General features: G+C 39.0%; 29 protein-coding genes and 25 long non-coding RNA genes across 96 annotated transcripts; 39 read left to right on the top strand and 15 right to left on the bottom strand.

Moving 5' to 3' along the window:
- Positions 1–49,001: 49,001 nt before the first annotated feature.
- On the bottom strand, positions 49,002–49,781 carry LOC145437069 (uncharacterized). Its single transcript, XM_080314246.1, has one exon. It carries the CDS (start codon positions 49,714–49,716, stop codon positions 49,147–49,149), a length of 570 nt encoding a protein of 189 aa, XP_080170372.1. The 5' UTR covers positions 49,717–49,781; the 3' UTR covers positions 49,002–49,146.
- Positions 49,782–60,756: 10,975 nt separating this feature from the next.
- Positions 60,757–62,870, bottom strand: LOC145437058 (uncharacterized). The gene has a single exon (XM_080314235.1). The coding sequence runs from the start codon at positions 62,843–62,845 to the stop codon at positions 61,580–61,582; it is 1,266 nt and encodes a 421-aa protein (XP_080170361.1). The 5' UTR covers positions 62,846–62,870; the 3' UTR covers positions 60,757–61,579.
- A 55,031-nt stretch (positions 62,871–117,901) lies between these two features.
- LOC145459367 (G-protein coupled receptor GRL101-like) lies at positions 117,902–140,880 on the bottom strand. Its single transcript, XM_080338263.1, has 16 exons — positions 140,337–140,880; positions 140,222–140,268; positions 140,024–140,071; positions 135,166–135,268; positions 131,721–131,804; positions 131,134–131,194; positions 130,647–130,748; positions 129,411–129,540; positions 128,618–128,766; positions 128,375–128,556; positions 125,696–125,821; positions 123,787–123,897; positions 123,495–123,716; positions 122,764–122,918; positions 118,183–118,350; positions 117,902–118,119 (listed from the first exon to the last, which is right to left on the bottom strand). Exons 1-16 carry the CDS (start codon positions 140,348–140,350, stop codon positions 118,052–118,054), a joined length of 1,770 nt encoding a protein of 589 aa, XP_080194389.1. The 5' UTR covers positions 140,351–140,880; the 3' UTR covers positions 117,902–118,051.
- Positions 140,881–163,408: 22,528 nt separating this feature from the next.
- On the top strand, positions 163,409–166,421 carry LOC145450876 (uncharacterized). The gene is made up of 2 exons (XR_013918635.1): positions 163,409–163,857; positions 165,985–166,421. It is a non-coding gene; the product is annotated as an uncharacterized LOC145450876 (long non-coding RNA).
- Positions 166,422–166,751: 330 nt separating this feature from the next.
- Positions 166,752–168,813, top strand: LOC145445198 (uncharacterized). Its single transcript, XM_080323395.1, has 2 exons — positions 166,752–168,126; positions 168,322–168,813. Exons 1-2 carry the CDS (start codon positions 168,051–168,053, stop codon positions 168,564–168,566), a joined length of 321 nt encoding a protein of 106 aa, XP_080179521.1. The 5' UTR covers positions 166,752–168,050; the 3' UTR covers positions 168,567–168,813.
- A 7,512-nt stretch (positions 168,814–176,325) lies between these two features.
- On the top strand, positions 176,326–182,227 carry LOC145440113 (protein NLRC5-like). Its single transcript, XM_080317706.1, has 3 exons — positions 176,326–176,809; positions 177,875–179,305; positions 181,027–182,227. The coding sequence occupies exons 1-3, from the start codon at positions 176,671–176,673 to the stop codon at positions 181,299–181,301; spliced, it is 1,845 nt and encodes a 614-aa protein (XP_080173832.1). The 5' UTR covers positions 176,326–176,670; the 3' UTR covers positions 181,302–182,227.
- A 42,737-nt stretch (positions 182,228–224,964) lies between these two features.
- Positions 224,965–226,834, top strand: LOC145440105 (uncharacterized). Its single transcript, XR_013915425.1, has 2 exons — positions 224,965–225,643; positions 226,646–226,834. It is a non-coding gene; the product is annotated as an uncharacterized LOC145440105 (long non-coding RNA).
- A 3,251-nt stretch (positions 226,835–230,085) lies between these two features.
- On the top strand, positions 230,086–235,042 carry LOC145440095 (uncharacterized). Its single transcript, XR_013915422.1, has 3 exons — positions 230,086–231,110; positions 232,384–232,528; positions 233,889–235,042. It is a non-coding gene; the product is annotated as an uncharacterized LOC145440095 (long non-coding RNA).
- Positions 235,043–259,984: 24,942 nt separating this feature from the next.
- Positions 259,985–280,119, top strand: LOC145438330 (NACHT, LRR and PYD domains-containing protein 13-like). The gene is made up of 6 exons (XM_080315732.1): positions 259,985–260,604; positions 260,822–260,971; positions 270,893–272,341; positions 274,344–274,642; positions 278,030–278,134; positions 280,018–280,119. The coding sequence occupies exons 1-6, from the start codon at positions 260,532–260,534 to the stop codon at positions 280,117–280,119; spliced, it is 2,178 nt and encodes a 725-aa protein (XP_080171858.1). The 5' UTR covers positions 259,985–260,531.
- Positions 280,120–281,165: 1,046 nt separating this feature from the next.
- On the top strand, positions 281,166–285,271 carry LOC145445045 (uncharacterized). Its single transcript, XM_080323171.1, has 3 exons — positions 281,166–281,725; positions 283,920–284,000; positions 284,133–285,271. The coding sequence occupies exons 1-3, from the start codon at positions 281,672–281,674 to the stop codon at positions 284,322–284,324; spliced, it is 327 nt and encodes a 108-aa protein (XP_080179297.1). The 5' UTR covers positions 281,166–281,671; the 3' UTR covers positions 284,325–285,271.
- A 24,649-nt stretch (positions 285,272–309,920) lies between these two features.
- Positions 309,921–321,309, top strand: LOC145440069 (uncharacterized). 4 transcript variants are annotated; one of them, XR_013915419.1, is made up of 5 exons: positions 309,921–310,149; positions 310,825–310,937; positions 312,855–312,998; positions 314,043–315,350; positions 316,347–317,326. It is a non-coding gene; the product is annotated as an uncharacterized LOC145440069 (long non-coding RNA). The 4 variants fall into 4 exon arrangements; XR_013915418.1 differs by lacking the exons at positions 309,921–310,149; positions 316,347–317,326 and adding an exon at positions 317,533–321,309 and having other exon boundaries at positions 310,163–310,937; XR_013915420.1 differs by lacking the exon at positions 309,921–310,149 and having other exon boundaries at positions 310,163–310,937; positions 315,129–315,350; positions 316,347–317,329.
- Positions 321,310–324,310: 3,001 nt separating this feature from the next.
- LOC145440058 (uncharacterized) lies at positions 324,311–327,342 on the top strand. Its single transcript, XR_013915416.1, has 3 exons — positions 324,311–324,705; positions 325,039–325,285; positions 326,771–327,342. It is a non-coding gene; the product is annotated as an uncharacterized LOC145440058 (long non-coding RNA).
- Positions 327,343–333,808: 6,466 nt separating this feature from the next.
- LOC145440023 (uncharacterized) lies at positions 333,809–338,989 on the top strand. Of its 4 annotated transcripts, none has more exons than XR_013915404.1 (4): positions 333,809–335,304; positions 336,899–337,122; positions 337,170–337,387; positions 337,714–338,989. XR_013915404.1 is itself a non-coding variant. In XM_080317691.1 (4 exons), the coding sequence occupies exons 1-3, from the start codon at positions 335,136–335,138 to the stop codon at positions 337,242–337,244; spliced, it is 459 nt and encodes a 152-aa protein (XP_080173817.1). In that variant the 5' UTR covers positions 333,809–335,135; the 3' UTR covers position 337,245; positions 337,714–338,989. The 4 variants fall into 4 exon arrangements, 3 of the variants coding, with proteins under 3 accessions (XP_080173817.1, XP_080173813.1, XP_080173819.1); XM_080317691.1 differs by having other exon boundaries at positions 336,899–337,071; positions 337,128–337,245; XM_080317687.1 differs by having other exon boundaries at positions 337,170–337,245.
- Positions 338,990–352,543: 13,554 nt separating this feature from the next.
- On the bottom strand, positions 352,544–429,852 carry LOC145450090 (uncharacterized). 2 transcript variants are annotated; one of them, XR_013918433.1, is made up of 5 exons: positions 429,019–429,852; positions 420,513–420,638; positions 419,026–419,211; positions 417,692–418,148; positions 352,544–352,763 (listed from the first exon to the last, which is right to left on the bottom strand). It is a non-coding gene; the product is annotated as an uncharacterized LOC145450090 (long non-coding RNA). The 2 variants fall into 2 exon arrangements; XR_013918427.1 differs by lacking the exon at positions 429,019–429,852 and adding an exon at positions 428,476–428,983 and having other exon boundaries at positions 352,545–352,763.
- Positions 357,512–360,415, top strand: LOC145440013 (induced myeloid leukemia cell differentiation protein Mcl-1 homolog). The gene is made up of 2 exons (XM_080317677.1): positions 357,512–359,075; positions 359,273–360,415. The coding sequence occupies exons 1-2, from the start codon at positions 358,602–358,604 to the stop codon at positions 359,384–359,386; spliced, it is 588 nt and encodes a 195-aa protein (XP_080173803.1). The 5' UTR covers positions 357,512–358,601; the 3' UTR covers positions 359,387–360,415.
- On the bottom strand, positions 361,155–363,292 carry LOC145440005 (induced myeloid leukemia cell differentiation protein Mcl-1 homolog). The gene is made up of 2 exons (XM_080317671.1): positions 361,732–363,292; positions 361,155–361,534 (listed from the first exon to the last, which is right to left on the bottom strand). The coding sequence occupies exons 1-2, from the start codon at positions 362,203–362,205 to the stop codon at positions 361,421–361,423; spliced, it is 588 nt and encodes a 195-aa protein (XP_080173797.1). The 5' UTR covers positions 362,206–363,292; the 3' UTR covers positions 361,155–361,420.
- Positions 367,417–771,131, top strand: LOC145438686 (uncharacterized). Of its 5 annotated transcripts, XM_080316393.1 has the most exons (9): positions 511,260–511,490; positions 512,719–512,868; positions 513,739–513,918; positions 526,373–527,812; positions 528,460–528,773; positions 536,510–536,614; positions 620,563–620,658; positions 768,547–768,696; positions 770,492–771,131. In XM_080316393.1, exons 1-9 carry the CDS (start codon positions 511,418–511,420, stop codon positions 770,582–770,584), a joined length of 2,601 nt encoding a protein of 866 aa, XP_080172519.1. In that variant the 5' UTR covers positions 511,260–511,417; the 3' UTR covers positions 770,585–771,131. The 5 variants fall into 5 exon arrangements, with proteins under 5 accessions (XP_080173844.1, XP_080172519.1, XP_080173186.1 ...); XM_080317718.1 differs by lacking the exons at positions 511,260–511,490; positions 512,719–512,868; positions 513,739–513,918; ... (1 more) ...; positions 528,460–528,773; positions 536,510–536,614 and adding exons at positions 367,417–367,553; positions 368,809–368,958; positions 390,927–392,369; positions 394,434–394,741; positions 617,966–618,070; XM_080317060.1 differs by lacking the exons at positions 511,260–511,490; positions 512,719–512,868; positions 513,739–513,918; ... (1 more) ...; positions 528,460–528,773; positions 536,510–536,614 and adding exons at positions 600,471–600,614; positions 603,809–603,955; positions 610,655–612,163; positions 612,823–613,136; positions 617,966–618,070.
- On the bottom strand, positions 376,895–378,813 carry LOC145450015 (uncharacterized). Of its 2 annotated transcripts, none has more exons than XR_013918417.1 (3): positions 378,565–378,813; positions 378,359–378,466; positions 376,895–378,020 (listed from the first exon to the last, which is right to left on the bottom strand). It is a non-coding gene; the product is annotated as an uncharacterized LOC145450015 (long non-coding RNA). The 2 variants fall into 2 exon arrangements; XR_013918404.1 differs by lacking the exon at positions 378,565–378,813 and having other exon boundaries at positions 376,895–377,813; positions 377,931–378,020; positions 378,359–378,449.
- Positions 379,069–380,769, top strand: LOC145449932 (uncharacterized). 2 transcript variants are annotated; one of them, XR_013918396.1, is made up of 3 exons: positions 379,069–379,083; positions 379,150–379,295; positions 379,350–380,769. It is a non-coding gene; the product is annotated as an uncharacterized LOC145449932 (long non-coding RNA). The 2 variants fall into 2 exon arrangements; XR_013918385.1 differs by lacking the exon at positions 379,069–379,083 and having other exon boundaries at positions 379,143–379,295.
- LOC145442822 (uncharacterized) lies at positions 397,513–404,845 on the top strand. Its single transcript, XM_080320875.1, has 3 exons — positions 397,513–397,974; positions 398,482–398,637; positions 404,725–404,845. Exons 1-3 carry the CDS (start codon positions 397,819–397,821, stop codon positions 404,818–404,820), a joined length of 408 nt encoding a protein of 135 aa, XP_080177001.1. The 5' UTR covers positions 397,513–397,818; the 3' UTR covers positions 404,821–404,845.
- Positions 410,046–411,776, bottom strand: LOC145439999 (uncharacterized). Its single transcript, XR_013915398.1, has 2 exons — positions 410,770–411,776; positions 410,046–410,262 (listed from the first exon to the last, which is right to left on the bottom strand). It is a non-coding gene; the product is annotated as an uncharacterized LOC145439999 (long non-coding RNA).
- Positions 424,427–425,815, bottom strand: LOC145437051 (uncharacterized). The gene is made up of 4 exons (XM_080314225.1): positions 425,407–425,815; positions 425,176–425,339; positions 424,985–425,109; positions 424,427–424,920 (listed from the first exon to the last, which is right to left on the bottom strand). Exons 1-4 carry the CDS (start codon positions 425,755–425,757, stop codon positions 424,673–424,675), a joined length of 888 nt encoding a protein of 295 aa, XP_080170351.1. The 5' UTR covers positions 425,758–425,815; the 3' UTR covers positions 424,427–424,672.
- LOC145439990 (uncharacterized) lies at positions 431,301–438,586 on the bottom strand. 2 transcript variants are annotated; one of them, XR_013915396.1, is made up of 7 exons: positions 437,893–438,586; positions 436,654–436,798; positions 436,444–436,582; positions 436,297–436,374; positions 435,952–436,241; positions 432,813–432,907; positions 431,301–432,161 (listed from the first exon to the last, which is right to left on the bottom strand). It is a non-coding gene; the product is annotated as an uncharacterized LOC145439990 (long non-coding RNA). The 2 variants fall into 2 exon arrangements; XR_013915397.1 differs by lacking the exon at positions 436,654–436,798 and having other exon boundaries at positions 437,893–438,583.
- LOC145438624 (uncharacterized) lies at positions 450,601–462,025 on the top strand. Of its 7 annotated transcripts, none has more exons than XR_013915040.1 (6): positions 450,601–450,939; positions 454,280–454,442; positions 454,627–454,698; positions 455,819–455,964; positions 458,161–458,317; positions 459,823–460,421. XR_013915040.1 is itself a non-coding variant. In XM_080316132.1 (6 exons), the coding sequence occupies exons 2-6, from the start codon at positions 454,435–454,437 to the stop codon at positions 461,736–461,738; spliced, it is 471 nt and encodes a 156-aa protein (XP_080172258.1). In that variant the 5' UTR covers positions 450,601–450,939; positions 454,280–454,434; the 3' UTR covers positions 461,739–462,025. The 7 variants fall into 7 exon arrangements, 3 of the variants coding, with proteins under 3 accessions (XP_080172258.1, XP_080172133.1, XP_080172193.1); XM_080316132.1 differs by lacking the exons at positions 455,819–455,964; positions 458,161–458,317 and adding exons at positions 460,431–460,603; positions 461,635–462,025 and having other exon boundaries at positions 454,280–454,438; positions 454,645–454,698; positions 459,823–459,958; XM_080316007.1 differs by lacking the exons at positions 455,819–455,964; positions 458,161–458,317 and adding exons at positions 460,431–460,603; positions 461,635–462,024 and having other exon boundaries at positions 459,823–459,958.
- On the top strand, positions 495,220–497,677 carry LOC145439987 (uncharacterized). Its single transcript, XR_013915395.1, has 2 exons — positions 495,220–496,618; positions 496,864–497,677. It is a non-coding gene; the product is annotated as an uncharacterized LOC145439987 (long non-coding RNA).
- LOC145452474 (uncharacterized) lies at positions 549,593–553,030 on the top strand. The gene is made up of 2 exons (XR_013919401.1): positions 549,593–549,634; positions 551,625–553,030. It is a non-coding gene; the product is annotated as an uncharacterized LOC145452474 (long non-coding RNA).
- On the top strand, positions 557,197–560,499 carry LOC145437048 (uncharacterized). Its single transcript, XR_013914557.1, has 3 exons — positions 557,197–557,714; positions 559,341–559,430; positions 560,393–560,499. It is a non-coding gene; the product is annotated as an uncharacterized LOC145437048 (long non-coding RNA).
- Positions 569,617–579,285, top strand: LOC145438348 (uncharacterized). Of its 2 annotated transcripts, XM_080315780.1 has the most exons (5): positions 569,617–570,541; positions 570,713–570,786; positions 574,455–574,615; positions 576,150–576,939; positions 577,939–579,285. In XM_080315780.1, the coding sequence occupies exons 2-4, from the start codon at positions 570,726–570,728 to the stop codon at positions 576,459–576,461; spliced, it is 534 nt and encodes a 177-aa protein (XP_080171906.1). In that variant the 5' UTR covers positions 569,617–570,541; positions 570,713–570,725; the 3' UTR covers positions 576,462–576,939; positions 577,939–579,285. The 2 variants fall into 2 exon arrangements, with proteins under 2 accessions (XP_080171906.1, XP_080171927.1); XM_080315801.1 differs by lacking the exon at positions 574,455–574,615.
- On the bottom strand, positions 622,739–623,735 carry LOC145450813 (uncharacterized). The gene is made up of 2 exons (XR_013918603.1): positions 623,198–623,735; positions 622,739–623,156 (listed from the first exon to the last, which is right to left on the bottom strand). It is a non-coding gene; the product is annotated as an uncharacterized LOC145450813 (long non-coding RNA).
- On the top strand, positions 624,876–627,112 carry LOC145432987 (uncharacterized). Of its 2 annotated transcripts, XM_080309970.1 has the most exons (4): positions 624,876–625,245; positions 625,353–625,522; positions 625,589–625,752; positions 625,924–627,112. In XM_080309970.1, exons 1-4 carry the CDS (start codon positions 625,218–625,220, stop codon positions 627,107–627,109), a joined length of 1,548 nt encoding a protein of 515 aa, XP_080166096.1. In that variant the 5' UTR covers positions 624,876–625,217; the 3' UTR covers positions 627,110–627,112. The 2 variants fall into 2 exon arrangements, with proteins under 2 accessions (XP_080166096.1, XP_080166014.1); XM_080309888.1 differs by having other exon boundaries at positions 625,353–625,752.
- LOC145437364 (uncharacterized) lies at positions 627,183–891,532 on the bottom strand. Its single transcript, XM_080314614.1, has 4 exons — positions 891,520–891,532; positions 629,080–629,198; positions 628,702–628,830; positions 627,183–628,572 (listed from the first exon to the last, which is right to left on the bottom strand). Exons 2-4 carry the CDS (start codon positions 629,108–629,110, stop codon positions 627,929–627,931), a joined length of 804 nt encoding a protein of 267 aa, XP_080170740.1. The 5' UTR covers positions 629,111–629,198; positions 891,520–891,532; the 3' UTR covers positions 627,183–627,928.
- On the top strand, positions 637,907–643,614 carry LOC145451067 (uncharacterized). Its single transcript, XR_013918689.1, has 3 exons — positions 637,907–638,098; positions 641,234–641,285; positions 643,184–643,614. It is a non-coding gene; the product is annotated as an uncharacterized LOC145451067 (long non-coding RNA).
- On the top strand, positions 646,971–924,573 carry LOC145447787 (uncharacterized). 3 transcript variants are annotated; one of them, XR_013917711.1, is made up of 9 exons: positions 646,971–647,748; positions 647,868–649,077; positions 797,387–797,537; positions 800,651–800,805; positions 807,414–807,558; positions 809,148–809,249; positions 811,783–811,945; positions 922,576–922,705; positions 924,209–924,573. It is a non-coding gene; the product is annotated as an uncharacterized LOC145447787 (long non-coding RNA). The 3 variants fall into 3 exon arrangements; XR_013917746.1 differs by lacking the exons at positions 797,387–797,537; positions 800,651–800,805; positions 807,414–807,558; ... (2 more) ...; positions 922,576–922,705; positions 924,209–924,573 and adding exons at positions 654,388–654,538; positions 655,459–656,227 and having other exon boundaries at positions 646,980–649,077; XR_013917738.1 differs by lacking the exons at positions 797,387–797,537; positions 800,651–800,805; positions 807,414–807,558; ... (2 more) ...; positions 922,576–922,705; positions 924,209–924,573 and adding exons at positions 654,388–654,538; positions 655,431–656,227 and having other exon boundaries at positions 646,980–649,077.
- LOC145439227 (uncharacterized) lies at positions 659,184–1,121,526 on the top strand. 11 transcript variants are annotated; one of them, XM_080316875.1, is made up of 8 exons: positions 659,184–659,324; positions 659,998–660,099; positions 662,026–662,043; positions 917,195–917,321; positions 956,390–956,483; positions 1,079,525–1,079,601; positions 1,119,637–1,119,798; positions 1,120,898–1,121,526. In XM_080316875.1, exons 4-8 carry the CDS (start codon positions 917,303–917,305, stop codon positions 1,121,035–1,121,037), a joined length of 492 nt encoding a protein of 163 aa, XP_080173001.1. In that variant the 5' UTR covers positions 659,184–659,324; positions 659,998–660,099; positions 662,026–662,043; positions 917,195–917,302; the 3' UTR covers positions 1,121,038–1,121,526. The 11 variants fall into 11 exon arrangements, 6 of the variants coding, with proteins under 6 accessions (XP_080173001.1, XP_080172886.1, XP_080172953.1 ...); XM_080316760.1 differs by having other exon boundaries at positions 659,998–660,110; XM_080316934.1 differs by lacking the exons at positions 659,184–659,324; positions 659,998–660,099; positions 662,026–662,043; positions 917,195–917,321; positions 956,390–956,483 and adding exons at positions 1,076,185–1,076,307; positions 1,077,250–1,077,343; positions 1,078,471–1,078,625.
- Positions 681,954–686,583, bottom strand: LOC145439981 (uncharacterized). Its single transcript, XR_013915394.1, has 2 exons — positions 686,034–686,583; positions 681,954–683,415 (listed from the first exon to the last, which is right to left on the bottom strand). It is a non-coding gene; the product is annotated as an uncharacterized LOC145439981 (long non-coding RNA).
- On the bottom strand, positions 689,520–696,349 carry LOC145449184 (uncharacterized). Its single transcript, XR_013918178.1, has 5 exons — positions 695,568–696,349; positions 693,705–693,821; positions 693,525–693,637; positions 691,904–692,065; positions 689,520–689,704 (listed from the first exon to the last, which is right to left on the bottom strand). It is a non-coding gene; the product is annotated as an uncharacterized LOC145449184 (long non-coding RNA).
- On the top strand, positions 791,213–793,041 carry LOC145439973 (uncharacterized). Its single transcript, XM_080317644.1, has 4 exons — positions 791,213–791,492; positions 791,818–791,960; positions 792,025–792,150; positions 792,566–793,041. Exons 1-3 carry the CDS (start codon positions 791,357–791,359, stop codon positions 792,055–792,057), a joined length of 312 nt encoding a protein of 103 aa, XP_080173770.1. The 5' UTR covers positions 791,213–791,356; the 3' UTR covers positions 792,058–792,150; positions 792,566–793,041.
- LOC145449299 (uncharacterized) lies at positions 813,311–820,436 on the top strand. Of its 3 annotated transcripts, XR_013918261.1 has the most exons (6): positions 813,311–813,995; positions 814,371–814,486; positions 814,670–814,746; positions 816,679–816,787; positions 817,352–817,436; positions 819,609–820,436. It is a non-coding gene; the product is annotated as an uncharacterized LOC145449299 (long non-coding RNA). The 3 variants fall into 3 exon arrangements; XR_013918238.1 differs by lacking the exon at positions 813,311–813,995 and having other exon boundaries at positions 814,019–814,486; XR_013918243.1 differs by lacking the exons at positions 813,311–813,995; positions 819,609–820,436 and having other exon boundaries at positions 814,019–814,486; positions 817,352–817,953.
- On the top strand, positions 856,452–863,487 carry LOC145439963 (uncharacterized). Its single transcript, XM_080317635.1, has 4 exons — positions 856,452–856,572; positions 856,798–856,944; positions 860,855–862,387; positions 863,031–863,487. The coding sequence occupies exons 1-4, from the start codon at positions 856,497–856,499 to the stop codon at positions 863,414–863,416; spliced, it is 2,142 nt and encodes a 713-aa protein (XP_080173761.1). The 5' UTR covers positions 856,452–856,496; the 3' UTR covers positions 863,417–863,487.
- LOC145439941 (uncharacterized) lies at positions 868,025–872,439 on the bottom strand. Of its 3 annotated transcripts, none has more exons than XM_080317618.1 (5): positions 872,185–872,439; positions 870,042–870,233; positions 869,721–869,804; positions 869,510–869,647; positions 868,025–868,859 (listed from the first exon to the last, which is right to left on the bottom strand). In XM_080317618.1, exons 3-5 carry the CDS (start codon positions 869,760–869,762, stop codon positions 868,548–868,550), a joined length of 492 nt encoding a protein of 163 aa, XP_080173744.1. In that variant the 5' UTR covers positions 869,763–869,804; positions 870,042–870,233; positions 872,185–872,439; the 3' UTR covers positions 868,025–868,547. The 3 variants fall into 3 exon arrangements, with proteins under 3 accessions (XP_080173744.1, XP_080173736.1, XP_080173752.1); XM_080317610.1 differs by lacking the exon at positions 872,185–872,439 and adding an exon at positions 870,657–870,686; XM_080317626.1 differs by lacking the exon at positions 872,185–872,439 and having other exon boundaries at positions 870,042–870,566.
- Positions 877,909–881,605, top strand: LOC145439931 (uncharacterized). The gene is made up of 5 exons (XM_080317600.1): positions 877,909–879,769; positions 879,837–880,004; positions 880,069–880,119; positions 880,180–880,278; positions 881,133–881,605. The coding sequence occupies exons 1-5, from the start codon at positions 879,421–879,423 to the stop codon at positions 881,336–881,338; spliced, it is 873 nt and encodes a 290-aa protein (XP_080173726.1). The 5' UTR covers positions 877,909–879,420; the 3' UTR covers positions 881,339–881,605.
- Positions 894,029–899,448, top strand: LOC145446683 (uncharacterized). The gene is made up of 3 exons (XR_013917331.1): positions 894,029–894,363; positions 896,235–896,298; positions 898,642–899,448. It is a non-coding gene; the product is annotated as an uncharacterized LOC145446683 (long non-coding RNA).
- Positions 901,790–902,554, top strand: LOC145438320 (uncharacterized). The gene has a single exon (XM_080315721.1). The coding sequence runs from the start codon at positions 901,790–901,792 to the stop codon at positions 902,552–902,554; it is 765 nt and encodes a 254-aa protein (XP_080171847.1).
- LOC145451196 (uncharacterized) lies at positions 949,844–953,496 on the top strand. The gene is made up of 3 exons (XR_013918753.1): positions 949,844–951,493; positions 952,386–952,530; positions 953,207–953,496. It is a non-coding gene; the product is annotated as an uncharacterized LOC145451196 (long non-coding RNA).
- LOC145451836 (uncharacterized) lies at positions 963,020–965,804 on the top strand. The gene is made up of 2 exons (XR_013919087.1): positions 963,020–963,217; positions 965,208–965,804. It is a non-coding gene; the product is annotated as an uncharacterized LOC145451836 (long non-coding RNA).
- On the top strand, positions 972,040–973,537 carry LOC145439899 (uncharacterized). 3 transcript variants are annotated; one of them, XM_080317574.1, is made up of 4 exons: positions 972,042–972,236; positions 972,401–972,463; positions 972,530–972,693; positions 972,865–973,537. In XM_080317574.1, the coding sequence occupies exons 2-4, from the start codon at positions 972,461–972,463 to the stop codon at positions 973,280–973,282; spliced, it is 585 nt and encodes a 194-aa protein (XP_080173700.1). In that variant the 5' UTR covers positions 972,042–972,236; positions 972,401–972,460; the 3' UTR covers positions 973,283–973,537. The 3 variants fall into 3 exon arrangements, with proteins under 3 accessions (XP_080173708.1, XP_080173700.1, XP_080173692.1); XM_080317566.1 differs by having other exon boundaries at positions 972,344–972,463; XM_080317582.1 differs by having other exon boundaries at positions 972,040–972,236; positions 972,344–972,463; positions 972,530–973,537.
- Positions 974,124–976,405, bottom strand: LOC145439918 (uncharacterized). Its single transcript, XM_080317593.1, has 3 exons — positions 976,002–976,405; positions 975,624–975,752; positions 974,124–975,494 (listed from the first exon to the last, which is right to left on the bottom strand). The coding sequence occupies exons 1-3, from the start codon at positions 976,030–976,032 to the stop codon at positions 975,085–975,087; spliced, it is 570 nt and encodes a 189-aa protein (XP_080173719.1). The 5' UTR covers positions 976,033–976,405; the 3' UTR covers positions 974,124–975,084.
- Positions 997,126–1,001,627, top strand: LOC145439894 (uncharacterized). The gene is made up of 5 exons (XR_013915386.1): positions 997,126–997,191; positions 997,533–997,687; positions 999,469–999,612; positions 1,000,086–1,000,268; positions 1,001,426–1,001,627. It is a non-coding gene; the product is annotated as an uncharacterized LOC145439894 (long non-coding RNA).
- Positions 1,016,830–1,020,547, top strand: LOC145439889 (protein NLRC5-like). Its single transcript, XM_080317546.1, has 2 exons — positions 1,016,830–1,018,976; positions 1,020,125–1,020,547. The coding sequence occupies exons 1-2, from the start codon at positions 1,017,656–1,017,658 to the stop codon at positions 1,020,457–1,020,459; spliced, it is 1,656 nt and encodes a 551-aa protein (XP_080173672.1). The 5' UTR covers positions 1,016,830–1,017,655; the 3' UTR covers positions 1,020,460–1,020,547.
- Positions 1,033,751–1,040,610, top strand: LOC145437318 (uncharacterized). Its single transcript, XM_080314522.1, has 4 exons — positions 1,033,751–1,034,037; positions 1,036,031–1,036,226; positions 1,039,022–1,039,073; positions 1,040,589–1,040,610. Exons 1-4 carry the CDS (start codon positions 1,033,975–1,033,977, stop codon positions 1,040,608–1,040,610), a joined length of 333 nt encoding a protein of 110 aa, XP_080170648.1. The 5' UTR covers positions 1,033,751–1,033,974.
- On the top strand, positions 1,048,246–1,059,713 carry LOC145449564 (uncharacterized). The gene is made up of 2 exons (XR_013918303.1): positions 1,048,246–1,048,376; positions 1,059,572–1,059,713. It is a non-coding gene; the product is annotated as an uncharacterized LOC145449564 (long non-coding RNA).
- Positions 1,048,424–1,055,773, top strand: LOC145450648 (uncharacterized). 2 transcript variants are annotated; one of them, XM_080331964.1, is made up of 21 exons: positions 1,048,424–1,048,916; positions 1,049,506–1,050,373; positions 1,050,436–1,050,647; positions 1,050,802–1,050,941; positions 1,051,000–1,051,192; positions 1,051,256–1,051,354; positions 1,052,059–1,052,261; positions 1,052,316–1,052,463; positions 1,052,540–1,052,685; positions 1,052,752–1,053,044; positions 1,053,106–1,053,272; positions 1,053,365–1,053,727; positions 1,053,789–1,053,910; positions 1,053,973–1,054,008; positions 1,054,071–1,054,157; positions 1,054,215–1,054,304; positions 1,054,443–1,054,528; positions 1,054,583–1,054,691; positions 1,054,757–1,054,880; positions 1,054,940–1,055,010; positions 1,055,066–1,055,773. In XM_080331964.1, the coding sequence occupies exons 1-21, from the start codon at positions 1,048,739–1,048,741 to the stop codon at positions 1,055,171–1,055,173; spliced, it is 3,843 nt and encodes a 1,280-aa protein (XP_080188090.1). In that variant the 5' UTR covers positions 1,048,424–1,048,738; the 3' UTR covers positions 1,055,174–1,055,773. The 2 variants fall into 2 exon arrangements, with proteins under 2 accessions (XP_080188090.1, XP_080165603.1); XM_080309477.1 differs by lacking the exons at positions 1,054,071–1,054,157; positions 1,054,215–1,054,304.
- Positions 1,088,362–1,125,346, top strand: LOC145441656 (uncharacterized). Of its 2 annotated transcripts, none has more exons than XM_080319684.1 (4): positions 1,088,362–1,089,297; positions 1,090,172–1,090,344; positions 1,091,351–1,091,480; positions 1,125,216–1,125,346. In XM_080319684.1, exons 1-3 carry the CDS (start codon positions 1,089,122–1,089,124, stop codon positions 1,091,452–1,091,454), a joined length of 453 nt encoding a protein of 150 aa, XP_080175810.1. In that variant the 5' UTR covers positions 1,088,362–1,089,121; the 3' UTR covers positions 1,091,455–1,091,480; positions 1,125,216–1,125,346. The 2 variants fall into 2 exon arrangements, with proteins under 2 accessions (XP_080175810.1, XP_080175736.1); XM_080319610.1 differs by lacking the exon at positions 1,125,216–1,125,346 and adding an exon at positions 1,093,865–1,094,367.
- LOC145439879 (uncharacterized) lies at positions 1,099,230–1,101,769 on the top strand. The gene is made up of 2 exons (XR_013915382.1): positions 1,099,230–1,099,500; positions 1,101,529–1,101,769. It is a non-coding gene; the product is annotated as an uncharacterized LOC145439879 (long non-coding RNA).
- Positions 1,125,347–1,149,987: the final 24,641 nt, after the last annotated feature.

Genomic DNA, 1,149,987 nt, shown 5'->3' with positions numbered 1-1,149,987 from the left:
AATTTTCACTCTCTTGACTTATGAAAACAACAGACGAACCTTTATTCAATACTTTGTTTTTGTCAACTAGTTACTTTTTCATCAGACCCCCACTACTCTTACAAAAGTACGAAAGATATTTACATCACACAAAGTAATCAACTTTACTCGATATTCTCACATTACGAAACTAAAGAATGGTTGGTTTGACTCTACAAACTGTTTCGTTACCTCAAGACCTTTATTGTCTGAATGGTTGTTCATGTGTCTTAAGAACCGAATAGTTCAACACAGCACTAGTACCAACAGAAACATCAGAGTTGTTTACACAAAAGTTTGTATGTGTACAGTATGCGAATACCATGTGTAAGTCCGGCACAAGTGTGGTATCCATCCGAGTTTAGTTAACACAAATTTATTACAACGGAGCCACGTAAACTTTCGTGAAAGAAAAGCCTACTCACTTCCAGAGGGTTATGTCAATGCCATAGCAATACTCCAACAACAAAGTACATATGTTTTCTAGTCACGGTCCTTACATCTTACACACAAATCAATCTACTTTGCTAACGAAAAGTGCTGAGTCATCACATGATTATCCTCACAACAACCAGTAGATGGAGCTGTATTAAAATGTTCCTAACCCTCTGCACACCGGTGACAAATTGTTTTGTGAATCGAGTTGTTGTTCCGCGTCAAGTCTCCGTGTTGAAGCGTACATTAAACAGCACAATCCAATTAAAACCATGAATCTATTTTCATTTCCTCACAAACTGTCACATACAGAAAGATAAATTTTATTCCGCCAAAAACATACTTGTAACCAATCGCTTTCATTAAACACACAACACCATAGAAGTATTTACTTTCTGCAGCATAGACATTCCGATGTAATCAAGATATATTTTTATTAATCAAAATCATCGACTTCTGTTTACGGTGTTGGTGTGTGCATGGCATACATGTGGGTCCGTATTAAAATGGACACGACTGAATGTTAGGAGATAGAAGTCTATCGCATAGATTTACATGTGGTCTTCGCTACGGTTTCAAAAACGAATCATCTATTTTGCATTGATCGAGACCGAACAAGTTAGTTACATGTATTCGCGGTCATGATTGTGTTTGTCATATGCGAAAGATAGGGTTACTGGCAAATCTACATACAACAACCTTCTGACTCTCATAATAGTGTTTTCATTCTCTCCCTTCTTAATTGTAGACTCACGACAAGTATATTGTACAACTGGACAACTACGTTTAACAAGACCAACGACACTGAGCACACACCTCTTACCCTAGTAACAATATCGTTTTCGTTTGGAAATATATTTTTTCCTAGAGTAGCAAACTTTTTTCGTTTAGAAATATATTTTTTCCTTGAGTAACAAACCCTTTTTCACTTGGAAATATATTTTTTCTCTGGGTAAGAAACCTTTTTCACTTGGAAATATATTTTTTCCCTGAGCAACAAACCATTTTCACTTGACGATCCACCGTTTACCCGAGTAAAAATATTATTTTCCTTTGGAGATCTGGCGTTTACCCATACCAACAAACCATTTTCACTTGGAAAAATACTTTTACCTAGAGTAACTAATCATTTTCTTTTGGAAATATATTTTCTCCCCGGATAACAAATCCTTTTCGCTTGGAAAACTGTCATTTAACTGAGTACCAATACCGTTTTCACTTGGAAATCCATCTTTTCCCTAGGTAATAATACCATTTTCGTTTTGAAAACTGACAACCACAGCGGACAATTTGATATTTTTGTATATTGTTACAACAGACGGTGACAAAATATACACCAACAACGACTCCATACATTTGTGTAATCAAATATTCAGTTGCTCTGATGCATCCATCAAAATCATTGGTTACTCGCATGCAATAACAATGTGCTGTTGTACATCGATATGTATGTTTCCGGAATTGGTGAATAAACGGTTTCCGATATGTACGTGATGTTCGGGTTCGTGCTTTGGATTTTCCAGAGTCAAAAATGTCTGAATAAAACACCTCCTCGACTTTGGTACACGGATAATGGCGTTCGGAAAGCGGATGAATTTATGTTCTCCATCACCCTAACAACTCCGGGTTATTTGCGAGTTTCCTCGGGTCTGTTTACTATATTGTGTCTTTACTGGTCAATACATGTCGCTCCGGTCAGCTGAAACCGGATCACTAATCTGAGAGAGTGTGTTAACCGGATCCGGATATTCACTCATGAACCAACGACCAATATTCAAGTAAACATGTTACAGCTCGTGTTTTGTCTCCATGGAAAATACCAATGCATACACCATCACACCAAGTACACCAAGTACAACAGCACATTGTTATTGCATGCGAGTAACCAATGATTTTGATGGATGCATCAGAGCAACTGAATATTTGATTACACAAATGTATGGAGTCGTTGTTAGTGTATATTTTGTCACCGTCTGTTGTAACAATATACAAAAATATCAAATTGTCCGCTGTGGTTGTCAGTTTTCAGTTTACTCGGGTAAACGGTGGATCGTCAAGTGAAAATGGTTTGTTGCTCAGGGAAAAAATATATTTCCAAGTGAAAAAGGTTTCTTACCCAGAGAAAAAATATATTTCCAAGTGAAAAAGGGTTTGTTACTCAAGGAAAAAATATATTTCTAAACGAAAATAGTTTGCTACTCTAGGAAAAAATATATTTCCAAACGAAAACGATATTGTTACTAGGGTAAGAGGTGTGTGCTCAGTGTCGTTGGTCTTGTTAAACGTAGTTGTCCAGTTGTACAATATACTTGTCGTGAGTCTACAATTAAGAAGGGAGAGAATGAAAACACTATTATGAGAGTCAGAAGGTTGTTGTATGTAGATTTGCCAGTAACCCTATCATTCGCATATGACAAACACAATCATGACCGCGAATACATGTAACTAACTTGTTCGGTCTCGATCAATGCAAAATAGATGATTCGTTTTTGAAACCGTAGCGAAGACCACATGTAAATCTATGCGATAGACTTCTATCTCCTAACATTCAGTCGTGTCCATTTTAATACGGACCCACATGTATGCCATGCACACACCAACACCGTAAACAGAAGTCGATGATTTTGATTAATAAAAATATATCTTGATTACATCGGAATGTCTATGCTGCAGAAAGTAAATACTTCTATGGTGTTGTGTGTTTAATGAAAGCGATTGGTTACAAGTATGTTTTTGGCGGAATAAAATTTATTTTTCTGTATGTGACAGTTTGTGAGGAAATGAAAATAGATTCATGGTTTTAATTGGATTGTGCTGTTTAATGTACGCTTCAACACGGAGACTTGACGCGGAACAACAACTCGATTCACAAAACAATTTGTCACCGGTGTGCAGAGGGTTAGGAACATTTTAATACAGCTCCATCTACTGGTTGTTGTGAGGATAATCATGTGATGACTCAGCACTTTTCGTTAGCAAAGTAGATTGATTTGTGTGTAAGATGTAAGGACCGTGACTAGAAAACATATGTACTTTGTTGTTGGAGTATTGCTATGGCATTGACATAACCCTCTGGAAGTGAGTAGGCTTTTCTTTCACGAAAGTTTACGTGGCTCCGTTGTAATAAATTTGTGTTAACTAAACTCGGATGGATACCACACTTGTGCCGGACTTACACATGGTATTCGCATACTGTACACATACAAACTTTTGTGTAAACAACTCTGATGTTTCTGTTGGTACTAGTGCTGTGTTGAACTATTCGGTTCTTAAGACACATGAACAACCATTCAGACAATAAAGGTCTTGAGGTAACGAAACAGTTTGTAGAGTCAAACCAACCATTCTTTAGTTTCGTAATGTGAGAATATCGAGTAAAGTTGATTACTTTGTGTGATGTAAATATCTTTCGTACTTTTGTAAGAGTAGTGGGGGTCTGATGAAAAAGTAACTAGTTGACAAAAACAAAGTATTGAATAAAGGTTCGTCTGTTGTTTTCATAAGTCAAGAGAGTGAAAATTGTGGTTGTGGTTTTTGTTACACCAAATCGAAATAGTGTGAAAGCGTCACCAATCATTGCGTATGTTCGTAGCATGAGCGAATATATTCGTGTACCATGAATATCTTTCATATACACTTAGTATGAAATGAGATGCGTGGAATAATAATTAGTGTCCTACAAAAGTAAAACTTGTTGTGTTTGCTTGTGTACTTTTTTATCATTGTTTGTTGTTGAAAGACGGGTGAGTTTACATTTAAATATAGTGAGCGGGACAACTCAAGTAATAAATTTTGCTCGGATGAAAATCGACTCGTTTGAAAATACCGGTCAATGGAGTAACAGTATCAATATGAGTGGTATATTATTTTTCGCGAGATGCACCAATCTTCTAAGCATAACTTTTCCAAAAATTCGCCATGTCATAAAGAAGTAGTCGGTTGTTATGAATTCGAAACAAATGTACTTCGATTATCACGAAGGTGGAAATTACGATCAACACAGTATTTCGTAAGTGAATGTGCATCGTTTGGTATGTTCAGCAGTCACTAAATGAAAAAAAATAGCAAACTGATGCAACCCGGTAGTTAAGCGATACAGTTACAAGTTGGATGTAATCTTGATTTACAGATGACAGCTTGATGATGTAAAGCTCAGTCACTCAAATGTGTTCATTGCATAGTATTTGACCAAAAATAAAATATCAAATGGAGACTTCGGTTTCATTACCAAGCGAGTGAAAATTGTTTTCTGCTGGGTGGATATGATTTGCATTTAGAAAAACGATATAGACCGATTAAGCGATGCTGTTTCATATCCGTCGAGTGAGTAAAATTTCTTTGGAGTTCGGTTTAGCTAGTTAATTATCGGTGCTTCAATCCCGTACAAGTAAGGTCTTTTAGTGACTGAGTATTGTGATGACATTTACTTTGACGAATGACATTAGGAAGATTTTCAATTTCTCTGCTTGTGTGTGTGATTTACAAATAATTCTAACTATAGGACACATTTAATAAACGTCATGCAAATTGTTTTTGTGATGGCAACGACTTTCAGTAGTTTGGTTAGATGACGACAATTATTTCAGGTGATTCAAAATAATTTAATAATCAAGTCGTGGTCGAGCATTACAAAATCTCATATGTCAAATCAATGTGTCGAACCTTATGTTTCCATCATTATAATTTTCAATATAACGCCCGCGTTCGATTGTAAGAAATGAGTTCTCAACTACGTTGGTCAAACTTTCAAACCTCGTATACTCAAACATATTATGTTAACCTCAAGTTGTGCGCACCGAGTAGTAGGCTAATTACTTTAGGTTACAGAATAGTAACGACTTTTACAGTTGAATAAAAAAAAAATACGAGTTGGCGGACTATGAATACAACTGAACTTGCTATGGATTTCGGATTGTGGTGATTACTCGTGTAGTCTTGTCTACTTTTCATAAGGATACTGTTGAGTTGGTTGGGTAAGGTACAAACGGATTTACTTGGTAATGTTTTCGTGGTTGACTCTTTGAATATGGTAAGACGGTAAGATGTCGAGATGTAATACTATTTCCCTACACTCAATTACAACAAAACATAACCAGCATTCGAATAAGCCGTAAGCTACAAGTGGATTTAAAACTTGATGCTGTTTTGTGGTTAACTCAAGTCAGTGGTCATGTTTGTGTCGATTTCAGGAATGATCATGACGAGTTGATCGGGTTGACCGTACAGAGTTGCTGACATTCCAACATCTTTTACGCTGTAATGTACGGATTTTATTGTGATAAATTATTTCTCGGTTATTATTCAGACATTCAAATCTCGTATACTCAAAATATAATATGTCCAAGTCAAATCGTATATGCGCCGATTAGTAAATACTTTGTCTTCAGAATAGTAACGACCTTTACAATTGAATAAAAAAGACCGATCATACGAATACAACCAGAATGAACTAATTCAAATTTGTGAGTTGCAGTGATATAATCAAGTAAGTGAAAACTAGATTTTTAACACTTGGTGATGTTGTGAATAATTCTTTTGAGTATGGTGAGATGTTAAAATGTCGCTTTGACAAACGAAAAGCCGGATCGCGAATAGAGTTGTAAGGTATCATTACTTGTTTCAAATCAATGTGTGTATAATATTGAAATGGGACTGCGGGAAAGTTGGTAGTCATGTTTGTCAATCTATTTCAATTTAGACTATGTCAAAGTCGAGATATTTCATTTTGGATTACCTCAATTTACCTATAGAACATCTCGCGAATGGATTCCGACGCCACACTATATCATTTTTGATAATAAGGACTCAAGGGTTTTCAATCAACAATACCTAGATTTTTTGGTAATGCTAGAGTTGGCCAAATGATAAGTTGCGTGTTTTTGTTAGGCGTTTGATTTCTCAGTAATAAATACAATTATTGTATGTGTATACTTGCGATTTCTTGATTCTTGTTTAGTTAGTTGGTATTGATTCTATAGGCGTGAAACAGCGGAATGGAATGTGTGAATAATTCGATGCGACTAAAGTTGGAGTCAGCAATATTCAGGTTACGTTCGAATCAACTGATCGCGGTAAATGGATTTCTCAAAGGCTTAGCGTTGTACCGGATCAACACATTCAAATACGAATCAACTTGGTTTGTGTAGTGAGTTTCATTTCAAGTTGACAAATTGACACATTGATTGAATATTCTCATGATTCGCACCACGCAACCAAAGTCAACGTGAAACATATAGCGATCGCGGAAAGTATCAAATCTTGGATATTCAAGTCAGCGTCTGCGACGGTTCTGTTATTCGGTGGGTATTACTTAATAGGTAATATTCTTATTATATCAGACTCGCGAAATCCAGTTCTGCGCCAAACTACCAACATATTACATTGTAGCGATTGGGATGTATGTAACCACAAGTCACGAGAGATGGTTATGTCTTATAGGTGTTATCTTGTGAGCGATCGTAGGATTTTAGAATTATTTCGCACCTTTTTGAATAAGCGTACACTTCACAAAGGATTGGGGTTAGAGTAGAAATAAGTGACAATTTGTCGCTATTCAAGTTACCGACACTGGCGATCTGTTGTTCGTGACTTATTAAATCTTACGAGAGAAATCAAGTTCTGTGACAAACTGCTTACGAAAATTTCACCGCGTGAGCGATCGATATGCCTGTAACACGAAGCCGCGAAAAGATGGTTATGTCTTAGGTATTATCTTGTCAGCGATCGCGGGATTTTACCAATATTTCACACCTATTTGAAGTGATAGTATGTGAACGCGGCTATTGTTGGTATAACCGTCTACGCCGGCTCTGTGGCAAACTAATTATCAAAATATTACTTGTGCGTAATTCCTACCTTTGTAACATCAAACCACGAGAGATGGCAATTCTGATGTGTTATCTTGCGAGCGCTTGTAGAGAATATTTCACACCTTTTTGGAGTGTTAGTTTGTGAACGCGGCTATTGTTGCTATTCGATCACCGTCTACGCCGGCTCCGTGGTAAACTAATTACCAAGCGACTGATTCCTAGATTTTGCAAACTATTTTCACACCTTTTTTGTTGAAAGTACGACATTCCACCCGCAGCCTATACCCAAAAGTACGAATCACGACCCCGAGTTTTCAATACGAGTCACCGCCGCAGCCTATACCCGAAAGTACGAATCACGACCACGAGTTTTCAATACGAGTCACCGCCGCGGTCTATACCCACAACGTTAGCATGCGACCAATCCCTATACTGAAAAGGGTTACCGTGCGACCACAAGACACAATAGCCGCTTGCCACCCCCGCCATAAGAATAACGATATATCATTGTCGAACTCACCGTAAACGTTGGGATTAACTCGAATCGGTCATATTTATTAATTTGTAATACATACATTAACTAAGAATCAATCACGTGACTATTTACTATTCCTGATACTTCTTCAACATCGGTCGAGAGATGCCTATACCCGAAAGTGCGATATGCCGACGCACCCATACGAACACAATAGCCGCTCGCCACCCCCGTCATAAGACGCAATAACCGCATGCGACCGCACCCATAAGAACACATGGCGAGTCACCAGAGACCGCATAAGAATACATGACAGACACATCATCGTCGTTAGCATGTCGCCGCACGTATACCAAAAAACATTAGCATGCCACCACGAGTTTTCACGTTAGCATGCCGCCGCCGCCTATACCCGAAAACGTTAGCATGCGACCGATCCCTATCTCTGTAACGCTATCATGCGACCGAGAGGGGGGGGGGGGGTCAAAAAGGTTAGCATGCCACCACGAGTTTCGCGTTATCATGCGACCGCACCCATAAGAACCAACGCCAATGTGCCAGCGATCATATACACTACTGACTTGTTCATTTCACTGAAAAACCTGAAAAATCATCATCCAAAAAAATCTTATTTTTGGATGTTTTCAAATCTTATTTTTGGAGAATCTCCAAAAATAAAACCCAATATCCAAAAATAAACAAGACTGTCAATCACCCACAGTTTTATGCTCGGACACTTCAATACAATTAGAAACAGCGGGAGCAGAGCACGGATGTAAGCTAGTCAAGTGTAACTTTCCGCATTTCACACAAACTACGCGTTTTGGACAATCTCTACCATGGTGCATTCTAGTAAATCTTTCCCCACATCCATAACATAAAAACTTGTCACGCATAAACGATATTCGTTCAGAAAACGGTATATTCTCAAAATTCACACAATCCGGGATATGGTGGTCATTTCTTCCACAAAACATGCAATTATACTCGCTTGACATAACATTAGTTCCAAGTGAAACACATGGCCTATCACGGGCAAACATTTGAGCAGATTGCGTGATATTTTGGTTTTCGTTCAACATTCTGAATACCGGCATGTTTTGAAGCTCTTACAAATGACACGAAATACTCGATGATACGAAAGGGTGGGTAGCAATTTTCATCATTGGTCTCCACTTTGTATTGAAACACTTTAACGCGCCACTTCTCCACTAGTGACGGAGGTAGCTTCTTTACCACATACATATGACTTGACGAGTAATCAAGAATGCCCAACTCTGATACATAATGCTTGTTCACGAAAACTTGCTCCAATAAATCAGAGAATTCTTGCAGCCCATATCTACCATGTTCCTTTATATGACGCAAATCTTTCAATTTATTTAGAAAGGCCTGCCCAACAACAATAGGGCTTCCATACCTACGTCGCAAGTCACTGATTGCTTTTCGATAGGATTCCTCAGAACCACGCAGAAAATAACATTTCACAACTTTCAGCGGGCCCGGGCCAAGATGTTGTTTCAACAAATTCATCTTTTCATGAACACAATACACTCTATCTTCAACTAATGCTTTAAACGAATTTTCCAATTCCATATATAATTAGTTTCATCGCCATCAAAAACCCAAACTTTTATATCAGGTATTCGCGTCAACGGTTTCATGTTGTATTGACGATCAATTGGCATATCGATAGATTGATTAACGGGCATCTTTACAAACGTGTTTCGGCCGGTTTCTTCCGGTTCAACACGTCGGACATTGTTCATTTGCACAGGAGTTTTATCGATACCTGGGCCGTAGGATACGGGTTCACTAGATTTGACATTACATTGCCTAACTTCAGGACACACATGTGGGTTACTAATAACCAGGGTTGCCATACCGTCCTTATTTCTAAGATTTGTCCTTATTTTGAAGGGCCACGTCTTAGAAAACTCGACTGTCCTTATTTCTAAGAAATGTCCTTATTTTCGACTTGCGTCCTTATTTTGTCTTATTTTCAACCGCTACAAAACTTCGATCGTTTTCCCCTTGTATCTATGTTGAATGTTGCATAATATTCTAAAATTAAGCTTATTCGTCGAGATTTTATGACATCATAAATGAAAGAAACTCTCGTGACGTACACACCACATGATTTGACTTCTAAATGGTGAGATAGCTAGGGTTGTGAGTGGGTGTACAACAGTTTCGGCTGTACCAAGCTACCGCAGCGGACGTCATTTTAGCAGTAAACAGCAATGCCAGGTTACTGCTGTTTGGTCCACAGCAGAATAAGCTCAAGCTGTGGGGAAAGCCGCATTTATTGCGTAGTGAAAAAAGGCGCAGTGCAGTCGACACATTGGTTAAAAAGTAGTAAAGCTATAAATTATTGATAAATTTCTCCAAATTATATTGCACTTGCTCATATAGTTTTAGCTACAAAGAAGACTAAATCTGATTAGTGAAATAAACAGGCGTGAAAACGTTTTTCGTGTCAATTATGAGAGAGAATTCAACGGTATCTAACGAAGATTGAAGGGCGAGTGTTTCGCACATAGCAATATCTGCAATTGTGACATTAACCTGCGTGGAGGCCATAGGGGAGACCGCTACTTCAACTTACATTGATACCCCAAAACACAAGAAGTGTGTCATGATGACTAATTTGAGCCAGTCAATGAATAATTTTTCCACAAGTCGATCAGCACCAACGACCTCAGACTACAAGACAGCAGCTGCAGAGGGTACCTAGGCATTCTATACTGTCAAACACCAGCTAATCATTCCTCACCAACGATTACACATCACAATTGTTGAAAGCAATATTCTCCGATTCCAACATTGCAAATAAGTTTTATTCGGCCAGGACCAAGACGACAAGCATTGTTACTGAGTTGTTGCTCCATACGCTCAAAAATGACTTGTCTAAACTTGGTGTGCGGCCTTTTTCCATCTTGGTTGACGCCTCGTCTTAACGAGGTGACGAAATTTGGTTTATCACCCCAGGGGCCAACACCAACGGTATTTTATTTATTTATTTTTTTAAGGGGGGGGCTGACGAAGTGCTGTTTCGGCCCTAAATAAAGGTAAACCTAGAACAGAGCTGCCGCGAGATCCATGAAGCACTTTCTAACAACAGGGAGTTGCTGCAGCAGATTGTTTCTGGTGAAAAGTATGGAATGTGATATGCCACGGCTCGTATAAATACAGTACATTTACAAAATGCTTTTTCATGCTAATTTAATTTTTCAACTGTCCTTATTTTTTGGCCCATGTCGATGGCAACCCTGCTAATAACGAAGTTTTGTACCTTTTCTTCCGAATTCAATACGGGAGCCTTGCATCGTATATCTGTATAACTTGGCTCTTCACGTACGACATCTTCATCGTCATCAAAACCAAAGATGTTTTCGTTTTCCTCCCTTTCAATTTGCTCACAAGCCTTGATCTCGGCTCGTTTTTTTATGAATACTTGTCAATTGTCGATAACATCATAGTTGCACTAGAACGCACTTTACTCCATGCCATTGCTGTGTACAGCAGAAAATTCTGACGCGGCGTTTTAACACTGACACTGCACTCGTTAAAATTAAGCCATACAGCTCAATTCAATCTTTAAATGTGCGATTAGTATTATTCAACTGTAACTGAAGTAAGAGCAATATGGGCGGATATCACGACCTCATCAATAGAAATTCGATTTCTACCAAATTGTTCAATAGCCAATGGTTTGACGTTCGGTATTCGTGCACTCGTTACCAGTCCATCCGGTGTCGATCAAGTTTATCGGAATATACTATTTTCTCGCTTAAACGAATCGAATTCAAAACTGCGCCATGTCCATAACGAATTAAACTATGCAGTATGCACATTGCAAAATGCACATTTACAAGTCACAGTGCGCGATAATCCAGAATGAATTTACAAAACAGATGATTACAAATTGGAAATCGCGTATCAAATCAGTAATTAGTCTCCAACATAAAATACCATGGGGTCCTGACATCGCATTGAGTAGCTCGCACCGCGACAATTGTTTGCTGAGTGTAACGGCGTTTTGGGCTACTCTTCTACTATCTCCTATTTACGCTCGAAAATCCTCACAGAAGTGAATGACGATCATGCGCAGTAATGAATTCCAATTTGCATGCATAATTGCATACACAATTACACTGTCCAATTTCGCGGCCTGATTAAAGAACGACCACGAAAGAACGAGTATGTGCTGATCCGATTCATAGCAACGATGAGATGGAATTTCTTTTAAGTCAATTCAGCCAGGTTCTAAAACTGGCTCTGAAGTCAGGCCTTCTGAAGTAGGCAAAACCTACTTGAGGATATCGCAAAAAGCATCACGTTTTTGAAGTAATAATAGTCATTATACCTTTGTTACGGAGATTCATCTTGTGATTCGAATGCTCCTATATACAACTGAATAAATAGAAATATTTTTGGTTGATACTTATCTATTATCAGGAGTAGAGAGTCTTTATTTCATCCAACCAAAATACGTAACAAACGGCAGTGATGGTGGTACAGAAAATATGCTTGCAAGTAATCGTCAGCAGTTTGTAGATACAGTATACAATTGACTAACGGATGTATACAATGTACAGTCAAACTCATTTCTTCATACTACTCGAGTACTTTTCGGACTGTTCGTTTTCTGCTTCAACAAGTCGATTTCAATATCCAATTGACTAACAAACGTCTTCAAAATCTGGTCTTAACCTACTTTTTCGAACTACTTCATGAGTACAATTTCCCATGATATGATGGTATATCTTACAAGTGTATGTGTGCGCAAGAGCGACCCACAATAGGAAGAAAGTTCCTGCCACTGTCCATTTAAGGTTTGATAGACTTGTGGACAGCCAATGATACATAAATGATTGTTCACAGCATAAACTTTGTATATTCATTTAATTGTAATATTGTCCATGTCCGGTTTGTCAACTCTTACAATAATAGTTGACTTGCAAGATGGTGACTTCGAAGAATGGGACGGAATAGAGACTGTCCAACAATCCGCTTCACTCAACAAATTTCCGAACTTACACATCACCATTTATTCCCTCTACGGTCGAGGTGATCATGGAAGAAGTTGACCGAATCCAAGCGTCGTAACAATGTGTCATCGGATGGGTATTACAGAAGCAGGATTTTGAACAGCTTAAATACCTCACGTCTTCATGGACTCCTAAATGCTCTGATACTAGTCGTGACTAAATTTCTATGAGGATACCAACACCATAATATCATTGAGAATTTTATACAGGGTATAGATATTTCATTTACTATAACACTTGAAAACTGCATAAACAACTTTTGTTATTATGTCAGACTTGTTGTCATCTAAATTCAGTATAAAAAGAACCAAAATCCTAGTCAACGGAAAGCATTTAAGTGAAGTCAATATGTAGCAAAAAGGGATTTTCATGTTTATGCAAATTACAATATCAGATATACCTATGTTTAAGCCATTCGATAAATGTACTGTGTGCATCTATTTTTGTTGTAATTTATGAAACTGTGCTGTGCTATTATGAACAATCGAATAACTGTGCCTAATAGTTGATAACGTCAATGTTTCTTGTCACGTAACAAAAATATATATTCTCAAATGTTATTTTTTCGAGCTTCGTTATTCTCTCGTAAAGACAATAACAGTACTCCAGTTGGATGGTACAGCAGCGATTTTACATGACGTTGAGAATCGGAGGGCATTGAAGCATCAAGTACCATGGCATTTGAACACTAGGATGTTTCAAGCCTCTTTGGAAATCAATTATTCTTTGAAAACTACCATATCGCAGTTGCGGCCAGATTTCCTGATCAGGCTAAAAATGATTCCAATAACAGATCAAGACTCAATCTCTTGGTGATAATGAGGTAGTCTGCTCGATGGATTGCCAAAATGTCCGTATCAAATTTATCATTGTTGTTGTTTTCTTGTGTCTTTGATAAGCTTCCCTGCTCACGAATTTCGTTGCTATTTCTGGGGCATAAGAATATCTCCAGTTTTGCAGTAGCGGCATATATTTTTCCAGCTAGTACAAGTGAAGCAATATTATCTGTAATGCAATATGACTTTAAATGGCAGTTGTAGCTGAACTTGGTTGTCATATTCACACGGCACACAAAATAATCCACAGATTGCATTGTAGTATCCATCTCCTCGCCTCTCGCACTCGAATAATAGCAAGACTATTTTTCTCTGCATCAATCGATCCAATGAGTATCAATCCAATCCGGCACCAATTGTCAAAGTATTATTCATTTTGACTACAATCTTCGGAAATATCTCAATATCTGAAGCAGAGTGGAACATGACATGGTTGCTTCTCACGGACTGCCCGGCGTGTCAGAATCCCATAAGATAATGAGATCTATAAATTCTTTTCAATTTCCTCGCGGTTGTGGATTACTTTGCGGCTGTTTCAATACACGAACAATCTTTTCTTGAAAGTTAGAATGGACTATAATTTATAATAAATGTTAATAACGGTTCTGTAAAAATTTTATGCATTAGACATTTACAGAATGGGAATTTGTTATGTCACAGTTTTTCCAGTCAACTACAATTGAAATCAAGGTAAATATTCAAACCGCATTACCGCATATGCAATATATATATGATGAGCAATGAGCATATTCCAAAGAGCGATTTGGCATTGGAGGATTGTGGAGTTACATTGCTGAAGAAATAACCTGGGTATTTCAGGCAGCAGTACATACAAATGCAAGTTGATGCTCATGCTCAGGTCATAAAGCGTGATGCAAATAGCGAAAAGTTATGAAGGTTTTACATAAAATACCATAGACGTACACACTATACCAGGGATTCTCAACCTGGGGGGGCGCGCCCCCCTTGGGGGGCGTGAGAGGCTCTCAGGGGGGCGCCAGAAATTGACGAAGTCATTATAGGGGGGGCGCGAGAAATTGACAAAGTCAGTATAAATTGTACGTGTCTGAACATGTGTTTCACATCCATTATGAGACGACGATTAATGAAGATGAAATTTATTCCATATTCAAGAAAGCTTGCAAAATACAAATTCTAGCAACCGCGCTCAACGGAGTATAGTCTGATTTCAACTTCATTTGAGCAAATTTTTGAAATTCTTTGGAGATATAGAGAGCAATTCCCACGTGTAAGTCATTCATTGCTTCATAGCTTTGACAGTAGCCTAAAGCTTGTCGCGCTGGGCAGCTCTTGTTAGTAGCTTGCGAACTGCAGTGCCTAAGACACACTTAGATGCAACATAGGTTGCCCGGTTTCGCCCTCAATTAGGCTATAAATCAACACAATTTAATTAATTTCCAAAACTGATCAAATTTAGCCTGGAAGGACAGGACGACGCCTTGCTCTCTGTACTCACTTCCAGCATCAGGATTAGTCTCAGGGTGACCAATACCTTGAAATTAATTAATGGATGTCTTGTTCAATGTTTTTTTTTGTTATTTTCAAACAAGTTTGGAGAAATTTGTCAGCAATGTAAAAGACTCAACAACTGGAATGCAGATTCAAAATTGGTGTAAAATATACCTTATGTATACTATTAGATCAGGGGTGGGCATGGGCAGCCTGCGGCCGTAGAAGGGAATTTGAGCGGCCGTCGACGCCCAATTCAATTAGTATGTGTTGGCGGCCGTAGACATGCAAATTGCAATTACGAATTCACTCCCGCATTTTCGAGAGATTTTAATTAATCTTGAAATTTTCTTCGCCCTCCGCGCAATTCAACAGGACTTCATTTTTCGATTTTAATGCAGTAGCGCCCTTCTTAATCTGAGCCGGAATGGGAATTGGCAAGAAATAACAATTCGTTCGCGGCCCTGAAGGAGCGCGACAATATGCACCCCCCGGCAACTATTCATAACATTGCCACTCGCGATTTCGGTGCGTACAATAGGCCATTGTGAAAAGTAGAATAGCCCGGAGTCCACCGGGAATGGATATGGACAGTTTACCATAGGAATTTTGCGTCCAGATCGTTCATTGCGGCTATGCCCTGGAATGCGGCCTTACGCTACATAAGCAATCGAAATGCGGCCATGATTATCAAAAACGTTGCCAACCTCTGTATTAGATGATGTGCTCTTTTTGACATGACGATAAATGCAAGGGGGGCCAGGGGGGCGCGATTGTTTTGACCATCTCCAATGGGGGCGCGTGTCAAAAAAGGTTGAGAACCACTGCACTATACAATGATAAAGGTTACAAAATCATTTCCTAACCTTTCAATGAATAAGACGCCATAGAATGTTGCTCGCAAATGCATAAATCATCTGTTTTGCACAATCCTTCCAGCTATGAATCTTAACGAGTACTCCTTGTTAATTTTTAAGGTTTACAGGCCATTCATGGGGAACACTTCAAGTGTAGTTTATATCGAAGAAGTGCCAAAATGTTTACCAGGTATATTTTGCATAAATGGGCATTGGTAGACGTTTTCGGACACCCCGGTGTGAAAGATTCAACTATTGAGAGGAGTACCACAGATCACGCCAGGTCGATGTGAACAATACCAGCTATGGAGTGATTATCAGTGCATTGTTTTACCGATTGAATATTGTTTGGTACAATGCCGATTCTCATCATTGATGTAGATTTAACGGCCTGACCCGGTAAAAAGTTATATATGTTAGCAGTTTAGCAATCAGTACAATGATAGTTCTCGGTTAGTTCCGATTTTATATTGTTAAGGTATAATCAATATATTGATACTATGGTTGCCAAGGAACTCGGCCCTTGGTGAATTCGGCCCCACAATATTACAATATATACTATTTAAAACAACTTAGTTGCTCACACAAATATCGTAATCAACCCTTCTCTTTTAAAAAATCAGGTGACATAAATGCTGCCAGAAAATTTTCAAATCCTCTTTAAACAATCCTTCTAGGTTCTGCACATCTATATTGACGCTCACCCACACTATCTATTAATTTTTTAGGCTGTGTTGTACATACATGGTTGCAACCGATGCTAAAATGCCTCGCATGTCCATTCCCATTACACGAGATCCTCTTCTAAAGGAAACATCTACTTACCCCCACCCAATAGCAACCTAACTAAGAGATCTATCGACTACTCGGGACCTATCATCTGGAATGCATTACCACCACATATCCGTGAATTGCATTATAATAGATTCAAAAAAGCCCTACTTGATCACCTCTTATCGTTACACTAACACTGTTACCCTACCTCGCCCACACATTGCTTCATTGATCATTTGCTACCATTGTTTTTTTTCTTCTATTTTCCTTTCTTAACTAAACATTTTTTTACAGCTAGACTGTTCAGAGTCAAGTGTACCTGTTTGATGCTGGTGTGATCAGACTAGATGACCTTCACGGTCTTATCGATCATTCCTATCTAATACCGAATACTGTGCGCTAGGGTTGTTCAGAATTGACCGAATTTCAGTCCGATTCCCATGCCTTATACCTTAAAAACATATTCTGGCTACTTTTTTTTGTAATTCATCCCGTGCATCCGTGTGCACATTGCCGTTTTCTCATGCACCTAAAAATTTATTCGGAATTAGGGGATTCCCCGTTGTCAGTGACTCGACAGGAATGGCGTGTGTTCTCATTGACGTGACGCGTATGTTCTAGCGCTGATGAAGCGCTGAGCACGGCTGTGAAACGGGGATCATTGATTAGTCAGGTGCCTTGCTGCTTTGTTGTTGATGGACTGTGTTTACGATTGAGGTGCAGGACTTTCAGAGATGCCACTCCTGGGTTTTCCCACCCAGATCTGGGTTTTTCGAGCATGATCTGGGTTTCTGGGTTTTTGTGCTTGAAATCTGGGTTTTTTCAACATCATGTTTGTCAGGTCAATTTTACGGCGCAAAATTGATTAATAAATTAGTAAGATCTTCTAATGTCGACGGATTCCACTGTGATTGAAACGGCAGAGTCCAAAGAGACCCATTTACTATTAAAATGAGGGGTCTTGGCGATATGCGATAGAGCATTCATTGAATACTGACTACTAGGTCGCAGAAAGTCATGTTCACAGTGCAACTTTGATTTAGGACTTGAATGCTACCGGTAGCGCTACAACAAATTTGTTGTGTGGCAGTAAATAGTATGTAACTGCTGTAACGTATGCAATTTATGCACATGGAAAGACCAATTGTTGATCTAACTAATTTACCACGCTGACATCAGAGTATATTCACTTTCAACAGGGACACTCGAAGAGAGACATTTAGGGCAACCTGGCTAGTTATTCAGAGTGTAGTGGGAGGGGTGTGTTAAATGCAAATGTATTCTTAATCTCATGATTTGGCAGTTTCTTTTTCGACTAACCATCCCAGATAAAAGTGCTTGTCCCCGGGTTGATGAATCAAAAGCTATTTTCAATCTATCTGGTCAGCTCGCAGTCACTATAGAATTACCCTACAATCATCCTCACGATACATGGGGATTAGCATTGTTACTAACATTACGAACATATAATAAACTATATACGTATTGACCTCCCATACCGAATGCCTGGTGGCAATGTGTCAAGAGGAAAACACCATATTTCGATGGATTTGCTCATTTAACTGAGCAACATGCATATTATAGTATGGAAATAAACCGTTGGGATTTCAATATCAAGGGCTAAAACTTCTTCTATGTCCGTATAACTGTCATTGATGACTCTCAGTCACTGTTTTACAGCTATATCATATTATTTTGAGTGAAATAGAGAATCTGGGTTTTTCTGGTTTTTTTCAAGGTCCAAATCTGGGTTTTTCCGAAATATCTCAGTGGCATCTCTGGGACTTATCAGGCGGCGTTCTGACTCATGCTATTAGCGAGTTTAGCGCGTGATTAGTGAACATAGTATTATAGCAGTATACAACTATTTGATATAATAGACCTGATACTCTTTTCCTTTCTACTGGGATAAAAACAAAGCTTGCAAATGTCTATTCCAGTGACTGGGGAAAACCGCCAGTCGGTTGCTCTAAATTTTTTGTTATATTCCAAGATATCAATATACTGGTATGAGTTTTTCCAATTTAGGAATAACTATCTTCGATAATCTATAACTGGATCTAATCTGGCTACTCCTGTGTAAGTTATGCAGTATGTCTTCGACCTAAAACTCTAAAATAACTGAAATGTTTTCCACTATTCTTTGTTGCTTGACTGAGTTTATGTATATCTGTTTTTCTAGGATTAGCTGTAGTGCAAAATGTCTGAAAAAAAAAGAAAATCGTCATCTAGTGCAGCAGTACCGAAGAAAACTAGAAGAACACGATCGCAGACACAGCATTTCTTAGTTAAGCCATCTGAGGAAGCCATTACGGGATCGAAGTTGCCCACTCTGAGGCAAGTTATGCAATATGTGCTACACCTGAGAGAGCATTCATTTAAAAAAAAATGAACCAGTCAAGTAACACATCCAGATCGCAGTAGATGAAGTGATCGGTTTTTGATTACTTGCTGGCATAAAGACTATCACAAAAGTCAATGCCACTAAAAGATTGGAAACAGTATGGAACAATGGCTGTCACTAAAGAAAACTGCAGGCCGGCTATATGTATAAAAAAAACAAAGCGACTTTGAAGCCAAACTGAGTAGGCTGTGGGATATAGGAGCCCCTGACGCGATAGAGACAATTGAAGCAAGTACACTTCTTTCTGACGATAAAAAACGTGAAGACATAGCATTTTATCAGGATCAAAGGGGTCCGAGATTAGCAACGATCGGTGGCAAAGATAAAGTGTTAAAAGCGAAAATCATGCAACAAAAGAGACGGACCATGAGTGCAAGAGAGTCTGCACCAGCATCAATTAGCGAAGGTGAATTTACAGAGAGCTCATCTATATTTTCACAGGTAGCTGACACTTCTCACAGCACTGATTTTGAACTTGCACAGTTGACATTTGGTCATTCCGCTAAACTCTAAAAGCTCCTGTAAACCTATTCAGCGACGAAGACCTATGCCAGGTTTTTGATCGCTTGGAAGTCAGTGATAATGCGGCAATCATGATAACTGCAGCACTGATTAAAGCTTGCGATGGCAACCCTAATGACTTCCATCTTTCAAGATCTGGGGCCTATCGACAGCGCAATGCAAATCGTTTGAAAATTTCCGAATCTATCTTTGAAAAAATATCCACCAATCCACCAGAGCACATTGCATTGCACTGGGATGGAAAGCTCACTAAGAGTCGTCTAGGATATCAATTTGAGGCCTTAGCGTATTCCGGCGCATTTAAGAAAGGGAGACTTCTTGGCATTCAAACTCTGGAAAGTGCTACAGAAAAAGCACAGGCTGACGCATCATTTGAACTGCTGAAACTTTGAAAAATCTGTTAAAGCTCTTGTGTTTGACACAACATCCTCAAACACTGGTAAAAACACAGAGGTGCGGTTCCGTTACTTGAAGAATTGATTAACAGGAAAGTTTTCTACAATGCCTGTCGCCATCATATTTATGAACTGGTCATTCGAGAGGTTTGGAAGTGTTTGTTTGGATCGACAACCACAGGCCCTGAAAACACAGATTTTAATACCTTCAAGAAGAAGTGGAAACATATTGATAAATCAAGAAGCTATAAAACGCTGAAGTTTATTGAAGGCAGCGGGTTGGCGATGAAAACTGATGAAGCAAAGCAAGCAATAATTCCACTGATGAAACCCAATGATGGAAAGCAGAAAGAAGTCTTGATAAGAGATGACTACAGAGAATGTGCAATAGGCACCTTGGCGATTTTGGATGACAAATATGTTGATCATCGTTTTCGCAAGCCTGGTGCTACTCATAGCGCTAGATGGATGAGTCAAGTCCTGTACTGTCAAAAAATGTTCATGTGGAATGAGCAAATGGACTATTCTGAAGAGTTCATTGAAAAGTTGGAAGGAATCAATACATTCATTGCTTTGTTTTATGTTCCAGCTTGGTTGAAAACTGGTATTGCATGTGACGCACCTTGGAATGATCTCCAATTCCTTCATGACATGAAAAACTTTTCATTATGCGATCTCACTGTTGCTGATGTGGCATACAAGAAATTGCGACAACATCATTGGTATCTAACTGAGGAAATGGTGGTATTTACCATGTTCTCGGCTAATCCAAAGATTCCTGATAAACTGAAGAAAGCGATAGCTGCTAAATTGCTGAAAATGCCAATCCCTGAAAAATTTCGCAGAGGTATGCCTCTCAGTCTGATCTCTGACTCTGTCTCTGAGTAAATGAGTATGGTCGATTTGATTGGGCCAGAATCGTGGTTTCTATTTGATGCTATACATGTGGAACATGATTGGTTGAGTCTTCCAGTTTCGGAATGGCATACTGATCCGGATTTCGTGACTGCTCAAGAATTTGTGAATACTGTTGAAGTAGTTAATGATGCAGCAGAGCGTATGGTAAAATTTAATACCGACTATGCTGCGTTCATAACGGAGGACGATAAACAGCGAGCGAGCCTCCCACAAGCTGTGGAAGATCACCGGAACAGATATGCAGATTTCTCGAAAGCAACCATTTCATCCACCTGATTTATGTAATATTTTGCCAAGTTGATCTCTTTCTTTGCCTTATTTTTTCGTTTCCTGTGATGTTAATTATGTGGCTGTGAGTGGATGTTACATTTACAGTTGTATTCTTGCACATGGGGATCCAGGAAATTGATGAACAGTGCCGGGTAGGTTTGAGGGGTGTAGGATATGTGATCCAACAAAATGACTATCAGTTTTAGGTAGTTTTGAGCAGTTCTAAGGCAGTGTGGGACATGGAAATGATATCCTGAACTAGGAATGCCTTATATAGTGGGGTTTTGTAGCACTCCAAATCGCAACAGCTGCATAAATCCATGTTATATGTCACTTTAACTAGGCTAGGTAAAATCGTGACACTCAGATTTTAAGGGAATCCCCTATTTTCAGCTGCTATTCTTCCAGCTCAATGTGCACACTGCACACGGATGCAAGGGACCAGTTAAAAAAAAAGTAGCCAGAATATGTCTTTAAGGTATAAGGCATGGGAATCGGACTGAAAATCTGGACTTTTTGAAAGTCGGTCAATTCTGAACAACCCTACTGTGCACGCATATTTTCTGTACCACCACCATCACTGCCGTTTGTTATGTATTTTGGTTCGATGAAAATAAAGACTCTCTCTCTCTCGCAGCTAGTCGGTACTTTGATAAATGTGCATTGTTAAAAGTTATATTACATGATAGTATGCAGCACTGCCTCACCATGCACAAGAAACCAACAAAAACTAAACCGATGCGGGAAAATCAGTGAATTAGTACGCCAGCAAGGTCGATTGCAGCACTTCACCACAGTCGACATACGCAGTCCCGTACCTCTGCTCAAGCATATCCCGCGACGGACTGAATTCGCCGCGAAACTATCTTGTAGCGTTAAGGGGCGTGGTAGTTTCCAATCATTGTATATATATCATTGATTTAACATACCGAGGTTCGGCACTCATGTATGAAAATTGAACATTGAGCATGTGACTGCTCTGCCGTTAAATCCCTAGGGACATGGTTAGTCGGAAAAGGTAGCGCCAAAGAGGAAAATATTCTTAATTTCGCGAAGGCCTGCTGTTGAATTATCTGAACTCAGCAGATATGGTTTTTGCATATATAAAATGTTATAGCATCTTATGAAATACGTCGGAGCCGGAGCTGCCCCTCAAATAACTGGATCCAGCTCCAGCTCCGGCTCCGGCTGAATTTTATGTCGAGCTCCGGCTCCCGCTCCAGTTCCGGCAAAATGAAAGGCTCCGGGGCTCCGGCTCCGGCTCCAGCTCCAAAGCCCTGATTGCTAGGCTGTAAAATGCTTTGCTGAGTGAAATTTCCTTTCTGCGTATGCGATTGTAAATTGTTCTATGTGTTATGATTTGCAACGAATCAATTTGGCGACCGACCTAACCATACGTGAAAGTGCAGCAAAGTGTAGCTAACTTTCAGAAATCATGGTGGTTTCCCCATAATACGCGTATAGTAATTTCTTTTTTATTGTATTGAACTTGATAGTAGGCTACGTATCATACTTAACCTAATATTGTCACTGAACCCATTGTTGACTGTATCAGGTACCAGTGTTGGGATCAAAGTCACTACCTTCGAGTAACAAGTGATCTCGAGTCATTGCAGATTTTGACTCGAGTCAATACAAGTCACTTGATTTGCGGAGGCGATCGAGTGAAGACGAGTGAAGTCAAGTCAAGAAACGATCGAGTCAAGTCATAATTCTAGTCAATTTTGTTTTATAGATGAGGGATGATTAAAAGTCATTACAATTGCTAGCTGTTTGAAAGACAGATTAAGTCGCAATTCATGTCGAATCAATTACCTAATAAAAAGTCATATGTATATGAAAATGACGTTGTATCGCCATCTCAAACGTATAACTGCTGATAAAATACATATGCAACTGCATAGCTACAGTCTATAATTATAAGCCAAAATAGAGGATCGAATACGAAACCTCGAGAAGCTGAAACAAATTGATATTTTTTGTTTGTTTTGTTTTATTGACATAATTGACGCCTGTAAACACTCGGGTCATTTGCGCCCGCACAGTAAATTTCGTAAGGTATTTTTTTCGCTTTTTTCTCTTGTGTCCTTTTTCGGGTCTCTTGCTGCCTTCTTTCAAGAGTTCGGCTCTCTCTTCCTCAGGGCTTTTCATGGCGCTGTGTATAGCGGGATCGGCGATGAGGAGCCCCGATAAACCTCCTACACATAGAAACATGGCAGAGCCGAGACTCGAACCCCCAACCATTGGTGTCGAACAAATTGATATGATGCAATACACTACTCGCATCCGACAGTGATAACCTAGGCCTGCTTCTGTTGACGTGTATTATAAAAGCATTGATTTTATTCGTTCGATTTTAATCATACGGGATGCTTGGTAAATGTGAGTGCTAGGTAATGTGAGCACTGAGCAGTCTAAAGCGATGGTTCTCAACCTTTTTCACCTCGCGAACCCGTAAAATGTCAAAAAATATTTGGAGGACCTGTGGACTATTAAAAATTGAAATTAACCCCAAATGTAAAGTATACCACCACGTTTCTTGTAAGTATATGGTGCTAGTGAGTGACATTCTGAGTGTTTTCATCGTAATATATTATGTTCAAGATGGAATCCATGTGATTTTACGGTAGTGAGTCTGCTTAGTGGAGGTAAAATTGTCTGGCCCAGAGCACCGATGAGAGTCGTCTAAAGTCTTTCGTGCCGAAGACCGCGGATTTAACCGACCACAATAACTCGAATAATATTCTTCTCTCCGACTATATTTAGACAGAGGTGGTCAAAGTAGTCAAGAAAGCTACTCAAGTAGAAGTAGAAGTAGCGACGAAAAAATCTACTCAAGTACGAGTAGAAGTACTTTTTCAAAAAGCAACTCAAAACTACTTGAAGTAGAAGTAGAATTGACTGACTTTAAATCTACTCAAGTAAGTAAGTAGTTTTGAAAACAATCGGAATTAACTCGCATGGATTGCTGTCAAAAGGTGCAAATTGAGCTATTCTAAAAGTGCCGAGCTTGATTCAAATTGATGCGTACCAGGAGGTATTCAATTTTCGTCAGCATAAGCATTTTCCCGCATCATGGATGAAAATGATAGTATTGATATGGAAATGCGATACTAATCCTGTTTAATCGAAAAGCACGTTTTAGAAAATATCATGGTATGGCGCACTCCCCCATAATATAAGACCCGTACTTTAGTCGAAGAGCAATACGGAGAAGTTGTATAGGATATGGTGTATGCACTTCGCGCGATTAGTAAACATGAATAAAAAACATGGTGGATCGTAAAAATGTCATATTGTGTAGCTTTGATTCCGGAAATTAAAGGCATTACTACAATTGCTTCTATACTTCAACATGTATGTTATCCAGACAACATAATTGGTATTATTTAGAACTCAAAGTATATGAAACCTGGAATTGAAACTGAAACATAAATACTACTTCTAAAAGCGGAAAAGGTATTTCATGTCTTTAGTCCAGAAAGTTTGAAAGGTGGCGTGCTAAAACAGCTCTAAAACTAAGGAAAAGTCATAATCCACTTTTCCAGATTGGGACACGACATGGACTGCTAGATTACGAAATGATAAGTAAATGCTAGATTGCGAAACATCAGTTTCAAACGTTATGATGAGCCATATAAACTGTGATGAAATATTTCATATGGGCGAAGGGCGGCAATGCGGAGTGAACGGAACCACGCCAACCCGATACCTAAATTATATTCACCGATGCTTTCGTGAAATCATACTGTGGTTACTCCCTAACCACTGAGCGCGAGGCGCGACGGAAATTCTGGGCTTTACTCGACTTTATTGGAAATTAAATGCTGATACTCCGTGAAAACCGCCCCGAAATTCCTCAGGCTATCTTTCTGATTGGAGGATTAAACTACTTCTGCTTGACAAACTGAAAATAGCGAAAAGTAAGTAAGTAGATCACAGAATGTTACGAAGTAGAAGTAGAAGTAGCGGAAATCAGATCTACTTGAGTACGTACCAGAAATAGAGGAAATCTACTGGAGTACTTCGAAAAAGTAGAAGTACTTCGTTACTGACCACCTCTGTATTTAGAGAAGACGCGTGTTGGAGTCAGATCTGTGGAGTCGGTAAATTTCAGCACCGACTCCAACTCCGACTACGACTCCTCACATTTTCAATGGACCGGCTCCAACTCTGACTCCGACTCCTGAGTCTTTAAAAATACCGACTCCTACTCCGACTCCAACCCCGACTCCAACCCCGACTCCAACAGTATTACCAATGTACTTCGAAAATTATGTGCCACCGTGACGGTTAAATGACTATCATATAACCATTAAACGTATAGAAACATATGATTAACGATGGCATGCAGAATTGTTTCATTGTGGCACCGCTCGAATTATTCACTATATATGAAAAATTGACTGACTTTCTCAATTTCCTTCATTTTTTCATATTTTATCAGTTTTCGTAACATGGACTCTCTAATAACCTAATATGTAAAAATCATTTCGAACACGTCATACATTCCATACTGTGTAAATAAAATGCAGGTAAAACAATCGAAGTGTTGCTCTTGTGTATGAGTCAACAACTAATACAGATATGCATCTTATTAATTTTCTCATTACACACTGCACTGATTACATGCACACACATTCTCACTACTATGATACATTGGTCATAAACGAAATTTAGGAAGTAATCAAATATCATATGTCTAGTCTACATTCACTTAGTCAAGCATTCAAGGACTAGGACTTGCAGTCTTTTTTAATCATTTGTTTGACCAAAGCAGCTAAGTTACACAGAAATAGTTTTAATTATTTCAAGTGGGAAGGAGCGTTTGGTTATATTTACATCAATTTTACAACCAGCCGATATATTCGCTCTGTCACAAAATCATGGTATAATTCCAAAAAATGCATCAATTTGTGACTGCATCGTGAATATGCATAGCGCGTCTTTCATCCTCTGTGCAACTGAATTGCATTTTGCAAATAATGTTCAATTCTATCTATGTCTGGGGTGGCCAATTCTCGGCCAAAGGGTCGCAAGAGATATACGAACCCTTGCGCGGGCAACTTGAATGTGGATAACCTTTTTATTAGTCACCCGACAGTAACGAACCGAATTCGGTAACATTGAAAACAATACTTACATGGCTACGTTTTAAAATTGGTAACAATTATGTCATGAAAACTCAGTGTGCAACTGTACAGTAGGGCTGTTCAAAAATAACCTTTTTTCCTGAATCTTGCGGGTTACTTGATTAAATCGTTAGGTTGCCTTAAAAAATGACGCACACCAAATTTGAATTCATTACAACCAATATTCGCGGATTTCGTAGAGTTTGAAAATTTTGAATTTGCCTAAAAATGCAAAAAAAAAATTTTTTTCCAATTTTCCTTCCAACCTTATGAAATTGTTGCACTGTCTTCAAAAACGATGCAAAACAAATTTGACTCAATTCCAAGCTGCAGAAGCCGAGTTATTCAAGTTTTTTGATGATAATTTTGGGATGATCCACCAATCAAGGATAATCCCAGAATTATGAAAGAAAAACTGAAATAACTCCACTTCTACGGCTTCGAATTGAGTCAAATTTGTTTTGCATCGTTTTTGAAGACAGCGCAACAATTTCATAAGGTTGGCAGAAAAATTTGAAAATTTTTTTTTTTCGCATTTTCAGGCAAATTCAAAATTTTCAAACTCTACGAAATCCGCGAATATTGGTTGTAATGAATTCAAATTTGGTGTGCGTCATTTTTTAAGGCAACCTAACGATTTAATCAAGTAACCCGCAAGATTCAGAAAAAAAGGTTATTTTTGAACAACCCTACTGTACAGTGTGCAGTCATGCCCTGGTCGCGCTAAGCACGAAATATTTTCAAAGGTAATGATTGAATTCGATCAATGAATAGATTACTTGCACACATTGGGGGTCGCCTGTGTATAGCAATGGGTTCATTTGGCTAGGACAGAATTATATGGCGTTTTAGACAGGGCAATATCAACGGTTTCGGTGAACATGTTGCTGTCATTTGGCGCAAATGTTTCATCGCCAACGATCTCGCTTCGAGTGCACAAGCGAAGTCCCGTGTTGGAGGACACGTCATTTCCTAATCGCGAGTATAGTTGGACTCAATTATGTATATTACGAGTATTTATAATTTCTAGGAGGGTTGCCAATCCTAAATGCGAGGAATGTGACAATAAATCATGCGAAGTGCTAAAAAAAATTTCAAGTCAAATAAATCTGCTACGGAATATTCTACTTTATGGTCATATACAAAAATCCGCGCTGAATGTGGCTGGCCCCTGGTTACGCCAATGCGTCGAAACCAGAGGGGGTCAGTAATGAAGTACTTCTACTTTTTGGAAGTACTCAAGTAGTTTTCCTCTACTTCTGGTACTTACTCAAGTAGATCTCATTTTCTCTACTTCTACTTCTACTTCATAATATTTTGTGATCTACTTACTTACTTTTCGCTATTTTCAGTTTGTCAAGTAGAAGTAATTTAATCTCCCAATACGAAAGATAGCCTGAGGAATGTCGGGGCTGTTTTCACGGAGTATTAACATTTATTATACGTAAAAGTCAAGTAAAGCCCAAAGATCTTGTTGCGCTTCGCGCACAGTAGATATGGAGTGACATATATGTTTTCACGAAAGTATCAGTCAATATAATTCAGGTACCGGATTGCTTATGGTTCCGCTCACACCGCATTGTCGCCCATATCAAATATTTCATCACAGTAAATATGGCCCACCATAACGTTTGAAACTGCCGTTTCGTGATCTAGTAATTTCCTATCCTATCGTTATCTAGCAGCCCATGACGTGTCCTGCTAATCTGGAAAATTCGGCTTTTTGGAACGTTATACCTGTTTAAGCAGATTACCTTTGAAGCTTTTTGGATAAAAGACATGAAATATATTTTGCGCTTTTTAGAATTAGTAATTGTATTTCACTTTCAATTCCGAGTATGATACTCGGAGTATCATACTTTGAGTTATAATTACTTTCAATTCTTTTGTCTGCAGAACATAGATGTTGAAGCATAAAAGAAAGTGTAGTAATGCCTCTATTTCAATATAAATTTAACGATCCACAATATTTGTTATCAACATATACTAATCGCGCAAAGTGTTGAAACCGTATCCGATAAAACTTCTCCGTATTGCTCTTAGCCAAAACTTGTGGCCTTATGATATGGGGTAGGGTGCCAGGCCATGATATTCCCTAAAACGGGGTCTTCTAGTAAACAAAGGGATAGTATCACATTTTCATATCAATACTATAATTTGCATCCCATGATGCGAAAGAATGCTTATTCTGTCGAAAATTGATACCTCCTGGGATACATCAATACGAATCATGCTCTCTGCACCTCCCGCATAGCTCAATTTGCAGCTTTTGACAGTCCATGCGAACGAATTAACATTGTTTTCAAAACTACTTACATACTTGAGTAGATTTAAAGTCAGGTAATTCTACTTCTAAAACAAGTAGTTTCAGGTGGCCTATGAAAGAAGTACTTCTACTCGTACTTGAGTAGATTTTTTCGTCGCTACTTCTACTTCTACCTGAGTAGCTTTATTGACTACTTTGACCACCTCTGGTCGAAACTGATGTTTTACTCATCATCAAATTTCTCGGTCAGGGTAATGAAATTTTGGTTGGCCTTGCAATTTTACCTGATGTTATATCTAATTTCGAAAATAATCTCGCAGGCTCCATAAAGCCTTCTCGCAGGCAACATTCGGCCTGCGGGGCTCGGTCTGGCCGCCCATAATCTGTATCGTTCCTAATAACAGTGATTGATAGTACATAAAAATCCAATTATAGTTATTATTAGTAATTTAAAAGATATCTTTGAAAAGAAATTCTTTACATGATAAAGAAGTTGGAGTCGGAGTCGGAGTCGAAGTCGAAGTCGGGGTCATTTTCACTAACTCCGACTCCGACTCCAGCCACCACAGTTTTCCCGACTCCGACTCTGACTCCATCATGCGAAAATTTGCCAAACTCCGACTCCGATTCCACGGACTCCGACTCCGACTCCACGGCCTCCGACGCCACAGCCCTGGTTGGAGTCTAACCAATAGAGCTGGGCATGGACCAAAGCCCCGATTGGATATCCCGGCCAAATTTTCTGATTCGGGCCGGAGTTGGATCAGTACTTTTTCTGATATGGCCGGAGTCGGATCTGAGCCGGAGCAGTACTTTTCACTAAGAAGAGGACAGCGTAATCCTCTTCCACCGTGGAATCAAGAAGTAAAGTGAAATATTCATGGAAATAAACCACATGCTAACTCCAGATAAGCATAATTACTGCAGATAAGGGTTGGGCTTCATCTTTGAATTTTCAATATCCTGATTGTATTGCTTCAATTATTATTCAATACTATATTATGAGTAGATAATAATTATTATCAGAGTTTGTCAGGACGGATAACTGTCATTTCTAGAATCCGGCCTTGGAGTCGGGCCGGAGTCGGACCAGAGCTTTAAAAATAGGATCGGAGTAGGAACGGAGAATTTGTCGATCTGCCCACCACTAATACTCAAGCACTACCCGTTCTACCATACTCATTGCCTACTACCACCAGACGTAGGCTACTCTGACAGCAGCTATACATGGCCAACCACAAACTCAGAGCCGAAAATGCACTTCGTCAGCCCTCCCGCAACACATGTTGGTCTTGGGCCCCCACAGGATGTTAAACCAAATTTGGAAAAAGTTGAATAAAGGTTCAAAAGGGGCCAATGGATTTTGGGTTCAAGTCCGACCGAGGTCGAATCCAGAATTCCTACCCAGGTGTTTGAGGTTTATCTAGGCTCCTCTTCGCCACATGATCCGCACCATTAATGTCTTATAAAAGCCTAAAAGTGGGCCGAGCTACAAGTTGGTAAATACGAAATAAATAAAAAAATATCGGCCGGGTGTGAAATGCCCAATGTTGTCGAAACACCATGAATATCAAACAAAAGGAAAGGTTCAAAACATAATCTATAATTTATGTTAATTCACAAAATAATTTAGGGCCCCTTCAAGCTCGGCCCCGCTCCACTCGGGGGATTGGGGTGCGGTAGTTACGGTTCTGCACAAGATGTATGAATCGCAATTGAGTGGTCGTGCAAACTACGCGGTTTAATGAGTCAGCTATTACCTGTCGCTCGCAGGTGTCGAGATAGCGCAGTGGTATAATCCGCAGCTGCAACACCAATGGGTGCGGGTTCGAGTCCGACCGAGTTCGACTTCCGAATTCCGATACCGAAGTGTAGGAGGTTTACCTAGGTTCCTCCTCGCCACCTCATCCGCGTCAGCGGTGTCATACAAAAGTCTAGAGGTGGGCCGTGCTATAAGTCGGCAGTTACGGAAAATAAGAGGAATATCGGCCTGGTGTACATGACTATAGTAGTCGACAAACACCATGAGTACCCCAAAACAAACAAACAAACAGACTTGTCGCTCGCATGTCATCAAACTTCAAGTCAAATCGAATATGTTACCTCACAAAGTTATGAATCAGTTTAAAATTGGATTTTTTACTTATTTTATCAAGGAACAAGCCTTCAACATACTGCATCTTTAAATTAAGGTGTAAAATTGTAATATACCTGGTGGACCGGCAGGAAAGTCGGCGCGGACCGGCGGTTGAGAACCGCTGGTCTAAAGAATACAACAGAGAGAGAGAGGGTCTTTATTTTCTTGCAACCAAAATACATAACAGACGGCAGTGGTGGTGGTACAGAAAATATGCATGCAGAGTATTCGATATTAGATAGAAATGATCGATAAGACCGTGAAGGTCATCTAGTCTGATCACACCAGCATCAAACAGGTACACTTGACTCTAAACAGTCTGATTGTAAAAAATATTACGGTAGTTAAAAAATAAAATAGAAGAAAAATTAAACGATGGCAGCAAATGATCAATGAAGCAATGTCTGGGCGAGGTAGGGCAACAGTGTTAGTGTAACGACAAGAGGTGATCAAGTAGGGCTTTTTTGAATCTATTATAAGGCAATTCACGGATATGTGGTGGTAATGCATTCCAGATGATAGGTCCCGAGTAGTCGATCGATCTCTTAATTAGGTTGCTATTGGGTGGGGGTAAGTAGATATTTCCTTTAGACGAGGATCTCGTGTAGTGGGAGTGGACGTTTTTAGCAGGCATGAAAAAGTCATCAAACACAGGAGGCAAACTATTGGAAAAATATTTTTGAATGACTTTTGATACTTCGAAGCGATATAGTTTGTCGACTTCCAAAATCCGGTGCTTACGGTAGTAAGGCGATAGTTTGGTACGTTAAGGTACAGATGAGATCAGCCGTATCGCACGGATTTGCAGGGTTCGAATTCTGCACAAAAATGTCGTGCATGCACTTCCCCATGCTACGTTTCCATATTGCAGGTGAGAGTGGAAAAGAGAGAAAAAAAAGGTTTTGTAGTATTTCTCTGGAAACCAAAGATTGCAGACGGGTCACTATTCCCACACACCGAGCTAGTTTTGATATTGTGCCTTCAATATGCTGCTTCCAAGACATCTTGGCATCAATGGTGACGCCGAGATATTTTTCTGAGTCGCATATGGAGATTTGTTTATGATTGATGTACACAATGAAACTATGATTAGCATTATTTAAAATGAGCATCTCGGTCTTATCTGCATTCAAACTTAGTTTGTTTGCATGCTGGCATCTCGACACTTTTGTGAGTTCCCTATTCACATATGCATGCAAATCATCGGCAGTGTTGGAGGTTTTGAAGAGGTGAGGATCATCAGCAAATAGGGTTGTGCGGAATAAGGATGCATTAACAATGTCGTTAATATAAACGAGGAAAAAAGTCGGTCCAAGGACTGAGCCTTGTGGCACTCCACAAGTTATATTTCTGGTAGTCGTTCTTAATGTCCCCAGTTTAACAAATTGTTTGCGGTTTGCCAGGTAGCATTCAAGAAGAGTTGCTGCAATACCCGGATTCCATAGTGTTCTAGCTTGTATCTTAAGATTCTGTGGTTAACTGTGTCGAAAGCTTTGCGGAGGTCGATAAAAATGCTGCAGCCACTTTTTTTTTGCTTGATGGTTTTGTAATAGTCCGTTACAATTGATAGTATTGCATGGTTGGTGTTGTGGTTTGATCTGAATCCATGCTGAGTCGGAGACAGTCCTGCATTCAATTCAAAAAAATTCTTGAGTTGGCGGTCAATCAGTTTCACAAAAACCGTGGCAAGATTTGGCAAAACAGATATTGGTCGGTAGGTCGAAATTAGCTTTTTACAGCCTTTCATAAACACTGGCATTACTCTGGCAGTTTTCAGTGCATCTGGGAAAATGCCTAGACGCATCGACTCATTAGGGAAAATGCATATAACATCACAATAATATTAAAGACTAGCTTCAGAAAGTGAGTTGGGATGAGATCGGGTCCTACTGCGTTGTTACGTCGATGTTAAATTAAATTATACTATATAAAAACTGGTATCGCGACTGCCGCACTGCTAGACACTAAGCACTTCGGGTTACCGTGGACAACAAAAATATTGCTGTGACTATATAACCGTACAATAAGGTTCCTCCATTATCAAATCACCTCTACGGTACGGATGAAAATAAACTGATATCCGCCTTAAACAATCTAGTTATATATCGCTTGCATGGACAGTGGTTTCGTTGTATGGAATAACTTTTCGAAAGGGGTTTCGTTGTGATAAAATTACTGACTTGATAATGTTGGGTTGACAAAAGTTACCTGAATATAGCATTGAAGTAATTAGGCAATCTTCATTTTTCATAGGTTCAACGACACCCAGATCTTCAAATCAAGAATAAATCAAACGGAAAAGACGCATCTGATAAAATGGCTTCGTTTGATGAACAATAGAACAGCTCAAGATGATGTTGACACGTAATCACATATATCAGTTAGCAATCACATTCGCAAAATCTCTGAAATCGTTACTAATGCGCGTAGAAGCACGGAATGGAGTAACTTGAGAGGACTCATCTCCCTGATCAATCCAAGTAATCCTATACGACCGACCTACGAATTCGGATTCTATTCCACCCATACCGTCTGCCTCCCCACGCTGTTTCCTGACCGAGTAGACGTATCATGGATGTACTCATTTGTTCTGCTGTTGATGAACTTCGTAGCATTTTTCTTCATGCTCGCGTGCTACATCGTGCTGTACAGGTACCATTAAAATAAGTAGTTTATATACCCACAATATTATCTCTTTTTGTTGACGTTGTCTTGTCCGAAAAAGGATTATTATTAGTAAGTATCCAAACTCTTGGGTCTCGTCATGACATTGCGAACGCACTCTTGAAGCATATACTACTGACTTAGTCTCATTTAGTTGCATATAGATATGGGCGCCTTCCAAATTTTTGTCCAGGCATGTAAAGCCATTATTATTCATTGCCTCACAATATATATCTGTGACATCATGGCATTGTAAAAAAACGACATACCGCAGTTTTCATTTGCTCTCCCAAATTCCATCATTGCATACCCTGTTTTACTACTCTATATGACGACGGCGTTTATGGTTTGATATATTGCCACAGGTTATTCTCAAAGTGCACTTGTAATGATATATATCCTAAAGCTCACAAAAACATATCATTTTGATTTGTATAAGTACAAGAACAGCTCTAGCTGAAAGCAATAATTTTGGTAAAGCAATATCTAGACATGATCGTTTTTCACGATTGAATAGCAATATTTGACTATTTTTCCAGAGTTGTCAAATATAACTGAAATATTTCCTACGATATTGCACGATGCCACGTCCAACATTTACCGTGTGCGGTGACCAAATTCGGTATATCCGTACGAAACTCCTTTTATGGGTCAATAAATATATAGTAAATAGAGTCATTTCGTCGTGCTCGTGGCATTCAACGGTAACATAGCATAGAAGTGTACCAGCTGCATATATCATCGCTGTATATTGCCATATTATCACCATGTAACATAAAATTAGTTGAGTGGATTTTTCGATATTTCCCATACCACATTCCTTAGTAAAATATGTTTCTGGCATTTTTTTGCCACAAGTATTGATTAAAAATATCATTTTAAACTTTTAAACCTTCCGCACCCTGATTTTCAATCTCCTTTGTTAAATGCCCTTTTAGCTGTGGCGGCACAATGGACCACCATGCAATTCATAATAGTTGGTTGTTAGTAACAACGATCTTCTCAGTCTCAGTAAGTCGGAATTGGCTACAGCAAGCAATCTCGAATTTTTTTTTCGCTTTGTTCTGTAAATGAAAATATCCTGATCGTGGATCTAGTGAGTTTAATCTCATCTTTATTGTCAACGTCATATTTGTAATCTGCCTGCTGGTTGTTTTTGCTATGTCAGTGGTTTACTTATCAGTTTGAAACAAGTAAAATACAAAATATGGATAAAAGTAAGGATTTGTTATGATTTTACTCTGGCATGAAAATTGGAGACCAAGATAAAATCTAGGGATTTCACACGTCGATGAATTCGTATGGTTGGCTTAGCGTTAGGAACGACCGCCGTTCAATGTCATTTGCTATTGAAGAATCTTGGGGAAATTTCATGTTCTTCTATGCCAGGGGCGGGCAACTTCTCCAGTCGGCGGGCCGGATGTAGGAAAATTAAGTACTTGGCGGGCCGGATAGCTGAATCGATACATTATTCGCTCATTTATCCACATAAACAAGGAACAAATCGCATGTAATGAATGTATTTTAACGACAGAAATGTCATTTCAAAGCCATTTCTCGCCGATAATGACGAAGACAATGTGGATTTGAGAACACAATTGTCATACAGGCTCCGCCATGTCTGCTTCTCTCTGATCAGTTAACACACAGCGCAATCCTTAATTAAGATTTCAAGGCGTTCGATAAGCCCGGTACTAGGGGTGTTAAAAATGACTTTTTTCTAAAATTGATAAAATACTTGATAAAATTGTTAGGTTACCTAATTTAAGCCTACACAACAAATTAGGTTCAATTCCAGCCAGTAGCCAGTAGCCCCACCAGTTCCTGGCAAACTAGGGCCGCGGGCGTAATGGTTTTCTCGGTATTGGTATATTGGTACGTCGAATAAGGAATTATGCCGATTATTAATGGGAAATTTGAGGTAAAACGGGAAATAAAAATAGTGACATTTCTCAAAGACTTGGGATACTTCATAATTTTTTTTATATTTCAGTGATTAATTTTGAATAACAAAACACAATACATGAAAATTTTTATTCAAAAACTTTTGAAAAATTTTGTTACATGGGTGGTATTTATGCAGTGTGTAAGATGTACAATCGTATTTAACAGAAAGACAAACAATATAAAGGTCCCATGTGCGGGTGGTAATAGAAACAAACGGAATGCTGCAGTGCAACGCAAACTCACCAGGATTCTCGTATCTGATTTCCTTTGCTGGATGCCAGTCTGTATTATGGGTTTCATTCAGTTATCAGGTATGATAATATGATGCCAAACGTGTTATTTACCTTGCTATTACTACAGGTATTTGGCAGGAATTTATCTTAACGTTAACGTTGTGTGGAGTTGCATTTTAGAAATGCGAAGCTTTTTTACCAACTTGTCGCAGATAGCGCAGCGGTTCTTAACCACCGGTCCTCGGACCGGTGCTGTTCCGTGGCGACATTCCTGCCGGTGCGCCGAATACATGGCAGTAGAATAGAAACTATATAGAGAAAAAATTGCGCATCTGTCAAAGGAGACCGAACAATCACAATAGAGTTATTGATCTTTAACAGGAATTCTCGAACCCGGCCACGCAGAAACTTCGATAGAACCTCGTAACAACTAATGTCATAAAAGGCAGTATTATATGAAATTCCCAATGTTACATTTGAGTTGCATACATTTGTCGTAATTAAAATTAGGGCCATTTTGACTTTTGAAGGTGCGCCGGTCCGCAACATTTGTTTTGACGTTTTATCGGTCCGAGAGGTCAAAAAGATTGAGAACCACTGCTGTAGAGTACGTAGGGCACTGGATTACTTTGTTTCGATAGGTTAATTTTCTCTGTCACAATGCTGGCAGTTTGGAATATGGTTTTATTCAGATTCGGTAAAAACTTTCCATCCTTCTTATATTCAACAAGTAGATAAAGTTCTCTTCAGACCATTAGAGTCAGTCGGTATGCCAATATTAACACATTTTCTTACATTTCAGGTATCGATATCCCACCCGACGCTTATTTACCAACTGGCTTGCTCATACTCCCGATAAACAGCGCTCTGAATCCCTTTCTCTATTCTGACCTTCCTGACCACCTCTCGGCTCAGAGACAGAAGTTATTTTCGTGGATGTTGGAGTCGTTCCGCAGATGGAGAAGTATAGGTCAGTGACCATAACCTCACAATTTGCATACCATATCGATACTATCAATATATTTACAAAGCGACGATCTTTCTACAGCGTCGTCTGCGGAATCACCTCCTGCGCCCCACGGAGATGAAACTGAGATGACTGTGTTTCAGGTGAACGATGGAGAAACTAATTGAAATGATTGAAAATTGAAAATGCCCCACAAAATTGACGAAGAGAAAACAGTTTAAGCTTGTACGTACATTGTTAACAATGCCACATGAGTTGGATTGATAACTACGTTTGACTTTGATTTGACATTACTAAATAAGGGCAGTTTTGGTCGTATTGTCCCATGGACAATGCATTTATTGTATTTGAGATTTTCTTGCCGTATCTAGCATTGTTGTCATTTTCAAACTCCTTACCTCTGGATAGTAGTATTAATATGAGTAGCAATGTTATTCCTAATTTTGCAGGACCTCAAAACTGAGGCTTGTCTATCTGAACTAAGTCGTGTTATATCAGAACAGGCTCAATAACATGCTATAAAATCTATCGTTTACTTTGAATCTAATTTTCATGTAGTTGAATTAATGTTTATATTTCATAGATTTATGGAGAGACGATGTATCTGAATAATTTGGAGTTTTCCCCGTTTACTGGCACTGTTGTCATTTCTGAGTTCCTTCAGTCCCTATAATCATTAGTTTTATCGATAGTAATAGCGATATGGTTCCTAACTTTTAAGAATTCAGTAACTGAAACTATTCATTTTGAAGGAAGGCTAATTATGTCACAACAACCATAATAAGACGGGGTGAAGGGAATTCATTTTACTTTGAATTGAACCAACATGTAATCGAATAGCTGTTCATTTTTTTTTTAGTATTAAGTAGTTTAGGCTGTAACTACGGATAATTCCCGAGACGATGTATCTCAATGCGTTCGAGCTTTCGATACCGTCTGCGATCGTTGCCATTTTGCTGTATATTCTAAACGACGTCACATTATTTTTAAAAAAGATAAAAAAAAAGACTTCAATCAGTAACTACTAATACTTTAAGTGGACATTACCTGTAATCGGATCTCTGCGGGTCTCTGCTTCTATATTATAATTTACGGCATCGTGATCGTGATTGGGACAACGTATCTATTGCATTGGATGGAGATTTCCATATCGTCTAGTATTGTTGTCTTAACTCTCGGTAATGTGGTAAATATGACTAGCGGTGTTGTTCCAAGCGAAGATTTCCATGCCTTTTAGCATTGTTGTGATTTTATTGTACATTGTTTGTTAACGTGGGCGCATAATTTGCTGCTGTGAAGCTCACCGGTGTTGTTGTTGTTGTTGTTGTTGTTGTTGTTAGTATTGTACTACGGTTGGTGTCTACTATGGCCTTTAACACCAGGTCTAATAGTTTCGAAATTAGTTGAGGTTACACTACTTACCGCATGGCATTGTTGTCATTTCTACATTCCTTATCGCTCTGCAGTCTGATCGTTCAGCGATATTATCGCTAATTTTGTAAGAACCAACAACTGAGGCATGTTTGTGAACGAAAACGTATTATGTCACAAAATCATATCAACACGACGTGAAAACTATTGTTGACTTTGAATTTACGTGTAATCGGATTTCTATCTTAAAATTTTTATTTGCTTAGGTCATAATCAGGTTAAAAATACAAAAAAATGACAGGAATTATTAGGTACTTGTGACTTTGAGTTGACATTGGATATAATCGGATTTCTGTTTATTTTTTCAATGATTCATTGAAGTTTTAGTCGAATGCGTATTATGTCGCAACAACCACAATAACATGACGTGAAAACTATTGTTGACTTTGAAATTGCATGTAATCGGATTTTTGTCTATTTTTTTGAAATCTTTATTAGCTCATGTCGTAAACATGTTAAAAATACAAAAAAGGATTAGAATTAATAACTACTTTTGACTTTGAGTTGACATTAAATATAGTCGAATACCTGTTTATTTTTGAAATCTTTATTAGCTTCGGTCAGTGGTTCTCAACCTTTTTCGACTCATCGCCCCCTTTTCAAGCTCCACACCGGTCATCGCCCCCAAAATATTGGAAACCGATACTGGGCATACAAACTGTAGAGTTGACTAAAAAAAGGCAACTTTTCGGCTTGACCTCGATATAACGCTTTTACAGCTAAATTTTTGTGAGTTGACTAAAAATAGGTCATTTCACCGACTTGTCTCCAATATAGCCGTTTTACCGCGCCATCGTACCCTTCGTTATTTTCGCCGCCTATCGTCCCGCCCCCTCGTCCGTTTTCGCCCCCTATCGCCCCTTTCCTTATTTTCGCACCCCCAGACCGCCGATTTGCCCACTGGGGGCGATATTGCCCACGTTGAGAACCACTGGCTTGGGTCATAGTCATGTTAAAAATACAAAAAAAAATGACTTGAATTAATGACTACTTTTGACTTTTAGTTGACATTATGTATAATCCGACTCTGTTTTTTTAAAAGATTTATTGATTATTGGTCGTAATTAAGAATATTCCATGAGATGATGTGTGTCAATGCATTGGAGATGCCCTTACCGCTGATCATTGACGCCATATTTCTATCGTCTGATGGTTTAGCCATGTTATCCCCAACTGTTCTCTCTAACTCAAACAGAGGTTTGTTTATCTATTAGAAAGAAGGCGTGTTACGTCACAGCAAATATAAAAAGATGACTATCGTTGACTTTGAATCGAATTTACATACAATCGGATTACTATTAATGTTTTCAAAGATTTAGAACATATTTGATGGTAATTCTGAACATCATCTCTGATTAGGTATCTCAAGCATTGTAAGTTTCCTTTCCGTCCGGCATTGTTGTCATTTCTAAATTCGTTGTCAACCTATCCTATAGCCTGATGCAAATATGTTTAGCCATGCTATTGCTATCACATGCATGGCACAACAACTGAGGCGTGTCTATTTGAACAAAGGCGTAGGCTATTATGTCACAGCAACCAGAATATGATCTCGAGAAAACTATCGTTAACTTTTAATTCAATTTACATGTAATCGGATTAATGTTTTTGATTTGAGATATGGAGTGGTGTTGGTCGTAATTACGAATAATCTTCGACGCAGTGGATATCAATGCCCTGGAGGTTTCATTACTGCCTGGCATTGTTATCATTTCCATGTGCCTTAACTGCCCATAGTCTGGTAGTTTAGCGATGTTAATCCTATTTTTGTATGAATTCAACAAATTAGGATTGTATATTACAACAAAGGCGTTTTATGCCATAACAGTCACTGTTCACCGCGTTTGCCATGCTATAGTGCCCCACGCTTTAATATGCTTCGGCAAGAACCGTTGCACGTATGTGATTCATTAGATACCATGCTTTGTGTGCAAGGCAGCGATTTGTTGTGTATTGGTTAGAATCATATTGCTTTATTTTGAAATTAGGATCACATGTGACTTTGACTGTATTAAATTTGTCATATTTGATTTTATTGGTGTAAGTAATTTTGTCAGTTGTTCTGTTTCTTGGAAGTTGTATAATCAAAAAACTATACCTTACTCAAGAAGACGCGTGTTCGACTTACATCAAAGTATAGACAGCTGTCAGTACCCTGTCCTGTACCCAAATGCCGTCAAAATACCAAATAAACAATACGATGACGTGAAAACTGTTAGTTGACTTTAATTTGTAATGCGCAATGTCATCCCTGAGAAATATTAGTAATGACCACGAAATACGGTTTCGAGATAAAAGTGGTCGTTCATCTACTGACTTGGTAGGCCTACTGAGTGATGCGATTCTGAATCACGTAATATGCTTCGAGTCGAGTCGAGTAATCAACTATCACTCATTATGACGTCATAACGGAATGAATTACGTCAAAGTTCAAACCTGTACCGTGCATGCCACAACAAAGAATATGATGGCTGTTATCCATCTCATGAATGATACTTTGGTATTTTTTGTACGTACTGATTTCATTCTACTTGGTGACAATGTTGTGGGATCATCATGAATTCGGAAATGTGTTACGCCCAGTAGCCTTCGGAGCTTTGTACTATATATTCCGTGTGCTAAAATACCGCCAATCAAGGTTTCAAGGCGTCAACCGTGAAAATTATTATCGAACTATAATTCTCGTTGATAAATTAACTATCAGTGGTGAGAAGCGTCTAATTTCAGTATTCGAAAAAATCGTCTTTTACTACTCGAATCGAATCATTAGAATTATTACTCGAATCATTGTGTCCAGTTCTTGCTGTGAACCACAACCTCAGATGAACGGTATTCAAGATCAAAAATTCATCACTCGTTCATCATTCGTTCATTTTTTTATTAAATCAATACACCACAAGATTTCGATATAATAAAAAAATGGAAGGGTGCCGAAACGACTAGGAGTAGTCTTTTAATCAGACACCCATCTTGGCAAATATCATGTAAATGTAAATAAGAGGCATGCACATTACATACTGGATTTAAGGGTTGCCTATCTATCTGTCAACCAGCGAGTGATCGTATAACATACCACATGTCACCTTTTTTGTCACCTGTCTTTTTATATTATCTTCTTTTACTTTTCATCAGTGTGCATTCCTCCTATTCTACAACGCCTAGGCCAGGTGGGTGTCTGATTTTAGAGACAATCCCAAGTCCTTTCGACACCTTCCTATCTTTAATTGTATCGCAGTCTTGTGGTGTATTGAAATAATGAAATTTTTAGAAATAAATTGAATTGAATTGAAATCCCAGCAACAATTAAATGTAAACCTAGACCTGAGCTGTCGTGAGATCCATGAAGCACTTTCTAATAACTAGAAGTTGCTGGAGCAGATTAATATTTCTGGCTCAAAGTATGGAATGTGATATGACAAGGCTCGTATAAATACAAAATATGTACAAAAACGCATTTTCAAGTCCCGTGATGTAGTGATTCGTACCACGAAGGCATGCATTAACCCCTTGTTAAGAACCCCTGGAATGGAATGAATCCATTGGGATTACATCGTGGGAGCGTACTACTTACTCGCCACCGGCGATAATAACATGGAGAGGGAGACAAAATATCACTAAGGATGTAACTAACTATGCATCATGAGGGCAACAAAATACCAATGGTTTCCATACAGAAATGATTAGATAGCTATATACCCTACGCAACGCAAGCTATACGACCTTCCGATATCTTACTGTTCCCCAGATTGACAGTTTGTTGCGTCCGTAGTCGTACAAGGTCACGACGTGGGGAGTCACAAGTCCTTCTCTGATTTCAGCAATCAACTCGACTCAACTCGAGTCATCATAATTTATCATCCGCAGTCAGTACGAATTCAAGGTAATTTGACGAACGGACGCGCCCAAATCCAAATCACAATTTTCAGTCAGAAATCATCAACGCGTAATGTTTTATCATCCGCAGTCAGTCCGAATTCAAGGTAATTTTACGAACGAACGCGCCCAAATCCAAATCACAATTTTCAGTCAGAAATCATCAACGCGTAATGTTTTATCATCATGAACATGAAATGTGACATAATAGCTGATCTTACACCACATGGTAGCTATTGAAAGCAGGCTTTGACAACTAGAAAATTATCATCTTTTCCAAATTTGATTAAAATTAGAAGTAGAGCTACGCAGCGTTTTCCAAATTAGATTAGAATTAAAATTAGAGCTACACAGATTTTCCAAATTAGATTATAATTAGAATTGGAAGGACAAAGATTTTTTCAAATTAGATTAGAATTAGAAGTAAAGCTCCACAGTGTTTTCCAAATTATATAAGACTTCGAATTACTGAATTCGACAAAACTTGGAAATGGAATGAAATTGTAAATTAGAAACAAATACAGCAACAGTCAAGTTCCAGTTCATCGCAAATCACGGTGCATTCCCATAAGCATGATAATGGTTACCATTTTTAGACCAAGCTTGGCTCGTTTTGCTGAATAGGCCTACGAGGGGTCACCAACACGCGGTCCATATGGGGCCGGCGATCTGATTTGTGATTTCCGATGAATGCGAAGTAAAGCATTTCAAACGCAGAAATTGATTTCAGTTTCAAATTAATGTTTACTTTTATTCTTTCAAAATAAGCTATTCGCCTGTGACCAATATTCCTCACTAGCTGAAGCGGTTTTGGCGATGCCTACAAGCTACTATACCATTCGGCAGCATGGTTAATATTCGTCACAATAACTACTATGACTATGTGGTGTAAGTAATTCGATGACGGCTTGACACTGGATTTCCCTGCGCGAGACGAATATTCCTGTAAACTCGGTGCAAAATGTCGCGGACAAGGAGGCATTTTCAGGGGGAAAAATGATATTAGAACTAAAATTAGAGGTAGAAGCATTTAACAAATTAGATTATAACTCGGATTACACCATAAGAACATTTCACAAATTAGATTATAACTCGGATTACACCATAAGAACATTTCACAAATTAGATTAGAATTAGAATTAGAGCATCGAAACATTTCACAAATTAGATTAGAATTAGATTACTTGCATTTCGCTCTAATTTAGTGAAATTAGACAACTAGAATTATCTAGTTGTCCAAGTCTGATTGAAACTGTTTGTGATAGTGAAATTTCATGAGATTTCAGGTTTTGAAGTAGTTTCAGAGCGAACTTTAAGTTCTCAAATATAAACTAACAAGATGTGGAAGTTATAAACATAATGTCGAATACTTGAAAATCAAAAATGCCGCCACGGGCTGCACAAAATGTTCTTGCGGGCTGCATTCGGGCCGGGGGTCGCGTGTTTGAGACCCCTGGCCTAGGCCAAGGTGGCTGTCTCATCCCAAAGACTACTCCAAGTCGATTCGACACCTTACTATCTTTTCATTGAATCGCAATCTTCGTGGTGTATAAAAATTGATAATGATCCGAAGAAGAGAAAAAAGTTCCACCTAAAATAATTGCTGGTGATCGTCGTGTTTGCATAAACAGATAAACTGATATGGGGAATTGATGATGGCGTAGATCAGGAATAAAAAGCGATAACGGAAAACTACATTGTCTTGCAGGCGTGTATTTTTTGTTGATTATTATTTGATTGGCGATTATAACGCAAGTGGTTTTGTTCGCCATATCCAAAAAGTCATTCATCATCTAGGGGTTGGTATTGCATTACAAAATATAAACTCAAATATATGGCTTCGTTGCGAGAACGAATTCCACAACGTATGGAAAAATATGCGTGTCAGTCAAAAAGTTTGTTACGGTGGGAGCGATATTCTTCCTCCGACACGTATCCTCGAGAACTCTTCTCTGGTGTCTATAATTTCGACACGTCAATAAATAATGGGCGAAACTCTCTTCTTGGCGGCACGTTGGGCAATTGGCTGAATCTGCTATTCCCAATTTGAGTAGATGTGCTTTTAGTCCACAATGTCCGGTTTGTAGTCGGAACATAATCGCTTGATACCTTTTCGGTAGTCCATTCAGGTCTGCTCTGTGGTATACGGTTGGAAAACATTCCTTATATTGTTGTGACTTATCCGATTGTGAATAGCGGTTATTCCATAGCTCGATGCACGCCTTCCGACGCGAAGCAGCGATGTCTCGTACGGAAGGTTTGAATTCAGTCGTTTGCACACTGGCTTGACTCGCTCGTCTGGCCAATTCATCTGCCTTTTCATTCCCGAGAATTCGATAATGAGCAGGTATCCAAACAATAGCGATCTCGTATCCTGCCTCCGATATCCGATGGATCGTCTGTAAAATTGGTGCGACGAGGTGATGGGATCGCCCATACACATTGTCAATCGCTTGAATTGCGCTCAAGCAGTCCACGAGTATCAGTATATTCGTATTGCTGTTTTCCACAGCCCATTGTAGAGCTAAGCTTATTCCCACCAATTCTGCAGTGAAGGAACTCGATTCCTTTATGATAGTGGTTGCACCGTTGATACATAAAACGCCGCCGCAGCGCCCGTCGTAGTTTTTGATCCGTCATTGAAAATCTGCAAGTATCCCGGGAATCGTCTACAGATATGTTCATTGATTAGCGGTAACAAAGAGGAACATTCTTTAAACTGCAGACTCGTCAATGTTAAATCAATACGTGCTCGACGCAACGTCCACGGTGGATGGGTTATTTTACTCAACTACAACAGACCATCTCCATTTTCGTCGCAATTCGGTCGATATGTAATTTGATTGAAGCAAACGAATTGCTTTCTTTTCGGCCATTGTTCCTCCCACGATAACTGGAGAAGCTGATCTCGCCACGGGTGCTGCAAATCAGCATTCACCTTGGATCTGAATTTCATACATAAATACCTGTGTCGTAGGTCCAGTGGCATTTCCCCACACGCAGACAGTATAGAAATAATTGGGGTGCTCCTCATCCCTCCGCAACAAAGCCGCAGTGCGTTGTTTTGTAGACGCTCGACTTTATCTAGATATCGTCGGTGACCAAAATGAAATGCCTCAATTCCATATGTACGGTATTGTATTTGAACAGTCAATGTTTCGTACAATCCACAATATCGAGGCTCGCGATCTCGGGTGCTTCGAATTCAAAAGTGATATCGGTCGTTGGCGCGACAGCAGGATTTTGAAAAGGGCGTCCGTATTCTTAACCTTGCTTAGGCTACTTTATTGACCTCTCAAGTACATGTTTATGCTGCCAGGAGAACAATTGTTTTGTCGTTGTGAAAATTTACTAAAAATAAAATTAAAAATTTGTCAAAGAACCATATCTTATTCCTAAAACAGCCAAATATGTCTCGCGAGCCTGGGCTGTCGAGTCGGTGTATTTTACACCAACTCCAACTCAGACACTAGACATTTTCCAAATACCGACTGCAACTCGGACTCCGACTCCCAAGTCTTCAAATGCACCGAATCCGAATCCGGCTCCGACTATTTTCCTCACATAACTCCGACTCTGACTCCAACAGTATTAAAAATTTACTACGAAAACTATATGCCACATTGGCGGTTGGGTGACTTTTAATAATCATTAACTATATGCAAATATATACATTCACGATGGCATGCAAAATTGTTTCATTGTGATAGAGCTCGAAATATTCAATTTGTATTTAACATTGAAGTATTCATTTCGAAATTTTAACGAAATATATTGGTATAACGTCATTTTAATAATATTCATTAGGGAGTTGGTAAACCTTCCGTAATTCCCTGAACTGAGACCGGATAAGACCTTTGTGAGTCGTATATTTTGTCGTGTGAACGTAGATAACAAAATATGAAATGGTACGATGTTTTTGTGCATGTGCTCTCTCGTGCCTATGAGAGATATGCGTATGCGTATGTAATACCACGTAGAGATAATTAGTCATTTTCATTCATTCATTATTTGCTGATTCGGAAGTTCGTTGCATTGCCGTACGTGATTCAATAAAGTTACAAGTCATGGAGACAGAAACAAAATATATTCGTCAGTGTGATCCATCGAATACGTGTGCAATAGACAGGCTTCGCGGTACATCAGCCAACAAGGCAGTACGGCGTGGTTACACCGGTCCGTCGAGCGCAAGGGAACACGCAGCGAATTGTAAACGTAGCCTTTTGGAGTCAGATTACACGAGTATAACAGCTACAAACATTCGCTCTGCGTTATAGAAATATCCTCCCTTTTTTATATGCTGTAGGGTATTATAACATAGACAAGCTATGGATACTCGAATGTGCCTAAATCATTCAAACATGATATATACCCCACCCGTTATAATTACAATGTAGATAAAACCAATACTATTGTAGCCATTGTGTATGAGTCAGCAACTAATATTGATATGTACAAATTTTCTCACGAGCACTATACTGATGACAAGCACACTTTCTATAACTACTAATAAACGGTAGTCAGAAACGAAATCCGGGGAGTATATCAAATAGCATATGTCTACTCAGTGCATGGACTATGACTATACTTGCAGTCTTTCTTTACACACTTGTCCGACCCTAGCGGGGAACTCATTCATTTGCAAGGCTATTCAATTAGAACAGGGGTCGCCAACTCAAAATAGGTCGCGGGCCACTTTTCAAAATTCCTGGAGGCCGCGGGCCGCATGACATCAATATCGATATAAAAGTAGGCAACGCAGTTCAACAACCACGTCTGATAACTCCACGTTATTACAACGCTGTGCTTTCTAACATAGGCGACGGTTATAGTCACCACAAAAGAACTAATATTTTATTGAACAAACACAAATACAACAAAAAGTATCATGATCATCAATGTCATTATATTTTGGACTATGAGCTGTACACGATACCTGACAATGACAACACTCTTTAGCCGCTAAAACAGGGGTGGCCAACATTTTTGTAATTCACGGCCGCATTTCGCGTACTCATGTAGCCTGCGGCCGCATACAGGTGGTTAGTAGGGCTGGGCACAATGATTCGAGTACTCGAATCTGAATCGAGTAATAATTTTAATGATTCGAGTCGAGTAGTAAAATACGATTTTTTCGAGTACTGAAATTATACGCTTCTCGCAACTGAAAGTTAATTTATCAACGAGAATTATAGTTTCGATACTAATTTTCACTGAAACCTCGATTGGCGGTATCGTAGCATACGAAACATATAGTACAAAGCTATGAAGGTTACTGGACGTATCAAATTTCCGAAGTCATGATTATCCCATAGCATTGTCACTAAGTGGAATAAAATCGGTATGGCCCAAAAAATACCAAAGTATCATTTATGAGATGGATAACAGGCATTATATTCTTTGTGGTGGCATAAACGGCACTTATTTGAACTTTGACGTATTACATTCTGGTATGACGTCATAATGAGTGATACTCGATTACTCGACTCGACTCGAAGCATATTACGTGATTCAGAATCGAATCACTCAGGTACTCGATTTTGCCCAGCCCTAGTGGTTAGTCGTGATAAACTAGCTGGGGCCAAATACCCACGTTATCATGTCCATGTCCATTGCTGGTACACTCCGAACTAATCTATATGCACATATCGGCTTACTATGCGCACCAAATCGTTAGTAGTTATGTTGTAAAGAGCCACAGAGAACCAATCTGTAGTCGCGCGAAGCGCGAAAAATTTTTCATGTTCATGAGTGAATTTCGTCAATAAATATTAGTATAGTTTCACATATTACTATAAAATATTTATCCTTTCTCGGCCAATGTGATCAGATTCCCAGATACAGCTGATGCAGGGGGTATCTGCGAAAACTTAGGGTTGTTATTACAAGTGTCGACAGCCGCATAATTTTCCTCCTACTGCTGCAGATTGGCCACCCATGGATTGAAGAATCAATATTGGGGTTAGCTATACACGGTAGGCCTACTTGCTAGACAACTATCTACTCGTAAAGCATGGTCTTTTGGAGCGCCCGAAGTCGTTTTGCACGCGTCTCGGTCTTGGCAGTGGTGGGCCATTGCACGTCAAGGCAATATGCCCATTCGTACCAGCAAATTCTTCATCCATGGAATGATATTACCATGCCGAAGTCGCATCAACTAGTGAGTAATAGTGATAGTGGGCACATAGAATGGCTCACTTTGAAAAACAACAACATTATGTTTCAACTGAAATCAATTTTAGCGTTTCAACATGATTTACTAAGCGTTTTTCTGAATTTTTTTCAAATCAGGTCGCGGGCCGCAAAATAGGACCTCGCGGGCCGCATGCGGCCCGCGGGCCGCGTGTTGGAGACCCCTGAATTAGAACGTGTTCTGAAGTTCGAGCAGAAGATCCCGTGTATTAATTCTTTCATGCATTTACACTGGAATGAACCAGCGCATGATGCTTCAAACTCGATTTATGGTGAAACTCCCTCCCGCATGCACCAAATTTATATTCTTTGGTATCCAAATGAATTTTCATGTGCAACGTTAAACCGTCTTTGCGGCGAAATTCCCTGTTGCATATGGCACACTTCTGGTCTTTTACATTAAAGTGAATTAACATGTGCGAATTCAAATCGGCTTTATCACGAAATTCCTTGCCGCATACATCACATTTTAACATTTCACTGCCGTAATGAATTCGATAGTGCTTCTCCAAATTAAATTTACAGTGAAACTGTTTGTTGCAAACATGACAAGAATGCCGCTTTCGGTCGATGTGAATCAGTGAATGGCGTCTTAAATCGACACTGATGGAAAACGCCATTCCGCAGATTCCACATATACACTCCTTAATCTTGGTATGCGTTCTTTTAAAATGCTGTCTCAGGCAAACTCGCATGCTATATACTTTCCCGCATATCTCGCAGCCATGCTCATTTTCCTTCAGACCCAAATGAACTGCGACGTGCGCAGCCAATACCTTCTTTTGTCGAAACTCCATGCCGCAAACATCGCACTTGTATTGTTTTGCGTCAAAATGATTCAAGACATGATAATTGTGAGCTTCTTTAGAACGAAATCGTCTGTCACAGATATCGCATCGATATCTTTGATCGTTTGTGTGAATTACCGAATGCGATTTTAAGCCACACTTTTTTGTAAAATCCATGCCACATATTTCGCACTTGAACTGTTTAACGCTAGTGTGAATCTTCACGTGTTGTCTGAGATGTCTCCTCTGAGCGAAAGCTTTTCCGCATATTTGGCACTCTCAATCTTTACGTCCGATGTGAGTTTTCGCGTGTTTTCTATAATCCGACGCGGAAATGAATCCTCTCCCGCATATCTCACACACAAAAGTTATAACTCCGGTGTGAATTCCCACGTGTTTCGTCATTTTGCCTCTGCTAGCGAATGCTTTCCCGCATATTTCGCACACGAAATCCTCGAGTCGGAGGTGAACTCGCATGTCTGTTTTAGTCGCAGTAATAGAAATGAATGCTTTTCCGCATACATCGCATTCAAACTTTTTACCCGCACTGTGAATTTTCATGTGTTGTCCCAGGTTTCTTTTTTCCGGGAATACTTTCCCACATATCTCACACATGCACTCTTTACGTCCGGTGTGATATTTCATATGCTGTTTCACGTCACTCTCGAAAACGAATGATTTCCCGCATATGTCGCACTCATGGTCTTTTACTCCGATGTGAATCCTCACGTGCTTCTGCAAGTTATCCTTGCTACGGAGTTCCATGCCACATATCTCGCAGACATTTTTATCGGCGTCGGTTTGACGTGGAAAATATGTAGCATAATCCCGAGCTGGACGAGAAGCCATTGCGACGTCAGCTTTTGAAGTGACAGAATTGAAGATTAGACAGCTAGGTCGAATTCTATCTCAATCTTAGCTGCAGACAATAAATTGGTCATCCATCACACATTGGGCTCGAAGACATAAAATCACAGTTAAGTCGGGTATGAATCATCGGGTAACATGTACTAATTGTTCCCGGTGTTTTCGTCTGCCAGTGTCACATAAATTACTGTTTTTCATTGACATTTTTCCAAAAAACGAAATACATAGTTTTTTGTGACCATATTACAATCAGGATTGATATTTTCATATCCTCACTTCACTTTTAACGTGGCAACGTATTCTCGCATATCCCGCATTTCTCGTGTATTAATTGACTGACATTGTATCACTAATAAGACAGTGCTGTAGCTTCATTTTTCATAGCAGGGATGTAACCAAGTCACAAGGCTCCGAGTCACCAAGTCAATCTCACCTTTTTTTTAGTTTTGACTCGAGTCAAGTCGTGTCATTTTCCACGCACCACCGCGTCAAGTCCTAGTCCAAGTCAGCGAACAGAGGGTCGAGTCCAAGTCGTTCTACTGTGACTCAAGTACGACTTCAAGTCACCGTGTTGACTGCTCAATTTCCAGTTAAAGTCTTGTAAAAATATTTTTTATAACTCTGTTTGGTGATATCGAATGATTCGCATTCATAATATACTGATTGTTCTCATTTTTAGCAGTTTCTGGTCGCATTTTCAAGTACCAGTACCAATGGGCGAAATCCCAATACTGTGGTTACTCTACTAATCTTCAAAATTACAATGAAATGTCGGTGTTCGCCGTCTGAGTCTCGAGTCATATGACTTGGTTCGAGTCATGCACAATGACTCGAGTCCTAGTCGAGTCATCAGAAAATCGTGAAATGAGTCTGACTCGAGTCATTACAACCATGGTTCCTAGTACCGAAGTATTGAAAACATCATTTCACTGCAGTAACTACTTATGATGCTCTTGACAAGGAATTTTTTAAGAACTCAGAAATGATAAATGAGCGGGGGAGCTGAGGTAACGGTGTCATTGCACAGGGATAAAATTCTGGCCATCTTATTTACAGGGTCTTAAATCGCAGCCCCTAGGAAAGTCTTTCATCTGGGAAATATTGGTCGATGTCTCACACCTTGACTTGATAACTGAATCAGTAATCCCGATCATTGATCAACGCGATATAACTTTTGGAACGTAATTCTGTTTAATGTATTTCCAGCACAGAGTAACGGCTTAAATTAATGCTCCTACTTATTTGCAACTGTCAACTTTGAGCAGCATGGACTAGCCTTTATCAATAAAAGCCTGAATATTACGATATTACAGAGAAATCGCGTGACTATAGTAACACTTTTCACTCGTTCAAGGTATTGACAACATATTCCAAGCCACACCTGTCTCCTAGAGCAACCTATGTCTTAAGATGACCTTTAAACTATGTGAATATCAGCGACAATTGTGTCGCATTTAGCAAGTTTTAACATCATAACTTCCCATTATTTGCCGTTTTCATAGTCTGTCTCTATAAGTACATTCATACGCCGTCTTAATTTATCCTATCAAAAATAAGGGTAGTCATCCCATAAATAAATACCGACTTCATAATCTCGCTTATAAAGTTGACTATATGATCGTAGAACATATATAAAAATATATATAGACATAACTCGTACTCTGACCAACTGCTCGCGTATAACGAGAGAGCTTTCGCACGTTCCACTGCTCATAGTTGATGACGTAGGCTATATAACCCTACAGCAGTGGTTCCCAACCTTTTTCCACCCGCGTACCATTTCGAGGTTTTATGCAGTGCTCGCGTACCACCTACATAGGTTACGAGCGCCGAAGGCGGTCAAAATGTCTCCACCGTGTTGAGCTGCCGAAAGCAGCGAAACAGAAAATAAACGGCCCATTTTAAGGTGCAGTATATGATTTCTGTATGTATACATTTGGAATTATTGTGGTCAAATATATTAACGTAATATGGTTAGGTGAGAATCCCAATGCTTTACGACTAGATCTCTTCCTTGTAGGCCAGGGGTGGCCAACCTTTTTGCCATTCACGGCCGCATTTCAACTACTCATTTAGGCGACGGCCGCATTCCAGGGCATATAGTCGTAATTACCTTTATATGGACGCCAAATGCCCACGTTAGAGTGTCTACGTCCATTTCTGGTGAAATCCGAAATAATCGATTTAATCATATAGGCTTGGTATACGCAACGAAATCGCGAGTGATCACTGGTGATGTCATGGGACTGCAGGCATTGCCGCGCGAAGCGCGATTTTTTTAAAAAGATTTTCCAATGAATTTCGTGAATACTATTACAAGTTTTACATATTACTATCAAACATTTATCCTTTCCCAGCCCATGGATGTGGTCATATATTCACCGGTAGAATTGATAGAGTGGTGTTTTCGGAAATTGAGGGCAAGTTATAAATGATGATGCATCTTCGGGTGGGCCAATTGTTATTAGTCACTTTGATGCATGCTGCTATTTCTCGACCTCCAATCAGGATTGTCTGTATAGTTATAGGTATACACGATTTCGAGTTGGTATTTCTATATAAGGCGCATCATCTTCCTTAATTAAAATCTATCAAGAAATCGGGAGTCAATTCGTAAATGCAAATTGCATATCGACGGCCGCCAACACATACTAATTGAATTACCTTCTACGGCAGCATGAGGACGCAGGTTGGCCACCCCTGCCGTAGGTCGTCATTGATGGTGGGAGTCTCTCTATCCACGACGACGACGGCTTCAAAAAAACTTGAAGTCAACCCCACCCGAACTAATACCTCCCTTCGGTCGAAAAACACAGAATCCACTCGCGTACCACCTGGAAGACCTTCGCGTACCACTAGTGGTACGCGTACCACAGGTTGGGAACCACTGCCCTACAGTGAAACTGCATATCACTGAAGTATGACTGCACAGTGCACAATGTACAATGCATATTGCACATTCTGCTTTGATAACAGCGAAAGAGAACACCAATATGGAGGCAAAGCTGCACCCTTTCCTTCCTGAGATTATATTACGTCGCAATTCCACGAAATAAGCATTATTAACTAGGCAATCAGATTAGGTACTATAGTCACGTCAAATGGCGATTTAGAAACCGTTTCCGGTATCATTGCAAGTTGCAACCATTGTAGTGTTGATTTCATATCATTGTTAGTATCGTAAGTCTATAACAGTATTGACTTCCATGACAAGGTCTTCCTTACCTTACAGTCACTCAAACAAAATGGATATAACTAGCCCTGGGTATTTCGGCTTACTTCTGGCTTCCATGACAAGGTCTTCCGTACCATATGGTCACTCGGATTTAACTCACCTTGTTTAATTCAGCTCACTTCTGGCTGAGTTAATCGGACAAACAGCGTCGAATTTAAGCGGATAATCGATGGTCCGTTACATAGTAATTCAGAGAACGCATTAAAATGCTATACTGCTGTGTAATAAATGAATTGCAACTGCGCTATAATAGGCGCTGATCGTAGTAGTTTAAACTTCAGATCTTCCAAATATGCCAAATCGTCGACATCTAAGGTCATTTTACACCAGGCCAATATTGCTTATAAGTATTCCTGAGATACCAACTTACAGTCGCCTACGGTCCACCTTTCCCCCCAGACTTTTCGTAAGACACCGCATATTCGGGCCGGGTTGCAATGTGGAGCCTCGGTAAACCTCCCACACTGAGGAAGGGGTTATGGGGTCGACTTCGACCCATTTTTGTTTCGTCGGTGCGACGTACCACTACTCTACTGGCTACTCCATGAATCCGGAGTGCTGTACAGTGCCGCCGCGAACTATAACATCCTATAAGCTGGTACCGCGAGGTCGAAAATGCCGAGTAACACTGGTAATATACGAATGATTAAGCCACAACTAACACCGCGGAGCTCATTATATTAAATCCGCGAAATATATTTGTTCGCATGGCAGGTATAGTCGGATTGAAACAATAACAATGGAGGATTAGCATTTTGACCATCGCATAACAATGGAAGCAAAATGTAATGCATTTGCTATAAACCTGAGTAAGGGCATTTCGTGCAACCTGATTCACCAATATCTAGGTAAAATACGCAGCCATATAGGTGTCTCGAGATTAATGACTATTTAGTTAGACGCAATTCAACGACATAACCATTGCATTGAAACACAGGGGATGTTGTAATTACTCGTTACTAATGCACTCTATTATCCTTCGTTTCAATAATTTTCATGGAATATCAGCGTATACTATTGTAGCGTACTACTAGCCCACACATAATTAGATTACTTGATGATTGATTGCCATCGCTCATTAGGATGCTACTTCTTGTTCTTTTGCAAGCCGTTGTTGCTCACGCTCATTTAGTAAGCTGGCACTTTCTCTTGTGAAACAAGCAACGAAAGCAAATAGGAAAATGTTCCACAGTGGCCGTATCATTGTAATTCACACCTGCTAACAGTCTTGAAACGAACCCTGAATATTGCGCAGCCAGGCATCGTGGTACCAGTGACCTTTATGATGATGCGTTTCTAGAATTAATCTCGGTATGTTTAAAGGGGCACTGCGGTCTAAAAATGATGTGGTCTCAAATTGAAGGTAAAAACGAACAAAATTTTTTGGCCGCGGCCATTTCGTTCAGAACGCCACGGTAATGGAGCTGCAATTTGTTGAAATTTCTACAAGACCAGCTGCCGCGGCTGCTTAACCCGTTACATGGCACGATATCTTCACCGTCGCACTTGCTCGACGCGATTAGGCAGTCACGCAGAGAACGAATTTTAGATAGTTGTCAGCCGATGTTATGAAGGAAATGTGTCTAAGTTTCGTTCTCTGCGTGACTGCCTTATCGCGTCGAGCAACTGCGACGATGAAGACATCGTGCTATGTAACGGGTTAAGCAGCCGCTGCAGCTGGTCTTGTAGAAATTTCAATAAATTGCAGCTCCATTACGGTGGCGTTCTGAAGGAAATGGCCGCGGCCAAAAATTTCTGTTCGTTTTTACCTTCAATATGAGACCACATCATTTTTAGAGCGCAGTGCCCCTTTAATATATCAAATGCGCTATTACTGACACTCTTGTATTTCCTTGGCACTTTCAAATCACAACGCTAAGATGATAACTAGCGTTTAAACTCGGCACGTATACTCTGACCTAACGCACATTAGGATTACAGACTACTCCCGATTTCTGATGGGAATTGGAGCGTATTTCCGTTATGATTGGTTCACGGATTTTACGAATTTTAGGTCTGATGATGAGATGAATCGCTATTACTATCAAACAGTTTTAGAATCATTGGTATAGTATCTTCGCTTCACATTGTGGCTATATATGTTTCCCGATGTCTGAATGGGAATTATTACACTGTAAATGACCTTTCCGGTATGACACACAGGCCAGCGAATTATAAAAGCATGATTATAATGGCTATGGTTTGGTCAGCTCTAGAGGCCGACCTGTGTCGGATTTTTGAGCCAATACCGATATATCCGATAACTAGCACCTTCACCGATAACGACGATAGATTCAGTACATATTGATTATAAATGGGATCCAGGTCATTGGTTCCCAACGTGGGTGATATTGCCCCAAATGACCGATTTTGAGAAACACGGGGACGAAAATACCAAATGGGGTGATCGTGGGCGAAAATGTGAGAACGTCCAGTGGGCTATATTTAATTGGGACGACCAAAAATGCAAGTGATGAAAGCTTATTCTGCATATGGTGCGAAAGTTGACTGAAGAAGAACTTCGCTCAACGGTAAGTTTACGCGGAAACCCGTCTTCGAAGCACCTATTTGAAAAAACGGCTTTTCCTAATTTTTTATTCCATCATCAGCGATCAGAGTTAGGCGAATAAATTTCCCGTTTGTATGTCCTTTTATATCGGGGAGAAAATCTGTGTCGAGCTTTTTGAGGGCGCGATGAGTTGGAAAACGTTGGTAACCACGGATTTAGATCAACGCATGTTTCCAAAACGCCAGAGCATAAGTTTGAACATGAACTGAACACCTTTCTATCCATTGCTATTATTGGACATCAAAGACACTAGATAGGCTGCACTTGCAAACCTGTCAGCATTAAGAAATATGGAAATATTTCAAGTCGAGCAGTCGTAGATTACATGTCTCTTCCTACCTACTGCCACGAAAATTGATGAGAGATGGAGAGAGAGAGAGAGAGAGAGAGAGAGGGAGAGAGGGAAAGGACGTAGTTCAGTTTTGTCCTTGATATTTTTGCGGCATATACACCGACTCATGATAGACATACACGCGATCTGCGCATATGCATACCATGAGTGCATGATGTGCATATGCCGCTGGACAAGGAAGGTGCAGATATAGCCTTGTATGGCTTTCTAAGTCTTGCACCACACCTCCATGCTATCCCAGTAATTCATGAGCGCCAAACAGGGAAGTCATTGATACCAGTGTTACTAATCAGGTCTTTCGTCTGACCTGGCAGGGGATCGAACCCACGACCTACCTATCAAGAAGCCGGACGCTTAACCTTTACGCTATCTTGTCGGGAGAGAGAGGTAAAGGAGGGAGATTCCGTATTATCTCAAATAGCCGGTCTTTCAAAGTTTGATATCGACCCGATTTTATCGGAGAATCGATAATCGGGTGGTATCCACTTAGCACCGCGTATAGCCACTATTGATTCTGCTCTGACGGGTGCGCCAAGCTTTCTAAAAAATAAAATCACTTCGTTTATTCTGCGGACTCTTAGGTACTCTACCAATAATGGTTAGTCTTTTCGACTGTCTCTGTGATTATTGCTTCAAAGGCTGTGTTTGTCGCGCGAATATATCACGTTTTTTAGGATCTCGACTTGAAAAGTAATCGATTAACTGACACGCGAACTGTCTTTGATAAAATCATCCTGTAAGTAAAGAGGTATTACATTTCACATAATTAAAATTAAGTCTCGATGCTGGACTCGTATCTAGGAAACTTAAATCGATTGCAACGCAGCATCCAACATGATTCACAAAGAAACGCTGGTTAGTGCAGTGCTCTTCAGCATTATTCGAAACTCGTACACCACTGACCACGTAACACGCTGATTTCGTAGTAAGTCCAACCGAGGGCCTGATATTGTAATGTTGTTACGTCCTGCTTCTTGATCGGTAGGTCGTGGGCTCGATTCCCGGCCGGATCAGACCAGAGACTCGAAAACTGATATCCGCAGCTGTCGTGCTAGGCGTTCAGCATCCACGGATGGCATGGATGAGAAAAAACGGGGTTGCAGACTACGCAACCTCACGATCGTATCGCATCTCCGTTGTCAACGCATATCGATGGTGCAGGCGAAAAATAATATCATATCTCTCTATCTCTCTCTATCTCTCAGGGGTGTTCAACCTTTTCGCTATTCACAGCATTTTTCGAATAGATATATAGCACACAACTTCCATGGCATCTCGACGTCATATACTCACGTTAAATTAGCTGCTGGAAACTTGGCACCGCGAATAGCCCCATAAAGGTTTTTAACTGTTGCGGAGGCTTACTATATATGTGCACCAAAATCGGGAGTTTAAATCCTAGGGAATGTTATCTGAATTCTTTGTTTACCTGGAAAATAATTTCGTCGATGCTGTTGGTTGTTTCATATGTTTCAGAAAAACCTTTATTCGTGAAACGCATACGAATCAGACTTGGTATTTCTTTATGGGGTGCATCATTTTTCTCTGCGGTTCGCTTATGTGCGGTATGTGGGGCAGATTACACTATTATATTAAAACGGAAAATCACCCTGAATCGCACCAAGCGCGAATAAGATTTTCAAGTTTAATTAAAATCACTCAAACATTCAGTAATCAATACGATAATTCAAATCGTATATTGTCGGCCGTCAACACACGCTAATTTGATTATGCGTTGAAGGCCAAATAATTATTGTTCAACGGCTGAATGCGACCGTACCCATGCCGATTACCACCTCTGGCCTGTTGAAATATGGATGAACAAGGCTGCAACGTATTGGGAATGCTAAATACTAATCAGTGCTCCGGACCACCGCCCAACACAGTGTTTCTCCAACTCGACCCATTACCAAAGAATGATGAACCAATGATGAGGATCAGTATTTGCTTATGATATCACAAGAGGATTGTAATTTACAAGCTGCGTACAGCTGATATGAACATTATATTACATTGCATAACCCGTACACATGTTCTCAGGCATAAACTTGCCTATTTATTGTGATATCTAGTCATTGGTCCATTTCAATGCGGGTCTGGTGCACCCTATAGTACACCCCATATGAGCGATACACCTTTTTCTAGGGTGTACGAAACACCCGGTTGCAGAGTCATTGGTTAGACCAGTGGTTCCCAACGTAGGCGATGTCGCCCCCCAGTGGGCGATTTGGCGGTTTAGGGGGGTGAAAATAGCGAAGGGGCGATGGGGGGGCGTAAACGGACGAAGGGGGCGATAGTGGGCGAAAACAAAGAAGGGGGCGAAAGGGGGGCGATTACGCGTTAAAACGGCTATATTGGAGTAAGGACCACAACTGCCGCACCCCAAACCCCCATTTGGGGGTGGAGGGAGTAAACTCGAAGAGGGACAGAAATTATTTCGTGAATTAACATAACTTATAGAGTAATTTTTTAGAAATTCAGGCAATCTTTTCAAAAATTGTTCGCGCTGGGCGTGATTTAATGTTGTCATACATCTCGATTTGGGGGTATCCGTCACCCAACAAAAGTACACATGATTTATGGAAATGGGAGACTTCAGCGTCGGCCATTACTGCGCCACGACGCACCAAGACATATGAGGTTATAGGCCATGTAACATGCGATTCCGACAAATGTGCCAGAACGATCAGCAGGGAGAAGACCTTGGCCGAAAAGGAATTTCCTTGTGCTGACAGAAAACTATGATATATAAACATATATGTTTAATTGTCCATAGGCGCCTCAATGGCTGGCGTCGAATGTTCCTGTCCTGGCGATCTGAACGCCACAGGACAAATGCCCGCCCGCAGGGAAAAATTATTTGCCAGTAAAGAAATACCAATTTGAAATCATGTGCGTCTTTTAGTTTGGTACATTTTGGCAATTTCCATATCTTCTGACATAGCAAATACAGAAGGTCACGAAATAGCATCATGTAACGAAGTCAATATAACGACGAGCACGCCCGAAGATGTTTAATTATTATTTAGGGTTCCTACCTTTTCCAACACACCACACTCAGCTCTACCGGTAAATTGTAGAATTGTAGCAATATATATGCAATTCCCGACCATATTGACCGATGTAAACATGAATTATACAAATTTGTCGCGCTTTGCGCGATTAGGCGAAATACGGTGACTCACCAAACAGTACATGAGATAGGGTATAGCTGATATGTAGCGACGAAAAGCCTACTGGCTGAGGGGAGGTCTGGAGTTTGGTTTATCACCCTATGTGGGTCCGAGACCAATATTTTGGGGCCCTGACGAAGTGCTGTTACGGTCCTGATTGGAGTTAAGTCGGAGAAATGACCTTTTTTAGTCAACTCACGAAAATGTAGCTGTCAAAGTGTGGTTTCGAGATCAAGCCGTGAATGGGACCTTTTTTTTATTAGTCAACTCGCTGGTGATCCCAGTTTGTATGCCCATTTTCGGTACGCCAATATTTGGGGGGCGATGATCTGTGTGGAGCTTCAAAAGGGGGCGATGAGTCGAAAAAGGTTGGGAACCACTGGGTTAGACGAAACAATAGTTTCGTAAAGTAATACGGCCTGCGATAACGTAAGTAGAGTTCAATCCACAACATTCGCACAAAGCGCAATTAAATATGTGTGGTCGAAAAAAAATATCTAAATATCTTTAGCGTACTGTTTAACTGGGATTGCTTTCATTGTGGTCACTAAAAATTACTTATTTGAAATTATTACAGATCCACACTGTTACAACATCACAGGTGGCGAGAAAACGCAGTGGTATAATCAAGGATATATATATCCCGTGTATAATCCACGGCTGCAACACCAATGAGTTGAGGGTTCGCGTCCGACTTCAGAATTCCTATACCTAAGTGTTGAGGGTTTATCTAGGCTCCTAGTCGCCACTTCATCCGCGTAATCGGTGTCTTACAAAAAGCCTAGAAGTGAACCGTGCTATAAGTCGGCAGTTACGGAATTAAAATGAAGAATATCGGCCTGGTGTAAATGGCCATTGACCCTAGTATAGTCGACAAACACCATGAATGCCACAAAAATAAAACATCATAATGAGTGATATTCGAACAGCATTCTCAACTTCAAGCTCGAGTGAAAAGCGAATTGCACAGCTGTACTGGATTTGTAGGTACCATGCAGTCCTATACTCGTATCATGACAATCAGGACTCGTATTTCAGTCAGCCTGTTCATGCACCGCGAAATTGCTACCACATATCTGCTCGCTTGAGGTCACACTTTTGTACATCTTGATCTAATTATTATTAAATAGATAAAAGAAGACATGCACAAGTAAATGTCACAAGCTAAAATTGATGAGGTGACGTCATACAATCTAGCGTTGAACAGAAGACGATACGAGACGACGAGCAGTTCGGAATATCCCGTCCGCGAATAATCATGTATTACAGAAAATTTTCGCGCTTGGCGCGTCTAGGCGATAAAAGCTGACTCGCGAAATTGCCCCGAACGCAGCATAATTGGTAGTCCTATAGCTCATGACCGAAGCGACCGAATAATTCGATAGGTCCGGTCATCATCGAAAGCTAGTGTCGCACTGTTTAAAAAAATGCGAATTGAAATCTCGCCAGGGCAATAAGACTACTCCGAAATAGCCACCAAAGGTCGATTGGTCTGAACAATGGGGGCGCAGCAGCACAATGACCATAACAATGGCCAATGGCGTCGAGCGATTGATCGGAACACTGCCAATTTTCATATTTTGATGACCGTTTTGCGTCCGTTTCATTGCCCTGGTATTCGTGCGACCCCGACCGTACTCTGAAATTCTAAATTTGATCCTGACACCGAAAATGTTTGGGAACCACTGGTGTAAAGCGTTCAACAAACGCGCCAGATATCAATAGCAATGAAAACTCCGGGCTGCACATAGACTTTGTAGTAATTGCAATGTCAGAGATATCACGAAGCACTAGTGGCGATAGCGACGAGATTGATCAACGAATTTTTCCATCTGACCGTTTGTAAATCGAGATAGTAGAAATCAAAACGCTTTTCCAGGTTATTTGACAAACTCTGTACAAAATATTCACGATCACACGTATCACAGTACGAGGAATTAGTCACTAAAATCGCAAGGCGCCCATCATTGGAAATTAACTTACAAATTGCACTCACACAAGAGTGGTAATACTACGATGTGATATGAAAATATAATCCACGTAGTTTATCAATCGTATGAAAAGTCACAGATATGATAATTACAATTTCTGTGTAACGGCTTTTTAAATATCAATTTTAGTAAAAGAACGTTTATCCATCACAAGCAAGTTAACTGTTGCCGCAGCCTTCATAATGTCAATTTTCCAACGGCGGAAATTGTCAATGACGCTTTCACTCCCAATAAACTTTTGAATATCGGGCAAGAGACTTCCTGATTTGTTCAGTCGCAGCTATATTATGTTACAAAGTGATTAAGGGCGGCTACAGACCGAGACGCACTACACCCTTACGAGCGGTGAGCGCGACTAACTACTGCTTTGTAGAAGACTACTACTAATAATAATCTTTGCTATGTTCAACTCAGAATGAATTAATGCGCGAGGCTCTAAACTTGATTTACAGTGAAACCTAACGTCGGGTTCATCACATCTTATTCTTTGGTACCGAAATGAATTAGCATGTGCGTGATTAGAGTTCATTTATGACGAAACTCTCTGCTGCATATCTCACACTTATGGTCTTTTACATCAAAATGAATTAACATGTGCGACCTCAAATGTGCTTTATCACGAAATTCCTTCGCGCATACTTTACATTGGAACCTTTTGATGTCGTGATGAATTCGATAGTGCGACTTTAAACTATATTTTTTGTGAAACCCCTTGTTGCAAATGTGACAGGAATGCTGTTTTGAGTCGATGAGAATCGGTGAATGTTGCGTTAGATCAGATTTGACACAGAACGCCTTTCCGCATATTTCGCATAGATATTGCTCAAACTGGGTATGAGTCCTTGAAATATGCTGTTTCAGGATATAGCGCGCTGCATATACTTTTCCGCAGATCCCACAGCCATACTTCATCAGATCCAAATGATCTGAAGCGTGCGTATATAAATCTTGTCTCTGACGAAACTCCTTTCCGCAGACTTCGCATTTGCGTTCACTTGCTTCTGCATGAATCAAAGCGCGGTATTTGAGACCCGATTCACAACGAAATTGGTATTTAGAGATGTCACGTTGATGTTTTTCATCGCTGTTGGAGACTAGAGAATGTTTTTTTAGGTCATGCCGTTCAGTAAATGCGAAACCGCACGTAAAACACTCGGAATTTCCCGGTCTGCTGTGAATTTTCATGTGTCGTATACTGATCTTCCGCTGAGAGAATGCTTGCCCGCATATTTCACACTTCAATTCCTTGCGTGCAAAGTGAGTTTTCCGGTGTTTTCTCAAAGTCCACTCGTAAACGAATGCTTTCCCGCATATATCGCACTCAAACTTTTTCACTCCGGAGTGAATTTTCACGTGTTGCGGCATGTTTCTCTTGCGAATGAATGCTTTCCCGCATATTTCGCACACGAATTCCTCAGGTCTAATGTGAACTTTCAAGTGTTTTCTCATTCCATTCACGGAAATGAAACCTCTTCCGCATATTTCGCACTCATTCGTTTTAGCTCCAGTGTGGGTTTTGATATGCGCTCCCAGGTTTCTCCTGTCTGAGAATAGTCTCCCGCATATCTCGCACATGCACTCCTTACGTCCAGTATGTATTTTCCTGTGTTGTTTTGCTTGACCCTTAGAACGGAACGTTCGCCCGCATATATCGCACACATGGTCTTTCACTCCGATGTGAATCTTCAAGTGCGTTTGCAAGCAGTACACGGTAGTGAGTTCCTTGCCACAAATCTCGCAGACGTGACGTCGCCATTTCGCTTCATAACATCGCTTCCTATGAATATCCATTACTGCGATAGATGTTGAAGTGACGGAATTAGATAAAATAGGCTAGGTAAAAGACTATCTCAATTTTTGCAAAAAATGGTGTTGCATAGACATCAAACCTTTGGTTTCAAGACATTATATCGGAGAAAGCCAAGTCCGAATCACCATGGCATAGAACACTGCATAGACATATTTTTCCTGAGGACCCATATGCGAAGTAGAAAGTAGGCTAACGTAGGCTGGTCGAGTCAAAAGTTTGAGCTGTATTCTGTAATATCGAAATCTGCACCTGCCAACCAGGTCTATCTGAATTTTACGACGACCATTGAAATGGCGGTCACCGAAGTCTTGCTAGGGCAGGTTTGACATTATAACCTTCCATGATGTTTCGTCTTCATTTGTCGTCTTCTATTTATACAAGTACGTTTGTACGACTTCTACGTTTGTCATATTAGCAATGACGAGTGGCCATCGTTAAAATAAATACAGTCTGAATAATCTCACTGATTACGTGGACTATACTACCAAATATATGCAGTAAATATATCGGATTGGAAGATATTGGATTTGGAATTTTGTATTAGGAATAAAACATAGCGTTGCTATAATGTAAAAGCGAGTGTGATACAGCACAGCCATAATATTTGACATGACACTTTGGATAGGACAGAACACTTCGGCAGGACACTTGGACATCTAACTATACGATGTCTATATACCTGAAGTTTATCGTTTCTTCAATATTATTTTAACCCACCAATCACCATTTCTGTAACTTGGAATTAGACAGTTGTAACGGATTTCACGCCAAAGGCAGTAGCTCGCCCTTGCGACGCTTACACCCAACGGCACTGATACCGCGACCATATCATTCTCGAGTCCCCGTCGCGTATATGCGGCGATGCATAGTCTGCCGAAACTATGCGTTCGAAAATATAATATTCAAACAGAGCTTTCGCGTGTAAAGCCATGTCAATCGGCCTTAAATACACCGAAGGGACCGCGGTCGCACTTTATTCTATAGCAGTGGTTCTCAACCTGTTTGTCTTTGCGGATCCCTTTTGGACAGTCACGGACCCCCGCAGACCACCAAAGTTTCAGTTCAAATTGATCTCGATTATCTAGCAATCGACCAGAGGTGGTCAAAGTAGTCAAGAAAGCTACTCAAGTAGAAGTAGCGACGAAAAAAATCTACTCAAGTACGAGTAGAAGTACTTCTTCCATAAGCCACCTAAAACTACTTGAAGTAGAAGTAGAATTGACCGACTTTAAATCTACTCAAGTAAGTAAGTAGTTGTGAAAACAGTCTTAATTCGTTCACATGGACTGTCAGAAGCTGCAAATTGAGCTATGCGGAAAGTGCAGAGAGCTTGATTCATTTTGATGTATCCCATGAGATATAAATTTTCGACAGAATAAGCATTCTTTCGCATCATGGGATGCAAATTATAGTATTGATATGAAAATGCGATACTAACCCTTTGTTTACTAGAATACCAAGTTTCAGGAAACATCATATTATAAGGTCTCGAGTTTTGGCGAAGAGCAATAGTGAGAAGTTGTATCAGATACGGTTTCAACACTTTGCGCGATTAGTATACGTTAATAAAAAATATTGTGGATCGTAAAATTTATATTCAGTGTGGCTTTATTTGAGAAAAATAGAGGCATTACTACAGTTGCGTTTATGCTTCAATATATGTTCTGCAGGCAAATGAACTGAACGTAATTAGACCTCAAAGTATGATACTCGGAATTGAAAGTGAAATACAAATACCACTTCTAAAAAGCGGAAAATATATTTCATGTCTTTTGTCTATAAATCTTCAAAGGGGATCTGCTAAAACAGGTGTAATGTAAAAAAAGCCGGATTTCCCAGATTAGCAGGACACGTCATGGGCTGCTAGATTACGATAAGATAGGTAATTGCTAGATTGCGAAACGGTAGTTTCAAACGTTATGATGGGCCTTATTTACTGCGATGAAATATTTGATATGGGTGACAACGCGGTGTGAGCGGAACCAAGCAATCCGGTACCTAAATTATATTCACTGATACTTTCGTGAGAACATATTTGTTACTTCATAACTACTCTGCGCGAAGCGCAACAAAATTTCTGGGCTTTTTTGACTTTTATGAATATTAAATGTTGGTATTCCGTGTAAACAGCCCACGAAATTCCCCAGGCTATCTTTCGTATTGGGGGATTTAACTACTTCTACTTCACAAACTGAAAATAGCGAAAAGTAAGTAAGTAGATCACAAAATATTACGAAGTAGAAGTAGAAGTAGATAACATCAGATCTACTTGAGTAAGTACTAGATGTAGAGGAAAACTACTTGAGTACTTCCAAAAAGTAGAAGTACTTCGTTACTGACCCCCTCTGCAATCGACATCTGTCTTGTGCAAATCACTGTAGGCCAGTGATAAACAGCAGCAGAATGACGTTTCTTGACAACAACACCATACTATTTATGTAGGAATAGAGTTAACTTTGAGTATTTAAAAGCGAATTCTGCAACTGCATTCCTTGAAAGGCATTGTCGTGTCTTGAAAAATCCGCGCCTTCGCTTTAATACGAACGAGCGAGGAAGACCAATTTCCACGAAGATAGGTGGTGACGAACGTAACAATATCGCGTAACGCTTCTGAGGACACATTGGGTGTGATCACAACAAATATGGCACCAGAATTCTCAAAATGAAAAAATAACGTCAAACCTGATTATTTATATCTAGCAGCTCATCTTGAAATTATAATAGAAAATAGCTATGTATATCGCAGTAGAAAATGGATTTTTGCAAACATATCGAAGTCACCGTGATTGACCTTACTATAGTCCAACCTTTTTTATTTGTTCCCCAATCCCAAACAAAACATCTCTAAACAGCAAAATATTTGTATCAGTAAACTATTGCTAATTTAGCAATCAAAATTAGTCTGCACAGTAGGATATTTTATCTCAGATTGCCATTGTGTTGATTTCAGTTCTGGATTTTCACTGGTAATGCAGCGAAACTGCCTCGTGATGTTCCTAAATAAAAAAATATCCAAATTAGGTTATCAACTATTATTTAAATTTATAGGCTTTGCGGACCTCCTGAGAATGCCTCGCGGCCCCCGGTTGCGAACCACTGTTCTATAGTATCAGTCGGTATTTTAAAGCTCTCAAGTCTCTCAGCAATAAAAATTACAAGGTTTCGCTTCACAACCATTACTTCCTTCCATGCCATAATTATACCAAGCTATTTTGTGGCTCTTTTTTTGAACAACTTCTCTCTACGACGCAAATAGCTTTTGTTATGGAAAAGTTTTATGATTACTGGTGCTGCACATTGTGCGCTTGCTTGGTGGCCCAATGTCCGAAACAGGAATGTTACAGTGCAAAAGAGCTTTCCGATGGGACAAACAAATAGAATACGTGTAACATTATGGCAATAACACCTCTAGCGTAGACATTTATTTCGATTGCACCACAACATCCAAAAGGTATAGCAACTCTCAATAGCGGAAAGGATATTTTTGTCTAGTAGGCGTAAAAATATCGAATTATCTTAGTTTGTTTTATATGGGGTATTCATGGTGTTTGTCGACTATTATGGTAATTTACACCAGGCCGATATTCTTCTTATTTTTCGTAACTGCCGACTTATAGCACGACCCACCTCTAGGCTTTTTGTAAGACACCGCTGACGCGGACTAGGTGAAGAGGAGGAGCCTACGTAAACCTCAAACACTCAGGTATCGGAATTCGGAAGTCGACCTCGGTCGGACTCGAACCCGCACCCATTAGAGTTACAGCCGCGGATTATACCACTGCGCCATCTCGCCACATAGAAATCTCTTAGATGTGGTGTGTAGCGTAGATTCGTTTATCTGTGGTCGATGAAATACGTATGTTTGAACTACTAAGCATTCACGCTGTCACGACGTCAAAAGGAGCGATATTCAAATATTCCACCCAAATCGAAGTCTAATATTCGATTCGAAATCACTCAATTTGGCCACCCCCAATTAGTATCATTGCAGTGGAAACATGTCTTGAATTGCAGCATTTCAATCGGTACGTCTGGGTCTGGACAATGGACATGGACATAGGCTACATGAGACGATGTAATATCAGTTACATGTTTCTTCCAGCATCTTGTTATACAACCTGAGATATTTCATATGAAATAACAACTCAGGACTCGCACAGTAAATATCGACCGCCGCCCCACATCGCTCAGTTTGATATTCCCATGCTCTGCCACTGGTCCTCAAGTGATGTGAACCTTATTATTTAAAGATAGTACGTTGTGGATTGGTGAATTCTCTATTGCGACTCCTAGCCGAATTTTTCAAATGACCAAGATCCGATCGGAAAAACTCCAGTAAATTAGCTACGAGTAACTGTTCCCACTCTACTACTAAAAATATGGATCGTACGGTACTGGTTCAGGTTATATATTGAATATTGAAACAACAGAAACATGGCATTAAAAACTCACAGGTATGCATTGAGCACAGGTTTGTATTCGCGGCTACTGGCGTGCTGTGCATGATTGGTATTTACAACAGCCATGCTCATGGCTCATCATCATCATAACCTTAATAGCGACTCAGGTGGTATCAAAAAAAGTACGAATCCCGCCCGATCTGGCTTTGGTCGTATCGGAAAAACTATGAATCTGGATCTTTTCCAGCTGAGGCCAAAAGATGTGGAAATCTGGACATATATCAAGTCCGGCTCGTGTCCATGCCGTATAAAGCTCACATAAAACATCACAACATACATATACTTTGTAAATTAGTTGGGATGCATACCTTGTTATCCAGAACTGAAAACAAAGGCGACGAGGCTTATCAATGGATGGCGATATCTGATTACCGACCCTAATAGGTAACAGCTACGGAAATCTCTTCAGTCGTAATAGAAACGTAAATCCTGGTAACTCAATAAATGTTGTGCAAAATATTCATGCACAAGGGTATCTGACTAAAGGAAATTGGCAACTTATTTCCAGAGATGGGCATCATTCAAAATTGATTTAACAACTTGCACACATGTTATAGACTCTTTATTATCCAACGTGATAAAAAATAAAGTCATGAATTCGCTGCGCTGGATGCCGAGATATAGTAATCTCGATTCTTGTTGATCTGATTTTTGAAAGACGATTGTAATCAAATTAGTTGTTCCCGATGTCAAAACCAAGTTAACTGTCTGTGAAGTATTGGCGTAAGTGTGTTATGCGCATCAATCACTCGACACTATCAATCAATCAATCAGGTTTATTAATATTTTCATCGTTTCAAAACATCACGCGACTGCGATAAACTGAAAAGATAGGAAGGTGTCGAAACAACTTGGAGTAGGCATTAAGATCAGACACCCACCTTAGCCTAGGCGAAGTAAATAAGAGGCATGTACAGTGTACACTGAATGAAAAGTATTGCAGAGAATAAAAGACGCAAGCGACAAAATGGGGTGGCATGTGGCGGAGGGCGAGGTCAATGTTAGATCGTGGTCCGGTAATCCTGAAGACTGGCTAGTATTGATTTAGAAGAAATTACTTGTATTTCGACTTGTATTTCGACTATATGTACCTGCAGGGTAAACATTTATTGTTGGTGGCCTTATAGCCTAAAAAAGCACCGAGTAAAAGTGTTACACCAAATGCCGTTACACTGTAACATAACGCAGAAACAAACAAACAATCAATCAATAATTTACATATTATATAAAGGTTTAGAACAGCGGTTCTCAACCGGGGGTCCGCGAAGCAATTTCAGGGGGTCCGCGAGACCTCTAAATTTTTAAAATGATTGATAACCTGATTTTTATTTTATTTTTTAATTTGAGAAAGCATGAGGCAGTTTCGCACCACAACTGCTAAAACCTCATGACTCATATCATCATAATAATCGTCTGATATGAGCTATCGTTGTGTGGAAATTCATTTTCATTGTACATTTTCCAATAACCAGCTGATACAGACATATTGCTGTTTAGAGACGTTTTGTTGGGGTTTGGGGTTAAAATTTAAATATGGAGATAGTAACGTCAATCAGGGTGACGTCGTAATGTCTGCAAAACCTTCTCGATTTGCAGTTGTCATCAAATTAGTGAACAGTCGTCTGAAATAAAAATTTCCGAAGTATTTCCCTAATTTGTCTCAATGCAGGGATTGAAACCTCGCCACGAAATTCATTCATCCTGTGATATACATAACCACTATTTGAACAGCTTCTTGGAGGTACAGAACTTCAATATACAATTGAATAGTATATTCATATTGAAATGAGCCCGAATATTTACGGCTGACACTCGTCATAAATCAGACAATGATATACCTACTCTTAAAGCACAGCTATCAGATTGGGCGTATTCTTATTGCGGATACCCTATCGACAAGACTGGTTTTTTGATTAACAAGGACTGTTTCGGTGCTGTCAAAGCATTACGCTCCAACCCTGAAATTCATATCACAAGTTATATTGGTATGCAGCCTTGTCGTGTTAATGTTCAATTGTTCATGGTCGAAAATGTTTGTTCGTAAATATATATGTAGACCCGAACAGAACAAGTCGTTTCATGATAGTCTTTATCAGGTTGGAAAACTTGGATACATTTTTTGGCGCATAAAATTTGTCTATACATTTAGATTAGGATTTCACTTTGACGGTAGAAACTCTCTGCGGGCCGAATCAGGCCCGCGGTGAGCATGTTGCCCGTCCCTGCGCTTGATGCTGGACTTGATATGTTTCTTCATTTTGGTGCCATAAATGTTGCGATTACACTGAAAGTATCGTCGGAAGCGTTATGCGTTAATATTGCATTAGCCTCCCTCTATCTTTGCGGAAATGGTTTTCGGCACTCCCCGTTCATATCAAAACGACGACCCGGATTTTCAAGACACGACCACGTACTTCAAGAAATACAGCAGGAAAATTAGCTTTGAAGTAATGAAAGTTTACCAATTTATACATAAATAGTATAATAATATTTTCAAGAAAAAGCATTATTTTGCTGTTTATCACAAGCCTACAGCTCATATTTGCACAAATCAGATGACGGTTGCACCATAATAGAGCTAAAATCGAACTAAAACTTGAGGGGGTCCGCGAGGGTCCGTGGCGGTCAAAAGGGGTCCGCGAAGTCAAAAAGGTTGAGAACCACTGGTTTAGAACATTGGTTCTCAAACTTTTTTAGACACACGCCCCTTCATGATAGTGAAGCATTTGCGCTCGTCCCTCTTATCGTCATATCACAGAATGTAACCAGAATGATACCAATCCCAACGAATAATTTTATGGCATGGAAGGTTATGACTGTCGATGAGAAAATTCTCAGATATGAAATTCGGACTATACACAGAGCAATAATAATGAAATGGAGATGAATTGCACAGAGCGCAAAGGGAATATTTCAGTTGACTGGCTGCAGCTTTGCGCCCCCCAGTTTGAGAACCACTGGTCTAGAATATAGATACAACCAATTCAAGCGTAAAAAATTACTACACATCGTATTAAGAACATGACGTCGAAGGAAATATATATCATAGTAGTGAGCACGGGGAGCCATACCTAAACATGACACCCATATTTATGTTTTAACGGGGGTTACTGTTGGCCGTCGCCTTGTCATATATAAATCGACAATATCGACTAAGCATCATATCTTTCACTAACCATAAATCCCATATGCGTCAAATGTTTCAAATTTCGAGCACACGACTTCGTGCATCAATTCTTCAATGCGCCCAATCCAGAATATACGTCCTCTTTTAAGAGGATTTGTTCTCTTTTTTGACTTTTTTGAAAGTGCTCTCCGACGACGCCCAAATGTCCTCTTTCTTGTGATTTAGTCATATTTTCTGAGAATTTTGGTTAAATATAGGGCAAAATCGACTGAGATACAGTAAATCAGCATCGAAGTAACGCTCCGGCGGTTGTTTTGGGATCTGAGCCGGAAAGTTGACATTTTTTTTAGTCAACCAACTGATAATGTGAAAGAGAAAGTGTGTTGCTGGAGCTGAGTCAGAAAGTTGACTTTGTCAACCGACCGCGAAGCGCAAAATATTTACCATTTTCCCGGAATTTTCCTCCGGTATTGCAGGTCTCAAAATTTTGAAAATGTGTCCTCTTTTCCGATTTCCAAAATATAGTAACCCTATTATATTAGTCTTTGGTAACATGAATTATCATGTGTGACGTTAAACCGTGCTTATGACGAAAATCCCTGTTGCAAATTTCGCATTTATGGTCTTTTACATTGAAATGAATTAACACTTCGTGCATCAATTCTTCAATGCGCCCAATCCAGAATATACGTCCTCTTTTAAGAGGATTTGTTCTCTTTTTTGACTTTTTTGAAAGTGCTCTCCGACGACGCCCAAATGTCCTCTTTCTTGTGATTTAGTCATATTTTCTGAGAATTTTGGTTAAATATAGGGCAAAATCGACTGAGATACAGTAAATCAGCATCGAAGTAACGCTCCGGCGGTTGTTTTGGGATCTGAGCCGGAAAGTTGACATTTTTTTTAGTCAACCAACTGATAATGTGAAAGAGAAAGTGTGTTGCTGGAGCTGAGTCAGAAAGTTGACTTTGTCAACCGACCGCGAATTGCAAAATATTTAACATTTTCCCGGAATTTTCCTCCGGTATTGCAGGTCTCAAAATTTTGAAAATGTGTCCTCTTTTCCGATTTCCAAAATATAGTAACCCTATTATATTAGTCTTTGGTAACATGAATTATCATGTGTGACGTTAAACCGTGCTTATGACGAAAATCCCTGTTGCAAATTTCGCATTTATGGTCTTTTACATTGAAATGAATTAACATATGCGTCTTCAACTTGTTTTTTTCACGAACTTTCTTCCCGCATGCATCACATTTAAACATTTTAATGTCGTAATGAATTCGATAGTGCTTCTTCAAGTTATATTTACAGCGAAACTTCTTGTTGCAAATATGACAGGAATGCTGCTTCAGCTCGATGTGAATCAGTGAATGTTGTTTTAAATCGGTTTTGACGCGAAACGCCATTCCGCATATTTCACATATATATTCCTCAGTCTTGGTATGAGTTCTTTTAAAATGCATTCTCAGGCAATTTCGCGCACTGCATACTTTCCCGCAGATCTCACAGCCATGCTTCTTTTCTTTCAGAACGAAATGAATTGCGACGTGCGAAACCAATTGCCCCTTTCGAAGAAACTCACTGCCGCAAATATCGCATTTGTAGTTTTTTGCGTCAAAATGATTCAAGATATGGCGATTGTAACCATTTTAAGAACGAAATGGTCTGTCACAAATATTGCATCGATATCTTTGATCATTTGCGTGAATTACCGAATGCAATGTTAAGCCATTCTTTTTTGTAAAATCCATGCCGCATATTTCGCACTTATACCGTTTAACGCTAGTGTGAATCTTTATGTGTTGTCTGAGATGTCTCTTCTGAGCGAAAGCTTTGCCGCATATTTGGCACTTCCATTCTTCAAGTCCGACGTGAATTCTAACATGTTTCATATAATCACCCGCGAAAATAAATCCTTTCCCGCATATCTCACACACAAAAGTTTTACCTCCGGTGTGACTTCTCACGTGTACCGTCATTTTGCCTCTGCTAGCGAATGCTTTCCCGCATATTTCGCACACGAAAGCCTTGAGTCGGAGGTGAACTGGCATGTGTGCTTTAGTCGCAGTAACAGAAATGAATGCTTTTCCGCATACGTCGCATTCAAACTTTTTACCCGCACTGTGAATTTTCATGTGTTGTTCTAGGTTTCTTTTTTCCGGGAATATTTTCCCACATATCTCACACATGCACTCTTTACGTCCGGTGTGATATTTCATATGCTGTTTTACCTCACTCGCGGATATGAATGCCTTCCCACATACATCGCACTCGTGGTCTTTCACTCCAATGTGAATCTTCACGTGCGTTTGCAAGTTACACTTATTACTAGATTCCATGCCACAGATCTCGCAGACATTTTTCTTGGCGTCATCACGTCGCTGCAAATCCTCTGCACAAGCCTCGGTTTGTCTAAAAGCCATTACACCGCCTGTTCTTTAGGTGAAACTGTTAAAAGTAAACAGTCAGGTAAAATGCTAGAACATAATTAGAAACCATAGGTTGCATTATGATCACTCGTCGAAGTCTATAAACTAGGACATATATTATGGAAATATGTGTAATATATCTGAATCGCAATTATTGTAAAAAAATGCCGAGATAGCGACTAGGGATGGTGTGACCGTAAGGTTCACGTTCGAGTTCAGTGTGTGAACCTCAGGAATTTGGAGGTTCGCGTACACAAAAGAGCCTCGGTAGGTTCTCCACTGAGAACCTTCATCATTTATATATTGTATCATAAAATCCAAATACGCCTGATTGTCTTGTTTGCTACTGTACAAATTGTTTCGAGGCAATTCTGCAGCCAGTATAGAAACCGGATATTACTCTGATCAATGCTAAAGTAGCAATAGTCTGACGACATGGGAGTGCATTGTCCGGTCTTGGCTAGACCGTTACGACGAAAGCATGCTTCGTTGCATGCTATTATTTCTTGACCTCCCATCAGTATCGTTGGTAGCCTATAGCGGAAATATATTATATATATATATTGGAATCGTCAAAACCTGTGGTTCCCAACCTTTTAGGATGTCGGGACCGCATATCAAACTTTGGAGTACGAATGGAGTCGTATGAAAACACTCGAGTATATAGGCTACTTACGACGAAAATTTAAAGGTAGCTAGCCTGCCTCTGCTCCAACCATCCAACTAATTCAAAAGAATACACATATTGCACATGGACTTCTATAGATTCTATATTGGTTATTATAGCATTGATACAAGCAAACTGGCGAGTACTATTATGCCGTGATGTGATAGGTCTTCATACATTCCTTCACTTAATGCACAAATTTGCGGGGAATTATATGCTAAGCCAGTGCTCTTCAACCCTTTTCGACGCGGTACACCCTTTTAACGTTTGGTCAGAACTCTTACACCCCTGTTCATTAGGGGTCTTCAAATATAATTTTTTCCTCAAATCGTACTGGCTACTTGATAACATTGTTAGGTTACGTAACTTAAGCCTACACACAAAATTTGGTTCAATTCCAACCACTAGCCACATTGCTACAGGAAGAAGAAAGTTTCTATTCTATAATATAAAAATAAGTTCACCCATGAAAGTATTAGGTTTTCTATAAAAATGATGTTCTTCAAATTTGGTTCAATTCCAACTAGTAGAAGCGGAGTTATTATTGCCGTCAAAAATTTGGATTTGAATAAAATAGTATTTGGCCACAGAGTCTATTCGCAGCCAGTTAGGCCGTCCGCCACGCAAATTGGAATTTATTTCGTGTCAGCCCCAAAATAGCATGACGTGACGAACGATAATCAACCTAAATGTGAAAGTATTGGGGAGAGAGTAGGCAAAGCTACTGCTGCAGAAGCGGTAATTCAGATCAGCGATGATAGCAGGCGCACCAGCCTACTGCGTATCCGGCCTGTCCCACACCACACACAGTCGATAGTAGCACATGGGCTGCAAGAGATGTCAGTAACCTCAGACAATAACCTTGGACATAAAATCAGCATTTTAAAACAAAAGGGTTTCGATTCCAACATGGAAGCTGCTTCGACCCTGGCTGGCTACGTCACTTCATTTATGTGCATTGCGGTATTTATTAACGTCGGGTAGGAAGTTCCGATTCAAGAAGTCTGAGCTATCGCGGCGGTTTCATCGAATATCACTAAAAGACAAATGACTAGCTGAACACATGTTTGCTAACTGCATACTTTACAACACCAAACGGAACCATTGGTCAATTGCCGACGGCTAAATGAATAGGAGAAATATTTGCTTATGACATCACAAGCAAGCGGTGAACAGTATTACTATAGAACAGGGGTGGGCAAACTTTTGAGCTCGCGGGCCGCATTCAACATCAGAATCCATTCGCGGGCCACACTATATAAAATTGGGATTATAAACCAAAACAGAATAACGGTATTTCATTATATAGTGAGGACATGGAGATAATATATATGCTTTTTTAAAACAAACCAAACGTTGCTTTGACGATATCGTACACGCGACAGAAACAGTGGCAGGACTGGTCGACCTCAATAATCAATTTGCCAGAACTATAGAGATGAATGTCGATTGTCCCGATTCTGTTCATAGATTTACTAGTTCCAATTTTGGTTCAGGTCCAGAACACACAATGCCGACAGCATCATAACCATGTTAGCTTCAAACACGATTCTACTATGTGTAGATCAAATATAATTGCCCTAAAACTACTCATACAGAGAACGAATCTACCTAAGGCACGCGCGAATCGTTTTTATAAGCACATCACTGAAATAATTAAAACTGGTTGGGCCAACACTCGTGTTCCTAATTATGTCAATTTCGTTCAGGATTTCTGTGATGTTTAGCGCAATTGAAACCTCTCCAGCTGCATGGGCCTTGAGATCGGGCTGTCGCGACAGAAAGTAAAACATAAAAAAATAATATAAGAAGTATTTACCTTAGAACAGTGGTTCTCAAACTTTTTAAGACACGCCCCCCCCCCCCCTATGATGGTGAAAGATTTTGCGCCCCCTATCGTCCTATCACAAAACGCAATCAGAATGCTAGCAAACGTGAGTAGTATGATGGGCTGGCTTTGTGCCCCGCCAATCCCAGAAGGCCACGTCATCCTAATTGCCACGCCCATTTTCATCCCCTAAGGCAGTGGTTCCCAACCGGGGAGGAATTCCCCCCTTGGGGGGAATTTTGTAATTTTTAGGGAGGAATTCCACTTTAGAGTTGTAACGGATTTCCCAAATTGTTCATGTCCGAACTGATGCCATGTAGTCAACCAGTTATATCAGAACGTATGCTCTTTATAGCTGTTTTTTTCTGAAGTATGTTCAAATGCTATTTGAAATCTCTTTCTCACATACAAGCTCCCCCTTGGTTTTTTAAAACTAGTTCACATGTGCTGCAGTTCGCAAGACAATTTTGTATGCCAGCGACGACCTCTCAATCAAATATATTCTAAGCGAGCAAATGTCGTGCCGAAGCTATCACAACAAGGCACCTAACGAAAGTACTTATCTTATATTTTGAAGTCCACATTTTCATAAAGTGACAAGATATTCCAACGTCATCGATTCAAGTCAAAAAGATCGCTAGCCTTGCTCTATTTTTAGTGGACAGCTACTCGATCGAAAAAATGCATGTTAAAGTTGTTGCAATGTTGCCGAAACAGAATGAGTGTCCTAAATTTCAATGAGCTCAAACAGGAAATCTGATCACGGGCATGTTATATATCAGGGCTGTAACCAAGTCACGAGGCTCCGAGTCGCAAGTCAATCTCACTTTATAGTTTGACTCGAGTCAAGTCCGACGGTCCAAGTCACCGAGCATAGGGTCGAGCCCGAGTCATGGTCTTATGACTCCAGTCCGAATCCAATTCATTGTGTTGACTGCTCAGTTTCCAGTTGAAGTCTTGTTAAACTCAAATTTTATAACTCTGTTTGGTGATATCGAATGATTTTGATTTATAATATACTAATTTTCCTCACTTCGAGCAGTTTATTGTCGCAGTTTCAAGTACCTGGACCAATAGACGAAATTCCAACAGGAAGGCTATTTTACTGTTCTTCGAAATTACAATGAAATGTCGGCCTTGACTGTCTTATAGTCATATGTTTTGGTTCGAGTCATGTACAATGACTCCAAGTCGAGTAAATACACAGATTGTCTCGAGTCGAGTCGTCTCCCTATTTTGAGAAAATGACTCGAGTCAAGTAGAGTCATCAGACTCGAGTCCGACTCGAGTGTGGTCAATCCTGCTATAAATGAAAGTACCAATATTATTGACCAAATGCATACGCAAACTTGAGAAAAGATCGCGAGACCAATAAATTTATGCATACTGATTTTTAACAGCAGTTATATTAGCGATTGGTGCATGATCAGCCGAAAACACAAATGGAATTTTGGGGGTCTGTTGAGTCAAGCCTTCCAGAATTTGTTTGATTGGGACCAAGACCATGGTTTTTGGAGGTCTACAAAGCGTTGTTAAAGCCCTGCTAGAAACAAACACTCTGTACCGCCCGTCCTATTCTTCGGTCAACGGGAGATTGGGTGGTAAAATCTGACCTTTTTTAATCATCGGGCAGATTTCTCATAAGGGGGAATTTTGGCTCAAATTTCGGCCAAGGGAGGCACGAGATGAAAAAGGTTGGGAACCACTGCCCTAAGGGAACATTCATCTGCTACGTCATCTGTGCCACATCATCAAGCGTCACGCCTATAGTGCCACATCATCCATCCATTGCTATATCATCGCTGCATTGATTGCCGCATCTTGATACTTTTCTCAGATATTGTATTATGTGTATTTAGGACTAATATCATCCGTCCATATTTTTTAAACTTGATTTTATGTGTACAAGTTACGGTTTCTGCAGTTTCCACATTTTACGACTTATGATTGCTGCGTCAAAACTTACCTTGGCTAGAATCGACAGATTTTCTATTATGTGTATTTAGGACTATGTATTTAAATTCCTATTCAGATTATACATAAATGCGAAAACTATGATGTCTATGTAAGGTTATATTCTCCGGATAATATTATTAATATCAAAATTCTACACATCATCACTAACTACTTAATATAAAATGCGATTTTGAGCGCTGCGACTTGATAATATGAACCCCTACGCTTCTGATGCATGATTTTTTGTGATAAGGACCTAGGTAACATTCAGTGTCTGCAACGATTGTTTGGATATACATTATAGCAATACCCCACTAAACTATAGGCGGTTATATTACTCTATTGGTCAGAGATAACTCATCCGTCCATATTTTTAAACTTGATTTTATGTATACAAGTTACTGTCTCTGCAGCCTCCACATTTTACGACTTATTTTCATTAGACGCAGGCAAGCGATTCTCCAGTTCGGAGCTACGGAAACAAATCACTCGCATGTGCGTGTTCCGAATAGTCTTGTAGAATTTTCTAAAGTCGTAACAGCTTAGTAGCATATACGCGAATCCCAAGGTGAAAATAATCGAACGAACTATAGCCGTAGGCGTGCGATTCGCAGGGCTTTATTTATACAAACTCTATCGATGCCTGTACGCGAACCCCAGCGTTAAAACGATTAGGTCTAATTAACACGTTCTGAAGCCGAAAATTTAGTCAACATCATTGAGATAGCCATGATTTGAAGATGGTGATCGAGTGTGACAATAGCACTCGCCAAGGTTAGACAAACATAACCTTAAACTACTCTCTACTTCACAAAATATAAAGTTATAAAAGTAAGCAGATTTCTATGAAAACCCGTGAAATAGAAGTAAAAGTAGCCGAGAAACATAACTACTTAATGAAAAATCGTGATTCTTGAAGTGACCACATTTCATACGATTCAGTCCTTTTCATGTCACTAGAATAAGGTGATTAAACTGACAGTGAAACGCCGCCGGCGTCTTATAACGTAATAATGTAAGCTGCGTCGGGTGCTGCTATAATGTTAGGAGCGAATATAGTAGAAAGTTCACGTCTGGACACCTGTAAGCAGGTGCGCATACTACCGTAGTAAAACGCATAACGGAATTCACGCAAAAGTCGATGTTGCTTTGTGATGCTTTTGATGTTGTTCCATACCGATTGGGAAGATAGGACTCCTAATTTCCTAACTAACTACATAATCCCTAGTAACGTAGTCAGACGCATAACAGAATTTACGCAAAATCGGTATTGCTCTGCGATAATTTTGACCACTATGTTTTGATAATAACTTGCTTCCGAGAAATAAATAACATTCATTATACGTTAGATGATACTTTTCTTTGATATTCTATTATGTGTATTTAGGGCTAATGCGACATCACTATATTGGCGACAGGCCTGATTTGAACACACTAATTTTGCGAATTAAACTTATCGCCCAACACGGACACTCAAGGAAGAGCACCCCGGAGACCCGCATAAATGCTCCACAATTCTCGACATATAATATACTGAGCATATAATAAGCTAACAAAACCTATACTTGAGTACTCCGAAATGTACAAGTACTTTAACTTTACACGACGTTTTTGTAAAATGAATACTAATTTTAATGGAAAATAAAAATTATGTACTCAAGTAGGTTTTTGTCTACACGCACCAACTACTCAAGTGTTTATGACACAGGAATGATTCATTAAGTATACCGCAAGAAGGCCAAACCTATACTTGAGTACTCTAAAATGTACAAGTACTTCGTTATGTACTCCCTCCACGTAAAAAGTATCTAGGTTTTAGACTACTTTATCGATTTTCGATGTTGCGCAAATACCACAAACTTTGCCTTCTTTCAGAGCTGGCAACTAAATGCAAGACAGACTTTACGCAAAAGTCTCTATTCTGAAAATTTTATCAAGTTAATACATTAAAAACTTATACTTGAGCACTACGAAATGTACAAGTACTTTATCTTTACACTACGTTTTTTGTAAAATGAATACTAATTTTATTGAAAAAATAAAAAATAAAAAAGAGAGAAAAATTACATTTTATCCCGGAACGCAAAAAGAAAAATCGTATGAATTTGTAAACTACTTATTCATGACATAGTAATAATTCTACTTGTACACTTTTTCACATTTTATAACACTTTAAGTAGTACTTAACAGTTTCAGTTTTAAATAAAATGCGGAATATAAACTAATCGAAAAATTCGGTAACCAATTGCGCGTAGGCTATGCATACAAATGAGGAACGTTACATCAACGCGCGTTAACTAGTTGTATCGAGTTATCGAATGATTTTTTCCTTACATCAAAACAACTAGAACGTGAAACTACATTAAAAACGTATCTAAATGAGCTCCAGGGCATTGTGATTATGCAGCATACCAAATTTCATCAACCATTTCATGATGGAACAACTTTAAAACTAACGCAGTTCTATAGCAACTTTTGCCTAAATCTGTTTTCGGTAGCGTATACATATACATAGTCAGCTTTAATAACAGAATTACCAAGCTAATATGTGACTCCTCACCTTGCAACTTGGTACGTAGTTGTAGGACATTGTGATTATGTAGCATACCAAATTTCCTCACGCATTTCATAATGGAACAACTTTAAAACTAACGCGGCTCTACATCGACTTTTTGCGTACATCTGTTTTGCGGGAGCGTATAGAACGTACCTATACATAGTCAACTTTAATAACGGAATTACCATGCTTAACATTGAATACCAACTCTAAACTTGATACGTAGTTGTAGGACATTATGGCAATGCACCATGCTAAATTTCATCACACATCTAATGATGGAACACCTTTGAAACTATCGCAGTCGAATATCGACTTTTACGCATATCTGTTTTTCGTGAACATAGCATATACCGATACATAGTCAATTTTAGTAACAGAATTAGCATGTTAAACATTAAATTCTCACCTTGAACGTTGGTACGCAGTTGTAGGACATATAACAATGCACCATACCAAATTTCGTCAGGCATTCCATGATGTAACACCTTTAAAACCAACGCAGTTCTATACAGACTTTTAGCTAAATCTGTTTTTCCGTAGCGTAGCACGTACCTATACATAGTCAACTTTAATAACGGAATTACCGTATTAATAATCGACTCCCCACCTTGAAACTCGGTACGCAGTTGTAAGACATTATGACAATGCACCATGTCTAATTTTGTTACGCATTTCATGATTGAACAACTTTTAAACTAACGCAGTTCCATACCGACCTTTGCGGGAGCGTAGCACGTACCTATGCATACTCAACTTTAATAACGGAATTACCGAGCTAAACATTGAATGCGCAACTTGAAGATTGGTTCACAGGTGTAGGACATTATGACAATGGAACATATCAAATACCGTGTTTCCATGAAAATAACAAGACATTACACATCCAGTATACTTCCAATCGACATCGCGCTGGTTGATGCGGCGCTGTGCACCATATAGATGCGGCAATCAATGCGGTGATGATGTGGCAATGGATGATGTGGCACTATAGGCGTGGCACTTGATGATGTGGCGCAGATGATGTGGCAATGGGTGTGCTATAGGTGCGGCAATGGGTGGATGATGTGGCAAGGGGGCGTCCTATAGGTGCGACAGAAAAACACACATATTTGACCGTAACATGGTCTTAGTATGAACCGACATGCATTCGACTTGTGGAAAAATGTGTCGCACACTATTTCACCGAGATTACAACCCTTTCACGGATATTCGTTGGTGCTATCGATACGGTGAACAGCACGTTATGTATAGCGATATCTCCACAGTCAAATACGCGAACCATGCACAACCATATACCCCGACTTTCGTTGAATATTCACGACACCAACAAATCTGTACATCTCCTTTCCCTCGACATCAATGATAGAATCCTCATCCCAATGCGCAGTACGAATGGTGGGTTTATCGGGTGTAAAATCCAAATCAAATGACACCAAGGTCTGCTTTCTCATTTTCAATATTTCCACCACCGCATCTTGTCTGTGTCTTAGCACTACCGTGGGAGGATGGCGAAATCTGTGGGTGGTAACACGGATTGACATGATATTCTTCGATATGATCAACTGAAACCACGGATGTGGTGGGTTAGAGTCTTGTCGTGATGGTCCGTTTCGAAATGCAAGCGGATGAACTAGACCAAAAGTTTCGAAGATGCGTTTTATAATTGCTCTAGGTGTGAAATAGACATCGCACTCTTGCGGGGAAACAACACGAATTCAGTCTTCACACCGCAGAAACACAGCCGCTTGGTTAACATCACAAAACCGCAATTGAACTCAAGATTGCCATACACGGAATCGCTGTTAACGATGTCTGACTGCGGCGTTTCGACGAGTAACGAATTCTCGTATTTAGTATTTATTGTGACACATAGTCAAAACAGCGACAGTTTTCACAACCCGGTACATACATTGAACCAACTGATGTAAGGTGAAACACTACGTTCACACCAAAAAAAGTTTGCAGGGTATGACCACCACCAACATATAGAGTAGTGAGTGAGTAATTAAACTACATACCCCGATTTTACTATATTCCGAGATCCGGATCACGATTCAAGTCTACCTGAGAATCCGAACTACCCTGTGAAGTTGATATATCAAGTTGTGAACCGTGAAAGGGTTGTAATCTCGGTGAAATAGTGTGCGACACATTTTTCCACAAGTCGAATGCATGTCGGTTCATACTAAGACCATGTTACGGTCAAATATGTGTGTTTTTCTGTCTCCAAGTCAGCTACCCCCACATTGAATGTACAGAGTCGGTGCATGTATGAGACTTCAGAACATGAATTTGTAATCCATGATGCTTGTAGTGCCGGCCATGATGTTATCCATGATGTATGTAATGTCACACACCTCCTTTACGCGAATACTTGCTATCTATGAACAATCGTGAAGTATACTGGATGTGTAATGTCTTGTTATTTTCATGGAAACACGGGGGTGTAACATGTTTGAATATTGTTCATTGGTTTGTCGATTCAGAGTTGATATCCGGATCCGGTTAATACTTTCTCGGGTTTCCGATTTCAAACTGAACGGTGGGATATGTATTGACCAATAAAGAGTGACACAATATAGTAAACATGTGTGAGAAAACTTACAAGTAACCCGGATTTGTTAGCGCGACGGGGACATAAATTCAACCATTATCCGTGTACCAAGCAGTTACCAAAGTCATGGAGGTTGCTAATTTCAACATATTGACTCTGTGGGAGGCTAAAGCACGAACCGGGACACACACAGACACACACACCAGGACACACAATATCCGTCGATTTCCAAAGCATACATTTCGATATACAAGAGCATATTGTTATTTTATGTGGTTAACCGTTGATATAGATGCGATGCGATCGACGCGGGTATACTCTGAAACCGGTTGTCCGTTTATATGAGAAAAGATGCTGTGAAGGACTTTAAAAAGCGGCAGTTGAGCAAGACGTAGTTTGCTTACTGCAGTAATTCATTTCACTTGCAGAACTTCTATGACCAAGCTCCACGTGTGTGTTTCAGAGTAGTTCCAAATGAATGAATTTCATTTTCACGTGCTTGAATTCGTTTTACCATACTGTAAAATACTTTTACATGCCCAAGTTGGGGATCCTCGTTACATTGTCTTCTTGTGTGTTGGTGATTAAATACATTGCGACGCTGTCACTTGGCTCTTAATTGGGTTGTTTCATCTGAAAGAACTAATTTTGTCTGTTATAATACTTTATTAGACTTGTATGGCGAGGCGTCTGGTATCGAGAAGTGAGATCGCAAGCAATCATTGAGTCAGTCGTGATGTTTGATTGGGAGTGTCGGCCTCTTATATCCAGCAAGTGTAGTGTGCCATATTAGGCGATAAGTATCGTAGGCCCCGCGTGAAGTGTACAAATTTCGATGTTGCGCAAATACCACAAACTTTTCTTGCTTTCAGAGCCGGCAACTAAATGCAAGACAGAATTTACGCAAAAGTTGCTATTCTGAAAATTTTGTCAAGGTAATGGTTTGAAAACTTATACTTGAGCACTCGTACTTCTTGAGAATACCCAAGTAGGTTTTTTGCCTAGATGCACCACATAGTCTCAAGTCCTTATGATATTGGAGTACATCAACTTCATGATAGCTAGAGTATTAAACAGTAATATACCTAGAGTACTAACGTTTTACTTACTCGGAAATGACTACTTCTACCTTATTTTAAAGGATACCTCGTTCGAAGCGAAATTGTATGTGGTTTTGGATAACATCCAAGATGTAGGCTCACTTTGAAGGTTACTTCGTAAAACTCAAATATTGCGCAGTGAGAGTTCGCAAATTAGTATATTCTTGTATACACAATAGTGAAGAGAATCTTTAAAATGTAGTAAGCAGGCCGATGGGTATTCGTTTAGTTGTATAGGCATAAAAAACATTCCCGCGCGCTCTTAAACAAAACACTTCCTAACCCTACCACCTAATACTAAGGCGCGCGGGAATGTTTTTTATGCCTATACAACTAAACGAATACCCATCGGCCTGCTTACTACATTTTAAAGATTCTCTTCACTATTGTGTATACAAGAATATACTTCTCTTAGTAAGCAATTTCTCGTGAATTCCGAAGCACATTGACGCGTGTTAACTTCTATATTAGGTGATAGTATCATTTTCATGTCTGATAATGTTACTTGTCAAGGTGATACAAACGTAAGCTCAAACTACTTTAAAATTTAAAGTCTTACCAAATTTTATCTAAAACTGAAACTGTCGAGTACCGATAAAGTAGTCTAAAACCTAGTCACTTTTTACGTGGAGGGAGAACATAGCGAAGTACTTGTACATTTTGCAATACTCAAGTATAGGTTTGGCCTGCTTGCGCTATACTTAATGAAGTGATTACCTATTTACACTGCATCTACTTCGATTTCAGAGTTTTTCGCTTTTTCCAGCAAACTATACCTTCAATACTTACTTTTCAACTAACTGGGAAAACATGACTTCTTGTACTTTAGTAGGATTTTACTGCTACAATGTACTTTTTTCAGTGGACCAGCGGTCTTGGTGAGTGTTGTCAGTTTTATCTATATCCTACGAAAAGCTACTTGAGCACTTCACGGGTTCGTATCATCGCAAATAATATATTCTAAACATGTTTAGATAGCGAGGAGTTGTAATTATAGGTGAAAGGGACAAATTTTATCTAAAACTGAAACTGTAAAGTACCGATAAAGTGGTCTAGAGTATTTTTTATGTTTATTCAACTCAACGAATATCTTCATTTGGCCTGCTTACTACATTTTAAAGATTTTCTACGCTAGAAAAATCGCTGTAACATGATAAGTATATTATAATTAATCTTATCAGCGCGGCATAGTACATTCGAGTAAAATCATTAAATTAGCTTATGTTTATGAAATTATTTGGTTTCTGAATTCTATCTAAAACTGAAACCGACGAGTATCGGTAAAAGCACTTATTACGTGCAGGGAGGCGATAGCGAAGTACTCGTGCATTTTGTACTACTCAAGTATAGGTTTTATCTGCTTGCGCTAAACTTAATCAAGTGATTAACTATTTACACTGCATCTACTTCTATTTCAGAGTATTCGGTTTTCAGGTAAACTATACCTGCCATACTTTTTAACTCACTCGGAAATCATCACGTCTTGTACTTTACTAGAAATTTACTGCTACTAAATGTTGAAACGTACTGTTTTCAGCGGTCTGGATGAGTGGTGCTAGTTTCATCTATATCCTACGACGCATTTTCGCGCTGCAGAATGACTTATCGCAATAAAAATAACAAAAATACTTCGGGAATTTGCGAACTCTCACTGCGCAATATTTGAGTTTTACGAAGTAACCTTCAAAGTGAGCCTACATCTTGGATGTTATCCAAAACCACATACAATTTCGCTTCGAACGAGGTATCCTTTAAAATAAGGTAGAAGTAGTCATTTCCGAGTAAGTAAAACGTTAGTACTCTAGGTATATTACTGTTTAATACTCTAGCTATCATGAAGTTGATGTACTCCAATATCATAAGGACTTGAGACTATGTGGTGCATCTAGGCAAAAAAACCTACTTGGGTATTCTCAAGAAGTACGAGTGCTCAAGTATAAGTTTTCAAACCATTACCTTGACAAAAATTTTCAGAATAGCAACTTTTGCGTAAAGTCTGTCTTGCATTTAGTTGCCGGCTCTGAAAGCAAGCAAAGTTTGTGGTATTTGCGCAACATCGAAATTTGTACACTTCACGCGGGGCCTACGATACTTATGGCCTAATATGGCACATTACACTTGCTGGATATAAGAGGCCGACACTCCCAATCAGACATCACGACTGACTCAATGATTGCTTGCGATCTCGCTTCTCGATACCAGACGCCTCGCCATACAAGTCTAATAAAGTATTATAACAGACAAAATTAGTTCTTTCAGATGAAACAACCCAATTAAGAGCCAAGTGACAGCGTCGCAATGTATTTAATCACCAACACACAAGAAGACAATGTAACGAGGATCCCCAACTTGGGCATGTAAAAGTATTTTACAGTATGGTAAAACGAATTCAAGCACGAGAAAATGAAAGTCATTCATTTGGAACTACTCTGAAACACACACGTGGAGCTTGGTCATAGAAGTTCTGCAAGTGAAATGAATTACTGCAGTAAGCAAACTACGTCTTGCTCAACTGCCGCTTTTTAAAGTCCTTCACAGCATCTTTTCTCATATAAACGGACAACCGGTTTCAGAGTATACCCGCGTCGATCGCATCGCATCTATATCAACGGTTAACCACATGAAATAACAATACGCTCTTGTATATCGAAATGTATGCTTTGGAAATCGACGGATATTGTGTGTCCTGGTGTGTGTGTCTGTGTGTGTCCCGGTTCGTGCTTTAGCCTCCCACAGAGTCAATATGTTGAAATTAGCATCCTCCATGACTTTGGTAACTGCTTGGTACACGGATAATGGTTGAATTTATGTCCCCGTCGCGCTAACAAATCCGGGTTACTTGTGAGTTTTCTCACACATGTTTACTATATTGTGTCACTCTTTATTGGTCAATACATATCCCACCGTTCAGTTTGAAATCGGAAACCCGAGAAAGTATTAACCGGATCCGGATATCAACTCTGAATCGACAAACCAATGAACAATATTCAAACATGTTACACCCCCGTGTTTCCATGAAAATAACAAGACATTACACATCCAGTATACTTCACGATTGTTCATAGATACCAAGTATTCGCGTAAAGGAGGTGTGTGACATTACATACATCATGGATAACATCATGGCCGGCACTACAAGCATCATGGATTACAAATTCATGTTCTGAAGTCTCATACATGCACCGACTCTGTACATTCAATGTGGGGGTAGCTGACTTGGAGACAGAAAAACACACATATTTGACCGTAACATGGTCTTAGTATGAACCGACATGCATTCGACTTGTGGAAAAATGTGTCGCACATTATTTCACCGAGATTACAACCCTTTCACGGTTCACAACTTGATATATCAACTTCACAGGGTAGTTCGGATTCTCAGGTAGACTTGAATCGTGATCCGGATCTCGGAATATAGTAAAATCGGGGTATGTAGTTTAATTACTCACTCACTACTCTATATGTTCACATTCAATCGCTAGACGTCGTCGAGTACGGTCGTCTCTTGATTAGCTCTTGTCAGCTCTATCAAAGCACCGAGTCGTTCAGACAGAGGCGCTTTGTCATTTCATTATCTAACCGTATCAGTTAATCACCAATAGATACACTAGTCAAAGTAGTCTAGTCAGTAGTTCTCCAATTCCTCTTGTAGGAAATGGAGAACATGGACGCAGAAACGTCTAGTCGTATGAAGCGCAAGAAGTGTAGCGTTAAGGAAGCTGAGAGTGACTCCGATGAAAATGGAAATGGCGCTAAGGTTATAGCTAGAGACTATGCAACTACGCCTAACAATCCAGATCCTTGTCCTAAAGTAACATCTCCTTCGCAAGTATCTTCTGCCGTACCGTCTTCCATCCCTGTCTCGGGAAATCTCAAGGTTTTGCTCAGTGGAGAGGGTAGACTAATGAAATCGTATCATCCAGACTTGGTTAATAAGGCACTTTATGCGTCAATAGGCAGCTATGCTGATATCAAGGTTCTTCGCTCGGGTGACATCCTTATCACTTGTAACAACGAAAAGCAAGCAAAGCAGCTCCTTGATTGCACCATTTTGAAGTCCGCATCGACAACCATTAAAATTAAGACATCAATCTTTCAACCCAGACCATACGCAAGTCGCGCAGTTATTCCTGGAGTACCTGTCGAAATATCGGAACAGGAGCTCTTAGAGAGTTTTCGCAGCATGAATGTAATTCATGTTAAAAGGCTCACCAAAAAAACGAAAGATGGCACTGTTAGTACAACTGCAGTTCTGCTGTCTTTCAGCACGGTCACGATTCCACCGCACGTGATGTTCCACTATCTTCGTTTTAAAACGAGACAATATAATCCACCGCCAACGAGATGCTTCCAATGCAATCGCTTTGGGCATGTCGCCAAGCACTGCCGCGGAAAACGTTGCTGCTCCAAATGCGGTGGCCGTGATCACACGTATGACGACTGTCCAAACAACAAAAAATGTGTAAATTGCAACGAGGAACGCAGCGCTGCATATGGTGGTTGCATCATATACAAGGAAGAAGCCAAATTTAATGCTCTTAGAGAGGGATATCATATGTCCCTCACACAACCACAACCACAACCCAAGGAAACTCCCGAGACCGTGTCCGAGTACCATGAGTCGGTAATCGTAGATGATCCTGCCCCCAACAGACTTGACGTACACAGGATCTCAAAGCCATACCCGCAGCGGCTTAGTTATAAGAATGTACTAACCCGTGGTCGGAGTTACAGGCCTACCACCCCACAGCCCAACGACGGTGACCTGCGCCACTGGCGACAACCACCACCTGCTCGAACTGCTGCCAACCCCACAGTCGAAACCGCATCAAGCGGGCTTGCTTCTATTGACCCCGTAGTCCTCCTTGCGCTCATTGCTGAAATCGTTAAGATAACTGTAAATGCTTGCAAATCTAGCGACAGTGGTACCGTTCTACATACTATTGTAGCCAAAGCTGCCAGCAAATATTTGGGATTTTCTGTTGACCCAGTCTCTCTGAAAAATGTCACAAAAAGCTTTGGTGAGACCGAAGACACTCCCTCCCAGACGTCAAATGGCACTTTAAATGGATAATCACAACTCTTTAGTCATTTTACAGTGGAACTGCAGGGGCATCTATCGCAAGCTACACGAATTTAAGCACTACTTGTCAACCTTAACCATTCAACCAGACGTTATTCTTATTCAAGAATCCCATCTTGTCCAAAAGTACACACCAAAACTAGGGGGTACCAACTATTCCGCCGTGATAAGACGGTGCACTCTGGCGGTATTGCCACTTTTGTTCGAGCATCGCTCAATGCGTCTCTTTCGAACAATGTCTCGTCAGCCGTTTTTGAGGTACTATGTGTGCGAGTAGGGAACTTGAACATATGCAACGTTTACATACCCCCGGACTGTGAAACTACAGCTAGTGATTTTAGGATATTCGGCTCTTTGTCATCACGCTCCATTATATGCGGCGACTTCAATGCGCACCATTCTTCATGGAGCCACTCGACAAATGCACGTGGCAACCAACTCTGCGAAATAATGGATAGAAACGACCTTGTCCTGTTGAATTCATCGTCACCCACTCGTATGAATATTGCGTGTGATGCCGTCCATCGCTGGTCACTTCTTGATCTGTCGATGTCGTCTCGGGACATTGCGGCGAGATGTGCCACAACAGTAACGGACCAGCTCATCGGTAGTGATCACGTTGTAGTCCAGACCACATACAATAATAGGGCGTCGTGCAATTCATCAAAACGTACATGGGATTACAGTAAGGCGAACTGGTCAGCCTTCTCGGCTGCTGCGGATTTCCACCTCCAATCCAACTTCGTTCCTATGGGGGAAACTGAAGACCTTCACCGCCATTTCACAAATAGCCTACTTTTAGCGGCGGGAGAGTCGATCCCACGACCGAAAATATCAACGAAAATAGCCGTACCTTGGTGGAACGTGGGATGTACCCGTGCTGTGCGCGGGAAAAGGGCTGCTTACTTGAAAATGAAACGTACGTTTCACATTCGAGACGTGATCGCCTTCAAACGCATGAGAGCCGAATGTCGAAAAACCATCCTTTCTGCTAAACGCAAATGTTGGGAGGATTTTTGTGGTACATTGGACTCCCGTACGCAGATGGCGAAAGTCTGGCACGTTATGAAATCTATGTCGGGAGTGCATACGTTCAATTCCATACCAACGCTGAAGTCGAACGGGTCTATTTCTCAAAATAACAGAACCAAAGCTAATACACTGGCTTCACACTTCGCAAAAACGAGCAGCTCCGACAACTACCCAGCAGGATTTCGTATAACGAAGGCTAACTTTGAAAACACGGTTCATCTTACCGCTGACAACGAACCAGATCGGCACAGGAATTCGATCATAAACATCGAATTCACTCTTGCCGAACTGAATCAAGCTTTGCGTAGCCGAAAATCAACTTCACCCGGGGAGGACTCCATAGGGTATTCGATGTTAAAAAATCTATCATCCTCCGGTCGCACCGATCTTTTGAAACTATACAATGCATCCTGGGAGACGGGGAAATTGCCAGTCTCGTGGAAACATGCCATAGTCTGCCCAATTGCCAAAAAGGGCAAAGATCCTACCTCTGTGGAATCGTACCGTCCTATATCTCTCACGAGTCACATTTGTAAAGTCATGGAAGTAATGGTCACCAATCGATTAAGATGGGATTTGGAGTCAAAAAATCTGATACATCCCTCACAGTCCGGCTTCCGGCGTGGTCGAAGCACCCTGGACCACATACTGCGTCTCCACGACGCGATTTACAAGAATATCCATCACCAGCGATCGGTGGTAGCGGTCTTCTTAGACATAAGTCGAGCCTACGATATGGTGTGGCGCCACGCACTTCTGTACAAACTATACCAGCTCGGTATACGCGGACACATGCACCGATGGATTACAAATTTCCTTTCTGACAGAACTTTCCAGGTGACCGTAGGAAACACTCTTTCCGACAGTTATGTACTGCAGAACGGTATACCACAGGGAAGCGTTCTCAGCCCCTTGCTGTTTGCGGTAATGATCAATGATTTACCGAGCTCGTTAGGTCATCGGTCTGAACATGCGGTGTTCGCAGATGACTGCGCTGTTTGGGATAGCGGTCTTCTTATCCAGCCCCTCTTGTCTTCCATTCAATCATCACTCGATGTAATAAGCGACTGGTGTTCCAGATGGGGGTTTACCATCAGCAAGGCAAAGACCGTAGGCATGCTGTTCACGAAGAAAAGGAAAATTCCTCCACTTATCTTGAAAACTGGTGACCATGAACTTGAATTTGTCGACACCTACAAATATTTGGGTATCACGTTTGACAAATTGCTTAACTATAAGCAACATATCGATACGATTTCCAAAAAGTGCTCCAACAGACTGAATCTAATCAGAGTCGTGACTGGTACCACATGGGGAGCGAGTAAAAGACCATTGCTGCAACTTTTCAGGGCGCTGATACGATCACTGATTGACTATGGGTTACCAGCATATTACTTCGCCCCAAAAAAGTATCTGGACAAGTTACGCACCATACGAAATCAAGCTCTCCGCCTCTGCTGTGGAGCAATGCGCAGCACCCCCATTTGTGCACTTGAAGCATCATGTGACGAGCTTCCTCTCCATCTGCGCCACAAACAGCTTAGCCTTAACTATCGCTGTCACCTTAGAGGTTACCAGGCTCACGAACATCCAACATTAGGAGTGCTTGAAGACTCTTGGCAGGAGATATATAGCCTCATGAACCCAAAATTCATTACCTTCAACATCGCCACCAATGTCGAGTCTCTGAATAACCTTGCCTTGGAAAGAAAAAGTCTTCCAAATTTGCCTCCATGGCTGATTCAATCACCTAATATTGATTTAGACCTTGCAAAAATCATTAAAAAAGATATCGCACCTCTGTCGCATAAACCCATAGTCCTGGACTTCATATTCGAACGATATAGGGATGCCACTGAAATATACACTGACGGCTCCAAATCAGCAGAGGGAGCCGGTTTTGCATTTACCATCCCGTCGCTGATGATAAACTTTTCCCAGTCATGTTCCACTCTTAAGTCAATCTTCTCCATAGAAGCACAAGCCATTCTCCACGCTCTAAAATGGATCTGCCAGAATGGCTCATACCAACAAACATATCTGATTCTATCGGACAGTCTGAGCGTGCTATCCGCTATGACCAACCTGCAGGCACCGCAAACGCAGAATGTTATATTTGAATGTGGTCGCTTGCTGAATCAAGTGGTTCAGAAAGGCGCCATTGTTGTCCTGGCCTGGGTACCGGGGCATGCTGATATCGGTGGTAATGAATTAGCTGATAAATTGGCTTGGCAAGCTGCCAGGACCAATATCGAAAATACCCCTTCTCAGACGCTTCCAGAAAAAATTAGCCACGCTGAGGCGAAAGCCGAAGTACGTCAATACTGTAGAGCGACCTGGAACGCCGAATATCAACGAAATGAGCGTGGAGGTCACTATCGAAATTTCCATAGATCATTGACTGATGGCCACTTTCCATCGATGCATCGACATAGGCTTTACGAACGAATAATATTTCGGCTTCGTTCAGGCCATTGCCGCCTGAAAGCGCATTTATATAAAATTGGATGTAGCGACACCGACCTATGCGACCATTGTACAGTACCTGATACAGTCGAGCATTTTTTGCTGCACTGCAATCGATATGATTTTCATCGGAATTTTTAATCGACAGGGCACGCGAGCTCAAAATTACTGCAACACTCGAAAATCTACTGATCATCCCCGAAATGTTATCCCATGTTGCAGAATTTGTTATATCTTGTGGTACTTACTTGTAAATCGGTTATTGACCATATTTTGGTAAATCGCTCATTCTAGTCCGTGACGCACCTGGCCTTACAGGCGAAAAGCGTCACTCATCTTTTCATCAATAATAATAATACTCTATATGTTGGTGGTGGTCATACCCTGCAAACTTTTTTTGGTGTGAACGTAGTGTTTCACCTTACATCAGTTGGTTCAATGTATGTACCGGGTTGTGAAAACTGTCGCTGTTTTGACTATGTGTCACAATAAATACTAAATACGAGAATTCGTTACTCGTCGAAACGCCGCAGTCAGACATCGTTAACAGCGATTCCGTGTATGGCAATCTTGAGTTCAATTGCGGTTTTGTGATGTTAACCAAGCGGCTGTGTTTCTGCGGTGTGAAGACTGAATTCGTGTTGTTTCCCCGCAAGAGTGCGATGTCTATTTCACACCTAGAGCAATTATAAAACGCATCTTCGAAACTTTTGGTCTAGTTCATCCGCTTGCATTTCGAAACGGACCATCACGACAAGACTCTAACCCACCACATCCGTGGTTTCAGTTGATCATATCGAAGAATATCATGTCAATCCGTGTTACCACCCACAGATTTCGCCATCCTCCCACGGTAGTGCTAAGACACAGACAAGATGCGGTGGTGGAAATATTGAAAATGAGAAAGCAGACCTTGGTGTCATTTGATTTGGATTTTACACCCGATAAACCCACCATTCGTACTGCGCATTGGGATGAGGATTCTATCATTGATGTCGAGGGAAAGGAGATGTACAGATTTGTTGGTGTCGTGAATATTCAACGAAAGTCGGGGTATATGGTTGTGCATGGTTCGCGTATTTGACTGTGGAGATATCGCTATACATAACGTGCTGTTCACCGTATCGATAGCACCAACGAATATCCGTGAAAGGGTTGTAATCTCGGTGAAATAGTGTGCGACACATTTTTCCACAAGTCGAATGCATGTCGGTTCATACTAAGACCATGTTACGGTCAAATATGTGTGTTTTTCTGTCGCACCTATAGGACGCCCCCTTGCCACATCATCCACCCATTGCCGCACCTATAGCACACCCATTGCCACATCATCTGCGCCACATCATCAAGTGCCACGCCTATAGTGCCACATCATCCATTGCCACATCATCACCGCATTGATTGCCGCATCTATATGGTGCACAGCGCCGCATCAACCAGCGCGATGTCGATTGGAAGTATACTGGATGTGTAATGTCTTGTTATTTTCATGGAAACACGGTATTTGATATGTTCCATTGTCATAATGTCCTACACCTGTGAACCAATCTTCAAGTTGCGCATTCAATGTTTAGCTCGGTAATTCCGTTATTAAAGTTGAGTATGCATAGGTACGTGCTACGCTCCCGCAAAGGTCGGTATGGAACTGCGTTAGTTTAAAAGTTGTTCAATCATGAAATGCGTAACAAAATTAGACATGGTGCATTGTCATAATGTCTTACAACTGCGTACCGAGTTTCAAGGTGGGGAGTCGATTATTAATACGGTAATTCCGTTATTAAAGTTGACTATGTATAGGTACGTGCTACGCTACGGAAAAACAGATTTAGCTAAAAGTCTGTATAGAACTGCGTTGGTTTTAAAGGTGTTACATCATGGAATGCCTGACGAAATTTGGTATGGTGCATTGTTATATGTCCTACAACTGCGTACCAACGTTCAAGGTGAGAATTTAATGTTTAACATGCTAATTCTGTTACTAAAATTGACTATGTATCTGTATATGCTATGTTCACGAAAAACAGATATGCGTAAAAGTCGATATTCGACTGCGATAGTTTCAAAGGTGTTCCATCATTAGATGTGTGATGAAATTTAGCATGGTGCATTGCCATAATGTCCTACAACTACGTATCAAGTTTAGAGTTGGTATTCAATGTTAAGCATGGTAATTCCGTTATTAAAGTTGACTATGTATAGGTACGTTCTATACGCTCCCGCAAAACAGATGTACGCAAAAAGTCGATGTAGAGCCGCGTTAGTTTTAAAGTTGTTCCATTATGAAATGCGTGAGGAAATTTGGTATGCTACATAATCACAATGTCCTACAACTACGTACCAAGTTGCAAGGTGAGGAGTCACATATTAGCTTGGTAATTCTGTTATTAAAGCTGACTATGTATATGTATACGCTACCGAAAACAGATTTAGGCAAAAGTTGCTATAGAACTGCGTTAGTTTTAAAGTTGTTCCATCATGAAATGGTTGATGAAATTTGGTATGCTGCATAATCACAATGCCCTGGAGCTCATTTAGATACGTTTTTAATGTAGTTTCACGTTCTAGTTGTTTTGATGTAAGGAAAAAATCATTCGATAACTCGATACAACTAGTTAACGCGCGTTGATGTAACGTTCCTCATTTGTATGCATAGCCTACGCGCAATTGGTTACCGAATTTTTCGATTAGTTTATATTCCGCATTTTATTTAAAACTGAAACTGTTAAGTACTACTTAAAGTGTTATAAAATGTGAAAAAGTGTACAAGTAGAATTATTACTATGTCATGAATAAGTAGTTTACAAATTCATACGATTTTTCTTTTTGCGTTCCGGGATAAAATGTAATTTTTCTCTCTTTTTTATTTTTTATTTTTTCAATAAAATTAGTATTCATTTTACAAAAAACGTCGTGTAAAGATAAAGTACTTGTACATTTCGTAGTGCTCAAGTATAAGTTTTTAATGTATTAACTTGATAAAATTTTCAGAATAGAGACTTTTGCGTAAAGTCTGTCTTGCATTTAGTTGCCAGCTCTGAAAGAAGGCAAAGTTTGTGGTATTTGCGCAACATCGAAAATCGATAAAGTAGTCTAAAACCTAGATACTTTTTACGTGGAGGGAGTACATAGCGAAGTACTTGTACATTTTAGAGTACTCAAGTATAGGTTTGGCCTTCTTGCGGTATACTTAATGAATCATTCCTGTGTCATAAACACTTGAGTAGTTGGTGCGTGTAGACAAAAACCTACTTGAGTACATAATTTTTATTTTCCATTAAAATTAGTATTCATTTTACAAAAACGTCGTGTAAAGTTAAAGTACTTGTACATTTCGGAGTACTCAAGTATAGGTTTTGTTAGCTTATTATATGCTCAGTATATTATATGTCGAGAATTGTGGAGCATTTATGCGGGTCTCCGGGGTGCTCTTCATTGAGTGTCCGTGATGGGCGATAAGTTTAATTCGCAAAATTAGTGTGTTCAAATCAGGCCTGTCGCCAATATAGTGATGTCGCATTAGCACTAAATACACATAATAGAATATCAAGGAAAAGTATCATCTAACGTATAATGAATGTTATTTATTTCTCGGAAGCAAGTTATTATCAAAACATAGTGGTCAAAATTATCGCAGAGCAATACCGATTTTGCGTAAATTCTGTTATGCGTCTGACTACGTTACTAGGGATTATGTAGTTAGTTAGGAAATTAGGAGTCCTATCTTCCCAATCGGTATGGAACAACATCAAAAGCATCACAAAGCAACATCGACTTTTGCGTGAATTCTGTTATGCGTTTTACTACGGTAGTATGCGCACCTGCTTACAGGTGTCCAGACGTGAACTTTCTACTATATTCGCTCCTAACATTATAGCAGCACCCGACGCAGCTTACATTATTACGTGATAAGACGCCGGCGGCGTTTCACTGTCCGTTTAATCACCTTATTCTAGTGACATGAAAAGGACTGAATCGTATGAAATGTGGTCACTTCAAGAATCACGATTTTTCATTAAGTAGTTATGTTTCTCGGCTACTTTTACTTCTATTTCACGGGTTTTCATAGAAATCTGCTTACTTTTATAACTTTATATTTTGTGAAGTAGAGAGTAGTTTAAGGTTATGTTTGTCCAACCTTGGCGAGTGCTATTGTCACACTCGATCACCATCTTCAAATCATGGCTATCTCAATGATGTTGACTAAATTTTCGGCTTCAGAACGTGTTAATTAGACCTAATCGTTTTAACGCTGGGGTTCGCGTACAGGCATCGATAGAGTTTGTATAAATAAAGCCCTGCGAATCGCACGCCTACGGCTATAGTTCGTTCGATTATTTTCACCTTGGGATTCGCGTATATGCTACTAAGCTGTTACGACTTTAGAAAATTCTACAAGACTATTCGGAACACGCACATGCGAGTGATTTGTTTCCGTAGCTCCGAACTGGAGAATCGCTTGCCTGCGTCTAATGAAAATAAGTCGTAAAATGTGGAGGCTGCAGAGACAGTAACTTGTATACATAAAATCAAGTTTAAAAATATGGACGGATGAGTTATCTTTGACCAATAGAGTAATATAACCGCCTATAGTTTAGTGGGGTATTGCTATAATGTATATCCAAACAATCGTTGCAGACTCTGAATGTTACCTAGGTCCTTATCACAAAAAATCATGCATCAGAAGCGTAGGGGTTCATATTATCAAGTCGCAGCGCTCAAAATCGCATTTTATATTAAGTAATTAGTGATGATGTGTAGAATTTTGATATTAATAATATTATCCGGAGAATATAACCTTACATAGACATCATAGTTTTCGCATTTATGTATAATCTGAATAGGAATTTAAATACATAGTCCTAACTAAATACACATAATAGAAAATCTGTCGATTCTAGCCAAGGTAAGTTTTGACGCAGCAATCATAAGTTGTAAAATGTGGAAACTGCAGAAACCGTAACTTGTACACATAAAATCAAGTTTAAAAAATATGGACGGATGATATTAGTCCTAAATACACATAATACAATATCTGAGAAAAGTATCAAGATGCGGCAATCAATGCAGCGATGATATAGCAATGGATGGATGATGTGGCACTATAGGCGTGACGCTTGATGATGTGGCACAGATGACGTAGCAGATGAATGTTCCCTTAGGGCAGGTCCGGCCAACCTTTTCAGCCAAAGGGCCACATTCGATTGACGAAATATTGCGCGGGCCACTTACCGCGCGAAGCGCGAAATTTTTTTCAAGTTCATAGGTCAATAATATTGTCACTTGACTATATTGCGAGCCTGCCGTATATCGCTGGGCTAAGTTTGCGAGGAATGGGCTATTGGGCGCATGGAAATATCGATATCGAAAGCTGCGACCAACATGCGTCAATCTTTCCGTGCCTAGGTTTCATAGTCAACGATCTTACTGCGAGCGGAAACGCAAGGTCGCATATGTTGAACGACACTTTGTCCCGTATTCGCGAATATAGTTAGACTCAATCTGATACATCAGGCGTTCTTCCATTTTCACAAAAACGGCAACAATATTAAAAACAAGGAATCGAGTGACAACATGTTGCACTAAACTTGCAGAAAATTTTTACTTCTGATAAATCTATCGCAAATTATTCTGCTTTATTGTAGTGTACGAAGATATACCAATATGTGACTGGCTGATGGATCTGTCAATGCGTCGGAACTGATATTTTAGTCATCACATCTCAAGTGTTGCGGTCAAACTAATCAAATTTTTGGTTGACCTTGCAAGTTCACAATCTGTGCAATCCATTTTTGATATTAGAAATTTCGGAAATTACCTCGCGGGCCACTCAAAACTTTATCGCGGGCCACATGTGGCCCGCGGGCCACGGGTTGGCCGACCCTGCCTTAGGGGATGAAAATGGGCGTGGCAATTAGGATGACGTGGCCTTCTGGGATTGGCGGGGCACAAAGCCAGCCCATCATACTACTAACGTAACGGATAGTTTGATGGCATGGAAAAAAATCAGTTGAGCTCAGCTCCGCGCCACCCTTCAGATGCTTTTACGCTCCCAAGGGGGCGCGATCCCAGTTTGAGAACCACTGCCTTAGATTTATCATGGTGACATATACGAAGAAAATCAAGTACCTGCATTATAATTCGACTTTTTAAAGTACGAATTTTATCAATATTTTTTAAAATTTATTTTAGACTCTCGCGGGCCGCACAGAACGGTGTTGCGGGCCGCATTCGGCCCGCGGGCCGTGGTTTGCCCACCCCTGCTATAGAATGCATTACACTTGAGATAAATCGTACCATATTGCTCATTAACCTGTGCGTCAACCTGTACTGACCCAACAACATGTCTTTGTGATAGCTAGCCATCGGCTCATTGTAATTCGGATCTGGTACACCCCTGTACCCCCCATCCGAGTGGTACACCCTTTGCAAATTCTGGTACACCCTAGGCCGCTAGGGTGTACGACAACCCCGGTTGAAGAGCACTGCGCTAAGCAATGTTGAACTCATTGCAATTTATACTTGACTATGAGCCGTTATCTTGATGTTAGTAAGGTTGTGTGGAAATTTACTCGTCGCATAAACCAGGGGCGGGCAACATACAGCCCATGGGCCGGATCCGCCCCGCGGACAGTTTTCCGTCTTACATGATAATGTGGCGCGCGGCCCCAGTCTGCCGAGACTTTCCACTACTTGCTTACTAGTGACTGTATGTTATTATATACGTGTATGCGCAGCGTGCGAGAGTGGAGTATAGGCTACGTGTAAGTTCGTCGAAGCGAGAAGACTTTCACTATCGGCATCTACGCTGTATACTCAACCCTAATGTCGTATGTGGTGTTTGTCGACTACAATGGTCATTTACACCAGGCCGATATTTCTTATTTTTCATTCCGTAACCGGCGACTTGTATAGCACGGCACACTTCTAGGCTTTTGTAATACACCGCTTATACCAGGGTCGCCCACTCAAAACGGTTCGCGGGCCACTTTTCAAATTTCGTAGAGGACGCGGGTCACATGAATTCAATATCGGGATTAATCAGGCCACATAGTTGAACAACGACGCTATCTCGTCAACTACTCAAACGTCAACCCTAGTGAATTTATATCTTGGTAAATTTGGGTTACCGAACTTATCGAACGCCTTGAAATTTTAATTAAGGATTTCACCGTGTGTTGATTGATCAGATATAGAACCAGACATGGCGTGGCCTGTATAGCAATGCTATTCTGAAATCCACATTGTCTTCGTCATTATCGGCGAGAAAGGGCTTTTAAGTGACATTACTGTCGGTAAAATCATTCAATAAATACGATTTATTCCTTGTATATGTGGATAAATGGGCGAATAATGTATCGATTTAGCAATCCGGCCCGCCAAGTACTTAATTTTCCTATATCCGTCCCGCCGACTGGAGAAGTTGCCCGCCCCTGACATAAACGATATATAAAGGTCTATGACCAGCAGAACTCAAGATACATCCTTGTCTGACAGGTATTCATCCATGCGTTTGACGCTGGTCTGCAAGAATTCTCTTCCCTGTTTTCAGAAACGGCCTTGGATGGCTTCAGACATAACTAATATCCCTCATTATAGCATTCGTATACAGAAACTGTCTATGAACTACTATGAAGTACAGCATTGAATCGCGCCAAGCGCGAAGAAAATTTCAAGAATTATTAAAATTCAATTTGCCTGTCGACTGCCGCCAACATAGACTAATTAAATTACGTGTCGCGGCCGCACAAATTCCCTTGTACTGCCGCAGGTTGCCCACCCTTGATATAAGTGATTCAAACGCGGCTGTGATTAGAAACAAGGGTTTAACACCCCAGGTAAAACTTGTAGCATAACCCAACGCTAAAAAATTTCCGATTACGCAATCAACCGGCACGATCATATTGAAATTTTGTGTAGACTTATCACGATTAACCCAATCGGGCCGCAGTATCACACGGTTATACACTTCCCACTTGGTGCCGATATAAACGAAGAAGATTGCGCAGTACGTTCATCTCAATGTACACTCAATCGAGTAGGGTGACAAGTCGTTGTTCACGTGAATGTCGGAGACAGGGCCATAACTGCCGCACCACAAACCCCCCAATTGGGGGGGGCTCGAAGGGGGCCAAAAATTATTTCGTGAATTAGCATAAATTATATAGTATTTTTAAAGATTCATGCAACTTTTTCAAAACATTTTCGCGCTTCGCTAGATTTCAAGCCCACAAATGTCTTGATTATTAGTCACTCTTCCCCCAAGAGACAATACGCAAGATTTATAGAAATAGACATGTCGGCGTTGGCCATTACCGCGGAACGACGCACCAAGACATAAAGTTTTAGGCCACGCAACATGCGACTCCAGGAAGTGTGCCAGAACGATCGGCAGCGAGGAAACCTTGGCCGTAAAGGACTTCTCTTATGCTGACCGGAAACTTCGTTATATATACAAAATATAAATAGGTTCAATTGTCCATATAGGCGCCTAAATGACTGCGCCGAATGTTCCTGTCTTGACAATCTGAACCTCACAAGACAGATACCTTCCAACAGGAAAAAATTATATGCAAGTTAAGAAATACCAATCTGAAATCCTGTGATCTTTCAGTCTAGTACATTTGGGCGATTCTATATTTTTTGATATATCAGACATAGGTCACGAAATAACATCATGTAACGATGTCATACCAACGGGTCCGCCCGCCCGAAGATGTTCATTTTTGTTCAATGATTATTTACGGGCTGTACAGTTTCAAAGACACCTCACTCAGCTCTACCGGTAAATCAGATTACGTGAGCAGAGTGAGGATAAAAATTGATAGCAATATATATGCAACGCCCCATCATATCGACCGATTCAGTCATGAATTATCGAAATTTCTCTTAGACGAAGAAAGCCGATCACCAAACGTACAATTCACCTGACAAGTAGTGGTAGACAGCGTATAGCCTGACGGGGGTATGGGGGGCGAGGCCCCCAGACGTTCGGTTTAACACCATATGGGGGGGGGGGCCAGGACCAACGTTTTTTTTTTTTTGGGGGGGGGGTGATGAAGTTCTGTTACGGCCCTGGTCGGAGTCTAATAATACTCTTATGATTGATTTGTCTCCTTTGTCGCCTGTCGTTATATTCATCTCCATATTTACGGAATGATTTCAGCGCTAATGAGAGTCTTTCGGTCACATTCATGATATCTCCAATCTTTAATCCAAGTATATAAACTATAAAGAATTATTATTAGACAGGAAATGTGGGCTTTCGTGGATCGTCAAGCGCAAAACCAATCTTTAATTATTCAAATGTATACTACCGACGAGCCCGTGCATGTAAACGCAGAGAACATAATGCGTTCGTCATAGCAAACTCGAAGTAAAATGTCCAAATGTACTCGCTGACGCTAGCCTAAATCAAATGCCCAACACAGATAACCGTTTTCTGTGAGTGTAAGTAACGTATAGCATTGTCATAATGCTAGCTTAAATACAGCTGATCAATCGCATTGCACACGGTAACATTCAAGTTTCAACATCCATGCACTGCTATAAGCAGTAAGCACCATAGGATTTGTAATATTTACATCAAAATAGAACTAATACTGCATAAATCAAACATTATCGACAATTACGGTACTACACTCTGCGCTATATTCATCCGACAGTTTTCTATACTGTACAATCGTGCACATATACACACAGACGATAACCATGACGGATAGTTTGCGCTCTATTGTCTACTAATGCCAGTAGCAGTATAGCCGCAGGCGCTTAGGGAAACGTAACAAATTGTCATTCTTGACATCAGCATTTGTCAGCCATGATATTTATAAGCCGATTGCGAGTTTTATTTTGTAGACCAGTGCAACTTAACTTTTTTCGTCCGGCGCGCCTATGAAGATATCTTCATGATCCCCTGCTCCTCATATTTCATGGATTGTATCAACGACGGTGGAGTAGCGGTGTTCTGTCAATCTATTGGGATTTAGATTTCACTATCGGAGATATCTTGCGCTAGAATCGTACCCAATGACCATTCAAATATTTGACAATCTATAATTGTATATATATTACTTCTGCGTTCAAATCATGATTGTTATGATAACCGTTGGGTACGATCTCATACCTTGAATCTCTCAAATACCAGCTAACATTTTGGCCAGAAATCCAGATTTCCAGATTTCAACACGTCATGTACTGCAACATAGGATATTTTGTTCGAAGCAGTTTGTTGAGGAAACTTCTATCTGGTGTGATAAAACAGTGCGTACAGGAAGGCTTCGCGATCCACGACTACGCATATAAAGGAAGTAAACAGCAGCCTACATGCCACATACAGACATAGTCATATACAGGCATCGCATTTGTCGATACATAATTTCTGATATCAGCTGATATTTTTTATGAAGCGCGACGGAAAATTTGGAGATTTTACCAATTTTGTGGAAACCGTAGATTGCTAAATTTTCTTAGACGCGCCCATAGCGCTGAACCGACCACCACCCCTTCAAAATCAAAATCGCCCGTATGGCGGGCGCTGGCGCCAAGGTTAACTACGACTGCTGTAGACACATGCATTTATGACAGATCATCGCCAATCAGTAACAATAAACCGTGACAGAGCCGTGAAATCCTCAGTGTCAGCCTTCATTAGGCTACGCACTGGGCAGATTTGAATAATTTTTCTTTTTCGCAGATTGTCGTGTAGTGGCCCGGAGGAAATAACCCAGTAAAAATTTATGATGAGGCCACTCTTTTCATGCGGAATTGACAATGGAGACGGCACTCAGAACCAATGTTCTAATGGTCAAGGTAATGAACAAGTTTATTCAGCTCAGAATGAGATCACCTCTTGACCTAGGGTGGAGCCCAATTCTTCTCCTCAACTAAGTACTGCTTAGATGCGAATCTCCACTCAACTAAAAATCGATTGGTACTCAGCGTTGAGTGCGCGCCAATTCTCTCTACTCAGTTAAGTATCGATTTCCAGACGTCGTTTTCCGAGATAGCGTTGCCAGATTTTTTTTCGTTTTCGACCGGACACTAGTGAACGATTTTGTCATGACAACACGACGCTATCGTCCCTATTTCGTCACTGACCTACAAAGTAGACGCAGTTCTCACTGATTTATCTAAATGCAATGAATACCCTCAGCTGATCCACACTCTTTGAAGATGACCCAATAGAAATATATAAATCCTTGAAGATACCCGAAACGTTCCTATGTCCCACAGAAGTATATTTGCAAGACGCTACAAACCCATTCGAAATTTATGAAGATAAGTTTCACAGCAGGCGAACACGTAAGTGCAGGCCTGAAAGAACAAATAAACGCATCTATATCGTGAAAACAAATTGAAAAATTTACAGATTTTCAGGATTTCTTTCCAATTCTCTTTGACCCTCTACCATTCAAATTCCCGAAGTACCCAGACCCACCCGACATTTTCTCCCTTAATTATTCAGTATTTCTTGTTTCCAATAGCTTATTGCTGCTATCGTCTAAATTGGCTTGAAGTCATAGCGACTCCATCCCAACACTGATATTACCATGCAGGAACTCTATCAGCTGATCGAGGTTCATGCTAGGGGTCTGTTCAAGATGCTTCGTCTGTTTAATTATGGGAAGAGCATGCGTAATATTAATAATAATCGTTAAGTTATATTTTTCATTTGAACAAGTCACACACAATGTAGAATGCGATAAGACACAATGCGATGTAATGAACAGATATGAGGATATCGAACGACACGCAGTTGCGATCTTATTCTTTTTATACTGACATCCACCCGGCGGCTCGGCCTAGAGTGCCCGATGTCACAGTTCTTTTCGATGTTGATCTTTCTGAAGCCACGGCCCTTTCTAGTTCTTTCCATTCCTTGTGAGTGCTTTCTTTCGTCGGGTCTTTTTCTGGGCCTTTTTTTGTCGCCGTAAGAACGGCGACGGCGGGGGATGCTAGCCCATTGAGACTGCAGTGCAGAAGTTACCATTCCGGTATACCGAGATGCCGTACGACAAGAAGTCGAAAGGGTACAGAAGATAATTACAAATGCAATCATAAACACAACATCCGTCCAAGCGCCACTGATGTCATTCGCTCAGCAGAACCTCACATCTAGAAATAGTGTGTACCACTGTACCTATATATACGACAATACCGGTACTCCGGTATTTGGCGGGTGTTGCCTGCAGTTGGCTGCTCGACCATGAAAATTGACACTTAAGTCTGGTGGTGCGCTGACTTAGATTTGAGTGCCGATCTGGACGCATTTGAGTGTGAGTATACTTTTTGGCGTGAGTTGAGTAACGAAATCGTTGCTGAGTAGAGAATCGCCACTCAGCAGAGAAATTGGGCTCCACCCCTAATATGTCTTTACAGCAGGGGAGTTCAGCAATATTTCTATCGCGTATGGAGGACAGCCGTAAATGACATCCTGAAACTCAAATATCTATGTTAAAATGAGAACCGGACAGTCCTTTTGTTTCTTGTCTGCCACTTCTTGCTTCTGAAATGACTTGCATACGATATATCTAATTAATTTATGATTTCTTTTCTCATTTGCTTGTAGATAAACAGGTGTATTTTCATCACGATTCCCTCCGATGTAATAATTTTGAGTAAATAAGGAACGAAAACTTTATCACGTTTACTTGAGTCCAGTTGGTCGGCTGTCATAAATAATATCCGGCCACCACTACCGGCCAATACTAATCAACCACTACGTTGGTAGTAGACATGGATTATTCAGTCGTAGAACACACTAAACAAACAGCGGATGTTATAACTGCGAACAGTCACAGCGATACGCTCGAGTTCCTATTAGTAATCACTGGGCGATTGTGCCGCTTGTACCTCTTTAATCCAAACTTCGTTTAGATAAGAGTGAACAGATTGGGAAGAAGATTGTATATCAACAATCGTATCACCGAATATGACGTCACCGTTTGTGCCAACAGAAGAAATTAGTGTAGCATCTAAAATAGTACATTAAGCTAAAGCGATTATTTGAAGTTTCATGCTCGTGACGTCATGTTTGGTGATACGATTGTTGAACAACATTGTTCCTTCCAATCTCTACTATAGTTGCAGACGATAATCGAAAATATTCGGATTTATTCAATATTAAGTTATATTATTCAAAAATAATTATACATGTTACTGATATAAACTATTGTATACAGAGCACGAAACATGATCCTTTGTATTTGTTTTCATACCATAAGAATATTTAGATCATTGATAGCAAACCATAATCCCGATTGAAATAAAGCGGGACTCATCGAATTAACCGATCTCAGCGTTGCCGAATATATGTGGATGTTTGTTTTGATGTTTTAATTCGTCCGTTACGATTGCGACATAGCGCTCGCTGTAATATTTACTGAAGAACACACTCACTGTGGTGAGTTTAACTGATGTTCCACAGTACAAACGAAATTCAGACTAGGAGACTTCGAATTTTATCAGAAATAGATTGATCGGAGAGCTTATTATAGCCTTGATACATCCTATTACGGTTAGGACTAAGACAAAGTTGCATTGAGAAAATGCATGTATTCCTAAATGCATGCGAAGCATAGGATAGGGGTGAAGTCACACTTTCAATTGTGGGACGACGTAGTATAAGTCGGCAAATGCACAGTGAGGTAATGGGAAAATTGCGGAAATATCGTTTATTTCTTCTGTCCTGTAAGAAATCGGGAGACAGTGGTCGACACCTTGATAACAATTATTATGTTTGTAGTGTAAATAAATTTGAGCGAAATCGTATATCAGAGTCTCAATCTCAAATAAACCATGGGTATGCGGACTATAGTCTCAACACGCCACTGAAAGGCCAGTTTCGATCGTAAATAATAACCTTGTTAACTATCTCTCGGACATGCGAAAATCTCCTGATCAATCAATCCAATAACTGGGAAGCAGATGGTACTCACCACATAATGTAAAATTTTTGACAGCAATCAGCAGTTTTAGAAATCTGAAAATGATATCTCAAATCTAAGGATTGATCATATTGAATATAGGTGGTTCCTGTTGTCACCAACATGATTCCGACATACAGTCTCTTTCTGAAACGCTTTCTTGTTGGCTGAATCTTTGTGTCGTGAGTTGTTTAGAATTGAAGCAATTAAATGGTTAAATTGCTGTGTTTTTGTTTGTGGCATCCGTGATGCGTTTCGACTACAATGGTCATTTACACCTTGGGTTGCATTTAAAACAAACATGTTTGAAGCAAGGCTCTTGTTTTAAACATGTTCTTTGTTGCTTTTTTAAAGCCATGGATTCACGAATATTCAATTGTGACGTCGTAGTGAATTGACATTGCCAATACAACTGGCTCCTATTCAACCGACATTTTGAGGGTCCCACCCATTCCATATCGTATACGTTGGCTATATCGGCTGGTAATCGTCCGTAGGCTCTTACAACATGTTTTTTGTAAAGTATGTACACAATTATGGCATATTTACACAACTTAACAAAACAACATTTAAAAAAGGCCTTTGTTTAGAACAGTGTTTGAAACATGTTTTAAACAAAGTGTTTCAAACAACCATTTGTTTTAAATGCAAACCTATTTTAACCACAGCGATAATATTCTATTATGATCCCGTACTCACCGACTCTCAGCCCGGCCAGTGAAGGCTCGGAGCCGAAAGTGTCAACAACCCGTTGGAATGGTTGCGATCAGTAGTACTGTGAAGTATGTATTTCGGTAATCAGGTAGTAGTGCATTTAGATAAAAGAAGTGCTTTATTTACTATTAGATCTTCTTTGCGGCATATGTCATAGGTCACTTATTGCTTCGAAATTCCACATTTTTTAATAACCGCGGTCGGAATACCCGTTACCAGTTGCAATCGAGCACGCTACAAAGAACGATGCACTGTCAGGGCAATGCAGACGAGGCCTTCTATAAAATCTATTGAAAATAATTAGATAACAATATGGAATTCAGACGGTATCAGAGAATCCATGTAACATATGCAGTAAACAATATGCATGCTGCTGTGTATTGAATGAGATATTCGCAAATCACAGCAGCGTTTTACAACACCGATGTACCGTATGCAATCAGCTATATCCCGATGTCACTGTGCTTCGAAAGTATGCACGCCAAATCATTTTGGCACCATCTTGTCTCGTCACAAAGTTAATTTGAAATCACATCTCACAAACTCGCATTTGTTAGCACGTCCTGAATACAAACACTATGGTCTGTGAAACCTGTGAAAACAGCACTCACGAGCCCCGCTGGCTTGCGCGATCACACTTGTAAATTCATACCGAAGGGAACATTGGTAGGGTATTGTTGATCAACAAACGAAGAGTTTATTGGAGGTACAGAGCTTCAATATACAATTGAATAGTATATACATATTGAAATGAACCCGAATATTTTCGGCTGACACTTGTCATGGGTAATCGTCAGCAACTAGTAGAGATTGGAAATAACATTGTATACCAACAATCGTATCACAAAATAGGACGTCACCAGTATGAAATTTCGAAAGAGGAATCGTTCAATGTACTATTTTTCAAGGTGGTACACAAACTCCTTTTGTTGACATAATTTTGGTTGGTGTATATTTGGATAAAGTCGACTACAAGGCACACAAATGGAAGCGTGAATGGCCCCATCCCGACGTAGTGAAATCTGTGGTCTCGATAATTATTCGCACAAATCGGGTTATTTTACAGATTTTGCCGATGGCAGAATTAACGGCCTTTAATCGCTCAGCATCAAGCTTGAGCGGATGAGTTGAAGGTGAGCTTTTCACCGAGCGTAATGCACGTGCTCTGATAGATCTGGTGACATGCTGGTTTATGCGTTCCTGCAAACGCTTTGTCGTTCTTCTTACGAAGCCACAACCACAATGGCACTTATATTCGTACACTAGATTACTTTGTTAAAGTGCAGGGAGCACGTTTTTTCGCTTTGAAGGGAGAAGTTGTGCAGTCGTAACAATAAAAATCGCATTGGTTGTGACTGTGTAGTAACACTTATTGTCCGCAGTAATCAATTGACAGGCCTCTCCCAAAGACGTGAAATCTGTCGTCTCCATCATTTTCGCACAAACAGGATTATTCAACAAATGTTTGCCAATGGCAGAATTCATAGCTTTTTCCGGTTCTGAATCAAGCGTCATGGGATGAGTCAAGAGATTTTCTCTGATCGTGATGCGCGTGCTTTAGTAAATCTATGGTAGGCTTACCATACGTCCTTTTTTAAGAGGATTTGTCCTCTTTTTTGACTTTTTTGAAAGTGTCCTCGGAGGACGCCCTTTTGTCCTCTTTTTTGAGATTTTGTCCTCTTTTTTGAAAATTTAGGCAAATTTAGAGCAGATTGCGAGTGATATGCCGCATCTTAGCACAGAAGTGAAGCTCCGACGGGTATTTCGGAGTGAAAAACGGTGATTTTAGCTCTGAGCGGAAAAGATGACCTTTTTTTTTAGTCATCCACCTGGCAAAGTTGAGTGAAAAACGTTATTTTGAGCTCTGAGCGGAAAAGATGACCCTTTTTTTTTAGTCAACCGATCACAAAGTAGGAAAAATTAACCGGTTTTTGAGAATTTCACTCCGGTTTTGCAAGTTGCAAATTTCTGAAAAAGTTTCCTCTTTTTTGATTTCCAAAATATGGTAAGCCTAAATGGACGTGCTGTTTTATGCGTTTTTATGAGCAATTTGCAAATAGGCGACTGGTATATCACGCTGTGGCGTTTCGACCGAACAATGTGATATCATTGATAGCACTTTCCAAGGTGAAACCTCGCAGTACTGTGGCGGTCTCTGGAAGGCAGCAGTAAACGTCACGATGATATGCAATAAACATTCACTACATTGTTTTCGTTTTTGTGTGAAAATTTAACTATAATATACATTTGTTCTACAATGTCAAGGGGGATACTGCTGATGAGGAATAGTATACACAGGCGAGCAGATTTGATTACCAACAAATCCTTTTGATCTTGATGAGTCTACTCATAAAAGCATTGGTTTGAAATCAGATGTATCTTTTTGAAGATTGATTCATCTGCTGCGAAATCCGTTGATGGAAGACTGTGCTGCGCGACTTTGCATACAGTGCCGGGCATTGCCTTATACATTGGATCAAAGTTCGTACGCAATCGACGAAGTTTGCTCAAGTGCACAGTACTAGATTAGTGACCTGACGGGGAGCCGGGAATGTGTATTTGTGCAGGAATAATCGCAGGTCACACCTGGCCGCGAATGATTTACGCCGGCAGTGCGTGTGTACTAAGCTTTGCATAGCTTTCACTCATTGTATACCGGCCATAAGTGTTCACCAGGTTAAGAAACGGTTCGGAACCAGTGCTATAGGAGGTCTAATCGGTAACTCGGGTGCAGGCATGTAAGTCTACCGTAAATGATAATATTTAATAGTAATCAGGCAGAAGTGACCATAGATTGTTCAGACGAAGACCAGAATAAACATAACCTTGATAACTGGTTGTCACATTGCCTAGCGGCGATACGCGCTTATTCACATAGTTATTTCGTTCTCGGTCACGATTGATTCGTAAGTCAGAGAATCATTCCTATGCTTAACCAATAGACTCAGAAGAGGCTTCGGGTGTTTAGTGTTAAGATGGGAAGCAGCTATGGAAGTCACGAGAGGCATTGGTCTAGCATTGTATGCTCATGTGGAGATTTATTTGATTGAATAGTATATTCATATTGAAATGAACCCGAATATTTCCGGCTGACACTCGTCAGGGGTAATCGTCAGCAACTAGTAGAGAATTGGAAAGAACATTGTATATCAACAATCGTATCATAAAATATGACGTCACCACTCACCAGTATGAAAGAGGGAGAGCGCTCAATGTACCACTTTAGGTGGAACACGAACTCCTTTTGTTGACAGAGTTTTGGTTGGTGTATTTTGATAAATGTCGACTCCAAGGCATACAAATGGAATTGTTAACCGCCCCGCGCAACGATTCGAAATCGGGCGTCTCAATAATTATTCGCACAAATCGGATTATCTAATAGATGTTTGCGGATGACAGAATTATTGGCCTTTGATCGACCAGCATCAATCTTAAGCGGATGAGTTAAGGGTGAGCTTTTCACTGAGCATGATGCGCTTGTTCTGATAAGTCTGGGGACATGTTGGTTTATGTGCTCCTGCAGACGTTTTGACGTCCTTCCCACGTAGCCACAATCACAGTGGCACTTGTATTCGTACACTACATTACTTTGTTGAAGCGCAGGGAGAACGTCTTTGCTTGATGAAGGGAGCAGTTGTGTTGTGGTGAAAATCACATTGGTTTTGACTGTGTCGTAACACTTACTGACCGCAGAAATCAATTATTTTTCAAAGCGGTTGGAAATGGGGCCAATCCAAGGTATGGATATAAACATCTTTTATTGTTCGTTCGGTGGGCTCTGTTTGTTTTTCTGCCATAATTTCCTCTCTATGCCATGGCTGATGACGTGTTGAGTATAATATCATCAGAAAAGACCCTGATACCATGATGAAATCGCCTCCGTGACGTATGATATGATCTGTTAATTATAATCAGTCCAATAGTTAGTCATTATTTTATGGTTGATATCAAGTGTGAATTATGTTATTATTGTAGCTATTGGTTGTTGGTTCCGGTGAAGTTGAAAGCAAAATTTGATGATGTACTGCCGCTGTGTTACATGGCATACACTGCTGTTGCGTGTAGATGATAAAGAAAGATAATAGCTTGCATTAGTTAGCAGGAATTACAACATAGACGTCATTTCGAAGCTGACAATCTTCTCGCTGGAAAAGATATTTCGCAGCGTGGCCAAAACTTGACCATTGCGATACAAATTGTTTTGAGTCAACTTTGTTCCGATTCTAAACGGGTAGTGCCGATTGCGTATTAGTCAACGTTGATCGCAGTATGGGGATAATTTGAGGCGGATGTATCACAAAACATTGATATGGCATAATTTTTAGTGATCAATTTCATTCCCAACCTTTTTCAGTTCGTGATCCTACTTTTACCCAAGTTGCGTTGCGCGAACTACAATGAGATATGATATGACCAATCGAATTACTTCCGAATTCCGATACCTAAGTGTTGGAGGTTAACCTAGGCTCCTCCTCTCCATCTCATCCGCGTCGTCGGTGTCTTGCAAAAGCCTAGAGGTGGACCGTGCTATAAGTCGGCAGCTAAGGAAAAGTAAGAAGAATATTGACCTGGTGTAAATGACCATAGTAGTCGACAAACACCATGTATACCCCAAAACAAACAAACCAATCGAATTCCAACGTAATTTACCGAGCAGCGTCTCGTGTCAGTAACGAATTAAACGAGATGCCGACCCTTGTGTGACGATTTGGGAATAAGAGTGTACCAAGCAGACAGAAATATACGCATTACAAACGAGAACGGGCGTATCCAATCGGTATTTCGTCATTCACGTCAGACGAAAGTTGTTTGGGTAGCTCCCGCCGCCGCGAATGTTCAATGATTATGTCAACAAATGGCGATGGATTGCCGAATTTCCCGATCAGCGTTTGCAACGCCTTGGCAGGAAGGAGTGAATTCCAGTACCCTCACGAATTGTGAGCGCGGGAATATGGCTGGCAGGTCGGGCAATTTGAATGGGCGACCCACCTGAAATAGCTTCACTGGTGAGTCACTCACTAAGCAGCACTGATTTAGTAGATGTTACTAGTCAGTAAGTATTATATAACTTGACACATGATATAGCGGTTGAACATGAATGTTTCTACCTATAGGAAGTCGATGCGTAGATTCGAGATAATGTATTCCGACTAAAGGACAGGACAATTTCAGAGTGAAATACAATTTGATAAGGGAGTTATGTGAAAAGGAGGTACACCAGACACAAATACATCGGCGCTTTGGTTATTTCGCTTTGAGGCACCTATATAATATAGATGTTTACGCTATATTTTGGGGGTGCTGTTCTTCTTGGTCGTGGGCTTGGAATTTTCCGTCATATTATTAGCTATATAATCGATTGGCGTTATTCATTTTGCGGACAGAGCGTCAGTTTCAAAATTCCGATGTAAGTTACGCAGTATATAGCCATACACGTGATGACGCCGAGGGTGGTGCTCACTGCTCATACACTCAGATTATTCGGGAGAGTGTTAGTCTTCTGATTCAAACAATTAATCGTCGGAAACTACTTCACTGAAGTAAAAGTATTACCAGACGACTCGTGATAATCCTCGCACGAAATCCAATCAAACTTTCAGCGCCACGATTAATAGTTTTAACCAGACGTTTACCATTCTACAGGAAAAGCTAATCTTAAGATATCCGTCCTAGACAAGTTTTGAGGGATCATCCGAAAAAAAATGGAACTCTTCCAGCTCGTCGTTGCAGTCGCTAAAACTGAGCCGCGGAAGTGACGGAATTATCCGTGGGTTCGAGAAACCAGAATTTAGAGTAATAAATATGTAGAAATGCGTTTCTGCGGATTTTGATTTGAGATTTTAATCCATGCGATATTCAGACCGAATCCAGAATTTCTTATCGCATCGTGTCCTTATCCAACTATAAATCCGCTAATGGATAAAATTAGCTGAGATATCTCATGGAAATCGGTGACTCAAAACTTTCATGTGCTTATTCAAACCAAGCTTCAAAAAAATACCAGCACGAATGGAAATATGGCATGAACACTGTGTTTAATAGGAATTTTAGGCTGCTGGCCCACTTGTTGAAATTGATATACACGAAGTATAGGATAAATTGACCTAATCCAAAGCGTCTGGCTTAAGTTTAAGAATCCATATATTTATACCATGATTTAGTGCATATTATTTCTCTACTGTAGTCTTCGATGTTAAATGTCTACACAGACAATAGTTTTAAGTGAGTTTGAGATATCATTTAATGTGGTTGTCTTGTTCTGTTCCCTGTACATCGTGATCTGGTTTCGAAATGCGTTTCCTTGAAGTTGGGGATTTTGCAGCGCATTTGCAATGTCACGCCCAGGACCACCAAAATGTCTGCGAGATCTGTGGCAAGGAATTCGGAAGCAAGTATAAGCTGAAAATTCATATAAAGTTCCACATCGGAGTGAAAGACCACGAGTGCGATGTTTGCGGAAGGGCATTCACTACGAAGGCAAACATGAAACAGCACACAGAAATTCACGCTGGAGTTAAAGACCATGAGTGCAATGTATGCGGAAAAGCATTCGTTTCAAAAACCAGGATAAAAAAGCATCTGAAAATTCACGTCCGGCGTTAAGAGTGCGAGTGTGAAATATGCGGGAAAACATATGTTAACAAAATCAACTTGAGGCTTCACATGAAAATTCACACGAGTAACAAAACGTTCGAGTGTGATATATGTGGGAAGGTTTTTATAGGAAAGTATCGCTTACAACAACATTCGTTGATTCACACCAATGATAAAAAATATCAGTGCGCTATCTGCAACAAACGATTTCGATCTAAAGCAAATTACAGAAGCCATGTTTCCATGCATTCGGACGTCAAGGCATTTAAATGCGATATCTGCAACAAGAGATTCCGAAGGAAAGCGAACTACAAAGACCATGTCTTGAATCACGCAAATGCAAAAGGATATAAATGCGATGTTTGTGGAAAAGAGTTTCGTCCATTGCAGTATTTGGAGACGCACGCTGCTGTTCACTGGGATCTGGCGACGTACAGTTGTGAGATCTGCGGAAAAGTATATGCAGCTCGCCGTAGCTTGAAACTGCATTTAAGAATTCATACTAAGAACAAAGAATACGTATGTGGAATATGCGGAAAGGCGTTTCTTCGAAAACACGATCTAACTACACATTCACTGATTCACATCGACGCAAGACAGCATCGCTGTGATATTTGCAACAAGACGTTCACTTCTATATCAAACTTACGGACACACTTTCGAATTCATTTCGGCATCAAAATGTTTGAATGCGATGTATGCGGGCTGGAGTTACGCAGTAAATTTAGCCTAGAGTCGCACATGCTTATTCATTTCAATGTAAATATTCATAGATGCGAAATATGCAACTGGGCATTTCGTCTGAAATCTGATTTAAAGTCGCACATGAATATTCATTTCGGGTTCAGAGAATTTAGATGTGACGAATGCGGCATGGAGTTTTATCGTAAGTCAAGATTAAAGTCCCACGCATTGTCGCACTGCAGCTTCGGTGCGTTATAGAATTGATTCGCGCGGTATTCTTTCCGAAATACGAAACACTTGCGTTATGGCACTAAATTTATATAAAGAAGATGTTATATCAGCATTTTCGGAACTGTAATTACTTATTCTGCGGCTCGCCACCAGGTTTACAAAAAGGGAACATATTTATTTACATCGCACATGAAGACAGAGCATTCTATAATAGTCAATTGTCAATCGCCGCCAGTAGAGGTACATTTTTCAACTCGAGTAGAAAAATACATGTGTTAATGGTGTATATCTTGCGAAATGAGTTTCCAATTTCTCTTAGTTCGATAATCTTTAGCTACGATAAGGGTCAAATCACTGAGAAATGCATACGTTACTTTGGCGCTTGAATATTCTTGACATAATTCACCGAATATTCTGAAAACAATGTTCTGGATTAACGCGATTTCCTTTAATATGTTTACGATTGCAATCTGTACTATGATATCCATCATTGATGACGATCTCTTTATGATGTGGATACTTAACGACGACTACAAATTCTATACGCGGCCCTATAGGCTGTCAGTGTTATTCATATCAGGCCCCCTTGTATAAAGTCTGCATATGGGTGCTCCATATAATACTTTGTCTTAATGACTGGAGACTTCTCTTAAGTAATCCTTCTGTAAAGTGAAGTGGAGCAGCGACATGTCCCTCGACGCGACAAGATATTGCGAAGCGTTTTTGTTTGGCGACGTATTATCCATTATTTACCGATGTAATATGACTGTGATGTCCTAATTTTATGTTGTAGTCCCTTTCGTGTAGCATTCAGCATATGGTATTAACTTGTGAAAGGTTATTTACTTTGATAAGAAGTATGTGACGTGTTATCTATTAAACTTTTGTTGAGAGTTCAAGACGGCTGCTTGACATGCTGATGCTGATTGATGTAACATGAGTCCGGCTTTGGGAAGTCATTTTTGTACACCGAAATCTCACATCTCGTTGCAAAAAGGGCAATTTCATCGACAAGAATACGCAGTTTATTGACTTACTTACACACGTAATTACTAACTTCCTCTACGCGTGAGAGTCTTTTAAAACGGTACATTCGCGCGTCACACCCAACTTTTGAAGCAGAAGGATAGACGAAATGACAAATTTTTGTTGTTGTTGTCAAGTCTTAACACTCAGTCGGACGAACAACGCGAGAACAACTGCAAATAGTGGACTAATAGGAGCGGGCAAGATTTTATCGAATGGAATGATCATGATCATAAAAAATGAAATGATGCATCCATGAGAGAACAATCAGAAGTGACGAGTCGTTGTTCTGACATTTCAAATACAAATATTGTCGTGCCTTTACCCTTCGCTGGCTTGTGTGTGATCGGATAGATTAGGGAGTGATAACTTCTTCAGTCGCCAGGCCGGATAAGGGTAAATGAAGTATACTCGGCAGACCGGATTCCTGAATGGATACATTAGCCGCGTATTTATCCACCAATGCAAAAAACAAATCATATTTTATATAAACTTGAAGCTTAAAGCATAGAGACCAAAACAGTAATCAATATTTTAATAACATAATGTAGCACTTTTGTAGCTGTTAAAGTCAATGACATCTGCAGTTGATCAAAATGGTCAGCAAGTTCTTTGAATTCTGGCTGCATGTCGGACGTAGATATACCCATAGTAAAGACTGCACGAGAACATTAGTTTGATTGGAACGCAGCTTTGTTATGTAAATGTTTCCTAAAAAATTAATGTAGACCCGAACAGAACAGGTAGTGTCATGACCAGCTCAGGTTGACAAACTTGGATTGATTCGGTGACACATTGAATTAGGCAGACTGTGGCCGCGGGACGCATTATCATCGGACCGTAAACTGTCTGCGGGCTGCTCAAAATTCCGTCGTGGGCCGTATCTTGCCCAGCCTCTGGGATAGATCATTTACAGTGTAACATTTTAATAATCAACTGTCTGCACAATTCGGAACATGGTTACATAATTTGTCATTCCAAACTGAGTCATAATATATAGATCCCCTGATAAGATTTTCGCTAGTATCTTGTCCGGAAATTTTAAGGAAGATGAGTAACTATCGATTCGTAAGAATATTGGATTTCAGATTGGCGGATCATTTCTAACAATCTACGAAATAAGTGAACCCAATTTTTGGATTAATATACTATCCACAAGCCTGTCGTTTCGTAACTACCCTTTTTCATGACCCATCCTAGGTTTTTTGATTACTATTCCAAAGAAACTAGGCTATATGACATTCATATAAATTGATAATGTGCTTACTTTCGACTTATAAGTAGATCAACTTCCTTATTAGACTGAACTGATAGTCATATTTATCGATATTGTCGTATAATTCGATGTCGTCTTCGTACGTTGTGACTATCTTGCAATGTTGCAATGCGAGCAACCGTTAAAATTGGCTATAGGCTTTGCAATGTGCATACCACTGCATAGTATTATTCGCGTGTCGTATTGACGTGTGATTGCAAGGCTTCATTTTTTACTGTGACTTCACAACTGTCGAGATATCGCCATCTGCGGCGATAGAGGGTCGGTATAAGGAATTACTGCATTACACTGGGAATTTTTACCCACATGCATTTATTTGCTCAAGTGCCTATCGTTACGGACTACGTCCACTTCCATGTATACAGTCCTTCAAGTCAACACCACATACTTTATGCACTCTGGATTATGTAAAAAAGAGTGTAGCTTTATGAAATGTTTGTAATACTTGTCAATACAACATTCGGTGAAAGAGCCTCTGTATCGCGGTAACTAAACATATTAAGATACTTACTCCTTTATGTTACGTGATTGGTGATTTTGCAGGAATAGTGTGGATGTACCCTTGAATTTTGAACGTAGCCTACCTCCGCTGAACTGCTACAATTGTGAGACCGGTCGACCAACTTTTCTTTCTGATCTACCTGCTTTAGTATTTCCATTTCCCGGACCTTCATTCCAATCTTCCATATTGTAAAGTACATGTAGTTTTGACGAGTCATGGAAACCGTTACGAAGTTGCCCGACATATATGAGCATGCGACACAATGGAAAACGACAGTTGAGCATGAGACACTTTAGCATGCGTCACTTCAGCATGTGACTTTATAACCCCAAAACTAACCCTAGCCCGAAACATAACCCTGAAATTAACCGCTATATATATCCTAACCCAAAGCCTTACCCTAACCCACCCTTAACCCGTAATTTAACCCTCATGCTCAAGTGTCACATGTGCAATTGTCGCATGCCGAAGTGTCGCATGCCATAATGTCGCATGCTTATATGTCCACGGACCCCGTTACGAGTAGAAATATGCGAGGTTACATTATAAGATTTACCGCGTTCGTCTGTACACTCTTTAAGGTTATTACCAGTCTGTTCCTGAAACTCAGCGGAAAGAAAAATACCATAAGTAACTAAAAAATGGACCTGAACGGAAATTTCCGCAACAAATGTTAAATATCTATACACTGCAAAAAATGTTCGCGGAAACGACTTGAATAGATGTTTGCAATAATATACACGCGCGGAAATTCTTTAACCTCAATAGAAAAACTAGTTCTACATCTCTTCCATCCTTGTTTTCACCATAAATGTTAGATTGATTAAATTTTAAGGATTGGATAGGTTTTTTCCCTCCTGTATATTCACGATATTATAAGGAACTATATCTGATATAGCTGCACCAGGGACGGAATAGGCGATGTAGTTCAAGGTTCAAAATTCCGTTTGAAGTCAATTCCATTTTATCTCCTCATTTGACATCAATAACCTTGAATTCTAGCGTCTGGTCGTCGGTTTGAGTTGATGCCGAAACGGACCCTGTGAATGAAACAAGCTTGCTTTTTATAACATATTTGAAAGTCGCGACTTTTGTATGCTTACCTCTGTCTTTGATTCCACGTAATGAATACGCGGTCAGTGTCATACATGTCTTTGCGCGATTTAGTATGAGATCGGTATAGTTAGAGTAGAGGAATGGATTTAGAGCGCTGTTTATCGGGAGAATTAGTAGGCCGGTCGGCAGGTAGGCGTCCTTCGGTATATCAACTCCTGTGGAATTAGTTGTTGAAGTATACTGATTTGTTTGTTCTTAATCGTCAATTAAGCTGTTTTGGCAGTTCATGCGGACGGGCATTGTTGCGGTCGTTGAAGTGTCCTATAAGGTCCTAGATATAGAGCTGTCATCCCATCAGCTGCTAGCGCCGCAAAGTCCCATTAGTTTCCCGATATAAATATACTAGGGTTACCGTGTTTTGGAAATCTGAAAAGAGGACACTTGCGATACCGGAGGAAAATCCTGAAAAATGAGAAATTTTTCCCTACTCGTGTTCGTTTGACTAAAAAAAGTTCAACTTTCCGGCCCAACTCCTGAAATCACCGTCGCAACGTTATTGTGTACAGATTTCCTATATCTCACTCGAATTTTACCCTATATTGAACCAAAATTCTCAAAAAAGTGGACATTTGGGCGTTCTCCGAGTACACTTTCAAAGAACTAAAAAAGAGGACAAATCATCTTAAAAGAGGACGTATGGTACCCCTAAAATATACGCGATCTCGAAGTGGTTTAAGAATATTGCTTGAAAGTACCGATTTATTGTTTCCCTTATATCCAAATTATAACACGATACAGCAGTGATCGAACAAGATAGTTGAAGACCCAACAAGATCGGCCAATACAGTCGGAAACGGCCGGTTGGCCGATTACAATTGATACACAGAGTACCATATGACAGCTATGTCCACTTGTTCAGAAAAGAATGTTCTCTTCACATTACCAAGAAATGTAATCGTCAAGTATGCGTCCTCTAGCGCAGTGCTTTTCAACCTTTTTGAGCGTCATTCGCACTATATTTGTAAAATAAATTTCGTTCGCACAAACTAACAGAATAATGTTATACAAAAGGAAGATGAAAATATAATATTTATTTGCTCAGATGTGCAACAAATTGGCTACTATGTATCTTAAGCTATTAGGTGTCTCATTAAAAAGGCTGCTATTTTCACTTGTTTCGATTTCAACTATTTCACCAAAACCCTTCTACTAGTGCTTGAGTGACCAGGTCTTGAAGTCTGTTCTGCACTCCTATCCAACATACAGCGTATTTTTCAAGAGCTAAAAATGCTTGCTGGATAAAATCGATTTTGAGAGCTGACAAAAGGGTCTAGGTGGCTCCAGTATGTCGAAAGCGTGTTTGTGTTGAGGCTTTTGCTTTATGTCTTGGAAAATAAGGTCCAAATGATCAAGCAGAGTAGGCACATTAAAGCGCGCTACCTTATGATTACGTTGCTCCAACTTTTTTATTGATTTCCCATTTTCTGTCTCGCGAGTATGTTGTAAGAGCAAATAAACTCACGATACTCTGAGTTCTGCTCTTTAGCTCAATCTAACTTGAGAATTCATGACAGTTTAATAACGTTAAACAAATTTTTGACCACCTCCAAAATCTGAGTTTTTGTGGCATCTCGCGACCCGTGACCCTCACCCATGAAAAGGAATTCATCTTTGATATTACAGTAGTATACTATGATTTTACGGACATGCATGACATACAGAACGCGCACACCTCAATTCTATCCAACACAGCTCTAGAAAACATGTCTGACGCACGCGATTTCAAATTAGGTTGTACTATTGTCTACTCCAGTGGTGTCAAACATCCAGCCCGTGGGCCGCATCCGGCTCGCTAGGTAATTTCATCCGGCCCCCGCGAAGCAGTTCTGAGTAGATTGAAAAATGCTTGTCATATACAGAACATTTTTAAAAGAAGCTGAGATTTTTAGTAAGAAATATATCCATTAAATAGTCCTTCCAGATAGCCCATGTCGAGCATGTTTATAGGCAACATTATAACCACCAGACTACGGTGTTGTCGTTTCTAGCCACCATTAGTACCAGGTCGCTGACATTGACAGCCAATTCCGAGAAGGCAAGAAAATGCGAACTCATTTCACTGACCAAAGACTCTAGTTATTGACAGGTGGGAAAACGCCAAGAACCCTGATATGCAGGTTACATGGAAAATATATTAGCGGTCTCCAGCCTCTAGAGATACTCGATTCGCAATATAATACTATGAAGCAAATTCCAACGTCCGTGTTGCCATTCGTCACAACGCATTCGCAGGGTCGATGCCAATATATCACTAAAACGAAGGGAGCATAGAAATATGAAAACTTGAACCATCGTTAGAGCCACTGCTTTATAGGCTTATAACTTTAGTCATCTGCCGAATCATCATATTATTGCCAATTCCACTGTTTGCGAATAAAAGGTGCAGCTAGAATAGAACCCCTATGATCCGTAATATAATCTAACACACTATTGTGGATATACACCGGTTAATGGAGTATTCAAATGAAAAATAAGGCATGGATTTTGAGGTATTTTGAAAATGGGGAATTTTGGTGCGGCCCGCGAGCGATTTGAAGTGTTGAATCCGGCGGCTCGCGACGTCGGTTGAGTTTGACACGCCTGACCTACTCAGACTGCAAGAACGGGACTATTCCGTGGCGACATTGGAGCATATCCATATCGAATGATTTGGCCATCCAGTATCGGTCATTTTTGGCCAAGGCTTTGTCGACGCTTATTTTCTGGTATCGCATTTTATCAGCCGTTTGTTGACCAAAACTTCCCGTCTTTATGTGACCCGACGCAGAAGGGGTTGGCCTCGAAATGAATGAGTCTCATAGACCTGAACGTTGCACATCCCTAGTCCCTACAGTAGTTCATTCCAACCGTCCTCGACCATGTTTTCCTGAAAAACCAGTCGGGCAAATCGTATCATGATTTCTCATGATGAAGCAATATTCTCTGCGTGTCTCGCTTATTCGCTCCAGTACCCAACACCGTGACCTTAGATTTGTAAAAACTATCGCAGGATTTTTGCAATAAATTCAACATATATTACATACATATTAACAGATAGTTCCTGGCACCGTGTCGACCCAAAATTATATATTTTGCAGTCCATACTATAATAACCCTTGAAGGGGTAAAGTGTGCGTTACCGTAACCTGCAAATGAGAGTCTGTGGTGATGGTATTTACTACTATCCTCTTGCCTCGCACTAATCGAAGAGGTATTACGGAAGTATGATGATTGTTTAGCGAAAGTAAGCAGAAAGTCAATTTAACGTCATTTTCCCAGCCTATCGCAGGCTCAGACGGGCTGGATGTCTGCCACTTCCCCAGCTTCCAAACCAGGCTTTTGGTTGCGTTATAGTTATGGTGCTAAAATATTAATTCACTACGGGTTGTGAGAGCTACGACTAGTGGTGGTGCGTCGTAAGTAAAACAAGTTTTTACAATTGCGTCGCAAATACAAAAGTTACACTGCCCTTGAATTTCCTATAAGGTTCATTTGAATTATTCCAGAGGTCAGAAAAATAAACAATTACTATTCACGATTTTCATTCGCACTCATCCGGGATTTTCATTCGCACCGTTCGCACCATCTTCGTCATTCGCCCTCCTACGGGATTTTCATTCGCACCGTTCGCACGACGCTCGTCATTCGCACTGCAATTTTTTTCATTCGCACAAGTGCGAACCGTCACACCGGTTGAAAAGCACTGCTCTAGCGTATAGGAAATATGCTTCCTTAATCCCCTGGAATAAGCATGAAACGCCCACAGTAACAGGCATGTAGTCATTGAACGTGGCATCTGGCTTGCATAAGGTTAGAACTGATAGTCTACATGTGACATCTTACGCAATGGCATAACTTCCCAATGATGTCCAGCAGGTGCAATGGAAGTTACACTCGATATCAAGAAAGTGCTATCTTTATTTTATGGAACGGTTTGCATTTCAAGTTTAGGGAGTTAGGCTTGACATAATATAACTGCACACTGTGGTCTGTGCTTACTAAGCCAAAAAAAATAATAAGTCTTGCGTTTGCCATTAGCTATTTCGCTTCGTTCGTGAATCGCATGATACCGTATGCGAATCGGATGTCGAAAGGGTAGTGAGGAAATTACTTGCGGGACATTTATAAGAGGTTCTGAAGGATTCGTCTACCAGATCTTACGTTGATCGCCCTATGAGGGCCAAGACTGCCATTTTCGAAGGTTGAATGTCAATTTGAATCTGTTGAATATTATTCACGATATTAAAGTTGCGTTCTTGGAAGCGCAACCAGAACCCTACATAGTCGAGCCGGTCGAAAGAATCGGCTACATCTGTCACATTGATCCAACGTCATGTTTAGGCTGATTTTGTAAGAGGCCATGAGTCATTTAAAATTGCGGAGGGGCCTCTTCATAAATATTTTTTTGAAGTTCGCGAACCAATGTTCTGAACCGATCACCTCTGGTCGATGTCGTGCATATACTTGAATTTGGAATGTTTCTATATTAATTCAGTACCTTGATACGGACTTGTATTCCAATTCCAAACTCATATGAGTAAAAGAATGATTACGATTTATAATTTATAAAAACCGCATATGCTTGGTACCTGCTAGTTGCAGGAAACCCATGATACAGACGGGCATCCAGCACAAAAAATCGGACGCGAGAATTCTGGTAAGTTTGCGTTGCATTGCGACACTTTGTTTGTCCCGTTTCTCGCGGGCCGTCGATGATTCCAGAATCCTCATGTCGTTAGCTATTCTGTGGAATGCAGTCGGTGTAATTAACGACTCGGGGTAGGGAGGTGTCAAATTATGTCAAGGAAATTCATAGGCGAGTCAAAATGCTGAGAGCTTCAAAAGCGAAAACGTTATAAAGTACGCTATATATAGTCCTATAGTGAAGTTATAGAGACACCCGACACGTGTACCAATGACATCAGATATATCCTATCATGGCCTATATACACTAGGATTAGCACCAGTGGTATATGGTTATCGTTAGCTTGGCTGTATCATTTTCCTAATCAGTCGAGATCAGTTGTCTGCACAATACGGAACGTGGTTATGTAATTTGCCACGCCAAACTGAGACATATACAATATAGATCCCTTGTTAACATTATTTTAAAGTATATGAATCTTGATTCGTAAGCATACTGCAACTCACACTGGCGGATAATTTCTATTCAATCTAGGAAATAAGTGATTAATACAAGGTCCATAAGCCTATCTTTCCCAACAACCCGTTTTCATGATTCATTCTGGATTCGTTGATTTAACATTTGGTCTAATTTCTAATTAGTATTGTAATTTCAAAGCTACGTGATATCTCATACCTGTACAGTGCGATGTAGCACACCAGCATGAACACGAATGCCAGGAAATTGAAAAACAGAAGAACCAGAGAGTACACCCACGATCCGTCATTCTTTCGGTCGGGAAAGAACGTCGGCAAGCAAACTGTATGACTTGAATAATACCCGAATTCGTGAATGGCCACAATCGGGCTGCATTCATTGATTTCAGAAATCAGTCTTCTCAATGTGCCCCATTCCGTGCTATGGTGGCAATCAATTGGTATGTTAGTAGCTTCCTCTTTTGCAATGCATAGGATATAGTTTTATATACCTGTCGACTGGCTCTTGAATACTGCCGTTGTTTAGGAAGCCCAACCATTTTATTAAGAGCTCCTTGTCGTTGCGATTTACTTTTGTTTTAAAGATCGCAGTGTCGTTGAATCTATAGAGAGAACCATCGCTGTTCACTGCAATGCTAATCTATTTATTAATTTGGGAGAAGAAAGGTAGCCGTGCTTTTCATCGTTAGGTTCTGTGCGCCACGACATTAATCAAGTATGATGTGATAACAATTCAAATAAATCGATCGCAACTCAGCACATATTCTACCACATAGTTCAATATGCTTGAATCAGTCAGTAGGTTCACGAGGCGAAATAGAATGTTCATACAAACACAAGCACGGCTCAGGAACGTTGTAGGAAATTATTGCGAGGTACAGTTCATGATAAAATGTTCGAGAGTTTTATGTTTATGACAGGCGCTACAATAACGATAATGTATTTGAACACCGCCACCATCCTCATTCCCATGCATTGTCACCAACATTATTACGACTCTATAGCAGTGATGAGCGGAGAGACTCCAAATCCCTCCGACAACTTTAGTGTCTGAGGAAAACTCCCTCCGAATCCGGAGAGCTCAATCCCAGACTCCGAGATACTCCGATGAATCTCGTCAAGTATCCGGAATATAATTAACTACAGACCATGCTCAACGAAAATGCCTTGCTAGATCACTAGGTTAAGATATAGCTCGTGGCCAATCATACCATTTTAACCATATCATTAGAGTGGCAAGCATGGTACGCTTGGTAATGTGTTTTACTAAATAAATGTCATAATATGGTTGGCCTTATTGTATTGTATAGGGCAGTGCAGATGGCTGATTTTTATGCACTTGACAATCATTTTTGCATGTTGCGCGTCATTTTACAACTTTACAAGGTGTCAACTGTCTGTGTTTTGGTTTGTAATCATAATCAAGAGTGTATTCTGGTCAGACCTATCCAAAGATATCGGATACAATAGTTACAGTACTCCGAAATTCTCCGAAAAAATATCTGTAGTAAACTCCGCCTCCGCTCCGACTGTCACAAAATCGGCAAAACTCCGTTCCGAATGCACTCCGACTCCGCTCCGATGCTCATCACTGATGATCACTCCAGAAGACACTGCCGTGATATCATAAGCTTCTACGCTTCGTTGCGACAACTGTTCTTCGACAAATATGACACATCGGTTTTCCATTTATATCTGAGAAAGCAAATTCATTGTTCCACGCACCGACTTACAAACCAAGTTTACGCCGTTTAATTTCCCGCTCCTTGTTCTTGTTTCTTATCAAACCATTCGCGGTGAGTGAAACACTCTTTAAATGTGTAAGGGCCTACTACGCAGCGGGATTCTCTTGAACCAGAGTCCAGCCAATTATCGATTCAAAACAATAACAATCTAAACTCGTGCATACATAACGAAACCAGAACAAATCAAAGAATAAGTAATTAAACGAAACGGAGAGGGTGTGATAAGAGAGCTAAGTACCTAAATTAATACGTAACAATAGCCCTCTAAATACCACGACCTGACATATCGATCTCGCCTTCCGACACATGTCACCTTTTCGATCACCTGTCATTTTATACATTCGGTGTGCATGCCGTCTTTTTTACATCGTCTAGGCCAGGTGGGTGTCTGATATCGAAGACTACTCCAAGTCATTTCGACACCTTCCTCTCTTTCATTGTATCGCAGTCTTGTGGTGTATTGAAATGATGAAATCATGAGCAATAAAGTTAATTGCATTGAATACCGTGCCAGTAGAAATTGCTTTCATAATGAAAGATGTCGCGGGCCGCTGGTTGCGAACCCCTGTTCTACATAGTGGTTTCATTCGAGGCTAGAGGCGACTAAATACTCAATACATATGTCTTCGAAACGTCATAAAAGGATATCACTCACGTGACATCTGACAGAAAGTAATCCTCAAAGGAAGGAATCAACGGTATCAATCCAATCACGATCGAAATCATCCAGGAAATCACAATTGCTAAAATAGCACGCTTGAATGTGGGTCTTGAAAGTGGTCTGAAAAAACATCAAATATTCGATTGCATAGGATGAATGGAAGAAGTGAACGCAGGACACAAATTTATGTTTCTCTCTCAATTACTCTAATATAATTGAATTAATTTGTCTTTAAAGTGGCATCATGTCAAGTTTCCATATGGTCTGTTATTTTGAAGCCAATTTCTGCACGCAATATGCACTCCGGGCTAAAGTGCAATCAAATGTTCCTACGTACCAAGTAAAGTTTAAAAAAAATCGGTATTACGTCGTTCTCTGATTAAGGGGAAAGGCTGGATGACTACCGTACATATTAGTGTTTTGTGAATTATTTCATTATTTATGACACCTATATCCCATGGAAAGTATGTAGTACACAAACTAGACCTGTTGAATATCGAAAGAAAAAGATTGTATCTGAATATACAGCTGCTGAAAACACTCCGAAGAATTATTAATAATACAGCTATCTGGTATCCCATCTCGTCGCTGTCTTAATTATTTGGTCTGCAGTGCGAGGAATGCGTCATAAACTCATGGTATATACAGTACATTAACAGCGTAGAGTTCGTTTGGTATTCATGATATGACCATTTTACACCGGAATGATATTTATGCTTCCCGAGCAGAAAACCTATAGCAGTGGTTCTCAACCTTTTTTTAGACACGCCCCATTTTGATAGTGAAAAATTTCGCGCCCCCCTTATCGTCATATCACAAAATCCAACTGGGATGCTAGCAACCCAACACATTGTTTGGTGGTACGGTCGGTTATAAATGTTGATGAGAGAATAAAAATATATGAAATTGGGTCTATATAGAGAGAAACACGAGTGCCTTTGAGGTAAATCGCGCAGAGCGCGAAAATTTTTTTCATGTGACCGCTTCTTCGCGCCCCCTTCAGATGTTTCACGCCCCACCAAGGGGGCGCGCCCCCCAGGTTGAGAACCCCTGACCTATAGCATGGCCATTCAAAAACAGATCAAATGGGGATGAGAAGGTTTTCATCTACAATTTATATAGATGAAAGCCAACACTTGGTTGTATGGGGATTCTGGAGCAGACTTCAGTCGTACTCTAGCCCGTAATGTATTGGCGTTGCAACATGGTTACATACTACTAATGCCACTACTACTATATTTCTACTACTACTACTACTACTACTACTACTACTACTACTACTACTACTACTACTACTACTACTACTACTACTACTACTACTACTACTACTACTACTACTACTACTACTACTACTACTACTACTACTACTACTACTACTACTACAACTACTCGCAACTACGGATAATTGATAGGCAATTCGATGAATAGTATGAGTGATTTTTAAGTTTTTTTCCATGTATATGCCTTTAGTTTTCAATCAATAAACGTTTCGATACGCTTTATACCAGGGCCGGCCAACCCGTGGCCCGCGGGCCACATGTGGCCCGCGAGAAGGTTTTGAGTGGCCCGCGAGGTAATTTCCGAAATTAGTAATATTGTCAAAAATGGATCGCATAGATTGTGAACTTGCAAGGCCAACTAAAATTTTAATTAGTCTGAACGCAACACTTGAGATGTGATGACTAAAATATCAGTTCCGACGCATTGGCAGATCCATGAGCCAGTCACATTTTGGTAGATCTTCGTACACTAAAATAAAGCAGAATAATTTGCGATAGATTTATCAAAAGTAAAAATTTTCTACACGCTTCGCGCAACATGTCACTCGATTTCTTGCTTTTAATATTATTGTTACCCCTTTGTAAAAATGAAAGAACGCCTAATGCATCAGATTGAGTCTAACTATTTTCGCGATTACGATACAAAGTGTCGTTTAACATATGCGACCCTGCGTTGGCGCTCGCAGAAAAACCGTCGACTATGAAACCTAGGCACAAAATGATTGATGCATGAAGCTTTAGATATCGATAGGTCCAGGCGCCGAATAGTCCATTCCTTGCAAACGGGGTCCAGCGATCAGAGATGAGCGGATTTGAAATTTCTATGTCCTAATCCAATCTAAATCCGAACCTTCAAATCCAAATCCAAATCCTAATCCATGACTTTTTCATATTCAAGTCCATGTCCAATCCTAATCCGATTCCAACTGGAAATTCAGAAAAAAAAACTAATTTCTGCAATGGAGGGATTCGAAAATTTTCTTTCACAACCAACGATTCACTTGATTCAAGATAACCTAGTAACCATAAGTACATTAATAACTGATCTGAATAAAGTTTGTCGCCATTCGCCACACGACATTTCAATCTCCCGGAAAATACATAAATCCAATCCAAATCCTAATCCGTTCTGAAAAAAATTTCTAATCCAAATCCAATCCAAATCCGACAAAATTTCACAAATCCTGTTTTTTCAAAACCTAATCCTAATCCATGCTCATCTCTGCCAGCGATATACAGCAGGCCCGCAAAGTCAAGTGACAATATTATTGACCTATGAACTTCGAAAATTTTTCGCGATTCGCGCGGCTAGTGGCCCGCGCAATAGTTCGTCAATCAAATGTGGCCCTTTGGCTTAAAAGGTTGGCCACCCCTGCTTTATACCAATCCTTACCTCATAACAGCATGCAAACGATATATTGTTATCAAAACCATCGTTAGAACAGATTGCTCTGATCCGATGACCAACAAGGCGCCCAAAACGGAGCAAGTGGTGCTGCTTCTCCATTCAATATCAACGAAGCAATAGCTGCCTTCCACTTGAATCGCCTTGATGCACACGGAAATGGTGTATATCTGTAATTAGTCGCCAATATATCACACAGTCAATGGAGAGAACCCGCTTCAGGCTTGATACCCCGACAAGTAGATCGGAAATGGATAGGCTCAGGATGAGTGATTTGCTGATGTTTGAATGCGATGAGTTACCAGCTCGTTTGACAGATTTCACGACATCATGAAATGTCGATGCAACCACTGAAGCGCATCCGATAATCGCAATGATACCTGAAAATTACAGATCCCCTGTTAAATTGCTTTGTCGCTGCATTGTATAAATGTGACAATATTTGGTGGTCCATCTTCATACATATAATTAACAGTCGATGAAACCTTTTGACTTTTGATTTTTTAGTTTTCAGAACCTCAAGTCTTCTAAAATTCAACCTTGGAAAGATATCAGAGCGCAAAATCTGATGTGTGCAATGTTCACCCTGCATGGTCAGGACTCAAATCCAGGCACCTTCACAAACTACTCCCATTAGAGTCCAATTACCTATTTCAATAATACTCAAATTGGAGTCTAGTTATCGAATCGTTATGCCGACCCGTAGTAATGAGCGCCATTGATCTGTGGTGTATTTTGTTGCACTGCATATTATTTTCTCGGTATCTATGGTCAGTGATGAAACCCTGGACCAAACAGAACCAAATCCAATTTCGAGTCGGCCCAAATCGATTTCTCGACTAGGATCTTACTGCTGGAATCACGGTGTCCCGTCCGAATAATAACCCATCCCTAATCCATGACTTATTGTAATAGGCAAATATATTCTTTGCTCTGTATCGACAGGCTTAATTTTGTAGTATTCGACGATGCGCCTGTTCATTGGTGAATGATAAGACCATGAATTTGACAGCTGGGCACTCACTGATCATCCACACAACTGTCAGGACAGCTTTGTTTGTTATCAACGACTTCTCGTCGGAAAATGCACTATCGATGCAACCTGGCTGGCATTCGTCAATTCCGGATACGCAATCCTTGTGGCCGTCGCATACCTACAAAATCAAAACAATGAATTGGGCAGAAAAACTAAAAACTTACACCTCGACTGATGCGCTTGCTCTGTATATAATAATGAGATCGGCTATTCGAATGTACTGCCACCTTGACTTCCATGGCACATGGATTGTTAGTTTAAATTTGGGAAGTATACAGTGGTCTTTCTGTACATCTCATTAGTTGGGCTGAGTGAAAATAATTCCTTGACTGATTCGACTATTATCAAACCAGAGTATTAGTACACAACCGCGGAATAGATAGATGGAAAGACGCGAAAAGCAGGGATGTGACGAATTCATGGGTTTGCCGGTCCCAACTCATTATGTAATTTCCGCTCTTGACTATAGCGTCAAGCCGAGTCATATTCAAGTGATTTCGAGTCAAGTCATAGTTCACGTCAAATTCATCTGTCACTTATCATATGACGGTCGATTGTATGATCTAACTTTTGCAATAAATATAGTATCACAGGAATCACGAGGCTCATTTATTTGGCACTGCGTTATAAAAAAGGATAGGATTAGTCTTTTGATCTCGACATTTACATGCATCGGCGGTAGTTTCTCATCAGTTTACGGATTAAATAGGCGTATATTTGCGGAATGCAAAATCGTGGCCAGACAGGTTGCGTTCAGTTATCAGCTGCAGGTTGAGCCGATGCGTGTTTACTGCCAAAGGTATTTAGTGTAACCTTGGTGAAGCAAAACACCGATCGTAGAGAGCCTGGGTGCCATATTAGTGGTCACACATCTTTTGGTCTCCCAAGGTCGCTCAACGTGTCAATATTAAATAGAATGGCCAGTACTAAGCCGAAACTACCTGTAATTGTGATTCGAAGCTGACTTGAGTCGAATCATGACTCGAGCCTTTGCCCTAGTAACAAGTTAAAACATATATTTCATTTTCGAGCACAAACAATTCTCGCTGTATGTATACTGTAAACATAGTGTTTTCTGAGAGTCCCGTTTACACAAAGTGAAATTCTTATCTCCGTTAAACAATGTCTGGCGCAATGCATGAATAAGAGATGCCGCATATTAGCGTCAGCAGTTCCATTATTACATCACATCATCACTTATTCCAAAGAAACAAGTATTCTTACCGATTGCTCATTTATATATTTTCCACCCTGGTCACCTCCACAATAGAAATAGTTGCAAGTGCACTTGACCTTACAATTGCGTGAACGTGGGCATTCGATATCCTATATTTTCAAATAATAAGCAGGTCAAAAAATGCTTCTTAGAGGTACAGAAATTCAATATACAATTAAATAGTATATTCATATTGTAATGAACCCGAATAAAAGCACACTAACATGTATTCAATGGTGACGAATATAGCTTAGTATTACAGTGAATATTAAGGAATTATTGTCATCAGTCTTCCGATGCATGCACTCCTTCATTGAATTTCTTATCAAAAGTCCACGTTGTACAAAATCGAGGCGTCGTAGTACGTATTTGATATGCTCAAACCAACAAATACATATGTATATATAGTCACTGCATATTAGAGTGTTCGCAATTAAATTTTCCGTGATTCTCGGTTTCGACACTACTGCATACAACTGTACATCCACATTTTACCTGAATTTTACAATCTTTATTCGCCAATACCTCTTGATGCGATGCATTGGTGCATTGGTATCTGTAAAAGTGTTCTGTAAATATGTTGGATGTTACGCAGCAAAGTAGAGTAACAATGTCACCGTTGCAACGTTTGAATTGATCGCCCTCAATGATGTTGCAAGAATATAGCAATTTTTGTAAGGTGTTCGAAGTAAATATCTTAAAAGTTCTCAAGTCAAAGAATAGAAGACGGTTATTATGAGGGATCACAAACTTTCGTTATCAATCCGCGGGGATAGTCGATTGCTCGTGTACTTAGAATAGGCTGAGGTTTTCGCGGTTACATCAAACATACAAATTCAACCGGTTTCTGCCGCTAGATTACATGTAAATATCCCATGCTCCCAATCAAATATAAATTGGTACGAGTTCACGATATGACACGGTGCACTAAATGATTTTAACTGGCTGTCACCGGCTGCTTATTAATGAAAAATTTCAGTTCACTTTTTTATAGAATCCCAGAGTGGCAATTGTTTACTTTGAAATTATGACACCAAAGATTTCGCTCATTCTAGTAACTGGGACGATTCCAAAATACCTACCGGATTTGGCAAAAACCTTGGTTTTCAAAATCGGCAGTGCAAGTTATCCAACGACTTGAGGAATTGTAGTATATTTCCAGGAACCTATCGAAAATTGCAGATTGCTCAAAATCAGCGATTGTCAGAACGTTTCATTTCCAGATATGTCTATTTTTATATGGTCTATAACAGTGGAACCCTAATCCACTAAGGTGGGCTACCATTACACGAATGGCGAGGTGGGGTCAAATTGACCCTTAGAGGTAATAAGCTTTTTTTCTTACCAATTTCGCTATACAGCTGTCTAATAACCTCCAGCAGGACGTTATAACGACGAATCTTCCTTTTTAACCCTACTGTCTACCTGTTTCAAAGTTCCCCCCTAAGGCGTAACACCATTACGCGAATGGCGAGGTGGGGTCAAACATAACCCATCAATTATATAGCTCAGTGATCGTACCCCATCATACCTCGTCATGCCTCGTTGACTTCAAGTGACAGAAACAATGCGAAAGAGCCATAAACAGTAGAAATCGATCCTATCACAATGAGGAGAAAAATATTTCGTCTGCCCAACCTTCAAAATCTGACCCGTGCTCAATCAATAGCTCATAGCGGCGAGGCATTATAATCAGCTAATGTTTTATTCCGATTGATAGTGTATAACACCATTTAGGCAAGAACAATCCCACCACACATGAAAATATCGCTCACATATTTGTTCACCTGGGGTAAATTTAACCCCCACCTTAGTGGTCTAGGGTTACCCAGAGTATATGATGCGAGGGGTAGAAAATTCGAGTTCTGACTGCACCAGAGATATCGTTTAATGCAGGGGGGTTCAACCTCTTTGCTTTTCACGGCCGCATTTCGATTACTGTGGCACACGGCCGCTTTCGTAATGTAGGCTACCACCTGAGCGGATAATATCCTTGTTTAATTGGCTATAGGGAACTTCTCATCGCGGACAGCCATTGTTGTGTTCTGAGCAGGGCTTTGGAGCCGGAGCAAGAAGCTGGAGCCCCGGAGCCGTGTATTTTCAACGGAGCCGGAGCTGGAGATAGAGCTCTAAATAAAATTCAGATGGAGTCGTAGCCGGATCTGGAGCTGGCTGTTTGAAAAGTAGCTTCGACTGCGAAGCATTTTTGGCTGAATTCGCAAAATGATATGGTATTCGTTCAAAAAATTAGGAATTGTTGCCCCGTTGGCGCCACCTTTTTTAAACTAAGCATGTTTAAATTTTCATACATAACGCACTAAATCTGGATATGCGAGATATACCGCGCAATATTCAGGGACGTGGTTATTCGTCATACCCGCTATTTCGTCATCAGCACAATACTGATGGCCAATAGAGCCGTTCAAAAATATTAATTGCTATGTTTTCTACACAAGGGGACTGGTGCTTATGTGAGCTAAGCAAATTCACAATTAGCTAATCAGTAATTAGCCAGTTGTTCTCAAAGTGTGGTACGCGAGAGCTTTTTAGTTAGTATACGCGAAGAGTGCTGTGAGTAATGTTTTACCTCAGATTGGCGAGCTTCTGCATAAGAAATAGTTGCAATTATCTCATTAAATTGGGATTTCTTGGAATAACCAAAAAACACCGGTACATTCAAAGAAAAATAAGTAGGCCTAATTCAGGTGTCACGACCTGCAGTGACAAACAAGTTAGTGGTATGCCGTGTGGTAAAAAAAAGGAACTAGTGGTACGCGGTGGGAAAAAGTTTGAGAAACACGGAATTAAATGAAGCGACGCCAGATAATAAACGTGACCTTGTTGCACTTGCACATATCGATTTGGAGGCTCGCACGCAGAGATACCGCACGACATCAACTCTCTGAATTACACGAGCAATTCCCCGTTCTTTGGTGATAGCTTTTTAATCATACGGCGAAATTGAACAATTTGTTGCGGTTGACGCAATCGCTAAAGGGCGAGACCTTGAACCCACAAATACAGCGAAGTTCCTGATAGGACGCCGCATGTCGTATTGGGGGTGATACAGCGAATGCAATGACGCTTCCACACTTCCAACATCAATGAGACCACGTCCTATTTAGAGCGTAATATTCCAAGACTGCTAACGCCACCGTGCTCGCGAAGAAAAATATTTTGGAGTCCATGCAGACACAATACCAATATCACGCTGAGATCTGTGCATGACAAATTTTGGTCCAGTTTTCCATAAAACTCTGAACCCAATGTGCACTATTTCGCCTTCTCGTAATTGGGTGCAAATGTCGCCAAGTTTTTTTTAAATTTGATTCGTGGTGTTTCGAGTACATTGGTCATTCTACACCAGTCCGATGTACTTTATTTTTGATTGCACATTTACCGACTTGTAGCACGGCCCCCTTCTAGGCTTTTTATAAGACAGCGCTTATGCAGATTACGTTGCGAGGAGGAGCCTATATATACTTCCAACACTGAGATATAAATTCTGGAGTCGACTTCGGTAGTTCATAATGGCGATGGAGTGAAACCACACACCACAACAACGTTCTCGGATGGTTATAAGGTGGCATATGAACAATTGAACATTCTCAACCTTTGCCGTCTTGAGGAAATATTTATTGGGAGTATTTCTTACTAAAAATTTGAACATTTGTTAGAAATGTGCTGGATAATACAAGCCTTTTCTCATTTACTCCAAATTGCTCCGGGGGAGGATGAAATCGCCTGGTGGGCAGTATTGACGCCTCTATTCTAAACTAAACTACCTCGATGATATCAATGAGTATGCCTTCTAATTTATATAAGGGCAGGTTATTGAGACCATCGAAGAAGTATCGTAAAGAAGCCAATCACTACAGTCAGATTCTTTTTCGGAATTGGTTTCACTTGTTTATGATCATCGATTCCCATTATCTGAAATGGCCAAGCGATGCTGAGTTTCTTCTTGCATGCATGTCACGTTGTCCCGGACCACCTCAATTGCATGCCGGGTGCGAACCCACGGTTCTGGTTCTTGTGGACGCGAACCTTTTTGAAATGTTCTGTGTGAACGCGAACGGCGACCTATGTCATCACATGGCGTTATATTGCTAATGGAAACCCTACAAACCCGTGACGTAATATATCAATGTGGATTATAACCAGATGTGGTCAGTAACGAAGTACTTCTAATTTTTGAAGTACTTGAAGTAGATTTTACCTACTCCTACTACTTATTAAGTAGTTATGATTTTAGAATACTTCTACTTCTACTTGATCGTTTTCAGTTTTATAGGCAAAAATAGGTGTAGAATGCATACTTACTTACTTACTTGTGAACCAGCACTACTACTTCTACCTGAGTAGAAATTCCGGCGTCACTCCAGCTATGATTTCTCCCGACTCTTGGGTAAATTACTACCCTCACTTCATTTCATTTTATTTCAAAATCGCAGGACCGGGATAGTATTCTAGCTGCTATAAATTCCCGGGATACCGAAGAATCATTAACTTATAGCTTATACTCACTTATGGTTGTCCAGAAAAACTTTGCAATGTAACTTGTCACGGAGGCATGTGGAATATGATACTGAGTGTGTATAATACAAACACTGATAAGTATTTTCCAAACCTAAACGAAAAATAGTATAGTAAATATACAATTCGAAGTGTATTCGGCAAGCAATTGATTGATGCTTCGAATCAGGGGTTCCTAATCTTTTCTGTTGTTATATTTGCCCCTCGGTTAACTAGCCGCAATTTTCCTACCCTGACCTTGATTAGATAATAATAAGTAGTATACGAAAAGTTAGGGCACCAATTGTACCATCCTAGACGCCACGAATCTGAATAACTTAGACCAGGGGTTCTCAACACGCGGCCCGCAGACGGTCATTCTGTGGCCGCGGCATATTTCATCACAAAAGAAATTGCTACAGACATAGTATTGTAACATAATAATTTAGATACTCAGCTCTTTCATCGCGCCATCTCTGTTCTGTTTATTTGTAACTCAGTCCTTTCAGCGTTACAATGTCGACTCAACATGACTGGCTTGAACAGAGAGCAAGAAGGAAAAGGAAATTAACGACGACAACTGGGTTTTCAACTCTGCGTGGAACAATGAATTTGCTTTCACAGGGATTCAAAGTTTCAAACGACACCACTGGCAGTTTAATATGGAGTTTCAACAATAAATATCCACTTGGTTAACCTGATGTTGGGAAAAAACGTTGCTAGTGTCAAGCCCAGCAATCCATATTTCGAATCAATAATGTTACGGAGACATTGTTCAAAATGGCTTGGAAATCGCTAAAGCCAAGACGTCAGTTAGAGAAGGTGGAATTTTAAGGAAGGTTGAGTTGAATTCGCTGTTTCCGGAGTTTAGCAACAAAGAGAACATCACCTGGCAAATGTCGAAGCTACAGTTGTCTGATTCAAACGTGACCAGAAGAGTAACAGTAATGTCAGTCTATCTTCATTGCAGTTTCTGAAACACGTTGCCGCGCAAGCTACTCTGGCCTAGCATTCGACATGTCTACCTACTCGCACACAGATATTGAATAGCTCATTATCTGACTGAATTTTCTCAGAGTGGACACATATACAGAGGAAATTCAGGGCGAACGCGGGGAGAGACGATTGTTCGGCAATCAGTAGCTTTTATCGAGGACCATCCAAAAACATCAACTTGACAAAGCGGACTTGCGCCACTCGAAGATGACTAGCTCACACAGAAAACGGTAACTGCAAACCAGGGATATATAGAACTCCGGGATGGCTGACTGCGTCAATTGCGTCATCGCGGTATTACCTAAGTGGGTCCAGATTCGCGCATTCAGTTTTGATGCACGTTCCGGTCACCCGCTTAATCTGTGTGTAATTTCAAGTTTTTGAGAGCGGTAGAGGCATATAATATCCATGTTTATGTTATTATATAAAGTTAGAGGTTAACTATAGGTTATGAGATGTTCAGGTAGTCGGAAACTTTGCGGTATTAGCCCTATTCCTTCAGCAGCAATTTACCGGTATACCGGTACGGTCATTTACTCGCCGTCGGAATATCTCTGCTTCTGTAGTATCTTATGTAACATGTTTTGCTGTGCTGATAATCGTGAGAAGATAACAAAATGTAGAATAATTTCCAACGTTAACATTGATATCCGCAGTATGATTTTGATTACGCCTTGCGGTTGCGGTATGTTTTTCATTTACCGGTATGTTATGCGAATGTATGTCACCATCCAAGGCTGTACAAGTGTACATTGTACAAGTACAAGTGTACATTTACACTGTGCCGTGTCAACTATGAAGGCGACCGTTAGGAGGGACTTCGTCAGTTAAGATCTTGTACTATAGATTAATATGTGAATATGCAGGTAGTGCTGGTATTGCAGGCTTACCGGTATTCCAGATCATTGCTGGATTATTCCTAGTAAGAATTGGAGCCACTGAGTACACCACCGGTGTGCAAGATTCAAGAGGCATTTCAATTAAGGATAACCAAACATTTGAATCTAATACAAACACAACACGTCAAGGTCGTTGCAGTTGTAAGTGTCCATAACAACTGTTGAATCCAATCTCTTGTTACAGATACTATTCATCAGTTACATGTCTGGTAAAACAAGGCAGGCATATCTTTGTTAATGAACGGCACCTCAATCCTACAGTACTGGAATTATACTTCAACAGAAGTGCACTGTTGTGAACTGCCAATGGCTGACTCCCAGTATATGGCCACAGCGTTTGTTGACCATTTGCTCTTACTGAAGCCATGAAGAATTGAAGATGCCCACTCCCTTGAATGGATAAGCCAACACAATCGTCAGGACACGATACGATCCTGAGATACGGCCTGTCTTTACCATATAAACACTTATAGCCTATAGGCGATAGGCCTGTACGATGGAGGAAGCGAAAACTCTGAAGATTGCTTTCAATTTGCAAGGTTTAGTCAAATCGTCGCAATAACGCATGGACCTCTACTCAGTCGGCCCAAGGTAAGTTTGGCTGATTCTAGTCATACGCTATTAAATGAGCGATTTACATTAATCCTGATGTGGTTAAAGTAGTCTTCATTGCTACTCGAATAACAGTCGTATTGCCGGGCGTACTGGTATTTAAACTTCCTCAAGTAGCTGTAGAAAGTGAAATGCCTGCAAGGTACTCAAGTTTGGAGATGGCTGCTTCAAAATTACAAGATGTATCTTTGAAAATAGGCAACATCTACTTGAGTACTGCAATGAAGTAGAAGTTCTTCATTACTGACCAACTCTGCATACATCTATATATATTCTTAATGTTAATTTGTGTCTCTAAATACATCATTTGTTCATTTTTGTTGCAGATTCCGGAAAAACAAACGCCATGTTCCAGCATTTGCATCACGTCAACAGTGGATATCCTGATATATTATACTGGGCACATTCCATTGAAATCTTGGCAAAGATGGCCATGATCTGAATATTTGGATCTCGTGCCTCGACGAGATGATTTTTTGACATGGAATCATCTATCGCTCTATCGGAAAATCTGCAAGACAATGATACTGAATATTTCATAACTGATAAATGGCATGAAATGCTTCAGGAGGCCCATTCGTGATGTACCGTTAAGCCATGGTGGTAATTTCTTCACTGCGGTCATGAAACTATTTCTCGGTGAACAAAATATCAGCTTAATTCAACAACTGGGTCTACCGAATGCTTCTTAAATTGATAATGATATGTACCAAACTGCTACCCTGGCTACATTTGAACCTGAAGAGAAGTATCAATGGTGTGTTGATTTCTTGATCAACTTTCATTGAGTGACATAGAAGCTGACAATGCTGCTATCATAATTTCGAGTCCTTACAGGCCGTGCTATCTTTTCGTTATTGGAAATGCTCCATGGTAGCGGTGCATTTAAAACAAACGGTGTTTAAAACATGCTTTAAACAGTGTTTTAAACAAAGGCCTTTTGAAAAAAATTCTTTTTAAGTTGTAAAATTATGCCATAATTGTGTAAATACTTTCCAAAATACGTGTTGTATGAGCCTACGGACGACTACCACCCGATAAAGTCGACTAATATCGATATGGGATGGCTGGAACCCTCAAAATAGTCGGTTCAACAGCAATAGCACAGATATTTCGTCAAAGGAGCTATATTTACACTATATTTTCAATTGTCAATGTCAATCCAATATGACGTCACTATTGAATATTCTTGACGTCATGGCTTGAAAAAAAGTATGTTTTATACAAGGGCCTGATTTTAAACACGTTTGTTTTAAATGCAACCCTATACTCCATGGTAATTGTCGATTAACGCGAATTGAAACGGTTAATTTAATCAATCCTATTACCCCCCCCCCCCCCCCCTTCCCAGCTGCAAGGTTTCCGACAATGGCTTGTAAATAGGTAGAAGACGCTGATATTATTCGTTATTCACCCGGTTATTTATGGCCTGATGCAGATTATATGATGTGTAGAAATTAAACACATTCATGATTTATTGAAATTCAGAGTTGTCATAGTTTACTTGGTTGGCTATACAGCAGTGTCATACTTTACTAGGTTTGCTATACAGCAGTAAGGTTGTGATAAGGGAAGAATGTCTAGCTTACTCACTAACTATTCCGCAAAAGGTTGAGGATCGTTATTCTAGAAACAGCTGTATCGCTAGCTTGCAGAAAAGTGGATATTTCGAGGCAGATTGCAGGTAACTTTCTGGACCTACTTAGGTAAAGGCCAAAATGAAGTCAGCCATCCCGGAGGTCTATATATCCCTGCTGCAAACTTACAAACGCTGTTCACTAATGCTTATGGATGCACAAAAATGTATTAAACGTCCGTATACGACTGGTAAATACGGTGTATTTAATATAGGCTACAAATACATGGTACTAATGCTCTGCGACCCGCAGCCCATTTTGCTGTAAAAATGCGGCATGTTATACATGAGAAGTTGAGAATCCCTGACCTAGACGATACTTAATCACAATCCTATCTTACAGCCATCAGTTATAATTATTTTCACCAGTATATAAGTAACTTGCGAGTTTAGTTGACTTGTGCGTCATAACCCTAGATTTAATTGAATCGCGCTTGTGATAATTAGCTTACAACCACAGCAGCGTTATTCTCCCGATTAAGAAGCAATGATTTGGACTTCTGGGCGCGGGATCAATGCTGAGTTGAATATTGCTTGGGTTAAGTCGATAGTATATTGTCGACGTACGCGACGAACGACACCATAAATTGTTATCTGGAATGTTGGTGGCGTTATTACCAATTTATAGTTTTATATTATACCAGTATACAATTTCAAATTTGCGAAATTGGCACAGATATTGGTTAATCTTAATCTCGACGGTATGTCTATGCTACCATTCACTTACGTTTTGCGCCTAGATAGCAACTTTTGGGTCCTAGTGCACTCTTATAATCTAAACGGAAATAAAATGCATAAATGACAGAATTACGGAGTAGGACTGCGAGTAACAATTATGTATTCTATAGGACCGGTTACATGCAACAGGTTTTTACACAGAAGTATCATTTCCGTAATTGAAGTGAAATAAAATTAGTTTGATCACCGGCCCTCATGCAATGCTTTTTATTGTCAACGACCTTGCAGTCCGACCTGTAAATGAAATAAAATTTAACATCATTACACTGCAGCCTATGGTACTGAGCAACATTGGAGCATACGTAACGTAATTCATGTCGCAAATCTGCCTTGCGTTGACATCGATCCGTTTCGAAATGTTTGATTCGCCGCATTGTAGATACGGCTCTTGCCCCTCTGTGATTATAATAAATATTTGTATATTCCATCCTGCTGAAGAGTTGTCGAACCTTTATTCAATACCCCATCCTAGTCGTTCACAAGTCGCATGATGCTCAGGTGATCGACAAAGGCATTCGTCAGTCAGGTCGGGACAATCGAACCTTCCATCGCACACCTTGGCAACGGGGATAAATGTGCTGGATTCTAAGCAGCGGAAGCAAATGTTGTCAAGATGATCTGAAAGAGAATTTCATATAGCAGCGATGAGAAGGTAAAGTACCGAGCGATGATATTATGTTCAATTCATGCCAAATATACATTTCGACTTCACTATAGCCTAACAGTAAAAGAATACCAATTTGAAGATGTTCCTAAGTTTACTGTTTAAGATACTTTAGTTCGAATTTAAACAATGGTCTCCTATTTGATACGGACGTTCTGATACATAATAAACTAATGATCAGTATGCAGTTCGCTGCGTAAATTTACACAGGCCTACTCCGCACTTCAGATAAACAGATACATTAATCTCAAAAGAACTTGTGTATATCAGAAGTAGTACCTTTAGTTTTCTCCCCACACAAGCATTCATCCGTTAGTAGTTATATAGATCGCTCTGGGGGTGCCTGGGGCTCTTATGGGCGGGGTGGCGAGCGGCTGGAAAACCGGGGGTGGCGAGCGGCTCTTATTTCTTATGGCGGGGGTGGCGAGCGGCTATTGCGTCTTATGGCGGGGGTGGCGAGCGGCTCTTATTTCTTATAGGCGGGGTGGCGAGCGGCTGGAAAACCGGGGGTGGCAAGCGGCTTTTATGTCTTATGGTGGGGGTGGCGAGCGGCTATTGTGTCTTGTGGTCGCACGGTAACCCTTTTCAGCATAGACAGCGGTCGCACGCGGCTTCGTTGTTGGTATGTCGTACTTTCGGGTATAGACATCTCTCGTGTGGTGGCTTATGGTTGCGGTGAAAAGTCGTACTTTCAGGCAGAGATGGAAGTCGGGCCGGGCTTTTCGGGTTCGGGCCGGGTTTGGGCCGGGTTCGGGCCGGGTTCGGGCCCAAAGTTATAAAAATTATCGGGATTGAATCGGGCCGAATAGTCACTACGAAAAGCATTGACCTCATATACAAATTTGATTTGCAATTTTGTTCGAAAGTGGCACAACTACATATAAGATACACCAATACCCAGTGGTGGCTTTTGGGGTGGGCGAGGTGGGCGGTCGCCTGGGCCCCCCTCGGTCGAAGGGGCCCCCCTATTTGGATTTGGCGCTTTTTTCAAGGAGAATGACAAATAAACATGGAAATCCGCGTACCAAGCAAGAATATGATTCCGTACAAATGTGTCAATCATCATCAAATCACTGCATTTGTTAGAAAAGTCCCGTATCCCGATAATCATCACGTCTCTGCATGAGGTAGAATTACTTAGTTTTGATGTAGTCTATATCCTTGCACACATGCAAAACAGACATGGCCGAATCCAGGACTTGGGCAAACCTTCTGCGGTGGTGAAAGATAGATAATAATAACCGATGCGTGAGGGGGGTCTGGGGATAGATACCAGAAGTTACGGATAGATACTTATAGGGGGCCCCCCGGTAAGTCTCGCCCAGGCCCCCCCGTTCGTAGGGCCATCACTGCCAATACCGTATCACGTAAGTATGGCAATAGAGAGAGAGAGAGAGAGATATGATATTCTTTTTCGCCTGCACCATCGAGATGCTTTGACGACGGAGTTGCGATACGGCCCCATGAGGTCATCTAGTCTGCGCCCCCGTTTTTTTTCTCCTCCATGCTATCCGTGATTGCTGAGCGCCTAGCGGGATAGCTGCGGATACCAATTTTCAAGTCTTTGGTATGACCCGGCCGGGGATCGAACCCACGACCTACCGCTCGAGAAGCCGGACGCATAACCATTACAATATCTGTGAATAAACTTTATACGAAGTACGAACCCAGATAAACTTCATTACAAGCAGTGTTGGGATGACTCGAGTCATGACTTGACTCGAGTCAGACTCGAGTCACCTTTTTCGTATGACTTGACTTGACTCGAGTCACTTTGCTAAAATGACTTGACTTGACTTGACTCGGCGCATCAAAAATGTGGATTGACTCGTGACTCGGAGCAAAATTCACGAGTCAATTTCAAGTCATCAAGTAATCGGTCTCGATAAAAATCACTGTATCTCACGTATGTCGAATTGTTCACGAAACGCTGCTGTAACCCGCGAGAGCGACCAATCATTCAATGATCGTGCGCTTTACTGAGCCTCCATTGTTTTCTCACTCTCACAAATATATTGACCGCAAACGAAGTCGAAGCTTACAGCTTACTTTGCTGTAAACTAGCATAGTAAAGTAATTTGATAGAAAAATGTGTATTTCACTTCTCTGTTCTTACCTTAACCAACCTCTTGTTTTATTGAAATTGAATTCGAATATAGTTTACATATAGTCCCCACCAATTGGCGCAGGCTCGAATTGTATCATATCAATTTGTAAATAGGTAATTTATTGCATCCTATCAATTCGTTTCTCTATTCTCTATTTTGGAAGGTGACTATAAACTGAGGGTATGCAATTACTTACGTAGTTTAGTAGTTCTACGTAGCCTATATGTGAGCGATACAACGCCTTTAACTCTATATTAGTTCATCATCGGTAGAAAATCAATGTCCACTCAACCTGTATTTCAGACAGCTAGCAAAATGCAATGACGTAATCATGCTTATATACTTGGAAAAGGCAACTTGACTTGAATTGTGACTTGACTCGTGACTTGACTTGACTTGACTCGACTTGACTCGAGTCACCTCCAAAAATCGAGTGACTTGACTTGACTCGAGTCACCTTCGAAAATCGATTGACTTGACTTGACTCGAGTCAAAATGCGCAATGACTCGAAATGACTCGTGACTCGAAGGTAGTGACTTGATCCCAACACTGATTATAAGACGGCCCGAAGACTATGATTGAATAATGAAACAATGTCAGCTAAATAGTAAACAAGTGTCCCTAATACGCCAGACATTGATCATTGTTCAGGCCACATTGTGACGAAAACATGAATAACGGATGGATGGATTACCATGCTGGAGCCTGGATTACTACCAATTTAGTTTTAATTTCGATGAGGCATGCTGAACTGAACAGCTAGAAGCAGGTGATGAGACGACGGCTTCCGTTGTGGCACAGCAGGATTGATCGATAGATGTGTTACGGCGGTGTTAATATTTATTAAAGAAAGCTTTTAGATGCGCCATAGTGATTTTGTCGTCCATGGTGAATTGCTTTAGGACTTTAGGTCTATATACGAAACTTCTGGAGAAACCATGAACGGGACTTTCCAACGCTCTTCAGGGTGGCTAGAAAGATGTTTGCAGCCCAGTGCTCAAGTGCGCGATCCGAAAGAGATTTTTCATCGTGCGGTCTGACCTTGTCGCATAGACGAACCCGACTGTCTCCAGTAACTGTTGAGGCTATTGAAATAATCAATTCTTCGTATAACGTGTGAATGCAACGCCCTTTGTATGGATGACAGTTGACTTGTATTTTGAACACACTATTTTTTCTCATCTTGGCCAATTTCATTCCTTTATTTCTTTAATTTAGTTTGGTATTGAACCATTTAATACAGTTCACATTTTGCAAAAGGTTTGGTGGAACTAAGTTAACAGTGGAGCTGTTTTCAGCGTATTCTTATTCAAATATATTAAGCTCTCTTGCCATTTGCAAGATTGCTATCGAAAGAAAACAAAGTGAGAGCATTGAAAGCGTTGAAAAGCACGAAATTTGAATCGTATATCAGCTTATTTGCTCGCAACAGTTGAAAATTGCTATTTGAACTTGGTTTCGGGCCGAAACGGGCTCAAAACCCAACCGTCGGGTTCGGGCCGGGTTCGGGCTGAACTTGTCGGGTTTGGGCCGGGTTCGGGTCTGGCTCACCCGGCCCGCTTCCATCTCTGCTTTCAGGTATTTAGTTTGTCACAGAGCCGGCGTAGACGGCGATTCGAATATCAACAATAGTCGCGTTCGCAAACTAACACTTCAAAAAGATGTGAAATATTTGTAAAATCCTACGATCACTCACAAGATACCACTTCCGGCATATCGATCTATCACTCAATACACAACCAAAGTTGAATTGTAATTGAATGCGTAAATTTATCACCTCGACATCAAAATTCGAAAACAACAACTTGATGCTTTATGTTCTCACTCTAATTTCATGATAAGTGTAATAAGTGTCGAATAACAGATACACCACCGGCGAGACTTGAATACCAACAAATTGTCACTTATTTCTATTCTAGCCGTAATCCTTTGTGAAGTTAACGCTTATTCAAAAAGGTGTGAAATATTTGCAAAACCCCGCGATCACTGACAAGATAATGTCCCGGACATAACCATCTTTCACGACTTGGTGTCATAACCATACCGATCGCTCACGCGGTGAAATTTTAGTAATCAGTTTGTCACAGAACTTGATTTCGCTGGTAAGATTTAACAAGTAACGAATAACAGACCGCCAGTGTCGGTAACTTGAATTGCGACAAATTGTCACTTATTTCCGCTCTAACCCTAATCCTCTGTGAAGTGAACGCTTATTCAAAAGGGTGTGATATAATTTTAAAATCCAACGACCACTCACCGGATAATGCTTCAGACATAGCAATCCCTCATGTCCGCTCACAAGGTAATATTTCGGTAATTAGTTTGTCCCAGAACCGTCGCAGACGGTGATTCGAAAACCAACAATTTGACACTTTCTGGTGGTCGCTATATGTTTTGACAGTTCGGAACGTGGCTGACTTTAGTTGCGCGATAAGAATTATGAGAATATTCAAGTAATGTGTCAATTTGCCAACTCGAAATGAAACTTACTACACAGCTCAAGTTGATTCGTATCCGAATGTGTTGATTCGGTACAATTCTAATTATTTTGAGAAATCTTTTCGTGATCTTTTGATTCGACCATTACTGACGCCGACTTTCAGCCACATTGAATTATTCGCACATTCCGCGCCGCTGTTTTCACACCTATAGAATCAATACCAACTATAACTCTACAAGAATCAAGAATCACAAGTACGTGCATCATACAGTTATTGTCTTTACCAACTTGAAATCAAACTCTTACCAAAAACACGCATCTTATCACTTGTCAACTCTATCATGAAAATCCTTGAATCCTTATTATCAAAAAATGTTATAGTACGGCGTCGGAATCCATTCGCGGGATGTACTAAAGGTAAATCCAGATAATCCAGAATGAAATATTTGGACTTGACATAGTGTGAATTGAAATAGATTGACAAACATTACTACCAACTTTCAACCCAACCATAGTTAGAGATTACACTTTGAAACAATCCTTGAAACCTTACAACGCTATTCACAGTTTTCCGTTTGTCAAATAGAGTTTCAGTAATTACTATCGCTATATTTTAATGTGTTACTACACACAATCAAGTCAATCAATGAAATAGCACCTGTTGTAAATATTTCTTACTTGACAACCACTTGTGCATACCACGATCGAGTTGCGATGCGATGAGTTGAATCGGAATATTTCAAGCTACTTTGTCATATCACGATTTGAAGTAGGATTACCAGACAGACTGGATAAACTTTCACTCCAATGCGTTTCAGATTAATTTATTCACACGATCACCATCTCGCTGTCCTCACACTTACACAATCGCGTACTGTTCCCACTCACAACTTCGGTACGACATTTCAACTTGTCACAATAACTGATTATTCACATGTTGATTTGAAACAAAAGAAGCCTTGAGCAACTTATCTGGGTATTTTTTTTTGTCACAATTGAGTTAATGGAAATAGTATTACACCTCGAAATTTTAACATCTTACCATACTCAAAAGAGTAAATCATGAAAACCTTGTCAAGTAAATCCGTTTGTAACTCGGCCAACCAACCATACAGAAAGAAGAAGACAAGATTACGCGAGTACATACAATCGCTACAATCTAAAATCCATAACAAGTTCGGTTGTAGTCATATACCACCAAATCATCTTTGTTCAACTGTAAAAGTCGTTAATATGCTGTAAGATAAAGTAATTACTACTCGGTAAATTTTATAAACCAAAGTAAATACTACTCGGTGTGTGGTTTGAGATTAACATATTACATTTGAGTATACGAAATTTGAATGTCCGAACACGTAGTTGAGAATTCTTACGATCAAACGCGGGTGTTATATTGAAAATTTTCACGAATTGACACATTGATTTTGACATATGAGATTTTGTAATAGTCGATCATGACTTGGTTATTAAATTATGACATTATTAGATCAGGGTTGTGTAGAAGGTTATCACGACACCAACAAACTTTTCAGAAACATTGTTATTAACATATCGATTTGTGAAACTAGATTAACATATCTGAAATGTTTTGATTGGGAAGATTAAGCCGTGTTCGTAAAAACCACACAGCGTATTGTGGATATCAGGAAATATTTTACAAATGTAATTGTCTCCAGTAACCAAGACTAAAGATGAAACAACAATTTCCTTTGTTGAACAATAACCGGTACAATGCTTGATCATCGTAATCTGCGGTGAGAAATGAAACACTTTCGTGCATTACTCGGTGTCAAGATATCGCACTAGGTGAATTGTCATACCGCCGCCTGATTAATGCTTAATCCGTTCGAACCATTTCACGCACTTTGATCATTACAAAAGTAAATTGTGACATGTTTGTTAGATGCATCGAATTCAACTAGAAGTGTCTAGTGCCCAACACTCGTAATATCGAAAAAGTACTTGCTGCACTGTTATTTGCTAAACGTGTTTTGCATTGTTGTTCATTTCTAGTATTGATTGAAATCGTTCTTGAACCCTCAAATAATAATTCCCGACATGAAACCAAGCCGCTGAAAGTCGTTACCATCACGAAGAAACAATGTGTACGATGTTTGTCAAATGTATCCTACCTGGTCAACATAAAACAATTTTCACTCACTCGAAATGAAACCAATGTGATGGTCTCCACTCGATATTTTGTTTGTGTCAAATACTTCGCAATGAACACATTTGCGTGGTTGAGCTTTACATCATCAAGCTGTTATTTGTAAATCAAGATTTCGGTAAACTTGTAAATGTGTCGTTTAACTAACCGACATTTAGTGATTGGGGAACATACCACTTCGAAATACTGCGTTGATCGTAATTTCCATCATCGTGATAATCGAAGTACATTTCTTTCGAATTCATAACAATCGGCAACGACATGATAAATTTTGGACAAGTTATGCTTAGAAGATTGGTTGCATATCGCGAAAAATAATATACCACTCATATTGATACTGTTACTCCATTGATCGATATTTTCAAACGAGTAAAATTTATTACTTGAGTTTCTCCGCCTAATGTAAATGCAAACTCAGCCGTCTTTTAACATCACAAAGGCATTGATAAAAAGTAGACAATCAAACGCTACAAGTTTAACTTTTGTAGGTTATGTATGATTACCCCACGCAACTCATTTCTTACCAAAAGTAGATGAAATATATTCATGGTAGACGAAAATACTCGACATTCCCATGCTACGAACCTGTACAATGATTGGTGACGCTTTCAAAACTGTTTCGATACCTCAAGACCTTTATTGTCTGAATGGATGTTCATGTATCTTAATAATCAAATAGTTCAACACAGAACCAGTACGAACAGAAACACCAGAGTTGTTTACACAAAAGTTTATATGTGGACAGGATGCGAATACCATGTGCAAGTCCAGCACAATTGCGGTATCCATCCGAGTTTAGTTAACACAAATTTATTACAACGGAACCACGTAAACTTTCGTGAAAGAAAAGCATACTCACTTCCAGAGGGTTATGTCAATACCATAGCAGTAAATCAGCTACGCCAACAAGAAAGTACATATGTTTTCTAGTCTCGGTCCTTCCATCTTTCACATAGATCAATCTACTTTGCTAACGAAAAGTGCTGAGTCGTCACATGATTGCCCTCACAACAAAACAGCTAGAAGATATTATCATACAAAAATATTCCTAACCCTTTGAGCACCTGTGACAAATCATACAACGAATATGTTTTGTGTGTCGAATTGTTGTTCAGTGTCAAGTCTACCTGTTGAAACGTACATTAAAACAACACAGTCACAATTCAATTAAAACCACGAATCTATTTTCATTTCCTCACAAACTGTCACATACAGAAAAATAAATTTTATTCCGCCAAAACATACTTGTAACCAATCGCTTTCATTAAACACACAACACCATAAAAGTATTTACTTTCTACATATAGACATTCCGATGTAGTCAAGAAATATTTTTATTAATCAAAATCATCGACTTCTGTTTACGGCGTTAGTGTGTGCATGTCATATATGTGGGATCCGTATTAAAATGGACACGACGCGACTGAATGTAAGGAGATAGAAGTCTATCGCATAGATTTACATGTGGTCTTCGCTACGGTTTCAAAAAACTAATCATCTCTTTTGCATTGATCGAGACCGAGCAAGTTAGTTAATGGCCATGATTGTGTTTGTCATATGCGAATGATAGGGTTACTGTCAAATCTACATACAACAACCTTCTGGCACTCATAATAGCAATTTCATTCTCTCCTTTCGTAATTGTAGACTCACGACAAGTATATTGTACAACTCGACAGCTACGTTTAACAACACCAACGACACTAAACATACGATACCTACCCAAGTAAAATTACCATTTTCACTTGGCGGGTCGTCGTTTACCTGAGTAAAAATATCATTTTCCTTTGGAGATTTATCGTTTACCTAGTGTAACAAACCCCTTTTTCACTTGGAAATATATTTTTACCCAGTGTAACAAAACCCTTTTCTTTTGGAAATCTATTTTTGCCCTGGATAACAAACCTTTTTCACTTGGAAATCTATTTTTGCCCCGGATAACAAACCTTTTTTACTTGGAAATATATTTTTCCCTGGGTAACAAACCTTTTTCACTTGGAAATATATTTTTTCTCTGGGTAACAAACCTTTTTCACTTGGAAATATATTTTTTCCCTGAGCAACAAACCATTTTCCCTGTGCAACAAACCATTTTCACTTGGCGGGTCGTCGTTTACCTGTGTAAAAATATCATTTTCCTTTGGAGATCCGGCGTTTACCCAGTGTAACAATACATTTTCTCTTGGTCATCTAGCTTTTCCTAGAGTAACAAAACCATTTTCATTTTGAAATCTGACAAACACACCTGACAATTTGGTATTTGTTGTATTGACGATAATTTGAAATAGATTACAACGGATAGCGACAAAATATACACCAACAACAACTCCGATACATTTGTTTAATCAAATATTCACTTGTTCTGATTCATCCCAACAAAATCATTGGGTACTCGCATGCAATAACAATGTGCTGTTGTACATCGACATGTATGTTTTCGGAATTGGCGAATAAAGCGGTTTCCGATATGTCTGTATTGTCCGGGTTCGTGCTTTGGATTTTCCAGAGTCAAAATGTCTGAATAAAACACCTCATCGACTTTGGTAACTGGTTGATACATGGATAATGGCGTTTGGAAAACGGATGAATTTATGTTCCCCATCGCGCTAACAACACCTGGTTACTTGTGAGTTTCCTCGGGTCTGTTTACTATATTGTGTCTTTACTGGTCAATACATGTCGCTCCAGTCAGCTGAAACCGGATCACTAATATGAGAAAGTGTGTGGACCGGATCCGGATATTCACACATGAACCAACGACCAATATTCAAGTAAACATGTTACAGACCGTGTTTTGTCACCATGAAAAATACCAATGCATACACCATCACATCAAGTACGTCACGATTGTTCACAAGTATTCGCGTAAACCAGGTGTACATACAATGTGTCGGTGTACAAACATCATGGGACACAAATTCATGTTCTCAAGTCTCATCATGCGACGACTCTGTACATTCAATGTGGGTATAGAGGACTTGGAGACAGGCAAGCAGCCATATTTGGACGTAACATGGTCTTAGTATGAACCAACCTCCACCCAACTTGTGAAAAATCAATCTTACACGAGTACAGCCCTTTCACGGGTTCACACCTTGATTTTGCAAGATTGTTCGGATTCTCAGGTAGACTTGTATCGTGATCCAGACTTCGACATAATCGGGTTGGGTAACTCGCTCAATCCCGCCACGTATTGTTCGTCCTAACCTGCGAACTTTTTTTGCTGAGGCCGCAGTGTTTCACCTGGCATAATGTATTTGGCGATCACCATCGTTATCAATCTTTCACGCGATGAATATGTCAGATGTCGCTACTCCCACATACCGAGTACAGATAAACATCGTGAGCAGTGACTCCGGATTGAAATCGTAAACAGGGACTCTGTGTGTGTGTGAATCTCGAGTTCGATTACGATTAGATAATGTAATCCAAGGTGTGTCTCTGCGAGTTGGAGGCTTATTTCGTCTTAAAGGTTGATTTCGTGTTAATCACACTGCAAGAGGGTGCTGTCTCGTAATTCTACATGTCGTTATAAAACGCGGATGGAAACTTTTGGTCTAGTTCAGTGCTTTTCAACCTTTTTGAGCACCGTTCGCACTTTTTTTGTAAAATAAATTTCATTCGCACCAACTAATCGAAAATTGTTATACAAAAAGATGATGATGATAGGCCTACTTAACAATATTTTGTTCATATGTGCAACAAATTGGCTACTATCTACCTTAAGCTTTCAAGTGTCTCAATGTAAAGGCGACTTTTTTCGCTCGTTTTGCTTTCATTTCTCGGCCAAACAATGTTGTTGAGAATTTGTACAAGAACTTCTACTAGTGCTTGGATGGCCAGGTCTTAAAATCTGTTCTGCAATCCTATCCAAAATACAGCGTATTTTTCGCGAGTGAAAAATACTTGCTGGCAGAAATCGTTTTGAGAGCTGACACAAAGGTTCTACGAGGCTCTAGTTTGTCGAAAGGATGGAAAACCCACATGTTTGTGTTGAGGCTTTTGCCTTATGTCTTTGGAACATAAGGTGCAAAACGATCAATGAGAGTAGGCACATTAGAGCTCGCTACCTGATGATACGTTGCTCCAACTTCTGTCTCGCAAGTTTATGAGAAGAGCAAAATAGCTCACGATACTGTGTGTTTTACTCTTTAGCTCAATCTAACTTGAGAATTACAGAACTAAAGAATGACAGTTTAATAACGGTAAAGCAGCTTTTATACTACCACAAAAATCTGAGTTTTTGTGGCATCTCGCGACCCGAGCCTCACCCATGAAAAGCAATTTATTTTTAATATTACAGTTGTATGGTACGATTTTACGGGCATGTATGACATACATAACCCGCACACCACAATTCTACCCAACGCAGCTCCACAAAACATGTCTGACGCACGCGATTTCAAATTAGGGCGGATTAAATTCCTCTGCGTATCGCAGTTGTACTGCTGTCTACTCAGATTGCAATAACCAGACTATTTATTCCGTGCTGACGACGGAGCATATCCAATCCATCTCGAAAGGTTTGGCCATCCAGCATCGGTAATTTTTAGACCATAGTTTTTTCGCCGCTTATGTTTTGGCACCGCATTTTATCAGCGGTTTGTTCGCCAAAACATTATGTCTTCATGTGCCCCGACGCAGAAGGGGTTGGCCTCGAAATGAATGAGTCTCATAGACCTGAACTCGCTCGCTGCACACTTCTACACTAGCTCATCCCAACGTTCATCTTCGAGCTTCGGCCATGTCTTCCAGAAAAAACAGTGTCGGACAAATCTTATCATAAATTCTTATGATGGAGCCATATTTAATGCGTGTCTCGCTTGTTGGCTACAGTACCCAACACAGTGATCTTGGATATGTCTGCGATATGGATATGTCTGCGATACGTCTCTGTATATCTGCGTTACAGTAACTTACAAATGTGAGTCTGTAATGATGGTATTTACTACTATCCTCGTGCCTCGCGCTATCGAACACTTATTACGAAAATATAATGATTGTTTAGCGAAAGAAAGCAGAAAGTCAATTTGATGTCAATTTTCCAGCCTGTCGCAGGCTCAGATGCGCTGATATACTGTATGTCTGCCACTACAGAGATTGCAGAGATCTCTATACTGCCACTAAACCAGCTTCCAAACCAGGCTTTTGGTTACGTAATATTTATATTGCGGGAATTGTGAGAGCTACGATTAGTGGTGCGTCGTATTCAGTTTTTACAATTGCTTCGCAACTGAGTTACTGATCTTAAATTTCCTATTAGGTTTATTTGAATTATTCCACCTCAGAAAAGTAAACAATTATTCATGATTTTCATTCGCCCATGATCCGGATTTTCATTCGCACTATTCGCACCACCTTCGTCATTCGCACTGCCATTTTTTTCATTCGCACCAGTGCGAACCGTCACACAGGTTGAAAAGCACTGGTCTAGTTGATCCAGCTACGTACTGAAACGGGTCACCCACGCAGACCACTGAGAAAACGTTGTCGTTACCTGACTATATGCACGAGTAAATATGGGACTACGCGTAACTGTCCATCGGTTTCTTTGGCCTCACACCGTGGTTTTACGACACAGACAAGATGCAGCGGTGGAAATATTGAAAATGAAAAACGATACCTTGGTGACATTTGATTTGGATTTTACACCTGATGAACCATACACTCGATTGGTACATTGGGATGACAACTCTATCGTCGAGGTCGAGGGAAAAGAAATGTACAGATTTCTTGGTGTTGTGGATATTCAGCGAAAATCAGGGTATATGGTTGTTAATGGTTCGCATATTTGACTGAGAATATATCGGTACGCATAATGCACTGTCCATTGTATCATGTCCCCAAGTCCTCTATACCCACATTGAATGTACAGAGTCGTCGCATGATGAGACTTGAGAACATGAATTTGTGTCCCATGATGTTTGTACACCGACACATTGTATGTACACCTGGTTTACGCGAATACTTGTGAACAATCGTGACGTACTTGATGTGATGGTGTATGCATTGGTATTTTTCATGGTGACAAAACACGGTCTGTAACATGTTTACTTGAATATTGGTCGTTGGTTCATGTGTGAATATCCGGATCCGGTCCACACACTTTCTCATATTAGTGATCCGGTTTCAGCTGACTGGAGCGACATGTATTGACCAGTAAAGACACAATATAGTAAACAGACCCGAGGAAACTCACAAGTAACCAGGTGTTGTTAGCGCGATGGGGAACATAAATTCATCCGTTTTCCAAACGCCATTATCCATGTATCAACCAGTTACCAAAGTCGATGAGGTGTTTTATTCAGACATTTTGACTCTGGAAAATCCAAAGCACGAACCCGGACAATACAGACATATCGGAAACCGCTTTATTCGCCAATTCCGAAAACATACATGTCGATGTACAACAGCACATTGTTATTGCATGCGAGTACCCAATGATTTTGTTGGGATGAATCAGAACAAGTGAATATTTGATTAAACAAATGTATCGGAGTTGTTGTTGGTGTATATTTTGTCGCTATCCGTTGTAATCTATTTCAAATTATCGTCAATACAACAAATACCAAATTGTCAGGTGTGTTTGTCAGATTTCAAAATGAAAATGGTTTTGTTACTCTAGGAAAAGCTAGATGACCAAGAGAAAATGTATTGTTACACTGGGTAAACGCCGGATCTCCAAAGGAAAATGATATTTTTACACAGGTAAACGACGACCCGCCAAGTGAAAATGGTTTGTTGCACAGGGAAAATGGTTTGTTGCTCAGGGAAAAAATATATTTCCAAGTGAAAAAGGTTTGTTACCCAGAGAAAAAATATATTTCCAAGTGAAAAAGGTTTGTTACCCAGGGAAAAATATATTTCCAAGTAAAAAAGGTTTGTTATCCGGGGCAAAAATAGATTTCCAAGTGAAAAAGGTTTGTTATCCAGGGCAAAAATAGATTTCCAAAAGAAAAGGGTTTTGTTACACTGGGTAAAAATATATTTCCAAGTGAAAAAGGGGTTTGTTACACTAGGTAAACGATAAATCTCCAAAGGAAAATGATATTTTTACTCAGGTAAACGACGACCCGCCAAGTGAAAATGGTAATTTTACTTGGGTAGGTATCGTATGTTTAGTGTCGTTGGTGTTGTTAAACGTAGCTGTCGAGTTGTACAATATACTTGTCGTGAGTCTACAATTACGAAAGGAGAGAATGAAATTGCTATTATGAGTGCCAGAAGGTTGTTGTATGTAGATTTGACAGTAACCCTATCATTCGCATATGACAAACACAATCATGGCCATTAACTAACTTGCTCGGTCTCGATCAATGCAAAAGAGATGATTAGTTTTTTGAAACCGTAGCGAAGACCACATGTAAATCTATGCGATAGACTTCTATCTCCTTACATTCAGTCGCGTCGTGTCCATTTTAATACGGATCCCACATATATGAAATGCACACACTAACGCCGTAAACAGAAGTCGATGATTTTAATTAATAAAAATATTTCTTGACTACATCGGAATGTCTATGTTGTAGAAAGTAAATACTTTTATGGTGTTGTGTGTTTAATGAAAGCGATTGGTTACAAGTATGTTTTGGCGGAATAAAATTTATTTTTCTGTATGTGACAGTTTGTGAGGAAATGAAAATAGATTCGTGGTTTTAATTGAATTGTGACTGTGTTGTTTTAATGTACGTTTCAACAGGTAGACTTGACACTGAACAACAATTCGACACACAAAACATATTCGTTGTATGATTTGTCACAGGTGCTCAAAGGGTTAGGAATATTTTTGTATGATAATATCTTCTAGCTGTTTTGTTGTGAGGGCAATCATGTGACGACTCAGCACTTTTCGTTAGCAAAGTAGATTGATCTATGTGAAAGATGGAAGGACCGTGACTAGAAAACATATGTACTTTCTTGTTGGCGTAGCTGATTTACTGCTATGGTATTGACATAACCCTCTGGAAGTGAGTATGCTTTTCTTTCACGAAAGTTTACGTGGTTCCGTTGTAATAAATTTGTGTTAACTAAACTCGGATGGATACCGCAATTGTGCTGGACTTGCACATGGTATTCGCATACTGTACACATACAAACTTTTGTGTAAACAACTCTGGTGTTTCTGTTCGTACTGGTTCTGTGTTGAACTATTTGATTATTAAGATACATGAACATCCATTCAGACAATAAAGGTCTTGAGGTATCGAAACAGTTTTGAAAGCGTCACCAATCATTGTACAGGTTCGTAGCATGGGAATGTCGAGTATTTTCGTGTACCATGAATATATTTCATCTACTTTTGGTAAGAAATGAGTTGCGTGGGGTAATCATACACAACCTACAAAAGTTAAACTTGTAGCGTTTGATTGTCTACTTTTTATCAATGCCTTTGTGATGTTAAAAGACGGCTGAGTTTGCATTTACATTAAGCGGAGAAACTCAAGTAATAAATTTTACTCGTTTGAAAATATCGATCAATGGAGTAACAGTATCAATATGAGTGGTATATTATTTTTCGCGATATGCAACCAATCTTCTAAGCATAACTTGTCAAAAATTTATCATGTCGTTGCCGATTGTTATGAATTCGAAAGAAATGTACTTCGATTATCACGATGATGGAAATTACGATCAACGCAGTATTTCGAAGTGGTATGTTCCCCAATCACTAAATGTCGGTTAGTTAAACGACACATTTACAAGTTTACCGGAATCTTGATTTACAAATAACAGCTTGATGATGTAAAGCTCAACCACGCAAATGTGTTCATTGCAAAGTATTTGACACAAACAAAATATCGAGTGGAGACCATCACATTGGTTTCATTTCGAGTGAGTGAAAATTGTTTTCTGTTGACCAGGTAGGACACATTTGACAAACATCGTACACATTGTTTCTTCGTGATGGTAACGACTTTCAGCGGCTTGGTTTCATGTCGGGAATTATTATTTGAGGGTTCAAGAACGATTTCAATCAATACTAGAAATGAACAACAATGCAAAACACGTTTAGCAAATAACAGTGCAGCAAGTACTTTTTCGATATTACGAGTGTTGGGCACTAGACACTTCTAGTTGAATTCGATGCATCTAACAAACATGTCACAATTTACTTTTGTAATGATCAAAGTGCGTGAAATGGTTCGAACGGATTAAGCATTAATCAGGCGGCGGTATGACAATTCACCTAGTGCGATATCTTGACACCGAGTAATGCACGAAAGTGTTTCATTTCTCACCGCAGATTACGATGATCAAGTATTGTACCGGTTATTGTTCAACAAAGGAAATTGTTGTTTCATCTTTTGTCCTGGTTACTGGAGACAATTACATTTGTAAAATATTTCCTGATATCCACAATACGCTGTGTGGTTTTTACGAACACGGCTTAATCTTCCCAATCAAAACATTTCAGATATGTTAATCTAGTTTCACAAATCGATATGTTAACAATGCAACCAGCTTCCATCCAGAATTTGGTTGTATTCTAAACAGTAACTTGGAAATAGTGACTCGAATTATTGTCTTGATATAATTCACCGCATGTTTCCAATGTATGATTGATGCAATGATTCGTGATCACATAAAATAATTAGTAGGGACTTGAAAATTGATAGATCAATTGGTTCGGCCATCTAATAAATTCGAGCAACTATAAAGGCAAAGTTAGTACATCCAAGGTAAATATATAATACGCCTTATGTAATATTGTCGGCCTGTGCGCTTCCCTGTTATCTACGAGAATAAACAAACGGTATAGTTGAATGACTTGCGTTAAAGTATATTTTGTTTACTGAGCTGTTTGCGTGGTCCAAAATTCGTAGTGTCGTTGTTTCAGTATTTATTGCTATTCACTATAATGTTAATCCATAAAATCTTGTTAAATGCTACACTAACTTGCATGCATACACCTTATCTGTTTCATATGAAATGTGAGACACAAAGTTGTCACATGATGTTTATTAATGAATGCCTATGTTGGACGAAGGGAGCCCCCGGTTTCGACAGGTTGTAATGTTGAGCTTCTCGTAATAAAGCTACAAGCCTCTGCAAAAGAAGTTTCAGTAGTGAACTAAGCACGTGTTATTTATGCTCACGCAAAAAATCATTTTTTTTCCAAATATACATTGTTACATTTGTATGCCGTTACCTGCAAGCTCAATGTGAAGCATAAGGTGTCCAGCTCACCCACGCAGTAGACTACTGATCTTGCGTTAGACTATCAAGTAACAGGCGCCGAGGTTCGGCTCAAGTCCCACGCGACCAATACTGGTGCAGGATTACATTTGATGCATGAACAAATAGACGTGTTTCTGCAGTTTTTACTTCTATATATGGTTAAGCAACGAATTGATGTCGAGCGTTGTACTTGTGCCAAAGATAGCATATATCCAGACATTTTAGAGAATGTTAAATCTGGTAGATTTAAAAAGTAGCCTAAACATGTATATCAATTGATCGGCAACTCCTTTATGTGGTAAGTTATGATGTTTTGAGTGGCATACTCGAGGCACCTCTTTTATTAGATTATTTGACGGAAATGAAATTGTTTTGTCGGGCAGATTGTAGAGGTGAATCACAAAATCTGACCACAGATGTAATGACTCAAATTGCCATTTTTAGTGGTCTGGCCTGACTCGAGTCAGTTTTTTTTCAATTCCAGTTATATAGGCTCAAGTCATTGCGCATGACTATGGCCTATATAAGGTGCGGGCAACATACGGCCCGCGGGCCGGATCCGGTCCACGAAGGGATTTTGTATGGCCCACGGAGAGATTGACGTCTTACATGATAATTTGACCCGCGACCCCAGTCTGCCGAGATCTCCCACTAATTGCTTACTCCGTCAAATTTTAGTGACTGTATGTTATGATATAGCCTACGTGTATGTGAAGTGTCCGAGAGTGGAGCTTACGCGTAAGTTCGTCGAAGCGAGAAGACTTGCATTATCGACATTCACGATGTAATCAACCACCCTAATGTCGTTTGCGGAAATCATTTTGTTTGTCGACAACAATGGTCGTTTACACCAGGCTGATATTCTTATTTGTCAATCCCTAACCGCCGACTATAGTAGCACGACACACTTCTAGGCTTTTGTAAGAGGTAGTGTTACCATATTTTGAAAATCTAAAAAGAGGACACTTCTTCAAAATTTTCAGACTTGCAAAACCGGAGGAAAATTCTGAAAAAATGGTAAATTTTTCCCACTTCGCGATCGGTTAACTAAAATGAAAGAAAGGTCAACTTTCTCACTCAGCACCTAAAATACAGTTTTTCCTTTCACATTATCAGTTGGTTGACTAACAAAATAGTCAAAGTTCCGGCTGATCTCCCGAAATAGCCGCTGGAGCGTTACTTCAGTGTTAATTTACAGTATCTCAGTCGATTTAACCATACATTTAACCAAAATTCTCAAAAAAAGGACAAAATCTAAAAAAAGAGGACATTTGGGCGTCCTCCGGGAACACTTTCAAAAAAGCAAAAAAAGAGGACAAATCCTCTTAAAAGAGGACGTATGGTAACCTTAGTAAGACACCGCTTATATATCAAGGGTCGCCAACTCAAAACGGTTCGCGGGCCACTTTGAAAATTTCGTAGAGGACGCGGACCGCATGAATTCAATATCGAGATTATTCAGGCCACACAGTTGAACAACGAGGCTATTTCGTCACCTACTCAACCCTGATGAATTGATATCTTGGTAAATTAGGGGTCCCGAGGTTATCGATCGCCTTGAAATCCTAATTAAGGATTGCACCGTGTGTTGATTGATCAGATAAAAGCAGACATGGCGGTGCCTGTATGACAATGGTATTCTCAAATCCGCATTGCCTTCGTCAATATCGACGAGAAATGGCTTTGACGTGACATTGCTGCCGTTGAAATACATTCATTAAATACGATTTATTCCTTGTAGGCCTATATGGGGATGAATGGGCGAATAATGTATCGATTCAGCAATCCGGCCCGCTAAGTACTTAATTTTCTTATATCCGGCCCGCCGACTGGAGAAGTTATGTGACTCGAGACTTGGACTGCTAATACAGCATGTCATTGTACCTGCGAAAAAGAGTAAAGTTACCCCATTATTCGTTTTTCGTCGACCAGTAATGCTGTTACTGGATACATTGGGACCAGAAAATGCTTTTTGTGGGGAAAAACCATGTCGAAGTTGTATAAAAAGTGCCATGAATATGACTCGAACTTGAAACTTAAAAGCGCAACAATGACATGTCCTGGCACTTGACTCAGTGCTGAATTGAGAATTACTATAAGAGTAGGATTTCCCTGTGACTCGTAACCTTGTGACTTGGTTACAACTAGGGCTGGGCAAAATCGAGTACCCGGGTGATTCGATTCTGAATCACGTATACTGCTTCGAGTCGAGTCGAGTAATCGAGTATCACTTATTATGACGTCATAACCGAATACAGTATTTCAAAGTACAAATTTGTACCTTTTATGCCGCCACAAGGAATGTAATGTCCATTATCCATCATATTAAAGATAGCTAGGTATTTTTGGACCACACTGATTTCATTTCACTGGGTGGCAATGTTGTGGAATGATCATGACTTCAGAAATGCGTTATTCGTCCCAGTAACTTTTGTAGCTTTGTACTATGTATTGTATGCTACGGTACGACCAGTCAAGGTTTCAAGGCTTCCTCACTGAAAATTAGTATCGACACTATAGTTCTTGTTGATAAATCAACTTTCAGCGGCGAGGAGCGTATAATTTCAGTACTCGAAAAAATCGTATTTTACTACTCGACTCGAATCATCAAAATTACTACTCGATTCAGATTCGAGTACTCGAATCATTATGCCCAGCCCTAGTTACAACCAATGTTCCCACTAATTTTGACGGGTCTGTGCACACTCGCCCAGTCACTGCGCAGTACGCCGTACGCCGTACGTGCGGTTTCCTTTTTAAAGCAATAATTAGAGGCAAATAGACTCGGTCCTTATCAGCCTAAAAATTTTCCATTGCTCTTTTAATTATTATTTATTATTAAAAGCATGTTATGGTGCTTATAACAGCGTGGTCTTTTGCACCACGTGACAACAAATTCCATCACTAACACAAGATAACTTGCAAATTCAGTACGCTCAGTCAGAAGTCAAATGTAAATATTTATATACGGCGTCCCGATGATGTTACAAAGTCGATTACGTGTTGTAAAATATTGGTGTCTGTCAATAAGTTTTCCGAGTCGAATGGTATTCTCTTTCTATGCACACTGTTTCTTAGTATCTGTCTGCGTTGCTCTAGTATCGGACAATCCATCAAAAATGACGCACGTCTTCGATGACTCCATGATGGAGATGTCCACTCCACTGTGGAGATGTCCATTCAATCCGCAGTGTCCCGTTCGTAACCGAAATAACGTGGATTCATTTTTTCTCGATGCTTGTCCTGGAATTGCCGTGTCGATGTTAGGCTGGTATTGTCGATACGTTGCTCCCTGGTCAGTACTTTGGTATTGTCCATTCCAGATCGACTTGCAATGACGGAACACTACCCAGCAAACACCCGATCTCCCACAGACTTACGGGTACGTCCACAATTGTGCCCAATCGTCCCACGTCCCACTTTTAGTGACTGAGGACTTGCTCAGTAAGTCACAAATTGACGTCCAATTATGTAACTCCAAGTGACCCCCAGAGGAAGTAACTTTTAGAGTGCTCCTATGCCACTTACCAATGACCATCCCAGTGGATGCCATAATAGTGTGATGCCTGGATGCCACCTACACAGTAGTTGATTTGGATGTCCTTACTGGAAAATCGTTTCAATGAACTCAAATGTGCATTATTCTGCAGTCAATGCTAAATAAGTTGTGTTGAATACACTCATGATACAAGTGAAATCTAGTGGAGTGAAGCCGTGAATGTTGATATGGTGATGACTTTCCCATCGCCTGCAATTTCACAAGCCCGGCTATCGATCATTGTGGTCGCACAGTGCTAAAGAGGCTCGATTTAATGTGCGATACAGAGACACAGTTGCTTATTTTATTGTGACATTACTGAGTGGAAAATGCCCACATCAGGGGCAAATACTCGAAATGCATGTGAAATCTTCCGACATCAGAACTTGATAATCGTCATGATGGGATTGTCGGTTGCCCGACACATGAGCATGCGACACAATGGAAAACGACAGTTCAGCATGGAACACATCAGCATGCGTCACTTTAGCATGTGACTGTATAACCCAAAAACTTACCCTAACCCGAAACATAGCCTAACCTAACCTAACCTAGCCTAACCTAAACTAAAGCCTAACCCTAACCCAACCATAAATCCAGCCCTAACCTACCCCTAACCCGTAATTTAACCCACATGATCATGCGTCGCATGTCAAATTGTCGCATGCCGAAGTCTCGCATGCTGTAATGTCGCATGCTCATATGTCCACGGACCGGGATTGTCATGACTATTCCAATCACGGAACAACGCAGTAAGCAATCCTCTCGGCTATTTCGATAATGGAGTCGAACACGCATGTTGCTACAAATTCATCCAACCATAAAACCAGAAGCCTGCCTTCTTCTATTTGGCGAGCATCGCGCATGCGCGTGTAATTCAATTTGATCAGCGTATGTAATAGCAATGGCGGAGGGACGAATTATCACAGTAATGGTTTAGTTCTTTATTGGAAACGGCGTGGATTGTGAGATGTCTCTATCATGAGTACCGGAAGGGCAGGAAGCTTGGTATTTGAGTGCTATATTTAATAAACAGCAACAGTCTCGACTCTCGATCATCATGAACTGCTGATGCGATAGTGAATTCGACTATATGATTATAGTGACACGGCTGTAATATCAGCTATACAGACGAAATTGATCGACCCGCTGCTAATCGGTAACTCATGCAAGCCGATGGTAGTACATTTGATACTATATGATAATGTATTGATCATAGAAGTCTGATTTGTTGTGCTCTGTTGCATATAATGTCTCACAAGCAATAACTTGACATTTCATGTGCATCCTGTGACAAGTTTTACAAGGATTTCTTAGGACTGCAGGACCCAATCAACAAACTAGATGCCGCATAAAGTAATGTACCGGTATTTTATAACATATCGGTATATACTGAATTTTGAAATGTTATGTAGGCTAATAGAAATGTGGAATGTTCCTTTATGGAATGTGAGATTGCTGAATTTGTGGATGCATGAAGATTGTAGCATCACATTAACATCCATTTTTGTGTCCACAACAGTATATAACCATCTATAATAGCGTTAATAAATATAATTGCGGCTTTCAGTGAACATGAACATGTAAGAATTTATGGCAATATTGGTTTGTATTTAGGGTATTTTAGGAGCAACATTATAATAGTTTGTTAGCCCATCTTTAACCTCGCTCTAATCAAAGGATACTCCAACACTAAACCAATTATAAACTCTATAAACTTAACATGTTCATGGTCTGGTGCAGACGGGTTGTTGGCAATGTTACCGCAATATTGGCACGGCCTCCGTGCATACTTTTATAGCTTGATTATAACTTTCGATATTAGTATATATACATGAAAACATTGCCTGCATTGCAGCAGTATTAAAAAAGTAGGCTATGGATGGGCCCTAAGGAAGGCTGATTGCTTGATGGTCATCTTGCCGTCGATAAGAAAACACAACCTTGTTATCAATGGTTTCTTACTATATATGGATGGGACATATCTGTGTTTGTGTATACAAAGTTACTTCATTTCTACCAGGAGACTAGATATTGAACAGGCAATGTTATGTAGTTCTAAACTTCAGAGGAAGGCGCCGCAGTGGTGCATTGTTCATGGATCAAGATGTTGAATTATGTAAGTTGAAGTTACGAACTATTTATGATGATTTATGATTGTTCAATAATGAGCAATTTATTACCCTGAAAAAAGTGCCATCGATGATGCGGGAATATACTATTTACGGTGGTTCGCAATCAGGCTTCTAAAACGTGCTGGATGGAACTATAATTTTATTATCAACTGCATTCTTATAGTGGCATAGAGCGTGTAATTTCAGTAGGCTGTCTTGAAAATAGTCACATACTTGGCTCGAATCATAAGAATTGATACTCATTCGAGATTTGAGTAACCATACCAATGTGCTCAGCCCTACTGATTAGTCATTATAGTGAGTAGAATATGGGAATGGTCCAGCTTGAACTTCATTGTCTTTGTTATTTTTTACAGGATATTCTAGATTCCTGGCTTGGCTTCTTGACAAATGGCTTCACTACAAACATTATAATAATTTTGATTATTTGGATCGGCAATGTCTTCAATTGATGGTGTTCAACAACGCCAAGAACACTGTACAAAGAATGTCTTGATGACTGGAACCAAAAACGTTCGGAAGTACTACTGCCACATGGAACAAGCGTTGCTGTAAATCGGTGCTGTGTCATCCTCAGGAAAAAGTCGAAAGGTATAAAACATTGATTACACTTCATGGAAACCAGAGGCTATGTGAAAGTAATCATCTTTTGAACTGAAGTAGATGTAATGTTATGGATTTATACACACCTAGAGGTAGCAACTTTAAAGTTGCGTTAGATCTACCCGAAATGGAAGTAGATAATGCAGTTCTGGAAAGTATACAAATAATAAGTTTTAAAAAGTAGATTTGGTTGAGGTGTTGCGTAGGCCTTCTTAGCGTTTAATCATAGCTGGTGGTCAAAGTAATTATTGTTTGCACTGGAGTTGAAATAGTTGCAATTGCAACGCCTTGAATTTCTACTGCTGTACAATTAGCCATTTACCAAGCTTGTAAAATTCACTTCAAAATGAATTAAAAAGTTCTAAAAGAAAATTTTGTGCTCTATTCTATCCCAAGGGTTCTTAACCAGGGCCCGTAGACCCTCTCGTGGTACGAAGCACCACATCCGAGGGTACGGTATTCATCGTGGAATTAGACCTATATGCTGTGGTTCTCGTGCTATGCGCAATTTTATGTGAATTGACTATCTGATTTTAATATAGGTACCATTAGAAATTGTGTTGAAAATAAATTGTGGGCTGCTAGAAATCTTTTAAGTAGCATGAAGGGTGCGATCGCTAAGGCTAAGAAACAATGTTATTACTATGGCTAAAGTTGTTATTGATATGTTCCAATAATAATCGAAGGCAACATCTAATTCTGAATTAATTTGACTTCGGTAATGACAGTAGCAACAGCCTACTTATCACGACTATATCAAAACCCGGATTAGGCTACATCGCTCAAATGCTCAAATACCAGATCAAATTTCAGTAGATTTTAAAATACCCTACAAAAAACTGTGACACGTCAAAGGTCCACCAACTGCAATATTATAACCCAGAGTTTGACGATGTCATGATGCATCATATTGCATTATCTCTATAACTCATTATTTTAACAAATTATGCCCAGCACAAAAATAATTTTATTGAAATATTCAAAACTTTTTTTTCGTGTCAAACGTGAATGATACAATAGTAAATTACATTCTCGAGATGTTTGTGGAATGCTTGTCTGCAAGCTCCCGTCAAATAAGGCCTACATGGAAATTATACATTGAATATCCTTATCTTGCTGCGTCGTCAAAATTCTGGAAAATGACCTGCGAGCTGCGACCACATTTGAATTTGAAGCCTCTGCTCTATATGATGTGACAACATTAAGAACAAGGAAAAGTTGAAATATCTATCTCCTATGCGACTTCAAAGAAAATGAATACCGGCTCTACATTACATCGAAGAAAGTTTTTCAGATTTAAGATAATTCCTATTTCATTGTACTTTGAGACAATACATTTGTCATTGACACGATCGTGCGTAGCTACGTCCTACATGTTCCGTGTTCTGCGATATGACCAATCGATGTTTTTAGGCCTCGCAGTGGTACATAGAATCGGAATTCTAATTCTTGTTGAGTACAATTTATGTACCCTAAAAGATCATCTGTTTCGACTTATCGTTACTCTATTCAGATCCGTGGCAAGCCCTAGTTGTAGTAGGTGGTAAGTTCGAAATGAAGGTGGTCAAAGTGTTCATCGTTAGTACCGTACTAAATAGTATAAATAGCGATTTACAAGACATCAAACTACTTCCAAGTGTTGACACGGTCAAAATATGGAGACCTGAGGAATTTCGTAGTTGTATGCTTTTAAACAGAGATAAGGAAAGTAACCATTTTCAGCACTCAATTAGAAATATTTGTAGCGTCAGTAGTCTAGTACAAGTAAGAGTAACGCAATGTATTTCTACTCGGGTTCAAGCACTCAAGCAGCGATATACACGGCTTATCAAAACTATTTTAGGTAAAGTAGAAGTTCTGGAAAGTACTGAAGTATGTACTTGAAGTGTTTCCACAATTTAATTTGATTGACGGGTTGCATACTCCGTATCACTACGTCAGAAGCTTCCCGCACTCGAGTAGACATGGTAGTATCGTCATAAATTATCACTCAGCACAAGTAGAAGTAGCGGTAGCGGATAACAAGACATATCACAATTAATGCACGAGGAAATAGAAATTGAAGCCCTGACACAAATTCCAAATGATCTGCTGACATTGTTGTATATGTTTCAGGCAAAACAAAGACCAAGAAGAAAACTGTTTTTGCAACCAAGTTTATTGCGAATACGCGCTCGCGCTCTTAACATGATGCAGTGCAAATGATGCATCGTTTTATCATATGCAATGTAAATTATTACTTATGATTGCTTCATGCTTTTCCCTGTTTTAGTTGTATTAGCAGTTGTACTTTTTCAAAGTCATGTGACACGTTTATTTCTAATTTCATGATGCACTTCAATTGAAATGTTTGTAATGGTAATATAAAATTGACTTAGAACTTGCTGTTATATACAAAATCCCACTGACACATTTATTCGTAGTGATTTCCTGATCGATTTTTCACGTAAGCCTGAACTTTGTTAACAAGTAATAGTTCATTAGTTAATGTTGTACTTGTATTTTGCAATTGTCGTTTTCCAGTAACCCAATATAAACAGTTCGTTAGTTTATATGATGTTGAATTCCATGTAATTGCACCAGGTGTGGAGGGGAGTCCTGATATGGTAATCCCGAGGAATAGAACAGGTGGTAAATGACATATCCATAGGGAGTCACGTCACGTCCACAGTAGGTCTGACGCATCCATAGGGAGTCAAGTCACGTTCACAGCAGATCCAAAGAGTCCATATGGAGTAGCTTCACGTCCATAGTAGACCAACTCAGGAAGTGTTTAGGACGCTTCTAGTAGTCGACAAATCCACTCCAGGGAAGTAACACTGGGCGCCCTGCGGCTATTCCGCAGGAAGTCAACTGGAAATCGAGTGTTTGCTGGGTAACGTTGTCGCGTCTGTTAGCGGTAAATCGTAGGTCGTGGTTTCATTTGCGATGTTTGCGGCTTCTCTTGCAAATCGATCTGCAATATCGTGAATATAGTCATTGAGTTAGTGCAGTAAGAATCTAAAAATTCCCTAACTTCGATGGCTATCATATCATTGATGCCATTGATATAATCGTACGCAGGAGGAAAGGGGACTATTATCTTATTTCGATAAAAATGAATGACTGACGTATGAGCGAGGATAATGACGCCTTATTATACACGTTTACAGTGCTGGTACCAGAGGCAGTGCCTCTAGTTGAAACGAAATAAGATATCGTGATCTGAAGCATGTAGTCTGCTGCAAACAGTGTCTCGATCAATATTACCCGATGGTCGGCATTGCTCGGCTCGAGTTTATATTCCAATACATTTTTCCGAAGCAGTACCCAGGACTAACCACTAGTGAACTTTCAAAATTCCTATAGTCAAAAAATCGCTTCCTATCAACTTTGCAGCAGCAACTATCTTTTTCATTACCATATTGTCCACCCCGATTTTATCTGCACAATCCGAGCGTGATTTTAGCACATTAACGCGCACCGGGGCCTTCCTTAGAATCGGGATGTGAAAAGATATCTTCTCAGCGGTGTCATTCTAGTTATTCGAGATTAATTCATCACGGAACATTTTGCAACTATGAAATCACGCCGCGCGCATTAGGCTACTGATACAAACGTTAAAATATGCAGGCAATAACTACTGTAATTCATGTTTTCTTCCCAATAATTTGAAATACGTAAGGCTAGTTAACCATGCCTAATGTCTATACTCTATACCCCATACAAAATGTGTGCGACCACCATGAAGTCACATTTTCACACCGGAATAAGCCAGTGTGACGTCATTTGGACAACAAAAATCGCATATACACCCCTTGCCCCACCACCCGATATTGTCACGAGCCGCCACTGCCATGCACATTATTACAACATAACGGATTCCGTATTCCTAAATCCTAGATCATTTGCAAATTTGACGTTCCATTTCTCTAGACAAGGGACCATCCTCGTGCGTTTTCAATTGATATGTGATATTGTAATATATTTGACCGACCGGCGATAAACTTGAAACCGACCGACACCGGTTCAATTTTGGCGGCTGAGAATTGCTGATATATAACATATTTATCAGATGCATCATATCAGTTGGAACTGATAGTCACGACATGATGTACATAATCCTTTACGAAATGTAATTGATATATATATTTCCAGTATTGTCATATACGCTAGCTGATTAGTACCACGCTATTAATACCATGGCAGAAGGGGGTCAAGATCATGATTCTGGTGTCGCTGAAGAAATGCCTGCGTCATTATCACCGCAAGCAAGGGGTAAGTAATTTCTGTTGTTTTTTAGCGCAGACCACTTATTAAACAGTTGTATAGTTATTCAAATTCAGCACATTTCGCTCGCTGTGTAAAGAATATACAGAAAAATACCGAAGAATATAATATAATCCCAATTTATTTAATGACAATAACATGTATGTAACCAGGCACGCAGTACAATACTCACTTGTGTTTTAGGATCTGCAACCTTGGCTCAAGGTGAAAATGTTAATCTGATGTTCACCAAGAGCCCGGTTAACCTTGTGGCCGGAAATCAGACGAACGTAAAAAATGTGTTCAACTTTACCAGTTCTGAAGGAGAAGCTACTCCATCGAGTCATGGTAAGTTGAATGATTTTTCATCCGATATGGGGTCTCAATTGGGGAGAATGGTCCACCTCGAGGCACTTTTTCAAGGACTAGCAAAATGTGTGAAAAAGTAGTCATGATAATTTTGTTAGTGTTATGGGGCATCATCATGTTGGTACTTCGATTAAACGCAATGAAGGCCATTAGTGATGAACTTTGAGACGATGTACCTGGATTTCATTCAAGCACCGCGATTGCTCGATCATGTGGCCAAATATTTAAAGCAGGGGTCGGGAACCTCTTTTTTTGCGCAGAGCCATATTGACCCTATTTTCTCGTTCAAACTCCCAAAGAGTAATACATGTCAATAATCTGTTACGTCATAATTAAAAGTCGTGACGTCATGCTAGAACTAATTCGAACCCAATATACATGGGATTCGTCGTGTGCGCCACATTAGGTCCGTAAAAACCTGTAGCCTACTAATCATGCTGCTTGCCTTATTTGAGCATGCAAAACTTCAATTAGATATATCATTTGCAAGTTACGGCTTTTCAATGGTATTTCGGTGAGATCCATATGCTATTATTAGTAACTTAAGATATTTATCATAGCAGTTTTTGAGCAAAAATGTTATTCGATTTTTGCGAAAAATTGTGACTTGATGAGAGAATCAGATGCCGAATAGATTGTCGGGATTGCTGTCGGCACGTACTTTAGCATTGTGGCATAATCTGGCCTGAGTCGTAACTGGGTATCGTGAATATTGAAGTGTAGGGAGTGGGGTTGTAATCAGCAATATGGCGTCACGTGACGTCAAAGGATAACGTACTTGTTCACACATACCTTATCGCAAAGGTTCGAGGTAATCCACTGTAATATGGATTGTGATGGCGAGTCCATTGTAATCTGGATCTGGAACTCCCCAGTATACCAATAAAACCTGAGCCTAGTACTACACCCTTAAAAAATTATGGTACACGAGTGACGTGCGGTGAGGTTCATAGTTGGTGAGGCACTGGCGTCCAACAAAGCCCCATCCTTACTTTATTGGATTGGAGGTTTCATTGTCTTAAGCTCTACCCTCCAAATAATCACGATCCTTGGTGTTTCCAAGAAATTTAGATGCAACTTCCATTAAAGATAGTCATGTAGCTTTTCCAAATACGCTTTCCTAACAGGAAATAGGGGGTTTTGGTGAGTGTTCTGATCGAGGTACAACAAATATACATAGTCTATTGTATTAACTCGACTGAGGAAACTTTTCGTGGATGCATTAATAACGTGAAATCTCTTTGAAAAGAGCATTTAGAAAACTTTTTCATGAGATGGTTTGATATAGGCTATCATTGGGGAAATACAACGTTAGATCTGTCGACCAGAGCAGGCTCTGAAACGTTGTAGAGCCTGGTGCAAGATACTCCCTCATCGGCCACTTACGTTTAATTGAATGATTTCTACTGTCCCATTCGCAAATAAAACAAGGATACCTCGTAGTTCTAGACAGTTGAACCAGTAGCATATTTATGAGTTCAAAATCTACGGAAACTTCACATGTTTGAGTAAGAGATAGAGACAGAGATTTATTTCTTCGTCAACCGGAATAAACAGAATGAGTATGCAAAAAAAAAATATACACAACAAAACAAAATAACACACAGTAATAATAACAACACATACGCAGTAATTATAGCGTGTAACTGGCTCTATAACGGTATAGACAGGTGCCGGCGATATGATCCTTACGATCATTCATGTCAAACCGGAATGTAGGAGCTTAGAAACAAGTATATAGAATAGATACATACACTACTGCTTACTAGTTATGGTGGTTTGTACAAAAAACGAAAATAGAAAAACCACAACGAAGTACACAGTCGATGCCTTGATGCAATAGTACATGGGGAATACGTACATGGGAAATGAGTAGTTTGAACAATATTTTCCAAATTTGAAATCAAATGTTTAATAATTTCGTAAGACCCCTTGCATAGTTGTACCAGATACGGAGATAGACGAACAATGATTTGTATTGTGCGATAAAACAGCTTTGAGGCTTGATGCCTACATAAGGAGGCGCAATTCACAGTTCCGAATGTCTCTATAAGACCTTGAACAACGACACAATAGACAAAAGAAGGTTCGGAGGTGAAGAAGTGGTATTGGTGCCGAGAACACGCCTTGCTTTTTATATGAAATCTACAATAAGTGCAGATTCCTTTGGTAAATTCAAATTTATGACAAATTTATTTAGCTCAGCCAGATTTAACTCTATATAGCTGCTGATCACCATCACACTAATGCTTAGAACATACGCCAGAAAATGGCTCCCACCGAGAGAATCTTCTTCAACTATTGGTAAATTTTTTGAAAGGCAATGGAATTGTGACATCTGGCCCATGAGGAGTCGGTCGTATTGCGCACGTCAAATTGGATATACAATTTCATGCTCATTTTTGAAATTGAATCCCCCCAAAAACATGATCAAATGTAACAATCTTTCCATGTCATCATCATCATAATTGGTTTATTGGCAATTTTATCAGTTCAATACACCACAAAAAAATGCGATACAATGAATGGACATGAAGATGTCGAAGCCGCAGCCGTTCTGTTCAGAACGCCACCGTAATGGAGCTGTAATGTATTGAAATTTCCAGAGTTGCAGCACGTTCCAGCAGTCACGCAGAGATCGAACTTTATATAGTAGTCAGCCGATGTTATGAAGGAAATATGTCGTACACGCCAAGGTGGGTTGGATACCGCGTTCAACGGAAGCCGTCCCGTCTGGAGATTTATTATAACATCAGGCCTAGTGTATTCATTATGTGCAAGCTTTGGGATATCTATGGTATAATCAATGAGGCGTTACAGCAGATCAAAACAAGTTCATGTCGTCAGAACTTTAGAAATTTTTGAAGGTACATAACTTCAATATGCAGTTGGATAGTATATGATCAGTGGCGGCTCGTCCTATAGGGCAACTGGGGCATTGCCCCACCTAAAATTCTGTTCAATAACAATTTAACCATTTATAGACGCACAGCAATCAGTATATACCGAGATCACGGCGAAACCCGCATTATTCTTGTGCTTTCGCTAACAAATGCCCATTCATAGCGAAGTCTCTGCGAAAATCGAATTCTCTTCTGTGTTTTCGCTTTGTGAATGCCTAGTCGGGGCTTGCCCCGGTAGCGCTCATAACAAGCTTTCACTATCTATTCTCTCAAAGCCGCGCACAATAAAGAAACGGTGATTTACTCTCTCCTATTCGTAAAATGGCCGAGCAAGTGGGGCAACTATGCCTGTCGCCCTTAAGGTGTGATGTAACAATCGTATCTATATCTGAACTCGGTTACCGTGATATGCGTTGACTCGACCTTTGCTGGTATATGTCGATTTTGACGGTGTTTCGCACCATGATAATTCTTGAAACTTGGTACGATATGTCGTGAAGGTAGTATTTAGCACTGCTCCAAGTTTCAGGCTTGCTACTCAAAGATAAGGGTGGTAATTTCGTTTCCGAAATTCAGTGTGTGCTGATCTATCATGTACATTGTACAGCAAACAGATTTTACTCAAAAGCCGGTATTGGTCTCCATTGATTTTGACGATGTTCCATACCGAGATCGGTCATGATATTTGGCACAGTAAGTCTTAATGTTGGTATCGACCGCTGTAATAAGTTTTAAGTTTGTCACTGAACTATGTGGGTGGTAATTTCGTTTCCAAAGTCGAGTGAGAGCTGACTCTTCATTTATCGCTAACAGATTTACGCAAAAGCCGTTATTGGTCTCTATTGATTTTAACGATGTTCCATACCTAGATCTGTCATGAGCTTTTGCACGGTATGTCTTGATTTTAGTATCGAACGCGGTGCCAAGTCTTAAAGTTGACGCTCAATGATTGATGCAGTTATTTCGTTTTCGAGGTCGAGTATGGTAGAGATGCGCGCTGATCTGATACTTAGCCTACCTACATCATTGCGGATCTCACGGAAAAGCCGGTGTCTGTCTGTGCTAATCTAGTCTGCGTTCCATAACGAGATCGGTGATGATATTTCCAATGGTATATCTCGATGATCGCATGACACAGCTAACTAAGATTCTCGGTTTGCATTCAAATATTCACATAATTTTATGTTCGCCAATGTGCATTTCACTGTGAAATTGTGGCCTTCAAACCATTTGCTTACAATCCCCTGTCAAATGCGATAGCTATTTCATTTTCGATGTCGGCTAACAGCTGATCATTCGATCAGCCTATTCCTCGATCTATTTTACTCAAAGTTCGGTGTTCGTCTGTTTGTATTGATTTTGACAGTGTACCATGCCGGAATGGGTTATGAGATTGCGAATGCTACTTCTCGATGATTTCATGTAACAGTATGCTAAGTTTACGGCTTTCATTCATGTATTTATTGATTAATATATTTTCCAACGCCGATTTGGCAGCAGACAGTAAGCCGTATGTGTTGCGTCACAATCTCCAGTTTCAAGGCCAAAATGTACTATGTTGTTCCGAGACCGAAGTTCCGAGGCTGCTGTCCTTAGTTCTTCAAAGACCATTCAAATTGATGTTCTGGATTCAATATGACATGCCCAATCTATGAGATAACAATTGCGTATGTGTCCGAAGTCGTTGACCTTTGCAGTTAGGCTTACGCAATCTCTCGAGTTCTAGTCATTGGAATTAGTCTGGTCAAGTCAAGTGCGAACATGAATCGTATTGAATCTTTGCTCCGTACGTAGGCTAGTTTACGCAGTTGCCTTTAGAGCGAAAATTAAAGGTCTAGAAGACTACTCCTTGTCGCTTCGACATATTCCTGTCTTTTCATTGTATCGCATTTTTGTGGTGTATTGAACTGATAAAATTGCTAATAAACCAATGATGATGATGATAGAAATTGTCCAGTCCATTGATCCAATCGTACGCCGGGTACCTCCGCTTTGGTTGCCTATCACCTGGTCGTAACTCGTAACCACCAGCTCAGTGGTCGTAACACACCAGGATCGGGTACGAAACACTCTCGGACGGCCTATCGATTTGCGTAATCTCTAACTCTACCATGAAATCATAACGCATGCTACTAAGGATGACCTGATAATTGATTCGTGGCATAGGGACGATTCTTAGTTCACGTACATTATGTAAAATAATCCTTTGATTAAAAAAAATGAATAAAACATTTGTTACCACACTTCAAGTCACGGCTCACCGGCAAACCTCTCGCGGCACCTACGTTAAAATCACTGTTGTCGGGAAATTCATGTGACCATCATATTAAAGTTACTTTTTTAGGTTGGAAAACGCCATTGTGACGTCATGTTGATAAAAGTCGCTCGCAGCCCTTGCCCCACCACCCGATATTGTCACGAGCCGCCACTGTATATGATCCATATTGAAATGAACCCGATTATTTTCGGATGAAACTCCTCAAGAGTAATCCTCAGCAACTAGCAACCAATTCTCTACTAGTTTAGTTGGCTGGCGAGTGTCAGTGTCAGCCAAAATAATCAGGTTCATTTCAATATCAATATATACGATATTTAATTGTGTCTTAGCGCTTTGTAATTGGTGGCTCGCACATAGGTTCTTGGCATTTGGTTTGGTTGGTGACTATTTGTTGCCGATCAAAGATGGTATTAATGACTGTTAGCGGCCGGATTACAGTAGCACATCCATCAGTGTCATTCGATGTGTCATGGCATCTGACAAGACATGTAACTATATGACGGCATCAGAATTTGTTTGATGCTCTGACGACGAGTCGACGAGTAATATGAACATAAGTGCATGTAAACTATATCTGATCGAATCAAATCATACAAAAGTTGCTGAAAGTGAGCACTGGTGGGGAAATGTGAGGAGTGTACAGATCAGAGGCATATTGCTATTGGATTTTTTGTAGTATACGTCAACATAAGCGGTAAGCTCTAAATATTTCGTTTGTGTTTAATTTATGTGTGATATAGCCGTGAATTTTGTTCTGTGTCACGAGTAAATTCACAGTTTTGAAACGCCGAGTCATCTGAAAAAGCTGTCTCTATTGTTTAGGTGCTAGTAATAATACACTCTCATGAATACGCATGTGAGGTCAGCAATGAAGTACTTTTTGAAGAACTCGAAAGTATAATTTTACGCTAAAGTGGCATCTTTTTGGGGATTGTTCTGGGAGGTTTAACGTCTAGAACCACTGTTCTAACGCCACGCTAAGATATGATTTGTATCACATTGGAAATGTCTACCTCTTGCATGAGATGTAGAAACACGAAACCAACATTCTACACCAGAGGTCTCAAACTCAAATGTGCTCGCGGGCCAGTTTTCCAGTTTTGACGAAGCCGCGGGCCGCAGCATTTTTAGGAGTATTCTATGTCTTTCCAATTAGGCCTTATTTGGCGGGAATGAATTGTCCTATTGAAAGTGAGCCGATCCAGCAGACTGTCAGTAAACACACATAGTCAAAATCGGATTCACTCTTGTATCAATTTAGGTCTGGGACGAAAAGAATCATCACATCTATCAATATTGGAATTGAATTGTTTTTGTACTTGATATATATAAAATAAAAGATATAGACACCATATGGGCGGACTAATGTATGATGCCATCATAAAAGCTATAGGGTTATAATTTTGTAGCTACTATGAATATTTTGAATTTAACAAATTGATAATAGAGACTGATCTGATATCAAAACACTTTTAGGTTGAGCATTGTAATTCCAATCCAGGATTTGGGTATACTTCTGATAAGTAGGCTAATAATAATCTCATGGCCAAATATCTTCAAATATGGGAGCAGAAAAAATATAAATGTATCAAATAAATATATTATTGAATGTGTCATGGTGATTGAAATGTCGGAATGCCGAACGGCCCATTGTTGCTACATCGTTGTAGCGTACCACTACGGTACTCGGTAGCTTTAAGTGGCCCTAATAACATGGTTTAGTGACCACATATGTTACCAACAGACTGCCAATGGTTGCCATAACTGCTTGCTTAGTTAGTTAGTTAGCGAAATACCGAGCTGCAACCTTCTGATCTATTACTACTGCCCTGATACGCGATTAGTTTGCTGCGTCCATGGTTCTAACAAATTCACGGCATTCCGAGTCCACTCGAGTCATTTTCATTTAGCCATCGAGTTAGCCCGAGTCTGAGTAATTCTAAGAAAGGTCGCGTTCAATCCAACTCACAAATTTCAGTCACGAATCGTCTAAAGGTCAGGTTTTGTCATCATTAATTGGAAATGTTACGGAACAGTGACTTATTCACTGCATATGGTAGCGGTTGCAATTGATGTGATAGTGAAGTTTGATGAATAGTTTCAGGCTTTTGGAGCAATTTAAGAGGGAATTTTATGTTTATAACCTGACTAGATACATGTGACACTTATATATTGTCAAATTAATAAAAATCTAAAATGTCGGCGCGGGCCGCACAAAATGCTCTGGGGGGCCGCATGCGGCCCGCGGGCCGCGTGTTTGAGGCCTCTGTTCTACACGGTCCACATATTTGAATTGCGACATTTTAATTGTACATGGGAGGGTATTGGTGATAACGTTCTAAACCGCTTACTTACATGAGCGGATTTCAGAAACAGCAAATTCTACATCTACTCAAAGGAGTTTTATGCTGCTTCAAAAAGAAATTCTTTTACACCTGGGGTAACATTCAGTGTGAATACTTCTACTAATTCATGAGAAACCTTGTTGACTACTATGAAAACCTCTATAAATACCTATCCTCCGATTCTTAAATTTTTAGATACGCTGCCTTTAATGATAATGAACGATTTCACCGATCAAGGAATATTAATGACGGGTGCGATAATTTTTTGTATTTTGCAATCCCAGTGCATTGCTTGATGGACCATCAATGATGGTACCGGGCATGGATTTTTTTACTAGGGTGATATATTTTTACGTGTCAAATCAAGTCAAAATTTCGTCAAAATTGTAGTGTTCGGTTTAAAAATTGTCAGGATTTTTTATGGAACCCACATTTCGTTTGTGTCGTAGATTTTTGTGTTGTTAACTTATTATTTGACATTTTACAGCTTGTAGCCTACTTCATATGCCTACCGCTGTAGACGACCCCTCGTCTGCTCAATGTAAATCATAAACGTTGAAATGAAATAAATAATGGTGTTATACTCAACGTACCGCAATATCCTAACTGAAGCGAGACTGCATGGGCATTAGATCTTATATATATCAAGAAGAGCACGATGAAAAATTGGGATGTATACAACATTGCCAGAATGAAGCAACATGGTGTGTCTCTAGCAGTGTATGCACAACTTCAGTGTTGTCAGCTAACAACTGCTGCTGATGAACCTTCTTTCTTCACTCTATGCCAGCTACTTAGTAAGTTAGCTACTTAGACACTTTCTACCCGAAAATATAGAGAAGTACTTTTCGTTGTACTGCAACAAATTGTAATTTCACTATAATGTGTGATACAACTACTGGAATTCTTCATAGGTCCAGAATTTGTTGAAATATTTTTTTTGTCATGTATAAATTTGTCAGTTTTGAAGTCGGAATTTTTTTTCCGCTCAACTACTTCGTAAAGAGAGACGGTTCTGACCAGAAATGAAGATAACTTGTAAGATTCTAACATGATATGCAACAACACCCAATTTGCATATATGAGATCAAAATGTTGTGAAAATTAAGTTTTCTGAGATAAACGATGTCGATATTTTAATTTGGTAGGTTAAAAATTTTTCGTTTTAGGTCAACAAGGGCTTGTTGTAACTGTTTTGGGACCCATCTCAAATGTGACATTGGGGGTATGCCCAGAGCGATTTTTCGCTACTGGTCGCACTTTTACGGCGAAATGATAACATGAGGCTGTAATTTGAAGCTGCCATAAAATGTGCTTATTCAAAGTGGTAGGCTATTCTACAAAATGTGTTCGAGTGTCAGTGCAAGGTGTGGCATTGGTGTATAGATAGTATGTAGCAGTGATCACTATTGAATCGTAATCTACCGTAATTGGGATTATTGCCATTGTTTAAATTTGCAAGTGTCAACACAAATTAAATTCACCCTGAGTTCAAGAAACATTACTTCTCCGAGGTGGTTTCGCGCCGTCACTTCGCTGTCTTTGATGCTTTCCAAAGAGAACTGGCTCCTAGTTTAAGAGCCATTGTTATGGATATACAACAAAGGAAGATTTTAAAAATATCTGAAACTGTCTTATAATTCCACATTCCATGCCGTTCCGAACGCTTTGGTGTTGCGCATCCCCAAGTGGTACACATAACTCTGGTTAAGATTAACAACTGCTTCGTACTGAATGTTGTGAATATAGAAGTCTTTGCATGAGATAGCATGAAGAAACGTAATCAACACTGGAACACCAGCATATCCCATAGTAAAATATAACTATAGAACACCAAAATTATCTTCCAGACTCGTGTTTAGATTTGATCCAATCAATCAACGAAAACTCGTCAAGAACGACGGCTGATAAAATTCTTGAAGACTTCGCTGATGAGGATCTCAGCCAACCAGATTTCCAAGTTCATCCCCAGATGAGGCTGTTGATGAGGTCAGAATATTTCAAAGGCAATTATGAAGAGGTGCACGGAATGGAAGTTGCGATGAAAAGAAAATTATTCTTCTGGAAAAAGACAGAGGTTGTGAAAAATCAATTCAGAAAGGAGTTCGGATTCCTTCGACAAAAAGTTGATGACGACAAATTCATCGAGCTAGATGAAGTTTTGCAACAGCTTATCTACGGGGAAAGTTCTATCACCGCCATAGTTGCGTCGGCAGGATCTGGAAAAACCACTCTTCTGCGCAGAATCGCAAGAAGAACTTTAGGGCATTCACTTACGAATACAGACGCCATTGCAAGCTCCTCTCAGCTCAAGTACGAATTAATACGGTATATAGAAATAAAAGGCATGCAAGATAAAGGATTCATCAAACCATCTAAATTTCTCTTCGGTGGCCTCTTTCCGGATGAAATCAACGAGGAACGTGCATATCAGTGGTTGCTACAAAATCAATCAAAAGCAGTTTTAATTTTCGACGGCTTGGATCAAGCCATTTGGAAAATCAATAAGAAGGGAGACGAGAAAATAAATCCTTTTACTTCGGCCACCGCAGCAACGATCATGTACAACATCCTCTCACGTAATCTGCTCGCTGATACAAAGATCGTCATCACTTCCCGAGAATTCCAAGTCTCGGATTTACCTGTGGAAGCACGACCTGCCAACATCATCACACTTTCTGGTCTGACCCTAGATGACGCAAAGAAGCTCTTTGTGTTTCTGATACGTCAGCATGGGGATGAAGCATGGGAGAAGATAGAAAAAATGTCACCAAGGCTGGTCAATTTAGTCTCCATTCCCGTGTTTCTGGTCTTAACCGCAGTGATCATGGCCAAGAATCCGAACGAACCTCCTCCAAAGACCGTCACAGGACTCTACAAAAAAATTATATCCACTTTAAGCAGCGTGAAAAACATTACAAATGCAAAGGTTATCGCTGGAGTTGTTAATAAATTGAAAGCGATGGCATATCGTGGCATGGAAGAAGGGAGAGTGACATTCTCTGAAAATGACTTGAAGAAGTTTGGACTTTCAACAGAAGAAGTTCAAGATCTCATGATGAAGGTTCCAGGAAATAACCTCCTTAGTTGCAATCTATTGGATGGCAGTTTCATTTTCTTCTTCTGTCATCAAAGTCTTCAGGAATTCCTCGCAGCGGGCTGCGTGGCTGAGATGTCGCTTCCAGCTTTCATGCTTTTCAACTATGGCGACCTGCACAAAGAGCGATGGTCGGTCGTCCGCAGATTCGTGTGCGGCATCATTTACGACGAAACACAGGATAACCTTCATGAAGGTGAGGCCATTGGAGAGTATAGTTTTCGGTGATGTTGGCTAATTTTCTCGAAAAGTTATCGTATTCCCGCTACTCTCAAGACTGAAAATATGAATCTGTGAGAAAGCACACATTTTTCCCTAGGTGCGAGTGTGGTCTGATCATATATCAAGTATCGGAGTGATTCAATTCTGAACTGAGTGTCAGGCTTTGAGTCCAATTTTTGATTACTAATCGCGATACCTCGTTGTTCAAAACGGTCGCGCGACGCATTTGACCATTGTTGTTGTCATTGTGCTGTGGCGGTCCGATTGTTGGAACAATGCCGATTTCATGACCCTTCAGTGCTATTTAGGGGTGGTTTCATTACTCTGATCAAACTTTAATTGATATTTTCAAAATCTGCTTTCGATTAAATTCAGTTTTATTGAATTTAACACTCTGGTCCCCACTAGTATTAATTATGCTATTATTGACATGCTCAGCATTGTGGATTCCAGCGTAACGACTGGAGTTTCGAATCTATTAGTTAGAGGTCGACCGATTATAAACCTGACCGATTATCGAAGCCGATATTTGAAACCTTCCCGATTATGGATATCAGTCCATGAAATGCTGGCATCGAGGCCAATATTTTATTTATAAAACAAATTCAAAAATATTGAAAATTCAATGCTCCGTGTTTTCAATCTCATTAAATCGGCAACGCCAAGAGCGATGCGTGACAGATTAAACGTCGCAGGACGAGTTTAACTGGGTGAGCATGCAGTAAAAGTATGCTTCCCTACATTACAAGCTACCTCTGCTCGACTGATCAGCAATTCTGTATCATGTTTTGCTTGTCGGGTTGACCCAAATTTCAATGAATGTGCACAATCGAGCAATATTTCATTCTAATTTCATTTTTCTCGTTTGTTGTCCAGCTTTCTGTGGCATGTACATTGTACAAGTGCCATCATGCTTGATATATATATATGATTTTTATCAAAATGGTTCTCTGCTCCTGCCAAATTAATATCCGCCAATGATATCGGTTATCGGCCTTGTGAGTGTGTCGATCATCGGTATCGGCCGGCAAAAATCAATATCGGCCGACCTCTACTGTCATTAGATTCGTTATAAGACCAGTTGAGCATACGAGCATTACCCATGACACCACCACTGGCTGTATAATACGCAAAGTCACAAAAATAGTACTGTGTCCATAACATGCCCATTATATAATATTTTTGCTCATACCAACCATATTGGATTTAGTGACGATGCTGTAGTTTTATCAAGACCTCACAGAAATGTCATTTCTGATAGCGTGCGCACCTTCGTACCACTGTTTTGAATCTTGTGAGAAAAATCGATCTTGAACGCATGACTGTATGGTGGGCACGGATCCAATGAGTTTATTGAATCCATGCTTTGTCGCACTATGGTCCCAAGACAATGCAGTAAAAGATCAATCCAGTCAGAACTGTTTCATATTCAGTCAGTCTGCGTACATCAAGTCGCGTAAGCAGCGGAATAATATGTGGCGGGTAATTGGAAATTTTAACGATGCGAATTTAGGTTCTGATACAATGACATACGTCAAGGATTCATTGTGTCGTTGTGAAAACATGCGTATGAGTCAAACATTTGTGGGCGAATATGGCTTCAACTCTACCGCTTGGCTGTGTCTCTGTGAAAACTGTTGTTCCTCTTTACTCGATTGTAATATCGTATAGTGAGGTGCATTATTTGTCTGACAGTCTCAACTCGGTCGCTGAAAAAGCGATTTCTCGCCCGATCGATCCGTTCGCATCTCAAGGAGGACAACAAGCACGTTCGCATGGAACTGTATACAGCAATCTATGAATCAGGAGACGACGATCTTATGAAACAAATTTCCGATATCAATGCATATGACATTTCATTGAGTCGCGATGAGGCTCATATTATAGAAATTAAACATGGAACGGCAACGACCGATTTTGCAGCTTCGTTCCGCTTCGCAGAGGCTGGAGAGGAGAGTGGTTTTGCGTAAGCGACTGTAGGATTTCTGGCAATCCAAAAGCTATCTTCCCGAGCCCAGAAATTATTGAATCTGGTTTTGATCGAAAGCTACTGTTGCACTGATTCCGAAAATATAAATTAAAATAATGATCAGGCACTGATCCACCTAGAATCCGTCCTCAAAGTCGAAATATCGGCATTGTTCGAACAATCGGAGAGTCGCAACGGGTCATTGTTACGGTCATTGTGTTGCGGTTACCCGATTGTTCTGAACAATGCCGATATTTCAGACTTGGAGGACAGATTCTAGGTGGATCAGTGCCTGATCATTATTTAAATTTATATTTTCGGAATCGGTGCAACAGTAGCTTTCGATCAAGACCAGATTCAATAATTTCTGGGCTCGGGAAGATAGCTTTTGGATTGCCAGAAATCCTACAGTCGCTTACGCAAAACCACTCTCCTCTCCAGCCTCTGCGAAGCGGAACGAAGCTGCAAAATCGGTCGTTGCCGTTCCATGTTTAATTTCTATACTCATATCGTTGGATCACTTGCAGCAAGGAGTGAAAGTCTGAGGAGCTTGGGTTTGTGTAACTGCAACATCAACGATGAGCTTTTGTCGATCATTACGGGGTGTCTGGAAAAAAGAATACATGTGAGTTTAGGCACAAAACACCGCTGAATTCATATGTCACTCGGAAGGTATATTGTATGTCCCATGTCCGGCCCGGGTGAGTGCCATGTCCACGGACCGTGTAATCAACGTGTGAGTTCAAGGTCGTCTATTATAACTAGCGTGACTTCCAGCAGTATACTAATAGTGACTTGAAAAAAAGCAGTAGCCCATCCGTCAACTAAAATCGCATCGTGCATGGAATACTAGTTTTTCCATCTTCAGACATATTTCCCATTTAATGCTGGCGCCTGAATAAAATTATCTCGATATGAGGGTAGGATATAGATCAGAAGCGTCAAACTCAACTTGGGTAGCTGGCCGGATTCAAACCTTGAAATCGCTTGAAAAGTACAATTTGTGACTTGAATAGATATAGCCTATAAACCGCTGAAGCAGTCGCCCTAATGACGGTATAACTTGGTATGCTTCTACGCTATCTCATTGTTTTATTTCTGATCTGGCGTTAGCCCTGACTATACGTTGTGAGGAATAAGATAGATTTACCTATAAACGGTGACGCTGTAATTTGGTTCATGAATATTGAATCCTGTTTCAGGTTTCTGTGGGGGCGAGGGACCGTGTGACCCAAAACTGACATAGTGCTGCGAAAACAGATATTAACACCATATTTTATCACTTTTTTAATATTCGGGTGACCAGTATATAACGATATTGCATTGGGTTTTCGCTTCAATGAAGAACTACTTCGCGATACAATTTTACACAAACCTGTGAACTCGGTGCGTAAATTTTGTCACTAGAGTGAGTATAATTTGGCCTCTGAATATTACACAACATTCTTTTCCTCCGCCACCACTGATTTAGATCATCGCAGTGCTGTGTGGGTGTTATCCGAACGCATCGCTGCATCACATTAACATTGCTCTTGTTGAAAAATGCGCACACGAATGATGGTCCGAAATTCTCAATTTATTAGGATTGCCATCCGTCTGGATTTTCCGGGACATGTTCGGAATTTCACTGTTCACGTTGTGTTGGGAAGGAAATTTTTATATATGCATCAAAATACATAATTTTGAAGGCTTGAATTACGCTCAAAATCTTTTCCAAATAAACATAAACAATAATAGCAGATTTATGCTACTGAATTTTTTTCTTGGCGCTACGTGGGATTCAGTACACTTTGTATTAATTTAAATATAGGGCCACCTCCAGAGTTGCACCAATTACATGAATTCAATTCAATTTCAATTACAATTACTGTATTGCATGTTATAATTTCATTATGACTACAATTAGGCTACTGTATGCTAAAAATATAAAATTATAACTACAATCAGGGATGTAACCTGGTCACAAAGAATCCGAGTTACAAGTTGATTACATTTTTATAGTTTTGACTCGAGTCAAGTCGAGTCATTTTCAGGTCACGACCAAGTCCAAGTCAGCGATCAGAGGGCGGAGTCCGTGTCATGGTATTATGACTCGAGTCCAAATCATTGTGTTAACCGCTCAGCTTCCAGTTAAAGTCTTGGTAACCCACTTGTTATAACCCAGTTTGTTGATATCCAATAGTTCACATTCATGATATATTAATTTTCCTCACTTGTAGCAGTTTCTGGTCGCATTTTCAAGTACCAATACCCATAGACGAAATCTCAATAGTGTGGTCACTCTACTATTCTTTGAAATTGCAATAAAATGCCGATATTGGCCGTCTGAGTCTCGAGTCATATGACTTGGTTCGAGTCATGCGTAATGAATTGACTCCAAGTCGAGTCAGTACACAGATTGACTCGAGTTAAGTCGATTAATTTCGGAATTTTGCGAAAATGACTCGAGTCAAGTCGAGTCATCAGATAATCGTGACTCGAGTCTTTGGAACCCTGACTACAATTACAATTACTGTTAAACATGTAAGTAAGTACAATTATAATTACAATTACTGGTAAAAGTCTGATTGATTCGCTAGATAAGTGCTCTTTGACAACTGTAGCGACGTATTTAGCAACAATCTCAAGCTATTCATGTTTCATTCATGACTCGTACTACAGTACGTAGTTTACCCTTTAATTAGAAAAAACAAATTTTAACGTATTCGAACTATTCCTAATCATAAGCTCTGAAAAATACTAAAAAATAAAATTTTTATAAGCAACTACTAACAATCAAAAGTTCGAGCGACTGGCAACGACTAATAACGAATAGGATACAAGACATTCAATTAAATGTACTCAAATGAATACTCAGAGCTGAGTAAGGTGAATGAAATGTAATTGGTAAGGCAATAAGGATGATACCGATGAGGTGTGTAAAATTAAAGTAAATGAAAAAGTAAAGAAGCTCCTGATAACTACCAATTACAAAATTTTGGTTCGCAGTTACATTTTCACTTGCTCAAAACTGTTCGACCGCATTTGATGAACATCAGGGTGCGGAAAGGTTCTGGCCCCAGTAAATTAATCTAAGATAGGAGGTAAGACTGGGATAACTAACATCTCTACAAATGAATGATCTAACGTGATGAAGTCTTGGTTGAAAATTTGAATTTCTTTTTGCAATTCCTGCAGCAAGCCTCAGTACTGGAAAGAGATTATAATAAAACACCGACCGTAGTGTAGGAAATGGTTCAGCACAGGTTACAGAAGAGTTTATTTGCTTTTCGTCCATTTATGAAATAGTAAGATTTTGTTCGATAGCCTATATTGTAATTCACCAAGTTTTCTGTTGGAGCTGAAGTTGGCCTATGGAAAACAGTTTAGTATGCCTGAAATAGTTAACGAGGTACGCATAGAACAATCATGTTAATGTACTAATTATTTTATGTTGTGATTGTCAGGTTTCAATAACAATGCATTTGAAATTGCATTTAGTAAAATTTTTATCAAATTTGTATCAATTACACAGAATAGAAATGCTTCAATGACAATTAAAATATTATGAAAAATATAATTAATTACATGCAGCCTAATTACAAATTACAGTTGATCCTACTGTGGCCGCCTCGCTCGCAAAAATGAAATCGAAAGTGAATAAAATTAGCCATCATTCACTGAAATCAAATCGTAATCTCAATTATAGAGTGCGGTGTATTCCTAGAATTGATTGAAGTTATTTGAATGGATTAGTAAAAGACCGTGGCTCTAAACACAGTGTCGTTTGACTTTATTATGGGGATCGCAATGATGTTGAACATACTCAGCTTCCAAAATATGCCCTGAATAAGTCTGTGCAAACCTGTGTTAATTTGACATGATATTGGCCGACATTGAATTCATATTTCATTCATCATTCCAGGTGAAGAAAGTGGATTTGCGTGGCAATAAGTTGTCAGCAACAGCACTGCGTTCACTTCTCCGACATCGTCGGATTGAATCGCTATCTGGAAAATTGGATTGGGAAGTGAGATCGATTCTATGATTTAGTTGTGTACTTACAAGCCACTATAATTTTATGTGGGTATGCGGAGACTTGTGACGTGACAATCACACGTGTTTGGTGACGCCATATTCGTGATAGAAAGCATTATACATACATTCTCTGCATCAGGGCTGTTCAAAGAACCTTCAGATTTCTTCGGCTATGCTTATAAAATTGTTACGATGGCGAAAACAACGTGGCATGCCAACTTTGGGTCAATTGCAACCAGTAGAAGCGATTTTCTTGCAGTAGAAAATTTTTGATTTATCATTCAAAATTAAAATTTTAAAATTTTTCTGTCAACAACGTAAAATTGATGGGCTGTCAGTAGAGCCGATGCACACCAAATGTGGCTCAATTCCAACCACTAGAAGCGAAGTTATTGTGGTAGAAAAAATCTGAACTCGAATAAAATAATTTTACGGTAACTAACTCTTTAATTATTTATTCAAATAGCTGATTCGCGGTACAGATCTTGAATATAGCTTTCAATACAAAATCCATTGTAGTAGAATATTTATTAAACTCGAATACTTTTTTGTGGCCTCTTTCAAGAGTTAACGGTAGACTGAAGGGAGTTAAACAGATTTGGTTTTGCTTCTAAATCCATTTGAATCCCTTTAGTGTGCCGAAAGTATTTGAGTTTAAATATTGTACTACAGTGGATGTTGTACTGAAAGCTATAATTATTTCCCAAACAATCATGGAATTGGAAATTTTACGGCGGCAATAACTTCGCTCCTAGCGGTTGGAATTGAGCCAAATTTGGTAAGCATCATCACATGCCTAACAATTTTATGGGGTTGAAGGAAAAACTTTGATTTTTTTAAATTATAAATTCAAAACTTTTTACAGCAAGAATCTTGCTTCTACTGGTTGGACATGAAGGCAAATTTGGTTTACAGCGTTGTTTCAACCAACCTAACAATTTTATCACATAGCCAGTGAATTTTGAAGAATTTTTTTAACGGTCCTACTCTGCTTTCATCCCGAAGCCGTAGACTATTTACCCACTGATATGATGTTTTAATATCCGCACTGTGTCATCAGTATCGAGCTATATAATCGAATTTGGTGAAATGGGGGATTATGTAAAGTAGTGGCAGCAATAAGAGCGCTGAGCTAATGTCACGACCTCATCAACAAAAATCATCTTCTACTACATTGACAATGAATGAAATGAATGTAATGTAATAAAATTTGATATTGGTGTGATCGATACCAGCCAGTCTGGCGATGATCGAATTGTTCATCAATATTTTGGAAAATTTTGTCACATTCACGAAAGCAAACGGCGCGCGCACTTACAAAATGCACTGCGTAAATAAAAAGTAACATTGTCAGCATCGTCAAAATTCAAAAGTGTGCATGTCGACATGCATTAGTGCGCAACAGAATATTACTACTGCTAATCAACAAAGTGCGCATCTGATTTTCAGGCCAACTCAATGATTTCGACATTGCATAGCAAAATTGTTCACTGATTAACTAGGGCTGGAAAAAATCGAGTATATGAGTGATTCAATTCTAAATCTCATATAAAGCTTAGAGTCGAGTCGACTATTCGAGACTCGTTATGTTATGACGTCATAACGGAATATAATATACCAAAGTTCAAATATGTACCTTTTATGTAACCTTAAATATTATAATGACTGTTGTTATGCATCACAAAAAAGATACTTCGGTATTTTTTCGAACATACCAATTTCATTGCAGTTAGTGGCAATTTTGGGCGATTGTAATGACTTTGAAAATATGTTATTCCAGTAACGTCCGTAGCTTTGTACGATATGTTTGATTTGCAGCCATGCGACCAATCGTGATTTCAAGGCTTCAAAAGTGCAAAATACTGTCAAAACTACAATTTTTGTCAATTTTTACATAATTTCGTTACTTGAGAAAATCGACTTTTACTACTCGACCTGAATCATTAAAAATTGATATTCGTTTCAGATTTGAGCACTCCAATCACTGTGTCCAGCCCTAATAATAAAAGCGTTTTTGACTGTAGTGTTTTATTTTCCTTGTAATATAAGACTCACTATGATGTCCATGGAGTAATTCTGATTTACATGCCCACAATAGCAAACTGTCCATTTTCGCGCTACGATTAAAAAGACGAAATTAGCTCATGAATTCGTGTCAATGCAGGAATACGGTTGTGGGTGCTTACAATTTGATTAAAGGTCAACTATATTACCCAAAATATATTTGTCTCAATACTTCTACTTTTTCTACGGATTCCGCCATGATACTTTTTACCGCATATAAACCACGAGCCACTAAAGTAGAAAAATGCCACCAACGGCAGCACGTCAGTAAAATCAGTGGCCCGTGTCAAAGAAGTATAGCACATGATGATCTGTGATGCTGCGGTCGTCACAGTATGAAATTAATGACGTCACGAGAGATGATGGATGATCGATACAATGCACAATCTCAAATTTCACATCTCGATAATATTCAGGTTGTCAAGCTGACTGTAGAAGAAATATGGCTTGCTGAATTGAAGAACGAAGAAGATGTCATCATGATAAGTCGAGGGGTTTTAGGGCACTTCACCATCAAGGTTGGTTATCAAGATGATTCAACTTTGATAAAGAGTCCATACTAATGATTGGAATGAAGTTTTGCTCATTTCACTGACTTTACTGTACGAAGCTGTCAACTACACTAGGCACGTACAACGATGACCTTGCGGTGTAGTATAGCCAGGATGTAGTTTATGACATAATCTTGAGCGTCATGGAGATGAGATGCTTTTGTTGAGAATAGTAAGCTAACAACTTGAGCTAATTTTATAAGTAAAGAGTTTTTACATGATGAATTTATAGAAAAAATTGTCGGCACTGTACTTTGATTATCAAGTCCATTCGAAATGTTAGGTTACATCTTTCAAAAGTATAAGGATTGTGTTTCTTTCACATCGTATTTTCCAACGGACAAGCATCATAGCCATCGCTTCACCCGGACTAGTTTTCAGTAGTAACAATAATCTGCTCATGTATGATCGTGCCTCTGAGTGTTTCTTATTGGTGCAGATTGTGACGTAACTGACATTTTGATTTTGCAGGATTCCAATCTGACTTTGAACCGGGTTTATGCCGCAGCAGACGTTGCATTTCTTGGAATACTTTTTGATGCTGAATTTATCAAATTTAAAGAACAAATACAACTGTTGGCCAATCAGGATGATTTGCAGAAGTTATCTGAGTGTAAATTAAACAAGGTATTAGATACATTTCCTATAATATTATTGTAAAATATTTCCTGTTATCGTTCAATTTCCATGATACTTTTGGAAAAATTTCAGCCGTTATCGGATTTGGACTTGGAGTTAAAGAAAATTAATACTGGATTTGGAAAGGATTTGTATTTTGAAGTTTCAAATCCGCTCATCACTGTTCGACAAAAACTTCCAATCTCAATTTCTACTCTACTTGCATTTCTAGTATTGCGAGTCGAGTCTCGATTGTACGTAGATGTGGTGAAAGTAGTCAGCCTTGCTAATCGTGAAGAAGTAGAAGAAACGTTTTAATTTTATATGCAATTATAGAGTAGAAATAGATGTGTCCACGATGTGTTAAAACTACTTCAAGTTGAGGTAGAAAGTGACAAGTTTGAAAAGTACCTTTGTAAGTACTTGAGTTTCGAAAAGTAGTTTTGGTCGATCGTTCGTAAGTGTTTGGTGATTTATCGCTAGCGGGTACTTTGGTAATTACAAGATGAGTCTTTGAGAGTAACTAAAAATTATTATTATTGGTAATTCGTATTATCTTGGATATTAGATGCAACAGTTACCATGATGTTTATTGCGATTTTTTGAGACGGTTTCACGCATCACAGTGATACAAACGTAACACAAAACTACTTTCTATTTCTCAAAAGCCAATCCGTGAAAAGTAAGTAATTTTGTGTGAAAATAATCTAAAATCATGTCCTGTCCTTATGCATCAAACAGTGTTTATATATAAAACATTGTTAGACATGATCTATTTCTGTCGCGAAGAAATAGAATACACTAAGCCTGATTTTGACATAAATCTCCAGATTGAGCATCTTCCGTTGAACGCGATATCTAAACCACCTTGACGTGTAAGACATATTTCCATCATAACATTGGCTGACAACTATATAAAGTTCGATCTCTGCATGACTGCTGGAGCGTGAAGGTCCTGCGGAAAGTTCAATAAATTGCAGCTTCATTGCGGCGGCGTTCTGAAGAAAATGGCTGGGGCCAAATTTTTATTGTCGTTTTGCCCTTCAATTGGAGACCACATCATTTTTAGAGTGCAGTGCCCCTTCCAGGTAAAATTGTGCTTCAATTTCATAAGTGAAATCGTTATATCAACCACATACTTTTAAGAAGTAGAAGCAGATTGTTACTGATCATCTCGTAATGTGCGCTCAAGCAATGGCGTAGTCTGAGGTGAAAGGCAACAATGCCTGCTCCAAATATACGTTTCGAAAGCAGGTAAATGAAATTAAAAATAGGGTATGCTTCTCTCCGTGACAGTTTTTACGCAGCTTGCAATGCGTTTTACTGTTCGGGTAAAATTCAAGCTTCGCGTAAACATAAGCGACATCGTTACATAGGGTATCCAGCGTTCCTTTCCACATATATGTAGAGGTGGTCAGTAACAAAGTACTTCTACTTGATGTAGTACTTCAGGTAGATTTATCCTACTTCTCCTACGTACTCAAGTGGTTAAGATTTCATACTACTTCTATTTGGCAGTTTGCATTTCGACGCAAAACTAGGCCTACGATATTTATATTTTACCTAATTGTATATCGCTACTTTCACTTCTACTTGAGTATCGACGGTGACTAGTTTTACCACCCCTTCTATATCATATGTTTGTACAATGGATAGACTATTCATAGGTTTATTTTAAAAAGAAATTTTACTCTGGAATGAGACTAAAACCGATGTAGTATATGCATTATGGAGAATCGAAGAATTCTAACTAATCAGTATTGAACTTTACCAATATCAATAATTATTCAAATGGGAAAACATCGATGCAATTGCGTCATATTACCTATTGAAAGCACTGTTGCCCTACCTCGTCCAGACATTGCTTCATTGATCATTTGCCACCATTGTTTGATTTTTTTTTTCTATTTTCCTTTAACTAAACATTCCTTTACAGCCAGACTGTTCAGAGTCAAGTGTACCTGTGTGATGCTGGTGTGATCAGACTAGATGACCTTCCCGGTCTTATCGATCATTCCTATCTAATACCGAATACTGTGCACGCATATACTGTGCACGCAGCCAGACTGTTCAGAGTCAAGTGTACCTGTTTGATGCTGGTGTGATCAGACTAGATGACCTTCCCGGTCTTATCGATCATTCCTATCTAATACCGAATACTGTGCACGCATATTTTCGGTACCACCATCACTGCCGTTTGTTATGTATTTTGGTTCGATGAAAATAAAGACTCTCTCTCTCTCTCTCAGATAAGCAAGATCTTGCTCGATTGCACAAAAAAAGAAGAAAACATCGATTGGTCGTTGATTGAGACTTGCTGGAAAAAGTATCAAGTACGATTCCTAATTCTATTGCCAAAGTATTTTTAAACGCCTTTATATTTACCTATCATTTTATATGATTTCGAACCCAATCATCTCTTCGGTGGCTATGTTAAAGTCTGGGAATAACTGTTTTTCGCATTTTAGTTGGATCTCCTGGATATTGCCGTGAATGGCCTGATACCTGTCCAGGATTACAGCCGAATTTTGGAGCGCGGTACAGCAATTTCCGTTCCTGTCCATGTCCATGCCATGTTTTACGTTCCGAAAGCAGATGAATTCAGGAAGGCGTCAGAAGCTTGTCGGCAAAATAAGGTAGTACTTATCATCCAGCATTAGTTGCATTGGATATATGGGACGTTCTTCTCCCACCATTGCACGTTTTATCATTAAATTCGGCCGCACAGTACGAGTCCCTTCACATGAATTACCGGTAACTTATATTCCATGCCCGAGATATACACCGCAGTTATGGAGTTCGTGATTCCTGGTAATTTGCTTATCTAAAGCAGGGGTGTCAAACTGAACTGGTGTCGCGGATCGGATTCAAACCTTCAGAGCACTCGCGAGCTGGACCAGTAAAATGATTCCAAAGATTGCTTCAAAATCAATGCCCCCTTTTTACACGAAAAATAAATTGCTAAACAGCGGCTTTACCGACGATATCCGTTGGCATATTGCTATGACTGCTTTTTTTAGTCGTAATCTCGGAATCGAGTGTTAATTAGGGTTACGATATTTTGGGAATCTGAGAAGGACACCTTTTAAAAAAATTTAATACTTACAATACCGGAGTAAAATCCGGAAAAATTGGTAAATTTAATCCATGTTTGTAGTTGGTTGAATAAAAAAGGTCACCTTTCTGGCTCAACTCACTAAAGACCTGCCACACCGTTACATCAGTACTTATCTCCAATTTCCCAGTTGAATTTTCACATATATTTTGCCAAAATTTTCAAAAAAGAGGTCATTTGACCGTGCTCCTTAGGCGTGTTATTTTTTTTTCAAATTTCATCCGCTTGATTGTCAAATCGTCAGGTTACCTAAAAAAACATTGCACACCAAATTTGACTCAATTCAAACCAGTAAAAGCCGAAGTAACTGAAATTGAAATTTCGGTCATTTTTGAAATAGTAGTATTTACGGTGACCAATTTCGTCACATCGAGATGACCAAAAATCGAGTACCAGGTATGCCCGAAGTGGCAGGAATGTCTTTCCCACTTATTTTGATCTTGACAAGGTCCTAGGGTAGGGTTTGAATGAAGACATCGCCAGTGAACGAAAAAAAGATATGACACGGATTACCTGGAAACTGGTCCACCTCATTGAAATAGACATGTTAAAACGATGGTGAGATAATTTTCAAATATAGTACTTAACACACTAAAATTAACGACCACGAAAATAAAATGAACTGACAAGCAGGTAAAATACAGGTAAATATATTTCTCAAGTGATAGTCATATCTAAAAGTATTTTTTGTCGGACAAATTTAGATTTCACGAAATCTATCCCAGTTATACAGGCCATACTCTCTGCCTTGATTCAAAGTTTTTACTGATTGCAAAGTCACCATTCCCAAAACTTCATTCATAGAGACATCTGTTGCATTCCTCAGCGGCTCCGTGTTCGAATATTTCTTTGCTGTTTGACATTGACTGATCCAGGGCATTGAAAATAGTACTGATTGTAATTCAGAATAGGCTATGCCACTGAATAGTATTTATGACTTGAAAAAACATTTCTGATACTTCACATAAGCGATATTCGGGGAAACCAAATGGTAAACCGATGAGCTTATAAAGCACATTGGTAATTTTCTAGTCTTTCAATATCACCAGGACCCCCTTGTCATAGAGTTATAAAAGGCATTGGTGTTTTACCACGATATATGGATGCAATTAGATTATAGTAACCTAATATGGGGGAGGAGGATGACATGAATAGAGGACGATAACTTTTGATAGGAAGAAGATCTGTCATGATGCCCATGAGTCTTATAATTTTCCTGTGATAGTACTGTAGGAGTGGTGCAGAGCAAATAATAGAATATCATATAATGTCAAATTGTATCGTGAAAAAATTTACATTGGGCCGACAAAGATATAGATCACTTGAGAAATATATTTACCTGGATTTTACCTCCTTGTCAATTCATTTTGTTTTCGTGGTCGTTAATTTCAGTGTGTAAAGTAGGCCTACTCTATTTGAAAATTATCTCACCATCGTTTTGACATGTCTATTTCAATGACGTGAACCAATTTCCAGGTAGTCCGTGTCATATATTTTTTCGTTTACTGGCGATTTCTTCATCCAAACCCCACCATAGGCCCGTATCATGATCAAAACAAGTGAAAAAGATATCCCTGCCACTTCGAGCGTACCTGGAACACGATTTTTGGTCTTGCCGGTGTGACGTAATTGGTCACCGTAAATACTATTATTCCAAAAATGGCCGATATTTCAATTTGACTGACTTCAACTTGAACTGGTTGGAATTACGTCAAATTTGTTGTGTAACGTTTTTTAGGTACCCTGATGATTTGACAACTAAACCGATGAAATTTGAAAATAAAAGCTTTTTTTGAACACCCCTAGTGCTAGGGTTACCATACGTCCTCTTTTCAGAGGATTTGTCCTCTATTTTGACTTTTTTGAAAGTGTCCTCGGAGGACGCCCTTTTGTCTTCTTTTTTTAGATTTTGTCCTCTTTTTTGAAAATTTAGGTCACATTTAGAGCAAAATGCGACTGATATGCCATAAATTAGCACAGAAGTGACGCTCCGGCGGGTATTTCGGAGTGAAAAACGGCGATTTGAGCTCTAAGCAAAAAGATGGCTATTTTTTTAGTCAACCAATCACAAAGTTGGAAACATTCACCGATTTTTGGGAATTTCTCTCCGGTTTTGCAAGTCTCAAATCCTCTTTTTAGATTTCCAAAATATGGCAAGCCTATATATTACGGCCAGTTTTAAGAATCGACTAGCGGGCCAGAATAAACCGTCCAAACTGGTGACCCAAAGTATATTGCAATACATGATGGTCCCTGGTGAAATGGTGAACAATAGTGGTAAGAATCATTTCAATACACAATATTGATAGTCCTAATTTCTCACTGCAGATCGAATATACCCGATGCATATTGCCGTATCCTGCTTCACTCGATGACATTTCGTCTCTCGTCAACAACTCCAATTTAAAGAAAGTAACCATGGTATACTGGAATAAATATCATATGTTGAAAGGAGACGAATTGCAGAAAGTCCAGAAGATTGCAAATGATCTCGATACTGAGTTGGAAGTTTTAAAAGGTGAGTCGTTGTTAGGTTCCATTGTATCTTAGATGCTTATTATTTGGTTTATTAAATAAGCGCGATCACATTGAATAAACTGGTCAATTCACGTAACAGGTCCAATTCGTTACTAACGCGAGAAATCATGAGGCTTTAGTTTCATGCATGACATAGTGTCGTTATCGGGGTTATGTGATAACGCACGGTATTCATGAATTTTAGTTTCATTCGATATCTCATACTTAATAAGAATAATTGTACGAAATTCAGGCATAATCTCTCACACATTGCGGATTGTGGGCTCGCATATCAATTTCGAAGCAAGACATCGTTGAAGTACGTCAAAATCTACTTTTACTTGACAATGTCAAGTATGCAAAAATTAGTATCCACAATAAATAATTGTTGACGTAGAGGAAGTATACGAACAAAGCTACTTGAGTAAGCGAAACAAGTATATAATAATAAGTACTACTACAGAAAAGCACGACTACTTCGCTACTGATAGTACTTCTACCATCATGAGGCGTGATAAAGATATATAGAACTTGATGAGGGGACGATAAGTCAAAGAAACTTGTAAACCACTTTCATATACTTGTATAACTTTGGAACACATTTAATACTTCATGTAGCTTATTTGCGACATCTGGTGACCAAGTGGACTCCGATTGGTTCTGAGAGTTGCTAACACGGGTTCATGAATGATTAGTGTTTCTGCGCGGCACACGAAATGAGCGTGGGGCGACTAAGGCGCAGAAGCCTGTCTAATCTCAACGGTAGAATGTCAGGCCGGTGTAAATCAAACAACCCTTTAATGCAAATTAACGCTTAGTAGAACGTAAACAGCGCAAATGATGGCAGCACGCAGTACGCAGAAATATAAGGTAATGTAGGCAATGTAGGATTTACAACGATGCTTTATTCCAAGAATATCCCAACCGTCTGTTCAGCAAAGTAACCAACGAAAACGAGTCTAGCAATTGAATATATAGGGAGAGAAAACCAGACTGATAATGATGATCAAAAGACAAGACAATTAAATTAAATGCACCACGATCTCACGAGACAATGCAAAGCCGTACGCGCGCTAACAATCAGAGGTAGTCAAAGTAGTCAGAGTTAAGACTCGTGTATAACAATAAATAGCGCCGTAAGCTGCTGCTGATATACAAGTAGAAGTAGCAATTTCCAAGAAATCACAAATCGAGTTGAGGTGGAAGTAGAAAATGTATTAGTCTGAAATGTAGTGAAATAAGTAGTTCTAAAAAGTAGATTTGGTCGAAGGGCCGCATACTTTTAGCAGTTTATAGGAGATATCTACTTTCGAAATTGCAAGATATATCGTCGCGGCTAATGCAAAATGACTAATGACAGTGCAAGTGGGTGGAATCTTTGAAAATATGTTCATGCAGTCACCGTGATACATGGGTTATTTAAGGCTGCTCCTATTAGAATTTCTCTGAAAACGATGACGCATACGCAGCTAGGAACAACTTGATACTTTTCAAAATCAATATTGTGTAAAGTAAGTAGTTTTGACCAACAACTGTGACAAGAGCTAGAAACAGAAGTAGTCTAAAATGACAACCCCCTGATTAAGCGATGCAAGTAGACAGCACTTGAGTAGACTGATAAAATAGAGTTACTTCGTTATTGACCACCTCCCTGCAGGATTCGTGGTTTCATGTCATTCAGCATCCCACTTTTTATTCATGTGCATTGTGCATTCTTTTAGGTAGAACTGAATTATAATCAACAACATTGCATTAATTCCGAAATCGTTTTGTCCAACCTAATCAAGTACTATAATTCCTAAAATAGCATTCGGGATTACTTTGTTCGATTTACCTTTGATACGAAAACGAATATGCGAGTTCATATTCGTTCTGTGAAAGTATCTCACAGAACGTGGAGCCTGTGCGAATATATATCCAATATAAATTTAGTGATTTGAATCGATTGGCAATACGTAAATAATTAGCTGCATTTTGCAGTGAATGTTTTACAAATGGATTAGAGTTACTTTCACTCATTCCCATATCTAATTGGATTAGATATACGTCATATACATTCTACTGCCGAGGCATAATATTGTGTGTGATTTCTCATTTCACTGCCCACTGACATAACTACGGTATAACACATTAAAACGACACTGCGCTCTAAATATGATGTTGTCTGAAATGAAAGTGGAGAGTGTGAAAAACATTTTGGCCGCAGCAATGTTCTCTTTGATAGCCACCGCTTTTGAGCGGAAACTAGAACAAATAATTTCACGATTTTACGACTCCCCTCTATGCATCTCTATGGTATTGAGGTCACGCGTCATCTTTTTTGCCTGGCTATAGATCAGTGGTTCTCAACCTTTTCGACTTATCGCCCCCTTTTCAAGCACCACACCGATCATCGCCCCCCAAATTTTGTGAACCGAAATATATGCATACAAACTGTAATCAACGGCGGGTTGAATAAAAAAAAAGTCAACCTTACGGTTCGATATCGAAGTTTTACACTTTCTGGGGTAAATTTCCGTGAGTTGACTAAAAAAAAGGTCATTTCCCCGACTTGACTCCAATATAGCCGTTTTAACGCGCCATCGCCCCCTATCGCTTCCTTCGTTATTTTCGCCCATCTAGACCGCCAAATCGCCCCTGGGGCTGCTTTAGATAATGGTCTATGATTCATTAGAAGATGGATTTTCATCCGTACTTTGACTTAGAATATCACGTAACTTTCATTTTAAAGCGACTTTTTAATCAAGTTTCAGCCATTACCGGATTGGTCGTGGATATGGACGCGAGTCAAAATAAAATATGGATTTGTACTTGAATTTGAATGTATCAGCTGGAATAGGATTCAGATTTAAAATAGTAGATAAGCGCAAGTCCGTACGCCTACTTATCATAACTAAACCACCGTGTATCGTAGGACACCATTCATTAATATATTTTTTTGATTTCAACTCTCTTTGAGCCTGATGACTGTTTCAGATATTATGCAATATGCTCAGCAGCAGAGCACAATTCCTAGGATGCATATATCTTTTGCCAACAAGAATTTTAAGCTATATAACTTGTTTCTTATTTCAGTGGACCGAGAACCGGATGCCTGGAAGCGACTCGACATGGATTTTCATCGGAGGTGAGTAGATGTTACAAAGTCTGACCGTTCTAAAATGATAGTTGAGATTTATCCTTCCATTACATCGTCGATCCATTCTCATGCACATCCGGTCTCAAACAACAGCTTAGAAATATTGTGACGCAAACTGTGTATTATATAAATTAATATACAATATTACCTTATGTGATGTCGGATAGTGACCACCTACGCTAAGGTGCAATAGTAAAGTTGATCTTCGGCAGTAATGCGTCACTTCAATGCATGATTACCTCCTGCGTTCGGACCAAGCAGATCTCATATTCTTGGGAGAAATATTTGTTATATTACAAAACTGAGATTTGATGAGATACTCGCAAAATTTATATGTTAATACGGCGTCGGTCGAAAATTAATCGGTCTGGATTGTTCAGCTGCTGGAGGTGAAATAAATAGAGTTAATGGTCGTAAGATGTTGTCCATAATTTAGCTATAAACAGTCCAATTAGTCATTGAATCAACTCGAACAGAAGTTGGAGTGATCCAGTCAATTTTTTACTCGGGTGGCAAGTAGTAATAGATTAAATGAAGGGTTGAAAGACACCAGAGTACATGAATTTTAATATTATTACTGGGACTGGTTGCTGAATCCTTTTATCAGGTAATCTTAAGTGATAGCTTACAATTTTTCCGTACCCAAATGTGCTCGAGAGTTTTACCGCAAATCGACAAGGAAAACCCGAGATAGGGTTTGAATCAGAATGAAAACATTTAAAAATTTTCCAAATTAGATTAGAATTAGAGCAGAGAATCATTTCACAAAATAGATTCAAATTAGATTACCGGCATTTTGCTCAAACTAGTCTAATTATCTAAGGATGATAGTAGTGCGCTTATCTTCACCTATTTTAGGCTACCTTGAATAAGAAACGTAAGTCCCTAGTTTTGACGAATTTTTCACTCTTACAGATGATCATTGTGGCAATAAAAATATAATTTTCCATCAAAAAACCTGTAGAGCTACTTTTTAAGTGTCATTGATACTTGACATTAATAACTGCACCGATATTTCCCTAATCGAGATGTAAACTGTCAAAAATGTCCTCTAAATAGCAAGTACACCATCCCAGTCAATGCTGCTCCCTGGGATACGATGTGTTGCCTGCAGGTTCATTTTCATGAAATGGGAGTACTTTATAAGAATATGTTACCGTATATTGGAGTGTGTGCCCATGATACCTGAGAATCGTATTGCGAAAATATGAGTACACAATCCACCTGTAGATTAAATCCCTCAAATCTATCCGACTATGAGCCCATGCAGGTAGTCTACAAAAAGTCGAATTCAATTTGTGCAGTGTAATGACGTACGCGCGTGAATAGTCCATCTCCGGCTCATAGTCCGAATAGTTTGTAAAAATGATTGATGAACTAGGATATTGATATATTCAGAGGTACTTGTTTTCCAGTCAGCGGTCCGGAATGTAACAGCAGCAACATCGTTGATCGTTTATAAGAGCCAACGATTCCTCATCAACAAAATTGCAATATGGAGAGTAGAATTACCTCGTTTCATTTAGGAATTTAAACTAGCTATTTCATGTTTAATTTGAGCAATTTCGCGATGGTATTTATATTGTACATATTGCATTTCACAATTAGGTAACCAAAACAGTTGCAAAAAAATTTCACAACTCGACGAAAACAATGGTAATACCATAAACGGCGCAAATCCTAAATATTTCCTTAAATAAATGTTCACATTGATTCGAATGTGCAAATGCTTTTACTGCAGTAAAGTTCAAGCCGTCATCATGTTGATTTTTCGCTCTCATAATGATTGAGTCGCAAGGTAGAATCGAATAGCGGGATAAAATAAATGCATTCCATCGTCCTTGCAAATGATTGATTATAATACAAGTTACATAAAAAGCATAAATATGGAAAAATGAAGAATAAAATTATAATCCTACGTGTGCAGTGTGTACTGTGTAATGTCTTTACGTTTTGTGTGATGGATTGTGATAGAAATTAAATACCAAAAAATATATAACTTAGTTGGAAATAAATGTAGTGTAGTGTTTGAAATCCATTGTAATGTCAATTACGTAGGATTCTCCATGTTCCATCATGATCTTGTGATCTTTCTCTATATCTTTAGTACAGTTGACTTCAGGAGAGTGTTGAAAGGGGTAAACTTTACTGAGTTTAAAACTTCCGTTAGAAAGAAATTTAATTACCTTGATGTTATTCTGTAGAATGACTGTCGCTGTACTTCAAGCCTACGATTTGTCTTGCTTCTATGACCAATGACTATTTTTCTGCTACCTTGGTGTTTCTAAATGCTTCATGCATAATATAATTGGCTTATCCCTCTTGATGTGCTCGTTTAATATTGATATGTGATTGATTGATTCTCGATGACTTAATGCACGATAGTTGACTGAGAAAGAGGAAAATTGTCCATACATAACAATCGAAATTTCAGATAATCTCATGAATGTGATTCAATATTCCCTTTTTACTGAGATATCATGATTTGCTGCTTGACATTCCATAAATTACTCGTACTGTCCATTGTGACTAATTTTCAATTATTATGACTTTATTCACAACTCATAACTCAAGAGTATTGAGAATGACTCCTAGTATCTTCATATTAGACTTAGAGAGTAGTGGCTGGAATTTCCGCGATTTTATGTTGTATTGGGCTGCGTTTTCATGCTATGAAATGTATAGAATTGATTTGAAATAAATATTAATTAGTTATTTGAACCTTGCATTTTCTTTTGGTTTTCGGGATACAGAGAGGCAATGTATTTTTCGCGAATGCGTACAATGTGACAAAAGGTTGTGTAGCAGTCAGGATAAATGCCAGACAATTGTTTCATGTGTCTGAACTTAATTCGAATCAGAGGTAGGTAGACTTGGTGAAGATGTGACGATAAATATCGTCATTTGTCGTTAAATGTTGAAATATTGTAGGGTGGAGCGAAAATGAGTTTAATTTGAAATCGATAAAAGGGGATTCTTAAGTCCCGGAAAATGACTTGAAACTTCAATAAAAATTGATTTTAGGGGATTGCCTCCATTTTCCAGCCTGCAACCCCAAAATTTCTGCGCGAGAGGGGGTGAAATTGCCCATCTCGACGATCACTGGTCGTAGGGTCATGAAAGCTTTCAAAACATTATGTTTCTATCTGTCTTAGGAAGCAAGTTTTCTCTATTGTGAACACAAAACGAGTTACAGCCGAAAAACACTGGATTTTTGAAGCCGGTAAATGGCGGGAGTAACTAAGCTACATGTTAGTGTGATTTACATAAGAACAGCTGAATAAATCAAACTCGTTACGTAAAAAAATATGACTTTTTTTGACCCGTCAAAAAAATCGCCCTAGTAATGACTTTGAATCATGTCTAGTAGCCTACTTTGAAATGTCAACTTGACTTGACTAGTTACTTGACTCGTGACTTGACTTGACTTGACTCGACGTGACTCGGGTCACCTCCAAAAATCGAGTGACTTGATTTGACTCGAGTTAAAATGTGCAATGATTCGAGATGACTTGTGATTCGAAGGCAGTGACTTAATCCCAACACTGCCACGGACATTAACGAGGAGGGCTGCGTTCCAATATAACTTTATGTTCGCGTGCAGTCTTCACTAGGGTGATTGAATATGACATGCAATCAGAGTTCAAAAAACTAGTTGATAGTATTGAGCGACCATAGATGTCTGATTGACTCCAATAGCTGTTGCAAATAAATTCCTTAAATACTGTTTTTTATCTCTATGCTTTAACTTGAAGTTTACATTTAACATAATTGATTCCTTGTAAAGGTGGATAAATAGGCGATTCGGGTATAATGTATATATTCTGTAATCTGACCCGCCAAGTGCTTAATTTTCCCATATCTGGCTCACCGACCGGAGAAGTTGCCGGCCCCTGGCATAGGGCAAGTGCAAAACGATATATACAGCGGGTACTAGGCAAGCGGTCTCCTCGGTTTCCAAGGACGTCATGCATCGATGGCTCCTCACCTTTCTGGCAGTACAGTTCTTTTAAATGGTCCGTGGACATATGAGCATGCGACCATAGTGTCCTATATGGTGTCGACACAAGCAAATCTCACGGTTCAATGAAATTGCATCACGTCACAATTTCCATTTGGCTACGGGCAATTTAACGGTCATTTTTGACCGGCTTGCCGAGCATTATATTTGATGAGTCGGGTATCAATCGAAAGCTGACTCTGCACTGATTACGAAAATATAAATTTTATTCCACTCATGGCCCTGGAACCCCCACAATCAGCCCCAAATTATTCATTGTTAAGTAGGTTGGCAGTGTGACGCAACAATGCTATCTGGCGAAACGAGAGACTAGCTCAAGAGCAAGGATGCGGCCGAGCGGCGAGAGTGGGATCAGCTGACGTCGCGGCAATAGCAATGAGCAATCGCGTCGCAGAGAAACGCTGCGCTGTTGATACTTTTCTATGCGCTTTCTATGCAAACTCTGTTGGGCCGAATGGACAATGGACATTCAGTTATTCACAGATGCGAAAAAAATAATGCAAATCCGTTTTACGTAAGTTACATTAGGAATATATATAAAGGCTACAGAATGAATATAATTCAAATATCTGTGATACCACTGTATTACTTTTGACGCAAAAGGTCCCCGGCATTCAAAAAAACTGTTTGGTGATTGAAAAATGATAAACCAAATTCCAACGTCAACGTTTATAGTGATATCAGATATATTCCAGTGAAAAACAAAGGTATGGATATGGTGGTAACATTTTGGAGTCATTTGGCAGGTCTGGCCCGCAAGCTTTCCAATAACGGATTGAATCCGGACAGCGATCCCAGTTTAGTTCGACACTCCTGCTGTTAAACTTTATTCAACAATCCACATTTTACCTGCTGCATTCGCGGACCAAGTCCTACCCTTACGGATCAAATAAAAGCTTGTAATGTATGCCCATGCTCAATGCTCATTGCTCACACTTAACCATAAAAGCGACTATAGAAAGTATCGACACCCGCCATCAACAGCGCCACGCATCTCTGGAGCCCTATGCAACAAGCGGCTAAGGTAATCGATATCATAATAATCTGACATATTCAATGTAGACTACTTAAACGTAGCCTACATATCTCTATCAGCTGAAGGATATTGCGCGAAAATTGGTAGGGACCAAAAACATTCTGTGGACCCAGTTCTACCCTTACAAGTCAAGGAAAGGCTGGTGTGTGCTCGCTTTTAGCGAAACGCCTATATAGAAAGTATCAACAGCGCCACGCGTATCTGGAGCCCTACGCAACTAGCGGGCTAATTAAGGCAATCGATATCATAATAATGTGACATATCCGATGTAGACTATTTAGACGTAGCCTAAATATCTCTATCAGTTGAAGGATAATGCGCGAAAATTAGTAGGGCCCTAATACATTCTGTGGACCCAGTTCTACCCTTAAAAGTCAAGGAAAGGCTGGTGTGTGCTCGCTTTTAGCGAAGCGCCTATAGAAAGTATCAACAGCGCCACGCGTCTCTGGAGCCCTACGCAACTAGCGGGCTAAGGCAATCGATATCATAATAATGTGACATATCCAATGTAGACTATTTAGACGTAGCCTACATATCTGTATCAGCTGAAGGATATTGCGCAAAAATTGGTAGGGACCAAAAACATTCTGTGGACCCAGTTCTACCCTTACAAGTCAAGGAAAGGCTGATAAGGCGTGCTCGCTTGTACCGAAGCGCATAGAAAAGTATCAACAGCGCAGCGTTTCTCTGCGACGCGATTGCTCATTGCTATTGCCGCGACGTCAGCTGATCCCACTCTCGCCGCTCGGCCGCATCCTTGCTCTTGAGCTAGTCTCTCGTTTCGCCAGATAGCATTGTTGCGTCACACTGCCAACCTACTTAACAATGAATAATTTGGGGCTGATTGTGGGGGTTCCAGGGCCATGAGTGGAATAAAATTTATATTTTCGTAATCAGTGCAGAGTCAGCTTTCGATTGATACCCGACTCATCAAATATAATGCTCGGCAAGCCGGTCAAAAATGACCGTTAAATTGCCCGTAGCCAAATGGAAATTGTGACGTGATACAATTTCATTGAACCGTGAGATTTGCTTGTGTCGACACCATATAGGACACTATGATGCGACATTACAGCATGCGAGACTTCGGCATGCGACAATTTGGCATGTGACACATGAGCATGTGGGTTAAATTACGGGTTAGGGGTAGGTTAGGGTTGGATTTATGGTTGGGTTAGGGTTGGGGTTTAGGTTAGGTTAGACTAGGTTAGGTTAGGTTAAGCTATGTTTCGGGTTAGGGTAAGTTTTTGGGTTATACAGTCACATGCTGAAGTGACGCATGCTGATGTGTTCCATGCTGAACTGTCGTTTTCCATTGTGTCGCATGCTCATATGTCGGGCAACCCTTTTAAATGCTTATAATACGTACCGTATCGAGTGTGGGCTTTATCGACCCATCCGATAACAACGATATGTACAGGAGAATAAAATTAGGAGAGATGACAAAACCAAATAGATTATGAAGGAAATGTAACATCATAGTGTCCTATATGGTGTCGACACAAGCAAATCTCACGGCTCAGTGAAATTCTATCACGTCACAATTTCCATTTGGCTACAGGCAAGTTGACGGTCATTTTTGACCAGCTTGCCGAGCATTAAATTTGGTAAAACTGGTATCAGTCGCAAGCTGACTCTGCACTGATTACGAAAATATAAATTTTATTCCGCTCGCGGCCCTGGAACCCCCACAACCAGCATCGAATTTTTCATTGTTATGGAGATTGGCATTGAGACGCAACAATGCCAATCTCTCGTTTCGCCAGACAGCATTGTTGCATCTCAATGCCAATCTCCATAACAATGAAAAATTCGAGGCTGGTTGTGGGGGTTCCAGGGCCGCGAGCGGAATAAAATTTATATTTTCGTAATCAGTGCAGAGTCAGCTTTCGACTGATACCAGTTTTACCAAATTTAATGCTCGGCAAGCCGGTCAAAAATGACCGTCAAATTGCCTGTAGCTAAATGGAAATTGTGACGTGATACAATTTCACTGAGGCGTGAGATTTGCTTGTGTCGACACCATATAGGGCACTATGATAACATCGAACTGAATGATGTTATCGATTTGACGCCTTTCGTTCTTCCGCGTGATGGAGCTAATGTCTCACGTGCATGAATGGCTCTGAGTCAAAACATGGGATGAAATCAGCTGATCGAGTGTTCTAATATCAGTTTTAATTCGATCGCGCGGACGTTGGAGATATAGCTAATATGTTTCAGAGCACAGGCTGACTCACGTATATTACTGGATGAAGCGAAAAAGCATGACATGGTAAGCAGTAGGTTAGCGTACCTGAGACACGACTGACCTATCGATCTCGCTTCCCATGACATGCCGCCCTATTTCTTGTCGCATTCTTTTTCTATACTATCTTCTTTACTTTCATTCAGTGTGCATGCCTCCTCTTTACATCGCCTAGGCCAAGGTGGGTGTCAGATTCCATAGACTATTCCTTGTCGCTTCGACATCTTCCTGTCTTTTCATTGTATCGCATTTTTTGTGTTGTATTGAACTGATAAAATTGCTAATAAACCAATGATGATGATGATGATGTTTTACACCTGAATTTAGGATGAATAGATGGATCTGCGCGATGCCGAATGGGCGAATGCGCAAACCTAACCTATAGCTACTTGATGTTGATTGATCGTAGACCAGTGCTTTATTGGCATATACCGTTTCGCGCTTCTACGGTGCTCACATACAATAGTACAGTCTTATTATATCGATAGGAATAGAGGTTACCAACTCGACATTGTGATGGTTTCTAGCTGGATCATTGTGTTACGAAAGGTTTGATCTGTGAAATCTTTTGAAATATTGACATGGCTTGATAGTCGATACCGGTAACCCCGGATTCTAGAAATCGCCCTCGGTATTCATTCAATATGCTCGGAAAGTGAATCCTACTGCATCTAGTTTGATATGTTTGGTGTGCCAAGACGGTTATCAGCAAGAAACCGATTCCATATTGGCTTACAGCTTCTATCAAACATGATTTTCGAGTTTCCATGGAGTATCGATCGTTCGTTACTACCTCGCTCGAAAATGAAATTACTAGGGATGGTGTGAACGTGAGGTTCACGTTCGCGTTCCGTGTGTGAACCTCATAAATTTAGAGGTTCACGTTCGCAAACGAACCTTGGTAGGTTCTGCACTGTGAACCTTTTACATACCAGTATATTACAATTTCCCCTTCATTATAACATCTTTGGTGGAAATTTATTGCATTTCAACTGCGGGCCACTTTGTGCATAGCGCCATAAAAAAAAATCAACACTAAACGAGCATGCATCTCAATTGACAATCTCAAAATTTTACTTGCTTTGTTGCAAAAGTTTGCTCGAAATATCTAGCTTTCCTTTCGTGAATATTTAGTGACTCTCAGCTGTGAGCTTGACCCGCAATCACACAACATCAAGAGCGAAATACACTACGTGTAGGTGGTGCTGGTAGTCACCTAATGATGCTTATTCAGCCAATCAATGAAATTGATATCGTTGTCTGATGTAACAAATCGAACTAGAACTAGCGTATCGGTTCAATCTTGATTTGATATGTTTATTGTATCATAAAAAACAAATTCATGCGATTGGGGTGTTGGCTACTGCTGTATAACCTGATAATGGGGTAATATCGGTAGCAAGTATAGAAACCCGTTTTACACTCTGCTCAATATCAACGTAGCAATACTCAGACGCCGAATACATTGTCCGGTCAGGCCAAGGCGTAATTTTATATTCCCTTGCAAGTCCTCGTCGAAATTGTTCGCAAAGTGAAGGATGTTGGAAATATGTGACCCGAGTCTTCGCCAGGTATCAAGTACTGAATACTGATGTACATTAGGCTATCACTACACTGAAATGCAGGGTTGAAATTAGTAATATGACGTCACGAGGTTCACGTTCGCGTTCACACAGAACCTTTCAAAAAGGTTCGTGTTCACACGAACCTGAACCTTTCAGAGGTTCACACCATCCCTAGAAATTACTGAATGTAAAATGATGCTGCAAGTCTAATTAAGTTCAACCTTGAGCCATGATCAAGCCAGCTTACTGGATTGTTTGTGAGTGCTGTATATAGTTAATCACATGTCAAATGAACCAAAGAGAAATTAGGTCTACATCAAGTTGCAGAAATTTGACTCATCACCTTGGGAAAGGCTATATAGCTCAGTAGATAGCTACCATTATCCATTTTGAATGAAGTTTTCAAGTTATCGCATGATGGAAACAAGCTTTCTGCTCATTTAACCGTGAAATCCAAATGCTGTTTTTATGCAGATCTGAACTTGTGTCTGTATAAATAAGCTACTTATACCTGAGAATGTTGTCATGTTGTATAAATTGATAAATTCAGCAAGCCAGTGAGAAAATATTCATCTTTGGTGCCCTGCCAAGAATGTAGCTGAAGGTGAAGCCCATGGAAATTGTTGTGTGTAAAAATATTTTATAACTCTCCCTAACATTTCGGTTTCTGCTTGAATTATTTGGTAAATAGTCGTATAATACCTGCCGTAGCATAGAATCTTTATGAAATGAGATTTTATGTAATATTTACTAACGAGCTTGTGACTACAGGGAATATTTCAGATTATAAAAATGTGGTGATTTACATGAAAATCATGCTCCATATTCTAATTACAGAATTTTGGCATCTAACCTATTACTTAAGTATATATTCCATGTCGCAACAGAATTCATATGACACCCTTCACAAAAGTTTTGAAGTAGGCCTACGGTATAGACAGAAATGAGAGGGAGACATTAGGGGCTGTGTACCTCAAATTATAACCTCAACTCTTGCATGCTAAAATGAATCAACTTATGTAAAATAACAATGAGAACAACTATTTATTGCCAAAGTATCTCATTTACAGACAATTTCAAATCAGCTTGAAAAAATTCCATTTCAAAGTTAAATGAGCAAAAAAAGCTTTTTTTATATGTGATACCCTGATAACCGCTTATGTTGGCCTACCGGTAATTCCGTTAAAATAAATTGCTCTTTAATCATATCAACTCAGAAATACTTCATAATGACTTGATCCAAGTATTTGCAAAATCTGAAACTTTATTGATACCCAATCTATTTTTTGTGGCACTTCTTCGATGGCAGTCAGAGATCGAAAAGTGTTCACCATGATCACCAACCAATGTTTTCCATGAACACGAACAAAAATTTATAAACGTCAAAATAAACTGTTTTTTGTGCCTTTGGAGTGACGGATATTAGGGTGGGGGTGGGGGTATTAGGGTGGGGGGAAAGGGAGATTGGAAGAGGGTTAGGGTCAAAGTTGGGGTTAGGTATCTCAAGATTAGGGAAGGGGGATATTAGGGTTGCGGGAGGCGGATATTAGGGTTGTGGGACGGGGATATTAGGGTTGCGGGAGGGGGATATTAGGGTTGCGGGAGAGGGATATTAGGGTTATGGGAGGGGGATATAATGGTAGCGGGAGGGGGATATTAGGGTTGTGGGAGGGGGATATTAGGGTTGTGGGAGGGGGATATTAGGGTTGCGGGAGGGGGATATTACGGTTGCGGGAGGGGGGATATTAGGGTTGGGGGGAAAGGAGATTGGAGGTGGGTTAAACCCCGGTTGGGGTAATCTAACCCCAACTTTGAACCTAAGCCACCTCCAACCCCCCAACCCTAATCTTTGGATACCAACCCACCTCCAATCTCCCTCTCCCCTAATCCTAATATCCCCTACCCTAAACCTTATATCCTCCCTCCTGCAACCCTAATATCCCCTTCCCGCAACCCTAATATCCCCCTCACCCCAGCCCTAATAGCGCAACCCTAATATCCCCCCAACCCTAATCTTGGGATACCCTAAACCCAACTTTGACCATAACCCTCTCCAAACGCGAAAAGAAAACAATATATTTTGACGTTTATAAATTTTTGTTCGTGTTAATAGGAAACATTGATTGGTGATCATGGTGAACACTTTTCGATCTCTGACTGCCATCGAAGAAGTGCCTTTTTTGTTAGATCTGAAATTGAATTACAGCTTGAATTCAGAAGTATCTATGTATGAAGTTGAATTAGACTAGGCCTATTAGCCTACCAATTAAATATTATAGAGCAAAGCATGTGAGTCATATTTCTCCCCCCAACCAGCTCTTTCATATACCAAGTAACTTTTTAATTTTTGTGTAGACAGAATTCCCTAAAAATGTTCCAAGTTTATGTCACACATGATCGATTTTGAAAGGGCTAGGCTACTAAGACTGATATTGACCCTTGACCCCATTTAATTGATGAATATTTTTCCTTCAGTATCAGGAGTTTTCTGTATTTTGTTATTAGAGCACATCATCCGCTCTTATCTACTTCATTACGCTATTTTATGACCGTACTGTAACAGAGAATGGGAAACTAATTGAACTACATCGTTGAGTGAGCACAAATTGGATTCAGTGTCTGAATGTTGAAAAAATAATGTTTTCCACACTCAGTGCTAGATACCAGATGCACTCCTAAAATGACATGAAAATCTAAGACCTAGTGGGTTACTGTGTTGTTGACTTGAAATGGAATTACCGATGGACGATGATGCTGGAGACGAAATCATGCAGGAAAAAGGTTTGCTGGTATGTACTGGGCTTACATCTGGGCAAAATCGAATACCGGTACCTGAGTGATTCTATTCTGAATCAAGTATATGTAGGATGTAGCCTACTTTTCATGTAACTACGTAACATAAGGCCGGCTCTTCACCACATAATGATGATTTGGTATTTTTCGAAAATACTTTATTTGTCTTTGTGACAATGTTGTAAGTCGATCACAGTTACACAGAAATGTCATTTCCGCTAACGTTCATAGCTGTGTACAACATATTTCGTATGTTGCGATACGACCAGTCGAAGTTTCAGAAAATTTATGCAATTATAACTTTTTGATGGAACCGGACGTAAAGCTTCATTAGTCCAAAAAATCATATTTCACTGCTAACTCGAATCAGTAGAGTTGATGATACTTGATTCAGATTTGAGTACTGGTATGCAAATCATTGTGTCACAATCTTATAGATAATATGTAGCCTACCTTTATATTAAACAATGCTGCGAGTCTGATCAAGTTTAACCTTGAGTTGTGATCAATCCAGCGTAACGGATTGCTTGTGCCATGATAATAGATTTGGACTCCATATAGTTTCATATTTTTCAGAAATTTGGCTCATAACCTAGTGGAATATATCTTAGCAAATATCAATTTATTTTGAATGAATTAGCCTGCATACCATGAGTATAGTTTCCAAGTTATAGCATGATGAAAAATAAGCTTTTCATGATCATTGATCATTTAACTGTGAAATTGAAAGGCTTTTTCAAGGCAGATCTGAAATTGTGTCTGTAATTGAACTATTTAGACGTTGCAATCCTGTTCACTCTGTTATGGTATGAATATTGGTCTATTCTGTCATGTAAGTAAGAGGTTAGCCCTAATTATTTTTGATACTCGGCCCTGAATGTAGCTCGTGTTATGGGTCATTGTCTATAGAAATCAGTCAAGCGTGACAATATTATAGGATTCTCCCTCTCCTTTCTGTCCACTTTGAAATTTTTGCCGAAAATTGAAAAATTCGACAACTACAGTGATTAGCATCAATGTTATGAACCATCTCTAGACTCTCCCAGCTAGTACTTTATTACGGTACTGTTCTTGAGTAGCAACAATGTTTGCTACCACCATGACTCCACCTGAAAATATTTAATTATTCTAATTGAGTGGCATTAATGTCGGCATCTATCTCAACCTGGGTGTCTATTGTATATATCCCTTACAATTATTATACGGTACCCTTTCTTACAGATAGCATGGAACTGCCCCGAGAATTTATGCAATTCAGCGCAGTGTTGGGATGACTTGAGTCATGACTTGACTCGAATCAGACTGGAGTCATTTTGCTGAAATGACTTGACTTGACTTGGCGTGTCAGAAATGCGGATTGACTCGGGACTTGGAGCAAAATTCACGAGTCAATTTCAAGTCATCAAGCAATAGACGTCGATAAAAATCACAGTATTTTGTATATGGTCGGATTGTTCACGAAACGTTAAATCGTGAGAACGGCCAATCATCCAATGATCGTGCGTCTTACTGAGCCTCCATTGTTCTCTCATAAATATATTGACCACAACCGAAGTGAAGCTTGCGCTGTCATAACCGCACCTCTTGTTTTTTTTTAAATTGAATACGAATATAGTTCGTATAGTCCCGAACTATTCGCGCAGGCATGAGTTTGTATCATAGCATATCAATTTGTAAATGGGTAATGTATTGCATCTTATCAATTCGTTTCTCAATGATCTATTTTGACAGGTAACTATAAACTGAGGCTATGCAATTGCTTACGTAGTTTAGGATTTCTACGTAGGCTATATGTGAATGAAACAACGCCTTCTTTCATGTATATTCAGTCTATAATCGTTCATCTGTTCGGAATCAATGACCATTTAATCTGTATTTCAGACAGCTAGCAGAGTGCAAAGACATAAGCATGCCTCATACTCCGAAAAGGCATTTGGACTTGAATTGTGACTTGACTTGCGACTTGACTTGACTTGACTCGACTTGATTCGAGTCAACTCTAAAAATCGATTGACTTGACTTGACTCGAGTCAAAATGTGTAATGACTCGTGACTCGAAGGTAGCACTTGACTTGATCCCAACACTGGTTCAACGTTATATGAAGACCCAAACAAAAATTATCGTCGTGTCTCTCACGTTGATAAAGCTGCCGATTATTGCTACTCTAGTTGTAGCCTATAGCGACATTGGAAAAATAGATACATTCCTAAAAGGCCAGTAAAACGATGTTTCCGGCGCATACTGTGTGTGCATGGTCTTAATACTTGATTGCTGGTCCTAATATGACCTGGCCGAGCCGTGCGCATTGACTCAAGTACGTGTCGAGTCATTTTCTATATTCAAGGTAATGATTCGAGTCTGACTCAAGTCGAGTCAATACAACTCTTGCTCTAGCCTACACTATCTTGCGGTTGAAGTAGAAGTAATTATGTTGTTTGTGTTTGTGGTGTTCATGGTGTTTGTTGACTACCATGATCATCAAAACCAGGCCAAATTTCTTCATTTCTATCCTTGAGCTGCCGACTTGTAGCACGGCCCGCGTGTGGGCTTTTATGAGACACCGCTTACACAGATGATATGACAAGGGGGAGCCTAGATAAATCTTCAACACTTGGTAGGAAGTCTGGAATCGACCCCTTAATTTCTCATCAATTATGAGCGATTTGAGCCTTGTTACAACTACTTGAAGTAATATTCAAAAGTAGAAGTTCTGATGAGTACTTGAGTATAAGTTGTTTTACTAAATAGATTGTCTGAATGAGACGCAGGCTTTTGGTAATAATTTCTCAGTACTAGCTTTTAAAATGGCAAGAATCATCTTTTTGAGTAACTGATAATGAGCAACAGAAACGCGGATAGACAAGATTTTCGTAACAATATCCTTTTATGACAATACGTTGGCTACATTCAGGCTTGTAATAAATCGAGTCATGACTTGACTCGTCTTGACTCGAGTCGCAGAGTCAAGTATTGATCCTGATACACGAGACTTCAATCAAGTTGTATAGAATGTTTGAGTCATATGACTTCACTGAGACTTGCGCAATGACTGTAGTAGGCCTACAAGTTGACACCACACATAAAGTGTTTTAAGTTGACTCGAGTCATTTTCCATTTCCATTTTTCAAGATAATTGCTCGACTTAAGTCAAGTTGACGAAAAATTCCAATTATGTGAATCAAAATCGTCATCCAAAAATTAAAATGAAATCAATGTGTGTAAACGGCAAGTGCGTGGAAGTCGAAAGCAAATATAAAAAGTCGAATTTAATGAGAAACTTGATGCTACCTTTTTGATATTAAATGCATTGTACGTATGGTGATCAGATGCATGTTCATTGTTTTCTAGCACGTTTTCGTATATTTTAATATGTTGCTGTCACTTTGACATCTGGTGTTCAGGTCTCCATCAATTCCACCATTGGCATGTGCAAGGGATGTACTCTCGTCCAATTCAAGACTTCACTTTTGAAGAAGTGACAAATTGTATCGACTCGCTGAATGGTTAGAAAAACGTGTGTAGATACGCCCATGCTTACTTTTAAACCACTATTCCGGCGCCGTAACCAGACTTGTACAGACTACTGGATTTGCACTCACTTTACAAAACTTGCAACTTTAATCAGATCTAGAAATAACAACGTTTGAAAAAACGATGCCGTACCAACTAAAACACAACTAACTAATAAACTGATGATAATACAAACTACTGAATCACAAATTAACTAAGAAGTACTGGAGATAGAATCGGTTTCGAGCTTGAAATAGAAGGAGTTCTGACGCTCAAAAGGCATCCTCAGGCTGTCAGTAGTCATAATTCTGAGCTAGCATTGGCTGCAAGATAGGGGTGTTCTAAAAATTTTTTTTTTTACACAAATTTAATCGACTTGGTTGTCAAATCGTCAGGTCATTTAATTTCAGTGCACAAAGTAGGCCTACTCTATTTGAAAATTATCTCACCATCGTTTAAACGTGTCTATTTCAATGAAGTTGGACTAACTTCCAGCTAATCCGTGTCATATCTTTTATTCGTTTACTGGCGATGTCTTCATCCACACTCCACCATAGGCCCTTGTCAAGATCAAAACAAGTGAAAAAGACATGCCTGCCTCTTCAGACATACCTGGAACACGATTTTTGGTCATGTCGGTGTGACGAAATTCGTGTCCGTGACTACTATTATGAAAAGATGAGCATAATTTCAATTTGAATGACCTCGGCATCTGGTGGTTGGAATTGAGTCAAATTTGGTGTGCAACGTTTTTTTAAATATAACCTGACGATTTGACAATTAAGCCGACGAAATTTGAAAAATATTCGTTTTTTTAACACCCCCATTGTACAAGTATGTCTGTAAATGTATTTGTGACTTTGTGGCTACCATTGCAGGGTAACAACTTGGACGGGAATGAGATTCGAGTTGATTAAGCTGTGGACAGACGTGAAAGGATGATAAATCAACAGAAGAAGTAAAACAAGGAGGAAGATGGCAAGAGGAATTTTACCTCGGCAGGGAAGATCTCTTACGACCAGATATGTGCGGTCCAATATCATTGGTTTATTAGCAGTTTTTCCGCAAAAAAATCGTCAGTATTGTGGGGCTGGCCTACTCTAGACCATCAGTCGGCAGCTTCTTAATAGGCGACCCCAATTAAAACGAAAATAAAATCAGCATTTACATGCGACCTCATTTTGTTTTCCAATACGCAAAAAATGTTTTTCAAGTATTGCTGAAGCAACAGTTATTGAGAAATGTTGTCGTACAAAAATATTCCAAAAATTCTTTCCAAGGGTAATGCGCTCTAAAATGATGTTGTATCAAATTAAACATAAAATTGTGATAAAATTTTAGGTTGAAGCCATTTTCTTCAGAAAACTACCATAATGGGACTGCAAATAAAGGATTATTCAATACCGCCATGTTCCACTCTAGTTGCCTCTATGCTGCGAGAAGCTATCCATCTGTGTCTTGCACTACTCTATTGTAGTATAATGTAGTTGCTGAGCCATTGGTGAATGATGCAAAATATGTCATGTCTCACTCTTCTGATGGCAGTGTTGGGATCAAGTCACTACTTTCAAGTCAATAGTCATCTGGATTCATTGCACATTTTGACTCGAGTCAAGTCAGGTCACTCCATTTTTCGAGGTAAATCGAGTCAAATCAAGTCACAATTAGAGTCAAATTGTTTTTTCTGAGTACAAGGCATCACATTGCATTTCGCTAGCTGTTCGAAATTCAGATTCATTTATTTTAAATAGAAGGATAAATATAGAGATAAATACACATTCAAAAATGCATTGCGTAGCTCCCGAATGCATAGTACTATTAAACTATGTAACCGTTGTTTAAATGCTGTCTTCAATTTATCAACCAAAATAGAAAATACAACACAAAATCTAAGGTAGCGGAAACGAATTGATATGATACTTGACATAATACATAGCCATGAAATACAAAGTTAGCCTACGCCAATGCTTGACTATTGATATAAACTTGTGAACTATATTCGAATTCAATTCTGAATATTAGATCATACAAGAGATTTGGTTAAGGTGATTACCTAGCACCAATGAACAGTCTATAGAACAGAGATAGATACCTTGTTATTATATTACTTTACTACTGCGACCCGACAACGTACGCTGTAAGGCGGTAAGCGGTCAATGTATTTGTAATAGAATAATGGACGTTCAATAAGACGCAAAATCATTGAATGAAGCGTAGCGAGAACAACCAGAAACATTTTTTAGTACACAGTGATTTTTAGCGACATCGATTTCTCGATGACTTGAAATTGACCCGTCCATTTTGCTTCGAGTCACGAGTCAATCCGCATTTCTGAAACGCCGAGTCAAGTCAAGTCATTTTTGCAAAGTGAGTCAAGTCATACGAAAAAGGTGACTCGAGTCTGACTCGACTCAAGTCATGACTAGAGTCATCTCAACATTGTCCGACATGCCACTACAACAGGCTGTGCTTTCACAAACACGCTTGTATATCACAGCTTAAGACTTGCCGCTATGGATAGATTTGCCTCAATATTCAACGGTTGGCATCTCAGAATCGGTCCGACCAACTGACAAATATGATAAAGTGAAGGCCATTTTAAGATTGCTTCAGACAGAAATCCACCTGGCTGAACATCATCCGTTGAGAGCTAGTACCGCACGCCTACTTGCTGTAACTAAACTAAGTATAGAATAAGAACATTAAACTATTAGCCGATTTTCATCATTGAATTGATACAGTGATAGACATGTTGAGTCATGGCGACGCCAGAGAAATTTACGACGACCCTGCTTGGGATTATGGCCCAACAGGTTGCGACCACTGCTCTATAACAGTCATCCAAACATCAAACTGAACTCAAAATTTGTTTGTTGCAAGTGTGGGGAAGTCGACAGCAAATATCAAAAAGTTGAATTTAATGAGAAAATCGATGCTTCTTTCTTGATATCAAGTGTGTGGTACGTACGGTCATCAGATCTCAGATACATCGACAATTGTACATGATTTTCCGACACATATTCATATATTTCAATACGTTGCTATCACATTTTCGACATCTTCTATTCAGATCGCCATCGATTCCACCATCGGCATTGGACATGCCCTCGTCCAATCCAAGACCTCACCTTCGACAAAGTAGCCAATTATATCGACTCACTGAATGGTAAGGAAAACGTTGGTAGACTCGTTCATATCTAACGTAATTTCAAATCACTATTCCGGCGCCGTAACCAGACTTTAACAAACTACTGGATTTCCAAAATCTGTACTCGTTTCGCAAAATTTGCAACTTCAATTAGATCTAGAACGGCTGTTCTTAAAGTTTTTTGACACGCCCCCCTTTTGAGAGTGAAAAATTTTACTACCCCCCCCCCCCCTTATCGTCATATCACTAGTGCAATCAGAATGCTGGCAATCCCAACGGAGAGTTTGATGACATGGATGGTTTTGACTAGGTTGATTTTTTGTACCTAAAAAAATGAAAGATTTTGACCTAAAAAATCTAATTCTAATCAAATTCGACGTAACATATGCAAATTAGGTGTTTTTCCACATAACGTTAGAACTATGGGCTACTACTTATCTTCACTTCTGGTTGGAACTGTCTGTCCTGACCGAGTAGTTTAGCCTGACAATACTTTTCCGCCTCAATAACTCACAAATTTTTACTTGAAAAAAATCATTTGACCGAAATCTGGCCCTATCAAGAATTGCAGTAGTTACATTACGTATTATGTTAGAAATAATTAAAATGTGTAGAAGTACAACCCTTCTTGACATGACTTGATATAAGAACAATGCAATGCCCATGCAGTGTTGCTTCAGCTGGGGTATTGCGGTGCGTTGAGCATGACATCATGTCGGCCTATTTGTTTCAATTGAATGTTTATTATTCACAATGACTAGACAATGGGCCGTCTACAACGGTAGACCTGTTTACTGACAGTGCGAAATCTACAATATGAACGAAATGCTGGTTGCAAAAAGTTAAAACTTTGTAAACAAATTGTGAAATTTTTGACCTAACGCGACAATTTTGACCTAATTTTGAGTTTTTTGACATGTCAAAAAATGTTGGCCCTAATCATGACTGTTGATGTGAGAATCCTCTACTATGAAATTCGGACCTATACACAGAGCAATAATTATGAATTGGAGGTAAACCGCGCAGAGTGCGACCATTTTTTTTCATTTGACTGCAGCTTCGCGCCCCCTTCAGATGCTTTCACGTCCCCCTCGTTTCAGAATCACTGATTTGGAACTAACGACTTGTGAAAATCAGATACCTCACTAACTCAAACACAATGAACTAACAACTGATAATACTGTGTTACGAACTACTGAATTGCAAATGAGGAGATAGGAGATAGAATCGGCATTTCGAAAAGACGGGCTATCGAGCTTTAAATGCAAGGTGTTGCAACTTCCAAAACTCATTCCCAGGGCTATCTTTATATGTCCAATTTCGGCCTACCTACATGTTCCGGGTCAAAGTGGGTTGTTTGATTGAATGGTCGATTCAATTCGTATCGGCTCCTTCCTACCGAGTCATTTTATCGCAGTCTTGTGATGTGGTGAAATTTATAGTGAAGAAGTACGATAAAAACGCACATGTCAGCCTTGTTCGACTAAGACACGGTTGGATTAGGTGTGGTCATGGAAACACGGCTGACATGTACAATGCATGCGTCATGACCTTTTGGTCGTCCATCAGCGCTGCGCGGAGACACAGTAGTTGTGTTCACTGTTCAGTTTTGTGGTGAATGTGGTGACTTTACTATTCTTCGAGGTTACAATGAAATTTCTGTCTTGGCCGTCCCAGTCTTGATTCATGTGACTTGGTTGAAGTCATTCGAGTCTTACAAAAATTGACTCAAGTCGAGTCATTTGAAAATATGACTTGAGTCATGTCGAGTCACCAGAAAATGGAGTCATAACAACCCTGCGTGAAGTGATTTTGAAAGTCGCCGCCTATGGTTAACACTTGTAGAGAATTGCGATGCTGACCGCTTGACACGCTGTGATTTTGTGTAGAAACGCAAGCCACTGAACGACTCAACGCAATAGAATGGAAGAAACGTGCGACGATTGATAATGTGAAACGGGTCAAACCAATAAATGCACACGTACAACTCGCCTTTGAAATGACAATCTTCCTAGAAGTGTAAAAAAAGTTGAAGGTATGTCCGAATCACAGCTATTAGCATGCTTTCTAATTAGGCTATCTTGAAACAGTGGTTCCCAACCGGGGTTCACACGGTCAGTCCAGGGGTTCTCTCAGCCAGATTTGGACAATTAGATCATTTTCAACTTATCCAAATTAGATTGGAATTAGAATGATAGCCGAAAGCTACATATTGCTTTACAAATTACGCTTGATTTAGAATTATAACTAGATTTTTTTTTAAATTAAGATTGGAGTTAAAGCTACACAATTCAAGGATAATCTGAGATTTATCAACGAAAAACTCAAATACCTCCGCTTCTGCAAGTCGGAATTGAGTCAAATTTGTTTTGCATCGTCTTAGACGACAGCACAACAATTTTATGGGGTCGACAGAAAAATTTGATTTTTTTTTTCAATTTTTCCAAATAAATTAAAAATTTTAATTGGATCGGCGGATGCTTAATTGCATATACTTGTTAGATTTATACCAAATTTGGTGTGCAGCGTTTTATCAGAGTTACATGAAAATTTAGTCAGTGAATGGCTGGAATCCGGAAAAAAAGTTATTTCTTAACAGCCCTACTGTATAGCTGCTCTTTGCTATTGGCTAACATGTGAACTCTATGAGTGTTTCGATAAACTGATGCCGTGTTTTCAGGAGTTTCTCTTGTTCCAATACAAAGATCGACGTGGTCTAGTTATGACGGAATCTCGACTGATGCGAGATCTGAAGAATTTTCACATACATGGAGTTAGAAGATAGCTCTGATGCGCATTCATTAACTTCTAGCACAGAGAGTCGAACACGCTTCAAAAGCTTTGAGAAGTTTCAATATCAATCCCGACATTTTGGGATCAATCACAGGCCAATAGTTGAATTGTCACTGGAAAACAGGTAAAACTTCAAGTGATGTTGATATTTGTGATGTTATATTTTACATGAACTTTCAACAGTATCTGTTCAATTTTCTGCCGCCATTCCTCTTCCTTGACAACAATTGATCATCATTCAGCCAATGAGGCAGAAACTATAACCACTTATGATCAAACTTGTGTAACTACATGATTTTTGAGATGCCAAACTTGCAGTAGAAGTAGGACCTTTAAAGATGTGCAATTAACTAACTATTGAAAAGTATATTCATATTGAAATGAACCCGAATATTTTCGACTGCCACTCAACAGGGGTAATCGTCAGCAACTAGTAAAGAATTGAAAAGAACATCGTATATCAACAATCGTAGCACAAAATATAACGTCACCAGAACGAAATGCCGAATACGAGAGCGTTCAATGTCCTAACTAAATTGCATGTCGCTGTGTACTTTGGCTTGTCGCTAATTGGCAGACATGATAACGAAAATTACTGAATCGAAAATGAGTCAAGAAATATTTTTAGTAATTGGTACCATTTTTGAAAATATATATTTAAAGACCTTGATACAGACGCTGTACTTGAACATTATGTAAATTTATACCTAAAATGCTTGGAATCTATCACAAAACGACTTTCTAGTTTACAAAATCAAAAGTCGAAAAAGGAAGTGGGGCGGTCTAAATATGGTTAAACATAATTGGAAGTAAGCAAAATCTACTTGAGTACTCTGGAAAAGTAAAGGTACTTTGATATTGATCGTCTTTTGTCTGCACTTTCTCTATTTCCTACATGCTCGTAAAGCGTCGCGTAGGCTTACTTGTGTCAGAAATGCATTTCTACAATGTGCGACGTTCAGGTCGCGAGATGTAAAATAACACATAAGCGCTCTAAAAGCTGTGAGAACCACTGCTCTAAACTATTGACGTCTTTAATAGCCTAGGTCAGTGGTTCTCAACCGGTGTGCCGCGGCACACTAGTGTGCCAATTGGACTGATCAGGTGTGCCGCGAGCAAATGTGGCAAAATATGTCGAAGTTTAACAAAAATCCCAATTTTGAGTGTGTCATTGTTGGTTTTTCTATTGAATTTACCCGATCAAGACACGCGATGCACAATCCGATGCAGTAAACAGATATAAGGATGCCGAGGCGACCGTAGTCACGGTATCTCAATCTAGTAATTCAATCTGGCATCCCCATTAGGTCATCGATTGGGTCTTTCTCTGGGCTGTTTATTGTAAAGACGCTCTGAGCACAGCAACGTATAGGGGCGGATAATCTAATAAATCTGCACGCTTTGTAATTGCTACTGCACTGCATGCCATGAATCAAATTGGGGCCTCCGCCGTCAATGGGTGTGATATGCTAGTTTGCCCGCTAAGTAGCATCAGTAGCATTAAGGACGGTGATAACTAAACTCGGGTAATTGGATAATATAGATTACTAACCTAAGACGACCTACGACGTAGGTTAGTAATCTATAGTGATATTGAGGTGTGGCCGAAGTGACTCCCGTCAGAACCGTGACGCAGGTTGATGACCGTTTTATGTTTCTATTTGTAGTCGTATTCTTGCCATGTCTTCGTCATCGATTATCATTTTACACCATGCCGATATTACATATTTTGATTTCTGAGATGCCAACCTTATAGCACGGCTCACTTTTTGTAAGACACTTTGCAGATCGGAGGACGAGTAGGAGCCTACATAAACCTCCAACACCTAGGAAGGCGTTCTCACCATCGAGAAAGTAACTCATTTGAAAGTGATGTTCACGTTTAAAAATTAGAATTGCCAACATAGCCATTCACATTACGATTGTTAGGTAGCGTGTCAGCACTGCAGGTAAAATGTAGGCTCAGTGCGCAATGTTATGTTACAGGCGACAAATTCGAGAATCGATAAGTAAAGTTGATCAAATTATATCAGTTACAAATTTCCCCGCTGCTAAGGTTTATTTTTCCGATTTGTTGGAACTACAGGTGAACTGCGGGTGGCTGCCAGTAAGATTATTGAGGTATACTATCCTCACATGTGCTCTTACACGATCTGCGTGGAAATGCGTTTGGCATCCATGTATATTGTATAAACACCTTTGTATTTGTTAGTGGCGATCGTGATGGACTCTTCGATGCGATGGTTAATTACATCGACAATGCGGTAGTGGGCAGACTTTATTGTCAAGTCAATCTTATGAAATTAAGCTGAACCTGAAGTTTAATCGAGATCTCAGCAGGCCAGTTATGTGGTAACAGAGGTAATAGCTGATAATTCAAAACCTCACACGTAAACGGAGAAAGCTCTTCTTCCGGCCCGCAATAAAATTGTAAAAAAATGTTTGGGAAGAATTGAAAACGATTCCCATGTCAAATGATACCATTCGTAGATGCATTTGTGCAGCGGTTCTCAACCTTTTTTGACACGCGCCCCCCTTGGCGATGGTCAAAAATATCGCACCCCCTTGACCCCCCTTGCATTCATCGTCATGTCAAAAAGAGCACATCATTTAATACAGAGATGGGCAACATTTCTGCTAATCATGGTCGCATTTCTATTACTTATGTAGCCTAAGGCCGCATTCCAGGGCATAGCCGCAATGAACTATCGGGACGCAAAATACCTATTGTAAACTGTCCATATCCATTCCCGGTGAACTCCGGACTATTCTACTTTTCACAACGGCCAATTGTACGCATCGAAATCGCGAGTGGCAATGTTCTGAATAGATACTGGGAGTGCATATTTTTCAGAGCCGCGAATGTATTGTTACTTCTTGACGATTCCCATTCCGGCTCAAATTAAGAAGAGGGCTACTGCATTAAAATAGAAAAATTAAGTCTTGTTGAATCGCGCGGAGCGCGAAGAAAATTTTAGGATTCATTAAAATCTCTTGAAAATTCGGGAGTGAATTCGTAATTGAAATTCGCATGTCTACGCCCGCCAACACGTACTAATTGAATTAGGCATCGACGTCCGCACAAATTCCTTCTTCAGTTTGAGTTTGGCAAGCTTTCTAGAATACGAAATAAGTTTATTCTTCAACAATCGTCTTTTCAGAATGGTTGTGAAACACATGTCTAGTCACAATTTACACAGACTTTGTCAATTTCTCGCGCCTCCCTGAGAGCCTCCCGCGCCCCCCAGGTTGAGAACCCCTGCATTTGTGAGATGTCCGCAGAGATAGAAGAAAACTCACGCAGAGAAACGCCTACTTGAGTGCTCCGAAAAGGTAGCAGTACTTCGTCAATCGTCAGTGAACACCTCTGTAAAACGGTGGTTGCTGCTATACGCATTCTGGTAGTTTGCCTGTGCCATAAGCCAAAAGAGTTCGGAACCACTGTGCTAGTGTGCCGCGAACTATTTTTAATTTTCGAAGTGTGCCGCGAGGTCAAAAAGGTTGAGAACCACTGGCCTAGGTGCTATGGTCATATCAACTGATTCCTTTTTTTGTAGGATGATGAAATCAAACAACAGTTTGCAGCGAAATGTCTCACAGAACGGAAGCAAGAATTCGAAAGTGACTTCTCAAATGATTCGGATACTAAACGGATCACGACAGACTTCGTTTCAAGAGAATATCTTGTGAAGATTCGGTCACTCAAGAAAAAAGATGGCAAACCAAATACTGTGAGTGTGGCCAATTAAAGCCACCAGAGCGATGCTTGACAGGTTTGTTTGATTTCAGTTATCTCAGAAGACCTAACAAGGTGATAAGAAATGTGCCATCCAGTGATTTTACGTTAAACCTTCTGTGAACTGTACCCGATACAAAAATGTTTTACCTACGCCACATCCTGCAATTGGAAATAGTATTTGTCATGTTGGTTGTGTTAGCAAAGTGGTATGAGCGAATCCCATCCACAAAAACGTGAAGAGAGGTTATCACTGGTTTGTAAAGAGATCAATTTGCTTTCCAAACACTTGTAGTTGGTTTTCTCTATCAACACCATTCAGTATGTCACTTCTCAGCGGTAGTGAGTGAAATGCCAGTAATCGAATTTTAATATAATCCGAAAGACTATCTCATCCTAAAGATTGATCTTGTTGTGACGCCATAGGCCGCTTTTTATGCGTATCTGTCTATGCAGTGTCTGAGCCATTGCATGTCAAGGCAATATGCTTATTGATATAAGCAGATATCCCTCGATAGAATGCTGTTGCCATCGCGGAAGCCGTTTCAGCTAGTGTCGAATAGTGTTGTTGGGCACAGGTGGATAGCTTATCTTGAAGCAACAACAAAAATTTGAAACTGAAATCAATTTTAGCATTTCGAAATGCTCTATTTAGCGTACTTTCGAAATCTCAAATAAGATCGACGGCGGCGATTGCGGTGACCCCTGGTATAGTAAAATACGAACCAAGCTTGGTGTAGGGCTAGCGACGATAACTATTATCATAGTTATGGGAATGCATTGTGATTTGATATGGACTGATATTTGCAGTATTCATTTCCTAATCACAATTTCATTCAATTTCCAAGTTTTTGCGAACTCAGTTATTCTAATTCTAATCTAATTTGGAGAACCTTGTGTAGCTCTAATTCTAATTCTGATCGAATTCGGAAAAGCTGAAAATTTTCTTTTTGTCCAAGTCTGCTTCTAGACATGTGGAGTTGAGAAGTAATTGCCATCATTCTTGAATCGTGGCAATCTGTTTTCTGATAATGAAAAAAAGTAATAAGAAATGTTGAAGCTGGAATTACAAGGAAATGTGCATTCATATTTCTAGTGGCAAATTTTAAAATTGAGTAATTTTAGTTACTAGTTTTGAAAATTAAGTAGTTCTAGTTCCAGTTCTAGTTACAGATTTTGAAAAGAACGTAGTTCCAGTCTAACTCAAATAGCTAATTTTTTAAAAATTGAGCAATTATATTTCTATTTCTAGTGGCGGATTTAAAAAAATGAGTAATTCCAGTTACTAGTTTTGAAAATTAAGTAGTTCTAGTTTCTAGTTTTTAAAAATAAGTAGTTCTAGTTGCTAGTTTGGAAAATGAGTAGGGTGTACAATAGGGCTGTTCAAAAATAACTTTTTTTCCTGAATCTTGCTGGTTACTTGATTAAATCGTTAGGTTGCCTTAAAAAACGACGCATACCAAATTTGAATTCATTCCGACAAATATTCGCGGGTTACGTAGAGTTTGAAAATTTTGGATTTGCCCAAAAACGCAAAAAAAAAAAATTCTCAAATTTTTTTGCCAACCCCATGAAATTGTTGGGCTGTCTTCAAAAACTATGCAAAACAAATTTGACTCAATTCCAAGCCGTAGAAGCGGAGTTATTCCAGTTTTTCGGTGATAATTCATGGATTATCCACCAATCAAGGATAATCCCAGAATTTTCGAATAAAAACTGAAATAACTCCGGTTCTACAGCTAGGAATTGAGTCAAATTTGTTTTGCATAGGTTTTGAAGACAGCCCAACAATTTCATGGGGTTGGCAAAAAAATTTGAGAAAATTTTTTTTTTGCGTTTTTGGGCAAATCCAAAATTTTCAAACTCTACGTAACCCGCGAATATTTGTCGGAATGAATTCAAATTTGGTATGCGTCGTTTTTTAAGGCAACCTAACGATTTAATCAAGTAACCAGCAAGATTCAGGAAAAAAAGTTATTTTTGAACAGCCCTAGTGTACAAGTCTGCTCCCTGCCATTGTGTGTTGAAATAGAGCCTGACCATTACCGGATATTTCATCAGCTACCGATCAAACTACACATTCGCTGATAATGCCAATGCTGCATCCGACATTCAAAATATATTTCATCTCGTTTCAAGCACACACAACCACTGCTAAGCTTGGACGTGAAATAAACTAGAAAACGGAATCTGGTCCTATGCATGCAGTGGTGGTCAGTGATGAAGTCATTTTAATTTTTGACGGTAATAAAATCCTAAATAGCTTTTGGTCTCCTTAAACTACATGAACAGCTCTCAGTTTCTGAGCAAAACTGGCATTTACCTTCTAACTAACATACTCTAATTTGAATTGTGCATTAGTAGAAATGTATGACGTTACTTCTACCTGAGTAACACCGAGGACATCTTGACCATTTGTGCCTGTAAACTATAGGAAATATATCAATATAGTCGGGTACTGTGCTTTCTATGTATTGATAGATTTACTGGTTCTACTTTATACAACCACTTCTGATTATATTGCAGTTGATTACAATCACAAGATCATCATACTTAACACCTCATTTGAAAGGCTGTTCCTCTGGTGCATCAGAATTTCTGTCGTAAAAGACGTTTGCACGACAATCTAAACGGATCGGTCGTAATCTGACAAACATCAATGTCCGAATGAAATATGAGGTGAAAAAATAAGTAAATTATGAATCATATTTATTGACACACCAATGATTTCATAGCAAAATATTTGCGTTTTCCCACCACTACCAGTAACAACCACGATAATAGTCATTCTTCTCACCCCTAACAGTTTACCAAGGCTTCCTCGGATTTTCTATGCCAAGGCAGAGCTTATTTTGTTACGTATCTCATTGTATTGCTAATCAGTAGTCCACCAGTCATGATTGAACCACTAGATTTTTAGAACACGAAACTAGAACTAGAACTGCTAAGTCTTCAAAACTTGCAGCTAGAGCTAGAACTGCCGGTACTCAAAAAAGCCAGTAGTTAGTTTACTGTCGACTACCTAGATTGATAGTTTGTCTGCAGTCCGCGGTTCTTGTGCGGTGTAGACTGATGTCTGTTTTCATCACTAACATTGTGAGTAATATATGTGCGACGCAGTAAAATTTTGACTGAAACTGGAAAAGTGGACAGTATGGTTAAAGTAGTCGGTAAGGCTTCTCAAATACAAAGCATGAATTCACAATTATAAGTCCTCATGTAGGATAATTTGTCCTTCATTTTCAAAAACTGTCCTCCCTTCGCCCAATTTCCAACTTTTTGGCAATTTGTTCTGTTTTTTAGTCTAAAAAAACCAAAAGACCGCGACTTTCCCGAGATTTGGACAGGATCCACAAGAGATGGGTATTTCGGGACTTCAATTGCGAAAGTGGCCAAGGGATGCGCTCTCGTTCAAATCAAGACCTCGGAGAAGTGACAAAATGTGTCGACGTGCTGAAATGACACCCAAATGTAAGTAGATGTGTCCGTGTTTACTTATAATTGACTATTGCGGCTATTGCAAAACTCGCAACTACAAGTACATCTAGAACTAACAGCCTTAGGAAACCCCATACTAACTAAATAAAACACAACTAACTCTGATGATAATACAAACTTTCATTGCAAATGAGACCGGGTTTCGAGCGTCGAATGGCAGGGGTTTCGACCCTCAAACCCAGGCTATGCCCATGTCAGTAGTGATGACCGTAAGAACCTATCACGACAGAACCACGGTATCTTGATTTACTTCATAAGAAAACGCGTGTTTTCTAGTTGTTTATTTTATAATTGTGGAACTAGAACTCAGGATTGTGACCAAGTCACAAGAATCCGAGTCAAAAGTCAATTCACTTTTATAGTTTTGACTCGAGTCAATTCGAGTCATTTTCAATACAACATCGAGTCAATTCCGAGTCCATGTCATTGTGTTCACTGTTAAGTTTTGATCTCAATCCGATTCAACCCACTTTTTCAACTGTGCTCTAGTGATATAGAATTGCCCGCATTCATAATATCTTAATTTTCCTCAATTCTAACAGTTCCTGACCCCATTTTACAAGTATCAGGACCGATGACCGAAATACCAATAATATGATTACATAACTATTTTTTGAAGTCACAATGAAATGTCTGTCTAGGTCGTCCTAGTCTTGAGTCATGTATAATGACTCAGGTACAAGTTGAGTCAATGCACAAAATAACTCGAGTCGATTGGAGTCATTTTATGCATTTGTAGAAAATACTGAAGTCCAGTCGGTTCACCAAAAATCGTGACTCGAGATGAGTCATTAAAACCCTGCTATCACTACTAACCTTATGAAATCCGTAACATGAGCTAGAACTAGAACTAATCGCTTTTCAAAATCCGCAACTAGATCTAAGTGAATAATCGGTAGTCAGTTGATCACCAACTAACTAGATTGGTAGTTTGTACAAGTCTGTCTGTAAATAAATCTATGGCTGCCATTCCAGGCAAGATCCTGAACGTGAAAGAGATTCAAGCGTATCAAGCAGTGAGCAGTACTGATATGAAAAGGATTCCCACTCAACAGAAGAACCGAAATCATGAAAATTAGAACAAGAGGAATTCGTATCGCGGCAGGTAATGTCTCGTTCGACCTGGTACATGAGGGCCAATATCCAACACAAGCTTTTCAGTATTGTGGTGCCGCCATACTCTATACACCAGTCATCAAAAGTCAAAATCAACCTAAATCGTATATAAAGCAAGTGTGCAACTTGAAAGCAAATATCAGAGGCTCATTTTAATTAGACGGTTGCTAGTGCCTTTTTGATATCACACTCGTTGTATGTGGCTCTATTAAAAAGCACTAACTTGATTTAGATTCTTGGATTTCTTTTCAAAAGGCAACAACTTTGGTGTGGGCTAGACTCCAGACTACATTATATACTCACAGATCTCTCCAAAAGATAGAGTCAATATGTAAGGATTTGGTTTACAAGTCTTCTTCGGTTACACAATCACATATAAATATTCTTCAAGTAGTTGAAAGGTAGGTTACTTTCAAAAAGCTTGGTCCAGCAATTACATTATTGTGAATTGTGATGTATGCCAAGACCAAAGTAGAGCATGAACTCTGTCATGACAAGACGCAGATAAATACATTACGAATTTATAAATCGATGCAGATGAATGCGGATGAAAATAGTGAATAATTGTCACCGTACTTGTTCTGGCGTGGAATAATTTAAATAAACCTGATAGGAAATTCGAGTGCAGTGTCTCCATAACCTTGGTCATTGAAACGTAAATGCAAAAACGTGTTTGACCTATTCGTCTCTTTTACAATAACTTTGTCTCACGCCAGCCATAGTGAATTACTATTTGTGCGCTGCATTTATTACCTACTAAAAAGTGTGGTACAAAACCGAGTGTAGTGGCATGTATAGGCTGCAGTACACAGCTAACTCTGAGCTTGCGACACGCGGGATTAATGACTTAAAAATGAATTTCTGCTTTAATTCTCTGGAAAATCATCATATTTTCGTACAAATGGTTCGATTAGCACGAGGCACGAAGATAGTAATACATACCATCCTCACAGACTCACACTTGCAAGTTTCTGTAAAGCAAATTCTGTCTGTTGATATACAATGTTCTTTCCAATTCTCTACTAGTTGCTGACGATTACCCCTGACGAGTGTCAGCCGAAAATATTCGGGTTCATTTCAATATGAATATACTATTTAAATTCTGTCCCCGTCACGGCTCCTCAAAGTATGGGTTGCAAATGGTATAATTTTGAGTCTGCACGCCACCTAAGTGTGCTGATAATATGCAGGTAAAATTTGTGGAATTTCTTGCACATTGTTTTTATATATCCAAGGTCACTGTTTATCAGCGTATCACAAGGTGTCCAGCTCATATGTGCTTATTCTTCATGTTAGTTTTGGAGCTTACTTTCCAAGTCCTATGAGAGAAGCATTGAAGCAGACATGCGGGTTTTGCAGCCATTCGACGAACTGGACGTTGTGAGACCTTTGTCGGAAACCTTTTTTTGCACATGGAAAAGACGCTGTATTCTGGATAGGAGTGCGGGATGGTTCTTATAAACACCTGGATATCCAAGGACTAGAAATTCTTGTACAAAACTGAACACTTATTTCGCCGAAAAGGGTTTAGTGCACTATAGTTGAAATCGAAACTACGGAATAGGGTGGTATTTTTAATGAGACATTTAATAGCCTGAACCAGTCGACTAATTCTTGCACATATAAACAAAATCTTGTTAAGTATCTACATTTTCTTTTTGTATACCAATTTTCGGTTGGTTTGTTGCCATGAAATTCATCTTGCAGAAAAAAGTGCTGATGGTGTTCAAAAAGGTTGAAAAGCAATGCACTAGCGTATTGATATATATAAAATTGTATTACATCTGACAGACCTGCAGTCTATGGCATGGTATCATGTAACACATTTTTATCAAAGACCCATTCTCGTACATTTTTATCATAATTAATCATCATAGTATCCGGGTGGTACAGTTCCCGTTTGAGTTCATATCACCCAGTGATTCTCAACTATTTTAGCTAATTTTGCAACTATTACATACCAACTTTGAAAGCTCATTTTCACTCAACATGAAGTTTTTGTTTGCTGTGAAGATTACTGCTTCCGCTTGGATGGCATTGGACTCCATTTTGATTCCTAAAACTTTTTAGTATGTTTTGCTTAGTATACCGGTAACTAATTAAATTGGTTATGTTATGACTACTTCCATTTATACTTCACAACCAAACTACGGTACTTACTATTGCATTTTGATTTTGAAAACTGCAGAGTAGTTTTGAGATTAGTGACAACACTTATTTTACTGAGTTACAGCCCCCTGTGTCGTTGTAGTTGAAAATGGTTTCCAATATTCTTCCAGTGTATTGTGTGAATCATTTTGCTCTAATCGAGAACCTACTTCGAAAGTAGCCACATCCGATTAACACTTGTAGTAAATTGCAGTGCTGACTACAATGACCGGCTGTGTTTTTTTTGTGTAGGAATGCGTGCCGCGTAAGGTCTCAATGCAGTAGAATGGATGAAACGTGAAAAGATCAACAATGCCAAACGGTCCAAACAGAAAAAATACCAATGTCTCTCTGCAACTTTTGACTTTATTTTGACAATCTTCCTAAAAGTGTGAACGGTAAAAAGTTGAAGGTATGTCAGAATCACAACTGTTAGCATGCTTTGTATTTTACCTTGGAGCAGTGCCTACTAACCGGGGCTCATACGATTACCCCAGGGGTTTTATGTGCCAGGCTTGGACAAGTTCATGATTTTCAGGTTTTCGAAATTAGATTAGAATTAGAGTTATAGCTGCACATTTTTTTTCTTCTCCAAATTAGACTAGAATTCGAATAATAACTGGACCGTTTTTCTTTTCAAATTAGACCAGACTTCAAGTTGCATAGTTACACAGTTTTACCAAATTAGATTGTAATTAGAATTACTCAATTTGCAAAAGCTTGACATGGAATAAAGTCGAGTTCATATCATATCAGGCCTTATTCTCATAAGCATGAAGCTGACAAATGTCAGCACACTATGCTCGACTCGTTTTGCACGGTACAGTTCTCCTGTAGCAATTCTGGATGAACCAGGAAATACATTAGAATTAAGAAATCGGATTAGAATTACAGCAAAGAATTATAGAATTATAGAATTATATTACCGACATTTTTCTATAATTCGTGAAATCAAACAACCAGAATTATTTAGTTGCCCAAGTCATTCTGAACCAGACTCATACAGCAGAAGTCTCAATCATTTACTGTAATATATGCTGTGTGATCATGTTACATGTTTTTTTTCCTTCAACAGTGATTGTAATGCAATGTTGATTCAGTGGACCAGTATTCTATAGTACGGTAGTGTATTAGAAGTTTTACCTGGTAGCTTATTAGTGACTTGCCGAAAATACGGGGTTCTCCAAATGCTTTCAGATTAATGTAACGGTTCACCGGGTTAGTAAAGGTTAAGAACCACTGTCCTCACATAAGAACCTCGAACAAGTAGCATCGGTTGAGAATATTCGATCCGTCAAGTTAACAATTTCCATTCATAACTATGACACAAGTCTATCGTTAAACTGATTATCACTGGACACAACTTCTTTGCTGAAATATGTGTGTGTTCTATGAAGTGCTGTCATCAAGGTAGTATACTAAATGACTAGAGCAGTGGTTTTTAACCTTATGCTAACCTTGAAGTCTTCAGCGAACAATGCTTCACGTGCTGTACCATGTTTGAAAGTAGCCTACAACTCGTTAAAGACCAGTCATGAGTCATAAATACTTTCCGAAATTTGAGGACATTCTAAAATACCAAATTAGCGATATTTGACAGTATTATATATCCGGCAAACATTTGGTCGCGTTTCTTCCAAAATACACCAAATGGTCAAAAGTGAGTTCTTGGTTTTATCCCGTCTCTCAGAGGCTTCAATGTCACCTGATATAACAGGTGTGATATCAAACGGACAGTAGCAAATTTCTCATTTGATTAATGTTAAGATTCTTGGTTTCAAATTGCCTGCTGTTGTCGTCATTACATTCTGTGTTGACCTTGATTTTTGGAAATTTTACCGTTACACAAGCTGATAAAGTAGAGAAGCGCTGTTCTATACTTTTCTGTAGCCGTTTTGTGTGACTAACTCGTTTACTCTGAGAAGTACTTCGATAAAGTGATTCCATTATGTTTTCAGGAGCTTCTCCTGGCCCAATTCAAAGATCGACATGGTGCAGTTATCATGGATTCTCGAGAAGACTTTCAACAAAGACGGAGTCGGAAGACCGCTCTGATACGCATTCATTAACATCACCAAGAACGAGCACGCTTTGAAAGCTACGAAAAGTTTTGATGACAATCCTGGCATCTTCGTACCGATCAAGAGGCCCATAGTTGAATTGCATTGAAAAACAGGTAAAACTGCAAGTAAAGCAGACGTTTTGTGACTTTGACATTACCTTTTCACGTTTTCTGTTTCATTTTATGGTATCATTTTTCCTTTACAACACTTGATCATAATCATTCGGCCAATGAGGATAAAACTCTACCCACTTCCTAAAATAATATATACCAACAGACTTCTACAAACTGCTGGGTGTTCGAGATGCGTAACTGGAACCACGACCATTAAAGCTCTGCAACTAACTAACCAGATCGCATACCATTGTGCACTGTCAATCGTCGATAATTGGCAGCACTGATAATACAAATTACTGAATCGCTAACGAGATAGGAAATACTGGATACAGAATCGACACTTCTAAAAGTAAGGGTTTCTAGTTAAAATGGGAAGGCTTTCAACCCCTAACACCCCTACGGCAGTCTCTTTAGCGATGACCCTGAGCTAGAAATGGCTGCAAGAACATCACAGAACACAAAGACGGTATCACGATTCACGCAAAACGATGACGTGAGTTTTCCAGTTATTGGCAACTAGTTCTTTAATGCGCTACTGTAACTAAAACTACTCACTTTTCAAAATCCACAACACTAACTATTCAAACAACCAGTTTTTAGTTGACCTTCAACTATCCAGATTGGTAGCTTACACAAGTCTGCATACCAGTAAATAATATTATAATCGACGGGGCCTGAAAAAGTATGTGAAAAAATACACTACCAAGGGGTTTGTAACTTGTTGGCCACCCGAATAGATTTAGAGATGCTGCCACTCGTTATTGAATAATGATGTTTTGTGAGAGTTAATGGCCACTGACAATCTCCTTGTACTACTCATGAGTAGGGTTGTCAAAATCAAGTACCTGAGCGACTCGACCATGAATTGATTTTTAACGTGTCTATTTGAGTGACGTGGACTAATTTCCAGCTAATCCATGTCATATCTTTTTTCGTTCACTGGCAATGTCTTCATCCGAACTCCTCCACAGGCCCTTGTCAAGATCAAAACCAGTGGAAAAGATATTCCTCCCTCTTCAGGCATACCTGGAATAGGATTTTGGGTCATGTCAGTATGACGAAATTGGTCACCGTAAATACCACTATTAAAAAATGACCAATTTGACTGACCTCGGCATCTACTTGTTGGAATGGAGTCAAATTTGTTGTGAAAGGTTTTTAAGGTAACCTGACGATTTGACAATAAAGCCGATGAAATTTGAAAAAAAGTCCCCCCTATTGTACAAGTCTGTCTGTAAACATATTTGCGACTATCTGACTACCATTGCAGGGCAACAACCTGGACGGGAATGAGATTTGAGTTGATTAAGCTGTGAACAGACGTGAAAGGATGTTAAATCAACAGAAGAAGCAAAAGAAGGAGAAGGACGGCAAAAGGAATTTGTATCTCGGCAGGGACGGACTCGTACGACCAGGTAGGCCTATGTGCGGTCCAATATTCAGCAAAAACAATTGTCAGTATTGTGGGGCTGACCTACTCTAGAACACCGGTCGGCAACTTTATAATGGGTGACCCCAATTAAAACGAAAATAAAACCAGCATTTACGTGCGACCTCATTTTGTTATTCGATAGGGAAAAATGTTTAACGGTTATTGAGAAATGTTGTGGTACAAATATATTCCAGAATGATTGTTTTCAATGGTCACTGCGCTCTAAAGATGATGTGCTATCAAATTAAACAAAAAATTGTGGGAAAAAATTTGTTTGTAGCCATTTTCTTCAGAAACATACCATAATGGATCTGCAAATAAATTATTTTTAAATACCGTCATGTTCCACTCTAGTTGCCTACATGCTGCACGAAGCTTTTCATCTGTGTGTAGCACAACTCTATTGTAGTATCATGTATAGTCGCTGAGACATGGGTAGATGATGCAAAATATCCCATGTCTCTCTCTTCAGCCAGCAGTGCTTGGATCAAGTCACTACCTTCGAGTCACAAGTCATCTTGATTCATTGCGCATTTTGGTTCGAGTCAAGTCAAGTCACAATTGAAGTCAAGTTGTCTTTTCGAAGTACAAGGCATCACATTGCATTTTACTAGCTGTTCGAAATTCAGATTGAGCCGTCATTTATTTTAAACCGAGGGATGAAGATAGAGATGAATATACATGGAAAAATGCGTTGTATAGCACCCAAATGCATAGTACTGTCAAACGAAGTAACTGTTGTATACCCGCAGTCATTAATTTATCCACCAAAATAGTGAACACAAAACCTTAGATAGCGGAAACGAATTGATATGAAGCATTACCTAACTACTTATCCATGACATATAAATTAGGCTTACGCCAATGCTTGACTAGTAATATAAACTTGTAAAGTATATTCGAATACAATTCTGAATGCTAGATCAAATAAGAGATTTGGTTAGGGTTATCACCTACAACAATGACCATTGACCAATCTTTGACCAATCATTGACCTTGTTGTTATTATATTACTTTACTACTGCGACAACGCACACTGTAAGCGGTCAATATATTTGTTATAGAATAATGAAAGTTCAGTAAACGCAAAATGATTGAATGAATGATTTGTCGCTCTCACCAGTCACAACAGCGTATCGAGAACAATCCGAACGATTGTAACGTATACAGCGATTTTTAGCAACACCGATTTATTGCATATCAGAGGTGGAAACTTGCTGCTATGGATAGCTTTGCCTCCGTATTTAATGGTCGTCAGATCTCAGATGCAAGTACATTTTTTCCCTGCACATATTCATATATTTCAATATGTTGCTGTCACATTTTTGACATCTTCTATTCAGATCGCCATCAATTCCACCATTGGCATGTCAAAGGGATGTGGTCTCGTCCAATTCAAGACCTCACTTCCGACAAAGTGGAAAATTGTATCGAGTCTCTGAATGGTAAGGAAAACGTTGGTAGAATCGTTCATGCTTACCGTACTTTTAAACCACTATTCAGGTGCTATACCCAGACTTGAACAAACCACAGGATTTCCAAAATCCGTACTGTCTTTGCAAAACCAGCAACTTCAATTAGATCTAGAACAGCGGTTCTCAAATTTGTTTTGACACGGCCCCATTTTTGATGGTGGAAAATTTGGCGCCCCCATTATCGTCATGTCACAAATGCAATCAGACTGCTGGCAGTCCCAACGGAGAGTTTGATGACATGGATGGTTTTGAATAGGGTGATTCTTTTACCTAAAAAAACAAAGATTGTGACCTAAAAAATCAAAACTTTAACATTTTTTGACCTAAAAAATCCTAATTTTGAACAAATTTGACCTATCATATGCAAACTAGGTGTTTTCCCACATAACGTTAGAATTGCACTACTTATCTTCACTTCTGTTTGGAACTGTCTGTCCTTACGAAGTAGTTTGTCCTAGCTGAAATGGGGAGGCTGTAAACTCCTAACAGCCTGGCCACGCCAGTCTCTGCAGTGATGATTCTGAGGTAGAAATGTCTGCAAGAACATCACACGATAAAACGCCGGGATCGCGATTCACGTCAAACGATGACGCAAGTTTTCTAGTTGTTGGCAACTAGTCATATGTCAGTTGACCGTCAACTAACTAGATTGGTAGCTTGTAAAAGTCTGCATACCAGCCAATTATATTGAACTCCGTGAAGCCTGAAATAATATGTGAAAGAATGCTCTCTTAATAATGTGATATAGAGCTTGTTGGCCACCCGAGTAAATTTTCAGATACTGCCACTCATGATGGAAACATGATGTTTTGTGAGAGTTGATCACCACTGACAATCTCCTTGTAGTATATTCATTGGTAGTGTGATAATCGAGTGCCTGAGTGATTTGACTATGAATTGAATAGTAGCCGTCGAGTCAAGTACCACTACTTCTGACATCATAGGGGTATGGGAAATGTAGATAGTGCAAATATGTACTTTTCATGCAACTATAAAGAATATAATGCCGTATCTACGTCATATTAAAAATGATATGTTTTTTGTCAACCATGCCTAATAGGCATTGCCTATTTCATTGCAAATGCTGCGGGTTTACAGATATTTCCTTTCCGTTAACGTAGTTATATACAAAAGCTTTCGTATGCTGTCATATGAATACAGTTCCAAGGCTTCCACAGTGGAAATACGATCCAAACGATAAATTTAGTTAATGAATTACCACATAGTGTTTAGTAGGGCTGGGCACAATGATACGAATACTTGAATCTGCTTCGATTAATATCTTTAATGATTCGAGTCTAGTAGTGAAATTTTTGGAGTGCTGAATATTTACGCTCTTTGCCAACGAAATGTAATTGAATAACGAGAATTATAGTTTCGACGGTATTTTCTACTGTGGGAGCATTGAAACCTAGACTGGCCGTATCGGAGCCTATGGAAAATGTAGTACAAAGTTATGAATGTTATTGGGATTGACATATTTCTGAAGTCATGATAGACCCACAGTATTGTCACAAAGTGCAATGAGATAGGTATTGTGGATAAAATATCAAAGTACAGACAATGTATTCTTTGTAGTAGCGTGTAAGGTATCAATATGACGTTTGATATCCTACATCAGAGGTCTCAAACACGCGGCCCGCCAGAGCATTTTGTGCGGCCCGCGACAACATTTTACATTTTCAATAATTTTACAATAAATAAGTGCCACATATATCTTTTCAAGTTATAAAGTAAAAATTCCCTCTCAAATTGCTCCGAAAGCTTGAAACTTTTCATCAAACTTCACTAACCACGACCACGTGGTTGAATATTCACTCTTTCGCCACGTTTCCAATTCATTATGGTAAACCCTAACCCAGTGGTTCTCAACCGGTGTGCCGCGGCACACTAGTGTGCCAATTGGACTGCTCAGGTGTGCCGCGAGCAAATGTGGTAAACTATGTCTAAGTTTAACAAAAACCCCAATTTTGAGTGTGTCATTGTTGGTGGTTTTTCTATTGAATTTACCCGATCAAGACACGCGATGCACAATCCGATGCAGTGAACAGATATAAGGATGCCGAGGCGACCGTAGTCACGGTATCTCAATCTAGTATTTCAATCTGGCATCCCCATTATGTCATGGATTGGGTCTTTCTCTGGGCTTTTTATTGTAAAGACGCTCTGAGCACAGCAACGTATAGGGGCGGATAATCTAATAAATCTGCAACGCTTTGTAACTTGCTACTGCACTGCCATGAATCAAATTGGGGCCTCCACCGTCAATGGGTGTGATATGCTAGTTTGCCCACAGTAGCATCAGTAGCATTTAGGACGGTGATAACTAAACTCGGGTAATTGGATATTATAGATTATTAACCTACGACGTAGGTTAGTAATCTATAGTGATATTGAGGTGTGGCCGAAGTGACTCCCATCAGAGCCGTAGGTAGAACAGGGACGTGACGCAGGTTGATGGCCTTTTTATGTTTCTATTTGTAGTCGTATTCTTGCCATGTCTTCGTCATCGATTATCATTTTACACCATGCCGATATTACATATTTTGATTCCTGAGATGCCAACTTATAGCACGGCTCACTTTTTGTAAGACACTTTGCAGACCGGAGGACGAGTAGGAGCCTACATAAACCTCCAACACCTAGGAAGGCATTCTCACCATCGAGAAAGTAACTCATTTGAAAGTGATGTTCACGTTCACGTTTAAAAATTAGAATTGCCAACATAGGCATTCACATTACGATTGTTAGGTAGCTTGTCAGCACTGCAGAGTGCAGGTAAATGTAGGCTTTAGGCTCAGTGCGCAATGTTATGTTACCGGCGACAAATTCGAGAATTGATAAGTAAAGTTGATCAAATTATATCAGTTACAAATTTCCCCGCCGCTGAGGTTTATTATTCCGATTTGTTGGAACTATAGGTGAACTGCGGGTGGCTGCCAGTAAGATTATTGAGGTACACTATCCTCACATGTGCTATTACACGATGCGTTTGGCATCCATGTATATTGTATAAACACCTCTGTATTTGTTAGTGGCGATGGACTCTTCGATGCGATGGTTAATTACATCGACAATGCGGTAGTGGGCAGACTTTATTATCAAGTCAATCTTATGAAATTAAGCTGAACCTGAAGTTTAAACGAGATCTCAGCAGGCCAGTTATGTGGTAACAGAGGTAATAGCTGATAATTCAAAACCTCACACGTAAACGGAGAGAGCTCCTCTTCCGGCCCGCAATAAAATTGTAGAAAAATGTTTGGGAAGAATTGAAAACGATTGCCATGTCAAATGATACCATTCGTAGATGCATTTGTAGGATGTCCGCAGAGATAAAAGTAAACTCACGCAGAGAAACGCCTACTTGAGTGCTCCGAAAAGGTAGCAGTACTTCGTCAATCGTCAGTGACCACCTCTGTAAAACGATGGTTGCTGCTATACGCATTCTGGTAGTTTGCATGTGCCATAAGCCAAAAGAGTTCGGAACCACTGTGCTAGTGTGCCGCGAACTATTTTTAATTTTCGAAGTGTGCCGCGAGGTCAAAAAGGTTGAGAACCACTGCCCTAACCCATATAGACGATAGCCGTTTGCAACATTATTCTTAGACGATTCGTGGGACTATATGCTTAGACGATTCTTGAATGAAATTTGTGAGTTAGACTTGGACGCGATCTTCGTTAGAATTACTCGGACTCGGGCTGACTCGATGGTAGGGCTGGGCAAAATCGAGTACCTGAGTGATTCGATTGTGAATCACGTAAAATGTTTCGAGTCGAGTAATCGAGTATCACACTTTGTGACGCCACATCATAATATAATATGCCAAGGTTCACATATGTACCTTTAATGCGACCACAAAGAATATATTTCCTGTTATCCATCACATTAAAGATACTTTGGTATATTTTCGACCCTACCGATTCCATTGCACTTGATGACAATGTTGTGGGATGATCATGACTTCGGAAATGTGTCATTTCCAGTCACGTTCGTAACTTTGCACTATATGTTTCGTATGCTGCCATACGGCCAATCAAGGTTTCAAGTTTTAATAGTGAAATTTAGTATCGAAACTATAATTCTCGTTAATAAATTAACTTTCTGTGGCGAGGAGCGTATAATTTCAGTACTCGAAAAAATCTTCTTTTACTACTCGACTCGAATCATTAAAGTTTATACTCGATTCAGATTCGAGTACTCGAATCATTGTGCCCAGCCCTACTCGATGGTCAAAAAAAATGACCCGAGTTGACTCGAAGTGACTCGGAAGGCCGTGAATTGGTTAAAACCATGGACGCAACAAACTATTCGCGTATCATGGGAATAGTATAATATATCAGAAAGTCACAGTTTGGTATTTCTCTAACTATAAGCGAGTTATTATGGCAACCATTGACAATCTGTTATTTACATCTTGTGTCGCTAAACCATGTTATTAGGCCACTTAAAGGTACCGAGTACCGTAGTGGTTCGCTCCAACGATGTCACAAAAATGGGTTATTCGGCTTACCGACATTTCTATCACTATGACACCTTCATTATAATATTTATATTGTTATTTTTATGCTCCAATATTCGGAGGTATTTGACCGTGAGCTTGTACAACAAGACTTGTATTCAAATAGTAATAATTGTGATGATTTTTTTCATGCCGGGCCTAAATTGATACCAAATTGAATCATACTTTTATGATGTGTGTTGAATGTCAGTCCGGCTCATATTAAATAAGACAATTTCATCCCGTCGAATAAGGCCTACTTCGAAAGACATGGAATATATACCCCTTTTAATGCTGCGGCCCGCGGCGTCGCCAAAACTGGAAAATTGGCCCGCGAGCACATTTGAGTTTGAGACCTCTGTCCTACATAATGGTATTTTTTCATAATGAGTGATACTCGAACACTCCACTAGGCTCAAAGCCTAATGTGTGATTCAGTATCAAATCACTCACGTACCCTATTGGTAAGGAGACGATTAATTACTTTAGTTGGTTCAAATTGGTAGAGTGTATACTGATTTCAGATGCGAGTCCTTTGGTCATTGTGGCTAGCCCAATTATTAGTGCTGTTTTCGTAAATATATCAAGTTACTGTGATACGAAGGCTATTTTTCTCGCTCAAATCAATCGATTCCAACCTTTTAGGGAAGCTCCCGAAATCAAAAACACCATAAAGCGAAATTCCTAACAAAGCAGAAGCTAAGAGAAGGAAATTGACTCGTCGAATGAAACCAATGTTGAATCAAACCCAAACCGCCAAGTTTCAAGAGAAAGTGATCGGAATATTCAGTCGCTCGCATGAAAAGACAGAGAACGTTATAAAACTCTAGGTTGCAGAATGGAAAAAACGAACATTCGATCCACGTATTCCTCAGATGCGACTATACTTCCGTTTCAAGGCAAAGTCAGTACGGCGCCCAGCGTTGACGAATCATACGAAACGGGAAAGAGCAAGAATGTGGCACAAGTGCAACGTAGCAGAAAACTCGACAGCGATTCCAAGCAGCGGAAAGTCACGAAAAACAATTGAGTGTAAAAGGCAAGCAAGAATAGACAGCCTTCGTGGGAGACGCCAGGAAATCAAGGAAGACGCTACTGGCAGATACAGATTGTTTTGTGATCTCGTTTTGAAATACGCTCGCGCCTCTTCCAGTAAGTTGTACTTGAAAAACGTACCAAGTGCGACTGAGTTTGTAGTTGGTATTTTCTGCCAACGCTATACACAACCAACCTGATACATGTACAGCACGTGGCAGCACTGTTTGCTACACGGTCGCGATTTTTTGGTGATTCGACTTGATCTGAGTCAATTTCGTTAATGCTGAAAATGACTTTCGAGTCGTTTCGTATTACTCGACCTTGTCACATGACTCAAAACTTTAGCACAAATGTGTTCTCCTAATTAGTAATACCTGGCCTCACGAATATAGTGAATAAACCAACTCCGTGCTACTGGAAAATATTTCGCAATGGAATATAGATGCTCCTGGTGAACAACGCTGCCATCTCTTGCTAACCACATTTGGTTGTTTATATAACTAATTGCAGAGGGGGTCAGTAACGAAGTACTTCTACTTTTTAGAAGTACTCAAGTAGTTTTCCACTACTTCTGGTACTTACTCAAGTAGATAGAATCTTCGCTAACGATATCATATGAACCAAGAAACATATTCGAGTTTGGAAAGTCGGTGATGGTTTTCATCTCGTGCGCGAATGTAAACGAATCAGCGACGCAATGCGAATCATACATGGAACGCACTGGTTCCAAAATACCGAAGCCACTTCGCGAGCTTGTGCTGCGCCGATCTAACCCTAACCCTAACCCTAACCCATCGTTTCATGTAGACTCGCCATCATTTCCTGCTGCTTCTCTAGAAGCTTCATTATACCTGAATCCATGCTGTATCTCAGTCGCAGAAATAAATATGAATCCGACTTCTGACACCAATTGTTACTGGCATTCGATGGCTTACCGTTAACTCGCAATGAAATTCGCGACGCGACGCTGAAGGACAAAACCATGAAACTAGTAAAATTATCTGTCACTCATGGTAATTGGAATCCAAAGACGCACATTGATGATTTTTCTTGGTTTTCGACTCGCAAACATTCGCTTTCTCTGCACGAAGACATAGTCATGCTCAATATTGATGGTTTTCAGCGCGTAGTAATTCCGCAGTCACTTCGCTCGCGAGTCTTATCATTGTTGCACGAAGGACATTGGGGTATCGCGAAAATGAAGCAGATGGCTCGACGTTACATCGCATGGCCTTCCATTAATCGCGACATTGAAAATCTCGTTAAGAGTTGCGACGCTTGCCGTAAGGTAATGAAAGCGCCTGATCGTCAGTATCGCGAATGGCCCAAAACTTCCGAAAGCTTTGATCGAATTCACTTGGATTTCGCAGGTCCAATAAACAACAAAATGTTTCTTGTCATCGTCGATGCGCATTCGAAATATCCTTTCGTTAAAGTAATGAATGTCGGATCTACCACAACCTTGTGTGTTGTCAACGCTTTGCGAGAAGTCTTTTCTATTGAAGGCTTGCCCGTAACAATTGTCGCGGATGGCGGGCCGCAATTCACATCGAATGAATTCGATACGTTTTGCTCTAATTTGGCAATCAGCCATATCGTATCACCGTCTTTTCACCCTGCATCAAACGGGGAAGCGGAGCGTTTCGTCCAGACTTTGAAAGCTGGATTGATAAAAAATTGCGACGGGGGAAAAGATATTAACTTCGCGCTCCAAACACTTCTCGCTACTTACCGATGTGCACCGCACCCGGGCATAGACTGGAAAACGCCTGCCGAGATTTTACATGGTCGACAGCCGCGCAATTTGTTAAGTTTGTGCTCGCCCTTCGATAAATCGAAACCCGTTACGCCTAGACAATCAGTCACTCATTTCGAGATTGGTTCCTCGGTTTACGCTCGCAGTTACCGAAGCGGACCAAAGTGGGTTGCTGGCGTGGTGACGGAAATACTGGGGCGTGTTGTGTACATTGTTAAAACGGATCATGGGTATTGGAGAAGGCACAAAAACCAACTCCAACCACGCTTGATTTCAGCTGGCAATAATATAGCCACACAGGAAGTTGCTCAGCCTCGGCAGTCGCAAGCTGAGCAACCATTGGTTAGGAATAGGGCACAACGTCCTGCAGCTAGTCCTGCTCGATCGTCGGGCAGACGTTATCCTCTTAGAAATAGGAAACCCACCGATTTCTATAGACCGTAAATGTGGGCAACCCTCTAACTTACAGGGGAGGACTGTTATGTTCGTGCATTTACGTTCGGTGTCGTACAACTCTTTCTTTCTATAGGATTAGTAATTACCGCCAATCATTATTTTCTCGTGTGTCGTGCTTGTATTTATATCCTGTGTTTGTTGTCTCGTGGTCTTTTCGTTTACCTGTACTCTGGATCGTGTCGCTGCCTTAAAGTTATTCTGCTGATAATATACTGATTTCATATTGCAACCTCGTCGTATTGAGTTATTGTTCAAACAAGATCAAGAACATAACAGAGGCGTAGACCTCAGGTGTTATGGAGCCGTTTTTCCTGAGGTTGAATAGTCGGCGCTGTATCCGTCTTTCGATCTTGGCGATGTTATCGAATTCCGCATCGGGACCAAGTGTCTTGAATTTTGATTCGTCAGCAGAAGGAATTTTTAGTGAATCTAAAAATTGGCCACTAGCTGCGCTCGCGGTTTGCCTGTATTTCATGTTGTTTGTTTCTATGACGTCATAATTGGTTGTTTGCAATGTAGCTAGATGCATGTTTTTGAAATCCTCCATTTGCTGACGATTGCCCTTGAAAAGTGTCAGCTCGAAAAGCTTCGGGTTTTAACCCTTTTGAAGTCTGTGGACATGGATCTCGGCCCCAATCGTCGGTAGACTTTATTTGCAAATTTCTCCGTATGTATACGTGGTAGTTGGCCAAGGTTAGTATTTATTGAAAGTCAGCAGTCTTCTGATTTATTTATCATAATATTTGTAGGTATAAGTCAGATAACTTCTGTTCACAAACATTTATAAGTGCGGTGGTCGTTCGTGAGTATCGCATTAGTATATTTCGGCAGATTGTCTGAATAGATATGCCGACTGATCTCGCTATATCACAGTTTGTGTAGGTGTAACACGTGTACCCTGGTATTATTTGAAAAGACTGTGATTCCCTGATTTATTTAAAACCAAAATCATATGCACACGCCACGCACTTCATGAATACTAACGATTTTACGACACGCAATCAAGGAAGCAATGCTTAGAGGCCGACCACTTTATGTTGTTTTCAGTGTAACTATAAACAATGGCCGCAAGTAGCTTATAGATAGAGAGTGCCATTAGAGTGGATGTTGTTTTGTCTCAAAAATTTCACCATGGTAAATAGTATGACAATTATAGTATGCGGCCGGATGAAGAGCTACGATTCGACACTTCGTTATCACATCTACCTTCCGTCGAAGAATCGCGCAAATGCTGCGTTTATTGCTTGGAGCAGAAAGCGTTGGCAAAAGAGGACACAAAAACATTCGGCAACTACTGATCTAACGTCATGTGTATAATTTGTGGGGTTCATCTTGGCTTGAATAAGGAACGTAAATGCTTTATGTTCTATCACCAAAAAGTCTAATTTTATTCTTGACTTGAACACGAATCCTGTTATGTTATGAATATTTCATTTTGTGAGCATCATGTATGTACATAGTTTTTTGGCAATTCATTCAAGTTTTGTTCATATCTGTTTTATGATTTGTGTCCAATCACTCCAATGACTGTATCGTTGAACGCAAGCTAGCTACAGCTACCAGCCGTCGACATTGCGTAGGCATCGCGTAATCACTATTTCAAGAAGTGTTCACTCGGCCGTGCTGATTACTCGGCATCGCATCGAGATACCAGGCCTACCGAAATTCTATAAACCGAGGTCATAAATTCACACACTATTTCGAGACAAATAACGGTAAAGAAAGCATTGATGTTTCGCTGAGAAGAGAAGATAATTATCTTTTCAAATAGCAACATGTTTGATGCCGCAGAACAGTTTATCAGGGTTCATCAGCAGTTATAAAAACAAAATTGTTGAGGAAAACTTAATATTTTCGCTTTCAACAGCCAATAGCCCTATAATACACCTTGCGGATAGCTTTTTCGATGGCGTAATACTCTAGAGCAGTGGTCCCCAACGTTTTTCGACCCATCGCCCCCTTTTCAAGGTCAACGCCGATCATCGCCCCCCAAATTTTTGTGCACCGATAATTGGCCATACAGACTGTAATCACCGGCGGGTTGACTAAAAAAAAAGGTCATCTTTCTCCGCTCAGAGCTGAAAATAACGTTTTTCTCTCAGCATTGCTAGGTGGATGACTAAAAAAAAAAGGTCAGCCGTTTTGACGTGTCATCGCCCCCTTCGCTATTTTCGCCTCCGTCGCCCCCTTCGTCATTTTCGCCCCCCTAGATCGCCAAATCGCCCACGTTGGGAACCACTGCTCTAGAGGGCGATCTCCTTGTTTCTATGATACCAAAGACGCCACGATCGAGCATGCAGATGCGACTAAATCTCAATTATAGTGAACCGACTAAAATTCAGGGTAAAGTTGGAGATTTCAAAAGGGTTAATATATTTTACTATGAATATATTATTAAAATGTATATTAAAGTTCTGTACCCCAAAGAGTTTCTTCAATCAGGAAGTAATCGATTACGATTACATTGGAAAAGTAATGACGAATACTCGAGATTACATTTATTTTGCTTCTTAGAACCAATCTTAGAAGATATTTTGAAGGCAATATGAGGATTGCGACAGAAGGCCTAAAATGTGATAACAACTTTGTTTGTAGACGATACGTCATTTGCTTGTTACGACATAATGGGTACATCGTCCAAGTTAGGGGATGATTTCTCGCACCCACCGATATGCATTCTCGTCGCGTCCGTAACTTTACATATCAGTGAAGCGGTGTATAAATGTACCTACATAGGGTTGGATTTAAAACAAAAATCAATTTAAAACAAACATGATTAAAACAATAAGGGCCTACTTTAAAACATGTTTCTTATTGTTTTTATGTTTTTATTAAAGGCACGACGTCACGAATATTCAATAGTGACGTCACAGTGGATAGACATTGACATTTAAAAATATAGTTTTAAAATAGCTTCTTTGACGAAATATACGTACTATTGCTGTTGAACCGACTATTTTTAGGGTTCCAACCATCCCATATCGATATACGTCGGCTAAATCGGGTGGTAATTGTCCGTAGGCTCACACGACATATGTTTTTGTAAAGTATTTACACAATTATGGCAAAATTTTACAACTGAAAAGAACACAATTTTGTTTTTTTAAACAGGCCTTTTCCTAAACACTGTTCAAAACTAGGCTTACCATAGTTTGGAAATCTAAAAAGAGGACACTTTTTCAGAAATTTGAGACTTGCAAAACCGGAGAAGAATTTTCAAAAGCCGGTGAATTTTTCCCACTTTGATATCGGTTGATTAAAAAAAAAGTCATCTTTCCGCTTAGAGCTCTAAATACAGTTTTTTTTCTCCACAATTCTAGGTTGATGACTATAAAAAAGGACACCTTTTCGCTCAGAGCTGAAATCGCCGTTTTTTCACTCCGAAATACCCGCCGGAGCGTCACTTCTGTGCTAATTTACGGCATATCACTCGCAATTTGCTCTAAATCTGACCTGAATTTGCAAAGAAGAGGACAAAATCTAAAAAAAGAGGACAAAAGGGCGTCCTCCGAAGACACTTTCAAAAAAGTAAAAAAAGAGGACAAATCCTCTTAAAAGAGGACGTATGGTAACCCTATTTAAAACGTGTTTTAAACAAAGTGTTTTAAAACACTGTTTGTTCCAAATGCAACGTGCCTACGTACACGATACCTAGCGACGACTCAAGCCACATTATGCCACCATACTGAAGTACATGCTGACTTTTTAAAATTCACGAAATGTATCAAAAGAGCGGCCTGGAGGTACAGAACTTCAATATACAATTGAATAGTATATTCATATTGAAATGAACCCGAATATTTTCGGCAGACACTCGTCAGGGGTAATCGTCAGCAACTAGTAGAGAATTGGAAAGAACATTTTATATCAACAATCGAATCACAAAATATGACATCACCAGCATGAAATTTCGTGAATGAGAGAGCGTTCAATGTACTAGTTTTAGGTGGTACACGAACTCCTTTTGTTGACATAGTTTTCGTTGGTGTATTCTGATAAAATTCGACTGCAAGGCACACAAATGTAATTGTGAACGGCCTCGCCCAACGATTCGGTAGGTGAATTCCATTTGTCTTCATTGGAGTCGAATTATAAAACGAAAGTTTTTCTACACAGTTAATAATGAGACGGATGAAGCTGCTGTAATCATCATCCTCGTCATAGAGAGAGAGAGAGAGAGAGAGAGAGAGAGAGAGAGAGAGAGAGAGAGAGAGAGAGAGAGAGAGAGAGAGAGAGAGAGAGAGAGAGAGAGAGAGAGAGAGAGAGAGAGAGAGAGAGAGAGAGAGGAAGAGAGATGATATTCATTCTCGCCTAGCACCATCGAGATACTTTGACGGAGTTGCGATACGGCCGTGAGGTCATCTATAGTCTGCGCCCCCGTTTCTTTTCTCCTCCATGCTATCCGTGGTTGCTGAGCGCCTAGCAATAGCTGCGGATACAAATTTTCGAGTCTTTGGTATGACTCGGCCGGGGATCGAACCCACGACCTACCCCTCGAGAAGCCCCAGTGTCAACTTGATGTAGGCCTACCAGTGTTGGGATGACTCGAGTCATGACTTTGACTCGAGTCAGACTCGAGTGACATTTTTCGCATGACTTGACTTGACTCGAGTCACTTTGCTAAAATGACTTGACTTGACTTGACTCCACGTATCAGAAATGTGGATTGACTCGTGACTCGGACCAAAATGCACGAGTCAATTTCAAGTCATCAAGTAATCGGTGTCGATAAAAATCACTGTATCTTGCATATGTTCGGATTGTTCGCGAAACGCTGGTGTAAACCGTGAGAGCGACCAATCATTCAATGACCGTGCGTTTCACTGAACCTCGTTTGTTCTCTCACGAATAAATTGACCGCAAACGAAGTGATCGAAGCTTACAGCTTACGTTGGCGTAATTCTAGTAGTAAAGTAATAAAATAGCAAAATGTATATTTCCGTTCTCTGTTCTTACCTTAACTAAACCTATTATTTTATTGGAATAGAATTCGAATATCGTTTAGTCCTCAACCCTTGGCGCAGGCTCGAATTGTATCATATCGATTTGTAAATGAGTAATGTATTGCAGCTTATCAACTCGTTTCTCCATTCTCTATTCCGCCTGGTAACTATGAACTGTGGCTATGAAATTACGTAGTTTAACAGTTCTACGTATATGTGAGTGGCACAGCGTCTTCTTGCGTGCATATTTAGCTCTATATTCAGTCATCGGTTTGGAATCAATGACCACTCAAACTGTATTTCAGACAGCTAGCAAATTGCAATGACGTAATCATGCCTCATACATACTTCGAAAAGACAACTTGACTTGAAATGTGACTTGACTTGTGACTTGACTTGACTCGAGTCACCTTTGAAAATCTATTGACTTGACCTGACTCGAGTCAAAATGTGCAATGACTCGAAATGACTCATGACTCGAAGGTAGTGACTTGATCCCAACACTGAGGCCTACTGTCGAGTCGCGTTTGCTGCTGTGAGTCAGATACTTTGTCACGGCACTGAAAACACGAGCGGGAAAAGGCAACGGCGAAATAATCAACCCGATTCCAGTGAGAGTATTTCTATTTGACTGAATTGTGTATCCAGACCTCAAAATATCCAATAACCAATCCGGCTCCGGTCCATGCTCCGCACTAGCGACTTCACGAAGTGTGTTACCTAAGAAAGACCTACGCCGAAACTTTTAGGATGTGTCCATTGTGAATATAGCCACGCTGGATGGGCGTGACTGCCACACAATACAAATGTCACCCGGGACCCCCACAGAGGAATCAAGACATTACAATTTGTGTGCGTGTCTCGCGAAATTTTCAGTCTGATATACGTTTGGATGAATACACAATATCTTTTGATTATATAACAGACGGGAGGTAACGAAATACATGCAATAAAGTAATTATAACAACATATAAGATGTTATAATTGTGAATTACGTGCTCCCAGCTCTAACGGTAAATGTGACCATCGGGGGCTGAGAGAGGATTATCAATTATTGGTAATATAATGCGATCATCAACATTACTGAAGACATTCGGTCATTGACCTGCAAATTGACGACCCTGTCGGGCCCAAGACCAACGTTTGTGGTCGTGGATGAATTGCTGTTATGGTCCTGATTTTAACTCAACCTACGCTAACTAGTTGAATAAGCAGATGGTTATGGCGGCAGGTCCAAATGTTGAGTAAAGGATTGCTAAATAGCGATTGGCGCCCGTTTCAAGTACAGCCGCATGAGTAAAAGATAAAGTGGACATAAAATTCTGCCATCCACTTGTCACAGACACAGCAAGCTGACCTTAAATGAAACAGAAAAGAATTGCTCGGTCCTGATACATATCAGAAGCCGTTGGTTTTGACGAGTAAAAAATTTCAAATCTTTGTCCGATGTACTTACGCACGTACATACAGGGCTTCGGAGACGGAGCCGGAGCCCGGAGCCGGAGCCCCGGAGCCGTGCATTTTCACCGGAGCTGGAGCCGGAGCTGGAGCTCTACATAAAATTCAGCCGGAGCCGGAGCCGGAGCTGGAGCTCGTTGTTTGAGGAGTAGCTCCGGCTCCGACCTATTTCATAAGATGCTATTATATATGCAACGACCACATCTGCTGATTTATCATAATTGAACAGCAGGCCTAAATTTTAATGCTGTGCACAGCAATGGCATATAGTAAAGTGCGTTTTACTGCAACTATGATGTGTCGACAATTGACAAGTATTCAGTATGAAGTCACAAGCCGGCACGGCGGCACCTATATATATGTCTTCGTTGCTACATCGGACGTTACTGATGGCTGAGAGACTCTAGATTACTATAGATAACTAACCTATGCCCTGGATCTGCCAATGCGTCGGAACTGATATGTTAGTCATCAACATCCCAAGTGTCGCAGCCAGAATTGTAATTTTTGGTTGGCATTGCAAGTTCTCAATCTGAGCCATTCATTTTCGATAATATAATAGGAAATTACCTCGTGGGCCACGCAAAACCCTCTCGTGGGTCACATTTGGCCCGCGGGTTGACCACCCCTGATATAGACAGGACCATTCGATAATTTCAGAGCCGGAGCCGGAGCTGGAGCCGGAGCAGTGGTAATAATGCGGCTCCGGAGCTGGAGCCGGAGCTAATGTTTGATGGAAGAGAGCTCCGGAGCCGGAGCTGGAGCTGTTTAAATTTACGGCTGCTCCAAAGTCCTGCGTACATAGGCCTACTGCTAGCCAAGCAACATCGGTCCAACATCAATACATGAGTAATTGAGTATATTTGAAACTAGGCGGAGTGATGATTATTTTCTTGCTGCGAGCTAGTGGCCTCTAAAGTGTATCGATAACCTGATATACAGCATGGCGAGTGTTCTTACAATCACACTACAATGTACAATGTACATCGAGTACCTATTTACTAGGTGTTGAGTTGATACAGTTTACGAAATGACGAGCAAAGCTAATACTTCTGACGTAATAATGAGCAGTGGCGTTTGAAAATCGGACGTTGACGCTATCAATAAACATGGTATAATATCTCCTCATCGTTCACGAATGTTCAATTTATGTCATAGTCCTAGTACAAATAAAAGGTAATCATTATATTTTTCAAAGAAATCGAATAATTATGTGAAGTATTCAATTACGATTACGATTACTTCGTATTTCTTTCGAATATAAGCGATTGCGATTGCGATTACTTCAAAACGCTGTAATCGTCGTAATCGATTACGATTACTTATCGAGATTAATTGTCCCATGTCGGGTGAGCATAACCATTATTGAAATATAAAATGAATTATGACACTACTGATGCCTGCAAATTTCCAAAGTATATTCAGCTATCATTATCCATATTTCGCTTTGCATTTCGAAAAATCAAGAGTGTTTGCATGAAGTATAATGGCTGTTATTGCGTAAACTGGGAATTAAGGACACGAGGACGCAAATGAGTCGTTCGCAGTGACTCACCGTCAAAAAGCCTGTGAACTTATAGCAGATCTTGGCTAACGTCATAATCATTCGGAGAATGCAACGTCGTATACAAGTTCGAAATTGTGCAGTAAAAATACCACTATATGCTACAGTCCACTCTCAAATAGTAAAATATGATGGATTACTGTTATTTTAGGCATCTAAGGAAGACGGTGTCATGGTCATTGATCATGCTGATATGATGAAATTTGCCAACCTGAATACCTTTTTTTAAAAAACGACTTCAAAATAGCTCGTAACCGCATATGTTGTGCTGCGTTGTTCCGGCAATCTAATGAGGAAGTTGGAAAAAAGTATTATTGATGGGGCCTCATAAAACAATAAGTTCTTTCAGCAAATATATATATATATCGACTTTTCAATTAGATTTAATGAAAAGGGCAAAAGAAAATAGGAAACAAAAGAATATCGAGATAAACAGTTTTGGGCTCGTGTAAATGAATAAATAGATGAATTATATCTTGACAATCATTGATTGCCTCTCGTTGCTAAGTAACGCAGAACCATGGCTTTGACGAAATATGCTAGAAATCCTAGAAATCCACGAATTCTTTTTGTGGTGAGTGGGGAATACGACGTAAATAATCAACCACCTGACAATGTGAAGGCAAAAGCTGTATATTGGTCGGTGAGCGAGAAAGTTGACCCTTTTGTTTTATTCAATCGACCACGAAGTGTGAAAAAATTACCATTATTTCAAGATTCCCCTCCGGTATTGCAAGTCCAAAAATTCTGGAAAAGTGTCCTCTTTTCAGATTTCCGAAATATGGTAACCCTAAGTAATACGGTAATACCAATGCGCGTAACGACTTACCAGCGTCTTGATTCTCGAAGTACCCGTGCAATATCTCGTACTCAGACATACCAAGCAAATTCATCAGTGATTATATACTCTCAATATAAGCGAAGCGCTTGCACGCTAGACTGCATTTCTGGATTGTGACAGATATCGTGTTTCAATATTTCACAGCGATCGTAGCAGCGTAACCGATGGAAATGCATGGGGCGTAGAATTCTTGTCCAAGAACGCTATTACTTGGTCGGCGCAATGTAACTATGGACAATACAGTGATAGGGACGCCGTTGAAGCAGGTTATTTGTGGTAATGTGGGATTTACAAACTTGGAATTCGCAGCAATTAAATGTCAGCCCGAATGGGAATATAATTAGTATCATGAAGTACTTATTTCGCAATTATTCTCCAGATCAGTAGGAGAAATTTGTGATGATTTGAGATATTTATTTTCGGGCGCTGTTAACAGCATGCAGTGGGTAACATTAGCAGAGATAGCCATTTATTACATATATTCCGTTTATATGAAATTCTAATTTTTGATGCGTTAGTTTTGAGGTGAGGTAGGCCTATATATGTGCCCGATATTATTGGCATAATGTGCCGTAATATAATGTTTTTGAAGCTGCGACAAGTCGTTGTACAAAAGCTGTCGCAACTTTTACTCTATGTTGAAAGTAATGAATCACAGTGTTAATACATGTTTCTCAGTGGATATATTGAGGATACACAATGAGAAAGTAACGGTTAATTTACAAAGGAATATTTATTCATCGCCGTAACTCGAAACAATAGTAAACATAATGCCTTTTAAACTCTTTTAAATCGACAAACCCTTTTATTATATCAAGACATTAGAATTAGTAAGGGCATTTTATGGAATATACACAATTCTGTGAACTATATTGTTACCAAACAATTTCTTCATCAATACGTCTGTCAAGGTCTCTTATACCATGTGTTGAAGTTCAATTCTTGTGGGAAACCCAGAAACATGGGGCTTTGTGAGAGTTGGTAACCACTGACAATCCCCTTGTAGTATTCATGAGTAGGGCTATCACAACAGTATGGAAATGTGGGAAGTGCTAATATTTGTATTCCATGCGACCAGAAACAATATGATGCCGGTTCTACATCATATTGAATACCCTGTTGACGCATCAGTCAGACTGATGATTACGGTCAAGCGCTCTGCGGTGTTTTGATAGTATTGATTGCATAAGTTGAGCGAAGGCATTCACTCGTGTCTTGTTCGAACAGCATGTACCTTTTAGCACTGCGTATACGTAGTGGACTCTATAAGGAAGTAACCGAAACGTGTGCATTTTCACAACAAGGTTTTCTTGTCTTCTCGATTATATACACACGCGGTTGAACTGATCTCCTCTCGCTTCTTGGCATAGTTGATTAGGTGTTAACATATTGAGTCCAACGATGTATCCCATTGAGTTCGTGTTTTTCAGTTTTGAAAAGTGAAGTAAAATTTTTCGGAAAAACCCGCCAGTGCCAATTGGTTAATCAATTCTATACTACACTCATGCTACAAACCTGTGCAATGATTGGTGGTGCTTTCAAACTGTTTCGATACCTCAAGAACTTTATTGTCTGAATGGTTGTTCATGTATCGTAATAATCAAGTAGTTCAACACAGAACTAGTATTAACAGAAACACCAGAGTTGTTTACACAAAAGTTTGTATGTGTACAGTATACGAATACCATGTGTAAGTCCAGCACAATTGTGGTATCCATACGAGTTTAGTTAACACAATTTACGACACCGAGGTCGCGTCATCTTTCGTAAGACAACAAACCAAGGCTTCAGGATATGTCCATGTCATAGCAATGAATCGGCTACTCCAACAACAGAGTGCATATGTTTTCTAGTTACGGTGCTTACATCTTACACACAAATCAATCTACTTTGCTAACGAAAAGTGGTGAGTCATCATATGGTTATCCTCACTAGTAAAACATACTATCATACAAAATGGTCGTTATAGTTTGCACACCAACGGTACATCGTACAAGTAACAAGTCTCGAGAATCCAGTTATTCAAAAAACGTGAAAGTATTTCTACACCAAGTCGTTATGTTGACGAAAGCGTATATTGTAATATCATGATCGATTTGCATTCGTTGGTCACAAACTGTCACTACTCTAAATAATTCTTTTTCACTCAAACACAAACGCATACTTGTCACCATTCGTTTTCATCAAGTACGAGTTCAAGAAACTTACTACGACATGAATTTTTATTTTTATGTTGTGTAAATAGGTAATAATTAATTCAAGTAACACTATATCAACATCATCGACTTGTGCTAATAGATTTACATGTGGTCTTGTGGTTTTCATCGGGACATACAGCACGAACTAACTGTAGACTCCTCTCTGTTGTACAGCTACTCGGTAATCGAAATGCATTAACATGTAAACAACGATCTTGTTTCGTCACACCAAAAATATGTTCACTGTCGCGATACTCCGCACAAGACATGCATAGCCTTTTCACACTCGTAATAGTATACCAACGTCAAGCGATAACGTTTAACAAGACCAACGACACTGAACCCACGACGTTTACCTATGTAAAATTACCACTTTCACTTGCCAGTCCATCGTTTACCTAACTAAACATATTATTTTCCTTTGGAGATCTGACGTTTACCCAGAGTAGGAAACCATTTTCACTTGTAAATATTTTTTTCCTCGGCTAACAAACCTTTTTTCACTTGGAAATATATTTTTTCTCTGGGTAACAAACCTTTTTCACTTGGAAATATATTTTTTCTCTGGTTAACAAACCTTTTCCCCGGGTAACAAACCTTTTTCCCTGAGCAACAAGCCATTTTCACTTGGTGGTCCGTCGTTTACCTGAGTAAAAATATCATTTTCCTTTGGGGATCTGGCGTTTACCCAGTGTAACAATACATTTTCGCTTGGAAAAATACTTTTACCTAGAGTAACAACCCTTTTTCCCTGAGCAACAAACCATTTTCACTTGGTGGTCCGTCGTTTACCCGAATAAAAATATCATTTTCCTTTGGAGATCCGGCGTTTACCCAGTGTAACAATACATTTTCACTTGAAAAAATACTTTTACCTAGAGTAACTAATCATTTTCTCCTGGGTAACAAACCCTTTTCGTCTGGAAACTATCATTTAACTGAGTACCAATACCGTTTTCACTTGGAAATACATTTTTTCCCTGGGTAACAATACCATTTTCGTTTTGAAAACTGACAACCACACCGGCCAATTTGATATTTTTGTATATTGTTACAACGGACAGTGACAAAATATACACCAACAACGACTCCGATACATTTGTGTAATCGCATACTCACTTGCTCTGGCGCATCCCATCAAAATCGACGGTTAGCCACACACACACACACAAACACAATAACAATGCGCTATTTCGATATGACTGCGATGTCCGGGTTCGTGCTTTAGATTTTCCAGAACCAATCCGTCTAAAGTTGTAATCCCCCACCTTTGTTAACTGGTTGATACACGGATAACAATCTTCGGAAAATGTAGGAACGCATACTACCCATCGTGCTAACGATTCCGGGTTACTTGTGATTAATTTCCTTGCTCACCCTATACAGATTATACGTACAGCGATATGTAGCGGTAATCGGTTTGGTCAATACATATCGCCCCATTCAGTATGGAATTACAAACCCAATACAGGTCAGTTCATAACCGGATCCGGATATTCAATGCAAAGCGATAAAGCAGAACCAATGACCAAATGTAATTAAACATGTAGATTCACAACCCTTGATTTTTTTCGTGAAAAATGACAATACATATCGAATATATATTTTACGATGGTTCAACCCTACCAAGTATTCACGTGAATGTGATTTATGACATTACATACAATGTATCAGTGTATCAATGTTGGGTGTTTATGCACACATCGGTATGACCCATAGACAACATCATCATACCCTCCAGGACTTCGTTATTGCATCGTGAGGTCAATAAAATCAATCGGTGGCATAGACGACAGAAGGCTTGGAGATCCAATGTAAAATTCAGACAAACAAACGGGTATATTTGTCCATCTTGGTTATTCACTCAACTACCATTGGTGCTCTCGATACAGCGAACGGTACAGTATGCAACGCCTATCATTAGAGTGATATATCCACAGGTAAATATGGGGCCTGGTCACAATAATTGTACGACGCCGACAAATCGATGCACGCAAGGTGTGGTTAATAATAATTGTTTCATGCGTCAAAGCGACAGCACTCTCTCGTAAAGGTTAGCATATCCCACAGAAACACACCTTGGATTACATTATCAAATCGATTTCAAACTTAAACCGAATCACTGGTGTTGAGAGTAGTGACATCCGATTTTTCGAATATTCATATCGACTTAGTGAACGATCGGTAACGACACTTATCATAAACATTATGAATATTAGTAATTCCAGTCGTATCTATCTTGTGTTGTTACAAGTTGCTAAAACCATCGAGTGAATCAGTGAACGGATAGTAATCTGCGTTAAATCTCGATACAATTATCTATTAGCACAAGTCGATGATGTTGATATAGTGTTACTTGAATTAATTATTACCTATTTACACAACATAAAAATAAAAATTCATGTCGTAGTAAGTTTCTTGAACTCGTACTTGATGAAAACGAATGGTGACAAGTATGCGTTTGTGTTTGAGTGAAAAAGAATTATTTAGAGTAGTGACAGTTAGTGACCAACGAATGCAAATCGATCATGATATTACAATATACGCTTTCGTCAACATAACGACTTGGTGTAGAAATACTTTCACGTTTTTTGAATAACTGGATTCTCGAGACTTGTTACTTGTACGATGTACCGTTGGTGTGCAAACTATAACGACCATTTTGTATGATAGTATGTTTTACTAGTGAGGATAACCATATGATGACTCACCACTTTTCGTTAGCAAAGTAGATTGATTTGTGTGTAAGATGTAAGCACCGTAACTAGAAAACATATGCACTCTGTTGTTGGAGTAGCCGATTCATTGCTATGACATGGACATATCCTGAAGCCTTGGTTTGTTGTCTTACGAAAGATGACGCGACCTCGGTGTCGTAAATTGTGTTAACTAAACTCGTATGGATACCACAATTGTGCTGGACTTACACATGGTATTCGTATACTGTACACATACAAACTTTTGTGTAAACAACTCTGGTGTTTCTGTTAATACTAGTTCTGTGTTGAACTACTTGATTATTACGATACATGAACAACCATTCAGACAATAAAGTTCTTGAGGTATCGAAACAGTTTGAAAGCACCACCAATCATTGCACAGGTTTGTAGCATGAGTGAATATTTTCGTGTAACATGAATATATTTCATATGGCTTTGGTAAGAAATGAGTTATGCAGGATAACCATACACAACCTACAAAAGTAAAACTTGTTGCGTTTGATTGTATAATGTATACTTTGTATCGATGTCTTTGCGATGTTGAAAGACGGTTGTGTTTACATTTGCATTAAGCGGAGTAACTCAAGTAATAAATTTTACTCGTTTGAAAATACCGAACAATGGATAGCAGTATCAATATGAGCGGTAATTATTTTTCGTGATATACAACCAATCTTCCAAGCATAACTTGTCAAAAATTTATCATGTCATAGTCGGCTGTTACGAATTCGACACAAATGTACTTCGATTATTACGATGATGGAAATTACGTTCAAGGGAGTATTTCGAAGTAGTATATTCAGCAATTACCAAATAACAAAAAATATCAAACTGTGCATACAACTCGGTTAGGTAAACGATACAGTTACAAGTCGGATGTAAGCTTGATTTACAGATTACAGTCTGCTGATGTAAAGCTCGACCACTCCACTGTGTTTATTGCAAAGTATTTGACACAAACAAAATATTGAACGAAAGGTCCACCACTTGGTTTCATTACAAGGTGAGTGGAAATTGTTTTCTGTTGGCCAGGTATGATTTGCATTTAGAAAAACGATCTACACCGATTAAGCGACGCTGTTTCATATCTGATGAGTGAGTGAAATTTCCTTATGGTTTGATTTAGCGAGTTAATTATCGGTGATTCAATCAGATACAAGTAAGATCTTTAGTGACAGAGTATTGTGATGACATTTACTTTAGCGAATGACAACGGAAAAATTTTCGATTACATTGTAGGTGTATGTGTTACACAAATAATTCTAGTACACCTAACCATAGGGTACATTTGGCAAACATCGTACAAAGTGTTTCTTTGTGTTGGTAACGACTTTCAGCGGTTTGGTTTCATGTCGGGAATTATTATTTGAGGGTTCAAAAAACAATTTCAATCAATGCTACAAATGAACAACAATGCAAAACACGTTTAGTGAATTACAGTGTAGCAAGTACTTCCTTAATATTACGATTGTTGTGCACTAGACATTTCTAGTTGAAATGAATGCGTCGAGCAAACATATTCAATTTACTTTTGTAATGATCAAAGTCTTAGAGTGCAACCTCGTGATATTTTACATTTAGCACGTTCTATAGAAAGTGTGAACGGAGTTGAGTATTAATCGTGTACTTGGGATAGTGCTTTGATATCAAAGATATATTTTCACCCTGTGTAATGTTTCGATTCTCTGTTGTGAATACCTCCAGTTACGACATTGATGTTAAATCCTCACTCTTGGTCATTGTAAGCGAATCCTAAACATCGCAACAGTCGGTATGGAAATCGAACGCATGCATACTTTTAGATAGGCGACACTAACAAGTTTATTACATCCGTGAAATACTCTGAAACGTCGATTCGTGATTGTGTTAGCTATATTCATCTTCTATATCTGTGGACACAAAGAATTCTCAACTTTGGTTACAGCTCATTCGTAACGAATTGTTGCGTGCAATCTAGAAAAGCACAAGTCGAAGACGAATGATTTGATTTCAATAAACTAAAAAAAAAAATCCTTTTGTTTTGATGTTGGATTTAATACAATTTGTATGACTATACCGAATCCGAAAGTGCAATGTTACTTTAGTAGAAAAATTGGATGACTCGCATTTTGATATTGATAGATGTGTAGAGTAATATGACTATAGTTTATAAAATCTCGGTAATGTTTTTTGTCATGTCTGTGATCAACAAATATGTGATCAAGTCTTACCATTCGATATTAACTTTCGCAGTCGGTGTAATTTGTTGAAGTAACAATACCGACGAGTTCAATAATATTCTCCATCGATGCATTCGAATAATCCGTCAGCTGCAAGCGGATTTAAAACTTGATGCTGTTTCGCGGTTAACTCAAGTCAGTGGTCGTGTTTGTGTTGATTTCAGGAATGATCATGACGAGTTGCCTGGGTAGATTAGTTAATGTGGTTGTAACTACGACCGTACAGAGTTGCTGACACCCCAATATCTTTTACGCTGTAATATACGGATTTAATTGTGATAAATTAATTCTCAGTTATTGTTTGGACATTCAAATCTCGTATACTCAAAATATAATATGTCCAAGTCAAATCGTATATGTACCGATTAGTAAATACTTTGTCTTCAGAATAGTAACGACCTTTACAATCGAATAAAAAAGACCGATCATACGAATACAGCCAGGATGAATTAATTCGAGTTTGTGAGTTGTAGTGATATAATCAAGTAAGTGAAAACTAGATTTTTAACAATTGTTAATGTTGTGAAGAATTCTTTTGAGTATGGTAAGATGTTAAAATATCTCTTTGACAAACGGAAAGCGGGATCGCGAATAGAGTTGCAATGTTTCATTACTTGTTTCAAATCAATGTGCATATAATATCGAAATGGGACTGCGGGAAAGTTGGTAGTCATGTTTGTCAATCTATTTCAATTCAGACTATGTCAAAGTCCAAATATTTCATTTTGGATTATTTGGATTTACCTTTAGTACATCCGCGAATGGATTTAAAGTTGGTAAATTACCAAAATGATTGAATATTATCGGGTTAGAGATAGTTGGTATTGATTCTATAACTGTTAAAACAGCGGCGTGGAATGTGTGAATAATTCAATGTGACTGAAAGTCGGCGTCAGTAATATTCAGGTTACGGTCGAATCAAAAGATCGCGTTAAAAAGATTTCTCAAATTAATTAGAATTGTACCGGATCAACACATTCAAATACGAATCAACTTGAGCTGTGTAGTAAGTTTCATTTCATTCAATTGATACATTGTTTGAATATTCGCATGATTCTTATCATACAACTAAAGTCAAACACGGACAAAGTGTCAAAAACATATAGCGACCATACCAGAAAGTGTCAAATTGTTGGTTTACGAATCACCGTCTGCGACGACTCTGTGACAAACTAATTACGAAATATTACCTTGTGAGCGATCGGTATGTCTGTAACACCAAATCATGCGCGATCGCTATGTCTGAAGTATTACCCTGTGAGTGGTCGTAGGATTTTAAAATTATTTCACACCTTTTTGAATAAGCGTTCACTTCACAAAGAATTAGGGTTAGAGCGGAAATAAGTGACAATTTGTCGCTATTCAAGTTACCACCGACACTGACGGTCTGTTATTCGTTACTTATTAAATCTTACGAGTGAAATCAAGTTCTCTGACAAACTGCTTACGAAAATTTCACCGCGTGAGCGATCGATATGCCTGTAACACCAAGTCGCGAAAGATGGTTATGTCCGAGGTGTTATCTTGTGGGCGATCGCGGGGTTTTGCAAACTATTTCACACCTTTTTGAAGTGTTAATTTGTGAACGCGGCTATTGTTGGTATTCGAATCGCCGTCTACGTCGGCTCTGTGGCAAACTAATTACCAAAATATTACCAAGCAAGTGATTCCTAAGAGGTGATACATATTCAACACAGTGCGAGAGATGCCTATACCCGAAAGGGCGATTCACGACCGCACCCATAAGAACATATGGCGAGTCACCACAGATCCCGTAAGAATACATGACAGGCGAATCACCGCCACCGCCTATAGCAAAAAAGGCGAGTCACGACCACGAGTTTTCACGGCGAATCACGACCGCGGCCTATACCTGAAAAGGCGAATCACGACCGCACCCATAAGAACACATGGCGAGTCACCACCACTGCCTATACGAGAAATACGACATGCGAAAGTACGACGTGCGACAGATGCCTATACCTAAAAGTACGATGTGCCAACACGAGTTTTCAATACGATGTGCGACAGATGCCTATACCTGAAAGTACGATGTGCGAGCGCACCCATAAGAACGCATTACGATGTGCGACCGAGAGGGGGGGGTCAAAAAGTACGATGTGCCACCACGAGTTTCGCGGCACCTCACCAGCGGGGCCTATACTACCCCATGCAAAAAACACCAAGTCACGACCGACCACATATACTACTTTTGCAATCGCAGACGGCGGGCGTTTAATCGTATTGTATGGGGTGGCCGCCACCCTCCTCATTCCGCCACCCTCCTCATGAAAATTTTTGTTCCATGCTACTGGTCACCACGTGGATTTTGTCTCGATAGTTTTTTCTAACGATTCATCCTTTGAATGGTACAAGTTTTGCATTTTTTGTGATGTGAAGTTGAAAAAGTGGGTCTAAACTGGGTTCCGTTGGTTTGTCTCGTCAGACGTCATGTGATGCAGTATTCGGCACGCTAGGCGGCTGAGCATTCCTGGGAAATGATAAACTGTGAATTTATGTTTGTGGGATAAATTTCTTTTATTTACTGTATCACGTCTTGAAACGGCCAGAAATTAAGCTGAGCGCCGCGAGCATAATTCTTGTATTTTGTTACACCAATCCTATTTGTTCACATGGTTATTGTGTGTTCCAAATTTTGGATGTTAACAGCTCCTGAATCAGAGTACTCGAATTGAGTCCTTTATTCTCGACGCGCTATTCAAATAAATTTCTCAAATATTTTAGGCTGTTAATTGACTGTCCTTGCAATTTTAGTATTGTCTGATACAGCAACTATTTAACATTGCGTGATTGTTATCATGGCGGAAGGGGGTGAATATCGAAATTCTGGTGACCCAGTTTTGCCTTCATCATTATCAGCCGGGGAAAGCAGTAAGTGATTATACTTGTCTATTTGAGTTCCTATTTATTTCCTCAATATTATCCATATAAAATCATGTTAAAGTCATTGAAATATAATGTTATTAGCGCGCTGCATAATCTAGTACTAGTAAGACATTCTGGGAAGTTTCCATGATCGCAATTTGATATGCAAATGCTTACAAATGAGTATGCATCGGAACTATTACAATATTCTCGCGCGTCTCAGAATCAGCAAGTTTGGCAGTAGGCGAAAACGTCAATCAACGGATCATAAACAGCTCGGTTAACGTTGTGGCGGGAGATCAGATTACCGTGAACAAGATCACCAACAACTACACCATGCATTCTGAAATTGAAGCAATTCCAACAGACCAACGTAAGTGTTTTACCAGGAACTTTGTAGTGCAGCCTGTCAGACATGGCGTGATTACGTCATGAATGTAATCGATTGCGATTACGATTGCTTCTTAATCACGCCACCCAAACGTAGTAACCTACAGGAAAAGTAAAATAAATAATTTTTGAGAAGCACGCACAAATTGTCATTTTTTCACGGGGCGCATCATTTTCCTCTGTGGACGGCTCATGTGTCATTTACATAGTGGGAAGCTTATTAGTAGGACGATTTTTTTTACCTAAAAATATAAATTTTGACATTTGTTTACCTATATAAACCAAATTTCGACGTAATTTATGCTAATTAGGTGTTTAGAATTGTACTACTTATCATCATTTCTAGTTCGAACTGTCTGTCCTTACGAAGTAGTTTGCCCTCAAAAACCTTTTTGACTCAATATGTGACAAAATTTTTACATTACATTTATTTTATTTGAATGAAATCTGGCCCTATTAAGAATTCCAGTGGTTACATTACGTAATATGGTAGAAATAATCCGAATTTGTTGGAGTACAACGAAGATACTTTCCTACATTCTCGGGTAGAAAGTAGGGATGGTGTGAACGTGAGGTTCACGTTCGTGTTCTGTGTGTGAACCTCGGAAAATTTGAGGTTCGCGTTCACAACAGAACCTTGGTAGGTTCTGCACTGTGAACCTTTTTCAGATATTGCAATTTTCACTTCATTATAACATCCTTGGTCCAAATTTATTGACTTTCAACTGCGGGCCACTCTATGCAAGGGGATGGCAGCATAAACATTCAACTCTAAACGAGCATGCCCTTGACAATCTCAAAAATTTACTCGTATTGTTGCAAGAGTTTGCTCGAAATATCCAGCCTTCCGTTTGTGCACAATTAGTGTCTCTGTGCTGTGAGCTTGACCCGCAATCACATGACATCAAGAGCGAAATACACTGTATTTTGTCAGCAAATGATCCTTATTCAACCAATCAATGAGATTGATATCGTCTTCTGATGTAAAAATTCAGCAGGCGTACGGGGTCAATCTTGACTACATATGTATACTGTATCATAAAAACCAAATTCGTGCGACTGGGGTGTTGGCTATACTGCTGTATAACTTGTTGATCGGTAGCAAGTATAGAAACCCATTTTACACTCTGCTCAATATCCATGTGGCAATACTCGGACGCCGAATACATTGTCCGATCAGGTCAAAATTGTTAGCAAAGCGACGCAAGATACTGATTTTATGGGATTATTATATCATTTGATTGCCCCAGTTGATTCATTTGGCGACGTTTCAAACGTGAATATGTACTTAAGTACTGAGCTATTATGTGGCCGCGAGTCGTCGCTCAGTATCGTGTACAGTAGATTAATATAGGCAATCACCTAATTGAAATTTGGGGTTTAAATTAGCAATATGACGTCACGTGACGTCATGAGGTTCACGTTCGTGTTCACACAGAACCTTTCAAAAAGGTTCACGTTCACACGAACCTGAACCTTTCAGAGGTTCACACCATCCCTAGTAGAAAGTGTCTATCCTTAATAAGTAGCTTGCCAAGAATGGAGAGAAAATGTTTAACTGTAGCAGCTGTTGGCTGACAACACCGATGTTGTGCGTACACTGCGGGTAGAACACCGTGTTGCTTCATTCTGACAATCGTGGACATCACAACTTTTCACAATACGCTTCTTGATATAAAAACCATGCAATGCCTATGGAGTCTTGCTTCACTTAGGATATTGCGGTACATTAAGCATAACAGCACGTCAACCACGTTTAATTTGAATGTTCATAATTCACAATGAGCAGACAACGGGCCGTCTACAACGGTAGGCCTATGAAGTGGGCTACAAGCTGTAAAATGTAAAATGATAAGTTCATAGACAGTGCAAAATCTACGACACAAACGAAATGCAGGTTGCAAATATTTTTTTTTGACAACAATTTTGACATTTTTTGACCAAACGCTACAATTTTGACCTAATTTTGACTTTTTTGACATGTCAAAAAATCGCCCTTACTGATTAGTAGCAAGACAAGATTCTTCACGCCCATCCAGCGCGGGTATGGACAATGGATACATGCACAAAGCCTCAGCCAATGGCTTTTTTCTAGCACACTTCGTGAAGTCACATGTTGACCGAAACTGCATATATCTTGGATGTGTCGTGTCACGAGATAAACTTGACCCAACATTGATAAATTAACGGTGGTGGTCAATTTCATCAAAATTAATGGTCATTGAATTTCTTTCAACCAATCATAGATGGCATGTTAGTCATAGATTCAAAACTCGGCTGTAGATACCTCAGTCTTAATCCACGGCAAAAATCTCAGTGGGCTCAATCTTCGATCAGTATAAGAAAATATGATGTCCAAAGTTACCCTATCATATTTTATCAGAATGGGCTAACTTTAGACAGTGGAAAAGGTGATAGTTATTTAATTATTAATTATAATGGCGCCCACCGTAAATACTACTTTATTACAATCCAAATTTTTCGATGGCAATAACTCCGCTTCCACTGGTTGGAATTGAACCCAATTTGGTGAACATTGTTTCTACAGACAACCTAACACTTTCATGGGGTGAACAGAAAATTCTCAAATTTTTTGTTATTTATTTTTAGCCTATATAATAAATAGAAACTTTGTTCTCCTGTAGCAATGCGGCTACTGCTTGGAATTGAACCAAATTTTACGTGTAGGCTTAAATAAGGTAACCTAACAGTTTTATCAAGTAGCCAGTGCGATTTGAGAAAAAATTCATTTTTGAAGAGCCCTACGGTACAGCAGTGGATCTCACCAGTGCTGGTCCACCAAATATATTAAATTTTTTATCTGAATTTAAAAATGAAAGAAGCTTGGGGTTTACGACGTATTTTGCACTGGGTTGTAATAACAAATTAGCTGTATTTTTCGGGTGTTCATGCGAGTGTGGTATGGGGCTATTCAAAAGTAGCTTACAACGCGTTTCGGACAGATTATATGTGAAAGCTACTTTTAAACAGACTTTTAAACAGAAGTGACACATGGTAGAGGCTATAGTAGCCTACAGTGGTTCTCAACTTTTTATCCTGCAGCGCCCTTTCGAAAATTGCCTGTGTCTGGCGTCCCCGTATTTCTAGGACGGCAGTAAAAACGAAGGGTAAGAGTTCGAAGTTGGGTCATTATTTTTGGGTTATGTGACTTCACTATTGGAAATAGCTGTCTTGCCCGACGACCACTCGACCAATTAACGCTATGATAATTGTATGTGCTATATTCGGGATCAAATCTAGGTTGTCGTAACAACCATAGGGTACGGGCTCATACCATCTGGCCCATCAACTTCAACATGATGGTATTCCGATCAAAGCAACCCATTTCATAAAAACATCATGTTAGGTTGCGCAACACTAAAGAGTATCATCCTTGATGATACGATGAAGAAATATTCTGAAGATTTAATTTTGTAACTATCATATACAAATATATTTATTTAATCATTTTGACCAAAGAGATTTGAAGCATCTTCAATGTACAAATGGCTCTCACTCTCACTTTCAAAAGTGGGGCAGTGCCTCTTTCTTCAATGTCAACACGTTATTCGCTGCGGTATAAAATACTTATTTCAAAGCATTTTGTAGAAATTAACCCGAGGTAAAGTGATGGTAGTATGATGATGGTAGTATTTTAACGGGAATTAGCGATCTTAGGGCGAAGATAAGAAAGTTTGTTGATCCAGAAAATGGCAATCATGTGAATCAATACTGCTAATCGCAACGCGGAAAGTTGGAAAAGGTCACGCCCTATGGTTACTGCTAGTTAGTCGAGGCTTTGATTAAGGTGTCCTGAGTTTTCAATCAAGTGGCGTTGTGTGTGGCATCATAATGCGAAAACGTGTTATAGGCTGTCAGTTGTCAATTTGTTGAATGATACAGCTGCCTGCCGATAAAGATGCTACCACGGTAATAGGTAGGATTATCATCATCTTGCAATGAAAATCATGTCTAATTAGTACGGTACAGCTAAGAAACGGCTTATAGAAAATTGATATCGCTTTGCAATGGTGGGTACATAATTCGTTGATTGCTTAGCAGAGGAGACAGTAGGCACGGTCAATATCGGAAATATATCGTCGCCGTGGAATCAAAGTGACTTATGTCAAGTTCTCAAATTGTGAAGGTCCATTTCTAATACTTGAAATCTCGGAATCTATGTACTATAATGTTTTAAGCTGTTTGAAAGGATTTTATAGTGCAACTTTCTGCAACTTTTTTCTATATTTCATGCTAATTTTTACCGTAACTTTGATCAACTATTGCGTAAAAATGTAAAGGAGTGATTTAAAAACATGCTATAAACAACTTCTAGTATGGCTCTATTCTCATTGATTTGCATAACAAAGAGCTATCTGACTGGTTAGCTGCGTCTCACTGTTATCTATGCCACAATGGCATGCTAGCATGTTCATTGTTCAACTACCCCTGCCTAGCACGACCGTGACCGAACGATATGGAAATAGATTACTGTATTAATTCTCTCGTCAAAATTTACAATAATTTCCCATTTCACGAACGCCAAGGCGAGACCGCTGAAAATTACATTTACCCTGGGTCACCTTTTTCAGGCTAGAGCCTATTGATTTTGATGAAGTCGCCAGGAGTGAGTTTTTTTAGTAATGGCTTGGGTCAAGCTTGCAGACCGAAAGGTTTTGGGGTGTGTTATTTGACTTGTTATAGGGGGAGGGGGTAATCGCTATGCTGTTGGCTTTTGGGGGGAAATTATTCCCGGATTGCTTGATTTTCTTAATTGCTGTTTGCCGTGAAAAATGTAATTTTCGGCGGTTTCGTCAGACAGTTAGATGACGAAGTAACAAATTTGTCAGCTCTGGAGGAACTAAGTTATACAACGGTCCCTTTTGACTATCTCATACCCTAATACTTGAACAAAAATTATAAATGCACCTTTTTACTGTAACCTTTGATAAAATTAGGCTGCTTTCGGCGATTTTAGTGCAACAAAACTTGCCCTAATGATTATAGATCACTGCATACATGGAAACATGTTGCAAACAAGGCCAGCATGTATGTCGCGCGCAGTGCGAGGAAAAATTTCGAGATGTTACAGATTTTGTCGAATGCTAATTTACAATGAGAACTTGGGGATATATGGAAATGTTGTTCTACTATGTCGCTACTGCACTCTCTTCAGGGCCCCCCTTACGCTTTCCTGAGCCCAGCAACCCCCATCTTGTCCCCCTCAGCGTTTCCTCCCCCTTCAAAATCCAAAACGCCCGTTGGGCGTGCTGGCGACAAGGTTAATAAACACTGGAATAGCATATAGCAATATCTTTCGGAGAAAAGCCAACAATCACAACCAAGTGGTTTTTAACAGGACTTCGCTAGCTTAACCGAGCAGAAACTCGAAAATGTTCATGTATAAATATCCAATATCAAAACAACAATATTGAATGTAGTTTTCAATAGCACATGTAAGTTGGCAGAGCTGTATACAATTGTCGTACCAGTACCCTGATTGAATTTAGAGTTAATTTCGATTTTTGAAGTATGACCGTCCTCAACATTTTTTGAAGTTTTACCAGTCCGTGAGGTCAAGAAGATTGAGAGCAACTACTGTACAGTGCATGCATAGCAAATGAGTATATGCTCGTTATAAAAGCTTCCTGTTTTGACGAACTTACATGTATGACAAGTTACCAGCGATGGTTGTGTTTTAGTATTACCGGAAATAGATTACGCACATTATAGTATGCTCGCGGCGATATGATGTCATTCTATTTTGTGACGTCACTGCTGCACCATCATGGCGAAACCATCGCTAATCATTGGCTCTGGACTTAAACGGCATTATCTCCAAACGATTGTATAAAGCAGATAAAGCCTGCGAGGCCCGAGATGCGATAGTTTTCAGACTAACAACGATGTTTAGTGCGTGACCGGGCTGTTGCAGATGTGACTGTTTAGGCCAGCTATGATATTTTGTACACCTGGACTGCTGTAGATGCAATTCTTCCGGCCTGTTGTTCACGTGATAAATCAGGCCTGCGAGGATCGCGCATGTACAGCAATCAATGACCTGATTTTGTTCGCGTAAAAATTGCAAACCCACTCAGCAAGAGATCGCTTGCCGTTGTGCAGCGAAAACGAATCTCGCTAAATAGCACAACACTTCCCGCTGATAGGCACCCGCCTATGCCTAATGTACCCATACACTATGGCCTCATACAAGGGCATGGTCGTTATGAACTGGACATGATATAGGCCTATCTATAGCCTACTGGAATGTTAAAATGGTTCGGTATCTATTTCCGGTGACCTCAGGACAAAAACATTCACACATATCTGCTTACTATAAACACCGAAATCGTGAGTGGTGACTGGTCAGTGGTCATGTAAGGCTGGGATAGTCATCGTCACACAGAAATTTTAAGATTTAGTTATGAATTTTCTCATTATTATTAGAAATTTGTCATATTCCTATTCACATTCATTTTTTCTCAGCCCGTGTGCTCATATTAACCGGTAGAGTTGATGGAGGAGGTGTTTTCAAAAATTTAGGGCAAGTTATAAGTGATGATGGATCTTCGCATGGGCCAATTTTTATCAGTCACTTAGTTGCATGCTGTTATTTCTTTACATTCCATTACGATTGTCGCTGGAGTGGAAATATATTGGAATCGCCAAAACGTACCAGAAACAAATTTCATTCGTTATAAACCAGTGGTTCTCAACCTTTTTTGACACGCGCCCCCCTTGGAGATGGTCAGAAAAATCGCGCCCCCCTGACCCCCGTTGCATTTATCGTCATGTCAAAAAGAGCACATCATCTAATACAGAGGTGGGCAACGTTTCCGATAATAATGGCCGCATTTCGATTGATTATGTAGCGTGAGACCGCATTCCTGGGCATAGCCGCAATGAACGATATGGACGCAAAATTCCTACGGTAAACTGTCCATATCCATTCCCGGTGAACTCCGGACTATTCTACTTTTCACATCGGCCTATTGTACGCACCGAAATCGCGAGTGAAAATGTTATGAATAGTTGCCGGGAGGTGCATTTGTTGCGCGGAGCGCGAAAATTTTTCAGGGCCGTGAACCAATTGTTATTTCTTGCCAATTCCCATTCTGGCTCAGATTAAGAAGGGCGCTACTGCATTAAAATTGAAAAATGAAGTCTTGTTGAATTGCGCGGAGGGCGAAGGAAATCTCAAGATTAATTAAAATCTCTCGAAAATGCGGGAGTGACTTCGTAATTGCAATTTGCATGTATACGGCCGCCAACACATACTAATTGAATTAGGCGTCGACGGCCGCTCAAATTCCCTTATACGGCCACAGGCTGCCCACCACTGATCTAGTAGTATTATACATAAGGTATATCTTACGCCAGTTTTGAATCTGCCTTTCACTTGTTGAGTCTTTTACATTGCTGACAAATTTCTCCAAACTTGTTTGAAAATAACAAAAATGGAACAAGACATTCATTAATTAATTTCAAGGTAGGTCACCCTGAGACTAATCCTGATGCTGGTAGTGAGTACAGCGAGCAAGGCGTCGTTCTGTCCTGCCAGGCTAAATTTGATCAGTTTTGGAAATTAATTAAATTGTGTTGATTTATAGCCTAATTGGGCGAAACCGGGCAACCTATGTTGCATCTAAGTCTGTCTTAGGCAGTGCAGTTCGCAAGCTACTAACAAGAGCTGCCCAGCGCGACAAGCTTTAGGCTACTGAAGCAATGAATGACTTACACGTGGGAATTGCTGTCTATATCTCCAAAGAATTTCAAAAATTTGCTCAAATGAAGTTGAAATCAGACTATACTCCGTTGAGCGCGGTTGCTAGAGTTTGTATTTTGCAAGCTTTCTTGAATATGGAATAAATTTCATCTTCATTAATCGTCTTCTCATAATGGATGTGAAACACATGTTCAGACACGTACAATTTATACTGACTTTGTCAATTTCTCGCGCCCCCCAGGTTGAGAACCCCTGTTATAAACAGATGATTCCAATTTGGTTTCTCTATATGGGGTGCATCATTTTCCGATTTTGTTCCGATCTGTACTGTGGGGCTTAGCTGAAAAATGGCGCTACTACCACATTTTCCGAATATAATGGCGTGTAAATTCTGGTAAAAAGCCTGTACCCATGTATAGTACGCATCCCGCATTCGCAGTATATGAATAGTTATGTTTTTGTATTCGATTTCATTCTGTTTTGCGATGTCACTGTACTGTTGAACAACCATAGCTAATCATAATACACTTAACGGCATTGTCTCAAAACGATAGTAGATAACAGCCAAAGCCTGCGAGGCCCGAGACGCGATAGTTCAGGCCAGCGACGATATCTTGTGCATGAGGCCTATTATAGATGTGATTGCTCAAGCAAACGATAGCGTTGTGCGCACCAGGCAGTGTTGGAATGACTCGAGTCATGACTTGACTCGAGTCACCTTTTTCGCATGACTTGACTTGACTCGAGTCACTTTGCTAATATGACTTGACTTGACTCGGCGTATCAGAAATGAGGATTGACTCGTGACTCAGAGCAAAATTCATGAGTCAATTTCAAGTCATCAATTAATCGGTGTCGATAAAAATCACAATATCTTGTTTATGTTCGGATTGTTCGCGAGACGCTGGTGTAACCCGTGAGAGCGACCAATCATTCAATGATCGTGCGTTTTACTGAGCCTCCATTGTTATCTCACAAATAAATTGACCACAAACGAAGTGATCGAAGCTCACAGCTTACGTTGTGGTAAACTAGTAGTAAAGTAATATAATAGAAAATTATCTACCGTAACCAAACCTCTTGTATTTTTATTATTTTGAATTCGAATATAGTTTATATACTCCTCAGCCATTGGAGCAGGCTCGAATTGTTTCATATCAATATGTAAATGGGTAAAGGGTAATGTATTGCATCTTAATAATTCCTTTCTCTATTCTGTATGTTGGTTGGTAACTATAAACTGAGGCTACGTATATGCGAGCGTCTGAGCAATACAGAGCCTTCTTTGGTGTATATTCAACTCTATATTCGTTCATCGGTTCAAAATCAATGACTACTCAATCTGCATTTCAGACAGCTAGCCTAATGTAATTACGTAATATTGCCTCATACTACGAAAAGGCAACTTGACTTGAATTTTGACTGGACTCGTGACTTGACTCGACTTGACTCGAGTCACTTCCAAAAATCGAGTGACTTGACTTGACTCGAATCACCTTCGAAAACCGATTGACTTGACTTGACTCGAGTCAAAATGTGCAATGACTCGAAATGACTCGTGACTCGAAGGTAGTGACTTGATCCCAACACTGGCACCAGGTCTGTTGGAAATGCGACTATAGTGTTTAGGCCAGCGATTATATCTTGCGCACATGGCGTGCTATTTATGCGATTGTTCAGGCCTGTCGTTGACGCGATAAATGAATTGAAAATGAATGATTGAAATCTTTCAAAAATTAGCCAGTCTATTCAATTTGCATGTCGACGGCCGCCAACACATACTAATTGAGTTGCTTGTAAACCGCACAAAATTTGTTTAACGCCGGCAGGTGGATCAATCTTGGTATAGAGGTATAAATTTAAATATGATTAGTAAGAGATAAATGCACATATTTTAGACAAATAGGCATATCCGCGGCGGCGATTACCGCGCACTGAACAGGACCAGGACTCTAGGATAAGCCACATGAAGTTTTAAAACCGGAATATTGGCTGAACAAAGGTTGAGAACGCCGGTGCCCCTCTAAATTCTGCAATATTCACAGTATAAATCTCCACATCTTTCTTGAATACCTAGGTCCTAGGTCATATAAAATATCACCAAAAAGCGGTAACAGCTTTTGTCCGATCATTTCTATTCATAAAATATAATGAAGAAAGGATATTGTTATCTTCCAGAAAAAGCTTCAACCCTGATAAAATGCATAAACGATAATGCGTCTAAAAAGACGGCGGACAGAATCCTCGAAGACATCGGCGCCGACGATCTCAGCAAACCTGATTTCCAAGTACATCCCCAGATGAGAAGAGTCACTAAGTCGGAATATTTCAAAGGCAATTATGAAGAGGTGCACGGAATGGAAGTCGAAGTGAAAAGAAAATTATTCTTCTGGAAAGAGAAAGAGGTTGTCAAAAATCAATTCAGAAAGGAATTCGGATTTCTCCGACAAGAAGTTGACGACAACAAATTCATCAAGCTAAATGAAGTTTTGCAACAACTTATTACCGGGGAAAGTTCTATCACCGCTATAGTTGCGTCTGCGGGATCTGGGAAAACCACTCTCATGCGCAGAATCGCTAGAGAAAATTTAGCCCATTCACTTACAAATACGGAAGGCATAGTCAGCCCCTCTCTGCTCAAGTACAAATTGATATGTTATATAGAAATAAAAGACATGCGAGATGAAGGATTGATCAAACCATCCAAATTTCTCTTCGGTGGCCTCTTTCAGAATGAGATCGACGAGGATCATGCGTATCAGTGGCTGTTCGAACATCAATCAGAAGCAGTACTATTTTTCGACGGCTTGGATCAGGCTACGTGGAAAATCAACAGAGATGGCGACAAGAACATAAATCCATATACTCAAGCTGAAGCAGCAACGATCATGTACAATATTCTCTCACGTAATCTACTCGGTGATACAAAAATCGTCATCTCTTCCCGGGAATTCCAAGTCTCGGATTTACCCGCGGAAGCGCGACCTGCCGACATTATCACACTATCTGGTCTGACCCTGGATGACGCAAAGAAGCTTTTTGTGTTTCTGATACGTCAAAACGGTGATGAAGCATGGGAAAAGATAGAAAAGATGTCACCAAGACTGATCAATTTAGTTTCCATTCCCGTTTTTCTGGTTTTAACCGCAGTGATCATGGCCAAGAATCCGAACGAGCCTCCTCCTAAGACGGTCACAGTACTCTACAAGAAAATTATATCCACTTTAAGCAGCGTGAAAAATATTAGAACGTCTGATGCTATCGCCGGAGTTATCAATAAATTGAAAGCGATGGCATATCGTGGCATGAAAGAAGGAAGAGTGACATTCTCTGAAAATGATTTGAAGAAGTTTGGACTTTCAAAAGAAGAAGTTCGAGATCTCATGATGAAGGTTCCCGGATCCGGAAATAACTTCCTCAATTGCAATCTGATGGATGGCAGTTTCATTTTCTTCTTCTGTCATCAAAGTCTCCAGGAATTTCTTGCAGCGGGCTTTGTAGTGGAAATGACGCTTCCAAAGTTCATAAGGTTCAACTCTAAACACTTGCACAAAGAGCGATGGTCGGTCGTCCGCAGATTCGTGTGCGGCATCATTTACGACGAAACACAGGATAACCTTCATGAAGGTGAGTCTCATCGGAGAGTATAGTTTTCCGTGATGTTGGCTACTTTTCTCGAAAAGTTATCGTATTCCCGCTACTCTCAAGACTGAAAATATGAATCTGTGAGAAAGCACACATTTGTCCCTAGATGCGAGTGTGGTCTGATCATATATCAAGTATCGGAGTGATTCAATTCTGAACTGAGTGTCAGGCTTTGAGTCCAATTTTTGATTACTAATCGTGATCCCTCGTTGTTCAAAACGGTCGCGCGACGCATTTGACCATTGTTGTCGTCATTGTGCTGTGGCGGTCCGATTGTTCGAACAATGCCGATTTCATGACCTTTCAGTGCTATTTAGGGGTGGTTTCATTACTCTGATCAAACTTTAATTGATATTTTCAAAATCTGTTTTCGATTAAATTCAGTTTTAATGATTTTAACACTCTGGTCGCCACTAGTAATAATTATGCTATTATTGACATGCTCAGCATTGTGGATTCCAGCGTAACGACTGGAGTTTCGAATCTATTAGTTAGAGGTCGACCGATTATAAACCTGACCGGATATCGAGGCCGATATTTGGAACCTTCCTGATTATCGATATCAGCCCATGAAATGCTGGGATCGGGTACCATATTTTATATATATATATTTTATTTACTTTTGTTTATTTCGTTACTCTTTGCGGTGCTACTTGACTGAGAGAAGAAATTGATCCATATTATAATTAATACTGCAAATATGCTTGGGTGACTCCGGCCTAGAAGACTTCGGTCATATCGGGTCTCCCAGTCTATACCGTGTAAATTATAGTTAGGAAAATTTAAAAAAATGTATACTATTGGACGTGAATGTTTGCCTTTACTATATTTCATGGTTGACGAATAAAAGAACTCTCTCTCTCTCTCTCTCTCTCTCATATTCAAAAATATTGAAAATTCAATGCTCCGTGTTTCCAATCTCGAGAAATCGGCACCATCAAAGGCGATACGTGACAGATTTAACCTTGCAGCACGAGTTTAACTGGGTGAGCACTGAGCAGTGAGTATGCAGGCAAAGTATGCTTCCCCAAATTACAAGCTACCTCTACTTGGCTGATCAGCAATTCTGTATCATGTTTTGCTGGCCAGGTTACCCCAAATATCAATGAATGGGCACCATCGAGCAATATTTCATTCTAATTTCATTTTTCTCGTTTGTTGTTCAGCTTTCTGTGGCATGGACAAATGCCATCATGCTTGATATATAATATTTTTAACGAAATGGTTCCCTGCTCCTTCCATATTAATATCGGCCTATGATATCGGTTGTCGGCCTTTCGAGTGTGTCGATAATCGGTACCGGCCTGCATAAATCAATATCGGCCGACCTCTACTGTCATTAGATTTGTTATAAGACCAGTGGAGTATGCGAGCATGACCCATGACACCACCACTGACCGTATGATACGCAAAGCCACAAAAACAGTACTGTGTCCATAACATGGCCATTATTTAATATTTTTGGTCATACCAACCACATTGGATTTGGTGACAATGCTGTAGTTTTATCAAGACCTCACAGAAATGTCATTTCTGATAGCGTGCGTACCTTCGTATACTACTTCGTACCACTGTTTTGAATATTGTGGGAATAATCAATCGTAAACGCATGACCGTATGGTGGGCACGGATCCAATGAGCTTATTGAATCTGTGCTTTGTCGCGCTATTATCCCAAGACAATGCTGTAATAGATCAATCCAGTCATAACTGTTTCATATTCAGTCAGTAAGCGTAAATTAGTCGCGTAAGCAGCCGAAAAATCTGCAACGGGTGATTGGAAATTTTAACAATGCAACTCTAGGTTCTATAGTCTACTACAATGACATAACGTCTTGGATTCACTGCGTCGTTGTGAAAACGGGCGTACGAGTCAAACATTTGTGGGCAAATATGCCTTCAACTCTACCGCTTGGCTGTGCCTCTGTGGTTCCTCTTTACTCCATTGTAATATCGTATAGTGAGGTGTAATATTTGTCTAACAGTGTCAAATCGGTCGCTGAAAAAGCGATTTCTCGTCGGATCGATTCGTTCACATCTCAAGGAGGACAAGCACGCTCGCATGGAACTCTATACAGCAATCTATGAATCAGGAGACAGCGATCTTATGAAACAAATTTCCGAAATCAATGCATCTGAGATCTCATTGAGTCGCGATGAGGCTCATATCGTTGGATCGCTTGCAGCAAGAAGTGAAAGCCTGAAGTGCTTGAAGTTATTCATCTGCAAGATAAATGATGAGCTATTGACGATCATTACGGGGTGTCTGAAAAAAAGAATACATGTGAGTTTAGGCACAAAACACCACTGAATTTATATGCCACTCGGAAGGTATATTGTAAGTCGCATGTCTGGCCCGAATGAGTACCATGTCCACGGACCGTGTAATCAACATGTGAGTTCACGGTCGTCTATTATAACTAGCGTGACTTCCAGCAGTATACTAATAGTGAAAAAAAGCAGTAGCCTATCCTTCAACTTAAATCGCATCGTGTATCGAATACTAGTTTTTCCATCTTTAGACATATTTCCCATTTAATGCCGGCGTCCAAATAAAATCATCTCGATAAGAGGGTAGGATATTGAACAGGGGTGTCAAACTCAACCTTGGTAGTTGGCCGGATTCAAACGTTAGAATAGCTCGTGGACTTGTCCAGTCAAATTATTCCAAAATGTTAATTCAAATTCTAATGCCCTTTTTGTCACTGTACTACTTAATCACGAAGCCGGTGTTCATAATAATATGGTACATTATTTGTCAGATCATGTGAGTTCTAATCTAGTAACACTTTTATTCCCAAGCAATCAATTTGGCAAAAGTACAATTTGCGAGTTTAATAGATATAGCCTATAAACAGCTGCAGCAGTCACCCCAATGATGGTATAAGTTGGTATGCTTCTACGCTATCTCATTGTTTTAGGTCTGATCTGGTGTTAGCCCTGACTATACGTTGTGCGGAATAAGATAGATTTAACTATAAACAGTGACGTTGAAATTTGGTTCATCAAAATTGTATCCCGTTTCAGGTTTCTGTTGGGGCCAGGGACCGTTTGACCCAAAAATGACGTAGCGCTGCGAAAACAGATATTAAAACCATATTTTGTCACTTTTTTAATCTCCGGGTGACCAGTATATAACGATTTTGCATTGCGTTTTCGCTTCAATGAAGAACTACTTTGCGATGCATTTTTACACAAACCTGTGGACTTGGTGCGCACATTTTGCCACTAGAGTGGGTATAATTTGGCCTATGAATATTTCTCAACATTCGTTTTCTTCGCCATCACTGATTTAGATCATCGCAGGGCGGTGTGGGTATTATCCGAACGCATCGTTACATCAGAAAAACATTGCTCCTGTTGATTGTCCGAAATTCTCAAGTTATTAGGATTGCCTTACGACTGGATTTTCCGGGACATGTTCGAAATTTAACTGTTCACGTTGTATCTGGATAAAAATATTAATATATACCTCAAAGTCCATAATTTTTAAGGCTTGAAGTACGCTCAAACTCTTTTCCAAATAATAGCAGATTTATGCCACTGAAATTTTTTATTGGCGGTATTTAGTACACTTTGTATTAATTTAAATATAGGGCGACCTCCATAGTTGGATCAATTGCATTAAATCAATTCGATTTCAATTACAATTACTTTATTACATGTTTTAATTACATATGATTACAATTACTCTATGCTAAAAATATCAAATTACAACTACAATCAGGGTTGTAACCTAGTCACGAAGGCTCCGAGTAACAAGTTAATCTCATTTTCATAGTTTTGATTCAAGTCAAATCGAGTCATTTTCAATTCACGACCGAGTCCATGCCAGCAATCAAAGGGTGGAGTCCGAGTCATGGTATTATGACTCGAGTCCAAGTCATTGTGTCGACGGCTCAGCTTCCAGTTAAAGTCTTGGTAACCCAGTTGTTGATATCGAATGGTTGGCATGTTAATATAGTAATTTTCCTCATTCGTAGCAGTTTCTGGTCGCATTTTAAGTACTAGTACCAATAGACGAAATGCCAATAGTGTGGTCACTTTACTATTATTTGAAATTACAATGAGATGTCGATCTTGGCCGTCTCAGTCTCGAGTCATATGACTTGGTTCGAGTCATGCGTAATGACTCGAGTTCAAGTCGAGTCAATACACAGATTGACTAGAGTTGTGATGAGTCATTTCCGAATTTTGCGAAAATGACTCGTGTCAAGTCGAGTCATCAGAAAATCGTAACTCGAGTCTTTTTAAAACCCTGACTACAATTACAATTACTGTTAAACATGTAAGTACAATTATCATTACAATTACTGGTAAAAGTCTGACTGATTCAGTAGAGACTAGAGAGGTGTTCTTTGACAACTGTAGCGACGTATTTAGCAACAATCTCAAGCTATTCATGTTTCATTCATGATTTGTACTACGTAGATTATCCTTTTATTAGAAAAAAATAAACTTGGACGTATTCGAAATTTCCTAATCATGAGCACTGAAAAATACAAAACACAGAATATTTTTATAAGCGACTACTAACAATCAAAAGTTCGAGCAACTGGCAACGACAAATAGCGAATAGGATACAAGACTTCAATGAAATGTACTCAAACGAATACTCAGAGCTGAGTAAGGTGAATGAAATGTAATTGGTAAGGCAATAAGGATGATACCGATAAGGTGTGTAAAATTAAAATAAATACACGAGTAAAGAAGCTCCTGATAACTACCAAATACAAAATTTTGGTTCGCACTTACATTTTCACTTGCTCAAAACTGTTCGACTGCATTTGATGAACATTAGGATGCGGAAAGGTTCTGGCCCCAGTAAATTAAGCTAAGATAGGAGGTAAGATTGGGATAACATATCTGCAAATGTGTGATCTAGCGTGATGAAGTCTTGGTTGAAAACTTGAATTTCTTTTTGCAATTGCTACAGCAAGCCTCAGCACTGCAAAGAGATTAAAAAAAAACGCTGACCGTGGTGTAGGAAATGGTTCAGCACAGGTTACAGAAGAGTTCATTTGCTTTTCGTCCATTTATGAAATAGTAGGATTTTTTTGGTTCAATAGCCTATATTGTAATTCACCAAGTTTTCTGTTGGAGCTGAAGTTGGCTTATATGGGAAACAGTTTAGTAGGCTATGGCTGAATTAGTTGACGAGATACGCATAGAACCCCCATGTTAATGGGCTAATTATTTTATGCTGTGATTGTCAGGTTTCAATAACAATGCAATTGAAATTGTAATTAGAAAATTTTTATCAAATTACAATTACAATTACACAGAATAGAAATGCTTCGATGACAATTAAAATAACATGAAAAAATATAATTAATTACATGCAGCTCAATTACAAATTACAGTTGATCCTACTGTGGCCAACTCGCTCGTAAAAATGAAATCGAAAGTGAATAAAATTAGCCATCATTCACTGTAATCAAATCGTAATTTCAATTATAGAGTACGGTGTATTCCTAGAATTTATTGAAGCCGTTTGAATGGATTAGTAAAAGACCTCTAAACCTAGGGTCGTTTGCCTTAATTATAAGGATCACAATGATGTTGAACATACGCAGCTTCCAAAATATGCCCTGGATAAGTCTGTGTAAAGCTTTTTTAGTTTGACATGACATTGGCAGACATTGTATTCATATTTCATTCATCATTCCAGGTGAAGGAAGTGGATTTGCGTGAAAATAAGTTGTCAGCAACAGCACTGCGTTCACTTATCGGACATCGTCGGATTGAATCGCTACCTGGAAAATTGGATTGGGAAGTGAGATCGGTTCTATGATTTAGTTGAATACTAACAAGCCACTATAATTTTATGTGGGTATGCGGAGACTTGTGACGTGACAATCGCATGTGATTGGTTTATTCGGCTATGTTATAAAATTGTCAGGTTGGCGAAAACAACACTGCAGGCCAACTTTGGGTCAATTGCAACCAGTAGATGCGATTTTCTTGCAGTAGAAAATTTTGGATTTGTAATTAAAAGTTACAATTTTAAAATTTTTCTTTCAACAATGTAAAATTGTTGGGCTGCCAGTAGAGACGATGCACACCAAATGTGGCTCAATTCCAACCACTAGAAGCGACGTTATTGCGGTAGAAAAAATTTGGACTCGAATAAAATATTTTTACGGTTGCTAACTCTTTAATTATTTATTCAGATAGCTGACTCGTGGTACAGAACTTGAATATAGCTTTCAATACAAAATCCATTGTAGTAGAATATTTATTAAACTCGAAGACTTTTTTGTTGCCTCTTTCAAGAGTTAACGGCACACTGAAGGGAGTTAAACAGATTTGTTTTTGCTTCTAAATCCATTTAAATCCCTTTAGAGTGCCGGAAAGTATTTGAGTTTAAATATTGTACTACAATGGATGTTGTATTGAAAGCTATAATTATTTCCTATAAACTCATGGAATTGGAAATTTTACTACGGCAATAACTTCGCTCCTAGCTGTTGGAATTGATCCAAATTTGGTATGCATCATCACTGCTGATTGCCTAACAATTTTATGGGGTTGAAAGAAAAACTTTGAATTTTTTTTAAATTATAAATTCAAAACTTTTTACAGCAAGAATCTTGTTTCTACTAGTTTGTCTTGTAGCAAAATTTGGTTTACAGCGTTGTTTCAACCAACCTAACAATTTTATCACATAGCCAGTGAATTCTGAAGAATATTTTCTAACAGTCCCACTCTGCTTTCATCCCTAAGCCGTACAGTATTTACCCACTGATATGATGTTTTAATATACGCACTGTGCCATTAATATCGAGCTATGTAATCGAATTTGGTGAAACGCGGGATCATGTAGCGTAGTGGCAACAATAGGAGCGCTGACCTCGTGAACAACGCTTTTTACTGAATTGAGAATGAATGAAATGAATGCAATGTATGGAATTTGGTATTGGTGTGATCGATACCCGTCAGTCTAGCGGTGATCAAGTTGTGCATCAATATTTTGACAAATTATGTCCCTTTTACGGAATCAAACGCCATGTGCCGCTAAAAAATGCACTGCGTGAGTAACAAGTAACATTGCTAGCATCGTCACAATTCTGGAGTGCGCATGTGGACATTACCGGCACGCAACATATAAATATACCGGTCCTTATCAACAAAGGGTGCATCGAAAAAGATCTTTATGAACATAACAGCGTTTTGGAATGCAACATTTTGTTTCTCATGTAATATAGGAGTAAATATGATGTCCATGGAGTAATTCTGATTTACATGCTCACACTAGGAAACTGTCCAATTTCGCGCTCGGATCAAAAGACGAAATTCCATCGTGAATTCGTGTTAATACAGGAATACGGTTTTGGGTGCTAACGATTTGCTTTAAAGATCAACTAGATTGACCAAAATGTCTTTGCCTCGATTCGTGGAGTTTTTTTCTCCTGATGTCGCCAATATAATTCATGCCTCATATAAACGAGTGTTTGCGGAGATATCGAGTAGCAAATGTCCCAAAATGGCGCCACTGACAAAAACGCCGGTGAAATCAGTGACCTGTGTCGATGACGTGTAACGCATGATGATCTGTGATGCTTCGGTAGTCACTGCATCTGCGATATGACGTCACCATATATGGTGGATGATCAATAAAATGCACGATCTCGAGTTTCACATCCGAACAATATTCAGGTTGTCGAGCTGTCTGTAGATGGATGGGTTGAATTGAAGAACGAAGAAGATGTCATCAAGATAAGTGGTTACCAGATTGAAGGTCACATCAAGGTTGGATAGCAAGTTGATTCAAGTTTGATAACGAGTCCATACTTTTGATTGGATTGAACGTTCGCTCATTTCACTGACTTCACGCAACGCTAGGCACGTGTAGCGATCACCCCGCAGTGTAGTATCGCCAAGCTGTAGCTCATGACGTAATTATGAGCGTTTTGAAGATGCGATAATTTTGTAGGGAATAGTAAGCTTACAGCTTGTGATAATTTTATAAGTCATTTTTTCGCTGCTAAAATTGAAGATTTTTTGTTGTCACTGTACTTTAATTTTCAATTTCCTTCGGGATTTTAGATCATTTTAAATCGAGGAATGGGGTTTTTGCCATTTGTTGTTTTGAGCAAGCAAGACAACTTTTTAAAATATTTTGAAGTCTGGTACTGAATAAGTGAAGAGCTTCATCCTGAATCATTGTGTGTGGGAGTAGGGGGGGGGGCTTTCAACATATATTCTGGACAAAGTTCTGTTTCGATATATTAAAACAACGTTGTACGGGATGCGATTTGGAATCGAATTGCTTGGTTTATTCAAATCAAATAGCCTTGAATCTAACGTGAGTCAACTTTGGTCAATTCATATAACCGATACAATGACACGGTGATTAAGAGTTGAAGCCAATTTAAATATTCTGTTAATTCAAACCCAGACTTTGTCAATGACCAAGTACTTCTACTTTTCCGAAGTACTCAAGTACTCCCGTACTTGTAGCACTTAAACAAGTAAATCCTATTTCCGACACACTACTTGTAATTGTATTCTGTCATATTTTGAGATTTACCAACTTACTTTTCGATATTTACAAATTATCAAGTACAAGTTTTATGTACTCCACAAAGAGAGGAAGAGAGAGAGAGACCAAGACGAAGAAATTCAGGTGCAGAGTCCAAAATTTCTTCAAGCTTGGCGCAAAATAGATGTTGACGGACTAATATATTTCCTAAAAAGTTTCGATCAATATAATGAATGTAGCGGTTACGTGGTTCATGTGCGCTATCTCAGGTGACTCGTTTAAAAAGATATGTTCTCAGAACGCGACGATTCAGCCTAGCCCGCAGTAGTAGTCACTATGGTAAAGCGAACCTTGAGTGATCGTACGATACGCAAGCCGAAAGCGATCTGACTCGCTTAGTTGCTTGATTTCTTTTTCATTCAGTTAATTTCCTAGTGTGCATTATCTACTTTGTACATTCTGTTGCGCTTTCTCATTGAGTTTGTGTTTGAGTGCTCTGTACGACGGTTATTTTTCTTGGGCGGCGCGCCAAATTAACAATTTTCGAAAACATCGTATTTTATCACTTACGGTGTGAGTTGTTGGAGTAATTTCCCGTCTTGACTTTGATTTATCTGTTTGCAAGTCATTGATATTTCTTTTGAATTTTGTTAATAAAATTCTTCAGTCACATACATATCTTAGGGATGCTTGTTGGTGGATTGTGACCTCACTCGTAACACTTTATTTTCGCAGGATTCCACTCTATCATTCAAAACGGTTAGTTCCGCAGCAGTGGAATATTTTATCAATCTCTTCGATGCAGAATTCGTCAAATTGATTGAAGAAATGTATGTCAAGCAGGCTGGTTTACGGGAGTTATCAGAGTATAAAGTAAAAAAGGTCTGCTACAGATATATTTTTCCTATGCTATTTATTTAGTTTCATGTTTGGTGTGGATTTGAACTATGAATCACGGTTGACCGATTCGACTATTCTATTTGCTTCTACTTTCAAATGTACTTCATCTTTCAGTAGGTAATCCAGTAATCAATACCTGAATATCTAACAAAAATAAGTAACCAAATGATTTCTTGTGTGCGCTTGAAATAATAATAATTATGGTTGGGTAGTTTGCAGGTGACCAATTCGTTTTGGGGTTCAAGGCATCATTTCATGTCTCGCTATTACAATTTCAGCACATTGGATATGGTCTTATTTTAATAAGAGCATATAATGCATTAATCTTATAAGATATCGAATTCCATATTTTTAGTAACAAGAGAATGCGCAGTACAGTAAGATGCAAGTTTCAATTTATAACTTGTGCTGTCAATTTCTACTTGACTTGCGTTCATAATATTGCGAGTCGGTCTGGAGTATAGGCAGAAGTGGTTAATGTTGTCAGCGTCGCTAATCAAGTCCAAGCAGAAGTAATGGTTTGAATTTATACACAATTCCAAGTAACGTTAGCTCTTAAAACACCTGTTCAAAGTAGAAAATGTAAGGCCTGGAAAGTACTCAAGTAAAAAGTTTTCAAAAGTATTTTTAGTCGATCTTTTGCAAATATTTTGCAGTTTATCAGTGGTGGCTACTTTTGAATTTCTGCTTTTAGAAATCTAATGCGTGAAAAGTGCGTGCATTTGTGAATGAGCTGTTCGAGTAGAAATGAAAGTAGCTTAAAATCGAAACCAATTGGGCTAGTAATGTAAGTAGGAATAACCTGTTTTGTACTCTGAAAAGTGGTCTTTTGATGGATGGGGTCAATACAGTTTTCATATTTCAAGTACTTACGCAAGTTAAAATTATGAGTGAAATTGTCATGTACTCTGGGAATATGTAAGAGACTCGTTAATAGATGTGGTTAGCAAACTAGTACTTGTACTCCAGAATACCCAAATAAATTTTGCCTACTTCCGCTACTTACTCAAGCGGCAATGTTTTTGACTACTTCCAATTCTACTTGAGCAGTTCTTTTACATAGGGTTACCACACGTCCTCTTTTATGAGGACTTATCCTCCTTTTTTGGGGTATTGGAAATGTCCTCTGAGGACGCCTAAATGTCCTCCTTTTTGAGATTTTGTCCTCTTTTTTCAGAATTTTGCTGAAACACAGGGCAAAATTCGACCGAGATACCATAAAATAACACTGAACCAACTGTCAGGCGGGTATTTCGTGAGATGTGCGAAAGCTCACCTTTTTCATAGTCAACCGACTACGAAGTGGAAGAAGTTTACCATTTTTACCCGATTCCAGAATATGAAAACCCTATTTTACAAGACTAATTGCTTGTTGTATTTTGTATTCTGATACGGAGACAGTAGTTTGTGTTAAGTTTTCATAAATTTTGATTCTGAAAAGTATAAAGTACTTCACGGATAAGTTTTAGTCCATTTTATAAGTGATATTGTATGCTCATGCACTGGCGTTGTCAGAGATGAAAATCAACAATGCATGCTACAAATAATGGTTTTGGAAAGCTGGCAGTTAACAATTCAAATAAGTTATCCTTCTCCGTGCCAAGTATATAGGTAAGTTCGGGTAAACATGTGTGACCACGTTACATAGCAAGAGTTCCTTACAACCTATATCCAGAGGTGATCAGTAACAAATTACTTATACTTGTCGTAGTAATTCAAGTAAATTATTCCTAATTAATCACTTACTCAAGTGATTATGATTTTAGAATACTTTCAATTCTTTTTGCGGTTTTCATTTTTCAGACAAAAGGCGGTTTTCATTTTTCAGACAAAAGTAGGCCCTGAGTAGTCACTTTTTTACTACCTGCATATTGATTCTTCTACCTCTACTTGAGTAGAAATGGAAGGCGTTACTTCTGCTTGACCACCGACGATGACTACTTTGACCACCAAATTCTATATCATCCGTCTGTACAATGCATATCATATTCATAAGTAGATTTAAAGAAAAGCATGTTCTTGGATGTGACTAAAACCGATGTAGTATATGCATTATGGAGAATCGAAGAATTCATACTAATCACTATTCTACTGAAACTATATAAATAATTATTCAGATGGGAATACATCGTAACAATCAAGTAATCTTACCCAATGAAACCAATATTGTGTTCAGATAAGTAAGATCGTGCTCGATTGCACAGAAGAAGAAAACATCGACTGGTCGATGATTGAGACTTGCTGGGAAAAGTATCAAGTATGATTCCTGATTCTATTCATAAAGTATTTCCAAACGCATTTATATTTACCCCTGATTTTATGCGACTTCGGACCCAATTATCTCTTCCGTGGCTATCTTCAACTCTAAATTTTTTTTTTCACATTTTAGTTGGATCTCCTGGATATTGTCGTGAATGGCCTGATACCTGTCCAGGATTGCAGCCGAATTTTGGAGCGCAGGACAGCAATTTCCGTTTTTGGCAATATCCATGCCGTGTTTTACATTGATAAAGCAGATGAATTCAGGAAGATGTTAGAAGCTTGTCAGCAAAAGAAGGTAGTGCTTATCATCCAGTATTAGTTGCATTGGATATATTGAACGTTCTTCCCCCACCATCCAACGTTAATCATTAAATGCTGCCGTGCTCCTTAGGTGTGTTAAATTTTTTTTTCAAATCTCATCGGCTTATTTGTCAAATCGTCAGGTTACCTAAAAAAAACGCTGCACACGAAATTTGACTCAATTCCAACCAGTAGAAATTTCTGTCATTTCTGAAATAATAGTATTTACGGTGACCAATTTCATCACACCGACATGACCAAAAATCGTGTTCCAGGTATGCCCAAAGTAGCAGGGAGGTCTTTTCCACTTGTTTTGATCTTGACATGGTCTCAGGGTAGGGTTTGAATGACGACATCGCCAGTGAACGAAAAAAATATATGACACGGATTACCTGGAAATTGGTTCACTTCATTGAATTAGACATGAAACGATGGTGAGATAATTTTCAAATAGAGTACTGAACACATTAAAATTAACGACCACGAAAATAAAATGAACTGACAAGCATGTAAAATACAGGTAAATATATTTCTCAAGTGCTAGTCATATCTAGAAGTATTTTTTGTCGGACAGATTTAGATTTGACGAAATCTATCCCAGTTATGCAGGGCATACTCTCTGCCTTGATTCAAAGTTATTACCAATTGCAAAGTCGCCATTCCCAAAACCTCATCCACAGAGACATCAGTTGCATTCCTCAGCAGCTCAGTGTTCGAATATTTCTCTGCTGTTTGACATTGACTGATCCAGAGCGTTGAAATTGGTGCTGATTGCAATTTAGAATGGGCTATGCCACTGAATAGTATTTATGAGTTGGAAAACATTTCTGATACTTCACATATGCGAGATTCGGGGAAACCAAATGGTGACCCAGTGAGCTTATAAAGCACATTAGTCATTTTTTTGGTTTTTCAATATCACCAGAACCTGTTGTCATAGAGTTATAAAAGGTATTGGAGTTTTACCGCGATATATGAATACAATTTGATTATAGTAACCAAATATGGAGGAGGAGGATGACAAGAATAGAGGACAATAACTTTTGATGGAAAGAAGATCAGTCACGATGCCCATAACTCTTTTAATTCTCCTGTGATAGTACTGTAGGAGTGGTGCAGAGCAAATAAAAAAATATCATACAATATCAAATTGTAACGTGAAGAAATTTATATTGCACCGACCAGGAAGTTAGATCACTTGAGAAATATATTTACTTGGATTTTACCTGCTTGTCAGTTCATTTTCTTTTCGTGGTCGCTAATTTTAGTGTGTTAAGTAATTTATTTGAAAATTATCTCACCATCGTTTTAACATGTCTATTTTAATAAAGTTGAACGATATCCAGGTAGACTGTGTCATATATTTTTTTCGTTTACTGGCGATGTCTTCATCCAAACCTCACCCTAGGCCCATATCAAGATCAAAACTTGTAAATAAGACATCCCAGCCACTTCGGGCATACCTAGAACACGATTTTTGGTCACGTCGGTGTGACGAAATTGGTCACTGTAAATATTATTATTTTAAAAATGACCGAAATTTCAATTTGAGTGACCTATGGCTTCTACTAGTTGGAATTGAGCCAAATTTGGTGTGCAACGTTTTTTTTAGGTAACCTGATGATTTGATAACTAAGCCCATGAAATTTTTTTTTAAAAAAGTTTTTTTTGAACACCCCTAGTACTCCTAGAACACTTAAAAAAAAGTCAGAGAAGAGGATGTATGGTAACACTAGTGTCAATGGCAGTGACTTGTTGCTGATGGTGACTACAGTGTAACCTCAACACCACGGTCGGATGGTTAAAATGTGGCCTATGAACATGCTCGACATTTTCTGACTTGAGAGAATGTAAGTGTTTCCGACTAGAAATCTCAACATGCATCAGAAATGTGCCGGATAATACGGCCATTTTTTCAGAATCGCCTAGCGGGCCAGACTAAACCGTCCAAACTGGTGATCCAAAGTATACTGTAATACATGATGGCCCCTGGTGAAATGGTCAACAATAGTGGTACGGTAAGCATTATTGTAATACACAATATGATTAGTCATAATTTGTCACTGCAGATCGAATATATCCGATGCATATTACGGTATCCGGCTTCACTCGATGACATTTCGTCTCTCGTCAACAACTCTAACTTGAAGAAAGCAACATTGATATATCGGGATAAAAATGATATGTTGAAAGGAGCCGAATTGCAGAAAGTCCAGAAGATTGCAAATGATCTCGATTCTGAGTTGGAAGTTTTATACAGTGAGTCATTGTTTGGTTGCATCGTATCTTAGATCCGTTTTATTAGGTATATTAAATGAGCGCGATCACTTTGAATGAAATGGTCAATTCAGGTCCAATTCGTTACTAACGCTAGAAATCATGAGGCTTTAGTTTCATGCATGACATAATGTCGTTATCAGGGTTATGTGATAACGTACGGAATTCATGAATTTTAGTTTCATTCGATATCCCATACTTAATACGATTAATTGTAGTAGGGAATTCAGGCATAATCTCTCACACGTTGTTGATTGTGAGCTTGCATATCAATTTCGAAGCAAGGCATCGTTAAAGTGCGTCAAAATCTACTTTTACTTGACAATGTCAACTATGCAAAAATTAGTATTCACCATATAAAAATTGTTGACGTAGAGGTAGTATACGAACAAAACTACTTGAGTAAAATAAACAAGTATATAATAATAAGTACTACGGAAAAGCACAACTACTTTGCTGCTGATAGTACTTCTACTATTATGGGTTGTGATAAAGATATGTCGAGCTTGATAAGTGGACGATGAGTCAAAGAAGCTTGTATACCTCTTTCATATACTCATAACTATGGAACAAAATTTAATACTTAATGCAGCTATTTACGACATCTGGTGACCAAGCGTACTCCGATCGGTTCTGAGAGTTGCTAACACGAGTTCATGAAAGATTAGAGGTAGTCAAAGTAGTCTGAGTTAAGACTCATGTAGAACGATAAATAGCGTCGTAAGTTGCTGCTGATATGCAAGTAAAAGTAGCAATTTCCAAGAAATCACAAATTGACTTGAGTTAGAAGTAGAAAATGTATTAGTCTGAAATGTAGCGAAATAAGTAGTTTAAAAAGTAGATTTGGTCGAAGGGCCGTATATTTTTAGCAGTTTATAGGAGATATCTACTTTCGAAATTGCAAGATATGTCTTCTCGGATAATGCAAAGTGACTAATGACACTGCAAGTGAGTGGAATCTTTGAAAATATGTTCATGCAGTCACCGTGATACATGGGCTATTTAAGGCGGCTCCTATAAGAATTTCACTGAAAACGATGACGAGTACGCAGCTAGGAACAACTTGATACTTTTCAAAATCAATATTGTATAAAGTAAGTAGTTTTGACTAACAACTGTGACAAGAAGCAGAAACTGAAGTAGTCTAAAATGACAACCCCTTGATTAGGCGATGCAAGTAGACAGCACTACTTGAGTAGTCTGATAAAGTAGAGTTACTCCGTTACTGACCACCTATCTGCAGGATTCGTGGTTTTATGCCATACAGCATCCCACTTTTTATATTGGCGTTGATACGAATCATTTCTTGTGCATTGTGCTTTTTTTAGGTAGAACTGAATTATAATCGACAACATTTCATTAATTCCGAAATCGTTTCGTCCAACCTAATCAAGTTGCCTACTCTGAATCTAGAAATAGCATTCGGGATTACTTTGTTCGATTTACCTTTGATACGAAAACGAATTTGCGAGTTCATAATTGTTTTGTTAAAGTATCTCACAGAACGTGGAACCGGCGCGAATATGAATTCTGTGATTTTAATCGATTGACAGTACGTAAATAATTAGCTTCATATTGCAGGGAATGTTTACAAATGGATTAGAGTTACTTTCACTCATTCCCATATCTAATTGGATTAGATATACGTAATATACATTGTACTGCTGGGCATCATATTGTGTGTAATTTCTCATTTCACTGCCCACTGACATAACTATAACACATTAAAACGTCACTGCGCTCTAAATATAATGATGTCTGAAATGAAAGTGGGTGAAAAACATTTTGGCCGCTGCAATGTTCCCTTTGAAAGCCACCGCTTTTGAACGGAAACTATAACAACTAATTTCACGATTTTACGAATCCACTCTATGCATCTCTATGGTATTGAGGTCATGTGTCATCGCTTTTGCCTGGCTTTAGATCAGAGGTTCCCAACCTTTTTCGACTAAACGCCCCTTTTTCAAGCACCACACCGATCATTGCCCCCCAAATTTCGTGAACCGAAAAATGGGCATACAAACTGTAACCACCGGCGGGTTAAATAAAAAAAAAGGTCAAATTTTCGGCTCGACATCGAAGTTTTACACTTTTACAACTAAATTTTCATGGGTTGACGAAAAAAAGAAGATCATTTCTGCGACTTGACTCCAATATATCCGTTGAACGCGCCATCGCTCCCCTATCGTCCCCTTCGTTATTTTTGCCCCCTTTGTCCATTTTCGCCCCCCTAGACTGCCAAATCGCTCACGTTGGGAACCACTGCATTATATAATGGTTTATAATTCATTCGAAGATGGATTTTCATCCGTACTCTAACATAGAATTTCACGTAACTTTCATTTTCATGTGACTTTTTGAACAAGTTTCAGCCATTACCGGATTGGACGTGGATATGGACGCGAGACAAAATAAAATATGGATTTGTACTTGGATTTGAATGTATCATCAGGAATAGGATTCGGATTTAAAATAGTAGATAAGCGCAAGTTCCGCACGCCTACCTACCATAACTAAATCACCGTGTATCGTAGGACACAATTCATTTATATTTTTGATGATTTCAACTCTCTTCGAGCCTGATGACTGTTTCAGATATTACGCAATAGGCTCAGCAACAGAGCACAATTCATAGAATGCATACATCTTTTGCTAACAAGCATTTTCAGATATATAACTTATTTCTTATTTCAGTGGGCCAAGATACGGGTGCCTGGAACCGACTTGACTACGAGTTTTTTCTGAGGTGAGTAGATGTTGCGAAGTCTGACCGTTCTAAAATGAGAGTTGAGATTTATCCTTCCATTATATCGTCGATCCATTCTCATACACATTCGGTTTCAAACAACAGCTTAGAAATATTGTGACGCAAACTGTGTATAATATAAATTATTATACAATATTAACTGATGTGATGTCGGATAGTGACATCATAACGTTGACACGCGATGCATCACACATAGCTTTGTGGAAAAAAGACTTTGTTTATTCTGCAAGAATATAATAGCTCTGTCATGCATCATATCAGATCGAGTCGCAACATACTTTTGACATCACTCACGCATCACATTGCTAAAAGAAATTAAAGTTGTCGAATAGAAGTAGAAGTAGTCTGAACTATTAACTACTTAAGTAAGTAGTGTAAGTGGGCAAAACGTACTTTTATACTTTGAAAACGTGGAGTTCGTTTGTTACTGACCACTTCTGTCAACATATACTAAAGTTGATCTTCGGCAGTAATGCGTCACTTCAATTCATGATTACTTGCTGCATTCAGACCACACAGATTTCATTTTATTGGGAGAAATATTTGTTGTATTATGAAACTGAGATTCGATGAGATACTCGAAGAATTTATATGTCAATACGGCGTAGGTCGAGAATTAAGGCGTCCGGACTGCTTAGCTGCTGGGGGTGAAATGAATATAGTTATTGGTCGTAATATGTTGTCACATAATTTTTAATGAGACTATCGAAATAGTCACTGATTAAACTCGAACAGAAGTTGGAGTGATCCCGTTCCATTTTTTGCTCGGGTGCATGTAGCAATCGTGTAAATGAAAGTTTGAAAAGTACTGGAGTATGTGCATTTCAAATATTATTACTGGGACTGGTTGTCGAATACTTTTCTTAGGTAATCGCAAGTGACAACTTACAAATTTTTCGTAAACTTCGTATTGAATGTGCTCAATAGTTGTGCTGCAAATCGACAAGATTTCAGATAAGTTCCAGTCAGACTCGGTCATCTAGAAGATTTCCTGCTTTTACAAAATTGATTAGTATTATAATTACAGTTAACTTTTCTTTCAACATACAGTAGAATAAGAATTGACGCTACACAGTTATTTCCAATTTATGGTAAAATTATAATTACCGCGATACTTTTTTCATAATAGATTAAAACTGTAGTTATAGCTATACATTTTTCCAAATTAGATTGGGATTAGAATTTCTGAGTCCGCAAAAAACTAGGTCATTGAATCCAGTTCCGTTACTATCGAATCAGCATGATAATAGCAAATGTCTATCCAACAAGCTTGGCTCGTTTCGCACTACATGATTCTCTCAGTAGCACTTACAGGAAAACCAGAGTTAGGGTTTGAATTAAAATGAGAAAATATAAATTATTTACCAATTAGATTAGAATTAGTGCAGAGAATCATTTCACGAAATAGATTCAAGTTACATTACCGGCATTTGCTCTAATTAGTCTAATTAGACAACTAGAATTATCTAATTATCCAATTCTGACAGAAGTACGCCTATCGTCACCAATATTTTAGGCTTTCCATAAAACAAGCCGATAGCTACTTTTCGAGTGTCAATGATACTCGATATCGTTAAAAACACCACAATTTCTCTAATCGAAATGTTAACTGGTAACAAAGTCCTCTAGCAAGTACTGCGTCCCAGCCAATACCGCTCCCGCAATACCATGTGTTGTCTGCAGGCTTATGTTCATGAAATTCGTGTTCTGACTAAATATGTTACCGTATATTGGATTGTGTGCTACGTGAGAATCGTCTCGCGAAAATTTATATGCCGAATCGTCCTGTAGATTCAATCCCTACGATTCATCCGACTCTGATCCACGGTACTCTACAGCAAGTCGAATTCTATTCAGTGCATTGTTATGACATACCCGCGGGAACAGTTAATGTTCTGCTCACAGTCCGAATAGTTTGCTGACGTAATTGATTAACTAGGATAGTGATTTATTCAGAGGTAATTGTTTTTCAGGGAGATGGCGAAAAGACTGTAGATGCAACATTGCTACTCGTGTACAAAAGCCAATGGTCATCAACAAAATAGAGACGTGGAGAGCAAATTACTGCTATTCGTTTTAGAATTCAAACTGACTATTTCATTTTCAATCGATGTAATTTCACAAAACTATTTCTAATATGCATTTTACAATTAAGTAACCAAAACAGTTGCATAAAGCTTCACAAATCGACGAAAACAATGGTAATGCCATAAACGTCACGTTGAACCTACATATTCCCGAAGAGGAATGTTTTACGGCACAAATGACTGGTTGAATGGATTTGAATGCGAAGTTAGTTTGACTACCGTAGAGTTCAAGCCGTCATCCTGTTGAATTGTTTGCTATTATAAGGATGTACTCGCAAGTTGGGATCGACTCGCGGGATAAAATAAATACATACCATCGTCCTACACCTATAAAATAATTGATTATAATAAAAATTACATAAAAATCATAAATATGGAAAAATGAAAAAAAAAATGTTATATTCTTAGATGTACAGTGTGTACTGTGTACTGTCTTTACGTTTTGTGTGATGGATTATGATAGAAATTAAATACCTGAAAAAAACAAAAAAATATAAAATTAAAAATTATGTTGAAAATGAATGTAGTGTAGTAGATGAAATCCATTGTAATGTCAATTATGTAGGATTCTCCATTTTCCATCATGATCTTGTGATCTTTCTCTATATCTTTAGTACAGTTGACTTCAGGAGAGTGTTGAAAGGTATACTTACCGAGTTTAAAACTTTCATTACCAAGATATTTCATGACCTTGATATTATTCTGTAGAATGACGGTCGCTGTACTTCGTGCCAACGATTTTTCTTGCTTCTATGACCAATGACCAAATTTTCTGCTACCTTAGTGTTTCTAATGCTTTGAGCATAATATAATTGGCTCATTTCTCTTGATGACCTCGTTTATCATTGATATGTGATTAATTCCTTCTAAATGACTTTATACACCATAGTTAACAGAAAAAGAGGCAAACTGTTAATCCATAACAATCGAAATTTCAGATAATCTTATGGATGTGATTCAATGTACCCTTTTTACTGAGATATTATGATTTGCTACTTGACATTCTATAAATTACGCTTACCGTCCATTGTGACTAATTTGCAATTTTACTGACATTATCCGCAACTCATTATTACTCAAGAGTATTGTTAATGACTGCTAATCAGTATCTGCATCTTAGACGTAGAGAGTAGTGGCGGAAATTTCCGTGATTTTATTTTGTATTGGGCTGCGTTTTCATGTTATGAAATGTATAGAATCGATTTGAAATAAATATTGGTCAGGTATTTGAGCCTTGCATTTTCTTTGGTTTATTTAACGCGAACAATTTGACAAAAGATTGTATAGCAATCTGGATATATGCCAGACAATTGTTTCATTTGTCAGAACTTGATTCGGATTAGAGGCAGGTAGACTTGGTGAAGATGTGAGGATATGTATCGTCATTTGTCGTTAAATGTTGGAATGTTAATAGGCATGCGTTGTTGGGTGGAGTGAAAATGACTTTTTTTCAAATCCTAAAAAGGGGGTTTTCAAGTCCCGAAAAATGACTTGAAACTTCAATAAAAATTGGTTTTAGGGGACTGCCTCCTTTTTCCAGCCGGTATTACCCAATGTCTGTGCGAGAGGGGGTGAAATTGACTATCTCGACAACCACTAGTCATGGGGTCATGAAAGCTGCCAAAACATCATGTTTCTATCAGTCTTAAGAAGAAAGTTTTCCCTATTGTGAACACAAAACGAGTTATAGCCGAAAAACGCTAGATTTTTGAAGCCGGTAAATGGCGGGAGTAACTAAGTTACATGCTAGTGTGATTTACACAAGAACAGCTAATCAGGGGTCGCCAACTCAAAAAGGGTCGCGAGCCACTTTTCAAAATTTGTCGAGGCCGCGGGCCGCATGACTTTAATATCGAGATATAATTAGGCAAGGCAGTATCACAGCTATAGGTTTTTATAACTCTACGCCAATACAACACTGTTCTTTCTAACATGGGTGACGGGCATGTTAGCTACGGCAGCATTCCAGTGCATAGTCGTTACGGGCTGACTGGGGGCCAGATACCCACATTAAACTGTCCAGTGTCCATGTCTATTCCCGGCGAACTCCAGACTAATCGATTTCCTCACATCGGCTTACTATGCGCACCGAAATGCTATGAACAACCACAGGACTTCGTATCCTAGTCGCGCGAAGCGCGAAAATTTTTTCATATTTTCATATTTCATGAATTTCGTCATTAATATTAGTATAGAATCAAATATTACTATCAAATATTTATCCTCTCTTAGCCCACGTGATCAAATTTACCGGAAGATGCAGGAAGTTTCTTAAGAAATTTGGGGAAGTTATTAATGCTGTACTCCATCTTTGGGTGGGCCAATTGTTATTAGTCCCCTTTGACTAGAACACGATTGCAAATTGATATTTCTTTATGGGGCGCAACATTTTCCTCTGCTGTTCGTATTTTCACTGTGGGGCTCAGATTACAAAGGACACTAATATGTTAAAAGCTATAATCATCTCGCATTGAACCGCGCGTAGCAAGAATAATTTCAACCTCTTATTAATTAGGGAGTCTGCATTTCAAAATGCTTTGGTAATCGTTCTTCCGAAATTTCAAATCAGGTCGCGGGCCGCAAAATATGACCTTGCGGGCTGCATGCGGCCCGCGGGCCGCGTGTCGGTGACCCCTGAGCTAAATAAATCAAACTCGTTATGTAAAATAAAATTTGACTTCTTTTGAAGTGTCAAAAAAAAATCGCCCTAGTAATGAATTTGAATCATATCTAGTACTTTGAAATTTCAACTTGAGTTGACTCGTGACTTGACTTGACTTGGGTCACCTCCAAAAATCGAGTGACTTGACTTGACTCGAGTCAAAATGTGCAATGATTCGAGATGACTTGTGATTCGAAGGCAGTGACTAAATCCTAACACTGCCACGAACATTAGCAGTCTTCACTAATTAAGGGTTTTTGCATATGACATGCAATCAGAGTTCAAAAAACTAGTATTGAGTAACCATAGATGTCTAATTGACTTCAATAGCTGTTGTAAATAAATTCATGATATTACTCTTTTTGATCTCTATGCTTTAAACTTGAAGTTTACATCAATCAATCAGGTTTATTAATATTTTCATCGTTTCAAAACATCACAAGACTGCGATACAATGCGAAGATAGGAAGGTGTCGAAACAACTTTGAAGCAGCAATTAAGATCAGACGCCAACCTTAGCCTAGGCGAAGTAAATAAGAGGAATGGACACTGACTGAAAAGTAATGCAGAGAATATAAGGGAGATATGATATTCTTTCTCGCCTGCACCATCGAGATCGATGCTTTGGCGACGGAGTTGCGATACGGCCGATACGGCCCCATAAGGTCATCTAGTCTGCGCCCCCCGTTTTTCTCCTCCATGCTATCCGTGATTGCTGAGCGCCTAGCAGGATAGCTGCGGATACCATTTTTCGAGTCTTTGGTATGACCCGGCCGGGGATCGAACCCACGACCTACCAATCGAGAAGCCGGACGCATAACCATTACACTATCTCGCTCGTATAAGACGCAAGCGACAAAATGAGGTGGCATGTGGCGAAGGAGGAGGTCGATGTTAGGTCGTGGTCCGGTAATCCCGAAGACTGGCTAGTATTGATTTAGGAGAAATTGCTTGTATTTCGACTTGAATGCGGACATGCTCGACGACTGTCGGATAGCTGGTATTAAACACCATTGATTCCTTGTAGCGGTGGATAAATACGCGATTAAAGTATAATATATAATTGTATATATTCTGTAATCTGGCCCGCCAAGTGCCTAATTTTCCCATATGCGGCTCACTGACCGGACAAGTTGCCCGCCCCTGGCATAGGGCAAGTGCAAAACGATATATACAGTGGTTACTAGGCAAGCGGTCTCCTCGGCTTCCAAGGACGTCATGCATCGATGGCTCCCAACTTTTCTAGCAGTATAGTTCTTTTAAATGCTTATAATACGTACCCTATTCGAGTGTGCGCTTTATCGACTAATCCGATGATAACGACATGTACAGGAGAATAAAATTAGGAGAGATGACAAAAGCAAATAGGTTATGAAGGAAATGTAATATCGAACTGCATGATGTTATCGATTTAACGCCTTTCATTCTTCCGCGTGGTGGAGCTAATGTCTCACGTGCATGAATGGCTCTGAGTCAAAACATGGAGTGAAATCAGCTGGTTGAGTGTACTAATATCAGTTTTAATTAGATCGGACGTTTGAGATATAGCTAATATGTTTCAGAGTACAGGCTGATTCACTTATATTACTCGGTAAAGCGTTTATTGATTGTAGACCAGTGCTTTATTGGCATACCGTTTCGCGCTTCTACTATGCTCACATACAATAGTACAGTCTTGGTATATCGATAGGAATAGAGGTTACCAATTCGAAATTGTGATGGCATCTGGCTGCATCTGTTTGTTACGAAAGGTTTGGTGTGATGTGAAATCTTTTGAAATGGTAACATGGCTTGATAGTCAATACCGGTAACCCCGGACTCTGAAAATCGCTCTCGCCAAGGAAGAAGTGTTTATGCCCGAAAATGGAATCCTGATACGTTTAGAGTAATATGTTTGGTGTGCCAAGACGGTTCTCAGCGTCTTGCTTCACACCTGTGTGTATTCAGTAGACTCTTTAGTCCGTACGAGACACCGATAAAATATTGGCTTACAGCTTCTATCAAACACGATTTGCGAGTTTCCATGGAGTATCGATCGTTTGTTCCTGCCTCACTTGAGAATGCAATTACTGAATGTAAAATGATGCTGCAAGTCTGATTAAGTTCAACCTTAAGCCATGATCAAGCCGGCTTACTGGATTGTTTGTGATTGCTGTATATAGGTAATTCTATGTGAAATGAACCAAAGAGAAATTCGGTCTCCATCAAGTTGCAGATTTTGCTGAAATTTGACTCATCACCTTGTAAAATGCTATAGCTGAGCTACCGGTATCCATTTTGAATGAAGTTTTCAAGTTATCGCGTGATGAAAACAAGCTTTCTGCTCATTTAACCGTGAAATCCAAGTACTCTTTTTATGCAGATCTGAACTTGTGTCTCTATAAATGAGCTACTTATACCTGAGAATGTTGTCATGTTGTATAAATTGATAAATTCAGCAAGCCAGCGAGAAAATATTCATCTTTGGTGCCCAGCCAAGAACGTAGCTGAAGGTGAAGCCCATGGAAATCGCTTCGTGTAAAAATATTTCATAACTCTCCCTATCATTTCTGTTTGCCTGAATATTTTGGTGAATAGTGTCGTATAATACCTGCCGCATAGAATCTTTAGGAAAGGAGTTTTTATGTAATATTTACTTACGAACTTGGACTACAGGGAATATTTCAGATTATAAAAATGTGGTGATTTAGCTGAAAATTATGCTCCATATTCTAGTTACAGAATTTTGGCATCTAACTCATTACTTAAGTACATACTCCATGTTGCAACAGAATTCATGTGACAACCTTCACAAAACTTTTGAAGTAGGCCTACGATATAGACAGAAATGAGAGGGAGACATTAGGGGCTGTGTACCTGAAATTATAACCTCAACTCTTGCATGATAAAATCAATCAACTTATGTAACATAACAACAAGAACAACTATTTATTGCCAAAGTATCTCATTTACAGACGATTTCAAATCAGCTTGAAAAACTTTCATTTCAAGGTTAAATAAGCAGAAAAAGCTTTTTTTTTATGGGATAACCTGATAACGCTCATGTTGGCCTACCGGTATTCCGTTAAAATAAATTGCTTTTCAATCATATCAACTCATACTTCATAATGTCTTGATCCAAATATTTGCAAAATCTGAAACTTTATTGATACCCAATCTAATCTTTGTTTGATCTGAAATTGAATTACAGATTGGAGTCGGAAGTATCTATGTATGAAGTTGATTTAGACTTGGTCTATTAGCCTACCAATTACATATCATTAGGCAAAACCTGTACGGTAAGTCACATTTCTCTCCCAAACCAGCTTTCATATAACAAGTTGCTTCCAATTTTTATGAAGACAGAATAGCGCTTAAAATGTTCCAAGTTTGTGTCACGCATGATTGATATTGAAAGGGGTAGGCTATTAAGACTGATATTGACCCCTGACTCCATTTGTTTGTTGAAAATTTTCCCTTCAATATCAAGAGTTTTTTGTATTCTGTTATTAAAAGCCATCATCCGCTCTTAACTACTTTAATACCGGTACACTGTTTTATGACCGCACTGTAACAGGGATTATGAAACTACGGTACCGGTAATTAAACTTCATCGTTCAGTGAGCACAAAATGGTTTCAGTGTATGAATATTGAAAAAATCATGTTTTCTACCCTCAGTGCTAGATACCAGATTCCTTCCTAAAATGACATGAAAATCTGAGACCTATTGGGTCGCTGTGTTTTTGACTTGAAATGGAATTACCGATGGACGATGATGCTGGAGGCAAAATCATGCAGGAAAAAGGTTTGCTCGTAATTACTAGACTTTCATGAGTGAATACATAGTGCATGAGTGTTTTTTTTCTGAATTAGGCTTCACGTCGAGTATTTGATATATGATATATGTGAATATAATCACTCATGATGATGATATAAGTATATGGGAGACCCAAAGCATGAGTATGTAGCCTACTTTTCATGTAACTACGTAACATAATGCCAGCTCGTCACCACATAATGATGATTTGGTATTTTTTGAAAATACTTCATCTGGCTTTGCGATCACAGCTACACAGAAATGTCATTGACGCTAACGTGCATAGCTTTGTACAATATGTTTCATATGTTGGGATACAACTAATCGAGGTTTCAGAAAGTTGATGCAATTATAACTTTTCGATGGAAATGGGCATAAAGTTTCATTAGTACAAAAAATCGCCTTTCACTGATCGACTCGAATCATTCAGTTACGGTACTTGATTCAGATTTGAGTACGGGTGCGCATATCATTGTACCACAAATTATTTTCTTAAATGCGCAACTGAAACTCTCCACTTTCCGAAATCCGCAACTAGAACCAGAACTACTAAATTATCAGTGGTTAGTTGATCACCCACTAACTGGATGATAGTTTGTCCAAGTCTGTCTGTAAACATATGTGTGACTTCATGACTACCGCTGTACGGCAACAACCTGGAAGGGAATGAGATTCGGGTTGATCAAGCTTTGAGCAGACAAGGAAATGAAGGAATGAGAAAGATGGCAAGAGGGATTTGTATCTCGGCAGGAAAGGTCTCTTATGACCAGGTATGTGCGGTCTAATATTCAGCAAAAAAATCGTCAGTATTGTACGGCCAACCTACTCTAGACCACCGGTCGCCCAAACTTGAAAAACTAGAAAATCTTGGACTTTTTAAAATTAGATTAGAATTAGATGACTGGCATTTCGATCTAATTTAGTGAAATTAGACAACTAGAATTATAGAGTTGTCAAAGTCTGCGGTCGGCAACCTCTTTAGAGGTGATCCCAATTAAAACGAAAATAAAACCAGCATTTACATGCATTTTGTTTTCCAATATGCAAAACATGTTTAAGTATTGCTGAAGCATCAGTTGTTGAAAAATGTTGTCGTACAAAAATATTCAAAAATTATTGTTTTCAAGGGTCACTTCGCTCCAAAAATGAAGTGTTATCAAATTAAAGATATTATCATGATTTTTTTTTTGGTTGTAGCTATTTTCTTCAGAAAACTGCTGTATTGGAACTGCAAAGTCTTGATTTTTTAGTAACGTCATGTTCCACTCTAGTTGCCTCTATGCTGTGCTAAGCTATTCATTTGCGTCTGGAACAACTATAGTGCAGTATCATGTAGTTGCTGAATCATGGGTGAATGGTGCAAAATAGGCCATGTCCATCTCTTCCGCCAGACCACTACGACAGGCTGTGCAGTAGGGCTGTTCAAAAAAACTTTTTTTCCTGAACCTTGTTAGCTACGTGATTAAATCATTAGGTTGCCCTACAAAATATATGCACACGAAATTTGAATTCATTCCAACCGGTAAGGGCGTAATTCGTACAGTGTGAAAATTTAGAATTTACCTAAAAATGCCATAAAAAATAATTTTCAAATTTTTCTGTCAACCTCGGGAAATTGTTGCGCTGTCTTCAGAAACTATCCAAAACAAATTTGACTCGATTCCAACTAGTAGAAGCAGAGTTATTCGAGTTTTTCGTTGATAATTCTTGGATTATACACCGATCAAAGATAATCCCAGAATTATCAAAGAAAAACTCAAATGTCCCCGCTTTTACTGGTTGGAATTGAGTCAAATTTGTTTTGGATCGTTTTTGAAGACAGCGCAACAATTTCTTGGGGTTGACCAAAAATTTGAATTTTTTTTTTGCATTTTTGGGTGTATTCAAAATTTTCAAACTGTACAAAGTCCGCGCTTACCGGTTGGAATGAATTCCAATTTCGTGTGCATCGTTTTTTAAGGCAAACTAATGATTTAATGATGCAGCCAACAAGATTCAGAAAAAAAAGATTTTTTCGAACAGCCCTACTGTTCTATTCCGTTCCGTTCGATTAGGTAGTTGTCTCTTGTACATGCCACAGAAAGCTGATCAATAAACTAGAAAACAAATATTACTCAATTGTGCACATTCATTGAAATGTGGGATATCCCAAAGAGCAAAAGATGATGCAGAATCACAGATCAGTCCAGTAGAGGTAGGCTGTGATGCAGGAAGCATAGATTCACTGCATGCTCACCCAGTTCAACTTGTCCTGCAAGGGCAATCTGTCACGCAGCCCCCTTTGTGTCGTCGATTTCCTGAGACTGAGAACTCGGAGCGATGTTCCAAACATTGGCCTCGATCATCGGCTAGGTCGATATCGGTCGACCTCTACTACTTGCTGTAACTAAAGTGAACGTAGAACAAGACCATAAAACTATTAGGCGATTTTCACTATTGAATTGAAACAGTGATGGATATGTTGGGTCATGGCGATGCCAAATACCAAAAATATCAAATAAATAAATAAATATCCGAAATTTGAATTTAATGAGAAACTTGATGGTTTCTTTTTGATATCAAGTGTGTTGTATGTATGATCATAAGATCTCAGATGCATGAACATTATTTTCCTGCTTGTATTCATATGTTTCAAATTCAATACGTTGCTGTCACATCTATGACATCTTCTATTCAGATCGCCATTGGCATGTCCAAGCGATGTGCTCTGGTCCTATTCAAGACCTCACCTTCGACAAAGTTTCAAATCGTATCGACTCACTGAATGGTCAAGAAAATGCAAATACAATCAGAATGCTGGCAATCCCAACGGAGAATTTGATGATGTGTATGGTTTTGACTAGGCTTATTTTTAATTAAAAAATGAACGATTTTGACTTAAAAATCAATATTTTGACATTTTTGACCGATTTAAAAAAAATAATGTATACAAATGAGGTGTTTTCCCACATAACGTTAGAATTGTCTTCATTTCCGGTTGGAACTGTCTTTCCTTACGAAGTAGTATGGCCTGAAAAAAACTTTTTTGCATCGATAACTGAAAATTTTTCTAACTTTATTTTAAGAAAATCTGGCCCTATGAAGAATTGCAGAAGTTACACCACGAATTATGGTAGAAATAATTAAAATGTTTAGTAGCACAACACTTGTTGATATAAGAACCTTGCAATGTCCACGCAGTGTAGCATCAGTTGGGATATTGCGGTACGTTGAGCACCATGTTGACCTATTTGTTTCATTTGAATGTTTACGATTCACAATAAGCAGACCATGGGCCGTCTACAACTGCAGGCCTATAAAGTAGGCTACAAGCGGTGAAATGTCAAATGACAAGTTCACAGACACTGCGAAATATACAAAATGAACGAAACGCAGGTTGCAAAAAAGTTATTACCGTAACACGGGGTGACTTTGAACCACTTTTCACATTAAATGTTAAATTATTTTATGGTACGTTATGATTTTCTGTCTTCTTGAACATTGTTATGGGCGGAAGGGTTAGATCTATGGATTAAACTTGAAAAAAAAAATTATTGTCATGTTTTCGATCATTTTTTTTCAATTTTTCTGTGGTGGCCAAAGTCAACCGGCAATGGGGTGTCTTTAGCCGAGCATCATATTTTCTACTTCCAGGACATCTAGCAGTCATATATGCCAATGACACAAGCTGAGAAGTTGACTTTGGCCATCTACAGTCTTTTAAAAAAAAAGTATCCGACCAATGGTGACTTTTCAGACTTTAATGCAACGCAAAACCACAAAAATCTTCGAAGAACTTACAACGAAATTAAACAAATCAATGATAAAAAGTAGTTCAATGCCAATGTCCTTCAAGTTCATTCACTTAGTAGATTCCATGACATGAGCATTCAGTAAGTCTGGGTCGGAGATTCTGTTTAATATGTTTCCAGTAATAGAATATCTGATCTTTTTGAATTGGTTATTTCCAATTGCTTCCCGATTTTTGCATAACACCGACTTCTGCACCATGCTGTTCTGTACTCTCCACAACACCTGGAAATAATTCTCCCTCATACTCAATTATTACATACTGGCCAGCTTTTGGTTTTGCTTTCAACTCCTCCCCTAATGCTCCCACTTCAACTGTATCATCACACAAATCTTCCTGGAAATTTTCTGCTTCTGAAGAATCGTCATAACTTTCATGTTGAGTGCTCGTGACTAATTCAACTCATTTTTGTTGGGACGTTGATGGTTGGTCACCATTTTTCCTCCGTTTTGAAGCCTTCTTCTCCTCTTGTATAGCAATTATCCTCGCAACCCACTCTCCCGAGATACTTTTCCTAAAGCAAAATTCGTCTACAGCAAATCCAAAATCTGCCTGCGCCATACAATGGTCTGCTATTTTCTTTTCCAAATCTGGCGATAAAACAGGCTGGCCTCCTGGTGATTTCGGATGCTTTCCTATCCTTTTATTCTGTAAAGTCCCTCTCTCTGAATACCAGTTATTTCACTCACAGATCTTTCGGACATTCCTTCCTCAATCATTCTTAGTGCCGCTTGGATCTCATCTGCGGTGTAGTCTTTATAACTCCTGGCACCAAGCTTTTTTCTATACTTCCTTGGCATTTAATTATTTAGAAGATACGGATACCGAGATTAATCTTGATGCAAAAAATACCCATTTAGCTGACTCTAAATTGCTGGCCAAAGTCACCCCATAAATTGCAAAAAAATAAAAAAAATTGATCAGCCACAGGATTTTGACAATCTTGAAATAATGAACTGTATTTTCGCCCAGAAAACCCGATAAATGTTGTCAGGTACATAGCCTTTGTCTGCAAATGAAAGGAAATTGCCTCAAACACCTACTTTGCATGTAAACCAAACAAAAGTTTGAGTACATAAAAAGTGTGGTGAAATTTCTTATCATACCTGTCAATATAAAAATGGCTGCGAACATGTAAAAGTGTTGTATCAAACATGAAATGTGCAATAATAGCACTCTATTGATGCAGATTGTTCCTAAACAATATCTCAAAGTACTCATACATCGATATATTGTTCGATGTGTGCGATAGAAACGAATATTGGTTTTCGGCCAAAGTCACCCGGCAGTGCTAAAGTCACCACGTGTTACGGTACTTTGTAAACAATTTAGACAATTTTTGGCCTAACGCTACAATTTTGACATAATTTTGACTTCTCCAAGTTTAAATATTTTTAAAAAGTGTCCCCCTTTCCCGATACCAGAATATGGTAATCCTAAAGTCAAGTCTATTGAAGAAATTGCTCGAGGCAAGTTGATTCAACGCATCAATTTATTCGAGTAGAGTTATTTGAAAAAATTACTCGAGTCAAGTTGAGTCACCGGTAAATCGAGTCATAGCAACCCAGCGTGAAGCTAGGTAGCCACCTTCGATTAACACTTGTAGAAAAGTGCGATGCAGACTACATGACCACCTGTGAGTTTTCCGTGTAGAAACGCAAGCCCCTGAAGGCCTCAACGAAACAGAATGGAAGAAACATGTGAAGATTGAAAAAGCAAACCGGGCCAAACTGAAAAATGCAGACGTACAACTCGATTATGTGCTGACAATCTTACTAGAAGTGTCAAAAGCTGAAGGTATCTCATAACCACAATTATTAGCATACTCTCTCATTAAGCTAACTTGCAGCAGAGGTTTCTAACCGGGGTTCACACGATAACCGGGTTTTCTCAGCCAGATTGGGGCAACTAGATCATTTTCAAATTCAAATCAGATTAGAATTAGAATGCTAGCTAAAAGCTAGAGTTTTTTTGTACAAATTGTACTACATTTAGAATTATAATTAGACTGTTTTTTTCAAATTAGATCAGAATCGCAGTTAAAGCTACACAATTTTTCAAAATTTGATTCAAATATTTAATTTATTAGGTCAACTTGAAAAAAAAATTCAATTTTTTACTGTCAACCCCATGATATTGTTGAGCTGTCTTCAAAGACGATGCAAAACAAATTTCAGTCAATTCAAACTAGTAAAAGAGGAGTTATTCGAGTGTTTCGTTGATAATTCTCTGATTATTATTATCCTTGATTGTTTTTTTTTTATATCTTCACTAGCAAATTGAAAATTTTAGTTGGATCTGCGGAGTCTTATACTTGTCAGAATTGAACCAAATTTGGTGTGCAGCGTTTTTTAGGGTAACCTGACTATTTATTCACCGAATGGCTGGAATCCAGAAAAAAGCTTATCCTTGAACAGCCCTAATACAGTAATGCACAGCCATGGAGGGGCAATTAAATTTCCGGTTAACTTGAACAAAGCAGTGTCTCGACTTAATTTGGCCAAAAGGGAGCAGAACAACACTGTCCAAAATAGCGGAGTCGAATATATTGCTCTTCTTTGGAATAGCCTATGAGTTCTTTGATAAAATGATGCCATCCTATTTCAGCAACTTCTCCTGTTCCAATAGAAAGATCGACGCGGTGTAGTTATCACTGAATCTCGAGTGATACGAGATCTGATAAATCCCTGCGTAAATATTAGAAGTTAGAAGATAGCTCTGATTCGCATCCATCAATTTCAACCATGAAAAGTCGAACACGCTTTTGAAGCTTTGAGAAGTTTCGACATCAATCCATACATTTTGCTCAATTCCAACCAGTGGAAGCGGAGTTATTGCAGTCGGGAATTTGGATATGAATAATTGGTCTCGTATTCACGGTGGGCAGGTTATTAATTTTTTCATATCCTAATTTTTCGACTGCAATAACTCCGCTTCCATTGGTTGGAATTGACCAAATTTGTTTGGCAGCGTTTCTGTCAAAAAACTATAAATTTAATGGGGTGATCAGCAGAGTTGTAATGACTCGAGTCATGACTCGACTCGAGTCCGACTCGACTCACGATTTTCTGATGACTCGACTTGACTCGAGTCATTTATTCAAAATACGGAAATGACTCGACTCGTCTCTAGTCATTCTGTGTACTGACTCGACTTGGACTCGAGTCATTGCGCATGACTCGAACCAAGTCATTGACTCGAGACTCAGACGGCCAAGACCGATATTTCATTGTAATTCTGAAGCCAACACACTATCGGGATTTCGTCTGTTGGTACTGGTACTTGAAAATGCGACCATAAACTGCTGAAAGTGACGAAAATTGGCATATTATAAATGCGAACTATTCGATATCACCAAACAGAGCTATAAAAAGTGGGTTTACCAAGACTTCAACTGGACACTGAGCAGTCAACACAATGACTTGGACTAGGACTCGAGTCATAATTCCAAGACTCAGACTCGGCACTCTGCTCGCTGACTTGGACTCGGACTTGACTCGTGGTGAATTGAAATGACTCGACTTGACTCGAGTCAAAACTATAAAAGCGAGATTGACTTGTGACTCGGAGCCTTGGGACTTGGTTACAACCCTGGTGATCAGAAAGTATTGAAAAAAAATTATTTAATTTTTATATATTAGGCTATATCCAAATCTTTCAGCTCTTGTAGCAACGCGGCTACTGATTGGTATTAAACCAAGTTTGGTGTAGTGAGTTTTTATAGCCAAACTAACAACTTTTTCATGTAGTCAGTTGAATTTGAAAAAAAAAAATTTATGACTCCTTATACACTGTATAACTCGTGTTTTTCTGCATGTATTTGTGTATTTGAATACGTCGCTGTCACATTTTCAATATATATTGTTTAGTTTGTCAGCAATTCTGCCATAGCCCATCAGCCACTACAAGAGATGTGCTTACGTCCAATCCAAGACCCCGGAAGAAACGACAAATTGTATCGGCGAGCTGAATGGCGATTAAACGTATGTATATTAGTGAGGAGCGGATCGACAAATTCTCTGGTCCGGCTTCGATCCGGTTTGTCAATTCTCTGGTCCGGCTCCGGCCGTATCAGGAAAAAGTACTGATCCGGCTCCGGTCAAAAATTGCTGGAAATCCGACCTAACACGGTACGGTGGTTCCATGAATTTAAAAGTATAGCTCGTTTCTTTTCGCACTGGCTTGGCGGTTACTTGGGTGTTGTTGGTTGGTAGTTATTTATTACAAACGTCATGCTAATCCATAGAGATTCTGGCCATATCAAAGAAGTACTGATCCGGCTCCGATACGGTCCAACCAAAATTTAAAAAAATCCGGCCGGATATCCAACCCGGCTCCGGTCCATGCTTCGCACTAGTGTATATGCGTCCGTGCTAAGTGGTACTTTCAATCCACTGTTACGGCGCTGCAACAAGACCTTTACTAACTATTGAATTTGCAAAATCTGTACGGTAGGGTCAATACATTTCAGGTGCTCCATGCCAAATTCCCACCTTTTTGAAACGTCATGAAAATTGGCATGCTTACAGAGCTTTGTTTTTTGATTTCAGAAATCCAAATTTCATCAAAAAAGGTCGGCTAGAACCGAAGGTATGACTGTCCAAAAATTGCCATTTTTGTGATCGCTCAAGCGGAAAAAATGGCAGAAATATATACATGTAACTTAACTTTGCCATAATTCGATCAAATTAAGGCTGTTGAGGGCAAAACTTTCACACTTGGTCATTTACAGCACACTTAATGCATTTTCACTGTCAAACTAGGCAGCCGCAGGTGTCGAAGAAGGGGACAAAGTATCAAGTAGGATGTAAATGAACAAGTGTGAAAGTGTCACCCTCAACGACCCTAATTTGACCAAAATATAGCAAATTTAAATTGCATGTGTAAATTTCTGACGTTTTTTCCGTTTGAGCGAGCACAAAAACAGCAATTTTTGAACGTCCACATCTTCGGCTGTACTTGACCGATTTTTATAAAATTTGTTTTTCTGATATCAGAAAGAAAAGTTTTCCAGGCTTACCAATTTTCATGAAAATCTGAGATTGTGGGGGCACATTTGAATTTTTTCTGGAGCACCTGACATGATCTTACCCGGTACTCTTTCCAAAATTCGCAACCACAACTAGACTATATTTTATAGAACTAACTATCTTTGATAACTTGAAACCAACTAACTAAAACAGAGCTGACTAATAATGGATAATGCGAATTATTGAATCACAAACAACCTAAGAAATATTGGAGATAGATTCGGCATTACAAAAGGCCAGGATATCGAGCTTGCGATGAAAGGGGTTCCGTGAATCAAAACCCACCACCGGGCTTAACCACTGTTAGTAGTGATGACTCTTGGCTAGCAATGCAAGAACAACGCACAATAGAACACCGATATCGCGATTCACAGAACGGTGACACGTGTTTTATAGTTTCGCAACTAACTTATTCCGTAATGCAACTGGAACTACTCGCATTAAAAAAATTGTAACTAGAACTAGAACTACGGGATAACCAGTAGTTAATGACCGTCGACTGACTAGATTCGTAGTATGTATAAATCTGGCTGTAACTGTGTGTTTGGGTATTGATTCAGGGGAAGATCATGAACGGTAGTGAGATTCAAAGCTATCAATGTGCTTCAACAGAAGAAACTAAAGAATCAAAAATAGGACAAGAGTAATTTGTGTCTCGACCTCCTATGACCAGGAACGTGAGACCCAATATTCAATATTCAGCACAAACTTGTCGGTATTGTGGTGCTGACGTGCTCTGTTTATGTATTGTACAGGCTTTGGGATTGTGTGCAGGTATGTGTGTGAGTGTTATATTCACAATTTACAAGGTTGAGTAAGTAGATGTAGTCATTGAAGCTGTAGTCTGATCTTGCGGTCATTCCAAAACAGAACGTATTATTTTCAAATCTTGTGACGTTGAAGTTCTTAATCATTTAGTGACGACCATACAGGCTCCGAGTCGCAAGTCAATCTTACTTTTATAGTTTCAACTCGAGTCAAGTCGAGTCATTTTTAATTCACCATCGAGTCATTCCGAGTCCAAGTCAGCGAGCAGAGGGTCAAGTCCAAGTCATGATATTATGACTCGATTCCGAGTCGAAGTCATTGCGTTGACTACTCAGTTTCGATTTAGTCTTGTTAAAACTACTTTTTATAACGATATCTGGCGATATTGAATGGTTAACATTTAAAACTTATAAACTGATTTTCGCATTTTGAACAGAACAGTTTTAGATTGCATTTTCAAGTAGCAGTAGCAATTGATGAAATACCAACACTGTGGTTACTTCACTATTCTTCGAAATTGCAATGGTATGTTGGTCTTGGCCGTTTCAGACTCGAGTCATATCTCTTGGTCAGAGTCCTGCGCAATGACTCGCGTTCAAACTGAGTCATTATACAGATTGACTATAAAAAAGTCTAGTCAATTTCAAAATCTAGAGGGTGCACGAGCCCAAAATTATTATAGATTTTTTTTTTAATTTGTCACCACATATCAAGTGTCCGTTTTAAAATTCAAATTTTTCCATTTTTCTCTCCACCCTAGTAGCCAGTTCTAGTTCTAGTTACGGATTTTGAAAAGATCGTAGTTCCGGTTTTAACTCAAGTTGCTAATTTTCAGAAATTGAGTGATTATAACTCTATTTCTAGTTACTTGTTTTGAAAACTTGAGTAGTTCCAGTTCTAATTGCTAGTTTTGAAAAATAAGTAGTTCTAGTTCTAGTGACGGATTTTAAAAATAGCGTAGTTCCAACTCAAGTTGCTAATTGTTAAAAATTGAGTAATTAAATTTCTATTTCTAGTAGCGAATTTTGAAAAAAATGAGTAATTCTAGTTGCTAGTTTTGAAAATAAGTAGTTATAGTTGCTTGTTTTAAAAATTAAGTAGTTCCCGGTCCAATGGTTGGTTGAGTATGGTGTACTAGTCTGCCCCCTGCCATTGTGTGTTGAACTAGAGCCTGACTATTACCGGACATCTCATGAACTACCCATCAAACCGATAACTAAACCTTTGCTGATCATTCCGATGTAGCCGCCGATGCTCAAAATATATTTCATCTCGCTTCAAGCGCACACATCCATTGCTGAGCTTGGACGGGAAATAAACTAGAAAACCAAATCAGGTCCTCTGCAAGCAGTGGTGATCCGTAATGAAGTCATTTAATTTTTTTTTTAAAGTACTTAAATCTCAAATAAGTTTTGCATACTAGTACTAATTACCGTACTCGAGTTGTTATGATTTAGGACTACTTACACTTCTACCTGAACAGTTGTTTGTGGCACTTTGACGTTTTGTATTCAGATCTCCATCAATCCCGCCATTGGCATGTGCGAGGGATGTGCTCTCGTCCAATTCGAGACCTCACTTCCAAAGAAGTGACAAATTGTGTCGACTCGCTGAATGGTATGGAAAATGTCGGTAGATGCGTCCATGTTTACCTTTAAACCACTATTCCGGCGCCGTAACCAGACTTGTACAAACTACTGGATTTCCAAAATCTGCACTCACTTTGCAAAACTTGCAACTTCAATCAGATCTAGAACTAATGACCATCGAAAATCCGATGCCGTACCAACTAAAACACAACTAACTACTAACTGATAATAATACATACTACTGAAATACAAATGAACTGAGAAGTATTGGAGCTAGAATCGGCTTTTCAAAAATACGCAGTTTCGAGCTTGAAACAGGAGTTCTGACGCTTAAAACCCATCCTCAGCCTGTCAGTAGTCATGATTCTGAGCTAGCAATGGCTGTAAGATAGGGGTGTTCAGAAAAGGAAAAAAAGTTTTTTCAAATCTCATCGACTTGGTTGTCAAATCGTCAGGTTACCTCATTTCAGCGCATAAAGTAGGTCTACTCTATTTGAAACTTATCTCAACATCGTTTAAACGTGTCTATGTCGATGAAGTGGAATAATTTCCAGCTAATCCATGTCATATCTTTTTTTTCGTTCACTGGCGATGTCTTCACCAAACTCCACCATAGGGCCTTGTCAAGATCAAAACAAGTGGAAAAGACATCCCTGAATCTTCAGGCATACCTGGAACACGATTTTTGGTCATGTCGGAGATACGAAATTGGTCACCGTAAATACTACTATTTATAAAATAACAAAAATTTCAATTTGACTGACCTCGGCATCTGCTGGTTGGAATTGAGTCAAATTTGTTGTGCAAAGTTTTTTCAAGATAACCTGACGATTTGACAGGTGATGAAAATATGAAAAAAAGTTTTGTTTTTTAACACCTATTGTACAAGTCTGTCTGTAAACATATTTGCGACTTTGTGACTACCATTGCAGGGCAACAACCTTAAAGGGAATGAGATTCGAGTTAATCAAGCTGTGAGCAGACGTAAAAGGATGATAAATCAACAGAAGACGTAATAGAATGAGAAGGATGGTAAGAGGAATTTGTATCTTGGCGAAAAAGTTTTCGTTCGACCAGGTATGAGCGGGCTAATATTCAGCACAAACTCGTCAGTATTATGGTGCTGACCTACTCTAGTTCAGTAAAACGCAAGATCATTGAATGAATGAGATTCGTCGCTCTCACAAGTAACACCGGCGTATCGAGAACAATCCGAACATTTTGTAAAGTATACAACGATATATAGAGACACCGATTTTTTGATGACTTGACTTGATTTTGCTTCGAGTCACGAGTCAATCCGCATTTCTGAAACACCGAGTCAAGTCATTTTTGCAAAGTGACTCGGTTCATCTCAAGACTGTCCGCCAGACCACTTCAACAGACTGTGCTTTCACAAACACGCGGGCGTATCTCAGCTTGAAACTTGCCGCTAACAATACCTTTGCCTCGATATAGAACCGTCGGTGTCTGTCTCACCGACTGACAAATATGATAAAGTGAAGGCAATTTTGAGCTAGCTTCAGACACAAATACACCTGCTGGAACTGAAAATTTGTTTGTGGCAAGTGTGTGTAAGTCGACGGCAAATATCAAAAAGTTGGAATTAAATGAGAAACTTTATGCTTCATTTTTGATATCAAGTGCGTTGTAGGTATGGTCATCAGATCTCAGATGCTGGTACATTATTTTCCCGCATATATTCATATAACTCGATACGTTGCTGTCACATTCTTGACATCTTCTATTCAGATTGCCATCAATTCCGCCATCGGCATGTCCAAGGGATGTGCTCCCGTTCGATTCATGACTTCACCTCTGACTAAGTGGCAAATTGTATCAACTCGCTGAAATGTAAGGAAAACGTGACTAGACTTGTAGGCTACCGTACTGTACAGTACTGTAACCAGACTTGAATAAACTACTGGATTTCCAAAATCTGTACTCGCTACGCGAAACTTGCAATTTAAATTAGATCTTTAATATGTCCCCCTTTTTGATATTGTAAAATTTTGCACCCCCTTATCGTCATATCACAAACGCAATCAGAACGCAGCCAATCCCAGCGGACAGTTTGATGGCATGGATGGTATTGATCAGGGATTTTTTACCTAAAAATCGAAAGATTTTGACCTAAAAATCAAAATTTTGACATTTTCCACCTAAAAAAAACTGACCAAATTTGATCTAGCGTATACAAATTAGTTGTTTTCCCACATAACGCTAGAAATGTACTACTTATCTTCACCTCTGATCGGAACTGTTTGTTCTTACGAAGTAGTTCATCCTGAAAATTTTATTTTGCCGCTATAACTGAAAAAATTTTACATGAAAAAATTTGTTTTAACGAAATCTGGCCATATGAAGCATTGCAGTAGTAACATTACGTGTTATGGTAGAAATAATTGAAATGTTTAGAAGTACAACGCTTATTTATATAAGTACCATGCATTGCCCACGCAGTGTTGCTTCAGCAAGGTTATTGCGGTACGTTGTGCATATCACCATGCCAACCTATTTGTTTCATTTGAATGCTTATGATTCACAATGAGCAGACAATGAGCCGTCTACAACAGTAGGCCTATAAAGTAGGCTGCAAGCGGTAAATGTCAGACGATAAGTGCACTGACACTGCGAAATCTACAATATAAACGAAATGCAGATTGCAAAAAAGTTGTATATAACTTTGTAAACAATTGTGACATTTTTTGACATGTAACAAAAATCGCCCTAGTTATGACTGTTGATGTGAGAATCCTCTAATATGGAATTGGAGGTAAACTGCGCAAAGCGCGAATTTTTTTTTAATTGATCACAGCTTCGCACCTCTCTTCAGATGGTTTCACGCCCCCAGTTTTAGAACCTCTGATCTAAACCTAACGACCTTCGAAAATCTGATGCCGTACTAATTCAAACACAACGAACTAACAACTGTTAACACTGTAATACAAACTACTGAATTGCAAATGAGCTAAGTAATATTGGAGATAGAATCAGCATTTCAAAAAGACGGACTTTCGAGCTTGAAATGCAAGGCGTTGCAACCCCAAACATTCATTCCCGGACCATTTTTCTATGTTTAATTTCAGCCTACCTACATGTTCCAGGTCGAAGTGGGTAGTTTGATTGAATGGCCGATTCTAGTCGTATCGGCTCCTTCCTGTCGAGTCATTTCATCACAATCTTGTGATGTGGTAAAATTCATAGCGAATAAGTAAGATAAAAACGAACATATGTCAGTCTTGTTCGGCCAAGACAGGTTGGATTAGGCCTGGTCATGGAAACACCGCCGACATGTACAATGCATGCGTCATGGCCTTTTGGTCGTTCGTCGGCACTGCATGGAAACACAGTAGTTGTGTTCACTGTTCAGTTTTGAGTTCAATCCGATTCAACCCACTTTTTTCACTTCTACTCGAGTGTTATAGAATGTCGTACTTTTCTTCAGTCCTAACAGCTCGTGGCCGTATTTTCCAAGTATCAGGACTAATGGAAGACATACCAATGATGCGGTGGCTTCACTATATTTCGAAGTTACAATGAAATGTCCGTCTTGGCCGTCCCCGTCTTGAGCTATGTGTCTTGGTTAGAGTCATACGCAATGACTCGAGTTCAAGTCGAGTCAATACAAAAATTGACTCGAGTCGAGTCATTTCAAGAAATTACTCAAGTAGAATCAACAACCCTGCGTGAAGCTACTTAGAAAGTACCAGCCATCTATGGTTACCACTAGTAGAAAAGTGCGATGCTGACTTCATGACCACCTGTGATTTTTTGTGTAGGAACGCAAGCCGCTGAAGGTCTCAACGCAATAGAATGGAAGAATGTTGCAAAGATTGAAAATGCAAAGCGGGTCAAACTGAAAAATGCAACGCAAAATTCGACTTTGTGCTCACAATCTTCCTAGATGTGTCAAAAACTTGTAGGTATGTCATAATCACAACTATTAACGTACTTTCCAATTAGGCTATCTAGAAGCAATGATTCCTAACCGGGGTTTCACACGATAGCTTCAGGGGCTCTATGAGCAACATTTGAACAACTAGATCTTTTTCAACTTTTCAAAATCAGATTGGAAATAGAATGATGGCTAAAAGCCACAGTTTTTTTACAAACTATACTAGATTTAGAATTATAATTATTACTAGACTTTTTTCAAATTAAGATTAGAATCAGAGTTAGATCTACACAATTTTCCAAAATTAGATTGGAATTAGAATCACTTAATTCGCGAAAACTTGGACATGAAATGAAGCTCAGTTCATATTAAATCAGACCTCAGCCTCATAAGCATGAGAACGACAACGGTCTGTACAGCGAGCTTGACTCGATTCGCACGATACAGTTCCCTGTAGCATTTTTGGGAAAACCAGAAATTTGATCAGAATTTAAACGCGAGGTTAGAAACATTCCACGAACTGAATTAGAATTGAAATTACAGCAAAGGAACACTTCACAAAGTATATTATAATTAGATTGCTGTAATTTCCTCTAATTGGTGTGATTGGATACCTATAATTATTTAGTTTTCCAAGTTTGCTCTGAGCCAGTCTCGAGTTTCATGGGACAGAAGTCACACTGATTTACAGTCTTGTATTTTGTGAGATGATCATGTTTTAACAGTTTTGTTTTTCTTACCACCGAAGCTTGATGCATAAGTCATTCCGCACTCATTAGAGTTCTATAGTAACGCATTAGATGTGTATTCTGATAGGTTTTTTGGTGACTTGACAAAAATATGGGGTTCACGAAAGGCTTTCAGATTAGTGTAAGGGTTCACCGGGTTGCCATAAGAGGGCAATTGATTTTCCGGTTAATTTGGACAAAGCAGTGTCTCCGCTTATTTTTGCCAAAAGGAGGCAAAACGAAATTTTCTAAATAGCATACTCGACTGTATAGCTTTTCCTTGCTATTGACTAACACGTTTACCTTATGAGTGCTTCGATAAACTGACGCGATCATGTTTTCAGGGACTTCTGTTCCAATGCTAAGATCGGCGCGGTGTAGTTATCACGGAATGTCGAGTGATACGAGATCGGAAGAATTCCAGCGTACATGTTAGAAGTTAGAAGATAGCTCTGATTCGCATTCACCAAATTCACACACAGACAATCGAACACGCTTTGAAATCTTTGAGAAGTTTCAACATCAATCGCGACATTTTTGGACCAGTCACAGGTCAAGTCTTGAAGTTTCATTGGAAACCAGGTAAAATTCCTATTGATGCTGATATTTGCAATATTATATCCGACATTAAATTTGATCGTTATCTGCTTTATTTTCTGCCGTCATTCCTGCTTGACAACACTTGATCATCTTTTAGCCAATGAGAATCACTGGTATAGGCCTACACACTTCTTAAAATAATGTAAATCAGCAAACTAGTTCAAACCACTGGATTTTTCAGATGTGCAACTAGAACTCGAACCACGACATTTGAAGATATGCAACTAACTAAATAAATCGCATGCCGTGTGTTGTCGATTGTGGTTAATTTGCAGCACTGATAATGCAAAATACCGAATTGAAAATGAGCCAAGAAATATTTTCAATAATTGGTGTCATTTTTGAAAATAAATTGAATGACCATGATACAGACGCTACGTGAACCGTTATGGAAATTTATTGGTAAAAGTGCTCGGAACCTATCCCAAAACCAACTTCTAGTTTGCATAATCCAAAGTCGAAAAAGTAAGTGGTTCGGCCTAAATATTGTTAGCAGATCTAATCAAATCTACTTGAGTACTCCGGAAAAGTATAGGTAGCGTACTTCGATATCGATCGTCTTTTTGTCTGCACCTTGTCGGATTCATACATGCTCGTAAAATAGTTGCATGGGCTTACTTGCGTCAGAAATGCATTTCTACTGTGTGCGAATCTTGGGTTGCGAAATGTAAAGTAACACAAAATTTGGTCGCGCTCTAAAAACTGCGAGAACCACTGCTCCAAACTATTGACATCTCTAATAGCATTGGTGCTATTTCTGAAAATATATTAAGATATCATGATACGAGGCCTGTATTTCTCGATCATATTAACCGATTCCTACATTCTAGGATAGCTCCTGAAATCAAAGAACAGCGTACAGCGGAATTTCTCACAGAAAGGAAGCTAAAAAACGAAATGACTTCTCAAATGATTCCTATACTCAATAAAATCCCAACCGACGTCGTTTCAAGATAATATTCGTCGGAAGATTCGGTCACTCAAGAAAAAAGACGGAAAAGCAAATACCGGCTAGTGTGCCCAAATCAGGCGACCAGAACGATACCTGACAGGTTTGTTGGAGTTCAGTTATCTCAGACCTTACAAGGTAATAAGATATGTGTCATGCAGTTTAGATGGAAATTTTACGTGAAGCATTCCCTGAACTTTACGCGATACAAATATCTCTTACTTCCACAACATCCTGCAAATGTGGTGTGACATATAAAATGAAGCACTGGTAACGGGATTTGTCATTTTGATTGTGTGTTAGCAAAGTGGCATGAGAGAGAAACCTGTCCCAAAAAATCGTAAAGAGAGGTGATCACTGGTTTTTAAAGAGTGACTTTGCTTTCCAAACACTTGAAGTGGGTTTTCTCTATCAACACCTTTCATTATGTCACTTCAAGGCAGAAGTGAGGGAACTGCCAGATGCCAGTAATCTAATTTTAATCTAATCCGAAAGACTATCTCATCCTAAACATTGATCTTGTGGGGACGTCCTGGGGCGCTTTGTCATGGCAGTCTCTGGGCCATTGCACGTCAAGACAGTATGCTTATTGATATAAGCAGACTCTCCCTCTAGGGAATGCTGTTGCCATCGCAGAAGCTGTTTCAGCTAGTGTGGAATAGTGTTGTTGGGCACATGTGAATAGCTTATTTTGAAACAACAGCAATCATAATTTGAAAACTGAAATCAATTTTAGCATCTCAAAATGCTTTATTTCGCGGTACTTCCAAAATCTCAAATCATATCGACGGCAATTGCGGTGACCCCTGGTATAGTAAAAAACGATCCAGGCTTGGTGTAGGCCCATAGACAATTTTTGCAAAATCAGTAATTATAATTATAATCTAATTTGGAAAAGCTGTGTAGCTCTAATTCTAATCTAATTTGGAGAAACTTGTGTAGCTCTAATTCTAATCTAATTCAGAAAAGCTTAAAATTTTCTTTTTGTCCAAGTCGTGACGCAACTTAGTAAGTAGCCAACCCACCTCCGATTGACCTATCGAAAGTTCTACAAAATTACAATGCTGACGTCATTGACCATATGTAGTTTTCTGTGTAGGAACGCAAGCCGCTAAAGGTCTCGGCTCAATAGAATGGAAGAAAGTGGAAAAGAACGAAAATGCAAAAGATTGATTTGGGCCAAACGATGACATGTATTTTCCCTTTTTTATTTTTATTTTCATTTTAAATGCGCTATTCGAACTAAAACGACTCACTTTTTAAAATACGCGACTGGAAGTTGAAACTACTCAAAAACCGGTTGTTAGTTTCCGGCAACTACCTAAATTGTAGCCTAAGCTTGTACAATTCTGTGTACTATTCAATAACAAAATACCTTCCGAGGCATAGTTGTAACCAAGTCATAAGGCTATGAGTCACAAGTCAATCTTACTTTTATAGTTTTGATTTGGTATCGAGTCGAGTCGTTTTCAATTCACCACTGAGTCGTGTCCGAGTCCAAGTCAGCGAGCAGAGGGTCGAGTCCGAGTCATGATATTATGACTCAAGTCCAAGTCATTGCGTTGACTGCTCAGTTTCCAGTTCAAGTCAGATTAAATCAACATTTTATAACTCTGTCTGGTAATATCGAATGGTTCGCATTTATAATATACTCATTTTCCTCACTTTTAGCAGCTTCTAGTCACATTTTCAAGTACCAGAACCAATAGAAGAAATCTCAATAGTGTGGTTACTTTACTATTCTTCGAAATTACAATGAAATGTCGGTCTTGACCTTCTGAGTCTCGAGTCATGAGCAATGACTCGAGTCCAAGTCGAGTCAATACACAGTCGAGTTATTTCCACAATTTGATAAAATGACTTGAGTCATCAGAAAATCGTGACTCGAGAAATACAATATTATAAAAATAATAATTTTTGTTGATAAATTAACTCATACTAGTCCTGGACTAGTTACCAGCAGGAGGTCATCAACAAAAATTACGGTGTAATAATATTTTTTTACACTGCGGAAGCATTGAATCTCGATTGCTCGTTAAGAGCATACCGAAATAGTCCTTCAAAAGTATGTTAGTGGAAATAATATATGATGAAACGACTACCGTGCATAATTTTACTAGTCGACTCTCATCACAATTAATACTTGATTCACATTCGAGTACTCTGATCTGACTAACTCTCTATATACCACATCTGCTTGTAGGAATACCTGGGTCGAAGAACCTGTTCTAGATTGACAGGTTCATTGATTCTACCTCACACCAACACTCTTGATTTTGTTACAGTGGATTGCAAGCAGAAGATGATCGCACATATTATATCATGTAAAGGCCTGCTCCTCCAATGTATCATAAGCTCATCATAAAAGCCAATTGTGTTTCAATCTCAACCGATCAGCTGCAGCCTGACTAACATCATAAATGGCTGACAGACATACTGAGTAGGTTAAAAGTGAGTAAAGTATGAATTTGAATTTTTGAAAAGAAATCAATGATTCCAGATCTGATATTTGTTATTTTCTCTCCACCACCAGTAACAGCGGTGATATACCCATGTTGGTCATTCGTAAATTGCTTATTAAACTAGATAAAACACAGTTCTGGGCCTGTTTTTCAAGTATTAGTAGGTGAGACTTGGATCAAGTCGAGAAGAATGTCTTGAGTCACATGAGTTGGCCGAGCCATGGTCGATGACTCGAGCATATGTCGATTCAAAACACAAACTGACTCGAGTAGAGACATTTTCCATTTTCAAGATAATGACTCGAGTCCGACTCGACAACTAACAACAGGGTTGTAATGACTCGAGTCACGATTTTCTGATGACTTGACTCGAGTCATTTTCTCAGAATACGGAAATTTATCTTCTCGACTTAAGTCAATCTGTAAATTGAGTTGACTTGGACTTGAGTCATTGGGCATGACTCGAACCAAGTCGTATGACACGTGACTCAAACGGCCAAGACCGACATTTCATTGTAATTTCAAAGAATAGTAAAGTGACCACACTATTCGTACTTGAAAATGCAACCAGAAACTGCTGAAAGCGAGGAAAATTAGTAGCCGACATTAAAATGCAAGACATTCGATAGTAATCGATATGACCGAACAGCAATGCAAGTAGGTTTAGCAAATGCGTCTCACAACACGTGTTACATGCACTTGTAAAGACTCGGAATAATTGTAACAGGAAGTCATATTCCTATCGCAATGTTGTCTATTACATTATACTCCCGCACTACGTATAAACTGAGTATAATTCAGTAGCTAATTCGGTCTGTTAACTACAATGCAGGGTCTTTGTGTATTTGCCTGCCATTGAAGGGAATCATTTCATTACAGTATCCGTAGAGTGATGATGAAGTATCTACAAGAACGCAGGCTGGTTAGTTTCGAAGAAATCATCAAACAGCATATTGGTGAGAGATTGTTCGATTCTAAGACTGGCTGAAAAAATTGATATTTCTTTTACTTCTCTCGTAGACAAAATGGTTCATTTGGACATAGTATTGTGATAGCTGCAGGCCGCAGCCCGTAGGTAAACAAGTAGAAGTAACGTCGTAAATTTATACTCAAGTACAAGTGGGCTACAGTGATTTCCCAGTAAACAAGTAATTATTCCGATCATACTTTGCATTACACTGAAAACTCTTAATTAGAATTTGAATTAGTCTAAAATCGTAACCACTTATGTTGGTAGCCTAGTGCAAATTTTTGACAAAGTAGTTATAATTCTAGTCATGGATTTATAAAGAGAATAGTTCTACTTTTAGTTCAAGTTGCTCATTTTGAGGAAAAAAATTCAGTAGGGATAGTGCTAGTAGACAATCCTTGTTCTAGTTACGGATTTTGAAAAGAGTGTAGTTCCAATTTTAGCTCGAGTTGCTAATTTTTAGAAATAGAGTAATTGTAAGTCTATTTCTTGTGGCGAATGTTTGAAAACGAGTAATTCTAGTTACTAGTTTTAAAAATTAAGTAGTTCTACTTCTAGTTGCTAGATTTGAAAACTGGGTAGTTCTAGGTCTAGTTACTGATTTTGAAAAGAGCGTAGTTCCAGTTTTAGCTTGAGTTTCTAATTTTTAAAAATTGAGTAATTATAGTTCTATTTCTAGTGGCGAATTTTGAAAAATGAGTAAGTCCAGATACTAGTTTTGGAAATTAAGTAGTTCCAGTTTTGAAAAAATAAGTAGGTATGGTTGCTAGTTTTGAAAATTAAGTAGGTATATATGCTAGTTTTGAAAATGTGTAGGGTGTACAAGTCAGTCCTCTGCCATTGTGTATTGAACTAGAGCCTGACCATTACCGGATATTTCATCAGCTACCGATCAAACCAATAACTACACCTTTGCCGATCATGCCGATGTAGCAGCCGATATTCAAAATACATTGCATATCGCTTCAAGCACACACAACCAATGCTAAGCTTGGACGGGAAATAAACTAGAAAACGGAATCTGGTCCTCTGCGAGCAGCGGTGGCCAGTAATGAAGTCATTTTAATTTATTGCAGTACTAAAATCCAAAATGATTTTTAAATACTAGTACTAATTACTCGAGTGGTTATTAATTTGAACTACTTACTCTTCTACATGAACAGTTATCAGTTTTGTTGGCAAAACTGGCATTCATCTTTTAAGTTACTTGTAAATCGCTACCCCTAATTGTACTTGAGTAGAAATGTATGACGTCACTTCTACCTGAGTAACACCGAGGAAAACTTGACCATTTCAGCCCGTACGCTATATAAAATAGATGAATGTGGTCGGGTGTTCTGCTTTCTATAGATAGATAAATTTACTGAATTTACTTTATACAACCACTCTCGATTTTATTACAGTGGACTGTCAGATGATCATCATACACAACATCTCATCTGAGAGGCTGTTACTCTGGTGCATCAAGATTTCTCCCTTAAAAGACGTTTGCACGACAATCTCAACCGATCAGTCGGAATCTGACAAACATCAATGCCGGACTGATACATGAGGAGGCTCAAACTGAGTAAATCATAAATTGCATTTTTTTGACAAATCAATGATTTCAGATCCGAATAGTGGCGTATTGTCGGCAGTGTTGGGATCAAGTCACTACATTCGAGTCACAAGTCATCTCGAGTTATTGCACATTTTGACTCGAGTTAAGTTAAGTCAATCGATTTCCGAATGTGACTCGAGTCAAGTCGAGTCATAATTCAAGTCAAGTTGAATTTTCTAAGTACAAAGAGTAATTGTGTCATTGCATTTTGATAGCTGTTTGAAAGTTGCCATTTATTTGTAACCGGGGGACGAATAGATAGTTTAATGTACGTTCAAAAATGCTTGGTATCGCCCGTCGCATACATATAACTGTTGAACTCCTGAAATAACCGTATAGCCTCAGTCTATAATTATCAGCTGAAATAGAGAATGGAAAACCTCAGAAATTTGAAACAAATTGATAAGATGGAATGCACTAGCCACAAACACATCCGTGAGATACAATTTAGGCCTGTACCAATGGCTGACGAGTAATATAAACTTGAAAACTTCATTAAAATACAAGAGGTTTGGTGATGATGGCTACCGACCACATTTAGCAATATATAGTAAAAAGATATATGCTTTGCCATTACATTACTTTATTGCTAGGTTACGAGCTCCGATCACTTTTTGCGTTCAATTTATATGTGATCGAACAAGAGAGGCTCGGTAAAATGCAAAATCATTGAGTGATTGCTCACCCTGACAGGTCACACCAGCGTATCGAGAACAATTTGAATATATGCAAGATCAGTGATTTTTTTTGACACCGTTACTCGATGACTTGATATTGACTCGTAAATTTTGCTTCGAGTCACCAGTCAAACCACATTTCTGACACGTCAAGTCAAGTCATTTATGCAAAGTGACTCGACTCAAGTCAAGTCATACGAAAAAAGTGACTCGAGTCATCCCAACACTGGTTGTCGGCACCACCAGTAAAAACCATGATATACTCATTCTTTTACCTCTTAACATATGTATGACTACAGGTAAACACAGTTTTCAGGCCTATGTTATAAGTATCGCTACTAATACACAAGACTTGAATCGAGTCTTATAGAACAGTGGTTCTCAACCTTTTTCACCTCGCGGACCGGTAAAATTTCTAAAAATGTCTTGCGGACCGGTGAACCTTTAAAACTGAAATGAAGCCAAAATCTAAATATGCAACCGTTTTTTGTAATTATATGATGCTAGAGAGTGACTTTTAGAAGGTTTTGATCCTAATCAACTATTATCTTCATGAGTCTGCTGTGTCGAGGTATAAATGCCTTATTGTCCAAATAAACGTGCTACCGCCGAGAGTCGTTAACAGTTTTTCGTGGCGAAGGTCGTTCAACCGACCACGCCAACTCGAATAATATTCTTCTGTGGGACAATATCAACAGAAGACGCGTTTCGGAGTCGAACCAAGCACCTTGCCGTGCTACCTTGCTCATGCTCACTATCACCAGACGCAGGCTACTCTGGCAACTACAAATAAAATGCGCTGCACTAAGACACCTTACAGCAGCTATACCGACCATCCGCAAATCCAGGCCGAAAAAGCACTTCGTCCGCCCACCCCAAAAAACGTCGGTCTTGGGCCGCCACAGGGTGATGAGCCAAACTTGCGGAGGCTTCGCCCCCAGACCCCACAGTTGGGTGCCTGTTTTACCTGTACTTGTGAGCACATTCCTTCTACTCAGTGTAAGCAGAGAGTCTATGTCAGTGGTGGCCATGCAACTTTATTGCTATTCACGGCCGCATTGCGACTGCTCAAGTGCTCATGTAGCCTACGGCCGCATTCCAGGGCGTAGTCATAATAAACTAGCTGGACGCCATATACCCATGTTAAACTGTATATGTGTATTTCCCGTACACTCAGTACTAATCTCTTTAATGACATATGCTTACTCTACGCACCGAAATGCCGAGTGGTCACTGGTCATGCCACGGGATTGTCGACAGTCGCGCGAAGCGTGAAAAATTTTCCAATTCGCTGATGAATTTCGTCATCAATATTAGTAGTTTCACAATTACTGATCAATCATTTATCCTTTCTCAACACACGTGATCTGATTCACCGGTAGAGTTGTTGGAGGGGGTATTTTCGAAAATTTAGGGCAAGTTATAAATGATGATGTAACTTCGGCTGGGCCAATTGTTATTAGTCACTTTGTTACATGCTGTTATTTTTGTCCTCCCATCAGGACTGTCAGTATAGGGCGGAGCACACGATTCCGAGTTGGTATTTCTATACGAGGCGCATCATTTTCCTCTGCTGTTCGCCTCTGTGCTGCAGGGATCTGATTGCAAAGGACGCTACTATATTTAAGAAGAAAATGATGTCACGTTGAATCTCTCGAGAAACCAGGAGTTAATTCGTAAATTCAAATTGCATGTCGATGGCCGTCAACACATACTAACTGAATTACGTGTCCACGGCCGCAGGCTGGCCACCCCTGGTCTACGTAGCTTAATCAAGTCAATAGCGAAAATTTTCGCTCATTCATAACTGAATCGGTTTTCTCGCTGGCGAGTTTTCGGCACACATTTCTGAGTCCCGTGTTAGCTAAAACTTCATTATGTGTTATTACGCCGTGGCGCGGTAATGGCTGACTCCGAAATGCATATTTCTATAAATCACGGAGAAGTCGCCTAAAAGCAAGCCATTTAGTGACGCCAAATCGCGCAAAGTGCGCAAAGAAATTGAAAAATGTTGGAAAAAGTTTTTTAAAACTACGATATGATATATGTTATGATATATGCTATGAGTCCCGTGATAGCTAAAACTTCATTATGTGTTATTACGCCGTGGCGCGGTAATGGCTGACTCCGAAATGCCTATTTCTATAAATCACGGAGAAGGTCACTTAATAAGCAAGACATTTAGTTTTTTTAAATACGCTATGTAATATGTTCACTTGCAAAATAATTTTGGGCCCTTTTTAAGTTCGGCCCTCTCCAATTGGGCGGTTTGTGATGGTCCTGCACGAAACGAATGAATCGAAAACGAATGATCGCACAAACCGCGCTGTTTAGCGATGAGTCAGCTCGTATCTGTTTTGTCCTTGTCGCTCGCATGTCGTTAAAAGACATGTCTTGAACTTCAAGTCAAATCGAACATGTTTCTAGCCCTAATCTTACCTCACAAAGTTCTAAATAAGTTTAGAATTTGATGTTTCATTTATTTCACCAATAGACAAGCCTTCAACATTGCATCTTGAAATTAAGGTATAAAATTGCAATATGTCTGGCGGACCGGCGGGAATGTCGTCGCGGACCGGCACCGGTCCGCGGACCAGCGGTTGAGAACCACTGTTATAGAATGTCTCTGGTCATAATATGACCTGGTCGAGTCGTGCGCATTGACTCGAGTACGTGTCGAGTCATTCTCCACATACAAGATAATGGTTCGATTCTGACTCAAGTCGAGTCAATACAACCCTTACACCCTATCTTCAGATTGAAGTAGAAGTAATTATGTTGTTGTTTGTGGTGTTCATGGTGTTTGTCGACTACCATGGTCATTTAAACCTGGCAAATTTTCTCCATTTCTATCCTTAGCTGCCGACTTGTAGCACGGCCCACGTTCGGGCTTTTATGAGACAAGTTTACACAGATGATATGAGGAGGAGGAGGCCAGGTTAACCTCAGACACTTAGGTAGGAAGTCTGGAGTCGACCCCGTAATTTCTAATGAATTATGAGCGATTTGAGACTTGTTACAACTACTCGAAGTAATATTCAACAGCAGAAGTTCTTATAAGTACCCGAGTATGTTGTTTTACTGGATAGATTGACTGAATGTGTCGCAGATTTTTAATAATAATTTGCCAGTAATAGCTGTGAAAATGACTAGAATCATCTTCTCGATTAATTGATAATGAACAACAGCAACGCAAATAGGCAAGATTTTCGATGCACTATCCTTTTATAATCATGCATTGGCTTTATTCAGGCTTGTAGTGACTCGAGTCATGACTTGACTTGACTCGAGTCTCTGACAATTTAATGCCTATTTTTCAAGTATTGATCCTGATAAAAGATTTGAATCAAGTAATATGGAATGTCTGAGTCATTTAAATTCATAGAGAGGCATGCGTAATGACTGCAGTAGGCCTACAAATTGAGTCCACACACAAAGTGTCTCAAGTGAACTGGAGTCATTTGCAATTTCCATTGTCCAAAGAAATGACTCGAGGCGAGTCAAGTTGACAAAAAATCGAAATATGTGAATTATTTCTTTTCTCTACTATAAATCAGATTTAGTAATGCAGTGCATAGCGTTCTGGAAACAATCAGTGAATCTATTGATCAGAACACATTTATATAAGAGCCATTCATCTTTAATGCACTTAATATTCTCAGATGTCTCTCTCCAACTGTCAAGAAGGACGTCCGCTTGAAATGAAACTTGAAAAAAGGATGAAGTGCATCTCATGGTTGCCAACGAGTGTAAGTAGTCTCACAAATAGAAGAATCGGTGTCTTCCATGATGAAACAGTCACATGCTACGTTAGTTTGATCTTACAGTGAATACTTTTAAGTAACATTCTCTATATGAAACTACTGTTATTAGATTGTGAGTTGTGTGTATGCTGTTCATGGTGTGTTGAGTCTTCGAATACAATGTGCTAATGTATGCTATCATTGTCAGTAAAAAGTGATATTTAACGCCTCTCACCTCTCCATATCTAATTATGCCATACTTTCTGCATAGTAGCCCACATTATGTGTGTGGAAATGGCATGACCTTGTAAAATTTTCATGTCCTCATTCTTCTAATAGAGACCTTGCTCATGGAAGATCATCACATGACATTCATTTTAAGTCCTATTCCTACGATGCTTCATCAGTTGGATCAAAAAAGACATTACAAAAAGTCTCAACACATTGGCTGACTGTAAAGTTTGAATTTGAATGGCTTATTAACCAACGTGTCTTTTCTTTGCCATTACAGACGAGGTCTTTCTATGGATCAGATCCAAGCAATTTTTAAACTTTCAAGTAACGGCATTTTCCATTGTAATACCAGGTTAGTTTAATCCCGTGACATACTTTTCAAGAGACAATTGGGATTGGCATCGACATTGCAGCTGCATTACAATTATGATCTTGTAACCCAGTGGTTGTCAAACTTTTCAATAAATTCACTGAACGGTAGGTTTGGAATTTTTTAAATGACTCACAGTCATTATCTTAAAATTAAAAAAAATGACTCGCTTCGAGTCAACAGATAAAGTGACTCGAATCGAGTCGATATCCAATATTAAGATATTGACTCGAGTCCGACTCGGTTGGAGTCATTGCAAACCTGGCTCTAGCCTTACACCATCTGGGGATTGAAGTAGCAGTAATGCTGTTCATTTTTAGGCAATTACAAGCGAGTTACAAGACTTGTCATCAACTACTTGAAGTAATATTTAAATTCAGTATTTCTGAACAGTACCGGTGTCAGTAGTATTATTAAGCATATTGAGACAATGTGCCGCAGGTTTTTGCTTAGCCTTTTGGTATTAATTTGCCAGTAATTTTTCAAAATTGTAAGAATCACCTTCTCTGTTAGCTGATAATGAAATTTGAACAGAAGCAAATTCAGACTTGTAATAACTCGATTCATGACTAGACACGAGTCTCAAACAGTTCCACAACCTGTTATGCGACACTTGATTCAGGTCATATAGAATTTTTCGAGTCATAGGAGTTTGTCGAGTACAAGTCGAGTCAATACACAAAGTTTCTCCAGTCGAGTTGAGTCATTTACCATTTCCATTTTCCAAGTAAATGACTTGGGTCAAGACAACGAAAAACTTCAATTATTCGAAGGATTTCCTCTCTCCTTGTTCGAATCAGAAAATATGATACAGTGCATAGCTGCGTGAAAGCAATCTGTGATTCTCTAGCTCATGACACATTCCCAAGACCTCTTCATATATATATATATATGGCTCTTGTATTTAAAAACTACACATTTTCAGGTGTCTCTCTCGATACCACAAAATCTAGTTTCAAAGTGACAGTGGAGACCCGTTAAAAGGCGGATGTAGCTATGTCCTCAATGATGACAATACCACTGATTGACAATGTCGTCAACTATACTTGAGTAGCATCAATTTCGGTAACAATCTCGACTCTGCCAATAACCATTTCACCAATCTACTTGAATAGCATCAACGGTACCCACTATCTCAACTCTACTAAAGACTATTACCTCGTCTCTAACTTCCGATATCACATTATTCTAAGTTAGTAGCGTGAGTGTCTGCATCAATATCCATCCGATTGTCTGCTCTATATATCCCTCACGAATATTTTACCCATTCTTCCAGATATCATGAAACCGCTTCAAGATTTTATGCAATTCAACGTTATATGAATATACAAACGTAAATTAGCGCCTTGCCTCGTACATCGGTATAGTTGCCGAGATTATTGCTACTCGCGACATATCCTGTAGTTGCCGTATGGCATTTCAAGCGTATGCTGTTGGTGCATGGACTTGGTGCTTGGTTGCTTTTAGTTTTCAAGTTGAAGGAGAAACACGATATCAAGACGCGAAACGATGTTCACAAAGGATGGACGGTGTTAGTTCGAAATCTGTAAAGTTTCGGAAGACCAAGGCCAAGGCTTTCTCGGAGTATGGACAGATTTACGATGCCAAGGCAGAGATTATTTTGTAACATGTGTGTCATTGCATCGGTGGTCGTCAGTCCGCCAGACTTGTATCTACTACCTGGTTTTTAAATCACAAAACTGCAACCAGGACTTCTCATTTTTCAAAACTTGTGACTAGAACTAGAACTAGGCCTGCTGTAAAAAGCCAGTAGTTAGTATACTGTCAACTATCTAGATTTGAAATATAAATCTGCTGAACGATGTCCTTATGTGGTGCGGACTGACTCCTCATCTTATCACTAACATGGTGAGTCGTATGTGCAATGCAGTCCTTGACCTTGACGCCAAATAGAAGAGCCCTCAATTTGTTTTGGCCACAATATTTTACGGATTCTAATTATTTTTGTTGATGGGTCATCTTGTAAATGTGTTTCGAAGCGTTGGAGTAGACTATCTCTGTACAAAGAAATAGGTTAGGCTACATAAAATTGAAATGTTTTCAATCATTTTCAGTCTTCTGCCTCGTATCAGCTATGGTCTCCGAGCTAGATAGCGCAATGGTGATGCGTCCGGCTTCTTGATCGGCGGGTTGTGGATTCGATCATCGGCCATGTCGGACCGGAGACTCAAAAACTGGTATACGTGGCTATCCTGCTAGGCGCTCAGCATCCGCGGATAGCATGGAGGAGAAGAAGGGTGGGTGCAGGCTATATGTCCTTGCTTGCAGGTCGAATCGCATCTCCAGCGTTAAAGCATCTCGATGGTGCTGGCGAAAATAAATCTGGTATCTCCTAAAGCCAACTATTTCACTTCTTGATAATCTGTTACATTATATTGGATTAGTCCCAGAGTCTAGTGCGGTGTGTTTTAACCTTTCATCTAGTGTGTGGGCCCCTAAATCTTGTTCGGTCATTGCGTCGACCCCTAACGACAAAAGTTGGTATCATGATGAATAAAAATAAAAGTTATTGCTGGCGAGAAATCGTAATGGAGATCGCGTCGAGCAAGTGCAAGTGAAGATATCGTGCCAGCAAGCTCGCAACTGGTTAAGCAACAGAGACTCGCAGCCGCGCCACAATTATAAACAATACTAATTCAACTGGCGAGTAATGCGGGTAGTTGGAATTTTCGTTTAGCCGCTGCTTCTTTACGGAAGCTTTCTGAGGAGAATAGTTGCGGCCAAGAATTTTTTACCGATTTTATCTTCAATTCGAGACCGCATCATATTGAGAGTGCACTGTCCCTTCAACAATATAATCATATAGGAGATTTTGGTGCAATCGTAATCGGAATTAAATACGTTGACGAAGTAATCACCGCATGTGTGAGGGAAACTATAAGCTTACAAAGGAGAAAAACAAATGAGAACCATGCGAATGGCGAGTACGTGAAGTTGGCCCATTGTTCACACTGCTCAGTGTGTATAGCCTACACATGTTCACGTATGATCAGTTATTTTGGTAGCGACCCAAAATTTCGATTTCAAAATGTTCCGCGATCAAACCTCTCAATTTGGCGTGCTGATAATTGAAAATGGTCAGCACCTTCGACCAAACCTACTCGCGAGTCGCGACTTGTGTTTTAGAGCTGGCAAATATGTGCGCAGCAATACCAAGCTTGCAATTATGAACTCGTTCACCTCCATACTTGAGCTTAAGAAACTCAATCAATACTATAGCAACGTATTTATGACTATCAGAACGTTTTCTATTTATATTAAATCGAATTAATCAAGTATTTTATGTGATAATTCGCGTCACGCGAAATACAGATAACGATATACGACTGACCTAGCTGACTGCGCCGTTCGCACATGTCCTGTGTATGTATCATACTTTCACCACATGGCACACCCGATCACATATCACGTAGGTCGTTTTTTCTTCCATTTAAAAAATGAACTAAAATATTCAGAAATGAGTTGCCCATAGCATCCCCTTAATTCTTATAGTAGCCATCGGTATTTAATTTTTGTTTACCCAACACCAAAGAATAGAAAAGCCAACTCATTTAAGTCGCGACCCTAGTTTTGGAACCCCTGGTATTAATTCATCTAATCAATCTTATCGTGGCAATTTATTTGTGACGTTTCAGAGAGAGATATATGGTATTCTTTTTCGCCCGCACCATCAAGGAGCTTTGACGACGGAGATGCAGCCGCCTTTATAGTAAGTTCGTCTAGTCTACAGCTCCGTTTTTCTCCTCCATGCTATCCGTATTTGCTGAGCGCCTAGCAAGATAGCCGCGGATACCAGTTTTCGAGTCTTTGGCCTGACATGGTCGGGGATCGAGCCCACGACCTACCGATCAAGAAGCCGGACGCATCATCATTACACTATCTCGCTCGCAGACGTGCAATATGCTTCTCATTTGCAATATGATGCGCATGATTGACAGCAACTAATTTTACATTGCATTCCACATTACCTATCGTGCTAATACAACATCATCACAAGATCAATGTCTTGTTATCGTTTTTGCACACAGATGTTGGTTGAAAGTTTCTTTTTGTCTGTATTCTCGTGGAAGCAAGATAAGTGTATGGTGCGTATTGCAAACCAGAATTACTCTGGTGAGTCAACTTTGAAATTTGTAAGGGACTGCGAGCTTGTGGGGTAAATAAACAGATTCAGGAATAGCATTCCGCAACCAAGGAATATTAAATGAAGATAATCGATGCGTTGACAGTGCGTACAATGCACAACGTTAGGACTAATGCACCCCAAGGTACCTTGCACAGTCAACTGAAACAAACAAACCATATATCAGTTGACGCCAAACATTTATTATGTGTACGGAGCTCATTTTACGATTCAAAAGTTGCAGCCGCCTCATTTGTTCAATAATCGCTTAACTCATCATCAACTGAACGAATCAGATTGATTTACAGATGAACTTCGATGAATGTTCGTATCATATAATCAAATATATTATTCATATTATTACGCAGTTAGATATGTTCGAATGACAAAATTCTAGTTATATAGCATTGCGTATGGATGTCGTATTCGGAACATAAGATGGAATACACATGCCATTACGTAGGCTACCGTGCACATATAAGTGTAATTTCACATTAAGAGAGATTTAAACTGCTGTGTGTATAATTGTGGACTCAACCCTCGGCTCGATGACTTGAACTCGAACTTGACTCGGTAGAGAATTGAAAATGACTCGATTTGACTCGAGTCAAGACCAGTGTTGAGATGACTCAAGTCATGACTTGACTGGAGTCAGACTCGAGTCAACTTTTTCGTATATAGTTTGTGACCTCCCGTCTGTTATATGATCAAAAGATATTTTATTCACCCAAACGTAGTAGACTGAAAAAAAATATTTGGCGAGACGCGCACACAAATTTTCATGTGTTCCTTTCTCTGTGGTGCCCCGGATGTCATTTGTATTGTGGAACTCAGATTAGAAGGACAGCACTATTCGTCACACCCACCCATCGCGGCTCTTGAAAATGGACACATATCCAAAGTTGCAGTCAAGGTGTTTCTTCGGTAACAAACTTCGTGGAGTCGCATATATTTTTCTTGAGGGGGTGAGAGGTATCTATTTCAAAATCATGCTATCTTCAGACATTAAATCACGAAGCTTGAAAAGGTGTTTTTCAAGGTAATTAAATCTCTTCAAAATACCCCATAATTTACATTGATTTGCGAAATACTGAGTTCTCTTCTAACCCAATCCCCGCCCTAATGGTGAGTTTGGGGTGCGGAAGTTACTGACCTGGCAAGAATTCAATTCGCTGGATGCGATAAATCTTGCCCTATAAAGTCATGGGTAGTGGTACATTATGAACTAGCAAGCAAATGAAGTCTCATATTTGAATAAATTAGTTAGCTCATTAGCCCTTTTCATCGCAATTCTTATATTGTCTTCCAATATATCTTCTAAGATTAGTTCTGAGAAGCAAAGTAAATGTAATCGCGATTACTTTTATCAGGGTTGTAAACAGTCACAAGGCTCCGAGTCACAAGTCAATCTCACTTTTATATTTTTGACTCGAGTCAAGTCGAGTCATTTTCAATTCCCACCGAGTCAAGTCCGAGTCCAAGTCAGCGAACAGAGGATCGAGTCCGAGTCATGGTATTATGACTCGAGTCCGAGTCTAAGTCATTGTGTTGACTGCTCAGTTTCCAGTTAAAGTCTTCCTAAACCCACTTTTTTAACTCTGTTTGGTGATATTGAATGGTTCGCATTTATAATATATCAATTTTCCTTACTTTTAGCAGTTTCTGGTCGCATTTTCAAGCACCAGTACCAACAAACGAAATCCCAATAGTGTGTTGGCTTCGAAATTACAATGAAATGTCGGTCTTCACAACTAGAACTGCTCACTTTATAAAACTGCAACTAGAACTAGAACTACTCACTTTTCGAAATCCTCATCTAGAACTACTGAATACCATAACTAGATTGGTGACTTGTACAAGTCTGGCTTTAACCATGCGGTTGACTGCCATCTCAGGGCATGTCGAACGAAATGATCGGTCAACAGAAGAAGCAAAGGAATGAAATGGAGGACAAGAGGATTTTTTATCTCGGCAAGGAAGGTATAGTACGACCTGATGCTTGAGAACCAAAATTCAGTTCAATGTTGTCAGTATTGTGGTGCTGACGTTCTCTAGACCAGTGATCAAAAATAGAAATAATACCAACATTTGTATTTACGCAGATTGTGCGCTACTTGAATGCGGATATCTGGAAGCTCAATATAATCAGAAAGTTGCTACGGCCATATTGATATTACGTGTGTTATATATATGTGATTCTATTGAAGTTACCGTGAGGCATTAGGTCCCGTTAAAATCACTTAATTCTTTGAATTATTTTCGAGGTATTGCAGCCTTGTTGTGAACTGGAATTAATCATACTCTCAGATGTCTCAAAATAGTACAGTAAAAAAATTACAATTTTTAAGCAAGTCTTCTTAGGTTTATGCAGGGTTGTATTGACTCGAGTCACAATTTTTCGTTTACCTCAATTTGACTCAAGTTACCTTCTTAAAAACGCAAATGACTTATTTCGACTCGAGTCAATTTGTTTATTTACTCGACTTGTACTAGATTCTCTGGGCATGACTCGACCAATTCCTATGACTCTACATATTCTCTATGACGTATTCAAGTCTCGTATGTCATTAGCACACTGATAACTGGAAAATAGGCCACGAAACTGTATTTTGTCTGTTTGAATAAGCATATCTAGAGTGAGAAAAATGTGTATATGGTTAATCCAAGACCTTGATATCACCCAACAGTTTCACAGAGGTGAGTTGAACCTGACTTAACTCGATACTGAACAATAAACACTATGACTGGAGACTGGGACTCGGACTCAAGTCTCAACACAATGACTCAGACTCGGCGCATTGCTCCCTGACGTGGAGTCGGTGGTGAATTGAAAATGATTTGACTTGACTCGTAGTTATAGTCTAACATTTTATTGGACTTTTGACTCGGAACCTTGTTTACTTGGTCACAGCTTCAGGTTTCTCATGTAAATATCCTTGAACCAGTTGTAGGGGTGGCTAAGTAGCTAAGTGGCTAAGTACTGTACACAGTATGGTACAGCAATTGCAGTATTCTGAATCGTGATGGATGTCAAATCCAAAGTAGGTCATCAACTATGTCATGACAAGATGCAGAAAATTCATTCCAAATTTCTAAATCAATTCAGTAACTAAGGAGCTGGCGTACAACTTGTTGGATTACTGAAATTGAGATTCAAAACTGTAGTATCGGTATATTTAGCAAACCTTCAATGTGGTCTATGGCATGGTACAGTATAATACACGTCTGATGGTTCTCAGCCTTTTAGGCTCATTTTACAGCTATTATCTACTAACTTTGAAAGTTCACGTTTGCTGTTTCAACTCGAAGTTTTGGTCTGCTGTGAAAATGACTACTCGGTTGGCGTATGACTCCATTTTGTTTCCTGAAAACTTTCAGTAGATTTTGTCTACTTGCACTAGCAGTTCAGGTGGTTATGTTTTTAGATTATTTCCACTTCTACTTTCAGACCAGACTACTTACCTTTGCAATTTAAATTTTAAAAGTAGAAAGTAATTTTGGGGTAAGTAGCATTACTTATCGCAGTGAATTACAGCCCCCTGTGTCAAAGTAATTTAAAATATTACGAAGATTCTACCTGTGTACTTTGTGTTAGTGTCACGAATCATTTTGCTTTTGTCGTGAAGCTACTTCGAAAGTAGCCACCTCCGGTTAACCAATTACCACTTGTAAAAAATTGCAATATTGACTACATTCACCACTTGTGGTTTTCTGTGTAGGAACGTGAGCCGCTGAAAGTCTCAACGCAACAGAATGGAAGAAACGTGAGAAGATCGAAAATGCAAAACGGGTCATACAGGGATATTCAAGTCTTTTTCTCCACAAGTCGACTCTGAGTTCACAAACCTAGGATTGTAAACGGTAAAAAATGGAAGGTATGTCAGAATCACAACTACCATCATACATAGTAATTATAATTACCTTAGAGCAGTGGTCACTTACCGGGTCTCGCACGATAACCCCAGGGATTTGCTGAGCCTGATTTGCACAACTAGATCATTTTTAGCTTTCCAAATTTGATTGGAATTAAAATGATGGATACAAATCAGACTAGAATTATACCTAGACAATCTTTTCCAAATTAGATTAGAATTAGAGTCATAGTTACACATATTTTTCAAATAAGATTGAACTTAGAAATACTCAATTCACGAAAACTTGGACATGGGATGATGTTCGGTTCATATCAGATCAGACCTCATTCTGATAAGCATGAGGATGACAAATGTCTGGACACCAACCTTGACTCGTTACGCACATTCGGGAAAACCAGAAATTAGATTAGAATTGAAATTGCGGCTTTGAAACATTTCACATATTATTTTACAATTAGATTACCGGCATTTTCTCCTAACTAGTATACTTTGACGGTCCGTGGACATATGAGCATGCGACATTACAGCATGCGACGCTTCGGCATGCGACAATTTGGCATGCGACACATGAGCATGTGGGTTAAATTACGGGTTAGGGGTAGGTTAGGTTAGGTTTATGGTTGGGTTAGGGTTAGGGTTTAGGTTAGGTTAGGCTAGGTTAGGTTAGGTTAGGCTATGTTTCGGGTTAGGGTAAGTTTTTGGGTTATACAGTCACATGCTGAAGTGACGCATGCTGATGTGTTCCATGCTGAACTGTCGTTTTCCATTGTGTCGCATGCTCATATGTCGGGAAACCACTTTGACAACTAAAATTATCTTGTCCAAGTGCGTGATATAAAAACGATAGAGGTGAATTTCTCACTAAATTAATGTTCAGATTCTTTGTTGTGAATCTCATACTTTTGTTATCACATTCCGTGCTGACGTTTTTGGAAATTTTACCGGCACGGCTGCTCAAGTTGAGAAATGCTGTTCTGTATTTTTGCTTGCAGCAGTTTCGCCTACAGGCCCAGTGCACGTGTAAACATCTCTCTAATGAGGACACCTGGTAACCCCGGTAATCGCATTATTTGGCCCTTAAATGACATGCAATAACACAGGGTTGCAACTTCTGTGTGGCACAAAAAACAGTTCTTCGCTCGTTTTATAACAAATCAAGTGATTATAGTGAAACAATGACAGTCCATGCACTACTGCAGTGACATTGAACAATGAACTCATGCAAGGTTGTGTCAGTTTCATAGCCACAGTTAATTTCGTAAAAAAGTGGGTACGAAGAAGTCCAACATAAAAAGTGAAATTGTACTGAGTACAGTATGCTTGATAGTTCGACAGTTGGTTGGATGTCAAAAAGTCCAATTTGACACCTATATGCCTGCGTTACACAGTAATACGGGATTCAAGGAATGGTTTGGTATCCAAATACATTGTGCTACAACACAACTAACCCCAAGGTATAACTGATGTGTGTTTCATGCGATACGTGCCAATCACTGCAGTATAGCTAAGCTGTAATTAATTTATTCCACAACATTACTGTAATTTGAATGTGATATACTCCTTTATTCTCAACCATGAAGCGAACGATTGATTTTCCGCCTAATTTGGGCAAAAGTGAGAGGAACCAAGGTGTCTGAAATGAGCAGATTCCACTGTATAGCTTTTCTTTGCAATTGACTAACATGTTTACTCTATGAGCACTTCGAATAACTGATGCCATTATGTTTTCAGGAACTTCTTCTGTCTCAATGAAAAGTTTGACGTGGCTTAGTTATCTCAAAATCTGGAGTGATACGAGATCTGAAGCATTTTAATGAAGATGGAGTTGGAATACCGCTCGGAAATGTGTTCATTACCTTGGACAAGCATGAGCAGTGCTGAGCACGCTTTGAAGATTTTCAAAAGTTTCAATAACAATCCAGACAATCTCGGGCTGATCAAGCGGACCATAGCCGAATACGGATATTTGGATTGGAAAACAGGTAGAACTTCCAAATGATGCTGATATTTTTTGACGTTAGGTTACACATTGGCCTTTTTTCATTTTCTGGTCTATTTTCTGCTTTCATTCCTCCTTGACAACACTTGGTCATATTTCAGCCAACGAGGCGGAATCTTTAATCACTACTTCAAATAAAATATACCAGCTGACTTCTACAAATACTAGATGTTCGAGAGGCACAACTAGAACTCGATCTGCTTACTTAACTACAAAACTCAGAAATAAAATTTGAACAACTGCCTTTAAAGATTTGCAACTAGCTAACTAGATCTGTTGCTGTGCACTGACGATAGTCGATAATTGGCAGCAATGATAATGCAATTTACTGAATTGCTAACGAGATAAAAAATATTGGATAGATAATCGGCACTTCTAAAAGACAGCGCTTCTAGTTGAAATGGGGAAGCTGTAAACTCCTGACACCGGGCCGCGCCAGTCTCTGCAGTGATGACTCTGGGGTAGAAAAGTCTGCAAGAACATCACGCAATTAAGCGATGGGATCACGATTCACGTCGAACGATGACGCGTTTTTCCGAGCTGTTGGCAACTAGTTAGTTTAATACGCTATTGTGACTAAATCACTTCTAAAAATCCACGACAATAACTAATCAAAACATAGTTTTTAGTTGACCGTCAACTAATTAGATTGGTAGCTTGTACAAGTCTGCATACCAGCCAATCACATTATACCCAGTGAAGCCTAAAATAGTATGTGAAAGAATACGCTCCTAATGTGATTTAGAACTTGTTGGCCACCGGAATAGATTTTGAGATACTGCCACTCAGTATTGAAACATGGTGTTCTGTGAGAGTTGATGACCACTGACAATCTCCAGGTAGTATTCATTGGTAGGCTTGTGAAAATCGAGTGCCTGAATGATTGGACCATGAGTCGAATATTAGGCGTCGCGTCAAGTATCGCTACTTATTATATCATAGGGGTATGGGAAATGTGGAAAGTGCAAATGTGTACCTTTCATGCAACCACAAAGAATTTAAGGTCTGCTCTACGTCATGATAAAAATAATATGTTTTTTGTTGACCATGGCTATTTCATTGCAAATTCTGCGGGTTTGCAAATATTTCCTTTCCGCTAACGTAGTTTTGTACAACAGCTTTCGTATACTGTTATATGACCAAAGCAGTTCCAAGGCTTCCTCAGTGGAAATACAATCGAAACAATAATTCTAGTTAATAAATTAACACATAGTGGTTAGTTGAGTTAAGTCGAGTGGTGAAATTTTCGAATATATATAAACTTTGACATCTCAAATACGGTTATTTTGCGATAATGAGTGATGCTCAAATACTCCAACGCGCTCGAAACCTAATGTGTGATTCAGTATCTAATCACTCACGTACTCGATTCTGCACAGGCCTATTGGCCAGGAGACGAATCATTTCTCTAGTTGACTCAAATCGGTAGGGTTAATACTGTACTGATTTCAGATGCGTGTCCTTTGGACATTGTGCCTAGCTCAATAAGTGGTGCAATTTCAGAAAGCATAACAAGTTACTGTTATACGAGGGGCGTGCTATTTTGCCGAGAAATTAAACCGATTCATACCTTTTAGGGAAACTTTCGAATTCAAAGAAGAGCGTTGAGCGAAATTTCTCACGAAGCAGAAGCTACAAACAAAAACTTGACTCGTTGAATGATGCCGACACAAAATCGAACCCAAACCGACAAAGTTTCAAGAGAAAGTCATCGGGAGATTCAGTCGCTCACAGGAAAAGAGAGAGAACGGTACAAAACTCGGATTACAGAACGGGAAACAAAAATTCGATCTACATATTGGTCAGATGCGACTAGACTTGCGTTTCAAGGCAACGTTGGTACGAAAGCCTGCGGTAAAAACTACTTCCGTTGCCGAATTATGTGAAACCGAATATCCGTTCGGGAGACAAGGTCAAAATTGAGGTACGAGTGCGACATAGCCGAAAACTCAACTGCGAGTCCGATCAACGGAAAGTCACACAAAACTATTGAGAGTAAAAAGCAAGCAAGAATAGACAGCCTTCGGCGAGAGGCCAGAAAACCAAAGGAAGACGCTACTGGCAGGGTCAGAGTCTTTGACGGTCTCGTTTCGAAATATGCCCGCTCCTTGCCAGTAGCAAGTTTGACTTTGAAAAACGTAACCGGGGAAAATGGTTTTGAGTGCGATTGGTTTTCTAGTTGGTATTTTTTGAGTCAAAACTCTAGCAGTCAAGACGGCATTTCATCTCAACTCCGAAAAATAGTGAAGTTCCATATTAAAGAATTTCGTCTAACAGTACTCACACCTAAAATTAGTGCCAAAACTTGTTATAACTGATGAAAATCAGCATATTATGAATACCACGCATCCGATTTCACCCCAGCATAACTGTAAAAAATTGGTTTCAACAGGCTACCTGAACTCGAAACTGAACTATGAACACAATGAACACAACCCCCGCAACACGACTGGGAGTTGGACTTGACACGGTGAATAAGTGAAGATGACTCGACTTGTAAGATCGACTTGAGACCGGAAACCTCGTGACTTGGTGCGAACAATTTGAACGCCGCGCGATAGGACATTGTTTGGTAATTTTGTTGCTGCTAAACCAAGTCGATTTTCACAAATGTTGGGGTTTGTTTGTTTGTATTGTTGTGTTCATGGTGTTTGTCGAATACTATGGTCATTTACATCAGACCGATATTCTTTATTTTTATTCGGTAACTGCCGACTTATACCACGGCCCACTTCTAGGCATTTTGTAAGACACCGCTTACGCGAATGAGGTGGCGAGGAGGAGTCTAGATCAACCTCCAACACCTAGGTATGGGAATTCTGAAGTCGGACTCGAACCCACAACCCATTGGTTTTGCAGCCGCGGATTATACCACTGCGCTATCTCGCCACCAAATGTTAGGGTTATTTTGAGGGAATTGCAGTGCCCAGACCAAATTATAATTTTAATTTTCGAAATCAGCGAGGCGGTAGTTTTTGTTAGAGGCCTATTTAATAATTTTGTCACTCGAGTCTCAAGCTAAAAGATGACCATATCCTAGGCTTCTAAAACCACGTCACAAGGTACCGAGTCATAAGTCAACTCTACTTCATTAGATTTTGACTCTGGTCAAGTTTAGACATTTTCAATTCAGCACCGACTCAAGTTCGAGACATAGTCAGGGTTCAAATGTTTCGGTCTATAGTCACAGTGTTGAGACTCGGGTCTGAGTCCAAGTCATTGTGTTACCTGTTCATTTTCGAGCTCAATTCTGATCAAGGTCAATACACAAATGGTCTCATATCGACTTTAGTAATTTTGCATACCGGTATTTTAGAATATGACATTAGTCAAGTCTAGTCACTAAAAATCTTGACTCGAATCGTTTCATTACCACGCTGTCGTATCTGGCTAATCACATTTGGTTTCATATCAAACTGGTTGTGCTGTCACAAGATTTGGATCTATATCTAGTTAAGTTGTGTTATATTACAGGGTTGCCATACCGTCCTTATTTCTAAGATTTCTCCTTATTTTGAAGGGCCACGTCTTAGAAAACTCAACTGTCTTTATTTCTAAGAAATGTCCTTATTTTCGACCTGCTTCCTTATTTTGTCTTATTTTCAACCACTACAGAACTACGATGGTTTTCCTCTGGTATCTGGGTTGCATAAAATTATAAAATTATGCTTTTGCGTTGAGATTTTACGACATCATAAATGATAGGAACTTTTGTGACTTACACACCACAAGATTTCACTTCTTGGTGGTGAGATAGCTGGGGCAGTGAGTGGTGGTATAGCAGTTTCGTCTGTACCCAGCTACCGCAGTGGACGACATTTTAGCAGTAAACATCAGCAGGCTACCAGGTTTCTGCTGTTCGGTCTACAGCAGAATAAGCTCAAGCTGTGAAGAAGGCCGCTTTTATTGCGTAGTGAAAAAAGGCGCATGCTGTGCAGTCGACACATTGGTTGGACAGTAGTAAAGCTATATAAAACATTGATAGATTTATCTAAATTATATGTTGCACTTGCGCATATAGTTTTAGCCACTAATAAGGCTAAATATGATTAGTTAATGAGCAGGCGTAAAAAAGTTTTTCGTGACGATTATGAGAAATAATTCAAAGGTATCTAACGAAGCTTGAAGGGTGAGTGTTTCGCTCATTGCAATATCTGCAATTGTGACATTAACCCGGAGACCATAGGAAAGACCGCTATTTCAACTCACATTCATAACACAAATAGTGTGTCTTAATGATTAATTTGAGCCAGTCAATGAATAATTTTTCCACAAGTCGATCAGCACGAACGACCACAGACTATAAGGCAGGTGCTGTAGAGCAGTGGTTCACAACCTTTTTTCAGACAGGCCCCCTTTTTGATAGTGAAAAAATTATCGCCCCCTTATCGTCATATCACAAAATCCAATCGGGACGATAGCAACCCCAACAGATTGTTTGATGGCATGTAAGGTTATGACTGTTTATGAGAGAATTAAAAAATGTGAAAATAGGTCAATATTATATAGAGAAACATGCGTGAATTGTAGGTAAATCGAGCAGACCGTGATTTTTTTCTGTTGACCGCTTCTTAGCTCCCCCTTCAGAAGCTTTCACGCCCTCAGGGGGGCGCGCCCCCAGGTTGAGAACCACCATTCCATACTGTCAGACACCAGCATTCCCAGCAACCATTACTCGCCTACGATTGCACCTCGCAATTGCTCAAAGCATTATTTCCCGATTCCAACATCGCAAATAACTTTTTTCGGCCAGGACCAAGAGTATAAGCGACGGTTTTTTTTTTGGGGGGGGGGTTACGATGTTCTGTTTCGGCCTAAGTAAATGTAAACCTAGACCTGCGCTGTAGTGAGAATCATGAAGCACTTTCTAATGACAAGGAGTTGCTGAAGTGGATTATTTCTGGCCAAAAGTATGGAATGTGATATGCACCGGCTCGTATGAATACAAATTATGTATACAAACGCTTTTTCATGCCATCTAATTTGTCGACTGTCCTTATTTTTAGGTTCATGTCGATGGCAACCCTATAGCTACACAGCCTCCTGTCTCCATATGTTTGAATAAACACAGTTTGCAGTTTACCGATGTATTTTAGTGTGTTGTAGGAAAGGTAACTGACAGTAGAACAGCTTCAATCGATATCAAAGTAGCCTCGGTAGATAACCTCTTTCAAAACAAGAAAAGTGGGCAGAGAAAGGAATGCACATGGATACGCATTACGCATGGTGTTGTATGCCTTTGTGGACACAAATGTGTTGTGCTAGTTTGGTACTAATTGGAATCGCAAGTATAGTGAATAAACTAACTCCCCGACTACTGGAAATATTTCACAATAGAATATCGCTGCTCCGGGTGAACAGTCAAGGCGTAGTTGGACGGCTGAGCAGAATGATTCTAGTCGAGGAGGCAGAAAAAATCCTGAAAAATTTGCTTCTTCAGCAACATCTATGGACATTGGACAGTGACCATACAACCATTATTAAAATAAAAAAAAATGCTTATGACACTACGGATGGCTGCAAATTTTCAAAGTATATTCAGTTACCGTGATAGGCCTACATATTTCGAAAAATCGAGAGTGTTTGTATAAGGTAGGATGAATGATCATGTGTAAACTGGGGATTAAGGGCGCGAGGACGGAAATCAATCGTTCACAGTGACTCACCTCCACAACGCCTGTGAACTTATAGCAGATCTTGGCTAACGTCATCTGATAATCATTCGGAGAATGGAACATCGTAAACAAGATCGAAATTGCGCAGAAACAATAACACTATATATATATGCTACAGTCTACTCCGTAATCCTAAAAAGTAAAGTAATTGCCAATCCAAATAGCCTACCTCTTTTTTTCAAAACGACTTCGATTTCGCTCGAATTGATATTAAACCGCATATGGTGTGCTGCGTTGTTCAGGCAATCTATTATAGTGGCATTTGAAAAAAGTATTTTTGAAATGCCTTATAAACAGTAACCTATTAGACTATTACTAGACTATTATTTCTTGACACTCGTTCATTGCCTTCTTACGTTGCTAAGCAACGACGAAACAACGCGAATGCACGGCAGAGCCCGCATCATGACTACGAACCCCTGGCTTTGACAGAATAGCTGAAAATGATAGGAATTCACGAATTCCTTATGTAGTGAGTGGGAAATAAGATGTAAATGGATCAACAACTTCTAATTCTTGTCCATTTCATAGTATACTATAGCGCACGCTCAATTCAGATTGAGACGTGATCAAGATTGCGTTATACTATGGCTCTCATAAATTCAGAGAGATAGAAAATTTTAACAGTGTGACTAAAATTTCGCGTCGGGTTATAATTTAACTAGTTTGGCGACACGCTAATACCAATGGGTGTAACGACTTACCAGTTACCAGCGGCTTGATTCTCGAAGAACCCGTGCAATATATCTTACAGGGATATACCAAGTAAATATAACGGTGGTTATTCTCAATATAAGCGAATGGTTTGCACGCTAGACTACTTTTCTGGATTGTGACAGCTACCGCGTTCCAATATTTTACAGAGATCGTAGCAACGTAACCGATATTTATTCAAACGCATGAGGCGTAAAATTATTGTCCAAGAACGCTATTACTTGGTCGGTGCAATGTAAATACGATCAATACAGTGGTGAAGACGCCGTTGAAGCAGGTTGCTTGTAGTTAGGTTGAATTTACGGACTTCGCAATTCGCGGCAATTAAATGTCAGCCCGAATGGGAACATAATAAATGTCACGAATGACTTATTTCGCAATTATTCAGAAATTTGTGATAATTTGCGATATTTATTTTCGGGCGCTGTGACGAGTAGTGGAGAATATAAGGAGAGATAGCCATTTATCACATATATTCCGATTATATGAAATTCGAATTTTTGATGCATCATCAATTTGCGGTAGTTTTGAGGTAAGGTAGCCTATTTATGAGCCCAGCGTTATTGGCGTAATGTGTCGTAATATAATGTTTTTGAAGCTGCCAGTGGTTGTATAAAGCTGACGCACCATACGCAAAATTAATCAGCCATTTGTGAAAGACAAACATTTGCAGTGCCAATTAAAATCGTAAATAATTGGTAATTTTACTCACGTTGAATAATTCTAATGAATCTAATAGGAAATTCAAATGCAGTGTCTCACTAAATTTTGCAGTTGTGACGCAATTGTAGAAACTTACGCCGCACCACTAATAGTGGCTTCGACAAAAAATTTGTCGCTCACAAACGTAATGAATTATTATTTGTGAACTATAAGTATTATGTAACAAAATGTCTGGTTCGAAAGCTGGTACAGTGGCAGAAATATAGTGTATCAGCCCGTCTGAGCCGGCGACAGGCTGGACAATGACGTCAAATTAACTTTCTGATTTCTTTCGCCGATCAATTATCACATTTTCGTAATTAACAGTTCGAGCGCGGGGCACGGGGATAATAGTAAATACCATCATTACAAAATCACATTCGCAAGTTACTCTAACGAAAAGTTTCACTTCTTCAAGGATTATTAAAGTATGGGTCGCAATCGCAAAGGGTATATTTTTGGGTCGACACGGTGTCAAAACGATCTGGTAATATGCAGGTAATATTTGTTGAATTTATTGCAAAAAATCCTGCGATAAGTTTATATATCCAAGGTCACTGTGTTGAGTACTATGGATTAGTAAATATGGCTTGATCATGAGAGTGTGCCGACCTTTGGCTTGAATTTATGGTAACATTTGTCCGAGTGTTTTTTTTTCTGAAAAACATAGTCTATGAACTATGGGTTGATCTAGTGTAGGGTGTAGAGCAAGCAGATTCGGGCCTATGACACTCTTTCATTTCGAGCCAACCCCTTCTGCGCCCGGGCACAGGAAGACGTAAAGTTTTGGCCAACATACCGCGGATAAAAGGCGATGTAAAAGCATCAGCGGCCGCAAAACCCTGGCCCAAAATTGCCGTTGCTGGATGGCCGAAACTTTCGATATAAATCTATACTCAGTTGTCAAAATCATCGGCACATAATAGTCCTGTTCTTGCAATCTGGTAGACAGTAGAGAAAATGCGATGCGCAGCAACGCGCAGAGGAATTTAATTCACCATAATGTGGAATCACGTCATTGGAAATATGCCTCGTACGCTCTCCTGATCACGTATCACAACAAAGTCACTAGTGCGGAGCATGCTTCTGCGGGGGTGGGCAATGATTTTCCCCACGGGCAAGATTAGAAGCAGAAAATACGTTCACGGGCCGGCTCAAGAGTTTTAACTATAGGGGCTACTGTATGCGGGTGCGGCGTATTGTAGTTGACTCCGTCACCGTGAATTTGACTTAAGAGTATTATTAGGACTATTATATGTGGCCAATATAGATTGTATCGTATATCTGTAACTAGTCAAAGTCAAAGCCAGAATCGTTTTTGTGTATGGCGCAAGTTCTATAAAGTTGCGGATAAATTGCCGCAATAAATCCTACTGCATCGCCTATAACAGTCATACAATGTGATCGCCATTCTAGTGTATTCAATTTCTCAAGCGATCCATTGTATAAAATGTACTCATTTCGTCAGCAGAAAGTATACTGAGTGATAATTACCGATTACAATTCAGCGAGAAACCAATGAGTGATGACAAATTGGAATTACATCATTCACAGCAACAGCGCCATAGTTCCAAATTACAACCGTAAACGCGTAATGAATATCTTTATTTAGGCGAAGACATAGAATACTAAAACAAGACAATGCACATCTATCGTAAGAAAGACATATTTCTCAAAGTAGAGTGAGTGTTATATGTCATCAGGCTGAATTAAAGGCAAAGTTATTAACGAAGTGCGTTCTACGCTAATGCTTTGAAGATATTTCTAGAGGTCGGACGTTATCGAAATCATCTCTTAGTTCATAGATTTTACAGATTCGAGATTATTGATTTTAAACCGGGGTTGTTGCCGCAATATGATGGGGTATATGTGTCACTTTTCAGGGGCCGAGCCCCGAAGCCGTCGGTCTCAAACACGCGTCCCGCGGACCGCATGTGTCGAGTCGAGTCATTTTTCATTTTTTTCTAAATGACTCGAGTCATTACAACCGTGATGAACATAAATCATAGCGTAATTTTCTGAAACTTTTTCAAACATTTTACATTTATTTTCGTGCTTTGCGCGATTTAGTGTCATTAAATGAATTTCTTATTAGGTGCCATTCCCGAAGAAATACGCATGATTTATAGAAATAGGCATTAGGGCGTCAGCCATTACCGCGCAATGACGTACCAACACATAATAATGAACATTATAGGCTAAAATGGGACTACAAAAGGCGTGCAAAAAATCCGGCAGCGAAGAAACCGATTGAGTCATGAATTATGGAAAATTTTCGCTATTGGCGCGATTAAGCTACTCAAACTCCTTGCATACACTGAGTACAATGAATTTGCTCACAAGTACAGGTGAAAAATCCCCCCAGCTGTACGGTCTGGGGGCGAATCCCCCAGAAGTTTTGCTTATTGCCATGTGTAACCCGAGACCAGCGCTTTTGGGGCTGGGCTGACGAAGTGCTTTTTCGGCAGATATGGCCGGTATAGTTGCTGTAAGGTGTTTTCTTGCGCCACGCATTGTATTCGTAGTTGCCAGAGTAGCATATGCGCCTGGTGGCAGTGGGCAAGGAGCAAGGTAGCACGACAAGGTGCTTAGCTCGACTCCGAAACGCATCTTGTCTCGATATTCTCAAAGAGAAGAATATAATTCGAGTTGGCGTGGTCGGGTAAAACCACAGCCTTCGGCGCGAAAGACTGCAAACTACTCTTGACGGTAGCACGTTCATCTGGACAAGGAAATTTTACATCGACTCAGCAGACCAACTACCATAAAATCACATGGATGGCATCATGAAGATAATTAATTACAATCAAAACGTTCTAAATGTTACTCTCTAGCACCATATAATTTCAAAAAACGGTTGCATGCTTTTCTTGTTGGCTTCATTTCAATTCTGGAAGTTCACCGGTCCGCCAGACATTTTTTTTTTAAATTTCACCGAACCGCGAGGTGGAAAAGGTTGAGAACCACTGGTCTACAAGAAAATTAAATTGCGAGTTTCAAGGTTCAAATTGACGCTAATAACCCATATTTCTGTAGGTTGTCTAGTTTGATACTTGAGCAATAGTCAGCCAACATACGAAAGCTCCAATCTATACTCTAGTCTCTTACCCGCATCATCGTCAGATTCTGGGTGGCATTTTCTCTTTGCCCATCTCTGACTATGTCAAGGTTTTCAGGGAAATTGTTAAAATATTTTATTGTTTTGAATGTCTGCTGTCCGACGTAAACATAATGCAGTGGCACATGTGTATCAGGGTTACACATACATCCTTATTGTCTGATCAAGCTATAAGAAAGCACAATATTTCAAATGTGAACTATATATAATCTAATCCTGCTGGGTGATATTGCAACAATTCAAGGTTTCTGTATTGAGCTAGGGCACAAGTGCGGGCTAACACAGCATTACTAATGGCACAGATAAAGCATTGAGATATAGGATTGATCATTACTATATTTAATCGGCTGATGAATGCAATTTTACCAATTCCATTTTGCTTGGAAGCAGGTGGCTAAAATAGATCCCTAATAACAAATGATGTATACAAAATGTATGGTATGCATCCACTGGAGAATACTACTTATACAACAAAAAGCAGTTATTGATTTTGAGATAACATGTCTGCATAATCGAGTAGACCGGGATGTAAGCGATCGAATAGTCAGAATTGGGCGACTTCCCTGCTATGTAGCATGTACGCTCGTACTTGAGTAGGCCTACGCCAGGCATCACCTTGTTGAACGAGTGCGTTATTGCCATACTGTTCTGTATTTTAAAGGAGTAGGCATCATCATTGGTTTATTAGCAATTTTATCAGTTCAATAGATCACAAAAATTCGATACAATGAAAAGACAGGAAGATGTCGAAGCGACTTGGAGTAGTCTATGGAAACGGACACCCACCTTGGCCTAGCTAGGCGATGTAAAGAGGAGACATGCACACTGAATAAAAGTAAAGAAGATAGTATAGGAAATAAAGCGACAATAAATAGGGCGGCAATTCATGGAAAGCGAGATCGATTCGATAGGCCAGTCGTGGTCCGGTAATCTCGAGGGTGGACTGTATTTATTTAGTAGTAACTGCAGTAAACTATTCGTCGGAATTTGAGATTGCACGAGACAGATGACGATTGCACGATAATTGAGCTAAATTTGAACTAAAGTTCCAAAGTTCTAAAGTTCCAAAGTTGGGGATTTTTTTCACAGCTTCGGAATGAATGGACTCGAATCGAATCCTTTAGTCTTAGCGCGGTACCCAAATTAAATTTCTCAAATAGTGTAGGATATTAGTAGTGAGGGTATCTGGGTTATAGACCCGCCAATCCCAGAAGGCCACGTCTCCTTAATTGCCACGCCTACATTGCCACATCATGCGCCCATTGCCGCACCTATAGCACACCCATTGCCACATCATCAGCATCCATTGCCACATAGCCCGCCAATCAGAGAACGCCACGTCATCCTAATTGCCACGCCTATATGACGCCCATTGTCACGCCTACAGGATACCCATTGCCACGTCACCTGCCACTGCCACATCGTGTGTATTTATGAGCAAATTTCATTGTTTTGTGAATTTCAATACCGGTTTTCCATGTATATTTAACAATATGTATTGAATAACTTGAAATGTATCATCACTAATTAATTAATATAAAATGTGATTTTAAGCGCTGCGACTTGAAAATATTAATATAATAACTTACTTTTTTGGATATAAATAACATTCAGATTACACATAAATTTCGAAAGCTATGATGTTAATAGAATACTATATTTGCCAGATATTCAAAGATAACACTCATCAACGTTGAACTAGGCGTGGGGTTCTATGATGATGTATTAAAATTCTACACATCATCACTAATTAATTAATTCATATAAAATGCGATTTTGAGCGCAGACAGATCGTGGTTTCGATTGCCGAGGTCTCCGCATTTCATGACCTAATATGAACGCACACTACAACTGAATTCATTCCAATACCTGCAAATTTACTTTGCATGTCGAGTATAAGGATAATTTAATCAGCGCTAAAACGCCAACGGACTAGCCGTAGGCGCACAATTCTCGGCGTTACAATTAAACAAACTTTTCGCGGCAGGTACGCGATTCCTAATGGTTTCTACAGTTTCCACATTTCACGACTTATTTTCTTTGGACGCATACAAGCGATTCCCAAGGCCGGGGCTATGGAAACAAATCAAGCATGAGTACGTAAATCTTGAGCCACTCTGAAGCAAGGGCCACTCTAGCCGGGAAATTAGAGTCGCTGCTTCGCATCATTTTTACAGGCAGTCTCAGACACTTTGCTGCATCTGAGCTTCATACTAATACATGCATCATTTTTGCATGACGAGAATACGGTCAATAAACGCCGGAGGCGAGTCATTTAAACCTTGTTGCTAGATACTACCGCTTTCGGCTACAACAAAGTTGACCTGCAACAAAAAATAGAAGCCCTAATGATCATGCAGAGGAAAGTTCAATTATACATCGAATTATTTGAATAGACTATCTACATTGTGTAGGTATGAAGTGAAATAGAACGGAGTTTACGCAAAAGTTGCTATTGATCATAGACCAAGCTTGCTTTCAGAGCTGGAAACTAAATGCATATGAAAATTTAGCTAGGTTTTCCCCACACGCATCAAATGGAGGCCTACTCAAGTGTTTATGAGGTGGCGAATAGTTCGTAGGTTGTTGGCATGGAAGGACGTCACATAGAATTGTGGAGTTTTCTGTAAACTATAATCCAGTGATCTATTTTCAATCTTTATATTTTTCATTAATCTAAACTAAGTACTGTTAGTAGGCAAACCCTAAGAAAGTATCCTCTGATAAAAGCAGGAGTAATTTGTTATCCGTGAAATAAATAGATGGTGCGCAATATGAGCGGTGCTGCGATGACTGACAAATACTTTGAATTAATGTATAGAAGTAGCGATTTCGAACTACGTAAAAAGTTAGTCCAGCTCACGCATTTTCCATTTTAAATTTATGTTCTCAAGTAGGTTTTTGTCTACACGCACCAACAACTCAAGTATTTATGACACAGGAATGATTCATTAAGTATAGCGCAAGCAGGCCAAACCTATATTTGAGTGCTCCAAAATGTACAAGTACTTCGCTATGTACTCCCTCCACGTAAAAAGTGACAGATTTAGGGAAAAGTTGCTATAGAACTGCGTTAGTTTTAAAGTTGTTCCATCATGCAATGTGTGATGAAATTTGGTATGCTGCATAATCACAATGCCCTGGAGCTCATTTAGATACGTTTTTTAATGTAGTTACACATTTTAGTTGTTTTGATGTAAGGAAAAAATCATTCGATAACTCGATAGTTAACACGCGTTGATGTAACTTTCCTCATTTGTATGCATAGCATACGCGAAATTATTATTATGTCATGAATAAGTAGTTTACAAATTCATACGATTTTTCTTGTTGCGCTCCGGGATAAAATGTAATTTTTCGCTCTTTTTTATATTTTCAATAAAATTAGTATTCATTTTACAAAAAAGCCGTGTAAAGATAAAGTACTTGTACATTTCGTAGTGCTCAAGTATAAGTTTTCAAACCATTACCTTGACAAAATTTTCAGAATAGCAAATTTTGCGTAAAGTCTGTCTTGCATTTAGTTACCGGCTCTGAAAGCAAGCAAAGTTTGTGGTATTTGCGCAACATCGAAATTTGTACACTTCACGCGGGGCCTACGGTACTTACGGCCTAATATGGCACATTACACTTGCTGGATATAAGAGGCCGACACTCCCAACCAGACATCACGACTGACTCAATGATTGCTTACGATCTCACTTCTCGATACCAGACGCCTCGCCATACAAGTCTAATAAAGTATTATAACAGACAAAATTAGTTCTTTCAGATGAAACAACCCAATTAAGAGCCAAGTGACAGCGTCGCAATGTATTTAATCACCAACACACAAGAAGACAATGTAACGAGAATCCCCAACTTGGGCATGTAAAAGTATTTTACAGTATGGTAAAACGAATTCAAGCACGTGAAAATGAAATTCATTCATTTGGAACTACTCTGAAACACACACGTGGAGCTTGGCCATAGAAGTTCTGCAAGTGAAATGAATTACTGCAGTAAGCAAACTACGTCTTGCTCAACTGCCGCTTTTTTTAGAGTCCTTCACAGCATCTTTTCTCATATAAACGGACAACCGGTTTCAGAGTATACCCGCGTCGATCGCATCGCATCTATATCAACGGTTAACCACATGAAATAACAATATGCTCTTGTATATCGAAATATACATGTTTTATAGAATATATTAGATCCAATACCTATACTAAAGCCGCAAAACGCATTGGAGCATAAATGGATAATGCACGCAGATCGAATTACACCGAGATTTCCCGAATAAAAGTAGCCTAGAAACATAACTACTTACTGAAAAATCGTTGCGTAGAAGTGGGGTTAGTCTACGAACATAACCACTTACTTACTTTGAAATCTCAACGTGTACTTGTATTCGTACTTTACCTTTACACGGCGTTTTTGTATAATGGATACTAATTTTATTAAAAATAAACAAAAAGCGCGAAAAATTACATTTTATCCTGGAACGCAGCAAGAAAAAATCGTATAAATTTTGTAAAGTAGATAGAAGACTACACTATTCCGATGCACTAAAGACTCTTACACTCTGGATTTTGTTCGGAATTTACGCAAAACCGGTATTGCTCTGCGATAATTTTGATCACTATGTTTTGATAATGACTTGCCTCCGAGAAAGAAATAACATTCATTATACGTTAGATGATACTTTTCCTTGATATTCTATCATGTATACCCAGTAAACACAGTACAGACCAAAGATGTAGAAAGCCGAGCCTGATATAGTAGATATTAGATCTCGGCAGGTCGTAGAAAGGGGGATTTTGTGTCGACTCAATTCAATGTCTTTTCCATGTCCTTCAATAATGTAAATATTATGCAGAAGCTACAGCCTTTAAACATGGTGAGTAGAATGTAGATCCTACATTAAAAGAATATCCTGATATAATAACCTGTTTTCTACCACTGGGGATAACCTGATCACGGCTGCGGCTGATCAACAGCCACTAACACAAAAAGAATTCTTGACTAAAATTTCTTCACATTCTGTCAAAAATGATCAATTCAACAATCCAAATGAATCAGTTATTTGGCAGCTAGTTGGAGAGATATATACTCAAGTCTAGAAAGTGGAATGATACTCTGCCTGGAAAGCTGAAGACCTGACAATATTGTGTACAGAGAACAAAACATTTGAGTGGCGGCACTGGTATAGACATTAACAAATTATTAGAATTGACAGCAAGATAACCAGCAAGACATTAAAATGAGAATTAGTGCAGTTTCTTAGGCTGTAGTGATACTCAGCCAGTAATTGACTTAGCAGAGAGCAAAACGTTGTAAAAAAGCGAGCGAAACCTCCGACAAATGGTACGATAAAACATTAGAATCGACAGTCTTACTAGAAGCAGAATAACAATCATGAGGGGTTAGAGAACAGAAGCCCGGGAAGTGACCATCAGAAATTACTGCATACTGGCCGAACAAATCCATGACCACTAACAAATGGTCTTTTAATAGTCAATATTGATACCAAATGACACCACCCCTATTTCATCGCAACATTCAGCAAATACAGCGCTGGAGTCAACCTTATAAAGCGCTAACCAAACGCCCATAAGTTTTCCCACCTACTACTTCGCGCTTCGCGGATGGAAATAGGCATTAAAGCGAATGGACGCGACTTGTCACACTCTTGCTATTTCTGCTCCCTTTTTCTCTTCCTTCCTCTTGTGGAGAGAAACAGTCGGCCGCGTTTACGGATAGTGAATTCATGGCTTAAGGGTGATTCTTCCTCCAATGATCAGCACCTTGAAAATTGAGAACAATGTTGTTGCAAAATGCATGACAATTTGAAAGTTACACCATTCTAATTATTCCAGTTATGGCCGTGAATCGTTACAAGTGCGGTAACCATAAGAATTATTACTATACTTCAACTACAAATACAATATATTGTATAAAATAATTACTAATTCTTTTACGTTGATCGAGTCCCGAATGGATGAAATATGTCAAAGAATTTGCTAAATTTTTTTGTATAATTTGACAGATTACGAAATCTTCTCAAAGTGCACCTTTCAGAAATTTGATATCAAGACTCCCAACATTTTACAATTCGAAGTTGGATGGCTTAACCAATACAAGCGAACAGTTTGTATCGCAATTGACAATTATGTAGAGAACGCTGCGAGACATGTGAGTAGGCCTACCCTAAAACGTTTCTCTGACATGGACATTAGGGCTCTTAAAAAATGACTTTTTTTTCTCAAATCGTTCTTGCTGCTTGATAAAATTGTTAGGTTACCTAATTCAAGCCTACACACCAAATTTGGTTCAATTCCAACCAGTAGCCGCATTGCTACAGGAAAAGAAAGTTTCTATTTATTATATAAAAATAAATAGAAAAAATTTGAAATTTTTCTGTTCACCCCATGAAAGTGTTAGGTTATGTATAGAAACGATGTTCATCAAATTTGGTTCGATTCAAACAAGTGGAAGCGGAGTTATTGCTATCGAAAAATTCGGATTTTAATAAAATAGTATTTACGTTGGGCACCACTATAATAAATAATTAAAGAATTGTGTCACGCTTTCATACTGTTTTACGCAACCGTTGTTATGCACTGCATTGTTGCTGTGTTCTGGCTCCATTGATGTTATTTCTAAATTCGACATTAATGCTTCATAATTCTCCATCTGGTTTTGAATTCAACTCTGTTTTGCTTCCTTTATGGTGCCGGTAGCTCTTTAACAGGCACGCGAAAAGTTCTTCGGGTTTCAATAACGTTTATCATGAAGGTACTTTTGAAAGCGGTATTACGATTTTGTACCACCAACCAGTTATTTAATTACTACTTATCTTCAAATTAAATGCTCATTGCATGAAGCAGGGTTGTAAGACTCGAGTCAGGTTTTTCTGTTGACTCGACTTGACTCAGGTCATCTTCTCAAAGTACTGAAATGACTCGTCTCATTGCGCATGACTTGAGACTCAGACGGCCAAGACCGACATTTTATTGTTATTTCAAAGAATAGTACAGCAAATCGCTATTGGGATTTCGTCTATTGATACTGGTATTTGAAAATGCGGCCAGAAACTGCTAAAAGTAAGGAAAATTCGTATATTATAAATGCGACCCACTCGATATCACAAAAAATATATAAAAAGTTGGTTTAACAAGATTTAAATTGGAAACTGAGCAGCTAACACAATGACTCTGGCTCGAGTCATAATACCATAACTCGGACTCGGCCCTCTGCTCGCTGACTTGGAGTCGGACTTGACTCGGTGGTGAATTGAAAATGACTCGAGTCAAAACTATAAAAGTGAGATTGACTTGCGACTCGGAGCCTTGTGACTTGGTTACAACCCTGGCATGAGGCCTCAATAGTTACATGAGTGGGGTGACTAGACAAAGAACACAGTGACATTTGCAGCATATCATGAATGTCTCTTACTATATGTGATCTTGTTCAAATGGAGGTTGATGAAAGCGTATTTCCCATTCTTTCCGACTCTGCTATAATTTCACCAGACTGGCAACCTTCTTCATGATGCTTTTTGCTGACTGACCAATATTGTCGCCGCCAACGGTACGAGTGCAAATGTCTGATATGTCAATATAGGAACAGAATTAGTTGACTGTTCATGACCGTCCACGTTCAGAGTTGCATCTCAAAGATGCTAAAATAAGCCTAAATATAATCCAAGCAATACGATCGTCCACTTTGACTGACTGAATTTCTAAAAATAATAAACATAACACCTTGATAGCTTCCACATCTTACGTTTATATATACCGTCTGCTATTGGCAAGCATTTGAAAATAACAAAACAGATTCAACATACCACATCTCTTGCAAAGGCTTTTGCTTTCATTCAATATGTCATCAAACTTCTTTAAATCCTCCTTTGTGGTGAGTGGCTTCGGAATTCTTCTAGGATCAATTACGATATCGTTTTATCATATACAATCTATGACGGAATAAAAGTTTCGGATAAGTTCTGAAACGAACACAATTTTCCACACAAAAGTCAATTGCCACACGAAATTTCAAATGCTACGGTGCCATTTTACGGTCCATTATAGCTAAACACCAATGAATTGCGGGTTCGAGCCTGACACGTCGCCTCCATAATTCCTACCGAAGTGTTGGCCGTTTATCTAGGCTCCTCCTCGCCATCTGATCCGCATAGCCATGTCTTAAAAAGCCTAGGAGTGGGCCGTGCTATAAGTGGGCAGATGGTTGCCGATGAACTCGGCACTTGGTGAATTCGGCCCTCGGGAAATTTTGTAATGAAGAGTATTAACAGCTATTAATATGAATTATTAAACTAATAATAGTATTATCAAGTGATTCGTCAATCTTGTAAGGAGGTCAGGGCATCCGTAGATCACGCAGTGACGGCGTGATTAGATCACGGATTGCGTAGCCGCGGGAAATAACGAAGCGCTCATATACCGACCACGCGCGGTCTGCTTGGAATCGATGGCGTGAGTGACGGGCCTGTGTCGTGTAAGTTTTGAGAAGATGGATCTTGGCGTTGTATGTGAGATCGAAAATGTGGAAGATCAAGCGGCGCTTCTTCGTTTATCGATCACGACAAGCCAGTGTTCCTCATCAACAAATGTTTCGCATGATCACATCAAAATAAATTATTTTTTGCCTTTGGAGAGACGATTCCACTCTCGGGTTAGGGTGTCTCGATAACAGGGTTGAAGGATCCCAAGATTACGAGATCTACCGCGAGTCACGACACGTTTAAATTTCCTTTTTGATACTGTTCATTCATATTAAATGCATTTCTAATGCGAAGGTGTTCTAGTGCCAATTCCTCCAAGGGCCGAGTTCACCAAGTGAAGAGCGTCGCGTTATTTCCCGCGATTACGCAATCTGTGATCTAATCATGCCGTGACTGTGTGATCTACGCATGCCCTGACCCCCGTACGACATTGACAACCACTCAAAGTGCCAAGTTCACCGGCAAACATTCCAGTAACCAATCATGGCGACCAGTACCGCTACCAGATCTACCACGGCCGAATTCACCAAGTGCCAAGTTTGTGCAGCCGAATTCACTAAGTGCCGAGTTCACTGGTAATCGGGCAGATACGGAATGATAATAATAAGAACCGGCCTGGTGTAAAATGACCAGTGTAGTCGAACCACCACCATGAACACCACAAACAAACAAACATCTAACATGGAAAAGAAATTACCTTTACAACCTTTGACAAACAGTTACCATAGAAATCAGCAATTTAGGTCTTATTCGAAAGCAGAATAACAACTGTTTTAGCGGACATATCAAATCAAATGTTGGAAAGTTCATGTAAATTAGCCCAAAATATTATCTTACTGTGACCATATTCTATCAATATGGTCTGGCTAGCTAAATTCTCTGGGCCAACATAAAGAAGCTGCGTTTGGTTTCAACGATTAATAATCTTGTCACTGGATTCGAGGTATAATTGCACTCAAATATCAAATTTTGCTCCATTAATCAACATCAAGTTGAAAATGTCCATTCTTGCACCAACTTTTATAAAATCACGAATAAGTGTTCTACAGGTATGTATCTATATGACTTATATACCTAGAAAATTCAAGCATAAATATTATGACGTACCGTAGGTATAGGTACCGGTAATTCAGATGTTTGAAGCGACTTGGACAACTAGATAATTATAGTGGTCTAATTTCACTAAATTAGAGCGAAATGCCAGTAATATAATTGTAATCTAATTCGGAAAAAACGGTTTAGCTCTAATTCTAGCCTGGAAAAGCTGAAATTTTTCTATAGTTGTCTACACCTGTTTTGCAGAACGTCAAACAGCTCAAGGCGTCATATACTACAGGCAATTCGAAATACCCCATAAGCTATATGCTATTACGTATATACCTTTAACCCGCTACCTCAGTCAGTCACAATTCCTATATATTTACGGCATTTACCATACAGAAAGAGCGAACTATGCCTGGCTGCGACCTTTTGCGCGTCAAATCTTTGTCCCGCGCGATGACGTAAAATTTGAATCGCCGAAATATTCTAGAAGTCACGCATCGATAATCATATTCCTAAACGTACAACATCTCACTTATTTAGTTATTCTCTGAATAAAACTATTAGCCATACTCGTTGAACATGCGAGATTACCGAAAGAGCGAATATATACATAATGAAGATCATATATATCAGAAAAAAAAAACTGTTCGACCTTAGAGCAACAACACGAATATACAACATCGGCGACATCCTCACGCAATAAAAGGAAGGGAGAACATTGTTTTCTAATGGATAGAACGAAGCTACTGCATGAGATCGAACAAAACCGGATGGGAATTCATCCTGATTGAATGTACCGACAAAGTCATCCTTTCTACGTATTTTAGTCATACCAGCGAGAGATAGAAAATTTGCATTATTAGGTTAACTACCAGATATAACGAAGCCCAATGCATGAGATGGAACAACACCGAGTATGAATTTATTGTGATTGAATATAACCACAAGACCATCCTACTACGTATTTTAGACATTCCCTCGACACTTAGAAAATCAGAACCTAATCGAGATGATCCCGGATGATCCTTTTACGGTTTTGTGTTTGCTGGGTATTTAGGACTAATGCGACATCACTATGTGTACGACAGGTCTGATTTGAACACACTAATTTTGCGTATCACACCACAAACTGCGCAAGCCTTCAAAGTTGATAAGTAAACAAGTATTTGCACTCCATCAGAATACTAAAGTAGATTTTCGCGTATATGTACCTAATACTAAAGTGTTTATGATTTCAGATTGCTTCAACTTCATGACATTTTCAGTATTAACAGAAATATAGACCTAGAATACTAACTTTTATTCGTAAATAACTACTTCTACCTTAATTTAATGGATTTATCTGAGATCATTGCTTTACTTAATCCCTCCAAAATGTGCATTATACAAGTACGTCACCATCGAAACCCTCTGGCTATAACTATCTGGCAGTATAATTGCAGCAAATACTCGAGTACTAATTTTAAAGTAACTTAGGTATCTAAATACTCGGGTACTAATTTTAGAGTAACTTAGGAAATCTCAACTTGTACTTGTATTCGTACTTTACCTTTACACGGCGTTTTTGTATAATGGATACTAATTTTATTAAAAATAAACAAAAAGCGCGAAAAATTACATTTTATCCTGGAACGCAGCAAGAAAAATCGTATAAATTTTGTAAAGTAGATAGAAGAGTACACTATTCCGATGCACTAAAGACTCTTACACTCTGGATTTTGTTCGGAATTCACGCAAAACCGCTATTGCTCTGCGATAATTTTGATCATTATGTTTTGATAATGACTTGCTTCCGAGAAAGAAATAACATTCATTAAACGTTAGATGATACTTTTCCTTGATATTCTATCATGTATATTTATGACTAATGCGACATCACTATGTGTACGACAGGTCTGATTTGAACACACTAATTTTGCGTATCACACCACAAACTGCGCAAGCCTTCAAAGTTGATAAGTAAACAAGTATTTGCACTCCATCAGAATACTAAAGTAGCTTTTCGCGTATATGTACCTAATACTAAAGTGTTTATGATTTCAGATTGCTTCAACTTCATGACATTTTCAGTATTAACAGAAATATAGACCTAGAATACTAACTTTTATTCGTAAATAGATACGTCTACCTTAATTTAATGGATTTATCTGAGATCATTGATTTACTTAATCCCTCCAAAATGTGCATTATACAAGTACGTCACCATCGAAACCCTCTGGCTATAACTATCTGGCAGTATAATTGCAGCAAAAACTCGAGTACTAATTTTAAAGTAACTTAGGTAACTAAATACTCGGGTACTAATTTTAAAGTAACTTAGGTATCTAAATGAGCTCTGAGTCGCTGTTATCTCGCATCTGACCATGGAGTTAACACCGGTATTACCTTCGCTCACTGATGAAAAAGATGAAAGTTGTTAAAGAAAGCAGATTAGTATGAAAACTCGTTAAATAGAAGTAAAAGTAGCCTAGAAACATAACTACTTACTGAAAAATCGTTACGTAGAAATGGGGTTAGTCTACGAACATAACCACTTACTTACTTTGAAATCTCAACTTGTACTTGTAGTCGTACTTTACCTTTACACGACGTTTTTGTATAATGGATACTAATTTTATTAAAAATAAACAAAAAGCGCGAGAAATTACATTTTATCCCGGAACGCATCAAGAAAAATCATATAAATTTTGTAAAGTAGATAGAAAACTACACTATTCCGATGCCCGGAAGACTCTTACACTCTGGATTTTGTGCAGTATATACTAATTTTACATTGCGGAGTATTCCATTAACGTTAATCCAGTGATCCTCCATCTATTTTCAATCACGATCCTCTTATTTGTCTAGGCTTCGAACCCCACATCCAGTACGTTTTCTGGGGATTAATATTTTCAGAGTCAAGTATAGCGTATCGAGACTTCATGAAACTTACTTGGAAATAGTTACTTCTACCCTAATTTAAAAGGTTTCTCAGATATCGTTACAATGGAAATGGGTTGAGCGAGCGGTTAAGGCGTTGGACTTAAGTTTCAATGAACAGGTGTTCACGTGGGTTCGAACCCAACACCCAGTACGTTTTAAGGGGATTAATACTTTTAGATTCAAATATAGCGTATCGAGTACTTTTTCTCAACTGTAATAACAACTTTTAGACTCCGGATTTTGTGTAGTATATACTAATTTACAATACCGCATTTGTAATTCGTGCAAGTACAGGAATATCATAGTTCTTGTAACAAAGTTGTCTGCGCACAATATATGTTAATCATAAGTCCTACACATTCATGATTTCGTCCTAGTTTGAGTTTTAGAAAATATTATACCGACATCGCGACATCTTTCAAAAACAAAACCATGATCAATGCTTGAGAGATCATTTTTGCTATTTATCATTGACATAAGTCATTCTGGAGTGCGAAAACGCATTGTACGATATAGATGAAACTTGAGCAAATCCAAGGATCCTCATTTTCAAAGTAGCTTAGATCTCGAAATAAGCTCTGACTCGCTATTCTCCTCAAACCATGGAATTATCACGAGTATCAGCACCTTCGATCACTGAAGAGAAGGATGAAATTATATCCGAAGCATATTCCTTGACCAGGAATTTTATCATGTACGAACTCGATGGCTCATGCGTTAAGGTAAATACGAAAGCAGAGAGAACCTTACGTCGAGTTGGGTATGAAATGTTCGAGCGACATCGAACAGTCCTGAACGCAGTCTCCAAACGTCTCCGCTATAGTGATGTTGAAGTCAATGAAAAATATAAAGAATATTTACCCGATGAGCGAATGTTCCTGATGATAGCTGAGGAAATTTTCAAAGATACCAAAGAAAATTGGGGGAGGATTGTCTCCATTTTTGTGCTCGGTAGCATTCTTGCTCGCAAGAACGAGAATGAACATCACGGGGAGCATATAGAAGCTATCATACAGACAGTTGGGAATTACATTGCTAGCAAAAGACGAAAGTGGATAGTGCGAAATGGAGGATGGGTGGGTGATTTACATGCCTTGCTTAGGATTTACAAATTATCTTTAGCATGAGATATATAGTGTATCTGCTCTCCAGAGCCCATATCACCTCTCGATGATGAAATTCAGCTTTAGCTTCTAATTCGGTTCCCAATTTATATTCTACGACACGATAACTTTCCTCCGTATGATCATTAAGGCTTCTATTTTTATTGCAGGACGGCTTTGTAGAATTCTTTGATAATACCGCTTTCGACTACAATAAAGTTTGGAAGGGACTCGTGTTTGTCGGAATCGGACTGACATCTATTGCAATAACATTATCAAGATAATGGATGTTCGCATGCTTTATCTCATGTAATATTTTACCAATATAATTCTCCATCGTTTAATCGTGGTAGTTTTTCTGTAGGATGTATACAGTTTTTCTGAGAATACTCGAAACATTTGCCCCATAAGAAAACCTTCTTTATACTTTTAATTTTTCAAATTTCTACAGCTACGTAAGGGAATTGTTAGGGTTACCCAGAATACGCTGCAGGTCAAATTTGATTCGAATACGAGCAGTATTGTGACAGAGATTTGCGATAATGTAAAATAACCTACCTTATACGACATCAAATTTCGTCTTCTCTCCAAGTGGAAATATCATGTTCAATAATATTGTTTATACCGAACAAATATAAAATTGCCTATGCTGTTGCTTTGCAAGAATACTTCGCTCAGTAACCAATTTCTGGTGGATTCCAAATCGATATAGATAGAAATACGGCATACTTTACGCTCCAATTCGCTTCCCACACATTCCATATAATTACTAACAGAACAGTACCAGCCTTGAAATTTTGCGTAGTACTAGATGGCATGTATACAATTTCATGACATCCGACAGTACGACGGAGACTATCAAAATATCGGAAGGAGCTAGAGTACTAACGTTTTACTTACTCGAAAATGACTACTTCTACCTTATTTTAAAGGATTCTTCGCTCGGAGCGAAATTTTATGTGGTTTTGGATACTATCCAAGATGTAGGCTCACTTTGATGGGTACTTCGTAAAACTCAAATATTGCGCAGTGAGAGTTCTCAAATTCTCGAAGTATTTTTGTTATTTTTATTGCGAAAAGTCATTCTGCAGCGCGAAAATGCGTCGTAGGATATAGATGACACTAGCACCACTCATCAAGACCACTGAAAACAGTACATTTCAACATTTAGTAGCAGTAAATTACTAGTAAAGTAAAAGAAGGTATGATTTCTGAGTGAGTTAAAAAGTATGATGGGTATTCGTTGCGTTGTATAAGCATAAAAAACATTCCCGCGCGCGCGTCTTAGTAGTAGGTGGTAGGGTAGGAAGTGTTAGGTTTACGAGCGCGCGGGAATGTTTTTATGCTTATACAACGCAACGAATACCCATCATACTTTTTAACTCACTCAGAAATCATACCTTCTTTTACTTTACTAGTAATTTACTGCTACTAAATGTTGAAATGTACTGTTTTCAGTGGTCTTGATGAGTGGTGCTAGTGTCATCTATATCCTACGACGCATTTTCGCGCTGCAGAATGACTTTTCGCAATAAAAATAACAAAAATACTTCGAGAATTTGAGAACTCTCACTGCGCAATATTTGAGTTTTACGAAGTACCCATCAAAGTGAGCCTACATCTTGGATAGTATCCAAAACCACATAAAATTTCGCTCCGAGCGAAGAATCCTTTAAAATAAGGTAGAAGTAGTCATTTTCGAGTAAGTAAAACGTTAGTACTCTAGCTCCTTCCGATATTTTGATAGTCTCCGTCGTACTGTCGGATGTCATGAAATTGTATACATGCCATCTAGTACTACGCAAAATTTCAAGGCTGGTACTGTTCTGTTAGTAATTATATGGAATGTGTGGGAAGCGAATTGGAGCGTAAAGTATGCCGTATTTCTATCTATATCGATTTGGAATCCACCAGAAATTGGTTACTGAGCGAAGTATTCTTGCAAAGCAACAGCATAGGCAATTTTATATTTGTTCGGTATAAACAATATTATTGAACATGATATTTCCACTTGGAGAGAAGACGAAATTTGATGTCGTATAAGGTAGGTTATTTTACATTATCGCAAATCTCTGTCACAATACTGCTCGTATTCGAATCAAATTTGACCTGCAGCGTATTCTGGGTAACCCTAACAATTCCCTTACGTAGCTGTAGAAATTTGAAAAATTAAAAGTATAAAGAAGGTTTTCTTATGGGGCAAATGTTTCGAGTATTCTCAGAAAAACTGTATACATCCTACAGAAAAACTACCACGATTAAACGATGGAGAATTATATTGGTAAAATATTACATGAGATAAAGCATGCGAACATCCATTATCTTGATAATGTTATTGCAATAGATGTCAGTCCGATTCCGACAAACACGAGTCCCTTCCAAACTTTATTGTAGTCGAAAGCGGTATTATCAAAGAATTCTACAAAGCCGTCCTGCAATAAAAATAGAAGCCTTAATGATCATACGGAGGAAAGTTATCGTGTCGTAGAATATAAATTGGGAACCGAATTAGAAGCTAAAGCTGAATTTCATCATCGAGAGGTGATATGGGCTCTGGAGAGCAGATACACTATATATCTCATGCTAAAGATAATTTGTAAATCCTAAGCAAGGCATGTAAATCACCCACCCATCCTCCATTTCGCACTATCCACTTTCGTCTTTTGCTAGCAATGTAATTCCCAACTGTCTGTATGATAGCTTCTATATGCTCCCCGTGATGTTCATTCTCGTTCTTGCGAGCAAGAATGCTACCGAGCACAAAAATGGAGACAATCCTCCCCCAATTTTCTTTGGTATCTTTGAAAATTTCCTCAGCTATCATCAGGAACATTCGCTCATCGGGTAAATATTCTTTATATTTTTCATTGACTTCAACATCACTATAGCGGAGACGTTTGGAGACTGCGTTCAGGACTGTTCGATGTCGCTCGAACATTTCATACCCAACTCGACGTAAGGTTCTCTCTGCTTTCGTATTTACCTTAACGCATGAGCCATCGAGTTCGTACATGATAAAATTCCTGGTCAAGGAATATGCTTCGGATATAATTTCATCCTTCTCTTCAGTGATCGAAGGTGCTGATACTCGTGATAATTCCATGGTTTGAGGAGAATAGCGAGTCAGAGCTTATTTCGAGATCTAAGCTACTTTGAAAATGAGGATCCTTGGATTTGCTCAAGTTTCATCTATATCGTACAATGCGTTTTCGCACTCCAGAATGACTTATGTCAATGATAAATAGCAAAAATGATCTCTCAAGCATTGATCATGGTTTTGTTTTTGAAAGATGTCGCGATGTCGGTATAATATTTTCTAAAACTCAAACTAGGACGAAATCATGAATGTGTAGGACTTATGATTAACATATATTGTGCGCAGACAACTTTGTTACAAGAACTATGATATTCCTGTACTTGCACGAATTACAAATGCGGTATTGTAAATTAGTATATACTACACAAAATCCGGAGTCTAAAAGTTGTTATTACAGTTGAGAAAAAGTACTCGATACGCTATATTTGAATCTAAAAGTATTAATCCCCTTAAAACGTACTGGGTGTTGGGTTCGAACCCACGTGAACACCTGTTCATTGAAACTTAAGTCCAACGCCTTAACCGCTCGCTCAACCCATTTCCATTGTAACGATATCTGAGAAACCTTTTAAATTAGGGTAGAAGTAACTATTTCCAAGTAAGTTTCATGAAGTCTCGATACGCTATACTTGACTCTGAAAATATTAATCCCCAGAAAACGTACTGGATGTGGGGTTCGAAGCCTAGACAAATAAGAGGATCGTGATTGAAAATAGATGGAGGATCACTGGATTAACGTTAATGGAATACTCCGCAATGTAAAATTAGTATATACTGCACAAAATCCAGAGTGTAAGAGTCTTCCGGGCATCGGAATAGTGTAGTTTTCTATCTACTTTACAAAATTTATATGATTTTTCTTGATGCGTTCCGGGATAAAATGTAATTTCTCGCGCTTTTTGTTTATTTTTAATAAAATTAGTATCCATTATACAAAAACGTCGTGTAAAGGTAAAGTACGACTACAAGTACAAGTTGAGATTTCAAAGTAAGTAAGTGGTTATGTTCGTAGACTAACCCCATTTCTACGTAACGATTTTTCAGTAAGTAGTTATGTTTCTAGGCTACTTTTACTTCTATTTAACGAGTTTTCATACTAATCTGCTTTCTTTAACAACTTTCATCTTTTTCATCAGTGAGCGAAGGTAATACCGGTGTTAACTCCATGGTCAGATGCGAGATAACAGCGACTCAGAGCTCATTTAGATACCTAAGTTACTTTAAAATTAGTACCCGAGTATTTAGTTACCTAAGTTACTTTAAAATTAGTACTCGAGTTTTTGCTGCAATTATACTGCCAGATAGTTATAGCCAGAGGGTTTCGATGGTGACGTACTTGTATAATGCACATTTTGGAGGGATTAAGTAAATCAATGATCTCAGATAAATCCATTAAATTAAGGTAGAAGTATCTATTTACGAATAAAAGTTAGTATTCTAGGTCTATATTTCTGTTTACAGAAAATGTCATGAAGTTGAAGCAATCTGAAATCATAAACACTTTAGTATTAGGTACATATACGCGAAAAGCTACTTTAGTATTCTGATGGAGTGCAAATACTTGTTTACTTATCAACTTTGAAGGCTTGCGCAGTTTGTGGTGTGATACGCAAAATTAGTGTGTTCAAATCAGACCTGTCGTACACATAGTGATGTCGCATTAGTCATAAATATACATGATAGAATATCAAGGAAAAGTATCATCTAACGTTTAATGAATGTTATTTCTTTCTCGGAAGCAAGTCATTATCAAAACATAGTGATCAAAATTATCGCAGAGCAACAGCGGTTTTGCGTAAATTCCGAACAAAATCCAGAGTGTAAGAGTCTTTAGTGCATCGGAATAGTGTAGTCTTCTATCTACTTTACAAAATTTATACGATTTTTTCATGCTGCGTTCCAGGATAAAATGTAATTTTTCGCGCTTTTTGTTTATTTTTAATAAAATTAGTATCCATTATACAAAAACGCCGTGTAAAGGTAAAGTACGAATACAAGTACACGTTGAGATTTCAAAGTAAGTAAGTGGTTATGTTCGTAGACTAACCCCACTTCTACGCAACGATTTTTTAGTAAGTAGTTATGTTTCTAGGCTACTTTTATTCGGGAAATCTCGGTGTAATTCGATCTGCGTGCATTATCCATTTATGCTCCAATGCGTTTTGCGGCTTTAGTATAGGTATTGGATCTAATATATTCTATAAAACATGTATATTTCGATATACAAGAGCATATTGTTATTTCATGTGGTTAACCGTTGATATAGATGCGATGCGATCGACGCGGGTATACTCTGAAACCGGTTGTCCGTTTATATGAGAAAAGATGCTGTGAAGGACTCTAAAAAAAGCGGCAGTTGAGCAAGACGTAGTTTGCTTACTGCAGTAATTCATTTCACTTGCAGAACTTCTATGGCCAAGCTCCACGTGTGTGTTTCAGAGTAGTTCCAAATGAATGAATTTCATTTTCCCGTGCTTGAATTCGTTTTACCATACTGTAAAATACTTTTACATGCCCAAGTTGGGGATTCTCGTTACATTGTCTTCTTGTGTGTTGGTGATTAAATACATTGCGACGCTGTCACTTGGCTCTTAATTGGGTTGTTTCATCTGAAAGAACTAATTTTGTCTGTTATAATACTTTATTAGACTTGTATGGCGAGGCGTCTGGTATCGAGAAGTGAGATCGTAAGCAATCATTGAGTCAGTCGTGATGTCTGGTTGGGAGTGTCGGCCTCTTATATCCAGCAAGTGTAATGTGCCATATTAGGCCGTAAGTATCGTAGGCCCCGCGTGAAGTGTACAAATTTCGATGTTGCGCAAATACCACAAACTTTGCTTGCTTTCAGAGCCGGCAACTAAATGCAAGACAGACTTTACGCAAAAGTTGCTATTCTGAAAATTTTGTCAAGGTAATGGTTTGAAAACTTATACTTGAGCACTACGAAATGTACAAGTACTTTATCTTTACACGGCGTTTTTTGTAAAATGAATACTAATTTTATTGAAAAAATAAAAAAGAGCGAAAAATTACATTTTATCCCGGAGCGCAACAAGAAAAATCGTATGAATTTGTAAACTACTTATTCATGACATAATAATAATTTCGCGTATGCTATGCATACAAATGAGGAAAGTTACATCAACGCGTGTTAACTATCGAGTTATCGAATGATTTTTTCCTTACATCAAAACAACTAGAATGTGTAACTACATTAAAAAACGTATCTAAATGAGCTCCAGGGCATTGTGATTATGCAGCATACCAAATTTCATCACACATTGCATGATGGAACAACTTTAAAACTAACGCAGTTCTATAGCAACTTTTCCCTAAATCTGTCACTTTTTACGTGGAGGGAGTACATAGCGAAGTACTTGTACATTTTGGAGCACTCAAATATAGGTTTGGCCTGCTTGCGCTATACTTAATGAATCATTCCTGTGTCATAAATACTTGAGTTGTTGGTGCGTGTAGACAAAAACCTACTTGAGAACATAAATTCAAAATGGAAAATGCGTGAGCTGGACTAACTTTTTACGTAGTTCGAAATCGCTACTTCTATACATTAATTCAAAGTATTTGTCAGTCATCGCAGCACCGCTCATATTGCGCACCATCTATTTATTTCACGGATAACAAATTACTCCTGCTTTTATCAGAGGATACTTTCTTAGGGTTTGCCTACTAACAGTACTTAGTTTAGATTAATGAAAAATATAGAGATTGAAAATAGATCACTGGATTATAGTTTACAGAAAACTCCACAATTCTATGTGACGTCCTTCCATGCCAACAACCTCCGAACTATCCGCCACCTCATAAACACTTGAGTAGGCCTCCATTTGATGCGTGTGGGGAAAACCTAGCTAAATTTTCATATGCATTTAGTTTCCAGCTCTGAAAGCAAGCTTGGTCTATGATCAATAGCAACTTTTGCGTAAACTCCGTTCTATTTCACTTCATACCTACACAATGTAGATAGTCTATTCAAATAATTCGATGTATAATTGAACTTTCCTCTGCATGATCATTAGGGCTTCTATTTTTTGTTGCAGGTCAACTTTGTTGTAGCCGAAAGCGGTAGTATCTAGCAACAAGGTTTAAATGACTCGCCTCCGGCGTTTATTGACCGTATTCTCGTCATGCAAAAATGATGCATGTATTAGTATGAAGCTCAGATGCAGCAAAGTGTCTGAGACTGCCTGTAAAAATGATGCGAAGCAGCGACTCTAATTTCCCGGCTAGAGTGGCCCTTGCTTCAGAGTGGCTCAAGATTTACGTACTCATGCTTGATTTGTTTCCATAGCCCCGGCCTTGGGAATCGCTTGTATGCGTCCAAAGAAAATAAGTCGTGAAATGTGGAAACTGTAGAAACCATTAGGAATCGCGTACCTGCCGCGAAAAGTTTGTTTAATTGTAACGCCGAGAATTGTGCGCCTACGGCTAGTCCGTTGGCGTTTTAGCGCTGATTAAATTATCCTTATACTCGACATGCAAAGTAAATTTGCAGGTATTGGAATGAATTCAGTTGTAGTGTGCGTTCATATTAGGTCATGAAATGCGGAGACCTCGGCAATCGAAACCACGATCTGTCTGCGCTCAAAATCGCATTTTATATGAATTAATTAATTAGTGATGATGTGTAGAATTTTAATACATCATCATAGAACCCCACGCCTAGTTCAACGTTGATGAGTGTTATCTTTGAATATCTGGCAAATATAGTATTCTATTAACATCATAGCTTTCGAAATTTATGTGTAATCTGAATGTTATTTATATCCAAAAAAGTAAGTTATTATATTAATATTTTCAAGTCGCAGCGCTTAAAATCACATTTTATATTAATTAATTAGTGATGATACATTTCAAGTTATTCAATACATATTGTTAAATATACATGGAAAACCGGTATTGAAATTCACAAAACAATGAAATTTGCTCATAAATACACACGATGTGGCAGTGGCAGGTGACGTGGCAATGGGTATCCTGTAGGCGTGACAATGGGCGTCATATAGGCGTGGCAATTAGGATGACGTGGCGTTCTCTGATTGGCGGGCTATGTGGCAATGGATGCTGATGATGTGGCAATGGGTGTGCTATAGGTGCGGCAGTGGGCGCATGATGTGGCAATGTAGGCGTGGCAATTAAGGAGACGTGGCCTTCTGGGATTGGCGGGTCTATATCCCAGATACCCTCACTACTGATATTCCCTGTCTTTGCATTCTTAGTATTGTGTGTTATAGCATTTATTTATCATTACGTGATCGTGATCATGGCGGAAGGGGGAGAAGAGCGAATTTCTGGTGTCGATGATGTGACTCCACCATTATTACCTGAAGGAAGCAGTAAGTAATTGCTACAATATTTGAGTTCATATCTATATCCTATGAAATCATATTAAAGTTAGCACGGATTGTTCGAGCGTATAAAGCAGCATAATCCAGAATCGATTCGCTATAAAACATTCGCAAATAGACCACGTAGAGCTCGCACGCCAATGCAAATTAGCTGCCCAAACATATTCTTATGAGGATTATTCCAAGCATATGCTTCGTCGATTGCTAAACATTCAAGTGAAAATCTAGCCTGCACACAACACTATAATTGATGACAATGTATTCACTGTCATTACGCTAGGCAGATCTTTGTTTCATTCACAGTGTTGAACTATACCCTTATTCAATTGACAAACCTATTTATGCTGACAAAAATATTCTGTCTACAACTCACTAAATTCTCCTTAGTTTATTTTGTTTCGTGTTTGCAACTGTATATTTATAAATTATGCTGTAGCTATATGACCTCGGGGCGTGGGTTACTAGTGGCCCTCGGAAATTCGGCCCTCGGTAAATTTGGCCCTCGGTGAATTTTGCATAAAAATGAATTTTCTATTAAAATGTATTCGGGCCCGTAAATATTCGCGTTATCGCCCGTGACTGCGTGATCTACGCATACCGCGACCTCCAAATCACTTGGTAATAAGATAATTGTGTAATTCATGTTAATAGTTGGGAATACATTTAATATAAAATTCTCCGAGGGCCGAATTTACCATGTTAATTCGGCCTCGTAAATATCCGCGGTATTTCTCGCGAGCTACGCATACCCTGAACTGCGAATCACTTCATAGTAGTATAATTATGTAATTATCTCATATTAATGGTTGGTTACACATTTTAATACAAAATTCCCCAGGGTCGAATTTTTTAGCAACCATACCTTACTGCACTTCGAAGTTTAATATAGTTATCATAGTTACAATGCGAATCTCATGGTCTGTCATACTTAGCCTTTTTGGTTTACTTTTGAATCTGTTAAAATCTTTTTGGTGTGCCGTTAACTCTCGAAAAGAGGCACCCTAGAATTCTTCAAGTTCAATAAATATTCTACTACTATGAATACATTGAAAGCTATATTCAATTTCCGTACCACAAAGCATATAATTAAATTATTGAAATATAATATTAATATTCGAGCGCTGCATAACCTAATATTAAGGAGAAATTATGGGAAGTTTCCATGATCGATACTTGATTTAAAAATGCTTTCAAATGAGTATATGAACCGGAATATCAGACGTAATATTCTCGCGTGTCTCAGGATCTGCAAGTTTGGCAGAAGGCGAAAACATCAATCAACGGATCATAAACAGCTCGGTCAACGTTGTGGCAGGAGATCAAATTCACGGAAACAAGACCACCATCAACTACATTATAAATTCAGGAATTGACGCTATTCCACAAGACCAACGTAAGTGTTTTATCCGGTACTATGTAGTACATCCTGTTTCATAAAATCAATGGTCATTGTCGCCAAATGTCCCATGATGCAGCTGCACCACATCGTTGACATAGGTCGTGTATATGTGGGGCAATGTTATAATGACTCGAGTCACGAATTTCTGATGACTAGACCTGACCCGATTCATTTTCCTAAAATATGGAAATGACTCGACTACACTCGAGTCAATCTGTGTACTGAGTCGACTTGGACTCGAGTTATTGCGCATGACTAGAACCAAGTCATATGAGTCGAGACTCAGACGACCAAGACCGACATTCCATTGTAATTTCGTCTATTGGTACTGGTACTTGAAAATGCAACCAGAAACCAAACTTGCACGAACTCTTGGGTTGTAAAAAAGCCCAACTAGAAATAGAACTACTCATTTTTTAAAACTCGCAACGATGTGAAAATAACTAGATTTACCAAAACAACTAGAACTGCAACTAGTCAGTTTTTACAATCCGCAGCTACAACGAGAACTAAAACTACTCAACTTTTAAAATCGTCAACTAGAACTAAAACTACTAAAAAAACTATTAGTTAGTTGACTATCAACTAAATAAATGGGTAGTTCGTACAAGTGAGCCTAACTATTAGGGATGGTGTGAACGTGAGGTTCACGTTCGCGTTCTGTGTGTGAACCTCTGATATTTAGAGGTTCACGTTCACAAACGAACCTCGGTAGGTTCTGCACTGTGAACCTTTTTCATATCACATCATCTTTGGTTGAAATTTATTGTATTTCAACTACGGGCCATCCAATACATGGCGTTGGCAGCATAAAAATCAACACTAAAATGGCATGCACCTTGACCATCTCAAAAATTTTACTTGGTTTGTTACAAACGTTTGCTCGAAATATCCAGCTTTTCGTTTGTGAATATTTAGTGACTCTCTGCTGTGAGCTTGACCCGCAATCTCACAATCAGGGCATGGTATGGTATGGTATGGTATGGAAGTAGGGTATGGAATGGAACGAAATTTTGGTATGGAATATGGAAGAGTGCAAGTATGGTATGGTATGGAGATTTCTCAAGTATGGTATGGAAGGTGTTTTCCATACTTCCATACTTTTTCCATACTTTTACATTTTTGCCAGTACCATGACAATAATCCTACTTTCGATTTGTCAAATTGATTGCATACCGCAGAAAATCGCTCATTGTCTATGTTCATTGTTCATATCTCAAATTGTGATTCACGACTCACCCTTCCCGGTCGACATTTATTTGAAGACAGCTAAGTTTCGCGATGCACATATGAATGAAAATAATATTAATGATAATTATTCCGATTTAAATATCATAAAAATGAATGATATTCGACGGCGAGCACGTTACAAGTGCATTTCACTTATCGTAACTCCCACTACGTAAATGACCAATGTATAGTTTTAAAATCGTAGACTCTGAGAATGTAGAAGTTACATGAATATTTTCATCAATTTGTTGAACTTGGAAATAATTTTCTGCGCTTGGCGCGGATGATCATCACGCAATATCTATTTGACATAACCATCATTGTGATTCAAAAATATGTAGCTCGTCTTGGAGCGACGTTACCATATGCCGGCCTACAACACGCATTGTAACTTCATGAAATCTGGTTATTTCTGATATAATGGTCAGAGGACACCTTGATATGGCTAATAAAGCTAACGAGTGTGATCGACCCACAGATTGGCGGAGAAAATATACATTTAATTAGCTGTCGCATAATGATTGTAGTGATGAAAAATTATATTTAAAGAAATATTCTCCAACCGGTGGAGAATATACCCCAATTGTGGGGAATTTAAGGCCCTCTGGTTGGGAAAAGACTCACTTTGGAAAACATATTCTTTACAGTTTACATTATTAACTTCGTTTATTAAACGTTTGTATGAAATGCCGATCGTATATATCTATAATAATTCTTCGCTCATTTGCAATTCAGCAATTCGTATTATCACTGCCTCCAATGAGCGAGAATCGAGTGGACAGCGGCACGCGATCTCCCTCATATAGTTTGTTATTCATTCGTATACGAAATGGTGTGATTGAAATCACCTGATTCGTTAAAATAAAAGTTTATATGTAGAGATCGTGTATGGAGATCGTGGAATCGCTAATTGATAGCATAGCCGGACTCGTTACTGAGGAAATGACATATTTCTTACTACTCGAGTAATAGTAGCGTGCGACAGTGTAGGTTATGGTGGCTTATATCTACCATACGCATAAAAGTTCGTCAACACCAAGAAGTTAACAGACCCATGCAATATATTCGGCATTTACATATGTAAAGTGATGCTACCTTGGCACATTTGAAAAAAATTCAAACCCTTCCTATTTTTCTGTCAGCTTACCTCACATATCCATTTTACGGAGGCGCAACATTGCGTGTACGGTTACCAGTTCACTGCTCATTAATTTCATTGCGTGCTGTTCCATTTTGGGGGTCTGAACTTTCGCCAATAGCAAGTCTTTACAAAATAAATTCAATTCTAAAGTGTATAAAGGTTGGGAACCTATCTTATAATTTGACAATACCTTTGTGTTATGCAATTCTGTAGATGAGGTTACTGCTAGCACGTTACCACACTAGATTTACATGTCATGAGACTCTGTTGTGATTTCCAAATAATCCCGTGTGTATAGGCCTATATACATTTTTACAGCGTTGTCGACATATGCTATAAAGAAACTGGGGATATCATTGGAGCATCGGGGCTGTATAAATGGATAATCTCATCCAAAATAATTAGAATATAATACACTGGAACATTTCCACACGTCAAAAATAGAATATCCCTTGAGAGGTTGGCCAAGTTGCGAAAGTATGGAAAAAGTATCAAATATGGTATGGAAGAATGTTGCTATGGTATGGAAAATTGTCAAGTATGGTATGGAACGATTGGGCGGGTATGGAGTATGGAAGATTCTCATTCCATTCCATACCATACCATGCCCTGCTCACAATATCAAAAGCGAATTACACTACATGTAGATAGTCAGCGAATGATGCTTATTCAACCAATTAACGAAATTGATGTCGTTGTCTGAGGTAAAAAATGTAGCTGGCGTACGGGGTCAATCTTAATTTCATATGCTTATTGTATCATAAAAGCCAAATCCGTGCGATTGGGATGTTGGCTACTGCTGTATAACTTGTTAACCTCTGCTCAATATCAACGTAGCAATACTCGGACGACGAATACATTTTCCTGCCTGGCCTTGACCGTTAAGGCGTATATAAGCATCTATTACCTTGCAAGTTCTTGTCGAAATTGTTGGCAAAGCGATGGAAGATATTGACTTTCTGGGGTGATTATATCAATTGATTGCCCCAGTTGATAAAACCGGTGACGTTTAAAACGTCAATATATACTTTAGCATTGTGGCATTATGTGGCCCGAGTCGTCGCTATAGGTATATAGTGTACAATGTACATTAATATAGGCTCACTTCACTGAAATGTAGGGTCGGAATTAGCAATATGACGTCACGTGACGTCATGAGGTTCACGTTCGCGTTCACACAGAACCTTTCAAAAAGGTTCACGTTCACGCGAACCTGAACCTTTCAGAGGTTCACACCATCCCTACTAACTATCTTTACTGGTAGTCCTACAGATTCCCACACGTATGGTACGGACACATGTGGTAGAGTTTTGTTTTGTAACTCACTGAAAATTAAGGGTCCCCTGAACGCCTGTCGATAAGCATTGCGCGGACCTGGGCGTTTTACGTTTCGCGGGTCAAAGATGGACTATATACGCGGGAATTGTAGGGAAAACTTTGAAGAAAAATAAAATGTGTCCCAAACACCCTACTTCATGTTGATTTACGAAATAATCTGGATTCACATTCGAGCTCTTTCCAGGTAATTATTAGAGATTAATGCACGCAGAATGTAGTGCAATCTTTTGTCTTAGCTCGTCAACGTATTTCCTGCATGTCATACACAGAAAAATAGTTGCCTATCTGTGACGTAGGGCTCTCAAGTCTTCAAAGGTTAAGAACCGTACAGATCTTGATTTAATTCTCCTGATATTCACATCAACTGTTATTTTATTGGGAATACCAAACATTTCATGGACATTTCAAAATAACGGTGTTTCGAGTTTGAAACGGGAGTGATTCCGACACCAAAAAAGCCAATCGCTGGCTACGCAACTGTTAGCAGTGATGGCTCTGAGCAAGCAATGGCTGCACACTGCAGAGTGCAGAAACATCATCCAACATAACACCGACAACGTAATTCACCTAAAACGACCGCACGTGTTTGTCTGAAACTAGAATTCGAAATCTGCAACTCGAACTAGAGCTAGAGCAATTTTTAAAATCCGCAACCAGAACTACTATCCTACTACTCAATTTACGAAATCAGCTACTTCAGAACTACAACTACTCTAAAAACGTTGGTTAAATTACCATCAACTAACTCAATATTCAGTTTGTACAATGTACATGTCTGCCAAAAACTGCTAAAAGTGAGGAAAATTAGTATATATGATAACTGAAAACCATTCGATATCACCAGAGCAGACATGGGGTGATTACTTCATGAATGTAATCGATTGCGATTACGATTACTTTCATATCATGCAATTACGATTACGATTACAGCAAAACCCGCAAGTAGTCGATTACGATCACGATTACTATGGAAAAGTTATCACGATTACTCGCGATTACATTTATTTTGCTTCTTAGAAGTTATCTTTGGAAGACAACAATGCGATGAAAAGGGCTCATGAGAGAAGGTCTTTCTTTTTAAATAAGATGTCATAGTGTCATTTACTGTATATGACATACCATTGCATGATTTACAGAAATAGGCATTTCGGTGGCGTCCAATACCGCGCCGCGACTCAACAAGACATGCTACCTTGGCCGAAACATTTTGTATTTTTCCATTGCCCAAAGCCGCGCTTGATGGTCGTGACGAATAGTCTTTTCAATCTCAGCACCACAATAGAAATGCCACCCGAGGTACCCACTGAGGAAAATGATGAACCCCGTGTAGAAATGACAATTTCTGGGTGCGACTCACGAAAGTTTTTCGTTTAGGTTTTTTATCGTCTGCTACGTTAAGGCAACTCCAATATCTTTTTACTACATGGCAAAAAGAATATCATGAATCAAAAACATACAACGTGGTTATGGTTTTAAATTACGTGCCTGAATATTCGTATTGGCGCGACTTGAGAGCAAATACACAGCGAATCCATATCGCATCAAATCGTGTTTTCCAGTTCTTGTGAAAAAAGCCCGGCAGTTAAATGAGGGTCTGGGGAACTTCGCCCGCCAGAAGTTTTACTGATCGCCCTATATGGGGGCCAAAGATCACCATTTTTGAATAGGGGGTGGCGAAATGCTGTTTCGGTACGAATTCTTGCTGCAATCCACGCTTAGCCTACATGGCGTGTAGGCTAAGCGTGGATTGCAGCAAGAATTCGTACCGCTTATAACCGCTTATAAGCGGGTGGCTACAGTAGCAGATCCAGATGTTGAGTATAAAATTGCGAAATAGAAATTGTTGCCCATTTCAAGGGCTGGATAAGAATATGATGAGGTAAACATAGATTTCTGCCTACAATCCACTTAATACAGATATTCCGAGCTGTCGGTATACGAGTAATGGATAATAACGGCTCAGTTATGATTTTTTATCAGCAGCCGTTGGTTTTTAATGCTTCGATGTAGAAATTGTCATGACGATTTGACGAGTAAAAAATATCAAATCTTTACCCGGTGTCAACGTAGATAGGCCTACCGCTAGCCAATCAACTGTTAAACTGCGCTCACCTAAGTATAACAAAACATCAATACTTAGTGGGCCTACATACGTTACTATTCGAAACTAGGCAGAGTGGTGATTATTATCCTGCTGCAAGGTAGTGGCGTCTGCAGCGTAGTGATAATCTGACATAATCATAACGGGTTTTCTTACAATCACATGTATAACGAATATGTGCGGATAATTCGTTACGCAATGAAGAGCCAATACTAGTAACGCAATAATGAGCAGGGGCGTTTGACCCTCCGACATTCTGCTATCCAAAACCTGTTTCAAATCGCACTCTTCAATGTTCACGAATGTTCAGTTTATGTCATGGGCATTGAACAAATGAAAAGTAATCGTTCTTTCACAAAGAGATCGATTAGATATGTGAAGTAGTCGATTACAATTACTTCGGATTTTTTTCGAATGTAATCGATTGCGATTACGATTATTTTCAAATGCTGTAATCGTCGTAATCGATTACGATTACTAATCACGATTACCGCATATCTGCACCAGAGTTATAAAAAGTGGGTGCAACTAGTCTTTCAGTAGAAAATTAGAAGCCAACACAATGACTTGGACTCGGACTTGACTTGGTGGTGAATTGAAAATGACGACTCGACTCGAGGCAAAACTATAAGAAAGAGGTTGACTTGTGACTCGAAACCATGCGACTTAGTTACAACCTTCAATCTTTATCTGGTGGCACTTTCCGCATCATTACAAAGTACAATTTCAAATTCACAATGATCATTGGGTTTTTATGCGAAGCATATGGATTTTACATATGCCTTCTCTTACAAAACCTCCACACCTTAGTATTCAATCAACCTTTTAACTAATGCATTTTATCAAAAAATGAGCTCAACTGATGACACGCGTATCCCGAACGATTTTCGTTTAATGCTTCACTCAGCAGAAAACCAGAGTTGGTGAAAGTAGTCACCGTCGCTACGCAAGTAGAATTAGAAGTAACGCCGGCATTTCTAGTCAAGTAGAAGTAGGATTGGTGGTTCACAAGTAAGTAGTAAATAGGTATTCCACGCATATTTTTGCAAACAAAACTGAAAACTGTCAAGTAGAAGTAGAAGTAGTCTAAAATCATAACTACTTAAAAAGTAGTGTGAGTAGGCAGAATCTACTTCAAGTACTTCAAATAGTAGAAGTACTTCGTTACTGACAACCTCTGCCGAAAACACAATGAGATAACATGGCAGGCATCGCATAGCCTGCTTATTTGCACGCTGAAAAGGTTTTTACAGTCTCGGATGCTCAATCGCCCAAAGACGATCAATTTCACTTTATTTTATTCTTTTCTGATCTATGACAGACGAACTATTACGTGGTTTAATTGGCAGTCGTATCCGATGTATGTGACGAGTAGCCGCATTAAATTACGCATTCGCGAAACAATACCATCATATTGGTAATTTATTCGCTAAAAGCTTTTCGACTGACCCTCAGTAGCGAACGTCAGTGATAGGGTGGATCAGATTCGAAATGTAATAACTATTTTGTGTCTATGACGTAATAATAACATACAAAACAACTAGTAGACAGGCAAGATACGGTAGTAACGATACAAAACAAACGTTAACGAGCACATATTCGGTTATAAATAACCTAGAAAACAGCACACAACATTATTGAAATATTCCAAGGGTGTAGAGGCGTTGGCGAAGAAGGAACGCCAGAAGGACGCCAGGAGCATGGCTTAGGATTAGGATTTGAAAAAACAGGATTTGTGAAATTTTGTCGGATTTGGATTGAATTAGGACATAGAAATTCATGTCCGCTCAAATTACAAACTAATACAGCTTATGATTCATACGCGATGAACGGTGGCCGTGTCACTTTCCCGTGACCTAAGGTTAAACCTTCTGTTAAGTGAGAAACGTCATAATGCAATAACAAGAGAGTACCGTACCGGCAGCAACAACCTGGGTACAGCATTTTCCTTCGAAAAATATACAGACGTAATGGTTTTGCAGTGTAGGAGATTGAACTGCCGCTGGGGTCAGAAGCCTTTTCAGTAAGGAAGTGTCTACTCGTCCGGACCCGGACGAATAAAGTTCCTCAGGCTATTCGTCCGGCGTAAGCATGCCGCAACTGCAGAATGGGTGCCGGGATTTCCGGAACTGTGGGCCGTAACTGCGGCATGGATTCCGAGAGTAGGTTCGCCTCTTATGAAGACTTAAAAAGTGCTTTGGAGAAATACCAGAAAGAAAATTACGTCCAGCTCTACAAGAGAAATTCACGTACGCTCGATGCAGTAAGAAAGCGAACCACTCGGCGAAATTTCAATGATGCGCTCAAGTATGGCCAGATATCTTTTCACTGCATCCACGGCGGCCGCAGATTTCAGAGCTTATCTAAGGGTCTACGACCTAACCAACGGTAAGTAAGCGTTACGTATGATACGGAATTTCCACCGGGTCCACAACCACATGAACATGAAGAAGCAATGTTCCCCATGAGCATTTTGTAGTCTTGGTATCGTGAAATTAGGGTTAAATTAGCCTCAGCCTAAACCCCAACCCATTCCTATGACACCCCACCACCTCATCTTACGACACCCTAATCCTAACCCACACGTGCTGACACCCCAATCCCTAACCCCACACATGCAACCGCAACCCCTATCCTAACCACGCAACTGCAACCACACCCCCACCCTAATCCTAACCCCACACATGCAACCTCATCTTACGACACCCTTCTAACCCCACACATGCAACCGCAACCCTGCCACCCCTATCCTAACCCCGCATACGCAACCCAACACATGCAAACCCCACACATGCAACTGTAACCCCACCACCTCATTTTACGCATACGCAACCCCGCACACCCCACCACCTCATCTTACGACACCCTAATCCTAACCCACACGTGCTGACACCCCAATCCCTAACCCCACACATGCAACCGCAACCCCTATCCTAACCCCGCACACGCAACTGCAACCACGCCCCCACCCTAATCCTAACCCCATCTACGACACCCTTCTAACCCCACACATGCAACCGCAACCCTGCCACCCCTATCCTAACCCCGCATACGCAACCCAACACATGCAAACCCCACACATGCAACTGTAACCCCACCACCTCATTTTACGCATACGCAACCCCGCACACGCAACTGCAACCACACCCCCACCACCTCACCCCACACATGCAACTGCAACCCCACCACCTCATCTTACGACACCCTAATCCTAACCCCACACATGCAACCTCATCTTACGACACCCTTCTAACCCCACACATGCAACCGCAACCCTGCCACCCCTATCCTAACCCCGCATACGCAACCCAACACATGCAAACCCCACACATGCAACTGTAACCCCACCACCTCATTTTACGCATACGCAACCCCACACGCGCAACCCTGCCACCCCTATCCTAACCCCGCATACGCAACCCCCACACATGCAACTGTAACCCCATTTTACGCATACGCAACCCCACACATGCAACCTCATCTTACGACACCCTTCTAACCCCACACATGCAACCGCAACCCAGCCACCCCTATCCTAACCCCGCATACGCAACCCCCACACATGCAACTGTAACCCCATTTACGCATACGCAACCCCACACATGCAACCTCATCTTACGACACCCTAATCCTAACCCACGCGTGCTGACCCCCCAATCCTAACCCCACACATGCAACTGAAACCCTACCACCTCATCTTACGCATACGCAACCCGACACATGCAACTGCAACCCCACTACCTCATCTTACGCATACGCAACCCGACACATGCAACTGCAACCCCACCACCTCATCTTACGCATACGCAACCCGACACATGCAACTGCAACCCCACCACTTCATCTTACGACACCCCTAACCCCACGCGTGCCGACACCCCAATCCTAACCCCACACATGCAACCCCGACACCCCAATCCTAACCCCACACATGCAACCACAATCCCGCCACCCCAATCCTAACCCACCCGACCCTAATATCCCCCACCCCAACGCGAAAATCAATTTATTTTAACGTTTATAAATTCTCACATGTTCATAGGAAGCATTGGTTTCATGGAGACCACTTCCTGATGTGTGGAGAATAACGAAGAAGTGCCCCCTTTTTAGCTCGAAATTATCTTAAATCACAGACCAGGTCACTATACTCACTGGATTTAGATGTATGTTGCAATTTCATGATGTTTGCATGTTTGTTTACCTTCAGATTGCGCTATAGCAGTGTCCGAAGTCTGTGATGCAGAAAATAGCACCCCAGCAGTGTCCTTAGACTGTAGCAAAATCACCATGACACCAGACAAGTTCACGGGTTGGTGTCAAATAAATCCAAACTTTATCTTGCTACACTATAGTAAAACTGATCTTGCTGTTTCAGATCTTTCCAACATTCATCTGCCATCAAAACTGAAAAAAGAGGACGCCCAAAAGGCTTGGAACAAACTGTGGTTGGCCTTCCGAAGAAGAAGAAATGTGACACTCCAGTTCCATTTAAAAAAATACATCCTAAAGACAGAGACCGATGTAAGTTTATTTCATGCAGAACTTCAGCAAATTTCACTTCTGCCTTATTCACAGTGATGCTGTCATGGTTTGTATCACCATCTGACACTAATGAAGCAGTGTATGGAAAGAAATTGGGCAGTAAGTCTGTCACGTCTGACACTCGTCTCATCCCCAACAGCTGCCTTGATGAGACTGTGAATATACTCCACATCAAGAATTACTTCGCATATGATGGATGGGCTGCTGTGATGAAGGCATTCCAAAGTAAATATAGTCAGAAAGACTGGTACTGTGGAGTATGCGACCTTCAACTTACAAAGAGCAATTCAATTCGTTGCGACTCCTGTCTCAACCGGGATCATCTTCTATGTGCTGGACTAAACACTTACCCTAAACAAAACAAATGGTTCTGTGGCCGCTGCAAAAAATAACAGATGCCTCTGTTAGAAAAATATGTAGCGGCAACTTTGACATTGAAAGTAGGCTACTTAGTTTTCATGATTGATGTTCCCAGTGAAAACACGCTATCAATGCTTGAATATCTTGAAAGCAGCAAATTGTATGCACAGCATTTACTGTCACCTGCAATAAGGAATGTGCGGAAATGCCAGCATGCATACCAGATTAACACCCAATGATCATATAAACATTGAAGTTGTACACAAATATTTTTCGAACAGTTTGTCGTATGTGTTCGATGACTTTTTCATACCTGCTTAAGTTGTTCACTCCCTTAATACAGGACCCTCATCGAAGGGAAATATCTACTTGGGCCCATTTAATAGTTACCTAACCAAGAGATCTATCGACTGACCGATCATTTTGAATGGATTACCATCTGTGAACTGCTGTATGGCAGATTATAAAAAAAATTACCTCATTACCTCTTGTCACCGTAATAACACTCTTGCCATACCTAATTACCTCTGATAGTCCTATTAACACTCTTGACCTACCTGATTACCTCTGATAGTCGTATTAACACTGTTGCCCTACTTTGCCCAGACATTGCTTCATTCATTCATTCATTTGCTATCATTTAATTTTTCTTCATCTTTTCAGCTACAATTCGTTACAGACGGATGATGCAGAGACAATGTAGGCATATACTCGTTTCATGGGGTTTTTATCAGACCACTTGACTTCCAAGGCTGTATCGATCTCTCCTATCCGACACCAAATACTGGTATTTTTCTCCTATTAACACTATTGCCCTACTTCGCCCAGACATAGCTTCATTCATTCATTTGCTATCATTTAATTTTTCTTCATCTTTTCAACTACGATTTGTTACAGTCAGATGATGCAGAGACAATGTAGGCATACTTGTTTCATGCGGGTTTTATCAGACCACTTGACTTCCATGGCTGTATCGATCTCTTCTATCCGACATCAAATACTGTGCATGCACATGTTTTCTGTATGATCATTGCTGCTGTCCATTTGTTCTGTATTTCTGTTGTATGAAAATAAAGACGCACAGTCTCTCTCAGTTGGTATTCCAATCATTACTGCGCAGCAACATCAAGTATGAGTACTCGTAGTACAGCAGAGGTGACAATTCCGTCTTAGCTGTGCAAGTTCACGTACAATTGGTTAGGTCAATGGCGCTTGCATGAGTTCAGAAATAGGTGGAGACAGCAAGAATTTCAGCGAATCGTTCGTGTTCTGACTGCATCCGGTTATTTAACGATAGCACTTTGGAGCTCTTCGTATGGCGCAAACATTCCCTCGGAGCTCCAATTATGAGCTTACAAATCACTATCCTACTTGTTCTTACTACATTAAGCGTAGGTAAACATCTCTTGTAAAGGTAAAGGTGGGCGTCAAGTTCTGGTACTTTCACCACAGCTATTTGCAATTATTAGTATGGCGTAAACTTTCCCTCGGAGCTATAATTATGAGCATACAAATCAGTAACAGTAACCATTGAAATCAGTAACCAGAAGGGCGAATAAATAATGTACAAAACCGAAGCCTCTCAAAAACGCATACAGTCTCCATAGTAACGGGCCTACGTCACACGGTGCCGGACGAATAGCCTGAGAAAATTATTCGTCCGGGTCCGGACGAGTAGCCACTGCCTTTCAGTAACAGCCAGAATATAACAAAAGTTTGAGCGGAATAGTGATATGAGTCCGATGAGGGCGATAGAGAAATATGTCTAACAAAGTTTAGACGCGTAGATTTGGATTGGGATAGATTAGATTGGGAACTGGGAGAGAATATCGCATTGAGTGAGGCCGATATCTGGCTCGTCATACCAATGTGGCCGAGTTTGAGTTTGGTGCCCCTGCCTTAAATCGAGAATATAGTATAGGCTTACCATACGTCCTCTTTTAAGAGGATTTGTCCTCTTTTTTGAAAGTGTCCTCGGAGGACGCCCTTTTGTCCTCTTTTTTGAGATTTTGTCCTCTTTTTTGAAAATTTAGGTCAGATATAGAGGAAATTGCGAGTGATATGCCGCAAATTGGCGCAGAAGTGAAGCTCCGGCGGGTATTTCGGAGGAAAAAGCGGTGATTTCAGCTCTGAGCGAAATGAAGACCTTTTTTTTTTAGTCATCCACCTAGCAATGTGGAGTGAAAAACGTGTTTTTGAGCTCTGAGCGGAAGTGATGACCTTTTTTTTTATTTTTTTTTAGTCATCCAACTGGCAATGTAGAGTAAAAAACGTTATTTTGAGATCTGAGCGGAAGTGAAGACCTTTTTTTTTTTTAGTCAACCGATCATGCAGCGGGTAAAATTTACCAGTTTTTGAGAATTCATCTCCAGTTTTGCATGTCTGAAATTTCTGAAAAAGTGTCCTCTTTTTTCATTTCCGAAATATGGTAAGCCTAATATAGTAATAGCAGCAATTTCTAAGAATTTACTGACTAGTAGCCTAATTTAGGAGAGGGACATGACCGGTTCGAATATTTTAACAACGGGACTTTTATATCAGTAGTTCTCAACCTTTGGACCTTGCGGCACTCTCTCTCAGGAGAGAGAAAAAAGCTCGCGACACTATATAGCACTTCTAGTAGTGGAACACAATACGTAACTGCCGCATCTTAAACCCACAATTGCCCAATTGAGTGGCGGAACTCAATTGAGGCCAGTGAATCAACAAATATTATCATGGCCATATCTTTCAAGTTATTTGTGTTATTTGTGAACGGAACCAGCTCAACTCAAGTTTGAGGTCATTGCTCATTGAAATCACGGGAGTATCCCTTTCATTTTTGCCATATGAAAGCTATATATATTGTAACGCTGAATGTTAAGCAAATGAGATGTTAATATAAATTAGGCCTACTTTTGAAGTTGTCACAGTAATGTGTATCGCAGTCAGATGTAGGCGATTTTTTCCTCTTGAAACTAGCGTTTGCAATTTGTGTAGACAGAATTACACTAAAAATATTTCATTTTTATATCGTTGACTTGTTTTGAGGCTTGTTGTGTTCTAAGCAGGTTCGACTCCTGAGCTCATTTCATTGCTATGTTCAAGAGATTCTTCTATACTATGTTTAGACAAGGTGATCTGGCAAATATGTTTTATGACTGACTGGCACCATTGCAAGGATTCAATATAAAATTAGTGTCAGTGTTTCCCAAACTTTTCCGATTCAACTCTCTATTAAAAAGGTAAAAATATCTTTATCGGCTCTTTTAAAGACTAGACCAGAGGTAATCAGTAACGTTATGCCTCTACTTTTCAGTGATATTCACGAAGATGGTATCCGTGTACATGTACAAGTACGTGCACATGTACTGGTTTTTCTTTGGTTTTGCACGTCCCTCAAAATATCCTAATTTTAAACACTGTTCTAAGTTTTATTCCGTTTATAAAATGTAATAGGTTATTGGGTGGCACCATAGACCGGGGTAACTTTGGACAATTTTCAACAATTCCGCTTTGTATCTTGGAAATGCTAGGGTGAAGGGGATGCAAGTTTTGTGTTTTTCGGGGGTCATGGAACAAAGATTAGAATGACCTAATCCAAAATCTTCATTGTTATAAATAAGTACTTCATTTTTGTAAATTATCCGTGTCCAAAGTTACCCCATGCATGTGGGGTAACTGTGAAAAATGTATGCCTTTAGTATGCCTTTACACTCTACTGTTTATGAAACCTCGTAAATGTGGTTTATTTGGTAAGAGTTGATAAGAGCAGTGACTAAAACTGAAACAAAATATTGCATAGGCCAGGCTACCAGGCTAATTACCAGGCTAATACCCCCTTATTCATCCATTATCTCATTTTTTCCCTCATGCCTTTACCAATTAGGATTTATAAATGACGTATGGGGATAAGGGGTATCCCACTGGCAGTGTCATCAATCGACAGCATACATTATGCATTTTACCGTGATTTATTGCCGATTTCAAATATATTAATGTTCTCTAAAAGATACACTTTCCCTTTCCTATGTCCTCTGATGTATATATTTGTCGTAATTTATGATATCCCTTACTCTGCATGCGCATATTTAGGAGTACCAAATGTGATATGTTTTTCAAGTAGCTTACACCCGATTACAATATCTCACTATCTCAGCTCATTGCCTACCCATTTTTTCATATTTTGGCAAACTCCTAATTTATTAACCTTCTCATTCCATTTTATAAAGCCATCAGGCCGGTCATAAGGAATATAGTTGACGATACACTTTGACACAGATGAATCATCCACTTTCCAGAGCTCTAAATATCACATTTTCCACTGTCCAAAGATACCCCATTCTGATGAAATTTGACTGGGTAACTTTGGACATCACATTTTCTTGTATTGATCTAAGGGTGAGCCCACTGAGATTTTTGCCGTGGATTAGGACTACTTAGAGGTATCTGCTGCCAAGTTTTGTGTCTATCAATCACATGCTATTAATGTTTTTTGGTGAGAAGTTTGATGGCCATCAATTTTGATGAAATTGACACCCGCCAATAATTTATCAATGTTGGGTCAAGTTTATCTTGTAGTGAAATGAATCCACCTTTTATTGAGACTACTTTTGGTACTGTTGCCTCATGAAAAAGAATTGGACATTCAGCGGCAACCCATTAATTGCTAATTAAATCTTTTACTGCTTGGTGTCCAAAGTTACCCTGAAGTCGTAAGTAACCTCAGTTTACAGTACTGTAATTTTCTATGTAGGCTATATTACGCCCCCATGTATAATACGTACCCTGAAAATGGCATGTAGTTACTGAGAAAAATCCAGTACCCATGCACAGCACGCAACCTGCCCGATGTACTGTACATGTACCATACAGCAGTGGTTCTCAACCGCCGACCAGTGCCGGTCCACCAAATGTATTAAAATTATCTATCCTAATTTGAAGATGAAAATAGTTCAGGGATTAGGACGTATTTTTGCACCTGGTTGTGATAGCAAATTTGTTGTCTTTATCAGGTGTTCGTTCAAGTGTTCTATGAGGCGATTCATAAGTAGCCCGCAACTCGTTTTAGACAGATTTTATGTGAATGGTACATATACTTTTAAACAAAAGTGACACATGGTAGTATGGTACAGGCTATAATACAGTTGTTCCTAACCTTTTTTTCCCACGCAACGCCCCCTTTCGAAAATTGCCTGGGTCTGTTACCCCCATATTTTTTTGGCAGTAGTAAAAACAAGTGGTAAGAGTTCGAAGGATGGTTGGTATTTTTTTGTTATGCAACTTCACTATTGGAAATAGTTTGAATCGTGCCCGAAGACCACTTGACTAATTAACGCTCTGACAATTGTATGTGCTATATTCGAGATCGAATCTAGGTTGTCTGCTGCACTGCATTTGGGTTACGTCATACTTTGTATTTGACCAAAGGCAACTTTACGACCATTTTGAACCGGCTGGCCGCGCGCATAATTCGTTAAATCGGACATCAATAAAAAACTACTGCTGTATTGATTGCGAAAAATATAAATTTTATTCTGCTCATGGTTCTGGAACCCCGCAAAATCAGGCTAGTAATTTGCATTGTGATCGAGTTTTCGCATTGTGATCAAGTTTTTTCATTGTGAAGCAACAATCCTGTCTGGCAAAACGAGAGTAAAGCTGAGAAGAAAGAGACAGACAGTTTTGTTGCGACACAATGACAAAACTCGAGAACAATGCCAATTTCTAGACTAATTATGGGGGTTCTTGGACCATGAACAGAATCATACTTATATTTTCGTAATCAGTATCGCAATAGCTTTCCATTGATCCCCGTTTTATAGAATTTGGCGCACGTCAACCCGGTAAAAAATGGCCGCAAAGGTTCCTTTTGTCAACCAAAATCAATCAGGTTTACTTCGGCTGTGTCCACACCATATAGGACACTATGCTCATACTATCCGGTCCATTAACTTCAACATAAACGTATGCTAATCAAAGCTACCTATATTATGAAAACTTCATCCAAGGTTGCAGGTCACAACACTAAACAGTACCATCCTTGATTATCGTAATTTTCCATGTATAATGAGCACAATTTTACCGATTTTTTGCCCTAAAATAGAGGGGTGCCTATTATACATGGGTTCAGCAATCCTTGAAAATAAAATCCCTAGATCAAAAACTTGAAATCACACCTTTCTTCATGTTTGTTCAAATTGTGCATCACCTCTTGCCATTGGGCCCCTTAATTCGTATTATAGAGTGTAAGGCTCTGCCAAATAGAGAAGTGTGATGCCAATTAACAAAAAGCGTGTTTCTAATTAACGAGAGTGGTCTGCAAAGCATGCGATCTCTTGCTGAGTTAGTATGCCATTCAGACGCAAGCTAAATCAGGTCGCTGATTGCTACAAGCGCGCGTGGCAATCCTTGTTGATTCGTCGCGTCAACGACAAGCCTTGACAATCGCATACACAAGAGGCCATGTGCGCGAGATACAATCTCTTGCGTAATCACTAATCAGTCGCTTCTCCAACAGGACTGGTGTGCCCCAAATAACTGTTGGCCTGAGCAATTGTAATTGTAATAGGCCTCGTGCGCAAGATGTCGTGTGTCGCTAGCCTGAGCTATCGCGTTGCTGACCTCACAGGCTTTGGCTACTATCTACTCTCGTTTAGAGACAATGCCGTTAATTGTTTAATGATTAGCGATGATTACGTCATGATTGTTCGACAGTGACATCGCAAAACAGAACAACATGGAATACTAAACCGCAACTATTCATGTACTGCGAATGCATGGTGCGTACTATACATGGGTACAGGCTTTTTCCTAGAATATACACTTCATTTTAAGGGTGCGTATTATACATGGGGTGGGGCGCACTATATATGGGTGCGCACGGTATTCGGAAAATTACGGTATATATGATGGAGAAATATTCTGAAGATTTAATTTTTAGCTATCAAATAAAAATATATTTATTAAATCATTTAATCATCTTTGATACGCAAATGGCTCTGGCTTTCACTCTCACTTTTAAAAGTGGTACAGTGCCTCTTTCTTTGATTTCAACACGCTATTCGCGGCGGGATAAAATACCTAGCTCGAAACACTTTGTTGAAATAAACCACGAGTAGCGTGATCGTTGTATTTCAACATGAATTATTATAAGTCACTGCATACGTGGAAACATGTTGCAAACAAGGCCGGAAAAATTTTTAAGATATGACAAATTTTGTCATATGGTAATTTGCAATAAGAGCTCGGAGATATATGAACAAGGACAAGTTGTTCTACTATGTCCATACCGCACTCTCTACAGCGATAAATTTTTTCATTAGCGCCGTCATCCTGCCCCTCTAAGCCCAGTGCCCCCTCCCCGCTCCGCTCACTTCAAAATCCAAAACGCCCCTTGGGTGCGCTGAAGGCAAAGTTAAGAAACACTGCTATAGTATGTAGCAGTAGCATGTAGCAAAATCGCATATCTTTTGAAAAAAAAGCCAACAATCACAACCAAGTGGTTTTTAACAAGACTTTGCTAGCTGAACAATGCAGAAACTCCAAAATATTCATGTATAAATATCCAATATAAAAACGTCAAGATGAAATGTCGTTTTCGATAGCGCATTTGAGTTGGCAGAGCTGTATACATTTGTTGTGATTAATTTTAGAGTTGATTTCCATTTTTGTGCTGACATGCACAGTAAGTGAGTAGGGGAGAGTGGGAGGTATGAGCCACCAAATCTTGCAAAGCTATAACTTGGCCAAACTTGGTCTAATATTCCTAAATTTATGTATAGACGATCATTAGGTATATGGTTAGTTATATTTTGTGTTACGATTGTTGATATACGCTGTTCTTTCGAATTCTGTACTAGTTGCTGACGATTACCCCTGGCAAGTGTCAGGCGAAAATATTCGGGTTCATTTCAATATGAATATACTATTCATTTGTATATTGAAGTTCTGTACCTCAAAGAAGCTGTTATATGGCTAACTCTTACTGGTAAAATTAAGCTGAAATAACCACGTATTTGGAAGTGACATCAAATTTTGTAACAATACATCATTTTCGTAAATAAAAAATAGCCTATTTTATGAGGTATGGGTCGCTGTCTGTATTGAATCAATAAATGCCATTCATCTCCTGCAAACCTCAACTCTTTTCACAGTTACCAACAGTTTGTATATACTAATATAAAGCTGGGCTGGAAGTGGACAATTCATTTATTTCAATTCCCGTATTGATCGTAAGTCATAACGCATAGCAAAACAAGATAACTAAAAATATGTATACTATCAAGTCATTCTTTGTTTGCCTCAACTACCCCATCACATCCAAATGTCACAGCTCTATCTCTTATTCAAGTGGGAGTGACAAACCATAATACTTATATGAAATTGACATACTGTGCTAACAAACTTTTCTCCTCTTCATCAAAGACAGTATTGGAAAACGATTTTGAGATCTTTTTCAAGGCTTGCTGTACACTGTAAAAAATAAAAACCTCGATTTACCGCGAAATGTTTGGAAGCACGGTAGCCAGACATTTCGAGGTAATCTAACATTACCGTTAGTCAATGTAAATTTAACTTACACTCGTCCGGTAATCTCACTTTACACGCCAGACTGTAATGTTACAGTCACCTCCGGTATATCTAATCTACATGTTCTCCTGTACATTTGCGATCGAGACTGTCATTTTACCGCCTACCTACCTACATGCTGTCCCTGTAAATCAGGATTACATACCAGCTTGTAAATTCACATACATCCATACCTATCGCAAAGCAACCCGATGCAAATATCGCGACATTTTCTTCACATCCCCAAAACGACATTGGAACAAACTGTATATTCATTCATGATATCACGATGAAGTGGTTATCGACGGAAAAATATTGCTGCTGGAGGTCTAATTCTTCTTTAGAAGACATGCAGTAACACGAGTGGTCTCAAGAAAACGTGAATTAATTCCACCACCGGCCAAACTTCCAATTGTTTCCTTTTCTCGTTCTCATTCCTTCTGTGTAAGTAGTATCTTGCAGTTCCACTAAAAAGAATTCATGCGTAAGTCGCTATGTAAAGCAAAGTTCCTAACCTGGACAGTGGACATGACATTATAAAGACTAAGACAAATGGGCTAACAAAAATATAACATGTTTTGAAGTACCGGTACTGGCACATTGTGTGATGACGGCTCCTCCTTTTACATGACATAGCAGAGATTCATGACTTTATCTCTGTATTGAAGCAAAAGGTTCCTAATTTAAGGTGGCTTGTGTGGCAAACATATCCAGCAGTGGATGAAAACATATCTATGCTATGGCCCGAAAATGACATTACCAAGCCAACAGTTTCAACTCCTCCGCAGCGGAGTATGTGGTCACTATATAAGTCGACAAATATCCCAAAATAGAACAGAGAATGCGGCGAATGAAATATATCAATCATGAAATCTAAGTCATCGAGGGCTGGTGTGCAGAGTCAGATATTCACGGTAACAAATACTATGTAGTACTGTATTACCTTTTAAGATGCGTATTCCATTCAGCATTCCTAGGAATCTTCAACGATCGCGTCCACTTTCTTCAAGCACAACAAGCTTCGCTCCACCCTGTGCTCAAATCTCACTAATGGCCACTGGCCACTGGCCAGACGACACTCGAACGATTTCGAAATAAATGGTATTCATCCGCTGACACATGACACCAATAATATTTACTGGCCACGTTATAATGTTTGATCTGGGTCGTTTTTTCCATACAGAAACATTTAGCATTGCACATAGTCCCTTTTTTCATCTAATTTCGTATAAATTGATATATATTCTATGTGTTGTTCACTACTTACTGTACTTACCTAACCAGACGCTGCTTGTGATGTCACAGTTGTGCGTTGGTTGTTTACTACGAATCTCAGAAAAAGCAGTCACCTAATGTAACCTATTACAGGTCGCCTTGTCCGCCATTAGTCAGCTGAGGATGCGGTGCTGATATTTCTAGTTTCCCCGAGCAATATTATACATCCTGAACTAATTTTCTAACTTATCAGCCTTATCCGTGACAACGAATGTAACCAGCGAGACTGGCCGTAGTGGCCGTACAGCCATTGCCTTATAATATAATATGGCTACGGTATACCACATTAGCTACGATTGTCAGTTATTTCTTGTACCCTACTAAGCTTAAATTGATACTAGGGCCAACAATTTCGGTGTGACAGACCCCAGTCTCGCAAACGAGGTTCAATCAGGTCAAATCACCTCTAGAATGATATATCAGTAACATTCAGTTCTACGTATACACAGGCTGCAGCGATTTTGATGCTAATCAATTTTGCCAATAGCCCGGTAAACTGCAGTAACGAGTAACTGTCCGTAATTTTGCGAAGAAATTCTGGTAACTTACTTTACAGCTATAATAAGGTAATATTACATATCAAAATGTAAAATGACAAGCTACGCGCAGTAATTGGCTGCGACCGGTAATTCGTGGTAAAATTTACAGAGATTTCCCAGTAAATCTACCAGATTTTTTACAGTGTACCCATGTATAATACGCACCCCCTATTTTAGGGCAGAAAATCGGTAAAATTTTGCGCATTATACATGGAAAATTACGGGAGGTAACCTAACAGTACGATTTAAGAAAAAAAAGTCATCTTTGAAGATCCTAATATACAGGTCGTGTGAATGTACATGTGCATGGCGGCTTTGCCACATTTGGTATCGATTCTCAGAAATAAATTTCTCGACAACGTCCTCTCAGTAAGCTAGATTCCTGGCATTGAACGTTCTCGATAATAGTATAGAACCGTAAATGCCGGTAATGCAATTTTTCTCGCTTCTACTTACGCGCAAGCTCGCTGCGCACACTCAGATAATAACAAACAGTCACTAAAATTTGACGTAGTAAGCAAGCAGTGGGGAATCTCGGCAGACCAGGGCCACGGGGTCCTATACAAATACCGAGAAAACCATTACCGAGAAAGGACATTACCTAGAGTGGGTGCGAGAGAGGAGCTTTCACGTAAGCTCGTACAAACGAATAGACTTGCATTATCGGCTTTTACGATGTTGTACTCGACCATAATGAATTGATATCTTGGTAGTTTGGGGTACCGGGCTTACCGAACTGGATTCTGCAATATTCACAATATAAATCTCCATATCTTTCTTGAAAACCTGGGTTCTAGGTTATATATTACCAAATGGAGATAATAGCTTTTGTCCGATCATTTCTATACATAAAAAATATTGAACAAAAAATATTGTTATCTTTCAGAAAAAACTTCCGCCCTGATAAGATGCATAAACGACAATGCGTTTCAAAAGACTGCGGACAGAATCCTCGAAGACATCGGCGCCAACGACCTCAGCAAACCTGATTTCCAAGTTCATCCCCAGATGAGAAGAGTCACCAAGTCGGAATATTTCAAAGGCAATTATGAAGAGGTGCACGAGATGGAAGTAGCAGTAAAAAGAAAATTCTTCTTCTGGCAAAAGAAAGAGGTTATGAAAAATCAATTAAGAAAGGAGTTCGGATTCCTCCGACAAAAAGTTGACGACGACAAATTCATCGAGCTAGATGAAGTTTTCCAACAAGTTATCATTGGGGAAAGTTCTATCACCGCTATTGTAGCGTCTGCAGGATCTGGAAAAACCACTCTCATGCGCAGAATCGCTAGAAAAACTTTAGGCCATTCACTCACGAATACAGAAGCCACCGAAAGCCCCTCTCAGCTCAAGTATAAATTGATACATTATATAGAAATAAAAGGCATGCGAGATAAAGGATTCATCAAACCATCTGAATTTCTCTTTGGAGGCCTCTTTCAGAATAAGATCGACGAGGATAATGCATATCAGTGGTTGCTCGAACATCAATCAGAAGCAGTTTTATATTTTGATGGCTTGGATCAGGCTACGTGGAAAATCAACAGAGATGGCGATGAGAACATAAATCCTTATAGTGTAGCCAAAGCAGCAACGATCATGCACAATATCCTCTCACGTAATCTGCTCGGTGATACAAAGATCGTCATCTCTTCCCGAGAATTCCAAGTCTCGGATTTGCCAGTGCAAGCGCGACCTGCCGACATCATCACACTTTCTGGTCTGACTCTAGACGACGCAAAGAAGCTTTTTGTGTTTCTGCTACGTCAGCATGGAGATGAAGCATGGGAGAAGATAGAGAAGATGTCACCAAGGCTGATCAATTTAGTTTCCATTCCCGTTTTTCTGGTCTTAACAGCAGTGATCATGGCCAAAAATCTGAAAGAACTTCCTCCTAAGACGGTCACAGAACTATACAAAAAAATTATGTCCACTCTAAGCAGAATGGAAAACATTAGAAGGGCCGATACCATCGCCGAAGTAATCAATAAATTGAAAGCGATGGCTTATCGTGGCATGAAAGAAGGAAGAGTAGCATTCCAGGAAAATAATTTGAGAATGTTTGGAATTTTAAAAGAAGAAGTTGAAGATTTAATGATGAAGGTTCCTGGAAACAACCTCCTTAGTTGCAATCTATTGGAGGGTGATTTCATTTTCTTCTTCTGTCATCAAAGTCTGCAAGAATTCCTTGCAGCGGGCTACGTGGCTGATATGTCGCTTCCAGCTTTCATGCTATTCAACAATGGCGACCTGCACAAAGAGCGATGGTCGGTCGTCCGCAGATTCGTGTGTGGCATCATTTTCGACGAAACACCGGATAACCTTCATGAAGGTGAGTTCCTCAAAGAATATAGGGTTTCGTGATGTAGGGTACCTTTCTTGAAAAGGTATCATATTCCCGTTACACTCAATAATTTGAACGTCGTAAAACGGATCGTTTCGAAATGAATTTGAATGAACCGTTATTTAATAACCCTGCAGAGCATTTGCTTGATTCACTGTAGGAGGATCATATTTAACTGGTCAACGTAAAGTGCAAACCCAGTAGAAAAATTATATTACAGTGTTATTTACACTGACACTTTTCATGACTCTGTCATATTTTCTTATTTTGAGAGTAGGCCTATACAACAACTCTTTCAACTAATTGACGGAGATGCCTGGCATTTCTGCATGGTGACAATTATAAGCCCAACGGTTAGATCACATCTTAGATTGACGACATTCATTTGCCAATTGCATGGTAGAATATGGATACGTAAGAAAACATCCATTTAACACAGACACAGGGCTGGGAACTATCCGTCTCTATGATCGAGTTTGGTTTGGGCATATATCAAGTACCGGAGTGATTCGATTCTGAACAAAGTGTTAGGCTTTAAGTTCAATTTTCGATTACTAGGTAAGAGCGATTCCTCATTGTTGAAAACAATCACATGGTGCAATTTGCCATTGTTGTCGTCATTGTGTTGTGGCGGTTCGATTGTTGAAATTCAAACAATGACGAAATGACTTTTAGCGCTCTGGCCGCAATCTATAGTATAACCCAGCTCAGTTCAGCAGTTAATCACATTGTGGATTCCAGCGTTACGACAGGAGTTGTGTAATAAGTCCAGTTGAGTATGCTAGTATTACCAATGACACCACTGGCTGTATGTTACACAAAGCCACAAAAATAGTACTGCTTCTATACCACATGAACATTATTTAATATTTTCGATCATACCAGCCACATTGGACTTTGTGACGATGGTGTAGTTTTATCAAGACCTCGCAGAAATGTCATTCCTGATAGCATGCGTACCAGCTTCGTACTACTTCGTACCACTGTTTTGAATCTAGTGAGATCAGCAATTAGGGGTTCCATGCTTCGATAAAAAAGCATCAAAATAAGAATTACATCGATGAAAATACAACTGCCAGTGTAAAGAGGCGCATAATTTCGAAACTCAAAAAGATCATGTGTGATTTGATTAGAATCCTTAAAAATAATAGTCCTACTGAATTCGGATTAGAATACTCGAATGATTGTGCGCATCGCTAGTCATATTTTCGCTGGTATCTATGTGCAAATTCAAAAAGATGCTCATATCGTTCATGGCCTTACAGCGACGGTGAGTGTGCTTTATAAACACGTCTGTCTCTGAAAATTAGGTGAGCACATCTTCTGTGGTTTTGCTATAAATTGAATTGAACCAAGTTAGTTACAGAATCGGGATGACTGCTAATATGCTTGAATATGTGATATTGAAATGCAATACGTATTTTAATAAGTGCAACGAATAAACAAGGCTTCATCAAGAGAATGGAGTATCTTGCTGAACGGGCTGAAAGTTGAAGTCTGTTGCATAATAGAAATATATATTCTATCAACACGCATACATAATACATTGTGATGTAATGCAACTTTACCGACTAGCTTCGAGTCGCCGTTCTCTTCATTAGGGATACGTGTAATAATTATATATTTTGCAAAGGTGCAAAAGAATTCCGATGAATTTAAACGTAGAAAACGCAATCTTTAACGCATTACCGTATGGTGGGCACTGATCCAATGAGCTTATTTAATCCGTGCTTTGTCGCACTATTATCCCAAGACAATGCTGTAATAGACCAATCCAGTCATAACTGTTTCATATTCCGTCAGTCTGCGTAAATTAGTCGCGTAAGCAGCAGAAAAATCTGGAACGGGTAATTGGAAATTTAATCGATGCGACTTTAGGTTCTATAGTTTACTACAATAACATAACGTCTTGGATTCACCGTGTCGTTGTGAAAACAGGCGTATGAGTCAACATTTGTGGGCGAATATGTCTTCATGTGCCTCTGTGAATACTGTTGTTCCTCTTTACTCGATTGTAATATCGTATAATGATGTTCATTATTTGTCTAACAGTCTCAAATCGGCCGCTGAAAAAGCGATTTCTCGCTGGATCGATTCGTTCGCATCTCAAGGAGAATGTGGACAACAAGCTCGTTCGCATGGAACTGTATACAGCAATCTACGAATCAGGAGACGGCGATCTTATGAAACAAATTTCCGATATCAATGCATCTCGCATCTCATTGAGTCGCGATGAGGCTCATATCTTTGGATCGCTTGCTTCAAGGAGTGAAAGTCTGAATAGCTTGCAGTTGCACAACTGCAACATCAACGATGAGCTTTTGTCGATCATTACGGAGTGTCTGGAAAAAAGAATACATGTGAGTTTAGGCACAAAACACCAGTGAATTTATATGTAACTCGGAGGGTAACCTATCTGGCCCGAGTGAGTCTCAGTAATAGAAAGAGATTTAAAAAAAAACACTGACCGTGGTGTAGGAAATAGTTCCACACAGGTTACAGAAGAGTTTATTTTCTTTTCGTCAATTTATGAAATGTTGAGATTTTGTTCGATAGCCTATATTGTAATTCACCAAGTTTTCTGTTGGAGCTGCAGTTGGCCTTTGGGAAACAGTTGAGTATGGCTGAATTAGTTAACGAGGTAAGCATAGAACACCCATATTAATGGGCTAATTATTTTATGTTATGATTGTCAGGTTTCAATAACTATGCAATTGAAATTGTAATTAATAAAATTTTTATCAAATTACAATTACACAGAATAGAAATGCTTCACTGACAATTCAAATACCATGAAAAAAGATTAATAATTACATGCAGCTCAATTACAAATTACAGTTGATCCTATTGTGGCCGCCTCGCTCGCTAAAATTAAATCGAAAGTGAATAAAATTAGCCATCATTCACTGAAATCAAATCGTAATCTCAATTATAGAGTACGGTGTATTCCTAGAATTGATTGGAGCCGTTTGAATGGATTAGTGAAAGACCGTTGCGCTAAACCTAGGGTCGTTTGCCTTTAATATGGGGATCTCAATGATGTTGAACATACTCAGCTTCCTAAATATGCCCTGATTAAATCTGTGCAAAGCTCTGTTGGTTTGACATGATATTGACCGACATTGTATTCATATTTCATTCATCATTCCAGGTGAAGGAAGTGGATTTGGGTTTCAATAAGTTTTCAGCAACAGCACTACGTTCACTTCTCGGACATCATCGGATTGAATCGCTATCTGGAAAATTGGATTGGGAAGTGAGATCAATTCTATGATTTAGTTGTGTACTAACACGCCACTATAATTTATGTGGGTATGCGGAGACTTGTGACGTGACAACCGCACGTTATTGGTGACACCATAGCCGTGATTGAGAGCATTATACATACATTATCTGCATTAGGACTGTTCAAAAAACCTTCAGATATCTTTGGTTATGTTGTAAAATTGTAAGGTTAGCGAAAACAACGCTGTACGCCAACTTTGGGTCAATTGCAACCAGTAGAAGCGATTTTCTTGCAGTAGGAAATTTTGGATTTATCATTAAAAATTGAAATTTTAAAATTTTTCTCTCAACGTAAGATTGTTGGACTGTCAGTAGAGACGATGCACACCAAATGTGGCTCAATTCCAACCACTAGAAGCGAAGTTATTGTGGTAGAAAAAATTTGGACTTGAATAAAATAATTTTTCGGTAGCTAACTCTTTTTAACCATTTACTCAAATAGCTTATTCGTGGTACAGAACTTGAATATAGCTTTCAATGCAAAATCCATTGTAGTAGAATATTTATTAAACTCGAAGACTTTTTTGTTGCCTCTTTCAAGAGTCAACGGCACACTGAAGGGAGTTAAACAGATTTGGTTTTGCTTCTAAATCCATTTAAATCCCTTTACTGCTGTGCCAAAAAGTATTTGAGTTTAAATATTGTACTACAATGGATGTTGTATTGAAAGCTATGAATATTTCCTATAAAATCACGGAATTGGAAATTTTACTGTGGCAATAAGTTTGCTCCTAGCGGTTGGAATTGAGCCAAATTTGGTATGCATCATCACTACTGATTAACTAACAATTTTATGCGGTTGAAAGAAAAACTTTGAATTTTTTTTAATTATAATTTCGAAACTTTTTACAGCAAGAATCTTGCTTCAACTGGTTGGACTTGAAGTCAAATTTGGTTTACAGCGTTTTTTCATCCAACCTAACAATTTTATCATACAGCCAGTTAATTCTGAAGAATTTTTTTTAACAGTACTACTCTGCTTCCATCCGGAAGCCGTAGAGTATTTACCCACTGATATGATGTTTTAATATCCGCATTGTGTCATTAATATCGAGCTATGTAATCGAATTTGGTGAAATGGCGGATTATGTAAAGTAGTGGCATCAATAAGAGCGCTGAGCTAATGTCACGACCCCATCAACAAAAATCAACTTTCTACTACATTTACAATGGATGAAATGAATGCAATGTAATGAGATTTGATATTGGTGTGATCGATACCAGTCAGTCAGGCGATGATCGAATTGTTCATCAATATTTTGAAAAATTATGTCACATTTGCGTAAGCAAACGCCGCGTGCCCCTACAAAATGCACTGCGTAAATAAAAAGTAACATTGTCAGCACCGTCAAAATTCAAAAGTGTGCACGTCGACATGAATTAGTGCTCAACAGAATATTACCACTGCTAATCAACAAGATGCGCATCTGGTTTTCACGCCAACACAATGATTTCGACATTGCATAGCGAAATTATTCACTGATTACCTATGGCTGGAAAAATCGAGTATCTGAATTCGATTCTAAATCACATATAAAGCTGTCAAAACTACAATTTTTGTCAATAAAGTAACTTTCCGTGTCAACGAACGCACAATTTCGGTACTTGAGAATATCGATTTTTACTACTCGGCCTGGATCATTAAAATTGTTATTCGATTCAGATTTGAGCACTCGAATCATTGTGCCCAGCCCTAATTATAACAGCGTTTTTGACTGCAGTGTTTTATTTCCCTTGCAATATAGGACTCGCTATGATGTCCATGGCGTAATTCTGATTTACATGCTCACAACAGGAAACTGTCCATTTTCGCGCTTGTCCATTTTCGCGCTATGATTAGAAAGACGAAATTAGCCCATGAATTCGTGTCAATGCAGGTTACGGTTCCGGGTGCTTACGATTTGATTAAAGATCCACAATTTTGCCCAGAATATTTTTGTCTCCATACTTATACTTTTTCTATGGATTCCGCCATGATACTTCTCACCTCATATAAACCAGTATTTTTAGAGATATCGAGCCACTAAAGTAGCGAAATGCTACCACCGGCAAAAACGTCACTAAAATCAGTGAACCGTATCAAAGCAGTATAGCACATGATGATCTGTGATGATGCGGTCGTCACTGTATGTGAGATATGACGTCACGATAGATGGTGGATGATCGATACAATGCACAATCTCAAGTTTCACATCTGGATAATATTCAGGTTGTCTGGCTGACTGTAGGTGAATGGGATGTTGAATTGAAGAACGAAGAAGATGTCATCAAGATAAGTAGATCGGCTGACGGTCGTTTCATCATCAAGGTTTGATATCAAGATGAATCAACTTTGATAACGAGTCCATTCTAATGATTGGAATGAAGTTTCTCTCATTTCACTGACTTTATTGTACGAAGCTGTCAGCTACACTAGGCACGTACAACGATGACCTTGCGGGTTAGTGTAGCCAGGATGTAGATTATGACGTATTGATGAGAGTCATGAAGACGAGATGCTTTTGTTGAGAATAGTAAGCTAAAAACTTGTGCTGATTTTATAGGTGAAGATTTTTTACATCATGAATCTATAAAAAAAAATTGCTGACACTGTACTTTGATTATCAAGTCCATTTGAAATGTTAGGTTTCATCTTTCAAAAATATAAGGATTGTGTTTCTTTCACATCGCATTTTCCAACGGACAAGCATCATAGCCATCGCTTCACCCGCACTAGCCTTCAGTAGTAACATTAATCTATCATGCATGATCGTGCCTCTGAGAGTTTCTTGTTGGTGTGGATCGTGACGTAACTGACAACATTTTATTTTCACAGGAATCCAATCTATCTTTCGATCGGGTTATTCGCTTAGCAGAAGTTGCATTTTTTGGAATACTTTTTGATGCAGAATTCTTCAAATTCGATGAACAAAAACAGCTGTTGGCCAAGCAGGATGATTTGCGGAAGATATCTGATTGTAAATTAGAGATGGTATTACATGCATTTCCTATTATATTATTGTAAAATATTTCCTGATATTGTTTTATTTCCATGATACTTTTGGACAAATTTCAGCCGTTATCGTATTTGGACTTGGAGTTAAGACAAATTTAATTGTGGATTTGAAGAGGATTTGTATTTTGAAATTTCAAATCCGCTCATCAGTGTTCGACAAAAACTTCTATTCTCAATTTATACTCTACTTGCATCTCTAGTATTGCGAGTCGGGTCTCGATTGTACGTAGATGTGGCGAAAGTAGTCAGCCTTGATAATCGTGATGAGTAGAAGATACGTTTTAATTTTATATGCAATTATATGGAGAAATAGATGTGTCCACGATGTGTTAAAACTACTTCAAGTTGAGGTAGAAAGTGACAAGTTTGAAAAGTACTTGATTTTAGAAAAGTAGTTTTGGTCGATCGCTCGTAAGTGTTTTGTGATTTATCGCTAGCGGTTACTTTGTAAATTACGAGATGAGTCTCTGCGAGTAACTAAAAATCAGGGCATGGTATGGTATAGTATGGAACGAGAATTTTCCATACTCCATACTTGCCTTACTCTCTCCATACCATACTTGCAATTTTCCATACCATACCAAAATAGTTCCATACCATACTTGATACATATCCCATACTTTCAAATACTGAAATATCACAAGTAATCTCCTTTTCTAGCACCTATATTATTGATATTTCGGACTGTCATTATTTCCTAAACTAGCCATGATGCGAATCTAATTCCTGGTAATAGTTTTACAGAGTCTCTTTTGGTGAGGTTTAGTTCACGGTGGTGAGGTGCCGTGTAAGTCTACTCTACAGCTTCCGCGAGAAAAATGAGAGTCAGCAGATTGTTATCTAGGACCGTCCATAAAAGGGACGGGTAACATACTGCCCACGGGCCGTATACGGCCCGCGACGAGATTTTGTCTGGCCGCGGACAGTTTCCCGTCTTACATGATAATGTGGCCCGCTGCCCCAGTCAGCCGAGATACCCCACCACTTGCTTGAACGTCAAATTTTAGTGACTGCGTATGTAATTATATAGGTGTGCGCACTGCGCAGCGTGCGAGATTGGATCTTACGCGTAAGTTCGTCAAAGCGAGAAGACTTGCATTATTGGCATTTATGATGTACTCAAGCCTATAATGAATTGATATCTTGATAAATTTTGGGTACCGGACTTATGAAACGCTTTGAAATCTTAATTAAGGATGGCATCGTGAGTTAGTTGATCAGAGAGAAGCAGACATGGCGGCGCCTGTATGACAATGCTGTTCTTAAATCCACATTGTATTGTCATTATCGGCGAGAAATGGCTTTGAAGTGACATTGCTGTCGATAAAATACATTCATTAAATACCATTTATTCCTTGTACATATGCGCGAATAATGTATCAATTCAGCAATCCGGCTTGCCAAGTAGTTAATTTTCCTATATCCGGCACACCGACTGGCGAAGTGGCCCGCCACTGCTCCATAAGAATATCATCGCATTCCCGGTACATTGGCGTGATGATCATGCAAGTTTGAAGCAAATACTCGCAAAATAATTTATAATATAGGTGCACCCATATAATATCCCAGCTACATGCGATCAATACTGCAGCGATCTGCGTGATTATTAGTACAGCATTTGGTTGGGGTTAGCGTGGCTAGAATTTCAAACTATGTCTACCCCACTCCCTATTTTATAATCCTAATGCGAGAGCGTTTGAAATATGACCAATAATGCAAATAGTATATATGTGCGGAGCGTACAATGTTGAAGAAGAAATGTAATAATCAATCGCATTGAGCAATTAGTACGTTGCATCATGATTGCTTGTGAGCTGTCGTCACTCAAGTAATGAGGTATAGTTGGAGTTGCCTACATTACCAATTATTGCGTCACATGATAGACTATGCTCGGAGACGTCGTGTCTAGACTCAATAGAATATCAGATTAACATTACTGTTGTCATTAATATATCAGAAAATCATGTCATTCCAAGTGCTCCTAAAACCGTTGCACAAGTGCGTATTTGTAACTACAGAGCGTTCAATAGTTCACGTTCACAAATAACAAAAGCGATCGTATTCCGTGAGCAGCGATCAACGTACTCTTCATGAAGCTTGCACAGATCACGATAAAATGTATAAAACACCAAAGTATGGAAGTATGGAAATGTCGTTCCATACCATAGATTAAAATCTTCCATTCCATACCATACTTGCATTCTTCCATAGTCCATACCGAAATATCGATCCATACCATACCATACTTCCATACCATACTTCCATACCATACCATACCATGCCCTGCTAAAAATGATTATTATTGCAAATTTGTATAATCTTGGAAATTAGATTCAAGTTACCATGACGTCTATTGCGATTTCTTGAGACGGTTTCACACATCACAGTGATACAAACGTAACACAAAACCACTTTCTATCTCTCAAAATCCATTCCGTGAAAAGTAAGCAATTTTGCGTAAAAGTAGTCTAGAATCATGTCTTATTCTTATGCATAAAATATTGTTTATTCATAAGAAAATTGTTGAGCATCATCTATTTCTGTCCTGAAGAAATAGAATACACTAGGCCCGATTTTGACATAAATCTCCTCACTGAGCATCTTCCGTTGAACGCGGAATCTAAACCACCTTGACGTGTACGACATATTTCCTTCATAAAATTGGCTGACAACCATAGGCGCCGAATTACGAGGTTACGAGGTGGCGCAGCCACCTCGTGACCATATTTACGAGGTGGCGGCCACCTCGTAAAAAATGCTCAAACGCCCAAGTGATTTGTGACCAGAAATTAGTAATCAGGCGAATCGATGCGACCTCGTTAGAGACGTCTTCGATTTCGATACGCGCTTGTGCCAGGCGCGTAGCCACGGGGTCGAACTTACCTACTTGAAACGCGAAACCCCGTCATTTTGAAATGATCATTCTAACTCTTGCAATTGCAACAGTTGCAATTCAATAATTGTGTAAACAGTGTTCCGCGTGGCGGGTTCGCGAGAAACGTGTTGTCAATTAGCGCGAAGAATCTGTGATTATCTCGCGCTGAAATGGTCGCGGAATTAGGTCATTCATTCCCGTGTGCGGCAATCGTCGCTAGCCTGATTTATCTCTTGTCGATCAAGCCTGGTTCCGCAGGTTTCAACAATCGCATCTGCAATGGGCCCAGTTCACACTATATCATCGCTTAAATGTGCACGATATAATCGCTGACGTATACACAATAGCATCTGTAATAGGCCTGGAGTGAAAGATATCATCGCTGGCGTATGGCCTAACTATCACATCTCGGGCCTAGCTTGCTTTGGTTCCTGTCTGTCGCTGGTTTCGAGACAATGCAGTCGAATTTACGCTAATTAGTTGTTGTTTTATGTCATATTGATTGAAAAGCGACACCGCGAAACTGAATAACATCAAATCGCTGCAAACAGACTTTAACGTGCGAAATTTACTCCCCCTAATACTATACTAGAACGTAACGACAAGCAGATGTGTATCATGTCTTGAGTTCTGAAATACGACAAAGGTTTGAAATCGGGGCAATCAAGTTCGGACATTTTTATTTGCGAAAACTGTCGCCGTGACTGCGTAATACTCGCGCGTATTTAATTGTTCACCAGAGATCAGTGACTCGCTAATTGACAGCAATTCCGGACTCTGGCAAGCTTATCATACGCCTAAAATCGTCGACACGAAGAGATTATATGATCGCCATTTACGCATGTACTTGACCCCTAATTGATTTGATGCTATATCGGCAAATTTGAAAAAAATCCAAATCCCCCTAATTTTTCGACTGACTACGCGCCTAGCGTGTGCTGAGTAGCACCATCCTAGATCTTCTCATCCGACCAAGCGCCCAAATATACGTTCTGCTTTTCTAAAATCTAAATTATGTGCACCCATATTCGTTTACAAAACCATTCATGAGCTAGCTAGCTTCGTGATAGGTAATTGTAGCGCGGAATTGGAGGGTGTGTTGGTGTGTGCCTGCAAATTGGAATTAATTTCGTCGCAGATTGATTTTGCCCGTGACATTAAACGGGAGATGCAGCAATACAGCTTAAACACCGATATAATGAGAAAACAATTGTCGCGACGAAAGCCACTCAATACAGTGTCACACTCACAACCGATTCGTGGCGATACTGATTAGATTACACGCTTTCTTATTTGCCTTCATCCATATTTCTTGTTATCTACTTGATACATTTGTACTCCGAAATTGTCGCACAAAGTCATTTTTCAGTCTTCCTTTCATTATTAACGTGATGCATCACGGGTGGCACAAATTCTGATTTATTTGATTCGTTTGAACAGGGAACCTTTTACATTCCGATAAACTTGATGATTGCTGGATGTACTCCTATCGAGAATAACATTATCGAATATTAAACTATTAGGCATTAGATAGACAGTGGATTTCTATTGGTAAGATCGCGGCATGCCTCCGAAAGTGGAATTATTTCTAGCCCAAGGGTGGCCAACCCGCGGCCGTAAAACGAAATTTGGGCGGCCGTCAACACGTAATTCAATTAGTATGCGTTGGCGGCTGTCGACATGCCGATTGAATTTACGAATTGACCGATGTACTCCCGAAATGCTACGCGAACTTGAATCGGGAAATGCACGGATGTCTTAATCATCAAACAATTGCCGCGATGCGAGTTGGTCAACGCAAAGCAAGAGACCATAATAGACAATTATTGATTGGCTGCGCAATTTCGCGTTTGTAATCATCATCATTGTCTGCTTGAAGTATTCGAGGGTTGTCGTGTGTTACTTGCGAGGCCAGTGCGTAGTGTATTCCGTTAGTCACACTGTCGTCAGTCACACTGTCGTTATAGTCACACTGTCGCACTGGGCATTGCGCCTTGCGCGTGAATAACATCGATGCAACTGTAGATTCCGTCGGACGGCACTTCAACACTTCAAATGATCGTACCGTTTTAGATTCCATTTAATATCTCGACTGCATGGTTTGATATTAATGAGTGCAAGGCCAGTATTAAAATGTCACGCGAATGGTTTAACGCTGCACGCACACCAGCGGCATGTGGTAAAGTACGTTTTCGTGCGACGATGACGTCATCGATATGGAACAATTATGACGTCACAAGACTTCGCCACCTCGTAAATAAATAAAAGTCGGCGCTTATGCTGACAACTATATAAAGTTCGATCTCTGAATGACTGCTGAAGCGTGAAGGTCGTGCTGAAATTTCATTAAATTGCAGCTTCACTACGGCGGCGTTCTGAAGAAAACGGCTGGAGCCAAATATTTGTTTTCGTTTTGCCCTTCTATTTGAGACCACATCATTTTAGAGTGCAGTACATGTTTCTGATATAATTTTGCATCAATTTCATAAGTGAAATCGTTACATCAGACACATACTTTTAAGAAGTAGAAGCAGATTGCTACTGATCATCTCGCAATGTGCGCTCAAGCATTGGCGTAGTTTCAGTTGAAAAGCAACAATGCCTGCTCAAAATCTAGGTTTCGAAAGCAGGTAGATAATATTAAAAATAGGGTATGTTGTATATGTTTTACTGCTCTGGTAAAATTCAACCTTTGCGTAAACATAAGCGAAATCGCTACATACGCTATCCAGCGTTCCTTACAGCATTTATCTAGAGGTGGTCAGTAACGAATTACTTCTACTTGTCGTAGCACTTCAGGTAGATTTATCTACTTGTCCTACATACTCAAGTAGCTAAGATTTCAGACTACTTCTATTAGGCAGTTATCATTTTTACGCGAAACTAGGCCTACAATAATTATATTTTACTTAATTGTATATCGCTACTCTCACTTCTACTTGAGTAACGACGGTGACTGGTTTGACCACCACCTTCTATATGATACGTTTGTACAATGGATAGAAGTATATTTTTAAAAGATATCAAACTCTGGAATGAGACTGAAACCGATGTAGCAAATGCATTATGGAGAACCGAAGAATTCTAACGAATCAGTATTGAACTCTACCAATATGAATAATTATTCAAATGAGAAAACATCAAGACAATTACGTCATATTACCTAATGAAATCAATATTGTGTTCAGATAAGCAAGATCCTGCTCAATTGCACGGAAGAAGAAGAAAACATCGATTGGTCGTTGATTGAGACTTGCTGGAAAAAGTATCAAGTACGATCCTGATTCTATTCCCAAAGTATTTTTAAATGCCTTTATTAGCTTTATATTTACCTATCATTTTATATGACTTCGAACCCAATCATTTCTTTGGCGGCTATATTAAAGTCTGGGAATAACTGTTTTCACATTTTAGTTGGATCTCCTGGATATTGCCGTGAATGGCCTGATACCTGACCAGGATTACAGCCGAATTTTGGAGCGCAGGACAGCAATTTCCGTTTTTGGCAATATCCATGCCATGTTTTACGTTGGAGAAGCAGATGAATTCTGGAAGACGTTGGAAGCTTGTCAGCAAAAGAAGGTAGTACTTATCATCCAGTATTAGCTTCATTGGATATATTGAACGTTCTTCTCCCACCATTGCACGTTTATCATAGAATTCTGCCGCACAGTAGGCCTACGAGTCCCCTCCACATGAATAAACTTATATTCCATGCCCGAGATATCCACCGCAGTTGCGGAGTTCGTGATTCCTGGTAAATTGCTCATCTAAAGCAGGGGTGTCAAATTCAACTGGTGTTGCGGGTCAAATTCGAACCTTCAGAGCACTCGCGGGCTGGTAGTAAAATGATTCCAAAGATTGCTTCAAAATCAATGCCCTCGTTTTACACAAAAATAAATTGCTAAACAGAGGCTTTATCGACGATATACCTTGGCATATTGCAATGATTGCTTTTTTTTTAAATCGTAATTTCGGAATTTAGTGTCAATTAGGGTTACCACATTTTGGGAATCTGAAATGGACACCTTTAAAAAAATTCATACTTACAATACCGGAGTAAAATCCGGAAAAATGGTTAATTTAATCCATGTTTGTAGTTGGTTAAAGAAAAAAGGTCACCTTTCTGGCTCAACTCTCGAAAGACCTGCCGGATCGTTACTTCCGTACTTATTTCCAGTTGAATTTTCACATACATTTTACCATAATTTTCAAAAAAGAGGACAAATTCTCAAAAAGAGGGCATTTGAGCGTGCTCCTTAGGGGTGTTGAAAAAAACTTTTTTTTTTAAATTTTATCGGCTTGGTTGTCAAATTGTCAGGTTACATAAAAAAATGTTGCACGCCAAATTTGACTCAATTCCAACCAGTAGAAGCCGAGGTCACTCAAATTGAAATTTCGGTCATTTTCGAAGTAATAGTATTTGCGGTGACCGGTTTCGTCATACCGACATCACCAAAATCGTTTTTCAGGTACGCATGAAGTGGCAGGAATGTCTTTTCCGCTTGTTTTGATCTTGACAAGGTCCTAGGGTGGGGTTTGAATGGCGACATCGGATTACCTGAAAATTGGTCCACTTCATTGAAATAGACAAGTTAAAACGATGGTGCGATAATTTTCAAATATAGTACTTAACACACTAAAATTAACGACCACGAAAAGAAAATGAACTGACAAGAAGGTAAAATACATGTAAATGTATTTCTCAAGTGATAATCCTATCTAGAAGTATTTTTTGTCAGGCAAATTTAAATTTGATGAAATCTATCCTAGCTATGCAGGGCATACTCTCTGCCTCGATTCAAAGTTTTTACCGATTGCAAAGTCGCCATTACCAAAACCTCATCCACAGAGACATCAGTTGCATTCCTCAGCAGCTCAGTGTTCGGATATTTCTCTACTGTTTGACATTGACTGATCCAGGGCGTTGAAAATGGTACCGATTGTAATTCAGAACGGGCTGTGCCACTGAATAGTATTTATGAGTTGAAAAACATTTCTGATACTTCACATATGCGAGATTCATGGTAACCAAATGGTAATCCAGTGAGCTTATTAAGCACATTAGTAATTTTCTGGTCTTTTAATGTCACCAGGACCCCCTTGTCATAGAGTTATAAAAGGCATTGGTGTTTTACCACGATACATGGACTCAATTAGATTACAGTAACTGAATATGGAGGAGGATGGCATGAATAGTGGACGATAACTTTTGATAGGAAGAAGATCTGTCACGGTGCCTATAAGTTCATAGTACTGTAGGAGTGGTGCAGATCAATTATTAAAATATCATATAATATCAAATTGTATCGTGTTGAAATTTACATTGGACAGCCCAACAATATAGATCACTTGAGAAATATATTTACTTGGATTTTAGCTGCTCCTTCGTTCATTTTCTTTTCGTGGTTGTTAATTTCGGTGTGTAAAGTAGGCCAACTCTATTTGAAAATTATCTCACCATCGTTTTGACATGTCTATTTCAACGAAGTGGACCAATTTCCAGGTAGACTGTGTCGTATATTTGTTTCGTTTACTGGCGATGTCTTAATCCAAAAGCCACCCTAGGCTTGTATCAAGATGAAAACAAGTGAAAAAGACATCCCTGCCACGGGGCGTACCTGGAACACTATTTTTGATCATGTCTGTGTGACAAAATTGGTCACCGTAAATACTATTGTTTCAATTTCAATTTGACCGACCTCGGCTTCCACTGGTTGGAGTTGAGTCAAATTTGGTGTGCACCGCTGTTTTAGACAATTTGACAAGTAAGCCGATGATATTTGAAAAAAGGTAACACACCTACAGTTGCCAGATCACTTTAAAAAAAAAAGTCAAAAAAGAAAAGAGGATTTATGGTTACACTAGTATCCATATGGCAGTGACTTGTTGCTGATGGTGACTACAGTGTAACCTCAACCACACGGTCGGATGGTTATAATGTGGCCTATGAACATGCTCAACATTTTCTGACTTGAGAGAATGTAAGTGTTTCCGACTAAATATCTCAACATGTATTAGAAATGTGTCGGATAATACGGCCATTTTTTCAGAATCGCCTAGCGGGTCAGACTAAACCGTCCAAACTGGTGATCCAAAGTATATTGTAATAGATGATGGCCCCTGGTGAAATGGTCAACAATAGTGGTAAGCATCATTGTAATACACAATATTAATAGTCATAATTTCTTGCTGCAGATCGAATATATCAGATGCATATTCCGAAAAGGATGCCGTCCTTCACTCGATGATATTTCGTCTCTCGTCAACAACTCCAATTTGAAGAAAGTAGCATTGATATACTGGGATGAAGATGATATGTTAAAAGGAGCCGAATTGCAGAAACTCCAAAAGGATCTCGATACTGAGTTGGAAGTTTTATACTGTGAGTCATTGTGTGGTTGCATCGTATCTCAGATACGTTTAATTAGGTATATTAAATAAGCGCTATCACTTTGAATGAAATGGTCAATTCAGGTCTAATTCGTTACTAACGCCAGAAATCATGGGGCTTTAGTTCAGTGCTCTTCAACATTTTTCGACGTGGTACACCCTTTTAACGTTTGCTCAAAACTCGTACACCCCTGTTCATTAGGGGTCTTCAAAAATGACTTTTTTTCTCAAAACATACTGGCTACTTGATAAAACTGTTAGGTTACCTAGCTTAAGCCTACACACCATATTTGGTTCAATTCCAGCCAGTAGCCGGACATAAAATTTGCATTTTAAAACAAAAGGGTTTCGATTTCAACATGGAAGCTGTTTCGACCCTGGCTGGCTACGTCACTTCATTTATGTGCATTGCGGTATTTATTAACGTTGGGTAGGAAGTACCGATCCAGGAAGTCTGAGCTATCGCGGCGGTTTCCTCAATCATCACTAAAAGACAAATGACTAGCTGAACACATGTCTGTTCACAGCACAGCATACTTTCCGACACCAAACGGAAACATTGATCTATTGCCGACGGCTAAATGAATAGGAGAAATATTTGCTTATGACCTCACAATCATGCGGTGTACAGTAATACACTGAGATAACATCGTACCATATTGCTCATTAACCTGTGCGTCAACCTGTACTGGCCCATAAACCTGCCATAGTGATAGCTAGCCATCGGCTCATTGTAATTCGGATCTGGTACACCCCTGTACACCCCGTCCGAGTGGTACACCCTTTGCAAATTCTGGTACACCCTAGTGTGTACGACAACCCCGGTTGAAGAGCACTGCTTTAGTTTCATGCATGACATAGTGTCGTTACCAGGGTTACGTGATAGCCAACGGTATTCATGAATTTTAGTTTCATTCGATATCCCATTCTTGATACGATTCATCGTTGTACAAAATTCAGGCATGATCTCTCACAAGTTGCTGATTGTGAGCTTGCATATCTATTTCGAAGCAAGGCATCATTGAAGTGCGTGAAAATCTACTTCACTTGAAAATGTCAAGTATGCAAAAATTAGTATTCACCATAAAAAAATTGTTGACGTAGAGGTAGAATACGAACAAAACTACTTGAGTTAGCGAAACAAGTATATAATAATAAGTACTACAGAAAAGCACAACTACTTCGCTGCTGATAATACCTCTACGTGATAAAGATATGTCGAGCTTGATAAGGGGACGATGAGTCAAAGAAACTTGTAAACCATTTTCATATACTTTTCTAACTATGAAACAAATTTAATACCTCATGCAGCTTGTTTACGACATCTGGTTACCAAGCAGACTCCTATCGGTTCTGAGAGTTACGAACACGAGCTCATGAATGGTTAGAGGTAGTCAGAGTAGTCGGAGTTAAGACTCATGTAGAACGATAAATGGCGCCGTAAGCTGCTCCTGATATACAAGTAGAAGTAGCAATTTCCAAGAAATCACAAATTGACTTGAAAACGTATTATTGTGAAATGTAGTGAAGTAAGTAGCTCCAAAAAGTAGATTTGGTCGAAGGGCCGCATACTTTTAGCAGTTTATAGGAAATACCTACTTTCGAAATTGCAAGATATGTCTTCGCGGCTAATGCAAAATGACTAATGACACTGCAAGTGAGTGGAATCTTTGATATTTCCATGCAGTCACCGTGATACATGGGCTATTTGAGGCGGCTCCTATAAAAATTTCACTTAAAACGATGATGATTACGGAGCTACACTGTAAAAAATAAAAACCTCGATTTACCGCGAAATGTTTGGAAGCACGGTAGCCAGACATTTCGTGGTAATCTAACATTACCGTTGGTCAATGCAAATCCAACTTACACTCGTCCGGTAATCTCACTTTACACGACAGACTGTAATGTTACAGTCCCCTCCGGGTATATCCAATCTACATGTTCTCCTGTACATTTGAGACCGAGACCGCCTACCTACCTACCTACCTACCTACTTACATGCTGTCCCTGCAAATCAGGATACATACCAGCTTGTAAATTCACGCACACCCATACCTATCGCAAAGCAACCCGATGCTAAAATATCGCAAAATTTTCTTCGCACTCCCAAAACGACATTGGAACAAACTGTATATTCATTCTTGATATCACGATGAAGTGGTAATCGATGGAAAAGAATTGCTGCTGGAGGCCTAATTCTTCTTTAGGAGACATGCAGTAACACGAGCGGTCGCAAGAAAAGGTGAATTAATTCCACCACCGGAGAAACTTCCAATTGTTTCTTTTTATCTTCCTCATTCCTTCTGTGTAACTAGTATCTTGCAGTTCCACTAAAAAGAATTCATGAGTAAGTCGCTATATAAAGCAAAGTTCCTAACCTAGACATGACATTATAAAGACTACCAAGACAAATAGGCAAACAAAAATATACGGTAACATGTTTTGAAGTACCGGTACTGGTACATTGTGTGATGAAGGCTCCGCCTTGTACATGATATAGCAGAGATTCATGACTTACGTTATCAATGTATTGAAGCAAAAGGTTCCTCATCCTCACCAATTCCACTCTGGATATGAGGTGGCATGTGTGCCAAACAAATCCAGCAGTGGATGAAAACATCTCTATGCTATGGCCCGAAAATGACATAAACAAGCCAACAGTTTCAACTCCTCCGCGGCGGAGTATGTGGTGTCACAGGTCACTATATAAGTCGACTAGTATCCCAAAATAGAACAGAGAATGCGGAGAATGAAATATTTCAATCATGAAATCAAAGTGGTGTGCACATTGCACAGTCGCAGATATTCACGGTAACAAGTACTATGTAGTACTGTACCTTTTACGATGCGTATCCCATTCAGCGTTCCTAGGAATCTTCCACGATCGTGTCCACTTTCTTCAAGCACAAGCTTCGCATCACCCTTTGCTCAAATCTCAATAATGGTCAGATAACGATACGACACTCGAACGATTTCGAAATAAGTCGTATTCATCCGCTGACATGCCACCAATAATATTTGCTGGCCACGTTATAATGTTTGACTTAGGTTATTTCTCTTTCATACAGAAACATTTATCAGTACATATAGTTCCTTTCTTTTCCGTCTAATTTCGTATAAATTGATATTTATCCCAAGTGTTGTTCACTACTTTCTGTACTTACTAAACGAGACGCTCCTTGTGATGTCACAGTTGTGCGTTGGCTGTTTACTACAAATCTCAGAAAACCAGTAACGCGTAACGGTAACCTATTGTAACCTATTACAGGTCGCCTTGTCCGCCATTAGCAAATGGTCAACTGAGCATGCGGTGCTGATATTTCTAGTTTCCCGAACGATATTATACATCCTAAACTGATTTTCTAACTTATCAGCCGTATCCGTAACATTGGTAACAACGAATGTAACCAGCGAGAACGGCCGTATAGCCATATAGCCTTATAATATATTATAATGGCTATGGTGTAACTACATTAGCTACGATTGTCAGTTGTTTCTTGTACCCTACTTACTATGTACTATACTGAAATTGGTACTAGGGCCAACAATTTCCGTACGACAGACCCCAGTTTCGCGAACGAGGTTGAATCAAGTCAAATCACCACGAGAATGATATATCAGTAACATTCAGTTCCACGTATATATTGGCTGCAGCGATTATGAAGCTAATCAATCTTCCCAATAGCCTTGTAAACTGCAGTTACGAGTAACTGTCAGTAATTTTGCGAGGAAATTCTGGCAACTTGACTTCACAGCTAAACTAAGGTAATATCACATATCAAAATGTAAAATTACAAGCTACACACAGTTATTGGCTGCGACCGGTAATTTGTTGTAAAATTTACAGAGATTTCCCAGTAAATCTACCAGATTTTTTACAGTGTAGGAACAAATCGATACTTTTCAAAGTCAATATTGTATAAAGTAAATAGTTTGGACTAACAATTGTGACAAGAAGTAGAAAGAGAAGTAGTCTAAAATGGTGACCTCTTGATTAAGCGATGTAAGCGGACAGCACTACTTGAGTAGTCTGATAAAGTAGAGTTACTCCGTTACTGACCATCTCTCGGCAGGATTCGTGGTTTTATGTCATACAGTATCCCATTTTTTATATTGGCGTTGATACAAATCATTTCATCATTCATATACATTGTACATTCTTTTAGGTAGAACTGAATTATAATCAATAACATTGCATTAATTCCGAAATCGTTTTGTTCAACCTAATCAAGTACTGTGAATCTTAAAATAGCATTCGGGATGACTTTGTTCGATTTACCTTTGATACGAAACGAATATGCGAGTTCATATTCGTTCTGGGGAAGTATCTCACAGAACGTGGAGCCGGTGCGAATATGAATCGAATATAAATTTAGTGATTTTAATCGATTGAAAACATAAGTATTTAATTAACTGCATATTGCAGGGAATGTTTTACAAATGGATTAGAGTTACTTTCACTCATTCCCATATCTAATCGGATTAGATATATGTCATATGCATTCTACTGCCGGGCATCATATTGTCTTTAATTTCTCATTTCACTGCCCACTGACATAACTATAACACATTAAAACGACACTGCGCTCTAAATATAATGTTGTCTGAAATGAAAGTGGAGAGTGTGAAAAACATTTTGGCCGCAACAATGTTCCCTTTGAAAGCCACCGCTTTTGAACGAAAACTAAAACAAATAATATCACTATTTTGCGAATCCACTCTATGCATCTCTATGGTATTGAGGTCACGTGTCATCTCTTTTGCCTGGCTTCAGATCAGGGGCTGCCAACGTTTTTCGACTCAACGCCTCCTTTTCAAGCACCACACCGATCATCGCCCCCCAAATTTGGTGAACCGAAAAATGGGCATACAAACTGTAATCACCAGCGGATTGAATAAACAAAATGTCAACTTTTCGGCTCGATATCGAAGTTTCAGCTAACTTTTCATCGGTTGACTAAAAAAAAATGTCATTTCTCCAACTTTACTCCAATATAGCCGTTTTGACGCGCCATCGCCCCCTGTCGCACCCTTCGTCCACTGCTTTAGATAATGGTTTATGATTTATTTGAAGATGGATTTTCATCCGTACTTTGACTTAGAATTTCACGTAACTTTCATTTTCATGCGACTTTTTGATCAAGTTTCATTCATTACCGAATTGGAGGTGGATATGAACGCGAGACAAAATAAAATACGGATTTGTACTTGGATGAATGTATCATCAGGAATAGGATTTGGATTTAAAATAGTAGATAAGCGCAAGTTCATTACGCTTACTTACCATAACTAAACCACCGTGTATCGTAGGACACAATTCATTTATATTTTTGATGATTTCAACTCTCTTCGAGCCTTATGACTGTTTGAGATATTACGCCATAGGCTCAGGAACAGCGCATAGGGTGAATACATCTTTTACTAAGAAGCATTTTGAACTTATTTCTTATTTCAGTGTACCGAGAACCGGATGCATGGCAGCGACTCGACTGGGATTTTTATCGGAGGTGAGTAGATGTTACGAAGTCTGGCCGTTCTAAAATGAGAGTCGAGATTTATCCTTCCATTACATCGTCGGTCCATTCTCATGCACATCCGGTCTCCAACAACAGCTTAGAAATATTGTGACGCAAACTATGTATTATATAAATTGATATAAAATACTAACTGATGTGATGTCGGATAGTGACATCATAACGTCGACACCCGTCGCATCACACGTAGCTTTGTGGAAAAAAGACTTTGTTTATTCTGCAAGAATATAATAGCGCTGTCATGCATCATTTCATATCAAAACGCAACTTACTTTTCATATCACTCCTAGTTTTGCTGAAAAAATTGAAGTTTTCAAATAGAAGTAGAAGTAGTCTGAACTAATAACTACTTAACTAAGTAGTGTAAGTGGGCAAAACGTATTTTTATTATTTAAAAAAATGGAGTTAGTTGGTTACTGACCACCTCTGTCAATATATACTGAAGTTGATCTTCAGCATAATTGCGTCACTTCAATTCTTGATTACTTGCTGCATTCATACCACACAGATTTCATTTTATCGGGAGAAATATTTGTTGTATTATGAAACTGAGATTTGATGAGATACTCGAAGAATTTATATGTCAATACGGCGTAGGTCGAGAATTAATGCGTCGGGATTGTTTAGCTGCTGGGGGAGAAATAAAGATAGTTATTGATCGTAATATGTTGTCACATAATTTTTAAAGAGACTATCGAACAGATTTTGGAGTGATCCTCTTCATTTTTTACTCGGATGCATGTAGCAATAGTGTAAATGAAAGTTTGAAAAGTACTGGAGTATGTGCATTTTAAATATTATTACTGGGACTGGTTGTCGAATACTTTTCCTAGGTAATCGCAAGTGACAACTTACAAATTTTTCGTAAACTTCGTCTTGAATGTGCTCAATAGTTGTTCTGCAAATCGACAAGATTTCAGATTCATTTCCAGTCAGACTAGGTCATCTAGAAGATTTCCTGATTTTGCAAAATTGATTAGTATTATAATTATAGTTACATTTTCTTTCAGCATACAGTAGAATTAGAATTGACGCTACACAGTTATTTCCAACTTATGGTAGAATTATAATTATCGCGTTACTTTATTCAAAATAGATTAAAACTGTAGTTATAGCTATACATTTTTCCAAATTAGATTGGGATTAGAATTACTGAGTCCGCAAAAACTAGGTCATTAAATCCAGTTCCGTCACTATCACTATCGTCACCAATATTTTTGACTTTCCATAAAACAAGCCGATAACTACTTTTCGAGTGTCATTGATACTCGATATTGTCAACAGCACTGCAAGTTCTTTAATCGAAATGTTAACTGTTAACAAAGTCCTCTAGCAAGTACACTGTCCCAGCCAATACCGCTCCCGCGATACGATGTGTTGTCTGCAGGTTTATTTTCATGAAACTCGTGTAGTGACTAAATATGTTACCGTATATTGGATTGTGTGCCGACGATACGGGAGAATCGTCTCGCGAAAATTTAAATGCCGAATCGTCCTGTAGATTCAATCCCTACGAGTCATCCGACTCTGATCCCAGGTACTCTACAGCAAGTCGAATTCTATTTTGTGCATTGTTATGGCATACCTGTGCGAACAGTTAATTTTCTGCTCATAGTCCGAATAGTTTGCTGACGTAATTGATTAACTGGGATAGTGATTTATTCAGCGGCCATTGTTTTCCAGTGAGTGGAAGAAAACATTGTAGATGCAACATTGTCACTCGTGTACAACAGTCAATCGTCATCAACAAAATGGAGACGTGCAGAGCAGAATTACTGCTATTCCTTTTAGAATTCAAACTGACTATTTCATGTTCAATCGATGAAATTTCATGAAACTATTTCTAATATGCATTTTACAATTAAGTAACCAAAACAGTTGCATAAAGCTTCACAAATCGACGAAAACAATGGTAATGCCATAAATGTCACGTCGAAAATACATATTTCCGAAGAGGAATGTTTTACGGCACAAATTACTGGTTGAATGGATTTGAATGCGTAGGTTATTTGACTACAGTAGTGTTCAAGCCGTCATCCTGTTGAATTGTTTGCTATTATAAGGATTTACTCGCAAGTTGGGATCGACTCGCGGGATAAAATAAATATATACCATCGTCCTACACCTATAAAATAATTGATTATAATAAAATTACATAAAAATCATATATATGGAAAAATGATAAAAGTGTTATATTGTTAGATGTGTACTGTGCAGTGTGTACTGTGTACTGTCTTTACGTTTTGTGTGATGGATTATGATAGATATTAAATACTTCACAAAACCCCAAAAAAATATAAAATTAAAAAATTTGTCAAAATGAATGTAGTGTAGTGGTTGCCAGTGAACTCGGCACCTTCAACTCGGCACCTTGAACTCGGCACTTGGTGAACTCGGCACTTGATGAACTCGGCACTTCGTTTGACCGTAGATGCTGTGCGATCTCTATTGTTTCAAGTTTATGACAATACAATGTTCCCCATGACACCAATAAATGTTTCCCATGAACACATCGAAACTTATGAAGGCCAAAATAATCAGTTTTTGCCTTCAAAGAAACGGATATTATAAATTAAATATCGCCCTTCAACTATATTTTGTTAGCAGGATGTTTCCCTAATGTCACCCTTCACCTTGCTCCTGACCAAGCTACCTGTGACAAAATCACACCTTCCTATAAGTAATCAGCTAATACAAAATCAGTATTGTTGTGTTGTATTGAACTTATAAAATCTCTAATAAACCTAACAGCTGAACTTATCAATAACTAATCAACTAATAAATAAAATATGTGTGCCGTTAACTCTTGAAAAGAGGCACCCGAAAAGTCTTCGAGTTCAATAAATATTATTTTACAATGGATATTGTATTGAAAGCTATAAATAAAATACATATATTTTGCACGATTCTTGCATCTCCAAAGAATTGAGGCATGTTTTTTTTTCATCTTCCTGGTGTAAGAATAACGATCGACTTTAGTCGTCAAACAGCATATCTCATCCTCTTTGCGATACACCCTCCAATATTTTATTAGTTGACTCGTCCGAGCATGACATTTCAGAGTTGACCTGAGCAGCGGACACATCGGATAACGACGACTCAATGAGATCATCTTCCTGCAAACAAAATTATAAGTTAAAATCTGATCACTCATATCGAATTAATTAGCACTATTCGACTTACCTGGTTGTTAAGATCGGCTACCGGTAGCGGACCCACTTCAATATCAACGGCATCTTCCTGCAAACAAAATTTAGTTAAGATCTGATAGCTCACATCGAATTAATTAGCAATATTCGACTTACCCGGTTGTAAAGATCGACTACCAGTAGCGGCCCCACTTCAATCTCAACGCATATATCCAATTGTCCATGTCCATTGTCCATCGATTATATCAATCATTCCCTCTATCCGTCAAATTAGCAATACATGTACCGAGTAGACCAATACCGACATGCGGCATCGTTGCGTCACAATACAAGCGCCGATTTCACCAGGTGCCGAGTTCACTGGCAACCAGTGTAGTATATCAAATCCATTGTAATGTCAATTATGTAGGATTCTCCATGTTCCATCATGATCTAGTGATCTTTCTCTATATCTTTAGTACAGTTGACTTCTGGAGTGTGTTGAAAGGTATACTTACCTAGTTTAAAACTTTCATTACCAAAATATTTCAAGGCCTTGATATTATTCTGTAGAATGACGGTCGCTGTATACTCCGAGCCAACGATTTTTCTGGCTTTTATGACCAATGACCAAGTTTTCTGCTACCTTGGTGATTCTAAATGCTTCGAGCATAATATAATTGGCTCATTTCTCTTGATGACCTCGTTCATCATTGATATGTGATTAATTGATTTTAAGTGACTGTCCGAAAAAGAGGCAAATTGTCAATCCATAACAATCGAAATTTCAGATAATCTCATGGATGTGATTCAATATTCCCTTTTTACTGAGATATTATGATTTGCTGCTTGACATTCTATAAATTACTCTTACTGTCCATTGTGACTAATTTGTAATTATTATGACATTATCCAAAACTCATTATAACTCAAGACTATTGTTAATGACTCCTAGTGAGTATATGCATCTTAGACTTGAAGAGTAGTGGCTGGAATTTCCGTGATTTTTTTGTTGTATTGGCCTGCGTTTTCATGTTATGAAATGTATGGAATTGATTTGAAATATATAATAATTAGTTATTTGAGCCCCAGCAAACACAGTACAGACCAAAGATGTAGAAAAGCCGAGCCGATTTAGTAGATATTAGATCTTGGCAGGTCGTAGAAAGGGGGATTTTGTGTCGACTCAATTCAACGTCTTTTCCATGTCCTTCAATAATGTAAATATTATGCAGATGCTACAGCCTTTAAACATGGTGAGTAGAATGTAGATCCTACGTTAGAAGAAGAAGATCCTGATATAATAACCTGTTTTCAACCACTATGGGCTTAACCTGATCACGGCTGCGTACACACACCACATTATTTACTACATATTAATCACATTTGTGATAATTTAACTTCAAACGAATTGGCAATAATGCCGTTATAAAAATAAAACGAACAAACGAACGAATGTCTTTAGAAAGAAAGTGAAAACAGTCCTTATAATCAGGTTTCATCTTCTGATGAGCCAGTTAAATAACCAGCATGCGGCCTTTTCTTTTCAACACCCTGCAGAAATAAAATGAAAATGATGATTAATAGCTAAGACATTCGTACTGCGAAAATGGCAGAGGTAGCGACTAACGAATGACTCCTACATTTTTTTCGCCCATACTTACTAAAATGGATTCGATTCTGAACTATTTCCACTCAAGTTTTCAAGTTTTATTATTATATTTTTTAATATTATATGACTAGAGAACTGACTTCAATCGTCACTTCTACTTGATTATCAAGATCAACGATGACTACTTCAGCACTCTTTGAAAACAGCCACTAACACAAAAAGAATTCTTGACTAAAATTTCTTCACATTCTGTCCAAAATGATCAATTCAACAATCCAAATGAATCAGTTATTTGGCAGCTAGTTGGAGAGATATATACTCAAGTCTAGAAAGTGGAATGATACTCTGCATGGAAAGCTGAAGACCTAATAATATTGTGTACAGAGAACAAAACATTTGAGTGGCGGCACTGGTATAGACATTAATAAATTATTAGAATTGACAGCAAGATAACCAGCAAAGACATTAAAATGAGAATTGGTGCAGTTTCTTAGGCTGTAGTGATACTCAGCCAGTAATTGACGTTGTAAATAAAGCGAGCGAAACCTCCGACAAATGATACGATAAAACATTAGAATCGACAGTCTTACTAGAAGCAGAATAACAATCATGAGGGGTTAGAGAACAGAACCCCGGGAAGTGACCATCAGAAATTACTGCATACTGGCCGAACAAACCCATGACCACTAACAAATGGTCTTTCAATAGTCAATATTGATACCAAATGACACCACCCCTATTTCATAGCAACATTTAGCAAATACAGCGCTGGAGTCAACCTTATATAAGCGCTAACCAAACGCCCATTAGTTTTCCCACCTACTACTTCGCGGATGGAAATACGCATTAAAGCGAACGGACGCGACTTGTCACACTCTTGCTATTTCTGCTCCTTTTTTCTCTTCGTTCCTCTTCTCTGTCGCTTCCGCTTGAGGAGAGAAACAGTCGGCCGCGTTTACGGATCGTGAATTCCCGGTGGGTGATTCTTGCTCGAATGGTCAGCACCTTGAAAATTGAGAACAATGTTGTTGCAAAATGCATGACAATTTGAAAGTTACATCATTCTAATTATTCTAGTTATGGCCGTGAATCGTTACAAGTGCGGTAACCATAAGAATTATTACTATACTTCAACTACAAATACAATATATTGTATAAAATGATTACCAATTCTTTTACGTTGATCGAGTCCCAAATAGATGAAATATGTCAAAGAATTTGCTAAATTTTTGTATAATTTGACAGATTCCGAAATCTTCTCAAAGTGCACCTTTCAAAAATTTGATATCAAGACTCCCAACATTTTACAATTCGAAGTTGGATGGCTTTACCAATACAAGCAAACAGTTTGTATCGCAATTGACAATTATGTAGAGAACGCTGCGAGACATATGAGTAGGCCTACCCTAAAACGTTTCTCTGACATGGACATTAGGGCTCTTAAAATATGACTTTTTTTTCTCAAATCGTTCTGGCTACTTGATAAAATTGTTAGGTTACCTAATTTAAGCCTAAACACAAAATTTGGTTCAATTCCAGCCAGTAACCGCTTTGCTACAGGAGAAGAAAGTTTCTATTTATTATATAAAAATAAATAGATAATAAAAATTTGAAAATTTTCTGTTCACCCCATGAAAGTGTTAGGCTGTCTATAGAAACGATGCTCACCAAATTTGGTTCAATTCCAACCAGTGGAAGCGGAGATATTGCTGTCGAAAAATTTGGATTTGAATAAAATAGTATTTACGGTGACCGATTCTTTGTTTACTTATTAAAGTTGTGCTCACCGTAAGTACTATTTTATTAAAATCCAAATTTTTCGACAGCAATAACTCCGCTTCCACTGGTTGGAATTGAACCAAATTTGGTGAGCATCGTTTCTATAGACAGCCTAACACTTTCATGGGGTTAACAGAAAATCTTCAAATTTTTTATTATTCATTTTTATATAATAAATAGGAACTTTTTTCTCTTGTAGCAAAGCGGATACTGGCTGGATTTGAACCATATTTTGTTTGTAGGCTTAAATTAGGTAACCTAACAATTTTATCAAGTAGCCAGTACGATTTGAGAAAAAAAGTCATTTTTGAAGAGCCCTACTGTTCATGACCGTTCACGTTCAGAGTTGCATCTCAAAGATGCTAAAATAAGCCTAAATATAATCCAAGCAATACGATCGTCCACTTTGACTGACTGAATTTCTAAAAACACCTTGATAGCTTCCACATCTTACGTTTATATATACCGTCTGCTATCGGCACAACAAAGTAGGCCTATTTAAAAATACCAAAACAGATTCAACATACCACATCTCTTGCAAAGGCTTTTGCTTTCATTCAATTTTCCATCAAACTTCTTTAAATCCTCCTTTGTGGTGAGTTGCTTTGGAATTCTTCTAGGATCAATTCCGATATCGTTTTATCATATACAATCTATGGCGGAATAAAAGTTTCGGATAAGTTCTAAGACGAACACAATTTTCCACACAAAAGTCAATTGCCACACGAAATGCCAAATGCTACGGTCTCATTTTACAAGGTATGGCGAGGAAACGTAGTGGTACGTTCCATTATAGCTAAACACCAATGAATTGCGGGTTCGAGCCTGACACGTCTACTCCATAATTCCTACCGAAGTGTTGGCCGTTTATCTAGGCTCCTCCTCGCCATCTGATTCGCATAGCCATGTCTTAAAAAGCCTAGGAGTGGGCCGTGCTGTAAGTGGGCAGATGGTTGCCGATGCACCCGGCACTTGGTGAATTCGGCCGCACAAACTCGGCACTTGGTGAATTCGGCCCTCGGGAAATTTTGAAATGAAGTGTATTTACAGCTATTAATATGAATTATCAAACTAATAATAGTATTATCAAGTGATTCGTCAATCTTGTAAGGAGGTCAGGGCATCCGTAGATCGCGCAGTCACGGCGTGATTAGATCACGGATTGCGTAAACACGGGAAATAACACAGCGCTCATATGCCGACCACGCGCGATCTGCTTGGAATCGATGGCGTGAGTCACGGGCCTGTGTCGTGTAAGTTTTGAGAAGATGGATCTTGGCGTTGTATGTGAGATCAAAACTGTGGAACATCAAGCGGCGCTTCTTCGTTTATCGATCACGACAAGCCAGTGTTCCTCATCAACAAATGTTTCGCATGATCACGTCAAAATAAATTATTTTTTGCCTTTGGAGAGACGATTCCACTCTGGGATTAGGGTGTCTCGATAACACGGTTGAAGGATCCCAAGATTACGAGATCTACCACGAGCCACGACACGTTTAAATTTCCTTTTTGATACTGTTCATTCATACTAAATGCATTTCTAATGCGAAGGTGTTCTAGTGCCAATTCCTCCAAGGGCCGAGTTCACCAAGTGAAGAGCGTTGCGTTATTTCCCGCAATTACGCAATCTGTGATCTAATCACGCCGTGACTGTGTGATCTACGCATGCCCTGACCCCCGTACAACATTGACAACCACTCAAAGTGCCAAGTTCACCGGCAAACATTACAGTAACCAATCATGGTGACCGGTACCGCTACGAGATCTACCACGGCCGAATTCTCGGGTCAAGTGTGGAATCCGGCCAGTGTTCCCCATGACCACCACCGATCAGTGTTGCACCTGAAACTGTCGGAATTCATAGTGCTTCACGTAGTTACCGACTATGCTCCCCACTAAACCCTATAAATACTGTCAAGGTTCCATATTATATCTTATCATATTATTATATCTTGAATTCACAGATACACATGCCGGTGACGAGCAAGATTACATTTTACATCGCTCGCTCGCATGCCAGATGAACGGCTTGTACAAGAAATCGAAGGAAAGGGGAAAGGAAGCGACTTACTCCAATCTCTTCACCACATTATGTATTGTGTATCGCATTTTTATCGAAAATTTAAAAAATAAAACGTATGACGCCTATACTATCAAGTGTATCTAGTGTACTTTGCGGCCACTAAACTCATGTACGGACACTTGCAAGATGTGGGGAGATGGTGAAGGTTTATCTGGGCTCCTCTTCACCCGCGCCGTTGCCCAGAAAAGACCCGACGTAAGAAAGCACTCATGTATAAGAAACCCCCATAGTCGTGTATGGTATCTAGTGTACTTTTCAGCCACAATACTTATGTGAAGACTCTCGCATAGTCGCGTATCATACCAAGTGTACTTTCCAGCCACAATAGTTATGTACAGACACTCGCATAGTAGGGTATGATACCAAGTGTACTTTTCAGCCACAAGACTTATGTGAAGACACTCGCATAGACGCGTATCATACCAAGTGTACTTTCCAGCCACAATAGTTATGTACAGACACTCGCATAGTAGGGTATGATACCAAGTGTACTTTTCAGCCACAAGACTTATGTGAAGACACTCGCATAGTCGCGTATCATACCAAGTGTACTTTTCAGCCACAAGACTTATGTGGAGACACTCGCATAGTCGCGTATCATACCAAGTGTACTTTCCAGCCACAATAGTTATGTACAGACACTCGCATAGTAGGGTATGATACCAAGTGTACTTTTCAGCCACAAGACTTATGTGAAGACACTCGCATAGTCGCGTATCATACCAAGTGCACTTTTCAGCCACAATACTTATGTGAAGACACTCGCATAGTCGCGTATCATACCAAGTGTACTTTACAGCCACAAGACTTATGTGAAGACACTCGCATAGTCGCGTATCATACCAAGTGTACTTTTCAGCCACAAGACTTATGTGGAGACACTCGCATAGTCGCGTATCATACCAAGTGTACTTTCCAGCCACAATAGTTATGTACAGACACTCGCATAGTAGGGTATGATACCAAGTGTACTTTTCAGCCACAAGACTTATGTGAAGACACTCGCATAGTCGCGTATCATACCAAGTGTACTTTCCAGCCACAATAGTTATGTACAGACACTCGCATAGCAGGGTATGATACCAAGTGTACTTTTCAGCCACGATACTTATGTACAGACAGAGGTGGTTATAGTATCGAAGTATTTCTACTTTTTCGAAGTACTCAAGTAGTTTTCGTCTACTTCTGGTACTTACTCAAGTAGATCTGATTTTCGCTACCTATACTTCTACTTCTTAATATTTTGTGATATACTTACTTACTTTTCGCTATTTTCAGTTTGTCAAGTAGAAGTAGTTCAATCTTCCAATCAGGAAGATAGCCTGAGGAATTTCGGAGCTGTTTTCACGGAGTATCAACATTTAATTTTCATAAAAGTTTAGTAAAGCACAGAATTTTCGTCGCGCTTCGCGCGCAGTGGATACGGTGTGACCAGTATGATTTCACGAAAGTATCGGTGAATATAATTTAAGTGGAGGGTTGGAGTGGTTCCGTTCACACCACATTGTTGCCCATCACCCATGAAATAATTCATCACAGTATATGGCTCATCATAACGTTTGAAACTGATGTTTCGCAATCTAGCATTTTCTTGTCATATCGTAATCTAGCATATATATGTCCATGGCATGTCCTGGAAAAGTGTTTTAGCATACCACCCTTGAAACTTACTGGACTAAAAACATGAAATATATATTCTGCTTTCAGAAACAGTATTTATATTTCACTTTCAATTCTCAGTATCATATAGCCTACTTTGAGTTATAATTAATATCAGTTCTTTTGTCCGAATAACATACATGTTGAAGTATAAAAGCAAGTGCAGTAATGCCTTTAAATTCTGGAAATATAGCTACACAATATGGCATTTTTACGGTTCACGATATTTTTTGTTAACGTTTACAAATCGCGCAAACTGTTTACACCGTATCCTATACAACTTATCCATATTGCACTTCGACTAAACTACGGGCCTTATAGGGGGAAGGCGCCATACCATGCTATTTTCCAAAACGCGTTGTTCGAGAACACAGAGGATTAGTATCGCATTTCCTTATCAATACTATCATTTTCACTACATGATGTGGACGAATGCTTATGCTATCGAAAATTGGATACCTGCTGGTATGCATCAATATGAATCAAGCTCGTCACCTATATCACATAGCTCAATTTGCAACTTTTGATAATCCATCCAATCAGGATCGTTTTCACAACTATTTACTTACTTGAGTACTTTTAAAGTCAGTCAATTCTACTTCTACTTCAATTAGTTTTATGCTGCTCATGAAATCAGTACTTCTACTTGAGTAGATTTTTGCTTCGCTACTTCTACATCTACTTGAGTAGCTTTCTTGACTACCTTGACCACCTCTGTGTACAGACACTCGCATATTATAGAAATGGCCCTGACCCTGACTCCTACTCCAACGTCCGGTCAAATATAGATAGACTCGAACTATAGCCAATGGCAGCACGTTTATCAACAAAACAGAAACGAAACGAAATGTAGAAAAAAAAACGAAATTACGAAATTGCAGGCACACTTCGATAACTAGATAATTCTGAGAAGTCAAATCTCAATAAATTAAAGGGCTCATTTTACACTGGGTATTGCCTGGCGATTTCCTGAACAATGTCCGAAAAGTAATGATCTCTTTCTCTGGTCCGACGCCACATCCATTCATCGATGTATGAGGGTACGAACCCCCGTACCGTGCCGTTCATTCTCTTGAACTTCCGTTTACAGTCGCTCCAAAGTCTCTCAATATTATTGGTGTGAACACCTTGGGGAGTCTTAAACAGGTGTTTGTGGCAGACTGTTTTATGGGTGTAGCCGTTGCCCATTCCTGATAAGGAAACGGAAATGTTTTACTAACATTCACCATTATCGCTGTATAAGACTTCATTTACCGGTTATGCCCCGATACGCTGCCCATTCATCCGACCAAATTTCGGTGCCCGGAGCAATGTATTGCCGAATGATTGGCAGCAAGGTGTTTGCGTCCCGTCGATCGACGAATCGCATAAAGCATTGGCTGCATAAAACATTATATACTTTTAAAGTTTTGCTGACGTTGGATTTTTATTTTCTATGCACAAACTTTGTGATGAGGTCCACGCCTCCGAATATCCATTGCTGTGGAATCGGTCTTGCCTGAGCGTTGGCACCACGGCCCCTCTTGGCAATTACCGATTCGTCGATCGCCACCACATGTCCCGGGCCACCGATGACGCCGGAACCCCTTAACAGATCGGCTGAGCAGATCTGGAATTTGCCACAAAGCTTTAGAGTAAATAGAGTGCCTTACTTTACAATAGAATTTTGACAATACCTCCCTGAAAAACTGGCACCAGTCGATGCAGGTCCTGTTGCTTATTTTAAGCTCGTCGATAATCATTACCTGGTCATGGTCCTTTGACCAAAAGTACACCATGTACAAAAGTTTCGTCGGGGTGAGATTACTTTTGTAAAAAAATGAGCCATGCCGGATGCTAATGAAATCCGAGCATTTCTGTGAATGGTAAATATCAAGAAAGCCATTAGTTTGTAGCTTGAAAATATGGTTGGCGGTACTAAACTTGAGTTTTGCTTTCACAACTACATTCATTGCAGTAAAGAATTTATTAACTCGAAGACTTTTCGTGTGCCCCTTATCGAGAGTTAACGGCACAATAATAAGCATACAGAGAGAGATTCAAACGAAAACCAAAAAGGCAAAGTATGACGTAATAATACAATAATAAAAAATAACGCTAGGTATGATACGCGACTATGCGAGTGTCTTCACATAAGTATTGTGGCTGTAAAGTACACTTGGTATCATACCCTACTATGCGAGTGTCTGTACATAACTATTGTGGCTGGAAAGTACACTTGGTATGATACGCGACTATGCGAGTGTCTTCACATAAGTCTTGTGGCTGAAAAGTACACTTGGTATCATACCCTACTATGCGAGTGTCTGTACATAACTATTGTGGCTGGAAAGTACACTTGGTATGATACGCGACTATGCGAGTGTCTTCACATAAGTATTGTGGCTGAAAAGTACACTTGGTATCATACGCGACTATGCGAGTGTCTTCACATAAGTCTTGTGGCTGAAAAGTACACTTGGTATCATACCCTACTATGCGAGTGTCTGTACATAACTATTGTGGCTGGAAAGTACACTTGGTATGATACGCGACTATGCGAGTGTCTTCACATAAGTCTTGTGGCTGAAAAGTACACTTGGTATCATACCCTACTATGCGAGTGTCTGTACATAACTATTGTGGCTGGAAAGTACACTTGGTATGATACGCGACTATGCGAGTGTCTTCACATAAGTATTGTGGCTGAAAAGTGCACTTGGTATGATACGCGACTATGCGAGTGTCTTCACATAAGTATTGTGGCTGAAAAGTGCACTTGGTATGATACGCGACTATGCGAGTGTCTTCACATGAGTCTTGTGGCTGAAAAGTACACTTGGTATCATACGCGACTATGCGAGTGTCTTCACATAAGTCTTGTGGCTGAAAAGTACACTTGGTATCATACCCTACTATGCGAGTGTCTGTACATAACTATTGTGGCTGGAAAGTACACTTGGTATGATACGCGACTATGCGAGTGTCTTCACATAAGTCTTGTGGCTGAAAAGTACACTTGGTATCATACCCTACTATGCGAGTGTCTGTACATAACTATTGTGGCTGGAAAGTACACTTGGTATGATACGCGACTATGCGAGTGTCTCCACATAAGTCTTGTGGCTGAAAAGTACACTTGGTATGATACGCGACTATGCGAGTGTCTTCACATAAGTCTTGTGGCTGTAAAGTACACTTGGTATGATACGCGACTATGCGAGTGTCTTCACATAAGTATTGTGGCTGAAAAGTGCACTTGGTATGATACGCGACTATGCGAGTGTCTTCACATAAGTATTGTGGCTGAAAAGTGCACTTGGTATGATACGCGACTATGCGAGTGTCTTCACATAAGTCTTGTGGCTGAAAAGTACACTTGGTATGATACGCGACTATGCGAGTGTCTGTACATAACTATTGTGGCTGGAAAGTACACTTGGTATGATACGCGACTATGCGAGTGTCTTCACATAAGTATTGTGGCTGAAAAGTGCACTTGGTATGATACGCGACTATGCGAGTGTCTTCACATAAGTCTTGTGGCTGTAAAGTACACTTGGTATGATACGCGACTATGCGAGTGTCTTCACATAAGTATTGTGGCTGAAAAGTGCACTTGGTATGATACGCGACTATGCGAGTGTCTTCACATAAGTATTGTGGCTGAAAAGTGCACTTGGTATGATACGCGACTATGCGAGTGTCTTCACATAAGTCTTGTGGCTGTAAAGTACACTTGGTATGATACGCGACTATGCGAGTGTCTTCACATAAGTATTGTGGCTGAAAAGTGCACTTGGTATGATACGCGACTATGCGAGTGTCTTCACATAAGTCTTGTGGCTGGAAAGTACACTTGGTATGATACGCGTCTATGCGAGTGTCTTCACATAAGTCTTGTGGCTGAAAAGTACACTTGGTATCATACCCTACTATGCGAGTGTCTGTACATAACTATTGTGGCTGGAAAGTACACTTGGTATGATACGCGACTATGCGAGTGTCTTCACATAAGTATTGTGGCTGAAAAGTACACTAGATACCATACACGACTATGGGGGTTTCTTATACATGAGTGCTTTCTTACGTCGGGTCTTTTCTGGGCAACGGCGCGGGTGAAGAGGAGCCCAGATAAACCTTCACCATCTCCCCACATCTTGCAAGTGTCCGTACATGAGTTTAGTGGCCGCAAAGTACACTAGATACACTTGATAGTATAGGCGTCATACGTTTTATTTTCTAAATTTTCGATAAAAATGCGATACACAATACATAATGTGGTGAAGAGATTGGAGTAAGTCGCTTCCTTTCCCCTTTCCTTCGATTTCTTGTACAAGCCGTTCATCTGGCATGCGAGCGAGCGATGTAAAATGTAATCTTGCTCGTCACCGGCATGTGTATCTGTGAATTCAAGATATAATAATATGATAAGATATAATATGGAACCTTGACAGTATTTATAGGGTTTAGTGGGGAGCATAGTCGGTAACTACGTGAAGCACTATGAATTCCGACAGTTTCAGGTGCAACACTGATCGGTGGTGGTCATGGGGAACACTGCCCGGATTCTACACTTGACCCGAATTCTCCAAGTGCCGAGTTTGTGCGGCCGAATTCACTAAGTGCCGAGTTCACTGGTAATCGGGCAGATACGGAATAATAATAATAAGAACCGGCCTGGTGTAAAATGACCAGTGTAGTCGAACCACCACCATGAACACCACAAACAAACAAATAAACATCTAACATGGAAAAGAAATTACCTTTGCAGCCTTTGACAAACACAGTTACCATTGAAACCAGCAATTAAGGTCTTATTCGAAAGCAGAATAACAACTGTTTTAGTGGACATATCAAATCAAATGTTGGAAAGTTCATGTAAAATAGCCCAAAATATTATCTTACTGTGACCATATTCCATCAATATGGTCTGGCTAGCCAAATTCTCTGGGCCAACATAATCAAGCTGCGTTTGGTTTCAACGATTAATAATCTTGTCACTGGATTCGAGGTATAATTGCACTCAAATATCAAATTTTGCTCCATTAATCAACATCAAGTTGAAAATGTCCATTCTTGCACCAACTTTTATAAAATCATGAATCAGTGTTCTACAGGTATGTATCTATATGACTTATATACCTAGAAAATTCAGGCATAAATATTATGATATACCGTAGGTATAGGTACCGGTAATTCAGATGTTTGAAGCGAATTATAGTGGTCTAATTTCACTAAATTAGAGCGAAATGCCAGCAATATAATTGTAATCTAATTCGGAAAAACGGTTTAGCTCTAATTCTAACCTGGAAAAGCTGAAACTTTTCTATAGTTGTCTACACCTGTTTTGCAGAAAGTCAAACAGCTCTAGGCGTCATATACTACAGGCAATTCGAAATACCCCATAAGCTATATGCTACTGCATATATACCTTTAACCCGCTACCTCAGTCAGTCACAATTCCTATATATTTACGGCATTTACCATACAGAAAGAGCGAACTATGCCTGGCTGCGACCTGTTGCGCGTCAAATCTTTGTATGGCGCGATGACTTAAAATTTGAATCGCCGAAATATTCTAGAAGTCACGCATCGATAATCATATTCCTAAACGTACAACATATCACTTATTTAGTTATTCTCTGAATAAAACTATTAACCATACTCGTTGAACATGCGAGATTACCGAAAGAGCGAATATATATATAATGAAGATCATATATATCAGAGGAAAACAAAACTATTCGACCTTAGAGCAACAACACGAATATACAACACCGGTGACATCCTCACGCAATAAAACGAAGGGAGAACATTGTTTTCTAATGGATAGAACGAAGCTACCGCATGAGATCGAACAAAACCGGATAGAATTCATCGTGATTGAATGTACCGACAAAGTCATCCTTTCTACGTATTTTAGTCGTACCCGCGAGAGATAGAAAATTTGCATTATTAGGTTAACTACCGGATATAACGAAGCCTAATGCATGAGATGGAACAACACCTAGTATGAATTTATTCTGATTGAATATAACCACAAGACCATCCTACTACGTATTTTAGACATTCCCTCGACACTTAGAAAATCAGAACCTAATCGAGATGATCCCGGATGATCCTTTTACGGTTTTGTGTTTGCTGGGGCCTTGCATTTTATTTGGGTTAAATCAGAATATGGAGAGACAATGTATTTTACGCGAATGCGTACAATTTGACAAAGGTTGTGTAGCAATCAGGATAAATGCCAGACAATTGTTTCATGTGTCAGAACTTGATTTAAATTAGAGGTAGGTAGACTTGGTGAAGATGCGAGGATATGTATTGTCATTTGTCGTTAAATGCTGAAATGTTGTAGGGTGGAGTGAAAATGACTTTTTTTCAAATCGAAAAAAGGGGATTCTTAAGTCCAGAAAAATGACTTGAAACTTCAATAAAAGTTGGTTTTAGGGGATTGCCTTTATTTTTCAGCCAGCATCCCCCCAATTTCTGCGCGAGAGGGGGTGAAATTGCTCATCTCGACAACCACTGGTCGTAGGGTCATGCGAAAACATCATGTTTCTCTCTGTCTTAGAAGCAAGGTTTGTCTATTGTGAACACAAAACGAGTTACAGCCGAAAAATACTAGATTTTTGAAGCCGGTAAATGGCGGGAGTAACTAAGTTACATGTTAGTGTGATTTACACAAGAACAGCTAAATAAATCAAACTCACCATGTAAAACAAAATTTGACTTCTTTTGAAGTGTCAAATAAAATCGCCCTAGTAATGAATTTGAATCATGTCTAGTACTTTGAAATTTCAACTTGACTTGACTAGTTACTTGACTCGTGACTTGACTTGACTCGGGTCACCTCCAAAAATCGAGTGACTTGACTTGACCCTTATCACTTATGAAAATTAAGTGAATTGACTTGACTCTAGTCAAAATGTGCAATGATTCGAGATGACTTGTGATTAGAAGGCAGTGACTTAATCCCATCACTGCCACGAACATTAGAAGTCTTCACTTTAGGGTTTTTGCATATGACATGCAATCAGAGTTCATAAAACTAGTTGACGGTATTGAGCGACCATAGATGTCTAATTGACTTCAATAGCTGTTGTAAATAAATTCATTAAATACTCTTGTTGATCTCTTTGCTTTAAACTTGAAGTTTACATCAATCAATCAGGTTTATTAATATTTTCATCGTTTCAATACATCACAAGACTGCGATAGAATGAGAAGATAGGAAGGTGTCAAAACAACGGACACTGACTGAAAAGTGATGCAGAGAATAAACCCAGCAAACACAAGATATGTTATAGATATACATATTATATCTCTCACGTGTTCAAAATATATCCTAATAATATGTATTATATATATAAATCTGTCGACACATTAAGATATCTATATGATATCCATATAAGATGTCTAAAAGATATCCTGAGAAGAGATCTATTGTATATATTCTAAAAATATATCAGTTCCCCATCCTCATCAATTGTCTTTCGCAAAACTTGATTCTAGCTGGCCCTGAACTGTCGTCGGTTACATCCTGCACTTCACATGAAAGCAAACTAAACATTAATTTTACAAATCATGCATTACTTTTCGTTCTGTATTAAACAATAAGCAAAAAATTGAACCAAGCAATCAATACATTGGACGCACGGAGCATCAATATACAATTGGATTATATATTCATATTGAAATAAACCCGTATATTAACAGCCGACACTAGTCAGAAGATATTTACTTGCGAAGTGCTTTTTTACTTAGTTCAAGTGTTGATTTTTAGACGAGTGATGTGTTGGAATGGACCTGAGTACTTCCAGGTGACATTCGTCAGCAACTAGTAGAGAGTAGAACTTGTTGATCCTATCACCAAATATAAAGTCATCGGCATGAAATTTTGAATAATCAAGGCGATCCACGCCAGTGACGTCATGTTTGGTGATACTATCAACAGGTTCTTTCCAATTCCCTACAACTTGCTGACGAATGTCGCCGGGAGGTATTCGGGTTTATTTGGGTAGCAATGCATTATTCGTTTGGGAGTCAGCGCTTGCACAGAGTACAAAAAACACTTAGCAAGTGAGTTAAATCGATTGAATTAGTGCGGAGTTGGTCAACTAGACAATTTCCAGCTTTTTCAAATTAGATTGGAATTACTGAAATTCAACAAGTTCAGTTGATATCAAATCTCCTGTCTCAGTTTCAAGAACATCAGAAATTTGATTAGAATCAAATAAGATCATTCCAAAAATTAGAGTAGAATTGAGCAAATAAATATTTTAGAAATTAGATAACCAGCATCTCACTCCAATTACTGAAATTACACAACTAGAATTATCTAGTTGTCCAAGTCTGCTGTGAATATCGCGAAATGTCCTCAAGTATCTGCGTCTTCAGATTCCACGATGACGGGAGTGCTTCTTTCTTCTTCATGATCGTGATCACCCTATAACAAGAATGAGTAGATTATTACTACAATTGATTATTATCAGTGGAATATAACAAGTAAAGTGGATCCTCTCAAGTTACATACATTAAAAGATTTCAAAGCCTCTTTCAAAAGTAGGACGATCATCCTGCTGTTTGACCCTGAACTAAAACCAGTGATTCCAAAAGTGGGCGGTATCGTGAGAGTGAATTTTAGAGATATGGGAGGTAACGAAAGGGTCGATTGGAGAAAAATGCGAGATCGTTTAGTAAATTTTATTGCTCGACTCATTCTAGCTCGTGTAAGGTGAAAATGATGTTTGGGAACCACTGATTTACACTGCAGCCATTGTTAAGTCAAGATATGAAACCAGAACCTGTAGAATGAGGCTTGTCCTTAGTCGAGGAGATTCCCACTCCATTGGCGTCATAAAGTGGTCATTCTAGTAAATGGTTTTGAAAGCCTAGTTTGAGTACGGGGTTAAGACTGTTCCTTATGAATATTTTCAATTGCTTGTTAGAGGCTGGAGTGGTAATTTTTGCTTATTCCATGTACTGCACAGTAATACAGTGGACTGAAGACGTGCAGTAACAACAATTCACTGACACTCAAATAATACCATAAATTGCACAGATATCACACCGGCACCAAACTCATTAACAAAATCACCTTGCAAGATCCGATAACAGTGACATATGGTGCAACTTGGTCTTTAATTCGTTTTTCTGGATTGGCAATGTCAGGATGAGCCAATCTACATGCTCCTGAAAAGAAAATATACTTCGAAGATGTGTTCAGATATGGTATTACAAGACATTATCAGACAACGACGAAGTATCATTGAGTTGAGACATTTCGAAAATATTGTTAACGAGACTCTGAGGTATCAAATTTTAATATACCATCAATACTATATTCACATTATAATCAAAACAAATATTTTTGACTGGTACATGCTTCTAGTTCAGCAGGTCTTTATCACCAAATATGATGTCACCGCAAAAAAAACGGTCGAATAATCGAGCCGAACAGATGATTTGGGATCAACGTACTATATTTAGATTACGCAGAAACTCCTGTTGACACAACCAACGTTGCTCGACTTTGATAACGTACACACCAAGGCAGAAGGAACCACCTCTTGATTGTAAATCAGTGGTACAAGTACGGTACTGACTTTTACGTTTGTGGTAGAATGATCAATAACTCCTGATGTGTTCTTGGTAAAAGCCATACTAATAACTAGGGCAAGTTTTTGTTGCAGTTAAATTCGTGGAAAGTTGCATTTATTTTTGAAAAAAGTTGCAGAAGTTGCATTTTGACCGGTTGCCCGACCTATGAGCATGCGACACTTCAGCATGTGACTGTATAACTCAAAAACTTACCCTAACCCGAAACATAGTCCTGAAATTAACCCTTATATATATCCTAACCTAAATTCTAGCCCTAACCCAACCCTAATCTACCCTTAACCCGTAATTTAACCCACATGCACATGCATAGGCGCCGACTTATGAGGTTACGCAGCCACCTCGTCGCCATATTTACGAGGTGGCGGCCACCTCGTACGAAATGATCAAACGCCGAAGTTGTTTGTGACCAGTAATTAGTAATCAGGCGAATCGGTGCGACCTCCTTAGAGACGTCTTCGAATCCCCCTGTTTGAAACGCGAAACCCCTTCATTTTGAAATGACCATTTTAACTCCAATATTCAGTAATTGTGTTATCATTGTTCCGTGCGGCCAATTTGCGAGAGTCAATCAGCGTGAAGAGTCTGTGATGATATCCCGCTGAGATGGTTGCGAAATTAGGTCAGTCATTGCCGTGTACGTGGCAATCGTCGCCAGTCTGATTTATCGCATCTCGAACAAGCCTGATTCCGCTGGCTTGAACAATCGCATCTGCAAAAGGCCCAGTTCAAACTATATCATCGCTTGTCTGCGCAATCGCATCTGCATTGGCGGCTTCTGCCTGGTGCTACAATGACGCCGATTTCAGGTGGTTCAAACCTTTCCTCTTTTATAACTCAAGCCTTATCACAGCTTCTGATGGTTATGTTCAAGTATTAGCGGAAATCAAATACGCATATACGAACGCGTCGCACATGTTTGCGGACATTCCATGTCATTCAGTTTCGCAAAGTCACTCTTTAACCACAATCGCTATTCAGCATACACTTAACGGCATTTCATCCAAGCTACCGGCATCTGGAAGTAGGAGCCAAAGCATGGTAAGCCCGAGACGCGGTAGTTAGGCTAGCTATTTCTTTCGTACTAGACCTATTGCAGATGTGATTGTGTAGGCTAGTGATGATCTCGTGTGCACCAAGCCAATGCAGATGCGATTTTGTAAGCCAACGATGATATCGTGCGCACCGGGCCTATTGCAGATGCGATTATTCAAGCCAGCGGAATTAGGCTTGTAGGTGACGCGATAAATCAGGCTACCAACAATTGCCAAGCGCGGGGCAATGACTGACCTAATTTCGCAATTATCTCAGCGGCAGATCGTGTCGCGTTACATTGTTCAGTGCAATGCGTACGGACGTATCTCGCATATTGTCGACACGCCTTCCGTTAATTGGCCGCGCGTAACACTGATAATAAGACTGAATTGCAACCGAGTATTAGCGTCAGAGCACTCATTTGAAAAGGGCGGGGTTTCGCGTTTAAGGAGGGGGCTTCGCGCTTCCAAAGGAGGGGCTTCCGACCCCCGCGCCTGGATGTACTCCGAAATTGCTTAGCGAACGTAAATCGGGAAATGCACCAATGCCGCCAAAATCCCTGTTTTAAGCTGCATATAATTGCCGCGATGGGAGCTTCTCAATGCGAAGCCAGAAACCGCATGAGACAATTGCTGATTATATGCGCGATTTCACGTTTGTAATCATCATTATCGTCGGTTTGAAACCTCATATTCGAGAGTTGTTGTATGTTACTTGCGAACTTGCCAGCCCAGTGCATGGTGTATTTCGTTACTCACACGACACATTGCGCGTTGATAACATTGATGCAACTTCAAATTCTTAGTGACGTAAATTCTGATTTTTGTTCGATACATTCCGCCTGATGGAATGCATCGTATATATCGTTGGACGAATGATCGTACCGTTTTAAGATTCCACTTAATAACTTGACTGCATGGTTTGATAATAATGAGTGCAGAGTCGGTATTAAAACGTAACGTAAAACGCAAATGGTTAACGCTGATCAAACAATCAATCAGTGATTGGTACTCGGCACGTACACCAGCGGTATGTAGGAAAGTGCGTTTTAGTGCGACGATGACGTTATCGATACGGGACAATTATGACGTCACAAGACTTCGCCACCTCGTAAAAAAATAAAAGTCGGCGCCTATGTGCACATGTGTCGCATGCCAAATTGTCGCATGCTGTAATGTCGCATGCTCATATGTCCACGGACCATTTTGACCACATTTTGCTTGGTTGACTAAAAAAAGGTTAATTTTCCGGCTCAGTTCCCGAAATACCCGTAAAAGCCTTACTTCGGTGCTGATTTACGGTGTTTCAGTTGAATTTGGCCGTGTATTTCACCAGAATCGGAAATACTTTCATGAAAAATCGAGAAAGTTGCAAAATGTTGCATGAACAAAAGTTGCAAAGCGTTGCACTATAAGATTCCTTCAAACAGCTTGAAACAGCATTCTACATATCTTACGAGTATTTAGGAAGCTGCCGGAAGCTGTAAAAATAAGTTGCAAAAACTTGCCCTACTAATAACGCTAGCACTTATGGCATGATTTGGGCGAACAAGCGCTTCATTCAAATGAGGAACAAAAACATACCAGTTCAGACGTCTTGTAATTGCCCCTGTTCAAGTCGTCTTCTAGGCGTTACAGTTGAGACAAGGTTTGACACGGATCTTCAATAACATCTTTCAGTAATACTGGGCAACTGCCGTGATGTCATTGTTCATATGACCTTCCATGAGATCCATCATCTGGTTCAGCTGCATGCATCTAGTTCAGCTCCAACTTCATATCTTCGGGTAACGAAACGTCGCAATTGTCTACGGACGAACTAGAAGATTCGATATCGCACAGCTTTGCAGGTGTGGATGTACAATACAGAGCAGCTAAAAATAGATTCCATTACAAGATAGCCAGTTTGACCATATGTGAGAAGCTTACCAATGCTCTGTAATAAGCCAGCACATTCTTGACGTTCAGAGTTTTCTAAGTCAACAATACTTTCAAATGAAGGAGCATCTTAAATACAGAATTACTTTAAATTACCGTACTCAAATTCGAGAAGAAATCATATTGCTAGGAACTTACTGCCTGGGGTAGTTCCTGCAGCTGGCTGCTACTTTGTGCATGTTTTGATCATGATTTTCAGTCTCAAAACTTGATGATGGCATTCTTGAATTTGGCATGTCTGGTGTCTGCATACGTCTCCTTGCAATACTGGCCCCATCTAGAAAGTATGAAAGTATGCTTGTTTATATATTCTACGTGTATAACATACCAGACACAGTAAAAGGCTACCATTCGTTGACACAGAAGTATCCACAATTTTTTTGTTTGGCTGACGTTTCCATTTTGGTCATTCTGCCCCATCTTTAAACATCCAAAGGCAAGCCACTACTCTCCGCAGCTCGCACCATATACTGCATAACCACATTTCATTCATCTAAAACAGATGGATGATGAAGATTGTGCTGATAATTCTGCGATGTACATTTGCGAATTCTAAGTTCCGTTACTGACTGAGCATATCATATGTATTTTGTACAAGGACCAATTGCTATCATATGTTATTGGGACTTCCTCTTCTTGTCTTAGTATTGGTATTTTTAGCGGGACACTGTAAAACCCGCAAAACTCGCAAAAGCAAGGCTTATTCAGGTAATTGTAGGTATCTTTTATACAATATTGTCGCTGTAGGCCTCAAGATATCATGGATTAGTTATTGAATTAAACTGCCGGTAAGTATACGGCAGGGTTTTGCGGGTGACTAGCAGGGTATTGCAGTTGGCTGCGAGGGTTTTGCGGTTGTCCAGAAGGATTTTGTGGTTACCTAACAGGGTTTTGCGGTTGTCTAAGAGAGTTCTGCAGGTGCAAAATGGGGTTTTGCGGCTGACTACTACAGAGTTTTGCGGTTGTGTAGGAGAGTTTTGCGGTTGTATAGTAGAGTTTGGAGGTTGACTACTGCTACCCTGCTAGTTAACTGCAGAACTCTTCTTTACGACCGCAAAACTCTGGTAGTCAACCGCGAAACTCTCCTATACAACCTTAAAACTCTCTTGGACAACCGCAAAACCCTATTTTTCACCCGCAAAACTCTCTTAAACAACCGCAAAACCCTATTTTCACCCGCAAAACTCTCTTAGACAATCGCAAAACCCTGCTAATCACCAGCAACACCCTGTTAGGTCCCACCAAAACCCTTCTGGACAACCGCAAAACCCTCGTAGCCAACTATAAAACCCTGCTTTATATTTACCGGCAGTTAAATTCCATAACTAATCGATGATATCTTGAGGCCTACAGCGACAATATTGTAAAAGATACCTATACAATTACCTGAATATGCCTTGCTTTTGCGAGTTTTGCAAGTTTTGCGGGTTTTACAAGTTTTGCGGGTTGTACAGTGTCCCATTTTTAGCCACAAGCAATGCAATACCGGTACTTCCTGAATCCTGAATGTATGCAAACAGTTTTACACAATTCACAATCAATTACTGGTAGCTAACATATCAGTAAGGAGTGAATGAATGATCTCACATCCACATTGGATTTCCAGTCCCTATGTTAAACAGCAACCGATTCTTCCTCCTCCACAAACAGTACAGCATATTCATCTTTTGTCAGACTGCATATTACTGCGGATTCAGAAAAGCTATACCGGAAGTGATAGGAATCTGCGAACACAAAGAAAACGATCAAACAGTACATTGAATGACAGGCAATATAGCAATATTAACAACACACGGTAAATTCACTACGCACTCAAGTCTAAAGCCCTACGGAGCGTGCGGGTCCAATGCCCTAAGCGATTTCCCTCGCGGAGGGAAATGGCTTGTCTTCTCAATCAATCCTCCTGACGGAACCTCGAATCACGTGATCCCTGACTCGAACTTTTTCGTTCGTTTTCAACCAATCCTGACTCTATGTGTACTTGTCATTATTACGGCACAAAGACAAAATTCTTCATACCTTTTGACGTTCGCTGCTACGTCTAAAAGCTTCGAGCCGAAATAATTTTACCGATATGAATAAAATAACAATATTTTTTGCTGCTGCATTGAAACTTTTTCGATCTCAACCAATTCTGTCGGATACTTGAACCCGTGGAATGTGTGCAGTGCACTGCGCAATGCAGTTGAAAAACAGTAATCCATTCAAACATGGCGTCCGAGAAACGCTGTTCACATATCTTTCAAGAATTGCGAATGTTCGCCACATGAGTAGTAACAACTAAAAGTCCGAAACGTCGAACGGGGATTTATATTCCGGTTATGTCGCACGACGATAAATAATCCTGAGTCAAGTGATGACTTTCATTTGATCTATAACCCTTGAAATGCTTTGGTAAGCTGAAATCTATACATCACTAGCCAAATCGAATTTCACAGCCCTCATGTATTTTTGAGATAATGCATGTACGGCGCGATACAAATAATATATACAATTTATATCTTATTGATATATACAGAAATATATAACCTGGGAAATATCAGCGAGATATATTTATGATATGTTTCAGCACAAGATATAATTTGGACAAAATTAGGACAAGAAAAAGATATCTCAACATGTCAGAAATATATCTCGTGTTTGCTGGGAAGACGCTAGCGACAAAATGAGGTGGCATGTGGCGAAGGGCGAGGTCGATTTTAGGTCGTGGTCCGGTAATCCCGAAGACTGGCTAGTATTGACTTAGGAGAAATTGCTTGTATTTCGACTTGAATGCGGACATGCTCGACGACTGTCGGATAGCTGGCATTAAACACAATCGATTCCTTGTAGCGGTGGATAAATACGCGATTAAGGTATAATGTATAATTGTACATATTCTGTAATCTGGCCCGCCAAGTGCCTAATTTTCCCATATGCGGCTCACTGACCGGACAATAAGTTGCCCGCCCCTGGCATAGGGCAAGTGCAAAACGATATACACAGTGGTTACTAGGCAAGCGGTCTCCTTGGCTTCCAAGGACGTCATGCATCGATGGCTCCTCACCTTTCTGGCAGTATAGTTCTTTTAAATGCTTATAATACGTACCCTATTCGAGTGTGCGCTTTATCGACCTATCCGATGATAACGATATGTACAGGAGAATAAAATTAGGAGAGATGACAAAACCAAATAGGTTATGAAGGAAATGTAATATCGAACTGCATGATGTTATCGATTTAACGCCTTTCGTTCTTCCGCGTGGTGGAGCTAATGTCTCACGTGCATGAATGGCTCTGAGTCAAAACATGGAGTGAAATCAGCTGATTGAGTGTAGGCCTACTAATATCAGTTTTAATTCGATCGGACGTTTGAGATATAGCTAATATGTTTCAGAGTAGAGGCTGATTCACTTATATTACTCAGTAAAGCGTTTATTGATTGTAAACCATTGCTTTATTGGCATACCGTTTCGCGCTTCTACTATGCTCACATACAATAGTACAGTCTTGGTATATCGATAGGAATAGAGGTTACCAACTCGAAATTGTGATGACCTCTGACTGCATATGTTTGTTACGAAAGGTTTGGTGTGATGTGAAATCTTTTGAAATGGTAACATGGCTTGATAGTCAATACCGGTAACCCCGGACTCTGAAAATCGCTCTCGCCAAGGAAGAAGTGTTTATGCCCGAAAATGGAATCCTGATACGTTTAGAGTAATATGTTTGGTGTGCCAAGACGGTTCTCAGCGTCTTGCTTCACACCTGTGTCTATTCAGTAGAGTCTTTAGTCCGTACGAGACACCGATAACATATTGGCTTACAGCTTCTATCAAACATGATTTGCGAGTTTCCATGGAGTATCGATCGTTCGTTCCTGCCTCACTTGAGAATGCAATTACTGAATGTAAAATGATGCTGCAAGTCTGATTAAGTTCAACCTTAAGCCATGATCAAGCCAGCTTACTGGATTGTTTGTAACTGCTGTATATAGGTAATTCTATGTGAAATGAACCAAAGAGAAATTCAGTCTTCATCAAGTTGCAGATTTTGCTGAAATTTGACTCATCACCTTGTAAAATGCTATAGCTGAGCTACCGGTATCCATTTTGAATGAAGTTTTCAAGTTATCGCGCGATGAAAACAAGCTTTCTGCTCATTTAACCGTGGAATCCAAGTGCTGTTTTTATGCAGATCTGAACTTGTGTCTCTATAAATGAGCTACTTATACCTGAGAATGTTGTCATGTTGTATAAATTGATGAATTCAGCAAGCCAGTGAGAAAATATTCATCTTTGGTGCCCAGCCAAGAATGTAGCTGAAGGTGAAGCCCATTGAAATCGCTGCGTGTAAAAATATTTCATAACTCTCCCTATCATTTCTGTTTGCCTGAATATTTTAGTAAATAGTGTCGTATTATAGGCTACCTGCCGCATAGAATCTTTAGGAAAGGAGTTTTTATGTAATATTTACTTACGAGCTTGGACTACAGGGAATATTTCAGATTATAAAAATGTGGTGATTTAGCTGAAAATTATGCTCCGTATTCTAGTTACAGAATTTTGACATCTAACTCATTACTTAAGTACATGCTCCATGTTGCAACAGAATTCATGTGACAACCTTCACAAAACTTTTGAAGTAGGCCTACGATATAGACAGAAATGAGAGGGAGACATTAGGGGCTGTGTACCTGAAATTATTACCTCAACTCTTGCATGATAAAACCAAGCAACTTATGTAACATAACAACAAGAACAACTATTTATTGCCAAAGTATCTCATTTACAGACAATTTCAAATCAGCTTGAAAAACTTTCATTTCAAGGTTAAATAAGCAGAAAAAGCTTTTTTTAATGGGATAACCTGATAACGCTCATGTTGGCCTACCGGTATTCCGTTAAAATAAATTGCTTTTCAATCATATCAACTCATACTTCATAATGTCTTGATCCAAATATTTGCAAAATCTGAAACTTTATTGATACCCAATCTAATTTTTGTTTGATCTGAAATTGAATTACAGATTGGAGTCGGAAGTATCTATGTATGAAGTTGATTTAGACTAGGTCTATTAGCCTACCAATTACATATTATTAGGCAAAACATGTAAGTCACATTTCTCTCCCAGACCAGCTTTCATATAACAAGTTGCTTCCAATTTTTATGTAGACAGAATAGCGCTTAAAATGTTCCAAGTTTGTGTCACGCATGATGGATATTGAAAGGGGTAGGCTATTAAGACTGATATTTACCCCTGACTCCATTTGTTTGTTGAAAATTTTCCCTTCAATATCAAGAGTTTCTTGTAATCTGTTATTAAAAGCCATCATCCGCTCTTAACTACTTTAATACCGGTACACTGTTTTATGACCGTACTGTACAGGGAATATGAAACTACGGTACCGGTAATTAAACTTCATCGTTGAGTGAGCACAAAATGGTTTCAGTGTATGAATATTGAAAAAATGATGTTTTCTACCCTCAGTGCTAGATAGCCTACAAGATTCACTCTTCAAATGACATGAAAATCTGAGACCTAGTGGGTTGCTGTGTTGTTGACTTGAAATGGAATTACCGATGGACGATGATGCTGGAGGCAAAATCATGCAGGAAAAAGGTTTGCTCGTAATTACTAGACTTACATGACTGAATACATAGTGCATGAGTGATTCTATTCTGAATTAGGCTTCACGTCGAGTATTTGATATATGATATATGTGATTATAATCACTTATGATGACGATATAAGTATATGGGAGACGCAAGAGCTTGAGTATGTAGCCTACTTTTCATGTAACTACGTAACATAAGGCCGGCTCTTCACCACATAATGCTGATTTGGTATTTTTTTTAAATACTTCATTTGGCTTTGCGATCACAACTACACAGAAATGTCATCGACGCTAACGTGCATAGCTTTGTACAATATGTTTCGTATGTTGGGATACAACTAATTGAGGTTTCAGAAAGTTGATGCAATTATAACTTTTCGATGGAAATGGGTGTAAAGTTACATTTGTCCAAAAAAGTTTCATTCACTGATCGACTCGAATCATTACAGTTACGGTACTTGATTCAGATTTGAGTACCGGTGCGCAAATCATTGTACCACAAATTATTTTCTGAAATGCGCAACTGAAACTCTCCACTTTCCGAAATCCGCAACTAGAACCAGAACCACTAAATAATCAGTGGTTAGTTGATCACCCACTAACTGGACGATAGTTTGTACAAGTCTGTCTGTCAACATATGTGTGACTTCATGACTACCGCTGTAGGGCAACAACCTGGAAGGGAATGAGATTTGAGTTGATCAAGCTTTGAGCAGACAAGGAAATGAAGGAATGTGAAAGATGGCAAGATGGATTTGTATACCGGCAGGGACGGTCTCTTATGACCAGGTATGTGCGGTCTATTATTCAGCAAAAACATCGTCAGTATCGTGGGGCTGACCTACTCTAGACCACCGGTCGGTCAGACTTGAAAAACTAGAAAATTTTTGACTTTTTCAATTTAGATTAGAATTAGATGACTGGCATTTCGATCTAATTTAATGAAATTAGACGACTAGAATTATCGAGTTGTCCAAGTCTGCGGTCGGCAACCTCTTTAGAGGTGACCCCAATTGAAACAATAAAACCAGCATTTGCATGCATATTGTTTTCCAATATGCAAAACATGTTTAGGTATTGCTGAAGCATCAGTTGTTCAAAAATGTTGTCAATAAAAAATATTCAAAAATTATTGTTTTCAAGGGTCACTTCGCTCCAAAAATGAAGTGATATCAAATTAAAGATAATATCATGAATTTTTTTTGGTTGTAGCTATTTTCTTCAGAAAACTGCTGTATTGGAACTGCAAAGTCATGATTTTTTAGTAACGCCATGTTCCACTCTAGTTGCCTCTATGCTGTGCAAAGCTATTCATTAGCGTCTGGAACAACTATAGTGCAGTATCATGTAGTTGCTGAATCATGGGTGAATGGTGCAAAATAGGCCATGTCCATCTCTTCCGCCAGACCACTACGACAGGCTGTGCAGTAGGGCTGTTCAAAAAAACTTTTTTTTTGCTGAACCTTGTTAGCTACGACGCTACGTGATTAAATCATTAGGTTGCCTTAAAAAATCGATGCACACGAAATTGGAATTCATTCCAACCGGTAAGGGCGTAATTCGTACAGTGTGAAAATTTAGAATTTACCTAAAAATGCCATAAAAAATAATTTTCAAATTCTTCTGTCATCCTCAGGAAATTGTTGCGCTGTCTTCAAAAACGATCAGAAACAAATTTGACTCGATTCCAACTAGTAGAAGCAGAGTTATTCGAGTTTTTCGTTGATAATTCTCGGATTATCCACCGATCAAGGATAATCCCAGAATTATCAAAGAAAAACTCAAATGTCCCCGCTTTTACTGGTTGGAATTGAGTCAAATTTGTTTTGGATAGTTTTTGAAGACAGCGCAACAATTTCTTGGGGTTGACCAAAAATTCGAATTTTTTTTAGCATTTTTGGGTATATTCAAAATTTTCAAACTGTACAAAGTCCGCGCTTACCGGTTTGAATGAATTCCAATTTTGTGTGCATCGTTTTTTAAGCCAAACTAATGATTTGATGATGCAGCCAACAAGATTCAGAAAAAAAAGATTTTTTCGAATAGCCCTACTGTTCTGTTCGATTAGGGTAGTGTGTGACAGAAAGTGCCACAGAAAGCTGATCAATAAACTAGAAAACAATTATTGCTTAATTGTGCACATTCATTGAAATGTGGGATATCTCAAAGAGCAAAAGATGATGCAGAATCACAGATCAGTCCAGTAGAGGTTGGCTGTGATGCAGGAAGCATAGTTTCACTGCATGCTCACCCAGTTCAGCTTGTCCTGCAAGGGCAATCTGTCACGCAGCCCCCTTTGTGTCGTCGATTTCCTGAGACTGAGAACTCGGAGCGATGTTCTAAACATTGGCCTCGATTACGGCTAGGTCGATATCGGCCGAGCTCTACTAGTTGCTGTAACTAAAGTGAACGTAGAACAAGACCATAAAACTATTAGGCGATTTTCACTATTGAATCGAAACAGTGATGGATATGTTGGGTCATGGCGATGCCAAATACCGAAAATATCAAATAAATAAATAAATATCAGAAATTTGAATTTAATGAGAAACTTGATGGTTTCTTTTTGATATCAAGTGTGTTGTATGTATGATCATAAGATCTCAGATGCATGAAAATTATTTTCCTGCTTGTATTCATATGTTTCAAATTCAATACGTTGCTGTCACATTTATGACATCTTTTTATTCAGATCGCCATTGGCATGTCCAAGCGATGTGCTCTCGTCCGATTCAAGACCTCACCTTCGACAAAGTTTCAAATTGTATCGACTCACTGAATGGTGAGGAAAATGCAAATGCAATCAGAATGCTGGCAATCCCAACGGAGAATTTGATGACGTGTATGGTTTTGACTAGGCTTATTTTTAACCTAAAAATGAACGATTTTGACCTAAAAAAATCAATATTTTGACATTTTTGACCGATTTAAAAAAATAATGTATACAAATGAGGTGTTTTCCCACATAACGTTAGAATTGTCTTCATTTCCGGTTGGAACTGTCTTTCCTTACAAAGTAGTATGGCCTGAAAAAAACTTTTTTGCATCGATAACTGAAAATTTTTCCAACTTTATTTTAACAAAATCTGGCCCTATGAAGAATGGCAGAAGTTACACCACGGATTATGGTAGAAATAATTAAAATGTTTAATAGCACAACACTTCTTGATATAAGAACCTTGCAATGTCCACGCAGTGTAGCTTCAGTTGGGATATTGCGGTACGTTGAGCACCATGTTGACCTATTTGTTTCATTTGAATGTTTACGATTCACAATAAGCAGACCGTCTACAACTGCAGGCCAATAAAGTAGGCTACAAGCGGTGAAATGTCAAATGACAAGTTCACAGACACTGCAAAATATACAAAATGAACGAAACGCGGGTTGCAAAAAAGTTATTACTTTGTAAACAATTTAGACAGTTTTTGGCCTAACACTGCAATTTTGACATAATTTTGACTTCTCAAAGTTTAAATATTTTGAAAAAGTGTCCCCCTTTCCCGATTCCAGAATATGGTAATCCTAAAGTCAAGTCTATTGAAGAAATTGCTCGAGGCAAGTTGATTCAACACATCAATTTATTCGAGTAGAGTTATTTGAAAAAATTACTCGAGTCAAGTTGAGTCACCGGTAAATCGAGTCATAGCAACCCATCGTGAAGCTAGGTAGCCACCTCCGATTAACACTTGTAGAAAAGTGCGATGCAGACTACATGACCACCTGTGACTTTTCTGTGCAGAAACGCAAGCCCCTGAAGGCCTCAACGCGACAGAATGGAAGAAACACGTGAAGATTGAAAATGCAAATCGGGCCAAACTGAAAAATGCAGACGTACAACTCGATTATGTGCTGACAATCTTACTAGAAGTGTCAAAAGCTGAAGGTATGTCATAACCACAACTATTAGCATACGTTCTCATTAAGCTAACTTGCAGCAGGGGTTTCTAACCGGGGTTCACACGATAACTGGGTTTTCTCAGCCAGATTGGGACAACTAGATCATTTTCAAATTCAAATTAGATTGGAATCAGAATGATAGCTAAAAGCTACAGTTTTTTTGTACAAATTGTACTACATTTAGAATTATAATTAGACTGTTTTTTCAAAGTAGATCAGAATCACAGTTAAAGCTACACAATTTTTCAAAATTAGATTCAAATATTTAACTTATTAGGTCAAATTGAAAAAAAATTCAAATTGTTACTGTCAACCTCATGATATTGTTGAGCTGTCTTCAAAAACGATGTAAAACAAATTTCAGTCAATTTCAACTAGTAGAAGGAGAGTTATTCGAGTTTTTCGTTGATAATTCTCTGATTATTATCCTTGATTGTTTTTTTTTATATCTTCCCTAGCAAATTGAAAATTTTAATTGGATCTGCGGAGCCTTATACTTGTCAGAATTGAACCAAATTTGGTGTGCAGCGTTTTTTACGGTAACCTGACTATTTATTCACCGAATGGCTGGAATCCAGAAAAAAAGCTTATTCTTGAACAGTCCTAATACAGTAATGCACAGCCATGAAGGAGCAATTAAATTTCCGGTTAACTTGAACAAAGCAGTGTCTCGACTTACTTTGGCCAAAAGGGAGCAGAACAACACTGTCCAAAACAGCGGAGTCGAATGTGTTGCTCTTCTTTGGTATCGGCTAACATGTTTACTCTATGAGTTCTTTGATAAAATGATGCCATCCTATTTCAGCAACTTATCCTGTTCCAATACATAGATCGACGCGGTGTAGTTATCACTGAATTTTGAGTGATACGAGATCTGAAAAATCTCTGCGTAAATATCAGAAGTTAGAAGATAGCTCTGATACGCATTCATCAATTTCAAGCATGAAAAGTCGAACACGCTTTTGAAGCTTTGATAAGTTTCAACATCAATCCTACATTTAGCTCAATTCAAACCAGTGGGAGCGGAGTTATTGCAGTCGGAAATTTGGATATGAATAATTGGTGTCGTATTCACGGTGGGCAGGTTATTAATTTTTTCATATCCTAATTTTTCGACTGCAATAACTCCGCTTCCATTGCTTGGAATTGACCAAATTTGTTTGGCGGCGTTTCTGTCGAAAAACTATAAATTTCATGGGGTGATCAGCAGAGTTGTAATGACTCGAGTCATGACTCGACTCGAGTCCGACTCGACTCACGATTTTCTGATGACTCGAGTCATTTATTCAAAATACGGAAATGACTCGACTCGAGTCATTTTGTGTACTGACTCGACTTGGACTCGAGTCATTGCGCATGACACGAACCAAGTCATTGACTCGAGACTCAGACGGCCAAGACCGATATTTCATTGTAATTCTGAAGCCAACACACTATTGGGATTTCGTCTGTTGGTGCTGGTACTTGAAAATGCGACCATAAACTGCTGAAAGTGACGAAAATTGGCATATTATAAACGCGAACCATTCGATATTACCAAATAGAGTTATATAAAGTGGGTTTACCAAGACTTCAACTGGAAACTGAACAGTCAACACAATGACTTGGACTAGGACTCAAGTCATTATTCCATGACTCGGACTCGGCACTCTGCTCGCTGACTTGGACTCGGACTTGACTCGGTGGTGAATTGCAATGACTCGACTTGACTCGAGTCAAAACTATAAAAGTGAGATTGACCTGTGACTCGGAGCCTTGTGACTTGGTTACAACCCTGGTAGCTCTTGTAGCAACGTGGCTACTGATTGGTATTAAACCAAGTTTGGTGTAGTGAGTTTTTATAGCCAAACTAACAACTTTATCATGTAGTCAGTTGAATTTGAAAAAAAATAATTTTAGACTCCTTATACGCTGTATAACTCGTGTTTTTCTGCATGTATTTGTGTATTTGAATACGTCGCTGTCACATTTTCAATATATATTGTTTAGTTCGTCAGCAATTCTGCCATAGCCCATCAGCCACTCCAAGAGATGTGCTTACGTCCAATCCAAGACCCCGGAAGAAACGACAAATTGTATCGGCGAGCTGAATGGCGAGGAAACGCATGTATATTAGTGAGGAGCGGATCGACAAATTCTCTGGTCCGGCTTCGATCCGGTTTGTCTATTCTCTGGTCCGGCTCCGGCCGTATCAGGAAAAAGTATTGATCCGGCTCCGACCAAAAATTAAGAAGTCCTGCTGGAAATCCGACCTAACACGGTACGGTGGTTCCATGAATTTAAAAAATAGCTCGTTTCTTTTCGCACTGGCTTGGCGGTTACTTGCGTGTTGTTGGTTGGTAGTTATTTAGTTACAAACGTCATGCTTATCAATAGAGATTCTGGCCTTATCAAAGAAGTACTGATCCGGCTCCGATCCGGTCCAACCAAAATTTGAAAAAATCCGGCCGGATATCCAACCCGGCTCCGGTCCATGCTCCGCACTAATGTATATGCGTCCATGCTAAGTGGTACTTTCAATCCACTGTTACGGCGCTGCAACAAGACCTTTACTAACTATTGGATTTGCAAAATCTGTACAGTACTCATTTTCCAAAATCGCAACCACAACTAGACTATATTTTATAGAACTAACTATCTTTGATAACTTGAAACCAACTAACTAAAACAGAGCTGACTAACAATGGATAATACGAATTACTGAATCACAAACAACCTAAAAAATATTGGAGATAGATTCGGCATTACAAAAGGCCAGGATATCGAGCTTGCGATGAAAGGGGTTCCGTGAATCAAAACCCACCACCGGGCTTAACCACTGTTAGTAGTGATAACTCTTAGCTAGCGATGCAAGAACAACGCACAATAGAACACCGATATCACGATTCACAGAACGGTGACACTGCAACTGACTTATTCCGTAATGCAACTAGAACTACTCGCATTAAAAAAATTGTAACTAGAACTAGAACTACGGGGTAACCAGTAGTTAATGACCGTCGACTGACTAGATTCGTAGTATGTATAAATCTGGCTGTAACTGTGTGTTTGGGTATTGTTTCAGGGCAAGATCATGAACGGGAGTGAGATTCAAAGCTATAAAGTGTGCTTCAACAGAAGAAACTAAAGAATCAAAAGGAGGACAAGAGTAATTTGTGTCTCGACCTCCTATGACCAGGTACGTGAGTGCCAATATTCAATATTCAGCACAAACTTGTCGGTATTGTGGTGCTGACGTGCTCTGTTTATGTATTGTACAGGCTTCGGCATTGTGTGTAGGTATGAGTGTGAGTGTTACATTCACAATTTACAAGGTTGAGTAAGTAGATGTAGTCATTGAAGCTGCAGTCTGATCTTAGTCATTCCAAAACAGAACGTATTATTTTCAAATCTTGTGACGTTAAAGTTCTTAATCCTTTAGTGACAACCATACAGGCTCCGAGTCACAAGTCAATCTTACTTTTATAGTTTCAACTCGAGTCAAGTCGAGTCATTTTTAATTCACCATCGAGTCATTCCGAGTCCAAGTCAACGAGCAGAGGGTCAAGTCCAAGTCATGATATTATGACTCGAGTCCAAGTCGAAGTCATTGCGTTGACTGCTCAGTTTCGATTTAGTCTTGTTAAAACTACTTTTTATAACGAAATCTGGCGATATTGAATGGTTAACATTTAAAACATATAAACTGATTTTCGCATTTTGAACAGTTTCAGATTGCATTTTCAAGTACCAACAGCAATTGATGAAATACCATCACTGTATTTACTTCACTATTCTTCGAAATTGCAATGGTATGTTGGTCTTGGCCGTTTCAGACTCGAGTCACTTGGTCAGAGTCATGCGCAATGACTCGCGTTCTTCAAACTGAGTCATTATACAGATTGACTATAGTAAAGTCTAGTCAATTTCGACAACTAGAGGGTGCACAAGCCCAAAATTATTATAGAATTTTTTTTTTAATTTGGCACCACATATCAAGTGTTCGTTTTAAAATTGAAAATTTTCCATTTTTCACTACACCCTAGTAGTCATTCCTAGTTCTAGCTACGGATTTTAAAAAGATCGTAGTTCCGGTTTTAACTCAAGTTGCTAATTTTCAAAAATTGAGTGATTATACTTCTATTTCTAGTTACTTGTTTTGAAAACTTGAGTAGTTCCAATTTCTAATTGCTAGTTTTGAAAAATAAGTAGTTCTAGTTGTAGTGACGGATTTTAAAAATAGCGTAAATCCAACTCAAGTTGCTAATTGTTAAAAATTGAGTAATTAAATTTCTATTTCTAGTAGCGAATTTTGAAAAATGAGTAATTCTAGTTACTAGTTTTGAAAATAAGTAGTTATGGTTGCTTGTTTTAAAAATTAAGCAGTTCCCGGTCCAATGGTTGGTTGAGTATGGTGCACTAGTCTGCCCCCTGCCATTGTGTGTTGAACTAGAGCCTGACCATTACCGGATATCTCATGAACTACCCATCAAACCGATAACTAAACCTTTGCTGATCATTCCGATGTAGCCGCCGGTGCTCAAAATATATTTCATCTCGCTTCAAACACATACGTCCATTGCTGAGCTTGGACGTGAAATAAACTAGGAAACCAAATCAGGTCCTCTGCAAGCAGTGGTGGTCAGTAATGAAGTCATTTAAATTCTTTTTAAAGTACTCAAATCTCAAATAAGTTTTGCATACTAGTACTAATTACCGTACGGTACTCGAGTTGTTATGATTTAGGACCACTTACACTTCTACCTGAACAGTTTTCATTTTTCTGGCAAAACTGGCATTTGTCTTTCAAGTTACTTGTAAATTGCACTTGAGTAGAAACGTATGATGTTACTTCTACCTGAGTAACACTGAGGAAAACCTGACCATTTCAGCCTGTGACTATAGGAAATAGATGAATATGGTCGGCTGCTGTGCTTTCTATAGATGGCTACATTTACTGAATCTACTTTATAGGACAACTCTTGCTTTTATTACAGTGGATTGCCATCAGAATATCATCGTACATAACATCTCATTTGAGAGGCTGTTCCTCCGATACATCTAAATTTCTTTCGTGAAAGACGTTTGCATGACAATCTCAACCGTGCAGTCGGAATCTGACAAACATAAATGTTCAACTGACACACGAGGAGGTGAAAAGTGAGTAAATTATAAATTACATTATTTTGGCAAATCCATGATTTCAGATCCGAATAGTGGCGTGTTGTCGGCAGTGTTTGAACCAAGTCACCACCTTCGAGTCACGAGTCATTTCAAGTCATTGACATTTGACTCGAGTCGAGTCAAGTCATCCTATTTTCAAAGGTGGCTCGAGTTAAGTCGAGTTAAGTCAAGTCACGAGTCAAGTCATAGTTCAATTCAAGTTGATTTTTTGAAGTACGAAGCATAATTGCATCATCGCATTTTGATACCGGTAGCTGTTTGGAAGTTGCCATTAGTTTGGAACCGTGGGACGACTATACCTAGTTTAAAATGCATGTAAAAAAAGGCTTCGTATCGCCCACGCATGTGTAGAACTGATAAAGTACTCAAATAACCGTATAGCCTCAATCAAAAATTATCATTCAAAATTGTGATTGCTCACTCTTACATGTCACACCAGCGTATCGAGAACAATTCGAATCTATGCAAGATCAGCCCTTTTTATCGACACTGTTACTTGATGACTTGAAATTGACTCGAACCCTTTTCTCCGAGTCACGAGTCAAACCACATTTCTGACGCGCCAAGTCACGTCAAGTCATACGAGAAAAGTGACTCGAGTCATCCCAACACTGGTTGTTGGCAGCACCAGTAAAAACCATGATATACTCATTCTTTTCACTCCTAACATGTGTATGACTACAGGTAAACGCAGTTTCTAGCTCTAGCTCTAGCCTTGCACTATCTTGTGGTTGAAGTAGAAGTATTTCTGTTGTTGTTTGTGGTGTTCATGGTGTTTGTTGACTACCATGGCCAATAAAGCCAGGCCAATTTTCTTCATTTCTATCCTTTCGCTGCCGACTTGTAGCACGGCCCGTGTCTGGGCTTTTATAAGACACTGCTTACACAGATGATATGACAAGGGGGAGCCTAGATAAATCTCCGACACTTGGTAGGAAGTCTGAAGTCGACCCCTTAACTTCTCATCAATTATGAGCGATTTGAGACTTGTTACAACTCCTTGAAGTAATATTCAAAAGCAGAAGTTCTGATGAGTACTTGAGTATAAGTTGTTTTACCAAATAGATTGTCTGAATGAGACGCAGGCTTTTGGTAATAATTTCCCAGTACTAGCTTTCAAAATGGCAAGAATCATCTTTTTGAGTAACTGATAATGAGCAACAAAAACGCGGATAGACAAGATTTTCGTAACAATATCCTTTTATGACAATACCGTGGCTACATTCAGGCTTGTAATAAATCGAGTCATGACTTGACTCGAGTCGCAGAGTCAAGTATTGATCCTGATACACGAGACTTCAATCAAGTTGTATATAATGTTTGAGTCATGTCATATGACTTCATTGAGACTTGCGCAATGACTGTAGTAGGCCTACAAGTTGACACCACACTGACTCGAGTCATTTTCCATTTTTCAAGAAAATTGCTCGACTCAAGTCAAGTTGACCAAAAATTCCAATTATGCGAATCATTTCTCTTCACTTCAAATCGGTATTAATAAGGCATTACATAGCTATGTGAAAGCAGTCAGTTCTCCTCTTAATCGGAGCACATTTATATAAGAGCAGCAAAGAGCTATTCATCTTTAATGCACCTACTATTTTCAGATGTCTCTCTTTAACTGTCAAGAAAAACTTCAACTTGGAATGCATCTTGAAAAAATGGAGGAACTGCATCTCATGGTTCTCAATGAGTGTAAGTTCGTCATACAAATGAAGAATCAGTGTCTTCCTTAATGAAAAAGTCACATATTCCGTTAGTCTGTTCTCTCAGTGGATACTTCTAAGTAACATTCTATATATGAAATTACTATATGTCATTAAATTGTGTGTTGTATGTATGCTGTTCATGGTGTTTTGAATCTTCGAATACACTGTGCTAATGTACGCTACCATGGTCAGTAGGAAGTCAGATCGCACACCCTCCAATATGCAGATATGTCATACCTTTTGCATGTTAACCTACATCATGTGTAGGGTTGGATTATCCGGATAACGGTTAACCGGTTAACCGCAGGTATTTTCACTATCTGATATCCGGATATTTTTCTGCCGGTTAACCGGATAAAAATGAATCGTTGCTAATGCATTTTACACGCTTTAGTAAGCTTCAATAAGTCGTATTCAGTGTTGGCGCGGCCGATTAACGAGAAGCGTGTTGCCAATTAGCGAGTTGCGTCTGTACACATTGCACAATGTAATGTGACCCGATTTCCTGCTGAGAAGATCGTTAAATTAGGTCATTGATTGCCGCGCGCTCGGCTATCGTCTCTGGCCTGATTTATCGCGTCTTCAACAAGCCGATAGTTCCACTGGATTGAAGAATCGCATCTGCAATAGGCCATGTGCAGTGTACACACTATTCCATCGCTGGCCTGCACAATCGCACCGTCATTGGCTTGGTGCTCACGATATTATCGTTGACCTACACAATCGCATCTGCAATAGGCCTACGAACGATATAATCGCTGGCCTAACCATCTCGGACCCAGCATGCATTGGCTCCTATCTCTCGATGGCTTGTTGACGATATGCCGTTAAGTGTATTCTAATTGGTGATTCTGAGAGTGACACCGCGAAACTGAATGACATCGAATGTTCACAAAAATCTGCGTGCGTGCTAGCGTAATTGATTTCCGCTGATGATTAATTCGAAAAAAAAATCGAAACCCCCTGATTTTATTTCAATCCCCCTACATTTTCGGCTGGCTGCGTGCCTGATCACGTGAATTAGAGCGAGGTATCATGTCGGCATCAATTCCAGTATCAGCTAGTCGTCCTTCTAGTACACCAAACCTAAACATAAGGATGGTCAAAAGGATGTAAAGCCGTTGAAGGTTCCGGCGTACGACCTGCCAACCTTATGACTCTCTACGAAGCGCTGCTTTCTATTCAGCCCTCTTCTGTGGAAGCTGAAAAAGCATTCAGTTAACGTGGACTCTTTGTTACAAAATTCCGGTCCCGGCTACAGGATCCCACAATTGATGCATCTGTGCTTTATAAAGAGGGCATTGCAGAAGCCGTGAACATTAAATTTGCGTGGTTTTTCTCGTATTCGCTCATACTGCGCCCGTAGGTAGGTACTCTACAATAACTTTGTGTAATGATTTTGCGATCCGTTTTACATGCAGACGTAATGAAATCGATTGTCTCACTTAGCAGGTATTATCCGGTTAACCGGTTAGATAAATTCCAAAATATCCGGATATATCCGTTATCCGGATAGTGAAAATTATTGATATCCGAACTAACCCTAATCATGTGTATGGGAATTGTAATGACGTTGTGAAATTTTCATATCTTCCCTCTTCTCATAGAGACCTTGCTCATGGAAGATCATCACAGGACATTCATTTTAAGTCCTGTTCCTCCGATGCTCACCAGTTGGATCATAAAGACATCCGTACGGCAATCGCAACCGATCAGATGTAATCTGACGAACATCAATGTCTGAAAGACTGAAAGGCACCATATGGGTAAGTTCATATTTTGTTTTATCCCTAAATCAATGATCTCGGATATGAGAGTTTTTCATTCTGTGACATCACTGCCGATATGATTACTTCTGTATGTAAAAAAAATTCTCAACACATTGGTTAACTGTTGAGTTTGAATTTGAGTCGATTTTGAATCGACGTCTCTTTTCTTTGTCATTACAGACAAGAGTCTTTTTATCAATCAGATTCAAGCAATTTGCGCAACTTTGAAGCAACGACATTTTCAATTGTAGTACAAGGTGAGTTTAATATCACGACATACTTTGCAAGACACAATTGAAATTGGCAGCGACATTGTAGGTGCCTTACAATTATGATTTTGTAACCAAGTGGTTCTCAGACTTTTCAATAAATTCACGAAACGGCCCGTTAGCAATTCATTAAATGACCCACGCTCATTATCTTCAAATTTGACAATCACTCGATTGGAGTGAATAGACAAAGTGACTTGAATCGAGTCTTTTATGTTGGACTGTAGCTTTACACTATCTGGCGATTGAAGTAGAAGTATTTCTGTTCATTTTTAAGCAATTACAAGACTTGTTACAACAAAATTTGACTCAATTCCAACCAGTTGAAGCGAGATTCTTGCAGTAGAAAATTTAGAATACATATAAAAAATAAATTTCTGTCTGCCCCATAAATTGTTAGGTTGTCAAGAGAGATGACACACCAAATTTGGGTCGATTCCAACCACTAGAAGCAAACTTATTGCAGTAGCAAAATATCTGATTCCATGATTTTATAATAAATAATAATTCCAGAGTTAGCCACCGTAAATACTAATTTATTCAAACCCAAATTTCTCTACCGCAATGACTTCGCTTTTACTGGTTGGAATTGAGCCAAATTCGGTGTGTATCATCTTTACTGACAGCGTAACAATTTTATGGGGTCGGCCGAAATAATTTGAAATTTTATTTTTTATATGTTAAATTCAAAACTTTCAATTGCAAGAGTCTTGCTTCTACTGGTTGGAATTGAGCGAAATTGGGTGTGCCGCGTTGTTTTAGCCAACATAATTATTTTATCACGTAGCCCGTGAAATTTGAACGAAAAAATTGTTTTTAAACAGCTCTTTTTATCCATCTTGTTGTTTTACTCTATATGTCGCTCACAATTATTATACCCATTGTTCAAGATAGCATGGAGAATTTATGCAATTCAGCGTTATAGGAATATACCAACGAAAATGAGCGCCTTTTCTCTCACTTCTGTATAGTTCACGAGATATTGCTACTCAAGCAGTATACCGTAATTGGCGACATTAGCAAAATAGCTACACCCTTAAGAGATCAGCAAAACGGCATTTCGAACGCATGCTGTGTGTGCTTGGTCTTAGTTCTTGTTTGCTTTTAGTTATTAAGTCCAAGACGAAACGCGATCCCAAGACGTCTAACGATGTTCACAAAGGACGGCTGGATTGTTCGTTCGAAATCTGTCAATTTTTGGAAAACGTTTTGGCCGAGGCTTTTTCGGTGCATGGTCAGATTTACGATGCCAAGGTGGAGCTTATTTTGTAACTTGTGTCTCGTTGCATCACTGGTCGGCAGTCCGCGAGTCTTGTGTGAGCTACTGGATTTTTAGACCAAAAATCTAGAACCAGGACTACCCACTTTTTAATCTCTGCAACTAGAACTAAAACTAGACCTACTATAACAAGCCTGCAGTTAGTATACCGTCAACAATCTACATTGGCAGTAGAAATCTAGTGTACGCGCTTCTTGTGTGGTGTAGACTGATGCCTATTCTTATCACTAACATGGTGAGCAATGTGCGTGACGCAGTCCTTGAACTTGATGCGAAAAATAAGTGTCCGCAAGTTTGAACATGCAACTGGAAAACTGTACGGTATGTTACTACGTGATCCAAGTAGTCAATGAAGAAACTCAAATTGATGTGGAAGATAGCCGTAACTTTGTACTCGAATTCAAATAGATTTTCAATGTCTACGTCAAGTGTACGTACGAAATGAAGGGTCTGAAAAATAAACGAGTAAGTAGTCCGAAAAAGTCAATTTGTTGGGCGTGTTACATGCTTTTAGCAAGTAATCGAAGTTTGATATTTCCGGAATCGCATGTGCATCTCCGTGAGTGACGTAGCATGACAAATGATGCGACATTAGGCTTATGTGCAATTTTCCAAAAATATATTTTATGTTTGTGATGCAGGAATATTTCGCCCACGTGTCATGCAAATGTAGTTCGAAAAATCACGCATGCTCATCCCCAAACTACTTCCACTTGACAAATCATCATGGTTGAGAAGTAAGTAGGCTGGTTTTACATGAAACTGTGAAGTACAAGTAGAAGCAGTCTAAAATCATAACAAACTGTGTAGGTAGTGTAACTAGACAAGCCTACCAGTACTTGAGCATTACCAAAATCAGGGTTGTAATGACTCGAGTCACGGCTCGACTCGAGTCGCGATTTTCTGATGACTCAACTTGACTCGAGTCATTATCTCAAAGTACGGAAATGGCTCGACTCGAGTCAATCTGTGTAATGACTCGAGTCAAAGCCATATGACTTGATACTCAGGCGGCCAAGGCGGACATTTCATTGTAATTTCGAAAAATAGTCAAGTAGCCACACTATTGGTATTTCATCTATTGGTAGCCGTACTTTAAAATGAAACCATAAACTGTTACAAGTTGAAAATAGATTAGTATCTTATAAATGCGAACCATTCGATATCACCAAACAGTTATAAAAAAGGATTAAACAAGACTTTAACGGAAAAGTGAGCAGTCGACGCAATTACTTGGACTCGGACTCGAGTCATAATACCAAGACTCAGACTCGATTCTCTGCTTGTTGACATGGACTCGGACTTGAATCGGTGGTGAATTCAAAATGACTCGAGTCAGAACTACAAAAGTGAGATTGACCTGGAACCTTGTAACTTGGTTACAACCCTGACCAAAAGTAGAAATACTGTGTCACTGACCACGTCTGATTACTAAACTAACTCCTAGTCTACAATCTGAGAATTTGTGGCAATAATACGGTTCTGAAGTGTTAGCAGTTATGAAGCGATGCTGCCGCGTTATTTATCTAATTTATAAAAATTCAAATTAGGCCATTAAACATTTCTGCGAATTTGTAGCTATCGCGGACGCTCGGTTGAGAACCACTGAACTAGAGCCTGACCGTTATCGGATATATCATCATCTGCCGATTAAACTGATGACTCCCACCCTCGCTGATCATGCCGATGTAGCAGTCGATATTCATAATATATTTCATCTCGCTTCGAGCACAGACAACTACAACCATTGCTATGATTTGACTTGACTTGAAATAAACTAGAAAACTGAATCTGGCCCTCTTCTAGCATTGGTGATCAGTATCATGCTATTTTAATTTTTCATAGTACTCAAATCCCAAATACGTTTTGCATACCTGCACTAATTACTCGAATGGTTATGATTTTCGACCACTTGCACGTATACTTGAACCTTTTTCAGTTTTCCAGGCAAGCCTAGCATTAACCATTTAACTTACTTGTGAATCGCTACTTCTAATTGTACTCGAGTAGAAATGTATAACGTTACTTCTACCTGAGAAACTCCGAGGACAACTTGACCATTTCTGCCTGTAAACTATAGGAAATAGATCAATATAGGTGGTACTGTGCTATATATAGATATATAGGTTTACTGATTCTACTTTATGTAACCACTTCTGATTATATTACAGTTGATTGCAATCACAAGATCATCACACATAACATCTCATTGAAAGGCTATTCATCCGGTGGCTCAGAATTTCTTTCGCAAAAGATTTGCATGACAATCTCAACCGATCAGAGTCTTACAAACGTCAATCTCCGACAGACATACTTATAAGGTTCAAAGTGAGTAAATTGTGAATTACATTATTTGACAAATCAATGTTTTCAAATCCTAATATTTGTGTGTTCTTGTCACTACCAGTAACAACCATGATATACTCGTTCTCTTCACTACTAATGTTCATGCTCATGAATACAGATTAAGTACAGTTTCTAGGCGTATTTTTTTTAAACTAATTTTGAGTGAAAACTATACGGGATCCGCGGGGGTCCCTGACGGTCCAAAAGGGGTCTGCGAAAACAAAAAGGTTGAAAACCACTGCTATAGGAAAACTGTATAGTGCGAGACGAGCCGTGCTTGCTGTACAGAAATTCGCTATTTTAGTGCTTATGAAAATGAACTTACTTTTGTTGTTGTACTTTTTTCTAATCCGTAATTTAAATCAGTTTACAAGTTTTTGCGAATTCAACGATTCTAATTCTGATTTTAATCTAATCTGAAAAACCAGTGTACTGTCATTCTAGTTGTAATATAATTCGGAAAAACAATGTAGGTGTCAGTTTATCTAATTTGGGCAAGCTTAAAATTTTCTAGTATTTGGTAATAATCGAGATTGCGTTAAAAAGGAAAAGGCATTGACAAAATCCGGGCAACCGATTCCTGAATCGATTGTCTACAAAGATGTCAACCTCAATACGACGCTGTCCCCAACGAAAACGCTTCGCGACGAATCTAACCCCACATGAAGTGAGTCACGCCTGGCTTTCGAGAAAATATCATGTGAAATCCATCTGCTTGCTACTCTGGCATGGGTGCGCAAAGTAGTTAGAGTTGCTGTTAATGTAGAAGTGATGTCATAAATTTATAATCTAGTTCAAGTACAAGTCCTGCTTTCCAATCTAGTAAAAAGTGAGTCGCATGTCGCATGCCAATTCGAGATTAGTCAAAATAATTCCCTGACTAAATCATAGTCCGGTTCTGCAAAATTCATATATCCACGTGTTAAAATTTAAAACTTCTTCAAAGATCTATTTCCTCTGTTCCAGGTGCTTAGTGATGTTATTTCTAGTTGTTTGTACTTTGTGATCATGGTGTTAGTCTTACAGTCCACGTACCCGATACCACAAAATCTAGTTTAAAAGTGACAGTGTATATTTGGAGACCCGTTAAGAGGCGGGCGTAGATATGTAGTCAATATCGTCAACTATCCTTGAGAAGCATAAATTTTGATAACAATCTCGACTCTGCCAGGAAATATTTTATTATTCTACTGGTGTAGCATCAATGACGGCTTCTATCTCCATCTGGTTGGCTGCTCTCTCTATATATATCGCTTTACCAATTCTTACAGGTAGAATGAAATTGCCCTGATTTTGTGCAATTCAATATAATATGAATATACAAACGGAAATATGCGCCGTGTCTCTCACGTCGGTATAGTTGCCGGCATTATTGCTACAGAAGTAGTAGAGTTGGCGACATTGGCTAAATAGATACACCCGTAAGAGATCAGTAAACGCAATTTCAAGCTCATGTGTGCTTGGTTTTAGTGCTTGCTTGCTTTCAGTTGTCGAGTCCAAGAAGAAATACGCTTCCAAGACGTCTCACGATGGTCGCAAAGTACGGACTGTATTTGTTCTAAATCTGTCTCGATGTTTTGGAAGACAGTTTGGCCAAGGCTTTCTCGGATTTTCTATGCCAAGGTAGAGCTTATTTTGTTACGTGTCTCATTGTATTGCTAGTCAGTAGTCCGCCAGACATGTGCGAACAACTGGATATTCAAAACTTGAAACCAGAACTAGGACTGCTCAGTTTACAAAACTTGCAGCTACAACTAGAACTACTCAAAAAAGCCAGTAGTTAGTTTACTGTCAACTATCTAGATTGGTAGTTCGTACAATTCTGCAGTCCACGTTTCTTGGGTGTTACCTGCTTTCATAACTAACATGGTGAGGAATAAATGTGTGACGCACTCAAATTTTCACCCTGACGTCACAATAAGTGGAAAAGTGGACGGTATGCAGAGGTGGTCAAAGTAGTCAGCAAGGATTCTCAAGTAGAAAGCATGAACTTCTTACTATGCGTCCACATATAGGAGGATTTGTCCTCCTTTTTCAAGAACTGTTCTCCCTTCGCCCAAAATTCAACCTTTTTGGCAATTTGTCCTTTTTTTAGTCTAAAATACCCCAAAAGACTGCGAGTCTTGCGAAATATGGACCGAATCGACAAGAGACGGTTATTTCGGGAGTTGAATCGGAGAAAAATGACCTGGACATGGTGCTCTCGTCCAATTCAAGACCTCGGAAGAAGCGACAAACTGTGTCGACGTGCTGAATCGAGACAAAAATGTATGTAGATGTGTCCGTGTTTAGTTTAAATTCACTATTGCGGCTATTGCAAAACTCGTAACTACAAGTACATGTAGACGTAATGGCCTTTTGAAATCCCATACTATCTAAATAAAACACATCTAACTCTGATTATAATACAAACTTTGCATTGCAAATAAGATAGAAACTGCATTTTAATAGGAACTGGTTTCGAGCGTCAAATGGCAGGGGTTTCGACCCTCAAACCCAGGCTATGCCCCTGTCAGTAACGATGCCCGCAAGAACCTATCACGACAGAACACCGGTATAATGATTTACTTCATAGCAAGACGCGTGTTTTCTAGTTGTTTATTTTATAATTGTGCAACTAGAACTCAGGGTTGTGACCAGGTCACAAGAATCCGAGTCACAAGTCAATTTCACTTTTATAGTTTTGACACGAGTCAAGTCGAGTCATTTTCAAAACAACATCGAGTCAAGTCCGAGTCCATGTCATTGTGTTCACTGTTAAGTTTTGATCTCAATCAGATTCAACCCACTTTTTCAACTGTGCTCTAGTGATATAGAATTGCCCGCATTCATAACATCGTAATTTTTCTCAATTCTAACAGTTCCTGACCCTATTTTACAAATATCAGTACCGATAGCCGAAATACCAATAATATGAGAACATAACTATTTTGTAAAGTTACAATGAAATGTCTGTCTTGGCCGTCCTAGTCTCGAGTCACATGACTTGGTTCGAGTCATGTATAATGAATCGGGTACAAGTTGAGTCAATGCACAAAATAACTCGAGTCGATTTGAGTCATTTTATGCATTTGTAGAAAATACTCGAGTCCAGTCGGTTCACCAAAAATCGTGACTCGAGTCGAGTCATTAGAACCCTGCTATCACTACTAACCTTATGAAATCCGCAACATGAGCTAGAACTAGAACTACTCGCTTTTCAAAATCTGCAACTAGAGCTAACTGAATAATGATCACCAACTAACTAGAATGGTAGTTCGTAAGTATGTCTGTCAATAAATCTATGGCTGCCATTTCAGGCAAGATCCTGAACGCGAAAGAGATTCAAGCGTATCAAGCAGTGAGCAGTACTGATATGAAAAGGATTCCCAGTCAACAGAAGAACCGAAATCATGAAATTTAGAACAAGAGGAATTCGTATCGCGGTAGGTAATGTCTCGTTCGACCGGGTACATGAGGCCAATATCCAACACAAGCTTTTCAGTATTGTGGTTCTGCCCTACTCTAGACCAGTCATCAAAAATCAAAATTAACCTAAAACGTATTCAAGGCAAGTGTGCAACTTGAAAGCAAATATCAGAGGCTTATTTTAATTAGACAGTTGCTAGTGCCTTTTTGATATCACACTCGTTGTATGTGGCTCTATTAAAAAGCACTAACTTGATTCAGATTCTTGGATTTATTTTCAAAAAGCAACAACTTTGGTGTGGGCGAGACTCCAGACTTCATTATACTCACAGATCTCTGAGTCAAGAGTCAATATGTAACGAATTTGGTTTATAAGTCTTCTTTGGTTACACAATCACATATAAATATTCTTCAAGTAGTTGAAAGGTAGGTTACTTTTGAAAAGTTTGGTCCAGCAATTACATTATTGTGAATTGTGTTGTATGCCAAGACGAAAGTAGGGCATGAACTCTGTCATGACAAGACGCAGATAAATACATTACGAATTTATAAATCGATTCAAAAGTTTGATGTTCTCCATTAAATGAACTAGCGCAGTGCCTTTCAACATGTGGGATGGTACGCATTTGTGCGGATGGAAAAATTTACAGTGCGGATGAGAGACGTGGTGCGGATGAATGCGGATGAAAACAGTGAATAATTGTCACCGTACTTGTTCTGGCGTGGAATAATTCAAATAAACCTGATAGGAAATTCGAGTGCAGTGGCTCCATGACCTTGGTCTTTGAAACGTAAATGCACAAACGTGTTTGACCAATTCGTATCTTTTACAATAACTTTGTCTCACGCCAGCCGTAGTGAATTACTATTTGTGCGCTGTATTTATTGCCTACTAAAATGTCTGGTACAAAACCGGGTGTAGTGGCATGTATAGGCTACAGTACATCAGCTGAGTCTGAGCTTGCGACACGCGGGATTAATGACTTAAAAATGACCGTCTGCTTTATTTCTCTGGAAAATCATCATATTTTCGTAAAAATGGTTTGATTATCACGGGGCACGAAGATAGTAATACACACCACCATCACATACTCACACTTGCAAGTTTCTGTAAAGCAAATTCTGTCCCCGTCACGGCTCCTCAAAGTATGGGTTGCAATGGTATAATTTTGAGTCTCCACACCACCTAAGTGGTCTGATAATATGCAGGTACAATTTGTGGAATTTCTTGCAGATTGTTTTTATATATCCAAGGTCACTGTTTATCAGCGTATCACAAGGTATCCGGCTCATATGTGCTTATTCTTCATGTTAGTTTTGGAGCTTACTTTCCAAGTCATATGAGAGAAGCATTGAAACAGACATGCGGGTTTTGCAGACATTCGACGAACTGGAGGTTGTGAGACCTTTGTCGGAAACCTCTTTTTTTGCACAAGGAAAAGACGCTGTTTCCTGGATAGGAGTGCGGGATGGTTCTTATAAACACCTGGATATCCAAGCACCAGAAGTTCTTGTACAAAACTGAACACTTATTTCGCCGAAAACGGTTGAGTGCACTATAGTTGAAATCAAGACTACGGAATAGAGTGGTATTTTTAATGAGACATTTAATAGCCTAAACCAGTCGCATACTTCTTGCACATAAAAACAGAATCTTGTTAAGTATCGACATTTTTATTTTGTATAAAAATTTTCGGTTGATTGGTTGCCATGAAATTTATCTTGCAGAAAAAGTGCCGATGATGTTCAAAAAGGTTGAGAAGCACTGCACTAGCGTATCGATGTATAAAATAGTATTATATCTGACAGACCTGCAGTCTATGGCATGGTATCATGTAACACATTTATATCCAAGACCCACTCTCCTACATTTTTATCATAATTAATCATCATAGTATCCGAGCGGTACAGTTCCCGTTTGAGTTCATGTCACCCAGTGATTCTCAACTATTTTAGCTGATATTTACAACTATTACATACCAACTTTAAAAGCTCATTTTCAGTGAACATGAAGTTTTTGTTTGCTGTGAAGATTACTGCTTCCCGCTTGGATGGCATTTGACTCCATTTTGATTCCTAAAATTTTTAGTATATTTTGCTTAGTATACCGGACAGAGATGAGCGGATTTGAAATTTCTATGTCCTAATCCAATCCAAATCCGAACCTTCAAATCCATATCCAAATTCTAATCCATCAATTTTACACATTCAAGTCCATGTCTAATCCTAATCCGATTCCAACTGGAAATTCAGAAAAATACTAATTTATGCAATGGAGGGATTCGATAATTTTCTTTCACAACCAACTATTCACTAGATTCAAGATAACCTAGTAACCTTAAGTACATTAATAACTGATCTGAATAAAGTTTGTCGCCATTCGCCACACAACATTTCAATCTCCAAGAAAATATGTCAATCCAGTCCAAATCCTAATCCGTTCTGAAAAAAATGTATAATCCAAATCCAATCCAAATCCAAGAAAATTTCACAAATCCTGTTTTTTCAAAACCTAATCCTAATCCATGCTCATCTCTGTACCGGAACTAATTAAATTGGTTATGTTATGACTACTTCCATTTCTACTTAACAACCAAACTACGGTACTTACTTTTGCATTTTGATTTTGAAAACTACAGAGTAGTTTTGAGATAGGTTAAACACCTATTTTACCGAGTTACAGTCCCCTGTGTCGTTGTAGTTGAAAATGGTTTCCAATATTCTTCCTGTGTCTTGTGTGAATCATTTTGCTCTAATCGAGAATCTACTTCGAAAGTAGCCACATCCGATTAACACTTGCAGTAAATTGCAATGCTGACGACACTGACCGGCTGTGTTTTTTTTTGTGTAGGAACGCGAGCCGCGAAAGGTCTCAACGCAATAGAATGGAAGAAACGTTAAAAGATCAACAATGCAAAACGGCCCAAACAGAAAATATCGTAATGTCTCTCTGCAACTTGACTTTATTATGACAATCTTCCTAGAAGTGTGAACGGTACAAAGTCAGAATCACAACTGATTGCATGCTTTGTATTTTACCTTGGAGCGGTGCCTACTAACCAGGGCTCATACGATTACCCCAGGGGTTTTATGAGCCAGACTTGGACAACTACATGATTTTCAGGTTTTCGAAATTAGATTAGAATTAGAGTTGCAGCTGCACATTTTTTTTCTTCTCCAAATTAGACTAGAATTCGAATTATAACTGGACCTTTTTTTTCAAATAAGACCAGACTTCAAGTTACATAGTTACACAGTTTTACCAAATTGGATTGTAATTAGAATTACTCAATTTGCAAAAGCTTGTACATGGTATGAAGTCCAGTTCATATCATTTCTGACCTTATTCTCATAAGCATGACGCTGACAAATCTCTGCACACTATTATCGACTCGTTTTGCACGGTACAGTTCTCCTGTAGCAATTCTGGATGAACCAGAAAATACATTAGAATTAAGAAATTGGATTAGAATTACAGCAAAGAATAATTAATCTAATTATGTTAGAATTATATTACCGACATTTTCCTACAATTAGTGAAATCAAACAACAAGAATTATTTAGTTGTCCAAGTCATTCTGAACCAGACTCATACAGCAGAAGTCTCAATCATTTACTGCAAGGGTCGGCAACCTACGGCCCGCGGGCCGGATCCGGCCCGCCAAGCGAAATCGTCCGGCCCGCGACATAATAATTGGTTATCACAAGAATACGGCCCGCCGTTTCATAATGAGTTTCAATCTGCAGTGCAGCACTGCATGAAAATAATGCGGCATTGCTACGATATAATAGTAGGCTAGCCTACATCGTAGTAGTCTATTGTTACGCCATAAAACGAAGGGGATTGAAGTAGGAGATGGAGATAGACTAGACTGGATCAGTGCTTATCAATCGAGTGTATCTCGCAACCGAAGGTGTTCCATACTTTTTTAAAGGGTTTACCACTCTAATGGGGTGTGACAATGAAGGTGTCCTTTTTGCTTCAAAAACGCTTGGAACATCTCAGACGCAATGACAGAATCTCAAACTGTTCCTTTATAGATAACTAGCATCCGTATGTTAGTTAGCCTATATATAGTTAAATCATAGTGTCCTATATGGTGTTGACACAGGCAAATCTCACGCCTGAGTGAAAATATATGACGTCATAATTTTCATTTGGCTACAAGCAATTTGACAGTCATTTTTGACCAGCTTGCCGAGCATTAAATTTGGTAAAACGGGTATCAATCGAAAGCTGACTCTGCACTGATTACGAAAATATAAATTTTATTCCGCTCGTGGTCCTGGAACTCCCACAATCAGCCCCGAATTTTTCATTGTTATGGAGATTGGCATTGGGACGCAACGTAAGAGTACGTTCTTGAAATTGGACTTTATCCCAGCTTGACCAACAATGCAAAAGAAATTGCATCGATTTTTGGAAGCACGTACGCACGTGAACAATAGTTTTGAACAATGAAATTCACTAAGAGCAAGCTAAGATCACGTATTTCAGACGTCCATTTTGAATAGGGTCTGATTATTGTTTCATCTGACTTATTACCAGAAGTTGAAAACCTTTCACAAAGCAAGCTGCGTCAATTGTCACATTTATTCTGTGGTGTTGAAGTGTAAATACATGTGTCTTCTGATTGGTATGATTGAGATTGCAGCAATGTAGGATAATATACCGAAGTGAGCGTAAAATATAGTACTAAGAAAAATTCCGGCCCGCCAAAAAGTTGTACACCCGAAATCTGGCCCGCGACTAGCAAAAGGTTGCCGACCCCTGATTTACTGTAATATATGTTGTGTGATCATCATGTTATATGTTTTTTTCCTTCAACAGTGATGGTAATGCAAAGTTGATTCAGTGGACCTGTATTCTATAGTACGGTGGAGTATTAGATGTGTTACCTGGTAGCTTATTAGTGACTTGCCGAAAATATGGGGTTCTCCAAATGCTTTCAGATTAATGTAACGGTTCACCGGGTTAGTAAAGGTTAAGAACCACTGTCCTCGCATAAGAATCTCGAACAAGTAGCATCGGTTGAGAATATTAGATCCGTCATGTTAACAATTTCCGTTCATAGCTATGACACAAGACTATCGTTAAACTGATTATCACTGGATACAACTTCTCTGCGGAAATATGCGTGTGTTCTATGAAGTGCTATCATCGAGGCAGTATACTAAATGACTAGAGCAGCGGTTCTTAACATTTTCTAACCTGGCGATACCTTATGCTAACCTGGAAGTCTTCAGCGAACAATGCTTCAAGTGCTGTACCATGTTTGAAAGTAGCCTACAACTCGTTAAGGACCAGTCATGAGTCATAAATAGTTTCCGAAATTTGAGGACATTCTAAAATACCAAATTAGCGATGTTTGACAGTATTATATATCTGGCAAACATTTGGTCGCGTTTCTTCCAAAATACACCAAATGGTCAAAAGTTGTTGGTTTTATCCCGTCTCTCAGAGGCTTCAATGAGACCTGGTATAACAGGTGTGATATCAAACGGACAGTAGCAAATTTCTCGTTTGATTAATGTTAAGATTCTTGGTTTCAAATTGCATGCTGTTGTCGTCATTACATTATGTGTTGACATTGATTTTTGGAAATTTTACCGTTACACAAGCTGATAAGGCAGAGAAGCGCTGTTCTATATTTTTCTGTAGCCGTTTTGTGTGACTAACTTGTTTACTTTACTTCGATAAAGTGATTCCATTATGTTTTCAGGAGCTTCTCCTGTCCCGATTCAAAGATCGACATGGTGCAGTTATCATGGATTCTCGAGAAGACTTTCAACAAAGATGGAGTCGTAAGACCGCTCTGATACGCATTCATCAACATCACCAAGCACGAGCACGCTTTGAAAGCTTCAAAAAGTTTTGATGACAATCCTGGCATCTTTGTACCGATCAAGCGGCCCATAGTTGAATTTTATTGGAAAACAGGTAAAACTGCAAGCAAAACAGACATTTTGTGACTTTGACATTACCTTTTCTCGTTTTCTGTTTCATTTTATGGTATGATTTTTCCTTTACAACACTTGATCATAATCATTCGGCCAATGATAAAACTCTACCCACTTCCTAAAATAATATATACCAAAAGACTCCTACAAACTGCTGGGTGTTTGAGATGCGTAACTGGAACCACGACCATTATAGCTCTGCAACTAACTAACCAGATCGCATACCGCTATGCACTGTCGATTGTTGGTAATTGGCAGCACTGATAATACAAGTTACTGAATCCCTAACGAGAAAGGAAATATTGGATGCAGAATCGTCACTTCTAAAAGTAAGGGTTTGTAGTTGGAATGGGTAGGCTTTCAACCCCTATCACCCCTACCATGAATGATGACCATGAATAGATTTTTAACGTGTCCATTTCAGTGACGTGGACTAATTTCCAGCTAACCCATGTCATATCTTTTTTCGTTTACTGGCGATGTCTTCATCCAAACTCCGCCACAGGCCCTTGTCAAGATCAAAACAAGTGGAAAAGAAATTCCTGCCTCTTCAGGCATACCTGGAATATGATTTTGGGTCATGTCGGTATGACGAAATTGGTCACCGTAAATACTACTATTAAAATGACCAATTTGACTGACCTCGGCATCTACTGGTTGGAATGGAGTAAAATTTGTTGTGCAAGGTTTTTAAGGTAACCTGACGATTTGACAATAAAGCCGATGAAATTAGAAAAAAAGTCCCCCCTATTGTACAAGTCTGTCTGTAAACATATTTGCGACTATTTGACTACCATTGCAGGGCAACAACCTGGACGGGAATGAGATTCGACTTAATTAAGCTGTGAACTGACGTGAAAAGATGATAAATCAGCAGAAGGAGCAAAAGAAGGAGGATGACAAAAGGAATTTGTATCTCGGCAGGGACGGACTCGTACGACCAGGTATGTGCGGTCCAATATTCAGCCAAAACAATTGTCAGTATTGTGGGGCTGACCTACTCTAGACCACCAGTCGGCAACTTTATAATGGGTGACCCCAATTAAAACGAAAATAAAACCAGCATTTACGTGCGACCTCATTTTCGTTTTTCGATAGGGAAAAATGTTTAACGGTTATTGAGAAATGTTTTGGTACAAAAATATTCCAAAATGATTGTTTTCAATGTTCACTGCACTCTAAAGATGATGTGCTATCAAATTAAACATAAAATTGTGAAGAAAATTTGGGTTGTAGTCATTTTCTTCAGAAAACTACCATAATGGATCTGCAAATAAATTATTTTTAAATACCGCCATGTTCCATTCTAGTTGCCTCTATGCTGCGCGAAGCTATCCATCTGTGTGTAGCACAACTCTATTGTAGTATCATGTAGTTGCTGAGACATGGGTATATGATGCAAAATATCCCATGTCTCTCTCTTAAGCCAGCAGTGTTGGGATCGAGTCACTACCTTCGAGTCACGAGTCAAATTGATTCATTGCGCATTTTGGCTCGAGTCAAGTCAAGTCACAATTCACGTCAAGTTGTCTTTTCGAAGTACAAGGCATCACATTGCATGTTACTAGCTGTTCGGAATTCAGATTGAGTCGTCATTTATTTTAAACCGAGTGGTGAATATAAAGATGAATATACATGGAAAAATGCGTTGTATAGCTCCCAAATGCATAGTACTGTCAAACGAAGTAAATGTTGTATACCCGCAGTCATTTATTTATCCGCCAAAATAGTGAACACAAAACCTTAGATAGCGGAAACGAATTGATATGAAGCATTACCTAACTACTTATTCATGAGATATAAATTATGCTTACGCCAATGCTTGACTAGTAATATAAACTTGTAAAGTATATTCGAATACAATTCTGAATGCTAGATCAAATAAGAGATTTGGTTAAGGTTATCACCTAGCACCAATGACCATTGACCAATCTTTGGCCAATCATTGACCTTGTAGTTATTATATTACTTTACTACTGCGACAACGCACACTGTAGCCTAAGTGGTCAATATATTTGTTATAGAATAATGGGCGTTCAGTAAAACGCAAAATGATTGAATGAATGATTTGTCGCTCTCACCAGTCACAACAACGTATCGAGAACAATCCGAACATTATAACGTATACCGCGATTTTTAGCAACACCAATTTCTTGATGACTTGAAATTGACTCGTAAATTTTGCTTCCAGTCACTAGTTAATCCACATTTGTGAAACGCCGAATCAACTCAGGTCATTTCTGCAAAGTGACTCGAGTCAAATCAAGTCATGCGAAAAAAGGTGACTCGAGTCTGACTCGACTCAAGACATAACCCGAGTCATTTCAACACTGTCCGCCAGACCACTATGACAGGCTGTGCTTTCACAAACACGCTTGCATATCAGAGGTGGAAATTTGCCGCTATGGATAGCTTTGCCTCAATATTTAATGGTTGGCATCTCAGTATCACTTTGACCAACTGACAAATATGATAAGAAGAAAGCAATTTTAAGCTAGCTTCAGACACAAAGCAATCTGACTGAACATCGTCCATTGAACGCCAGTACTGCACGCCTACTTACTGTAACTAAACTGAACAGAGAACAAGAACATAAAACTATTAGTAGATTTTCACTGTTGAATTGAAAGAGTGATAGATATGTTGAGTTATGGCGAGGCCAGGAAAAGTTAAGGCGACCCCACTTGGGATCATGAACCAGAGGTTGCCGACCACTGCTCTATATCCGTCATCCAAACATGAAAATGAATTCAAAGTTTGTTTGTAGCAAGTGTGTGGAAGTCGAAGGCAAATATCAAAACCTTGAATTTAATGAGAAACTTATTTCTTCCTTTTTATATCAAGTGTGTTGTACGCATGGTCATCAGATCTCAGATGCAAGTACATTATTTTTCTGCACATATTCATATGTTTCGTTACGTTGCTGTCACATTTTTGACATCTTCTATTCAGATCGCCATCAATTCCACCATTGGCATGTTCAAGGGATGTGGTCTCGTCCAATTTAAGACCTTACTTCCGACAAAGTGGCAAATTGTATCGACTCGCTGAATGGTAAGGAAAACGTTGGTAGACTCGTTCATGCTTACCGTACTTTTAAACCACTATTCAGGTGCTGTACCCAGACTTGAACAAACTACTGGATTTCCGAAATCTGTACTCTCTTTGCAAAACCCGCAACTTCAATTAGATTTAGAACAACGGTTCTCAAATTTTCTTTGACACGCCCCCCTTTTTGATAGTGAAAAATTTCGCGCCCCCATTATCGTCATGTCACAAATGCAATCAGAATGCTGGCAGTCCCAGCGAAGAGTTTGATGACATGGATGGATATGACTAGGGTGATTCTTTTACCTAAAAAACCAAAGATTGTGATCTAAAAAATCAAAACTTTAACATTTTTGACCTAAAAAATCCTCATTTTGAACAAATTTGACCTATCATGCAAACTAGGTGCTTTCCCACATAACGTTAGAATTGCACTACTTATCTTCACTTCTGTTTGGAACTGTCTGTCCTCACGAAGTAGTTTGTCCTAGTTGAAATGGGGAGGCTGTAAACTGCTAAAAGCCTAGCCACGCCAGTAGCTGCAGTGATAACTCTGAGGTAGAAATGTCTGCAAGAACATCACACAATAAAACGCCGGGATCAAGATTCACGTCAAACGATGACGCGAGTTTTCTAGTTGTTGGCAACTAGTTAGTTTAATGTACTACTGTAACTAAATCTACTCGCTTTTCAAATTCCACAGCAATAACTAATCCAAAAAAACAGTTGTTAGTTGACCGTCAACTAACTAGATCGGTAGCTTGTACAAGTCTGCATACCAGCCAATCATATTATACTCAGTGAAGCCTGAAATAGTATGTGAAAGAATACGCTCTTAATGTGATTTATAACTTGTTGGCCACCCAAATAGATTTTGCGATACTGTCACTCATCATTGAAACATGATGTTCTGTGAGAGTTGATGACCACTGACAAATCTCCTTGTAGTATTGATTGATAGGGTTGTGAAAATCGAGTGGCTGAGTGATTTGACCATGAATCGAATATTAGACGTGTAGTCAACAACTTACTAATGACATCATAGGGGCATGAGGAAAGTGCAAATATGTACTTTTCATTCAACCACAAATAATATATTGCCAGCTCTACGTCATATTAAAAATAATGTGTTTTTTTGTCGACAACGCCTATTTCATTGCAAATACTGCGGGTTTACAGATATTTCCTTTCCGCTAACGTAGTTTTGTACGACAGCTTTCTTATACTGTTAAATGACCAATACAGTTCCAAGGCTTCCACAGTGGAAATATGAGGGAAACGATAAATTTAGTTAATGAATTAACACATATTGGTTAGTAGGGCTGGGCACAATGATGTGATTATTCTAATCTGCTTCGATAAAGATATCTATTGATTTGAGTCGAGTAGTGAAATTTTCGGAGTGCTGATATTATACGCTCCTTGCCAATGAAATGTAATTGAATAACGAGAATTATAGTTTCGGCGGTATTTTCTGCTGTGGGAGCATTGAAACCTCGACTGGCCGTATCGGAGCCTACGGAACATCTAGTACAAAGCTATTTCTGAAGTCATCATAAACCCACAGCATTGTCACAAAGTGCAATGAGATAGGTATTGTGGATAAATGATATTATTTGTAGTAGCGTAGAAGGTATATATATGAACTTTGACATCTTACATACTGGTATTTCGTCATAATGAGTGATACTTGAATACTCCACTGGGCTCGAAGCCTAATATGTGATTCAGTATCGAATCGCTCACGTAGTCGATTTCGCACACCCCAACTAGTAAGGAGAGGAATAATTTCTCTAGTTGACTCAAATTGGTAGAGTAAATACTGATTTCAGATGCGAGTCCTTTGCACATTGTGCCTAGCCCAATAATCAGTGCTATTTTTGAAAATATATCAAGTTACTGTGATGCGAGGGCTATTTTTCCGTTCAAAACAACCAATTCCTACCTTTTAGGGAAGCTCTCGAAATCAAAGGACAGCGTAAAGCGAAATTTCTCTCAAAGCAGAAGGTACATACAGGAAATGAAACTATGTTAAATCGAACCCAAACCGCCAAGTTTCAAGTAAAAGTCGTCGGAATATTCAAGCGCTCGCATGAAAAGACAGAGAACGTGACAAAATTCTGGGTTGCAGAAGGGGAGAAAACATTCGATCTACATATTCCTCACCGGCGACTATACTTCCGTTTCAAGGCAAAGTCAGTACGACAGCCAGCGTTGATGAATCATACGAAACCGAAATGAGCAAGATTGTGGTACGAGTGGAAAACGTACCCGCAAAATGGTTCCAAGCGCGACTGCTTTGGGAGTTGTCCTTTTCTCCCGACGTTACACACAACCTACTGATACCTGCACGTCACGAGGTGGCACAGTTGGAAAACATATGAAGCTAGAAATGCGTCGAGTGTGGGTGACTCGACTTGACCAGAGTCAATTTCTTACATGCTGAATATGACTCGAGTCATTGGGTTTGACTCGACCAAGTCACATAACTCAAAACTCAAGCAGCCGAAACGGAGTTTCATTGCAACTCAGAAAAAGTAAAGTTCGATATTATTGGAACTTGCCGCAAATCGAGTCGAGTTATACACCATATTTTATAAATTGACGCGAGTCAAGTCTAGTCACAATAACTGCAAACCTGTCATATCCGTTTACGAAGCTACCATATATTCAGGGTTGCCATACCGTCCTTATTTCTAAGATTTGTCCTTATTTTGAAGGGCCACGTCTTACAAAACTCGACTGTCCTTATTTCTAAGAAATGTCCTTATTTTCGACTTGCGTCCTTATTTTGTCTTATTTTGAACCGCTTAAGAACTTCGATCGTTTTTCTCTGGTAGTGTTGCATAATATTCTAAAATTATGCTTTTACGTTGAGATTTTATGACATCATAAATGATAGGAACTCTCGTGATTTACACACCACAAGATTTGTCTTCTAACTGGTGAGGGCTAGGGCAGTGAGTGACTGTACAGCAGTTTCGTCTGCACCAAGCTACCGCAGCGCGCGTCATTTTAGCACTTAACATCAGTACCAGGTTCCTGCTGTTCGGTCTATACAGCAGAATAAGCTCAAGCGGTGGGGAAGGCCGCATTTATTGCGTAGTGAAGAAAGACGCAGTGCAGTCGACACATTGGGTAAAAAGTAGTAAAGCTATCATTGATAAATTTTTCTAAATTATATTGCACTTGTGCATATAGTTTTAGCTACTAATAAGGCTAAATCTGGTTAGTTAAAATGAGCAGGCGCAAAATCGTTGTTCGTGACGATTATGAGAGAGAATTCAAAGGTATCTAACGAAACTTGAAAGGTTTCGCACATTGTAATATCTGCAATTGTGATATTAACCTGCAGGCCATAAGAAAGACCGCTATATCAACTCACATTGATACCCCAAAACACAAGAAGTGGTGTCATAATGATTAGTTTGAGCCAGTCTATGAATAATTTTTCCATAAGTCGATCAGCACCAACGACCACAGACTACAAGGCAGCTGCTGCAGAGGGTACCTGGGCATTCCATACTGTCAAACACCAGCAATCATTCCTCACCAACGATTGCAAATCGCAATTGTTCAAAACAATATTCCCCGACTCCAACGTCGCAAATAAGTTTTCTCCGGCTAGGACCAACAGTACAAGCATTGTTACTGGAGTTCTTGCTCCATGCGCTCAAAAATGAATTTGCATAAACTTGGTGTACGGCATTTTTCCATCTTGGTTGACGCCTCTTATCACAACGAGGTGAAGAAGTTTGGTTTATCACCCTACGGAGGTGAGGGGTGCAGTGCTGTTTCGGCCCAAGTAAACCCAGACCTGCGCTGTCGTGAGATCCACGAAGCACTTTCTAGTAACAAGGTGTTGCTGGAGCAGATTGTTTCTGGCGAAAAGTATGGAATGTGATATGCCACGGCTAGAATAAATAGGCCTACAACGTATGCAATGTTCCCTCTAATTTTTTAAGAGTCTGCGCAAACACGCCAACTCACTGCGCAGGCCATCGGACAACAGTGCGCAACCACCTTCTAATAGGGTGATAAAACTATCTACTGGGGCCTTTGCCCCCCAGACCCCCCTACGGCTCTAGACTACTTATCATATACATTAGGTGCCCATTTAGTAGTGCTGTCCCCAAACGCGCGAAGCGCGAAAAAATTTCTATCATTCATGATTGCATCGGTCAATATGATCGGGAATTGCATATATATATTGCTATCAATTTTTATCCTCTCCCTGCTCACATAATCAGATTTACCGGTAGAGCTGATCCAGTGAGGTGTGTTGGAATAGATAGGCCCTCTAAATAATAATAAAACATCTTCGGGCGTACCCGTTGATATAATGACTTCGTTACATGATGCTATTTCGTGACCCCCTAAATGCTTTGTCAAAAGATATTGAAATCGCCAAATCGTACCGGTATTAAAGTAAAAGACGTAGGGGAGATGTGGTACCGATGGATCAAAAATTGGAAAATGATCGCTGGCCCCAAAATGTTCAGCCTAAAACAGCAAGTCTTTTGCTGGCTCAGCACTTTGATACAAGCTCTACCTATCGCGCACATATACATGAATATCCGTCTTTTCAAAAAATATTAATGGACGTTCAAAATTTGTTGCTCGAACGTGCCATCGGTCCCCACCCGGTGGGTCCAATGGCACACGACCCGGGGACCTATGACACATATACCCTAAATACCTCAGATGTGACAACTTTTCTTGCTCAGTATTATAATCTAAGCTACAGTAAGCCAAAGAAGAATGTTTGATCGCAACCGTCAAGAAATAGAATAAATATTAACTCAAATGTTGTCATAAAATCACGTTTCGATTTAGGCTCGGACTTATAAATTTGAGGGTACATGCATATTAGGGCTCTTCAAAAATGACTTTTTTTCTCAAATCGTACAGGCTACTTGATAAAATTGTTAGGTTACCTGATTTAAGCCTACACACAAAATTTGGCTCAATTCCAGCCAGTAACCGCTTTGCTACAGGAGAAGAAAGTTTCTATTTATTATATAAAAATAAATAATAAAAAATTTGAAAATTTTCTGTTCACCCCATGAAAGTGTTAGGCTGTCTATAGAAACGATGCTCACCAAATTTGGTTCAATTCCAACGAGTGGAAGCGGAGTTATTGCCGTCGAAAAATTCGGATTTGAATAAAATAGTATTTACGGTGACCGATTCTTTGTTTATTTATTATAGTTGTGGTCACCGTAAATACTATTTTATTCAAATCCGAATTTTTCGACGGCAATAACTCCGCCTTCACTGGTTGGAATTGAACCAAATTTGGTGAGCATCGTTTCTATAAACAGCCTAACACTTTCATGGGGTGAACAAAAAATTTTCATTTTTTTTATTATTTATTTTTATATAATAAATAGAAACTTTCTTCTCCTGTAGCAAAGCGGTTACTGGCTGGAATTGAACCAAATTTTGTGTGTAGGCTTAAATCAGGTAACCTAACAATTTTATCAAGTAGCCAGTACGATCTGAGAAAAAAATTCATTTTTGAAGAGCCCTAATGCATATTGCCCGAAAATCGACAGTGTGACTTCCAAACACCTCGTTATAGCGATAAAACATCATATGCAATTAGTACATAAAGATTTTCTGTACGTAGGCATGTTTTATTTGTCTTATGATTAGTATGCTTGATTATTTTGCTTGATTTGGCTACTGTATCATCGGTCCCCACCCTACGAATTTTATACATGAATCGAAAAAAATTCCACTCAAGGAAAGTACTGAAAAAAATAATAGGTGTTATTATATAGCCTGATACAAGCCCTGCACTTCACAATAAAAATGATTGCTGGTTTGTTCGTGTTGAAGGTTACAAAGAAAAATTTATATGTCGATATAAATTTACTTTACACCCCCCAAAACAAAAAACATCTGTGAGAGACCCCATAGCTCGCGCACGTCGAATTTTTTTGTATGTGAGGAAAGATTTTGCCAGCAAGCACTTGTGGACAAGTTCACGGAGTGTAATCATGGAATTGTCATAGAGAATTTTCAAAGTATTTTCGGTCCCAGTGATCCATCGGTACCACATCTCCCCTACACGATTTCAAATTGGTATTTATTAACTAGAAAATAATGTTTCCTCGATATGTCATTTGTCTTGTTGTGGGACTCGGATCGCCAGGACAGGAACATTCGGCGCCAGCCATTTATAGGTGCCCATGGACATGGGCAATTACACATATATCTGTATATATCGAAGTTTTCGGTCAGCAGGTTTTCTCGCTGCTGATCGTTCTGGCGCATTCCTTGGATTCGCATGTGACATAGCCTTTAACTTCATATGTCTTGGCGCGTCATGGTGCGGTAATGACCGAAGCCCAACTGCCGATTTCTATAAATCGTACCTAATTTGTGTTGGGAAAGGGTACCCAATAATCAGATATCTTAAAATAATAAAACGCGCGTAGCACCAAAAAAATTCCTGAAAAATTTAAAAAAATGCACCATGATTTATGTTAATTCTCGAAATAATTTTGGACCCACTTCGAGCTCGGCCCCTCCAATTGGGGGGTTTGGGGTGCGAAAGTGACGGTCCTGAGTAAATCTTACGCAATGTTCATGCCACGCGAAGAAGACTATCATTCGTTAGGATCTCGCATATTAACTTCGAGCTAGCCCATGTTATTCATAACTTTGTAAAACCATTTTATTTAGCCATTCCCAGAAAATAATGCGCTATTGAAATGATATCAGAATCGCTCACGTGTACGAGGCCAAATTCAAAAAATATCTTCCGTGAGGAGCAGGTGATTGTGAACTCAAATTTCTTCACGGATCGCAAGAGTTACCTTTGCGCGGCGCACTTTGTACCTCGGATTCAGACTTCAGTGATAACACTATTTGACCCTGGCAATGTTCCATCTTAATTTTCACGAATCTGCGCGCTTGCGTGGTCCATTGGACATGAGTGCGCAATAACTATAAAAAAACATTATTTCTGATTTTTTGTGCGCAGCGTAGATTTTCCGTGCGCAGAGACCGTTTCAGCACTGCGCATTTGCGCACGTGCGCAGCTTAGAGGGAACATTGAACGTATGTGCAAAAACGCTTTTTCATGCTAATCTAATTTTTCGACTGTCCTTATTTTTGGGTCAATGTCGATGCATATATTGCTGCATATATTGCTAGTCGCGTCTGGTTGCTTTATAACTGACTGTGTAATCACTTGATTACGATATTTTCGTGTTTAGTCGTCTTATACTTAAATACTTACACTGCCTCCTGTCTCCGTCTGGATGAATAAACACAGTTTGCAAGTTGACGTGGTGTATTTTGGTCAGTAGCAGGTAAGATCATTGTCAGCAAATCAGCTTCAATCGAAATCACAGCAGCCTCGGGGCACACTTGTTTCTTTCAGGAGAAGAAATGAACGTAGATAGGATGCGCATAACGGCTCAAAATAGATGATAGTTGGCCATGAATAGGCTTAAAAATGTTGCTAATTTAACAAGATAAATGGGCCACGCTTGAAAACCATTGGAGTAGAAAGTGGGGCCTAGGTATATAGTATATGCCTACTATCGCAGAGTAGGTCAGCCACAAAGTACGTCCAGGTAGGTGTTGCTTTTCATCCACGCTAATACTAGAATTCTTGGAAATTTAAAGTCACATTAAGCTGAATTTTTAAGACATTACTTTTACTTATTCAGTACCGACAATAACTACTATGCCCACTTCTGGAATAAACGGTCCTTGATATATATATATCGCCTTTCAATTAAATAAAAGGGCAAAAGAAAACAGGAAACAAACGAACAGCAAGATAACGAGTTTTCGGCCCTTATTAAGCGCCTCCATCGTGGGCGGTCGTGGGCGTCTTCGAGCGATAGCCCGCGTTGCGCTAGCTCGGTCTCTATTGTTGATCGCCATGTGGTTCTATTCCAGCCACCTCTGCGCCATGGCTCCGTCGGAATGTGGTTGATGATGGCGGTGGCTGGTTGATCGTCTTGATGCCGCACTAGATGACCGATTAAGCGTAAGCGTCGTTCAGCAGCTAGCAAACGGCATGGGACTGTTTTTGTGAGTTTGCGCAGAGCATTGGTGGATATGTGCTCCGGGTGGTGGATGCCGAGTGCGTAGCGGAGGAGTGCATCGTAGTTGGCGTTGAGTGTCTTAGCCAGCTTTTCTGTCAGCGTGAGTGCTTCTATTCCTTGATAGTCGTGTTCAAACCATTGCATGGTCCAGTGGAGTCATGACGTGACTTCCTGAATCACTTTCAGCTATCGCATGATCTCTAAAGAATAGCAATCAGAATAAATTGAAACAACATATTACAGCAGTCATGCCTGGTTTGACACCCCTACGCAGAAAAATCCCCATCATCAACCGTGGGGTTCCCTTATTTTGGGATCCGGAAAGGAGGACACTTATTACTTTTTTTGAAACCACAAAATTTAGATTGTCGGACTAGAAAACTGCTGCTTCTAAAATTTTATTGTGTTGGATAACAATAAAGGTTATTATTTCCGGCTCGACTCCCGGATTGCCCACTTTATGCCATAGTCATCTGGTGTACTTTTCTAGTGTTGACCCTTAAAAAGGTCAATTTTTCCAGCGCCATTGGACCGAATGACCCACCTGAGCATCCGCATTGAGGATTTCACTTCATTTATGACTTTTTTTTATTGTGTCGAGCAATGATATATATACATTGGTCGGTCCATTACTCGAGATATATGGCAGGGGTCACCAACACGTGGCATGCGGCCCTCGGTGTCATATTTTGCGGCCCGCGATCGGATTTGAGATTTCGGGAGAACAAAACGTAAAGCATTTTAAGAAGTTTAAATTTATTTCACCTGACGTTATATTGCTAATTCCAACCCTAAATTTCAGTGAAGTGATAAATATTAATGTACATTATACCTAGCGACGACTCAGGCGACACTTTTTAAACGTCATCAAATGTATCCACCGAAGCAATCAAATGATATAATAATCCAATAAAATCAATATATTCCGTTGCTTTACCAACAATTTCGACAAGGACTTGCAAGGGAATATAAGCTTACGCCTTGCGAGGGCCGAGGCCAGACCAGACAATGTATTCTGCGCCTCACTATTACTTGATATTGAGAGGAGTGTGAAACGGGTTGGTGTAATACTTACTACCGATAAGAGTTAGATCAATTACATTAATTCAGTTCAATTAGGCCTACAATTACAATTATTCAATGCTAAAAATATCAAATTACAATCACAATTACTGTTAAACATGTAATTAATGACAATTTAAATTACAATTAGAAGTCGTGCAGTGAAATGTAGTAAAACCAATACACAAAGCTGAGTAAGGCAAATGAAATGTAATTGGTAAGTCGTCAGCTATAAGGATGATAATGATAAATGTTGAAAATGATGATTTTCATGTTACATGAGACATTGTTAAACCGTTGTATACATTGTACATATTGTGTATTCGTTGTATACTGTACTTGTGTTTGGAATATTCTGGAACTTTGTTAGCTAACCGCTGGTCTCCCTGCAGGAGTGTGAATGACTCATATTGAAAGTGTTCTGGTTTCTCGTGTACGTTCGAGTTAATGTTTTGATACTCGGGTATAATTGGTTTGATTCTGGGTTACCTCGTGGTAGTACGATACGTCGCTCGCTGTATGAACAGGTCCGCTGTAATATACTCTGCTGTGTGTGTTGGACTGATGTCTGTCAAGTGTAAGAAATAGGGAATCTCAAGCCGTAGGTAGAACGGAGTAGATCCTGAATTTCATCAATAAAGTGTGTAAAATTAAAATAAATGCAAAAGGAAAGAAACTCCTGATAACTACGAACTACAAAATTTTGGTTCGCATTTACATTTTCACTTGCTCAAAAACTATTAGATTGTATTTGATGAACATTAGGGTGCGGAAAGTTTCGAGCCCCAGTAAATTTGGCCAAAATTGGGATAACATCTCTAAAAATGCATGATCAAGTTTGATGAAGCCTTGGTTGAAAACTGGAATCTCTATTTGCGATTGTTGCAACAAGACTCAGTACTGGTCAGAGATTTAAACCACACACTATGACAGTGGTGTAGGAAATGGTTCATCACAGGTTTCACAAGCGTTTATTTGCTATTTATCCATTTTTGAAATATTCAGATTTAGTTTAGTCCACTGGTTTTCAAACTTTTTTAGATGTTTTTATGACGGTGAAATATTTCGTGTCTTCCTTATCGTCATATCACACAATGAAACCAGAATGTAGGAAATCCTTACATATGGTTTGATGGTATGGAAGGTTATGACTGTTGATGAGAGATCTCTCCAATATGAAATTCGTATTATACACAGAGCAATACCTATGAAATGGAGGTAAATCGCGCCACGCGCGGTCAAATTATTCAATTTACCGGAGCTTCGCGCCTCCTATCAGATGCTTTCGTGCCTTACAAGGAGGGCACGGCCCTAAGTTTGAGAACCACTATGCTACGTTCTCTGTTGCTAGTGAAGTATGGCAAACAGTTTAGCATGGCTGAATTATCTAGTTAACGAGGTACGAATAGATCATCGATGAAAATAGGCTAATCATTTTATGTTGTGATTTTCAATGCAATTGAAATTGTAATTGGGCAAAATTTTCATTAAATTACAATTACAATTACACAAAATAGAAATGCTTCAATTACAATTACAATTACACTTACATGAAGAAATGTATTATTTACATTCAGCTTAATTACAAATTACAATTGACCAAACTTAGCTACCGATATTACCTCATTAACAAATTACTAAGTAGCCAACACCCCAGTCGCACGGATTTGTTTTTTTTTATGATACAATGAATATCAAATCAAGATGGGTCCCTACGCCTGCTAGAATTTTGACGTATGACAATGATGTTTTCTTTCTATCAATTTCATTGATTGGTTGAATAAGCATCCTTCGCTGACTACCTACATGTAGCGGATTTCGCTCTGTGTGTCATGTGATTGCTGGCCAAGCTCACAGCAAAGAGGTAATAAATAGGGATGGTGTGAACCTCACAAAGGTTCAGGTCAGTGTTGCCAACTCCGGATGGAAGAAAATCGCTAAAACTGGTGTCAAAAATCGCTAGATAGCGCTAAATATTGAGAAAAAAGCGCTAAAAAATAGCGCTAAATCTGCAAAAGGTGCTAAAGGTGTTAAATTGAACCAGTATATCGATATATTCTTCTCAGCTATATTTTACTCGTCTGGGGCCAAAGTAACTTATCATATTTATAGTTCATAATACGTAATAGTCATATCTAAGCGGGACAAAACGGCAGTGCATTTCGATAAAGCAGATCGCTTTGCGAAACGATCGCTATACCGTGAACACTGACCAGGTTTGCAGGCATAACCGCTCACTATATCAGCGTGCCTTACTCGATGCGTCCGTGAATACGTGATGCGATGTACCGTGGTTATGCGCCTGACTTCTTCTCTAAACTGTGTTGGAGTTGGCCTACTTGAACACGACATGCGACTTCACACGTGGACAGTGGACACGACATACGACTTGACCCGTCACAACACGACGTTGAAACGGGTTTGTTTTCCACTATAAGTAGAGACCTTAAGAAAATAATCCGAGGACCAACCCGGTGTATGAAATGTAATTAATCTGGCCTTAAACGAATGACCAGACATTGGAGCGACCTCAAAACAGTCCCCAAAGTCTGGAAATCGGCATTGATAAGAACAATCGCTTGACGAAATTGCTCATTGTTATGTTCATCGTGTTGCGTCGGTGCCATTGTTGGAGCAATAATGCCGGATTTCAGACTTTGAGGGCTGTTTCGGGGTGCATGGTTCCATTGTCCGGACGAGATTTTATTTTGTATTTTCGAAATCACTGCGACACTATCTTTCGTTTATGGCCATTGGCCAATTATATTAAACTTCAGCGTTCAGGTCGCCAGTTTTAGCACTGCCAACTATGCTACTTTTAGATTACTCAGCAAGTAGAGACACTGTTTGCCCATGCGTAACCGCCAGGAGTTGCGTATCTACTACTATCGATCGGCAGGTATTAATCTATAATTATATATCATCGGAGTCCGCACTCTGGTGACCGGTATAGCCAATGCAGTCGTCAGTCAGAACTGATCTTTAGTGGTTATTTTCGGTAAAAAAGCGCTAAATAATCGCTAAATACTCCTTCAAAAATCGCTAGATTTATCGCTAGGCGCTAGATCCATATTTTTTGGCGCTAAACCGGATGAAAAATCGCTAGATCTAGCGCGAAAATCGCTAAATTGGCAACACTGGTTCAGGTTCGTGTGAACTCGAACCTTTTTGAAAGGTTCTGTGTGAACGCGAACGTTAACCTCATGACGTCACGTGACGTCATATTGCTAATTCCAGCCCTATATTTGAATGAAGTGATAGCCTATATTAATGTACAATTGTACACGATACATAGCGACGACTCGGGCCACATAATGGCACAATGCTGAAGTACATATAGACATTTTAATCGTCGCTAAATGTATCAACTGAGGCAATCAAATGATATAATAATCCCATGAATCAATATCATCCGTCGCTTTGCCGACAATTCCGACGAGGACTTGCCAGGGAATATAAGCTTACGCCGGGGCCTACGATACTTAAGTATCGTAGGCCCCGCTTTACGCCTTAACGGTCCAGGCCAGACCGGAAAATGTATTCGGCGTCTGAGGTGCTAGACGGACGGATATTGAGCAGAGAGTAAAAACTATACTTGCTACCGCTTTTAACCCACTAGTTATACAACAATAGCCAACACCCCAATCGCACGGATGCCGTTTTTGCTTTTTATGATACAGTAAACATATGAAGACAAGATTGACCACGTATAAGCTAGCCATATTTTGACATCAGAAAACGATATCAATTGAATAAGCATCATTGGCTTATCTACATGTAGTGTGTTTCGCTCTTGATGTTGTGTGATTGCCGGTCAAGCTCACAGCAGAGAGTCACTAAATATTGATAAGCTGGATATTTCGAGCAAACTTTTGTTAGAGAGCAAATGAAATATTTGAATTGGACAGGTGTTGATTGTTTATGCTGCCAGTGCCATGCATAGAGTGGTCCACAGTTGAAATGCAATGAATTTTAACTTAATCAGTTATAATGAAGTGAAAATTGTAATATATATGAAAAAGATTCACAGTGCAGAACCTACCAAGGTTCTGTTGTGAACGCGAACCTCGAAATTTCCGAAGTTCACACACAGAACGCGAACGTGAACCTCACGTTCACACCATCCCTAGTAATAAATATTCACAAGCGAAAAGATGAATATTTCAAGCAAACTTTTGTAACCAAGCAAATGAAGTTTATGAGATTGTCAAGGTGCATGCTAGCTTAGTGTGGAGATTTGTTATGTTGCCAGTGTCATAGCCATGCATAGAGTGGCCCGAAATTGAAATGCAAAGAATTTCAACCAAAGATGTTAAAAATTGTAATATGTTCAAAAGTTTCACAGTGCAGCACCTACCAAGGTTCGATTGTGAACGCGAACCTCTAAATTTCGGAGGTTCACACACAGATCGCGAACATGAGCTTCGCGTTCACACCATCCCTAGTAGCTATAAATATCAATCTAATTCAATGGCATGCAGTTTGGTATTTGATATCTGCTTCGTCCAACCGCTATCACAAACAATGTTTACTTTAGTTGAGCACCGTCTGCTCATAATGTGTACGGTACACGTCAATCGGCAATAAAAAGCTTTAGATTTCGCATTTACGGCAATCCTGCGATATCAGTTTATGGGGTAATTTATGACTGAGGCAATCAGAATTAAGCAAACATCCAGTGGCGTGTTCTGACTTTTGGTGGTAGTAAACCGGAACGTTGACCGATTGAATACGGTGTATTGAAATAAACGCGAATATGCTAGGCTGACATTCTTGAGAAGTAATTGGAATAAACATAAATATAATCGTTGGATATTAACATATGTAACGATGGAATTTCTGACTCACTGTTAAAAAGAACTGCCTTATTGCATCGGCTCGAGGTACTTTAAGGTGCGTAAACTCCTAATAGACAAGAGAGCATAATGATGGCGCGTCCAGGTGCTTGGCCGCAATGTCGTGTCTGAATCCCCGACCGTGTCAGATATGATAACTGATTAGTAAAACTGATATGCGTAGGTTGGCGCTTGACATTCAACGTTCAGGGATGACACAGTGAATCGATGCAAAATTTAGCAAGTATTGAAAGTCTATTACACTTACCTTTAATGTCCAGTAGGGCTCTTCAAAAATGACTTTTTTTCTCAAATCGTACTGGCTACTTGATAAAATTGTTAGGTTACCTAATTTAAGCCTACACACAAAATTTGGTTCAATTACAGCCAGTAACCGCTTTGCTACAGGAGAAGTAAGTTTATATTTATTATATTAAAATAAATAATAAAAAATCTGAAAATTTTCTGTTCACCCCATGAAAGTGTTAGGCTGTCTATAGAAACGATGCTCATTTTTTTTTTTTATACGGCTCCCCGTATCCGCCGGCGTTCGGCAGCCCTCTCGTATGTGTAGGGCTGTCTCGCGCTCGGGGTCTTGATTACACTTTTTTTTTTTTTTAGTTTGTTTTTTATATTTTCCAACCTAGGTGATTAAATGGTTCAACTTGATAAAACGGTTTCTCTCATTCTTTTTAGCTTCTCTATTTTACTGCTATACTCATGTTTTACTCCCCCCTACTGTGTTTTACTCCCCCCTACTGTAATCTCAATGGTTTTACTTTGAAAAATTTCTACAGAATTTGTAGGTATCCGTCAGTTTTTGCGATAATTTCGCTGATGTTTTCATTTTCTGGTACTCTTTTCATTCTGGTAATGAATTTTTCCAGGATCTTTCTTCCAAGTTTTTCCTCTCCTGCTTTTCTATTATCAATATCTAGAGCGATTTTGAATTTTATCACAACCTTCTTTAATATGGATAGTATTATCCACATTAATTTCGCCGTTTTATGGTTGTAGAGTATGTTATTTTCGTTTATTGTTATTCCGAGCGCTCTTTCAACATGGAGTTTAATTTCGTTTGTATATTTACATTCTGTTAGTATGTGTCTTATGTCATCTTTTTCGTTATTGCAAAATTTGCAATTAAGATTGAGTGGTTTATTATCTTTGTCATGGGTCAGGTTTCTGCTTTTCCGTTTTGCCCCAAATATGAATCCTTCGTGGACTACTTTGTAGTTTATAATTATTTCCTCGTTGGTTATTACTTTATGTCCCATATGTTTCGATTGCCAAATTTTATTCCAGTTGATTTTGTCTCCGTTTTTTGTTCTAATATTTGGATTGTTTTCTTTCAGTTTCTTGACTTCTTTGTATAGCGTTTTGTGAGATGCGTTTTCCCATTCATCGTTTGTGAGTTTCATTTTTTTTGTTAATTCCAGGTTTTCCACCCAGTTTTTGGGTGTCGGGAATTTATGCGGCTCAGAGTTATTATAGAGCACGGGGTTAATTTGTTTCAATTTTGTGCCGATTTCGTATATGGCATATTGATGCCATATCTCCTTCGGTTGATCCAATTTTTTCAGCGCGACAATTTTTTCAAGTTCACACGCTTTGAACTTTGATTCCACGTCCGGCATTGCGACCCCCCCTTTCTTTTTTTCTGCAATAAGCGTTCGTCTGGCTATTGCTTCCATCTTTTGGGGGTGCCATAAGAAGTTGTAATATAGCTTTTCTAGCTCTTTTTTTATTTCTCTGGGTGCTGTTATTACCCTCGCATTATATATGATCTGGCTTGATGCCAGGGAGTTCAGGATCGTAAGCTTTCCTACCCATGTCAGTTTTCTATCACGGTAGCCATATAGTGTTCGTTTGATTTTCGCAATTTTCTCGCTCCAGGTTTCTTCAATCTGATTTTTTCCGTAGTGTTGACCTAATATTTTTATGCTTCTTTTTTTCTTATTATCGTAAATCGGGTTTCGGCTCGAATACTTATTCTGGTTGATATGCAAGATTTCGGTTTTTTCCGCATTTAGTTTCTGCCCGGTTGCTCTTTCGAATTTGTTGAATTCCTGGAATATGCGGCCAATGTCTTTTTCGTTGGTAAGGAAGCAAGTTATGTCATCGGCATATTGTTGGATTTTTATGGTGGCTTTTCCGATTCTGAAGGGTTGGATTTTTTCGTTATTCGTTATCTTCCTGGCTAGGGGGTCACAACTAATGGCGTAGAGCGCCATGCTCAGAGGACACCCCTGCCGTATCCCTCTACCCAGTTTTATGGGGTGTGTCATTGCGCCATTTACCAGAATTCTACTCGATGCGGTGTTATAGATGTGTTTAATCAGCCGCATTAATGTTTCCGGCATATGATAACTTTCAAGAATTTTGAAAAGGTATTCATGATTTAGCAGGTCAAAAGCTTTTTCCTGATCTAAGTTGACTATCAGGAGTTCCTTCTTTTTCTCTTTCGCGTATTCTGTTGCAGCTTGCGTGTTTCGTAAAATATCCGTGATTTGACGATCTTTTATTGCACATTTTTGTGTTTCAAGAATGAGGTTGGGTAGTATTGGTTTTAGTCTATTAGCAATCAGTCCGGTGAGTATTTTGTAGTCTGTGTTTAGTAAAGTAATAGGTCGCCAATTTTTTAATTCTGTGGGTTGACCTTTTTTGTAAATTATCGTCGTTATTCCCGTTTTCCAGGTGCTACATAATCCACCGAAAAGGTAGGCATTGTTTATTACCTCACATAAATCATGTTTTATCATATTCCAGTATTGCAGGTAGAATTCCTTAGATAGTCCGTCAGACCCTGGCGACTTGTCATTGTCCATTTGGTTGAGGATATTTTTAATCTCGTTTTCGTCTACCTGACATTCTAGCTGTTTTTTTTCTTCCTCTGTGATTTCTAGTCCTTCTACTTCTTTCAGGTAGTCTTTCTGGACATGAGTCTGTGCCTGGTGTGATTTGGCCCACAGTTTAGTGTAGAAATTTTCGACTGCTTCTAACGTTTCAGCTTTGTTCTTGGTTGCTGTTCCAGAAGGTGCTACCACACTGGTTAGCGCAACCTTCTCTTTCCTCTGTTTTAGCTTCTGATAGAAGTACCTAGTTGGCTTTTCGTTCTCTTCTATGTCTCTGATTTTGTGGAGTTTACATTGGCGTGTGAATTTTTCTTGCTCAATGCTTTTGAGCTCTTTAGCTAGCTCGTATACGTCTCCTTTTGTATCATCTTTATTCTGGAGTTCTACGATTTGTTTTTGTAGCGACTCAATTCTTTGTCCTTCGGCTGCTTTTTTCTTGTAGCCGTATCTCTTTATTTGGACCTTCATTTGGTTTTTAAGGAAGTCCCAGTAATGGTACACGTCATCGAAGAGGTGTTTTTGCTCGGTGCATCTCTTGTGCATTTTTTTGAGCTCCGTTGTTAGTTCTGCTTCTATGAAGAGTCTGGAGTCGCTTCTCCAGTATCCGTATCCCCATCTTATATGCTCTGGCTTCTTCAGTGTGATCGTGGTTAGGAAGACGTGATCGGATATTGGGTTCATTTTATACGTGCAGGTTTGGACTCTTGATAGAAGGTCTTCAGACGCGTATATTTTGTCTACCCGTCTAGACTGTCTCGTCTTGATTACGCTGTATAATCTTCTGTGTGGATTACGCCAGCGCCAGACGTCTCGGATTTTGTGTATTCCGGTGAGGTCTTTCCAAACTTTTGCAGCTGGTGTAATTTTAAAATTTTCGTTGTATTTGGCGTCTATTGGGTATTCTACGATGTTAAAATCTCCACATACGACGGTGTTGTTTGGGTCTATAGCTACTTCTGTCGCAAGGAGCTTAAAAAAATCCGTTTGGACCTTTCCTATATCTGAAGGACCGTATACATTCCATACTTTTATGGCTTGTTCTGTTTCTTTGTCCTTGATTATTATCTGTTGCAGTCTGTCATCTTTGATAATTCTGTTTTCTATGGTGTGTCGTTGTTCGACACTATTTTTTACAAGCACTCCTGTGCCTCTAAAGTATAATTTTTTGTTGCTTTCCTGGTCTGTCCAGATTGTGTTTATGTCTATATGGTTTGCGTAGTATTTTAACTGGTTTTGGTGGGCCCATCTGTCGATCTTTTTTTTATTAGTCCTATGTGTTTCCTGGATGCAGATTATATCCCAGTCTTTTTCTAGTCTAAGAAAGTTCTTGAAATTATGCCAATGGGCTTGTAGGCCGTTTACGTTAAGGGAAAGTATTTTCAGATCCATTTGGTCGGGTAAAGTGGGATGATGGATCGTCCGTTACGTGCTATAACTTCAGCTTTTTTTCGGTGAAAGAAGTTTTCTCCTATTCTTATTTTGTGTGTTAATACTTGGTGGGCTTCTCTCATCACGGCTTCTTTTGATGGGCGAGCACGTTAGGTGGACCAGTTCCTTGGCTGTTATAATGGAGGAGGGTTCAAATATCCTCCGTAATCTCCCGGTATTTTGGGCTACTGGTTTCCCGGGCGTTTTAGCTGGCGAGTCTTTCTCCATTACGAAGAGGTCTTCTTCAACATCAGTTTGTTCTGCCTCACTTTCTGAGATTGTGTTTGGGTCGGAATCGTTCATTCCTGTGTTGATTTTTTTGTGTTCGTTTGTTCCTCTCATTTCTGCATTTGCTTCTTCTTGTTCTTCTTGTGTGAGCTGTTCCTCTTCTGTTTGTTCTTCTATTTGCTTGTTCTCGTCGGTTATTTTCTCTCCCTGATTTATCTGAGGCGTTTGATTCGGAATCTGTTTTGTTTCGCTTCCAAGTTGCTGTTGTTGTTCCTCTGGAGACAATTGATTGATACTTTCTGGGGTGATGGTCAATTCTTCCGATCTCACTTCATTTTCCTCTGGTTGAGTTTCTACTGTGCTATATTTTACCTCCGTTTGGTTATTTTGAGGACACTGGTCTCTAACGTGTCCATATTGCTTGCAGATGTAGCAAGCCGTTTGGTTGGGGCAGTTTCTAGCTGCGTGCCCTTCTTTCAGGCATTTAAAGCATTGGGCTTGGTCTTCTCCCGGCGGGAAGAAGACCTTGCATGGAGCTTTCCCCAGATAGACAAAGGGTGGAATTTGTCGCGGTACGTAGTTTTCGATGTCTATTTGTCTGTAGCCATTGTGGATGGTAGTTCCAGCATGATTGATCATTCTAACTTCTTTTATTGTACCGCAATTGTATTGTCTAATCTTTTGGATTACTTCATCTTGCTCTACCTCCGTCGGTACTGCTCTTATGTTAATCCTGGCTACAGGCATTCTTGGTTTGTCAATGTACATTCTTCCATTTTCAAGCGGGATTCCTCCTTCTGCGATTTTCAAGAATGTTTCTCTGATTATGTCGATAGGCGAGCCATTATAGAATGTTAAGTTATATGTATTCCAGCCTATCTGGTAGATCGAGAAGATGTATTCTTTGTACAGCTTCAGCTCTGGGTGTGTAATGATTGCGTCGATAACATCAGTTTTCTTCGTGTTGTTAGGTACAATGATGTCAAGCGATCTAGGTCGCAAGCCATAGGTTATTCGTTCCGGTCGTGCGTTAATTTGCTGTGTTGGTACATTTGTTGATGCAGACGTGTTTGCAATGGCCTGTGCATAGGCCATTGTAGTTCCGTGTTGTTTCACGGCGTTATTTGAATGTGTCTATGCCCGCGGGTTTTTGATTTGAGCGCAGATGTACTCCGAAGGACAGCTCAGAGGCGGTCAAAAGACGCGTTTCGAAAGACAACACTGTAATATCCCAAAGCTGTCTATAGTGGTTGGTTTACAGCGCTTCTATTGCTGTTTGGAAGCCGTTGTAGGTCTGGTAACACAGTTGCAATCTCGCCTAAAAGTGACGTTTGGAGATGCGATACTTTGTATCAAGAGGCTGTCTAGAAAGTTGTCTGGCGAGATTTGTGAGAGGCTGGGAGTGAAAACTAAAGTCTCCGTCTGAAAGAGGTTTCTGCAAGTCGAGAAGATGAAGGCCGGTAAAGACACGCTGGAGAGGCAGAAGACTCGAAATCCAGTGAGAAAGAGAGGCAGTGAGAAATAGAGGAGAACGGAGGAAGCTGCTACTTATCCTAGGCTTAGTGACTGCTGCTTCACCGGCGAAGATACGGCTCAGCAAGCAGTCACTAACAAAAAAGAGATAATTGCCTAGTGCGTAGGTTTATAGTAGCTAAGTTAAATACTGTTTACGGTGGCTAGCAAAGGCAAGACACGAATCTGAATACAACCAAATACTCTCTCTCGTAACGATGCTCACCAAATTTGGTTCAATTACAACCAGTGGAAGCGGAGTTATTGCCGTCGAAAAATTTGGATTTGAATCAAATAGTATTTACGGTGAGCACAACAATAATAGATAAACAAAGAATCGGTCACCGTAAAGACTATTTTATTCAAATTCCAAATTTTTCGACGGCAATAACTCCGCTTCCACTGGTTGGAATTGAACCAAATTTGGTGAGCATCGTTTCTATAGACAGCCTAACACGCTCATGGGGTGAACAGAAAATTTTCAAATTTTTTATTATTTATTTTTAGATGATAAACAGAAACTTTCTTCTCCTGTAGCAAAGCGGTTACTGGCTGGAATTGAACCAAAGTTTGTGTGTAGGCTTAAATTAGGTATCCTAACAATTTTATCAAGTAGCCAGAACGATTTGAGAAAAAAAGTCATTTTTGAAGAGCCCTAATGTCCAGCGGCATATGGACATCATGCACTCATGGTTTGATACGGATATGAATCATAGCCAAGCTGCTCTGTGAATCGGCAACTCACAATATCTGGAATAAGTGGTATACATACAGTAGGTATCAATATGTTTATCTGCGAATACAATCATTCTTTAAGAGATAATTTTAGGCTCACATTATTTTATATTGTAATGCTTCATTTGGGTAGCCTAGCAATCAATATTGCGCAATTGTTTACTCAACATTCGAATCTGCCGCGATAGCCAACACCATGTTAGCGTGAACTGTCGGATAGCCATAATAAAATTATTCATGCTGGCGAGAAATCGCAATGGAGATCGCGTCGAGAAAGTGCAAGTGAAGATATCGTACCAGCAAGTTCGCAACTGGTTAAACAACAGAGACTCGAAGTCGCGCCACAATTATAGACAATACTACTGTAATTCAACTGGCAAGTAATCGGGGTTGTTGGAATTTTCGTTTAGCTGCAGCTCCATTACGGAAGCTTTCTGAAGAAAATGGTTGCCACCAAGAAGTTTTTACCGATTTTATCTTCAATAAGAGACCGCGTCATATCGAGAATTCACTGTCTCTTTAACAATATAATCGTAAAGGAGATTTTGGTGTAATCGTAATCGCAATTGAATACGTTGATGAAGTAATCATCGAATGTGTGAGGGAAACTATAAGTTTACAAAGGAGAAAAACAAACGAGGACCATGCGAATGGCGAGTACGTGAAGTTGACCCATTGTTCACACTGCTCAGTGTGTATAGCCTACACAAGTTCACGTATGATCAGTTATTTTGGTAGCGACCCAAAATTTCGATTTCAAAATGCTCCGCGATCAAACCTCTCAATTTGGCGTGCTGATTATTGAAAATGGTCAGCACCTTCGACCAAACCTACTCGCGACTAGGGCTGGGCATAATGATTCGAGTACTCGAATGTCGAATCTGAATCGAGTAGTAATTTTAATGATTCGAGTCGAGTAGTAAAATACGATTTTTTCGCGTACTGAAATTATACGCTCCTCGCCGCTGAAAGTTAATTTATCGACAAGAATTATAGTTTCGATACTAATTTTCAGATAGTAAGCCTTGAAACCTTGACTGGTCGTACCGTAGCATACAATACATAGTACAAAGCTACAAACGTTGCTGGGAATAACGCATTTCTGAAGTCATGATCATTCCACAACATTGCCACCCAGTGAAATGAAATCAGTGTGGTCGAAAAAATACCTAGCTATCTTTAATTTGATGGATAACGGACATTACATTCTTTGTGCGCGGTGGCATAAAAGCTACATATTTGTACTGTGAAATACTTTATACAGTTATAATGTCATAATGTGTTATACTCGATTACTCTACTCGACTCGAAGCAGGATACGTGATTCAGAATCGAATCACCCTGGTACTCGATTTTGCCCAGCCGTACTCGCGACTTATGTTTTAGAGCTGGCGAGTATGTGCGCAGCAACACCAAGCCTGCAGTTATGAACTCGTTCACCTCCATACTTGAGCTTAAGAAACTCAATCAATACTATAGCAACCTATTTAGGACTATCAGGACGTTTTCTATTTATATCCAATCGAATTAATCAAGTATTTTATGTGATAATTCGCGTCACGCGAAATACAGATAACGATATACGACTGACCTAGCCGACTGCGCCGTTCGCACATGCCCTGTGTATGTACCATCCTTTCACCACTTGGTACTCCCGATCGCATATCACGTAGGTCGTTTTTTTTCTTCCATTTTAAAAATGAACTAAAATATTCAGAAATGAGCCGTCGATAGCATCCTCTTAGTTGACATTCTAATAGTAGCCATCGGTATTTAATTTTGCCTATCCGACACCAAAGAATAGAAAAGCGACCTCGTTAGAGTGGCGACCCTAGTTTGGGAACCCCAGGTATTAATTCATCCAATCAATCTTATCGTGGCAATTTATTTGTGACGTTTCAGAGAGAGAGATATATGGTATTCTTTTTCGCCCGCACCATCAAGAAGCTTTGGCGACGGAGATGCAACCTCCTTTATAGCTAGGTCATCTAGTCTACAGCCCTGTTTTTCTCCTCCATGCTATCCGTATTTATTGAGCGCCTAGCACGATAGCCACAGATACCAGTTTTCGAGTCTTTGGCCTGACATGGTCGGGGATCGAACCCACGACCTACCGATCAACAAGCCGGACGCATCACCGTTCGAAGACGTGCAATATGCTTCTCATTTGCAATATGATGCACAAGATTGCCAGCAACTAATTTTATATTGCATTTCGCATTACCTGTCGTGCTAATACAACATCATCACAAAGATCAATGACTTATCATCGTTCTGGCACACAGATGTTGGTTGAACGTTTCTTTTTGTCAGTATTCTCCTGGAAGCAAGATAAGTTGATGGTACGTAATGCAAACCAGAATTACTCTGGTAAGTCAACTTTGAAATTTGTAAGGGACTGCGAGCTTGCGCGGAAAGTTACCCGACTCGGAATAGCATTCCGCAACCAAGGAATATTAAATGAAGATAATCGATGCGTTGACAGTGCGTACAATGTGCAACGTTACGACCAATGCACCCCAACGTACCTTGCACAGTCAACTGAAACAAACAAACCATATATCAGTCGACGCTAAACATTTATTATGTGTACGGAGCTCATTTTACGATTCAAAAGTTGTAGCCGCATCATTTGTTCAATAATCGCTTAACTCATCATCAGGTGAACGAATCAGATTGATTTACAAATGAAGTTCGAGGAATGTTCGTATCATATAATCAAATATATTATTTATATTATTACGCAGTTAGATAAGTTCGAATGACAAAATTCTAGTTATATGACTTTGCGTACGGATGTCGTATTCGTAACATAAGTCGGAATACACATGCTATTACGTAGGCTACCGTGCACATATAATTGTAATTTCACAACTAGAGAGATTTAAAATGCTGAGTGTATAATTGTGGACTCGACCCTCGGCTCGATGACTTGGACTCGGACTTGTCTCGGTGGTGAATTGATAATGATTCGATTTGACTCGAGTCAAAACCAGAGTTGAGATGACTCGAGTCTGACTGGAATCAGACTCGAGTTAACTTTTTCGTATATAGGATGTGACCTCCCGTCTGTTATATGATCAAAAGATATTTAATTCACCCAAACGTAGTAGACTAAAAAAATAATTCGCGAGACGTGCACACAAATTTTCATGTGTTCCTTTCTCTGTGGTGCCCCGGATGTCATTTGTATTGTGGAACTCAGATTGGAAGGACCGCACTATTCGTCACACCCACCCATCGCGGCTATTGACAATGGACACATACCCAAAGTTTCAGTGAAGGTGTTTCTTTGGTAGCAAACTTCGTGGAGTCGCATATATTTTTCTTGAGGGGGTGGGAGGTATCTATTTCAAAATCATGCTATCTTCAGACATTAAATCACGAAGTTTGAAAAACTTTTTTTTCAAGGTAATTAAATCTCTTCAAAATACTCCATAATTCGAATCTCGGCTCTGCCATGTTTCTATGTGTCGGAGGTTTATCTGGGCTCCTCGTCGACGAACCCGCTGTAATACAGCGCATTGAAAAGCCCATTAGACGACGAGAGAGCCGAACTTGTGAAAGGAGGCAGCAAATGAGCCGAAAAAAGACTGAAGTTCATGAAGACATGCCATTATGCGATTCTGTGTGGGCGCAAATAACCACGAGTTGCAAGCGCCAATTATATGCGTTAATAAAAACAACAACAACAACAACAACAACATTGATTTGCGAAATACTGAGTTCTCTTCTAACGCAATCCCCGCCATATAGGGGAGTTTTATATAGTTGGGCAATGGCACATTATGAAGTAGCAAGCAAATGAAGTCTCATATTCGAATAAATTGATTATCTCATTAGGCCTTTTCATCGCAATTCTTATATTGTCTTCCAATATATCTTCTAAGATAAGTTCTGAGAAGCAAAATAAATGTGATCATGATTACTTTTCCAATGTAATCGTATTCGACTACTTCCTGATTTTGCTGTAATCGTAAACGTTATCGTAATCCCGTGATTCAGAAGTAATCTTTGTCGCAATCGATTACATTCACGAAGTAATCACCCCATATCAATGCATTATCATGCCATTAAATGGAAGAGATCGTCCAACTGAGCCTGGACAATTGACACAATAGCCTGTGAGTTATGAATATTGCTATACGCCTCCTGGACAATCTGGTCTGGAGGAAACAGTTGTATCTAGCAAATTAAATCCGCTTTTCTAACTATTCACTGGTGTTACGATCTATTATGAACGCCAATTACTAATATTACTGGTACATTTGACTAAGAGGTCATTTGGCATCCAGTGGTACGCCTACGCCGTGAAGGTAAACTAATTAGTGGTACGCGGTCGGAAAAAGTTTGAGAAACACTGGCATAGATGCCCCTGAACCTAATGTAATCCATGGCAATACCGTCTCCGATGCTTCCCCGCTTACGTACATAATTTACCCATTCAATGATCCACCGTCGGCTATTTATAGTACGCGTTAAATTTTACATCACGATGTCTATATGTGGGTAATAGCTAGCGACCAAGTGCTTATATAGTTGTAGCTGCAATTGGTAATACAGTTACTTGAAAATATTGGTCAACATTTTGAATTGCCGATTCATTGATTAGATTTCAAGAAATATTGAATGAAGAGAATCGCAAAACGTGGTATAGTTCGGTGATGATGTCTACGTTATGTATCATATCGCACGTAATGTGGGCAGAACGTAGATTGCTCTCCTATAGTTTTTTAGCGAACGGAATGTTTGCTAGATTGAAAATAAATAACGGTCAGCTAGCTATAGAAAAGGCGACCGATGAACCACTTGACTATCATTTTGCGATACCGCTGATTGCGCTAAAAACTAGTCTTGCAGAGCGTTACTTGAGTTGAGACTTTCCATTGTGGCAATATGTATCAGCATTTGGCAAGAACAGTAGCGAATAAAGGCGTATCATCAATCGGAAGATAAGTCAATACTATAGTCGGTTATCATATGTCTTTACAGTAAGAAATAGTGCGGCTGACAACCTATTATGAATGTGACGGAGGATATGCTCAATTGTACTATTCTGACAACTATCTTTGTAACATTATATGATTGAGCAAGCCATTGCTGCATTGACACAGTTTGACAACCACGGGTATGAAACCAGTTTCATAAACGGCTCATATAATTTGGATAAATATCCTGATGGCCATAATTCTAATGCTAGTTCAATTCCGAAAAGTATTAACAGCTATAATCTGAGAGTAGTAGCTTAATTTTTCTGATGATCCATGTATGCACTGTCCCTCTAATCAAGTAACGAACCCTGAAATCCGTATTTGAGATTTCGAAGCTTACGACATGTAGGTTAGGTGTAACGATTTCGCGAGTGCTATACTGCTTTACGATAGTGAAAATCGGATGCACGCAATTAAACCAGTGTCGTGTAAAATGATTCCCTTGAAAAAGCAGCCCCAGGAAGAATATATTTTTATGTGTGTTACACGCAGATGACATCGTTAGATCCACCGTCAAACACACTGATCGTTTTTTATCATCACGTGAGCCCCACACAAGTTTGGGCTCGGATATCTTTACAAAGATATTTTGCTGATGAATCATAAGTCGGACTAAGTGTTGATATTTTAGAATACACAGTCTTGTTGAATCCCAGTGTTCGATCGAACCCATGTTAACAGCCACTGATTTACAGACATATCCTAAAATCCGTAATTGTGCTACTTATGCAGGCAAACTACCTCTATTAATTACATTTCTCTTCCTCCACGACATACAGAGCGATATTGCATTTACTGGGGATATTGCTTGGATTCCTTTATCTGGGTCGTGTAAACATGCTCTATGCGGGGATCAGAAATGTGCGTCAACGCAACGACCGTTTGGAATAATGCGAACTATCCTATACGATTAACAGATAAACTTTTACCAATATGATGTTTCGTTTGATTGTTAGTGAGCGTTTACCCATCAAAGTCTGCGGGTAATTTTTTCAAATATTTAAAAAAAATCGATTTATATTGGCAAATGCCCCGGCAGCACCAACAGTGATACTCAGTTTAGCATTCAATTACTTAGAAAACTTATCATTCTGTAATCGCAACTTCGACTTCACCGATGTATGTTACGAATTATGAATCGCCGTGAAGTCAATACTAGTGTTTGAATTTGTCCCACAGTACATATTTAACAAAGCCAATCCGCCCGTATCCACGCAGTGTTGCAAAATCAACGGAAGCAAACAAATTATATCGCACGTTGACTCGCTCCAACATATATATCATTTACTGAAACATGTGTATACGCTATTGTTTATTCAGACATAACTTGCTGCCACGTTGATTGAATCCCATGTTATGTTAGTAAAGAGAAATTATTATACAGGTGAAGTTACTATCCAAAATCTTGTCGCGCCTAAAGCAATTGCTAGGAAATAGGTACTTAAATCGTTGTATTGCAAGAAATTCACAGCGTATTATTAAATTAGCCCACTTGATTTTCGCGCAATCTAAAATAATTGGTGGGGGAATCCAAAACTCGCGTGCTAATTTGAACAAATACCATGCATATTTCACGGAATATGATTGCAGCCGCACATTTGAAAAAGTCTACTTGACATGTCAACAAATTTTCGCTCTTCAACAATTTCAGTCTTTGCGCTCGTCTTTTGCCATGCAGAATTTACGAAGCAAGCCAGCGATTCGCATCATTCCATGACTTACACGAAATCAATCATGCTTAGTGAGTTCGTTTCATCATCTAATAATCACACCGTAGTCATGGATACTTTTTATCAGTATCTTAGGATAAATTGATGTTGACCGACGAAAATGGCCATAAAAGACGTATATATTGATTATTTGATAATGCCACGGATGGCTGGTCGTATCGAATTTGATAATACGGAGCTTGGTATTTAATTCTTGATTCAGTCGATCCATGTTTATATTTCATTATGCTGAGCAGTGTCTTGCTCATTATTTGAGGAAAACGATCGGTGATAGACATCAGTCAATTCCATTGTAACATGAATCCTGCGATATCGCACTACATAGCCTATTTAAGGACTGGATGAACAGTTATATGCGGTAGTACAAGACATCGGATGGCTTGTAATTACTTTTCAGTAGTAAACAGACGCGTTCGTTTTTGTGACTATTGTAGTTTTGTCATTCTTCATCGACAATAAAATAAATGAATCCATACCTAATCAGGTGAGCATGCTCAAGCAAGATGGTGAAAAAGAAGTAAACTTATAAAAGCTCAGTTATGGAGTCAGATTGTTACGCACCCACCGTAGGACATGCTTGATAGCTCAATGGAGAACCAAGTCTTTCTGATACTATACTACGTACATAGCATATAAAGCCCGTCTGTCGAACATCAGTCTTGTTACTTGACAAAAGCATATATTAGTGATTATGCGTGAGTGATGTTATCTGCAACCGGCTAATATATTGTGCTACGACGAGAAACCTTCTCAAATACACTGAGCCTATGAAATACTGAGAAACAACCGGTACTATTTTGAAGAAGCTCATTACAAATACAGGTGGTTGTTTGATTTTTGCAATGCATTCTTCCTTATTACCAGAGCCCGCATAACCAGATAATGCTTGGTCCAATATCCACATAAATGGGGCCGTTTGCAGACCGTAGTCGCAGGTTTACCTTCGCTGTTGTATATTACGGATTCTGAACCACTGAGCATTCTCTGCTGCAAAGTTTGGAATTACCGCTCACTTCTGCCTACTCTTCCGAAATCAACTATATAACCCAGTGACTAGCGCAAGCCTATATTTTATCGACCGATTTCAATTTGTGGATATAGAAAATGTATTGCTGGCTGATATATGTAGCTGGCTTCGAACTTGCCAATACCTGCATAAAGAGCGGATTGAACTATAAATGACAGAAATCTTGTATTACATATATCTTTTGGAATATAATTCTTAACCGACGTGATGGAATCCGTTGACAGAAGCATTCCCAAAATATTTATAACTGAATTAATTGCCACGGTCCAACTTTAACATTCATATTTCAATACACCCCGCGGGACGAATCGGTAAATCTTTAGTTAGTTTATTAGCATGTTCGGTACAGATATTATCGGACGAATGAAAACTATGGTAGGCATACTCAGAATTCAATTGCGGCGTTTTCGAATCTTCAGCTTTTCAAAATTCTCTGTTCACCTGACTTACTGCCGAGTCAGCTGTCAATCGAATTAAGGAACACAGAGTAGATTGCATTCGAGAGAATAAAGAGAACTAGTGTACCAAAATCATTACGTGTATCGTAAATTTCTTCTTGCTTGGTGATGTAAGAGCGATTATTGAACTGAATTCTAAGAAATTTTAGAATCATCACATTGTTTCTAGTAGAGGTTTCAGTCCAGCTCTATAGTAGCCTACTAGTAGATTACAGGGTTGTAATGACTCGAGTCATGACTCGACTAGAGTCGGACTGGAGTCACGATTTTCTGATGACTCGACTTGACTCGAGTCATTTTCTCAGAATACGGTAATGACTCGACTCGAGTCAATTTCTGTATTGACTCGACTTGGACTCGAGTCATTGTGCATGACTCGAGCCAAGTCATATGACTCGAGACGCAGACCGCCAAGACCGACATTTCATTGTAATTTCAAAGAATAGTAAAGTAACCACACTATTTGGATTTCGTCTATTGATACTGGTACTTGAAAATGTTACCAGAAACTGCTAAAAGTGATGAAAATTAGTATATGTTAAATGAGAACCGTTCGATATCACCAAATAGAGTTATAAACAGGGTTGCCATACCGTCCTTATTTCTAAGATTTGTCCTTATTTTGAAGGGCCACGTCTTAGAAAATTCGACTGTCCTTATTTCCAAGAAATGTCCTTATTTTCGAATTGCGTCCTTATTTTGTCTTATTTTCAACATCTACAGAAATTCGATCATTTCCTCTGGTATCTAATTTGCATAATATTCTAAAATTATGCTTTTACGTTGTGATTACGTTGTGACATCATAAATGATAGGAACTCTTGTGACGTACACACCACAAGATTTGACTTCTAACTGGTGAGGGCTAGGGCAGTGAGTGGCGGTATAGCAGTTTCGTCTGCACCAAGCTACCGCAGCGGACGTCATTTTAGCACCAGTACCAGGTTCCTGCTGTTCGGTCTACAGCAGAATAAGCTCCAGCTGTGGGGAAGGCCGCATTTATTGCGTAGTGAAAAAAGGCGCAGTTCAGTCGACACATTGGTTAAAAAGTAGTAAAGCTATAAATCATTGATAAATTTTTCTAAATTATATTGCACTTGTGCATATAGTTTTAGCTCCTAATAAGGCTAAATCTGGTTAGTTAAAATGAGCAGGCGCAAAATCGTTTTTCGTGACGATTATGAGAGAGAATTCAAAGGTATCTAACGAAACTTGAAAGGTTTCGCACATTGTAATATCTGCAATTGTGACATTAACCTGGAGGCCCTAGGAAAGACCGCTATTTCAACTCACATTGATACCACAAAACACAAGAACTGTGTCATAATGATTAATTTGAGCCAGTCTATGAATAATTTTTCCATAAGTCGATCAGCACCAACGACCACAAACTACAAGGCAGCTGCTGCAGAGGGTACCTGGGCATTCCATACTGTCAAACAACAGCAATCATTCCTCACCAACGATTGCACATCGTAATTGTTCAAAACAATATTCCCCGACTCCAACGTCGCAAATGAGTTTTCTCCGGCCAGGACCAACAGTACAAGCACTGTTACTGGAGTTCTTGCTCCATGCGCTCAAAAATGAATTTGTATAAACTTGGTGAACGGCATTTTTCCATCTTGGTTGACGCCTCTTATCACAACGAGGTGAAGAAGTTTGGTTTATCACCCTACGGAGGTGAGCGGTGCAGTGCTGTTTCGGCCCAAGTAAACCTAGACCTATGAGCTGTCGTGAGATCCATGAAGCACTTTCTAATAACAAGGTGTTGCTGGAGCAGATTGTTTCTGGCGAAAAGTATGGAATGTGATATGCCACGGATCGAATAAATACAACGTATGTACAAAAACGCTTTTTCATGCTAATCTAAATTTTCGACTGTCCTTATTTTTGGGTCAATGTCGATGGCAACCCTGGTTATAAAGGTGGGATTAACAAGACTTTAACAGGAATCTGAGCAGTCAACACAATGACTTGGACTCGACTCGAGTCATAATTCCATGACTCGGACTCCACCGTATTTTTGCTGACTTGGACTCGGACTTGACTCGGTGGTGAATTGTAAATGACTCGACTTGACTCGAGTCAAAACTATAAAACTGAGATGGACTTGTGACTCGGTGCTTTGTGACTTGGTTACAACCCTGGCTAGATTATGTATTGCTATCGTGATTGACAGAAGTCAATCAAAACCGATGTTTTGGTTACAACCAATGTTCCCTCTAAGCTGCGCACGTGCACAAATGCGCAGTGCTGTCACGGTCTCTGCGCACAGAAAATTTAAGATGCGCACAAAAAATCCGAAGTGATGACCTTTTTTTTGTTGTTACGCACTGCTGTCCAGTGTCTGCGCAGTGAGTGGGTGAGTGTGCGCAGACTCGTCAAAAATTGAGGAAACATTGCTTACAACCATATTTTTCGTTGTTCGATAAATTCTAGACCAGTGGTTCCCAACGTGGGCAATTTGGCGGTCTAGGGGGGCGAAAATGACGAAGGGGACGATAGGGGGGCGATGACGCGTTAAAACGGCTATATTGGAGTCAAGTCGGAGAAATGACATTTTTTTCAGTCATCCCACGAAAATTCAGTTGCAAAAGTGTAAAATTCGACATTGAACGGCAAAGTTGACCTTTTTTTAGTCAACCCGCCGGTGATTACATTTTGTATACCGATTTTTCGGTTCACAAAATTTTGGGGGCGATGATCGGCGTTGAGCTTGAAAAGGGGGCGATCAGTCGAAAAAGGTTGGGAACCACTGTTCTAGACGATCCGAGTCAGAACGGTCATACGTTCTCTTTCGAATCGTTATTACATTTTACTCATCGCTAGCAATGGCACTATTTTGAATATAAACCAGCTTCCATCCGGAATTTGGTTGTAGTCTAAACCGTAACTGGAAAATATAGTGACTAGAATTATTGTTTTGATATAATTTACCACATGTTTCCAATGCATGATTGATACAATGATTCGTGATCACATAAAATACTTGGTAGGGACTTGAAATTTGATGGATCAATTGGTACGGATATCTAATATATTCGAGTCAATATAAAGGCATTAGCACGATCTGCAAAGTTGATACATTCGAAGTAAATATATACGCCTTCTGTAATATTGTCGGCCGGTTATCCCTGTTATCTACGAGAATAAACAAACGGCATAGTTGGATGACTTGCGTTAAAATAGATTATGTTTACCGAGCTGTTTGCGTGGTCCAAAATTCGTAATGTCATTGTTTCAGTGTTTATTGCTATTCACCAATGTTAATCCATAAAATAATATGAAATGTGAGACACAAAGTTGTCACATGATGTTTATTAATGAATGCCTATGTTGGACGAAGGGAGCTCTCGGTATCGACAGGTTGTAATGTTGGGTTTCTTGTATCAAAGTTACAAGCCTCTCCAAAAGAAGTTTCAGTAGTGAACTAAGCACGTGTTATTTATGCGCACGCAAAAAATGCTATTTTCCGCATATACCTTGTTACATTTGTATGTCGTCGAGATGATTTTTCTTGGCATGCCTAATGATTTGACGAATACGAAATATTATAACCAAGTTTGTTGCAAAACATGTCGCATAAGTTATCAAAATGGAAAAAGCTATAATTTTTTGATAAATCCACATAAAGCAGAGACTTTCAGGGCAGATTTTAGCATTCTTGAACATTTTTTCGCACTCCGCGCGACTTACTATGACGCAACCTAATATCGTATGAAACCGTTTTGATACCTTAGTCTAGAAGTGCGCACTGTGCAGCCTGTGGGACCGCAAATATTTTATATGGGCCAGCATTTAGGCGCTGGGCATTTTCACGTTAGGATACACAACACACGTTTCGGGCAAAATGCGACTGCTGCATGGCGCTGTATTCGCTACCTAAATGATTGGGGGCGATGAAGCATAGAAATATAGTAACATACCTACCGCATGTTGGCCGAAACGTTCGACATTGATATGTCCATTGTACAGGTGCCGAAATCAGGCATATATAGAGTTCTATAATTCTCTGGCCGAAATGACCGTGGCGAATAGTCCAGCGCCCGCAGCTTGAGCCGCACGTCTCAAATGAGATCCACACAAATAATGACTCCAGTGTCGAAATGCGAAATTGAAATTGTGTCGGGTCACGCAAGGATATATTGTTTCAGTTTCGTCTGATACGAGTAAACGATTCTGATATATCTGGATCAGCGACGACCTTTACCGCTATACCGCGAACTTTGGTGCTTTGCAGACAAATCTAATGTCAGACCAACCTAATTATGACATCAAACCGACTTACATGATACAGGGGTTGGGACATTTTTTATCATCAGGCCATTTTTTTATCATCAGCATGTTTTTTTGGGCCTCGTCACTTATAGGCCATGGTACCGAACATATAGTGACTTGGAATCGATCAAGGTAATCACAGATGATCGACCATTACGCGACTAAGTGATGCACATATTACGCATTACATTAGGCCGCAGGTCTGATGCGATAACGACCAAAACTTATACCCTTCGCGACCAATACTGTAAGAATCACTGACGTAACCAATCGCGCTACCAGCTGCAGAAAGATGGTTCAGGTTCAGGGCTTGAAACGTTGGTAATATTTTAGAATTTTATGATATTTGGGCACGTTGCACACGAAAGGTTACCGGCCCCTGGTGTATTCAAATAAACTCGAATATGTTAGGCTGGCACTCGTCAGGGGTGATTGGAATAAACATTATTATAATCGTTTGATATTAAGATATATAACGTTGGAATTTCTGACTCATTGTTGAAAAGAGCTGCCTTAATACATCGGCTCGAGGTAATTAAAGGTGCGTAAACTCCTAACAGAATAGATATCATAATGATGGCGGGTCCAGGTGCTTGACCGTATGTCTTGTCTCAATCCCTGAACGTGTCAGACATAAGAACTGATAGGTACAACTGAAAACCGTAGCTTGCCGCTTGGCATTCAACATTCTGGATGGCACAGTGAATTGGTGCAAAATTGAAGTATTGAAGTATTGAAAGTCTATCACTTTACCTTCAATGTCCAGTGGCATATGCACATCATCCACTCCTTGTTTGAAACAGATATGAATCATTGCAAAGCTGCTCCGTGAATCGGCAACTCACAATATCAGGAATAAGTGGTATACACATAGAATAGGCATTAGTATGTTTATCTGCGACTACAATCATTCTTTATGGGAGAATTTTATGCTCGCTTTACCTTATTCCTATATGGCAATGCTTCAATCGGGTAGCCTAGCCTGCTGGTGTGATCAGACAAGTTGACCTTCACGGTCGTATCGATCATTCCTATGTGAAACCGAATACTGTGCATGCATTTTTTCTGTACCACCATCACTGCCATATGTTTTTTAAGGTATTTTGGTTGGATGAAAATAAAGACTATCGCTCTAGCAATCAATATTGCGCAATTGTGTACTTAACATTTGAATCTGTCGCGATAGCCAACACCATGTTAGCGTTGACTGTCAAATAGGTACAATAAAAAATTCTTGCTGGCGAGAAATCGCAATGGAGATGGCGTCGAGCAAGTGTAAGTTAAGATATCGTGCCAGCAAGTTTGCAAAGGGTTAAGCAATAAAGACTCGCAACCGCGCCACAATTATAGACAATATTAATTTAACTGGCGAGTAATGGGGACAGTTGGAATTTTGGTTTAGCTGCAGCTTCATTACGAAAGCTTTCTGAAGAAAATGGTTGCGGTCAAGAATTTTTTACCGATTTTATCTTCAATTCGAGACCGCATCATATTTAGAGAACACTGCCCCTTTAGCAATATAATCGTAATGGAGATTTTGGTGCAATCGTAATCGCAATTCAATACGTTGATGAAGTAATCGCCGCATGACTGAGGGAAACTATAAGCTTGCAAAGGAGCAAAACAAATAAGGACCATGCGAATGGCCAGTACGTGAAGTTGACGGAGTGTTCATACCGTTCAGTGCGTGTACACAACCTCACGTATGATCAGTTATTTCGTGTCAAAACGTCATATTATAATGAACAGCGTTAATTCGCGAGGTAACGCTACTATTTGGCTTTGATTTTTCGAGAAGACATTCACCTCATATAGGATGATATGTATGCTGAAAGGATGTACAATCAGACACAAGCTCCGTTTGTGCATATCATAAGCATTCTTATAATAGGCATCCCTGTTGCATCACCGGATGGTGTATGGCAGGGGTCCAGAACTTTTTTATGGTCGCGACCCAAAATTCGATTTCAAAATGTTCCGCGACCTAACCTCTCAACTTGGCGGGCTGACTGCTGAGTACTGAAAATGGTAAGCACCTTCGACCAAACCTACTCGCGACTTTTGTTTTAGAACTGGCGAGTATGCGCGCAGCAATACCAAGCTTGCAGTTATGAACTCGTTCTCCTCCGTCCTTGAGTTTAAGAAAGTCAATCAATACTATGGCAACGTATTTATGACTATCGGACGTTTTCTACCTATATCCAATCGAAGTAATCAAGGATTTTAAGTGATAATTCGCGTCACGCGAAACACAGATAATGATATAAGACTTCCTAGCCGGCTGCGCCGTTCGAACATGTCCTGTGTATGTATCATACTTTCACCACATGGCACTCCCGTCGTATTGGTTTTCATGTCCCGACAATTTAATCTTAATTCTAATAAAAATACACGAACCTTTTCATCTATTTAATCTTATCGTGGCAATTTATTTGTGAGGTTTCAGAGAGAGAGAGAGAGAGAGATATGGTATTCTTTTTCGCCCGCAACATCAAGAAGCTTTGACGACGGACATGCGACCGCCCTTATAGTAAGTTCATCAAATCTACAGCCCCGTTTTCTCCTCCATGCTATCCGTTTCTGCTGAGCGCCTAACAAGATAGCCGCGCATACCAGTTTTCGAGACATGGCCGGGGATCGAACCCACGGCCTACCGATCAAGAAGCCGGACGCAACACCATTACACTATCTCGCTCGCAGATGTGCAATATGCTTCACATTTGGAAAATGATGCGCATGATTACCAGCAACTAATTTTTTATTGCATTCCACATTACCTGTCGTGCTAATACAACATCATCACAAAGATCAATGCCTTATCATCATTTTGGCACACAGATGTTGGTTGGACGTTTCCTTTTGTCCGTATTCTTGTGGAAGCAAGATAAGTTTATGATGAGTATTGCAAACCAAAATTACTCTGGTAAGTCAACTTTGAAATTTTTACGGGACTGCGAGCTTGTGGTGTAAGTGAACCGACTCAAGAATAGCATTCCGCAACCAAGGATTATTAAATGAAGATAATTGATGCGTCAAATCAAGTGCGTTGACAGTGCGTACAATGTGCAACGTGACGACCAATGCACCCCAAGGTACCTGCATAGTCAACTGAAACAAACAAACCATATATCAGTCGACGCCAAACATTTATTATGTGTATGGAGCTCATTTTACGATTCAAAAGTTGCAGCCGCATCATTTGTTCAATAATCGCTTATCTCATCATCAACTGAACGAATCAGATTGATTTACAGATGAAGTTCGATGAATGTTCGAATCATATAATCAAATATATTATTTATATTATTACGCAGTTAGATAAGTTCGAATGACAAAATTTTAGTTATATGGCTTTGCGTACGGATGTCATATTCGGAACATAAGACGGAATACACATGCCATACGTAGGATACCGTGCACATATAATTTTAATTTCACATTGAAAGAGATTTAAAATGCTGTGTGTATAATTGTGGACTCGAACCTCGGCTCGATGACTTGGACTCGGATTTGACTCGGTGGTGAATTGAAAATGACTCGATTTGACTCGAGGCAAAACCAGTGTTGAGATGACTCGATTCATGACTTGACTGGAGTCAGACTCGAGACAATTTTTTGAATATAGTTTGTGACCTCCCGTCTGTTATATGATCAAAAGATATTTTATTCACCCAAACGTAGTATACTAAAAAAATAATTCGCGAGACGCGCACACAAATTTTCATGTGTTTCTTTCTCTGTGGTGCCCTGGATGTCATTTGTATTGTGGAACTCAGATTGGAAGGGCAGCACTATTCGTCACATCCACCCATCGTGGCTATTGACAATGGACACATATCCAAAGTTTCAGTGAAGGTATGAAACGGGTATGAACGGGTATGAAACCATTTTCATAAACGACCCATATAATTTGGATAAATATCCTAATGGCCATAATTCCAAAGCTAGTTCAATTCGGAAAAGTATTAGCAGCTATAATCTGAGAGTAGTAGCTTAATTTTTCTGACGATCCATGTATGCACTGTCCCTCTAATCAAGTAACGCACCCTGAAATCGGTATTTAGGATTTCGAAGCTTACGAGATGTAGGTTAGGTATAACGAGTTCGCGGGTGCTATTCTGCTTTACGATAGTAAAAATCGGATGCACGCAATTAAACCAGTGTCGTGTTGAATGAATCCCTTGAAAAAGCAGCCCCAGGAAGAATATATGTTTATGTGTGTTACACGCAGATGACATCATTAGATCCACCGTCAAACACACTGATCGTTATTTATCATCACCTGAGCCCCACACAAGTTTGGGTTCGGATATTTTTACAAAGATATTTCGCTGATAAATCCTAAGTCGGCCTAAGTGTTAATATTTCAGAATACAGTCTTGTTGAATCCCAGTATGTTCGATCGAACCCATGTTAACAGCCACTGATTTACGGACATATCATAAAATCCCTAATTGTGGTACTTATGCAGGCAAACTACCTCTATCAATTACATTTCTTTTCCTCCACGACATACAGAGCGATATTGCATTTACTGGGGATATTGCTTGGATTCCGTTTTCTGGGTCGTGTAAACATGCTCTATGCGGGGATCAGAAATGTGCGTCAACGCAACGACCAATTGGAACAATGCCAACTATCCTATACGATTAACAGATAAACTTTTACCAATATGATGTTTCATTTGATTGCTAGTGAGCGTTTACCCATCAAAGTCAGCGAGTAATCTTGTCAAATATTTAACATTTTTGGATTTATAAAGGCAACTGCCCCGCCAGCACAAACAGTTTAGCATTCAATTAGTTAGAAAACTTATCATTATGTAATCGCAGCTTGGACTTCACCGATGTATGTCACGAATCGCCGTGAAGTCAACACTGCAGTGTTTGAATTTTTCCCATGGTACATATTTAACAATACCAATTCGCCCGTATCCACGCAGTGTTGCAAAATCAACGGAAACAAACAAATAATATCCAGTTGACTCACTCCAACATATATATCATTTACGGAAAGCTATGTATGCGCCATTGTTTATTCAGACATAACTTGCTGCCACGTGGTGAATCAGATGTGACCTTAGTAAAGAGAAATTATTATACAGTCATTGAAGATATCTATTTCCGATTGATATACAAAAAAGTTACTATCTAAAATCTTGTCGCGCCTAAAGCAGTTGTTAGGAAATATAGGTACTTGAATCGTTGTATTGAAAGAAATTCACCGCGTATTTTCAATTTAGCCCGCTTGATTTTCGCGCAGTCTAAAATAATTAGTAGGGAATCCGAAAGTAGCATGCTAATTTGAAGAAATACCATGCATATTCCACAGACTATGATTGCAGCCGCACTATTACAAAATCATACTTGACATGTCCACAAATTTTCGCTGTTCAACAAGTTCAGTATTTGCGCTTGTCTTTTACCATGCAGAATTTACGAAGCAATCCAGCGATATGCATCATTCGATGACTTACACGAAATTAATCATGTTGAGTGAGCTCGTTTCATTATCTAGTAGTCACACCGTAGGTAATCATGGATACTTTTCATCAGTATGCTAGGATCAAGTGATAGTGACTCATGGTAACGGCCATCAAAGACGTATATCTAAATTATTTGATAATGCTGCGGATGTCTAGTCGTATCGAATTCAATGAAGTTGAAATCTGTTGACTAATAAAGCAGTTTCTTGATTCAGTCGACCCATGTTCATTAGGGCTGTTCAAAAATAACTTTTTTTTCCTGATTCCAGCCATTCACTGATTAAATTGTCAGGTTGCCCTAAAAAACGCTGCACACCAAATTTGGTTCAATTCGAACATGTCTAAGCGTCCGCAGAGCCAATTAAAATTTTTAATTTACTACGTAAAATTAAAAAAAAAAAATTTCAAATTTTTCTCTCAACCCCATGAAAATGTTGAGATGTCTTCAAAGACCATGCAAATGAAATTTGAGTCAATTCCAACCAGTAGAAACGGAGTTATTTGAGTTTTTCGTTGATAATTCTCGGATTATCCACCAATCAAGGATAATCCTAGAATTATCAACGGAAAACTCGAATAACTTCACTTCTACTAGTCCGAATTGAGTCAAATTTTATTTGCATTGTCTCTGAAGACAGCTCAACAATTTCATGGGGTTGACAGAAAAATTTGAAAATTTTTTTTTTTCAATTTTCCTGTATAAATTAAAAATTTTAATTGGATCCGCGGAGCCCTATACTTGTTAGAATTGAACCAAGTTTGGTGTGCAGCGTTTTTTAAGGTAACCTGACGATTTAATCGGTGAACGGCTGGAATCCGGAAAAAAAAGTTATTTTTGAACAGCCCTAATGTTCATATTTAATTCTGGTTAGCACTGCCTCGCTCATTATTTGTGCACAGCGATCGGTGATTGCAGTTAATTCCACTTTAACGTGAATCCTGCAACATCACATTATATATTTAATAACTGGATGAACAGTTATATCAGTCAGTCAGTCAGTCAGTATGCTTTATTCATCTCACCAACAAACACATGTAAATTGGTATAGATTGGGAGACGACGGGGGACCGGTAGGTCTTAGAATCAGTCGCCACCCAGCGGAGTTATATAAGAGTAGATATGGCAAGATCAATACTAACGAACTTATGATAGTTAACCAATGGATATAAAAACAAACAACAGATAAAAGTCATGGAAGATCAGCAGTAAGCATCCAAGCATAGTACTGGTATACAATACACAGTGTGCACAGCAAAAATATGCAACAAAGCAAGAACAATGAAGACGAACCAAGTGGAACAGTATTACATCACAGTCAATGCAAATCATGGACCATGACAGTATATGCGGTAGTGCAAAACATCGGATGGCTTGTTATTACTTTCCAGAATTTGAAGAGCTTCTTGGAGGTAGGCGACAGATCTTCCATATACAATTGAATAGTATAGGTCTATTTATATTGAAATGAACCCGAATCTTTTCGGTGAACACTCGTCAGGGATCATCCTCAGCAACTAGTAGAGACTTGGAAAGAACATTGTATATCAACACTCGTATCACAAAATGTGACGTCGCTAGCATAACATTTCGAATCAGAGAGCGTTCATTGCAATTTTCCCAGGTGGTTCACGAGCTTCTTCTGTTTACAGAGTTATAGGCTGGTGTATTTTGATAAAAAGTCGACTCCAAGGCACACAAATGGAAGTGTGAATAGCCCCAATAACGCCTTGCCAAATATGAAGCTATCCGTCTCGTGTATAATTGGTGTAACTTATTTCATCAATCTCATTCGCTCGGTATTTTCCAAAGTTGTGAATATTATTCACAGGTCCTGAATACGAGGACTCGAATCTAATCCTTTAGTCTCAGCGCGGTACTCAAATAACATTTCTCAAATATTGTAGGCGATTTACCGTCTTTGTATTGTGTGATATAGTAATTAGTTAACATTGCGTGATCGTTATCATGGCGAAAGGGGGAGAAGCAAGAATTTCTGGTGTCGCTGATGTGCCTTCACCATTACTACCCGAAGGAAGCAGTAAGTAATTACTAGAATATTTGAGTTCCATCTATTTCCTCTAATATTATATATTATCCATATGATATAATATTAAAGTTATCTATTGACTGTTTGACCGTGTAAAGCAGCATATTCCCGAATTGATTCGCTCAAAAACATGCGCAAATGACCACGTAGAGCTCGCACGCCAATGCAAATAAGCTGCCAAAACAGATTGTTATGAAGATTACTCCAAGCATATGCTTTGTCGATTGGTAATCATTTCAGTGAAAATCTCGCCTGCGCACAACACTATACCTAATGACAATATATTCACTATTCACAGATCTTTGTTTCATTTAAAAGTGCTGAATTATACCCATATTCAATTGACAAACCTATTTTATGCTGACAAAGAGATTTTGTCCATAACTCACTATTTTCTCCTTAGTTTGTTTTGTTTCGTGTTTGCAACTGTATATTTATAAATTGCGCTGTAGCTATAGTACCGTGGGGCGTTGGTTGCCAGTGGCCCTCGGAAATTCGGCCCACGGTGAATTTCGCATAAAATGAATTTTCAATAAAAATGTATTCGAACCCGTAAATATTCTCGTCATCGGCCGTGACTGCGTGATCTACGCATACCCTGACCTCCAAATCACTTGGTAATAAGATAATTGTGTAATTCATGTTAGTAGTTGGGAATACATTTAATACAAAATTCTCCGCGTATCTCCCGCGATCTACGCATACCCTGACCTCCGAGTCACTTGTTAGTAGTATAATTATGTTATTGATTCATATTAATGGTTGGTTTATACATTTTATTACAAAATTCCGCGAGGGCCGAATTTACTGGCAACCGTACCGTACTGCACTTCAAAGTTTATTATTGGTATCATAGTTACAATGCGAATCTCATGGTCTGTGATTTTGATTGTTGTGTCATACTTAGCCTTTTTGGTTTTACTTTTAAATCTGTTAAAATCTTTTTGGTGTGCCGTTAACTCTCGAAAAGAGGCACCCTAAAAGTCTTCAAGTTCAATAAATATTCTACTACTATGAATACATTGAAAGCTATATTCAATTGAGCCGTACCACGAAGCATCTATTTAAATTATTGAAATATAATAATAATATTCGGTCGCTGCATAATCTAATATTAATGAGAAATTATGGGAAGTTCCCATGATCGATTCTTGATTTAAAAATGCTTTCAAATGAGTATGCATTGGAATATCAAACGTAATATTCTCGCGTGTCTCAGGATCTGCAAGTTTGGCCGAAGGCAAAAATATCAATCAACGGATCATAAACAGCTCGGTCAACGTTGTGGCAGGAGATCAAATTCACGGGAACAAGACCATCATCAACTACATTATGAATTCTGGAACTGGCGCAATTTCACCAGACCAACGTGAGTGTACTATGAAGTGCATCCTACTCCACCACATAGTCAACATAGGTCGTGTATATCTGGGGCAAAGTTATAATGACCTCATTCACGAATTTCTGATGACCAGACCTGACCCGATTCATTTTCTTAAAATAAGGACTTCGACTAAACTGCGGGCCTTATAATATGGGAGATGTTGCCATACCATGTTATTTTCTAAAACGTGCTGTTTGAGAAAACAGAGGATAAGTATCGGATTTCCATATCAATACCATCAATTTCATCCCATGATGTGGACGAATGCTTATGCTATCGAGAATTGGATACCATTTGGTCTGCATCAATATGAATCATACTCGTCACCTTTCGCACAACTTAATTTACACCTTTTAACAATCCATGCGAACGAATTAGGATCGTTTTCACAACTAAATCCTTACTTGAGTACTATCAAAGTCAGTCAATTCTACTTCTACTTCAAATAGTTATAGGTTGCTTATGGAAGAAGTACTCTTACTCGTACTTGAGTAGATTTAGGTTATTGACTACTTTGACCACCTCTGCATGTGAGCAGATAAAATGTGGCGAACACTACGAATTCCATGTATTAGTGCTACAAATCCGTTACGGTTTTTCCATTGTGACGTAACAGTCCATTAATATATATATATAGCTCACTTGGAAATATTTGGTCAATATGGTTATTCGGTCGTAAAAGGTTCCCGACCCCTGCCATATATCAATGAATACATTAAGTTGGGAATAAAGGCAATAGTGTGCAGTAACACTGATTTTGACGTTCAAGTGAATGTTGACTGACTATGAATAGAACGAATTTTGACATGTCTTCTATATACTCTATAGTTCCTTACTGTTTTATTGCATCAATAGATATTGTTACGGAGTCTGAGCAAAGATCTTCGTCTTCACCGGCGTATGGTAGGCCCATAACGGTGGAGGGTGATCTCATTGCTGACACAGTAAGTTATGGTGTGATTAACCGCGAAGAGAAGGACCGCACAACCTTCATCTCAGGAAATACGAACAATCAGAAACGAAGAACAGGAAAAGGTAATAAATGTCATATTCACATTAAATAGATGATGCACGGTACTTGATTAAATATTTGTTTTCAACACAACATATGTTTACTACAAGGTTCCCACAATCAGAGTTGGTCAAAGTAGTCAAGAAAGCTACTCAAGTAGAAGTAGAAGTAGCGACGAAAAAATCTACTCAAGCACAAGTAGAAGTACTTCTTCCACAAGCAACCTAAAAGTACTTGAAGTAGAAGTAGAATTGACCGACTTTAAATCTACTCAAGTAAGTAAGTAGTTGTGGAAACGATCATCATTCGTTCGCATGGGTTGTCAAAAGGTGCAAATTGAGCTATGCGAAAAGGTGTCGAGCTTAATTCATATTGATGCATATCACGAGGTATTCAATTTTCGAGAGCATTAGCATTCGTCCGCATAATGGGATGAAAATGATGATATTGATTGATATTGATATGGAAATGCGATACTATGGCTGGTGTCTGTTGTCTTATACAAAACTAAGCTCCATGATAGGGATATTGATGGATTTGCCAGGATAATGGCTAACTATATGTATAATTTGCAATTGCCTGAAGCAATTATACATCTGTCTGAAACCGCAACCAGCCAGGTGCTCTTACGCAGCCATGATTTTCACGTGGCAAGGTATTGCTTTCTTTCACGTCAATTTGAAACATCTTCTACGTGCTAATCTTTGATATAAGGGCTCTCATACAATGGTATAATCTACAGCAAGTCATGGAAGATAACTGTAACTGGTTATATGACGTCTAGAACGGAAGTTACAATGGTTTACCTTTCAGGCGTTCATTCAAGCGAACATCGTTACAAATTCAATTTTGCTGGAAACGTTTTTGCGTGTTCAATCTTCATTTCAAATAGGATATACATTGATATAATAGATTATACATGGTCCGATGTATGCGTATTCATACGAGCTATCCTTATGAAACGATTGTAACAGTTTATGACCAATACAGGTCTAGCTATCTTGGGTTAAATAACGACTCCTCTGTGTTAAACAATGGTTGTCCAGTATACTGGACAGCCGGTCGCAAAGGGTTAATGTTCATGCGATATTTTGTCGGGATTGGTTCATATATCCGATCCATATCATAGGCCGACACTGCATAGCCGACACTGCATAGCAGTGTTGGGATGACTCGATTCATGACTTGAGTCGAGTCAACTATTCGTATGACTTGACTTGACTCGAGTCAGATTGCAAAAATGACTTGACTTGACTTGACTCGGAGCTTCAGAAATGTGGATTGACTCGTGACTCGGACCAAAATTTACGAGTCAATTGCAAGTCATCCAGTAACGGTGTCGATCAAGTCACTCTGTCTCATGTATTTTCGGATTGTTCGCGATACGCCGGTGTCACTTGTGATAGCAACCAGTCATTCACTTGTTGTACGTTTCACTGACCCTCCATTGTTACATCACAAATAAAATTACCGCAAACGAAACGATCACAGCTTACATTGTCGTAGTACAGTGGCGGGCAACTTCTCCAGCCGGGGGCCAGATATAGCAAAATTATGTACTTGACGGGCCGGATTGCTGAATCGATGCATTATTCGCCCATTTATCCACATATACAAGTTGTAAATCGCATTTAAGGAATGTATTTAACGACAGCAATGTCACTTCAAAGCCATTTCTCGCCGATAATGACGAAGACAATGTGAATTTCAGAACAGCATTGTCATAAAGGCGACGCCATGTCATGCTTCTCTCTGATCAATCAACACACGCAGCAATCACTAATTAGGATTTCAAGGCGTTCGATAAGCCCAGTACCCCAAATGTACCAAGATATCCATTCATTGGGGCTGAATAGGTGACGTGATAGCGTCGTTGTTCAACTGTGTAGCCTATTTCATCTCGATATTAAATTCATGCGGATCGCGGCTTCTACGACATTTGAAAAGTGACCCGCGACCCGGCTACGGAATCGAAAACAAGGAATATCAGCCTGGTGTAAATGACCATTGTAGTCAACAAACGCCATGATTACCACACACGATATTAGGGTTGAGTACATCGTAAATGCCGATGATGCAACTCTTCCCGTTTCGACGAACTTACGCGTAAGCTCCACTCTCGCACGCTGCGCAGTGCGCATACATGTATTGTATATAATAACATACAGTCACTAAAATTTGACGTAGTAAGCAAGTAGCGGGAAATTTTGGCAGACTGTAGCCACGGGCCGCATTATCATATAAGACGGAAAACTGTCCGTGGGCCGGACAAAATCCCTTCGCGGGCCCGATCCGGCCCGCGGGCCGTATGTTGCCCGCCCCTGTGTAGTAGATCAATCTAATAGCAACGCATCTTTTTTCTTAGACGACTCATTGCTTACATTGTGCAGTGCGCAGTGCTCACCTTTACCAATGCCATTTTATATTTTAAATCGAACGAACATAGTTTGTGAGTTTATATACACACGGATGTGTAGACGGACGTAGAGCACCTTATCGATTGGTTTCAACTTTTCGAAGCTTCGTACGATCCTCTAGGTCCTAGGATCATAATTACAGACGGCCGCATGTAGCTATACAGTTACTCACGAATTTTATTAGCACTTCAACGTGTGCGTGAGCGATACACCGGCTTTATGCATGTATAATCTATATTTAACTTTATATTCGTTATTTGAATTAAGACAAATGGCCAATTAATCTGTCTTTCGGCGTGTGATTATTACTACGTTGATATTGAGCAGAGTATACCTGGGCGTTTCTGTATAGGCGCCGAGTTACGGGGTGGCGGGGTGGCGCAGCCACCCCATGACACAATTATGGGGTGGCGGCCACTCCATGCAAAATGCCTAAACGCCCACCGTCTGCGCTGTCAATTAGCGAGTCCGTTATATCGCGTAAATGCCAACTATCGCCTTAAACGCCCATATAAAATGTAATCCGTGATTACTAATCAGTGATTACTAATCAGTAATCACTAATCATACAATTGAAGCGACCTCGTTGACGGCGTCGATTTCGACACGCTTGCGCTGAGAAACACCATCTCCTCTTTTCACCAGACGAACGAATTCACGTTCTACTTTTCTCAATTGAATTGTATTTGCGCGCATATTCGTTTGCAAAATAATTCTTGAGTTAGTTTTGTGATAGTCTTTTTAATTGGAGCACGAAATAGGAAGGTGTGTTTGTGTATGCCTGCGAATAGAAATAAATTCGTGCGCAAAGTGTGCATACTCATTAATCTAACAAGGCTTTACTAACTTTTATCGGGATATGCAGCAATGCATCTCAAACGTCGTTATAATGAGCAAACAATTGTCGCGATGTCAGACTCGGTACCTCATTGTGCTGTACGCAGGTTGATGAATTACTTTTTCGTTTGCTATCATCTATAGGCTACTCATTCTTGTCTGCTTTATATATTCGTATTCCGTCGATGTCACTTGTCAGTGTTTAATTTGTTATTAATACTGCACAATGTGCAGTGCATTGCGTTGAATTACGATATCAAATATTGATGCAACAAGAGATTATGTGGCGCAAATGGAGATTATGGCGCAAATTCTGAATTCAATCGATTAGTTTGAGCGGGAACCTTTTATGTTCCAATAAACTTAAATGCTGGATGGACTCTATCGGTCGCAACCATATCACGGAACGAATTTCAAACCATCAGGATTTGTATTCGCACTAATAAGGATGCGGCATGCGCCCATATTGCTCTTGCTGCAATAACGCCTTTGATAATTAAAATCGCGCCATTCCGCGATCGAATTCGACTGGCTGATCGGGACCTACGCAGGCCGTTGGCTCCGGACTGATATTAACCAGCGCGTTGTCGGTATTAAAACACTGCGTGCGTAGCCAGTGAGTTTCTCATTTAAAACTCGAAATCCCGTCCTTTTGAAATGCCAATTCACTAATTCGTATTATCGATGCTGCGTAGCCTACTGCAAATTGGCGAGAATCATCTGTATGCGAAATGGGTCTTCGATATCTCATGCGCACCATCTTCGGTGATTTGATTTAGCGCGTCCGCATGCAGGCCTGCAACCGTCCACAGAAACACTTTCGCCAAACAATAACAATCTCTGAGTGTGATATTGTTTGCGATTATGTATCTTTTTGATTAAAACTTATGCCCGCGTCTAAACAAATTGTGCTCATTGCCATTGCCGAATCTGGGTATTTAGGTATGACTTGACTAGCGCACCCTGTCATTCTAATTATTGCGGGTTTGTGGCATGTCTGCAATTTCGGTATCAGCACAACCTTGCCGGCCGATTGTACAGTCCGATAAAATTGATCCCTAATATGTATTTCGTGCAGCGTACTGATGCTGATTTCAGCAAACTAACGATCGTTATGAGATGTAAAATTTCGACTTTATCGCTAGAAACTTAGATTTCATCGCGTGCTCTGAGAAACACCATCTCCTATCGCGATTTGACGACCAAATATACATTCACCTTCTACAAATTAAAGTGCAATATTTGCATCGATGAGGGCCGCAAGCCGCGTTTAAAATATTTTGTGAACCATTTTTGTGATACATATTCTCTGAGCGCAAAGTGGAATAGCACGAACATTTTTTGAAGTTCATAGGTCAATAATATTGTCACTTGAGTATATTGCGGGCCTGCTGTATTTCGCTGGGCTAAATTTGCGAGGACTGGGCTATTTGGCGCCTGGACATATCGATATCGAAAGCTGCGACCTAAATGCGTCAATTGGTTGGTTGGTTTTGAGGTATTCATGGTGTTTGTCGACTACTATGGTCATCTACACCAGGTCGATATTCTTCATTTAAATTCTGTAACTGCCGACTTATAGCACGGCCCACTTCTAGGCTTTTTGTAAGACACCGCTTACGCGGATGAGGTGGCGAGGAGGAGCCTATAGATAAACCTCCAACACTTGGGTTTAGGAAATGCGTCAATCAATTTGTGCCTATAGGTTTCATAGTCGACGGTCTTACTGCGAGCGCAAACGCAAGGCCGCATATGTTGAACGACACATTGTCTCGTAATCGCGAAGATAGTTAGACTCAATCTAATACATTAGGCGTTCTTTCATTTTCACAAAGGGGCAACAATATTTAAAACAAGAAATCGAGTGACAACATTTTGCGCTACTACAAGCTTGTAGAAATTTTTTACTTTTGATAAATCTATTGCAAATCATTTTGCTTTATTGTAGTGTACGAAGATATACTAGGGTTGCCATACGTCCGGAATTTCCCGGACATGTCCGGAATTTCACTGTTAAAACTGCTTCCGGGAGGAATTTCTAAAATATGCCTAGATGTCCGGAATTTTGAAGGCTTGAAGTAAGCTCATAATATTTTCGTAAATCAACAAAAACGATATTATTTTTGGGCACATGTTATGCTACATGAATTTTTTCTTCGCGCCTGGCAATTTAGTATCATCTATATTGGCTTTAATATGGGGACTACTACCCTCGCAAAAACTGCGATCAAAAATAAATGAAAATAAAATTCATTTACAAAATAAAGTCTAATTGTAATCGCGATTACAAGATAACGGTATATTCAATATTCATAGAGTCTGTGAGTAAGTCTGGACAAATATGCCGACCTTTAATTAATAATCAGTTCATCAGATTTTGAGCTGGGCCACAGAACATTTTCAAATTGGAAATGTAGTCGCGACCATAAAAGGTTGGAAACCACCGGATGTTCGGTGTTTACATACCTCAGTCGTGCAGTGCGCAATGGGGTTGGCTGATAAATAATCTTATCGGTGTGACATAAACATGACTTAGCGATGTACGACTACGCTCCTTGCATTTTCGAAGTCATCATCCTCCACCAGCTTACCTCTAACTCTGATCGTGTGGGCGGAGAGAGGATCAAAATTATATAGTAGTATATGGAAGAACCAGTATCATTCACATAATTCATTCAAATGATTTAACGACCAGATGCATATGGTAAGCTCGCAGAAGTTGCATCGATTACCCTGCGGTGGACCCTTGATCAGTGCTTATTTGGGCGGGAGGGGGCTGAAGAAATGTGGCTTCGGCGCTGGTTATAACACAGAACCACATACTCCTGAACCGGATCCTGACCGCCTCTAGTCGATAGACAAATCCTTACTGGTGCGACGTCATATTGATGGACAATGTGCTCATCATACATCATTATGAAATCCGATAATGGGCGCTGAAGAGCCTCCGGAATTTGTGCCACTAAAATATGGTAACCCTAATATATATACTACCAATATGTGACTGGTTTTGGTTGGCCTTGCAAGTTCACAATCTGTGCAATCCATTTGGGATGATATTAGAAGTTTCGGAAATTACCTCGCGGCCACTCAAAACCTTCTCACGGGCCACGGGTTGGCCGGCCGGCATAGCGTTTGATCTACAAACTAATACAGTCTATAGTTTTATCTACAAACTAATAGATCTGCATACAGTTTGATCCACTAACAAAGCATGGAAAACTAATATAGTTTAGTGATTTATACGCAATGAATGGTCGCCGCATCACTTTCCCGTGACCTAAGGTTAAACCATCGGTGAAGTGGGTTACGTCATAATGCTATACCTCAAGAGTACCATACCGGCAACAACAACAGCAACAACCTGCGTACAGCAGTTTCTTCAAAAAAATAAACGGCAGGATTGGTGTTGCAGTGAAAGAGACTGATCTGCCGCCGGGGTAGGAAGCTTTTTTAACAACAGCTAGGATATAACAAAATGTTTCGGGGGAATAGGGATATGAGTCAGCAGAGGGCGATAGAGAAATATGCCTCATAAATTTCAAACTCGTAGCCTGGATTAGAATGAAAAGGAAGAAGGAACATCGCAGGTTTTTAGGCCACATAGAGTGATGCTGATATCTGGCTCGTCATACCGATGTGGCCGAGTTGGAGTTCAATGCCTGTATCTTGCATATCACTATATCTAATCACTGTATCTTGCATATGCTCGTATTGTTCGCAAAACGCTGGTTTAATCTGTGAGAGCGACCAATCACTCAATGATTGTGCGTTTTACTGAGCCTCCATTGCTAAAATAAATCGACAGCAAACGAAGTGATCGAAGCTTACAGCTTACGTTGTCGCAAAATAGTATAGTGAAGTAATTTATTAGCAAAATGTCTATTTCTGTTTTCTGTTCTTACCCTAATCAAAGCTTTTATTTTAATGAAATTGAATTCGAATTTAGTTTATATAGTCCACAACGATTGGCGCAGGTTCGAATTGTATCATATCCATATTCAAATAGGTAATGTATTGTATTTTATCAATTCATTTCTCTGTTGTCTATTTTGGCTGGTAACTATAAACTGAGACTATGCAGTTATAGTTACGTAGTTTAGCAGTTATACGTAGCCTATATGTGAGCGATACAACGCCTTATTGCATGTATATTTAGCTCTATATTCGTTCATCGGTTCTATTCAAAATCAATCACCACTCAATCTGTATTTCAGACAGCTAGCAAAATGCAATAACGTAATCATGCCCCCTACTTCGAAAAGGAAACTTGATTTGAATTGTGATTGGACTCGTGACTTGACTTGATTTGGGTCACCTCCAAAAATCGACTGACTTGACTTGACTCGAGTCAGCTTCGAAAGTCGTTTGACTTGACTCGAGTCAAAATGTTCAATGACTCGAAATTACTCATGACTGAAGCTAGTGACTTGGTCCCAACACTGGCAGGTATTGTCACGGGCGTACACAGCTGCTGTAAGCTATACTGATATCATCAATAGCTGCTATACCAGTGTTTATTTCTTTATGCTTGGCTTAATGCGCAAAATTTTACCGATTTTTGCCCTAAAATAGGGGGTGCGAATTATACATGGGAACAACAAGCCTTGTAAAAATCTCCCTCGATAGAAACTTGAAATCACACCTTTATTTGTGTTTGTTTCCAATCACGCATCACTTTCAGCTACCGTGCCCAGTAATTCGTATTCTCAGTGTAATGCGCTGCCAATTAGCGAGATACGTGTTGCCAATCAATGAGCAGCACAGAACTCGATCTCCTGCTGAGTTAGTTTGCCGTTTGTACGCGAGCGAAACTACATCATTGAGCACGACATTGCTGCACGCGTACGCGTCAGCGACAGGCCTTAACAATCGCATCTTCAACAGGCCATGTGCGGGAGATGCAATCCCTTGCGTAATCAGTCGCATCTCCAACCGATCTGGTGCGCACGACATAACCGTAGGCCCAAGTAATCGCATCTGTAATAGGACTCGTGCTCGAAATGTCGTGTCGCTGGCCTCGTAGGCTTTGTCTGCTATCTACTGTGGTTTAGATACATGACGTTAATTGCATAATAGGGCTGTTCAAAAACACCCTTTTTTCCGGATTCCAGCCGTTCACTTATTAAATTTTCAGGCTACCTTAAAAAAACGCTGCACGCCAAATTTGGTTCAATTCTAACAATATAGGACTCCCTCCACAAATCCAATTAAAAATTTTCATTTATTGGAAAAAATAAAAAAAAATCACATTTTTCTGCCAACCGATGCAAAACGTATTTGACTCAATTCCGACTAGTATAAGCGGAGTTATGTGAGTTTTTCTTGGATAATTATCGGATGATCCACCAATCAAGGATACCGTAATTCTGCGTCGAATGCATTTCAATCCGAGTTTAATTTAAATCCTTTTGAATGGCATACGGCGTATGACAGTGCTGGAATACTTGGTTGCTTGTACAGCAATAACTTCCAGTTATTATATAATCGAAATTATTGCCGTTGCTGTTGGCCGTAGGTTGTCATATCCAGGAGACAAAATCCGCTGTTTCCCCTCCCATCTTTGACGTATAATTCGATAATAAAAATATAAAAAACATAACTAAACTTGGCCGACGTATAATTCGATAATAAAAATATAAAAAATATAACTAAGCTTTCACTAATTTCACAATTTTCCAAATAGCCCTTACATTACTCATGTGGCCCACCATTGGGCCATGCCCCAACGATTGAGAACCCTTACTCTCTACATAAAGTTTAATTATTACTATGGAAAGTTATTGTTGCATTTGGAAAGTTGCAGTAAAGATTTGCATCTATAATTTTTTGATATATTAGGGCAAGGGTCGGCAACCTACGGCGGAATCGTCCAGCCCGCGACGAAATAACTAGTTCCCACGAGAATACGGCCCGCCGTTTCGTAATGAGTTCCAATCTGCAGTGCAGCACTGCTTGGAAAGAATGCGGCATTGCTCCAATATAAAGTATCCTACGCAGTATTAGTCTATTGTTAAGCCATGAAACTGGTGCGAAGGCGATCGACTAGTAGCCTATCTCGTACTGAAATTAGGAGATGGAGAATGTTTGTGGAATAGACTAGACCAGTGCTTAGCAAGCAGGTGTATTGCGCAACCGAGGGTATACCATACTTTTTTAAGGGATTTTGCCTCTCAGATAGGGTGCGACAATAAAGGTGCCGTTCCTCTGCTCCGACGCAATGACAAAATCTCAAACTTTCCCTGTTTCATCATAGATAACTAACATCCATAGGTTAGTCATCTGTAGTTTAATTCACCAGAAGACATTTTACGCTAAGACAACAAGCCTGAATAGTGTTTTTGTCTCACAAACTGAATGACAGACAGCTAGCCTACCTACCTCAGATATTACTAGAAGCAGAGCATCAATATGGCGATGTCTTGTATATCTGCCATGTTCGCGCATTAAGTCGAGAAGCTATGCTTGCACGAGTGTATGAACTGAGAAATGAAATAGCAACTTTCCCTGAAAATACAAACATCGCCAACTCATAATCTTGTCATCGAAAATGGGTATCTAATCTAGCTTTCGTAGTACATTTAACGCCACATCTAAACAAATTGAATTTGCAACTTCTGGGGGAAACAACTAAATAGCCTACATGAGAAGTTGAGACGCATTCGAAACAAAACTGCAACTCTGGGAATGTCAAAGTACAAAGAAAATTATGCTCACTTTCCTCTGGAGGAGAGTAAATCTAGTACCAGCACTATACATTTGTAACTGTGATATAGGAATATTTAATTACTGAATTTCCACCCGCTTTTCCGATATTCGTTCTGTACAAAATATATTCGGACTACTCCGTACTCCGTTTAATGTAAACGCCAAAACATTTGCCAGAAAATTTCAAATAGGCCCATTTGAAATGAGATGGAGTTGAATTAAATGACAAATTTCATACAAAGAGCATATCGCTGAATGACTTTGACAAAGAGTACGTTCTTGAAATGGGTCTTCATCCTAGCTTGAACAACAATGCAAAAGAAATGGCATCAACTTTTGTTTTCAACTATGAAATTCACGAAGAGCTAGCTAAGATCACGTATTCCAACGCCCATTTAGAATATGGTCTGATTCTTACTTCATCTGACTTGTTAGCAGAAGTTGAAAACCTTTCACAAATCAAGCTGCGCCAAGTGTCACATTTATCCTGCGTTGTTGAAGTGTAAATACATGTGTTTTGCTCTTTTTGTGATTTGTATGATTGAGATTGCAGCATTGTAGGGCAATATACCGACGTGATCGATAAATATAGTAATAAGAAAATATCCGGCCCGCTAAAATGTTGTGCACTCGAAATTTGGCCCGTGACTAGCAAAATGTTGCCGACCCCTGTATTAGGGTATTAGATACTCGAAAAGTTTAAGATTTGCAGGGTGTCTGTTTTTAGCTTCTTTCTTCGTTATTCAATCAATCATGTATACCATTTTATGTTCTTTCGGTTTGAAACTACATGACAGCATTCCGCTGTCCCCTCATGCGCGCAGAGCTGTCAAATATGGTACTTTCTTATTTCACGAACGGCCTGGCGAGACCGCTGAAACTTAGATGTTTTGCCGGTACGCAGCAAGAACGTAACGCAACGCGTGGAAGTAATTTTCCGCGAATATCCGTGCATAGTGCACATCCATAAAACAAGTAAAGTACCACGCACCTGAAACCTCCTAGATATGCAAACTTGACCCAAGGCATTGCAGCAAAACGCAGTGTTCACGACTTTAGCAAAATCAGTAGCCTGAAAAGGTAACCCAACGAAATTGTCATTGTCAGCGGTCTCGCTTGAGTGTCCGAAGTGAATTATAACAGATTGAAACGAAAGTGAATAAATCAAGCGATATATTTTATATATATAGAGAGAGATCAGGCACTGTCGTCTTTGGATGTGGTTTTTGAACTTCTTGTTTGCAAACCATTGTGCCATAGATATCATTAGGATGCAGCTAATCCATCACATAGCTCATTGTTGAGCAAATCGAGCAGAACTGATACAAATACTGTTACTGACTATCGATCTCGCTTTCAGTGAAATGCCACTCCATTTCTTCGCTTGCTTTTTTTCTGTACTACTTTTACTTCTCATTCAGTGTACATACCTCCTCTTTACATCGCTTGGGCCGGGGCCGGCCAACCTGTGGCCCGCGAGAAGGTTTTGAGTGGCCCGCGAGGCAATTCTCGAAATTACTTAAAATATCCAAAAATATATTAGCCAGGTAATTCATTGTGAACTTGCAAGGGCAACTGAAAATATGATTAGCCTGACCGTGGACATTGGGACGTTCATGACTAAAATATCAGTTCTGACGTATTGACGTAGCCAAGGGTCATCCACAATTTCGTAGATATTCGTATATAACCATAAAGTAGAATATTTCGCGGTCAGACTTATTTGACTTAATATTTTCCAGCACCTCGTGCGATTTATTGCCGATCGATTTCTTGCTTTTAGTAGCGTTGTATCCTCAAGGAAATTAAACATATCCCTAATATACGGAATTGAGTTCAACTATATCGGCAATTATGCAAAAATATGTGGTCCGACATGCGAATTGGCGTCTGCACTCGCGGAAAGATCGTCAGCGATGAAAACTTTGCACAAAATTGACGCACGCTCACTGAACTTTCGATATTGATATGTCCAAGCGGCGATTAATCATGTCCTGGCCAAACGAGCCGAGCGGTATACAGGAACGACCCACCACAATATATGCAACTAACATTATTTTATTGATCTATCTTCAATGCCTTTGAAAAAATTGGCGTTTCGCGCTGCTAGGACACGTACAGAGAGTTTTCGTGACATAAGTGATATCGATTTTGTTGTTTATAGTATGTAAATCTTTTTTGCCATTACCTTATCCGGGTCACTCTTATCGGACGCCCAAAAGCACATCTGCATGCACATTAATCTTATTTGGCTCTTTAGTCGAAAAGGTTGGCCATCCCTGGCCTAGGCCAAGGTGGGTGTCTGATTCCATAGACTACTCCAAGTGGTTTCGACACTTTCCTATCCTTTCATTGTATCGCAATTTTGTGGTGTATTGAACTGATAAGAATTGCTAACAAACCGAACAGAAAGAGAGCCATACCAGAAATCGTTTTATAGCATGTCTTTTTTGAAATTACTCCTTTAAATTTTGTGCGATACTTGATAAAAGCTACAATAATATTTTTTCGACAGGTGAAGATTACAGGAAATTGATAGAGGTTATAAACGACCATACTCGACAAGAAACGGCAAATAGCATTCGCGAAGACTTCGAGAATGAATTTCTTCACGAACCTGACTTCGAGGTTTTCCCGCAGATGAAGGAAGTCAAGGTTGATGACTACTACAAAGGGCGTTTTCGCGATAAAAATTCTTCAACTGACGAAACTGTTCGTGAATCTAAAAGAAAAGATTTTCAAAGTCAGTTGATAGAGGAAGTCGGGTTTTATCGTCAATCCGACAACGACGGTAAATCGATAACAATGGAAAAGATAATGGAATCGCTGTCAAAGTATGAGAAATTACCTTCAAACGATAAAGTTGGTTACACTGCTATCGTCGCATCTGCAGGATCGGGTAAAACCACCCTCATGCGGAGAATTGCTCAAAAAGCGCTCGGAATTTCATCTGTGAGTGACAACGGTGAACCGAAACGAAAAATGATACATTATATTGAATTGAAGAACATGGATGCAAAGAGCGGTATCAAAACATCCAAGTTTCTATTTGACGGTCTCTTCAAAAATGAATCTGAAGAGGACAAAGCTTTCGAATGGCTGGTCGAGAATCAAAGTGATGCAGTTATCAATTTTGACGGGCTTGATCAAATGCAGTGGGATCTTGGGGAGTGTAGCCTCAGAAAAATTACGCCATATAAGAACGCGAGCTCTGCGATCATCATGTACAATATCTTATCCCGCAAGATCCTTCGTCACGTCAAGATCATCGTCTCGTCACGTGAATTCAAAGTCTCCGAATTACCGGCGCAAGCACGCCCTGTAGAAATAATCACCCTCAATGGTCTCACACTACAAGATGCTTATAAACTGTTCACGTGTCTTCTCTGTGACAACGGGAAGCATCTCTGGGAGAAGATTGAAATCATGTCACCGCGATTATTACAACTAGTATCGGTCCCGGTTTTCCTGATTTTGATAGCGGTGGTGATGGGAATTGATCCAGATAGACCTCCTCCGTCTACCGTGACAGAACTGTACAGCAGGATCCTGTTAGTCTTACGGAGTGTGGAAAACATCCGAAACCGTAAGCAAATCCTCTCGATTATCAACAAATTGAAGGCAATGGCGTTTGAAGGCATGAAAGAGGGACGAGTCGTGTTCTACAAAGCAGATTTGGATCGGTTTGGAATATCCGCGGACGAAGTACAGGATTTGATGACGAAAGTGCCTGACAACAACATCCTCAGCCGTCACTTGATGGAAGGCGACTTCACATTCTTCTTCTGCCATCAAAGCATGCAGGAATTTCTGGCAGCTAGTTTTATCTCGGAAACGGAGCTTGAAAGGTTCTCTCGCTTTGATGGCCAACATCTACATGAGAAACGATGGTCCGTGGTTCGAAGATTCGTTACAGGCATCGTTTACATGAAATCTACTAGCAAACTTCACAGCGGTAAGTAATCATGATTTTTCGCGACTATTCTGCCGCAGCACCGATTGATTATTATGGGTCGCTTATAGTTTATCATGAATTTGATGGTATCGTCAAAACCGAAGGGGTGAAATAGTCGAAAGATCTTAAATTCATACACGGCCGGTAAATAAGTCTTTACATTCAGTCGGCTAAATAAAACTTATGGATCTAAAATCTGCATAACTTCACAGATTGATCGTGAGCGCTACCAGGGCTCATCGATGATCACTATGTGACATTGTTTGTTTGTTTGTTTGTTTGTTTCGTGTATTTATGGTGTCTGTCGACTAAAGGTGTCATTTACGCCAGGCCGATATTTTGTATTTTTGATTTCGCATCCGCCGACTTGTAGCACGGCCCACTTTTAAGCTTTTTGAAAGATATAGCTTCCGGAGGGTGAGCCTATATAAACCTCCAACACTTAGGTATACATTCTGGAGTCGATCTCAGTCGGATATGTGACATGGATGCGCATGAAATGCTCCTGTTATTGTGGACTAGCGATTAGAACTCAATGACTCCATTTGAACCCTCGCTCATCACACTCACGTAAATCATACAATAGTTATGTAAACAATAAGGCAAGAAACATTACGAATACAACGACAGTGTGTATTGCTTGACAGTCTCGGATCAAACACAGAAGCAACATATTCTTTATCGATCGATTCGTTCACAACTTCACGATGAGACTGAATACGGAGACAGATACGTTCTCATGGAACTATATACAGCAATCTACGAATCGGGCGACGACAATCTTATAAAAGGTCTTTCCGTCATTGACGCATCTGGCATCTCATTGGATCGCGATGAAGCTCACATCGTTGGATCGCTTGCAGCAAGGAATCAGATCCTTGGTTCTTTGAATTTACCATACTGCAGCATCGACGATGAGCTTTTGGACATCATTGCAAGGTGTCTGGAAAATCGAATACGAGTGAGTCATACTTTTTCAAATGATTCATTTCGTAGGAAAACGATATTTTGTGTTATTCTGGAATTTATTTAATTTTGAATCCTCCCCTCTTCACATATCATATGGTGAAATATTCACATCTTTTCGCGGCGATGCACTGTTCGTAGCAATCCATTCGGGGTCATATTTTCACGTCGGTTAGGCCTATTGTGGGAACCATAGCAATTTTCAAAATCATATTCGATGGGAACGATCTAGTAGCAACCTGCTCAGCGAACTATGAACATACATGATATATGAGTACGGTATATCAAGATTATTTTCATCGATATCACGAACCCGACAGCGATGGCTTACTTTGAAGATTAGCTACTCCAAATAGTGATTTGCCATAGACATCAGCTGTTATCCCAAATCATTGAAGGCCTGTATGACGACCGACCTAGTTTAATTGCCGGGCGGTGAAAGCTGGCTAATTGTGCGCAATATATGACGATGGTAGACGGCACATTGGATTTACTCTTCAGAGTGGATATTATGCAAATGTTCATTTTTCGGGAAACGCAATACCGGTATCAAAGTTTATTAGCCAATATTAAAAGTTTTTTATTCTACGATCATAATTAACCTGGATGAACCAGCTTCCGTAACCTTCGCCCTTAGTCTACATAAACTTTGATTAATCAACTTGGGTGAATGCTGATTCCAATTTCCAGCTTCGGTATTGCTGTCTGATTATTGTATTGTTCAGTTTCAACCTTGTTTGTTAGCATTCTTACATGGTCAGTGAGTTTTGTTGTGGAAAAACAGTCATCCCCGGTAATTGATGTGAAAATAATATTATGCTATGTACACATTAACTTAGCAGCGATGTTCCCTCTAATTTTTAACGAGTCTGCGCGCACTCTTCAACTCACTGCGCGGTCCTTGGACAGCAGTGCGTAACGACTGAAAAAATGATCATCACTTCGGAGTTTTTGTGCACAGCTTAGATCTTCTGTGCTCAGAGGACGTGTCAGCTCTGCGCAATTACGCACGTACTCAGCTTAGAGGAAATATTGCTTAGCATCTCGCGTAAAGATATCCTTTGCTGCCCGAAATTTAGAACCAGAATTAACACGCCACAGAATAAGTTTAAACTCTTGTCCCGGCTTACCACAATAATTTTGTCTTCTGATTTGGTCTCTTCCAGAAACAATATATGGAAAGAGGCCTTTTTCGACTGCATGGTCTGGAATTATTCGTCACTTATGTCAAACCAAATTCAGTAATATCGCCAAGGATAACATTACAAGCACCAATGTACCGATTCGTCGAAAGTCGGGGGTTTGGTTGATCCATGCTGATTATGTTTTCTCGCGCGATCAAATTTGATACAACCGATCAGTTTGATTATGTAATGGTGTCAGATGTGAGTGAGAGGGTGAACAATAATGGACAATGACAGTCAAGCATTCACCGACAAATAGTTGTGAGAAAATCTGTCCAGCTCCACATTTAATATGCGGCCACATTAATTTGTCAGCAGAATATAGTATGTTTTGAAAATAGTGTTCTTTCATTAACTCGCACTTGTAAAAAAATCGCTATGTGATCCGGAATCAGTGTTGATGTGTGCCTCCTGCCTAATACCAAACACATCGGAATCGCAACTGTCACGGCCAAAGATGGTACCAAATTCCGCTCATTACCGGTAGTTCACTATCAGGAGAACATCTCACAACCTGATAACCAGAGTGTTTTCGAAATGTGAAGAAAATAGTTGCGACGCACACAGCAGTGAATTTGCGATCCAAGTCGTTGGCCCATTTGGCATAACAATTGTAACAGCGAATTTAGGCGGTCTGTTTGTGTCGATTGAAAGTGTAAAGGAACGGCTAAGCAGTGGTTTTCAACCGGTGTATCGCGCCAAAGTAGTGTGCCATTCACGTCTCGCAAGGGTGCCGCGAGACATTTCTTCACATTTTAGAATTCTCTGCAATATAATTCTAGTCTATAGCAAACAATCAATATAATCTAAATGGGGCTCGAAATCAAAATTGCTGTCATACATACAGGCAATCAATATCCCCCGCTAATACGCTTTTCCCGACATATTGCTTGGAAGGCTGGATTAGGTTTTAGGTTGATTCATCGGTTGATTCATGGCGCGGCCTGTGTGAATGTGTGATAATGTAATTTTCAAATCACCATTGTTGTCCTAATCACAAGAGTGAAATGAACTCATTTGGAAGTGATGTTCACGTTGACCAATCCGAATTAGGAACTAGCCATCCATATTGTGATTGTTAGATAACGTGCCTGTACTGACGTTGAAATATGGGCTTGTAGCAAAACGTTGTTACAGGCAACGAATTTGAGAATTGAGAAGTAAAGTTGATGAAACTATATCAGGAAACAGATTTTCCAACCCTAGAGGTTATCATACCGGTTTGGCGAAACCTTGGAACTATCGACTTGAACTATGGATGGTTGCCAGTAGAACTATCCTTGCGTGTGCTGCACGATCTGCGTGGATATGCATTTGGCATCCATGGTTAACTAGGGTACATCGAAAACGCGGAAGTGCACAGTGTTATTCAAACAAATCTTATGAAATATAGTATCTTAGCGCAGTCTGAAATTTCTGTAATGTCGTAAATCATTTGTGAATCAAAATGACCCACTTTACTTTCGTCTGGATCTGCTGCGACAAATGAACTGCCGTGCAAGTGACATGCACGTTTACAAATTAAACTTACAATCGGCGCCATAGCGATATCCACGTTCTTGATTGCTAAAAGTAGCTTTTTACTACCGCCGCTAAAATGTAGGCGTATAGCGCAACGTTACGTTACTGCCGAATATTTTGAGAATCAAGAAGTCGATCAATATCTAGATTTTCGGGATCAGTGTGACAATTTCATTCGATTAATATCGGTTATAGATTCAAAGCTATTTACGATTAATTATTGCTCTAGTAAAACGGAGCTTACCTCTTACCTCTCATGTCACGCTTTATTGTCGAACAATAAATGTGCATATTGCGTGATTTTGAGAGCAAAAATGTTCAAAATCATGTCATTCATGATCATTGACAGAAAATACGAATATAATCATTTAAAGTTTATCAAAATTCGTTCACTCATCCCGACAACTCGCTTTTCAAAACCGACTAGAACAATTACTAAAAGTAGGGTTGCATTTAAAACTAAAACAATTTAAAACAAACCTGTTTTAAACAAAGCCCATGTTTAAGGCATATTTTTTTTTCAAGTCGCGACTTCAGGAGTATTCAGTTGTGACGTCATAATGGATTGGCATTGACAATTCAAAATATAGGATGAATATAGTTCTTTTGATGAAATATATGTACTATTATTGTTGAACCGCCTATTTCTGGGGTTCCAATCATCAATATCGATATACGTCGGCTACATCGGGTCGTAATTGTTCTTAGGCTCATACAACGTTTTTTCGAAAGTATTTACGCAATTATGGCATAACATTACACAATTTTATTTTTAACGGCTTCTGTTTAAAACACTGTTCAAAACATGTTTTAAACAGTGTGTTTTAAAACACTGTTTGCTTTAAATGTAACGCACATAGAACTAACGACCTTTAAAAATCTGCAGCTAGCTGAAACACAACTATGAGCTAGATCAGTGATTCCGGACCGGTGTTCAGGGACGCACAATATAAGTAATGTATTAAATGTGTGGTGATTGTGTAATGTGATTGGTTTGGTTGTTGTGAATCACTGAAAATGAAGGTTTCCCCCAAAGCTTGTAGATTATCGTAGAGCAGACCTTGGCATTTTCCGCCCGCGGACTAAATGTACGGACGGCGAAAAGTTGCTTGGAATTTTTAATTATACATTTCAATGTGTAATGCGCAAAATTTTACCGATTTTATGCTCTAAAATAGTGGGTGTGTGTTATACGATTCTTAGACGCACACGCACATACCCTATGGAAACTTCAGTTGCTAACTATAACTTGTATTAGGCGATCGATTCACGGACGAGCACAAGTCGCTGACATTAAGTGATGAACAATCAGTGTAAATTTCAGTGAAATGAAAGAATTTGATCAGTAATATTAACAAGTGGTGTACATTATTAGCCTATTAATTACTTCGTTGAAGTAAGGTTATTTAGTTACCTCAAGTAAAGATTGACGCTACTTTATAGATTGGAAACGCTGATACATACCAGACCGAATTAAAAAACTCCTTTGATCAGATTCGTGCGATTTCCAATTAACACTTTTTAACGGGAGGTGGCGATATTTTCCTGTGCCAGTCGCATTTATGTCGGAGGGATCTTATTACAGGGACAGGATCATTAGGCGCCAGCTATTTAAGCACCCGAAAATCTACATCGAAGGCTTCGCAATATATATGCCCATCAATCATTTTGGGAGCTCACTTTGCGGAGTCAAATAGCCTACTTTATATGCCCTCGTGTGTCCCCGGAACGGAAATTGCCGGAGTTAACACTCCCCAACCGCCATACTGAACTGGCAGCCCTGTCAATCAACCCACCTACCTGGGTTACTCTAGTGCAGGGGTGGCCAACCTTTTCTTCCAAAGGGCCACATTTGATTGACGATCTATTGCGCGGGCCGCTAGCCGCCCCAAGCGCGAAAATTTTTCAAAGTTCATAGGTCAATAATATTGTCACTTGACTATATTGCGGGCCTGCTCTATATCGCTGGGGTCAGTTTGCAAGGAATGGACTATTCGGCGCCTGGATATATCGAAAGCCTCGATCAACATGCGTCAATCATTTTGTGCCTAGGTTTCATAGGCGACGGTCTTTCTGCGAGCGCAAACCCAAGGTCGCATATGCTGAACGACACTTTGTCTCGCAATCGCGAATATAGTTAGACTACATTAGGCGTTCTTTCATTTTGACAAAGGGGTAACAATATTAAACGCAAGAATTCGAGTGACATCATGTTGCGCAAAGCGTGTAGAAAAATTTTACTTTTGATAAATCTATCACAAACTATTCTGCTTTATTGTAGTGTACGAAGATCTACCAAAATGTGACTGGCTCATGGATCTGCCAATGCGTCGGAACTGATATTTTAGTCATCAGATCTCAAGTGTTGCGGCCAGACTAATCAAATTGTTGGTTGGCCTTGCAAATGCACAATTTGTGCAATCCATTTTTGATAATATTACTAATTCCGGAAATTACCTCGCGAGCCACTCAAAATCTTCTCGTGGGCCACGGGTTAGCCGGCCTGCTCTAGTGTATCTACTGGCGCTATTGTATTCTCATAATTGAGAATGCAGCTAAATTCAATTATGTGTACTTTTTGGGGATACCGATAATAAAATGACGTCGTGACGCTAAATCGCTTGGGGGGGAGGCGACCGCCCTTTTCGCTCTTCTCTGGCTACGCCAATGACCACTGATTTAGATCATCGCAGGGCGGTGTGGGTATCATCCGAACGCATCGTTGCATCACAATAACATTGCTCTTGTTGAAAAATGCGCAAACGGTTGATTGTCCGAAATTCTCAAGTTATTAGGATTGCCATACGTCTGGATTTTGCGGGACATGTTCAGGATTTCACCATTCATATTGTGTCTAGAAAGAATTTTTAATATGCTTCGAAGTTCGTAATTTTGAAGGCTTGACGTACGCTTAACATCTTTTCCAAATAAACATAAACAATAATAGCAGATATATGCTACTGAAATTTTTTCTTAGTGCTACGCGCACTTTGGTACAATGTGTATTAATTTGAATATAGGGCCACCTCCAGAGTTGGATCAATTACAATAATTCAATTCAATTTTAATTACTATTACTTTATTGCATGTTTTAATTACATTATAATTACAATTACTCTATGCTAAAAATATCAAATTACAACTACAATCAGGGTTGTTACCTAGTCACAAAGGCTCCGAGTAACAAGTTAATCTCATTTAAATAGTTTTCACTCGAGTCAAGTCGAGTCATTTTCAACTCACGACCGAGTCCAAGTCAGCGATCAGAGGGTGCAGTCTGAGTCATGATATTATGACTCGAGTCCAAGTCATTGTGTTGACGGCTCAGCTTCCAGTTAAAGTCTTGGTAACCCACTTATTAACACCCAGTTTGTTGATATCGAATAGTTCGCATGTTAATATATTAATTTTCCTTGCTTGTAGCAGTTTCTGGTCGCATTTTTAAGTACCAGTACCCATAGACGAAATCCCAAGAGTGGGGTCACTTTACTATTCTTTGAAATTTCAATGAAATGTCGATCCTGCCCGTCTGAGTCTCGAGTCATATGACTTGGTTCGAGTCATGCGTAATGACTCAAGTCCAAGTCGAGTCAAGTCGAGTCATCAGAAAATCTTGACTTGAGTCTTTAGAACCCTGACTACAATTACAATTACTGTTAAACATGTAAGTAAGTACAATTATAATTACAATTACTGGTAAAAGTCTGACTGATTCGGTAGAGAGGTGCTCTTTGACAACTGTAGCGACATATTTAGCAACAATCTCAAGCTATTCATGTTTCATTCATGATTCGTACTACATAGAATACCTTTTAATTAGAAAAAACAAACTTGAACGTATTTGAACTATTCCTAATCATGAGCTCTGAAAAATACAAAAAAATATAATTTTTATAAGCGACTACTAACAGTCAAAAGTTCGAGCGACTGGCAACGACTAATAGCGAATAGGATACAAGACAGTCAATGAAATGTACTCAAACGAATACTCAGAGCTGAGTAAGGTGAATGAAATGTAGTTGGTAAGGCAATAAGGATGATACCGATAAGGTGTGTAAAATTAAAATAAATGCAAAAGTAAAGAAGCTCCTGATAACTACCAAGTACAAAATTTTGGTTCACAGTTACATTTTCACTTGCTCAAAACTGTTCGACTGAATTTGATGATCATTAGGATGCGGATAGTTTCTGGCCCCAGTAAATTAAGCTAAGATAGTGGGTAAGACAGGGATAACATCTCTACAAATGTGTGATCTAGCGTGATGAAGTCTTGGTCGAAAACTTGAAGTTATTTTTACAATTGCTGCAGCAAGCCTGGAAAGAGATTTTAAAACAACGCTGACCGTGGTGTAGAAAATGATTCAGCACAGGTTACAGCTATTGGTTTATTTGGTTTTCGTCCATTTATGAAAGAGTAAGATTTTGTTCAATAGCCTATATTATAATTCACCAAGTTTTCTGTTGGACCTGAAGTTGGCGGATGCAAAACAGTTTAGTATGGCTGAATTAGTTAACGGAGAAGCATAGAACACCCATGTTAATGGCCTAATTATTTTATGTTGTGATTGTCAGGTTTCAATAACAATGCAATTGAATTGTAATTAGTAAAATTTTTATCAAATTACAAGTACACAGAATAGAAATCCTTCAATGACAATTAAAATAACATGAAAAATTATAATTAATTACATGAAGCTCAATTACAAATTACAGTTGATCCTACTGTGGCCGCGTCGCTCACAAAAATGAAATCGAAAGTGAATAAAATTAGCCATCAATCACTGAAATCAAATCGTAATCTCAATTATAGAGTACGGTGTATTCCTAGAATTGATTGAAGCCGTTTGAATGGATTAGTAAAAGACCGTGGCTCTAAACCTAGGGTCGTTTGCCTTTATTATGGGGATCGCAATGATGTTGAACATACTAAACTTCCAAAATGTGCCCAGAATAAGTCTGTGCAGAGCGCTGTTAGTTTGACATGATATTGGCAGGCATTGTATTCATATTTCATTCATCATTCCAGGTGAAGGAAGTGGATTTGTGTCGCAATAAGTTCTCAGCAACAGCACTACGTTCACTTCTCGGACATCGTCGGATTGAATCGCTATCTGGAAAATTGGATTGGGAAGTGAGATCGATTCTATGATTTAGTTGTGCACTAACAAGCCACTATAATTTTATGTGGGTATGCGGAGACTTGTGACGTGACAATCGCACATGATTGGTGACACCATAGTCATAGAAAGCATTATACATACATTCTCTGCATTAGGGCTGTTCAAAAAACCTTTAGATTTCTTCGGCCTTGTTATAAAATTGTTAGGTAGGCGAAAACAACGCCAACTTTGGGTCAGTTTCAACCAGTAGAAGCGATTCTTTTGGATTTATCATTAAAAAATAAAATTTTAAATTTTTTTTGTCAACAACGTAAAATTGTTGGGCTGTCAGTAGAGATAATGCACACCAAATATGGCTCAATTCCAGCCACTAGAAGCGAAGTTATTGCGGTACAAAAAATTTGGATTCGAATAAAATTATTATTTATTCAAATAGCTGATTCGTGGTACAGAACTTGAATATAGCTTTCAATACAAAATCCATTGTAGTAGAATATTTATTAAACTCAAATATTTTTTTATTGCCTCTTTCAAGAGTTAACGGCACATTGAAGGGATTTAAACAGATTTGGTTTTGCTTCTAAATCCATCTCAATCCCTTTAGTGTGCTGAAAAGTATTTGTGTTTAAATATTGTACTACAGTGGATGTTGTATTGAAAGCTATAATTATTTGCTATAAAATCATGGAATTTGAAATTTTACTACAGCAATAACATCGCTCCTAGCGGTTGGAATTGAGCCAAATTTGGTATGCATCATCACTACTGACCGCCTAACAATTTTATGGGGTTGAAAGAAAAACTTTGAATTTTTTTTTAAATTATAAATTCCAAACTTTTTACAGCAAGAATCTTGCTTCTACTAGTTTGTCTTGAAGCCAAATTTGGTTTACAGCGTTGTTTCAACCAACCAAACATTTTTACCACATAGCCAGTGAATTCTGAAGAATATTTTTTAACAGTCCCACTCTGCTTTCATCACTAAGCCGTACAGTATTTACCCACTGATATGATTTCTTAATATCCGCACTGTGTCATTAATATCGAGCTATGTAATCGAATTTGGTGAAATGGGGGATCATGTAGCGTAGTGGCAGCAATATGAGCGCAGAGCTAGTGCCACGACCTCGTTAACAATAATCCGATTTTTACTGAATTGGGAATGAATGAAATGAATGCAATCTAATGAAATTTGGTATTGGTGTGATCGATACCCGTCAGTCTGGCGGTCATCAAGTTGTGCATCAATATTTTGACAAATTATGTCCCATTCACGTAATTGAACGCCGCGTGCCGCTAAAAAATGCACTGCGTGAGAAACAAGTAACATTGCTAGTATCGTAAAAATCCTGGATTGTGCATATTGTAGACATTGTCGGTACGCAACAGATAATTACCAGTCTTTATCAACAAAGTGTGCATCGAAAAAGTTTTTACTGAACATAACAGCGTTTTGGACTGCAGCATTTTGTCTTCCTTTAATATAGGAGTCAATATGATGTCCATGAAGTAATTCTGAGTTACATGCTCACACTAGGAAACTGTCCAATTTCGCGCTCGGATCAAAAGACGAAATTCATTCGTGAATTCGTGTTAATACAGGAATACGGTTTTGGGTGCTAACGATTTGCTTTAAAGAGCAACTAGATCAGTGGTTCTCAACCTTTTTGTCTTCGCGGACCCCTTTCGGACCGTTACGACCCCCGCGGACCCCCAGAATGATTTGGTTCAGATTTAGCTCAATTATCGCGCACTCGTCATCTGATCTCATGACTGTAGGCTCAGTGATAAACAGCAGCAAAATGACTTTTATTCCAAATAATCCATGTAGAGATTGTGTCAACTGACTTTTATTATTTCAAAGCGAATTCTGCAATTGCATTTCTTGAAATACGTGGTCTCGTCTTGGGAATCCGCGCCTTCGATAGGATATTAGCGAGTGCCGAAAATCCATTTCAACAATATAGGTGGTGGCGAATGTAATGATAACGCGATACGCTTCAGACGACACATAATCGCAACAAATATGGCAACCAACATTGACAGACATTTTTTTAATGAACAGATAATGTCAAGCGTATAGTCATTTCTATCTAGCACAGTGGTTCTCAAACTTTTTTAGACACGCCCCCCTTATGATCGTGAAAAATTTCGCGGCCACTTATCGTCATATCACAAAATGAAACCAGAGTGCTAGCAATTGCAATTTACAGTTTGATGGCATGGAAGGTTATGACTGTTGATGAGAGTATTCTCAAATACGAAATTCGGACTATACACCGGGCAACAACCATGAATTGGAGGTAAACCGCGTGGAGCGAGAAACAACTTTCAGTTGGCCGCAGCTTCGCGCCCCCTTCAGATGCTTTCACGCCCCCCAAGAGGGGTGCCCCTTTCAGTTTGAGAACCACCGATCTAAGTAGCTTATTTGGACGTTATTTCGGTAAAATGGTTTTATATGTCGCAGGGGGAAATGGATCTTTGTAAACATTTCCTAAACACCTTACTCATCCAACTTTTTTCCACAATCCCCGCAACAAAACATCTCTAAACAGGAAAATGTTGCGTCCGTAGGCTGGTGGCAATTTAGCAATTAAAATGAGTCTGCGTGGTAGGATATTTCATCTCAGACTGCCATTCGGTTGATGTGAGCTATGCAGTATTAATAGTAATGAAGCGTAACTGACTCGTGATTTTCCAAATTTAAAAACAATAAAAATCAGCATATCAACTATCCTGAGGCTTCGCGGACCCCCTGAAAATGCTTCGCGGACCCCCAGGGGTCCGCGGACCCCCGGTTGAGAACCACTGAACTAGATTGACCAAAATGTCTTTGTCTCGATTCGTAGAGTTTTTTCTTCTGATGTCGCCAATATAATTCATGCCTCATATAAACGAGTGTTTGCGGAGATATCGAGTCGCAAATGTCCCAAAATGGCGCCACTGACAAAAACGCCGGTAAAATCAGTGACCCGTGTCGATGACGTGTAACATATGATGATCTGTGATGCTTCGGTCGTCACTGTATCTGCGATACGACGTCACGATATTTGTTGGATGATCGATAAAATGCACGATCTCGCGTTTCATATTTGAACAATATTCAGGTTGTCAAGCTGAATGTAGGAGAAGAATGGGTTGAATTGAAGAACGAAAAAGATGTCATCAAGATAAGTCGAAGTAACAGATTTTCTGTCATGGTTACAATTGAAGGGCACTTCAACATCAAGGTTTGATATCAAGATGATTCAACTTTGATAACGAGTACATACTTCTGATTGGATTGAACTTTCGCTCATTTCACTGACTTCACTATGCGCGCAACTGTAGACAACGCTAGGCGCGTGAAGCGATCACCTCGCAGTGTAGTATCGCCAAGCTGTAGCTCATGACGTAATTTTGAACGTTTTGAAGATGCAATAATTTTGTAGGAATAGTAAGCTTACAGCTTGTCATCATTTCATAAGTAAGTTTTTTGCCTGCTGAACCTAAAGATTTTTTGTTGTCACAGTACTTTAATTTTCAATTCCCTTCGGGATTTTAGATCATTTTAAATCTAGGGATGGGGTTTTTGCCATTTGTTGTTTTGAACAAGCAAGACAACTTTTCAAAATATTTCGAATTCTGGCACTGAATAATTGAAGAGCTTCTCCCTGAATCATTGTGTGTGGGAGTGGGAGGGGGGCATTCAACGTATATTCTGGACAAAGTTCTGCTTCGATCTATTAAAACAACGTTGTAAGAGATGCGATTTGGAATCGAATTGCTTGGTTTACTTAAATCAAATAGCCTTGAATGTAACGTTATTCAGCTTTGGTCAATTCAAATAACCAATACAATGACACGGTGATTAAGAGTTGAAGCGAATTTAAATATTCTTTTAATTCAAACCCAGAAATTGTCAATGACCAATTACTTCTACTTTTCCAAAGTACTCAAGTAGGCCTACTCCCGTACTTGTAGCTCTTAAACAAGTAAATCCTATTTCCGACACTCTACTTGTACTTGTACTCTGTCATATTTTGAGATTTACCAACTTACTTTTCGATATTTACAAATTATCAAGTAGAAGTATTATGTACTTCCACATAGAGAGGAAGAGAGGGACCAAGACGAAGAAATTCAGGTGCAGAGTCCAAAATTTCTTCATGCTTGGCGCAAAATAGATGTGGACAGACTAATATATTTCCCAAAAAGTTTAGATCAATATAATGCATGTAGCGGTTACGTGGTTCATGTGCGCTATTTCAGGTGACTGGTTTGAAAAGATATGTTCTCAGAACGCAGACGATTTAGCCTACCCTGCAGTATGCAGTAGTAGTCACTATGGTAAAACGAACCTCGAGTGATCGTGCGATATGCAAGCCGAAAGCGATCTAACTGACTTGGTTGCTTGATTGCTTTTTATTGAGTTAATTTCCTAGTGTGCATTATCTACGTTGTACATTCTGTTGCGCCTTTTCATTGAGTTTGTGTTTGAGTGCTCTGTACGACGATTATTTTACTTGGGCGGCGCGCCAAATTGACAATTTTCGAAGGCATCGTATTCTAACCCTTACGGTGTGAGGTGTTGGAGTAATTTCTCGTCTTGACTTTGATTTATCTGTTTGCAAGTCATTGATATTTCTTTTGAATTTTACCAATAAAATTCTTCAGTCACACATATATCTTAAGGCTTCTTGTTGGCGGATTGTGACCTCACTCGCAACACTCTATTTCCGCAGGATTCCACTCTATCCTTCAAAAAGGTTCATTCCCTCGCAGCAGTGAAATTTTTTATGAACCTCTTTGATGTAGAATTGATTGAAGAACTGTGTGTCAAGCAGGCTGGTTTGCGGGAGTTATTAGAGTGGAAAGTAAAAAAGGTCAGTTACAGATATATTTTTCTTATGCTATATATTTAGTTTCATGTTTGGTGTGGATTTGAACTCTGAATCACGGTTGAATGATCCGACTATTCTATTTGCTTCTACTTTCAAATGTACTTCATCATACAGGAGGTAATCCAGTAATCAATACCTGAATGTCTAACAAAAATAAGTAACCGAATGCTTGCTTGTGCGCGCTTGAATTAATAATAGTAATGGTTGGGTAGTTTGCAGGTGGCCAATCCGTTTTGGGGTTCAAGGCATGATTTTATGGCTCGCTGTTACAATTTCACTACAGTGGATATGGCCTTATTTTAATAAGAGCATATAATGCAAAAATCTTATAAGATATCGAATTCGATATTTTTAGTAACAAGAGAATGCGCAGTGCAGTAAGATGCAAGTTTCAATTTATAACTTGTGCTGTCAATTTCTACTTAACTTGCGTTCATAATATTGCCAGTCGGTCTGGAGTATACGCAGAATTGGTTAATGTTGTCAGCGTCGCTAATCAAGTCCAAGCAGAAGTAATGGTTTGAATTTATACACGATTCCAAGTAAAGTTAGCTATTAAAACACCTGTTCAAAGTAGAAAATGTAAGGCCTGGAAAGTACTCAAGTAAAAAGTTTTCAAAAGTATTTTTAGTCGATGTTTTGCAAATATTTTGCAGTTTATCAGTGGTGGCTACTTTTGAATTTCTGCTTTTAGAAATCTAATGTGTGAAAAGTACGTGCATTTGTGAAAGAGCTGTACGAGTAGAAATGGAAGTAACTTAAAATCGAAACCAATTGGGCTAGTAATGTAAGTAGGCATAACCTGTTTTGTACTCTGAAAAGTAGTCTTCTGACGGATGGGGTTAATACAGTTTTGATACTTTAAGTACTTACGCAAGTGGTCGTCTTTCTGTTTCGACTTGAGCAATTTTTCGGCAAGTCTACTCACTGGTTACAATTTGCATTCTGAAAAGCATTAAGCCGTTCGTCAGTTTCCATTAAAATTATGAGTGAAATTGTCATAATAACCATGTGCTCTGGAAATATGTAAGTCACTCGTTAATAGATGTGGTTAACAAACCAGTACCAGTACTACTCCAAAACTTTGCCTACATTCGCTACTTTTTCAAGCAGCAATGTTTTTGACTACTTTCAATTCTACATGAGTGGTTCTTTTACATAGGGTTATCATACGTCCACTTTTATGAGGTCTTATCCTCCTTTTTCGGGGTATTGGAAATGTCCTCCGAGGACGACTAAATGTCCTCCTTTTTGAGATTTTGTCCTCTTTTTTTCAGAATTTTGCTGAAACACAGGGCCAAATTCGACCGAGATACCATTAAATAACACTGAATTAACTGTCAGGCGGGTATTTTGTGAGCTGAGCGAAAGTTGACCTTTTTTATAGTCAACTGACTCCGAAGTGGAAAAAGTTTATCATTTTTACCCGAAACCAGAATATGTTAACCCTATTTTACGAGACTAATCGCTTGTTGTATTTTGTATTCTGATACGGATAAAGTAGTTCGTGTTAAGTTTTCATAAATTTTGATTTTGGAAAATATAAAGTACTTCATGGATAAATTTTCATCCATTTTATAAGTGAAATTGTACGCTCAAGCATTGGCGTTGTCAGAGGTCAAAATCAACTATGCATGCTACACATAATGGTTTTGGAAAGCTGGCAGTTAACAATTCAAATAAGGTATGCTTCTTCGTGCCAAGTATATAGGTAAGTTCGGGAAAACATGAGTGATAGCCAGAGTTCCTTACAACCTATATCCAGAGGTGGTCAGTAACAAAGTACTTCTACTTGTCGTAGTAATTCAAGTAGATTATTCCTACTTAACTAATTACTCAAGTGGTTATGATTTTAGAGTAATTTCAATTCTATTTGCTGTTTCAATTTTTCGGACAATACTAGACCTTGAGTACTCACTTTTTTACTACCTGCATATTGATTCTTATACCTCTACTTGGGTAGAAATTGAAGGCGTTACTTCTACTTGACCACCTACGATGACTACTTTCACCATCATCTTCTTTATCAACCGTTTGTACAATGCATATCATATTCATAAGTAGACATAAAAAAAAACATGTTCTTTGATGAGACTAAAACCGATGTAGTACATGCATTATGGAGAATCGAAGAATTCATACTAATCACTATTGTACTGAAACTATATAAATATTTATTCAAATGGGAATACATCGTAACAATCAAGTAATCTTACCTAATGAAACCAATATTGTGTTCAGATAAGCAAGATCCTGCTCGATTGCACAGAAGAAAGCATCGACTGGTCGATGATTGAGACTTGCTGGGAATTGTATCAAGTACGATTCCCGATTCTATTCATAAAGTATTTACAAACGCATTTATATTTACCTATGATTTTATGTGACTTCGGACCCTATGATCTCTTCCGTGGCTATCTTCAAGTCTGAAAAAAAAAAATTCCGCATTTTAGTTGGATCTCCTGAATATTGCCGTGAATGGCCTGATACCCGTCGACGTTTACAAACTAATTTTGGAGCGCGGGAGAGCAATTTCGGTTCCCCTTCATATCCATGCAAATTTTTACGTTGAGAAAGCAGATGAATTCAGGAAGACGTTAGAAGCTTGTCAGCAAAAGAAGGTAGTACTTATCATCTAGTATTAGTTACATTGGATATATTGAACGTTGTTCTACCACCATCGCACATTTATCATTGAATTCTGCTGCACAGTACGAGTCCCCTCCACATGAATTATCTTATATTCCATGCCCGAGATATCCACCGCACTTGCGAAGTTTGTGATTCCTGGTAATTTGTTCATCTAAAGCAGGGGTGTCAAACTCAACTGGCGTCGCTGGTCTGAATCAAATTTTAAGAGCACTCGCGGGCCGGACCAGTCAAATGATTCCAACATATTTCCTTAAAATCCATGCCCTTGTTTTTCACTTGAATACTTGGTTATGAATCTTATACGCATTATATTAATCACGATATATCACAGTCATCGGGTTCTATTCCCTCAATACCTTTATTATTCGCAAACAACCGAATTGGCGAAATTACGATGAATGGTCGGACCGACGATATACGTTGCCGAATTGCTATGCTTCCTTTGTTTTCGTCGGAATATGACAATCCTGTGTCAGCGTTGTGAGGAATTCAAGCGGTTTAACCGTAAACGTAGACGTTGAAATTTGGTTAATCATTTTTACATCGTGATTCGGGTTTTTCCGGGAGCCAAGGAGATGTTGAGTCATAAGCGCAAAAGGAGTGCGACCACAGATATTTAAATTATGTTTTGGTGTCATAATTATATTATCCAGTTCGGCAGATAACTACTTTGCGGTCCGTTTTTGCATGAAACTGTGAACTCACTGAGCACTTTTTCGCCTTCTCAGAATTGAGTGTCGATTAGGGTTACCATATTTTGGGAATATGAAAAGAGGACACCTTTAAAAAAAATTCAGACTTGCAATACAGGAGTGAAATTCAAAAAAATGGCAAATATATTCCAATTTTGTAGTTGGTGGAGTAAAAAAAGGGTCACCATTCTGGCTCAACTCACGAAAGACCTGCTGGAGCGTTACTTCAGTAATATACTTATTTCAAAATTTCTCAGTTGAATTTTCATATACATTTTACCAAAATTTTCAAAATAGAGGACAAATCCTTAAAAAAAATTTGAACGTGCTCCTTGGGGGTGTTGAAAAAACTTTTTTCTTCAAATTTCATCGGCCTAATTGTCAAATCGTCAGGTGACATAAAAAACCTTGCACACCAAATTTAATTCAATGTTAAAACAATGATGAGATAATTTTCAAATAGAGTACTTAACACACTAATATTAACGACCACGAAAAGAAAATGAAGTGACAAACGAGTAAAATACAGGTATATCTATTTCTCATGTGATAGTCATATCTAGGAGTATTTTTGTCGGACGAATTTAGATTTGACGAAATCTATCCTAGTTATGCCGGGCATTTTTTTACTGATTGCAAAGTCGCCATTCACAAAACCTCATCCACAGAGACATATATTGCATTCCTCTGCAGCTCAGTGTTCGAATATTTCTCTGCTGTTTGACATTGACTGATCGAGGGCATTGAAAATAGTACTGATTGTAATTCAGAATGGGCTATGCCACTGAATAGTATTTCTGACCCCCCTGTCATGGAGTCATAAAAGTCATCGGTGTTTTACCATGATATATGGATACAATTATATTATAGTATCCGAATATGGAGGAGGAGGATGACATGAATAGAGGACAAAAACTTTTGATAGGAAGAAGATCTGTCACGGTGCCCATAAGTCTTATAATTCACCCGTGATAGTACTGTATGAGTGGTACAGAGCAAATGATAAAATATCTTATAATATCAAATTGTATCGTGAAGAAATTTACATTGAACCGTCCAAGAATATAGATCACTTGAGAGATATATTTACATGTATTTTACCTGCTTGTCAGTTCATTTTCTTTTTGTGGTCGTTAATTTCGGTATGTAAAGTAGGCCTACTCTATTTGAAAATTATCTCACCATCGTTTTAACATGTCTATTTCGATGAAGTGAACCAATCTCCAGGAAGTAGTCCGTGTCATATAATTTTTTTTTGTTTACTTGCGATGTCTTCATCCAAACCCCGCAGTGGGTCCGTATCAAGATCAAATCAAGTGAAAAAGACATCCCTGCCTGGAACACGATTTTTAGTCAATTGGTCACTGTGAATACTATCATTTCAAAAATGACCGAAATTTCAATTAAAGTGAACTATGGCTTCTACTGGTTGGAATTGAGTCAAATTTGGTGTGCAACGTTTTTTTAGGTAACCTGATGATTTGACAACTACCGGTAAGCTGGTGAAATTTTTTAACAAAAGTTTTTTTTGAACACCCCTCGTACATCTAGAACACTTTCAAAAAAGTGAGAAAAAATGATTTATGGTAACACTAGTGTCAATGGTAGTGACTTGTTGCTGATGGTGACTACAGTGTAACCTCAACACCACGGTCGGATGGTTATAATGTGGCATATGAACATGCTCGACATTTTCTGACTTGAGAGAATGTAAGTGTTTCCGACTAGAAATCTCAACATGCAATAGAAATGTGCCGGAAAACACGGCCATTTTTTCAGAATCGCCTAGCGGGCCAGGCTAAACCGTCCAAACTGGTGATCCAAGGTATATTGTAATACATGATGGCCCCTGGTGAAGTGGTCAACAATAGTGATAAGCATCATTGTAATACACAATATGAATAGTCATAATTTGTCACTGCAGATCGAATATATCCGATGCATATTACTGTATCCTGCTTCACTCGATGGCATTTCGTCTCTCGTCAACAACTCCAATTTGAAGAAAGTAACATTGATTTACCGCATTGAAAGTGCTATGTTGAAAGGAGACGAATTGCAGAAAGTCAAGAAGATAGCAAATGATCTCGATACTGAGTTGGAAGTTTTATACTGTGAGTCATTGTTTGGTTGCATCGTATCTTAGATACGGTTTATTAGGTATATTAAATAAGCCCGATCACTTTGAATGAAATGGTCAATTCAGGTCCAATTCGTTACTAACGCTAGAAATCATGAGGCTTTAGTTTCATGCATGACATGTGTCGTTATCAGGGTTATGTGATAACGCACAGTATTCATGAATTTTAGTTTCATTCGATATCCCATACTTAATACAATTAATTGTGGTACAAAATTCAGGCATGATCTCTCACACGTTGCTGATTGTGAGCTTGCATATCAATTTCGAAGCAAGGCATCGTTGAAGTGCGTCAGAATCTACTTTTAGTTGACAATGTCAAGTATGCAAAAATTGGTATGCACCATAAGAAAATTGTTGAAGTAGAGGTAGTATACGAACAAAACTACTTGAGTAAGCAAAACAAGTATATAATAATAAGTACTAAAGAAGACCTCAACTACTTCGTTGCCGATAGTACTTCTACCATTATGGGGCGTGATGAAGATATATCGAGCTTGATAAGGGGACGATAAGGCAAAGATACTTGTAAACCACCTTCATATACTTATATAACTTTGAAACAAATTTAATACTTCATCCAGATTATTTACGACATCTGGTGACCAAGCGTACTCCGATTGGTTCTGAGAGTTGCTAACACGAGTTCATGAATGATTAGAGGTAGTCAGAGTAGTCGGAGTTAAGACTCATGGAGAACGATAAATAGCACCGTAAGCTGCTGCCGATATACAAGTAGAAGTAGCAATTTCCAAGAAATCACGAATTGACTTGAGGTGGGAATAGAAAATTTATTAGTCTGAAATGCAGTGAAATAAGTTGTTTTAAAAAGTAGATTTGGTCTAAGGGCCGCATACGTTTAGCAGTTTATAGGAGATATCTACTTTCGAAATTGCAAGATATGTCTTCGCGGCTAATGCAAAACGAGTAAAGCCGCTGTAAGTGAGTGGAATCTTTGAAAATACGTTCATGCAGTCACCGTGATACATGGGCTATTTAAGGCGCCTCCCATAAAAATTTCACTGAAAACGATGACGAATACACAGAAGAAGAAACAGAAGTAGTCTAAAATGACAACCCCTTGATTAAGCGATGTAAGTGGACAGCACTACTTGAATAGTCTGATAAAGTTGAGTTACTCCGTTACTGACCACCTCTCTGCAGGATTCGTGGTTTTATGTCATACAGCATCCCACTTTTTATATTGGCGTTGATACGAACCATTTCATCATTCATGTGCATTGTGCATTCTTTTAGGTAGAACTGAATTATAATCAACAAAATTGCATTAATTCCGAAATCGTTTTGTCTTAAAATAGCATTCGGGATTACTTCTTTCGATTTACCCTTGATACGAAAACGAATTTGCAAGTTCATATTCGTTCTGTGAAATGGTCTCACAGAACGTGGAACCGGTACGAATATAAATCGAATATAAATTTAGTGATTTAAATCGATTGACAATTCGTAAATAATTGGCTGCATATTGCAGGGAAGGTTTTTCAAATGGATTAGAGTTGCTTTCACTCATTCCCATATCTAATTGGATTAGATATACGTAATATGCATTCTACTGTCGGGGCATCATATTGGATGTGATTTATGATTTCACTGCCCACTGACAAAACTATAACACATTAAAACGACACTGCGCTTTAAATATAACGTCTGAAATGAAAGTGGAGAGTGTGAAAACATTTTGGCCGCAGCAATGTTCCCTTTGAAAGCCACCGCTTTTGAACGGAAACTATAACAAATAATTTCACGATTTTGCGAATCCAGTCTCTGCATCACTATGGTATTGAGGTCACGTGTCATCTCTTTTGCCTGGCTTTAGATCAGTGGTTCTCGACCTTTTTCGACTCATCGCCCCCTTTTCAAGCATCACACCGATCATCGCTCCCCAAATTTTGTGAACCAAAAAATTGGCATACAAACTGTAATCACCGGCGGGTTGAATAAAAAAAGATCAACTTTTCGGCTCGATGTCGAAGTTTTACACTTTTGCAGCTAAATTTTTGAGGGTTGACTAAAAAAAAGTCATTTCTCCGACTTGACTCCAATATAGCCGTTTTAACGCGCCATCGCCCCCCTCCCTATCGTCCCCTTCGCTATGTTTCGCCCCATATCGGCCCCTTCATCATTTTCGCTACCTAGACCGCCAAATCGCTCACGTTGGGGACCACTGCTTTATTTAATGGTTTATGATTCATTCGAAGATGGATTTTCATCCGTACTTTGACACAGAATTTCACGTAACTTTCATTTCCATGCGACTTTTTGATCAAGTTTCATCCATTACCGAATCGGACGTGGATATGGATGCTAGACAAAATAAAATATGGATTTGTACTTGGATTTGAATGTATCATCAGGAATAGGATTCGGATTTAAAATAGTTGATAAGCGCAAGTCCGTACGCTTAATCACCATTACTAAACCAATGTGTATCGTAGGACCCAATCATTTATATTTTTGATGATTTCAACTATCTTTGAACCTGATGACTGTTTCAGATATCACGCAATAGGCTCAGCAACAGAGCACAATTCATAGGATGCATACATCTTTTGCTAACACGAATTTTCAGCGATATAACTTATTTCTTATTTCAGTATTCCGAGAAGATGCCTGGGAGCAACTCGACTACGATTTTTATCGGAGGTGAGTTAATGTTGCGAAGTCTGACCGTTATAAAATGAGAGTTGAGATTTATCCTTCCATTACATCGTCGATCCATTCTCATGCACATCCAAACTCAAACAACAGCTTAGAAATATTGTGACGCAAACTATGTATTATATAAATAAATATACAATATTAACTGATGTGATGTCGAATAGTGACATCATAACGTTGACACGCGGTGCTACACACGTAGCTTTGTGGAAAAAAGACTTTGTTTATTCTGCAAGAATATAATAGCGCTGTCATGCATCATTTCACATCGAAACACAACATACTTTTCATATCACTCCTAGTTTTGCTGAAAAATATTGAAGTTGTCAAATAGAAGTAGAAGTAGTCTGAACTAATAACTAGTTAAGTAAGTAGTGTTAGTAGGCAATACGTACTTTTATACTTTGAAAAAGTGTAGTTAGTTGGTTACTGACCACCTCTGTCAATATATACTAAAGTTGATCTTCGGCAGTAATGCGTCACTTCAATTCATGATCACTTGCTGCATTCAGACCACACAGATTTCATTTTATTGGGAGAAATATTTGTTGTATTATGAAACTGAGATTTGATGAGATACTCGAGAAAAATTTATATGTCAATGCGGCGTAGTTCGAGAATCAATGCGTTCGGATTGTTTAGCTGCTGGGGTGAAATAAACATAGTTATTGGTCGTAATATGTTGTCACATAATTTTTAAAGAGACTATCGAAATAGTCATTGATTAAACTCGAACAGAAGTTGGAGTGATCCCGTTCATTTTTTACTCGGGTGCTTGTAGCAATCGTGTAAATGAAAGTTTAAAAAGTACTGGAGTATGTGCATTTCGAATATTATTACTTGGACTGGTTGTCGAATACTTTTCTTAGGTAATCGCAAGTGACAACATACAAATTTTTCGTAAACTTCGTCTTGCATGTGCTCAATAGTTGTGCTGCAAATCGACAAGATTTCAGATAAATTTCCAGTCAGACTCGGTCATCTAGAAGATTTCCTGCTTTTGCAAAATTGATTAGTATCATAATTACTGTTAAATTTTCTTTCAACATACAGTAGAATTGACGCTACACAGTTATTTGCAAATTATAGTAGAATTATAATTATCGCGTTACTTTTTTCAAAATAGATTAAAACTGTAGTTAAAGCTATACATTTTTCCAAATTAGATTGGGATTAGAATTACTGAGTCAGCAAAAAACTAGGTCATTGAATCCCGTTCCGTTACTATCAAATCAGCTTGATAATAGCAAATGTCTGTCCAGCAAGCTTGGCTCGTTTCGCACTACACAATTCTCTCAGTAGCATTCACAGGAAAACCAGAGATAGGGTTTGAATTAAAATGAGAAAATATAAATTATTTACCAATTATATCATAATTAGTGCAGAGAATCATTTCACAAAATAGATTCAAGTTACATTACCGGCATTTGCTCTATTAGTCTAATTAGACAAGTAGAAATATCTGATTATCCAATTCTGACAGAAGTATGCTTATCGTCACCAATATTGTAGGCTTTCCATAAAACAAGCCTATAGCTACTTTTTGAGTGTCATTGATACTCGATATTGTTGACAGCACCGCAATTTCTCTATTCGGAATGTTAACTGTTAACATAGTCCTCTAGCAAGTACACCGTCCCAGCCAATACCGCTCCCACGATACGATGTGTTGTCTGCAGGTTTATTTTCATGAAATTCGTGTACTGACTAAATATGTTACCGTATATTGGATTGTGTGCCAACGATACGTGAGAATCGTCTCACGAAAATTTAAATGCCGAATCGTCCTGTAGATTCAATCCCTACGATTCCTCCGACTCTGATCCCAGGTACTCTACTGCAAGTCGAATTCTATTTTGTGCATTGTTATGACATACCCGTGCGAACAGTTAATTTTCTGCTCATAGTCCAAATAGTTTGCTGACGTAATTGATTAACTGGGATAGTGATTTATTCAGAGGTATTTGTTTTTCAGGGAGTGGTGTAAAAGGCACTAGAGGCAACATTGTTACTCGTGTACAAGAGCCAATCGTCATAAACAAAATTAGCAGAATTACTACTACTCGTTTTAGAATTCAAACTGACTATTCCGTGTTCAATCGATACAATTTCACGAAACTATTTCTAATATGCATTTTACAATTAAGTAACCGAAACAGTTGCATAAAGCTTCACAAATCGACGAAAACAATGCTAATGCCATAAATGTCACGTCGAACCTACATATTTCCGAAGAGGAATGTTTTACTGCACAAATTACTGGTTAAATGGATTTGAATGCGTAGGTTGTTTGACTACAGTAGAGTTCAAGCCGTCATCCTGTTGAATTGTTTGCTATTATAAGGATTTACTCGCAAGTTGGGATCGACTCGCGGGATAAAATAAATATATACCATCGTCCTACACCTATAAAATAATTGATTATAATAAAAATTACATAAAAATCATATATATGGAAAAATGATAAAAGTGTTATATTGTTAGATGTTTACTGTCTTTACGTTTTGTGTGATGGATTATGATAGAAATTAAATACTTCACAAAACCCAAAAAAAATATAAAATTAAAAAATTTGTCGAAAATGAATGTAGTGTAGTATATGAAATCCATTGTAATGTCAATTATGTAGGATTCTCCATGTTCCATCATGATCTAGTGATCATTCTCTATATCTTTAGTACAGTTGACTTCTGGAGTGTGTTGAAAGGTATACTTACCTAGTTTAAAACTTTCATTACAAAAATATTTCAAGGCCTTGATATTATTCTGTAGAATGACGGTCGCTGTATACTTCGAGCCAACGATTTTTCTGGCTTTTATGACCAATGACCAAGTTTTCTGCTACCTTGTTGATTCTAAATGCTTCGAGCATAATATAATTGGCTCATTTCTCTTGATGACCTCGTTTATTATTGATATGTGATTAATTCCTTCTAAATGACTTTATACACCATAGTTAACAGAAAAAGGGGCAAATTGTTAATCCATAACAATCGAAATTTCAGATAATCTGATGGATGTGATTCAATGTACCCTTTTTACTGAGATATTATGATTTGCTACTTGACATTCTATAAATTACGCTTACCGTCCATTGTGACTAATTTGCAATTATACTGACATTATCCGCAACTCATTATAACTCAAGAGTATTGTTAATGACTGCTAATCAGTATCTGCATCTTAGACTTAGAGAGTAGTGGCTGGAATTTCCGTGATTTTATGTTGTATTGGGCTGCGTTTTCTTGTTATGAAATGTATAGAATCGATTTGAAATAAATATTAATCAGTTATTTGAGCCTTGCATTTTCTTTGGTTTATTTAACGCGAACAATTTGACAAAAGATTGTATAGCAATCTGGATATATGCCAGACAATTGTTTCGTGTGTCAGAACTTAATTCGAATGAGAGGTAGGTAGACTTGGTGAAGATGTGAAAATATGTATCGTCATTTGTCGTTAAATGTTGGAATGTTAATAGGCATGCGTTGCAGGGCGGAGTGAAAATGTGTTCAAGTCCCGAAAAATGACTTGAAACTTCAATAAAAATTGGTTTTAGGGGACTGCCTCCATTTTCCAGCCGGTATTACCCAATGTCTGTGCGAGAGGGGGTGAAATTGCCCATCTCGACAACCACTAGTCATGGGGTCATGAAAGCTGCCAAAACATGTTTCTATCAGTCTTAAGAAGAAAGTTTTCCCTATTGTGAACACAAAACGAGTTATAGCCGAAAAACGCTAGATTTTTTAAGCCGGTTAATGGCGGGAGTAACTAAGTTACATGCTAGTGTGATTTACACAAGAACAGCTAAATAAATCAAACTCGTTATGTAAAACAAAATTTGACTTTTGAAGTGTCAAAAAAAAATCGCCCTAGTAATGAATTTGAATCATATCTAGTACTTTGAAATTTCAACTTGACTTGACTTGACTCGGGTCACCTCCAAAAATCGAGTGACATGACTTGACTCGAGTCAAAATGTGCAATGATTCGTGATGACTTGTGATTCGAAGGCAGTGACTAAATCCCAACACTGCCACGAACATTAGCAGTCTTCCTTCACTAAGGGTATTTGCATATGACATGCAATCAGAGTTCAATAGCTGTTGTAAATAAATTCATGAAATACTCTTTTTGATCTCTATGCTTTAAACTTGAAGTTTTCATCAATCAATCAGGTTTCTAATATTTTCATCGTTTCAAAACATCACAAGACTGCGATACAATGCGAAGATAGGAAGGTGTCGAAACAACTTGAAGCAGCCATTAAGATCAGACACCAACCTTAGCCTACGCGAAGTAAATAAGAGGAATGGACATACTGACTGAAAAGTAATGCAGAGAATATAAGACGCCAGCGACAAAATGAGGTGGCATGTGGCGAAGGGCGAGGTAGATGTTAGGTCGTGGTCGTGTAATTCCGAAGACTGGCTAGTATTGATTTAGGAGAAATTGCTTGTATTTCGACTTGAATGCGGACATGCTCGACGACTGTCGGATAGCTGGTATTAAACACAATTGATTTCATATAGCGGTGGATAAATACGCGATTAAGGTATAATATATAATTGTATATATTCTGTAATCTGGCCCGCCAAGTGCCTAATTTTCCCAAATGCGGCTCACTGACCGGACAAGTTGCCCGCCCCTGGCTTAGGGCAAGTGCAAAACGATATATACAGTGGTTACTAGGCAAGCGGTCTCCTTGGCTTCCAAGGACGTCATGCATCGATGGCTCCTAACTTTTCTAGCAGTATAGTTCTTTTAAATGCTTATAATACGTACCCCATTCGAGTGTGCGCTTTATCGACTTATCCGATGGTAACGACATGTACAGGAGAATAAAATTAGGAGAGATGACAAAACCAAATAGGTTATGAAGGAAATGTAATATCGAACAGCATGATGTTATCGATTTAACGCCTTTCGCTCTTCCGCGTGGTGGAGCTAATGTCTCACGTGCATGAATGGCTCTGAGTCAAAACATGGAATGAAATCAGCTGATTGAGTGTACTAATATCAGTTTTAATTCGATCGGACGTTGGAGATATAGCTAATATGTTTCAGAGTACAGGCTGATTCACTTATATTACTGGGTAAAGCGTTGATTGATTGTAGACCAGTGCTTTATTGGCATACCGTTTCGCGTTTCTACTATGCTTACATACAATAGTTCAGTCTTGGTATATCGATAGGAATAGAGGTTACCAACTCGAAATTGTGATGGCCTCTGGCTGCATCTGTTTGTTACGAAAGGTTTGGTGTGATGTGAAATCTTTTAAAATGGTAACATGGCTTGATAGTAAATACCGGTAACCCCGGACTCTGAAAATCGCTCTCGCCAAGTAAGAAGTGTTTATGCCCGAAAATGGAATCCTGATACGTTTAAAGTAATATGTTTGGTGTGCCAAGACGGTTCTCAGCGTCTTGCTTCACACCTGTGTGTATTCAGTAGAGTCTTTAGTCCGTAAGAGACACCGATAACATATTGGCTTACAGCTTCTATCAAACATGATTTGCGAGTTTCCATGGAGTATCGATCGTTCGTTCCTGCCTCACTTGAGAATGAAATTACTGAATGTAAAATGATGCTGCAAGTCTGATTAAGTTCAACCTTAAGCCATGATCAAGCCAGCTTACTGGATTGTTTGTGACTGCTGTATATAGGTAATTCTATGTGAAATGAACCAAAGAGACTCTCCATCAAGTTGCAGATTTTGCTGAAATTTGACTCGTCACCTTGTAAAATGCTATAGCTGAGCTACCGGTATCCATTTTGAATGAAGTTTTCAAGTTATCGCGTGATGAAAACAAGCTTTCTGCTCATTTAACCGTGAAATCCAAGTGCTGTTTTTATGCAGATCTGAACTTGTGTCTCCATAAATGAGCTACTTATACCTGCGAATGTTGTCATGTTGTATAAATTGATAAAATCAGCAAGCCAGTGAGAAAATATTCATCTTTGGTGCCCAGCCAAGAATGTAGCTGAAGGTGAAGCCCATGGAAATCGCTGCGTGTAAAAATATTTCATAACTCTAACTATCATTTCTGTTTGCCTGAATATTTTGGTAAATAGTGTCGTATAATACCTGCCGCATAGAATCTTTAGGAAAGGAGTTTTTATGTAATATTTACCTACGAACTTGGACGACAGGGAATATTTCAGATTATAAAAATGTGGTGATTTAGCTAAAAATTATGCTCCATATTCTAGTTACAGGATTTTGGCATCTAACTCATTACTTAAGTACATGCTCCATGTTGCAACAGAATTCATGTGACAACCTTCACAAAACTTTTGAAGTAGGCCTACGATATAGAAAGAAATGAGAGGGAGACATTAGGGGCTGTGTACCTGAAATTATTACCTCAACCCTTGCATGATAAAATCAATCAACTTATGTAACATAACAACAAGAACAACTATTTATTGCCAAAGTATCTCATTTACAGACAATTTCAAATCAGCTTGAAAAACTTTCATTTCAAGGTTAAATAAGCAGAAAAAGGTTTTTCTTTTTAATGGGATAACCTGATAACGCTCATGTTGGCCTACCGGTATTCCGTTCAAATAAATTGCTTTTTAATCATATCAACTCATACTTCATAATGTCTTGATCCAAATATTTGCAAAATCTGAAACTTTATTGATACCCAATCTAATTTTGTTTGATCTGAAATTGAATTACAGATTGGAGTCGGAAGTATCTATGCATGAAGTTGATTTAGACTAGGTCTATTAGCCTACCAATTACATATTATTAGGCAAAACATGTAAGTCATATTTTTCTCCCAAACCAGCTTTCATATAACAAGTAACTTCCTAATTTTTATGTTGACAGAATAGTGCTTAAAATGTTCCAAGTTTGTGTCACGCATGATGGATATTGAAAGGGGTAGACTATTAAGACTGATATTGACCCCTGACTCCATTTTTTTGTTGAAAATTTTCCCTTCAATATCAAGAGTTTCTTGTATTCTGTTATTAAAAGCCATCATCCGCTCTTAATTACTTTAATAACGATACACTGTTTTATGGCCGTACTGTAACAGGGAATATGAAACTACGGTACCGGTAATTAAACTTCATCGTTGAGTGAGCACAAAATGGTTTCAGTGTATGAATATTGAAAAATCGTGTTTCCTACCCTCAGTGTTAGATACCAGATTCACTCCTAAAATGACATGAAAATCTGAGACCTAGTGGGTTGCTGTGTTGTTGACTTGAAATGGAATAACCGATGGACGATGATGCTGGAGGCTAAATCATGCAGGAAAAAGGTTTGCTCGTAATTACTAGACTTACATGAGTGAATACATAGTGCATGAGTGATTCTATTCTGAATTAGGCTTCACGTTGAGTATTTGATATATGATATATGTGATTATAATCACTCATGATGACGATATAAGTATATGGGAGACCCAAAAGCTTGAGTATGTAGCCTACTTTTCATGCAACTACGAAACATATTGCCGGCTCTTCACCACATAATGATGATTTGGTATTTTTCGAAAAAACTTCATTTGGTTTTGCGATCACAGCTACACAGAAATGTCATTGACGTTAACGTGCATAGCTTTGTACAATATGTTTCGTATGTTGGGATACAACTAATCGAGGTTTCAGAAAGTTGATGCAATTATAACTTTTCGATGGAACTGGGCGTAAAGTTTCATTAGTCCAAAAAATCGTCTTTCACTGATCGACTCGAATCATTACAGTTACGGTGCTTGATTGAGATTTGAGTACCGGTGCGCAAATCATTGTACCACAAATTATTTTCTGAAATACGCAACTGAAACTCTCCACATTCCGAAATCCGCAACTAGAACCAGAACTACTAAATAATCAGTGGTTAGTTGATCACCCACTAACTGGATGATAGTTTGTACAAGTCTGTCTGTAAACATATGTGTGACTTCATGACTACCGCTGCAGGGCAACAACCTGGAAGGGAATGAGATTCGGGTTGATCAAGCTGTGAGCAGACAAAGAAATGAAGGAATGAGAAAGATGGCAAGATGGATTTGTATCCCGGCAGGGACGGACTCTTATGACCAGGTATGTGCGGTCTATTATTCAGCAAAAACATCGTCAGTATCGTGGGGCTGACCTACTCTAGACCAACGGTCGGTCAGACTTGAAAAACTAGAAAATTTTTGACTTTTCCAATTTAGATTAGAATTAGATGACTGGCATTCGATCTAATTTAGTGATATTAGACGACTACAATTATCGAGTTGTCCAAGTCTGCGGTCGGCAACCTCTTTAGAGGTGACCCCAATTGAAACAATAAAACCAGCATTTACATGCATATTGTTTTCCAATATGCAAAACATGTTTAGGTATTGCTGAAGCATCAGTTGTTGAAAAATGATGTCGTACAAAAATATTAAAAAATTAATGTTTTCAAGGGTCACTTCGCTCCAAAAATGAAGTGAACCTTGAACTGAACCTTGTTAGCTATGTGATTAAATCATTAGGCTGCCTTAAAAAATCGATGCACACAAAATTTGAATTCATTCGAACCGGTAAGTGCGTAATTCGTACAGTGTGAAAATTTCGAATTTACCTAAAAATGGCATAAAAAATAATTTTCAAATTTTTCTGTCAACCTCGGGATATAATTGCGCTGTCTTCAAAAACGATCCAAAACAAATTTGACTCGATTCCAACTAGTAGAAGCAGAGTTATTCGAGTTTTTCGTTAATAATTCTTAGATTATCCACCGATCAAGGATAATCCCAGAATTATCAAAGAAAAACTCAAATGTCCCCGCTTTTACTGGTTGGAATTGAGTCAAATTTGTTTTGGATCGTTTTTGAAGAAAGCGCAACAATTTCTTGGGGTTGACCAAAAATTTGAATTTTTTTTTTGCATTTTTGGGTATATTCAAAATTTTCAAACTGTACAAAGTCCGCGCTTACCGGTTGGAATGAATTCAAATCTCGTGTGCATTGTTTTTTAAGCCAAACTAATGATTTAATGATGCAGCCAACAAGATTCAGAAAAAAAAGATTTTTTCGAACAGCCCTACTTTTCTCTTCTGTTCTGTTTGATTATGGTAGTTGTCTCTTGTACATGCCACAGAAAGCTGATCAATAAACTAGAAAACAATTATTGCTTAATTGTGCACATTCATTGAAATGTGGGAGTTACCCAAAGAGCAAAATATGATGCAGAATCACAGATCAGTCCAGTAGAGCTAGGCTGTGATGCAGAAAGCATAATTTCACTGCATGCTCACCCAGTTCAACTTGTCCTGCAAGGGCAATCTGTCACGCAGCCCCCTTTGTGTCGTCGACTTCCTGAGACTGAGAACTCAAAGCGATGTTCCAAACATTGGCCTCGATCATCGGCTAGGTCGATATCGGTCGACCTCTACTACTTGCTGTAACTAAAGTGAACGTAGAACAAGACCATAAAACTATTAGGCGATTTCACTATTGAATTGAAACAGCGATGGATATGTTGGGTCATGGCGATGCCAAATACCGAAAATATCAAATAAATAAATAAATATCAGAAATTTGAATTTAATGCGAAACTTGATGGTTTCTTTTTGATATCAAGTGTGTTGTATGTATGATCATAAGATCACAGATGCATGAAAATTATTTTCCTGCTTGTATTCATATGTTTCAAATTCAATACGTTGCTGTCACATTTATGACATCTTCTATTCAGATCGCCATTGGCATGTCCAAGCGATGTGCTCTCGTCCGATTCAAGACCTCACCTTCGACAAAGTTTCAAATTGTATCGACTCACTGAATGGTAAGGAAAATGCAAATGCAATCAGAATGCTGGCAATCCCAACGGAGAATTTGATGACGTGTATGCTTTTGACTAGGCTTATTTTTAACCTAAAAATGAACGATTTTGACCTAAAAATCAATATTTTGACATTATTGACCGATTTAAGAAAATAATGTATACAAATAAGGTGTTTTCCCACATAACGTTAGAATTGTCTTCATTTCCGGTTGGGACTGTCTATCCTTACAAAGTAGTATGGCCTGAAAAATACTTTTTTGCATCGATAACTGAAAATTTTTCGAACTTTATTTTACCAAAATCGGGCCCTATGAAGAATTGCAGAAGTTACACCACGGATCATGGTAGAGATAATTAAAATGTTTAGTAGCACAACACTTCTTGATATAAGAACCTTGCAATGTCCAGGCAGTGTAGCTTCAGTTGGGATATTGCGGTACGTTGAGCACCATGTTGACCTATTTGTTTCATTTGAATGTTTACGATTCACAATAAGCAGACAATGGGCCGTCTACGACTGCAGGCCTATAAAGTAGGCTACAAGCGGTGAAATGTCAAATGACAAGTTCACAGACACTGCAAAATATACAAAATGAACGAAACGCAGGTTGCAAAAAAGTTATTACTTTGTAAACAATTTAGACAATTTTTGGCTAACGCTACAATTTTGACATAATTTTGACTTCTCCAAGTTTAAATATTTTGAAAAAGTGTCCCCCTTTCCCGATTCCAGAATATGGTAATCCTAAAGTCAAGTCTATTGAAGAAATTGCTCAAGGCAAGTTGATTCAACACATCAATATATTCGAGTAGAGTTATTTGAAAAAATTACTCGAGTCAAGTCGAGTCACCGGTAAATCGACTCATAGCTACCCAGCGTGAAGCTAGGTAACCACCTCCGATTAACACTTGTAGAAAAGTGCGATGCAGACTACATGACCACCTGTGATTTTTCTGTGTAGAAACACAAGCCCCTGAAGGCCTCAACGCAACAGAATGGAAGAAACGTGTGAAGATTGAAAATGCAAATCGGGCCAAACTGAAAAATGCAGACTTACAACTCGGTTATGTGCTGACAATCTTACTAGAGGTGTCAAAAGCTGAAGGTATGTCATAACCACAACTATTAGCATACTTTCTCATTAAGCTAACTTGCAGCAGGGGTTTCTAACGGGGGTTCACGCGGTAACTGGGTTTTCTCAGCCAGATTGGGACAACTAGATCATTTTCAAATTCAAATTAGATTGGAATTAGAATGATAGCTAAAAGCTACAGTTTTTTTTGTAAAAATTGTACTACATTTAGAATTATAATTAGACTGTTTTTTTTTTTCAAATTAGATCAGAATCACAGTTAAAGCTACACAATTTTTCAAAATTAGATTCAAATATTTAATTTATTAGGTCAAATTGAAAAAAAAATTCAAATTGTTACTGTCAACCCCATGATATTGTTGAGCTGTCTTCAAAAACGATGCAAAACAAATTTCAGTCAATTCCAACTAGTAGAAAAAGAGTTATTCGAGTTTTTCGTTGATAATTCTGTGATTATTATCCTTGATTGTTTTTTTTATATCTTCCCTAGCAAATTGAAAATTTTAATTGGATCTGCGGAGCCTTATACTTGTCAGAATTGAACCAAATTTGGTGTGCAGCGTTTTTTAGGGTAACCTGACTATTTATTCACCGAATGGCTGGAATCCAGAAAAAAGCTTATTCTTGAACAGTCCTAATACAGTAATGCACAGCCATGAAGGAGCAATTAAATTTCCGGTTAACTTGAACAAAGCAGTGTCTCGACTTAATTTGGCCAAAATAGCGGAGTCTAATGTGTTGCTTTTTTTTTGGAATCGCCTGACATGTTTACTCTATGAGTTCTTTGATAAAACGATGCCATCCTATTTCAGCAACTTCTCCTGTCCCAATACAAAGATCGACGCGGTGTAGGTATCACTGAATCTCGAGTGATACGAGATCTGATAAATCCCTGCGTAAATATTAGAAGTTAGAAGATAGCTCTGATACGCATTCCTCGATTTCAAGCATGAAAAGTCGAACACGCTTTTGAAGCTTTGAGAAGTTTCAATATCAATCCTACATTTTGCTCAATTCCAACCAGTGGAAGCGGAGTTATTGCAGTCGGAGATTTGGATATGAATAATTGGTGTCGTATTCACGGTGGGCAGGTTATTAATTTTTTCATATCCTAATTTTTCGACTGCAATAACTCCGCTTCCATTGGTTGGAATTGACCAAATTTGTTTGGCAGCGTTTCTGTCGAAAAACTATAAATTTCATGGGGTGATCAGCAGAGTTGTAATGACTCGAGTCATGACTCGACTCGAGTCCGACTCGACTCACGATTTTCTGATGACTCGACTTGACTCGAGCCATTTTTTCAAAATACGGAAATGACTCGACTCGACTCGAGTCATTCTGTGTACTAACTCGACTTGGACTCGAGTCATTGCGCATGACTCGAACCAAGTCATTGACTCGAGACTCAGACGGCCAAGACCGATATTTCATTGTAATTCTGAAGCCAACACACTATTGGGATTTCGTATTGAAAATGCGACCATAAACTGCTGAAAGTGACGAATATTGGCATATTATAAATGCGAACCATTCGATATCACCTAACAGAGCTATAAAAAGTGGGTTTACCAAGACTTCAACTGGAAACTGAGCAGTCAACACAATGACTTAGACTAGGACTCGAGTCATAATTCCATGACTGGGACTCGGCACTCTGCTCGCTGACTTGGAATAGGACTTGACTCTGTGGTGAATTGAAATGACTCGACTTGACTCGAGTCAAAACTATAAAACTGAGATTGACTTGTGACTCGGAGCCTTGTGACTTGGTTACAACCCTGGTGATCAGAAAGTATTGAAAAAAAAATATTTAATTTTTATATATTAGGCTATAGGCTAATTCCATTATAATTCAGCAGATTTTTTGAGATTTGTAATGCATACTCTCAGAATTGTCCAATATTTACATATGTTACATATATGGTGAGCAGGGATATGGGTTGGGACCATGAAATTCTTATGTGATGCATATTTCATTGTGGAATAAATGTGAAATTTAAAATCAAGCTTTTTATCAACTTAAAAGAACATTTCACAAGAATTTTTTTTGTGTAGCCCGTATCCTACAGACATTTTCAAGCCCGTCCCCCCCATTTTTATTTTCATCCGTAACTTTTTTTTCATTGAGTTTAGGGCGAAACAGTTGGTTTTATTGAATTTCTTGGCCCCAGAATTGGTTAAATGGACATTTTAATTGGTTCTCTACCATCATTTAAGCGAAAAATATCGATTTCAAAGATTTTTGAAAGTAGCGCCACCTAGTGACGTGAGGATTTTAAATCGCAATATCTTTTGAACCGCTGAACATTTTTCATTTTTTTTTTAATAAACTTGGAATTAAAAAAAAAAAAACATTTGTAAATATTGGACAATTCTGAGGGTATGCATTACAGCCCCTGTTGAATTATAATGGAATTAGCCTATATCCAAATCTTTAATCTCTTGTAGCAACGCGGCTACTGATTGGTATTAAACCAAGTTTAGTGTAGTGAGTTTTTATAGCCAAACTAACAACTATATCATGTAGTCAGTTGAATTTGAAAAAAAAAATTTGAAGACTCCGATCCGGTTTGTCAATTCTCTGGTCCGGCTCTGATCCGGCTCTGGCCGTATCAGGAAAAAGTACTGATCCGGCTCCGGCCAAAAATTAAAAAGTCCTGCTGGAAATCCGACCTAACACGGTACGGTGGTTCCATGAATTTAAAAATATAGCTCGTTTCTTTTCGCACTGGCTTGGCGGTTACTTGCGTGTTGTTGGTTGGTAGTTATTTAGTTACAAACGTCATACTTATCCATAGATTAGAGTTAACAAGAATATCCTTCTCCATTGCCAAGCCGCCGTCGCCTTACTTACATCATAAAGTCATAGTAGTTATTGTGTAGTGGAAGTAGAAATGGAAACGTCTTAAAATTACTTGATTGAGTAGTAGTTGAAAAAAGTAGATTTATTGGAGGTGTCACTTATAATTAATAGAAGTAATTTTCGCAATTACAGACACATCTCCGCGAGAAACGTGAAATGAAGTGACAGAATCTGCAATTTTCAAAAATAAAGTTAGTATCGGTGATGCCAGGTTGTTTTCCTTGTTGTCATGCCAAATTCCCTCATAGAAGCCGTGCAAGATTATCCACTAATTATTTTTCGCCGTAGCTATTTTTTGCCCGTATCTGTTTTTCCGAGAACTAACGTAATAATTTTTCAATAACGCCATGTTCCACTCCATTTGCCTCTTTGCTGCGCGAAGCTATTCATCTGTATCTTGAACAACTCTAGTTCATCAGCCATGAGCGAATGATGCAAAATATCACATTTATCTCTCTTCTGCACAAAGCCATTACAACAGCCCGTGCTTTCACAAACACGCTCACAAATCACAGCTTGAAAATTGTCTCTATGTGGGAATAATGACCCGTCTCCAATCTTTGGTTTCCAGATCAGTACTACGAACCATCTACTTCTCTCTTTTCCACTCGCATCTGCAATATGGAATCGTAGTATGGGGAAATGCATGTACAACATTTTTGTGCAGAATTCGAACCCTGCAAAACCGTGCGATACGGCTGATCTCATCTGTACCTTTACGTACCAATTTATCGCCTTACTACCGTAAGCACCGAATTTTGCGAGTTGATGAACTGTATCGCTTCGAAGTATCAAAAGTTGTTCACAAATATTTTTCCAATAGTCTCCCTCCTGTGTTTGATGACTTTTTCATACCTGCTAAACATGTCCATTCCCATTTCACGAGATCTTCGTCTAAAGGAAACGTCTACTTACCCCAACCCAATAGCAACCTAACTAAGAGATCTATCGACTACTCGGGGCCTATCATCTGGAATGCATTACCATCACATATACGTGAATTGCCTTATAATAGATTCAAAAAAGCCCTACTTGATCACCTCTTGTCGTTACACTAACACTGTTGCCCTACCCCGCCCAGACATTGCTTCATTGATCATTTGCTACCATTGCTTCATTTTTTTTCTATTTCCCTTTCCTAACTGAACACTTTTTTACAGCCAGACTGTTCTGAGTCAAGTGTACCTGTTTGATGCTGGTGTGATCAGACTAGATGACCTTCACGGTCTTATCGATCATTCCTATCTAATACCGAATACTGTGCACGCATATTTTCTGTACCACCATCACTGCCGTTTGTTATGTATTTTGGTTCGATGAAAAATAAAGACTTTCTCTCTCTCTCTCTATGGATAATTATGCCTCAATATACAAACGTTGGCATATCAGTATCAGTCCGACCCACTGAGAAATATGATAAAGTGAAGGAAATTTGATGATAGTTAATATACGAATCTACCTGACTTGAACGACATCAAGTCATTGCGACCCCACAAATAGTTTAGGTGACCCCGCTTGGAGTCACAACCCACAATTTACCGATCACTGATCAATATCCGTCATCCAAAAATCAAAATGAACTCAATGTGTGTTAACGGCAATTGCGTGGAAGTCGAAAACCAATATAAAGAGTTAATTCAATGAGAAACTTGATGCTTCCTTTTCTATATTAAATGCATTGTACGTATGGTGATCAGATACATGTTCATTGTTTTGCAGCACGTATTCGTATATTTCAATATGTTGCTGTCACTTTGACATCTTGTATTCAGATCTCCATCAATTCCTCCATTGGCAAGTGTAAGGGGTGTGCTCTCGTCCAATTACAGACCAAATTGTATCGACTCGCTGAATGGTAAGAAAAACGTGGGTAGATACGTCCATGCTTACTTTTAAACCATAATTCTGGCGCCATAACCAGACTTGTACAAACTACTGGATGTCCAAAATCTGTACTCACTTCGCAAAACTTGCTACTTCAATCAGATCTAGAACTAACGACACTTGAAAATCTGATGCCGTACCAACTAAAAAACAACTAACTAACAACTGATAATAATACAAATTACTGAATTAGCTCGTTTCTTTTCACACTGGCTTGGCGGTTACTTGCGTGTTGTTGGTTGATAGTTATTTAGTTACAAACGTCATGCTTATCCATAGAGATTATGGCCTTATCAAAGAAGTACTGATCCGGCTCCGATCCGGTCCAACCAAAATTAAAAAAATCCGGCCGGTTATCCAACCCGGCTCCGGTCCATGCTCCGCACTAATGTATATGCGTCCATGCTAAGTGGTACTTTCAATCCACTGTTACAGCGCTGGAACAAGACGTTTACTAACTATTGAATTTGTAAAATCTGTACGGTACTCATTTTCCAAAATTCGCAACCACAACTAGACTATATTTTATAGAACTAACTATCTTTGATAACTTGAAACCAACTAACTAAAACAGAGCTGACTAATAATGGATAATACAAATTACTGAATCACAAACAACCTAAGAAATATTGGAGATAGATTCGGCATTACAAAAGGCCAGGATATCGAGCTTGCGAGGAAAGGGGTTCCGTGAATCAAAACCCACCACCGGGCTTAACCACTGTTAGTAGTGATGACTCTTAGCTAGCAATGCAAGAACAACGCACAATAGAACACCGATTTCACGATTCACAGAACGGTGACACGCGTTTTATAGTTTCGCAACTAACTTATTCCGTAATGCAACTAGAACTACTCGCATTAAAAAAAAAATTGTAACTAGAACTAGAACTATGGGATAACCAGTAGTTAATGACCGTCGACTGACTAGATTCATAGTATGCATAAATCTGGCTGCAACTGTGTGTTTGGGAATTGTTTCAGGGCAAGATCATGAACGGGAGTGAGATTCAAAGCTATCAATGTGTTTCAACAGAAGAAACTAAAGAATCAAAAGGAGGACAAGAGTAATTTGTGTCTCGACCTCCTATGACCAGGTACGTGAGAGCCAATATTCAATATTCAGCACAAACTTGTCGGTATGGTGGTGCTGACGTTGTCTGTTTATGTATTGTACAGGCTTCGGGATTGTGTGTAGGTATGTGTGTGAGTGTTACATTCACAATTTACAAGGTTGAGTAAGTAGATTTAGTCATTGAAGCTGTAGTCTGATCTTATTTTCAAATCTTGTGACGTTGAAGTTCTTAATCATTTAGTGACAACCATACTGGCTCCGAGTCACAAGTCAATCTTACTTTTATAGTTTCAACTCGAGTCAAGTCGAGTCATTTTTAATTCACCATCGAGTCATTCCGAGTCCAAGTCAACGAGCAGAGGGTCAAGTCCAAGTCATGATATTATGACTCGAGTCCGAGTCGAAGTCATTGCGTTGACTGCTCAGTTTCGATTTAGTCTTGTTAAAAGTACTTTTTATAACGATATCTGGTGATATTGAATGGTTAACATTTAAAACATATAAACTGATTTTCGCGTTTTGTACAGTTTCAGATTGCACTTTCAAGTACCAGTAGCAATTGATGAAATACCAACACTGTGGTTACTTCACTATTCTTCGAAATTGCAATGGTAAGTTGGTCTTGGCCGTTTCAGACTCGAGTCATATCACTTTGTCAGAGTCATGCGCAATGATTCGCGTTTAAACTGAGTCATTATACAGATTGACTATAGTAAAGTCTAGTCAATTTCGACAACTAGAGGGTGCACGAGCCCAAAATTATTATAGATTTTTTTTCTATTTGACACCACATATCAAGTGTTCGTTTTAAAATTCAAAATTTTCCATTTTTCACTCCACCCTAGTAGCCAGTCCTAGTTCTAGCTACGGATTTTGAAAAGATCGGAGTTCTGGTTTTATCTCGAGTTGCTAATTTTCAAAAATTTGACTGATTATACTTCTATTTCTAGTTACTTGTTTTGAAAACTTGAGTACTTCCAATTTCTAATTGCTAGTTTTGAAAAATAAGTAGTTCTAGTTCTAGTGACGGATTTTAAAAATAGCGTAGTTCCAACTCAAGTTGCTAATTGTTAAAAATTGAGTAATGAATTTCTATTTCTAATAGCGAATTTTGAAAAATGAGTAACTCCAGTTAGTAGTTTTGAAAATAAGTAGTTATAGCTGCTTGTTTTAAAAATTAATTAGTTCCCGGTCCAATGGTTGGTTGAGTATGGTGTACTAGTCTGCCCCCTGCCATTGTGTGTTGAACTAGAGCCTGACTATTACCGGATATCTCATAAACTATCCCTCATACCGATAACTAAACCTTTGCTGATCGTTCCGATGTAGCCGGCGATGCTCAAAATATATTTCATCCCGCTTCAAGCACACACATCCATTGCTAAGCTTGGACGTGAAATAAACTAGAAAATCAAATCAGGTCCTCTGCAAGCAGTTGGTGGTCAGTAATGAAGTCATTTAATTTTTTTTTAAAGTACCTAAATCTCCAATAAGTTTTGCATACTAGTACTAATTACCGTACTCGAGTTGTTATGATTTAGGACTACTTACACTTCTACCTGAACAGTTTTCATTTTTCTGGCAAAACTGGCATTTGTCTTTCAAGTTACTTGTAAATTGTAATTGAGTAGAAACGTATGATGTTACTTCTATCTGAGTAACACTGAGGAAAACCTGACCATTTCAGCCTGTGACTATAGAAAATAGATGAATATGGTCGGCTGCTGTGCTTTCTATAGACGGCTACATTTATTGAATCTACTTTATGCAACAACTCTTGCTTTTATTACAGTGGATTGCCATCAGAATATCATTGTACATAACATCTCATTTGAGAGGCTGTTCTTCCGATACATCTAAATTTCTTTCGTGAAAGACGTTTGCATGACAATCTCAACCGTTCAGTCGGAATCTGACAAACATAAATGTTCAACTGACACACGAGGAGGTGAAAAGTGAGTAAATTAATAATTACATTATTTTGGCAAATCCATGATTTCAGATCCGAATAGTGGCGTGTTGTGGGCAGTGTTTGAACCAAGTCACCACCTTCGAGTCACGAGTCATATCAAGTCATTGACATTTGACTCGAGTCAAGTCAAGTCATCCTATTTTTAAAGGTGGCTCGAGTTAAGTCAAGTCACGAGTCAAGTCATAGTTCAATTCAAGTTGATTTTTTGAAGTACGAAGCATAATTGCGTCATCGCATTTTGATACCGGTAGCTGTTTGGAAGTTGCCATTAGTTTGGAACCGTGGGACGACTATACCTAGTTTAAAATACATGTAAAAAAAGGCTTCGTATCGCCCAAGCATGCGTACAACTGACGAACTACTCAAATAACCGTATAGCCTCAATCTATTATTATCATTCAAAATAGGGATTGCTCACTCTTACATGTCACACCAGCGTATCGAGAACAATTCGAATATATGCTAGATCAGCCATTTTTATTGACACTGTTACTTGATGACTTGAAATTGACTCGAAACCTTTTCTCCGAGTCACGAGTCAAACCACATTTCTGACACGCCAAGTCAAGTCAAGTCATACGAAAAAAGTGACTCGAGTCATCCCAACACTGGTTGTTGGCAGCACCAGTAAAAACCATGATATACTCATTCTTTTCACTCCTAACATGTGTATGACTACAGGTAAACACAGTTTCTAGCTCTAGCTCTAGCCTTGCACTATCTTGTGGTTGAAGTAGAAGTAATTATGTTGTTGTTTGTGGTGTTCATGGTGTTTGTTGACTACCATGGTCTCATTAAAACCAGGCCAATTTTCTTCATTTCTATCCTTTAGCTGCCGACTTGTAGCACGGCCCGCGTCTGGGCTTTTATAAGACACTGCTTACACAGATGATATGACAAGGGGGAGCCTAGATAAATCTCCGACACTTGGTAGGAAGTCTGAAGTCGACCTCTTAATTTCTCATCAATTATGTGTGATTTGAGACTTGTTACAACTACTTGAAGTAATATTCAAAATTAGAAGTTCTGATGAGTACTTGAGTATAAGTTGTTTTACCAAATAGATTGTCTGAATGAGACGCAGGCTTTTGGTAATAATTTCCCAGTACTAGCATTTAAAATGGCAAGAATCATCTTTTTGAGTAGGCCTAACTGATAATGAGCAACAGAAACGCGGATAGACAAGATTTTCGTAACAATATCCTTTTATGACAATACGGTGGCTACATTCAGGCTTGTAATAAATCGAGTCATGACTTGACTCGTCTTGACTTGAGTCGCAGAGTCAAGTATTGATCCTGATACACGAGACTTCAATCAAGTTGTATATAATGTTTGAGTCATATGACTTCATTGAGACTTGCGCAATGACTGTAGTAGGCCTACAAGTTGACACCACACATAAAGTGTCTCAAGTTGAATCGAATCATTTTCCATTTCCATTTTCCATGAAGATGACTCAACTCAAGTCAAGTTGACAAAAAATTTCAATTATGTGAATCATTTCTTTTCTCCACTTCAAATCGGTATTAATAAGGCAGTACATAGCTATGTGAAAGCAGTCAGTGCTCCTCTTAATCGGAGCACATTTATATAAGAGCAGCAAAGAGCTATTCGTCTTTAATGCACCTAATATTTTCAGATGTCTCTCTTTAACCGTCAAGAAAAACGTAAAGTAGGAATGAATCTTGAAAAATGGATGAACTGCATCTCATGGTACTCAATGAGTGTAAGTTCGTCATACAAATGAAGAATCAGTGTTTTCCTTAATCAAAAAGTCACATATTCCGTTAGTCTGTTCTCACAGTGGATACTTCTAAGTAACATTCTGTGTATGAAATTACTATATGTAATTAAATTGTGTGTTGTATGCATGCTGTTCATGGTGTGTTGAATCTTCGAATACACTGTGCTAATGTACGCTACCACGGTCTGTAGGAAGTCAGATCGCACACCCTCCAATATGCAATTATTTCATACCTTTTGCATGTTAACCTACAACATGTGTATGGGAATTGAAATGACCTTGTCAAATTTTCATGTCTTCCCTATTCTCATAGAGACCTTGCCTATGGAAGATCATCATATGACATATCATTTTCAGTCCTATTCCTCCGATGCTCATCAGTTGGAACATAAAGACATTCGTACGGCAATCTTAACCGATCAGATGTAATCTGACAAACATCAATGTCTATTAGGCTGAAAGGCACTATATGGGTAAGTTCAGATTTTGTTTTATCCCTAAATCAATGATCTCGGATATGAGAGTGACATCACTGCCGATTTGATTACTTATGTATGCAACAAAAAGTCTCAACACATTGGTTAACTGTTAAGTTTGAATTTGAGTCGATTTGGAATCGACGTATCTTTTCTTTGTCATTACAGACAAGGTCTTTCTATGGATCAGATTCAAGCAATTCGCAACTTTCAAGCAATTGTCAATTCAATTGTCATACTAGGTGAGTTTAATACTGCGACATACTTTTCAAGACACAATTGACATTGACATCGACATTGAACGCGCATTATAATTATGATCTTGTAACCTAGTGGTTCTCAAACTTTTCAATAAATTCACAAAACGGTACGTGTGCACTTTTTTGAATGACCCACGGTTATTTTCTTAAAATTTGAAAATCACTCAATTCGAGTCAATAGACAAAGTAACTTGAATTGAGTCATTTATATTCCAATTCGGTGATGATGACTCGGGTCAAGTCATTACAACCAGGGCTCTAGCTTTACACTATCTGTCGATTGAAGTCGAAGTGTTTCTGCTCATTTTTAAGCAATTACAAGACTTGAAGTAATATTTAAATGAAGTAGTTCTGAAGAGTAAGTCTATCAGTAGTAATAATAAGTAGACTGATACATTCGCCGCATGATTCTGGTCCTAATTTACCAGTAATTATTTTTCAAAATTGCAAGAATCATATTTTTCGTAAACTGATAATGAAGAGTAGCAAATTCAGACTAGTAATAAGTAGACTCGAGTCGTAAACAATTCTTCGACTTGTTACGTGACACTTGGATCGAGTCCTGTGGAATACCTTGAGTCATATGAGCTGGTCGAATCATGCGCCATGACTCGAGTACAATACATGAAGTGTCTCCAGTCAAATTGAGGCATTTGCCATGTCCATTTTCACGTAAATGACTTGGCTCAAGCCAACGAAAAATTTGAATTATTGGAATGATTTCCTGCCTCCGCTTTGAATCAGTAATAATGACGCAGTGCATAGCCATGTGAAAACAATCAGGATTCTCTAGATCAGAACACATTTACAAGAGCTATTCACATTTAAGACATCTTGACTCTGCTAGTAATTATTTCACCAATTGACATGAATAGCATCAATTGTATCCAGTATCTCAACTCTACTAGAGAGTATTATCTCGAATCTAACTTGAGCTATCACATTATTCGACCTGAATAGTATCAATCAATGTCTGAATCTATATCCAGTAGGGCTGTTCAAAAACTTTTTTTTTTCTTCAAATTTCACTACGTGAAAAAAATTATTATGTTGGCTAAAACAACTCTGCACGCCAAATTTGACTCAATTCCAACGAGTAAAAGGGAGATTCTTGCAGTAGAAAGTTTAGGTTGTCAGTACAGATGATACAGACAATATTCGGCTCAATTCCAACCACTAGAAGCGAAGTTATTGCAGTGGCAAAATTTCTAATTCCATGATTTTATAAGAAATAGCCACCATAAATAGGCCTACTATTTTGTTTAAATCCAAATTTTTCTACTCAATAACTTCGCTTCTAGTGGTTGGAATTGAGCCAAATTTCGTGTGTATCATCTCTACTGACAGCGTAACAATTTTACTGGGTTGGCAGAATAATTTTACAATTTTATTGTTAATTTTTGATATGATAAATTCAAAACTTTATACTGCAAAAATCTTGCTTCTACCGGTTGGAATGGAGCAAAATTTGGTGTGCAACGTTGTTTTCGCCAACATAAAAGTTTTATCACAAAGCTAATGATATTTGAAGAAAAAAATGTTTCTGAACAGCCCTTTTTTATTATCTTGTTGTCTGCTATATAGCCTACATCCCCCACAATTATTATATCCATTTTTCCAGATATCATGAAACTGCCTTGAGATTTTATGCAATTAAACGTTATATGAATATATACAAACGTAAATTAGCGCCTTGTCTCTCAATTTGGTATAGTTTCCGAGATATTGCTATTCAAGTAGTATATCGTAATTGGCAACATTATCAAAATAGCTACACCCATTACAGGTCAGCAAAACAGCCTTCCAAGCGCATGATGTTTGTGATTGGTCTTATTTCTCGTTTGCTTTTAGTTGTTAAGTCCACGAAGAAATACGATCCCAAGACGTCTAACGATGTTCACGAAGGACGGCTGGTGTAAATTAAAAATTTCAATTCAAGATTGCACGGCCTTTACTGGTTGGAATTGAGTCAAATTTGGTGTGCATCGTTTTCTTAGACAACCTGACGATTTAGTCATTATGGGAGTGAGATTTAGAAAAAAAAGTTTTATTTTTTGACAACCCTAATGTGCATCTCCGTGAGTAACGTAGCATGACAAATGACGCGACATTAGGCTTATGTGCAATTTTCAGAAATATATTTTATGTTTGTGATGCATGTGTATTTCGCCCACGTGTCATGCCAATGTAGCTCAAAAAATTGCGCAAGCTCCTCCCCAAACTTCCTTCTACTTGACAAATCATCGTGGTTGAGAAGTCAGTAGGCCGGTTTTACATGAAACTGTGAAGTACAAGTGGAAGCAGTCTAAAATCATAACAGATTGTGTAGGTATTGTAACTAGACAAGCCTACCAGTACTTGAGCATTACCAAAATCAGGGCTGTAATGACTCTAGTCGCGATTTTCTGATGACTCAACTTGACTCGAGTCAATATCTCAAAGTACGGAAATGGCTCGACTCGAGTCAATCTGTTTAATGACTCGAGTCAAAGCCATATGACTTAAGACTCAGGCTGCCGAGTCGGACATTTCATTGTAATTTCGAAAAATAGTAAAGTAGTCACACTATTGGTATTTCTTCTATTGGTAGGGGTACTTGAAAATGAAACCAAAAACTGTTACAAGTTGAAAATATATTAGCGTATTATAAATTCGAACCAATCGATATCACTAAACAGTTATAAAAATTGAATTAAACAATACTGCAACGGAAAACTGATCAATTGACGCAATGACTTGGACTCGGACTCGAGTCATAATATCAAGACTCAGACTCGATTCTCTGCTTGCTGACATGACTCGGACTTGAGTCGGTGGTGAATTCAAAATGACTCGACTTGACTCGAGTCAGAACTATAAAAGTGAGATTGACCTGGACCCATGTGACTTAGTTACAACCCTGACGAAAAGTAGAAATACTTTGTCATTGACCACGTCTGATTACTAAACTAACTCCTAGTATACAATCGGGGAATTCGTGGTAATAATACGGTTCTGAAGTGAAGATGCTGCGTGATTTCTTTAATTAAAAAAATACAAATTAGGCCATGAACCATTTTTGCTAATTTGTTGCTATCGCGGACGCTCGGTTGAGAAACACTGAACTAAAGCCTGACCGTTATCGGATATTTCATCATCTGCCGATCAAACTGATGACTCCCACCTTCGCTGATCATGCCGATGTAACAGTCGATATTCATCATATATTTCATCTCGCTTCAAGCACAGACAACTACAACCATTGCTATGATTGGACTCGAAATAAAACTGAATCTGGCCCTCTGCTAGCATTGGTGATCAGTATCAAGCTTTTTTAATTTTTCATACTCAAATCCCAAATAGGTTTTGCATACTAGCACTAATTACTCGAGTGGTTATGATTTTGGACCACTTGCACGTATACTTGAACCGTTTTCAGTTTTCTAGGCAAGCCTAGCATTTACCCTTTAACTTACTTGTAAATCGCAACTTCTAATTGTTCTCGAGTAGAAATGTATAACGTTACTTCTACCTGAGAAACTCCGAGGACAACTTGACCATTTCTGCCTGTAAACTATAGGAAATAGATCAATATAGGTGGTACTGTGCTATATATAGATATATAGGTTTACTGATTCTACTTTATGTAACCACTTCTGATTATATTACAGTGTATTGCAATCACAAGATCATCATACATAACATCTCATTGAAAGGCTGTTCCTCCGGTGGCTCAGAATTTCTTTCGCAAAAGATTTGCATGACAATCTCAACCGATCAGTCGGAGTCTTACAAACATCAATCTCCGAAAGACATGCTGATGAGGTTCAAAGTGAGTAAATTGTGAATTTCATTATTTGACAAATCAATGTTTTTAAATCCTAATATTTGTGTGTTCTCGTCACTACCAGTAACAACCATGATATACTCGTTCCCCTCACTACTAATGTTCATGCTCAAGAATACAGATTAAGTACAGTTTCTAGGTCTATTTTTTCTTAAACTAATTTTGAGCGAAAACTATAGGAATCCGCGGGGGTCCCTGACGGTCCAAAAGGGGTCCGCGAAAACAAAAAGGTTGAAAACCACTGCTATAGGAGAACTGTATAGTGCGAGACGTGCCGTGCTTGCTCTACAGAAATTCGCTATTTTAGTGCTTACGAAAATGAACTTACTTTTGTTGTTGAACTTCTTTCTAATCTGTAATTTAATTCAGTTTACAAATTTTTGCGAATTCAACGATTCTAATTCTAATTTCAATCTAATCTGAAAAACCAGTGTACTGTCGTTCTAGTTGTAATATAATTTGGAAAAACACTGTAGGTGTCAGTTTATCTAATTTGGGCAAGCTGAAACTTTTCTAGTATTTGGTAATAATCGAGATTGCGTTAAAAAGGAAAAGGCATTGACAAAATCCGGGCAACCGATTCCTGAGTCGAGTGTCTACGAAGGTGTCAACCTCAATACGACGCTGTCCCCGACGAAAACGCTTCGCCACGCATCAAACCCCACATGAAGTGAATCACACCTGGCTTTCGAGAAAATATCATGTGAAATCCGTCTGCTTGCTACTCTGGCATGGGTGCGCAAAGTAGTTAGAGTTGCTGTTAATGTAGAAGTGATGTCATAAATTTATAATCTAGTTCAAGTACAAGTCCTGCTTTCCAATCTAGTAAAAAGTGAGTCGCATGTCGCATGCCAATTCGAGATTAGTCAAAATAATTCCCCGACCAAATCATAGTCCGGTTCTGCAAAATTGATACATCCACGTGTTAAAATGTAAAACTTCTTCAAAGATCTATTTCCTCTGTTCCAGGTGCTTAGTGATGTTATTTCTAGTTGTTTGTACTTTGTGATCATGGTGTTAGTCTTGCAGTCCACGTACCCGATACCACAAAATCTAGTTTAAAAGTGACAGTGTATATTTGGAGACCCGTTGTCGTGAACTATACTTGAGAAGCATAAATTTTGATAACAATCTCGACTCTGCCAGGAAATATTTTATTATTCTACTGGTGTATCATCAATGTCAGCAACTGTCTCGACTCCACCAGGAACTGTTACATTATTTTACTCGATTTACATCAATGACGGCTTCTATCTCCATCTGGTTGGCTGCTCTCTATATATATATCGCTTTACCAATTCTTACAGGTAGAATGAAATTGCCCTGATTTTGTGCAATTCAACAGAATATGAATATACAAACGAAAATATGCGCCGTGTCTCTCACGTCCGTATAGTTATTGCTATAGAAGTAGTAGAGTTGGCGACATTGGCTAAATGGATACACCCATAAGAGATCAGTAAACGCAATCTCAAGCGCATGCTATGTGTGCTTGGTATTAGTGCTTGCGTACTTTCAGTTGTCGAGTCCAAGAAGAAACACGCTTGCAAGACGTCTCACGATGGTCGCGAAGTACGGACTGAATTTGTTCAAAATCTGTCTCGATGTTTTGGAAGACGGTTTGGCTGAAGCTTTCTCGGATTTTCTATGCCAATGTAGAGCTTGTTTTGTTACGTGTCTCATTGTATTGCTAGTCAGTAGTCCGCCAGACATGTGCGAACCACTGGTTATTCAAAACTCGAAACTAGAACTAGGACTGCTCAGTTTACAAAACTTGCAGCTACAACTAGTACTACTCAAAAAAGCCAGTAGTTGGTTCACTGTCAACTAACTAGATTGGTAGTTCGTACAAATCTGCAGTCCACGTTTCTTGGGTGGTGTAGATTGTTGCCTGCTTTCATAACTAACTTGGTGAGGAATAAATGTGTGATGCACTAAAATTTTGACCCTGACGTCACAATAAGTGGAAAACTGGACGGTATGCAGAGGTGGTCAAAGTAATCAGTAAGGCTTCTCAAGTAGAAAGCATAAACTTCTAACTATGTGTTCACATTTAGAAGGATTTGTCCTCCTTTTTCAAGAACTGTCCTCCCTTCGCCCGAAATTCCACCTTTTGGCAATTTGTCCTTCTTTTTAGTCTAATATATCCCAAAAGATCGCGAATTTCGCGAGATATGGACCGAATCGACAAGAGACGGTATTTTCGGGAGTTGAATCGGAGAAAAATGACCAAGAGATGTGCTCTCGTCCAATTCAAGACCTCGGAAGAAGCGACAAACTGTGTCAACATGCTGAATCGAGACGAAAATGTAAGTAGATGTGTCCGTGTTTAGTTTTAATTCACTATTGCTGCTATTGCAAAACTCGCAGCTATAAGTACATGTAGACCTAACGGCCTTTGGAAATCCCATACTATCTGAATAAAACACATCTAACTCTGATTATAATACGAAGTTTGCATTGCAATTGAGATAGAAACTGCATTTTACTAGGAACTGGTTTCGAGCGTCAAATGGCAGGAGTTTCGACCCTCAAACCCAGGCTATCCTGTCAGTAGTGATGACCGCAAGAACCTATCACGACAGAACACCGGTATCTTGATTTACTTGATAAGAAGACGCGTGTTTTCTAGTTGTTTATTTTGTTATTGTGCAACTAGAACTAAGGGTTGTGACCAAGTCACAAGTCAATTTCACTTTTATAGTTTTGACTTGAGTCAAGTCGAGTCATTTTCAATTCAACACCGAGTCAAGTCCGAGTCCATGTCATTGTGTTCACTGTTAAGTTTTGATCTCAATCCGATTCAACCCACTTTTTCAACTGTGCTCTAGTGATATAGAATTGCCCGCATTCTCAACATCGTAATTTTCCTCAATTCTAACAGTTCCTGGCCCTATTTTACAAGTATCAGTACCGATAGCCGAAATACCAATAATATGATTCCATAACTATTTTCTGAAGTTACAATGAAATGTCTGTCTTGCCCGTCCTAGTCTCGAGTCATGTACAATGACTCAGGTACAAGTTTAGTCAATGCACAAAATAACTCGAGTCGATTTGAGCCATTTTATGCATTTGTAGAAAATACTCGAGTCCAGTCGGTTCACCAAAAATCGTGACTTGAGTAGGAGAACCCCTAGCACTGCTAACTTTATCAAATCCACACCATGAGCTAGAACTAGAACTACTCGCTTTTCAAAATCCACAACTAGAACCACTGAATAATCAGTAGTTAGTTGATCGCCAACTAACTAGATTGGTAGTTTGTACAAGTCGGTCTCTAAATAAATCTATGGCTGCCATTTCAGACAAAATCCTGAACGGGAAAGAGATCCAAGCGTATCAAGCAGTGAGCAGTACTGATAGGAAGAGGATTCCCAGTCAACAAAAGAACCGAAATCATGAAAATTAGAACAAGAGGAATTCGTATCGCGGCAGGTAATGTCTCGTTCGACCTGGTGCACGAGGGCCAATATCCAACACAAGCTTTTCAGTATTGTGGTTCTGCCCTACTCTATACCAGTCATCAAAAATCAAAATTAACCTAAAACGTATTTAAGGCAAGTGTGCAACTTGAAAGCAAATATCAGAGGCTCATTTTAATTAGACCGTTGCTTGTGCCTTTTTGATACCATGCCCGTTATATGTGGCTCTATTTAAGTTTACGTAAGCCGAAGTCCCATGAACAAGCTCTAACTTTATTCTGATTCTTGAATTTCATTTCAAAAGGCTACAACTTTGGTGTGGGCGACACTCTATTATACTCGCAGATGTCTCGAAAAGGTACAGTCAATATTTAACGGTCGGTTGACCAAAAAAGAGGTTAACTTTTTGGCTCAGCTCCCGAAATAGCCGGTGAAGCGTTATTTCAGTGCAGATTTACTGTATCTCGGGACAAAATCTCAAAAAGTTGGAGATTTTCAAAAGCCTTCAAAATGAGGTCAATTCCTCCTAAAGGGCGTATGGTAACCCTATGTAACACAAGGGTCCTCAAAGGATGGGTCGCAAAGGGTATAATTTTATGTATACATGTCACCGAAGCGGTCTGATGATTGGCATGTAAAATTTGTGGAATTTCTTGAAATGTTTTTTATATATCCAAGGTCACTGTTTATCTGCGTATCACAAGGTATCCAACTCAAATGTGCTATATTTCTTGTTAGTTTTGGAGTGATATCAAATGGGGCAGTTGGAAATTTATCATTTAATTAATGTTCAGATACTTGGTTTCAAATTGCATGCTGTTGTCGTCATTACATTCTGTGTTGACCTTGATTTTTGGAAATTACTCTATGAAGAGTACTTCGATAAACTGGGTGCAGGCTTTATCCCAGAATTTACATGCCATTTTAAGGGTGCGTATTATACGTTGAGGCGTATCATACCTGAAAAATATGGTATGGCTGTACTCGAGATTGTATGACGATACTTCTACTTGAGCACCGACAATGACTACGTGACCACTGTGACCTGTAAGCTATAGAAAATCGATCGATATCGTCAGTATATAGCCTTTGTAAATTATAATTCTCTGAATCATACTACCGTGTTTTGCGATGCCATGAAAATTGGCGATATTTGTTACCTCCAATGGCAAATACCAATATTTCTTTCAAACTGCAACAGACCCTATATAGTGTTGACCCCTCGTTTATTTGCAGACCGAAAACGATGTGAATGCAATGTAATGCAATGTTCCAAAGAGAATAAGAACTTGTCAAAACGACATCCATAAAGGCCAAGATGATCCAGATAGCCCTTGAAGAATCGTGGAATTTCACTGCTCTGCTCGGAAATGATATTGACCAGCATGCTGGAACTGCCTGGCAAGTGAACTGGAAAACGCCAGAATGGTGCACCTCTACTTAATTCTCATCGATTTCAGCGATATGAATCAGTTGAAATTGCACATGCACAGATCGTGTGAAACTGTATCATGCCATTGCTAGGCTACTTGAGTCGGTGTGTATCTTGCGAAAAAAACATGGAAAGAACGAAAACTACCTATGCCTATTCAGTAGCAAGTAGGTCGAGGTTGTATTCGAATCACTTTTATCAGTGTATGTCATAACAACTAGGTGAAATATATATGACAATAACTGAAAATACTTTCGAAAATTGCAGCTATGTGTAATGTATTACGCGATTTTTGTTATGGTATCGTCAGTAATGAAGTTGGCTGCTTCAAATTTTTTGGAGTTGTCAAGCAGCTTTGTCTTACTGGCATCAATTCCTTAGGTGATGTACCATTTCATTGCCTTGCAATCGTGTTGCGTTTGGAATATATAACGGAAGTGATATCATTGTCAGTATCAGTTTTATTAATATTTTCATAATTTCAAAACGCCACAAAACTGCGTTACAACGAAAAGATAGGAAAGTGCCTAAATGACTTGGAATAGTCTTTGAAATCAGACCCCCAACCTTGGCCTAGGCTAGGTAGAGAAGAGACATGCACACCGATTGAACATTAAAGCTGAGAATAGAAAAGGCAAGCGACAAAATGAGGTGGCATGTGGCGGAAGGCAAGATCGATGTGTGGTCCCTGGTCCGGTGATCCTGGAGGCTGGCTAGTTTTCATTCAGATGAAATTGCTTGTATTTCGACTTGAATACGGACATGCTCGACAACTGTCTGATAGCCGGCGAGATGTTCCACGATTGGGGTCCGGCATACTTGATGGAGCAATGCGTTTTCTTGTGTTCCATCCTGATCATATGGTAGTTGCAGTTGATCATATGTAGTGATATCAGCAGCTCATCTACTATTGACTTATCCTACGCCATATTGCTGCAAGATTTGTACGTAACTGTTTACAATTTGCCTAGAAATCCTGACAGACCCGTAATAGGTGAATGCTATTAGAGACTACTACCCTACAATTCGATGACATTTGACAGTGCAATGGATGTAATACCGTATAGAAAATGGTGAAGATTCATAAGAAACACAAGAGTCAAAATAGAGTAGATAGTTTGAACGGGACTCTGCATTGCACAAACATGTAATCAAATTGTAGTGATTACAAGGTGGGTTATCAGAAGTCTGCCAGCCAGCCAGTGTTATCACTAAAGGTATGGAAATTGGCACTTCTTCGTTATTCCCCACACATCCAGAAGTGATCACCATGAAACCAATAAATGATTCCCATGAACATGTGAAAATTTATAAACGTCAAAATGAATTGTTTTTCGCGTTGGGATTAGGGCCAGGGGAATATTGGGTCGGGGAAGGGAATATTAGGGTGGGTTTGGGTCAAGGTTGGGACATCCTAAGATTAGGATCGGGGTGGGAGATATTAGGGTCGCGGGAAGGTTTTTTTGGTTGGGTTGGAGATATTAGGGTTGGGGAAGGGGGTATTACGATGGGTTAGGATCAAGGTTGGGATATCCTAGGATTAGGGCTGCGGAAGGGGTTATTAGGATGGGTTAGGATATCCTAAGATTAGGGTTGCGGGTGAGGGTGCTAGGGTAGGTTAGGGTCAAGGTTGAGGTAGGGTATCCCGAGATTAGGGTTAAATTTGGGATCAGGGTATCCCGAAATTAGGGTTTGAAATATTGTTATCTTCCCAGCCAACCCTGATCTTAGGATATCCTAACCCCATCATTGACCCTAACCCACCCTAAATCCCCCTTCCCCATCCCTAATTTTAGGATATCCTAACCCTAACCCACCCTAATGTCCCCATCCCTAATCTTAGGATATCTTAAGCCACCCCAACATCCCCCTCCCCATCCCTAATATCCCCAAACCTAATCTTAGGATATCCTAACCTAACCCTAACCCACCCTAATATCTCCCTCCCCATCCATAATATATCCCGACCCTAATATCCCCAACCCTAATCTTAGGATATCCTAACCCACCTAAATATCCCCCTCCCCGTGCCAAACATCTCCCGACCCTAATATCCCCAAACCTAATCTTAGGATATCCTAACCTAACCCTAACCCACCCTAATATCTCCCTCCCCATCCATAATATCTCCCGACCCTAATATCCCCAACCCTAATCTTACGATATATCCTAACCCACCCTAATATCCCCCTCCCCCTCCCTAATCTTAGGATATCTTAAGTCACCTAAATATCCCCCTCCCCATCCCTAACATCTCCCGACCCTAATATCCCCAAACCTAAACTTGGGATATCCTAACCTAACCCTAACCCACCCTGATATCTCCCTCCCCATCCATAATATCTCCCGACCCTAATATCCCCAACCCTAATCTTAGGATATCCTAACCCTAACCCATCCTAATATTCCCCAACCCTAATATCAGTCTATCCCACCCCAACGCGAAAAACAATTCATTTTGACGTTTATAAATTTTTCTGTTTATGTTCATGGGGAAACATTTATTGGTGTCATGGGGATCATTTTTTCGATGTGTGGGGAATAACGAAGAAGTGCCTGGAAATTTACAAGTATAATAGCCTATTTCACAACTCGGAAAAGCACGGGACAGATTCTTATTATAAATGCGCTTGATACTGCACTTCACGCTAACCGAAAAGATTGATAAGCAAATTCGTCTCTTCCTTGTTACACGGTGTTATTTACCTTCCACTTTTCATTAGATGATCGTCAATGCAAAACCATAAGTATCGATACCGGACCGACCGGCATGTTTTGGTTTTGCACCATCAACAAATATGCTTGATACGCAAGTTGTTTAGAAAAGGTGTTTGTCCACTAAACAATAGAGAAAATTTTCTTCTTAAGACAGATAGACACATGACGTTTGGCAGCTATCGAGCTATATATTATGACTGTACGACCAGTAGTTCTCGAGATGGCAGATGGACAATTTTACCCCCTCAAGCGCATAAATTGGGAAGTTGCCGGCTGTAAAATGGGGGCAATCATCTAATGTTAAATTTTATTTAAATTTCCGGTAATTTGTCGAGATTCGAGAACCTCCTTTTTCGATCTAAAAATAGGTTATTTGCACCCCACCTTATCCAATTCTGTCTCATTTCTATTTTCTATTGCACCAGAAACAAACAAGTCTCGCTTTAGGGAATACCCCGTATAGTTCTTCTAAATGTCGATGATTCGCATCGCATCTTTTGCAATAATAACATTATGCACTTAAAAATAACTAAACTGAATATAAAGTAGATATAATATCGATCTGGATGGCCGCTATCGATTTGACGCCGGTATTTCTCCTGGGTGACGTCGATAATGCCTCACGTACATCGATTGCCCTGCCTCGTGTCAAACATGAAGTGAGATCAGCTTATCGAGAAATTGAAGATGAATGCTTTATTGCTATCACTAAAACAAACTGATGAAAAGACGTCCCTCGGGGGGCTCTAAACAAATCTAAAAGGGTCGTGAGGCCGAGCGATTTTACGATTACGCGCATGTATAAAGTTGAAGGGGTCGGCGATCCAAAAGTTAATGAATTAGAATGTACACTGGCGAATTCAGTTGGGTTGTAGTTGGACCCTGTTCCCACGCACACTCACCAACTCACTGCGCAGACCCTTGGACAAAGTGCGCAACTTAGGTTTTCTGTGCGCCGTGACCGTGTCATCACTGCGCATTTTTGTGTTTATATAGCTCCGTGATTTGCGCACGTGCGCAGCTTAGAGGGAAGGGAACATTGGCACATTGCCCGGGTGGGAATCCCGGTACGTTTAGCGTAATATCTTTGGTGTGCCAAGACGGTTCTCAGCGTCACACCTGTGTGTAGTCAGTAGAATCTTTGGTGTGTACGAGACACCGATTCCATATTGGCACATTGAATTGCTCATAAGGTAAAGATCTGTATGATACTTTTGCCGACTAGCTGATCCCCGTTCCCCACGCTGACGCTACAGTCTGACTGACTAACTTCCTGACAGGATAGTGGTATAGGAGTAGCAAGGACAGGACGCAGTTTATTTTTGTCCTTGATGTTTTTTGCGGCATACACCTACTAATGATGTGCATATGTCGCTGGACAAGGAAGTGCAGATATAGCCTTTACGGCGCGTTCTGTTTCATGCACCACCATTCCATGCTATCCCAGTAATGTATGAGCCCCAAGCAGGGAAGTCATGGATACCAGTGTTACTAATCGAACCCACGACCTACCGTTCAAGAAGCCGGACGCTTCACTATCACGTTATCTTGTCGGTCAGACAGAATTTAGTGGTATGAAGTTAAGTTTGTTGTCGTGGTTACACAGCAGACGGTAAAGGCTACATGATATTTCTGTTATAAATAGTACTACGATCGATGTGTCCTCTTTTATCTCACAAAATTGTATTGGTCCTCCAAGGAAGCTCGAAAATGCTCATACCGTAATGGAGTTATAGTTGCTTACGTTCAACAGTACTTTCAGTAGACAAGGCATTGTATTTATTTACAGAAGTTGCCACGAAACATGATGAATTGCTGGTTTAAAAATGCTTTCCAACAATGTTCCCTCTAAGCTGCGCAGTGCGCACACTAGGCTGGAGTGAAAATGACTTTTTTTTTCAAATCGAAAAAAGGGATTCCTCAATCCTGACAAATATGACCTAAAACTTCCATAGAAAGTGACAACAGGGGATTACTCCCATTTACCAGCCGGCAACCCCCCAATTTCTGCACGTGGGGGTAAAATGGCCCATCTCGACAATCGCTGCATGGTCGTAGAGTAATGATATAGGCTATAGCTCAAAATCTGCGGAAACATCATGCTTCTATCCGTCTTAAGAAGAAAGTTTTCTCTATTGTGAACATCTAAAGCTTGTAACAGAAGCATCAGCACAAGTTTCAGGATTTAAAAGACAAGATGGCCTCATTCGCCGAAAAATTCTCGTGAACTGATGAAAAAACTTGACCAAAAATGCATTTTCAATAAGTCGTTAAATGTGAGTGCTTCATTATGATATTTTGAACCGATTTTAAAAGGACTGTGTTGTGAATATATTTGTATTATGGGCCCAATATTCATTATTGTTAGTGTGTTACTTTTCTTTTCAAAAAAACTGATGACGGATCACAATTCGTCAGAATAAATGCTGAATTTCAACAAAAATATGCGTATATATTGTTTTTTGGCTATAACTAATTTTGTGTTCACAATAGAGAAAACTTTCTTCTTAAGACAGATAGAAACATGATGTTTCCACAGATTTTGAGCTATATGTCATGACTCTACGACCAGCGGTTGCCGAGATGGGCCATTTTACCCCCCACGCGCGGAAATTTGGGGTTTGCCGGCTGGAAAATGGGGGTAATCCCCCGAAGTCACTTTTTATTGAAGTTTTCTGACATTTGTCAGGATTGAGGAACCCCTATTTTCGATTTAAAAAAAAGTCATTTTCACTCCACCCTAGTGCACATGCGCTATGATGCAGTGCTGACACGTCCTCTGCACACAGAAAAATCTATGCTGCGCAAATAAAATCCAAAGTGACGACATTTTTTTAGTAGTTATGCACTGTTGTCTAAGGGACCGTACAGTGAGTTGATGAGTGCGCGCACAATTGTGAAAAATTAGAGGGAACATTGCTTTCCAACAAATTGTTCTACCACCCCTATATATATGCCTTCTTGACTGTTATTGCAAACATGATAACTAGTAAAGTCGGCACTCGTAGAATTTTGTATTAAAATGTAGTAATAGGCTATCACATTAATAATATTTGAATCTTTGACATTCTTTCTAACGTCTTGGCCTTCTTACATGTGAGGATACCGGTATGTCGTAATTTTTCTGGCGCATGTTCGACTGTAACAGACGTATTACATGAATCAGTTTCGAGCAACTTGACTGATGTACGCTAAGAAATTTCAATGACATTTTGTGTAAACAATATCACCAACTCGTAAAAAAAATGATTATGCCTTATTGCCAAAAGTGGAGGGAACCGGAAAGTATTCATAGGCTGAGTATGAGAAATAAATTGGATTTGTTGTTTTTGTGTCGATTTTTTTCCAATTTTTGCACTGATTTGTTTTTACAACCTAACAATTTCATGAAGTAGGCTAGCCTAGTAAAATTTGAAATGTTTTTGATATTGTTGAATACAGATCGAAAACTCTCTCGTCTAATGGCAATATTTCTGTAGGTTGAAATTAAGCCGAATTCTAATGCCAGTCATAATTTCACTGTGAACATCAATCATAAACAAATCTCAATATGTGACTCAGCAAAATATCTCGGCGTCACCATTGATTCCACTCGCATCTGCAATATGGAATCGTAGTATGGGGAAATGCATGTACAACATTTTTGTGCAGAATTCGAACCCTGCAAAACCGTGCGATACGGCTGATCTCATATGTACCTTTACGTACTAATTTATCGCCTTACCACCGTAAGCATAGAATTTTGCGAGTTGATGAACTGTATCGCTTCGAAGTATCAAAAGTTGTTCACAAATATTTTTCCAATAGTCTCCCTCCTGTGTTTGATGACTTCTTCATACCTGCTAAACATGTCCATTCCCATTACACGAGATCTTCGTCTAAAGGAAACGTCTACTTACCCCAACCCAATAGCAGCCTAACTAAGAGATCTATCGACTACTCGGGACCTATCATCTGGAATGCATTACCATCACATATCCGTGAATTGCCATATAATAGATTCAAAAAAGCCCTACTTGATCACCTCTTGTCGTTACACTAACACTGTTGCCCTACCTCGCCCAGACATTGCTTCATTGATCATTTGCTACCATTGTTTAATTTTTTTCTATTTTCCTTTCCTAACTAAACATTTTTTACAGCCAGACTGTTCTGAGTCAAGTGTACCTGTTTGATGCTGGTGTGATCAGACTAGATGACCTTCACGGTCTTATCGATCATTCCTATCTAATACTGAATACTGTGCACGCATATTTTCTGTACCACCATCACTGCCGTTTGTTATGTATTTTGGTTCGATGAAAATAAAGACTCTCTCTCTCTCTCTATATATATACCACTCAGAGTTGTAAGAAATCGGGTTGAGCATGACTGACTGACATCGAAACTGAACAGAGGACACAATGACTTGGACTCGGGCACGACCCTTTGCACCTTGACTTGGACTTAACTCGATTATAAATTCAAAATGATTCGACTCCATTAATAACAGAAAAGTAAGATTGACTTGCGACTTGCAATCAGGTGACTTAGTTACAGCCATTGAATTCGGGCTTTGTAGCGAATAATTGGCACGCCATAATAAGTCATTTTTATGGTAATGTTGTTGCTGCTAGACCGCTAGTATTTTTGGAGGTTGTATCAGTCAATTTTGCGCTTGGGTCGTGATCTATCAAACATTACCATATCACAGGGTTGACCGAGTCATAATCAATTCTACTTTATTTGCTTTGACTCGAGTCCAGTCGAGTCATTTTCAATTCACCACCGAGTCAAGTCCGTGTCATAGTCAGGGTTCAAAGGTTTTAGTCCATAGTCACAGTGTTGAGATTCGTGTCTGAGTCCAAGTCATTGTATTACCTGTTCATTTTCAAGCTCAATCCTATTAAACTCCCGTTTTTGCAACTCTGTGTAGTAGATATTTAATGCCAGCATTATGAGGTATCTTTGGGTACTATTTTTCGAAGTTACAACGAAATGCCTGTCTAGGCCATCCGAGTCCTGAGTTTTATGACTTGGTTGAGTCTTGTGTAGTGACTCGAGTACAAGTCGAGTCAATACACAAATTGCTTCGAATCGAGTCGAGAAAAGTCTAGTCACTGAAAAATCGCGACCCGAGTCGAGACATGACTCAAGTCATTACCACCCGACTGATCTGAAATATCGATATTAGATGCAGTCGATATTCCTCATTTCGTTTCCCTAGTATTTTCCTTATGAGAATCATAGAAAGTCAGGAGATGCGTTGTATGTTTACCGTGCAAAGTACACCACGAATGTATATTTCTGATGAATGATAACAAAGCAGATTTGTAAGAGATTTTGATTTTGCTGCTATTTGATTTTCATTAATACTTGATAAATCACATTTTATATTTCTCTGAGAGTCATATGTCATCAAAAGAACCATAGATTCCCAAGGAAACCCTGATTTATACCTATGTAAATATTTTCTATAGACTGCTAACGTGTTCCGTGTATTCCTCTCAAGTCATTAACAAATCTCGTATATATGGTTTTGAATAAACTGCTACAGTTTATACATTTATATTACCCATAAACAATATAGCCTTGTTGTTGTTTGTGGTATCCGTGGTGTTTATCAACTTCTCTGTCAATTACACCACGCCAATTTCCTTCATTTTTATTCCGTAGCTGCCGACTCATAGCACGGTCCACTTCTAGTTTTCACGGCTGATATGGCGAAGAAGAACCTAGATAAATTTCCAGTCGACCTCGGTCGGACTCGAATCCGCAATACATTGCCGTTGCAGCTGTGGATTATACAAGTAAACTACTCGCCACTGATGTATGGCCTTGAACTGTATCTTATGAATGTGTAGCTCGATTATCATCCCATCAGGTTACACGGTCTATATGTGAATTGTGAACTAAGAAGTATCTTCATTGATGCAGTTCAAAAATGTTTATTCTCGGAATACACACGTCACGCTATTAAGGCGCGTGACATCGCATGTCTGTGGTGAAATGCAAAGTAATGACATATTTATCTAGTTCAGTTTGAGAATCGATCGGGTTACTTGCAAAGCGGAAGCAATTGCAAGCTGAATCGCGCGTCATCGGTTTAGAATGCAGACATCTGAGCTCGTACACCGCACAGGAATCCGTTCGCAGCGATGTAACGCAATCCCGAGCTTCGTGCAGAAAGTGACAGCATATGCGACGAGTATGCAGTCTGGTACAGGCACTGTTAAGTTAGTATTGTTTATGCTGGATTGGATAACCTATACTGCTATTATGAACACAGCGTCACAGAGGCATAAAACAGTTTGCGAACAGCTAAAGCAAAGTGTTGCTAATGTTTATTATGTAATATGATTACATATCGACAAGATAGCATGGCATTAGAGCAGTGCTCTTCAACCTTTTTCGACGTGGTACACCCTTTTAACGTTTGCTCAAAACTCGTACACCCCTGTTCATTAGGGGTCTTCAAAAATGACTTTTTTCCTCAAATCGTACTGGCTACTTGATAAAATGGTTAGGTTACCTAACTTAAGCCTACACACCAAATTTGGTTCAATTCCAACCAGTAGCCGCATGGCTACGGGAGAAGAAACTTTCTCTTTATAATATAAAAATAAATACCGAAAAATGTGAAATCTTTCTGTTCACCCCATGAAAGTATTGGGTTGTCTCTAAAAAAGATGTTCTTAAAATTTGGTTCAATTCCAACCAGTAGAAGCGGAGTTATTGCCGTCAAAAAATTGGATTTGAATATAATAGCATTTGGTCACAGAGTCTATTCGCAGCCAGTTAGGCCGCCCGCCACGCAAATTGGTATTTATTTCGTGTCAGCCCAAAACAGCATGACATTACGAACGATAATGTACCTAAATGTAACAGTATTGGGGAAAGAGTAGGTAAAGCTACTGCTGCAGAAGCGGTAATTCAGATCAGCGATGGTAGGCGCACCAGTCCACTGCGTATCAGGCCTGCCCCACACCACACACAGTCGATAGTAGCACATGGGCTGGAAGAGATGTCAGTAACCTCAGATCGTATGCCGCTATACACAGTCTATTGTCGCTAATTGGCATCACTAATAACAAAATACTAAATTGCAAATGTATGGCGAAATATTTGACATAAAATCGGCATTTTAAAACAAAAGGGTTCCGATTTCAACATGGAAGCAGTTTCGACCCTGGCTGGCTACGACACTTCATTTATGTGCATTGCGGTATTTATTAACGTCGGGTAGGAAGTACCGATTCAAAAAGTCTGAGCTATCGCGGCGGTTACCTCAAAAATCACTAAAAGACAAATGACTATAGCTGAACACATGTTTGTTAACTGCATACTTTCCAATACCAAACGGAACCATTGGTGTATTGCCGACGGCTAAATGAAAAGTAGATATATTTGCTTATGACATCACAATCACTAGATAACATCGTACCATATTGCTCATCAACCTGTGCGTCAACCTGTACTGACCCATAAACCTGCCTTTGTGATAGCTAGCCATCGGCTCATTGTAATTCGGATCTGGTACACCCCTGTACACCCCATCTGAGTGGTACACCCTTTGCAAATTCTGGTACACCCTAGGGCAGACCTGGGCAAAGTGCGGCCCGCGGGCCACATGCGGCCCGCGAAGCTATTCTGTGCGGCCCGCGAAAGGTTTCTTCGAATTCAAAACATAAAACTTGCTTTTTGAATGACGAAAACCGTAGACTGTATCAAATGAACAGGAAATTCGTTTACTTTGAAGCCTGTTCAGTAATAAGCCAGGATTACGCTGCCTACGCACCTGGCATGCGTAATCCAGATTCAAAATAAAGGCAATGTGGCAAAGTATGAGTAGCAATTGAAGTCACAAAAAATTACTCTTTCCATTTAGTTTAGTTCAAACCTTCCTCGTTGCCATTGTCACATTACGCGTTATAGGGTATGTGTTTCAATTTGTTACGAATTCTCGTAAGACAAGTCGATTAGTGCTCGCGATTACTATGACTCTGTCATATCTATCACACATAAAAGATTAACGGGCATGCCAAAAAAGAAAGTTGAAAACTGAAATTCAAAGAAGGTTTAGAATTTAGAGCACTAAATATTCGCATACTGGAGTCAGGGGTAAACCCATCCTTTCCGTTTTTGCCGAGCATGTCGCCGAGATTATAAATTTTAATTAAAGTCGTTCTTATGACAAAAACACGAAACACTCGGTCAAGAGAGGGCAAAGCTCCGAAAAACTGCAAGCTTCTCACAACATAAAAGCTATTTATGCTGCACACTGCTCGGATGGCAGCGACCAAGAAAATACAAGCTTTGTACCATTGCATATTCATTTCAGTGCAGTGGTTCTCGAACTGGGAGACGTGAAAACATCAGAAGGGTGGCGCGATGCCCGAATTTATCGAAAAAAATTTTCGCGCTCCGCGCGATATACTATGATTTGTAGCTGTTGCTCTGTGTATTGTCCGACTTTGATATTTCATAATTCGCTCATCAACAGCCATAATATCCAATGCCATCAAACTATCCGTTGGGAATGCTAGCATTCTGGTTGCATTTTGTCATGTCATCATAAGGGGGCTCAAAATTGTTCACTATCATAAAGGGAGACGTGCCTAAAAAAGTTTAAGAACCACTGCGTTAGAGTCTTAATAGAAGAACGTGAATAGGGGTCTGAAGAGAACTAAAATGTAGCACGTTCAACATTGTTTCGAATCATGACAGCAAATAGATATTTTTTAATTAACCGTCACTTTCTCATTCCCTAATATCAACACATTCAAAGAGCAGCATTTATTAACAATGTGATTTAGAAATAAAATTAATATACGCTGGAGAATTTAGCTAAAAATGTTCCCTCGGCCCGCCAACGTATTTATTTTTCTCATTTGGCCCGCGGAGGAAAATAATTGCCCACCCCTGCCCTAGGGTGTACGACAACCCCGGTTGAAGAGCACTGCATTAGAGGGTTTTGCAGCAGTTGTTTTTTCAATGGAATCTTCCACTGGCTACTTTCCTCATTAATATTTGATATCACACTTCAATCAAAAGCCTGAATATAATATATTATCATGAAGTAGCGTGTCCCCGCTAAGTTGCCACTCATATAATGTGCTATAAACCTGCCTACCATGCATGACATATAAATTTGTCAAAACTAAGATATATGTAATTTCACGACTCGTATAAAAAAATAAACACTCAATGACATGGCAATGTCGACTCAATCCTTATAGAGAGCCTATGGCACCAATATCTGTCATCAGCCAACTGAAATATTATCATGATTCTTGTGGTAACGATGAAATGTACACTGCATTGACGATAATTATTAGGCGGACAGATAGCTCGTCCATAGTGATGCGTCACAGGCGGAACTCCTGAGAACTAATCATCACTTATATTTCGCCTCACGCGCCGAAAGCACTTGGAAAAGGCAATGTTGTAAAGAATTTAGAGATTGCGCAGCCACAACAAAACTATGGTACAGAAAACGTTGTAATTGTATAAAATGATCCATTACTCTCCTTACAGGCATAATATGAATTCGATGCATAATAGGAGCTCCATTTTAGTGTTCGATATTAAATCAAAGGTTGCAATAGCAGGATGTTCTCATTGCGCTGTAACGCAATGTACGATTTTCGTGCAGTTGAAGTGGCAATATATGTTACGAATATACAGCCTGGTACAGGAATTGCGCAATTAGTAGAATTCATGGAAGATGAGATAACTTATGCTGCTGGTACTAGCATAGCTTCACGAAGGCATAAAACAGTTCGTTAGCAAACTACAGCGACGGGACGGTAATATTTATCGTGCAATATAATGTCATATCGATAAGATAACATATACTTGTCTGGTTTCTTCGCAGTTTTTTCTTCATTGGAATCTTCCACTGGTAACTTCCCTAATCATTATATCATATCATTCTTCATTTAAAACGCATGCGGGAAAATTTATTGTGACAAAGCAGCGTGTCCCAGCTTCGTTGCCACTTGGATTGTTCCATAAACGTGCTTGTGGTGTATGTGGGGTAAGTTTGATAAAACTATTTGGCGGTAAGGGTCTCTGAAATATGATATATTTGAGTTTACGACTCGTGTAAACCAATTCACAGTTAATTTGGCAATGTCAGCTTACTCCCCATACAGTAGTGATTCTTGTGGGACGCGTCCCTTTCGGGGTTGTGAAAGCGTCTGACGGGGCGGTAAGGCGCCTAAGTAAAGTGGAGTTTCTCGAACTCAGAGTGAGTTTAATGGGAGCGGAAACTTCCAAGTTTAAACAATGCCAATAATCCGAATTATAGTACGATTTCAAATGCCATAATGGCTTCGTACCATCCATACATCGCACCTTCTAACGATCGGAATGACCATGAATTAGGAGTAACTTGCGTGTATATGTTAGCTGATGCTTTTATGGTCTGTCTGTGAGCCATCTGTGCAGAGTGCGTAGTAGGAGACCATGTTATGAAGAAATAAAATGTTTTCTTATCAGGTCATGTCATACGCCATGTGTGACATGCTTTTTGATGTCATGTGTGAAATGCTTTTGGATCTTTAGAAATTATGGTTTTTGATTGAGCCTAGCCCAAGTCAGGAAATAAAAGGCATTTGACACCAAAATTTCTGAAGTATGTATATGCTACGTGCTACGTCAGGGCCGGCCAACCTTTTCAGCCAAAGGGCCACATTCGATTGACGAAATATTGTGCGGGCCACTTACCGCGCGAAGCGTGAAATTTGTTTGAAGTTCATAGGTCAATAATATTGTCACTTGACTATATTGCGGGCCTGCCGTATATCGCTCGGCTAAGTTTGCGAGGACTGGGCTATTCGGCGCATGGACATATCGATATCGAAAGCTGCGACCAACATGCGTCAATCTTTCCGTGCCTAGGTTTCATAGTCAACGATCTTACTGTGAGCGTAAACGCAAGGTCGCATATGTTGAACGACACTTTGTCCCGTAATCGCGAATATAGTTAGACTCAATCTGATACATCAGGCGTTCGTCCATTTTCACAAAAAGGGCAACAATATTAAAAATAAGGAATCGAGTGACAACATGTCGCGCTAAGCTTGCAGAAAATTTTTACTTTTGATAAATCTATCGCAAATTATTCTGCTTTATTTTAGTGTACGAAGATATACCAATATATGTGACTGGCTGATGGATCTGTCAATGCGTCGGAACTGATATTTTGTCATCACATCGCAAGTGTTGCGGCCAAACTAATCAAATTTTTGGTTGGCCTTGCAAGTTCACAATCTGTGCAATCCATTTTTGATATTAGAAATTTCGGAAATTACCTCGCGGGCCACTCAAAACCTTCTCGCGGGCCACATGTGGCCCGCGGGCCACGGGTTGGCCGGCCCTGTGCTACGTGGACAGGACATGGTTATTCTTGACACATTATTCAACGATATCTTTTTTCTCGTCCACCGAGATTCACTCCAACCATTGGCCATGCTCCAACTGGTAATTGACCTGGGTATAGTCTGAATTCCATATTTGGAAGGTCTCTCAACAGTCATAACCTCAAATGCCATCAAAGTATGCATTGTGATCGCAAATATTCTTGTTGCTCATGATAATAGTTTTATAATGTGATACTAAGGGGCGCGATAATTTCCACGATCAATGGGCGTGTTTAAAAAAGTTTGCGCATTACTGTTTAAGAGCTTTGCAGCAAGATGTTTCATCAGTCGACTGAAATATTATGATGATGCTTGAACTATCAATGGAATGCACATAGCATTAAAGCTAGTTTGTAAGCTGTAATAGAACATGTTGCCTAATAAAACCATTTCGTCAAGAATGGTAACCGTTACTTGCTTTCCAAATAATTTTATATTTGAAACTAACCGATTTGACTTCGCTGCTGAATCGCGCGCATTTGTAACACGCATAAAGGAACGCTGCGCAAATCTCTCCGCTGCAAAATGACTGCCAATAACAGATTATTCCGGAAACAACTACGATTTCAGTCACGCGCAGAAGTGTTGATGCATGGAATTTTCAGCACGTCATACTTCATGCCATACTAAGCGATAAACCGAATCATGTGAGTATAGAGGATGGTGATTCAATGATCTGGAGGCACGAAGTGACGTGCCATATCAAATTAACTAATCTATTTATTGTTTCAACTTTTATCCCGAGTTGATTGATGGAGTCGTTCAACAGATTCACATCTAGCTACTCATTTTACCATGTGTTCCAATTGAATTTGCTGAATAGAATAGTTGTTGAAATAATCCTTTGTTGATGTTTGGTAATGTTTTATCATGTTGCTGCTAAAAAATGACAAAATGCATTTAGAGCAGACATGGGGTAATCGTATTTATAATTGCAAGCGATTTCGACGATTGCAGTATCTTCAAGTAATTGTAATCGCAATCTAGAAAATAAATCGGAAGTAATAGTAACTGCGTGTATAAATGTCATTTAAAAGTTATCTCGGATCGCGCATTGTTTGCAAGGTCGATAGCGCGGGGATATCACGTTTGAAGCATGTCTGAGTCCATTCAGTGTGACGATATCGAGTGCGTGCCATGTCAGGGCTTTTTTGAAGTTCACATATCAGCTCGGGTTCATGTCCGGATACAATTGTTGCGACAATCTAAAGCTTGGTCTGAGGCATCGGTGGCACTGTTTTTGATGCACATATGTCCACGCCGATGCATGTCTGACCCCAAATAGAGCGTATATACCAGCTTCCACCGCGCACAATCAGTTCCGTAGAATACCCGGCCCCCAATACTGCGCAGATCCGAGTTCTGAATTATTCTTGGGCTCTTTTTGATGCGTAGATATCAATACCGAAGCACGTCCGAATATCAATAGTACGCAGATATTAGGTCTGACCACAATAGGCCAGCAATGAACTACTTAGACTTTTTTAGGATATCCAATTAGGATTATTTACCGGCACTTCTTAACCATACTAAAGTGTTTGTGATATTCAACTACTTCCACTACTATCAAACATTTTCCTTGGCAAATATGGCCTGATATATATTTTCAAAAATACATCTTGAAGCCTGCTTCTACTTTTGGTGCAACTCCAGGATACACTGTGCGGACAGCGTTATAACCATGTTAGCTTCAAGCTCCCGACAAAATATACTTCTGAATACTTCTGTACATGCAGAGAGCGATTCCACTTAACACATGCGCGATTTTTTTTCATGCGGCTAGTAGTTGGCCCAGCCCTGCATTAACATTTTTGTAACTGGTTTGTCGTACAATGAGTATACTTGCCCCTGGATTTCAGGCCAATACATGGAAATAAACTAATATGTGCGAAGGCACACTAAAACCCAGTCAGAGGTAGGTTTCTGGTTTAAAAAAGGCTGATTTAAATCAATGCGATTTAATTCAAGTTTTTAACCTTGAATTTTTTATTATTTTATGTTCACTGGGCTGATTTTGTGTATATTCTTTTGCCATTGTTTTATTTTCTGGGGAGATGATGCGTGGGTTTATTATTGGGCTACAATGTGAATTACGCATTGTGCATAAACCAGACTTAGTTTTTCGCATTTAAAGACCACTCCCGAAAGCATCAATGATACTCATGTTCCATGTTCCCTGTAATTGTCTACGAGTCTGCGCGCACTTACCAACTCACCTTGGACAATAGTGCGTGACAACAACAAAAATATCACTACTTCGGCTTACTTGTGCGCAGCACACGTTTTTCGGAGCGCGGCCGCCCACGCACGCAGCTTATAGAGAATATTGCTCATGATACATATGCTATAGTGTTATGGATGATTCCTATTTAACTGAATATTAACGGTGATCGAAATCGTGCACCTGACTAATGCCATTCTGAATCGAGTATTAGGAATAAAATCGAGTATTAGAGTAACATACATTATTGACAAATGATATCACAACTGTATAAACGACGTGAGAAATACAAATATGTACAATTGTACATTGTACACTTTATGCGACTCCAAATAGAATGTCAGTTGTACACTCGGACTACAACTCGGCTTTGTCTTTGTGATCGACCTGACTTGAGTTAAAATTGTGAAAGTGAGATTGACGTGTACGTCGGAGCCTTGTGACCTGTTTAGAACCCTACTCCAGCCGTACTCAACAGGTCTCGGTGCGTCTTAATGGCTATTCTAGCGATAAATTATTGTCAGCGAGGTTGAACCAGGGGTGTCAAACTCAACTTGGGTCACGGGCCGGATTAAAAAGTTTTGATCACTCGCGAGCCGTACTAGACAATGATTACAGATTACCTCCAAATCCATACCTTTGTTTTTACGGGAATGCCTTAAACGCCAAGCAGAATAGTATTATACATTATATCACGAAAATTATGGGCTCTGTTCGAGCAACATATTCATTCGCAACAAGTGGAATTGGCACAAATACGATGATCAGACGATTGACTACTGTTATATACCACTCAAGCAGTAGCTCTGACGACGATACAAGTTGGAATATTTCTGTGCTCCCGTTGTTTTTATCGTGATGCGTCGTTGGCCCCGACACAAGATATTGTTAACAACACGGGCCCTATTATTTTTATATCACCAACCAACTCATCGTTCGAGATTCTCTGGGGCTGCGGGGCTTTTCGGGTCAAAGTAAGGTAAACAGCAGTGGGACCAAATAAATCTGAATTATATTATTCGTGTAGCTATTATATTCTCCATGCATTTTACATGAAGCGATTCCGCCTCTGTGGATATAAAACTATTATTCGATCCATTTTTCCTGAAAGTTCCGAACTGAGTGCGCAATTTTTGCCTTCTCAGAATTATGCAGCGACAATGTCATCGACGTGTTCCTTATGGTTACTTTCAAGACTGAGGACTTAACACTGACGACAGATGGTTATCGTATATATGAACATGAACTTGAACATGCTAGACATTTACCGTCTTGATGAAATATAATTATTTGCGTCAAAGTATTTATTACTAACTATTTCAACTTCTGTCGGTAACGGGATTCATGGATCCGAACATTTCCACAATGTAGCTGTGTAGTAGCTCCATGGTTGAAAACTAGTTTATAGAGGACGAGTAACAATACAATGCTGTCAGTAGTGGTGTATTTGGAATCCTCAATTGTTTCTTTTTTATCCCTGATAACAAGCGAGTGCCATTTTTCATCGCTAATCTTCATCAGGCCAAAAACGGACAATCGCCGAGAAAGTGAGTAATTAAGTGAGTAAGTAATCCTCGCTTTGCTGCTCTGCACAGCAGGAATACTTTTTTAAGTTGTCAGTATTGTTTGGCATTTCCTGGATTAGCTTGGTATTTGCGCATCATGCGAGTTTCGTTCGAGACATTCATTTAATTCTTCAGTATGTAACTAATAAATATTCCTTTTTGGTAATTAACCGTCACTTTCTCATTCCCTAATTTCAACACAGACATATCCACTGAGCAGCATTCAATAACAGTGTAATTGACAGCTTTCAATTTAAAAATAAAATCAATTCGCTGGAAAACACGGCTACACGACTCCTCCCGCCAAAGTATTTTCTGCTTCTCATTTGGCCCGCGGATAAAAATAATTGCTCAACCCTGAGTTATATAAACTGCCGCACTGAAATGAGTTGAACAAGTCATGCTTACAAGTAGCGGGGAATAGATGTATCATTATGGGGGTGAAGGAATGTTTGATTTATCATACTATGGGGGCCCGATATCAACGTTTTTTTTGGAGAGACCTGACGAGTTGCTGTTTCGGCCCTGGTTAGCTAGTCATGGCTCGCGTAAACATTTTCCGGAATTCATGATTGAATTCGGTCGATGATATTGGCAATTGCATATATTGGTATATTTTTTCCAGCTCTCTCAATCCATGTGATCATGATGTGCCGGTAGATCTAAGGGAGGAGGTGGGGTAATTGAAAATGGTGGGTACAAACTTATTCATTATTGCATACAGGTTCGATTGTGTTTGTAAAAATCAATTTAAAATAAACATGTTTAAAACAAGGCTCTTGTTTAAACATGTTTTTTTGCTGTAGTGTTTTTTAAAGCAATGACGTCACGAATATTTAATTGTGACGTAATGGTGTATTTACACCGGCAGTTGAAAATATAGGGTAAATATAGCTACTTTGGCGAAATAGCCTTCCAACCCGTCATCTGAACATACATTCCGTACCGTTGAACCGACTATTTCGCGGGCTGCAACCATTCTATATCGTATACGTCAGTTATATCGGGTGGTATTCGTCCGTAGGCTCATAGAGCATGTATTTGGAACATATTTAAAACTTGTGGCACAATTATACAACTTAACAAAAGCACATTTTTAAATAACTCCGTTTAAAACACTGTTTTAAACAACCATTTGATTTAAACGCAACCGTACATCCATGGCAGGGTAAGGTATATGGTATGGAACGAAGTATCGCTATCGGATATGGAAATATGCAACTATGGTATGGTATAGAAATTTTAGTCTTTTCTGGATTTTTTTTATCATGCTCTTCCCTATTGTGACAATCTTGCCACCACCATGACGATGAGCCTGCTCTAGATTTGTCAGAAAATCTCAGAAAATCGTTCACTTTCTTTGTTCACATCTCAAATTGCGATTCATGACTCATGGTCTCTGACCAACCCCTGTCTACATTTACTCGTGAGCAACGAAGTTGTGCAACACACACATATGAAGAAGGGTGATAATATTAAAAATTAATATTCCAATCCAATTATATCCGACCACTGTCGCGTTACGACCTGCGATTCACTTATCGTAACTTCCACTCCGTAAACTACGAAGAGAAGTTTTAAAATCGCAGACTCTGAAAATGTAGCAGTTACATGATTATTTATATGAATTCATTGTTGAACTGGGAAATAATTTCCCGCAGTCGGATAGTCATCACTAGGGCACGTTTTTGCTGCAGTCAAATCCGTGGAAAGTTGCATTTATTTTCACAAAGGCACTGAAAAGTTGTATTTATGAACAAGTTCCTTGAAATTATTTTGGTATGAGATACTCTAATCCAGTGGTTCCCAACGTGGGCGATATCGCCCCCCAGGGGGCGATTTGGCGATCTAGGGGGGCGAAAATGGCGAAGGGGGCGACAGGGGGGCGAAAATGGACAAAGGGGGCGACGGGGGGCGAAAATAGCGAAGGGGGCGATAGGGGGGCGATGACGCGTAAAAACGGCTGACCTTTTTTTTTTTTTTTTTTTTTTTTTTTTTTTTAGTCAGCCACCTAGCAATGGGGAGCGAAAAACGTTATTTTCAGCTCTGAGCGGTGAAAGATTACCTTTTTTTTTTTTTTTTTTTTTTTTTTTTTTAGTCAACCCGCCGGTGATTACAGTCTGTATGCCCGATTATCGGTGCACAAAATTTGGGGGGCGATGATCGGTGTTGACCTTGAAAAGGGGGCGATGGGTCGAAAAAGGTTGGGAACCACTGCTCTAATCAGTCCGTACGCAAGGCACTGTAGCAAAATTCAGTATAGGCGAGTTCAACAAAATCAATAGCCCGAAAAAATTGACCCAGTGAAAATATAATTTTCGGCGGTCTAGCCTAAATATATACGTCAGATCAGAAAGGACCTCAAATTTAAACGCCAGTGAAATAATCGAGTGATCTATTTACATAGTGTCAGTAAAAAGTTATTTGCATGAAAAATCGAAAAAAATGCTAAAAGTTGCACGAAAAAAATTGAGAAAAGTTGCAAAAACTTGTAACATAAGAATCCCCCAAACAGCTTAAAACACCATACTAGATAACTTCTGAGTATTTAATAAGCTGTAAAAAAGTTGCAAAAGTTGCTAAAACTTGCCCTAGTCATAACTCAATATCTATTCGACATAAGCAGCATGTGACTGTTGACAGGTGACAATTGCTCCAATATATCCATCAGGTCTTCCATAGCCCGCTGTTCTCAGGATTGATAATATTAGCCTGTTGTTCAGAAGAGAAATATAGAATAGGGTTACCATATTTTTGGAAATATGATAAGAGGACCCATTTTCAACATTTTCAGACTTGCAATACCGGATGGAATCCTGTAAAAATGGTAATTTTTTGTCAATTCCTGTTCGGTTGACTAAAATAAGGCCAACTTTCCGGTTCACCTCTCGAAATAGCCGCCGGAGCGTTCGTTACTTCAATACTGATTTACTCTATCTCAGTCAAATTTTGGCATATATTGAAACAAAATTCTCAAAAAAAAGAGTTCATTGGGGCATGCACCGAGAACACTTTCAAAAAAGTAAAAAAAGAGGACAAATCCTCTTAAAAGAGGAAGTGTGGTACCCCTAACATAGAATGTTCTTATATATTTTCAGTATCGTCATATAAGCTAGCTAATTAGTACCGCGTTATCAAGACCATGGCAGAAGGGGGTAAATATAACGATTCTGATGTCGCTGATGTCAAGCCTACATCAATATCACCCGGAATAAGCGGTAAGTAGCCCAATCTCTGTTGTATTTGAGCTCAGACTACTTAAAATACATGATTATCTTATCCATCTAATACAGTGGTTCCCAACCTTTTTCGGTGGCAGGGCCAAATTTGGAATTTCAGAGTACGGCCGGGCCGCACGAATAACAAGGCAATGAAAAGAACCCAAAATAGTCACCAAAATATGAAAATTGGCATTGTTCCGAGCATTCGCTTGACGCCATTGGCCATTGTGTTGCCGCGCTCCCGTTGTCCAGAGCAATCAACCTTTGCTGGCTATTTCGGAATAGTTTTATTGCCCTGGCGAGATTTCAATTCGTATTTTTGGAATCAGTGCGACACTTGTTTTCGATAAGCACCGACATATCAAATTATTAGGACGCTTGGGTCGCGAGCTATAGGACCACCAATTATGCTGCTTTTTGCCGGCTAGGCAGTACGAATCTCGGGGTATTCAATCGTGAGTCACTTTTTGCACATCTATCCGTAAATTAGTTATCAATACCCAGAGCCGTAACAGCACGTTTTTCCCCCCTCCCCTTCCCATAGGGTGATAAACAGAACTTCGAAGCCCCCTAATCCCTTCAGGCTAGATGGCTGTTTACCGCTATTTATCATCTAAATCGGGTGCCCCTTTTAGGCAACTTCTCGCGACAAATTTCTATAATTCATGATCGAATCGGCCAATAGAATCGGGAATTGCATATATATTGGTATCAATTTTTATCATCTCTCTGCTCACGTAATCAGATTGACCGGTTGAGCCGAGTGAGTTGTGTTTGAAAAGTTAAGACCACTCAATAATATTTAAACATCTTCGGGGGTATACCCATTGGCAGGAACGTGACAGCACTTCGTCCGGCCCCAAAAACACTTCGGTCTTGAGCTCCCATAGGGTGATAAACTGACCCCCCGTGCCGCTGTTCGCTTCTGACACGAAATCAGGATCCCCGTTTAGTGAGCCAGCGTGGAGCGCGAAAATTTTCGACAATTCAAAATAAAATAGGTCAATAAGATTGGGAATTGCATATATATATTGCTATCAATTAGGCTACTTGTCCTCTCTGCTCGCGTAATCAAATTTACCGGTAGAGCTGAGTGAGGTGTCATGGAAACTGTAGGACCCGTAAATAATAATTAGACATATTCGGACGGGTGGACCCGTTGGTACGACTTCGTTACATGATGTTATTTGTTATTTTGTGACCTCCAGTCTGCTATATCAAGAAATATAGAATCGCCCAAACACACCAAACTAAAAGATGCACACGATTTCAAATTGGTAGTTCTTCACTGGCATATAATTCTTCCCTGCGGAATGGTAGCCGATCAGTCGCGTGGCGTTCAGATTGCCAAGACAGGAACATTCGGCGCCAGTCATTTAGGCGCCTATGGTCAATTATACCTATATGTATTTTGAATATACATAACGAAGTTTTGGGTCAGCGTAAATGCAGTCCTTTTCGGCCAAGGTTTTCTCGCTGCCGATCGTTCTGGCACACATCTTGCAAGAGTGCCATGGAGTAATATGTTACATATAGCCTAAAACTTTATATGTCTTCGTGCGTCGTGGCGCGGTAATGGCCAACGCCGATATGCCCACTTCTATAAATCTTGCGTATTTTGTCTTGGTCAAAGAGTACCCAATAATTAAGGTACTTGGAAACTTGAAATCTTTTAAAAAGTTGCATAAGATTTCATAAAATACTCTATAACAGTGCTTTTCGATCTTTTTGAGCTCCATTCGCACTGTTTTTGTGAAATAAATTTCGTTCGCACAAACTAATCGAAAGTTGTTGTACAAAAAGAAGATGAAGATACTTAACAACATTTTGTTCAGATGCGCAACATATTGGCAACTATGTGTCTTAAGCAATAAGTGTCTCATTAAAGAGGCAACTTTTTTCGCTCGTTTTGATTTCAACTTTTTCACTAAAGCCCTTCTCGGCCAAACAAGTTGTTAGATTTTGTGCAATTACATCTACTAGTGCTTGGATCGCGAGGTCTTAAAATGTGTTCTGCACCCCTATCCAAAATACACCGTATTTTTCGCGAGTGAAAAATGGTTGTTGGCAGAAATCGTTTTTGAGAGCTGACATAAAGGTCCGGGAGTCTCCAGTTTGTCAAAAGGGGGAAAACCCACATGTTTGTGTTGAGGCTTTTGCCTTATGTCTTGGAACACAAACATATTTTCTGCGTGTCTCGCTTATTGGCTACAGTACCTAACGCAGTCACCTTGGATGTGTAAAAACTAATGCAGGATTTTTTGCAATAAATTCAACCTACATACATATTAACAGATAGCTCTGGCGCCGTGTCGACCCCAAATTACACCCTTTGCGGTCCATACCTTAATATCCCTTGAAGGGGTGAATATTTACGTTACAGTAACTTTCAAATGTGGTTCAGTAATAATGGTCATCTTCCGGCCTGTCGCAGGCTTAGACGGACTGATATACTGTATGTCTCCCACTACACTAGCTTCCAAACCAAGTATTTGGTTATGTAATAATTTTAGTTCGAAAATATTAATTCACCAAGGCTCGTGAGAGCTACAATTAGTGGTGCGTCGTAAGTTAAACAAGTTTTTTACGAAAACGTCGCCACTACAAAAGATACACTACCCTTGAATTTCCTATTAGGTTTATTTGAATCATTGCACGTTAAAAAAATATCAATTATTTACGATTTTCATTCGCACTTGATCCGGATTTTCATTCGCACTATTCGCATCACCTTCGTCATTCGCACTACAATTTTTTTCATTCGCACGAGTACGAACCGTCACACAGGTTGAAAAGCACTGCTCTATAATTTATGCTAATTCACTAAATAATTTTGGGACCCTCTCGAGCTCGCTCCCCTCAATTGGGGGACTTGGGGTGCGGCAGTTACGGTCCTGTCAATACCTATATCTATACTTAAGCCAAGCCAAGCAAGAGTATTTTATAAATATATTTTTTTTCATGAATCGATTTCTCAATATTTTTGTGGGGGCCGCATGCGGCCCTCAGGGCCGCGGTTGGGAATCACAGATCTAAAACATTTGACAAGGTATTCAAATACCGTACATTTTGTTCGTTGCGCAAACAATATTCCGAAGGATATCGAAGAAAATAAAAGAATTCATAATGTTCTAATAAGGCTATGTATGGAACTTGGCACGCAGAAAAATAATCATGTTTTTTTTTCTTAGGATCCGCAACTTTGGCCGAAGGAGAAAATGTCAATCTGAAGTTCACAAAGAGCTCTGTTAACGTCGTGGCCAGAGATCAAATCAATGCAAACAAGATCGTCTACAGTATTAAAATTGTTGAAGGAGAAACACCTTCCGGGAATAAAAGTGAGTATATTGCTCTTTAATTCAATACGGTGTGCATATTTAGGAGAATGGTCTGCTGAAAGCACCTTTTCAATGAATTGCAAAATAAGTTAAGAAATTTTCTTCAGGCCTAGAAGTCATGAGGTTATGGCTTCTGTCGTATCAGTATGTTGATGCATAAATTAGGCGCAATTATATCCACAACCCACCTGCGTATTTCACATGAACAATGGGAGTATGTAACTGATTTTCATTCAGGTGCAGATTGCCCGACACTTCAACATGTCGTATAATTACAAGCGACAGTTTAGTAGGAGACATTTCTAAATGGGCACTTCGGCATGGGACTTCGTAACCCTAAAGAAGTCATAATTTACCGCTGTTTCGAGATCACGTAATCCTGTTTTCGCCATAAGGCTCCATACGGTGCGCAATCATAGTTATAAAGTATGATTAGATTGAACTTTTGTCCCTCTACTGATCTGACCATGGGCGACGGGCGTGAATATCTCCAATTCAACACGCCATCAGTGATTATACGACATGTAGAAATCTGAGACAGTTTTTCATGCGCGAAGATCCTCACCTTGATCTTCTATTACTCTTCATCTTCAATGCATGTATTAATAAGTGAAGCTATACTGGACACCATCCGTATTCCCAACAATCTTCATCAATAGATTGTCTCAAAAGTACATAAATTGTGGCTATCAGCGGAAATCGCGAAGAGAAAACCCCTGCAAATGCTACTTTGTACATGGGATAGTTTATCCAGTCTCGGATTGCCAATCCTCTAAAGCAGTGGTTCTCGATCAACCTTTTTTTAGACACGCCCCCCTCTTTGATAGTGAAGAATTTCGCGCCCCCCTTATAGTCATATCACAAAATCCAACCGGGATGCTAGCAACCTTAACAGATTGTTTGATGGCATGGAAGGTTATGAGTGTTGATGAAAAAATTAAAAATATGAAATTCGGTCTGTATATAGAGAATCACGCATGAGCACGCCAAGCGCTATTTTTTTTTTACTTGACCGCTTCTTCGCGCCCCCTTCAATGCTTTCACTGATCTACAGACCAATTGTTACGCAATGAATGAACGTCCTTGTCGTCCTATCAGAGTGTACACTTTGGTCCTACTACCCTTTCGTAACCTTAGGTTAAGCCAGCTGTCATGGCGGAACGTCACAATATGAAACTCGACCATGTCGGCAACAACAACGATAACTACACGGCGGACAGTCGCTTAGTATTCTTACCAAATCATGCAGCAGGAATCATGTCGCGGTAAGGAAGACTGATCTACTACAGGGGTAGGTAGATATTTGTTATAGCAGTCAGTATACAGCAAAGATTCATTGGAGTATAGTGGTGGGTGAGAAGATAGCTATAAGAGAATTTTGCGCAATAGTCCGGATGTGTTACCAGGATTAAATATGGAAGAAACCTTGTAATTGTCTTAGGTTACATTGAGCAACACCTGATCTCTGGCCCGTTGAAGATGGCCGTCATACTGTTGTAGGCGCAACAAGATTAGGTTTGATGACACTGTCCTAATTAAAAATAATACCATTTGCAGGATTTCTTTACACTTTACTGCCGAGTAATCTATATTTTTGTCATCCCTGTTGTTTCAGCCCTGGTAACCTCTATATTGGGGATTCTCGGCCTTCTTTTGACCGTGGCCCATTTTCGGGTTTCAAAATGTTCCATGGCCCACCTCTTATCCTACCTAGAGTCATAGCCCTGTTCAATGAGTGGAAATAGCCGCTGCCAAAATGCATATTTCCAGTGTTGGGAGTACTCGAGTCATAACTTGACTCAAGTCAGACTCTAGTCACCTTTTTTCGTATGATTTGATTTGACTCGAGTCACGTTGCTAAAATGACTTGACATGACTTGACCCGGCGTATCAGTAATACCGATTGACTGGGAGCAAAATTCATGAGTCCCTACCCCAACCTTGGCCCTAACCCGCATCCAATCCCCCTTTCCCCAACCCTAATACCCCCACCCCCACCCAAATATCCGTCTCTACAAAGACACAAAAACAACAATTTATTTTGACGTTTATAAATTTTTGTTAATTTCAAGACATCAAGTAATAGCTGTCGATAAAAATCACTGTACCTTACATTACTAATGTGGCCCACCAGTGGGCCATGGCAAAGCCTTTGAGAACCCTGCTCTCTACATATGAAAGTGTAAATATTACTATGGAAAGCTTTTATTGCATTTGGAAAGTTGCAGTAAAGATTTTCATTTATAATTTTTTGATATATTAGGGTATTAGATACTCGAAAAGTTTAAGATTTGCAGGGTGTCTGTTTTTTTAGCTTCTTTCTTCCTTATTCAATCAATCATGAATACCATTTCATGTTCTTTGGGTTTGACACTACATGACAGCATTTCGCTGTCTCCTCATGCGCGCAGAGCTGTCAAATATGATACTTTCTTATTTCACGAACGGCCTGGCGAGACCGCTGAAACTTACATGTTTTGCCGGTACGCAGCAAGAAAGTAACGCAACACGCGAAAGTAATTTTCCGCGAAAATCCATGCATGTCTATAAAACAAGTCAAGTACCACGCACCTGAAACCCCCTAGATCCGCAAAAGGCATTGCAGCAAAACGCAGAGTTCCTGACTTTAACAAAATCAATAGCCTGAAAAGGTAACCCAATGTCCAATGATAGTGTCATTGTCAGCGGTCTCGCTTGAGCGTCCGAAGTGGAGGACGTCAGATTGAAGCGAAAATGAATAAATCAAGCGATATATTATATATATAGAGAGAGATCAGGCACTGTCGTCTTTGGATGTGGTTTTTGAACTTCTTGCTTGCAAGCCATTGTGCCATAGATATCATTAGGATGCAGTCAATCCATCACATAGCTCTTTGTTGAGCGAATCGAGCAGAACTGATACTGATATTGTGGTACTTCTTCGGTATTCTCCACTCAACGACCAGTGTTCCCCAATGACACCAACAAATGTTTCCCATGAACACGAACAAAATTTATAAACTTCAAAATAAATTGTTTTTTTTTGTGTCTTTGTACTACTGGGTTGCGGGAAAGGGAGATTGGAGGTGGGCTAGGGTATCCCAAGATTCGGGGTGTAATGAGGGTATATTAGGGTTGGGGAAGGGGGGATTGGAGGTGGATTGGGGTCAAAGTTGGGGTTAGGGGAACGGGGATATTTGGGTTGTGGGAGGGGAGATATTAGGGTTGAGGGAGAGGGGGATGTTAAGGTTAGGACGGTTAGGGCTAGCTTAGGGTTAGGGGAGGTGGGATATTAGGGTTAGGGTTAGCTTAGGGTTTAGGAGAGGGGAGATATTAGGGTTGGGGGAGAGGGGGATGTTAGGGTTAGGATTAGGGTTAGGTTATGATTAGGGTTAGGAGAGGTGGGATATTAGGGTTGAGGGAGAGGGTGATGTTAGGGGAGGCGGGATGGGTTAGGGGAGGGGTAATGTTAGGGAGAGGGGGTGATATTAGGGTTGGGGAAGAGGGGGATGTTAGGGTTGGATATCATGTCCCTAACCCTCTTCTCCAACCCTAATATCACCCCTCTCTCCAACCCTATATCCCGCCTCCCCTAACATCACCCTCAACCCCAATATTCCACCTTCCCTAACCTAACCCTAATCATAACCCTAACCCTAATATCCCACCTCCCCTAACCCTAATATTCCACCTCTACTAACCCTAATATCCCTCCTCCCCCAACCCTAATACCCCCCTTACCCTAACCCTAACATCCCCCAACCCTAATCTTGGGATACTCTTCCCCAACCTTGGCCCTAACCCGCATCCAATCCCCCTTTCCCCCAACCCAAATATCCCCCTTCACCCTAACCCTAATATCCCCAACCCTAATTTTGGGATACTCTACCCCAACCTTGGCCCTAACCCGCATCCATCCCCCTTTCCACAACCCTAATATCCCCCTTCTCCTAACCCTAATCTTGGGATACCCTACCCCAGTGGTTCCCAACCAGGGGGGCGAAAATAGCCAAGGGGGCGATACGGGGGCGAAAACGGACCAAGGGGCGATAGTGGGCGATGGCACGTTCAAATGGCTATATTGGCGTCCATGACTGTAACTGCCACACCCGAACCCCTAATTGGGATGGGGGGCCCGTGCTCGAAGGGGGCCCACAATTTTTTCGTGAATTAACAATAATTATAGAGTATAATTTGGGAAATTTAGGCAACTTTTTCAAAAAAATTTCGCGCTGCGCGCCATTTCATGGTCACATATTTCTTGCTTATTGGATACCCTTCCTCCAAGAAATATTACGCATGAGGTATAGAAATGAGCATCTTTGCGCCAGCCATTGTCACACCATGACGCACAAAGACAAGTTTCAGGCCATGTAACATGCAACTCCGAGAAGTGTGCCAGAACAAAAAACCTTGGCGGAAAAGGACTGCCTTTCTTATGCTGACCGACTTCGAAATATATACGATATACATATATATTTAATTGTCCATAGGCGCCTAAATGGCTGGCGCCAAATGTTCCTGTTCTGGCAATCAGAACCCCATAAAAATGCCATCTCGCAGAGAAAAATTAATTGCCAGCGCAAAAATAACAATTTGAAATCGTGTGCGTCTTTTAGTTTAGTACGTATGGGCGATTTGAATACCTTTTGACATAGCGTACCGGCCACGAAATGTCATTACGTAACGAAGTCATACCTACGGGTCCGCCCGAATATGTTCAATTATCATTAACAGGCCCAACATTTTCCAAGACGCCTCACTCAGCTTTACCGGTAAATATGAATACATGAGCAAAGATAGGATAAATAATTGACAGTAATATATATGCAATTCCCGATCATATTGACCGATTCAATCATGAATGATCGAAATTTTCCGCGCTTCGCACGAATTAATCCCACTAACTTAAGACTCCAACAATTTGTGCTGAGAAGTAGCGGTAAAGAGGTATCGGGGGAGTTGGGTCTGAGGGGTGAAGAAGTTTGCTTTGTTGCCCTATGGAGAGGGGTCAAGACCAACGTATTGGGACGGGGGGCTGACGAAGTGCTGTTTCGGTCCTTTGGGAATAAGTCGATGAAATCACCTTTTTTGTTTGTGAACTCATCAAAAAATTTCGAGGTCGAGCCGAAAAGTTGACCTTTTTCTTTGTTAACTCGCCGGTCAGTCTGTATGCCCATTTTTCGGTTCCCAATATTTGGGGGGCGATGATCGGTGTGGAGTTTGAAAAGGGGGCGATGAGTCGAAAAAGATTGGGAACCACTGCCCTACCCCAACCTTGGCCCTAACCCGCATCCAATCCCCCTTTCCCCAACCCTAATACCCCCACCCCCACCCAAATATCCGTCTCTACAAAGACACAAAAACAACAATTTATTTTGACGTTTATAAATTTTTGTTCGTGTTCATGGGAAACATTTGTTGGTGTCATTGGGGAACACTGGTCGGTGAGTGGAGAATACCGAAGAAGTGCCGATATTGTTACTGACTATCTATCGATCTTGTTTTCAGTGAAATGTCATTCCATTTTTTCGCTTTTTTTTTCTTTACTACTTTTATTTCTCATTCAGTTTACATGCCTCCTCTTTACATCGCTAGGCCAGGGCCGGCCAACCCGTGAGAAGGTTTTGAGTGACCCGCAAGGCAATTCTTGAAATTACTTATAATATCAAAAAATAAATTAGCCAGGTAATTTATTGTGAACTTGCAAAAGCAACCGAAAATGTGATTAGCCTGGCCGCGGACCTTGGGACGTTCATGACTAAAATATCAGTTCCGACGTATTGGCGTAGCCAGGGGTCATCCACATTTTCGTAGATCTTCGTATATGATCATAAACTAGAATATTTCAGATTTATCACATTTATTTGACTTAATATTTTACAGCACTGCGTGCGATTTATTTCTTTTAGTATTGCTGCCTTCTCATGGATATCAAAAATTGGCCTAATTAACGGAATTGAGTGTAACTATATCCGCAATTATGCGAGAATGTGTGGTCCGACATGCGACTTGGTGTCTGCGCTCACGGAAAGATCGTCGGCGATGAAACTTTGCACAAAGTGATAGACGCACGTTCACTGAAACCTTCGATATTGATATGTCCAAGCGCCGATTAATCATGTCCTGGCCAAATCAGCCCAGCAGTATACAGGAACGACCCACCAAAATATATGCAACTAACATTATTTTGAAGAGCTTCTTGGAGGTACAGAACTTTAATATACAATTGTATAACATTATTTTATTGACCTATCTTTCATTACTTTTGAGAAAATTCGCGCATCGCGCGGCTACGACATGTACAGAGAGTGTTCTGACATAAGTGTTATCGATTTTGTTGTTTATAGTAATATAATTCCTTTTTATCTTTACCTAATCCGGTTCGCTCTTATCATGCGACTAAAAAGACATTAACATGCAAGTGGCCCCCGCAATGCTTCATAAATCTTATGTGTGCCTTCAGCCGAAAACGTTGGCTACCCCTGACCTAGGCCAAGGTGGGTGTCTGATTCCAAAGGTTACTCCATGTGGTTTCGACACCTTCCTATCTTTTGATTGTATCGCAATTTTGTGGTGCATTGTACTGATAAGAATTGCTACCAAACCGAACTGAGAGAGAACCATACCAGAAATAGTTTTTTAGCATGTTTTTTTAAATTACTCCTTTAAATTTTGCGCAATACTTGATAAAAGTTACAATAATTTTTTATTCTGCAGGCATAGATTACCGGAAATTGATAAAGGTTATAAACGACCATACTCTACAAAAAACGGCAAATGGCATTCGCGAAGACTTCAAGAATGAATTTCTTCACGAACCTGACTTCGAGGTTTTCCCGCAGATGAAAAAGTTTAATGCTGATGACTACTACAAAGGCCGTCTTCGCGAAAAAAAATCTTCAAATGGCGAATCAGTTCGTGAATCTGGAAGGAAAGCTTTCCAAAGTCAGTTGATAGAGGAAGTCGGGTTTTACCGTCAATCCGAAAATGACGGTAAACCGATAGCAATGAAAGAGATAATGGAATGGATCTCGAAGTCTGATAAGTTACCTCAATATGATAAGGCTGGTTATACTGCTATCGTCGCCTCTGCAGGTTCAGGAAAAACTACTCTCGTGCGTAGAATTGCTCTAAAAGCGCTCGGAATTCCCTCTGCAAAGGAAAAGGATGAGGAGGTTCCGTTCAGGAAATCCAATATATTCCGTAAAGTTGCCCGATGGGCTCTCGGAATCTTTTCCGAACCGAAGCGAAAAATGATACATTACGTCGAATTGAAGAACATGAAGGAAGAGAACTGTGTGAAAGCATCGAAATTTCTATTCAACGGTCTGTTTGAAACTGAGTACGAAGAGGATGAAGCTTTCAAATGGCTGCTCGAGAATCAATCCGAAGCAATTATAATATTTGACGGGCTTGATCAAGTAAAGTGGGAATTTGAGGAGTCTACCATACGAAATATAAGGTCGTTTGAAAAAGCGAGTACGTCGACCATCATGTACAACATCCTATCACGCAGAATCCTTCACCATGTCAAAATCATAGTGGCGTCACGTGAGTTCAAAGTCTCCGAGTTACCGGCGGAGGCACGTCCGCAACATATCATCACACTTAGTGGTCTAACACTGCAAGACGCTTATAAACTGTTTACTTTTCTGCTCTGTGAGAACGGGCAGCGTCTCTGGAAAAAGATTGAAATCATGTCACCGCGATTATTACAACTTTTATCGGTCCCGGTTTTCCTGATTTTGATAGCAGTGGTGATGGGAATTGATCCTGATAGACGTCCTCCGTCTACCGTGACAGAACTGTACAGCAGGATCATGTTAGTCTTACAGAGTGTGGAAAATATCCGAAACCGTAAGGAAATCCTGTCGATTATCAACAAATTGAAGGCAATGGCGTTTGAAGGCATGAAAGACGGACGAGTCGTATTCTACAAGCCAGATTTAGATCGGTTTGGAGTTTCCGCGGACGAAGTACAGGATTTGATGACGAAAGTGCCTGGCAACAACATCCTCAGCCGTCACTTGATGGAAGGCGACTTTACATTCTTCTTCTGTCATCAAAGCATGCAAGAATTTCTGGCGGCTAGTTTTATCTCGGAAATGAAGCTCGAAATGTTCTCTCGCTTTAATGGCCAACACCTACATGAGAAACGATGGTCCGTGGTTCGAAGATTCGTTACAGGCATCGTTTACATGAAATCTAATAACGATCTTCACAGCGGTGAGTAATCAAGGTTTTCTGCAGCTATTCTGCCGCAGGACCGATTGATTATTATGGGTCGCTTATGGTTTATCATGACTTTGGTGGTATTGTCACAATCGAAGGGCTGAAATAGTCAAAAGATCTTAAATTCATACAAGGATGGTAAATAAGTCTTTACATTCAGTCGGCTAAATAAAACTTATATATCTAAAATCGGCATAAGTTTGCAGATTATTGAACGTGAGCGCTATCAGGGCCCATTGATGGTCACTATGTGACATTGTTTGTTTGTTTGTTTGTTTGTTTGTTTCGGGTATTTATGGTGTCTGTCGACTAAAGGTGTCATTTACCCAAGGCCGATTTTTTTGCATTGTTGATTTTGCGTCCGCCGACTTGTAGCACGGCCCACTTCTAAGCTTTTTGAAATATACAGCTTCTGGAGGGTGAGCCAAAATAAACCTCCAACACTTAGGTATGAATTCTGGAGCCGATCTTAGTTGAACATGCGATATTGATGCGCATGAAATGCTCTTGTTATTGTGAACTAGACATCAGAGCTCAATGACTCCATCTGAACCCGGCCTCTTCACAGTCGCGTGAATTATTCAATTGTTACGTAACCATTAGACAAGAAACATAACGAATTCCGGAGAACGACATTGTGTATTGCTTGACAGTCTCGGATCAAACACAGAAGCAACAAGCTTTATCTCAATCGATCCTTTCCCAAGTTCCTGATAAGACTGAATTCGAAGGCAGATACGTTCGCATGGAACTATATACAGCAATCTACGAATCGGGCGACGACAATCTTATGAAAGATCTTTCCGTCATCAACGCATCTTACATCTCATTGAGTAGCGATGAAGCTCATATCGTTGGATCGCTCGCAGCAAGAAATCAAAGCCTTCGTTCTTTGAATTTAAGCTGCTGCAGTATCGACGACGAGCTTTTGAGCATCATTGCAAGGTGTCTGGAAAATCGAATGCCAGTTAGTCATACTTTTTCAAATGATTCATTTCGTAGGAAAACTATATTATGTGTTATTCTGGAATTTATCTAATTTTGAAGCCTATCCTCTACAGCAAGGGTCGGCAACCTACGGCCCGCGGGCCGGATCCGGCCCGCCAAGCGAAATCGTCCGGCCCGCGACGAAATAATTAGTTACCACAAGAATACGGCCCGCCGTTTCGTAATGAGTTCCAATCTGCAGTGCAGCACTGCTTCGAAAAATGTCAAAATTTATAATGTTTTCTTCCACTTACGGATGATGATTCCGGAACATGTAATTCACGCACCTACGGGGCTCGTTCACTTTCGGACCAAACTCAGTACAGCGTTACGGAGAAAAAAGGGTTTTTGGTCCGAAAGTGAACGAGCCCCGTACTGATCCGGGTTCGTCATATTCCGATTTTAGAATCAGGCTGCTGCGTGAGTCGCAGAATACCACTTTTTAAAAATGTTAATCACCTTAATAGCTCTCAGAGAAACGCAGAGATACCTCAAATGTTACTGGCGGTACTGAACTTGAATATTGCTCTCAGAACCACATTCACCACAGCAGAATCCATCACCTCAAAGATCCCCCGTGTGCCCCCATCAAAGAGTTAACGGCACAATAACAAGCACAAAGAGTAGGCCTAAAATATTAAATAAAATACCGCTAATTGTCTGTGTTTTGTATGATTTGATTTTCTCTTGTCACTTTGTTATGACTACCGGAGTACCGGTACAGCTGTTAGCGATCCTTTTTATTATTGCATTGTTACGTCATATTTTGCCAAATTGGTTTTCGTATGTCTATATTTCAGTAAGCTCTTCTTGTGTCGCTAACTCCTGACAAGGCGCACGCGAAAAGCCTTTGAGTCAATATGTTCCACTGTAATGAATGCAGACCCAAAAGCAATAGTAAAGATAGGCCTACCCAATAAGCATTGCTTTGTCACGTATATTTCAAACACAAGAACAACGAAACATAGAGCACTTCAACTACAAGAAGCTGTTCGGCATTCCAAGCAATATGCGTTCTTCTGAAGTTTTCTGTGTCTTGGGCAAACCCGTCGGTTGCAAGTGTCACTGGCAAAACGGGTACATGCTTTGTTACGTCGATATGCTTGCACGAGTGTATGAACTGAGAAATGAAATAGCAACTTTCCTTGAAAATACAAACATCGCCGACTCATAATCTTGTCATCGAAAATGGGTATCTAATCTTGCTTTCGTAGAACATTTAACGTCACATCTAAACAAATTGAATTTGCAACTTCATGGAGAAACAACTAAATAAGCTCACTTTCCTATACTGGAGGAGAGTAAACCGAGTATCAGCACTATACATTTGTAACTGTTATATACCAAATTTAATTAATGAATTTCCATCCGCTTTTCCGACATTCGTTCTGTACAAAATAAATTCTGACTACCCAGTACTTCGGTTAATGTGGGCGCCAATACCATTGCCAGAAAATTTCAAATGGGCCCATTTGAAATGCCATGCAGTTGAATTGAATGAAAAATTTCATACAAAGAGCATATCGCTGATTGACTTTGACAAAGAGTACGTTCTTGAAATGGGTCTTCATCCCAGCTTGACCAACAATGCAAAAGAAATAGCATCGACTTTTGGTAGCACGTGCGCATGTGAACAATAGTTTTCAACAATGAAATTCACGAATAGCAAGCTAAGATCACGTATCCCAACGCACATTCTGAATATGGCCTGATTCTAGCTTTATCTGACTTGTTGCCAGAAGTTGAAAACCTATCACAAAGCAAGCTGCGCCAAGTGTCACAATTATCCTGCGTTGTTGAAGTGTAAATACATGTGTTTTGCTCTTTTTGTGATTTGTATGATTGAGATTGCAGCATTGTGGGGTAATATACCGACGTGACGGTTAACTACAGTATTAAGAAAAATTCCGGTCCGGCCCGCCAAAATGTTGTGCACCTGAAATTTGGCCCGCGACTAGCAAAAGGTTGCCGACCCCTGCTCTACAGATATGATATGCTGTAATATTCACATCTTTTTGCAGCGATGCACTGTTTGTAGCAATCCATTTGGGGTCATAATTTCGCGTCGGTTAGGCCTATTGCGGGAAGCATAGCAATTTTCAAAATCATATTCGATGGGAACGATATAGTAGCAACCTGCTCAGTGAACTATAAACAATGAACATACATGATATATGAGTATATCAGGAGTATTTTCATCCATATCACGAACCCGACAGCGATGGCTTAAGGTATTACTTAGAACATTGGTTTCCAAACGGTGGGGAATTCCCCACTGGTGGGGAATTCAATGGTTTCTGGTGGGGAATAGACGCATTTACTCAAAACTATATATAGGACAGTCTACATATCCACGGATACACATGCGCAATTACCGTTACCAGTCAACTGCTCTGGAATGTATGTATCGAAAATTATATGGTGTGTGTTGTTCACAAAACCTCATTTTTAACTGTGAATGGCCAACCGGTTTGGCGAAAGCTTGGAACTATAGACTTGAACTACGGGTCGTTGCCAGTAGAACTATCATCACGTGTGCTGCGCGGATATGCGGTTGGCATCCATGGTTAATTAGGCTACACCGAAAACCCGGAAGTGCGCAGTGTTTGTCAAACAAATCTTATGAAGTATAGTATATTAGCGTAGTCTGAAAATTATGTAATGTCGTAAATCATTTGTGAATCGAAATGAACCACTTTACTTTCGTCTGGATCTGCTTCGACAAATGAACTGCTGGGTGCAAGTGACATGCACGTTTACAAATTCAACTTACAAACAGTTCCATAGCGATATCCACGTTCTTGATTGCTAAAATTACCTTTCTACTACCGCCGCATACAATTACTTTAATGTATGTTTCAAATACATTATGATTAAAATTACTCTATGCTAAAAATATCAAATTACAACTACGATCAGGGCTGTAACCTAGTCACAAAGGCTCCGAGTAACAAGTTATTCTCATTTGCATAGTTTTGGCTCGGGTCAAGTCGAGTCATTTTCAACTCACCACCGAGTTCAAGTCGGCGATCAGAGGGTGGAGTCCGAGTCATGATATTATGACTCGAGTCTAAGTCATTGTGTTGACGGCTCAGCTTCCAGTTAAAGTCTTGGTAACTCACTTATTATAACCCAGTTTGTTGATATCGAATGGTTCGCATGTTAATATATTAATTTTCCTTACTTGTAGCAGTTTCTGGTCGCATTTTCAAGTACCAGTACTCATAGACGAAATCCCAATAGTGTGGTCACTTTACTATTCTTTGAAATTTCAATGAAATGTCGATCTTGCCCGTCTGAGTCTCAAGTCATATGACTTGGTTCGAGTAATGCGTAATGACTCAAGTCCAAGTCGAGTCAATACACAGATTGACTCGAGTCAAGTCGAGTCATCAGAAAATCGTGACCAGAGTCTTTGGAACCCTGACCACAATTACAATTACTATTAAACATGTAAGTACAATTATAATTACAATTACTGGTAAAAGTCTGACTGATTCGGTAGAGAGGTGCTCTTTGACAACTGTAGCGACGTATTTAGCAACAATCTCAAGCTATTCATGTTTCATACATGATTCGTACTACGTAGAATACCCTTTAATTAGAAAAAACAAACTTGAACGTATTCAAATTATTCCTAATCATGAGCTCTGAAAAATACAAAAAAATAAAAATTTTATAAGCGACATCTACCAATCAAAAGTTCGAGCGACTGTCAACGACTAATAGCGAATAGGCCACAAGACAGTCAATGAAATGTACTCAAACGAATACTCAGAGCTGAGTAATGTGAATGAAATGTAATTGGTAAGGCAATAAGGATGATACCGATAAGGTGTGTTTACTTAAAATAAATGCAAAAGTAAAGAAGCTCCTGATTACTACCAATTACAAAATTTTGGTTCGCAGTTACAAACTGTTCGACTGCATTTGATTAAAATTAGGATGCGAAAAGGTTCTGGCCCCAGTAAATTAAGCTAAGATAGGAGGTAAGATTGGGATAACGTCTCTACAAATGTGTGATCTAGCCCTAGCGTGATAAAGTCTTATTTGAAAACTTGAATTTCTTTTTGCAATTGCTGCAGCAAGCCTCAGTACTGGAAAGAGATTTGAAAAAAAAACGCTGACCGTGGGGTAGGAAATGGTTCAGCACAGGTTACAGAAGAGTTTATTTGCTCTTCGTCCGTTTATGAAATAGTGAGATTTTGTTGAATAGCCTATATTGTAATTCACCAAGTTTTCTGTTGGAGCTGAAGTTGGCCTATAGGCGAAACAGTTTAGTATGGCTGAATTAATTAACGAGGCACACCCATGTTAATGGGCTAATTATTTTATGTTGTGATTGTCAGGTTTCAATAACAATGCAATTGAAATTGTAATCAGTAAAAATTTATAAAATTACAATTACAATTACACAGAATATAAATGCTTCAATGACGATTAAAATAACATGAAAAAATATAATTAATCACATGCAGCTCAATTACAAATTACAGTTGATCCTACTGTGGCCGCCTCGCTCGCAAAAATGAAATCGAAAGTCAATAAAATTAGCCATCATTTACCGAAATCCAATCGTAATCTCGATTACAGAGTACTGTGTATTCCTAGAATTGATTGAGCCCGTTTGAATGGATTAGTAAAAGACCGTGGCTCTAAACCTAGGGTCGTTTGCTTTTATTATGGGGATCACAATGATGTTGAACATACTCAGCTCCCAAAATATGCCTTGAATAAGTCTGTGCAAAGCTCTGTTAGTTTGACATGATATTGGTAGACATTGTATTCATATTTCATTCATCATTCCAGGTGAAGGAAGTGGATTTGCGTCGCAATAATTTCTCAGCAACAGCACTGCGTTCACTTCTCGGACATCGTCGGATTGAATCGCTATCTGGAAAATTGGATTGGGAAGTGAGATCGATTCTACGATTTAGTTGTGTACTAACAAGCCACTATAATTTTATGTGGGTATGCGGATACTTGAGACGTGACGATCTCACGTGATTGGTGACCCCATAGTCGTGATAGAAAGCATTATACATACATTCTCTGCATCAGGGCTGTTCAAAAAACCTTCAGATATCTTCAGCTATGTTATAAAATTGTTAGATTGGCGAAAACAACGCTGCACGTTAACTTTTGGTCAATTGCAACCAGTAGAAGCGATTTTCTTGCAGTAGACAATTTTGGATTTATCATTAAAAAATTAAATTTTAGAATTTTTCAGTCAACGTTAAATTGTTGGGCTGTCAGTAGAGACGATGCACACCAAATGTGACTCAATTCCAACCAGTTATTGCGGTAGAAAAAAATTGGATTTTAATAAAATAATTTTACGGTACCTAACTCTTTAATTATTTATTCAAATAGCTGATTCGTGGTACAGAACTTGAATATAGCTTTCAATACAAAATCCATTGTAGTAGAATATTTATCAAACTCGAAGACTTTTTTGTTGCCTCTTTCAAGAGTTAACGGCACACTGAAGGAAGTTGAACAGATTTGGCTTCTAAATCCATTTAAATCCCTTTAGTGTGCCGAACAGTATTTGAGTTCAAATATTGTACTACAATGGAGGTTGTATTCAAAGCTATAATTATTTCCTATAAAATCATGGAATTGGAAATTTTACTACGGCAATACCTTCGCTCCTAGCGGTTGGAATTGAGCCAAATTTGGTATGCATCATCCCTAATGATTGCCTAACAATTTTATGGGGTTGAAAGAAAAACTATGAATTTTTTTTAAATTATAAATTCAAAACTTTTTTCAGCATAAATCTTGCTTCTACTGGTTGGACTTGAAGCCAAATTTGGTTTACAGCGTTGTTTCAACCAACCTAACAATTTTATCACATAGCCAGTGAATTCTAAATAATTTTTTTTAACAGTCCTACTCTGCTTTCGTACAGTATTTACTCACTGATATGATGTTTTAATATCCGCACTGTGTCATTAATATCGAGCTATGCAATCGAATTTGCTGAAATGGTGGATTATGTAAAGTAGTGGCAGCAATAAGAGCGTTGAGCTAATGTCACGACCTCATCAACAAAAATCAACTTTCTACTACATTGACAATGAATGAAATGAATGCAATGTAATGAAATTTGATATTGGTGTGATCGATACCAGTCAGTCTGGCAATGGTCGAATCGTTCATCAATCTTTTGAAAAATGATGTCACATTTACGTAAGCAAATGGCGCGTGCCCATACAAAACGCACTGCGTAAATAAAAAGTAACATTGTCAGCATCATCAAAATTCAAAAGTGTGCATGTCGACATGAGTTAGTGCGCAACAGAATATTCCTACTGCTAATCAACAAAGTGCGCATCTGATTTTCAGGCCAACACAATGATTTTTGATATTGCATAGCGAAATTGTTCACTGATTATAACTAGCGCTGAGAAAAATCGAGTATCTGAGTGATTCGATTCTAAATTACATATAAAGCTTAGAGTCGAGTCGACTATTCGAGTATCACTCGTTATGTTATGACGTCATAACATAATATAATATATCAAAGTTCAAATATGTACCTTTTATGTCACTTTAAATAATATAATGACTGTTGGTATGCATCACAAGGAAGATACTTCTGTATTTTTTCGAACATAACAATTTCATTGCAGTTTTTGGCAATTTTGGGCGATGATCATGACTTTGAAAAATATGTGATTCCAGTAACGTTCGTAGCTTTGTACACTATGTTTCATACGCTGCTTTGCGACCAATCGTTATTTCAAGGCTTCAAAAGTGAAAAATACTGTCAAAACTACAATTTTTGTCAATTTTTGCACAATTTCGGTACTTGAGAAAATCGACTTTTACTACTCGGCCTGAATCATTTAAATTAATATACGATTCAGATTGAGCACTCGAATCATTGTGCCCAGCCCTAATTATAACAGCGTTTTTGACTGCAGTGTTTTATTTCCCTGGTAATATAGGACTCACTATGATGTCCATGGAGTAATTCCGATTTACATGCTCACAATAGGAAACTGTCGATTTTTGCGCTGCGATTAAAAGACGAAATCAGCTCATGAATTCGTGTCAATGCAGGAATACGGTTCCGGGTGCTTACGATTTGATTAAAGATCAACTATATTGACCAAAATATCTTTGTCTGAATACTTATTCTTTTTCTACGGATTCCGCCATGATACTTCTTACCTCATACGAACCAGTATTTTTGGAGATATCAAGCCACTAAAGTAGCAAAATGCAACCATCGAAAAAAAAACGTCAGTAAAATCAGTGACCTGTGTCAATGAAGTATACCACATGATGATCTGTGATGCTGCGGTCGTCACTGTATGTAAGATATGACGTCACGATAGATGGTTGATGATCGATAAAACGCACGATATCAAGTTTTACATCTGTATAATATTCAGGTTGTCAAGCTGACTGTAGATGGATGGAATTTTGAATTGAAGAACAAAGAAGATGTCATCGAGATAAGTGGTCGCTGGATTGAAGGTCACATGAAGGTTGGATAGCAAGATGATTCAATTTTGATATCGAGTCCATACTAATGATTGGAATAAAGTTTCACTCCTTTCATTGACTTACTGTACGGAGCTGTCAGCTACACTAGGCACGTACAACGATGACCTTGCGGTGTAGTATAGCCAGGATGTAGATTATGACGTAATCATGAGCGTCATGAAGACGAGATGGTTTTGTTGAGAATAGTAAGCTAACAACTTGTGCTGATTTTATCAGTAAAGAGTTTTTACATGATGAATTTATGAAAATTATTGTCGGCACTGTACTTTAATTATCAAGTCCATTCGAAACGTTGGGTTATATCTTTCAAAAGTATAAGGATTGTGTTTCTTTCACATCGCATTTTCCAGCGGACAAGCATCATAGCCATCGCTTCACCGCACTAGACTTCAGTACTAACAATAATCTGCTCAGCTCATGTATGATCGTGCCTCTGAGTCTTTCTTATTGGTGCAGATTGTGACGTAACTGACATTTTTATTTTGTAGGATTCCAATCTATCGTTCAACCGGGTTTATGCCGTAGCAGACGTTGCATTTCTTGGAATAGTTTTTGATGCTGAATTTATAAAATTTAAAGAACAAATACAACTATTGGCCAAGCAGGATGATTTGCAGAAGTTATCTGAGTGTAGATTGAACAAGGTATTAGATACATTTCCTATAATAATATTGTAAAATATTTCCTGATATTGTTCGATTTCCATGATACTTTTGGACAAATTTCAGCCGTTATCGGATTTGGACTTGGAGTTAAGACAAAATTAATTCTGGATTTGAAGAGGATTTGTATTTTGAAATTTCAAAACCGCTCATCACTGTTCGACAAAAACTTCCAATCTCAATTTCTACTCTACTTGCATCTCTAGTATTGCGAGTCAAGTCTCGATTTTGCGTAGATGTGGTGAAAGTAGTCAGCCTTGCTTATCGTGAAGAAGTAGATTAAACGTTTTAATTTTATATGTAATTATTATGGCCATTTTTATATGACCGTAAAAAATCAATTATATGACTTTATGAGAAAATAGTGTACTTTTACATGTAACCAACGTCACTCATGGAACTGACGAGTAACACATACACAACATAACAGTAATACGCATCCATTTTTATTTTAAACCACTGTTGTAGTACAGTGTCATGTAGTGTGGTATCGTGGAGTCTTTAAAGCATGGGTGTCAAACATACGGCCCGCGGGACGCATCCGGCCCGCCAGACCATTTCATCCGGCCCGCGAAGCAATTCTGAGTGTATTGAAATATGGTTATGTTATCCACCAAATTGGTGAAAAATGTTGAGATTTGTTGTAAGAAATACTTCGATTAAATAATCCCTTAAGACAGCAGATATCGAGCATGTCCATCGTCCATTGTCCATAGGCCTCATGACTTTAGGCCTCATTATAATCATCCGACTGTTGTGTTGTGTTTTCACTCTAGTTACCACTAGGATAAATGTCGGTGACAGTAACACTCTATTTCGAGAACGCGAAGAATCCACACTAAGTTTAGTGTGGGAAAAATGGACCAAAAAAGCAATCATTAACAGAAGCGAAACCATTATATGCAGTTTACATAAAGAATATATTAGTGATACAAAATTATATTTCAACTATTTGTTGTTGCACCTGTGGTGTCACTTTTTAATCAAACGGTCCTCAGACTCCAGACAAACCGGAATCGTGATTTAAAAATAATAATAAACCAAATTACAACGGCCACGTTTACAGTTAAATATTTTATAGGCTATTCATCACTCCTCATACGCCGGGCTAATGCCTGATTACGACTAAAGCAAAGCAAGTATAGAAATATGCCAACTTATATCGTCGTTAGCGCCAGTGACGTTTGTACTCAACTGATCGATCATCTTATTTTTGCCAATTCCATTGTTCTCGAATAGGAGTATGTATGTATGTATAGGGGGGGGGGTGCTTCTCGGCAAACTGAGGCCTTTTGCACCATGCCTGTTTTGTTCATTAACACAACTATAAGTCTCTAGTAGACAATATAACAAAGTCTAACAGGGATTGTACCGTATAAGGACTTTTCAATAGCGAACAAAGCGAAAGTGGAATATTGTGTCTATGAGCCGATTGAATTAGATGAACCCTGGATCGATCGTAGCGATTGCATGAAATAACAAAATGCTCAAGCGTCTCAAGTTGATTACACGTGTCGCACAGTCCCGTTTCATGAAGTCCAAGTCTATACAGATGAGCGTTTAGTCTACAATGCCCCCTTTGCATCCTAATGAGAATGGACGATTCTCTACGGGAGAGCCGCGGCATGTTCGTATGATCATCGATGCTTGGAAAAATTCGTCGATATTGCGACTCAATGTCGATTTGGGTCCAGTGATTATCCCATTTGGTTTTGCAGAATTCGTGTATCAGGGTTCTTGCTTCGTTTGTAGATATGTCATGTTTTTCCATATTGTTTGATGGATCGTTCGCTGCGTCTCGTGCTAGTTGATCAGATCTTTCGTTGAAACCTACATTCTTGTGACCAGGTATCCATACCATCGAAACTGTTTTCTTATTGAAGGACAAGGCGTTGTTACGTTCTTGTATATCTATGACGATGCTATCCGTTGTATTGGTCGTGTTTAGTGCTGTCAGGGCGCTTTTGCTGTCTGAAAAAATCGTGATGTTAGAATTTGGCAAGCAATTTACCTTAACCCAGTCCAACGCTGCTCTTATTGCAATAAGCTCTGCTGAAAATATCGACAATACGCCCATTAGTTTCTGGTTCCAGGAGTGATTTTCCTCGTCCACGTAGAAGGCTGCTCCACATTGGTTATCGTTCTTTGACCCGTCTGTATAGATTTTTATAGAGTCAGCGTAGTGATCGTCAATATACTGTTCGCACTCCCGTTTGACGATTCCGGGATGTAATATGTTTCTAATCAATGATTCGATTTTCAAGTCAATCGAGTACCTCATTGCTTTCCATGGTGGCGTTGGCAGGAGATTTCGTTTCGATACACCAAAATTCTGAAATATAGGAGCACGTTTCGTCAGCATGTTAAATGTAATAAAATATTCCGAGTCAGGAAAGATTTCATGCCATGATTCCTGTGTGATTGATTGACGCGGATGGGAATCGTGAGCTAAAATGACCGACCTATATGTTAAGCATGCCTGGAGATGTCTAAGGTGCATGGGCATTTCTCTGCACGAATGTTGCAGTGCGTATATCGGAGTACTTTTCATTGCTCCGCAACATATTCGGAGCGCGGTATTCTGGATAGTGGCGATGGGTCTTCTGACATAGGGGAGATGTGGTACCGATGGATCAAAAATTGGAAAATGATCGCTGGCCCCAAAATGTTCAGCCGAAAACAGCAGGTCTTTTGCTGGTTCAGCACTTTGATACAAGCTCTACCTATCGCGCACATATACATGAATATCCGTCTTTTCAAAAAATATTTATGGACGTTCAAAATTTGTTGCTCGAACGTGTCATCGGTCCCCACCCGGTGGGTCCAATGGCACACGACCCGGGGACCTATGACACATATACCCTAAATGCCTCAGATGTGACAACTGTTCTTGCTCAGTATTATAATCTAAGCTACAGTAAGCCAAAGAAGAATGTTTGATCGCAACCGTCAAGAAATAGAATAAATATTAACTCAAATGTTGTCATAAAATCACGTTTCGATTTAGGCTCGGACTTATAAATTTGAGGGTACATACATATTGCCCGAAAATCAACAGCGTGACTTCCAAACACCTCGTTATAGCGATAAAACATCATATGCAATTATTACATAAAGATTTTCTGTACGTAGGCATGTTTCATTTGTTTTATGATTAGTATGCTTGATTATTTTGCTTGATTTGGCTATGGTATCATCGGTCCCCACCCCTAGAATTTTATACATGAATCGAAAAAAATTCCACTCAAGGAAAGTACTGAAAAAATAATAGGTGCCATTATATAGCCTGATACAAGCCCTGCACTTCACAATAAAAATGATTGCTGGTTTGTTCGTGTTGAAGGTTACAAAGAAAAATGTATATGTCGATATAAATTTACTTTACACCCCCCAAAACAAAAAACATCTGTGAGAGACCCCATAGCTCGCGCACGTCGAATTTTTTTGTATGTGAGGAAAGATTTTGCCAGCAAGCAATAGGCCTTTTGCAGGACTTCGATCACGTGACTAGATACGCATAGCAACAACAAATTGGGTAGCAAGCTACTTTTTCGTGCACCTGACTCAATGCTAAATATCGTGTAGTATATTGTTGATTTCTAGTTGTAATCGTTTCAGAAATTAGTCGTGTAAGTGCGCAGGGGTTTAGATGTGTTAGATGTCAATAATCAACAAAGGATTTAGAGTGATTCCGCCAAAACACCGCAGAACTCCCTCGGTAACGTAGTCGTATTACAGAACATAACTATGATTGCATCATTCATATGTACCTACATTCATGCACATGAAGCAGAGTAATTGGTATACATTGTATCGTAAGAGTGTTATCAAGCTTAACGAATACTATTTAGCTGCTGTAACGCCTGATTTTGGATAGAATGACTGAAGCAGCTGGAACTAGCCTTGGTGAGTATAGTGACTACGTAAACATATTCTACTGGATCTGATGATTTGCTTAATGCCAAAATCTTGAAACAATGTGGCTGATCACATCGAAAATATTGTTTGGCCAGAACCTGCTACCAAGTCTAAACGAACCAGTGCACGACACTGTTGCGTTCCGCAATGTTGCAATGATGGTCGTTCCAGTGCCTCACTTACGTTTCATCGTTTTCCAAAGGATCCGCAACTTCGATCCAAGTGGATTTGGAAAATAAGACGAGATGTTGGCGCAAACTTTATGGTAAATATACATAACATTGTTTACCTTTATTATTCACAGTGTTTATTTTTAACGTCGATTTTTAAGATTACAGATGGGACTAGAGTTTGCTCGGCCCATTTTTCTAAAGAAGATTTTGCACCACCTGATCGAGCTGGCCGACGCTGGCTAAAAAGGCAATCTGTTCCATCTATCTTCAAATGGTCAACCCCAGTTAATCCGAGGAGAAAGATTGTTAGAGGCAGGCCGAGGTGGGTCTAATTAGGTTGTAGGTGAGCAAGGCGAGCAATAAGCACAATAAACATATTAGCATTATCTCAAGCAAGTAGAAGCTTCAAACGTCAAAGAGTATACTATTGCTAGATTAGAATTCAGCTCTAAACATTATTAGTGACATTGACCGATTTTTTTCGTGTATACAGCTCTTCCAATGGGATACGAACAGAGCAGTCTAATGCAGCGATAGAACAGTCGTCTCAACTGCAGCGAGATTTTGAGGCTGTAAAGGAAGAGAACACTGCTTTACTGCAGCAACTTAAACTTGCTCAGCGGGATGTTGAGAAAAGGGAATCTGAGATTAGTGATCTTAAAGACGCAGCCACTATAACCAGTGAAAAAATACAAGAGCTCGAAACTAGTCTTAGAATTAGTCGTTTTAGTTTGGAACGTTTCTCGAAAGACAATCATTTGATCAAATTTTATACAGGCTTCCCTACATATGAGCACTTTACACTATTTTTCGAGCTTGTAAAACCTACAGCGGACACTATGACATATGTGTATGCTTCTGGAGTAGGCAAATCTAGACCAGGCGTGCGCAAGCTGCAGTTGATAGATGAGCTATTTTTATTTTGTGTTCGGATAAGGCTTGGACTTTTTGAACTTGACCTGTCCCAGCGGTTTAACATCCACACGTCTACTGTTAGTAGAAAAATCGTAACTTGGGCCAACTTTCTATATTACTTGTTAGGCAATCAGCCAATTTGGCCAACAAAAGATCGCATTAATGAACTTATGCCACATAGTTTCCAAGAGCTCTATCCATCAACTAGAGTCATTATTGATTGCACTGAGCTATACGTTCAGGTCCCTTCATCAATGTTACTGCAATCACAGATGTATTCATCCTATAAGTCGAACACAACCCTGAAGGGTTTGATTGGGATTGCTCCCCACGGAGCTATAACATTCGTATCGAGCCTTTATACTGGTTCCATATCAGACAGGGAAATTACACGATGCAGTGGAATTTTAGAGCTTCTTGAGCCTCATGACAGTGTCATGGCAGATAAGGGGTTTGACATTCAATCTATGCTTAACAAAAGGAATGTTTCACTGAATTTACCTCCTTATCTCCGCCATCAGAACCAGTTTTCACCAGATGACATCTTGAAAACAAAGGCCATTGCTAAAATTAGAATTCACGTTGAGCGAGCAATAAGAAGGATCAAGGAATTTCACATTTTTGATTCAGATATACCATTAAACACCCTTGGTTCAGTTAATCAACTTTATAGAGTGGCTTGTTTGCTTACCAATTTTCAAGGCCCATTAATTAAAGAGATAGATGATGCTGTCACTGCCGACAATATTCATCAGGATGGCTAGCTTTGTTCACAATTACTTTCATTTTCGTTGAGCTTAATATTGTACTTATATTCGTTGAATTTTTGAATAAACATGGAAAGAAATGGAATTTATTAAGTTTTGTTCTGTATTCATTGGGTAGGCCTATTATGCAGCTCACAAGAAATAGTCGAAGAAAAATTTGTCAACATTATCCTTGGCAATTTGAAAATATGCAGGATCAAACATAATCCTCTCAATGAAAAAAGTTTCGTCACTCACATAGCTAAAAAATTCGCACCAGTCAAGACCACTCAATGCTAATTGGCACTGAACTTGATAATAATAGTCATGGGTCCTTTTGAGTCTGATCGGATTGGAATCTACATCTTTTAAAATGTAAGCTACATTCCTGAAGTCGGTAGCGCCTTCTTTAACAACTTTGATCTCCAAGAGACCAAATGGACTCAGTCCTTGTAGCTCAACGGTGCCATCAAAAACCTTGCGGTCAGGTGTGCAGCCCAACCAGGGACATTTTGGATTGATAATTAAGCCGGATGGGTAAAGATTCACTTTGTCATTTTTTGCTTTAGAAGCATATATAAATGCAGCCCGTGATTCTAAATTCAGCCCCCTCTGCATTGGTCCTGTAATAACTCTGCGTGATGGATTAAGGTACGTGATAAGAGTCTCAAAGTTACTTTGACGCTTTGCAACTAGTCCAAATTTACTGGCAGTAATTCTCGACTTGCGAAGCTGAGTCCAATAACTGCTATGACTTTGTGCTCTTGTCTTTGTCTCCACATCTATGGCCACTTCTCTAGATAGACTCATTGCATATAAGTCGGCGAGCTTATCCTGCTAAAGACATAATGATATTGCATTGTTGAAGCGGATACCGGCATCGGGAAGGGGCAAATTTGGGAAGACAGTGCATGAGTAGTCATTAATCAGATATTCGGCTGACATTTTTTGTTGGTACGAAATCACGCTGCCCTTCACCGCATGACCAAATTTAGTAGGCTTCATTTCCATTGAATCATTTAATCCAGGTGCTAGTGTTGCAGCAAGAGGCTTGGGACTTAAATCGCCATATTGATTTTGACTGAAAATTGGATAATAGGTGGCTGGCGAATACAGAGTTGATTTAATATACCGATCGTAGTTGGCTCCAGGTTGAATTTTCTTAACTAGTACGTCCCCAATTTCTTGATTGCCTATCTTCCGCTCCCTTGGAATACTCCATCGCGCCTTCATTCCAGTACATGTGGCGGAGTCTGGTACGCTATGCAGCCCAAGTTGTTTGCAATGTGCCAGGTAATAGAGCAATCCAACTACGTGATTGCAGTAGCCTCCTAGGCCTGCAGCGCACGAGCAGTAGCCAGAAATAGATTTTGTCGGGCCAGTTCGTTGCACCATCACTTGCAGCTGATGAGGATGCTCGTTTTTCTTCATCGAGTGGTGACACTTAGCAGTGACAATGGCGGAGTCAACATCATGTGATACTGCAATATTGATGATAATCAAAAACCAGCAATATATAGGAATTAAAAACATCTAAATATTATAAATTGGCCTAATGAAAAAGAGCAAAGGTAGTCATAATTTTATGAATATCTCTGAACCTAATACACCTTTAACATTGTGTATATATCCAGGCTCCGCAAAGAACTTGTAACCCTTGGCGGTATGTTCGCACCCAGATGCTGTCTTCGCGTAACTTTCAACTTCTCCAAACGTCAGATCGGGAAATGCTGACAAATCTGGAATATGAAAGCTACATCTATTTGGTGCATATGGCACTATATTGGTTGCAGTAGTCGATGTTTACAACCACATGAAATATGGCTACCGTACCTGGTTATAAACACATAAAGCAATATCATGGTTCACTGACATCTAATCCAGGAAGTATTGCAATGACCACTGAGCTTGGGCTAAGCACTGAGCTTGTTAGGTGCATGAAATTATTATTTTTGAAAAATATAACTGAATAAGAAACTGGTACTTACCTCTACCGGTTGAAGCTGATGCAACCGCCATAGCTCACGATCGATGTCATTCGAAATATTGCAAAAATTAACAACTACTACTACAACAACAACAACTACTATCTACAACTATCTTACTGCTGCAAAAATATCACTCAGTCTCCTTCAATGCCGAATTTTGTGTCATCAAATCAATGTTGGGTATGTACCAAACAACGATTAAAATATCAATTATTTTAACGGAATTATTCTAAATCCTTTGCGTAGCATTGACATTCGACACATCTGAATCCCTGCGCACTTCCAAGACTAATTTCCGAAACGTTTACAACTAGAAATCAACAATATACTACACGATATTTAGCATTGAGTCAGGTGCACGAAAAAGTAGCTTGCTACCCTATTTGTTGTTGCTATGCGTATCTAGTCACGTGATCGAAGTCCTGCAAAAGGCCTATTGTAGACAAGTTCACGGAGTGTAATCATGGAATTATCATAGAGAATTTTCAAAGTATTTTCGGTCCCAGTGATCCATCGGTACCACATCTCCTCTACTTCGGGGAGAACATGTACGCTTCCATGCAGTATTCGATGACCGACCTTATCAACACCCTATACAGAGTCAGGAGACAAGATTTCGAAGCACCCCAATTAGTTCCTGACAGGCAGCGCAGAACATTCAATCGCATTGTGCATTTCTTGACCACAGCTTTGGAATGATGTGCGTAGTTCAGCCGAGAGTCAAAAGTGACTCCTAGGTATTTGTACTGCTTGACAAACCTAATATAGGAATGGTTGAGCGTTAATTGGACGGCAGGAATTTTCCTTTTCCTCGAAAAAATTATTGCCTCGGTCTTTTTAGTATTTAGACTGAGTCCCCATTTCTTGCACCATGATTCTATTACGGTTAATGACTCTTGGATCGCGGTTCTTATTTTATCAAAACTCAGGTCAGATTCCCAGATGCAGACATCATCTGCAAATACGTTTATATTAGTTTTAATCGTTTCGGGGAGATCGTTCATCATTACGGTATACAGTAATGGACTTAAAACGCTTCCTTGAGGGATGCCGTTTTCAACTTTATGACTGTCCGACACCTTATTTCCTACTCTGACCTGAAATGTGCGGTTATGTAAGAAGCTGTGAAGCCATCGCAGAAGTGTTCCGGATAAGCCCATTTTTTGCAGTTTGATTATTATTCCGTCCCTCCAAACACGATCATAGGCCTTTTCTATGTCCAGGAATATACAGATTGCGGATCTTTGATTTCCCAAGGCCTTGTAGAGATCATCATGTAACGCCATCACACTATCTTTAGTTGACCTGCCATTGCAAAATGCGCTTTGAGATGGGTGGAGGAGTTTTCGGTTTTCAAGCCACCAATATAGCCTTTTGCAGATCAGCCGTTCCATTACTTTGCACATATTGCTGGTGAGAGCGATCGGTCTGTAACTCTTTATTGAATTTAGAATTTGACCGTTCTTCGGGATAGGTACGATGATGGAGTGACGCCATGCAGATGGGCACTGGGCTGTCTTCCACACCTCGTTAATGGATCGTAATAGACGGTTTAGACAGGAGGGTGGTAAATTCATTATCATTTGATAGCATATTCTGTCGGGGCCTGGAGCTGTATTCTTCCGAGGCTTTAATGTTTGCATTAGTTCCGAAACACTGAATTCGATATTTATTCCCGTGGTGTCATCTTGCATTTCGCATAACCGTTGGTGCATTGCTTGCTTCATAGCATCACGTCTATGTCGGAATTCTGGTTGAAGGCTATCATCACTACTGACACTCGCGAAGTAGGATGCCAGTGCATTTGCTTTATCCTGCTCTGTTTTGTACACTTGATCGCCGACTTCAAGGGAGGTAATACGGCTCCAGGTGCGACTTCCGCTCATGGATTTCACTACGTGCCAAACACGCGCCAAGTTCGAATTTTCAGTGAGGGAGCTGCAAAAAGCTTCCCAGTATTGCTTTTTGGCGGCGAGAATAGTTTTCTTTGCTTGTGCGCGTCGACGTTTGAAGTTGATAACGTCCTCCGTGTTGAAGGTCAGCTTCATCTGTTTGAAGGCCGCACGTTTGAGGCGAATGGATTTCGAACACTCTTTATTCCACCATGGAACGGAGCTTTTGGAGACCGGTCTAGATTCAGGAATGCTTTTCACTGCGGCGTCTATAATGATAGTTGATATGTCCTCCATTTTTAGAGGTGTATCGCAGGCGACGGAGAATCGCTCACTACAGAGGCTTTTGAATTTATCCCAATCCGCGCGATGAAATGACCAACTCTTCGTGTATGTCTGCGAAGTATCAACCGTTACGCTGAGTTCTGTGAGCACGACGTAATGATCACTTCCTAACAGATAGTCAGTAACATCTGTTGAGACGTTATGGGCCAGGTCTTTGGTGCATATTGTCAGGTCTAATAATGAACTATTGTCGGGAAATTGGGATGAAATGTCAATCCTGGTCGGAATAGTGGTGTTTATTACCACAAAATCCTTGGAATCAATAACATGGTAAAGATGTCTACCGCAGCCGTTTATTCGGTCGCTCTTCCACAAGGGATGATGGGCGTTAAAGTCTCCGACTATAATGCACTTTGTGGTGAAGGGGCGAAAACATCGTTCGGGGAGCATGCGCGATAGATTGCGATTTGGAGGGATATAAACATTCAAAACAGTTATCTGGTCAAGTCTGATGGCTTGCATCTCTATTGGGTGTACTGTACACTTTCTATATCTAATTGAACGAATGATAGATTCGATTTGACAAAGAAGCAGATGCCACCGCCATGGATGTCACGGTCTCTCCTAACGAGGGTATAGTCTTTGATTTTAGGAGTGTACTTATTAACCAAATGAGTTTCCTTTAGGGCCAGTACATCAGGTTTTGTATCAAGTCTTTCTATGAAATATTTCAATTCCGGGATTTTTCTATAAATGCTCCTACAATTCCATTGTAGTATTTTTAATTTACCTTTGAAGGCGAAGCTTGTGTCAGGTCCATTGCAATAGAAGACGCGTCGGTAGTTTGTGGTGAATTTTGTCCGCCGTACGTCCTGTGTCGGCCGACGCTTGAGGCTTCTTCTCGATTGGCGGGATTTAGTTGCAATCCGGGAAATCCTATTCCAAGTTCCTTCTGTGCGGTCTCCGATATGACCTTTTCAATGTCAATTTCCTGTCCTTCGGTGATCGATTTAATTGTACTTTTCAAAACGCCTGCGATAAAACTGAACAGGGCCGATGTTGATAAGGTTATGCTATCATTCGATGGCAATAATGGATGGTTTGTGGGGATGACTTGTCGACTGATTGGAGCTGATCTTACAGCGACGTTACGATGCTGCTGGTGAAGTACCTGGTTTGAGGTTTTGTTACTGCTGTCTTTTTGCAATGGTGGGAATTCGTTCTGAGATAAAACATTTGGGATTTGTCTCTGTTCTTGTTCGATTCCTCTGGCAGTCCAGTAGTTGACATCGGAGTTCGCCATAATAGCGTGGATTCGAGTTTCCTGTCGATACCTATCACAACCCGCGTAGCCGGCTGAATGTGGTTGGCCACAGTTAACACAATTGGCTTGGTTCGTGCAGCTCTTGTATTCATGATTATTACCGCATTTAGTGCACCGTGCTGAGCTACGGCAATGCTTTGCCTTATGGCCGAATCGGCTGCAATTGTAACAGCGCAAGGGTGGTGGGTTGTATATCCTGGTCCTGAACCTTAAAAAGCCTATATGTACGACAGTGGGAAGCATGTTCGCTGAGAAACATAGAAGAACCGACCTGCTTGGGATAACTCCTTCCTTTGACCGGTATGGCAACCTTTTGACATATATAACGTTGTCATTCGATAGTGCTTGTCGTATTTCTTCTTCACTAAGATCCATTGGAACGTCGGAGATGACTCCGCGCGTTTCCGGTGGTTTGATTTTGTAAAGCTCCACTTTTACCTCAATCTTATTTTATTTTGTCCCCAGATCATTACATGATAGTAGTTTGGCCACCTGTCCGCTGTTTGCACATTTTACGCAGAGATCTCCTGATGGAAGAACACGTATCTCGGTGTAGGAACCTCCTAATATCTTGATCAAATTCCTGTTGATGACTAAGGGATTTTGACGGCGGATTGGCTTTTTGATACCCGTTATAACTACAGAATGCTCATTGAATCGACTTAATCCACGAGAAGCTGACTCCTTTGGCGCAGGTTCATCAGTAGAATTTTCGGCGGGGCGTTTTACCGCCCCTCTTCCTTGTGACATTTATAACACGCTTTCACAAGTCCACTTATACCGTAGTCTCGTGTTTCCGAATGGTAAATCCTCCTTGCTTACTAATTGAAGCAGAGTCCGCACGATGCTCGTTCGGCTGACAGAAGTCGCCGATCGAAAGCTCCTACTCAGCTAATTACCCGCTCGGAGTGGCACGTCCGTTCGCTACGGCGTTTACTCGCAACGGCGGTCGAATATGAGTGTTGCACTTGGTAGACTAGAATAAAACCACTATGATCCGTGGTATCTATATCTTCTTGATGATAGAGTATTCAAGTGAAAAGATTGGGCATAACATGGGGTAACATTCTAGGATCAGTTGAATGGTGCGGCCCGCGAGCTAGTTGGTGGTTTCAATCCGGCCCGCGAGGCAATTTGAGTTTGACACCCCTGCTTTAAAGTGACAATATGGACGTAAAAATGACTTTAGTAAGGAAAAAGAGCGCTCCACAGACGCTAATGTAGGTTGACACTTCTGAAGTTTAGCATTTGGCGCTGGTGAAATGTCTTGCCTTTGTAGCTCCATAATTTGTTTCACATCGTTTTTGTCCAACCGCTTCTTAATGTAAGTTTTGAGCTCAAGCGGACCTTTTCTGAAATCAAGGGCATTTAGATCAGTATTAGCCTCTCTGATGGTGTACGTACAACTTTCCATTTTCAGTATCAAGTTTGAAATAATGTTGTAGTGTAGGCATGTTTCGGTGACCAATTCTTCAATTATTTATTATGGTGGTGCCCACTGTAAATACTATTTTATTCAAATCCAAATGTATTTGTATATAAGTAGACCAAGATAGTACTTGTTAGCCTCCCTACCCACTGACTGAACCTCAAATGACGTCCTACTTCAGTGCACAGAAGTAAAACAGATTGTGTAGCAACACAATGCAATGTGTGACCTCATAGGTCTGTGACTGTAGTGTTATGTAGGCTAACCTTACAGCTTGCCTTCGTTCAATCAGAAATTGCCCTACTTTCTTAGTGCTTTAGTGCTTATTTGCTCTCACTGCTTAAATTGGCACTTTTTATTTAAAGTATACAACAATATGACTTTATAACTCAAATATGATCTAACCAGGAAAATATTACTTTATATGACTTTATAACTTTCTTAATATACCACATAGGGACGTGGTTTTCGCGTTAAAATTGGTTTCACGGCTTACTGATGCATAGAAAAAAATATGACTTTAATGACTTTAAATGGCCCTAGTAATTATACGTAGAAATAGATGTGTCCACGATGTGTTAAAACTATTTCAAGTGGAGTTAGAAAGGGACAAGTTTGAAAAGTACCTTGGTAAGTACTTGAGTTTCGAAAAGTAGTTTTAGTCGATCGTTCGTAAGTGTTTGGTGATTTATCGCTGGCGGTTACTTTGTAAATTACAAGATGAGTCTCTGCGAGTAACTAAAAATGATTATTATTGCAAATTTGTACAATCTTGGACATTAAGATCAACAGTTACCATGATGTCTATTGCGATTTTTCGAGACGGTTTCACGTATCACAGTGATACAAACGTTACACAAAACTACTTTCTATTTCTCAAAATCCAATCCGTGAAAAGTACGTAATTTTGCGTGAAAGTAGTCTAAAATCTTGTCCTATTTTTATGCATAAAACATCGTTTTTGTATAAAAAATTGTTGGAGATGATTTATTTCTGTCCTAAAGAAATAGAATACACTAGGCCCCATTTTGACATAAATCCCTGACTGGGTATCTTCCGTTGAACGCTTCATCTAAACCACCTTGACGTGTAAGACATATTTCCTTCATAACATTGGCTGACAACTAAATAAAGTTCGATCTCTGCATGCCTGCTGGAGCGTGAAGGTGCTGTGGAAATTTCAATAAATTGCAACTCCATTACGGCGGCGTTCTGAAGAAAATGGCTGTGGCCAAGTTTTTATTTTCGTTTTGCCCTTCAATTCGAGACCACATCATTTTTAGAGTGCAGTTCCCCTTTCAGGCATAATTTTGCATCAATTTCATAAGTTAAATCATTATATTAACCACATACTTTTAAGAAATAGAAGCAGATTGTTACTGATCATCTCGTAATGTGCGCTCAAGCATTGGCGTAGTCTGAGGTGAAAGGCAATAATGCCTGCTCCAAATATAGGTTTCGAAAGCATGTAAATAAATTAAAAATAGGGTATGCTTCTGTCCGTGCCAGTTTTTACGCAGTTTCCAATGTGTTTTACTGTTCGGGTAAAATTCAACCTTCGCATAAACATAAGCGACATCGTTACAAGGCTTTCCAGCGTCCCTTTCAACATTTATCTAAAGGTGGTCAGTAACGAAGTACTTCTACTTGTCGTAGTACTTCAGGCAGATTTATCCTACTTGTCCTACGTACTCAAGTGGTTAAGATTTCATACTACTTCTATTCGGCAGTTTTCATTTTTACGCAAAACTTGGCCTACTATAATTTTATTTTCCTTAATTGTATATCGCTACTTTCACTTCTACTTGAGTACCGTACGCTGACTAGTTTGAGCACCCCCTTCTATATGATACGTTTGTACAATGGATAAAATATTCATAACATAAGTATATTTTTATAAGATATCAACCTCATGAATAAAACTGAAACCGATGTAGCATATGCATTATGGAGAACCGAAGAATTCTATTGAATCAGTATTGAACTTTACCTTTATGAATATTTATTCAAATGGGAGAACATTGAGGCAATTACGTCATATTACCTAATGAAATCGATATTGTGTTTAGATAAGTAAGATCCTACTCGATTGCACAGAAGAAGAAGGAAGCATCGATTGGTCGTTGATTGAGACTTGTTGGAAAAAGTATCAAGTATGATTCCTGATTCTATTCCCGAAGTATTTTTAAACACATTTATATTTACCTATCGTTTTATACGACTTCGAACCCAATCATCTCTTCGGCGGCTATCTTAAAGTCTGGGAATAACTGTTTTCGCATTTTAGTTCATTCTCCTGGATATTGCCGTGAATGGCCTGATACCTGTCCAGGATTACAGCCTAATTTTGGAGCGCAGGAAAGCAATTTCCGTTTTTGGCAATATCCATGCCATGTTTTGCGTTGATAAAGCAGATAAATTGAAGAAGACGTTAGAAGCTTGTCAGCAAAAGAAGGTAGTACTTATCATCCAGTATTGGTTGCATAGGATATATTGAACGTTCTTCCCCCACCATTGCACGTTCATCATTCATCGAATTCTGCTGTACAGTACGAGTCCCCTCCACATGAATTAACTTATATTCCATGCCAGACGTATCCATAGTAGTTGCGGAGTTTGTGATTCCTGGTAATTTGTTCATATAAAGCAGGGGTGTCGAACTCAACTGGCGCCGCGGGTCAGAGTCAAACTTTAAGAGCACTCGCGGATTGGACCAGTCAAATGATTCCAAAATATTTCCTCCAAATCCATGCCCTTGTTTCTCACTTGAATACTTGATTATGAAGCTTATACGCTATATAATAATCACGTTATATCACGGCCATCTGGTTCTATTACATCAATTCCTTTATTATTCGCAAACAACCGAATTGGCGAAATTACGATGAATGGCCGGACCGACGATATACGTTGGCGAATTGCTATGCTTGCTTTGTTTTAGTCGGAATCTGCCAATCCTCTGTAAGCGTTGTGAGGAATACAAGCAATTTAACCGTAAACGTAAACGTTGAAAGTTGTTTCAACATTTTTACATCGTGATTCGGGTTTCTCCAGGCGCTAAGGAGATGTTGAGTCATAAGCGCAAAAGGATTGCGACCATATATATTTAAATTATATTTTGTGTCATAATAATATTATCCACTTCTGCCGATAACTACTTTGTGGTCCGTCTTTGCATGAAACTGTGAACTCACTGAGCACTTTTTCGCCTTCTTAGCATTGATTGTCGATTAGGGTTGCCGTATTTTGAGAATCTGAAAAGAGGACACCTTTTAAAAAAATTCAGACTTGCAATACAGGAGTGAAATTCGAAAAAATTGGCAAATCGATTCCAAGTTTATATTTGGTTGAGTAAAATAAAGGTCATCTTTCTGGCTCAAGTCTCGAAAGACCTGCAGGAGCGTTACTTCAGTACTTATTTCCAATCATTCGGTTGAATTGTCACTTACATTCAACCAATATTTTCAAATAAGAGGACAAATTCTCAAAAAGAGGTCATTTGAGCGTGCTCTGGGGACACTTTCGAAAAAGTCGAAAAAGAGGACGTATGGCAACACTAGTGTCAATGGCAGTGACTTGTTGCTGACGGTGACTACAGTGTAACCTCAACACCACGGTCGGATGATTATAATGTGGCCTATGAACATGCTCGACATTTTTTGACTTGAGAGAATGAAAGTGTTTCCTACTAAAATCTCAACATTTGTTAGAAATTTGCCAGATAATACAGCCGTTTTTCAGAATCGCCTATGGGGGCGGTTGCGGCCCGTGGGCCGTATGTTTGACACCCCTGATCTAAAGCATGTTGAAATGCATCATGGCCCCTGGTGAAATGGTCAACAATAAGCATCATTGAAATACACAATAATAATAATAATATTTTTTCACCGCAGATCGAATATATCAGATGCATATTAGAAGATGGATATTGTGTTTCACTCGATGAGATTTCGTCTCTCGTCAACAACTCTACTTTGAAGAAAGTCACATTGATACACCGGTATACAAGTGATATGTTGAAAGGAGACGAATTAAAGAAAGCCCAGAAGATTGCAAATGATCTCGATACTGAGTTGGAAGTTTTATACTGTGAGTCATTGTTTGGTTGCATCGTATCTTAGATACGTTTTATTAGGTATATTACCGTACATGAGCGCGATCACTTTGAATGAAATGGTCAATTCACGTAACAGGTCCAATTCGTTACTAGCACTAGAAATCATGAGGCGTTAGTTTCATGCAGGGCATAGTGTCGTTATCAGGGTTATGTGATAACTAGGGCTGGGCAAAATCGAGTACCTGAGTGATTCGATTCTGAATCACGCATTATGCTTCGAGTCGAGTCGAGTATTCGAGTATCACTGATTATGACATCACACCAGATTTTACTACGTCAAAGTTCAAATATGTACCTTTTATGCCGCTACAAAGAATAAAATGCCTGTTATCCATCACATCAAAGATAATTTGATATTTTTTCGACCCTATTGCACTTGTTGACAATGTTGTGGGATGATCATGACTTCGGTAATGAGTTATTTCCAGTAACGTTCGTAGCTTTGTACTATGTCTCGCATGCTGGAGCACGGTCAATCAAGGTTTCAAGGCTTCTTCAGCGGAAAATAGTATCAGAACTATAATTTTCGTTAGTAAATTAACTTTCAGTTGCGAGTAGCGTATAATTTCAGTACTCGAAATAATCTTCTTTTACTACTCGACTCGAATCATTAAACTTAATACTCGATTCAGATTCGAGTACTCGAATCATTGTGCCCAGCCCTAGTGATAACGCACGGTATTCATGAATTTTAGTTTCATTCGAAATCCCATACTTGATACTATCAATTGTTGTAGGAAATTCACGCATGATCTCTCACACGTTGCTGATTGTGAGCTTGCATATCAGTTTCGGAGCAAGGCATCGTTAACGTGGGTCAAAATCTACTTCATTTGACAATGTCAAGCATGCATAAATTATTATTCACCATAAAAAAAATTGTGGGCGTACAGGTTGTATAGGAACAAAACTACTTGAGTAAATGAACTAGTATATAATAATAAGCACTACAGAAAAGCACAAGTATTTCGCTGATGATAGTACTTCTACCATTATGGGCGTGATAAAGATATATCGAGCTTGATAAGGCGACGATAAGTCAAATAAACTTGTAAACCACTTTCATATACATATATAACTTTGAAACAAATTTAATACTTCATGCAGCTTATTTAGGACATCTGGTGACCAAGCGGACTCTGATCGGTTCTGAAAGTTGCTAACACGAGTTCATGAATGATTAGAGGTATTCAAAGTAGTTAGAGTTAAGACTCATGTAGAGCGATAAATAGCGCTGTAAGCTGCTGCTGATGTACAAGTAGAAGTAGCAATTTCCAAGAAATCACAAATTGACTTGAGGGGGAAGTAGAAAATGTATTAGTCTGAAATGTAGTGAAATAAGTAGTTTCAAAAAGCAGATTTGGTCGAAGATCCGCATACTTTTAGCAGTTTATAGGATATATATATTTTCGCTTATTCAAAATGACTAATGACACTGCAAGTGAGTGGAATCACTGAAAATATGTTAATGCAGTCACCGTGATACATGGGCTATTTAAGGCGCCTCCCATAAGGATTTCACTGAAAACGATGACGAATACGCAGCTAGGAACAACTTGATACTTTTGAAAATCAATATTGTATGAAGTAAGTAGTTCTGACTAACAACTGTGACAAGAAGTAGAAACAGAAGTAGTCTAAAATGACAACCCCTTGATTAAGCGATGCAAGTAGACAGCACTACTTGAGTAGTCTGATAAAGTAGAGTTACTCCGTTACTGATCACCTCTCTGCAGGATTCGTGGTTTTATGTTGTACACCATCCCACTTTTTATATTGGTGTTGATACGAATCATTTCATCATTCATGTGCATTGTGAATTCTTTTAGAACTTAATTATAATCAACAACATTGCATTAATTCCGAAATCGTTTTGTCTAACCTAATCAAGTACTATAAATCTTAAAATAGCATTCGGGATTACTTTGTTCGATATACCTTTGATACGAAAACGAATATGCGAGTTCATATTCGTTCTGTGAAAGTTTCTCACAGAACGTCGAACCGGTGCGAATATAAATCGAATATAAATTAAGTGATTTGAATCGATTGACAATACGTAAATAATCTGCTGCATATTACAGGGAATTATTTACAAATGGATTAGAGTTACTTTTATTCCTTCCCATATCTAATTGGATTAGATATATGTAATATGCATTGTACTGTCGGGGGATCATATTGGGTGAGATTTCTCATTTCACTGCCCACTGACATAACTATAACACATTAAAACGAGACTGCGCTCTAAATATAATGTTGTCTGAAATGAAAGTGAAGAGTGTGAAAAACATTTTGGCCATAGCAATGTTCCCTTCGGAAGCCAACGCTTTTGAACTGAAACTATAACAAATAATTTAGCGATTTTACGAATCCACTCCATGCATCTCAATGGTATTGAGGTCAGGTATCATCTCTTTTGCCTGGCTTTAGATCAGTGGTTCCCAATCAAAAAGGTCATCTTTTCTGCTCGATATCGAAGTTTTACACTTTTGCAGCTAAGATTTCGTGGGTTGACTAAAAAAAAAGTCATTTCCGCGACTTGATTCCAATATAGCCGTTTTAACACGCCATCGTCCCCTTCGTTATATTCGCCTCCTGTCGCATCCTTTATCCATTTTCGCCCCCTATCGCCCCCTTGACCACCAAATCGCCCCCTGGGGGCGATAGTGCTCACGTTGGGAACCACTGCTTTAGATAAAGGTTTATGATTCGTTCGAAGATGGATTTTCATCCGTACTTTGACATATAATTTCACTTTCATTTTCATGCGACTTTTTGATCAAGTTTCAGCCATTACCGGATTGGACGTGGATATGGACGCGGGACACAATAAATTTGTACTTGGATTTGAATGTATCATCAGGAATAGGATTCGGATTTAAAATAGTAGATAAGCGCAAGTCCGTACGCCTACCTACCATAACTAAACCACTGTGTATCGTAGGACACAATTCATTTATATTTTTGATGATTTCAACTCTCGTTGAGCCTGATGACTGTTTCAGATATTACGCAATATGCTCAGCAACAGAGCAGAACTCATAGAATGCATAGATCTTTTGCTAACAAGCATTTTCAGCTATATAACCTATTTCTTATTTCAGTGCGCCGAAAAACGGATTTCTGGAATCGACTCGACTGGGATTTTTATTTGAGGTGAGTAGATGTTGCGAAGTCTGATCGATCTAAAATGAGACTTAAGATTTATCCATCCATTACATTGTCGATCCATTCTCATGCACACCCAGTTTCAAACAACAGCTTAGAAAAATTGTGACACGTTCTGTGTGATAATGAAATTAATATACAATATTAACTGATGTGATGTCGGATAGTGCTATCCTAACGATGACACTCAGTGCATCACACGTAGTTTTGCTGAAAAAAATGAAAAATGTCAAATAGAAGTAGAAGTAGTCTGAATTAATAACTACTTAAGTAAGTAGTGTAAGTGGGCAAAACGTACTTTCGTACTTTAAAAAAGTGGAGTTAGTTGGTTACCGGCCACCTCTGTCAATATATACTAAAGTTGATCTTCGGCAGTAATGCGTCTCTTCAATTCATGATTACTTGCTGCATTCAGACCACACAGATTTCATTTTATTGGGAGAAATATTTGTTGTATTATGAAACTGAGATTTGATGAGATACTCGAAGAATTTTTATGTCAATACGGCGTAGGTCGAGAATTGATCCGTCCGGATTGTTTAGCTGCTGTGGGTGAAATAAATATAGTTATTGGTCGTAATATGTTGTCACATAATTTTTAAAGAGACTATCGATATAGTCATTGATTAAATTCGAACAGAAGTTGGAGTGATCCCGTTCATTTTTTACTCGGGTGCATGTAGCAATAGTGTAAATGAAAGTTTGAAAAGTACTGGAGTATGTGCATTTCAAATCTTATTACTGGGACTGGTTGTCGAATACTTTTCTTAGGTAATCGCAAGTGACAACTTACAGATTTTACGTAAACTTCGTCTTGAATGTGCTCAATAGTTGTGCTGCAAATCAACAAGATTTCAGATTAATTTCCAGTCAGACTCGGTCATCTAGAAGATTTCCTGCTTTTGCAAAATTGATTAGTATCATAATTCCAGTTAAATTTTCTTACAACATACAGTAGATATTAGAATTGACGCTACACAGTTATTTCCAACTTATGGTAGAATTATAATTATCGCGTTACTTTTTTCAAAATAGATTAAAACTGTAGTTATAACTATACATTTTTCCAAATTAGATTGGGATTAGAATTACTGAGTCCGCAAAAAACTAGGTCATCGAATCCAGTTCCGTTACTATCAAATCAGTATGATAATAGCAAATGTCTGTCCAACAAGGTTGGCTCGTTTCGAACTACACAAAACTCTCCGTTGCATTTACAGGAAAACCAGAGATAGGGTTTGAATTAAAATGAGAAAATATAAATTATTTACCAATTAGATTAGAATTAGTGCAGAGAATCATTTCACAAAATAGATTCAAGTTATATTACCAGCATTTGCTATAATTAGTCGCCTAATTAGACAACTAGAATTATCTAATTATCCAATTCTGACAGAAGTACGCTACCTCACCAATATTTTAGGCTTTCCATAAAACAAGCCGATAGCTACTTTTCGAGTGTCATTGATACTCGATATTGTTAACAGCACCGCAATTTCCCTAATCGAAATGTTAACTGTTAACAAAGTCCTCTAGCAAGTACACCGTCCCAGCCAATACCGGTCCCGCGATACGATGTGTTGCCTGCAGGTTTATTTTCATCAAATTCGTGTACTGACAAAATATGTTACCGCATATTGGATTGTGTGCCGACGATACCCGAGACTCGTCTCGCGAAAATTTTAATGCCGAATCGTCCTGTAGTTTCAATCCCTACGATTCATCCGACTCTGATCCCAGGTACACTACAGCAAGTCGAATTCTATTTTGTGCATTGTTATGACATACCCGTGCGAACAATTAAATTTCTGCTCATAGTTCGAATAGTTTGCTGACGTAATTGATTTACTGGGATAGTGATTTATTCAGTGGTATTTGTTTTTCAGGGAGTATACGAAAAGGCAGTAGATGCAACATTGTTACTCGTGTACAAGAGCCAATCGTCATCAACAAAATTGAGACGTGTAGAGCAGAATTACTGCTATTCGTTTTAGAATTCAAACTGACTATTTCATGTTCAATCGATGCAATTTCACGAAACTATTTCTAATATGCATTTTACAATTAGGTAACCAAAACAGTTGCATAAAGCTTCACAAATCGACGAAAACAAAGATAATGCCATAAACGTTACGTCGAACCTACATATTTCCGAAGGGGAATGTTTTACGGCACAAATTACTGGTTGAATGGATTTGAATGCGAAGGTTGTTTGACTACATTAGAGTTCAAGCCGTCATCCTGTTGAATTGTTTGCTAATATAAGGATTTACTCGCAACTTGGGATCGACTCGCGGGATAAAATAAATATATACCATCGACCTACACCTATAAAATAGTTTATTATAATAAAAATTACATAAAATCATAAATATTGAAAAATGAAAAAAAAGTGTTATATTCTTAGATGTGCAGTGTGTACTGTCTTTACGTTTTGTGTGATGGATTATGATAGAAATTAAATACTTAAAAAAAAACAAGAAAATATAAAATTAAAATTTTCGTTGAAAATGAATGTAGTGTAGTATATGAAATCCATTGTTATGTTAATTATGTAGGATTATCCATGTTCCATCATGATCTTGTGATCTTTCTCCATTTCTTTAGTACAGTTGACTTCAGTAGAATGTTGAAAGGTATACTTACCTAGTTTAAAACTTTCATTACCAAGATATTTTATGACCTTGATATTATTCTGTAGAATGACGTTCGCTGTACTTCGAGCCAACGATTTTTCTTGCTTCTATGACCAATGACCATGTTTTCTGCTACCTTGGTGTTTCTAAATGCTTCAAGCATAATATAATTGGCTTTATCCCTCTTGATGTGCTCGTTTAATATTGGTATGTGATTAATTGATTCTCAATGACTTAATGCACCATAGTTGACTGAAAAAGAGGCAAATTGTCCATCCATAACAATCGAAATTTCAGATGATCTTATGAATGTGATTCAATATTCCCTTTTTACTGAGATATTATGATTTGCTGCTTGACATTCCAAATATTATTCTTACTGTCCATTGTGACTACTTTTCAATTATTATGGCATCCACAACTCATAACTCAAGAGTATTGTTAATGGCTCCTAATAAGTATCTTCATATTAGACTTAGAGAGTAGTGGCTGGAATTTCCTCGATTTTATGTTGTATTGGGCTGCGTTTTCATGTTATGAAATGTATAGAATTGATTTGAAATGAATATTAATTAGTTATTTGAGCCTTGCATTTTCTTTGGGTTATCGGGATATGGAGAGACAATGTATTTTACGCGAATGCGTACAATGTGACAAAAGTTTGTGTAGCAATCAGGATAAATGCCTGACAATCGTTTCATGTATCAGAACTTAATTCGAATGAGAGGTAGGTAGACTTGGTGAAGATGTTGGGATATGTATCGTCATTTGTCGTTAAATGTTGGAATGTCAATAGGCATGCGTTGTAGGGTAGAGTGAAAATGACTATTTGTTTAAATCGAAAATAGGAGGTTCTTAAGTCCGAAAAATGACTAGAAACGTCAATAAAAAGTGGTTTTAGGGGATTGCCTTCATTTTCCAGCCGGCATCCCCCAGGGGTGAAATTGCCCATCTCGACAACCACTGGTCGTAGGGTCATGAAAGCTTCCAAAACATCATGTTCTGTCTGTCTTAAGAAGAAAGTTTTCTCTGTTGTGAACACAAAATGAGTTACAACCGAAAAACACTAGATTTTTGAAGCCGGTAAATGGCGGTAGTAACTAAGTTACATGTTAATGTGATTTACACACGAACAGCTAAATAAATCAAACTCGTTATGTAAAAAAAAAAATGACTTTTTTGATATGTCAAAAAATCGCCCTAGTAATGACTTTGAATCATGTCTAGTACTTTGAAATGTCAACTTGACTTGACTATAGTTACTTGACTCGTGACTTGACTTGGCTTGACTCGACGTGACTCGGGTCACCTCCAAAAATCGAGTGACTTGACTTGACCCTTGTCACCTATGAAAATCAAGTGAATTGCTTTGACTCGAGTCAAAATGTGCAATGATTCGAAATGACTTGTGATTCGAATGCAGTGACTTAATCCCAACACTGCCACGAACATGAACGACGAGGGCTGCGTTCCAATATAACTGATGTTCGCGTGCAGTCATCACTAAGGGTTTTTGCATATGACATGCAACCAGACTTCAAAAAACTAGTTGACAGTATTCAGCGGCCATAGATGTCTGATTGACTTCAATAGCTGTTGTAAATAAATTCATCACATACTGTTTTTGATATCTATGCTTTAAACTTGAAGTTTGCATTGAATACAATTGATTTCTTGCAGAGGTAGATGAAATCGCGGTAAAGGTAAAATATATATATTCTGTGATGGGTCCCGCCAATTCCTTAATTTTCCCATATCCGGCTCAGCGATCAGAGAAGTTGCCCGGCCCTGGCATACGGCAAGTGCAAAACGATATACATACAGGGCAGGGTTGCCAGACATCTTTCGAGAAAAAGGGCCAAACAGCGCCGGAAAAGGGGCCAAAAAGGGCCAAATTGTTCAATAATGTTAATGTAGGGTTACCATACGTCCTCTTTTAAGAGGATTTGTCCTCTTTTATGAAAGTGTCCTCGGAGGACGCCCTTTTGTCCTCTTTTTTGAAAATTGAGGTCATATTTAGAGGAAAATGCGAGTGATATGCCGTAAATTAGCACAGCAGCGACGCTCAAACGGTATTTTGAGCTCTGAGCGAAAAGATGACCTTTTTTTAGTCAACCACCCGGTAAGGTGGAGGAATAACCGGTATTTTGGGCTCTGAGCGGGAAAGTTGACCTTTTTTTTAGTCAACCGATCACAAAGTGGGAAAAGTTCAAATTTTGAGAATTCCTCTTCGGTTTTGCAAGTCTCAAATTTCTGAAAAAGTGTCCTCTTTCTAGATTTCCCAAATATGGTAAGCCTAGTTAATACCGCTGCAAAATTACCCACAGAGCTTTTGTCAATCACCTGGAATTCGAGTCTTGCATTGCTGATGCTGTTGTAGGACCCCAAATCAACAACCTACAACTACACTGGATCCAACTACAATAATTGCTATTATTTCAAGCCTTTTCCAACTGAATATAAAATCGTGAAAGAAAACTTTTTGTGCAATAATATGACAGTGATTTAATTTTATGAATTTTAATTAAAAATTGAGAGAATAGTTTCTTTACATTTGAAACTTATCCAACTTATATACTCAAGTTTTCGGTTTTTCACCAAAACTCTCCGGTTATGTTAAACTTTATTTTCTTTGAAATGTCTATCAATCATTAAGTACTAGGGTACTCTTCTTCAGACTTTTTCTGCTACTTAGCTTCTAACCATGTTCGATGATTTTTCGTCCACCTGTTCACAAATATGTATATAAAATTCCAACACAGTCTACATTCTACAAAAACAAATCCAAATCTTCACCTTCTACAGTGTTTCTACTGAAACTTTGACATTGACATAAACATTGTCAGCTCAATTTGCGAGAAACATTTTTTTGAATAGCTAGTTTGATGGTATGTCTCAACTGCTTCCAAAAAGGGCCAAATATTGAAAATAAAGGGCCAAGGGGCCAAATTAATTTTTTGGGGCCAACTGCCTCTAAAAAGGGCCAAATTTGTTGAATTTGGCCCCGAAAGGGCCAATCTGGCAACCCTGATACAGGGGTTACTAGGCAAGCGGTATCCTCGGTTTCAAAGGGCGTCATGCATCGATGGCTACTCCTCTTTCTGGCAGTATAGTTCTTTTAAATGTTTATAATACGTACCCTATTTGAATGTGGGCTTTATCGGCTGATCCGATAATATCGATAGGTACAGGAGCATGAAATTCGGAGAGAGGACAAAACCAAATAGATTATGAAGGAAATGTAGTATCGAACTGCATGTTGTTATGTATTTGACGCCTTTCGTTATTCCGCGTGGTGGAGCTAATGTCTCACGTGCATCAATGGCTCGGAGTCAAAACATGAAATGAAATCAGCTGATTGAGTGTTCGAATACCAGTTTTAATTCGATCGGACGTTGGAGATATAGCTAATATGTTTCAGAGTACAGACTGACTCACTTATATTACTCGATAAAGCGAAAAAGAACGACATAGTAAAGTTTTACACCTGAATTTAGGAAGAATAGATGGATTTCCATGTTTCCGAATGGGCGAATACGCAAACCTAACCTAGGTTGTTGTTGATTGTAGACCATGTGCTGCATAGGCATACCGTTTCGCGCTTCTACCGTCCTCACATACAATACTACAGTCTTGGTATATCGATAGGAATTCAGGTTACCAATTCAAAATTGTGATGGCCTCTTGCTGGATGAGTGTGTTATGAAAGGTTTGGTCTGATGTGAAATCTTTTGAAATAGTAACATGACTTGATAGTCGATACCGGTAACCCCGGACTCCGGAAATCGCCCTCGACAAGAAAGAAGTGTTTATGTGTTCAATCAATATGCTCGAAAATGTAATCCTGTTACGTTTAGCGTGGTATGTTTGGTGTGCCAAGACGGTTCTCAGCGTCTTGCTTCACACCTGTGTGTAGTAAGTATAGAGTCTTTAGTTTGCACGTGACACCGATTCCATATTGGCTTACAGCTTCTTTCACACATGATTTTCGAGTTTCCATGAAGTATCGATCGTCCGTTCCTGCCTCGCTCGAGAATGCAATTACTGAATATAAAATGATGCTACAATTCTGGTCAAGTTCAACCTTGCCAAACAACCTTGTCAAACAGCCAGCTTACTGGATTGTTTCTGACATTAGGTAACTGCTGTATATATGTAATTCCATGTCAAATGAACCAAGGAGAGATTTGATCTCCATCAACTTGTAGATTTTGCTGAAAATCGACTCATCAGATTGTGAAAGGCTATAGTTGAGTAGATAGCTACCGGCATCCATTTTGAATGAAGTTTTCAAGTTGTCGCGTGATGAAAACAAGCTTTTTTTAGGAAGATCTGAACTTGTGTCTGTATAAATGACATGAGAATGTTGTCATGTTGTGTAAATTGATACATTCAGCAAGCCAGTGAGAAAATATTTATCTTTAGTGCCCTGCCCCCCTTCTCAGTGCCCCCTTCCCTAACCCTAATATCCACCAACACTAATCTTGGGATAACCCAACCCCAACTTTGACTCTAAACCACCTCCAATCCCCCTTTCCTCAAACCTTAATATCGAAACCTCAATAAACCGCACCTCCTATCCCCCAACTCTAATATCCCCCCTCCCATAACCCTAATTTCCCCCAAGCCCAAATATCCCTCTTTCTCTAATCCTAATACGTAATTCCCCCAACCCAACCCTTATATCCGTCTCTACAAAGACAGAAGAAAACAACAATTCATTTTGACGTTTATAATTTTTTTTCATGTTCATGGGAAACATTCATTGATGATCATGATGAACACTGTTCGATGTCTGCCTACTATCGAAGAAGTGCCAAATTTTCCCTTCAGTATCAAGAGTTTCTTGTATTCTGTTATTAGACACCATCATTCGCTCTTAACTACTTCAATACGCTGTTTTGTGATTGTACTGTAACAGGGAATGTGAAACTAATTGAACTTATCGTTCATTAAGCACTAACTGGTTTCATTGTATTAATATTGCGAAAAATCATGTTTTCTACACTCAGTGCTAGATACCGTACTAGATTCACTCCTAAAATTACATGAAAATCTGAGACCTAGTGGGTCACTGTGTTGTTGACTTGGAATGGAATTACCGATGGACGATGATGCTGGAGACGAAATCATGCAGGAAAAAGGTTTGCTCGTAATTACAGGCTTACATCTGGGCAAAATCGAATACCGGTAGGCCTACATGAGTGATTGTAGTCCGGCTTCACATCAAGTATTTGATAATCACTCATGATGACGATACAAGTATATGGAGTCTGGTAGACCTAAACGTTTGAGTATGTAGCCTACTTTTCATGCAACTACGAAACATGAGTCCGGCTCTTCACCACATGATGATGACAAGGTATATTTCGAAAATACTTTATTTGCCTTCGTGACAATGTTGCAAGTCGATCCATCTACACAGAAATATCATTTACGATAATGTGCAAACTTTGTACAACATGTTTCGTATGTTGCGATACGACCAATCGAGGTTTCAGAAAATTGATGCAATTATAGCTTTTTTATGGAACTGGGCGTAAAATTTCATTAGCTCAAAAAATCTACCCGAATAATTTCAGTTACGGTAGGCCTATTCTATTCAGATTCGAGTACCAGTACGCAAATCACTGTGTCTTGGTCCTATAAATAATATGTGTCTCAATGTAAAACGATGCTCCAAAGTCTGATCAAGTTTAACCTTGAGCCCTGATCAATCCAGCGTAAGGGATTGTTTGTGCCATGAAAATAGATTTGGACTCCATCAAGTTTCAGATTTTGCAGAAGTTTGGCTCATAACCTAGTGAAATATATCTTGGTAAATATCAATTTATTTGCATGAATTACATACCATAAGTATAGTGTCCAAGTTGTAGCATGATGAAAAACAAGCTTTTAATGATCATACACTTGTGAAAGTGAAAGGCTTTTCCAAGGCAGATTTGAAATTGTGTCTGTAATTGAGCTACTTGACCTAAAAATCCTGTTCACTTTGCTATGGTATAAATATTGGTCTATTCTGTCATGTAAGAGATTAGGCCTAATAATTTTTGATGCTCGGCCCTAAATGTAGCTAGAGTTTGGGGTCATTGTGTATAGAAATCAGTCAAGTGTGACAATATTATAGGATTCTCCCTCTCATTTCTGTCTGCTTTGAAATTTAGCCAAAATTTGAAAAATTCGTTAACTATACTGATTAGCATCTATGTTATTAACTATCTCTAGACTCTCTCAGCTAATACTTTATCACACTGCTGTTCTTGAGTAGCAACAATGTTTGCTACCACCTTGACTCTGCCTGAAAATATTTCATTAATCTACTTGAGTGGCATTAAATCGGCATCTATCTCAACCTGAGTGTCCATTGTATATATCCCTTACAATCATTATACCCTTTCTTACAGATGGCATGGAAGTGCCCCGAGATTTTATGTAATTCAACGCTATATGAAGACCCAAACAAAAAATAGTGCCGTGTCTCTCACATTGATAAAGTTACCGATTATGGCTACTCTCGTAGCATAGTTGGCGACTAGGGTGGAGTGAAAAAAAGATATTTTTGAATTTCAAAAAGTGCCTCTGATATTTGGCCCCAAATCAAAAATGAATAACTTCTATCATAATTTCAGGTTCTTACGCCCTCTAGTGGCCGAGCTAGTTCACCAAACGAGTCGAAAATAGCTAATTTTGCCATATCCTGATAACCGCTTATGCTAGAAAGCCAGTTTTGGGTTTAAAATCTGTGAAAGCAACATGTTTCTATCTCACTTCCATAGAACTTTGTCCTGAAAATGTACAGAAAAAAAGTTACAAGCAAATTGTCGATTTCTAGACCGCCATTAAAAGTGTTGGATGGTTGTACCAAATTTGCAATGCCGATTAGCATGTTACTGTTTGTTGCATTGCTACTTTAACAACGAAATCTTGTTTGAAGGACTTATCAGTTGATTTTTATATCAACCTAGTATAATTTGGATAGTAGAGAGCATGATTGAACTTTCTTCATAGTTGCAAAGGAGATACATGACCATTGGATTTGGTACAATGTATTTTCCATAAATGAGTTTCCTATCGCGCGAAAAGTCAATCAACTGATATTGAAATTTAGTCAACTAACTCGGTATCCCAAAATATCTAGAACATCAAATTCTTATAAAGAAATGGAAACTACGTTCTTGCAAGATATTAATAGGCTTTTTGGCATCTTCTGCTGCGATAGCAAACAGAGAGATGAAATTTCACTCCAATGTGGCTTAAGGATGGCACCGAAGGATTTGAAGATCAAAAAGCAGAGCGCAAGGGAAAATGTTTGGTTGACGCTGTGCCTCTTTCATCAGCTGACGAAAGATTTCGAAGGCAGTCAAGCTCAATCCAACAACCCGGTGCTTCTAATGCAGGTGCCAGCACTTCTATTGGGCAATTCAGCTTTAATCAAAGTGATTCAGGGTCAATGCAATCTTAATCAACATCTTCTGGTAATGATTCAACTTTTATGGAAGGTGCTCAACCATCAAACCAAAGCCATGTGTTGGGGATCAACTGGGCAAGCGTTTGTGAACGGTATGATGTATTGGACCTTACAGGAGGTGCTGCTCCAACTTGTGTATTGCAGTATGTTGGAATAATCAACTAAAAAAGTGATTCGTTTGTGATAGATCACGGCAAATTACGAGGAGAGAGAGAAAGGTGCAGAAAAGAAATACAAAGAAGAAAAGCAGAAAACGTAAATCTTGTGTATGGACTCTACTTCGACGGAAGAAAAGATGACACTTTGAATATGGTTGAGGCGTCCACTGGAAAATGCTCTATGACAACAGACCTGGAGGAACATATTGTTTTAGTAGGAGAACCAGGTGAGTATTACCTCAGTCACTTGTCACCTCCCAATGGAAAAGGTCGTATTTTGGCAAGAAATATATCAGATTATTTCCAACACCGACCCGCTGCAAAAACCCAGCTGTTGTGAGATCAGACGGTACAGCTTCAATGACAGGGAGATTCAAAGGCTGCATTCGTGCAACAGAAGAAATTTTACAAAGACCACTTCAATGGGCTATCTGCTTGCTTCTGCTTGCTTCATGAGCTGCCATTCTACATATCCGCCTTGAAAGTTGTAATTTATAATCCTGTATTGCGTGTTTGAATTACGCATTGCTGTGAAAACATATCGTAATGACAGCTCATTACCATGAAGCAAGCAGATAGCCCATTGTAGTGGTCTTTGTAAAAGTTCATTGAACGAATGCAGCCTTTGAATCTCCCTGTCATTGAAGCTGTACTGTCTGATCCCACGACAGCTGGGTTTTTGCAGAGTTTGGTGTTGGAAATATATTGATACATTTCTTGCCAAAACACGACCTTTTCCATTGGGAGGTGACAAGTGACCGAGGTAATACTCACCTGGTTCTCCTACTAAAACAATATGTTCCTCCAGCTCTGTTGTCATAGAGCATTTTCCAGTGGGTGCCTCAACCATATTCAAAGTGTCATCTTTTCTTCTATCGAAGTAGAGTCCATACACAAGATTTAAGTTTTCTGCTTCTCTTCTTTGTATTTCTTTTCAGCGCCTTTCTCTCTCTCCTCGTAATTTGCCGTGATCTACCACAAACGAATCACTTTTTTAGTTGATTATTCCAACATATTGCAATACACAAGTTGCAGCAGCAGCTCCTGCAAGGTCCAATACATTATACCGTTCACAAACTCTTGCCAAGTTGATCCCCAACACATGGTTTTGGTTTGATGGTTGAGCACCTCCCATAAAAGTTGAATCATTACCAGAAGATGTTGATTAAGATTGCATTGACTCTGAATCACTTTGATTAAAGCTGAATTGCCCAATAGAAGTGCTGGCACCTGCATTAGAATCACCGGTTGTTGGATTGAGCTTGACTGCCTTCGAAATCTTTCGTCAGCTGATGAAAGAGGCACAGCGTCAACCAAACATTTTCCCTTGCGCTCTGCTTTTTGATCTTCAAATCCTTCGGTGCCATCCTTAAGCCACATTGGAGTGCAATTTTATCTCTCTGTTTGCTATCGCAGCAGAATATACCAAAAAGCTTATCAATATCTTGCAAGAACGTACCGTAGTTTCCATTTCTTTATAAGAATTTGATGTTCTAGATTTCTTGTGATACCGAGTTAGTTGACTAAATTTCAACATCAGTTGATTGACTTTTCGCGCGATAGGAAACTCATTTATGGAAAATACATTGTACCAAATCCAATGGTCATGTATCTCCTTTACAACTATGAAGAAAGTTCAATCATGCTCTCTACTATCCAAATTATACTAGTTGATATTAAAATCAACTGATAAGTCCTTCAAACAAGATTTCGTTGTTAAAGTAGCAATGCAACAAACAGTAACATGCTAATCGGCATTGCAAATTTGGTACAACCATCCAACACTTTTAATGGCGGTCTAAAAATCAACAATTTGCTTGTAACTTTTTTTCTGTACATTTTCAGGACAAAGTTCTATGGAAGTGAGATAGAAACATCTTGCTTCCACAGATTTTAAACCCAAAACTGGCTTTCTAGCATAAGCGGTTATCAAGATATGGCAAAATTAGCTATTTTCGACTCGTTTGGTGAACTAGCTCGGCCACTAGAGGGCGTAAGAACCTGAAATTATGATAGAAGTTATTAATTTTTGATTTGGGGCCAAATATCAGAGACACTTTTTGAAATTCAAAATTTTCTTTTTTTCACTCCACCCTATTGGCGACTTTGGAAAAAGAGATACATTCATAAGAGGCCAGTATTTCTGACGCATAATGTGTGTGCTTGGTCTTGTGTAAGCTACTGGGTTTTTAGATCGAAAATCTAGAATAAAATAGTATTACGGTGGGCACCACTATAATAAATAATTGAAGAATTGGTCAGCGTAAATACTATTTTATTCATAATTCAAATTTTTTGACGGCAATAACTTCGCTTCCACTGGTTGGAATTGAACAACAAATTTGGAGAGCATAGTTTCTATAGTATAGACAACCTAACACTTTCATGGGGTGATCAGAAAATTTTCAAATTATATGTTATTTATTTATTTTAAATAAATAGAACCTTTCTTCTCCTGTAGCAATGCGGCTACTTGTTGGAATTGAACCAAATTTGGTGTGCAGGCTTAAATTAGGTAACCTAACAATTTTATCAAGTAGCCAGTATGATTTGAGAAAAAAAAGTGATTTTTTAAGACCCCTACTATATATACTATCAATTCTGGTGAGTATAAGCCTGGGGTCCACTGGTTGGAATTGAACCAAATTTGGTGAGCATAGTTTCTATAGTATAGACAACCTTACTTTCATGGGGTTAACAGAAAATTTTTGCCGAAAAACAACTGGAACTTGAAGTTCGGAATAATCAGTAGTTAGTTGATCGCCAACTAACTAGATTGGTAGTTCGTACAAGACTGACTGTAAACTTATGGGTGACTGCCATTTTAGAGCGAGACCCTGGACGGGAATAAGCTTCGAGTATATCAAGCTGTGAGCAGAACTGAAGGGTAAAGGTTGCTCAACCAACAGAAGAAGCAAAAGAATTAGGAGGGGGACAAGAGGAATTTGCATCTTGGCTGATCAAGGCTCGTACGACCAGGTACTTGTAGGGGTCAATATACAGAGCAAATTTTTCACTATAGTGGTGGTGACGTACTCTTGGCGAGTGGTTGGCAATTTTTTCAAGAGGAAATGAATGGAAATAAAACCAGCATTTACATTCGACCCCATATTGTTTTCTGATAATGAAAAAGATCTAACGAGTGATGTTGCAGCTCGGTAATTACAAGGAAATGTGGATACAAAAGTATTCTAAAATGATTATTCTCAGTGGTATTGCGCTCTAAATATGAAATGGCCTTCAATTGAAAATTAAATGAAAAAATAATATTTGACCGCTGATATTTTCTTCAAAAAGCCTCCGTACTGCAAATAAATTTTTTCCATAACACCGTGTTCCACTCCAGTTGTATCCATGCTTCCACGGCTGCGCAAATTTATTCATCTGTGTGTTGAACAACTCTCAGGTACTATCTCCTTGCTGCTGAGCCATGGGTAAATGATGCCAGTTCCAAATATTCCATGTGCCTCTCTTACAGACCACTACAACAGGTTGTGAGGTCATAAATACGATAACATATCACAGCTTGAAAATCACCTCTGTATTAATAGCTCAATATACCTCAATATACAATCATTGGCATCTCGGTATCAGTCCGACACCCTGCCAAACTTGATAGGATCAAGACAACTTCCAACATGCTTCTGACACAAATCCGACTGTTTGAAATTTCCGTCGGGCGCAGTCCTGTTAAGAACCACCAACTTGATTTTGATTCTTGGGTTTATTTTCAAAGGGCTACAACTTTGGTGTGGGTTGAACTGTATTTTACGTTCAGATGTACATAGAATGTACGGTTGAATTTTTACGATTTTTTTTCTTAATTTATCAACAAGAATTATAGTTGTGGTACTTATTTTCACTTCCGAAGCCTCGAAACCTTATTGGCGGTATTGTAGCATACGGAACATTTAGTACAAAGCTACGAAGGTTACTGGACGAAGCACATTTCCGAAGTCATGATTATCACACAACATTGTCACCGAGTGGAATGAAATCAATATGGTCGAAAAGTATACCAAAGCATATTTTATAAGATGGCTAACAGGCAATATATTCTAATCTTTGTGGTGACAAAACCGGTAAGACATCGTAATGACTGATACTAGATTACTTGATATGGCTCGAAGCATATTTCGTGATTCAGAATCGATTCATTCAGGTACTCGATTTTTCTCAGCCCTAGACAGTAGACACGATGCAGAAAGATACGTAACGAATTTCTAATCACCTCAAAATTTGATGTGTATTTTCTCACAAGAGGACTAGCCTACAACTTGTTGCATTTTCAGATTGAGATGTGAAATTGTAATAGATTGGGCAGACCATGGCGTGGCACGATATCATAAACTTCCGGATACCAGATTTTGTCAAAGTAACGTTCAGCTTGCGATACATTTGTATCTTATTGAATCATCATAATTTCTAAGCGATATTGTTCCCGTATGACTACTAATCGACCACTGGTTCTCAACCGTTTTAGCTATTTAATGGCTATCAACCATCAACTTGTAAAGTTTGCATTCAATGTTACAACTTGAAGTTTACTGTGAAAATTATTACTTGAGTAGCATCTGACTACATTTTAATTCCTGAAAATTTTCAGTACGGTACCATACTTGAACTGCATGATGAACTTCTTGTTATGTTTTTAGACAACACACAAGCCAAATTGTTGTGTATTTACACAACACACAAGCCAAATTTGAGATCAAACTACTTCTCTCATAATTTGAATTTTGAAAAGTTTTAATTGGTTTTAGGATAAGTTGCATCACTTATTTTAGTGAATGACTGCCGCCTGTGTCACAGTATTTGAAAATAGTTTTGAAGATGCTACCTGTGTATTGTGTGTTAGTGTCATGAATCATTTTTCTCTAGTCGTGAAGCTACGTCAAAATCATCCACCTTTGGTTAACCAATTAACACTAATGGAAAATCGCAATGCTCACTACATTGACCAACTGTGTCTTTATGTGTAGGAACGCAAGCCGCTGAAGTTCTCAGCGCAATAGAATGGAAGAAACGTGGATCGATAGAAGAGGCAAAACGGGCCAAACTGAAAAATCCGAACGTCTCTTTCTCTACAACCGGACTTTGTGTTCGAAACTTCCTAGAAGTGTCGTCGATAAAAGTTGAAGGTATGTCAACAACACAACTGTTAGCATGTTTTGTAATGACCTTGGAGCAGTTGTTCCTAACCGGTCTTCACACGACAACTCCAGGGGTTGCGATGAGCCACACTTGGACAAATAGATCATTTGCAGCCTTTTTAAATCAGATTGGAATTAGAATGCTAGCTGAACAGTTTTTGACAAATCATGCTAGAATTAGAATTATAACTGTACATTTTTTTTTAACTAGATTAGAATTAAAGTATTAGCTACACAGTTTTAACAAATTAGATTGGAATCAGAATTACAGAATTCGCAAAATCTTGATAATGTGATCAAGTGCAATTCATATCAGATCAGACCTCAATCTCATAAGTTTGAGAATGTCAAATGTCTGAACGCCAACCTTGACTCGTTTCGCTCGCTACAGTTTTCTTGTAGCATTTTACGGAAAACCAGAAATTAGATCAGAATTATAGTTAGAGCAATGAAACATTTTACAAACTATATTAGAATCAAATTACACATATTTTGCTCTAATCAGTGTAATTAGTCAACTAGAATTATATAGTTGTCCACGTCATGCTGAGCCAGTCTCAGGGTTCACGGTAAGTCAAAACACACAACGGACTCTTACAGAAGTCACTATGATATACAGTGCCTGTAATCAGACTTGGACTAAATTAGAGTGAAATGCAAGTAATCTAATTGTGATCTAATTTGTGACATGATCTTCAGTTCTAATTATAATCTAATTGGTTAAATGTTCGTATGCTCTAATTTTAATTCTAATCTAATTTATTGTTCTCCTGAAAATGCCTCTTTGTCCGAGGCATTTTGCAACGAGTTAACAAGGATATCCCTCTCGCATAGAAAAATCCAGTGCCAAGGCGCCTTACTTACATCGTAAAATCATAGTAGGTATTGTGGAGTGGTAGTAGAACTGGAAACGTCTTAAAATTACTCAATTGAGTAGTTTAAAAAAATAGATTTAGTAGAGGTGTCACTTATAATTAGTAGAAGTAATTTTCGCAATTACAGATACAGCCCCGTGAGAAACGTGAAATGAAATGACGAAATCTGCAATTTTCAAAAATGAAGTTGGTATCGGCGATGCAGGGTTGTTTTTCCTTGGTGTCATGCCAATTTACCTCATAGAAGCCATGAAAGATTATCCCATAACTATTTTTTGCTGTAGCTATTTTTTACCCGTACCTTTTTTTCAGAAAACTACCGTAATGATTTTTTCAATAACGCCATGTTCCACTCCAGTTGCCTCTTTGCAGCGCGAAGCTATTCATCTGTGTCTTTAACAAGTCTAGTTCATGAGCCATATGAGTGAATGATGCAAAATATCCAATTTCTCTCTCTTCTGCGCAAAACCATTACAACAGCCCGTGCTTTCACAAACACGCTCACATATCACAGCTTGGAAATTGCCTCTACGGATAGCTATGCCTCAATATACAACCGTTGGCATCTCAATATCAGTCCGACCAACTTAGGAATATGATAAAGTGAAGGTAATTTTAAGATAGCTCAAGACACGAATCCACCTGGCTTCAACGTCATTGAGTTATTGCGACCCCACAAATAATTTGGGTGACCCCGCCCGGGGTCACGACTCACAAGTTGCCGATGACTGATCAACGTCCGTCATCCGAAAATCAAAATGAACTCAAAGTGTATTCACGGCAAGTGCGTGGAAGTCGAAAGCAAACATGAAAAGTCGAATTTAATGAGAAACTTGATGCTTCCTTTTTGATATTAAATGCATTGTGCGTATGGTCATCAGATGCATGTTCGTTGTTTTCCAGCACATATTAGTATATTTCAATATGTTGCTGTCACTTTGACATCTTGTATTCAGATCTCCATCGATTCTACCATTAACATGTGCAGGGGATGTGCTCTCGTCCTATTCAAGACCTCACTTTCGAAAAAGTGGCAAATTGCATCGACTCGCTGAATGGTAAAGAAAACAGGGGTAGATACATCCATGCTTACTTTTAAACCACTATTCCGGCACCGTAACCAGACTTGTACAAACTACTGGATTTCCAAAATCTGCACTCGCTTTGCAAAACTTGCTACTTCAATCAGATCTAGAACTAACGACGTTTGAAAATCTGATGCCGTACTAACTGAAACACAACGAACTAATAACTGATAATAATACAAACTACTGAAATACAAATGAACTGAGAAGTATTGGAGATAGAATTGACTTTTCAAAAGGACAGGGTTTCGAGCTTGAAATAGATGGAGTTCTGACGCTCAAAACCCATCCTCAAAACAAGTGGAGAAGACATCCATCCCTCCCCATCCTAATTTCAATGATCACGACAGCTACTGGTTGGAATTGAGTCAAATGTGGTGAGCAACATTTTTTTCAAGATAATTTGACGATTAAGTATATGAAATTTGAAAAAATTCGCTAGTTTAACACCCTTATTCTACATCTCTGTCCGTAAACATATTTGTGACTGTTTGGCCACCATTGCAGAGCAACAACCTGGACAGTAATGAGATTCAAGTTAAGGAAGTTGTGAGCAGACGTGAAAGGATGATAAATCAGCAGAACAAGTAAAATAATGAGAAGGATGGCAAGAGGAATTTGTATCTCGGCAGAAAAGTTTTTGTTCGACCAGGTATGTGCGGGCTGATATTCAGCACAAACTCGTCAGTGCTATGGTGCTGACCTACTCTAGTTCAGTAAACGCAAGATCATTGATTGAATGGGATTCGTCGCTCTCACAAGTCACACCAGCGTATCGAGAACAATCCGAACATTTGTAAAGTATACAGCGATTTATAGAGACACCAATTTCTTGATGACTTGACTTGATTTTGCTTCGAGTCACGAGTCAATCCGCATTTCTGAAACACCGATTCAAGTCATTTTTGCAAAGTGACTCGGTTCATCTCAAAACTGTCCGCCAGACCACTTCAACAGGCTGTACTTTCGCAAGCACGCGGGCGTGTCTCAGCTTGAAACTTGCCGCTAACTATACCTTTGCCTCGATATAGAACCGTCGATATCTGTCTCACCAACTGACAAATATGATAAAGTGAAGGCAATTTTGAGCTAACTTCAGACACAAATAAACCTGCTTGAACTCAAAATTTGTTTGTGGCAAGTGTGTGTAAGTCGACGGCAAATATCAAAAAGTTGGATATAAATGACAAACTTGCTGCTTCCTTTTTGATATCAAGTGCGTTGTACGTATGGTCATCAGATCTCAGATGCTTGTACATTATTTTCCTGCATATATTCATTTAACTCAATACGTTGCTGTCACATTCTTGACATCTTCTATTCAGATTGCCATCAATTCCGCCTTCGGCATGTCCAAAAGATGTGCTCTCGCTCGATTCATGGCTTCACCTCTGACAAAGTGGCAAATTGTATCAACTCGCTGAAATGTAAGGAAAACGTGAGTAGACTCGTTCATACTTACCGTACTGTATCGTACTGTAACCAGACTTGAATAAACTACTGGATTTCCAAAATCTGTACTCGCTTCGCGAAACTTGCAATTTAAATTTGATCTTCGATACGTCCCCCTTTTTGATATTGAAAGATTTCGCGCCCCCTTATCGTCATATCACAAACTCAATCAGAACGCAGCCGATCCCAACGGACAGTTTGATGGCATGGATGGTATTGATCAGTTTATTTTTTACCTGAAATCGAAAGATTTTGACCTAAAAAATCTAAATTTTGACATTTTCCTCCTAAAAAACCTGACCAAATTTGATCTAGCGTATACAAATTAGTTGTTTTCCCACATAACGTTAGAATTGTACTACTTATCTTCACCTCTGATTGGAACTGTTTTGTTCTTACGAAGTAGTTTATCTTGAAAATTTTATTTTGCTGATATAACTGAAAAACTTTTACATGAAAAAATTTATTTTAACGAAATCTGGCCCTATGAAGCATTGCAGTAGTAACATTGCGTATTATGGTAGAAATAACTAAAATGTTTAGAAGTACAACGCTTCTTGATATAAGTACCATGCATTGCCCACGCAGTGTTGCTTCAGCTAGGTTATTGCGGTACTTTGAGCATATCACCATGCAAACCTGTTTGTATCATTTGAATGTTTATGAATCACAATGAGCAGACAATGGGCCGTCTACAACAGAAGGCCTATAAAGTAGGCTGCAAGCGGTAAATTTCAGATGATAAGTTCACTGACACTGCAAAATCTACAATATAAACGAAATGCAGATTGTAAAAAAGCTGTATATAACTTTGTAAACAATTTTGACATTTTTGGATATGTAACAAAAATCGCCCTAGTTATGACTGTTGATGTGAGAATCCTCTAATATGGAATTGGAAGTAAACTGCGAAAAGCGCGATTTTTTTCGTTCACAGCTTCGCGCCTTCCTTCAGATGGTTTCACGCCCACAGTTTTAGAACCTCTGATCTGAAACTAACGACCTTAGAAAATCGGATGCCGTACTAACTCAAACACAACGAACTAACAACTGATACTACTGTAATACAAACTACTGAATTGCAAATGAGCTAAGTAATATTGGAGATAGAATCTGCATTTCAAAAAGACTCGCTTTCGAGCTTGAAATGCAAGGCGTTGCAACCCCAAAAATTCATTTCCGGTACCCTTTTTATATGCTTAATTTCAGCCAACCTGCATGTTCCAGGTCGAAGTGAGTAGTTTGATTGAATGGTCGATTCTAGTCGTATCGGCTCCTTCCTATCGAGTCTTTTCATCGCAATCTTGTGATGTAGTGAAAATTCATAGTGAATAAGTGAGATAAAAACGTACATGTCAGTCTTGTTCGGCCAAGACAGGGTTGGATTAGGCCTGGTCATGGAAACACGACCGACATGTAAAATGCATGTGTCATACCCTTTTGGCTGTACTTCAGTGCTGCATGGAAACACAGTAATTGTATTAACTGTACAGTTTTGAGTTCAATCCGATTCAACCCACTTTTTTCACTTCTACTCGAGTAATATAGAATGTCGTACTTTTCCTCAGCCCTAACAGCTCCTGGCCGTATTTTCCAAGTATCAGGACTAATGGATGACATACCAATGATGCGGTGACTTCACTATATTTCGAAGTTACAATGAAATGTCTGTCTTGGCCGTCCCAGTATTGAGTCATGTGACATGGTTAGAGTCATACGCAATGACTCGAGTTCAAGCCGAGTCAATACAAAAATTGACTCGAGTCGAGTCATTTCAAGAAATTACTCAAGTCGAGTCAACAACCCTGCGTGAAGCTACTTAAAAAGTATAACCATCTATGGTTACGACTAGTAGAAAAGTGCGATGCTGACTTCATGACCACCTGTGATTTTTTGTGTAGGAACGCAAGCCGCTGAAGGTCTCAACGCAATAGAATGGAAGAAACTTGCGAAGATTGAAAATGCAAAGCGGGCCAAACTGAAAAATGCAACACACAATTCGACTTTGCTCTCACAATCTTCCTAGATGTGTCAAAATGTTGTAGGCATGTCAGAATCAAAACTATTAACGTACCGGTATTTTACAATTAGGAAGATTACAATCTTGAAGCAATGATTTCTAACCGGGGTTTCACACGATAACTCCAGGGGCTCTATGAGCCAGATTTCAACAACTATATCATTTGCAACTTTTCAAAATTAGATTGGGAATGGATGATGGCTAAAAGCCACAATTTTTTTACAAACTATACTAGATTTAGAATTATAATTATAACTAAACTTTTTTTCAAATTAAGATTAAAATCAGAGTTAAATCTACACAATTTTTCAAAGTGAGATTGGAATTAGAATCACTTGATTCGCGAAAACTTGGACATGGGATGAAGCTCAGTTCATATTAAATCAGACCTCAGTCTCATAAGCATGAGAACGACAACGGTCTGTACAGCAAGCTCGACTCGATTTGCATGATACAGTTCCCCTGTAGCATTTTTGGGAAAACCAGAAATTTGATCAGAATTTAAACGTGAGGTTAGAAAAATTCCACAAGTCAGATTAGAATTAAAATTAGAGCAAAAAAACACTCCACAAAGTATATTATAATTAGATTACCGTAATTTCATCTAATCAGTGTGATTGGATACCTACAATTATCTAGTTGTCCTAGTTTGCTCTGAGCCAATCTTGAGTTTCACGGGAAGTAAACACACATCCGACTCATACAACAGAAGTCACACTGATTTACAGTCATGTATTTTGTGTGATGATCGTGTTTTAACAGTTTTGTTTTCCTTAACACCGATGCTTGATGCATAAGTCATTCCGTGCACTAGAGTTCAATAGTAATGTATTAGATGTGTATTGTGATAGGTTTTTTGTGACTTGACAAAAATATGGCGTTCACGAAATTCTTTCAGATTAGTGTAAGGGTTCACCGGGTTGCTATAAGAGGCAGTGTTGGGATGACTCGAGTCAACTTTTTCGAATGACTTGACTTGACCCGAGTCACTTTGCAGAAATGACTTGACTTGACTTGACTCGGCGCTTCAAAAATGTGGATTGACTCGTGACTCGGAGCAAAATTCACGAGTCAATGTCAAGTCATCAAGTAAACGGTGCCGACTAAATCAATGTATTTTGTGCATGTTCGGATTATTCACGACAAGCCGTTGTAACTTTTGAGAGCAAGCAGCCAATCATTCACTGATTGTACGTTTCACTAATACTACATTGTTACATCACAAATACACTGCACGCATACGAAATGATCGCAGCTTGCGTTGTCGTAGTAGCAGTTTAATTTAACAGCAACGAATCGCTGTTTATTGGACGGCTCTGTCCTTACATTGCACGGCGCTCACCTTTAACAGCCCTCTTGTATGATTTAAATCGAACAAATATATTTTATGCATTTACATCCTCACGGATGTGTATAGATGGCTAGTGTATTGTACGATATCAATTTCGTTCATCTTCTCGAGGCTTCGTATTCGATCCTCTATTTTGGATGATAATAAGAGAATGTAGCATGTAGCTCAGAGTTGTCAAACTCAACTGGCGTCGTGGGTCGAATTGAAATATACAGATCACTCGCGGGCTGCACCAGTCAAATGATTCCAAAATAGTACTAACTCTCAACTCAATATATGCACTTTTTCGCATACTCGGAATTGGGTGTTAATGTCAGCGATTTTCTCCTGACGATACAATCACAACTCCGCTGTCGGGTTGTTATAATGTGACCTATGAACATACTCGAAATTTCCTATCTTGAAGGAATATTTATTAATAGTATTTCTTACTACAAATTCGAGAAATGTGTTGGCTAAAATCACGCAATTTTCAACATATACTCAGAATGTCTTCGTGCGTCGTATGTTTGACACCCCTGATGTAGCTAGAGAGTTACTTACGTATTTTATTAGCAGTTTTACGTGTGCGTGAGCGATACAGCGCATTTTTGCATGTATATTTAACTTTATATTCGTTATTTGATTCAAGATCAATGACCAATTGATCTCTTTAACACAGCTAGTAAAATATAATAGATTGAAATGATCACTCATACTTCGAAAATTCAATTTGACTTGAATTGTGACTTGACTCGTGACTTGACTTGACTTGACTTGACTTGACTCGAGTCACCTCCAAAAAACGACTGACTTGACTTGACTCGAGTCACCTTTGAAAATCGAATGACTTGACTGGACTCGAGTCAAAATGTGCGATGACTCGAAATGACTCGTGACTCGAAGGTAGTGACTTGATCCCAACACTGATAAGAGGGCAATTGATTTTCCGGTTAATTTGGACAAAGCAGTGTCTCCGCTTATTTTTGCCGAAAGAAAGCGTAACAAAACTGTCCGAAATAGCATGCTCGACTGTATAGCTTTTCCTTGCTATTGACTAACACGTTTACCTTTTTAGTGCTTCGATAAACTGATGCAATCATGTTTTCAGGGACTTATGTTCCAATGCAAAGATCGGCGAGGTGTAGTTATCACGGAATCTCGAGCGATACGAGATCTGAAGAATTCCAGCGTACATGTTAGAAGTTAGAAGATAGCTCTGATTCGCATTCATCGACTTCACACACAAACAAACGAACACGCTTTGAAAGCTTTGAGAAGTTCAATCGATATCAATCATGACCTTTTTGGACCAGTCACAGGCCAAGAGTTGAATTTTCATTGGAAAACAGGTAAAATTCCTATTGATGCTGATATTTGCGATATTATATCCGACATTAAATTTGACCATCTGCTTTATTTTCTGCCGTCACTTAATCATCTTTCAGCCAATGAGAATCGCTGGTATAGGCTTTCACACTTCTTAAAATAATGTAAATCAGCAAACTTGTTCAAATCACTGGATTTTTGAGATGTGCAACTAGAAGTAGAGTCACAACATTTGAAGATCTGCAACTAACTAATTGAATCGCATGCCGTGTATTGTCGATTGTGGCTAATTAGCAGCACTGATGATGAATTGAAAATGAGCCAAGAAATATTTTCAATACTTGGTGTTATTTTTGGAAATTAATTTGATGACCGTGATACAGACGCTACTTCACCGTTATGGAAAGTTATACGTGAAAGTGCTCGGAACCTATCTCAAAACCAACTTCTAGTTTGCAAAATCCAAAGTCGAAAAAGTAAGTGGTTCTGCCTAAATATGGTTAGCAGATCTAATGAAATCTACTTGAGTACTCGGGAAAAGTATAGGTAGCCTACTTTGATATCGACCGTCATTTTGTCTGTACCTTGTCTGATTCATACATGCTCGTAAAATAGTTGCATGGGCTTACTTGTGTCAGAAATGCATTTTTACTGTGTGCGAGTCTTGGGTTGCGAAATGTAAAGTAACACAAAATCTGGTCGCGCTCTAAAACCTGTGAGAACCACTGCTCCAAACTATTGACATCTCTAATAGCCTTGGTGCTATTTCTGAAAATATATTAAGATATCGGATACGAGGGCTGTATTTCTCGGTCATATTAACCGATTCCTACCTTCTAGGATAGCTCCTGAAATCAAAGAAAAGCGTACAGCGGAATTTCTCACAGAACGGAAGCTAAAAAACGAAATGACTTCTCAAATGATTCCGATACTCAATAGAATCCCAACCGACATCGTTTCAAAATAATATTCGTCGGAAGATTCGGTCACTCAAGAAAAAAGACGGAATAGCAAATACCGGCTTGTGTGCCCGAATCAGGCCACCAGAATGATACCTGACAGGTTTGTTGAATTTCAGTTATCTTAGAAGACCTTACAAGGTAATAAGATATGTGTCATCCAGTTTAAACGGAAATTTTACGTCACGCCTTCTCTGAACTTTACCCGATTCAAAAATATCTTACTTCCACAACATCCTGCAAATGTGGTGTAACATATAAGATGAAGCACTGGTAAAAGGTTTTGTCATTTTGATTTTGTGTCAGCAAAGTGGTATGAGAGAAGCCTGTCCAAAAAAATCATAAAGAGAGGCGATAACTGGTTTTTAAAGAGAAACTTTGCTTTCCAAACACTTGAAGTGGGTTTTCTCTATCAATGTCACTTCAAGGCAGTAGTGAGTGAACTGCCAGATGCCAGTAATCTAATTTTAATCTAATCTGAAAGACTGTCTCATCCTAAACATTGATCCTGTGGGGACGTCCTGGGCCACTTTGTCTTGGCAGTGTCTTGGCCATTGCATGTCAAGACAATATGCTTATTAATATAAGCAGACTCTCCCTCTATGGAATGCTGTTGCCATCGCAGAAGCTGTTTCAGTTCGTGTGGAATTGTTGGTCACATGCGAATAGCTTATTTTGAAACAACAACAATAATAATTTGAAAACTGAAATCAATTTAAGCATTTCAAAATGATTTATTCCGCGTACTTCCAAAATCTCAAATCAGATCGACGGCAATTGCGGTGGCTTCTGGTATAGTAAAAAAAACGAGCCAAGCTTGGTGTAGGCCTATAGACAATTTTTGCAAAATCAGTAATTCTAATTCTAATCTAATTCAGAAAAGTTGAAAATGGGGGGTAGAGGTCCAAGTCCGGTGGATTTAATCAAGTTCGGACTTGACTGTTGGAAATATTTCATGACTGAATTACAGCCAATGTACACTCAACTAATTGACAATTTAATAATTGTATGTACTATATTCAGGATCAAATCAAGGTTCTTACGGCAACTGTTGGGCACTGGCTTATACAAGAATGAAGAGTCCAAAACACATGTTAGAGCAAATATAGGAAACACTACATTCGTGGAAACATTAATTTTTACGAAAGGCATGGCGTAAATTTTGGAAAATTGATGTATATTATTGGAATGAATGACCCAATCTCAAGGATATAGAACTATCGAACTTTGTATCCCTATGAAAACTACTACACCAGCTGTTGAGTTACTTTGAGGTACAGAGCCTCAATATAGAATTGGATGGTGTATTCATATTGAAATGAACCCCAATATTTTCAGCTGGCCCTCGTCAGAGGTATTTGTCAGCAACTTGTAGTTCATTTTAATATGGATATACTATTCAATTGTTTACATCATCTGTACTGTTATACCGTTTTTTCAATGCCCCACAATGTTCCAGCGCCCACTATATCACCCCGGAGTCGCCCCCCCGCCTTCAAAGTACAAACCGCATCCAGAGGGCGTAGGCGACACGGTTAAGAATCGCTGTTGTACAGGAATTCCACTTCCAGCTAGTTACTTGTACAATTTGATTTTCAAAAGTGTAAAGCTGTTTGGGGATAAGTTGCATCACTTATTTCAGTAAATTACATACCCCTGTATAATATGAATTGAAAATATTTTCGAAAATTCTTCATACATTTTGTGTGTTAGTGTCATGAATTATATTTCTTAAGACATGACGCAACTTCGTAAGTGGCCACCCCAGCTCTGATTGCCCTATCAAAAGTTCTACAAAATTTCAATGCTGACGTAATTGACCATATGTCGTTTTCTGTGTAGGAACGCAAGCCACTGAAGCTCGGCACAATAGAATTGAAGAAATTGGAAAAAAACGAGAATGCAAAACAGGTCAAACTGAAGAATCCAATCGTATTTGTCTCTACAACTCGATCTTGTGTTTAAAAAAGAAAGATTCGGGCCAAACGATGGCACGTATTTTCCAGTTTTTATTTTTGTTTTTATTTTGAATGTGCTATTTGAACTGAAACGACTCACTTTTCAAAATCCGCAACTGGAAATTGAAACTACTCAGAAACCGGTTGTTAGTTTCCGGCAACTGACTAGATTATAAGCTTGTACAAGTCTACAATTAAATAGTATATTCATATTGAAATGAACCCGAATATTTTCGGCTGACACTCGTCAGGGGTAATCGTCAGCAACTAGTAGAGAATTGGAAAGAACATTGTATATCAACAGTCGTATCACAAAATATGACGTCACCAGCATGAAATTTCGAATGAGAGAACGTTCAATGTACTATTTTTAGGTGATACACGAACTCCTTTTGTTGACAGAGTTTTGGTTGGTGTATTTTGATAAAAGTTGATTCCAAGGCACACAAATGGAATTGTGAACGACCTCGACCTACGATTCGAAATCGGTCGTCTCGACTTGTACAAGTCTGTGTACTATTCAATAATTAAAGACCTTGTGAGGCAGGGTTGTAAACAAGTCACAAGGCTCCGAGTCACAAAACAATCTTACTTTTATAGTTTTGAGTCGTATCAAGTCGAGTCATTTTCTATTTACCCCCAAGTCATGTCCGTGTCCAAGTCATCGAGCGGGGGGTCGAGTCCGAGTCGTGGTATTATGACCCGAGTCCGAGTCCAAGACATTGTGTTGACTGCTCAGTTTCCAGTTGAAATCTGATTCAATCAACATTTTTTAAACTCTCTTAGGTAGTATTGAATAGTTCGCCTTTATAATATACTTTCCTTGCTTTTAGCTTTTTCTGGTCGCATTTTCAAGTACCAGTCCAGTACCAATATACGAAGTCCCAATAGTGTAGTTTCTTTACTATTCTTCGCAATTACAATGAAATGTCGGTCTTGACCATCTGAGTTTCAAGTCATGAGCAATGGCTCGAGTCCAAGTCGAGTCAACACACAGATTGACTCGTGTCGAGTAATTTCCGTAATTTGATAGAAGATTCGTTCAAGTCGAGTCATAATAAAAGTGTGACTCGCGTCATCACAACCCTGGTACAATATTGTAAAAATAATAATATTTTTTGATAAATTACCTCGTACTAGTCCGGGACTAGTTACCAGTAGGAGTTAATTTATCAACAGAACTTATGGTTTTCATAATATTTTTTACACTGCAGAAACCTTGATTCTCGATGGCTTGTTAAGAGCATACCGAAATAGTCCTTCAAACCTATGTTGGTGGAAATGACATATTAGTGAAGTCATGATTGAACGACTACCGTACATAATTTTATTAGTCGACTCTCATTAGAATTACTACTTGATTCACATCCGTGCACTCTGATCTGACGGACTCTCTATATACCGCATCTGCTGGTAGGAATACCTGGGTCAAAAAGCCTGTTCTAGATTCATAGGTTCATTGATTCTACCTCACACCAGCACTCTTGACTTTTTTCCAGTGGATTGCAAGCCGAAGATGATCGCACATAACGTGTCATGTAAAGGTCTACTCCTCCAATGCATCATAAGCTCATCATAAAAGCCAATTGCATGCAAATCTCAACCGGTCAGTTGAAATCTGACTCACATCATCAATGTCCGACAGACATACTGGGTAGGTTAAAAGTGAGTATAGTATAAATTTGATTTTTTATTAAATCAATGATTCCAGATCTAAATATTTAGTATTTTCTCTCCACTACCAGTAACAACCATAATATACCCATGTTTGACACTCGTTAAATGCTTATTGAACTGGATAGGCTAAAACACAGTTCAGGGGCTATTTTTCAAGTACTAATACGCGAGACTTGAATCAAGTCGAGAAGAATGTCTTGAGTCACATGAGATGGCCGAGCCATGCTCAATGACTTGAGCAGATGTCGATTCAATACACGAAGTGACTCGGGTGGAGTCATTTTCCATTTTTAGTATAATGACTCGAGTCCGACTCGACAACTCTGTCTCTACCATAGGCACTTAACTATTATTTGCGGGATCGATGACGTCACAAATGTCTGACATCATAATACGTGAGAATTGACAAATGAGCCGATTTAAATTGACCAAAGTACCGTCAATTTATTAAGGTTAAGTACATGTAGCAATGCCGATAATACATCGATCAAGTCGTTGACGCAACATCGTAAGTGGCCTCCCCCTTCCATTGACATGTCGAAAGTGCTAAAAAATTACAATGCTGACGACATTCACCACATATCGGTTTCTGTGTTGGAATGAAAGCAGATAACTGACCTTCGAGCAGTGGTTCCTAACCTGATGTAGCACGATAACCCCACAGGTTCTCTGAGCCAGACTTGGACGACTGCATCATTTTGAGCTTTTCCGAATTAGATTGGAATTACAATGATAGATATGAGAGTTTTTGTTACAAATTAGACTAGAATTAGAATTAAAACTGAATAGTTTTGTCTATATTAGATTAGAATTGAAATTATTATTATTAAAATCGATCTTGACTCGTTTCGCACGATGAAGTTCGCCTGTAGCATTTTCGGGAAAAGCAGGAATTAGATTGTCTTAAGTTTGAGTTTGAAAACATTTCTCAAATTAAACAAGAATAATAATTGATATAAAGACCCATTTCACCAATTTTATTTTATTTAGATTAGTCCATTTTGACAACTCTAATTATCTAGTTGTGTAAGTCTGCTCTGAGCAAGTCTCCGAGTTAAAACACACACACAGCTCATACAGTAGAAGTCATACTTATTTAGAGTGATATATTTTGTGTGATGGTCATGTTTTAACGGATTTGTTCTTCCAGCAGTAATGCACAATAATGTACAGATCATTTTGTGCACAAGTATTTATTAGTAATGTATTAGAATCTACCGTGTAGATTTTCTTTGCTAGTGACAAACACGTTTACTCAACGAATACTTCGATAAACTGATGCCAATCTATTTTCAGGAGCTTCTCTTGTCCCAATTCAAAGATCGTGCGGCGTAGTTATCACAGAATCCCGAGTGAGTTGTGAACAATTTCAGCAAAGATGGAGTCGGACAACCACTCTGATACGCATTCATTAACTTCACCAGGCATGAGCATGCTTCGATAGCTCTGAAGCGTTTTAATAACAATCCTGGCGTCTTCAGGTCAATCAAGAAGCCCTTAGTTGACTTCCACTGGAAAAAAGTAAAACATTCATAAGTAAAGTAGACATTTTGTGACTATGACATAAACTTTTCTCGTTTCCCATTTCATTTTCTGTTATCATTTTCCCTTCACAAAATTTGATCAGCATCATTCAGCCAATGTGCATAACACTCCACCGACTTCCTAAAATAATACATACCAACAAACTTGCACAAACGGCTGGGTTTTTCGAGATGCGTAACTAGAAATAGAACTACAGCAATGAAAGATGTACAACCAACTAGATTGCATATTACATGCGCTGTCTTTTGTCGATAAAAACTATATGGAAAATGCGATAAGTACAAATATGAACATTCCATGCAACTAAAAGAATATATTGCCCGTCAATGAAAGTTAATTTAGTAACGGGAGTTATAGTTACGATAGTATTTGGAAGCATTGGTTGGCCGTGTCGTGCCATACGGAACATGTAGTACAAAGCTCCGAATGTTATTGGGATTAACATATTGCTGAAGTCATAATCAACCCACAGTATTGTCACAAAGTGCAATGAGATCGGTGTTGTCGAAAAAGACCAAAGTACAGACATTATAATATTTGTAGTAGCGTAAAAGGTGTATAAATGAACTTTGACATCTTACTTACTATTATTTTGTCGTAATAAGTGATACTCGTATACTCGAATAGAAGACTAGGGTATCGATTTTGTACAGCCCTATTGGCAAGGCTCGCATAATTTCACTACTCAACTCGAATCATTAAAATTCATACATGATTCGGATTCAAGTAATATGATCATTATGCCCAGCCCTATTCATTAGTAGCAGTCTTTACTATTTTGGGGAATTGTTCCGGTCGTTCAATGTTATTAATGGTAAATTATGTTCCATGAAAGGCAGCTTTAAGATGAAATCGTCGGGGCTACTGCTAAGTATAGCCAATGTCATTTGGCTGTTTTCATAGCCGAATAGTTGAAATCTGGCTGCATTTTATAACAGTCGGGTGCAAAACATCAGTATATTGCCGACAAAATATATTTGCTGAGAAAAATTGTGTTCCAGGCACAGGTCAAACTAGTCGCGGTCGGTACTCATATATAGAAGTACGGTAGAAATTGCGACTTACAAGTAAAGGAAAGAGTAAGTGTTCTAGGCCCAGCTTTGCCTAACAAACTGAAAACTGTCAATTAGAAGTAGTCTAAAATCATAACCACTTCAGTAAGTAGTACAAGTAGGAAAAATCTAATTAATCTAAGTACTACGACAAGTAGAAGTACTACGTTACTGAGCAACTCTGGTTTTTAGAGCAGCCTATTCTTTGAATTCATTTCCACTAACATTCGTAGCCTTGTGTCGCACGTTTTGCATGCTGAGACACAATCGATCAATATATACAGCCTTCCACAATGGAAATAACATCAAAACTACAATTTTCAACGATAAATTAACTCTTAATAGCAACGAGCTTATCATTTCAGTGTTCGAAATAATCGGGTTTCATTTTCCGATTCCAATCTTTGGAATCAATTCTCGATGCAGACTCAAGAACTCAAATCATTGTGCCAAGCCCTACTAATACGTAGCCTACTAATTTTGGAAATATATCAAGTTAACGCGATACAATGACGATTTATCTCGCTCAGGTCAACCGATTCCTACATTTCAGGAAAGCGCTCGAAATGAACGAACAGCGTGAAGCAGATTTTCGCCCGAAGCAGAAGCTAAAGAGGAGATCGGTTCGTCAAATGATGTAGATCCTGAATCGAACCCAGCCCGAAAACGTTGCAAGAGAAAGTCGTCGGAAGATTCGATCGCTCAAGAGAAAAGACAGAAAACGTTACAAAACTCTGGAATGCTACACAAGAAAACGACTCAATCTGCTGATTCATCAAATCCAACAAGACTCCCGATTGTAGGTAGCGACTGCACGACAGTTGCTCGTAATAAACTGCCATTATCCAACCATCCGTTCGAGAGACCGGGGCAAGATTTTGCAGCAAAGTCGCCAGCACAGAAACTCAAAAGTGAGTCCGAGCAGTGGAACGTCATACGAAAGCACCGATAGCAAAAGGTGGACAAGAAAATACAGGATTCTGGGTAGAGGCCCAAAATAGCAAAGAAAGGCGAGTGTTTGACGATCTCGTTTACAAACATGCTCACGCCTTCTCCAGTAAGCTGGAATCAAAAAACGTAGGCTAACCGGTGTTTGAAGCGTATCGCATTTGGAAGTTGTTCTTTTATGCCGACGCTACACACAACTAACCTACTGTTACATGTCTAGTGGCTGCATTGTGGGACGATATATAAGTCAAGAAATCAGCAGGGTCCTAATGACTCCAGTCCGACTTGAGTCGTGATTTTTAGGTGACTCGATCTTACTCGAATCACATTTATTCGATACTGAAAATGACTCTGCACGAATTGAGTCAATTAATTCTGTATGGACTTGACTTGTTTTTGATTAATAGCACCCGACTCGTCATATGATTCGGCGAGCCAAGACAGGCATTTAATTGTAATGTTGAAGGGTAATCAAGTTCCATAATATAGGTATTCTGTCTGTGAGTAGTCTTACATAAAAATTTGCGCTAGAAAATGTTAAGAATGATGATAATCGGCATATTATGAGGCATTCGATAGGTCTACTACCCAAGCAGAGTTGTACACAATAGGGTTAAACCTGACTAGAACTCGGTGCCGATCACTGAACACAATGACTTCGACTACTCCCTCCACACCACGACTTGAACCCTTACTTGACAATGGGATGAATCGACTTGACTCGAGTAAAAACAAAAATGTAAGGTTGACATGTGACACGTAATCTTGTGACTTTGTTACCCTGTAATTCGTGCTTCTTGGTGCTAAACCAGGTCGATTTATAAAATGTAAGGGTAATTTGGTTTGAGTTGCAGTTCGCTGACCAGATTATTATGTATATTTTCGAAATCAGCGCGGCAGCAGCTTTCAGGGTTGCTTTTGATGAGTTTTGCATTAGGGTCCAAGCATTAAAACATTACCATATCCCAGGGTTGTAATCAAGTCTCGTGTCGCAAGTCAGTTCTACTTTTATGGTCAGAACGTTTTTACAACTCTGTTTGGTTGAGATTTATTACCTTGCATTGTGTGGTAGATTACTACTTTTCTAAATTACAATGATATGCTTGTCTCAACCGTCCGTATCTTAATTTTTAGGACTTGGTCGAGTCATGTACAGTGACTCGAGTAAAAGTCGAGTCATTTTCCATACAGAAAAAATCTCGAGTTAAGTCTAGTCATTTCAATCCTGCCATATCCATTTACGTAGCTACCATATATTGCTAGTCACGTACCTTTGGTTGCGTACACAGGTCAACACAATTTTTGGTGACTTTGATCTGACAATTGATTTTGACTTTTTGGCGCTGAATTAGGAAATGACTTCCATTTTTCTCTATCACGTCAGGTTTTTGCGTTAAACACCCACCACATTGTCTCATAACCCACATAATAGCACTAGTTTTATTATTTCGAGTTTATTGTTTAAAAAGTTTCAAAAACCGCAAGCTGTCGAATGTAAATCAATAGACTTCAAATAAACATTTGCACTGCTTTATTTGGTTGATCTAAACCAGTGGTTCTCAACCTTTTTCACCTCGCGGCACACTTCGAAAATTAACAATAGTTCGCGGCACACTAGCACAGTGGTTCCGGACTCTTTTGGCTTATGGCACAGGCAAACTACCAGAATGCGTATAGAAGCAACCATCGTTTTACAGAGGTGGTCACTGACAATTGACGAAGTACTGCTACCTTTTCGGAGCACTCAAGTAGGCGTTTCTCTGCGTGAGTTTTCTTTTATCTCTGCGGACATCTCACAAATGCATCTACGAATGGTATCATTTGACATGGGAATCGTTTTCAAAACATTTTTCTACAATTTTATTGCGGGCCGGAAGAAGAGCTTTCTCCGTTTACGTGTGAGGTTTTGAATTATCAGCTATTACCTCTGTTACCACCAGGGCTTTGGAGCAGCCGTAAATATAAACTGCTCCAGCTCCGGCTCCGGAGCTTTCTTCTATCATACATTAGCTCCGGCTCCAGCTCCGGAGCCGCATTATTACCACTGCTCCGGCTCCAGCTCCGGCTCTGAAATTATCGAATGGGCCTGTCTACATCAGGGGTGACTAACCTGCGGGCCAAATGTTGCCCGCGAGAGGGTTTTGCGTGGCCCGCGAGGTAATTTCCTATTATATTATCGTAAATGAATTGCGCAGATTGTGAACTGGCGATGCCAACCAAAAATTACAAGTCTAGCTGCGACACTTGGGATGTTGATGACTAAAATATCAGTTCCGACGCATTGGCAGATCCAGGGTCCAGTCACATTTTCAGTAAATCGTCGTACATTACAATAAACTAAAATAGTAGTGAAATTTTTCTTCACGCTTCGCATGTTTGTCACACGATTTCTTGCTTGGCAGCCTACTGAAAATGAAAAAAACGCCTAATTTACCCAATTGAGTCTAATTGTATTCGCAATTACGGGAGAAAGTCTTTTCGCGTTTGCGCTCGCATAAAGATCGTCGACGGTGAAATGTAGGGGTAGGCACCAAATGATTGTCGCATTTTATCGGAGACCTTCGATATCGATGTGGCCAGACGCCGAATAGTCGTGTCATTGCAAACTGAGCCTAATGGGCGGTATACAGTAGGCCCGCAATATACTCAAGTGATAATATATTACTGACCTAGTTTATTTATAAACTTTGAAAATTTTACCCGCTTGGCGCGGCTAGTGGACCGCGCACTCGTTCGTCAATTGCATGTGCCCATTTAGCCGAAAAGGTTGGCCATTCGTAGTCTATATAGATTACTAATCTACCCATAGGTAAGTTATCTACAGCGATATATAGAATTAGAGTTCTATATATCCCTGGTTATCTATAGTAATCTAGAGTCTGTCAGCCGTCAGTAACATCCGATGTAGCAACAAAGGCATAGGTTCCGCCGTGCTTGCTTCTGGCGTCATAAAGAATACTTGTCAATTGTCGATAACATCATAGTTGCACTAGAACGCACTTTACTCTCTGCCATTGCTGTGCACAGCATTAAAATTCAGGCCTGCTGTTCAATTATGATAAATCAGCAGATGTGGCTGTTGCACATATAATAGCATCTTATGAAATACGTCGGAGCTGGAGCTACTACTCAAATAACGGGATCCGGCTCCGGCTCCGGCTCCGACTGACTTTTATGTAGAGCTCCGGCTCCAGCTCCGGCAAAAATACACGGCTCCGGCTCCGGCTCCGGCTCCAAAGCCCTGGTTACCACATAACTGGCCTGCTGAGATCTCGTTTGAACTGCAGGTTCAGCTTAATTCCATAACATTGACTTGACAATAAAGTCTGCCCACTAACCGCATTGTCGATGTAATTACCCATATCGCATCGAAGAGTCCATCACGATCGCCACTAACAAATACAGAGGTGTTTATACAATATACATGGATGGCAAACGCATTTCCACGCAGATCGTGTAATACCACATGTGAGGATAGTATACCTCAATAATCTTACTGGCAGCCACCCGGAGTTCACCTGTAGTTCCTACAAATCGGAATAATAAACCTCAGCGGCGGGGAAATTTGTAACTGATATAATTTGATCAACCTTACTTATCAAATTTCGAATTTGTCGCCGGTAACATAACATTGCGCACTGAGCCTTCATTTTACCTGCACTGCTGACACGCTACCTAATAATCGTAATGTGAATGGCTATGTTGACAATTCTAATTTTTAAACGTGAACATCACTTTCAAATGAGTTACTTTCTCGATGGTGAGAATGCCTTCCTAGGTGTTGGAGGTTTATGTAGGCTCCTACTCGTCCTCCGATCTGCAAAGTGTCTTACAAAAAGTGAGCCGTGCTATAAGTTGGCATCTCAGGAATCAAAATATGTAATATCGGCATGGTGTAAAATCATAATCGATGACGCAGACATGGCAAGAATACGACTAGAAACATAAAAAGGCCATCAACCTGCGTCATGTCCCTGTTCTACCTATGGTTATGATGGGAGTCACTTCGGCCACACCTCAATATCACTATAGATTACTAACCTACGTAGTAGGTCGTCGTAGGTTAATAATCTATAATATCCTATTACCCGAGTTTAGTTATCACCGTCCTAAATGCTACTGATGCTACTATGTGGGTAAACTAGCATAACACACCCATTGACGATGGATGCCCCAATTTGATTCATGGCAGTGCAGTAGCAAGTTACAAAGCGTTGCAGATTTATTAGATTATCCGTCCCTATACGTTGCTGTGCTCAGAGCGTCTTTACAATAAAAAGCCCAGAGAAAGACCCAATCCATGACATAATGGGGATGCCAGATTGAAATACTAGATTGAGATACCGTGACTATACGGTCGCCTCGGCATCATTATATCTGTTCACTGCATCGGATTGTGCATCGCGTGTCTTGATCGGGTAAATTCAATAGAAAAACCACCAACAATGACACACTCACAATTGGGATTTTCGTTAAACTTAGACATAGTTTACCACATTTGCTCGCGGCACACCTGAGCAGTCCAATTGGCACACTAGTGTGCCGCGGCACACCGGTTGAGAACCACTGATCTAAACTGATATTGCATCTACAGCAGTGGTTCTCAACCGCCGGTCTGCGACGACATTCCTGCCAGTCCGCCGAGTATATCACAATTTTATATCTTAAATTGAAGATGCAATGAAAAAGGCTTGTCCGTTGATAAAATAAATAAAACATCACATTTTAAACTTATTCAGAACTTCGTGAGGTAACATTAGGGCTGGAAGCATGGTCGATTTGACTTAAAGTTCAAAACGTGTCATTTGACGACATGCGAGCGACATAAGTACAGAACAGGTACGTGCTGACTGATCGCTAAACAGCACAGTTCGCGCGAGCATTCGTCTTCGATCCATTCATTTTGTGCAGGACCATAGCCGGGGCATCCAAAACTGTCCAATTTGAGAGGGGCTGAGCTTAAAAGAGCCCGGAATTATTTTGCAAATGAACATTAGGGTTGTAACTAAGTCACAAGGTTCCGAGTCGCAAGTCAATCCCACTTTTATAGTTTTTACTCGAGTCAATTATAGTCATTTTCAATTCACCACCGTGTCAAGTCCGAGTCCAAGTCATTGGGTGGACTGTTCAGTTTCGAGTTAATGTCATGTGATGCCCACTTTTCACAACTCTACTCGGTGATATTGAATGCTTCTTATTCATAATATCCTCATTTTCTTCACTTTCGACAGTTCCAGGTAGCATTTTCAAGTGCCAGTACTGATAGACGAAATAATATCACTGTGATAACTTTATTATTCTTCGAAATTACAATGAAATGCCTGTCTTGATAGACCCAGTCTCGAGTCATATTACTTGGTCCGAGTCATGCGCAATGACTCGAGTACAAGTCGGGTCAATGCGCAAATTGACTCGATTCGAGTCGAGTCATTTTTCTTTTTTTTTAATGACTCGAGTCATTACAACCCCGATGAACATAAATCATAGCGTAATTTTCTGCTACTTTTTCAAGCATTTTTCAATTTATTTCCGTGCTTTGCACGATAGGCTATAGTGACACTAAATTTTTTTCTTATTAGGTGCCATTCCCGAAGAAATACGCATGATTTATAGAAATAGCCATTTCCGCGCAATGACGTACCAACACATAATAATGAACATTATAGGCAAACATTGGACTACAAAAGGCGTGCCAAAAATCCGGCAGCGAAGAAACCGATTGAGTCATGAATTATGGAAAATTTTCGCTATTGGCGCGATTAGGCTACTCAAACTCCTTGCATACACCGAGTACAATGAATTTGCTCACAAGTACAGGTGAAAAAATTCCCCAACTGTACGGTCTGGGGCGAATCCCCCAGAAGTTTGGCTTATTTCCATGTGTCACCCGAGACCAACGCTTTTGGGGCTGGACTGACGAAGTGCTTTTTTGGCAGATATTGCCGGTATAGTTGCTGTAAGGTGTTTTCTTTCGTCACGCATTGTGTTCGTAGTTGCCAGAGTAGCCTATGCGTCCGGTGACAGTGGGCAAGGAGCAAGGTAGCACGACAAGGTGCTTGGTTCGACTCCGAAACGCTTCTTTTCTCGATATTTTTGAAGAGAAGAATATAATTCGAGTTGTCGTATGGTCGGTTAAACCAACTGCCTTCGGCGCGAAAGACTGTAATCTACTCTTGACGGTAGCACGTTCATCTGGACAAGGGAATTTTACATCGACTCAGCAGACTAACTACCATAAAATCACATGGATGGCATCATGAAGATAATTAATTACAATCAAAACGTGCTAAATGTTACTCTAAAGCACCATATAATTTCAAAAAACGGTTGCATGCTTTACATTTTGGCTTCAATTCAATTCTGAAAGTTCACCGGTCCACCAGACATTTTTTGAAATTTTACCGAAACGCGAGGTGAAAATGGTTGAGAACTATTGGTATACAAGACAAATAAAGTGCGAGTTTCAAGGTTCCAATTGACACTAATAATACATATTTCTTTAGGTTGTCTAGTTTGATACTTGAGCAATAGTCAGCTAACATATGTAAGCTCCAATCTACTCTAGTCTCTTACCCCCATCATCGTCAGATTTTGGCTGGCATTTTCTCTTTGCCCATCTCTGACTATGTCAAGGTTTCCAGGGAAATTGTTGAAATATTTTCCTGTTTTGAATGTTTGCTGTCCGACGTAAACATCGGGGATGGTGTGAACGTGAGGTTCACGTTTGTGTTCTGTGTGTGAACCTCGGAAAATTTGAGGTTCGCGTTCACAACAGAACCTTGGTAGGTTCTGCACTGTGAACCTTTTTCATATGTTGCAATTTTCACTTCATTATAACATCTTTGGTTCAAATTTATTGACTTTCAACTGCGGGCCACTCTATGCATGGGGCTGGCAGCATAAACATTCAACACTGAACAGCCTTCCGTTTGTGCATATTTAGTGTCTTTGTGCTGTGAGCTTGACCCGCAATCACATGACACCAAGAGCGAAATACACTGTATTTTGTCAGCAAATGATCCTTATTTAACCAATCAATGAAATTGATATCGTCTTCTGATATAAAAAATCTAGCAGGCGTACGGGGTCAATCTTGACTACATAGGCTATGTATACTGTACCATAAAAACCAAATCCGTGCGACTGGTGTTGGCAATACTGCTGTATAACTTGTTAATCGGTAGCAAGTATTGAAAACCATTTTACACTCTGCTCAATATCCATGTGGCAATACTTAGACGCCGAATACATTGTCTGATCAGGTCGAAATTGTTGGCAAAGCGACACAAGATACTGATTTTATGGGATTATTATATCATTTGATAGCCACAGTTGATACATTTGGCGACGTTTCAAACGTCTATATGTACTCGAGTACTGAGCTATTATGTGGCTGGCAGCCCCGAGTCGTCGCTCGGTATCGTGTACAGTAGATTAATATAGGCAATCACCTAATTGAAATATGGGATTTAAATTAGCAATATGACGTCACGTGACGTCATGAGGTTCAAGTTCGTGTTCACACAGAACCTTTCAAAAAGGTTCACGTTCACACGAACCTGAACCTTTCAGAGGTTCACATCATCGCTAGTAAACATATTGCAGTGGCACATTTGTATCAGGGTTACACGTACATCCTTATTGTCTGATCAAGCTATAAGAAAGCACAATAACTCAAAGGTTAACCATATCATCCAACCGTGTTGGTGATATTGCAACAATTCAAGGTTTCTGTATTGAGCTAGGGCACAATTGTGGATAAATGGGCAAATAATGTTTCGAGTCAGCAATCCGGCCCGCCAAGTATTTGATTTTCCTATATCCGGCCCGCCGACTGGAGAAGTTGCCTGCCCTAGGCGATGTAAAGAGGAGGCAACACACTGAATAAAAGTAAGGAAAATAGTATAGCAAAGAAAGCGACAATAAATAGGGCGGCATGTGATGGGAAGCGAGATCGATTCGATAGGTTAGTCGTGGTCCGGTAATCTTGAGGATGGACTGTATTTATTTAGTAGTATTATTCGTCGGAATTTGATTATGAACCTATCAATTGTATATATTACGACTATTCCACCAGGACACAGGAAATTTAAAGATATTGACCGATGACTATTTTGCAACAATGACCAAACCGAGCGATGTACGACTTGAATTGCCTCACGGGCGCGGTATTGTTGGAGCCATAGCTACGTAACGGATATCTCTATTCAGGCGTCGACATAAAGCTCTAAATCAAACACGCTGCGTCGATTAGAACAATGATCGAATTCTCAACATTGTTCGGGTGTGATATCATTGAGCTGAATCACATGTATAGTCTGTACACCGCAGTCAGTGTAGTGACATTATTCCTTCATGCTGGAAGTGATCGAATAGGCAACAGAGTTCAGAGATAAGCTTAGTGCGATTCTTAACCTGAGGTTCCGTCCCAAGGAGGAAGCGCGAACGGTTATTTTCAGGGCGCGACGCGCGAGCCTTGCCGTGTTCCGCGAATAAATTTTGGGTTTCGAATCATGAGCCCATTCACTATATAGGCAAGGTGCTGCAAGTCTATCGTTTGCTAGCCAATATGACTCTTTTGGAGATACGATACTGCCTTTCCGACGAATTTTTAATTCGGTGGATATGGATATTTATTAGTAATATAGCGTGACTTCCATAATGGCCTGAATCATTATTCTTGCGATAGCTGAAACAAGTTGATGTGAAGTCAAGAAAGTGGCGTATATTCATATTTCATAGGCAGGGCATGGTATGGTATGGTATGGTATGGAAGTATGGTATGGTATGGATCGATATTTTGGTATGGAATATGGAACGATGCAAGTATGGTATGGAATGGAAGATTTTAATCTATGGTATGGAACGACATTTCCATACTTCCATACTTCGGTATTTTATGCATTTTATAGTGATCTGTGCAAGCTTCATCAAGCGTACATTGTTCGCTGTTCACAGAATTCGATCGCTTTGTTATGTATGAACGCTGTGTAGGAACAAATACACGCTTATGCTTATGCAAGGGTTTTAGGAGCACCTTGAATGACATGATTTTGTGATGCAATAATGACAACAAAATGTTGATCCTATCTACTGAGTTTACTAGACACAGCGTTTACGAGCGTAGTCTATCATGTGACGCAATAATTGGTAATAGGCTACTCCAACTATCTCATTCCTTGAGTGACGACAGCTTACTAGCAATCATGCTGCAATGTACTAATAGCTCAATGTGGTTGATAATTACATTTATTCTGAAACATTGTCCGCCACATTTACACTATTTACATACCGAGATACCTTATTGGTCACATTTCAAACGCTTTCGCATCAGGATTATAGATCAGAGAGTGGGGTAGATATAGTTTGAAATTCTCGCCACGCTAACCTCAACCAAATACTGTACTAATAATCACGCAGATAGCTGCAGTATCGATCACCTGCAGCTGGGATATTTTATGGGTGCGCCTACATTATAAATTATTGTGCGAATATTTACTTCAAACTTGCATGTGCCTAATGCCAATGTATCGGAAAGACGGAAATGCGATGATATTCTTATGGAGGGTCCTAGATAACAATCCGCTGGCTATCTCATTTTGCTCGCGGAAGCTGTAGACCAGTGGTTCCCAACCTTTTTCGACTCATCGCCCCCTTTTGAAGCTACATATCGATAATCGCCCCCCAAATATTGGGAACCGAAAAGTGGGCATACACACTGGAATCACCGGCGAATTGACTAATAAAAAGGTCAACTTTTCGGCTCGACCAAACCCCAGACCCATCTCTGTCAGTGGGATTTTTTTCGCTACATATCAGACATACCCTATTTCATGTACTTGTTTGGTGAGACACCGTATTTCGCCTAAACGCGCGAAGCGCGACAAATTTATATAATTCATGTTTAAATCGGTAAATATGGCCGGGAATTGCATATATATTGCTATCAATTTTTTATCCTCTCTCTGCTCACGTAATCTGATTTACCCATGGAGCTGAGTGTGGTGTGTTGGAAAAGGTAGGACTCATAAATAACAATTGAACATATTCGGGCGGACCCGTTGTTATATTGACTTTCGTGATGCTATTTCGTGACCTCCTTCCTATATCTGCTACGTCAGAAGATATGGAAATCGCCAAAACGTATCAAACTAAAAGACGCACATGATTTCAAATTGGTATTTCTTAACTGGCAAATAATTTTTCCCTGCGAGATGGCATCTGTCCTGCAGGGTTCAGATCGCCAAGACAGGAACATTCGATGTCAGCCATTGAGGCTCCTATGGACAATTAAACATATAAGTATATTCATCGAAGTTTTCGGTCAGCACAAGGGCATTCCTTTTCGGCCAAGGTCTTCTCGCTGCCGATCGTTCTGGCACACTTCTCGGAGTCGCATGTTACATGGCATATAACTTCATATATCTCGGTGCGTCGTGGTGCAGTATTAGCCGACGCTAAAGTATCCCATTACTCTATCATTCAGTGGCGGCTCGTGACAATATCGGGTGGTGGGGCAAGGGCCGCAAGCGACTTGTTATCAATATGACGTCACAGTAGCGTTTTTCAACGTTCATGATGGCCACATGAATTTCCCGTAAACAATGATTTTTAACGTAGGTGCCGCTAGAGGTTTGCCGGTGGCGTGACTTGAAGTGCGGTGACAAATGTTTTATTCATTGTTTTTTATTCAAATGATTATTTTACAAAATGTACGCGAACTAAGAATCGTTCCCATGCCACGAATCAATCGTGGTAGAGATTACGCAAGCGCCGAGTAAGACTATACCAAAAATACACAGACCAACTACCTACAAAGAGCATTCGCATGACACCTTGTGGTGTTTTAATCGTTCCATGCTCAGCAATTCTGTAAAGTGCTGCAGCGCCTCCGACCCGATTTGTATATGGTAGGATTCTCGTCCCGAAAGCGAGTCAAATCGATTTGCCCTCGTTTTTCGAAGCCCGTCCGAAAGTGTTTGGTACACGATCCTGATGCGTTACGACCAGGGGATAGGCAATCAAAGCGGTGGCACCCATAAACGTAAAACATTATAAAAAGCCAGCTGTTATCCATGGAAGATTAATTACGAGTCTGCCTGCCATCATTCAAGCAGGAATCAAAGCATTGTGTTAAATTGAAATGCGAGCACATATCGCATTAAACAATTTCATGAATAAATTATTTCATCTTGATGAATTTTTCACTTTTTTTCCATTGCCATAACAAAATATATCGGTAAATTAACTGTCAGTGTGCCTCGAGTAATAAGGATGAAAACCACTCACTTTTCCTTAGCCATAGACATGGTTGAGTTACCTGGGCTCACTTGATTGAAATTATTCGGAAAGAACATGATGTGTACAGTCGTCCGCCAACCAGCATTAATTTATGTCTTGTATAAGAGATTGCGTATGCCTAACTGGAAAGGTCAACGAGTTCGGACACATACGCAATTGTTATCTCATAGATTGGACAAGGAAATGTCATATTGAATCCAAAACATCATTCTGAAGAACTACGGATAGCAGCCTCGGAAATTCGGTCCCGGTACAGCTTGGGAGCAATGTTCCCTCTAAGCTGCGCACGTGCGCAAATGCGCAGTGCTGACACGGTCTCTGCGCACAGAAAATCTAAGTTGCGCACAGAAAATCTGAAATGATGACCTTTTTTTTAGTCGTTACGCACTGTTGTCCAAGAGTCTGCGCAATGAGTTAGTGAGTGTGCGCAGACTCGAATAAAATTAGAGGGAACATTGCTTGGGAGATTCTGGCCTTGAGGCTGGAGACTGTCACACGACACATACGGCTTACGGTCTATAGTGTCTATATGTCTGCTGCAAAATCGCCTTCGGAAAATATATTACCGAATAAATACGTGGATGAAAGCCGAAAACTTGGTACACTGTTACATGAAATCATCGAGAAGTATAGCCTCATGACCGTTTTCGGTATGGTACACTGTCTGAATTAATACGAACAGATCAACGCCGAATTTTGCGTAATATTTACTGAGGAATCGGCTGATCAAGCGATCAGCTGTTAGCCGCCATCGAAAACGAAACAGCTATCGCGCTTGACAGGGGTTGTAATTGTGAGCAAATGGCCCGAAGGCCACCATTCCACGGTGAAATTGACATTGGAGAATATAAAATAAAACTAAATATTTGAATGCAAACCGAGGATGTTAGTAAACTGTTTCATGATATCATCATCTCATCACCTATCTCAGTATGGAACACAGATACACCGGCTTTTGCGTGAAATCCGCAATGCGTTAGGTAGGCTAAGTGTCAGATCAGCGCACATCTCTACCATACTCGAACTTAATAACGAAATTGCTGCCCTAATCATTGAGTGTCAACCTTGAGACTTGGCACAGCGTTCGATACTAAAATCAAGACATACCATGTAAAAGTTCATGACGGATCTAGCTAAGGAGCATCGTTAAAATCAATGGAGACCAATACCGGCTTTGCGTGAAATATGTTTGCGATACATGACCGATCAGCACACACTCGACTTTGGAAACGGAATTACTACCCTAAACTTTGAGTAGAAACCCTGAAACTTAGGACAGTGTTAAATACCACCATCACGACATGACATACCAAGTTTCAAGAATTATCATGGTGTGAAACACCATCAAAATCGACCTGTACCAGCAACGGTCGACTCAACGCATATCACGGTATCCGAGTTCAGATATAGATACGATTGTTACATCACACCTTAGGGGCGAGTAGGCATATTTGCCCCGGTTGCTCGGCCATTTTACGAATAGGAGAGAGTAAATCACCGTTTCTTTATTGTGCGCGGCTTTGAGAGAATAGATAGTGAAAGCTTGTTATGAGCGCTACCGGGGCAAGCCCCGGCTAGGCATTCACAAAGCGAAAACACAGAAGAGAATTCGATTTTCGCAGAGACTTCGCTATGTATGGGCGTTTGCAAGCGAAAGCACAAGAAGAACGCGGGTTTCGCTGTGATCTCGATATATATTGAGCGCTGTGCGTCTATAAATGGTTAAATTGTTATTGAACAGAATTTTAGGTGGAGCAATGCCCCAGTTGCCCTATAGGACGAGCCGCCACTGCTATCATTTATGTTTATTCACGAAATAATTTTGGGCCCCCTACGAGTTCGGCTCCCCAACCCCAATTGGGGGTTTGGGGTGCGGCAGTTACGGTTCTGACACCAACATAGCCGTTTTAACGCGTCATCGCCCCCTTTATTGTTTTCGCCCCATCGCCCACTTCGTCCGTTTTCGCCCCCCTATCGGCCCCTTCGTTATTTTCGCCCCACTAGACCGCCAAATCTCCCACGTTGGGAACCACTGCTGTAGACGTACACGGCACACCACCGTGATCTAAACCTCACCAAAACAGACTCTGTAAAACTATTACCAGGAATTAGATTCGCATCTTGGCAGGTTTAAGCAATAATTACACCCGAAATATCATAATACAGGTGCTAGGAAAGGTACTTTACTATGACATTGAAGTATTTGAAAGTATGGAATATATGTATCAAATATGGTATGGAACAATGTTGGTATGGTATGGAAAATTGCAACTATGGTATGGAGAGAGTAAGGCAAGTGTGGAGTATGGAAAATCCACGTTCCATACCATACCATACCATGCCCTGCCCGCGACATCTTTCATTAGGAACGCAATTACTACTGCGGTACATTATTGTTATGGAAGGCCGATGTGTCATATTTGTCTAAGAACAGTTGTTGTAACGAAGCGTATAAGTTTAAGGCCCTAAGGTGCAGCTGGAATCACAAAATTTTGCAACTTTTTTTTACTGCAGAATCTTAAATTATGAGAGAGAGAGAGAGAGAGAGAGAGAGTTCTTTTCAAAAATGTATTGCTCTTGTCTGATTTCGAATTAGAAGTATGTTAAAATACGATTTGAAATATCCCATTTTCTGATAAAGTCACCCCCCATACGCTTTCGTTCATTCAAACTCGCTCAAAATTGTCTATAACCACTCTGCAATGCTGATTTTATACAATAAATAGAAGAGCCATATGTCTGAACGATGAAGCGTGAGTATCAAAACATTCAGATGGCCAGCATCCTAGCTGCCGATCGTTAACCTGGGAAGAGCTGAAAGCTGTTGGTATTATGAGCTTTGTTTATCATATTGTATATTTTTCAAGATGCATTGGTATATTGTTGATAGCTTAATTGACGATTAGGACAAAGTCATACACTACGAACTCATTTGGCATAGGAACTGAACTGAATAATCGAAGAAATCCTTTGAAAAAGATTGGAGCTTTCAACATATGATAATGGTGGTTTGGATTCGGCGGAATCGTTTTTCCTCGCAATTTCTACATTTTTGATGCAGTTGTTCTAAATATTGTGAATTGCCTGACAGTGGTTCATCCGGCAAAGGATATTGGAACCGCACAGGCTATGCATAACGGTTATGCGACCCAAATTAGTGCCGGAGTGTTATGATGACATTGATGCTAAAAATCGTATGTTTGAAAGATCTCGGGGGGAAATATGAATGTAGCAGTGGCGGCTCGTCCTATAGGGCAACTGGGGCATTGCCCCACCTAAAATTCTGTTCAATAACAATTTAACCATTTATAGACGCACAGCGCTCAATATATATCGAGATCACAGCGAAACCCGCGTTCTTCTTATGTGCTTTCGCTTGCAAACGCCCATACATAGCGAAGTCTCTGCGAAAATCGAATTCTCTTCTGTGTTTTCGCTTTGTGAATGCCTAGCCGGGGCTTGCCCCGGTAGCGCTCATAACAAGCTTTCACTATCTATTCTCTCAAAGCCGCGCACAATAAAGAAACGGTGATTTACTCTCTCCTATTCGTAAAATGGCCGAGCAACCGGGGCAAATATGCCTACTCGCCCCTAAGGTGTGATGTAACAATCGTATCTATATCTGAACTCGGATAGCGTGATATGCGTTCAGTCGACCGTTGCTGGTACAGGTCGATTTTGATGGTGTTTCACACCATGATAATTCTTGAAACTTGGTATGTCATGTCGTGATGGTGGTATTTAACACTGTCCTAAGTTTCAGGGTTTCTACTCAAAGTTTAGGGTAGTAATTCCGTTTCCAAAGTCGAGTGTGTGCTGATCGGTCATGTATCGCAAACATATTTCACGCAAAGCCGGTATTGGTCTCCATTGATTTTAACGATGCTCCTTAGCTAGATCCGTCATGAACTTTTACATGGTATGTCTTGATTTTAGTATCGAACGCTGTGCCAAGTCTCAAGGTTGACACTCAATGATTAGGGCAGCAATTTCGTTATTAAGTTCGAGTATGGTAGAGATGTGCGCTGATCTGACACTATTTTATATTCTCCAATGTCAATTTCACCGTGGAATGGTGGCCTTCGGGCCATTTGCTCACAATTACAACCCCTGTCAAGCGCGATAGCTGTTTCGTTTTCGATGGCGGCTAACAGCTGATCGCTTGATCAGCCGATTCCTCAGTAAATATTACGCAAAATTCGGCGTTGATCTGTTCGTATTAATTTTGACAGTGTACCATACCGAAAACGGTCATGACGCTATACTTCTCGATGATTTCATGTAACAGTGTACCAAGTTTTCGGCGTTCATCCACGTATTTATTCGGTAATATATTTTCCGAAGGCGATTTTGCAGCAGACATATAGACACTATAGACCGTAAGCCGTATGTGTCGTGTGACAGTCTCCAGCCTCAAGGCCAGAATCTCCCAAGCTGTACCGGGACCGAATTTCCGAGGCTGCTATCCGTAGTTCTTCAGAATGATGTTTTGGATTCAATATGACATTTCCTTGTCCAATCTATGAGATAACAATTGCGTATGTGTCCGAACTCGTTGACCTTTCTAGTTAGGCATACGCAATCTCTCGATTTATAGTCATTTCCATTTCTGCAGATAAGTAGTCAGGTCAAGTGCGAACATGAATCGTGTTGAATCTTTGCTCCGTACGCCGTTTAGCCAGCTGCCTTTAGAGCAAAAATTAGAGGTAAAGCGACTAGGTCCGTATCAGCCTAGAAATTGCCCATTCCCATTGATCCAATCGCACGCCGGAGGAAAACGCTCTCGTGCCTTTTCTTCAGCGCATTTCGATAAAAATGAATGGCTTACTTATGGCGAGGATAAAAACGCCTTGTTTTGCTTTTACTGTCTTTTATTCGACAGTGCCGGTACCGGAAGCAGTGGCTCTTGTTGGAACAAAATTGGTTATCGCGATCTGAAGCATTTGTCAGAGCGTCTGAAAACGCACCAAAAATCCCAAGTGCACATGCCCAGCAAACACGAAACAGCCCATTGAGGTTAAAAAAACATTTTTATTTGGTTCATATTGAAGACTAGCAGGATATTTTAAAGTCGGTTTTTGTGTCGACTCAATTTAACGCGTTCTTCACGCAAATCGGGATCGTTAATAAAACGTAGATAAAACTGTGTATCTACAATGCTTTAGAACGTACAATCGATGGTCAGAAAAACATCCTGAGATACTAACATCCCTGTATTCCCATATTTAGGCATACCTGAGGGTGGCTGCGGACACATACACGTATCACAGTACACATTGCCTTTGATGAACTTATAATTCATACAGAAAACAGTGTCAACGAAACTCAAAGAAAATAATTCAGAACGAAACGATGTCAAAGAAGCGAATGAAAAAATAATCAAGCCAACTGATTATGTGTCTTCTTCATCTTCTGATGACGAGGATAAGACGCTGCTTTCTGCCTTTTTACCCATAGAACCCTACAGAGAAACAACAACATTGAATGTTAAAGACATGCTCGATCCTGTTTAGATAGCTCTTAGTACTACGCAGTGTTGGGATGACTCGAGTCACTTTGCAAAAATGACTTGACTCGACTCGGCGCTCGAGATATATGGATTGACTCGTGACTCGGAGTAAAATTCACGAGTCAATTTCAAGTAATCAAGTAAACGGTGTCAATTAAATCACCCTATATCTTATGTACGTTCGGATTTTTTGCGATATGCCGGTATCACTTGTGAGAGCAAACACCAAACAGCCATTCACTGATCGCACCTTTCACTGATCCTGTTGTTACATCATAATTTAATTGACCGCAAACGAAACGGTCACAGCTTATGCTTGCGTTGTCGTCGTCGTAGTAGTTTATTCTGTTAGCAAGGTATCATTGTTTCTCAGACAGCACAGTGGTTAAATTGCGCGGTGCTATCTTTTACCAACTCTCCTGTATAATTTAAATCGAACGAATATTGTCTATGCGTCCCTATTCTCACGGAAGGGTAGTATATTGTCCCTTATCAATTTATTGCAACTTCTCGAGGCTTCGTATTCGATCCTCTATTTCGGCCGATAATAGAACGTAGCGTGTAGCTATAAAGTTACTCACATATGCTATTAGCAGTTCTACGTGTGAGTGATAAAACGCCTTTTGCATTTATATTTAACTTTATATTATTTGATTGAAGATAAATGACCGATTAATCCGTCTTTTACCCAGCAAAATGGAATGCGAGAACATGTCGTCCGACATCCGACTTCGCGCCTGCACTCGCGAAGAGATCATCTGCGATGAAACCTTTGCACAAAGTGATAGACGCGCTTTCACTGAACTCTTCGATATTGATATGTCCAAGCGTTGATTAATCATGTCCTGGTCAAATAAGCCCAGCGGTATACAGCGACGGCCCACAATATATGCAACTAACATTATTTCATTGACTCAATTGTTTCGTGAACTTTGAAAAAATTTGAAAAGGTTGGCCACCCCTGCACAAACCATAATAGACTTTTGAAAACGATTGGCCGCCCCTGCACTAACCATAATAGACTTGCAATGTTAAATTACATAACATTCTGTTGAATAACATTACATCGTATTACATTTGAATAACTGAACCATGACACTGAATTGGTTAATCGATTGAATAATGATTGACAAAAATTTATTGATACCGTACATCAGGGGTGGCCAACCTTTTCGGCCAACGGGCCACATGAGATTTCCAAACCATTGCGTGGGCCACTTGAATGTTGATGTGCTTTTTTAGTCGTTCGATAGGAACGAACCGGATTATAGGTAACGGTAAAAAAGGACTCATATTACCACACATCAAAATCGTTAACAATTATGTCATGAAAACATGTCCTAGTCGCGCAAAGCGCGAAAATATTATTAAAGTTAATGAAAGAATTAGGTCAATAAAACATTGTTAGTTGCATATATTGTGGGTCGACGCTGTAAACTGCTGGGCTCATTTGGCCAGGACATGATTAATCAACGCTTGGACGTATCAATATCGAAGAGTTCAGTGAAAGTGCGTCTATCACTTTGTGCAAAGGTTTCATCGCCGACGATCTTTTCGCGAGTGCAGACGCGAAGTCGTATGTCGGACGACACGTTCTCGCATAATTGCCAATATAGCTAATATCAATTCCGTAAATAAGACGTTTCAGGAGGAGACACCAATACTAAAAGCAAGAAATCGATTGGCAATAAATCGAGCGCAGCGTTAAAAAAATATCAAGACAAATAAATCCTTTACGAGATATTCTACTTTATGGTCATATACCAAGATGGCTCCTGGCTACGCCAACATGTCGGAACTGATATTTTAGTCATCAACAGCCTAAAGTCCGCGGTCAGGCTAACATTCGCACACGCTGCGCACACACGACAGTCCTGCTGGAGACGCGATAGTTCAGGCTGGCAACATAGTGTAGCCAGAATACCCTGCATGCCGTCAAACAATGTGTTGGGGTCGCTAATATTCTGGCTGCTCGTTTTAATATTTTTGATATGACGATAAAGGGGTGGTGGGGAAAATTTTAGCTATTGTCAAGGTAGCTTGTCAAAAAAGTTCGAGAACCACTGAGCTAGCTCAACATTTACATGGGGTGTAAGGTAGGCTACTGAACACATATAGATAGGTTCGAAGGTAAACATAAATGTTGCTCACTATATATATGATCTTGTACAACGCGAGCTTGTTAAAAGCCTCCTTCTCAGATTTTCCAACACGGCTGTAACTGCTCCACACACGGGTAGTAGCGACCTTTTTCATGATGGATCTGACAGATTGGCCATTTGTGTCGCCTCCAACTGAGCTGAATCCAGCTATCTGAAATCATAATATACAAACAGAATTATTCAAGTGCAACGATCATACCCGACAAGGACTTCACAAAAAGACTTGGACAATTAGAAATATTTTAGCTTTTCCTGATTAGATTGGAATTACAGTTAGATATATTTCCGAATCAGAGTAGAATAAGGATTATAGCTACACAGCAGTTGTCTGCAAATTGGATTTAAATTAGAATTATAGCTACAGTTTGTATACAAATTAGATTAAAATGACTAAATTCGAGAAAACTCTGACATCGCATCAAGTTCCAAATCATGGTCCATTCTTATTAAGGACATGAGAATAGCAAATGTCTGTACCGTACAGCAAGCTTGGCTTGTTTCACACAATAGGCCTACAGTCGCCTTTACAGGAAAACCAGGAATTGGATTAGAAGTAAAACAAAAATGCATAATCATGCATCCAAGCCTCTTGCTTTGAGTCTGGAGTTTTAACTAGGATTGCAGAAAAGTTGTGAGAAGACTGCTAACGTTACGTCACTGCTATTTCAATGCAATGTGCTGTGTAACTTTCCAGTTGACCGAACAGTAGCTATAGATATAGGTATTGATAACTAATCTACGGATAGATGTGCAACACGTGGCTGACGGTTGAATGCTGAAATTGATGTCAGTTTCAAATTATTGTTTTTTTTCAAAATAAGCTATTCGCCTGTGTGCAACAACACTATTCCGCACTAGCAGAAACGGCTTCGTCGTTGTACTAACGAATGGTGTATCATATTTGTTTGTAAAAGGGTAATGTATTGCATCTTATCAATTTATTTCTCTATTCTCTATTTTGGCTGGTAAAGTGACCAGTTCTAGAAGTTCTATAAACTGAGGCTGTGCAATTACTTACGCAGTTTAACAGTTCTGCGTATATGTGAGCGATACAGCGTCTTCTTACGCGTATATTCAACTCTATATTCGTTCATTGGCTCAGAGTCAATTACCGCTCAATCTGTTTCAGACAGCTAGCAAAATGCAATGACATAATCATGCCTCATACGACGAAAAGGCGCCTTGACTTGAATTTTGACTCAACTCGAGTCACATACAAAAATCGAGTGATTCGACTCGAGTCACCTTCGAAAATCGATTAACCTGACTTGACGCGAGTCAAAATATACAATATGGCGGTATCGTATCTACAGGGGTTCTTAAATACTTTTGGTCATGAAACTAAAATGCGGATATTCGACCCCCACATTGTTTTCAGAATATTAAAATGAATCTAGTGCACATAACTATCCCCGCAAAGCATGAAAATATAGTCTCAAGTTACTGAAGATACCTCATTACTCTAAAGAACCCTATTGACGGATTCTGGGTACAGCAGTTGCAGTTATTGCTTCACATCCACGAATCAAACATTGATACTTGGTTTGAGATTGAGTTTTTGATATCATTATAATTATCAAAGTCATACCGGTTAAAAATTCTAGACATACCGAGGGAATACTACGAAAGTATGTAAATCCACTTTTGCGATCGTCTCAGTGTGATATTGTGACAGTCCGGTCTGCCAAGTGGGAAGTTGCTTCTGCGTTGGATGAACTTTAAACTGCAATTGTATATCATGTTTTGCTAGCCATAAGTCTCAGAAGTATTAGAAATATTCAGCCTCATACCTGCGGTACAATCTTTTTGTAGAACAGTTTAATTCACTTTCCGGTCAAGAAGTTTACCAATTTTGCCAGCTCTTACGCATCTGCTTGCTCTTCCGAAAAAAATCAGTGCTGCTGTTTCTGAAATCGAAAGCAGTAGGTGGTAATCTTAGCGCTGGCAACTCGAGCTCAAAATTTTGTTTAACCGGTCTCAATCGAAAGCTACTGTCACATTGATTTCGAAATTATAAATTAAAATTTGGTCCGGCCACTGGAACCCCCCGAAAATAACCCTCAATGTCCGAATTTACATTGTTTCTAACAATTGTATCGCCCGTAGACAATAGTCGAATAAAGTCTCTTTTCGACTGTGACGCCAACAAGCGTCTCGGCAAAGTCGAGCTGTGTTCCCCATGATTGTCAGAGTATTTTGCGACATATAATTCAATGTGACCCGAATACGTCGAGTCGCATCGCATTCGCATCATCGCGCATCCACGAATTTTGATTATACAAATGCAGCCTACCTACGCATATCACTGCGGAATTCGATATAGATGCGTACTTCCTTGCACGTAGCAGATGAATCCATTCGGCTCTTTGTGGGTCATAAATTTCATCGGATCTGACAATATTATAACATAGTTCTAATGTGAATGAGACACCAGTGCGATAACACACTAGGTGTTCTCTGCGCATAACAGGCTAATTAACGAAACAGTGTTTATAGTGCATCATAGATAGATAAATTGTACCTATAATTGGGATGTTCGGCAGTTTGAAATCATACATTTGCGATATCTGCGACGCCGATCAAAACATGGCGGCCAAAAACCACTTAGATCACACACCACTGTTTATGCCATTTTTGGTTTGGTTGGGATGCCGTTTAGGACTTAGCTGAATGAATTATGAGAATGAGCCGTTTTTTTAATCAGTCGGTTAATCGCAGAGAATAACTGGTGTGTTCTCATTTCTATTTGTCCAAATTTTTATATGTGCGACAAAAAATATGAAAGTAGGCTACTTGCATTTTAGGACGTATTCGCGTTTACAGCGATTGATGCGATGCAACCAACTCAAAGTAGCTGCAACCAATGTTCCCTCCAATTTTTCAAGAGTCTGCACGCACTCAACTTGGACAACAGTGCGTAGCGACTAAAAAAAGGTCATCACTTTGATGTTTTGTGCGCAGCTTAAATTTTCTGTGCCCAGATACGGTGTCGGCATGTCGCAATTGCACACTTGAGCAGCTTACAGGGAACATTGGTTGCAACACCTAAAACTACGTTCCAATATTGCCAATTCAAATAAAATTTAGGAACCATCAAGACCCGAATGGAACTATATAATTGTTTTGTAAATAGGCCAGCTAGCTTCCTACACGTTGATGTTGATAGTAAATTCTACAATATGCGTTGGCTTCAGTGCTATCATTTGTATTCTCATATTTGTAAATGCGCTACGACGCGAAATACTAAAACTACTCGAATAGGACGTATATTGGCATCACATCAATCTCTAGCAACATACTCAGAGGGTCACGGCCTCACCGGGAGCACGGCTTGACTTCGCCGAGACGCTCAATGGCATGGCGTCACAATCGGTACCGTGCGTACCAAATGTTAATCGGCATTCAGCTCGGGCGCCCCTATTGTTCAGTAAAATGAAAATTTCCAACTTTGTGGGAGATTTTAGGGGGTTTCAGTGCCCGGACGAGATTTTAATTAGTATTTTAGGAATCAGTGAAAAAGTAGTTGGTACAGCTGGTCGCCAGCGCTAAGATTATACCCAGTAGGCCGTGTCATATAATCTCCTACATGTTACGGTATGTTATCATAATATGATACGAAAATGACTCATGTAAGCATAATTTTAGAAACTTACGTGGATAACTGCAGACGACCATGCCATTGAGCAACCCATATAGTATGCAGTCCGGTACGGTGATTGTCCCTGATAACATGCTACATTATAATGTTATAAATAGCTGAAAATGCTTGTATTATTATTATTACAGCCACCGAAATAGACGTAATTTTCGAACTGTTTGCAGCAAGTCAAACAGCTCTCGGAGTCATAAACTACAGGGTATTCCTTCAAAATAGCATATTACTCGCTCAACTATGTACCGTACACCTAGTTTTTACCCACATCCGGTACCAGTCGCAATTCCAGCTTCCAGAATTTAACATACACAACTACAACCACATTCCGAAACAGTCATCCCGCGAACGAAGCGCGAAGCGCGGTTCAAATTTCCAGAATAATCTAGAAGTCACGCTCGGATAACCACGTACAGTTAAGTGCACCCATTCGACTTATTTAGTTATATTTACTCGGAATAAAACTGGAATTCATGCTCAGCTAGCGAAACAGACGAGACTCACGAGACAATGAATATAGGCTGTATATAATGATGACGGTCAATCAGAAAATAAGGTTTTCGACCAAGTAACACGAATTTATACTGATGGCAGCACTCTATCAAAACGCAACGGTATCTACAGGTTCCAAATAGCTTCCCACATCAGAATACTTACCACCAAATTCGAATTCATACAGAATAATTTGATCCTGAAGATCATTTTTCCTACGTTTTTTAAACATACCTCTGAAACATAAAAATCGAAACCCTAAAATAACCATTCGAAACCATCCCGAAAGGTTTTTTTACGGTTCTGTGTTTGCTGGGTGGCTAGTGCAGTTAAATATAAATTGTTTGGCAGAGTAAATGTAATGTCGCAGCTCAATGAAAGTTATCGCGTATCAGTCTGCAAGCACAATGAGCTTGTAGATAAGAATAGGCATGTTCTCTCTCGGGTGATTGATGCCATTAAATTTATTGGAGTTCATGAATGGCCCCTTCGAGGCCACGATGAGAAGGAATGCTCTCTCAATAGGGGGGTATTTTTGGATCTAATTAAATACACGGCTTCCATAGATAGCATTTTGCGCGAACATCTCGACACCGCGACAGTAGCTAAGGGTACCTCAAAGACTATTCAAAATGATGTGCTTGATTCGATATATCACATCTATCTACAGCATTTGTTTACCGAGATTGTTGACGCTGAATTTCTATCTATTCAGTCTGACGAAACAACTGACATTACGTGTTTGTCACAACTAGTCGTGATTTTTCGGTTCACGAAATTTGGTATGCCAGTCGAACGATTCCACAGCTTTGTGGCTGTTGACGATCGCACTGCTGTCGGAATTTCTTACGTATTAAAAAAAAAACATTACAGCCCCATTCAGTTGAGTCGAAACTTATTGCGCAAACCTACGACGGCGCAGCAGTCATGAGCGGATCGCGACATAGCGTACAAGTTTTAATGAAAGAAGTTTACCCGCATGCGCATTTTTTGCATTGCTACGCGCATCAGCTCAATCTTGTAGTGAAAAAAATGTGCTTAGGAATATCTTCTGTCAAGATATTCTTTGCAAATCTTTCAGGGTTCTCCTCCTTTTTCTCTGTTTCGCCAAAGCGATCTGATCTATTGCGCGACATATGCAAGCACCGGTTACCTAGATGCGTATCAACACGGTGGAACTTCCAATCCAGAGTTGTGCAACGAGTGTCAGAGAGTAGGGTGGAGCTTCTGGAATGCTTCTCAGTGATTGAGAGCTCTCCTGTCTGGGATGATACTTCCATACGTGAAGCGGCCGGGCTTAAACGACTCCTGGAAGACGAAGAATTTTTGTTCTTTTTGAAGCTTTTTTGTGACATCTTCATGCACGTCGATACACTGTACAGCACTTTTCAGTCGCGTAAGGCCGATGGTACTACTGCGCAATTGTGTATTGCACATTTTTGTGAGGCAATTTCGCATATCCGGGCGAATGTACACTTCGCTGGTGACACAGCGCTTTTACGTCGTGGGATAAGTGTGCAAAACCTGCTTGTTGCGGCTTACGAATGTTGCGATATACTGATGTCCCAAATCCAACATCGTCTGAATAGTGACCAGTTGGTTACTTTCGCCCTGTTAAATCCGAGAAATTTCCCTGCCTACAAAATTCATTTTCCTTCTGGACTACTGCGCAGCGTGCCTCGTTATTACCCGATGATCGACATTGCTCGGTTGGAGAGCGAGTTGACTTGTTTGTATTCTAACACATCCTTTTCGGAAATTAAAACCACTAGTGAACTTTCAAAATTCCTAGTTGAAAATTCGCTTTTGATCAACTTTGCTACAGTAACTAGCTTTCTGAATATCATTTTGACCACCCCGATTTCATCCGCGGAATCCGAGCGCAGTTTCAGCACATTGAAACGTATCAAGACCTTTCTCAGAAACAGGATGGGCCAAGATAGGCTTAATGCGTTGGCTGTTCTCTCGATTCACAACGACGTGGTTCTGGGAATTCCAGATTTCAATAAACTCGTTATTGAACATTTTGCTAATAAGAAATCACGTCGCGCACAATACTTATACAAGACATAAATTGATGCTGGTGGGCGGACGACTGTACACATCATGTTCTTTCCGAATAATTTCAATCAAGTGAGCCCAGGTAACTCAACCATGTCTATGGCTAAGGAAAAGTGAGTGGTTTTCATCCTTATTACTCGAGGCACACTGACAGTTAATTTACCGATATATTTTGTTATGGCTATGGAAAAAAAGTGAAAAATTCATCAAGATGAAATAATTTATTCATGAAATTGTTTAATGCGATACGTGCTCGCATTTCAATTTAACACAATGCTTTGATTCCTGCTTGAATGATGGCAGGCAGACTCGTAATTAATCTTCCATGGATAACAGCTGGATTTTTATAATGTTTTACGTTTATGGGTGCCACCGCTTTGATTGCCTATCCCCTGGTCGTAACGCATCAGGATCGTGTACCAAACACTTTCGGACGGGCTTAGAAGAACGAGGGCAAATCGATTTGACTCGCTTTCGGGACGAGAATCCTACCATATACAAATCGGGTCGGAGGCGCTGCAGCACTTTACAGAATTGCTGAGCATGGAACGATTAAAACACCACAAGGTGTCATGCGAATGCTCTTTGTAGGTAGTTGGTCGGTGTATTTTTGGTATAGTCTTACTCGGCGCTTGCGTAATCTCTACCACGAAATCATAACGCATGCTACTAAGGATAACCTGATGATTGATTCGTGGCATGGGAACGATTCTTAGTTCGCGTACATTTTGTAAAATATTCATTTGAATAAAAACAATGAATAAAACATTTGTCACCGCACTTCAAGTCACGCCACCGGCAAACCTCTCGCGGCACCTACGTTAAAAATCATTGTTTACGGGAAATTCATGTGGCCATCATGAACGTTGAAAAACGCTACTGTGACGTCATATTGATAACAAGTCGCTTGCGGCCCTTGCCCCACCACCCGATATTGTCACGAGCCGCCACTGGAATGTAGTATCTTGACTCATACCAACTGAAATGGGTATTTTGACAATGTCGCAAGTTCTAAACTCAGTTTGTTACCCGAACATATCACCAACGCTCTATGCACGAGTGTGCCTATGAGGTACACCAATATCAACAAATATGAAACGTCTGTTTTCAGGAAACCGACATTCACAGGCCAATACCTTCGCTGGAATTCATTCAGTCCTCGACGCAGAAAAATTAACCTCATATGCACACTGAAGAGCCCTACTGCATATGCCTGCAAATATGAATAGTAACCTTCTTCCAATAAGGCGTGGTAAAAGATAATCAAGAAATGCAGCAATGTAGCCCAAAACACTGTTTTAATCAACAAACAATTAGCGTGATGTGAACTACTCAATGTTAACAGAGAGAATCCCCGTTGTGTTGCATGTTGAATGCTTACTGTCTCCTTTCTGATCGTATACTTGACTCACCCGTGTTATTGTCGCTCACCATTGCATAGTCTTGCCTAATTCGCTAATCAAGCGGCGCATTTTACAGTGCAAGGTGTTGAACTACGTTGTGAAATATTCATTGAACACCAGCTTCTTAGTGGTATAAATTATCTGAATTAGTCTGATTCGTTTGAACGAGAACCTTCTGAATTGATCAGCGTTGAGACAGACTGGCAAGGCAGTTACACTTGGATTGGTCGAATTATTCCAGCATTTATTTCAACGGTATGGCTTGACATTCAGGAGTGCTATTTAGAGTCATAGGAGGAATGACAGGTTGCCAGTAATGGATCATATGCCCGTTCAAATTGAAACAGTTTCAGATCTAGAACTGTTCACTGAGAATAATAGGTTTTGAAGTTCAGTTCCAGTATTTTATAAGTTCTTCCGTGGGTTTTAGGGCGGGATTATTAAATTTTACGGGAATATTAATCCTGAACTAGAAGCTTAGTTGTTACGGTTACTGATCGCTAGGTTGGAGTTGGACTCCTGGTAAATGACATGAACATATAAAAATTTGTTTGCTTCTTGGATACTTGATGCGATTTGTTCCTTAACGGTGATTGAATTTCACATGGATAATGGGACTGGTAAATTTGTGTCTGTTTGCAGTTGCTGACTTGAGTCTCCACATTTTATGCTTATGAAGTTCTTGGAAAAGCGTAACTACTGTTCTTGGATTTTAGGTATTTTCTCATACAGGAGCAATTTAATATTTACTGATAGTTGGCTTATCATGGCGAAAAGGCGTCGATGTGAAGATTCTGGTATCACTGATGGGCCTTCATCGTCGTCAGCCGTAGCTACCGGTAAGGTTATCCTTAATTGCTGCTATTCGTGTGATCGATATTATTAAAATGAATTGGATATATATATACAGTGGTTACCTTTACCAAAGTTTTTACGCTTATTGTGACACATTTCCGGTTGCTTAAAAATTGATTCACACGTATGCGTTGGCTATGCTTGTTTATGCAGATATACCGTAATTTTCCAAGTATAGTACGCCCCCATGTATAATACGCACCCTTAAAATGGCATGCAAATTCTGGGAAAAAGCCTGTACCAATGTATAGTACGCACCCTGCATTCAGTACATGAATAGCTGTGTTTTAGTATGCGATGTTGTTCTGTTTCGCGATGTCACTGTCGAACAATGATGCCATAACCATCGCTAATCATTATGCAATTAACTGCATTGCAGTGTTGGGATCAAGTCACTACCTTCGAGCCACGAGTCATCTCGAGTCATTGCACATTTTGACTCGAGTCAAGTCAAGTCAATCGATTTTCGAAGGTGACTCGAGTCAAGTCAAGTCAAGTCAAGTCACGAGTCAAGTCACAATAATTCAAGTCAAATTGAATTTCCGAAGTATGAGTGATCATTAGGGTTGTCCAAAATTTGGAAAATCTTACAAATCGTCCGTTGTAATGTCTTATTCTATAGATTATTGATAAAAAACGACACTGAGCCTGGAAGAAGCTCACAGGAAGGCCGTTAAGATTTCGTGCAAAGCGTTTGAAAGTAGCTGCCGAAGAATGAGCGTGCCACCGACCATAGAACGGCAAGAAGACTAGCAATCACGAAACCACGGCTCTTGATTGGCTAATCGGCTATGCTTCAATGACTACGACAGCAGCAGCTTGCTGTGTAGGTGATGAAGAAGTCTGCTACCGGCGGCTATTCTGAAAGCGCATGTAATGTAGGTTGACAGATAATGATTTGTGATTAATTCAGGGTATGTTAAGGTACGAAATACATGATGAACAAACAACAGCTGCTTCACCAAAACGTCTGAAGCCAGACCGCTTTATTGTGAAGGGAACCGCCATAGCCTATATGCCTTGTTTTCAACGAGAGAAAGCATAGGCGCTTATGCAAGTAGAGACGGATTCCTAGTTCCAGAAAGAATATATCATTATTGAATACAACTATATAGCTCGACAATCACACTATAATTTGTGTGATCTTATTGGGCTCAGGTTGTAGTACATAGTTGAAGTTTTTAAAGCTCCAAGGATCGACTGAATCAGCGGGTTATACTAGGCACCTTTCAGATGCTTGCATCAAAATGTATTCACTTGCAAGTGTTGTCAAAGTCCTTGATGATGACGCAGAAAAGAGGTGTAAAAGTAAGCACATACTATGCTGGACATGATATATCAAAGTCCTTATTAATCGCACAGAAAGGGGGTGTAAAGGTAGGCACAGACAATGCCGCATAGTGCATAGCATCCAGCATAGTTTGTACAACATATCAAGCATAGTCTGTGCTTGCATTTAAACCTCGTTTCTGCGGCATCATTCGGGACTTTGAAAACACTTACAAGTGAATTCAATTTGCTGTTAACATCTGATAAGTGCCAAGCCTAACCGTCTGATTCAGTCGATCCCTAGAGCATTCAAAACTTCAATTATGTACTACAACCGGAGCCCAATAAGATCACACAAATTATAGTGTCATTGTTAAGCTTTATCTTTGTATTCAATGATGATATAACCTTTCTGAAACTAGCAATCTGTCACTATTTGCATAAGCGCCTATGCTTTCCCTCATTGAAAACAAGGCATATAGGCTACGGCAGTTTTCTTCACAATAAAGCGGTCTGGCTTTAGACGTTTTGTGAAGCAGCTGTTGTTTGTTCATCATGTACTTCGTACCTCAACATATCCTGAATCAATCCTAAATCATTATCTGTCAACCTACATACAATGCGCATTCAGAATCGCCGCCGGTAGTAGACTCTTTGATCACCTACACAGTAAGCTGCTGCTGCTGTAGTGGTCATTGAAGCATAGCAGATTAGCCAATCAAGAGCCGTGGTTTTGTGATTGCTAGTCTTCTCGCCGTTCTATGGTCAGTGGCACGCCCATTCTTCAGCAGCAACTTTCAAACGCTTTGCACGAAATCTTAACGGCCTTCCTGTGAGCTTCTTTCGGGCTCAGTGTCGTTTTTTATCAATAATCTATAGAATAAGACATTACAACGGAGGATTCGTAAGATTTTCCAAATTATGGACAACCCTAGTGATCATTCAAAGTCACTACATAATGTTAGCTGTGTTAAAGACAGATTGATTGGCCATTTATCTTGAATCAAATAACGAATATGAAGTTAAACAATCATACATGTCAAAATGCGTTGTATCGCTCACACACACGTATAACTGCTAATAAAATACGTCGGAAACTGTATAACTATACATCAGGGGTGTCAAACATACGGCCCGTCAAATGATTTCATCCGGCCCGCGGAGCAATTCTGAGTATGGATTGATATATGCGTGTATTTTATCCAGGACACTTCTCGAATTTGTAGTAAGAAACACTGATAAATCTTACTTGAAGACAGAAAATGTCGAGTATGTTCAATTTGTTAATAGGCCACATCTTAACCACCCGACAGCGGAGTTCTATTCCAGTCATTTCTAGTCATAGTCAGGACTCAAGAGCAAATCGCTGACATTGACATCCGATTCCGAGAATGCGAAAAAGTGCTTATATTGAGTTAAGAGTTGGTAATATTTTGGAATCATTTGACTGGTGCGGCCGCGAGTGATCTGAATATTTGAATCCAGCCCGCGACGTCAGTTAAGTTTGACAACTCTGAGCTACATGCTACAATCTGTTGTTATCAGCCAAAATAGAGGATCGAATACGGAGCCTCGAGAAGTTGAAAGAAATTGATATCGTACAACACCCTTACCATCTCTACACATACCGTGGCAATATAAACGCATAAACAATATTCTTTCGATTCAAATCATACAAGAGGGTTGATAAAGGTGACCGCTGTGAAATGTCAGGACAGAGCCGTCTAACAAACAGCGATACGTTGCTAAGATTAATCTACTACTACTGTCACAACAACGCAAGCTGCGATCATTTCCTTTGCGCTCAGTTTATATGTGATGTAACAATGGAGGATCAATGAAACGTACAATCAGATTTAATCGACACCGTGTAGTTGATGACTTGAAATTGACTCGTCAATTTTGCTTCGAGTCACGAGTCAATCCACAATTTTGAAGCGCCGAGTAGAGTCAAGTCATTTTTGCAAAGTTACTCGAGTCAAGTCAAGTCATACCAAAAAGTTGACTCGAGTCTGACTCGAGTCAAGTCATGACTCGAGTCATCCCAACACTGCTGCATTGTCTCGAAACGATAGTACCGAGCAGCCAAAGCTGGCGACGCGATAGTTCGGGCTAGCGACACGACGTCTTGCGCACAAGGCCTATTACAGATGCGATTGCTAATCATTATACAAGTAACGGTATTGCCTCTATACGATAGTAGATAGCAGCCAAAGCATGCGAGGCTGGCGACGCGACATCTTGCGTACGAGGTCAGATGCGATAGCTCAGGCCAACGGTTATGTCTTGCACACTAGGGCTCTTCAAAAATGACATTTTTTCTCAAATGGAACTGGCTACTTTATAAAATTGTTAGGTTACCTAATTTAGGCCTACACACAAAATTTGGTTCAATTCCAGCCAGTAACCGCTTTGCTACAGGAGAAAAAAGTTTCTATTTATTATATAAAATTGAACAATAAAAAATTTGAAAATTTTCTGTTCACCCCATGAAAGTGTTAGGCTGTCTATAGAAACGATGCTCCCCAAATTTGGTTCAATTCCAACCTGTGGAAGCGGAGTTATTGCCGTCGAAAAATTTGGATTTGAATAAAATAGTATTTACGGTGACCGATTCTTTGTTTATTTATTATAGTTGTGCTCACCGCAAATACTATTTTATTCAAATCTTGCACTCGGAACAAGTCTAATATGTGCTGAAACGTGTTTCAATAACGTCAATAATCTCGATTATATTACAAGGGAACTGAGTTGTAAAGTCAACAGCAGACAGCTACATAGGCATAGAAATCGCCGATATTCAGATTAGAGTATTGGAAGAATTGGACAAATTGGCAGTAGAAAGCATAAATAGACGCTTGTAAACAACATACGAGCGTAATACAGTTTGTGGAGACCAATAAATACCAAATAAAATAGAAATATCGCTACAAATTCCAGGCTGCGGACAGAAGATCCGCGCTTAGATAGACAATCGGACGGAACAAAGGACTCCTTTGTCTCCCAATTTTTTGATTGTCTAGCGGCATTGTTGATATAACTAGCCACAGAGCGGTCAGAGGCTACAAGAATGAAAGGGAGAACTAGATCAATCGACTTAATCTTCAGTAAAGAAATAGAACTGAAACAAGCGATTCAGCTGGTAACAGAAAATAAACAACTGAAAGAAAATATTGCACAACTTGAAGGCTTGTTCCAAAACGGCAGACGTGCATACAACCTAACTTATGAAACGGAGGAAATAAGGACAGAGATAATGGAAAAAACAAAAGGAATGATCAAAACGGAAGGTTATACAGTGTGGCTGTACAAACCCAGAAACCAGAAATACACAATAAACATCAGGGCAGTCCCCACTGAGGTTGAAAACAGTGAAATAAAAGAAATATTATCGGCCTTAAACTGCGGAAAAGTTGGTACAGTTGAAAAAGTGCACCACAAGGGCACGACGATATACAACGGCTTCAGGCGAGTCGAGCTTGAAGACGAAATAAAGGAAAACATTCCTGAAATGTTGGAAGTGGATGGTGTGAAGTGCAGAGTCTTCCAACCTTTGGGAAGGGAAAAACTCTGCAACCTTTGCTTCGGCAAAGACCACATCACAAAAGACTGCTCTAACGAGATAGTCTGTTGGTACTGCAAAAAACCAGGACACAAACAAAATGAGTGTGAAAGAAAAAACGAAGACTTTCCACGTCTGAATGAAACGAACACAGAAAAAGTAAAAAAAAATAGCCTTGAAAAGGCTGGAACAGTACAAAAACCAGAAGATGACGAGAGTACATCGAGCGAGGAAGATGAAGAATTGAGTGATGATGACTCGGTCAAACAAGCACCCAAACACAGCGAAAATAACGAAACCCAAGAAAAGACAATTGTAGAGGAGGTAGAAATAGAATACTTGCCGAACCTGTCTTCTGATGGCACAGACTCAGATGAGGGAGAGAAGGAGGAAAAGGGAAGTAAACAGGCTGAAAACGAGTGTGACAGCCCCGTGGTGAAACAATTCACTGTGGAAGAAAAAGAAAAAATCTTGCAGAGGTGGCAACAGTCCACCTCAAAAGCGAGGAAGAACAGGAACAGAAATAATCGGCAACCGAAATTTAAACAACAAGGTCAAACAACGCCAACGCAGAACAGATTCACCCCTCTTATCAAATAAATAAATTCAAGATCGTAACAATTAACATAAATGGTATGCACAGAAGTTGGAATAAGCTAAAATTAGTACTAGAAAAGAGGAAATTAGACATACTGTGTATACAAGAAACGCATAAATTAGACAAGGAATTGATAAAAAAGGGATGCGACAAATTGAACTACATAATATATTTTAACTGCATAGATAAAAAAGAAACTTGGATCGCTCTGCCAAATGACAAAAAGCTGTACTACCAAGGCACAGCAATATTAGTCAGAAAAAAGCTAGCAGAGAAATACAAGATAGAAGAGAAAATAATAGTCAAGCATAGAGCACAGAAAGTAAGCTTAAAGAACCAAGACAACAATATAGAGATCTGGAACGTGTATGCCCCCGCAGAGGTAGGCAAACAACAGACAGATTTCTTTAAAGTGCCTAATAGAAAAATGAAAACTAAAATAAATAGAAAGGTCATATGTGGCGACTTCAACATGATCTGCCACAAGCTAGATGCTCGATTTGTTGACAAATACAGACCTACCGCTGCAGCAAAAAGTTGGAAGGACACTTGTAGGGAAAACAACCTCATAGATGTCTTCAGAACCAGACACCCCATGAAAAAACTTTACACAATTAAAAGATTCCACCAAGAGAGAAGGATTGACAGGGTGTACTGCTCCAAAGAGGTACAAAAAGAAATACAAGGATTTGAATATAAAATTAATTTGATGTCAGACCACTTATACATGGGAATTTTGACAATTAGGAAACCCGAATCAACCAAATGGGGTCCAGGAATATGGAAAAATAATGTGGAATTATACAAGAATAAAGCGGTTAGGTCTGAAATAACACAAATATACGAGTTATATGCAGAGCAGAAAAAAACGACCAGTCACATCACTGAGTGGTGGGATGGAATAAAAACAGAAATAAAGAACGTATTATTAAGAAACGGAAAAGAACTAAGCAAGGAAAGGAAAAAAAGAATGAGAATTCTAACAAACAAGATAAATAACGTAGAAAGGAATTCGGCAGAATTTCACGAATTAGTTTCAGAACTAGGAGATCTAGAGAAAGAAGACTTCAAAAAATCATTAATACAAGCAGGTAATAATGATAGGGAGATAAACGAAAAACCAAGTAAAGAATTTTTTGAAAGACTGAGATACAAGATAGAGAAACAAAACATAGCACAATTAGTAGACGAAGATCAAAACTTGCTAACCAATGAAAATGAAATAATGGGAGAAATAACAAATTTCTACCAAAATTTATGGGGTAGAAAACCAACAACAGATAGGCACAAACAAGGCCAATTTGTGGAAGAAGTAAAGAATGTGGGAATAACACAAGAACAACGGGATATCCTTAACGGTCCCATTTCTGAAGATGAAATAAAAGAGGCTATCGATAGAATGCAGAGTGGGAAATCGCCAGGCAGCGATGGACTATATGCTGAATTTTATAAAACCTTTTGGAAATTGATTAAGACTGAACTAACAGAAGTCATGAACAATGCCTTTTTGTTTAATCAACTATGTGAATCTTGGACAAAGGGCATAGTTAAAATGATTTACAAAAAAGGAGATAGCAAAGAACTTAGAAACTATCGCCCGTTGACACTGCTCAACTCGGATTATAAGATCCTATCCAAAATAATTAACAGAAGACTGTCAGAGATTATGCCTAACATCATTTACAAAAGCCAAAAATGCAGCGTGAACCAACGCTACATTCACGATGCCACCTTGAACATTAAAGCAGCCATTGATTACACCAAGTATAAGAAGAAGCCCTTATTCATAGCCAGTTTTGACCAAGAGAAGGCTTTCGATATGGTAAATCATGAATATTTGATGAAATTGATTAAAACATTGAATCTTGGAACAAAACTCCACAGATACATCGAAACGACATATAAAAAAGCAACCAGCAATATAGTGGCAAATGGAAAGATATCGCAGACAATTAAAATCAAGAGAGGAATAAGGCAGGGCTGCCCAATGAGTATGTCACTGTACGCCATTGCGGCAGACCCTTTGATTAGAAAAATAATAAAAGACGAAAATATAAAAGGTGTTTCGATAGGCAACCAAGGTGAAACGAAAATGCAGCAGTACGCTGATGACCTGACAGCAACAGTAATAGACGAGGAATCTATAATAAAAATCCTGCAACATCTGCAGGACTTTGAAAAGGCTACGGGCCAGAAAGTTAACGAAAAAAAGACACAAATCCTTGCGACAAATAAGGAAGCGAAGAAAAGGAGGAGAAACCCAGAAATTAACGAGTTCTACCATGAACAAATTAAGGTACTGGGACTCCTCCTAGGAGAGAAGAACGAAGAAGAGATGTGGAGGAGAAAAATAGCCAAAGTTAAAAACATACTTAACTTATGCAGGGAAGAGACCTTACCTGGATTGGTAAAAAGAATGTGCTTAACAGCTTGGCAACCTCGCAGATTCTGTATGTGGCGCGAGTGTATCCACCTGGGAAACAACAAACAAAAGAACTAAACAAACTGTTCTTTGAGTTTCTTTATCATCCAGAAAAGATGGAAACGATATCCAGGAATAAACTATAGCCTCAAGTAAAGAAAAGGGAGGCATGGCAATCCCATTCCCAATATGGAAAGACACTACCAGCGACATAATGAAGATGAGAGACTTAGCTAATATTGACAAACCAGAAGAATTTTGGCAAAAACATGCATTATATCAATTAGGAACAAAAATCAACCAAATCAATCCGGAACTGTACACCAACAGCACCCCGCACAAAAATATACCAAATAAAGATTGGGCCATAACATTGAAAAGATACAAAAAGCTGAAGTGGGGAAGAGAACAGCTTCAAGAAGCCGACTTCAAAATAATATATACCACATTAACAGACATGTGTGAAGAAAAGGAAGACACGATCACAAACACAAATTGGCTAGGACTTAAAAAATCAAAGAAAAACAGAGAGGTAAAACCAACAAACAAAGAAAAGATCATTAATTACAGAATAGCACAAGACGGATACAACTTTGGAACGAACAAAAAAAGACGTGGAATGCTAAAAATAATAAAAGGGAAAATGGAAGAACACAAATGCAAATACTGCAAAATAAAAGAGGAGACGGTAGACCACGTATTCGCCGAGTGCAAAGTGACGTTAGCTGTTCTGAGAGGCGTAGAGAGAATCCTGGAGTTGTCACCTGCAAAAAGAGAAATGATATTAATGAACAAGCTGAATTCAGATGGCTTGACATTGTTATCAATCTACAAAAGAACGGTGTTGACACAAAAACAACACCTCGACATCGAAAATGTGTATTTGGAGGAAGAAAAGAAATGGAAAAGAAACGCAATCAAGAAAATCCTGGGGAAACTGTTGCAGAGATTCAAGCTGCACGAAAATACCCAGAAGAACAAAGAAATAAAGAAATGGACTGAAAAAATATCTACCTTCATGTCCAAAGAAGAACAAAGAATTGGATAGAAATGCGAATGCCAGTAGTATAGTAGATCGCTCGCATGACGCGCTTTTTAACATGGGGTAGTATAGGGCCCGCTGGTGAGGTGCCGCGAAACTCGTGTTGGTGATGGCACCCTTTTGACCCCCCCTTCCGCTGGTGAGGTGCCATGGGTTCTTATGGGATCTCTGGTGATGGTACCCTTTCAGGTATAGGCTGCGTCAGTGATGTGCCGTGAAAACTCGTGTTGGTGAGTCGTATTTTCGGGTATAGGCTGTGTCGGTGATGTGCCTGTCATGTATTCTTACGGGATCTCTGGTGATGTGCCATTGTCTCTTATGGTATCTCTGGTGACAGCACCCTTTCAGGTATAGGCTGCGTCGGTGATGTGTCTGTCATGTATTCTTACGGGGTCTCTGGTGATTCGCCATGTGTTCTTATGGGTGCGGTCATGAATCGCCCTTTCGGGTCTAGTCAACTCTCGCGCTGTGTTGAATAGGTATCAGGAATAGTAAATAGTCACGTGATTGATTCTTAGTTAATGTGTACATTACAAATTATTAAATATGACTGATTCGAGTTAATCCCAACGTTTACGGTGAGTACGACAATGATATATCGTTATTCTTATGGCGGGGGTGGCATGCGGCTCTTATGTCTTACGGCGGGGGTCGCATGCGGCTGGGAAATCCGGGGTGGCAAGCGGCTCTTTTGTCTTATGGCGGGGGTGGCATGCGGCTATTTGTGTCTTGTGGTCGCACGGTAATCCTTTCAGGTAGAGATGATTTGACTAACGTTGTGGGTATAGGCGCGGCGGCACGGTGTTGAATATGTACCAGATGAATAGTCATGTGAATGTACCTTTGTTAATGTGTATATCGTAAATTATTATATATGATGTAGTTTAGTCGTGACAAACGACCGATCGTCTCAAGTCTTTTCGCGCTGTGTCTATTGATTTCTACGTAACCTGAATAGTACTTTCAGATCGGATTATTCGCACCTTGTATACCGCTGTTTCGCACCTACAGAATAGTCTGCTGTTCACAACCACAACAAGAATCACAAGTATACACATTTATACATTCATTCATTACTGTCAAATCAAACTAAAGCACGCACAATCGAGTAGTATTATACAGCGGGTTTATACGCCGACCAATAGTCATCGAGTATTTGATCACGTGACATCTGTTAGCCAATCAGAATGCAGAACAATGTAGGTGTGGTTCCAATACGAGAGAGGTTTTGGTTGTTGGAGAGATGGCATAGTTCCAGTCCAGTAACGCTGAGATATTTATTACGTCATTGCGTAAGTTGATTACCTATGATTGCGTATTGCACCATATTCATGATTACGTCACAAGCGTAGTTGATTACTTTAGTTATTACTAGAGCGACTTTGCTTAGTTCCAGTAACGCTGAGATATTATCACGTCATTATTGCGTGTAGTTCCAGTCTAATAACGCTGAGAAATGTTTACGTTATTATGATTGTGCAGTTGAAGCATGTGCAGTAATGATTACGTCATATGCGTAGCTGATTACTTTAGTTATTACGAGAGCGGCTTTGCTTAGTTCCAGTCCAGTGAAAACTAACATTTAAGCCGTCACTATCCCAGGATCTCAGGGGAGCTCTACGCGGTGTTCTGAACGATTAGTAAATGTGCTCGATCGTTTATTACTTCAAATAAACTGCACATGTGTATTTGATTGTGTAAAATGTATTATAAAAGTCAGTCGACGGAAGTGAATAGACAAGTCTGAACCTGTATATTGCAGCATATTAGAGATAAATTGTGCAATAACCGTTTTCGCTGAGTCATAAAACAAAACAAAATGGGAAGTATGAGCGATTTGCAAGTTTGATGCACCTGAAATCGGTATCATTATAACGTTCATTTCATAAAAAGTCAATTTTGACTTGCACAAATCATCATCGAGGCTACTCAAGGGTTAAATTACACTCAAAAGCTAATCAAGTAGCATCACCTGCGATAATGCTACTGCGTATTGCTATTTGGAAAAGCTCCAATAGCAAAGCCAGCATCAGCATTCTGGAAAACTTGCAATAGCTTATTTTTATTAATCATTGAAATCGTGCACATTATAATAGTGAACGTCTTTTGTACAAACTAATTATTTTCATCAACAACGCAAGATAATTGATAATTTACCTAAAAAATGAATAAGATATACACAAAGCAACAATGTTATTAATTTCAACATAACGACCAATTCCGTTGCGCATGCTATGTTTTCGAAACGACTACATTAGTCGCGCATGAAGCAGATCTGTCCACCCTGTACTATAGTAATGTGTTAAATGTGTACTCAAATGTATATTGTGAATAAGACCAGTTACGCTACAGCTACTGTGTTTGTTACTTCCAGTCCAATAACACTGATAAATATTTACGTCATTATGATTGCGTATTGCAGTTGAAGCATGTTCAGTAATGATTACGTCATATGCGTAGTTGATTACTTTAGTAACGCTGAGATATGATTACGTCAATATTGCGTTGATCGCCTTTGTTATTGCAGTTGAAGCAAGTGCAAGGCAATATATAACGTGTAATATTTATTACATGATTATTCGCTGTACGCTGTAGATTGAATGTGTGTAATAATATAAAAATTGGCTAAAATTGTGAATATCTAATCATTGTGAAAATAGCAATTATCTCATGTTGTTGATGAAAATGATCAGCTTACGTTGTTATAAGCTCCAAAGCATGATTTAAATATTTTTTAAATATTCCATTTTTTAAATAATAATACTTTGGTTCTAACTTTGGAATAATAATTATTGATAATATTTTCATTATTCATTGAAATCATTGTAGCTTATAACGGTGTACATCTTTTAAATATTATTGTAATGATATCAATTATTAACGAAAAAATATTATCAATAATCTTATTGATTTTTTAGTTAAATTATCGATTATCTTGTGTAGTTGATAAATTAGTTTGTACAAAAGACGTTCACTGTTATAATCTACATGATTTCAATGATTATTAAAAAATAATTTTACTATTAAATCTAACAAAGTAACAATATAAAAAATTGGCTAATATTGTGAATATCGTATCATTGTGAAATTAGCAATTATCTCGTGTTGTTGATGAAAATAATCATCTTACGTTGTATTAGGATTAATTTTACAAAACTGTAGTGTAAAGGTTTTTAGTACTTTGGAAAAAGTAGTTTCTATCTACTTTACTAAATTTGATGTAAAGTGTTCGACGATTTAAAAAATTGGTATTTATTTTACAAAATCCCCACTATAAAAGTTTTTATAAAATCGACTTGAGTAAGTACTGTCACTAGGCAAACGCTAGCAGAGTGTACTCTGATAAATGTAATAGTAGTAATCGATTATCGCGAAATAAATAGATAACATACAATATGTGCGTTGCTACGATGTCTCATAAATACTTTCATTTAATGTATACAAGTAGGTTATTTATACGTTAAGTAAAGAATAAAAAAATTAACGCTATCTCCGTAGAAAGATATGTAAATATACTAGAACGGTTACATCTGAACGCCTGCAAGTAAGAACGTAAGCTGATCATTTTCACCAACAACATGAGATAATTGCTAATTTCACAATGATTAGATATTCACAATATAAGCCAATTTCTATATTTTTACTGATTATCTTATCATTGTGAGGTTTATTCAACTCTCATTAATTCAGGATTCTAGAACTACTGAAGTCTCATGGAATTATAAAATACCGTGCTTTGCAAACAATGTAAAAATAATAGAAGCGAAGTTAGCTTGGTTCCCTGGGGACATCTATGCCTTTGTCAGGAATGTTCATCCAACGATTAGGTAATTGAATGCGCGCGCTTATCAATGCGTCTTGAAAAGCTGGTGGACGGGAAGTGAATACCCTAGACAAGTCCGAACCTGTATGTATTGCAGCATATTAGAGATAGCTTGTGCAATAGCCCTAAATACAACAAAATGCGGAGAGCTGATATCGCAATAGGTGCGCGGTATTCGACAATAACAAAACGCAATTGTTCGAACTTAGTGCATCCCATACCGCATTGTTAGCTCTAAATACTTATAACCGTTGAAAAATCTATTCCCCAATGAGTTAGACAGAAATGCGTTAGTCGTAGCGATTCAATCGTGTGCTCTATAATAACAAAAACACAAATGACTTAGTGGATATCACTGCTAGCTCTAAATACCAGTTGCATAGCTGAGGCTAAATGCCGTAAATAACTACTGAGTTGGCCGAGTGGTGATGTACTTGCTCGGAAATCGTCACTTCTTGCACTTTACTAAAAATTTGCTGCTACTAAAATGTTAAAATGTACTTTTTTCAATGGCCTTGATGAGCAGCGTCAGTTTCATCTATATCCTATCATGCATTTTCGTACAGCAGAATGACTTATCGCATCGTAGAATAGCAAAAATACATCGAGAATCTGCAGACTCTCACTGCGAAATATTTGAGTTTGACGAATTATCCTTCAAAGTGAGCTTACATATTGGATATCATCCAAACCCTCTCGATATGAAATAATTGATTATTTGGAGTACTCAAGTATAGGTTTCGCCTGCTTGGGCTATACTTAATCAAGCTACTATATGTTTAGACTAGAGTTTTCAGTAATGAGACAAATAATAACTTCAATACTTACTTTTTTTAGTCACTCGGAAATCAACACACCATGTACTTTGGAAGAAATTTACTGGTAATAGAATGTTGAAATGTACTTTTCCATTGGCCTTGATGAGCGGGCCCAGTTTCATCTATATCCTAGCATGCATTTTCGCACTTCAGAATGACTTATCACAATGAAAAATAGCACAAATACATCGAGAATTTGCGGAGTCTCACTGTACGATAATTGAGTTTTACCAATTACCCTTCGAAGTGAACCTACATGTTGGGTATTATCCAAAACCTCGTAGAATGTCGCTCCGAGCGATAAATCCTTTGAATTAAGGTGGAAGCAGCTATTTCCGACTAAGTAAAATGTTAGTATTCTAGGTCTATTTCTGCTTAATTCTGAAACTATAATGGATTTGAAGCAGTAAAAATATGATAAACACTTGAGAGTATTTGGTACATGTACACTAAAAACTTACTTGAGTATACTCTGAAGAAGTCAACATTTACTTGTTTAGCCGCTCGGAAATCATCACTTCTTGTACTTTACTACAAATTCACTGCTGATGAATGAGTAATCGACTTTAGTCGATATTCTCGTACTACGAAACTGAAGAATGAATAGACGCGTTTTCGAACTATAGAATGATATAGTCTCTACAAAATGTTTTTGACATCAAAATAACTTTTTTACATGAATGGTCACGTATCTTAATATTCAAATAACCCAACACAGAACTAGTATTACAATATTATCATAGTTCTTGTACCAAAGTTGTTTGTGCACAATATATGTTTAATGAAAGTCCTATACACATTCATGATTTCGTCCGAGTTTGTATTTTAGAATATAATATACCGACATCGCGACATCTTTCAAAAACAAAACCATGATCACTGCTTGAGAGACCTATCAATGTCATCACAGTAATCTTGTAACTTTCACAAAAGAGTAGATATGTATTTGACTTTCGTTCCACAAAGCTAACGCGCAAACAGTTTACTTTACTAACGAGAAGTATCGAGTTATCGAATGATTTTCCCTTACATCAAAACAAATAGAATGTAGATTGTAGAACTATATTTCTAACGTTCCTAACCCTTTGCACACCGCAGTTGTAAATCACACAAGCAACAAGTTTCGAGAAACGAGTTATTGAATAACGTGAAAGTGTTTTTCCAGTGTCAAGTCGTTATGTTGATTAAAGCATATAATGTAATACCATGAAGTGAGACTTCGAAACTATCGTCAGTTCTCCATGAGCAAATATCGCGTTTTACAAGTGTTAAGATATTGTATTATGTAGCTAGTAATTGGTGCACGTAATCTCGGGATCGAACCAACGTGTGTTAACTTGGGTTATTATGTACCTAGTAATTGGTGCGAGTAATGTCGCAACTGCTGTTGTTCAATGCATTTACCATGTTCGTAGCAAGCATCTTAATAAGGATAGACAGCCCCAAGCAAATAATGTAAGTATGTATGTATGAATGATTGGTCTAATGGTGCTTAACGACAAAAGCTGGTCTTCTATTCTATATTCCGAAATAATCAAGTTGGTGATTTACCAACACCTCGCCTCATAGAAACTTGGTAGAATCACTTATAAATCCTCACGTTCACTTAACTAAATCTAATTTGATACTCGAGTACTGAACCTTAATTTTCCAGCAGTGTGATAGACGCCGTCAGATGGTACTCAACATCGCATAATTCTGCTCGAATACAAGTAAAAGTACAGATTTCAAAGTAAGTAAGTAAGTAAGTAGGTAAGTAAGTGAGTAACTGGTTATGTTTGTAGACTATATCTCCACTTCTACCTTTCAGAGATGTTGAGCAGTGAAGTACATGTGTTTCTTCAAAGTAGTCAAGTAGGTTTTTGGCTACATGCACCAACTACTCAAGTGTTTATGATATAGGCCTGTTTCGAATTCAAGACAGTTTCAGTATTGAACAAAAATGGACCTTGAATACTAACTTTTTATAATGTGAAATTTTAAATGCATAAACGAAGAAACGTCACTTTTACAATGCTTCAGTATGATTTCTATATTATTCCACTCCCGTTATTGGACTGCGGTGTGACGGTGAGCTATATCTCGATGCCCGGGCTTCCGAATTAATTTTTTCGATTTATAGACCCTATGTAGATTTAACATAAGGAAGGTTATTTCACTCATAAAATTTGAAATACGTATTTGCTCGAGTTAAAGCCATAACGCTTGCAGTGAAATTTTACGCGGTTTTCGTTAATATCCAACTTGGCTAATTCCGAAATGTGAATTGAAAAACTCAAATATCGTATAGTAGGACTTCGCAATTTTCGATATAATTTTGCTATTTTTTCATGGTGATAAGTCATTTGGACGGTGAAATGCATTATAGGAAATAAATGAAACCGGTACAATTCATCAAGACCCCTGAAAAAAGTACATTACATTTCTACATTTTATTAGCAGGTAATCGAAATACCACAAACTGTGCTAACCTTCGGAGTTGTTAAGTAAAGAAGTACTCGTACTTCTTCGGAGTACCCAAGTAGGTTTTTCGCCTACATGCACCAAATACTCTCAAATCCTTATGATATTGGAGTGCTTCAACTTCATGATAGTTATAGTATTAAGCAGAAATATACCTGTAGTACTAACGTTTTACTTACTCGGAAATGACTACTTCTATCTTATTTTAAAGGATTCCTCGCTCGACGCGAAATTTTATTAGGTTTTGAATAATATCCAACATGTAGGTTCACTTTGAAGGGTACTTCGTAAAACTCAAATATTGCACAGTGAGAGTTCGCTAATTCTCGATGTATTTTTTGGTATTTTTATTGCGGTAAGTCATTCTGCAGCGCGAAAATGCATCATAGGATATAGATGAAACTGACAACGCTCACCAAGACCACCGGACCACTGAAAAAGTACGTTTCAATATTTTAGTAGCAGTAAATTCCTAGTAAAGTACAAGAAGTGATGATTTCCGAGTGAGTTAAAAAGTAAGTTTTGTAGGTATAGTTTGGTCGAAAACCGAAAACTCTGAAATAGAAGTAAATGCAGTGTAAAAAAGTTAATCACTTGATTAAGTATAGCACAAGCAGACCAAACCTATACTTGAGTACTTCAAAATGTACAAGTACTTCGCTATGGACTCCCTCCACGTAAAAAATGACTAGGTTTTAGACTACTTTATCGGTACTTGACAGTTTCAGTTTTAGATAAGATTTGGAATATAAACTAGCTCATTCACCCACTTGGAAATCTCTTCTTTAACCTGTACTTGAGCGTAGCAAGTAAATCTCATTTAATATTAATTCTGCACGTACACTTGACCATATTTTATGACTTACATAATTACTTTTCAATTATTTGAAGTCAAGTCTGTCAAATAGCAGTATATGTTACGATGAGCTTATATTCGTTCTGTTTGATCATCTTAACTAATGATATTCATTCGGCGAGCTCTCCAGTGATAGCCTTGGGACTTGGAACAGTGCTATATGACATCATAGCGATACGAGGTTACGACAGTTTATAATTAGCTACCTTACGACACCAAATTTCGTTAGTTCATCTCCACCTTCAAATATCGTGTTATACAAATATTGTGTGTACGGAACAAATACATATATGGCTATGTTGTTGCAATCTGCAAAAAAGTACCCCCCTCAGTAACCAATTTCTGGTAGGCTATGCATACAAATGAGGACAGTTACATCAACGAGTCGTAACTTGTTGTATTATGTAGCTAGTAATTAGTGCAAGTAAGTCCGCAACTACTGTTCAAGACCTTTTCCGCGTTTTTTGTCAAGCATCCTCGTAAGGACAGACAGTCCCAATCAGCTAATGTAAGTGTGTATCTATGTACGAGGGGTCTTATGGCGGTTGACGAATGAAGTTGGTCGTCTGTTCTATTCCGAAATAATCAAGTTAGTGATTTTTAACAGGACCTCACCTCATAGAAACTTCAGTGGAATAACTTACAACTCCTCACGTTTACTCAGCTAAATCTAATTTGATAATCAAGTACTGAATCTTAATTTTCAAACGAGTTCAAATTTTACTCTAACTTATGAGATTACATATAATAACTTTTCACGATGGAATGTATTTTACAGCATGAGCCAAGTGATTTCGTAATTAACACAAGATAATTAAATGAATTTCTAGAGTATTATAACATATTCGTCTCATCCTCCTTCGTGTATCATAAAAGAATATCTACTGCAGTCGATTTGTAATTATTTGCGCTGTGTTGATTGAGTTAATGATTGAGTTAATCAAACACAGCGCAAATAATTACAAATCGACTGCAGTAGATATTCTTTTATGATACACGAAGGAGGATGAGACGAATATGTTATAATACTCTAGAAATTCATTTAATTATCTTGTGTTAATTACGAAATCACTTGGCTCATGCTGTAAAATACATTCCATCGTGAAAAGTTATTATATGTAATCTCATAAGTTAGAGTAAAATTTGAACTCGTTTGAAAATTAAGATTCAGTACTTGATTATCAAATTAGATTTAGCTGAGTAAACGTGAGGAGTTGTAAGTTATTCCACTGAAGTTTCTATGAGGTGAGGTCCTGTTAAAAATCACTAACTTGATTATTTCGGAATAGAACAGACGACCAACTTCATTCGTCAACCGCCATAAGACCCCTCGTACATAGATACACACTTACATTAGCTGATTGGGACTGTCTGTCCTTACGAGGATGCTTGACAAAAAACGCGGAAAAGGTCTTGAACAGTAGTTGCGGACTTACTTGCACTAATTACTAGCTACATAATACAACAAGTTACGACTCGTTGATGTAACTGTCCTCATTTGTATGCATAGCCTACCAGAAATTGGTTACTGAGGGGGGTACTTTTTTGCAGATTGCAACAACATAGCCATATATGTATTTGTTCCGTACACACAATATTTGTATAACACGATATTTGAAGGTGGAGATGAACTAACGAAATTTGGTGTCGTAAGGTAGCTAATTATAAACTGTCGTAACCTCGTATCGCTATGATGTCATATAGCACTGTTCCAAGTCCCAAGGCTATCACTGGAGAGCTCGCCGAATGAATATCATTAGTTAAGATGATCAAACAGAACGAATATAAGCTCATCGTAACATATACTGCTATTTGACAGACTTGACTTCAAATAATTGAAAAGTAATTATGTAAGTCATAAAATATGGTCAAGTGTACGTGCAGAATTAATATTAAATGAGATTTACTTGCTACGCTCAAGTACAGGTTAAAGAAGAGATTTCCAAGTGGGTGAATGAGCTAGTTTATATTCCAAATCTTATCTAAAACTGAAACTGTCAAGTACCGATAAAGTAGTCTAAAACCTAGTCATTTTTTACGTGGAGGGAGTCCATAGCGAAGTACTTGTACATTTTGAAGTACTCAAGTATAGGTTTGGTCTGCTTGTGCTATACTTAATCAAGTGATTAACTTTTTTACACTGCATTTACTTCTATTTCAGAGTTTTCGGTTTTCGACCAAACTATACCTACAAAACTTACTTTTTAACTCACTCGGAAATCATCACTTCTTGTACTTTACTAGGAATTTACTGCTACTAAAATATTGAAACGTACTTTTTCAGTGGTCCGGTGGTCTTGGTGAGCGTTGTCAGTTTCATCTATATCCTATGATGCATTTTCGCGCTGCAGAATGACTTACCGCAATAAAAATACCAAAAAATACATCGAGAATTAGCGAACTCTCACTGTGCAATATTTGAGTTTTACGAAGTACCCTTCAAAGTGAACCTACATGTTGGATATTATTCAAAACCTAATAAAATTTCGCGTCGAGCGAGGAATCCTTTAAAATAAGATAGAAGTAGTCATTTCCGAGTAAGTAAAACGTTAGTACTACAGGTATATTTCTGCTTAATACTATAACTATCATGAAGTTGAAGCACTCCAATATCATAAGGATTTGAGAGTATTTGGTGCATGTAGGCGAAAAACCTACTTGGGTACTCCGAAGAAGTACGAGTACTTCTTTACTTAACAACTCCGAAGGTTAGCACAGTTTGTGGTATTTCGATTACCTGCTAATAAAATGTAGAAATGTAATGTACTTTTTTCAGGGGTCTTGATGAATTGTACCGGTTTCATTTATTTCCTATAATGCATTTCACCGTCCAAATGACTTATCACCATGAAAAAATAGCAAAATTATATCGAAAATTGCGAAGTCCTACTATACGATATTTGAGTTTTTCAATTCACATTTCGGAATTAGCCAAGTTGGATATTAACGAAAACCGCGTAAAATTTCACTGCAAGCGTTATGGCTTTAACTCGAGCAAATACGTATTTCAAATTTTATGAGTGAAATAACCTTCCTTATGTTAAATCTACATAGGGTCTATAAATCGAAAAATTAATTCGGAAGCCCGGGCATCGAGATATAGCTCACCGTCACACCGCAGTCCAATAACGAGAGTGGAATAATATAGAAATTATACTGAAGCATTGTAAAAGTGACGTTTCTTCGTTTATGCATTTAAAATTTCACATTATAAAAAGTTAGTATTCAAGGTCCATTTTTGTTCAATACTGAAACTGTCTTGAATTCGAAACAGGCCTATATCATAAACACTTGAGTAGTTGGTGCATGTAGCCAAAAACCTACTTGACTACTTTGAAGAAACACATGTACTTCACTGCTCAACATGTCTGAAAGGTAGAAGTGGAGATATAGTCTACAAACATAACCAGTTACTCACTTACTTACCTACTTACTTACTTACTTACTTTGAAATCTGTACTTTTACTTGTATTCGAGCAGAATTATGCGATGTTGAGTACCATCTGACGGCGTCTATCACACTGCTGGAAAATTAAGGTTCAGTACTCGAGTATCAAATTAGATTTAGTTAAGTGAACGTGAGGATTTATAAGTGATTCTACCAAGTTTCTATGAGGCGAGGTGTTGGTAAATCACCAACTTGATTATTTCGGAATATAGAATAGAAGACCAGCTTTTGTCGTTAAGCACCATTAGACCAATCATTCATACATACATACTTACATTATTTGCTTGGGGCTGTCTATCCTTATTAAGATGCTTGCTACGAACATGGTAAATGCATTGAACAACAGCAGTTGCGACATTACTCGCACCAATTACTAGGTACATAATAACCCAAGTTAACACACGTTGGTTCGATCCCGAGATTACGTGCACCAATTACTAGCTACATAATACAATATCTTAACACTTGTAAAACGCGATATTTGCTCATGGAGAACTGACGATAGTTTCGAAGTCTCACTTCATGGTATTACATTATATGCTTTAATCAACATAACGACTTGACACTGGAAAAACACTTTCACGTTATTCAATAACTCGTTTCTCGAAACTTGTTGCTTGTGTGATTTACAACTGCGGTGTGCAAAGGGTTAGGAACGTTAGAAATATAGTTCTACAATCTACATTCTATTTGTTTTGATGTAAGGGAAAATCATTCGATAACTCGATACTTCTCGTTAGTAAAGTAAACTGTTTGCGCGTTAGCTTTGTGGAACGAAAGTCAAATACATATCTACTCTTTTGTGAAAGTTACAAGATTACTGTGATGACATTGATAGGTCTCTCAAGCAGTGATCATGGTTTTGTTTTTGAAAGATGTCGCGATGTCGGTATATTATATTCTAAAATACAAACTCGGACGAAATCATGAATGTGTATAGGACTTTCATTAAACATATATTGTGCACAAACAACTTTGGTACAAGAACTATGATAATATTGTAATACTAGTTCTGTGTTGGGTTATTTGAATATTAAGATACGTGACCATTCATGTAAAAAAGTTATTTTGATGTCAAAAACATTTTGTAGAGACTATATCATTCTATAGTTCGAAAACGCGTCTATTCATTCTTCAGTTTCGTAGTACGAGAATATCGACTAAAGTCGATTACTCATTCATCAGCAGTGAATTTGTAGTAAAGTACAAGAAGTGATGATTTCCGAGCGGCTAAACAAGTAAATGTTGACTTCTTCAGAGTATACTCAAGTAAGTTTTTAGTGTACATGTACCAAATACTCTCAAGTGTTTATCATATTTTTACTGCTTCAAATCCATTATAGTTTCAGAATTAAGCAGAAATAGACCTAGAATACTAACATTTTACTTAGTCGGAAATAGCTGCTTCCACCTTAATTCAAAGGATTTATCGCTCGGAGCGACATTCTACGAGGTTTTGGATAATACCCAACATGTAGGTTCACTTCGAAGGGTAATTGGTAAAACTCAATTATCGTACAGTGAGACTCCGCAAATTCTCGATGTATTTGTGCTATTTTTCATTGTGATAAGTCATTCTGAAGTGCGAAAATGCATGCTAGGATATAGATGAAACTGGGCCCGCTCATCAAGGCCAATGGAAAAGTACATTTCAACATTCTATTACCAGTAAATTTCTTCCAAAGTACATGGTGTGTTGATTTCCGAGTGACTAAAAAAAGTAAGTATTGAAGTTATTATTTGTCTCATAACTGAAAACTCTAGTCTAAACATATAGTAGCTTGATTAAGTATAGCCCAAGCAGGCGAAACCTATACTTGAGTACTCCAAATAATCAATTATTTCATATCGAGAGGGTTTGGATGATATCCAATATGTAAGCTCACTTTGAAGGATAATTCGTCAAACTCAAATATTTCGCAGTGAGAGTCTGCAGATTCTCGATGTATTTTTGCTATTCTACGATGCGATAAGTCATTCTGCTGTACGAAAATGCATGATAGGATATAGATGAAACTGACGCTGCTCATCAAGGCCATTGAAAAAAGTACATTTTAACATTTTAGTAGCAGCAAATTTTTAGTAAAGTGCAAGAAGTGACGATTTCCGAGCAAGTACATCACCACTCGGCCAACTCAGTAGTTATTTACGGCATTTAGCCTCAGCTATGCAACTGGTATTTAGAGCTAGCAGTGATATCCACTAAGTCATTTGTGTTTTTGTTATTATAGAGCACACGATTGAATCGCTACGACTAACGCATTTCTGTCTAACTCATTGGGGAATAGATTTTTCAACGGTTATAAGTATTTAGAGCTAACAATGCGGTATGGGATGCACTAAGTTCGAACAATTGCGTTTTGTTATTGTCGAATACCGCGCACCTATTGCGATATCAGCTCTCCGCATTTTGTTGTATTTAGGGCTATTGCACAAGCTATCTCTAATATGCTGCAATACATACAGGTTCGGACTTGTCTAGGGTATTCACTTCCCGTCCACCAGCTTTTCAAGACGCATTGATAAGCGCGCGCATTCAATTACCTAATCGTTGGATGAACATTCCTGACAAAGGCATAGATGTCCCCAGGGAACCAAGCTAACTTCGCTTCTATTATTTTTACATTGTTTGCAAAGCACGGTATTTTATAATTCCATGAGACTTCAGTAGTTCTAGAATCCTGAATTAATGAGAGTTGAATAAACCTCACAATGATAAGATAATCAGTAAAAATATAGAAATTGGCTTATATTGTGAATATCTAATCATTGTGAAATTAGCAATTATCTCATGTTGTTGGTGAAAATGATCAGCTTACGTTCTTACTTGCAGGCGTTCAGATGTAACCGTTCTAGTATATTTACATATCTTTCTACGGAGATAGCGTTAATTTTTTTATTCTTTACTTAACGTATAAATAACCTACTTGTATACATTAAATGAAAGTATTTATGAGACATCGTAGCAACGCACATATTGTATGTTATCTATTTATTTCGCGATAATCGATTACTACTATTACATTTATCAGAGTACACTCTGCTAGCGTTTGCCTAGTGACAGTACTTACTCAAGTCGATTTTATAAAAACTTTTATAGTGGGGATTTTGTAAAATAAATACCAATTTTTTAAATCGTCGAACACTTTACATCAAATTTAGTAAAGTAGATAGAAACTACTTTTTCCAAAGTACTAAAAACCTTTACACTACAGTTTTGTAAAATTAATCCTAATACAACGTAAGATGATTATTTTCATCAACAACACGAGATAATTGCTAATTTCACAATGATACGATATTCACAATATTAGCCAATTTTTTATATTGTTACTTTGTTAGATTTAATAGTAAAATTATTTTTTAATAATCATTGAAATCATGTAGATTATAACAGTGAACGTCTTTTGTACAAACTAATTTATCAACTACACAAGATAATCGATAATTTAACTAAAAAATCAATAAGATTATTGATAATATTTTTTCGTTAATAATTGATATCATTACAATAATATTTAAAAGATGTACACCGTTATAAGCTACAATGATTTCAATGAATAATGAAAATATTATCAATAATTATTATTCCAAAGTTAGAACCAAAGTATTATTATTTAAAAAATGGAATATTTAAAAAATATTTAAATCATGCTTTGGAGCTTATAACAACGTAAGCTGATCATTTTCATCAACAACATGAGATAATTGCTATTTTCACAATGATTAGATATTCACAATTTTAGCCAATTTTTATATTATTACACACATTCAATCTACAGCGTACAGCGAATAATCATGTAATAAATATTACACGTTATATATTGCCTTGCACTTGCTTCAACTGCAATAACAAAGGCGATCAACGCAATATTGACGTAATCATATCTCAGCGTTACTAAAGTAATCAACTACGCATATGACGTAATCATTACTGAACATGCTTCAACTGCAATACGCAATCATAATGACGTAAATATTTATCAGTGTTATTGGACTGGAAGTAACAAACACAGTAGCTGTAGCGTAACTGGTCTTATTCACAATATACATTTGAGTACACATTTAACACATTACTATAGTACAGGGTGGACAGATCTGCTTCATGCGCGACTAATGTAGTCGTTTCGAAAACATAGCATGCGCAACGGAATTGGTCGTTATGTTGAAATTAATAACATTGTTGCTTTGTGTATATCTTATTCATTTTTTAGGTAAATTATCAATTATCTTGCGTTGTTGATGAAAATAATTAGTTTGTACAAAAGACGTTCACTATTATAATGTGCACGATTTCAATGATTAATAAAAATAAGCTATTGCAAGTTTTCCAGAATGCTGATGCTGGCTTTGCTATTGGAGCTTTTCCAAATAGCAATACGCAGTAGCATTATCGCAGGTGATGCTACTTGATTAGCTTTTGAGTGTAATTTAACCCTTGAGTAGCCTCGATGATGATTTGTGCAAGTCAAAATTGACTTTTTATGAAATGAACGTTATAATGATACCGATTTCAGGTGCATCAAACTTGCAAATCGCTCATACTTCCCATTTTGTTTTGTTTTATGACTCAGCGAAAACGGTTATTGCACAATTTATCTCTAATATGCTGCAATATACAGGTTCAGACTTGTCTATTCACTTCCGTCGACTGACTTTTATAATACATTTTACACAATCAAATACACATGTGCAGTTTATTTGAAGTAATAAACGATCGAGCACATTTACTAATCGTTCAGAACACCGCGTAGAGCTCCCCTGAGATCCTGGGATAGTGACGGCTTAAATGTTAGTTTTCACTGGACTGGAACTAAGCAAAGCCGCTCTCGTAATAACTAAAGTAATCAGCTACGCATATGACGTAATCATTACTGCACATGCTTCAACTGCACAATCATAATAACGTAAACATTTCTCAGCGTTATTAGACTGGAACTACACGCAATAATGACGTGATAATATCTCAGCGTTACTGGAACTAAGCAAAGTCGCTCTAGTAATAACTAAAGTAATCAACTACGCTTGTGACGTAATCATGAATATGGTGCAATACGCAATCATAGGTAATCAACTTACGCAATGACGTAATAAATATCTCAGCGTTACTGGACTGGAACTATGCCATCTCTCCAACAACCAAAACCTCTCTCGTATTGGAACCACACCTACATTGTTCTGCATTCTGATTGGCTAACAGATGTCACGTGATCAAATACTCGATGACTATTGGTCGGCGTATAAACCCGCTGTATAATACTACTCAATCGTATCATTAACTTTTTTTTACCATCACCCAAAATAATTCAAGTATTCCTTGGCTGAAAATCCTTGAGTCCTTATTATCAAAAATGTTATGGTGCGGTGTCGGAATCCATTCGCAGGATGTACTAAAGGTAAATTCAGATAATCCACCCGCGATCGCTCACAAGATAATACCTAAGACATAACCATCGCTCGCGACTCGCTGTTACATGCATGCCGATCGTTAACAATGTAATATTTTGGTAATTGGTTTGCCACAGAGCCGGCGTAGACGGTGATTCGAATATCAACAATAGCAGCGTTCACAAACCAACACTTCAAAAACGCGTGAAATAGGTTACAAATCCCACGATTGCTCACAAGATAACACCAAAGACATAGCCATTTCTCGCGTCTTGTCATTACATACATCCCAATCGCTACAGTGTAATATGTCGATGGTTGTTACTATCAAGTAATAAGTAATGAATAACAGTACCAGCGCAGACCGTGATTCGAAAACCGACAATTTGACACTTGCACGCGATCGCTATATGTTTTGACACTTCATAACAGTCGTTGACTTTGCGTGATACAAATCATGAAAATATTCAATCAGTGTGTCAATTTGTCAACTTGAAATGAAACTTACTACACAGCTCAAGTTGATTCGTATCTGAATGTGTTAATTCGGTACAATTCTAATTATTTTGAGTAATCTTTTTAACGCGATCAGTTGATTCGAACGTAACCTGAATATTACTGACTCCAACTTCAGCCGCATCGAATTATTCACACATTCCACACCGCTGTTTCACACCTATAGAGTCAACACCAACTAAGTCAACAAGAATCAAGAATCACAAGTACGCACATACAATCATTGCATTTATCAACTTGAAATCAAACAATTAACAAAAACATGCAACTAATCATTTGCCAACTCTAGCATTACCAAAAAATTCAGGTATTGTTGATTGAAAATCCTCGAGTCCTTATTATTAAAAATACGGGGTCGGAATCTATTCGCGAGATGTACAAAAGGTAAATTCAGATAATCCAAAATGGAATATTTTGACTTTGGTATAGTGTGAATTGAAATAGGACTGACAAACATGACTACCAACTTTCACGCAGTCACATTTCGAGATTTCGATATTGTCAAACGAGTAAAATTTATTACTTGAGTTTCTCCGCTTACTATATGTAAATGTAAACTCAGTCGTCTTTCAAAACCATAACAAACAATGATAAAAAGTAGGCAATCAAACGCTACAAGTTTAACTTTTGTAGGTTGTGTATGATTACCCCACGCAACTCATTTCATACCAAAGGTATATGAAATATATTCATGTTACACGAAAATACTCGATATTCCCATGCTACAAACCTGTACAATGATTGGTGGTGCTTTCAAACTGTTTCGATACCTCAAGAACTTTATTGTCTGAATGGTTGTTCATGTATCTTAATAATCAAGTAGTTCAACACAGAACTAGTATTTACAGAAACACCAGAGTTGTTTACACAAAAGTTTGTATGTGTACAGTATACGAATACCATGTGTAAGTCCAGCACAATTGTGGTATCCATACGAGTTTAGTTAACACAATTTACGACACCGAGGTCGCGTCATCTTTCGTAAGACAACAAACCAAGGCTTCAGGATATGTCCATGTCATAGCAATGAATCAGCTACTCCAACAACAGAGTGCATATGTTTTCTAGTTACGGTGCTTACATCTTACACACAAATCAATCTACTTTGCTAACGAAATGTGGTGAGTCATCATATGGTTATCCTCACTAGTAAAACATACTATCATACAAAATGGTCGTTATAGTTTGCACACCAACGGTACATCGTACAAGTAACAAGTCTCGAGAATCCAGTTATTCAAAAAACGTGAAAGTATTTCTACACCAAGTCGTTATGTTGACGAAAGCGTATATTGTAATATCATGATCGATTTGCATTCGTTGGTCACAAACTGTCACTACTCTAAATAATTCTTTTTCACTCAAACACAAACGCATACTTGTCACCATTCGTTTTCATCAAGTACGAGTTCAAGAAACTTACTACGACAAGAATTTTTATTTTTATATTGTGTAATTAGGTATTAATTAATTCAAGTAACACTATATCAACATCATCGAGTTGTGCTAATAGATGTACATGTGGTCTTGTGGTTTTCGTCGGGACATACAGCACGAACTAACTGTAGACTCCTCTCTGTTGTACAGCTACTCGGTAATCGAAATGCATTAACATGTAAACAACGATCTTGTTTCGTCACACCAAAAATATGTTCACTGTCGCGATACTCCGCACAAGACGTGCATAGCCTTTTCACACTCGTAATAGTATACCAACGTCAAGCGATAACGTTTAACAAGACCAACGACACTGAACCCACGACGTTTACCTATGTAAAATTACCACTTTCACTTCTCAGTCCATCGTTTACCTGACTAAACATATTATTCTCCTTTGGAGATCTGACGTTTACCCAGAGTAAGAAACCATTTTCACTTGTAAATATATTTTTTCCTTGGCTAACAAACCTTTTTTCACTTGGAAATATATTTTTTCTCTGGTTAACAAACCTTTTTTCACTTGGAAATATATTTTTTCTCTGGTTAACAAACCTCTTTCACTTGGAAATATATATTTTTCCCCTGAGCAACAAACCATTTTCATTGGAAATATATTTTTCCCTGAATAACAACCCATTTTCACTTGTAAATATATTTTTCCCTCAGCAACAAACCATTTTCACTTGGAAATATATTTTTCCCTGAGCAACAAACCATTTTCACTTGGTGGTCCGTCGTTTAGCCGAGTAAAAATATCATTTTCCTTTGGAGATCTGGCGTTTGCCCAGTGTAACTATACATTTTCGCTTGGAAAAATACTTTTACCTAGAGTAACTAATCATTTTCTCCTGGGTAACAATCCCTTTTCGTCTGGAAGCTATCATTTAACTGAGTACCAATACCGTTTTCACTTGGAAATACATTTTTTCCCTGGGTAACAATACCATTTTCGTTTTGAAAACTGACAACCACACCGGCCAATTTGATATTTTTGTATATTGTTACAACGAACAGTGACGGAAATATACACAGACTACCGGTTTCAGAGTATACCCCCATCAGTCGTATCACATCAATATCATCGGTTAACGACATACAATATGCTCTTGTACACCGAAATGCATGTTTTGGAAAATTGGACAATAGGCTTCGATAGTTCTGTGATGTCCGGGTTCGTGCTTTAGATTTTCCAGAGTCAAAATGTCTGAATAAAACACCTCCTTGACGATGGTTGGTATGTGGATAACGGTGTTCGGAAAACGGTTGGATTTATGTCACCCATCGCGATAACAACTCCAGGTCGAGTTTTCCTCTCGCATGTTTACTATATTGTGTCTTTATTGGTCAATGTATGTCTCGACATTCAGTTTGAAATCGGAAATGATAAAGTATGTAACCGGATCCGGATATCAACTGTGAATCGATAAACCAATGAACAATATTCAAAGTAAACATGTTACACCCTGTGTTTCCACGAAAAAATACCATCCAGACATACGTCGCGCTTGTTTGCCCACACCAGTATACGCGTAAATGGAGGTGTGTGACATTGCATGCAATGTGTTGGTATACAAACATCGATCCACAGACATTATCGTAGCCGGTAGTTTTGATGTAGATCGAATGTCACCTGATAACAATGTCATACCAATAAGCCACATTGCAATGACTCTGAGTCTGCGCTATTACATCGATATTTCGACACCGTTCACTGATTTACTCGATGGTCTTATCGTGTTGTTACATTGCAAGATAGTCATGACTCTATCTGCAGACAGACCACCCAGACCAATTGGATACATCGGTCAATATCCGTCGTGTTGTCGACACCGAAATTTTCTGCCGAGACTGCAGCGTTTGATCTAGGTGAACTATCGAATCACGGGTGCTCGAAATGATTGCGATCAGTCTTTCAGTCACGATGAATGGATGTCGCTACTCCCACATAACGACTCCAGATAAATATCGTGAACAGTGATTCTGTAAATCTCGGACTGATACTGTGATCCAATAAGGTATGTTTCTGTGGAATGAAGACTGCAATCGTACACCACAATAGAACACTACCTCGTGATTTCACACGCAATCATAAAACACATCATCGTAAGGGTCCAGTTCGTCCGGTGACATTTCGAAACGGTCATCACCACAAGAGATCGGTATCATTTTGAAACGCCATCGTCACAAGGCTATTGACGTCGATTCAGTTGGGCATGTCAATCCGTTTTACAAAGTACCGTTTTTCGAGTCCCTGCACCATAGTGTTACGACACAGGTAAGATGCATCGGTGGAAATAATAAAACACAGAAGGCACACTTTGGTGTTATTTGACATGGCATTTACACCCGACGAACCTTACATTCGAGCGATACATTGGAACGACGCTTGTATTATTGACATCGAAGGAACAGAAATGTATCGATTTATTGGTTTCGTACATATCCAACAAAAAACAGGGTATATGATTGTGCACGGTTCGCATATTTGACTGTGAACACTCTATTGGTATATGCTGTATAGTTCACTTTCACCGTCGTGTGAATACCCATGTTACGGTTTCTATGTTTGTGTGTCCGTATATCATGCTTCAGATTGACTCAGAGTCATTGCAATGTGGCTTATTGGTATGACATTGTTATCAGGTGACATTCGATCTACATCAAAACTACCGGCTACGATAATGTCTGTGGATCGATGTTTGTATACCAACACATTGCATGCAATGTCACACACCTCCATTTACGCGTATACTGGTGTGGGCAAACAAGCGCGACGTATGTCTGGATGGTATTTTTTCGTGGAAACACAGGGTGTAACATGTTTACTTTGAATATTGTCCATTGGTTTATCGATTCACAGTTGATATCCGGATCCGGTTACATACTTTATCATTTCCGATTTCAAACTGAATGTCGAGACATACATTGACCAATAAAGACACAGTATAGTAAACATGCGAGAGGAAAACTCGACCTGGAGTTGTTATCGCGATGGGTGACATAAATCCAACCGTTTTCCGAACACCGTTATCCACATACCAACCATCGTCAAGGAGGTGTTTTATTCAGACATTTTGACTCTGGAAAATCCAAAGCACGAACCCGGACATCACAGAACTATCGAAGCCTATTGTCCAATTTTCCAAAACATGCATTTCGGTGTACAAGAGCATATTGTATGTCGTTAACCGATGATATTGATGTGATACGACTGATGGGGGTATACTCTGAAACCGGTAGTCTGTGTATATTTCCGTCACTGTTCGTTGTAACAATATACAAAAATATCAAATTGGCCGGTGTGGTTGTCAGTTTTCAAAACGAAAATGGTATTGTTACCCAGGGAAAAAATGTATTTCCAAGTGAAAACGGTATTGGTACTCAGTTAAATGATAGTTTCCAGACGAAAAGGGATTGTTACCCAGGAGAAAATGATTAGTTACTCTAGGTAAAAGTATTTTTCCAAGCGAAAATGTATAGTTACACTGGGCAAACGCCAGATCTCCAAAGGAAAATGATATTTTTACTCGGCTAAACGACGGACCACCAAGTGAAAATGGTTTGTTGCTCAGGGAAAAATATATTTCCAAGTGAAAAAGGTTTGTTGCTGAGGGAAAAATATATTTACAAGTGAAAATGGGTTGTTATTCAGGGAAAAATATATTTCCAATGAAAATGGTTTGTTGCTCAGAGGAAAAATATATATTTCCAAGTGAAAGAGGTTTGTTAACCAGAGAAAAAATATATTTCCAAGTGAAAAAAGGTTTGTTAACCAGAGAAAAAATATATTTCCAAGTGAAAAAAGGTTTGTTAGCCAAGGAAAAAATATATTTACAAGTGAAAATGGTTTCTTACTCTGGGTAAACGTCAGATCTCCAAAGGAGAATAATATGTTTAGTCAGGTAAACGATGGACTGAGAAGTGAAAGTGGTAATTTTACATAGGTAAACGTCGTGGGTTCAGTGTCGTTGGTCTTGTTAAACGTTATCGCTTGACGTTGGTATACTATTACGAGTGTGAAAAGGCTATGCACGTCTTGTGCGGAGTATCGCGACAGTGAACATATTTTTGGTGTGACGAAACAAGATCGTTGTTTACATGTTAATGCATTTCGATTACCGAGTAGCTGTACAACAGAGAGGAGTCTACAGTTAGTTCGTGCTGTATGTCCCGACGAAAACCACAAGACCACATGTAAATCTATTAGCACAACTCGATGATGTTGATATAGTGTTACTTGAATTAATTAATACCTATTTACACAATATAAAAATAAAAATTCATGTCGTAGTAAGTTTCTTGAACTCGTACTTGATGAAAACGAATGGTGACAAGTATGCGTTTGTGTTTGAGTGAAAAAGAATTATTTAGAGTAGTGACAGTTTGTGACCAACGAATGCAAATCGATCATGATATTACAATATACGCTTTCGTCAACATAACGACTTGGTGTAGAAATACTTTCACGTTTTTTGAATAACTGGATTCTCGAGACTTGTTACTTGTACGATGTACCGTTGGTGTGCAAACTATAACGACCATTTTGTATGATAGTATGTTTTACTAGTGAGGATAACCATATGATGACTCACCACATTTCGTTAGCAAAGTAGATTGATTTGTGTGTAAGATGTAAGCACCGTAACTAGAAAACATATGCACTCTGTTGTTGGAGTAGCTGATTCATTGCTATGACATGGACATATCCTGAAGCCTTGGTTTGTTGTCTTACGAAAGATGACGCGACCTCGGTGTCGTAAATTGTGTTAACTAAACTCGTATGGATACCACAATTGTGCTGGACTTACACATGGTATTCGTATACTGTACACATACAAACTTTTGTGTAAACAACTCTGGTGTTTCTGTTAATACTAGTTCTGTGTTGAACTACTTGATTATTAAGATACATGAACAACCATTCAGACAATAAAGTTCTTGAGGTATCGAAACAGTTTGAAAGCACCACCAATCATTGTACAGGTTTGTAGCATGGGAATATCGAGTATTTTCGTGTAACATGAATATATTTCATATACCTTTGGTATGAAATGAGTTGCGTGGGGTAATCATACACAACCTACAAAAGTTAAACTTGCAGCGTTTGATTGCCTACTTTTTATCATTGTTTGTTATGGTTTTGAAAGACGACTGAGTTTACATTTACATATAGTAAGCGGAGAAACTCAAGTAATAAATTTTACTCGTTTGACAATATCGATCAATGGAGTAAAAGTATCAATGTGAGTGGTATATTATTTTTCGCGATATGCAACAAACCTTCTAAGTAAACTTGTCAAAAATCTATCATGTCATAGTTGGTTGTTATGAATTCGAGGGAAATGTACTTCGATTATCACGATGATGGAAATTAAGATCAACGCAGTATTTCGGAGGTGGGTGTGCATCGTTTGGTATGTTCAGCAATCACTAAATGACCAAAATATCAAACTGTGCATACAACTCGGTTAGTTAAACGATAGAGTTACAAGTCGGATGTAATCTCGATTTACAGATGACAGCTTGATGATGTAAAGCTCAACCACTCAAATGTGTTCATTGCAAAGTATTTGACGCAAACAAAATATCGAACGAAGAGCCACCGCTTGGTTTCATTACCGGGTGAGTGAAAATTGTTTTCTCTTGGCTAGGTATGATTTGCATTTAGAAAAAAAAAACGAACTACACCGATTAAGCGACGCTGTTTAATATCCGATGAGTGAGTGAAATTTCTTAGGGTTTGATTTAGCGAGTTAATCACCGGCGATTCAATCACATACGAGTAACGTCTTTTAGCGGCAGAGTATTGTGACGACATTTACTTTGATGAATGACAATTTCCGATTTCTTTGGTCGTGAGCGTTCTACAAATATTTCCGGCATACATTTAGCAAGCAACCTACAATATTCTTCTGTTATGGTAATGACTTTCGCAAGTTTGGTTTTACGATTACAATTACTTTAGAAGATTCAAATGATAATTCATGATCACTACTTTGAGCAAGAATACAAACACATTTTGTAAATTTCAGTGTAGCGCCTATTGCGATTTTGTTAATGCTATGAGTTTTGCGTATACTCAAGTCTAGTAGAATAGGATGCGTCCAGTAAAGACATTCCAAATTGCTTCTGTGTTGATCAAAGTCTTGAAGTGTAAATCCGTAGACTTCACAATGTCTTAGAGAGTGCGACTGGAATTATGTATTGATCGCGCGCTTCAAAGGGTACTCGATACCCAAAGTGATATTTTCACACTCTGTAAGTTGTGTATGTTTCAATGCGCTGTCACAAATCCCTGCAATAAATCGTATCAATTGCTGGATTCAATAGTAACGACGTCTCATTGTGATATACTGACTCTACACTTAGTCGTTTCAATTACCCGTTGCGAATCGGGATAATAAAGCATTTTGTATCGGATGTTCAATGTATGAATAATGGAATTATTGCATCTTTAGCGTTGTTTATCGCAAACGATAGATTTTAATAATTGTACTGGTTGTTGAATGTAATAATACCGATATTGCTGTTACATCTTTAGTCTTGGTTACTGGAAACAATTACATTTGTAAAATATTTCCTGATATCGCGATACGCAGAGTGATTTTTATCGAGGTGGAGTCATTCTCCAATCAAGAACATTTCAGACACGTATAGTTTTACAACTTAATATGTTAAGAACAATGGCACTGAAAAGTTTGTTGCTGTCATAACATTTAGCACAACGCCGTGTCTAATTAACGCAAATAATTTAATAATAAAGTAATGATCAACTATTACAAAATCTCATATGTCAAATCAATGTGTCAATCCTTATGTTCACAGCATGATAACTTTGAATATAACACCATCGTTCGATTGTAAGAAATGAATTCTCAACTACGTTGGTCGGACTTTCAAATCTCGTATACTCAAACATATTATGTTAATCTCAAGTCGCCGACACTGAGAAGTAATTACTTTTGTCTTACAAAATATACCGAGTAGTAATTAGTTTGTCTTGCAGAATATACCGCGTAGTAATTCCTCTATCTTACAGAATAGTAACGACTTTTCAAGTTGAATAAAAAAGATGCGTCGTAGGGATATGAATACAACCAAGCTTGTTACGGATTTAAGGTTTTAGTGATTGTATGGATTCGTGTATGTTTGGTTGTTTTTCATACTGATACTGTTTGAGTTGGTCTGGTAAGTTACAAACGGATTGACTTGACAAGGTTTTTGTATTTTACTCTTTTGCGTATGACAAGATGTTAATATGTTGAGATGTCATAGCGATAGTATTTCTGAAACTCTCTTTGACATACGTAAAGTCAATTCGTGAATAGAGTTGTGATGTTTCAATACTTGTTTCAAATCAATATGCCCGAAATCTCGAAATGTGACTGCGTGAAAGTTGGTAGTCATGTTTGTCAGTCCTATTTCAATTCACACTATACCAAAGTCAAAATATTCCATTTTGGATTATCTGAATTTACCTTTTGTACATCTCGCGAATAGATTCCGACCCCGTATTTTTAATAATAAGGACTCGAGGATTTTCAATCAACAATACCTGAATTTTTTGGTAATGCTAGAGTTGGCAAATGATTAGTTGCATGTTTTTGTTAATTGTTTGATTTCAAGTTGATAAATGCAATGATTGTATGTGCGTACTTGTGATTCTTGATTCTTGTTGACTTAGTTGGTGTTGACTCTATAGGTGTGAAACAGCGGTGTGGAATGTGTGAATAATTCGATGCGGCTGAAGTTGGAGTCAGTAATATTCAGGTTACGTTCGAATCAACTGATCGCGTTAAAAAGATTACTCAAAATAATTAGAATTGTACCGAATTAACACATTCAGATACGAATCAACTTGAGCTGTGTAGTAAGTTTCATTTCAAGTTGACAAATTGACACACTGATTGAATATTTTCATGATTTGTATCACGCAAAGTCAACGACTGTTATGAAGTGTCAAAACATATAGCGATCGCGTGCAAGTGTCAAATTGTCGGTTTTCGAATCACGGTCTGCGCTGGTACTGTTATTCATTACTTATTACTTGATAGTAACAACCATCGACATATTACACTGTAGCGATTGGGATGTATGTAATGACAAGACGCGAGAAATGGCTATGTCTTTGGTGTTATCTTGTGAGCAATCGTGGGATTTGTAACCTATTTCACGCGTTTTTGAAGTGTTGGTTTGTGAACGCTGCTATTGTTGATATTCGAATCACCGTCTACGCCGGCTCTGTGGCAAACCAATTACCAAAATATTACATTGTTAACGATCGGCATGCATGTAACAGCGAGTCGCGAGCGATGGTTATGTCTTAGGTATTATCTTGTGAGCGATCGCGGGTGGATTATCTGAATTTACCTTTAGTACATCCTGCGAATGGATTCCGACACCGCACCATAACATTTTTGATAATAAGGACTCAAGGATTTTCAGCCAAGGAATACTTGAATTATTTTGGGTGATGGTAAAAAAAAGTTAATGATACGATTGTGCGTGCTTTAGTTTGATTTGACAGTAATGAATGAATGTATAAATGTGTATACTTGTGATTCTTGTTGTGGTTGTGAACAGCAGACTATTCTGTAGGTGCGAAACAGCGGTATACAAGGTGCGAATAATCCGATCTGAAAGTACTATTCAGGTTACGTAGAAATCAATAGACACAGCGCGAAAAGACTTGAGACGATCGGTCGTTTGTCACGACTAAACTACATCATATATAATAATTTACGATATACACATTAACAAAGGTACATTCACATGACTATTCATCTGGTACATATTCAACACCGTGCCGCCGCGCCTATACCCACAACGTTAGTCAAATCATCTCTACCTGAAAGGATTACCGTGCGACCACAAGACACAAATAGCCGCATGCCACCCCCGCCATAAGACAAAAGAGCCGCTTGCCACCCCGGATTTCCCAGCCGCATGCGACCCCCGCCGTAAGACATAAGAGCCGCATGCCACCCCCGCCATAAGAATAACGATATATCATTGTCGTACTCACCGTAAACGTTGGGATTAACTCGAATCAGTCATATTTAATAATTTGTAATGTACACATTAACTAAGAATCAATCACGTGACTATTTACTATTCCTGATACCTATTCAACACAGCGCGAGAGTTGACTAGACCCGAAAGGGCGATTCATGACCGCACCCATAAGAACACATGGCGAATCACCAGAGACCCCGTAAGAATACATGACAGACACATCACCGACGCAGCCTATACCTGAAAGGGTGCCGTCACCAGAGATACCATAAGAGACAATGGCACATCACCAGAGATCCCGTAAGAATACATGACAGGCACATCACCGACACAGCCTATACCCGAAAATACGACTCACCAACACGAGTTTTCACGGCACATCACTGACGCAGCCTATACCTGAAAGGGTACCATCACCAGAGATCCCATAAGAACCCATGGCACCTCACCAGCGGAAGGGGGGGTCAAAAGGGTGCCATCACCAACACGAGTTTCGCGGCACCTCACCAGCGGGCCCTATACTACCCCATGTTAAAAAGCGCGTCATGTGAGCGATCTACTATACTACTAATGCCTTCTATCCAAAGGAACGAAAACAGATGGGAAAAGACAACATACCTGACGAGACGAAGATCGGAATGACGAAATGATGGGATGACGGAAAAAAGACGAAAATGGAAAAGGATGCGCGGCGATTTCATGTGTTTCATGTATTTCATGCATTTCATGTTATTATTTGCCGCGCGCGTTATCTAATTTGCATTTTTTTGTATTGAAATTATATGAATGTAATAAATATCTGGCGGTTAGCCAAAAGAAGAAAAAAAATTATATTACGATTTTAACTGTCATCATTGCGATGATCGAACCATCCATTCACTAAAACTAGATTTTGAATGATGCACATTGCACCGATCCGGAGATGCCTCTGATAAGAGTAACTGGCGAGTGCGTATAGCTGTTGGTTGAATAGCTGATGGTCTGTCTGTCAGGCATATGTTCTGAGCGCATAGAAAGGTACAAAATTATGAAAACGTAATATATTTCCTTATAAGTTCATGTCATATGCCATATATATTATGCTTTAGAATCAAAGTCACTAGAATAAAATTGAAGGGGCTCACGAGTAGCCCGTCCATGTATACTGAATTACCATAATTTTTTCACTTATACTGTGCAAAATCTTACCTCCCGATTTTTGTCAGGGGGCGCACATTACGCATGAGTACAACAATTCTTGAAAAAAATCTCCCTTCAAAATAAAACTTCAAATCACATCCTTCTTCGTGTTTGTTTTCAATCGCGATTCGCATAATTCGTATTACCAGTGTTACGCGCTGCCAATTAGCAAGATTCGTCCGCGCTGCACAGAGCCGCATGCAATATCCTGCTGAATTGGTTTGTCATTTGTAGGCTACATGAGCATAATTGGGTAGTGGATAGCTGCACCCGCTCGCAATACTCAATAATTGTTCGCGTCAACAACCGACCTGAGCAATCGTATGTAGGCCTACAACAGGCCATGTGTGCAAGATATCATCGCTATTCGCTGGCCTGAATAATCGCGTGTCGGGCCACTCAGACTTTGGCTGCAATCTACAATCGTTTAAAGACAATGCCATGAAGCAGTGGTTTTCATGCTTTAATAGACACGCCCTCCTTCATAACAATAAAAATATCCTGCCCTTTTATAGTCGTATCACAACAAAAGGCCACAAGAATGTTGGCTATCCCAACAGACAGTTTGATGGCATGAGAGGTTACGACTGTTGAAGAGAAAGTTATCGATTATGAAATTCGATGGATTCAACATAGAATGCTAAGAAATATTTTCAGTATCGTCATATATGCTAGCTAATTAGTACCACCTTATCAGTAGAGTGCCAGATGAGGGTAAAGATAACGATTCTGGTGTCGCTTATGTCAAGCCTATATCAATGACCTCCGTAATAAGCGGTTAGTAGCCTAGTATTTGAGCTCAGATCTCTTATAATACATGATAATATTATCCATCTGGAACAGTTGTGAAGTTATTTAAATACCGTACATTTTGCTTGTTGCGCAAATAATAATCTGAAGGACATCGAAGAAAATAATAGAATCCATATCATTTTGTTATAAGGCTATATATTGAACCTGACAAGCAGTATACAATAAAAATGTGTTTCTTAGGATCCGCAACTTTGGCCGAAGGAGAAAATGTCAATCTGAAGTTCACGAAAAGCTCTGTTAACGTCGTGTCCGGAGATCAAATAAATGTAAAAGAAATCGTCTACAACATTACTGGCGCTGAAGGAGAAACACCTTCCGGGATTCAAAGTGAGTATAATGCTCTTTATTCAATACGGTTTGTAAATTTGGGGAAGGGTCTGCTGAAGGCACCTTTACAATGATGTTCAAAATATGTGAAGAAGTTTTTCCAGGCCTGGAAGTCTTGAAGATTTCATTAGTGTTCAGGCTTCTGTGGTACCCCAAACCTAACGAAATTGGAAATTTGGGAAATTCATAGATATCCAACATTTTCATAAATGTTCCGCGTTGCGCGCGATTTATTGTTGCCAAATATCCTGAGTATTGGTTACCTCCCCAAGAACAGATGAGCATTATTTAGAGAAATTGACATTTCGGCCTCGGCCATTACGGTGCCACAACGTACCAAGATATATGTGGTTTTAGGCCATGTCACATGCGACCCCGAGAAGTGTGTCAGGAAAATCGCCAGAGAGAAATCCTTGGCTGAAAAAGACCGCCCCTATACTGACCGAAAACTTCGATATATTGTCCAATATGTCCATAGCCGCTAAATATATGACGCTGAACGTTCCTGTCCAAGAAATTTGAATCCCACAAGACAGATGTCATCTCGCAGGGAAAAATTATTTGCCAGTATCTTTCGACATAGCAGACAGGAGGTCACTAAATAATATCATGCGATAAAATCATTATACCAACGGGTCCGCCCGAAGTTGTTTCATCATTATTAACGGCCCCTACATTTTCCAAGACAACTCACTCAGTTCTACCAATAAATCTGGTTAAATGACCAGAGAGGAAATAAAAAAATGATAACAACATATATATCCAATTCCTGATCATATTGACCGATTTAGTCATGTATTATATAAAAATTTCGTCTTTCGCGAGTCTAGACGACTAAAGCTGACTTGCCAAACAGTACACAAAACTCGCTGATAAGTAGCAGCCCAAAAACTAAAGCCAAATGGACTTCTTACCCGAAAAGTCGGGCATATCACCGTATGGGGCCCCAAAGTAGTTAGTATGATCGGTCGTGGTGTGCCATTGTGGCTTATGGGTGCGGCGGCGATTCGCCTGGAAACCCGGGGTGGCGATTCGCCTTTTTAGACCCCCCTCTGGGCCGCGATTCGCCATGTGTTCTTATGGGTGCGGTCGTGATTCGCCTTTCCAGGTATAGGCCGCGGTCGTGATTCGCCGTGAAAACTCGTGGTCGTGACTCGCCTTTTTTGCTATAGGCGGTGGCGGCGATTCGCCTGTCGTGTATTCTTACGGGATCTGTGGTGATTCGGCATGTGTTCTTATGGGTGCGGTCGTGATTCGTACTTTCGGTATAGACTGCGGGCGGCATGTCGTACTTTCAGCAAAAAAGGTGTGAAATAGTTTGCCAAGTCTAGGAATCACTTGCAAGGTAATATTTTGGTATTTAGTTTACCACAGAGCCGGCGTAGACGGCGATTCGAATATCAACAATAACAACGCTCACGAATTAACACTTCAAATAGCTGTGAAATAGTTTGCAAAACCCCGCGATCGCTAACAAGATAATGTCTCGGTCATAACCATCTTTCACGACTTGGTGTCATAACCATACCGATCGCTCACGCGGAGAAATTTTAGTAATCAGTTTGTCACAGAACTTGATATCGCTGGTAAGATTTAACAAGTAACGAATAACAGACCGCGGTAACTTGAATAGCGACAAATTGTCACTTATTTCCGCTCTAACCCTAATCCTTTGTGAAGTGAACGCTTATTCAAAAGGGTGTGATATAATTTTAAAATCCAACGACCACTCACCGGATAATACTTCAGACATAGCAATTCCTCATACCCGCCCACAAGGTAATATTTCGGTAATTAGTTTGTCACAGAACCGTCGCAGGCGGTGATTGGAAAACCGACAATTTGTCACTCGCCCGCGATCGCTATATGTTTCACGCCTCCAGAATAGTGGCTGACTTTAGTTGCGTGATAAGATCCATGAAAATATTCAATCAATGTGTTAGTTTATCAACTTGAAATGAAACTCACTACACAAATCAAGTCGATTCGTATCTGAATGTTTTAAATCGGTACAACTCTAATCCTTTGACAAATCCCATAACGCGTTTTTGTTGAATCGAACGTAACCCGAATATTACTGACGCCGACTTTCAGCCGCATCGAATTATTCGCACATTCCGCGCCACTGTTTTCACACTTATAGAATCAATACCAACTATAACTCTACAAGAATCAAGAATCACAAGTATGTGCATTACACAGTTATTGTCTTTATTAACTTGAAATCAAACACTTAACAAAAACACGCAACTAATCATTTGGCAACTCTAGCATTACCAAAAAATTCCAGTATTGTTGATTGAAAATCCTTGAGTCATTATTATCAAAAATGTTATAGTACCGCATCGAAATCCATTCGCGGGATGTACTAAAGGTAAATCCAGATAATCCAAAATGAAATATTTGGACTTTGACAAACATGACTACCAACTTTGATCCAGTCATATTTCAAGATCATACTTTGAAACAATTCAATTGATCAATTCTTAATCATTTCAGTAACTCCCCATTGTGCGTGCCAAATGTAAAATATCGCGAGGTTATACACTCTAAGACTTTGATTATTGCAAAAGTAAATTGTGATATGTTTGTTAGATGCATCCAATTCAACTAGAAGTGTCTAGTGCCCAACACTCGTAATATCGAAAAAGTACTTGCCACACTGTTATTTGCTAAACGTGTTTTGCATTGTTGCTCATTTCTAGTATTGATTGAAATCATTCTCGAACCCTCAAATAGTAATTCCCGACATGAAACCAAGCCGCTGAAAGTCGTTACCATCACGAAGATACAATGTGCACGATGTTTGTCAAATGTGTCCTACCTGGCCAACAGAAAACAATTTTCACTCACTCGAAATGAAACCAATGTGATGGTCTCCATTCGATATTTTGTTCGTGTCAAATACTTTGCAATGAACACATTTGCGTGGTTGAGCTTTGCCATCATCAAGCTGTCATTTGTATCTTTTAATTAACCGACATTTAGCGATTGGTGAACATACCGACCGATACACAGTCACTTCGAAATACTCCGTTGATCGTAATTTCCATCATCATAATAATCGAAGTACAATTGTTTCGAATCGATAGAGTGGTTGAGCTTTACATCATCAGACTGCCATCTGTACATCAAGAATACATCCGTCTTGTAACTGGGTCGTTTACCTAACCGAGTTGTATGCACAGTTTGATATTTAGCGATTGCAGAACATACCATTTCGAAATACTACGTTGATCTCAATTCCTTTGTCGTGGTAATCGAAGTATATTTGTTTCGATTTCATAAAAACCAACTTTTCTATGACATGATAAATTTTTGAAAAGTTATACTTAGAAGGTTGGTGCATATCGCGAAAAATAATATACCATGCATATTGATATTGCTACTCCATTGATCGGTATTTTCACGCGAGTCGATTTTCAAATGAGTAAAATTTATTACATGAGTTTCTCCGCTTAATGTAAATGAAAACTCAGTCGTCTTTTAACATCACAAAGACATTGATAAAAAGTAAGCAATCAAACACAACACTTTGTACGACACTAATTATTGTTCCACACATCTCATTTCATACTAAGTGTATACGAAAGATATTCATGTTACACGAAAATATTCGCTCATGCTACAAACCTGTACAATGATTGGTGGTGTAAGGCCAGCCCAATTGTGGTATCCATCCGAGTTTAGTTAACACAATTTACGACACCGAGGTCGCCTCATCTTTCGTAAGACAACAAACCAAGGCTTCAGGATATGTCCATGTCATAACAATAAATCAGCTACTCCAACAACAGAGTACATATGTTTTCTAGCACGGTGCTTACATCTTACACACAAATCAACCCACTTTGCTAACGAAAAGTGCTGAGTCATCACAACAATACAACTAAAACATACTATCATACAAAATGGCCGTTATAGTCACCAATGGTACATCGTACCAGTAACAAGTCTCGAGAATCAAGTTATTCAAAAAACGTGAAAGTATTTCTACACCAAGTCGTTATGTTGACGAAGACGTATATTGTAATATCATGATCGATTTACATTCGTTGGTCACAAAATGTCACTACTCTAAATAATTATTTTTCACTCAAAGCCTACTTGTCACCATTCGTTTCATCAAGCACGAGTTCAAGAAACCTGCTACGACGTGAATTGATATTTTTATGTTGTGTAAATAGGTAATAATCAATTTTAGTAACACTATATCAACATCATCGAGTTGTGCGAATAGATTTACATGTGGTCTTGTGGTTTTAATCGAAGTATACAGCACGGTCTAATGTAGAGTCATCTCTTTTGTACAACAACTCGGTAATCGAAATGCATTAAAATTTAAACAACGATCTTGTTTCGTCGCACCAAAAATATGTTTACTATCGCGATACTCTGCACAGGTCGTGTAAATCCTTTTCACACTCGTAATAGTATACCAACGGATACCGGCGACAACGTTTAACAATACCAACGACACTAAACATACGATACCTACCCAAGTAAAATTACCATTTTCACCTGGAGGTCGGTCGTTACCCGAGTAGAAATACCATTGTCCTTTGGAGATTTATCGTTTACCCAGTGTAACAAACCCCTTACCCTTTGGAAATCTATTTTTTCTCTGGGTAACAAACCTTTTTCACTTGGAAATATATTTTTTCTCTGGTTAACAAACCTTTTTCACTTGGAAATATATTTTTTCTCTGGGTAACAAACCTTTTTCACTTGGAAATATATTTTTTCTCTGGGTAACAAATCTTTTTCACTTGGAAATATATTTTTTCCGCGGGTAACAAACCTTTTTCCCTGAGCAAGAAACCATTTTCACTTGGTGGTCCATCGTTTTACCCGAATAAAAATATCATTTTCTTTTGGAGATCCGGCGTTTACCCAGTGTAACAATACATTTTCACTTGGAAAAATACTTTTACCTAGAGTAACTAATCATTTTCTCCTGGGTAACAAACCCTTTTCGTCTGGAAACTATCATTTACCTGAGTACCAATACAGTTTTCACTTGGAAATCTACCTTCTCCCTGGGTAACAATATCATTTTCGTTTTGAAAACTGACAACCACACCGGACAATTTGATATTTTTGTATATTGTTACAACGGGCAGCGACAAAATATACACCAACAACGACTCCGATACATTTGTCTAATCAAATATTCACTTGATCTGATGCATCCCATCAAAATCATTGGTTACTCACATACAATAACAATGAACTGTTGTACATCGACATGTATGTTTTCGGAATTTGCGAATAAATGGGTTTCCAATATGTCCGTGATGTCCGGGTTCGTGCTTTGGATTTTCCAGAGTCAAAATGTCTGAATAAAACACCTCCTCGACTTTGGTAGCTGGTTGATACACGGATAATGGTATTCGGAAAACGGATGAATTTATGTTCCCCATCGCGCCAACAACTCCGGGTTACTTGTGAGTTTCCTCAGCTCTGTTTACTATATTGTGTCTTTACTGATCAATACATGTCGCTCCAGTCAGCTGAAGCCGGATCACTAATATGAGAAAGTGTGTGGGGGCCTGATCCGGATATTCACTCATGAACCAACGACCAATATTCAAGTAAACATGTTACAGACAGTGTTTTGTCTCCATGAAAAATACCAACCATCACATACAAGTAACGTCACGATTGTTCACAAGTATTCGCGTAAACCAGGTGTACATACAATGTGTCGGTGTACAAACATCACGGAAAACAAATTCATGTTCTCAAGTCTCATCATGCGACGACTCTGTACATTCAATGTGGCCATAGATGACACACGTCATGACACAATGGACAGTGCATTATGCATACCGATATATTCTCAGTCAAATATGCGAACCATACACAACCATATACCCTGATTTTCGCTGAATATCCACAACACCAACAAATCTGTACATTTCTTTTCCCTCGACCTCGACGATAGAGTTGTCATCCCAATGTACCAATCGAGTGTATGGTTCATCAGGTGTAAAATCCAAATCAAATGTCACCAAGGTATCGTTTTTCATTTTCAATATTTCCACCGCTGCATCTTGTCTGTGTCGTAAAACCACGGTGTGGGGCCAGAGGAATCTATGGAACGTTATGCGTAGTCCCATAATTACTCGTGGATATAGTCAGGTAACGACAACGTTTTCTCAGTGGTCTGCGTGAGTGCACCGTTTCAATACGTAGCTGGATCAACTAGACCAAAAGTTTCCAACCACGTTTTATAACGACATGTAGAATTACGAGACAGCACCCTCTTGCGGAGTGGTTAACAAGAAATCAGTCTTCAACCCGCAGAGACACACCTTGGATTACATTATCTAATCGTATTCGAACTCGAGATTCACACACACACACAGAGTCCCTGTTTACGATTTCAATCCGGAGTCACTGCTCACGATGTTTAGCTGGAGTCGTTATGTGGGAGTAGCAACATCCGGCATATTCATCACCTGAAAGATTGATAACGATGGTGATCGCCAAATACATAAAACCAGGTGAAACACTGCGGTCTCGGCGAAAAAGTTAGCAGGTTATGACCAACGATACGCAGGGATTGAGTGAGTTACGCAACACGATTATATCGAGGTCCGGATCACGATGCAAGTCTACCTGAGAATCCAAACAATCTTGCAAAATCAAGGTGTAAACCGTGAAAGGATTGTACTCGTGTGAGATTCATTTTTCACAAGTTGGGCGGAGGCCGGTTCATACTAAGACCATGTTACGTCCAAATATGGCTGCTTGCCTGTCCCCAAGTCATCTATGCCCACATTGAATGTACAGAGTCGTCGCATGATGAGACTTGAGAACATGAATTTGTTTTCCGTGATGTTTGTACACCGACACATTGTATGTACACCTGGTTTACGCGAATACTTGTGAACAATCGTGACGTTACTTGTATGTGATGGTTGGTATTTTTCATGGAGACAAAACACTGTCTGTAACATGTTTACTTGAATATTGGTCGTTGGTTCATGAGTGAATATCCGGATCAGGCCCCCACACACTTTCTCATATTAGTGATCCGGCTTCAGCTTACTGGAGCGACATGTATTGATCAGTAAAGACACAATATAGTAAACAGAGCTGAGGAAACTCACAAGTAACCCGGAGTTGTTGGCGCGATGGGGAACATAAATTCATCCGTTTTCCGAATACCATTATCCGTGTATCAACCAGCTACCAAAGTCGAGGAGGTGTTTTATTCAGGCATTTTGACTCTGGAAAATCCAAAGCACGAACCCGGACATCACGGACATATCGGAAACCCATTTATTCGCCAATTCCGAAAACATACATGTCGATGTACAACAGTTCATTGTTATTGTATGTGAGTAACCAATGATTTTGATGGGATGCATCAGATCAAGTGAATATTTGATTAGACAAATGTATCGGAGTCGTTGTTGGTGTATATTTTGTCGCTGCCCGTTGTAACAATATACAAAAATATCAAATTGTCCGGTGTGGTTGTCAGTTTTCAAAACGAAACTGATATTGTTACCCAGGGAGAAGGTAGATTTCCAAGTGAAAACTGTATTGGTACTCAGGTAAATGATAGTTTCCAGACGAAAAGGGTTTGTTACCCAGGAGAAAATGATTAGTTACTCTAGGTAAAAGTATTTTTCCAAGTGAAAATGTATTGTTACACTGGGTAAACGCCGGATCTCCAAAAGAAAATGATATTTTTACTCGGGTAAAACGATGGACCACCAAGTGAAAATGGTTTCTTGCTCAGGGAAAAAGGTTTGTTACCCGCGGAAAAAATATATTTCCAAGTGAAAAAGATTTGTTACCCAGAGAAAAAATATATTTCCAAGTGAAAAAGGTTTGTTACCCAGAGAAAAAATATATTTCCAAGTGAAAAAGGTTTGTTAACCAGAGAAAAAATATATTTCCAAGTGAAAAAGGTTTGTTACCCAGAGAAAAAATAGATTTCCAAAGGGTAAGGGGTTTGTTACACTGGGTAAACGATAAATCTCCAAAGGACAATGGTATTTCTACTCGGGTAACGACCGACCTCCAGGTGAAAATGGTAATTTTACTTGGGTAGGTATCGTATATTTAGTGTCGTTGGTATTGTTAAACGTTGTCGCCGGTATCCGTTGGTATACTATTACGAGTGTGAAAAGGATTTACACGACCTGTGCAGAGTATCGTGATAGTAAACATATTTTTGGTGCGACGAAACAAGATCGTTGTTTAAATTTTAATGCATTTCGATTACCGAGTTGTTGTACAATAGAGATGACTCTACATTAGACCGTGCTGTATACTTCGATTAAAACCACAAGACCACATGTAAATCTATTCGCACAACTCGATGATGTTGATATAGTGTTACTAAAATTGATTATTACCTATTTACACAACATAAAAATATCAATTCACGTCGTAGCAGGTTTCTTGAACTCGTGCTTGATGAAACGAATGGTGACAAGTAGGCTTTGAGTGAAAAATAATTATTTAGAGTAGTGACATTTTGTGACCAACGAATGTAAATCGATCATGATATTACAATATACGTCTTCGTCAACATAACGACTTGGTGTAGAAATACTTTCACGTTTTTTGGAAAACTTGATTCTCGAGACTTGTTACTGGTACGATGTACCATTGGTGACTATAACGGCCATTTTGTATGATAGTATGTTTTAGTTGTATTGTTGTGATGACTCAGCACTTTTCGTTAGCAAAGTGGGTTGATTTGTGTGTAAGATGTAAGCACCGTGCTAGAAAACATATGTACTCTGTTGTTGGAGTAGCTGATTTATTGTTATGACATGGACATATCCTGAAGCCTTGGTTTGTTGTCTTACGAAAGATGAGGCGACCTCGGTGTCGTAAATTGTGTTAACTAAACTCGGATGGATACCACAATTGGGCTGGCCTTACACCACCAATCATTGTACAGGTTTGTAGCATGAGCGAATATTTTCGTGTAACATGAATATCTTTCGTATACACTTAGTATGAAATGAGATGTGTGGAACAATAATTAGTGTCGTACAAAGTGTTGTGTTTGATTGCTTACATTTTATCAATGTCTTTGTGATGTTAAAAGACGACTGAGTTTTCATTTACATTAAGCGGAGAAACTCATGTAATAAATTTTACTCATTTGAAAATCGACTCGCGTGAAAATACCGATCAATGGAGTAGCAATATCAATATGCATGGTATATTATTTTTCGCGATATGCACCAACCTTCTAAGTATAACTTTTCAAAAATTTATCATGTCATAGAAAAGTTGGTTTTTATGAAATCGAAACAAATATACTTCGATTATCACGACAAAGGAATTGAGATCAACGTAGTATTTCGAAATGGTATGTTCTGCAATCGCTAAATATCAAACGGTGCATACAACTCGGTTAGGTAAACGACCCAGTTACAAGACGGATGTATTCTTGATGTACAGATGGCAGTCTGATGATGTAAAGCTCAACCAGTCTATCGATTCGAAACAATTGTACTTCGATTATTATGATGATGGAAATTACGATCAACGGAGTATTTCGAAGTGACTGTGTATCGGTCGGTATGTTCACCAATCGCTAAATGTCGGTTAATTAAAAGATACAAATGACAGCTTGATGATGGCAAAGCTCAACCACGCAAATGTGTTCATTGCAAAGTATTTGACACGAACAAAATATCGAATGGAGACCATCACATTGGTTTCATTTCGAGTGAGTGAAAATTGTTTTCTGTTGGCCAGGTAGGACACATTTGACAAACATCGTGCACATTGTATCTTCGTGATGGTAACGACTTTCAGCGGCTTGGTTTCATGTCGGGAATTACTATTTGAGGGTTCGAGAATGATTTCAATCAATACTAGAAATGAGCAACAATGCAAAACACGTTTAGCAAATAACAGTGTGGCAAGTACTTTTTCGATATTACGAGTGTTGGGCACTAGACACTTCTAGTTGAATTGGATGCATCTAACAAACATATCACAATTTACTTTTGCAATAATCAAAGTCTTAGAGTGTATAACCTCGCGATATTTTACATTTGGCACGCACAATGGGGAGTTACTGAAATGATTAAGAATTGATCGCTAGCTTCGAACGGTACTCGATACTCAAAGTGATATTTTCACACTCTGTAAAGTGCATATGTTTCAATTCTCTGTCACAAATTCCGACAATAAATCGTTGGATTCAATAGTAACGATATTGTGATATAGGCCTAATGATTCTCCACTTAGTCGTTTCAATATATGAATAATGGAATTGTTACATCTTTAGCCCCGGTTATAGCAAACGATAGATTTTAATAATTGTACTGGTTGTTGAATGTAATAATACCGATGTTGTTGTTTCGTCTTTAGTCTTGGTTACTGGAAACAATTACATTTGTAAAATATTTCCTGATATCCGCAATACGCAGAGTGATTTGTACCAACACGGAATATCTTCCAAATCAAGAACATTTCAGACAAGTATAGTTTTACAAATCAATATGTTAATAACAACGTTTCCGAAAAGTTTGTTACTGTCATAACTTTCAACACAACGCGGGTTTAATTAACGCGAATAATTTAATAATCAAGTCGTGATCAACTATTAAATACGTCAAATCAATGTGTCAATCCTTATGTTTACAGTATGATAACTTTTGATATAACACCTGTGTTCGATTGTAAGAGATGAATTCTCAACTACGATGGTCAGACTGTCAAATCTCGTATACTCAAACATAGTATGTTAATCTCAAGTCGCCGACACTGAGAAGTAATTACTTTTGTCTTACAAAATATACCACATAGTAATTTCTTTGTCTTGCGGAATAGTAACGACTTTTAAAGTGGAATAAAAATACGAGTTGGTGGACTATGAATGCAACCGAACTTGCTATGGATTTTGGATTGTGGTGATTACTCACGTAGTCTTGTCTACTTTTCATAAGGATACTTTTTGTTTTGGTTGGGTAAGTTACAAACGGATTGACTTGACAAGGTTTTTTTGTATTTTACTCTTTTGTGTATGGGGAGATGTTAAAATGTTGAGACGTAATACTATTTCCGTTCACTCGATTACAACAATAAATAACCTGATAGTTTGTTCAAGGTTTCGACAAATAGATTGAAATATCCCGATTTAACTCATCGCGTCGCAACTTGATCACGGTATGCACAAGTGGTTGTCAAGTTAGAAATATTTACAACAGGTGGTATTTCATTGATTGATTCTATTGTGTGTAGTAACACATTAAATATCGCGATAGTATTTACTGAAACTCTATTTGATAAACGGAAAACTCAGTCGTGAATAGAGTTGTAAGTTTCAAGGATTGTTTCAAAGTATGATCTTGAAATATGACTGGATCAAAGTTGGTAGTCATGTTTGTCAAAGTCCAAATATTTCATTTTGGATTATCTGGATTTACCTTTAGTACATCCCGCGAATGGATTTCGATGCGGTACTATAACATTTTTGATAATAATGACTCAAGGATTTTCAATCAACAATACTGGAATTTTTTGGTAATGCTAGAGTTGCCAAATGATTAGTTGCGTGTTTTTGTTAAGTGTTTGATTTCAAGTTAATAAAGACAATAACTGTGTAATGCACATACTTGTGATTCTTGATTCTTGTAGAGTTATAGTTGGTATTGATTCTATAAGTGTGAAAACAGTGGCGCGGAATGTGCGAATAATTCGATGCGGCTGAAAGTCGGCGTCAGTAATATTCGGGTTACGTTCGATTCAACAAAAACGCGTTATGGGATTTGTCAAAGGATTAGAGTTGTACCGATTTAAAACATTCAGATACGAATCGACTTGATTTGTGTAGTGAGTTTCATTTCAAGTTGATAAACTAACACATTGATTGAATATTTTCATGGATCTTATCACGCAACTAAAGTCAGCCACTATTCTGGAGGCGTGAAACATATAGCGATCGCGGGCGAGTGACAAATTGTCGGTTTTCCAATCACCGCCTGCGACGGTTCTGTGACAAACTAATTACCGAAATATTACCTTGTGGGCGGGTATGAGGAATTGCTATGTCTGAAGTATTATCCGGTGAGTGGTCGTTGGATTTTAAAATTATATCACACCCTTTTGAATAAGCGTTCACTTCACAAAGGATTAGGGTTAGAGCGGAAATAAGTGACAATTTGTCGCTATTCAAGTTACCGCGGTCTGTTATTCGTTACTTGTTAAATCTTACCAGCGATATCAAGTTCTGTGACAAACTGATTACTAAAATTTCTCCGCGTGAGCGATCGGTATGGTTATGACACCAAGTCGTGAAAGATGGTTATGACCGAGACATTATCTTGTTAGCGATCGCGGGGTTTTGCAAACTATTTCACAGCTATTTGAAGTGTTAATTCCAGTGTTGGGATGACTCGAGTCATGACTTGACTCGAGTCAGACTCGAGTCACCTTTTTCGGATGACTTGACTTGACTCGAGTCACTTTGCTGAAATGACTTGACTTGACTTGACTCGGCGTATCAGAAATGAGGATTGACTCGTGACTCGGAGCAAAATTCACGAGTCAATTTCAAGTCATCAAGTAATCGGTGTCGACAAAAAATATTGTATCTTGCATATGTTCAGATTGCTCGCGAAACGCTGGTGTAACCCGTGAGAGCGACCAATCATTCATTAGTCGTGCGTTTTATTGAGTCGTTATTGTTCTCTCCCTAATAAATTGACCGCAAACCATAGGACCGAAACTTACAGCTTATGTTGTCGCAAACTAGTATAGTAGAGCAATTTAATAGCAAAATTTTTATTTCTGTTCACTGTTCTTACCTCAAGCAAACCTCTTGTTTTATTGAAATATAATTCAAATATCGTGTATATAGCCCTCAACCATTGGCGCAGGTCGAATCAATTTGTAAATACATAATGTATTGTATCTTATAAATTCTTTTCTCGATTTTGGCTCGTAACTATAACCTGAGACTCTGCAATTACTTACGTAGTTAGCAGTTGTAGGTATATGTGAGCGATACAGCGCCTTCTTGCTTGCACATTTAAATCTATATTCGTTCATCTGTTCAAAATCAATGACCACTCAATCTGTATTTTATACAGCTAGCAAGATTCAATTACGTAACCATGTCTCACATTTTGAAAAGGCAACTTGACTTGAATTGTGACTTGACTCGTGACTTGACTTGACTTGACTCGACTTGACTCGAGTCACCTCCAAAAATCTAGTGACTTGACTTGACTCGAGTCACCTTCAAAAATCGATTGACTTGACTTGACTCGAGTCAAAATGTGCAATGACTCGAAATGACTCGTGACTCGAAGGTAGTGACTTGATCCCAACACTGGTTAATTCGTGAGCGTTGTTATTGTTGATATTCGAATCGCCGTCTACGCCGGCTCTGTGGTAAACTAAATACCAAAATATTACCTTGCAAGTGATTCCTAGACTTGGCAAACTATTTCACACCTTTTTTGCTGAAAGTACGACATGCCGCCCGCAGTCTATACCGAAAGTACGAATCACGACCGCACCCATAAGAACACATGCCGAATCACCACAGATCCCGTAAGAATACACGACAGGCGAATCGCCGCCACCGCCTATAGCAAAAAAGGCGAGTCACGACCACGAGTTTTCACGGCGAATCACGACCGCGGCCTATACCTGGAAAGGCGAATCACGACCGCACCCATAAGAACACATGGCGAATCGCGGCCCAGAGGGGGGTCTAAAAAGGCGAATCGCCACCCCGGGTTTCCAGGCGAATCGCCGCCGCACCCATAAGCCACAATGGCACACCACGACCGATCATACTAACTACTCCCCAATACCAATGATTTTTTGTCGGGGAGGAGGGTGGGTCTGACAAAGTGATGTTATGGTCCTGCGTTGCCGATCGTATAACGGTCCCTCCAATTCGCCTAATTCAACATTTCTATGATATCAGACTCGCCCACTACACGGTGTTGAATTAATAGTCAATCTCTTGTCTCTGGTATAATAGTCGATCTCTGGCAGCGTCGCGGCATCCGGTATTCAATCTTGGATTTTGATTTCGGTATCTGACGAAATGGCAAATGCTCCAGAGCCACGAAAGGTTGAGCTGCAAACCAATTGTTACACAATCAATGAACGTCCTACTACCTTTCCGTGACCTTAGGTTAAGCCGCTGTCAAGGTTTCAACGTCACAATATAATAACTCAGGGGTGGGCAAACTTTTGAGCTCGCGGGCCGCATTCAACATCTGAATTCATTCGCGGACCGCACTATATAAAATTGGGATTATAACCCAAAACGTAATATTGATATATGGCGTGGAGACAATATATGTGCTTATTTAAAACAAGCCAAATATTGCTTTGATGATATCGTACACGCGTCAGAAACATACAGTGGCGAGATTTCATAGGCAGGCGGACCTCAATAACCAATTTGTCAAAACTATAGAGATAAAAGGCCGTTGGCCCTATTCTTAGAATATGATTGAAATATAAATCTGTAAGCAGTGATCTGTTCATAGATTTAGTAATTCCACTTTTGGCTCAGTTCCAGGACACACGATGCTAACAGCATCATAACCATGTTAGCTTCAAACACGCTTCTACTTTGTGTAGGTAAAATATACATACCCCCATTCCACGCGTACAGACAACGAATGTGCTTATAACACGCCCGAATCGGTTTTTTATAAGCACATCACTGAAATAATTAAAAATGAAGTGGGCAATCTAAAACCTCACTGGTGATCCAAATTATGTCAATCTCGTTGCAGCTACCCCGCTGTGATATCAAGTATTTACCTTAGATCAGTGGTTCTCAAACTTTTTAAGACACGCCCCACCCCCTTATGATGGTCAAAGATTTCACGGCCTCTTATCGTCATATCGCAAAACGCAATCAGAATGGAAGCAAACCTAACGGGTAGTTTGATGGCGTGAAGAATACGACTGTGGATAAGAGATTTTTAAATATGTAATTCAGACTAAATACATAGCAATAACACTGACTTGGCTGAAAATTGCGCGTAGCACAAAAATTTTATCAGTCAAGCTCAGCTTCGCGCCCCTTTCAGAGGCTTTCACGCCCCCAAGGGGGTTGCGTCCACCAGTTTGAAAACCACTGTCTTAGAATTATCCTGGTGAAATATAATAAGAAAAGTTAATCAAGTCCCTGCATTAATTCGATTTTTAGTACGCATTTTATCAAAATTTTTAAAAAATTTATTTAGACTCTCGCGGGCCGTACAAAACGACGTGGCGGGCCGCATGCGGCCCGCGGGCCGTAGTTTGCCCACCCCTGTAATAACTCGACGATCCATATCGGCAACAACAACGACAACCACACTGCGGACAACGGCTCAGTTTTCTTAGCAAAACATTCGGCGCTTCTTCGATATACGCCCGAGATCAAAACAGTGCTCCCCATGACACCCATAAATGTTTTTCCATGAACACGATATAAATTTATAAACGTCAAAATATTTTTTTCCTCGTTTGAATAGACGGATATTAGGGTTGGTGGAATGGATATATTGGTGTTGGATGTGGGTTAGGTTCAAAGTCGGGGTTAGGGTATCCCAAGAGTAGGGTTGGGGGAGAGGGGAGAATTAGGGTTGGGGAAACCCTAACCTCAACTTTAACCCTAACCCCAACCCACATCCAACTCTAAGAACCCCCTCCCCCAACTCTAATATTCCCCTTCCCAAACCCTAATTTTGGGATACCCCCAATTCAACTTTGACCCTAACCCGCATCCAACTCTTATACCCCTCCCCCAACCTTAATATGCCCTTCTTCAACCCTAATCTTGGGATACCCTAACCCCAACTTTGACCCTAACCCACATCCAACCGTAATATCTCTCCTTCCTCTTCCCTAATACCCCGTCGCCAACCGTAATCTTGGGATACCCTAACCCCAACTTCGACCCTAACCCACCCCCAGCCCTAATATCTGTCTCTCCAAAGGCAAAAAAAGCACTTGCTGGTGTTACGTGAAACACTGTTTCGATCTCGGGCGTATATCGAAGAAGCGCCCGACAGTTACCATATTTCTCCGAAATCTAATCCTGGCTAGCCCACCATTATCTCCAATGAATCATTACAAATATCTATCCAACCCTGTAGTAGATCAGTCTCCCTTAACGCGACATGATTCCCGCTGAATGTTTGGCGCTTCTTCGATATACGCCCGAGATCGAAACAGTGTTTCACGTAACACCAGCAAGTGCTTCCCATGAGCACGATACAATTTTATAAGCGTAAAAATTTTTTTTTGCCTTTGGAGAGACAGATATTAGGGCTGGGGGTGGGTTAGGGTCGAAGTTGGGGTTAGGGTATCCCAAGATTACGGTTGGCGACGGGGTATTAGGGAAGAGGAAGGAGAGATATCACGGTTGGATGTGGGTTAGGGTCAAAGTTGGGGTTAGGGTATCCCAAGATTAGGGTTGAAGAAGGGCATATTAAGGTTGGGGGAGGGGTATAAGAGTTGGATGCGGGTTAGGGTTAGGGTCAAAGTTGAATTGGGGGTATCTCAAAATTAGGGTTTGGGAAGGGGAATATCAGAGTTGGGGGAGGGGGTTCTTAGAGTTGGATGTGGGTTGGGGTTAGGGTTGAAGTTGAGGTTAGGGTTTCCCCAACCCTAATTCTCCCCTCTCCCCCAACCCTACTCTTGGGATACCCTAACCCCGACTTTGAACCTAACCCACATCCAACACCAATATATCCATTCCACCAACCCTAATATCCGTCTATTCAAACGAGGAAAAAAATATTTTGACGTTTATAAATTTATATCGTGTTCATGGAAAAACATTTACGGGTGTCATGGGGAACACTGTTTTGATCTCGGGCGTATATCGAAGAAGCACCAACTGTCGTAGGTTACATTCAGCAACACTCGAACTCTGACCGGTTTAAATCGGCCGTCATGCTGATGTAGCTACAACAATTAGGTTTGAGGACAGTGTCCTAGTGCAGGGGTTCTCAACCCGCGGCCCGCGACATCTTTCATTATAAACGCAATTGCTACTGGCACGATGTTACATATTAATTTAGATACTTTAGCTCTCTTATCGCACCGTCTATGTATCGTTTAATTACTCATTCTTTGATGTATTCAGGTTTCTTGCTTATATGCTCAAGTGTAGATTGTTATTGTTTAAAATCGGTATTCAGCTGTTCCCTGGTTCAGGAGAATTCTGTTGTGTAGTAAACTCTTAAAGGATGCTTAACTCAACAAGAACAAGGAACGGGTAATTAAACGGCGGGAACTGAGTTTGTAACTCCGTTCGGAACAATCAATTTGCTTTCTCAGATATAAATGGAAAACCGATGTGATATATTTGTCGAATAACAGTTTTCGTGACGAAGCGTACAAGCTCAAGATTATACCACGACACTTTCTTCTGAAGTTATACGCAACGCCTGATGTTAGAAAAAACATTGCTAGCTATTAGGTATCAAGCCCACCAATCTATATTTCGAGGCAATGTTAAAATTGTCGACTATGTTACAGACGCATGGTTTAAAATTGCTTGGAATATCGTTAAACCCACAAAATTGGCCATAGACGGTATGATTTCAATAAAACGAATATTCGCTGCTTCCGATACTTAACAGCAAGGACAACATCACCTGACAAATTTTGAAGTTACAGTTGTCTGTTTCAACCGTGACCAGAAGAGTAACAGCAATTTCAGTCGATCTTTCATCGCATGTTCGGAAATACGTTGACGGGTAGACTACTTTGGCCAGGCATCGGACGAATCCACTGACTCCACAGACATTACAGAACGAATTAATTATCTGGGTGCTCTCTATCAGAGTGGAAATACTAGTAGGGCTGCATCCATAGAAGGAAAGAAGTAGGCTATAGTAGCCTAAATTTGGTAGTATCCCACTAATACATGGAAATGATGTTCTGCGGCCCGTTATACGAGGGAAGTTGAGAACGCCGGTCCTAGTGTAAGAAGGTACCGGTACCATTTGCAATAATTTCTTACAGCCGATATGACGAAGCAGTTTTGATATATTTCCTAATTTAAGCTCTCTTTTCTGCAGGCGTTAAATACAAGAAATTGATAGAAGTTATAAACGACCATACTCGTCAAGAAACGGCAAGTGGAATTCGTGAAGACTTCAAGAATGAATTTCTTCACGAACCTGACTTCGAGGTTTTCCCGCGAATGAAGAAGGTCAATGTTAATGACTACTACAAAGGCCGTTTTCGCGATAAAAAATCTGCAACTGACGAAACTGTTCATGGATCTAGAAGAAAAGATTTTCAAAGTCAGATGATAGAGGAAGTCGGGTTTTATCGTCAATCCGACAACGACGGTAAATCGATAACAATGGCAAAGATAATGGAATCGCTGTCAAAGTATGAAAAATTACCTTCAAATTACAAAGTTGGTTACACTGCTATCGTCGCGTCTGCAGGATCGGGTAAAACCATCCTCATGCGTAGAATTGCTAAAAAAGCGCTCGGAATTTCATCTGTGAGTGACAACGGTGAACCAAAACGAAAAATGATACATTATATTGAATTGAAGAACAAGGAAGACAAGAGCGGTATCAAAACATCCAAGTTTCTATTCGACGGTCTCTTCAAAAATGAATCTGAAGAGGAAAATGCTTTCGAATGGCTGGTCGAGAATCAAAGTGATGCAATTATCATTTTTGACGGGCTTGATCAAATGCAGTGGGATTTCGAGGAGAGCAGCGTCCGAAAAATTACACCGTATCAGAAAGCAAGCTCTCCGATCATCATGTATAATATCTTATCCCGCAGTGTCCTTCGTCACGTCAAGATACTCGTCTCGTCACGTGAATTCAAAGTCTCCGAATTACCGGCGCAAGCACGCCCTGAAGAAATTATCACACTCAATGGTCTCACGACACAAGACGCTTATAAACTGTTCACGTCTCTTCTCTTTGACAACGGGCAGCATCTCTGGGAGAAGATTGAAATCATGTCACCGCTATTATTACAACTTGTATCAGTCCCGGTTTTCCTGATTTTGATAGCAGTGGTGATGGGAATGGATCCAGATGGACCTCCTCCGTCTACCGTGACAGAACTGTACAGCAGGATCCTGTTAGTCTTACAGAGTGTGGAAAATATGCGAAACAGAAAGCAAATCCTCTCGATTATCCAGAAATTGAAAGCAATGGCGTTTGAAGGCATGAAAGAGGGGCGAGTCGTATTCTACAAAGCAGATTTGGATCGGTTTAAAGTTTCCGCTGACGAAGTGCAGGATTTGATGATGAAAGTCCCTGGCAACAACATCCTCAGCCGTCACTTGATGGAAGGCGACTTCACATTCTTCTTCTGTCATCAAAGCATGCAGGAGTTTCTGGCAGCTAGTTTTATCTCGGAAATGGAGCTCGAAATGTTCTCTCATTTTGATGACCAACATCTACATGAGAAACGATGGTCCGTGGTTCGAAGATTCGTTACAGGCATCGTTCACATGAAATCTACTAGTGACCTTCACAGCGGTAAGTAGTCATGGTTTACTGCAGCTATTCTGCCGCAAAACTGATTGATTATTAAGGGTCGCTTATAGTGTATCATGACTTTGTTGGCATCATCACAATCGAATGGGTGAAATAGTCGAAAGATCTTAAATACGCACACGGCCGGTAAATAAGTCCTTACATTCAGTCGGAAAAATATAACTTTATATATAAAATCTGCATAAGTTCGCAGAATATTGAACGTGAGCGCTACCAGGGCTAATTGTTGAACATGAGCATTGTGTGACATTGTTCGTTTGTTTGGGGTATTCGATTCATGGTGTCTGTCGACTATAGTGGTCATTAACACCAGACCGATTTTTTGGATTTTTTATTCCGCATCTGTCGACTTGTAGCACGACCCACTTCTTAGCTTTTCGAAAAAAAAAAACGCTCCCGCGGGCGAGATGGCGAGGAGGAACCTAATTAAACCTCCAACACTTAGGTATGAATTCTGTAGTCGACCTCAGACGGATAGGCCTATGTGCCATTGATGCGCATGAAATGCTAATGTAATGTGATTGTGAACTAGATCAGTGGTTCTCAACCGCCGGTCCGTGGTGACATTACTGTCTGTCCGCCAGGGAAATTACAAATTTAAACCTTAATTTCGAGATGCAATGTTGAAGGCTTGTTCATTGATAAAATAAACAAACCATCAAATTCTAAATAGATTAAAAACTTCGTGAGGTAATATTAGGACTGGAAACATGTTCGATTTGACTTGAAGTTCCAGACGTGTCATTTGTCGACATGCGAGCGACAAGTACAGACCAGATACGTTCTGGCTCATCGCTAAACAGCGCAGTTTGCGTGATCACTCGTTTTCGATTCATTCCTTTGTGCAGGACCGTGACTGGGGCACCCCAACCGTCTAATTCAGGGGCCGGCAACATACAACCCGTGGGCCGGATCCGGCCCCCGAAGGGATTTTGTCCGGCCCGCGGAGAGTTTTCCGGCTTACATGATAATGTGGCCCGCAGGCCCAGTCTGCTAAGACTTCTCACTATTGGCTTACTACGTCAAATTTTAGTGACTGTATGTTATAATATACGAGTATGCGCAGCGTGCGAGAGTGGCTTACGCGTAAGTTCGCCGAAGCGAGAAGACTTAAATTATCGGCATTTACGATGTACTCAACCCTAATGTCGTTTGTGGTAATCATGGTGTTTGTCGACAACAATAGTCATTTACACCAGGCTGATATTTCTTATTTTTCATTCCGTAACCGCCACCTTGTAGCACTACACTGTACACACTTCTAGGCTATTTTAAGACGTTTGGTTACCATATTTTGGAAATCTGAAAAGAGGAAACTTTCTCAAAATTTTCAGACCTGCAAAACAGGATGAAAATCATGAAAAATGGTAAATTTTTGTCTCTTCGTGGTCGGTTGATTAAAAAATGAAAGGTCAACTTTCTCGCTCAGCGCCCAAAATACAGTTTTTCCTTTCACATTGTAAGTTGGTTGACTAAAACAGGGTCAATTTCAATCTCAGTCGATTATGCCATATATTTAACCAAAACTCTCAAAAAAAGAGGACATTTGGGCGTCCTCAAAGGACACTTTCAAAAAAGTAAAAAGAGTGGACAAATCCTATTAAAAGAGGACATATCGTAACCCTAGTACGACACCGCTTATACCAAGGGTCGCCAAATCAAAACGAGTTGCAGGCCACTTTTCAAATTACGTAGAGGACGCGGACCGCATGAATTCAACATCGAGATTAATCAGGTCACACAGTTGAACAACGACGCTATCTCGTCACCTACTCAACTTTAATGAATTGATATCTTGGTAAATTTGGGGTACCGGGGTTTCCGAACGCCTTGAAATCTTAATTAAGGATTGCACCGTGTGTTGACTGATCAGATAGAAGCAGACATGGCGGCGCCTGTATGACAATGCTCTTCACAAATTGACATTGTCTTCTTCTTTATCGGTGAGAAACGGCTTTGAAGTGACACTGCTGTTAAAAGGCATTCGTTATTTACGAATTATTCCTTTTATATGTGGATAAATGGGCGAATAATGTATCGATTCACAATGCGGCCCTCAAAGTACCTAATTTTCAAATATCCGGCTCGCCGACTGTAGAAGTTGCCGCCCCTGGTCTAATTGGAGAGGGACCGAGCTTTATTGGGGACGAAAATTATTTTGCAAATAAACATAAATCATAGTGTATTTTTTGAAACGTTTCCCAACATTTTTCATATCATTTTCACACTTTGCGCGAGTCAGTTTCTCTAAATGTCTTGCTTATTAGGTGCCCGTCTCCATGAAATACGCATGATTTATAGAAATAGGTATTTCGGTGTCACACATTACCGCGCCACGACGTATCAACACATAATGGGGTTCAGGCTAACATGGGACTAGGGAAGGTGTGCCAAAAATTCGGCAGCGAGAAAAACGAGTAAGTCATAAATGATGGAATATTTTCGCTATTGGCGCGATTAAGCTACATAAACTCTCTGCTAACACTGAGTAGAATGAATTTGCTCACAAGTACAAGTGAAAACATCCACCTAACTGTGGGATCCGAGGGCGAAGACCCTCTAAGTTTTGCTTATCACCCTCTGGGGACCAATGTTTTTTGGGGTGGGCTGACGAAGTGCTTTTCCGGCCCGGATTAGCGGATGGCCGGTATAGCTGCTGTAAGGTGTTTTCTTGCGGCGCATGGTATTCGTAGTTGCCAGAGTAGCCTATGCGTCCTGTGTCAGTGGGCAATGAGCAAGGCAGCACGACAAGGTGCTTGGTTTGACTCCCAAACGCTTCTTTCCTCGAAATTGTCAAATAGAAGAATAGCCTACTATTCGAGTTGACATGGTCGGTTAAATGCACGGCCTTCGGTTGTAAACGACTGTCGGCGTAGCACATTTATCTAGACAGGGCAATTTTACATCAACTCAGCAGATTGACTACCATAAAATCACGTGGATGCCGTCATGAAGATAATTAATTACGATCAAAACCTTCTGATGTCACTCTCTAGCACTAGATAATTGCAAAAAACGGCTGCATACTTCACATATTGGCTTCATTTCAATTTTTGAAAGTCCACCGGTCCGCCTGACATTTTTTGAAATTTTACCGGTCCGTGAGGTGAAAAAGGTTGAGAGAGAACCACTGAACTAGATAGATATGAGAGTTCAATGACTCCATTTGAACCATGCGTCATAACAGTCGTGTAAATCATACAATTGTTACGTAACCGGTAAGGCAAGAAAATTTACGAACAACGACTCTGTGTATTGCTTGACAGTCTCGGATCAAACACAGAAGCGACATATTCTTTTTCGATCGATCCGTTTGCGACTACAGAAGACTGAAAAATACGGCGGATACGCTCACATGGAACTATATACAGCAATCTACGAATCGGGCGACGACAACCTTATGAAAGGTCTTTCCGCCATCGACGCATATCGCATCTCATTGAATCGTGATGAAGCTCACATCGTTGGATCGCTCGCAGCAAGGAATCAAAGTCTTGTTTATTTGGATTTATTCGAATGCAGTATCGACGACGAGCTTTTGAGCATCATTGCAAGGTGTCTGGAAAATCGAATACGAGTGAGTCATACTTTTTCAAATGATTCATTTCGTAGGAAAACTATATCATGTGTTATTCTGGAATTTATCTCATTTTGAAGCCTCCCCTCTTCAGATATGATATGGTGCAAGATTCACATATTTTCGCGGCGATGCACTGTTCGTAACAATCCATTCGGGGTCATATTTTCACGGCGCTTAGGCCTATTCCGGGAACCATAGCAATTTTCAAAATCATATTCGATGGGAACGATATAGTAGCAACATGTACTGTACAGTGAACTATGAACAATTGAACATACATGATATATGAGTTTATCGGGAGTATTTTCATCGATATCATGAACCTGACAGCGATGGCTTAAGGTATTACTTCGGAGATTAGCTACTCCAAATAGTGGTTTGGCATAGACGTCAGCTGTTATCCAAAACAGACTAATTCAGATTCAATCAACGAACTCGCGCGTTACGATTGACCTAATTTCATTGCCGGGCGGAGAAAACTGGCTAATTGTGCGCAATATATGACGCTAGTAGACATCACATTGGCTTGATCTTCAGAGTAGATATTATGCAGATGTTCAGTTTTCGGGAAACACAATATCAAAGTTTGCTGGCCAATATTAAAAGTCTTTTCATCAACCGATCATAATTAACCTGGATGAACTAGCTTCCGTAACCTTCGCCCTTAGTCTACATGAACTTTGATTAATAAACTTGAGTGAATGCTGATTCCAACTTCCAGCTTCGGCATTGCTGTCTGATTATTGTATTGTTCAGTTTCAACCTTGTTTGTTAGCATTCTTACATGGTCAGTGAGTTTTGTTGTGAATAAACAGTCATTTACTCAGTAATTGATAAGAAAATATTATTATGCTAATTACACATTCACTTAGCTCTTAGCAGCACTGTTCCATCTAATTTTTAACGAGTCTGTGCACATTCACCAACTCACTGCGCGGTCCTTGGGCAGCAGTGCGTAACGACTGAAAAAATGATCATCACTTCGGAGTTTTTGTGTGCAGCTTAGATTTTCTGTGCTCAGAGGACGTGTCAGCACTGCGCAATTACGCACGTGCGCAGCTTGAGGAAATATTACTTAGCATCTCGCGTAAAGATATCCTTTACTGCCCGAAATTTAGAACCAGAATTAACACGCCACAGAATAAGTTTAAACTCTTGTCCCGGCTTACCACAATAATTTTGTCTTCTGATTTGGTCTCTTCCAGAAACAATATATGGAAAGAGGCCTTTTTCGACTGCATGGTCTGGAATTATTCGTCACTTATGCCAAACCAAATTCAGTAATATCGCCAAGGATAACATTACAAGCACCTATGTACCGATTCGTCGAAAGTCAGGGGTTTGGTTGATCCATGCTGAATGCTGATTATGTTTTCTCGCGCGATCAAATTTGATACAACTGATCAGTTTGATTATGTAATGGTGTCAGATGTAAGTGAGAGGGTGAGCAATAATGGACAATGAGAGCCAAGCATTCACCAACAAATATTGCGGGAAAATTTGTCAGCTCCACATTTAATATGCAGCCATATCAATTTGTCAGCAGAATATAGTATGTTTTGAAAATAGTGTTCTTTCATTAACTCGCACTTGTAAAAAAATCACTATGTGATCTGGAATCAGTGTTGATGTGTGACTACTGACTAATACCAAATTACAACTACAATCAGAGTTGTAACCTAGTCACAGAGGATCTGAGTAACAAGTTAATCTCATTTTCATAGTTTTGACTCGAGTCAAGTCGAGTCATTTTCAACTCACGACCGAGTCCAAGTCAGCGATCAAAGGGTGGAGTCCGAGTCCTGGTATTATGACCCGAGTCCAAGTCATTGTGTCGACGGCTCAGCTTCCAGTTAAAGTCTTGGTAACCCAGTTGTTGATATCAAATGGTTCTCATGTTATTATATTAATTTTCCTCATTTGTAGCAGTTTCTGGTCGCATTTTAAGTACCAGTACCAATAGACGAAATCCCAATAGTGTGGTCACTTTACTATTCTTTGAAATTACAATGAAATGTCGATCTTGGCCGTATAAGTCTCGAGCCATGAGTAATGACTCGAGTTGAAGTCGAGTCAATACACAGATTGACCAGAGTTGTGATGAGTCATTTCCGAATCTTGCGAAAATGACTCAAGTCAAGTCGAGTCATCAGAAAATTGTAACTCGAGTCTTTAGAACGCTGACTACAATTACAATTACTGTTAAACATGTAAGTACAATTACAATTACAATTACTGGTAAAATTCTGACTGATTTGGTAGAGAGGTGCTCTTTGACAACTGTAGCGACGTATTTACCAACAATCTCAAGCTACCGGCATTCCTGATTCGCACTACGTAGATTATCCTTTAATTAGACAGAACAAACTTGAACGTATCCGAACTATTCCTAATCATGAGCTCTGAAAAATACAAAACACCGAAATTTTTTATAAGCGACTACTAACAATCAAAAGTTCGAGCGACTGGCAACGTCTAATAGCGAATAGGATACAAGACAGTCAATGAAATGTACTCAAACGATTGCTCAGAGCTGAGTAAGGTGAATGAAATGTTATTGGTAAGACAATAAGGATGATACCGATAAGGTGTGTCAAATTAAAATAATTGGAAAAGTAAAGAAGCTCCTGATAACTACCAATTACAAAATTTTGGTTTCTAGTTACATTATCACTTGCTCAAAACTGTTCGACTGCATTTGATGAACATCAGGATGAAATCAAATCGTAATCTCAATTATAGAGTACGGTGTATTCCTAGAATTGATTGAAGCTGTTCGAATGGATTAGTAAGAGACTGTGGCTCTAAACCTAGGGTCGTCTGCCTTCATTATGGGAATTGCAATGATGTTGAGCATACTCAACTTCCAAAATATGCCCCGAATAAGTCTGTGCAAAGCACTGTTAGTTTGACATGATATTGGCAGGCATTGTATTCATATTTCATTCATCATTCCAGGTGAAGGAAGTGAATTTGCGTTACAATAAGTTCTCAGCAACAGCACTGCGTTCACTTCTCGGACATCGTCGGATTGAATCGCTATCTGGAAAATTGGATTGGGAAGTGAGATCGATTCTATGATTTAGTTTTGTACTAACAAGCCATTATTATTTTATGTGAGTATGCGGAGACTTATGACGTCACAATCGCACATGATTGGTGATTCGTGATAGAAAGCAATATACGCACATTCTCTGCATTAGGGCTGTTCAAAAAACCTTCAGATATATTCGGTTATGTTATAAAATTGTTAGGTTGGCGACAACAACGCTGCATGCCAACATTGGGTCAATTGCAACCAGTAGAAGCGATTTTCTGGCAGTGATAAATTTTGGATTTATAATAAAAAATTAATTTTTAAAATTTTTCTGTCAATAATGTAAAATTGTTGGGCTGTCAGTACAAACGATGCACACCAAATGTGGCTCAATTCCAACCACTAGAAGTGAAGTTATTGCTGTAGAAAAATTTGGATTCGAATAGAATAATTTTACGGTGTCTAACTCTTTATGTATCTATTCAAAAAGCTGATTCGTGGTATAGAACTTGACTATAGCTTTCAATACAAAATCCATTGTAGTAGAATATTTATTAAACTCGAAGACTTTTTTCTTGCCTCTTTCAAGAGTTAACGGCGCACTGAAGGGATGTAAACAGATTTGGTTTTGCTTCTAAATCCATTTAAATCCCATTAGTGTGCCGAAAAGTATTCAAGTTTAAATATAGTACTACAATGGATGTTGTATTGAAAGCTATAATTATTTCCAGCTATAAAATCATGGAATTGGAAATTTTACTACGGCAATAATTTCTAGCTTCTAGCTCCTAGCGGTTAGAATTGAGCCAAGTTTGGTATGCATGATCACTACTGATTCCCTATCAATTTGATGGGGTTGATAAAAAAACTTTGAAATTACTTTCAATCATAAATTCACATTTTTTACAGCAAGAATCTTGATTCTACTGGTTGGACTTGAAACCAAAATTGGCTCACAGCGTTGTTTCAACCAACCTAACAATTTTATCACATAATCAGTGAGTTATGAAGATATTTTTTTTAACAGTCCTACTCTGCTTTCATCCCGAAGCCGTAGCATAGTGGCAGCAATAAGAGAGTTGAGCTAATGTCACTACCTCATCAACAAAAATCAACTTTCTACTACATTGACAATGAATGCAATGTAATGGAATTTGATATTGGTGTGATCGATACCAGCCAGTCTTGCGATGATCGAATTGTTCATCAATATTTTGAAAAATTATGTCACATTTACGTTAGCAAACGATTGCGTGCCCCTACAAAATGCACTGCGTAAATAAAAAGTAACATTGTCAGCATCGTCAAAATTCAAAAGTGAGCATGTCGACATGAATCAGTGCGCAACAGAATATTACTACTCCTAATCAACAAAGTGCGCATCTGATTTTCAGGCCAACACAATGATTTTGACATTGCGTAGCGAAATTGTTCACTGATTAGAACTAGGGCTGGGAAAATCGAGTATCTGAGTGATTACTTTCTAAATCACATATAAAGCTTAGAGTCGAGTCGACTATTCGAGACTCGTTATGTTGTGACGTCATAACAGAATATAATATATCAAAGTTCAAATATGTACCTTTTATGTCACCTTAAATAATATAATGACTGTTGTTATGCATCACAAAAAAGATACTTCGGTGTTTTTTCGAACATACCAATTTCATTGCAGTTTTTGGCAATTTGGGTCGATGATCATGACTTAGAAAATATGTTATTCCAGTAACGTGCGTAGCTTTATACGATATGTTTGATACGCTGCTATGCGACCAATCGTGATTCCAAAGCTTCAAAAGTGAAAAATACTGTCAAAACTACAATTTTTGTCAATAAAGTAATTTTCAGTGTCGACGAACGCGCAATTTCGGTACTTGAAAAAACGGACTTTTACTACTCGCCCTGAATCATTAAATTGATATTCCATTCAGATTTAAGCACTCGAATCATTGTGCGCAGCTCTAATTATAACAGCGTTTTTGTCTGCAGTGTTTTATTTCCCTTGTAATATAGGACTCACTATGATGTCTATGGAGTAATTCCGATTTACATGCTCACAACAGGAAACTGTCAATTATCACGCTACGAATAAAAAGACGAAATTAGCTTATGCATTCGTGTCAATGCACGGATGCGGTTCCGGGTGCTTACGATTTGATTAAAAGTCAACTATATTGCCCAAAATATATTCGTCTCCATACTTATACCTTTCTACGGATTCCGCCATGATACTTCTTACCTCATATAAACGAGTACTTTTGGAGATATCGAGTCACTAAAGTAGCAAAATGCCACCAACAGCAAAAACGTCAGTGAAATCACTGACCCGTGTCGATGAAGTATAGCACATGATTATCTGTGATGCTGCGGTCGTCACTGTATGTAAGATATGACGTCACGGATAGATGGTGGATGATCGATACAATGCACAATCTCAAGTTTCACATCTGGATAATATTCAGGTTGTCAAGCTGACTGTTAATGAAATATATCCTGTTGAATTGAAGAACGAAGAAGATGTCATCAAGATAATAGGTGACTGGACTGAAGGTCACATGAAGGTTTGATAGCAAAATGATTCGAGTTTGATAACGAGTCCATAATAATGATTGGAATGAAGTTTCGCTCATTTCACTGAGTTTACTGTACGGAGCTGTCAGCTACACTAGGCACGTACAACGATGACCTTGCGGTGTACTGTAGCCAGGATGTAGATTATGACGTAATCATGAGTGTCATGAAGACGAGATGCTTTTGTTGAGAATAGTAAGCTAACAACTTGTGTTGATTTTATAAGTATAGAGTTTGTACATGATGAATTAACAAAAATAAATTGTCGTCACTGTACTTTGATTATCAAATCCATTAGAAATGTTATGTTACATCTATCAAAAACATAAGGATTGTGTTTCTTTCACATCGCATTTTCCAACGGACAAGCATCATAGCCATCGCTTCACCCGCACTAGCTTTCAGTAGTAACAATAATCTCTCATGCATGGTCGTGCCTCTGAGAGTTTCTTATTAGTGTAGATCGTGATGTAACTGACAACATTTTATTTTCACAGGATTCCAATCTATCTTTCGACCAGGTTATTTGCTTAGCAGAAGTTGCATTTCTTGGAATACTTTTTGATGCAGAATTCTTGAAATTCGATGAACAACTGTTGGCCAAGCAGGATGATTTCCGGAAGATATCTCATTGTAAATTTGAGAAGGTATTAGATACATTTCCTATAATATTATAGTACAATATTTCCTGATATTGTTCAATTTCCATGATACTTTTGGACAAATTTCAGCCGTAATCGGATTTGGACTTGAAGTTGAGACAAAATAAATTCTTGATTTGAAGAGGATTTGTATTTTGAAATTTCAAATCCGCTCATCACTGTTCAAAAAAACTTCCATTCTCAATTTCCACTCTACTTGCATCTCTAGTATTGTGAGTCGAGTCTCAATTGTACGTAGATGTGGTGAAAGTAGTCAGCCTTGGTAATCGTGAAGAAGTAGAAGTAAGGTTTTAATTTTATATGCAATTATATGTAGAAATAGATGTGTCCACGATGTGCTAAAACTACTTCAAGTGGAGGTAAAAAGTGACAAGTTTGAAAAGGACCTTAGTAAGTACTTGAGTTTCGAAAAGTAGTTTTGGTCGATCGCTCGTAAGTGTTTGGTGATTTATCGCTAGCGTTTACTTTGTAAATTACAAGATGAGTCTCTGAGAGCGATGAGTAACTAAATATGATTATTATTGCTAATTTGTATAATCCTGGAAATTAGATTCAACAGTTACCACGATGTCTATTGCGATTTCTTGAGACGGTTTCACGCATCACAGTGATACAAACATAACACAAAACTACTTTCTATTTCTCAAAATCCAATCCGTAAAAAGTAAGTAATTTTGCGTGAAAGTAGTCTAAAATCATGTCTTATTCTTATGCATAAAATATTGTTTATTTATAAGAAAATTGTTGAGCATCATCTATTTCTGTCCTAAAGAAATAGAATACACTTGGCCCAATTTTGACATAAATCTCCTCACTGAGCATCTTCCGTTGAACGCGGTATCTAAACCACCTTGACATGTACGACATATTTCCTTCACAACATTGACTGACAACTATATAAAGTTCGATCTCTGTATGACTGCTGAAGCGTGAAGGTCCTGCGGAAATTTCAATAAATTGCAGCTCCAGTACGGCGGCGTTCTGTAGAAAATGGCTGGGGCCAAATTTTGTTTTCGTTTTGCCCTTCAATTTGAGACCACATAATTTTTAGAGTGCAGTACATGTTTCTGGTATAATTTTGCATCAATTTCATAAGTGAAATCGTTACATCAACCACATACATTTAAGAAGTAGAAGCAGATTGCTACTGATCATCTCGCAATGTGCGCTAAAGTATTGGCGTAGTCTGAGGTGAAAAGCAGCAATGCCTGCTCGAAATCTAGGTTTCGAAAGCATGTAGATAAAATTAAAAATAGGGTATGCTGTATATGTTTTACTGCTCGGGTAAAATTCAACCTTTGCGTAAATATACGCGACATCACTACATAGGCTATCTGGAGGTGGTCAGTAACGAAGTACTTCTACTTGCCGTAGTACTTCAGGTAGATTTATCTACTTGTCCTACATACTCATGCAGATAAAATTTCAGACTACTTCTATTAGGCAGTTATCATTTTTACGCGAAACTAGGCCTACAATGATTATATTTTACTAAATTGTATATCGCTACTTTCACTTCTACTTGAGTACAGACGGTGACTAGTTTGACCACCACCTTCTATATCATACGTTTGTACAATGGATAGAATATTCATAAGTATATTTACAAAAGAAATCATACTCTGGAATGAGACTAAAACCGATGTAGCATATGCATTATGGAGAATCGAAGAATTCTAATGAATCAGTATTGAACTTTACCTATATGAATATTTATTCAAATTTGAGAACTTTGAGCCAATCACGTCATATTACCTATTGAAACCAATATTGTGTTCAGATAAGCAAGATCCTGCTCGATTGCACAGAAGAAGAAAACATCGATTGGTCGTTGATTGAGACTTGCTGGAAAAAGTATCAAGTACGATCCTGATTCTATTCCCAAAGTATTTTTAAATGCGTTTATATTTACCTATCATTTTATATGACTTCGAACCCAATCATCTCTTCGGCGGCTATATTCAAGTCTGGGAATAACTGTTTTCACATTTTAGTTGGATCTCCTGGATATTGCCGTGAATGGCCTGATACCTGACCAGGATTACAGCCGAATTTTGGAGCGCAGGACAGCAATTTCCGTTTTTGGCAATGTCCATGCCATGTTTTACGTTGGAGAAGCAGATGAATTCTGGAAGACGTTAGAAGCTTGTCAGCAAAAGAAGGTAATACTTATCATCCAGTATTAGTTCCATTGGATATATTGAACGCTCTTCTCCCGCCATCGCACGTTGATCATAGAATTCTGCCGCGCAGTACGAGTCCCCTTCACATGAATAAACTTATATTCCATGCCCGAGATATCCACCGCAGTTGCGGAGTTCGTGATTCCTGGTAATTTGCTCATCTAAAGCAGGGGTGTCAAATTCAACTGGTGTTGCGGGTCAAATTCTAACCTTCAGGGCACTCGCGGGCTGGACCAGTAAAATGATTCTAAAGATTAACGCGAAACAATAACTTCATATTGTTAATTTATTCGCTAAAAGCTTTTCGACAAACTCTCATCAGTGATGGGGTGAATCAAATTCGAAATGTAAGAAATATTTTGTCTGTATGACGTAATAATAACATTAAAACAACTGGTAGACGGACTGGGGACGTTGTTTGTTTTTGTTATTATTACGTCATACAGAAAAAATATTTCTTACATTTAGAACTTGATTCACTCCATCACTAACGTTCGCTACTGATGAGAGTTAGTCGAAAAGCTTTTAGCGAATAAATTAACAATATGAAGTTATTGTTTCGCGTTATTCTGAAGTTCTGTACCACAAATCACTTATTCTAAAGATTGCTTCAAAATCAATGCCCTTGTTTTACACAAAAAATAAATTGCTAAACAGAGGCTTTATCGACGATATACATTGGCATATTGCAATGATTGCTTTTTTTTTAATGGTAATCTCGGAATTTAGTGTCAATTAGGGTTACCACATTTTGGGAATCTGAAAAGGACACCTTTAAAAAAATTCATACTTACAACACCGGAGTAAAATCCGGAAAAAATGGTTAATTTAATCCATGTTTGTAGTTAGTTAAATAAAAAAGGTCACCTTTCTGGCTCAACTCTCGAAAGACCTGCCGGAACGTTACTTCAGTACTTATTTCCAGTTGAATTTTCACATACATTTTACCATAATTTTCAAAAAAAAGGACAAATTCTCAAAATGAGGTCATTTGAGCGTGCTCCTTAGGGGTGCTGAAAAAAATTTTATTTTTCAAATTTTATCGGCTTGGTTTTCAAATTGTCAGGTTACCTAAAAAATGTTGAACGCCAAATTTGACTCAATTCCAACTAGTAGAAGCCGAGGTCACTCAAATTGAAATTTCGGTCATTTTTGAAGTAATAGTAGGCTATTGGCGGTGACCGATTTCGTCATACCGACATGACCAAAAATCGTTTTTCAGGTACGCCTGAAGTGGCAGGAATGTCTTTTCCACTTGTTTGGATCTTGACAAGGTCCTAGGGTGGGGTTTGAATGACGACATCGGATTAAGTTAAAACGATGGTGCGATAATTTTCAAATATAGTACTTAACACACTAAAATTAACGACCACGAAAAGAAAATGAACTGACAAGAAGGTAAAATACAGGTAAATGTATTTCTCAAGTGATAATCCTATCTAGAAGTATTTTTTGTCAGGCAAATTTAAATTAGATGAAATCTGTCCCAGTCATGCAGGGCATACTCTCTGCCTTGATTCAAAGTTTTTGCCAATTGCAAAGTCGCCATTACCAAAACCTCATCCACAGAGACATCAGTTGCATTCCTCAGCAGCAACAATATAGATCACTTGAGAAATATATTTTACTTGGATTTTAGCTGCTCCTTCGTTCATTTTCTTTTCGTCATTGTTAATTTCGGTGTGTAAAGTAGGCCTACTCTATTTGAAAATTATCTCACCATCGTTTTGACATGTCTATTTCAACGAAGTGGACCAATTTCCAGGTAGTCCGTATCGTATATTTGTTTCGTTTACTGGCGATGTCTTAATCCAAAAGCCACCCTAGGCTTGTATCAAGATGAAAACAAGTGAAAAAGACATCCCTGCTACGGGGCGTACCTGGAACACTATTTTTGATCATGTCTGTGTGACAAAATTGGTCACCGTAAATACTATTATTTCAATTTCAATTTGACCGACCTCAGCTTCCACTGGTTGGAGTTGAGTCAAATTTGGTGTGCAACGCTGATTTAGACAAGTTGACAAGTAAGCCAATGATATTTGGAAAAAAAATTAACACACCTACAGTTGCCAGATCACTTTAAAAAAAGTTAAAAAAGAAAAGAGGATCTATGGTTACAATAGTGTCCATATGGCAGTGACTTGTTGCTGATGGTGACTACAGTGTAACCTCAACACCACGGTCGGATGGTTATAATGTGGCCTATGAACATGCTCGACATTTTCTGACTTGAGAGAATGTAAGTGTTTCCGACTAAATATCTCAACATGTATTAGAAATGTGTCGGATAATACGGCCATTTTTTCAGAATCGCCTAGCGAGTCAGACTAAACTGTCCAAACTGGTGATCCAAAGTATATTGTAATAGAAGATGGCCCCTGGTGAAATGGTCAACAATAGTGGTAGCTTTCATTGTAATACACAATATTAATAGACATAATTTCTCACCGCAGATCGAATATATCCGATGGATATTACGGTATCGTGTTTCACTGGCTGACATTTCGTCTCTCGTCAACAACTCCAATTTGAAGAAAGTAACATTGATATACGAGCAGAGATATCATATGTTGAAAGAAGACGAATTGCAGAAGGTCCAGAAGATTGCAAATGATCTCGATACTGAGTTGGAAGTTTTAAAATGTGAGTCATTGTTTGGTTGCATCGTATCTCAGATACGTTTTATTAGCTGTATTAAATAAGCGCGATCACTTTGAATGAAATGGTCAATTTAGGTCTAATTCGTTACTAACGCTAGAAATCATTGGGCTTTAGTTTCATGCATGACATAGTGTCGTTACCAGGGTTATGTGATAACGCACGGTATCCATGAATTTTACTTTCATTCGATATCCCATACTTAATACGAATAATTGTAGTATGGAATTCAGGCATGATCTCTCACACGTAGCTGATTGTGAGCTTGCATATTAATTTCGGAGCAAGGCATCATTAACGTGGGTCAAAAGCTACTTCACTTGACAATGTCAAGTATGCACAAAGAAGTATTCACCATATAAAAATTGTTGACGTAGAGGTAGTATACGAACAAAAGTACTTGAGTAAGCGAAACAAGTATATAATAATAAGTACTACACAACTACTTCGCTGCTGATAGTACTTTACCATTATGGGGCGTGATAAAGATATATCGAGCTTGATAAGGGGACAATGTGCCAAAAAAACTTGTAAACCAATTTCATATGCTTATATATCTATGGAACGAAATTTAATACTTCATGTAGCTAATTTACGACATCTGGTGACCAAGCGGACTCCGATCGGTTCTGAGAGTTGCTAACACGAATTCATGAATGATTAGAGGTAGTCTAAGTAGTCAGAGTTAAGACTCATGTAGAACGATGAACAGTGCCGTAAGCTGCTGCTGGTATGCAAGTAGAAGTAGCAATTTATAAGAAATCACAAATTGACTTGAGCTTGAAGTAGAAAAAGTATTAGTCTGAAATGTGGTGGAATAAGTAGTTCCAAAAAGAAGATTTGGTCAAATGGCCGTATACTTTTAGCAGTGTATAGGATATATCTACTTTCGAAATTGCAAGATATGTCTTCGTGGCTAATGCAAAATGACTAATGACACTGCAAGGGAGTGGAATCTTTGAAAATATGTCCATGCAGTCACCGTGATACATGGGCTATTTAAGGCGGCTCCTATAAGAATTTCACTGAAAACGATGACGAATACGGAACTAGGAACAACTTGATACTTTTAAAATCAATATTGTATAAAGTAAGTAGTTTTGACTAACAACTGTGACAAGAAGTAAAAACAGAAGTGGTCTAAAATGACAACCCCTTGATTAAGCGATGCAAGTAGACAGCACTACTTGAGTAGTCTGATAAAGTAGAGTTACTCCGTTACTGATCACCACTCTGCAGGATTCGTGGTTTTATGTCATACAGCATCCCACTTTTTATATTGGCGTTGATACGAATCATCTCTTGTGCATTGTGCTTTTTTTAGGTAGAACTGAATTATAATCGACAACATTGCATTAATTCCGAAATCGTTTCGTCCAACCTAATCAAGTAGCCTACTCTGAATCTTGAAATAGCATTCGGGATTACTTTGTTCGATTTACCTTTGATACGAAAACGAATATGCGAGTTCATAATTGTTTTGTGAAAGTATCTCACAGAACGTGGAACCGGTGCGAATATGAATTCTGTGATTTTAATCGATTGACAGTACGTAACTAATTAGCTGCATATTGCAGGGAATGTTTTACAAATGGATTAGAGTTGCTTTCACTCATTCTCATATCGAATTGGATTAGATATACGTAATATGCATTGTACTGTCGGGCATCATATTGCGTGTAATTTCTCATTTCACTTCCAACTGACATAACTATAACACATTAAAACGACACTGCGCTTTAAATATGATGTTGTCTGGAAAGAAAGTGGAGAGTGTGAAAAACATTTTGGCCGCAGCAATGTTCCCTTTGAAAGCCACCGCTTTTGAACGGAAACTATAACAAATAATTTCACGATTTCACGAATCCACTTTATGCATCTCTATGGTATTGAGGTCACGCGTCATCTCTTTTGCCTGGGTTTAGATCAGTGGCTCCCAACCTTTTTCGACTATTCGCCCCCTTTTCAAGCACCACACCAATCATCGCCCCCTAAATTGTGTGAACCGAAAAATGGGCGTACAAACTGTAATCAGCAGCGGGTTGAATAAAAAAAAGTCAACTTTTCGGCTCGATATCGAATTTCTACACTTTTGCAGCTAAATTTTCGTGGGTTGACTAAAAAAAAGTAATTTCTCCGACTTGACTCCAATACAGCCGTTTTAACGCAGCGTCCCCCCCCAGTCGTCCCCTTTGCTATTATCGCCCCCTGTCGCAGCCTTTGTCCATTTTCGCCCCCTATCGCCCCCTTCGTCATTTTCGCCCCCCTAGACCGCCAAATCGCTCACGTTGGGAACCACTGCTTCAGATAATGGTTTATGATTCATTTGAAGATGGATTTTAATCTGTACTTTGACATAAAATTTCACGTACCTTTCATTTTCATGCGAATTTTTGATCAAGTTTCAGCCATTACCGGATTGGACGTGGATATGGGCGCGAGACAAAATAAAATCGGGATTTGTACTTGAATTTGAATGTATCATCAGGAATAGGATTCGGATTTAAAATAGTAGATAAGCGCAAGTTCTGTACGCCTACCCACCATAACTAAACCACCTTGTATCGTAGGACACAATTCATTTATATTTTTGATGATTTCAACTCTCTTTGAGCCTGATGACTGTTTCAGATATTACGCAATAGGTTCAGCAACAGAGCACAATTCATAGGATACATACATCTTTTGCTAACAAGCATTTTAAGCTATATAACTTATTTCCTATTTCAGTCTTCCGAGATACGGATGCCTGGAATCTACTTGAATGGGATTTTTATCAGAGGTGAGTAGATGTTACGAAGTGTGACCATTCTAAAATGAGAATTGAGATTTTTCCTTCCATTACATCGTCGATCCGTTCTCATGCAAATCTGGTTTCAAACAACAGCTTAGAAACATTGTGACGCAAACTGTGTATTATATAAATTAATATATAATATTACCTGATGTGATGTCAGATAGTGACATCATAACGTTGACACGGTGACCATAACACGTAGCTTTGTGGAATAAATACTTTGTTTATTCTGTAAGAATATAATAGCGCTGTCATGCATCATTTCAGATCGAATCGCAACATACTTTTCACATCATATAGTTTTGCTGAAAAAAATGAAAGTTGTCAAATAGAAGTAGAAGTAGTCGGAAGTAATAGCTTCTTAAGTAAGTAGTGTAAGTGGGCAAAACGTACTTTTATACTTTGACAAAGTGGAGTTAGTTGGTTACTGATCACCTCTGTCAATATATACTAAAGTTGATCTTTGGCAGTAATGCGTCACTTCAATTCATGATTACTTGCTGCATCCAGACCACACAGATTTCATTTTATTGGGAGAAATATTTGTTGTATTATGAAACTGAGATTTGATGAGATACTCGAAGAATTTATATGTCAATGAGGTGTAGGTCGAGAATTAATGCGTCTGGATTGTTTAGCTGCTGGGGGTGATATAAATAGAGTTATTGGTCGTAATATGTTGTCACAAAATTTTCAAAGAGACTATCAAAATAGTCATTGATTAAACTCGAACAGAAGTTGGAGTGATCCCGTTCATTTTTTACTCGGGTGCATGTAGCAATAGTGTAAATGAAAGTTTGAAAAGTACTGGAGTATGTGCATTTCAAATATTATTACTGGGACTGGTTGTCCAATACTTTTCTTAGGTAATCGCAAGTGACAACTTACAAATTTTTTGTAAACTTCGTCTTGAATGTGCTCAATAGTTGTGCTGCGAATCGACAAGAATTCAGATTCATTTCCAGTCAGACTCGGTCATCTAGAAGATTTCCTGCTTTCGCAAAATTGATTAGTATTATAATTACAGTTAAATTTTCTTTCTACATACAGTAGAGTTAGAATTGACGCTACACATTTTTTTCCAAATTATAGTAGAATTTATTTATCGCATTACCGGTACTTTTTCAAAACACATTAAAACAGTAGTTATTGCTATACATTTTTCGAAATTAGATAGGAATTAGAATTGAATCCGCAAAAACTGGGTCATTGAATCCAGTTCCGTTACTATCAAATCATGGTTGAATCTCATGAGCATGATAATAGAAAATGTCTGTCCAACAAGCTTGGCTCGTTTGGTACTATACAATTATCTGGAAAACAGGTGAACAGGAAAACCAGAGATAGGCTTTGCGTTGAAATGAGAACATCTAAAAATTTCACAGAATCAGGGCGAAAAATCATTTCACAAATTATATTTGAATTAAATTACAGGCATTTAGCTCTATTTAGTCTAATTAGACAACTAGAATTATTTAATTATTCAAGTCTGATAGGAGTACGCTTATCGTCACCTATTTTAGGCAACCTTGAAGATAAAACGCACGTACCTATTTTAGATGAATTTTCCACTCATACAGATGATCCTAGTGGCATTAAAATTATACTTTCATGAAACAAGCTGTTAAAAGACATTCATACTACAGGTATAATTATAAATTTTTCCAAATTAGAGTGGAATTAAAATTACTGAATCCGCAAAAACTAGGTCATTGAATCCAGTTCCATTACTATCAAATCATGGTTTATGCTTATGAGGATGATAACAGAAAATGTCTGTGAAACAAGTTTGGCTTGTTTCGCACTATACAGTTCTCTCAGGAGCATTTACAGGGTTTGCATTAAAGTGAGAACGTATAAAAATTTGACAAATTAGATCAGAATTAGAGCATAGAATCATTTCACAAAATAGACTCAAATTAGATTACCGGCATTTCGCTCAAACTAGTCTAATTGGACACCTAGAGTTGTCCAATTATCGAAGTATGGTATTAGTGCGCTTATCGTCACCCATTTTAGGCTACCTTGAAGAAGAAACGTACGTCCCTAGTTTTGGTGAATTTTCCACTCGTAGAGATGATCCTAGTGGCATTAAAAATAGAATTTCTATCAAACATTAATACCTGACATTGTTAACTGCACCGAAATTTTCCGAATTGAAATATAAACTGTCAAAAATATCCTCTAGCAAGTAAACCGTCCCACCCAATACCGCTCACTGGGATACGATGTGTTGCGTGCAGGTTTATTTTCATGAAATGGGAGTACTGACTAAATATGTTTCCGTATATTGAATTGTGTGCCCATGATACCTGAGAACCGTATAGCGAAAATATAAATCCGCAATCTACCTGTAGAATAAATCCCTCAAATCTATCCGACTATGAGCCCATGCAGGTCATCTACAAAAGTTTAATTCTATTTTGTGCAGTATAATGACATACCCGAGTGATCAGTCCATCTCAGGCTCATAGTCCGAATAGTTTGCAGACGTGATTGATGAATTAGGATATTGATTTATTCAGAGATACTTGTTTTTCAGTCACTTGTTGAGAAGACCACAGATGCAACATCGTTGATCGTGTACAAGAGCCAACATTTTCTCATCAGCAAAATTAAAATATGGAGAGTAGAATTACCGCATTTCATTTAAGAATTTAAACTGGCTATTTCATGTTTAATTGATGCAATTTCGCAATGCTATTTGTATGGTGCATTTCACAATTAGGTAACCAAAACAGTTGGCAAAAAAAATTCACAATTCGACGAAAACAATGAAAATACCGTAAGCGTCACGTCGATCCTAAATATTTCCGAAAATGAAGTTAATTAGTTGATTTCAATGTGCAGATGGTTTTACTACAGTAGAGTTCAAGCCGTCATCCTGTTGATTTTCTGCTATTATAATGATTGATTCGCAAGGTAGAATCGAATAGCGGGATAAAATAAATAAATGTATTTCATCGTGTTACACCTTAAAATAGTTGATTATAATAGAAGTTACAAAAAATACATAAATATGGAAAAATGATTAAAACAAATTGTTATAATCTTAGATATGCAGTGTGTAGTGTGTAGTGTTGTATGTTTTGTGTGATGTATTATGATAGAAATTAAATACTTCAAAAAACCCAAAAAAATATAAAATATAAAATTTTGTTGAAAATAAAAGTAGTGTAGTGTATGAAATCCATTGTAGTATCAATTATGTAGGATTCTTCATGCTCCATCATGATCTTGTGATCTTTCTCTATATCTTTAGTACAGTTGACTTCAGGAGAGTGTTGAATGGTAAACTTATCGAGTTGAGAACTTCCATTACCAAGATATTTCATGACCTTGATGTTATTCTGTAGAATGACGGTCGCTGCACTTCAAGCTAACGATTTTTCTTGCTTCTATGACCAATGACCAAGTTTTCTGCTACCTTGGTGTTTCTAAATGCTTCAAGAATAATATAATTGGCTTATCCCTCTCGATGTGGTCGTTTGTTATTGGTATGTGATTAATTGATTCTCAGTGACCTGATACACCATAGTTAACTGAAAAAGAGGCAAATTGTCAATCCATAACAATCGAAATTTCAGATAATCTTATGAATGTGCTTCAATATTCCCTTTTTACTGAGCTATTATGATATGCTGCTTGACATTCTATAAATTACTCTTACTGTCCATTGTGACTAATTTGCAATTATACTAACATTATCCACAACAGACAACTGAGAGTATTGTTAATGACTCCTAATAAGTATCTTCATCTTGGACTTAGAGAGTAGTGGCTGTAATTTCCGTGATTTTATGTTGTATTGGGCTGCTTTTTCATGTTATGAAATGTATAGAATTGATTTGAAATAAATATTAATTAGTTCTTTGAGCCTTGCATTTTCTTTGGGTTATCGGGATATGGAGAGACAATGTATTTTACGCGAATGCGTACAATGTGACAAAAGGTTGTGCAGCAATCAAGATAAATGCCAGACAATCGTTTCATGTTTCAGAACTTAATTCGAATGAGAGGAAGGTAGACTTTGTGAAGATGTGAGGATAAGTATCGTCATTTGTCGTTAAATGTTGGAATGTCAATAGGCATGCGTTGTAGGGTGGTCTGAAAATGACTTTTTTTTTAAGTAATTTTTTTTTGCATTTTTGCACGTGAAATGACTTTGAATCATGTCTAATATTTTGACATTTCAACATGACTTGACTAGTTACTTGACTCGTGACTTGACTTGACCCGACGTGACTCGGGTCACCTCCAAAAATCGGGTGACTTGACTTGACCCTTGTGCCCTATGAAAATCAAGTGAATTGACTTGATTAGAGTCAAAATGAGCAATGATTCGAGATGACTTGTGATTCGAAGGCAGTGACTTAATCCCAACACTGTCACGAACATTAACGAGGAGGGCTGCGTTCCAATATAACGGATGGTCGCATGCAGTCTTTACCAAGGGTTTTTGCATATGACATGCAATCAGAGTTCAATAAACTAGTTGACAGTATTGAGCGACCATAGATGTCTGAATGAATTCAATAGCTGTTGTAAATAAATTCATTAAATACTGTTTTGATACCTATACGCTTTAAGCTGGAAGTTTACATTAAACACAATTAATTCCTTGTAGAGGTGGATAGATACGCCATTAGGGTGTAATGTATATATTCTGTAATCCGGCCCGCCAAGTGCCTAATTTTCCCATATCCTTCTCACCAACCGGACAAGTTGCCGCCCCCGGCACTGCGCAAGTGCAAAACGACATATAGAGCGGTTACTAAGCAAGCGATCTCCTCAGTTTCCAAGGGCGTCATGCATTGATGGCTCCTCACCTTTCTGGCAGAATAGTTCTTTTAAATGTTTATAATACGAACTCTATTCGAGTGTGGGCTTTACCGACTGATCCGATGATATCGATATGTACACGAGAATAAAATTCGGAAAGATAACAAAACTAAATAGATTATGAAGTAAATGTAAGTAATAACGAACTGCATGATGTTATTGATTTGACGCCTTTCGTTCTTCCGCGTGGTGGAGCTAATGTCTCACGTGCATCAATGGCTCTAAGTCAAAACATGGAATGAAATCAGCGAGGAAGGTTGGTTCGATTGGTTTGAAATAAGGACAGATTTGTTTGAAATGAGGAGAGTCTCATGTTTGAAATGAGGATAGTCATGTCAGAAATAAGGATAGTCAGGTTTGAAATGAGGATAGTCGCTATATTCACTATAAAGTCAGTTGCAGTACCAGGCACGACTTCACAGTGGTAACCCAGTCCGAACACATCCCAGACATGATGTCCGAACACGCCCTAGACACGATGTCCTAGCGTCAACACAGTCCTAACATACCCCAGACATGATGTCCGAACACGCCCCAGACACGATGTCCGAATGGCAGCACAGGCCGAACACACCCCAGACATGATGTTCAAACACGCGCCAGACACGATCTACGAGTGTCAATACAGGCCTAACACGCCCAAGACACCATGTCTGAATCGCAACACAAACCGAACACGCCCCAGACACGATGTCCTAGTGTCAACTCAGATCCGAAAACAACCCAGACACCATGTTTGAATGGCCGAACATGCCCTAGACACGATATCCGATTGGCAGCACAGGCCGAACACTGCCCAGACATGATGTCCAAACACGCCCCAGACACGATGTCCGGGCATAGTCGTTTACAGCACTGCTGTAAACGACTATGGTCCGGGTATCAACACAGGCCGAACACGCCCAAGAGACTATGTCCGAGTGGCAGCACAGGCCGAACACACCCCAGACATGATGTCCAAACACGCCCCAGAAACGATGTCCGAGTATCAACATAGGCCGAACACGCTCAAGACTTCATGCTCGAATGGCAACACAGACCGAACACGCCCCAGACACGATATCCGAGTGTCAATACAGGCCTAACTCGCCCAAGACACCATGTCTGAATCGCAACACAGACCGAACACGCCCCAGACACGATGTACTAGTGTCAACTCAGATCCGAAAACAACCCAGACACCATGTTTGAATGGCCGAACATGCCCCAGACACGATGTTCGATTGGCAGCACAGGCCGAACACACCCCAGGCATGATGTCCAAACACGCCCCAGAAACGATGTCCGAGTATCAACATAGGCCGAACACGTCCAAGACATCATGCTCGAATGGCAACACAGACCGAACACGCCCCAGACACGATATCCGAGTGTCAACTCAGTCCGAACACAACCCAGACACGATGTTTGAATAGCCGAACATGCCCCAGACACGATGTCCGATTGACAGCACAGGCCGAACACACCCCAGACATGATGTCCAAACACGCCCCAGACACGATGTCCGAGTGTCAATACAGGCCTATAACTGTGTTGCCATTCGGGCATGGTGTCTTGGGCGTGTTCGGCCTGTGTTAATACTCGGAGATCGTGTCTGGGGCGTGTTTGGACATGATGTCTGGGGTGTGTTCGGCCTGTGTTGCCATTCGGACATGGTGTCTTGGGCGTGTTCGGCCTGTGTTGATACCCGGACATCGTGTCTGGGGCGTGTTTGGACATCATGTCTGGGGTGTGTTCGGCCTGTGCTGCCAATCGGACATCGTGTCTGAGGCATGTTCGGCCATTCAAACATGGTGTCTGGGTTGTTTTCGGATCTGAGTTGCCAATCAGACACCGTGTCTGTGGCGTCTTCGGTCTGTGTTGCCATTCAGACATGGTGTTTTGGGCGTGTTAGGCCTGTATTGACACTCGTACATCGTCTGGCGCGTGTTTGAACATCATGTCTGGGGTGTGCTCGGCCTGTGCTGCCAATCGGACATCGTGTCTGGGACGTGTTTTGACATCATGTCTGGGGTGTGTTAGGACTGGGTTACCATTGGGAAGTCGTGCCTGGTACTGCAACTAACTTTATAGTGAATATAGCGACTATCCTCATTTCAAACATGACTATCCTTATTTCTGACATGACTATCCTCATTTCAAACATGAGACTAACCTCATTTCAAACATGACTATCCTTATATCAAACATGACTATCCTCATTTCTAACATGACTATCCTTATTTCAAACACGAGACTGACCTTATTTCAAACATGACCAACCTTATTAACATCGTGTCTGGGGGGGGGTTGGGACTGTGTTGCCTATCGCACATCGTGTCTGGGGCGTGTTCGGCCATTCAAACATGGTGTCTGGGTTGTGTTCGGACTGAGTTGACACTGACACTCGTACATCGTGTCTGGCGCGTGTTTGAACATCATGTCTGGGGTGTGTTCGGCCTGTGCTGCCAATCGGACATCGTGTCTGGGACGTGTTTGGACATCATGTCTGTGGTGTGTTCGGTCTGTGCTGCCAATGGGACATCGTGTCTGGGGCGTGTTCGGTCCGTGTTGCCATTCGGACATGGTGTCTTGGGCGTGTTTGGATATCATGTCTGGGGTGTGTTCGACCTGTGTTGCCATTCGGACATGGTGTCTTGGGCGTTTTCGGCCTGTGTTGATAACCGGACATCGTGTCTGGGGCGTGTTTGGACATCATGTCTGGGGTGTGTTCGGCCTGTGCTGCCAATCGGACATCTTGTCTGGGGCATGTTCGGCCATTCAAACATGGTGTCTGGGTTGTTTTCGGATCTGAGTTGACACTAGGACATCGTGTCTGGGGCGTGTTCGGTCTGTGTTGCGATTCAGACATGGTGTCTTGGGCGTGTTAGGCCTGTATTGACACTCGTAGATCGTGTCTGGCGCGTGTTTGAACATCATGTCTGGGGTGTGTTCGGCCTGTGCTGCCCTTCGGACATCGTGTCTGGGGCGTGTTCGGACATCATGTCTGGGGTATGTTAGGACTGTGTTGACGCTAGGACATCGTGTCTGGGGCGTGTTCGGACATCATGTCTGGGATGTGTTCGGACTGGGTTAATTACCACTGGGAAGTCGTGCCTGGTACTGCAACTGACTTTATAGTGAATATAGCGACTATCCTCATTTCAAACATGACTATCCTTATTTCTGACATGACTATCCTCATTTCAAACATGAGACTCTCCTCATTTCAAACAAATCTGTCCTTATTTCAAACCAATCGAACCAACCCTGTAGAAATCAGCTGATAGAGTGTTCTAATATCAGTTTTATTTCGATCGGACGTTGGAGATATAGCTAATATGTTTCAGAGTACAGGCTAACCCACTTATATTACTCGATAAAGCGAAATAGATTGACAAGGGAATGTTTACACCTGAATTTAGGAAGAATAGATGGATCTTCATTCTTCACGATGCCGAATGGGCAAATTCGCAAACCTAAGCTACTTGATGTTGATTGATTGTAGACCAGTGCTTTATTGGCATACCGTTTCGCGCTTCTACTGTGTACAGTGGGACTGGCACTGCCACTGCCACTGCTCACATAAAATAGTACAGTCTTGGTTACCAACTCGAAATTGTGATGGCCTCTGGCTGCATCAGTGTGTTACGAAAGGTTTGGTGTGATGTGAAATCTTTTGAAATGGTAACATATCTTGATAGTCTATACCGGTAACCCCGGACTCTGAAAATTGCCCTCGGCAAGGAAGAAGTGTTTATGTATTCAATCAATATGCTCGAAAATGGAATCCTGATACGTTTAGTGTGATATGTCGGCCCCGTGGATATACTCAGCTATCACAGCTATCGCAGCTCCCGCAGCTATCGCAGCTATCACTTGTGGATATACTCAGCTATCACAGCTATCGCAGCTATCACCAAAAATCGCAGACATACAGGTCATTTAAAGGTCACGTATCGTCTAGGGCGCAGCTATCAGCGCTGGAGCTTGTCTGGGTTGAAATAGTGCGCAGCTATCAGATCCGGAGCAAGTCTGAGTGGAAATAGTGCGCAGCTATCAGATTCGGAGCACGTCCTGGTTGAAATAGTGCGCAGCTATCAGATCCGGAGCACGTCCAGGTTGAAATAGTGCGCAGCTATCACATCCGGAGCTACTCTGAGTGTAAATAGTGCGCAGCTATCAGCTCCGGAGTACGTCCGTGTTGAAATAGTGCGCAGCTATCACTACTGTGGATATACACCGGTATCCCATCTATCACCAAAATCGCTGACATACAGGTCATTTAAAGGTCACGTATTGTTTAGGGCGCAGCTATCAGCGCTGGAGCTTGTCTGGCTTGAAATAGTGCGCAGCTATCAGATCCGGAGCACGTCTGAGTTGAAATAGCGCGCAGCTATCAGATCCGGAGCAAGTCTGAGTGGAAATAGTGCGCAGCTATCAGCTCCGGAGTACGTCCGGGTTGAAATAGTGCGCAGCTATCACTATCACTACTGTGGATATACTCAGCTATCACATCTATCACCAAAAATCGCAGACATACAGGTCATTTAAAGGTCACGTATCGTTTGGGCGCAGCTATCAGCGCTGGAGCTTGTCTGGGTTGAAATAGTGCGCAGCTATCAGCTCCGGAGCACGCCCGGGTTGAAATAGTGCGCAGCTATCAGATCCGGAGCAAGTCTCAGTTGAAATAGTGCGCAGCTATCAGATCCGGAGCATGTCCAGGTTGAAATAGTGCGCAGCTATCAGCATCGGAGCACGTCCAGGTTGAAATAGTGCGCAGCTATCAGCATCGGAGCACGTCCAGGTTGAAATAGCGCGCAGCTATCAGATCCGGAGCAAGTCTGGGTGGAAATAGTGCGCAGCTATCAGCTCCGGAGTACGTCCGGGTTGAAATACTGCGCAGCTATCACTATCACTACGGTGGATATACTCAGCTATCACATCTATCACCAAAAATCGCAGACATACAGGTCATTTAAAGGTCACGTATCGTTTAGGGCGCAGCTATCAGCGCTGGAGCTTGTCTGGGTTGAAATAGTGCGCAGCTATCAGCTCCGGAGCACGCCCGGGGTGAAATAGTGCGCAGCTATCAGATCCGGAGCGCGTCCGGGTTGAAATAGTGCGCACCTATCAGATCCGGAGCAAGTCTGAGTTGAAATACGTTGCAGCCACCGATTCAAGTCCGAGTCCAAGTCATCGAGCAGAGGTTCGAGTCCGAGTCATGGTATTATGACTCGAGTCCAAGTCCAAGTGATTGTGTTGACTTCTCCTTTTCCATTTATAGTCTTGTTAAACCCACTTTCTATAACTCTGTTTGGTGATATCGAATGGTTCGCATTTATAATATACTAATTTTCCTCACTTTTAATAGTTTCGGGTCGCATTTTCAAGTATCAGTAACAATAGGGTGACTAATTTACTATTCTTCGGAATTGCAATGAAATGTCAGTCTTGGCTGTCTGAGTGTCGAGTCATATAGCTTGGTTCGAGTCAATGTGCAATGACTCGAGTCCAAGTCGAGTCATTACACATATAGACTCGAGTCGAGTCGAGTCATTTCCGTATTTTGAGAAAATGACTTGAGTCAAGTCGAGTCATAGGTGTAGCTCAGAGGCGGCCAACATACGGCCCGCGAAGGGATTTTGTCCGGCCCGCGGAGAGTTTTCCGTCTTACATGATAATGTGGCCCGCGGACCCAGTCTGCCGAGATTTCCAACTATACTTGCTTACTACGTCAAATTTTAGTGACTGTATGTTATGATATACGTGTGCGCGCATGCGCAACGTGCGAGAGTGGAGCTTACGTCGAAGCGAGAAGACTTGCGTTATCGTCATTTACAATGTACTCAACTCTAATGTCGTTTGTGCTAATCATGGTGTTTGTCGACTATACAATGGTCATTTACACCAGGCTGATATTTCTTATTTTTCATTCCGTAACCGCCGAATTGTAGCACGACACACTTCTAGGCTTTTGCAAGACGTAGGGTTACCATGTTTTGGAAATCTGAAAAGATGACACTTTTGCAAAATTTCAGACTTGCAAAACCAGAGGAAAATATCGAAGAATGGTCAATTTTTCCCACTTCGTGGTCGGTTGGCTAAATCAAAGAAAGGTCAACTTCCTCTCTCAGCGCCCAAAATACAGTTTTCCTTTAACATTATCAATTGGTTGACTAAAAGAAGGTCAACTTTCCGGCTCATATCCCGAAATAGCCGCTGGAGCGTTACTTCAGTGTCTTTACTGTCTCTCAGTCGACATCGCCATATATTTAACAAAAATTCTCAAAAAAGAGGAAAATCTCAAAAAAGAGGACATATGGTGGTCCTACGACGACACTTCCAAAAAAGTCAAAAAAGAGGACAAATATCTTAAAAGAGGACGTATGGTAACGGTAACCCCAGTAAGACACCGCTTATACCAGAGGTCGCCAACTCAAAACGGGTTGCGGGCCGCTTTTCAAATTTCGTAGAGGACGCGGACCGCATGAATTCAATATCGAGATTAATCAGGCCACACAGTTGAACAACGACGATATCTCGTCACTTACTCAACCCTAATGAATTGATATCTTTGTAAATTAGCTGTACCGGGGTTATCGAACGGCTTGAAATCTAATTAGGGATTGCACCGTGTGTTGATTGATCAGATAGAACCAGACATCGCGGCGCCGCTGTGTGACAATGCTATTCTCAAATCCACATTGTGTTCGTCATTATCGGCGAGAAATGGCTCTGAAGTGACGCTGCTGTCGTTAAAACAGGGGTGGGCAAACTTTTGAGCTTGCGGGCCGCATTCAACATCTGAATCCATTCGCGGGCCGCACTTTATAAAATTGGGATTATAACCAAAACGCATAATGGCATTTGATTATATAGTGAGGACATGGAGATAATATAAGTGCATATTTAAAACAAGCCATTGCTTTGATGATATCGTACACGCGCCATAAACATAGTAGCGAGATTTCATAGGCTGGTCGATCTCAATGACCAATTTGTCAAAACTATAGAGATGAAAGTCGGTTGTCCCGATTCTTAGAATATGATTGAAATTGAAATCTGTGAGCAGCGATCTGTTCATAGATTTACTAATTCCACTTTTGGTTCAGTTCCAGGACACACAATGCTGACAGCATCAGAGCCACGTTAGCTTCAAACACGCTTCTACTATATGTAGCCTAGATAAAATATAAATACCCCAATTCCACGCACACAGAGAAGGAATCTATCTTATACACACGCGAATCGTTTTTTATAAGCACACCTCTGAAATAATTAGAACTGGAGTGGTCAATCTGAAATCACATACTCGTGAAACGAATTATATCAATCTCGTTTAGGATTTCTGTGATGTTTAGCAGTTCAAATCTTTTAAAATGCTTGGGCCTTGAGATCGGGCTGTCGCGCAAGAAATTAAACATGAAAAATAATATAGGAAGTATACCTTAGAACAGAGTGGTTCTCAAACTTCTTAAGACACGCTCCCCCTCCCCCCCCCTTATGATGGTGAAAGATTTCGCGCCACCCTTAGCGTCATATCACAAAACGCAACCAGGATGCCAGCAAACCTAACGGATAGTTTGATGGCATGGAAGGTTACGACTGTGGATGATTGATTTTTAAACATGAAATTCAGACTAAATACAGAGCTATGATTATGAATTGGACGTGAATCGCGCGGAGCGCGAATAAAATCCTCAGTTGAGCTCAGCTTCGCGCCCCCTTCAGATGCTTTCACGCCCCCTCCCTCCAGTTTGAGAACCACTGCCTTAGAATTATCATGGTGAAATGCACTAAGAAAAACTTTAATCAAGTCAAGTCCCTGCATTAATTCGATTTTTAGTACGCATTTTATCAATATTTTTCATAAGTTTCTTGAGACTCTCGCGGGCCGCACAGAACGGTGTTGCGGGCCGCATGCGGCCCGCGGGCCGTAGTTTGCCCACCCCTGCGTTAAAATACATTCGTTAAATACGGTTTATTCCTTGTATATGTGGATAAATGGGCTAATAATGTATCGATTCAGCAATCCGGCCCGCCAAGTACCTAATTTTCCTGTATCCGGCCCGCCGGCTGGAAAAGTTGCCCGCCTGTACACTGACATGTAATGAATGAATTTGAATCCGGAAGTGCTCCGGAGCTGATAGCTGCGCATAATTCGAGTCCACATGTTCTCCGGAGCTGCTAGCTGCGCACTATTTGAACCCAGACGTGCTCCGGAGCTGATAGCTGCGCCCTATTTCAACCCGGACATGCTCCGAATCTGATACCCGCGCACTATTTCAACCTGGACGTGCTCCAGCGCTGATAGCTGCACCCTAAACAATACGTGACCTTTAAATGACCTGTATGTCAGCGATTTTGGTGATAGATGGGATACCTGTGTATATCCACAGTAGTGATAGCTATTTCCACTCAGACTTGCTCCGGATGTGATAGCTGCGCACTATTTCTACCTGGACGTGCTCCGGATCTGATAGCTGCGCACTATTTCAACCAGGAAGTGCTCCGAATCTGATAGCTGCGCACTATTTCCACTCAGACTTGCTCCGGATCTGATAGCTGCGCACTATTTCAACTCAGACGTGCTCCGGATCTGATAGCTGCGCACTATTTCAAGCCAGACAAGCTCCAGCGCTGATAGCTGCGCCCTAGACGATACGTGACCTTTAAATGACCTGTATGTCTGCGACTTTTGGTGATAGCTGCGATAGCTGTGATAGCTGAGTATATCCACAAGTGATAGCTGCGATAGCTGCGATAGCTGCGGGAGCTGCGATAGCTGCGATAGCTGAGTATATCCACGGGGCCGATATGTCTGGTGTGCCAAGACGGTTCTCAGCGCCTTGCTTCACACATGTGTGTATTCAGTCTTTAGTCTGCACAAGACGCTGATTCCATGATTCCAGTTTCCACAGACTATCGATCGTTCGTTCCTGCCTAACTCGAGAATGAAATGACTGAATGTAAAATGATTCTGCAAGTAGTAGGGCCGGGTTCTCCAAGTTCCGGGTTCTCTGGTAATCGTTTGAATAAGTTCAACCTTAAGCCATGATCAAGCCAGCTTACTGGATTGTTTGTGACTGCTGTATATGGGTAATTCCGCGTCAAATGAACTCAAGAAAAATTCGGTCTCCAACAAGTTGCAGATTTTGCTGAAATTTGACTCATCACCTTGTGGAAGGCTATTGCTGAGTAGATAGCTACCGCCCTACCGGTATGGCGGTATCCATTTTGAATGAAGCTTTCAAGTTATCGCATGATAAAGATAAGCTTTCTGCTCATTTAACCATGAAATGCAAGTGCTGTTTATATGCAGATCTGAACTTGTGTCTGTATAAATGAGCTACTTAGAGCACAGAATGTTGTCATGCTGTATAAATTGATACATTCAGCAAGCCAGTGAGAAAATATTTATCTTCGGTGCCCTGCCATGATTGTAGCTGAAGGTAAAGCCCATGAAAATCACTCATGCGCAAAAATGTTTTATAATTCTCACCATTATTTCTGTTTACTTGAAATTTTTGTAAATTAGAGTCGTTAGGAATTGATTTTTATGTAATATATTACTAATAAACTTGTGACTACAGGGAATATTTCAGATTTTAAAAATGTGGTGATCTTGCTGTAAATTCTGCTCCATATTCTACTTTTTTTCTTACTGTAGGACGAATTTTGGCATCAAACTCATTTATTTCTTAAGTATATATGTATATATATTCTATGATTCAACAGAATTAATATGACACCCCTCACAAAAGTTTCGAAGGAAGCCTACGATATAAACTAAAATAAAAGGGAGAAATTGGGGGGCTGTGTACCTAAACTTGTTACCTCAACTCTTGCATGATAAAAACAATCAACTTATCTAACATAACAATGAGAACAACTATTCATTGCCAGCATGCCAGGGTATCTCATTTACAGACTATTTCAAATGAGCTTGAAAAACTTCCATTTCATGGTTAAATGAGCAGAAAAAGCTTGTTTTTATATGTTGTTTAATCCAAAGTCACTCAACTATGACAAGTCGTCCGAACGTATTTTTATGGAGCGAGAAATGTTGCACAACTTGATGTTATGTAGTATGGCGCCTTACGGCGAACGTCGTTGTAGGTTGGATTATTTGGAGTTCGCGGCGCAAATATGGCTGGATGTGCTGTGAAAGGTCAAGAAAATGACGCATAAAGGAAGGATAGCTCAAGAAGGAAGCAAAATAGTGTCTGACAGAGACTGTCCTGTTCTATTTCGCTTCCCAAGAAATCCAATCCTCAACGTCGTCACTTCTCACTTTAGAAGAAGTGGGATCAAAGGTACAGTACCGTAGTATTAGTAGTAAGTCTACTGTAGTACATGTAGTGTTCGTAAAAGTCAAGTATAGAGACCTTTAGCTTTCACATACGGTACACAATGAAATGTGGACTGTTAATTTCTCAAAACTAATATGGTGTGAAGTTAACTTGATACAGTCCATTGTTGTTATGAGTATATACCAATTGAGTAATAAAAATACTGAAATACAAATTTGATGTGTCTCAGGTGACCATCAGCATTGATCATTGCCTAGTGATATGACACGTTCATGGTTCATCCTCAGTGTCTTTATATTATCCTAATCATGGGTTATATTTTATGCAGCATATGATTTCACTGGAAGAATTCCACCAATGGAGAGAAGATTTTGTAGTCTTGAAATTATTTTTCGCTTGCTAACAAACCGGTCAAGGTGGTACATGTTGTTTTGGATGAGTCTTCGTGCGGATGTGGAAAGCGGCTGGCTGGTAAGATTCAATTGTATACTGCTGAAGAGCACCATTGCTTAGCATTGTATAATACCGTTTGCAGATAGGAATGAAATACCATCTGCTGATAATCTAAGATCAGCCCTGAGTTACCCGTCAAGCATATTCAACCATCCGTCACTAATCACGATACCATATGATGTTGCGAGAACAGCTGCACACTGCACAGGTAAGACATTGTTTGATGCTGCACAACCTTTTACTCATTGGAAACCTTATCCCTCGGTTATGGAACAGTGTCGGGGGTTCTCACAAACCCTGAATTTCTTAAAGTGGCAATATCATTTTCATCGTATTGTCGTGCTTTGTCTTTATCAGTGACCTTGAGCATTTTTCAAATGATTACATCTGTCACTAAATGAAATTTCCAATAATAGCCTACATGGAAACCAGTTGAAGCCGGCATTTGACTTTCGAGCATACTTTGTAATGTAGCCATACGCAGTTGGTGTTGTCTGCAAAACGCATCCTTGATTTTCTCTGGTTTGGGCAGTCCACAAAGGGTGCACTCGAAAATTTATTTAGTTTGGTACGAGATCAATTTTAGTGTATTTATTCATTTAGTATGTTATATTTTTATTCAGGTCTGCATGCGGGAAATTATCATGCAACATCAACGGAATTCATTGCTTCTTGTGAAAATGATGACGGTACCTCAATTCCATATTCCATGCGAACCCCAAATTGATGACTCGGAAAATGAATGCATGGAATCGCTCTCAGACGTATCTTATACTATCTGGCCCTGGTGGGTTGGACATTCACCAATCGTTCATTTTTTCGTGGTGCACTGGACGATGTTCGTGCAGCCAGCCCACTATGAACCGGTCCTATACCAATACCGAGAAAACCATTGCCAAGAATGCTATTACCGAGAATGGACATTACCGGCAGTCGTCAAGCATGTCTATTGTCTAAGTCTACATGCTTACTGTTTCTACCGTTCAATTGTTTTCCTTATATTGCCATCTTGAGGTGTTTTGATCTGATGGAAATTTCAATAAATGGCTGGGACTACCTATATTTCGTGTCATCCAAATACATGGATCTATCACAGAAAGCACCCGTAAATTTGTTGTCAGATTTAGAATTGTTAAAGAGAAACGAAGAATCGTACGAGGGAGAAACCAGTATGCTTGGAAATGTGCTGCAAGGTCAGGTATAAGACGAAAAATAATAAAAAACTTATTTTTACATCTGAGGACTTTGAGGATAAGGTTTCTACATGTTAGTTCTCGTCTATTGCATAAAAGTTGCTGCGGACATGTGTTTAGAAGCGGAGGCTAGTCAGAAATCCCGGTGTGAATGGTGGTAGTTGTCTGCTTGCAGGTTGGTTGTCTAGTCAGTGAGTACTCCAGTTCCATTGGGCAGTGATACCAGGTCATGGAATTCGTGCGGCTATAGTGGAATGTAAAACTGGACGGTCATGACCAGCAATAATCCTGCATCCCGACTAGTAATATTTTCGGTCTACGCCAAGATTGATATTGCAGCATATATAAGGTATATTTCGTTTGAAGGTCAACCATATAGAAATATTTCGTTTTAATATCGTTGAAATACATACTGCAATCCTTGAAATCCCACACAGCCAAATAATTCTCGGGAAATAACCGTTAAAAGTCGAAATATAAGGTCGGCAACCGAAGTGCGGCCTGTTCTACAGCCTTGGGCGCTTCATGCCAGCATGGGTTCTCCTGATACTCTTTAAATCCTTAATCCAATCGAAGTTACATTATGGCATCCTCTGTTGGGGGGCTGCCAGTAAAACTGCACTCAAGCCACTGCAGAAACTACAGCATAAAGTGCTCCGAATCATAGCTAGGGCCCCAAAGGGGCCTGGCTGCCCATCCAATAAGTCGCTGCTGAAGAGATTCGGCGTCCTAAACATAGAAGATATGCGGAAACTAGAAATCGCCAAGTTTATGTATCAGTTTCACTGCGGTCGTTGCCCCGAATATTTCAATGACTTCTTTACCTCTGAATCAAAAGCGCACAAGTACAACACACGCGCGTCCTCGTCGTCCAAATATCATATGATCGACCGAAAAGATCATCGCTCCATCAAATATGCCGGACCTGATGTGTGGAACAGTATCCCGCCGGCCATCCGACAGTCGACGAGCATGTCCACATTCAAGTCGAAATACAAGCAATTACTACTAAATAAATACAGTCCATCCTCAAGATTACCGGACCACGACTGACCTATCGATCTCGCTTCCAATGACATGCCGCCCTATTTCTTGTCGCTTTCTTTTTCTATACTGTATTCTTTACTTTCATTCAGTGTGCATGCCTCCTCTTTACTACGCCTAGGCCAAGGTGGGTGTCCGATTCCATTGACAAATCCAAGTCGCTTCGACATCTTCCTGTCTATTCATTGTATCGCATTTTTTGTGGTGTATTGAACTGATAAAAATTGCTAATAAACCAATGATGATGATGAATGATGATGATGGCAAGCACGGATTTCCATTACCGCAGGTTAGCGCCGACGGACTTTTGTGCAACATTTTGCGCTCCAGTACTCTCATAACATTGCGCTTATTAGTCGGACGACTTGTCATAGTTGAGTGACTTTGGTTTAATCATGTCAACTCAGAAGTACTTCGTAATGTCTTGATCCAAATGTATGCAAAATCTGACACTTTATTGATACCCAATATAATCTTTGTTTGATCTGAAATTGAATTACAGATTGGATTCCGAAGTATCAATGTATGAAGTTGATTGAGACTAGGCTTATTATCCTACCAATTAGATATTATTAAGCAAAACATGTCAGTCGTGTTTCTCTCCCCAACTGCTTTCATATAACAAGTTACTTCCAATTTTTATGTAGACAGAATTGCACTAAAAATGTTCCAAGTTTATGTCACACATGATTGGTTTTGAAAGGGATAGGCTACGGAGACTGATATTGACCCCTAACCCCTTTTTTCTGTTGAAAATTATTCCTTCAAATCAAGAGTTTGTTGTATTCTGTTATTAGACACCATCATCCGCTCTCAACTGAGACTTCAATACACTGTTTTATGACCGTGCTGTAACAGGGAATGTGAAACTAATTGAACTTATTGATTGAGCGAGCACAAAATGGTTTCATTGTATCAATATTGAAAAAAATGTGTTTTCGACACGCAGTGCTAGATGCTAGATTCACTCCTAGAATGACATGGAAATCTGAGACCTAGTGGGTCACTGTGTGGTTGACTTTAAATGGAATTAATGATGGACGATGATGCTGGAGGATACAGGAAAAAGGTTTGCTCTTAATTACTAGGCTTACATCTGAGCAAAATCGAATACCGGTGCCTGAGTGATTCTATTCTGAATCAAGTATCAGGCTTCACTTCGAGTATTTGATAATCACTCATGATGACGATATAAGTATATGGGAGACCCAATAGCTTGAGTATGAAGCCTACTTTTCATGTAACTACGAAATATAAGGCAGGCTCTTGACTATATATAGGCCTACTGAAGATTTGTTATTTTTTGAAAATACTTTATTTGACTTTGTGACAATGTTGCAAGTTGATCACAGCTACACAGAAATGTCATTCAAGATAACGTGCAAACTTTGTACAACATGTTTCGTATGTTGCGATACGACCAATCGCGGTTTCAGAAAATTGATGCAATTATAACTTTTTGATGGAACTGGGCGTAAAGTTTCAGTAGTGCAAAAAATTGTCCTTCACTGCTGACTCGAATCATTACGGTTACGGTACCTGATTCAGGTTCGAGTACTGGTACGCAAATCATTTTGTCACGGTCCTATAAATAATATGTACCTCAATGTAAAACGATGCTGCGAGTCTGATCAAGTTTAACCTTGAGCCGTGATCAATCCAGCGTAACGGATTGTTTGTGCCATGAAAATAGATTTGGACTCTATCAAGTTTCAGATTTTGCATAAAATTTGGCTCATAACCTAGTGAAATATATCAAAGTAAATATCAATTTATTTTGAATGAATTACATAACATAAGTATAGTTTCGAAATTATAGCATGATGAAAAGCAAGCTTTTAATGATCATTCAACTGTGAAATTGAAGGGCTTTTTCATGGCAGATTTGAAATTGCGTCTATAATTAAGATAGTTTGACCTTATAATCCTGTTGACTTTGTTATGGTATAAAGATTGGTCTATTCTGTCATGTAAGTAAGAGATCAGGCCTAATTATTTTTGATGCTCGGCCCTAAATGTATCTCGAGTTGAGGGTTATTGTGTATAGAAATCAGTCAAGTGTGACAATATTATAGGATTCTCCCTCTCATTTCTGTCTGCTTTGAAATTTTTGCCAAAAATTGAAAAATTCGTCAACTATAATAACTATCTCTAGACTCTCCCAGCTAATACTTTATCACGGTACTGTTCTTGAGTAGCAACAATGTTTGCTACCACCACGACTCTGCCTGAAAATATTTCATTAATCTACTTGAGTGGCGCATTAAATTGGCATCTATCTCAACCTGAGTGTCCATTGTATATAGCCCTTACAATCATTTTACCCTTTCTTACAGATAGCATGGAAGTGCCCCGAGATTTTATGCAATTCAACGCTACCGTATATGAAGACCCAAACAAAAATTAGTGCCGTGTCTCTGACATTGATAAAGTTACCGATTATGGCTACTCTCGTAGTATAGTTGGCGACATTGGAAAAAGAGATACATTCATAAGAGGCCAGTATTTATGACGCATAATGTGTGTGCTTGGTCTTGTGTAAGATACTGGATTTTTAGATCGAAAATCTAGAATAAAATAGTATTATGGTGGGCACCACTATAATAAATAATTGAAGAATTGGTTACCGGTACCGTAAATACTATTTTATTCACAATTCAAATTTTTTGACGGCAATAACTTCGCTTCCACTGATTGGAATTGAACAACAAATTTTGAGAGCATCGTTTCTATAGTATAGACAACCTAACACTTTCATGGGGTGAACAGAAAATTTTCAAATTTTCTGTTATTTATTTTTATATAATAAATAGAAACTTTCTTCTCCTGTAGCAAAGCGGCTACTGGTTGGAATTGAACCAAATTTGGTGTGCAGGCTTAAATAAGGTAACCTAACAATTTTATCAAGTAGCCAGTACGATTTGAGAAAAAAAGTGATTTTTTAAGACCCATATTATATAGAGGCTACTATCAATCCTGGTGAGTATTAGCCTGTGGACCACTGGTTGGAATTCAACCAAATTTTGTGAGCATAGTTTCTATATAGTATAGGCAACCTTACACTTTCATGGTATTAACAGAAAATCTTAGCCGAAAATCTACTAGAACTAGAACTTCTGAATAACCAGTAGTTGGTTGATCGCCAACTAACTAGATTGATAGTTTGTACAAGACTGACTGTAAACTTATGGGTGACTGCCATTTTAGAGCGAGACCCTGGGCGGGAGTGAGCTTCGAGTATATCAAGCTGTGAGCAGAACTAAAGTGTAAAGGTTGCTCAACCAACAGAAGAAGCAAAATAATTAAGAGGGGGACAAGAGGAATTTGCATCTTGGCAGATCAAGGCTCGTACGACCAGGTACTTGTGGGGGTTAACATACAGAACAAATTTTTTACTATAGTGGTGGTGACGTACTCTTTTTGAGTGGTTGGCAATTTTTTCAAGAGGAAATAAATGGAAATATAACCAGCATTTACATTAGACCACATATTGTTTTCTGATAATGAAAAAGATCTAACGAGTAATGATGGAAATGTGGATACACAGAAGTATTCTAAAATGATTGTTTTCAGTGGTATTGCGCTCTAAATATGAAATGGCCTTCAATTTAAAATAAAATGAGAAAATAATTTTTGACCTCTGATATTTTCTTCAAAAAGCCACCGTAGTGCAAATAAATTTTTTTCCATAACACCGTGTTCCACTCCAGTTGTATCCATGCTTCCACGGCTGCGCAAATCTATTCATCTGTTTGTTGACCAACTATCAGGTACTATCTGGCTAATTCCATTATAACTAATCAGGGGCTGTAATGCATACCCTCAGAATTGTCCAATATTTACAAATGTTGTTCTTTTTTGAATTCTGGGTACATTAGAAAAAATTAGATTGAAAAATTTCCAGCGGTTCAAAAGATAATGCGATTCAAAATTCTCATGTCACTAGGTGGCGCTGCACGCAAAAATCTTAAGAATCCATATTTTTTGCTGTAATGATGGTGGAGAATCAATTAAAATGTCTAATTATACAATTTTGAGGCCAAGGAATTGAAAAAAATCAACATTTTCGCTCTAAACTCGAAGAAAAACAGTTACGGACAAAACAAAATTGGGGGGAGTGGATTTGAAAATCCATGTAGGATACCGATTACACAAAATAATTATTGTTAAATGTACTCTGAAGCAGTATGTTTGATAAAAAATAGGATTTTAAAATTAATCTCTATTCCTCGAGGAAATCACGAAAAAAAATTATCTTTAGATTTAGTTATTGGTTATAATAGTAGTTGCGGTGGGCAGAAGTGCAAATCTGCTCACCGTAACTACTATTATAATCAATCACTTAATGCAAAGATAATTTTTTTCTTCGAGTTTAACGCGAAAATGTTGATTTTTTTCAATTCCTTGGCCTCAAAATTGTATAATTAGACATTTTAATTGATTCTCCACCATCATTACAGCAAAAAATATGGATTCTTAAGATTTTTGCGTGCAGCGCCACCTAGTGACATGAGAATTTTGAATCGCATTATCTTTTGAACCGCTGGAAATTTTTCACTCTAATTTTTTTAATGTACCCAGAATTCAAAAAAGAACAACATTTGTAAATATTGAACAATTCTGAGGGTATGCATTACAAATGTCAGAAAATTTTCTAAATTATAATGGAATGAGTCATCTTCTTACTGCTGAGCCATGGGCAAATGATGCCAATGCCAAATATCCCATGTGCCTCTCTTCCAGACCACCACGACAGGTTGTGAGGTCATAAATACGATAACATATCACAGCTTGAAAATCACCTCTGTATTAATAGCTCAATATACCTCAATATACAATCATTGGCATCTCGGTATCAGTCCTACACCCTGTCAAATATGATAGAATCGAGACAACTTCCAACATGCTTCTGACACAAATCTAACTGGTTGAAGTTTCCGTCAGGCGCAGTCCTGTTAAGAACCACCATCTTTACTTTAATTCTTGGGTTTATTTTCAAAGGGCTGCAACTTCGGTGTGGGTTAAACTCTATTTTACGTTCAGATGTACATGGAATGTACGGTTGAAATTTTACGATTTTTTTCTGGCTAGTGTTCTTCGACTTCACTAATAAAAATCTTCTGAAACGAGTTGTAGGCTATAGGCTGCTTTAAACAGTTTGATATATTAATTACAGCATTGTAAATTGTGTTGTCATGGTAAGTCAAAAGTAGGTCATCAAGTCTATCATGACAGGATTAGGGCTGAGCACGATGATTCAAGAACTCGAGTCTGAATGGAGCATTAATTTCAATGATTCGAGTCGAGTAGTATTGAAATTATAGGCTTCTCACCAATGAAAGTTTATTTATGAACAAGAATTATAGTTGTGGTACTTATTTTCACTTTCGAAGCCTCTAAACCTTATTGGCTGTATTGTAGCATACGGAACATTTAGTACAAAGCTACGAAGGTTACTGGGCGAAGCACATTTCCAAAGAATATCACACAACATTGTCACCGAGTGGAATGAAATCGGTATGGTCGAAAACTATACTAAAGCATATTCTATAAGATGGCTAACAGGCGATATATAGTAATCTTTGTGGTGGGAAAAACGGCAGGACATCGTAATGAGTGATACTAGATTACTTGACATGGCTCAAAGCATATTTCTTGATTCAGAATCGATTCATTCAGGTACTCGATTTTTCTCAGCCCTAGACACGATGCAGAATGCTACGTAACGAATTTCTAAATCACCTCAAAATTTGATGTGTATTTTCTCACAAGAGGACTAGCCTACAACTTGTTGCATTTTCAGATTGAGATTCGAAATTGTAATATATTGGGCGGACCTGCAGTCTATGGCGTGTCACGACATCATAAACTTCCGGATAACACATTTTGTCAAAGTAACGATCAGCTTTGGATACATTTGTATCTTATTGAATCAGCATAATTTCTAAGCGATATTGTTCCCGTATGACTCCATATCGACCAGTGGTTTTCAACCTTTTTAGCTATTTTAATGACTCTCATCCATCAACTTGTAAAGTGTGTAAACAATGTTACAACTTGAATTTTACTGTGTAAATTATTACTTCAGTAGCATCTGACTACATTTTAATTCATGAAAATTTTCAGTACGGTACCATACTTGAACTGCATGATGAACTTCTTGTTATGTTTTTAGACAACACACAAGCCAAATTTGGGATCAAACTACTTCTCTCACAATTTGAATTTTGATAGGTTTTAATTGGTTTTTAGGATAAGTTGCATCACTTATTTTAGCGAATGACTGCCCCCTGTGTCACAGTATTTGAAAATAGCTTTGAAGATGCTACCTGTGTATTGTGTGTTAGTGTCATGAATCATTTTGCCTTAGTCGTGAAGCTACGTCGAAATTATCCACCTTCGATTAACCAATTAACACTAATAGAAAATTGCAATGCTCACTACATTGACCAACTGTGTCTTTATGTGTAGGAACGCAAGCCGCTGAAGATCTCATCACAATAGAATGGAAGAAACGTGGATTGATTGAAAAGGCAAAACAGGCCTGAAAAATCCAAACGTCTCTTTCTCTACAACTGGACTTTGTGTTCGCAACTTCCTAGAAGTGTCGTCGATAAAAGTTGAAGGTATGTCAACATCAGAACTGTTAGCATTTTTTGCAATGACATTGGAGCAGTTGTTCAATGGAGCAATGTGAGCTTATCCTCTATCTATATTTCGCCGTAGAAAACTACCGCAATGATTTTTCAATACCGCCATGTGCCACTCCAGTTGCCTCTTTGCTGCGCGAAGCTATTCATCTGTGTCTTGAACAACTTTAGCCATGAGCGAATGATGCAAAATATCACATTTATCTCTCTTCTGCACAAAGCCATTACAACAGCCCATGCTTTCACAAACGCGCTCACAAATCACAGCTTGAAACTTGTCTCTATGGATAATTATGCCTCAATATGCAAACGTTGGCATATCAGTATCAGTCTGACCCACTGAGAAATATGATAAAGTGAAGGAAATTTTATGATAGTTAATATACGAATCTACCTGACTTGAACGACATCAAGTCATTGCGACCCCACAAATAGTTTAGGTGACCCCGCTTGGAGTCACAACCCACAATTTGCCGATCACTGATCAATATCCGTCATCCAAAAATCGAAATGAACTCAATGTGTGTTAACAGCAATTGCGTGGAAGTCGAAAACCAATATAAAGAGTTAATTTAATGAGAAACTTGATGCTTCCTTTTCTATATTAAATGCATTGTACGTATTGTGATCAGATGCATGTTCATTGTTTTGCAGCACGTATTCGTATATTTCAATATGTTGCTGTCACTTTGACATCTTGCATTCAGATCTCCATCAATTCCTCCATTGGCAAGTGTAAGGGATGTGCTCTCGTCCAATTCCATACCAAATTGTATCGACTCGCTGAATGGTAAGAAAAACGTGGGTAGATACGTCCATGCTTACTTTTAAACCACAATTCTGGCGCCATAACCAGACTTGTACAAACTACTGGATGTCCAAAATCTGTACTCACATCGCAAAACTTGCTACTTCAATCAGATATAGAACTAACGACACTTGAAAATCTGATGCCGTACCAACTAAAAAACAACTAACTAACAACTGATAATAATACAAATTACTGAATTAGCTCGTTTCTTTTCGCGCTGGCTTGGCGGTTACTTGCGTGTTGTTGGTTGGTAGTTATTTAGTTACAAACGTCATGCTTATCCGTAGAGATTCTGGCCTTATCAAAGAAGTACTGATCCGGCTCCGATCCGGTCCAACCAAAATTTAAAAAAATCCGGCCGGATATCCAACCCGGCTCCGGTCCATGCTCCGCACTAATGTGTATGCGTCCATGCTAAGTGGTACTTTCAATCCACTGATACGGCGCTGCAACAAGACCTTTACTAACTATTGGATTTGCAAAATCTGTACGGTACTCATTTTCCAAAATTCGCAACCACAACTAGACTATATTTTATAGAACTAACTATCGTTGATAACTTGAAACCAACTAACTAAAACAGAGCTGACTAATAATGGATAATACGAATTACTGAATCAGAAACAACCTAACAAATAATGGAGATTCGGCATTACAAAAGGCCAGGATATTGAGCTAGCGATGAAAGGGGTTCCGTGAATCAAAACCCACCACCGGGTTTAACCACTGTTAGTAGTGATGACTCTTAGCTAGCAATGCAAGAACAACGCACAATAGAACACCGATATCACGATTCACAGAACGGTGACACGTGTTTTATAGTTTCGCTACTAACTTATTCCGTAATGCAACAAGAACTACTCGCATTAAAAAAAAATTGTTTACTAGAACTAGAACTACGGGATAACCAGTAGTTAATGACCATCGACTGACTAGATTCGTAGTATGTATAAATCTGGCTGTAACTGTGTGTTTGGGTATTGTTTCAGGGCAAGATCATGAACGGGAGTGAGATTCAAAGCTATCAATGTGCTTCAACAGAAGAAACTAAAGAATCAAAAGGAGGACAAGAGTAATTTGTGTCTCGACCTCCTATGACCAGGTACGTGAGTGCCAATATTCAATATTCAGCACAAACTTGTCGGTATTGTGGTGCTGACGTGCTCTGTTTATGTATTGTACAGGCTTCGGGATTGTGTGTAGGTATGTGTGTGAGTGTTAAATTCACAATTTACAAGGTTGAGTAAGTAGATGTAGTCAGTGAAGCTGTAGTCTGATATTGCGGTTATTCCAAAACAGAACGTATTATTTTCAAATCTTGTGACGTTGAAGTTCTTAATCATTTAGTGACAACCATACAGGCTCCGAGTCCCAAGTCAATCTTACTTTTATAGTTTCAACTAGAGTCAAGTCGAGTCATTTTTAATTCACCATCGAGTCATTCCGAGTCCAAGTCAGCGAGCAGAGGGTCAAGTCCAAGTCATGATATTATGAATCGAGTCTGAGTCGAAGTCATTGCGTTGACTGCTCAGTTTCGATTTAGTCTTGTTAAAACTACTTTTCATAACGATATCTGGCGATATTGAATGGTTAACATTTAAAACATATAAACTGATTTTCGCGTTTTGAACAGCTTCAGATTGCATTTTCAAGTACCGGTAGCAGTAGCAATTGATGAAATACCAACACTGTGGTTACTTCACTATTCTTCGAAATTGCAATGGTATGTTGGTCTTGGCCGTTTCAGACTCGAGTCATATCGCTTGGTCAGAGTCATGCGCAATGACTCGCGTTCAAACTGAGTCATTATACAGATTGACTATAGTAAAGTCTAGTCAATTTCGACAACTAGAGGGTGCACGAGCCCAAAATTATTATGGGATTTTTTTTTATTTGGCACCACATATCAAGTGTCCGTTTTAAAATTTAAAATTATACATTTTTCACTCCACCCTAGTAGCCATTCCTAGTTCTAGCTACGGATTTTGAAAAGATCGTAGTTCCGGTTTTAACTACAGTTGCTAATTTTCAAAAATTGAGTGATTATACTTCTATTTGTAGTTACTTGTTTTGAAAACTTGAGTAGTTCCGGTTCTAATTGCTAGTTTTGAAAAATAAGTAGTTCTAGTTCTAGTGACGGATTTTAAAAATAGCGTAGTTCCAACTCAAGTTGCTAATTGTTAAAAATTGAGTAATTAAATTTCTGTTTCTAGTAGCGAATTTTGAAAAATGAGTAATTCTAGTTACTAGTTTTGAAAATAAGTAGTTATAGCTGCTTGTTTTAAAAATTAAGTGGTTCCCGGTCCAATGGTTGGTTGAGTATGGTGTACTAGTCTGCCCCCTGCCATTGTTTGTTGAACTAGAGCCTGACTATTACCGGATATCTCATGAACTACCCATCAAACCGATCACTAAACCTTTGCTGATCGTTCCGATGTAGCCGCCGATGCTCAAAATATATTTCATCTTGCTTCAAGCACACACATCCATTGCTAAGCTTGGACGTGAAATAAACTAGAAAACCAAATCCGGTCCTCTGCAAGCAGTGGTGGTCAGTAATGAAGTAATTTTAATTTTTTTTTAAAGTACTTAAATCTCAAATAAGTTTTGCATACTAGTACTAATTACCGTACTCGAGTTGTTATGATTTAGGACTACTTACACTTCTACCTGAACAGTTTTCATTTTTCTGGCAAAACTGGCATTTGTCTTTCAAGTTACTTATAAATTGCACTTGAGTAGAAACGTATGATGTTACTTCTACCTGAGTAACACCGAGGAAAACCTGACCATTTCGGCCTGTGACTATAGGAAATAGATGAATATAGTCGGGTGCTATCCTTTTATAGATGGTTAGATTTACTGAATCTAATTTATACAACTACTTCTTATTTTATTACAGTGGATTTCCATCAGAATATCATCGTACATAAGATCTCATTTGAGAGGCTGTTCCTCCGATACATCTAAATTTCTTTCGTGAAAGACGTTTGCATGACAATCTCAACCGTTCAGTCGGAATCTGACAAACATAAATGTTCAACTGACACACGAGGAGGTGAAAAGTGAGTGAATTATAAATTACATTATTTTGGCAAATCCATGATTTCAGATCCGAATAGTGGCGTGTTGTCGGCAGTGTTTGAACCAAGTCACCACCTTCGAGTCACGAGTCATTTCAAGTCATTAACATTTGACTAGAGTCAAGTCAAGTCATCCTATTTTCAAAGGTGGCTCGAGTTAAGTCGAGTCAAGTCAAGTCACGAGTCAAGTCATAGTTCAATTCAAGTTGATTTTTTGAAGTACGAAGCAAAATTGCGTCATCTCATTTTGATACCGGTAGCTGTTTGGAAGTTGCCATTAGTTTGGAACCGTGGGACGACTATACCTAGTTTAAAATACATGTAAAAAAAGGCTTCGTATCGCCCACGCATTGGTAGAACTGATAAAGTACTCAAATAACCGTATAGCCTCAATCTATAATTATCATTCAAAATAGTGATTACTCACTCTTACATGTCACACCAGCGTATCGAGAACAATTCGAATATATGCAAGATCAGCCATTTTTATCGACACTGTTACTTGATGACTTGAAATAGACTCGAAACCTTTTCTCCAAGTCACGAGTCAAACCACATTTCTGACACACCAAGTCAAGTCATACGAAAAAAGTGACTCGAGTCATCCCAACACTGGTTGTTGGCAGCACCAGTAAAAACCATGATATACTCATTCTTTTCACTCCTAACATGTGTATGACTACAGGTAAACACAGTTTCTAGCTCTAGCACTAGCCTTGCACTATCTTGTGGTTGAAGTAGGAGTAATTATGTTGTTGTTTGTGGTGTTCATGGTGTTTGTTGACTACCATGGTCATTAAAACCAGGCCAATTTTCTTCATTTCTATCCTTTAGCTGCCGACTTGTAGCACGGCCCGCGTCTGGGCTTTTGTAAGACACCGCTTACACAGATGATATGACAAGGGGGAGCCTAGATAAATCTCCGACACTTGGTAGGAAGTCTGAAGTCGACCCCTTAATTTCTCATCAATTATGGGCGATTTGAGACTTGTTACAACTACTTGAAGTAATATTCAAAAGTAGAAGTTCTGATGAGTACATGAGTATAAGTTGTTTTACCAAATAGATTGTCTGAATGAGACGCAAGCTTTTGGTAATAATTTCCCAGTACTAGCTTTTAAAATGGCAAGAATCATCTTTTTGAGTAACTGATAATGAGCAACAGAAACGCGGATAGACAAGATTTTCGTAACAATATCCTTTATGACAATACCGTGGCTACATTCAGGCTTGTAATAAATCGAGTCATGACTTGACTCGTCTTGACTCGAGTCGCAGAGTCAAGTATTGATCCTGATACACGAGACTTCAATCAAGTTGTATATAATGTTTGAGTCATATGACTTCATTGAGACTTGCGCAATGACTGTAGTAGGCCTACAAGTTGACACCACACATAAAGTGTCTCAAGTTGACTCGAGTCATTTTCCATTTCCATTTTCCAAGAAAATTGCTCGACTCAAGTCAAGTTGACAAAAAATCCCAATTATGTGAATCAAAATCGTCATCCAAAAATTAAAATGAACTCAATGTGTATTCACGGCAAGTGCGTGGAAGTCGAAAGCAAATATAAAAAGTCGAATTTAATGAGAAACTTGATGCTTCCTTTTTGATATTAGATGCATTGTACGTATGGTGATCAGATGCATGTTGATTGTTTTCTAGCACGTTTTCGTATATTTTAATATGTTGCTGTCACTTTGACATCTGGTGTTCAGGTCTCCATCAATTCCACCATTGGCATGTGCAAGGGATGTGCTCTCGTCCAATTCAAGACTTCACTTTTGAAGAAGTGACAAATTGTATCGACTCGCTGAATGGTTAGAAAAACGTGTGTAGATACGCCCGTGCTTACTTTTAAACCACTATTCCGGCGCCGTAACCAGACTTGTAAAACTACTGGATTTGCACTCACTTCACAAAACTTGCAACTTTAATCAGATCTAGAACTGACAACGTTTGAAAATCTGATACATTACTAACTAAAACACAACGAACTAATAAACTGATGATAATACAAACTACTGAATCACGAATTAACTAAGAAGTACTGGAGATAGAATCGGCTTCGAGCTTGAAATAGGAGTTCTGACGCTCAAAAGCCATCCTCAGGCTGTCAGTAGTCATGATTCTGAGCTAGCATTGGCTGCAAGATGGGGGTGTTCAAAAAAACTTTTTTTTTCCAAATTTAATCGACTTGGTTGTCAAATCGTCAGGTCATTTAATTTCAGTGTGTAAAGTAGTCCTACTCTATTTGAAAATTATCTCACCATCGTTTAAACGTGTCTATTTCAATGAAGTGGAATAATTTCCAGCTAATCCGTGCCACATCTTTTTTTCGTTTACTGGCGATGTCTTCATCCACACTCCACCATAGGGCCTTGTCAAGATCAAAACAAGTGGAAAAGACATCCTACCTCTTCAGGCATACCTGGAACAGGATTTTTGGTCATGTCGGAGTGTCGACATTGGTCACCGTAAATATTATTATTTATAAAATTACTAAAATTTCAATTTGAATGACCTCGGCATCTACTGGTTGGACTTTAGTCAAATTTGGTGTGCCACGCTTTTTTAAGGTACCTGACGATTTGAAAAATCAAATTTCAAAAAAAGTCGTTTTTTTCAACTCCCCCCATTGTACAAGTCTATCTGTAAACATATTTGTGACTTTGTGGCTACCATTGCAGGGCAACAACCTGGACGGGAATGAGATTCGAGTTAATCAAGCCGTGAGCAGACGTGAAAGGATGCCAAATTATCAGAAGAAGTGAAAGAATAAGATGGAATGCAAGAGGAATTTGCATCTTGGCAGGGACGGTCTCTTATGCACAGGTATGTGCATTGTGCAGTCCAATATTCAGCAAAAAAAATTGTCAGTATTCTGGGGCTGGCCTACTCCAGACCACTGGTCGACAGCTTCTTAATAGGTGACCCCCATTGAAACAAAAATATAACCAGCATTGACATGCAACCTCTTTTTGTTTCACGATACAGAAAAAATATTCCAAGCATTGCTGAAGCTACAGTTACAAAAAAATGTTAATGGACAAAAGTATTCTAAAATGATTGTTTTTTATGGGGCAGTGCGCTCTAAAAATGATGTGGTATCAAATTAATCATAAAGTTATGAAATTTTTTTAGGTTGTAGCCATTTTCTTCAGAAAACTACCATGAGGAACGAAAAATGAATAATTTTTCAATAACGTCATGTTCCACTCTAGTTGCCTACATGCTGCGCAAAGCTATTCATCTGTGTCTCGCACAACTCTATTATAGTATCATGTAGTTGCTGAGCCATGGGTATATGATGCAAAATATGCCTTGACCTATGTCCCTCTCTTCTGCCAGAAGTGTTGGGATAAAGTCGCTAGTTTCAAGTCACAAGTCAGCTCGATTCATTGCACATTTTGACTCGAGTCAAGTCAATCGATTTCTGAAATTGACTCGAGTCAAGTCAAGTCACTCTATTTATGGAGGTGACTCGAGTCGCGTCGCGTCAAGTCACAAGCCAAGTCACAATTCAAGTGAAGTTGTCTTTTCGAAGTAGTCAGCAGTCTTTACTATTTCCGCCAAAATAGAGAATAGAACACAAAACCTTAGATCTCGCAAACAAATTGATATGATACATTAGCTAACTACATATCCATGGGATACAAATGAAGCCTACGCTAATGCTTGTCTAGTAATATAAACTTGCAAACTATCTTCGAATTCGATTTAGAATATCAGAAATTAGTTGAAGGTGATCAACTAGCACCAATGACCAATCTATAGAACAAAGATAGATACCTTGTCATTATATTATTTTACTACTGTGACAACTGACAATGTGCGCTGTAACACGCTTGCATGCATATCACAGCTTGCAGCTTGCCGCAATGGATAGCTTTGCCTCAATATTCAATGGTTGGCATCTCAGTAGCAGTCTGCCAACTTACAAATATGGTAAAGTGAAGGTAATTTGAAGATAGCTTCAGACACGAATCCACTGGCTGAACATTGTCCGTTGAATTCCAGTACCGCACGCCTACTTACTGTAACTAATCCGAACATAGAACAAGAACATTAAACTATTAGGCGATTTTCACTATTAAATTGAAACAGTGATATATATGTCGAGTCATGGCGACGCCAGGAAAAGTTCAGGTGACCCTGCTTGGGATCCTGACCCCAGAGCCAGGGGTTGCCGACCACTTCTCTATAATGTCACCCTAACATCAAAATGAACGCCATATTTGTTTGTGGCAAGTGTGTGGAAGTCGAAAGCCAATATCAAAAACTTGAATTTGATCAGAAACTTGCTGCTTCCTTATCAAGTGTGCTGTACATATGGTCATCAGATTTCAGATGCATGTACAATATTTCCCTGCACATATTCATCACAATACGTCGCTGTCACATTTTTCACATCTTGTATTCAGATCGCTTTCGATTCCACCATCGGTATGTCCAAGGGACATGGTCTCGCCCAATTCAAGATCTCGCCTCGGACAAGGTGGCAAATTGTATCGAGTCTCTGAATGGTAAGGAAAAACGTTGGAAGGCTCGTTCATGTGTGTTATACTTTTAAACCACTTTTCCAATGCTGTAACCAGACTTTAACAAACTACTGGATTTCCAGAATCTGTACTGACTTCGCAAAACTTGCAACTTCAATCAGATCTAGAACAGCGGTTCTCAAAGTTTTTGTGACACGCCCCATTTTGATAGGGAAAGATTTCGCGCTTCCCTTGTCGTCATACTACAAATGCAATCAGAATGCTGGCAGTCCCAACGAAAAGAGTTTTATGACATGTATGGTTTTGACTAGGGTTATATTTGTGACCTAAACAACGAAAGATTTTGACCTAAAAAATCGAAATCCTAATTTTACCAAATTTGACCGCAATAACTGACAAATATTTACACGAGAAAACTTTACTTCAACGAAATCTGGCCCTATGAAGAATTGCAGTAGTTACATCACGCACTATGGTAGAAATAATTAAAATGTTCAGTAGTAGACCACAACGCTTCTTGATATAAGAACCATGCAATGTCTTGCTTCAGTTGGGATATTGCGGTACGTTGAGCATAATACCATGTCCACCCATTTGTTTCTAAGGAATGTTTATGATTCACAATGAGCATACAATGCTCCGTCTACAATGCTAGGCTTATAAAGTAGGCTACAAATGGTAAAATGTCCAATGATAAGTTCACCGACACTGCAAAATCTGCAACATAAACACAAATGCAGGTTGCAAAGAAGTTATAACTTTGTAAACAATTTTGATATTTTTTGACTTAACGCTACAATTTTGACGATTTGACATGTTATGACTGTTGATGTGAGAATTCTCTCATATGCAATTCGCACCTGTACAGTGTACACGGAGCAATAATTGTGAATTGGAAGTAAACCGCACAGAGCATGAAAATTTTTCATTTGACCGCAGCTTTGCGCCCCCAATTCTGATGCTTTCACGTGCCCAGTTTGAGAACCACTGACTTTTGAAAATCCGATGCCGTACTAACTCAAACACAGCGAACTGACAACTGATAATACCGTAATACAGACTACCGAATTCCAAATGAGCGAAGTAATATAGGAGATAGAATCGGCATTTCAAAAAGACGGGCTTTCGACCTTGAACTGCAAGGCCTTGTGACCCCCAAAACTCATTCCAAGTACCATTTTTATGTGTTTAATTTAGGCCTACCTACATATTCCAGGTCAAAGTGGGTTGTTTGATTGAATGGTCGCTTCTAGTCGTATCGGCTCCTTCCACCGTGTCATTTTATAGCAATCTTGTGATGTGGGTAAATTAATACTGAATAAGCCTAAGTACCGTAAGATAAAAACGTACATTTGAGCCTTGCTCGGCCCAGACATGGTTGGGCTAGGCCTGGTCATGGAAACACGACCGACATGCACAATGCAAGCGTCTTGGCTTTTTGGTCGTTCGTCAGCTCTGCGTGGAAACACAGTAATTGTGTTCACTGTTAAGTTTTGAGTTCAATCCGATTCAACCCACTTTTTTTCAGCTCTGCTTGAGTTATATAGAATATCGTACTTTTCCTCAGTCCAACAGTTCCTGGCCGTATTTTCCAAGTAACATGTCGGACATACGACATACCAATCATGTGGTGACTTCACTATTCACACTACTTACAATGAAATGTCTGTCTTGGTTGTCCCGGTCTTGAGTCATGTGACTTGGTTAGAGCCATGCGCAATGGCTCGAGTTTTTTAAAATAAGTACGGGAGTTATAGTTGCTAGTCTTGAAAATGAGTAATTCTAGTTACTAGTTATGAAAATTAAGTAGTTCCAGTTCCAGTGGCTAGTTTTTTTAAAAAAAAGTAGGGCCTAGTTTTAGTTACTAGTTTTGAAAAGAAGTACTGGAGTTATAGTTGCTAGTCTTGCAAATGAGTAGTTCTAGTTACAGTTATGAAAGTTAAGTAGTTCCAGTAATGCGAAAAATTTTGCCGTTTTTTTTTGTCCTAAAATCGGTGTTATGCATGGGAAAAACAAGCCTTGAAAAAAATCTCCCTCAAAATATAACTTGAAATCACACCTTTCTTCATGTTTGCTTTAATCGCGCATCACATTCAGCCGTCATCCCTGTAATTTGTATTATCAGTGTTACGCGCTGATAATTAGCCAGAAGCGTGTTGCCAATTAGCGACTGCGCTGCACAACAGCAAGCGATCTCCTGCTGAGTTGGTTTGCTTTTTTTTTTAATTCTTTCATAATGCTAAAATCCCAAATAAGTTTTGCATACTAGTACTAATTACTCGAGTGGTTATGATTTTGTACTACTAACACTTTTACATGAACAGTTTTTAGGCAAAACTGGCAGTTATCTTTAAAGTTGCTTGCAAATCGCTACACCTGATTGTACTTGAATATAAATGAATGACGACAATGACGCTACTTCTACTTGAGTAACGCTGAGGAAAACTTGATCATTTCTCATTTCATAGACATATATAGTGTCGGGTGCTGTGCTTTCTCTATGTGGTTCGATCTATACTGAATCTACTTTATACCACCAGTTCTGATTTTATTACAGTGGATTGCAATCAGAAGATCATCATACTTCACATCTCATTTGAGAGGTTGTTCCTCTGGTGCATCTGAATTTCTTTCGTAAAATAATTTTGCATGATAACTCCAACCGATCAGTCGGATTCTGACAAACATCAATGTCCGACTGACACATGCGGAGGTTAAATGTGAGTAAATTATAAATTGCATTTCTTTGACAAATCAATAATTTCAGATCCGAATAGTGGCGTGCTGTCGGCTGTGTTGGGATCAAGTCACTACCTTCGAGTCACAAGTCATCTCAAGTCATTGCACATTTGGACTCGAGTCAAGTCAAGTCATTCTATTTTTAAAGGTGACTCGAGTCAAGTCAAGTCACTCGATTTTTGGAGGTGACTCGAGTCAAGTCAAGTCAAGTCACCAGTGAAGTCATAATTCAAGTCAAGTTGATTTATTGAAGTACATAATTGCATCATTGCATTTTTATAGCTGTTAGAAAGTTGCCATTTATTTGGAACCGAGAGACGAATATATAGTTTAATATGCGTGTTAAAAGGCTTCGTATTGTCCAGGCGTAGAACTGTTAAACTAATTAAATAACCGTGTAGCCTCAGTCTATAATTACCAGCCAAAATGGAGAACAAATTGATATGATGCAATGAACTAGCCACGAACACATCCGTGAGATACAATTTAAGTCCGCGCCGATGGCTGACGAGCAGTATAAACTTATTAAATTCATTAAAATTCGATTTAAATCATATCAGAGGTTTTGTGATGGCGGGTACCGACCACAATTAGCATTATATAGAAAAGAGATATATACTTTGCCATTAGATTACTTTAATACTAATTTACGAGCTACAATCACTTTTTTGCAGTCGATTTATTTGTGATCGAACAATAGAGGCTCGGTAAAATGCTAAATCATTGAGTGATTGCCCACTCTTAAGTGTCACACCAGCGTATCGAGAATAATTTGAATATATGCAAGATCAGTGATTTTTTCGACACCGTTACTTGATGACTTGAAATTGTCTCGTAACCTTTTCTCCGAGTCACGAGTCAAACCACATTTCTGACACGCCGAGTCAAGTCAAGTCATACGAAAAAATTGACTCGAGTCATCCCAACACCGGTTGTTGGCAGCACTGGTAAAAACCATGATATACTCATTCTTTTCACTCCTAACATGTGTATGACTACAGGTAAACACAGTTTCTAGCTCTAGCTCTAGCCTTGCCCTATCTTGTGGTTGAAGTAGAAGTAATTCTGTTGTTGTTTGTGGTGTTCATGGTGTTTGTTGACTACCATGGTCATTAAAACCAGGCCAATTTTCTTCATTTCTATCCTTTAGCTGCCGACTTGTAGCACGGCCCGCGTCTGGGCTTTTATAAGACACTGCTTACACAGATGATATGACAAGGGGGGAGCCTAGATAAATCTCCGACACTTGGCAGGAAGTCTGAAGCCGAACCCTTAATTTCTCATCAATTATGGGTGATTTGAGACTTGTTACAACTACTTGAAGTAATATTCAAAAGTAGAAGTTCTGATGAGTACTTGAGTATAAGTTGTTTTACCAAATAGATTGACTGAATGAGTCGCAGGCTTTTGGTAATAATTTCCCAGTACTAGCTTTTAAAATGGCAAGAATCATCTTTTTGAGTAACTGATAATGAGCAACAGAAACGCGGATAGACAAGATTTTCGTAACAATATCATTTATGACAATACCGTGGCTACATTCAGGCTTGTAATAAATCGAGTCATGACTTGACTCGAGTCGCAGAGTCAAGTATTGATCCTGATACACGAGACTTCAATCAAGTTGCATATAATGTTTGAGTCATATGACTTCATTGAGACTTGCGCAATGACTGTAGTAGGCCTACAAGTTGACACCACACATAAAGTTTCCCAAGTTGACTCGAGTCATTTTCCATTTCCATTTTTCAAGAAAATTGCTCGACTCAAGTCAAGTTGACAAAATATTCCAATTATGTGAATCATTTCTTTTCTCCACTTCAAATTGGTATTAATAAGGCATTACATAGCTATGTGAAAGCAGTCAGTTCTCCTCTTAATCGGAGCACATTTATATAAGAGCAGCAAAGAGCTATTCATCTTTAATGCACCTACTATTTTCAGATGTCTCTCTTTAACTGTCAAGAAAAACTTCAACTTGGAATGAATCTTGAAAAATTGAGGAACTGCATCTCATGGTTCTCAATGAGTGTAAGCTCGTCCTACAAATGAAGAATCGGTGTCTTCCTTAATGAAAAAGTCACATATTCCGTTAGTCTGTTCTCTCAGTGGATACTTCTAAGTAACATTCTATATATGAAATTACTGTATGTCATTAAATTGTGTGTTGTATGTATGCTGTTCATGGTGTGTTGAATCTTCGAATACACTGTGCTAATGTACGCTAACAAGGTCAGCAGGAAGTCAGATCGCACATCCTCCAATATACAACTATGTCTTACCTTATGCATGTTAACCTACATCATGTGTATGGGAATTGAAATGACCTTGTCTAATTTTCATGTCTTCCCTCTTCTCATAGAGACCTTGCCTATGGAAGATCATCATATGACATATTATTTTAAGGACTATTCCTCCGATGCTCATCAGTTGGATCATAAAGAAATTCGTACGGCAATCTCAACAGATCAAATGTAATCTGACGAACATCAATGTCTATTAGACTGAAAGGCACCATATGGGTATGTTCAGATTTTGTTTTATCCCTAAATCAATGATCTCGGATATGAGAGTTTTTCATTCTGTGACATCACTGCCGATATGATTACTTCTGTATGTAACAAAAATTCTCAACACATTGGTTAACTGTTGAGTTGGAATTTGAGTCTATTTTGAATCGACGTATCTTTTCTTTGTCATTACAGACAAGGGTCTTTTTATCGATCAGATTCAGGCAATTTGCACAACTTTCAAGCGGCGACATTTTCAATTTTAATACGAGGTGAGTTTAATACCGCGACATACTTTTCAAGACACAATTGGCATTGACAGCGGAATCGTAGGCGCATTATAATTATGATCTTGTAACCTAGTGGTTCTCAAACTTTTCAATAAATTCACAAAACGGTCCATTTGCCATTTTTTAAATGACCCACGGCCATTATCTTAAAATTTGAAAATCACTCAATTCGAGTCAATAGACCGAGTGACTTGAATTGAGTCATTTATATTCCAAATCTGTGATGATGACTCGTGTCTGACTCATGTCGAGTCATTACAAACAGGGCTCTAGTTTTACACTATCTGACGATTGAAGTAGAAGTATTTCTGTTCATTTTTAAGCAATTACAGGACTCGTTACTACTATTTGAAGTAATATATATATGTGGTAGTTCTGAACAGTAACTGTGTCAATAGTATTACTAAGTAGATCGAGACCATTCGCCTCAGTTTCTGGTCCTAATTCAACGAAAAGTACATGTGTAGTAGTTTAAAAAAGTCAATTTGTTGGACGTGTTACATGCTTTTAGCAAGTAATCAAAGTTGGATAATTTCGGAATTGCATGTGCATCTCCGTGAGTAACGTAGCATGACAAAAGACACGACAAATAGGCTTATGTGCAATTTTCAAAAATACATTTGGTGTTTGTGATGCAGGAGTATTTCGCCCACGTGTCATGCCAATGTAGCTCATCAAAATCATGCAAGCTTATCTCCAAACTATCTTCCGCTTGACAAAACATCAAGTTTGAGAAGTAAGTACGTACGCTAGTTTTACATGAAAAGTGAGGTACAAGTGAAAGCAGTCTAAAATCTTCACGAAGTCAGTCAGTAGTGCAAGTATCTAAACCTAGCTATACTTAGTATTACCAAAATCAGGCTTGTAATGAATCGAGTCATGACTCGATTTCAGTCGCGATTTTTTGATGACTCGACTTGACTCAAGTCATTTTCTCAAAATACGGAAATGACTCGAGTTCAAGTCATATGACTTGAGACTCGAGCTGCAAAGACCGACATTTCATTGGAATTTCGAAAAATAATAAAGTAACCAAACCACACTGATGGTACTTCATCTGTTGTTAGCGGTGCTTGAAAATGCGACCAGAAACTGTTAAAAGTGAGAAAAAATAGTATATTATAAATGCGAACCGTTCGATATCCCCAAACAGTCATAAAAGTGGATTAAACTAGACTTTAACTGGAAACTGTTACCATGACTCGGACTCGACCGTCTGCTCGCTGACTTGGACTTGACTCGGTGGTGAATTGAAAATGAATCAACTTGACTCGAGTCGAAACTATAAAAGTGAGAATGCCTTATGACTCGGAACCATGTGACTTGGTTACAACCCTGACCAAAAGTTGAAATACTTTGTCACTGACCATGACCACGTCTGATGTAAGTAAACCAACTCCTAGTATACAATGGGGAATTTGGGGTCCTAATAACCGCCTTGTTCATTATTTGAGAGCTTGTATTTTTTTAGGAAAATTTTCGGTAAAAACACTTCATGGGGATTTGGTATCCCGATGACTACAAACGAAGATCCATCTCTTCTTCCCACTCCTAATGATGGCCCCTGATGATTAATAAATGCTCGTCACTTTTGCTCGTGAACGGTTGTGAGCGTCAAAAATGAAACAAAATAAATATGTCAGTCTGCAATGAGAACAGATGTTATAAAGGACAATATAGCTTATTGTTCTTTTTTCAACATTGGCCTTTCATGACCCTTCAACTACGGTAATATGTGTTGGCCTGCACCATCAAGGAATATATAGACCCCAGGTCAAGATCTTCTACTGTAGTGTCTGTATATTACCCTCACCATCAGTTGTATAGTCATCAGTACATGTACATTGTACAACTCGTGGATGTATTGGTGTGTTTGAATGCGTTGTTGTCACGTTTTTGTCATCTTGTATCCAGATCTCCATCAAATCCGCCAGCGGAAATGTCCAACAGATGTGCTTGCATCCAATTCAAAACCTCTTGAGATGGGACAATTTGTATCAACGCGCTGAATGGTGTAGAAAACGTATGTAGTTGCGTCCATGATTAATTTTGATCCACTATTGCGGTGCTGCATCTGGATTAAGTACAAACTATTGGATTTACAAAATTTGTATTGACGTTGCAAAACTCACATCTTCAACTAATCCATAAACAGCAACCTTAACAATCCTAATTGAAACAGCTAATAACTATAAATAAATCAAACTACTGAATTGCAAATGAGCTGATAAATATTGGAGATAGAGCCGGCATTTCTAAAGGCAGGTGTTTCGAGCTTGAAATGAGAGGCGGTTGTACCCACAAAACCCACCCCTGGTTATACGCCACTGTCAGAAGCTATGACTCTGACCTAGCGAGGGCTGCAATAACATATAACAACAAAACACCAAAGGATAACACCTGCTTTCTGGTTGTTTTACGACTGAATTATTTTTAAGATGCACAACTTGAACTCACTCTATAAAATCCACAACTAGAACCAGAATTACTCACTTTTCAAAATCCTCATTTAGAACTACTAAATACCTAACTAGACTGGGAATTTGTACAAGTCTGGCTTTAACCATGCGGTTGACTGCCATTTCAGGGCTTACCGAACGGAATGATCAGTGAACAGAAGAAGCAAAAGAATGAAATGAATGACAAAAGGAATTTGAACCTCGGCAAGGAAGGTATGGCAAGGCAAGATACTTGGTAGCCAATATTCAGTTCAATCTTGTCAGCGTTGTGGTGCTGGCACTCCAGACCAGTCATCAAAAATAGAAATCATACCAACATGTATTCAAGGCAATCGTGTGGAACTTAAAAATGGATATCTGAAAGTTCAATGTAATCAGAAAGTTGCTAGTGTCATTTTGATTCTATTGAAGTGACCGTAAGGCATTCAGTCCAGTTAAAATCACTTTATTCTTTGATTTATTTTCAAATTATTGCAACCTTGTTGTGGGCTGAACTTGTTCATACTCTCAGCTGTCTCCAAATAGGACAGTAAAAAAATAACAATTTTTAACAAATCTTCTTAGGTTTTGGCAGGGTTGCAATGACTCGAGTCACAATTTTTCAATCAACTTAACTTGACTCAAGTTACTTTCTTAAAAACGCAAAATGACTTACTTCGACTCGAGACAATTTCTGTATTGACGCGACTTGTACTAGAGTCGTTGCGCATGAGTCGACCCAAGATATCACCCAAGACTTGAACTTGATTTAACTCTTACTGCATAATAAACACGATCGCTTGGACTCGGACTCGAGTTTCAACGCAATGACTCAGACTCGGCGCATTGCTCCCTGACGTGTAGTTGGTCTTGATTCGGCGGTGAATTGGAAATGATTTGACTTGACTTGAGTCGAGGTTATAGCCTAACAGTTTATTGGACTTGTGACTCGGAACCTTGTAACTTGGTCACAGCTTTAAGGTTTGCATGTACATAGCCTTGAACCAGTTGTACGGTAGGCTACTTTTAAACACAATGGTACAGCAATTGCAGTATTGTCAATTGTGATGCATGCCAAATCGAAAGTAGGTCATCAACTCTGTCATGACACAATGTGGAAAATTCCTTCCGAATTTCTAAATCCATTCAGTAACTAATGAGCTGGCGTACAACTTGTTCCGTTTCTGAATATGAGATTTAAAATCGTAGTATATTTGGCAGTCCTGCAATGCGGTCTTTGGGGCATGGTACGGTATAATATACTTTGGAATAACACATTTTATCAAAGAAACGTTCCGATACATTTGTATCATATGAATCATCATAACATCCAAGCGGTATAGTTCCCGTATGCCTAAACATTAGGGTTGTTCAAAAATAACTTTTTTCTAGGATCCCGGGCATCCTCTAATTAAATTGTTCATTTGTCTAAAAAAAAACGCTGGACTCCAAATTTTGCTGAATTCTTACCAGTAGAGGCCGACGCAGAGACAATTGAAATTTAATAAAGGTATGAATCAATGTTTTTTTCAAATTTCACTGTAAACCTCATGAAATTGTTGAGTTGTCTAAGAAAACGATGAAAAACAAATTTGACGCAAGTCCAAGACGTAGAAACAAAGTTATTTGACTTTTTCATTCGTAATTCAGGGTTTTCCCGCCGTCAATGGTATGTTTGCAAATTTAAAATTTCAACTGTAATAACTTCGCTTTTACCCGTTGGAATCGAGCAAAAATTGTAACACGTCGTTCATTTAGGCAACTTAACAATTTTATAGGGTTGAGAGTAAAATTTCAAACTTTATTTTCAAGTTTTCTTCATAAATTAAAAAATTTGAATTGACTCTGCATCAGCTTTCATTGGTTGCAATCAAGCCAAATTTGACGCGAAGCATTTTTTTACGCAACCTAACAATTTAATCAGTGAATCCCCGGAAAATAAGTTATTTTACAACCACCATACTGGACATCGTCCAGTGGTTCTCAACATTTTTGGCTAATTTTTGCCGCTATTATCTACCTACTTTGAAAGTTCATTTTCTCTGTTTCAACTTGAAGTTCTGGTGTGCTGTGGTTTTTGCATACTTGAACTAATTATTAAATTGGTTATGTTATGACTACTTCCATTTCTACGTCCGATCAAACTGCGGAAATTACTTTTGCATTTGGATTTGAATAGTAGAAAGTATTTTTTAATTAGTTACAACACTTATTTTAGTGAATTACAGCCCCCTGTGTCGCGGTAATTGAAAATGCTTTTCCAAGATTCTACCTTTGTATTGTGTGATAGTGTCATGAATCATTTTGCTATAATCGAGAATATACTTCGAAAATAGCCACCTCCGATTAGCAATTGTAGTAAATTGCAATCTTGAGTACAGCAACCACCAGTAGTTTTCTGTGTAGGAACACAAGCCTCGGACGGTCTTAACGCAATAGAATGGAAGAAACGTGAAAAGATCAACAATGCAAAACGGACCAAACAGACAGACACACTTCTAATGTTTTTTTTCTTTACAACTTCACTTTGTTTTGACAATCTTCCTAGGAGTGTGGACGGTAAAAAGTTGAAGGTATGTCAGAATCACAACTATGAGCATGCTTTGTATTTAACTTAGAGCAGTGGTTCCTAACCGGTCTGCACACGATAACACCAGGGGTTCTATGAGCCAGACTTGGACAACTAGATTATTTTCAGCTTTTAGATATTAAATTTGGAATTAGAAAGGTAGCTGTACAGTTTTTTTTACAAACTATGTTGAAATTAGAGTTATAGCTGCACAGTTATTTTTCCAATTTAGACTAGAATCCGAATTATAACTAGACAGTATTTTTCCAAATTACACTAGAACTAAAGTCACACAGTTACACAGTTGTTCCAAATTAGATTGTATTATAATTACTCCTTCCGCAAAAACTCGGACATGGAATGAAGTCCAGTTCATATCAGATCAGACCTCAGTCTCATCAGCATGAGACTGACAGATGTCTGCACACTATGCTTGATTCGTTTCGCGCGGTACAGTTCTCCTGTAGCATTTTCGGAAAGACCAGAAATTAGAATTAGAATTAGAGCAAAGAAACATTTCACGAATTATGTTAGAATTAGATTACCGACATTTTCCTCTAATTAGTGTAATCAGACAACCGAAATTATCTAGCTGTCCAAGTCATTTTGAGCCAGTCTCAGGGTTCACCGGAAGTCAAAACACACACCCGACTCGGACAGCACAAGTCGAAATGATTGACTGTACTATATTTTCTGTGATGATCATGTTTAAAGGATTTTTACCTTCAACACTGATGGTAATGCACAGTTGATATAGTGAACCAGTATTCTGAAGTGGTGTATTCAGATGTGTAAGGTTTTTTGTGACTCGACGGAAATATGGGGCTCTCCAAATGCTTTCAGATAAATGTAACGGTTCACCGGGTTAGTAAAGGTTGAGAACCACTGTTCATGCATAAAAACCTGGAAAAAGTAGCATCAGTAGAGAGTATTCGATCGGTCATGTAAACAATTTTGATCCATAGCTATGACACAAGTCTATCGGTAAACTGAGAATTACTGGACACTACTTTGGTGCTGCAATATGTGTGTGTTTTATGAAGTGTTATCGTCAAGTCAGTATACAAAAATGACTAGAGCAGTGGTTCTTAACCTTTTTCAAGCCTACAACTCGTGTGAGACCAGTCATGAGTCATAAAGACTTTCCAAAATTTGACGAAATTCGTAAATACCATTTTGCAATGTTTACCAGTATTGTACATCTGGTAAGCATTTCGTCGCATTTCTTTCAAAATAGACCAAACGGTCAAAAGTGAGTTGTTGGTTTTATCCCTTCTTCCAGAATCTTCAATGAGACCTGGTATAACAGGTGTGATATCAAACGGACAGTATCAAATTTCTCATTTAATTGAAATTCAGTTTCTTGGTTTTCAATTGCATGCTGTTGTCGTCATTACATTCTGTGTTGACCTTAATTTTGGGAAATTTACCAGTACACAGGCTGATAAGGTAGAGAATCGCTGTTCTATATTTTGTTTGTAGCATTTACTCTATGAAGAGTAGGCCTACTTCAATAAACTGATTTTTTAATGTTTTCATGAGCTTCTCCTGTCCCAATTCAAACATCGACGCGGCGTAGTTATCACGGATTCTCGAGAGATGCGAGATCTGAAGACTGTCAGCAAAGATGGAGTCGGAAGACCGCTCGGATACGCATTCATAAACTTCACCAAGCATGAGAACGCTTTAGAAGCTTCGAAGAGTTTTAATAACAGTTCTGGGATCTTTGCAACGATCAATATGCCCAAGCCGATAGTTGATTTACGTTGGAAAGCAGGTAAAGCTTCAAGTAAAGCGGACATTTTGTGACTTTGACATAAACTTTACTCGCTTTCAGTTTCATTTTCAGATCTCATTTTTTTTACAACACTTGATCCTAATCATTCGGCCAATGAGGATAAAACACTACCCACTTCCTAAAATAATATATACCAACAGACTTTTACAAACTGCTGGGTGTTCGAGATCGGTAACGTGAACTTCGACCATAAAAGATCTGCAACTAACAACCAGATCGCATGCCGCTATGCACTGTCGATTGTCGATAATTGGCAGCACTGATAATACAAATTACTGAATCGTAAACCAGATGAGTAATATTGGATGCAGAATTGTCACTTCTAAAATAAGGTTTCTACGTATAATGGGAAGGCTTTCAACCCCAAACAACCCGGCTTCGCCAGTCTCTGTAGTGATGTGGTCTCTGAGGTTTACATCACCATGTTTACATCAAGATTTATGCCAAATGATGACGCGTGTTTCTAGATGTAGGCAACTATTTAATGAACTACTGAATTAAAACTACACACTTTTCAACTAGTCAAAAAACCAGTTTTTACTTAACCTGTGACTAACTAGACTGGTAGCTTGTACAATTAGCGTGCCAGCCAATAATATCATACTCAGTGAGGCCTGAAAAAGTTTGTGAGACAATACACTCTTAATGGTAGTTAGAACTTGTAGGCCACCCGAATAGATTTTGAGATTATGTCACTGATGATTGAAACATGATGTTTTGTGAGATTTGATGGCCACTGACAATATCCCCGTTATGTTCACGAGTATGTTTATCATAACAGTATGGAAAATGTTGGAAGTGCAAATATGTACATTTCATGACCAGAAAGAATATAATGCCGACTTTACTTCATATTAAATACCTTCTGACGCATGAATCAGACTGCGGTTTAGGGTCAAACGCTCTATAGTATCGATTGCATAAGTTGAGCAAAATCGGTCACTCGTACCTTGTTCGAAAGATGTTATATGTGTTGCAGTGTACAGCAGGTACAAATTAGTGCTAGGTATTCGTAGTGGACTCTATAAGGAAGTAACCAAAACTTGTCCGTTTTTATAGAAAAATTTTCCAGTCTTCTCTCGATTATATACACGAGTGGTTGACCTGCTCTCGTCTCGTTTCGTGGTGTAATGGGTTAGACGTTGACATTCTGAGTCCAACGATGTATCCCATGTCGCATGCCGTTGGTGTCGTGTTTTTCAGTTTTGAAAAGTCCAGCAAAATTTTTGGATAAAACTGCCAGTGCCAATCGGTTAATCAATTCTATAGAAGCAACAAGCTGATAATATCTCTCACTACTCGACTCGAAGCATTTGAATTAGTACTTGATTCATTTTTTTAAAGTATATCAATTTTCTGTGATACTGCGGCTATTTTTCCCGGTCAAATCAACCGATTCGTATCTTCTAGGAAAGCGCTCGGAAAGAAAGACCAGCGAAAGAAAGTCCAGCGTGAAGCGACATTTCTCACAAAGCAGAAGAAAAAAGAGGAATTTGACTCGTCGAATGATGCCGATCCGAAATCGAGTACCAACTGACAACATTTCAAGAGAAAGTCATTGTAAGATTCGGCCACTCACGAGAAAAAAACATAACACTGAAAAAACGACTTCGGTTCTAAGGCAACTTCGGCGCGACGGCCAGCGATGAAAAACTGCGTTAACTGAATCATAGGAAACGGAAAATCCCATCGGGAAACTAGATTGTGGAGAAAAAGTATCGAGATAAAAGGACGATGAGAACATACAGGCTTCGAGGGAGAGGCCAAAAAATCAAACAAAGTCCCTCCTGGCAGAGGCAGAATGCTTGACCATCTTGTTTACAAACACACTTGCACTCGTAAATCGTACTTGAGGAATGTAGCCAAAGAATGGGTCGAAGTGTGACGCATTGGAAAATTACCGTTTTCTTCCAAGTAAAGTCAAGTCACTCGGTTTTTGGAGGTGACTCGAGTCAAGTCAGGTCAAGTCACAAGTCAAGTCACATTTCAAGTCAAATTGAATTTTCGAAGCATGATTAATGATTTAAAGTCATCACATTTTGCTCGGTGCGTGAAGGACAGATCAAGGCTATTTATCCTGAATGAAATAACGAATATAAAGTTGAATACATGTAAAAATATGTTGTGTCGCTCACACATGTGTGTGTCACGCACGCATAATAAAATAAGTGAGTAACTGTATAGCTCCATGCTACAGTCTGTTATTATCACCCCAAATTGAGGATCGTATTCGAAGCCTCGGGAAGTTGAAACAAATGGATGTCGTACAATACGCTACCCATCCATCTACACATCCGTGAGATTATAGACGCATAAACTATATTCGTTCGATTTAAATCACACAATAGGATTGGTAAAGGTGAGCACTGAGCCGTCTAAGAAACAGACACGCGTCGCCATTAGAATTATATTAATCTACAACTACTACAACGTAGGCTGTGATCATTTCTTTTGCGGTCAATTTATTTGTGATGTAACTAGGGAGGATCAGTGAAATGTACAATCAGTGAATGAATGGTTATTCTCACAAGTGACATCGGCGTACAATCCTAACATACACAACACACATATATTTAATCGAGCCAGTTTACTTGATGACCTGAAATTGATTCGTGAATTTAGCTCCGAGTCACGAGTCAATCCACATTTCTGAAGTGCCGAGTCAAGTCAAGTCATTTTGGCAAAGTGACTCGAGTCAAGTCAAGTCATACGAAAAAGTTCACACAAGTCATCCCAACACTGCAAAATAGTGGTCAGAAATTGTTGAGAATGACAGAAATCAGCACATTATGAATGTGAGGCATTCAATACCACTCGAGCAGAGTTGTAAAAAATTGGGTTGAACATGACTTGAACTCGAAACTGAACAGTGGACACAATTGCTTAGACTCGGGCGCGACCTTTTCCACCACGAATTAGACTTGACTCGATTATGAATTCAAAATGACTCGACTCCATTAATTACAGAAAAGTACGATTGACTTGTGACTTGGAACCATGTGACTTACTTTGTAGTGAATAATTGGAACGCCGTAATAGGTCATATTTATGGTAATATTTATGCTGTTAGACCGTGTCGAATTTTTAATTTTTCGAAATTGTTTGGCAAATATTTTCGAAATCCGCGTGTCAAGAATATTTTTCGAGGCCACATCAATTAATTTTGCGCCTGGGTCGTGATCTATCAAACATTACCATATCCCAGGGTTGTAACCGAGTCACAAGATCCCGAGTCATAATCAATTCTACATTATTAGTTTTAACTCGAGTCAAGTCGAGTCATTTTTTAATCACCACCGAGCCAATTCCGTGTCATAGTCATGGTTCAACAGTTTTAGTCCATAGCCACAGTGTTGAGACTCGTGTCCAAGTCATGGTGTTACCTGTTCATTTTCAAGGTCAATCATGTTCAACTCACCTTTTTGTAACTATGTTCGGTGGATATTTATTGCCTAGCATTATGTGGTAGCGCAGGCTACTATTTTTCGAAGTTACAACGAAATGCCTGTCTAGGCCGTCCGAGTCATGAGTTTTATGACTTGTTGAGTCATGTGTATTGACTCGAGTACAAGTCGAGTCAATACACAAATTGCTTCGAGTCGAGAAAAGTCTAGTTACTGAAAAATCGCGACTCGAGTCGAGACACGACTCAAGTCATTACCACCCGACTGACCTGAAATTTCGATATTAGATGCAGTCGATATTCCTCAATTCGTTTCACTTGTATTTTCCTTATGAGAATCATAGAAAGTCAGGCGATGCGTTGCATGTATACCGTGCAAAGTACATCACGAATGTGTATTTCTGATGAAGAATAACAAAGCAGATTTGGAAGAGATTTCGATTTTGCTTTCAATTTGATTTTCAATAATACTTAATAAATCACATTTTATATTTCTCTGCGAGGCATATGTCATCAAAAGAACCATAGATTGCCTAGTACCCCTGATTTATACCAATGTAAATATTTTCTATAGACTGCTAACGTGTACCGTATTCACCTTAAGTCATTACCAAATCTCGTATATATAGTTTTGAATAAACTGATACGGTTTATACATTTATATTACCTATAAACAATATAGCCTTCTTGTTGTTTGTGGTATTCATGGTGTTTGTCGACTTCTCTGGTCATTTACACCAGGCCAATTTCTTTCATTTTTATTCAGTAGCTGCCGACTTATATAGCACGTTCCACTTCTAGGCTTTTACGGCTGATATGGCGAAGAAGAACCTAGATTAATTTCCAACACCACGGTCGGACTCGAATCCTCAATCCATTGCCATTGCAGCTGTGGATCATACAAGTAATTTACTCGCCACTGATCTGACCTTAAACTGTATCTTATGAATGTGTACGTGGATTATCATCGCATCACGTTCTATATGTAATTGTGAACTATGAAATATCGTCATTGATGCAGTTCAAAAATGTTTATTCTTGGAATAAACAGTCACGCTATTAAGGCGCGTGGAATCGCATGCATGTCTGTAGTGAAATGCAAAGTAATAGCATACTTATCTAGTTCAGTTCGATAATAGATCGGGTTGCTTGCAGAGCGGAAGCAATAGCAAGCTGACTCACGTCATCGGCTTAGAATGCATACATGTGAACTCATACACCGCACAGGAATCCGTTCGCAGCGATGTAACGCAATCCCGAGCTTCGTGCAGTAAGTTACAGCATATGTGACGAGTATGCAGTCTGGTACAGGCACTGTTAAGTTAGTATTGTTTATGCTGGATTGGATAACCTATACTGCTATTATGAACACAGCGTCACAAAGACATAAAACAGTTTGCGAACAGCTAAAGCGAAGTGTTGCTAATGTTTATTATGGAATATAATTACATATTGACAAGATAACATAGCATTATAGGGCTTTGAAGCAGTTGTTTTCTCAATGGAATCTTCCACTGGCTACTTTCATCGTTATTATTTGATATCACACTTCCATGAAAGGCCTGAGTAGAATTTATTATGACGAAGTAGCCTATCCCAGCTAATTTGTCACTCAGATAATGTGCTATAAACCTGCTTACCGTGTACGACATAAATTTGGTAAAACTATGATATATGTAATTTCACGACTCGTATAAAAAATAAACACTCAATGACATGGCAATGTCGACGTAATCCGTATAGAGCTTATTTCACCAATATCTGTCACCAACCAACTGAAATATTATGCTGATACTTGTAACGATGAACTGTACACTACATTGATGATAATTTTCAGGCGGACAGATAGCTCGTCCATAGTGATGAGTAACAGCCGAAACTCTTGAGAACTAATCATCCCTGATTTCGCCTCACGCGCCGAAAGCACTTGGAAAAGGCAATGTTGTAAACAATTTAGAGATTGCGCAGCCACAACAAAACTATGGTACAGAAAACGTTGTAATTGTATAAAATGATCCATTACTCTCCTTACAGGCATAATATGAATTCGATGCATAACAGGAGCTTCATTTTAGAGTTCGATATTAAATCAAAGGTTGCAATAGCAGGATGTTCTCATTGCGCTGTAACGCAATGTACGATTTTCGTGCAGTTGAAGTGGCAATATATGTTACGAATATGCAGCCTGGTACAGGAACTGCGCAATTAGTAGAATTCATGGAAGATGAGATAACTTATGCTGCTGGCACTGGCATAGCTTCACGAAGGCATAAAACAGTTTGTTGGCAAACTAAAGCGATGGGACGGTAATATGTATCGTGCAATATAATTTCATATCGGTAAGATAACATATACTTGTGGGGTTTCTTAGCAGTTTTTTCTTCATTGGAATCTTCCACTGGTAACTTCCCTAATCATTATTTCATATCATTCTTCATTTCAAAAGCCTGCGGGAAAATTTATTTTGACAAAGCAGCGTGTCCCAGCTTCGTTGCCACTTGGATCGTACCATAAACCTGCTTGCGGTGTATGTGGGATAAGTTTGATAAAACTACTTAGCGGCAAAGGTCTCTGAAATGTGATATATTTGAGTTTACGACTCGTGTAAACCAATTCACAGTTAATTTGGCAATGTCAGCTTACTTCCCATACAGTAGTGATTCTTGTGGGACGCGTACCTTTCGGGGTCGTGAAAGCGTCTGAAGGGGCGGTAAGCAGGGCTTTGGAGCAGCCGTAAATTTAAACTGCTCCAGCTCCAGCTCCGGAGCTTTCTTCTATCATAGATTAGCTCCGGCTCCAGCTCCGGAGCCGCATTATTACCACTGCTCCGGCTCCGGCTCTGAAATTATCGAATGGGCCTGTCTATATCAGGGCTGGCCAACCCGCGGGTAAAATGTGGCCCGCGAGAGGGTTTTACGTGGCCCGCGAGGTAATTTCCTAATATATTATAGTAGTATTATACACGGTAACGAGGCGCGCCCCAATCAGCGTCGAGTATTTGATCACGTGACATCTGTTAGCCAATCAGAATGCAGAACGAAGTGGGTGTGGTTCCAATACGAGAGAGGTTTTGGTTGTGCGAGAGATGCCATAGTTCCAGTCCAGTAACGCTGAGATATTTATTACGTCATGTTTGCGTAAGTTGATTACCTTCAATATGATTGCGTATTGCAGTTGAAGCATGTACAGTATTGATTACGTCATATGCGCAGTTGATTACTTTAGTTATTTCGAGAGCGTCTTTGCTTAGTTCCAGTAATGCTGAGATATGATTACGTCATGATTGCGTCTAGTTCCAGTCCAATAACACTGAGAAATATTTACGTCATTATGATTGCGTATTACAGTTGAAGCATGTTCAGTAATGATTACGTCATATGCGTAGTTGATTACTTTAGTAACGCTGAGATATGATTACGTCAATATTGCGTTGATCGCCTTTGTTATTGCAGTTGAAGCAAGTGCAAGGCAGTATACAACGTGTAATATTTATTACATGATTATTCGCTGTACGCTGTAGATTGAATATGTGTAATAATATAAAAATTGGCTAAAATTGTGAATATCTAATCATTGTGAAAATAGCAATTATCTCATGTTGTTGATGAAAATGATCAGCTTACGTTGTTATAAGCTCCTAAGCATGATTTAAATATGTTTTAAATATTTCATTTTTTAAATAATATTACTTTGCTTCTAACTTTGGAATAATAATTATTGATAATATTTTCATTATTCATTGAAATCATTGTAGCTTATAACGGTGTACATCTTTTAAATATTATTGTAATGATTTCAATTAATAACAAAAAAATATTATCAATAATTATTATTCCAAGTTAGAACCAAAGTAATATTTTTTTCAAAAATGGAATATTTAAAAAATATTTAAACCATGCTTTGGAGCTTATAACAGCGTAAGCTGATTATTTTCATCAACTACACAAGATAATTGCTAATTTCACAATGATAACATATTCAGTCATAATATAAAAATTGGCTAATATTGTGAATATCGAATCATTGTGAAATTAGCAATTATCTCATGTTGTTGATGAAAATGATCAGCTTACGTTATTATAAGCACCAAAGCATGATTTAAATATTTTCAAATATTCCACTTTTTAAATATTATTGCTTTGGTTCTAACTTTGAAACAACAATTATTTATAATATTTTTTCATTATTCATTGAAATCATTGTAGCTTATAACGGGTGAACTGAACATCTTTTTAATAATATTGTTGCTTTGTGAATATCTTATTGATTTTTAGTTAAATTATCGATTATCTTGTATAGTTGATAAATTAGTTTGTATAAAAGAAGTTCACTGTTATAATCTACATGATTTCAATGATTATTAAAAATAATTTTAATATTAAATCTAACAAAGTAATAATATAAAAAAAAATTGGCGAATATTGTGAATATCTTATCATTGTGAAATTAGCAATTATCTCGTGTTGTTGATGAAAATAATCATCTTACGTTGTATTAGGATTTATTTTACAAAACTGTAGTGTAAAGGTCTTTAGTACTTTGGAAAAAGTAGTTTCTTTCTACTTTACTAAATTTGATGTAAAGTGTTCGACGATTTAAAAAATTTGTATTTATTTTTCAAAATTCCCAGTATAAAAGTTTTTACAAAATCGACTTGAGTAAGTACTGTCACTAGGCAAACCCTAGCAGAGTGTACTCTGATAAATGTAGTAGTAGTAATCGATTATCGCGAAATAAATAGATAACATACAATATGTGCTTTGCTACGATATCTCATAAATACTTTCATCTAATGTATACAAGTAGGTTATTTATACGTTAAGCCAAGAATAAAAAATTAACGCTGTCTCCATAGAAAGATATTTAAATATACTAGAACGGTTACATCTGGACGCCTGCAAGTAAGAACGTAAGCTGGTCATTTTCATCAACAACATGAGATAATTGCTAATTTCACAATGATTAGATATTCACAATATAAGCCAATTTCTATATTATTACTGAATATCTTATCATTGTGAGGTTTATTCAACTCTCATTAATCCGGGATTCTAGAACTACTGAAGTCTCATGGAATTATAAAATACCGTGCTTTGCAAACAATGTAAAAATAATAGAAGCGAAGTTAGCTTGGTTCCCTGGGGACATCTATGCCTTTGTCAGGAATGTTCATCCAACGATTAGGTAATTGAATACGCGCGCTTATCAATGCGTCTTGAAAAGCTAGTGGACGGGAAGTGAATACCCTAGACAAGTCCGAACCTGTATATATTGCAGCATATTAGAGATAGCTTGCGCAATAGCCCTAAATACAACAAAATGCGGAGAGCTGATATCGCAATAGGTGCGCGGTATTTGACAATAACAAAACCCAATTGTTCGAACTTAGTGGATCCCATACCGCATTGTTAGCTCTAAATACTTAACCATTGAAAAATCTATTCCCCAATGAGTTAGACAGCAATGCGTTAGTCGTAGCGATTCAATCACGTGCTCTATAATAACAAAAACACAAATGACTTGGTGGATATCACTGCTAGCTCTAAATACCAGTCGCATAGCTGAGGCTAAATGCCGTAAATAACTACTGAGTTGGCCGAGTGGTGACTTACTCGCTCGGAAATCGTCACTTCTTGCACTTTACTAAAAATTTGCTGCTACTAAAATGGTAAAATGTACTTTTTTCAATGGCCTTGATGAGCAGCGTCAGTTTCATCTATATCCTATCATGCATTTTCGCACAGCAGAATGACTTATCGCATCGTAAAATATCAAAAATACATCGAGAATCTGCAGACCCACACTGCGAAATATTTGAGTTTTACGAATTATCCTTCAAAGTGAGCATACATATTGGATATCATCCAAACCCTCTCGATATCGAAATAATTGATTATTTGGAGTACTCAAGTATAGGTTTCGCCTGCTTGGGCTATACTTAATCAAGCGATTATCTGTTTAGACTAGAGTTTTCAGTTATCAGACAAATATTACCTTCAATACTTACTTTTTTTAGTCACTCGGAAATCAGCACATCATGTACTTTGGAAGAAATTTACTGGTAATAGAATGTTGAAATGTACTTTTCCATTGGCCTTGATGAGCGGGCCCAGTTTCATCTATATCCTACCATGCGTTTTCACACTTCAGAATGACTTATCACAATGAAAAATAGCACAAATACATCGAGAATTGGCGGAGTCTCACTATACGATAATTGAGTTTTACAAATTATCCTTCGAAGTGAACCTACATGTTGGGTATTATCCAAAACCTCGTAGAATGTCGCTCCGAGCGACAAATCCTTTGAATTAAGGTGGAAGCAGCTATTTCCGACTAAGTAAAATGTTAGTATTCTAGGTCAATTTCTGCTTAATTCTGAAACTATAGTGGATTTGAAGCAGTATAATATCATAAACACTTGAGAGTATTTGGTACATGTACACTAAAAACTTACTTGAGTATACTCTGAAGAAGTCAACATTTACTTGTTTAGCAGCTCGGAAATCATCACTTCTTGTACTTTACTAGAAATTCACTGCTGATGAATGAGTAATCGACTTTAGTCGATATTTTCGTACTACGAAACTGAAGAATGAATAGACGCGTTTTCGAACTATAGAAGGATATAGTCTCTACAAAATGTTTTTGATATCAAAATAACTTTTTTACATGAGTGGTCACGTATCTTAATATTCAAATAACCCAACACAGAACTAGTATTACAAGAATATCATAGTTCTTGTACCAAAGTTGTGTGTGCACAATATATGTTTAAGGTAAGTCCTACACATTCATGATTTCGTCCGAGTTTGTATTTTAGAAAATAATATACCGACATCGCGACATCTTTCAAAAACAAAACCATGATCACTGCTTGAGAGACCTATCAATGTCATCACAGTAATCTTGTAACTTCCACAAAAGAGTAGATATGTATTTGACTTTCGTTCCACAAAGCTAACGCGCAAACAATTTACTTTACTAACGAGAAGTATCGAGTAATCGAATGATTTTCCCTTACATCAAAACAAATAGAATGTAGATTGTACAACTATATTTCTAACGTTCCCAACCCTTTGCACACCGCAGTTGTAAATCACACAAGCAACAAGTTTCGAGAAACGAGTTATTGAATAACGTGAAAGTGTTTTTCCAGTGTCAAGTCGTCATGTTGATTAAAGCATATAATGTAATACCATGAAGTGAGACTTCGAAACCATCGGCAGTTCTCCATGAGCAAATATCGTGTTCTACAAGTGTTAAGATATAGTATTATGTAGCTAGTAATTGATGCACGTAAACTCGGGATCGAACCAACGTGTGTTAACTTGCGTTATTATGTACCTAGTAATTGGTGTGAGTAATGCCGCAACTGCTGTTGTTCAATGCATTTACCATGTTCTTAGCAAGCATCTTAATAAGGATAGACAGCCCTAAGCAAATAATGTAAGTATGTATGTATGAATGATTGGTCTAATGATGCTTAACGACAGAAGCTGGTCTTCTATTCTATATTCCGAAATAATCAAGTTCGTGGTTTACCAACACCTAGCCTCATAGAAACTTGGTAGAATCACTTATAAATCCTCACGTTCACTTAACTAAATCTAATTTGATACTCGAGTACTGAACCTTAATTTTCCAGCAGTGTGATAGACGCCGTCAGATGGTACTCAACATCGCATAATTCTGCTCGAATACAAGTAAAAGTACAGATTTCAAAGTAAGTAAGTAAGTAAGTAAGTAAGTAAGTAAGTAGGTAAGTAAGTGAGTAACTGGTTGTTTGTAGACTATATCTCCACTTCTACCTTTCAGAGATGTTGAGCAGAGAAGTACATGTGTTTCTTCAAAGTAGTCAAGTAGGTTTTTGGCTACATGCACCAACTACTCAAGTGTTTATGATATAGACCTGTTTCGAATTCAAGACAGTTTCAGTATTAAACAAAAATGGACCTTGAATACTAACTTTTTATAATGTGAAATTTTAAATGCATAAACGAAGAAACGTCACTTTTACAATGCTTCGGTATGATTTCTATATTATTCCACTCTCGTTATTGGACTGCGGTGTGACGGTGAGCTATATCTCGATGCCCGGGCTTCCGAATTAATTTTTTCGATTTATTCTACCCTATGTAGATTTAACATAAGGAAGGTTATTTCACTCATAAAATTTGAAATACGTATTTGCTCGAGTTAAAGCCATAACGCTTGGAGTGAAATTTTACATGGTTTTCGTTAATATCCAACTTGGCTAATTCCGAAATGTAAATTGAAAAACTGAAATATCGCATAGTAGGACTTCGCAAATTTTCGATATATTTTTGCTATTTTTTCATGGTGATAAGTCATTCGGGACGGTGAAATGCATTATAGGAAATAGATGAAACTGGTACAATTCATCAAGACCCCTGAAAAAAGTACATTACATTTCAACATTTTATTAGCAGGTAATCGAAATACCACAAACTGTGCTAACCTTCGGAGTTGTTAAGGAAAGAAGTACTCGCACTTCTTCGGAGTAGCCTACCCAAGTAGGTTTTTCGCCTCGATGCACCAAATACTCTCAAATCCATATGATATTGGAGTGCTTCAACTTCATGATAGTTATAGTATTAAGCGGAAATATACCTGGAGTACTAACGGTTTACTTACTCGGAAATGACTACTTCTATCTTATTTTAAAGGATTCCTCGCTCGACGCGAAATTTTATTAGGTTTTGAATAATATCCAACATGTAAGTTCACTTTGAAGGCTACTTCGTAAAACTCAAATATTGCACAGTGAGAGTTCGTTAATTCTCGATGTATTTTTTGGTATTTTTATTGCGGTAAGTCATTCTGCAGCGCGAAAATGCATCGTAGGATATAGATGAAACTGACAACGCTCACCAATACCACTGGACCACAGAAAAAGTACGTTTCAATATTTTAGTAGCAGTAAATTCCTAGTAAAGTACAAGAAGTGATGATTTCCGAGTGAGTTAAAAAGTAAGTATTGTAGGTATAATTTGGTCGAAAACCGAAAACTCTGAAATAGAAGTAGATGCAGTGTAAAAAAGTTAATGACTTGATTAAGTATAGCACAAGCAGACCAAACCTATACTTGAGTACTTCAAAATGTACAAGTACTTCGCTATGGACTCCCTCCACGTAAAAAGTTACTAGGTTTTAGACTACTTTATCGGTACTTGACAGTTTCAATTTTAGATAAGATTTGGAATAAAAACTAGCTCATTCACCCACTTGGAAATCTCTTCTTCAACCTGTACTTGAGCGTAACAAGTGAATCTCATTTAATATTAATTCTACACGTACACTTGACCATATTTTAGGACTTACATAATTACTTTTCCATATATTTGAAGTCAAGTCTGTCAAATAGCAGTATATGTTACGATGAGCTTATATTCGTTCTGTTTGCTCATCTTGACTAATGATATTCACTCGGTGAGCTCTCCAGTAATAGCCTTGGGACTTAGAACAGTGTTATATGACATCATAGCGATACAAGGTTACGACAGTTTATAATTAGCTACCTTACGACACCAAATTTCGTTAGTTCATCTCCACCTTCAAATACCGTCTTATACAAATATTGTGTATACGCAACAAATACATATATGGCTATGTTGTTGCAATCTGCAAAAAAGTACCCCCCTGAGTAACCAATTTCTGGTAGGCTATGCATACAAATGAGGACAGTTACATCAACGAGTCGTAACTTGTTGTATTATGTAGCTAGTAATTAGTGCAAGCAAGTCCGCAACTACTGTTCAAGACCTTTTCCGCGTTTTTTGTCAAGCATCCTCGTAAGGACAGACAGTCCCAATCAGCTAATGTAAGTGTGTATGTATGTATGAGGGGTCTTATGACGGTTGACGAATGAAGTTGGTCGTCTATTCTATTCCGAAATAATCAAGTTAGTGGTTTTTAACAGCACCTCACCTCATAGAAACTTCAGTAGAATAACTTATAACTCCTCACGTTTACTCAACTAAATCTAATTTGATAATCAAGTACTGAATCTTAATTTTCAAACGAGTTCAAATTTTACTCTAACTTATGAGATAACATATAATAACTTTTCACGATGCAATGTATTTTACAGCATGAGCCAAGTGATTTCGTAATTAACACAAGATAATTAAATGAATTTCTAGAGTATTATAAGACATTCGTGTCATCCTCCTTCGTATATCATAAAAGAATATCTACTGCAGTCGATTTGTAATTATTTGCGCTGTGTTTGATTAACTCAATCATGTCACAGGGATTTTTAATAAAAAAAACTCTTTTACAGCATAAACCAAATAATTTCATAATAAACACAAGCTAATTTCATAATAAACATAAAAATATTTCCGCGCCTCCGGATTAGGTTATAGGGTTAGGAGGAATTAGGTTTAGGAGGGCGCGGAAATATTTTTATGTTTATTATGAAATTAGCTTGTGTTTATTATGAAATTATTTGGTTTATGCTGTAAAAGAGTTTTTTTTATTAAAAATCCCTGTGACATGATTGAGTTAATCAAACACAGCGCAAATAATTACAAATCGACTGCAGTAGATATTCTTTTATGATATACGAAGGAGGATGACACGAATGTCTTATAATACTCTAGAAATTCATTTAATTATCTTGTGTTAATTACGAAATCACTTGGCTCATGCTGTAAAATACATTGCATCGTGAAAAGTTATTATATGTTATCTCATAAGTTAGAGTAAAATTTGAACTCGTTTGAAAATTAAGATTCAGTACTTGATTATCAAATTAGATTTAGTTGAGTAAACGTGAGGAGTTATAAGTTATTCTACTGAAGTTTCTATGAGGTGAGGTGCTGTTAAAAACCACTAACTTGATTATTTCGGAATAGAATAGACGACCAACTTCATTCGTCAACCGTCATAAGACCCCTCATACATACATACACACTTACATTAGCTGATTGGGACTGTCTGTCCTTACGAGGATGCTTGACAAAAAACGCGGAAAAGGTCTTGAACAGTAGTTGCGGACTTGCTTGCACTAATTACTAGCTACATAATACAACAAGTTACGACTCGTTGATGTAACTGTCCTCATTTGTATGCATAGCCTACCAGAAATTGGTTACTCAGGGGGGTACTTTTTTGCAGATTGCAACAACATAGCCATATATGTATTTGTTGCGTATACACAATATTTGTATAAGACGGTATTTGAAGGTGGAGATGAACTAACGAAATTTGGTGTCGTAAGGTAGCTAATTATAAACTGTCGTAACCTTGTATCGCTATGATGTCATATAACACTGTTCTAAGTCCCAAGGCTATTACTGGAGAGCTCACCGAGTGAATATCATTAGTCAAGATGAGCAAACAGAACGAATATAAGCTCATCGTAACATATACTGCTATTTGACAGACTTGACTTCAAATATATGGAAAAGTAATTATGTAAGTCCTAAAATATGGTCAAGTGTACGTGTAGAATTAATATTAAATGAGATTCACTTGTTACGCTCAAGTACAGGTTGAAGAAGAGATTTCCAAGTGGGTGAATGAGCTAGTTTTTATTCCAAATCTTATCTAAAATTGAAACTGTCAAGTACCGATAAAGTAGTCTAAAACCTAGTCACTTTTTACGTAGAGGGAGTCCATAGCGAAGTACTTGTACATTTTGAAGTACTCAAGTATAGGTTTGGTCTGCTTGTGCTATACTTAATCAAGTCATTAACTTTTTTACACTGCATCTACTTCTATTTCAGAGTTTTCGGTTTTCGACCAAATTATACCTACAATACTTACTTTTTAACTCACTCGGAAATCATCACTTCTTGTACTTTACTAGGAATTTACTGCTACTAAAATATTGAAACGTACTTTTTCTGTGGTCCAGTGGTATTGGTGAGCGTTGTCAGTTTCATCTATATCCTACGATGCATTTTCGCGCTGCAGAATGACTTACCGCAATAAAAATACCAAAAAATACATCGAGAATTAACGAACTCTCACTGTGCAATATTTGAGTTTTACGAAGTAGCCTTCAAAGTGAACTTACATGTTGGATATTATTCAAAACCTAATAAAATTTCGCGTCGAGCGAGGAATCCTTTAAAATAAGATAGAAGTAGTCATTTCCGAGTAAGTAAACCGTTAGTACTCCAGGTATATTTCCGCTTAATACTATAACTATCATGAAGTTGAAGCACTCCAATATCATATGGATTTGAGAGTATTTGGTGCATCGAGGCGAAAAACCTACTTGGGTAGGCTACTCCGAAGAAGTGCGAGTACTTCTTTCCTTAACAACTCCGAAGGTTAGCACAGTTTGTGGTATTTCGATTACCTGCTAATAAAATGTTGAAATGTAATGTACTTTTTTCAGGGGTCTTGATGAATTGTACCAGTTTCATCTATTTCCTATAATGCATTTCACCGTCCCGAATGACTTATCACCATGAAAAAATAGCAAAAATATATCGAAAATTTGCGAAGTCCTACTATGCGATATTTCAGTTTTTCAATTTACATTTCGGAATTAGCCAAGTTGGATATTAACGAAAACCATGTAAAATTTCACTCCAAGCGTTATGGCTTTAACTCGAGCAAATACGTATTTCAAATTTTATGAGTGAAATAACCTTCCTTATGTTAAATCTACATAGGGTAGAATAAATCGAAAAAATTAATTCGGAAGCCCGGGCATCGAGATATAGCTCACCGTCACACCGCAGTCCAATAACGAGAGTGGAATAATATAGAAATCATACCGAAGCATTGTAAAAGTGACGTTTCTTCGTTTATGCATTTAAAATTTCACATTATAAAAAGTTAGTATTCAAGGTCCATTTTTGTTTAATACTGAAACTGTCTTGAATTCGAAACAGGTCTATATCATAAACACTTGAGTAGTTGGTGCATGTAGCCAAAAACCTACTTGACTACTTTGAAGAAACACATGTACTTCTCTGCTCAACATCTCTGAAAGGTAGAAGTGGAGATATAGTCTACAAACAACCAGTTACTCACTTACTTACCTACTTACTTACTTACTTACTTACTTACTTACTTTGAAATCTGTACTTTTACTTGTATTCGAGCAGAATTATGCGATGTTGAGTACCATCTGACGGCGTCTATCACACTGCTGGAAAATTAAGGTTCAGTACTCGAGTATCAAATTAGATTTAGTTAAGTGAACGTGAGGATTTATAAGTGATTCTACCAAGTTTCTATGAGGCTAGGTGTTGGTAAACCACGAACTTGATTATTTCGGAATATAGAATAGAAGACCAGCTTCTGTCGTTAAGCATCATTAGACCAATCATTCATACATACATACTTACATTATTTGCTTAGGGCTGTCTATCCTTATTAAGATGCTTGCTAAGAACATGGTAAATGCATTGAACAACAGCAGTTGCGGCATTACTCACACCAATTACTAGGTACATAATAACGCAAGTTAACACACGTTGGTTCGATCCCGAGTTTACGTGCATCAATTACTAGCTACATAATACTATATCTTAACACTTGTAGAACACGATATTTGCTCATGGAGAACTGCCGATGGTTTCGAAGTCTCACTTCATGGTATTACATTATATGCTTTAATCAACATAACGACTTGACACTGGAAAAACACTTTCACGTTATTCAATAACTCGTTTCTCGAAACTTGTTGCTTGTGTGATTTACAACTGCGGTGTGCAAAGGGTTGGGAACGTTAGAAATATAGTTGTACAATCTACATTCTATTTGTTTTGATGTAAGGGAAAATCATTCGATTACTCGATACTTCTCGTTAGTAAAGTAAATTGTTTGCGCGTTAGCTTTGTGGAACGAAAGTCAAATACATATCTACTCTTTTGTGGAAGTTACAAGATTACTGTGATGACATTGATAGGTCTCTCAAGCAGTGATCATGGTTTTGTTTTTGAAAGATGTCGCGATGTCGGTATATTATTTTCTAAAATACAAACTCGGACGAAATCATGAATGTGTAGGACTTACCTTAAACATATATTGTGCACACACAACTTTGGTACAAGAACTATGATATTCTTGTAATACTAGTTCTGTGTTGGGTTATTTGAATATTAAGATACGTGACCACTCATGTAAAAAAGTTATTTTGATATCAAAAACATTTTGTAGAGACTATATCCTTCTATAGTTCGAAAACGCGTCTATTCATTCTTCAGTTTCGTAGTACGAAAATATCGACTAAAGTCGATTACTCATTCATCAGCAGTGAATTTCTAGTAAAGTACAAGAAGTGATGATTTCCGAGCTGCTAAACAAGTAAATGTTGACTTCTTCAGAGTATACTCAAGTAAGTTTTTAGTGTACATGTACCAAATACTCTCAAGTGTTTATGATATTATACTGCTTCAAATCCACTATAGTTTCAGAATTAAGCAGAAATTGACCTAGAATACTAACATTTTACTTAGTCGGAAATAGCTGCTTCCACCTTAATTCAAAGGATTTGTCGCTCGGAGCGACATTCTACGAGGTTTTGGATAATACCCAACATGTAGGTTCACTTCGAAGGATAATTTGTAAAACTCAATTATCGTATAGTGAGACTCCGCCAATTCTCGATGTATTTGTGCTATTTTTCATTGTGATAAGTCATTCTGAAGTGTGAAAACGCATGGTAGGATATAGATGAAACTGGGCCCGCTCATCAAGGCCAATGGAAAAGTACATTTCAACATTCTATTACCAGTAAATTTCTTCCAAAGTACATGATGTGCTGATTTCCGAGTGACTAAAAAAAGTAAGTATTGAAGGTATTATTTGTCTGATAACTGAAAACTCTAGTCTAAACAGATAATCGCTTGATTAAGTATAGCCCAAGCAGGCGAAACCTATACTTGAGTACTCCAAATAATCAATTATTTCGATATCGAGAGGGTTTGGATGATATCCAATATGTATGCTCACTTTGAAGGATAATTCGTAAAACTCAAATATTTCGCAGTGTGGGTCTGCAGATTCTCGATGTATTTTTGATATTTTACGATGCGATAAGTCATTCTGCTGTGCGAAAATGCATGATAGGATATAGATGAAACTGACGCTGCTCATCAAGGCCATTGAAAAAAGTACATTTTACCATTTTAGTAGCAGCAAATTTTTAGTAAAGTGCAAGAAGTGACGATTTCCGAGCGAGTAAGTCACCACTCGGCCAACTCAGTAGTTATTTACGGCATTTAGCCTCAGCTATGCGACTGGTATTTAGAGCTAGCAGTGATATCCACCAAGTCATTTGTGTTTTTGTTATTATAGAGCACGCGATTGAATCGCTACGACTAACGCATTGCTGTCTAACTCATTGGGGAATAGATTTTTCAATGGTTAAGTATTTAGAGCTAACAATGCGGTATGGGATCCACTAAGTTCGAACAATTGGGTTTTGTTATTGTCAAATACCGCGCACCTATTGCGATATCAGCTCTCCGCATTTTGTTGTATTTAGGGCTATTGCGCAAGCTATCTCTAATATGCTGCAATATATACAGGTTCGGACTTGTCTAGGGTATTCACTTCCCGTCCACTAGCTTTTCAAGACGCATTGATAAGCGCGCGTATTCAATTACCTAATCGTTGGATGAACATTCCTGACAAAGGCATAGATGTCCCCAGGGAACCAAGCTAACTTCGCTTCTATTATTTTTACATTGTTTGCAAAGCACGGTATTTTATAATTCCATGAGACTTCAGTAGTTCTAGAATCCCGGATTAATGAGAGTTGAATAAACCTCACAATGATAAGATATTCAGTAATGATATAGAAATTGGCTTATATTGTGAATATCTAATCATTGTGAAATTAGCAATTATCTCATGTTGTTGATGAAAATGACCAGCTTACGTTCTTACTTGCAGGCGTCCAGATGTAACCGTTCTAGTATATTTACATATCTTTCTATGGAGACAGCGTTAATTTTTTATTCTTGGCTTAACGTATAAATAACCTACTTGTATACATTAAATGAAAGTATTTATGAGATATCGTAGCAAAGCACATATTGTATGTTATCTATTTATTTCGCGATAATCGATTACTACTACTACATTTATCAGAGTACACTCTGCTAGGGTTTGCCTAGTGACAGTACTTACTCAAGTCGATTTTGTAAAAACTTTTATACTGGGAATTTTGAAAAATAAATACAAATTTTTTAAATCGTCGAACACTTTACATCAAATTTAGTAAAGTAGAAAGAAACTACTTTTTCCAAAGTACTAAAGACCTTTACACTACAGTTTTGTAAAATAAATCCTAATACAACGTGAGATGATTATTTTCATCAACAACACGAGATAATTGCTAATTTCACAATGATAAGATATTCACAATATTCGCCAATTTTTTTTATATTATTACTTTGTTAGATTTAATATTAAAATTATTTTTAATAATCATTGAAATCATGTAGATTATAACAGTGAACTTCTTTTATACAAACTAATTTATCAACTATACAAGATAATCGATAATTTAACTAAAAATCAATAAGATATTCACAAAGCAACAATATTATTAAAAAGATGTTCAGTTCACCCGTTATAAGCTACAATGATTTCAATGAATAATGAAAAAATATTATAAATAATTGTTGTTTCAAAGTTAGAACCAAAGCAATAATATTTAAAAAGTGGAATATTTGAAAATATTTAAATCATGCTTTGGTGCTTATAATAACGTAAGCTGATCATTTTCATCAACAACATGAGATAATTGCTAATTTCACAATGATTCGATATTCACAATATTAGCCAATTTTTATATTATGACTGAATATGTTATCATTGTGAAATTAGCAATTATCTTGTGTAGTTGATGAAAATAATCAGCTTACGCTGTTATAAGCTCCAAAGCATGGTTTAAATATTTTTTAAATATTCCATTTTTGAAAAAAATATTACTTTGGTTCTAACTTGGAATAATAATTATTGATAATATTTTTTTGTTATTAATTGAAATCATTACAATAATATTTAAAAGATGTACACCGTTATAAGCTACAATGATTTCAATGAATAATGAAAATATTATCAATAATTATTATTCCAAAGTTAGAAGCAAAGTAATATTATTTAAAAAATGAAATATTTAAAACATATTTAAATCATGCTTAGGAGCTTATAACAACGTAAGCTGATCATTTTCATCAACAACATGAGATAATTGCTATTTTCACAATGATTAGATATTCACAATTTTAGCCAATTTTTATATTATTACACATATTCAATCTACAGCGTACAGCGAATAATCATGTAATAAATATTACACGTTGTATACTGCCTTGCACTTGCTTCAACTGCAATAACAAAGGCGATCAACGCAATATTGACGTAATCATATCTCAGCGTTACTAAAGTAATCAACTACGCATATGACGTAATCATTACTGAACATGCTTCAACTGTAATACGCAATCATAATGACGTAAATATTTCTCAGTGTTATTGGACTGGAACTAGACGCAATCATGACGTAATCATATCTCAGCATTACTGGAACTAAGCAAAGACGCTCTCGAAATAACTAAAGTAATCAACTGCGCATATGACGTAATCAATACTGTACATGCTTCAACTGCAATACGCAATCATATTGAAGGTAATCAACTTACGCAAACATGACGTAATAAATATCTCAGCGTTACTGGACTGGAACTATGGCATCTCTCGCACAACCAAAACCTCTCTCGTATTGGAACCACACCCACTTCGTTCTGCATTCTGATTGGCTAACAGATGTCACGTGATCAAATACTCGACGCTGATTGGGGCGCGCCTCGTTACCGTGTATAATACTACTTATTATCGAAAATAAATTGCTCAGATTGTGAACTTGCAATGCCAACCAAAAATTACAAGTATGGCTGCGACACTTGGGATGTTGATGACTAAAATATCAGTTCCGACGCATTGGCAGATCCATGGTACAGTCACATTTTGAGTAAATCGTCGTACATTACAATAAACTAAAATAGTGGCGAAATTTTTCTTCACGCTTCGCGTGTTTAATTGTCACACGATTTCTTGCTTGGTAGCCTACCCCCTATCGAAAATGAAAAAAACGCCCAATTTACCCGATTGAGTCTATTCGCAATTACGGGAGAAAGTCTTTTCGCGTTTGCGCTCGCATAAAGATCGTCGACGATGAAATGTAGGCGCAAAATCATAGTCGCATGTTATCGGAGACCTTCGATATCGATGTGGCCAGACGCCGAATAGTCGTGTCCTTGCAAATTGGGCCTAGCGGGCGGTATACAGTAGACCCGCAATATACTCAAGTAATAATATTATTGACCTAGTTTATATATAAACTTTGAAAATTTTACCCGCTTAGCGCGGCTAGTGGACCGCGCACTCGTTCGTCAATTTCATGTGCCCCTTTAGCCGAACAAGGTGGCCATTTCTGGTCTATATAGATTACTGATCTACACATAGGTTAGTTATCTATAGTAATCTAGAGTTTGTCAACCGACAGTTACATCCGATGTAGCAACGAAGACATAGGTGCCGCCGTTCCGGCTTGTGACGTTATAATGAATACTTGTCAATGCTGGTCGATAACATCATAGTTGCACTAGAACGCACTTTACTCTATGCCATTGCTGTACACAGCATTAAAATTCAGGCCTGCTGTTCAATTATGATAAATCAGCAGATGTGGTTGTTGCATATATATTAGCATATTATGAAAAACGTCGGAGCCTGAGCTACTCCTCAAATCGTGGGCTCCAGCTCCGGCTCCGGCTCTGGCTGAATTTTATGTAGAGCTCCGGCTCCGGCTCCGGCTCCAGCTCCGGTGAAAATGCATGGCTCCGGGGTTCCGACTCCGGGCTCCGGCTCCGGCTCCAAAGCCCTGGCGGTAAGCCGCCTGAGTAAAGCGGAGTTTCTCGAACTCAGAGTGAGTTTAATGGGTGCGGAAACTTCCATGTTTAAACAATGTCAATAATCCGAATTATAGTACGATTTCATATGCCATGATGGCTTCGTACCATCCATACATCGAACCTAACGATCGGAATGACCACGAATTAGGAGTAACTTGCGTGTATGTGTTAGCTAATGTTTTTATGGTCTGTCTGTGAGCCATCTGTGCAGAGTGCGTAGTAGGAGACAACGTTATGAAGAAATAAATTATTTTCTTATCAGGTCATGTTATACGCCATGTGTGACATGCTTTTGATGACATGTGTGAAATGATTTTGGATCTTTAGAAATTATGGTTTTTGATTGAGCCTATAGCCCAAGTGAGGAAATAAAAGGCATTTGACACCAAAATTTCTAAAGTATGTATATGCTACGTGATACGTGGACAGGACATGATTATTCTTGACAAATTATTCAACGATATATTTTTTTCTCGTCCACCGAGATTCACTTCAACCATTGGCCACGCTCCAACTGGTAATTGGCCTGGGTATAGTCTGAATTTCATATTTGGAAGGTCTCTCAACAGTCATAACCTCAAATGCCATCAAAGTATGCATTATGAACGCAAATATTCTTGTTGCTCTTGATAATAGTTTTATAATGTGATACTAGGGGCGCGATAATTACCACTATCAATGAGCGTGTTTAAAAAAAGTTTGCGAATTACTGTTATAGAGCTTTGCACCAAGATGTTTCATCAGTCGACTGAAATATTATGATGATGCTTGAACTATCAATGGAATGCACATAGCATTGAAGCTAGTTTGTAAGCGGTAATAGAACATGTTGCTTAATAAAACCATTTCGTCAAGAATGGTAACCGTTACTTGCTTTCCAATTAATTTTATTTATGAAACTAACCGATTTGACTTCGCTGCCGAATCGCGCGCATTTGTCACACGCATAAAGGAACGCTGCGCAAATCTCTATGCTGCAAAATGACTGCCTCTAACAGATTATTCCGGAAACAACTACGATTTCAGTCACGCGCAGAAGTGTTGATGCATGGAATTTTCAGCACGTCATACTTCATGTCACACTAAGCGATAAACCGAATCATGTGGGTAGGGGATGCTGATTCAATGATCTGGAGGCACGAAGTGACGCGCCATATCGAATTAACTAATCTATTTATTGTTTCAACTTTTATCCCGAGTTGATTGATGGAGTCGTTCAATAGAGTTCCATCTAGCTACTCATTTTACAATGTGTTGCAATTGAATTTGCTGAATAGAATAGTTGTTGAAATAATCCTTTGTTGATGTTTGGTCATGTTTTATCTTGTTGCTGGCGAAAAATGACAAAATGCATTTGGAGCAGACATGGGGTAATCATATTTATAATTGCAAGCGATTTCGACGATTGCAGCATCTTCAAGTAATTTTAATCGCAATCTAGAAAAAAAAATCGGAAGTAATAGTAACTGCGTCTGCGTGTATAAATGTCATTTAAAAGTTATCTCGGATCGCGCATTGTTTGCAAGGTGGATAGCGCGGGGATATCACGTTTGAAGCATGTATGAGTCCATTCAGTGCGACGATATCGAGTGCGTGCCATGTCAGGGCTATTTTGAAGTTCACATATCAGCTCCGGTCCATGTCCGGATACAATTGTTGCGAGAATCTAAAGCTTGGTATGAGGCATCGGTGGCACTGTTTTTCGTGCACATATGTCCACGCCGATGCATGTCTGACCCCAAATAGAGCGTATATACCAGCTTTCACCGGGCACAATCAGTTCCGTAGAATACCCGGCCCTCAATACTGCGCAGATACGAGTTTTGAATTATTCTTAAGCTCTTTTTGATGCGTAGATATCAATACCGAAGCATGCAGGGTTGTAATGACTCGAGTCATGACTCGACTCGAGTCAGACTCGAGTCACGACTTTTTTATGACTCGACTTGACTCGAGTCATTTTCTCGGAATGGGAAAATGACTCGACTCGACTCGAGTCAATATTTGGCTTGACTCGACTTGTACTCGAGTCATTACGCATGACTCGACCCAAGTCATTGACTCGGCTTATTTTATATGACTTGAAGATGAAGAAATTTGCGAATCGTAATGGCCAGATCAACGCATCCGACGAATTCTGCCGACATCGCTATTTGTCACCACTGCTTTCGTTGCACTTGTCTCATATCAGATATGCCACCGTAAAAACAACAGAAAATGATACATAGTAGCAATGATGCATTGTACAAAATCGTCCAGTGATGAAGAGGTAATAGATCCTCCGCAATTAAAGTACTCAAGACTTTTCAATTATACAAGCAAACAATTGAAGCAAAGTTCAATTAGAGCCAATGAAATGACTCAGATGATCAAGAGACTGATAAGCTCATGTGTAGATTTGAAGGCGATGATTCTTTGCATTTTTGGGCGACTAGAAAGAATGAGTATTCAATGCTCTTCAGTGTGGTTCAAAAATGCTTGTCAATTCCTGCATCTAGTGCACTAGTGGAACGTGTATTCAGTAGATGTGGATTCATTCTACGACCATGCCGCTTTAACATATCTGAGGATCTCCTTTCCACATTAGTATTTTTGAGGTGTAACAAATTGATTTGATCTGCTGTCTGTGAAAACACATAATGCCCCTCGTCCATTTGACGTTTTGTTAGGTATGTGCATTGTGCACGTGAGTATAATAATGAATGGCTAATGTTGTGTGATGTTTGTACAATATGGCTGTTCTAAAATAACTTCTTTTTTATTTTACTGGGTGGTTACTTGATAAAATTGTTATGTTGCATAAAAGGAACACTGAATCTGGCTTAATTTGAAAAAAGTGGAATCAATGATGTGAGAGGAGAATATTTTGGATTTTAAAATAAATGGAGTATTTTAGTGAGAAATTCTTTCATATAATATAATTACATAATAGTAAGCCGACTATTTTTTCATATCCAAAACTAGGCTTACCATGCGTCCTCTTTTAAGAGGATTTGTCCTCTTTTTTGACTTTTTTGAAAGTGTCCTCGGAGGACGCCCTTTTGTCCTCTTTTTTGAGATTTTGTCCTCTTTTTTGAAAATTTAGGCAGATTTAGAGCAAATTGCGAGTGATATGCCGCATATTAGCACTGAAGTGAAGCTCCGGCGGGTATTTCGGAGTGAAAAACGGTGATTTTAGCTCTGAGCGAAAATATGACCTTTTTTTTTTTAGCTCTGAGCGGAAGTGATGAGAATTTGACTCCGGATTTGCCAGTTGCAAATTTCTGAAAAAGTGTCCTCTTTTTTGATTTCCAAAATATGGTAAGCCTACCAAAACATTCTACTCTAATAACTTCACTTTTTCTAGTTGGAATTGAGTCAAATTTGCTATGAATCATATTTTTACACAATGTAACTATATCATGAGATAGCCGGTAAAATTCTAAAATCTCTATTTGTAATTAGTCTAAAATTTTCTTTCATAGCATTGCTTTCTACAGGTTGGAATTGAGCCAAATTTGATTTTTTAGGCAATCTAGCAATTTTAAGAAGTAGCCGGAAAATTTGAAAAAATGTTTTTGAACAGCCCCATTGTACAATTATTTATCCAATGCTGTAACTGCGATGTAGTCTGTAATGCAATTGGGAAAACCTTTAGTATAATCAATAGGTATCTGTTCTGTTGTCACTGCACAATGCACATAGTTGCATGCACGCTTGTACAGCATGCTGGCCTGTTGTAAATACCTCTACATAAACATGCATCTATTGATTCTCTATCAACTAGTATCTTGACGTGAATTTGTTGGTTCTCTATCAGATAGTATGTAGACGTGAATTCGTTGGTTCTCTATCAGCTATTCGTGAGCTATCGTCGATGTGCTCATAATAAAAACTGAATGCTTGTATTGGTGATGTATCAGACTGACAAGAGAGATATTTGATTTTTAAGTTCTAAGATTAGTAAAGTTTTATTTAGCATCGGTAAATGAGGCCAGGACCTGTCCGTTATCTGCCTAAATAAACACGTGTCAAGACTCTGATAGGGACAAAATGAGCATGTTTCGCAAACAAGGAATTCGATATCACCTAAGCAGGATTGAAAACATAAGTTGAACATGACTTCAATACTGTGACTTGGACTCGACTCGAGTCATAACACCATGACTCGGACTTGACCCTTTAAACGGTGACTTGGACTCGGACTCGAGTCTGTGATGAATTGAAAATGACTCGACTCGACTCGAGTCAAAACCACAAAAGTATGATTGACTCGTGACTCGGAACCATGTGACTTGGTTACAACCCTGGAAGCATGTCCTAATATCAATAGTACGCAAATATCAGGTCTGACCACAATAGGCCGGCAATGAAGTACTTGGACTTTTTTAGGATATCCAATTAGGTTTTTTTACCGGCATTTCTGAACTACTAAAGTGTTTGTGATATTCAACTACTTCCACTGCTATCAAACATTTCCCTTGGCAAATATGGCCTGATAAATATTTTCAAAAATACATCCTGAAGCATGTTATTTAGATTAGTGAGAATTGGTAAACCGGTGTATCGCAGATCATATTTGGCTCTCCTTGTGACTAAGTCGAAAGGCATGTTTATTTAAAACAAACCAACCATTGATTTGATGATATCTCACACGCGACTAATTTCATAAGCTGCTCAATTTTCAAAATTAGGGATGATAGTCAGTTGTCTCGATCTTTAGAACAGGATGGAGATTAGAATGTAAGCAGTGATCTGTTATTAGATTAGCTGCTTCTACTTTTGGTTCAACTCCAGGATACACTGTGCTGACAGCGTTATTACCATGTTAGCTTCAAATAAGCTCTCGACAAAATATACTTCTGAATACTTCTGTACATGCAGAGAGCGATTCCACTTAACACATGCGCGATTTTTGGCATGCGGTCCGTAGTTGGCCCAGCCCTGCATTAACATTTTGTAACTGGTTTGTCGTACAATGAGTATACCTGCCCCTGGATTTCAGGCCAATGTATGAAAATAAACTAATATGTGCGAAGGCACACTAAAACCAAGTCAGAGGTAGGTTTCTGGTTTAAAAAAGGCTGATTTAAATCAATGCTATTTAATTCAGGTTTTTAACCTTGATTTTTTTTATTATTTTATGTTCACTGGGCTGATTTTGTGTATTTTCTTTTGCCGTTGTTTTATTTTCTGGGGAGATGATGCGCATTGTGCATAAACCAGACTTAGTTTTTCGCATACAAAGACCACTCCCGAGAGCATCAATGATACTCATGTTCCATGTTCCCTGTAATTTTCTACGAGTCTGCGCGCACTTACCAACTCACTGCGCGGTCCCTTGGACAATAGTGCGTAACGACAAAAAATATCACTACTTCGGCTTACTCAGGGTTGTAACCAAGTCACATGGTTCCGAGTCACGAGTCAATCTGACTTTTGTGGTTTTGACTCGAGTCGAGTCGAGTCATTTTCAATTCATCACCGACTCGAGTCCGAGTCCAAGTCACCGTTTTAAGGGTCAAGTCCGAGTCATAGTGTTATGACTCGAGTCGAGTCCAAGTCACAGTATTGTAGTCATGTTCAACTTATGTTTTCAATCCTGCTTGGATGATATCGAATTCCTTGCTTGCCAAACATGCTTATTTTGTCCCTATCTGAGTGTTGGCACATGTTTATTAAGGCAGATAACGGACAGTTCCTGGCCTCATTTACCGATGCTACAGATAGACGAGACAGGCCGCCAATACGATAACTTTACTAATCTTAGAACTTTAAATCCAATATCTGTCAGTCTGATATATCACAAATGCAAGCAATCAGTTTATATTACTAGCACATCGACGACCGCTCACAAATAGCTTATAGAGAATTCACGAATTCACGTCTACACACTATCTGATAGAGAACCTACGAATTCACGTCTAGATACAAGCTGGTAGAGAATCAACAAATAAACGTTTATGTAGAGGTACGGTTTTGCTTTCACATTAAATCAGGTGGTTGACCAGAAAAATGTCAACTTTCCTGCTCAGCTCCCGAAGTAGTCGCCGGAGCGTTACTTTAGTTCTGATTTACTGTTATCTTAGTCGAATTTTCCCTACATTTACCAAAGATTCTCAAAAATCAGGGCAGAAGCTTAAAAAGGAGGCTACTTCTTAAAATTGTTAGATTATCTGAAAGAACTTAAATTTGGCTCAATTCCAACCAGTAGAAAGCAATGCTAAGAGAAAATATTCTGAATATACTGAAAATACAAGAGACTTTCGAATTTTACCGGCTACCTCATGATATTGTTAGATTGTGTAAAAGTATGATTCATAGCAAATTTGGCTCAATTCCAACTAGAAGAAGCGAAGTTATTAGAGTGGAATATTTTGAATATGAAAAAATAGTCGACTTACTACTAGTATGTAATTATATTATATGAAATCATTTCTCACTAAAAATACTCCATGTATTTTCAAATCCAATATTTTCTCTTCTCATATCATTGATTCCACTATTTAAAATTAAGCCAGATTCAGTGTTCTTTTTATGCAACGTAACAATTTTATCAAGTAGCCACCATGTAGAATAAAAAAGAAGTTATTTTTCATCGGCCCTATTGTACAAACATCACACAACATTAGCTATTCATTATTACTCACGTGCAAAATGCACATATCTAACAAAACGTCAAATGGACGGAGGGTATTGTGTGTTTATACAGACAGCAGCAGATCAAATCAATGAGTTACACTTACAAAATACTAAAGTGGAAAGGAGATTCTCATATATGTTGAGGCGGCATGGCCTTAGAATAATCCACATCTACTGGATACCCGTTCCACTGGTGCATTAGATGCAGGAATTGAAAAGCAATTTTGAACCACAGTGAAGAGCATTAGATACTCATCCATTCTAGTTGCCCAAAATACAAATAATGATCGCCTTCAAATCTACACATGAGCTCATCAGTCTCTTCCAAGTAGGCTACTCGGCCATCTGAGTCATTTCATTGGCTCTAATTGGACTTTGCTCCGATTGTTTGCTTGTATAATTGAAAAGTCTTGAGTACTATTACCTCTTCACCAGGGGATTATTTTGTACTCTGCATTGCTCTTTGCTACTATGTACCATTGTCTTTTGTTTTTACGGCGGCATATCTGATATCAGACGAGTGCAACGAAAGCAGTGGTGACAAATAGCGATTTCGACAGAATTCGTCACATGCGTTGATCTAACCATTGTAATTCCCAAATTTCTTCACCTTCAAGTCATATAAAATAAGCCGAGTCAATGACTTGAGTCGAGTCATGCGTAATGACTCGAGTACAAGTCGAGTCAATCCAAATATTGACTCGAGTCGAGTCGAGTCATTTTCCAATTATAAGAAAATGACTCGAGTCAAGTCAAGTCACAAAAAAATCGTGACTCGAGTCTGACTCGAGTCGAGTCATGACTCGAGTCATTACAACCCTGGGCTTACTTGTGCGCAGCACACGTTTTTCTGAGCGCGGCCGCCCACGCACGCAGCTTATAGAGAATATTGCTCATGATACATTTGCTAGTGTTATGGATGATTCCTATTTAACTGAATATTAAGGGTGATCGAAATCGTGCACCTGACTAATGCCATTCTGAATCGAGTATTAGGAATAAAATCGAGTATTAGAGCAACATACATTATTGACTAATGATATCACAACTGTATACACGACGTGAGAAATTCAAATATGTACAATTGTACATTGTACACTTTATGCGACCCCAAATAGAATGTCAGTTGTACACTCGGACTAACTCGGCTTTGTCTTTGTGATCTACCTGACTTGAGTTAAAATTGTGAAAGTGAGATTGACGTGTAAGTCGGAGCCTTGTGACCTGTTTAGAACCCTGTTCCAGCCGTACTCAACAGGTCTCGGTGCGTCTTAATGGCTATTCTAGCGATAAATTATTGTCAGCGAGGTTGAACCAGAGGTGTTAAACTCAACTTGGGTCACGGGCCGGATTCAAAAGTTTTGATCGCTCGCGGGCCGTACTAGACAATGATTACAGATTACCTCCAAATCCGTACCTTTGTTTTTACGGGAATGCCTTAAACGCCAAGCAGAATAGTATTATACATTATATCACGAAAATTATGGGCTCTGCTCGAGCAACATATTCATTCGCAACAAATGGAATTGGCACAAATACGATGATCAGCCGATTGACTACTGTTATAAACCACTCAAGCAGTGGCTCTGATGACGATACAAGTTGGAATATTCTGTGCTCCCGTTGTTTTGATCGTGATGCGTCGTTGGCCCCGACACAAGATATTGTTAACAACACGGGCTCTATTATTTTTATATCACCAACCAACTCATCATTCGAGTTTCTCTGGGGCTGCGGGGCTTTTCGGGTCAAAGTAAGGTAAACAGCAGTGGGACCAAATAAAACTGAATTATATTCTTCGTGTAGCTATTATATTCTCCATGCATTTTACATGAAGCGATTCCGCCTCTGTGAATATATAACTATTATTCGATCCATTTTTCCTGAAAGTTCCGAATTGAGTGCGCAATTTTTGCCTTCTCAGAATAATGCAGCGACAATGTCACCGACGTGTTCCTTATGGTTACTTTCAAAACTGAGGATTTAACACTGACGACGGATGGTTATCGCCTATGAACATGAACTTGAACATGCTCGACATTTACCGTCTTCATGAAATATAATTATTTGCGTCAAAGTATTTATTACTAACTATTTCAACTTCTGTCGGTAACGGTATTCATGGATCCGAACATTTCCACAATGTAGCTGTGTAGTAGCTCCAGGGTTGAAAACTAGTTTATAGAGGACGAGTTACAATACAATGCTGTCAGTAGTGGTATATTTGGAATCCTCAATCGTTTCTTTTTTATCCCTGATAACGAGCGAATGCCATTTATATCGCTAATCTTCATCATGCCAAAAACGGACAATCGCTGAGAAAGTGAGGTGTAATCCTCGCTTTGCTGCTCTGCACAGCAAGACTACTTTTATAAGTTGTCAGTGTTGTCCGGCATTTCCTGGAGTAGCTTGGTATTAGCGCATCATGCGAGTTTCATTCGAGACAGTCATTTAATTCTTCAGTATGTAACTAATAAATATTCCTTTTTGGTAATTAACCGTCACTTTCTCATTCCCTAATTTCAACACAGACATATCCACTGAGCAGCATCCAATAACAGTGTAATCAACAGCTTTCAATTTAAAAATAAAATCAATTCGCTGGAAAACACGGCTACACGACTCCTCCCGCCAAAGCATTTTCTGCTTCTCATTTGGCCCGCGGATAAAAATAATTGATCAACCCTGGGTTAGATAAACTGACGCAGTGAAATGAGTTGAATAAGTCATGCTTACAAGTAGCGGGGAATAGGTGTATCATTATGGGGGTGGATGAATGTTTGATTTATCATCCTATGGGGGCCCGATATCAACGTTTTTTTTGGAGAGGCCTGACGAGTTGCTGTTTCGGCCCTGGTTAGCTAGTCGTGGCTCGCGTAAACATTTTCCGGAATTCATGATTGAATTCGGTCGATGATATTGGCAATTGCATATATTGGTGTATTTTTTCCAGCTCTCTCAATCCATGTGATCATGATGTGCCGGTAGATCTAAGGGAGGAGGTGGGGTAATTGAAAATGGTGGGTACATACTTATTCATTATTGCATACAGGTTCGGTTGTGTTTGTAAAAATCAATTTAAAATAAACATGTTTAAAACAAGGCTCTTGTTTAAAACATGTTTTTTTGCTGTAGTGTTTTTTTAAGCAATGACGTCACGAATATTCAATTGTGACGTCATGGTGTATTTACATCGGCAGTTGAAAATATAGGGTAAATATAGCTACTTTGGCGAAATAGGCTTCCAACCCGTCATCTGAACATACATTCCGTACCGTTGAACCGACTATTTCGCGGGTTGCAACCATTCTATATCGTATACGTCAGTTATATCGGGTGGTATTCGTCCGTAGGCTCATAGAGCATGTATTTGGAACATATTTAACACTTGTGGCATAATTATACAACTTAACAAAAGCACATTTTTAAATGACTCTGTTTAAAACACTGTTTTAAACAACCATTTTATTTAAACGCAACCCTACATCCATGGCAGGATAAGGTATATGGTATGGAACGAAGTATCGGTATCGGATATGGAAATATGCAACTATGGTATGGTATAGAAATTTTAGTCTTTTCTGGAATTTTTTTTTATCATGCTCTTCCCTATTGTGACAATCTTGCCACCACCATGACAATGAGCCTGCTCTAGATTTGTCAGAAAATCTCAGAAAATCGTTCACTTTCTTTGTTCACATCTCAAATTGCGATTCATGACTCATGGTTTCTGACCAAGCCCGGTCGACATTTACTCGTAGCCAACGAAGTTGTGCAACACACACATATGAACAAAGGTGATAATATTAAAAATTATTATTCCAATCCAATTATATCCGACCACTGTCGCGTTACGACCTGCATTTCACTTATCGTAACTTCCACTCCGTAAACTACGAAGAGAAGTTTTAAAATCGCAGACTCTGAAAATGTAGCAGTTACATGATTATTTATATGAATTCGTTGTTGAACTGGGAAATAATTTACCGCAGTCGGATAGTCATCACTAGGGCACGTTTTTGTTGCAGTCAAATCCGTGGAAAGTTGCATTTATTTTCACAAAATTTGCACTGAAAAGTTGTATTTATGAACAAGTTCCTCGAAATTATTTGGGTATGAGATACTCGAATCAGTCCGTATGCACGGCACTGTAGCAAAATTCAGTGTAGGCGAGTTCAACAAAATCAATAGCCCGAAAAAATTGACCCAGTGAAAATATAATTTTCGGCGGTCTAGCCTAAATATATACGTCAAATCAGAAAGGACCTCAAATTTAAACGCCAGTGAAATAATCGAGTGATCTATTTACATAGTGTCAACTATTTGCAGTAAAAAGTTATTTGCATGAAAAATCGAAAAAAAATGCTAAAAGTTGCATAAAAAATTGAAAAAAGTTGCAAAAACTTGTAACATAAGAATCCTCCAAACAGCTTAAAACACCATACTAAATAACTTCTGAGTATTTAAGAAGCTGTAAAAAAGTTGCAAAAGTTGCTAAAACTTGCCCTAGTCATAACGCAATATCTATTCGACATAAGCAGCATGTGACTGTTGACAGGTGACAATTGCTCCAATATATCCATCAGGTCTTCCATAGCCCGCTGTGCTCAGGATTGATAATATTAGCCTGTTGTTCAGAAAATAAATATAGAATAGGGTTACCATATTTTTGGAAATATGAAAAGAGGACACATTTTCAAAAAATGGTAATTTTTTGTCAATTCGTGTTCGGTTGACTAAAATAAGGCCAACTTTCCGGCTAACCTCTCGAAATAGCCGCCGGAGCGTTCGTTACTTCAATACTGATTTACTCTATCTCAGTCAAATTTTGGCTTATATTGAAACAAAATTCTCAAAGAAAGAGTCCATTGGGGAATGCTCCGAGGACACTTTCAAAAAAGTAAAAAAAGAGGACAAATCCTCTTAAAAGAGGAAGTGTGGTACCCCTAACATAGAATGTTCTTATAGGGGAGATGTGGTACCGATGGATCAAAAATTGGAAAATGATCGCTGGCCCAAAAATGTTCAGCCGAAAACAGCAGATCTTTTGCTGGCTCAGCACTATGATACAAGCTCTACCTATCGCGCACATATACATGAATATCCGTTTTTTCAAAAAATATTTATGGACGTTCAAAATTTGTTGCTCGAACGTGTCATCGGTCCCCACCCGGTGGGTCCAATGGCACACGACCCTGGGACCTATGACACATATACCCTAAATACCTCAGATGTGACAACTTTTCTTGCTCAGTATTATAATCTAAGCTACAGTAAGCCAAAGAAGAATGTTTGATCGCAACCGTCAAGAAATAGAATAAATATTAACTCAAATGTTGTCATAAAATCACGTTTCGATTTAGGCTCGGACTTCAAATTTGAGGGTACATACATATTGCCCGAAAATCGACAGTGTGACTTCCAAACACCTCGTTATAGCGATAAAACATAATATGCAATTATTACATAAAGATTTTCTGTACGTAGGCATGTTTCATTTGTTTTATGATTAGTATGCTTGATTATTTTGCTTGATTTGGCTGTTGTATCATCGGTCCCCACCCTACGAATTTTATACATGAATCGAAAAAAATTCCACTCAATGAAAGTACTGAAAAAAATAATAGGTGCCATTATATAGCCTGATACAAGCCCTGCACTTCACAATAAAAATGATTGCTGGTTTGTTCGTGTTGAAGGTTACAAAGAAAAATGTATATGTCGATATAAATTTACTTTACACCCCAAAAAACAAAAAACATCTGTGAGAGACCCCATAGCGCGCGCACGTCGAATTTTTTTGTATGTGAGGAAAGATTTTGCCAGCAAGCAATTGTGGACAAGTTCACGGAGTGTAATCATGGAATTATCATAGAGAATTTTCAAAGTATTTTCGGTCCCAGTGATCCATCGGTACCACATCTCCCCTATATTTTCAGTATTGTCATATAAGCTAGCTAATTAGTACCGCGTTATCAAGACCATGGCAGAAGGGGGTAAATATACCAATTCTGATGTCGCTGATGTCAAGCCTACATCAATATCACCCGGAATAAGCGGTGAGTAGCCCAATGTCTGTTGTATTTGAGCTCAGACTACTTAAAATACATGATTATATTATCCATCTAAAACATTTGACAAGGTATTCAAATACCCTACATTTTGTTCGTTGCGCAAATAATATTCCGAAGGATATCGAAGAAAATAAAAGAATTCATAATGTTTTCTAATAAGGCTATGCATGGAACCTGGCACGCAGAAAAATAATCATGTGTTTTTCTTAGGATCCGCAACTTTGGCCGAAGGAGAAAATGTCAATCTGAAGTTCACAAAGAGCTCTGTTAACGTCGTGGCCAGAGATCAAATCAATGCAAACAAGATCGTCTACAATATTAAAATTGTTGAAGGAGAAACACCTTCCGGGATTAAAAGTGAGTATAATGCTCTTTAATTCAATACGGTGTGCATATTTAGGAGAATGGTCTGCTGAAAGCACCTTTTCAATGAATTGCAAAATATGTTAAGAAATTTTTTTCAGGCCTAGAAGTCATGAGGTTATGGCTTCTGTGGTATCAGTAGGCTATGTTGATGCATAAATTAGGCGCAATTATATCCACAACCCACCTTCGTATTTCACATGAACATTGGGAGTATGTAACTGCTTTTCATTCAGGTTCAGATTGCCCGACACTTCAACATGTCGTATAATTACAAGCGACAGTTTAGTAGGAGACATTTCTAAATGGGCCCTTCGGCATGGGACTTCGTAACCCTAAAGAAGTCATAGTTTACCGCTGTTTCGAGATCACGTGATCCTGTTTTCGCCATAAGGTTCCATACGGTGCGCAATCATAGTTATAAAGTATGATTAGATTGAACTTTTGTCCCTCTACTGATCTGACCATGGGCGTGAATATCTCCCATTCAACACGCCATCAGTGATTATACGACATGTAGAAATCTGAGACAGTTTTTCATGTGCGAAGATCCTCACCTCGATCTTCTATTACTCTTCATCTTCAATGCATGTATTAATAAGTGAAGCTATACTGGACACCATCCGTATTCCCAACAATCTTCATCAATAGATTGTCTCAAAAGTACATAAATTGTGGCTATCAGCGGAAATCGCGAAGAGAAAACCCCTGCAAATGCTACTTTGTACATGGAGTAGTTTATCCAGTCTCGGATTGCCAATCCTCTAAAGCAGTGGTTCTCGATCACCCTTTTTTTAGACACGCCCCCCTTTTTGATAGTGAAAAATTTCGCGCCCCCCTTATAGTCATATCACAAAATCCAACCGGGATGCTAGCAACCTTAACAGATTGTTTGATGGCATGGAAGGTTATGAGTGTTGATGAAAAAATTAAAAATATGAAATTCGGCCTGTATATAGAGAATCACGCATGAACACGCCAAGCGCGAATTTTTTTTACTTGACCGCTTGTTCGCGCCCCCTTCAATGCTTTCATTGATCTACAGACCAATTGTTACGCAATGAATGAACGTCCTTGTCGTCCTACCAGAGTGTACTCTGGTCCTACTACCCTTCCGTAACCTTAGGTTATGCCGGCTGTCATGGCGGAACGTCACAATATGATAACTCGACCATGTCGGCAACAACAACGACAACTACACGGCGGAAGTCGCTTTGTATTCTTACCAAATCATGCAGCAGGAATCATGTCGCGGTAAGGAAGACTGATCTACTACAGGGATAGGTAGATATTTGTAATAGCAGTCAGTATACAGCAAAGATTCATTGGAGTATAGTGGTGGGTGAGAAGATAGCTATAAGAGAATTTTGCGCAATAGTCCGGATGTGTTACCAGGTTTAAATATGGAAGAAACCTTGTAATTGTTTTAGGTTACATTGAGCAACACCTGATCTCTGGCCCGTTGAAGGTGGCCGTCATACTGTTGTAGGCGCAACAAGATTAGGTTTGATGACACTGTCCTAATTAACAATAATACCATTTGCAGGATTTCTTTACACTTTACTGCCGAGTAATCTATATTTTTGTCAGCCCTGTTGTTTCAGCCCTGGTAACCTCTATATCGGGGGTTCTCAGCCTTCTTTTGACCGTGGCCCATTTTCGGGTTTCAAAATGTTCCATGGCCCACCTCTTATCCTACCTAGAATCATAGCCCTGTTCAATGTGTGGAAATAGCCGCTGCCGATATGCCTATTTCCAGTGTTGGGAGTCATCGAGTCATAACTTGACTCAAGTCAGACTCTGGTCACCTTTTTTCGTATGATTTGATTTGACTCGAGTCACGTTGCTAAAATGACTTGACATGACTTGACCCGGCGTATCAGTAATGCCAATTGACTGGGAGCAAAATTCATGAGTCAATTTGAAGACATCAAGTAATAGCTGTCGATAAAAATGACTGTACCTTACATTACTCATGTGGCCCACCAGTGGGCAATGGCCAAGAAAGTGTAATTATTACTATGGAAAGTTTTTATTGCATTTGGAAAGTTGCAGTAAAGATTTTCATTTATAATTTTTTGATATATTAGGGTATTAGATACTCGAAAAGTTTAAGATTTGCAAGGTGTCTGTTTTTTTAGCTTCATTCTTCGTTATTCAATCAATCATGAATACCATTTTATGTTCTTTGGATTTGAAACTACAAGTCAGCATTCCGCCGACCCCTCATGCGCGCAGAGCTGTCATATATGGTACTTTCTTATTTCACGAACGGCCTGGCTAGACCGCTGAAACTTACATGTTTTGCCGGTAAGCAGCAAGAAAGTAACGCAACACGCGGAAGTAATTTTCCGCGAAAATCCATGCATATCTATAAAACAAGTCAAGTACCACGCACCTGAAACCCCCTAGATCCGCAAAAGGCATTGCAGCAAAACGCAGCGTTCCTGACTTTAACAAAATCAATAGTCTGAAAAGGTAACCCAATGAAAGTGTCATTGTCAGCGGTCTCGCTTGGGCGTCCGAAGTGAAGGACGTCAGATTGATACGAAAATGAATAAATCAAGCGATATATTATATATATAGAGAGAGATCAGGCACTGTCGTCTTTGGATGTGGTTTTTGAACTTCTTGCTTGCAAGCCATTGTGCCATAGATATCATTAGGATGCAGCTAATCCATCACATAGCTCTTTGTTGAGCGAATCGAGCAGAACTGATACTGATATTGTTACTGACTATCTATCGATCTCGTTTTCAGTGAAATGCCACTCCAGTTTTCGCTTGCTTTTTTTCTGTACTACTTTTACTTCTCATTCAGTTTACATGACTCCTGTTTACATCGACTAGGCCAGGGCCGGCCAACCCGTGACCCACGAGAAGGTTTTGAGTGGCCCGCAAGGCAATTCTTGAAATTACTTATAATATCAAAAAATAAATTAGCCAGGTAATTTATTGTGAACTTGCAAGAGCAGCCGAAAATATGATTAGCCTGACCACGGACATTGGGACATTCATGACTAAAATATCAGTTCCGACGTATTAGCGTAGCCAGGGGCATCAACATTTTCGTAGATCACCGTATATGACCATAAAGGGGAATATTTACGATTTATAAAATTAATTTGACTTACCGGTAATATTTTCCAGCACTGCGTGCGATTTATTGCTTTTAGTAGTGTTACCTTCTCACGGAAATAAAAAATACGCCTAATTTACGGAATTAAGTGTAACTATATCGGCAATTATGCGAGAATGTATGGTCCGACATGCGACTTGGCGTCTGCACGCGCGGAAAGATCTTCAGCGATGAAATCATTGCACAAAGTGATAGACGCAACTTTCACTGAAATCTTCGATATTGATATGTCCAACCGCCGATTAATCATGTCCTGGTAAAATGAACCCAGCGGTATACAGGAAAGACCCACCAAAATATATGCAACTAACATTCTTTTATTGACGTTTGAAAAAATTCGCGCTTCGCGCGGCTCGGACATGTGCAGAGAGTTTTTGTGACATAAGTGTTATCGATTTTGTTGTTTTTATTTTTGTCCATTTTACCTTTACCTAATCCGGCCCGCTATTATCGGACGACTAAAAGGACATCAACGTACAAGTGGCGCGCACAATGCTTCGTAAATCTTATGTGGCCCTTAAGCCGAAAAGGTTGTCCACCCCTGGCCTAGGCCATGGTGGTTGTCTGACTCCAAAGACTACTCCATGTGGTTTCGACATCTTCCTATCTTTTCATTGTATCGCAATTTTGTGGTGTATTGAACTGATAAGAATCGCTAACAAAGAGAACCACACCATAAATAGTTTCATAGCATGTTTTTTTTAATCACTCCTTTAAATTTTGCGCAATACTTGATAAAAGTTTCAATAATTTTATTTTTCTGCAGGCGTAGATTACTGGAAATTGATAAAGGTTATAAACGACCATACTCGACAAGAAACGGCAAATGGAATTCGCGAAGATTTCAAGAATGAATTTCCTCACGAACCTGACTTCGAAGTTTTCCCGCAGATGAAAAAGTTCAATGTAGATGACTACTACAAAGGCCGTCGCGAAAAAAAATCTTCAGATGATGAATATGGTCTTGAATCTAGAAGGAAAGCTTTTAAAAGTCAGTTGATAGAGGAAGTCGGGTTTTACCGTCAATCCGACAATGACGGTAAACCGATAACAATGGAAAAGATAATGGAATGGCTGTCAAAGTCTGAGAAATTACCTCCTGACAATAAAGTTGGTTACACTGCAATCGTCGCCTCTGCGGGATCTGGCAAAACTACTCTTGTGCGTAGAATTGCACGGAAAGCGCTCGGAATTACCTCCGAGAAGGAAAAGTATGAAGCGGTCCCGTTAAAGAAATCTAATGTATTTCGTAGACTTGTCCGAAGGGTTCTCGGAACTTCTGGGAATGAAAAAAGTAGACAATCTTCTCCGAAACCAAAGGAAAAAATGATACATTACGTCGAATTAAAGAACACCAAAGAAGAGGACTGTATAAAATCATCGAAGTTTTTATTCGGCGGTCTGTTTGAAACTGAGTATGAAGAGGATGAAGCTTTCAAATGGCTGCTCGAGAATCAATCTGAAGCAATTCTCGTTTTTGACGGGCTTGATCAAGTGAAGTGGGATTTTGAGGAGTGTAGCCTCCGAAATATAAAACCGTATCAGGGAGCGAACTCTGCGACCATCATGTACAATATCTTATCCCGCAAGATCCTTCGTCACGTCAAGATCATCGTCTCATCACGTGAATTCAAAGTATCCGAATTACCGGCGCAAGCACGCCCTGAAGAAATAATCACACTCAATGGTCTCACTCCACAAGATGCTTATAAACTGTTCACATGTCTCCTCTGTGACAACGGGAAGCATCTCTGGGAGAAGATTGAAATCATGTCACCGCGATTATTACAACTAGTATCGGTCCCGGTTTTCCTGATTTTGATAGCAGTGGTGATGGGAATTGATCCAGATAGACCTCCTCCGTCTACCGTGACAGAACTGTACAGCAGGATCATGTTAGTGTTACGGAGTGTGGAAAATATCCGAAACCGTAAGCAAATCCTCTCAATTATCAACAAATTGAAGGCAATGGCGTTTGAAGGCATGAAAGAGGGACGAGTCGTGTTCTACAAAGCAGATTTGGATCGGTTTGGAATATCCGCGGACGAAGTACAGGATTTGATGACGAAGGTGCCTGGCAACAACATCCTCAGCCGTCACTTGATGGAAGGCGACTTCACATTCTTCTTCTGTCATCAAAGCATGCAAGAATTTCTGGCAGCTAGTTTTATCTCGGAAATGGAGCTCGAAATGTTCTCTCGCTTTGATGGCCAACATCTACATGAGAAACGATGGTCCGTGGTTCGAAGATTCGTTACAGGCATCGTTTACATGAAATCTAATAACGATCTTCATACCGGTGAGTAATCATGGTTTTCCGCGGCTATTCTGCCACAGCACTGATTGATTATTATGGGTCGCTTGTGGTTTATCCTGACTTTGATGGTATTGTCACAATCGAAGTGGTGAAATAGTCGAAAGATCTTAAATTCATACACGGCTGGTAAATAAGTCTTTACATTCAGTCGGCTAAATAAAACTGATATATCTAAAATCTGCATAAGTTCCCAGATCATTGAAAGTGAGTGCTACCAGGGCCCATCGTTGATCCCTATGTTACATTGTTTGTTTGTTTGTTTCGGGTATTTATGGTGTCTGTCGACTAAAGGTGTCATTTGCACCAGGCCGATTTTTTGCATTTTTGGTTTCGCATCCGCCGACTTGTAGCACGACCCACTTCTAAGCTTTTTGAAAGATACAGCTTGCGGAGGGTGAGCCTAAATAAACCTCTGACACTTGGGTATGAATTCTAGAGCCGATCTAAGTCGAACATGCGCATTGATGCGCATGAAATGCTCTTGTTATTGTGAACTAGACATTCGAGCTCAGTGACTCCATCTGAACCCTGCCGCATCAAAGTCGCGTGAATTATTCAATTGTTACGTAAACGATTAGGCAAGGAACATTACGAATACCGGTAAAACGATATTGTTTATTGACAGTCTCGGATCAAACACAGAAGGAACAAGTTTTATCTCAATCGATCCGTTCACAACTTCACGATAAAACTGGAAGAGACGACAGATACGTTCGCATGGAACTCTATACAGCAATCTACGAATCGGGCGACGACAATCTCATGAAAGATCTTTCCGTCATCGACGCATCTCGAATCTCATTGAATCGCGATGAAGCTCACATCGTTGGATCGCTCGCAGCAAGGAATCAAAGCCTTCGCTCTTTGAATTTATACAACTGCAGTATCAACGACGGGCTTTTGGGCATCATTGCAAAGTGTCTGGAAAATCGAATACGAGTGAGTCATACTTTTTCAAATGATTCATTTCGTAGGAAAGCTATATTATGTGTAGTTCAGGAATATATCTAATTTTGAAACCTCCCCTCTTCAGATATGATATGGTGCAATATTCACATCTTTTCGCGGCGATGCACTGTTCGTAGCAATCCATTCGGGTCATAATTACGCGTCGGTTCCGCCTATTGCGGGAACCATAGCAATTTTCGAAACCATATTTGATGAAAACGATATAGTAGCAACCTGCTCAGTGAACTATGAACAATGAACATACATGATATATGAGTATATCAGGAGTATTTTCATCGATATCACGAACCCGACAGCGATGGCTTAAGATATTACTTCGAAGATTAGCTGTACTTCAAATAGTGATTTGCCATAGACATAAGCTGTTATCCCAAAAAGACTAATTCAGATTCAATCAACGAACGCCTGTATGACGACTGACCTAATTTAATTGCCGGGCGGCGAAAACTGGCTAATTGTGCGCAATATATGACGCTGGTAGACGTCACATTGGCTTGATTAACTCTTCAGAGTAGATATTATGCAAATGTTCATTTTTTGGGAAATTCAATATCAAAGTTTATTAGCCAATATTAAAAGATTTTTACTAGACGATCATAATTAACCTGGATGAAGTAGCTTCCGTAACCTTCGCCCTTAGTCTACATAACCTTTGATTAATAAACTTGAGTGAATGCTGATTCCAACTTCCAGCTTCGGCATTGCTGTCTGATTATTGTATTGTTCAGTTTCAACCTTGTTTGTTAGCATTCTTACATGGTCAGTGAGTTTTGTTGTGAATAAACAGTCATGTACCCAGTAATTGATATGAAAATATTATTATGCTATTTACACATTCACTTAGCAGCAGTGTTCCCTCTAAGTTTTAACGAGTCTGCGCGCACTCACCAACTCACTACGCGGTCCTTGACAGCAGTGCGTAACGACTGAAAAAAAGATCATCACTTCGGATTTTTTGTGCGCAGCTTAGATTTTCTGTGCTCAGAGGACGTGTCAGCACTGCGCAATTGCGCACGTGCGCAGCTTAGAGGAGATATTGCTTAGCATCTCTAGTAAAGATATCCTTTACTGCCCGAAATTTAGAACCAGAATTAATGCGCCGCAGAATAAGTTTAAACTTTTGGCCCGGCTTACCACAAAATTTTTTTCTTCTGATTTGGACTCTTCCAGAAACAATATATAGAAAGGGGCCTTTTCGACTGCATGGTATCGAATTATTCGTCACTTATGCCAAAACAATTCAGTAATATCGCCAAGGATAACATTACAAGCACCAATGTACCGATTCGTCGAAAGTCGGGGGTTTGGTTGATCCATGCTGATTATGTTTTCTCGCGCGATCAAATTTGATACAACCGATCAGTTTGATTATGTAATGGTGTCAGATGTGAGTGAGAGGGTGAACAATAATGGACAATGACAGTCAAGCATTCACCGACAAATAGTTGTGAGAAAATCTGTCCAGCTCCACATTTAATATGCGGCCACATTAATTTGTCAGCAGAATATAGTATGTTTTGAAAATAGTGTTCTTTCATTAACTCGCACTTGTAAAAAAATCGCCATGTTATCCGGAATCAGTGTTGATGTGTGCCTACTGCCTAATACCAAACACATCGGAATCGCAACTGTCACGGCCAAAGATGGTACCAAATTCCGTTCATTACCGGCAGTTCACTATCAGGAGAACATCTCACAACCTGATAACCAGAGTGTTTTCGAAATGTGAAGAAAATAGTTGCGACGCACACAGCAGTGAATTTGCGATCCAAGTCGTTGGCCCACTTGGCATAACAATTGTAACAGCGAATTTAGGCGGTCTGTTTGTGTCGATTGAAAGTGTAAAGGAACGGCTAAGCAATGGTTTTCAACCGGTGTGTCGCGCCAAATTAGTGTGCCATTCACGTCTCGCAAGGGTGCCGCGAGACATTTCTTCACATTTTAGAATTCTCTGCAATATAATTCTAGTCTATAGCAAACAATCAATATAATCTAAATTGGGCTCGAAATCAAAATTGCTGTCATACATACAGGCAATCAATATCCCCCGCTAATACGCTTTTCCCGACATATTGCTTGGAAGGCTGGATTAGGTTTTAGGTTGATTCATCGGTTGATTCATGGCGCGGCCTGTGTGAATGTGTGATAATGTAATTTTCAAATCACCATTGTTGTCCTAATCACAAGAGTGAAATGAACTCATTTGGAAGTGATGTTCACGTTGACCAATCCGAATTAGGAACTAGCCATCCATATTGTGATTGTTAGATAACGTGCCTGCACTGACGTTGAAATATGGGCTTGTAGCAAAACGTTGTTACAGGCAACGAATTTGAGAATTGAGAAGTAAAGTTGATGAAACTATATCAGGAAACAGATTTTCCAACCCTAGAGGTTATCATACCGGTTTGGCGAAACCTTGGAACTATCGACTTGAACTATGGATGGTTGCCAGTAGAACTATCCTTGCGTGTGCTGCACGATCTGCGTGGATATGCATTTGGCATCCATGGTTAACTAGGGTACATCGAAAACGCGGAAGTGCGCAGTGTTATTCAAACAAATCTTATGAAATATAGTATCTTAGCGCAGTCTGAAATTTCTGTAATGTCGTAAATCATTTGTGAATCAAAATGACCCACTTTACTTTCAACTGGATCTGCTGCGACAAATGAACTGCCGTGCAAGTGACATGCACGTTTACAAATTCAACTTACAATCTGCGCCATAGCGATATCCACGTTCTTGATTGCTAAAAGTAGCTTTTTACTACCGCCGCTAAAATGTAGGCGTATAGCGCAACGTTACGTTACTGCCGAATATTTTGAGAATCAAGAAGTCGATCAATATCTAGATTTTAGGGATCAGTGAGACAATTTCATTCGATTAATATCGGTTATAGATTCAAAGCTATTTACGATCAATTATTGCTCTAGTAAAATGGAGGCTTGGCCCGTCCTGTGCCTTACCTCTCATGCCACGCTTTATTGTCGAACAATAAATGTGCATATTGCGTGATTTTGAGAGCAAAAATGTTCAAAATCATGTCATTCATGATCATTGACAGAAAATACCAATATAATCATTTTTGAAGTTTAAAAAATTCACTTTCAAAACCGACAACTAGAACTATAACTAAAACTAGGGTAGCATTTAAAACAAAAATCAATTTAAAACAAACATGATATAAACAAAGTCCTTGTTTAAAGCATGCTTTTTTATTTTTTTTCAAGTCACAACTTCACGAATATTCAATTGTGACGACATAATGGATTGGCATCCACAATTGAAAATACAGGATGAATATAGTTCCTTTGACGAAATATATGTAGCCTACTATTACTGTTGAACCGCCTATTTCTAGAGTTCCAACCACCCAATATCGATATACGTCGGCTATATTGGGTCGTAATTGTTCTTGGCTCATACAATGTTTTTTGGAAAGTATTTACGCACCTATGGCATAACTTTAGACAATTTTATTTCTAACGACTTCTGTTGACAACACTGTTTAAAACATGTTTTAGACAATGTTTCTTAAAACACCGTTTGTTTTAAATACAACCGCAACGAGAACTAATGACCTTCAAAAATCCGCAACTAGCTAAAACACAATTAACCGGACGCACAATGTAAGTAATGTAATATATGTGTGCTGATTGTGTAATGTGGTTGGTTTGGTTGTAGTGACTGACTGAAAATTACGGGTTCCCCCAAAGCTCGTAGATTATCTTAGAACAGACCTTGGTATTTGACGTGTCGCGGGTGAAATATTCGGACGGCGAAAAGTTGCTTGGAATTTGTAATTCAACATTTCAATGCGTACTAAAGCCATGGGATGTACATAAATTGCGTTTACTTTGAGGGCTGTTTAGTGTTCATCTGTTCATCGTGTGGTTAGCCTACTACGTTCGTTGTATGCTATTGTCTATAATCAAAATAAAGTCGATATAACATGGATCACGGGATAATTTGAGTCGGGATTATGACAGGGTTATTTGAGTCGGGATTATTACAGGGTTGTAACCAGGGCTGTGAAGTTGGAGTCGGAGTTTGGCTAATTTCCTCGCAATGGAGTCGGAGTCGTGTTTAATTACATTATGCTTAAAATTACTCTATGCTAAATATATCAAATGACTACTACAATCATGGTTGTAACCTAGTCACGAAGGCTCCGAGTAGCAAGTTAATCTCATTTTCATAGTTTTGATTCGACTTCAAGTCATTGTGTTGACGGCTCAGTTTCCAGTTAGAGTATTGGTAAGATGGTAACCCACTTATTATAACCCAGTTTGTTGATATCGAATGGTTCGCATTCATAATTTAATAATTTTCCGCACTTGTAGCAGTTTTTGGTCGCATCTTCAAGTACCAGTACCAATAAACGAAATCCCAATACACTGTAATTTTTTTCATGTCGTTGAAATCAGAAAAGACAACACTTTTTTCGTCAAAAAAGATCCCACGTAAAATGTCCCAGATGATGCCGATTGTGCTTTATATTTAGGTGTTTCCGTATTTAGGTGTTTCCGATCTAGGTGATACCTCACGGCGGCCTGATATAGAATACTAAATAATCTGGCGTACATGTCGACCTATGTTCTGTCCTCTCAATAACGCTAAAATCGCCTGGTGTACTCGACATTAAAATTGTTTGAATCCCGCATGGGACATTTTCTTATAAACGGAAAAATGAACGTGTATGCAAATGAACATACTGCACTAAAATAAATTGAAGGCAAGAAATAGGACATGCAGCATAAATCGTAGCCGGAAATTTTTAATTAGAATATCGCAGCCCTACCCGCATGGAAATAAACCACATTCTAAGCCCAGCTTGGAAAAATTACTTGAACTTATTACAGAATTTGTTATTATGCTACTTAATTGACAGAATTTGTTATTATGCTACCTAATCGAAAGTACAACTCACTAAACAAATGTAGTGAGTACCCGCATTGAAATAAACCACATGCTAAGCCCAGCTTGTAAAAATTACTTGAACTTATTACAGAATTTGTTATTATGCTACTTAATTGAAAGTATAATTCACTAAACAAATGTAGTGAGAAAATTGACCTTATACAGGATTTGTACCATGTAACGAACTTGTAGTACTTGTGAAGTACTACTCAAAAAACGAATGTAGTGAGAAATCCGTTCTTAGAAAGTCTTATTCTGGAGCATATTGTTGAAATCTTAGAAAGAAATCGGCCAATTTGGTAGACACATATTGAGCACTTTTGTCACCTATTACGACATGCTGGACGAAAGCCAGAAGCTGAAAATCTATCGGATACGATAGGTCCCAGGCATAATAGCATGCCATGATATTAATCAGCATATCGAAGACCGTATCATATTCTTGACACGAAGTTCTGTGGCCATCAGCCAGAATCCAGCCCTGGATCTTCCCACTCTCGTGCTTTGCGACAATCAAATGCGGAGGTTGTGATCTTTTGCAGTGGATTTGAGTATCTTGAGCCTGAAATTGAAATATTTAAAAAAAATTCAAACAATGCATACGACTGTCAACAACAGGGGTAACATCTCTACACCAGTAATTCACCAAGTTATTTAGACACGCCACACAATAAGTGTAAAATTTCACGCCCCCTTATCGTCATGTCACAAAAGTTGATTGCATGGAACGTTATGACTGGTAATGAGAAAATTCTCAAGTACAAAATTCGGAGTATACACAGAACAATAACTATGAATTTTACGTAAATGGCGGGAAGCGACAAAACTTTTTGTTGTTGACCACTGCTTTCCACCCCCCTTCATATGCTTTCTTGCCCCTCAGTTTAAGAGAGAGAGATATGGTATTCTTTTTCGCCTGCACCATCGAGATGCTTAGACGACGGAGTTGCGATACGACCGCGAGGTCATCTAGTCTGCACCCCCGTTTGTTTTCTCCTCCATGCTATTCGTGATTGCTGAGCGCCTAGCAGGATAGCTGCGGATACCAATTTTCAAGTCTTTGGTATGACCCGGCCGGGGATCAAACCCATGACCTACCGATCGAGAAGCCGGACGCATTACCATTACACTATCTCGCTCACCACTGCCGCACAGTCAGCTGCATGTATCAGTGATTGACATCATTATATAAACTTGGTTATAATCAAGTACCTGTTCCACTGACAATGCAGATACTGTGGACTTCTTCTTAGAGTTCAGGCTGGCGTCTGTCTTCTTCCACTTTACTCTGCCATCGGCGAGTTGCGATTGTACTTTCAGCAGATTTTTCAGTTGATCATTCACACTGAACTGAAAAACAAAAAATCGAGAAGTTATTATCAATCAGTTCTAAATCATAATAGCTTTGCAAATCCCAATTTACCCTATCCAATGTATGCATCATTTTTGTGTAATTAGTTCTCATCTCATCAATTGGTGCGATCAACTTCCAGAAATCTTCCCTGACCTGTAAAAATACGAGTTTTTCGAGTATTATATCAAGAACGGGCACTTTATTCTTTGTGGGCGTATAAAAGGCACATAATTCCTACCCCACATCATTCATGTTGCTGACATCAGAATGAGTGAATACAGGAATACAGGAATACTAGTCTCGACCCTAATACTCAATTCAGAGTCAATACACTGACCCGAACTCGATATCGCAGAGGCCTAATGATAAATCATTCATGCGTTCACTCACCAGTCTGATATCACCCAAGGAAGGGAACGTTTGCAGAATTTCATTGAGGGATCCCTTTCTTCGTTAGCTGAGCACGCCGGTGTCCGTACAATTGTTTGAAAAGAGTCACGATTTTCTGCCAGTTGCAGTCCTCGTTGTCGAATTCCTTTTGCAGCTGACGAGTCGCTTCTTTAACAGTCAACTTGAATCCACCTGAATGTGTAAATATTAGTAGGGACACAATACTCAAATGTCTTGGTGCTACCGCAAACAGGGTCTGGTCTAATTTCCTACCCACAACGCTCTTATGCCCATGAACAATGCAGGTCTACTTCTATTCCCAAAGTACAAACTACGCTGTAATTGAACCGGCGCACATCACCGGACTACTTCTATATAATCACAGTACAAACTACGTTGTAATTAAACTGGCGCAAATCACCGGACTACTTCTATATACTCAAAGTACAAACTACGTTGTAATTTAACTGGCGCAAATAACCGGACTACTTCTATATACTCACAGTACAAACTACGTTGTAATTAAACCGGCGCACGTCACAGGACTACTTCTATATACTCACAGTACAAACTATGTACTTCTATACACACATTACATACTATTTAGTAATTTACCTGACACGGAAGCGTTTTTAAAGGAAGCATTATGACAACATAACAGAATGTAAATTGACAAGATTCAAAGCTTTTTACTATGTTTGGTACGCATCAATACGGCCAATCAATGCTAACACAGTAGAAATAAGTATCACAACTTCAATTCCCGTTGAAAAATTGATACTCATGGCGAAAGAGCGTCTCATACTTCGAAATATCGTCTTTTACCACTATACACTTAAATCAGTTCAACTCTTTCGACGCCGAGCTAAATTTGACGATTGTCTTCAAAACGCCGCGATTTTCACCAAATAATCCTAATTTCAACCGATCGTAACTTCGTCGCTACCTTAGTTACCGAGACGTACCTACGTCCGTATTGTAGTCGTGAACGATATCTATCTAATGATGCGTAACGTGCCTTGATTGATCCTGTCGTGTTGCTAGGACAGGCTTCGGTACGAACTGAAGTTTGGCTGATTTCAGGCGCGCTGCTGCCAAGGTATGGATTTTGTTGGTGTTTCTATGGTACTTATAGATTAGCTGTGACGTTGTAAATTTCACAGAATATTCTTATTATATTATATATTGATAATATATTATCCTTAAATCGTTAATTCCTTTTCACTGGCAATGCGGAGGTTTAGAACCGTCGTGAAATACTGCTGCCGACATGATCCTCGGCCGTCGATGCTTCACGGTTATCATTGTGACGTCAAATCCGCAATAATGGCTCGACAATTTGACTTCTGCTAGTACCGGTACTCAAGTTTGTTTTTCAGGCGCAGTTACATACCGACGGAGCCCATTTGTGTACGATTACAAGCAACGATCTGCACAAAAACATCATTATTTGTCTCTGTTGAGTCCTCGTCATCTCATGATGGAATTTTACGTTTGAAAAACATGAATAAATACGTATATATTGGTGTGAAGTCTGTGTTGTCGCAGTACATGTACTGACTTGGTGGCTTCAGTAGATCCGTATATTAACTTAACGCGCGATGTGTCGCTAAAGATTGATGATAATGATGTAAAATGTCTTTAGGTATTGGCATCTGTTGAAAATCATTACCGTCGTGGAAATATATATCAAATAAAGTTACTATTCCGAACAGGTAATCTAGCAAAATTGTTTCTTAGTAGCAAGTCTTGAATTTTGAATTCATTACCGCACAATGCCCCGACTGCCATGGACGCAAAACGGCATGTCAGATTTTCGAGACAAAAATACGCTCTCTCGACTTAGCGAACATATGGGGATACGCGGCGTTTTGAAGACAATCTCTAGCGAACATATGGGGATACGCGGCGTCGAAAGAGTTAATTGATACTCATTCAAAATCCGCGTACTATAAGCATTGTGCCCAGCCCTAATCGCTAGTTACGCAATGTTCCAAGTTCAAAGCGGAGAGCTATAGCTATAGCTGTTATAACAGCCTGGCATATTTCTTAAGCTATGCGTGAGCTATATACAGATTAGGATCGTACTCTATATCAGATATCTATATAACAGGGTACATTAATGCTGAAGCTATTTACCTACCTTCCAATTTCTTGATATGGCGCGATGCAACACCGTTACTCACCAAGAAAGTTTTGAAATCTCCAGCAAAATCAGTTCCTGTCATGTTCCCAGCACGTTGAATCGCAAAAGGGCGAGACGGGCAACACAGAACTTACGCAAAGCGGAAAAAAAGAGAAATTTTCTCTATAGCGCCTAGCTTTTTTCGCGGCCATGCGCTGAAAGCTCTCCTTTGTGATGCCTCAAGCGGATAATTTCGCGATTCTGGGATCTCAAATTGACAGTGTAGTGTAGTCACTTTACTATTCTTTGAAATTACAATGAAATGCCGATCTTGGCCGTCTGAGTCTCGAGTCATATGACTTGGTTCGAGTCATGCGTAATGACTCGAGTCCAAGTCGAGTCAATACACAGATTGACTCGAGTTGAGTCGAATAATTTCGGAATTTTGCGAAAATGACTCGAGTCAAGTCGAGTCATCAGGAAATCCTGACTCGAGTCTTTAGAACCCTGACTACAATTACAATTACTGTTAAACATGTAAGTAAGTACAATTATAATTACAATTACTGGTAAAAGTCTGATCGATTCGCTAGATAAGTGCTCTTTGACAACTGTAGCGACGTATTTAGCAACAATCTCAAGCTATTCATGTTTCATTCATGACTCGTACTACAGTACGTAGTTTCCCCTTTAATTAGAAAAAAACAAATTTGAACGTATTCGAACTATTCCTAATCATAAGCTCTGAAAAATATTAAAAAATAAAATTTTTATAAGCAACTACTAACAATCAAAAGTTCGAGCGACTGGCAACGACTAATAGCGAATAGGATACAAGACAGTCAATTAAATGTACTCAAATGAATACTCAGAGCTGAGTAAGGTGAATGAAATGTAATTGGTAAGGCAATAAGGATGATACCGATAAGGTGTGTAAAATTAAAATAAATGCAAAAGTAAAGAAGCTCCTGATAACTACCAATTACCAAATTTTGGTTCGCAGTTACATTTTCACTTGCTCAAAACTGTTCGACTGCATTTGATGAACATTAGGGTGCGGAAAGGTTCTGGCCCCAGTAAATTAATCTAAGATAGGAGGTAAGACTGGGATAACCTAACTAACATCTCTACAAATGTGTGATCTAGTGTGATGAAGTCTTGGTTGAAAATTTGAATTTCTTTTTGCAATTGCTGCAGCAAGCCTCAGTACTGGAAAGAGATTATAATAAAACACCGACCGTAGTGTAGGAAATGATTCAGCACAGGTTACAGAAGAGTTTATTTGCTTTTCGTCCATTTATGAAATAGTAAGATTTTGTTCGATAGCCTATATTGTAATTCACCAAGTTTTCTGTTGGAGCTGAAGTTGGCCTATGGGAAACAGTTTAGTATGCCTGAAATAGTTAACGAGGTACGCATAGAACACCCATGTTAATGTACTAATTATTTTATGTTGTGATTGTCAGGTGTCAATAACAATGCATTTGAAATTGCATTTAGTAAAATTTTTATCAAATTTGTATCAATTACACAGAATAGAAATGCTTCAATGACAATTAAAATATTATGAAAAATATAATTAATTACATGCAGCTTAATTACAAATTACAGTTGATCCTACTGTGGCCGCCTCGCTCGCAAAAATGAAATCGAAAGTGAATAAAATTAGCCATCATTCACTGAAATCAAATCGTAATCTCAATTATAGAGTACGGTGTATTCCTAGAATTGATTGAAGCCGTTTGAATGGATTAGTAAATGACCGTGGCTCTAAACCTAGGGTCGTTTGCCTTTATTATGGGGATCGCAATGATGTTGAACATACTCAGCTTGCGAAATATGCCCTGATTAAGTCTGTGCAAAGCTTTTATAGTTTGACATGATATTGGCAGACATTGTATTCATATTTCATTCATCATTCCAGGTGAAGGAAGTGGATTTGCTCGCCAATAAGTTCTCAGCAACAGCACTGCGTTCACTTTTCGGGCATCGTCGGATTGAATCGCTATCTGGAAAATTGGGTTGGGAAGTGAGATCGGTTCTATGATTATTTAGTTGTGTACTAACAAGCCACTATAATTTTATGTGGGTATGCGGAGACTTGTGACGTGACAATCGCATGTGATTGGTTTATTCGGCTATGTTATAAAATTGTCAGGTTGACGAAAACAACACTGCAGGCCAACTTTGGGTCAATTTTAACCAGTAGATGCGATTCTCTTGCAGTAAAAAATTTTGGATTTATAATTAAAAGTTACAATTTTAAAATTTTTCTTTCAACAACGTAAAATTGTTGTGCTGTCACTAGAGACGATGCAAACTAAATGTGGCTCAATTCCCCCAACAATTAGAAGCGAAGTTATTGCGGTAGAAAAAATTTGGACTCGAATAAAATAATTTTACGGTAATAATTTGTTGAAATAGCTGATTCGTGGTACAGAACTTGAATATACCTTTCAATACAAAATCCATTGTAGTAGAATATTTATTAAACTCGAAGACTTTTTTGTTGCCTCTTTCAAGAGTTAACGGCACACTGAAGGGAGTTGAACGGATTTGGTTTTGCTTCTAAATCCATTTAATTCCCTTTACTGTGCCGAAAAGTATTTGAGTTTAAATATTGTACTACAATGGATGTTGTATTGAAAGCTATAATTATTTCCTATAAAATCATGGAATTGGAAATTTTACCACGGCAATAACTTCGCTCCTAGCGGTTGGAATTGAGCCAAATTTGGTATGCATCATCACTACTGACTGCCTAACAATTTTATGGGGTTGAAAGAAAAACTTTGAATTTTTTTGAAATTAAATTAGTTTGTCGTGAAGCCAAATTTGGTTTACAGCGTTGTTTCAACCAACCTAACAATTTTATCACATAGACAGTGAATTCTGAAGAATATTTTTTAACAGTCCCACTCTGCTTTCATCACTAAGCCGTACAGTATTTACCCACTGATATGATGTTTTAATATCCGCACTGTGTCATTAATATCGAGCTATGTAATCGAATTTGGTGAAATGGGGAATTATGTAGCGTAGTGGCAGCAATAAGAGCACAGAGCTAATGCCACGACCTCGTGAACAATAATCCGCTTTTTACTGAATTGAGAATGAATGAAATGAATGCAATGTAATGAAATTTGGTATTGGTGTGATCGATACCCGTCAGTCTGGCGGCGATCAAGTTGTGCATCCATATTTTGACAAATTATGTCCCATTTACGCAATCACACGTCGTGTGCCGCTAAAAAATGCACTGCGTGAGTAACAAGTAACATTGCTAGCATCGTCACAATTCTGGAGTGTGCATGTAGACATTGTCGGTACGCAACAGATAATTACCAGTCCTTTTCAACAAAGTGTGCATCTAAAAGTTTTTACTGAACATAACAGCGTTGTGGAATGCAGCGTTCTGTTTGCCTTGTAATATAGGAGTCAATATGAAGTCCATGAAGTAATTCAGATTTACATGCTCACGCTAGGAGACTGTCCAATTTCGCGCTCGGATCAAAAGACGAAATTCACTCGTGAATCCGTGTTAAAACTGTAATACGGTTTTGGGTGCTAACGATTTGCTTTAAAGATCAGCCAGATTGACCAAAATGTCTTTGTCTCGATTCGTAGGTTTTTTTCCCTGATGTCGTCAATATAGGTCATGCCTGATATAAACGAGTGTTTGCGGAGATATCGAGTCGCAAATGTCCCAAAATGGCACCACTGACAAAAACGCCGGTAAATTCAGTGACCCGTGTCGATGACGTTAAAATATCATGTTCTGTGATGCTTCGGTCGTCATTGTATCTACGATACGATGTCACGATATTTGGTGGATGATCGATAAAATGCACGATCTCGCGTTTCAAATCTGAACAATATTCAGGTTGTCAAGCTGAGTGTAGGAAAAGAATGGGTTGAATTGAAGAACGAAGAAGATGTCATCAAGATAAGTGGAAGTCGCATGTATTTTGGCACGGTTACAATTAAAGGGCACTTCAACGTCAAGGTTTGATATCAAGAAGATTAAACTTTGATAACGAGTCCAAGCTGTAGCTCATGATGTAATTATGAGCGTTTTGAAAATGCGATAATTTTGTAGGGAATAGTAAGGTTACAGCTTGTGATAATTTCATAAGTCTTTTTTTTTGCCTGCTGAACTTAAAAATTTTTTGTTGTCACTGTACTTTAATTTTCAATTCCCTTCGGGATTTTAGATCATTTTAAATCGATGGATGCTTTTTTTGCCATCTGTTGTTTTGAACAAGCAAGACAACTTTTTAAAATAGTCTGGTACTGAATAATTGAAGAGCTCCTGAATCATTGTGTGTGTGGGGGGGGAGGGGGGAATTCAACATATATTCTGGACAAAGTTCTGCTTCGATATATTAAAACAACGTTGTAAGAGATGCGATTTGGAATCGAATTGCTTGGTTTACTTAAATCAAATAGCCTTGAATCGAACGTTATTCAACTTTGGACAATTCAAATAACCAGTGGCGGCTCGTCCTATAGGGCAACTGGGGCATTGCCCCACCTAAAATTCTGTTGAATAACAATCCATTTATAGACGCACAGCGCTCAATATATATCGAGATCACAGCGAAACCCGCGTTTTTCTTGTGCTTTCGCTTGCAAACGCCCATACATAGCGAAGTCTCTGCGAAAATCGAATTCTCTTCTGTGTTTTCGCTTTGTGAATGCCTAGCCGGGGCTTGCCCCGGTAGCGCTCATAACAAGCTTTCACTATCTATTCTCTCAAAGCCGCGCACAATAAAGAAACGGTGATTTACTCTCTCCTATTCGTAAAATGGCCGAGCAACCGGGGCAAATATGCCTACTCGCCCCTAAGGTGTGATGTAACAATCGTATCTATATCTGAACTCGGATACCGTGATATGCGTTGAGTCGACCGTTGCTGGTACAGGTCGATTTTGATGGTGTTTCACACCATGATAATTCTTGAAACTTGGTATGTCATGTCGTGATGGTGGTATTTAACACTGTCCTAAGTTTCAGGGTTTCTACTCAAAGTTTGGGGTAGTAATTCCGTTTCCGAAGTTGAGTGTGTGCTGATCGGTCATGTATCGCAAACATATTTCACGCAAAGCCGGTATTGGTCTCCATTGATTTTAACGATGCTCCTTAGCTAGATCCGTCATGAACTTTTACATGGTATGTCTTGATTTTAGTATCGAACGCTGTGCCAAGTCTCAAGGTTGACACTCAATGATTAGGGCAGCAATTTCGTTATTAAGTTCGAGTATGGTAGAGATGTGCGCTGATCTGACACTTGGCCTACCTAACGCATTGCGGATTTCACGCAAAAGCCGGTGTATCTGTGTTCCATACTGAGATAGGTGATGAGATGATGATATCATGAAACAGTTTACTAACATCCTCGGTTTGCATTCAAATATTTAGTTTTATTTTATATTCTCCAATGTCAATTTCACCGTGGAATGGTGGCCTTCGGGCCATTTGCTCACAATTACAACCCCTGTCAAGCGCGATAGCTGTTTCGTTTTCGATGGTGGCTAACAGCTGATCGCTTGATCAGCCGATTCCTCAGTAAATATTACGCAAAATTCGGCGTTGATCTGTTCGTATTAATTTTGACAGTGTACCATACCGAAAACGGTAATGAGGCTATACTTCTCGATGATTTCATGTAACAGTGTACCAAGTTTTCGGCTTTCATCCACGTATTTATTCGGTAATATATTTTCCGAAGGCCATTTTGCAGCAGACATATAGGGTGGGTTTCAAATAGTCAACTTAATCCCGTCGTCGGGCTTAAGCTACACCCCTCAGGCTGAAGTCGGTTTCAAAAGTGTGACTTGAGGGGATTTCCCCTCCAGCGTGCGCTTAGTTAAGACAGATATCCAAGCCAGCTAGGGGGTAGGCTGAAGTCACCAGTGCTGGTAACTGTTGTGCTGGTTGTTGAAGGATACTGGCCGTTTTTCTGATGTATAGCTTGGCAAATCAGATTAGATCATTGTATATTGCTTTCAGGCAGTTTGGAACAATGTTTTTATCACAAACGTGACAAGTTGATGTCATACCGTTATATAGTGGGATTTACAGGGGAATGCTGCAGGGGTGTTCGTATACTGAACGGATTTCAGGTCAAATGGATAGCCAGAGCCCTGAGGCACACAGGACACGTCAGCACTTCTTCCATACCCGCACCATATAGTATCAAGCAATGTTCCCCATGACCACTATAACCCGCGATCGCTGGCCCCAATCGATTCAGTTACGAATATGATATGACTCTGGTTACGAGAGAGGGGATGTGATATTTCAGGCAAGGCGTAAAGATGTGCCCTACCGTTGGACTATTTCTATTGTGAATAATAATATATATTAATATCGTTGGGTTATATTTTTCATCTGAACAAGTCACAAACAATGTACAATGCAATAAGACACAATGCTATGAACAGATAGGAGGATGTCGAACGACACGCATCAGTAGCGATCCTCTACTCTAACATCCACCTCGGCCTAGAGTACCCGATGTCACAGTTCTTTTCGATGTTGATCTTTTTGAAGCCGCGACCTCTTTGTTGCCGTAAGAACGGATAAACCTCCGACAGGAATCGAACCGGGTCCGTCAGATTGGTGGACGCTTATCGTTACCACTACGCTATCTCCCCTGCCTATGTGGGTAAACAATAGTCAGCGATGCGAATCCGTTAAGGTAATGATGCTGATGAGTGGTCATGGGGAACATCGATTAATATGGCACATGTATCGAAGAAGCACCGAGATTAGGTTGTGACGTCTTGTCTGCATCTTGCTGTCACCTTGTCATTGCAGTTTTCTGACTCTTCAGAATTTCTTGGTTACCTCTTAAGCATGTCGGTGTTTTGACAGTTTGCCTTTGCTGGGGTCATAGCCAAAAAGTGAACGCATGACGCGTCATTAGAAAAATGAAAATATGTATCGTACGTATTTGGTACAGTATGGCCTAATCAACGTTGCACGCAATTTTGCCAGATTGCATGGTTTTTTATCTTGATTTCCATTTTCGTCCCACCCATATGAGCGTTGTCGTAAATATGTTCAACCGCTGTTACTTTCAGCAATAGTGCTGACTATATGGAACTTTCATCAATATGTATATTTTTGACTTTATTAAATATTGCTGATGACGTAGGTATTGTTTTTACCAGCATTGTGCTCATACTCAATTTGGTCTAGTTGACTCTTTGGCTATCACCACTCAAAATTTATTATCCTGAACAAGCAATGGCTGGCACTGCACGCGCTCCGAATTTCAGCACAGCTGAAAGAAATGGATTTATCGACTTAATTGGAAAATACCCCGTTTTGATTACCAGCAAAACTAGTGGACAGAGCGATAAGGATTTTAGAAAGAATAAAGAAGCGGCCTGGCGCAAACTTGTCAGTGAATTCAATTCATCAGGAATTGCACAAGTGGAGAGAAATGAGGACAAGTTTAAAAAACTCTGGAAAAATTTGAAGAGCGATTGTAAAAAGCATGAGGCGCAACGAGTACGGGAGCAAAGAAAAACTGGTGGTGGAATACCTGACCTTCAACCAACTGCATCAGACATGATCTATGCCAAGATCAAAAGTAGGTGCTGCAGTAACCCATCATTCCTTGTGTAGACTACATAATAATTCAGGATTGTTTTTCACAGGTTTGATACCAAGTCAAATAAGTAGCATCCCCAGTCAATTTGATGATGATTCAATATCAGTACAAGTGCAACAAGAGTCATATGCAGGCTGCGAAACACAAATGGAGGCGCCATCTTTCAGCACCACAGAAAATGTAGCAGGCATAGAACTGCCATGCTCTGAAATAGGTCTATATATATCTGTATATACACTTGAATGGTGATAACATGATCTAATACGATTTATCTTTAGGTTCTTCTGAAACTTCTATGGTCGAACTTTTTTCCGTTCCGACACTGAACCGTTAGTATACAATACAATTTCTATTCACTGCTTGAGAATTTACTGGATATTTTCTGATAGATCCTAGTACACCTGATCTGTCAACGTCTGGGGTTGCAGTTGGAACTTCAACTTCTACTTCTACTTGCTCCGTCATGAACAATCCACTACCAAATCAAGGTAAATTCGCATTCATTTCTGATTTAACCATTGTCTATTTCTGGGATGGCCGGACATTTGTGCGGCCGACGACACGTAATTCAATTAGTATGTGCTTGCGGCCGTCAACATGCAAATTGAATTTCGGAATTGAGAGAATTTAATTATTCTTGAAATTTTCAATTCGGCTTCATTTTTCAACTACAATATAGTAATTGAATTGTGCAATCTGATCCCCAGAATAGTAGCCTACAGATGCGAGCAGCAGAGGAAAATAATTCAGAATAGATTAGAATAATGCAGAAATAGATTAGTACGCAGTTCACCGGAAATGGACACGGACAGATAAACATGTGTATTTGACGTCCATTTTGTTCATTACGTCTAGGTCCTGGAATACGGCTATAGACTACACGAGAAATTGAAATGCGGCCATATCAGAAGTAACTTTCATGTTATGTTACCATGGTCATTGGTCATTGATCAGGGTATAACGTGGATTCAAAAATGATGGCTACTCAGTCCGTGTACCAGGAATATTCAGAACTCTGGATATCCATGTTTCAGACGTACGAAACTGTGTTAACATCCCTATGCTTATGCAACCAGTTACAATTAAGTTTCGATTCACTTGAATTTTTCCAAATAAGCATCAGGGATCTTGACCACTATAATTATGAAAACCCGCTTTACTTGCCAAAGCATGATAAAATAACTTTTCGCAGACCAGGAACGGACTTGAAAAGTGCTGGTCTACGGACCAGAGGTTGCCGACCCCTGCAATCAACTGCGGAATTTTGGACATATTGCAGCAATATAAATATCAACATTTTTTTAAAACTCATGGTATTTATCATTTTCATCTTTCCAAACAGCTCGCTCTAAGCCTAAGGCCACCTATGAAGAAATGAGGTTGGATGTACTAAACGCTAAATTGGAGGAGAGCAAGGCTAAAAAAATACTCCTGGAAAAGGATTTGGAAATGAGAGTTACGGAGACGAGAATGAGACAAATTGAGCATGATCTCAAAGTGAATCATTATAAAAAAAAGTCCGAGATGCTGGACAAAAAGTATCAGTGAATTTTTGCTCACTGAATCCAGTGTCTGAACCAATTTTCTGTATACTTCGTTCAATTTCGTTGACACGCCATTCTTTTCTTGCCGAGGTTTTCCACACTGCTCATGCTATCCTGTATTGCAATTTATAAAATTGCTTCCACCGTTTTTCTACACCGCTTAGGCGCTTATGCTATCCTGCTATACTGTGTTAAACTTACTATCAGCCGCTATGCGAATTTTCATTTTTACATGACACACGCAATGAAGCTCATGTTTGTTTCTTTGTAATTGAAATGGAATGTGTAGAAAAAGAATATTCATGGATTAGTTTAAAAAGTATCTCAAAATTATGCTTTGTCGCTCGGATTGTCCAGAAGGAGTCGATGCGACATGAGGGTGGTCTGAAGCATCTGGTTCGAATACGTCATCAACTTCCGTTTCATCAGTCATCTGTCGTGTCCGAATTGCCAGATTATGAAGGCAGGTTATGGCCACGACGATATTCGTGGAATTGCTGAGCTTGGTCCTCATCGGTATAGCTAAGGCGAAAAATCTTTTTTTCAGCATGCCAAAGCACTGCTCTATGCGAGAGCGGGTTACAATATGAGCGTGATTATACTTTTTTTCGGCCGATGTTCTTGGTGATAATAGTGGTGTAAGTAAGTAGCTCCTCAGTGGATATCCATTATCCCCAAGCAAATATCCATCGATTTGATTATCTTCGAATCGATCACGGATCACCGAATTGTCAAAGATTCTTGAATCGTGACAAGATCCATACCAACGTGTGACAATGTTTGTTACGACTCGCTGTGCATCACATATCATTTGAACGTTCAATGAAAAATAACCTTTTCTGTTCCGGAACACCTCTGCATTATCACCGCCATGGGATATTATGGGTAGATGAGTACAATCGATTGCTCCAACAACGTTTGGGAAGCCTGCAATGTCATAAAATTCATGCTTTACTTTATCGAGGTCATTAGGAAAATTCAAAAACAGGAGCTTCTTGCGGCATATGGCACGGGAAATTTTGTGAATGCTTCTGTGAGCAGTTACTTTGCTTATACCAGCTAGGTCACCATCAGTCTGTTGAAAATGGCCATCCGCGAAAAACCGTAAGGCGCAAGTTAGTTGTAGTATTGGCGGAAGAGCATGATCTCTGCAGGTCAATTCTTCATCATCTTTCAACAGCCCAAAAAGATAGTGAGTTGCGTCTTTTGAAAACCGGAATCGCAGTCTGAACTCGTTGTTCGAATACCTTTCGAAGGGGTTCTGAACATCTGCGAGATACTTTCTTGGCAGTCTGTACTGTTCATCATCATCGTCAGTAAATTCCAACAACTCCAGCAATTCCATAATCCTCCACTGATCTCCTTTCATTCATCCACGAGCAACTCAAAACAATAACAATCTGGCCTCGGTTCCGTGTTGAACTCGCTACAGCGACGAAGTAGACAGTAATTACTCGCAACTAACGGACTTGGCCGAGCGCGGCGCCAAATTGACATTTGCAACCGAATTAAGACCACCGTCGCCTGGCGTCTTGGCCAAGTCATTCACTGGCCTTAAGCCAGGTCTAAATTAAGACAACTTTTTGAAACCCACCCATAGACACTATAGACCGTAAGCCGTATGTGTCGTGTGACAGTCTCCAGCCTCAAGGCCAGAATCTCCCAAGCTGTACCGGGACCGATTTTCCGAGGCTGCTATCCGTAGTTCTTCAGAATGATGTTTTGGATTCAATATGACATTTCCTTGTCCAATCTATGAGATAACAATTGCGTATGTGTCCGAACTCGTTGATCTTTCCAGTTAGGCATACGCAATCTCTTATACAAGACATAAATTAATGCTGGTTGGCGGACGACTGTACAGTGTACACATCATGTTCTTTCCGAATAATTTCAATCAAGTGAGCCCAGGTAACTCAACCATGTCTATGGCTAAGGAAAAGTGAGTGGTTTTCATCCTTATTACTCGAGGCACACTGACAGTTAATTTACCGATATATTTTGTTATGGCTATGGAGAAAAAGTGAAAAATTCATCAAGATGAAATAATTTATTCATGAAATTGTTTAATGCGATATGTGCTCGCATTTCAATTTAACACAATGCTTTGATTCCTGCTTGAATGATGGCAGGCAGACTCGTAATTAATCTTCCATGGATAACAGCTGGCTTTTTATAATGTTTTACGTTTATGGGTGCCACCGCTTTGATTGCCTATCCCCTGGTCGTAACGCATCAGGATCGTGTACCAAACACTTTCGGACGGGCTTCGAAAAACGAGGGCAAATCGATTTGACTCGCTTTCGGGACGAGAATCCTACCATATACAATCGGGTCGGAGGCGCTGCAGCAATTTACAGAATTGCTGAGCATGGAACGATTAAAACACCACAAGGTGTCATGCGAATGCTCTTTGTAGGTAGTTGGTCTGTGTATTTTTGGTCTAGTCTTACTCGGCGCTTGCGTAATCTCTACCACGAAATCATAACGCATGCTACTAAGGATAACCTGATGATTGATTCGTGGCATGGGAACGATTCTTAGTTCGCGTACATTTTGTAAAATAATCATTTGAATAAAAAACAATGAATAAAACATTTGTCACCGCACTTCAAGTCACGCCACCGGCAAACCTCTCGCGGCACCTACGTTAAAAATCATTGTTTACGGGAAATTCATGTGGCCATCATGAACGTTGAAAAACGCTACTGTGACGTCATATTGATAACAAGTCGCTTGCGGCCCTTGCCCCACCACCCGATATTGTCACGAGCCGCCACTGCAAATAACCAATACAATGACGGTGATTAAGAGTTGAAGCGAATTTAAATATTCTGTTCATTCAAACCCAGAGTTTGTCAATGACCTATTACTTCTACTTTTCCGAAGTACTCAAGTAGTCCCGTACTTGTAGCACTTATACAAGTAAATCCCATTTCCGACACTCTACTTGTACTTGTACTCTACTTGTATTTTGAGATTTACCAACTTCCTTTTCGATATTTACAAATTATCAAGTAGAAGTATTATGTACTCCACAAAGAGAGGAAGAGAGAGAGAACAAGACGAAGAAATTCAGGAGCAGAGTCCAGAATTTCTTCATGCTTGGCGCAAAATAGATGTGGACGGACTATTATATTTCCGAAAAACTTTCTTTCAATATAATGCATGTAGCGGTTACGTGGTTCATGTGCGCTATTACAGGTGACTCGTTTGAAAAGATATGTTCTCAGAACGCGACGATTTAGCCTAACCCGTAGTAGGCAGTAGTAGTCACTATGGTAAAGCGAACCTCGAGTGATCGTACGATTCGCATGCCAAAAGCGATCTGCCTGGCTCGGTTGCTTGATTGCTTTTTCATTGAGTTAATATCCTAGTGTGTATTTTCTATGTTGTACATTCTGTTGCGCTTTCTCATTGAGTTTGTGTTTGAGTGCTCTGGACGACGGTGATTTTTCTTGGGCGGCGCTCCAAATTGACAATTTTCGAAGGCATCGTATTCTAACCCTTACGGTGTGAGGTGTTGGAGTAATTTCTCGTCTCGACTTTGATTTATCTGTTTGCAAGTCACTGATATTTCTATTGAATTTTGCTAATAAAATTCTCCAGTCACACAAATATCCAAGGGCGTCTTGTTGGTGGATTGTTACCTAACTCGCAACACTTTATTTTTGCAGGAATCTACTCTATCCTTCCAAATCGCTCGTTACCTCGCAACAGTGGAATTTTTGATCAACCTCTTTCTTGCAGAATTGATTGAAGAACTGTGTGTCACGCAGGCTGTGTTGCGGAAGTTATCAGAGTGTAAAGTAAAAAAGGTCTGCTACAGATATATTTTCCTTATGCTATTTATTTACTTTCTCGTTTGCTGTTGATTTAACTTCGATTCATGGTTGACCGATTCGACTATTCGATTTGCTTGTAATTTCAGACGTCCTCCATCTTACAGTTGGTAATCCAAAAATGAATACCTAAATATTTGACAAATATAAGTAACCGAATGACTTCTTTTGCGTGCTTGAATTAATAATAATTATGGTTACGTAGTGTGCAGGTTGCCAATTGGTTCAAAAGGGGTTCAAAAGGCATCATGTCATGACTCGTTGCTTCAATTTCAGTAGAGTGGATATGGTCTTATATCGATCAGAGCATAAAATGCGAAAATCTCATAAGATATTGAATTCGATATTTTTAGTAACGAGGGAATACGCATAGCAATAAGATGCAAGTTTCAATTGAAAATTGTGCTGTCAATTTCTACTTAACCTGCGTTCATAATATTGCGAGTCGGTCTGGAGTATACGCAGAAGTGGTTAATGTTGTCAGCGTCGCTAATCAAGTCCAAGCTGAAGTAATGGTTTGAATTTATACACAATTTCAACTAAAGTTAGCTCTTGAAACACCTGTTCAAAGTAGAAAATGTAAGGCCTGGAAAGTACTCAAGTAGAAAGTTTTCAAAAGTATTTTTAGTCGATGTTGATGCAGATATTTTGCAGTTTATCAGTGGTGGCTACTTTTGAATTTCTGCTTTTAGAAATCTAATGCGTGAAAAGTACGTGCATTTGTGAAAGAGCTGTTCGAGTAGAAATGAAAGTAGCTTAAAATCTAAACCAATTGGGCTAGTAATGTAAGTAGGCAAAACCTGTTCTGTACTCTGAAAAGCAGTCTTTTGATGGATGGGGTTTATAAAGTTTTCATACTTGAAGTACTTACGCAAGTGGTGGTCTTTCGATTTCAAAACACAGAGCTAAATTCGATCGAGATACCATAAAATAACACTGAACTAACTGTCAGGCGGGTATTTCGTGAGCTGAGCGAAAGTTGACCTTTTTTACAGTCAACCGACTACGAAGTGGAAAAAGTTTACCTTTTTTACCCGATTCCAGAATATGTTAACCCTATTTTACAAGACTAATTGCTTGTTGTACTTTGTATTCTGATAGGGAGAAAGTAGTTGGTGTTAAGTTTTCATAAATTTTGATTCTGGAAAGTATAAAGTACTTCACGGATAAGTTTTCATCTATTTTATAAGTGAAATTGTACGCTCAAGCATTGGCGTTGTCAGAGGTGAAAATCAACAATGCATGCTACAAATAATGGTTTTGGAAAGCTGGCAGTTAACAATTCAAATAAGGTATGCTTCTCCGTGCCAAGTATATAGGTAAGTTGGGGTAAACATGAGTGACCACGCTACATAGCCAGAGTTCCTCACAACATATATCCAGAGGTGATCAGTAACAAAGTACTTCTACTTGTTGTAGTAATTCAAGTAGATTATTCCTACTTAACTACTTACTTAAGTGGGTATGATTTTAGAGTACTTTTAATTCTATTTGCGGTTTTCATATTTCAGACAAAACTAGGCCTTGGGTACTCACTAGGGTTGTTCAAAATTTGGAAAATGTTCGGAATTCTGCGTCTCCATCGCTTATTCTGTAGATTATTGTTAAAAAATAATAATGGGCTTGAAAGAAGCTCGCAGGAAAGCCGCTAGCATTTGTCTAAATGCGTTTGAAAGTCGTTGTTGAAGAGTGGGCGGGCAGCCGACAGCAGAGGCGGGCAATCACGAAACCACAGTTCTTGATTGGGTAATCGGCTAAGCTTCACTGATTACTGCAACAGCTGACTCGAATTCGGGAGCTTCGCTTTACTAAATTGATAGTCTGTTTTGCTGAGGTAGAGTCTGTTAGTAGCGGTTGTGGTTCTGTACAAGCGCGTTGTGGTTTCTTTGAATGCTTCAGAGTCGATAGCAGTAGTTTATGATTTGGAGCAACAATAGTGCAGTCATGGCGGAGGCAAAACGGCGAAAGATTGCACACATGCCGCAGCGAAGAACAAGATCCAAATCTGAGCAGTACTTGGTCGGATATACTTGCGATTACATCTGTGGCTCGAGATTACATACTATACGAGAAGTAATGAGTTATTTGCTGCATCTGAAAGAGCATTGTCCTCAGTCAACCTCTACTCATGAACTATGTAATGTGGTGGTGGATGATGTAATGACAGTGTGGAAAATGGCGAGAATTGCGACAATGCAGAAATCACATGTGGTGCGATCACTTCAAAACCTGCACGAAAGATGGCGTGATCTGAAGAAGAATCATCATTGGTTTACTGGAAAGTGATCCCAAGGGTAAGAGGTGAAAATTCACTGATAATTTGGACAAGCTGTGGGATATTGGAAGTAGAGATGCCATAACAACAATAGAAAATGAAATTTATCTATCACATGAAAGAAAGCTTGAAGACATTGCATTTTATGAAGATCAACGGCAATCTCGCCAGTCAATAACGTTGGGAAGAGACAAAATTCTGGCTAAAGACCTCAAAAAGAAAACAGCAGCCATTGCAGATTAAACTGTTGAAAACACTTCACACGGCTCAAGTTGTGACTATGTTGTTTTAGCATCTTCGTCATCTTCAAAAGAGGGTGACAGTTTCAGTTCAAGTTCTGACTATGATGCTGATGTTGGACTTGGCACCTCGACCCAATCCATTAAACTGATGGCAGCTAAAAATATTATGAAAAATACGCATGTGTCCCAAGCTCTGGATCGATTGCAAGTAACTGACAACGATGCTGATGGGAGCATTTATTAAGGCTTGTGGAGGAGATATAGCCATGTTCTCCCTGTCAAGATCTTCAACGAAGAGAGCCAGGGAAACAAATCGCCTGTAAATATCTCAGGACATTTTGGAAAAATTTGCCGAAAATAGACCACAGCATGTTGCCATTCATTGGGATGGAAAGCTCACAGAGGATAGATTAGGAAATCGATATGAAGCTTTGTCAATTGTTCTATCTTGTCAACCTCAATACTCGGAAGGGAAACTACTTGGAATTCAGAAGATACAAAATGCGGGAGGTCAGACACAAACTGAAACTACTTTCGACATAATTAAAAAGTGGGATATACAGGATGCTGTAACAGCTTTGGTTTTTAACACCACAGCAAGCAACAGCAGCTGGAAGAAGGGTGCAGCGAAGATCCTTGAGGACCTTCTAGGAAAGAAGGTTTTTTACCATGCGTGTCGGCACCATGTGTATGAGCTAGTATAGTCAAAGACGTCTGGAAATGTTTATTTGGAAAAGCAACAACCGGACCTGAGAACACATGGTTTGCCCACCTTAAGAAGAGCTGGAGCAGTCTTGACAGAAAACAGCAATTCAAGACTCTGACTATTCCTATATGCTTTAAAGAACGAGCAGCAATGGCAGCAGTTGAGAACGTCAAGCTACTACTCGCCAGAAAAGATTTCTTCACACGGGATGACTACAAACAATGTGTGACTAATGCTCTTGCTCTTCTCAGTGCAGATGGAGATATACATCATCACAAACCTGGTGCAACACACCATGCAAGGTGGATGGGCACAATTCTGTATGCTCAGAAGATGTTCATATGGGCTGATCAGTTACAATACAAATCTGAAGAAGTGGAACTGCTGCATCGCTTCAATTTATTTTTAGTTCTCTTTTATATCCCTGCCTGGGTTGCTTCCAGCATCGGTCGTTTGTTTGTTTGTTTTTTGGGGTGTTCATGGTGTTTGTCGACTACTTTGGTCATTTACACCAGGCCGATATTTTTCTTATTTTCCGTAACTGCCGACTTATAGCACGGCCCACCTCTAGGCTTTTTGTAAGACACCGCTTACACGGATGATATGATGAGGAGGAGCCTAGGTAAACCTCCGACACTTAGTTATCGGAATTCAGAAGTCGACCTCGGTCGGACTCGAACCCGCACCCATTGGTGTTGCAGCCGCGGATTATACCACTGCGCTATCTCGCCACATCGGTCGTGATGCAGCCGGTAATGACTTGAGATTCATCCAGGACATGTTGAGATACAAGGAACAAGTTTCCAAAGCTACTTCACAAAAGCTTTTAAAGCATGACTGGTGTATCGTGGAGGAAACCACTGTATATGCCTTGTTTTCGCCTAGTGAAAGCAATGAAACCCGAGAAAATATGACAAAGACGCTCCTGCGGGTAGCGAACTTCAAGTTTCAGGAGAGGCCCGCCCTCGTTGAATGCAACTGTACACATCAACAAGGACTCTACTTTGTCTGATTTTATTCGGCCACAGTCGTGGTACATATTTGATGTTTCCGAATGCTCTGGGGCGTGGCTAGCTCAACCGGTTGATGTTTGGCACTTATCAGATTCCTACACCAGAATGAGCTCCTACATCAGTTCTGTCAAAGTCGTTAATGATGCCGCAGAACGAGGTGTAAAGCTAAGCACAGACTATGCTGCAATCTTGACTGACAATGAACAACAAAGATACAGTCTGCTTCAAGCTGTGGAACAGCATAGGAAGACAGTTGGAGACAGCAGGAAGTCAACTCTAATCAAAAGCCTGTAGGCTAATCTGTAACTTGTGCCTGACAATGCAACACTGATCTGCAACGTACTTTTTTAATGTCTTTTTGTAAATAGTGCTTTTCGCCTTCATTCAATTGTGAATAAAAAGTGTAATATGCGCTCGTTTATGTGGGTGACACGTCGACTAGTCATAGCAAGTACTACTGAGATGTTGACTCCTGGTGGTAAATTTTTGAGTTTCACTCACTGTCAGTTACTTTAGGAAAGGTTGAAGGTAGCAAGATGCATGCATCTAGTTTATTCGTATCTCAACTTGCGTGAGCACCTGTGCAATACATAGCACTTATACACATTCTGCAGGTAGATATTAACTTAGGCGGTTGCAATGTTGTACTATGGACTATTGATGACTACATTAACAAAGGCAATATATCATGTCTGTAATGCCACCAACAGAAACGACTGAACAACAGCACACAAAAATCGTTACCAGCAGTGTTCACAAAGTCGGTCTTTCAGCCAATCATTAGCTTATTATTACCGGCTTCAACCAATCAGGATTAATGGCTTCTCTTTGCCCGCCCACTTCATCGATTCCCCGCCCACTCGCTGACGGCTACTTTCAAACGCATTTAGACAAATATTATCGGCTTTCCTGCGAGCTTCTTTCAAGCCCATTATTGTTTTTTAACAATAATCTACAGAATAAGCGATGGACACGCAGAATTCCAAACATTTTCCAAATTTTGAACAACCCTAGTACTCACTTTTTACTACCTGCATATTGATTCTTATACCTCTACTTGAGTAGAAATTGAAGGCGTTACTTCTACTTGACCACCGACGATGACTACTTTGACCATCATCTTCTTTATCATCCGTTTGTACAATGCATATCATATTCATAAGTATATTTTTTAAAAAAGCATGTTCTTTGATGAGACTAAAACCGATGTAGTATATGCATTATGGAGAATCGAAGAATTCATACTAATTACTATTGTACTGAAACTATACGAATAATTATTCAAATGGGAATACATAGTAACAATCAAGTAATCTTACCTAATGAAACCAATGTTGTGTTCAGATAAGCAAGATCGTGCTCGATTGCACAGAAGAAGACATCGACTGGTCGATGATTGAGACTTGCTGGAAAAAGTGTCAAGTATGATTCCTGAATCGATTCATAAAGTATTTCCAACGCATTCAAATTTACCTATCATTTTATGTGACTTCGGACCCAATCATCTCTTCGGTGGCTATCTTCAAGTCTGAAAAAAAAATCCGCATTTCAGTTGGATCTCCTGGATATTGCCGTGAATGGCCAGATACCCGTAGACGATTACAGACTAATTTTGGAGCGCGGGAGAGCAATTTCGGTTCCCCTTCATATCCATGCAATGTTTTACGTTGGGAAAGCAGATGAATTCAGGAAGACGTTAGAAGATTGCCAGCGAAAGAAGGTAGTACTTGTCATCCAGTATTAGTTGCATTGGATATATTGGACATTCTTCTCCCACCATCGCACGTTTAACATAGAATTCTGCCGCACAGTACGAGTCCCCTCCACCTAAATTAGGTTATATTCCATGCCCGAGATATCCATCGCAGTTGCGGAGTTCGTGATTCCTGGTAATTTGTTCATCTGAAGCAGGGGTGTCAAACTCAACTGGCGTCGCGGGTCAGAGTCAAACTTTCGGAGCACTCGCGGGCCGGACCAGTCAAATAATTCAAAAATATTTCCTTAAAATCCATTCCCTTGTTTTCCACTTGACTACTCAATTATAAAGCTTATACGCTATATAATAATCACGTTATATCACGGCCATCTGGTTCTTTTCCATCAATACCTTTAATACAACCGAATTGACGAAATTACGATGAATGGCCGGACCGACGATATACGTTGGCGAATTGCTATGCTTGCTTTGTTTTAGTCGGAATCTGACAATCCTGTGTAAGCGTTGTGAGGAATACAAGCGATTTAACCGTAAACGTAGACGTTGAAACTTGGTTCATCATTTTTACATCGTGATTCGGGTTTCTCCGGAAGCCAACGAGATGTTGAGTCATAAGCGCAAAAGGAGTGCGACCACATATATTTAAATTATATTTTGATGTCATAATTATATTATCCACTTCTGCAGATAACTACTTTGTGGTCCGTTTTTGCATGAAAATGTGAACTCCCTGAGCACTTTTTCGCCTTCTCAGAAATGAGTGTCGATTAGGGTTACCATGTTTTGGGAATCTGAAAAATGGACACCATTTAAAAAAATTCAGACTTGCAATACAGGAGTGAAATTTTAAAAAATTGGCAAATTTATTATAATTTTGTAGTTGGTTGAGTAAAAAAAAGGTCACCATTCTGGCTCAACTCCCGAAAGACCTGCCGGAGCGTTACATCAGTACTTATTTCAAATTTCTCAGTTGAATTTTTACGTATATTTTACCAAAATTTTCAAAAAAGAGGACAAATTCTAAAAAAGAGGTCATTTGAGCGTGCTCCTTAGGGGTGTTGAAAAAAAACTTCTTTTTTTCAAATTATATCGGCTTAGTTGTCAAATCATCAGGTTACCTGAAAAACGTTGCACACCGAATTCGATTCAATTCCAACCAGTAGAAGCCGAGGTCACTCAAATTGAAATTTAAGTCATTTTTGAAATAATAATATTTACGGTGACCAATTTCGTCACACCGACATCACCAAAAATCGTGTTTCAGGTATGCCCGAAGTGGTAGGGTATCTTTTCCACTTGTTTTGATCTTGACAAGGTCCTAGGGTGGGGTTTGAATGAAGACATCGCCAGTGAACAAAAAAAAAATATATGACACGGATTACCTGAAAATTGGTTCACTTCATTGAAATAGACATGTTAAAACGATGGTGAGATAATTTTCAAATAGAGTACTTAACACACTAAAATTAACGACCACTAAAAGAAAATGAACTGACAAGCAGGTAAAATACAGGTAAATATATTTCTCAAGTGCTAGTCATATCTAGAAGTATTTTATGTCGGACAAATTTAGATTTGACGAAATCTATTCCACTTATGCAGAGCATACTCTCTGCCTTGATTCAAACTTTTTACTGATTGCAAAGTCGCCATTCCCAAAACCTCATTCACAGAGACATCAGTTGCATTCCTCAGCAGCTCAGTGTTCGAATATTTATCTGCTGTTCGACATTGACTGATCCAGGGCGTTGAAAATAGTACCGATTGCAAATTCAGAACGGGCTATGCCACTGAATAGTATTTATGACTTGAAAGACATTTCTGATACTTCACATATGCCAGATTCGGGGAAACCAAATGGTAACCCAGTGAGCTTAAAAAGCACATTAGTCATTTTCTGGTCTTACAATATCACCAGGACCCCCTTATCATAGAGTTATAAAAGGCATTGGTGTTTTACCACGATATATGGATACAATTAGATTATAGTAACCGAATATGGAGGAGGAGGATGACATGAATAGAGGACGATAACTTTTGATAGGAAGAAGATCCGTCAAGATGCGCATAAGTCTTATAATTTGCCTGTGATTGTACTGTACGAGTGGTGCAGAGCAAATAATAAAATATCATATAATATCGAATCGTATCGTGAAAAAATTTACATTGGACCGACCAAGAATATAGATCACTTGAGAAATATATTTACTTGGATTTTACCTTCTTGTCAGTTCATTTTCTTTTCGTGGTCTTTAATTTCAGTCTGTAAAGTAGGCCTACTCTATTTGAAAATAATCTCACCATCGTTTTGACGTGTCTATTTCAATAAAATGGACCAATTTCCAGGTAGTATGTGTCATATATTTTTTCGTTGACTTGCGACGTCTTCATCCAAACCCCACCGTGGGTCCGTATCAAGATCAAAACAAGTGAAAAAGACATCCCTGCCTGGAACACGATTTTTAGTCAATTGGTTTCTGTGAATACTATCATTTCAAAAATGACCGAAATTTCAATTTGAGTGACCTATGGCTTCTACTGGTTGGATTTGAGTCAAATTTGGTGTGCAACGTTTTTTTAGGTAACCTGATGATTTGACAACTACCGGTAAGCTGATGAAATTTTTTTTAAAGTTTTTTTTGAACACCCCTCGTGCATCCAGAACACTTTCAAAAAAGTCAGAAAAGAGGACTCATGGTAACACTAGTGTCAATGGCAGTGACTTGTTGCTGATGGTGACTATACAGTGTAACCTCAACAGCACGGTCGGATGGTTATAATTTGACCTGAACAGAAAATGCTTGACATTTTCTGTCTTGAGATAATAGAAGTGTTTCCTACTAGAAATCTCAATATGTATTAGAAATGTGTCGGACAATACGACCATTTTCCGAATCGCCTAGCGGGCCAGACTAAACCGTCCAAACTGGTGATCCAAAGTATATTGTAATACATGATGGACCCTGGTGAAATGGTCATCAATAGTGGTAAGCATCATTGTAATACACAATATTAATAGTCATAATTTCTCATTGCAGATGGAATATATCCGATGCATATTCAACTTTCGATATGGGGCTTCACTCAATGAGATTTCGTCTCTCGTCAACAACTCAAATTTGAAGAAAGTAACATTGGTTTACTACAGTGAAAGTGATATGTTGAAAGGAGATGAATTGCAGAAAGTCCAGAAGATTGTAAATGATCTCGATACTGAGTTGGAAGTTTTAAAATGTGAGTCATAGTTTGGTTGCATCGTATCTTAGACACGTTTTATTAGGTATATTAAATAAGCGCGATCACTTTGAATGAAATGGTCAATTCAAGTCCAATTCGTGAGCAACGCTAGAAATCATGGGGCTTTAGTTTCATGCATGACATAGTGCCGTTATCGAGGTTATGTATAACGCACAGTATTCATGAAATTTAGTTTCATTCGATATCCCATCCTTAATACGATTAATTGTTGTAGGAAATTCAGCCTTGGTCTCTCACACGTTGCTGATTGTGAGCTTGCATATCAATTTCAAAGCAATACATCATTAAAGTGCATCAAAATCTACTTTTAATTGACTATGTCGAGTATGCAAAAATTAGTATAAACCAAAAAAAAATTGTTGATGTAGAGGTAGTATACGAACCAAACTACTTGAGTAAGCGAAACAAGTATATAATATAAGTACTACAGAAAAGCACAACTACTTCGCTGCTGATAGTACTGCTACCATTATGGGGCGTGGTAAAGATATGCTTAGCTTGATAAGGGGACGATGAGTCAAAGAAACTTGTAAACCACTTTCATATACTTTGGAACATATTTAATACTTCATGTAGCTTATTTACCACATCTGGTGACCAAGCAGACTCTGATCGGTTCTGAGAGTTGCTAACACGAGTTCATGAATGATTAGAGGTAGACAAACTACAGTCACGCAGAACGATAAATAGCGCCATATGCTGCTGCTGATATACAAGTAGAAGTAGCAATTTCCAAGAAATCACAAATTGACTTGAGGTGGAAGTAGAAAATATATTAGTTTGAAATGGGGTGAAATAAGTAGTTTCAAAAAGTAGATTTGGTCGAAGGGCCGCATACTTTTAGCAGTTTATAGGAGATATCTACTTTCGAAATTGCAAGATATATCTTCGCGGCTAATGCAAAATCACTAAATGACACTGCAAGTGAGTGGAATCTTTTAAAATATGTTCATGCAGTCACCGTGATACATGGGCTATTTAAGGCGGCTCCTAAAAGAATTTAATGCAAAACGATGACGAATACGGAGCAAGCAACTCGATACTTTTCAAAGTCAATATTGTGTAATGTAAGTAGTTTTGACTATCAACTGTGACAAGAAGTAGAAGAGAAGTAGTCTAAAGTGACAACCCATTGATTAAGTGATGCACGCAGACAGCACTACTTGAGTAGCCTGATAAAGTAGAGTTACTTCCCTATTGACCACATCTCTGCAGGACTCGTGGTTTTATGTCATACAGCATCCCACTTTTTATATATGCGTTGATACGAATCATTTCATCATTCATGTGCATTGTGCATTCGTTTTGGTAGAACTGAATTATAATCAATAACATTGCATTAAATCCGAAATCGTTTTGTCTTAAAATAGCATTCGGGATTACTTCTTTCGATTTACAAAGAATATAGCGATTTTGATTATGCATATCTATGGTATTGAGGTCACGCGTCTCTTGTACCTGGCTTTTGATGTTTATTTATGATTCATTCGAAAATGTATTTGCATCTGTACTTTTACATCAAATTCTCGTAACTTTCCATTTTCAGGTGACTTTTTAATCAAGTCTCCACCATTACTGGATTGGACTTGGATATGGACGCGATACAAAATTAAATAGGGATTTGTACTTGGATTTGAATGGATCATCTGGAATAGGATCCGGATTTAAAATAGTAGACAAGCGCTGGTTCATTACACCTGATTACAATATATTCTTCTCTATATATTCTATATTATATCAACTATCTTCAAGCCAGATGATTGTTTCAGCAACAGAGCACAATTCATAGGATACATACATCTTTTACTAACAAATATCTTTTATCTGTATATTCTTTTTCATTTTAGGGCCATTATTCTCCGTCAATTTTAAAGATGCCTGGCAGAGACTCGACTGGAATTTTTATCATAGGTGAGTAGATGTTACGAAATCTGACCGTTCTAAAATGAGAGTTGAGATTTATCCTTCCATTACATCGTCGATCCATTCTCATGCACATCCGGTTTCAAAAACATCCAAGAAATATTGTGACACGCTCTGTGTAATATTCAATTATTATACAATAATATTTATTGTGATGTCGGAAAGTGACGTCATAACGATGACACGTGTATCTTTGATAAAAAAACTTTGCTTTTCCTGCAATAATGTAACAGCGTTGTCATACATCATTTTAGATCGAGTCGCAACAAACTTATCACATCATTCCTAGTTATGCTAAAAAAATGAAAATTGTGAAGTAGAAATAAAAGTAATCAGTATTGTAAATGCTTCAGTAAGTAGTGAAAGTGGGCAACACGTACTTTTGTACTTTGAAAAAGTAGAAGTACTTGGTTACTGACAATCTCCACTAATGAGCAATACTAAAGTTGATCTTCGGCAGTAATGCGTCACTTCAACGCATGATTACTTGCTTTACTCAGACCAAACCGATATCATTTTCTTGAGAGAAATATTTGTTATATTAGAAAACGAGAGATTTGATGACATACTCGAAAAATTTATATGTCAACACGACATAGGTCGAAAATTAATACGTCTAGATTGTTAAGCTGCTTGATGTAAAATAAATAGAGTCAATGATCGTAGTATTTAGTTGCATCAATTTTATAGAAACTATCGAAATACTCGAACAGAAGTTGGAGCGGTCCTGTACATTTTTTAATCGGGAGCCTGTGTCAATAGTCTAAACCAATGGTTCTCAACCTGGGGGACGGGCCCACTTTGGTGGGCGTGAAAGTATCTGAAGGGGGCGCGAAGAAGCTGTCAATTGGAAAAAATTTCACGCTATGCACGATTTACCTCCAATTTGCACGCCTTTCTCTATATATAGACCGAATTTTCTATTTTTCAATTCTCTCATAAACAGTCATATCCTTTCATGCCACACACCAGTAAATCTATTAAAGTTGCTAGCATGAGCATCCCGGTTGGATTCCGTGGTATGACGATAAGGGGTCGCGAGATTTTTCACTATCATAAAGGGGGGCGTGGCTAAAAAAGGTTGTGAACCGTTGGTGTGTAAATGAAGCTTTGAAAAGTACTAGAGCATGTGAATTTCAAATATTATCACTGGGACGGGTTTTCGAATACTTTTATCAGGTAATCGCAAGTGACAACTTACAAATTTTCCATACCCGTCCTTCGCCCTGAAAAAAAGGTGCTCAAGAGTTGTGCCGAAAATCGACAAGATTTCAGATTAATTTTCAGTTAGACTCGGTCATTTCGAAGATTTCCTGCTTTTGCAAATTAGATTAGAACTAGAATTACAGTTACAATTTCTTCCAACATTATAGTAGAATTAGAATTGACGCTACACAGTTATTTCCAAACTATAGTAGAATTTAATCATCTCGTTACTTTTTTCAAAATACTTAAAAACTATATTTATGGCGATACATTTTTCCAAATTCGATTGGAATTAGAATTAGGCCTACTGAAGACACAAAAATTAGGTCGTTGAATCCAGTTCCGTTATTATCAAATCATGGTTCATTTTTATGAGCATGATAACATCAAAACTCTGTACAACAAGCTTTGCTCGCTTTGCACTATACAATTCTCTCAGTAGCATTTACTGGGAAACCAGAGATCGGGTTTGAATTAAAACGAGAAAATTTTTTCACCAATTAGATTAGAATTAGTGAAGAGAATCATTTCAAAAAATAGATTTAAGTCAGATTACCGGCATTTGTACTAATTAGTCTAATTAGACAACTAGAATTTATCTAATTACAAAATCTGACAGAAGTACGCTTATCGTCACCTATATTTTAGACTTTCCATAAAACAAGCCGATAGCTACTTTTCGAGTGTCATTGATACTCGATATTGTTAACTGCACTACAATTTCCGTAATCGAAATGTTAACTGTTAACAAAGTCCTCCAGCAAGTACACCGTCCCAGCCAATACCGCTCCCGCGATACGATGTGTTGTCTGCAGGGTTATTTTCATGAAATTCGTGTACTGACTAAATATGTTACCGTATATTGGATTGTGTCCCGACGATACGTGGGAATCGTCTCGCGATATTTAAATGCCGAATCGTCCTGTAGATTCAATCCCTACGATTCATCTGACTCTGATCCCAGGACCTCTACAGCTAGTCGAATTCTATTTTGTGCATTGTTATGACATAACCGTGCGAACAGGTAATTGTCTGCTCATAGTTCGAATAGTTTGCTGACGTAAATGATTAACTGGGATAGTGATTTATTCAGTGGTATTTTTTTTTCAGGAAGTATACGAAAAGGCAGTAGATGCAACATTGTTACACGTGTACAAGAGCCAATCGTCAGAATAAAATTGAGACGTGCAGAGCAGAATTACTGCTATTCGTTTTAGAATTCAAACGGACTATTTCATGTTCAATCGATGCAATTCCACGAAACTATTTCTAATATGCATTTTACAATTAAGTAATCAAAACAGTCCCATAAAGCTTCACAAATCGACGAAAACAATGGTAATGCCATAAATGTCACGTCGAACCTACATATTTCCGAAGAGGAATGCTCTGCGGCACAAATTACTGGTTGAATGGATTTGAATGCGTAGGTTGTTTGACTACAGTAGAGTTCAAGCCGTCATCCTGTTGAATTGTTTGCTATTATAAGGATTTACTCGCAAGTTGGGATCGACTCGCGGGATAAAATAAATATACACCATCGTCCTACACCTATAAAATAATTGATTATAATAAAAATTACATAAAAATCATATATATGGAAAAATGATAAAAGTGTTATTTTGTTAGATGTGTACTGTGCAGTGTGTACTGTCTTCACGTTTTGTGTGATGGATTATGATAGAAATTAAATACTTCACAAAACCCCAAAAAAATATGAAATTAAAACATTTGTCGAAAATGAATGTAGTGTAGTATATGAAATCCATTGTAATGTCAATTATGTAGGATTCTCCATGTTCCATCATGTTCTAGTGATCTTTCTCTATATCTTTAGTACAGTTGACTTCTGGATTGTGTTGAAAGGTATACTTACAGAGTTTAAAACTTTCATTACCAAAATATTTCAAGGCCTTGATATTATTCTGTAGAATGACGGTCGCTGTATACGATTTTTCTGGCTTTTATGACCAATGACCAAGTTTTCTGCTACCTTGGTGATTCTAAATGCTTCGAGCATAATATAATTGGCTCATTTCTCTTGATGAGCTCGTTTAGTATTGACACGTGATTAATTGATTCTAAATGACTTTACACACCATAGTTAACAGAAAAAGAGGCAAATTGTTAATCCATAACAATCGAAATTTCATCTTATGGATGTGATTCAATGTTCCCTTTTTACTGAAATATGGTGATTTGCTGCGTGACATTCTATAAATTACTCTTACCGTCCATTGTGACTAATTTGCAATTATACTGACATTATCCGCAACTCATTATAACTCAAGAGTATTGTTAATGACTGCTAATCAGTATCTGCATCTTAGACTTAGAGAGTAGTGGCTGAAATTTCCGTGATTTTATGTTGTATTGGGCTGCGTTTTCTTGTTATGAAATGTATAGAATCGATTTGAAATAAATATTAATCAGTTATTTGAGCCTTGCATTTTCTTTGGTTTATTTAACGCGAACAATTTGACAAAAGATTGTAGAGCAATCTGGATATATGCCAGACAATTGTTTCGTGTGTCAGAACTTAATTCGAATGAGAGGTAGGTAGACTTGGTGAAGAAGTGAGAATATGTATCGTCATTTGTCGTTAAATGTTGGAATGTTAATAGGCATGCGTTGTAGGGTGGAGTGAAAATGACTTTTTTTTCAAATCCTAAAAAGGGGGTTTTCAAGTCCCGAAAAATGACTTGAAACTTCAATAAAATTGGTTTTAGGGGACTGCCTCTATTTTCCAGCCGGTATTACCCAATGTCTGTGCGAGAGGGGGTGAATTGCCCATCTCGACAACCACTAGTCATGGGGTCATGAAATCTGCCAGAACATCATGTTTCTATCAGTCTTAAGAAGAAAGTTTTCCCTATTGTGAACACAAAACGAGTTATAGCCGAAAAACGCTAGATTTTTGAAGCCGGTAAATGGCGGGAGTAACTAAGTTACATGCTAGTGTGATTTACACAAGAACAGCTAAATAAATCAAACTCGTTATGTAAAACAAAATTTGACTTCTTTTGAAGTGTCAAAAAAATCGCCCTAGTAATGAATTTGAATCATATCTAGTACTTTGAAATTTCAACTTAAATGACTCGTGACTTGACTTGACTTGACTCGGGTCACCTCCAAAAATCGAGAGACTTGACTTGACTCGAGTCAAAATGTGCAATGATTCGAGATGACTTGCGATTCGAAGGCAGTGACTAAATCCCAACACTGCCACGAACATTAGCAGTCTTCACTAAGGGTATTTGCATATGACATGCAATCAGAGTTCAAAAATCTAGTATTGAGTGACCATAGATGTCTAATTGACTTCAATAGCTGTTGTAAATAAATTCATGAAATACTCTTTTTGATCTCTATGCTTTAAACTTGAAGTTTACATCAATCAATCAGGTTTATTAAGATTTTCATCGTTTCAAAACATCACAAGACTGCGATACAATGCGAAGATAGGAAGGTGTCGAAACAACTTGAAGCAGCCATTAAGATCAGACACCAACCTTAGCCTAGGCGAAGTAAATAAGAGGCATGGACACTGACTGAAAAGTAATGCAGAGAATATAAGACGCAAGCGACGAAATGAGGTGGCATGTGGCGAATGGCGAGGTCGATGTTAGGTCGTGGTCCGGTAATCCCGAAGACTGGCTAGTATTGATTTAGGAGAAATTGCTTGTATTTCGACTTGAATGCGGACATGCTCGACGACTGTCGGATAGCTGGTATTAAACACAATTGATTCCTTGTAGCGGTGGATAAATACGCGATTAAGGTATAATATATAATTGTATATATTCTGTAATCTGGCCCGCCAAGTGCCTAATTTTCCCATATGCGGCTCACTGACCGGACAAGTTGCTCGCCCCTGGCATAGGGCAAGTGCAAAACGATATATACAGTGGTTACTAGGCAAGCGCTCTCCTCGGCTTCCAAGGACGTCATGCATCGATGGCTCCTAACTTTTCTAGCAGTATAGTTCTTTTAAATGCTTATAATACGTACCCTATTCGAGTGTGCGCTTTATCGACTTATCCGATGATAACGACATGTACAGGAGAATAAAATTAGGAGAGATGACAAAACCAAATAGGTTATGAAGGAAATGTAATATCGAACTGCATGATGTTATTGATTTAACGCCTTTCATTCTTCCGCGTGGTGGAGCTAATGTCTCACGTAAATGAATGGAGTATTTGGTTGTATTAAGATATACGTATTGATAACTTATATCATTATATGCACTGCTGCACTGTGATGCTAGAAAATGTCACAAAGATCCTCGTCCAAAAAGAATGTGGATTACGAAACTATACTATCGAAGCTGGATGCACTTTCAGACAAGATGGATGATCAAAAACTACAAAATGGCCTGAAGTTCTCTGAACTCATGAAGGAAATCATAGAACTCAAAAAGAGTGCCGAATTCCTAAACGAAAAATATGAGGAGATAAAAGGTAAACTTGATACTACGAGCAAGCAACTGTCGAAGGTCGAATCGGAAAATAACTACCTGAAGAAAATTGTACACGACCTCCAAACATCCAACAGAGAGACCAATAGAGCAATAAACGATCTGGAGCAATATGGAAGAAGAGAATGCATTGAATTGCAAGGAATACCCTACCACGAGAAGGAGTGTACTGAAGATCTTGTAATGTCAGTTGCCAAAAAAGTAGATGTGACAGTCACAAAGCACGATATAAGTGTTTGTCATAGACTAGCTCAACCAACTGAAGACTATCCTGATCCTATCTTGATAGTCAAATTTTGCTCGAGAAGAGTTCGTGACATGATCTACAACAGCAGATCAATACTGCACAAAACTAAAGAAAAAATATACATCAATGAGAGCCTTACGAAGACTAACCGAAAAAGATTCAATGCATGCCTAAAATTCAAAAGAGCCAACAAGTTCAAATACATATGGACAAGGCAAGGAGTATCCTACTTGAGAAAGGACGACGAAAGCCAAATTTGGACAATCAGAAGTGATGATGATCTGACAAGGTATGGCATCCCCCTAGAATGAACTGTAACCACTAATTCAGCCTTGATCAATAGATAAGAAAATGCCCGTCTTATTTCCATGTGGCTCTTGCCACAAACCATGCAAGTCAAATCAGCCTTGCATTTGCTGTGATATCTGTGACTACTGGACTCATTTGAAGTGCACCAAACTGACGACACCGCAATTCAATCTTATCGGAACTACTGATGAGTATTATTATTGCTGCCAATGCCTAAACTCAGAGTTACCATTTTCAACACTTGACAACATGCAACTAACTAGGGAATTATCTTATGTCAAAAATTTATCTAGCTCTGACCTACCTAAGGGATCCTCTAATTATTATAGTACAGAAGAATTTAATGCTCCTACTGATGATAGCCCTTATATTACTATGCTACATGCTAATGTGAGATCACTTCCTAAAAACAGTGGCTTAGTCACTTTGTTAATTTCTGAGTTTTCTAGACATCCTGACATACTTGCCATAAGTGAAACGAGATTATCTACTGTCCTTCCTTTTGACGTCCATATTGATGGATATACATTTATCAATGCAAATTCTCCCACAGTAGTGGGTGGAGTGGGGTTCTATATTAGGAACAATGTCCAATTCCATATCACTTCAGAGTTTGGCCTGAATCTTCAAGGCTGTGAAGACCTGTGGATTGAAATAACTTTGGTGAATAAAAAAAAGAGAGAAAACATCATAATAGGTGCAATCTACAGACACCCTCACCAATCGATGGCTCAATTCATAGATGCAATGGAAAATTGCTTCGAGAAGTTGACCCTACAACAAAAAACTTTTTACTTGTTGGGAGACTTCAACATAGACCTCCTTAAATCAGATAACAAATATTCTGTGGATCTGTCCAACCTAATATCATGTTTCTCGTGTCTTTCATTAATTAAAGATCCAACTAGAATAACTCATAACTCACAGACACTAATTGACCTCATATTCACCAACAATCAGGTCCAGCACCAATCCGGAATATTAAGAAGCGATATATCTGATCACTTACCAACTTTCTGTAAAATCATGAATGCTTCAGTAGGAGTGAAACACAAAATAGCCTACACTCGTAACTATAGAAATCTCTCGGAGGACAACTTCTCGAATGAACTTTTTGATGCAATAAATGACCTTGAAGTCGAAAGTAGAACTCAAAGTGATGATATAAATAATAACTTTTCATCTCTAATTAATACCATCAACTCCCTAATTGAAAAACATGCACCTCTCCGCAAAAAAAAACTCGCAGGGAGATGAGATACGCAAATAAACCATGGCTGACCTCTGCAATCCGAATCTCAATAGCGACTCGACGCAAACTCTACAAGAGTCATTTTCTTTCCGGTGTAGATAGCAAAGTGGAACTGTATAAAAATTACACAAATATATTAACCAAATTGAAGAAAAAGTCGAAGAGCAACTATTACAAGGATCAATTTTATAAGAACCAAGGTGATCAAACAAAAACATGGGGGCTCTTTAATAAACTTTTTAAATCAACTGAGCAAAAAAAATTTCCAACTAAAATCAGCATAGGCAATACAACCGTAACATCTGAACTTGACATATGCAAGGCTTTCAACCAATACTTTGCAAATATTGGCAGAAACCTTGCTGACAAACATGTGCCTACCAACAACTACAAGAAATATCTCGATAAACCACAACAGAACTCTATCTTTGTCCAGCCAGTCGTTGAGAATGAAGTCATCGCGATAGTTCACTCATTTAAGAATGATACAGCCACAGGCCCAGATTGTATTCCAGTCTTTATTCTGAAAGAGATCATATATACAATATTACCTATACTCACTAAACTGATCAATAAATGCTTCGAGCTTGGGAACTTCCCTGATATTTTGAAAGTAGCCAGAGTCACGCCTGTTCTGAAGAAAGGCAATCCTAAAGATCTCACTAATTATAGACCAATCTCTATTTTGCCTATTTTTTCTAAAATTATAGAAAAATTAATACTTAAAAGGCTAACTTGCTTCGTTGAGAAATTTAGCATAATATCCAGAAAACAATTTGGTTTCAGAGAGCGTCACTCAACCCAGCATGCAGTTATAGATAGTATAAATAACATCTCTAAAAACCTTTTCAGTAATCTATCCACCATCTGCATCTTTCTAGATCTAAAAAAGGCATTTGATACAGTGGATAGATCAATACTCTTGGAGAAATTATCTCACTATGGAGTTAGGGGTAACATGTATAAGCTACTACAGTCCTATTTAAGTAATAGGTGGCAATTTGTTAAAAATGGTGAAGTCTCAACAGATAAGCTCGAAATTGAAATGGGTGTACCTCAAGGATCAGTTCTGGGTCCTTTCCTATTTTTAATTTATATTAATGATATAGACAATGTATCGGACTTCACAATTCAACTGTTTGCAGATGATACATCTCTCATGCTCTCATCTTGTAATACGGCTGACCTTGAGTATTCATGTAATGCAAATCTAATAAAAATATATGACTGGATGTGTAGCAATAGACTAACAATAAATACTTCAAAAACACACTGTATGTTCTTTGGTAAAGGTACTCCAAAAGACATAGTACTGAAGCTCAATAATGAAAGACTTACTTTCCAGACGTCTCTATCCTATCTTGGCATAATTATAGATAATAAGCTATCCTGGGGTGATCACATTAATTCAATTTGCATTAAACTATCGAAAGCCATAGGAATCTTAAGAAAAGTTCGTTTCCTATTACCACTTTCCACACGACTAACAATATATCACACACTCTTCCACTCGCACTTGACTTATGGGGTCGTATTGTGGGGTTCAGCTAAGGCCAAATACCTGAATCGGATTAAAAGCCTGCAGAATAAAGCAATTAAATTGACTTGTCTCGCCAATCGCAGAGATAGTGTAAATCCTTTATATAGTCGCTGGAACATCTTAAAAGTTGAAGATATTCACTTTTATGAAATAGGTAAGCTCATGCATGGCTACTACAATGAGAGCCTACCAGAAATCTTCCTAGACTATTTCACTCATATCACCAATCACCATTCACACAATACCCGAGGCTCTTCTATGAATCTATTCTTACCCCGAGAACATCCTAAGACTATCCGTTTCCAAGGTCCTCGTATGTGGAACTCCATTCCACCCCATATTAAAGATAAACCACTCCATATCTTTAAACAAGTGTTTCACGAATATCTTGTAGGAAAATATGAACATTCGTAATCAATGTGTCAATCAGCGTCTCTTTGCCTAGTTTGTGTTCCTGTAGCCAGTGCAATTGTTTTATCTCGTCTATTCAGGTTACCTACTGTGATCCCACTCATTTTTTCATCTGTTTCTGATACATTGCGTATATGTTATATTTTTTGCTTGCAAATGTGTTATATTATGTGATAAGTTTCATATTACAACCATCCTTTCAGGCTGTAGCTGACTTGATGATCTCCCGATCCCTTCGCTACAGCCTGGTTCTGAATTATATATACTTTCCTTTGTATTTATCTATACCATGTGTATTATCAATGTTCATGGACCGAATAAATTCTCTCTCTCTCTCTCTGAGTCAAAACATGGAATGAAATCAGCTGATCGAGTGTACTAATTTCAGTTTTAATTCGATCAGACGTTGGGAGAGAGAGAGAGAGAGAGAATTTATTCGGTCCATGAACATTGATAATACACATGGTAGAGATAAATACAAAGGAAAGTATATATAATTCAGAACCAGGCTGTAGCGAAGGGATCGGGAGATCATCAAGTCAGCTACAGCCTGAAAGGATGGTTGTAATATGAAACTTATCACATAATATAACACATTTGCAAGCAAAAAATATAACATATACGCAATGTATCAGAAACAGATGAAAAAATGAGTGGGATCACAGTAGGTAACCTGAATAGACGAGATAAAACAATTGCACTGGCTACAGGAACACAAACTAGGCAAAGAGACGCTGATTGACACATTGATTACGAATGTTCATATTTTCCTACAAGATATTCGTGAAACACTTGTTTAAAGATATGGAGTGGTTTATCTTTAATATGGGGTGGAATGGAGTTCCACATACGAGGACCTTGGAAACTGATAGTCTTAGGATGTTCTCGGGGTAAGAATAGATTCATAGAAGAGCCTCGGGTATTGTGTGAATGGTGATTGGTGATATGAGTGAAATAGTCTAGGAAGATTTCTGGTAGGCTCTCATTGTAGTAGCCATGCATGAGCTTACCTATTTCATAAAAGTGAATATCTTCAACTTTTAAGATGTTCAAGCGACTATATAAAGGATTTACACTATCTCTGCGATTGGCGAGACAAGTCAATTTAATTGCTTTATTCTGCTGGCTTTTAATCCGATTCAGGTATTTGGCCTTAGCTGAACCCCACAATACGACCCCATAAGTCAAGTGCGAGTGGAAGAGTGTGTGATATATTGTTAGTCGTGTGGAAAGTGGTAATAGGAAACGAACTTTTCTTAAGATTCCTATGGCTTTCGATAGTTTAATGCAAATTGAATTAATGTGATCACCCCAGGATAGCTTATTATCTATAATTATGCCAAGATAGGATAGAGACGTCTGGAAAGTAAGTCTTTCATTATTGAGCTTCAGTACTATGTCTTTTGGAGTACCTTTACCAAAGAACATACAGTGTGTTTTTGAAGTATTTATTGTTAGTCTATTGCTACACATCCAGTCATATATTTTTATTAGATTTGCATTACATGAATACTCAAGGTCAGCCGTATTACAAGATGAGAGCATGAGAGATGTATCATCTGCAAACAGTTGAATTGTGAAGTCCGATACATTGTCTATATCATTAATATAAATTAAAAATAGGAAAGGACCCAGAACTGATCCTTGAGGTACACCCATTTCAATTTCGAGCTTATCTGTTGAGACTTCACCATTTTTAACAAATTGCCATCTATTACTTAAATAGGACTGTAGTAGCTTATACATGTTACCCCTAACTCCATAGTGAGATAATTTCTCCAAGAGTATTGATCTATCCACTGTATCAAATGCCTTTTTTAGATCTAGAAAGATGCAGATGGTGGATAGATTACTGAAAAGGTTTTTAGAGATGTTATTTATACTATCTATAACTGCATGCTGGGTTGAGTGACGCTCTCTGAAACCAAATTGTTTTCTGGATATTATGCTAAATTTCTCAACGAAGCAAGTTAGCCTTTTAAGTATTAATTTTTCTATAATTTTAGAAAAAATAGGCAAAATAGAGATTGGTCTATAATTAGTGAGATCTTTAGGATTGCCTTTCTTCAGAACAGGCGTGACTCTGGCTACTTTCAAAATATCAGGGAAGTTCCCAAGCTCGAAGCATTTATTGATCAGTTTAGTGAGTATAGGTAATATTGTATATATGATCTCTTTCAGAATAAAGACTGGAATACAATCTGGGCCTGTGGCTGTATCATTCTTAAATGAGTGAACTATCGCGATGACTTCATTCTCAACGACTGGCTGGACAAAGATAGAGTTCTGTTGTGGTTTATCGAGATATTTCTTGTAGTTATTGGTAGGCACATGTTTGTCAGCAAGGTTTCTGCCAATATTTGCAAAGTATTGGTTGAAAGCCTTGCATATGTCAAGTTCAGATGTTACGGTTGTATTGCCTATGCTGATTTTAGTTGGAAATTTTTTTTGCTCAGTTGATTTAAAAAGTTTATTAAAGAGCCCCCATGTTTTTGTTTGATCACCTTGGTTCTTATAAAATTGATCCTTGTAATAGTTGCTCTTCGACTTTTTCTTCAATTTGGTTAATATATTTGTGTAATTTTTATACAGTTCCACTTTGCTATCTACACCGGAAAGAAAATGACTCTTGTAGAGTTTGCGTCGAGTCGCTATTGAGATTCGGATTGCAGAGGTCAGCCATGGTTTATTTGCGTATCTCATCTCCCTGCGAGTTTTTTTGCGGAGAGGTGCATGTTTTTCAATTAGGGAGTTGATGGTATTAATTAGAGATGAAAAGTTATTATTTATATCATCACTTTGAGTTCTACTTTCGACTTCAAGGTCATTTATTGCATCAAAAAGTTCATTCGAGAAGTTGTCCTCCGAGAGATTTCTATAGTTACGAGTGTAGGCTATTTTGTGTTTCACTCCTACTGAAGCATTCATGATTTTACAGAAAGTTGGTAAGTGATCAGATATATCGCTTCTTAATATTCCGGATTGGTGCTGGACCTGATTGTTGGTGAATATGAGGTCAATTAGTGTCTGTGAGTTATGAGTTATTCTAGTTGGATCTTTAATTAATGAAAGACACGAGAAACATGATATTAGGTTGGACAGATCCACAGAATATTTGTTATCTGATTTAAGGAGGTCTATGTTGAAGTCTCCCAACAAGTAAAAAGTTTTTTGTTGTAGGGTCAACTTCTCGAAGCAATTTTCCATTGCATCTATGAATTGAGCCATCGATTGGTGAGGGTGTCTGTAGATTGCACCTATTATGATGTTTTCTCTCTTTTTTTTATTCACCAAAGTTATTTCAATCCACAGGTCTTCACAGCCTTGAAGATTCAGGCCAAACTCTGAAGTGATATGGAATTGGACATTGTTCCTAATATAGAACCCCACTCCACCCACTACTGTGGGAGAATTTGCATTGATAAATGTATATCCATCAATATGGACGTCAAAAGGAAGGACAGTAGATAATCTCGTTTCACTTATGGCAAGTATGTCAGGATGTATAGAAAACTCAGAAATTAACAAAGTGACTAAGCCACTGTTTTTAGGAAGTGATCTTACATTAGCATGTAGCATAGTAATATAAGGGCTATCATCAGTAGGAGCATTAAATTCTTCTGTACTATAATAATTAGAGAATCCCTTAGGTAGGTCAGAGCTAGATAAATTTTTGACATAAGATAATTCCCTAGTTAGTTGCATGTTGTCAAGTGTTGAAAATGGTAACTCTGAGTTTAGGCATTGGCAGCAATAATAATACTCATCAGTAGTTCCGATAAGATTGAATTGCGGTGTCGTCAGTTTGGTGCACTTCAAATGAGTCCAGTAGTCACAGATATCACAGCAAATGCAAGGCTGATTTGACTTGCATGGTTTGTGGCAAGAGCCACATGGAAATAAGACGGGCATTTTCTTATCTATTGATCAAGGCTGAATTAGTGGTTACAGTTAATTAGATCAGAATCACAGTTAAAGCTACACAATTTTTCAAAATTAGATTCAAATATTTAATTTATTAGGTCAAATTGAAAAAAAAAATCAAATTTTTACTGTCAACCCCATGATATTGTTGAGCTGTCTTCAAAAACGATGTAAAACAAATTTCAGTCAATTCCAACTAGTAGAAGAAAAGTTATTCGAGTTTTGCGTTGATAATTCTCTGATTATTATCCTTGATTGCTTTTTTATATCTTCCCTAGCAAATTGAAAATTTTAATTGGATCTGCGGAGCCTTCTACTTGTCAGAATTGAACCAAATTTGGTGTGCAGCGTTTTTTAGGGTAACCTGACTATTTATTCACCGAATGGCTGGAATCCAGAAAAAAGGTTATTTTTGAACAGTCCGAATACAGTAATGCACAGCCATGAAGTAGCATTTCAATTTCCGGTTAACTTGAACAAAGCAGTGTCTCGACTTAATTTGGCCGAAAGGGAGCAGAACAACACTGTCCAAAATAGCGGAGTCGAATGTGTTGCTCTTCTTTGGAATCGGCCAACATGTTTACTCCATGAGTTCTTTGATAAAATGATGCCATCCTATTTCAGAAACTTCTCCTGTTCCAATACAAAGATCGACGCGGTGTAGTTATCACTGAATCTCGAGTGATACGAGATCTGAAAAATCCCTGCGTAAATATGCTCAAAATATATATTTCATCTCGCTTCAAGCACACACATCCATTGCTAAGCTTGGACGTGAAATAAACTAGAAAACCAAATCAGGTCCTCTGCAAGCAGTGGTGGTCAGTAATGAAGTCATTTAAATTTTTTTTAAAGTACTTAAATCTCAAATAAGTTTTGCACACTTGCACTAATTACCGTACTCGAGTTGTTATGATTTAGGACTACTTACACATCTACCTGAACAGTTTTCATTTTTCTGGCAAAACTGGCATTTGTCTTTCAAGTTGCTTGTAAATTGCACTTGAGTAGAAACGTATGATGTTACTTCTACCTGAGTAACACTGAGGAAGACCTGACTATTTCAGCCTGTGACTATAGGAAATAGATGAATATAGTCGGGTGCTATCCTTGTATAGATGGTTAGATTTACTGAATCTAATTTACACAACTACTTCTAATTTTATTACAGTGGATTGCCATCAGAGATCATCGTACCTAACATCTCATTTGAGAGGCTGTTCCTCCGATACATCTAAATTTCTTTCGTGAATGACGTTTGCATGACAATCTCAACCGTTCAGTCGGAATCTGACAAACATAAATGTTCAACTGACACACGAGGAGGCGAAAAGTGAGTAAATTATAAATTACATTATTTTGGCAAATCCATGATTTCAGATCCGAATAGTGGCGTGTTGTCGGCAGTGTTTGAACCAAGTCACTACCTTCGAGTCACGAGACATTTGACTCGAGTCAAGTCAAGTCATTCTATTTTCAAAGGTGGCTCGAGTTAAGTCGAGTTAAGTCAAGTCACGAGTCAAGTCATAGTTCAATTCAAGTTGATTTTTTGAAGTACGAAGCATAATTGCGTCATCGCATTTTGATACCGGGAGCTGTTTGGAAGTTGCCATTAGTTTGGAACCGTGGGACGACTATACCTACTTTAAAATACATGTAAAAATAAAGGCTTCGTATCGCCCACGCATGCGTAGAACTAATAAAGTACTCAAATAACCGTATAGCCTCAATCTATACTTATCATTCAAAATAGTGATTGCTCACTCTTACATGTCACACCAGCGTATCGAGAACAATTCGAATATATGCAAGATCAGCCATTTTTATCGACACTGTTACTTGATGACTTGAAATTGACTCGAAACCTTATCTCCGAGTCACGAGTCAAACCACATTTCTGACACGCCAAGTCAAGTCAAGTCATACGAAAAAAGTGACTCGAGTCATCCCAACACTGGTTGTTGGCAGCACCAGTAAAAACCATGATATACTCATTCTTTTCACTCCTAACATGTGTATGACTACAGGTAAACACAGTTTCTAGCTCTAGCTCTAGCCTTGCGCTATCTTGTGGTTGAAGTAGAAGTAATTATGTTGTTGTTTGTGGTGTTCATGGTGTTTGTTGACTACCATGGTCATTAAAACCAGGCCAATTTTCTTCATTTCTATCCTTTAGCAGCCGACTTGTAGCACGGCCCGCGTCTGGGCTTTTATAAGACACTGCCTACACAGATGATATGACAAGGGGGAGCCTAGATAAATCTCCGACACTTGGTAGGAAGTCTGAAGTCGAACCCTTAATTCCTAATCAATTATGGGTGATTTGAGACTTGTTACAACTACTTGAAGTAATATTCAAAAGTAGAAGTTCTGATGAGTACTTGAGTATAAGTTGTTTTACCAAATAGATTGTCTGAATGAGACGCGGGCTTTCGGTAATAATTTCCCAGTAATATCTTTTAAAATGGCAAGAATCATCTTTTTGAGTAACTGATAATGAGCAACAGAAACGCGGATAGACAAGATTTTCGTAACAATATCCTTTTATGACAATACCGTGGCTACATTCAGGCTTGTAATAAATCGAGTCATGACTTGACTCGTCTTGACTCGAGTCGCAGAGTCAAGTATTGATCCTGATACGCGAGACTTCAATCAAGTTGTATAGAATGTTTGAGTCATATGACTTCATTGAGACTTGCGCAATGACTGTAGTAGGCCTACAAATTGACACCACACATAAAGTGTTTCAAGTCGACAAAAAATCCCAATTATGTGAATCAAAATCGTCATCCAAAAATCAAAATGAACTCAATGTGTATAAACAGCAAGTGCGTGGAAGTCGAAAGCAAATATAAAAAGTCGAATTTAATGAGAAACTTGATGCTTCCTTTTTGATATTAGATGCATTGTACGTATGGTGATCAGATCCATGTTCATTGTTTTCTAGCACGTTTTCGTATATTTTAATATGTTGCTGTCACTTTGACATCTGGTATTCAGGTCTCCATCAATTCCACCATTGGCATGTGCAAGGGATGTGCTCTCGTCCAATTCAAGACCAAATAGTATCGACTCGCTGAATGGTAAGGAAAACGTGTGTAGATACGTCCATGCTCACTTGTAAACCACTATTCCGGCGCCGTAACCAGACTTGTACAAACTGCTGGATTTTCAAAATCTGTACTCACTTTGCAAAACTTTACATCTTCTATCAGATCTAGAACTAACGACCTTTGAAAATCCGATGCCCTACTAACTAAAACACAACGAACTAATAACTGATAATAATACATACTACTGAAATACAAATGAACTGAGAAGTATCGGAGATAGAATCGGCTTTTCAAAAGGACGGTGTTTCAAGCTTGAAATAGAAGGAGTTCTGACGCTCAAAACCCATCCTCAGCCTGTCAGTAGTCATGATTCTGAGCTAGCAATGGCTGCAAGATAGGGGTGGTCAAAGTAACTGTTTTTTTCAAATTTCATCGACCTGGTTGTCAAATCGTCAGGTCACTTAATTTCAGCGCATAAAGTAGGCCTACTCTATTTGAAACTAATCTCACCATCGTTTAAACGTGTCTATTTCAATGAAGTGGAATAATTTCCAGCTAATCCATGTCACATCTTTTTTTTCGTTTACTGGCCATGTCTTCACCAAACTCCACACTCCACCCTATCAAGATCAAAACAAGTGGAGAAGACATCCCTCCCACTTAAGGCATACCTGGAACATGATTTTTGGTCATGTCGGTGTGTCGAAATTGGTCACCGTAAATACTATTATTTCAAAACTGAGCAAAATTTCAGTTTGAATGACCTCGGCATCTATTTACTGGTTGGAATTGAGTCAAATTTGGTGAGCAATGCGTTTTTAAGGTAACCTGACAATTTGAAAAATTAAATTTGAAAAAAAGTTTTTTTTAACTCCCCCCATTGTACAAGTCGATCGGTTAACATATTTGTGACTACCATTGCAGGGCAACAACCTCGACGGGAATGAGGTTCGAGTTAATCCAGCTGAGAGCAGACGTGAATGGATGATAAATCAACAGAAGAAGTAAAAGAACGAGATGGAAAGCAAGAGGAAGTTGCATCTCGGCAGGGACGGTTTCTTAAGATCAGGTATGTGCGGTCCAATGTTCAGCAAAAAACTCGTCAATATTGTGGGGCTGGCCTACTCTAGACCATCGGTCGGCAGCTTCTTAATAGGCGACCCCAATTAAAACGAAAATAAAACCAGCATTTACATGTGACCTCATCTTGTTTTACGATACCGAAAAAATGTTTTTAGTATTGCTAAAGCAACAGTTTTTGAGAAATGTTGTTGTACAAAAATATCCCAAAAATTGTTTTCAAGGGTCATTGCGCTTTAAAAATGATGCTGTATCAAATTAAACATGAAATTGTTATAAAATTTTTTGTTTTTGCCATTTTTTTCAGAAAAGTACAATAATAGGACTGCAAATAAATGATTTTATAATACCGCCATGGCCACTCTAGTTGTTTCTATGCTGCGTGAAGCCCGCCATCTGTGTCTTGAACAACTCTATTTTAGTATCATGTAGTTGCTGAGCCATGGGCAAATGATGCAAAATATGACATGTCTCACTATTCCGCTTGGAGTGCTGGGATTAAGTCACTACTTTTTAGTCACAAGTCATCTTAATTCATTGCAAATGTTGACTCGAGTCAAGTCAAGTCAACTCGCAATTTGAGTCAAGTTGTGTTTTCGGAGTACAAGACATCACATTGCATTTTGCTAGCTGTTCGAAATTCAGATTGAGTCGCCATTTATTTTAAATCGAGGGATGAATATAGTGATAATTATACATGCAGATATGCGCTGCATATTACCGGTAAAATACGTAACTATTAGATTCGCAGTCTTTAATGTATCCGCCAAAATAGAGACTAGAACACGAAACCTGAGATAGCGGAAACGAATTGGTATAATACATTACCTAACTACATATCCATGAGATACAAATCATACCTACGCCAATGCCCGACTAGTAATATAACTTGTAAACTATATTCGAATTCGATTCAGAATTTTAGATCATACAAGCGATTTGGCTACCTATGACCAGTCTATAGAAGAGAGATAGATACCTCCTACCTCGTTGTTATATTACTTTACTACTGTGACAGGGTTCGCTGTAAGCAGTCAATGTATTTGTTATAGAGTAATGGACGTTCAGTAACACGCAAAATCATTGAATGAATGAGATTTGTCGCTCTCACAAGTCACATCAGCGTAGCGAGAACAATCCGAACATTTGTAAAGTATACAGCGATTGTTAGCAATACCAATTTCTTGATGACTTGAAATTGACTCGTAAATTTGACTTTGAGTCACGAGTCAATCCGCATTTCTGAAATGCCGAGTCAGCAAGTCAAGTCATATGAAAAAGGTGACTCGAGTCCGGCTTGACTCAAGTCTTGACTCGAGTCCTCTCGACACTCTCCGCATGAGGAGTACGACATGCTGTGCTTTCACAAACACGCTGGCATATCACACATTAAAAATTGCTGCTATGGCTAGATTTGCCTCGATATTCAACGGTAGGCATCTCAGTATCAGTCCCACTAGCTGACAAATATGATTAAGTAAAAGCAATTTTAAGCTAGCTTCAGACACAAATCCAGTTGGATAACAACATTGTCCGTTGAACGCCAGTACCGTACGCCTGCTTTCTGTAACTAAACTGAACAATGATCAAGAACATGAAATTATAAGTCGATATTCACGATTGAATTGAAACAGTGACAGATATGTCGAGTCATGGCGAGGCCAGGAAAAGTTGAAGCGGCCATGCTTGGGATCATGACCCCAGAGGTTGCCGACCACTGCTCTATTCCGTCATCCAAACATCTAATCAACATAAAATTTGTTTATGGCAAGTTTGTGGAAGTCGAAGGCAAAAAATCGAAAACTCGAATTTTCTGCGAAACTTGATGCCTCCGTTTTGATATCAAGTGTGTTGGTCATATGCTCCTCAGATCTCAGATGCGTGTACATTATTTTTCTGCACATATTCATATATTTCAATTTATCGCTGTCAAATTTGTGAACTCTTCTATTCAGATCGCCATCAATTCCGCCATTGGCATGTCCAAGGGATGTGGTCTCGTCCAATTAAAAACCTCACTTCCGACAAAGTGGCAAATTGTATTGACTCGCTGAATGACAAGGAAAACGTTGGTAGGTATTTCTAAACAACTGTACCGGTGCTGTAACCAGACTTGAACAAACTACTGGATTTCTAAAATCTGTACTAGCTTTGCAAAACTTGCAACTTCAATTAGATCTAGAACAGCGGTTATCAGAGTTTTTTTGACACGCCCCCATTTTTGATAGTGAAAAAGTCTGCGCGAACCCCTTATCGTCATATCACAAATGCTATCAGAATGCTGGCAATCCAAACGTAGAGTTTAAGGCATGAATGGTTATGACTGTTAATGGGAGATTCCTTTAATAGACAATTCGGACTAATGCACAGAGCAATAATTATGAATTGGAGATAAACCTCGCAGAGCACGAACATTTTTTTCATTTGACCGCAGCTTCACGCGCCGCTGTTTAAGAACCACTGATCTAGAACTAACGACTTTTGAAAACCCAATGCCGAACTAACTCAAACACAACAGACTAATAACTGATAATACTGAAATACAAACCACTGAATTGCAAATGATATAAGTAATAATGAAGATAGAGTCGGCTTTTCAAAAAGACGGGCTTTCGAGCTTGAAATGCAAGGCGTTGCAACCCCAAAAATTCATTCCCGGGACCATTTTTATATGTTTATGGTTAAAGTGGGTTGTTTGATTAAAGGGTCACCTCTAGTCCTTGTAGGCTCCTTCCTACCGAGTCATTTTATAGCAATCTGGTGATGTGGTGAAAATTAATGGTGAATAAGTGAGATAAAACGTACATGTCAGCCATGTTCGTCTAAGACACGGTTGGGTTAGGCCTGGTCATGGAAACACGGCCTACATGTACAATGCATTCGTCATGGCCTTTTTGGTCGTCCGTCGGCTCTGCATTGAAACACAGTAATTGTGTTCACTGTTCAGTGTTCAGTTTTGAGTTCAATCGAATTCAACCCACTTTTTCAACTCTACTCGAGTAATATAGAATATCGTACTTTTCTTCTGTCCTAACAGCTACTGGCCGTACTTTCCAAGTATCAGGACTAATGGAAGACATACCAATGATGTGGTGGCTTCACTATATTTTGAAGTTACAATGAAATGTCTGTCTTGGCCGTCCCAGTCTTGAGTCATGTGACTTGGTTAGAGTCATACGCAATGACTCGAGTTCAAGTCGAGTCATTAAAAAATTTGACTTGAGTCGAGTCATTTCAAGAAATTACTCAAGTCGAGTCAACAACCTTGAGTGAAGCTACTTATAAAGTATAGCCATCCATGGTTACCACTAGTAGAAAAGTGCCATGCCGACTACATGACCACCTGTGAATTTTTGTGTAGGAACGCCTGCCGCTGAAGGTCTCAACGCAATCCAATGGAAGAAACTTGGGAAGATTGAAAATGGAAAGCAGGGCCAAACTGAAAAATGCAACGTACAACTCGACTTTGTGCTCACTATCTTCCTAGATGTGTCAAAAAATTGTAGGTGTGTCAGAATCACAACTATTAACGTACTTTCCAATTTGGCTATCTTGAAGCAATGATTTCTAACCGGGGTTTCACACGATAACTCCAGGGGTTCTATGAGCCAGATTTGAACAACCAGATCATTTTCAACTTTTCAAAATCAGATTGGAAATAGAATGATGGCTAAAAGCCACAGTTTTTTTACAAACTATACTAGATTTAGAATTATAATTATTACTAGACTTTTTTCAAATTAAGATTAGAATCAGAGTTAGATCTACACAATTTTCCAAAATTAGATTGGAATTAGAATCACTTAATTCGTGAAAACTTGGACATGAAATGAAGTTCAGTTCATATTAAATCAGACCTCAGTCTCATAAGTAAGAGAACGACAACCGTCTGTACAGCAAGCTTGATTCGATTTGCACGATACAGTTCCCCTGTAGCATTTTTGAGAAAACCACAAAATTGATCAGAATTTAAACTAGAGGTTAGAAACATTCCACGAACTGGATTAGAATTAAAATTACAGCAAAGGAACATTTCACAAAGTAGGGGAGATGTGGTACCGATGGATCACTGGGACCGAAAATACTTGAAAAATTCTCTATGATAATTCCATGATTACACTCCGTGAGCTTGTCTACAATTGCATGCTGGCTAAATCTTTCCTCCCATACAAAAAATTTCGACGTGCGGGAGCTATGGGGTCTCTGACAGATGTTTTCTGTTTTGGGGGGTGTAAACTAAATTTCGATCGACTCATACATTTTTCTTTGTAACCTTCAACACGAACAAACCAGCAATCATTTTTATTATGAAGTGTAGGGCTTGTATCAGGCTATATAATGGCACATATTATTTTATTCAATAACTTCCTTGAGTGGAATTTTTTTCGATTCATGTATAAAATTCGTAGGGTGGGGACCAATGATACAATAGCTAAATCAAGTAAAATAATCAAGCATACTGATCATGCAACAACTGAAACATGCCTACGTACAGAAGATCTTTATGTAATAATTGCAAGCGATGTTTTATCGCTATAACTGGGTATTTGGAAGTCACAATGTCGATTTTCGGGCAATATGTATGTACCCACAAATTTATAAGATCGAGTCTAAATCGAAAAGTGATTTTATGGCAACATTTGAGTTAATAATAATTCTATTTTTGGACGGTTGCGACCAAACGTTCTTCTTTGGCTTGCTGTAGCTTAGACTATAATATACACAGCAAGAAAAGCCTTCACATCTGAGTTTTTGAGAGTATGTCTCATAGGTCCCCGGGTCGTGTGCCATTGGACCCACCGGGTGGGGACCGACGATACGTTCGAGCATCAAATTTTGAACGCTCATAAATATTTTTTGAAAAGACGGATATTCATGTATGTGAGCGCGATAGGTAGAGCTTGTATCAAAGTGCTGAGCCAGCAAAAGATCTGCTGTTTTCGGCTGAACATTTCGGGGCCAGCCATCGTTTTACAATTTTTGATCCATCGGTACCACATCTCCCCTATATTATAATTAGATTGCCGTAATTTACTCTAATGGGTGTGATTTGATACCTACAACTATCTAGTTGTCCAAGTTTGCTCTGAGCCAGTCTTGAGTTTCACGGGAAGTAAACACACATCCGACTCATACAACAGAAGTCACACTGATTTACAGTCGTGTATTTTGTGCGATGATCATGTTTTAACGGTTTTGTTTTTCTTAACACCGATGCTTGATGCATAAGTCATTTCGCGTACTAGAGTTCTATAGTAATGTATTAGATGTGTACTGTGATAGGTTTTTTGTGACTTGACAAAAATATGGGGTTCACGAAAGGCTTTCAGATTAGTGTGAGGGTTCACGGGGTTGCCATAAAACGGAAATTGATTTCCCGGTCAATTTGAACAAAGTAGTGTCTCCGCTTATTTTTGCCGAAAGGAAGCAAAACAAAACTGTCCGAAATAGCATACTCGACTGTCGAGCTTTTATTTGCTATTGACTAACACGTTTACCGTCTGAGTGCTTCGATAAACTGATGCAATCGTGTTTTCAGGTACTTCTGTTCCAATGCAAAGATCGGTGCGGTGTAGTTATCACGGAATCTCGAGTGATACGAGATCGGAAGAATTCCAGCTTACATGTTAGAAGTTAGAAGATAGCTCTGATTCGCATTCACCAACTTCACACACAAACAATCGAACACGCTTTGGAAGCTTTGAGAAGTTTCAATCGATATCAATCCCGACATTTTTGGACCAGTCACAGGCCAAGAGTTGAATTTTCATTGGAAAACAGGTAAAATTCCTATTGATGCTGATGTTTGCGATATTATATTCGACAATAACTTTGATCGTTATCTGTTCTTCTGCCGTCATTCCTGTTTGACAACACTTGATCATCTTTCAGCCAATGAGAATCAGTGGTATAGGCCTACACACTTCTTAAAATAATGTAAATCAGCAAACTTGTTCAAACCACTGGATTTTTGAGATGAGCAACTAGAACTCGAACCACTACATTTGAAGATATGCAACTAACTAATTAAATCACATGCTGTGTGTTGTCGATTGTGGCCTATTGGCAGCACTGATAATGCAAAATACTGAATTGAAAATGAGCTAAAAAATATTTTCAATAATTGGTGTTATGATTGGAAATAATTTTAATGACCGTGATACGGACGCTACTTCACCGTTATGAAAATTTATACGTAAAAGTGCTCGGAACCTATCCACAAACCAACTTCTAGTTTGCAAAATCCAACGTCGAAAAAGTAAGTGTTTCTGCCTAAATATGGTTAGCAGATCTAATCAAATCTACTTCAGTACTGCAGAAAAGTATAGGTAGCCTACTTTGATATCGACCGTTCTTTTGTCTGCACCTTGTCTGATTGATACATGCTAGTAAAATAGTTGCATGGGCTTACTTGTGTCAGAAATGCATTTTTACTGTGTGCGAATCTTGGGTTGCGAAATGTAAAGTAACATAAAATTTGCGAGAACCACTGCTCCAAACTATCGACATCTCTAATAGCCTTGGTGCTATTTCTGAAAATATATTAAGATATCAGATACGGGGGCTGTATTTCTCGGTCATATTAACACAGGGGTGACCAACACGAGGTCATATTTTGCGGCGTGCGACTTGATTTGAGATCTCGGAAGAAAGCTAAGAAAACATTTTGAAATGCTGAATTTGACGTGCAATGGCCGAAATACTGCCAACACCGAGACGCTTAGAAAACGACTTAGGGCAGTGGTTCTGAAACTACGGGGAGCGCGTCCCCTTGTGGGGGCATGAAACCATCTGAAGGAGGCAAGGTGCTGCGGTCAACTGAACAATTTTTCGCGCTCCGCGCGATTTACCTACTATTCCTAGGTATGGGTATTGCCCTGTGTATAGTCCCGAATTCATATTATAGAATTCTCCCATCAACATTCATAACCATCCGTGGCATTAACCTATCCGTTGCGATTCCTAGCTTTATGGATGCATTTTGTGATGTGACGATAAGGGGGGACAAAAATTTTCAGTATCATAAAGGGGGACATGTCTAAAAAGGTTTGAGAACCACTGGCTTAGGGCTTCCTCACAAGATCAAGCTTCACGTGGAGATGGTCTTTCAGCTAGTAACGTATCTCGCTAGCCCCAAAAAGCGTTTTCAGGTATCGTGCACAGCTCAGAGTTCAAAATAAAATGAAATTAATGATAGTGATCTTCTGTTGTATTTTTATTCCTTTATTAAAATATTACTTTTTGTATTATCACCAAACCCATCGGCTATGTTAGGTAGCACAGTGTTGTACTGACGTAGAGTTTTAAAACGTGGTTGCCTACTTGATATCGATATTGAATTCATGCGGCCCGCGGCCGCTACGAAATTTGAAAAGTGGCCCGCGACCCGTTTTGAGTTGGCGACCCCTGTATTAACCGATTCCTTCCTTCTAGGATGGCTCCTGAAATCAAAGAAACGCGTACAGCGGAATTTCTCACAGAACGGAAGCTAGAAAACGAAATGACTTCTCAAATGATTCCGATACTCAATAAAATCCCAACCGGCATCGTTTCAAGATAATATCACCGAACAGTTATAAAAAAGTGGATTGAACAAGACTGGACCCTCTGCTGGATGACTTGGACTCGGACTTGACTCGGTGGTGAATTGAAAATGAATCAACTTGACTCGAGTCAGAACTATAAAAGTGAGATTGACTTGTGACATGGAACCTTGGGACTAGGTCACAACCCTGACCAAAAGTAAAAATACTTCGTCACTGACCACGTCAGATGTTACTAGACTAACTCATAGTATACAACGGGGGGATTCGCAGTCCCTGATATTGGCCTAGTTCATCCTTTCCCAGTCTGATTGTTTTTTGGAAACTTATGGGTGAAATCGCTTGACGATGATTTTGTGTTGAATGCATGCATGCATGAAATGCATCTTCTTCAACATGTTTAATGAATACACCAATACGATTAAGGGAATCGACAGAGTCACAGGCCAGTGGTTCACAACACATTTGTTAGGTGGCCTAGAAACGCTGCACACCAAATTCGGCTCAATTCCTACCTGTAGAGGCCGACACAGAGCCAATTGAAATTTATTAATTTATTATAAATATATATATATATATATAAATATTTTTTCCAAATTTTACTGTCAACCTCATGAAATTGTTGAGTTGTCTGAGAAAACGAGGCAAAACAACTCAGGGTTGTGACCAAGTCGCAAGGATTCGAGTCACAAGTCAATCTCACTTTTATAGTTTTGACTCGAGTCCGAGTCATTGTGTTCACTGTTAAGTTTTGAGTTCAATCCGATTCAACCCACTCTTTCAACTGCGCTCTAGTGATATAGAATTGCCCGCATTCATAATATCGTAAAGTTCACAATTCTAACAGTTCCTGACCCTACTTTCCGAATATCCTGACCGATAGACGAAATACCAATAATATGATTACTTAACTATTTTTTTAAGTTACAATTGGTCTTGGCCGTCTTAGTTTCGAGTCATATGACTTGGTTCGAGTCAATAATCAAATTAAGTCGATTCGAGTCATTTTACGCATTTGTAGAAATGACTCGACTCAAGTCGAGTCACCAAAAATCGTTACCCGAGTAGGAGAACCCCTAGCACTGCTAACTTTATAAAATCCACAACATGAGCTAGAACTAGAACTACTCGCTTTTCAAAATCCACAACTAGAACTACTGTTCGTAAGTTTGTAAGTAAGTCTGTATTGTAAACATATGTGTGGCTGCCATTGCAGGCGAAATCCTGAACGGGAAAGAGATTCAAGTGTATCAAGCAGACAGCAGTACTGATATGAAAGGGGTTCTCCATCAACAGAAGAAGCAAAATAATGAAAAGTAAGACAAGAGGATTTCGTATCTCGACAGGTAAGGTCTCGTTCGACCTGGTACATGAGGGCCGATATCCAGAACAAGCTTTTCAGTATTGTGGTGCTGACCTATTCTAGGCCAGTCATCAAAAATCAAAACTAACCTAAAATGTATTTAAGGCAAGTGTGTAACTTGCGAGCAAATATCAGAGGCTGATTTTAATTAGAAAGTTAGTAGTGCCTTTTCGATATCACGCTTGTTCTATGTGGTTCTATTGAAGTTTACGCGAGCCGATGTCCCATTAATAAGCGCTAACTTGATTCTGATTCTTGGATTTCTCTTCGAAAGGCTACAACTTTGGTGTGGGCTAGACTCTATTATACTCTCAGACGTCTCTAAAAGGTACAGTCAATATTTAACATTCGGTTGGCTAAAAAAAGTTCAACATTTTGGCTCAGCTCCCAGAATAGCCAGCAGAGTGTTATTTCAGTGCTGGTTTACTGTATCTCGGACAAAATCTCAAAAATGAGGACATTTTCAAAAACCTGACAAAGGAGGACAAATCCTCCTAACGGACGTATGGTAACCCTATGTAGCGCAAATTTTTCCCCGGCATGGGTCCTCAAAGTATGGGTCGCAAAGGATATAATTTTGGGTATGCACGTCACCGAAGCGGTCTGATAATTGGCATGTAAAATTTGTGGAATTTCTTGATTGTTTTTATATATGCAAGGTCACTGTTTATCTGCGTATAACAAAGTATCCAGCTCAAATGTGCTTATTTACCTTGTTAGTTTTGGAGTGATACCAAAGAGGTAGTAGGAAATTTCTCATTTAATTAATGTTCAGATACTTGGTTTCAAATTACGTCCTGTTGTCGACAATACATTCTGTGTTGACCTTGATTTTTGGAAATTGCTCTATGAGGAGTAGTTCGATTAACTGGTTGCAGGCTTTTTCCCAGAATTTACATGCCATTTTACGGGTGCGTATTCTGTGGTGGCGAGATAGAGCAGTGATATAATCCGCGGCTGCAACACCAATGGGTCCGGGTTCGAGTCCGACCGAATTCCGATACCTAAGTGTTGGAGGTTTACCTAGGCTCCTCCTCGCCACCTCATCCGCGTCAGCGGTGTCTTACGAAAGCCTAGAGGTGGGCCGTGCTATAAGTCGGCAGTTACGGAAAATAAGAAGAATATCGGCCTGGTGTAAATGACCATAGTAGTCGACAAACACCATGAATACTCCAAAAGCAAAAAAGGGTGCGTATTATACGTTGAGGTGTATCATACCTGGAAAATTACGGTATGCTTGTACTCGAGATTGTATGACGTTACTTCTACTTGAGCACCAACAATGACTACGTGACCAATTTGTAAGCTATAAGAAATAGATCGATATTCTCAGTAAAGCCTTTGTAAATTATAATTCTATGAATCCAACTACTGTGTTGCGATGCCATGAAAATTGGCTATATTTTTTACCTCCAAAGGCAAATACCGATATTTCTTTCAAACTGTGATAGACCCGACATAGTGTTGACCCCTCGTTTATTTGCAGACTGAAAACGATGTGAATGCAATGCTCCAAAGAGAATTAGACCTTGCCTAGACGACATCCAAAGAGGCCAAGATGGTCCAGATAGCCCTTGAAGAATCGTGGAATTTCACTGTTCTGCTCGGAAATGATATTGACCGGCCTGCTAGCCAGCGAGTAATGCTATTGTGTTGAAACCGTGAAACGTAATAATGGCAAGAGGACTGGATAGCGCCAGAATGGTGCACCTCTTCTCAAATTCTCATCAATTTCAGCGATATGAATCAGTTGAAATTGCACATGGACAGATCGTGCGAAACTGTATCATGCCATTGCTGGGCTACTTGAGTCAGTGAATATCTTGCGAAAGAACATATAAAGTACAAAAACTACCTATGTCTATTCAGTAGGAAGTAGGTCGAGGATGTATCCAAATCACTTTTATCAGTGTATGTCATAACAACTAGGTGAAATATGTGTGGCAATAACTGAAAATACATAAATAAATAAAATGGCCCATCTCGGCAACCGCTGGTCGTAGAGTCATGATATATAGCTCAAAAGCTGTGGAAGCATCATGTTTCTATCTGTCTTAAGAAGAAAGTCTTCTCTATTGTGAACACAAAATGAGTTATAGCCAAAAAACAATATATACGCACATTTTTGTTGAAATTCAGCATTTATTCTGACGAATTGTGATCTGTCATCAGTTTTTTTGCAACTAAAAGTAACACACTGACAATACCGAATATTGGGCCCATAATACAAATATATTCACAACACAGTCCTTTTAGAATTGGTTCAAAACATCATAATGAAACACTCACATTTAACGGCTTATTGAAAATGCATTTTTGTGTCAAATCTTTTCATCAGTTTACGAGACTTAATTTTTTGGCAATTGAGTGGCGATCTCGTCTTTCAAATCCCGAAACTTGTGCTGATGCTTCTGTTACGAGCTTTACATGTCGTTCCCTGTTTGATTGTGGCATGGATGAAACAAAATCAGAGGCTTCTCGCGGCATTCTTCCAATTCTGCATCAGTAAGTGCTCAATCGCTGGAGGAAGTTGTTGATAAGATTCAATATCAACCAACTCGTGGTATCCCTTTGCTTCCAAGTTCAACTTTGGGACACAGAATAAACGAATAGGGCCCCAGTTCAATTGGTTGGAACTGCTATGACTTTCAATGTCCACAAGTGAATTTTATTCAGTAGCATGTTTTCGAAACGCAAGCACCTTGGTCACACCCTCATTTTGTATGTCTTCATTATCATCTGCCAGCATTGCAATCATAATATTTTCGGGATGTGCGAAATAACCGTTTCTTATCACCACATTCAAAGCAATTTTCCGAACGTTTCGGTCAGAGAAATTCAAAACCTGTTGAATCAAGTTGAAGAAGTTTCTGGATCCATGTGTTATATGTTTGTTTCGCTTGATCTCAAACCAAGTCGGAAAATATACTTCAAGGCAAAAACGAACCAGAATCTCCAGGTTCAAAGGCAGTTCACCAGCTGTTACATAATACCGTAAAACTCTGCACTGCATCCTAAAGTTATCCATCTTGAATGCACAACTGGTCCAACCTCCAAATAAGCCAGATCATCATCAGCATTTCCTTGAATAATTGCCCAGCACATTTATAAGTATATAACTGGGCATTACTTAAGTCATTCCCAATTTCCGATGGGAGCTTTGGAAAGGCCATAAGTGGTGGCGAGAGCTTTTTGAATTGAGTAACTGGCCAACATGATACACTTCCAGGTATTTTTTCCAATTGGGTGTGACCAAGGTGCTGGCGATTCGAAAACATGCCGCTGAACAAAATCCACTTATGGACATTGAGAGTCATAGCAGTTCAACCAATTGAACTGCGGCCCTATCCGTTTATTCTGTGTCCCAAAGTTGAACTTGGAAGCAAAGGCATACCACGAGTTGGTTGATATTGGACCTTATAAACAACTTCCTCCAGCGATTGAGCACTTAACTGATGCAGAGCTGGAAGAATGCCGCGAGAAGCCTCTGATTTTGTTTCATCCATGCCACAATCAAACAGTGGAACGACATGTAAAGCTCGTAACAGAAGCATCAGCACAAGTTTCGGGATTTCAAAGACGAGACGGCCTCATTCGCCAAAAAATTAAGTCTCGTAAACTGATGAAAAAACTTGACACAAGAATGCATTTTCAATAAGTCGTTAAATGTGAGTGTTTCATTATGATGTTTTGGACCGATTTTAAAAGGACTGTGTTGCGAATATATTTGTATTATGGGCCCAATATTCGGTATTGTCAGTGTGTTACTTTTCTTTTCAAAAAAACTGATGACAGATCACAATTCGTCAGAATAAATGCTGAATTTCAATTAAAATGAGCGTATATATTGTTTTTGGCTATAACTCATTTTGTGTTCACAATAGAGAAAACTTTCCTCTTAAGACAGACGGAAACATGATGCTTCCGCAGATTTTAAGCTATATATCAGGACTCTACGACCAGCGGTTGCCGAGATGGGCCATTTTACCCCCGACGCGCAGAAATTGGGGGGTTGCCGGCTGGAAAATGGATGCAATGCCCTGAAGTCACTTTTATTTGAAGTTTTAGGTCATTTGTCAGGATTGAGGAGGCCCTTTTTTCGATTTGAAAAAAACAAAGTCATTTTCACTCCACCCTACTGATCATATGTAGTGATATAGGCAGCTCATCTACTATGACTTATCCTACGCCATATTGCTGCAAGATTTGTACATAGGCCTAACTATTTACAATTTGCCTAGAAATCCTGACACACCAGTAATACGTGAAAGCTATTCTAGACTGCTACCGTACAATTCGATGACATTTGACAGTACAATGGAATATAGAAAATGGTGAAGTCGTACATATTTCATAAGAAACACAAGAGCCAAAATAGAGTTGATAGTTTCAACGGGACTCTGCATTGCACAAACAGCCAGCCAGTGTTATCACTTAAAGTTATCGAAATTTACTAGTGTAATCCTAATATAGGTTACTTCACAAATCCGAAAAGCACAGGAAAGATTCTTATACTAAATTCGCTTGAGACTGCATTTCACACTAACCGAGAAGAATGATCATCAAATTCGTCACTTCCTTGTAGCACGGTGTTATTAACCTTCAGAGGTGGTCAAAGTAGTCCCGCTCGCTCCTCAAGTAGAAGTAGGAGTGGTGGTTCACAAATAAGTAAGGAAGTTGGTATTCCCTTATTTTGCCTAGAAAATGAAAAGTGTGAAATAGAAGTAGTATAAAATAATAACTACTTGAAAAGTAGTGTGAGTAGACAAAATCTACTTCAAGTAGCCTACTATGATTTGGTTTTGGACCGTCAAGAAATATGCTTGACACGTAAGTTGTTTAGAAAAGGTTGTTGTCCACAAGGCAAGAGAGAAAACTTTCTGCTTAAGATAGATAGACACATGATGTTTTGACAGCTTTTGAGCTTGGCTGCTGGACGACCAGTAAGGTCTCTTCACAAGAAGGCAGGGGGGCAATTTTACACCCTCACGCGCAGAAATTGGGAAGTTGCCAGCTGTAAAATGGGGGCAGTCATCTAAAGTCAGATTTTATTGAAATTTACGGTCATTTGTCGGGATTCGAGAACCCCGTTTTTTCGATATAAAAACTAAGTTGTTTGCACTCCACCTTGTATCAAGTCTGGCTCATTTCAGAAACAAACATGTCTCGCTTTAGGGAATACCCCGTATAGTTCTTTCAAATGTGGATGATTCGCATCGTATTTTTTGCAATAATAACATTATGTACAGGAGAATAAAATTGGGATGCATGACGAAACTAAATTGAACATGACGTAAGTATAATGTTGATCTGGATGAGTGCCATCAATTTGAGGCCCGTCTTTCTCATGTGTGATGGCGCTAATGTAGGGTTTTACCATATTTTGGAAATCTGAAAAGTGGTCACTTTTTCGTAATTTTTCAACTTTCGACACCGGATGTAAATCCTGAAAAAATGGTAAAGTTTTCCTTCTGTATGGTCGGATGATGCTTCACGTACATCGATTGCTCTGTCCCGTGTGTCAAAACAGGGAGTGAGATCAGCTGATCGAAAATGAAGGCTTTATTGCTATCACTAAAAAACGACAGAAAAGACATGCCTCGGATGGCTTTAAACTAACCTAGAACAGGGTCGCGGGGCCAAGCGAGAGTTATTTGAATTTGATGTGATGACTTTCCTTCCATCAGCTTCTGAAATTTTACGAGTACGCGCAACCACCCATTAAATTTGAAGGGGTCGGCTGTCAAAAAACTTAATGAACAATAATGTGGACTGGAGAATTCAGTTGGGTGGTATTTGGACACTGATCCCACGTTGATGTCGATCATACTTGATACGAATGGAAGTATAGTGTATTCACCAGTGTTGGGGTGACTCGAGTCAATTTTTTCGTATGACTTGTCTTGACTCGAGTCACTTTGCAAAAATGACTTGACTTGACTTGACTCGGCGCTTCAGATTGACTCGTGACTCGAAGCAAAATTTACGAGTCAATTTCAAGTCATCTATAAGTCGTTTATATCACTGTATCACGTGTTTGTTCGGATTATTCACGATACGCCGGTGATACTTGTGCAAGCAACCAGTCATGCACTGATTGTACGTTTCACTGGTCCTCCATTTGTTATTTCACAAATAAATTGGCCGCAAACGAAATGATCACAGTTCACGTTGCACGTTGCACGAAACAGTAGAAGATTAATAGCAAGGTATCTCTGTTTAGTAGACGGCTCGAGTGCTTACATTGCGCAGTGCCCACCTTTATCAACCTTCTTGTATGATTTAAATCGAATGAATGTACCCATATGCGTGTATGTGCTCAAGGATGTGTGAATGGGTGGTGGTACCCATATATTATACCCATGAGAGTGCAATCTCAGAACGTTTGCTACTGGTACAAAATATTTATGTCGAAGAGCGAGCAAGCAAGGTAGTAGACCAGGGTTTCTCAACCTGGGAGGCGCGCGACCCTGGGGGGGGGGGGAAGAAGCGGTCACCTGAATTTTTTTTTTCTCGCTTCGCGCGATTTACCTCCAATGCACGTGTGTTTCTCTCTATATAGACCCAATTTCATATATTTTTATTCTCTCATCAACATTCATAACCGTCCATACCATCAAACAATCTGTTCGGGTTGCTAGCATCCCAGTTGCATTTTGTGATATGACGATAAGGGGGGCGCGAAATTTTTCACTATCAAAAAGGGGGCGTGTCTATAAAAAGGTTGAGAACCACTGTAGTAGACAGTCTCAAAACCGCCGTATAGGTTTCAGGATAGCAACTGCTAGATGACAACAATATAATTCCCGTATACCTCCAGTTACAATGCAACCCGATACATCCCGCAGCAGTAGGCCTACCACTGAAAGCCGCAAATTATGGTGTAGTATCACTGATCACCAAGTTAACCCAACAACTTTAGTTGATTAACTTTTAACCAATGATTACGAGTGATCACGATCTGTGGAGCACAATCCTGGTCAAATATAGGTGCTAATCAATGATCAGGCGTTAACCAACATCTGATGAATCGACCCTAGATCAATCAATCAGGTTTATTATTATTTTCATCGTTTCTGAACATCTGCGATACAAAGATATGCAGGTGTCGAAACAACTGGGAGTAGCTTTAAGATCGAAATCTGCAATGACTCGTGACTAGAAGATAGCACATTTAATCCAACACTGGTATTCACACCCACACCAATTGTGATTGTCAGAATATGATTGCGGTTGCTCGCATTGTGGAAGGTGGATGAAGTATGGCCGATCGCACCGCATTAGCCGCACAAGACAATATAGATTTGTTGTGGTTAGAAGTATTTTTAGCCAGCGCTCTCCCAGCTGTGGAGCATGAATTATAAAAATTGGTTCTTACAACTTTACTAGCTAGCGTTGGCATGCAGAGTAAATCGATAAGGCTGATAGATTTCTCAATGGCTCTTAACGTAAAGATCTGAATGATACTTTAGCTGACTAGCTGATCGCCGTTCCCACGCTACACTAAATGATACTTTAATTACCAGTAAACTCGGCACTTGGTAAATTCGGCCCCACAGACAGACAGACATACGGAAGTTTATTTCCAGGCGTAGGAAAGTATTGTATGATGGTGCTCGGCAGCAATAGCTTTGTACACCACGTCGAATCTGAATGTGTCGTAGTAAAGAAATGTCCAATCACCTGACATTCGACATTCATTGGTGTGTTACAGCCTACCAGTTATAGTTACTCGCCACCTTTAATTGGCAATAATAACATGGATAGAGAGACCCAAGATCTAACTCCGCTACGACCTTTTTAGAAGTTACTATTCCTGATGACAGTTTGATAGTTTTTTGTGCCCACCGCTTTACCAACCCACGGCGTTCCATATCACAAGTCTTAAGTCGAAATCCCAATTTTCAGTCACGAATCATCAACGGGACATGTTTTTTCATCAAAAATTTGGTGATGTGATGTGATAGCAGATTTTCCAATGCACATTAGCTTTTGAAAGTGTTGCGATATTGAAATTTGATGAGTAGATTGAGGTTTTGAAACAGTTTTGGAGTGAACTTCGAGTTCTCAAATCTTTAAAAGATATATGGCATTTAACTATTGTGGAATACATGAAATTTCAAAATCCCGCGAGCCGCGTGTTTGAGATTCTTTACTTTTTATCATGGTTATGATGTTGTCAGCATTGTGTGTCCTGGAGGTGAACCAAAAGTAAAATCAGTAAATCTATGACCAGATCGTTCCTCACAGTGGTGCGCTTTTAGCTAATAATCTCAATTTTATATAGTCCGGCCCGCGAATAGACTCAGATGTTGAATGCGGCCCGCGAGCCGAAAAGTTTGCCCAGCCCTGGTTTAATTGCTGTTGATCCATTTTCGAAAGATTAAGATTTAGACTATATTGTGATATAGGCAGGGTTGCCATACCGTCCTTATTTCTAAGATTTGTCCTTATTTTGAAGGGCCACGTCTTAGAAAACTCAACTGTCCTTAATACTAAGAAATGTCCTTATTTTCGACTTGCGTCCTTATTTTGTCTTATTTTCAACAACTACAGAACTTCGATTATTTTCCTCTGGTATCTGTGTTGCATAATATTCTAAAATTATGCTTTCGCGTCTAGATTTCATGACATCATAAACGAAAGGAACTCTCGTGACGTATACACACCACAAGATTTGACTTCTAAGTGGTGAGAAAGCTAGGGCAGCTAGGGCGGGGAGTGGTGGTATAGCAGTTTCGTCTGTACCAATTAAGCTGCCGCGGCGGACGTCATTTTAGCAGTAAACAGTAGTACCTGGTTCCTGCTGTTTGGTCTACAGCAGAATATGCTCGAACTGTGGGAAGGCAGCATTTATTGAGTAGTGAAAAAAGGCGCAGTGCAGTCGACAGATTGGTTAAAAAGTAGTAAAGCTGTAAATCATTCATAATTTTTACTGAATTATATTGCACTTGCGCATATAGTTTTAGCTGCTAATAAGGCTAAATCTGATTAGTTAAAATGAGCAGGCGTAAAAATGTTTTTTGTGACGATTATGAGAGAGAATTCAAAGGTATCTAACGAAGCTTGAAGGGCGAGTGTTTCGCAGATTGCAACATCTGCAATTGTGACAATAACCTGGAGGCCATAGGAAAGACCGCTATTTCAACTCCCATTCATACCCCAAAACACAAGAAGTGTGTCATGATGATTAATTTGAACCAGTCGATGAATAATTTTTCCACAAGTCGATCAGCACCAACGACTACATACTACAAGGCAGCTGCTGTAGAGGGTACTTGGGCATTCCATACTGTCAAACACCAGCAATCATTCCTCGCCAACGATTGTTTCTGGCGAAACGTATGGAATGTGATATGCCCCGGCTCGTATAAATACAAAGTATGTACAAAAACGCTTTTTCATGCTAATCTAATTTTTTGACTGTCCTTATTGTTGGGTCAATGTCGATGGCAACCCTGGATATAGGCCTACCGTAAACCGGGGTAAATTTCGACTTAGGCGAACTTTGGACGGTAAGCAGTAAAATATTTAACTGGTTGTTGATGGAAAATAGTTGCCGCTTGATGTCCAATTCTTTTTCATGGGGCAAAAGTACCACAAGCAGTCTCAATAAAAGGTGGATTCATTTCACTACCAGATAAACTTGACCCAGCATTGATAAATTAATGGCGGGGGTGAATTTCGTCAAAATTGATGGCCATTAAAATTCTTACTACCAAACATAGATAGCATGTGATCCATAGATTCAAAACTTGGCAGCAGATACCTTATAGTAGTCTTAATCCATGGCAAAAATGTCAGTGATGTCCAAAGTTACCCATGCCCACTATCCCACATGCCGGGGTAACTTTGGACACGGATAATTTACAAAAATAAGGTACTTATTTATGACCATGAAGATTTTGGAGGAGTTTATTCTAATCTTTGCTCCATGACCCCTGAAAAACACAAAACTTGCCCCTTCTCCCTAGCATTTCCAGAATACAAAGCGAAATTGTCGAAAGATACCCCGGTTACTAAGTTTTCTGTTGTTACTGAAGTATGGGAAACAGTTTAGCATGGTTGTTTATCTAGTTTACGAGGCACGCATAGCACAACTCTGTAAATAGGCCTAATTATTTTATGTTATGCTTGTCAGATTTCAATAATAATGAACTGTAATTGAAATTGTAAGTAGGAAAAAATTTCATCAAATCACAATTACAAGAAATAAAAATGCTTCAATTACAACTACATGAAAAATGTAATTATTACATTCAGCTCAAATACAAATTAGAATTGATCCAACTCTGGTGTGAAATAACCAACAAGGTAATGATGTGACAATGTAAAATAATATGTTCTCTGAAGATGCAGTATTGTCTTTGATTATGTGTTCTAATCTTATAGTTCAAATAAGCGAAATAAAAGTAACCGTGCATAGCCAAAGCCATGGCTACTTTATCATGTAGGGGCAGTCGACAAGGGTCGACTTGGGCGTTTCGCTGTAACTGTATACAGCTTAACAGCACCTGTTTCAGAACTAATCATAATAACATTAATGTAGTATTCGCCTCAAGTCTGTTCAGCATACTGTCATACGATGTATGTTAATGCATTGGGCATATATGTGAGTGCCAAACAATTTGCATATACGGCTAAACTACTTCATATAGGACAGCCAGTTCCAACCAGAAATGAAGATAAGTGGAACAATTTCAACATCACGTGGGAAAACACCTAATTTGCATACGTTAGGACAAAATTTGGTCAAAATTCAGGTTGTTTAGGTCGAAAAAAGTCAAAGTTTTCTTTTTCTAGGTAAAAAATATCGCCCCACTTATATTAGTGTGACTTTATTACAACTCTGATATGGATGGTGATTCTTTGTAAATTTCAGGAGCCAAACGGTGTCGGTGTTTTGTTGTATTGGTATAAGCGCAACCTTTTCGACTTCCAAGCTGTTTTCACTATAGAAGCAACAACTATAGAATGTGTGTGTGCATTTTGTAAAGAGAGAGGGGTAACGCACGGATACAGTCGCCAAGATCGGATGAAAAATATAATTGTCATCCGAGCATCATATACATAAAATTGCTGCCTTGTCAAAATGCCATCACCTATAAAAGAATTATAAAATATGCATTCGAGGTCCCTCTCTGATTCCATTGCCATTTACTATTCTTTTAGTTCATACTCTAGTTGCTGATAAGTATTATAGGCTTACGTTAACTTATCTGCTTTGCTACAGGAGCAGTGCTTATATATAAGTATTTACTGCGATTGATTATTAATCATGGGACATATTGTGGGTCCAGATATGGAGAAACATGCAGTGAAGATGATGGCACAACTGCACCATATGAAGCAAGAAAATGATCATTGTGATTTCATAGTTCAAGTCGGAGGTGATGTCTATTACACCCACAAAAATGTATTGTCTGCTGGTTCGGATTATTTCAAAGCCATGTTAAAGCACGACACGAAGGAGAGTCGCGAAGGAAAAGTCATCTTCAAAGATGTGGATTTTGAGTGTGTGAAAAATTGCATCGATTTCATATATTGCGGTAAACTTGAGATTGCGGATGAAATGATGAAAGATCTTCTTCATGTCGCAATTATGTTACAGTTAGAAGATCTGAAACAGGCTATATCTAACATTTTGGAGGAATCGGTTACTGTCAAGAATTACTTCTCAACAATAACCATAGCTGACATATATGGACTGGATGCCGTCTCTTCGCGATGCAGAGTATTCTGTCATGAAAATATCATGGAAATATCAAAACAACCGGAATTCGGAAATGTCGGAACAAATGACATCCTAAATATTGTGAGGTCGGAAAAATCAACATTATGTGAAGAAGAAAAAATAACGTTATTGCTCAAATGGGTCGAAATAAATCCGAAAAATGAGCAACATTTGCGCGCATGTTTCGAAGCAATTAAGTTTGACAAAATATGGCCAGCATTCTTGGAACATCTTTTGGAAACAAAACCCATCAGGAACGACTTTGGGTTGTATAAGCTAATCAATGGTCATCATCTGAAAACTGCAAAAAGTATGAAAAAAAATGAAATACGAGATTGGCAATGATAAATCTCTAATTCTTTTTAATGGATATAAGGATTGCATCCAGTCCTTTGATCCAGTAACTGAGAAAGGAGACAAGTTCCATGATGAAAAGTTCAAGCATTTGCGGAATTTTTCAACGATCTACCTCGACTCCTACATTTATGTTTTATGTGGAAATAAGTCTGTTCACCGACTCAACTTTATTAGCAAAAACTCAAAATGGGAGAAGATGAATGATATGATTTGTCAGCATGGATGGTTTCCCCGCACAGTTTCTTTGTCAAGATCATTATTTGTTATAGGAGGAAGTTCTTATAAAGTTACAAGTGATGTAGAAACATTTACTCCCTCCTATAATCAATGGTTTCAACTGAGAAACAAACCTACATCGATTTGTGATGCAAGTCTCGTATCACTGAATGATTCCATCTATTGTATCGGAGGTAGAGGACAAGGTCATGTCTCACTCTCTTCATTCTGCAGATTCACTCCAGCTTCATCAGAGTGGGTCGAGCTCCAACCAATGAGATATCCTGTGTATTGTAGTGGTGTTGTTGCAGTTGATCAAAACATATATGTGATCGGTGGTTCGGGTGAAATAGAAGCCATAACGAACGTCGAATGTTACAATATTACTTCAGCTCAGTGGAATTCATTGTCATCTATGAATCGTCGTGATGGTTGGATTTCTGCTCATCATATTGACAAATGGATATTTGCAGTACCAGATCAACAAGAATGTCGTGTTATTGAAAAGTATGATATCTCTAATGACCAATGGACTACAGTTGAACCAAGAGTTGAGCAAGGTCTTGAAATTTATACATCAACATTGGTGAAGATATAGATCAGTGGTTCTTAACCTTTTTTTCCGCCAGCGCCCCCTTTCAAATTTATCGTGCTCCAGCGCCCCCACCTCATATTGTAAGGATTGTAATAAAGACAATGTTTAAAAGGGAGGGCTGTAACAGCGATTCGTCAGTACCCTAAAAAATCTATAGTCTTGCACACCCACAGTGTCGTAAACTGAACTTCTGAGGGCTTCGCCTGGTCCCCCAAGAACCCCGTCAATGGTCAGCAAAGTTTGTGTAGCCTAGACGCCCTAGGTGCCAAAATTTTCTATAATGCATGAATGAATATGTGGTAATTGCATGCATATATATATGTCGCTATAAACTTTTTATCCTCTCAGCCCACATAATCAGATTTACCAGTTGCGCTGAGTGAGCTGTTGTATTGGAAAATAAAGGTCACGTAATTAATAATTGAACATATTCGGACGTGCCCACTGGTACAATTATTTCATCACATGTTGTTATTCTGTTACCTCTTGTCCGCTATATATTCACAAGATAATGAAACGCATAAAGGTAATAAACCAAAGTAAGCACACAATTCAAAATTGATATTTCTTCACTGGCAAATAAAATTCTCTGATGGATCTTATTTCTCCCGTGGGGTGCAGATTGCGATGACATGATAATTCGGCACGAGCGATTTAAGCACCTGCAGACGATTAGACTTATATGCATTGAAGTTTACGGTCAGCATAAGGGCAATCCTCTTCGGCTGATTTTTTCCCGCTGACGATCTTTATGACACACTTCTCGGAGTCCCATATTGACCGGCGCTTCACATGTCTTCGTGCATCGCGGCATAATAACGGCCGACGACGAAATGCCTATTTCGATTATGCGTATTCATCCGTGGGGGAGTCGTCGAAGCAAGAAAATGCATTGCTCTATCAAGTATGCCGGTCCCCACTTGTGGAACAGCATCTCGCCGGCTCTCCGACAGTCGTCGAGCATGTCTGCATTTAAGTCGAAATACGAGCAATTTCTCTTTAATAAATGCTAGTCAGCCTTCAAGATTACCTAACATTAGGGGTGTTCAAAAATGATTTTTTCCCAAATCGTGATGGCTACTTGATAAAATTGTTAGGCTATCTAATTTAAGCCTACACACCAAATTCGGTTCAATTCCAAACAGTAGTCGCATTGCTGGGCTATAGGAGAGGAAAGTTTCTATTTATTATATAAAATAAAATAACATTTTTTTTTAAATTTTCTGTTAAGAACAATCGGTTAACCCAATGATATATACAATGATTGGAAACTGCCACGCGCCTATCGCTGTAAGCATGGTGTCCTATATGGTGTCAACACTGCTCACACCTCATGAATTGGCGCTCTGTGCTCACCTGACAGGGAGGCTCTTGCTCACTGCTTGTCTTACCCAAGCTATTCTCTCTATAGTTTTTCTTGAAGATCACTCTCGACAAAAAGTGATAGGGAGGATTTTCCTGCGAGTAAATCACTATTGTGCGGGTGGCCTATGTATTTCTTATTGGCAATTGTGATTTTCTCGCAGGAAAATCCTCGGTGTCTCACAGGGAACGAGATTGTCTCACAGCAGAATCACCTGTGTCGAGATAGTCTCACAGCAAAATCGTCAGTGTCTCACAGGTAACGAGATTGTCTCACACCAAAATCGCCTGTGCTCACAGAGGAATCTTCAATGCTCCCCTGATATATCAGGCAAAACGTACCGAGATTCCAATCAATGCTGAACAATGCTGTATGGCCCCTTTTCTCTTGAGCTACTCTCTCGTTTCGTCAGACAGCATTGTTGCGTCCCAATGCCAATCTCGATAACAATGAAAATTCGAGGCTGATTGTGGGAGTTCCAGGGCCACGAGCGGAATAAAATTTATATTGTCGTAATCAGTGCAGAGTCAGTTTTCGATTGATACCCGTTTTACCAAATTTAATGCTCGGCAAGCCGGTCAAAAATGACCGTCAAATTGCCTGCAGCCAAATGGAAATTGTGACGTCTAACAATTTCACTGAGGCGTGAGATTTGCCTCTGTCGACACCATATAGGACACTATGCTGTCAGTCTATAGTTTGTTCCGGTTCGTTAAATCATGAGATTACGACTAACTTTATACGATGCGATCAACCGCTTTCCCTAATCCTGGATTGATAAATCCTGAAGAACACGCTAATCGACTTTATTATCTCCGCCCTTAATATAGTATCGATCTGCATGAGTGCTCTCGATCTGATGCTGGTCTTTTTTTCCGTGTGATGGCGCTAATGCCTCACGTGCATCAATGGCTCTGTATCAAAACAGTGAGTGAAATCAGCTGATCTAGTGAGGATCTAGACTTCTGATATCTATTCTAGTGCAATCGTGAGGATCCAGACATCCTGTAGACGATTGCGATCTTGTCAATATATCATAGAGGTCAGGCAGAATCACTGATACTTCTAGAAATAACGAAAAAGAATATAGGTATAGCTCGATCTACATTTTGGTTGCCGAAATCTACACCTACAATTACTAGAGCAGTGCTTTATTTGCGTACCGTTTTGACGCTTCTTCTGTGGTCAAATGCAATATTGCAGCTTTCTTATAATATCGATAGAAACAGAGTTTATCAACTCCCAATTGCAATGCCCAATTTGCCCATTCTTTTAGCGTTTATACCGAGATCAGTGTGGGACAAAAGGTATGGTGTTGTTATTCGCAGTGTGAGAACTTTTGAAATTGTAAGATGTGGCATGATAATTGATAATAATATAAATAATATTGAGATGTTTTTATTCAATTAATAATCTCCTTGCAACTACTATGATGTAGCATTTACGACTTTCTATGGAGTATAGAACTCTTCTGGCTCGCCCAAGGATATAGTTTCTCAGTGTAAAATGATCCTGCAAATCTGATTAATTTCAACCTTTAGCCGAAATCAAGTCAGCTTACTGGATAACTTGTGTCATTAAGTAGGCTAATTTTATTTGTAATTACATGTCAAATCAACCAAAATTAGATTTCATTTCCATCAAGTTTCATATTTTGGTGGAATTTGTCTCAAAACATTGTGGAGGATATATATCTGAGTAAATAGCTATTTAGTTTCAATGAGTTTCATAATTAGTTTTCAAGGTATCGCAACCAAGCTTCTTATGCTCATTCGACCGTGCAATTGAAGGCCTGTTTCGAAGCAGATTAGAAATTTTCTGTAAATGAGCTACCGTACTTTGACCTTAGAATGCTATTCACTTTGTTGAGATAGATACATTGATTTATTCTGTCACATAATTCAGCCACAATTCCTAATGATTTCTGATACTGGGCTCTGAGTGTAGCTTGAAATAAAGCATACGGAAATCAATCACGTGTGACAATATTCCTTGAGTTTCGCCTTCATTTCTGTCTGCATGGAAATTTCTGCCTACGGAATCCTATGAAAGCTGAAGTAATATGAAATCCCCAGGAAATTAATTTTTCTATAATAGGCCACTGCACTTATACTCGCAAAGTCATGCAAACCGGCCATATTTCAGGTCATGAAATGTGGTGATTCGGCTAAAAATCTTGTTCCATATTCTAGTTTCTAAGATATTATTGGACTAATTCAGGCTTCTAACTTATTTCCTAAGGATTCTATGTTGCAACAGATTTTTTTATGACATGATACATGATTTTATTGACATGATACTGTTACCATGGATTACTGGAGGTGTTGGGAATCCAGATTCACAACTCAAGTGAATGGCAAATGCCTATCGGTAGCTCAAAAAAGATCCCAAAATGTGGCATTCTCCAAAATGGCAATGTCTTAGGTGCAGTAACAATTGCACACTCAGTTATTCTTCGTGAATAATATAGAGACATTAAATTGTTGCAATATCACGAGCACGATCAGCACGATGTATCAGCTTTAATATTGGGTGGTCAGACAATACGGATGCACGTGTAGCCCTGATAAACATGTTCCACTGCCATATGTTTATGTCGGACAGCAGACATTGAAAAAAGATGAAATATATAAATATATTTCCTGAAAACCTTGACGTAGTCAGAGATGGGCAAGGAGAAAATGTCACCCAACACTTGAATATAATGGGGGTAAGATACTAGAGTAGATTGGAGCTTACATATGTTAGCTGACTATTGCTAGATTATCAAACTATACAACCTACAGAATTATGGGTTATTAGCGTAAATTTGGACCGTGAAACTCACACTTTATTTGTCTTGTAGATACCTGTTCAAATCAATCAAATAAAGCAGTGCAAATGTTTATGAAAAGTCGTGCTATCAAGTGGATTATGTGACAATGTGGTGGGTGCCTAACCCAAAAACTTGACGTGATAGAGAAGACGGCAGTCATATTTGAATTCATCGCCCAAAAGTTAGTCAAAATTAATTTTCTGACCAAAGTCAACAAAAATTGTGTTGACTAGGGCTGTTCACAACGATTCGAGTACTCGAATCTGAATGGAGCATTAATTCTTATGATTCGAGTTAAGTAGTAAAAGACTATATTTTTCAAGTACTGAAATTACACACTCCTTGCAACGGGAAGTTCATCTACTAACGAGAATTGTAGTTTTGATAACATATCCCATTGAGGAAGCCTTGAAACCTTGATTGGCCGTGTTGCAGCATACGAGACATAGTACAAAGCTACGAACGTTACTGGAAATAACACATTTCCGAATTATCATGATCATCCCATAACATTGTCACAAAGTGCAATGAAATCGGTATGTTCGAAAATATACCGAAGTATCTTTAATGTGACGGATAACAGGCAATATGTTCATTGTGATGGCATAAAAGGTATATTTTTGAACTTTGACATATTACATTCTGTTGTGACGTCATAACGAGTGATACTCAAATACTCGACTCGATGCTTAATACGTGATTAAGAATCGAATCACTCAGGTACTCGATTTTGCCCAGCTTTAGTGTTGACTAGTGTAATTTATATCTGCATGATGGCATTAATCAATTTTGCTTCACACAATCGTCCCCTCTTTACTACATTAATACTCTGTCTTATGATCATTACTGAACAGATAATGTAAAAGTGAATAAACGTCCATGGTTGGGTGAACACTGAATGTTCATTTTGAATATGTAATAATTTCTTGGTATTGATTTGTAAAAATATTGTGTTTCTATACGGAGTGCTACATACCAGATTCATTCCTAAAATGACATGAACATCTGAGACCTAGTGGGTCACTGTGTGGTTGACTTGAGATGGAATTACCGATGGACGATGATGCTGGAGGCGAGATGATGCAGGAAAAAGGTTTGCTCATAATTACTAGGCTTACATCCGGGAAAAATCCAGTACCCGAGTGATTCTCTTCTGAATCAAGTATTTGGCTATGGCAGTGCTTTTCAACCTGTGTGACGGTTTGCACTGGTGCGAATGAAAAAAATTGCAGAGCGAATGACGAAGGTGGTGCGAATGAAAATCGTAAACAATTATTCATTTTTCTGACGTGGAAAAATTCGAATTGAGCTAATAGGAAATTCAAGGGCAGTGTGACTGTTGTAGTTGAGGCGCAATTGTAAATAAATGTTTACCTTGACGCACCACTAATCGTAGCTGTTACAAGCCGTAGTGAATTGATGTTTTCGCACTATCATTATTACGTAATCAAAAGCCAGGTTTGGAAGTTGGTGTAGTTACAGACATACAGTGTATCAGCTCGTCTAAGCCAGCGACAGGCTGGAAAAATGACGTCAAATTGATTTTCTGCTTTCTTTCGTTAAACAATCATCATTTTCGTAATAAATGTTCCATCAGCGTGAGGCCCGAAGATGGTAGTAAATACCATCATTACAGACTCACATTTGCAAGTTAATGTAACGCAAGTTTTACCCCTTCAAGGGTTATTAAAGTATGGACCGCATGAGTATAATTTCAGGTCGCCGCGGTACAAAAGCTATCTGTTAATTTTATGTAAAATTTGTTGAATTTACTGCAAAAAATCCTGCGATAATTTTTACATATCCAAGGTCATTGTGTTGGGTACTGTAGTTAATAAGCGAGACACGTATAATTTATGGGCGGATCATGAGAATCAGCCGACATTTGGTTTGACCGAATGTTTTTTCTGGAAAACATGGACGAAGACCGTTGGGATGAACTAGTGTAGGCGTGTGCAACGAGCGAGTTCAGGCCTATGAGACTCATTCATTTCGATACCAACCCCTCCTGCGTTTTGGCTAACACACCGCTGATAAAATGCGGTGCCGCTGATAAAATACGGGGCCGAAAACATCAGCGGCGACAAAATCTTGGCCAAAATTGACTGACGTCGGATGACCAAACCTTTCAATATGAAAATGCTCCGTTGACGATACGGAATAGTCCCGTTCTTGCTATCTGAGTAGACAGAAGAACAAATGCCACACGCATAGGAATTCACTTCACCCAAATTTGAAATTGCGTGCGTCAGACATATTTTATAGAGCTGGGTTGGATAGAATTGTGGTGTGCGCGTTCTGTATTCCATGTGTCCGTAAAATTGTAGCATACTAGTGTAATAATAAAAATGACTTCCTTTTCATGGGTGAGGTTCGGCTCGCGAGATGCCACATAAATTCAGATTTTGGTGGTAGTCCAAAATGCTGCTTTAAGGTTATTAAACTGTTATGAATTTTCAAGTAAGACTGAGCTAAAGAGCTGAACAAACGGCATCCTGACTTTATTTGCTCTTCTCATATAGGCCCTACTCAAAAACAAAAAACAGAACTCAAGTTGGAGCAACGTATCATAAGGTAGCGAGCTCTTATGTGCTTGATGGTATTGGACTTTATTTCCCAGGACATCAGGCACAAGCCTCAACACAAACATGTGGATTTTTCACCCTTTCGACAAACTGGAGCTTCCGGTACCTTTGTATCATCTCTCAAAAACGATTTCTGCCAGCAAGCGTTTTTCACTCGCAGAAAATACGCTGTATTTTGGATAGGAGTGCAGAACAGTTCTTTAGACCTGGCCATCCAAGCACTACGGTATGCGTAATTGTACAATATCCAACAACTTGTTTGACTGAAAATCGTATTATTAGTGAAATAGTTGAAATCAAAACAAGGGAAAAGAGTTGCCTTTTTAATGAGACACTTCATGGCCTGAAAAGTATAGTAGCCAATTTGTTGCACATCTTAACAGAATGTCCTTATGTATCTTCATCTTCTTTCTGTATAGCAATTTTCGATTGGCTTGTGCGGATGAAATTTATTTTCAAAAAAAAGTGCGAATGAAGCTCAAAAAGTTTGAATATGTAGGCTACCTCTCATGTGACTACAAAAAAGTAAGGCCGGTTCTACACCACATAATTTGACTTTATGAGAACACTGCACGGTTGTTCTAGGATCCGGACAGAAATGGTATTGCTGGAGACTAACATGCAGGGCTGTAATGACTCGAGTAGTCACGATTTTTTGATGACTTGACTTGACTCGAGTCACTTTCTAAAAATACGGAAATGTCTCAACTTGACTCGAGTCAATCTGTGTATTGACTCGAACCAAGTCGTATGACTCGAGGCTCAGACGGCCAAGACTGACATTTTATTGTAATTTCGAAGAACAGTAAAGTGACCACCCTATTGGGATTTCGTCCATTGGTACTGGTACTTCAAAATACGACTAGAAACTGTTAAAAGTGAAGAAAATTAATATTTTATAAATGCGAACGATTCGATATCATCAAACAGAGTTATAAAAGTTGGTTTAACGAGACTTTAACTGGAAAATGAGCAGTCAACACAATGACTCGGACTTGGACTCGAGTCATAATAGCACGACTCGGACTCGAACCTCCGCTCGATAACTTGGAGTAATACTTGACTCGGTGGTGAATTGAAAATGACTCGACTTAACTCGTGGGATTGACTCGTGACTCGGAGCTTCGTGACTTGGTCACAACCCTGCTAACATGTGCATCTTCGTATTACATTATTAGTATGCTGCAATACGACCAATCGAGGTTTGAAAAAATTGATAACATAACTCTTTAGTTGGAGGGGTGCACAATTTCATTACATGAAAATTATCTCATATTTCGCCTCTCGACTGCAGTTATTACTTCATTCAGATCATAGTAGCCTACACAAATAATTGTGCCCACTGCCCAGCCCCATCCATAACATGTCTAGCCAATAATTATGGTATAATATATATACCAGAATAAAGATGGTCGGTAAATAGCATATCAAACAGAATTTTAAACTCTAATACTATTCTTGATTTACACTTAAGATTCAAGGATCATGTCAACTGAAGATTTGTCGAAATTCGGTACTGTAACCAAATCGTAGTCGAGGATTGCATCAATGATATACCGGTAAATAAAATAATCCTGTGACAATGAAAAATCGGTTTCCTCTATTGCAGATGATTTGTGATTCACTTCTCGATTGATTTTCCTTTGTCATCCTGATGTTAGTTTTACAGTCCCTGTATAGATACCAGTGTTGGGATGACTCGAGTCACCTTTTTCGTATGACTTGACTTGACTCGAGTCACTTTGTCAAAATGACTTGACTTGACTAGACTCGGTGTATAAGAAATATGAATTGACTCGTGACTCGAAGCAAAATTCACGAGTCAATTTCAAGTCATCAAGCAATCGATGTCGGTAAAAATCAAGTCATCAAGCAATCGATGTCGGTAAAAATCTTGCAACTGGATTGTTCGCAAAACGCTGATGTAACCCGTGAGAGCGACCAATCATTCAATGATAACGTTTTACGGAGCCTCCATTGTTCTCTCACAAATAAATTGACCGCTAACGAAGTGATCGAAGCCTACGCTGCCATGAACTAGTATAGTAAAGAAATTCAATAACAAAATGTATACCGTAAACCGGGGTAACTTTGGACAATTTTCAACAATTCCGCTTTGTATCTCGGAAATGCTGGGGTGTAGGGGAGGCAAGTTTTGTGTTTTTTATGGGTCATGGAGCATAGATTAGAATTATCTAATCCAAAATCTTCATGGTCAAAAATAAGTACCTTATTTTTGTAAATTATCCGTGTCCAAAGTTATCCCTGCATATGGGGTAACTTTGGACAATGTAGTTTTCTTGTATGCCTTTACACTCAATTGTTTATGAAACCTCGTAAATGAGGCTTATTTGGTAAGAGTTGATGAGAGCAGTGGCTAAAACTGAAAAAAAATAGTATATGTCTGGCCAATTGCATGATTTTTACCTAATCCCCCCCAAAAAAATAAAAAATAAATAAATAAATAGGTAGTTTATGAAAGCTAATAGGCCTTTATTCATCTCTTATCTCAATTTCCCCTCATGCCTTCACCATTTGGGACTTATAAATAACGTATGGTGATAAGGGATATCCCACTGGCAGTGTCAGCAATTGACAGTGAACGTTAAACATGTTAACGTGATTTATTGCCGATTTCAAATATATTACTGTTCTTTAAAAGATACACTTTCCCTTTCTTATCTCCTCTGATGGATATATTTGTGGTAATTTACGATATCTCATATTCAGCAGGCGCATCTTTAGGAGTATGTGATAAGTTTTTGAAGTAGCTTACACCCGATTACAATCTCTCAGCTCATTGCCTACCTATTTTTTCATATTTTGGCAAACTCTAATTTATTAACCTTCTCATTCCATTTTAAAAAGCCATCAGGCCGGTAATAAGGAATATTGTTGACCATACACTTTGACACAGATGAAGCAGCCACTTTCCAGAGCTCTAAATATCACATTTTCCACTGTCCAAAGTTACCCCGTTCTGTTAAAATTTGACGGGGTAACTTTGGACATCACATTTTCGTGTATTGATCTAAGGGTGAGCCCAGTGAGATTTTTGCCATGGATTAAGACTGCGTATAGGTATCTGGTGCCAAGTTTTCAATCTATGAATCACATGCTATCTATGTTGGGTTGTAAGAAGTTTAATGGCCTTTAATTTTGATCAAATTGACCCCCGCCATTAATTTATCAATATTGGGTCAAGTTTATCTGCTAGTGAAATGAATCCACCTTCTATTGAGACTACTTGTGGTACTGTTGCCACATGAAAAAGAATTGGACATCCAGCGGCAACCCTTTTCCATCAATAGCCATTTAAATCTTTTACTGCTTAGTGTCCAAAGTTACCCTTAAGTCCAAAGTTACCCCGGTTCACGGTATTACTGTTCTCTGTTATTACTTGAACCAAACCTATTTTTTTATTGAAATATGGTTTGTAAAGTCCTCAACCATTGGCGTAGGCTTGAATTGTATCATATCGATTTGTAAATGGGTAATGTATTGCATCTTATCAATTCGTTTCTCTATTCTCTATTTTACCTGGTAACTATAAACTGAGACTATGCAATTACTTTCGTAGTTTAGCATTTCTAGCTATACGTGAGCTATACAGCGCCCTGTTGCGTGTATATTCAACTTCATATTCTTTCATCAGTTCCGAATCAGTGACCACTCAATCTGTATTTCAGACAGCCAGTAAAATGCAATGGCGTAAGCATGCCTCATACTTCGAAAAGGCAACTTGACTTGACTCTACTTGACTCGAGTCACCTCCAAAAATCGAGTGACTTGACTTGACTCGAGTCAAAATGTGCAATGACTCGTGGCTCGAAGGTAGTGGCTTGATCCCAACACTGATCGATACCATGAACTGTAGTTCTGAAGTGACAGTGTATATTGATAGATTCGTTAAGAGGCTGGCTGTAGCTATTTTGTCAATGTCGCCAACTATACTTGAGTAGCATCAATTTCGGTAAAAAATCTCGACTATACCAGGAAATAGGGTCGGACTGCGTGTTTACGGTGTTTTAGTTCAAACATTCGCATTTCAAGAACCCGTAAACTAAGTAGTCTGTGCACCCCCAAGATATCCAAGCTTTCCAGTTTAAGAACCCCTCTCTCTTCCATCTCTATTTCTTCATCTCCCACATTATCTGTATAGCCATTATGTGCATTACGACTTTGCTTTACGGCTTCTATTCATGTATTTGAATACATTCTTGTAACGTTTTCGACATCTTCTATTCAGATCACCATCAATCATTCCGCCATCGGCATGTGCGAGGGAACTTTTGAATCTGAAGTGGCACAGCAGTGCAACCACGGATGTGAGTAATGATAGCGGTACGGGTTTGAAAAATTACCTTCAAGTCCATTTTTCATAAACCTCGGTGTGCACTGTTTTTCCTTTTCGAAATTGGCTGTCAATTTCCCTGACTTGTTCCTAATGGTGACTGAAAGGTAACCGTAACAGCACAGTCGAAGTACTATATTGTGGCCTGTGAACATTTACTGCTTTGAGGCAATATTTAATAGAAGTGTTTCCTATAAAGTAGCTTGACTCACTGTATCGCCTAAATTCCGTCAATTAGAATTAGAGCTACTTTCGCCAAAAAAAACAAATAGAACTGGAACTACTGAATAACCACTAGTTAGTTGCGTGTAAACTAACTTGATTATTTGATTGTACAAGTGTGACTGTAAACCTATGGGTGACTGCCATTTTAGAGTGAGAACCCGGACGGGAGTGAGCTTCGAATATATCAAACTGTGAGCAGAACCGAAGGGTGAAGGTTGCTCAACCAAGAGAAGAAGAAAAAGAATTAGAAGGGGGACAAGAGGAATTTGTATCTCGGCAGATCAAGGATCGTATGACCAGATTACTTGGTGGGTCAATAAATTTGTCACTATAGTGGTGGTGACGTACTCTTGACCAGTGGTCGGCCATTTTTAAAGAGGAAATGAATGGAAATAAAACCAGCATTCACATTCGACCCCATATTGTTTTCTGATAATGAAAAAAATGTAACAAATAATGTTGAAGCTGCAATTACACGGAAATGTGGATACACAAAAGTATTCTAAAATGATTTTATTCAGTGGTATTGCGCTCTAAGCATGACATGGCCTTCAATTAAAGATATAATCAGGAAACGATTTTTGACCGCTAATATTTTCTTCAAAAATCCACCGTACTGCAAATAAATGATTTTCCGTAACAGCCTGTTCCACTCCAGTTTTATCGATGCTGCCAAGGCTGCGCAAATCTATTCATCTGTGTGTTGAACAACTCTGCGGTCCTATCTTCTTGCTGCTGAGCCATGGTTAAATGAGGCTATGAATGAATATATTTGCCTCCATATACAGCCATTAGCATCTCAGTATCAGTCCGACACACTAACAAATATGATAGTGTCAAGACAATTTTCAAAAAGCTTCTGACCCAAATCCAACTGGTTGAAGTTTCCGTGGGGCGAAGTACCATTAAGAACCACCAACTTGATTTTTATTCTTGGATTTATTTTCGAAGGGCTGCCATTTTCGTGTGGGTTTAACTCTTTTATACGTTCAGATGTAAATGGAATGTACGGTTGAAATTTTACGATTTTTTTTTCTGACAAGTCTTCTTCGACTTCACTAATAAAAATATTCCGGAACGAGTTGTAGGGTATAGGCTTTTAAACAGTTTGATACAACAATTACAGCATGGTGAATTGTGGTGTCATGGTAAGTCAAAAGTAGATCATCAACTCTGTCATGGCACGATTAGGGCTGGGCACGATGATTGGAGTACTCCAATCTGAATGGAGCATTAATTTTATTGATTCGAGTCGAGTAGTAAAAGATAATATTTTTGAAGTATTGAAGGTATACGCTTATCAACACTGAAAGTTATTTTATCAACAAGAATTATAGTTTCGGTACTTATTTTCACTGTCAAATCCTCGAAACCTTATTGGCGGTATTGTAGCAATGTAGCATAGGGGACATTGAGTACTAGGGTTATTGGACGTAGCCATTTCCGAAGTCATGATTATAACATGACATTGTCACCAAGTGGAATGAAATCGGTACGGTCGAAAAGTATACTAAAGCATATTTTATAAGATGGCTAACAGGCAATATATTCTACGGTAATCCTTGTGATGGCAAAAACTGTAGGACATCGCAATGAGTTATATTAGATTACTTGAGATGGCGCAAAGCATATTTCGTGATTCAGAATCGATTCATTCAGGTACTCGATTTTTCTCAGCCCTAGACACGATGCGGAAAGATACGTAACGAATCTCTAAATAACCTCAAAATTTGATGTGTATTTTCTCACAAGAGGACTAGCCTACAACTCGTTGCATTTTCATATTGAGATGTGAAATTGTAATATATTGGGCAGACCTGCAGTCAATGGCGTGGCACGATATCATAAACTTCCGGATAACACATTTTGTCAAAGTAACGTTCAGCTTCCGATACATTTGTATCTTGTTGAATCATCATAATTTCTAAGCGATATTGTTCCCGCATGACTCCTAATCGACCAGTGGTTCTCAACCTTTTTAGCTATTTTAATGGCTATCATCCGTCTACCTGTAAAGTTTGCATTCAATGTTACAACTTGAAGTTTACTGTGAAAATTATTATTCCAGTAGCGTCTGACTACATTTTAATTCCTGAAAATTTTCAGTACGGTAACATACTTGAACTGCATGATGAACTTCTTGTTGTGTTTTTAGACAACACACAAGCCAAATTTGAGATCTTAGTACTTCTCTCACAATTTGAATTTTGAAAAGTTTTAATTGGTTTTAGGATAAGTTGCATCACTTATTTTAGTGAATGACTGCCCCCTGTGTCAAAGTATTTGAAAATAGTTTTGAAGATGCCACCTGTGTATTGTGTGTTAGTGTAATGAATGATCTTGCCTTAGTCGTGAAGCTACGTCGAAAGTAGCCACCTTCGATTAACCAATTAACACTAGCAGAAAATTGCAATGCTCACTACATTGACCAACTGTGTCTTTTTGTGTAGGAACGCAAGCCGCTGAAGGTCTCAGCACAATAGAATGGAAGAAACGTGCGTCGATTGAAGAGGCAAAACGGGCCAAACTGAAAAATCCAAACGTCTCTTTCTCTGCAACTGGACTTTGTGTTCGCAACTTCCTAGAAGTGTCGTCGATAAAAGTTGAAGGTGTGTCAACATCACAACTGTTGGCATGTTTTGTAATGACCTTGAAGCAGTTGTTCCTTACCGGTCTTCACACGACAACCCCACGTGTTGCTATGAGCCAGACTTGGACAACTGGATCATTTGCAGACTTTTTCAAATCAGATTGGAATTAGAATGCTAGCTGAATAGTTTTTGACAAATCATGCTAGAATTAGAATTATAACTATACAATTTTTATTTTAATTAGATTATAATTATTATAATACCTACACAGTTTTTAACATATTAGATTGGTATCATAGTTACCGAATTCGTAAAAACTAGAGCATGTAATCAAGTTCAATTCATATCAAATCAGACCTCATCCTCATGAGTATGAGAATGACAAATGTCTGAACACCAACCTTGACTCATTTCACGATACACTTCTCTTGTAGCATTTTACGGAAAACCAGGAATTAGATCAGCATTATAGTTAGAGCAATGAAACATTTCACAAACTATATTAGAATTAAATTACAGACATTTTTCTCTAATCAGTGTAATTAGACAACTAGAATTATTCAGTTGTCCAAGTCATGCTGAGCCAATCTCAGGGTTCACGGTAAGTCAAAACACACACCCGACCCATACAGCACAAGTCACTATGATATACAGTGCCTGTAATCAGACTTGGACTAAATTAGAGTGAAATGCCAGTAATCTAATTGTGATCTAATTTGTAAAATGATCTTCAGTTCTAATTATAATCTAATTTGTGAAATGTTCATACGCTCCAATTTTAATACTAGTCTAATTTATTGCTCTCCTGAAAATGCCTCTTTTTCCGAGGCATTTTGCGACGAGTTGATAAGAATATCCCTCTCGCGCAGGGAAATCGAGTGCCAAGCCGCTGTCGCCTTACTTACATCGTAAAGTCATAGTAGTTATTGTGGAGTGGAAGTAGAAATGGAAACGTCTTAAAATTACTTGATTGAGTAGTTTAAAAAAGTAGATTTAGTAGAGGTGTCACTAATAATTAGTAGAAGTAATTTTTGCAATTACAGATGCATCTCCACGAGAAACGTGAAATGAAATGATGAAATCTGCAATTTTTAAAAATAAAGTTGGTATCGGTGATGCCGGGTTGTTTTTCCTTGGTGTCATGCCAATTTCTCTCATAGAAGCCATGCAAGCTTATCCTCAAACTATTTTCCGCCGTAGCTTTTCCGAAAACTACCGTAATGATTTTTCAATAACGCCATATTCCACTCCAGTTGCCTGTTTGCGAGGCTATTAATCTGTGTTTTGAACAACTCTAGTTCATGAGCCTTGAATGAACGATGCAAAATATCCCAAATACTCTGTCTTCTGCGCAAAACCATCACAACAGCCCATGCTTTCACAAACACGCTCTCATATCACAGCTTGAAAATTGCCTCTATGGATAGCTATATGCCTCAATATACAAACGTTGGCATTTCAGTATCAGTCCGACCCACTGAGAAATATAATAAAGTGAAGGAAATTTTAAGATAGCTCAAGACACGAATCCACCTGGCTTGAACGTCATTGAGTCATTGCGACACCACAAATAGTTTAAGTGACCCTGCTTGCGGTCACGACCCACAAGTCATCCAAATATCAGAATGAACTCAATGTGTATTCACGGCAAGTGCGTGGAAATCAAAGGCAAATATAAAAAGTCGAATTTAATGAGAAACTTGATGCTCCCATTTTGATATTAAATACATTGTACGTATGGTGATCAGATGCATGTTCATTGTTTCCCAGCATGTTTTCTTATATTCCAATATGTTGCTGTCAATTTGACATATTGTATTCAGATCTCCATCATTTCCTCCAATGTCATATGCAATGGATGTGCTCTCGTCTAATTCAAGACCTCACTTCCGAATAAGTGACAAATTGTAATGACTCGCTGAATGATAATGAAAACGTGGGTGGATACGTACATGCTTACTTTTAAACCACTATTCCGGCGCCGTAACCAGACTTGTACAAACTACTGGATTTCCAAAATCTGCACTCGCTTTGTAAAACTGGCTACTTCAATCAGACCTAGAACTAACAACCTTGGAAAATCTGATCTATTACTAACTAAAACACAATGAACTAATAACTGATAATAATACAAACTACTGAATTACAAATGAACTAAGAAGTATTGGAGATGAAATCGGCTTTTTAAAGGACGCTGTTTCGAGCTTGAAATAGCAGGAGTTCTGACGCTCAAAAGCCATCCTCAGGCTGGCAGTAGTCATGATTCTGAGCTAGCAATGGCTGCAAGATAGGGGTGTTAAAAAACACTTTTTTTTCAAATTTCATCGAATTGGTTGTCAAAACGTCAGGTCACCTAATTTTAGCGTATAAAGTAGGCCTACTCTATTTGAAAATTATCAAACCATCGTTTAACCATGTGTATTTCAATGAAGTGGAATAATTTCTAGCTAATCCATGCCATATCTGTTTTTTCGTTCAGTGGCGATGTCCACAGCAAACTCCACCATAGGCCCTTGTCAAGATCAAAACAAGTTGAAAAGAGATTCCTGCCTTTTCAGGCACACCTGGAACACGATTTTGGTCATGTCGGAGAGACGAAATTGGTCACCGTAAATACTACTATTTATAAAATTGCAAAAATTTCAATAGACTGACCTCGACATCTACTAGTTGGAATTGAGGCAAATTTGTTGTGCAACGTTTTTTCAAGATAACCTGACGATTTGACAATTAGGGCGATGAAAATTTGAAAAAAAGTTTTGTTTTTTAACACCTATTGTACAAGTCTGTCTGTAAACATATTTGCGACTTTGTGACTACCATTGCAGGGCAACAACCTGGACGGGAATGAGATTCGAGTTAATCAAGCTGTGAGCAGACGTGAAAGGACGATAAATCAACAGAAGAAGTAAAAGAATGAGAAGGATGGCAAGAGGAATTTGTATCTCGGCAGAAAAGTTTTTGTTCGACTAGGTATGTGCGGGCTAATATTCAGCGCAAACTCGTCAGTATTATGGTGCTGACCTACTCTAGTTCAGTTAAACGCAACATCATTGAATGAATGAGATTTGTCGCTCTCACAAGTCACACCAGCGTATCGAGAACAATCCCAACATTTTGTAAAGTATAACAGCGATTTATAGAGACACCGATTTCTTGATGACTTGACTTGATTTTGCTTCGAGTTACGAGTCAATCCGCATTTCTGAAACACCGAGTCAAGTCATTTTTGCAAAGTGACTCGGTTCATCTCAAAACTGTCCGTCAGACCACTTCAACAGGCTGTGCTTTCACAAACACGCGGGCGTATCTCAGCTTGAAACTTGCCGCAAACAATACCTTTGCCTCGATATAGAACCGTCGGAATCTGTCTCACCGACTGACAAATATGATAAAGTGAAGGCAATTTTGAGCTAGCTTCAGACACAAATACACCTGCTTGAACTCAAAATTTGTTTGTAGCAAGTGTGTGTAAGTGGACGGCAAATATCAAAAAGTTGGAATTAAATGACAAACTTTATGCTTCCTTTTTGATATCAAGTGCGTTGTACGTATGGTCATCAGATCTTAGATGCTTGTACATTATTCTCCTGCATATGTTCATATAACTCAATACGTTGCTGTCACATTCTTGATATCTTCTATTCAGATTGCCATTAATTCCGCAATCGGAATGTCCAAGGGATGTACTCTCGTTCGATTCATGACTTCACCTCTGACAAAGTGGCAAATTGTATCAACTCACTGAAATGTAAGGAAAACGTGAGTAGACTCGTAGGCTACCGTACTGTACCGTACTGTAACCAGACTTGAATAAACTACTGTATTTCGAAAATCCGTACTCGCTTCGCGAAACTTGGAATTTAAATCAGATCTTTGATACGTCCCCCTTTTTGATATTGAAAAATTTCGCGCCCCCTTATCGTCATATCACAAACGCAATCAGAACAGTTTGATGGCATGGTTGGTATTGATCAGGGTTTTTTACCTAAAAAATCAAAATTTTGACACTTTCCACCTAAAAAATTTGACCAAATTTCACCTAACGTATACAAATTAGTTGTTTTCCCACATAACGTTAGAAATGTACTACTTATCTTCACCTCTGATTGGAACTGTTTGTTGTTAAGAAGTAGTTTATGCTGAAAATTTTATTTTGCCGATATAACTGAAAAATTTTTACATGAAAAACTTTATTTTAACGAAATCTGGCCCTATGAAGCATTGCAGTAGTAACATTACGTATTATGGTAGAAATAACTAAAATGTTTAGAAGTACAACGCTTCTTGATATAAGTACCATTCATTGCCCACGCAGTGTTGCTTCAGCTAGGTTATTGCGGTACGTTGAGCATATCACCATGCCAACCTATTTGTTTCATTTGAATGTTTATGATTCACAATGAGCAGACAATGGGCCGTCTTCAACAGTAGGCCTACAAAGTAGGCTGCAAGCGGTAAATGTCAGACGATAAATGCACTGACACTGCAAAATGAACGAAATGCAGATTGCAAAGAAGTTGTATATAACTTTGTAAACAATTTTTACATTTTTTGACATGTAACAAAAATCGCCCGAGTTATGACTGTTGATGTGAGAATCCTCTAAAATGGAATTGGAGGTAAACTGCGCAAAGCAGGAATTTATTTATTTATTTGATCACAGCTTCGCGCCTCCCTTCAGATGGTTTCACGCCCCCAGTTTTAGAACCTCTGATCTAAAACTAACGACCTTCGAAAATCTGATGCCGTATTAACTCAAACACAACGAACTAACAACTGATAATACTGTAATACAAACTACTGAATTGCAAATGAGCTAAGTAATATTGGAGATAGAATCGGCATTTCAAAAAGACAGGCCTTTGAGCTTGAAATGCAAGGCCGTTGCAACCCCAAAAATTCATTCTCGGGACCATTTTTATATGTTTAAATCCAGCCTACCTGCATGTTCCAGGTCGAAGTGGGTAGTTTGATTGAATATTCGATTCTATTGGTATCGGCTCCTTCCTATCGACTCCTTTCATCGCAATCTTGTGATGTGGTGAAAATTCATAGTGAGATAAAACGTACATGTCAGTCTTGTTCGGCCAAGACAGGGTTGGATTAGACCTGGTCATGGAAACACGGTCGACATGTACAATGCAAGTGTCATGGCCTTTTGGTCGTCCGTCGGCTCTGCATGGAAACACAGTAATTGTATTCACTGTTCAGTTTTGGGTTCAATCCGATTCAACCAACTTTTTTCACTTCTACTCGAGTGTTATAGAATGTCGTACTTTTCCTCAGTCCTAACAGCTCCTGGCCGTATTTTCCAAGTATCAGGACTAATAGACGACATACCAATGATGCGGTGGCTTCACTATATTTCGAAGTCACAATGAAATGTCTGTCTTGACCGTCCCAGACTTGAGTCATGTGTCTTGGTTAGAGTCATACGCAATGACTCGAGTTTAAGCCGTGTCAATACAAAAATTGACTCGAGTCAATAATTTCAAAAAAATACTCAACTCGAGTCAACAACAATGCGTGAAGCTACTTGAAAAGTATAACCATCTATGGTTACCACTAGTAGAAAAGTGTGATGCTGACTACATGACCACCGGTGATTTTTTGTGTAGGAACCAAGCCGCTGACGGTCTCAACGCAATAGAATGGAAGAATGTTGCAAAGATTGAAAATGCAAAGCGGGTCAAACTGAAAAATGCAACGCACAATTCGACTTTGTGCTCACAATCTTCCTAGATGTGTCAAAAACTTGTAGGTATGTCATAATCACAACTATTAACGTACTTTCCAATTAGGCTATCTTGAAGGAATGATTCCTAACAGGGTGTTCCTACGATAACTCCAGGGGTTGTATGATCCAGATTTGAACAACTAGATCATTTTCAACTTTTCAAAATCAGATTGGAAATAGAATGATGGCTAAAAGGCACAGTTTTTTTACAAACTCTACTAGATTTAGAATTATAATTATCACTAGACTTTTTTCAAATTAAGATTAGAATCAGAGGTAAATCTACACAATTTTTCAAAGTTAGATTGGAATTAGAATCACTTTATTCACAAAAACTTGGGCATAGAATGAAGTTGAGCTCATATCAAATCAGACCTCCGTCTCATAAGCATGAGAACGACAACGGTCGGTAGAGCAAGCTTGACTCGATTTGCACGATACAGTTCCCCTGTAGCATTTTTGGGAAAACCAGAAATTGGATCAGAATTTAAACTAGAGGTTAGAAACATTCCAGGAGTCAGATTAGAATTAAAATTAGAGCAAAGGAACACTTCACAAAGTTTATTATAATTAGATTACCGTAATTTCCTCTAATTAGTATAATTGGATACCTACAATTATCTAGTTGTCAAAGTTTGCTCTGAGTCAGTCTCGAGTTTCACAGGAAGTCAACACATATCCGACTCATACAACAGAAGTCACACTGATTTACATTCTTGTATTTTGTGTGATGATCATGTTTTAACAGTTTTGTTTTTCTCAACACTGATGTTGTTGCATAAGTCATTCCGCGCACTAGAGTTCTATAGTAATGTAGTATATGTGCATTGTGATAGGTTTTTTTGTGACTCGAAAAAATATGGGGTTCACGAAAGGCTTTCAGATTAGTGTAAGGGTTCGCCGGGTTGCCATAAGAGGGCAATTAATTTTCCGGTTGATTTGGACAAAGCAGTGTCTCCGCTTATTTTTGCCGAAAGGAAGCAAAACAAAACTGTCCGAAATAGCATACTCGACTGTATAGCTTTTCCTTGCTATTGACTAACATGTTTACCTTTTTAGTGCTTTGATAAACTGATGCAATCACGTTTTCAGGGACTTCTGTTCCAATGCAAAGATCGGCGCGGTGTAGTTATCACGGAATCTCGAGCGATACGAGATCTGAAGAATTCCAACGTACATGTTGGAAGTTAGAAGATAGCTCTGATTCGCATTCACCAACATCATACAGAAACAATCGAAAACGCTTTGAAAGCTGTGAGAAGTTTCAATATTAATCCCGACATTTTCGGACCAGTCACAGGCCAAGTGTTGAATTTCCTTTGAAAACAGGTAAAATTCCTAATGATGCTGATATTTGAGATATTATATCCGACATTATATTTGATCGCTATCTGCTTTATTTTCTGATGTCATTCCTGCTTGACAATACTTGATCATCTTTCAGCCAATGAGAATCACTGGTATAGGCCTACACACTTCTTAAAATAATTTAAATCAACAAACTTGTTCAAACCACTGGATTTTTGAGAGGAGCAACTAGAACTTGAACCACAACATTTGAAGATATGCAACTAACTAATTAAATCGCATGCCGTGTCTTGTCGATTGTGGCTAATTAGCAGCACTGATTGATAATGCAAAATACTGAATTGAAAATGAGCCAAGAAATGTTTTCAATAATTGGTGTCATTTTTGAAAATAAATTGAATGACCGTGATACAGACGCCATTTCACCGTTATGGAAATTTATACGTAAAAGTGCTCGGAACCTATCCCAAAACCATCTTCTAGTTTGCAAAATCCAAAGTCGAAAAAGTAAGTGGGTCTGCCTAAATATGGTTAGCAGATCTAATGAAATCTACTTGAGTACTCCGGAAAAGTATAGGTAGCCTACTTTGATGTCGACCGTCCTTTTGTCTGCACCTTGTCAGATTCATACATGCTCGTAAATTAGTTGCATGGGCTTACTTGTGTCAGAAATGCATTTTTACTGTGTGCGAATCTTGGGTTGCGAAATGTAAAGTACGGTAACACAAAATTTGGTCGCGCTCCAAAAACTGCGAGAACCACTGCGCCAAACTATTGACATCTCTAATAGCCTTGGTGCTATTTCTGAAAATATATTAAGATATCAGATACGAGGGCTGTATTACTCGGCCATATGAACCTATTCCTACATTCTAGGATAGCTCCTGAAATCAAAGAAAAGCGTACAGCGAAATTTCTCACAAAACGGAAGCTAAAAAACGAAATTACTTCTCAAATGATTCCTATACTCAAGAAAATCCCAACGAACATGGTTTCAAGATAATATTCGTCAGAAGATTCGGTCACTAAAGAAGAAAGACGGAAAAGGGAATACTGCCTAGTGTGCCCAAATTCAGGCCACCAGAACGATACCTGACAGGTTTGTTGGAGTTCAGTTATCTCAGAAGACCTTACAAGGTATTAAGATATGTGTCATGCAGTTTAGAGGGAAATTTTACGTTAAGCATACTCTAAACTTTACCCTGATTCAAAAATATCTTACTTTCACAACATCCTGCAATGTGGTGTGCCATATAAAATGAAGCACTCGTAACAGGATTTGTCATTTTGATTGTGTGTTAGCAAAGTGGCATGAGAGAAGCCTATCCAAAAAAACATAAAAAGAGTTGATCACCGGTTTTTAAAGAGAGACTTTGCTTTCCAAACACTTGAAGTGTGTTTTCTCTATCAACACCTTTCATTATGTCACTTCTAGGCAAAAGTGAGCGAAATGCCGGTAATCTAATTTTAATCTAATCTGATTGACTATCTCATCCTAACGATTGATCTTGTTGGGATGTCCTGGGCCGCTTTGTCTTGGCAGTGTCTGGGTCATTGCATGTCAAGACAATATGCTTATTGATATAAGCAGACTCTCCCTCTATGGAATGGTCTTGCCATCGCAGAAGCTGTTTCAGTTAGTGTGCAATAGTGTTGTTGGGCGCATGCGAATAGCTTATTTTGAAACAACAACAATGATAATTTGAAAACCGAAATCAATTTTAGCATTTCAAAATGCTTTATTTCACGTACTTTAAAAATCTCAAATCAGATCGACGGCATTTGCGGTGACCCCTGGCACAGTAAAAAAACGAGCCAGGCTTGGTGTAGGCCCATAGACAATTTTTGCAAAATCAGTAATTGTAATTCTAATCTAATTTGGAGAAACTTGTGTAGCTCTAATTCTAATCTAATTCAGAAAGGCTCAAAATTTTCTTTTTGTCCAAGTCAAGACGCAACCTAGTAAGTAGCCAACCCACCTTCGATTGACCTATCAAAAGTTCTACAAAATTACAATGCTGACGTAATTGACCATATGTCGTTTTCTGTGTAGGAACGCAAGCCGCTAAATGTCTCGGCACAATAGAATGGAAGAAATTGGAAAAGAACGGAAATGTAAAAGATTGATTTGGACCAAACGATGACACGTATTTTCCCTATTTTATTTTTAATTTCATTTTAAATGCGCTATTCGAACTAAAACGACTCACTTTTTAAAATACGCGACTGGAAGTTGAAACTACTCAAAAACTGGTTGTTAGTTTTCGGCAACTACCTAAATTATAGCCTAAGCTTGTACAATTCTGTTTACTATTCAATAACAAAATACCTTGCGAGGAATAGTTGTAACCGAGTCATAAGGCTCTGAGTCACAAGTCAATCTTACTTTGATAGTTTTGATTTGGTATCGAGTCGAGTCATTTTCAATTCGCCACTGAGTCAAGTCCGAGTCCAAGTCAGCGAGCAGAAGGTCGAGTCCGGGTCATGGTATTATGACTTGAATCCAAGTCACTGTTGTTGACTGCTCAGTTTCCAGTTGAAGTCAGATTAAATCAACTTTTTATAACTCTGTTTGGTAATAACGAATGGTTCGCATTTATGATATACTCATTTTACTCACTTTTAGCAGTTTCTAGTCGCATTTTCAAGTGCCAGTACCAATAGACGAAATCCCAATAGTGTGGATACTTTACTATTCTTCGAAATTACAATGAAATGTCGGTCTTGACCGTCCAAGTCTCACGTCATGAGCAATGACTCGAGTCCGAGCTGAGTCAATACACAGATTGACTCAAGTCGAGTCATTTCCATAATTTGATAAAAGGACTCGAGTGAAGTCGAGTCATCAGAAAATCGTGACTCGAGTCATTACAACCCTGGTACAATATTATTAAAACCATAATGTTTTTTGGATAAGTCAACTCGTACTAGTCCTGGACTAATTACCAGTAGGAGTTAATTTATCATCAAAAATTATGGTTTTAATAATATTTGTTTACACTACGGCAGCCTTGAAGCTCTATTGATTAAACGACTACCGTGCATAATTTTACTAGTCGACTCTCATCAGAATTAATACTTGACTCACATTCGAGTACTCTGATCTGACTAACTCTCTATATACCAGTTCTAATGATAGTAATACCTGGGCCGAAGAACCTGTTCTAGATTGATACGTTCATTGATTCTACCTCACGCCGCCACTCTTGATTTTGGTACAGTTGATTGCAAGCAGAAGATGATCGCATACAACATATCATGTAAAGGCCTGCTCCTCCGATACATCATAAGCTCGTCATAAAAGCCAATTATGTTTCAATGTCAACCGATCAGTTGCGATCTCACTAACATCATCAATGTCTGAGAGATATACTGGGTAGGTTAAAAGTGAGTTAAGTATGAATTTCAGTTTTTTTTTTAATATATGATTCCAGATCTGAATATTTGGTATTTTCTCTCCTCTAACAGTAACAACCATAATATACCCATGTTTGTCACTCGTAAAATGCTCCCTAGGCGCTGAACTCTAATTTCCCGTGGGTATGCGGTATTGGTGACGTCACAAAGAACTGACATCATAATATGTCAGGATTGACAAATGAACCGGTTTAAATTGAACAAAGTAGCACCAATGTATTAGGGTGAAGTACATTTAGCAATGCCAATAATGCATCAATCAGATCAACACGTCATATGACATGTGACTCAGACACCCAAGACCGACATTTCATTGTAATTTCAAAGAATAGCAAAGTGACCACACTATTGTAATTTCTTCTATCGGTACTGGTACTTGAAAATTCGACCTAAAACTGCTAAAAGCGTGGAGAATTAGCACATTGAAAATGCAAGCCATTCGATAGTAATCGATATCACCAAACAGTAATAAAAAGTGGGTTTAACAAGACTTTTACTGGAAACTGTCTAGTCAACACAATGACTTTGACTCAGACTCGATCCTCTACTTTGACTCAGAATTGATTCGGTGGTTAATTGAAAATAAATCGACTTAACTCAAGTCAAAACTATAAAAGGGAGATTGACTTGTGACTTGAAGCCTTGTTACTTGAATAAAACTCCGCCTTGCGCCACCATAAGATTAATAGAGAGTCCGACTGTGCAGCTCGCAATCTCCTGTCAATACTCAACATATTCGTCAACATGCTAACATTCATAGAATGCGACAGGATTTTTGGTATTACTTTGCCATTAATATTTTTATTTTATTTTCAAAATCATCTGCTCGATTAACTGATAATGAACGATGGCAACACGAATAGACACCATTCTTAAAACAATATCCTTGAACAACATTCTAGTGAGATATTGTTTGACTCAGAGAATGGTTGAATAAATTATTATTTCTTTGACTTCTCTCGTAGACGAAGTGCTTCACTTGGACATAGTATTGTGATAGCGGCAGGCCATTGCCCTTAGATAAACAATTAGAAGTTATGTCGTATATTTATTGCGTAATACGCGATTCATAATCGAATTGCTCAGGTACTCGATTTTGCCCAGTCCTACTCATTGTTCCAGATAGCATGAAACTGCTCCGAGATTATATGCAATTTAACGTTATAGTAATACACAAACGGAAATTAGCGCCTTGTCTCTCACTTCATCATAGTTTCCGAATTATTGCTACTCAGGCAGCATACTGTAATTGGCGACATTAGCAAAATAGCTACAGCCTTAAGAGATCAGCAAAACGGCATTTCGAGCGCATGCTGCGTGTGCTTGGTCTTAGTTCTTGTGTTCTTTTAGTCATTAGGTCCAAGAAGAAACATGATCTCACGACGTCTAACGATGTTCACAAAGGACGGCTGGTGTTGGGTTCGAAATCTGTCAATTTTTGGAAGACGTTTTGGCCAAGGCTTTCTTGGCGTATGGCCAGATTTACAATGTCACGGTAGAGCTTATTTTGTAACATGCGTCTCATTCCATCACTGGTCGGCAGTCCATCAGACTTCTGCAAACTACTGGATTTTTAAATCACAAAACTAGAATCAGTACTACTCACTTTTCAAAACTTGTGACTAGAACTAGAACTGCTCACATATCAAACCCTGCAACTAGAACTAAAACTAGGCCTACTATAAAAAAAAAGCCTGTAGTTAGGATACCGTCAACAATCTAGATTGTCAGTATAAATCTATTGTACGATGTTCTTGTGTGGTGTAGACTGAGGCCTATTCTTATCAATAACATGGTGAGCAATGTTCGTGACGCAGTCCTTGAACTTGATGCGAAAAATAAGGGTTTGCAAGTTAGAAGATACAACTGGAAAACTTCTTTTTAGTCTGAAATACCCCAAAAGGCTACAAATTTCGTGAAATGTGGGCCGAATCGACAAGAGATGGGCATTGCCAGATTAAATTGGAAAAATGACCAAGGGATGTGCTCGCGTTCAATTCAAGGCCTCGGAAGAAATGACAAACTGTGTCGACGAGCTGAATTGAGACGAAAATGTGAGTAGATGTGTCCTATTGCGACTATTGCAAAACTCGTAACTACAAGTACATCTAAAACTAACGGCGTTTGGAAATCTCATACTAACTGAATAAAACGCATCTAAATCTGATCATAATATAAACTTTGCATTGCAAATGAGATAGAAACTGCATTTTAATAGGACTGGTTTCAAGTGTCAAATGACAGGGGTTTCAATCCTCAATCCCAGACTATGCCCCTGTCAGTAGTGATGACCGCAAGAACATCACACAACAGAACTCCGGTATCATGATTTACTTCATAAGAAGACACGTGTTTTCTAGTTGTTTATTTTATAGGTGTGCAACTAGAACTCGGGGTTGTGACCAAGTCACAAGGATCCGAGTCAGTCAATCTCACTTGTATAGTTTTGACTCGAGTCAAGTTGAGGCATTTTCAATTCAACATCGAGTCAAGTCCGAGTCCAAGTCACTGTGTTCACTGTTAAGTTTTGAGTTCAATCCAATTCAACCCACTTTTTCAACTGTGTTCTAGTGATATAGAATTACCCGCATTCGTAATACCATGATTCTCCACAGATCTAACAGTTCCTGACCCTATTTCCCAAGTATCAGGATTGAACGACTGATAGACAAAATACCAATAACATGATTACTTAACTATTTTTCGAAGTTACAATGAAATCTCGGTCCCGGCCGTCCTAGTCTCAAGTCATATGATTTGGTTCGAGTCATACATAATGACTAAAGTACAGGTCGAGTCAATACGCAAAATAACTCGAGTCAATTTGAGTCAATTTGCGTATTTGTAGAAATGACTTAAGTCAAGGCGAGTCATCAAAAATCGTGACTCGAGTCATTAGAACCCTGCCAGCACTACTAACTTTATGAAATCTGCAATATGAGCTAGGATTAGAACTACTCGCTTTTAAAAATCCGCTACTACTAAATAACAAGTCTTTGGTTGATCGCCAACTAACTAGATTGGTGGTTTGTACAAGACTGTCTGTAAACATATGTGTGGCTGCCATTTCAGGCAAGATCCTGAACGGGAATGAGATTCGAGTACGACAAGCAGTACTGATATGAACAAGATTCTCAATCAACAGAAGAAGGAAAATAATGAAAAGTAGGACAAGAGGAATTCGTATCGGGGCAGGTTAGGTCTCGTTCGACCTGGTACATGAGGGTCAATATCAAGCACAAGCTTTGCAGTGTCGTGGTTCTGACCTACTCTGGACCAGTCATCAAAAATCAAAATTAACCTTAAATGTATTTAAAGCTAATATCAGAGGTTCATTCTAATTAGACGGTTGCTAGTGCCTTTTTGATATTATGGTCGTTGTATGCGGTTCTATTGAAGTTTACGCGAGCCGAAGTCCCCCTAACAGCACTAATATGATTCCGATTCTTGGATTTCTTTTCAAAATGCTACAATTTTGGTGTGGGCTAGACTCTGTTATACTCTCAGATGTCTCCGAAAGGGACAGTCAATATGTAACGAATTTTGTTTGCAAGTCTTCGTCTGTTACACAATCACATATATATATATTTTTTTTTAAGTAGTTGAAGGGTAGGCGATTTTTAAATAATTTTGTCCACCAAACCAATTAATTGCATTACTGTGAACTGTGATATTTGCCAATATCAAAGTAGGTCGGTCATCAACTCTTTCATGACATGAAGCAGATAAATACATTCCGAATTCATAAATCGATTCATAATTTTATGTATTTCTCTATTCAATGAACTTGTGTAGTGCCTTTCAACCTGTGGGATGGTACGTATTTGTGCGGATGAAAAAATTTACTGTGCGGATGAGAGCCGTGGTGCGCATGAGAATAGTGACTAATTGTTACTTTTTCTGGCGTTAAATAATTCAAATGAACCTTATTCGAGGAAATTCGAGTGCAGTGGCTCCATAACCTTTGTTGTTGCAACACAAAAACGTGTTTGACCTATGCCGCACCACTAATCGTATCTTTTACAATACTTTTGTCTCACACAAGACGTAGTAAATTATTGTTTGCGTGCTGTATTTATTACCTACTCAAAAGTGTGGTACAAAAGTGGGTGTATAGGCTACAGCACATCAACTCGTCTAAGCTTACGACATACGGAAGAAATGACGTAAAAATGACTGGCTGCTTTATTTCTTTGAGAAATAATTATACTTTCGTAATAACGGTTCGATTAGCACGAGGCACAAAGATAGTAATGCATACCATCATCACAGACTCCATTTGCAAGTTTCTGTTACGCTAGGGCTACCATATTTTGGAATCGAGTGAGGACACTTTTCAAAATTTTCAAACTTGGAATTTTTCCCGTATGGCTGACAACAAAAAGGTCAACATTTTGGCTCAGCTCTGAAATAGCCATTAGCCAGCAGAGCGTTATTTCAGTGCTGATTTACTGTGTCTTAAGACAAAATCTCAAAAAAGAAGGACATTTACAAAAACCTGAAAAAGGAGGACAAACCCTTCTTAAAGGACGTGTGGTAACCATATGTAACGCAAGTTCTTTCCAGAGCAAGGATCCTCAAAGTACGGGTCGCAAAGGATATAATTTTGGGTATACACGTCACCGAAGCGATCGAATAATTGGCATGTAAAATTTGTGGTATTTATTGAGGATGGTTTTTATATATCCAAGGTCACTGTTTATCTGCGTATCACAATGTATCCAACTCAAACTTGTTAGTTTTGGAGTGATAACAAAGGGGCAGTAGGAAATTTCTCATTTAATTAATGTTCGGATACTTGGTTTCAAATTGTCGTCATCACATTCTGTGATGACCTTGATTTTTGGAAATTACTCTATGAGGAGTACTTCGTTAAACTTGGCGCAGGCTCTTTCCCAGAATTAAGGCGTATCATACCTGTAAAATTACGGTATGCTTGTACTTGAGATTGTATGACGTTACTTCTACTTGAGCACCAACAATGACCACGTGATCACTTTGTGAGCTATAAGAAATATATCGATATTCTCAGTATAGCTTTTGTAAATAAGAATTCTCTGAATCCTACTACTGTGTTGCGATGCCATGTAAATTCGCGATATTTTTCACCTCCAATGGCAAATACGGATACTTCTTTCAAACTGTGATAGACCCGATACAGTGTTGACCCCTTGTTTAATTGCAGACCGAAAACGATGTGGATGCAATGCAATGTGATGCAATGTTCCAAAGAGAATAAGACAATGCCGAGACGACATCCAAAAAGGCCAAGATGGTCCAGATAGCCCTTGAAGAATCGTGGAATTTCACTGTTCTGCTCGGAAATGATATTGACCGGCCTGCTAGAACTGTCTGGCAAGAGAACTGGAAAACGCCAGAATGGTGCAGCCCTACTCAAATTCTCATCAATTTCAGCGATATGAATTAGTTAAAATTGCACATGCACAGAACGTGCGAAACTGTATCATGCAATTGCTAGCTTACTTGAGTTGATGCATATCTCGTGAAAAAACATGAAAAGAACAACTGTCTATGCCTATTCAATAGGAAGTGGGTCGAGGATGTATTCGAAGCACTTTTATCAGTGTATGTATGACAATAACTGAAAATGTATTAAACAATTTTTGTTATGGTAATATATTCAGTAATGAAGTAGGCTACTTCTAATTATTTGCAGTTGTCAAGCAGCTTTGTCTTACTGACATCAATTCCTCAGGTGATGTACCCTTTCATTGCCTTGCAATCATGTTGCATTTTGAATATATAACGGAAGTGATATCAATGTGAGTATAAGTTTTATTATGTTCATCATTTCAAAACACCACAAAACTGCGATACAACGAAAATATGGAAAGGTGCCTTAACGACTTGGAATAGTTTTGAAATCAGACCCCCACCTTGGCCTAGGTGAAGTAGAGAAGAGACATGCACACCAAATGAAAAGTAAAGCTGAGAATATAAATAGAAAGCAACAAAATGTGTTGGCTAGTGGCGGAAGGCAAGATCAATATGTTAGGTCGTGGTCTGGTGATCCTGGAGGCTGGCTAGTTTTCCTTCAGATGAAATTGCTTGTATTTCGACTTTATTACGGACATGCTCAACGACTGTCGGATAGCCGGCGAGATGTTCCACAATTGGGTTCAAGCATACTTGATAGAGCAATGCGTTTTCTTGTATTCCGTCCTGGTCATATAGTAGTTGCAGTTGATCATATGTGGTTATATAGGCAGTTCATCTACTGTGACTTATCTTACGTAGGCCTAATATTGCTGCAAGATTTGCACATAACTGTTAATGATTTGCTAAGACATCCTGGAAGACCAGTAATATGTGAAAGCTATTATAGACTTTTCGAATAAAGTTTGACGAAATTTGACAGTACAATGGAATATAGAAAACGGTGAAGTCGTATTTCTTTCACAATAGACACAAGAGCCAAGATAGAGTTGATAGTTTCAACGTGACTCTGCATTGCACAAACATGTGATTACATTGTTGTGATTTAAAAGGTGGGTTATCAGGAGTCTGCCAGTAAGCCAGTGTTATCACCGAAAGGTATCGAAATTTACAAATGTAATCCTAATATAGCTTACTTCACAACTCAGGACAGATTCTTATTATAAATGCGCTCGATGCTGCACTTCACGCTAACCGAGAAGATTGCTAAGCAAATTCGTCTTTCCCTTTTTACACGGTGGGGGCAATCATCTGAAGTCAAATTTTATTGAAATTTCAGGTCATTTGTCGGCATTCGAGAACCCCCTTTTTTCGATCTAAAAAATAAGTTATTTGCACTCCACCCCATCCATATCTGCCGCGATTCTATTTTTAGGGCTCCAGAAACAAACATGACTCGATTTAGGGAATACCCCGTATAGTTCTTTTAAATGTCGATGATTCGCATCGCATCTTTTGCAATAATAACATTATGCACTGGAAAATAACTAAATTGGTTACAAAGTAAATATAATATCGATCTGGATGACTGCTGTCAATTTATCGCCGGTCTTACTCCTGTGTGATGGCGCTAATGCGTCACGTATATCGATTGTCTTGCCCCGTGTCAAACATGCAGTGAGATCAGCTGATCGAGAAATTGAAGATGAATGCTCTATTGCTATCACTAAAACAAACTGACGAAAATACGTCCCTCGAGGGGCTCTACACAAATCTAAAAGGGTCCTGAGGCCGAGCGATTTTACGATTACGCGCATGCAAAGTTGAAGGGGTCGGCGATCAAAAACTTAATGAATCAGAATGTACACTGGTTAATACAGTTTCATCATCATCATCATTGGTTTATTAGCAATTTTATCAGTTCAATACACCACAAAAAGGCGATACAATGAAAGAAAGGAAGATGTCGAAGCGACTAGGTTGTCTATGGAATCTGACACCCACCTTGGCCTAGACCAGAGGTCTCAAACTCAAACGTGCTTGCGGGCCATTTTTCCAGTTTTGACAACGCCGCGGGCCGCAGCATTTATAGGGGTATTCTATGTCTTTGGCAGGGATGAATTTTCCTATTGAAAATGAGCCGATCCAGCAGACTGACAGTAAACACACATCGTCAAAATGTGATTTACGTTTGTATCAATTTAGGCCTGGCACGAGAAGAATAATCACATATATAAGGAAAGCCGCGGCATGGAGAGGAAATTAACGCAATTCAACGCAGAAAAACGAACAGAGCCCAACGCACGAACAATAAAAGATGTTTATATCCATCTACCGTGGATTGGCCCCATTTCCACCCGCTTTGAAAAACAATTGATTTCTGCTGTCGGTAAATGTTACGATACAGTCAAAACCAATGTGATTTTTACAACAACACAACTGCTCCCTTCAACACGCAAAGACGTGCTTCCTGCAATTCAACAAAGTAATGTAGTGTACGAATATAGGTGCCACTGTGATTGTGGCTACGTGGGAAGAACGTCAAGACGTCTGCAGGACCGCATAAACCAACATGTCCCCAGATTTATCAGGACACGTGCGTCACGCGATGTGAAAAGCTCACCCTTAACTCATCCACTTAAGATTGATGCTGATCGATCAAAGGCCATTAATTCTGCCATCGGCAAACATCTGTTGGATAATCCGATTTGTGCGAATAATTATCGAGACGACCGATTTCGAATCGTAGGTCGAGGCCGTTCACAATTCCATTTGTGTGCCTTGGAATCAACTTTTATCAAAATACACCAACCAAAACTCTGTCAACAAAAGGAGTTCGTGTATCACCTAAAAATAGTACATTGAACGCTCTCTCATTCGAAATTTCATGCTGGTGACGTCATATTTTGTGATACGATTGTTGATATACAATGTTCTTTCCAATTCTCTACTAGTTGCTGACGATTACCCCTGACGAGTGTCAGCCGAAAATATTCGGGTTCATTTCAATATGAATATACTATTTAATTGTATACCTATTTGAATAGATTTGTTGTTGTACTTGATATATTTTAACTATAAGATATAGACACCATATGGGCGGACAAATGCATGATGCCATCATAAAAGCTACTATGAATATTTTGAATCAAACAGACTGATAATAGAGACTGATCTGATATCAAAACATTTTTAAGTTGAGAATTGTAATTCCAATCCCGGATTCGCGTATACTTCTGATAAGTAGGCTATTAATCTCAAGGCCAAATATCATCAAATATATGAGAAGAAAATATATAAATATAAAATAAATGTATTAATGAATGTGTCCAAGTGATGGAAATGTCGGAACGCCGAACGGCCCACTGCTGTTTTAATCGTTGGAGCATAGTGTCCTATATTGTGTCGACACAGACAAATCTCACGGCTCAGTGAAATTGATTCACGTCACAATTTCCATTTGGCTACAGGTAATTTGACGGTCATTTAGGACCGGCTTGCCGAGCATTAAATTTGTTAAAACGGGTATCAATCGAAAGCTGACTCTGCACTGATTACGAAAATATAAATTTTATTCCGCTCGTGGCCCTGGAACTCCCACAATCAGCCTCGAATTTTTCATTGTTATGGAGATTGGCATTGGGACGCAACAATGCTGTCTGGCGAAACGAGAGAGTAGCTCGTGACGCAACAATGCTGTCTGGCAAAACGAGAGAGTAGCTGAAGAAAAAAAGACCCAGACAGCATTGGGACGTCCCAATGCCAATCTCCATAACAATGAAAAATTCGAGGCTGATTGCGGGGGTTCCGGGGCCGCGAGCGGAATAAAATCTATATTTTCGTAATCAGTGCAGAGTCAGCTTTCGATTGGTACCCGTTTTACCAAATTAATGCTCGGCAAACCGGTCATAAATGACCGTCAAATTGCCTGTAGCCAAATGGAAATTGTGACGTGATACAATTTCACTGAGCCGTTAGATTTGCTTGTGCCGTCGACACCATTTAGGACACTATAGTTGGAGCGTACCACTACGGTACTCGGTACCTTCAAGTGGCCTTAATAACATGGTTTAGCGACCAAGGATGTAACTAACAGATTGCGAATATGGTTGCGATAACTATACTTATGCTTATAGCTAGCGAAATACCAAGCTGAGACCATCTGATCTATTACTATTCCCCTGATACGCGATTAGTTTGTTGCGTCCATGGTTCTAACAAATTTACGGCATTCCGAGTCACTTCAAGTCCATTCGAGTCATTTTCATTTTGCCACCTAGCTAGCCCGAGTCTGAGTAATTCTAAGAAAGGTCGCGCCCAAGTCCAACTCACAAATTTCAGTCTAGAATCGTCCAAGGGTCCGGTTTTGTCATCATGAATTGGAAATTAGCGAAATAGTGAATGTTCCACTGCATGGTAGCGTTTGCAATAGGCCTTTTGCAGGACTTCGATCACGTGACTAGATACGCATAGCAACAACAAATTGGGTAGCAAGCTACTTTTTCGTGCACCTGACTCAATGCTAAATATCGTGTAGTATATTGTTGATTTCTAGTTGTAATCGTTTCAGAAATTAGTCGTGTAAGTGCGCAGGGGTTTAGATGTGTTAGATGTCAATAATCAACAAAGGATTTAGAGTGATTCCGCCAAAACACCGCAGAACTCCCGAGTAGGGTTGGTGCTCGCACCTTGCAAATGGGTAACAAATCTTGCAAATGGGTAACGATTTACCTTGCATATGGGTAACAAATCTTGCAAATGGGTAATGGTTTACCTTGCATATGGGAAACAATCTTGCAAATGGGCAAGGAATGATTTCACCTTGCAAATGACCAACAACACGGTCGAAACACACGACATGGTGGGGTGATCCGCCCAACACTGCAGCAAGACCCAGATGGGTTCACCCCCCACAAATTCAGCGAAATCCAAATCCAAATTCGAAAATCCAGATGTTCATCGAAAACAGACGGACGTTAATTGGTGCAGCCATATGACCCCTCCCCACCACCAATTCGGATTGATCCAAATACAGATTTCGATCAAATCCAAATCCGAAAATCCACATCATTATCATCATCATCACTGGTTTATTAGCAATTTTATCAGTTCAATACACCACAAAAAATGCGATACAATGAAAAGACAGGAAGATGTCGAAGCGACAGATGTAGTTGGTGCTAGCATATGCCCCCCACCAATTCAGCGAAATCCAACTCCAGATTCTCATCACGATTTACCTTGAAATCCATCAGAAATCCAACGATTTACCTTGCAAATGGACAAGGTGTGCCCTTGCATATGGGCAAGAATCTTGCGAATAGGAAAGAATTTACCTTGTAAATGGAAAAGAAATCTTGCAAATGGGTAACGATTTACCTTGCAAATGGGAAAGAAATCTTGCAAATAGGAAAGGATTTACCTTGCAAATGGGAAACAAATCTTGCAAATAGGAAAGGCTTTACCTTGCAAATGGGATACAAATCTTGCAAATGGGTAACGATTTACCTTGCATATGGGAGACAAATCTTGCAAATGGGTAACGATTTACCTTGCATATGGGAAATAAATCTTGCAAATGGGTAACGATTTACCTTGCATATGGGAAACAAATCTTGCAAATGGGTAACGATTTACCTTGCATATAGGAAACAAATCTTGCAAATGGGTAACGATTTACCTTGCATATGGGAAACAAATCTTGCAAATGGGAAAGGCTTTACCTTGCAAATGGGAAACAAATCTTGCAAATGGGAAAGGCTTTACCCTGCAAGATTTGTTTCCTATATGCAAGGTAAATCGTTACCCATTTGCAAGATTTGTTTCCCATATGCAAGGTAAATCGTTACCCATTTGCAAGATTTATTTCCCATATGCAAGGTAAATCGTTACCCATTTGCAAGATTTGTCTCCCATATGCAAGGTAAATCGTTACCCATTTGCAAGATTTGTATCCCATTTGCAAGGTAAAGCCTTTCCTATTTGCAAGATTTGTTTCCCATTTGCAAGGAAAATCCTTACCCATTTGCAAGGTAAGTCCTTGCCTTTGCATAACTGATGGATTTATCGTCTATTACAAGGTAAGTCCTTACCTTTGCATAACTGATGGATTTCAATGTAAATCGTGATGAGAATCTGGAGTTGGATTTCGCTGAATTGGTGGGGGGCATATATGCTAGCACCAACTACATCTGACGTCAGTTTTGGATAAAAATGTGGATTTTCAGATTTGGATTTGATGGAAATCTGGATTTGGATCTATTCGAATTGGTGGTGGTGGGGAGGGGTCATATGGTAGCACCAATTGCCGTCAGTTTTGAATGAGCATCTGGATTTTTTAATTAGGATTTGGCTTTCGCCGAATTTGTGGGGGGGGGGGGGGGCATCTGGGTCTTGCTCCACTGGTGGGCGGATGACCCCACCATGCCTTGTGTTTCGACCGTTGTTGGTCATTTGCAAGGTGAAATCATTCCTTGCCCATTTGCAAGATTGTTTCCCATATGCAAGGTAAACCGTTACCCATTTGCAAGATTTGTTACCCATATGCAAGGTAAATAGTTACCCATTTGCAAGATTTGTTACCCATTTGCAAGGTATGAACACCAACCCTATCGGAACTCCCTCGGTAACGTAGTCGTATTACAGAACATAACTATGATTGCATCATTCATATGTACCTACATACATTCATGCACATGAAGCAGAGTAATTGGTATACATTGTATCGTAAGAGTGTTATCAAGCTTAACGAATACTATTTGGCTGCTGTAACGCCTGATTTTGGATAGAATGACTGAAGCAGCTGGAACTAGCCTTGGTGAGTATAGTGACTACGTAAACATATTCTACTGGATCTGATGATTTGCTTAATGCCAAAATCTTGAAACAATGTGGCTGATCACATCGAAAATATTGTTTGGCCAGAACCTGCTACCAAGTCTAAACGAACCAGTGCACGACACGTTTCATCGTTTTTCAAAGGATCCGCAACTTCGATCCAAGTGGATTTGGAAAATAAGACGAGATGTTGGCGCAAACTTTATGGTAAATATACATAACATTGTTTACCTTTATTATTCACAGTGTTTATTTTTAACGTCGATTTTTAAGATTACAGATGGGACCAGAGTTTGCTCGGCCCATTTTTCTAAAGAAGATTTTGCACCACCTGATCGAGCTGGCCGACGCTGGCTAAAAAGGCAATCTGTTCCATCTATCTTCAAATGGTCAACCCCAGTTAATCCGAGGAGAAAGATTGTTAGAGGCAGGCCGAGGTGGGTCTAATTAGGTTGTAGGTGAGCAAGGCGAGCAATAAGCACAATTAACATATTAGCATTATCTCAAGCAAGTAGAAGCTTCAAACGTCAAAGAGTATACTATTGCTAGATTAGAATTCAGCTCTAAACATTATTAGTGACATTGACCGATTTTTTTCGTGTCTACAGCTCTTCCAATGGGATACGAACAGGGCAGTCTAATGCAGCGATAGAACAGTCGTCTCAACTGCAGAGAGATTTTGAGGCTGTAAAGGAAGAGAACACTGCTTTACTGCAGCAACTTAAACTTGCTCAGCGGGATGTTGAGAAAAGGGAATCTGAGATTAGTGATCTTAAAGACGCAGCCACTATAACCAGTGAAAAAATACAAGAGCTCGAAACTAGTCTTAGAATTAGTCGTTTTAGTTTGGAACGTTTCTCGAAAGACAATCATTTGATCAAATTTTATACAGGCTTCCCTACATATGAGCACTTTACACTATTTTTCGAGCTTGTAAAACCTACAGCGGACACTATGACATATGTGTATGCTTCTGGAGTAGGCAAATCTAGACCAGGCGTGCGCAAGCTGCAGTTGATAGATTAGCTATTTTTATTTTGTGTTCGGATAAGGCTTGGACTTTTTGAACTTGACCTGTCCCAGCGGTTTAACATCCACACGTCTACTGTTAGTAGAAAAATCGTAACTTGGGCCAACTTTCTATATTACTTGTTAGGCAATCAGCCAATTTGGCCAACAAGAGATCGCATTAATGAACTTATGCCACATAGTTTCCAAGAGCTCTATCCATCAACTAGAGTCATTATTGATTGCACTGAGCTATACGTTCAGGTCCCTTCATCAATGTTACTGCAATCACAGATGTATTCATCCTATAAGTCGAACACAACCCTGAAGGGTTTGATTGGGATTGCTCCCCACGGAGCTATAACATTCGTATCGAGCCTTTATACTGGTTCCATATCAGACAGGGAAATTACACGATGCAGTGGAATTTTAGAGCTTCTTGAGCCTCATGACAGTGTCATGGCAGATAAGGGGTTTGACATTCAATCTATGCTTAACAAAAGGAATGTTTCACTGAATTTACCTCCTTATCTCCGCCATCAGAACCAGTTTTCACCAGATGACATCTTGAAAACAAAGGCCATTGCTAAAATTAGAATTCACGTTGAGCGAGCAATAAGAAGGATCAAGGAATTTCACATTTTTGATTCAGATATACCATTAAACACCCTTGGTTCAGTTAATCAACTTTATACAGTGGCTTGTTTGCTTACCAATTTTCAAGGCCCATTAATTAAAGAGATAGATGATGCTGTCACTGCCGACAATATTCATCAGGATGACTAGCTCTGTTCACAATTACTTTCATTTTCGTTGAGCTTAATATTGTACTTATATTCGTTGAATTTTTGAATAAACATGGAAAGAAATGGAATTTATTAAGTTTTGTTCTGTATTCATTGGGTAGGCCTATTATGCAGCTCACAAGAAATAGTCGAAGAAAAATTTGTCAACATTATCCTTGGCAATTTGAAAAAATGCAGGATCAAACATAATCCTCTCAATGAAAAAAGTTTCGTCATACACATAGCTAAAAAATTCGCACCAGTCAAGACCACTCAATGCTAATTGGCACTGAACTTGATAATAATAGTCATGGGTCCTTTTGAGTCTGATCGGATTGGAATCTACATCTTTTAAAATGTAAGCTACATTCCTGAAGTCGGTAGCGCCTTCTTTAACAACTTTGATCTCCAAGAGACCAAATGGACTCAGTCCTTGTAGCTCAACGGTGCCATCAAAAACCTTGCGGTCAGGTGTGCAGCCCAACCAGGGACATTTTGGATTGATAATTAAGCCGGATGGGTAAAGATTCACTTTGTCTTTTTTTGCTTTAGAAGCATATATAAATTCAGCCCCCTCTGCATTGGTCCTGTAATAACTCTGCGTGATGGATTAAGGTACGTGATAAGAGTCTCAAAGTTACTTTGACGCTTTGCAACTAGTCCAAATTTACTGGCAGTAATTCTCGACTTGCGAAGCTGAGTCCAATAACTGCTATGACTTTGTGCTCTTGTCTTTGTCTCCACATCTATGGCCACTTCTCTAGATAGACTCATTGCATATAAGTCGGCGAGCTTATCCTGCTGAAGACATAATGATATTGCATTGTTGAAGCGGATACCGGCATCGGGAAGGGGCAAATTTGGGAAGACAGTGCATGAGTAGTCATTAATCAGATATTCGGCTGACATTTTTTGTTGGTACGAAATCACGCTGCCCTTCACCGCATGACCAAATTTAGTAGGCTTCATTTCCATTGAATCATTTAATCCAGGTGCTAGTGTTGCAGCAAGAGGCTTGGGACTTAAATCGCCATATTAATTTTGACTGAAAATTGGATAATAGGTGGCTGGCGAATACAGAGTTGATTTAATATACCGATCGTAGTTGGCTCCAGGTTGAATTTTCTTAACTAGTACGTCCCCAATTTCTTGATTGCCTATCTTCCGCTCCCTTGGAATACTCCATCGCTCCTTCATTCCAGTACATGTGGCGGAGTCTGGTACGCTATGCAGCCCAAGTTGTTTGCAATGTGCCAGGTAATAGAGCAATCCAACTACGTGATTGCAGTAGCCTCCTAGGCCTGCAGCGCACGAGCAGTTGCCAGAAATAGATTTTGTCGGGCCAGTTCGTTGCACCATCACTTGCAGCTGATGAGGATGCTCGTTTTTCTTCATCGAGTGGTGACACTTAGCAGTGACAATGGCGGAGTCAACATCATGTGATACTGCAATATTGATGATAATCAAAAACCAGCAATATATAGGAATTAAAAACATCTAAATATTATAAATTGGCCAAATGAAAAAGAGCAAAGGTAGTCATAATTTTATGAATATCTCTGAACTTAATACACCTTTAACATTGTGTATATATCCAGGCTCCGCAAAGAACTTGTAACCCTTGGCGGTATGTTCGCACCCAGATGCTGTCTTCGCGTAACTTTCAACTTCTCCAAACGTCAGATCGGGAAATGCTGACAAATCTGGAATATGAAAGCTACATCTATTTGGTGCATATGGCACTATATTGGTTGCAGTAGTCGATGTTTACAACCACATGAAATATGGCTACCGTACCTGGTTATAAACACATAAAGCAATATCATGGTTCACTGACATCTAATCCAGGAAGTATTGCAATGACCACTGAGCTTGGGCTAAGCACTGAGCTTGTTAGGTGCATGAAATTATTATTTTTGAAAAATATAACTGAATAAGAAACTGGTACTTACCTCTACCGGTTGAAGCTGATGCAACCGCCATAGCTCACGATCGATGTCATTCGAAATATTGCAAAAATTAACAACTACTACTGCAACAACAACTACTATCTACAACTATCTTACTGCTGCAAAAATATCACTCAGTCTCCTTCAATGCCGAATTTTGTGTCATCAAATCAATGTTGGGTATGTACCAAACAACGATTAAAATATCAATTATTTTAACGGAATTATTCTAAATCCTTTGCGTAGCATTGACATTCGACACATCTGAATCCCTGCGCACTTCCAAGACTAATTTCCGAAACGTTTACAACTAGAAATCAACAATATACTACACGATATTTAGCATTGAGTCAGGTGCACGAAAAAGTAGCTTGCTACCCAATTTGTTGTTGCTATGCGTATCTAGTCACGTGATCGAAGTCCTGCAAAAGGCCTATTGGCGTGATACTGTAGGGCTGGGCACAATGATTCGAGTACTCGAATCTGAATCGAGTAATAATTTTAATGATTCGAGTCGAGTAGCAAAAGACGTTTTTTTCGAGTACTGAAATTATACGCTTATCGCCAATCAAAGTTAATTTATCAACTAGAATTATAGTTTCGATACTATCATCCACCGTTGAGGCTTGAAACCTTGATTGGCGGCATTGTAGCATACGAAACATATCTTACAAAGCTATGAAGGTTACTGGACGTAGCACATTTTCAAAGTCATGATCAGCCCACAACATTGTCGCCAAGTTGAATGAAATTGGTGTGGTCGAAAAATACCAAAGTATCATTTATGAGAAGGATAACAGGCATTATATTCTTTGTAGTAGCATAAACGGTACGTATTTGAACTTTGACGTATTACATTCTGTTATGAAGTCATAATGAGTGATACTCGATTACTCGACTCGACTAGAAGCATATTACGTGATTCAGAATCGAATCATTCAGGTACTCGATTTTGCCCAGCCCTACGTGATAGTGAAGTTCGATGAATACTTTAAGGCTTTCGGAGCAATTCAAGAGGGAATTTTCACTTTATAACCTGAAAGGATATATGTGACACTTTTATTTTGTAAATTTAATAAAAATCTAAAATGTCGTCGCGGGCCGCACAAAATGCTTTGGCGGGCCGCGTGTTTGAGACCTCTGGCCTAGACGATGTAAAGAGGAGGCATGCACACTGAATGAAGGTAAAGAAGATAGTATAGAAAAAGAATGCGACAAGAAATAGGGCGGCATGTCATGGGAAGCGAGATCGATAGGTCAGTCGTGGTCCGGTAATTTTGAGGATGGACTGTATTTATTTAGTAGTAATTGCTTGTATTTCGACTTGAATGTGGACAGTTGGGTGATAGTTGAACCCTGTTCCCACGTGGGTGTCGATCAAACTTGTAACGACTGAAATTTTAGTGTATTACCACCTATTGTGACTATACTGTCCAATGGGACACTATGTTGTGACTGGTAAAATATATTGTTGTTGATCGCATTGTGGATAAAGTATGGCCGATCGTACCGCACTTGCCGCACAAGACAATTTAGGTTTGTTGTGGTTAGAAATATTTTAGGTAAATGTACTAATCAGCTGTGGTCCTCCGTGCGAATTATAAAAGTTGGTTTTAAGTACTTACAACTTCACCAGCTATAGCGGTACCATGCAGAGAAGATAGTAAAGGTACATAGATTTCTCAATGACTCTTAAGGTAAAGATCTGAATGATACTTTAGTCGACGAGCTGATCCCCGTTCCCCACGCTGACGCTACAGTCTGACTGACTGACTTCCTGACGCAAGGGTAGTGGTATAGGAGTAGCATAGACAGAATTTACTGGTATGAAGTTTAGTTTGTTGTCGAGGTTACACAGCAGACGGTAAAGGCTACATGATATTTCTGTTTTAAATAGTACTACGATGTGTCCTCTTCTATAGTAGGATTTGTCGTTTTTCTACACGAAAATTGAATTGGTCTTCCACGGAAGCTCGAAATTGCTCTTATCGTAATTTGGTTATAGTTGCTGACTTTCTGTAGACAAGGCATTGGATTTATTCACAGTTGCCATGAAACATGATGAATTGCTGGTTTAAAAATGCTTTCCAACAATGTTCCCTCTAAGCTGCGCGCATGCGGCAATTGTGCAGTGCTGACACGGTATCTGCACACAGAAAAATCTACGCTGCGCAAATAAAATCCAAAGTGACGACATTTTTTTAGTAGTTACGCACTGTTGTCCAAGGGACCGTGCAGTGAGTTGACGAGTGCTCGCACACTCGTGAGAAATTAGAGGAGACAGTGCTTTCCAACAAATTGTTTGACCACCCCTATATGCCTTCTTGACTGTTATTGCAAACATGATAACCACTAAACTCAACACTTGTAGGATTTTGTATTAAAAATGTATTAATGGCTATTACATTAATAATATTTGAATGTTTGACATTCTTTGTAACGTCTTTGCCTTGCTACATGTGAGGATACCCACCGGTATGTCGAAATTTTTCTGGTGCATGTTCGACTTCCACAGATATACCCTATTAGTTGGATCAGTTTCAAGCAACTTGACTGATGTACGCTATGAAATTTATAGTGACATTTTGTGTCAACAATATCACAAACGACTATGCCTTATTGCCAAAATTGAGGGAACCAGAAAGTATTCATAGGCTGAGTATCAAAAATAAATTGGATTTGTTGTTTTTGTGTCGATTTTTTTCCAACTTTTGCTCTGATTTGTTTTTACAACAATCTAACAATTTCATGAAGTAGGCTAGCCTAGTAAAATTTGAAATGTTTTTGATTTTTTTTAATAATGGCAATATTTCTGTAGGTTGAAATTGAGCCGAATTCAGATTGCAGAATTCATTTAGTCAACCTGACAATTTCATCAAACAAAATAAGTTAGTTTTAAACAACCCCAATGTATAGGCTCACTAAATAAAGCCACTGATCAACGGGTGATTACAATTGCGATCACAGGGATGGTGTCTGCACCAGGCAGGAAAAAATTATGGATTAAAAAAAAATAGTGTATTCACGGTGACCTAGAATTAGAATTATTATTTTGTCAAATCCAAATTGTTATATCACAATAACTTGGTTCATGTTGTTGACAGAAAAATTAGTTTTTTATTTTATATTTCATATAATAAATCCAAAACGTTCTTCTCTTGTAGCAATGCGGCTACAGGTTGCAATTGTACCAAATTTGGTGTCAGCTTATCAAGTAGGCCGAGCCTGTGAAATTAGAGAAAAAATTAATCATTGACCAGTCCTATTGTGCATACATCATCGATTGTTTGGTAGGGACAATCGCTCAGCTTACATTTTACTAGCTCTATAAATTAAAGGATAGCACAGCGTCTCAGGTACAAACATTGAACTTGTTAACCGCACAGCTTCATGTTGTTGTGTTATGTACCTACAGGTACCGCTAGATCAGGGATTCTTGAAGAATGGGTCAAGACCCATAGGTGCCGAAGGCTACACGTGTATTTGCAAGGTTTGCCACCTGACACTCATCTTGCAATCATGCAATTATGCAATTATTGTGTGTATGCGGCATTGTGGCACATCCACAATATCATCATCAGCTAAACCTTGTTGGCCGATTGTGCGATTCAAAATATATGACCTCTAGTCTCTATAGTTATTTAGCCTTTTCCGATCTGATGAAAGACTGTTTAGTTTGTGTATGACTATCTAGATCAGTGGTTCTCAACCGGTGTGCCGCGGCACACTAGTGTGCTAATTGGACTGCTCATTCTCACCATAAAGTTGATCAAATTATATCAGTTACAAATTTCCCCGCCGCTGAGGTTTATTATTCCGATTTGTTGGAACTACAAGTGAACTGCGGGTGGCTGCCAGTAAGATTATTGAGGTACACTATCCTCACATGTGCTATTACACGATCTACGTGGAAATGCGTTTGGCATCCATGTATATTGTATAAACACCTCTGTATTTGTTAGTGGCGATCGTGATGGACTCTTCGATGCGATGGTTAATTACATCGACAATGCGGTAGTGGGCAGACTTTATTGTCAAGTCAATCTTATGAAATTAAGCTGAACCTGAAGTTTAAACGAGATCTCAGCAGGCCAGTTATGTGGTAACAGAGGTAATAGCTGATAATTCAAAACCTCACACGTAAACGCAGACAGCTCTTCTTCCGGCCCACAATAAAATTGTAGAAAAATGTTTGGGAAGAATTGAAAACGATTCCCATGTCAAATGATACCATTCGTAGATGCATTTCACGCAGAGAAACGCCAACTTGAGTGCTCCGAAAAGGTAGCAGTACTTCGTCAATCGTCAGTGACCACCACTGTAAAACGATGGTTGCTGCTATACGCATGGTGGTAGTTTGCCTGTGCCGTAAGCCAAAAGAGTTTAGAACCACTGTGCTAGTGTGCCGCAAACTATTTTTAATTTTCGAAGTGTGCCGCGAGGTCGAAAAGGTTGAGAACCACTGATCTAGATCACTACTTAGTAATCACTCGAAACGACGACAGTGCAGATAAAGCTCCTTTTTAAAAATAGCATATGTGCGCATAGAAACCAGTGCTCTCTGTGCTCTACCGATTAGACGAGCTAATACACTCTCTGAAATCAATTGTATCGCCCGTACAAGTTCCATTTTATTCCATCCGATTTTTAATTGCAGTGCCGAATTTAATGGTGTTACTTATATGCCTGCAAATTCGAATAGTAACGTTCTTTCAACAAGGTGTTCAACAGTTTTTCAAGTATAGAACAACCCCATGTATAATATGCACCCTTAAAATGGCATGCAAATTCTGGGAAAAGCCTGTGCCCATGCCAATGTACAGTACGCACTCTGCATCCGCAGTACATGAATTGTGTTTTAGTATTCGATGTCATTCTGTTTTGCAATGTCACTGTTGAATAATTATGACATAACCATGTAACCATCGCTAATCATTATACAATTAACGTCTCTTAACGATAGTAGATAGCAACCAAAGCCTGCGAGGCCAACGGTTATGTCGTGCGCACCACCGCACCAGGCCTGTCGGAGATGCGACTAAATCACGCACATGCGATTGTTCAGGCCTGTCGTTGAGGCGATGATTGCCGCGCGCGTGTGCAGCAGTCAATGGCCTAATTTCGCTCCTTACAAACGGCAAACTAACTCAGCAGGAGATTGCGTGCTGTAAAAACGACTCTCGTTAATTTGCAACACGCTTCTCACTAATTGGCAGCGCGTTACACTAATAATAATAATTACTGGGCTGGGCACTATGGCCGAATGTGATGCGTGATTGAAAAAAAACATGAAGGAAGGTGTGATTTCAAGTTTTTTTATCGAGGGAGATTTTTTCAAGGCTCGTTGTACCCATGTATAATACGGTAAAATTTTGCGCATTATACACGGAAAATTACGATAATCAAGAAATGCAGCAATGTGAAAAACACTGTTTTAATCAGCAAACAATAACCGTGATGTGAACTACTCAATGTAAACTGAGAGAACCCCCATTGTGTTGCATGTAAGGAACACTTACTGATCTGATTGGATGCTTACCCTCTCCTTTGTAATCGTCTACTTGACACACTTGTGTTATTGTCACTCATCATAGCATAGTGAAATTCGTTATCAAGCAGCCCATTGTGCAGTGCAAGGTTTTGAACTACGTTGTCAAATACTCACCGAACACCAGATTCTTAGTGGTATAAATAATCTGATTTGGTCTGATTCGTTTCAACGAGAACCTTCTGAATTCCAATACATTGATCAACGTCAGACAGGCTGGTAAGGCAGTTACACTTTGGAGTGATTGAATTATTTCAGCTGCGGTATGGCTTGACATTCATGAGTGGTATTTAGAGTCATAAGAGAAATGACAGGTTGCTAGTCATGGATCATACCCTTTCAAATTAAAACAGTTTCAGATCTAAACCTTGTTCTCTGATAGTGTAGTTGCTTTAAGAATAATAGGTTTTGAAGTTCCGTTCTATTATTTTATTAGTTCTGGAACTGATATGCCAGGGATTATTATATTTTACTGGAATATTAATCCTGAACTAGAAGCTTATTTGTTGACTGTTACATTACGGATCGCTAGGTTTGAGTTGGACTCCAGGTAAATGACATGAACATATTAAATTGTTTGCTTCTTGCATACTTGATGTGATTTGTTACTGAACGGTAATCGAATTTCACTTGGATAATGAGACTTTGTGACCGTTCGCAGTTGCTGACTTGAATCAGTCCTATCAAATTTTTGAGTCTCAACGTATCGTGCATATAGAGTTCATGATTTAACGTAATTACTTTTCTTGCATTATCAGTATTTTATGATGCGGTAACTATTTGATATTATGTGATAGTTATCATGGCGGAAAGACGTCGATGTGAAGATTCTGGTATCACTGATGTGCCTTCATCGTCGTCAACCGGAGCTACCGGTATGGATATCCTTAATTACTGCTATTCGTGTGATCGATATTAATAATATGGAATGATTATATATATACAGTGATTACCAAAGTTTTTAGGATTATTGTGACACATTTCCGGTTGCTTAAAAATCGATTCACGTGTATAGGCATATGTGATGGCTATGCTTGTTTATACAGATATATATAGCACTGAAACGATGTTTAATCGTTGAATAACATGCCTGCATATTGTTGTATTCCAAGCAGTGTATCTCGGTTACGGATTATTATTTTAGTCAAAATGAAAGAAACAGATATATATACAAATAAACCTTTTAAGGTGAAGGGGACAATAAATTTTGATTGCACTCATCATGGAATAGGATTTGAAAGGGACATCCTCAACTTTTCGTGAAATCAGAGTTTCAAAACTAGCAGCAATCAGTAAATCAATGAGCTGTTCTTCTTCTGAAAAACGATGGCTTGATTTAAGGCTTCCGAATGAATTGATTGCTCGCCAACATATGTTTACAGAAAATCCTGGAAAGTATTGTTTATGTGTAAATTGAATTCTAGACATTGTACAAGTACAATGATTTGCGGCACGATTTCGTATTTATGAGTTGATTTGAAGCGAATCAAAATTGATTTTTATCTACACATAGTTGCCCAAGTATGATTTAGACCAGCGGTTATCGCCCACCGGGGGGCGATTTGGCGTTCTAGGTGGGCGAAAATGACGAAGGGGGCGATAGGGGGGCGAAAATTTACAAAGGGGGCGAAAATAGCGAAGGGGGCGATAGGGGGGCGATTACGCGTCAAAACAGCTGACCTTTTTTTTTTAGTATACCCACGGAAATTTAGTTACAAAAGTGTCAAATTAGGCTTCGAACCGTCAAGTTGACCTTTTTTAGTTTTATTTTTTTCAGTCAACACGCCGTTGATTACAGAATTGTATGCCCAATTTTCTGTACACAAAATTTGGGGGGCGATGATCGGTGTTGAGCTTGAAAAGGGGGCGATGGGTCGAAATAGGTTGGGAACCACTGATTTAGACATTACCCTATTCATCGGCAAGGCCAGGATTGGTTTCATGGACAGTGTACTTGGTCCTCTGTTCTTTTTTATCAGTTTGCTGTAAACGTTTGACCGCTTTCAAGACACATCTGCTTGTCTGCATGCCGAATCTTCAATATTATACACACACAGTGTTTTTTTGGAAATCCCAGAAAGACTCACGGCCACCTGAGATTCTGTGGCGGCACACTGTGTATCTATAATATATTGTTCTTGTAGCATAAACTAACGTTATTCTGCTAAATAAGACATTGAGAAGTTCTCATGATCCTTAGAGACAGAACAATAGCCCTTATTTGTTATAGACCCAATAAAATTAAATCAAAGGTACCAGTAAATGTATTTTAAGGTTGGGTACAACAATTCTTGAAAAAAATCTCCCTCCAAATAAAACTTCAAATCGCATCTTTCTTCATGTTTGTTATTAATTTCGATTCACATTTGGCCATCCCGCCCATTGGCAGTGACTAAATCCCAACACTGCCGCGAACATTAGCAGTCTTCACTAAGGGTTTTTGCATATGACATGCAATCAGAGTTCAAAAAACTAGTATTGAGTGACCATAGATGTCTAATTGACTTCAATAGCTGTTGTAAAGAAATTCATGAAATACTCTTTTTGATCTCTATGCTTTAAACTTGAAGTTTACATCAATCAATCAGGTTTATTAATATTTTCATCGTTTCAAAACATCACAAGACTGCGATACAATGCGAAGATAGGAAGGTGTCGAAACAACTTGAAGCAGCCATTAAGATCAGACACCAACCTTAGCCTAGGCGAAGTAAATAAGAGGCGTGGACACTGACTGAAAAGTAATGCAGAGAATATAAGACGCAAGCGACAAAATGAGGTGGCATGTGGCGAAGGGCGAGGTCGATGTTAGGTCGTGGTCCGGTAATCCCGAAGACTGGCTAGTATTGATTTAGGAGAAATTGCTTGTATTTCGACTTGAATGCGGACATGCTCGACGACTGTCGGATAGCTGGTATTAAACACAATTGATTCATTGTAGCGGTGGATAAATACGCGATTAAGGTATAATATATAATTGTATATATTCTGTAATCTGGCCCGCCAAGTGCCTAATTTTCCCATATGCGGCTCACTGACCGGACAAGTTGCCCGCCCCTGGCATAGGGCAAAGTGCAAAACGATATATACAGTGGTTACTAGGCAAGCGGTCTCCTCGGCTTCCAAGGACGTCATGCATCGATGGCTCCTAACTTTTCTAGCAGTATAGTTCTTTTAAATGCTTATAATACGTACCCTATTCGAGTGTGCGCTTTATCGACTTATCCGATGATAACGACATGTACAGGAGAATAAAATTAGGAGAGATGACAAAACTAAATAGATTTTTGAAGGAAATGTAATATCGAACTGCATGATGTTATCGATTTAACGCCTTTCATCCTTCCGCGTGGTGGAGCTAATGTCTCACGTGCATGAATGGCTCTGAGTCAAAACATGGAGTGAAATCTGCTGATTGAGTGTACTAATATCAGTTTTAATTCGATCGGACGTTTGAGATATAGCTAATATGTTTCAGAGTACAGGCTGATTCACTTATATTACTCGGTAAAGCGTTGATTGATTGTAGACCAGTGCTTTATTGGCATACCGTTTAGCGCTTCTACTATGCTCACATACAATAGTACAGTCTTGGTATATCGATAGGAATAGAGGTTACCAACTCGAAATTGTGATGGCCTCTGGCTGCATCTGTTTGTTACGAAAGGTTTGGTGTGATGTGAAATCTTTTGAAATGGTAACATGGCTTGATAGTCAATACCGGTAACCCCGGACTCTGAAAATCGCTCTCGCCAAGGAAGAAGTGTTTATGCCCGAAAATGGAATCCTGATACATTTAGAGTAATATGTTTGGTGTGCCAAGACGGTTCTCAGCGTCTTGCTTCACACCTGTGTGTATTCAGTAGAGTCTTTAGTCCGTACGAGACACCGATAACATATTGGCTTACAGCTTCTATCAAACATGATTTGCGAGTTTCCATGGAGTATCGATCGTTCGTTCCTGCCTCGCTTGAGAATGAAATTACTGAATGTAAAATGATCCTGGAAGTCTGATTAAGTTCAACCTTGAGCCATGACCAAGCCAGCCTACTGGATTGTTTGTGACATTAGGTAACTGCTGTATATAGGTAATTCTATGTGAAATGAACCGAAGAGAAATTCGGTCTCCATCAAGTTGCAGATTTTGCTGAAATTTAACTCATCACCTTGTAAAATGCTATAGCTGAGCTACCGGTATCCATTTTGAATGAAGTTTTCAAGTTATCGCGTGATGAAAACAAGCTTTCTGCTCATTTAACCGTGAAATCCAAGTGCTGTTTTTATGCAGATCTGAACTTGTGTCTGTATAAATGAGCTACTTCTACCTGAGAATGTTGTCATGTTGTATAAATCTATGAATTTAGCAAGCCAGTGAAAAAATATTCATCTTTGGTGTCCTGCCATGAATGACCTTACTGTAACGAGGAATGTGAAACTAACGTGATTAAACTTCATCGTTAAGTGAGCACAAATGGTTTCAGTGTATGGATATTGAAAACATCATGTTTTCTACACTCAGTGCTAGATACCATATTTACTCCTAAAATGACATGAACATCTGAGACCTAGTGGGTGACTGTGTTGTCGACTTGAAATGTAATTACCGATGGACGATGATGCTGGAGATGAAATCATGCAGGAAAAAGGTTTGCTTGTAATTACTAGACTTACATGAGTGATTACATAGTAGGCCTACATGAGTGATTACATAGTGCATGAGTGATTCTATCCTGAATCAAGTATTAGGCTTCATGTCGAGTATTTGATATTCGCTTATGATGATGATAAAAGTATATGGGACACCCAAAAGCTTGAGTATGTAGCCTACTTTTCATGCAACTGCGAAACATAAGGCTAGCTCTTCACCACATAATGATGATTTGGTATTTTTCGAAAATACTTTATTTGGCTTCGTGACAAAGTTGCAAGTCGATCCCAGCAACACAGAAATGTTATTGACTCTAACGTGCATAGCTTTGTACAATATGTTTCGTATGTTATGATACGACCAATCGAGGTTTCAGAAAATTGATGCAGTTATAACTTTTTGATGAAACTTGGCGTACACTTTTATTAGTCCAAAAAATCGTCTTTCACTGCTCGACTCGAATCATTACGGTTACGGTGCTTGATTCAGATTCGAGTACCGGTACGCAAATCATTGTACCACGGTACCACAAATTATTTTCTGAAATGCGCAACTGCAACTCCCTACTTTCCGAAATCCGCAACTAGAACCAGAACTACTAAATAATCAGTGGTTAGTTGATCGTCAACTAACTAGATGATAGCTTGTACAAGTCGGTCTGTCAACATATGTGTGACTTTGTAACTACCATTGCAGGGCAACAGCCTGGAAGGGAATGAGATTCGAGTTAATCAAGCTGTGAGCAGACAAAGAAATGACGGAATGAGAAAGATGGCCAGAGGGATTTATATCTTGGCAGGGACGGTCTCTTATGACCAGGTATGTGCGGTCTAATATTCAGCAAAAAAATCGTCAGTATCGTGGGGCTGACCTACTCTAGACCACCGGTCGGTCAGACTTTGAAAACTAGAAAATTTTGGACTTTTCCAAATTAGAATAGAATTAGATGACTGGCATTTCGCTCTAATTTAGTGGAATTAGACTAGGATTATCGAGTTGTCAAAGTCTACGGTCGGCAACCTCTTTAGAGGTGACCCCAATTAAAAAGAAAATAAAACCAGCATTTACATGCATTTTGCTTTCCAATATGTAATAAATGTTTAGGTATTGCTGAAGCATCGGTTGTTGAAAAATGTTGTCGTACAAAAATATTCAAAAATTATTGTTTTCAAGAGTCTCTTCTCTCTAAAACTGTTGTGGTATCAAATTAAAGATAAAATCATGAATTTTTTTTGAGTATAGCTATTTTCTTCAGAAAACTACTGTATTGGAACTGCAATGTCATGATATTTTAGTTACGTCATGTTCCACTCTATTTGCCTATATGCTGTGCAAAGCTATTCATTTGCGTCTGGTACAACTATAGTGCAGTATCATGTAGTTGCCCAATCATGAGGAAATGGGGCAAAATTGGCCACATCCCTCTCTTCCGCCACACCACTACGACAGGCTGTGCAGTCGGGCTGTTGAAAAAAAAAAATCCTGAATCTTGTCGGCTACGCGAATAAATCATTGGGTTGCCTTAAAAAATGATACACGCGAAATTTGAATTCATTACAACCTGTAAGCGCGTACAGTGTGAAAATTTTGAATTTATAAAAAATGCGAAAAAAAAAATCAAATTCTTCTGTCCCTATGAAATTGTTGCGCTGTCTTCAAAAACGATGGAAAACAAATTTGACTCAAATCCAACCAGTAGAAGCAGAGGTATTTGAGTTTTTTGATGATAATTCTTAGATTATCCACCGATCAAGGATAATCCCAGAATTATGAAAAAAAACTCAAATTGGGTCATGGCGATACCAAATATCAAAAATATCAAATAAATAAATAAATATCAAAAATTTGCATTGAATGAGAAACTTGGTGCTTCCTTTTTATTATCAAGTGTGTTGTACGTATGATCATCAGATATCAGATGCGTGTACATTATTTCCTGCATGTATTCATATCTTTCAAATTCAATGTGTTGCTGTTACATTTTTGACATCTTCTATACAGATCGCCATTGGCATGTCCGAGGGATGTGTCCGATTGAAGACCGCACCTCCGACCTGCTGAATGGTAAGGAAAATGCAAATGCAATCAGAATTCTGGCGATCCCAACAGAGAATTTGATGACATGTCTGGTTTTGACTAGGGTTATTTTTTCACCTGAAAAATAACATTTTTCGACCAAAAAGCTTTTAAAATGTATGCAAATTAGGTGTTTTCCCACATAATGTTAGAATTGTCTTCATTTCTGGTTGGAACTGTCTGTACTTACTACTGTCTGTACTTACTTCTTACGAAGTACCGTAATTTTCCAAGTATAGTACGCCCCCATGTATAATACGCACCCCTAAAATAGCATGTAAATTCCGGGAAAAAGCCTGTACCCATGTATAGTACGCACCCTGCATTTCAGTGCATGAATAGTTCCGACATTATACAATTAACGGTATTGTCTGTAAACGATAGTAGATAGCAGCCAAAGCCTGCGAGGCCGGCGGCGAGTTAGTTTAGGCCAACGAACCGACATCCAACATCTTGCGCACGATGCCTATTACAGATGCGATTGCGCCTAGGCTAACGGTTATGTCATGTGCAACAGGTCTGTTGGAGATGCGACTGATTACGCAAGCGATTATATCTTGCGCACATGGCCTCCTGTATATACGATTGTTCGGGCCTGGCGTTGACGCGATGAATATTACTGACCTCATTTCGCTCGCGTAAAACCGGCAAACCAACTCAGCAGGAGATCGTGTGATAGTGTACACGGCTCCCGTTAATTAGCAACGCGCTTCCCTTAATTGGCAGCGCGTCACACTCTATAGTACGAATTACTACCCGCGATAGCTGAAAGTGATGCGCGATTGGAAACAAACATAAAGAAAGGTGTGATTTCAAGTTTTATATCGAGGGAGATTTTTTTCAATCGCGTTGTTCCCATGTATAATACGCACCCCCGATTTTATGGCAAAAATCGTGTAAATTTTGCGGATTATACATGGAAAATTACGGTAGTATGACCTGAATAAAACTTGTTTGCCTCGATAACTTAAAATTTTTCAACTTTATTTTAACAAAATCTGGCCCTATCAAGAATTGCAGAAGTTACATTACGCATTATGTTAGAAATAATTAAAATGTTTAGTAGCAAAACGCTTCTTGATATAAGAACCATGCAATGCCCACGCAGTGTTGCTTCAGTTGGGATGTTGCAGTACGTTGAGCATAACACCATGTCAACCTATTTGTTTCATTTAAATGTTTACGATTCACAATGAGCAGACAAGGGGCCCGTCTACAACTGTAGAGTGTAGGTGTAGGCCTATAAAGTAGGCTACAGACGGTAAAATGTCAAATGGTAAGTTCACGGACAGTGCAAAATCTACAAAATGAACGAAATGCAGGTTACAAAAAAGTTAATAATTTGTAAACAATTTAGACAATTTTCGGCCTAACGCTACAATTTTGACCTAATTTTGACTGTTCTAAGTTTGAAAATTTTTATAAAGTGTCCTCGTTTCCCGATTCCAGAATATGGTAACCCTACAGTCAAGTCCTTTGAAAAAATTACGCGAGTTAAGTCGAGTCACCAGAAAATCGTGTCATATCAATCCTGCGTGAAGCTAGGTAGCCACCTCTGATTAACACTTCTAGAAAAGTGAATTGCTGACTACACTGACCACCTGTAATTTTTCTGTATAGAAACGCAAGCCCCTGAAGGTCTCAGCGCAACAGAATTGAAGAAACGTGTGAAGATCGAAAATGCAAAACAGGCCAAACTGAAAAATGCAAACGTACAACTCGAGTACTCGACTATGTGCTGACAATCTTACTAGAAGTGTCAAAAGCTGAAGGTATGTCAGAATCACAGCTATTAGCTACTTTCTAATTAAGCTATCTTGAAGCAGTGGTTTCTACGAGGGGTTGACAGTTGACACGATAACTCCAGGGGTTCTCTAAGACAGATTTGGACAACTAGATCATTTTCAACTTTTTCAAATTAGATTGGAATTAGAATGATAGCTAAAAGCTACAGTTTTTTGACAAATTATACTACATTTAGAATTATGACTATATAGACTGTTTTTTTAAAAAATTTGATCAGAATCACAGTTACGGCTACACAATTTTTCAAAATTAGATTGAAATAGTTGATTTATTAGGTGAAATTTTTTAAAAAATCAAGGTTTTTCTGTCAACGCCATGATATTGTTGAGCTGTCTTCAAGAACGATGAAAAACAAATTTGACTCAATTTCAACTAATAGAAACGGAGTTATTCGAGTTTTTCGTTGATAATTCTCTGATTATTATCCTTGATTTTTTTGTTAATTTTCCCTCATAAATTGAAAATTTCAATTGTATCTCCGAAGCCCTATGCTTGTCAGAATTGAACCAAATTTGGTGTGCAACGTTCTTTAAAGTAACCTGACTATTTTCACTGAATGACTGGAATCCAGAAAAAACTCATTTTGAACAGCCCCAATGCAGTAATGCACAGACATGAAGAAAGCGATTAAATTTCCGGTTAACTTGAACAAAGCAGTGTCTTCATTTGGCTGAAAGGGTGCGGATCAACACTGCCTAAAACAGAGGACTCGAATGTATTGCACTTCTTTCGTATCGGCCAACATGTTTGCTCTATGAGTTCTTTGATAAAATCCTATCCATCCTATTTCAGCAACTTCCCCTGTTCCAGTACAAAGATGGACGTGGTGTAGTTATCACTGAATCTCGAGTGATACGAGATCTGATTAATCCCTTCGTAAATATTAGAAGTTAGAAGATAGCTCTGATACGCATTCATCAATTTCAAGCATGAAAAGTCGAACACGCTTTTGAAGCTTTGAGAAGTTTCAACACCAATCCAACATTTAGCTCAATTCCAACCAGTGGAAGCGGAGTTATTGCAGTCGGAAATTTGGATATGAATAATTGGTGTCGTATTCACGGTGGGCAGGTTATTAATTTTTTCATATCCTAATTTTTCGAATGCAATAACTCGGCTTCCATTGGTTGGAATTGACCAAATTAGTTTGGCAGCGTTTCTGTCGAAAAACTATAAATTTCATGGGGTGATCAGCAGAGTTGTAATGACTCGAGTCATGACTCGACTCACGATTTTCTGATGACTCGACTTGACTCAAGTCATTTATTCAAAATACCGAAATGACTCGACTCGACTCGAGTCATTCTGTGTACTGACTCGAACCAAGTCATTGACTCGAGACTCAGACGGCCAAGACTGATATTTCATTGTAATTCTAAGGCCAACACACTATTGGGATTTCGTCTGTTGGTACTGGTACTGGTACTTGAAAATGCGACCATAAACTGCTGAAAGTGACGAAAATTGGCATATTATAAATGCGAACCATTCGATATCACCAAACAGTGCTATAAAAGCGGGTTTACCAAGACTTCAATTGGAAACTGAACAGTCAACGCAATGACTTGGACTGGGACTCGAGTCATAATTCCATGACTCGGACTCGGCACTCTGCTCGCTGACTTGGACTCGGACTTGACTCGGTGGTGAATTGAAATGACTCGACTTGACTCGAGTCAAAACTATAAAAGCGAGATTGACTTGTGACTCGGAGCCTTGTGACTCGGTTACAACCCTGGTGATCAGAAAGTATTGAAAAAAAAATTATTTAATTTTTATATATTAGGCTATATCCAAATCTTTCATCTCTTGTAGCAACGTGGCTACTAATTGGTATTAAACCAAGTTTTGTGTAGTGAGTTTTTCTAGCCAAACTAACAACTTTATCATGTAGTCAGTTGAATTTGAAAAAAAAAATTTAAGACTCCTTATACGCTGTATAACTCGTGTTTTTCTGCATGTATTTGTGTATTTGAATAGGTCGCTGTCACATTTTCAATATATATTGTTTAGTTCGTCAGCAATTCTACCATAGCCCATCAGCCAGTCCAAGAAATGTGCTTACGTCCAATCCAAGACCCCGGAAGAAACGACAATTTGTATCGGCGAGCTGAATGGCGATGAAACGTATGTATATTAGGGAGGAGCGGATCGACAAATTCTCTGGTCCGGCTCCGACCCGGTTTGTCAATTCTCTGGTCCGGCTCCGATCCGGCCGTATCAGTAAAAAGTATTGATCCGGCTCCGACCAAAAATTAAAAAGTCCTGCTGGAAATCCGACCTAACACGGTACACGGTGGTTCCATGAATTTAAAAATATAGCTCGTTTCTTTTCGCACTGGCTTGGCGGTTACTTGCGTGTTGTTGGTCGGTAGTTATTTAGTTACAAACGTCATGCTTATCCATAGAGATTCTGGCCTTATCAAAGAAGTACTGATCCGGCTCCGATACGGTCCAACCAAAATTTAAAAAAATCCGGCCGGATATCCAACCCGGCTCCGGTCCATGCTCCGCACTAATGTATATGCGTCCATGCTAAGTGGTACTTTCAATCCACTGTTACGGCGCTGCAACAAGACCTTTACTAACTATTGGATTTGCAAAATCTGTACGGTACTCATTTTCCAAAATTCGCAACCACAACTAGACTCTATTTTATAGAACTAACTATCTTTGATGACTTGAAACCAACTAACTAAAACAGAGCTGACTAATAATGGATAATACAAATTACTGAATCACAAACAACCTAAGAAATATTGGAGATAGATTCGGCATTACAAAAGGCCAGGATATCGAGCTTGCGATGAAAGGGGTTCCGTGAATCAAAACCCACCACCGGGCTTAACCACTGTTAGTAGTGATGACTCTTAGCTAGCAATGCAAGAACAACGCACAATTGAACACCGATATCACGATTCACAGAACGGTGACACGTGTTTTATAGTTTCGCAACTAACTTATTCCGTAATGCAACTAGAACTTCTCGCATTAAAAAAATTGTAACTAGTACTAGGACTACGGGATAACCAGTAGTTAATGACCGTCGACTGACTAGATTCGTAGTATGTATAAATCTTGCTGTAACTGTGTGTTTGGGTATTGTTTCAGGGCAAGATCATGAACGGGAGTGAGATTCTAAGCTATCAATGTGCTTCAACAGAAGAAACTAAAGAATCAAAAGGAGGACAAGAGTAATTTGGGTCTCGACCTCCTATGACCAGGTACGTGAGTGCCAATATTCAACATTCAGCACAAACTTGTCGGTATTGTGGTGCTGACATGCTCTGTTTATGTATTGTACAGGCTTCGGGATTGTGTGTAGGTATGTGTGTGAGTGTTAAATTCACAATTTACAAGGTTGAGTAAGTAGACGTAGTCATTGAAGCTGTAGTCTGATCTTGCGGTCATTCCAAAACAGAACGTATTATTTTCAAATCTTGTGACGTTGAAGTTCCTAATCATTTAGTGACAACCATACAGGCTCTGTGTCGCAAGTCAATCTTACTTTTATAGTTTCAACTCGAGTCAAGTCGAGTCATTTTTAATTCACCATCGAGTCATTCCGAGTCCAAGTCAGCGAGCAGAGGGTCAAGTCCAAGTCATGATATTATGACTCGAGTCCGAGTCGAAGTCATTGCGTTGACTGCTCGGTTTCGATTTAGTCTTGTTAAAACTACTTTTTATAACGATATCTGGCGATATCGAATGGTTGACATTTAAGACATATAAACTGATTTTCGCATTTTGAACAGTTTCAGATTGCATTTTCAAGTACCAGTAACAATTGATGAAATACCAACACTGTGGTTACTTCACTATTCTTCGAAATTGCAAAGGTATGTTGGTCTTGGCCGTTTCAGACTCGAGTCATATCACTTGGTCAGAGCCATGCGCAATGACTCGCGTTCAAACTGAGTCATTATACAGATTGACTATAGTAAAGTCTAGTCAATTTCGAAAACTAGAGGGTGCACGAGCCCAAAATTATTATAGATTATTTTTTTTTAATTTGGCACCACATATCAAGTGTCCGTTTTAAAATTCAAAATTTTCCATTTTTCACTCCACCCTAGTAGCCAGTCCTAGTTCTAGTTACGGATTTTGAAAAGATCGTAGTTCCGGTTTTAACTCGAGCTGCTAATTTTCAAAAATTGAGTGATTATACTTCTATTTCTAGTTACTTGTTTTGAAAACTTGAGTAGTTCCAGTTCTAATTGCTAGTTTTGAAAAATAAGTAGTTCTAGTTCTAGTGACGGATTTTAAAAATAGCGTAGTTCCAATTCAAGTTGCTAATTGTTAAAAATTGAGTAATTAAATTTCTATTTCTAGTAGCGAATTTTGAAAAATGAGTAATTCTAGTTACTAGTTTTGAAAATAAGTAGTTATAGTTGCTTGTTTTAAAAATTAGGTAGTTCCCGGTCCATTGGTTGGTAGAGTATGGTGTACTAGTCTGCCCCCTGCCATTGTGTGTTGAACTAGAGCCTGACTATTACCGGATATCTCATGAACCACCCATCAAACCGATAACTAAACCTTCGCTGATCATTCCGATGTAGCCGCCGATGCTCAAAATATATTTTATCTCGCTTCAAGCGCACACATCCATTGCTAAGCTTGGACGTGAAATAAACTAGAAAACCAACTCAGGTCCTCTGCAAGCAGTGGTGGTCAGTAATGAAGTCATTAAAATTTATTTTAAAGTACTTAAATCTCAAATAAGTTTTGCATACTATTACTAATTACCGTACTCGAGTTGTTATAATTTAGGACTACTTACACTTCTACCTGAACAGTTTTCATTTTTCTGGCAAAACTGGCATTTGTCTTTCAAGTTACTTGTAAATTGCACTTGAGTAAAAACGTATCATGTTACTTCTACCTGAGTAACACTGAGGAGCACCTGGCCATTTCAGCGTGTGACTATAGAAAATAGATGAATATAGTCGGGTGCTGTGCTTTCTATAGATGGCTACATTTACTGAATCTACGTTATACAACAACTCTTGATTATATTACAGTGGATTGCCATCAGAATATCATCATACATAACATCTCATTTGAGAGGCTGTTCCTCTGATACATCTAAATTTATTTCGTGAAAGACGTTTGCATGACAATCTCAACCGTTCAGTCGGAATCTGAGAAACATAAATGTTCAACTGACACACGAGGAGGTGAAAAGTGAGTAAATTATAAATTACATTATTTTGGCAAATCCATGATTTCGTATCCGAATAGTGGCGTGTTGTCGGCAGTTTTTGAACCAAGTCACTACCTTCGAGTCACGAGTCATTTCAAGTCATTGACATTTGACTCGAGTCAAGTCAAGTCATCCTATTTTCAAAGGTGGCTCGAGTTAAGTCGAGTCAAGTCAAGTCACGAGTCAAGTCATAGTTCAATTCAAGTTGATTTTTTTAAGTACGAAGCATAATTGCGTCATCGCATTTTGATACCAGTAGCTGTTTGGAAGTTGCCATTAGTTTGGAACCATGGGACGACTATGCCTAGTTTGAAATACATGTAAAAAAAGGCTTCGTATCGCCCACGCATACGTAGAACTGATAAAGTACTCAAATAACCGTATAGCCTCAATCTATAATTATCATTCAGAATAGTGATTGCTCACTCTTACATGTCACACCAGCGTATCGAGAACGATTCGAACATATGCAAGATCAGCCATTTTTATCGACACCGTTAATTGATGACTTGTAATTGACTCGTAACTTTTTCTCCGAGTCACGAGTCAAACCACATTTCCGACACGCCAAGTCAAGTCAAGTCATATGAAAAAAGTGACTCGAGTTAAGTCGATTCATCCCAACATTGGTTGCCGGCAGGACCAATAAAAACCATGATATACTCATTCTTTTCACTCCTAACATGTGTATGACTACAGATAAACACAGTTTCTAGGCCTATATTATAAGTATCGCTACTAATACACAAGACTTGAATCAAGTCTTATAGAATGTGTCTGGTCCTAATATGACCTGGTCTAGCCGTGCGCATTGACTCAAGTACGTGTCTAGTCATTTTCTATTTACAAGATATGATTCGCATCTGACCCAAGTCGAGTCAATACAGCCCTCCCTGGCTCTAGCCTTGCGCTATCTCCAGATTAAAGTAGAAGTAATTCTGTTGTTGTTTGTGGTGTTCATGGTGTTTGTTGGCTACCATGGTCATTTAGACCAGGCGAATTTTCTTCATTTCTATCCTTTACCTGCCGACTTGTCGCACGGCTCACGTCTGGGCTTTTATGAGACACCGTTTACACAGATGATATCACGAGGAGGAGGCGCGATAAACCTCAAACACTTAGGTAGGAATTCCGGAGTCGACCCCTTATTTTCTGATAAATTATGAGCGGTTTGAAACTTGTTACAACTACCTGGAGTAATATTCAAAAGCAGAAGTTCTTATAAGTACCCGAGTATGTTGTTTTACTGAATAGATTGACTGAATGTGTCGCATATTTTTAATAATAATTTGCCAGTAATAGCTTTGGAAATGACTAGAATCATCTTCTCGATTAATTGATAATGAACAACAGCAACGCAAATAGGCAAGATTTTCGATGCACTATCCTTTTATAAACATGCATTGGCTTTATTCAGGCTGGTAGTGACTCGAGTCAGGACTTGACTTGACTCGAATCTCAGACAATTTAATGCCCATTTTTCAAGTATTGATCCTGATAAAAGACACTTGAATCAAGTAATATGGAATGTCTGAGTCATATAAATTCATGGATACATGCGTAATGACTGCAGTAGGCCTACAAATTGAGTCCACACACAAAGTGTCTCAAGTGAACTGGAGTCATTTGCCATTTCCATTGTCCACGGAAATGACTCGAGGCGAGTCAAGTTGACAAAAAATCAAAATATGTGAATTATTTCTTTTCTCTACTATAAATCAGATTTAGTAATGCAGTGTATAACGTTCTGGAAACAATCAGTGAATCTATTGATCAGGACACATTCATATAAGAGCCATTTATCTTTAATGCACTTAATATTCTCAGATGTCCCTCTCCAACTGTCAAGGACGTCCGCTTGGAATGAAACTTCAAAAAAAGGATGAAGTGCATCTAATGGTTGCCAATGAGTGTGAGTAGTCTTACAAATAGAAGAATCAGTGTCTTCCATAATTAAACAGCCACATGCTACGTTAGTTTGATCTGTCAGTCTCAGTGGATACTTTTAAGTCACATTCTCTATATGAAACTACTGTTATTAGATTATGAGTTGTGTGTATGCTGTTCATGGTGTGTTGAGTCTTCGAATACAATGTGCTAATGTATGCTATCATTGTCAGTAAGAAGTCATATCGCACACTTCTCACCTCTCCGATATCTAATTATGCCATACTTTCTGCATAGTAGCCTACATCATGTGTGTGGGAAATGGTATGACCTTGTCAAATTTTCATGTCCTCATTCTTCTAATAGAGACCTTGCTCATGGAAGATCATCACATGACATTCATTTTAAGTCCTATTCCTCCGATGCTTCATCAGTTGGATAATAAAAGAGATTCGTACGGCAATCTCAGCCGATCAATCTGACGAACATCAATGTCTAACAGGCTGAAAGGTGCCGTATGGGTAAGTTCTGATTTTCTTTCATCGCCATATCAATGATTCCGATTTAAGCCTTTTTTTGATTATGTGACGCCACGACTGATATGATTGCTTTTGCCTATTACAAAAGTCTCAACACATTGGCTGACTGTAAAGTTTGAATTTGAATGGTTTATTAACCGACTTGTCTTTTCTTTGCCATTACAGACGAGGTCTTTCTGTGGATCAGATTCAAGCAATTTTTCAACTTTCAAGTAACGGTATTTTCCATTGTGACACCAGTTTAGTTTAATACCGTGACATACGTTTCAAGACACAATTGGGATTGGCATCGAGATTGAAGCTGCATCACATGATCTTGTAACCATGTGGTTCTCAAACTTTTCAATAAATTCACTAAACGGTAGGTTTGCAATTTTTTAAATGACTTACAGTCATTATCTTAAAATTAAAAAATGACTCGCTTCGAGTCAACGGACAAAGTGACTCGAATCGAGTCGATATCCAATATTAAGATATTGACTCGAGTCCGACTCGGTTGGAGTCATTGCAAACCTGGCTCTAGCCATACACTATCTGGCGATTGAAGTAGCAGTAATGCTGTTCATTTTTAGGCAATTACAAGCGATTTACAAGACTTGTTATGAACTACTTGAAGTAATATTTAAATTCAGTATTTCTGAACAGTACCGGTGTCAGTAGTATTATTAAGCATATTGAGGCAATGTGCCTCAGGCTTTTGCTTAGCCTTTTGGTAATAATTTTGCCAGTAATTTTTCAAAATTGTAAGAATCAACTTCTCTATTAGCAGATAATGAAATTTGAACAGAAGCAAATTCAGACTTGTAATAACTCGATTCATGACTAGACACGACTCTCAAACAGTTCCACAACCTGATTCAAGTCATATAGAATTTTTCGAGTCATCGGAGTTTGTCGAATCATGCACCATGACTACTCGAGCACAATTCGAGTAAATACAAAAAGTTTCTCCAGTCGAGTTGAGTCATTTGCAATTTCCATTTTCCAAGTAAATGACTTGGGTCGAGACAACGAAAAACTCGAATTATTCGAAGGATTTCCTCTCTCCTTGTTCGAATCAGTAATTATGATGCAGTGCAGTGCATGGCTGCGTGAAAACAATCTGTGATTCTCTAGCTCATAACACATTTACAAGACCTCTTCTTATATATATATGACTTTTGTATTTACAAACTACACATTTTCAGGTGTCTCTCTCGATACCACAAAATCTTATTTCAAAGTGACACTGGAGACCCGTTAAAAGGCGGATGTAGATATGTGCTCAATGTTGTCAAAAAGGCGGATGTAGATATGTGCTCAATGTTGACAATGCCACTGATTGACAATGTCGCAACTATACTTGAGAAGCATCAATTTCAGTAACAATCTCGAACCTGCCAATAACCATTTCACCAATCTACTTGAATAGCATCAACGGTACCTACTATCTCAACTCTACTAGAGACTATTATATCGTCTCTAACTTCCGATATCCCATTATTCTAAGTTAGTAGCATCTGTGTCAGCATCAATATCCATCCGGTTGTCTGCTCTATACATCCCTCACAAATATTTGACCCGTTCTTCCAGATATCGTGAAACCGCCTCAGGATTTTATGCAATTCAACGTTATATGAATGTACAAACGAAAATTAGCGCCTTGTCTCTTACGTCGGTATATTTGCCGAGATTATTGCTACTCGCGCAGTATTCCGTAGTTGCCGTATGGCATTTCAAGCGTATACTGTTGGTGCATGGTCTTAGTGCTTGATTGCTTTTAGTTTTCAAGTTGAAGGAGAAACACGATCCCAAGACGTGAAACGATGTTCATAAAGGATGGATGGTGTTAGTTCGAAATCTGTCAAGTTTCGGATGACAGTTCGGAGAAAGCTTTCTCGGAGTATGGACAGATTTACGACGCCAAGGTGAGATTATTTTGTAACATGTGTGTCATTGCATCAGTGGTCGGCAGTCCGCCAGACTTGTACCAACTACCTGGTTTTTAAATCACAAAACTGGAACCAGGACTAGTCATTTTCAAAACTTGTGGCTAGAACTAGAACTAGGCCTGCTGTAAAAATCCAGTAGTTAGTATACTGTCAACTATCTAGATTTGAAATATAAATCTCATGTACGAGATTCTTGTGTGGTGCGGACTGACTCCTCATCTTATTACTAACATGGTGAGTAATATGTGCGATGCAGTCCTCGACCTTGACGCCAAATATAAGAGCCCTCAATTTGTTTTGGCCACAATATTTTACGGATTCCAATTATTTTGTTGATGGGTCATATTGAAAATGTGTTTCGAAGCGTTGGAGTAGACCATCTCTGTACAAAGAAATAGGTTAGGCTACATTTGGCTACATACATTTGAAATGTTTTCAACCATTTTCAGTCTACTGCCTCATATCATCCCTGGTCTCCGAGCTAGATAGCGCAATGGTGATGCGTACGGCTTTTTGATCGGCGGGTTGTGGATTCGATCATCGGCCATGAAGGACCGAAGACTCAAAAACTGGTATAGGTGGCTATCCTGCTAGGCGTTCAGCATCCACGGATAGCATGGAGGAGAAGAAGGGTTGGTGCAGACTATATGTCCTTGCTTGCAGGTCGAATCGCATTTCCAGCGTTGAAGCATCTCGATGGTGCTGGCGAAAATGAATCTGGTATCTCCGAAAGTCAACTATTTAACTTCTCGATAATCTGTTATATTATATTGGATTAATCCCGGAGTCTAGTGCAGTGTGTTTTAACCTTTTATCTAGTGTGTGGGCCCCTAAATCTTGTTCGGTCATTGCGTCGACCCCAAACAACAAAATTTGGTATCATGATGACTAAAAGTAGAAGTTGATCACTTCTGCACACTCCTATTTATGACACGTGATGACCAATAAACAAGGCTGGGCACAATGATTCGAGTACTGAAATTATACGCTCCTTGATACTAAAAGCTAATTTATCAACAAGAATTAAAGTTTCCATACTAAATTGTACTGTTGAAAGCATGATTGGCTGTATCTCAGCATACGAAACATATAGGCTATTGCAAAGCTACGAAGGTGACTGGACGCAGCTCATTTCCGTAAGCATGATTATTCTACAACATAATCAGCAAGTGGAATATAATCGGTATGGTCGAAAAAGTACAGAAGTATCTTTTATGAGATGGATAACAGGCATTATATTCATTGTAGTAGCATAATCAGTACATATTTGAACTTTGAGTGGCACTCTATTACTCGACCTGAATCGAAGTTCCCTGTTAACTGAAAATTTTTTCGCGTTCCTTACGATTTACGTACAATTCGTGGTTATTGCTCTGTCCCGGATTTCATATTTGAGAATTATCTCGTAACCTTCAATGCCATCAAACTATCCTTTGAGATTGCTAGCATTCTCATTGCTCCCTTCGATATTTTGTGATATCACGATACGACGGCGCGAAATTTTTCACTATAAATACAAAACCTGGTTCACGATAAGTACAGATGTTATAAGGGACAATGTAGTCTTATGTTTGTTGTTTAAACATTGGCCTTTCATGGCTCTTCAACTAGTATGCACGCCATCAAGGGATAGATATATCCCAGATCAATATATTCACTGTAGTGTCTCTATATACCTGACTATTAGTTGTGTAGGCCTAGTGATAATGTGCATGCACATTGTACAACTCGCCCATATATTCGTGAATTTGCATGCGTTGCTGTCACGTTTTTGACGTCATGCATTCAGATCTTCATCAACTCCGCCCTTGAATTGTCCAACAGATGTGCTTCATCCAATTCAAGACCTCTGAAGATGGAAAAAAATTTCAATGCGCTGAATGGTGAGGATAACATATGTTGCCGCGTCTATGCCTAATTCATTCCATTGTTCCTCGCTGCAACCAGACTTGTACAAACTATTGGATCTGCTAAATCTGTACTGATCTTACAAAGCTTCAGCCAATGGCTTTTTTATACCACACTTCGTGAAGTCACATGTTGACCGAAACTGCATATATCTTGGATGTGTCGTGGCACGGTAATGGCCGGCACCGAAATGCCTATTTCTAAAAATTATGAATATTTTCTCTTGAGGCCGAGAAGTATGCATTTCAAAATCAAGATATTCAGCGACAATCAATCTCTCGAGAACACTCTATTAATTATGTGTGTTGATTTAGGAAATAACTTTGTGTCCTCTTCGAGCTTTCTCCCTAACCTATTGGTAATTTTGGTTACGGCCCTGACTAGAATGCAAATCGTTGGGTGCGTGAAATAGTCAGCTATATAGTCGAGCAATGGATATATTATGACGTAAACAGCAAGTGATGTAATGATGTCTCATAGAAAGTTGCTCTCACACATGAGACCCTTCATCGCAATCGTAATATTGTCTTCAATATGTGTGCAAAGATAAATTCTAATATGGAAAATAAATTTAATCGCGAGTAATTGTGATTACTTTTCCAATGTAATCGTAACTGTAATTGATTACTGCGAGCTTTTGTTGTATCGTAATCGTAAACGCGAGATTCAGAAGTAATCGTAATCGCAATCGATTACACTCATGAACTAATCACCCGATGTTTGGCCCCAACATGATCATAAACTAAACTTCACAGCGAGCCTTTCTGTCACCAACAGAGAGGGACGTTTTACTGTTATATGGGATAATTTCTGTGCGTGCCGAAAATTTCATTTCAAGGATCGAATTGCGTCTAAAATATTGGTAATTGCATTTATTGCTAATAATAATAATTTTTCATCGTCACCAAGTCCACTAGATCAGAATTACTGATAGATCTGAGGTAGGCAGTGACTTCGGATAGCAATCGCGAGACTATTCCCCTCCTGCCGCCTATGGACAGTGCACAATAAGCAATAGGCTAGGGTTACCAATTACCATATTATATATATTTATACAAGCAGCTGTTGGTTTTTGCTGCTTCGATCTGGAAATCGAAATGTTTCATTTGATGAAAACAAGATGTCAAATCGTATGCCGTTGTACGTAAATACATAGGCCTTCTGTTCACCAAGCAGCAACGGTCAAACTGCGTTTAACTAAGCACAACCAAACATCAATACATATGTTAGCATTTGAAACTAGGAAGGGTGGCAGGACCGTAACTGTCGCACCCAACCCACCCCCCTCCCAATTGGGGGGCGAGCTCGGAGGTGCCCAAAATTATTTCCTGAATTAGCCTAAATTAAAGAGAATTTTTTGAAAATTTAGGCAATTTTTCAAAAATTTTCCACGTCCGGCGCGATTTCAAGTTATCGGGTATCTTGATTGTAGGGTACTTTCACCCCAAGTTAAAGTACACAAAATTTATAGAAATATAGGCATATCGGCGTTGGCCATCACCGCGTCACGATGCACCAAGACATATTAGGTTTTCGGCCATGTAACATGCGAATACAAGAACTGTGCCGGGACTATCGGCAGCGAGAAAACCTTGGCCGAGAATGGCTGCCCTTATACTGAACGAAAACTTCGTTATATATACAAAATGTAGGCAGATAGGTTTAATTGTCCATAGGCGCCTAAATGACTGGTGCCGAATGTTCCTGTCTCGGCTATCTGAACCTCACAAGACAAACACCATCCTGCAGGGAAAAATTATGTGCCAGTTAACAAATACCAATTTGAAATCGTGTGCGTCTTTTAGCTTAGTAGCCTTCGTTTGGGCGATTCTATATTGTTTGATATAGCAGACAGGAAGGAGGTCACGAAGTAACATCATGTTACGGAGTCCATACCAACCAGGCCCTACTGTTTTCAAGACGCCTCTCTGAGCTCTACCGGTAAATCTGATTACGTTAGCAGAGAGGACAAGAAATTGATAGCAATTAATGCAATTCCCTATCTTATATTGACATATTTTTATCATGAATTATCGTAAATTTTCGAGCATCGCGCTGTATCACTGAACAGTACGACTAATTTCGTGGCCAAAGCGAACAACGTGATCGGTTAATCACCCTATGGGCGCCCAAGACCCAACTTTTTTTGTTCTGTTGACGAAGTGGATACTGTTTCGTTCCTGCCAACGGGTAGGCTACGCCCGAAGATGTTTAATTATTATTGAGCGGTCGTACCTTTTCAAACATACCTCACTCAGCTTTTCCTGTAAATCTGATTACGTGAGCAGAGAGAGGATAAATATTGATTGCACTATATATGCAATTCCCGGTCATATTGACCGATTCAATCACGGTCGACAGCGTATAACCTGAAGTTCGGTTTATCATCATATTGGGGGCCCAAGACCCACGTTTTTTATGGGGGAGGGGGGCTGATGAAGTGCTGTTATGGCCCTGTATGGGGTTATTATTATCCTGCTGCGGCGAGGTACTCGCATTTGGAGTGTATTGACCTGACATACTGCATGGCAGGTGTTCTTACAATCACAATAATGGGCTACTTCACGAACATCCTATACTATGTGCGGATAATAATTCATCACGCAATGCAATAGCTAATATCTGTGACGTAATAATTAGCAGTGTTGTGCGTTACTACCCGGTATAATATCGCACTCTGTATTGTTCATGAATGTTCAATTCATGTCGTGAGATTTGCTTGTGTCCACACCAAATAGGACACTATGGTTTCATCTACAAACTAATATAGCTTAGTGATTAACACTAGAGCCCGACCGATATTGAATTTCTGAGCCGATACCAATGAAGCCGATATCCAGTCCCTACACCGATAACCCCGATAATTTAACACACACTGAATGGTGGGTGCCTTTATTTTGTGCTAGGAAAATTATGAAAATTATGGAAACTTATGAAACTTATGAAACTTATGAAAACTTATGAAACTTATGAAACTTATGAAAACTTATGAAACTTATGAAAACTTATGAAACTTATGAAAGAATATCTTCCTATTGAAATGAACAAGATTATTTTCGGCTGAAACACGTCAGGGGTAATCGTCAGTAGCTAGTAGAGAATTTAAAAAAAAAAATTGTAAAGCAACAATTGCAATGATATAATGAATACAAGCCAAAAAATCAATCAATTTTAGTTGAAACCGTCCGCACCCGCTTCATCCTATATTATATAAACCTGACTGGAGAGAAAACATTTATTACCGTGAATTATAGTGGGCTCATTCACCTTTACTTTGCTTAAATTTATTTCGAATGCCAAGTGAAAACCGTGGGCGTTGTCAGTGTGAAGTTGGATGAATCGGATAATTTTCACGACCAGTTGTGGAAATTGAGATAAATTCAGTTAATAACAATTAAGTCAGAGCTCTTTGTTATAAGCACGAGAATGGCAAATGTCTGTACAACAACCTCGGCTCGTTCCGGACTATACAGTTCAGTACTATTTTCCGGAAAACCAGAAGTAGATTAGATTCAAAATTGTAAAGCATAGAAAAAATATCAAAAATAAATTAGAGATTTCCAGCATTTCGCTCTAAGTAGACAATCATGTCGGGATCAGGGTATCTGGTATTCTCCTAAATTAACGATGCAATTTACATAAACATTGTTCGTAATTGTGGAAGAATTAAAGCTTCGTCCGGAGAGTTAGCATTTTTATTTAATCTGTTGTGAAGAACAGTACATCAAAACAATGAGACGTCTACCAGCGCATCTGAGATATTGTGCACATTGCGCAATCTCGAGCTTTCCCCGCGCGGCAATCAAATTGGGTCACGCGTTAGCAATTTGGCATATGAAGATTGCGACACAGTCGCGTTTGCTGATTGACGCTGAATTGGTATCTTTGGAAATAATAGTCGACGTCAATGCCACTCAAGTATTTAGATAAACTTAAACTATGCTTTAAGACAACCTTTTCGGTTCGCGATATTATTGAAGATACTCGCGAAGTCGTGATTAGGGCTGGGCATAATGATTCGAGTACTCGAATCTGAATCGAGTAATCGAATCTGAATCGAGTAATAATTTCAATGATTCGAGTCGAGTAGTAGAAGTCGATTTTTTCGAGTAATAAAATTATACACTCCTCGCCACTGCAAGTTAATTTATCAACGACAATTATAGTTTCGATACCATTTTCGCCTGTGGTAGCCTTGAAACCTTGAATGGCCGTATCGCAGCATCCCAGACAGTACAAAGCTATACGAACGTTACTGAAAATAACACATTTACGAAGTCATGATCATTCCACAACATTGTCACAAAGTGCAATTAACCCGTGTGGCCGAAAAATACCAAACTATCTTTAATGAGATGGATAACAGGCATTATATAATCTTTGTGGTGGTACAAAGGGTACTCATTTGATCTTGGACATACTACGTTTTGTTATGACGTCATAATGAGTGATACTCGAATACTCGACTCGACTCGAAACATTTTACGTGATTCAGAATCGAGTCACTCAGATACTCGATTTTGCCCACCCCTAGTCGTGATCAGTGGTGGCCTTACGATTGGGGGGGCCCTAGGCGAAACTTCCAGGGGGGGCCCTCCTTATCTATATTATCGCAACTTATGGGGGGCTGCGCCCCCCAGACCACCCCTCACTACCGCTTAGCGATACTTTTATTGTTCTACTAAACGTATACACTGTTCCGGTAGTGCTTTGTCTGTACATCATGATAAAACTTTCAGCATATAAAATAATTACAATGTCATGCCACAGTACAATAAACGACTTGGCATATTCGAAAACAAGTGACTCAAGTGAACTATAGCGCGTGTCGAGACCCACCTATTTAGAAGAATTATGGGATGTAGCATGACATCATAGTATAACAAGGCAACTGCACGCCAAATATACCACATAAATCCAGAAAGCTGTAGGCTGACATTAGTAATAAGCCAGCACACCACGTCAAGGTTTCAGCCTGGTGCTGGATTGGGCCTAACTTTTTGCTACAAAGAAGATTTTGTTGCATGATAAGGCATAAAAGCAAAATGTGTGGCAATGTGGTTGTGGTACAACACCAGTAATACCACAGGAACACATCAGTACTGGTATCACCTGTGAAGAGCTAGTTCCACGATCTGTAAGAATATAGCTTTCAATACAACATCCATTGTAATATAATATTTATTGAACTCGGATAATTTTTGGGTGCCTCTTTTCAAGAGTTAACTGCACACCTAAGGGATTTAAATAGATTTAAAAGCAAAACCAAAACGACAAAGTATGACGCAACAATCAAAATCACAAACCATGATATTCGCATTGTAACAATGACAACAACAACAAACTTTGAAGTATACGGACATACGGTAGTATAGTAGCAGCGCAATTTGTAAATAAACAGTTACACATAAGAAACAACACGCACTAATGAAAAAATTGTAGGTTATAGAAAAAATATTTTTGTCTGTAAGAACTTGCCTCGTTGGATTAAACCTAAAACGCCACAACTAGCATAGACAAAAGACCACTACAATCAAATACAATATACGTATTTGAAAGCACTGTTACATCATTCAAGTCTATAAGGCAATATAGTTGGTGGAAAAACAGCATCATCCTCAATTTGTGCAGAACATTCCTGAGCTGAAATAGATGGTTAAATATTTGTGTATGTGTAGCAGTTCAAAATTTGCATTGTCACTTTCTTTCCAAATCTGAACCACTTCCTTTTCTAAAATCCTGACTTACATTTAGCATGTACTCGCGGCATTGCAGCAGATACTTGACTGCAGTAATTAGGAGATACTGATGCTACCAATTACAACATAACATATAACTGAGTGATACCAAACTCATCGTAGCTAATGAAATGTACGGTTGTCAACTGACGAGTGCGCCTTACTCAATATGCTGTTTACCGAGTCATATTTATATTTAACTGGTAGCCCATTTCAAGAGTGTAATGGTCAAAATTGTCTTATGCAACACCTGATCTTAGGGCAAATTTTGGTTGCAGTCAAATCCTTGGAAAGTTGCACATATTTTTCATAAAAGTTGAAGTAAAAAGTTGCATTTATTTTACATTTATTTTTCACTAAAGTTACACTAAAAAGTTACATTTATGGATAAGTTTCTTGAAATTATTAAGGTATGAGATACTCGAATCGATGCGTATCCAAGGCACTGTCGCAAAACTCAGTGTTGGCGCCTCCAACAAAATCAATAGCCTGAAAAAATTGACCCAGTCGTAATATAATTTACGGCGGTCTAGCCTGAATGTATGTCAAATAAGAAATGACCTCAAATTTAAACGACAGTGATGATAATCAAGTGATCTATTTACATAAAGTACCAAATATTTCCAGTAAAAAGTGAGTTGCATGAAAAATCGAAAAGCTGCAGAAAGTTGCTTGAAAAAATGAAGAAAAGTTGCAATATAAGATTCCTCCAAACAGCTTAAAACACCATACTACATAACTTCCGAGTATGTAGAAAGCTGCCAGAAGCTGTAAAAAAAGTTGCAAAAACTTGCCCTGTGATCATTTAATTCTTTCCTCTGGCTGCTGAAATTGATTCCATTGCTAAATTGTTTGGTCACATTTTGGTCTTTTTCCGTGACATCACATTAAATTATCAACCTCACAACAAATTGAATATATGTAGCCTTTCGTACACCTTTCTCAATGATAGCCATTCAAACCTTTCAAGTATCGACATAGATTTTTGAGACATAAAATATCAAGCATCAGGCCGCTAGAAACTTTCCTGCATTCAAGATCTATCTTTAGTACACCACCAATTAAAAGACATCCACCTGTGATTAAAAAACACTTTCTGACAACACCATAAACACTTTCTGACTGACTGTACCAGGTGCACATTTAGCATGGTAAAGCTTTGAAAATACGCTGCCAATCCGCAGACAAGAAATGAACAAATTTACCATCATGACAACCCTGAGAATGGATTTCCATTCAGAAAAGGCCCAATTCACAACTAATATGTTGAGGCATGAGAATGGCTCAGTAGACAACAATATATAGGCTATAATAGCCTACATGCTTTCATTGGTTTTCAAATGACTATTTCCTTTGATATTTTGGATATTCAGGCTCAGTGTGGACACGGTTCATTATAAATTGACATACGGTATCATATGAAAGCTGGCATCAAGAGCTAGCAAGTAGAATCTCACAAACTTATACTGGAAAATTTTGATGCACTGAAATATACACTGCTACCACTAGGAAGTATATATTCTTTTAACAAGCACAGAAATTCAATTATCGAACACCGTTTACAGTACAATATTCTACATGGGTAGGCCTAAATGTATTTTCACGGTTATTCGCAAAATGATAAACTAAAATTGGCATAAATGTAGGAGGGGGGGCTCATAAAATCAAAGTAAGCTCTTAGCGGGTGCAGAAATTTAATGATCGACTACTGTTTACGGTACCATATTCTACATGGGTACATATATTTTCATGTTTACTCGTAAAATGACAACTAAAATTCGCATAAATGTAAAGGGGGGGGGGCTCATAAAATCAAAGTAAGCTCTTTTAGCAGATGCAGAAATTTAATGATCGACTGTTTACGGTACCATATTTTACATTGGTACATATATTTTCACGGTTATTCGCAAAATAATAACTAAAATTCGCATAAATGTAGGGGGAAGGGCTCATAAAATCAAAGTAAGCTCTTTTAGCGGATGCAGAAATTCAATGATCGACTACTGTTTACGGTACCATATGCTACATGGGTACATATCTTTTCACGGTTATTCGTAAAATGATAACCAAAAATCACGTAAATGAAGATGGGGGGCCCCCTCATAAAATCAAAGTAAGCTTTCAGCGGGTGCAGTAATTTAATGATTGACTTCTGTGTGCGGTATTACATTCTACATGGGTACATGTATTTTCACAGTTATTTGCAAAATGATAACATTCGCGTAAATGTAGGAGGGGGGCCCTTTAGCTAATGGCAAAATAGATAGAGATCATCAAATCAAAGTGAGCTCTTGCAACTAGTGCAGAAATTAAATGATCGACTACTGCTTACGGTACCATATTCTACATTGGTGCATGGATTTTTGGGGTTATTCGTAAAATGATTACTAAAAAATGAGAATTGATGATTGACCTGTTTTATGGTACAATACCATATTCTTTATGGATACAAGGATTCCGCGGTTATTCATAAAATGGTAATACTTGAAAAAAGCACGTAAACCGGAGAAATAGTTGGAAAAAGCGCGTAAACCGAAGCGGGGGGGGGGCCTCGAAAGCGCGTAAATCAACCAGGGGGGCCCTAGGCGACCGCCTACCTCGCCTACCCCAAAAGCCACCACTGGTCGTGATACACTCATATGTGATTTATGAATATGTTGTTACTTATTGTTCCCAATGATTATAATTTTAAGAATTATAGGCCTATGTAGAATTGTAGATAGAATCACCGCACATCGACCAATCATCATATTTTGATGATATTCTGGGTCCGTTTAATTGCCCTGGTATTCGTGCGGCCCCGACCTTGCTCTGCAATTCTAAATTTGGCCCTGACACCGAAAAAGTTTGGGAACCACTGATCTAAACTATAATCCGTCGGTCTCAATGTGAAATTTATTTGTAAAAATAATACTTCTGTCATGCCGACAACCAATATCCACGCAAACTCGGTTTACCAGACGTATCGCGTGCCGAGAAGGGTTAATCCAGTTTTGTACGATGCGTTGATTGATCGCAGACATAGGCCTACTGGCGCCTGTGAAACAATGCGGTTTTCAAAACCTCATTGCCTTCCTAATTACCACCAAGAAATGAAGCGTCGTCGATGTTCAAGTTTATAAATTCATATTGCAATCAGAACAGTCCCCAGCATTCTCTTATTAGGCGTGCTGGCACCTAGTTACCGCATGGTTTTAAGTATATTACAAGAAGGCAAAGCCTACTCGCGGTCACCGAATAGGTAAAGTAGCTTTGTCAGAGATCACCTCCGTGTGTCTATCGAACATCGGTGCTGTCAAATCTTCCGGTAGTTTACAGTGTGCTGCTAGCCAAAAATGGTCGATAATGCTAGGGTGCCGCTGACTATTTTCCATTTACAGAGGGTGCCGCGAGGTTGAAGATTTTGGCAACCACTGGTCTATGTAAATCTTGATTGCCATTATTGCAATCATGATTTAAAAATCCATATTTGGTAACGAATACCGAGGCAATGGTCTCACAATAAACATCGAATCTGACTTAATTTACCCAAGTTTCATAAGTTTCATAAGTTTTCATAAGTTTCATAAGTTTCATAAGTTTTCATAAGTTTCATAAGTTTCATAAGTTTTCATAAGTTTCATAAGTTTCATAAGTTTTCATAAGTTTCATAAGTTTCCATAATTTTCATAAGTTTCCTAGCACAAAATAAAGGCACCCTTGAATGGTCGCCGCTTCACTTTCCCATGACCTAAGGTTAAACGCTCTGTGAAGTTTGTTACGTCATAATGCAATAACTCGAGAGCATCGTACCGGCAACAACAACATCATCAACCTGCGGACTGCGGAGTGCGGACAGCAGTTTCCTCAGAAAAATATACGACAGGATTGGTGCTGTAGTGAAGGAGACTGATCTGCAGTCGGGGTCAGAAGCTTTTTCCAATAATAGCCAGGATATAACAAAATGTTAGGGAGGACTAGTGATATGAGTCAGAAGAGGGCGATTGAGAAATATGCCTCATAAAGTTAAAACGCGCATAACTTGGATTAGTAGATTGGAAGGAACATCGCTGTTTATTTTAGGTTACATGCGGTGACGCCGATATCTGGTTCGTCATACTAATGTGACCGAGTGTGAGATTTTTTCCCCTGCCCTAAATCGAGAATATACCGATAGCCGAAGTTTGTAAGAATTCACTGATGAGTACCCCTTTCATTTCGTCAACCTTCAAATTTTCATTAACCGTGTCATATGAAAGCTATACGGTACCACTGAATGCTAAGCAAATGAGACGTTAGTAAATATATATGGTACTTTTGGAGTTGTTACAGTAATGTGTATCGTAGTCAGAAGTAGGCGATTTGTTCCTCTTGAAACTACCGTAGCGTTTGCAATTTTTTGTAGACACAATTACACTAACAATATTTGAATTTTACGTTGATGACTTGTTTTTGAGAATTGTCGTGTTCTAAGCAGGTTCTAGCCCAGAGCTTATTTTATCACCAGGTTCAAGAGATTCTTCCATTCAATCTTTAGACGAGACGAGGTGAGCTTGTTAAGCTGTTTTATGGAGGAGGGTTGGTGCAATCACATGCAAAATAAGGTCAGTCGCATGCAAAATAAGGACAGTCGCATGCAAAATAAGGTCACTCGCGACGTGCAGAATAAGGTCAGTCACATGCAAAATAAGGTCAGTCGCTACATGCAGAATAAGGTCAGTCACATGCAAAATAAGGTCAGTGACATGCGAAATACGGTCAGTCACCACATGCAGATGCAGCATAAGGTCAGTGGCATAGGAAAAAGTTGGATTTGATGTAAATGTTTGGATTTATACGCTGCCTGTTAATATTCTGCATGCGAGTCACCTCGAAGTCGTAATAATCGTCTGATAATATTTTGTTGAAACATCTTCAGATTTAGGATATAGATTAGGAATGTCAATCATGAAAGTACTATATAGTATGGATTTGGATTTATGCACGGACTGATAATAATATTCTACATGCGACTGCGACTGACTTCGTAATCAAGATAGTCACGATTATCTTGTGATTGAAACATCTTGAGATTTAAGATATAGGCTAGATAAGGAATTTCAATGTCGAAAGTATGCTAGTATACAGGAAATATATTGTGAATTTATTTTTTATAAGAAAAAGAGTAGGATTTGGAATTGAAGTAGGCTACAGATTTGGAGTTATGCGCGGACTGACCTTATTTTACATGTCGCGACTGATCTTATTTTGCATGTGACTGACCTTATTTTGCATGTTTTTGACCTTATTTTGCATGCCGTCGCCCCAACTCTGTAGGTTTTATTCCGGAACCATCGCAAGCATTCGATGTATAATTGCTATGGAATCACCCAGTAACAATCAATATATGACAAAAAGCTTAAACGAAATCGGGCTATGAATATCACTTCGTACCCCTAATCACCATATCTTTACTGGGCTTAGTACTGGCAACATATTGATTATCAATAATGTATTTTTGCTATGCTCTTCCTATCTAGATCAGTTTTTCCAAACTTTTTCGATTCATCTCCCAATTAACAAGTTCAACATATCTTCATCGGCCGCTCTAAAGACTAGACCAGAGGTAATCAGTAACGGTATCCCACTACTTTTCAGTGGTATTAAAGAAGATTGTATCTGTGTACTAAATGATTTTGCTTGTATAGTACTGGAAGTTCAACACTTTATTTCCCTCGCGTCTCTCAAAAGCACCTACTTTTGAAAAATTGTTCTAGGTTATCATCCGTTTATAAAATTTATTAGTTTATTGGTTGGTGTTGTAATTTTCTATGCAGTATTACGCCCTCATGTATAATATACAGCCTGAAAATGGCATGTAGTTTCTGGAAAAAATCCAGTACCCATGTATTGGACACAACCTGCATGAGCAGTACATTATGTACCGGGTCAGTACTGTACACTAGTGGTTTTCAACCGTCGACCGGTGAGGTACCGCCAAATATAATAAAATTTTCGATCCTAATTTAAAAAAAATAAGTTAGGATTTTAGGACATTTTTTTGCACAGGGTTGTAATAGCAAATTCGTGGTCTTCCTCGGGTGTTCGTGTAAGTCAGGGCTGGCCAACCTTTTTGGCCAAAGGGCCACATTCGATTGACGAACTGTCACGCGGGCCACCATCCGCGCGAAGCGCGAAAAATTTTCGAAGTTCGTGGGTCAATAATATTGTCACTTGACTGTATTGCGGGCCTGCTGTATATCGCTGGACGCAGTTTGCAAGGACTCGACTATTCGGCGCTTGGACATATCGATATTGAAAGCTTCGACCAACATGCATCAATCATTTCGTGCCTATATAGGTTTCATCGTCGACGGTCTTTGTCTTTCTGCTAGCGCAAACGCAAGTTCGTATATGTTGAACAACACTTTGTCTCGTAATCGCGAATATAATTAGACTCAATCTGATACATTAGACGTTTTTTCATTTTCACAAAGGGGTAACAATATTTACAGCAAGAAATCGAGTGACAACATGTTCCGCGAAAATTTGTTTTGATAAATATATCTCAAATTATTCTGCTATATTGTAGTGTACGAAGATCTACCAAAATGTGACTAGCTCATGGATCTGCCAATGCGTCGGAACTGATATTTTGGTCATCACATCTAAAGTGTTGCGGCCAGACTAATCAAATTTTTGATTGGCCTCGCAAGTTCACAATCTGTGGAATCCATCTTGTATAATATTACAAATTTCGGACATTACCTCGCGGGCCACTCAAAACCTTCTCGCGGGCCACATGTGGCCCGCGGGCCACGGGTTGGCCGGCCCTGGTGTAAGTGTTGTATGCTACGATTCATAAGTAGCCCACAACTTGTTTCGGACAGATTATATGTGAAAGCAACAGAGACATTTAAACTAAAGTCACACATGGTAGTATGGTAGAGGCTATAGTACAGTAGTTCTTAACCTTTTTTCCTGCCCCGCCGCCTTACGGATATTGTCTGGGTCTGGCGCTCCCTATATTCTAGGATGGTAGTAAAAACAAGGGGTAACAGCTCGAAGTCCAGTCGGTATTTTTGGGTTATGTGACTTCAGTTTTGGATATAGCTTGAGTCGTGCCCCAGGACCACTTGACTAATTGACGTTATGATAATTGTATATGCTATATTCAGGATCAAATCTAGGTTATCATAACAACTATCCGGTCGCAGGCTCATAGCATCTGGTCTATCAACTTCAACTGAACTTGAATAGTGCTTTCAGAACTGCATTCAGTGCAGTATAATTTATTAACTCAAACACTTTTCGTGTGCCCCTTATCAAGAGTTAACGACACAATAAGAATGACAGAGAGTTTCTATACAATCTTTAAATATTCCATTAATATATACCGCTAATCGTCTGCAACGTCTGCGTGTATTGTATTCGATTTTCTCTTGTTCCTTTATTATGACTACCGGTACAACTGATTTTGCGATCCTTTTTATTATTGCAATGTTACGTCATATTTTCCAATCTGGTTTTGGTTTTAATCTCTTTCTGTACGCTTCTTATTCTGGCGGTAACTCTTGATAAGGGCACACGAAAATCCTTCAAGTTAATAAATTATACTGCAATGCAGTTTTGCAATCAATTTGATTCCGGAATCAATGGCGCGTTTTACTATGGAACAATCACAATAGTTTCACTGTGCTGCGATTGTCCAATTGTTAGCGAATAGTGCATGAAGCAGATTCGTGTGTGCCTCACCTGACCATTGTTTCTCTGCGGCGGAATTTTCTGTAATAAAGCCGAATGACACCTTCCTTGGCGATTTTGGTAGGGTTCTGGTGCTCTGACACTGTTAATAATTGTATTTTCGGAATCAGTGTGACGATAGCATTTGATTGATACCAGTTATTATTAATTCCAAACTATTTATTATGAATTGCGTTGTCGCAGGTGAGACACGACCCTCCCGTGCCTCACCTCACCTGTCGCGCTGCATTTTTTAATAATAATTATGCAAATTGATGATGTTGTGTGAAAAAATGTTCAAATTTAGTTATTTATTAACATCGTTGTAAAATATTAATAATCATAGACTCATCGTGTGTTTTCATAATAATCACTTACTCACCGTGACAACAGGTGAGGCACTCATACCTGCCAAAAATGTCCACTCCCACTACACGAGATCCTCGTCTAAAGGAGATATCTACACTACCCCCACCCAATAGCAACCTAACTAAGAGATCTATTGACTACTCGGGACCTATCATCTGGAATGCATTCCCACCACATCTTAAAATAGATTGTTAAAAGCCCTACTTGATCATCTGTTGTCGTTACACTAACACTGTTGCCCTACCTCGCCCAGACATTGCTTCATTGATCATATGCTACCATCGTTTAATTTTTCTTCTATTTTATTTTTTAACTACTGTAACCTTTTTTACAGCCATTTTTACAGCCAGACTGCTTAGAGTCAAATGTACCTGTTTGATGCTGGTGTGATCAGACTAGATGACCTTCACGGTCTTATCGATCATTCCTATCTAATACCGAATACTGTGCAAGCATATTTTCTGTACCACCATCACTGCCGTGTGTTATGTATTTCGGTTGGATGAAAATAAAGACTCTCTCTCACCTACCCTCCAATTCTTAAATTTTTAGACACGACGCCTTTTTTGATAATGAAAATTTTGACCAATCAAAAAAATAATATAAACAGGCGCAATAATTTTTGCAATCCCACTGCATTACTTGATGGCATCATTAGCATGGAATTTTTTAACTACCGTAGGCGATATATTTTTACGTGACAAATTAAGTCAAAATTTTGTCAAAAATGTAGCTAGAATTTTTTGCAACCTGTGTTTCGTTTGTATCATAGATGTTTACGTTGTCGGTGAACTTATCATTTGATATTTTACAGCTTGTAGTCTAGTTCATATGCCTACCGTTGTAGACGGCCCATTGTCTGCTCAGTGTGAATCATAAACGATCAAATGAAACAAATATGCTGACATGGTGTTATGCTCAACGTAACGCAATATCCTAACTGAAGCGAGAGTGCGTGGGCATTGGCTCTTATATCAAGAAGAGCTTGATGACAAATTGCGATGTAGACATCATTGCCAAAATGAAGCAACACGGTTTGTCACCAGCAGTGTACGCACAACTTCAGTGGTGTTGTCAGCCAACAACTGCTGCTGATGAATAGCCTTTCTCAACTATTTGCAAGCTACTTAGTTGGATAGCTACTTAGACATTTTAAACCCGAAAATATAGAAAAGTAGGCCTACTTTTCGTTGTACTGCAACAAATTGTAAATATTTCTACCATAATGTGTGATACAACTATTGGAATTCTTCATAGGTCCAGGATTGTTTGAAATAATTTTTTTTTGTCATGTAAAAATTTGTCAGTCTTGAAGTCAGAATTTTTTTGATCAACTACTTCGTGAGGACTGACAGTTCCGACCAGAAATGAAGATAACTTGTACAATTCTAACATAATATGCGACAACACCTACCGTAATTTGTATATATGAGATCAAAATTTCGTCAAAATTAAGTTTTCTAGGATAAACAATGTCGCTATTTTAATTTGGTAGGGTAAAATCTTTCGTTTTAGGTCAACAATGGCTTTTTGTAACTGTTGGGACCCATCTCAAATGTGACATTAGGGCTATACCTAGAGCGGTATTTCTCTACTGGTCGCACTTTTTCGGCGAAATAGTAACATGATACTGTAATTTTAACCTGCCATAAAATGTGCTTATTCAAAGTGGCATTCTATAAAATGTGCTATCAGTGCAAGGTGTAGCATTGGTGTATAGATAGTATGTTACAGTGATCACTATTGAATCGTAATCTACCATAATTGGGATTATTGCCGTTGTTTAAACTTGCAAGTGTCAACACAAATTAAATTCACCCTGAGTTCAAGAAACATTATTTCTCCGAGGTGGTTTCGCGCTGTGACTTCGCTGCTTTCATGTTTTCCAAAGAGGGCTGGTTCCTAGTTTCAGAACCATTGTTATTGATATACAGCAAAGCAACATTTTAAAAATATCCCAAACTGACGTATAATTCTGCATTCCATGCCGTACCGAATACTTTGGTGTTGCGCATCCCCGAGTGGTACACATAACTCTGGTTAAGATTAACTGCTTCATACTGAATGTTGTGAATATAGAAGTCTTTGCATGAGATAGCATGAAGAAACGTAATCAACACTGGAACACCAGCATATCCCTTAAGTAAAATATAACGATACAAAAACAATATTATCTTCCAGACTCGTGTTTAGATTTGATCCAATCAATCAATGAAAATTCGTCAAGAACGACGGCTGATAAAATTCTTGAAGACTTTGCTGATGAGGATCTCAGCCAACCAGATTTCCAAGTTAATCCCCAGATGAGGCTGGTGATGAGATCAGAATATTTCAAAGGGAATTATGAAGAGGTGTACGGAATGGAAGTTGCGATGAAAAGAAAATTATTCTTCTGGAAAAAGAAAGAGGTTGTGAAAAATCAATTCAGAAAAGAGTTCGGATTCCTCAGACAAAAAGTTGACGACGACAAATTCATCGACCTAGATGAAGTTTTGCAGCAAGTTATCAACAAGGAAAGTTCTATCACCGCCATAGTTGCGTCTGCGGGTTCTGGAAAAACCACTCTTGTGCGCAGAATCGCTAGAATGACTTTAGGGCATTCACTTGCAAATACAGACGCCATTGCAGGCCCCTCTCAGCTCAAGTACAGATTAATACGGTATATAGAAATAAAAGGCATGCAAGATAAAGGATTCATCAAACCATCTAAATTTCTCTTCGGTGGCCTCTTTCCGGATGAAACCAACGAGGAATGTGCATATCAGTGGTTGCTACAAAATCAATCAAAAGCAGTTTTATTTTTCGACGGCTTGGATCAAGCTGTGTGGAAAATCGATAACAAGGGCGACGAGAAAATAAATCCTTATACTGCCGCCAGCGCAGCAACGATCATGTACAACATCCTCTCGCGTAATCTGCTCGCTGATACAAAGATCGTCATCACTTCCCGAGAATTCCAAGTCTCGGATTTACCAGTGGAAGCTCGACCTGCCGACATCATCACACTTTCTGGTCTGACTCTAGATGATGCAAAGAAGCTTTTTGTGTTTCTGATACGTCAGCATGGAGATGAAGCATGGGAGAAGATAGAAACGATGTCACCAAGGCTGATCAATTTAGTTTTTATTCCCGTTTTTCTGGTCTTAACCGCAGTGATCATGGCCAAGAATCCGAACGAACCTCCTCCTAAGACGGTCACAGGACTCTACAAAAAAATTACATCCAATCTAAGCAGCGTGAAAAATATTACTCAAGCTGATGCTATCGTCGGAGTTATCAATAAATTGAAAGCGATGTCATATCACGGCATGGAAGAAGGGAGAGTGACATTTTCTGAAAATGATTTGAGGAAGTTCGGACTTACAAAAGAAGAAGTTCGAGATCTCATGATGAAGGTTCCAGGAAATAACCTCCTCAGTTGCAATCTGTTAGATGGCAGTTTTATTTTCTTCTTCTGCCATCAAAGTCTCCAGGAATTCCTCGCAGCGGGCTTTGTAGTCGAAATGACCCGTAAAAAGTTCACGAGCTTCAACTCTAAACACTTGCACAAAGAGAGATGGTCGGTCGTCCGCAGATTCGTGTGCGGCCTCATTTATGACGAAACACCGGATAATATTTATGAAAGTGAGTCTCATCAGAGAATATAGTTTTTCGTGATCGTATTCCTACTACTTTCAAGACGTTGAAAGCCATAAAATGGATAGTTATGAGACATCTGTTACCGTAGTAGCACATAATTATCCCGACGCATTCGCTTCATTCAATGTAGAAGGATCATATTTATCTCCTGAATACGTTTACCGATAACATCGATTCAATTTCAAGGTGGATAGAATGCAGTAAAACCCTATTTTTCACTTGGTCATTGCGAAACCCGCAAAACAAAATTATATTACATTGATATTTTAACTGAGACTTTTCATGTCTATGCCAGATTTTCCTATTTTTTAAGCAGTACCGGTATACTACATAACTCTTTTAACAAACTGACATTGACACTGATAAGCCTAATGGTTAGACCACATCTTGGATTGCCGGCATTCATTTGCCAGCTAAATAACGACGAAAGACGCTTGCGAGCTACTTGCAAAATCTTATGATAAAATATGAATCCGTAAGAAAACTCCCATTGAACACAAGGCTATGAATTATCCGTCTTCATAAGCGAGTTTGGTCGTGTCATATTTTAAGTATAAGAGTTATTCAATTGTGAGCTGAGTCCTAGGCTTTGAGTCCAGGTTATTAGCTGTGATCGTTCATTGCTCCGAACAATCACTCAACGTAATTGGCCATTTTTTCGTTGCCATTCCATGTTTACATTCAATAGTGGTAATAATTATATATTTTGCAAAGTTGCAAAAGAATTTCGATTAATTTAAATGTAGAAAATCAATATCTCACGCTTTACAATATGGTGGGTACGGATCCAGCAAGCTTATTGAATTCATGCTCTATCGCACTATTGTCACAATGCAGTAAGAGATCAATCCAATCTGAACTGTATCATATTCTGTCGTTCTGCGTACATAAAGTCGCATACGTAGACAGCCGGAAAATCTGCGACAGGCAATTGGAAATTTTAACGGTTCGCCTTTAGGATCTATATTTTACAACAATGACATACGTCATGGATTCATTGTATCGTTGTGAAAACAGGCGTACATTTGTGAGCAAGTACGCCTTCCATTCTACCACATGGCTGTGCCTTAGGGAAAACTGTTGTTTCTCTCGATTGTAATATGATATAGTGAAGTGCATTTTTTGATTGACAGTCTCAAATCGGTCACTGAAAAGACAAATTCTTGGTGGATCAATTCGTTCGCAACTCAAGAAGAAAAAGGACAAGCACGTTCGCATGGAACTGTATACAGCAATCTATGAATCAGGAGACGCCGATCTTATGAGACAAATTTCCGATATCGATGCATCTGACATCTCGCTGTCTCGCGATGAGGCTCATATCGTCGGATCGCTTGCAGTAAGGAGTGAAAGTCTGGATCGCTTGGATTTAAACAACTGCAACATTAATGATGAGCTTTTAGCAATCATTACCGGGAGTCTGGAAAAAAGAATACAAGTGAGTTCAAGCATAAAACACTTGGATTGATATGTCGCTCGGTAGGTATAGGCTATGACAAGTCACATGTCTGGCTCGAGCGAGTCCCATGTCCATGGACCGTATAATCAGAATGCGAGTTTAACCCTTACGAAGTGGGCGTATCATATATGATATGGCATGTCTCCGACACCGATTTCTCCATGTTGACACGCCCTAGACATCGGGTAGGGGGGGGGGGGGGGGTAGGGGAACTTGAGTAGGTAGGGGAATTTGAGTACATTCGACAAAAACTTTTGCTTTCTCAACATATCTGCTTTAAATTCGGCAGTTCTGCGTTTATTCATTAGCTCACTATGTAAGCTCTAGATAAGACTAATAACCATTTTTATCAAAGGCCGATTATAGCTTCCACGTGGAATTGAAAGTTTGTGAATTTTTTTTTCATTTTTGACGCCACTTTTCAACTTCTTTGCAGACAGCATAAAAATGGTTGTTGCATATCCAAATATTGCTTAAGTTTGTGATAGTTGATCATACTACAAGGTATGGCAATGCATTTTGTCAATGGTGGTAAGAGAAAGTTTTAATTTGAAGAATATTTTTTTGGGGTGATTCGGGTATAGTATAAATTAGGGGTGGGTTAAATTGAGTATACTACTAAATGAGAACTTTTTTTGTTGCACTATCATCAGAGAGGTTGTAGATACTCTTTTGAATCTTGTTATTCTGATTTTGTTTCACAATTAGAGAGTTAAAACAGTAACAGACATGCTCAGGTATTATAAGAAGAAGCGAACCCCTAAATATGCACCACATGAATTAGATCAGGCCATCAAAGAAAGTAAGACAGGAAAGAGCTGTTATAATAGAGTCTGGGATTCCCTATGAAGCACTCTAACAAAGTTAATTAAAGCAACACAGAAAATTGTAGCCCCAAGAGCAAGAATCAGTTGACGAAAGTGACTAGATGAAAAGTTTGACTCGGGCAATTACTACTTTAGCTAGTCATAATGCCAAAACAAGGCATGTTCACTTGATCAGGCCATAACTGGTGAGGTGCTGACATCAGAAGAAAGCATGACCAGACTTTAGGATGAGGAGAATGTATGAAAGCTAAAACGCAAGAGCAATGAAGTTGTGGTCAGTGACGATTATGAGGAGGAAGTAGCCACTCTAAGTACAGTTCTGAGATGGACTGGGGGAATTTGAAACAGTTCAGAAAGAGGAATGATATCAACGAGTTGGATTGGCTCGTTATACAATACAGACGAAGTTTCTGGGGCAGGTGGAAAATATGATAGGTGGCGGTGAAACATTCGAACATAATTTTTTGTTTGGTATGAATATAGCATCAACCAACGGGTTGCATATTTTTCTATCCCTGAAACATTGATGACATCAATTTCATGTGGAGAATATTTTCCATTTCATTCATGAAGTAATTTTCAAAGTGAAAGCACCAATTTCAGAAAGAAGAGGGATTGTGAAATTTGATTTGAATCCAAACATTTAGTGAAACTTTGACATCTGATTATTTCGTTCTGCTGTTCCTCCCAAAAAAATTTCTGTTTAAGCAACAATAGGAGATCTTGTTCCAGTTTCTTTTTTAAAAACATGTAAATATACTCAGTTTTCCCATACAATGGGTCATTTGGGTATAATGTGGGGATAAGGCTTGCTTCAAGTACAATTTAGACAGTATACTCAATTTTCCCACAAAATTGGGGCAAATTGAGTATACGAATTTGTAAAAAAAAAATCACAATATTTTTCCACTGCGAGCAAATTGAATCTTAAATTAATTTGCAACCGAAAATTCAACCACACAATGTAACAATTATCTACCAGCCACCTTTTTATTCGACTGTTTATGAAAATGACAGCTGCTCAAACTACGTTTTTTTGAAAAGCTGAGACTTTTCCGATGTATTTGGTACCTTACTCAAAAATTTTGGCTGGTAAAAATAAACAAAAAATTAAAAATAAAATAAAATATGCTTATCACCTAAAACTTCCGGATATTTTCCGAGTGGTAAATATTGTCGGAAAATCTGCCAGAACATCAGAAGTCGACATGTACGGTTTTCTGTCTAACTTTTCACCGTTTCAAACATCAAAACGTTTTCTGGAGAGTTTTCTGAGGGGGATTTGTAAATTTTGGTCACGCTTCAGTGATTTTCAAGATCTAGGTCAAGTTCAAGTGCAAATTCAGTCGGCATATGAGTCATAAACAGGTTTACTAGGCCTGCAAATGGTTGGATATGACAGAAGAAAGCATATCGCGTTGTTTTATGCCATAAACCGGACTGTAGGGGCCGATTGAGTCTTGATCATGAACTTGACCTTGATGACAACTCACTGACCACGCCCATTTGTAAATTTTATATGTATTTTCCATTTTTCGATATGTGACGAACCGCGCGGTTTACAACCATGGTTGACGGCTTGTTTGAAACCAGGCAACAGTGGCTACGCACTGAAGCATCAAATTCCTCTCTCTGACGCCAGCCTGAGTGTCAGCCTTGAAAATTGAGAGAGAGAGAGATATTTTTTGGGGAAAAGCTTGTTTATTTAAACTTATTAAAAAACCTCAGACATGTCATGGGGTGTCGATCAAGGGCGGAATCGGTAGAGGGCTATACTCCGCCCACTTGTAAACTGGAACGGCCCAGATTCAAGACCTGGTGGGGTCACGCTGAGAATTTGAAAAGTGAAGGTCAATTCTGCAAAATATGGCCCCACCTCGTAAGGGTTAAGGCCGTCCACTATAAGTAGTGTGACTTCCAGCGGTGGACTACAGGTCACAGGAGAAAAAAGCAGAATAGCTTACTCGTCAACTAAAATCGCATCGTGCATCGAATACTAGTTTTTCCATCTTCAGACATATTTCCTATTTAATGCTGGAGTCATGATATGAGAGTAGGATTGAAATTGGGGGAGTCAAACTCAACTTGCGTACAGTCTGGATTCGAACCTACAGATAGCTCGTTGGCTAGACCAGTCGAATTATTCCAAAATGTTACCTCAAATCCAATGCCCTATTTTGCCACTGTACTACTTTATTATGAAGCCAGTGTACAAGATAGTATATTACACTATTTGACGAATGATATGGGTTCTAAACTAGTATCTCTTTTATTCGCAAACAATCAATTTGGCAAAAGTACGAGTTCTGAGTTGAATAGATACATAAACTGCCAAAGCAGTGTCCCAAACGACGGTATAAGTTGGTATGCTTCTACGCTCTCTTGTTGTTACAGTTCCGGTCTGGCGTTAGCCATGACTATACGTTGTGGGAATTAAGATAGATTTACCTCCAAACAGTGACGTTGGAAATTGGTTCATCAATATTGAATCCTGTTTCAGGTTTCTGTAGCGGCCAGGGACCGTTTGACCCAAAACTGACATAGCGCTGCGAAAACAGATATTGACACCATATTTTGTCATTTTTTTAATCTCCGTGTGACCTGTATATAACGATTTTGCATTGCGTTTTCGCAGCTACGAAGAACTACTTTGCGATACATTTTTACACAAACCTGTGAACTCAGTGCGCACATTCTGCCACTAGAGTTGGTATAATTTGGCCTATGAATATTACTAATCATTCGGTTTCTTGGACACCACTGATTTAGATCATCGCAGTTCGGTGTGGGTATTATCCAAACGCATCGTTACATCACGAAAACATTGATCTTATTGGAAAATGCGCGCACGGATGATTGTCCGAAATTCTTAAGTTAATAGGATTGCCCTACGTATAGATTTTACGGGACATGTTCGGGATTTCATTGTTCACGTTGGTGTGTCTGGAAGAAAATTTTAATATATACCTCAAAGTCCATAGTTTTGAAGGCTTGAAGTACGCTCAAAATCTTTTCCAAATAAACATAAAAAATAATAGCAGATTTATGCTACTGAAATTTTTTCTCGGCGCTACGCGCAATTTCGTGCACTTTGTATTGATTTAATTATAGGGCCACCTCCAGAGTTGAATCGATTAAATTAATTGAATTCAATTTCAATTACAATTACTTTTTTGCATGTTTTAATTACACATGATTACAATAACTCTATGCTAAATTATCAAATTACAGCTACCATCAGGGTCGTAACCTAGTCACAAAGGCTCCGAGAAACAAGTTAATTTCATTTTCATAGTTTTGACTCGAGTCAAGTCGAGTCATTTTCAATTCACCACCGAGTCCAAGTCAGCGATCAGAGGGTGGAGTCCGAGTCATGGCATTATGACTCGAGTCCAAGTCATTGTGTTGAATTCTCAGATTCTTGTTAAATTCTTGGTAACCCACTTATTATAACCCAGTTTGTTGATATCAAATGGTTCGCATCAGGGCTTTGGAGCAGCCGTAAATTTAAACTGCTCCAGCTCCGGAGCTTTCTTCTATCATACATTAGCTCCGGCTCCAGCTCCGGAGCTGCATTATTACCACTGCTCCGGCTCCAGCTCCGGCTCCGGCTCTGAAATTATCGAATAGGCCTGTCTATGTCAGGAGTGGCCAACCCGCGGGGGAAATGTGGCCCGCAAGAGGGTTTTGCGTGGCCCGCGAGGTAATTTCCTATTATTTTATCCAAAATTAATTGTTCAGATTGTGAACTTGCAATGCCAACCAAAAATTACAATTCTGGCTGCGACATTTGGGATATTGATGACTGAAATATCAGTTCCGACGCATTGGCAGATCCAGGGTCCAGTCGCATTTTCAGTAAATCGTCGTACATTAGGCCCACAATCAACTAAAATAGAAGCGAAATTTTTCTTCACGCTTCGCGTGTTCAATTGTCACACGATTTCTTGCTTGGTAGCCTACCCCCTACTGAAAATGAAATAAAAACGCCTAATTTACCCGATTGAGTGTAACTGTATTCGCAATTACGGGAGAACGTATTTTAGCGTTTGCGGTCGCATAAAGATCGTCGACGGTGAAATGTAGGCACAAATGATTGTCGCATATTATCGGAGACCTTCGATATCGATGTGGCCAGACACCAAATAGTCGTGTCCTTGCAAACTGAGCCTAGCGAGCGGTATACAATAGACCCGCAATATACTCAAGTAAAAATATTATTGACCTAGTTTATTTTATAAACTTTGAAAATTTTACCCGCTTGGCGCGGCTAGTGGACCGCGCACTCGTTCGTCAATTAAATGGGCCCCTTTAGCCGAAAAGGTTGGCCATTCCTGGTCTATATAGATAACTAATCCACCCATAGGTTAGTTATCTATAGTAATCTAGAGTCTGTCAGCCGTCAGTAACATCCGATGTAACAACGGAGACATATAGGTGCCGCCGTGCCGGCTTGTGACGTCATGATAAATACTTGTCAATTGTCGACAACATCATAGTTGCATTAATACGCACTTTTCTCTATGCCATTGCTGTGCACAGCATTAAAATTCAGGCCTGCTGTTCAATTATGATAAATCAGCAGATGCTGTGGTTGTTGCATATAAAATAGCATCTATGAAATAGGTCGGAGCCGGAGCTACTCCTCAAATAACGGGCTCCAGCTCCGGCTCCGGCTCCGGCTGAATTTTATGTAGAGCTCCGGCTCCGGCTCCAGCTCCGGTGAAAATGCACGGCTCCGGGGCTCCGGCTCCGGCTCCGGCTCCAAAGCCCTGGTTCGCATTCATAATATATTAAATTTCCTCACTTGTAGCAGTTTTTGATCGCATTTTCAAGTAGCCTACCAGTACCAATAGGCGAAATCCCAATAGTGTGGTCACTTTACTATGCTTTGAAATTACAATGAAATGTCGGTTTTGGCTTGGCGAGTCTCGAGTCATATGACTTGGTTCGAGTCGTGCGTAATGACTCGAGTCCAAGTCGAATCAATACACAGATTGACTCGAGTTGAGTCGAGTCATTTCGGAATTTTGCGAAAATGACTCGAGTTAAGTCGAGTCATCAGAAAATCGTGACTCGGGTCTTTAGAACCCAGACTACAATTACAATTACTGCTGAACATGTAAGTACAATTATAATTACAATTACTGGTAAAAGTCTGATTGATTCGTTAGAGAGGTGCTCTTTGACAACTTTAGCAGTGTTTGGATGACTCGAGTCATTACTTGACTCAAGTCAGACTCGAGTCAAATTTTTCGTATGACTTGACTTGACTCGAGTCAATTTGCAGAAATGACTTGCCTTGACTTGGCGCTTCAAAAATGCGGATTGACTCGTGACTCTGAGCAAAATTTACGATTCAATTTTCAAGTCATCAAGTAAACGGTATCAATTAAATCACTGTATTTTGTGTATGTTCATATTTTTAGCGATACGCTTGTGTCACTTGTGAAAGTAACCAGGCATTCAGATGAATGTACGTTTGAATGATCCTCCATTATTGCATCACAAATACATTCACCACAAGCGAAATGATCACAGGTTACGTTGTCGTAGTAGTAGTAGTAATAATAGAAGAAGAAGAATTTAACAACAGCGTGTGCTAACATGGCCCATTGATTACCTTTACCAACCCCTCTAGTATGATTTAAATCTGGTGAATATAGTTGATATGTTTGTTTTCTCACGGATGTGTAGATGGTAGTGTATTGTACCATATCAATTTGTTACAACTTCTCGAGGCTTCGTATTCGACCCAATTGGCTGATATTAACAGACTGTAACATAGCTATACAGTTAGTCGCCTATTTTTGTGCGGGTCTACGTGTGCGTGATTGACACAATGCCTTCTTGCATGCATACAAAATTTTATATTCATTATTTGATGCAAGATAAATGGATAATTAACCTGTCTTTCTAACATCTAGCAAAATGTAATGACTTTGAATCGTCGCTGATACTTTGAAAATTCAATTTCACTTGAATTGTGGCTTGACTCGTGACTCGACTTGACTTGACTTGACGTGAATCGAGTCACATCCAAAAAACGAGTGACTTGACTTGACTCGAGTCACCTTCGAAAATCATTTTACTTTACTTGACACGAGTCAAAATGTGCAATGACTCGAGATGACTCGTGACTCGAAGGTAGTGACTTGATCCCAACACTGAACTGTAGCGACGTATTTAGCAACAACCTCAAGCTATTCATGTTTCGTTCATGATTCGTACTACGCAGAATACCCTTTAATTAGAAAAAAAAACTTGAACGTATTCAAACTATTCCTAATCATGAGCTCTGAAAAATACAAAAAAATAATTTTTTATAAGCGACTACTAACAATCAAAAGTTCGAGCGACTGGCAACGACTAATAGCGAATAGGATACAAGACAGTCAATGAAATGTACTCAAACGAATACTCGGAGCTGAGTAAGGTGAATGAAATGTAATTGGTACGGCAATAAGGATGATACCGATAAGGTGTGTAAAATTAAAATAAATGCAAAAGTAAAGAAGCTCCTGATAACTACCAATTACAAAAGTTTGGTTCGCAGTTACATTTTCACTTGCTCAAAACTGTTAGACTGCATTTGATGAACATTAGGATGCGGAAAGGTTCTGGCCCCAGTAAATTAAGCTAAAATATTGGGTAAGACTGGGATAACATCTCTAGAAATGTGTGATCTAGCGTGATGAAGTCTTGGTTGAAAACTTGAATTTCTTTTTGCAATTGTTGCAGCAAGCCTCAGTACTCGAAAGAGACTTAAAAAAAAACGCTGACCGTGGTGTAGGAAATGGTTCAGCACAGGTTACAGAAGAGTTTATTTGCTTTTCGTCCATTTATGAAATAGTAAGGTTTTGTTCAATAGCCTATATTGTAATTCACCAAGTTTTCTGTTGGAGCTGAAGTTGGCCTATGGGAAAAGGTTTAGTATGCCTGAAATAGTTAACGAGGTACGCAGAGAAGATCCATGTTAATGTACTAATCATTTTATGTTGTGATTGTCAGGTTTCAATAACAATGCAATTGAAGTTGCATTTAGTAAAATTTTTATCAAGTTTGTATCAATTACACAGAATAGAAATGCTTCAATGACAATTAAAATATTATGAAAAATATAATTAATTACATGCAGCTTAATTACAAATTACAGTTGATCCTACTGTGGCCGCCTCGCTCGCAAAAATGAAATCGAAAGTGAATAAAATTAGCTATCATTCACTGAAATGAAATCGTAATCTCAATTATAGAGTAGCCTACGGTGTATTCCTATAAGATAGAGAGCATTATACATATATTCTCTTGTTGCCCGACATATGAGCATGCGACACAATGAAAAACGACAGTTCAGCATGGAACACATCAGCATGCGTCACTTCAGCATGTGACTGTATAACCCAAAAGCTTACCCTAACCCGAAACATAACCTAACCTAACATAACCTAGCCTAACCTAACCTAAATCCTAACCCTAACCCAACCATAAATTCAACCATAACCTACCCATAACCCGTAATTTAAGCCACATGCTCATGTGTCGCATGCCAAATTGTCGCATGCCGAAGTCTCGCATGCTGTAATGTCGCATGCTCATATGTCCACGGACCATATTCTCTGCAATAGGGCTGTTCAAAAAACCTTCAGATTTCTTTGGCTATGTTATAAAATTGTTGGGCTGGCGAAAACAACGCTGCACGCCAATTTTGGGTCAATTGCAACCAGTAGAAGCGATATTCTTGCAGTAGAAAATTTTGGATTTATCATTAAAAAAGTAAATTTTAATTTTTTTTTGTCAACAACGTAAATTTGTTGGGCTGTCAGTACAGACGATGCACACCAAATGTGGCGCAATTCCAACCACTAGAAGCGAAGTTATTGCGGTAGAAAAAAATTGGATTCGAATAAAATAATTTCACGGTGGCTAACTCTTCAAATAGCTGATTCGTGGTACAGAACTTGAATATAGCTTTCAATACAAAATCCATTGTAGTAGAATATTTATTAAACTCGAAGACTTTTTGTTGCCTCTTTCAAGAGTTAACGGCTCACTGAAGGGAGTTAAACAGATTTGGTTTTGCTTCTAAATCCATTTAAATCCCTTTACTGTGCCGAAAAGTATTTGAGTTTAAATATTGTACTACAATGGATGTTGTATTGAAAGCTATAATTATTTCCTATAAAATCACGGAATTGGAAATATTACTACGGCAATAAGTTTGCTCCTAGCGGTTGGAATTGAGCCAAATTTGGTGTGCATCATCACTACTGATTGCCTAACAATTTTATGGGGTTGAAAGAAAAACCTAGAATATATTTTTTTAATTATAATTTTAAATTTTTTACAGCAAGAATCTTGATTCTACTGGTTGGACTTGAAACCAAAATTGGCTTACAGCGTTGTTTTAACCAACCTAAGAATTTTATCACATAGCCAATGAGTTCTGAAGAATTTTTTCAACAGTCCTACTCTGCTTTCATCCCGAAGCCGTAGCATAGTGGCAGCAATAAGAGAGTTGAGCTAATGTCACTACCTCATCAACAAAAATCAACTTTCTACTACATTGACAATGAATGCAATGTAATGGAATTTGATATTGGTGTGATCGGTACCAGCCAGTCTTTGAAAAATTATGTCACATTTACGTTAGGAAACGATTGCGTGCCCCTACAAAATGCACTGCTTAAATAATAAGTAACATTGTCAGCATCGTCAAAATTCAAAAGTGTGCTAATCAACAAAGTGCTCATCTGATTTTCAGGCCAACACAATGATTTTGACATTGCATAGCGAAATTGTTCACTGATTAACTAGGGCTGGGAAAAATCGAGTATCTGAGTGATTCGATTCTAGATCACATATAAAGCTTAGAGTCAAGTAGACTATTTGAGTATCACTCGTTATGTTATGACGTCATAACAGAATATAATAGGTCAAAGTTCAAATATGAACCTTTTATATCGCCTTAAATAATATAATGACTGTTGTTATGCATCACAATAAAGATACTTCGGTATTTTTCGAACATACCAATTTCATTGCTGTTTGTGGCAATTTTGGGCGATGATCATGACTTTGAAAATATGTCAGTTCAGTAACGTTCGTAGCTTAGTACGATATGTTTGATATGCTGCTATGCGACCAATCGTGATTTTAAGGCTTCAAAAGTGAAAAATCCTGTCAAAACTACAATTTTTGTCAATAAAGTCACTTTCAGTGTCGACGAATGCACAATTTTAGTACTTGAGAAAATCGACTTTTACTGCTCGTCCTGAATCATTAAAATTGATATTCGGTTCAGATTTGAGCACTCGAATCACTGTGCACAGGACTAATTATAACAGCGTTTTTGACTGCAGTGTTTTATTTCCCTTGTAATATAGGACTCACTATGATTTCCATATAGTAATACTGATTTACATGCTAACAATAGGAAACTGTCCATTTTCGAGCTACGAATAAAAAGACGAAAATAGCTCATGAATTCTTGTCAATGCAGGAATACGGTTCCGGGTGCTTACGATTTCATTAAAGGTCAACTATATTGCCCAAAATATCTTCGTCTCCATAATTATACTTTTTCTGCGGATTGCGCCATTATACTTCTTACCTCATATAAACAAGTATTTTTGGAGATATCGAGCCACTAAATTAGCAAAATACCACCACCAGCAAAAACGTCAGTGAAATCTGTGACCTGTGTCAAAGAAGTATAGCACATGAATGACATGATGATCTGTGAAACTGCGGTTGTTACTGTATGTAAGATATGACGTCATGATATTTGTTGGATGATCGATACAATGCACAATCTCAAGTTTCACATCTGCATAATATTCAGGTTGTCAAGCTGTCTGCAGCTATATGGGGGATTGAGTTGAAGAACGAAGAAGCCGTCATCACAATAAGTGGTACAATGGTTGAAGGGCACTTCACCATCAAGGTTTGATATCAAGATTATTCAACTTTGATAACGAGTCCATACTAATGATTCGAATGAAGTTTCGCTCATTTCACTGACTTTACTGTACAAAGCTGCCAGCTACACTAGGCACGTACAACGATCACCTTGCCGTGTAGTATAGCCAGGATGTAGCTTATGACGTAATCAGAAGCGTCATGAAGACGAGATGCTTTTGTTGAGAATAGTAAGCTAACAACTTGTGCTGATTTTATAAGTAAAGAGTCTTTACATGATGAATTTATTAAAAAAAATTGTCGGCACTGTACTTTGATGATCAAGTCCATTCGAAATGTTAGGCTACATCTTTCAAAAATATAAGGATTGTGTTTCTTTCACATCGCATCATAGCCATCGCTTCATCCGCACTAGCCTTCAGTAGTAACAATAATCTGCTCATGTATGATCGTGCCTCTGAGTGTTTCTTATTGGTGCAGATTGTGACGTAACTGACAACATTTTATTTTCACAGGGTTCCAATCTATCTTTCGACCGCGTTATTCGCGTAGCAGAAGTTGCATTTTTTGGAATACTTTTTGATGCAGAATTTTTTAAATTCGATGAACAAAAACAATTGTTGGCCAAGCTGGATGATTTGCGGAAGATATCTGATTGTAAATTAGAGAAGGTATTAGATACATTTCCTATAATATTATTGTAAAATATTTCCTGATATTGTTAAATTTCCATGATACTTTTGGACAAATTTCAGCCGTTATCGGATTTGGACTTGGAGTTGAGACAAATTTAATTCTGGATTTGAAGAGGATTTGTATTTTGAAATTTCAAATCCGCTCATCACTGCTCGACAAAAACTTCCATTCTCAATTTCTACTCTACTTGCATCTCTAGTAATGCGAGTCGGGTCTCGATTGTACGTAGATGTGGCGAAAGTAGTCAGCCTTGGTCATCGTGATGAGTAGAAGATACGTTTTAATTTTATATGCAATTATATGGAAAAATAGATGTGTCCACGATGTGTTAAAACTACTTCAAGTTGAGGTAGAAAGTGACAAGTTTGAAAAGTACTTGATTTTCGAAAAGTAGTTTTGGTCGATCGCTCGTAAGTGTTTTGTGATTTATCGCTAGCGGTTACTTTGTAAATTACGAGATGAGTCTCTGCAAGTAACTAAAAATGATTATTATTGCAAATCTGTATAATCTTGGAAATTAGATTCAAGTTACCATGATGTCTATTGCGATTTCTTGAGACGGTTTCACACATCACAGTGATACAAACGTAACACAAACCCACTTTCTATCTCTCAAAATCCATTCCGTGAAAAGTAAGCAATTTTGCGTGAAAGTAGTCTAGAATCATGTCTTATTCTTATGCATAAAATATTGTTTATTCATCAGAAATTGTTGAGCATCATCTATTTCTGTCCTGAAGAAATAGATTACACTAGGCTCAATTTTGACATAAATCTCCTCACTGAGCATCTTCCGTTGAACGCGGTATCTAAACCACCTTGACGTGTACGACATATTTCCTTCATAACATTGGCTGACAACTATATAAAGTTCGATCTCTGCATGACTGCTGAAGCGTGAAGGTCCTGCGGAAATTTCATTAAATTGCAGCTTCACTACGGCGGCGTTCTGAAGAAAATGGCTGGAGCCAAATTTTTGTTTTCGTTTTGCCCTTCAATTTGAGACCACATCATTTTTAGAGTGCAGTACATGTTTCTGGTATAATTTTGCATCAATTTCATAAGTGAAATCGTTACATCAACCACATACTTTTAAGAAGTAGAAGCAGATTGCTACTGATCATCTCGCAATGTGCGCTCAAGCATTGGCGTAGTTTGAGGTGAAAAGCAACAATGCCTGCTCAAAATCTAGGTTTCGAAAGCAGGTAGATAATATTAAAAATAGGGTATGCTGTATATGTTTTACTGCTCGGGTAAAATTCAATGTTTTGCGTAAACATAAGCGACTTCGCTACATAGGCTATCCAGCGTTCCTTACAACATTTGTCTAGAGGTGGTCAGTAACGAAGTACTTCTACTTGTCGTAGTACTTCAGGTAGATTTATCTACTTGTCCTACATACTCAAGTAGCTAAGATTTCAGACTACTTCTATTAGGCAGTTATCATTTTTACGCGAAACTAGGCCTACAATAATTATATTTTACTTAATTGTATATCGCTACTTTCACTTCTACTTGAGTAACGACGGTGACTGGTTTGACCACCACCTTCTATATGATACGTTTGTACAATGGATAGAAGTATATTTTTAAAAGATATCAAACTCTGGAATGAGACTGAAACCGATGTAGCAAATGCATTATGGAGAACCGAAGAATTCTAACGACTCAGTATTGAACTTTATCAATATGAATATTTATTCAAATGAGAAAACATCAAGACAATTACGTCATATTACCTAATGAAATCAATATTGTGTTCAGATAAGCAAGATCCTGCTCAATTGCACGGAAGAAGAAAACATCGATTGGCCGTTGATTGAGACTTGCTGGAAAAAGTATCAAGTACGATCCTGATTCTATTCCCTAAGTATTTTTAAATGCGTTTATATTTACCTATCATTTTATATGACTTCGAACCCAATCATCCCTTCAGCGGCTATATTAAAGTCTGGGAATAACTGTTTTCACATTTTAGTTGGATCTCCTGGATATTGCCGTGAATGGCCTGATACCTGTCCAGGATTACAGCCAAATTTTGGAGCGCAGGACAGCAATTTCCGTTTTTGGCAATATCCATGCCATGTTTTACGTTGGAGAAGCAGATGAATTCTGGAAGACGTTAGAAGCTTGTCAGCAAAAGAAGGTAGTACTTATCATCCAGTATTAGTTGCATCGGATATATTGAACGTTCTTCTCCCGCCATCGCGCGTTTATCATAGAGTTCTGCCGCACAGTAAGAGTCCCCTCCACATGAATTAACTTATATCCATGACCGAGATATCAACCGTAGTGCGGAGTTCGTGTTTCCCGATAATTTGTTAACCAAAAGCAGCGGTGTCAAACTCAACTAGCGTCGCGGGTCTGAGTCAAACTTTCAGAGCACTCGCGGGCCGGATCAGTCGAATGATTCCAAAATATTTCCTTAAAATCCATGCCCTTGTTTTTCACTTGAATACTTGATTATAAAGCTTATACACATTATAATAATCACGTTATATCATGACCCTCTGGTTCTATTCCCTCAATACCTTTATTATTCGCAAACAACCAAATTGGCGAAATTACGATGAATGGCCGGACCAACGATATACGTTGGCGAATTGGTATGCTTGCTTTGTTTTGGTCGGAGTCTGACCATCCTGTGTTAGCGTTGTGAGGAATACAAGCGATTTAACTGTAAACGTAGACGTTGAAATTTGGTTCATCATTTTTACATCCTGACCAGGGTTTCTCCAGGAGCCAAGGAGATGTTGAGTCATAAGCGCAAAGGAAGTGCGACCACAGATATTTAAATTATATTTTGGTGTCACAATTATATTATCCACTTCTGCAGATAACTATACTTTGTGGTCCGTTTTTCCATAAAAGTGTGAACTCACTGAGCATATTTTCGCCTTCTCTGAAGTGAGTGTCAATTAGGGTTATCATATTTTGGGAGTCTGAAAAGAGGACACCTTTTGAAAAAATTTCAGATTCACAATACAGGAGTAAAATCCGGAAAAATTGGTAAATTTATTCCAAGTTTGTAGTTAATTGAATAAAAAAAGATGTCACCTATTTGGCTCAACTCTCGAAAGACCCGCCGGACAGTTACTCCAGTACTTATTTCCAATTTCTCAGTTGAATGTTCACATACATTAAACCAAAATTTTCAAAACAGAGGATCAATTCACAAAGAAGAGGACATTTGTGCGTGCGCCGAGAACACTTTAAAAAAGAGGGCATATGGTAACACTATTGTGAATTGCATTGACTTGTTGCTGATGGTGTCTACAGTGTGACCTCAAAACCACTGTCGGATGGTTATAATTTGGCCTATGAACTAGAGGTCGACCGATTATCGACATGGCCGATTATCGAGGCCGATATTTAGAGCTTTCCCGCTTATCGATATCGGCCTATGAAGGTCAATATCGCGGCCGATATTTTATATTTTTAAAAAATTCAAAAATTTCGGAAATTCAATGCTCCGATTTTTCAATCGCAAGAAATCTACAACGCAAAGGGCGATATATGACAGATTTACCCATGCAGGACGAGTTTAACTGGGTGAGCATGCAGAGAAAATATATGCTTTCTGCATTACAATCTACCTTTCCTGGAATAATCCCTAATTATGTATCATGTTTTGCTTTTTGGGTTATCCCAAATTACAATAAAGCAATAATTCTTTTCAATTTCAGTTTTCTCGTTTTTTTTTCTGCTTTCTGTGGCATGAACAAGTGCTCTCTTGCTTAATATATAATATTTTTGGTGAAATTGTTCTCTGCTCCTTCTATATTAATATTGGCCTATGATATCGGTATCAGCCTTGTGAGTGTACCGGTATATATCGGTATCGGCCTGTCAAAATCAATATCGGTCGACCTCTACTATGAACATGCTCGACATTTTCTGTCTTGGGAGAGTGGAAGTGTTTCGTAGTAAAAGTCTCGACATTTGTCAGAAATGTGCCTGATAATACAGCCATTTTTTCAGAATATCCTAGCGGGCCGGATGCGGCCCGTGGGGCCGTATGTTTGACACCCATGATCTAAAGTATATTGTAAAACATCATGGCCCTTGTCAAATAGTCAACCACAGTGGTAAGCATAATTGTAAGACATAGTACTAATAGTCATAATTTCTCACAGCAGATCGAATATATCAGATGCATATTCGAAGAAGAATATCGTCCTTCACAAGATGAGATTTCGTCTCTCGTCAACAACTCAAATTTGAAGAAAGTAACATTGATATATTACGATAAAGATGATATGTTGAAAGGAAACGAATTGCAGAAAGTCCGGAAGATTGCAAATGATCTCGATATTGAGTTGGAAGTTTTATACTGTGAGTCATTGTTTGGTTGCATCGTATCTTAGATACGTTTTATTAGGTATATTACATGAGCGCGATCACTTTGAATGAAATGGTCAATTCACGTAATAGGTCCAATTCGTTACCAACGCTAGAAATCATGGGGCTTCAGTTTCACGCCTGACATAGTGTCGTTACCAGGGTTACGTGATAACACATCGTAATCATGAATTATAGTTTAATTTGATATCCCATACCTAATACGAATAATTGTTGTAGGAAATTCAGGCATGATCTCCCACACGCTGCTGATTGTGAGCTTGCATATCAATTTTGAAGCAAGGCATCGTTGAAGTGCGTCAAAACCTACTTCACTTGACAATGTCAAGTATGCATAAATTAGTATTCACCATATAAAAATTGTTTACGTAGAGGTAGTATACGAACAAAACTAATTGAGTAAGCGAAACAAGTATATAATAATAAGTACTACAGTAAAGCACAACTACTTCGGTGCAGATAGTACTTCTACCTTTATGGGGCGTGATAAAGATATATCGAGCTTGATAAGGGGACGATGAGTCAAAAAAACTTGTAAACCACTTTCATAAACTTATGTAACTATCGAACAGATTTAATACTTCATGTAGCTTATTTGCGACATCTGTTGACCAAGCGGACTCCGATTGGTTCTGAGAGTTGCTAACACGCGTTCATGAATGATTAGAGGTAGTCAAAGTAGTCAGAGTTAAGACTCATGTAGAACGTTAAATAGCGCCATAAGCTGCTCCTGATATACAAGTAGAAGTAGCAATTTCCAAGAAATAACAAATTGACTTGAGGTGGAAGTAAAAAATGTATTAGTCCGAAATGTCTGAAATGCAGTGAAATGAGTAGTTTCAAAAAGTAGATTTGGTCAAAGGGCCGCATACTTTTAGCAGTTTATAGGAGATATCTACTTCCGAAATTGCAAGATATATCTTCGCGGCGAATGCAAAATGACTAATGACACTGAAGTGAGTGGAATCTTTGAAAATATGCTCATGCAGTCACCGTGATACATGGGCTATTTAAGGCGCCTCCCTTAAGAATTTCATTGAAAACGATGACGAATACGCAGCTAGGAACAGCTTGATACTTTTCAAAATCAATACTGTATAAAGTAAGTAGTTTTGACTATGTGACAAGAAGTAGAAACAGAAGTAGTCTAAAATGACAACCCCTTGATTAAGTGATGCAAGTTGACAGCAATATTTAAGTAGTCTGATAAAGTAGAGTAACTCCATTACTGAGCACCTCTCCGCAGGATTCGTGGTTTTGTTTCATACATCATCCCACTTTTTATATTGGCGTTGATACGAATCATATCATCATTCATGTGCATTGTGCATTCTTTTAGGTAGAACTGAATTATAATCAATAACATTCCATTAAATCCGAAATCGTTTTGTCCAACCTAATCAAGTACTATAAATCTTAAAATGGTATTCGGGATTACTTTCGATTTACCTTTGATACGAAAACGAATATGCAAGTTCATATTCGTTCTGTGAAAGTATCTCACAGAACGTGGAACCGGTGCGAATATAAATCGAATATAAATGTAGTGATTTGAATCGATTGACAATACGTAAATAACTAGCTGCATATTGCAGGGAATGCTTTACAAATGGATTAGAGTTACTTTCACTCATTCCCATATCTAATTGGATTAGATATACGCAATATACATTCTACTGCCGGGGCATCATATTGTGTGTGATTTCTCATTTCACTGCCCACTGACATAACTATAACACATTAAAACGACACTGCGCTCTAAATATAATGTTGTCAGAAATGAAAGTGGAGAGTGTGAAAAACATTTTGGCCGCAACAATCTTCCCTTTGAAAGCCACCGCTTTTGAACGGAAACTATAACAAATAATTTCAAGATTTTACGAATCGACTCTATGCATCTCTATGGCATTGAGGTCACGCGTCATCTCTTTGGCCTGGCTTTAGATCGGTGGTTCCTACCTTTTTCGACTAAACGCCGCCTTTTCAAGCACCACACCGATCATCGCCCCCCAAAAATTGTGAACCGAAAAATGGCCATACAAACTGTAATCGCCGGCGGGTTGAATAAAAAAAATGAAATTTTCGTCTTAATATCGAAGTTTTACACTTTTGCAGCTAAATTTTCGTGGGTTGACTAAAAAAAGGTCAATTCTCTGACTTGACTGCAATATAGCTGTTTTAACGCTTCATTGCCCCCTATCGTCCCCTAAGCTATTTTCGTCCCCTGTCGCCCCCTTTGTCCATTTTCGCCCCCCTATCGCCCCCATTCGTCATTTTCGCCCCCTAGACCGCAAAATCAACCCACCCTTGAGGGGATATCGCGGACGTTGGGAACCACTGCTTTAGATAATGGTTTATGATTCATTCGAAGATGGATTTTCATCCGTACTTTGACGTAGAATTTCACGTGACTTTCATTTTCATGCGACTTTTTGATCAAATTTTGGCCATTACCGGATTGGACGTGGATATGGGCGCGAGACAAACTAAAATATGGATTTGTACTTGGATTTGAATGTATCATCCGGAACATGATTCGGATTTAAAATAGTAGATAAACGCAGGTTCAGTACGCCTACCTACTATAACTAATCCACCGTGTATCGTAGGATACAAGTCATTTATAATTTTGATTATTTCAACTCTCTTTGAGCCTGATGACTGTTTCAGATATCACGCAATAGGCTCAGCAACAGAGCACAATTCATAGAATGCATACATATTTTGCTAACAAGCATTTAAGCTATATAACTTATTTCTTATTTCAGTGTTCCGAGAAATGGATGCCTCGAAGCAACTCGACGTAGATTTTTATTATAGGTGAGTAGATGTTGCGAAATCTGACCGTTCTAAAATGAGAATTGAGATATATTTTTCCATTACATCGTCGATCCATTTTCATGCACATTCAGTTTCAAACAACAGCTTAGAAATATTGTGACACGAACTGTGTATTATATAAATTAATATACAATATTAACTGATGTGATGTCGGATAGTGACGTCATAACGTTGACACGGGGTGCATCACACGTAGCGTTGTGGAGAAAAGACATTGTTTATTCTGCAAGAATATAATAGCGCTGTCATGCATCATTTCAGATCAAGTCGCAACATACTGATCGCATCACTCCTAGTTTTGCTGAAAAAATGCAAGTTGTCAAACAGAAGTAGAAGTAGTCTGAACTAATAACTACTTAAGTAGTGTAAATGGGCAAAACGTACTTTTATACTTTGAAAAAGTGGATTTAGTTGGTTACTGACCACCTCTGTCAATATATACTGAAGTTGATCTTCGGCAGTAATGCGTCACTTCAATTCATGATTACTTGCTGCATTCAGACCACACAGATTTCATTTTATTGGGAGAAATATTTGTTGCATTATGAAACTGAGATTTGATGAGATCCTCGAAGAATTTATATGACAATACGGCGTAGATCGAGATTTATTGCGTCCGGATTATTTAGCTGCTGGGGGTGAAATAAATATAGTTTTTGGTCGTAATATGTTGTCGCATAATTTTTAAAGAGACTCTCGAAATAGTCATTGATCAAACTCGAACAGAAGTTGCAGTGATCCCATTCATTTTTTACTTTTTACTGCTTTTGCGAAATTGATTAGTATTATAATTACAGGTAAATTTTCTTTCAACATACAGTAGAATTTGAATTGACGCTACACAGTTATTTCCAACTTATGGTAGAATTATAATTATTGCGTTACTTTTTTTCAAAATAGATTAAAACTGTAGTTGTACTGAGTCCGCAAAAAACTAGGTCATTGAATCCAGTTCCGTTGTCATCAAATCAGCATGATAATAGCAAATGTCTGTCCAACAAGCTTGGCTCGTTTGGCACTATACAGTTCTCTCAGGAGCATTTACAGGAAAACCAGAGATAGGGTTTGAATTAAAATGAGAAAATATAAATTATTTACCAATTAAATTAGAATTAGTGCAGAGAATCATTTCACAAAATAGATTCAAGATACATTACCGGCATTTGCTCTAATTAGTCTAATTAGACAACTAGAATTATCTAATTATCCAATTCTGACAGAAGTACGCTTATCGTCACCAATATTTTAGGCTTTCCATAAAACAAGCCGATGAGCTAACTTTTCGAGTGTCATTGATATAAACCGTCCTGTAGATTCAATCCCTACGCTTCATCCGACTCTAATCCCAGGTTCTCTACAGCAAGTCGAATTCTATTTGTGCATTGTTATGAAATACCCGTGCGAACAGTTAATTTTCTACTCATAGTCCAAATAGTTTGTTGACGTAATTGATTAACTGGGATAGTGATTTATTCAGCGGTAATTGTTTTTCAGGGAGTATTGGAAAATGCCGTAGTTGTAGATGCAACATTGTTACTCGTGTACAAGAGCCAATCGTCATCAACAAAATTGAGACGTGCAGAGCAGAATTACTGCTATTCGTTTTAGAATTCAAACTGACTATTTCATGTTCAATCGAAGCAAGTTCACGAAACTATTTCTAATATGCATTTTACAATTAAGTAATCAAAACAGTTGCATAAAGCTTCACAAATCGACGAAAACAATGGTAATGCCATAAATGTCACTTCGAACCTACATATTTCCGAATGTTTTACGGCACAAATTACTGGTTGAATGGATTTGAATGCGAAGGTTCTTTGACTACAGTAGAGTTCAAGCCGTAATCCTGTTGATTGTTTGCTATTATAAGGATTTACTCACAATTTGGGATCGACTCGCGGGATAAAATAAATATATACCATCGTACTACACCTATAAAATAATTGATTATAATAAAAATTACATAAAAATCATAAATATGGAAAAATGAAAAAAAAGTGTTATACTCTTAGATGTGCAGTGTGTACTGTCTTTCCGTTTTGTGTGATGAATTATGATAGAAATTAAATACTTCAAAAAACCAAAAAAAATACAAAATTAAAAATTTTGTTGAAAATGAATGTAGTGTAGTATATGAAATCCATTGTAATGTCAATTATGTAGGATCATCCGTATTCCATCATGATCGTGTGATCTTTCTCTATATCTTTAGTACACTTGACTTCAGGAGAGTTTTGAAAGGTATACTTGTCGATTTTAAAACTTTCATTACCAAGATATTTCCAGACCTTGATATTATTCTGTAGAATGACGGTCGATGTACTTCGAGCCAACGATTTTTCTTGCTTCTTTGACCAATGACCAAGTTTTCTGCTACCTCGGTGTTTCTAATTACTTCGAGCATAATATAATTGGCTCATTTCTCTTGATGACCTCGTTTATCATTGACATGTGATTAATTGATTTTAAATGACTGTCCGAAAAAGAGGCAAATTGTTAATCCATAACAATCGAAATTTCAGATAATCTCATGGATGTGATTCAATATTCCCTTTTTACTGAGATATTATGACATTCTATAAATTACTCTTACTGACCATTGTGACTAATTTGCAATTATTATGACATTATCCAAAACTCATTATAACTCGAGATTACTGTTAATGACTCCTAATGAGTATCTGCATCTTAGACTTAAAGAGTAGTGGCTGGAATTTCCGTGATTTTATGTTGTATTGGGCTGCGTTTTCATGTCATGAAATGTATGGAATTGATTTGAAATATATAATAATTAGTTATTTGAGCCTTGCATTTTATTTGGGTTATCAGAATATGGAGAGACAATGTTTTTACGCGAATGCGTACAATTTGACAAAGGTTGTGTAGCAATCAGGATAAATGCCAGACAATTGTTTCATGTGTCAGAACTTAATTCAAATTAGAGGTAGGTAGACTTGGTGAAGATGCGAGGATATGTATCGTCATTTGTCGTTAAATGCTGAAATGTTGTAGGGTGGAGTGAAAATGACTTTTTTTCAAATCGAAAAAAAGGGGATTCTTAGGTCCCGAAAAATGACTTGAAACTTCAATAAAAATTGGATTTAGGGGATTGCCTCCATTTTCAGCCAGCATCCCCCCAATTTCTGCGCGAGAGGGGGTGAAATTGCTCATCTCGACAACCACTGGTCGTAGGGTCATGAAAACTGCAAAAACATCATGTTTCTCTCTGTCTTAGAAGCAAGTTTTGTCTATTGTGAACACAAAACGAGTAACAGCTGAAAAATACTAGATTTTTGAAGCCGGTAAATGGCGGGAGTAACTGAGTTACATGTTGGTGTGATTTACACAAGAACAGCTTAATAAATCAAACTCACCATGTAAAACAAAATTTGACTTCTTTTGAAGTGTCAAATAAAAATCGCCCTAGTAATGAATTTGAATCATGTCTAGTACTTTGAAATTTCAACTTGACTTGACTAGTTACTTGACTCTTGACTTGACTTGACTTGACTCGGGTCACCTCCAAAAATCGAGTGACTTGACTTGACCCTTATCACTTATGAAAATCAAGTGAATTGACTTGACTCGAGTCAAAATGTGCAATGATTCGAGATGACTTGTGATTCGAAGGCAGTGACGTAATCCCATCACTGCCACGAACATTAGCAGTCTTCACTAAGGGTGTTTGCATATGACATGCAATCAGAGTTCAAAAAACTAGTTGACAGTATTGAGCGACCATAGATGTCTAATTGACTTCAATAGCTGTTGTAAATAAATTCATTAAATACTCTTGTTGATCTCTTTGCTTTAAACTTTAAGTTTACATCAATCAATCAGGTTTATTAATATTTTCATCGTTTCAAAACATCACAAGACTGCGATAGAATGAGAAGATAGGAAGGTGTCAAAACAACTTGGAGCAGCCATTAAGATCAGACACCAACCTTAGCCTAGGCGAAGTAAATAAGAGGCATGGACACTGAATGAAAAGTGATGCAGAGAATATAAGACGCTAGCGACAAAATGAGGTGGCATGTGGCGAAGGGCGAGGTCGATGTTAGGTCGTGGTCCGGTAATCCCGAAGACTGGCTAGTATTGACTTAGGAGAAATTGCTTGTATTTCGACTTGAATGCGGACATGCTCGACGACTGTCGGATAGCTGGCATTAAACACAATTAATTCCTTGTAGCGGTGGATAAATACGCGATTAAGGTATAATGTATAATTGTACATATTCTGTAATCTGGCCCGCCAAGTGCCTAATTTTCCCATATGCGGCTCACTGACCGGACAATAAGTTGCGCGCCCTGGCATAGGGCAAATTGTGCAAAACGATATATACAGTCACAGTGGTTACTAGGCAAGCGGTCTCCTTGGCTTCCAAGGACGTCATGCATCGATGGCTCCTCACCTTTCTGGCAGTATCGTTCTTTTAAATGCTTATAATACGTACCCTATTCGAGTGTGCGCTTATCGACCTATCCGATGATAACGATATGTACAAGAGAATAAAATTAGGAGAGATGACAAACCAAATAGGTTATGAAGGAAATGTAATATCGAACTGCATGATGTTATCGATTTAACTTGTATTACTTGACTTTTTTCCTCATTTATATTAACGACATTGTTAATGCATCTTTATTCCGCACAACGCTATTTGCTGATGATACTCACCTCTTCATAACCTCCAACACTTTCGATGATCTGCATGCATCTGTGAATAGGGAACTCCCAAAAGTGTCGAGATGGCTGCAAGCAAACAAACTAAGTTTGAATGCAGATAAGACCGAGATGCTCGTTTTAAATAATGCCAGTCATAATTTCACTGTGAACATCAATCATAAACAAATCTCAATATGTGACTCAGCAAAATATCTCGGCGTCACCATTGATTCGAAATTGTCTTGGAAGCAGCATATTGAATGCACAATATCAAAACTAGCTCGGTGTGTGGGAATAATGACCCGTCTCCAATCTTTGGTTTCCAGATCAATACTACGAACCATCTACTTCTCTCTTTTCCACTCGCATCTGCAGTATGGAATCGTAGTATGGGGAAATGCATGTACAACATTTTTGTGCAGAATTCGAACCCTGCAAAACCGTGCGATACGGCTGATATCATCTGTACCTTTACGTACCAATTTATCGCCTTACTACCGTAAGCATCGAATTTTGCGAGTTGATGAACTGTATCGCTTCGAAGTATCAAAAGTTGTTCACAAGTATTTTTCCAATAGTCTGCCTCCTGTGTTTGATGACTTTTTCATACCTGCTAAACATGTCCATTCCCATTACACGAGATCTTCGTCTAAAGGAAACGTCTACTTACCCCAACCCAATAGCAACCTAACTAAGAGATCTATCGACTACTCGGGACCTATCATCTGGAATGCATTACCATCACATATCCGTGAATTGCCTTATAATAGATTCAAAAAAGCCCTACTTGATCACCTCTTGTCGTTACACTAACACTGTTGCCCTACCTCGCCCAGACATTGCTTCATTGATCATTTGCTACCATTGTTTAATTTTTTTTCTATTTTCCTTTCCTAACTAAACATTTCTTACAGCCAGACTGTTCTGAGTCAAGTGTACCTGTTTGATGCTGGTGTGATCAGACTAGATGACCTTCATGGTCTTATCGATCATTCCTATCTAATACCGAATACTGTGCACGCATATTTTCTGTACCACCATCACTGCCGTTTGTTATGTATTTTGGTTCGATGAAAAAATAAAGACTATCTCTCTCTCTCTAACGCCTTTCGTTCTTCCGCGTGGTGGAGCTAATGTCTCACGTGCATGAATGGCTCGGAGTCAAAACATGGAATGAAATCAGCTGACTGAGTGTTCTAATATCAGTTTTAATTCGATCGGACGTTGGAGATATAACTAATATGTTTCAGAGTACAGGCTGATTCACTTATATTACTGGATAATGCGTGGATTGATTGGGATGGGGTTAATACAGTTTTCATACTTCAAGTACGTACGCAAGTGGTCACCATTTCGTTTCGACTTGAGCAATTTTTCGGCAAGTCTACTTACTGGTTACAATTTGCATTCTGAAAAGTATTAAGCAGTTCGTAAGTTTCCATTAAAATTATGAGTGAAATTGTCATAATAACCACGTACTATACAAACATGTAAGTGTCTCGTTAATAGATGTGGTTAGCAAACCAGTACTTGTCCTTCTCCAGAATACTCAAATGAAGTTTGCCTACTTCGCTACTTACTCAAGCGGTAATGTTTTTGACTACTTCCTAATCTACTTGGGCAGTTCTTTTACATAAGGTTACCATACGTCCTCTTTAGGAGGACTTATCCTCCTTTTTCGGGGTATTGGTAATGTCATTTTTGAGATTTTGTCCTCTTTTTTCAGAATTTTGCTGAAACACAGGGCAAAATTCGACTGAGATACCATAAAATGACATTGAACTAACTGTTAGGCGGGTGTTTCGTGAGCTGAGCGAAAGTTGACCTTTTTTATAGTCAGCCGACTACGAAGTGGAAAAAGTTTACCATCTTTACCCGATTCCAGAACATGAAAACCCTATTTTACGAGACTAATCGCTTGTTGTATTTTGTATTCTGATACGGAGAAAGTAGTTCGTGTTAAGTTTCCATAAATTTTGATTTTGGAAAATATAAAGTACAGTACTTCACGGATAAATTTTCATCCATTTTATAAGTAAAATTGTACGCTCAAGCATTGACGTTGTCCGAGGTGAAAATCAACAATGCATGCTACAAATAAGGGTTTTGGAAAGCTGGCAGTTAACAATTAAAATAAGGTATGTTTCTCCGTGTCAAGTATATAGGTAAGTTCGGGTAAATATGAGTGACCTCGTTACATAGCAAGAGTTCCTACCTATATCCTATGTCCAGCGTTGATCAGTAACAAAGTACTTCTACTTGTCGTAGTAATTAAGTAGATTATTCCTACTTAACTACTTACTCAAGTGGTTATGATTTTAGAATACTTTCAATTCTATTTGCGGTTTTCATTTTTCAGACAAAACTAGGCTTTGAGTACTCACTTTTTTACTACCTGCATATTGATTCTTATACCTCTACCTGAGTAGAAATTGAAAGTGTTACTTCTACTTGACCACTGACGATGACTACTTTGATCATCATCTTCTATATCATCCGTTTGTACAATGCATATCATATTCATAAGTAGATTTATAAAAAAACATGTTCTTGGATGTGACTAAAACCGATGTAGTATATGCATTATGGAGAATCGAAGAATTCATACTAATCACTATTGTACTGAAACTATATAAATAAATATTCAAATGGGAATACATCGTAACAATCAAGTAATCTTACCTAATGAAACCAATATTGTGTTCAGATAAGCAAGATCGTGCTCGATTGCATAGTTGAAGAAAACATCGACTGGTCGATGATTGAGACTTGCTGGAAAAAGTATCAAGTATGATTCCTGATTCGATTCATAAAGTATTGCCAACCGCATTTATATTTACCTATCATTTTATGTGACTTCGGACCCAATGATCTCTTCCGTGGCTATCTTCAAGTCTGAAAAAAAAAATTTCCGCATTTTAGTTGGATCTCCTGGATATTGCCGTGAATGGCCAGATACCCGTCGACGATTACAAACTAATTTTGGAGCGCGGGAGAGCAATTTCCGTTCCCCTTCATGTCCATGTCCATGTCCTTTACGTTGAGAAAGAAGATGAATTCAGGAAGACGTTAGAAGATTGTAAGCGAAAGAAGGTAGTACTTATCATCCAGTATTAGTTGCATTGGATATATGGAACGTTCTTTCCCACCATCACACGTTTATCATTGAGTCCTGCCGCAGAGTACGAGTCCCCTCCACATGAATTAACTTATATTCCATGCACGAGATATTCACCGCAGCTGCGGAATTCGTGGTTCCTGGTAATTTGTTCATCTGAAGCAGGGGTGTCAAACTCCACTGGCGTCGCGGGTCGGATTCAAACCTTCACAAAACTCGCAGGTCGGACCAGACAAATGATTTCAATATATTTCCTCAAAATCCATGCCCTCGTTTTCCACTCTACTACTCAATTATAAAGCTTATATGCATTATAATAATTACATTGTATCACGGGCTATCCGGTTCTATTACATCAATACCTTTATTCGCAATCAACCGAATGGGCGAAATTACGATGATTGGCCGGTTAAATAGTTTCATAAATTGCTAAAACAGCTGTTTTACGGACGATATTTGTTGGCATATTGCTATGATAGCTTTGTTTTAGTCGTAATCTGACAATATAGTCCTGTATATGCGTTGTGAGAAATACAAGCGATTCAACCGTAAACGTAGCCGTTGAAAGTTGTTTCAACATTTTTACATCGTGATTCGAGTTTCTACAGCAGACAAGGAGATGTTGAGTTATAAGCGCAGACGGAGTGCGACTACAGATATTTAAATTATATTTTGTTGTCATAATTATATTAACCACTACTGCAGATAACTACTTTGTGGTCCATTTTTCCATAAAACTGTGAACACACTGAGCACTTTTTTGCCTTCTCGGAAGTGAGTGTCAATTAGGGTTACCATATTTTAGAAATCTAAAAGAGGACTCCTTTTATAAAATTTTCAGACTTACAATACGGCGGTAAAATCCGAGAAAACAAGTTTGTAGTTGGTTGAATAAAAAAAGTTCATATTTCTGGCTCAACTCCCGAAAGACCCGCCCAACCGTTACTTCAGTACTTATTTCAAATTTTTCAGTGGAATTTCACATACATTTAACCAAAATTTTCAAAAAACAAGACATAATCTCAAAAAGAGGCCATTTGAGCGTGCACTGAGAACACTTTCGACAACGTCAAAAAAACAGAACGTATGGTTACACTAGTGTCAATGGCAGTGACTTGTTGCTAATGGTGACTACAGTGTAACCTCAACACCACTGTCTAATGGTTATAATGTGGCCTATGAACATGCTCGACATTTTCTGACTTGAGAGAATGGAAGTGTTTCCTACTAAAATCTGAACATTTGTTAGAAATGTGCCGGATAATGCAGCCTTTTTTTAGAATCGCCTGGCGGGCCGGATGCGGATGCGATGGTTTCAGTGTCTGAATATTGAAAAAATAATGTTTTCCACACTCGGTGCTAGATACCAGATGCATTCCTACAATGACATAAAAATCTAAGACCTAGTGGGTTACTGTGTTGTTGACTTGAAATGGAATTATCGATGGACGACGATGCAGGAGACGAAATCATGCAGGAAAAAGATTTGCTGGTATGTACTAGGCTTACATCTGCAACAGGGGTTAAACCCGCTCAGAGGCCAAACGCCAGACGCCAGACGCCGGGCGGCGGCCGAATGTCTACACGGCGTTTGGCGGCTGAACGGAGACGCTAGATGGCGTAGACGCCGAGTAGCTATACGGCGTTTGGCGTCCGAAAAGTGAGACGCCGTATAGCTACTTGGCGTCTGAATTTGTCTAGCGTATAGGATCTTATATGAGGGTAGTCACTCTCAGGGATTGCTAGAGAGTCGAAGTTGGGAGCTTTAACGCCGACAGACAAAGGATGTCTGCTACATAGAACACTATGGTAGACGTCTTTAGATGCTTATGATTATCGAGTTTTCTTGCAGCAATGACAGCGATTGCTCTAACTGAGGATTTGACACACCTCATTAGAATCATAACAGAAGAACTTAATTGCGGTCTCTGCGAAATCTACACGTTCAAAACGTCAGAAAAGCTAAATGAGCATATCGAGGCGGTACACTGGGCTCATCGTGTACCTCACTATATCGACAACGAAGTGCAAGGTCTGTAAATATCTTACCCGAGTATATAGCCATGTCGCATTCCTTAGTGAAGAATCTCTACTCGATTGTGATTTATGGGTAATAGACTGAGTGTTAAAAAGCTTGATATTATCATGGCTTGCGATTACTTGAAAACTGGAATTCATGTTTTGAGGCAATTTTCAGAAAAATCTGAGACTTGAGAGTGAACCAATCTCTGCTGTGGTTAATCTCAAATTGCATTGTAACCGGTAGGCCTACCCAATGGATTCAGAAGTATTTATGTAAAGTTGATTAATTTTGAGGTAGGCTACTTATACCCATCAAATATTAGTTAGCAAGACATGTCAGCGGAGTCAGCCATGTTTCTCTCTGAACCAGCTCTCATAATTATGACATGTTAATTTCCAATTTTTGTGTAGACATAATTGCGCTAGTTCATGTTATGCATGATCAATTTGATTGGGAGAAATTTTTCCTTCAATATATTCTATCATTATACACTATAATCCACTCTCAACTACTTGGATAGGAGTGGAGAGTGGATAGGAGTGTGGTTGATTTGACATGGATTTACCCTTGTGTATCTAATTGTATTCACATATTCCAGGCTATATCGTACCATGCCGTTTGAAGTGTATGGAACGTATTGGTCAGGCCAGAGGCAGGAGTCACTACCACTGCCATACCTGCACTAAAGTTCTTGGTCGACGTGGTACATTTCAAAGTCATTTACAGAAAGTATGTGGCAATCCGCCACCAAACAAGGAAAGCAAGACTCGTCGTTTAAATCAACCAGCAGATAGCAAAAGTAAAAAGCAATGCACCAAATGCGACAAGTCATATGCAAGGTCTCATGGCTTGACAAGACATGAACGAGATGCCCACGGCCATCCATCAACCCTTCCTGCAGTTTGTATTGATCCGAAAAATGGTGTGTTTATGGTCTCGCAAGGATCATCAGGCCAAGCTGCTCCTTTGCACGTTACGAAGCATTTATTACGAAGCCTGATTGGGTGTGAAGACAAAGACTGTATATCAATTTTTGGGACCCTCAAGGACAAAAATCCCGGGGTCCAATGTGATCATTTAGATGCTGTAGAAAATGCACGCCCATGTGCAAACATTGATTTAGATGAAAAGGTTTTGAACACCCTCGTTGAAATGAAGCTAATATCAACCGCAACTAGTGAAAAATGCAGCAGTGAAAGAATGAGGAGTGTGCAATGCAATGCTCCACTCGTGGTGCATGCGAATTTTGAAGCATTCAATATTTCGAAGAAATACAAGTATTATTCCATCTTCACTGGCGAGACGACATACTATAGTCCTAGTGAAAGAGTGCGGGTGACATTTGACGTTGACGGAGGCTCATGGTCATGTCTGTGCTCATGGAAAACTGGAACAAGCTTGCACATCACACTGGCAAAATGGTATGTGTTCCAGACTGAACCAGATCTCATATCATGTATGTCGAGGTAATCTTCATCGCATGACTTTCGAAGATTCCATAATTAATTTCCTAATATTTGATTTACAGTACTCAACCTCCTACTGATGACATGCAGTTGAATATGAAGTATTATCTCGAGCATAAACTGATCCCGGAAAAGATACCTAATGAATATTTGAAGGAAGGAATAATTTCAGAATTAACGCCAGAAGAAACTGTTTGTGCAAGGTGTGCTGGAGTTCTTGAAGTGAGCGGAATGCGAAAAGCTCAGATTTATGGAGTGGGTTGTATGTGGAAAGGTAATTGATTTTATTTTTCATTGCTGTAATTCTATATGCTATTCAATTGTATATTGAAGCTCCAAGAAGCTCTTTAAACATTGCTGTAGTGCAATATAGCTCAAGTTCATCAAATGAGGTTATTTCATTCTGTTCTCAATCCGATAAATTTTAGGAGTCTGTATCAAGGAAAAGTCTTGCAATTCGTGTGGCTGGCAGGTTCGATTCCAGAATTACAAGTCTGGTGTGCATAATTTTGATGGTCATATATTACTGACGCTGCGACTATGTATGCACTTGAAGAATGGGATTCAGGTATCTTAATTCCATATCTAGTTCTTGCCATTCCATGCATGTGTTTACTGTCTTCCAGAATCACATTTCAGTGGGAGCCAATCTTGCATCCCTGTTTTCTGATGAAATTCCGACAAACAAATTAAGAAATGCATTTCTCCATTTTTTGGCTCTGCAGGACATGAGTGATAGTTTCGCCTGTCTAAAATGTGGCAATTCCCCATCCATAGTCGTAGGGGATGGCAATTGGAAGAATACATGTGCTATTGACGGTATGTTTGAATTTCAATGGTTCTGCATCACTCATTGAATTTCCTGTATGAATTTTATTACAGTGGATGCTACCAAGAGAGATGTGCAATTTGAAGACACTGTAAATATTGAGGATTCTTGGATGGCATATCGAAAAGAAATTATTGGCCGAGGATTCTGTGGTAATTAAATTTTTCGGAGCTGATAACAGAGGATCCATTCTAGATCAACACCAGGGTTGTAACCAAGTCACAAGGCTCCGAGTCACAAGTCAATCTCACTTTTATATTTTTGACTCGAGTCAAGTCGAGTCATTTTCAATTCCCACCGAGTCAAGTCCGAGTGCAAGTCAGCGAACAGAGGATCGAGTCCGAGTCGTGGTATTATGACTCGAGTCCGAGTCCAAGTCATCGTGTTGACTGCTCAGTTTCCAGTTAAAGTCTTCCTAAACCCACTTTTTTAACTCTGTTTGGTGATATTGAATGGTTCGCATTTATAATATATCAATTTTCCTCACTTTTAGCAGTTTCTGGTCGCATTCTCAAGCACCAGTACCAATAAACGAAATCCCAATAGTGTGTTTGCTTCGAAATTACAATGAAATGTCGGTCTTCGCCGTCTGAATTTCGAGTCAATGACTTGCTTCGAGTCATGCGCAATGACTCGAGTTCAAGTCGAGTCAATACACAGATTGACTCGAGTCGAGTCGAGTCATTTCCGTATTTTGAGAAAATGACTCGAGTCGAGTCGAGTCATCCGAAAATCGTGACTCGAGTCTGACTCGAGTCGAGTCATGACTCGAGTCATTACAACCCTGATCGACACAGATGACTTTAAGTTCAGACATATCATTCAACAACAGATTAGTGACTGTATTGTTTTATAGGAACGTCCGCCAATCCGTGGAAGGTGAAAATAAGCCACGACAGTGTCGCACCTTGGATGGCAAAAAGCTGCAGGTCATCAGATCTTCTTTTGAATACGGAACACCGGAAAGGCACTCTTATTAAAAGACCCTTGGAAAAGTCCAAACTGAATGCAGCTCCAACAACAGAGGACGAGATACTTCTGACTTTAAACAATCCTTCGGTATGATCGAAATCCTAGTAGCAATTGTATGATACACTTCATTTGCATATTCAGAACACACTTGGTGACTTGCGTGACATCTGTCAAAAAGTGGGAATGAATGACACGGGAAGCAAAGGAGATTTGATTAATAAAATTAATGAACTACTACTGTTCAAAACGATCACCCCGAAAATGTTCAAGAGCATTACCAAATGTGGTGGTAAACTTTCTATACCATACTAGACTCCACAGGCGACTGGAGTAACTCGACTTTTTATATTCTATTAACTTGGCAGGGGGAATAGTCCATCTCCGATGTCCATGTGGCATATGTGTTTATTTTAAATATGTATTACGTCAAGAAAGTGCACGAGATTATGTTGATGCTTTGTTGTCATTCAAACATCAACCCCGAGTCATAATTTCGGACATTGCCTCTCAGGTAAGTGGAAATCTCATAAATCATCAGTCATTCTTATGTGCGTCACAATCATTTGCCGTTCTCTAGATTGCCCACCATGGGGAAAATCGCTCTCCGGGCATGTTCTCGCCATTCAGAGGAATGCTATTTGAATGCACTCCAGATAACATCAAGAAGGAGTCAGAGGGTCATCTTGATCCAATTTCAATACGCTTGGACGAAACTCCTGGGACTTTCTACTCTCTCGGTGATCGTTTCCATCAAAAATCAAAGAAAAAGTCTGCTGAGAAGTCATTCAGAGATATGAAATACTGTAAAGACCTGGCTCTTGTTAACACAAGTATTGCTGAGCAGCAAAATGCTATCATGGCACGAGACCGGTCAGTGAATTGTGTGTGTGCCACATATAGAATAGCACTAGCTAAAACATGGGTATTTCAGGCATTTTCTTTGCAATATGGATCCAGTAAATTTCATATTTCTGTCGAGAGTTTCCCTGCATCTTCAAAATATGAAGATTAACGAAAGATATATGAAAAAGACCAAGAGACATTTCTCCAAGCCTGTTGTCCTCGCAGATGATGGCCGTGCGACACTGGCTATGAAAGGTAGTAGCTGCAAATTCCATCTGTGACTTTGTTTCATCATTAAGTCAAATTTTGATTTTCCAGTGTATTTAATATGGACTTGTTACCCACAGATGATGGACCAGTTGGAAAACTGCCCGGCAATGTAGCTACTTGCTCCTTCTACGACCGGTCGGCCAATTCTGCAACGGTGTCACGAACTGATAAAAAAGCCACTATTCCTCCCACTGTCACCAACCCTGTACAAGCATCAAGTGGTAGTAATGTTCCCGCTCGTCTCACTATTGCTACTGTGACTGTTCCGTCGCATGTTGCTTCTGTTACCAATTCCATATCTGTTGATTCATGCTATGACAAATTGTCTCAGCCGAAAACGGAATCTTGCTCCATTGTTGCAAGAGATGCATTTGAAAATTCTGTGGACAAAAATGCCACAAAATGCAAAGATATCCAGATACTTCCATTCAAATTCACAGGTATGTTTCTTTATATTTCATGTTGGTAATTTTATCGTACTGATGATAATACTCTTTTTAGAAATAAATTCACTTTTTACGTCGGCGCATAAAGCAAATAGGATTGAAGCTGTCGTGAATCGGCTACCTGTATCCACACAAGACATGCTGCTTTTGAATGGATGTGGCTGGCTAAATGATACGGTCATTTGCTCTGCTGTCATTTTCATGACGACTTATTGATCTTGTTATCTCATAAATTTCAGTTGATGGATTGTATTCTTTTTGCTCTCAATGAAAAAGTAAGTCATTGCCTTGCTCAAGTTTTTTGTTGCTGAAAGCTATTTAAAGCTTGTAATTTCAGTCGGAAGGTCATACAATGGTTGTTTCCTGTCTGCTAGCTACTAATTGGTTTGTTGCTGGGAAATTTGCCTCTGGCAAAAAGAAAACAGTATGTGTAATAGTAACAAGACTTTTGAATATTCTCTAATTTAGTGATTCACTCTAGAAAGAAGCAGCTACAAAATCTTTTGTAGCGCCACTTAATGTTCGTTGTGGCGGAACTGGTGTGGGCAGGGGCAACCATTGGATTCTTTTGGTAAGCATGTTCCATACCTGTCAGATTCTACCTTGATATTGTAAGTTTGTGAAACTCATTGCTTCTCACCCCTTCCACCCATGTTCTGTCTCGTCAATATATTCTGTATTAGTGTAATGTATGTATATACTCTTTCAGGTATCTGACGTTGAATCAAATATGGTTCTACTATACGATCCAATGGGCCACGAGGATCGCTATGGGAATGTCTTGCAACAGTTTGAGTAAGTTGATGAGGTCGTATTCAAGAGACATATTTCATTTCTGTATTAATCCAGCGAATTTATACGAACGTACTCAAGAAGAGAATCAGTTGCGAGATATACAGGATTAATAAGGACCGGTGTTCAAAATGACGGATTTAATTGTGGAGTCCTTGCTTTGAAGGTTTGTGATGCGTTCATGTATTGAGATTTGAGAAAATTAATTTGCAATCAACTGACACTTAATAGGCTGCCAAACTCTACTTAACCACTGGATTATCAATCCCCGATGCAAACCTGGATTTTGATCATTCTCAACAAGCTTGCGAAAGCTACCGCCAGCAGTTTGGTCAAATTTTGCTTGATGCGACGGGTATGCTGGTCCATGTCAGGTTAAAACCATATTAAATACGTTGCATGTTTCTCCCGCAGATGAGAAAGAATTGGAAGATTATTGCATTAAATGCGGTAGTCAAGACCCCCCAAAAAAAGACATGAAATGGGTATGCAATTACGAGATTACATTCGTCGGGTATATTGATTCTAACTTGTTTCCAGGTTGCGTGTGACGGCTGTGGTCGATGGACACACGAGGACTGTTGCCCGGGACAGCGGATACCTGATCCTGATGATGATTTTTATTGCATGCTATGTACTGTGGTGTGAATTCTGATGCTTCTATATTTTACTGTGGTTTCGTTGCCTGTTTCTCAGTCAATTTTACTGTGGTTCCACTGCTGATTTCTTATTGACGTTTACTGTGGTTTGATTGCATATTTCTCTGACTTTTACTGTGTTTCCACTGCTTATTTCATTGTGACTTTTACTATGGTTGCAATGCATATTTCTCAGTCATTTTTACTGTGGTTCCACTGCTGATTCCTCAGTGACGTTTACTGTGGTTTGATTGCATATTTCTCTGACTTTTACTGTGTTTCCACTGCTTATTTCGTTGTGACTTTTACTATGGTTGCAATGCATATTTCTCAGTCATTTTTACTGTGGTTCCACTGCTGATTCCTCAGTGACGTTTACTGTGGTTTGATTGCATATTTCTCTGACTTTTACTGTGTTTCCACTGCTTATTTCGTTGTGACTTTTACTATGGTTGCAATGCATATTTCTCAGTCATTTTTACTGTGGTTCCACTTCTTATTTCTCGATGACTTTTACCGTGGTTTCATTGCCTTCTGCTGTGGTTTCGTTGCCCATTTCATATTGTGGTTTCATTACATGCTGTATCTGCAGACTTGGGTCTGAAATTCATTGCGAGTGTACAAATATGGGGTGGTGACCGGGTTGCAACCGATTCACTAGGTTTCAAGAAGTCAAGTCGAGTCGTTTTCAATTCACCGGCGAGTCAAGTCCGAGCAATCCCCAACGAGTCAAACCTGAGAGCAATGGGTCGAGTCCAAGTCATGGTGTTTACTGTTCCCCATAGAGTTCAGCTTCAGATCACTTCTGTGGAACTCGCGGGGGTGATATCGAAGGTCTCGGATAATTTTTATCTTCATTTTTTCCATTCTAAACATGGTTATTGTAACAGATAAAAGGCAGGTTTGAGCCTATTTATCAGTCCCGATATACCATTCTTAAAAAGTCATACAATGAGTAAATCCATTTTTAAGAAAGTGAGTCGAGTCATGACTCGATTCATTGCAACCGTGGGCGGTGATACAATAATTTGATACAGCTGAACATGCAATAGATCATTTGGGATTCTGCCACCGCTTATTATGACAAAAATTTTACAACTTGCAATCTTAGATATCACATAGTTGCGAGAACTTGATAGTCGCACCATGAAATGATTAGGCCTCTGCTCAGTTTACCGAGACACCAATCGGGGGCAAACGCCGTATAGCTACTCGGCGTCTGAACATAACAGAGGCCAAACGCCATATAGCTACTCGGCGTCTCACCATAACAGACGCCAAACGCCGTATAGCTACTCGGCGTCTGAACATCACAGACGCCAAACGCCGTATAGCTACTCGGCGTCTGAACATAACAGACGCCAAACGCCGTATAGCTACTCGGCGTCTCACCATAACAGACGCCAAACGCCGTACAGACATTTGGCCGCCGCTCGGCGTTTGGCGTCTGGCGTTTGGCCTCTGAGCGAGTTTAACCCCTACTCTACATCTGGGCAAATCGAATACCGGTACCTGAGTGATTCTATTCTGAATGAGTATTTGACTTCACGCCGAGTATTTGATAATCAATCATGATGACGATATAAGTATATGGGAGTCCCAAAAGCTTGAGTATGTACCCTACTTTTCATGTAACTACGTAACATAAGGCCGGCTCTTCACCACATAATAATAATTTGGAATTTTTTGAAAATACTTTATTTGTCTCTGTGACAATGTTGTAAGTTGATCACAGTTACACAGAAATGTCATTTCCGCTAACGTTCATAGCTTTGTACAACATATTTTGTATGTTGCGATATGTCCAATCAAAGTTTCAGAAAATGTTTGCAATTATTAATTTTTTGATAAAACTGGGCGTAAAGCTTCATTAGTCCAAAAAATCAGATTTCACTATTTGACTCGAATCAGTAGAGTTGATGATACTTGAATCATATTCGAGTACTGGTACGCAAATCATTGTGTCACAATCCTATAGATAATATGTAGCCTACCTCTATGTAAAACAATGCTGCGAGTCTGATCAAGTTTGACCTTGAGTTGTGATCAATCCAGCGTAATGGATTGCTTGTGCCATGATAATAGATCTGGACTCCATCTAGTTTCATATTTTTCAGAAATTTCTCTCATAACGAGTGGAATATATCTTGGTAAATATCAATTTATTTTGAATGAATTGGCCTACATACCATAAGTAGGGGAGAGTGGGTAGGTATGGGCCACTAAATCTTACAAAGCTATAACTTGGCCAAACTTTGTCTAATATTCCTAAATTTCGGTATAGACTGTCATTAGTGACCCAGTGGCCCATACCTACCCACTCTCCCCTATAGTTTCCAAGTTATAGCATGATGAAAATATGCTTTTAATGATCATTGGTCATTCAACTGTGGAATTGAAAGGCTTTTTCAAGGCAGATTTGAAATTTTGTCTGTAATTGAGCTATTTTGACGATGAAATCCTGTTCACTTTGTTATGGTCTATTCTAGGGTTGCCATACGTCCGGAATTTCACTGAAAAAACTGCGTCCGGGAGGAATTTCTAAAATATGCCTAAATGTCCGGAATTTTGAAGGCTTGAAGCAGGCTCAGAAGTTTTTTGTAAATCCACATAAACAATATTATTTTCAAGCGTATTTATGCTATTCAAAATTCTTCTTCGCGTCGTTGCAACGTATAGGCCTAATGATATTAGTATGGGCACCAGGCACCACCCTCATCAAAAATGCGATCAAAATAAATATAAATGACCATCATTCACTGAAATATGTCCGATCGTAATCGTAATTATAAGCTAACGGTATATTCCTAGAGTTGGTTAAGGCCGATTGGATGCTTCAGTCACAGACAGTGGTTCCAAATCTTGAGCTCGTTTGCCTTTATCTGGGGATCGCGAAGACTTTGGACGTAATCAGCTTCCTAGGCCGTGAGTGAGTTTAGGCAAGCTGAAGGTTTTTAGTAATCAGCTTATCAAGTTTTGAACTTTGCCACGAACATTTTCAAGTTGGAAATGAGGTTGCAACCATAAAAGGTTGGAAATCACCGGATGTGCGACCTCTGGTGCATTGTATGAGCCTAATATATGGAAGAATCAATAATATTGACGGAATTCATACATAAAATTTAACAGGTAAATGCATATAGTCAGTGTCCAACAAGTTACATCGACCACCCTATGGTGGGCCCAAAATCAGTGCTTTTTTAGGGAAAGGGGGCAGAAAATATGTTGTTTCGGACCTGATACACATAACCAGATAGCTGCACTGACCTAACAAACACAATCCTGACAGGCCAGACACGGCCCGCCAGACGGTTTCATCCAGCCCATATAGGAATTTATTGCAGACCCTAGCAAGTAGAAATCACCAGAGCTCACATTACAGATGTCCCAATTCATGACGTATACTCCACTTCGGTCCTGTATAGTGTATACCAGCTGCATCCCGCCGGCCAGACAGTTTCATCCGACCCGTGACGCACGCATTTTCAGCACATTTCTAACAAATGGCGATTCAGTGCTGTAAACGACTATGATTCAAGTTAAAAACAAGGGCATGGATTTTGAGGTAACATTTTGGAACCATTTGACTGGTCCGACCCGCGCGCGAGTGCTCTGAAGGTTTCGATCTGGCCCGCGACGCAAGTTGAGTTTGACACCCCTGGTGTATACACTCGATGAGCAATGCTTTGCTGGTGTGACGTCATATTGACGGACAATGTGTAAAACCTCATTTTGAAATCCGCTAGTGGGCACTAAAGAGTGTCCGGAATTTGCTTCACAATGATATGGTAACCCTAGTCTATTCTGTTATGTAAGTAAGAGATTAGGCCTAATGATTTTAGATGCTTGGCCCTAAATGTAGCTCGAGTTGGGGTCATTGTCTATAGAAATCAGTCGAGTGTAACAATAATATAGGATTCTCCCTCTCATTTCTGTCTAATTTGAAATTTTTGCCAAAAATTGAAGAATTCGCCAACTATACTGATTAGCATCTATGTTATGAGCTATCTCAGGACTCTCTCAGCTAATATTTCATTACGGTATTGTTCTTGAGTAGCAACAATGTTTTCTACCACCTTGATTTTGCCTGAAAATATTTCATTATTCTACTTGAGGGGCATTAATGTCGGCATCCATCTCAACATGGGTGTCTACTGTATATATAGCTTACAATTATTATGCCCTTTCTTATAGATAGCATGGAACTGCCTCGTAATTTTATGCAATTCGATGTTAATTAAACAAAAATTAGCACCGTGTCTCTCTCATTGATAAAGTTGCTGATTATGGCTACTCTCGTAGTATAGTTGGCGACATTGGAAAAATAGATACATTCATAAGAGGCCAGTAAAACTATATTTCAGGCGCATACTGCGTATGCTTGGTCTTAATGCTTGGTTTCTTTCAGGTGTCAAGTCCAGAAAGAAACGCGGCATCAAGACAGTTCCTACTGTTATCGAAGAGCGGCTGGTGTTTATTCAAATTTGTCATTGGATGTTACGGAAGACGGTTTGGTCAAGGCTTTTTATGAGTATGGACAGATCTGCTATGCCAAGGTACAAATAAGTTTGTAACATAAGACTCACTGCAACAGTGGTTGACAGTCAGCCGGATTTTTGAATTGCCCGCCTAGAACTACTCACTTTTTAAACCCCGAAACTGGAACTAGAACTACGGTACTCTAAAAGCCAGCAGCTAGTAGGCCCAGTTGGTATATCGTCAACTATCTAGGTTTGCAGTTTGCACAAATCTACAGTCCCTGGTTCTTTTGTGATGGTTCCAAATTGCCGTTCCGCGACGACTTTTCTGCCATATCCGACAGATATTTTATAGTTTTATACCTTAATTGCAAAATGCAAGATATTGAAGGCTTGTCGCTTGATAAAAGAAGTAGTCACAAAATTTACAGAATTGTGAGGTAGTGTTTTCCTGGTAACACACGTTTTGCTTCAAAATTATGTAACAATTTGACCAGTAAAAGTATTACTATTTGTTTATGTCACAATATTTGACGGATTCTCATCATTTTTTTAGTTGATCGACTTAAAAATGTGTATGTAACCATTGGAGTACGCTACATATGTTTTAAGATAGCTGTGGAATTCGGCTACATAAATTTGTAGTGGTTTCAATCATTTTTTGTACTGCCTCATATCAGCCGTGGTCTCGCCAAACTGGCGATGTTGCTACTCAATAGTGTGTTGAATCATAATGAATTTATTCCAGAGTCAAGTGCAGCGTGTTTTCACCTCCTATGTAGCCTTGTCCCCAAAATCTTCTTGGGTCGTTGCGAGGATCCCTGAACACAAAATTGGAAACCTGATTAAAAAAACTTTATCATATCCGCCCAGTCCTGATCATGGCATCTCATGCTGTTATTTGCTTTATTTGTTAACTGTAAAGCTACCTTATGAGTAATAGATGGTCATCACTTTGTGGTGTTGTGAGCTCTGAAAATAAGACAGAATTGGGATTTAAGACAAAACTAAGGACAAATGTTATAAGGGACGGTGTAGGTTCATAGTTGTGTTTTCAACAGTATCCCCTCATGGATCTTAAACTATAAGCACACTCCCAATGGTTCCGTTATCCCCAGGTTAGGAAATCCTGGTCTAGTGTCTTTAAATTGCCCTCACAATCAATATAGTCATCACATCCATATGGTTAGTACAATTCATACTCTCCTCAGTCTCCTGAGGAACTATAACTGCACAGTACGTGACCTAATGTTGAGTTAGTCTAATGTTGAGTTAGTTTGACGTTTGTACGCGAGCAAAATTAGGTCATTGATTGCTGCACGCGCGCGCTAATCCTCGCTAATTCATCCCATCAACGATAGGCCTGAACAATCTCATATACAACAGGCCATGTGCGCAAGATGTAATCACTTGCGTAATCAGTCGCATATACAACAGGCCTGGTACGCACGACATGATCGTTAACCTGAGCAATCGCATCTGGCCTCCTGCGCAAGATGTTATGTCGCTGGCCTGAACTATCGCGGCGCCGGCCTCGCAATCTTTGACTGTAATCTATTATTTTTTAGATACTATGCCATTAATTGTATAATGATTAACGATCGTTATGTCATGATTGTTCAACAGTGACATCGCAAAAAAGAATTACACCGTATACTTGAACACAGCTATTCATGCTCTGCGAATGCATGGTGCGTACCAGGGTTGTAGCCAAGTCACAAGGCTCCGAGTCACAAGTCAATCTCCCTTTTATAGTTTTGACTCGAGCCAAGTCGAGTCATCCCAATTCACCACCGAGTCCGAGTCCTGGAATTATGACTCGAGTCCGAGTCCAAGTCATCGTGTTCACTGCTCAGCTTTCAGATAAAGTCTTGGTAAACCCACCTATTATAACTCTGTTTGGTGATATCGAACGGTTCGCTTTTAAAATATGCCAATTTTCCCACTCTTAACAGTTTCTGATCGCATTTTCAAAAACCAGTACCAACAGACGAAATCCCAATAGTGTGTTGGCTTCGGAATTACAATGAAATCTCGGTCTTGGCCGTCTGAGTCTCGAGTTAATGACTTGGTTCGAGTCATGCGCTATGACTCGAGTCCAAGTCGAGTCAATACACAGTCGAGTCATTTTCGCATTTTGAAAAAATGACTCGATTCAAGTTGAGTCATTAGAAATTCGTGACTCGAGTCAAGTCAAGTCATTAGAAAATCGTGACTCGAGTCATTACAACCCTGGTGCGTACTATACATTGGTACTGTTTTTTTCCCCAGAATTTGCATGCCATTTTAAAATGCGTATTATACGTGGGGGGGGGGGGGGGCGTACTATACTTGGAAAATTACGTTAATGGATATAGGCTACCGGTATTATGATGGTTGATAAATACCATATCAAACATAATTTTAAACTCTAATACTATTCTTGATTTAGAGTTGAGATTCAAGGATAATGTCAACTGAAGATATGTCGAAATTCGAGGATTGCATAAATGATATACCGGTATCAAATCTAGTCATGTGACAATGAATCTTCTACAAAATGGATTTCCTCTATTACAGATGATTTGTGATTCACTTCTGGATTGATTTTATTTTGTGTTCCTGACGTTAATTTTACAGTCCCTGTATGAAAACCACAAACTATAATTCTGAAGTGACAGTTTATATTGATAGACCCTGTTTAGAGACTGGCTTTAGCTATATTGTCGATGTCGCCAACTATACTGGAGTAGCATCAATTTCGGTTAAAATCTCGACTATACCAAGAAACAGGGACAGAGTGAGTGTTAACGTTGTTTTAGTTTCAACATTGGCATTTCATGAACCCGTTAACTAGTCTGCGCACCTCTAAGGAATCCATCTTTCCTATTTAAGAACCCCTACTCTAGTGTCTCTATTTCTTTGCCGCCCACACTGTCTGTATAGCCGTTATACGCATTACGACTTTGCTTGCCGGCTTGTATTCATGTATTTGAATACATTCTGGTAACGTTTTCGAAATCTTCTATTCAGATCACCATCAATCATTCTGCCATCGACATGTGCGAGGGAACTTTATAATCTGAAGTGGCACAGCAATGAAACCACGGATATGAATATTGATACCGGTACGGATGTAAAAAACTACCTTTGGGTCCATTTTTCATGAAACTCGGTGTGCACCGTTTTTCCTTCTCCAAATTGGGTGTCAATGTCACTGACTTGTTCCTAACGGTGACTAGAAGGAAACTGTGACAGCACAGTCGAAGGACTATATTGTGGCCTGTGAACATCTACTGCCTTGAGGGAATATTTAAAGGAAATGTTTCCTATAAAGTAGCTCGACGTTTGTTTGAAATGTGCTGGATACTTTATGGGCATTTTTCAATCTACTCATGCTGGCTTCATGGGCCGGATTAAATCGTCTGACGGGGCGTATATTTGACAACCCGGATCTGCACCAAATGACGAAACATGTTTTCTAATTCACAAACGATTTTTTTACAAAGCATTATTACAATTACTCACTTTACCGTATCGCATAAATTCCTCAACTGGACTTAAAATTACTTTTGCCAAAAACAACTAGAACTACTGAATAACCACTAGTTAGTTGCCTTTAAACTATCTTAATTGGTCTGACTGTAAGCTTGTGGATGACTGTCATTTCAGAGTGAGACCCTGGACGGGAATGAGCATCGAGTATATTAAGCTGTGAGCAAAACCGAAGTGTAAAGGTTCCTCAACCAGCAGAAGAAGAAAAGTATTAGAAGGGGACAGGAGGAATTTGTATCTAGGCAGATCAAGGATTGCAAAACCAGGTAGGCTACTTAAGGGGCCAATACACAGCACAAATTTATTGCCATAGTGGCCGTGACGTGCTCTTGACCAGTGGTCGGCATTTTTTTTTAATATAAAATAAATGGAAATCAAACCAGCATTTACATTCGACCCCATATTGTTTTCTGATATTTAAAAAAACGTAACAAATAATGTTGAAGCTGCAATTACAGGGAAATGTGAAATCACGATAGTATTATAAAATGATTGTTTTCAGTGGTATTGCGCTCTAAATATGACATAGCTTTGAATTACCAATATAATCAGGAAACAATTTTTTACGTCTGATATTTTCTTCAAAAACCAACCGTTCCACACCCTGTTCCATTCGAGTTGTGACCATGCTGGCACAGTTTCGCAAATCCATTCATCTCTGTGTTGAGCAACTCTACAGGCCTATCTTCATGCTGTTGAGCCATGGGTAAATGATGCCAATGCCAAATATCTCATGTCTCTCTCTACCAGACCACTACGACATGCTGTGAGGTCATAAATACACTAACCTATCACCTAGCTGTATGAATAGCTTCGCCTCCATATTGGGCCACTGGCATCTCGGTCTCAGTGCGACACCCTGCCAAATATGACAGAATCAATACAATTTTCAACAAGCTTCAGACACAAAACCAACTGTTTGAATTTTCCGCGAGACGAAGTCCCGTTAAGAACCACCAACTTGATTTAGATTCGTAAATTTTTTTTCAAAGGGTTGCTACATTGGCGTGGGTTAACCTCTATTTCACTTTCAGATGTCTCCAAAATGTGCGGTTGAAATTTAACAATTTTTTCTAGCAAGTCTTCTTTGACTTCACAAATAAATCCTCTTGAACGAGTTGTAGGGTATAGACTACTTTTAAATTGTTTGATATTTGTTCAACAATTGTTCAACAATTACAACATTCAGCTTCCGATACATTTGTATCTTGTTGAATCATCATAATTTCTAAGCGTTATGTTCCCGTATGACCCCTAATCGACCAGTGGTTCTCAAGATTTTTAGCTATTTTAATGGCTATCATCCATCAACTTGTAAAGTTTGCATTCAATGTTACAACTTGAAGTTTACTGGGAAAATTATTACTTGAGTAGCATCTGACTACATTTTAATTCCTGAAAATTTTCAGTACGGTACAATACTTGAACTGCATGATGAACTTCTTGTTATGTTTTTAGACAACACACAAGCCAAATTTGAGATCAAACTACTTCTCTCATTGTTTGAATTTTGAAAAGTTTTAATTGGTTTTAGGATAAGTTGCATCATTTATTTTAGTGAATGACTGCCCCCTGTGTCACAGTATTTGAAAATAGTTTTGAAGATGCTACCTGTGTATTGTGTGTTAGTGTCATGAATCATTTTGCCTTGGTCCTGAAGCTACGTCGAAATTATCAACCTTCTATTAACCAATTAACACCAGTAGAAAATTGCAATGCTCACTATATTGACCAACTGTGTCTTTATGTGTAGGAACGCAAGCCGCTGAAGCTCTCAGCACAATAGCATGGAAGAAATGTGGATCGATTGAAGAGGCAAAACGGGCCAAACTGAAAAATCCAAACGTCTCTTTCTCTACAACTGGACTTTGTGTTCGCGACTTCCTAGAAGTGTCGTCGATAAAAGTTGGAGGTATGTCAACATCACAACTGTTAGCATTTTTTGTCATGACCTTGGAGCAGTTGTTCCTAACCGGTCTTCACACGACTACCACACGGGTTGCTATGAGCCAGACTTGGACAACTAGATCATTTGCAGCCTTTTCAAATCAGATTGGAATTGATATGCTAGCTGAACAGTATTTGACAAATCATGCTACAATTAGAATTATAACTGTACAATTTTTTTTAAATTAGATTAGAATTAAAGTAAAAGCTACACAGTTTGAACAAATTAGATTGAAATCAGAATTACTGAGTTCGCAAAAACTTGTGCATGTAAGTAAGTTCAATTCATATCAGATTAGACCTCATTCTGATAAGCATGAGAACGACAAATGTCTGAAAACCAAGTTGAATCATTTCGCACGATACAATTCTCTTGTAGCATTTTCCGGAAAACCAAAAATTAGATCAGAATTATAGTTAGAGCAATGAAACATTTCACAAACTATATTAGAATGAAATTTCAGACATTTTGCTGTAATCAGTGTAATTAGACAACTAGAATTATCTAGCTGTCCAAGCCATGCTGAGTCAAAACACACCCGACTCATACAACAGATGTCATTATGATTTACAGTGCCAGTAAACTAGAGTGAAATGCCAGTAATCTAATTCTGATCTAATTTGTGAAGTTACCTTCAGTTCTAATTATAATCTAATTTATGAAATGTTCATATGATTTAATTTTAATTCTAATCTAATTTATTGTTCTCCTGAAAATGCCTCTTCATCTGAGGCATTTTGCGACGAGTTAACAAGAATATCCCTCTCGCGCAGGGAAATCGAGTGCCAAGCCGCTGTCGCCTTACTTACACCGTAAAGCCGTAGTAGTCATTGTGGAGTGGAAGTAGAAATGGAAACGTCTTAAACTTACTTGATTGAGTAGTTTAAAAAAGTTGATCTAATAGAGGTGTCACTTATAATATGTAGAAGTAATTTTCGCAATTTCAGATACATTTCCGCGAGAAACGTGAAATGAAATGACAGAATCTGCAATTTTCAAAAATAAAGTTGGTATCGATGATGCAGTGTTTTTTCCTTGGTGTCATGCCAATTTCCCTCATAGCAGCCATGCAAGATTATCCTCTAACTATTTTCCGCCATAGTATTTTTTTCCAGAACACTACCATAATGATTTTTCAATAACGCCATGTTCCACTCCAGTTGCCTCTTTGCGAAGTTATTAATCTGTGTCTTGAACAACTCTAGTTCATGAGCCATGAGTGAATGATGCAAAATATTCCAAATACTCTGTCTTCTGCGCAAAACCATTACAATAGCCCATGCTTGAAAATTGCCTCTATGGATGGCTATGCCTTACTATACAAACGTTATTAATCTGTGTCTTGAACAACTCTAGTTCATGAGCCATGAGTGAATGATGCAAAATATTCCAAATACTCTGTCTTCTGCGCAAAACCATTACAATAGCCCAAGCTTGAAAATTGCCTCTATGGATGGCTATGCCTTAATATACAAACGTTGGCATCAGACATGGGGTAATCGCGATTAGTAATCGTAATCGATTACGACGATTACAGCATTTTCAAGTAATCGTAATCGCAATCGATTACATTCGAAAAAATTCCGAAGTAATCGTAATCGTAATCGACTACTTCGCATATTTAATCGATTTCTTTGTGAAAGAACGATTACTTTTTATTTGTACGACGACTGTGACATAAACTGAACATTCGTTAACAAGCAAGATATATTATACCGGTTATTGAGTCACAAACGTCTGATTTTTAAATGCCATTGCTCATTATTACGTCAGAAGTAGCCTATTAGCTGTGCTCGTCTTTGCGTATGAAGTATCCACATTCCACACTTATAGTAAATAGATAGTCGATGTACATTAGTGTGATTGTAAAACACCCACCGTTCAGTATATCGGGTTATCAAAATATTTCAGACGCCACTACCTCGCTGCAGGATAATTAATCCCCTCTCTGCCTAGTTTAGAATAGCAACTTTTGTATTGATGTTTGGTTATGCTTAGTTAGACGCAATTTGACAGTTGCTGCTTGGCGAGCAGTAAGCCTATGTGCTGGTACGAACGTACTCCAGACAAAGATTTGAAATTTTGTACTCATCAAATAAAATATTACGGTTTCCACAACAAAGCATTAAAAATCAACAGCTGCTGATATATATCATAACCGCGCCGTTTTTGCCGTTTCTCGTAATGGCAGCTTGCATTACATTATCTGTATTAAGTTGAAGGCAGAATTTTATTTTCACCTTCTCTTATTCTCATATTATTCTACTCCAAACGGGCGTCAATTGCTATTTCACAATTCTTTACTGAAGATTTGGACCTGCCGCCATAGCCACCGGCTTATAGTATATACCATGTTAGCGTCGGTTGTAGCTAGAATCTGGATCAAAACAGCAAAATCGTCCTCCACTCCAAACGTTGGTCTTGGGCCCCCAAAGGGTAGTCAATTTTTAACTTGAAGATTTAATTTCGTCAATAACATTGTTAATTGCATTATATTGCATTTTTAATCCTATCTCAGCCTCCGATGGTCAGACTTACCTGAAGAGCAGGGGGCGCGTAATCCATAATTATAACATCTGGTATTTTGCAATAATTGCTGTAGTGCATGTTGTTAATTCGTGACCTCCGGTCTGTTATATAGTCAAAAGATATTGTAGTGGCCCAAACTTAGCAGACTAAAAGAAAAACTTTCGTGAGACGCACACACAAATTTTCATGTCTAATGCTCTGTGGGTACCTGCGTGGCATTTGCATCGTGGGCTCAGATTGGAAGGACCGGACTGTTAGTCACGCCCACCTAGCGCGGCTATTGACAATGGACACATACCCCAAATTTCGGCCAACGTCTTTCTTTGATAGCACACTTCGTAGAGTCGCATGTTGGCCTAAACTGCATATGTCTTTTGGTGTGTCGGGGCGCGGTATTGACTGGCACCATAATGCCTATTACTATGAGTTATGCATCCTTTATTTCTTGAGGGGAGACGTTTGCACTTCGAAATCAAGCTATCTAGAGACATTTAAATGGCAAAGCTCAAAGAGAATTTTCAAGTTAATGAAATCTGTCGAGAATACGCTATAATTTATGTTGGTTCACGAAATACTTTTGAGTCCCCTCCGAGCACGCTGCACACCCTATTGGAGCATGCGGGGTGCAGCAGCTATGGACCTGGCAATAATGCAAATCATTGGGCGCGATAAATTGTCCTTTATTAAATGGGCAATATGTGCATTGTGACGTAACAAGCAAATTTCGCATCTGTTTTAAAGAAATATGTCATCTCATTAGGCCTTTTCAGCGCAATCCATATATTGTCTTCCAATATAACTACCAAGATGCAAAATAAATGTAATCGTGAGTAATCGTGATTACTTTTCCAATGTAATCGTAATCGTAATCGACTACTTCCTGATTTTGCTGTAATCGTAATCGTAATCGCGTGATTCCGAAGTAATCGTAATCGCAATCGATTACATTCATGAAGTAATCACCCCATGTCTGGTTGGCATCTCAGTATCAGTCCGACCAACTAAGGAATATGATAAAGTGAATGAAAGTTTAAGACAGTTTAAGACACAAATCCACATGGGTTGAACGTCATTGAGTCATTGCGACCCCTTAAATAGTTTTGGTCACCCCGCTTGGGGTCACGACCCACAATTTGCCGATCACTGATCAATATCCGTCATCCAAAAATCAAAATGAACTCAATCTGTGTAAACGGCAAGTGCATGGAAGTCGAAAGCAAATATAAAAAGTCAGATTTAGTGAGAAAGTTGATGCTTCCTTTTTGATATTAAATGCATTGTGCGTCTGGTCATCAGATGCATGTTCATTGTTTTCCAGCACGTTTTCAGATATTTCAATATGTTGCTTTCACTTTGACATCTTGTATTCAGATCTCCATCCATTCCACCATTGGCATATGCAAGGGATGTGGTCTCGTCCAATTCAAGACCTCACTTCCGAAGAAGTGACAAATTGTATCGACTCGCTGAATGGCAAGGAAAACGTGTGTAGATACGTTCATGCTTAATTTTAAACCACCATTCCGGCGCCGTAACCAGACTCGTACAAACTACTGGATTTCCAAAATCTGTACTCGCTTTGCAAAACTTGCAACTTCAGTCAGATCTAGAACTAACAACCTTTGAAAATCTGATGCCGTACTAACTAAAATACAACGAAGTAATAACTGATAATAATACAAACTACTGAATTACAAATGAACTAAGAAGTATTGGAGATAGAATCGACTTTCGAAAGGACGCGGTTTCGAGCTTGAAATAGCGGGAGTTGTGACGCTCAAAACCCATCCTCAGGCTGTCAGTCAGTAGTCATGATTTTGAGCTTGCAATACCTGCAAGATAGGATTGTTCAAAATGACTTTATTTTTTCAAATTTCATCGACTTGGTTGTCCAATTGTCAGGTTATGTAATTTCTGAGCATAAAGTAGGCCTACTATATATGAAAATAATCTCACCATCGTTTTACCATGTCTATTTCAATGAAGTGGACTAATTTCCAGCTAATCCATGTCATATCTTTTTTTCGTTTACTGGCGATGTCTTCATACAAACTCTACCATAGGCCCTTGTCATGGCCACCAAGAAATACCTGGAACACGATTTTTGGTCATGTCAGTGTGACGAAATTGGTCACCGTGAATGCTATTATTTAAAAATGAGCATAATTTCAATTTGAATGACCTCGGCATGTGCTGGTTGGAATTGAGTCAAATTTGGTGCGCAACGTTTTTTCAAGATAACCTGACGATTTGTCAATTGAAGCGATGAAAATTTGAAAAAAAGTTTTGTTTTTAACACCTGTTGCGCAAGTCTGTCTGTAAACATATTTGTGACTTTGTGACTACCATTGCAGGGCAACAACCTAGACGGGAATGAGACTCGAGTTAATCAAGTTGTGAGCAGACGTGAAAGGATGATAAATCAACAGAAGAAGTAATGGATTAAGAAGGATGGCAAGAGGAATTTGTATCTCGGCAGAAAAGTTTTTGTTCAACCAGGTATGTGCAGGCTAATATTCAGCACAAACTCGTCAGTATTATGGTGCTCACCTACTCTAGTTCAGTAAAACGCAAGATCATTGAATGAATGAGATTCGTCGCTCTCACAAGTCACACCAGCGTATCGAGATCAATCCGAACATTTTGTAAAGCATACAGCGATTTATAGAGACACCGATTTCTTGATGACTTGACTTGATTTTGCTTCGAGTCACGAGTCAATACACATTTCTGAACACCGAGTCAAGTCATTTTTGCAAAGTGACTCGGTTCATCTCAAAACTGTCCGCCAGACCACTTCAACAGGCTGTGCTTTCGCAAACACGCGTGCGTATCTCATCTTGAAACTTGCCGTTAACAATACCATTGCCTCGGTATAGAACCGTTGGTATCTGTCTCATCAACTGACAAATATGATAAAGTGAATGCAATTTTGAGCTAGCGTCAGACACAAATACACCCGCTTGAACTCAAAATTTGTTTGTGGCAAGTGTGTGTAAGTCGCAAAGCAAATATCAAAAAGTTAGAATTAAATGAGAAACTTACTGGTTTCTTTTTGATATCAAGTGCGTTGTACGTATGGTCATCATTATGGTCACATTATTTTCCTGCATGTATTCATATATTTCAAATTCAATACCGTTCTGTCACATGTTTGACATCTTCTATTCAGATCGCCATTGGCATGTCCAAGGGATGTACTCACGTTCAATTCATGACTTCACCTCTGACAAAGTGGCAAATTGTATCAACTCGTTGAAATGGTAATGAAAACGTGAGTAGACTCGTTTATACTTACCGTACAGTACCGTACTGTAACCAGACTTGAATAAACTACTGGATTTCCAAAATCTGTACTCGCTTCGCGAAACTTGCAATTTAAATTCGATCTTTGATTCGTCCCCATTTTGATATTGAAAAATTTCGCGCCCCCTATCGTCAATATCACAAACGCAATCAGAACGCAGCCAATCCCAACGGACAGTTTGATGGCATGGATGGTATTGATCAGGGTTTTTTTACCTAAAATCGAAGGATTTTGACCTAAAAATCAAAATTTTGACATTTTCCACCTAAAAAATCTGACCAAATTTGATCTAATGTATATAAATTAGTTTTATTCCCACATAACGTTAGAATTGTACTACTTATCTTCACCTCTGATTGGAACGGTTTGTTCTTACGAAGTAGTTTATACTGAAAATTTTATTTTGCCGATATAACTGAAAAGATTTTACATGAAAAAACTTATTTTAACGAAATCTGGCCCTATGAAGCATTGCAGTAGTAACATTACGTATTAAGGTAGAAATAATTGAAATGTTTAGAAGTACAACGCTTCTTGATATAAGTACCATGCATTGCCCACGCAGTGTTGCTTCAGCTAGGTTATTGCGGTACGTTGAGCATATCATCATGCCAACCTATTTGTTTCATTTGAATGTTTATGATTCACAATGAGCACACAATGGGCCGTCTACAGCAGTAGGCCTATAAAGTAGGTTGCGAGCGGTAAATGTCAGATGATAAGTGCACTGACACTGCAAAAGTACACTGCAAAAAAGTTGTATATAACTTTGTAAACAATTTTGACATTTTTTGACATGCAACATGAATCGCCCTAGTTATGACTGTGGATGTGAGAATCCTCTAATATGGAATTGGATGTAAACTGCGCAAAGTGGAATTTTTTTATTTATTTGATCACAGCTTCGCGCCTCCCTTCAGATGGTTTCACGTTCCCAGTTTTAGAACCTCTCATCTAAAACTAACGACCTTCGAAAATCTGATGCCGTACTAACTCAAACACAACGAACTAACAACTGATAATACTGTAATTCAAACTACTGAATTGCAAATGAGCTAAGTAATATTGGAGGTAGAATCGGCATTTTGAGCTTGAAATGCAAGGCGTTGCAACCCCAAAAATTCATTCCCGGGACTATTTTTATATGTTTAATTTCAGCCTACCTGCATGTTCCAGGTCGAAGTGGGTAGTTTGATTGAATGGTCGATTCTAGTCGTATCGGCTCCTTATTACCGAGTCATTTTATCGCAATCTTGTGATGTGGTGAAAATTCATAGTGAATAAGTGAGATAGAAACGTACATTTCAGTCTTGTTCGGCCAAGACGGGGTTGGATTAGGTCTGGTCACGGAAACACGGCTGTAATGTTCAATGCATGCTTCATGGCCTTTTGGTCGTCCGTCGGCTCTGCATGGAAACACAGTAATTGTGTTCACTGTTCAGTTTTAAGTTCAATCCGATTCAACCCACTTTTTTCATCTCTACTCGAGTGATATAGAATGTCGTACTTTTCCATAATCCTAACAGCTCCTGACCGTATTTTCCAAGTATCAGGACTGATGGACGACATACTAATGATGTGGTGGCTTCACTATTCTTCGAAGTTACAACAAAGTGTCTGTCTTGGCCGTCCCAGTCTTGAGTCATGTGACATGGTTAGAGTCATACGCAATGACTCGAGTTCAAGTCGAGTCAATACAAAAATTGACTTGAGTCGAGTCATTTCAAGAAATGACTCAAGTCGAGTCAACAACCCTGCGTGAAGCTACTTAGAAAATACAGCCATCTATGGTTTCCACTAGTAGAAAAGTACAATGCTGACTTCATGATCACCTGTGATTTTTTGTGTAGGAAGGCAAGCCGCTGAAGGTCTCAAGGCAATCGAATGGAAGAAACTTGTGAAGATTGAAAATGCAAAGTGGGCCAAACTGAACAATGCAACACACAATTAGACTCGCAATCTTCCTAGATGTGTCAAAAAATTGTAGGCATGTCAGCATCACAACTATTAACGTACTTTCTAATTAGGCTATCTTGAAGCAATGATTCCTAACCGGGATTTCACACGATAACTCCAGGGGTTCTATGAGCCAGATTTGAACAACTAGATCATATTCAACTTTTCAAAATTACATTGGAAATAGAATGATGGCTTAAAGCCACAGTTTATTTACAAACTATACTTGATTTAGAATTATAATTATTAGTAGACTTTTTTTCAAATTAAGATTAGAATCAGAGTTAAATCTACACAATTTTCCAAAATTAGATTGGAATTAGAATCACTTGATTCGTGAAAACTTGGACATGGAATGAAGTCAAGTTCATATTAAATCAGACCTCAGTCTTATAAGCATGAGAACGACAACGGTCTGTACAGCAAGCTTGACTCGATTTGTACGACACAGTTCCCCTGTAGCATTTTTGGGAAAACCAGAAATTTGATCAGAATTTAAACTAGAGGTTTGAAACATTCCACGAGTTCGATTAGAATTAAAATTCGAGCAAAGAAACACTTTACAAAGTATATTATAATCAGATTACCGTAATTTCCTCTAATTTGTGTAATTGGATACCTACAATTATCTAGTTGACAAGTTTGCTCTGAGCCAGTCTTGAGTTTCACGGGAAGTAAACACACACCTGACACAACAGAAGTCGCACTGATTTACAGTCGTGTATTTTGTGTGATGATCATGTTTTAACGGTTTTGTTTTTCTTAACACCGACGCTTGATGCATAAGTCATTCCGCGCACTGGAGTTCTATAGTAATGTATTAGATGTGTATTGTGATAGGTTTTTGTGACTTGACAAAAATATGGGGTTCACGAAAGGCTTTCGGATTAGTGTAAGGGTTCACCAGGCTGCCATAAGAGGGCAATTGATTTTCCGGTTAATTTTTGGACCAGTCACAGGCCAAGAGTTGAATTTTCATTGGAAAACTGGTAAAATTCCTATCGGTGATGATATTTGCGATATTATATTCGACATTAAATTTGATCGTTATCTGCTTTATTTTCTGCCGTCATTCCTGCTTGACAACACTTGATCATCTTTCAGCCAATGAGAATCACTGGTATAGGCAGGGTTGCCATCGACATAGACCCAAAAATAAGGACAGCCGAAAAATTAGATATTTATATCTATCTATTTAAATCTATATTTATAAAAGCCGTGGTATATCACATTCCATACTTTTCGCCAGAAACAATCTGCTCCAGCAACTCCTTGTTATTAGAAAGTGCTCACGACAGCTCAGGTCTAGGTTTACCTTTACTCAAGGCCGAAACAGCACTTCGTCAGCCCTCCACCCAAAAAATAAACGTTGGACTCCCCCCCGCCATAAGGTGATAAACCAAACTTCTTCACCTCATTGCGATTAGAGGCGTCAACCAAGATGGAAAAAGACCATACACCATGTTTAGACAAAATCATTTTTGAGCGTATGGAGCAAGAACTCCAATAACAATGCTTGTAGTCTTGGTCCTGACCGAATAAAACTTATTTGTGATGTTGAAATCGGGGAATATTGCTTTGAACAATTGCAATGTGCAATCGTTGGTGAGGAATGATTGCTGGCGTTTGACAGTATGGAATGCCCAGGTACCGTCTGCAGCAGCAGCCTTGTCGTCTGTGGTCGTTGGTGCCCATTGACTTGTAGAAAAATTATTCATCGACTGGCTCTAATTAATCATTATGACACACTTCTTGTGTTTGGGGTATCAATGTGAGTTTAAATGGCGGTCTTTCCTATGGCCTCAAGGTTAATGTCACAATGGCAGATATTGCAATGTGCGAAACACTCGTCCTTAAAACTTCGTTAGATACCTTTGAATTATCTCTCATAATCGTCACGAAAAACGTTTTTACGCCTGCTCATTTTAACTAATCCGATTTAGCCTTGTTAGTGGCTAAAACTATGTGCGCAAGTGCAATATAATTTAGAACAATTTATCAATGACCAATAGTTTTACTACTTTTTAACCACTGTGTCGACTGCACTGCGCCTTTTTTCACTACGCAATAAATGCTGCCTTCCCCACAGCTTGAGCTTATTCTGCTGTAGACCAAACAGCAGGAACCTGGTACTGCTGTTTACTGATAAAATGACCTCCGCCATGGTAGCTTGGTACAGACGAAACCACTCACGGCCCGAGCTATCACCACTTAGAAGTCAAATCTTATGGTGTGTACGTCACGAGAGTTCCTTTCCTTTATGATGTCATGAAATCTCGACGCAAAAGCATAATTTATGAATATTATGCAGCACAGATACCAGAGGAAAACGGTCGAAGTTCTGTAGTGGTTGAAAATAAGACAAAATAAGGACGCAAGTCAAAAATAAGGACATTTCTTAGAAATAAGGACAGTTGAGTTTTCTAAGACGTGACCCTTCAAAATAAGGACAAATCTTAGAAATAAGGACGGTATGGCAACCCTGGGTATAGGCCTAAAATAATGTAAATCAGCAAACTTGTTTAAACCACTGGATTTTTGAGATGTGCAACTAGAACTCGAACCACGACATTTGAAGATCTGCAACTAACTAATTAAATCGCATACCGTGTGTTGTCGATTGTGGCTAATTGGCAGCACTGATTGATAATGCAAAATATTGAATTGAAAATTGGTGTCATTTTTGAAAATTAATTGAATGACCATGATACAGACGCTACTTCACCGTTATGGAAATTTATACGTAAAAGTGCTCGGAAACTAACCCAAAACCAACTTCTTGTTTGCAAAATCCAAAGTCGAAAAAGTAAGTGGTTCTGCCTAAATAGGGTTAGCAGATCTAATCAAATCTACTTGAGTACTCCGGAAAAGTATAGGTAGCCTACTTTGATATCGACCGTCTTTTTGTCTGCACCTTGTCTGATTCATACATGCTCGTAAAATAGTTGCATGGACTTACTTGCGTCAGAAATGCATTTTTACTGTTTGCGAGTCTTGTGTTGCGAAATGTAAAGTAACACAAAATTTGGTCGCGCTCTAAAAACTGCGAGAACCTCTGCTACAAACTATTGACATCTCTAATAGCCATGGTGCTATTTCTGAAAACATATTAGGATATCGGCTACGAGGGCTGTATTTCTCGGCCTTATGAACCGATTCCTACATTCTAGGATAGCTCCTGAAATCAAAGAACAGCGTACATCAGAATTTCTCACAGAACGGAAGCTAGAAAACGAATTGACTTCTCAAATGATTCCGATACTCAATAGAATCCCAACCGACATCGTTTCAAGATAATATTCGTCGGAAGATTCGGCCACTCAAGAAAAAAGACGGAACAGCAAATGCCGGCTAGTGTGCCCAAATCAGGCCACCAGAACGATACCTGACAGGTTTGCTGGAGTTCAGTTTTCTCAGAATACCTTACAAGGTAATAAGATATGTGACATCCAGTTTAAACGGACATTTTACGTCAAGCATTCTCTGAACTTTACCCGATTCAAAAAGATCTTACTTCCACAACATCCTGCAAATGTGGTGTGACATATAAAATGAAGCTCTGGTAACAGGATTTGTCATTTTGATACGTGTGTTAGCAAAGTGGCATTAGAGAAGCCTAACCACAAAAATCGTAATGGATTTTCTCTATCAACACATTTCATTATGTCACTTCAAGGCAGAAATGAGCGAACTGCCAGTGAGCTAATTTCAATCAACTCTGAAAGACTATCTCATCCTAAAGATCAATCTTGGGGGGACGTCCTGGGCCACTTTGTCTTGGCAGTGTCTGGGCCATTGCATGTCAAGACAATATGCTTATTGATATAAGCAGACTCTCCCTCTATGGTATTCTGTTGCCATCGCAGAAGCTGTTTCAGTTAGTGTGGAATAGTGTTGTTGGGCACATGTGAATAGCTTATTTTGAAACAACAACAATAATAATTTGGAAACTGAAATCAATTTTAGCATTTTAAAATGCTTTATTTCGCGTACTTCCAAAATCTCAAATCAGATCGACGACAATGGCGGTGACCCCTGGTATAGTAAAAAACGAGCCAGGCATGGTGTAAGCCCATAGACAATTTTTGTAAAATCAGTCATTCTAATTCTAATCTAATTTGGAAAAGCAGTGTAGCTCTAATTCTAATTCTAATCTAATTTGGAGAAATTTGTGTAGCTCTAATTATAATCTAATTCAGAAAAGCTCAAAATTTTCTTTTTGTCCAAGTCCTGACGCAACTTAGTAAGTAGCCAACCCACCTCCGATTGACCTATCAAAAGTTCTACAAAATTACAATGCTGACGTCATTGACCCTTTTTCGTTTTCTGTGTAGGAACGCAAGCCGCTGAAGGTCTCGGCACAATAGAATGGAAGAAATTGGAAAAGAACGAAAATGCAAAAGATTGATTTGGGCCAAACGATGACACGTATTTTCCCTTTTTTATTTTTATTTTCATTTTAAATGCGCTATTCGAACTAAAACAACTCGCTTTTTAAAATACGCGACTGGAAGTTGAAACTACTCAAACACCGGTGGTTAGTTTCCGGCAACTACCTTAATTATAGCCTAAGCTTGTACAAGTCTGTGTACTATTCAATAACAAAATGCCTTGCGAGGCATAGTTGTAACCAAGTCATAAGGCTCTGAGTCACAATTCAATCTCATTTTTATAGTTTTGATTTGGTATCGAGTCGAGTCATTTTCAATTCACCACTGAGTCATGTCGGTATCCAAGTCAGCGAGCAGAGGGTCGACTCCGAGTCATGGTATTATGATTCGAATCCAAGTCACTGTTGTTGACTGCTCGAGTTTCCAGTTAAAGTCAGATTAAATCAACATTTATAACTCTGTTTGGTAATATCGAGTGGTTCGCATTTATAATATACTCATTTTCCTCACTTTTAGCAGTTACTAGTTACATTTTCAAGTACCAGAACCAAGAGACGAAATCCCAATAGTGTGGATACTTTACTATTCTTCGAAATTACAATGAAATGTCGGTCTTGGCCGTATGTGTCTCGAGTCATGAGCAATGACTCGAGTCCATGTCGAGTCAATACACAGATTGTCAGATTCATTTCCATAATTTGATGATATGACACGAGTCATCAGAAAATCGTGACTCGAGTCATCACAGCCCAGGTACAATATTATTAGAACCATATTTTTTGTTGATAAATTAACTCATACTAGTCTTGAACCAGTTACCACTGGGAGTTAATTTATCAACAAAAATTATGGTTTTAATAATTTTTTTTTGCACTGCGGAAGATTTGAATCTTGATTGCTCGTTAAGAGTATACAGATATAGTTGTTCAAAACTATGTTAGTGGAAATGACCTATTACTGAAGTCATGATTAAACGACTATCGTGCATGATTTTACTAGTCGACTCTCATTAGAATTAATACTTGATTCACATTCGAGTACTCTGATCTGACTAACTCTCTATATACGACATCTGCTGGTAGGAATACCTGGGTCGAAGAACCTGTTCTAGATTGATAGGTTCATTGATTCTACCTCACACCAACACTCTTGATTTTGTTACAGTGGATTGCAAGCAGAAGATGATCGCACATAACATATCATGTAAAGGCGTGCTCCTCCAATGCATCATAAGCTCATCATAAAAGCCAATTGTGTTTCAACCTCAACCGATCAGCTGCAGCCTGACTAACATCATCAATGTCTGACAGACATACTGGGTAGGTTAAAAGTGAGTAATGTACGAATTTGAATTTAAAAAAAAATCAATGATTCCAGAGCTGAATATTTGGTATATTCTCTCCACCACCAGTAACAACCGTAATATACCCATGTTGGTCACTCGTAAATTGCTTATTAAACTAGATAAAACACAGTTCTGGGCCTGTTTTTCAAGTATTAATACGCGGGACTTGGATCAAGTCGAGAAGAATGTCTTGAGTCACATGAGTTGGCCGAGCCATGCTCAATGACTCGAGCATATGTCGATTCAAAACACAAAGTGACTCGAGTAGAGTCATTTTCCATTTTTAAGATAATGACTGAGTCCGACTCGACAACTAACAACAGGTTTGTAATGAATCGAGTCACGATTTTCTGATGACTTGACTCGAGTCATTTTATCAGAATACAGAAATTAATCTTCTCGACTCGAGTCAATCTGTGAATTGAGTTGACTTGGACTTGAGTCATTGGGCATGACTCGAACCAAGTCATATGACATGTGACTCAGATGGCCAAGACCGACATTTCATCGTAATATCAAAGAATAGTAAAGTGTCCACACTATTCGTACTTGAAAATGCAACCAGAAACTGCTAAAAGCGAAGAAAATTAGTAGCCTACATTAAAATGCAAGCCATTCGATAGTAATCGATATGACCAAACAGTAATGCAAGTAGGTTTAGCAAATGAGTCTCCCAGCACGTGTTACATGCACTTATAAAGACTCGGAATAATTGTAACAGGAAGTCACATTCCTATCGCAATGTTGTCTATTACATTATACTCCCAGACTACGTATAAACTGAATATAATTCAGTAGCTAATTCGGTCTGTTAACTACTATGCAGGATCTTTGTGTATTTGCCTGCCATTGAAGTGAATCATTTCTTTACAGTATCCGTACAGTGATGATGAATTATCTTCAAGAACGCAGTCTGGTTAGTTTTGAAGAAATCACTGAACAGCATATTGGTGAGAGATTGTTCGATTCTAAGAGTGGTTGAACAAATTGATATTTCTTTTACTTCTTTCGTAGACAAAATGGTTCATTTGGACATAGTATTGTGATAGCTGCAGGCCACAGCCCGTAGGTAAACAAGTAGAAGTAATGTCGTAAATTCATACTCAAGTACAAGTGGGCTACAGTGATTTCCCAGTAAACAAGAAATTATTCTGATCATACTTTGCATCACACTGAAAACTCTTAATTCGAATTTGAAGTAGTCTAAAATCGTAACCACTTATGCTGGTAGCCTAGTGTAAATTTTGACAAAGTAGTTATAATTCTAGTTATGGATTTATAAAGAGAATAGTTCTACTTGTAGTTCAAGTTGCTAATTTTGAAAAATAAATTCAGTAGGGATAGTTCTAGTAGACAGTCCTTGTTCTATTTGCGGATTTTGAAAAGAGCGTAGTTCCAGTTTTAGCTCGAGTTGCCAATTTTTAGAAATTGAGTAATTATAAGTCTATTTCTAGTGGCGAATGTTTGAATATGAGTAATTCTAGTTACTAGTTTTAAAAATTAAGTAGTTCTACTTCTAGTGGCTAGATTTGAAAACTGGGTAGTTCTAGTTCTAGTTCCCGATTTTGAAAAGAGCGTAGTTACAGTTTTAGCTCGAGTTGTTAATTTTTAGAAATTGAGTAATTATAAGTCTATTTCTAGTGGCGAATGTTTGAATATGAGTAATTCTAGTTACTAGTTTTAGAAATTAAGTAGTTCTACTTTTAGTTGCTAGATTTGAAAACTGGGTAGTTCTAGTTCTAGTTCCTGATTTTGAAAAGAGCGTAGTTTCAGTTTTAGCTCGAGTTGCTAATTTTGAAAAACTCAGTAATTATAGTTCTATTTCTATTGGCGAATTTTGAAAAATTAGTAAGTCTAGTTACTAGTTTTGAAAATTAAGTAGTTCCAGTAGTAATTGCTAGTTTTGAAAAATAAGTAGTTTTAGTTGCTAGTTTTGAAAGAATAAGTAAGTATCGTTGCTAGTTTTGAAAAATAAGTAGGTATATATGCTAGTTTTGAAAATGTGTAGGGTAGACAAGTCCGTCCCCTGCCATGGTGTATTGAACTAGAGCCTGACCATTACCGGATATTTCATCAGCTAGCGATCAAACCGATAACTAAACCTTCGCCGATCATGCCGATGTTGCAGTCGATATTCAAAATATATTCATCTCGCTTCAAGCACACACAACCAATGCTTAGCTTGGACGGGAAATAAACTAGAAAACTGAATCTGGTGCTCAGTAATGAAGTCATTTTAATTTTTCGCAGTACTGAAATCCGAAATAAGTTTTAAATACTAGTACTAATTACTCGAGTTGTTATTAATTTGAACTACTTACTCTTCTACATGAACAGTTATCAGGTTTCTTGGCAAAACTGGCATTCATCTTTTAAATTACTTGTAAATCGCTACCCCTAATTGTACTTGAGTAGAAATGTATGACGTTACTTCTACCTGAGTAACACCGAGGAAAATTTGACCATTTCAGCCTGTACACTACAGATGAATGTGGTCGGGTGCTGTGCTTTCTATAGATAGATAGATTTACTGAATTTACTCTATACAACCACTCTTGATTTTATGACAGTGGACTGTCAGATGATCATCATACACAACATCTCATTTGAGAGGCTGTTACTCCGGTGCATCAAGATTTCTTCCTTAAAAGACGTTTGCATGACGATCTCAACCGATCAGTCGGAATCTGACAAACATCAATGTCCGACTGACATATGAGGAGGTTCAAAGTGAGTAAATCGTAAATTGCATTTTTTTGACAAATCAATGATTTCAGATCTGAATAGTGGCGTGTTGACGGCAGTGCTGGGATCAAGTCGCTACATTCGAGTCACGAGTCATCTCGAGTTATTGCGCATTTTGACTCGAGTCAAGTCGAGTCATTCTATTTTTAAAGGTGACTCGAGTCAAGTAAAGTCATAATTCAAGTCAAGTTGATTTTTCTAAGTACGAGGCATAATTGCGTCATTGCATCTTGATAGCTGTTTGGAGATTGCCATTTATTTTGAATCAAGGGAAAAATATATAGTTTAATATACGTGGAAAAAACGGTCCATATCGCCAACTTATATGTAGAACCGATGAACTACTCAAATAACCGTATAGCCTCAGTCTATATTTATCAGACAAAATACAGAATAGGAAACCTCAGAAAGTTAAAACAAACTGATATGATGCAATGCATAGCCACGAACACATCCGTGAGACACAATTTAAGCCTGCGTCGATGGCTGACGAGTAATATAAACTTATTATATTCATTAAAATTCGATGTAAATCATACAAGAGTGTTGGTGATGATGGGTACCGACCACAATGAGCATTATATAGAAAATACATATAGACTTTGTCATTACATTACTTTAATACTAGTTTACGAGCTACAATCACTTTTTTGCGGTCGATTTATTTAGAATCGAACAATAGAGGCTCGGTAAAATGCAAAATCATTGAGTGATTGATCACTTTTACATGTAACATCAGGGTATCGAGAACTATTCAAATATATGCAAAACCAGCCATTTATATCGATACTGTTACTTGATGACTTGAAATTGACTCGTACCCTTTTCTCCGAGCATTGCCTCGACTACGGATCGAGTCATTTTCTATATTCAAGATAATGATTCGAGTCTGACCCAAGTCGGGTCAATACAACCCAGGCTCCAGCCTTACACTATCTTCAGATTGAAGTAGAAGTAATTCTGTTGTTGTTTGTGGTGTTATGGTGTTTGTCGACTACCATGGTCATTTAAACCATGACAAAGAGGAGCCTACATAAATCTAAAACACATAGGTAGGAATTCTGGAGGCGACCCCTTATTTTCTAATCGATTATGAGCGATTTGAGACTCGTTACAACTACTTGAAATAATACCGGTATTCAAAAGCAGAAGGTGTGATAAGTACCCGAGTATAACTTGTTTTACTAAATGGATTGACTGAATGAGTCGCCGGCTTTTAGTAATAATTTGCCAGTAATAGCTTTTAAAAAGGCAAGAATCGTCTTTTCGATTAACTGATAAATGAACAAAAGAAACTCAGATAGGCAAGATTTTCATAACAATATCTTTTTATGACAATACGTTGGCTACATTCGGCTTGTAATAAATCGAGTCATGGCTTGACTCGTCTTTACTCGAGTCGCAGAGTCAAGTATTGATCTTGATATACCAGACTTTACTCAAGGTATATCGAATGTTTGAGTCATATGACTTCATTGAGACTTTCGCAATGACTGTAGTAGGCCTACAAGTTGACACCACACATAAAGTGTCCCAAGTTGACTCGAGTCATTTCCATTTCCTTTTTTCAAGAAAATTGCTCGACTCAAGTCAAGTTGACAAAAAATTCCAGTTATGTGAATCATTTCTCTTCTCCACTTCAAATCGGTATTAATAAGGCATTACATAGCTAAGTGAAAGCAGTCAGCTCTCCTCTTAATCGGAGCACATTTATATAAGAGCAGCAAAGAGCTATTCATCTTTAATGCACCTACTATTTTCAGATGTCTCTCTTTAACTGTCAAGAAAAACTTCAACTTGGAATGAATCTTGAAAAATGGGGGAACTGCATCTCATGGTTCTCAATGAGTGTAAGCTCGTCCTACAAATGAAGAATCAGTGTCTTCCTTAATGAAAAAGTCACATATTTAGTTAGTCTGTTCTCTCAGTGGATACTTCTAAGTAACATTCCGTGTATGAAATTACTATATGTAATTAAATTGTGTTGTATGTATGCTGCTCATGGTGTGTTGAATCTTCGAATACACTGTGCTAATGTACGCTACCATGGTCAGTAGGAAGTCAGATGCACATCCTCCAATATGCAATTATGTCATACCTTTTGCATGTTAACCTACATCATGTGTATGGGAATTGAAATGACCTTGTAAAATTTTCATGTCTTCCCTCTTCTCATAGAGACCTTGCCTATGGAAGATCATCATATGACATATCATTTTAAGTCCTATTCCTCCGATGCTTCATCAGTTGGATCAAAAAGACATTCGTACGGCAATCGCAACCGATCAGATGTAATCTGACGAAAATCAATGTCTGAAAGACTGAAAGGCACCATATGGGTAAGTTCAGATTTTGTTTTATCCCTAAATCAATGATCTCGGATATGAGAGTTTTTCATTCTGTGACATCACTGCCGATATGATTACTTCTGTATGTAACAAAAATTCTCAACACATTCGTTAACTGTTGAATTTGAATTTGAGTCGATTTTGAATCGACGTATCTTTTCTTTGTCATTACAGACAAGGGTCTTGACTTGACTTGAATCGAGTCATTTATGTTGGACTGTAGCTTTACACTATCTGGCTATTGAAGTAGAAGTATTTCTGTTCATTTTTAAGCAATTACAAGACTTGTTACAACAAAATTTGACTCAATTCCAACCAGTTGAAGCGAGATTCTTGCAGTAGAAAATTTGGAATACATATAAAAAATAAATTTCAAATTTTTTCTGTCCTCCCCATAAATTGTTAGTTGTCAAGAGAGATGATACACACCAAATTTGGCTCGATTCCAACCACTAGAAGCAAACTTATTGCAGTAGAAAAATATCTAATTCCATGATTTTATAATAAATAATAATTCCAGAGTTAGCGACCGTAAATACTATTTTATTCAAACCCAAATTTCTCTACCGCAATGACTTCGCTTGTACTGGTTGGAATTGAGCCAAATTTGATGTGTATCATCTTTACTGACAGCCTAAAAATTTTATGGGGTCGGCAGAAATAATTTGAAATTTTATTTTTTATATGTTAAATTCAAAACTTTCTACTGCAAGGATCTTGCTTGTACTGGTTGGAATTGAGCCAAATTGGGTGTGCCGCGTTGTTTTAGCCAACATAATAATGTTATCACGTAGCCAGTGAAATTTGAAAGATACAGTTATTTTTTAACAGCTCTTTTTATCCATCTTGTTGTCTGCTGTATATATCGCTCACAATTATCATACCCATTGTTCAAGATAGCATGAAACTGCATCGAGATTTTATGCAATTCAACGTTATAGGAATATACCAACGAAAATGAGCGCTATGTCTCTCACTTCAGTATAGTTCACGAGATATTGCTACTCAAGCAGTATACCGTAATTGGCGACATTAGCGAAATAGCTACACTCTTAAAGGGGCACTGCACTCTAAAAATGATGTGGTCTCAGATTGAAGGGCAAAACGAAAGAAAAATTTTGGCAGCAGCCGTTTTCTTCAGAACGCCACCGTAATGGAACTGTAATGAATTGAAATTTCCATAGTTGCAGCACGCTCCAGCAGTCACGCAGAGATCGAACTTTATATAGTTGTCAGCCGATGTTATGAAGGAAATATGTCGTACACGCCAAGGTGGTTTAGATACCGCGTTCAACGGAAGATGTCCAGTCAGGAGATTTATGTCAAAATCGGGCCTAGTGTATTCTATTTCCTTCATAACATCGGCTGACAACTATATATAGTTCAATCTCTGCGTGACTGCTGGAGCGTGCTGCAACTATGGAAATTTCAATTCATTACAGCTCCATTACGGTGGCGATTTGAAGAAAACGGCTGCTGCCAAAATTTTTCTTTCGTTTTGCCCTTCAATTTGAGACCACATCATTTTTAGAGTGCAGTGCCCCTTTAAAAGATCAGCAAAACGGCATTTCGAGCGCATGCTGCGTGTGCTTGGTATTAGTTCTTGTTTGCTTTAAGTTATTAAGTCCAAGACGAAACGCGATCCCAAGACGTCTAATGATGTTCACAAAGGACGGCTGGATTGTTCGTTCGAAATCTGTCAATTTTTGGAAAACGTTTTGGCCGAGGCTTTTTCGGTGCATGGTCAGATTTACGATGCCAAGGTAGAGCTTATTTAGTAACTTGTGTCTCGTTGCATCACTGGTCGGCAGTCCGCGAGTCTTGTGTGAGCCACTGGATTTTTAGACCAAAAATCTAGAACCAGGACTACCCACTTTTTAATCCCTGCAACTAGAACTAAAACTAGGCCTACTATAAAAAGCCTGCAGTTAGTATACCGTCAACAATCTAGATTGGCAGTAGAAATCTATTGTACGCTCTTCTTCTTTGGTGTAGACTGATGTCTATTGTTATGACTAACATGGTGAGCAATGTGCGTCACGCAGTCCTTGAACTTGATGCGAAAAATAAGTGTCCGCAAGTTTGAACATGCAACTGGAAAACTGTACGGTATGTTACTACGTGATCCAAGTAGTCAATGAAGAAACTCAAATTGAGGTGAAAGATAGCCGTAACTTTGTACTCGATTTCAAATAGATTTTCAATGTCTACGTCAAGTGTACGTACGAAACGAAGGGTCTGAAAAGTAAACGAGTAAGTAGTCCGAAAAAGTCAATTTGTTGGGCGTGTTACATGCTTTTAGCAAGTAATCGAAGTTTGATATTTCCGGAATTGCATGTGCATCTCCGTGAGTGACGTAGCATGACAAATGACGCGACATTAGGCTTATGTGCAATTTTCAGAAATATATTTTATGTTTGTGATGCAGGGATATTTCGCCCACGTGTCATGCCAATGTAGCTCAAAAAATCACGCAAGCTCATCCCCAAACTACTTCCACTTGACAAATCATCGTGGTTGAGAAGTAAGTAGGCCGGTTTTACATGAAACTGTGAAGAACAAGTAGAAGCAGTCTAAAATCGTAACGAATTGAGTTGATAGTTTAACTAGACAAGCCTACCAGTACTTGAGCATTACCAAAATCAGGGTTGTAATGACTCGAGTCATGGCTCGACTCGATTCACGATTTTTTGATGACTCAGCTTGACTCGAGTCATTTTCTCAAAGTACTGAAATGGCTGGAATCGAGTCAATCTGTGTAATGACTTGAGTCCAAGCCATATGACTCGAGACGCAGTAGGCCAAGGCGGCCATCTCATTGTAATTTCGAAAAATAGTAAAGTAGCCACACTATTGGTATTTCATCTATTGGTAGCCGTACTTGAAAATAATACCAAAAACTTTTACAAGTTGAAAATATATTAGTGTATTATAAATTCGAACCATTCGATATCACTAAACAGTTATAAAAATTGAATTAAACAATACTGTAACGGAAAACTGATCAATTGACGCAATGACTTGGACCCTGACTCGAGTCATAATATCAAGACTCAGACTCGATTCTCTGCTTGCTGACATGACTCGGACTTGAGTCGGTGGTGAATTCAAAATGACTCGACTTGACTTGAGTCAGAACTATAAAAGTGAGATTGACCTGGAACCATGTGACTTAGTTACAACCCTGACGAAAAGTAGAAATACTTTGTCATCGACCACGTCTGCTTACTAAACTAACTCCTAGTATACAATCGGGGAATTCGTGGCAATAATACGGTTCTGAAGTGAAGATGCTGCGTGATTTCTCTAATTAAAAAAATACAAATTAGGCCATGAACCTTTTCTGCGAATTTGTAGCTATCGCGGACGTTCGGTTTAGAACCACTGAACTAGAGCCTGACCGTTATCGGATATTTCATCATCTGCCGATCAAACTGATGACTCCCACCTTCGCTGATCATGCCGATGTAGCAGTCGATATTCATAATATATTTCATCTCGCTTCAAGCACAGGCAACTACAACCAAAACTGAATCTGCCCCTCTGCCAGCACTGATGATCAGTATCAAGCTATTTTAATTTTTCATACTCAAACCCCAAATAGGTTTTGCATACTATCACTAATTACTCGAGTGGTTATGATTTTCGACCACTTGCACGTATACTTGAACCTTTTTCAGTTTTCTAGGCAAGCCTAGCATTTACCATTTAACTTACTTACTTGTAAATCACAACTTCTAATTGAACTCGAGTAGAAATGTATAACATTACTTCTACCCGAGTAACACCGAGGACAACTTGACCATTTCTGCCTGTAAACTATAGAAATAGATCAATATAGGTGGTGCTGTGCTATATATAGATATATAGGTTTACTGATTCTACTTTATATAACCACTTCTGATTTTATTGCAGTGGATTGAAATCGCAAGATCATCACACATAGCATCTCATTTCAAAGGCTGTTCTTCCGGTGAATCAGAATATCAGAATTTCTTTCGCGAAGAATTTGCATGACAATCTCAACCGATCAGTTGGAGTCTTACAAGCATCAAACTCCGACAGACATACTTATACGGTTCAAAGTGAGTAAATTATGAATTACATTATTTGACAAATCAATGTTTTCAAATCCTAATATTTGTCTGATCTCGTCACTACCAGTAACAACCATGATGTACTCGTTCTCTTCACTACTAATGTTCATGCTCATGAATACAGATTAAGTACAGTTTCTAGGCCTATTTTTTTAAAACTCATTTTGAGCGAAAACTATACGGGATCCGCGGGGGGTCACTGACGGTCCAAAAGGGGTCCGCGAAAACAAAAAGGTTGAACAACACTTCTATAGGAGAACTGTATAGTGCGAGACGTGCCGTGCTTGCTGTACAGAAATTCGCTATTTTAGTGCTTACGAAAATGAACTTACTTTTGTTGTTGAACTTCTTTCTAATCCGTAATTTAATTCAGTTTACAAATTTTTGCGAATTCAACAATTCTAATTCTAATTTCAATCTAATCTGAAAAACCAGTGTGCTGTCATTCTAGTTGTAATATAATTTGGAAAAACACTGTAGGTGTCGGTTTATCTAATTTGGGAAAGCTGAAAATTTTCTAGCATTTGTTAATAATCGGCTTGCGTTAAAAAGGAAAAGGCATTGACAAAATCCGGGCAACCGGCTCCTGAATCGAGTGTCTACGAAGGTGTCAACTTCAATACGACACTGTCCCCAACGAAAACGCTTCGCTCAACATCTAACCCCACATCAAGTGAATAACACCTGGCTTTCCAGAAAATATCATTTAATAATATCATTTCCTATGTTCCAGGGGCTTAGTGATGTTATTTCTAGTTGTTTGTACTTCGTGATCATGGTGTTAGTCTTACAGTCCATGTATCCGATACCACAAAATCTAGTTTTAAAGTGACAGTGTATATTAGGAGACCCGTTAAAAGGTGGGCGTAGATATGTAGTCAATATCGTCAACTACACTTGAGAAGCATAAATTTTGATAACATCTCGACTCTGCCAGGGAAATATTTTATTATTCTACTTGTGTAGCATCAATGTCAGCAACTGTCTCGACTCCACCAAAAACCGTTACATTATTCTACTCGATTTACATCAATGACGGCTTCTATCTCCATCTGGTTGTCTGCTCTCTCTATATATATTGCTTCACCAATTCTTACAGGTAGAATGAAATTGCCCTGATTTTGTGCAATTCAACATAATATGAATATACAAACGAAAATATGAGATGTGTCCCTCACGTTGGTAGAGTTGCCGGCATTATTGCTACAGAATTAGTAGACTTGGCGATATTGGCTAAATAGATACACCCGTGAGAGGCCAGTAAACGCAATATCAAGCGCATGCTATGTGTGCTTGGTTTTAGTGCTTGCTTGCTTTCAGATGTCGAGTCCAAGAAAAAACATGCTTCCAAGACGTCTCACGATGGTCGCAAAGTACGGACTGTATTTGTTCAAATTCGGTCTCGATGTTTTGGAAGACGGTTTGGCCAAGGCTTTCTCGGATTTTCTATGCCAAGGTAGAGCTATTTATGTTACATGTCTCATTGTATTGCTAGTCAGTAGTCCACCAGTCATGTGCGAACCACTGGATATTCAAAACTTGAAACTAGAACTAGCACTGCTCAGTTTACAAAACTTACAACTACAACTACTCAAAAAAACCAGTAGTTGGTTCACTGTCAACTAACTAGATTGGTAGTTCGTATAAAACTGCAGTACGCGTTTCTTGGGTGGTGAAGATTGTTGTGTGCTTTCATAATTAACATGGTGATGAATATATGTGTGACGCACTCATATTTTGACCCTGACGTCACAATAAGTGGAAAAGTGGACGGTATGCAGAGGTGGTCAAAGTAGTCAGCAGCGACCAAGAAAATAAAGCTTTACGCGAAATTGTTCACTATCATAAAAGGAGGCGTGCCTAAAAAAGTTTGAGAACCACTGTTTTAGAGTTATAATAGAAGAGCATGGATATGGGTTTTAAGAGAGCAAAAATGCATCATGTTTAACATTGTTTTGAATCATGACAGCAAACAGATATTTTCACTTTCTCGTGACCTAATATCAACACATTCACTGAGCAGCATTTATCAAGAATGTCAGTTAGAATTAAAATTAAAATACGCTGGAGTGTATAGCAAAAAATTCCACCCGGCCCACCAACGTATTTATTTTTGTCCTTCCGCCCGCGGAGGAAAAGAATTGTCCACCCCTGTTGTTGTAGAAAAATCTCCTTGGCGACCTAAAGTTGTTATGGCGAAGGACGCGAGAAAGGTTAGTGATGATAAATCGTGACGGCGTCCACATTTAGGAGGATTTGTCCTCCTTTTTCAAGAACTCTTCTCCCTTAGCCCTAAATTCCACGTTTTTTGCAATTTGTCCCTTTTTTAGACTAAAATACCCCAAAAGACCACGAATTTTGCGAAATATGGACCGAATCGACAAGAGACGGTTATTTCGGCAGATGAATCGGAGAAAAATTACCAAGAGATGGTGCTCTCGTCAAATTCAAGACCTCGGAAGAAGCGACAAACTGTGTCGACGTGCTGAATTGAGACGAAAATGTAAGTAGATGTGTCCGTGTTTAGTTTTAATTCACTATTGCGGCTATCGCACGACTCGCAACTACAAGTACATGTAGATTTAACGGCCTTTTTAAATCCCATACTATCTAAATAAAACATCTAACTGTGATTATAATACAAAATTTGCATTGCAAATGAGATAGAAACTGCATTTCAATAGGAACGGGTTTCGACCGTCAAACCCAGGCTATGCCAATATCAGTAGTGATGGCCCCAAGAACCTATCGCGACAGATCACCGGAATCATGATTTACTTCATAAGAAGACGTGTGTTTTCAAGTTGTTTATTTTATAATTGTCCAACTAGAACTCAGGGTTGTGACCAAGTCACAAGAATCCGAGTCACAAGTCAATTTCACTTTTATAGTTTTGACACGAGTCAAGTCGAGTCATTTTCAAAACAACATCGAGTCAAGTCCGAGTCCATGTCATTGTGTTCACTGTTAAGTTTTGATCTCAATCAGATTCAACCCACTTTTTCAACTGTGCTCTAGTGATATAGAATTGCCCGCATTCATAACATCGTAATTTTTCTCAATTCTAACAGTTCCTGACCCTATTTTACAAGTATCAGTACCGATAGCCGAAATACCAATAATATGAGAACATAACTATTTTGTAAAGTTACAATGAAATGTCTGTCTTGGCCGTCCTAGTCTCGAGTCACATGACTTGGTTCGAGTCATGTATAATGAATCGGGTACAAGTTGAGTCAATGCACAAAATAACTCGAGTCGATTTGAGTCATTTTATGCATTTGTAGAAAATACTCGAGTCCAGTCGGTTCACCAAAAATCGTGACTCGAGTCGAGTCATTAGAACCCTGCTATCACTACTAACCTTATGAAATCCGCAACATGAGCTAGAACTAGAACTACTCGCTTTTCAAAATCTGCAACTAGAGCTAACTGAATAATGATCACCAACTAACTAGAATGGTAGTTCGTAAGTATGTCTGTCAATAAATCTATGGCTGCCATTTCAGGCAAGATCCTGAACGCGAAAGAGATTCAAGCGTATCAAGCAGTGAGCAGTACTGATATGAAAAGGATTCCCAGTCAACAGAAGAACCGAAATCATGAAATTTAGAACAAGAGGAATTCGTATCGCGGTAGGTAATGTCTCGTTCGACCGGGTACATGAGGCCAATATCCAACACAAGCTTTTCAGTATTGTGGTTCTGCCCTACTCTAGACCAGTCATCAAAAATCAAAATTAACCTAAAACATATTTAAGGCAAGTGTGCAACTTGATAGCAAATATCAGAGGCTCGTTTTAATTAGACAGTTGCTTTGCTAGTGCCTTTTTGATATCACACTCGTTGTATGTGGCTCTATTAAAAAGCACTAACTTGATTCAGATTCTTGGATTTCTTTTCAAAAGGCAGCAACTTTGGTGTGGGCTAGACTCCAGACTCCATTATACTGACAGATCTCTCCAAAAGGTAGAGTCAATATGTAATGAATTTGGTTTACAAGTCTTCTTCGGTTACACAATCACATATAAATATTATTCAAGTAGTTGAAAGGTAGTTTACTTTTAAAAAGTTTGGTCAGGCAATTACATTATTGTGAATTGTGATGTATGCCAAGACCAAAGTAGGGCATGAACTCTGATATGACAAGACGTAGATAGATATAGACATAACGAATTTATAAATCGATTCAAAAGTTTGATGTTCTCCATTAAATGAACTAGCGTTGGATGGTACGCATTTGTGTGGATGGAAAAATTTGCAGTGTGGATGAGAGACGTGGTGCAGATGAATGCGGATGAAAATAGTGAATAATTGTCACCGTACTTGTTTTGGCGTGGAATAATTCAAATAAACCTGATAGGAAATTCGAGTGTAGTGGCTCCATAACCTTGGTCGTTGAAGCGTAAATGCATGAACGTGTTTGACCTATTCGTATCTTTTACAATAACTTTGTCTCGCGCTAGCTGTAGTGAATTACTATTTGTGCGCTGTATTTATTACCTACTAAAAAGTCTGGTACAAAACCGGGTGTAGTGGCATGTATAGGCTACAGTACATCAGCTGAGTCTGAGCTTGTGAGACGCGGGATTATTGACTTAAAAATGACTTTCTGCTTTATTTCTCTGGAAAATCATCATATTTTCGTAAAAATGGTTCGATTAGCACGAGGCACGAAGATAGTAATATACCATCGTCACAGACTCACACTTGCAAGTTTCTGTAAAGCAAATTCCGTCCGGGTCACGGCTCCTCAAAGTATGGGTTGCAAATGGTATAATTTTGAGTCTCCACGCCACCTAAGTGGTCTGATAATATGCAGGTAAAATTTGTGGAATTTCTTGCAGATTGTTTCTATATATCCAAGGTCACTGTTTATCAGCGTATCGCAAGGTCTCCAGCTCATATGTGGTTATTCTTCATGTTAGTTTTGGTGCTTACTGGCAAAGTCATATGATTCATTGAAACAGACATGCGGGTTTTGCAGCCATTCGACGAACTGGAGGTTGTGAGACCTTTGTCGGACACCTTTTTTTTTGCACAAGGAAAAGACGCTGTATTCTGGATAGGAGTGCGGGATGGTTCTTATAAACACCTGGATATCCAAGCACTAGAAGTTCTTGTACAAAACCGAACACTTATTTCGCCGAAAAGGGTTTAATGCACTATAGTTGAAATCAAAACTACGGGATAGAGTGGTCTTTTTAATGAGACATTTAATAGATTGAACCAGTCACCTACTTGCACATATAAACAAAATCTTGTTAAGTATCTACATTTTCTTTTTGTATAACAATTTTCGTTCAGTTTGTTGCCATGAAATTTATCTTGCAGAAAAAGTGCTGATGGTGTTCAGAAAGGTTTGAAAGCACTGCACTAGCGTATCGATGTATAAAATTGTATTATATCTGACAGACCTGCAGTCTATGTCATGGCATCATGTAACACATTTTATCAAAGACCCATTCTCGTACATTTTCATCATAATTAATCATCATAGTATCCGAGCGGTACAGTTCCCGTTTGAGTTCGTATCACCCAGTGATTCTCAACTATTTTAGCTAATTTTTGCAACTATTACATACCAACTTTGAAAGCTCATCTTCACTCAACCTGAAGTTTTTGTTTGCTGTGAAGATTACTGCTTCCGCTTGGATGGCATTTGACTCCATTTTGATTCCTAAAACTTTTTAGTATGTTTTGCTTAGTATACCGGTAACTAATTAAATTGGTTATGTTATGACTACTTCCATTTCTACTTCACGACCAAACTACGTCACTTACTATTGCATTTTGATTTTGAAAACTACAGAGTAGTTTTGAGTTAAGTGACAACACTTATTTTACTGAATTACAGTCCCCTGTGTCGTTATAGTTGAAAATGGTTTCCAAGATTCATCCTGTGTATTGTGTGAATCAATATGCTCTAATCGAGAATCTACATCGAAAGTAGCCACATCCGATTAACACTTGTAGTAAATTGCAATGCTGACTACACTGACCGGCTGTGGTTTTTTTGTGTAGGAACGCGAGCCGCGAAAGGTCTAAACGCAATAGAATGGAAGAAACGTGAAAAGATCAACAATGCCAAACGGGCCAAACAGAAAAAATCCTAATGTCTCTCTGCGACTTGACTTTATTTTGACAATCTTCCTAGAAGTGTGAACGGTAAAAAGTAGAAGGTGTGTCGGAATCACAACTGTTAGCATGCTTTGTATTTTACCTTGGAGCGGTGCCTACTAACCGGGGCTCATACGATTACCCCGGGGGTTTTATAAGTCAGACGTGGACAACTACATGATTTTCAGGTTTTCGAAATTAAATTAGAATTAGAGTTATAGCTGCACATTTTTTTTCTTCTCCAAATTAGACTAGAATTCGAATTATAACTGGACCGTTTTTTTCTTCAAATTAGACCAGACTTCAAGTTACATAGTTACACAGTTTTACCAAATTAGATTGTAATTAGAATTACTCAATTTGCAAAAACTTGGGCATGGAATAAAGTCCAGTTCATATCATATCAGACCACACTGTAAACGAAAATGGTGTGTTTTCGCAATTCACACCCTAGCCTAGGGTGTGTTTTGAGTAATCACACTCATTGGGTACTAAATTTGTCATTTACACCTAAGCTATTGGTGGAAATAAGTCAAACACACCCCTATACACACATACCATAAAATATACACCCGAAGCATTGGCATTTGGGGTGAATTGTTAGAGATCACACCTTTTGTCAGACAAATATGAAGTTTGGGATTCAATCCGCGCTAACCGCTTCCTCAAGCTTCCACAAAACTGTTTAAGTTTTAAGTCTGTGTCGGTCAGAAGCCTGCTTAAGCCTATTGTGTCTAATTGTAGGTAGTGTAGGACATATTCTCTTTGGGTTTTGATTATCAACCGAAAATGCGTGTTTTCGCCCACTCTATTGTTGTCCGTGTCTTTAAGGCTTCTTGGGTTGGCTTAGGCAATGTTGCATTGTTCAGTTTTTATGGATTTAACCCGGTTCGATCAAGTAAATTCGCCTACGCATATAGCTTTAGCTTCAGTGACAAATAAGCATTCGTTGTATTAGTTCGTGGTGTGCTACATCGACATGAATGAATAATAGCCATGTCCATAATATCATATTGTAATTTACATTTATCGTGCACTGCGGTACCCGTACTTTGGCTGAAATTTCACCCTGGCTACTATAGTGTGACCGATGTATCTCAAGTGTGTGGCAAAAATACGACACATTATGAAGTTGCCACGATATTGGTTTATAATTTCTTTCATGCCAACGTCAAATGCACAGTTGTACGAATGTACGTAGGCTATATCTATGTACAAAATATATCGGGCCTGTGCCGCACGGCATTAGTGTATAACTACAGTATAATGCAGGTTACGGGTATTTAAAGCTGGGAATACTAGAAGGAGTCAGATTTTAGCCACAAACTTACGTGAGCAGTACGCAATATGGGCGTAGCAAGAATTCAAATTAAAATGGGACACGAGGTTACGTCACGGAACAATCATTGAAGTGGGCGAAAGAGGGACTAAATTAGGGCGTAGTTTCCTGGTTATTTTCATATCTATATTGTTGTGTTATTCACTATTTGGTAGCTTTATGAATTGCACACTAAGCCTAACCGACAACGACAATTCGCATACAGCTTTCGGATCGTATCAATGGTTCGATCTATGAAGATGAATCTAGTACTGCAAGACTTTTTTAAGCTTATTATGATGTAATCTGCAGCTTCACAGCTATCAAATCCACATTTCTGATAAATCAATTATAGTATACATACAAATATTCCGGAGATCCTTAACTTCAATATAGTTATTGCATCAGTTAGTCAATTGTGACATCATAATGGAACATACAAACCGTCGTCACCAGAACAGCTGCTGCTATGTTTCGCTACAGCTATGTAAAATGTTTCGTTATATGCCGTATTTCCGCGCTTAAGAGACCAGACTGGCTATCGACTGACCGTATTAGTTGTCGTGAATCTGTGAAGAAAGCCTCTTTCGAGATTGAAAATATCTGGATGGTGAGTTACATTTCGTATCGGTACTATTGTAGTAAAGAACATTTGTTCCGTGGCGTTTCCAGTACAGATCCGATTCCTGTTACTCAGTGTCGCAGCTGTACTGAACAGAATTATATGTAGCAAGTTGGAATTTTAAACGTACCGGTAGTGACGATACATTGAATTCACATAAATTGTTGTATCACCAGTACCGATACCAATCTCCAAGACACAGTAGCTCAATGGCTCTAATGGAGATACTGTTGACAGGTCCAGCATTAGCTATGATTATAAACTACGGTAATTTGGGTTTGAGCGACATCGTTTGTAAGTGCATTGAAAAAAAATCGACTCGATTGTCGTTGTATTGATTACCAAAGCACATCACGACCTGTTTAAGTGTAGAGGGTAGCGTACCACTGACTATGCAGAGCTATGTTTATAGGCCTATCACCCTGTCATCATCACTGAGCTATAGACACATTATATATTATGTTATGTTATGGTAGGAAGGTAAACATATTATCTATTCTACTTCAGACTTGCATGGGCATAGATCGCAAATTTGGGGCTCTTGAAGAATGAAATTATCGATTTCTGCTCATGAGAAAACAAGTATAACATACAAACAGCAAAGGGCTGAAAAATATGAAGCAATGGTAGCCTATCTGAGGTGAGCAATGGATATTTGATGATGAAAGCTTTCGGTCCCCGTAAATTGGGGCCAGTAAATGTTAATGATATTATGACATGGGTGAAAATATGACGATGCTATATTGCTATCACTATGAATATGAGAGACTTGACTAGGAACAGGCTTGCCTTAGTATTGAACATATTTTGCAGTGTCCCGCTCAGACTATCTGCTAAGAGTATGTGACCCATCAACTAGACTACTTCTTTTGAAACTACTTCTCAGAGTTCTGTTCATATATTTATTTTAATTTGAAGCAGCTTGACATGGATTTGACATAGTCTCTTCTATATGCTTGTCATTGAGTAGAAATTTACATCTATTGCTTGAGTAGCAATGCGCACCACTGCGGTCAACTGGGTGTGCAACAATGCACTGATTAGCTGGGTCTTCAATGTTTTGACCAATATGAAGAGGCAAACATAGCCCTGCCAAAGTTGATCAAACTGTCCTTTTGGTCAATAAATACAAATAATAATATATGCTCTTCTTGACTCATGATATGACATACACAAATGACATGACATGCACAAATCTGCTTTTTGTTAGATTCAAGGACTGATTGCTATTAGTAGCAGACTCTTACTCTGTGAATGTGAAATCAAATATGTTGTTGGTGAGTAATATACCATGCGTAGGAGAGTTGCAAAATTGTATTTTAACTTGCTTATTAACAAGCATTAAAGCAAGTCAAGGCTACAACATCAGTACACATTTTGGATGTCTTGGGCGTTTCGAATCCAACCCAAATTATCAACTGAATGTTTACCGTATGCCTCATGGTTATTTTTTCAATTTTAGGATGCTGCTATACAAGCAAAATATCGGGAAATTTCAACCAAATCGACGTCGCATTTAACGGTAGAAGCGTATGATGCGAAACAGTAAAGGATCGTTATCAAACAGCTTATATTACAAGGTAATCATTATCATCCAGATAATTTGCTAATTTCGAAGTATAAGACAAGTCAACGTTTTCAAATCAAGACACAGTTAGACATCTATCTGTGGCGGGGTTGTAACCAAGTCACGAGGCTCCGAATCAGAAGTCAATCTCACTAATATAGTCAGGTCGAGTCATTTTTCTTTGACCACTGAGTCATGGTATTATGACTCGAATCCGAGTCCAAGTCATTGTGTTGACTGATCAGCTTCCAGTTGAAATATTGTTCAATCCACTTTTTATAACTCTGTTTGGTGATATCGAATGGTTCGCATTTATAAATATACAAATTTCCCTCACTGGTCGAAATTTTAAGTACCAGTACCAATAGGCGTAATCTAAATAGTGAGGTTACTTTACTATTCTCCGAAATTTCAAAGAAATGTAGGTTTTGGCCGTCTGAATCTTGAGTCATATGACTAGGTTCGAGTCATGCGCAATGAGTCAAGTCCAAGTCGAGTCAATACACTGATTGACTCGAGTCGAGTCATTTCCATATTTTGAGAAAATGACTCGAGTCAAGTCGAGTCATCAGAAATTCGTGAGTCGAGTCAATTCATGACTCGAGCCAGTACAATCCTGATCTGTGGTCCCTTTGAATCCATTCTGAAAGTCAATATTTCCTGAGGAGGAAACGTTTCAAACGTGTTTTGAATCAATATTAAATTCATAGCAAAGTCCTATATCCAATCGAATTTATGAAATCTTTCTATGGTCTAATTTTAATTATAATCCAATGTCTGGTTTTCCTGATAATGCTACAGTAGTACTGTATAGTGCGAAACGTGCCAAGCTTGCTGTACTGCAGGGTGTTCAAAAATGACTTTTTATTCTCAAATTCTTGTGGCTACTTGATGAAATTGTTAGGTGACCTAATTGAAGCTTGCACACTAAATTTGGTTCGGTTCCAACCAGCAGCCGCATTGCTACAGGAGACGAAAGTTTTTTTTATTTATTATGTAAAAATGAGTCAAAAAAATACAAAATTTTATGTGAACCCATGCAACCGTTAGGTTGTCTATGAACAATGCCCACCAAATTTGCCTCAATTCAAACCATCCGAAGCGGAGTTATTGATGTCGAAAATTTTGGATTTGAATAAAATAGTATTTACGGTGGGCACAACTGTAAGAAATGATTTAAAAAATCGGTCACCGTAAATACTATTTTACTGGAATCCAAAATTTTTCAACGCCAATAACTCCGCTTCCACTGGTTGAAATTGAGCCAAATCAGTTGAGCATTGTTTCTATTAAAAACCTAACAATATAATGGGTGAACAGAAAATTTTAAATATTTTTTTACTCATTTTCATATAGGCCTGATAAGTAAAAAACTTTGTTCTCCTGTAGCAATGCGGCTACTGGTTGGAATCGAACCAAATTTGGTGTGCAGGCTTCAATTAGGTAACCTAACAATTTTATCAAGTAGCCAGTACGATTTGAGAGAAAAAGTCATTTTTGAAGACCCCTAGTGCACATATCAGATGACTTGGGAGTTTAGAATCCAATCCAAGTTGTCAACTAAACGTTTATACTTCGTGGTTATTTTTTCAATTTTAGGATGTTATGATACACGATCATGTCAGGGCATATCAACCAAGTCGACGTCGCATTGAACCGTAAAACCGTATGCTTCGAAACAGTGATGGACCTTCATCAAACAGCACATATTGCAAGGTAATCATTAGCTTCCAGCTAATTTGCTAATTCCCATATATGAGGCAAGTCAAGGTTTGTATAATCAGACTAGTATCTGTGGTCGCTTTGAATCCACTCTGAAAGTTAATATTGCCCAACCAGGAAACGTTTCGTGTTTTGTAATAATACCAAGTAGTCAGATTTAAATCAAGTCCATGCATGTCTTTCTCTGATTTTCTTCAAATTTAGCATGCTGCTTAAAGACTGCATGCTGCAAGAGCAAGATTCTATCACAGGAACTAACGGAGTCTGAGGGTATGATGCGAAAACTGAAAGACTCGTTATCAAGCCAGCAGGTATGACAACTTTGTTAGCGACACCTGATGTCAACTTTCGTAGTCGCATATATGAGGTAAACCAAAGCAGAGATGGTCAAAGTTACCAGCGTTGCTACTCAAGTTGATGTAGAAATACCGTCGTCAATTTATACTCGATTACAAGTAGATGCAACAGTCCACAGTACAAGTCAAAGCTACGTCAAGTAGAAGTAGCATACGAAATGTCGGAAAAATAGGCAAGTATGGTAAGCAGTTTTTCGGTGGTTTCTACTTTGAAAATTACCATATGAATGTTTGCGACTAATATAAAATTACTAATGGCATATGACACTTCTAACAGAAAGAATCTTCAAAATATATTCAGTTATTTCTGATACGAGCGGTGTTGCCGAACTTGGACAACTATAGATATTCTAGTTGTCTAATTATACTAAATGAAGCTATTCTAATTTGTGAAATGTTTCTAAGCTCTAATTCCAATTCTAATCGAATGTATGAAATCTTTCTATAGCCTGGTTTCATTTCTAATTTAATGTTTGGTTTTCTTGGAAATGCTACAGCAGAACTGTATAGTGCGAAACGGCCAAGCTTGCTGTACAATAAGGGTGTTAAAATGATTTTATTCTCAAATTTTACTGGCTACTTGTATGATATGATGAAATTATTAGATTAGCGAATCGAAGGTTACACACCAAATATGGTTCAATTCCAACCAGAAGCCGCATTGCTGCACAAGGAAGTTTTTTTATTTATTATTTAGAAATGAGTGAAAAAAATTCAAAACTTTCCGTCTCCCCAGGAAACTGTTAGGCTTTCTATAGAAACGATGCCCACCATATTTGGTTCAATACAAACCAGCCGAAGCGGAGTTATTGATGTCGAAAAAATTTAAATTGAATAAAATAGTATTTACGGTGGCCACAATTGTAATAAATGATTAAAGAATCAGTCCCCTTAAATGCTATAATATTCAAATCCAACCGCTTCCACTGGTTGGAATTGAGCCAAATCGGTTGAGCATTGTTTCTATAGACAACCTAACAATTTAATGGGGTGAACAGAAAATTTCAAGTCTTTTTTTATTCATTTTCATATAATAAACAAAAACTTTCTTCTCCTGTAGCGATGCGGCAATGCAATGTAGCAATAATTCAATGGGAATTATCAACGAAAAACTCATAGAGCTCTGCTTCTACTAGTTGGAATCCCCATTGGACTGGGGATTATCAACGAAAAACTCAAATAGCTCTCCTTCTACTTTCAATTCAAGATTGCACTGCCTTTACTGGTCGGAATTGAGTCAAATTTGGTGTGCAGCGTTTTTGAAGACAACCCAACAATTTCATGAGGTTGACAGGAAAATTTGAAATTTTTTTCATTTTTTTCCTAATAAATTAAAAATTTCAATTCAAGATTGCACGGCCTTTACTGGTTGGAATTGAGTCAAATTTGGTGTGCATCGTCTTCTTAGACAACCTGATAATTTAAACACTAAGCGAGTGAGATTTGGTAAAAAAGGTTTTTATTGAACAACCCTACTGTACAGTGTACAGACATTTGCTATTCTCATGCTTATAAGATGAACTATGATTTGATATTAACGGAGTTTGATTCAACTTTTCTCGATTCAGTCATGCTAATTCTAATCTAATTTGTTAGCTAGAATTATAATTTTATTCTAATTTCAAACTGTGTAGCTATAATTTTAATTCGAAAAAAAAATCTAATTTGGAAAAAGGGAACATTTTCTAGTTGTCCTGTCCAAGTCTGCCTGGTACATGCAGTTTATCCATAAATTTCCATCTTGTCGATGCCTAATTGCCCACACATCAGTGATCGTGTGTGAATATGTTTCCTATAGCGGTAAGTTCACAGTATCGGGCCACAGTCTGTACTGCAATGCCTTAGCGAGTGAAACATCTGATTTATTGTAAGTACTCTGAAAATATATATACCTGGTAACGGCTTCTATTTTTGTGGACTTCGTTAAGTTATCATAGCATATGTGCCTGTTAATTGGGTTGTGAGTATGCATTTTGATTTCAGGATGATGCCACAAGTTCTTGCTGAAGATAGTGACTCAACCTTCGCTGTACAAAGAGTGTTTTGAGGAAACCTGGAGGAGGCGGCTTCCCAATATTACAGGGGCAATATTCTTCGAGCAGTATTTTCAGTGAATTTTTTTCTCCGTCGCTGGGATCTCTGTTTTTGTTATTTCACGAACTATGTTTCCATTTTATGTTAATATGGTTCAATTGATATCGAATATATGCATTGCAATCAAGAATGTTTATTTGCAATAGTGTGTCATTTGGCAGAAGATACAGGATTTCAAGTAGGGTGTATATATTGAAATTCCGCCCCTATCAATTCTAATGGCTAGGGTGAGATATGCGATATACACCGCAAGGAATGGGGCGGATTCTGGTCATATACACCCGCAGGGTTACGTAAGTTCTGTTTTCGTGTACCACCTTTTGGGGTGAGTATACCCACTCTTTTCGCTAAGAGTGCATATTCTCATAAGCATGACGCTGACAAATGTATGCACATTACGCTCGACTCGTTTTGCACGGTCCAGTTCTCCTGTAGCATTTCTGGGTGAACCAGAAAATACATTATAATTAAGAAATCGGATTAGAATTAGAGCAAAGAAAAATTTCACTAATTTTGTTATAATTATATTACCGAAATTTTCCTATAATTAGTGAAATCAAACAACCAGAATTATTTAGTTGTCCAAGTCATTCTGAACCAGACTCATACAGCAGAAGTTTCAATCATTTACTGTAATATATGCTGTGTGATCATGTTATATGTTTTTTTTCCTTCAACAGTGATGGTAATGCAAAATTGATTCATTGGACCAGTATTCTCTAGTACGGTCGTGTATTAGATGTGTTACCTGGTAGCTTATTAGTGACTTGCCGAAAATATGGGGTTCTCCAAATGCTTTCAGATTAATGTAACGGTTCACCGGGTTAGTAAACGTTAAGAACCACTGTCCTCGCATAAGAACATCGAACAAGTAGCATCGGTTGAGAGTATTCGATCCGTCAAGTTAACAATTTCCATTCATAACTATGACACAAGTCTATCGTTAAACTGATTATCTGGACACAACTTCTTTGCTGAAATATGTGTGTGTTATATGAAGTGCTATCATCAAGGTAGTATACTAAATGACTAGAGCAGTGGTTCTTAACCTTTTGTAACCTGGCGATACCTTATGCTAACCTGGAAGTCTTCAGCGAACAATGCTTCAAGTGCGGTTACTGCTGTACCATGTTTCAAAGTAGCCTACAACTCGTTAAAGACCAGTCATGAGTCATAAATACTTTCCGAAATTTGAGGACATTCTAAAGTACCAAATTAGCGATATTTGACAGTATTATTTATCCGGCAAACCTTTGGTCGCGTTTCTTCCAAAATACACCAAATGGTATAAAGTGAGTTATTGGTTTTATCCCGTCTCTCAGAGACTTCAATGAGACCTGATATAACAGGTGTGATATCAAACGGACAGTAGCAAATTTCTCATTTGATTAATGTTAAGATTCTTGGTGTCAAATTGCATGATGTTGTCGTCATTACATTCTGTGTTGATCTTGATTTTTAGAAATTTTACCGTTACACAAGCTGATAACGTAGAGAAGCGCTGTTCTATATTTTGTCTGTAGCCGTTTTGTGTGACTAACTCGTTTACTCTGAGGAGTACTTCGATAAAGTGATTCCATTATGTTTTCAGGAGCTTCTCCTGTCCCAATTCAAAGATCGACATGGTGCAGTTATCGTGGATTCTCGAGATGACTTTCAACAAAGATGGAGTCGGAAGGACTTTGACATTACCTTTTCTCGTTTTCTGTTTCATTTTATGGTATCATTTTTCCTTTACGCTAACGAGATAGGAAATATTGGATACAGAATCGTCACTTCTAAAAGTAAGGGTTTCTAGTTAAAATGGGAAGGCTTTCAACCCCTATCACCCCTACGGCAGTGTCTTTAGTGATGACTCTGAGCTAGAAATGGCTGCAAGAACATCACGCAACACAAAGACGGTATCACGATTCACGCAAAACGATGACGTGAGTTTTCCAGTTATTGGCAACCAGTTTTTTAATGCGCTACTGTAACTAAAACTACTCACTTTTCAAAATCCACTTGAACTAATCAAAAACCCAGTTTTTAGTTGACCTTCAACTATCCAGATTGGTAGCTTACACAAGTCTGCATACCAGTAAATAATATAATACTCGGCGGGGCCTGAATAAGTATGTGAAAAAATACACTCCCAAGGGGTTTGTAACTTGTTGGCCACCCGAATAGATTTAGAGATGCTGCCACTCATTATTGAATAATGATGTTTTGTGAGAGTTGATGACCACTGACAATCTCCTTGTACTACTCACGAGTAGGGTTGTGAAAATCAAGTACCTGAGTGACTCGACCATGAATTGATTTTTAACGTGTCTATTTCAGTGACGTGGACTAATTTCCAGCTAATCCATGTCATATCTTTTTTTCGTTTACTGGCGATGTCTTCATCCACACTCCACCATAGGCCCTTGTCAAGATCAAAACAAGTGAAAAAGACATGCCTGCCACTTCAGGCATACCTGGAACACGATTTTTGGTCATGTCGGTGTGACGATATAGGTCATCGTAAATACTATTATTTATAAAACGAAAAAAATTTCAATTTGAATGACCTCGGCATCTACCGGTTGGAAATGAGTAAAATTTGGTGTAAAACGTTATTTTAATTAAGATAACCTAACGATTTGACAATCAAGCCGATGAAATTTGAATAAAGGTTTTTTTTTATCACCCCTATTGTACAAATCTGTCTGTAAACATATTTGTGACTTTGTGACTACGATTGAAGGGCAACAACCTGGACAGGAATGAGATTAAAGGTAATCTAGCTGTGAGCAGACGTGAAAGGATGATAGATCAACGGAAGAAGTAATAGAATGAGAAGGATGGCAAGAGGGATTTGTATCTTGGCAGGGACGGTCTCTTACGACCAGGTTTGTGCGGTCCAATATTCATCAAAAAAATTGTCAGTATTGTGGGGCTGGCCTACTCTAGGCCATCGGTCGGCAGCTTCTTAATAGGCGACCCCAATTAAAACGAAAATAAAATCAGCATTTACATGCGACCTCATTTTGTTTTCCAATACGAAAAAAATGTTTTTCAAGTATTGCTGAAGCAACAGTTATTCAGAAATGTTGTCGTACAAAAATTTTCCAAAAATTCTTTTCAACGGTCATGCGCTCTAAAATGATGTTGTATCAAATTAAACATAAAATTGTGATAAAATTTTAGGTTGCAGCCATTTTCTTCAGTAAACTACCATAATGGGACTGCAAATAAATGATTTTTCAATACCGCCATGTTCCATTTTAGTTGCCTCTATGCTGCGAGAAGCTACCCATCTGTGTCTTGCACTACTCTATTGTAGAATCATGTAGTTGCTGAGTCATTGGTGAATGATGCGAAATATGTCATGTCGGTCTCTTCCGCCAGCAGTGTTGGGATCGAGTCACTACCTTCGAGTCACAAGTCATCTTGATTCATTGCGCATTTTGGCTCGAGTCAAGTCAAGTCACGAGTCAAGTCGCAAATCAAGTCAAGTTGTCTTTTCTAAATACAAGGCATCACATTGCATTTTGCTAGCAATTCGAAATTCAGATTGAGTTGCCATTAATTTTAAATCGAGGGATGAATATAGACATAAATATACATGGAAAAATGCGTTGTATAGCTCCCGAATGCACAGTACTGGTAAAATACGTAACTGTTGTATATTCGCAGTCTTTAATTTAATAGCCAAAATAGAGAATAGAACACAAAACCCGAGATACCGGTAACGGAAACGAATTGATATGATACATTACCTAATAACATATCCATGAAATACAAAGTTAGCCTACGCCGATGCTTGACTAGTAATATCAACTTGTGAACTATATTCGAATTCGATTTAGAATACTAGATCATACAATAGATTTGGTTAAGGCAGGGGTGGGCAAACTTTTGAGCTCGCGGGCCGCATTCAACATCTGAATCCAATCGCGGGCCGCACTATATAAAATTGGGATCATAAACCAAAACGCAATATTGCTGGTATTTGATTATATAGTGAGGACATGGAGATAATATATATGCTTATTTGAAACAAACCAAACATTGCTATGATGATATCGTACACGCGCCAGAAACAATGGCGAGATTTCATAGGCTGGTCGACCTCAATAACCAATTTGTCAAAACTATAGAAATGAAAGTATGTTGTCCCAAATCTTAGAACAGGATTGAAATTTAAATCTGTGAGCAGTGATCTGTTCATAGATTTACTAATTCCGCTTTGGGTTCAGTTCCAGGACACACAATGCTGACAGAATCATAACCATGTTAGCTTCAAACACTCTTCTACTATATGTGTAGGTTTCGCGCCTCCTTATTATCATATCACAAAACGCAACCAGGATGCTATAGCAAACCTAACGGACAGTTTGGTGGCATGGGAGGTTACGACAATTGATGAGAGATTTTTAAATATGAAATTCATACTAAATACAGAGCAATAAATATGAATTGGAAGTAAATCGCGCGACGCGCGAAAAAATTTTTCAGTTGAGCTCAGCTTCGCAATCCCCTTCAGATGCTTTCATGACCCCAAGGGCCACGCGTCACCCAGGTTGAGACCCACTGCCTTAGAATTATCATGGTGAAATATACTAAGAAGAAGTTTAATCAAGTCCCTGCATATTCGATTTTTACTACGCATTTTATCAATATTTTTAATCGATTTCTTTAGACTCTCGCGGGCCGCACAGAACGGTGCTGCGGGCCGTAGTTTGCCCACCCCTGGGTTAAGGTGATCACCTAGCACCAATGATCGTCTATATAACAGAGACAGATACCTTGTTATTATATTACTTTACTACTGTGGCCTGACAACGTACGTACGCTGTAAGGCGGTAAGCGGTCAATGTATGTGTAATAGAATAATGGAGGTTCAGTAAAACGCAAAATCATTGAATGAAGCGTAGCGAGAACAATCAGAAACATTTTTTTAGTATGCAGTGATTTTTAGAGACATCGATTTCTTGATGACTTGAAATTGACTCGTCAATTTTGCTTCGAGTCACAAGTCAATCCGCATTTCTGAAACGCCGAGTCAAGTCAAGTCAATTTTGCAAGGTGAGTCAAGTCGTACAAAAAAGGTGACTCAAGTATGACTCGTCTCAAGTCATGACTCGAGTCATCTCAACATTGTCCTCCAGGCCACTACGACAGGTCGTGCTCTCACAAACACGCTTGTATATCACAGCTTGAGACTTGCCGCTATGGACAGATTTGCCTCAATATTCAACGGTTGGCATCTCAGTATCAGTCTGACCAACTGACAAATATGATAAAGTGAAGGCCATTTTAAGATTGCTTCAGACAGAAATCCACCCGACTGAACATCGTCCGTTGAGAGCTAGTACCGCACGCCTACTTACTTGAACTAAACTAAGCATAGAAAAATTAAACTATTAGCCGATTTTCACTATTGAATTGAAACAGTGATAGATATGTTGAGTCATGGCGACGCCAGGAAAATTTACGACCCTGCTTGGGATTAGGGCCCCAGAGGTTGCCGACCAATGAACTGAACTCAAAATTTGTCTGTTGCAAGTGTGGGGAAGTCGACAGCATATATCAAAAAGCTGAATTTAATGAGAAACTCGATGCTTCTTTCTTGATATCAAGTGTGTTGTACGTATGGTCATCAGATCTCAGATGCGTGTACACTGTACAATTGTACATGATTTTCCGACACGTATTCATATATTTCAATACGTTGCTATCACATCTTTGACATCTTCTATTCAGATCGCCATCGATTCCACCATCGACATTGGACATGCTCTCGTCCAATTCAAGACCTCGCCTTCGACAAAGTGGCAAATTGTATCGACTCACTGAACGGTAAGGAAAACGTTGGTAGACTCGTTCACGTCTAACGTAATTTCAAATCACTATTCCGTCACCGTAACCAGACTTTAACAAACCACTGGATTTCCAAAATCTGCACTCGTTTTGCAAAATTTGCAACTTCAATTAGATCTAGAACGGCTGTTCTTAAAGTTTTTTGGACACGCCCCCTTTTGATAGTGAAAATTTTCACGCCCCCCTTATCGTCATATCACAAATGCAATCAGAATGGTGACAATCCCAACGGAGAGTTTGATGACATGGATGGTTTTGACTAGGTTGATTTTTTGTACCTAAAAATGAAAGATTTTGACCTAAAAAATCAAAATTTAGACATTTTTTGACCTAAAAATATTAATTTTGATCGAATTCGACGTAACATATGCAAATTAGATGTTTGCCCACATAACGTTAGAATTGTGGGCTTCTTATCTTCACTTCTGGTTGGAACTGTGTCATGGCCGAATAGTTAGGCCTGAAAATACTTTTCCGCCTCAATAACTCACAAATTTTTACACGAAAAAACTCATTTGACCAAAATCTGGCCCTATGAAGAATTGTAGTAGTTATATCACGCATTATGGTAGAAATAATTAAAATGTGTAGTAATACAACCCTTCTTGATATAAGAACCATGCAATGCCCACGCAGTCTTGCTTCAGTTTGGATATTCCGGTACGTTGAGCATAACATCATGTCGACCTATTTGTTTCAATTGAATGTTCATTATTCACAATGACTAGACAATGGGCCGACAACGATAGACCTATAAAGTAGACTAAAAGCGGTAAAATGTCAAATGAAAAGTTTACTGACAGTGTGAAACCTACAATATGAACGAAACGCAGGTTGCAAAAAGTTATAACTTTGTAAACAAATGTGACATTTTTTGACCTAACGCGACGATTTTGACCTAATTTTGAGTTTTTTTGACATGTCAAAAAATAATTGCCCTGATCATGACTGTTGATGTGAGAATCCTCTACTATGAAATTCGAACCTATACACAGAGCAATAAGTATAAATTGGAGGTAAAACGCGCAGAATGCAGCCATTTTTTTCATTTGACTGCAGCTTCCCGCCCCCTTCAGATGCTTTCACGCCCCCCTCGTTTCAGAATCACTGTTCTGGAACTAACGACTTTCGGAAGTCTGATGCCGTACTAACTCAAACACAACGAACTTACAACTGATAACACTGTAATAAAAACTACTGAATTGCAAATGATATAAGTAATACTGGAGATGGAATCGGCATTTCAAAAAGACGGGCTTTCGAGCTTGAAATGCAAGGCGATGCAACCCCAAAAATTCATTCCCGGGACCATTTTTATATGTATAATTTCAGCCTACCTACCTTCCAGGTCGGTGGGTAGTTTGATTGAATTGTCGATTCTAGTCGTATCGGCTCTTTCCTATCGAGTCAATTTATCGCAATCTCGTGATGTGGTGACAATTCATAGTGAATAAGTGCGATAAAAACATACATGTCAGTCTTGTTCGGCCAAGACAGGGTTGGATTAGGCCTGATCATGGAAACACGACCGACATGTACAATGCATGCAACATAGCCTTTTGGTCGTTCGTCGGCACTGCATGGAAACAAAGTAGTTGTGCTCACTGTTCAATTTTGAGTTCAATCCGATTCAACCCACCTTTTTCACTTCTATTCGAGTGTTATAGAATATCGTACTTTTCCTCAGTCCTAACAGCTCCTAGCCGTATTTTCCAAGTATCAGGACTAATGGAAGACATACCAATGATGCGGTGACTTCACTATATTTCGAAGTTACAATGAAATGTCTGTCTTGGCCGTCCCAGTCTTGAGTCATGTGACTTGGTTAGAGTCATACGCAATGACTCGAGTTCATGTCGAGTCAATACAAAAATTGACTCGAGTCGAGTCATTTCAAGAAATTACTCAAGTCGAGTCAACAACCCTGCGTGAAGCTACTTAGAAAGTATAGCCATCTATGGTTACCACAAGTAGAAAAGTGCGATACTGACTTCATGACCACCTGTGATTTTTTGTGTAGGAACGCAAGCCGCTGAAGGTCTCAACGCAATAGAATGGAAGAAATGTCCGACGATTGAAAATGCAAAACGGGGCAAACTGAAAAATGCGACTTACAATTCGACTTTGCGCTCACAATCTTCCTACATGTGTCAAAAAGTTGTAGGTATGTCAGCATCACAACTATTAACGTACTTTCCGATTAGGCTTGTTTCGACGTGACACTCCAATCCTAATGAGTGCCGATTTACCAGGCGTCGAACCCTGTCTGCTGCACTAAAATCTGCTACCGTGGACTAGGCAAACCTTGCGTATCAGTCTTGTATTCAATGTAATACAATCAAAGTCTCTCAATTGAAACAAGGCTTTGGTTGAAACACCAAGATGCGTAAGTGAGTTTCGCAATAGTGCTTGCTCGTCCGTTGCTCGATCGAAAGGAGGGCGAGACAACGGTAACGAGGGCTATTTATACACTAGGGAAAAGATAATTAAAGAGTAATCAAACAATCAAATCACTAAAAATCGTACAAATCACTAAAATCTTAAATTTACAATGATTGGAAAAACCGAATACAAATAAGGACAGTTACATCAGCGAGAACTGATTCCTCTAAAAATGTACTCAAATATAGAGACTACCAAATAACATGCGCAATCGCAAACAAGGCTATCTTGAAGCAATGATTCCTAACCGGGGTTTCACACGATAACTCCAGGGGTTCTACGAGCCAGATTTGAACAACTAGGTCATTTTCAACTTTTCAAAATCAGATTGGAAATAGAATGATGGCTAAAAGCCACATTTATTTTACAAACTCTACTAGATTTAGAATTAAAATTATAACCAGACTTTTTTTTCAAATTAAGATTAGAATCAGAGTTAAATCTACACAATTTTTCAAAGTTAGATTGGAATTAGAATCACTTAATTCGCGAAAACTTGGACATGGAATGAAGTCCAGTTCATATTAAATCAGACCTCAGTCTCATAAGCACGAGAACGACAACGATCTGTACAGCAAGCTTGACTCGATTTGCACGTACAGTTCCCTGTAGCATTTTGGGAAAACAAGAAATTTGAGCAGAATTTAAACTAGAGGTTACAAACATTCCACGAACTGGATTAGAATTAAAATTACAGCAAAGGAACACTTCACAAAGTATGTTATAATTAGATTGCCGTAATTTCCTCTAATTAGTGCAATTGGATACATACAATTATCTAGTTGTCCAAGTTTGCTCTGAGCCAGTCTTGAGTTTCACGGAAAGTAAACACACATCCGACTCATACAACAGAAGTCACACTGATTTACAGTCGTGTATTTTGTGTGATGATCATGTTCTAACGGTTTTGTTTTTCTTAACACCGAAGCTTGATGCATAAGTCATTCCGCGCACTAGAGTTCCATAGTCATGTAGTAAATGTGTATTGTGATAGGTTTTTTGTGACTTGACAAAAATATGGGATTCACGAAAGGCTTTCAGATTAGTGTAAGGGTTCACCGGGTAGCCATAAGAGGGCAATTGAATTTCCGGTTAATTTGGACAAAGCAGTGTCTCCGCTTATTTTTGCCGAAAGGAAGCAAAACAAAACTGTCCGAACTAGCATACTCGACTGTATAGCTTTTTCTTGCTATTGACTAACACGTTTACCTTATGAGTGCTTCGATAAACTGATGCGATCATGTTTCCAGGTACTTCTGTTCCAATGCAAAGATCGACGCTGTGTAGTTATCACGGAATCTCGAGTGATACGAGATCTGAAGAATTCCAGCGTACATGTTAGAAGTTGAAGAAAGCTCTGATACGAATTCATCAGTTTCACACACAAACAATCGAACGCGCTTTGAAAGCTTTGAGAAGTTTCAATCAATATCAATCCCGACATTTTTGGACCAGTCACAGGCCAAGAGTTGAATTTTCATTGGAAAACAGCTAAAATTCCTATCGATGCTGATAATTGCAACATTATATTCGACATTAACTTTGATCGTTATCTGCTTTATTTTCTGCCGTCATTCCTGCTTGACAACACTTGATCATCTTTCAGCCAATGAGAATCACTGGTATAGGCCTACACACTTCTTAAAATAATGTAAATCAGCAAACATTTGAAGATATGCAACTAACTAACTAAATCGCATGCCATGTGTTGTCGATTGTGGCTAATTGACAGCACTGATAATGCAAAATACTGAATTGAAAATGAGCCAAGAAATGTTTTCAATAATTGGTGTCATTTTTGAAAATAAATTTAATGACCGTGATACAGACGCTACTTCACCGTTATGGAAATTTATACGTAAAAGTGCTCGGAACCTATCCCAAAACCAACTTCTAGTTTGCAAAATCCAAAGTCGAAAAAGTAAGTGGTTCTGCCTAAATATGGTTAGCAGATCTGATGAAATCTACTTGAGTACCCCGGAAAAGTATAGGTAGCCTACTTTGATATCGACCGTCTTTTTGTTTGTACCTTGTCGGATCCATACATGCTCGTAAAATAGTTGCATGGGCTTACTTGCGTCAGAAATGCATTTTTACTGTGTGCGAATCTTGGGTTGCGAAATGTAAAGTAACACAAAATTTTGTCGCGCTCTAAAAACTGCGAGAACCACTGCTCCAAACTATTGGCATCTCTAATAGCCTATGTGCTATTTCTGAAAATATATCAAGATATCAGGTACGAGGGCTGTATTTCTCGGTCATATGAACCGATTCCTACCTTCTAGGATAGCTCCTGAAATCAAAGAACAGCGTGCAGCGGAATTTCTCACAGAACGGAAGCCAGAAAACGAAATTGACTTCTCAAATGGTTCCGATACTCAATAGAATTCCAACCGACATCGTTTCAAGATATTATTCGTCGGAAGATTCGGCCACTCAAGAAAAAAGACGGAAAAGCAAATGGCGGCTAGTGTGCCCAAATCAGGCCACAACAACGATACCTGACAGGTTTGTTGCAGTTCAGTTTTCTCAGAAGACCTTACAAGGTAATAAGATATGTGTCATCCAGTTTAAACGGAAATTTTACATCAGGCCCTCTCTGAACTTTACCCGATTCAAAAGTATCTTACTTCCACAACATCCTGCAAATGTGGTGTGACATATAAAATGAAGCACTGGTAGAAGGATTTGTCATTTTGATTGTGTGTTAGCAAAGTGGCATGACAGAGAAGCCTGTCCACAAAAATCGTAAAGAGAGGTGATCACTGGTTTTTAAAAAGTGACTTCGCTTTCCAAACACTTGAAGTTGGTTTTCTCTATCAACACCTTTCATTATGTCACTTCAAGGCAGAAGTGAGTAAACTGCCAGATGCCAGTAATCTAATTTTAATCTAATCTGAAAGACTATCTCATCCTAAACATTGATCCTGTGGGGACGTCCTGGGCCACTTTGTCTTGGCAGTGTCTGGGCCATTGCACGTCAAGACAATATGCTTATTGATATAAGCAGACTCTCCCTCTATGGAATGGTCTTGCCATCGCAGAAGCTGTTTCAGCTAGTGTGGAATAATGTTGTTGGGCGCATGCGAATAGCTTATTTTGAAACAACAACAATATTCATTTAAAAACTGAAATCAATTGTAGCATTTCAAAATGCTTTATTTCGCGTACTTCCAAAATCTCAAATCAGATCAACGCCAATTGCGGTGGCTTCTGGTATAGTAAAAAACGAGCTTGGTGTAGGCCAGTGTTTCTCAACCGGCGGTCCGCGGATCGGTGCCGGTCTGCGACGACATTCCTGCCGGTCCGCCAGGTAAATTACAATTTTATACCTTAAATTCAAGATGCAATGTAAAAGGCTTGTCCATTGATCAAATAAATAAATTTTAACTTCTTGAGGTAACACTAGGGCTGGAAACATGTTCGATTCATTCATTCTTTGCAGGACCGTAACTGGGGCACCCCAAACCGCCTAATAGGAGAAGGGCCGAGCTTGAAAAGAACCCGAAATTATTTTGCAAATGAACATCAGGGTTGTATTCAAGTCATAAGGTTCCGGGTCACAAGTCAGTCTCACTTTTTTAGATTTGTAAATTCACCGCCGAGTTAAGTCCTAGTTCAAGTCACTGAGTAGACCGTCGAGTCCGAGTCATAGTGTTTTGACTCGAGTCCGAGTCCAAGTCATTGTGTGCGGACTTTTCAGTTTCGAGTTAATGTCATGTGAGACCCAGTTTTCACAACTCTAACCGGTGATATCGAATACTTCTCATTCATAATATCCTCATTTCGTCACTTTTAACAGTTTCAGGTAGCATTTCCAAGTGCCAGTATTGACAGACGAAATAATATCAGCGTGATAACTTTACTATTCTTCGAAATTGCAATGAAATGCCTGTCTTGGTAGACCCAGTCTCGAGTCATATTACTCGGTCCGAGTCATGTGCAATGACTCGAGTACAAGGCGAGTCAATACACAAATTGACTCGAGTCAATACAACCATGATGAACATAAATCATAGCATATATATTTGAAACTTTTTCCAACATTTTTCAATTTCTTCTCGCTCTTTGCGCGATTTAGTGTCAGTAAATGTCTTGCATATTAGGTGCCCGTCTCCGAGAAATACGCATGATTTATAGAAATATGCATTTGGGCGTCAGCCATTACCGCGCCATGACGTACCAACACAAAATAATGAAGATTAGGCTAACACGCGACTCCGAAAGGCGTGCCAAAAATACGGCCGCGAGAAAACCGATTCAGTCATGAATAGTGGAAAATTTTCGCTATTGACGTACTAAGCTACTTAAACTCTTTGATTACACTGAGTAGAATGAATGTGCTCAGAAAGGCGAAAACATCCTCCCAACTGTGGCTTTATCGACCTGTGGAGCACAAGATCAACGCTTTTGGGGGTGGGCAGTCGAAGTGATTTTTCGGCATGGATTGCCGGTATAGTTACTGTAAGGTGTTTTCTTGCGTCACGCATTGTATTCGTAGTTGTCAGAGTAGCCTCTGCGTCCGGTGGCAGTGGGCAAAGAGCAAGGTAGCACGACAAGGTGCTTGGATTGACTCCGAAACGCTTCTTGTATCGATATTGTCAAAGAGAAGAGTATTATTCGAGTTGGCGTGGTCCGTTAAACCCACGGCCTTCGGCACGAAAGACTGTAAACGACTATCGTCGGTAGCACGTTTATCTGGATAAGGCAATTTTACATCGACTCCAGCAGACTGACTACCATAAAATCACATGGATGCCATCGTGAAGATAATTAATCAGGATCAAAACCCTCTAAATGTCACTCTCTAGCATCATATAACTGAAAAAAACGGTTGCATGCTTTACATTTTGGCTTAATTTCAATTTTGAAAGTTCACCGGTCCGCCAGTCAGTTTTGTGACATTTTACCGGTCCGCGAGGTGAAAAAGGTTGAGAACCACTGGTGTAGGCCCATAGACAATTTTTGCAAAATCAGTAATTCTAATTCTAATCTGATTTGGAAAAGCTGTGTAGCTCTAATTCTAATCTAATTCAGAAAAGCTCAAAATATTCTTTTTGTCCAAGTCATGACGCAACTTAGTAAGTACTAGTAGCCAACCCACCTCCGATTGACCTATCTAAAGTTCTACAACATTACAATGCTGACGTCATTGACCCTACGTCGTTTTCTGTAGGAACCCAAGCCGCTGAAGAACTCGGCACAATAGAATGGAAGAAATCGGAAAAGAACGAAAATGCAAAAGATTGATTTGGGCCAAACGATGACAGGTATTTTCTCTTTTTTATTTTTATTTTCATTTTAAATAAGCTATTCGAACTACAACGACTCACTTTTTAAAATACGCGACTGGAAATTGAAACTACTCAAAAACCGGTTGTTAGTTTCCGGCAACGACCTAAATTATAACCTAAGTTGTACAAGTCTGTGTACTATTCAATAACAAAATACCCTGCGAGGCATAGTTGTAACCAAGTCATAAGGCTCTAAGTCACAAGTCAATCTCATTTTTATAGTTTTGATTTGGTCGAGTCGAGTCATTTTCAATTCACCACTAAGTCAAGTCCGTCTCCAAGTCAGCGAGCAGAGGGTCGAGTCCGAGTCATGGTATTATGACTTGAATCCAAGTCACTGTTGTTGACTGCTCAGTTTCCAGTTAAAGTCAGATTAAATCAACATTTTATAACTCTGTTTGGTAATATCGAATGGTTCGCATTTATAATATACTCATTTTCCTCACTTTTAGCAGTTTCTAGTCGCATTTTCAAGTACCAGTACCAATAGATGAAATCCCAATAGTGTGGATACTTTACTATTCTTCGAAATTACAATGAAATGTCGGTCTTGACCGTCTGTGTCTCGAGTCATGAGCAATTACAATATCATCGTACATAACATCTCGTTTGAAAGGCTGTTCCTCCTGTGGATCAGAATTTCTTTCGTGAAAGACGTTTGCTCGACAATCTAAATCGATCGGTCGTACTCTGACAAACATCAATGTCCGAATGAAATCGGTCCTAATACACGAGTCTTATATGCCGAGGAATGCACAATGACCCGAGCACGGGTCGAGTCATTTTGAATAGCCAAGATCAATCTCAATCTCAATCTCAATCGATCGGTCGGAATCTGACAAACATCAATGTCCGAATGAAATATGAGGTGAAATGTGAGTAAATTATGAATTATATTTTTTGACAAACCAATGATTTCAGAGCAAAATATTTGCGTTTTCTCGCCACTACCAATAACAACCACTAGTCATTCCTCTCACTCCTAACATGTTTATAAATACAGGTTAACAGAGATTCTCTGCCTTTTTTCCAACTATCAGTACTAATACAGGACTCTTATGACTTGTCCGAGGAATACACAATGACTCGAGTACGGGTCGAGTCATTTTCTAGATCCAAGATAATGACTCGAGTCCCACTCAAGTTGAGTCAATGCAATCCTAGCTCTAGCCTTACACTATGTTGTGGTTGCAGTAAAAGTAATTGTATTGCCCTTTTATCCATCTTGTTGTCTACTCTATACACCTCTCTCAATTTTTGTACGCACTGTTGAGGCTGGGCACAATGATTCTAGTCGAGTAGTAGAAAACGATTTTTTTCGAGTACTGGAATCACACGCTCCTCGCATTTCAAAGTTAATTTACTAACGAGAATTCTAGTTTTGATGCTATTTCCACTAAGGAAGCCTTGAAAAAAAAACTTGATTGGCCGTGTCGCAGCATACGCGACATAGTACAGAGCAACGAATGTTACTGGAAATAACACGTTTCCGAAGTCATGATCCTCCGACAACGTTGCCAAAAACTGCAATGGAATCGATATGGGCAAAAAAATACCGAAGTATCTTTAATTTGCTGGTTAACCAGCATTATATTATTTGTGGTCTAATAAAAGGCACATATTTGAACTTTGACAAAGTACATTCTGTAAAAGTCATTCTGTCATTCCGTCATAATGAGTAATACTCGAATACTCGACCCGACTCGAAGCGTAATATGCGATTCAGAATCGAATCACTCAGGTACTCGATTTTGCCCAACCCTACCCATTGTTCCAGATAGCATGAAACTGCTCCGAGATTTTATGCAATTTAACGTTAGAGTAATATACAAACGAAAATTAGTGCCTTGTCTCTCACTTCATTATAGTTACCGAATTGCTACTCAGGCAGTATATCGTAATTGGCGACAGTAGCAAAATAGCTACACCCATACCAGATGAACAAAACGGCATTTCGAGCTCATGCTGTGTGTGCTTGGCCTTAGTTCTTGTCTGCTTTTAGTTATTAAGTTCAAGAAGAAACGCGATCCCAAGACGTCTACCGATGTTCACGAATGACGGCTGGTGTTTGTTCAAAATAAGTCAATTTTTGGAAGACGTTTTGGCCAAAGCTTTCTCGGCGTACGGCCAGACTTATGATACCATGGTAGAGCTTATTTTGTAACGTGTGTCTCATTGCATCACTGGTCGGCAGTCCGCGAGTCTTGTGTAAGCTACTGGATTTTAGATCGAAAATCTAGAACCAGGACTACTTAACTTTTTAACCCTAGAACTACAACTAGGCCTACTATAAAAACCATATAGTTGGTATACCGTCAACAATCTGGATTGGCAGTATAAATTTATGGTACACAGTTCTTGTGTGGTGTAAACCGATGCCTATTATTATCACTATCAAGGTTAGCAATGTGTGTGACGCAGTTCTTGATGCGAATAATAAGGGTCCGCAAGTTTGAACATACCACAGGAAAACTGTGTTGTTTGTTACTATGTGTTCCAAGTAGTCGAAAAAGAAACTCAAATTGACGTTGAATATAGCTGTAAATTTTTGCTCGATTTCGAATAGATTTTCAATGTCTACGTCCAGGGTTCGTACGGAATGACAGGTCTGAAAAGTACACGAGTACGTAGTTTGAAAAAGTCAACTTGTTGGACGTGTTACATGCTTTTAGCAAGTAATTGTAGTTGGATATTTTCGGAATTGCATGTGCATCACCATGACAAATGACACGACATATCGGCTTATGTGCAATTTTCGAAAATATATGTTTGGTGTCGGTGATGCAGGGATATTTTGCCCATATGTCATGCCAATGTAGGTCATAAAAATCACGCAAGCTCATCCCCAAACTACCTTACACTTGATAAATTATCAAGGTTAAGAAGTAAGTAGACCAGTTTTTCACGAAACTTTGAAGAACAAGTAGAAGCAGTTTAAGATCATAAGGAATTGAGTTGATAGTGCAACTAGACAAACCTACCAGTACTTGAGCATTACCAAAATCAGGGTTGTAATGACTCGAGTCATGGATCGACTCGATTCGCGATTTTTTGATGACTCAGCTTGACTCGAGTCACTTTCTCAAAGTATGGAAATGGCTGGACTCGAGTCAATCTGTGTAATGACTAGAGTTCAAGCCATATGACTCGAGACGCAGTGGGCCAAGGCGGACATTTCATTGTAATTTCGAAAAATAGTAAAGTAGCCACACTATTGGTATTTCATCTATTGGTAGCCGTACTTAAAAATGAAACCATAAACTGTTACAAGGTAAAAATATATTAGTATATTATAAATTTCTCTACTTGTTGCTGACGATTACCCCTGACGAGTGTCAGCCGGAAATATTCGAGTTCATTTCATTATGAATATACTATTCAATTGTATGTTATAAATGCGAACCATTCGATATCACCAAACAGTTATAAAAAGTGGATTAAACAAGACTTTAGCGGAAAACTGAGCAGTCGACGCAATGACTTGGACTCGGACTCACGTTACAATACCAAGACTCAGACTTGATTCTCTGCTTGCTGACATGGACTCGGACTTGAGTCGGTGGAGAATTCAAAATGACTCGAGTCAAAACTATAAAAGTGAGATTGACCTGTAACCTTGTGACATGGTTACAACCCTGACCAAAAGTAGAAATACTTTGTCACTGGCTACGACTGACTACTAAACTAACTCCTAGTATATCATTGGAGAATTCGTGGCAATAATACGGTTCTGAAGTGTTAGCAATTATGAAGCGAAGCTGCCGCGTTATTTATCTAATTAAAAAAATACAAATTAGGCCATGAACCATTTCTGCGAATTTGTAGCTATCGCGGACGCTCGGTTGAGAACCACTGAATTAGAGCCTGACCGTTATCGGATATTTCATCATCTGCCGATCAAACTGATGACTACCACCTTCACTGATCATGCCGATGTAGCAGTCGATATTCATTATATATTTCATCTCGCTTCAAGCACAGACAACTACAACCATTGCTATGATTGGACTTAAAATAAACTAGAAAACGGAATCTGGCCCTCTGCTAGCATTGGTGATCAGTATCAAGCTATTTAATTTTTTCATAGTACTCAAATCCCAAATAGGTTTTGTATACTAGCACTAGTTACTCGAGTGGTTATGATTTTGGACCTCTTGCACTTATACTTGAACCGTTTTCAGTTTTCTAGTCAAACCTAGCATTTACCCTTTAACTTACTTGTAAATCGCAACTTGTAATAGTGCTTGGGTAGAAATGTATGACGTTACTTCTACCTGAGTAACTCCGAGAACAACTTGACCATTTCTGCCTGTAAACTATAATAAATAGATCAATATAGCTGGGTGCTGTGCTATATATAGATATATAGGTTTACTGATTCTACTTTATGTAACCAGACTTGATTTTATTACAGTATATCGCAATCACAAGATCATCATACGTAACATCTCATTTGAAAGGCTGTTCCTCCAGTGGATCAGAATCCCTTTCGCAAAAGATTTGCATGACAATCTCAACCGATCAGTCGGAGTCTCACAAACATTAATATCCGACAGACATACTGAGGAGGTTCAACGTGAGTAAATTGTGAATTTCATTATTCGACAAATCAATGTTTTCAAATCCTAATATTTGTGTGTTCTCGTCACTACCAGTAACAACCATGATGTACTCGTTCTCTTCACTACTAATGTTCATGCTCATGAGTACAGTTTCTAGGCCTATTTTTTTTAAAAATAATTTTGAGCGAAAACTATACGGGATCCGCGGGGGGTCACTGACGGTCCAAAAGGGGTCCGCGAAAACAAAAAGGTTGAACACCACTGCTATAGGAGAACTGTATAGTGCGAGACGAGCCGTGCTTGCTCTACAGAAATTCGCTATTTTAGTGCTTATGAAAATGACATTGACAAAATCCGGGCAACCGATTCCTGAATCGAGTGTCTACAAAGATGTCAACCTCAATACGACGCTGTCCCCAACGAAAACGCTTCGCTCAACATCTAACCCCACATCAAGTGAATCACACCTGGCTTTCCAGAAAATATCATTTATTAATATAATTTCCTCTATTCCAGGGGCTTAGTGATGTTATTTCTAGTTGTTTGTACTTTGTGATCATGGTGTTAGTCTTACAGTCCCCCGTACCCGATACCACAAAATCTAGTTTAAAAGTGACAGTGTATATTTGGAGACCCGTTAAGAGGCGGGCGTAGATATGTAGTCAATGTCGTCAACTATACGTGAGAAGCATAAATTTTGATAACAATCTCGACTCTGCCAGGAAATATTTTATTATTCTACTGGTGTAGCATTAATGACAGCAACTGTCTTGACTCCACCTGGAACTGTTACATTATTTTACTCTATTAACATCAATGACGGCTTCTATCTTCATCTGGTTGTCTGCTCTCTCTATATATATCGCTTTACCAATTCTTACAGGTAGAATGAAATTGCCCTGATTTTGTGCAACTCAACATAATATGAATATACAAACGAAAATATGCGCCGACAGCGCCTTGTCTCTCTCGTCGGTATAATTACCCGCATTATTGCAACAGAAGTAGTAGAGTTGACGACGTTGGCAAAATAGATACACCCATAAGAGGTCAGTAAACACAATTTCAAGCGCATGCTATGTGTGCTTGGTTTTAGTGCTTGCGTGCTTTCAGTTGTCGAGTCCAAGAAGAAACACGCTTCCAAGACGTCTGACGATGGTCGCAAAGTACGGACTGTATTTGTTCAAAATCTGTCTCGAGGTTTTGGAAAGCGGTTTGGCAAAGGCTTTCTCGGATTTTCTATGCAAAGGTAAAGCTTATTTTGTAACGTGTCTCATTGGAATGCTAGTCAGTAGTCCGCCAGACATGTGTGAACCACTGGATATTCAAAACTTGAAACTAGAACTAGGACTGCTCAGTTTACAAAACTTGCAGCTACAACTAGAACTACTCAAAAAAGCCAGTAGTTGGTTCACTGTCAACTAACTAGATTGGTAGTTCGTACAAATCAGCAGTCCACGTTTCTTGGGTGGTGCAGATTGTTGCCTGCTTTCATAACTAACATGGTAAGGAATATATGTGGGACGCACTCAAATTTTGACCCTGACGTCACAATAAGTGGAAAAGTGGACGGTATGCAGAGGTGGTCAAAGTAGTCAGTAAGGCTTCTCAAGTAGAAAGCATGAACTTCTAATTATGCGTCCACATTTAAGAGGATTTGTCCTCCATTTTCAAGAACTGCTCTCCCTTCGCCAAAAATTTCACCTTTTTGGCAATTTGTCCTTATTTTTAGTCTGAAATACCCCAAATGTTGCGAAGTATGGACCAAATCGACACGAGACGGTTATTTCGGGAGTTGAATCGGAGAAAAATGACCAAGAGATGTGCTCTCGTCCAATTCAAGACCACGGAAGAAGCGACAAACTGTGTCGACGTGCTGAATCGAGACGAAAATGTAAGTAGATGTGTCCGTGTTTAGTTTTAATTTCACTATTGTGGCTATTGCAAAACTCTCAACTACAAGTACATAGAGGCCTAACGGCCTTTGGAAATCCCATACTATCTAAATAAAACACATCCAACTGTGATTTTAATGCAAACTTTGCATTGCAAATGAGATAGAAACTGCATTTTAATAGGAACTGGTTTCAAGCGTCAAATGGCAGGGGCTTCGACCCTCAAACCCAGGCTATGCCATGTCAGTAGTGATGACCGCAAGAACCTATCACGACAGAACACCGGTATCATGATTTACTTCATAAGAAGACGCGTGTTTTCTAGTTGTTTATTTTATAATTGTGCAACTAGAACTCGAGGTTGTGACCAAGTCACAAGAATCCGAGTCACAAGTCAGTTTCACTTTTATAGTTTTGACTCGAGTCAAGTCGAGTCATTTTCAATTCAACATCGAGTCAAGTCCGAGTCATTGTGTTCACTGTCAAGTTTTGATCTCAATCCGATTCAACCCAATTTTTCAACTGTGCTCTAGTGATATAGAATCGCCGGCATTCATAATATCGTAATTTTCCTCAATTCTAACAGTTCCTGACCCTATTTTACAAGTATCAGGACCGATAGCCGAAACACCAATAATATGATTACATAACTATTTTTTGAAGCTACAATGAAATGCCTGTCTTGGCTGTCCTAGTCTCGAGTCATGTATAGTGACTCAGGTACAAGTTGAGTCAATGCAGAAAATAACTCGAGTCGATTTGAGTCATTTTATGCATTTGTAGAAAATACTCGAGTCCATTAGGTCACCAAAAACCGTGACTCGGGTCAAGTCATTAGAACCCTGCTGTCACTACTAACCTTATGAAATCCGCAACATGAGCTAGAACTAGAACTACTCGCTTTTCAAAATCCGCAACTAGAACTAACTGAGTAATCATTAGTTAGTTGATGATGGTAGATTGGTAGTTTGTACAAGTCTGTCTGTAAATAAATATATGGCTGCCATTTCAGGCAAGATCCTGAACGCGAAAGAGATTCGAACGTATCAAGCAGTGAGCAGTACTGATATGAAAAGGATTCCCAGTCAACAGTAGAACCGAAATCATGAAATGTAGAACAAGAGGAATTCGTATCGCGGCAGGTAATGTCTCGTTCGACCTGGTACACGAGGGCCAATATCCAACACAAGCTCTTCAGTATTGTGGTGCTGCCCTACTCTAGACCAGTCATCAAAAATCAAAATTAACCTAAAACGTATTTGAGGCAAGTGTGCAACTTGAAAGCATATATCAGAGGCTCATTTCAATTAGACAGTTGCTAGTGCCTTTTTGATATCACACTCGTTGTGAGTGGCTCTACGCACTAACTTGATTCATATTCTTGGATTTCTTTTCAAAAGGCAACAACTTTGGTGTGGGCTAGACTCCAGACTCCATTATACTCATAGATCTCTCCAAAAGGTAGAGTCAATATGCAACGAATTTGGTTTACAAGTCTTCTTCGGTTACACAATCACATATAAATAGCCTATTCTTCAAGTAGTTGAAAGGTAGGTTACTTTTAAAAAGTTTGGTCCAGCAATTACATTATTGGGAATTGTGATGTATGCCAAGACCAAAGTAGGGCATGAACTCTGTCATGACAAGACGCAGATCAACACATTACGAATTTATAAATCGATTCAAAAGTTTCATGTTCTCCATTAAATGAACTAGCGCAGTGCCTTTCAACCTGTGGGATGGTACGCATTTGTGCGGATGGAAAAATTTGCAGTGCGGATGAGAGACGTGGTGCAGATGAATGCGGATGAAAATAGTGAATAATTGTCACCGTACTAGTTCTGGCGTGGAATAATTCAAATAAACCTGATAGGAAATTCGAGTGCAGTGGCTCCATAACCTTGGTCGTTGAAACGTAAATGGAAAAGTGTGTTTGACCTATTCGTATCTTTTACAATAACTTTGTCTCACGCTAGCCATAGTGAATTACTATTTGTGCGGTGTATTTATTACCTACTAAAAAGTCTGGTACAAAACCGGGTGTAGTGGCATGTATAGGTTACAGTACATCAGCTGAGTCTGAGCTTGCGACACGCGGGGTTAATGACTTAAAAAATGACTGTCTGCTTTATTTCTATGGAAAATCATCATATTTTCGTAAAAATGGTTCGATTAGCACGTGGCACGAAGATAGTAATACATACCATCATCAAAGACTCACACTTGCAATTTTCTGTAAAGCAAATTCTGTCCCCGTCACGGCTCCTCGAAGTATGGGTTGCAAATGGCATAATTTTGAGTCTTCACGCCACCTAAGTGGTCTGATAATATGCAGGTAAAATTTGAGGAATTTCTTGCAGATTGTTTTTACATATCAAAGGTCACTGTTTATCAGCGTATCACAAGGTATCCAGCTCATATGTGCTTATTCTTCATGTTAGTTTTGGAGCTTACTTTCCAAGTCATATGAGAGAAGCATTGAAATAGACATGCGGGCTTTGCAGCCATTCGACGAACTGGAGGTTGTGTCGGAAACCTTATTTTTTGCAAAGGGAAAAGACGCTGTATTCTGGATAGGGGTGCAGAATGGTTTTTATAAACACCTGGATATCCAAGCACTAGAAGTTCTTGTATAAAACTGAACACTTATTTCGCCGAAAAGGGTTTATTGCAGTATAGTTGAAATCAAAACTACGGAATAGAGTGGTCTTTTTAATGAGACATTTAATAACGTGAACCAGTCGCCTACTTCTTGCACATATAAACAAAATCTTGTTAAGTATCTACATTTTCTTTTTGTATAACAATTTTCGGTTGGTTTGTTGCCATGAAATTTATCTTCCAGAAAAAGTGCTGATGGTGTTCAAAAAGGTTGACAGGCACTGCACTAGCGTATCGATGTATAAAATTGTATTATATCTGACGGACCTGCAGTCTATGGCATGGTATCATGTAACACATTTTTATCAAAGACCCATTCTCGTACATTTTTATCATAATTAATCATCGTCGTGTCCGAGCGGTACACTTCCCGTTTGAGTTCATATCACCCAGTGATTCTCAACTATTTTAGCTAATTTTTGCAACTATCATATACCAACTTTGAAAGCTCATTTTCACTCAACATGAAGTTTTTGTTTGCTGCGAAGACTACTGCTTCCGCTTGGATGGCATTTGACTCCATTTTGATTCCTAAAACTTTTTAGTATGTTTTGTTTAGTATACCGGTAGCTGGTTAAATTGGTTATGTTACGACTACTTCCATTTCTACTTCACGACCAAACTACGGTACTTACTATTGCATTTTGATTTTGAAAACTACAGAGTAGTTTTGAGATAAGTTACAACACTTATTTTACTGAGTGACAGTCGCCTGTGTTGTTGTAGTTGAAAATGTTTTCCAAGATTCTTCCTGTGTATTGTGTGAATCATTTTGCTTTGATCGAGAATCTACTTCGAAAGTAGCCACACCCGATTAACACTCGTAGTAAATTGCAATGCCGACTACACTGACCGGCTGTGTTTTTTTTGTGTAGGAACGCGAGCCGCGGAAGGTCTCAACGCAATAGAATGGAAGAAACGTGAAAAGATCAACAATGCCAAACGGGCCAAACAGAAAAAATCCTCATGTCTCTCTGCAACTTGACTTTATTTTGACAATCTTCCTAGAAGTTGAGGGTATGTCAGAATCACAACTGTTAGCATGCTTTGTGATTTACCTTGGAGCGGTGCCTACTAACTGGGGCTCATATGATACGCCAGGGGTTTTATGAGCCAAACTTGGACAACTACATGATTTTCGGGTTTTCGAAATTACATTAGAATTAGAGTCATAGCTGCACATTTTTTTTTCTCCAAATTAGACTAGAATTCGAATTATACCTGGACCGTTTTTTTTTCAATTAGACCAGACTTCAAGTTGCATAGTTACACAGTTTTACCAAATTAGATTGTAATTAGAATTACTCAATTTGCAAAAACTTCATATCATATCACACCTTATTCTCATGAGTATGACGCTGACAAATGTCTGCACACTATGCTCGACTCATTTTTCACGGTACAGTTCTCCTGTAGCAATTCTGGATGAACCAGAAAAGACATTAGAATTAGGAAATCGGATTAGAATTACAGCAAAGACAAATTTCAGTAATTATGTTGAAATTATATTACCGACATTTTCCTATAATTAGTGAAATCAAACAACCAGAATTATTTATTTGTCCAAGTCATTCTGAACCAGACTCATACAGCAGAAGTCTCAATCATTTACTGTAATATATGTTGTGTGATCATGTTATATGTTTTTTTCCTTCGACAGTGATGGTAATGCAAAGTTGATTCAGTGGACCGGTATTCTATAGTACGGTAGTGTATTAGATGTGTAACCTGGTAGCTTACTAGTGACTTGCCGAAAATATTTGGGATTCTCCAAATGCTGTCAGATCAATGTAACGGTTCACCGGGTTGGTAAAGGTTAAGAACCACTGTCCTCGCATAAGAACCTCGAACAAGTAGCATCGGTTGAGAGTATTAACAATTTAACAATTTCCATTCATGGCTATGACACAAGTTTATCGTTAAACTGATTATCACTGGATACAACTTCTCTGCTGAAATATGTGTGTGTTCTATGAAGTGCTATCATCGAGGTAGTATACGAAATGACTAGAGCAGTGGTTCTTAGCCTTTTCTAACCTGGTGATACCTTATGCTAACCTCGAAGTCTTCAGCGAACAATGCTTCGAGTGCTATACCATGTTTGAAAGTAGCCTTCAACTCGTTAAGGACCAGTCATGAGTCATAAATACTTTCCGAAATTTCAGGACATTATAAAATACCAAATTAGCGATGTTTGACAGTATTATATATCTGGCAAACATTTGGTCGTGTTTCTTCCAAAATACACCAAATGGTCAAATGTGAGTTGTTGGTTTTATCCCGTCTCTCAGGGGCTTCAATGAGACCTGATATAACAGGTGTGATATCAAACGGACTGTAGCAAATTTCTTAAATGATTAATGTTAAGATTCTTGGCTTCAAATTGCCTGCTGTTGTCGTCATTACATTCTGTGTTGATCTTGATTTTTGGAAATTTTACCGTTACACAAGCTGATAAAGTAGAGAAGCGCTGTTCTATATTTTGTCTGTAGCCGTTTTGTGTGACTAACTCGTTTACTCTGAGGAGTACTTCGGTAAAGTGATTCCATTATGTTTTCAGGAGCTTCTGCTGTCCCAATTCAAAGATCGACATGGTGCAGTTATCATGGATTCTCGAGAAGACTTTCAACAAAGATGGAGTCGGAAGACCGCTCTGATACGCATTCATTTACATCACCAAGCACGAGCACGCTTTGAAAGCTTCGAAAAGTGTTGATGACAATCCTGGCATCTTCGTACCGATCAAGAGGCCCATAGTCGAATTTCATTGGAAAACAGGTAAAACTGCAAGCAAAGCAGACATTTTGTGACTTTGACATTGCCTTTTCTCGTTTTCTGTTTCATTTTATGATATCATTTTTCCTTTACAACACTTGATCATAATCATTCGGCCAATGAGAATAAAGCTCTACCCACTTCCTAAAATAATATATACCAACAGACTCCTACAAACTGCTGGGTGTTCGAGATGCGTAACTGTAACCACGACCATTAAAGCTCTGCAACTAACTAACCAGATCGCATACCACTATGCACTGTCGATAATTGGCAGCACTGATAATACAAATTACTGAATCACTAACGAGATAGGAAATATTGGATACGGAATCGTCACTTCTAAAAGTAAGGGTTTCTAGTTAAAATGGGAAGGCTTTCAACCCCTAACACCCCTACGGCAGTCTCTTTAGTGATGACTCTGAGGTAGAAATGGCTGCAAGAACATCACACAACACAAAGACGGTATCACGATTCACGCAAAACGATGCCGTGAGTTTTCCAGTTATTGGCAACTACTTTTTTAATGCGCTACTGTAACTAAAACTACTCACTTTTCAAAATCCACAACTTCAACTAATCAAAAACCCAGTTTTTAGTTGACCTTCAACTATCCAGATTGGTAGCTTACACAAGTCTGCATACCAGTAAATAATATAATACTCGGCGGGGCCTGAAAAAGTATGTGAAAAAATACACTCCCAATGGGATTTGTAACTTGTTGGCCACCCGAATAGATTTTGAGATGGTGCCACTCATTATTGAATAATGATGTTTTGTGAGAGTTGATGACCACTGACAATGTCCTTGTACTACTCATGAGTAAGGTTGTCAAAATCAAGTACCTGAGTGACTCGGTCATGAATTGATTATTATCAGGCATCGAGTCGAGTACCACTAAACATGACGTCATAACAGTATACAAAATTTGAAAAGTGCAAATATGTACATCCCATGCGACCACAAGGAATATGATGCCGGTTCTACTTCAAATTAAAAATAATATGGTATTTTGTTAACCATTCCTATTTCATTGCAAATGCTGTGAATTGATCACGACTTCACAGATATATCATTTCCGCTAATATAGTTTTGTACGAAAGGTTTCGTATGCTGTTATATGTCCAATGGAGTTCCTAGGCTTCCACAGTGGGAAATCGAAATTACAATTTTTGTTTAGAAATTTACACTTAGTGGTGAGTAGGGCTGGGCACAGTGATTCGAGTAGAGTACTGGAATTTTTGGAGTAGCCTACTGATATTATACGCTCATTGCCGATGAAAGATTATTTATCAATGAGAATTATAATGGCGATGGTATTTTCCACTGTGGAAGCCTTGCAACCTCGACTTGACGTATCGCAGCATACGAATCGTGTAGCAGGAAGCTACCAATGTTATTGATATTACCATGTTTGAGAAGTCATGCTCAACCCACAGCATTGTCACAAAGCGCACTGAAATCGGTATGGTCGAAAAAATATCTGAGTACATGGAATATTATTGGCAGTAGCATAAAAGTTCTGTATATGAACTTTGACATAATGCACACTGTTATTTTGTCATAACGACTGATACTCGACTCGAAGCCCGATTTTGCCCTGCCGCCCTAGTTGTAAGAATCGCATAATATCACAACTCGACTCTAATCATTAGAATTAATACTTGAATCAGATACGAGAAATTGAATCATTGTACCCAGCCTTACTAATAAGTAGCCTACTACTTTTTGAAATATATCAAGTTACCGTTACGTGATACAAATACTATTTTTCTCGCTCAAATCAACCGATTTCCTCCTTTTAGGAAGGCACTCGAAATCAACGAACGGCGTAAAGCGGTATTGCTCCCAAATCAGAAGATAAAAAGGAAATCAACTCGTCGAAAGATGACGATCGTAAATTGAGTCCAAACAGAAGACGTTTCAGAGAAAGTCATCGGAAGATTCGGTCGTTCGCGAGAAAAGACTGAAAACGATGCACAACTCTGGAATACCGGACGCGAAAGCGACTCTCTGTGCAGATTCCTCAAATCCTACTACACTTCCGTTTCAAGACGTCGGTATGACAGCCATCCGTAATAAACTTACGTTACGGAATCACATGAGACCAAAAATCCGTTCGATAGACAAAGGGCAGTACCGAATATTGGCAACGGAAAGTCATGCTGAAGTATGGCAAGGCAAGGATATACACATACACACTTCAGGGAGAGGCCCAAAACTTCAAAGAAAACCGCTACTGGCAGAAACAAAGAGATTGACGAATTTGTTTCTAAATACGATCGCGCCTTTTTTAGTAAGTTGGACTTGAGAAACCTACCTGGGGAAAATGGTTCGAAATGTCACCAGTTTGGAAGTTTTTCCTTTCTGCCGACGCTATACGCAACCAACCTACTGATACATGTGCAGTGGCTGCACGGTTGGACAGCATATGGATCCTGAAATCGGGAAGGTTGTAATGACCCCAGTTTCACCGTCTCGACTCGAGTCAATTTGTATAGTGACTTGACTTGTACTCGAATCATTGCACATCACTCGTACCAAGTCGCACGACTCTAGACTCGGACGGTAATGAATGGAATTTCATTGCAACTTCGAAAAATAGTAATGTTCCGCATTATTGCCATTTCGTCTATCAGTAGCAGAAATTGTTAAGAATGATGAAAATCAGCATATTACGAATACGGAGCAATCGATTAAATCCAAGCAGAGTTGTAAAAAATTGGATTGAACCTGACTTGAACTTAAAACTGAACAGTAGACACAATCATTTGAACTCGGACGTGACCCTTTGCGAAACGATTTGGACTAGGACTCGACTCTCTGATAAATGGAAAGTGACTCGACTTGACTCGTGTCAAAACTAAAAAAAAAGTAAGATTGGTTTGTGACTAGGATACAATACTGGGAATCTGGCATTGTTGCGATTAATTGGAACGCCGCAATAGGTCATTTGTATGGTCATTTTGTTGCTGCTAAACCATGTCAATTTTTACAAATATAAGGGTAATTTTGGGTGAGTTACAGTGTCCAGACCGGTCCGTGGGCATATAAGCATGCGACACTTCAGCATGTGGGTAATATTCGAGGATTGCGCCAGGTATGGTTTATATTGAGGATTGGATTATGGTTAGTTTTGGGTTGTGAAACCACATGCTAATGTGTCGAATGCTGATCTGTTGCTTTTCAGTGTGTCGCATGCTCGTATGTCGTGCAACCGTCCTCACCAGATTATAATTTATCTTTTCGAAATCAGCGTAGTAGTAGCTTTCAGTCAAAGCCGCTTGTAATACATTTTGCACTAGAGTCGTAAGTTATAAAACATTACCATATCCCATAGTTGTAACCAAGTCAAAAGTCAATTCTACATTAATAGTTTTGACTCTAGTCAAATCGAGTCATTTTGAATTCACCACCAAGTCTAGTTATAGTCAGGTTTCAAAGGTTTAAGTCCTTGTCACCGCATCAAGACTCGATTCTGAGTCAAATTCATTGTGTTCATTGTTCATTTTCAAGCTCAATCCTGTTCTATTCACGTTGTTACAACTCTGGATGATATTTAAACCCGGGCATTAGGTGGTAGTTTGCTATTCTTTTCAGTTAGAAGGAAATGGCGGACGTGTCCGTCCTAGTCTCGAGTTTTAAGAATTAGTCGAGTTATACACAAATCGAGTAGAATCTCTCGAGTCAAGTCTAGGCACCAAAATCTTGAGAGAACCCTGCCATATCCGTTTACGAAGCTACCATATATTGCTAGCCTCAACTGGTTTCTTATCTAACTGACTGTGCAATGACGTGATTACAATCTCTAATAATCTAATATAATCTCTATAATAAGCTCGAAATATCGGCCTCGATAATCAGCCATGTCGATAATCGGTCAACCTCTAGTGGGCACATCGGCATCCGCAACGAGTAGGCATGCTTCCGTAACTAGTCAACGCGTAATGGCCATAAGCATTGCTAAAACGTTTGTTTTTTGTCAGCCACGCAGTCGTCTATTACACTACTATGGATTTAGAGATACTGAATTACTTTTGCAGTTGTCTGCGAAAGCGATAGTTGCAGGATTATTGATTACGCCTATAGCACGGCCATGGGGTCTATTCAAAACCTATAGCTGGATGGCTGTGCAATTGTGCAGTCGTGTTCATGTGGTATATGCTAGGGTTACCATATTTTGGAATCGGGAAAGGTGGACACTTTTTCAAAGTTACAATACCAGAGGTAAATCTTAATAGATGGTAAATTTTCCCACTTCGTGGTCGGTTGTCTAAAAAAAGGTCACTTTTCCTTCACTTTATCAGGTGGTTGACTAAAAAATAAAAAAGATTGTCAACTTTCGCTCATCTCCCGAAATACCCGCCTGAGCGTTAGTTCAGTGCTGTTTTATGGTGTCTCGATCGAATTTTGCCCTATGTTTAAACAAAATTCTCAAGAAATAGGACAAAATCTTAAAAAGGATGACATTTAGGCGTCCTCGGAGGACATTTTCAAAAACCCGAAAAAGGATCACAAATCCTCTCAAAGGAGGACGTATGGTAACCCTAGTCAGGGTTGTAACCAAGTCACATGGTTCCGAGTCACGAGTCAATCTGACTTTTGTGGTTTTGACTCGAGTCGAGTCGAGTCATTTTCAATTCATCACCGACTCGAGTCCGAGTCCAAGTCACCGTTTTAGGGGTCAAGTCCGAGTCATAGTGTTATGACTCGAGTCGAGTCCAAGTCACAGTATTGAAGTCATGCTCAACTTATGTTTTCAATCCTGCTTGGGTGATATCGAATTCCTTGCTTGCCAAACATGCTTATTTTGTCCCTATCATAGTCTTGGCACATGTTTATTTAGACAGATAACGGACAGTTCCTGGCCTCATTTACCGATGCTACAGATAGACGAGAGAGGCCGCCAATACGATAACTTTACTAATCTTAGAACTTTAAATCAAATATCTGTCAGTCTGATATATCACAAATGCAAGCACTCAGTTTTTTTTACTAGCACATCGATGACCGCTCACAAATAGCTTATAGAGAATTAACGAATTCACGTCTACATACTATCTGATAGAGAACCTACGAATTTGCGTCTAGATACAAGCTGGTAGAGAATCAACAAATAAATAGGGCTAGGCAAAATCGAGTACCCGGGTGATTCGATTCTGAATCACGTATTCTGCTTCGAGTCGAGTCGAGTAATCGAGTATCGCTTATTATGACGTCATAACCGAATATTGTATCTCAAAGTACAAATATGTACCTTTTATGCCACCACAAAGAATATAATGTCCGTTATCCATCATATTAAAGATAGCTAGGTATTTTTTGGACCACACTGATTTCACTTCACTGGGTGGCAATGTTGTGGAATGATCATGACTTCAGAAATGCGTTATTCCCAGTAACGTTTGTAGCTTTGTACTATGTATTGTATGCTACGGTACGACCAGTCAAGGTTTCAAGGCGTCCTCTCTGAAAATTAGTATCGAAACTATAATTCTTGTTGATAAAGTAACTTTCAGCGGCGAGAGGAGCGTATAATTTCAGTGCTCGAAAAAATCGTATTTTACTACTCGACTCGAATCATTAAAATTACTACTCGATTCAGATTCGAGTACTCGAATCATTATGCCCAGCCCTACAAATAAACGTTTACGTAGAGCAGGGGTTCTCAACTTCCTTCGTATAACGGGCCGCATTTTACCAGCAAAAGACGCTGCGGGCCGCAGAACATTATCACTATGTATTTGTGGGCTACTATTAAATTTAGGCTACTGTAGGCTATATACCGGTCTTATACGGGCATTTAGTACATTTTTATGCATTTAAAAGCAATAATGAACAGCGTTCGTAAGTTTACGGTTGCTTTTTTTTGTGAGAATATATATCTTCCAACGGCGCAAGTAAATCCCTTAATGTAGCGTGCATTGTATTCGTTGCCAAGTCGGTATATGCACCTCCAAACCCTTCCATCAGAGAACCGAACTCTCTGTTTCAATGCGTGTGCGAGCAAGTATAAACTTACGGTAACTTATTCGTTATAGAGGGCATTATAACTTTCAGCTCTCAGTGATATGAGAAGAAGTCAGGCGTTCGGGCCCATTTCTAAGCAAACCAATAAGCCCTTCTCCTCTCCTTCCATGGCTGATGCCCTGCACTAATAGTTACAGAAGTCAGCTTTATCAAGCTGATGTTTTTCATTGGTACCCTTCCCACGTTTACCCCGTCAGCATTTCCTCCGTAAATATATCCAGTCTAATAAAATGCACCTGGATAATTAGCTGTGCAATGTGTGTGAAGCCGCGGGTGGATTCGCCCAATGCTAGGCTAAAGTGGTCTACGTGTCAACCTATTCAAGAATATGCGATAAAAATTCGACTGACATTGCTGTTACTCTTCTGGTGACGGTTGAATCAGACAACTGTAGCTTCGAAATTTGTCAGGTGATGTTGGCCCTCCTGCTAAATTCCAGAAACAGCGAATTATATGCACAGTACCTTAAGGTTCTATTGAAGTCACATCTTCTCTAGCAGATTATTGGGTTTAGCGATATTCCAAGCAATTTTGAACAATCCGTCTGTAACGTCGGCGGCGGCAATTTTAACAATGCCTCGAAATGTGGATTGCTGAGCTCGACACCTAACTAGCAACGTTTTCTTTAAGATGACGCCATATGTATAACTCCTGAAGAAACGATCGTGGTACCATTCTAAGCTTCTACGCTTCGTTACAACAACTGCTCTTCGACATTTATGACACATCGGTCTTCCATAGCAATGTGTACAAGTAGTAATTGCGTTCATAATGAAATATGTCGCGGGCCGCAAAATAATCGTCTGCGGGCCGCAGATTGAGAACCCCTGATGTAGAGGTACGGTTTTGCTTTCACATTAAATCAGGTGGTTGACCAGAAAAATGTCAACTTTCCTGCTCAGCTCCCGAAGTAGTCGTCGTAGCGTTACTTTAGTGCTGATTCACTGTTATCTTAGTCGAATTTTCCCTACATTTACCAAAAATTCTCAAAACTGAGGGCAGAATCTTGAAAAGGACGCTACTTCTTAAAATTGTTAGATTATCTGAAAGAACTTAGATTTGGCTTAATTCCAACCAGTAGAAAGCAATGCTAAGAGAAAATATTTTGAATTAATTACAAATAGAGACTTTCGAATTTTACCGGCTACCTCATGATATTGTTAGATTTTGTAAAAGTATGATTCATAGCAAATTTGGCTCAATTCCAACTAGAAGAAGCGAAGTTATTAGAGTGGAACATTTTGAATATGAAAAAATAGTCGACTTACTACTAGTATGTAATTATATTATATGAAATCATTTCTCACTAAAAATACTCCATGTATTTTCAAATCCAATATTTTCTCCTCTCATATCATTGATTCTACTATTTAAAATTAAGCCAGGTTCAGTGTTCTTTTTATGCAGCGTAACAATTTTATCAAGTAGCCACCATGTAGAATAAAAAACAAGTTATTTTTGATCGGCCCTATTGTACAAACCTCACACAACATTAGCCATTCATTATTACTCACGTGCACAATGCACATATCTAACAAAACGTCAAATGGACGGAGGATATTGTGTGTTTTCACCAGGGCTGTGGAGTCGGAGTCGGAGTCGTGAAAACTATAATAGCTGGAGTCGGAGTCGGTGGGAAAATACTGACTGGAGTCGGAGTCGGAGTTTGTGAGAATGACTATGACTGCGACTCCGACTCCGACTCCAACTTCTCTATCATGAAAACATTTGCTTTCAGAGAATTTTCAATGGATTTCTTATGTACCACCAATCACTGTTATTATTAACCATAAAGATCAGGTGCGGCCAGCCCGTGGCACGCAGGCCCAATTTGGCACACGATAAGGTTAGGTGTGACCTGCGAGGTAATTCTCGAAATTATTTATGACATCAGGTACAATTGCAAGGCCAACCAAAATTTGATTTTCATGACCGCGAAATTTGATGATGACTAAAACAACAGTTCTGACGCATTGACGCATCCAAGGGTAAGCCACATTTATCCCAGATCTTCGTATATGACCATGAAGTAGAATATTTCATAGCAGATTTATTTGACTTGAAATTTTTCTCGGTACTTCGCATGATTCATTGTCACTAGATTTCTTGCATTCAGTATTTGAGCCTCCTTCTGACAATTATAAATACCTATTATTCACAGAATTGAGTCTAACTATATTCGCAATTAGGAGATACGGCTTCGCTTGTGCACTCGCAGCGAGATCGTCGACAAAATATTTGCACAAAATGATAGAGGCATGTTTACTGATACCGTCGCTTTTGCTATGTCTAAACGTCGAATAATCATGTCCTTGCCAAATGAGCCCAGTGGTATACAGATGCGACCCCCAATGTATGTTAGCGACATATTCATTGATATAGCTATTAGCTATAGCCTAATTCAGTCGTTATCTTGCAAAAAAATCTCGCGCCTCGCGCGAACAGGGCCTGATTGCGCACTGCACAGTTGCATGACATATTGTTATCAATTTTAGAGCGTTTTAATATAAGTCTTGTTCGCAATGTTCCCTAATTCGGTTCGCTCCTATCGACGACTAAAAAAAGGTTATCAACATTCCAGTTGCCCGCGCAATGGTTCGTAAATCTCAGGTGTCCCTTTCACCGAAAAAGTTGCCCACGTCTGATATAGATAAAATTAGACATTACTTGCAAATTACAACTCAGCTGCATCGGCTGGTTTTGCAAAATTGTAAAAATGATGTAAATATGACCAAACGATGCTTCCCACTTGACAAAATTAAAAAATATTTGTAGTGTAGCTTAGCTGTTTGGGTCGAACAAATGATTAAGAAAGACTGCAGTCCCAATCCTTGAATACTTTGATTAAGTACATGTAGACTAGACGTAGGCTATGGTCTTTGACTACTTAAATAAATTCCATTTATGACCAATGTCTATTATTAGTAGTAAGAGTGTTTGTGCTTGTAATCAGGATAGTGTGCAATGACAAAATTAGTAAGTTCTATTCCTTTATCAGTTGTTGAGTCATACACAAGAGCTACACTTGGATTTTTTATCTACATTTTTATTATACAGGATTGGAGATCTGCCATATTTGAATGATTCATACATTTCAGGATATTAGAGAGTCCATGTTATAAAAACTTGAATAAGGAAGGATATGTAGCAAATCTTTATTTCATGTTAATTGCATAGTGGATAATTCGAGCTGTGCCACAATGAAACAATTTAGCATGCCACAGTTAATCAGATGTTTGCATATGTTTAATGGTTGTATGATAGTCATTCAACCGACAATGTGGCATATAATTTTCGAAGTAAATTGGTAATAATGCCGGAGTCGGAGTCGGGAGTCGGAGTCGGAGTCGGTACGTTTAAAGACCCAGGAGTCGGAGTCGGAGTCGGAGTCGGTACATTGGAAGACTCAGGAGTCGGAGTCGGAGTCGTAGTCGGTATATTGAAAATGTGTGAAGTCGGAGTCGGAGCCGGAGTTGGTGGTAAAATTTACCGACTCCACAGCCCTGGTTTTTCACAGACAGCAGATCAAATCAATGAGTTATACTTGAAAAATACTAAAGTGGAAAGGAGATTCTCATATATGTTGAGGCGGCATGGCCTTATAATAATCCACATCCACTGGATACACGTTCCACTGGTGCATTAGATGCAGGAATTGAAAAGCAATTTTGAACCACACCGAAGAGCATTATAGATACTCATCCATTCTAGACGCCCAAAAATACAAAGAATCATCGCCTTCAAATCTACACATGAGCTTATCATCAGTCTCTTCCAAGTAGGCTACTTGACCATCTGAGTCATTTCATTGGCTCTAATTGGACTTTGCTTCGATTTTTTGCTTGTATAATTGAAAAGTCTTGAGTACTATTACCTCTTCACCACGGGATTATTCTGTACAAAGCATTGCTTTTTGCTACTATGTACCATTGTCTTTTGTTTTTACGGCGGCATATCTGATATCATACGAGTGCAACGAAAGCAGTGGTGACAAATAGCGATGTCGACAGAATTCGTCACATGCGTTGATCTAACCATTGTAATTCGCAAATTTCTTCACCTTCAAGTCATATAAAATAAGCCGAGTCAATGACTTGAGTCGAGTCATGCGTAATGACTCGAGTACAAGTCGAGTCAATCCAAATATTGACTCGAGTCGAGTCGAGTCATTCTCCCATTTCAAGAAAATGACTCGAGTCAAGTCGAGTCACAAAAAAATCGTGACTCGAGTCTGACTCGAGTCGAGTCATGACTCGAGTCATTACAACCCTGACCCTAGTATATGCGAAATATCACCACAAGTATAGGTGCAATCGTCGGATGATATTCAGTTATCGTAGTGTCTATTTCGCGGTCATATTAAACTATTTCACCATTAGAAGTGATGCGAGCTTATTTTAAAACTACTCTGCTTTCCGAGATCCAAAAGTGAGATAAGTAGCCTATTTGGTGTTGCCTGGAGAAGTGAAAGTAGTTGAAAAACGTAGCCACTTGAGTAAGTAGCGCATGCATGTAAAGTGTATCATGCGGGATCTAGGTGTGATGCACTTCGCGCACCAGGTACTACAATCTGTAACGTAACATGTTGCGGTCAATTGATATGCCAAACAATGAGATGTTTATTGAAGCTAATGCTGGCGGTTGTCGGTCCTCGACGTCTGGTACCTACAAGCTATAACGTCTGCGCCGAATCGGCAAAGACTGGCACATCGCGAGCCGGGTAACTCTGTTTGGGCCACCTTGATGGAGGAGTTACCCTCTAGCTAAAGAGCGGCGCGACTGTTGACAAAACTGCCTGCTGGGATGAGATCGACGTATGACGACACTGAGCGTAGCATTGCAACAAGTTGGGCGAATTTATGTTATGTCTTAGAATTGACTAACCGATCGGGATATTAGGGAATTACACAAATAGAGTGGGTGTGAATTTTGCTGCCATTTTGTTACGGATTTAACTTCGTTATTCATCAATTCTTTCAACACAACGGAGCAGCTGCGTTCCAAACCTATGGCATTTGCCACTATTCTGGATAAAATTCGGTTATGCCGATTCTTAAAACCGGATGGTAATTTTAATCTGTTCGTAGATTTGCTTATACTTCTGTTGATTTAACTTCATGACACACGGTGGTGACAAGACAGCATCAAAGCCATATTAGGTTTAAATACGATTCAGCAAACATGTTACTGTGTTAAAGTAGCCTTCCTTCTGTTATTTTGTAAAGATAACATCAGCACAACTTATTGTTGTCTCCAACATTCAAAAAATTATTTGCTCTATTCAGCTGAGCATAATTTGATAAATGATGGCTGTAAATAGAATATTAAAATTTGAGTTTATTTAAAATTGCAGAATCGAATGCATTATATGACCAGTCACGCACATTGAGTTACTAACGGCGCTGAAATATAAATACTTTTCAACAACAACTAAACAGCACTTCTTCATGAAGCCTCCAAATAGTGACCAACCAAGCACACGAGGGGTGACGCCCCACAGCCTCTGATTTATACGACGGTATAATCGGCATACTATGCGCAGTAAATTTAGAGCAACATGTAATTTATAATTGCAAAACTTCGGGCCCATTGTTAATAACTACTTTTTTGTTTATGTTTCGTTCGTTTTGTTGGGGTTGTCGTTATAGTCAGAGAATATTTGGATCGCCAAACGACTCAAACTTATCGTAAGAATTCTTACGTGAGAAGCACATATGTATCCAAATTGCTATTTTTTCATGATAGGCTGTGCATCATTTTCCTTTGTTGTCACATTTGTACTCTGGGACTCGTACTGCAAGCCGTGGTGTAGTAGCCATTTGGCGGTTCTGGCTCTGGGTCACGCGCAACAGTATCGAAAATAAGGATTGTCGGATTTTAGAGGCTGGTACAAAGCAGTGAAACCCCGTCTGATCGTTATGCAACAGCGTTCGATGTTCTACAGTGATTAGCAAAACCTCACCTATACTTGATTCGACACCGTATATATGCATGAGTCTGAAACTTTATCTTACAATTGGTGTTTCAATTGCAAGCTGTTACAAGCAAGAGGAATTTCTCAAAGCTCAAAATGATAAAGTCACATTTAGGGCTTTCAGCTTTATCGATACTTTCTATAAAAAGAGGCTACGTTCAAAAATATGATTTTGAAGACAATATCGCTGATTTTGCTTCGGCGAAAGACCAAAAAGCTCAATTCTGGGGTGTCTATTGATCTTTTATTTGTCGAATACGGTTGTTCTCCATTTTTGTCTTTTATATTTGGCCTCAACGCTGAGACAGTGAGAGACATCCAAGACGCGTAATATTATTTGTAATTACTCCTATTAAAAATATTGCTTGAATATGAAACTATTTCAAAATTTGCTGCAATCTTAGGGCGGCATTTTTAACGAAAGCCGCAGCATATGCTCCTACGCCACTGACTGCAAGTGTAGGATTGTTTAACGCCGGCCTCCTTACAATTGACATATATATATTGAACCTTTCGATGAACATGCAGCACTGCAGCAGTCACATTTGTTTTTTTTTTCTGGTTGGCACAAAAATACTGTATCCTAAGGATCATGCACACGCGGGTCGCACGCCCTTAAACTGAGATATTCAACGGCCTCTAGCGATATTAGCGTAGCCTTTATAAAGGCTATGATATTAGGATCGTCGTTTGCTCATGATTGCGAATACTAGCGGATTCTTCTGCATAATGTAAACGTATTTTTCTCTGGGATGGTCGATAATGGAAGAATTTGGCGACAATAAATCGCCCGAACTGCGAGGAAAAATCCAAGTGGTTCAAATCTCTTCAAAATGCCCAAAGCTTTACCGTCTTCGTGGATTCGGGCTGCGACAGTTGCCGCACTGCTCGGCAGTCTATAATAAATGGAAAGCAAAACCATTCGGCTTTGACTGTGCATTTTTTAGGTTACTTTTAACAACACATTAGGAATGAATCGTGACTAAAGTCAAGTATGAATTTTACACAGATTCGACAGTCTCTATTTGTAATTAATCCAAAATTTTCTCTCATAGCATTGCTTTCTACTGGTTGGAATTGAGCCAAATTTAAGTTCTTTTAGGCAATATAACAATTTTAAGTAGCCTCCTATTTGAGATTTTGTCCTTTTTTGAGAATTTTTGGTAAATGTAGCGCTAATTCGACTAAGATAAGCCTACAGTAAATCTCCCCGGCGGCTATTTCTCGAGCTGAACAGAAAAGTTGACCAATTTTTTAGTCAACCACTTGATAATGTAAAAAATAATTGTACCTCTGCATAAACATGCATCTGTTGATTTTCTATCAGCTGGTATCTAGATGTGAATTCGTTGGTTCTCTATCAGATAGTATGTAAACGTGAATTCGTTGGTTCTCTTTATGATATTTGTCAGCTGTCGTCGATGTGCTCGTAATAAAAGCTCAATGCTTGTATTTGTGATGTATCAGACTGACCAGACAGATATTTGATTTAAAGTTCTAAGATTAGTAAAGTTATCATATTGGCGGCTCGTCTCGTCTATCTGTAGCATCAGTAAATGAGGCCAGGAACTGTCCGTTATCTGCCTAAATAAACATATGCCAAGACTCCGAATCGGTCAAAATAATCAAGCAAGGAAGGAATTCGATATCACCCAAGCATGATTGAAAACATAAGTTGAACATGACTTCAATACTGTGACTTGGACTCGGACTCGAGTCATAACACTAGGACTCGGACTTGAGCCTTTAAACGGTGACTTGGACTCGGACTCGAGTCGGTGATGAATTGAAAATGATTCGACTTGACTCGAGTCAAAACGACAAAAGTAAGATTGACTCGTGACTCGGAACCATGTGACTTGGTTACAACCCTGCTAATACATGTTAGAATTGAACCAAAGTTGGTGTGCAGCGTGTTCGAGGGTAACCTGGCAATTTAATCAGTGCGCCTGGACACATATAGACATAAAGTTTTGGCCTGTGGATGCGGCCAAAATTAGCTGCTAAAACGCAGGGTAAATGCGATAAAACTGTGGCCATAATCGTTGCTATGGTTGGCCAAAACCTTCAATAAAAATATGGTCGGCAACGAATACTCTCGTCCTTGCAATTAGTAATTCGAATTAGGCCTAATATTGTTTGAATCTTTTACACCACGATGTCAACATTTCATTCATTCATAATTTCATTCTGATTAATCCTATCTCAGTATGGAAAGCACCCTTCATTGTCGGCCCTACGGACACATTTTTATTTATAGTTATATACCACTCACCATAACAATTCTGCATTTACTATCCAATATGTAATAAATTTGTGAGTGGCTTATCTCATCCCGTTGTACCGTCTATATGTGAGTTAGGAAGATTCGTCATGAATCTGTTCAATAGGGTTTATATTTGGAACAATGCTGCGCTAGCAAGGCGCTTCGTAAGTTTCAGTAAATGCAAAGCAATACAATGAAATTACCCAGTTCGCGAAACGAACAGTATACTGTGAGAAGGGAAGCAATTGCAAGCTCGTCCACATTATATAACGAAATGCAGACATGTCGAATCGATAGTCGCACAGGAAATCGGGCTTAGCGATGTGAGTTTTTTTTAATATATATAGTCTTACGCTGGCACTTGTCCGTTGTTAGGGTTTCTGCTAGGTTGGATAACTTGTGATGCTCGTATCTGAATATAGCGACGAAGGTATATGAAAGTTTGTTAAACTAAAGTTTGGTAAAGGTCATTTATAGAACAGTGGTCGGGAACCTATGGCTCGCGAGCCATATATGGCTCTTTATTAAATTTTTAATTTTGTAATAAATTTATCGATATTGCAGCAACTTGTTAGTAAATTTTCATAACGGCCCGAATAATTATTCTCGTGGTAGCCTAAACATTCCCTTGAGAGGTCAATACAGTGGGGAATCCAGGGTTAGGGACTTGTATCCCCTTATCAAAATCCTCAATTTTTTAAGTTGCTGACGCACCTGTAACTATAACATCGCTCGCGCATTCGATCGACCCGACATCGTGCGCATCGAAATTTTGGATTGCACGATACCTTGATTGATCATGGAAAAATAGCAGGCATGGCGACGCTTGTATGACAATGCAGTTATCAAATACACTTTTTTTCCTGATCCGAGGAATGAACTGCCTTGAAAGTGACATTCACAACTAGAAATTCAAATTAAAAACAACACCATAGCTATCCATGTTCTTGATTGGTGGGTTATAGCTTTCTAGTATACCGCCGTTAAAATGTAGGTGTGTAGCACAACGTTTTGTTAGTCGAATACTGGAGAAGTCGATCAATATTTAGAGACATTTATGGCTCTTTGGGAGTCACATTTGAAAATATTGGGTCAATATGGTTCCCGACTACTGGTATAGCATGTATTAAAATTTCATTTGTGCAAAATAACAAAGTATAGTGACGATTTGTAGTTTTTTTTCTTCGTGGGACTCCTCTACTCGCAGCTTTCCTGCCCATTATTTTACATCAATCTCGAACTATAAGGCGGAACCATACTTTATTATAGCGAAGTAGCCTTTCTAAGCTTGGATGCAATATAAATCTCATGATACCACATAGCTTTGTTTGTCGGAAATTTTCTGAAAAAGTACAGCTCTCGGTACTTGTATGTGATATATAACAAATTTATGACTCGTGTAAACTGAGTCGCATTCACTACGCCAGAACCGGTCCGCAACCGTTGCCGGACTGCTCAGGGGTGCGCTAGTAATAAACAAGTCGACGTATGACAAAAAATTAGGGGATCCAAATTCTGAGTGTGACATAATCGGTGGTTCTATTATTTTATCCGCTCAAAACAAACTAGGTAGCTTACAATGCGATAAACAGTTGCCAGCGGGTGTCGAAACGGTCAGTTGAAGTCTCTCAGTCTGGCAGACCAATCAGTCTAATGTCAGTGTCCGATCTGCCTCGCTTTTTTCAACCTCTTCCTTCGATTGGACCTTGAACGGGTCTTTTTATTGTAAATACGCTGTGAGCACAGCGACGAAGTGGATGAGAATCTTTGCCAAATCAAATATGATAACATTTGGGATTGTGACAACTAAACAATGAATAATAACTCGGGCAATTCGGCAGTGAGCCCGTGATGTTGATGTACGGCCGAAAACTTTCACCGCTAATTCACCCATATATGGTTGCATAGGCACCAAATTTTATTTTTGCATGTGGTGGCGGCAGGTGAGTAGCCAGGGGATGTCGAAACCCCGTCCTTTTGAAACGCAAAACCCCGTCCTTTTGAAACGACCATTCTGATGCTGCCGCGACCAATTAGCGATTCGTCTATACACGGACTGCACGCGTATCGTACAATGAAACGCGACCCGATCTTCCGCTGTGATTATTGCGAAATTAGGTGATTGATTGCCGCCCGCTCGGCATTCGTCGCTGGACTGAACACTGAGCAGTAATATGGCGCGACAATTCTGGAACACGAAAGAGAGACAAGAATTATGATTACAAATGCGCGCGGCCAATCAGTAATTATTACTTACCGCCAACACAATGGCTTTTTACTTGGGATTGAGTAGCTCGTTGTTGGATTAATATTATGGGCACTGGAATAAATCCCAACTAGCAGGCACACACCATAAAACACTGTTCAACTTTGCGCTCCAAGAATATTTATCACAAAAATGGTTCACAAAATACTTTGAACGCGACTTGCAGCCCTCATCGATGCAAATAATGCACTTCGATTTGTAAATGGTGAACGTATATTTGGTCGCCAAATCGCAATAGGAGATTATGTTTCTCAGAGCGCGCGATGAAAGCTACGTTTCTAACGATGAAGTCGAATTTGTACATCTAATAAGGATCGTTAGTACGCTGTGCGAAATACATAGTAGTATCAATTTCATCGGACTGTACACGTACACTCGTACAGTGTACAATCGGCCGGCAAGGTTGCGCTGGTAACGAAATTGAAAACATGTCGCAAATCTGCAATAATTAAAATTACTGGGTGCGCTAGTCACACCTGAATACCCAGATTCGGCGATGGCAACGAGCAAAATTTGTTCAGACCCAGATCAAGATGAAGATACATAAACACAAACAATATTACACTCAAAGATTGTTACTGTTTGGCTTAAGTATTTCTGCGGACGGTAGCAGGCCTGCATGTGAACGCGCTAAATCAAACCACCGAAACATGAGATGTCGATGACCCATTTCGCATACCAATGATTGTCGATAATTTGCATTACGCAGCATCGATAATACGAATTAGCGAATTGGCATTTCAAAATGACGGGATTTCTAGTTATAAATGAGAAACTCCCTGGCTACGCACCTGGGGTTTTAATGCCGACAACGCGCTGTTTAATATCACGTAGGCCCCGATCAGCCAGTCGAATTTGATCGTAAAATTGTGCTATTTTAATTATTCACGTGTTACTGCAGCAAGAGCAATATGGGCGCATGTCGCGACCTTATCAATAGAAATATATCATAAAAGGATTGAAATTCGATCCGCGATATCGTTGCGCTTGGTGGAGTCCATCCAGCAATTAAGTTTCTTGGAACATAAAAGGTTCCCGTTCAAACTAATCGAATAAATTCAGAATTCGCGCCACCGAGAATATCGTGTTGCATCAATATATTTGACAACGTAATTCAACATATGATAGCAAACGAGAAAGCGCGTATCTAATCAGTAATTCCTCAACTTGCGTGCAGCATAATGGGGTTCCGAGTCTGACATCGCGACAATTGTTTGCTCATTATAACGACGTTTGAGCTGCATTGTTGCATTTCCCGATAAAAGTTGGCAAAGCCTTGTTAGTTAGAGTAATGAATATGCCTACTTTGCGCAGGAGTGACTTTCAATTCGCAGTCATACACAAGCGCACTGTCCTTCTCGCGCTCCAGCCTCTAATTAAAGAGACTATCGCGGAACTAACTCAAGAATTATTTTGTAAATAAAATGGGCGCAAATACAATTTAATTAAGAGAAGGAGAACGTGAATTCGCTTGTCTGGTCGAGAGAGAAGATGGTGTTTCTCAGCGCAAGTGTGTCGAAATTGACGTCGTAAACGAGGTTGCTTCGATTGTCTGATTACTAATCACGGATTACAAATTATTGGGGCGTTTTAAGCACATAGTTCGTCGTCGCCGACGAAATTGCGTATTCAATTATTCCCACGCGTATAGGTGAATGGTAAATAGTTGGCATATACACGCTATCACGGACTCGCTACTTGACAGCGCTGATGATTTGCAATCGCAGACGGCGGGCGTTTAATCGTATTGTATGGGGTGGCCGCCACCCTCCTCATGAAAATCTTTGTTCCATGCTACTGGTCACCACGCGGATTTTGTCTCGATAGCTTTTTCTAACGATTCATACTTTGAATGGTACAAGTCAGTAGGGGTCTCAGCTTTCCCGTGGCCACTTACTGGCCACAGATTTTTTTGTGGCCGGCCACGAATATCTCGTGGCCGGCCATGAAACTGCGTTGTCTCGTGGCCGGCCACAGTAAATTTCATGGCCGGCCATAAGAATTCATTGTGGCCGGCCACGAGTTCATGGCCAGTTCGTGATTTTCGCATATCTAGTTGGATCAAAATCGGCCCTTTGCATCCAATTTGGCAATAGTCAATTAGATCTTCTTCATTTGCAACGAACTTGCTGGCGGCAAGGTTTGTATAGACGACTTCCACTATCATCGCACGTACCTAAGTTACATTACCACTTTATTGAGTAGTTTAGGGATGGGTTCAAAATTTGCACAGCTTTACACGCGTTTACCTTCTGTATAAATGAATTCAATTCCCACTTACTATTGAAAAAGTACTTTGAGGCGGTGCGTTGTAAACTAACACCGAAACATACGTTCCTTGAACTTCCTAGAATCTAGATAAATATTTGATAGAGTAATGTATGAGCGTACATTTTATTGCTCGGTCAGACAAACGTCTTTACATTAAAACTGGTGTCCACACAGCTTCCACGCCAGGCGATCAACGCAATGGGATTGTGTGGAAAGATAAAACCGTGGTACAGACTCGATAGCCTTGCAGTTTCTTCGCATCTCTATCGCCCAAGCCCATTAGTGACGCAAACGTAGATAACCTGACTCCCTGCCCCCTTTCCTTTTCTACATAAAGAAACCGGAATATTTTGCTACAAAAAGTTTGTTTATTCCGTTACCAATTTCACAAAATCTGAAGCAATTGAAGATATGATTACAATCATTCACAATTCATATACAAGTAGTTGCATGAATGCAATATGTCCAATACATGCTTTTCACAGAAAACACCCAGGGGCACGAGAGATCAGATGCACTTTACACGGCTATAAGTATTTGCACTGCATTCAAATGTTGAATTATAATGAACGATTGGGACTTCTGTGTCATCAAGATTGTTCCCTGAACATTGATTGGGGAACATTCCATTGTTCTCTGCATCAACCACAAATATCATGCCTATTGGCCAATTCGCAGGCTTGGCATAGGCATTTTTCATCGATCGATGGCGCTGCATTTGATGTCGCATCGATCGATAGTGCTGCATAAGATGACGCAAAGTATCTGGAGTTATCTATTATTGTAACAGTAATTTAATTATATAGCAGGCACATTTACGTCCTATGCCCACCACATCGGTTAGCAGCTTGATCTAACAACGACTTGCGATACAAAACGATCCTTGCACCCAAGTAATCAAGTATCCTCTGGCTTACATGGCATCGGTAGTGACTGCGACATGCATCTCATTCGTACATTATTTGTTTCAACCTGGAAGAACGGCACCTAGGTGGATATACATACAAATTATATAGGATCGGAAACGTGACCAAAATCAAATTTGTGGGAACAAAGCCCCACATTTTACCAATATTACAGTTAGGTTAGGTTACATCATTGCCTTTATTCATACATCTACAGCACATCTGCAGTGTGTCAAGTTCAAGTGCCGCTACAGCATAGACATATTCATAGATTCATCGACACAATTCTCATCGTGCAAATGAGTGCAAGCTCCATTGATGTTGAGGATCTTGAACGTCGTATGTATTGTATAGCAGTACGATAATCAAATATGTGTATAACCGTATATCGCGGACTCATCATAGACCTGATACAGAAAGGAAGAATTGTATCAGCCTGGCATTATCCAATTCACAGCTATTCAGCTATACGAAGAATAACAAACTATGGAATTGTTTGCAACTACATGTCCTCTATACCGATGGAAAGACATATCAGATCGGGGGAAGCACCGGCCACAGCGAGCTGCGACAGAGCTGCTCTGTGGCCGGCCACAGAATGTTATGTGGATTTCACAGCTTTTCTGGAAGTTGAAAGAGTATTTTCCACATATTCTTGGTTCTTTGATTCCCTAATTGTTTCTTTCGGGTACTTTGATTACGGTATTTAGTATTTAAAACTAGAAAAGAGGTTAAATGACCGCATATTGACCGATCCAGTATCTCGATGAAACATAGATTATATTCAAGGAGGTAGCCTATATAGTCGAATCTACTTAAGCGTAAATCGAAAAAATCTGCAGTGAAGTAAGACAAATTTCCAGTACAGTATTGTATTATTCATAAACTCATCAGGGCAATCCACGAAAGATTTTAAACTGCCCCTGCCCTACATCCTTAAACTACATGATCAGATATATATGTATCACTTATTCGCATCGCAGACTCATCATAAACGATAAACATAGTTGAAATATGAAGGACATTATCATCATCACATTGTTTAATAGTAGGTTTTCATAATTACAAAATAAAACTAACTCTACAATCGATTGCAACAGCACAATGCACATTGCACATCTTACGGTTGAAAATTAATATCAGAATGGGGGAAGCACCGGCCACAGCGAGCTCCGAGCTGTTCTGTGGCCGGCCACAGAATGACATGTGAATTTCACAGCTTTTGGGGAACTTATAGGGATTTTCTGACAGATATCTGGTATACATTGTTTTTTCAAGTCTATGCAGTTGCATACGATTAGCTGTGACGAGTGTCAGCCGAATATTTAGGTCTATTTCTATAAAAAAAAAGATACAAATCAACACTTACCAGTTACCAGTTTTGATAATGTCTTCATCGCTTCTAGCTTTCTATACCATTATTTCCTGTTTCATTTAGCGGATATCCCCCTTTTTAATGCATTCTTTACATCATTTTGTGTGTTTTTAATTGATATATAGAGACAATTACAGATCGTTTCATCTTCTTCCTATCGTTTCATTTTATCGCTATTCGTCCGGTATTTCGGGAGAAAATGCATATAAACTGAGCTAAACTCTCGCTCTCACCTAGTTCTATTTACTGTACGCCCATAATAGAACATAATTGATCATGCATTTGACCACGATTGGGCCACGTACAGTACTTATCATCAATACTAACTTGATATATTGCAGCCGGCCATGAAATTTAGTCATGGCCGGCCATGAGAATGAGTTTGACCATAGTGTCCTATATGGTGTCGACACAAGCAAATCTCACGGTTCAATGAAATTGTATCACGTCACAATTTCCATTTGGCTACAGGCAATTTGACGGTTATCTTTGACCGGCTTGCCGGGCAATAAATTTGATGAATCGGGTATCAATCGAAAGCTGACTCTGCACTGATTACGAAAATATAAATTTTATTCCACTCATGGCCCTGGAACCCCCACAATCAGCCCCAAATTATTCATTGTTGAGTAGATTGGCAGTGTGACGCAACAATGCTGTCTGGCGAAACGAGAGAGAAACTCAAGAGCAAGGATGCGGCCGAGCGGCGAGAGTGGGATCAGCTGACGTCGCGGCAATAGCTATGTGCAATCGCGTCGCAGAGAAACGCTGCGCTGTTGATACTTTTTCTATTTGCTTCGGTACAAGCGAGCACGCCTTATCAGCCTTTCCTTGACTTTTAAGGGTAGAACTGGGTCCACGGAATGTATTAGGGCCCTACCAATTTTCGCGCATTATCCTTCAACTGATAGAGATATTTAGGCTACGTCTAAATTGTCTACATTGGATATGTCACATTATTATGATATCGATTGCCTTAGCCCGCTAGTTGCGTAGGGCTCCAGAGACGCGTGGCGCTGTTGATACTTTCTATAGGCGCTTGGCTAAAAGCGAGCACACATCACCAGCCTTTCCTTGATTTGTAAAGGTAGAACTGGATCCACAGAATGTATTAGGGCCCTACCAATTTTCGCACAATATCCTTCAGCTGATAGAGATATGTAGGCTACGTCTAAGTAGTCTACATTGGATATGTCAGATTATTATGATATCGATTACCTTAGCCCGCTTGTTGCGTAGGGCTCCAGAGATGCGTGGCGCTGTTGATACTTTCTATAGGCGCTTCGCTGAAAGCGAGCACACATTACCAGCCTTTCCTTGATTTCTAAAGGTAGAACTGGATCCGCAGAATGTATTTGGGACCTACGAATTTTCCTGCAATATCCTTCAACTTATAGAGATCCTTCCGTCTAAGTATAGCTAGGTTGGTTATCTATAATTGCACAATGCACATAGCTATTTCCGAGACGTCAGCTGATCCCACTCTCGCCGCTCGGCCGCATCCTTCCTCTTGAGTTTCTCTCTCGTTTCGCCAGACAGCATTGTTGCGTCACACTGCCAATCTACTCAACAATGAATAATTTAGGGCTGATTGTGGGGGTTCCAGGGCCATGAGTGGAATAAAATTTATATTTTCGTAATCAGTGCAAAGTTAGCTTTCGATTGATACCCGATTCATCAAATTTATTGCTCGGCAAGCCGGTCAAAAATAACCGTCAAATTGCCTGTAGCCAAATGGAAATTGTGACGTGATACAATTTCATTAAACCGTGAGATTTGCTTGTG

The sequence above is a fragment of the Botryllus schlosseri genome, chromosome 1 (assembly GCF_051294905.1).
Source record: "Botryllus schlosseri isolate E-star chromosome 1, Bs_hap1, whole genome shotgun sequence".
Lineage (NCBI taxonomy): Eukaryota > Metazoa > Chordata > Ascidiacea > Stolidobranchia > Styelidae > Botryllus > Botryllus schlosseri.
This window is presented reverse-complemented; position numbering and strand designations above follow the sequence as displayed.

Bases quoted from the DNA above. Each gene is read 5' to 3' on its own strand.
- LOC145437069 (XM_080314246.1), bottom strand. From the start codon at position 49,716: ATGGCTTCTCGTCCAGCTCGGGATTATGCTACATATTTTCCACGTCAA.
- LOC145437058 (XM_080314235.1), bottom strand. From the start codon at position 62,845: ATGGATATTCATAGGAAGCGATGTTATGAAGCGAAATGGCGACGTCAC.
- LOC145459367 (XM_080338263.1), bottom strand. The intron at 128,557-128,617 runs GTATCAAGCCTG...GACTAATTACAG, and splicing joins TTTCCGATCTACTTGTCGGG to ATATACACCATTTCCGTGTG. The intron at 123,898-125,695 runs GTGAGTGATATC...TTCTCTCTATAG, and splicing joins TACTTTCTGTCAGATGTCAC to ATTCAACGACACTGCGATCT.
- LOC145445198 (XM_080323395.1), top strand. From the start codon at position 168,051: ATGGCAGAAGGGGGTCAAGATCATGATTCTGGTGTCGCTGAAGAAATG. The intron at 168,127-168,321 runs GTAAGTAATTTC...CTTGTGTTTTAG, and splicing joins ATTATCACCGCAAGCAAGGG to GATCTGCAACCTTGGCTCAA.
- LOC145440113 (XM_080317706.1), top strand. From the start codon at position 176,671: ATGAAAAATTGGGATGTATACAACATTGCCAGAATGAAGCAACATGGT. The intron at 176,810-177,874 runs GTAAGTTAGCTA...ACTCGTGTTTAG, and splicing joins CACTCTATGCCAGCTACTTA to ATTTGATCCAATCAATCAAC. The intron at 179,306-181,026 runs GTGAGGCCATTG...TTTGTCTGACAG, and splicing joins ACAGGATAACCTTCATGAAG to TCTCAACTCGGTCGCTGAAA.
- LOC145438330 (XM_080315732.1), top strand. From the start codon at position 260,532: ATGGCGGAAGGGGGTGAATATCGAAATTCTGGTGACCCAGTTTTGCCT. The intron at 260,605-260,821 runs GTAAGTGATTAT...CGCGCGTCTCAG, and splicing joins ATTATCAGCCGGGGAAAGCA to AATCAGCAAGTTTGGCAGTA. The intron at 260,972-270,892 runs GTAAGTGTTTTA...GTTATCTTCCAG, and splicing joins AGCAATTCCAACAGACCAAC to AAAAAGCTTCAACCCTGATA.
- LOC145445045 (XM_080323171.1), top strand. From the start codon at position 281,672: ATGTATGTCAAGCAGGCTGGTTTACGGGAGTTATCAGAGTATAAAGTA. The intron at 281,726-283,919 runs GTCTGCTACAGA...TATTGTGTTCAG, and splicing joins CAGAGTATAAAGTAAAAAAG to ATAAGTAAGATCGTGCTCGA. The intron at 284,001-284,132 runs GTATGATTCCTG...TTCACATTTTAG, and splicing joins CTTGCTGGGAAAAGTATCAA to TTGGATCTCCTGGATATTGT.
- LOC145440023 (XM_080317687.1), top strand. From the start codon at position 335,136: ATGAAGATGGAGTTGGAATACCGCTCGGAAATGTGTTCATTACCTTGG. The intron at 335,305-336,898 runs GTAGAACTTCCA...CATACCTTTTAG, and splicing joins ATATTTGGATTGGAAAACAG to GGAAACTTTCGAATTCAAAG. The intron at 337,123-337,169 runs GTCAGATGCGAC...TTGGTACGAAAG, and splicing joins AAAATTCGATCTACATATTG to CCTGCGGTAAAAACTACTTC.
- LOC145440013 (XM_080317677.1), top strand. From the start codon at position 358,602: ATGGAATTATCACGAGTATCAGCACCTTCGATCACTGAAGAGAAGGAT. The intron at 359,076-359,272 runs GTGGGTGATTTA...TTTTTATTGCAG, and splicing joins TAGTGCGAAATGGAGGATGG to GACGGCTTTGTAGAATTCTT.
- LOC145440005 (XM_080317671.1), bottom strand. From the start codon at position 362,205: ATGGAATTATCACGAGTATCAGCACCTTCGATCACTGAAGAGAAGGAT. The intron at 361,535-361,731 runs GTGGGTGATTTA...TTTTTATTGCAG, and splicing joins TAGTGCGAAATGGAGGATGG to GACGGCTTTGTAGAATTCTT.
- LOC145442822 (XM_080320875.1), top strand. From the start codon at position 397,819: ATGGTGGATGATCGATACAATGCACAATCTCAAGTTTCACATCTGGAT. The intron at 397,975-398,481 runs GTTTGATATCAA...TTATTTTCACAG, and splicing joins ACGGTCGTTTCATCATCAAG to GAATCCAATCTATCTTTCGA. The intron at 398,638-404,724 runs GTATTACATGCA...TATTGTGTTCAG, and splicing joins CTGATTGTAAATTAGAGATG to ATAAGCAAGATCCTGCTCAA.
- LOC145437051 (XM_080314225.1), bottom strand. From the start codon at position 425,757: ATGCTTATTATTGTGCCGTTAACTCTCGATAAGGGGCACACGAAAAGT. The intron at 425,340-425,406 runs GTATTGTCAAAA...GGCAAATTCCAG, and splicing joins GGTGCCAGTTTTTCAGGGAG to ATCTGCTCAGCCGATCTGTT. The intron at 425,110-425,175 runs GTTTGTGCATAG...TGTTTTATGCAG, and splicing joins GGCGTGGACCTCATCACAAA to CCAATGCTTTATGCGATTCG.
- LOC145438624 (XM_080316007.1), top strand. From the start codon at position 454,409: ATGTCTGAAAGACTGAAAGGCACCATATGGGTAA. The intron at 454,699-459,822 runs GTGAGTTTAATA...GCTTGCTTTCAG, and splicing joins ATTTTCAATTGTAGTACAAG to TTGTCGAGTCCAAGAAGAAA. The intron at 460,604-461,634 runs GTATGTAGATGT...CTGCCATTTCAG, and splicing joins TGCTGAATCGAGACAAAAAT to GCAAGATCCTGAACGCGAAA.
- LOC145438686 (XM_080316393.1), top strand. From the start codon at position 511,418: ATGGCGAAAGGGGGAGAAGCAAGAATTTCTGGTGTCGCTGATGTGCCT. The intron at 513,919-526,372 runs GTAATAAATGTC...TTTTTTCGACAG, and splicing joins GAAACGAAGAACAGGAAAAG to GTGAAGATTACAGGAAATTG. The intron at 768,697-770,491 runs GTATTAGATACA...TATTGTGTTCAG, and splicing joins CTCATTGTAAATTTGAGAAG to ATAAGCAAGATCCTGCTCGA.
- LOC145438348 (XM_080315780.1), top strand. From the start codon at position 570,726: ATGGATCAGATTCAAGCAATTCGCAACTTTCAAGCAATTGTCAATTCA. The intron at 570,787-574,454 runs GTGAGTTTAATA...ATTATATTACAG, and splicing joins CAATTCAATTGTCATACTAG to TGTATTGCAATCACAAGATC. The intron at 574,616-576,149 runs GTGAGTAAATTG...GCGTACTTTCAG, and splicing joins ACATGCTGATGAGGTTCAAA to TTGTCGAGTCCAAGAAGAAA.
- LOC145432987 (XM_080309888.1), top strand. From the start codon at position 625,218: ATGACTGAAGCAGCTGGAACTAGCCTTG. The intron at 625,246-625,352 runs GTGAGTATAGTG...TTGTTTGGCCAG, and splicing joins AGCAGCTGGAACTAGCCTTG to AACCTGCTACCAAGTCTAAA. The intron at 625,753-625,923 runs GTGGGTCTAATT...TCGTGTATACAG, and splicing joins ATTGTTAGAGGCAGGCCGAG to CTCTTCCAATGGGATACGAA.
- LOC145437364 (XM_080314614.1), bottom strand. From the start codon at position 629,110: ATGGCGGTTGCATCAGCTTCAACCGGTAGAG. The intron at 628,831-629,079 runs GTAAGTACCAGT...TTCATATTCCAG, and splicing joins ATCAGCTTCAACCGGTAGAG to ATTTGTCAGCATTTCCCGAT. The intron at 628,573-628,701 runs GTGTATTAGGTT...TCAATATTGCAG, and splicing joins ATATATACACAATGTTAAAG to TATCACATGATGTTGACTCC.
- LOC145439973 (XM_080317644.1), top strand. From the start codon at position 791,357: ATGACGCATAAAGGAAGGATAGCTCAAGAAGGAAGCAAAATAGTGTCT. The intron at 791,493-791,817 runs GTACAGTACCGT...TATTTTATGCAG, and splicing joins TAGAAGAAGTGGGATCAAAG to CATATGATTTCACTGGAAGA. The intron at 791,961-792,024 runs GTAAGATTCAAT...TACCGTTTGCAG, and splicing joins ATGTGGAAAGCGGCTGGCTG to ATAGGAATGAAATACCATCT.
- LOC145439963 (XM_080317635.1), top strand. From the start codon at position 856,497: ATGGCAGAAGGGGGTAAATATACCAATTCTGATGTCGCTGATGTCAAG. The intron at 856,573-856,797 runs GTGAGTAGCCCA...TGTTTTTCTTAG, and splicing joins AATATCACCCGGAATAAGCG to GATCCGCAACTTTGGCCGAA. The intron at 856,945-860,854 runs GTGAGTATAATG...ATTTTTCTGCAG, and splicing joins AACACCTTCCGGGATTAAAA to GCGTAGATTACTGGAAATTG.
- LOC145439941 (XM_080317618.1), bottom strand. From the start codon at position 869,762: ATGAGAACTAATTACACAAAAATGATGCATACATTGGATAGG. The intron at 869,648-869,720 runs GTAAATTGGGAT...TTTGTTTTTCAG, and splicing joins TGATGCATACATTGGATAGG to TTCAGTGTGAATGATCAACT. The intron at 868,860-869,509 runs GTACTTGATTAT...TTTCAATTTCAG, and splicing joins CTGCATTGTCAGTGGAACAG to GCTCAAGATACTCAAATCCA.
- LOC145439931 (XM_080317600.1), top strand. From the start codon at position 879,421: ATGGCTGGCACTGCACGCGCTCCGAATTTCAGCACAGCTGAAAGAAAT. The intron at 880,005-880,068 runs GTCTATATATAT...ATTTATCTTTAG, and splicing joins ACTGCCATGCTCTGAAATAG to GTTCTTCTGAAACTTCTATG. The intron at 880,120-880,179 runs GTTAGTATACAA...ATTTTCTGATAG, and splicing joins TTCCGTTCCGACACTGAACC to ATCCTAGTACACCTGATCTG.
- LOC145438320 (XM_080315721.1), top strand. From the start codon at position 901,790: ATGTCACAAAGATCCTCGTCCAAAAAGAATGTGGATTACGAAACTATA.
- LOC145439227 (XM_080316875.1), top strand. The intron at 1,079,602-1,119,636 runs GTGAGAGATTGT...ATTTTATTACAG, and splicing joins AATCACTGAACAGCATATTG to TATATCGCAATCACAAGATC. The intron at 1,119,799-1,120,897 runs GTGAGTAAATTG...GCGTGCTTTCAG, and splicing joins ACATACTGAGGAGGTTCAAC to TTGTCGAGTCCAAGAAGAAA.
- LOC145439899 (XM_080317574.1), top strand. The intron at 972,694-972,864 runs GTGGGTCTAATT...TCGTGTCTACAG, and splicing joins ATTGTTAGAGGCAGGCCGAG to CTCTTCCAATGGGATACGAA.
- LOC145439918 (XM_080317593.1), bottom strand. From the start codon at position 976,032: ATGGCGGTTGCATCAGCTTCAACCGGTAGAG. The intron at 975,753-976,001 runs GTAAGTACCAGT...TTCATATTCCAG, and splicing joins ATCAGCTTCAACCGGTAGAG to ATTTGTCAGCATTTCCCGAT. The intron at 975,495-975,623 runs GTGTATTAAGTT...TCAATATTGCAG, and splicing joins ATATATACACAATGTTAAAG to TATCACATGATGTTGACTCC.
- LOC145439889 (XM_080317546.1), top strand. From the start codon at position 1,017,656: ATGAGGCTGGTGATGAGATCAGAATATTTCAAAGGGAATTATGAAGAG. The intron at 1,018,977-1,020,124 runs GTGAGTCTCATC...TTTGATTGACAG, and splicing joins ACCGGATAATATTTATGAAA to TCTCAAATCGGTCACTGAAA.
- LOC145437318 (XM_080314522.1), top strand. From the start codon at position 1,033,975: ATGTTTTACGTTGGAGAAGCAGATGAATTCTGGAAGACGTTAGAAGCT. The intron at 1,034,038-1,036,030 runs GTAGTACTTATC...TTCTCACAGCAG, and splicing joins AAGCTTGTCAGCAAAAGAAG to ATCGAATATATCAGATGCAT. The intron at 1,039,074-1,040,588 runs GTGAGTAGATGT...ATTGTTTTTCAG, and splicing joins GACGTAGATTTTTATTATAG to GGAGTATTGGAAAATGCCGT.
- LOC145450648 (XM_080331964.1), top strand. From the start codon at position 1,048,739: ATGACAGCGATTGCTCTAACTGAGGATTTGACACACCTCATTAGAATC. The intron at 1,050,942-1,050,999 runs GTATCTTAATTC...ACTGTCTTCCAG, and splicing joins ACTTGAAGAATGGGATTCAG to AATCACATTTCAGTGGGAGC. The intron at 1,054,881-1,054,939 runs GTATGCTGGTCC...TTTCTCCCGCAG, and splicing joins AATTTTGCTTGATGCGACGG to ATGAGAAAGAATTGGAAGAT.
- LOC145441656 (XM_080319684.1), top strand. From the start codon at position 1,089,122: ATGCTATGTGTGCTTGGTTTTAGTGCTTGCTTGCTTTCAGATGTCGAG. The intron at 1,089,298-1,090,171 runs GTAGAGCTATTT...TCCCTTTTTTAG, and splicing joins CTCGGATTTTCTATGCCAAG to ACTAAAATACCCCAAAAGAC. The intron at 1,090,345-1,091,350 runs GTAAGTAGATGT...CTGCCATTTCAG, and splicing joins TGCTGAATTGAGACGAAAAT to GCAAGATCCTGAACGCGAAA.